This window comes from Streptopelia decaocto (genome assembly GCF_964273445.1).
Source record: "Streptopelia decaocto genome assembly, contig: HAP1_SCAFFOLD_45, whole genome shotgun sequence".
In the NCBI taxonomy this organism is placed as follows: Eukaryota; Metazoa; Chordata; class Aves; order Columbiformes; family Columbidae; genus Streptopelia; species Streptopelia decaocto.
In genome coordinates this window covers 220,958-1,220,391 of record NW_028117033.1, presented here as the reverse complement: position 1 = coordinate 1,220,391, position 999,434 = coordinate 220,958, and the positions used below count along the sequence as shown (strand labels likewise).

General features: G+C 52.4%; 15 protein-coding genes, 3 long non-coding RNA genes and 1 pseudogene across 29 annotated transcripts; 9 read left to right on the top strand and 10 right to left on the bottom strand.

The window, feature by feature from the left end:
- The first annotated feature begins 25,960 nt into the window (after positions 1-25,960).
- On the top strand, positions 25,961-189,169 carry LOC309451968. Of its 7 annotated transcripts, none has more exons than XR_014186366.1 (4): positions 25,961-26,027; positions 27,994-28,277; positions 32,289-32,587; positions 189,022-189,036. It is a non-coding gene; the product is annotated as an uncharacterized lncRNA (long non-coding RNA). The 7 variants fall into 7 exon arrangements; XR_014186365.1 differs by having other exon boundaries at positions 25,962-26,027; positions 32,289-32,501; positions 189,022-189,169; XR_014186367.1 differs by lacking the exon at positions 189,022-189,036 and adding an exon at positions 139,071-139,085 and having other exon boundaries at positions 25,962-26,027; positions 32,289-32,501.
- On the bottom strand, positions 56,577-62,410 carry LOC309451967 (uncharacterized protein). Of its 3 annotated transcripts, XM_082076658.1 has the most exons (4): positions 62,032-62,410; positions 61,041-61,215; positions 58,560-58,605; positions 56,577-57,612 (listed from the first exon to the last, which is right to left on the bottom strand). In XM_082076658.1, exons 1-4 carry the CDS (start codon positions 62,121-62,123, stop codon positions 57,587-57,589), a joined length of 339 nt encoding a protein of 112 aa, XP_081932784.1. In that variant the 5' UTR covers positions 62,124-62,410; the 3' UTR covers positions 56,577-57,586. The 3 variants fall into 3 exon arrangements, 1 of the variants encoding a protein (XP_081932784.1); XR_014186363.1 differs by lacking the exon at positions 61,041-61,215; XR_014186364.1 differs by lacking the exons at positions 56,577-57,612; positions 58,560-58,605; positions 61,041-61,215 and adding exons at positions 59,624-60,017; positions 60,099-60,227 and having other exon boundaries at positions 62,032-62,404.
- Positions 95,613-97,334, bottom strand: LOC309451952 (ubiquilin-1-like; the record flags this gene model as incomplete). The annotated part of the gene is made up of 1 exon (XM_082076646.1): positions 95,613-97,334. One exon carries the CDS (start codon positions 97,332-97,334, stop codon positions 95,613-95,615), a length of 1,722 nt encoding a protein of 573 aa, XP_081932772.1.
- Positions 119,774-746,088, bottom strand: LOC309451970. Of its 3 annotated transcripts, none has more exons than XR_014186372.1 (3): positions 746,028-746,088; positions 122,509-122,792; positions 119,774-119,993 (listed from the first exon to the last, which is right to left on the bottom strand). It is a non-coding gene; the product is annotated as an uncharacterized lncRNA (long non-coding RNA). The 3 variants fall into 3 exon arrangements; XR_014186373.1 differs by lacking the exon at positions 119,774-119,993 and adding an exon at positions 120,914-121,124; XR_014186374.1 differs by lacking the exons at positions 119,774-119,993; positions 746,028-746,088 and adding exons at positions 120,914-121,124; positions 487,692-487,740.
- On the top strand, positions 140,741-141,673 carry LOC309451951 (olfactory receptor 14C36-like; the record flags this gene model as incomplete). Its single annotated transcript, XM_082076645.1, has 1 exon — positions 140,741-141,673. The coding sequence occupies one exon, from the start codon at positions 140,741-140,743 to the stop codon at positions 141,671-141,673; it is 933 nt and encodes a 310-aa protein (XP_081932771.1).
- Positions 159,621-173,069, bottom strand: LOC309451966 (olfactory receptor 14A16-like; the record flags this gene model as incomplete). The annotated part of the gene is made up of 2 exons (XM_082076657.1): positions 159,621-159,794; positions 172,309-173,069. The coding sequence occupies 2 exons, from the start codon at positions 173,067-173,069 to the stop codon at positions 159,629-159,631; spliced, it is 927 nt and encodes a 308-aa protein (XP_081932783.1). The 3' UTR covers positions 159,621-159,628.
- Positions 159,806-161,408, bottom strand: LOC309451950 (olfactory receptor 14I1-like; the record flags this gene model as incomplete). The annotated part of the gene is made up of 3 exons (XM_082076644.1): positions 159,806-159,944; positions 160,248-160,563; positions 161,390-161,408. Coding segments are annotated over 3 exons (474 nt in total), but the record flags the coding sequence as incomplete, so codon positions are not given.
- Positions 183,020-183,976, top strand: LOC309451949 (olfactory receptor 14A16-like; the record flags this gene model as incomplete). The annotated part of the gene is made up of 1 exon (XM_082076643.1): positions 183,020-183,976. One exon carries the CDS (start codon positions 183,020-183,022, stop codon positions 183,974-183,976), a length of 957 nt encoding a protein of 318 aa, XP_081932769.1.
- Positions 292,621-293,553, top strand: LOC309451948 (olfactory receptor 14J1-like; the record flags this gene model as incomplete). The annotated part of the gene is made up of 1 exon (XM_082076642.1): positions 292,621-293,553. One exon carries the CDS (start codon positions 292,621-292,623, stop codon positions 293,551-293,553), a length of 933 nt encoding a protein of 310 aa, XP_081932768.1.
- On the bottom strand, positions 306,154-307,068 carry LOC309451947 (olfactory receptor 14A16-like; the record flags this gene model as incomplete). Its single annotated transcript, XM_082076641.1, has 1 exon — positions 306,154-307,068. One exon carries the CDS (start codon positions 307,066-307,068, stop codon positions 306,154-306,156), a length of 915 nt encoding a protein of 304 aa, XP_081932767.1.
- On the top strand, positions 367,536-369,011 carry LOC309451971. The gene is made up of 4 exons (XR_014186375.1): positions 367,536-367,628; positions 368,204-368,288; positions 368,678-368,793; positions 368,965-369,011. It is a non-coding gene; the product is annotated as an uncharacterized lncRNA (long non-coding RNA).
- LOC309451946 (olfactory receptor 14A16-like) lies at positions 396,008-396,964 on the bottom strand (the record flags this gene model as incomplete). Its single annotated transcript, XM_082076640.1, has 1 exon — positions 396,008-396,964. The coding sequence occupies one exon, from the start codon at positions 396,962-396,964 to the stop codon at positions 396,008-396,010; it is 957 nt and encodes a 318-aa protein (XP_081932766.1).
- Positions 422,717-423,682, top strand: LOC309451965 (olfactory receptor 14A16-like; the record flags this gene model as incomplete). The annotated part of the gene is made up of 1 exon (XM_082076656.1): positions 422,717-423,682. One exon carries the CDS (start codon positions 422,717-422,719, stop codon positions 423,680-423,682), a length of 966 nt encoding a protein of 321 aa, XP_081932782.1.
- A 94,379-nt stretch (positions 746,089-840,467) lies between the features above and the next one.
- Positions 840,468-841,442, top strand: LOC309451959 (olfactory receptor 14A16-like; the record flags this gene model as incomplete). The annotated part of the gene is made up of 1 exon (XM_082076651.1): positions 840,468-841,442. The coding sequence occupies one exon, from the start codon at positions 840,468-840,470 to the stop codon at positions 841,440-841,442; it is 975 nt and encodes a 324-aa protein (XP_081932777.1).
- Positions 841,443-863,342: 21,900 nt separating this feature from the next.
- Positions 863,343-864,542, bottom strand: LOC309451964 (olfactory receptor 14I1-like; the record flags this gene model as incomplete). The annotated part of the gene is given in 2 exon segments (XM_082076655.1): positions 863,343-864,434; positions 864,437-864,542. Coding segments are annotated over 2 exon segments (909 nt in total). The 3' UTR covers positions 863,343-863,631.
- Positions 864,543-874,175: 9,633 nt separating this feature from the next.
- LOC309451961 (olfactory receptor 14J1-like) lies at positions 874,176-875,108 on the bottom strand (the record flags this gene model as incomplete). Its single annotated transcript, XM_082076652.1, has 1 exon — positions 874,176-875,108. The coding sequence occupies one exon, from the start codon at positions 875,106-875,108 to the stop codon at positions 874,176-874,178; it is 933 nt and encodes a 310-aa protein (XP_081932778.1).
- An 18,094-nt stretch (positions 875,109-893,202) lies between these two features.
- Positions 893,203-896,422, top strand: LOC309451958 (SUN domain-containing protein 3-like; the record flags this gene model as incomplete). Its single annotated transcript, XM_082076650.1, has 6 exons — positions 893,203-893,322; positions 893,624-893,708; positions 894,098-894,213; positions 894,384-894,551; positions 895,061-895,153; positions 896,254-896,422. The coding sequence occupies 6 exons, from the start codon at positions 893,203-893,205 to the stop codon at positions 896,407-896,409; spliced, it is 738 nt and encodes a 245-aa protein (XP_081932776.1). The 3' UTR covers positions 896,410-896,422.
- A 20,195-nt stretch (positions 896,423-916,617) lies between these two features.
- On the top strand, positions 916,618-918,707 carry LOC309451957 (la-related protein 6-like; the record flags this gene model as incomplete). The annotated part of the gene is made up of 4 exons (XM_082076649.1): positions 916,618-916,687; positions 916,798-916,974; positions 917,226-917,436; positions 917,736-918,707. The coding sequence occupies exons 2-4, from the start codon at positions 916,808-916,810 to the stop codon at positions 918,705-918,707; spliced, it is 1,350 nt and encodes a 449-aa protein (XP_081932775.1). The 5' UTR covers positions 916,618-916,687; positions 916,798-916,807.
- Positions 918,708-923,186: 4,479 nt separating this feature from the next.
- LOC309451956 (tRNA-dihydrouridine(47) synthase [NAD(P)(+)]-like) lies at positions 923,187-927,822 on the bottom strand (annotated as a pseudogene). Its single transcript, XR_014186713.1, has 13 exons — positions 927,800-927,822; positions 927,234-927,529; positions 926,629-927,004; positions 926,376-926,417; positions 926,129-926,281; positions 925,914-926,030; positions 925,660-925,725; positions 925,474-925,584; positions 925,006-925,101; positions 924,687-924,762; positions 924,206-924,394; positions 923,993-924,121; positions 923,187-923,346 (listed from the first exon to the last, which is right to left on the bottom strand). The product of XR_014186713.1 is annotated as a tRNA-dihydrouridine(47) synthase [NAD(P)(+)]-like (transcript).
- Positions 927,823-999,434: the final 71,612 nt, after the last annotated feature.

Sequence of the window (999,434 nt, the reverse complement as noted above, 5' to 3'; positions counted from 1 at the left end):
GAGGAGAGGAGAGGAGAGGAGAGGAGAGGAGAGGAGAGGAGAGGAGAGGAGAGGAGAGGAGAAGAAACATTGCCCCAGGTGCCAGACACAAGGCACCTTCGTGGAATCGAACGGGAGGTAGTCACGGGCAGTATCGCTACTGGAAGGAAGGCTGGACCGGCAACAAATCCGCACTGTATTTTTGCCAAAAAGGGACACGATTATTTTGATTAGTCCCCTATCTCGTAGGCACCGGGACTGATCCGGGGCCCCCCAGCACCCCAAAGGCTTCTTCCAAAGGGCGCTGGGCGCAGGGGCGGCGGGCGGGGCTGCACACGGGGGCTCTGTCACCCCCATGTCACAATGCCAGCACCCGGCAACGCTGAGGTCACAATGCCCCGGGCAGGATAAAAAGGAGCAGCCCCCCGTGTCCACTGCCAGAGCTGGCCCGGGGGCAGCCCAAACACATCCCAGACGAAGCACTTGGGGAGCTGGCTGGCGGAATCCCAGGGCAGCGGCTGAGGGAGGAAGACCTTGGATGAAGCTATGGGAGGTTCTCCACTGCAAGACAATCTCCTGGCAGGGCCACTTCCCAAACTCATCTGATGCCTGGAAATCCTTTTCCACTGGGTAGCAGTGGCAGGACCAAGGGAAGTCCTTCTTGAGGAGCACTGCAGAGCTCACCATCATCATGCCCTGCAGAGCCAGGGGCAGTAGCTCTAAGAAGTGGGATGCCCAGATGTTGCAAGGGGGCCTAGGGCTCTCACCCGCATCAGAAGCTACATGCCTCCTTGCCACAAGGTGACGGAGCAAGTGCTGAAGATGGGGCACGCTTCAGGTTATTCAATGCCTTCTGTTAGTGCAGGGATGGGAAGCAACGACATCCGAAATTTCCTCAGCGTCTGCTACTGCTAGGGAAAGGAGGAGGTAGGAACAGAAGGAGAGGAGAGAAGACTTCAGCTGGAAGGGACCTACAGTCATCATCTAGTCCAAAGGCCTGACCACTTCGGGGCTGGCCAAAAGTTGAAACATGGTATTAAGGGCATCGTCCAAATGCCTCTTCAACACTGACAGGCATGGGGCATCGCCCACCTGGGCTCCGGGAGCCCTGTTCCACCCTGTTTGACCACCCTCTTGGGAAAGAAAACTTTCCTCTTGTCAAGTCCAAAGCTCCCCTGAGGGATGGATGCCGCTTTGAGCCTTCTGCTATTGGCTGCTGGGAAGAAGGGATCAGCAGCTCCCTCTCCATTTTCCCTCCGCGGAAGCTGTAGAGAGCAACGAGGTCGCCTCTCAGCCTCCATCTCTCTAAACTAGACACATCCCAGGTCCTCAGCATCCATGAACCAGAAGAAGCTCTTCTCTCACAGTGGAGTTCTACAGCCCCCACACTCCCTCCCAGCTGAAGCTCTGACACAGGAGAAACCCCCTACATCAAGAAAGCCCGCCTGAAGGTCTACAGCCTAGAAATAGGGAATACAGCGTCACGTGGAGCACCAGGAGTTTCCGGCACTGCTTGCACACAGCAGAATAGGAAAATGCTCCTGCAGGCACAAGTAGGTCACAGCCCGACTGCGAGCCACAAATGTGATACAGGCAAATGCATTCTGGTGTGTCAGACAAGGCATTGCCAGAGGAAAGGCAAGCCTGGTGCAAAGCCCCGCTGAGAACTCGCCTGGACGACTACGGACATTTCTCATTCCTCGGCTTCAGGAAAGATCAAGTCCAGCTGGGATGAAAGCAAACCAAGACTACGTAGTTGGTTAGGATCACGGAGGGCCTACAGAAGAAGACAACAGCTGCAAGGAGCAAGACCAAGCCTGAGAGGGCTGGCATGACCCTCAAGCAAGATATCAAGGATGAAAGCCAAAGGAGGAAAAGAGCCATCGAGTGCAAGCAAAGATAGGGCCAACAGCACAAAACCATTCAAGACTTCTTCCCAAGCAGACAACCTCACCATCAACGACAGCGTAGCATCACGTATCACTTGCTGCATTGGGAAGGAATGGCACAGGGACTGCCAGGGCCACCTTCCAAGCTTATGTGATGGCTGGCGGGCTGGCTGGCTGGCTGGCAAGCCTCTTCAGGTGCATAGCAGTGGGACAAGACAAAGGGAATGCCTTCTTGAAGAGCACTGCAGAGCTCACCATCTTCATCCCATGCGCAGACAGGCTCAGGAGCCATCAGAAATAGGATACAGAGGGCTTGCAAGGGGTTGCAGTGCTTTGGAGCACCCACTGGTGTCCCACCAGGCACAGGAAGGATTCTCGCCCCCAAGGTCCATCAGGTCGGAGGCATTTGGGCACTCTGGGAAGTCCCCGAGATGGCTCCAGCTCAAGGGAGGATAGGGCTTGCGCAGCTCCTGGGAGGCGTGAGCAGCTTGTGGGACAAGGAGCCCGGTCTGGCTCACATGCTCAGGGAATAGCCGATCGCCAGCACTGGGGTCAGGAAGGAATTTTTTCTCCCGGGGCAGATTGGCACTGGTCCCCGGGGGTTTTTTGCCTTCCTCTGCAGCACTGAGCATGACCACTTTTCAGAGCTCCTCTGGGCCCTTTTGGCTCGCTTCCTACCTGCTGCTCAAGCACCAGGAAGATGGCCTCTCGTGCCCTGCAGCTGGGGGGAGGAAGGCTTTTTTTTCCCCCCATGTGGGACACCAAGTGTCTCTGGGGGTTTTTTGCCTTCCTCTGCAGCACTGAGCATGGCCCACTTGCCGCGGCTTCTTTGGGCCATTTGGGCTGGGTGCCTGCTGCTCCACGAGGTGGCCCGAACCTTAGCTAGGACAGCCTACCTAAACCAGCATAGAACAACTAACCTAAGCCAACCTTAAACAGCTGAAAACAACCAACCTTCGAGAACCTAAACCAATCTCAATCTGCCTTCAAAAACGTCAAACAATCAGCCAACAACAACCTAAAAAGCACCTGAAACCATCTACAACAAATTACCTCAACCAACCTGAACCAAACCAAATAAAGCAACCTCAACACCCTCAAACAAACCTACCTAAAACAAATGACCTAAAAAATCCTACCGAAAACAACCTCAAACTACATAAATCAGCGTTCCTCAAACACCCTTCGGCAACCCTGATCTAAACAAGCTGAAGACATCTAAACAGACCCACCTTAATCAACCTAAAGCAACAATCTCAAACAACTTCAAAACCACCTCATAAAGCCTAAAACCGCCTGAAACAACCAAGCTAAAATAACCACCTAGACTAAACAACTTAAACCAACCCCCAAAATAGGAAACCAAACAACATAAGCAACCTGAACAAAATGACCTAAAGCAAATCACCTAAGCCGAAATAGAACCACAAAACCCAACCTAAAACAACCAAGCTAAAAACCAGTCTCAACCAGCCAACACTTCAACAAACAAGCTAAAACACCCCAAAAAGCCTACATGACCAAAAACACCCAACCAACCCAAACCCCGCCTGACCTCATGCAGTGCCTCACTTGGATGTGTCTGCAGTCTTGCAAGCTCCGCTACCCCAGCCAGGTTCTCCTACAAATGCACCTTGAGCTTCTTTGGAGCTTCTAGAAGGGGAGTGCAGCTGCTCTATACTCTTGACCCATGAATGGTACTCCTCCAACTGGGAAGCTCATCCTCTTGGACTGACCACCTAGCTTCGGGAAGGACACGCAGGGAGCAGAAAGGGAGGAAGGGGACACCTGCCTAGCCGGCCAGATCAGCCCAATCAACCCTGGCCGATCAATGGGGTGACACGGGTCGCAGACAAATTGCTCTCACATCCAAACCAACCAAATACAATCTAAAACCAACCAAAACCACCCTCAACCAAACCTCAACCGACCAGCCTAAACAACCCCGCCTAAACCAAGCAGCCAACCTGCAACCGTCAGCCTACCTACCATCAAACAAAAATGAACAACAAAATAAAACTACATTAAAGAAACAAAACCCTGGTCCCACTTTTTTTCTTTGTGTTTTGCGTCCTTGAAAGTCTTCTTGGAGCCAAAACCCCCCTGGCATTTCTGGGAAACAGTAGTCTCATCGTTGCTCGATTCATGGTGAGCAAACAGAACAGAAAAGTTCTGCTCTCTTGGGAGCCTGGACTTCTGCAGGGCAAGCCCTGACCGAGCCCTGAGGGCTCCATCCAGGAGAGCAGCTCTCTGCAGGGCGCAGACGGGCACACACACCTACACCATGGCTCAGGCAGGGACCCAAGGCCCCATGTTGAGCTGGGCCCTTGGCAGGAGACGGTGGCTGTGGGTGGGGGTCCCAGGGGAGGCCGGTCCCAGCCGCTGAGGCCTAGGAGCACCCCCAGGACCCTGGCAGAAGTAGACTTCCAAACACTTCCTTCCGTGCCTTTGAAATAGGTGCTCGCTTAGGGATTGTCAACAGCACTTGTGGCTACATCCACGGCCCTGCTGTGCTTGCTCACCATACCAAGTGCAGGCTCCCTGGAGGAACGGTTGCTTTCTCCTCTTTGCACTGAGGAAAAGGAGATGTTCCAGGAGGCAGCAGACGTGCCCGCAGCAGCCGGGTCCCTGAGCGCCGCGAGATGCGGCTGAGCTGCCGGGGACTGCGGGTTCTCCAAGGTCCAGCCCAGATGGGAGCTCTGCCAGGGCTCTCTCCTACACGCAGCCACCTCACCTCAGAAAACTTCCCCAGCTTTGGCACCTCTTGGCTCTTGCCTCCTCTCGTGCACTAACAGTGGACAAGGCACAGAGTGAAAAGGTGGCCATGAGGGGGACTGCCCAACCTGCCGGCACAGAGACAGGTGGGATCGCACACACACACGGGCCTCTTCTCATCAGCCTCGCTCCTGCACAAGTCACACTAAACCCAACGCAATCAAGCTTCACCTTTTTATTCAAGATGCCACCTGCAATTCGCCACAGGAAAAGCAGCAAGATAGCAACATTGTGTCCATTAGAAAACTCTCTGTGTCTGTCCAGGGCAGACGGTTTCTTAACTATCCAGTCATTAGCGGCTACTTCCAGCAAAAGCAAGCCTTCCAAAGCACGATCTAGAGAGAGCGCAATGGTGGTTTACAAGCCCTATCATGGTTGGAAACAAAATGCGTCACTGGACGGCATGCGTGAAAAAGATTGCACTATTACCTTCTCCCCATCACATACTGTCCAGAGCTGCACGAGAAGGGCTGATTTGCAAACTGGCCCAGAGCCAACACTTCGCTGTGGAAGCCACGGTAGGAAGGTCCCAGTGTTAAACAGCCAAGGAGAGAAAACCCGCTGGGTCCCCAAACCCATCGGTGCCAAAACACCCACTGAGGTGGGAGCTGTCTAAGGAAGAGAAAGTCAAAACAGAGCGAGACATTGCCCCAGGTGCCAGACACAAGGCACCTTCGTGGAATCGAACGGGAGCTGGTCACGGGCAGTATCGCTACTGGAAGGAAGGCTGGACCGGCAACAAATCCGCACTGTATTTTTGCCAAAAAGGGACACGATTAGGTTGATTAGTCCCCTATCTCGTAGGCACGGGGACTGATCCGGGGCCCCCCAGCACCCCAAAGGCTTCTTCCAAAGGGCGCTGGGCACAGGGGCGGTGGGCGGGGCTGCACACGGGGGCTCTGTCACCCCCATGTCACAATGCCAGCACCCGGCAACGCTGAGGTCACAATGCCCCGGGCAGGATAAAAAGGAGCAGCCCCCCGTGTCCACTGCCAGAGCTGGCCCGGGGGCAGCCCAAACACATCCCAGACGAAGCACTTGGGGAGCTGGCTGGCGGAATCCCAGGGCAGCGGCTGAGGGAGGAAGACCTTGGATGAAGCTATGGGAGGTTCTCCACTGCAAGACAATCTCCTGGCAGGGCCACTTCCCAAACTCATCTGATGCCTGGAAATCCTTTTCCACTGGGTAGCAGTGGCAGGACCAAGGGAAGTCCTTCTTGAGGAGCACTGCAGAGCTCACCATCATCATGCCCTGCAGAGCCAGGGGCACTAGCTCTAAGAAGTGGGATGCCCAGCTGTTGCAAGGGGGCCTAGGGCTCTCACCCGCATCAGAAGCTACGTGCCTCCTTGCCACAAGGTGACGGAGCAAGTGCCGAAGATGGGGCACGCTTCAGGTTATTCAATGCCTTCTGTTAGTGCAGGGATGGGAAGCAACGACATCCGAAATTTCCTCAGCGTCTGCTACTGCTAGGGAAAGGAGGAGGTAGGAACAGAAGGAGAGGAGAGAAGACTTCAGCTGGAAGGGACCTACAGTCATCACCTAGTCCAAAGGCCTGACCACTTCGGGGCTGGCCAAAAGTTGAAACATGGTATTAAGGGCATCGTCCAAATGCCTCTTCAACACTGACAGGCATGGGGCATCGCCCACCTGGGCTCCGGGAGCCCTGTTCCACCCTGTTTGACCACCCTCTTGGGAAAGAAAACTTTCCTCTTGTCAAGTCCAAAGCTCCCCTGAGGGATGGATGCAGCTTTGAGCCTTCTGCTATTGGCTGCCGGGAAGAAGGGATCAGCATTCCCTCTCCATTTTCCCTCCGCGGAAGCTGTAGAGAGCAACGAGGTCGCCTCTCAGCCTCCATCTCTCCAAACTAGACACATCCCAGGTCCTCAGCATCCATGAACCAGAAGAAGCTCTTCTCTCACAGTGGAGTTCTACAGCCCCCACACTCCCTCCCAGCTGAAGCTCTGACACAGAAGAAACCCCCTACATCTAGAAAGCCCGCCTGAAGGTCTACAGCCTAGAAATAGGGAATACAGCGTCACGTGGAGCACCAGGAGTTTCCGGCACTGCTTGCACACAGCAGAGTAGGAAAATGCTCCTGCAGGCACAAGTAGGTCACAGCGCGACTGCGAGCCACAAATGTGATACAGGCAAATGCATTCTGGTGTGTCAGACAAGGCATTGCCAGAGGAAAGGCAAGCCTGGTGCAAAGCCCCGCTGAGAACTCGCCTGGACGACTACGGACATTTCTCATTCCTCGGCTTCAGGAAAGATCAAGTCCAGCTGGGATGAAAGCAAACCAAGACTACGTAGTTGGTTAGGATCACGGAGGGCCTACAGAAGAAGACAACAGCTGCAAGGAGCAAGACCAAGCCTGAGAGGGCTGGCATGACCCTCAAGCAAGATATCAAGGATGAAAGCCAAAGGAGGAAAAGAGCCATCGAGTGCAAGCAAAGATAGGGCCAACAGCACAAAACCATTCAAGACTTCTTCCCAAGCAGACAACCTCACCATCAACGACAGCGTAGCATCACGTATCACTTGCTGCATTGGGAAGGAATGGCACAGAGACTGCCAGGGCCACCTTCCAAGCTTATGTGATGGCTGGCGGGCTGGCTGGCTGGCTGGCAAGCCTCTTCAGGTGCATAGCAGTGGGACAAGACAAAGGGAATGCCTTCTTGAAGAGCACTGCAGAGCTCACCATCTTCATCCCATGCGCAGACAGGCTCAGGAGCCATCAGAAATAGGATACAGAGGGCTTGCAAGGGGTTGCAGTGCTTTGGAGCACCCACTGGTGTCCCACCAGGCACAGGAAGGATTCTCGCCCCCAAGGTCCATCAGGTCGGAGGCATTTGGGCACTCTGGGAAGTCCCCGAGATGGCTCCAGCTCAAGGGAGGATAGGGCTTGTGCAGCTCCTGGGAGGCGTGAGCAGTTTGTGGGACAAGGAGCCCGGTCTGGCTCACATGCTCAGGGAACAGCCGATCGCCAGCACTGGGGTCAGGAAGGAATTTTTTCTCCCGGGGCAGATTGGCACTGGTCCCCGGGGGTTTTTTGCCTTCCTCTGCAGCACTGAGCATGACCACTTTTCAGAGCTCCTCTGGGCCCTTTTGGCTCGCTTCCTACCTGCTGCTCAAGCACCAGGAAGATGGCCTCTCGTGCCCTGCAGCTGGGGGGAGGAAGGCTTTTTTTTCCCCCCATGTGGGACACCAAGTGTCTCTGGGGGTTTTTTGCCTTCCTCTGCAGCACTGAGCATGGCCCACTTGCCGCGGCTTCTTTGGGCCATTTGGGCTGGGTGCCTGCTGCTCCACGAGGTGGCCCGAACCTTAGCTAGGACAGCCTACCTAAACCAGCATAGAACAACTAACCTAAGCCAACCTTAAACAGCTGAAAACAACCAACCTTCGAGAACCTAAACCAATCTCAATCTGCCTTCAAAAACGTCAAACAATCAGCCAACAACAACCTAAAAAGCACCTGAAACCATCTACAACAAATTACCTCAACCAACCTGAACCAAACCAAATAAAGCAACCTCAACACCCTCAAACAAACCTACCTAAAACAAATGACCTAAAAAATCCTACCGAAAACAACCTCAAACTACATAAATCAGCGTTCCTCAAACACCCTTCGGCAACCCTGATCTAAACAAGCTGAAGACATCTAAACAGACCCACCTTAATCAACCTAAAGCAACAATCTCAAACAACTTCAAAACCACCTCATAAAGCCTAAAACCGCCTGAAACAACCAAGCTAAAATAACCACCTAGACTAAACAACTTAAACCAACCCCCAAAATAGGAAACCAAACAACATAAGCAACCTGAACAAAATGACCTAAAGCAAATCACCTAAGCCGAAATAGAACCACAAAACCCAACCTAAAACAACTAAGCTAAAAACCAGTCTCAACCAGCCAACACTTCAACAAACAAGCTAAAACACCCCAAAAAGCCTACATGACCAAAAACACCCAACCAACCCAAACCCCGCCTGACCTCATGCAGTGCCTCACTTGGATGTGTCTGCAGTCTTGCAAGCTCCGCTACCCCAGCCAGGTTCTCCTACAAATGCACCTTGAGCTTCTTTGGAGCTTCTAGAAGGGGAGTGCAGCTGCTCTATACTCTTGACCCATGAATGGTACTCCTCCAACTGGGAAGCTCATCCTCTTGGACTGACCACCTAGCTTCGGGAAGGACACGCAGGGAGCAGAAAGGGAGGAAGGGGACACCTGCCTAGCCGGCCAGATCAGCCCAATCAACCCTGGCCGATCAATGGGGTGACACGGGTCGCAGACAGATTGCTCTCACATCCAAACCAACCAAATACAATCCAAAACCAACCAAAACCACCCTCAACCAAACCTCAACCGACCAGCCTAAACAACCCCGCCTAAACCAAGCAGCCAACCTGCAACCGTCAGCCTACCTACCATCAAACAAAAATGAACAACAAAATAAAACTACATTAAAGAAACAAAACCCTGGTCCCACTTTTTTTCTTTGTGTTTTGCGTCCTTGAAAGTCTTCTTGGAGCCAAAACCCCCCTGGCATTTCTGGGAAACAGTAGTCTCATCGTTGCTCGATTCATGGTGAGCAAACAGAACAGAAAAGTTCTGCTCTCTTGGGAGCCTGGACTTCTGCAGGGCAAGCCCTGACCGAGCCCTGAGGGCTCCATCCAGGAGAGCAGCTCTCTGCAGGGCGCAGACGGGCACACACACCTACACCATGGCTCAGGCAGGGACCCAAGGCCCCATGTTGAGCTGGGCCCTTGGCAGGAGACGGTGGCTGTGGGTGGGGGTCCCAGGGGAGGCCGGTCCCAGCCGCTGAGGCCTAGGAGCACCCCCAGGACCCTGGCAGAAGTAGACTTCCAAACACTTCCTTCCGTGCCTTTGAAATAGGTGCTCGCTTAGGGATTGTCAACAGCACTTGTGGCTACATCCACGGCCCTGCTGTGCTTGCTCACCATACCAAGTGCAGGCTCCCTGGAGGAACGGTTGCTTTCTCCTCTTTGCACTGAGGAAAAGGAGATGTTCCAGGAGGCAGCAGACGTGCCCGCAGCAGCCGGGTCCCTGAGCGCCGCGAGATGCGGCTGAGCTGCCGGGGACTGCGGGTTCTCCAAGGTCCAGCCCAGATGGGAGCTCTGCCAGGGCTCTCTCCTACACGCAGCCACCTCACCTCAGAAAACTTCCCCAGCTTTGGCACCTCTTGGCTCTTGCCTCCTCTCGTGCACTAACAGTGGACAAGGCACAGAGTGAAAAGGTGGCCATGAGGGGGACTGCCCAACCTGCCGGCACAGAGACGGGTGGGATCGCACGCACACACGGGCCTCTTCTCATCAGCCTCGCTCCTGCACAAGTCACACTAAACCCAACGCAATCAAGCTTCACCTTTTTATTCAAGATGCCACCTGCAATTCGCCACAGGAAAAGCAGCAAGATAGCAACATTGTGTCCATTAGAAAACTCTCTGTGTCTGTCCAGGGCAGACGGTTTCTTAACTATCCAGTCATTAGCGGCTACTTCCAGCAAAAGCAAGCCTTCCAAAGCACGATCTAGAGAGAGCGCAATGGTGGTTTACAAGCCCTATCATGGTTGTAAACAAAATGCGTCACTGGACGGCATGCGTGAAAAAGATTGCACTATTACCTTCTCCCCATCACATACTGTGCAGAGCTGCACGAGAAGGGCTGATTTGCAAACTGGCCCAGAGCCAACACTTCGCTGTGGAAGCCACGGTCAGAGGGCACGGGTAGGAAGGTCCCAGTGTTAAACAGCCAAGGAGAGAAAACCTGCTGGGTCCCCAAACCCATCGGTGCCAAAACACCCACTGAGGCGGGAGCTGTCTAAGGAAGAGAAAGTCAAAACAGAGCGAGACATTGCCCCAGGTGCCAGACACAAGGCACCTTCGTGGAATCGAACGGGAGCTGGTCACGGGCAGTATCGCTACTGGAAGGAAGGCTGGACCGGCAACAAATCCGCACTGTATTTTTGCCAAAAAGGGACACGATTAGGTTGATTAGTCCCCTATCTCGTAGGCACGGGGACTGATCCGGGGCCCCCCAGCACCCCAAAGGCTTCTTCCAAAGGGCGCTGGGCGCAGGGGCGGCGGGCGGGGCTGCACACGGGGGCTCTGTCACCCCCATGTCACAATGCCAGCACCCGGCAATGCTGAGGTCACAATGCCCTGGGCCGGATAAAAAGGAGCAGCCCCCCGTGTCCACCGCCAGAGCTGGCCCGGGGGCAGCCCAAACACATCCCAGACGAAGCACTTGGGGAGCTGGCTGGCGGAATCCCAGGGCAGCGGCTGAGGGAGGAAGACCTTGGATGAAGCTACGGGAGGTTCTCCACTGCAAGACAATCTCCTGGCAGGGCCACTTCCCAAACTCATCTGATGCCTGGAAATCCTTTTCCACTGGGTAGCAGTGGCAGGACCAAGGGAAGTCCTTCTTGAGGAGCACTGCAGAGCTCACCATCATCATGCCCTGCAGAGCCAGGGGCACTAGCTCTAAGAAGTGGGATGCCCAGCTGTTGCAAGGGGGCCTAGGGCTCTCACCCGCATCAGAAGCTACGTGCCTCCTTGCCACAAGGTGACGGAGCAAGTGCCGAAGATGGGGCACGCTTCAGGTTATTCAATGCCTTCTGTTAGTGCAGGGATGGGAAGCAACGACATCCGAAATTTCCTCAGCGTCTGCTACTGCTAGGGAAAGGAGGAGGTAGGAACAGAAGGAGAGGAGAGAAGACTTCAGCTGGAAGGGACCTACAGTCATCATCTAGTCCAAAGGCCTGACCACTTCGGGGCTGGCCAAAAGCTGAAACATGGTATTAAGGGCATCGTCCAAATGCCTCTTCAACACTGACAGGCATGGGGCATCGCCCACCTGGGCTCCGGGAGCCCTGTTCCACCCTGTTTGACCACCCTCTTGGGAAAGAAAACTTTCCTCTTGTCAAGTCCAAAGCTCCCCTGAGGGATGGATGCAGCTTTGAGCCTTCTGCTATTGGCTGCCGGGAAGAAGGGATCAGCAGCTCCCTCTCCATTTTCCCTCCGCGGAAGCTGTAGAGAGCAACGAGGTCGCCTCTCAGCCTCCATCTCTCCAAACTAGACACATCCCAGGTCCTCAGCGTCCATGAACCAGAAGAAGCTCTTCTCTCACAGTGGAGTTCTACAGCCCCCACACTCCCTCCCAGCTGAAGCTCTGACACAGGAGAAACCCCCTACATCTAGAAAGCCCGCCTGAAGGTCTACAGCCTAGAAATAGGGAATACAGCGTCACGTGGAGCACCAGGAGTTTCCGGCACTGCTTGCACACAGCAGAGTAGGAAAATGCTCCTGCAGGCACAAGTAGGTCACAGCCCGACTGCGAGCCACACATGTGATACAGGCAAATGCATTCTGGTGTGTCAGACAAGGCATTGCCAGAGGAAAGGCAAGCCTGGTGCAAAGCCCCGCTGAGAACTCGCCTGGACGACTACGGACATTTCTCATTCCTCGGCTTCAGGAAAGATCAAGTCCAGCTGGGATGAAAGCAAACCAAGACTACGTAGTTGGTTAGGATCACGGAGGGCCTACAGAAGAAGACAACAGCTGCAAGGAGCAAGACCAAGCCTGAGAGGGCTGGCATGACCCTCAAGCAAGATATCAAGGATGAAAGCCAAAGGAGGAAAAGAGCCATCGAGTGCAAGCAAAGATAGGGCCAACAGCACAAAACCATTCAAGACTTCTTCCCAAGCAGACAACCTCACCATCAGCGACAGCGTAGCATCACGTATCACTTGCTGCATTGGGAAGGAATGGCACAGGGACTGCCAGGGCCACCTTCCAAGCTTATGTGATGGCTGACGGGCTGGCTGGCTGGCTGGCAAGCCTCTTCAGGTGCATAGCAGTGGGACAAGACAAAGGGAATGCCTTCTTGAAGAGCACTGCAGAGCTCACCATCTTCATCCCATGCACAGACAGGCTCAGGAGCCATCAGAAATAGGATACAGAGGGCTTGCAAGGGGTTGCAGTGCTTTGGAGCACCCACTGGTGTCCCACCAGGCACAGGAAGGATTCTCGCCCCCAAGGTCCATCAGGTCGGAGGCATTTGGGCACTCTGGGAAGTCCCCGAGATGGCTCCAGCTCAAGGGAGGATAGGGCTTGCGCAGCTCCTGGGAGGCGTGAGCAGCTTGTGGGACAAGGAGCCCGGTCTGGCTCACATGCTCAGGGAACAGCCGATCGCCAGCACTGGGGTCAGGAAGGAATTTTTTCTCCCGGGGCAGATTGGCACTGGTCCCCGGGGGTTTTTTGCCTTCCTCTGCAGCACTGAGCATGACCACTTTTCAGAGCTCCTCTGGGCCCTTTTGGCTCGCTTCCTACCTGCTGCTCAAGCACCAGGAAGATGGCCTCTCGTGCCCTGCAGCTGGGGGGAGGAAGGCTTTTTTTTCCCCCCATGTGGGACACCAAGTGTCTCTGGGGGTTTTTTGCCTTCCTCTGCAGCACTGAGCATGGCCCACTTGCCGCGGCTTCTTTGGGCCATTTGGGCTGGGTGCCTGCTGCTCCACGAGGTGGCCCGAACCTTAGCTAGGACAGCCTACCTAAACCAGCATAGAACAACTAACCTAAGCCAACCTTAAACAGCTGAAAACAACCAACCTTCGAGAACCTAAACCAATCTCAATCTGCCTTCAAAAACGTCAAACAATCAGCCAACAACAACCTAAAAAGCACCTGAAACCATCTACAACAAATTACCTCAACCAACCTGAACCAAACCAAATAAAGCAACCTCAACACCCTCAAACAAACCTACCTAAAACAAATGACCTAAAAAATCCTACCGAAAACAACCTCAAACTACATAAATCAGCGTTCCTCAAACACCCTTCGGCAACCCTGATCTAAACAAGCTGAAGACATCTAAACAGACCCACCTTAATCAACCTAAAGCAACAATCTCAAACAACTTCAAAACCACCTCATAAAGCCTAAAACCGCCTGAAACAACCAAGCTAAAATAACCACCTAGACTAAACAACTTAAACCAACCCCCAAAATAGGAAACCAAACAACATAAGCAACCTGAACAAAATGACCTAAAGCAAATCACCTAAGCCGAAATAGAACCACAAAACCCAACCTAAAACAACTAAGCTAAAAACCAGTCTCAACCAGCCAACACTTCAACAAACAAGCTAAAACACCCCAAAAAGCCTACATGACCAAAAACACCCAACCAACCCAAACCCCGCCTGACCTCATGCAGTGCCTCACTTGGATGTGTCTGCAGTCTTGCAAGCTCCGCTACCCCAGCCAGGTTCTCCTACAAATGCACCTTGAGCTTCTTTGGAGCTTCTAGAAGGGGAGTGCAGCTGCTCTATACTCTTGACCCATGAATGGTACTCCTCCAACTGGGAAGCTCATCCTCTTGGACTGACCACCTAGCTTCGGGAAGGACACGCAGGGAGCAGAAAGGGAGGAAGGGGACACCTGCCTAGCCGGCCAGATCAGCCCAATCAACCCTGGCCGATCAATGGGGTGACACGGGTCGCAGACAGATTGCTCTCACATCCAAACCAACCAAATACAATCCAAAACCAACCAAAACCACCCTCAACCAAACCTCAACCGACCAGCCTAAACAACCCCGCCTAAACCAAGCAGCCAACCTGCAACTGTCAGCCTACCTACCATCAAACAAAAATGAACAACAAAATAAAACTACATTAAAGAAACAAAACCCTGTTCCCACTTATTTTTTTTCTTTGTGTTTTGCGTCCTTGAACGTCTTCTTGGAGCCAAAACCCCCCTGGCATTTCTGGGAAACAGTAGTCTCATCGTTGCTCGATTCATGGTGAGCAAACAGAACAGAAAAGTTCTGCTCTCTTGGGAGCCTGGACTTCTGCAGGGCAAGCCCTGACCGAGCCCTGAGGGCTCCATCCAGGAGAGCAGCTCTCTGCAGGGCGCAGACGGGCACACACACCTACACCATGGCTCAGGCAGGGACCCAAGGCCCCATGTTGAGCTGGGCCCTTGGCAGGAGACGGTGGCTGTGGGTGGGGGTCCCAGGGGAGGCCGGTCCCAGCCGCTGAGGCCTAGGAGCACCCCCAGGACCCTGGCAGAAGTAGACTTCCAAACACTTCCTTCCGTGCCTTTGAAATAGGTGCTCGCTTAGGGATTGTCAACAGCACTTGTGGCTACATCCACGGCCCTGCTGTGCTTGCTCACCATACCAAGTGCAGGCTCCCTGGAGGAACGGTTGCTTTCTCCTCTTTGCACTGAGGAAAAGGAGATGTTCCAGGAGGCAGCAGACGTGCCCGCAGCAGCCGGGTCCCTGAGCGCCGCGAGATGCGGCTGAGCTGCCGGGGATTCCGGGTTCTCCAAGGGTCCAGCCCAGCTGGGAGCTCTGCCAGGGCTCTCTCCTACACGCAGCCACCTCACCTCAGAAATCTTCCCCAGCTTTGGCACCTCTTGGCTCTTGCCTCCTCTCGTGCACTAACAGTGGACAAGGCACAGAGTGAAAAGGTGGCCATGAGGGGGACTGCCCAACCTGCCGGCACAGAGACGGGTGGGATCGCACGCACACACGGGCCTCTTCTCATCAGCCTCGCTCCTGCACAAGTCACACTAAACCCAACGCAATCAAGCTTCACCTTTTTATTCAAGATGCCACCTGCAATTCGCAGGAAAAGCAGCAAGATAGCAACATTGTGTCCATTAGAAAACTCTCTGTGTCTGTCCAGGGCAGACGGTTTCTTAACTATCCAGTCATTAGCGGCTACTTCCAGCAAAAGCAAGCCTTCCAAAGCACGATCTAGAGAGAGCGCAATGGTGGTTTACAAGCCCTATCATGGTTGTAAACAAAATGCGTCACTGGACGGCATGCGTGAAAAAGATTGCACTATTACCTTCTCCCCATCACATACTGTCCAGAGCTGCACGAGAAGGGCTGATTTGCAAACTGGCCCAGAGCCAACACTTCGCTGTGGAAGCCACGGTCAGAGGGCACGGGTAGGAAGGTCCCAGTGTTAAACAGCCAAGGAGAGAAAACCTGCTGGGTCCCCAAACCCATCGGTGCCAAAACACCCCCTGAGGCGGGAGCTGTCTAAGGAAGAGAAAGTCAAAACAGAGCGAGACATTGCCCCAGGTGCCAGACACAAGGCACCTTCGTGGAATCGAACGGGAGCTGGTCACGGGCAGTATCGCTACTGGAAGGAAGGCTGGACCGGCAACAAATCCGCACTGTATTTTTGCCAAAAAGGGACACGATTAGGTTGATTAGTCCCCTATCTCGTAGGCACGGGGACTGATCCAGGGCCCCCCAGCACCCCAAAGGCTTCTTCCAAAGGGCGCTGGGCGCAGGGGCGGTGGGCGGGGCTGCACACGGGGGCTCTGTCACCCGCATGTCACAATGCCAGCACCCGGCAACGCTGAGGTCACAATGCCCCGGGCCGGATAAAAAGGAGCAGCCCCCCGTGTCCACCGCCAGAGCTGGCCCGGGAGCAGCCCAAACACATCCCAGACGAAGCACTTGGGGAGCTGGCTGGCGGAATCCCAGGGCAGCGGCTGAGGGAGGAAGACCTTGGATGAAGCTACGGGAGGTTCTCCACTGCAAGACAATCTCCTGGCAGGGCCACTTCCCAAACTCATCTGATGCCTGGAAATCCTTTTCCACTGGGTAGCAGTGGCAGGACCAAGGGAAGTCCTTCTTGAGGAGCACTGCAGAGCTCACCATCATCATGCCCTGCAGAGCCAGGGGCACTAGCTCTAAGAAGTGGGATGCCCAGCTGTTGCAAGGGGGCCTAGGGCTCTCACCCGCATCAGAAGCTACGTGCCTCCTTGCCACAAGGTGACGGAGCAAGTGCCGAAGATGGGGCACGCTTCAGGTTATTCAATGCCTTCTGTTAGTGCAGGGATGGGAAGCAACGACATCCGAAATTTCCTCAGCGTCTGCTACTGCTAGGGAAAGGAGGAGGTAGGAACAGAAGGAGAGGAGAGAAGACTTCAGCTGAAAGGGACCTACAGTCATCATCTAGTCCAAAGGCCTGACCACTTCGGGGCTGGCCAAAAGTTGAAACATGGTATTAAGGGCATCGTCCAAATGCCTCTTCAACACTGACAGGCATGGGGCATCGCCCACCTGGGCTCCGGGAGCCCTGTTCCACCCTGTTTGACCACCCTCTTGGGAAAGAAAACTTTCCTCTTGTCAAGTCCAAAGCTCCCCTGAGGGATGGATGCAGCTTTGAGCCTTCTGCTATTGGCTGCCGGGAAGAAGGGATCAGCAGCTCCCTCTCCATTTTCCCTCCGCGGAAGCTGTAGAGAGCAACGAGGTCGCCTCTCAGCCTCCATCTCTCCAAACTAGACACATCCCAGGTCCTCAGCGTCCATGAACCAGAAGAAGCTCTTCTCTCACAGTGGAGTTCTACAGCCCCCACACTCCCTCCCAGCTGAAGCTCTGACACAGGAGAAACCCCCTACATCAAGAAAGCCCGCCTGAAGGTCTACAGCCTAGAAATAGGGAATACAGCGTCACGTGGAGCACCAGGAGTTTCCGGCACTGCTTGCACACAGCAGAGTAGGAAAATGCTCCTGCAGGCACAAGTAGGTCACAGCCCGACTGCGAGCCACACATGTGATACAGGCAAATGCATTCTGGTGTGTCAACCAAGGCATTGCCAGAGGAAAGGCAAGCCTGGTGCAAAGCCCCGCTGAGAACTCGCCTGGACGACTACGGACATTTCTCATTCCTCGGCTTCAGGAAAGATCAAGTCCAGCTGGGATGAAAGCAAACCAAGACTACGTAGTTGGTTAGGATCACGGAGGGCCTACAGAAGAAGACAACAGCTGCAAGGAGCAAGACCAAGCCTGAGAGGGCTGGCATGACCCTCAAGCAAGATATCAAGGATGAAAGCCAAAGGAGGAAAAGAGCCATCGAGTGCAAGCAAAGATAGGGCCAACAGCACAAAACCATTCAAGACTTCTTCCCAAGCAGACAACCTCACCATCAACGACAGCGTAGCATCACGTATCACTTGCTGCATTGGGAAGGAATGGCACAGGGACTGCCAGGGCCACCTTCCAAGCTTATGTGATGGCTGACGGGCTGGCTGGCTGGCAGGCAAGCCTCTTCAGGTGCATAGCAGTGGGACAAGACAAAGGGAATGCCTTCTTGAAGAGCACTGCAGAGCTCACCATCTTCATCCCATGCGCAGACAGGCTCAGGAGCCATCAGAAATAGGATACAGAGGGCTTGCAAGGGGTTGCAGTGCTTTGGAGCACCCACTGGTGTCCCACCAGGCACAGGAAGGATTCTCGCCCCCAAGGTCCATCAGGTCGGAGGCATTTGGGCACTCTGGGAAGTCCCCGAGATGGCTCCAGCTCAAGGGAGGATAGGGCTTGCGCAGCTCCTGGGAGGCGTGAGCAGCTTGTGGGACAAGGAGCCCGGTCTGGCTCACATGCTCAGGGAACAGCCGATCGCCAGCACTGGGGTCAGGAAGGAATTTTTTCTCCCGGGGCAGATTGGCACTGGTCCCCGGGGGTTTTTTGCCTTCCTCTGCAGCACTGAGCATGACCACTTTTCAGAGCTCCTCTGGGCCCTTTTGGCTCGCTTCCTACCTGCTGCTCAAGCACCAGGAAGATGGCCTCTCGTGCCCTGCAGCTGGGGGGAGGAAGGCTTTTTTTTCCCCCCATGTGGGACACCAAGTGTCTCTGGGGGTTTTTTGCCTTCCTCTGCAGCACTGAGCATGGCCCACTTGCCGCGGCTTCTTTGGGCCATTTGGGCTGGGTGCCTGCTGCTCCACGAGGTGGCCCGAACCTTAGCTAGGACAGCCTACCTAAACCAGCATAGAACAACTAACCTAAGCCAACCTTAAACAGCTGAAAACAACCAACCTTCGAGAACCTAAACCAATCTCAATCTGCCTTCAAAAACGTCAAACAATCAGCCAACAACAACCTAAAAAGCACCTGAAACCATCTACAACAAATTACCTCAACCAACCTGAACCAAACCAAATAAAGCAACCTCAACACCCTCAAACAAACCTACCTAAAACAAATGACCTAAAAAATCCTACCGAAAACAACCTCAAACTACATAAATCAGCGTTCCTCAAACACCCTTCGGCAACCCTGATCTAAACAAGCTGAAGACATCTAAACAGACCCACCTTAATCAACCTAAAGCAACAATCTCAAACAACTTCAAAACCACCTCATAAAGCCTAAAACCGCCTGAAACAACCAAGCTAAAATAACCACCTAGACTAAACAACTTAAACCAACCCCCAAAATAGGAAACCAAACAACATAAGCAACCTGAACAAAATGACCTAAAGCAAATCACCTAAGCCGAAATAGAACCACAAAACCCAACCTAAAACAACTAAGCTAAAAACCAGTCTCAACCAGCCAACACTTCAACAAACAAGCTAAAACACCCCAAAAAGCCTACATGACCAAAAACACCCAACCAACCCAAACCCCGCCTGACCTCATGCAGTGCCTCACTTGGATGTGTCTGCAGTCTTGCAAGCTCCGCTACCCCAGCCAGGTTCTCCTACAAATGCACCTTGAGCTTCTTTGGAGCTTCTAGAAGGGGAGTGCAGCTGCTCTATACTCTTGACCCATGAATGGTACTCCTCCAACTGGGAAGCTCATCCTCTTGGACTGACCACCTAGCTTCGGGAAGGACACGCAGGGAGCAGGGAGGGAGGAAGGGGACACCTGCCTAGCCGGCCAGATCAGCCCAATCAACCCTGGCCGATCAATGGGGTGACACGGGTCGCAGACAAATTGCTCTCACATCCAAACCAACCAAATACAATCTAAAACCAACCAAAACCACCCTCAACCAAACCTCAACCGACCAGCCTAAACAACCCCGCCTAAACCAAGCAGCCAACCTGCAACCGTCAGCCTACCTACCATCAAACAAAAATGAACAACAAAATAAAACTACATTAAAGAAACAAAACCCTGGTCCCACTTTTTTTCTTTGTGTTTTGCGTCCTTGAAAGTCTTCTTGGAGCCAAAACCCCCCTGGCATTTCTGGGAAACAGTAGTCTCATCGTTGCTCGATTCATGGTGAGCAAACAGAACAGAAAAGTTCTGCTCTCTTGGGAGCCTGGACTTCTGCAGGGCAAGCCCTGACCGAGCCCTGAGGGCTCCATCCAGGAGAGCAGCTCTCTGCAGGGCGCAGACGGGCACACACACCTACACCATGGCTCAGGCAGGGACCCAAGGCCCCATGTTGAGCTGGGCCCTTGGCAGGAGACGGTGGCTGTGGGTGGGGGTCCCAGGGGAGGCCGGTCCCAGCCGCTGAGGCCTAGGAGCACCCCCAGGACCCTGGCAGAAGTAGACTTCCAAACACTTCCTTCCGTGCCTTTGAAATAGGTGCTCGCTTAGGGATTGTCAACAGCACTTGTGGCTACATCCACGGCCCTGCTGTGCTTGCTCACCATACCAAGTGCAGGCTCCCTGGAGGAACGGTTGCTTTCTCCTCTTTGCACTGAGGAAAAGGAGATGTTCCAGGAGGCAGCAGACGTGCCCGCAGCAGCCGGGTCCCTGAGCGCCGCGAGATGCGGCTGAGCTGCCGGGGATTCCGGGTTCTCCAAGGGTCCAGCCCAGCTGGGAGCTCTGCCAGGGCTCTCTCCTACACGCAGCCACCTCACCTCAGAAAACTTCCCCAGCTTTGGCACCTCTTGGCTCTTGCCTCCTCTCGTGCACTAACAGTGGACAAGGCACAGAGTGAAAAGGTGGCCATGAGGGGGACTGCCCAACCTGCCGGCACAGAGACGGGTGGGATCGCACGCACACACGGGCCTCTTCTCATCAGCCTCGCTCCTGCACAAGTCACACTAAACCCAACGCAATCAAGCTTCACCTTTTTATTCAAGATGCCACCTGCAATTCGCAGGAAAAGCAGCAAGATAGCAACATTGTGTCCATTAGAAAACTCTCTGTGTCTGTCCAGGGCAGACGGTTTCTTAACTATCCAGTCATTAGCGGCTACTTCCAGCAAAAGCAAGCCCTCCAAAGCACGATCTAGAGAGAGCGCAATGGTGGTTTACAAGCCCTATCATGGTTGTAAACAAAATGCGTCACTGGACGGCATGCGTGAAAAAGATTGCACTATTACCTTCTCCCCATCACATACTGTGCAGAGCTGCACGAGAAGGGCTGTTTTGCAAACTGGCCCAGAGCCAACACTTCGCTGTGGAAGCCACGGTCAGAGGGCACGGGTAGGAAGGTCCCAGTGTTAAACAGCCAAGGAGAGAAAACCTGCTGGGTCCCCAAACCCATCGGTGCCAAAACACCCACTGAGGGAGGAGCTGTCTAAGGAAGAGAAAGTCAAAACAGAGCGAGAGATTGCCCCAGGTGCCAGACACAAGGCACCTTCGTGGAATCGAACGGGAGGTGGTCACGGGCAGTATCGCTACTGGAAGGAAGGCTGGACCGGCAACAAATCCGCACTGTATTTTTGCCAAAAAGGGACACGATTAGGTTGATTAGTCCCCTATCTCGTAGGCACGGGGACTGATCCGGGGCCCCCCAGCACCCCAAAGGCTTCTTCCAAAGGGCGCTGGGCGCAGGGGCGGTGGGCGGGGCTGCACACGGGGGCTCTGTCACCCCCATGTCACAATGCCAGCACCCGGCAACGCTGAGGTCACAATGCCCCGGGCCGGATAAAAAGGAGCAGCCCCCCGTGTCCACTGCCAGAGCTGGCCCGGGGGCAGCCCAAACACATCCCAGACGAAGCACTTGGGGAGCTGGCTGGCGGAATCCCAGGGCAGCGGCTGAGGGAGGAAGACCTTGGATGAAGCTACGGGAGGTTCTCCACTGCAAGACAATCTCCTGGCAGGGCCACTTCCCAAACTCATCTGATGCCTGGAAATCCTTTTCCACTGGGTAGCAGTGGCAGGACCAAGGGAAGTCCTTCTTGAGGAGCACTGCAGAGCTCACCATCATCATGCCCTGCAGAGCCAGGGGCAGTAGCTCTAAGAAGTGGGATGCCCAGATGTTGCAAGGGGGCCTAGGGCTCTCACCCGCATCAGAAGCTACGTGCCTCCTTGCCACAAGGTGACGGAGCAGGTGCCGAAGATGGGGCACGCTTCAGGTTATTCAATGCCTTCTGTTAGTGCAGGGATGGGAAGCAACGACATCCGAAATTTCCTCAGCGTCTGCTACTGCTAGGGAAAGGAGGAGGTAGGAACAGAAGGAGAGGAGAGAAGACTTCAGCTGGAAGGGACCTACAGTCATCATCTAGTCCAAAGGCCTGACCACTTCGGGGCTGGCCAAAAGTTGAAACATGGTATTAAGGGCATCGTCCAAATGCCTCTTCAACACTGACAGGCATGGGGCATCGCCCACCTGGGCTCCGGGAGCCCTGTTCCACCCTGTTTGACCACCCTCTTGGGAAAGAAAACTTTCCTCTTGTCAAGTCCAAAGCTCCCCTGAGGGATGGATGCAGCTTTGAGCCTTCTGCTATTGGCTGCCGGGAAGAAGGGATCAGCAGCTCCCTCTCCATTTTCCCTCCGCGGAAGCTGTAGAGAGCAACGAGGTCGCCTCTCAGCCTCCATCTCTCCAAACTAGACACATCCCAGGTCCTCAGCGTCCATGAACCAGAAGAAGCTCTTCTCTCACAGTGGAGTTCTACAGCCCCCACACTCCCTCCCAGCTGAAGCTCTGACACAGGAGAAACCCCCTACATCAAGAAAGCCCGCCTGAAGGTCTACAGCCTAGAAATAGGGAATACAGCGTCACGTGGAGCACCAGGAGTTTCCGGCACTGCTTGCACACAGCAGAGTAGGAAAATGCTCCTGCAGGCACAAGTAGGTCACAGCCCGACTGCGAGCCACACATGTGATACAGGCAAATGCATTCTGGTGTGTCAGACAAGGCATTGCCAGAGGAAAGGCAAGCCTGGTGCAAAGCCCCGCTGAGAACTCGCCTGGACGACTACGGACATTTCTCATTCCTCGGCTTCAGGAAAGATCAAGTCCAGCTGGGATGAAAGCAAACCAAGACTACGTAGTTGGTTAGGATCACGGAGGGCCTACAGAAGAAGACAACAGCTGCAAGGAGCAAGACCAAGCCTGAGAGGGCTGGCATGACCCTCAAGCAAGATATCAAGGATGAAAGCCAAAGGAGGAAAAGAGCCATCGAGTGCAAGCAAAGATAGGGTCAACAGCACAAAACCATTCAAGACTTCTTCCCAAGCAGACAACCTCACCATCAACGACAGCGTAGCATCACGTATCACTTGCTGCATTGGGAAGGAATGGCACAGGGACTGCCAGGGCCACCTTCCAAGCTTATGTGATGGCTGACGGGCTGGCTGGCTGGCAGGCAAGCCTCTTCAGGTGCATAGCAGTGGGACAAGACAAAGGGAATGCCTTCTTGAAGAGCACTGCAGAGCTCACCATCTTCATCCCATGCGCAGACAGGCTCAGGAGCCATCAGAAATAGGATACAGAGGGCTTGCAAGGGGTTGCAGTGCTTTGGAGCACCCACTGGTGTCCCACCAGGCACAGGAAGGATTCTCGCCCCCAAGGTCCATCAGGTCGGAGGCATTTGGGCACTCTGGGAAGTCCCCGAGATGGCTCCAGCTCAAGGGAGGATAGGGCTTGTGCAGCTCCTGGGAGGCGTGAGCAGCTTGTGGGACAAGGAGCCCGGTCTGGCTCACATGCTCAGGGAACAGCCGATCGCCAGCACTGGGGTCAGGAAGGAATTTTTTCTCCCGGGGCAGATTGGCACTGGTCCCCGGGGGTTTTTTGCCTTCCTCTGCAGCATTGAGCATGACCACTTTTCAGAGCTCCTCTGGGCCCTTTTGGCTCGCTTCCTACCTGCTGCTCAAGCACCAGGAAGATGGCCTCTCGTGCCCTGCAGCTGGGGGGAGGAAGGCTTTTTTTTCCCCCCATGTGGGACACCAAGTGTCTCTGGGGGTTTTTTGCCTTCCTCTGCAGCATTGAGCATGGCCCACTTGCCGCGGCTTCTTTGGGCCATTTGGGCTGGGTGCCTGCTGCTCCACGAGGTGGCCCGAACCTTAGCTAGGACAGCCTACCTAAACCAGCATAGAACAACTAACCTAAGCCAACCTTAAACAGCTGAAAACAATCAACCTTCGAGAACCTAAACCAATCTCAATCTGCCTTCAGAAACTTCAAACAATCAGCCACCAACAACCTAAAAAGCACCTGAAACCATCTACAACAAATTACCTCAACCAACCTAAACCAAACCAAATAAAGCAACCTCAACACCCTCAAACAAACCTACCTAAAACAAATGACCTAAAAAATCCTACCGAAAACAACCTCAAACTACATAAACCAGCATTCCTCAAACATCCTTCGGCAACGCTGATCCAAACAAGCTGAAGACATCTAAACAGACCCACCTTAATCAACCTAAAGCAACAATCTCAAACAACTTCAAAACCACCTCATAAAGCCTAAAACTGCCTGAAACAACCAAGCTAAAATAACCACCTAGACTAAACAACTTAAACAAGGTGACAGAGCAAGTGCCGAAGATGGGGCACGCTTCAAGTTATTCAATAACTTCTGTTAGTGCTGGGTTCCGGGAGCCCTGTTCCACCCTGTTTGACCACCCTCTTTGGAAAGAAACTTTCCTCTTGTCAAGTCAAAAGCTCCCCTGATGGATGGATGCAGCTTTGAGCTTTCTGCTATTGGCTGCCGGGAAGAAGGGATCAGCAGCTCCCTCTCCATTTTCCCTCCGCAGAAGCTGTAGAGAGCAACGAGGTCGCCTCTCAGCCTCCATCTCTCTAAACTAGACACATCCCAGGTCCTCAGCATCCATGAACCAGAAGAAGCTCTTCTCTCACAGTGGAGTTCTACAGCCCCCACACTCCCTCCCAGCTGAAGCTCTGACACAGGAGCTCCTGCTGAGCTTCCATTGCGATGGCCTTTGCTGGCAACACTGCAAACCAAGTCGCTGCAGACACAGTGCGGATTTCTGGAGGAAACGGATTTAATACTGAATGTCTTGTAGAACAACTAACAAGATATGTGAAAATCTACCAGGTAAGTAAACGAGGGAGTGTGATCTATTAAGCAATGCATACATTGTTCGTAAAATAATCCAACCACTACTTATTTGAAACCATGATGTACACGTATTTTAAAAAGTTTTGAGGATGAGAGAAATAATCCTTTAATTTAAGGAAAGGGTACTCAAATCAGGCAAATTCTTGCACAAAAACCTCTTTGCATTGGACCAAAAACTAAAGCTACAGCAGAGAGATGAATTCAGTGGTGTGGTTTTGTTTTTCTGATGTGGTAACTCCTTCAAATTCTTGCCCTAATAGTTTTGGAGCTTTTGAACTCTCAGGAAGAAGCCCTGTAGCAAACAGAGATCAAACCCCAAGGCTGGCCTTGGTGTTCTGTAAGCAGATGGTTCCTGTGTGACGCTGCTGTCTTGGGCAACTCTTGCTGGGCTCTAATCCTCCTGCCTGACACTTCGGTGCCACCAGCTGGGCAGACACTTCCACTGCGATATCACCAGCACCGAGTATCACGCATTGAATATCTTGCAGATCTTGTACTGACACAATTGTGGCACAGTCTGGAGTGATTCACCTTTTTTTTTTTTTTTTTCCTAATTTCACAAAGAACAAAACAAGTTGATATTTACTCATGTTTAGCCCACAGTCACCCACAATCCCCAGACCATTTCTGCAGTGTTGTTACCAATAGCTCTTCTTTCAGCATATACTACGCTACAGTTCTTTATTTGGCAAAAATGATGTGATTCTGTCCAGCACAACCCATCATCTTTATCTTTCCACCTCTTTCTGGCATTAATAATGACCAGATAAAACCGATCAGGACAGATACTGAGAAATGCACGTGGCCCATGGTCTGTCACATTCGTTAGAGCTGCTGCTGGTTTGAGATTCCAGGAAGCGGAAACTTCTCTTCAGCGACTTTAAAATGGAACCTGTTCTCAGCAGCCAAGACTTTTCCTCTGTGACAGGACAGAACACTCCAGGTGTGGAATCCACAGGCCCTTAGTGCTGCTGCAGCCAGCGAGTGAGGTGACGAGCGAGCGCGGACACCGTGTGACCGCGGGACGTGCCGATCGCACTTCGTGCTGCGGGTTCAGCGGCTGCGGAGCGGGGGAGGGAGGAGTTTATTTGAGAGCCGAGGCTGATCTTCAGTTCAGTGGATTTTCCACTGCACTGAGCCACCATGACGGCACGGCTACCCAGAGACTTTTTTATTTTAATAATGGTTCATCTCAATCAGATTTCGTATAAAAACTTGGTGGGTCAGGCGAATAATTGGACAGCTCTGGCGGGGTCCTGCCGGCAGCGGGGCTCGCCTCGCCCGTCCCGGTGACGCCATTTGCGGCTGCAGCGCTGGGCCGAGCGGAGGCTCCTGAGTGGGTCCTGGGGGGCGAGCGGCGGGTCCGGGGCCGAGCGGCGGGTCGGGATGGGGGCGGGAGAAGCGCCCGCGGCCGGAGCGCGCGCACAAAGGTCCGTGTGCGAACAGGCCATTGGAGCCCCCGGTCCCGGGACCCGCCGGAGCTGAGCCCACAGCTGCCGGCCTGTTGGTGCTTGTGCAGGTGGCAGCGCAGAGGCCGCCATGGGAAACCCGGGTGTCCCCAGCACGTTCCTGTTGGAGCAGCACGTGGTCTGTGCAGCTTCGTGTGGGACAAGGGAGGTGACTGTGTCCGTGTTGACTCAGGTCGGTGCAGCTGCGCTTGGATTCAGAGCAGTAACCCTGGCTGGCTGAGCCTTGGGGGTTTTTATTTCTGAGAATGACGGGTCTGTTTGGCAAGTCTTTAATTGCTGTGCACTTTTACTCTGACAAGAAGGATTCATTTTTAGTGTTATTCATTCAACGTAGCTCTCTCCATTGTACGGGTAAGTTTTCCCGCTCTCAAAGCTTCCCTCTCCATTTGGTGGTTGAATTTCTCAGCGTCTCTGCTGCCGTTTGTTTTCCTTCTCCTGCAAAGTGGGGTGGAAAAGAGAAAGCAAGAGCTCCCCTGCTTCCAGGCGGGGACTTGGTTGCTTGTAAAATGCATGTCTAGTTCATCTCGAGGAAGACAGAGATGAATGCTGTGAGAAATCAATAAGCTGCGTGCTGTTGGAGGGACAAAGTGTGTTGGGTTTGAAGCCGTTGGGCAGGGCGGGAGGAGCTGCCTTCTTGGGCCAGTGATGGGTGTTGGCATGTATTATCTGAGCTGGAGCTGATGTCTGTCACCACTTGAGCTCTAGAATTACTCTGAGACCCAGGAATCTCCAGTTCCTTGTGGAGCTTTTCCAGGCTGTGGAATCCCCTTTCTGTCACAGGCTGTGACGCAGCCCATGGAGAAGGGGGCACTGTTTGAGGTTCCTCAGTGTGTGCGTTAGGGAGGCGTCGTTCTTGGGTTCACACTGGGTGTTACAAGGAGACGCTTTCACGTGAGCTGAAGGCAGCTCTGTGTACCCAAAGCTGTTAACCGGTGTTAACAAAAGCTGCTGCTGAGATTTGGGGGTGACGGCACCAGCCGGTCGTGACGAGCGTGGATGTTGCTGAACCGCAGACACCGTCTCGTCCAGGCTGCACAGCCAGAGTGTTTGAAGGGCGGTGTCCCAGCTTCCTTTGATTGCAATGAGCACTCGTGTTGGGATTTGCTTTTTAAGGAGGGTGCTCTGCTTGAATCTTTTGCGTTGGGGTTTGTTCTGTTATTTCTGCAATGCCATGAAAGCTGAAGTGCAGGAGGTTGAGAGCTGTTGGAGCAGAGAGGAGCACGTCTTGTATTGCTTGGATTTTTGTGGGTTTCTGAAGGAGAAAAGACTTGGATCAGTTGGACCCCAAAAGGACATTTTGTACAGATACACAGGCATGTCACAAGAAGAGCCAGAGGCCACGAAAGCAATTGCAAAGAGCAAGTTTTATTGTAGTTCCCTCTCTTCTGGGGGATCTCCGAAGCCGCACCTGAGCTCCCAGCAGAGGTGACAGCAGCGGGGACGCAGGCGCTGGTCAGTCCAGCCCTGCTGGAAGGTCACTGGGCCTGCTGAGCTCGCCTGTATTTCACGGCTTCAGGCAGGCGCAGCCTCCCGCTCTTTCTCACAAAAAGCAGGAATCTCAGACACAGTGATAAAGTGCCCAGAGTTTCTCACAGGCTTGTGTTATCTAATACAGGGGTTCTACTCATCAAGCACACAGGGTCAGTAGAACAGTTAGTGTGATGTATGTGTTTTTTCTACAGACATGTGCAAGTCACTTGAGCGTGTTTACATTTAAGTAATCACTTCGCTGAATCTTCCGCTATATCCCCATACAGTGTTTTGTTCCAGATTTTCCCTGGTGATTTGAATGTGTTCTTCCTGTTCCTGAAAAACTAATTTATTTCCTTTCCTGCAGCCCTGCCTTCCAGGAGAAACAGCTACAACGCTCTCCCTGTGTGCTGCAGCCGTCCCGGCCCTTGTGCTGAGACCGAGCTCATCACTTGCACAAGTACAGACTGTCCTGGTCAGCGCTGCCGAAGCTTCTGCGGTACCGAGCGTGTTTGGGAGATGCAGCGCACGAGCTGCTGTTGTGCTTGCAGGGAAAACTGGCTGCTCTCGGTGTGGGGAAAGCAGGAGGATTCGTTTTGTTCCCGCCTGAGCTGTGCTGGATGAGGAGGTTCTGAGTGCTGCGCAGGACAGGTGCGTGTGTCTGTAGATGGAGATGTTTTAAATCAGCCGTGTCACACGCTGCCTGTAAAAGTGTCTGTGCGATCCCTTTCTACAGGCAGGTGCAAGTCACTGGAGTGTATTTACATTTAACTAATCACCTCGCCAAATCTTCCGCTATATCCCCATACGTTCCACCCCCTCGCTCAGGTTCTTGCTTCTGCTGGGGCCAACGAAGCCAGCGTTGTTCATTTGTGCTTGTGAGGTGTAGCACAGAGCAATTTATGGGGGCACACAATAAACACATACAGAAAAAGGAAAAAACATATTTCTGCAATAATCAGGTGTCCCATTCATCTTGCCAAGGAATTACATGAATTATTCAGACAGGCATTATCAGTAGATGGTTTCAATTGCCGCATTAATTCCAAAGACATGAGATGTTGTCACCTTCCAGTAATACATACGCTGCTGCTCCAGCTCCGTCAGCTGGTGTCGCTCTGGGTTTAACAACCTGCTGTGGGCTCATTGCCTACACAGACTGGAAAGTCGTGGCCTGCACTTTTTCAGATTGGACTTCAGTTGGATGGTGAGTCTGTGACACCAATAACATTGTTCCAGAGCTGTCTCCTCTAGATAAAACACAGGTGTTCACTGAAGATACCTGACATACAGAGCTCGAGAATCTGATGTTAGCAAAGGATGTAACATAGGAGGAGGTCAGGGTACAAAACCACACAGCATTCTCTGGAGTCGTATGAATTTTTACATCTAGATCAATAGGCTGCAGTCCCACTTCTCAATCCATTGGTGTGAATAATTTCATTTCCCCTGTAGTTGGTGCTGACACTGTATCCACAGCAGTGTATACATATTGCCACCCCCTAGATGGGGTATGGGGCCAATAGAATCAACCTGACAGGTATTCAAGGCCCACTGACCCGGTTTTACCTTTCCCCATGCACTTAAATGCAGCTGTGTACAAGCAGCACAATGATGTGAGCATGTTCTACAAGTATATAACAGCGAAGGGGTTTGATTGTGACCAGTGTCCCATGCGTGTGCAGCATAAGCTGATCCACGTCCACAAGCTATATGCACATTTAGAGCCTGAGCATGCAGCTCAGCAGAGGTCACATTATCTGCTTTCTTACTGGTTTGGGACTCAAATGAATCAACTTTATTGTGCTCTGCTATTAACCCTTCACAAGAGGACTCTTCCTCCACAGAAGGTGTAGGGATGAAAATTCTCCAATGCCCTAAAAATCCTAAAAAGGCATGTAATTGTTTTATTGGAGCTGGTACAGAAAACTGCTGCACTGTGTGCTGTTCTTTATCTGGTGTTTCTCTAAGCTGCCTATGCCAAACTATTTCTAAAAGTAGTACAGTAGCACAAGGGCCCTGCGTTTTCATCAGAGTAATTGCCCAGCCTTGGTCCTGCAAAAGCACCTTCAAAAATTCAGCGCTGCACTGGTGGCCCTGGGAACAGCAGATGGCTTCTGGAGGTGGTGACATCTCCTGTGAGCCCAGGAGTGCTGAGCCCATCGTACAGGGAACAACCTCCCTTCCCTGAGCAGGGCAGAGGACCCAGGGGTCCAGGCTGCCTGTCCACACTCCTCTCCTGCCCCAACACCAAAATATGTTCCTTGGGGGATGGTTCTTACCAGAGCCCCGCGAAGAATTTGTTTCCCGTGGTGCCTTCAAAACACAGGGTACCCCAAGGGCTGGCACTGTCTGCCCTTCACCTCACAGAATCACAGAGTGTCAGGGATCAGAAGGGACCTCAAAACCTCATCCAGTGCAGTCCCCCCATGGAGCAGGAACACCCAGATGAGGTTACACAGGAAGGTGTCCAGGCGGGTTGGAATGTCTGCAGAGGAGGAGACTCCACAACCCCCCTGGGCAGCCTGGTCCAGGCTCTGCCACCCTCACTGAGAAGAAGTTTTCTTCTCATATTTAAGTGGGACTTCTTGTGTTCCAGTTCGAACCCACTGCCCCTTGTCCTGTCACTGGTTGTCACCGAGAAGAGCCTGGCTCCATCCTCCTGACACTCCCCCTTTAGATATCTGTAAACATTAATGAGTCCCCCCTCAGTCTCCTCTTGTCCAGCTCCAGAGCCCCAGCCTTTCCTCACACGGGAGATGCTCCACTCCCTTGATCGTCTTTGTTGCCCTGCGCTGGACTCTCTCCAGCAGTTCCCTGTCCTGCTGGAACTGAGGGGCCACAACTGGACATTGGAGTAGAGGGACAGGAGAACCTCTCTGACCTACTGACCACCGTCTTCTAATCCACCCCAGGTACCATTGGCTTCCTGGCCACAAGGGCCCAGTGCTGGCTCATGGTCACCCTGCTGTCCCCAGGACCCCCAGGTCCCTTTCCCCTACACTGCTCTCTAATAGGTCATTCCCCAACTTATACTGGAACCTGGGGTTGTTCCTGCCCAGATTCAAGACTCTACACTTGTTATATTTCATTAAATTTCTTCCGACCCAACTCTCCAGCCTGTCCAGGTCTCTGGATGGCAGCACAGCTTCCAGTGTCAGCCACTCCTCCCAGCCTGGTGTCACCAGCAAACTTGATGACAGTCACTCTGTTCCATCGTACAAATCATTGATGAATATATTGAATAATACCGGCCCCAGTACTGCTCCCTGAGGCACTGCACTAGATCCAGGCCTCAACTGGACTCTGCCCCATTGACCACGACTCTCTGGCTTCTTCCCTTCAGCCAGTTCACAGTCCGCCTCACTGCCCGATCGTCCAGACCACTCTCCCTCGGTTTAGCTGTGAGGATGCCATGGGACACTGTGTCAAATGCTTTACTGAAGTCAAGACAGACCACATCCACTGCTTTATCATAATCTCTCCACCACGTTATGTCCTCATAAAAGTCAATGCGGTTGGTCAAGCACGACTTCCCCTTGGTGAAGCCATGTTGACTGCCCCTAATGACCCCTAATCTCCTTGATATGCCTTGAGACGGCACCAAAGATAAGTTGTTCCATCGTCTTCCCAGGGATGGAGGTGAGGCTGACCGGTCTATAGTTACTTGGGTCCTCCTTCTTGCCCTTTTTGAAGACTGGAGTGACATTTGCTTTCCTCCAATCCTCGGGCACCTCTCCTGTTTCCCAAGACTTGGCAAAGATAATGGACAGTGACCTAACAGTGACCTCAGCCAGCTCCCTCAGCACCCGCGGGTGCATCCCATCCAGACCCATGGATTTATGGATGTCCAGATTGTTTAACTGGTCCATAACCCAGTCCTCACAAACCAGCCTCCTCCAGCCTCATGGGGGAACACTCCACTTTCCCCTAATCTGCCCGTATCGGGAGGCACGTGGCAGGTGGGAAGGAGATGTCCTTTACAGTGACACCCCGGGTGTCTGTGCTCCCTCAGTCACTCTGCTCATGGCCGTGGTGCAGCCAGAGAGGACCCAGGCATCCGAGTGCTGGCACAGCAGTGGGAACATGGACACGGACACACACATCCACACGCAAGCGTAACTTTGCTGAAGGGATTTACTGATTATGAGAGGGAAATGGCCCAGGGCTCCCAGGGGATCAGATGGGGTCATCCAGGGATGATCATCTCCTCATGCCGCTGGAGGGGGGACAGGACACGGCTGTCACCATCAGTTTCAGTTCTGAAATCAGAGCGCAAAATGAGACCTCCAGTGTCAGCTGGGACATGAGGGGAGGCTTGTCCCCACCGTCTCTCTCTGCAGAGACCCAGGGAAGGAGACAAGAGTTGGAGCCCTCAATCAACCCAGGACAAGACTTGGTTCTCCTGAGATCCATGTGGCACGCAGAGCTCTTTGGCCAGTGTGTCATTAGCCCCGGATGCCCCTCCATCTCCCAGAACCCTTCCCAGCCCTCAGGGTGATCCTCGGGGTCTGTATGGCCCTAGAGCCACTGCCTGGCCTGCACGGTGACCGTCTGGGTCCGTAGAACCCCACTGGGTGCAACAAAAGTCATGGGGGCAGCTCTGTCCAGTGTGGTCTGGGACACAGGTCATGGACAGTCCCCTCTGTTTTCTTTTCCTAGATCCACGTTCTGCCCACACAGACAGCCCAGAAATGCCCTGGGTTCCAGGACCCTTCGTGGGGCTGGAGATGCCCTGATGCTGCTCACCTCGAGTTCAAGAGGTCGCAACAGCGTATCCTGCAATTCCAAGTCAACATCTGGAAGATCTGGAACCTGGCGTTTCTGCTGCAAAACATCATCCACCCTGACAGACAGAGGGAGCTGGGGAGAAAGGTTGGGTGAGGGACACACTTGGGTGCACTGCGAGGCAGGAGAAAACGATGTGGTCATTGGGGAACGTGACTCCAGGGAAAAATGGGGTACGTGAGCTTGTGTGGTGGGGCACAGAAAGCAGTGGAGGTTCTGTGGGCTGTGTCCTGGGGTGCACTGGGGTGTAGTGGGTTGTGATGGGATGGATGGGAATGCAATGGGAACCTGGGCAATGAGGCATCCCTGGGAAAACACTGGGGAGCAGGGATGTTCTGGGGGTCTGCAGGGGGTGCATGGGAGTGTACTGGGGCACACTGTCATGTTCTGGGTCTCACTGGGCTGCCCTGGAGTTTCGTGGCCATGGGAGGGAGGGTGTGGGCCCAGCAGAACGTGTGACACCTACCGCAGCCCTCTTCACTCGCCCGAGTTTGAGTCCCCCCTGTAGAGAGACCATGAGACCTCACTGGTCACTGGGATGTCCCAGTCCCAGCAAGGGAGAGGAGGACCAAAGTGCCCTCCAGTTCCCCAGACTGGATGTCCTCCAAGTCCACCCCACTACTTACATGCAGGAGAGAACCTCCACTTGCTTCCAGCAATGTTCCTGGTAATGGCTATGAAAGAAGAGAAAGGGGTTGGTCTGGGTTGGAGACGAATGGGGCTGTGGGTGGGACACAGGTGACACCAGCCCACCCAGGCCCATGGATTCTCCCTCATCTGAGCCTGAAAATCCCTTCTGTTCCCCCCAGTCTCATTCCTCCAAGTTTCACCTGGGATACCTGTTCATGCAGGGACCAGGGCTTGGGTTGGAGAAAAGGATAACATGGGAATTTGGGGCCTCCAAGGAGGACGGGGGTTGGGGGGGACCCAGAGACAGGGCACTGTTGTGAACTAGCAGAACCCAAGGGACCGGGCTGGGGGTGTTGGAGGGACAGGACTGCATGGGATGCAAGTGAGGGGTAAAGGAGTTCAAGGGGAGGGGACACGGGGAATTCAAGTGAGGTTGGTGGTGGGGGCAGGAGGAAGAGGACAGCAGAGGAACAAAACGCGGGGATCGGGAAAGTGTTTGGGAGGGGGTGTTCAAGGAAGGGGATCTAGGGACACTACCGCAGTGGACAGGATGAAAGGCAAAGGACGGAGGGGAAAGATGGAAAGAAAGGCATTGGCATCCATCAAAGGGAGGGCATTTGGGGACCCTATATAGGACACAGAGGAGATCCTGAGGAGGAGATACCTGAGGGGCCCAAAAGGATGGAATGGGGAGGCCCAAAGAAGAGGGATGTAGGGGCACCAAGACAAGAAACCGGTGGGGACCCTCACTGGAGCCTCACCTGTGCATCCGCCGGGGTGCACAGCAGGATGGTGAAGAGCAGGGCCACGCTGAGCACTGCGACCTTCATCTTCCTCTGCGGTGCAGGGAGTCCTGGGTGATGCCGGAGAAGGTGAGGGCACCTTTATCCCTCCCAGGACGACTCCTTGCCCCTCCCCACCCCTCCAGCCCCCAGGGCAAAGCCAGGCTTGGCAGAGACACCCGCCCTGGCCACCCAGCCTTGGCACAGAGTCACCCCCGCCTTGAGCACTGATCCAGCTGCCTTCCTTGGCACCAGTGCAGCTTCCTGCATGGGGCAGCTGCACGGGGAAGGGCCCAGGCATCCACGGTGGCAAGAGGGGACAGGAGTGTGTCCCTGACAGCCAGACACCCTATGGTGATGACCCACTGCTCTGACTAGAAACCATCCTGCAACAGCACCAAAAGCCAGATGCCCCCACCACCCAGTGCCCCTCACCTCCCAGCACCACCATCTCCCAGCGCCCCTCAACACCCAGGCCAGTCTTTCCCTGTGGAACCCCCCTCAGAGATGACACCAGCCTCAAATCTGGGGTCTCTAAGCACAATTATCTCTGAGCCCTTTCCAGCCCCTTAAATAAATGAGGGGCTGGGAGTCACTCCTCTTCTTGGGGCACCAGGGACCCCAGGATTAGGGAACTCTGGGAGGTGGGAGGACAGCTGGGGCAATGGGCAATGTGGACAGCTGGGGACTGGGATCCTCAGTCACTGGTGGCACTGACAATGGGGAGCACTGGTGAATCCTGGGCTCTGGGAGAGGATGGCTGGGCTTGGGGGAAGTGCTGGGGTGGTGTCAGTGCCCAGTTCCTGTCCACCCCATTTCCCTTGCACCGCCAGGCCCCAACTGGTCCAGTCTCCAGTCACAGCTGAGAACAGAGCGGAGGGAACATCCCCTGCCCTGGCTCTCACCTGCCCCTGCCTGGGGTCACTGTGCCCTCCCAGACAACCTGGGTCCCACTCTGCAGAGCTGATCCCGCATGGTGGGTCCCAGTGTCCCTGTCCCCAATAAGGCTCTGGCTCCAGCCCCAGCCCTTCCTGGGACTTGGCACCAGCTCACCAAAGGCCCTTGTCCCCACCGAGTGTCCCTTCAATGTCCCCATCCTGGGCCCAGGCCAGCGCTGTCCCTGAGCAGGACGTGCCCATCCAGAGGGACGTGATGAAGCGGGCGCTTGTTCCCAGGCAGCCGCTCGGAGCTAATTGCGGGACGGCGCTCTCCTGGCATGAGGAGGGATGTTTGCTCCCACAGCGGCTCTGATAAGCTCTGTTTGCCCAGGGCTCATGGCACAAGAAGCCCGTTCACCAAGATCGGTGCCTCACAGAGTGACCGATCGGGGGATCCAGGGCAGTTAAAGCAGCCTGGAAGCCTGGGCTCCCCCAGCCCTGGCAGCGGGCAGAGCCCACAGAGAAGGGCAGTGCTGGGGCAGCGGGGAGGCGCAGGTCCTGGGGCACCCGCACGCCTGGGGCTCCCTGGCTGCCCTGGGCACAGCTGGAGCCCAGAGGCCGGGGGTTCCCAGGGGAGCAGCTGGACAGCCGGGGTGCTGCTCTGCTTCAGGACAGCCTGTGGGCAGGGGAGTCCTGCCGAGTGGGGCTCAGAGCAGGGGGGGATGGAGCTGTGTCCCCAGGGGCACGGCCTCCCTGCCCTCTCCCCCGTCTGCCTTGCAGCTCTCCCTGGCTTTTCGGGGGGCGGGGGGTTCCCTTCACTGCACCCCTGGCCCAAGCATCCCCATCCTGGGGGCCCTGGTCAGCATCCTCTGGGCACTGTGGGGCAGTGTGAGAGTGGGGGAATCGGTTTATTACTGCAGTCTGAGTGGGCTGCTCCCCGGGCGACCTGGATGTTGAGAGGTTTCCATCACCAGTCTGTGCTCACTGACTGGAGCAGAAGAGGGATCTCAGATTCCCAAGACCCGATTTCTGTCCCCTGCAGAGCTGGCAGCCCTTCAGGGACATACCTGCTGTTTGTTCTGATATTCTTCAGGGGCTGACTCTTGGGTGTGTGAGCATCTCCGTGATGTACTTTTACAGCCATGTTCTCCATACAAACAGCAACCTCTTGCCACAGCACAGCAGCCTGTTGGAAAGTAAAATGTGGGAAAGCAAGATGTGCGGTTCCAGCCACCTGGATGATAAAGGAAGATCAATACTAACATGACCATCTGGATGGTCAAAGACATAATACTAACATAATAATATATAAAAGGCCTTGGACAGATTATTTGGAAGTACGTATCTCATAATTGTAAAAAGTTATAGCCCAGACTGGTGAGAATGGTATCTCGGGCTGGATAACCACCCCCAAGTGCATGGGATGTGTGAATGTCCTTGGGCCTGGTCTGTGAATGAGTGGGAACGTAACTGAAACAAACATGAGTGTGGTGTGTGTTTAATAACAATTATTGGAAAAGCATCTTATGTCACATCTTAGTCCAGGCCCGTACCTGTAAATCCTATAAACTGTCACTGGCTAATAAAGAGAGGGTCTCAGCCTGGCTCAGCTCTCTGCTCGGCCCGGCTCTGCGCTCCTTCCTGAACAAGATCTGACTGTACATGCGTCTCTGTCTGCGTCCCGGTGTGCATTGTCCCAGACGGGTTTCCCTGGGTACTGCCGGTTGCTCCTCTTCCATTGCTGAAGCCTCCCTCCCAGGGCATTTGCATGGGTCATGTAGCCTCCCTCACATGCATCCATGAGTCAGTGCAGAGTTAAAGCAACAGCCATTTCACTTGTGCAGCAATGTCCAAAGCCAGCTGGATGGCTTTCACCACTGCAAACTGACGATTCACCTTGTCCTTTGGCAGTTTCTGTGACTTGTCGTGTGGGACTCCACACAGCAGCTTTCCATGTCCAATGTTTTCTCACAATACGACAGGACGCATCTCTAAACAGGGCAAGTTGTTTCTCTTTTCCTGGTAATTTATTACATAGTGGGGCCTCTTCATCATGTATCTCTTTCTCTGGTGACACTCCAACACTTCAGGCCTCTCGCCAGCCCAGGATCACTTCCAAGATCCTGGGGCCATCAGGGTTTCCCATTCAAGCCCATTGCATTAGCAGGACAACCCGTTTGCTCCATGTAGCATCAGTTGTAGTACGCGTAGAGGGGACCCTCCCTTTGAACATCCAGCCCAGCAGTGGCAATTGGCGTGCCAAGGTGAGTTGTGCTTCAGACCAACCACTTCTGAAGTGGCTTGAAGCCCTTCAGATGCCGTGAATCTCTCTTTTTCAGTTGGAGTGTTGGGCCTCCGATCCTCTGTACCCCCACTCCAAAACCCCAGACACTGACCTCGAGTCTCTCCTGGTGTTTTCTGCCCGAGGCTCCTGGTGGCTCCTTGGTCCCTGGCTGTGGTGTAAAGCACGTTTTCTCATCTTGTCCTGTCTAGACTGGCCCAAGGGTACGAACTATCTCCCATTTAATTAGCTCAAGAGCTTCTTGATTCTCAGGGCCCCACTCAAAACCATTTTTCTCCTGAGTCACTCGATAGAGAGGGCTTATGACCAGACTGGAACCTGGAAGATGCGTTCTCCAAAAACACACAACATGTAAGAAAGCTTGTGATTCTTTTTCATTAGTTGGTGGCAACAAATTTGTAAATAACAAATTGATCATATCCAGTGGGCTATGACAATGCCCATCTTGTTATTTTATTTCTAAAATCTATATCTCTTGTGCAGGTCCTTTGACCTTTATTTTATGGCAAAACCAGCTTCCAGAAGAATCTGGGTTATTCTTCTTCCTTTCTCAAACACTTCCTCTGCTGTATTGCCCCACACAATGACCATAGAATCATAGAATCACTTTGGTTGGAAGGGACCCTCAAGATGGAGTTCAAACATTAACCAAACACTGGCACCAAACCGTGTCCCCGAGAGACTCATCTCTGTGTCTGTCCAGCCCTCCAGGGATGGTGACTCCAGCACTGCCCTGGGCAGCCTGTTCCAATGCCCCACAGCCCTTTGGGGAAGAAATTGTTCCCCACATCCAACCTCAACCTCCCCTGGGCAACTTGAGGCCATTTCCTCTGCTCCTGGTGCTTGTTCCTGGGGAGCAGAGCCTGACCCCCCTGGCTCCAAGCTCCTTTCAGGCAGTTCAGAGATCAGAAGGTCTCCCCTCAGCTCCTGTTCTCCAGCTGAACCCCCCAGGTCCCTCAGCCGCTCCCATCACACTTGTGCTCCAGCCCCTCACCAGCTCCGTTCCCTTCTCTCCACTCGCTCCAGCACCTCAAGGGCTTTCCTGTAGTGAGGGGCCCAAAACTGCCCCAGGATTCAAGGTGCGGCCTCACCAGTATTGAGTTCAGCTCCGCCCTTCTCCCTCCAACCCCTTTTCCTCCCCTTTTGTGCCTCCTGTGCCAGTCTCTCAGTCTCTGCCTCCATCTCTGGATTTCCTATAAGGGGGCAAATGAAGATGCATCTCCTCATGTCACAGAAGAGATGTGGGGTGGTTGCTCGGGCTCCAAGCCTATAAACTTATGCAAGATGAACAGATGAACCAAGTGTTCCCACCACAGGAGCAGTAGTATGTGCACTGTTCTTTTTCTCCCCTTTCCCTTTGTAAAACAATGGGATACCTCACTGCGGGTCAAAGCCCGAGGAGAAGAACCATGCTAAACAAAATTCCACAGCCTCGCAGAAGTGACTGCAAGAAAAAAACCAAACACACCGCACAAAAAAACATGGAAACTTCCAGAAGTGCTTTCAGTCCTGCTCAGAGAATGTGGAGGGAGATGGCACACAGGCAGGATTAACTGCACTTTAGGCCAACCTGGTAAAGTCTCTTCCATCTATTTGTCAAACCAGCAAACTTGTGACATTTTACTTTTCCAATACACTACTGTCACAAAAACATGAGCACAGCTTTTTATATACCACTAAACCATCAAATGGGATCTTCCTGAATCACACCTGTAATGTTAAGTGGTTGTCAAATGTCATCCACCTCATCCATGTCTATCTCAGAGGCAGCCTTGACCTCTCCTAAGTCAATATTCGTCAATTAGGACAGTGATACAATTCATCAGCTCTTTTCAAAATAACTTCAGAATACAAATAACGTCACAGCATATTTAAATATGATAAATAATTCAACACCGCATAACTTAGCTCTCTAATAGATAACACACAAAGCAGAAGCAGTCAAAATTAACATCTTCCAGGTGACTGCTTGCTCTTTGAGCAATTTCAAAGCAAATATTCAAGTCAATTGCCTTAAACCTTTTCACAACTGATCCACAACAGATCTCTTATTTGTAGTCAATGTCCCATAAAGATATAACCTTAGCCATAATCCATAAAAATAACATGTAACGTCAGTGAATACTCTGAGCCATTTACAGTTCCCATGAACCAGTTACTGGTGTATTTTTATTTGTCTTTTTTTCATGCAGATAAAACCAGACAGGCTTTCTTTGAAGGAAATGTAGGAATCTGTTTCACCATGGGAACAAAACTAGCGACACCTTGGTTTCACTGGAAGTCAGACAAACCTCCCATTGACTTCAAAACCTAAGCCAGATTTTTACCACCAGCCCTGGATTCCCAGCTCATGCCTCATAACAATCAGTTTTCCTCGCACCCTCGTGGACAGAGGACTGAAACAGAGCACTATGTTATTTTCAGACAAGTGACATGGGCTGCTGGATGGTTTTGGAAGTGAATTGTGATTGGGAAGCACAGTGTAGTAGCTTGAATTACTGTGGCATGTAACAGAGGATGACTTTGCAGATGAAGGTGCCAGCCTTATGAACTGATTCGTGTCTCACTGTCGTAATTCTGATGTCACATGGACTCAGTACAGGTGATGAGCCCAAAGTGTTCAATGCTGCTGCTGGGCATTTGCTGGTCATATTGTTAACGAGTATGTCATTTCTATGCTGAGCTATTTCCTGTGCTGTTTGGGGCAATTGCATCCTTGAAGAGAGTAGTTATGGTCCAGTGTGTCATGACATGAGCCTGCAATGGGCCCTTGCAACCCAGAATCACAGAATGGACTGGGTTGGAAAAGACCTCAGAGATCATCAAGTCCAACCGTTGGTCCAACTCCAGTCCGTTTACTAGATCATGGCAATAAGTGCCATGTCCAATCTCAGTTTAAAAACCTCCAGGGACGGCGAGTCTAGCACCTCCCTGGGCAGCCATTCCAATGCCTGACCACTCTCTCTGCACAGAATTGCTTTGTAATCTCCAGCCTAAATTTCCCCTGGCAGGGTTGAAGCCCATGCCCCCTTGTCCTATTGCTGACTGCCTGGGAGAAGAGACCAATCCCCACCTGGCTAGAACTGCCCTTCAGGTAGTTCTAGAGAGTGATGAGCTCACCTCTAAGCCTCCTCTTCTCCAGACTAAAGAAGCCCAGCTACCTCAGCCTCTCCCCATAGGGCTTGTGTTCAAGTCCCTTCCCCAGCCTTGTTGCTCTTCTCTGGACCCGCTCCAGCACTTCAATCTCTTTCCTGAACTGAGGGGCCCAGAACTGAACACAATACACAAGGCCAACTGTATCTGGGGCTGCATCCAAAGAAGTGTGGCCAGCAGTTGGAGGGAGCTGATTCTGCCTCTTCTGCCCTGCTCTGGTGAGACCCCCCTGCAATGCTGCATCCAGCTCTGGGTCCTCAGCACAGGACAGACATGGACCATCTGGAGAGGGGCCAGAGGAGCCACAGAAATGACCCACGGCTGGAACAGCTCTGCTCTAGAAGAATGATGAATTACATGAGGTCCCCTGAGCTTATTCTTGAGGTAGGAACACCAAGAAACAGAAAAACAAAGGCTGTGCAAAACAAACCACTACACATTGCTCAGAGTTGCTTTTATCTTTGTCTGTGTTCCCCAAATATTCTTTTCCTGCCTCCTTTGTGTGTGGGCCTGCTCTCCTCCTATGTCTCCCTGCTGAGTATTTCCTCTCCCACAATGCCCCAGGTTTTCTGTGGGAGCTTCTACCAGGCCAGGCTGCTCCTGCAGTCTGTGTCTGCCCAGTCGCTGTGCAAACTGTCAGCACGGCACAGGAGAATGGCAGAGGTGCCTGCAGAGCTCTGGGATGTGCTCTTAGTGAGCACCAGCGGGTGCTGAGAGCCTGCACTGCTGGAGGGCCCCACGTTGGGCTCTCTAGCCGTCCTGGCCCTGCTGCTGAGCTGCCTGCGCAGTCTGAAGAGCCGGCTGGTGCCAGTGGAAGGAGCGGGGAGTGGATGAGAGAGAGCAAGTGCTTCCCCTGGCAGGAAAGGTTCATCCAGGGAGGCCCGGAGCTGCCACCTGCTCGGGGCGGGGGCCTTTCAGCCACACCGTCCCTTGGTGAGGGCTCTGGACTGGGAGAGGCCGCTGAGCTTCTACAAGTAACACACTCAGCTCCCAGCCATCAAAGGGCTTCTCTGTTGAAGAGTCTTGTGATATGTGAATTCTCACAACTGCTTCTCTGTTTGGTACCCACAGGGTCTGACTGAAGGCATTGGCTGCTGTTCAGAGCAGAATTGATTGGCCAAATGAGTTCCTAATCCTTTGACGCTCATGGCAGGAATGAGAGCAGGGCAACCTTCTCCATGTGAATGTAGTTTCTTCTCCTTTCAGCCAGAAAATCATCCTGGCAACTGCTGGCCCTTCCCAGGAAGTCAGGGACACATCTTCATCAAGCTGTCTGTGCCAGTCATTCCCAGAGCAGTCACCATGGACCATGTCTCAGGGACAGTATTCCATGGAGAAAGTATCTCCGGAGCTCCAAAGAACTTTGCTGCCTATGTAAGTGATTTCTCTGGAGTGAGGGGTAGGGGGCTGCACAGCATTTCTAAGCAGGGCGTGAAGATGGGTCAAAGAGTCTGGTGGCCTGGAGCTTCCTCCTGCCTCTCAGAAGAAACAGGCTCCTTGGAGTCACTCCCTTCCCATTGTATTCCTCTTCTATTCAATATATCACTCAGAAGGAAGCTTCTGCAGTAAGATGCTACTCCAGGAGCCACAGGGGAAAGGAACTGGACAGTGCATGGTCCTAAAGCTTCTTGGCTTCCAACCCCCATAGGCATTTGCAATCCTCAGTTTATTCCTCACTGGAAGAGTCCGCTCCTTTTCTGACCAGCAGCTTAGACTCACTGAGTAGGCAACTGTGACGTGCTGCCCACCTGCAGCTTCTCGTCTTTTCCTTGTGCTCATTGTCCTTGGACTATGTAGCTGAAATAACCCCGTACTTCACCGTCTGAAGTTCAGTCTCCCATGGTGCACCAGACGCTCTGTTTTCTCCACCCATCTTTCTGTAGGGCTTCAAGGAAGAACATAAGGAGCAGGGAACGTTCCTGGGACAGTTCACTTTCCTGGCGACACTGAATCCCAGTCAGACCTTCCAGCTGAAGGGATGGGGACAGAGAGGGAGGAGAACTGTAGGAGACAAGGAGAAATGCAGTTGGATGGGGAGAGGCTTCCCTGCCAAAGGGTACAGGCAGCCCTGTCCCTGAGTGTGTGCCAAACTGGCCTTTCTTCTGTTTTAACTTCCTAATGGCATGTGTCTGGACTGCCGGTCTTCTTCGCTTTTGTTTTGGGTTTAAACGTCAGTGTTTAGAAGCACCACAGATGAATCTGGAATCAGCTTGAATGTCTGGACCCCAAGTGCACACAAGCGGCCACATCCCGTAGGATGCACGGCTGCTGGTCTGCCAGTTTGTCGAGGGTTAGGATTGCGGGGTGACAATAAAACCCTGGCAGATGTATTGTTAAACTCCTCTCCCCCCACTTCCCCCTTTTGCCCCTCCCTCTCCCCCCTTCCCACTCAGGACAGGCGATTGGGAGGGAAAGAAGGACAGAGAGAAGAGAGTTGGAAAAATTAAAGATGTTTTACTAATGCTACTAATAAGAATAGAGAAAATAATACAAAATATACAAAACCAATCTTGAAAGTCTCAGCAACTGCAGAGCCGGCACCCAAAGTCCTGGATTAGACTCTGCAACCAAGTGGAGCTGGATTCAGTCTCTCACTAGGCCTCAGTTCTCAGGGATGAGCAGCAAGATCCTCTCCTAATGTCGGCCATAAGGAAAAAGGGACGAGATTCTCGTGGTCTCCCACTTTTATATGAAGTATTCACGTGAATGGAATGTTATACACAGTTGGTCAGTTTCTTAGTCACTTGTTTCTCGTCACCCCTCTCGCGAGATGTCCATCCATGCTTATCAATAAGTTTGCATTCCATTGCTAGGTTTACCAAAACATGTGTCTGTTTCTCCAGGAAAATGCAGTTAATATGAAGGCTTTAGCTGACAGGCAAAATTCACTGAAAGAGAAACTTGTTTTTAACAAAACCAGGACATTCCACCCCTTATAATATGCCATTCACTGAATACTTAAAGCTTATCAATACAATCTATCAACACAATCTAATTAATCACTACTACTATATATATACATACATATGTACATATATACACAGGAGTAATTAATCAGTAGACCATCCTTTAAAAAGTTCATTAAGTTCATTTTGTCACAATAGTCTCCCAGGGCAGGAAAAATGGTACAAGTGCATCTCATGACCACTGTTTGTGGGTTAAAGACATCAACTTCGAAGAAGTTGTCAGGCGCCACTCGAAGAAGCTAGCTCTGGTTTCATCATCACTGTCTTGATCTGAAAGACACTTATTAAATACTGTTAGTATGGCAATTCACATCATGCAGTTCAGTATTGCATATTTTCACCTAAACTCAAATCCCCTTGAGGTACACACCGAACTTCTCCATCCTTAAGCATCACCCACCAGGTGCTGCCAGGTCCCTGGGCAAAAACAATCCCGCGAATGGGTTTGCCTTTGCCTGAGGCAGGAGCAACCCAGACTGCCTTTCCTAGCATGTTTTTCATGTGTACTACAGGGACTTTATCTCCTTCTACAGTCCACAGAATTTCTGATTGGGCAGGCCCGGCTCGATTGGTTGATCCCCTGGTGTTGACCAACCAAGTGGCTTTTGCTAAATGTGAATCCCAGTTCTTAAAGGTTCCACCACCAAGTGCCTTTAGTGTAGTTTTTAGCAAACCATTGTACCTTTCAATTTTCCCAGAGGCTGGTGCATGATATGGAATATGATATACCCACTCAATACCATGTTCTTTGGCCCAATTGTCTATAATACTGTTTTTGAAATGAGTACCGTTGTCTGATTCAATTCTTTCTGGCGTACCGTGTCGCCAAAGGACTTGCTTTTCAAGGCCCAAAATAGTATTTTGGGCTGTAGCATGAGGTACGGCATATGTTTCCAACCATCCAGTGGTTGCTTCCACCATTGTAAGTACATAACGCTTACCTTGACGTGTTTGTGGAAGTGTAATATAATCAATCTGCCAAGCTTCTCCATACTTATACTTTAACCATCGCCCCCCATACCATACAGGCTTTAACCGTTTTTCTTGTTTGATTTTGGTGCAAGTTTCACATTTATGAATAACCTGTGAAATAGTGTCCATAGTTAAATCCACCCCTCGATTGCGAGCCCATTTATATGTTCCATCTCTACCTTGATGCCCTGAAGCATCATGGGCCCACCGAGCTAGGAAAAGTTCACCTTTATGTTGCCAGTCCAAGTCCACCTCAGCTACTTTAATCTTAGCAGCTTGATCCGCTTGTTGGTTGTTTAGATGTTCCTCGGTGGCTTGACTTTTAGGCACATGAGCATCTACATGCCGAACTCTCACAGGCAGGCTCTCTAGCCGAGCAGCAATGTCTTGCCACAGTGTGGCAGCCCAAATGGGTTTACCTCTGCGCTGCCAGTTGCTTTTCTTCCATTGCTGTAGCCACCCCCACAAGGCATTTGCTACCATCCATGAGTCAGTATAGAGATAAAGTATTGGCCACTTCTCTCGTTCAGCAATGTCCAAAGCCAGCTGGATGGCTTTCACTTCTGCAAATGGACTCGATTCACCTTGTCCTTCAGTGGCTTCTGTAACTTGTCGTGTGGGACTCCACACAGCAGCTTTGCACCTTCGATGTTTTCCTACAAGACGACAGGATCCATCTGTGAACAGTGCATACTGCTTATCAGTCTCTGAAAGAGTATTATACGGTGGTGCTTCTTCAGCACGTTTTACTTCCTCATCTGGAGACATCCCAAAGTCTTTGCTTTCTGGCCAGTCTGTAATCACTTCTAAGATCCCTGGGCGATTGGGATTTCCAATTCGAGCTCGTTGCGTGATCAATGCAATCCATTTACTCCACGTAACTTCGGTCGCATGATGTGGAGAGGGAACTGTCCCTTTGAACATCCAGCTCAGCACCGGCAGTCGAGGTGCCAGGAGGAGCTGTGCTTCAGTACCGATCACTTCTGAAGCAGCTCGAACTCCTTCATATGCTGCTAGTATCTCTTTTTCAGTTGGAGTATAGTTGGCCTCAGATCCTTTGTATCCTTGACTCCAAAAACCTAAGGGTCAACCTCGGGTTTCTCCTGGTGCTTTCTGCCAGAGGCTCCAGGTAAGTCCATTATCTCCGGCTGCGGTGTAGAGCACATTTTTAACATCTAGTCCAGTCCGAACTGGTCCAAGGGCCACCGCATGAGTTATCTCACGCTTCATTTGTTCAAAGGCTTGTCGTTGTTCAGGGCCCCACTCAAACTGGTTCTTTTTTCGAGTCACTCAATAGAGAGGGCTCACAATGTGGCTGTAGTCAGGGATATGCATCCTCCAAAAACCTACAACGCCCATGAAAGTCTGTGTCTCCTTTTTATTAGTAGGTGGAGACATTGCAGCAATTTTGTTGATCACATCCATTGGGATCTGACGACGGCCATCTTGCCATTTTATTCCTAAAAACTGGATCTCTCGTGCAGGTCCCTTGACCTTGCTTCGTTTTATGGCAAAACCAGCATCCAAAAGAATCTGAATTATTCTCTCACTTTTCTCGAAGACTTCTTTTGCTGTGTCGCCCCATACAATGATGTCATCAATATATTGCAAGTGTTCTGGAGCTTTACCTTGCTCCAGCGTGGTCTGGATCAGTCCATGGCAGATGGTAGGACTGTGTTTCCACCCCTGGAGCAAGCGATTCCACGTGTACTGGATGCCCCTCCAGGTGAAAGCAAACTGCGGCCTGCACTCTGCTGCTACAGGAATAGAGAAAAATGCATTAGCAATGTCAATTGTAGCATACCACTTAGCTGCCTTTGACTGCAGTTCAAATTGCAGTTCTAGCATGTCAGGCACAGCAGCACTCAGTGGTGGCGTAACTTCATTCAGGCCGCGATAGTCCACAGTTAGTCTCCACTCATCACTAGACTTACGCACTGGCCAGATTGGGCTGTTAAAAGGTGAGCGAGTCTTACTGATCACACCCTGGCTTTTCAATTGACGGATCAACTTCTGGATAGGAATCAAAGAGTCTCGATTGGTGCGATATTGCCGACGTGGTAGCAATTGGCACCTGCTGATCGTCAACCATCAGCAGTCCTACAACAGAAGGATTGTCGTGAGACGATGTGGAGAATGCAAAATTGCCGGCAGGAGCTCTTTGAGCACGACGGGCGGGCCGGCGAGAGTAATGAGTCTAATTCAATATGAATTTAACATCAATACCCTTTAATGAACTCTTAACAACACTGAATATCAATGTCCCCAAGACCACGTTTTTCCAACCCTTATATACTCTATACCCAAAAGGCCATGCGGCAAGCACGGGCTACGATTGGTTACACTTGCAGTCATTCTTCCCCCCCCGCCACGATGGTGATTGGCTGCAGGGCACTGTCCACATGCGCAGCGACAACGACGGCGCCCTCCTGCAGCCTGGGTCGAGGGCAGACCAGCTTCTGTTTACTTCCATGCGGTCCTAGTGCACCCCAGCCACCTCAAGCCCTGGCTTGTTCACAGCATACAGCCCAAAAACTCCACAAAGGATTATCTGAAAGACCAGGCAAATCAGACAGATGTTCAATTGTCCACAGCTGCTATACCAAATGCTCACCTATACCCTTTTGGGTCCTTAAAATACCCTCTCTTGAGGTAGTCTATGCCAAGGATGCACGGAGCATCTGGACCAGTCACATTTCAGCCTCTACAACAGTCAGTTCCTGGGATCCCCCAGTCACTCCAACAATATTGATGGATTGCGTTCCTTTATAATTAGAAGGAATTATCGTGCACTGAGCACCAGTGTCCACTAAAGCTTTGTACTCCTGGGGGTGTGTTGTACCAGGCCATCATATTTGTACAGTCCAATAAACTCTGTTATCCCTTTCCTCCACCTGGTTGGAGGCAGGGCACCTCTAATTTCTGTTTTGCACAGTCTCTGGGTGTGAATTAGAGGTTCCTTCGAGAGCATCAGAATCTCTTCTGTTCCTTTAGTAAACTGGAGCAGCCACCTTCCTACGAGTTTTTCCTTTGATCTCACGTACTCGTTCTTGAAGTTCTGAGGTAGGTCTTCCATGCCACTTATTCATGTTTTCTCCTTGCTCATGTAGGAAGAACCACAGTGAACCTCTTTTTGTGGGCTGCCTCTGTCCTCTCTCTCGAGATTGGAAATGCCTTTTCCTAATAGCTGAAACACAGGTTTGTGCAGGTCGTGAATGGTATGTGTCTTCTCTGAGTTCTTTGATTTCTTGCAACAGCTTTTCAAACCGGTCATCAGATTTTTCACAGTTTCTCCACAGCAGAGACACAAGCCCATAGAGAACCAGCAAGGCTGTCCTCAAAGTTCCGGAGCTGCTCTATCACTTCAGTAATATCTTGTGCACCTCCAGCTGACCAGACCATTCCTGCCAATGACTGAGCATATGCAGGTGGTGCACTTTGTACAAATCTGCGCCACAGAGGTCGTGTACAATTGATTCTATCTGGGTCTGTCCCCTCTTGGCTGTTTGGTCCAAAATAAATGATCTCTCACACAGCTAATTCTCTCAGGAACTGAATACCTTTCTCCATAGTATTCCATTTCCCTAACTTGGATATACAATCTTCCTTGTAGGGAAATCTTACTTTCATAGCTGCCAGGAGTCGGGTCCAGAGACTAGTGGCGTTAGACTCTCTTGAAATTGCCCTATCAATGGTGGAATCTCTTGACAGAGATCCCAGCTGCCTGGCTTCACCACCTTCCAATTCAATTGTTTCTGCCCCATTGTCCCAGCATCGGAGCAGCCAGGTTAAAATATTCGCGCCTTCACGACGACTAAAGTCTTTTCGCAGATCTCTCAGTTCACCTGGAGAAAAGGACCGAGTGGTGGTCACTTCATCTCCTCCCTGTCCTGATGGTGCCCCTTGGGTTGATGTTGGCCCTGTGCCATCATCTGCTGCACGGGTAGTCTTTCTAGTGACTTTCTTACAACCGGCAACTGATGCTGGTATGGGTTCACCATCATTTGATTCATTTCCAGAGTCTGAATGACTGTCACAGTGATTGCTGTGGTTACAGCAGCAAGAGTGACCAGTGTGTGAAGAAGGGGGGGCTGCCTTGTTGGCCTTTGAGGCTGGAGAAGTAATGTTATCTGCAGCGACCTTGGCAGAGGAACTCTGCGGAGGAGTTGTAGCTTCAGCCTGAGAAGCCGCCGTTGGGGGGCAGTGGCTGCAGCGGCAGCTTTCGCTGTTTTGCTCTTTCTCGAGAGGCCAGGAGAGCTTTTTGTTAAAGCTCCCAAAGATGCACCGCAAATCTTAGGACTAAAAAGAGACGCAAACCTCCTGTTGAACCCCATTTCTCTTAACATTAACAGAAACTGACACACATTCATCAAACCTGATAACACCATGACAGATCTATCAAAACTCCAAGGATATTCAAAGCTCTCTAAAACATTTGTGAACTGTCCTAGTGAAAAAACGAAAGTATTGTTAGTCAGCCTTTCTAAAGATTCACTCGACCAATTAACAAACACAGAGCCATACTGCTCTTTAATCTCTCCTGGATGCTTTTCAAGGTAAAGCAGAAGCGAGTAGAAATTCATTAGCAGCTGCAGTATAACGAAATAAACCAGTGACAAACCACACAGTATCATCATGATCATTGTCCAGTTCCTTGTTGTTATATAATGAATACTTCAATTTAAAAAGAAGGCCCAATACAGATATGGAATCAGTGAGCACAATGTAGAAAATAACTGATACAACTTATGCCATAACATCTTTAAATCAGTGTAATTCACTTTGCCTTAATACCACTAAATAAAGTCCGAAGCAAACAGACGTGGAGTATCACAACTCTATGAGCTGGCACTGTGGCAAGAAAATTGAAAATTATGTCAGAGCAGTAGAAAAGCCAAAAAATCTCCAAATTTACCCCTTTCTCTTTGCCCCACGTTGGGCGCCAATTATCTGTAGAGGGTTAAGATTGCGGGGTGACAATAAAACCCTGGCAGATGTATTGTTAACCTCCTCTCCCCCCCACTTCCCTCTTTTTGCCCCTCCCTCTCCCCCCTTCCCACTAAGGACAGGCGATCGGGAGGGAAAGAAGGACCGAGAGAAGAGAGTTGGAAAAATTAACAATGTTTTACTAATGCTACTAATAAGAATAGAGAAAATAATACAAAATATAAAAAACCAATCTTGAAAGTCTCAGCAACTGCAGAGCCGGCCACCAAAGTCCTGGATTAGACTCTGCAGCCAACCGGAGCTGGATTCAGTCTCTCACTAGGCCTCAGTTCGCAGGGACGACTAGCAAGGTCCTCTCCTAATGTCGGCCATAAGCAGAAGGGAAGAAGCAAAGGCAAAAGGGAAAAGGGACGAGATCCTCGTGATCTCCCACTTTTATATGAAGTATTCACGTGAATGGAATGTTATACACAGTTGGTCAGTTTCTTGGTCACTTGTTTCTCATCGCCCCTCTCGCGAGATGTCCATCCATGCTTATCAATAAGTTTGCATTCCATTGCTAGGTTTAGCAAAACTTGTCTCTGGTTCTCCAGGAAAATGCAGTTAATATGAAGGCTTTAGCTGACAGGCAAAATTCACTGAAAGAGAAACTTGTTTTTAACAAAACCAGGACACCTCTCTTCTTTCCTTTTCTCTCACTCTCCTGCTTCCTGCCTCTTTTCTTTCAAATTCTCCATTTCAGTCCTGCAGCCCAACACTACTTTTTATTCTTTCTTCCCTTTCTCCTGCTCCCTTCGCTTTCTCCCTCTGTCCCATATCTTTCTTCCCGACTTGTCTGTTGGAGACTTTGGGCCACTTTGGCCCCAAGTCTGGGGATGGTTTGGCCAGTTTTCAGAGGCTTCGCTGGTGACAGCAGGGACAGCAGGCAGTGACAGGCCCGGGGCTCACAGGCTCCCCCTCCCCTAGGGGGCGCTCGGCTGCCACACCCAGCTGACATAGAGCCTTTGTCACAATGCCCGCTACCGTGGCGAGGATGCGGTGACTCTGCAGGTGACAGGGACACTGCAGGACTTGGTGTCAGCTCAGCAATTTCTTAGTTCCCCAAAGAAGCTGAATTCTGCAAATTGCTGCCTTTGCTGTTGAAATGATGTCATCAGGTGGGGGTTTTGGTGTAATACGCTGAAAACCAGAGCAGAAATGGTGAAATATTCCCATGATATGCATGATCCCTGCACCAAACCACCATGATTCAGCCTAAGGAGATCTGCAGCTTATTTTTTTGTACTGCCAGCAGATTGTGGAAGTACAGTATAAAAAACATCTTTATGGAGAGATCTTTGCATTTTAGGCTTAGTCTAAGTGTCTCAAGTAGCTGGGGGTTTTGTTTGGGCCTAATCCATAAGGTCTGATGGCTTTCCTCCTGCTCTGAAGGTGGATGTGGTAGAAAATATAAAGCAAATAAATGTCCTGCAGCCTAGCCTCTCCTTGCCTTGCCTTGCAGCCCTTATGCTTGGCAAAAGGAGAGGATTAAATGCTTTTGCTAGTTAAAGTAATCAATGAAATATCATTGCAAGTGTGGGTCTTACGGTGAGAGATGTCTGGATTTCTGTTCGTAATAGCACAAATCTTTTTAGTCTGTTCCCAGGAATTGATGGAATAGGAAAGGAGTCTAAAGTAGTGTACATATTCATTTTCCAAGTAACTGCTTTATATGTCTGTAATGGAGAAGAAGATTGTCTAGGAGAAGCCAGAGGAGTTCCATTCCACATCTCTGTCATTGGGTGGATTGGATGACTTCAGGGTTTGCAGTGACAGGAGTTTCCTGTGTGATTTACAGCTCAAATATGGTCAGAGAAACTGTCCTCATTTCATTTTTCTTTTCTCTCACATGGATACCCAGAGAGATTTTAACCTGGACTGCAGACTGGTGACTTCCACTAGTCTTTTGCTGACATGGTTAACTTAGGAATTAAAACATCAAACTTGTTTGTAAAGAAATTTTCAATTGGTGAAGGACATTTAGAGGAGGAATGATGCTAATGAACATATGTGGAATAATGTGAAATGACTCTTCAAAAAATAATAAAGGGAAAGTTTATGAAGAAAAAAAAAAAAAAAAAAAAAAGAATCAGGGCAGCTGATGTTTTCTATCCCTCAAATCCCTTGGGCAGGAGTCTGAAGAGCTCTCTATTAGTCATGGTGCCAGGATCTGTCATGTTTCTAGAAACTGAGTTTAGAAGCTTTTAGAGGTGATTTGATCAACATGTGGTCACCGTTCCTGGTCAGAGATCAGGGTAGGTGCAAGATTTTGCAGGGACATCTGGCTGGAAGTTTTGATTAAACAGTATGGAGGATTAAATAGTACATAGGATTAAATAGTATATAGGATTGCAGTACAAGTGCTTTGCATCCTCGACAAATTGCCAAATAAGTAGTAAAGTTAAACAGACTAGACTAGCATTTTAAAATCAGGAGTGACTGTCTGCAGGCTAAATCATGTTTTCTTGCTATTTGATACTGCACTATAGCCCTTGGGACTTGCTGTCTGGAAGAGAAAAAAAACCCTAACCAAACCAAATCTGAGAGGAAAAAAATCTGGGGAGAGTGCCTGCTTTGAAATCATGTAATTATTTTTTCTGTGTTGTGTTTTTTCAGGGTCCAGGTCTCCCTGTAGTGCTTTGTCTTACCCTAGAAGTTCATATACCCACTGCAAGTCACAATCAGGTTCTTTGTGCCCTGTCAGGCTCTGTGAAATTCTGTCAGGCTCTGTTGGGTTCTATTGGGCCCTGTCAGACTCTGTCAAGCTCTGTTGGGCTTTTTCATGTCCTCTTGGACTCTATTGGGGTCTTCCGGGTGCTTTCAGGCTTTGTTGGGTGCTTTCAGGCTTTGTTGGGCTCTGTCAGGCTCTGTCAGGCCCCGTCAGCCTCTGTCGGGCTTTGTATGGCTTTGTTGGGCCCTGTTGGGGGGTCTGTCAGGCTTTGTTGGGCCCTGTTGGGGTCTGTCAGGCTTTGTCAGGCCTTGTTGAGCTCTATCAGGCACTGTTGGGCCCTGTCAGGCTCTGTCGGGTTTTTTCAAGCTCTGTCAGGCTCCATGGGGCTTTGTGGGGCTTTATGAAGCTTTGTCAGGCCCTGTTGTGCTTTGTCAGGCTCTCTCGGTCTTTATTGGGCTTTGTCGGGCTCTGTCTGGCCCTGTCAGACTTTGCCTGGCTGTCAGGCTCTGATGGTCTCTTTGGGGCTTTGTTGGGCTTTTTTTGGGCTCTGTCGGGCTCTGTTGGCCTCTGTCAGGCTCTGTTGGTCTTGTTTGAGCTTTGTTGGTCTCTACTGGGCTTTGTTGGTCTCTGTTGGTCTCTGCTAGGCTTTGTCGGGCTCTGTTTGGCTTTTGGGGGCTCTGTCGGGCTTTAAGGGGCTTTGTCGGGCTTTATTGGGATTTGTCAGGCTTGGTCAAGCCCTGTCGAGCTCTGACAGACTTTTTTGGGCTTTGTCAGGCTCTGTCGGGCTTTGTTGGTCTTTGTCGGGCTCTGTCTGGCTCTGTCGGGCTCTGTCACACTCTGTCAGTCTCTTTCAAGGTTTGTTGGGCTGTGTTGAGCTTTGCCGAAAGAGACCAAAAGAGATTGACAGGGCCTGACAAAGACCGACAAAGCCCATTAAAGCCCGACAAAGACCAACAAAGCCCAACAGAGCCCAGAAAAATCTGACAAAGCCCAACAGAGCCTGACAGAGCCCGACAGAGCTAGACAAAGTGATAGAGCCAGACAGAGCCTGACAAAGCCCAACAAAGACCGACAGAGACTGACAAAGCCCAGCAGAGCCTGACAAAGCCTATCAGTGACTGACAGAGCCCAACAAAGCCCAACAGCGACTGACAGGGCCCAACAAAACCCAACAAAGCCCAACAGAGGTTGTAAAAAACCCCGACAGAGCTTTTAAAAAACCCGACAGAGCCCAACAAAGCCCAACAGAGCCTGACAAAGCCAGACAAAGTCTGACAGGGCTGGACAGAGCCCGACAAAACCCCATAGTGCCTGACAGGGCCCAAAAAAGCCCAAGAGGATTCAACAGAGCCTGACAGGGCTCAACAGAGCCCAATAGAGCCTGAGAGAGCCTGACAACACCTGACAAAGCCTGGCAGGGCCTGTACAAAGCCTCAAACCTGGACAGGGCCCAACAAAGCTGACAGAGCCTGACACAGCCTGACAGAGCCCGACAGAGCCCGACATGGCTTGACAGAGCCCGACAGAGCCTGACAAGGCTTGACAGATCCTGACTAAGCCCAACAGGGCCCGACAGAGCCAGACAGTGCTCATCAGAGCCTGATAGAGCCCAACAAAGACCGAGAGAGCCTGACAAGGCTTGACAGAGCCCAGCAGGGCCCGACAGGTCCTTTCAAAGCCTGACAGAGTCCAACAGAGACCAACATAGCCCAACCGGACCTGACAGAGCATGAAAAAGCCTGAAAGAGCCTGACAGGGTCTGACAGAGTCAAATAGGGGCTGGAGATCTTTTGCCAGTTCCTCAGCGATGGGGCTGGCCTCATCTCGCTTCATGTCTTTTAAGAACACCTTGACCATGAGTGGTGATCACCACGCAACCTTGACCTAGAACGATAGTTATGACTCTTCCCTTTGCCTCTTCTTGGAGATGGCAGCAATGGCGAGTAGGAATGGGAATGGGAACGACTCCGTGATCGAGAGCTGGAGCGAGCACAGGAAGAACCTGATCGTGACTTGCAGTGGGTATACGAACTTCTAGTGTAAGACAAAGCACTACAGGGAGACTTGGACCTTAAGAAAGCACAACACAGAAAAATAATTACATTATTTCAAAGCTGTCACTCTGCCCAGCTTTTTTCCTCTCAGATTTGGTTTGGTTGTTTTTTTTTCCTTTTCTCTTCCGGTAAGTATTAAAGTATTTGACAAGAATTTATACCTTATATTCTATTGTAATACCTTAATAAGGTGTGCCAGAGAAAGAGATGCAGGAGAGTCATTGATCTGTTCACAAAAAATTAGACACATGTTCAATTGTACATTCAAGCCATGATGAAGTGGGAGCGGGCCAGAGCCACCAAGAAGTCACTGGTGGCCATCTTCACATCATCCATCACACCCTGAAAAAGCGCCGCATAGAATTACAGAATCATCTTGGCTGAGAAAGCCCCGATCATTGAGTCCAACTGTTAACCCAACCCTGGCACTAACCCATGTCCTGAGAACCTCATGTCCGTCTGTCCAGCCCTCCAGGGATGGTGATTCCAGCACTGCCCTGGGCAGCCTGTTCCAATGCCCCACAGCCCTTTGGGGAAGAAATTGTTCCCCACATCCAACCTCAACCTCCCCTGGCGCAACTTGAGGCCGTTTCCTCTGCTCCTGGCGCTTGTTCCTGGGGAGCAGAGCCCGACCCCCCTGGCTCCAAGCTCCTTTCAGGCAGGTCAGAGATCAGGTCTCCCCTCAGCTCCTCTTCTCCAGCTGAACCCCCCAGGTCCCTCAGCCTCTCCATCACACTTGTGCTCCAGCCCCTCACCAGCTCTCTTGCTCTTCTCTGCACACTCTCCAGTAGCTCAAGGCATCAAGCGAAGTCTCCAAACGCTTGGGTCACCAAGATGAACAGCACCTCCCGCGATGCTGCAGGATGGAGCAGCTGCCACGGCACCAACCGCAGCGACTGCACAAACGGCACCGACTGCACTGGCCGCACCAACCGCCGCCGCTCCGTGTCCTGTGGCTGTGACAGCAGGGGCCCTCGCATTCCCGGCCCCAGTGCGCGCGGGCCTGGTGGCCATGGCTGCAGCGTCCCGGTCCCCGGGCAGCCCCGGCCTTCCCCGCAGCAGCCCTTCCCTTCCCTTCCCTTCCCTTCCCTTCCCTTCCCTTCCCTTCCCTTCCCTTCCCTTCCCTTCCCTTCCCTTCCCTTCCCTTCCCTTCCCTTCCCTTCCCTTCCCTTCCCTTCCCTTCCCTTCCCTTCCCTTCCCTTCCCTTCTTCCCCTCTCACTGGTGCTGGGAAATGGAGTCCAGCTCCGCTGGCCCTGGGGGAGTTTCAAACCTCTTTGCAAAGCCCACACACCTCATGGCTTAAAACACCGAAACCTTCTGCATGGGCTCTGCAAACCTGCTGTCTGAGTGTGTCCACTCCAGTGCAGAGCAGCTGCTAAGCCTGGAGAAAACTACGGAATTTTGCTTGGGCTGGAGAAGTCCCACACTGTCAAAATAAACTCACGTAGCTGGAAAGGATGAGAGCCCCCGAGCTCATCCATCTTCTCCCATGTCTGCTCTGTCTGATTTCAGAGTGGGAAAAGCAGTGTCCTTTCCTTCTGGGTGTCTCCATACTGCCTGTCAGGCACCTGGCAGCATGGAGAGCCACCTTCAAGATGCTGATTTAGGCAAGATGGCCCAAAACACCCAGCAGCAGCTCTTCCTTCGGTTTTCTCCTCGGTGCTTTTCTGCCATGCCCAGGAGGGGGTGCTCTCAGACAACTTCAAACGTGCTTTGCACACCCTCATAAAAACAACCACAACAAACTCCAGGCTGCACTGAAAAAAGCCCTGAGACGGCCGCTGCAGAGCTGCCATGGTCTGGAGCTGCTGGTGCCCACCAGCTGGGATGTTGCCTCTTCCCCACGAGGGTGGACGGGAACTGCTCATCCTCCAGATGATCAGAAATTTCAGTCCGGTCACTGGACGCTGTGGGGTTTGTGAAGGGACCTGCCCAGTACCTGGCGTCACAGCCCCGACCCGCTCCTGCCCGCCTGCTGCTGGCAACAAACCCTCCCTGGAGTGACCCCAACCTGGCCTGAGCCCAGGAGGCCCCATCCTGACACCGAACGTTGGGCGTTTGTCCCATCCAGTCCCTGCAGGACCACACAGCCCCATGGCCAGCAGGACCAGGGCAGTGACTGACCCATGGATTGGGTGCTGGGGAGGCCAAACCTCAAATCCTGGGGGCAGTTTTGGGCCCCTCATGCCAAGAAAGCCCTTGAGGTGCTGGAGCGAGTTCAGAGAAGGGAACGGAGCTGGTGAGGGGCTGGAGCACAAGTGTGATGGAGCGGCTGAGGGACCTGGGGGGTTCAGCTGGAGAACAGGAGCTGAGGGGAGACCTTCTGATCTCTGAACTGCCTGAAAGGAGCTTGGAGCCAGGGGGGTCGGGCTCTGCTCCCCAGGAACAAGTGCCGGGAGCAGAGGAAACGGCCTCAAGTTGCGCCAGGGGAGGTTGAGGTTGGATCTGGGGAACAACTGCTTAACAGAAAAGGTTGTCGGGCACTAGGACACCAACGCCTCTGGCTGCCATTTTCCCAGGCAGCTCCCTTGAGCCCTGTTCTGGGAACACAGCACAGAAACCCAGCAGTGTCAGCAGAAAAGGTTGCTGGGGTTAGGGATTTGGGGCCCTTCACGAAATCGGGATGTTCCCCGTGGTTTTTGCTGCCATGTTGTGCTGCAGTTTGGGTTTTTTCCTCCAAAACCGGGCTCCTAGAGGGCTGGAATGGCAGAGGGCTTGGTGCTATTAACAAGAACAAGTGTGGGTCAGCTTCTTGCTCTGCAACAACACATCCTGGAGCAACACGGAAAGGAAAGGCTCAATGAAAGGAGCACTGAATCCTTGATTTGAGTTCATTTAATGATTTTTCCAGGATCTTACAGCCATGCAGTTGGCATGGTGCTGTGCGCAGAGTTTGCAGGTGGAGCTGCCCCACCACCCGGGACCGCTCGGTGGGTCACGGACCAGAGAATCCCAAGCGGGTGATGGAGAAGACGCTCGGCACAAAGCGCCTCTGCCCCGAGATGCCAACACAAGGCAGGAGGGTCCGTCCTCCTGTCCCACCACCCTGTGGGGGCCACAGTCCCCAGAGTGAACATATGGGAAGAACAAGCCCAGCCCTTCCTGCCAGCGCAGAGCAGAGCACCTTGAGGGGAGGCCCGGCCATAGTAAATGCCATACGTGGGCTCCTTGGTGTCTCAGTATCTGTCCAGGTACCTCAGGGGCTGGTGGCGCGGGAACTTCACCTGGGGAGGATGGTAAACGGGCGGTCGCACAAATTCAAACACAAGCTCTCTCCTATCTGTAAAAGGGTGACACAGAGCGATAGCGAGACGGTGCAGATCCAAACCCCAGGCCCTCAGACGGTGCAGATCCGAACCCCAGGCCCTCCCCGCCACTAACAAGGGCCCCCGGCATCGACCAGGGCCGGTCGAGCACGCCCTGGTGAAGGCTCTCGGTGTTATTTGAAAATGCTCATTCAAAATGGGCTTTTAAGAGGTTGTTTCCTCAGACTGCTGTTAGTCTGGGGAAGGACGGCTCCATAAGCGCCCAGTCTGTGCTGTAACAGCTCCCAGACCAGTGCTGGGACCAAGCAGGAGCCATGGGGCACAGCTCGTTCACCAGCCCTGTGCCTCACCCCAGGGCTGCGTCACGGCTCCCCAGCCCCCCGCACGGGCCATTTCTCACTGAGGAGCTGATGGGAGACCCAGGTAACGGAGCTGTCCCACTGGCACTGTTGAAACGCCAGCCCTGCCGGGGTCATGGCATCCTCGTGCTTTCTGTACAAGTCAAACGTGCTCAAGGTTCACATCTTGAGCCTGTGGCTGGAAACAAGACACAAGCACAAGAGCTGAGGTGATTCTCTTCTCTTGCAGCACTCTGGCAGGCAACTACTTCCCCACAGCACCCCAGAGTCTGTAAAACAGAGGTGGAAAAGGAAGGCACATTGAAACTTCTCCCAGCTTCTCCAGCCCTCTGCACTTTTCTGCTCCAGGCAGGAAAAAAACCCACTTTCTTAACGGCCTGGTTTAACGCAACAGGACAGCACAGTGCTTGCAGGGCTGGGATTGCGGCTTCAGGCGACACACAAACTCAGAGCAGCCCTGAACAACCCTGCAGACTCCAAGGAACTTGCTCTCCTCCAGCAGTAACGACCTTGTCATCAGAACACACCAGAACAGCCTGGCCAAGAGAGCGTGAACCGCCCAGCAACAGCCTCAGTGACCAGGGCCTGGGCCCAACACCCTCGCTGGAATCGATGGGGCGGTTCTGGCTTGAAGAGCAGGAAGATGAAGCGATGGCAGCCAGTGCCCATGGCCCATGGGAAGGGGGGCAGGTGATGGCAGATCTCCTTACTCAACTGCATGTCGTTGCCTGGGATGTTCGTCCTGAACACGCACAAGTTTACTTCACTATATTCATTTCCCTCCCTTAGGGCCAGCAGATTCCCCCAGGATTGCACATCACTCTGGGCTACGTTGTAACGTAACCTACGCCCTGTTTGACAAGCAAACAGACAGCAGAGGCTGCTTTCACTGGGAAAAAAACATCACACTCAGCGTTTTGAAAGCCAAACAGCAGCAACACCTGAACTCCTGCGTCTTTAGCAGGACCCAGAACATGGGCGTGAAGAAGCCACTGGCAGGAGCACCAGAGAACCACAGAACTGTCTCAGCAAATCCGTATTCCCGAGCTCTGTTGAAGGAGTTTCTGCCCGCTCCGCCAGGGCTTTCCCCGAGCCCAGCAGCCGGCTCTGCCGTGCGGTACTCACTCCAGCCAGCGCAGGTACTCCGAGTGCGCGTCTCTTCAGCGTCCATCTGCAACAGAGAAAGGCAACTTCGTGATAGGATCACAGAATCCTTTGGGTTGGAAGAGACCCTCAAGATCATCGAGCCCAACCATAACCCAACTCTGGCACTACCCCATGTCCACAAGAACCTCATCTACACGTCTTTTAAACTCCTCCCGGGATGGTGACTCCATCACTGCCCTGGGCCGCCTGTTCCAGTACTCTACAACCCTTTCCAGGAAGAAATGTTTCCTGCTATCCAATCTGAACCTCCCCTGGCACAACTTGAGGCCGGTGTTTGCATCAACCCCAAAGTGAGAACCCCCAGACCCGCTTTGAACCAACAGGCCAGCTCAAGACCACCCAGCAATCCTTTCCTAGCAGAAGAGTAACTCGTTCTTATAGGACTGAGCTTCAAATGAGAACTCGACAGAGGTAATTTCAAGATTGGTCAGCTGCTTCACCGTGCCTCAGTTTCCCAGAGCAAGCAGTGGCAGCGAATGCACCTGCCAGGCAAACTGCTGAGGGAGAGGAGTCTGGGGGGAAACAAAAGACGGGAGTCAGGGAATTGCTTCCACTACACTGCGACACCGGTCCTGTCTCATCTCTCAACTGCTAGAGCTTTGGGGAGGCTACAATCTTTCCTGCGTATGTAACACATCCCTACTCAGATGATACGGCATCGCCTCTGCCTGTGCAGCCAAAAGAAACAGCAGCAAACAAGGGCAGAGGGAAACAATCCTGTTTAAACATGTTCTTTGTAAAGAACCTGCTACTCGCCTGGATTTGTGAGCAGCACAGTCCGCAGGGAGCCTTTATCTGCCTCGGATGACACTGCGGGAGGACTGGAAGACTAAATGAGCCACAAAACAGAATGTCTGTCACTGAAACAACACATTCCATTAAGATCAGGTCATGATTTCCAAGGCAAAGAACACGAACCGGTCACGGGCACGGCCAGGACCCAGCACAGACCAGGCATGGCCGCGACATCAAGTCATCCAGCTCCACCGGAGAGCCCCCAGAGCCCCAATAAACATCAGCCTGCTGACAGACAGCCATCCTGTTGCAACGCTCTGTCTTTATCACATCCAAGAAACAAGTTTGGATCATCACAGAGGAAATACCCTTCTAAACAAAATCCCCCGGGGCAGACAACGCCCATGAGGAGCTTCTGAGAAAACCAGAGGCTTCCCGTGGGGCCGAGGCTGTGCCCCGCTCCCCCCCCACTCCTCTGACGGAGTCACCGTGTTCCCATAGCAGACCGGCACGGCATGCTCGTCTTCCTGGCTGTACTGCACCCTCAAGGTGACCCGGGGGGGAACGTGGCCCCTCGGAACAAGTCACGAAACACCGCGCAGTGCTCGGCCACGCGCTGCTTGTGGAACGGGCCGCTGCTCTTCTCCCACTCAGCTCTGAGCTCGTCGAGGGGGATCAGCGCTGCGAGGAGAGGGAAGCGCTGGAGGTGACACCGGGGGACCCAGCGCGGCCAGGGCAGGGAGGGGGTGGCGGGACACAGACCTGTCCGGAGCCGCGCTGCTCTTTCCAGCTCGGCATTCTGGCGGCTCTCCCTCGGGATCTTCTTTCTTGCCTTGATTTCCTTTGCCCGCAGCAGCTTCTCGTGCGGCAGGCTGATGTCGGTCTTTGGCTCTTCAGACAGGGGTGAAAAAACCACATACGTGAAAAATTCAAATACCCAAAACACCCAAACACAAAACGCCTGCAGAGCGTTAGAGAGGCTGTGAAAGAGACGCAAACTCCAAGACAGCAGACTCGAATCTACCACCTCTGCCTTCCCTCGGCACCTCCACGCGTCTGCCGCCTCCTCCTCCCCCAGCTCATCGCACCCCCAGAGCCAGCGGTTTCCCAGCCCAGGAGCAGCTCTGCTCTCTGCAGCCAAACTGGGTTATTTGCTGCAGGTGGCCTAAAGCTCTGGTTCCTGCTCTGGTTCCTCTGACACTACTGGGTTTAGGACAAGATGAAACGGCCTCAAGTTGCACCAGGGGAGGTTGAGGTTGGATCTGAGGAACAATTTCTTCCCCAAAGGGCTGTGGGGCATTGGAACAGGCTGCCCAGGGCAGTGATGGAGTCACCATCCCTGGAGGGCTGGACAGACGGAGATGAGGTTCTCAGGACATGGGGCAGTGCTGGGGGTGGGTTATGGTTGGACTCAATGGTCTTGAGGGTCTTTTCCAACCAAATGATTCTATGATTCCAAGGAATCACTTCTCTACTCTGCTCCACGTCTCTTGGCAGGTCCTGGCCAGCCTCCCTCCTCCCAGAACTGCCATCCGGTTCCCTGAAACATTTGCTCTCTGCAAACTTCTACATCAGAAAAGGGCCAACCTTGTGCCAAAGCCCCTCATCAGCTCTTTCCAGAGCACAGTTTGGGGCAAAATGCAGCCCCAGCAACAGCTGCCTTGACCTACAAACCCCGCACGGCGCAGCCCCTTGGGCGAGTACCTGGCTGGGGCTGCTGTGCTGCCGGGCCGTCTGCCCCCAGTGCGGCTCCCTGCTCTCCTCCGCCAGCCTCAAGGACCGACTGAAACTGCGGGATTTTTCCAGTGCTTCTAAGTTGCCGACATCAATATCCTCATTGGGCATTGGCCCCAGCGGGGCTGCCCGCGTGAGAGCGCAGCTGGGAATGGAGAGTGAAGAGAAGCTGCTCAATTCATGTACACTGTGATTCACTTAAAAAAGACGCACCCATTGTAAATGCTTTCAGAGCACCTGGAAAACGAGAGGAGGATGATTCACAGAATCACAGAATGCCAGGGATCCTGAGGGACCTTGAAATCTCATCCAGTCCAATCCCCCCATGGAGCAGGAACACCCAGCTGAGGTTACACAGGAAGGTGTCCAGGCGGGTTGGAATGTCTGCAGAGAAGGAGACTCCACAACCCCCCTGGGCAGCCTGTTCCAGGCTCTGCCACCCTCACCGGGAACAAGTTTCTTCTCATATTTAAGTGGAACCTCCTGTGTTCCAGTTTGCACCCATTGCCCCTTGTCCTGTCACTGGTTGTCACCCAGAAGAGCCTGGCTCCATCCTCCTGACACTCCCCTTTCCATATTGATCCCCAGGAATGAGTCTCCCCTCAGTCTCCTCTTGTCCAGCTCCAGAGCCCCAGCTCCCTCAGCCTTTCCTCACACGGGAGATGCTCCACTCCCTGCAGCATCTTGGTTGCTGCGCTGGACTCTCTCCAGCAGTTCCCTGTCCTGCTGGACTGAGGGGCCACAACTGGACACAAGATTCCAGGTGTGGTCTCCCCAGGGCAGAGCAGAGGGGCAGGAGAACCTCTCTGACCTACTGACCACCCCCTTCTAACCCACCCCAGGTCCCATTGGCTTCCTGGCCACAAGGGCCCAGTGCTGGCTCATGGTCACCCTGCTGTCCCCAGGACCCCCAGCTCCCTTTCCCCTACGCTGCTCTCTAACAGGTCATTCCCCAACTTACACTGGAACCTGGGGTTGTTCCTGCCCAGATGCAAGTCTCTCCCAGTGCTGCCCAGCGCTGATGAAATAAAGAATGCCGCCGCACAGCAGCATCACTCTGCTGTTCAGTCGGTCTCTTCGCTTCCAGGGAGTTCCCGCTTTCTCCAGAGCGCAAGAGACGGGGCCGAGAGAGCCCGGGCAGAGCCGGAGCCAGCCCCGCCTCCCCGAGCCGGCCCCGCCAGGAGTTCAGCCGCCCGAGCGCTCTCCCCCCACGCCCCAAGCGGCTCCCGCTGCCCCCGGGGAACCGGGGCTCCCGGCCCGGGACTCCCCGGCCGTGCCGAACGCCGCCCGCTCCGGACGCCGCACAGCGCCGCGTCGGCAGGGGCACCGCCATGCTGCGCGCCACCCGCACCGGAAGGGCCCGTTACCATGGCGACAGGGGCTGCGCCGCGCGGGGTCCGGCCTGGAAGGCCCCGCAGCCGTAGCAACGGGGCTGTCTGCCGCAGCGCCGGGCTGGGAATGCCCCCTGCCCTAGCAACGGGGCTGTTTAGCGCGGAGCCTGCCTAGAAACGTCCCCACAGCCCCGCGGGACGGGCTCTGCCCTCCCCGGGAACCCCTCCCCACCGCCGGCCTTGCTGCTCCGAGCGGGCAGAGCCCGCGGAAGGGACCGGAGCGGCCCCGCTGTCACCCCGGGATAGCAGGACGGGAGGTGAAGCCCAAAACAACAGCCATGTTTTTTTCAGAAATCAGCCCGAAAAGGAAAAGCTGCCATTGCCTGTGGGCTGTGGAACATCCTGGGGGTGCTGGGGACCCGCAGTGCACAGTCACAGAGTCACAGAATCCCAGGCTGGTGGGGCTGAAGGGACATCTGCAGAGCCCCCAGTGCAACCCCTCTGCTAATGCCTGGTCACCAGAGCAGATCACACAGGGAAATGCATGGGGAGGAAAAAACAGCCTGGACACTTGTGAAAAATGCAGTTGTGATTCGTGCTAAGACGTTTAATGTTTACAGGTAGAACCAAATGAGGCACGGACTCTGAACTTGGAAAAGGGAAAGGTGGTTGAGTTCTATGTAAAAAGTTATGAAACTTGTTTAGGAAGTTATATTGATAGAGGGAACTAACATTTTAAGGGTTAAGCAACTATATAATAAGGGCCTACTAACAACCTAACATTTTAAACCACATAATTAATATCTAGTTTAGAGCTGTATGTAACTAATTATGCTAAAAAAAGCAGAACTTCATTAAATGCTGAGATAAGAAGTTTTACAGCACCAGCTGCAACCTTGAGGAGACAAGACAGCCAAGATTTACAGCAAAAAGGGGGCGCCAGTCTGGTTGCAGTCGGTTTGATAGCTCGGGTTCCAGCCAGTTCCTCCCAATGAGCCAAAGGTAAAACGTCCACTGTGACGAAGCTGAAGGAGCTTCATCCAAAGACCCCTAAAGACCCTTCCTCAAATTCACCAAGTGACCCTGCGCAGGCGCAACAGGGGAGGGTCAAGGAGGAGACTATGGAAATGGTTACCTGAGACTCATTTTAATACAAAGCGGGAAAAGTCATGAATATGTATAGGCATTTCTGGGGTCATTCTGAATATGTAATACCATACTGTATTTAAGCACACTTCTTATTGTTAAAAGTGTGCGTGTCAGGCGGAGTGAATCCCCCGCGCACCCAGCGCTGTTTTGCTTATGCTCTAATGAACACGTGTTTAAGGAATACAAGGAATTGGATTAAATGTTGTTTATCCATAGAAAAAAATGTAAGTTATTTATTTCAATACTTCACTTGGGATTGTTGTTTTCTGGAAGATGGCCTTTAAGAAACAGAAGAACATCCCAGAACAATCTTCAGACCCAAGGACCTGGGGCAACTGATTTCTGCCCTCAAGTTCTGGCTTCATCCTTCCAGGTCAAACTGGCGGTTTCTCCAACCACTGCATGTGGTTTTTCGGCTCCAGAGAAGGACGAGTATTTCCTTCCCAGCTCCATCAGCAAAGCAGTGCCACACGCGGATTCATGCGCACAAAACTGTCACAGAAATGTTCTTGACCCCAGGTTCCCTGTATCAGAGTCTCAGACGTTTGCGCTTTAAAAAGATACTTTAATTATAAGAGAAAAAACAACTTAAAAGGTACAGCAAAGAAACAGTCCAGGCTGGGGCCTCTCAGGGGAGGGAACACAAGGCAAAAGAGACTTGGGCTTCTAAACCCATTTCTCTAAGAAACCCTCTAAGAAATGGTGGTCAGGGGCAGGGAGGACGGCCGGGACGCTGGTAGAGGTGAAGTGCAGTAGGGCACTTTCCTCGGGATCTCCAGAAATATCTGCGTATCCTCAAAGCAATCGTGGTCAGGAGAAGGGCAGAAGGACGGACGGATGCTGACAGACGTGAAGTGTTGTATGGCGCTTTCTTCAGGGACTCCAATAAGATCTTTTCTAAGTCATCATCCCCCTGAGAAGAGGGGAAGGATGCGTGGGAATGATCCCAGAAAGTGCCGCAGAAACAGGGTCACAGTCCAGGTGTTGCTCACCAACGAGAGAAGCATCCCAAAGCCTCCCTCGTGCCATGTCCCCATGAAGGAGACCCCTCCCCGTGCTCCTCCAGAGCCCAGAGCCTCGCAGTCTGAGCAAGACCCGCAGGAGAAGCCTCCAAGGGCGTCCCTGCCTGGGGAAAGACCCAGCGGGGACCTGGCGGCACAGGACGGGGACACCGCAAAGCCAGGGCAAACGGGCTTTAACCCACCGGCCTCTCCCCTTCTGCCCCCTCCGGGCACTGCCCTGGCTCAGAGAGCTCTGCTGAGCCCCTGCAGAGGACGCGGAGGCCAATTCACACCTGAGGTTTGCACACAGGGGCACTAAACCAGCCCCCAGGAGAATCCCGGGTCTCCGGAGACACTGGTACAAGCACAGTTTCCCCAGCAAGTCCCTTCCCACCCGCAGCGCGTGAAAGCCTCACCCAGGGTGCTGGAGAGACCCTCGGTCGGGGCGCCGGGGTCCTGGGCTGCGGTCGGCGGTGTCACAGGGCGGTCGGGCAGCTCCTGGCAGGGCTGTTCACGCCGTCTCCTCTGGTGAGCCGTGCTCAGCCACTGGAAAAGACCTCAGAGATCATCGAGTCCAACCCTTGGTCCAACTCTAGTCCATTTACTAGATCATGGCACTAAGTGCCATGTCCAGTCTCAGTTTAAAAACCTCCAGGGCCGGTGAGTCCAGCACCTCCCTGGGCAGCCATTCCAATGCCTGACCACTCTCTCTGCGAAGAATTGCTTCCTAATCTCCAGCCTAAATTTCCCCTGGCAGGGTTGAAGCCCATCAAATCTCCACAATTAACAGCTGCAAAATGCTTTGATATAGTGCTACAGAAATAGGAGCAGTTGAAAGAAGGGCAGAATGTCTGCTATCAGCATGTGGTTCATTAGTACTGCTTGTTTTTGTCCTCAGAGCAGTATCACTGTCTTCTCCTTTGAGTTCCTATTAACCAAGAGAATGGTGTCAGTGCTGGGGATGGCACGGAGGCAAAAGGAGTTTCTGCAGGGCAGTGAAAGGAGGATGTGCTGGAACACACCAGGATGTCTTCTGGAAAGCTGAAGGAAGCAGAGGCTCCCGAGAAGGACGAGTGACTTCCTGCAGTTTGGGCTGCTGATAGAATGCGAGTAAAGAACCTCGATGGTAAAGCTGTAGAGTTAGTGCAGGACTGGAGAGGAATCAATAAAATTAAACCTTACACATTGTTCACCAAATTATGGTGACGTTATGGAACCAACATCAGTAAACTCTGTCTTGCAGTACGTTACGGGAAACCATATTAGAACACAGCGAAGCTCACTGGGGAGCTGATGCTCTATCCCAATATCTGATTAAAAGGAAAGAGTGAATTTATATAGTATTTGGAAACAAGTGACCCAGCAATGTGAACTATGTCTAGAAAACAAGCTTAATATGATAAATATGGTACAAATGCAAACAATTAGAAAAGGAAATGTAGCAGGTCAACATTAGCAACTAGATTTCTCCAAACTCCCTAGAAAAGGGGGTTTGCTGGTGTTAACAGAGACCTTCTCAGGTTGGCCAGATGCATCCCCTGCCCAGCTAGTAAAGCTGGAAAAGTATCTAAAGCTTTGTCAAGTGAGACCATACCCCGATTTGGGGTCCCCGCTCTGATGTCCTCTGCTAGAGGACAGGTAAGTTCAAGCCACAGCAGCATTGACTGGATCTTTAGGCATTAAAGTGCATGACGTTCTAGGGTCACTGAGATCAGCGCCGAGAGAACTGGAAAGCGGCAGGTCCTACTGGCTCCGACGTCTGTTTCTTATCTGCTGCTTTCTTCACCCTTGAACAGTGAATGCAGGCAGGTTGTTCTCTAATCTTGATGGCAGTAAAGGCCGTCAGCAGCAGCTGAACAGCCCATTCCACTTCTCTTCTCGAGGCTGACATGAAAAAGCTTTCACAGAAACTTCATCTAGTGGGTTGAAAGAAAAGACTTCCGTTTTCCTCAGCTCAAGGCTTCCCTCTCATTCTGAGCAGCGCTAAAGGTAGTGCTTGATGGTACTTCCAGTTAGTTTCCTGGCAAATTCTGTTTGCCTGCTGTTCCATTAAATGATTCGTTTTCTATTCTACCTGCCCACTTGCTTAAGGCTTGTAGGGAGTCCGCAACTGCCAATCGATCTCTAATGCTTTACTGACTTGCAGCACTACCTGTGCAACAAACGGGGCCCTCTAGCAGAGGACATCACGGCGGGTACCCCAAATCGGGGTACGGTCTCATTTAACAAAGCTTTGGTTACTGTTGTAGCTTTACTAGTTGGGCAGGAGATGCTTCTGGCCAACCTGAGAAGGTCTCTGTTAACACACTGCAAGGCAGAGTTTACTGGTGCTGGTTCGAGGGGCAGCGTCCGGGCTCAGAGACATCACTCACATTGCTCTCTCTTTTTTTTCAGCAGCTCGACTCGCAGTATCAGCTGCCAGTTTATTTCCAGTTTCCTGACCAGTGTCTCCTTTGATGCTCCTTGAAATGCATGATGGCAACTTTTCTAGGAAGAGCACAGCTTCTGACAATTGTAGTATCACATTTAATCTGTTCTCCTTATGCTGTTAATAAACGTGGCCCTTTTCAAATGCTCCATGGCATGCACCACTCCCAAAGCATACTTGGAATCTGTCCAGATATTAATCTTCTTCTCTTTGGATAATTTTAAAGCTCATGTGTGTATAGGTGTCCAGGCAGAAGTCCCAGAAGACAAAGGTTTGGCTTCGATTACCTCGTGTCACCAGACACACTCAGCTGAGCTCTACACCAGCACAGATGCACATGTGCGACGAAATCAACACACATGCTTGTGGAGGGAAAGACATGGACTCAGACGTGTGTGGAGCGACGGATGGATACAGCAGGCGCTAACAAACACAGACTGACTTACAGGCACACTGTCTCTGCACCAACAGGGACCGACCTGCAGGTATCCTAGATGTTGACAGCCGACTCCACCACATGTAACTGTTCCAAACAATCAGACACTTACAGGAAAGACACATGCTCTCACACAAGCACACAAGTGTTTGTCCTCAGCTTCTATATCAGGGACAAGCTTGTGCAGAGATGCTCTGCTGGTCTTTCGCATTATGGTGTGGTCAGTCTCCTTTCTCTTGTAGATCGATTGCTGAGCATCTTTCCTCGGGCCACTGTGAAGCATTTGCCATGGCAGAGAAGTACCATGGAGCAGCATTCGGTACTGCCTGTGACTTTGTTCCCTTAGTAGCTGAGCTCCCTTGCATCTGTCCGCATGAGAAATGCAGGACTGTGCAACTAGATATACGCAGAACTTTTCCACCAAAGAGCACAGCAGTACACGCAATCAAACTAAAGCATGAATGGAGCCCACCTCAAGGCACACGCATTGGCACAAGCATTTCTAGGCACAAATGCTTTCACACACAGGGCCTTCCAGGAACAGGCACATGTCTTTAGGTACCCACCAAATGTGTGTTCTAGTGCATGCCCTCAATAGACACTAGATGGCAGCAAAGACCGTGAAATAATTGACATCACGCTCACCCAGGTATATGCACTTCTTTCTTACTATAGCTGCGTTGTATGTTACAAGTTCCCCCAAATTGTAATGAATGTGCAATAATTCTGTGAATACAAGCATCGCAAGTGCGTCCAGTCTTTGGAGCAATTATGGTGCATGACAAAGCCAGACAGAGCCTGACAGAGCCCGACAGAGCTCTAAAGGGTTTGACGAATCCCGACAGTGCATGATAGAGAATGATAGAGCACAGCAGGGCCTAACAGAGGCTGACAAAGTGCGACGGATGCAAAAAGAGCTCAACAAAGCATTACAGAGCCTGACAGGACCTAACACGGCTTGGCAGAGCCTTACAGATCTCCACAGAGCCTGACAGGGCCAGACAGTACTGGAAAGAGCCAAACAAAATCTGATAGGAACTGACTGAGTCCAACTTAGCCCCACAGAGCCTGAAAAATCTTGACAAGGCCCAAGAGAGCCCAACAAGGACCGAGAGGGCCCGACAGGGCTCAGCAGAGCTCGACAGAGCCCGACAGGGTTCATCAGAGCCCTACAAAGCCCTACAGAATCCAGGAGAGCTCAACTGAGAACGACAGGGTCTGACAAGACCTGGCAAAGACTGTCTGACACTGGCAGGTTCTGTCGGGCTCCTTCGGGACCTATCGAGCTCAGTCGGGCTCTGTCGGGCACTTGCTGTCACACAAGGACACAAGTGTTTGTCCTCAGCTTCTATATCAGGGACAGGGTTGTGAAGAGATGTTCTGCTGTTCTTTTGTGTCATGGCATGGTCTGTTTCCTTTCTCTTGTAGATCGATTGTTAAGAGTCTTTCCTCGGGCCACTGTGAAGCATTTGCCATGGCAGAGAAGTACCGTGGAGCAGCATTCAGTACTGCCTACGACTGTCTTTGTTCCTCGACTAGCTGAGCTCCCTTGCATCTGTCCACATGAGAAATGCAGGACTGTGCAACTAGATACAGGCGGAACCTTTCCTACAAACAGCACAGCCGTGCTCTGCACAGCCGCGCACACTGCTGTTCTTGTGCTAAATGACCTGTTTGGAAACCTTTCTCTGGCAGATCTACTGCTCAGCTTTTTTCTCATGTAACTGTGGAATATCAGCGCAGGGAATCTCTCTATATCAAACACACACTGGGAAAGCGTCTCCAGGAAAGGGTGAAAGCGCTGGGCGGCAGCTGCTGGCGAGGAGGGGAGGGCAGCGCGAGAGACGAGGCCCGGCAGCCCGGAGCAGAGGGTCTCGCTCGCTGAGACGGCACTGTGGAAACCCTCGGGGGTGGCGGGAGCTGAGGGCAAAACAGTGGGAAACAGCTCCTGAGGCGCTGGGACCAGCCCTGCTGTAAACCTGCGTGTCTTTGCTGCCCCCGTGCCTGCCGTGCCCGCACGGCCAATGCCTCCCCGGCCTCACCCTGCAGGGCAGGGCCTGGGGGCCAGCGAGCGCCCGCCCGCCGGCACCGTGACTACGCCTGGAACCAGGCTGTGCTGACGGACAGATGTCCCGTGGCAGCGGGAGAGCCCGGGAACGACACCGTCTGCTCAGCACACTCAGGGCGCTGCACATCTGAAGGACACCAGGGCTTTGGCATTCTCCTCCAGCTTTATTAAACTCCAGCCCTCCTCCCGAGAAGAGCTGCTCCTCCGCCGGGCTTAGTGGCGCCAGCAGCACAGGCCTCGCAGGGTCCATCGCGATCGTGGCTGCTCCCTTGGGTTGCTCAGGATGCGGATGGTCTGAGCTGCCAGGGAGCGGATGGAGGGTTCGCTGTCCCACTCCAAGGGCTGAAGGGCTGCAAGGGAAAGAAGCAGAACCCAGATGAGCTCCCATGGCTGCAGAGACCCCCAGGCATCCCCTCCCGACCACGCTCCCTACTCACCGCTGCAGATCTCAGCCAGCTCCTCCTCCTCCCTTCGGTCCCTCAGGGGCCGCGCAGCCAGCCCTGGACACAGAGCTCGTCAGCCCCTGCTCCCTCCCCTCATCAGGGCTGACCCCAGGGGAGAGCAGGAGCCAAGATGGTGGGACCGGGCAAGGCGGCCACCAAGCCCGCCTGCGTGGGCAGGGCTGGGAGGGGAGGCCAAGGCCCTGCACGGGGCAGCCGGGGCCCTGGCAGCCACAGGGCTGCTCCTTGTGCCAGGGCAGCAGTGGGGACTGGGGCCAGGCTGCCGAAAGAGGGACCCGGGTGCTGTGACTCACCGATGAACCTCACGGCCGCCTCTCGCAAGCTGGCCTGAGCATCCCTCAGGTACGGCAGGCTCAGGCTCAAGAGCTCTTGAGCTCTGCTCCTGTCCCGCTCCAGCTGGAGAGAGCACAAGGGTGTGAGCACGTCACTGTCCCTCCCCAGCTGGCCGGACCAGTCCCTCCCCACAACAACACACATTCCCCTTCCCTCCACCCCGGCCATCCCTGTTTTCCAGCCAGGAGCCCTGTGGGGCTGAGAGAGAGACACAGGCCGAGGGTCCCAGGGGCGCTGAGAGCCCTCCCTCCCGCTGGCTGCGGGGCAGAGGGAAGAGCCCCTGGGGGCTCTGTTCTTGAGGACAGGGAACAAGGATGCAGCTCGGGGCTGCAGCAGGACAGGCGAGGCACATCTGCAGAGCCCACAGCACAGACATGTGGGGCAGCCCCATCCAGCCTGGGCCCTGGGCCTTGGGGGTTGTCCTCACCAAGCTCTCTCCAATCCGCCATGTCTGCTCTGTCTGCACCAGGCGTTGGAGCTGTTTCCACCTGAGCAGCTCTGCGGCAGCAAGGAGGGTTTCCCCGGCAGCCTGTGGAACAGCAGAAGCTGGGAGGTGGCAGCACTGTCTGGGGCAGGAGACCTGGTGTCCCCCTGCTCTGTGCTTTATTCCTGGGGTGATTCTGCCCTTAGGGAGCGGGGACATGCCCTGGCCCAAACGCCCAGGGGTCTCTTCCCTGCATCACTGCTCAGCTTTGAAATCTGTACCCTGGCCACGCTCTGCACTTGGTCACTCATGTGGAAGAAGAGAGGGAGCAGGCCAAGTCGCACTGTGTTCTTCATCTCCCTCTTGTCGTTCCACACCACCATCTTCATCAGGTCTCTGAAGAGGTTGATGGAGATCTCTCTCAGCTGGCTCAGCTCCTGGGAGGGAGCAGCACAGTAGGACCTGAGCACCAGCAGCTCTCTGCCCACGGGGAGCAGAAGCTCCTGCATGGCTGATGGGAGGGGAGACGCTCCAGGGCGGCGTTGTGCACGCTGCAGTTGTGGCCAGATCTGCAGCCCTGGGTGCGTGAAGGGACGCTCAAGGGACTTGCTCAGTCAGTGCCTGTGCCTCAAAACGCCGTCCCAGCATCCCCCAGCAGCCTCAGCAGCCATGGTGGGGAGGAGCTGTGGGAGCAGCTGGCAGGGAGAAGCTGGGCTGGGCTGCAGAATGCAGAAACCATCCCACAAGAGCCCCGGGGAGAAAGGAGAGAAGCCCCTGCTTTGAGTGGCTGGGCTGAAGGGCAGCTGTCATTGTCCAGTGCCCATCCGTGGGGCTCAGGCTTATACATCAGCCTTACGTCATCAAAGAAGGGCAGGAGAAATTTTGCCAGCGGCACGGCAATGGGACTGGCCTCCTTCCTCTTCAGTCGAGCCATCATGGTTCTGAAGATGGCCAGAGCCTCGATCGTGATGGCCTTATTGCCGTTCTGGAGGACCCGCATCAGGTCTGGCAGCATGACCTTCATGTTCCTTGCCTGTATGAAGAAGAGAGTTGCCCTTTTGGGATGAGGTCCATGTGTGGAGAGCTCCCCAGGCAGCCACCAGGCCCCACCATGGCAGGAAAGGCCTTTGGAGCAGGCACCCCAGCGCCAGGCCAAGGGCACCAGGGTGTTTTTCCGGTCACTCACAGCCATTCTAACGAGGCAGTGGTCCCCCAGGTGTGTGCAGAAGAGCCTGGTCTTTGCGTCCCGAAGTTGGATGAGCAGCTCCTTCAAAACGCTCAGCAGGGTCTGGGGCACGGAGAACATCACCTCCCACAGTGCCAGGGCAGTGCTGCAAGAGAGCGCTCTGTCAGCAGGGCAGCCTGGGCCACAGCAGCGTGTCTGGGCTCCGCGCTGCAGGACGCCTGGGATGCCCTGGGCAGCAGCAGAGGCTGAGCTGGTGCTCCCGTGGGGCTGGCAGGAGCGCAGTGGGGGGCTCTGGGCTGGCTCGCTCAGCTGTGGCTGCTGCGGGCCTGGCTGACCCCAGCGCTGGAAAGCATGGTGGGATGGAGGGTCCTGCTCCTCGGGGGTGTCCTGCAGGATTCCTTGGCGCTGGCAGCCAGGGTGTCTCCGGGCCCCTTTCCCCACAGGGAACAAGGCCTCATGGCTTTTGGGGCCGGTACCTGTCTCCTGGTGGTGCGATTGTCAGCAGTGTCGACACCACCTCCCCAGGGCTCCTGTTGGCCATCAGCAGAAGCAGGGACTCCACGCCCTGCCGGGCTGCTGTCGTGCTGATGCTCTGCAGGTTTTTGTGGATGCAGCTCGTGATCTTTGGCACCTGGAGGGGACACAGGTGAGGATGGTGCTGCCACTGGAGTGCAGCCATTTCCTCAGCTGCCCTTTCCATCCCTCTCTGCCACCTTCAGGTGACTTCAGGTGCCCGAGACACCAGGGGTGGGGAGGAAGAGAGGGATGGAGGGAGGAACAAGGCCTGACAGGGCCGAAGGACAGGGCGATCCAACCACAGGCCACTTACATCCACCAGCCAGAGTTCAGGGTTTCCCGTGACCACGTCCAGCGGGTTTCTGGCCATCTCCTTGTCAAAGGTGCTGGAGTCGCTCATGGCCTCGATGAACACCAGGACCATGTCTGTCCTCTCAGAAGGCTGGAGGTATTCTGCAAAGAGCTAAGGGAGGAAGGGAGGCAGCGAAGCCAAGTCACACCGAGTGCCCCGGTGCTGCTGCGTAGCCGGGCAGTGCCAGCAGCCCTGCAGAGACACCCGGCGGTGCTGCGGCAGTGCCCGCAGCAAAGCTGGCAGCAGGGGCGGCAGGGACTGCTGGGGAGGAGGAGAAGAGAGGCCCGGGAGAGGGAGGAGGGTTGCGGTCATTGCGCAGCATGCTGGCCCTGCCGTGAACCAGGGCTTGCTGGTGGCCAGCAGGACTGGGGCTGCTGCTGGGACACTGGAGAGCAGCCCTCGCATCGTCCCTGCTCAGGGACAGCAGGAACCCTCTCAGCAGGGACAGGGAGGCCACGCCAGCCCCCTGATTGTGGAGGCCTTTGCTCTCACAAGTCCGCTGCTGGTGCCACAGCCAGGAGGGCCAGCAAGGGGGGAGCTTGTTACCATGGCAACGTGAGTGGTGCTGGGCGAAGAGCGCAGGGAGGTGGCCTTGGCTTCCCAATCCCCTTGGAGCTGTGCGTTCTTCTCTGGCAGTGTCGCACCTAAAGAGCGGGGCAAACGCAGAAGAGTGGGTAAGACACAGCAGCTTCCCCAGCATTGGAAAGAGCTGTGAACTTGGAGTGGCTGAGGAGGGAGATTATGACCCAGGGTCTGGGGAGGAGGTGGTGGAGAGCGGGGCCACGGAAAGGCTGACCCGCCTCCACTGTACGTGTGCAAATGCTCCTGGCCCTGGAAACTCCAAGGCCCTAGAGCTCTGCATGCAGTCCCACAGTTCAGTCCGCCATGGCTGGAATAACGGTGACGTGGGGGACGGCTCGCATGGCTGCAGTGCTGCGGGGCAGGGATACGGGCCCCTCGGGGGAGATGGGAAGATGCTCCTGAGGAGCAGCTCAGCTACACGGGACCATCACCAGCCTGGGACAGAGCGTGGGGGTCAGGAGCAGGGCCAGGGCTGGTGACACGATGGTGTCTCCAGCAAGCAGGAGAACCATTCATTGCAATGCTCAGGAAGATTAGCAGAGGTATTGGGTGATGTTGGTGTGCAGGGGGATTCATCCCGCCACAGCTTCTCTTACAGTGTTGCTGATACTTGACTTTGAAGAGGGAATAAAGAGCATCCAAAGCCAAATGTCTGATCTCTTCTCCCCTGGATGACAGGAGCAGGACAAGATGTCCCAGCAGCTGTCCGAGGATTGGGATCTGGGTCCATGCGTAGGAGGCTTGTCTGTCCTCATTGGGATCAGCCTGGGCAAGGGAGGAGGAAGAACAGAAGGGTTGAGGGCACCTGGGGATAAAGCCCTGAACCCAAGGGTGTGCCCAGGGCTGGATGCAGGCAGGTCAGAGCTTTGCAGGGCCCTGTGGGCCCCATCTCCCTGAACAGCCCCACACAGGCAGAGCTGCCAGACCTGGGCTCCCCCTGGGCTTCTTGGGCAGTCCCAGCCGACACAGGACTGGGGCAGAGCTGGGTCCTGGCAGAGCAGGGTGTGCCTGGTCCTTACCTTCACTAAGTTGGACAGTAAATGGCTCAGCATAGCGATCCTGCCCATAGCCCTCTCCTGCACACATGCTCTGCTGGAGCTGGTGAAGGTCATGAGCATCTGGGGAGAGACAAGCTGCTGGAGAGCCCTGGGAGCAGCCACCGCTCCAGCAGAAGCTCAAGTCCTGGGCTGGACTGGCCCAGTCGATTAAGGCTTCGCCTGGTCTTGAACAAAGCCTGTAGTGAGGTTCTTGCCCTGGGGCCCCTGGCAGGCTTGGGGCACAAGCCCCAGGCCAGCCCTGTGGCCAGGCAGGAAGGCAGATGCCACCCTCTGCGGCCACTGTGCTGCGGAAGAGCCTGGAGGGCAGCCCCTGGTTCCCCGGGGAGGTGGGCACCCTCCCGGCAGCGCTCTCTGCACGGCACGGGGTGGGACTGTCACCTCCAGAGTGGACACCCCATCCCCCAGGGTGAGGAACAGCCCTTGCGAAGCCCAAACTTTGCACACCCAGACCTGGAAGATATTGTGCAGCAGGTCACTGACTCTGGAGACACGACACCGGAGCACCAGCCTAGTTAGCATGTTGTCCATGGTTTGCATGGTCTGCAAGAAGACAAGGAGTTGTGGTCGTGTTTCCTGCCATCCCTCTCACCCCCAGGGGACTGATCTGAACTCCCAGCACTGAGGGACGACTCCCGCACTGCTGCGCTGTGCCTGGGAGAGACCCAGGGACAAATAATCTGCTGCGGGCAGAGCAACCTGCAGCACTGGACATGGCCAGGCCCGCAGGCAGGGGACCGAGGGATGAGGGTGGGACTGCAGAACTGAGACCCTGCCCTGCTTGGATCTCTGGTCATATCACAGCGCAGGGTGGCTGGAGAGCGCCCAGAGGGACTGGGGGCTCCTGTAGCTCTCCCAGCACTTACCACATGGTAGAGGTCACAGTCCAGGCCCTGCATTTCCTCTTCTGGAGGAAGCAAGAAGATGCTGGAGAAGCAGGCTTCGAGGAGGCTTGTCTCCTTGCCCTCCAGCACCATGTCCACTAGGCTGCAAAGAGAGACGGGCCAGTCAGACACTGGTGCTGGGAGCAGTGCGTGAGGCCTCGTACAGGTGGACACGGGGCTCGGGGGCAGGGGTCCCTGGGAGGGATGGGCAGGTACCTCAATTCAGCAATGGCACGCATGGCGATCTGCCGCAGCGCCGTGCGCAGTTGGTCCCTGGGCTCCTCTTCCAGCAGCACCTGCAGAGCACAGCCGGATGGGACCCAGTGCCACCAGCCCCTGGCCCTGCCCAACAATGTCCTCACTGGGTGCCAGTGTCAGGGGCCTCAAGCCCTTCCCCAGAGCCGCTGGGTATCCCCTCACCTTGATTTTGTCTGCCAGCTGGAATATCTGGCAGAAGAGATCTAGGCCCGGGGACAAGCCGGAGCCCCTGCTGGTGTCACACAGGGCACAGATGCTCTGCAGAAACTGCATCTTCTGGCTCTCCTCCTAGAGCCAGGGAGCAGAGAGGCAAACAGGGAGTGTGAGAATCAGGACACACGACCAGTGGGCACCGCAGCATGGGGGTGCAGTGCCATGTGGAGACCTGGGAGCAGCAGCTCTGCCCAGCCAGCACCCTCCAGCACCCGCAGCAGAGCCCCTGTCAGCAGCCGCCAGCACAGCTGCCTTTAAAGCGGCTGCAGTTACCTTTTCTGGGTTTCTGACAAAGGCCGTGATGAAGTCCACGTGTGCCTTTGCAAATTCATACACCGGCAACCAGGTGGCATCTAATAAAGGGGGAGAGCAGGGAGGGCTGCAGAGAGGTTTGCAGGCAGGACAGAGCAGAAGGAGCTCTGTCCCCCGTCCAGCCGCACGCCCGCTGCCCCGGCACAGTCTCCCCGTGCGTGTCAGGGCTGCAGGGTGCCCGGCAGACGGGCTGCGATGCTGGAGCCAGGCAGGACGGGGAAAGCGCCCGGTGCAGCGGGTGAGGAACTCGCTTCAGACGGGCAGAAAGGTCCCCGTCCCACAGCACGGCTGCCTCCTGCCCGCCCAGCTGCCTCTCGCTGCCCGTGCCCTGCAGCAGGAGCTGGGTCCCCTCTGCCCGCAGAGGCTGTGCTGGGGCCGGCTCCCAGCTCGGAGCAGCCCTGGGCTTCAGGGAGCACAATCACCACCCATGGAACCCCCTGCCAGCGTGTGGGGAACCGTGACCCTGGTGTCGAGTGGGGAACGATCTCTGGGCCCCATCCTGCCCAGACAATCAGCGCCCCTCACTCACCGATCTCCAGGTGCCAGATCGGGGACGTCTCAGAGGGCTCCTGTGGAGGGCTGTCCTCCTGGGGATCCCAAACCTCCTCCCAGGCCACCCTGGGAAGGCTGGGGGGTCCCTCCTCCAAGGCCCCCCCAGGAGGGCTGGGGGGTCTCTCCTCCAAGGACCCCCCAGGAGGGCTGGGGGGTCTCTCCTCCAAGGCCCCCTCAGGGGGGCTGGGGGGTCTCTCCTCCCAGGCCTCCCCGATGATGACAGGGGGAATGTCTGCCCAGCTCACCCTGCGACGCCTGGGATGTCTCTCTCCCATCCTGTGGGATGAAGGGAAGGAAGGGAGAACCTTCGGCAAAATCCCTCGGTGCCGCAGGTCTGCCTGGGGCAGTGGGGAAAGATGTGGGCTGTGCTCAGGGACTCCACAGCCAGAGTCTGCTGAGGGCAGCTAGAGATAGGGGATGGTTGGACGCAATGATCTGTAGGGTCGCTTCCAACCAAAATGATTCTAGGATTCTCCGAAAGACTGGGGCTACACTCGGGGCTCTCGCCAGCTCCGTGCTCATGCCCTGTCCCGTCACCGTCCTGTCGGACAGTGTGGGCTGGGCCCACGGCTGCGCTGAGCACAGGCAGGGCAGTGGGTGTCACAGAGTGAGGTCACAAAGGGCCCTTCTGGGACCCTGTGCCTGGGGAGGCACAGGCCAGCTCAGCCCTGGGCACCTGGGTGCTCTCGGGTGCCTCCAGGCCCCCCTTTGCCCTCATGTCCCCTCAGGACCTCCCTGTTGCCCTGTGGTGTGCCCCGAGCCCCGTGTTCACCTGGCTGGCCGATCTGAACAGCAGCAAAGCTGCTCCTTTTGTGGGTTGGTAGAGATTTCTAGGGATTTCCAGGGTGGGCAGCAGAGGAGATGGACACGTAACAAGCAATAAACGGCTTCAGCTTGAATTCACATTGAATTGTGTGGAGTCCGTGATTTTTGCCCTCACAAGTGGTAACCCCGATGTGATCCATATGGAGAATTGATGGCGAGGAGACGACTGCTAGATGAGGGACGAGCCCCGGCTGCATACGGCGTGGCTGGACCGGGACCGGGACGCAGTTCGTGGAGCTGTGGGAAAGCAGAGGATCCGACATCGGTGCAACGGACACCTGAAGAGGTGAGGAGCCAGGAGCGAGAGGAGATGGGGCAGAATATATCTAACGAAGAAGCAGCAGTACTGCAGCTCCTCTCACATATCCTCTCTAGGAGAGGGGTGATGCAAAAATGCCTTGAAAAGACTATGGAGCACGGCAATTTTTCTTTCGCCCTGTGTGTTGCCTTTCTGAAAATCAAGCAGCTTGTCAGGAATGTGAGTTAATTGTTTTACTGGCTGTTGTTACAGTTTATTTGTGGTATTGCCTGTGTAAGTGCACTGTAAGTCTTCTTCCTCCTTCTCCCACTCGTGCTGCAAGCCTCTCCATGCTTCCCCCTCCTCGCTCCCCTTCTCATGGTTTCTACGTCACGCCGCTGTCCCCAGGGCACTGGCCTGCACGGCCCTGCCCGGCAGCGGGAGCGTCTGCAGCTGCCGGCTGGTTCTCCAGCTTTAGGGTCCCCCGCAGCAGCCCGCTCTCCTCAGCTCTGCACACCCAGCCAGTTGCGCCGCCCAGGCAAAGTCAGTCTGCCCTACACCTCACCTGCAAACAGCCAACTCTTCAGCTGACAACCGCCCAAAACCCACTGACAAACTCTCCAAATCTCAGCCTTTCGCTTTCAACTGCTGCCTCTAGTGCATCTCACAGACAAGCCTCCAAAATCCCCTCATCCTGCAATAATACTCCAGCACTGATCGCCTGTGGGAACAACTGCCACAATACCATGCAAACACCAACCAGTTCTGGCACCGAAATATCGCTTTCTCCTCAAGATTCCACCTACACCAACTGCTGACAAACACACGCTGTCCTCACCAAAGCCAAACGCTGCAACAATCAGCGACAACTCAAATCTGCGTGTGCGGCGCAAAATCGCAGGTGTGAGCTAACACAGAGCTGGGCTTGACAGCTGCAGAGTGTGCACCCTGTGGCTTAACGTGGCCAGTCACTGCCATTCTGCCTTCTCCCCGGGAGAAGCGCATGAGCACAGGCTGCTTCAAGGCACAATGGGAACGGTTTGGATCTCCGGGTCTCTGAGGGCGAGAGTAATAAATGTGATCTGTGTCTGGCGCAGGAGCTTCCCGTCCACTTGCTCCTCCATTCAGTCCGGTGCTGCAAGAGAGGGACAGAGAAAGAAACAGGACCGGATTAACAACCTCGTCATCCCTGTCCCCAAACCTGCAGGCGTCCTAGGAGGCCTGATCTAAGTTCTGCTCTTCTCCCTCTCTTTGCTGGAATACTTTACTGCACAAATTTCTGTCATGAACACTCTCTTAACCAATCTGGTGTGTTCATAGTTCCCAGCCCAGCATCCATTTCTCAAGGTACCTCAGCATTTCCATTTGAAACCAACCTCAGTGCCATCCCGTCCTGAGCTACCTCAGCATTGCCCACTGCAGCCTCCTCGATGTCACCCCCTCCCTGAGGTCCCTCAGCCTTTCCCGCCAAAGCCTCCCCAATGTCACCCCCTCCCTGAGGTCCCTCAGCCTTTCCCGCCAAAGCCTCCCCGATGTCACCCCTCCCTGAGGTCCCTCAGCCTTTCCTGCCAAAGCCTCCCCTGACCCGACTCCCCCAGGAGCAGGCAGGACTGCCCACAGTGCCAGGCCAGGGCAGCATGGGGGAAGCACAGTTTGGGGGTGAAGCAGTGAAAACTGCCGGTGTGGGCAGAGTCCCGGTGTGGGGCAGGAGAAAAGCCTTCTCCCAGGAGCCGGGGGCAGAGCTGCTCTCTGCCGGCTCAGCTGCTGGCTCAGGCCCACGCTGCAGGTCTCGTCCTCAATGGGTTAGGGACGCCCGCAGGAACTGGGGGGAAGAGCAGAGGAAGCCAGTGTCCCCCTGCCCTTGGCCAGGGCCCTTCCCACACCCACGTGTCCTGGGATGCTGCTGGGGTGAGCTGCTGGAATGGCAGTGTCTGCCCTGCCAAGCCCAGCCCTCTTTTCACCAGCTCCCCACAACTCTGCCTGCTCCCTCTTCTCCCCGTATGTTTGTGACACCCCGAGGATGCTGTACCTTAAGCATGTGCTGCTCCCACTCTGCAGAGTCCAGGGAGCTCTCAGCTCTTCCTAGAAAGCAAGAGGAAGCAAAAGCTCTGCTGCTGCTCAAGCTCACACCAAAGAAGAGCCTGGTGGTCTCCTCTGCGGTCAGACCTCCCAGAAGTCCCAGGCCATCAGGCTGGAAAGAGCCCACAAGCGCCTGTGCCAAAGCCCTCGCAAGGCCACAGACACAGGAGGGAACCCAGGGGCGTTTGTCAGAGCCACTGGATTCATGCTGGGGAAGGACACTCTGACCATGGCTGATCCCCACTGTGTGACTGCTGGGAAGCTGCGTTTTCCTGCCCTCCCTCCCCTCCAGCCTCTCCCCCCAGCCACACTTTACCTGCCAGGTGCTGCAGCAGGAGGGGCATCTCGGTGGCCCACGCTGTCCCCAAGGCCCCGTAGATCCAGCCCTGCAGGGCCTGCAGCAGCTGCGGCCGCTGCTGGTGTGGGGAGCCGCCGCCAGCACCTGGGCGAGGGAGCAGAGACGGGTCACCCCTGCCACCAGAGCCACCCCCGCCAGCCCCGAGACAGGACTGGGATCCCCGCGGGGCTCGGGCAGGCTCGGGAGTGCTGCCAGAAAAGCTCTTTCTTCCCCCAGGGCCCCGCTACTCAGCAGCGGTCGAGCCAGCAGCGCCTGGGCAGCCGGCAGCCGGGCTGCGGGGAGGGGGAAAGGCTGGTGAGATGAAGAGGCCCCGCCGTGCCCTGACCCTCGTACCTCCCGTGGCCCACACAGGGCTGAGAGCAGCTGCACCGCCACAGTGCTGGCCCAGGGGCTCCCCAGGCTGCCCCGCATGGGGTGAAGGCAGATCCAGCACGGTCAGGAAGGAGCCCTGGCTCCCCAGGAGCCAGCGTCTGACTCTGCCCTTTGCTTTTCCTGGGCTCCTGCTCAGGGTTTGTGGGGCACAGGGAGACACAGACTGGCCTGAGCCCCTTCCAAACCCAGCAGCACTCCCTGGGGCTCCTGCCTTGCTCCTGCGAGTCGACAGCATCGGCTCCTCCTCTTCCTCGCATCCCGCTCTCTCCCGTGAGCTTCAGCACACGTGAGGGGAGAGGTTCAGGCCATGAGGAAGAGCAACGAAAAACACTCTGAAGGCAAGAAGTGGCCACAGCAGTGTTGGGTAGTGGCTAAAGGATAGAGGACATGGATCTACAGAGCAGTTGCACGAGCAGATCCTGTTCTAACAAACTTAGCGTAAGTAGCCAGACTAGGCCACGGTAGAAGCTGCTGATTGCAGCAGAACTGGCAAGGACACCGCAACCTTGACAGAGCATCGTAACAACTTTGAGGAGGAGGGCTATGCAAATGTGACCTTTAGCACTTAAGCCAATCAATAAGTGACTAGTAGACATAATTATTGTTATCTGTATAAATATGTGTACCCTGGACCAATAAAGTGAACTATGCTCTATCACTCACATTGAGTCGTCTCAGCTTGTTCTTCCCCTGCTCACAAGCTTTGTTTTGGAAGACATCAGATTTGGAATGTTTAAGGAAGCTGTAACTACTCCCGGGCTGGGAGGGGGGGCACGGCCCGGTGGCGGGCGCAGACAGGATTGGGGATTAGGGATTCCTACCCTAAGCCTAACCCTAACCCCTAACCCTAAGCCTAACTCTAACTTTACCCTAATTGTTACTGTAACTGTACTGAATGTATCCGTAATAGTCATGGCTAACTGTACTCCTAACTGTTATGATTGTCACCTGTCACCCCTCACTGCTCACTGTAAGCACTGCAGCTTGTGATCCTATAAGCCTGTCAGCTCTTAACGCATTGATTCTGTAGTGTGTATTGTAGTTTGTAATGTAATCTGTATTGTTGTCTGTATTGTAAAATGATTTTTGTCTTCTAATGTTTGTGTGTGAGTCTGAGTGTGTATAATGTAATGGTAATTAGAGTAGTCTTAGTGCCTGTAAGAGTAATGATTGTATCTACTCATTTTGTGTCTTTTTTTTGTTTCTTGTTTTGGTTAATTTGTGTATGATATTCAGTGTTGTGTAGTTGTGTTTTTATAATTTTTTGTTATATTCTTGATGAATTTTGTGATTTGTATTGGGAGTTGTTTTATGTTTAGGGTGGGCGAAGAAATAAATTGTCTAATTTGCATATTTAATGAGCTCATTTACATAATTAGCTTGTGATTTGCGTGACCAGGGGAGTACTCCCTAATTAATCAACCCAACTAACAATAACATTAATTAGGGAGTACTCCCCTGGTTATGCAAATGTTGTGGGTTGGACATGCATGGTTTGTATATATATCTAATATATTTTTCATTTATATATAATTTTATAAAAAACAAAAATAATAAAAATCTGGTGCAGCAGTAGGGCTTTGGATGCTCAAGGGGAGTACTTGATTTCTTTATTTTTTTTTTTTTTTACTCCCCTTGAGCATCCAAAGCCCTACTGCTGCACCTCTAAAACCCAATACCTTTTAGGTAGTTGTAATTAAAAATCTCTACCTGACATCCAAAACAAACTCTACCATAACAGCACACTCAACCACATTCAACCTAAACTGTCACTCCACTCAAAGTCCAGCACACACACACACACACACAAAGTCCAGGACACACACACAACACAAACAGAGACAAAGTCCAGCACGCAAACAAGACAGAGACAAAGTCCAGCACACACACACAAGACAGAGACAAAATCCTGGACACACACACAACACCAACAGAGACAAAGTCCAGCACACACAGACAGAGACAAAGTCCAGCAGGCACACACACAGACAAAGACAAAGGCCGGCGCACGGTCACGATGCCCACGCTCTCACACTCTGGTACATGCACCAAACGTCCAGCTGTCGCTCCGCTCGAACCGAAAAAAGACGCTGGACGACAAAAAGGTACATCTGCTTTATTACCTTTGTGGTGGCCCTTAGGTAGGACCGACCTCTTCAAACCAAACATTACAACATCATAACCAACTATTTATTTAATCTAAGCCAACAGATTACAAACATGCTTTCTTTACACTGTTCCATGATCACAATTTCCATAACCTGAAAAACTCCTCCTTATTACAGCTTTTAAACAATGTATCACAATGCATAAGGCAACAGAGAACATCATCGCTTTGGGTGCGTGGCTGTTACTGCATTTCTCGCCCGAGGGCGAACCTTAAACGGACTCTCGGTTCCCACGTGCGTTTGACTGCGGGGGGGAACCGACTCCTCGCCATTACGACTCTTTTACGTCATTTTGTCGCGAGTGACAAAACACCCAAATATCAAACACGCACCTTTATTACATAGTGGAGGTATTACAATGATTACACATTTGAGGTAGTGTCGAGGGTTAAGATTGCAGGGTGACAATAAAACCCTGGCAGATGTATTGTTAACCTCCTCTCCCCCCCACTTCCTCCTCTTTCCCCCTCCCTCTCCCCCCTTCCCACTCAGGACAGGCGATCGGGAGGGAAAGAAGAACAGAGAGAAGAGAGTTGGAAAAATTAAAGATGTTTTACTAATGCTACTAATAAGAATAGAGAAAATAATACAAAATAGACAAAACCAATCTTGAAAGTCTCAGCAACTGCAGAGCCGGCACCCAAAGTCCTGGCTTAGACTCTGCAACCAAGCGGAGCTGGATTCAGTCTCTCACTAGGCCTCAGTTCTCAGGGACGACCAGCAAGATCCTCTGCTAAGGTCGGCCATAAGCAGAAGAGCAAAAAGGCAAAAAGGGAAAAGGGACGAGATCCTTGTGATCTCCCACTTTTATATGAAGTATTCACGTGAATGGAATGTTATACACAGTTGGTCAGTTTCTTAGTCACTTGTTTCTCGTCGCCCCTCTCACGAGATGTCCATCCATGCTTATCAATAAGTTTGCATTCCATTGCTAGGTTTACCAAACATGTGTCTGGTTCTCCAGGAAAATGCAGTTAATATGAAGGCTTTAGCTGACAGGCAAAATTCACTGAAAGAGAAACTTGTTTTTAACAAAACCAGGACAGGTAGTACAATTATAACACAACACAGAAAATCCAACTCATCTTTCTCAGATCCCATTACAGAGGATAACATGCTCCTATCACAACCCTGTCCCTGTCCTCGGCCCTTTACTCACCCTGCTCCTAGGCCAATTGCGACTGCCTTCCTGGGACCTTTCCCTAAATGGGCCTCCTGACAAGGACCGACCATGGCCGCGATCCGGAACAGGTGTCGCCGGAAAGGCCGTTCCTGGGAGCCTCGACGATAACCCTGCCTCTGAAACCGCTGTCCCAGACTGACCTGAATCTGAACATTGGCAAGTAACTTGACCGCACCGAGCGCTATGGACCTGGGATAAAACACACTCCTCAGGGCGGTGGATGGACACGCGGGGAGGGAATCCCCTGGCTGCAGTTTTTGTAATCTATTTTAATTTTTCTTTTTTTTTCCTTTTCAGGTAAATTTAAAAAAACCTACAACCCCAAAACACAATCGTTCCAGATCACAGCCAAACCGCACCACTCGCTCGGATACCGAACCCACCGTGCGCTCCCTCGGCGGCCGTTCTCCCGGCTCGCACCCTCGCCCCGTGTCTGCGTCGCCCCTCGGGAACGCCGTTCCCAGGAGCCTCTAAACGCTCCCTGCCTGCCAAAACCCCGGCCCGATGGGCACCCGCGTCCAAACCTTGGCGATGAACGTCGCCTCGCGGAGCGGCCGGGACCGGGGGAAAAAAAAAAAAAAATCCCCCGGCTGGGTTTTTTTTATTCTATTTTAAACTTCAAATTGAGCTGAAAGGGAAAAACCATTAACCTGCAAAGAAACAAATACAGGACCAAAACACAATCGTTCCAACTCACACAGCTAACCACGCCACTCATACGCCTACCGACACCGCCACGCGCTCACACCGCAGCCGTTCTCTGCCCTTCTCCCTGTGTGCCGTGACCCCATCTCCCCGTGGCCCCTCGGGAACGCCGTTCCCGGAAGCCTCGAAAATGACCCTGCCTGCCAAAACCCCGGCCCAACGGGCGCCCACGTCTGAACCTTGGCGATGAACGTTGCCTCGCGGAGCGGCCGGGACCGGGGAAAAAAAAACCCAGCCGGGGGAAAAAAAAAAAAAAAATCCCCCGGCTGGGGTTTTTTTATTCTATTTTAAATTAGACATTTACCTGAAAGGGAAAAACCATTAACCTGCCAGAACAAATAACTACAACCCCAAAACACAGTATTACCACATCACACAACTCTAACACACCACTCATTTGCCTACCGACACCACCGCACCCATTCTCGGCCATTCTCCCCTTGGGCCTTCGCCCCGTCTCCGCGTCACCCCTCGGAAACGCCGTTCCCGGCGCCCTCTGAACTCGCCCCACCTGCCTAAACCCCGGTCCCGGCCGGACCTCCATCCGTACGTTGGTGACGAATGTCACCTCACGGAGCCACCGGGACCAGGGGAAAAAAAAACCCGGATGGGGGGGGTAAAACCCCCCACCTGGGGCTTTTTTAATTCTTTACCTTTGGAATTTACCTGAAAAGGAAAAAAAATTTACCCTCCAAGGACAAAGAACTAAAACCCCAAGCTGCGTTCACTCGAGGTTTCATGCAATCCCAACGTGCTGTGCGTCATCTACCGCACCGATCCTTTTAAGTACCTGTCTCAAGCTAATTGTCAGGAGAGGAAAACAGTTTGCACTTAATTCCCTGGCCATCCTTCATATAGTTCTTGACCACGGTGACCTATTCCTCCACGACTTCCCAATCGTGGCGGTTACCGCGAGTCTGTTCCTCTGACGATCCGGAACTCGGACTCGCGCCGCGTCTCCATCGCTGACCGCCGCCGATGCCCGCGACCCTGCCGATGTCGCTTCCTCTCGGGTGACCACTCGGGGTGCGGCCGACCAAGAGCGGCATCGGATCGCTCGCGCTGTGACGTCGTGGAAAATGATGGCAAGGGACGCTATTGCTTTCTAAGTGGACAAAATATGCTGATCAAAATCGGCTGGAACTTGATTCAGATTGATTTCTACGTGGACGGGAGATGCCAAAGGCTAGAGGGAGGCCTTTCTCTTGAGTCGTGAGGTTCAGAATGGACCCCCTTGCTTTCTAAACTCCAAGAGGGGAGTCTAGGTGCAGCTGGATCCAAACTTAGCCCCGCGCCGGATCTACAGTTTGGCTCCCGGACTCACAGGGGATAGGGGAAACACCTAAGATATTGTATTTACATAAGGCCAAAGGATTGCACGTGTACACCTCATTCCTTGTATCGCTCAGCCTGAATTTCAGAATTGCATCGCTCTACACCTCGACGTCCCTACCTCCCTTCCAGGGGCGTGGGGATGGGTGGGTTGGGGTCTAAATTCCTTGGTCTATCAGGGAAAACTCTCAGGCAAAAACTGTGTAAAAAACTAACCAGACAGAACAGTACAGCGGGAAGGCTGACTGGAGCTGCTGCTTCTGCTAAAGTCGCAGCCGAGGATAGAAATCCCTGGGTATTTTTACCCTTACAAACTATTCACCCACCCCTCCACACTGTGATTTGGGCCAACAGCAATAGCTGAGTCTGTGGTCTTCTTGCTTCTCGGTGGATCCTTTGCGCTGACCTCGGACCGGACTTGGCTCCGCTCAGCTGTAGATTTTGTTTACGGTCCGCAGGAGCTCCCTTCCGGCCTTGAATGTGGCGTTTTCACTGAAAGAAGCCTATTTCTTCACAAAAGTGTAAAGCGGGCCTTATCTCATGGGTGGGGATTAGGGTCTGTAGCTGCTTTTGTTACCATCAAAAAGGCTATAACTGAGTGTTACACAGCCTAACAAAATGCCTTTTTGTAAGTAAGTAACTCATATTGACAATGTGATCACCTGCAAGGAATAGAAAAAAATATTTCATTAAAACATGCTTCATCTCTGAAAGAACAGCACACCACAGAAAACACTAGTGAACAATGTTCTTAGTAACAACTGCAAAACACCACTGAAAGGACTATTGACTGCCCAGCCCACAGCTACTCCATCCCATATGACTGCACAACCTCTGCCTACACAATTTAACGTGTCAGCAGATTAACTGGGGACTCCCAGACCTCCGCCCACCCGCCCCTGACTCCACGCGTCCAGGCAGAGCAGCTCCAGCCAAATCCACACGTGCGCAGACAGACGCTCCACAGCATGTTATAGACCACACGATGGCAACGGCACCAACAACACCCAACGACGAGAACGACTCCAAACCAGACACACAATGATCAAAATAACCTTCAGGGAGGCAGTGGTGTGGCAAGGAGCCTCTACTGCAACCCCAGAAAACAAAGGAGCCGAAAGTCAGGGCCCCTTACGAGACGGCGACGCTGGCGCACACACACACACACAGAGACGGCGGCACAGCTTAAAACCTTCAAGATGCTGGGAAGAAGTGCCAGTCCCTGAGACTGGATGGGTAGACAGCAGAGCTGCCGACGCACCCCTCAGACACCATAAAACACAAAAACACAACTGACCAGAAACGTCCAAAAAGCAATGACCTGCCACGCTTTCAACTGCTGATACCAGAAAACCAGCACCCAATTGGCGCTACACCAGTCAGCACTGGCGTTCCGGATCCCGGGACGGCACCCGAGATGCCTTTCGTGTCCCTCGAACGCAACGAGACCCCAGGATCGTCTGACAGGCGCAAGGCAGGCGTCCTGAACTACACCACAATGCAGACACAGGCTGGAGCTGCCCTGCCCGACACACGCTGGCATCGCACTGTGAAATCCCCTGGACCCTTCACCTGCCCAAAGGGGACTGTTCCTGGATAGCCCTTGCCCCAAACAGAACTTTACCCCCCTCCCTGCGGTTCCCAGCCCCTTCCCAGCCCCCCAGCCTCCACTTAGCTTTCAGAGGGCCAAGGGACTGAATCCATCTTCAACGGATGAAAACACCACGTGAGCTGACAGGGATATTCCAGCATCGCCGGCTTCCTCCTCAACATCTACAGCAACACAGGAAAACACATGCTGACTAAGCAGAGCAAACACACAGTATAAAGGCACAAGGCACATCTTCCCTCTGACACCACGCACCGCCCCACCTGCTTACGGTGCTCGGCTCGCCTCTTTTCTCACTCTTTCTTGCCAAGTTGTCCATCTGCCTACAACCTTTGCCTACACGATAACAGACACAGGCTGGAGCTGCCCTGCCTGGCAGAAGCTGGCATCGGTCTGTAAAGTTCCCTGGACCCTTTAGCTGCCCAAAGGGCACTGTCCCTGGACGGCCCTTTCCCCTATGAGAGCTTTAAACCCCCTCCATGCAATTCCCAGCCCCCCCCCCAGCCCTCGAGCTTCCACTTATCTGTCAGAGGGCCAAGGGGCTGCATCAATCTTCAGAGAAAAACACCACATGCGCTAAAAAGCATCTTCCTGCATCGCCCAATTTCTCTTCAACATCTGCAGTAACACAAAACACACAGTCACTTGGCAGAGACAACGCACATTATAAAGGCACACAGCACATCTTCCCACTGACACCACGCAACGACCCACCTGCTTACGGCGCACAGCTCGCCTCCTCCGTCGCTCTTCTGTGCCAAGTTGTCCCTCTGTACCTGAAATCAAGTTATTCAGCAAGTCGCCCAGCAGCTCACCACCCGGCAGCCAAATGGCGCTACCCCAATCGGCACCAGCTTTCCAGACCCCGGGATGGCGCTTGAAATGACTTTCATGCCCCTGGAGCGTAATGATACCCCAGGATCGTCTGACAGGCGCGAGGCGGCTTCCTGAACTACGCGACAACAGACACACGCTGGAGCTGCCCTGCCCGGCACTTGCTGGCATGGCACTGTAAAGGTCCCTGACCCCATTTATCTGCCCAAAGGGGACTGCTCCTGGACTGCCCTTTTCTGTCTCAGAACTTTAAACCCTCCCTGCAATTCCCAGCCCCTTCCCAGCCCTCGTGCCTCCACTTAACTTTTAGAGGGCCAAGGGACCGGATCCATCTTCAACAGAGGGCTAACGGGGATCTTCCTGCATTGTCACTTTCTCCATCATCACCTACAATAAGGAAAGCAAGGACATGCATATGATTAGGCACCCAAATAATATTTAGCGGTAGTAGCCTACGAGTCATTGCTCACCTTGGCTGAGCTCCGGGAGGTACATTTGAATGATCTACCGGGGGCCTCTGCACGCTGCAAAGGTTCTAGAGACAAGACACTCTTCTAGGAGAAGAGATTATATTAACAGCTATTAATACAGCAATACAAACCAAAAAACAACACTCCATCTTCATTGTGGTCAGGAATTACTGGAAAATGCAAAGCACCTGGAACTGAATCAACAAATAAAACATAATGACAAACAACCTTTCTACTACAGCTGCTACTGAACCTTTGCTGCACCCGAAGCTCTTACCTCAAAGGGACACCTCTGCTTCTCCTGAGAGGTCTGCCCATGTAGCTGAAATGGCTCAAAAGCTGCCGACTGCCAAAGGAGCGGCAGAGAACCGGCTCCAAAGCCATCCTGGAGTGGAATGAGCTCCCTACCCGAGAACTGGGGCTCAAATACCCTGAGCCCCGCCCATCCCTTCCCATAGTCCCCTGGCAAAGGGGAGGGATCAATCACCCCAGGCCCCGCCCACAACCCTTATCAAATCACCTGGAATCTCACTTGAAGTGACAGCACCTGCACTTTATTACAGCTATTGCATCTACAATGACACTCAGTATGGATGTCAACTTCGATTTTCTAGGGAGCAGAATTTTAGAAATTTTGACAGGGAATTGAAAATATGTTGACGTGGATTTGGAAAATTCTAGAGAGAATTTTAAAAGTTTCAACAGGATTTCAACAATTTGGAGAGGGATTTGAAAAGTTTCAATGGGAATGTGAAGAATTGGGACGAAAAGTGAAAAATTTTGAAGGGACTTTGAAAAAATTTCAAATGCTGGAGAGCAGCTCTGTGGAAAGGGATCTGGGGGTTCTGGTCAATGGCCAGTTGAACATGAGCCAACGGATTCCCTGGGAGCTGAAAGGCCAACCATGTCCGGGCATTTCCAGCCGGGCAGGGAGGGATTGTCCCACTCTGCTCTGCGCTGGTGTGGCCTCACCTGGAGCATTCACTGTGTGCAGGTCTGGGTGCCACAGGATAAAAAGGATATAAAGCTACTGGAGGACTATGACCTAGTTGAAGGGTTTAGAGCAGTATCTGTGTGAGGAGTAGCTAAAGTCACTAGGTCTGTTCAGCCTGGAGGAGACCTCATTGCAGTCTACAGTTTCCCCACCAGGCGAGCAGGAGGGGCAGGTGCTGAACTCTTCTCTCTGGCAACCAATGACAGAACCCAGAGAATGGCAGAAGATGTGCCAGAGGAGGTTTAGGTTGGGCATTAGGAAAAGGTTCTTCACCCAGGGGTTGGTGAAGTACTGGGACATGCTCCCCGGGGAGGGGTCACGGCCCCAAGCCTGACAGTGTTCAAGAAGCAACTGGACAATGTCCTCAGACACACAGTGTGAATTTTGTGGTTGTCATATGCAGGGACAGGAGTTGGAATCAATAATCCTTGTGGGTCCCTTCCAACTCAGGACATTCTATGATTCTATGCTGCTGTGTTTAAGAAAGGGTAAAAACTGCAACAGCAGCTGAGAGGAGTGAGTATATGTGAGAGAAACAACTATGCAGACACCAACAGTGAAGAAGGAGGGGAGGAGGAGCTCCAGACACCGAAGCAGAGATTCCGCTGCAGCCTGTGGTGAAGGCCCTGTAGTGTGGGCTTTCCATGGGATCATTGCTTCCTTCAGGTCACATCCACCTGCTCCAGGGTGGGATCCTCCGCAGGCTGCAGAGCGGTGCAGACCAGCACCCCCAGGTCCCTTCCTGCAGGGCTGCTTTCCAGCCACTCCTACTTTATACTTGTGCCTCTTGTTACTCCGTCCTGGGTGCAGAATCCAGCACTTGGACTTGTTATATTTCATGTCACTGAAGAGTCCCCAGTGCTCTGATCTATCCACATCCCTCTGCAAGGCCTTGTCCCTTGAGCGAGTCAACACTAAAGCTCCTATTTCAGTGTTGTAATAAACAATTCTAAGAGTTAGAGATGTTTGTTCATTAAAGCTTCTTAAAAGGAAACGCTCAGGGGTTATTGAGTTAGAGATGTTTGTTCATTAAAGCTTCTTAAAAGGAAACGCTCAGGGGTTATTGTGCAACATGGGAAGCCCCTGCCCTTTGTTATGCAATTGCCTTAAATGTTCGATCCTCTAAAGGTGGGGGGGCAGGGGTAGGTGAGAAGATGGGAGATTAACCGCCTGGCAACAGAGGACACATGCGCAGAAAGAACAAGTGACGTGGCACCCTGAACAACGAACCCGGGACCCTCTGAAAGGCCAGAAGAAGTTTTTCCCACGCGCGCCACTGGAGAAGCGAATCGCATGGTCACCCCGCGCTGTTTTTGCTTATTGCATTGAAATCCATCGGGAATAAATTTCTGTTATTCAAGTTAATTTCGAGTCAAAATTTATTACAAGTATCATCAGCAAATTTCCTACCTCTGCATTCAGCTCCAGCACTAGATCACTGATAAATACATTGAACAGAACTCCCACTAGAATTGACCCCTGGGGAACACCACTGGTTACTGATCACTGGATTTCACTGTACTCTGCTGACTGCGCTGATTTGATCCCCATCATCTGCCGTATGGCAGTTTAGACATTTAGGACCCTGTAGGTAGAGATCAGCAGGTAGTGTCCTCTAGTGTATCTTATAGTATTTGAAGCCATTGCACATGCCAACAGATGTGACTCAACACTTAAGAAGTATCCAGAACCTTCTGTAGTTACAGCTGGAGGCCAGAGAAGACACCATGGAGTATCTCAAATGGCACTAGATACTGATCTCTAGGTAATTAAGTTGTTCATCAGTATATTTACTTGTATTTTAGAAACTTAAATTTAAGACATCTGAAGCTGAATCTTACTCTTATAACATCCCTCGTGTTTAAACACATATTTTACATATAATTTGAGATATTCTAGTGTGTCTCAGAGGTCTGGAAGATAGAACACAGTATCTATGGGAGACTTACACTCTTCTGATGTGGCAAATGGAGGACTAGAAAATCCCAGTGTATCTCAAATTGCACCTTATCCCTTTCACGTTGTGATACACAGCATTATATATCCAATCTGTTTGCCGTAATGAGTAATAAGGTATGCATGTATGTGCTTTCAGGGACTGCATCTTTGATCAGTTATGGGGCAGCTTGACCACAGTGAATTTTCCTGCCATTCAGTGTTGTGAACCACAGTGTAACAGGGAGAGGTAAACATATCCAGAAAATTTTTTTAATCCAGCAACTAAATTCCAGAAGTTGAAGTTGATACATTTTTTTGATAGGAGTTGCTCATTTCTGTTTATCATACTTGTGCCACCTATGTTTAGCACCTGAAGGTGCTGGTTCTTCACAATACCAGTAAGAAAGGCACTCACACACTATAAGGTATTACTTGAAATGCCACTTATTGGAGCTAACACTCTAACAAAAAAACAGGATAGTATGGATGATTTTACATCCTTCCAGATGCTGGGAACCCTGAGTTGTGCAGCATCAAACAGACCTTTGGTCAAGGATCAGTATGCTGCGCAGATCTGTCTCCTCAAATGCTACCCACTTTTAGTCACTCAAGCTATTATAGGGAACAATTGTTCTCTTAAAAGGGAACAATTCCATCCAGGATTCTTACTGTCAAACAGAAAGGATGTTTACATATGAAGTTCATGCTGCACTTTTAGGTAAAGACACACAAGAGGAGTAATAACAGGTACCAAGTGGTAGCTAATTGCAGGCTATACTGTTAGATTCAACTGTTAAAGCTCATCCTGCAGCCAGTGGATGTGCACAGCACAACAATGGCCTGAGGACCAAGCTGTACATGCAGCAAAGCATATGTCTGGGCCAACTCAGAGAATCCCAGAGTGTCAGGGGTTGGAAGGGACCTCGAAAGATCATTCAGTCCAATCCCCCCATGGAGCAGGAACACCCAGATGAGGTTACACAGGAACATGTCCAGGCAGGTCTTGAATGCCTCCAGAGCAGGAGACTCCACAACCTCCCTGGGCAGCCTGGGCCAGGCTCTGCCACCCTCACCCCCAACAAGTTTCTTCTCAAATGTAAATGGAACCTCTTGTGTTCCAATTTGAACCCATTACCCCTTGTCCTGTCACTGGTTGTCACCAGAAGAGCCTGGCTCCATCCTCCTGACACTCCCCCTTTCCATATTGATCCCCAGGAATGAGTCCCCCCTCAGGCTCCTCTTGTCCAGCTCCAGAGCCCCAGCTCCCTCAGCCTTTCCTCACACGGGAGATGCTCCACTCCCTGCAGCATCTTGGTGGCTGCGCTGGACTCTCTCCAGCAGTTCCCTGTCCTGCCAGAACTGAGGGGCCACAACTGGACACAATATTCCAGGTGTGGTCTCCCCAGGGCAGAGCAGAGGGGCAGGAGAACCTCTCTGACCTACTGACCACCCCCTTCTAACCCACCCCAGGTCCCATTGGCTTCCTGGCCACAAGGGCCCAGTGCTGGCTCATGGTCACCCTGCTGTCCCCAGGACCCCCAGGTCCCTTTCCCCTACACTGCTCTCTAATAGGTCATTCCCCAGCTTACACTGGAACCTGGGGTTGTTCCTGCCCAGATGTCAGACTCTACACTTGCCCTTGTTCTATTTCATTAACATTTCCTTCCCTTTGTGCTGCCTCCCTGGCCCTTTTGCCTTTCCCTCTGTGTCACCTTGTCTTGCTCCCTGTCCCTATCTTTCTCTGGCAAGCTGATCTGCTCCTTACCCTCCTTTTCAAATGAATCACAACATCACTTTGGTTGGAAAAGATAACTGCAATTTTAAAATATCTTTACCGTTTGAAGAAACGGCCTGAAAAGGTTTGTTTTTTGTTTTTTGTGTTTTGTTTTTTTTTTTCCAGTGGGGCAGTTCACAAGGACAGATGGGCTGCTGGACTCTTCAATACCAACATTCAGGGCGAGGAAGGAACTCTTGGCTATACTTGGGTGATATCTGTGTCTGTGTTCTGTGTGTATCTGCGAAAGTGCGCTCTAGGGAACTCAGGCTGCCAATGAGTCAAAAAACGGCCTGGTTGTCTAAAAAACACAAACGCTCCAGTGGCCGTATCAACAACTGTACTAAAGATGGTGCAAAGTACCTTTTCCTCCACTCAGCTGTAGCCTTCGCAAGAAAAAAGGAAGTGTCAGATTCCTATCCAGCTTTGTTCTGAAGGGTTTTTTCCTCTTTCAGCTGGGTGTCCACTGCCACCGTCTCACTGCGGTTGCCCCGTCTTCTGCTACAGAAGTACAAGACAGACAGACAGAATCCGGAGTGGTCTGCCCGTACAAGGTACGGCTAAGACGTGTGTCTGCGTTTTTCCTGAGGTACTTGTAGAGCGGACTTTAAAGTTAACATTAAGAATGCACCGCCTCTCCTATATTTTTAATACGAAACATTTTACCACATGTACTAAAAGTAAGGTCTGTTCTGGAGCATGGTACACCTGTGCAGAGCTTACCTTCCTCTGTTTATTTTCTCTTCCTGAAAGCATAATCTTCTGTTTCTGTGGGCTTACAATTGAATGATACAGTGGAAATGATGTTGTACTAAACGAGGAAAGGAGGTGTTTGTAAGAGTTCAGATGTCCAGAAGAAACAGCTGCTTCAATGACAAATGCTTTGTTCTTTTTCAGCCAACAGGTTTTTAAAATATCGTAGCTTTTGGAGTACTATTCTGACTGAGATACAGGCACCTGGGCAGATCGGTTTTGTTCTGCGCATTTGCCAGGTGTTCCCAAGAAGCACTTTCAGCCTCGTAACTGGTGGCAGTGAGTCCCGGTGTGGTTTGGATGAGTTATTGTTTCAATAATGACTTGTTTGTTCTTAACCTACAGTGTGTAGTTCTGGCTTCAGTTGGTAAGAAGTCTTCCAAAACGGCAGCATTTTCCAGAGGAAAACTTTGTCTAGTCAGTTAATTGAAACGGTTTTAGTGTCATGTATTACATGGTAATATACAAAGCAGGGTTACAGTGTTCTATAACATGCATAGAAGGACGTGTATTTAAGACAATTCTAGACGTAAACAGCGTTATTGTTTTTATTGGGATCTTTTGGTATCTAAATTCTTGAGCAGGGGGAAAACATGTGTTTTCCAAAATACCCGGTGGCGACTCATGGTGCTGGGATGGGGCCAATCCAGCTCCAAGTCAGTCGCGCTCAGCTGTGTTTGCCCCCCTCACACCCCCCGTTTCCCAGTTTTGCTCCAAACTTGCTCAAATACAAACAAATAGGCAGCAATTCAGAGACAACAGAGTGGGGCTCAGCCGGTGGTGCCCCCTCCTAACCCCCCCGGCATCCCCAAATCCCCAACAACGGGGCCAGACACCCCCTTCCCCAGCTCCGTTCCCTTCTCTCAGCTCGCTCCAGCACCGGCCCAACACCCTCTAGTAAACAGCGCTTGGTGGCCCCGGAACGCGCCACTCCTGGAATGCCGAACTCTGAACTGCTGCATGAAATTCAATCCTTCCGTGCAACAACAGGTGGGTAAAAACCCACTGTGCATACATTTGGGATGTAAACGTGACTTACAGCCACCACCGACTGTTACGATAACCCTCGCGGACAGCACACGCACAGGAGACGCAGTGGCAGAAGTGACACATTGACTTTCATAACAGCATTTGCTCCCTTGAGGAAAGGCTGATGCTGGCAGTGACAGGTAACACAGAAAGCTCTTCAGTCTATTGCCTTTGGATGCAAGAAACCCTTGCGGACCAGGGGAAATCAATTGTCATGGATGGAAGAACGCTACAGCACACAACTTGTTAGCATGCACCCTGCTGCTTTTAGTGTGGGGTGAGACTGAAACGCAGCCATTGACAGAGGAGGTGATGTAACCGGTTCATTTGGACAAACCAGTTATGGTATCTTGTCCGATGACGGTGCTTTCGCCAGTATCTCCGCTGCTGCACTGACGTCTCCTTCTGCATCAATCAGCACCTCCAAGTTTGCGCTCTGGTCCTGGAAGCCCATGGCCCTGAGCTGCTCCATTTGTCTCCCAAATCTGGCCTGTGGCACCTCCTCATTCATCTCCATCTGATGTTCTCCTTGCTCCCCATCTGACTTGAAATCTCCACTGTCCTCAGACTCGCTGCTTTGTGACGAGTCGTCCGTGCTTTCCAGATCCAGCTGCACACTTGGGTCCTGCAAACTCAGTATAAAATCCGGTACCTCTGTCGAGAGGGTCTGTAATCCCCGCTGGATCTGCAGCAACGCCTGCAGCGCCCGCGGGTTCCTCAGCAGGGGCGAAATCTCGGCGTCCTCCAGCTCCGGTGGCAGCTGCTGCACCTGCTGGTCTTCACATGGAGAATTTCCGTCACTTGGTGTCTCGGCGCCGTTCAGAAGCACTTGTGCGGGGCTGTCGGGGTGTGTTACCGCACTCCCCAGGCTGTGCATGAGCTCTGGGTCTCCTGTCAGCTGCTCAACCATGGTCTGAACCTGCCCCGAGTTGGGCACCACCGGTCCTGCCGCAGGACCCAAGCTCAGCGAGGTGAAACTGTCACCTGTGCTGCTGATGGCGAACTGGCCATCGCAATCCCCTGTGTTACCACTGACCCCGCTGGACCACAGAGCCCAAGGGTTGGGTAATGGCCTCCGGTTTTCGGTGTGGGCTGGTAGCCTGGCTCCCGTCAGGGGTGGGTCACTGTCCTGGGGAGCAAAGGGGCTGTTTCCCATCTGCACAGCGTCCAAGATGGGCTCCTGAACCTCTCTGTACAGCTGCTCCAGAGCGCTGAACCCTCCAGGGATGCTTTCCAGGTTCTTCATGGCCACATCATGGTTCCTTATCATCTCCTGCCTTACGGCAGGGCTGCTGGAGGCCTCCAGCATTTCTCTGATAGTCTGGGGGTGGCTGAGAATGTGGCCAATCTCGGGATTTTCTTCAGCCAGCTGCTGCATCTGAGGGCTGGACATGAGGAGGTCCCTGACAACGTCGGCATTGTCGAGGACATCCTGCACCAAAGCAGTCTGCATCTCCCTTTGCAAGCTGTGCAGGGGTACCTCTTCTTCTTGAATGCTGCTCTCCAAGTCCAATGTGTCTGTGGAGTCCAGGCCCAGGAGAAATACGCCCGTCACCCCAAGGAGGAAGCCCAGCAGAAGTGTGTTGTTGTTGATGGTGTTCAGATCCAGGCCTGAAGCAGGGATCCTGGACAAGAGGTCCGCCATGGTCTGTGCCACTGCTTCCTGGCTGGAGGTCAACAGCTCAGACAAGTCGTGATGGATTAAGCTTGGGTTTTGCAGATGACCCGTGCTTCCCAAGCAGAATAAGTTGGAATTGCTGCAGCTGGGAGGTTGCATGAGGGCGGTCGCTCTTTCTTGATCTGCCAGGCCATCCTGTGGTTTCTGCTGGGACCTGATGACAACGTGGATGTTGACCCCACTGTGAACTCCATGCTGGCTCAAAGTGTCTTGATCCTTGAGGACTTTCCCAGCAAATACCAGGACCAGCAGATCAGGGGATGTTTTGAAACGTTTGGCAACTTCTTTCTTAAACTCCTGGATAGTGCTGCTCTGAGCAACCTCAAACTTCTCCTCCTGTTTGAGCGTCTTCACAGTAACCTTGATGATATTTGAGGAATCCATGGTGACAACAGGCTGACCAGTCTCTGCTGCCCCTTTGCTTCTGGGCACGGTGACTCTGAGACCAGGGCTGCGCGTCACTCTGTTGAAAAGCAGCGGTGCTGGCAGGAGGTGACAGAGGGTGACAGCTGCAGTGGAAACGGGGTGGCAGTTATCTCTGCTACGGTGACAGATGCCAGGAGGGAGCAGTGACACGGGGACAAGGACCACCTCCCTCCGCAGATGTTGCACAGCTGCTCCAGTTGCTCACCACCCGTGCAGTCCCCCCATGTTCCCTGTCCCACTGCAGCCTCCTGCCTGTATAGAATGCCCATGCAGCGGCGCTGTGCTGTGACATCACAATTGATGTCAGAGTGAGCAGTGATGTCAGAGCTGAGCTCAGGCTTCCTCGCCTCCATGGTCCCCAACCAAGTCCCCAGGACACAAGGGAAACTGTGGCGGGGTTTTGATGGATAAAGATCTGTTGCTGAATTAGTCAAGCTCAAAGGAATCTCAAGGCCGCTCCGAGAAGCTGAGAACAGAACCTGCTGTGAGAAAGAGGGGCGTCCTCGATCAGCGGGGTCCTGGCGTGGCGTGAATCATCGGACGCATCATCAGTGAGACTCCAGCGCACGGACAGCCCACGATACTCATTTAGCGAATCCACGCTTGGAGCGTGGACGCGTGATTAGAATATAGTTGCATATATAAGGAGGCTTGTTTCTGTAATAAATGGCTTTGGCATGATTCACATTGAATCAAAGTGTTTGCTGAGTCCTTTATCGCTCCAACAGAAAACCACACCATGGGGACCCCCAGTCTCAGGGGCTGCAGGACCATTTCCATTCCACATGACTGGCAGGTCAGCATCGCCAAACCCAGGGCGAAGCTCCCGAGCACCCGCCCTCCCGGCTCCGGAGCTTGCTCCCCTGTTTCAGCGATCACCCTCCTCCTGCCAGGTGTGCTGCAGGAACGCGAAGCACCTCGAATTGTCACATTGAGCCCCAGTCTTTGGGTCCCACTGTGGGTTTGCTGCCAGCACAACCCATGCACAGGGTCAGCCCTAGAATCACAAAATTACAGACGGGTTTGGGCTGAAGGACCTTCCCAGCTCCCCAGTGCCCCCTGCCATAGGCAGGGACATCTGCACCAGCTCAGGGTGCTCAGAGCCCCGTCCAGCCTGGCCTGGGATGTCTCAGGGATGGTTCATCCACCACCTCTCTGGGTACCTGGGCCAGGCTCTCACCACCCTCAGGACAACAATTCCTTCCTCATGTCCAGCCTGAATCTCCCTCCTTTAGTTTAAAACCATCACCCCTTGGCCTGTCACAAATAGGCTGGGATGATTTATGGCTGGGACGCAAATGCATGGACAGGATGGAGCAATGCAGAGATGGGATGTCACAGAATCATAAAATCATTTTGGTTGGAAAAGACCTTCAAAGATCGAGTGCAACTGTTAACCCAGCCCTGGCACTACCCCATGTCCCTGAGAACCTCATTTCCAATCCGTTCAACCCCTCCAGGGATGTGACTCCAGCACTTCCCTGGGCAGCCTGTTCCAATGCCCCACAGCCCTTTGGGGAAGAAATTGTTCCTAAATCCAACCTCAACCTCCCCTGGTGCAACTTGAGGCCATTTCCTCTGCTCCTGGTGCTTGTTCCTGGGGAGCAGAGCCCGACCCCCCGGCTCCAAGCTCCTTTCAGGCAGTTCAGAGAGTCCCGCAGGGCTGGGATGGAGTCATCCGTGGCTGGAATGTGATGCGCAAGGTGGATGAATTGATGCTCAACTGGGATGAAACACGTTTGGTGTGAGGGATGCACAGTTGGTCTGGGATTGGGAGCGGGACGGTGATGGGAGCACAGTGGGGACAGGAGCACCACATGCTCACCCAAAACTCCTGCAGATAAAAATCAATTTACCTGTCTCCAGAACAGGTGTGTCTGCTCCATTTCGGTGCTCAGGTGGGTCCATGTGTGTCCCCTGGTGCTGGAACACCCCAAAAAGCTGCAGCCGTTGTGGCCGGAGAGTGCAAGTGATGTGGTGCCCACGTGTGTGCTGAGCATGTTGGTTCTCAGCCTCTGCTCAAGGCAGCAGCAGAATTTCTGGGAGCACTGCGAGAAAACCCCACGGGACATTTCACAATAGCCTCACACGTCACCAGAATGGACGCTGTGCCAGAAAACGAATGAAAAGCCCTCCCAGTGCCAACACAACCCGCGGACACTGAAATCCAGCCCAAAGCACCAAAATGTCCAGGAAAAACAGGGACTTGTTGAGTCCCGCTTATGCCTTTCAGCTCTTTAACCTGATCTTGTCACTGTAATCTCACCAAAGCACTTTTTTTCCACTTGGTTCAACTCTAAAATGAACTTCTCTTCCACAAAACACCCCAATCCTTCAATGAGAAAACCCCAACATCTCTGCTCTCCAGGATCATGACCCCGGCATCTCGTGCCATCGCTGCATGGATTTTAGTTTGTTCAATGAAATGAACACGTGCCGAGGGGGAAAAGAGGAGGAAATCTTTGAGAATTCAGTTTTCCAGCACTGGAGATGTGTGGCCAAGATTTAGGTTTCCTTTATATAGTGAATTGGAAATGGTGCAAAACACGGATGGATGGATGGATGGATGGATGGATGGATGGATGGATGGATGGATGGAGAGAACTGGGACCGTGATAAAGCTCTTGCTTCCAAGCAAGATCGGTGGTAACTAAAACCTCTCCGTCTCTTATTTGCTTTTTTATTGAATCAGATTGATAAAATTCCCTGGATCTGTGCACCACTGGGGACTTCCACACGGCAAAAACCCAACATCTGTCTTCTATTTTGCTTTTTAATTCAAGGAAAAGCCCACAAGACTCTCTCAGGATGGCCAGAAGCATCTCTGCGCTCGTCTCCATTCCCTCTGAGTCTTGCAGGTTGAATTTTCCCATTGATGTGCCAGCCCAAGAGCTCAAAACCCCGTCGCATCGTTAACGAACCTCCCAAACGAGCTGTCGTGCTGGGTACCAGCCGTCCTGTGAAAATACCTCTGGCTGCTTTATTTCCACCCTAATTCCCTGTATCCCACTGATATTAAATTTCCAGGCCAAAATACACGTGCAGTATTTGGTTTGTGATTTGTTGGGGTGGGTTTTTTTTGGTATTTCATTGTTGGAGAATGGCTAAGAGAGAAAGGGCGGAGACCCTCTCTACGAAGAGGATCTTTTCTAGTTAGCATAAGTAGGCCTCAGTTAGCATGAGCTGAACAAGGGTAAGTGGGAAGGTACTGACTGAGAGAGGCCTGGGTAAACAAAGTTCAGGAGGCAGCTCCGAGATAACGGGTGTTGAAGAATGGCCAAGAGAGAAAGGGCATGAGACCCTCTCTACGAAGAGGATCTCTTCTAGTTAGCATGAGTAGGCCTCAGTTAGCATGAGCTGAGCAAGGGTAAGTGAGAAGGTATTGCCTGGGAAAGGCCTGGATAAACAAGTCTCAGGAGGCAGCTCCTGAGAAAGGCCTGGATAAACAAGTCTCAGGAGGCAGCTCCGAGATAATGAGGGAATTCACATACCAGGAGGGCCACAGAAGGGGATGGACTCATTATGTATGTTGGGATGGGCTCATTACGTATGCTATCAAATCGGTGTTTGACGAGTAGGCATAACTAATAGAACCACTATAAAAGTCTGTGCTCTGTATCAATAAACGGAAGTATTTCTTATGATTCACATTGAATTGGCCGCATTTCTTCCTCCGTCGCCGCAGGCCAGAAACTATGCCGGGGTCTCGATCCCCGACAAACGGGGAAGTCACATACCAGAGAAACCACAGAAGGGGATGGGCTCATTATGTATGCTATCAAATCGGTGTCTGACGAGTAGGCATAATTAATAGAACTGCTTTATAAAGGGGTGCTATAAATAGAATTGCTATTAATAGAACTGCTATAAAAGTCTGTGCTCTGCGTTTGATATAAAAGCCAGTGCTTCGAGGCAATAAATGGAAGTATGCTTATCATTCATATTGAATTGGCTGCATTTCTTCCTCCGTCGCCGCAGGCCAGAACCTATGCCGGGGTCTCGACCCCCGACATTGCATGAATTAAGCACGTTTTTGCTTTGCTTTTTTTGTCTTTCTCAGCCAGCGATCTCAAATTATGCTGGTGAGCTCGTCCCGACAGGTTGGGAAGCAGAACATAGAGTTGCTTGGATTAGTCCCAGGGATGGAAATGCTGTTTTGTGCTGTCATCCCACAGCATGGAGATGTCCCCTCCGGCTCATGGGGCTGCACAACCACAACGAGACACCAGAGAATCCACATCAGGAAAACGTAACGATTTTTCTTTCTATTTTCTAGAGCATTTTCTGCTAATGGTTTAAAAAGCATCAGCAAAAAAACGTGGTGAAAAAGAGAAATTTCGGAGTTCTGTGCCCAAGACTGAAGAATTCCTCAGGAGCACTGCAATCATAGGAATAAATAAAACGTTTTCACATTCAAACCGAAGAATATTTATGGCTGACCAGTTGTGCCAGGAATGGGAAGCAGGAGAAGACGTGATGCCCAGAGTGAGCGTCATGGGATGTGTCAGCACAACCAGCACATCCCAAATTGTCTGTTGACTGAATTAAAGCGGGAATGGTGACAGGTCCTGGGGCAGCAGGAACGTCTCCTCTGTGACTGCTCCACCTTCCCAGGTGCCCACGTGTAGTGGGTATGAGGGTCTGTAAGTGATAATGAAAAACAGGACCAGAGGAAACGGCCTCAAGTTGCACCAGGGGGGGTTGAGGTTGGATCTGGGAACAATTTCTTCCCCAAAGGGCTGTGGGGCATTGGAACAGGCTGCCCAGGGCAGTGCTGGAGTCACCAGCCCTGGAGGGCTGGACAGACGGACATGAGGTTCTCAGGACATGGGGCAGTGCCGGGGATGGGTTAACAGTTGGTCTCCATGATCTTAAAGGTCTTTTCCAACCAAAATGATTCTGTGACTCCGTGATTTTCCGGGGCGTTGCAGCTTTGGCAGCAGACAGGAGCCAGGAGAAGGGACAGCACTGTCCCGAACCTTTTCAGTCCCTTCCAGCCCCATTTCCTATGCTTCCACGCCCACCCTTCACAATTCCAACATGTTTATTTAATTAAATATTAATTAAACATTTCCTAATAGTCTCGCCAATGCTGTCAGCAATTCGCTGGGGTGTCAGCATCGCCAGCTCCATGCTGGGCTGTGATGGTGATTTTTCCTAAAGCTGCTTTAGGAGATGCAAGACACGGTGTGACATTCCCGATCCAGTGGTGATTCTCAGCCGTGGACAAATCACAGTCCCATGGAAAACCCACAGAGCCCACCCAGGGTGAAATCCTGCAGTGATGCAGCTCCTGTGGGTCCATCACATGGACCTTAAATTCACTCCCAGCCTCCCTGAACACCGGTGGGGAGGTGGAGTGGGCACCCAAGGAGGGAGGTGGGCACCCGGAGGGGTGCAAGGGGAACATGTGGGTGCAGCTTGGGCACCCCAGGGAGCAGCGTGGGCACTCCAGGGGTGGGCATGGGACACCCAGAGAGAGGTGTGAGCATGCGTGGAGCAGCATGGGCACCCTGGGGTGCAGCGTGGGCACCCCAGAGGGGTGCATGGGGCACCTTGAGAGAGGTGTGGGTGCTTCAGGATGCAGTGTGGGTACCCCCAGGATGGGTACGGGGGATGCAGGGAGAGGTGTGGACACGCATGGAGCATCTTGGGTATCCAGGGGTGCGGCGTGGGTACCACAGGGTGGGTACATGGGGCAGCTAGAGAGAGGTGTGGGCACACAGAGAGCACCGTGGACCCCCCAGGAAGGAGCCCAGGTACCCCAAAGAGCAGCATGGAGACCCCAGGGTGCAGGTGGGTACCCCAGGGGTGGGCATAGGGTACTTTGAGAGAGGTGTGGGCATAGCAGGGAACAGCATGAGCACCCCAGGAGGGATCCAGGCACCCCAGGGAGCAGCTTGGACGCCCTGGGGGTGCGTGTGGGGCTGCTAGGGGGAGGTGTGGGCACACAGGGAGCGGTACAGGTACCCCAGGGTGCCCCAGGGTGCAGCATGGGCACCTTCTCGGGGTACATGGGGGACCTAGAGAGAGGTACGGGCACACAAGGAGCAGCGAGGGCACCCTGGGGGGCAGTGTGGATACCCCAGGGGGTTCATGGGGCACCAAGAGAGAGATGTGTGCATACAGGGAGCACCATGAACACCCCAGTGGGGAGCCTGAGCACCCCAGGGAATGGACACCCCAGGGGTGGGCCTGGGGCACCTAGAGAGAGGTGTGGGCACCCAGGGAGCAGTGTGGGCACGCAGGGGTGCAGCATGGGTACCCCAAGAAGGAGCCTGGGCACTCGGAGGAGCAGTGTGGGTACCCCAGGGAGGTGCCTGGGGCAGCAGGAGGGAGGTGTGTGTACCCAGGGAGTACCGCAGGCACCCCGGGCAGTGGATTGGGCACCCCGGGGACAGCGTGAACACCCTGGGGACAGCGTGGACAACCTGGGGATGTTGTGGACACCCCGGGGACGGCGTGGACAACCCAGGGATGTCGTGGACACCCCGGGGACGGTGTGGACACCCCGGGGACAGCGTGGACACCCCGGGAATGGCGCGGACACCCCGGGAACGGCGTGGACAACCTGGGGATGGCGTGGACACCCTGGGGATGGCGCGGACACCCCGGGGACGGTGTGGACACCCTGGGGATGGCGCGGACACCCCGGGGATGGCGCGGACACCCCGAGGATGGCGTGGCGACGCCGGTGGCGAGGCGAGGGAGCCCAAGTAAGTCCCGCTTACCGGTGTCGGCGTTGGTCCAGGGCAGGAGGAGGACGACGGTATCACAGAGCAGCGGCAGGAGCGGCTGCGCCATGGGACGGTGGCGGCACTGGAGCAGGGCCGGGGGGCTCAGGGCTCCCGGGGTGGGCTGGGGCTCGGCCCCGCCGCCCGCCGCCGGACATACCCGGCGTGGCCAGACCCGCCTTCCCCTTTCGCTTTCGAACAGAGACCGGGGTGGGGGGTGCAGTGCCCGGGGGTTCGTTACCCGGGGGGATGCACGGCCTGAGAGTTCGGTACCCGGGGGGATGCAGTGCCCGGGGGTTCGGTACCCGGGGGGGATGCAATGCCTGGGGGTTTGGTACCCGGGGGGGATGCAGTGCCTGAGAGTTTGGTATCCAGGGGGGATGCAGTGCCCGAGGGTTCGTTACCCGGGGGGATGCAGGCCCTGAGAGTTCGGTACCCGGGGGGGATGCAGGGCCTGAGAGTTCGGTACCCGGGGGGGATGCAGGGCCGGAGAGTTCGGTACCCAGGGGGGATGCAGTGCCAGCGGGTTTGGTACCCGGGGGGAATGCAGTGCCAGCGGGTTCGGTACCCGGGGGGGGATGCAGGGCCTGAGAGTTCGGTACCCGGGGGGAATGCAGTGCCAGTGGGTTCGGTACCCGGGGGGGGATGCAGGGCCTGAGAGTTCGGTACCCGGGGGGAATGCAGTGCCAGCGGGTTCGGTACCCGGGGGGGGATGCAGGGCCTGAGAGTTCGGTACCCGGGGGGAATGCAGTGCCAGTGGGTTCGGTACCCGGGGGGGGATGCAGGGCCTGAGAGTTCGGTACCCGGGGGGAATGCAGTGCCAGCGGGTTCGGTACCCGGGGGGGGGATGCAGGGCCTGAGAGTTCAGTACCCGGGGGGAATGCAAGGCCTGAGAGTTCGGTACCTGGGGGGGATGCAGGGCCTGAGAGTTCGGTACCCAGGGGGGATGCAGTGCCCGGGGGTTCGGTACCCAGGGGGGATGTAGGGCCTGAGAGTTCGGTACCCAGGGGGGATGCAGTGCCAGCGGGTTCGGTACCCAGGGGGGATGCAGGGCCTGGGGGTTCGGTACCCGGGGGGGATGCAGTGCCAGGGGGTTTGGTACCCAGGGGGGATGCAGTGCCTGAGAGTTCAGTACCCGGAGGGGATGCAGTGCCAGCGGGTTCAGTACAAAGGGGGGATGCAGTGCCAGCGGGCTCGGTACCCAGGGGGGATGCAGGGCCTGGGGGTTCGGTACCTGGGGGGGATGCAGTGCCAGCGGGTTCGGTACCCGGGGGGAATGCAGGGCCTGAGAGTTCGGTACCCAGGGGGGATGTAGGGCCTGAGAGTTCGGTACCCAGGGGGGGTGAGGTGCCTGGGGATTCGGTACCCGGAGCGGGTGCAGGGCCCAGGGGTTTGGTACCGGGGCGGGTGCAGGACCCAGGGGTTCGGTACCTGGGGGAATGCAGTGCCCGGGGATTTGGTACCGGGGCGGGGTGCGATACCCAGGGGTTCAGTAGTGGGGGGAATGCAGTGCCTGGGGGCTTGGTACCCCGGACGAGATGCAGTGCCTGGGGGTTCGGTACCGGGGGGGATGCGGTACCCGGGGGGGATGCAGAGTCCGAGGGGACGCAATAGCAGAGACGGGGTACAATACCCAGAGGGTGCAATACCCTCGGGATGCAATACCGGGGGGGGTTGAAGTATCGGGGGGGCGAGATACGATACCAGGGAGTGAGATACGATACCAGGGGGGGATGCAATACCTGGGGGAGGGATGCCGAACCTGTAGGGAAGGATGCAATACCGGGGGGAGATGCAGTACTGGAGGGGGGAATGCAGTACCGAGAGGGGGAGGAGGGGAATGCAATACCCAGGGGTGAGATGGAATACCTGGGGATGGGATGCAATAGCGGGAGGAGGATGCAACAACGTGGGGGATGCAATACCTTGTGGTGGGGATGCGACACTGGCGGTGAGATGGAATACCTGGGGTGGGATACAATAACGGGGAGGGGCTTCGGTTCCCGGGGATGCAATTCCTGGGTGGGGGGGAGTGTGAGCAGCCATTAAAGGACAAATGTTGTTTGTACACCTGGGGACCTGGCGCCTGACCCCAGAGCGGGGGGGAGGACTGAGAGACACCAGACTATGAATCTTTAATGTAAAACTAAGTCATCACTTCGGACTAATCCCAGAATGCAAACTGTGTTTTAAAAGCTAAGCTGGGGAGAAGGGAGCCAGAGAGCTGGGAATGCGCACTTTAAGTAGATCAATAAGGGAGGGGGTTAGCAGAATTAGATGAATGAGACAGGTGATCTGCGGCAGGGCCGGGCAGCCTGTAAACCCTGCAGAACCAGCCCCTGGGAACAGGGGAGGGAATTTGCGGCTGAGATTAAGGTGATATAAGCACCGGCTTTTTGCCCTATTCCATGTGCTACCATCAGGTAGGACACACAGGTTTGCAAAATCGTTAATAAAATCTACATTGCTGAGAGATCCTGCCTGAGCCTGTTATATTGGCAAGATGATGGTTTCCTACAGGAAGCTCTACCAAGGTGTGGTCCACCTACCCCAGGTCCCAGCAAAGCTGTTCTGTCAGTCCCTTCTCAGCTGGATGGGGAAAGAAAGCACAATGAAAGGCTCATGGGTGAGATAAAGGCAGGGAAATCCCTCAGCAAGTACCGTCATGGGGAAAACAGACTTTGCTTGGGGAGAAAAAAAAATATCCATCAAATCAGAGAAATAAAACCAAATGTTAAAACCCCTTCCCCCCATCCCTTCCTTCCCCCCAGGCTTAACTTCACTCCCAAATTCTCTACCTTCTCCCTGGGAGTGGCGCAGGGGGACAGGAATGGGTGTTGTGGTCAGTTCATCACAGGTTGTCTCTGTTCTCACACTCTTCCCCTGCTCCACCGTTGGGTTCCTCCCATGGGACACAGTCCTCTATGGACGTCTCCAACGTGAGTCTTTCCCACAGGCTGCAGTTCTTCATGAACTGCTCCAGCGTGGATCCTCCATGCGGTCAGAAGTCCAGCAAACCTGCTCCAGCCTGGGCTCCTCTCCATGGGGACAAAGGTCCTGCCAGAAGTCTGCTCCAGTGTGGGCTTCTGTGGGGTCACAACCTCCATTGGGCTCCACCATGGACCTCCATGGGCTGCAGGTGGGTATCTGCTCCACCATGGACCTCCATGGGCTGCAGGTGGGTATCTGCTCCACCATGGACCTCCATGGGCCACCGTGGGTATCTGTTCCACCATGGACCTCCATGGGCCACTGGTGGGTATCTGCTCCACCATGGACCTCCATGAGCCGCAGGTGGGTATCTGTTCCACCATGGACCTCCATGAGACGCAGGTGGGTATCTGTTCCACCATGGACCTCCATGAGACGCAGGTAGGTATCTGTTCCACCATGGACCTCCATGGGCCACCATGGGTATCTGTTCCACCATGGACCTCCATGGGCTGCAGGTGGGTATCTGTTCCACTATGGACCTCCACAGGCTGCAGGTGGGTATCTGCTCCACCATGGACCTCCATGGGCCACCGGTGGGTATCTGCTCCACCATGGACCTCCATGAGCTGCAGGTGGGTATCTGTTCCGCCGTGGGCCTCCATGGGCTGCAGGTGGGTATCTGTTCCACTATGGACCTCCACAGGCTGCAGGTGTATTTTAGAAAGAGCAACATACGAGACTAAACCTTGAGAACAAGGTTCATATGCTGGAGGATTGTGCCGAGAAACATTCAGGGCCACGCAGATGAAAATGCTGCACCAGTTATACACCAGTTAAGTGATACACACCGAACCCTGGGAATCTTGGTTAATTGCTCTTGATTAGGCACATGCTATAATCAATGTACTCTGGACAGGTTGAGATTTCACAAGATGCATTTTATGAAAAGCAATCAAGAGGTTAGAGTTCACAATCGGCTTGCGCAAGAAATAGTTGATGGTAATGATACTGGGATTTGGTAAAGAAAATATGGTCTGTGAGACTTTATCCTTCTTCCCAAGTGTTCCTTCCAAAGCCATGTAAGACCCAACCATGTCATAACTCTTTCTGGGTGAGGATTTTTGTGATGTTGGTGAAAACAAGCCCTGTAGCTCCTAATCTTCAAAAAGATAAACAAAACTATGCATGAGAGGGTCGAACTGGAGAATTGTGATACCTTTATACAAAAAATCAGAGCTACTGAATGCCTGTGGGTGCTGATTTCCTGACGAGATTCTCAGGGACGTGGGTTAGTGCCAGGGTTGGGTTAATGGTTGGACTCCATGATCTTGAGGGTCTTTTCCAACCAAGATCATTCTATGATTCATCACCCCACTGAGTCCTGCCCAGTCCCCATCTCGGGGAGCCCTTTGTGCACTGTGCCCCTACATGCGGCATCAAAGGATCTTTCCCACCTTGTCCCTGTCCCATGCACCAAGACATGACCCTAAAGCAACTCTCATGGTGGAACATGGAGATAACCAAGGTCTGAGCACATCTTCTGTGTTTTCAAAGGGGTTCACCATCCTGCATCCAAATTAACAATTTAAGAATTGTTTGTTTTCAGTCGCCTCGAACATCCGAGAAGCAATTTTTGGGCTGAGCTCTCTCTCACCTTCTTGCCTTGTGTTGCTTTGGGAAGGTTGGGCAGAAGCGGTTGAGGAGTTCTGCTTGTTTCTCCTTGGATGTGGCATGTAGAAGGGTTGTGTTATTGACTACAACTCTTTAAGTGGAGATTTTGGGGGTGAGAAAAGCTGGATTCTAGGCCAGGACTAGAGATCACTCCAGTGTCTTTAAAGAGAGACAAACTGCTTGTTTCAGGATGCCAGCACCAGGGATTCGGAGCTCTTTCCTTCCTGGGCAAAGATTAAGAAGACAAAGAAGATGGAGATGAAGACAGATGAGGAAGGAGACAGAAGAAGGAGATAAAGAAGATAAAGGAGGAGAAGAAGAAGACAAGGAAGAAGAGGAAGATGATGATGAAGGAGAAGAAGAAGATTAAGAACATGGAGATGAAGATGAAGATGAAGAAGAAGACAAAGAAGATGAAGAAAAAAAGGAGGAGAAGGAAGAGAAGAAGAAGGAGGTGAAGAAGAAGATATGGTGCTTAGCATTGTAGGCAAAGCCATTTTCTACTCAAAGCTGAAATACACTGCATTTATGCTCGCCACAGCTTTTACACATTGACGCACATTGAAAACTTCATCTTCTGGAGGTAGGTTGGTAGAATTGGTGGAAACAGGGTGGTTTTGCTGCCCAGAGGAACACCCCAGTGAAGGCTATGAGCCTTTGTTGTGTTTGTGGCCTCTGGTCAGAGAGGATCCTGCCTTTCCAAAAGCTGTTTCTGAGCTTGATGAGAGAAATTGCTCCACGTTGGAGTTTCCAAAGTGTGACTTTACTGCTGAGGAATCCATTCGGAGCTGGGTGGGGTCTGAGCAGCTTGGGGTCTCACAGGGGATCTCCAATGGGATTTTTTTTGGGGGGGGAAATTCATCTCTTTTTCCATTTGGAGCGATGGGAGTTGAGGGGGAAGCGCTGATGTAACCGCAAAAGGGGTTTTTCCTGCCTCTTCTGGGTTTCCTGCCTTGTGGGAATTGCAGTTCTCGCTTTCTAAGGTCTTTGGCAAGAAGTCTTTTCTCAAAGAGAACTGACTGACTTCTCTCACAAGCCTTTATATTATTAAATCAGATCCTAGGAGACAAGTTACTTATCCTGGAACAAATAACCACAATCGCAGCTGCTGATGAAACATGAGGCTGTAAAATTTGCAGCTGGAGGCTTGGACACATCCCCTTTTGCCTACAAATGGCATCCCCAGAGGATTTATCTTAAAGCAAAATGAATTCTGCTCATGTTTTGGTTTTGTTTTTGCTTTTATGTTTTTTCAGTTCTCTGATAATGAAAAGGAGAATGGAAGATTTGTATGGGTCTTTCTACCATCACTTTCTAGGAGCACATCAATCTCTGTCACATGGGGTTTCTTTCCTTTCTCATTTCCCCAGGGTTACAAATAAATGTGCACAATGTCATTTGTCTCTGCTAGAAAGCGTAACAAATGACAGGCAGGTTGTGTCACCTAGTGTCCCCCTGTCCCACCACTGTGTCCCCATGGCCACCTCCACATGTCCCATGCTCATTTCCTCATGTCCTACAGCCTCATCCCTGTGTCCCATGGTCCTTTTTTGTCCCCTTTGTGCCCTGGGCTTTGAAGTGTGGCCACGTCCCCATGCTCCATCACCTTGTCCCCATGTCCCATCACCTTGTCCCCGTGTCCCACGTCCACCTCCTTCTGGTCCCCCTTCTCCCTTGGCCTTTGACATGTGGACACACCTGTATGTCCCATCCCACGTACCCATCTCCCATGGCCACCTTGTCCCCTTGGCTTTGAGATGCCCCACTGCCACCACCCATAACCATGTCCCTTTGGTCCCCTAGGCTACAAGACATGACCACGTCCCATGTCCCCATCCCTATGTCCCATGGTCACCTCTCTTCAGCCCCTCCCACCTCACCCTTCCCTGGTCACCTCACTGTCCCTTGAACTCCACCTTTGGGTCCCATGAGCAGCCATCACCACCACTGGCCACATGTCCCCTCCCTGGCCACCTCATCCCTGGTGTCCTCCCTGGCTGGGGGCTGTGGCTGAGGTCCTGTTATGGTCCCTTTTGTCCTCAGGGTGACTCGTTTTTCCTTTCTTTGGCATAAGAAAATGAATATTCTGTGGTGTTTGCAACCCATCCCGTGTCTCCTGGGCCACTCAACTACCAGAGCAGGTCAGATATGGTCTGGGGAGAACAATTCCCATTGTGCAAGTGCAATGAAATTGGAAAACAGAAGCACAAGTGCAATAAGTCATGACACAAAGGCACAACCCTCCATGTTCTTCCCGTATGGGAAAATAAACCCCTTTCTGCCCTGGAAAGGTGGAAACCATCAGTCCCTTGTGACAATTCGGTACCAGGGACACAGTCCAAGTGTAACAATACCAGAATTATGTGATCTGGAGAGTTCTGGACATCACCAGAATATTAAGAGTGGCTACAGTGGAAAAATACTGACTAAAGCCAACCATCTCATGACCTTCTGAAGAGCAATTCCAAAGTGAGGCCCTTGGAGCTTCCATGGATTGCAGCAAACGTCTCCCTCCAAGCTGGGACATCCCTTGGACACATATCATGACCAACCGATGCCGCAAAGCTGTGAGTGAAGACAGATTTCTCCAGTCTCAACAAATCGCCCATTAGGAAATGCCAATGCTACAAAGTGAGTAATTTGCTTGACTTGAGAGGAAAATTTTAACCTTAAGTATATCTCCATATATATTTCACATACGTATGCTCAAAGCTGTAGGTTGGTGTGCGTGGTATATTCAAATATCTATGGATTAATATGTCCAAGCATAGCGTGACCCTTGACATCATCAAATCTGTCATCAAGTCACTGTTTTGATTACAACAAATCCCACTGAACTGCTTTAAGTCACTTTATTAATCAGCTGTTCATTTAATGTCATCAGAAACCATATATTAAACTTGTCCTCTAACTTAATAAATCCTATAGCTTGGTATTTATGGGTGGTTCTCTCTATACCATGTTTTTGGAGATGCAGTGGTACACAAGTAAGGAGGATGGAGTAGCCCATGAGCCGACTCGTTATCTAAATAGTTATTAAAAATTCCATACAGTATATTCGTATCCTTCCTCCATGCCACGGTTCAGAAGAGGATTAAAAAGATGCTGCCATTCCTGAAGAACATCAGAGATGTAACCGTGACCTCATCAGATTGATGTTTACTGCATAACAATTTAAATAATGTACAGGTATGGCAACAAAAATACAAAGTATTGGTGAAAAGGGTTTCCAGGATGCTAAACCTGAGCAGCTGGGCAGAATCAGGGGCTTCTTCATAGATTCAGAGAAGCAAATAGGAGATAAAACTTGCCACTAGAGCCAACAAAAAAGAAAGGAAACAGCTGGAGGGGTTAAAGAAAGGGATTTCTTCTGAAAGAGCAAACTTGTTTGGACATATTGCGTCCCTGAGATGTGAGATTCTGCAGAGAGCTAATTAAGAAAGCGTTTGATAAGAAGACAGATTGTGGTGACCAGGAGCAGGGTTGGGTCAGACAAGCGCAGTGACCAGCCCTGATTTACAGCCAACTGGCCCCTTGTACACTCTTTTCTGGCTATTCCTCCTTTTTTTCCTCCCTGATCCTCTTCCCCTGACAATCTGCAGTTTCATCAACTCCCCCAATATCCAGGACCTGAGGGTCCCATCACTCACAAAATTTGAGGTCGCCTGCAGTATCTCGACAGCCCATCAAGATCGTTTCTCGTCTTTGCCCTCATGATGTTGGTCTCTGCTCCCCAGGAACAAGCGCCAGGAGCAGAGGAAACGGCCTCAAGTTGCGCCAGGGGAGGTTGAGGTTGGATCTGGGAACAATTTCTTCCCCAAAGGGCTGTGGGGCATTGAACAGGCTGCCCAGGGCAGTGCTGGAGTCACCAGCCCTGGAGGGCTGGACAGACGGACATGGGGTTCTCAGGACAGGGGGCAGTGCCAGGGGTGGGTTATGGTTGGACTCGATGATCTTGAGGGTCTCTTCCAACCAAAGTGATTCCATGATTCCATGTTACTCCACTGTGTTTGTATCTCTGTATATTGTTTTTACACCTTCCCCCTTTTCTTATTAATCCTTTTAGTATTATCAAGATACAAAAAAGCCCCCATTTTCTTCACATAAAGCACAGGAAAGCGTCCAACTGAGAAGAACATCCTTCCTGCCCAAGAAAAGTCTCCACTGTGTTTTTGGGATGGGGCAAAGGGTCCAGGAGCAGAGGAGCTCGAGAGAGGTGGGAGACGGTGAACATCTCAAACACATCTGCAACACATCTGCAGAGCTTGAACACCTGCGGGACAACCAAAAAGTGCTGCCACCAGAACTGGCCGAAGAGGATGAAACAAAGACCCTCCACACCCCCAGTAATGAAGAATTCGGAGTTAGGACCTTGGCTTGAAGCCACATTAATGTATTAAATTCAGAGATGAAGCAATGAACTGGTGCAGAGCACCAGGTTTTGGACAAGGGATGAAAAGAGTAGTAGCAAGGAAGAGTTGTTTGGGAAAAGAACCAGACTGGACTTATTTTTCATGAATCTGTACTTTCTGGAAGGAGATGTCTTGTTTGAAACCAAGAGATACTTACAGTGCATGGATAAAAATTAAAATGTTAATATTCATTACAAATGAATGCAAATTTTTTTCTTCTCAGGATGATTTCACGCAGATGTGATTAGAGTGCAATTAGGCGAGATGGATTAAAACCTGAGCCTCAGAGTAATCACTCTAGAAAAATGATATTGGAAGAGTTTATGTGTTAGGAACAAGTTATTGGTCATGGTGAAGAACTCAGTCTTGCGAATTACCCACTTTTTTGACTTGTTTTCAATTGCTTTCAATAAGATGCAAAGACGTGGGATTGTTTTCAGAAGGTGAATGCTCATGCACATACATCATGGATGTGAATTTATCATATTTTACTAGACACAAAGAATTAAACTCAAATATTACCTTTTGGAGCATGTAGTCTTTCTTGAGATCTATAACATTTCAAGTTATTTTCCTACGTTACCTAAATTGAGGGTTAAAACCACGTCCCTCCAGCTCAGAGAGTCGCTCTACACCAGATTTACACATCGACAATATAGATAATGCCATATAATCCAGTTTGCTTCAATTCCCTTGGAGCCTGGTATTCAGCTGATGTTGAGATTTAGATCTACAAAGCTTGGGCTGGCTTGAAACTGCCCCTTCAAGCATCATTTTCTTAAATTATGAGATATAATTGATAGGGAAGAGCGTCCTCGATTTCTTCTTCGTTCATGGGAAGAACTCCAGGAGCTAATGGTAACCACCTACAAGCTCCCACCTTGCAGAAGGAAAGTTGCCCAAATCTTTCACAAAATGGAATAATTTGTGTTTTAAGAGACACACTTAGGCATTCAATGAATTAACACCCTTAGCAAAAGTCTAATAAAAAGGGATTTTGCTGCTGGAGCTACAGTGGGCTCTGGAAAAGAACCAGTATCATCACATTTTGCAGGACTGGGATTTTAGGACTAGAATCAAGATTCACTGTGACTTGATGATTCCCCATAAACAGGAGAGCAGATACATTACATTGTGTGGTCTCAGTTTGTGGAAGATCTCAAATAATTCTTTCAAATATTCCAACTATATAAACACCTGGGTAGACGGCAAGGACTTGCTTCTTTCTCTTGCTCCATAATATCCTATCAATGGGTTAACACCACCTCTTAGATTCCACCAGCAGCATGTAGGGAAACAAAAACATCCTCTACCCACCCTAATTTCAGAGACCAAGGAGCTCTGCTTGGGTTTTGTGTTTATGCTGCTAAGAGGAGTAAAGCAAACAACTTTTATTGCAACACACCGGAACAAACAGACACCACTTGAATTTTTGCCTGTGGGAGACTGTAGGAGACATGAAAACAAGGATGGTACCAGGGGATTTGGACAAATTAATCATATTTAAATAGTCATTCAAACCTTTGGCTGAAAAAATGCAGCTTGTCTGAATTTGTCTTTGTTGGATTGCATGGAAAAACAGAATTAAAAATGTTGAGTGTCATCCATCTGCATTCATTATGCGATTGAAAAACAAGCCCGTTCCCTGCGAACTGACAGCCAGTACTGGTCACCCCGCTTTGCAGATGATATGAACTCAAGGAAATGTAGAGAACAGCAATTTTCAAAACTCAGGGATATAGAAAAACTCTCAGAAGATGTTGGAGGGGAGCGCGTGTTTCTCAGGAATGGTGCAGAGGTCTCGTGGCACCAAAAGGAGAAAGTACTAAACCCAGAAGCTCCGGAAGGAAAAGCCACATAACACAGCCCAGTGTCAGACAGCAGAAGTCCTTGCAGACACAACTTTACCCACAGAACCAGCCGGTCACTTCACCGTGTTGCCTGTGGATGGGATTCGAGAGAAGCGTTTCATCCAGACCAGCAGACCCGTGCTAAACATCTGTGAGAGTGGGTCCGGAGATGGAGCAGGATTGGCCTGACCATCGCCATCAAGAACTGAGAGAACTGAGGCCCTGACCGAAAGAACAGATGGACAATGACTTGGAGAGAGGCCCGAGGAGCAGCATTGTTTGAACTGTTTCTCTGATACGGGGGCCTCCTGCTCACAATGGCTGCTGTGTGGACTTTGCTGCTGCTTCAGCCAAACCAGCCCCCCCTCCGGAAAGCTGTTGTCATGAGGGTCTCTTTGACCCAGGGACAATCGCTGCTGTCCAGAAGATGTGTTCTCACCTGCAGCCTCAGTCACACGTGTCCCCCACCTGCTCCCTCAAACAATGGCCAATGACAAAGAGCATGCCCAGAGCTCGCCAAGGCTCCTGAGGTCACCCAGTGGACCAGAGAGAGACCCTGAATGCTGGACACGTAAGCGCTGGCAAAAGAAAGCGTGGATCCTTCGAGCCTGCGCAGTTAAGCCTGGGTTGCGAAATCAAGGCAGACTGGCCTGAAACAATGGGAGCGAGGGGGGTGAAGAAGCACACAAGGTGACTCCAGAATGGACACCAGTGAAGATCTTCCCACCAGAGGATCCCGAACCACGGCAGAGAACCGGCCGGACTCCACGGGACCGGAGACCAGAGGGAGCTTCTGGAACTGGATGGTGAGAAACGCAACCTCATTGCTCATCTTTACTTTTCCCTGTTTCTTTTCCCTTTTCTCTTTCTCGCTCTGTCTCTCTATCATGTGCCGCTTTACGGGCAAATTAATAAAGTAACACTGCTTGATTGAGTTATAACCCCTTGGCATTTTGGTCACCTTAATTTTGCGCTCTGAGGTCAAGGTAAAAGAACCATCACGAGTCCATCGCCGAAGGGACTGTGACAACATCTAAACCAATTTAATTTTTCAGAAATTAAAATGAGGGCTGCTCTCGCAACAAATTGTGCGTAATTGCCCATCTTCTTCATTATTGCCATGACCAGGGACCTGATAGCAGGTGAGACACTTTGAGGTTGGTCCATGTGATATTTCCTGGGACATCAAACCAGATAAATAAAGATCTGCCACCACGATGGAGCTCGGATGGTTCCAGTTGCTCGGCTGATGGCCAACCAGTGACCACTGGGGCTTCCAAACAGATTCATGGTTCTTCTACTCATTTGTTCATTGCATTATGAATGTTAAGCTCTTGGGCAGCTGTGGAACACCATGCTCTGGTTGCTTCCCAGCCACCTCCTCTTGTCACCACAAACATGACACCATCGAGTTGCTCTCCTGGAAAGGACATGAGAAGAATTTGTCTTGGCCTTTCATCTGAAGGGGGTCCAGAAACTCCTTTATTTATTCCGTGCTGAGAAGGAGTGGCCTAGAAAGAAGGAAGCCACAAACAGCAAGGCTACTGACAACTTAAGCTGCATGTTTAATTCAGTATTTGAGGGGAAATTATGTGTTTTATTGTATAAATCAAGCTCATTGGGGGCGTTTTGCTGTGCTGGATGGTTTTGATAGCAAACTTAGCTTTACTGGTATTGTAATTGTTGCCTGCTCGATGAGTTCTAGACAGCAAATGCATGGTATAGACAACAAATAGATATTTGGAGAAGAGGAGCAACAAAATTGCATTTATTTTATGATTAAGAACAAATCAAGAAAACTCACATTAAGCAGACAGCCCAGCAGGTGAGCTTGGCAAGTGTCTCACAGCACATGGAGACCACATGAAGAAGGCGACAGAGCAATCGGTGAGACGCTTGTAAATGGGAAAATAAAGCTGAGGGGACTCATGGATAATATTCAGAATTACAAAAGATAAATGCAGTGGCGGTAAGAAATGTATTTTCTGATGTAAGAACATGTAGGAAGATGGGGAAGGTGGTGGAAGGGGATCTGGAATACACTGGAGGAGAAGGGAGACAGTTGGGTGGAGATCGAGATCTTCTCATGCCAGATACAATATTGTGTGTTGGGGGTGATGGTGAGGGCAGGGGGAGAAGCTTCGGGAACCAGGATGGGGGAAAGTGAGATGCTGGACAGCACATTTTTGTGTGAAACAACCAGAATATGAGCTCCAAGGAGTAATAGTTCATCATATCAACAACGAATGCTAAATTCCCAGGACTCAATGATCCTGAGGGTCTCTTACAACTGAAGAGAAGCTGCCAAATTAATTCATACTGTGATTAAGTTACAAAAGACGTACCCACCATTAACTAACATGATAAATGCTTTCTGACCACCTGCAAAACAAGGGGTATTTTTCAAGTTTTAGATCCTTCTGCATGACAGGAGAGAGACAGAAGATTAAGTGATATGTTGTTCAGAAGCAGAGTGCTTAGTTGATATTTAACTAATAATTAATAGATGTAAGTAAGAAACTAAACAGTTATAACTAACATCATGAATTATTTCTTAGTATAGATGTATTGTGTGTCAAAATTTTCAAAAATTGTCATGCATATGTAATAATTATGTGAATATAAGCAACACAAGAGCACCCAGTCTTTGCAGTACTTGGGGAGGATGATCCCAGTGTTCCCCAGCGCTGACAAAATAAAGTCGCTTAACAGTTTAATCGACCCCGCTGTTACGCTTATTTCTTCGTTTCACACGCAAAGTGATCCCAGGATTTTACACACCCCGCACAAAATGGTGGCGCGGCTCCTTTAAGACGCCCCCCCACACCCCCAGCAGCACGGAGAGGGCGTGGCTTGGAGAGACGGAAGGCGCTCAGCGGCCCGAAGCGCGTCCCGGGTTGAGTGACAGCGCTGCGGCCCAATCAGGCGCGGAGGTTGAGGAAGCGGGGCGGGCCTCCCGGCGGGAGCGCTGCGGCTCCAAGGGAAGCGGGGGGGCGACCGGCGGCGACGTGATTAAGAAGTTTGACCAGAAGGACGAGGAATCCGGTCCGGGGCTGGCGGCGGCGGGGAGGGAGCGGGGGGCGGGCTCAGGGCGGCCGTGGTGGCAGCGCCCTGAGGGGAGCGAGCGTTCGGCCGCCCGGCGCGGCCCGTACCGGCCGCTGAGGGGAGTGGCGGGAAAAGCCGCTGAGAGAGGAGCTCCCGCCTCTCCCCGTGTCCGGGCTCCCCAGAGCCTCCTCTGGCCCTTCAGGATGGTCCGCGGGCTGCGGGGCCCGGGGGTGGGAAGCAGTTCCTCGCCTCCTGGGGGCCGCGGCGGGCGGGCTCTTCCCGCCCTTTCCGTGAGGACATAAAGCTACTGGAGAGTGTCCAGAAGAGGCTGCGGAGCTGGTGGAGGGTTTGGAAAGGAAGAGATACGAGGAACGGCTGAAGTCACTGGGTTTGTTCAGCCTGGAGAAGAGAAGACTGAGGGGAGACCTCACGGCGGCTGCAGCTTCCTCACAAGGGGAGGAGGAGGGACAGACACTGAACTCTTTCGTGACCAACGACGGAACCCGAGGGAAGGACAGGAAGATGTGCCAGGGGAGGGGCAGCTTGGACATAGGAAAAGGTTCTTCACCCAGAGGTGCTGGGCAGTGGAGCAACTCCCCAGGGAGCTGGGGCTCTGGAGCTGGAGAAGAGGAGACTGAGGGGTGACCTCAATTCATGGTGATCAGTATGGAAAGAGGCAGTGTCAGGAGGATGGAGCCAGGCTCTGCTGGTGACAACCAGTGACAGGACAAGGGGCAACGAGTCCAAACTGGAACACAGGAGGTTCCACTTAAATATGAGAAGAAACTTCTTCCTGGTGAGGGTGGCAGAGCCTGGCCCAGGCTGCCCAGGGAGGTTGTGGAGTCTCCTTCTCTGCAGACATTCCAACCCGCCTGGACACCTTCCCGTGTAACCTCAGCTGGGTGTTCCTGCTCCGGGGGGATTGCACTGGGTGAGCTTTCCAGGTCCCTTCCAACCCCTGACACTCTGTGATTCTGCGAGGTGAAGGGCAGACAGTGCCAGCCCTTGGGGTACCCTGTGTTTTGAAGGCACCATGGGAAACAGATTCTTCTCGGGGCTCTGGTGAGACCTATCCCCCGAGGAACATATTTTGGTGCTGGGGCAGGGAGGAGTGTGGACAGGCAGCCCGGCCCCTGGGTCCTCTGCCCTGCTCGAGGAGGGGAGGTTGTTCCCTGTACGATGGGCTCAGCACTCCTGGGCTCACAGGAGATGTCACCACCTCCAGAAGCCATCTGCTGTTCCCAAGGCCACCAGTGCAGCAAGTCAACATTTATTTGATGCAACCAGTCTGCTACAGCCAGTAATCCTGTGTAAAATCGATGAAAATTACCACTGTGCTTTATTACAATGTGCCATATAACAACCAGGCATGACAAATTCCTCTGTTTGCCCTGTGAAATCACATTTGTGGCACTTAGATTGTGACGTTGTTGCATTGCAGAATAAAATAAGAGAACTGGAAAAGGAGGTTGAGATTTTACAGGATGCAAAGGCGATCGCGCAAGAAGTAACTACTGTTCAAGCAGACGGTGCTATGAGCTGCAGGATAATGCAGACCGGCTGCTGGCATCTATTGCTAAGGAACAAAAGGAAAAATGTGCCAAAAGTGAGTTTTTGTGTTCTCAGGTTTGTACTCTTACCACAAACCACACTTGGAATCCCGAGGAATGGGATGGAAATATTTGGAGTGGATCCTCAGACTCCAATATTCAGTCTGAACTTGATCCTGACTTAAATGGCAGGGAGGTGGCGGGAGCACAACCCCCCATACAAATGATGCTGCAGCAGGAACAAGCAGATGAGGGGGCGGATCGCACATACTCACTCTCCGAAGGAGTTAACGGCATTTTCAGAGATCTCTCAGCAGACAAGTGGGGAAGGAATTCCGGCACAGATTTTGCCAGCTTAGGATAGTGGAGCTGTGTCTATCCATTTATCGGCAGATGAACAAGATTTCTTAAGCCCTATAGCCTATGGTGATCAGATACAACAACGATATGCTCAGCTGCAAACTGTCAGAGGTCCGGACAGGCAAGATATTATTGCACCTACGCTATATCAATGTTTGTGTGCAGCAGTTTTAACAGCATACGCTGTGTTGTCCCGTGGAAATTGGTGCACAATGGAGGAAAGTATTGATTTAGATTGGGGTGGTGTATGTATTGATTATGGATCCGATTCGGACAGGGTAGCAGTGCCAAGTGCTACAGGTAATGCCGGCACTCTGGCAAATGCCTTGAGGGGAACTGGGGCTGTAATTTCAGGACCCTCTGTTTGGGTGGTGGAGAATGGAAATCCGGCAACACTGAGCAGAGTTACAGCACAGGCGAGTGTTGGAGCGATAAAGGACTCAGCAAAACAAGTCGATTCAATGTGAATCACGCCAAAGCCATTTATTACAGAAACAAGCCTCCTTATATATGCAACTATATTCTAATCACGCGTCCATGCTCCAAGCATGGATTCGCTAAATGAGTATCGTGGGCTGTCCGTGCGCTGGAGTCTCACTGATGATGCGCCCGATGATTCACGCCACGCCATGCCCGCAGATTGTGGAACGGCCCTCTTTCTCACAGCAGGTTCTGTTCTCAGCTTCCCAAAGCGGCCTTGAGATTCCTTTGAGCCAGACTAATTCAGCAACAGATCTTTATCCATCAAAACCCCACCACAGGCGATGAGAACACTAGTGTGGGATGACTTAGTACAAGCTGGTATCCCACCATCAGAAATAAGCGGGATCATACCATCACAAAGTTTTTGCCGCTTGTAAAAGTTTATGCTTATGCAAAAAAGCCAACCAGCCCCAGCCCCCCTGCCCACACTGCACCCCCCCTCCACCCCCCCTGCCACCCCAGTGCGAGACCAGTTTGCCTTTACCTGGCAACAAAGCCATAGACTTGCCGAGTATTGTCTCAGAGATACAAACACGGTCCCTTCGTTTGCCACCAGATGATAGTAGCTGATACAGCACTATGGTCGGGTACTGTTACTGATTGCCATGATATTGATGATCTGTTGATTGTGGCAGCATCACAACAAGAAACTGAAGCAGCCGCTGAATTTTTGAAGGTGCTTTTGCAGGACAAGGGCTGGGCAATTACTCTGAAGAAAATGCAGGGCCCTTGTGCTACCGTACTATTTTTAGAAATAGTTTGGCATAGGCAGTTTAGAGAAACACCAGCTAAAGTACAGCACACAGTGCAGCAGCTTTCTTACTAGCTCTAATAAAACAATTACCTGCCTTTTTAGGATTTTTAGGGCATTGGAGAATTTTCATCCCTACATCTCCTGCGGAGGAGGAGTCCCCTTGTGAAGGGTTAATAGCAGAGCACAATAAAGTTGATTCATTTGAGTCCCAAACCAGTAAGAAAGCAGATAATGTGACCTCTGCTGAGCTGCACGCTCAGGCTCTAAATGTGCATATAGCTTGTGGACGTGGATCAGCTTATGCTGCACACGCATGGGACACTGGTCACAATCAAACCCCTTCGCTGTTGTATACTTGTAGAACATGCTCACATCATTGTGCTGCTTGTACACAGCTGCATTTAAGAGCATGGGGAAAGGTAAAACGCTGTCAGTGGGCCTTGAATACCTGTCAGGTTGATTATATTGGCCACGTACCCCATCTAGGGCCTGGCAACATGTATACACTTCTGTGGATACAGTGTCAGCACCAACTACAGGGGAAATGAAATTATTCCCACCAGTGCATTGTGAAGTGGGACTGCAGCCTATTGATCTAGATGTAAAAATTCATACGACTCCAGAGAATGCTGTGTGGTTTTGTACCCTGACCTCCTCCTATGTTACATCCTTTGCTAACGTCAGATTCTCGAGCTCCTGTATGTCAGGTATCTTCAGTGAACACCTGTGTTTTATCTAGAGGAGACAGCTCTGGAACAATGTTATTGGTGTCAAAGACTCACCATCCGACTGAAGTCCAATCTGAAAAAGTGCAGGCCACGACTTTCCAGTCTGTGTAGGCAATGAGCCCACAGCAGGTTGTTAAACCCAGAGTGACACCAGCTGACGGAGCTGGAGCAGCAGCGTGTGTATTACTGGAAGGTGACATCATCTCACATCTTTGGAACTAATGCGGCAAGTGAAACCATCTACTGATAATGCCTGGCTGAATAGCTCGTGTAACTCCTTGGCAAGATGAATGGGACACCTGATTATTGCAGAAATATGTTTTTTCCTTTTTCTGTATGTGTTTATTGTGTGCCCCTGTAAATTGCTCTGTGCTACACCTCACAAGCACAAATGAACAACGCTGGCTTCGTTGGCCCCAGCAGAAGCAAGAACCTGAGCGAGGGGGTGGAATATATGGGGAGATAGCGAAAGATTTGGCAAGGTGATTAGTTAAATGTAAATACACTCCAGTGACTTGCACCTGCCTGTAGAAAGGGATCACACAGACACTTTTAAATTAGCCAGTGTCACACGCTGCCTGTAAAACATCTCCACCTACAGACACACTCACCCATCCTGCGCAGCACTCAGAACCTCCTCATCCACCACAGCTCAGGTGGGAACAAAACGAATCCTCCTGCTCTCCCCACACCGAGAGCAGCCAGTTTTCCCTGCAAGCACAACAGCAGCTCGTGCGCTGCATCTCCCAACCACGCTCGGTACCGCAGAAGCTTCGGCAGCGCTAACCAGGACAGTCTGTACTTGTGCAAGTGATGAGCTCGGTCTCAGCACAAGGGCCGGGACGGCTGCAGCGCACAGGGAGAGCGTTGTAGCTGTTTCTCCTGGAAGGCAGGGCTGCAGGAAAGGAAATAAATTAGTTTTTCAGGAACAAGAAGAACACATTCAAATCACCAGGGAAAATCTGGAACAAAACACTAAAAGCCCAGGTTTTGCAGGGAGCTGGAAAAAACACCTAAAACCTGTCCCCGGACTCTTCCGTTTTCCGTCTTGCAGACAATTTCCTCACTCATCGACAAGGGCACGTGAACACTCCAGGGGTCTGTCTGTCTACTGCGGGTAAACACAAACACCACCTTTTCAGCTGGTCCATATATCCCCAGATAGAAGCAAATGAACTCAAACGCTGTCGCCTGCCAAGAGCTTTGTCACCTCAAACATTATCTGCAGGGCCCGCTGGACAACTGCAGAGCGGGCGACTCACCCATCCTGGGCCACAACCTCGGCTGCCTGGAACGTTCACGGCTCTCTCAGAAATCTGGGCAGGAGTCAAAACCATTCTGGTTCAAGAGCAAGACCAGCTCGAGCTCAAGTTTCCTTTTGCATTCTCACACCTGGAAGCTCAATCATAAAGGCTCCACGGGTCCACACCAACGGAGCTCTCCCAACAGGCACTTCCAGTCATTCATGCCCAAGCCAACACGTCACTGGAACCTGGCTACGCATTTTCAAACAATGTCCTTCTGGAGTCCAACCGATGCTGGGGTCGATTTTCTCCTTCAGAAACCCACAAAAATCCAAGCAATACAAGACGTGCTCCTCTCTGCTCCAACAGCTCTCAACCTCCTGCACTTCAGCTTTCATGGCATTGCAGAAATAACAGAACAAACCCCAACGCAAAAGATTCAAGCAGAGCACCCTCCTTAAAAAGCAAATCCCAACATGAGTGCTCATTGCAATCAAAGGAAGCTGGGACACCGCCCTTCAAACGCTCTGGCTGTGCAGCCTGGACGAGACGGTGTCTGCGGTTCAGCAACATCCACGCTCGTCACGACCGGCTGGTGCCGTCACCCCCAAATCTCAGCAGCAGCTTTTGTTAACTCCGGTTAACAGCTTTGGGTACCCAGAGCTGCCTTCAGCTCATGTGAAAGCGTCTCCTCGTAACGCCCAGTGTGAGCCCAAGAACGACGCCTCCCTAACGCACACACTGAGGAACCTCAAACAGTGCCCCCTTCTCCATGGGCTGCGTCACAGCCTGTGACAGAAAGGGGATTCCACAGCCTGGAAAAGCTCCCCAAGGAACTGGAGATTCCTGGGTCTCAGAGTAATTCTAGAGCTCAAGTGGTGACAGACATCAGCTCCAGCTCAGATAATACATGCCAACACCCATCACTGACCCAAGAAGGCAGCTCCTCCCGTCCTGCCCAATGGCTTCAAACCCAACACACTTTGTCCCTCCAACAGGACGCAGCTTATTTCTCTGTCTTCCTTGAGATGAACTAGAGATAACTGAAAAAGTCTCTGTCCCGGCTCTGAAAAAAACCCCAGCCCGAAGATCCCAACTCTCCTTAAAGACACAGCATGACGCTAATGGAATAGTTTCATTGACCAGTCTGGGTGTCAGTCAAGCTCTGCCCCATCCATCCCCTCTTCCCAGCTCCTCACACCCGCGGGCAGAGCTCAGACCTTGGCTCTCAGACACCAACAACTAAAAACTTTAACTCTGTCCCTGGTGTTCCTCTTGTTCTCAAACTGAATCCAAACAATGACTGTGCCAGCTATGAAAAAGAAAGGCTTCTAACTACATGGAGAAAATTGACTCACTTTCCAGGCGTCTCACCTACACAAACCAGATTCTAAAGGCTGATGCACTTCCCCGGGCACAAACCAGCCATGTAGCCAAAGCATGAAAACTCTGCCCCATTGCTGCCATGGTTGTTACCTGAAAACGATTCACCTGTGCTGCTGGTGCTCAAGGGAGACAGAACACAGAACAGCATCCACCACCTCTGACTATTTCTTGGAGCTTAATCCAGCAACAACCACAATTCTCAGCTGCCCAGTGCTTTACATGGAAATGCAAATGCAACAGGCAGTGCTAGAATCTGGATCACAGACATTTTGGGGTTCTTTGAGCTTGCTTTCACAAGCAGAGCAGAATTGGCTCCAACTAAAGTGGTATCTCCCCTCTTTGGCTAAATATCTAGTTTGAGTTAGCCAAAGGCCAGTGACCAATGAAGACTGAACACCTACCCCTGGGATTGCCCCCAGGCTCAGGAACAGGATTACACCAAGAGGCTTGATCACCATGGACTGCAGGAACCAAACAGGGAGTCAAACATGGGTGAGGAGCTTCCATGGCATGTTGTGATCTCCTTCTTCCTCAGTCACCTGCAGTGATGGGAGGGGGTGAGGTAATGACACAAGACACATACAAAGGTGTACGTTCCCACAGCTAGATATGGAACATGGGTGACCTTTTTGCTGAGACCTAGCAGGTTTGCAGGCAAATAGTATTTATGACTTGTCTGTGTAACACCACCAAGGCACAAAAAGCTTTTGAAAAGCCTCTGAGATGATCTTGGGTACAATCACACGTGAATAACCTATTAAAATATGAGTGTTTATTCCCTCAAGCAGACAGACAGTGACAACTTACCTCTGAGACAGCCCAAGGCTCATAACCAGGATCCAGCTGAGAAGCTCGATCAGCTCTGCCAATGCCATGGCTTGGAGTCAAGTACAGATCAGAGAGGTTTCCAGGCTCACAGAGCAATACTCCTGCATTTCGAGTAAAAAAGGACATAAAGAAGAGAGAAAAAACAAAAAAAAACACAGCACAACATATTTAGGACAACAATGCCCATATATTGCAGAGAAATTGCCCTATTTAGGGAGAAAACTGGAAAAATGACTAAATACTCCAAATATTTGGGGGCTAAATTGGCCAATACAGGCAAAAGATTCTGAGTATTTGGGCTAAAAGTGGCCAAAAGAGGCAAAAACGTCCACATTTGGGAGCAAAAATGCTGGCAAAGGTGAAAATATTCTGTATTTGGGAACACGGCACCTCCATTAGGGGAAAAAAAGGGCAAAAGCACCTGAGTATATCCGGTAAAAAGAGCCAGAAATAATAAAGCACCACTAGATTTGGATCAAAACTGGCCAAAAAGGGGTATAACATCCCCAGATTTGGAGTGAAATTGGACCAGAAAGTCAAAGTATGCCCAGATTTGAGTAAAAAGCGGCCAAAAGTGGCCCAAACACCCCCAGATTTGGGTATAAACTGGACTGCAAAGCCAAAGAACTCCCAGATCTAGGCAGAAATGAACCCAAAGGGCACAAATGTGCCCAGATTTAGCTCAAAACTGGCCCAAAGGGCCAAAGCAATCCCAGCTTTGATTTGCAACAGGCCCAAAGGCTCAAAGCGTGCCCTGGGATGGGGCCGTGTGGCACGAGGCTGGGGGACAGGGAGGGCCCCACAGGGACTCAGTGCTGGTTTCTGCCCCTGTGCCACCACTCCCAGCCCCTGCTTGCCCAGAACTTGCCCCTGAAGCAGCCGCAGCCCCTCTCCCCTCCCTGCAAGGTGTCTGCCCCCTGCCCACACCCTGGTGCTGCCTGGCTCGCCCTGCCCAGCCCAGCCCGGCTGCTCTCCCGGCCCCGGCCCCAGCCCTGGCCCCACTGCTGCCCTGCTGAGCTGCTCGGGGCTGGTGCTGGCACTGCCCGCCCACCTGCTCCCTGCGCTCGGCTGGAGCAGCCTGGGCGTCCCGGGCTGGCAGGGACACCAGGAGGAGGAGGAGGGTGAGGACCATGGCCCCCACGCTCGCACCATGATGCTGCTGCTGCCAAGACACAGCACAGCACGTCACCGTGGGGCTGTGACTTCACAGTCACATTGGAATCACTAAATCTGCACACTACTGCATGGCCTTGTTGTACACGAGCATGGAAGGAACAGAAGTGGAGAAGGATGCACCTATTTGGGAGGCAGCACTGCCTATGGGAGTGCACAGGCTCTCACTTCTTGCTTCCCAGAAATCAATCAATCAATCGATCAATACCAAAAGCTCCATATTAAGACTAAATTAGAAAAAAAAAAGCGAACTTCAAGGGTCTTTACTTGTAACTATTTTTGTCAGGCAGCTGTCTAGGAAGAAACGAGCTTTTCCTGCTAGTTTTACCACAGCTTCAATGCCTTTAAAGCCACCACTTCTTACCTCTGCTGCTCCAACACAGCCTCACAGCCCAGCAAAGTCATAGTGCAGGCAGAAACCTTCATCATAAAAAGAGGGAGAGTCAGAAACACGTTACTCTCAAAAGCAGACACTGTCAACTACTCTTGCTCTTGCTTACCAAATTCAGATAGTGTTAGAAAACAACAACAAGGAAGCGAGATTCTTATTCTATGGACCCCATTATATGGACCATTCAACATCAAGTCCAACCAGAGTCTGAAACTCCGAATAAGAAATATCATCTTAAAATTTCTAGGAAAATGAAGGGCTTTCAAGTGGCGACATCAAAAAATGTTCATAAAAGCACCGCCATGCAAGTGCACAGCCCTGATCACAGACCACCTGCCCTGGTACCTAAGGCAGTGATGTTCTCAGCTGATTCGCAGTCACTGACATCTGAAAAACAGCACAAAGTCTCATTTGTTTTCGTGCCAAACATGTAGTTTGGAACTGAAACAGGCAAGAAAACCATCTACAGTCAGTCTGGTTTCATTTGAGGACATCAGGACAAGTTGAGTTCACATTCACCAGGAATCACAGCAGGTCCCACCCGTCCCTGCAGACCCCAACACCGCTCCTGTGCAGGGTCCCGAGGAGCAGTAAGCACAGAACAAGAAACCTCCCTTCCAAAGAAGGCCCACAGCTGCTCTTCCAACAAGCTGCATAAGCAGCAGCTGAGAACAACTTCTGCTGTAGCTGCACCCAGCTCTGCTGTCTGCAGAAGGAGACCAGCTCCTAAATGATCCCCAGCCCTACAGACACAGATCTTCCCCAGGGCAGGGATGAGGAAACACCAGAGTGCACGGACACCTGGTCATTCAGTTGAAGCTGCTGGGGAGAAGGACAGAGGACTAGAGAGAGACAAATCAGACAAGAGAGAAGACAGAGGAGCCCAGAGAGAAAGAAACACACAGGGAAAAGGATGGAGAGATGGAGAGATCAAGGCAGAAAGGGTCAAGGAGCTGATGAGACAGGGAGGAAGAAACAGCAGCGCTGAGGAGCAGGACAGAGGGATGGGGAGGCGGGAGGAGAAGAAGCAGGAAGGGGGTAGAGAAAGACAGGGAGGGGGATATACAGATGGAGAGACAAAAAGAAAGGCAGGGAACAGAACAAAGGGACTGAGAAACAAAGCAAAATTCAGATCAAAATGAAGAGACTGGAAAGGGAAAACATGCAGCAATGAGCTGGAGGAAGAGGAAAAGAGGGCTGAGGAGCAGGAAAGAGGAAGAGAAGACAAAGAAAAGGCAGAGCCAGCTGGACAGGGGTGATATAGTGAGAAGGGATGGGGCTGGGAACAGGCAAGGAAGACAGAAAGAAAACCAGGACAGAAAGACATCAAGAAGGCAAAGGGGCAGTAATCTGGACAGAGATGGAGAAAGAAGAACAGGGAAAGGGAAGACAGGCAGAAAGACAGAGAGGGAGCAGGAAAGACAAACAACAATAAGGGCTGGGGGCAGGACAGAGATTGGGGAAAAAATCCTGGGGTGGGCAGCAAGATGGAGAGGAAGTGAAAAAGAAGAGGGGCAGGAATAGATGCAGGGAGCAGGACAGAGGGATACGGTGAGAAATGATGGGGCACAGAGCAGGACAGAGCAACAGACCAGAATGACGACAAAGAGAAACCAGGGATGATGAGAACACAGAGGGGTGGAGACGGAGAGGGAGATACGAGAAACCCTGCACAGAGATTCAGAAGGGTGGAGGAATAGGTGAGGAAGCAGCAGAGGGACAGAGAGAGAAGAGATGAAGAGGAAGAAGGGTACAGCAGGAAAGAGGAGGGAGCAGGGAGGGACTGGGACACAAAACAGGGTGAAATGTCACCAAGGGCCCAGGAGTCACCACACTTTCTGCTCTCTGCACTGCCAGGCAAGCTGTGGAGTTCAGGCACTTCTGTCTGTCTGTCTTCTCCTCCCCTCCTATTCTGTAGCTCCAGTCGCTCGCCCATCCTGCACCTAAGAGAACACATCGGTGTTCTACAGCTCTTACACCACGAGGCTTCCCAGATACACACCACACACACACACTCTATGGCCGTACAGTAATTTTCCTCACTGACACAGACCCTGCGGGGCACGTTTGTGATCTGCTCTGCTGAGGCTGCTCACAGGGACTCTTCCTCACCCAGAGGGGCAGCTGTCTCTGTGCAGCTGCAGCAGCAGCTGTGGGGATCCCCTGCACTTCACCCTCCAGCTGCTTCCCCTTCTCCTGCTCTCTCCAGCTCCAGCCCCAGCAGCTCCTCTCCAGCAAGTGCCCCCTGCCCCCTCCCCCGCCCAGGAGAACAAGGCCAGAGCAGCCCACGCACACCTGAGCCAGAGGCAGCAACAACAGCCCCAGGGCCCCAGAGGGAGGAAAAAGGGCCCCAGGGCTGGGCCGGGGCTGCTCAGCCTTGGGGCAGCTCCACGGCCGCCATGGCAAAACTCACCCTGGCCGCCCGCACAGCAACCACCTGGGCTGTGCCACCATTGGTCGGGAGGGCTGTCAGTCTCCTCCCTTGAGCTGATCCTGCAGCTGATTGGCTGCCTGGGCTGTGACTCTCCCCTGGTTTGGGGCCCACCCTGCCCTGAGGCGATGCTTTCTCTGATTGGCTGCCTGAGGGGTCACTCCCTCCATAGTGTCTGCCTTCCCTGAGGCACTGTTTCCTCTGATTGGCTGTCTGGGATTTCCCACTTGCTCTCCCCACCAAATGATTGGTCAGAATGTTTGTCAATCATCCATGTGCCGCACTCCCACCAGGTGTGATTGTTGCGCCAGCACAGCCTGCCCCTGATCACTGCCCAGTTTGTCCCACTGTCATCAACTGTCCTGCAGGTCTCAAAGCTTGATTGGCTGCTTACATTTCAATCACATGACTTGCCCTGCCTCCTCAAATGTGATTGGCTGCATTTCATCCACTGACTGTCCACAGACTTCCGGGCGGTTGTTGCCGGGCAGCGAGCTCCACCTGAAAATGAGGCTGTGGGCCCTGAGCAAAGGCCATGGGTGATGAAAGACACGTGGGGACCCTAAACATGAGGATTTGGCCCCAGGAAGGAGGCTCTGGGCACTCAGAAGGACGGGCAGATGCTACAGATGGTGCTTTAGACCCTGACCACGAGGGCACCCTCTTGGTTCCCACCCGAGCTGGGTTTGGTGCCCGTGACCCCACGTTCCAGTGTCTGCTGTGCTGTCTGACCGCATGGGCCTCTTGTCCTGCCAAACTTCTGCTGCAAATCCTGCTGTAGGAAACAATCGCCTCGCCAAGAGAAGAGCCCGGGCAGGATCTCTCAGCAAAGTGTATTTTATAAACCATTTGGCAAGACCAGGTGTTCTACCCAAAGACAGGCACAGGGAATAGGACAAAACCCCCCGCTTACATATCCACCGATCCAGCTGCACATCCCTCCCCTGCTCCCCATCGGCTGGCACTGCAGGGTTACAGACTACCCACTGCTTGCCTCAGTCTACCTGTCTCATTCATCTAACTCTAACAACCCTCTAACCTTACTGATTTATTCAAAATATGGATTCCTGGCTCTTTGGTTACCCTTCCCCCTAGATTAACTTTTAAAATACAGTAATCAGTTTGGATTCTGGGATTATTTCAAATGGACTTTGTTTTACGTTACGGATTCGTAGGCTGATGTCTCTGAGTCCTTCCCCTGCTGGGGTCAGGTGCCAGATCAGTTCCAAAAACAACATTCCCCCTTCCAATGGCTCCTTACAACTCCACATTGAAACAGAAGAGACATCAAGATGGGCACACACAACACACAGCTCCCAAAACCCACCACAGAGACTTCTCAGAATGGGGATTTCTCCAATTGCCTCAAAACCCACAGAGAAGCAAACATCCCATAAATGAGACACACGAGGCCACCAAGAGTTTGTTTTTAACCGTGTCTTTGGCTTTTCTGCCCGCTGGTGCCCAGTGAGTGTTTCTGAGCAGCGATCCAGCCGTGGCACGCAGGTTGCAGCTCTTCCTCCAGGGGCCTGTGGGCAGGCGGGCCAGCAGCAGAGCTGCCCGTGGCTCTGGAAGGGCTCTCTGAGCTCTTCCTGCCACAGGCAGCACTGGCTGCTGGTGCCCTTGGGGCAGCTTGGTCCCTGATGGGGCAGCTTTGCTGCTTCCTGGACTCTTCCTCCTCCTCTTCCTCCTCTCCGGCATCACAGGCGTCAGATGCTGTGTCCTCCCTCATCCAGGCTGCAATCTGCCCCCGTCACCACCGACCGCTTTCCTCATCTGCATCTCCAGGGCACTGAAGCCTTCCTGCTCCTCCTCCTCCTCTGTGCTGAGGGGTCACAGTCCGTGATCTCCACAAATTGCCTGTGGAGATCATAGCGGCGCGGCGGTGATCTGCTCCGCTCCCTCTGCCTCAGCTGGGTCTGCCCCCGAGCAGCTGTGGGTGCAGAACGACACCGGGAGTTGCCGCTGGAGGGCCCTGGAGCTGCATCATGCCTTAGGGCTCGGTCACACCGTGGAGGACTTGTTCTCCAGCTCCTCGTCCTCCTTGCTGAGCGATGCTGGTCTGTGATCTCCAGAAACCGGCTGCGGAGATCATAGTCCCACCGCGGGGATCTGCTCCGATCTCTCCGCCTTGGCCGGGTTTGCCCCTGAGCAGCTCTGGTGGCAGGAAGAGACTGGGAGCTGCTGCTGGAGGGCACTGGAGGTGCTGGTGCAGGCTGGGCGCTGCCATCGGAGGGTCTTGGAGCTGCCTCGTCCCTGTGAGTGGGATCACAGCTCAGGGGACTGGTTCTCCCCCTCCTCCTGTCTGAGTGTTCGTAGTCCCCGGTCTCCACAACCCAGCTGCGGAGATCCTTGCCCCAGTGCGGGGATCTGCTCCTGGGCCGCTCCCTGGCACCGTTCTCCTGGCAGTGGGCAGAAGGGCTGAATCCCTGCTCCTCTTTGCTGCTGTCCTCTCGTGCAGAGTGGAGCACACGCTCACGGGGGTGACAGCGCAGCGGGCACGCAGCTTTCCTTCTGAACACCAGCCTGAGAAAGCCGTGGAAGAAGTGACGCAAGCAGGAGCCCACGGAGGAGCTGCTGTTGATCCTGCCTGGCCAGATGGGCCACGACCAGCCTGCAGCTGCCTCCTGCGCTCCTGCCCGGCTTTGCTGGCTGGTGATGGTTGGTGCGGATGAGCTGCTGTCCTCTGGAGAGTCCTCCATGCCCCCCACCATGTCCTGCAAAGAGAGCTGTGAGAAGCTCCTGCCCTTTCCTCCTGACAGGACCCACCAGTGGGGAACCCCCAGAAGCTGTGAGGGGACAGATAAGGGCTTCTCAAAGGCTCCTGGAGGCTGCAGAGGGGCCAAGGAGGACAAATGGGATGGATCCAGGTGGATGCTGGGCGTGGGAGCCGTGCTGCAACTGTGCAGAAAGCTGCCGTGTGGGAGGGAAAAGAGAGTGCTGCCAAGATTCCCAAAAGAAACCCGCTGTCCATCTGGTGCCCTGACCACCTCCTCACAGCCGCCTTAGTCCTATGGGGCAGATGCTGCGGTCCCACAGAACGCACCTGCTTGCTGCCGGCCGCCCACTGACTGAGGTGGGAACGGGCTTCTGGTGGTGCTGGTGAGGAAGAAGCCCTTTGTCCAACTTCCAAATCAGAGCACCTGGGGAAAAAAAGAGGGATCTCTGTTGAGGGCTGTTCTTGCAGCCTCCTCTGGGTTCCGGCATTTTCTTGGAACAGTTTATATGACAGGGAGAAGATGCAACTAAGACCACAAATGGGAAATGTGGTTGGGCTGAACAATGCAGGTAGTAATTGTCTGCTATGACAGAAACGCTCAGGAGGATGAGAAGAAAAATAGCAAGCCAGGAAAAGGAAATGTGTTCTGAACACAGTTTAAACTTGTGATTACCTGATGTAAAACAGTAAATAGGCTTGCTGCCTGAGGACTGTGTCACTGTTGCAAAGATTCACAGTCTCATCATTCATGTGGTACCACAGTCCATCACTGGCCTGCAAAGAAAAGCGTCGATATCTGGAGATGAATGGCACGGCTTCTCCACAAAACACAGGCCAAAAACTGCCAAACCAGAAGTGTTCAAAACATATGCATTCCAGCCCCTGAGGAAACCTTCTCCCCTCAAATCCTTGGCTGTCAGTAACACGGCCAGGAAAGTCAGTTTTCCCCAGGATACATTTTTCCCTTGTTCAGAAGGAAGTCGCTTTTCACCTTTATGTAGCAGAAGTAGTGTCCTGCACGGCAGCTGTCACCTTCATGCACCAGGACGGCGTATAATGAGTAGAGGAGCGGTTCTCCGGCTGCCTGAGACATGTACGGGCGAAGATCCAGGTACTGTGGGTACTCCACAACCTACGGAGAGACCAGGAGGGCTCAGCAATGACCCTGGAACACTTCAGGACACAGCAATATGTCATGAGTTGGGTGGCAGGAAACTCATCTGGACCAAAGCAGCTCTGTGGGAGCAGAGGACACATTTGTCTTCCCACAGGAACTGTCCCCAGAAGGGAACATGAAAATCTCAACATGAGCAGATTGCGACAGAGCGTCCGGCTTTGGGAAACCCGCTCCAGGAAGAGCACGTTGCACTCCAGTTGTGCACACACCTTGCTGATCTTGTCGCCGGTGAAAGCTTCAAACCTCTTCAGACACACCGTGAGAACCTTGGGCGCGCCATGGACTGTGAACCTCTTGGAGGCGGCAGTCGTCTTGTCACACCTTGAAAGCCAGGACAGAGCCAAGGGCTGAAACACACCATTTTTTCCCCCAAAGGCCAGACAGCCTTTCCTGTCTCACACATCCCTGTGCTCTTTTAAGGCTATTCAGTACCATAATGCCATGTTTAAAAACCTGCGTCTCATTACTGTGCCTTAATCCAATGTGAAAAGCTGACTTCTGCTCAATGACACCTTCACACAGGATCCAGTATGAATACATCATCAATAATAGCCTTACTTGCTACATTTAAAGCAGTTTTCACCATCCAGGTGCTCAGGTTTCACAAAGTCTTCCAGAGCTGCGGTGACAGATGCGGCTGCCTGGAGGAGTGAGAAGGGAGAGCCCTGAGCTCTGGGAAATTCCCACACCCAAACAGTTACGAGGAGTTTACGCAAAAAAAAAACAGCTCGATGACCCTGAGGAGACCCACTGTGAACCCGCAAGCAGCGCCCAGGAGGCAGAAAGAGGGTGTGATGCTGAACATCTCCCTCATTTCTCAGGGATTCACAGGGTTCTCCACCTCTTTGTGGCACCGCACAGTTCAGCTACGATGGTATGGGTGTCACCAGTGATGGAAACAACACCCCCACGAGCCTGGGAGCCAGACGGGTGTTGAGGGGGGGCAAGGGAAGAAGGAGGAGGGTATGTCACAGTGCAGAGAGGGGCACGTGTGCCTGTCCAGCTGAAACCAGCATCGACAGGGAGACCACTGCCATGGCCTCTGCAGAACACAGTCCATTCCACCTCCTGCCCACCACCAACCTCTCTTGTCAGACACAGTCTTAAGCCAACTGTGTGGAATCTGGAAAGCTACAGGGGCCTTGGGACATCTTGAAGCACAATTACAAACTCTCTTACTTTGATATCCAGAGGAACATCCAGGAAGGCCTCGTAGGAATCGGACACCGCTTGGCAGCTCCAGCATGTGACTGGAAGGCAGATGGAAATGCTCAGCAACAGGGGAAGTCAACTGACTGTGCCGGGTTACCCTCTTCACGCCCACTGCACCAATCACACCATCGGCTGTTGTCGCAGGCAGACAGGAGGGCACAGACAATTCCAAGGAGAGCAATAGCTGTGGAAAAGTACCTCTGGATCTCAGAAAGCCCCCAAAGATCTGATGGACGATGGTAGTGGCTTGAGAGGAGATGTCCAAGCTGCAAACCAATGGGAAGGTGGAGTTATCTCCTCCCAGAGTCTGGCTTTGTCTGAAAGCCCTGGGCATAGTTCTCCTTGAGGGGAGGACATCAAGGACTCCAAAGGGCTTGGGAACGCTGGAAACACAATTTGCTTGCTTACTCTCTGTTTCCTCTCAGACAAGCTCTCTGCATGGCATCCACGATGCAGCGTAAGAACTCGTGGGCATCCTCCTGCCTGCCATGCTCGAAATTTTCTCCTATTTCTAAGAAAGAAGAAGTTACTAGTTCTCTCCTACAAGAACGGCATCAATCATGTCACAGCACCTGCACGGACTCACGTGTGAGAACATCGACGACAGCCCAAGGCTCGATGGCACTGGCTGAGGAATGCAGAACCTGTTGAACGTGCTCTTCCATCCTGCACATCACGCAGAAGATTTTCCGGCGACCTGAAGAGGGAGGGAGGAATGGGAGAGGGAAGCTCCTGAGGTTTGCAAAATATCCACAGCGATGGGAAACGTAATTCAGGTCTTGCAGTTTAAGAATTCTCCATTCCTCCCAAGGTGCCCAAGTCCCAACAAGCCCGGGACATTTTAATGCACAGAAAACTTTCTTCAGGGGGATGCTGAACTGACGGAAGCTTTCTGTGCAATAAGCAAAGGAGTTTAACTTGCAGGAACAGGGACCAAGAGCCTGGGATAGAAAGAGGTGCCTTTCTGAAGATGAACACATCCAGATACAACAAGCTGCTTCTAGGCTTGAGTGTTCAGAGAACACCAACTCAGGGAGCTGACAAAGGAGGGCCACTTTTCTCCTAGATCGGCTTCCAGATTCTGGAAGCCCTTGGGCCCTGCTCAACAGATGTACAAGGAATGTTGCCAAAAGTACTCACAGGCCCGGCTGTGCTCCCCAGAGAGCAGGTAGTTGGCCAGAGGCGGGGTGTAGGTCAGGCACTGCAGGACGGAGTTGAGGAAGCACGTGTTGCCCAGGTTGTGCAGTCCCGCTCCAGCTCTCTGGCTGTGCTGCCAGGCCATGCAAATCTTCTCTGGGGGAAAGAGGATCCTCTGCGGCGGAGCCATTCCCTCAGCAACGACTGCCAAGAAACCACATTGGAAGAGAGATGAGTCCATGTTCTTGCACAGAAGCAGATTTAAAAGTTGAGTTCTGTACAGGAGCACCCAGGAAAACAAGCTCTAACCTCCCACACAGAAAAACTGGGGGAAGCCTAACACTGCTCTTGAAAGTTCCTGGTCAAGGAGCAGTTTTGGAAAACAGCGTGTGCCCCTGCTCACTTTGCCAAAAGTGCAACAACTCTACACTCTGACTTCTGTGCCCTGAGCAACCTTCCTTTCCCTCTGGAGTCTTGACCTGGATCATCCCCCGGCACAGTCTCCCTGTGCGTGTCAGGGCTGCAGGGTGCCCGGCAGACGGGCTGCGATGCTGGAGCCAGGCAGGACGGGGAAAGCCCCCAGTGCAGCGGGTGAGAAACTCGCTTCAGACGGGCAGGAAAGGTCCCCGTCCCACAGCACGGCTGCCTCCTGCCTGCCCAGCTGCCTCTCGCTGCCCGTGCCCTGCAGCAGGAGCTGGGTCCCCTCTGCCAGCACAGGCTGTGCTGGGGCCGGCTCCCAGCTCGGAGCAGCCCTGGACTTCAGGCAGCATCATGGCCAACACCTGTGGAACCCCCCTGCCAGCGTGCAGGGAAACGTGGTCCTGGTGTTGAGCAGGGAGCGCTCGCTGGCCCCCGCCCTGCCCAGACAATCAGGGCCCCTCACTCACCCATCTCCAGGTCCTGGGCCATGCACAGCTCCTGGGGCTCTGCTGGAGAGCTGCTCTCCTGGGGAGCCCTGTCCTCCTCCAGGGCCACCACGGGGCAGGTGAGGTGTTTGTCTGCCATCTCGTGGGTTTGGGGAAAGAGGTATGGGTGAGGAATTGGGAAGACTTGGTGAAACACCACGAGTCTGCCAAGGGCAGCCAGGAAAGACGTGGGCTGCACTTGGGGAGTCCTCAGCACAAGTCTGCCGGGGGCAGAGGGGAGTCTGCCAGGGGCAGCTGAAGTGAGGGTATGGTTGGACTCGATGATCTTAAAGGTTCGCTTCCAACCAGAAAGATTCTCTAAATCTCAAACTCAATGAAAGACGTGGGCTACGCTCGGGGGCTCTCGCCAGCTCCGTGCTCGCACCCTGTCTCGTCACCGTCCTGCCGGACAGTGTGGGCTGGGGCTGCAGCTGCGCTGAGCACAGGCAGGGCAGTGGGTGTCACAATGTGAGGTCACAAAGGGCCCCACTGTGACCCTGCGCCTGGGGAGCGAGGGGCAGCATGTCCCGTTGGGAGGAACAGGCCAGTTCAGCCCTGGGCACCTGGGTGCTCTCAGGTGTCTCCAGGTCCCCCTTTGCCCTCATGTCCCCTCGGGACTGCCCTGTTGCCCTGTGGTATGTTCCAGAGCCCCGTGTTCACCTGACTGGCTGATCTGAACAGCAGTGAAGCTGCTCCTTTAGTGGGTTTGTAGAGATTTCTAGGGAACTCCAAGGGTGGGCAGCAGAGGGGATGGGCTTTGTGTGCTGTCTCACTGCTTACAGAAGCTCTCAGTGGCTTGAGGATAAACTGACCATATAACCAAGTGACAAACTGTTGGAGCGGGCAGAGCACAAAAGGAGGAATCCAGGTGGTGGGGGGTGAAAAAGGTGGAAAGGCTGAGGTACTAAATGCTTTCTTCACCTCAGTCTTTAACAGTCAGAACAGTTGTGCTCCAGGTACCCGGCCCCTGGAAGCAGAAGACAGACATGAGGAGCAGAGTGAAGCCCCAATGATCCAAGGGGAAATGGTTGGCAACCTGCTACACCACTTGGAAACCCACAAGTCTGTGGGGCCAGATGGGATACACCCGAGGGTTCTGAGGGAACTGGCAGAGGGGATCACTGAGCCACTTTCCATTATTTACCTGCAGGAGGACAAGAGACACAGAGAATATCGCTGCTTTCCCTTATTAAATTCATCAGTGGCCACACAGTGACTTTGTTTCTCGTTTAACTGTTCCTGCAGTAGTAACAGCTCATTATGGGGCCCTTGAATTGCCTTACAGGTCTGGGCTGAGTTTTGATCTGGACTGTTGCTGTGCTTGGAGGCTGCTGTCCTTGCAGAGCAGATGAACTCACTTCTGCCACCTTGCCTGGCAGTTTATTCCATCCGCGTCACAGCTCTGTCTGCAGCACTGACAGCTCCAGCTCCCCCAGTCAGGTCCCTGGCTGAGGACATTGCCTCACATCTGGGCTGAACCACCCCAGCTGTGGCACCAGCCCAGCTCTGACCTGCCACAAGGAAACCTGGTACCAAGTGTCCAAGAGCCCATGTGTGCAAAGGCTTTGAATCAGAGCACAGACATGACATGGCCAAAGATTGATGAATGTCTCTCTAGACCTAGGAGTATAAAACCAGAATAAAATTGCTAAATCCATTCAACTGAAGATATTCCTCCTTCAGCTTGGAGAAATTAGATCCTTTGCTGTAACCTTCCTGGTGTCCTGTCTAATGATGGGACAAGAAGAGATGATTTTCATACCAGTTTATTTTCTAAGAGGAAGAATATAATGCTGGCAAGAAGTGTCTGTGCAGAGGAGAGAGAATCAACATCACTGATTACTTGAAGCTGTTTGAAAGGTTGTGTCCCCGGAGCCCCAGGGACACCTGGAGGGAGCCCAGAGGCGACAGAGAAAGGGACATCATGGGCTGCTCCTGTGCTGCTGAGCTGGGCTGGGCTCCTGGGACACAGGGAGCTCATGGAAGCGGCAGCACTGCAGAGAGACAGCTCTGCCCAGGAGCAGCTCCTCTGCAAAGCGCAGCAGGGCTGAGGGCTCTGCCTGCAGCACCGAGGGCACAGGAGACAGGCAGAGAGAGGTTAAAGACAACATGGGGTGGAGGATGCTGAGAGATCACTGGGAGACAAATCTTCACAGCCCTGAAAAGAGTAAGTCTCTGGCCATAGCCCAATTCAGCTGCAGGTCCTGGAGAGATGCTAAAGCTGGAACATTCCACAAGCTGTGGCATCTGTCAGGAGGGACGTTGCAGTTTCTCCAGTGTAGAGAAAACATGTTATATAGAGGTGAGTTTCTCTGCTGCACCTTCAGAGGGACATTTCTAATGGGCTTTTTCAAGGAGAAGGTAAAGGAAGGGGTTACAGTAAAGCTAAGGAGCTTTCCCAAGTCCTTATTTTCAATTTCTTTCTCTTGGGGAATTTGAGAGGAGAAATGGAAGAGTAGCTCTCATACTTGAACAAATCACTGAGACCACTCAGCTGTAACTACAAGCAGTTAGTAGGTCTGATAGGAGCCTCCTGATGAGCCTTCATCCACTCCTCTGCCCATGGACAGATGCAGCATCGCCTTTGCTGGACCCAGCAGGATCACCCACCTGTCTTTGTTTTCAACCTGCAAACAGGAAGATGCTCCCAAGCAGTGCCCTGCAAACAGGCAGGTGTCTGTAGGGCCAGGGTGAGGGCACAGAGTTTGGGATGGGGTCTGTGAGCACTGACAGGGAAAAGACATGGGACAGGGAATCACCTCCCAGGAGGAAAATCTCCTGGCAGCAGGGACATGATCTGGGAAGGAGGAGAAAAACCAGAGCTCTTGTGGGAGGGAGGATGTAGAAATCTCTGATTGATCCCCTGCAGGTCAGATCCCTCCTGTGAGCAGCCCCCTGGCCTCCTGTCCCACCCAGCAAAGCCTCTGCCCTCAGGGCTGGGGGCTCCAAGGCATGAAGCAGCTCCTGTGCAGCCAGAGCTCCAGTTCCTCTGCAGAGCACAGGGGCTGAGAGCAGCTGCCCGGCAATGTTGGTGTCTGGGAGGTGGCTGCCCAGCTGGGGAAGGGTGACGCTGTCTGAGTGCCCAGCTGCCTCTGCCCTGGCCTCTCTCACACCCACCCTCACCGCATTTTCCTTCTTGCTCCCCTGCTCTGGGTCACTGCTGTTGGGATCTTGTTCTTGCTGTCAGGCTCTCTGGGGATGGCAGTTTCAGCTGCAGAGTCACAGCCTGATCTTGTGGGTCCTTTCCTGCAGGTGTGTCCATGGGCACAAGTGTCCCAGCTTTGCTCTGACCTGTGGAGTGTGGGCAATGAAGTCTGTAGGGTTGAATCTCCCTGAATGAAATGCCATCATTCGGACACTTGGCTATCTGCATGAGGTTTCCATCAACCAGCTGTGAGCTCCCCTCCGGGATGCAAACCCATCCTACAGCATCTCTGTGTTATCTGAAAGTCTCAAGGAGAAGCACAGAAATGGTGTGACAGACAAAATGCTGTTTGGTTTGTGAAATGAGCTACTTGTTCCTTGGGCTAAATGTGGGCTGTTGAGACCTTAGAAAACAGTGAGATGTGTAGTGGTCTGAGGTGGATCCCTCTGCTCTCAGCAGTGTCTGGTGGCTTTTCAGGGTAACATGGGAGTGTGATCACCCTCCATCTCAGAAAGTGCCAGCCCAGGGCAGCTGGAGCAAGACAGAGGGACAGACCAGGTCCCCTCACTCTGCACTGACCCACAGGCATCCTCTTGCCTTGCAGGACTCACTCTGTTCTCCCTGAGTGCAGCAGAAATGCTGAGGGTTTCTGACACCCAAGAACATTCCCCAGGGTGAGAGGGGAGAAGGAGCTGTAAAAAACCCCAAACCTCTCAAACTGCCTTCTGCCATCTCATTTCCTTATCCCTGGGAGTGCAGATGCTGACAGGTATTTCTGGACCAGGAGCAGCTTCATGTGACAAAGCTGAACCCCAGGACTGTTCCCTGCCCCCCGTTCCCATGACCCCACTGCTGCAGAGCAGGGCTGACTCCTCGGCAGCCAGCGGGCACAGGCCCTGCTTCCTCACGGCACCTCCAGCCAGCACCACCCAGGGCTCAGACATGGAGCTGAGGGAAGGTCTCGAAAAGGACAAGGGGGGTGTGGAGCAGGGGGAGGGTGTATGAGAAATGATTTTGACTCTGCTCAGAGAAGCCTCCCCTAACGTCTCACTGTCTTTTCCTTCTGTAACAGTGCCCTATGCTTGGAGGTAGCAAATGTCCAACAGCAGCTCCATCACCCAGTTCCTCCTCCTGCCGTTCACAGACACATGGGAGCTGCAGCTCTTGCACTTCTGGCTCTTCCTGGGCATCTACCTGGCTGCCCTCCTGGGCAACGGCCTCATCATCACCACCATAGCCTGGGACCAGCACCTGCACACCCCCATGTACTTCTTCCTGCTCAACCTCTCCGTCATTGACCTGGGCTACATCTCCACCACTGTCCCTAAGTCCATGGCCAATTGCCTCTGGAACACCAGGGCCATCTCCTACACAGGATGTGCTGCCCAAGTGTTTCTGGTTGTCTTTTTAGCTTCAGCAGAGTATTGGCTCCTCACCATCATGGCCTACGACCGCTACGTTGCCATCTGCAAACCCCTGCACTACGGGACCCTCCTGGGCAGCAGAGCTTGTGTCCACATGGCAGCAGCTGCCTGGGCCACTGGGTTCCTCTATTCTCTGCTGCACACGGCCAATACATTTTCACTGCCCCTGTGCAAGGGCAATGCCCTGGGCCAGTTCTTCTGTGAAATCCCCCAGATCCTCAAGCTCTCCTGCTCAGACACCTACCTCAGGGAAGTTTGGTTTCTGGTGGTTTCTTTCTTAGTAGTCTTCAGCTGTTTTGTTTTCATTTTTTTCTCCTATGTACAGATCTTGAGGGCCGTGCTGAGGATCCCCTCTGAGCAGGGACGGCACAAAGCCTTTTCCACCTGCCTCCCTCACCTGGCCGTGGTCTCCCTGTTCCTCAGCACTGTCATGTTTGCCTGTCTGAAGCCCCCGTCCATCTCCTCCCCATGGCTGGACCTGGTGGTGTCTGTTCTGTATTCAGTGGTGCCTCCAGCAGTGAACCTCCTCATCTACAGCATGAGGAGCCAGGAGATCAAGGATTCAGTGTGGCAACTAATGAATGGCTGTTTTATGAAGCAATAAACTGCCCATAATCTTCTGCATAGCATACATAATGTAAATCATTTTCTCACTGAGTGGTTGTGCCCATGTCCACTGGACACCCTAGAGAACCTGCTGCAGGTCAATCATCATGGACCAGCCCCTCAGAACCACCATTTCCAGCATTGGCTTTTCACTTCAGCTTGAAGAGGTTCTTTGACCCTCCCTGGCATCACAACTATTGAGTAGGTCAGATGTGGATGTTTGCATTGTGTAGACAAGATGTAAACAAACGCACGAAGTGCTTCTGAGGTGATGAACCCGAGTGAGCAGAAACACCATCAGCTATTCCTTGGGGTTCCATGAAGGTCAGTGGGACAGACAGCATCTTGATGTGACTTCATGTTGAGAGTAACATCCTTTAGGGAACCACCTGAATGTAGCACTGGGATGTGCTTCCTGGAACTGAAGTTCCCATGTCCATTCTTTATGCCATGGGGCATCTCATGTAAGTGCAGAGAAGGGTGACAAATGGCAGGGCTGAGGTGCCTCCCAGCCTCCTGGAGTGGCAGGAGGAGGTCAGAGAGACACAGTGACTCCTGCACCTGTGTGTACAAGGGAAACACTCTGTCTCTCAACATCCATGGGTGCATAAGGAGTCCATGGTGAGGCTACTTTTCTCCGGTCAGGCTAAAGACCACAAGAAGTCTGATGGGTTGGGGTCCCTGCCTGCAGAGCAGTTTCTGAGATAGTCAAGCTTTCCATGGTAGTGGGAAGAGGCTGGAGAGAGGAGAAAAATAATAACTGAAAAGGACAACTTGGGAGGTGCATTCTGGATATCAGGAGGAAGAAACGTCAGTGGAAGGGCAGTGCTGCGGTGCAGGAGGTCACCCAGAGGCAGTCGGGATCAGCCCGTGGCTTTGTGTCTCAACAAACAGCCAGTGAGGGTGCAGTGAATGAGGCACGGACTCTCGGGAAGGTGCAATGAGACACATTTATTACAAACTCAGGCTTGCATTTATACTTGCTATGATTCTTGCTCAAGCATTTGCTGATTTGCAAAGTGAGTCATTACATAAACGGTATATTTTGTGTTCCCACCAAAGTTACTGCCATAAACACAGGTTTTGTCTGTCATAAGCTATCCCTCTGTCCTTGATGTATCAATCCTGTATCAGTCCCTCTGTTCTTGATGTATCTGCAGCATACGGTACTTGCTGCTTGTATTTTTCCACTAGTGCTCGTTCTCACACTGTCGACTCTCGCAGTTTCTCACAGGCCCGATCTTAGCACACTGCCACATCTCCCCTTTGTGTTTAATAGTGCATAGCCATAGCAGTATGTAATTGCATAGCTATTACCTGATTAAACCTTTTTTCAATCATTTGTTGTAACTAGATGTCTCTTTAAGACCATTTAAAAACCCAGTTGGAGATTCCTTACAATCCTGTTTAATCTCAGAAAGTTTTAGCATATTTATAGCTTTAGGTATAGTGTGTCTAATCCTGTATAAAATCCGCTGTCAATAACAATTCAGCCTGTTGCTAGATTTAAGAATGTTATGATTCCACCCTGGATCAACCAAGGGACAATTTTGATCTAAGTTCCCTGTATATTCCCTGACAATATCTGCCCTATACAATAGTGTTTCAATCTCTTTCCCTGATTATCCTGTTCAAGGGTCAAAACAAACAGATCTGAAGGGGATAAATATAATGCCTATGTATCCTTATTTATTGTGTAATATACATTATGCAATAGGCAATATATGATTTAAAATACACTTCTTATGATATATTACATATAAGGCATTACTATACTACACATCACAAAGTATACCCACCTAGATCTGTGCAGCATATTCATATTATTTACAGTGGCCTCCATTGATTAGAAAATTCAAACAGATTCTCCCTGGTTGCTGTTCCCCAGGGAGTCAAACAATCTCTTTCCAACGTCACAAAATACAACCCGGGACGGGGAGGGGATTCCTTCCGAATCCCTCCTATCGATTACCCACTACCTATTTCACGATCACAATAACAGACGATTGGTGAACTGTAAGTATTGGACTGGAAAATCACCAAAGACACAAGTAACAACAGCAACAAATCACTAAAGACGCAAACAACGATACAATTACTAATGCATGAACAACAAAGTCACTAAAGGTACCTTTATCAAATTACTGTTTTCTTGTTTTTCTCTTTTATTTAGTGTTTTATCATTTTTCTCTTATTTCCTTACTTTTCTTTTTATTTTTTTTTCTTTTCTTTTTCCATTTTTTAAAGTTACCCAAGTTACCAAAGCTTCCAAAATGCAAAGGCCCAATGCACTGGTATCCCTCCGAAAGACAGACAAGTTCCACATGTGTCACTTGGGTCACCCAAGTATCAATAACCAAAATGCAAAGACTCAATGCGCTGGCAATAAAACCACGATAGCTACTCACTCCCCCCCTTCCCTCGAAAGGGAAAGGAGAAACTTGCATTGAGATAAACAGAGTTTAATAAAATAACAAAATACTAATACACTACTAGTAAATATATATATAATATAGCGATAAAAGCTACGCAGTGCAATTCCTCACAACCTCTGTCTGCACACAACCAGTCCCAGGAAGCAGCACCCTGGTCCCAACAGCTGATCCCAAAGAGAGAAAAAACGCAGAAAAGCGCAGAGGCCTCTCCAAAATGGCAAAAGGCCAAATCAAACGTCCTGAACTGAACTCCCCTGGCTCCCATAAAAAAACTAAGGAAGAACTCACAAGAAAAATAAAAGAGCCCAAGAGCAAGAACGCCCGAGAGAGAGAGGCTGGAAGATCCCAACTCTCCTAAAGATGAAGCGTGAGGCTAATGGGATGGAACACTCTCATTGGTCAGCCTGGATGTCAGTCAAGCTCTGCCCCGTCCCTCCCCACTTCCTCGATGCCTCACACCTGTGGGCAGAGCACTCAGAGTGTCCTTGGCTCTCAGACCAGAGCAATTACAAAGATCAACTCTGTGCTGGGCTGTTATCTCTTGTTCTCAAACTAAATCCAAATAATGACCATGCTTATATGAAAAATGAAGGTTTCTAACTGCATGAGGAAAATCCTTTTCAGTCAAACCAGCACAGACCTGAAGCTCTCCCATGCCAGACCAACAAAGCTAGAGAAGTACTAAAGAAATTATTGAAGGGAAACAGTCTCAGCACAGCAGCTCTGCCAGGGAGCACCAGCCTTGTCCTTTCCAGAGCTGTTCTCCTTCCACTTCCCCACTCTCCTGTGAGCCCTTGTGTTGGTGTAAGATCTGAGCACTCCTGACCCTTGGTTACAGTCCCGCTGCGTGTCAGTCCTGTGACCACAGGCAGGGACAGGCAATGGGCACTTCTGTGACAGAGCTGCCTCCAGAACAGCATCTCCATCAGCAAGGGAATCTCCTTAGCACAGTGCTTGAAGGCTTAAGTTTTTGTCCAGAGTTGCTCTCAAGAATATGCCTAAGGAATAGACTCTCAAAAGGCTTTGTTTTCTGTGTTTTCTGTGGGCTCAGTGGGATGAGATCAGGGTCCCAGTTTGGCTTTCAAGGGACTTAGAGCTGGTGGTTCAGGTTTGGGTTGTTGGTGGCCAGCACCCAGGCAGATGGTGGATAAGGCAGGGCAGCTCTGAGCACCCTCTATGGCCACCTCAGAGCTCGTGTGGGAGGCCGTCACAGTGACAGTGACCAACATCAGCTGGGTCTGTCTCTCAACCTGACCACTATGTCCCTGCAGAGTCACCACAGCCTGGGCATCACAGCTCACTCACTGCACAGAGCAAAAGCCTCAGCTTGGGGGCTGTGGGGAATGTGGGAACAGGGTGCAGGAACAGCTGGCCAGGCCAGTGCAGATGTGCTCTCCTTGGGGAAAGGCTCTGTGGGGAGATGGGATGTCCCAGGAGAAGATCAGGGCACCATGTGTGTGCAGACACGGAAAGAGAAACCCTTTTCTGCCGTGGGTGCCAGTTTGGGGCAGGCTGCCCTGTCCATGGGGCAGCAGGAGCTGCCTGAAGAGCCCCAGGGCCAGGACTCGGTGCTGTCCTGGGGAGCGGGGCTGGCACAGGGTGCTGAAGGCTGCCGGGCATCGGGACATCCTGAGCATGGCAGCCAGAGAGACACTGTCACTGACCTGTTTCTTCCATCTCACTCTACAGGGCCTGCCCAGACTGGGCTTTCCTGCTGGGCTGGGCTGGGCTTGAGTGGGAGCAGGATGTGGGGAGAGCTGGGGAGGAGCTGGGCTGGAAAATGCCCCAGAGAGGAAACCACCCGTGAAAAGATGAAGTGAGTGTGCATGGTGGGGGCACACAGCAATGTTCTCACACAGCCAGGCCTCCTGGGAGAGACATGAAAGACCAGCAGAGCAGGGTTTGGTCTGTCCCCACGCTCCTGGACAACATGGAGCACCTACTCCAGGACAATTGTCACAGACCAGCCCCTTGCAACCACCTTGTAGGTCATTGTCCTCTCACCACAGCTGAGAGAGATTGTTCTTCCCTCCATGGAAGGACACCAAGTGACTAGATCAGAAGTCCAAATTTTCAATGAGGCAAGATGTGAGCATGCACATTGTGAGATGGGGGAGATGAACCTGAATGACCATAAATGCCATCAGTTATTGCTGTGGAGGCCATGGAGGCTTGTGGGACAGTGTATCGAGGTCACTTCATGTTGAGAGTAACTTCCTCAAGAAACCACCTGAATGGAAGAGTCATGCACTGGATGGTCTGTCTCCAGAAGGCACCTGCGCCTTGGCTATGGGGATTTCTATTCTCATAATTTCATTCTTGCCCTAGACAGAGTTCTGTGACCTCAATGGAGTTGATAACTTCTGCGATTTTGCCACGTTGCTGGAGAGTTCCTGCAGTAATACTGTGGCACTCATGTTTTCATAATCTGCATTTTAGAGCCAGTTTTCCTCTTCCCATTCACATGGGCATCCTGTGAATGCATTGCTGCTCTTCACCCCAGTGCAGACAGGCAGAAGACCTTCTCCACCTGGCCCTCTCACCTCACCAGTGCCACTGTTTTCTACAGCACTCTTATGCTTGACTGCATGATGCCAGAACAGCAATCCTGAGACAGTTTGACAAAGCCTTTGTACTACACCATCCTCACATCCCTGCTCAACCTGCAGCCCAAGAACCAGAAAGGTTGAGCAGAAGTGAAGCACTGAGAAAAAATGTCAGGAAAGCTTTGAGGTTCACACAGAGACCATCAGAGTTGTTGACCTCCTGTTGTGTTCTGAACAGGCCCAGAAGACCTGGATGGCATTTGCTGTGTTCCAGAAACTCACCTGCAAGGACAGGATATAGAGAAAGCCTTTGGTGTGGGAAGGGGCAGAGAGTTGCTGGTGGAGCTGGCTTGGTGTCTCTGTGACACACCTCTCAAACACCCCAGAAAAGTTGTGGCTATCAGGGAGGTTCCATGGTTCTCTGAGAAATAAAATCACAGTATCACAGTATCACAGTATGTTTGGGATTGGAAGGGACCTCAAAAGATCATCTAGTCCAATCCCCCTGCTGGAGCAGGAACGCCTAGGTCAGGTCGCACAGGAACATGTCCAGGCGGGTTTTGAATGTCTCCAGAGAAGGAGACTCCACAACCTCCATGGCAGCCTGTTCCAGTGCTCTGTCACCCTTACCGAGAAGAAGTTTTTTCTCAAATTTAAGTGGAACCTCTTGTGTTCCAGCTTGATCCCATTACCCCTTGTCCTATCATTGTTTGCCACCGAGAAGAGCCTGGCTCCATCCCCATGGCACTCACCCTTTATATATTTATAAACATTAATAAGGCCACCCCTCAGTCTCCTCTTCTCCAAACTAAAGAGACCCAGCTCCCTCAGCCTTTTTTCATAAGGGAGGTGCTCCACTCCCTTAATCATCTTGGTTGCCCTACGCTGGACCCTCTCCAGCAGTTCTCTGTCCTTCTTGAACTGAGGGGCCCAGAACTGGACACAATATTCCAGATGTGGTCTCACCAGGGCGGAGTAGAGGGGAAGGAGGACCTCTCTCGATCTACTAACCACCCCCCTTCTAATACACCCCAGGATGCCATTGGCCTTCCTGGCCACAAGGGCACAGTGCTGGCTCATGGTCATCCTGTTGTCCACCAGGACCCCCAGGTCCCTTTCCCCTACACTGCTCTCTAATATGTAATCTCCCAACCTATACTGGAACCTGGGGTTGTTCCTGCCCAGATGCAGGACTCTACACTTGCCCTTGTTAAATTTCATTAGGTTATTCCCCGCCCAACTCTCCAGCTTGTCCAGGTCTCGCTGGATGGCAGCACAGCCCTCCGGCGTGTCAGCCACTCCTCCCAGCTTAGTGTCATCAGCAAACTTGCTGATAGTACACTCTATTCCCTCGTCTAAATCGTTAATGAATATATTGAATCATATTGGCCCTAGTACTGACCCCTGAGGCACTCCACTAGATACTGGCCTCCAACTAGACTCCGCACCATTGACTACCACTCTCTGGCTTCTCTCCTTAAGCCAGTTTGCAACCCACCTCACTACTCTATTGTCTAGACCACACCTCCTCAACTTAGCTGTGAGGATGCTGTGGGAGACTGTGTCAAAGGCTTTACTGAAGTCAAGGTAGACCACATCCACTGCTCTGCCATCATCCATCCACCTTGTTACATTCTCATAAAAGGCTATGAGGTTGGTCAAGCATGACTTACCCTTGGTAAAGCCATGCTGACTGCCCCTAATAACCCTCTTATCCTTGATATGCCTTGAGATGGCACCAAGGATAAGCTGTTCCATTACTTTCCCAGGGACAGAGGTGAGGCTGACCAGCCTATAATTACCCGGGTCCTCCTTCTTGCCCTTTTTGAAGACTGGAGTGACATTTGCTTTCCTCCAATCCTTGGGCACCTCTCCCATTTCCCAAGACCTGGCAAAGATGATGGAGAGCGGTCCAGCAATGACTTCAGCCAGCTCCCTCAGCACCCGTGGATGCATCCCATCTGGACCCATGGATTTATGGATGTCCAGACTATTTAATTGTTCCCTAACCCAGTCCTCATCAACTAAAGCAAACTCCTCCATTGACCTGGCTTCATCCGGGGTCTCAGGGGTACAGGGCTTCCCAGGGCAGCTTCCGGCAGAGTAGACAGAGACAAAGAAGGCATTCAGTAATTCTGCCTTCTCTGTATCTTCTGCCACCAGGGCACCCACCCCATTCGTCAGTGGGCCTACATTGCCTCTGGTATGTGTTTTATCTGCTATGTATTTGAAAAAGTTCTTTTTGCTGTCCTTGACCCCTCTTGCCAGCTGTAATTCTAAGGAGGCCTTGGCTATCCTAGCTGCCTTCCTACATCCTCTAACAGCAGCCTTATATTCCTCCCAAGTGGCCAGCCCCTGCTTCCGTGACCTGTAGACTCTCCTCTTCTGCTTGAGCATACCCAACAGATCCCTATTCAACCACGCAGGCCTCCTGGCTCCCTTCCTTGACTTCCTACGTGTGGGGATGCTCTGATCCTGAGCGTGGAAGAAGCAATCTCTGAATGCAATCCAGCTATCTTGGGCCCCTTTTCCTTCAAGCAGTCTTGCCCGTGGGATTTCCCCCAGCAATTACTTGAAAAGGCCCGAGATAGCCCTGCTAAAGTCCAGGGCTGCAATTCTACTTGCTATTCTGTTCCTGCCACACAAGATGCTGAACTGCAACCCAGGCAGCCCTCAACCTTTACTGCTTCGACCAGAGCCTCCTTGTTAGTGAGGATGAGATCCAGCAGTGCACCTCGCCTAGTCGGCTCCTCCACCATCTGCATGAGGAAGTTATCATCAATGCACTGGAGGAACCTCCTGGACTGTGGCTGGCTGGCTGAATGGTCCTTCCAGCAAACATCAGGGAAGTTAAAATCCCCCACAACAAAATATCAAAATTGTCTTCAAGCAGGTTACAAAGGAAGATGATTGGTAGAGTTACAGGTTGGGCAGCTTCACCTCAGTCCCTGGGGAAGTGATGGGGCAAATGCTCTTCCAGACATCTCCAGGCACTTGAAGGAAACAAAAAAGAGTGCAGAACCTGCATGGGAGGGGAAAGTAGGGAATGTTGTGTACCTGGACTTTAACAAGGACTTTGACATGGTCCACCATAGTCGTATTAGTGATATCTGGATGGAAAATAAAGATGAGAATGTGTGTGGGAGTTTGGCTGGATGGTCAGGCCCAGATGCCATCAGTGGAATGGACTCCTCCTGGAGGGCAGTCACTGTTGGCATCCCTCAGTGGCCAGCACTTGAGACAACACCTGTGAACATTGTCATTATCTCCATCTATGATGGGTTAGAGCTCACTTTATGGTCCCTTGTGGATAAAGGCAAACTGCGGGGAGCCCTTGAGCTACCCCATCGAGTTCACCTGCCTCAAGCAGCACAGTCAGACAAGATGACATTCAGGTCTCTTCCAATCTGAGTTATTCTATGATGCAAGGAATCTGTCTTTGAAGACAGAATAGGGAGAGGATGAAAAAAAGCCAGTGAAACAGAAGTACATAGAGAGAATGTTGCACTCTAAATACAGAAGAAAAATTGTTTTCACAAGTGGCTGCCTAAAATTATTCACACAAATCAAGAGAACATGATCAACTGCTGGTACATGGCCTTAGTGTTGTTAATAAAAAAAAATAAAAATCTGAAAGTTCGTAAAAAACTAAGCATGCTGGAAATGAAGACTTTTTCAGTGACTGCCTTGAGTTCTTTTCTGCAAAGGTTTCAGCTTTTTCCTACTCCTAAATGCTCCCCTTCACCTTGAAAGGAATCTATTACTCTAACCCTTAACCTCAAACCTTACCTCTAAAACAAAGCCCAAACCCCTAACCTCTCACACTTGCCCTACCTTTGTCCTTACTTACCCCACACATGAAAATACTGGCCTTCAGCCTAGCCCTGACCCCAGGCCTGACAAAACCCTAACACTCAAAGCCTGCCTATACCCTAAACACTAACTGGACGCCCTTAGCAGAGCTCCAAACCCTTCTGCTAAACCTTTGTCTAATCCTGAACCCTGGAAGGTGAGCTCTAATCCCTAACCTGAAAGCCTAATACCCAAAGCCTTCCTTTCCATGCTCTCAATCCCTCACCTTCAGTCCCTTTCCTAACTTGGACTTAGGCTGCTTGGCACCTTGGGGGCAGGACATGAGGTCCCAGAGCAGTCTCAGGGTGTGGGAAAAGGAATGTGAGGTGACCTGTATCTGATCAGGTTGTAAACCAAAAGGAGGAGACAGGTGAGAATGCTGTGCTGAGCTCAGCTCTGCCTTAGAAACTCCTACTCCAGCAGGCAGCATGGGACTGTGAAGGTGGCTGTGAGGTCAGTTCTGTCTCTGGAGTTGAACGGCATGTGGCTTGGAAGATCCTGGTGAGGTTACTTTTGCCTGGTCAGCTGGTGCAGCTAGTCTTGCAGAACTCATCTCTAGAAGGGTTATCCCATTTCGCTCCACTGATCATATTCATTGTTTTCTTACAAGGAAAAATAATCAACTCCTCATTTCTACTGGCCCTAAAAGAGGCTCTTCACATGTGAATTTGTTGCTGCAGTTTTACATAAAGATAAGGACATGCAGTTGGCCTAATCACTGGCAGCAGGTGGGAGCTTCCTGCAGACTTCTCTGTTGCAACCCAGTCTATCCTGCAACTCGCAGAACTGTGTGCTCATCACAACACAGACTAAAGGCCAAGCTGTACATGGGCACAGCCCTGCGTCTACTCTAGTTTACTGTTATGTGGACGTCTAACTCTCCATGTACAATGGTGTTCTGGTCAGGATCACTGAATCTCCTGATGAAGGTTAGGGAGAGAATGAGTTGTCCCTTAGACAGCTGGAGGAAGCCTCACAATTTTAGGCCCTGGTAGTCATTGGGGAGTTTGAATACCATAGACCTCTACTAGAAGTCTTTGGTTTAAGGGAAGGTAGAAGGTATTCCTTGATCCAACACGGTGGGAATGGTCTCCTGGATATGTTTTTCAGAAGAAGACAAAGCAGGACTGCTGGAAGATGTGGAGGGGCTAGAAAACCCTGAGGGAAGTGAGCGAGACAAATTGTAGCAGTACTGAGTAGAGATGAAGGATGACCTCCCTCAACCCTCTGGCAGTGATGAGTCAAGGGGGATGACAACTCCCTTGTCTGGCTGGCCACACTCCTATTAATGCAGCCCATTGTGTACCTTTACTTCAAAAGTGAAAAGCCAGGAGAGGATGAGGCTTTGGGAAGACATCTAAACAGCCTTCCCATACCTTCTTGGATACCAGCAAGTTATCCTCCCTGGCCTGAGTTTGGCTTCCTTTGTATTCTCATTCAATCTTTCTTAGCATTTGACCTTGGGGATCCTTCTTTGGTCAGCTATTTAATTAAACTAGTACCTCCTTAAATCATCTGGAGTGCCTTGTAATGCCTGATACTCTGATCTTGTTAGGGGCACCACAAATCTGATAGGCCATCTATATGGACTGGCAAAGCAGAGCTTCACTCCAAGAGAACCTTGAGAAACTTTGGGATTGGGCAATAAAAACCTCATGAAATTTTAGAAGGAGAAGTTGCCGGTTCTTTACTGGGGGCAGAATAACCCCACACATGAGGGCAGGCTGGGACCTGAACAGCTCAGGAGTGATTCTGAGCAGAAGGGGCTGGGCATGACGAGGGATGCCACACGAGCCAGTGGTGCATGCTCACCATGAGTAAGGCCAAGGGCATGTGGGGCTGCGTTAGGAGGAGTGTGGCCAAACAAACAACAGAATTATAATCTACTTTGAATCAGCGCTGTGGTGGCCACATCTGGGCTAGTGTGTCTGGGTGTGGGACTCCCTGTTCTGGAGGAATGGAGGGGAACCAGAGAAACTTCAGAGGTCTGCCAGGGTGGGGTTTGGGGCCTTTGAGAGAGGCTGAGAAACCTGGGCTTCTTAAGCCTGGTGAAGTGGAAGCTCAGGGCACTACAGCAGTAGCCTGCAACTGCTTGAAGGGTGGTTTCAGAGATAATGGAGCTTTTCTTTGTAGTAGAAAGAGAAGGAAACCTCCACAAATTGCAACTTGGAAGGTTCAGATTGGAGGTTCAGAAAAAGACATCTCAGTCCAAGGGCAGTTTTGTGGTACAAGAGGTCACGCAGAGGGAGCCTGGATCAGCCCATGGCTTTGGGCTTCGAGGAAAGAGCAGTGAGGGTGGAGAGACATCAGTGAAAGTATGGAAATGCTGGGATGAGAGCTAGGTAGGAAAGCAAGATGGATGTCAACAGCCTGAAGGGACAAAGGTGTCTGAAGGGGACAGTATCAGCAAACATGAAGTAGACATGGCCAAGGGCTCTGGTGAGGCTGAAAGGCCACACAGGACCAAGGTCTTTGTCCGCCTGGCTATGGCAGTTGTATCTGTCTCTGAGACCTACCAGGAAAAACTGTTTTGAGGCTCTGGACTTTGATTCTCGTTGCCCCTTTTTGGGGAAGCCGGGAGGGGTTGTACAGTTTCCTACACTTGACCTTGCTCAAACTCACACCCCACTGCTCCAGGAAGAGCCCTGAGCCAGGCATGAGGGATCTGCCTTCCCAGGGCCTGGGGTCAGGGTTTGGCCTTTAGGCTGGTAAAACAAACCAAGGATTTTCTCCATAGCAGAACGACCTGTACAGTGCCTTTTCCTACCTGCAATCACAACCTTCAATTATCTTCTCTAACGAGTCCATGGAGAGTCTTTGTCAATAATGACCCTCAGTGGGGTCAATCAATGTTTCAAGGTACTTTGAGTTGCGCTTCTGACTTCCACCTCTTGAGCGATTTGTTCAGTCTCCTTTCAGTTTCTGTAGTTCATGGACTAAGGGCCAAATACACTATGGGGCTCATTAAAAATACAGAAAGTATTAAAAATACAGAAAGTATTAATGAACTATTTCCCTTCCTGTAATTTTCTTCAAGTCTTCAAGACACTACAACTAATTTGAGCTGTTTCATAATGTAGCTGAGAAGGAAGATTTCAAAAAGCACCTAGCAGTAATTATTCTGTATTTTGAAGGGCATATTATGTTCCTTTTCAGCTCAGTGAAGAGGTGATAGTACCGTTCTCTGGTTGATAATGATCCAGAATGTCTCCTCAGTAGGTCTGGACAGGTAGGAAAAGCAGTCCCTTGAGGTCCAACATGGTATGGACAATGCTCCTCCTCACCTGCCCAACCTTACCCTTTCTCTCGTTGCCCCCTGGGACTTGTTCTCACTTTTTGTTACATCAGATTTGTCCACATTTCTCTGCAGCTGGATGTTACAGCTCCTTTGCACCATCTCCCAAATGCTCTACCTAGAAAGCTGGCTACACAGAGACACCGAATTATTTTTCCTAATTACAAACAAAGAAAAGTGAAGCACAATCAAGCTTCAAAAATAATAAAACACAGTCCTCCACCATAAGTTAAGTACAAGCTGCCTCTAATGAGGTTGTCTTTCAACAAGGGATAATCTTATGAGAAATGTTTTAAATAAGCAGATAAAAGGATAAAGATACAAACATAATTAAAGAGTTGACTAAGGAGATAATTAGACTACTGCAAAACAGGCAAACATTTAACTACCTGAAGTTCAAAACAGCAGCTGGCAAGTTGAGAGCAATCTGAATGAATAAAGAATAAGAGAAAGAGAAAACTGGAGAATAATGGAAATGTCTAGAGAGTCTGCAACTGAAAATGGGACTTTAGAAACAGTCATTATATCAGGACAGGTGAAAATACGTGAAAGATCACAGAAATTAAATACACCATATGACAGGCACAATAGTGACAAGGATGTTGCAGGAGATCAACACATCTTTGGAATATCCCTTTTGAAAGGTCACAGGATTGGTAGAGGTCTCTTGTGAGTGAGAAAAACCCAATGTTGCAGTCAAAAGTGCCAGCCAGGGAACCGCAAGCTGTACAAGAACACTTTGGTGAGGAGTGACCTGTCCAATGAGTCCTCTTGGGTGACATTTCTGGGCACCTAAAAGAGAAAAATGTGTCCGAAAACCATCAGCATGGACTTAGCAAGGGTAATTAATGTCTCACAAACTTGATTGCCTTCATGATGAAGTAACTGCATTTCTGTGTGAGGGCAGAACAGTGGATGTCATTTACCTGAGCTTCAGCAAGGCTCTTGGCATGGTGTCCCTCAATGTTCTTGTACCCGAGGTAGGCCATTACGTTCGGATGGGTTGACAAACAGATGGGTGAAAACAGTTGGATATGAGGCTGACAGAGCAGTGGTGAAGGGGTCTCATGCCCAACCTCGAGACCACTGGGACTTACTGGGGGCTTGTGGGGCAGCACAGGGGACTCTGCTGAGACCTCGGCAGTTTAATACTTTGATAATCTGTGACCTTAAGGAGACAACTCTCACCACATTTGTTGATGATGCTAAATTGGGAAACCTCATAGGCAGGAGGGCTGTCCTGTCAGGAACATCACGACAGAGAAGGACAAAGGGCAGGTCCTGCACCTGGCATAGACTAACCTCTGAAGATGTTGATAACTGGGAGAGAGGTCAGTGAAGGGCTGCTAAGATGCTCAGGGACTGGGACACTTGCTGGGAGGAGAAACTGAGGGAAAGGGCCTTGTTCAGCCTGGAGAAGGCTTTGGGCACCTTGTAACAGCCTCTCTGTCCCTGCGGGGAGGTTTTCCCAGAAGGTGGAGCCAGTCTTGTTATGGAGACGCTTGGCAGGGGGATAATAGACAATAGTCAGATGTTGAAATGAGGAAGGTTCAGGATGTAGATAAGGAAAATATTCTTCTCCGTGAAGGTATCAAAGCATTGGAGCAGCTTCCCCAGCTTTGTTTTGCTGTCTCTGTCCTTGGATGTTTTCCAGCCCCCACATGGTAAAGCCTTGAGCAACGTGGTCTCACTCCACAGCTGAACGTGTTGTGGGGAGGAGGTCAGACCTGAGACCTCCTGAACTCCCATTCAGGAGAGTGGAAACCCGAATGGTGTTGTGGTGTCTTCCCCTCTGAGTCTTCCCCTGAACACATCAGGGAATGTTCTCAGGTTCCCCATGACCATGGAAGTCAGTCAGTATAGTCAGACCAGCTGGAGCTTGCTTGTCCTCTTGCGATGCTCAGCAATAAAAGCCATGAGAAGGACCGAGGTGTGCAGGGGGGATTCATAATTAAGGCATTTGCCTTCTGAAGCAACTGCTACATGAACTGATGCCCAGTTTCCCAGGAAAGGGTTGGACATCACCTGCTGATGGCAAGCAGAGAATAAATCCTTTTGCTTCCACAGGCAATCTGTGCTTTTCTTTATTAAACTGCCTTTATCTCAAACAATGAGTTTTTCTTCCCCGTGTCCTCTCGAGCAGGGGAGTGATTGAGTGGTTTGCTGGAAACTAAAATGTGGCAGCCAGGTTAACCCATTACATGCCTTTTTGTGCCCAATGTGGGGCATGAGACAAGGGCAGTTTTGTATTAATGGTGCTACAGTTATAGTAGCTATTTGGTGGAGAGTGTCTGCGCAGGTCACTGAGTTTTCTGTCTGTGCTACTTATCTCCTGATTTTGCTGAGCTTGGGAACATGTTAATACAAACAAAGTCTACGCTCTTTGCCCTGGTATTGATGTCTTTACTGTGTTGGGGTAGGTATTCTCTCTTGTGGAGAGGATAAGGGAACACATCTCCCTCTTCCCTTAGAATGATTTGGGTTGGAAGAGACCTTAAAGATCATCTAGTTCCAGTCCCTCTGACCCACATCTTCTTCTAGAAAAGGTTGCTCAAATCTCATTGTGTTGGTTTGACTGAAACTGAGTTAATTTTCTTCATGCAGTTAGAAACTTTTTTGCAGCTAGCATGGTCATTGTTTGGATTTAGTTTGGGAAAAATCAGATAACACCCCGGGACAGAGATAATGTTTTTCTCCAAGTAACTTTCCAGTGGTTTTGAAGTGGAACAAAGAGAATACAAGAGCCTATTATCTTTTTGCTGTCTGGGAGCCAAGGTCTTTCTGAGCTCTGTGCCCACAGGTGCGAAGCAGCTGGGAAGGGAAGCATGGATGGGACAGAGCTTGACTGACAGCCAGACTGACCAATGAGAATATTCCATGACATTAGCATCAGGCTTCATGCTGAAGGAGGGCAGGGTTTTCTGGATGCAGAGATTGAGACCTGTTTCAGTTCTGCTGTGTTTCGGTGGAGTTCCATTTGGGAGCTTGTTTTGGTTTGACCTTTTGCCATTTTACCATTTTGCAATGACCTCTGGGCCTTTCTGCACTTTTCCCTCTTCCCCTGGGATCAGGTGTTCATGACCAGGCTGCTCTCTCTCTTTCTTGGACCAGCTGCTTGGTGCAGGCAGAGCTTGTGAGGAATTGCATTGAGTTTCTTATTTTATATTCCATTTTCCATTTTATATGTGTTACTAGCCGTGGTGGTATATTAGTATTATTTTGTTATTTTATTAAGCTGTGTTTATCTCAATCCAGGAGTTTCTCCCTTCGCTTTCGATTCTCTCCCCCATTTGGGGGTGGGGGGTGGGAGTGAGTGAGCAGCTATCGTGGTTGTGATTGCTAGCTCGGGCTAAACCGCGAGAAGGGGCTAAACAGAAATGTTTTCACAGTCTGTTTTCACAAGAACATCGCCAAAACATCATCTCTTTTGGCAAAGTCTCTCTCCCTTCCCCCAAATCTCCCATCTCTCTTGCACAGGTTCCCCCTGACCTCCCTACATGTGTCATCTTGTTGGGGGAAGCTTTCTGATGACCTTCATGACCTCAGAGTGTCTCTGTCCCCTGTGCTGACCAGTCAGAAGTGACCTCTCAGCCAGCATCCAAAGGCACTCATTGTACTTCTGTGCTGGAGAAGCCTCTTCACAGCCCACCCAGCAGCACTGGAGGAAGGTCAAGCCCTGCACCACCCCAGAGGTACCGTGCCTGCAAACCAGCGCATGAACCAGAAGGGATCCTGGCTTATCTTTCCCTCCTGGGTGCCTCAGTTACCCAGAGTATCTTGGAGACAGTGGAGACCTCTGTGTGGACAACTGAATCAAGCCTAAAATGTAAATTTTATACAAACCTATGCAGAAAAAACAAACAAACAAACAAACAAACAACAATCTCTATGAAATAGTTGAAAAAGTCTTCATTTCCAGCATTGTTAGGCTCTTAAGCCATTTTTGTGTAATTTTTGTGGTCACTGAGGGATGCTGATAGTATCTGGCTCCATCAGTACCGCTGATGGCATTTGTTCCTGATCAGCCAGCCAACTTCCCTCCCATCGCATCATCCAGATCTTCAGTTCAGACATCAGAAACCTGCTCTAAGACTTTGGGATACCACATTCAAGGACTGGCAAAAGTCCAGGTACACAACATGCCCTTCTTTCTCCTCTCACGCAGTTTCAGCCGTCCCTTTCTTGTCCTTCAATGGCCTGGAGATGGTTGCAAGAGCATTTGCCTCATCACCTCCCCAGGGACTGAAGTGAAGCTGATCTAAATGTAATAGTCCCAGTCTTCTTTCTTGTCCTTCTGGAAGCCGGCTTTGTTATTTGCCTTTTCTGAGGATCTTGGAATCTCCCTGCTCTCTCTGGATTTTCCAAGATGTTTGGGAGAGATCTCACAATGACTGCAGCCAGCTCTAATAGCACCTCTCTGGCCCTTCCTACATCAAAAGTTTTCTCCATATCTCACAGTTCCAGGGGAGTGCCAGGGGCACAGTAAACACCTGTCTAGCTCATCAGGCACTGTTTGGAAGAGAATCAGAAGTGAATTCTTCCTGTGTGCCCATGACTCCAATGGGGCCTCCGTGCCACTCACAGCTTTCCTGAGCATTTTCTAAGTGTCTCCCTCTCTGCAAACTTTCTGGTCCTCGGTCTGTAGATGGGGGGATTGAAAAGGAGCATGAGGATGGGCTTCGTTAAACTATTCAAAAGGGTTGTTCTGGGCATCACAGAGACAAGGATGAGGGTGTTGTGGAAAACAGCAGCATTGGTGAGGAGAAAGGAACAGGTGGAGAATGTCTTCTGCCTACCCACGGAGATCTAATACACACAGAGGGTAACCTTGAGAACAGGAAGAGGAGAATGGGAATGGAGAGAGCCTGAGTGTCACGGTGTCACTGCATGAGAGCTCCAGCAATACGGTAAATCACAGAAGAGGTCAGCTCTGCTGGGGCCACAGAACTGTACACAGGACACGACTGAAACGATTCCTGTAGATGACAGAGGAACCCCTAGTGTGTCTGCCACTGGAGACAGGTGTCCCAGGTCATGAGTCTTGTACAGGGCAGGGGATGACACACAGCCCAGTACTGATCGTAGGATGTGGTCACCAGTAGTGAGCGCTCTGTACAAGGACAAGGTGCAGGAAACAGCACTAACACAATGATGAGCAGGGATGGTGCTGTCACCAGCCACAAAGCTGCCCATCAGCTGGGATAGGGGAGTGGATATGCAGAAGGTCTCCAGGGAGAACAAATGTCCCAAGAAGAAGTTCATGGGGATGTGAAAATGCTGTTTTGTCACCACCTGCACAATAATGAGGGGTTTCCCAAACAAAAACACCATGCAGGCCATGAGGGAGAGAAGGGTTTTCTAAGGGATGGGAACATTCCCCATTCCTGGTAGGAGGGCACCTCCACGACTGCCCCGTTGCATTTTCGCCGTGGAAGGTTTTAGGTCCCTCTTTTCCCCTTGCACGTGGTAGGGAACTTGCAAGGAAGGAGTTTTGGTTCTTTTGTAGATACTTGGGTATCAGTCAGAAAAACAAGTCATTACAGGTACATTTATTTTTTTTTTAACTAAAAATAGAGTAGAGCCCCATGTTCACATAGTCACAGGGTCACACTAGCGAAAGTAGATAATGAAGTTGAAATGGGCTGTCCACATTCCTTTGTGGATAACTTTATTAAAGTTAAAAAAAAAAAAAAGGCACAACAAAAGACAACACAAACATAAAACTGATGACAACAATAACAAACTAATGAGAAAGGATGGACCTGTAATGAGTTACATTATGAGTCATATGTTGAAAGAGATGGACAGTCTAGAGGTTCTGGAAGTCATCCAGGCATCAGTTTCCACACTGCATTCTGGAGCTCCTGGTTTCTCAGGGTGTAGATGAGGGGGTTCAATGTTGGAGGCACCAATGAGTACAGAACTGCCACCACTAGATCCAGGGATGGCAAAGAGATGGAAGGGGGCTTTAGGTCGGTAAACATGCCAGTGCTGACAAACAAGGAGACCACGGCCAGGTGAGGGAGGCAGGTGGAAAAGGCTTTGTGCCGACCCTGCTCAGAGGGTATCCTCAGCACGGCCCTGAAGATCTGCACATAGGACAGCACAATGAACACAAAACATGCTAAAAAGACAACAGTACTGAAAACAAGAAGTTTAAATTCCCTGAGACAAGCATCTGAGCAGGAGAGCTTAAGGATCTGGGAAACTTCACAGAAGAACTGTTCAACGGTATTACCTTGGCAAAGTGGCAGTGAAAATGTATTGGCCATGTGCAGCAGAGAACAGAGGAACCCACTGGCCCAGGCGGCTGCTGTCATGTGGACACAAGCTCTGCTGCCCAGGAGGGTCCCGTAGTGCAGGGGTTTGCAGATGGCAACATAGCGGTCATAGGCCATGACTGTGAGAAGAAAAAACTCCACTGAAAGGCAAAAGACAAAGAGCTGTGCAGCACATCCTGCATAGTAGATGGCCCTGGTCTGCCAGAGGGAATTGGCCATGGACTTGGGGACAGTGGTGGAGATGGAGCCCAGGTCAAGGAGGGCGAGGTTGAGCAGGAAGAAGTACATGGGGGTGTGGAGGTGCTGGTCCCACGCTATGGTGGTGATGATGAGGCTGTTGCCCAGGAGGGCAGCCAGGTAGATGCCCAGGAAGAGCCAGAAGTGCAAGAGCTGCAGCTCCCGTGTGTCTGTGAACGGCAGGAGGAGGAACTGGGTGATGGAGCTGCTGTTGGACTTTTGCTGTTTCTGGTCATGGGGACCTGTCCAATGAGGAAAAGGCAGTGAGAAATTAGGGCAGAGTTCTCTGAGCAAAATGTGTTCCAGTTCTCATGGAAATCCCCTAGACTGACTTACCCTGTTCAGGTCCCTTTTACGAGCTGTGGTTCATGCTGGCTGACGGTGTCATTGAGAAGAGGCATCTTTGTTGTGGACTATACTGAATTCAGTCCTGCCCTACAGCAACAGGAAAAGAGAGAAATGGGGTGGTCTCACATTATATCAACTCGTGATATCAAAGTCCATTTGAGCACCGTCTCTCCCATTTCACTTAATGGCAGAGCAGAGCTGTAGAGATCTTGTTTTCCTTATTTTATTCTAACTACCCCACCACGGCTGAGGAGGTTTTGTTTGTTTGTTTGTTAAGGCAAAAATGCTTTAACGATGTTTTCACTGCAAGTGAAACCTTGTGGATGCTGACAGACAAAGGGACTGTCCCTTAGTGCAGAGTGGGGACAGCTGGTCTGTCCATCAGTCCTGGTCTCAGCTGCCCTGTGCCAGCATCTCTTTGAGCTGGAGGATGATCAGCCCCAGATGTTCCCCTGAGTAGAAACCGGACACTGCTGAGAGCAGAGCAATACGGTTTCCAAGGGCTGATCTCCAAACCACTGACCGCTCTCATTGTACATGAACAGGATCTCAGCTCTGCCCTCCCAGCCAAGGACACTCCAGGCTCAGTGTTGTTGGGCTCTCCCCGGGCAGGCTGAGCGCTGACCCTGGCAGGCGGCAGAGTCCCTGCCCAGCACAGCCCTGGGGTGCAGGGACCCTGCTCTGCAGGACAGTTCTGGGCACCCCTGCCTCCGCACTTACATTTACACCCCACAGCCATCCTGGGGAGAACGCAGCATTCACGTCTTGTCACTCTTGACAGTGCAGAAGGCAACCCCTGCTCTGCAGCACATCCTCTCCTCTGCATCAGGGAATCTCTAAGAGTTGTACTTATGTCTCTTATAGGCTCTGCAGTGTGACAGCTATCAGAGTCTGCCATGATTTGCAGATGCAATGTCCTGCAGCCACAGGCTTAATATTTATGAAGATTTCTCTCCCAGTGGTCTCTCAGCATCCTCCACCCCATGTTGTCTTTAACCTCTCTTTGCCTGTCTCCTCTGCCCTCGGTGCTGCAGGCAGAGCCCTCAGCCTTGCTGCGTGTGCAGAGGAGCTGCTCCTGGGCAGAGCTGTCTCTCTGCAGCGCTGCCGCTTCCATGAGCTCCCTGTGTCCCAGGAGCCCAGCCCAGCTCAGCAGCACAGGAGCAGCCCATGATGTCCCTTTCTCTGTCCCCTCTGGGCTCCCTCCAGGTGTCCCTGGGGCTCCGGGGACACAACCTTTCAAACAGCTTCAAGTAATCAGTGATGTTGATTCTCTCTCCTCTGCACAGACACTTCTTGCCAGCATTATATTCTTTCTCTTAGAAAATAATCTGGTATGAAAATCATCTCTTCTTGTCCCATCATTAGACAGGACACCTGGAAGGTTACAGCAAAGGATCTAATTTCTCCAAGCTGAAGAAGGAATATCTTCAGCTGAATGGATTTAGTAATTTTATTCTGGTTTTATACTCCCAGGTCTAGAGAGACATTCATCAGTCTTTGGCCATGTCATGTCTGTGCTCTGCAGCAAAGCCTTTGCACACATGGGCTCTTGGACACTTGGTACCAGGTTTCTTGTGGCAGGTCAGAGCTGGGCTGGTGCCACAGCTGGGGTGGTTCAGCCCAGATGTGAGGCAATGTCCTCAGCCAGGGACCTGACTGGGGGAGCTGGAGCTGTCAGTGCTGCAGACAGAGCTGTGACGCGGATGGAATGAACTGCCAGGCAGGGTGGCAGGAGTGAGTTCATCTGGTCTGCAAGGACAGCAGCCTCCAAGCACAGCAACAGTCCAGATGAAAGCTCAGTCCAGACCTCTAAGGCAATTCAAAGGACCCATAACAGAATCACAGAATCCCAGAATGCCAGGGATTGGAAGGGACCTCGAAAGATCATCCATTATATTTCCCCCGCCGGAGCAGGAACACCCAGATGAGGTTACACAGGAAGGTGTCCAGGTGGGTTGGAATGTCTGCAGAGAAGGAGACTCCACAACCTCCCTGGGCAGCCTGGTCCAGTCTCTGGCACCCTTACTGAGAAGAAGTTTCTTCTCAAATTCAAGTGGAACCTCTTGAGTTCCAGTTTGAACCTATTACCCCTTGTCCTATCATCGGTTGTCACCAAGAAGAGCCTGGCTCCATCCTTGTGACACTCACCATTTACATATTGATAAACATTAATGAGGTTAACCCTCAGTCTCCTCCAAACTAAAGAGCCCCAGCTCCCTCAGCCTTTTTTCATAAGGGAGATGCTCCACTCCATCATCTTTGTTGCTCTGCGCTGGACTCTCTCCAGCAGTTCCCTGTCCTTCTGAAACTGAGGGGCCACAACTGGACACAATATTCCAGGTGTGGTCTCCCCAGGGCAGAGCAGAGGGGCAGGAGAACCTCTCTGACCTACTGACCACCCCCTTCTAATCCCCCCCAGGTCCCACTGGCTTCCTGACCACAAGGGCCCAGTGCTGGCTCATGGTCACCCTGCTGTCCCCAGGACCCCCAGGTTCCTTTTCCCTACACTGCTCTCCAGCAGGTCCTTCCCTAACTTATACTATAACCTGGGGTTATTCCTGCCCCGATTCAAGACTCTGCACTTGCCCTTGTTATTTTTCATTACGTTTTCCCTGCCCAACTCTCCAGCCTGTCCAGGTCTCTGGATGGCAGCACAGCTTCCAGTGTCACCCACTCCTCCCAGCTTGGTGTCTTCAGCAAACTTGCTGACAGTCACTCTATTCCCTCATCCAAGTCGTTGATGAATTTATTGAATAGTACTGGCCCCAGCACTGCCCCCTGAGGCACTGCACGAGATCCAGGCCTCAACTGGACTCTGCCCCATTGACCACGACTCTCTGGCTTCTTCCCTTCAGCCAGTTCCCAGTCACCTCACTACCCGATCATCGAGACCGCACTCCCCCAGTTTAGCTGTGAGGATGCTGTGGGAGACTGTGTCAAAGGCTTTACTGAAGTCAAGGTAGACCACATCCACTGTTTTGTCATCATGTATCCACCTCGTTATGTCTTCATAAAAGTCAGTGAGGTTCGTCAAGCACGACTTCCCTTTGGTGAAGCCATGTTGACTTCCCCTAATGACCCTCTTATCCCTGATACGCCTTGAGACGGCACCAAGAAGAAGTCGTTCCATCAGTTTCCCAGGGATGGAGGTGAGGCTGACCGGTCTAGAGTTCCCCGGGTCCTCCTTCTTGCCCTTTTTGAAGACTGCAGTGAAATTTGCTTCCCTCCAGTCCTCAGGCACTTCTCCCATTTGCCACAACTTAGCAAAGATGATGGAGAGTGGCCCAGCAATGACCTCAGCCAGCTCCCTCAGCACCCGCGGGTGCATCCCATCTGGACCCATGGATTTATGGATTTACCTTCAAGTAGCCTTGCCCATGGGATTTCCCCCAGCAATTGCCTGAAAAAGCCAAAGTTTGCCCTGCTGAAATCCAGGGCTGCAATTCTGCCTGCTATCCTGCTCCTGCCACACGAGACCCTGAACTCCACCATCTCATGGTTGCTGCAGCGAAGGCAGCCCTCAACCTTTACCGCCTCAACCAGCCCCTCCTTGTTAGTGAGGATGAGGTCCAGCAGCTCCTCTCCTGGTCGGCTTCTCCACCCTTTGCATCAGGAAGTTCCCATGGATGCACTTGCTGAACCTCCTGGACTGTGTCTGGCTGAGTCGTCCTTCCAGAAACATCAGGGGAGTTCAAACCCCCACGACAAGCAGGGCCTGCGACTGAGCCCGCTCTCAGCTGCTGGAGAGGCCTCGGCAACGTCCTCACCCTGAGCTGGTGGGTTGTGATGGACACCCACAGCAGTATCACCCTAATGCTCCCAGTGCTCCCAGTAACCCTCCCACTGACCCCTCCAGTGCTCCCAGTAATGCTCCCACTGACCCCTCCAGTGCTCCCAGTAACCCCTCCAGTGCTCCCAGTAATGCTCCTACTAACCCCTCCAGTGCTCCCACTAACCCCTCCAGTGCTCCCAGGAACCCTCCCACTAACCCCTCCAGTGCTCCCAGTAACCCCTCCAGTGGTAACAGCAACCCCCACTAACCCCTCCAGTGCTCCCAGTAGCCCCCAACTAACCTTTCCAGTGCTCCCAGCAGCCCCCATTGTTCCCAGTAATCCTCCAAGAACGCCCAGTTAACCCCCAGTGCTCTCACTAACTGTCCTTGTGCTCCCAGCAGGCCCCCACAGTGCTCCCAGTAACCATGTTGTGTTCCCAGTAACCCCCCACTAATCGTCCTACTGTTTCCAGTAATCCTCCCAGTAAACCACCCAGTGCTCTCAGTAAACCTCCCAGTGCTCCCAGCAACCCCCCCAGTGCTCGCAGTGAGCCCCAGCAACCCCCTCATTGCCCCCAGGAATCCCCCGCTAGCCCTCCCAGTGATCCCAGTAACCACCTAGTGCTTTCATGTGAGCCCTCAGCAACACCCACTGTTCCCAGCAACCCCTCCCAGTGCTCCCAGTAACCCCCCACTAACCCCTCCAGTGTTCCCAGCAACCCCCATTGTTCCCAGTAATCCTCCAAAAATTCCCAATAAACCCTCAGTGCTCCCAATAACCCTCCCAGTGCTCCCAGCAACCACCTAGTGCTCCCAGTAAACCCCCACCAACTGGAATGTTCCCAGTAACCCCCACAATGTTCCCAATAACCCCGCACTAATCCTTCTAATGTTCCCAGTTACACTCCCAATAACCCTCCCAGTAAAGCCCCAGCAACCCCCCACTAATAAACCTACTGTTCCCAGTAACCTTCCCAGTGCTCCAGTAACCACCTATTGCTCCCAGTAACTCCCCAGCAACCCCCAGTGTTCCCAGCCACCTCCCCAGAGCACCCAGTGGCCCTCACTAAACCCTCCAGTGCTCACGGCAACCTCCATTGTTCCCAGTAATCCTTCAAGGACTCCCACTAAACCCCCAGTGTTCCCAGTAGCCCTCCCAGTGCTCCCAGTAACCACCCAGTACTCCCAGTAACACTCAGGCAACGCCACATGCTCCCAGTAACCCTCCCAGTATTCCCAGTACTCCCCCACTAATATTGCTAGTGTAGGTACTAACCCCCACTATCCTATCCAGCGATCCCAGCAACCCCCATTGTTCCCAGGAAACCTCCAAGACATGCCAGTAAACCCCCAGTGCTCCCAGTAAACCTCCCAGTGCTCCCAATACTTCCCCACAAATGTCCATCCTGGGGCCCTGGGCAGCATCCTCTGGGCACTGTGGGGCAGGGGCAGGGTCGGTTGTACAGAAGTGGGTCAGCTCTCCACTCGGGTGGGGAGATCTGCTGGGTGAAGCTGCCGGCCTGGCTCGCGCAAGCCAGATAAGACCTTTTCTGGTTATCAGCATCGATGCATCCAGTCTTTCCTGTCACTGAATCCTAGAATCACAAAGTAGTTTGAGTTGGAAGTGACATTCACAGCCCGTCTGGTCCAACTCCCCTCGGCGATCAGGGACATCTTCAGCAGCTCAGGCTGCTCAGAGCCCCGTCCAGCCTGGCCTGGGATGTCTCCCGGATGGTTCATCCACCACCTCTCTGGGAAGCCTGTCGAGAGTTTTACCACCCTCAGTGTAAAAAATCTCTTCCTCATTTCATTCCTTGACTCTCCCTTCTTCTAGTTTAAACCATCACCAGCACATTTCTTTACATCAGATTCTGCACTGAAGTTTGCACTGATTGTTACAGCTTCTTTGCAGGAGTTGCTTCATGTTTCCTTAGAGAACTGGATGTAAACAGGCACCGGGGAATTTTTAATTAGAGGAAACAAAAAAAGGAAAAAAAAAAAAAGAAAACACAATAGAACTTAATGATGTTTCTCAGTTCTGTGGTTAAATTAAGTAGTTTCCAGCAATGTCCATTGCCATAATTGAAGAGTTGCCTATAGGGAGTACGAGAGCAACTGCTGAAAGACTTTACCTGCCTGAAGCTCAAAGCAGAGTGAGAGCTGAGAGGTTCTGAATGAGCCAAGAGTGAGAGGTGAAGAACCTCTGGGGAGCGATGGAAAGTGCAAATGTCCAGACAGGCTTCTGAAGAGATGAGTTCAGACACGGTGAGCTGGGTAAGGACAGGTGGAAACTCCTGGATGTCCAGGGGATTAAATACACGTAGTGATAGACAGAGTTCTGGCACTGCAAGCACAGGGAAAGGCCAATGTTTCATCTCCCACAGTCCATACACATTCTGAAAATTCATATTTTGGCTGGATAGAAATTCCACAGACATTTTATTGGAAATATTGAATTATTTCATCTGATGAAAAAAAGAGTGTGTGGTTTTTTGTTCTTTTTGTTGTTGGTGGTGGTGGTTTGGTTTTTAGGTTTTGAGGGGAGTTCTCAGGTTTTCGGGCTGAGCTCCATGGTCTCACTATCAGCACCCAGTACAAACCTCGAGAGGCCCCCGTGTACCTGAGGTGTTTGCCTGGGACTGGCAGGTATCAGACCAGACTGATAGAGCGATGGTGCTTTCATCATTTACAATTAGTATTCAACACTTGTGCATTTAATTAGATAAGTTTCAGGACTGTAGGTATAGAGGCAGATATGTGAAGAGCACTTAGAAGATGTGATAGAAGAATATTCCAGTTGATAATAGAGAATCATAGAATTATTTCAGTTGGAAGAGACCCTCACGACCATTGATTCCAACCACAACCTAAATCTAAAACTAAACTGTGTCCCTAAGAACCTCGTCTAAACATCTTATAAACCCCTGCAGGAATGGTGACTCCACCACTGCCCTGAGCTGCCTGTTCCAATGCCTGACAACCCTTTCCAGGAAGAATTTTTTCCTAATATCCAATCTGAACCTTCCCTGGCACAATTAGAGGCCATTTCCTCTTGTACTATCACTTGCTACCTGGGAGAAAAGACCAACACCCTCCATGTTCAACCTCCTTTCAGACAGTTGTGGACAGCGAGAAGGAACCCACCAGTTCCCTCAGCCGCTCCTCATCACACTTGTGCTCCAGACCCTCAGCAGCTCCGTTCCCTCCTCTGCACTCTCTCTGGTGCCTCAATGTCCTTCTTATGATGAAGGGCCCAAAACGGAACACAGGATTCAAGATGCGACCCCATCAGCGCTGAGAACAGTGTCACAATCACGCTACTCCTGCTGGCCACACCATTCCTGATACAAGCCAGGATTCTGGTGGCCCTTTTGGTCATCTGGGCACACACAGCTCATGTTCAGCTGCTGTCAATCAACACCCCCTGATCCCTTTCCACCAGGCAATTTTCCAGCCACTCTTCCCTGAGCCTGGGGTTGTTGTGACCCAAGTGCAGGACCCGGCACTTGGTCTGGTCAAACCTCATACAAATGGCCTCAGCCCAATGATCCAGTGGGTCCGGATACCTCTGCATGGCCTTCCCACCCTCCAGCAGATCAACACTCCCACCCAACTTGGTGTCATCTGCAAACTTAATGAGGGTGCACTCGATCCCCTCATCCACATCATCGATAAAGCTATAATAGAACTGAGTCAAATACTGAGCCCTGGGGACACCACTTGTGACGGGACGCCAACTGGATTTGGCTCTGTTCACCACAATTCTTTTGGTCCAGCCCTTCATTGCACATACACCATCCAGGCCACGAGCTGCAGCTTCTCCAGGACATGCTGTGGGATATGGTATCAAAGGCTTTACTGCAGTCTAAGGACACAACACCCACAGCCCGTGTGGCAGATTCACTCCCCATGACTGACTTTCCCTCATCTGCTCAGCCTGTCACCTTGTCATAGAAGGAGATCATGGTGGTCAAGCAGGACCTGCCTTTCATCAAGCCATGCTGATTGGGCCCGATTGCTCGTCTCGTGTGTGTGACCTCACAGTCCTTTCTCAGCCATGTTCCTGCTGTTGGCCAATCCCCTGCAGAGGCAGAAGTGACCTCACAGTCCCCTCCACACCCATTGGCTTCCTACTGGACTATGAGTTCCTGAGACACAAGTGACCACATGACATCGTACCCACCATCACCCTCCTTGTGATCCAGTGTGTGAGCAGATCAAACTAAGCTGGTTGCATCAAATGTATCTAATAGATTTCCTATCAAGGTTTTGAGTGGAGAAACATTCCTCAGAGGGGCTACTGTATTTACTCTGGGACATTTTATATCTCTGCTTCTGCCTTTGCTTTTTTTCTCCTTCTTCTGTCTATTCTGACATGAAAGAGCTCTCCAAGGAAAAGATTCATGGAATCCTACAATAACACAGGATGGAAGAGACCCCCGAACACCATCTGTGTCCCACTGACATTTATGGCACCCCAAGGAACAGCTGATGGCATTTGTGCTCCCTTGGGTTCATCTCACCACATGCACACAGTGGACATGCACATGATGTATATGTTTACATCTCATCTGTACAATGAAACCATGGACTTTTGACCTAGTGTTTCATAGAATCATAGAATGTCCTGAGTTGGAAGGACCCACCAGGATCATGGAGTCCAACTCCTGTCCCTGCACAGGACACCCCACAGGTCACCCCGTGTGTCTGAGGGCGTTGTCCAGTCTCTTCTTGAACACTGTCAGGTTGGGGCCGTGACATCTGCCTGGGGAGCCTGCTCAGTGTCCAGCACTTCTGGGTGAAGAACCTTTTCCTCATGTCCAACCTGAACCTCCCCTGGCACAACCTTCTTCCATTCCCTTGGGTATTGTCGTTGGTCACCAGAGAAAATAGATCAGTACCTTCCCCTCCTTCTCCCCTTGTGAGGAAGCTGTAGCCACCATGAGGTCTCCTTTGAGTCTTTTCTTCAGCTTTGATGCTCAGAAACCCCTTGGTTTGCTTTCTGAAGCAGAAAGGAGAAGCCATGACCTCCAGGCAATGGGAAGGGGGATCCTGTCCCTCACACACGGCTCAGGGCTCTTCCTGGGACCGTGGGATGTGGGTGTGCGAGGCCGAGGGAAGGACAACACTGGGACAACAACCTCCAGCTTCCCCATGGGTCTGCAAGGAGGCAGCGAGGCCCCAGTGCCATGAGGACAGCATGTCTTCTCCTGGGCCTTAGTGGCAGAGACAACTGCCCTGGCCAAGGGGACACAGACCTGGGTCCTGTGTGTCCCTTCCAGACTTACAGCGCCCTTGCCACCACAGGCTGTTCTACACGGTCCTACCCCTGCCCCTCTTTCCCTGCAGGCTGCAGACACCCATCTCGCTTCCCCACCTGCTCTCACCCCAGCATTTCTGCACCTTCACTGCTGTGTCTGCACCCTCACTGGCTGCTCTTTGGAACACAAACCATGGGCTGATCCAGGTCCCTCTGAGTCACCTCTTGCACCACAGCACTGCCCATCCAGTGACATTTCTTCCTCCTGATATCCATTCCTCACCTTCCAAGTAGAATTCTTTTTTCTCTTTCCTGCTTCTTCCCACTATCAAGAAAAGTTCGACCATCTCATAAGCTGCCCTTCATGCAGGGAACCCAACCCGTTAGGCTTCTTGTGGTCTTTTACCTGACCAGAGAGAAGCAACCTCGCCATGATCTTCTAATTCCCATGAGTGCTGCTGGCCTTTCAGCTTCTCTGACAGACACGACCACGTCCCTGCCGATGTCCCGTCATGTTCTCAGGTGGAATGGACATGACAACCCGTCTCTCTTCCTGGGTAAGACCTTTGGGCCCTTGGGCAGAGGTTCTTTCCCAGTCATGTCCCTGCTGCTGGGCTGTCACCTCCAGACACAGAACTGAACGCACTGTCCCCTTCACAGCTAAAGCCTTTCCACTGAATTATGAGTTTTGGAGACTCAACTGCCATTATAATCCCACACCCATCCATCCCCCTCCCTATGGGCCATGACCTGACTAGATAAAACTATGCTTGTTTTCTCAAACTGATCAAATCTATTTCCTACTAAAGATCTGAGAGGAGAAGCATTCTTGACAGGAATGTGAAATGTTGAAACCTTTTCTATGTCCTCTCCTACCTCTTTTACTTTTTATTGTTTTCCTTCTTCCTGGTTGCTCATGGTGAATTCGCTACCTGAAGTGCAAAGCCAATCCCACACCCAGAGATGAGACCTTGTTTATTCCAGAGTTGTGCAAGTCTGGATGCTGGAATGAAACCAGCACAACAGATAGAGAAGGAACATCTATTATATACAAATGTTATCCCTACATTCAGACCCTCCTGGCAGTCCTAAAGAGCCAAGTGTTCACACATTGGCATATTGGTTACATAATCATTTTACCACTACACATGCTTGTTGAGAGAAGGTCCCAGGCTGAGCCTGGGGCTCCCATCCTGGGGATGTGTGTTTTAGTATTATAATGAGCGTAAAAGGAGCAAAGTTCAGCTAAAGGACGCTTCATGTAACTGTCCTGAGACAGATGTTAAAACAAGACTCAGCTAATTGTGCAGGCTCCAGAGTGTCTGCACTGCAAGGACAGTATTCTTTGCAGGTTCTGATTAGGTGTTTTAAAGGTCACTTTTATCTTTGTTAGAGCAGCAGACTGACCAAAACTGAGAGGATTTACATATTTTAGCTTAGGTTAGCAGAGGATTTACATATTTTAGGTAGGGTGGTGGTTTTGCTGACTCAGGTTCATGTGACCTCACATACATGATATGCATGCTCACATCTCATCTGTACAATGCAAACATGAACCTCTCACCTACTCATTCAGTGTAATTCCATAGAGGGACAAAGACCTCCGAGCTGGGGTGAGAGGCCAGAGCTGGAAATGGTGGTTGTGAGGGGCCAGTCCATGGTGATTGACCTGGGGCTCCTTCCACGGGGTGTCCAGTGCACAGGGGCACAGCCCAGCCCCTGCTCTGCTGGTCCTGCAGGTCTCTGGCAGGAGCCTGGCTGCAAGAGGACACTGCTGTGTGCCAGCCCTGCACACACACACTGTTCAGCTGCACACTGAGGTTTCATCTGTGGCCACCTCTGTAGGAATAAGTTTGAGAGGAACTTTGCAAGAAGATATAAACCATCATGCACTGCCCAAAGAAGATCACTTTTCCTTGTGCAAGTACTGTTACTGAGGCCAGCTCTGTTACAGCAGTGCCCACTGCCTGTCCCTGCCTGCGCTACAGGACTAACACACAGCAGGACGGTGACCAAGCTGCCAGAGCACTCAGGCCTTGCACCAACACCAGGGATGAGAAGGAGAGTGTGGAGTGGAACCAGAACAGCTCTGGAAGAACAAGCGCTGCTGCTCCCTGGCAGTGCTGTCATGCCAGAGCTGTTTTCCCTTCCACCCACGCACAGGAACTGTCTCTGCAGCTCCAAAAAGCCTTTGCAGGAAGGATATAGTGAAAAACAAGTCACTAAAGAGCCCATTATTCTGTTTAGAGAGAAGGAGAGCACTGCTGCTCATTTAAGCAACCAACAGTTATAAAAGAAAAGCCAGCAGTGAATTAGAAAGGGGTTGGCAACATTATCACAATAAGAAAAGAACCAACAACACCAGTAAATCCAGTTGACAGGTTGGGCTTGTAATTAGCTACATAAAAAATCTTATATAGAAGAAGATGTCCAGTTTATTGCTTCAGAAAACAGAAGGATATGAGTTTGCACAAGGCATCCTTCAGCTCTTGGTTCCTCATGCTGTAGATGAGGGGGTTCACTGCTGGAGGAACCACAGAGTACAGAACAGACACCACCAGGTCCAGGGATGGGGAGGATATAGAAGGGGGCTTTAGGTCGGCAAACATGCCAGTGCTGACAAACAGGGAGACCACAGCCAGGTGGGGGAGGCAGGTGGAAAAGGCTTTGTGCCGTCCCTGCTCAGAGGGTATCCTCAGCACGGCCCTCAAGATCTGCACATAGGACACCACAATGAACACAAAACACCCAAATACTACTAATATACAAACCGCAAGAAGCCCAAGTTCCCTGAGGTAGGAGTGTGAGCAGGAGAGCTTGAGGATCTGGGGGATTTCACAGAAGAACTGGCCCAGGGCATTGCCCTTGCACAGGGGCAGTGAAAATGTATTGGCCGTGTGCAGCAGAGCATTGAGAAACCCAGTGGCCCAGGCAGCTGCTGCCATGTGGACACAAGCTCTTCTGCCCAGGAGGGTCCCGTAGTGCAGGGGTTTGCAGATGGCAACGTAGCGGTCGTACGACATGATGGTGAGGAGAGAATATTCTGCTGAAATGAAAAAGGAAAACAGAAAGACTTGGGCAGCACAGCCCATATAAGAAATGGCCCTGGTATCCATGAAAGAATTGGCCATAGACTTGGGGACAATGGTGGAGATGCAGCCCAGGTCGAGGAGGGCGAGGTTGAGCAGGAAGAAGTACATGGGGGTGTGGAGGTGCTGGTCCCAGGCTATGGTGGTGATGATGAGTCCGTTGCCCAGGAGGGCAGCCAGGTAGATGCCCAGGAAGAGCCAGAAGTGCAAGAGCTGCAGCTCCCGTGTGTCTGTGAAAGGCAGGAGGAGGAACTGGGTGATGGAGCTGCTGTTGGACATTTGCTTTTCCTGAGCACGGGGCGCTGTCATGAGAAAAAAAAAGACAGTGAGAAGCCAGGGAAGAGTCCTCTGACAAAAATCAAACCAACTCCCATAGACCCTCCCCTGTCACACACAGACACTCTTTTGTTTTTCTAGGAGTACCTTTTTCAGCACTGTGGCTGCAGCCCTGCTTGGGGCTGGAAAATGTGCAACCAAGAGCAGGGCCTCTGCCCATGGGCCGTCGATAAGTCAGCCCAGCTGGGCAGAAGTGGGGCCACGGGAACGGTGGGGACTGTCCTGGTTCTGCTACCACAGAAGGGCTGTCAGCACTTGCTTTCCCAGCGATAGGGAACAGAGATGGTGAAGGCAGTTTAGGAGTTCCAGGTTTTTTTACACCTCCCCCCATATTCACTGCAGAGTGTTGTTGGGTGTCAGAAACCCTCAGCATTTCTGCTGCACTCAGGGAGAACAGAGCGAGTCCTGTGATACCAGAGGATGCCTGTGGGTCAGTGCAGAGTGAGGGCAGCTGGTCTGTCCCTCTCTCTTGCTCCAGCTGCCCTGGGCTGGCACCTTTCTGAGATAGGGTCTCATCACACTCCCATGTTACCCTGAAAAGCCACCAGGCACTGCTGAGAGCAGAGGGATCCACCTCAGACCATGACAGGTCTCACCCTTTCTGAAGGTCTCAGCACCCCACGCTTAGCCCAAGACACACATGGCTCATTCCCCAGCCCCACAGACTGCATTGCCCACAGCCCACAGGTCAGAGCAAAGCTGGGACACGTGGGCCCATGGACACACCTGCAGGAAAGGACCCACAAGATCAGGCTGTGACTCTGCAGCTGAAACTGCCATCCCCAGAGAGCCTGACAGCAAGAACAAGATCCCAACAGCAGTGACCCAGAGCAGGGGAGCAAGAAGGAAAATGTGGTGAGGGTGGGGGTGAGAGAGGCCAGGGCAGGGGCAGCCGGGCACTCAGACAGCGTCACCCTTCCCCAGCTGTGCAGCCACCTCCCAGACACCAACACTGCCGGGCAGCTGCTCTCAGCCCCTGTGCTCTGCAGAGGAACTGGAGCTCTGGCTGCACAGGAGCTGCTTCATGCCTTGGAGCCCCCGGCCCTGAGGGCAGAGGCTTTGCTGGGTGGGACAGGAGGCCAGGGGCTGCTCACAGGAGGGATTTGCACTGCAGGGGGTCATACAGAGTTTTCTCTCTTTTCCCTCCCATAACAATTCCGGGTTCAGTTTCCTCTCATTTCTGATCATTTCCCTGCTGCCTGGAGATTCTCCCCTGGGAGGTGTTTCCCTGTCCATGTGTCTTCCCTGTCAGTGCTCACAGACCATCCCACCCTCTGTGCCCTCCCCCTGGCCCTACAGATCCTGCCTGTTCACAGGGCACTGCCTGGGGGCATCTTCCTGTTTGCAGGCTGGAAAACAAATTACAGATTAAGCGTAAGGTGTCCAGCCAAGGTGATGCTGGTTCTGCATAGACAGAGGACAGGCAAGGCATGTCAGGATTCTCTTGAAGACCTACTGCAGTTTATGTGTCTCAAGTATTTGTTTAAAATTAAGAACGGCCTTAATCACCACCCATTCCCCAGAGTAGGAGACTGAAAACACAAACTCAGGGAGGTTCCTTATCTTTGTAGTACTCTTTGTCTTCTTCTTCTTCTCCTTGAAACCTCCTCTTGTCAATATTCTGGAATGAGCTGGAGCTGTGAGCAGCCCCGATCCATGGAGAACCCAGCAGCAGAAGGACCCTGCCCTGCCGGGGGTTGCTCCTTTCCCCCACAGCTTCTCCCCTCAGTGTTGTTGGGCTCTCCTGGGCAGGCTGAGCGCTGACCCTGGCAGGCGGCAGAGTCCCTGCCCGGCACAGCCCTGGGGTGCAGGGACCCTGCTTTGCAGGACAGCCCTGAGCACCCCTGCCTGCACATTTAGATTTACACCCCACAGCCACCCTGGGGAGAATGCAGCATTGACATCTTGTCACTCTGACAGTGCAGAAGGCAATCCCTGCTCTGCAGCACATCCTCTCCTCTGATCAGAGAATCTCTGAGATCTGTACTTACATTTCTCGCAGGCTCTGCAATGTGACAGCTTTCTGAGATCCTACCAAGATTTGCAGATGCAATGCCCTGCAGCCACAGGCTTCATATATGAGAAGATTCGGTTTCTGCTGATGTCTCAGCATCCTCCCAGCCCAGACTGTGTTTCCCTCCCTCTGCCTGTCTCCTGTGCGTTCGGTGCTGCAGGCAGAGCCCTCAGCCCTGCTGCGTGTGCAAGGAGCTGCTCCTGGGCAGAGCTGTCTCTCTGCAGCACTGCCGCTTCCATGAGCTCCCTGTGTCCCAGGAGCCCAGCCCAGCTCAGCAGCACAGGAGCAGCCCATGATGTCCCTTTCTCTGTCCCCTCTGGGCTCCTCCAGGTGTCCCTGGGGCTCCAGGAGCACATCCTTTCAAACAACCTGAAGTAATCAGTGATGTTTATTCTCTCTCCTCTGAAGAGACACATCAGTGTGTTCTTTGTATTAAACAATGAATTAGTATGAGAATCAACTTTTCTTGTCCCATCATTAGACAGGACACCAGCAATATTACAGCAAAGGATCTAATTCCTCCAAGCCGGGGGAGGAATAGCTTCAGTTGAATGAGTTCAGGCATTTTGCTCTCGTTTTATACTCCTAGGTCTAGAGAGACATTCATCAATCTCTGGCCATGTCATGTCTGTGCTCTGCAGCAAAGCCTTTGCACACATGGGCTCTTGGACACTTGGTACCAGGTTTCCTTGTGGCAGGTCAGAGCTGGGCTGGTGCCACAGCTGGGGTGGTTCAGCCCAGATGTGAGGCAATGTCCTCAGCCAGGGATCTGACTGGGGGAGCTGGAGCTGTCAGTGCTGCAGACAGAGCTGTGACACGGATGGAATGAACTGCCAGGCAGGGTGGCAGGAGTGAGTTCATCTGGTCTGCAAGGACAGCAGCTCCAAGCACAGCAACAGTCCAGATCAGAACTCAGTCTAGACCTGGAAGGCAATTCAAGGGCCCCATAATGAGCTGCTGCTACTGCAGGAACACTTAAAGGAGAAACAAAGACACTTTGTAGCTACTGATGAATTTAATAAGGGAAAGAGGTGAGAATCCCTGTGTCCTCTTGTCCTCCCTCTTCACCAGGCATGTGTCCCAGGCCTCTGTGACGTGAGACGGGAATCTGCAGAACAACCAGCAGTGGATGTGGATCAAGTCAGGGTCACTGGAACTAACACAATCCTTTCCAGTCTATGGGACAGCAGGGGCAGCATCCCAGGAGCTGGGACAGCAGGACGATGTCACAATGAAGCCACTCTCCACCATCTTGGAAAGCTCATGGAGACTGGGGGGACTCCCTGACCACTGGCTCACACAGTGTGTGCACTTTTCAAAATGGCCAATGGGTGAGCAGGGAAACTAAGGGCTGTGCCCCAGAGCATGTCCACTGGGACCCCATTTCTGGGTGTCAGGAAGAGAAGGTGACAGGGTTTACCCAGGGCAGGTTGTGTCTGTCCATCCTCTTTGCTTTCTGTGAGGAAAGGACAGGGTTGTGGACGTGGGCAGAGCAGTGGTGGTCTGTTACCTGGAAGTCAGCAAGGAATCCAGCATCATCCCCCACAATATTCTTGTGTACAAGGTGGGATATTATGGTCTGTGTCAGTGTGCAAGTAGATGAGTAAAAAACAATCTGGATGTTTGGGCTTGGAAAGGTGCTGTAGAAAGGGAGAAACTTTCCAGTCATGAGGACAGTCAAGCACTGGAAGCTGTTTCCCAGGAGTGCGCACTCACTCTGTCCCAGAAACTGACCAAGATGTGTTTGGATCAAGCCCTGAGTAATCTGGTCTGACCCTGCTGTGAGCAGGAGGTTGGTCAAGACACCTCATGAGGTCCCTTTGAGCCTGAATGACGCTGTCCTTCCTTCTCCTTTATGTTTTCAGTTTAGACAAAGCTCTCAGGTTCTCCCTGAGCACATGAATCATTCACATGAGGTGCAGGGCTGCTTTAACAAGTAATCATAAACAGTTCTGACCACATCTTTTCCATCCCTTTTCATTTGCCCCAACCGAGGGACTTTTTTGCTGTCCTAATACCCTTGCAGAAGGAACACACCACCTTGTTCATCCTTTCAGAGCAGGTTGTTCAAGAGGTGTCAGCATCCATGTACAGAGTCTGCACATCAGCCAGGCTGAAAAGCCACCGTTACAGAAATGGAGATGAGACACTTGACCAGCTCCTTGACCCCAGATATCAGCGTGACATGTCTGCTGAGATTCCAGTGAACACCTAAAATTGAAGAGCAGGACGTGTGAGTCCTCATTGGGAATCCTGGCTCAAATTCTGACCCTTATGGTGCTTCAGGTTGTGAAGAGAATCAAAAGCAATGTTTTGATGGGGTTAGTTTATTTTACATGTGTCACACAGGGCAGATGAAGAGAGCTCGCAGCTCCAATCTTTGCTGCACTCTAAGGTTTGATGGGGTCATCCATAGGGATATATCTAAGTGGTTCTGATAAAGTGTGGTCTGGCAAAAGTCACCCTTTGTGTCCCCAGGTGCATGGACACTGCTCATGTGCCTCTGCAGAGAATGACAGAGGCTGAATCCCTTTCTCAGGAGAAACTCCTTGCTGGAAAGATACAGCTATGGGGCTGGCTCAGCCAGGTTTTATTGCATTTCACTTGCTATCAGATTTTTATATATTGGATGCTTTTCTGTGGTAACACCTGCACAGATGATCACAAAAAGATGGCCATTTCATAAGAGATGGTTACAAAGGGCCTGTCATGAGCAAGAAATCTCACCATGAGCTCTGGAGGGAGCGAGGAGGATTATAACAAGCACCAGGGAGAACCAAGAACCATGCTCGAGGCCTCTATTGAAGAGCGAGAGCCCCTGAGCAGCAGTGACCGGCCATGTGTGGTGTGGGTGAGGGTCAGGGGATGTGGGGTAGAAAAGGGTGATGGCTGATGACTTCAGCAAATCCTCACAACCATGTCTGAGCCACAAGTGGAATGTGGCTGATGTTTGTGGGTGGAGGGGGAATAGGAGGAGGATTTTTGGGGGTAGGGTTCCTTCAGACTAATCATATATGGCAGTGCCATTTGCATGCTGTGGGTATGGCTGTGCCTGGGAGATGGGGAATGGCTGCTGCTGGGGTGGCTGTGCTCAGTCATGGCCCATGAGCTGACCCTGCTCTGCTCCTCTCTTACACTGCCCACACTTGGATGGTCCTCAGGAATCATCCATGAACCTGGAGGAAGCACCAGCCTCCTGGAGCGCTGGCCCATTACAGAACAACAAGAGTGAAAGGTTTGTGAGACACATGGGAGTGCAGGAAGACAGTAGTCTATGCGTAGCAGAAACTGCGTTAAAGGCAAGAAGAGGACCTGGAGAGCATGGGCTGGTCACGCTAATGTGGAATAAGCTGATTTTTTTTTTTTATTTTAGGGCAGCAGCAGAAGGAACGTGTGCATTTCAATGCTGGGGCATGGATCCAAATTGAGGATTTGAGCAAATTTGGGACTGGGACAGCTCAGGTGATTTGTGACCATTGCCAGGTGTTTGAAAGAAGGTGAATGAGTTTTGAGGACCTCACAGGCATTGCCAAATCCTCAGAAACCAGAGCCTTGTGGTTAAAGCAACAGCACTTGGCACCAAATGCACCCCCAAAACACAAATACCCTCCCAGTGACCACAGGCAGAGCCTGAGAAATGTAAGAGAGAAGGGGTCTCCTTTGCCTGGTCCTGGGGTTAGGGCTCAGTCATCCTGATGATAGACATGAAGGGCTGACATGGCATCAGAGCCACCTCCACATCCCCTTCACCACCTGTAACCAGTGTCTCCAAGTCTTTCCTTCACCAGCCTCCAGGGACAGGGACATGCACTGGTTGTTTCCTTCACAGCTGTGTCAGTGATGATCCTTCATGGGGTCCCAAACACCCTCAGAAACTTGGGGTTTGCTTCTGCCTTTCACTTCATTAGAGGTTTGTTCATTCTTTCAGCATCTGCAATTCAGGATAATGGCACCAGAGGGCTCATGAACATCGAAAATGCTCTTACAAGCCAAGGCTCTGTGCATCATTTTCCTAAAGACTGCAAGTTCGGTGTGGATGACTAGAGAGACTTCATGAATAGCCAAACAGAGACCATTTCTAAAATAAATAGCAATAGAGCCAAATTTCTTCTATTTCCTTCCCTGCTCGCCCTTCCCTCTCTTTCCAGAACAGGTGGAATCAGCAGCCTCCAGTTCACATTGATGTGGAGTGTCTCCTAGTAGAGACTGAATTTGTCAGAAAAATGCGTAACTAAATCACCATATGAGTGAGGAGACAGGCCAGGACACCTCAAGAGGAGTTACACTCCTCTGGACCAAGAGGTGGGCGTTCCTGGCAATCTCAGGTGCCACAGCACAGCGATACTTGTGTTCAGGGAGCTGGTCAAGTGACCCATCTCCTGTTCTGTAACGGTGTTTGAGTTTGCTCAGGTCACCCATGACTTGAGCCCCATCCACTGCTGGGTGTTCTCCAGACTCCTGCCTTCAGGAACCAAGTCCCAGGAGACCTTGCTGGTGAAGATGGAGGCAACGAAGCCATGAAGAACCTCAGTCCCGTCTGATTCTACTCTTATGAAGTTCAGCAGCAGGCCCACGTTCACCCTGTCTATTCTCTTACTGCAAGTGAAGCTCTGTCAGCTCATCTTGCTGCCCTTCCCGTGCAGGTATCAAGTCCAGAGCAGCTTTGGCATCATCTCCACATCCATGGACAAGGTTTCTAAATTCCTCCTTTGCAGCTTCCCCTGCTCCGACCTCCTGTGTGCTGCCTTTTTGCCCTGCAGCTCCATCAGGTCAGACAAGCAGCCTCATGAGATAAATGCTTCTGTTCATGGGTACTTGGAGAGATCATTCTTGTGCTTGGAGCAGCCTGTCCTTTAAGGATTATCAGATTTCCTGAGCTCCTTCACCCTTCAGATCCACTTCCATGTCACCACTTTGCCCACCATCCCCCAGTAAGTCAAAGTCTTCTCTTCTGGATTCTACCAGCCTGTGCTCTGCTGCTGGCTTTCCTCCCTCCCCTCTGGTGCCTGGGACCCCTCTGTGTCCTGCTCACAACAGCTAAGGTGGACACTGATGTTCACATCCCTCACCAGGGTTTTCTTGTTTTCCAGTTCCAGATCCAGACGAGCATCACCCTTGTTGGCCCATCAGGCAGACGTGTTAAGCAGTTGGCCCAAGATCCTTTGGACTGTTGGCACCTGCAGCTTTTCCTGGCCAGTGAATGTCAGGGCAATTACAGTTCCCCATAGGAACGTACTCATTCACTGGTGATTTGCTCGAGTTGCTGACAGAAGATCCATTTCTTCTCCATGATCAAGTGATTTGTAGCACACAACATGTTGTCACCCTGTACTGGGCTTACATGGCAAAGTCTTGGAACTGGGGGTGAGTGTTGGTGTGCTACAGTTGTCACCTCTCTGAGAAGACAACAGGAGTTTGACCAACGTCAGACAGAGCCGATATCAGCTGCTCCAAGATGGACCCACTACTTGCCAAATCTGAGCCACTCAGTGATGCTGGCAGCACCTCTGGGATATTGTATTTGAGAAAGGGTAAAAAACGCTGCACCACAGCAGGTGGGAGAGAGGAGGGAGGAGATGTGAGAGAAAAGCTCTGCAGACACCAAGGTCATATCCCACATGACCCAAGCAGGTCCCTCAGCAGGCCAAAGCTTGCTCTCCTGAAATCCTGCTCTTGGCCTTGTTCTCATCTCCCAGGAGCCTCAGCTCCACTTTCCCATCCCTGACTGTTCCATCCTGACCAACTCTTTCTGGTTTGTAAGTGTGAAGTCCCACAGGGCACCTCACCCCACTGACTCCTCAGTCACCCGTGTCAGGAAGATGTTGTCAATGAGCTCCAAAACCCTCGTTGTCCCCAGCCAGGAACCTGGGAGGTGTGGGACCATAGTCCTGCCCTTGGCCTTGCACAGCCCCACATCACACTGTCCCAGGAAGGGCCCTGGGCAAAGTGGGAGGGACAGGATCTGACTCCCCAGGGTTCGGGGTCAGGGCTTAGCCCTTTGGTTAATGAAACACATCCAGGTTTACTGAGCATCACAGACACCTTTACATTACTTTTCCTGACCTGTCATCACTGCCTCCAGTTTTCTGCTCTAAACAACCTCTGGGGTGAGTTCTTCAGTTGTGTCCCTCAGTGGGACCCATTAATATTACAGGAAACTTTGGAGTTTGCATCTGAGTTTGACTTCCTGAGAAGTTCCTTCAGCTTCTCCTCAGGGTCTGATGTCCATGGACTCAGCACCAAACCCACCAGAGGGGTCATTAAAGTGCCTTGGGCTGCTCCTGTGCTGCTGAGCAGGGCTGGGCTCCTGGGACACAGGGAGCTCATGGCAGCGGCAGCGCTGCAGAGAGACAGCTCTGCCCAGGAGCAGCTCCTCTGCACACGCAGCAGGGCTGAGGGCTCTGCCTGGGGATCTCAGGAGACGAGCAAGGCAGAGAGAGATTAAAGGTGGTCAGGACTGGGAGGATGACTGAGAGCTCACTGGAGGAGAAACCTTTGCAGCCCTTGCCATGGTAAGTCTCTGGGTGCAGGGCAGTGCAGCTGTAGCTCCTGAAGGCATCTCCTGAAACTGGCACAGGCACAGCTGGTGGGATCTGTAAGGACGGGGCTCTTGTCAGGCCATGTTGAACAGCTGTGAAGCCGGGTGAGCACCCAGGGGTGCCCAGGGCTGTCCTGCAGAGCAGGGTCCCTGCACCCCAGGGCTGTGCCGGGGCAGGGACTCTGCCGCCTACCAGGGTCAGCGCTCAGCCTGCCCGGGAGATCCCATGGCAGCAGCTGTAGGTGGAAGGAGCGACCCCCGGCAGGGCAGGCAGGGAGCTTGTGGGGTTGAAGGGGGCTGTGTGGGTCAGGGCTGCTCAGAGCTCCAGATCCCCCCACAGACATGGCAGAGGGTCCTTCTGAACAATGACATTGATACAGCAACAGCTGCAAGGGAAGGAGTCTGTGCTTTCAGTATTCCACTCTTGGTTGGCTGGGTGTGCAGTGGGAGATGGGGATTTATTTTTCTCTTTGGAAAAGACACTGAGACCCCAGTTCTGGTTAGGACTTGTCTGAGCTGCTCCTGAGCCCCTGTATACACAGAGCGGCCCCTGGGCAGTTCCAGGAGGTGTGAGCAGGACAGAGCTGAGCACACAGCGGGTGGGGTGGGGTCTATGACACTGACAGGGAGCAGACCAGGGACAGAGACACAGCTGCAGGCAGCACAGACATGGGCAGGGAGAGAGAGCTACAACCTGAAATGCTGGGGAGGGGATTCAGGACCCCGTCTTCCATCACCTGCAGTGCAGACACATTTCCCAGTGCAACCCCTGGTCTCCTCTCCTCCCCAGCAGACCCTCTGCCCCAAAGCCATGGGGTCCAGGTCACGAGTCTCCACCTCAGCAGCTGGACCTCCAGGTGAAGGGTTCCTGCAAGGTGGTACACAAAAAAGGTGCTAAAAGTACTTGCTCTACAGTGTCACCATGTTAGTGGCAGCAGCACAGCTGGGTAAGGAGAAGGTTCCACAGCATGCCCGTCTGCCTTTCTGTCCTTGCTTTGTTTTCTGGTAGCACTGCAGTGTCCTTCCCTGTTTCTCCACCTGTCCCTGGTGCTCTTGCTCTCTGGGCTTGGGGTGCGAGTGTGGGTCAGTTTTTGTTCTCACACCAACTCAGGGGGTCTTGCCCTGGAGGTGTGTTCACGGAAAACAGATGCCCAGGCTGCATTTTAAACTGTGATGAACTGTTTTTCTCAGCTGGTAGAAAGAGAGAATGTGCAGAAACATCCCTCCATCGGGCAGGTGGTTTTCCATGGGAAACAGCCTGCTCATTTTCCACAGAGAAGACACCCCTAACATGTAACTGTCTTTTCCTTTTTGCACAGGTCCTCATACCACAGGCAGCCAATGTCCAACAGCAGCTCCATCACCCAGTTCCTCCTCCTGCCATTCACAGACACACGGGAGCTGCAGCTCTTGCACTTTTGGCTCTTCCTGGGCATCTACCTGGCTGCCCTCCTGGGCAACGGACTCATCATCACCACCATAGCCTGGGACCAGCACCTCCACACCCCCATGTACTTCTTCCTGCTCAACCTCGCCCTCCTCGACCTGGGCTGCATCTCCACCACTGTCCCCAAGTCCATGGCAAATTTCCTCTGGGACACCAGAGCCATTTCCTATTCAGGTTGTGCTGCGCAGGTCTTTCTGTCTTTGTTTTTCATTTCAGCAGAGTTTTATCTCCTCACCATCATGTCGTACGACCGCTATGTTGCCATCTGCAAACCCCTGCACTACGGGACCCTCCTGGGCAGCAGAGCTTGTGTCCACATGGCAGCAGCTGCCTGGGCCACTGGGTTTCTCAATTCTCTTCTGCAAACAGGCAATACATTTTCACTGCCCCTGTGCAAGGGCAATGCCCTGGGCCAGTTCTTCTGTGAAATCCCCCAGATCCTCGAGCTCTCCTGCTCACACTCCTACCTCAGGGAACTTGGGCTTCTTGTGGTCAGTGCCTGTTTAGCTTTTATGTGTTTTGTGTTCATTGTGGTGTCCTATGTGCAGATCTTCAGGGCCGTGCTGAGGATCCCCTCTGAGCAGGGACGGCACAAAGCCTTTTCCACCTGCCTCCCTCACCTGGCCGTGGTCTCCCTGTTCCTCAGCACTGCCATGTTTGCCTACCTGAAGCCCCCCTCCATCTCCTCCCCATCCCTGGACCTGGTGGTGTCTGTTCTGTACTCGGTGGTGCCTCCAACAGTGAACCCCCTCATCTACAGCATGAGGAACCAGCAGCTCAAGGATGCCCTGAGGAAATTGATGACTGGATGGTTTTCTGAATCAATAAACTGCTCATCTGCTTCTGCATAGTTGTTTCAATGTAACTACAGACCCAGCCTGTCATCTGGATTATCTGTTGTTGTTAGTAGGGTTTTTATTGTGATAATGTTGACATCCGCTTTCCTAATTCTCTGTCTGCTTTTCTTTTATGGCCACTGGTTGTTAAAATGAGGAGCTGTGCTCTCCTTGTCTTTAAACAAAATAAAGGGCTCTTTAGTGACGCGTTTTTCACTATATCCTTCCTGCAAGGGCTTTTTAAAGCTTCAGGGATGGTTCCCGTGATGGGTGGAAGGGAAAAGAGTCCATCATGGCAGCCCTGCCAGGGAGCAGCAGCACTTGGTCATCCAGAGCTGTTCTGGTTCTACTCCCACACTCTCCTTCTCATCCCTTGTGCTGGTGCAAGGCCTGAGTGCTCTGGCAGCTTGGTCACCTTCCTGCTGTGTGTCAGTGCTGTGGGCGCAGGCAGGGACAGGCAATGGGCACTGCTGTGACAGAGCTGGCCTCAGAACAGGCTTTCCAGATAGAAAGGTGATCTCCTCAGTGCAAGGCCTGAAGGTTTGACTCTTCTTCCAAACCTTCTCTCAAATATATGGGCAAGAAAATGGTCAGAGATGAAACATCAGTGTACAGCTGAACAGTGTGTGTGTGCAGGGCTGGCACACAGCAGTGTCCCCTCACAACCAGGCCTCCTGCCAGAGACCTGCAGGAACAGCAGAGTGGGGGCTGGGCTGTGCCCCTGTGCACTGGACACCCCATGGAATGAGCCCCAGGTCTATCACCTGGACTGGCCCCTCACAAACACCATTTCCAGCTCTGGCCTCTCACCCCAGCTCAGAGGTCTTTGTCCCTCCATGGAATTACACTGAATGAGTAGGTGAGAGGTTCATGTTTGCATTGTACAGATGAGATGTGACCATGCACATCATGTATGTGAGGTGACAAGAACTTGAGTCAGCAAAAACACCATCCTACAATTCCTAAACTAAAATATGTAAATCCTCTCAGTTTTGGTCAGTCTGCTGCTCTAACAAAGATAAAAGCGACGTTTAAAACACCTAATCAGAACCTGCAAAGAATACTGTCCTTGCAGCGCAGACACTCTGGAGCGTGCACAATTAGCTGAGTCTTGTTTTAACATCTGTCTCAAGACTGTTACATAAAGTGTCCTTTAGCTGAGCTTTGCTCCTTTTACGCTCATTATAATACTAAAACACACATCCCCAGGATGGGAGCCCCAGGCTCAGCCCGGGACCCTCTCTCAACAAGCATGTGTAGTGGTGATTATGTAACCAATACGCCAATGTGTGAACACTTGGCTCTTTAGGACTGCTGGGAGGGTGTGAATTTAGGGATAAGATTTGTATATAATAGATGTTCCTTCTCTATCTGTTGTGCTGGTTTCATTCCAGCATCCAGACTTGCACAACTCTGGAATAAACAAGATCTCATATCTGGGTGTGGGATTGGCTCTGCACTTCAGGTAGCGAATTCACCATGAGCAAGCAGGAAGAAGGAAAACAATAAAAAGTAAAAGAGGTAGGAGAGGACATAGAAAAGGTTTCAACATTTCACATTCCTGTCAAGAATGCTTCTCCTCTCAGATCTTTAGTAGGAAATAGATTTGATCAGTTTGAGAAAACAAGCATAGTTTTATCTAGTCAGGTCGCGGCCCATAAGGAGGGGGATGGATGGGTGTATGATTATGATGTCAATTGAGTCTCCGAAACTAATAATTGAGTGGAAACACTTTGGCTGTGAAGGGACAGTGGGGTCAGTTCTGTGTCTGGAGGTGACAGCCCAGCACCAGGGACATGGCTGGGAAAGAACCTCTGCCCAAGGGCCCAAAGGTCTTACCCAGGAAGAGAGACGGGTTGTCATGTCCATCCCACCTGAGAACATGACGGGACATCGGCAGGGACATGGTCGTGTCTGTCAGAGAAGCTGAAAGGCCAGCAGCACTCATAGGATTTAGAAGATCATGGCAAGATACTAGTGGTGTAAGTGCTGTGGTGCAAGAGGAAGGTGAGGAATGGATATGAGGAGGAAGAAATGTCACTGAAAGGGCAGTGCTGTGGTGCAAGAGGTGACCTAGAGGGAGCTGGATCAGCCCATCGTTTGTGTTCCAAAAAGCAGCCGGTGAGGGTGCAGACACATCAGTGAAGGTGCAGAAATGCTGGGCTGAGAGCAGGTGGGGAAGCGGGATGTGTGTCTGCAGCCTGCAGGGAAAGAGGGGCAGGGGTAGGACCGTGTAGAACAGCCTGTGGTGAAGATGGCAAAGGGCGCTGTAAGGCTGGAAGGGACCCACAGAACCCAGGTCTGTGTCCCCTTGGCCATGGCAGTTGTCTCTGCCACTGAGGCCCAGGAGAAGACATGTTGTCCTCATGGCACTGGGGCCTCGCTGCCTCCTTGCAGCCCCATGGGGAAGCTGGAAGTTGTTGTACCAGTGTTGTCCTTCCCTGGGCCTTGCACACCCACATCCCACGGTCCCAGGAAGAGCCCTGAGCCGTGTGTGAGGGACAGGATCCCCCTTCCCATTGCCTGGAGGTCATGGCTTCTCCTTTCAGCTTCAGAAAGCAAACCAAGGGGTTTCTGAGCATCAGAGATGAAGAAAAGACTCAAAGGAGACCTAATGGTTGCTACAGCTTCTTCACAAGGGGAGAGGGAGGGGAAGGTACTAATCTGTTCTCTGTGGTGACCAATGATAGAACCCGAGGGAGTGGAAGAAGGTTGTGCCAGGGGAGGGTCAGGTTGGACATGAGGAAAAGGTTCTTCCCCCAGAGGTGCTGGACACTGAACAGGCTCCCCAGGGAGGTGTCACGGCCCCAACCTGACAGTGTTCAAGAAGATACTGGACTACGTCCTCAGACACACGGGGTGACCTGTGGGGTGTCCTGTGCGGGGACAGGAGTTGGACTCCATGATCCTTTGGGTCCTTCCAACTCAGGACATTCCATGATTCTATTAAATACTAGGTCAAAAGTCCATGGTTTAATTGTCCAGATGAGATGTTAACATACACATCATGTGCATGTCCACTGTGTGCATGTGTTGAGATGAACCCAAGGGAGCACAAATGCCATCAGCTATTCCTTGGGGTGCCATAAAGGTCAGTGGGACAGAGATGGTGTTCAGGGGTCTCTTCCAACCTGCGTTATTGTAGGATTCCATGAATCTTTTCCTTGGAGAGCTCTTTCACGTCAGAATAGACGGAGGAAGGAGAAGAAAAAAACAGGGGCAGAAGCAGAGACGTAAAATGCCGCAGAGTAAATACAGCAGCTCCTCTGAGGAACGTTTCTCCACTCAAACCCTTGATAGGAAATCTATTAGACACATTTGATGAAAGCAGCTTAGTTTTATCTGCTCACACACTGGACCACAAGGAGGGTGTTGGTGGGTACAATTCCATGTGGTCACTGTGTCTCAGGAACTCATAGTCCATTAGGAAGCCAATGGCTGTGGAGGGCACTGTGAGGTCACTTCTGCCTCTGCACGGGATTGGCCAACAGCAGGAACACGGCTGGGAAAGGACTGTGAGGTCACACATACGAGACAAGCCATCGGGCCCAATCAGCATGTCTGGATGAAAGGCAGGTCCTGCTTGACCACCCTGATCTCCTTCTGTGACAAGGTGACCGGCAGAGCAGATGAGGGAAGGTCTGTCGTGGGAAGTGAATCCGCCACACAGGCTGTGGGTGTTGTGCACTTAGACTGCAGTAAAGCCTGTGACACCGTATCCCACAGCATCTCCTGGAGAAGCTGCAGCTCATGGCCTGGATGGTGTATCTGCGATGGGTAAAGAACTGGCTGGAAGGCATTTTAGAGCCATTTGTCCCCTTCCTGTTCACATGGGCATCCCATGAATGCATCACTGCTCTCTACCCCAGTGTAGACAGGCACAAGGCCTTCTCCACCTGGACCTCTCACAAATGCCACTGTTTTCTCCAACACCCTCATCCTTGACTGTGGGATGCCCAGAACAGCCCTCCCAAGACAGTTTGACAAAGTCTTTTTTCTACTCCTTTCCCACATCCCTGATCAATCGCCTCATGTACAGCTCAAGGACCAGAAAGGTTGGGTGCAAGTGGAGCACTGAGAAAAATGGTCAGGAAAGCTTTGAGGTGCACAGAGAGCCCATCAACATGTTGGCCTGCTGTTCTCTCTGAACAGGCCCAGAGACCCTGGACAGCATTTGCTGTGTCCCAGAAACTCGCCTGGAAAGTTGGGATATGGAGAAAAGGTTTGGTCTGGGAAGGGACAGACAGGGGCTGGTGGAACTGGCTGGTGTTACCGTGAGACATCTCCCAAACACCTCAGAAAAGTCCTGGCTCTCAGGGAGGCTGCATGGTCCTCTGAGAAAGAAAATAGCAAAAATGACTTATCATGGAATCATAGAAAAATTGTGGTTGGAAGAGACCCTCAAGATCATCGAGTCCAACCATAACCTAAACCTTGCACTAAAACATGTCCCTAAGAGCCTCATCTATCTGTGTTTTAAACACCTTCAGTGACGGTGACTCCACAACCTCACTTGGCAGTCTGTTCCATTGCTTGAAAACCCTTTCCCTGAAGAATTTATTCCTCATATCCAATCTAAACCTCCCCGTGTACAACTTGAGGCCATTTCCTCTTGTCCTATCACTTGTTACTTGGAGAAGAGACCAACACCCTCCATGATAAAACCTCCTTTCAGGTAGTTGTAGACAGCGACAAGGTCTCCCCTCAGCCTCCTGTTCTCAAGGCTGAACAGATCCAGGTCCCTCAACTGCTCCTCATAAGACTGGTGCTCCAGAACCTTCACCAGCCTTGTCACCCTCCTCTGAACTCTCTCCAGCACCTCAATGTCTTCGTGTCCATGAGGGGCCTAAAACTGACCCCAGGATTCAAGGTGCAGCCTCACCAGTGCCCAGTACAAAGGGATGATCACTTCTCTCTCTAGTCCTGCTAAAGCTCTGATTGAATCAAAGCTTGAACACCTTGGTGTGACCCAGTTGGTGACAGGTTGGACTGCAGACTCCTGAGGTCCCTTCAACCTCAGTTCTCTTGTGATCCCATTGTGATGTTGGGCTCTGTTTCAGACTGGAGCAGAGCAGACGATGACGGGGCAGGATCCACCTGTGCTGTAGGTGACCATCTAAACCAACATCTCAGCCAGTGAACCAGCCAACACCTCAGTGTGACTCGCTCTGGGCAAAGTGTGAGGAGTCCTGGGCAGGGAAGGTTCAGAGGGCAAGGGGCGCTGTGCAAGACACAATATGATCTTGGCTTCATGCCTGCAGGCCCATCAGATGTCAGTTAATGTCAATGACTATTAAAATAAGAAGAACTGAAATCAAAGATCCAAAGCAAAGCATTGTGTCAACATACTTTATTTTCCTTTGGTGTGGTTTCTTTTCTTTGAAAAGGGAACGGTTTTCCAGAACTGGGCATGGATTTTGGACACAAATGTCTTCAGCTCCAGGGACACAAACACCTGGTGCCAGTGTAGATGCCCTGGGAACCCCTGCCCAGGCTCCACCTGCACTGCAAGGTGCTCTGGTCTCCCCAGGTCCTGTGTGAGAGATGCCAATCCCAGGCCAGCACCTCAGGTACACTGGACCCCTAAAATGGCACTGGCTGTTTATGGTGAGACAGCTGGTGACTGATGTCTGCCTGGAAACCTCTCCTTTTTTGTTGTTGTTTTTTGGGATTTTTTTTGTTTTGTTTGGGGTTTTGTTTCTTTGTGTTTGTTTTCGGGGTTTTTTTTGCTTTGTTTTTGTGCAGTTTTTTGTTTCTTTGATTGGTTTGTTTGTTTGATTGGAGTTTTTTGTTGTTTTTGGGGATTTTTTTGTTTTGTTTGGGGTTTTGTTTCTTTGTGTTTGTTTTCGGGTTTGTTTTTTGCTTTGTTTTTGTGCAGTTTTTTGTTTCTTTGGTTTGTTTGTTTGATTGGAGTTTTTTTGTTTGGTTGGTTTTTAAACATATTAAAATAATAAAAAAGGCAAAAAGGGAATTATGGGGAATTTTAATAAGGGAAGGAGAAGAAATATTGGTCTTCCCCTGTACTTCTATTACCAACACTCTATGATTTCATCTCCCTCGTCATTCAGGAGTTCCCACCTCTCCTGATTAAATGCCCCGTCCAAGGACAACTTTCCAGCACTGTCTGGACGTTTGCCCTTCCCAGTGCTCTCAGGTTTCTCCTCCACTTGCTCTTTGGTCATTCAGTGGCCTCTCAACTGTCTGGTTTCTGCTTTGACCTTCAGGGAGTTACAAACTTGCCCTGTTCCTCAGAGCTCTAATTAACATGGCAGTCAACATGTTCATTGTGTTTGCACAGGAGAGCAGGTGGAGCTGGTGCACAGGAGCTGCAGCATCTCCTGCAGAGCTCAGTGGAGAAGTCTGATGTAGGAAAAGTGATGCAATCTCTGGTGGCCAATGAGGGAACTGGCAGACTGGGGGTGGGGGTGAGGAGCGAGGTTGTCCATACAGTGTCCAGCCTCAAGGGACTGTTCTCCTGCCTGTCCAGATGTCCTTAGGAGACCCTCGCGATCAATGTCCAGTGTAGAATGCTGCTGTCACTTCTTCTATACACTGGAAAATGACAGAAAACAACCTTGAAATAATAAACCTCCTTCATTAAATCTTCTTTGAAATCTTAATCAGCAAGTGTCCCATTGAAACCTCTCCAGTTAGTTCTACAAGTCTGGAAGATTTTAATGAAATTACAGAAAGAAACATTGCTTGTTAGGGCTTTCTGTGTTTTAATGAGCCCCGTGGCGTGCTGAGTCCATGAACCTCAGGTACCAATGACACACTGAAGAATCTGCTCAAGAGTCCAAGCCAGAAGCAAACTCCAAAGTACCTTGAAGCATTAATGGGCCCCACTGAGGGCTGTTCCTGACAAAGCCTCCCCAGGGACTCGTTAGAGCAGATAATTGGAGGCAGTGATTGCATCAGGCAAAGGCAAGTGCAGCAGCTCTGATGCTGAGAAAACCCTTGGTTTGTTTGATGAAGGACAATGGCCAAGCCTTGAGCCCCTGCCCGTAGGAAGGGAGATCCTGTCCCTCACATGTGGCTCAGGGCTCTTCCTGGGGCTGTGGGGAGTGTGATGCCCAGTACAGGGCAATGGTGTGACACCTCCTGGCCTCTATGGGGGGTGAAAAGAGGCAATGGGGTGCTATGGCCATGACAACCATGTGTCTTGTCTTAGGCCTCGGTGGCAGAGACATCAGCCAGAGCCAAGGGGACAAAGACCTTGTGTCTTTCAGGGACATCCGGCCTTGCCAGCACCCTTGGCCATCTCCACCACAGTCCATCCTACACTGTCCCAGGCCTGTGGCTGTTTCCCCACAGGCTGCAGACACCCCATACACTTCCCCACCTTGTTCTCAACCCAGTGTGTCCCCACCTGTGCTGCTGTCTCTCCATCCTCACCAGCTGTTCTTGAAACACAAAGCCATGGCTGATCCAGGGTCCCTCTGAATGACCACAGAACTGTGCTCAGAATGACATTTCTTTATCCTGAGGTCCACTCTGGACCTCCAGAGCTGCAGTTTATGGTGGTTTCCCTTTCTCATGCTGTTTCCCACTAAAAAACCAAACCAAACTGAAACAAAACAAAAACAAATAAAACCCAGCAAAAACAAACAAAGCACACAACAATGTCATCATCTTGGAAAGTGATTTTCAAGAGTTCTTGAGCCACTATTATCCTTTCCTGTCAATGTTTTACCCCAGCCAGCAACTAAGACCACAACAGCTGCTCACATACTCCCCCAACCTCTGAAGTGGGATACGGAAGATAACTGACGGGAAGGGAGAAACCCATGGGTTCAGAAAAAGCGTTTTAATAAGACAATAAGAATATTATAATATACTACTACTACTACTGTATATATAATTAAATTAAACTTAAAAAAATAAAATGAAATATAAAAAAATCAGATTAAATTAAATTAAGAAAATATACTCAGTGCATTCCCTCATGTAACTCCAGTCACACGGAACAGCCAGTCCTGGAGAAGGGAGCACCTTGGTCCCAAACAGCCAATCCCAGCAAGACAGAGCAAAAAGGCCCAAGGGCCAACTGCAAAATGTCAGAACAGCAAAAGTCTGAACTCACTCAAAACTCCCAACAGAACGGAACGTCCAAACAAAACTAACCAAAGTAGCTGGAACTAACTGAAGTAACCAGTCAGAAATGCCAGCTCCAGCTTTATACTGAGCATGACACTAATTGTAGGTGTGGGAATACAATGGAAGATTGGCAAGGAGGAGATTTGTAAATACACTTAAGTAACTGTACCTGGGGTGTAGAAAAACGCAAATCACACTAATTTTTGTTTAGCCTTGTATGCTTTACAAGTTGAGCCTGTGTCTTTATATAACATAGACTTGCGAAAGTCCTAAAGGCATCTTTTCAAACACCCCTGAAATTCCTGCTCTATTCCACGAAAATATCAAAGCAATGTGGTAAACCATGCCTGCATGAATCCCTGCTATACAGGTGAAACCAGCAGGCCCTGGGATCCAGCCAGGACTGAGTTCTGCAGCACCTGCACTCTTGCTTGTGTCACATCTGCCCAGGTGCTCAGGTGCTTTTTTGGGGATCCCCCAGTTAGCAAGGTAAAGAAAATAAATTACACTTTGCATTTCATCTGCAGTTTGTGGTTGTTCCTGTGACCCGCCTATGTCAGCTCACACATTTGGCACGGTCAGCATCACCAGAAACAGCCACGCCATGGTTTGCAAAAAGGTCGAGGACTGGGTCGGCCGTGCTGGTGACTCCCTGTGTTCAGGGACGGCCCAATACTGAGTGCTGGGTCCCCGTGGCCACTTTCCTGGATCAGCTGGGTCCACCAGAGGCATGGCCTGAGATTGATAATGGGGCGGTGATTACCCCCCAGGCAATGGAAATGTCTCTGCATGTGTTGCCATGGAAAGCAGCACTGGATTCTTCTCACAAGTTAGCCAGCAGATGGGTTTGGTAATTATTTACCCATCTGAGAGGTCCTGACTGTGAAGCTATCACATTACAACATATCAATGGTTGTGTGCAGAAGTTTTACCAGCATATGCTGAACCTGTCAAATCAGTGTCATCCCTCAGAACCTGCTGTGCAATGCGAAAAGGTATTAATGTGGTGTGGCAGATGGGGATGGCTCATGCATTGTTTTTAGGATCCAATCTGGACACAGTAGCAATAACAAGTGTCAGAATGCAGTTTTTTAGAGGAGTGCCTGCCTCACTAAAAGCCTTGACTACAGCAGCAGTGACAAATGCTACGGGTAATGTAGGTGCTCTAGTAAATTCCTTGGGGTAAATTTTGGCTGTAATTTTGGTACCCTCTGTTTCGGTGGTTAATAAAGGAAAGGCAGCAAAACAAAATGGAATTACAGTATGGGTTATGAGGACACAAATGTAGAATGATCTTGTACAAGCTGGTATCCCACGGTCAGAAATAGATGGGATCAGAACATCAGAAAAGTTTTGCCAATGGCAAAAGTTAATGCTTATGCAAAAAAGCTGACTGTCCCTAGCCCCATCACCCGCACTGTGCCACTTCCACCTGCCAACTCAATATGAGATCAGTTTGCCTTTACCTGGCAACAAAAGCAATGTACTTTCCAAGTATTGCCTCAGGGATACACAGAATCATAGAATGTCCTGATTTGGAAGGACCCACAGGGTCATTGAGTCCAATTCCTGTCCCTGCACAGTTCACACCGTGCGCCTGAGGACATTGTCCAGTCTCTTCTTGAACACTGTCAGGCTTGGGGCTGTGACAGCATCCAGCGTTCCTGCCTCCAGCACCCTCTGGGTGAAGAACGTTTTCTTCATGTCCAACTGGCCCTCCCCTGGCACATCTTCCTGCAATTCCCTCAGGTTCTGTCATGACATCCCCAGCTCTTTAAGCAATCTTGGATGAATCTCATCAGGCCTCATCGACTTGCAGGGATCCAGCTGGAGTAGCACATCCAGTACAAGTTCCGGATTGTTTGGGAGCTTGCCGTTCTCACAGCTGTGGTTTCCTGGTCCAGGGTTATGGGGACCCACAAGTCCATCATCAGTGTTGAAGACCAAGGTGAAGAAAGCACTAAACATCTCAGCTTTGTCTATGTCCCTGTTAATAAGGTGACTGTGCTCATCAAGTAATGAGCCAAAGTTATTTCTAGTTTGCTTTTTGCCATTAATATATTTAAAAAGCTTTTTAAATTGCTCTTCACACTATTGAACAGCTTCAATTCTAATTGATCTTTGACAGCATGAATTTCCTCCTACAATAGCGAGCAGCATTTCTGTAGTACCCCCATGTTGCCTGACAAACACACTCCCTCCAATTGCCACCAAACGATAGTAGCTAATGTTGCACTCTGGTCAGGTACCATTTCTGGTTGCCATTATATTGATGATCATGGCAGTGTCACAATAAGAAACTGAAGTAGCTGTCAAATCACTGAAATTTCATTTACAGGACCAAGACCGGGCAACTAATCCAATGAAAACACAGGGCCCTAGTGCGACTGTACTACTTTTAGGAATAATTTGACATGGACAGCTTAGAGAAACACCAAACAGTCCAGCAGTTTTCTGTACCAGCCACAGTAAAACAATTGCATGCCTTTGGGGGACTTTTAGGGCATTGCAAAACCTGTATTCCTTTTATTTTCTGTGGAGGTGGATTCCTCTTGTGAAGGGTTACTAGAAGAGCACAATAAAGTGGATACATTTAAGTCACAAAACAATAGGGAAGTAAATAATATGGATTCTGCCAAGCTGCATGCTCATGATCTAAATGTGCATATAGATTGTGGACATCAATGAGCTTATACTGCACATGCAGGGAACATGGCTAACAATCAAACCCCTTTGCTATTTTAGACTTGTAAAACATGCGCACACCTTTGTGCTACTTATACTCAGGTATGTTTAAGGGCATTTTGTAGGCCATGGGGAAAGATAAAACGGGGTCAGTGGGCCTTGCATACCTGTCAGGTTGATTATATCAGCCCCCTAATGTAACCAGGGGGTTGGAATATGTACGCACTGCTGTGGATAGTGTCAGGACTAACTACAGGGGAAATGGAATTATTCACAGCAATGGATTGTGAAGTGGGACTGCAGCCTATTGATCTAGATGTAAAAATTCATATGACTCCACAGAATGCTGTGTGGTTTTGTACCCTGACTTCTCTTCTTATGTTACATCCTTTGCTAATACCAGATTCTCAAGTTCTTGTATTTCAGGTATCTTCAGTGAACACCTGTGTTTTATCTAGAGGAGACAGCACTGGAACAATGTTATTGGTGTCACAGACCCAACATCCAACTGAAGTCCAATCTGAAAAAGTGCAGGCCACGACTTTCCAGTCTGTGTGGGCAATTAACACACAGCAGGTTGTTAAACCCAGAGTGATACCAGCTGAAGGAGCTGGAGCAGCAGCGTATGTATTACTGGAAGGTGACAAAACTCCTGTTGATTAACATAGATTTGTCCTGGTAAACTTAGATTTGTTCAACCTCTACCCTAATCATCTGCCTTTAATGTTTAGAGAAATTAACGACTGCAGATCTCTTAACAATGTGTTTCACTATCATGACAACAATCGTAGTTGTATTATAGAATTGTGCTATGCTAAGGGGTTTTAACATTAATGTTTCGTATTGTTGTTTCTCTGAATAGGTAGTGGCTGCAAATGCTGCTTTGCTTTTGAAGGTATGTCTTGCTTCAACACAGATGATGAACTAGCCAGCATGGAAGACAACATCTCACATCTTTGGAACTAATGCAGCAAGTGAAACAATCTACTGATAATGCCCAGCTAAATGACTCATTTAATTCCTTGATGAGATGAATGGGACACCTGATTATTGTAGAACTTATGCATTACTGTAGCAATATTTTTTTTCCCTTTTCTATATGTGTTTATTGTGCACCTTTGTAAACTACCCTGTGCCACACCTCACAAGCCCAAATGAACAACTCTGGCTTTATCGGCCCCAGCAGAAGTGAGTCACAGGAGTGAGCGGGGTGGAATGTATGGGAATGTAGTGCAAGGAGGAGGAAGAGGTTAGTTAAATGTAAATAGGCTCAAGTGAATTGCACCTGTCTGTAGAAAAAGCAGATACATCACACTAATTGTTTTACTGATCTTGTGTGTTTGATGAGTAGAACCTCTGTGTTAGATAGCATAGGCCTGTGAGAAACTCCAGGCACCTTATCACTGGCCTGCTCTGACCTGCCACAAGGAAACCTGGTACCAGGTGTCCAAGAGCCCGTGTGTGCAAAGGTTTTGTTTCAGAGCACAGCCATGACATGGCCAAAGATTGATGAATGTCTCTCTATACCTAGAAATATAAAAGCAGAATAAAATGCCTAAATCCCTTCAATGGAAGATATTCCTCCCCCAGCTTGGAGAAATTAGATCCTTTGCTGTAACATTCCTGGTGTCCTGCCTAATGATGGGACAAAAAAAGATGATTCTCATACCAATTTATTTTCTGATACAAAGAACACAATGCTGGTAAGAAGTGTCTGTACAGAGAAGAGAGAAAAACTATCACTGATTACTCGAGGTTATTTGAAAGGATGTGCCTCTGGAGCCCCAGGGACACCTGGAGGAGCCCAGAGGGGACAGAGAAAGGGACATCATGGGCTGCTCCTGTGCTGCTGAGCTGGGCTGGGCTCCTGGGACACAGGGAGCTCATGGCAGCGGCAGCGCTGCAGAGAGACAGCTCTGTCCAGGAGCAGCTCCTCTGCACACACAGCAGGGCTGAGGCCTCTGCCTGCAGCACCGAACGCACAGGAGACAGGCAGAGAGAAGGAAACATAGTCTGGGGTGGGAGGATGCTGAGAGACCACCTGAGGAGAAATCTTCTCAGATATTAAGCCTGTGGCTGCAGGGCATTGTGTCTGCAAATCATGTTAAGATCTCAGAAATTTGTCACATTGCAGAGCCTACACGAGATGTAAGTACAACTCTCAGAGATTCTCTGATGCAGAGGAGAGGATGAGCTGCAGAGCAGGGGTTGTCTTCTGCGCTGTCAGAGTGACAAGACGTCAATGCTGCGTTCTCCCCAGGATGGCTGTGGGGTGTAAATGTCAATGTGCAGGCAGGGGTGCCCAGGGCTGTCCTGCAGAGCAGGGTCCCTGCACCCCAGGGCTGTGCTGGGCAGGGACTCTGCCGCCTGCCAGGGTCAGCGCTCAGCCTGCCCGGGAGATCCCAACAACACTGAGGGAAGAAGCTGTGGGGGGAAGGAGCGACACCCAGCAGGGCAGGGTCCTTGTGCTGCTGGGTTCTCCATGGGTCAGAGCTGCTCACAGCTCCAGCTCATTCCAGACTGCTTCCCATTGGAGGTTTCAAGGAGAAGATCTATACAGGTGTTACTAACAAGATTAGGAGCTTTCCCGAGTCTGTACTTTCAGTTTCCTATTGCAAGACTAGGAGGAGGGAGGGTGTAAAAAAGGATAAATGAAAAAGGAGCTCTCAAGTTTTAACAAGTCACTGGGACTCCTGAACTGCAGATTAGTACATCTGCCAGAAGCCTAGGAACATCCCTTCAGCCATTGCTCTGCCTGTGGACAGCAGCAGCATCACATCTGCTTAACCCATCAGCGTTAGTCTGACCTGTCCTGTTTTCCAGCCTGCAAACAGGAAGATGCCCCCAGGAAGTGCCCTGTGAACAAACAGGATCTGTAGGGCCAGGTTGAGGGCACAGAGGGTGGGATGGTCTGTGAGCACTGACAGGGAAGAGACATGGACAGGGAAACACCTCCCAGGAGGAAAATCTCCCGGTAGCAGGGAAATGATCTGTGAAGGAGAGGAAAATGAAAACAGAAATGCTGTAGGAGGAAGAAAGCAGGAAACTCTGCACGATCCCTTGCAGGTCAGATCCCTCCTGTGAGCAGCCCCTGGCCTCCTGTCCCACCCAGCAAAGCCTCTGCCCTCAGGGCCGGGGGCTCCAGGGCATGAAGCAGCTCCTGTGCAGCCAGAGCTCCAGTTCCTCTGCAGAGCACAGGGGCTGAGAGCAGCTGCCCGGCACTGTTGGTGTCTGGGAGGCGGCTGCACAGCTGGGGAAGGGTGACGCTGTCTGAGTGCCCGGCTGCCTCTGCCCTGGCCTCTCGCACACCCACCCTCACCGCATTTTCCTTCTTGCTCCCCTGCTCTGGGTCACTGCTGTTGGGATCTTGTTCTTGCTGTCAGGCTCTCTGGGGATGGCAGTTTCAGCTGCAGAGTCACAGCCTGATCTTGTGGGTCCTTTCCTGCAGGTGTGTCCATGGGCACACGTGTCCCAGCTTTGCTCTGCCCTGTGGGCTGTGGGCAATGCAGTCTGTGGGGTTGGGGATTGAGCCGTGTGTGTCTTGGACTAAACGTTGGGTGCTGAGACCTTAGGAAAGGGTGAGACCTGTCATGGTCTGAGGTGGGTCCCTCTGCTCTCAGCAGTGCCTGGTGGCTTTTCAGGGTAACATGGGAGTCTGATCAGCCTCCATCTCAGAAAGGTGCCAGCCCAGGGCAGCTGAAGCAAGACAGAGGGACAGACCAGCTGCCCTCACTCTGCACTGACTCACAGGCACCCTCTGGTCTCGCAGGACTCGCTCTGAGTGCAGCAGAAATGCTGAGGGTTTCTGACACCAAACAACACTCCCCAGGGTGGGAGGGGAGAAGGAGTTGTAGAAACGCCAAACCTCTCCAACTCAGTTTGTCAGGCCTGGGGGTACAGATGCTGACAGTCTCTTCTGCACCAGGAGCGGTTCCAGCTGACAAAGCTGAACCCCAGGACTGGCCCCTGCCCACCCAATCACACAGGGTCAGGCTGACTCCTCAGGAGCCCCAGGGCAGAGACCCTGCTCTTCATTGCACACTCATCAAGCACCAACGAGGGCTCCAGCCAGGACGTTCTCCTGGAAAAAGAAAAGTGTCTCTTTGTGTGACAAGGTGGGAGGGTCCGTGGGAAATGGTTTTGATTATTCCCGGAGAAGTCTCATCTAAACCTTCACTATCTTTTCCTCCTATGACAGGTCCTCATGCCCACAGGCAGCAAATGCCCAACAGCAGCTCCATCACCCAGTTCCTCCTCCTGCCGTTCACAGACACACGGGAGCTGCAGCTCTTGCACTTCTGGCTCTTCCTGGGCATCTACCTGGCTGCCCTCCTGGGCAACGGACTCATCATCACCACCATAGCCTGGGACCAGCACCTCCACGCCCCCATGTACTTCTTCCTGCTCAACCTCTCCCTTCTGGACCTGGGCTGCATCTCCACCATTGTCCCCAAATCCATGGCCAACTCCCTCTGGGATTCCAGGGCCATCTCATACTTGGGATGTGCAACACAGCTCTTTTTGTTTCTCTTCTTGATCACAGCAGAGTATTGTCTCCTAACAGTCATGTCCTACGACTGCTACGTTGCCATCTGCAAACCCTTGCACTACGGGACCCTCCTGGGCAGCAGAGCTTGTGTCCACATGGCAGCAGCTACCTGGGCCACTGGGTTTCTCAATGCTCTGCTGCACACGGCCAATACATTTTCACTGCCCCTGTGCAAGGGCAATGCCCTGGGCCAGTTCTTCTGTGAAATCCCCCAGATCCTCAAGCTCTCCTGCTCACACTCCTACCTCAGGGAACTTGAGCTTATTGTGGTTAGTGCCTGTTTAGTTTTCATGTGTTTTGTGTTCATTGTGGTGTCCTATGTGCAGATCTTGAGGGCCGTGCTGAGGATTCCCTCTGAGCAGGGACGGCACAAAGCCTTTTCCACCTGCCTCCCTCACCTGGCCGTGGTCTCTCTGTTTGTCAGCACAGGCATATTTGCCTACCTGAAGCCCCCCTCCATCTCCTCCCCATGGCTGGATCTAGTGGTGTCTGTTCTGTAGTTGGTGGTGCCTCCAGCAGTGAACCCCCTCATCTACTGCATGAGGAACCAGGAGCTCAAGGATGCTCTGTGGAAACTCATATCTTAGTGTTTTCTGAAGCAATAAACTGCTCATCTGCTTCTACATACAATTTTTAATGTAACTTGTTGCAGGTCCAGCTTCTCATCTGTATTTTCTGTTGTCGTTGGCATTTTTTGTTCTGATAATGTTGTCATCCCCTTTCCAAATCACTGTCTGCTTTTCTTTTATAACCCCTGGTTGTGTAAATGAGGAGCCATGATCTGTGTGTATTTAAACAAAGTAAAGGGTCCTGTAGTGACTTGATTTTCACTATATCCTTCCTACAAGGCCTTTTGGACTTGCAGGAACAGTTCCTGTCCATGGGAGGAGGGAAAAGAGTCCATCATGTCAGCCCTGCCAGGGAGCACCAGCGCTTGTTCTTCCAGAGCTGTTCTGGTTCCACTCCCACACTCTCCTTCCCATCCCTTGTGTTGGTGCAAGGCCTGAGTGCTCTGGCAGCTTGGTCACCGTCCTGCTGTGTGTCAGTGCTGTGGGCGCAGGCAGGGACAGGCAATGGGCACTGCTGTGACAGAGCTGGCCTCACAACAGCCTTTCCAGACAGAAAGGTGATCTGGTCAGGGCAGGACCTGAAGGTTTACATCTTCTTACAAAGTTTTTCTCAATAACATTTTCAAGAAAGTGACCCACAGATGAAACACCAGAGTACAGCTGAGCAGTGTGTGTGTGCAGGGCTGGCACACAGCAGTGTCCTCTCACAGCCAGGCTCCTGCCAGAGACCTGCAGGACCAGCAGAGCAGGGGCTGGGCTGTGCCCCTGTGCACTGGACACCCCATGGAAGGAGCCCCAGGTCAGTCACCATGGACTGGCCCCTCACAACCACCATTTCCAGCACTGGCTTCTCACCCACAGAGGCTGTTTTCTCTCCATGGATGGACACTCAATGAATAGTCCATGTTTTCCCTGTACAGATGAGATGTGAGCATGCACATCATGTACGTGAGGTGATATGAACCTGAGTGAGCACAAACACCATCAACTATTCCTTTCCATTCCATGAAGGCCTGCGAGACAGACGAGGTCTTGAGGTCACTTCATATTGGGAGGAACAACCTATGGAAAATCACCTGAATGCAGCACTGGGTTGTGCTTCCTTTGACTGAGCTCCCTGTGTCCATTCCTCATGACGTGGGACATCTCAGATGAGTGCAGAGCAAGGTGACACACCACAGGGCTGAGGTGTCTCCCACCCCTTTGTAGTGGCAACTAGAGGCCAGAGGGACACTGTGACTCCTGCCTCTGTGTGTAAAAGGGACAGATTCTGTCTCTGAGCATCCCTGGGTGAACAAGGAGTCCTGAGACCAACTCAGATATGGATGCCTGACAGAACCTGACATTTCTGTGTGTGACTCCAGGAACAAACCCCACTGGATCAGTGAGATTCGTCTCAGCTGCCTTGGAAAGGATCATTTCAAGTGCTCCAGTCTGCTCTGTCACCCTTTCTTGTGATTCCAGATTGTGATCTCAAAAGTGCCGTAAAAACCAGAATGGTTCTGGGGTCCTTAGAAAACAAAAACCTCAAACCCATCTTCAAGAAGAGCAGGAATTAGAACTGGGATAAACACAGGCTGGCCACCATTCTTCCCTCCCTGGAAGGGGATGGGACATGTCCTCCTGCAGCCATTTCCAGGAATGTGAAGGACAAGGAAGGGATTGCTGAACCCAAATGGACAGGGGAAAGCAAGGCATGTTGTGTACAGGGCATTTGCAAGGCTCAGACATGGTCTCTTTCTGGCCAGAGTGGTGCTGATGGGGCTCAAGAAGTGGATGCTGGGTGGGAAGTTGGCTGAACCATCCAGCACAAATGTCACCAGTGGTACAAAGTCCTGTGTGCAGCCAGTTACTGGTGTCATCCCTCAGTGACCAGCACTTGGACAACACTGTTGAACATCTTTATTCTCCCCTTCTATGATGTAACAGAGTGAATCTTTAGTGCCTTTGAGGATGATGCAAACCTGGGTGGAGGCCTTGAGCAACCTCACCTGGTTCACTCTGCCCTGAGCAGGAGAGTGAGACGAGTGAGACAAGGGCTCTCTGCAAACCTGAGTTATTCTGTTATTGGACAGAATTTTTGCCTTGGACAGGTTTCTGGAGAGAGAATAGGTGGAAGAATAGGAAAAAAAAAAAGGCAAAAGAGGACATATGTGCTGTGTTAACATAAATACAGAAGTTCCAGTGAGGACTGCTTTTCACTCTCATTGTTAGTAGGAAATATATTTGACATATTTGAACAAGGTGAGGAAGCGAGATGGATGTCTACAGCCAGTGGGAAAGAGGGGCAGGGGTAGGACTGTGTAGAGCACAGTTCAGTCTTGGTCAGGTCCTGGGTGCCAAGGAGGGGGATGGGTGTGTGTGGTATTATGAGGTCAGTTGTGTCTCAGACACTCATAATCCAGGCGGAATCATGTGGCTGTGAAGGGGACAGTGAGGTCAGTTCTGTGTCTGGAGGTGACAGCCCAGCAGCAGGGACATGGCTGGGAAAGAACCTCTGCCAAAGTGCCCACAGGCCCTACCCAGGAAGAGAGATGGGTTGTCATGTCCATCCCACCTGAGAACATGACGGGACAGCAGCAGCAACATGGTCATGTCTGTCAGAGAAGCTGAAAGAACAGCAGCAGTTGTGGGATTTAGAAGATCATGGTGAGATGACTTCTCTCTGGTCAGGTAAAAGACCATAAGAAGCCTAACAGGTTGGGTTTCCTGCATGAAGGGCAGTTTCTGAAGTGTCTGAGCTTCCCTTGATAGTGGGAAGAGGCAGGAAAGACAAAAAAATGTCAGAAAGTACAGCTTGGAAGGTGAGGACTGGATATGAGGAGGAAGAAATGAAACTGGAAGGGCAGTGCTGTGGTTCAAGAGGTCACCCAGAGGGATCAGCCCATGGTTTGTGTGCCAAAGAGCAGCCAGTGAGGGTGCAGACACAGCAGTGAAGGTGCAGAAATGCTGGGGTGAGAGCAGGTGGGGAAGCGAGATGGGTGTCTGCAGCCTGCAGGGAAAGAGGGGAAGGTGTGGGACCGTGTAGAACAGCCTGTGGTGGAGATGGCAAAGGGCACTGTAAGGCTGGAAGGGACTCACAGAACCCAGGTCTCTGTCCCCTTGGCCAGGGCAGTTGTCTCTGCCACTGGGGCCCAGGAGAAGACATGCTGTCCTCATGGCACTGGGGCCTCGGTGCTTCCTTGCAGCCCCATGGGGAAGCTGGAAGTTGTTGTACCAGTGTTGTCCTTCCCTGGGCCTTGCACACCCACATCCCACGGTCCCAGGAAGAGCCCTGAGCCGTTTGTGAGGGACAGGATCCCCCTTCCCATTGCCTGAAGGTCATGGCTTCTCCTTTCTGCTTCAGAAAGCAAACCAAGGGGTTTCTGAGCATCAGAGCTGAAGAAAACACTCAAAGGAGACCCCATGGTGGCTACAGCTTCCTCACAAGGGGAGAAGGAAGGGAAGTTATTGATCTCTTCTCACTGGTGACCACTGAGAGAACCCAAGGGAATGGAAGAAGTGTGTGCCAGGGGAAGGTCTGTTGCACATGAGGAAAAGGTTCTTCCCCCAGAGGTGCTGGACACTGAACAGGCTCCCCAGGGAGGTGTCACGGCCCCAACCTGACAGTGATCAAGGAGAGACTGGACAACATCCTCAGACACACGGGGTGACCTGTGGGGTGTCCTGTGCAGGGACAGGAGTTGGACTCCATGATCCTCGTGGGTCCTTCCAACTCAGGACATTCTAAGATTCTATGAAACACTAGGTCAAAAGTCCATGTTTTCATTGTGCAGATGAGTTGTAAACATACACATCATGTGCATGTCCACTGTGTGCATGTGGTGAGATGAACCCAAAAGAGCACAACCGCTGTCAGCTATTCCTTGGGGTGCCATAAAGGTCATTGGGACAGAGATGGTGTTCAGGGGTCTCTTCCATCCTGTGTTATTGTAGGATTCCATGAATCTTTTCCATGGAGAGCTCTTTCACGTCAGAATAGACAGAAGAAGAAGAAAACAAAGAGGCAGAAGCAGAGATGTAAAATCTGGGGGTGTTGATTGACAGCAGCTGAACATGAGCCAGTGTGTGCCCAGGTGGCCAAAAAGGCCAATGGCCTCCTGGCTTGTATTAAGAATAGAGTAGTGGACAGAAACAGGGCAGTTATCGTCCCCTTGTACTTGATGCTGGTGAAGCCACAACTCAAATCCTTGGTTCAGTTTTGGGCTCCTCACTATTGCAAAAGCCTTGAGGTGCTGGAGCGAGTGAAGAGGAGGGGGACAAGGCTGTTGAGGGTCTGGAGCACAAGACTTCTAAGGAGCAGCTGAGGGACAAGGGGGTGTTTAGCCTGGAGAAAAGGAGACTGAGGGGAGACCTTCTCACTCTCTACAACTGTCTGAAAAGAGGTTGTAGCATGGAGGGTGTTGGTCTTCTCCTGAGTAGCAAGTGATAGGATGAGAGGAAACGGCCTCAGCTTGTGCCAGAAAATGTGCAGAATTGATATTAGGAAACATTTCTTCATGGAAAAGTTTGTGAAGCAGTGGAACAGGCTGCCCAGGGAAGTGGTTGAGTCACCATTCCTGGAGGTGTCTAAAAGACGTATAGATGAAGCTCTTAGGGACATGGTTTAGTTCTAGAGTTAGGTTATGGTTGGACTCCATGATCTTAATGGTCTCTTCCAATTCAAATGATTCTATGATTCTATGATCCTGTGATTCTCTGCTTGAAGGGTCATTTCCCAGGTGGTGGAGCTTTCCTTGGAAGAAGGAATCATAGAATCATAGAGAGTGTTGCAATGGAGCTTGAAAGGCCGTCTAGTCCAACACCTTCTATGAGCAAGGATGTCTTCAACCAGCTCAGGTTGCTCAGAGTCCCATCCAGCCTGGCCTGGGATGTCTCCAGGGATGGGGCATCCACCACCTCTCTGGGCAGTTGGTGCTGTTATTTCATCTTCTCCATTGTAAAAAATGTCTTCCTCATGTCTGGCCTTTAACTCTCCCCTTCTAGTTGAAAACCATGACCCCTTGTCCTATCACAACATGTCCTGCTCAGAAGTCTGTCCCCATCATTCTTATTGTCTTCTTTTAAGTACACAAAAGCGGCAATAAGGTCCCCCCGGAGCCTTCTCTTCTCCAGGCTGAACTGCAAAAACTCTCCCAGCCTGTCCTCCCAGCAGAGCTGTTCCATCCCTCTGATCATCTCGGTCACCCTGCTCTGGGCCCTCTCCAACACACTCATGTCTTTCCTGGGATTCACATGGGTCCACTTCTCATGCTTATCCTGGCCCTTCTTGATGGCATCTGTCCCTCAGGCATATCAGGAACACTGCTCAGTTTGGTGACATCTGCAAACTTGCTGAGGCTGCACTTGATCCCACTATGTCATTGATGAAGATATTAAACAGTACTGATCCCAGTATGGACCCCTGAGGGACATCACTTGTCACCAGTGGTCATCCAGACATTGTGCCTTTGACCACCACTCTCTGGGTGCGACCATTGAGCCAGTTCCTCACACACAGAACAGTCCAGCCATCAAATCCATACCTCTCCAAATTAAAGAGAAGGATGTTGTGAGAGACCATGTCAAAGGCTTTACAGAAGTCCAGATAGATGACATCCATACCCTTCCTTTGTCCACTGATGTAGTTACTCCATCGTAGAAGGCCACTAGGTTAGTTAGGCAGGACTTGCCCTTGGTTGAAGCCGTGATGGCTGTCTCAAATCACCTCCCTGTCCTCCTTGTGCCTTTGCACAGCTTCTAGGAGGATCTGAGCCATGATCTTCCCAGGCACAGGTAAGAGGCTGACAGATCAGTAATTTTCAGGATCCTCCTTTCTACAGCAGAGCAGAGAAACACTGCCACACCGTTCTAGATTAGAAGGTGGAGACTGGACATGAGCAGAAAGAAATGTCACTCAAAGGGCAGTGCTGTGGTACGAGAAATCATCCAGAAGGAGCAGGAGATCAGTCCATGTACTTGTGTTTCCAGGAACAGAGCATGAGAGTGGAGACACATCAGTCAATGTATGGAAATACCAGGGTGAGAGCAAGGGGAGGAAGCAAGATAGGTGTCTACAGCCTGCAGGGAAACAGAAGCAGCTGAGGGACAGTGTAGGACAACCTGTGGTGGAGATGGCAAAGGGCACTGGCAAGGCTGGATGTCACCAAGAGAACCCAGGTCTTTGTCCCCTTGGCTATGGCAATTCTCTCTGCCACCAAGGCCTGTGAGGAGACATGTTGTCCTCAGGCACTGGGGCACCTCATGGCCTCCTAGCACACCCCCAGTAAGGTTGGGAACTGTCACACCGTTGTCCTTCACTCAGCACCACACAGCCCACATCCCCCTGCCCCAGGAAGAGCCCTGAGCAATGTGTGAGGGACAGGATCTGCCTTCCCAGGGGCTGGGGGTCAGGCCTTGGCCTCTCTGCTTCATCCAACTAAACCAGGGTTTTCTCAGCACCTCAGCTGCCTGCACGTTTCCCTTTGTTTATCTGCCATCATGGCCTCCAATTCTCTGCTCTAACGAGTCCCTGGGGAGGCTTTGCTGGTACTTGCCCTCAGTGGAACTCATTAATACTTCAAGGAACTTAGTGCTTTTTTCTTCTGGCTTTGACTTCTCAAAGGTTTGTGCAATCTCCTCTCAGCACCTGAGTAATGTTCAAGGACTCAGCACCAAATGCACCATGGGGCTCATTACACTCAAGAAAGCTCTAATAAACCATGTCTCTTCTTGTAATGTCCTTCCAATCTTGTATAGTTAATTAGAGAGCTTTCTTTGTGTAGTTATGGAGAAAGATTTCAAAAAGCTTCTGATAAAAAAGTCTTTCTATTGTAAAGGGTGTATTTTAATACTTTTCAGTTTGGAGAAGATGTGATTGCAGCATGTCGAGGGTTAAGATTGCGGGGTGACAATAAAACCCTGGCAGATGTATTGTTAACCTCCTCTCCCCCCCCACTTCCCCCTTTTTGCCCCTCCCTCTCCCCCCTTCCCACTAAGGACAGGCGATCAGGAGGGAAAGAAGGACAGAGAGAAGAGAGTTGGAAAAAATTAAAGATGTTTTACTAATGCTACTAATAAGAATAGAGAAAATAATACAAAATATACAAAACCAATCTTGAAAGTCTCAGCAACTGCAGAGCCGGCCACCAAAGTCCTGGATTAGACTCTGCAACCAAGCGGAGCTGGATTCAGTCTCTCACTAGGCCTCAGTTTGCAGGGACGACCAGCAAGGTCCTCTCCTAATGTCGGCCATAAGCAGAAGGGAAAAGGGCAAAAGGGAACGAGATCCTTGTGATCTCCCACTTTTATATGAAGTATTCACATGAATGGAATGTTATACACAGTTGGTCAGTTTCTTAGTCACTTGTTTCTCGTTACCCCTCTCGCGAGAGGTCCATCCATGCTTATCAATAAGTTTGCATTCCATTGCTAGGTTTACCAAAACATGTGTCTGGTTCTCCAGGAAAATGCAGTTAATATGAAGGCTTTAGCTGACAGGCAAAATTCACTGAAAGAGAAACTTGTTTTTAACAAAACCAGGACATTCCACCCCTTATAATATGCCATTCACTGAATACTTAAACCTTATCAATACAATCTATCAACACAATCTAATTAATCACTACTACTATATATATATATATACATATATACACAGGAGTAATTAATCAGTGGACCATCCTTTAAAAAGTTCATTAAGTTCATTTTGTCACAACAGTCTCCCAGGGCAGGAAAAATGGTACAAGTGCATCTCATGACCACTGTTTGTGGGTTAAAGACATCAACTTCAAAGAATTTGTCAGGCGCCACTCGAAGAAGCCAGCTCTGGTTTCATCATCACTGTTTTGATCTGAAAGACACTTATTAAATACTGTTAGTATGGCAATTCACATCCTGCAGTTCAGTATTGAATATTTTCACCTAAACTCAAATCCCCTTGAGGTCCACACCGACCTTCTCCATCCTTAAGCATCACCCACCAGGTGCTGCCAGGTCCCTGGGCAAAAACAATCCTGCGAATGGGTTTGCCTTTGCCTGAGGCAGGAGGAACCCAGACTGCCTTTCCTAACATGTATTTCATGTGTACTACAGGGACTTTATCTCCTTCTACAGTCCGTAGAATTTCTGATTGGGCAGGCCCGGATCGATTGGTTGATCCCCTGGTGTTGACCAACCAAGTGGCTTTTGCTAAATGTGAATCCCAGTTTTTAAAGGTTCCACGACCAACTGCCTTTAGTGTAGTTTTTAGCAAACCATTGTACCTTTCAATTTTCCCAGAGGCTGGTGCATGATATGGAATATGATATACCCACTCAATACCATGTTCTTTGGCCCAATTGTCTATAATACTGTTTTTGAAATGAGTACCATTGTCTGATTCAATTCTTTCTGGCGTACCATGTCGCCAAAGGACTTGTTTTTCAAGGCCCAAGATAGCGTTTCGGGCTGTAGCATGAGGTACAGCATATGTTTCCAACCATCCAGTGGTTGCTTCCACCATTGTAAGTACATAACGCTTACCTTGACGTGTTTGTGGAAGTGTAATATAATCAATCTGCCAAGCTTCTCCATACTTATACTTTAACCATCGCCCCCCATACCATACAGGCTTTAACCGTTTCGCTTGTTTGATTTCGGCGCAAGTTTCACATTCATGAATAACCTGTGAAATAGTGTCCATAGTTAAATCCACCCCTCGATCGCGAGCCCATTTATATGTTGCATCTCTACCTTGATGCCCTGAAGCATCATGGGCCCACCGAGCTAGGAAAAGTTCACCTTTATGTTGCCAGTCCAAGTCCACCTCAGCTACTTTGATCTTAGCAGCTTGATCTGCTTGTTGGTTGTTTAGATGTTCCTCGGTGGCTTGACTTTTAGGCACATGAGCATCTACATGACGAACTTTCACAGGCAGGCTCTCTAGCCGAGCAGCAATGTCTTGCCACAGTGTGGCAGCCCAAATGGGTTTACCTCTGCGCTGCCAGTTGCTTTTCTTCCATTGCTGTAGCCACCCCCACAAGGCATTTGCTACCATCCATGAGTCGGTATAGAGATAAATTATTGGCCACTTCTCTCGTTCAGCAATGTCCAAAGCCAGCTGGATGGCTTTCACTTCTGCAAATGGTCTCGATTCACCTTGTCCTTCAGTGGCTTCTGTAACTTGTCGTGTGGGACTCCACACAGCAGCTTTGCACCTTCGATGTTTACCTCCAAGACGACAGGATCCATCTGTGAACAGTGCTTATTGATTATCAGTCTCTGAAAGAGTATTATACGGTGGTGCTTCTTCAGCACGTTTTACTTCCTCCTCATCTGGAGACATCCCAAAGTCTTTGCTTTCTGGCCAGTCTGTAATCACTTCTAAGATCCCTGGGCGATTGGGATTTCCAATTCGAGCTCGTTGCGTGATCAATGCAATCCATTTACTCCACGTAACTTCGGTCGCATGATGTGGAGAGGGAACTGTCCCTTTGAACATCCAGCTCAGCACCGGCAGTCGAGGTGCCAGGAGGAGCTGTGCTTCAGTACCGATCACTTCTGAAGCAGCTCGAACTCCTTCATATGCTGCTAGTATCTCTTTTTCAGTTGGAGTATAGTTGGCCTCAGATCCTTTGTATCCTTGACTCCAAAAACCTAAGGGTCGACCTCGGGTTTCTCCTGGTGCTTTCTGCCAGAGGCTCCAGGTAAGTCCATTATCTCCGGCTGCGCTGTAGAGCACATTTTTAACATCTAGTCCAGTCCGAACTGGTCCAAGGGCCACCGCATGAGTTATCTCACGCTTCATTTGTTCAAAGGCTTGTCGTTGTTCAGGGCCCCACTCAAACTGGTTCTTCTTTCGAGTCACTCGATAGAGAGGGCTCACAATCTGGCTGTAGTCAGGGATATGCATCCTCCAAAAACCTACAACGCCCAAGAAAGTCTGTGTCTCCTTTTTATTAGTAGGTGGAGACATTGCAGCAATTTTGTTGATCACATCCATTGGGATCTGACGACGGCCATCTTGCCATTTTATTCCTAAAAACTGGATCTCTCGTGCAGGTCCCTTGACCTTGCTTCGTTTTATGGCAAAACCAGCATCCAAAAGAATCTGAATTATTCTCTCACTTTTCTCGAAGACTTCTTTTGCTGTGTCGCCCCATACAATGATGTCATCAATATATTGCAAGTGTTCTGGAGCTTTACCTTGCTCCAGCGTGGTCTGGATCAGTCCATGGCAGATGGTAGGACTGTGTTTCCACCCCTGGGGCAAGCGATTCCACGTGTACTGGATGCCTCTCCAGGTGAAAGCAAACTGCAGCCTGCACTCTGCTGCTACAGGAATAGAGAAAAATGCATTAGCAATGTCAATTGTAGCATACCACTTAGCTGCCTTTGACTCCAGTTCAAATTGCAGTTCTAGCATGTCAGGCACAGCAGCACTCAGTGGTGGCGTAACTTCATTCAGGCCACGATAGTCCACAGTTAGTCTCCACTCGTCACTAGACTTACGCACTGGCCAGATTGGGCTGTTAAAAGGTGAGCGAGTCTTACTGATCACACCCTGGCTTTTCAGTTGACGGATCAACTTCTGGATAGGAATCAAAGAGTCTCGATTGGTGCGATATTGCCGACGTGGTAGCAATTGGCACCTGCTGATCGTCAACCATCAGCAGTCCTACAACAGAAGGATTGTCGTGAGACGATGTGGAGAATGCAAAATTGCCGGCAGGAGCTCTTTGAGCATGACGGGCGGGCCGGCGAGAGTAATGAGTCTAATTCAATATGAATTTAACATCAATACCCTTTAATGAACTCTTAACAACACTGAATATCAATGTCCCCAAGACCACGTTTTTCCAACCCTTATATACTCTATACCCAAAAGGCCATGCGGCAAGCACGGGCTACGATTGGTTACACTTGCAGTCATTCTTCCCCCCCCGACGATGGTGATTAGCTGCAGGGCACTGTCCACATGCGCAGCGACGACGACGGCGGCCTCCTGCAGCCTGGGTCGAGGGCAGACCAGCTTCTGTTTACTTCCGTGCGGTCCTAGTGCACCCCAGCCACCTCAAGCCCTGGCTTGTTCACAGCATACAGCCCAAAAACTCCACAAAGGATTATCTGAAAGACCAGGCAAATCAGACAGCTGTTCAATTTTCTCAGTGTCCACAGCTGCTATACCAAATGCCCACCTATACCCTTTTGGGTCCTTAAAATACCCTCTCTTGAGGTAGTCTATGCCAAGGATGCACAGAGCATCTGGACCAGTCACAATGGGATGCTTTTGCCAGTTTTTTCCAGTTAGGCTCATTTCAGCCTCTACAACAGTCAGTTCCTGGGATCCCCCAGTCACTCCAACAATATTGATGGATTGATGGAATTATCGTGCACTGAGCACCAGTGTCCACTAAAGCTTTGTACTCCTGGGGGTGTGTTGTACCAGGCCATCATATTTGTACAGTCCAATAAACTCTGTTATCCCTTTCCTCCACCTGGTTGGAGGCAGGGCACCTCTAATTTCTGCTTTGCACAGTCTCTGGTGTGAATTAGAGGTTCCTTCAAGAGCATCAGAATCTCTTCTGCTCCTTTTGTAAACTGGAGCAGCCACCTTCCTAGGAGTTTTTCCTTTGATCTCACGTACGCGTTCTTGAAGTTCTGAGGTAGGTCTTCCATGCCACTTATTCATGTTTTCTCCCTGCTCATGTAGGAAGAACCACAGTGAACCTCTTTTTGTGGGCTGCCTCTGTCCTCTCTCTCGAGATTGGAAACGCCTTTTCCTAACAGCTGAAACACAGGTTTGTGCAGGTCGTGAATGGTATGTGTCTTCTCTGAGTTCTTTGATTTCTTGCAACAGCTTTTCAAACCGGTCATCAGATTTTTCACAGTTTCTCCACAGCAGAGACACAAGCCCATAGAGAACCAGCAAGGCTGTCCTCAAAGTTCTGGAGCTGCTCAATCACTTCAGTAATATCTTGTGCACCTCCAGCTGACCAGACCATTCCTGCCAATGACTGAGCATATGCAGGTGGTGCACTTTGTACAAATCTGTGCCACAGAGGTCGTGTACAATTGATTCTATCTGGGTCTGTCCCCTCTTGGCTGTTTGGTCCAAAATAGATGATCTCTCGCACAGCTAATTCTCTCAGGAACTGAATAACTCTCTCCATAGTATTCCATTTCCCTAACTTGGATATACAATCTTCCTTGTAAGGAAATCTTACTTTCATAGCTGCCAAGAGTCGGGTCCAGAGGGTAGTGGCATTAGACTCTCTTGAAATTGCCCTATCAATGGTGGAATCTTTTGACAGAGATCCCAGCTTCCTGGCTTCACCACCTTCCAATTCAATTGTTTCTGCCCCATTGTCCCAGCATCGGAGCAGCCAGGTTAAAATATTCTCGCCTTCACGACGACTAAAGTCTTTTCGCAAATCTCTCAGCTCACCTGGAGAAAAGGACCGAGTGGTGGTCACTTCATCTCCTCCCTGTCCTGATGGTGCCCCTTGGGTTGATGGTGGCCCTGTGCCAACATCTGCTGCACGGGTAGTCTTTCTAGTGACTTTCTTACAACCAGCAACTGATGCTGATATGGGTTCACCATCATTTGATTCATTTCCAGAGTCTGAATGACTGTCACAGTGATTGCTGTGGTTACAGCAGCAAGAGTGACCAGTGTGTGAAGAAGTGGGGGCTGCTTTGTTAGCCTTTGAGGCTGGAGAAGTAATGTTATCTGCAGTGGCCTTGGCAGAGGACCTCTGCAGAGGAGCTGTAGCTTCAGCCTGCGAAACCACCTTTGGGGGGGCAGTGGCTGCAGCGGCAGCTTTCGCTGTTTTGCTCTTTCTCGAGCGGCTAGTAGAGCTTTTTGCTAAAGCTTCCGAAGACGCACCGCAAATCTCAGGACTAAAAAGAGACACAAACCTCCTGTTGAACCCTATTTCTCTTAAGAGTAACACAAACTGACACACATTCAGCAAACCAGATAACACCATCACAGTTCTATCAAAACTCCAAGGATATTCAAAGCTCTCTAAAACATTTGCGAACTGTCCTAGCGAAAAAAAGAAAGTATTGTTAGTCAGCCTTTCTAAAGATTCACTTGACCAATTAGCAAACACAGAACCATACTGCTCTTTAATCTCTCCTGGAGGCTTTTCAAGGTAAAGCAGAAGCGAGTAGAAATTCATTAGCGGCTGCAGTATAATGAAATAAACCAGTGACAAACCACACAGTATCATCATGACCGTTGTCAAGTTCCTTGTTTATATATAGTGAATACTTCGATTTAAAAAGAAGGCCCAACACAGATATGGAATCAATGAGCACAATGTAGAAAATAACTGATACAACTTATGCCATAACATCTTTAAATCAATTCACTTTGCCTTAATACCACTAAATAATGTCCGAAGCAAACAAGACACGCGAGTATCACAACTCTATGAGTTGGCACCGTGCCAAGAAAATTGAAAGGTACATCAGAGCAGTAGAGAAGCCAAAAATCTTCAACTTTACCCCTTTCTCTTGCCACACATTGGGCACCAATTATCTGTTGTGGGTTAAGATTGCAGGGTGACAATAAAACCCTGGCAGATGTATTGTTAACCTCCTCTCCACACCACTTCCCCCCTTTGGCCCCTCCCTCTCCCCGCTTCCCACTCCGGACAGGCGATCGGGAAGGAAAGAAGGACAGAGAGAAGAGAGTTGGGAGAATTAAATATGTTTTACTAATGGTACTAATAAGAATAGAGAAAATAATACAAAATATACAGAATCACACAGAATCACAGAATCGACTGGGTTGGAAAAGACCTCAGAGATCATCGAGTCCAACCCAATCTTGAAAGTCTCAGCAACTGCAGTGCTGGCCACTGTCCTGGACTGGACTCTGCAGCCAACCGGAGCTGGATTCAGTCTCTCACTAGGCCTCAGTTCGCAGGGATGACTAGCAAGGTCCTCTCCTAATGTCGGCCATAAGCAGAAGGGAAAAAGCAAAGGCAAAAGAGAAAAGGGACGAGATCCTTGTGATCTCCCACTTTTATATGAAGTATTCACGTGAATGGAATGTTATACACAGTTGGTCAGTTTCTTGGTCACTTGTTTCTTGTTGCCCCTCTCGTGAGATGTGCATCCATGCTTATCAATAAGTTTACATTCCATTGCTAGGTTTACCAAAACATGTGTCTGGTTCTCCAGGAAAATGCAGTTAACATGAAGCCTTTAGCTGACAGGCAAAATTCACTGAAAGAGAAACTTGTTTTTAACAAAACCAGGACACCTCTCTTCTTTCCTTTTCTCTCACTCCCCTGCTTCCTGCCTCTTTTCTTTCAAATCCTCCATTTCACTCCTGCAGCCCAACACTACTTTTTATTCTTCCTTCCCTTTCTCCTGCTCCCTTCGCTTTCTCCCTCTCTCCCATATCTTTCTTCCCAACTTGTCTCTTGGAGACTTTGGGCCACTTTGGCCCCAAGTCTGGGGATGGTTTGGCCAGTTTTCAGAGGCCTGGCTGGTGACAGCAGGGACAGCAGGCAGTGACAGGCTGGGCTGACAGGCTCCCCCTACGCTAGGGGGCGCTCAGCTGCCACACCCAGCTGACATAGAACCTTTGTCACAATGCCCGCTACCATGGCGAGGATGCGGTGACTCTGCAGGTGACAGGAACACTGCAGGACTTGGTATCAGCTCAGCAATTTCTCAGTTCCCCAAAGAAGCTGAATTCTGCCAATTGCTGCCTTTGCTGTTGAAATGATGTCATCAGGTGGGTGTTTTGGTGTAATACACTGAAAACCACAGCAGAACTGGTGAAATATTCCCATCATACGCATGATCCCTGCACCAAACCACCATGACTCAGCCTAAGGAGATCTGCAGCTGATTTTTTTGTACTGCCAGCAGATTGTGGAAGTACAGTAGAAAAACCATCTTTATGGAGAGATCTTTGCATTTTAGGCTTAGTCTGTCTCAAGTAGCTGGGGGTTTTGTTTGGGCCTAATCCATAAGGTCTGATGGCTTTCCTCCTCCTCTGAAGGTGGATGTGGTAGAAAATATAAAGGAAATAAACGTCCTGCAGCCTAGCCTTGCCTTTCCTTGCCTTGCAGCCCGTATGTTTGACAAAAGGATTAAAAGCTTTTGCTAGTTAAAGTAATCAGTGAAATGTCATTGCAAGTCTGGGTCTTACGGTGAGAGATGTCTGGATTTCTGTTCGTAACAGCACAAACCTTTTTAGCCTGTTCCCAGGAACTGATGGAATAGGAAAGGAGTCCAAAGGAGCGTACGTATTCATTTTCCAAGTGTCCTGGTTTTGTTAAAAACAAGTTTCTCTTTCAGTGAATTTTGCCTGTCAGCTAAAGCCTTCATATTAACTGCATTTTCCTGGAGAACCAGACACATGTTTTGGAAAACCTAGCAATGGAATGCAAACATATTGATAAGCATGGATGGACATCTCGCGAGAGGGGCAACGAGAAACAAGTGACTAAGAAACTGACCAACTGTGTATAACATTCCATTCACGTGAATACTTCATATAAAAGTGGGAGACCACGAGGATCTCGCCCTTTTTTTCCTTATGGCCGACCTTAGGAGAGGATCTGGCTGGTCGTCCCTGAGAACTGAGGCCTAGTGAGAGACTGAATCCAGCTCCACTTGGCTGCAGAGTCTAATCCAGGACTTTGGTGGCCGGCTCTGCAGTTACTGAGACTTTCAAGATTGGTTTTGTATATTTTGTATTATTTTCTCTATTCTTATTAGTAGCATTAGTAAAACATCTTTAATTTTTCCAACTCTCTTCTCTCTGTTCTTCTTTCCCTCCCGATCGCCTGTCCTTAGTGGGAAGGGGGGAGAGGGAGGGGCAAAAGGGGGAAGTGGGGGGGAGAGGAGGTTAACAATACATCTGCCAGGGTTTTATTGTCACCCCGCAATCTTAACCCTCGACACCAAGTAACTGCTTTATATGTCTGTAATGGAGAAGAAGATTGTCTAGAAGAAGCCAGAGGAGTTCCATTCCACATCTCTGTCATTGGGTGGATTGGATGACTTCAGGGTTTGCAGTGACAGGAGTTTCCTGTGTGATTTACAGCTCAAATATGGTCAGAGAAACTGTCCTCATTTCATTTTTCTTTTCTCTCACATGGATACCCAGAGAGATTTTAACCTGGACTGCAGACTGGTGACTTCCACTAGTCTTTTGCTGACATGGTTAACTTAGGAATTAAAACATCAGACTTGTTTGTAAAGAAATTTTCAATTGGTGAAGGACATTTAGAGGAGGAATGATGCTAATGAACATATGTGGAATAATGTGAAATGACTCTTCAAAAAATAATAAAGGGAAAGTTTGTGAAAAAAAAAAAAAAAAAAAAAAAAAAAGAATCAGGGCAGCTGATGTTTTCTATCCCCCAAATCCCTTGGGCAGGAGTCTGAAGAGCTCTCTATTAGTCATGGTGCCAGGATCTGTCATGTTTCTAGAAACTGAGTTTAGAAGCTTTTAGAGGTGATTTGATCAACATGTGGTCACCGTTCCTGGTCAGAGATCAGGGTAGGTGCAAGATTTTGCAGGGACATCTGGCTGGAAGTGTTGATTAAACAGTATGGAGGATTAAATAGTACAGAGGATTAAATAGTATATAGGATTGCAGTACAAGTGCTTTGCATCCTCTACAAATTGCCAAATAAGTAGTAAAGTTAAACAGACTAGACTAGCATTTTAAAATCAGGAGTGACTGTCTGCAGGCTAAATCATGTTTTCTTGCTATTTGATACTGCACTATAGCCCTTGCGACTTGCTGTCTGGAAGAGAAAAAAAACCCTAACCAAACCAAATCTGAGAGGAAAAAAATCTGGGGAGAGTGCTTGCTTTGAAATAATGTAATTGTTTTTTTCTGTGTTGTGTTTTTTGAAGGTCCAAGTCTCCCTGTAGTGCTTTGTCTTACCCTAGAAGTTCATATACCCACTGCAAGTCACAATCAGGTTCTTTGGGCCCTGTCAGGCTTTGTGAAACTCTGTCAGGCTCTGTTGGGCCCTGTCGGACTCTGTCAAGCTCTGTCAGGCTTTTTCATGTCCTCTTGGACTCTATTGGGGTCTTCCGGGTGCTTTCAGGCTTTGTTGGGTGCTTTCAGGATTTGTTGGGCTCTGTCAGGCCCTGTCAGGACCTGTCGGGCTCTGTTGGGCCCTGTTGGGGTCTGTCAGTCTTTGTCAGGCCTTGTTGAGCTCTCTTGAGCTCTATCAGGCACTGTTGGGCCCTGTCAGGCTCTGTTGGGTTTTTTCAAGCTCTGTCAGGCTCCATGGGGTTTTGTGGGGCTTTCTGAAGCTTTGTCAGGCCCTGTTGTGCTTTGTCAGGCTCTCTCGGTCTTTATTGGGCTTTGTCGGGCTCTGTCCGGCCCTGTCAGACTTTGCCTGGCTGTCAGGCTCTGATGGTCTCTTTGGGGCTTTGTTGGGCTTTGTTGGGCTCTGTTGGGCTCTGCTGGGCTTTGTCCAGCCCTGTTGGGCTCTGTTGGCCTCTGTCAGCCTCTGTCAGGCTCTGTTTGTCTTGTTTGAGCTTTGTTGGTCTCTGTTGGTCTCTGCTAGGCTTTGTCGGGCTCTCTTCGGCTTTTGGGGTCTCTGTCGGGCTTTAAGGGACTTTGTTGGGCTTTATTGGGATTTGTCAGGCTTGGTCAAGCCCTGTTGAGCTCTGTCAGACTTTTTTGGGCTCTGTAAGGCTCTATAGGTCTTTGTCAGGCTTTATTGGGCTCTGTTGGGTTTTGTCAGGATCTGTCGGGCTTTGTTGGTCTTTGTCGGGCTCTGGCTCTGTCGGGCTGTGTCGGGCTCTGTCAGGCTCTTTCAAGGTTTGTTGGGCTGTGTTGAGCTTTGCCAAAAGAGACCAAAAGAGATTGACAGGGCCTGACAAAGACCGACAAAGCCCAATAAAGCCCGACAAAGACCTGTAGAGCCCGACAGAGCCCAGAAAAATCTGACAAAGCCCAACAGAGCCTGACAGAGCCCAACAGGGCCTGGTAAAGCCCAACAGAGCTGAAGGAAGCCCAATAAAGCCTGAAAGAGACTAACCAGGCCTGACAGAGCCCAACAGAGCCTGACAGAGCTAGACAAAGTCTGATAAAGCCCAATAAAGACCGACAGAGATTGACAAAGCCCAGCAGAGCCCGACAAAGCCCAACAGTGACTGACAGAGCCCAACAAAGCCCAACAGCAACTGACAGGGCCCAACAAAACCCAACAAAGCCCAACAGAGCCTGACAAAGCCTGACAAAGCCAGACAAAGTCTGACAGGGCTGGACAGAGCCTGACAAAACCCCATAGCACCTGACAGGGCCCAAAAAAGCCCAAGAGGATTCAACAGAGCCCGATAGAGCATGAGAGAGCCTGACAACACCTGGCAAAGCCTGGCAGGGCCTGTACAAAGCCTCAAACCTGGACAGGGCCCAACAAAGCCGACAGAGCCTGACACAGCCTGACAGAGCCCAACAGAGCCCGCCACAGCCTGACAAGGCTTGACAGATCCTGACTAAGCCCAACAGAGCCCAACAGAGCCAGACAGTGCTCGACAGAGCCTGATAGAGCCCAACAAAGACCGAAAGAGCCTGACAAGGCTTGACAGAGCCCAACAGGGCCCAACAGAGCCTGACAGGTCCTTTCAAAGCCTGACAGAGTCCAACAGAGACCAACAGAGCCCAAACGGACCTGACAGAGCATGAAAAAGCCTGAAAGAGCCTGACAGGGTCTGACAGAGTCAAATAGGGGCCGGAGCTCTTCGGCCAGTTCCTCAGCGATGGGGCTGGCCTCATCTCGCTTCATGTCTTTTAAGAACACCTTGACCATGAGTGGTGATCACCATGCAACTTTGACCTAGAACAATAGTTATGACTCTTCCCTTTGCCTCTTCTTGGAGACGGCAGCAATGGCGAGTAGGAATGGGAACGGGAACGACTCCGTGATCGAGAGCTGGAGCGAGCACAGGAAGAACCTGATCGTGACTTGCAGTGGGTATACGAACTTCTAGGGTAAGACAAAGCACTACAGGAGACTTGGACCTTAAGAAAGCACAACACAGAAAAATATTACATTATTTCAAAGCTGTCACTCTCCCCAGCTTTTTCCTCTCAGATTTGGTTTGGTTGGTTTCTTTTCATTTTCTCTTCCAGAAATTATTAAAGTATTTGACAAGAATTTATACCTTATATTCTATTGTAATACCTTAATAAGGTGTGCCAGAGAAAGAGATGCAGGAGAGTCATTGATCTGTTCACAAAAAATTAGACACATGTTCAATTGTACATTCAAGACAGAGCGTAGTAACAGCGGGACAGCGGGACAGCAGCACAACAAATCTGTAACAAATTCAAATGTTGTTGTCTTACTGTTCCACAATTATGGACAAACTTTCCAGTGATTTATTCCTATCAGACTAACTTCTGCTTTGAAATACATACAGAAACATGGAAAAAAGCCAAATAAACTGTATTTATGAAGACTGATTTTGTGTGGATACACATGCTAGTAAAAAAACAAAAAAAAAAAACAAAAAAAAGAGAGAGAGAAAAATAACTGTTTTCAAGAAATAAAAACTCATCTGTTTTAGTTGCAATACAATAAATGCAATTTACATTAAAATCAAGACAAAATATAAAAACCAAGTGAGTGACACATAGTATTCGACAAAAGCGGCAAATCCAGATCCAGATCCAAACCAGTCAAGTGTTGCCTTGTGTTTCGCATTTATATAATATTTTAGCAGCAGAATGACAGTGTTTGCAAACCTGAAGAAAAACACCACATCTTTCCCAAATGTAAATTCATAGTTGTGTAGCAATGATATTTAAATTCACAGCAATCTATTAAAGACATTTTTTTACTCAGAGGGGCCCCAACAAAATCACTGCAATTACACAGTTTTAGGAACAAATCCCCAAGTACTTAAGGGCACAACAAGGAAGCACGGAGCTGCACAGAGCTGTCCTCACAACAACGGCATGACTCACTTTTTACCTTGTTGAGTCCAATATTTTAAACATTTACTAGAAAATACATTATGTTAATGCTTGGAAAATTCATACAAGGCTGCGTTGGTTAAAATTCAGCACGGTGTGTAGGAAAAAGGGTGAGATTATGTTTTTACATACTGCTTTTGATGTTCCACTCACTGGCTCCTTTTGACTTCTAGAAGGAGAAATAAAGGTGATCAGAACTTAAATAAAGCATCCGGAACCAACAACAAGCAGTGAAACCAGATTCTAAAGCTTGAACATCAAACTTTATGTTCTGATTGCCTAAGGAATGTGGAAATTTATTCTTATGCATAAACTCTTCTCTCCAGGTGCATTCAGTGCAACTGAAAAATAAACCACACCAAAATTACATTTGTATTTGGTAACTAATCACTCTAATTAGTCATCTGAGGAAAACACAACTAAAATCTCTTTAGAAGAGTGTTTCTTTGTGGAAGCCCAAGCACTGTGATCAAGTCTTTGCCATGTTTAGCCACGAAAGCACCAAAATACATAATATGTCATAAAATATATGCCGTATTGACTGAAAATAGCAGTAGAAATGTCATTTGAAAGCAGTTACAAGGGTTTTGTGTTATTTTGGAGCCCTGCAACAGACCAAAAAGAAACCAAATAAAAGGTCTTAATTACCAGAAACTGCATTAAGTGCTTTAAAGTAATCTTGAAAGCACTGCGATATTTTAGGAAATATTTATGACACTTGAAAACTTGTTGAGATTCCACATACTCATTGAACTGCCACTTCGTTCTTTCATATTTATTTGGTCTTAATCTTTAGTGTGCAAAAAACCTCAGATTTGAGGCCTACGAATACCTGCTATATCCCCCCCTCACCCAAATGATAGAAACAGTCAAACACTGAGAATGAGACTCTACCCAGATGGGAACAAATTCCAAGTTTATGCTACAATGTCTTTACTATAAAAGCAAAAACATAAACCAAGGAATCTCTCCGTGTTCAGGAAATGGGATCTACAACTTGAGTCTCAGAACAACCAGCCCCAAGAACAAACCCAGTTGAATCATCTGAAGAGTCACTGCTGTTCGAACCTCACCTTCTAAAAAAGTAGGCCTGAAAAAGTAGGCCTAAAAATGTAGGCTTATAAAATGTAAGCCTAAAAACGTACAGATCACATAGTCACAGTGACAGTCAGAGAGTCACAGTCACAAAGTCACATAGTCACATAGACAGTCACTGTGTCACAGAGTCACAGAGGCACAATGTCATAGTCAATGACTCACTGAGTCATAAAGACACAGTGTCACAGTCAAAGAGTCTCAGTCACAGTCACAGTGTCACAAAGTCACAGAGTCACAGTCACAGATTCACAGACTCACAGTGTCACAGAGTCTCAGTGTGACAGTCAAAGAGTCTCAGTCACAGTAACAGCGTGACAAAGTCACAGAGTCACAGAATCAGAGTCACAGAGTCACAGTCACAGAATCACAGAGTCACAATCATAGAGTCTCAGTCATAGTTACGTAGTCACAGAGTCACAATAACAGTCACAGAGTCACAGTCACAGACTCAGAAAGACACAGAGACAGTGTCACAAAGTCACAGAGTCACACAGTCAGAGAGACAGTGTAACAGTCAAGTCTCAGTCACAGTGTCACAAAGTCACAGGGTCACAGAGTCACAGAGTCACATTAACAGTCACAGAGTCACAGAGTAACAGAGCCACAGATTCACGGTCACATAATCAGAGTCACAGAGTCAGAGTAACAGAGTCATATTCACAGTGTCACAGTGTCACAGAGTCACAGGCTCACTGTGTCAAAGAGTCTCAGTGTGACAGTCAAAGGGTCTCAGTCACAGTCACAGCATCACAGAGTAAGAATCACAGTCACAGAGTCTCAGTAATAGATTCATAGAGACACAGAGTCAGAGTCACAGAGTCACACAATTGCAGAATCACAGAGATAGAGAGTCACATTAATACTCACAGAGTCAAAGAGTCAGAGTCACAGTCACAGAGTCACAGTCAATATGTCACAGGTTCACAGTCACAGAGTCACAGTCAAGGAGTCTGAGTACAGTCACAGTGTCACAAAATCAGAGGCACAGAGTCACAGATACACATTAACAGTCACAGGGTCACAGAGTCAGAGTCACAGAGTCACGGAGTCACAGTCATAGAGTCAGAGAGTCACAGGCTCATAGATACACAGTGTCACAGTCAAAGTGTCTCAGTCACAGACAGAGTGTCACAGTGTCACAGAGTCACAGAGTCAGAGTCACAGTCACAGTGTCACAGTGTCACAGAGTCACAGGGTCACAGTGTCAGAGTCACAGAGTCACAGGCTCACTGTGTCACAGTGTCACAGTCATAGACACACAGTGTCACAGTCAGTGTCTCAGCCACAGTCCATGTCACAAAGTCAGAGTCACAGAGTTAGAGTCACAGTCACAGAGTCACAGAGTCATATTCACAGTCACAGTGTCACATTCATAAAGTCTTAGTCATGGTTGCTTAGTACACAGAGTCACATCACAGTCACAGAGTCACAGACTCACAAAGAAACAGTCACAGAGTAACAGTCACTGTGCCACAGTGTCAGAGTCACAGAGTCACAGAGTCACAGAGTAATAGTCACAGAGTCACAGATTCACAGAGTCACAGGGTCACTGTGTCACAGAGTCTCAGTGTGACAGTCAAAGGGTTTCAGTCACAGTCACAGTGTCACAAAGTCACAGACTCACAGAATCAGAGTCAGAGTCAGATTTACAGTCACTTAGTCACAGAGTCAGAGTCACAGTCACAGAGTCGCAGTAACAGTCACAGTGTCACAAAGTCACAGAGTCACAGTCACAGATTCACAGACTCACAGTGTCACAGAGTCTCAGTGTGACAGTCAAAGAGTCTCAGTCACAGTAACAGCGTGACAAAGTCACAGAGTCACAGAATCAGAGTCACAGAGTCACAGTCACAGAATCACAGAGTCACAATCATAGAGTCTCAGTCATAGTTACGTAGTCACAGAGTCACAATAACAGTCACAGAGTCACAGTCACAGACTCAGAAAGACACAGAGACAGTGTCACAAAGTCACAGAGTCACACAGTCAGAGAGACAGTGTAACAGTCAAGTCTCAGTCACAGTGTCACAAAGTCACAGGGTCACAGAGTCACAGAGTCACATTAACAGTCACAGAGTCACAGAGTAACAGAGCCACAGATTCACGGTCACATAATCAGAGTCACAGAGTCAGAGTAACAGAGTCATATTCACAGTGTCACAGTGTCACAGAGTCACAGGCTCACTGTGTCAAAGAGTCTCAGTGTGACAGTCAAAGGGTCTCAGTCACAGTCACAGCATCACAGAGTAAGAATCACAGTCACAGAGTCTCAGTAATAGATTCATAGAGACACAGAGTCAGAGTCACAGAGTCACACAATTGCAGAATCACAGAGATAGAGAGTCACATTAATACTCACAGAGTCAAAGAGTCAGAGTCACAGTCACAGAGTCACAGTCAATATGTCACAGGTTCACAGTCACAGAGTCACAGTCAAGGAGTCTGAGTACAGTCACAGTGTCACAAAATCAGAGGCACAGAGTCACAGATACACATTAACAGTCACAGGGTCACAGAGTCAGAGTCACAGAGTCACGGAGTCACAGTCATAGAGTCAGAGAGTCACAGGCTCATAGATACACAGTGTCACAGTCAAAGTGTCTCAGTCACAGACAGAGTGTCACAGTGTCACAGAGTCACAGAGTCAGAGTCACAGTCACAGTGTCACAGTGTCACAGAGTCACAGGGTCACAGTGTCAGAGTCACAGAGTCACAGGCTCACTGTGTCACAGTGTCACAGTCATAGACACACAGTGTCACAGTCAGTGTCTCAGCCACAGTCCATGTCACAAAGTCAGAGTCACAGAGTTAGAGTCACAGTCACAGAGTCACAGAGTCATATTCACAGTCACAGTGTCACATTCATAAAGTCTTAGTCATGGTTGCTTAGTACACAGAGTCACATCACAGTCACAGAGTCACAGACTCACAAAGAAACAGTCACAGAGTAACAGTCACTGTGCCACAGTGTCAGAGTCACAGAGTCACAGAGTCACAGAGTAATAGTCACAGAGTCACAGATTCACAGAGTCACAGGGTCACTGTGTCACAGAGTCTCAGTGTGACAGTCAAAGGGTTTCAGTCACAGTCACAGTGTCACAAAGTCACAGACTCACAGAATCAGAGTCAGAGTCAGATTTACAGTCACTTAGTCACAGAGTCAGAGTCACAGTCACAGAGTCGCAGTAACAGTCACAGAGTCACAGTCACAGAGTCACAGGGTCACAGAGTCACAGTCACTGTGTCACAGTGTCAGAGTCACAGAATCACAGAGTCACAGAGTAATAGTCACAGAGTCACAGGGTCACAGAGTCATAGTCACTGTGTCACAGTGTCATAGAGTCATAGAGGCACAGCATCACAGTCAAAGAGTCTCAATCACTGTCACAGTGTCACAAAGTCAGAGTCGCAGAGTCACAGAGTCATAGAGTAAAATTCACAGTCACAGAGTCACAGTCATAGTGTCACAGTGTCACAGAGTCATAGAGACACAGTGTCACAGTCAAAGTGTCTCAGTCACAGTCACAGTGTCACAAAGTCACAGAGGCAAAGTCATATTCATGGTCACAGTGTCACAGTCATAGAGTCTTAGTCATAGTTGCTTAGTCACAGAGTCACAATAACAGTCACAGAGTCACAGTCACAGACTCACAAAGACGTAGAGTCAGAGTCACAGAGTCACTGTGTCACAGTGTCACAGAGTCATAGAGAGACAGTGTTACAGTGGCAGTCTCGTTCACAATCACAGAGTCACAGGGTCACTGTGTCAGAGTGACAGTCACAGAATCAGAGAGTCACGGAGTCAGAGTAACAGAGTCACAGTGTCACTGAATGACAGAGACACAGTGTCACAGAGTGACAGAGTCACAGTGTCACAGTCACAGGGTCATAGAGCCACAGAATCAAAGTAACAAAGTCATAGTCACAATGTCACAGTGTCACACAGTCACAGAATCAGAGTCACAGAGTCACAGAGTCAGAGTAACAGAGTCACAGGCATAGTGTCACAGTGTCACAGAATCGCAGAGTCACAGAGTCAGAATCACAGAATCAGAGAGTCACAGAGTCAGAGTCACAGTGTCACAGAGTCACAAAATCACAGTGACAGTCACAGAGTCACAGACTGACAATAACAGTCACAGCATCACAGTCACAGAGTCACAGGGTCACTGTGTCACAGAGTCTCAGTGTCATAGTCAAAGAGTCTCAGTCACAGTCACAGTGTTTTACAAAGTCACAGACTCACAGATTAAGAGTCAAAGAGTCACATTTACAGTCACTTAGTCACAGAGTCGCAGTAACAGATTCACAAAGACACAGAGTCACAGAGTCACAGTCACTGTGTCACAGTGTCACAGTGTCACAGTGACAGTCTTGTTCACAGTCACAGAGTCACAGGGTCACTGTGTCACAGAGTGACAGTCACAGAATCACAGAGTCACAGGGTCACTGTGTCCCAGAGTGACAGTCACAGAATCGCAGAGTCACAGAGTCAGAGTAACAGAGTCACAGTGTCACTGAGTGACAGAGTCTCAGTCACTGAGTCACAGATTCTCAGTCAGAGAGTCTCAGTCACGGTCACAGTGTCACAAAATCAGAGTCACAGTCAAGAGTAACAGAGTCAGACTAACAGAGTCACAGTTACAGTGTCAGAGAGTCACGGAGTCACAGCGTCACAGTCACAGAGTAACAGAGTCAGAGTAACAGAGTCACAGTCAGAGTGTCAAAGTGTCAGAGATTCACAATGTGTCACAGTGTCATAGAGACACAGTGTCAGAGTCAAAGAGTCTCAGTCACAGTCACAGTGTCACATAGTCACAGAGTCACAGAATCAGAGTCACAGAGTCAGAGTCACTCAGCCATAATCTCAGAGTAACAGAGTCACAGAGTCACAGTCACATAATCACAGAGTCACAGAGTCACAGTTTCACAGAGTCACAGTGCCACTATGTCATAGAGTCTCAGTGTGACAGTCAAATAGTCTCAGTCAGAGTCCAGGTCAATGGAGGAGTTTGCTTTAGTCGATGAGGACTGGGTTAGGGAGCAATTAAATAGTCTAGACATCCATGAATCCATGGGTCCAGATGGGATGCATCTGCGGGTGCTGAGGGAGCTGGCTGAAGTCATTGCTGGACTGCTCTCCATCATCTTTGCCAAGTCTTGGGAAACGGGAGAGGTGCCTGAGGATTGGAGGAAAGCAAATGTCACTCCAATCTTCAAAAAGGGCAAGAAGGAGGACCCGGGTAATTATAGACAGGTCAGCCTCACCTCTGTCCCTGGGAAAGTAATGGAACAGCTTGTCCTTGGTGCCATCTCAAGGCATATCAAGGATAAGAAGGTTATTAGGGGCAGTCAGCATGGCTTTACCAAGGGTAAGTCATGCTTGACCAACCTCATAGCCTTTTATGAGAATGTAACAAGGTGGATGGATGATGGCAAAGCGGTGGATGTGGTCTACCTTGACTTCAGTAAAGCCTTTGACACAGTCTCCCACAGCATCCTCACAGCTAAACTGAGGGCGTGCGGTCTAGACAATAGAGTTGTGAGGTGGGTTGCAAACTGGCTTAAGGAGAGAAGCCAGAGAGTGGTAGTCAATGGTGCGGAGTCTAGTTGGAGGCCAGTATCTAGTGGAGTGCCTCAGGGTTCAGTACTGGGGCCAGTATTATTCAATATATTCATTAACGATTTAGACGAGGGAATAGAGTGTACTATCAACAAGTTTGCTGATGACACTAAGCTGGGAGGAGTGGCTGACACGCCAGAGGGCTGTGCTGCCATCCAGCGAGACCTGGACAGGCTGGAAAGTTGGGCGGGGAATAACCTAATGAAATTTAACAAGGGCAAGTGTAGAGTCCTGCATCTTGGCAGGAACAACCCCAGGTTCCAGTATAGGTTGGGAAATTACATATTAGAGAGCAGTGTAGAGGAAAGGGACCTGGGGGTCCTGGTGGACAACAGGATGACCATGAGCCAGCACTGGGCCCTTGTGGCCAGGAAGGCCAATGGCATCCTGGGGTGTATTAGAAGGGGGGTGGTTAGTAGATCGAGAGAGGTCCTCCTTCCCCTCTACTCCACCCTGGTGAGACCACATCTGGAATATTGTGTCCAGTTCTGGGCCCCTCAGTTCAAGAAGGACAAGGAACTGCTGGAGAGGGTCCAGCATAGGGCAACAAAGATGATTAAGGGAGTGGAGCACCTCCCTTATGAAGAAAGGCTGAGGGAGCTGGGTCTCTTTAGTTTGGAGGAGACTGAGGGGTGACCTTATTAACGTTTATAAATATATAAAGGGTGAGTGCCATGAGGACGGAGCCAGGATCTTCTCGGTGGCAAACAATGATAGGACAAGGGGTAATGGGATCAAGCTGGAACACAAGAGGTTCCACTTAAATTTGAGAAAAAACTACTTCTCAGTGAGGGTGACAGAGCACTGGACCAGGCTGCCCAGGGAGGTTGTGGAGTCTCCTTCACTGGAGACATTCAAAACCCGCCTGGATATGTTCCTGTGTGACCTCACCTGGGCATTCCTGCTCCAGCAGGGGGATAGGGCTAGTGTTGGAGAATGGCTAAGAGAGAAAGGGCATGAGACCCTCTCTACGAGGAGGATCTTTTCTAGTTAGCATAAGTAGGCCTCAGTTAGCATGAGCTGAGGGTAAGTGAGAAGGTACTGCCTGAGAAAGGCCTGGATAAACAAGTCTCAGGAGGCAGCTCCTGAGAAAGGCCTGGATAAACAAGTCTCAGGAGGCAGCTCCGAGATAACGAGGGAATTCACATACCAGGGGGGCCACAGAAGGGGATGGACTCATTATGTATGTTGGGATGGGCTCATTGCGTATGCTATCAAATCGGTGTTTGACGAGTAGGCATAACTAATAGAACCACTATAAAAGTCTGTGCTCTGTATCAATAAAGGGAAGAAGTATGCTTATCATTCACATTGAATTGGCCGCATTTCTTCCTCCGTCGCCGCAGGCCAGAAACTATGCCGGGGTCTCGATCCCCGACAGACTAGATGATCTTTTGAGGTCTCTTCCAATCCCAAACATACTGTGATACTGTGATACACAGCATCACAAAGTCACAGAGTAACAGAGTCAGAGTCACAGAGTCACATTAACAGTCACAGTGTCACAGAGTCAGAGTCACACTCACAGAGTCGCAGTAACAGCTACAGAGTTACAGTCATAGAGTCTCATTTATAGTTACAGAGCCACAGAATTACAGTGACAGTCACAGATTCACAGACTCACAGTCACAGTGTCACAGAGTCACAGAGTTACAGCGACAGTCACAGAGTCACAGTCAAAGTGTCATAGAGTCACAGAATTGCAGTACCACAGTCACAGAATCATAGTCACAGTCACAGAGTCAGAGTCACAGAATCATAGAGTCACAGAGTGAGAGAACAGAGTCACAGTCACAGTCACAGAGTTACAGAGTCACAGTGTCACAGAGTCACAGGATCACATTAACAGTCAAAGAGTCACAGTCATAGAGTCTCAGTCATAGTTATATAGTCACCGTCACAATAACAGTCACAGAGTCACAGTCACAGTCTAACAAAGACACAGAGTCACAGTCTCGGTGTCAGTCATAGAGACACAGTGTCACAGTCAAAGTGTCTCAGTCACAGTGTCACAAAGTCACAAAGTCACAGAGTCAGAGTCCCAGAGTCTGAGTAACAGTCTCAGTCACAGTGTCACAGAATCACTGTCACAGTCAGAATCACAGTCACAGAGTCAATATAACAGACACAGATTCTCAGTCACAGAGTCAGAGCAAGATACCATTTGAATGCCACTGTAAACTAATATCTATCAAAAAGGTTAAACCACACTGAAACTGCTCACAAAGAATACAAAGCCCTAGGAATACTTAGAAAATGTTTGTTTTGCCGGGAGCTTTAACTGCTCCAGACGTGATTCTTGCAACAGTTTCTGGTGAGTTCTTAAGGACTGGGGTGTTGTCATCTGTGTGTTCTGAAAATAACAGAAATACAGAAAAGAAAAACTATTTAGTCAATTCATGAGTGCATATGAATATGAGAATCCCTTTACAGATACAAATGCAAAATTTTGTACGTAACATCGCACTTCTATTGTCTCCACACACCATCAAGACATTTTGAGAATGCACAAGCAGCAAAATATTTTTCACAGAAGAGAAAAAAAACAACCCAACTACTTGGGAAACTTACACTGAGCCTAAAACACCAAGATCACTCCAAAAGGATGGTTTTTCTATTTATATTTACAGCACACTCTTCTTTAGACAATCAGGAAAGCCATCAGACCTTTTAGATTAAGCCTTAAACAAAAACCCCAACTACTTGAGACACTTAGACTAAGCCTAAAATGCAAAGATCACAGAATCACAGGATCGACTGGGTTGGAAAAGACCCCAGAGATCATCGAGTCCAACCCTTGGTCCAACTCTAGTCCATTGACTAGATCATGGCACTAAGTGCCATGTCCAATCTCAGTTTAAAAACCTGCAGGGACAGCGAGTCCACCACCTCCCTGGGCAGCCATTCCAATGCCTGACCACTCTCTCTGTAAAGAATTTCTTTCTAATATCCAGCCTAAACTTCCCCTGGCAGAGTTTAAGCCCATGCCCCCTTGTCCTATTGCTAACTGCCTGATCCACCTGGCTGTAACTTCCCTTCAGGTAGTTATAGAGAGTGATGAGGTCACCTCTAAGCCTCCTCTTCTCCAGACTAAACAACCCCAGCTCCCTCAGCCTCTCCCCATAGGTCTTATGCTCAAGTCCCCTCACCAGTCGTGCTGCTCTTCTCTGGACCCGCTCCAGCACTTCAATGTCTCTCCTGAACTGAGGGGCCCAGAACTGAACACAGTACTCCAGGTGTGGCCTCACCAATGCAGAGTACAGGGGAAGGATCACTTCCCTTGTCCTGCTGACCACGCTATTTTTGATACAGGATCTCTCCATAAGGATGGTTTTTATACTGTACTTCCACAATCTGCTGGCAGCACAAAAAAAAAGCTGCAGATCTAGTTAGGCTCTGTCATGGTGGTTTGCTGCAGGGATCATGCATATCATGGAAATATTTCACCATTTCTGCTCTGTTTTTCAGCGTATTACACCAAAACACCCACCTGATGACATCATTTCAAAAGCCAAACCAGCCATTTGCAGAAATCACCTTCTTCAGGGAACTGAGAAATTGCTGAGCTGACACCAAGTCCTGCAGTGTCCCTGTCACCTGCAGAGTCACCGCATCCTCGCCACGGTAGCGGGCATTGTGACAAAGGTTCTGTGTCAGCTGGGTGTGGCAGCCGAGCGCCCCCTAGGGGAGGGGGAGCCTGTCAGCCCAGCCTGTCACTGTCACCTCACATTCCATTGCTATGTCTACCAAAACATGGATCTGGCTTTTCAGGAAATCAGCTAATATGGAGCTTTAGCTGACAGGCAAATTCACTACAAGAGAAACTTGATTTTAACAGAACCGGGACATTCCACCCCAGGCCCAGCTCAATCAACTGATCCTCTAGTGTTGACCAACCAAGTGGCTTTTGCTAAATGTGACTCCCAGTTTTAAAAGGTTCCACCACCCAATGCCTTTAGTGTAGTTTTTAACAAACTATTGTACCTTTCAGTTTTCCCAGGGGCTGGTGCATGATATGGAATACGTCTGCATAGAGGAGTGGCAGGGAGTGACCTGGAGGTGCCTGAGCCTGCTGGCTCCCCTCCCAAGTCCCCCTGCCATGGTCACGGCCATGGCTGCATCCAGCACCAGGGTGCCGGCCACCTGGGGCTGCTCCTGGGCTGTCCCTGCCCTGCTGCCCTGCTGCCATGTCCAGGGTTGGGAGGAAAGGCCACTGGGCTCTGCAAATCTTACTGGTGCTTGGCGATGCCCAAGGTGTCACTGAAGAGGAGGAGGTCCCTCTTCCTCGTTGCATGGCCCTGGGTCACCCGCAAACGCTGCCGGAGCAGTGGCTCGCCTGATGCCGGGATGGGCACGCACGGCTGCTCGGGCTCAGGCTCGTCCCTGCAGAGCAGACGGCGTCGGGCAGGAGAAAATTGGCTGCTGCACGGTCTGGCTGCTCTGGGCTGTCTCCCGGCCGTGCATGGGGGAGCCTACCTGTTAAAAACAACAAGTTTATCCCCATTAGGATCATAGGGAAGAACCCAATTAAGGAAAGTCACACTAATTAAAAAAGCCGAGTCTACCCCCTTTAAGATCGTAGGGAAGATCCCAACGAAGGAACTCAATGCTAATAAAAAGGCTGAGTTTAAGGAAATTCACACTAACAAAGAAGCTGAGTTTAAGGAAATCAACACTGTTAAAAAAAAATATAAGTTCATCCCCATTAGGATCATAGGGAAGATCCCACTTAAGGAAATTCACACTAATAAAAATGCCAGGTTTATCTCCATTAAGCAGCAGCAAAGTCCAGCCCAGAGGGCAGTGAAACCCCCGTTATTTTGCATTTGAGAAGAGCCCGGGATGTTCATCCCAGTTTGAGAAACTAAAACGGGGCAAAATGGGGATTTTGCTGCAAACGCGAGAACTTGAGTGTGAGGGTGTTTCATCTGGGGGTCGCTCAGGGGGAATAAAACACTCAAGGCCCAAAGGGATTCGCAGGAAACTGGCGACGGGCGTTTCAACTCCGATTGGGTATCGGGGGAACAGTTGGACTCCATGATCTTAAAGGTCTTTTCCAACGGAAGTTATTTGGGGATTCTAAAACCGGAGGAAAATGGGGGGTAAATTGTGGTGCAGGGGGGAAAAGCGGGGGATGTGTCCCCCCCTGTGACCCTCATGTCCCTTCCAGGTCCGCTTTGTCCCCCCACCCCCATGTCACCCCCCACGTCCCCTCTATGTCCCCTGTGTCCCCCATCCCGTGTGTCACAGAGGCACCCCAAAAGTTAGTTTTAGGCAGACAACAGGGTTCAAAACAAACTTTTATTCTGGTCAAAAAGGTGCAGCAGATTAACTGGTAAAGAACGGGGTTTTAGCACTCCAAGAACATAAATACAGGTTTGAGTATCAGTTGAGGAAATTATTGGGGTGCAGCAAATAATAACAATGGGGATCCACAGTGTGCTCGTGGCTCACCAAATACAACGCCAGAGCCCTCCCTGACTCCGGGAAAAGTACACACTTGCCTGAATCTGGCAAGGAATTACTAAAGAAAATACATGTGCTTATATTTAAACACAGAATACACTCACTTTGCCTAAGTGAGGAAAAATAAACAGAGACCCGTGATCCTGCGAGGAATTATTTCACTCACCCACATGGGGAGATGAGGGAATCCTGGTCCCGGGAGATTTCCTCAGGCAGCCATCCTGCCTAAGGGGGGGCTCTCGGCGCAGCATTTGGCCCGCTCTCCGAGATGTCCACAGAGCAGGCAGCCTGTGTCTGAACATGTTTCTGAAAGAGCATGTAGATTTATTCTAGTCAGTAATGTAGAAAAATTTCTCTGTATATCTATTTTGACAACAGAGCCAAGAAGACTTGGAAGGGCAAAAAAACCCAAGAACCATACGTAGAGCGGAGAATGGGATGAAGCGAGTACTTCAAATTAATATGTACAGAGATGAAAAAATCTCTAATCAGAGTGCTCCCCCAATTTATTTCACAGAGATTTTCATGTATAACAGAAGTTTGAATGTATGTATACCGGGAATAAATAAATCGTTTTTGGATTTCAGTAAAGCTTTGATAGTGTCTCTCACAGCATTCTCCTGGACAAGACATCCAGCACACAGCTGGATAAACACACAGTGCAGTGGGTGAGCAATCGGCTGACGGGCCGGGCTCAAAGCGTTCTGGTAAATGGGGCCATGTTGGGTTGGACACCAGTCACTGGTGGGTTCCACAAGCATCCATCTTAGTGCCAGCAGCCCTGGCTGTACATACAGACTGGGGCACGAGATGCTGGAGAGCAGCTCTGCAGAGGGATCTGGGGTTTCTGGGTGCAGTTCTGGGCGCCACAGGATAAAAAGGAGACAAAGCTATTGGAGGGTGTCCAGAAGAGGCTGGTGAAGGGTTTGGAGAAGAAGCCATATGAGGAGCAGTTAAAGTCACTTGGTTTGTTCAGCCTGGAGAAGAGAAGACTAAGAGGAGACCTCATCACGGTTTGCAGCCTCCTCACAAGGGGAGGAGGAAGGGCAGGCACTGATCTGTCTGGCAACCAATGACAGAACCCAGGGAATGGCAGAATATGTGCCAGGAGAGGTTTGGGTTGGACATGAGGAAAAGAGAGGAGAGAGAGAGAGAGGAGAGGAGAGGAGAGGAGAGGAGAGGAGAGGAGAGGAGAGGAGAGGAGAGGAGAGGAGAGGAGAGGAGAGGAGAGGAGAGGAGAGGAGAGGAGAGGAGAGGAGAGGAGAGGAGAGGAGAGGAGAGGAGAGGAGAGGAGAGGAGAGGAGAAGAAACATTGCCCCAGGTGCCAGACACAAGGCACCTTCGTGGAATCGAACGGGAGGTGGTCACGGGCAGTATCGCTACTGGAAGGAAGGCTGGACCGGCAACAAATCCGCACTGTATTTTTGCCAAAAAGGGACACGATTAGGTTGATTAGTCCCCTATCTCGTAGGCACGGGGACTGATCCGGGGCCCCCCAGCACCCCAAAGGCTTCTTCCAAAGGGCGCTGGGCGCAGGGGCGGCGGGCGGGGCTGCACACGGGGGCTCTGTCACCCCCATGTCACAATGCCAGCACCCGGCAACGCTGAGGTCACAATGCCCCGGGCAGGATAAAAAGGAGCAGCCCCCCGTGTCCACTGCCAGAGCTGGCCCGGGGGCAGCCCAAACACATCCCAGACGAAGCACTTGGGGAGCTGGCTGGCGGAATGCCAGGGCAGCGGCTGAGGGAGGAAGACCTTGGATGAAGCTACGGGAGGTTCTCCACTGCAAGACAATCTCCTGGCAGGGCCACTTCCCAAACTCATCTGATGCCTGGAAATCCTTTTCCACTGGGTAGCAGTGGCAGGACCAAGGGAAGTCCTTCTTGAGGAGCACTGCAGAGCTCACCATCATCATGCCCTGCAGAGCCAGGGGCAGTAGCTCTAAGAAGTGGGATGCCCAGATGTTGCAAGGGGGCCTAGGGCTCTCACCCGCATCAGAAGCTACGTGCCTCCTTGCCACAAGGTGACGGAGCAAGTGCCGAAGATGGGGCACGCTTCAGGTTATTCAGTGCCTTCTGTTAGTGCAGGGATGGGAAGCAACGACATCCGAAATTTCCTCAGCGTCTGCTACTGCTAGGGAAAGGAGGAGGTAGGAACAGAAGGAGAGGAGAGAAGACTTCAGCTGGAAGGGACCTACAGTCATCACCTAGTCCAAAGGCCTGACCACTTCGGGGCTGGCCAAAAGTTGAAACATGGTATTAAGGGCATCGTCCAAATGCCTCTTCAACACTGACAGGCATGGGGCATCGCCCACCTGGGCTCCGGGAGCCCTGTTCCACCCTGTTTGACCACCCTCTTGGGAAAGAAAACTTTCCTCTTGTCAAGTCCAAAGCTCCCCTGAGGGATGGATGCCGCTTTGAGCCTTCTGCTATTGGCTGCCGGGAAGAAGGGATCAGCAGCTCCCTCTCCATTTTCCCTCCGCGGAAGCTGTAGAGAGCAACGAGGTCGCCTCTCAGCCTCCATCTCTCCAAACTAGACACATCCCAGGTCCTCAGCATCCATGAACCAGAAGAAGCTCTTCTCTCACAGTGGAGTTCTACAGCCCCCACACTCCCTCCCAGCTGAAGCTCTGACACAGGAGAAACCCCCTACATCAAGAAAGCCCGCCTGAAGGTCTACAGCCTAGAAATAGGGAATACAGCGTCACGTGGAGCACCAGGAGTTTCCGGCACTGCTTGCACACAGCAGAGTAGGAAAATGCTCCTGCAGGCACAAGTAGGTCACAGCCCAACTGCGAGCCACAAATGTGATACAGGCAAATGCATTCTGATGTGTCAGACAAGGCATTGCCCGAGGAAAGGCAAGCCTGGTGCAAAGCCCCGCTGAGAACTCGCCTGGACGACTACGGACATTTCTCATTCCTCGGCTTCAGGAAAGATCAAGTCCAGCTGGGATGAAAGCAAACCAAGACTACGTAGTTGGTTAGGATCACGGAGGGCCTACAGAAGAAGACAACAGCTGCAAGGAGCAAGACCAAGCCTGAGAGGGCTGGCATGACCCTCAAGCAAGATATCAAGGATGAAAGCCAAAGGAGGAAAAGAGCCATCGAGTGCAAGCAAAGATAGGGTCAACAGCACAAAACCATTCAAGACTTCTTCCCAAGCAGACAACCTCACCATCAACGACAGCGTAGCATCACGTATCACTTGCTGCATTGGGAAGGAATGGCACAGGGACTGCCAGGGCCACCTTCCAAGCTTATGTGATGGCTGGCGGGCTGGCTGGCAAGCCTCTTCAGGTGCATAGCAGTGGGACAAGACAAAGGGAATGCCTTCTTGAAGAGCACTGCAGAGCTCACCATCTTCATCCCATGCGCAGACAGGCTCAGGAGCCATCAGAAATAGGATACAGAGGGCTTGCAAGGGGTTGCAGTGCTTTGGAGCACCCACTGGTGTCCCACCAGGCACAGGAAGGATTCTCGCCCCCAAGGTCCATCAGGTCAGAGGCATTTGGGCACTCTGGGAAGTCCCCGAGATGGCTCCAGCTCAAGGGAGGATAGGGCTTGCGCAGCTCCTGGGAGGCGTGAGCAGCTTGTGGGAGAAGGAGCCCGGTCTGGCTCACATGCTCAGGGAACAGCCGATCGCCAGCACTGGGGTCAGGAAGGAATTTTTTCTCCCGGGGCAGATTGGCACTGGTCCCCGGGGGTTTTTTGCCTTCCTCTGCAGCACTGAGCATGACCACTTTTCAGAGCTCCTCTGGGCCCTTTTGGCTCGCTTCCTACCTGCTGCTCAAGCACCAGGAAGATGGCCTCTCGTGCCCTGCAGCTGGGGGGAGGAAGGCTTTTTTTTCCCCCCATGTGGGACACCAAGTGTCTCTGGGGGTTTTTTGCCTTCCTCTGCAGCACTGAGCATGGCCCACTTGCCGCGGCTTCTTTGGGCCATTTGGGCTGGGTGCCTGCTGCTCCACGAGGTGGCCCTAACCTTAGCTAGGACAGCCTACCTAAACCAGCATAGAACAACTAACCTAAGCCAACCTTAAACAGCTGAAAACAATCAACCTTCGAGAACCTAAACCAATCTCAATCTGCCTTCAAAAACGTCAAACAATCAGCCAACAACAACCTAAAAAGCACCTGAAACCATCTACAACAAATTACCTCAACCAACCTGAACCAAACCAAATAAAGCAACCTCAACACCCTCAAACAAACCTACCTAAAACAAATGACCTAAAAAATCCTACCGAAAACAACCTCAAACTACATAAATCAGCGTTCCTCAAACACCCTTCGGCAACCCTGATCTAAACAAGCTGAAGACATCTAAACAGACCCACCTTAATCAACCTAAAGCAACAATCTCAAACAACTTCAAAACCACCTCATAAAGCCTAAAACCGCCTGAAACAACCAAGCTAAAATAACCACCTAGACTAAACAACTTAAACCAACCCCCAAAATAGGAAACCAAACAACATAAGCAACCTGAACAAAATGACCTAAAGCAAATCACCTAAGCCGAAATAGAACCACAAAACCCAACCTAAAACAACTAAGCTAAAAACCAGTCTCAACCAGCCAACACTTCAACAAACAAGCTAAAACACCCCAAAAAGCCTACATGACCAAAAACACCCAACCAACCCAAACCCCGCCTGACCTCATGCAGTGCCTCACTTGGATGTGTCTGCAGTCTTGGAAGCTCCGCTACCCCAGCCAGGTTCTCCTACAAATGCACCTTGAGCTTCTTTGGAGCTTCTAGAAGGGGAGTGCAGCTGCTCTAAACTCTTGACCCATGAATGGTACTCCTCCAACTGGGAAGCTCATCCTCTTGGACTGACCACCTAGCTTCGGGAAGGACACGCAGGGAGCAGGGAGGGAGGAAGGGAACACCTGCCTAGCCGGCCAGATCAGCCCAATCAACCCTGGCCGATCAATGGCGTGACACGGGTTGCAGACAGATTGCTCTCACATCCAAACCAACCAAATGCAATCTAAAACCAACCAAAACCACCCTCAACCAAACCTCAACCGACCAGCCTAAACAACCCCGCCTAAACCAACCAGCCAACCTGCAACCGTCAGCCTACCTACCATCAAACAAAAATGAACAACAAAATAAAACTACATTAAAGAAACAAAACCCTGGTCCCACTTTTTTTCTTTGTGTTTTGCGTCCTTGAAAGTCTTCTTGGAGCCAAAACCCCCCTGGCATTTCTGGGAAACAGTAGTCTCATCGTTGCTCGATTCATGGTGAGCAAACAGAACAGAAAAGTTCTGCTCTCTTGGGAGCCTGGACTTCTGCAGGGCAAGCCCTGACTGAGCCCTGAGGGCTCCATCCAGGAGAGCAGCTCTCTGCAGGGCGCAGACGGGCACACACACCTACACCATGGCTCAGGCAGGGACCCAAGGCCCCATGTTGAGCTGGGCCCTTGGCAGGAGACGGTGGCGGTGGGTGGGGGTCCCAGGGGAGGCCGGTCCCAGCCGCTGAGGCCTAGGAGCACCCCCAGGACCCTGGCAGAAGTAGACTTCCAAACACTTCCTTCCGTGCCTTTGAAATAGGTGCTCGCTTAGGGATTGTCAACAGCACTTGTGGCTACATCCACGGCCCTGCTGTGCTTGCTCACCATACCAAGTGCAGGCTCCCTGGAGGAACGGTTGCTTTCTCCTCTTTGCACTGAGGAAAAGGAGATGTTCCAGGAGGCAGCAGACGTGCCCGCAGCAGCCGGGTCCCTGAGCGCCGCGAGATGCGGCTGAGCTGCCGGGGAGTCCGGGTTCTCCAAGGTCCAGCCCAGATGGGAGCTCTGCCAGGGCTCTCTCCTACACGCAGCCACCTCACCTCAGAAAACTTCCCCAGCTTTGGCACCTCTTGGCTCTTGCCTCCTCTCGTGCACTAACAGTGGACAAGGCACAGAGTGAAAAGGTGGCCATGAGGGGGACTGCCCAACCTGCCGGCACAGAGACGGGTGGGATCGCACACACACACGGGCCTCTTCTCATCAGCCTCGCTCCTGCACAAGTCACACTAAACCCAACGCAATCAAGCTTCACCTTTTTATTCAAGATGCCACCTGCAATTCGCAGGAAAAGCAGCAAGATAGCAACATTGTGTCCATTAGAAAACTCTCTGTGTCTGTCCAGGGCAGACGGTTTCTTAACTATCCAGTCATTAGCGGCTACTTCCAGCAAAAGCAAGCCTTCCAAAGCATGATCTAGAGAGAGCGCAATGGTGGTTTACAAGCCCTATCATGGTTGTAAACAAAATGCGTCACTGGACGGCATGCGTGAAAAAGATTGCACTATTACCTTCTCCCCATCACATACTGTCCAGAGCTGCACGAGAAGGGCTGATTTGCAAACTGGCCCAGAGCCAACACTTCGCTGTGGAAGCCACGGTCAGAGGGCACGGGTAGGAAGGTCCCAGTGTTAAACAGCCAAGGAGAGAAAACCTGCTGGGTCCCCAAACCCATCGGTGCCAAAACACCCACTGAGGCGGGAGCTGTCTAAGGAAGAGAAAGTCAAAACAGAGCGAGACATTGCCCCAGGTGCCAGACACAAGGCACCTTCGTGGAATCGAACGGGAGGTGGTCACGGGCAGTATCGCTACTGGAAGGAAGGCTGGGCCGGCAACAAATCCGCACTGTATTTTTGCCAAAAAGGGACACGATTAGGTTGATTAGTCCCCTATCTCGTAGGCACGGGGACTGATCCGGGGCCCCCCAGCACCCCAAAGGCTTCTTCCAAAGGGCGCTGGGCGCAGGGGCGGCAGGCGGGGCTGCACACGGGGGCTCTGTCACCCCCATGTCACAATGCCAGCACCCGGCAACGCTGAGGTCACAATGCCCCGGGCAGGATAAAAAGGAGCAGCCCCCCGTGTCCACTGCCAGAGCTGGCCCGGGGGCAGCCCAAACACATCCCAGACGAAGCACTTGGGGAGCTGGCTGGCGGAATCCCAGGGCAGCGGCTGAGGGAGGAAGACCTTGGATGAAGCTACGGGAGGTTCTCCACTGCAAGACAATCTCCTGGCAGGGCCACTTCCCAAACTCATCTGATGCCTGGAAATCCTTTTCCACTGGGTAGCAGTGGCAGGACCAAGGGAAGTCCTTCTTGAGGAGCACTGCAGAGCTCACCATCATCATGCCCTGCAGAGCCAGGGGCAGTAGCTCTAAGAAGTGGGATGCCCAGATGTTGCAAGGGGGCCTAGGGCTCTCACCCGCATCAGAAGCTACGTGCCTCCTTGCCACAAGGTGACGGAGCAAGTGCCGAAGATGGGGCACGCTTCAGGTTATTCAGTGCCTTCTGTTAGTGCAGGGATGGGAAGCAACGAGATCCGAAATTTCCTCAGCGTCTGCTACTGCTAGGGAAAGGAGGAGGTAGGAACAGAAGGAGAGGAGAGAAGACTTCAGCTGGAAGGGACCTACAGTCATCATCTAGTCCAAAGGCCTGACCACTTCGGGGCTGGCCAAAAGTTGAAACATGGTATTAAGGGCATCGTCCAAATGCCTCTTCAACACTGACAGGCATGGGGCATCGCCCACCTGGGCTCCGGGAGCCCTGTTCCACCCTGTTTGACCACCCTCTTGGGAAAGAAAACTTTCCTCTTGTCAAGTCCAAAGCTCCCCTGAGGGATGGATGCCGCTTTGAGCCTTCTGCTATTGGCTGCCGGGAAGAAGGGATCAGCAGCTCCCTCTCCATTTTCCCTCCGCGGAAGCTGTAGAGAGCAACGAGGTCGCCTCTCAGCCTCCATCTCTCCAAACTAGACACATCCCAGGTCCTCAGCATCCATGAACCAGAAGAAGCTCTTCTCTCACAGTGGAGTTCTACAGCCCCCACACTCCCTCCCAGCTGAAGCTCTGACACAGGAGAAACCCCCTACATCAAGAAAGCCCACCTGAAGGTCTACAGCCTAGAAATAGGGAATACAGCGTCACGTGGAGCACCAGGAGTTTCCGGCACTGCTTGCACACAGCAGAGTAGGAAAATGCTCCTGCAGGCACAAGTAGGTCACAGCCCAACTGCGAGCCACAAATGTGATACAGGCAAATGCATTCTGGTGTGTCAGACAAGGCATTGCCAGAGGAAAGGCAAGCCTGGTGCAAAGCCCCGCTGAGAACTCGCCTGGACGACTACGGACATTTCTCATTCCTCGGCTTCAGGAAAGATCAAGTCCAGCTGGGATGAAAGCAAACCAAGACTACGTAGTTGGTTAGGATCACGGAGGGCCTACAGAAGAAGACAACAGCTGCAAGGAGCAAGACCAAGCCTGAGAGGGCTGGCATGACCCTCAAGCAAGATATCAAGGATGAAAGCCAAAGGAGGAAAAGAGCCATCGAGTGCAAGCAAAGATAGGGTCAACAGCACAAAACCATTCAAGACTTCTTCCCAAGCAGACAACCTCACCATCAACGACAGCGTAGCATCACGTATCACTTGCTGCATTGGGAAGGAATGGCACAGGGACTGCCAGGGCCACCTTCCAAGCTTATGTGATGGCTGGCGGGCTGGCTGGCAAGCCTCTTCAGGTGCATAGCAGTGGGACAAGACAAAGGGAATGCCTTCTTGAAGAGCACTGCAGAGCTCACCATCTTCATCCCATGCGCAGACAGGCTCAGGAGCCATCAGAAATAGGATACAGAGGGCTTGCAAGGGGTTGCAGTGCTTTGGAGCACCCACTGGTGTCCCACCAGGCACAGGAAGGATTCTCGCCCCCAAGGTCCATCAGGTCGGAGGCATTTGGGCACTCTGGGAAGTCCCCGAGATGGCTCCAGCTCAAGGGAGGATAGGGCTTGCGCAGCTCCTGGGAGGCGTGAGCAGCTTGTGGGACAAGGAGCCCGGTCTGGCTCACATGCTCAGGGAACAGCCGATCGCCAGCACTGGGGTCAGGAAGGAATTTTTTCTCCCGGGGCAGATTGGCACTGGTCCCCGGGGGTTTTTTGCCTTCCTCTGCAGCATTGAGCATGACCACTTTTCAGAGCTCCTCTGGGCCCTTTTGGCTCGCTTCCTACCTGCTGCTCAAGCACCAGGAAGATGGCCTCTCGTGCCCTGCAGCTGGGGGGAGGAAGGCTTTTTTTTCCCCCCATGTGGGACACCAAGTGTCTCTGGGGGTTTTTTGCCTTCCTCTGCAGCACTGAGCATGGCCCACTTGCCGCGGCTTCTTTGGGCCATTTGGGCTGGGTGCCTGCTGCTCCACGAGGTGGCCCGAACCTTAGCTAGGACAGCCTACCTAAACCAGCATAGAACAACTAACCTAAGCCAACCTTAAACAGCTGAAAACAACCAACCTTCGAGAACCTAAACCAATCTCAATCTGCCTTCAAAAACGTCAAACAATCAGCCAACAACAACCTAAAAAGCACCTGAAACCATCTACAACAAATTACCTCAACCAACCTGAACCAAACCAAATAAAGCAACCTCAACACCCTCAAACAAACCTACCTAAAACAAATGACCTAAAAAATCCTACCGAAAACAACCTCAAACTACATAAATCAGCGTTCCTCAAACACCCTTCGGCAACCCTGATCTAAACAAGCTGAAGACATCTAAACAGACCCACCTTAATCAACCTAAAGCAACAATCTCAAACAACTTCAAAACCACCTCATAAAGCCTAAAACCGCCTGAAACAACCAAGCTAAAATAACCACCTAGACTAAACAACTTAAACCAACCCCCAAAATAGGAAACCAAACAACATAAGCAACCTGAACAAAATGACCTAAAGCAAATCACCTAAGCCGAAATAGAACCACAAAACCCAACCTAAAACAACTAAGCTAAAAACCAGTCTCAACCAGCCAACACTTCAACAAACAAGCTAAAACACCCCAAAAAGCCTACATGACCAAAAACACCCAACCAACCCAAACCCCGCCTGACCTCATGCAGTGCCTCACTTGGATGTGTCTGCAGTCTTGCAAGCTCCGCTACCCCAGCCAGGTTCTCCTACAAATGCACCTTGAGCTTCTTTGGAGCTTCTAGAAGGGGAGTGCAGCTACTGTATACTCTTGACCCATGAACGGTACCCCTCCAACTGGGAAGCTCATCCTCTTGGACTGACCACCTAGCTTCGGGAAGGACACGCAGGGAGCAGGGAGGGAGGAAGGGGACACCTGCCTAGCCGGCCAGATCAGCCCAATCAACCCTGGCAGATCAATGGGGTGACATGGGTCTCAGACAAATTGCTCTCACATCCAAACCAACCAAATACAATCTAAAACCAACCCAAACCACCCTCAACCAAACCTCAACCGACCAGCCTAAACAACCCCGCCTAAACCAAGCAGCCAACCTGCAACCGTCAGCCTACCTACCATCAAACAAAAATGAACAACAAAATAGAACTACATTAAAGAAACAAAACCCTGGTCCCACTTTTTTTCTGTGTGTTTTGCGTCCTTGAAAGTCTTCTTGGAGCCAAAACCCCCCTGGCATTTCTGGGAAACAGTAGTCTCATCGTTGCTCGATTCATGGTGAGCAAATAGAACAGAAAAGTTCTGCTCTCTTGGGAGCCTGGACTTCTGCAGGGCAAGCCCTGACCGAGCCCTGAGGGCTCCATCCAGGAGAGCAGCTCTCTGCAGGGCGCAGACGGGTACACACACCTACACCATGGCTCAGGCAGGGACCCAAGGCCCCATGTTGAGCTGGGCCCTTGGCAGGAGACGGTGGCTGTGGGTGGGGGTCCCAGGGGAGGCCGGTCCCAGCCGCTGAGGCCTAGGAGCACCCCCAGGACCCTGGCAGAAGTAGACTTCCAAACACTTCCTTCCGTGCCTTCGAAATAGGTGCTCGCTTAGGGATTGTCAACAGCACTTGTGGCTACATCCACGGCCCTGCTGTGCTTGCTCACCATACCAAGTGCAGGCTCCCTGGAGGAACGGTTGCTTTCTCCTCTTTGCACTGAGGAAAGGGAGATGTTCCAGGAGGCAGCAGACGTGCCCGCAGCAGCCGGGTCCCTGAGCGCCGCGAGATGCGGCTGAGCTGCCGGGGACTCCGGGTTCTCCAAGGTCCAGCCCAGATGGGAGCTCTGCCAGGGCTCTCTCCTACACGCAGCCACCTCACCTCAGAAAACTTCCCCAGCTTTGGCACCTCTTGGCTCTTGCCTCCTCTCGTGCACTAACAGTGGACAAGGCACAGAGTGAAAAGGTGGCCATGAGGGGGACTGCCCAACCTGCCGGCACAGAGACGGGTGGGATCGCACGCACACACGGGCCTGTTCTCATCAGCCTCGCTCCTGCACAAGTCACACTAAACCCAACGCAATCAAGCTTCACCTTTTTATTCAAGATGCCACCTGCAATTCGCCACAGGAAAAGCAGCAAGATAGCAACATTGTGTCCATTAGAAAACTCTCTGTGTCTGTCCAGGGCAGACTGTTTCTTAACTATCAGGTCATTAGCGGCTGCTTCCAGCAAAAGCAAGCCCTCCAAAGCACGATCTAGAGAGAGCACAATGGTGGTTTACAAGCCCTATCACGGTTGTAAACAAAATGCGTCACTGGACTGCATGCGTGCAAAAGATTGCACTGTTACCTTCTCCCCATCACATACTGTCCAGAGCTGCACGAGAAGGGCTGATTTGCAAACTGGCCCAGAGCCAATACTTTGCTGTGGAAGCCATGGTCAGAGGGCACGGGTAGGAAGGTGCCAGTGTTAAACAGCCAAGGAGAGAAAACCCGCTGGGTCCCCAAACCCACCGGTGCCGAAACACCCACTGAGGCGGGAGCTGTCTAAGGAAGAGAAAGTCAAAACAGAGCGAGACATTGCCCCAGGTGCCAGACACAAGGCACCTTCGTGGAATCGAATGGGAGGTGGTCACGGGCAGTATCGCTACTGGAAGGAAGGCTGGACCGGCAACAAACCCGCACTGTATTTTTGCCAAAAAGGGACACGATTAGGTTGATTAGTCCCCTATCTCGTAGGCACGGGGACTGATCCGGGGCCCCCCAGCACCCCAAAGGCTTCTTCCAAAGGGCGCTGGGCGCAGGGGCGGCGGGCGGGGCTGCACACGGGGGCTCTGTCACCCCCATGTCACAATGCCAGCACCCGGCAATGCTGAGGTCACAATGCCCCGGGCAGGATAAAAAGGAGCAGCCCCCCGTGTCCACCGCCAGAGCTGGCCCGGGGGCAGCCCAAACACATCCCAGACGAAGCACTTGGGGAGCTGGCTGGCGGAATCCCAGGGCAGCGGATGAGGGAGGAAGACCTTGGATGAAGCTACGGGAGGTTCTCCACTGCAAGACAATCTCCTGGCAGGGCCACTTCCCAAACTCATCTGATGCCTGGAAATCCTTTTCCACTGGGTAGCAGTGGCAGGACCAAGGGAAGTCCTTCTTGAGGAGCACTGCAGAGCTCACCATCATCATGCCCTGCAGAGCCAGGGGCAGTAGCTCTAAGAAGTGGGATGCCCAGATGTTGCAAGGGGGCCTAGGGCTCTCACCCGCATCGGAAGCTACGTGCCTCCTTGCCACAAGGTGACGGAGCAAGTGCCGAAGATGGGGCACGCTTCAGGTTATTCAATGCCTTCTGTTAGTGCAGGGATGGGAAGCAACGACATCCGAAATTTCCTCAGCGTCTGCTACTGCTAGGGAAAGGAGGAGGTAGGAACAGAAGGAGAGGAGAGAAGACTTCAGCTGGAAGGGACCTACAGTCATCATCTAGTCCAAAGGCCTGACCACTTCGGGGCTGGCCAAAAGTTGAAACATGGTATTAAGGGCATCGTCCAAATGCCTCTTCAACACTGACAGGCATGGGGCATCGCCCACCTGGGCTCCGGGAGCCCTGTTCCACCCTGTTTGACCACCCTCTTGGGAAAGAAAACTTTCCTCTTGTCAAGTCCAAAGCTCCCCTGAGGGATGGATGCCGCTTTGAGCCTTCTGCTATTGGCTGCCGGGAAGAAGGGATCAGCAGCTCCCTCTCCATTTTCCCTCCGCGGAAGCTGTAGAGAGCAACGAGGTCGCCTTTCAGCCTCCATCTCTCCAAACTAGACACATCCCAGGTCCTCAGCATCCATGAACCAGAAGAAGCTCTTCTCTCACAGTGGAGTTCTACAGCCCCCACACTCCCTCCCAGCTGAAGCTCTGACACAGGAGAAATCCCCTACATCAAGAAAGCCCGCCTGAAGGTCTACAGCCTAGAAATAGGGAATACAGCGTCACGTGGAGCACCAGGAGTTTCCGGCACTGCTTGCACACAGCAGAGTAGGAAAATGCTCCTGCAGGCACAAGTAGGTCACAGCCCAACTGCGAGCCACAAATGTGATACAGGCAAATGCATTCTGGTGTGTCAGGCAAGCCTGGTGCAAAGCCCCGCTGAGAACTCGCCTGGACGACTACGGACATTTCTCATTCCTCGGCTTCAGGAAAGATCAAGTCCAGCTGGGATGAAAGCAAACCAAGACTACGTAGTTGGTTAGGATCACGGAGGGCCTACAGAAGAAGACAACAGCTGCAAGGAGCAAGACCAAGCCTTAGAGGGCTGGCATGACCCTCAAGCAAGACATCAAGGATGAAAGCCAAAGGAGGAAAAGAGCCATCGAGTGCAAGCAAAGATAGGGTCAACAGCACAAAACCATTCAAGACTTCTTCCCAAGCAGACAACCTCACCATCAGCGACAGTGTAGCATCATGTATCACTTGCTGCATTGGGAAGGAATGGCACAGGGACTGCCAGGGCCACCTTTCAAGCTTATGTGATGGCTGGCGGGCTGGCTGGCTGGCAAGCCTCTTCAGGTGCATAGCTGTGGGACAAGACAAAGGGAATGCCTTCTTCAAGAGCACTGCAGAGCTCACCATCTTCATCCCATGCGCAGACAGGCTCAGGAGCCATCAGACATAGGATACAGAGGGCTTGCAAGGGGTTGCAGTGCTTTGGAGCACCCACTGGTGTCCCACCAGGCACAGGAAGGATTCTCGCCCCCAAGGTCCATCAGGTCAGAGGCATTTGGGCACTCTGGGAAGTCCCCGAGATGGCTCCAGCTCAAGGGAGGATAGGGCTTGCGCAGCTCCTGGGAGGCGTGAGCAGCTTGTGGGACAAGGAGCCCGGTCTGGCTCACATGCTCAGGGAACAGCCGATCGCCAGCACTGGGGTCAGGAAGGAATTTTTTCTCCCGGGGCAGATTGGCACTGGTCCCCGGGGGTTTTTTGCCTTCCTCTGCAGCATTGAGCATGACCACTTTTCAGAGCTCCTCTGGGCCCTTTTGGCTCGCTTCCTACCTGCTGCTCAAGCACCAGGAAGATGGCCTCTCGTGCCCTGCAGCTGGGGGGAGGAAGGCTTTTTTTTCCCCCCATGTGGGACACCAAGTGTCTCTGGGGGTTTTTTGCCTTCCTCTGCAGCACTGAGCATGGCCCACTTGCCGCGGCTTCTTTGGGCCATTTGGGCTGGGTGCCTGCTGCTCCACGAGGTGGCCCTAACCTTAGCTAGGACAGCCTACCTAAACCAGCATAGAACAACTAACCTAAGCCAATCTTAAACAGCTGAAAACAATCAGCCTTCGAGAACCTAAACCAATCTCAATCTGCCTTCAAAAACTTCAAACAATCAGCCAACAACAACCTAAAAAGCACCTGAAACCATCTACAACAAATTACCTCAACCAACCTAAGCCAAACCAACTAAAGCAACCTCAACACCCTCAAACAAACCTACCTAAAACAAATGACCTAAAAAATCCTACCGAAAACAACCTCAAACTACATAAATCAGCGTTCCTCAAACACCCTTCGGCAACCCTGATCTAAACAAGCTGAAGACATCTAAACAGACCCACCTTAATCAACCTAAAGCAACAATCTCAAACAACTTCAAAACCACCTCATAAAGCCTAAAACCGCCTGAAACAACCAAGCTAAAATAACCACCTAGACTAAACAACTTAAACCAACCCCCAAAACAGGAAACCAAACAACATAAGCAACCTGAACAAAATGATCTTAAGCAAATTGCCTAAGCCGAAATAGAACCACCAAACCCAACCTAAAACAACCAAGCTAAAAAACAGTCTCAACCAGCCAACACTTCAACAAACAAGCTAAAACACCCCAAAAAGCCTACATGACCAAAAACACCCAACCAACCCAAACCCCGCCTGACCTCATGCAGTGCCTCACTTGGATGTGTCTGCAGTCTTGCAAGCTCCGCTACCCCAGCCAGGTTCTCCTACAAATGCACCTTGAGCTTCTTTGGAGCTTCTAGAAGGGGAGTGCAGCTACTGTATACTCTTGACCCATGAACGGTACTCCTCCAACTGGGAAGCTCATCCTCTTGGACTGACCACCTAGCTTCGGGAAGGACACGCATGGAGCAGGGAGGGAGGAAGGGGACACCTGCCTAGCCGGCCAGATCAGCCCAATCAACCCTGGCTGATCAATGGGGTGACACGGGTCGCAGACAGATTGCTCTCACATCCAAACCAACCAAATACAATCCAAAACCAACCAAAACCACCCTCAACCAAACCTCAACCGACCAGCCTACACAACCCCGCCTAAACCAAGCAGCCAACCTGCAACCGTCAGCCTACCTACCATCAAACAAAAATGAACAACAAAATAAAACTACATTAAAGAAACAAAACCCTGGTCCCACTTTTTTTCTTTGTGTTTTGCGTCCTTGAAAGTCTTCTTGGAGCCAAAACCCCCCTGGCATTTCTGGGAAACAGTAGCCTCATCGTTGCTCGATTCATGGTGAGCAAACAGAACAGAAAAGTTCTGCTCTCTTGGGAGCCTGGACTTCTGCAGGGCAAGCCCTGACCGAGCCCTGAGGGCTCCATCCAGGAGAGCAGCTCTCTGCAGGGCGCAGACGGGCACACACACCTACACCATGGCTCAGGCAGGGACCCAAGGCCCCATGTTGAGCTGGGCCCTTGGCAGGAGACGGTGGCTGTGGGTGGGGGTCCCAGGGGAGGCCGGTCCCAGCCGCTGAGGCCTAGGAGCACCCCCAGGACCCTGGCAGAAGTAGACTTCCAAACACTTCCTTCCGTGCCTTTGAAATAGGTGCTCGCTTAGGGATTGTCAACAGCACTTGTGGCTACATCCACGGCCCTGCTGTGCTTGCTCACCATACCAAGTGCAGGCTCCCTGGAGGAACGGTTGCTTTCTCCTCTTTGCACTGAGGAAAAGGAGATGTTCCAGGAGGCAGCAGACGTGCCCGCAGCAGCCGGGTCCCTGAGCGCCGCGAGATGCGGCTGAGCTGCCGGGGATTCCGGGTTCTCCGAGGGTCCAGCCCAGCTGGGAGCTCTGCCAGGTCTCTCTCCTACACGCAGCCACCTCACCTCAGAAAACTTCCCCAGCTTTGGCACCTCTTGGCTCTTGCCTCCTCTCGTGCACTAACAGTGGACAAGGCACAGAGTGAAAAGGTGGCCATGAGGGGGACTGCCCAACCTGCCGGCACAGAGACGGGTGGGATCGCACGCACACACGGGCCTCTTCTCATCAGCCTCGCTCCTGCACAAGTCACACTAAACCCAACGCAATCAAGCTTCACCTTTTTATTCAAGATGCCACCTGCAATTCGCAGGAAAAGCAGCAAGATAGCAACATTGTGTCCATTAGAAAACTCTCTGTGTCTGTCCAGGGCAGACGGTTTCTTAACTATCCAGTCATTAGCGGCTACTTCCAGCAAAAGCAAGCCTTCCAAAGCACGATCTAGAGAGAGCGCAATGGTGGTTTACAAGCCCTATCATGGTTGTAAACAAAATGCGTCACTGGACGGCATGCGTGAAAAAGATTGCACTATTACCTTCTCCCCATCACATACTGTCCAGAGCTGCACGAGAAGGGCTGATTTGCAAACTGGCCCAGAGCCAACACTTCGCTGTGGAAGCCACGGTCAGAGGGCACGGGTAGGAAGGTCCCAGTGTTAAACAGCCAAGGAGAGAAAACCTGCTGGGTCCCCAAACCCATCGGTGCCAAAACACCCACTGAGGCGGGAGCTGTCTAAGGAAGAGAAAGTCAAAACAGAGCGAGACATTGCCCCAGGTGCCAGACACAAGGCACCTTCGTGGAATCGAACGGGAGCTGGTCACGGGCAGTATCGCTACTGGAAGGAAGGCTGGACCGGCAACAAATCCGCACTGTATTTTTGCCAAAAAGGGACACGATTAGGTTGATTAGTCCCCTATCTCGTAGGCACGGGGACTGATCCGGGGCCCCCCAGCACCCCAAAGGCTTCTTCCAAAGGGCGCTGGGCGCAGGGGCGGTGGGCGGGGCTGCACACGGGGGCTCTGTCACCCCCATGTCACAATGCCAGCACCCGGCAACGCTGAGGTCACAATGCCCCGGGCCGGATAAAAAGGAGCAGCCCCCCGTGTCCACTGCCAGAGCTGGCCCGGGGGCAGCCCAAACACATCCCAGACGAAGCACTTGGGGAGCTGGCTGGCGGAATCCCAGGGCAGCGGCTGAGGGAGGAAGACCTTGGATGAAGCTACGGGAGGTTCTCCACTGCAAGACAATCTCCTGGCAGGGCCACTTCCCAAACTCATCTGATGCCTGGAAATCCTTTTCCACTGGGTAGCAGTGGCAGGACCAAGGGAAGTCCTTCTTGAGGAGCACTGCAGAGCTCACCATCATCATGCCCTGCAGAGCCAGGGGCAGTAGCTCTAAGAAGTGGGATGCCCAGATGTTGCAAGGGGGCCTAGGGCTCTCACCCGCATCAGAAGCTACGTGCCTCCTTGCCACAAGGTGACGGAGCAAGTGCCGAAGATGGGGCACGCTTCAGGTTATTCAATGCCTTCTGTTAGTGCAGGGATGGGAAGCAACGACATCCGAAATTTCCTCAGCGTCTGCTACTGCTAGGGAAAGGAGGAGGTAGGAACAGAAGGAGAGGAGAGAAGACTTCAGCTGGAAGGGACCTACAGTCATCACCTAGTCCAAAGGCCTGACCACTTTGGGGCTGGCCAAAAGTTGAAACATGGTATTAAGGGCATCGTCCAAATGCCTCTTCAACACTGACAGGCATGTGGCATCGCCCACCTGGGCTCCGGGAGCCCTGTTCCACCCTGTTTGACCACCCTCTTGGGAAAGAAAACTTTCCTCTTGTCAAGTCCAAAGCTCCCCTGAGGGATGGATGCAGCTTTGAGCCTTCTGCTATTGGCTGCCGGGAAGAAGGGATCAGCAGCTCCCTCTCCATTTTCCCTCCGCGGAAGCTGTAGAGAGCAACGAGGTCGCCTCTCAGCCTCCATCTCTCCAAACTAGACACATCCCAGGTCCTCAGCGTCCATGAACCAGAAGAAGCTCTTCTCTCACAGTGGAGTTCTACAGCCCCCACACTCCCTCCCAGCTGAAGCTCTGACACAGGAGAAACCCCCTACATCAAGAAAGCCCGCCTGAAGGTCTACAGCCTAGAAATAGGGAATACAGCGTCACGTGGAGCACCAGGAGTTTCCGGCACTGCTTGCACACAGCAGAGTAGGAAAATGCTCCTGCAGGCACAAGTAGGTCACAGCCCGACTGTGAGCCACAAATGTGATACAGGCAAATGCATTCTGGTATGTCAGACAAGGCATTGCCAGAGGAAAGGCAAGCCTGGTGCAAAGCCCCGCTGAGAACTCGCCTGGACGACTACGGACATTTCTCATTCCTCGGCTTCAGGAAAGATCAAGTCCAGCTGGGATGAAAGCAAACCAAGACTACGTAGTTGGTTAGGATCACGGAGGGCCTACAGAAGAAGACAACAGCTGCAAGGAGCAAGACCAAGCCTGAGAGGGCTGGCATGACCCTCAAGCAAGATATCAAGGATGAAAGCCAAAGGAGGAAAAGAGCCATCGAGTGCAAGCAAAGATAGGGTCAACAGCACAAAACCATTCAAGACTTCTTCCCAAGCAGACAACCTCACCATCAACGACAGCGTAGCATCACGTATCACTTGCTGCATTGGGAAGGAATGGCACAGGGACTGCCAGGGCCACCTTCCAAGCTTATGTGATGGCTGGCGGGCTGGCTGGCTGGCTGGCAAGCCTCTTCAGGTGCATAGCAGTGGGACAAGACAAAGGGAATGCCTTCTTGAAGAGCACTGCAGAGCTCACCATCTTCATCCCATGCGCAGACAGGCTCAGGAGCCATCAGAAATAGGATACAGAGGGCTTGCAAGGGGTTGCAGTGCTTTGGAGCACCCACTGGTGTCCCACCAGGCACAGGAAGGATTCTCGCCCCCAAGGTCCATCAGGTCGGAGGCATTTGGGCACTCTGGGAAGTCCCCGAGATGGCTCCAGCTCAAGGGAGGATAGGGCTTGCGCAGCTCCTGGGAGGTGTGAGCAGCTTGTGGGACAAGGAGCCCGGTCTGGCTCACATGCTCAGGGAACAGCCGATCGCCAGCACTGGGGTCAGGAAGGAATTTTTTCTCCCGGGGCAGATTGGCACTGGTCCCCGGGGGTTTTTTGCCTTCCTCTGCAGCACTGAGCATGACCACTTTTCAGAGCTCCTCTGGGCTCTTTTGGCTCGCTTCCTACCTGCTGCTCAAGCACCAGGAAGATGGCCTCTCGTGCCCTGCAGCTGGGGGGAGGAAGGCTTTTTTTTCCCCCCATGTGGGACACCAAGTGTCTCTGGGGGTTTTTTGCCTTCCTCTGCAGCATTGAGCATGGCCCACTTGCCGCGGCTTCTTTGGGCCATTTGGGCTGGGTGCCTGCTGCTCCACGAGGTGGCCCGAACCTTAGCTAGGACAGCCTACCTAAACCAGCATAGAACAACTAACGTAAGCCAACCTTAAACAGCTGAAAACAACCAACCTTCGAGAACCTAAACCAATCTCAATCTGCCTTCAAAAATGTCAAACAATCAGCCAACAACAACCTAAAAAGCACCTGAAACCATCTACAACAAATTACCTCAACCAACCTGAACCAAACCAAATAAAGCAACCTCAACACCCTCAAACAAACCTACCTAAAACAAATGACCTAAAAAATCCTACCGAAAACAACCTCAAACTACATAAATCAGCGTTCCTCAAACACCCTTCGGCAACCCTGATCTAAACAAGCTGAAGACATCTAAACAGACCCACCTTAATCAACCTAAAGCAACAATCTCAAACAACTTCAAAACCACCTCATAAAGCCTAAAACCGCCTGAAACAACCAAGCTAAAATAACCACCTAGACTAAACAACTTAAACCAACCCCCAAAATAGGAAACCAAACAACATAAGCAACCTGAACAAAATGACCTAAAGCAAATCACCTAAGCCGAAATAGAACCACAAAACCCAACCTAAAACAACCAAGCTAAAAACCAGTCTCAACCAGCCAACACTTCAACAAACAAGCTAAAACACCCCAAAAAGCCTACATGACCAAAAACACCCAACCAACCCAAACCCCGCCTGACCTCATGCAGTGCCTCACTTGGATGTGTCTGCAGTCTTGCAAGCTCCGCTACCCCAGCCAGGTTCTCCTACAAATGCACCTTGAGCTTCTTTGGAGCTTCTAGAAGGGGAGTGCAGCTGCTCTATACTCTTGACCCATGAATGGTACTCCTCCAACTGGGAAGCTCATCCTCTTGGACTGACCACCTAGCTTCGGGAAGGACACGCAGGGATCAGAAAGGGAGGAAGGGGACACCTGCCTAGCCGGCCAGATCAGCCCAATCAACCCTGGCCGATCAATGGGGTGACACGGGTCGCAGACAGATTGCTTTCACATCCAAACCAACCAAATGCAATCTAAAACCAACCAAACCACCCTCAACCAAACCTCAACCGACCAGCCTAAACAACCCCGCCTAAACCAACCAGCCAACCTGCAACCGTCAGCCTACCTACCATCAAACAAAAATGAACAACAAAATAAAACTACATTAAAGAAACAAAACCCTGGTCCCACTTTTTTTCTTTGTGTTTTGCGTCCTTGAAAGTCTTCTTGGAGCCAAAACCCCCCTGGCATTTCTGGGAAACAGTAGTCTCATCGTTGCTTGATTCATGGTGAGCAAACAGAACAGAAAAGTTCTGCTCTCTTGGGAGCCTGGACTTCTGCAGGGCAAGCCCTGACCGAGCCCTGAGGGCTCCATCCAGGAGAGCAGCTCTCTGCAGGGCGCAGACGGGCACACACACCTACACCATGGCTCAGGCAGGGACCCAAGGCCCCATGTTGAGCTGGGCCCTTGGCAGGAGACGGTGGCTGTGGGTGGGGGTCCCAGGGGAGGCCGGTCCCAGCCGCTGAGGCCTAGGAGCACCCCCAGGACCCTGGCAGAAGTAGACTTCCAAACACTTCCTTCCGTGCCTTTGAAATAGGTGCTCGCTTAGGGATTGTCAACAGCACTTGTGGCTACATCCACGGCCCTGCTGTGCTTGCTCACCATACCAAGTGCAGGCTCCCTGGAGGAACGGTTGCTTTCTCCTCTTTGCACTGAGGAAAAGGAGATGTTCCAGGAGGCAGCAGACGTGCCCGCAGCAGCCGGGTCACTGAGCGCCGCGAGATGCGGCTGAGCTGCCGGGGACTGCGGGTTCTCCAAGGTCCAGCCCAGATGGGAGCTCTGCCAGGGCTCTCTCCTACACGCAGCCACCTCACCTCAGAAAACTTCCCCAGCTTTGGCACCTCTTGGCTCTTGCCTCCTCTCGTGCACTAACAGTGGACAAGGCACAGAGTGAAAAGGTGGCCATGAGGGGGACTGCCCAACCTGCTGGCACGGAGACGGGTGGGATCGCACGCACACACGGGCCTCTTCTCATCAGCCTCGCTCCTGCACAAGTCACACTAAACCCAGCGCAATCAAGCTTCACCTTTTTATTCAAGATACCACCTGCAATTCGCAGGAAAAGCAGCAAGATAGCAACATTGTGTCCATTAGAAAACTCTCTGTGTCTGTCCAGGGCAGACGGTTTCTTAACTATCCAGTCATTAGCGGCTACTTCCAGCAAAAGCAAGCCTTCCAAAGCACGATCTAGAGAGAGCGCAATGGTGGTTTACAAGCCCTATCATGGTTGTAAACAAAATGCGTCACTGGACGGCATGCGTGAAAAAGATTGCACTATTACCTTCTCCCCATCACATACTGTCCAGAGCTGCACGAGAAGGGCTGATTTGCAAACTGGCCCAGAGCCAACACTTCGCTGTGGAAGCCACGGTCAGAGGGCACGGGTAGGAAGGTCCCAGTGTTAAACAGCCAAGGAGAGAAAACCTGCTGGGTCCCCAAACCCATCGGTGCCAAAACACCCACTGAGGCGGGAGCTGTCTAAGGAAGAGAAAGTCAAAACAGAGCGAGACATTGCCCCCGGTGCCAGACACAAGGCACCTTCGTGGAATCGAACGGGAGGTGGTCACGGGCAGTATCGCTACTGGAAGGAAGGCTGGACCGGCAACAAATCCGCACTGTATTTTTGCCAAAAAGGGACACGATTAGGTTGATTAGTCCCCTATCTCGTAGGCACGGGGACTGATCCGGGGCCCCCCAACACCCCAAAGGCTTCTTCCAAAGGGCGCTGGGCGCAGGGGCGGCGGGCGGGGCTGCACACGGGGGCTCTGTCACCCCCATGTCACAATGCCAGCATCCGGCAACGCTGAGGTCACAATGCCCCGGGCCGGATAAAAAGGAGCTGCCCCCCGTGTCCACTGCCAGAGCTGGCCCGGGGGCAGCCCAAACACATCCCAGACGAAGCACTTGGGGAGCTGGCTGGCGGAATCCCAGGGCAGCGGCTGAGGGAGGAAGACCTTGGATGAAGCTACGGGAGGTTCTCCACTGCAAGACCATCTCCTGGCAGGGCCACTTCCCAAACTCATCTGATGCCTGGAAATCCTTTTCCACTGGGTAGCAGTGGCAGGACCAAGGGAAGTCCTTCTTGAGGAGCACTGCAGAGCTCACCATCATCATGCCCTGCAGAGCCAGGGGCAGTAGCTCTAAGAAGTGGGATGCCCAGATGTTGCAAGGGGGCCTAGGGCTCTCACCCGCATCAGAAGCTACGTGCCTCCTTGCCACAAGGTGACGGAGCAAGTGCCGAAGATGGGGCACGCTTCAGGTTATTCAGTGCCTTCTGTTAGTGCAGGGATGGGAAGCAACGACATCCGAAATTTCCTCAGCGTCTGCTACTGCTAGGGAAAGGAGGAGGTAGGAACAGAAGGAGAGGAGAGAAGACTTCAGCTGGAAGGGACCTACAGTCATCACCTAGTCCAAAGGCCTGACCACTTCGGGGCTGGCCAAAAGTTGAAACATGGTATTAAGGGCATCGTCCAAATGCCTCTTCAACACTGACAGGCATGGGGCATCGCCCACCTGGGCTCCGGGAGCCCTGTTCCACCCTGTTTGACCACCCTCTTGGGAAAGAAAACTTTCCTCTTGTCAAGTCCAAAGCTCCCCTGAGGGATGGATGCCGCTTTGAGCCTTCTGCTATTGGCTGCCGGGAAGAAGGGATCAGCAGCTCCCTCTCCATTTTCCCTCCGCGGAAGCTGTAGAGAGCAACGAGGTCGCCTCTCAGCCTCCATCTCTCCAAACTAGACACATCCCAGGTCCTCAGCATCCATGAACCAGAAGAAGCTCTTGTCTCACAGTGGAGTTCTACAGCCCCCACACTCCCTCCCAGCTGAAGCTCTGACACAGGAGAAACCCCCTACATCAAGAAAGCCCGCCTGAAGGTCTACAGCCTAGAAATAGGGAATACAGCGTCACGTGGAGCACCAGGAGTTTCCGGCACTGCTTGCACACAGCAGAGTAGGAAAATGCTCCTGCAGGCACAAGTAGGTCACAGCCCGACTGCGAGCCACAAATGTGATACAGGCAAATGCATTCTGGTATGTCAGACAAGGCATTGCCAGAGGAAAGGCAAGCCTGGTGCAAAGCCCCGCTGAGAACTCGCCTGGACGACTACGGACATTTCTCATTCCTCGGCTTCAGGAAAGATCAAGTCCAGCTGGGATGAAAGCAAACCAAGACTACGTAGTTGGTTAGGATCACGGAGGGCCTACAGAAGAAGACAACAGCTGCAAGGAGCAAGACCAAGCCTGAGAGGGCTGGCATGACCCTCAAGCAAGATATCAAAGATGAAAGCCAAAGGAGGAAAAGAGCCATCGAGTGCAAGCAAAGATAGGGTCAACAGCACAAAACCATTCAAGACTTCTTCCCAAGCAGACAACCTCACCATCAACGACAGCGTAGCATCACGTATCACTTGCTGCATTGGGAAGGAATGGCACAGGGACTGCCAGGGCCACCTTCCAAGCTTATGTGATGGCTGGCGGGCTGGCTGGCTGGCTGGCAAGCCTCTTCAGGTGCATAGCAGTGGGACAAGACAAAGGGAATGCCTTCTTGAAGAGCACTGCAGAGCTCACCATCTTCATCCCATGCGCAGACAGGCTCAGGAGCCATCAGAAATAGGATACAGAGGGCTTGCAAGGGGTTGCAGTGCTTTGGAGCACCCACTGGTGTCCCACCAGGCACAGGAAGGATTCTCGCCCCCAAGGTCCATCAGGTCGGAGGCATTTGGGCACTCTGGGAAGTCCCCGAGATGGCTCCAGCTCAAGGGAGGATAGGGCTTGCGCAGCTCCTGGGAGGTGTGAGCAGCTTGTGGGACAAGGAGCCCGGTCTGGCTCACATGCTCAGGGAACAGCCGATCGCCAGCACTGGGGTCAGGAAGGAATTTTTTCTCCCGGGGCAGACTGGCACTGGTCCCCGGGGGTTTTTTGCCTTCCTCTGCAGCACTGAGCATGACCACTTTTCAGAGCTCCTCTGGGCCCTTTTGGCTCGCTTCCTACCTGCTGCTCAAGCACCAGGAAGATGGCCTCTCGTGCCCTGCAGCTGGGGGGAGGAAGGCTTTTTTTTCCCCCCATGTGGGACACCAAGTGTCTCTGGGGGTTTTTTGCCTTCCTCTGCAGCATTGAGCATGGCCCACTTGCCGCGGCTTCTTTGGGCCATTTGGGCTGGGTGCCTGCTGCTCCACGAGGTGGCCCGAACCTTAGCTAGGACAGCCTACCTAAACCAGCATAGAACAACTAACGTAAGCCAACCTTAAACAGCTGAAAACAACCAACCTTCGAGAACCTAAACCAATCTCAATCTGCCTTCAAAAATGTCAAACAATCAGCCAACAACAACCTAAAAAGCACCTGAAACCATCTACAACAAATTACCTCAACCAACCTGAACCAAACCAAATAAAGCAACCTCAACACCCTCAAACAAACCTACCTAAAACAAATGACCTAAAAAATCCTACCGAAAACAACCTCAAACTACATAAATCAGCGTTCCTCAAACACCCTTCGGCAACCCTGATCTAAACAAGCTGAAGACATCTAAACAGACCCACCTTAATCAACCTAAAGCAACAATCTCAAACAACTTCAAAACCACCTCATAAAGCCTAAAACCGCCTGAAACAACCAAGCTAAAATAACCACCTAGACTAAACAACTTAAACCAACCCCCAAAATAGGAAACCAAACAACATAAGCAACCTGAACAAAATGACCTAAAGCAAATCACCTAAGCCGAAATAGAACCACCAAACCCAACCTAAAACAACTAAGCTAAAAACCAGTCTCAACCAGCCAACACTTCAACAAACAAGCTAAAACACCCCAAAAAGCCTACATGACCAAAAACACCCAACCAACCCAAACCCCGCCTGACCTCATGCAGTGCCTCACTTGGATGTGTCTGCAGTCTTGCAAGCTCCGCTACCCCAGCCAGGTTCTCCTACAAATGCACCTTGAGCTTCTTTGGAGCTTCTAGAAGGGGAGTGCAGCTGCTCTATACTCTTGACCCATGAATGGTACTCCTCCAACTGGGAAGCTCATCCTCTTGGACTGACCACCTAGCTTCGGGAAGGACACGCAGGGAGCAGGGAGGGAGGAAGGGGACACCTGCCTAGCCGGCCAGATCAGCCCAATCAACCCTGGCCGATCAATGGGGTGACACGGGTCGCAGACAAATTGCTCTCACATCCAAACCAACCAAATACAATCCAAAAACAACCAAAACCACCCTCAACCAAACCTCAACCGACCAGCCTAAACAACCCCGCCTAAACCAAGCAGCCAACCTGCAACCGTCAGCCTACCTACCATCAAACAAAAATGAACAACAAAATAAAACTACATTAAAGAAACAAAACCCTGGTCCCACTTTTTTTCTTTGTGTTTTGCGTCCTTGAAAGTCTTCTTGGAGCCAAAACCCCCCTGGCATTTCTGGGAAACAGTAGTCTCATCGTTGCTCGATTCATGGTCAGCAAACAGAACAGAAAAGTTCTGCTCTCTTGGGAGCCTGGACTTCTGCAGGGCAAGCCCTGACCGAGCCCTGAGGGCTCCATCCAGGAGAGCAGCTCTCTGCAGGGCGCAGACGGGCACACACACCTACACCATGGCTCAGGCAGGGACCCAAGGCCCCATGTTGAGCTGGGCCCTTGGCAGGAGACGGTGGCTGTGGGTGGGGGTCCCAGGGGAGGCCGGTCCCAGCCGCTGAGGCCTAGGAGCACCCCCAGGACCCTGGCAGAAGTAGACTTCCAAACACTTCCTTCCGTGCCTTTGAAATAGGTGCTCGCTTAGGGATTGTCAACAGCACTTGTGGCTACATCCACGGCCCTGCTGTGCTTGCTCACCATACCAAGTGCAGGCTCCCTGGAGGAACGGTTGCTTTCTCCTCTTTGCACTGAGGAAAAGGAGATGTTCCAGGAGGCAGCAGACGTGCCCGCAGCAGCCGGGTCCCTCAGCGCCGCGAGATGCGGCTGAGCTGCCGGGGACTGCGGGTTCTCCAAGGTCCAGCCCAGCTGGGAGCTCTGCCAGGGCTCTCTCCTACACGCAGCCACCTCACCTCAGAAAACTTCCCCAGCTTTGGCACCTCTTGGCTCTTGCCTCCTCTCGTGCACTAACAGTGGACAAGGCACAGAGTGAAAAGGTGGCCATGAGGGGGACTGCCCAACCTGCCGGCACAGAGACGGGTGGGATCGCACGCACACACGGGCCTCTTCTCATCAGCCTCGCTCCTGCACAAGTCACACTAAACCCAACGCAATCAAGCTTCACCTTTTTATTCAAGATGCCACCTGCAATTCGCAGGAAAAGCAGCAAGATAGCAACATTGTGTCCATTAGAAAACTCTCTGTGTCTGTCCAGGGCAGACGGTTTCTTAACTATCCAGTCATTAGTGGCTACTTCCAGCAAAAGCAAGCCTTCCAAAGCACGATGTAGAGAGAGCGCAATGGTGGTTTACAAGCCCTATCATGGTTGTAAACAAAATGCGTCACTGGACGGCATGCGTGAAAAAGATTGCACTATTACCTTCTCCCCATCACATACTGTCCAGAGCTGCGCGAGAAGGGCTGATTTGCAAACTGGCCCAGAGCCAACACTTCGCTGTGGAAGCCACGGTCAGAGGGCACGGGTAGGAAGGTCCCAGTGTTAAACAGCCAAGGAGAGAAAACCTGCTGGGTCCCCAAACCCATCGGTGCCAAAACACCCACTGAGGCGGGAGCTGTCTAAGGAAGAGAAAGTCAAAACAGAGCGAGACATTGCCCCAGGTGCCAGACACAAGGCACCTTCGTGGAATCGAAGGGGAGCTGGTCACGGGCAGTATCGCTACTGGAAGGAAGGCTGGACCGGCAACAAATCCGCACTGTATTTTTGCCAAAAAGGGACACGATTAGGTTGATTAGTCCCCTATCTCGTAGGCACGGGGACTGATCCGGGGCCCCCCAACACCCCAAAGGCTTCTTCCAAAGGGCGCTGGGCGCAGGGGCGGCGGGCGGGGCTGCACACGGGGGCTCTGTCACCCCCATGTCACAATGCCAGCACCCGGCAACGCTGAGGTCACAATGCCCCGGGCCGGATAAAAAGGAGCAGCCCCCCGTGTCCACTGCCAGAGCTGGCCCGGGGGCAGCCCAAACACATCCCAGACGAAGCACTTGGGGAGCTGGCTGGCGGAATCCCAGGGCAGCGGCTGAGGGAGGAAGACCTTGGATGAAGCTACGGGAGGTTCTCCACTGCAAGACAATCTCCTGGCAGGGCCACTTCCCAAACTCATCTGATGCCTGGAAATCCTTTTCCACTGGGTAGCAGTGGCAGGACCAAGGGAAGTCCTTCTTGAGGAGCACTGCAGAGCTCACCATCATCATGCCCTGCAGAGCCAGGGGCAGTAGCTCTAAGAAGTGGGATGTCCAGATGTTGCAAGGGGGCCTAGGGCTCTCACCCGCATCAGAAGCTACGTGCCTCCTTGCCACAAGGTGACGGAGCAAGTGCCGAAGATGGGGCACGCTTCAGGTTATTCAATGCCTTCTGTTAGTGCAGGGATGGGAAGCAACGACATCCGAAATTTCCTCAGCGTCTGCTACTGCTAGGGAAAGGAGGAGGTAGGAACAGAAGGAGAGGAGAGAAGACTTCAGCTGGAAGGGACCTACAGTCATCACCTAGTCCAAAGGCCTGACCACTTTGGGGCTGGCCAAAAGTTGAAACATGGTATTAAGGGCATCGTCCAAATGCCTCTTCAACACTGACAGGCATGGGGCATCGCCCACCTGGGCTCCGGGAGCCCTGTTCCACCCTGTTTGACCACCCTCTTGGGAAAGAAAACTTTCCTCTTGTCAAGTCCAAAGCTCCCCTGAGGGATGGATGCCGCTTTGAGCCTTCTGCTATTGGCTGCCGGGAAGAAGGGATCAGCAGCTCCCTCTCCATTTTCCCTCCGCGGAAGCTGTAGAGAGCAACGAGGTCGCCTCTCAGCCTCCATCTCTCCAAACTAGACACATCCCAGGTCCTCAGCGTCCATGAACCTGAAGAAGATCTTCTCTCACAGTGGAGTTCTACAGCCCCCACACTCCCTCCCAGCTGAAGCTCTGACACAGGAGAAACCCCCTACATCAAGAAAGCCCGCCTGAAGGTCTACAGCCTAGAAATAGGGAATACAGCGTCACGTGGAGCACCAGGAGTTTCCGGCACTGCTTGCACACAGCAGAGTAGGAAAATGCTCCTGCAGGCACAAGTAGGTCACAGCCCGACTGCGAGCCACAAATGTGATACAGGCAAATGCATTCTGGTATGTCAGACAAGGCATTGCCAGAGGAAAGGCAAGCCTGGTGCAAAGCCCCGCTGAGAACTCGCCTGGACGACTACGGACATTTCTCATTCCTCGGCTTCAGGAAAGATCAAGTCCAGCTGGGATGAAAGCAAACCAAGACTACGTAGTTGGTTAGGATCACGGAGGGCCTACAGAAGAAGACAACAGCTGCAAGGAGCAAGACCAAGCCTGAGAGGGCTGGCATGACCCTCAAGCAAGATATCAAAGATGAAAGCCAAAGGAGGAAAAGAGCCATCGAGTGCAAGCAAAGATAGGGTCAACAGCACAAAACCATTCAAGACTTCTTCCCAAGCAGACAACCTCACCATCAACGACAGCGTAGCATCACGTATCACTTGCTGCATTGGGAAGGAATGGCACAGGGACTGCCAGGGCCACCTTCCAAGCTTATGTGATGGCTGGCGGGCTGGCTGGCTGGCTGGCAAGCCTCTTCAGGTGCATAGCAGTGGGACAAGACAAAGGGAATGCCTTCTTGAAGAGCACTGCAGAGCTCACCATCTTCATCCCATGCGCAGACAGGCTCAGGAGCCATCAGAAATAGGATACAGAGGGCTTGCAAGGGGTTGCAGTGCTTTGGAGCACCCACTGGTGTCCCACCAGGCACAGGAAGGATTCTCGCCCCCAAGGTCCATCAGGTCGGAGGCATTTGGGCACTCTGGGAAGTCCCCGAGATGGCTCCAGCTCAAGGGAGGATAGGGCTTGCGCAGCTCCTGGGAGGCGTGAGCAGCTTGTGGGACAAGGAGCCCGGTCTGGCTCACATGCTCAGGGAACAGCCGATCGCCAGCACTGGGGTCAGGAAGGAATTTTTTCTCCCGGGGCAGATTGGCACTGGTCCCCGGGGGTTTTTTGCCTTCCTCTGCAGCACTGAGCATGACCACTTTTCAGAGCTCCTCTGGGCCCTTTTGGCTCGCTTCCTACCTGCTGCTCAAGCACCAGGAAGATGGCCTCTCGTGCCCTGCAGCTGGGGGGAGGAAGGCTTTTTTTTCCCCCCATGTGGGACACCAAGTGTCTCTGGGGGTTTTTTGCCTTCCTCTGCAGCATTGAGCATGGCCCACTTGCCGCGGCTTCTTTGGGCCATTTGGGCTGGGTGCCTGCTGCTCCACGAGGTGGCCCGAACCTTAGCTAGGACAGCCTACCTAAACCAGCATAGAACAACTAACGTAAGCCAACCTTAAACAGCTGAAAACAACCAACCTTCGAGAACCTAAACCAATCTCAATCTGCCTTCAAAAATGTCAAACAATCAGCCAACAACAACCTAAAAAGCACCTGAAACCATCTACAACAAATTACCTCAACCAACCTGAACCAAACCAAATAAAGCAACCTCAACACCCTCAAACAAACCTACCTAAAACAAATGACCTAAAAAATCCTACCGAAAACAACCTCAAACTACATAAATCAGCGTTCCTCAAACACCCTTCGGCAACCCTGATCTAAACAAGCTGAAGACATCTAAACAGACCCACCTTAATCAACCTAAAGCAACAATCTCAAACAACTTCAAAACCACCTCATAAAGCCTAAAACCGCCTGAAACAACCAAGCTAAAATAACCACCTAGACTAAACAACTTAAACCAACCCCCAAAATAGGAAACCAAACAACATAAGCAACCTGAACAAAATGACCTAAAGCAAATCACCTAAGCCGAAATAGAACCACAAAACCCAACCTAAAACAACTAAGCTAAAAACCAGTCTCAACCAGCCAACACTTCAACAAACAAGCTAAAACACCCCAAAAAGCCTACATGACCAAAAACACCCAACCAACCCAAACCCCGCCTGACCTCATGCAGTGCCTCACTTGGATGTGTCTGCAGTCTTGGAAGCTCCGCTACCCCAGCCAGGTTCTCCTACAAATGCACCTTGAGCTTCTTTGGAGCTTCTAGAAGGGGAGTGCAGCTGCTCTATACTCTTGACCCATGAATGGTACTCCTCCAACTGGGAAGCTCATCCTCTTGGACTGACCACCTAGCTTCGGGAAGGACACGCAGGGAGCAGGGAGGGAGGAAGGGGACACCTGCCTAGCCGGCCAGATCAGCCCAATCAACCCTGGCTGATCAATGGGGTGACACGGGTCGCAGACAAATTGCTTTCACATCCAAACCAACCAAATACAATCCAAAAATAACCAAAACCACCCTCAACCAAACCTCAACCGACCAGCCTAAACAACCCCGCCTAAACCAAGCAGCCAACCTGCAACCGTCAGCCTACCTACCATCAAACAAAAATGAACAACAAAATAAAACTACATTAAAGAAACAAAACCCTGGTCCCACTTTTTTTCTTTGTGTTTTGCGTCCTTGAAAGTCTTCTTGGAGCCAAAACCCCCCTGGCATTTCTGGGAAACAGTAGTCTCATCGTTGCTCGATTCATGGTCAGCAAACAGAACAGAAAAGTTCTGCTCTCTTGGGAGCCTGGACTTCTGCAGGGCAAGCCCTGACCGAGCCCTGAGGGCTCCATCCAGGAGAGCAGCTCTCTGCAGGGCGCAGACGGGCACACACACCTACACCATGGCTCAGGCAGGGACCCAAGGCCCCATGTTGAGCTGGGCCCTTGGCAGGAGACGGTGGCGGTGGGTGGGGGTCCCAGGGGAGGCCGGTCCCAGCCGCTGAGGCCTAGGAGCACCCCCAGGACCCTGGCAGAAGTAGACTTCCAAACACTTCCTTCCGTGCCTTTGAAATACGTGCTCGCTTAGGGATTGTCAACAGCACTTGTGGCTACATCCACGGCCCTGCTGTGCTTGCTCACCATACCAAGTGCAGGCTCCCTGGAGGAACGGTTGCTTTCTCCTCTTTGCACTGAGGAAAAGGAGATGTTCCAGGAGGCAGCAGACGTGCCCGCAGCAGCCGGGTCCCTCAGCGCCGCGAGATGCGGCTGAGCTGCCGGGGACTCCGGGTTCTCCAAGGTCCAGCCCAGCTGGGAGCTCTGCCAGGGCTCTCTCCTACACGCAGCCACCTCACCTCAGAAAACTTCCCCAGCTTTGGCACCTCTTGGCTCTTGCCTCCTCTCGTGCACTAACAGTGGACAAGGCACAGAGTGAAAAGGTGGCCATGAGGGGGACTGCCCAACCTGCCGGCACGGAGACGGGTGGGATCGCACGCACACACGGGCCTCTTCTCATCAGCCTCGCTCCTGCACAAGTCACACTAAACCCAACGCAATCAAGCTTCACCTTTTTATTCAAGATGCCACCTGCAATTCGCAGGAAAAGCAGCAAGATAGCAACATTGTGTCCATTAGAAAACTCTCTGTGTCTGTCCAGGGCAGACGGTTTCTTAACTATCCAGTCATTAGTGGCTACTTCCAGCAAAAGCAAGCCTTCCAAAGCACGATGTAGAGAGAGCGCAATGGTGGTTTACAAGCCCTATCATGGTTGTAAACAAAATGCGTCACTGGACGGCATGCGTGAAAAAGATTGCACTATTACCTTCTCCCCATCACATACTGTCCAGAGCTGCGCGAGAAGGGCTGATTTGCAAACTGGCCCAGAGCCAACACTTCGCTGTGGAAGCCACGGTCAGAGGGCACGGGTAGGAAGGTCCCAGTGTTAAACAGCCAAGGAGAGAAAACCTGCTGGGTCCCCAAACCCATCGGTGCCAAAACACCCGCTGAGGCGGGAGCTGTCTAAGGAAGAGAAAGTCAAAACAGAGCGAGACATTGCCCCAGGTGCCAGACACAAGGCACCTTCGTGGAATCGAAGGGGAGCTGGTCACGGGCAGTATCGCTACTGGAAGGAAGGCTGGACCGGCAACAAATCCGCACTGTATTTTTGCCAAAAAGGGACACGATTAGGTTGATTAGTCCCCTATCTCGTAGGCACGGGGACTGATCCGGGGCCCCCCAACACCCCAAAGGCTTCTTCCAAAGGGCGCTGGGCGCAGGGGCGGCGGGCGGGGCTGCACACGGGGGCTCTGTCACCCCCATGTCACAATGCCAGCACCCGGCAACGCTGAGGTCACAATGCCCCGGGCAGGATAAAAAGGAGCAGCCCCCCGTGTCCACTGCCAGAGCTGGCCCGGGGGCAGCCCAAACACATCCCAGACGAAGCACTTGGGGAGCTGGCTGGCGGAATGCCAGGGCAGCGGCTGAGGGAGGAAGACCTTGGATGAAGCTACGGGAGGTTCTCCACTGCAAGACAATCTCCTGGCAGGGCCACTTCCCAAACCCATCTGATGCCTGGAAATCCTTTTCCACTGGGTAGCAGTGGCAGGACCAAGGGAAGTCCTTCTTGAGGAGCACTGCAGAGCTCACCATCATCATGCCCTGCAGAGCCAGGGGCAGTAGCTCTAAGAAGTGGGATGCCCAGATGTTGCAAGGGGGCCTAGGGCTCTCACCCGCATCAGAAGCTACGTGCCTCCTTGCCACAAGGTGACGGAGCAAGTGCCGAAGATGGGGCACGCTTCAGGTTATTCAATGCCTTCTGTTAGTGCAGGGATGGGAAGCAACGACATCCGAAATTTCCTCAGCGTCTGCTACTGCTAGGGAAAGGAGGAGGTAGGAACAGAAGGAGAGGAGAGAAGACTTCAGCTGGAAGGGACCTACAGTCATCATCTAGTCCAAAGGCCTGACCACTTCGGGGCTGGCCAAAAGTTGAAACATGGTATTAAGGGCATCGTCCAAATGCCTCTTCAACACTGACAGGCATGGGGCATCGCCCACCTGGGCTCCGGGAGCCCTGTTCCACCCTGTTTGACCACCCTCTTGGGAAAGAAAACTTTCCTCTTGTCAAGTCCAAAGCTCCCCTGAGGGATGGATGCAGCTTTGAGCCTTCTGCTATTGGCTGCCGGGAAGAAGGGATCAGCAGCTCCCTCTCCATTTTCCCTCCGCGGAAGCTGTAGAGAGCAACGAGGTCGCCTCTCAGCCTCCATCTCTCCAAACTAGACACATCCCAGGTCCTCAGCGTCCATGAACCAGAAGAAGCTCTTCTCTCACAGTGGAGTTCTACAGCCCCCACACTCCCTCCCAGCTGAAGCTCTGACACAGGAGAAACCCCCTACATCAAGAAAGCCCGCCTGAAGGTCTACAGCCTAGAAATAGGGAATACAGCGTCACGTGGAGCACCAGGAGTTTCCGGCACTGCTTGCACACAGCAGAGTAGGAAAATGCTCCTGCAGGCACAAGTAGGTCACAGCCCGACTGCGAGCCACAAATGTGATACAGGCAAATGCATTCTGGTATGTCAGACAAGGCATTGCCAGAGGAAAGGCAAGCCTGGTGCAAAGCCCCGCTGAGAACTCGCCTGGACGACTACGGACATTTCTCATTCCTCGGCTTCAGGAAAGATCAAGTCCAGCTGGGATGAAAGCAAACCAAGACTACGTAGTTGGTTAGGATCACGGAGGGCCTACAGAAGAAGACAACAGCTGCAAGGAGCAAGACCAAGCCTGAGAGGGCTGGCATGACCCTCAAGCAAGATATCAAAGATGAAAGCCAAAGGAGGAAAAGAGCCATCGAGTGCAAGCAAAGATAGGGTCAACAGCACAAAACCATTCAAGACTTCTTCCCAAGCAGACAACCTCACCATCAACGACAGCGTAGCATCACGTATCACTTGCTGCATTGGGAAGGAATGGCACAGGGACTGCCAGGGCCACCTTCCAAGCTTATGTGATGGCTGGCGGGCTGGCTGGCTGGCTGGCAAGCCTCTTCAGGTGCATAGCAGTGGGACAAGACAAAGGGAATGCCTTCTTGAAGAGCACTGCAGAGCTCACCATCTTCATCCCATGCGCAGACAGGCTCAGGAGCCATCAGAAATAGGATACAGAGGGCTTGCAAGGGGTTGCAGTGCTTTGGAGCACCCACTGGTGTCCCACCAGGCACAGGAAGGATTCTCGCCCCCAAGGTCCATCAGGTCGGAGGCATTTGGGCACTCTGGGAAGTCCCCGAGATGGCTCCAGCTCAAGGGAGGATAGGGCTTGCGCAGCTCCTGGGAGGCGTGAGCAGCTTGTGGGAGAAGGAGCCCGGTCTGGCTCACATGCTCAGGGAACAGCCGATCGCCAGCACTGGGGTCAGGAAGGAATTTTTTCTCCCGGGGCAGATTGGCACTGGTCCCCGGGGGTTTTTTGCCTTCCTCTGCAGCACTGAGCATGACCACTTTTCAGAGCTCCTCTGGGCCCTTTTGGCTCGCTTCCTACCTGCTGCTCAAGCACCAGGAAGATGGCCTCTCGTGCCCTGCAGCTGGGGGGAGGAAGGCTTTTTTTTCCCCCCATGTGGGACACCAAGTGTCTCTGGGGGTTTTTTGCCTTCCTCTGCAGCACTGAGCATGGCCCACTTGCCGCGGCTTCTTTGGGCCATTTGGGCTGGGTGCCTGCTGCTCCACGAGGTGGCCCGAACCTTAGCTAGGACAGCCTACCTAAACCAGCATAGAACAACTAACGTAAGCCAACCTTAAACAGCTGAAAACAACCAACCTTCGAGAACCTAAACCAATCTCAATCTGCCTTCAAAAACGTCAAACAATCAGCCAACAACAACCTAAAAAGCACCTGAAACCATCTACAACAAATTACCTCAACCAACCTAAACCAAACCAAATAAAGCAACCTCAACACCCTCAAACAAACCTACCTAAAACAAATGACCTAAAAAATCCTACCGAAAACAACCTCAAACTACATAAATCAGCGTTCCTCAAACACCCTTCGGCAACCCTGATCTAAACAAGCTGAAGACATCTAAACAGACCCACCTTAATCAACCTAAAGCAACAATCTCAAACAACTTCAAAACCACCTCATAAAGCCTAAAACCGCCTGAAACAACCAAGCTAAAATAACCACCTAGACTAAACAACTTAAACCAACCCCCAAAATAGGAAACCAAACAACATAAGCAACCTGAACAAAATGACCTAAAGCAAATCACCTAAGCCAAAATAGAACCACCAAACCCAACCTAAAACAACTAAGCTAAAAACCAGTCTCAACCAGCCAACACTTCAACAAACAAGCTAAAACACCCCAAAAAGCCTACATGACCAAAAACACCCAACCAACCCAAACCCCGCCTGACCTCATGCAGTGCCTCACTTGGATGTGTCTGCAGTCTTGCAAGCTCCGCTACCCCAGCCAGGTTCTCCTACAAATGCACCTTGAGCTTCTTTGGAGCTTCTAGAAGGGGAGTGCAGCTACTGTATACTCTTGACCCATGAATGGTACTCCTCCAACTGGGAAGCTCATCCTCTTGGACTGACCACCTAGCTTCGGGAAGGACACGCAGGGAGCAGGGAGGGAGGAAGGGGACACCTGCCTAGCCGGCCAGATCAGCCCAATCAACCCTGGCCGATCAATGGGGTGACACGGGTCGCAGACAAATTGCTCTCACATCCAAACCAACCAAATACAATCCAAAACCAACCAAAACCACCCTCAACCAAACCTCAACCGACCAGCCTAAACAACCCCGCCTAAACCAAGCAGCCAACCTGCAACCGTCAGCCTACCTACCATCAAACAAAAATGAACAACAAAATAAAACTACATTAAAGAAACAAAACCCTGGTCCCACTTTTTTTCTTTGTGTTTTGCGTCCTTGAAAGTCTTCTTGGAGCCAAAACCCCCCTGGCATTTCTGGGAAACAGTAGTCTCATCGTTGCTCGATTCATGGTGAGCAAACAGAACAGAAAAGTTCTGCTCTCTTGGGAGCCTGGACTTCTGCAGGGCAAGCCCTGACCGAGCCCTGAGGGCTCCATCCAGGAGAGCAGCTCTCTGCAGGGCGCAGACGGGCACACACACCTACACCATGGCTCAGGCAGGGACCCAAGGCCCCATGTTGAGCTGGGCCCTTGGCAGGAGACGGTGGCTGTGGGTGGGGGTCCCAGGGGAGGCCGGTCCCAGCCGCTGAGGCCTAGGAGCACCCCCAGGACCCTGGCAGAAGTAGACTTCCAAACACTTCCTTCCGTGCCTTTGAAATAGGTGCTCGCTTAGGGATTGTCAACAGCACTTGTGGCTACATCCACGGCCCTGCTGTGCTTGCTCACCATACCAAGTGCAGGCTCCCTGGAGGAACGGTTGCTTTCTCCTCTTTGCACTGAGGAAAGGGAGATGTTCCAGGAGGCAGCAGACGTGCCCGCAGCAGCCGGGTCCCTGAGCGCCGCGAGATGCGGCTGAGCTGCCGGGGATTCCGGGTTCTCCAAGGGTCCAGCCCAGCTGGGAGCTCTGCCAGGGCTCTCTCCTACACGCAGCCACCTCACCTCAGAAAACTTCCCCAGCTTTGGCACCTCTTGGCTCTTGCCTCCTCTCGTGCACTAACAGTGGACAAGGCACAGAGTGAAAAGGTGGCCATGAGGGGGACTGCCCAACCTGCCGGCACAGAGACGGGTGGGATCGCACGCACACACGGGCCTCTTCTCATCAGCCTCGCTCCTGCACAAGTCACACTAAACCCAACGCAATCAAGCTTCACCTTTTTATTCAAGATGCCACCTGCAATTCGCAGGAAAAGCAGCAAGATAGCAACATTGTGTCCATTAGAAAACTCTCTGTGTCTGTCCAGGGCAGACTGTTTCTTACCTATCCATTCATTAGCGGCTGCTTCCAGCAAAAGCAAGCCCTCCAAAGCACGATCTAGAGAGAGCACAATGGTGGTTTACAAGCCCTATCACGGTTGTAAACAAAATGCGTCACTGGACTGCATGCGTGCAAAAGATTGCACTGGTACCTTCTCCCCATCACATACTGTCCAGAGCTGCACGAGAAGGGCTGATTTGCAAACTGGCCCAGAGCCAACACTTCGCTGTGGAAGCCATGGTCAGAGGGCACGGGTAGGAAGGTCCCAGTGTTAAACAGCCAAGGAGAGAAAACCCGCTGGGTCCCCAAACCCATCGGTGCCAAAACACCCACTGAGGCGGGAGCTGTCTAAGGAAGAGAAAGTCAAAACAGAGCGAGACATTGCCCCAGGTGCCAGACACAAGGCACCTTCGTGGAATCGAACGGGAGGTGGTCACGGGCAGTATCGCTACTGGAAGGAAGGCTGGACCGGCAACAAATCCGCACTGTATTTTTGCCAAAAAGGGACACGATTAGGTTGATTAGTCCCCTATCTCGTAGGCACGGGGACTGATCCGGGGCCCCCCAGCACCCCAAAGGCTTCTTCCAAAGGGCGCTGGGCGCAGGGGCGGCGGGCGGGGCTGCACACGGGGGCTCTGTCACCCCCATGTCACAATGCCAGCACCCAGCAACGCTGAGGTCACAATGCCCCGGGCAGGATAAAACAGAGCAGCCCCCCGTGTCCACCGCCAGAGCTGGCCCGGGGGCAGCCCAAACACATCCCAGACGAAGCACTTGGGGAGCTGGCTGGCGGAATCCCAGGGCAGCGGCTGAGGGAGGAAGACCTTGGATGAAGCTACGGGAGGTTCTCCACTGCAAGACAATCTCCTGGCAGGGCCACTTCCCAAACTCATCTGATGCCTGGAAATCCTTTTCCACTGGGTAGCAGTGGCAGGACCAAGGGAAGTCCTTCTTGAGGAGCACTGCAGAGCTCACCATCATCATGCCCTGCAGAGCCAGGGGCAGTAGCTCTAAGAAGTGGGATGCCCAGATGTTGCAAGGGGGCCTAGGGCTCTCACCCGCATCAGAAGCTACGTGCCTCCTTGCCACAAGGTGACGGAGCAAGTGCCGAAGATGGGGCACGCTTCAGGTTATTCAGTGCCTTCTGTTAGTGCAGGGATGGGAAGCAACGACATCCGAAATTTCCTCAGCGTCTGCTACTGCTAGGGAAAGGAGGAGGTAGGAACAGGAGGAGAGGAGAGAAGACTTCAGCTGGAAGGGACCTACAGTCATCATCTAGTCCAAAGGCCTGACCACTTCGGGGCTGGCCAAAAGTTGAAACATGGTATTAAGGGCATCGTCCAAATGCCTCTTCAACACTGACAGGCATGGGGCATCGCCCACCTGGGCTCCGGGAGCCCTGTTCCACCCTGTTAGACCACCCTCTTGGGAAAGAAAACTTTCCTCTTGTCAAGTCCAAAGCTCCCCTGATGGATGGATGCAGCTTTGAGCCTTCTGCTACTGGCTGCCGGGAAGAAGGGATCAGCAGCTCCCTCTCCATTTTCCCTGCGCAGAAGCTGTAGAGAGCAACGAGGTCGCCTCTCAGCCTCCATCTCTCCAAACCAGACACATCCCAGGTCCTCAGCATCCATGAACCAGAAGAAGCTCTTGTCTCACAGTGGAGTTCTACAGCCCCCACACTCCCTCCCAGCTGAAGCTCTGACACAGGAGAAATCCCCTACATCAAGAAAGCCCGCCTGAACATCTACAGCCTAGAAATAGGGAATACAGCGTCACGTGGAGCACCAGGAGTTTCCGGCACTGCTTGCACACAGCAGAGTAGGAAAATGCTCCTGCAGGCACAAGTAGGTCACAGCCCGACTGTGAGCCACAAATGTGATACAGGCAAATGCATTCTGGTGTGTCAGACAAGGCATTGCCAGAGGAAAGGCAAGCCTGGTGCAAAGCCCCGCTGAGAACTCGCCTGGACGACTACGGACATTTCTCATTCCTCGGCTTCAGGAAAGATCAAGTCCAGCTGGGATGAAAGCAAACCAAGACTACGTAGTTGGTTAGGATCACGGAGGGCCTACAGAAGAAGACAACAGCTGCAAGGAGCAAGACCAAGCCTGAGAGGGCTGGCATGACCCTCAAGCAAGATATCAAGGATGAAAGCCAAAGGAGGAAAAGAGCCATCGAGTGCAAGCAAAGATAGGGTCAACAGCACAAAACCATTCAAGACTTCTTCCCAAGCAGACAACCTCACTATCAGCGACAGCGTAGCATCACGTATCACTTGCTGCATTGGGAAGGAATGGCACAGGGACTGCCAGGGCCACCTTCCAAGCTTATGTGATGGCTGGCGGGCTGGCTGGCTGGCCGGCAAGCCTCTTCAGGTGCATAGCAGTGGGACAAGACAAAGGGAATGCCTTCTTGTAGAGCACTGCAGAGCTCACCATCTTCATCCCATGCGCAGACAGGCTCAGGAGCCATCAGACATAGGATACAGAGGGCTTGCAAGGGGTTGCATTGGTTTGGAGCACCCACTGGTGTCCCACCAGGCACAGGAAGGATTCTCGCCCCCAAGGTCCATCAGGTCGGAGGCATTTGGGCACTCTGGGAAGTCCCCGAGATGGCTCCAGCTCAAGGGAGGATAGGGCTTGTGCAGCTCCTGGGAGGCGTGAGCAGCTTGTGGGACAAGGAGCCCGGTCTGGCTCACATGCTCAGGGAACAGCCGATCGCCAGCACTGGGGTCAGGAAGGAATTTTTTCTCCCGGGACAGATTGGCACTGGTCCCCGGGGGTTTTTTGCCTTCCTCTGCAGCATTGAGCATGACCACTTTTCAGAGCTCCTCTGGGCCCTTTTGGCTCGCTTCCTACCTGCTGCTCAAGCACCAGGAAGATGGCCTCTCATGCCCTGCAGCTGGGGGGAGGAAGGCTTTTTATCCCCCCCATGTGGGACACCAAGTGTCTCTGGGGGTTTTTTGCCTTTCTCTGCAGCATTGAGCATGGCCCACTTGCCGCGGCTTCTTTGGGCCATTTGGGCTGGGTGCCTGCTGCTCTGCGAGGTGGCCCTAAACTTAGCTAGGACAGCCTACCTAAACCAGCATAGAACAACTAACCTAAGCCAACCTTAAACAGCTGAAAACAACCAACCTTCGAGAACCTAAACCAATCTCAATCTGCCTTCAAAAACGTCAAACAATCAGCCAACAACAACCTAAAAAGCACCTGAAACCATCTACAACAAATTACCTCAACCAACCTAAACCAAACCAAATAAAGCAACCTCAACACCCTCAAACAAACCTACCTAAAACAAATGACCTAAAAAATCCTACCGAAAACAACCTCAAACTACATAAACCAGCATTCCTCAAACAACCTTCGGCAACGCTGATCCAAACAAGCTGAAGACATCTCAACAGACCCACCTTAAGCAACCTAAAGCAACAATCTCAAACAACTTCCAAACCACCTCATAAAGCCTAAAACTGCCTGAAACAACCAAGCTAAAATAACCACCTAGATTAAACAACTTAAACCAACCCCCAAAATAGGAAACCAAACAACATAAGCAACCCGAACAAAATCACCTTAAGCAAATCACCTAAGCTGAAATAGAACCACCAAACCCAACCTAAAACAACCAAGCTAAAAACCAGTCTCAACCAGCCAACACTTCAACAAACAAGCTAAAACACCCCAAAAAGCCTACATGACCAAAAACACCCAACCAACCCAAACCCCGCCCTACCCCATGCAGTGCCTCACTTGGATGTGTCTGCAGTCTTGGAAGCTCCGCTACCCCAGCCAGGTTCTCCTACAAATGCACCTTGAGCTTCTTTGCAGCTTCTAGAAGGGGAGTGCAGCTACTGTATACTCTTGACCCATGAATGGTACCCCTCCAACTGGGAAGCTCATCCTCTTGGACTGACCGCCTAGCTTCGGGAAGGACACGCACGGAGCAGGGAGGGAGGAAGGGTGTTAGAGCGAGATAAGGACTTAGCAAAACCAGTCGATTCAATGTGAATCACGCTAAGCCATTTATTACAGAAACAAGTCTCCTTATATACGTAACTATATTCTAATCACGCGTCCACGCTCCAAGCATGGATTCGCTAAATGAGTATCGTGGGCTGTCCGTGCTCTGGAGTCTCACTGATGATACGTTCGATGATTCACGCCACGCCAGGACCCCGGTGATTGTGGAACGCCCCTCTTTCTCACAGCAGACTCTGCCCTCAGCCTCCCGAAGCGGCCTTGAGATTCCTTTGAGCCTGACTAATTCAGCAACAGGTCTTTATCTATCAAGACCCCTCCACACTTCCCCCTTTCTTTTCCTGAATTAGTCAGGCCCCTTGAACCGCACAGTGCATCATTTTTGAAATATACTGCAACATAGAACACGTGATTAACAACATAATTACAATTACATATAATGCAGTTAAACCTTACTTAATAAGATCAAACTACTACCTGCCTATTCTTAAAACCTTAATTCTACTATAACAACCTTATCAACACACTATTTTAATAAATTCAAAATAACCAGACAAGTTAATACAATATTTTCTCTTAACCTCCTAAATATCTATAACTGCGCAGTTTATAGAGTAATATACTTAATACCATCAGCATATACTAATAATTGAATTAATATCTTAAAAGTTATCTTAACCTATTTAAAAGATCGATAGCTTAACCTTAATAACCCTTCTAAAACTTTATCAGTTGCTAAACTTAGATTACTATGGTAGAGATATCTCATAATTTTACCTTATCTATGCATTAACTATCTAATCATAATATCACCCTTTTGGATCTCCTGCTGATTGTTCAAATTGCCATTCTCCACAGAAGGTACACCACCTGCTTGCTAATAGGCTTCTAGATCACCAGGTCTGCGAGCATCTGTAACACTGAATTAGGATCCATGGTATACATCTGAAACAGTCCTCACAACTTATCTCCCTCCTGTCCATCTGCATCCGTTGAATCTTTGTTGAATCCACTTCAATCCTCGGCCTGTAATGACACAAACATAACCTTTTCCCCAGGTTATCAATTGATGTGGCCTTTTCCATTGACTAGTGATTTGACCATAACTAATGTAGGTACTTTCTGATTTAGCATGGTTTTGGGTCATACTTGCAAAGTATTTCATCACATACAATGCTTTTGACAATTGGTATTGTGGTGTTTCCCCTACTTCCCCCCCTTTTTTTTTTTTTTTGTAAAAACAAACAAACAAACAAACAAAAAGTTCAGAACCAGATACATTTGTTAGATCTTGATTACGTACTCAAAATCACAAATCAAATTTAGAGGTTCCTCCTTAAAAAGCTCTAAGTAATTTAAAGCTGTGCCAAGTTCTGCTAATTGGGTTGAACCTTCAATAATTTGTACAGAATGATGCCAATTGTTATCTCCACACCAAACCACTACAGCTGTATGAGACTTTCCAGAACCATCAACAAAAACTTTGCAAGTATGTAAGATCAGACCAAATACAAGTATGGCCTATGACCTGATGTTAAAGACTTGCAGGTTCTGCAGCAATTTACACTTAGGCATGCCAAAAGCTGTGCTATTAAGAAAACCAGCTAGTGCAATTTATAGAGACATAGATTACAAATAAAAAATCAGAATTAAATTTCACAAATGGTACATATATGACAAAAGGATCATGGCCTATTAAGACTTAAATTCATTTCCTGCATTTTCTTGATCAGAGTGACAATCGGTATATAACATTCAGTATATCAGTTTGCTAGCAGTCTCATCATACTGTCCCACAATAGCCACAGGTTGTTTCCATGTTGTAGCTATAGACAAATCTGCAAATCCAATCAAATGCAGTCAGCCTGTAAGGTTGTCATAAATTCATTCCTCAAAGTGTCTAACTCCATTTTGGCTGTCATATTTATTGGATATTGTTTTCCCTTACCGGATTGAAGTCCTGTTTCAGATCTATCAGTGTAGAATTTGCTTTATCGAAACATTGGCTGTTAATACTAGTGGAAATACAGCATTTGAAATTTCCTTGGAGATTTCTCACTTGCAGCAAGCAGATCTGCACCATCCCAGCAGCTTCTTGTAGGCCATGCAACTAAACAGAATTCTCAGAAAACGTTATTTGAGCTTAATTTACTTAACAAATCTTAACCTAAGAGAGCTATAGGACTTTCTGGCAACTATAAGAATTTATGTATTAAAACTTAGTTCCAAATTTGGCATTCCGTTGGTCTCAAAAAATGGCCTTTCTTTCGTTCTCTCCCATGACCTCAAAAACTAGCATGGTGAATTTACTAAGAAGTCTCTTACAACTAATTACCACAGAATAAGTCTATCAACAAATTTTTGGTTTAATTTTCCATTTCATTAGAACTATGGGTCTGCTAAGGATGCCTTTAAACGTCACCCTCAGACTGCTCCATTCAGTATTACATCGCTGCAGTAGGGGGGAGAGAAAACCCCCCTTTCACTGCTTTAAAAGCAGGCAGCCAGGTTTTTCCATTTTTGTTTTTCTTTCTCTTCGTGCTGCAGTTTAGAGATAACCAAGGTCACGCAGCTGGCATAATGGCTGGTACGAAGTGGGAGGCTCTGGGAAACTTCTCAGTTACAACGAGCTGCACACAGGCCTGGGATGTTTTGGTCTTTTGTTTTCCCATTTCATTCCAGCCATAATACACTTTATATGCAATTTCAAGTAGCTCAACAATAGTTACATTCCTTAGCTCCATTTACCTTTTACAATTTAGAGATGTCAAAAACCAGTATAAACCAGTATAATAAACATCAATCCATTATTCTATTTTCCTAAATCTAAATCAGTTAATATTCTAGCAACTTTTAAATACAACCTCTTCTAAATTCACATCTATCATAGCATTTTAACAATTTAAATGCTTCTCTAACAATATAAGCAATTACTCTAATGTGTAAGGATGCATCCTAATGGGGAGCAAGGTGGAATTTTAGCAGTGGAACCGGTTCCCATTTTGTAATTATCTCCCCAAACAAGATTCTTTTGGTACCAAATATGAATATGCAAACCAAAATACTGAGCTCAGATGTGAAAACCAAATACCCAGTTCAAATATGCAGATGGATCACAGTCACACTAATTTAAGACAATATCTCAATTTTTGCATTGCACCTTTGGGCCGCCTACTGCTCAGCCAGGCGGAGGTACCTCTAGGTCTCCCTGACAAAAAGAGTCAGCGCGCGCTGAAGCTCCATCAGCCCCCCCGCCGGACTGAGCAAGGCCGTCTTTTTTGCTTTGTTTTGTTTTCAGTGTCTCATCTGGTGCGCTACAACTGTTATTCCAAAACCTGGATTCTTTACTTGATGTGCATACGAAAAAGCCAAATTTAGTGCACCGACATGAGAGACAGCCTGTCACAGAGTTGCGCAAGTCTGAATGCCGGAACAAAGCCAGCACGCTGGATAGAAAAATAACAGCTACCACACGCAATATTTTTACGATCACATTCACGCAGTAAAGAACTAAATTACTCATGATCTTCTGAATTATCACAAAATGCACATTTTGAGTCAATGGATTCTCATGATTTAACAGACTGTGAACTTATCGTACCATATAGCACAGACCTACCAAAATTGCAACATGCTTAAACAGATACCCACAAAGAAGACAGGTTAATAAGGAAAGCATCTTGCAGACTTTAACAAGTTTTCTGACCTGTGTGTTATCAGCTAATTCTCTCTCAGCTTGTTGAAGTTCAAATCGCCCCGCCTGTAAAACTGTCTGAAATGATTTAATGATTTCTTGTAGAGATTTATTTTATCCTGCTCTTCTGGCCTCAAAAACAACATTAATTGCAACAAGATTCTATTCTCCAGACACTTTTCCCAATCATTTAACTTAAACAGCAGCCAACACTGATTTCAGTGTTTAACAAGATCTTCCTTCCTTATAATTCCGAGTGCTTTCCTAAGTTTTAAAACACCTCCCAATACTGATTTTTTAGGAACACACCTGAAAACAATTATTCCTGACCCCATATTGCAAATAAAAACCTTGACAAGAGGGAGGGAGGGAGGGAGGGAGGGGGAGGAGGGGAGGAAGGCACAGGTCTGCTGCAGCGTGAATGGGAAAAGTGGGGAGGTTTTACAGCGCACTTAAAAACAACCAGTAAATCAATTAACTCACATTCCTGACAAGCTGCTTGATTTTCAGAGAGGCAATACAAAGGAGCACATAATATGTACTGTAAAACTCGCAAATAACATGTTGATAGCAAACATCAGCATTCTCTACTGCTAATTTCAATACTAGTGCTTCCTTAACTTCTAAGTTTTCAACCTGCTTACTGATGGCCTCTTGAAGGTGGTCAATAAATTGCATGTAATTCTCATTGGGACCCTGATTAATAGTCGCAAATTATTTGGCTGCTTTGTTGGTTTCAGACACCTCTCTCATAGCTTGATATGCAAGATCTGTTGACTGCCTCAGGATTTCAGAAACTAATCGTGCCTGTAGTTGCGGTGTGTCAATTAGTGTCTCTTCCAGGAGCTGTGGGATACCTGCCCCCCCCTTTCAACGAATCCCCATCGTTCTGTCCTAAATGATCTATAGCTGTTACATTGGATAGGTCTAATTTTGCTTGAGTTTTTCATGGTCCATATCTGATCTCGGGGCAACTCGTACACATACTTAACTTTTCAAGAAAAATACTTCAAACCCTCATCCTCTTCCAAGTCATCAGATAACACAGACTTGAAGGGTGCTGGAGAATCATTAGTAACAGGGGGGTTCGGAACAGTGCACATTCTGGGCAATGCTTTCTAGCATCATAATTATTCGTATAACCTGAGTCCCCAAGTGCATCCCCTTTTCCGTCATGATCAGCATGACCGCATTGCTGACTGTTGGATTCACTCGCTAATAGCTGATCTGATCTTTCACACAGTTCTTTTCCCCAGTTCTTATCCGGCGACTCCTTCTGCTCTTTTGTAGGAGTTAGAGGGGTAGAAGGTGGTAAAGGCGGACACGAATCAGTAAAAGCACTGATATTACACTTATTTACGACTTTAGCATTCTCAGCTTTCACCAGTTCTTTTGACAAATTGTATGATTCCAGTCCTTTGGACTTCTTGATCTCTCTAGGGTCGGGTAATGGTATAGGAATCCATCCACTCGGTGATCTTCCTCCCTCCGCCCCACACTGCTGGATCATTGGGGGTGCCAACGGCACAACAGGGGATGGAGTAGGGAGCGGGTCAAAAGACACGATCCAGTAAACTTCACAGTCATTTTTAGGTTTGTTATCAGGCTGCAACGCTGGAAAAATTCCGGCAACGGCAGCCCACTCACCTTAAAGTTTTTTAAGGTGGAAATTATAAGCTTCCATGTAGTCACTAATGATTTAGTTTCTTTATCATCTCCACTGCTGACCTTATTCCATAATTTCTGCCCTTTATCATCCCAAAGTTAACGTTTAAAAGTCTTCTCGTTTTCTCCCGGGTAGCCATTAATTTTACACCAAATTAATAGTCTACATAGGCTTTTCCCTGATCTTAGTGAGACGGCGTTTGGAGTATGACGTCGGGGTCACCATTTATAGGAACGATAAAGGACTCAGCATTCCGATTCAATGTGAATCACGCAAAGCCATTTATTACAGAAACAAGCCTATATAAGGATATACGCAACTCTATTCTAATCATGCGTCCATGCTCCAAGCATGGATTCGCTAAATGAGTATCATGGGCTGTCCATGCACTGGAGCAGAAAATATCTCTTGGACCTTTTGTTTTGGGGGCAGGTCTTTATCGAGTTGTTGCCTCTTATTGACTCTTTATCAAAACCATTAATGACCTCCATAATACCCCATTTAGCTGCAGTGGAGTGCCAGTAAATTTTTTTGATAGCAAGTAATATTAGCAGCTACTTTTAGTAAGCAGCAGTGCTGAGGCACATTGCCGGGTCCTAATGGGAGCTGCCTCTGACCCTCAGAGAGCACTGAGCCGGGGCGGGGTCGCTGGTCCCAAGCGGCTTTTTTTTTACTTCAGTTTGCAAGAGGTGGGGGGGGCGCTCCCGCCCGCAGCGAGGTGGGGAGGCAGCCAACCCGGGGAAGGCGGTTGCCTGCCAGCGCTTGCGAGGCCGGGCCGGCCCGCCCCACACCACTAGGACCTGGATGTCAGGAACGGTGGCGGCGGGGGGGCGGGCAGCGGGAGGAGGTGCGCGGACAGGTGGTAGAAGCTTTACGGGGGGAAGTTTGCCTCCGTTTTTCAGGTCACGCCCGTACTGGACATGTGTTTCTAGCAGCTCTTTCAGGCTGCTCCGTTTCGCGCCGCCAGTCCCGGAGCGGTCGTCGGCACTCGCAAGGTGGGGCTTTGCTATGCCGGACCCTCCGAGTTGCCGGTACGGGGAGGGGACCGTCTGGACACCGCGGCTGGGGACAGGTCGTGGTCTCGATTGCGATGGGCAATCGGGACCGGCCGGTCAGGAGGGGAGCGGCCAGCTATAGCGAACCCACCAAGGCTCCCATGAACCGGTCGCAGCGCCACCAGTACCGGATCCCTCGGTAGGGGGTGGGGAAGCATCCGAACTACCACTTAACAATATCCAATCACCCTCAGCACACGGGGCAAAACAAACAAAGCACGTACACGTCTCCATTTCAACGAAAGGGCGCACATCCTCTCTTTCATCCACACTGTTTTCAGTGTCGAGAAGCGGCGGGGCGGCGGGGCATTCGCTTAAAAAGCCTGCGTGCTTGTTTTGCCGCAAAACTTCTTCCTCTCTTTGGAAGTCAAGTTTATGCACAGCCCGCGCTAAGTTAAAGCAAACGGCCAGAACGAAACACACCGCGAGACGCCAAATTGCTGCAGAAATATTACTCAACCCTCCAAATAATTCCTCCATCTCTGATATCCTGCCGACTACGCCAAAATTGTCACGGAATATTACACGGAGGCACCCCGAGGTTAATTTAAGGGACAGCAGAGTCCAAAACAACTTTTATTAAACCGGTGAGAAACACGGTTTTAGCACTCCACAAGTGACTTAAATACAGGTTCGGATATCAGTTGAGGAAAATTATGAAGGGGCAGCAACTAATACAACAGGCGGCCCACAGTGTGCATGCATGTGGCTTCACTCAAAACAATGCCGGAGCCAGCCCTAAGCCCCGGAGAAATACACACTTGCCTAAACACGGTGCAGGATTATTTTTTACATAGATACACGCACTCGTAGTGAGTACAGGAAGTGTACACTCATGATTCCGTGAGGGTAAATTTATAATACACTCGCAATCCTGTTAGGCTTAATTTACTTACACATGCAAGTGTGCACGGAATCCTACAGGTGCTTATGTGGAAGCACGGGAGGAAGATACACTCGTGATTGTGCGAGGGGCTCTCGGCGGCCATTCGCGATTGTGCGAGGAAATAATTTATACACGTGCAAGTGTGCACAGAAGAAAAATACATGTGCAAATGTGCAAGAAAGGAATAAATATACTCGCAATCCTGCAAGAAGTTTTACTTACACACGTGGCGGCAAGGCAAGCGGAGTCTCCATCCCGGGGAGTGGGGGCGGGGGGTCCCATGGCTCCCCGTGGCAGTGGCTAAGCTCGTGCTCCGAGGGACCCGCCACAATGGGGCAGAGTCGCTGACGAGAATCCCGTTTTTATACTGGCTGATCAGATCTGACTGTCGGCACTCAAGAAGCTTCTCTGCACCCCCACACTGGTGTGGGTGCCCCTGAAGCCTTCCATCATCCCCCACACTGCCTGTGGGTGCCCAGCGGCTCGGCAGTCCCTTCTCCTAATGGGCCTGGCCAGGGTGCTCTGGGGCCACACAAAAGAAGCTGTTAGCCTCAAGTAGCAGAGAAAGAGGGAGACGTGCCTACTCCTTCCAAACTGAAGGAAGGAGGCGGGGAGAGGGGGGTTGCATTCTGCCACACTCCCTCTGCCTGGCTCCTGTGCCCTCGGTGCTGCAGGCAGAGCCCTCAGCCCTGCTGCGTGTGCAGAGGAGCTGCTCCTGGGCAGAGCTGTCTCTCTGCAGCGCTGCCGCTTCCATGAGCTCCCTGTGTCCCAGGAGCCCAGCCCAGCTCAGCAGCACAGGAGCAGCCCAAGGTGCTTTAATGACCCCTCTGGTGGGTTTGGTGCTGGGTCCATGAACATCAGACCCTGAGGGGAAGCTGAAGAAACCTTTCAAGAAGTCAAAGTCAGATGCAAACTCCAAAGTTTCTTGTAATGTTAATGGGTCACACTGAGGGACACAACTGAAGAACTGACCCCAGGGTCTGTTTAGAGCAGAAAACTGGAGGCAATGATGACAGGTCAGGAAAAGCAAAGTAAAGGTCTCTCTGATGCTGAGTAAACCTGGATGTGTTTAATTAACCAAAGGACCAAACCTTGACTCCCCTTTGGAAATCAGATTCTGTCCCTCCCATGTTACCCAGGGCCCTTCCTGGGAAAGTGTGATGTGGGGCTGTGCAAGGCCAAGGGCAGGACTATGGTCCCACACCTCCCAGGTTCCTGGCTGGGGACAAGGAGGCCATGAGGCCCCTGTGCTGCAAGGACAAGGTGTCTCCTCACAGGCATCAGAGGTGCAGACAACAGCCACAGCCAAGGGGAGAAGGAGCTCATGTCTGGTGGGGCTTTCAGCCTCTTTCCATCCCGTGATCATCTCCACGACAGCCTCTCCTGTGCTGTGGCATCCCCTGCACCTCTTTCCCTGCAGGCTGGAGACATCCCCCCTGCTGCCCCACCTTGCTCTTGTCTGAGCATCTTCCTTCCTTTGCTGAGATCTCTCCATCCTCCCCAGCTGGTCCTTGAAGGACAAAGCCTTGGGCTGATGCAGACTCCCTCTGCTGACCTGCTCCACCACAGCACTGCCCTTCCACTCACATTCCTTTCTGCTCATGTCCAGCCTGGACCTCCCCAGCTGCACTTTGGGCCATTAGTTCTTTCTCAAGCTCTTTCCCACTATGCAGAAAACCTCCACCATCTCTGAAACCACCCTTCAAGCACTCTCAGACTACTCCTGCACTGATGCAGCCTCCCCAGCACTGCTGGGCCAAAGCGGCCCAGGTCCTTCAGCACCCCACACCATGTGCACAAGGTGCTGAACCTGCCTTGACACAGCCCTGCACTCTCCAGCTCCTCCCTGCTTCTCCAACCTGGGAAGCCGCACACTGGCACACACCCGTGTGTGTGGGGTCACACCAGTGCTGAACCGAATGGGATGAGAACTGCAGGGGTCTGGGTCCCCACGCTCCTCCTCATGCAGCCCCGTGTGCAGCTGCCTTGTTCATGGTGAGCGTGCACCACGGGCTGGTGTGGGGACCTTGTAGTGCCCAGGCCCTTCTCCTCAGGGTCACTGCTCAGCGTGTCAGGTCCTGCTCTGTCCTGATGGATGGGGTTGTTCTCCTGACTTGATACATAACTGGTCACTTCCCTTTTTAAATCTTTAGAGCCTTCTGATGGGCGAAAACCAGATTTTCTCAAGGTCTGCACTCTCCCTTGACTGAAGCTCCATTTGTTCAGCTCTTAATGTTTGCATGCAGACGGCTTCTCCTGATAAGGGTGTCTCTCCTGAGATAACAGGATGAGGAGTTGAAGGGCACTACAAATACCATCTCCTGGAGAAACTGTGGGGCCTTAGGCATCTGATACTCATAATGCCAAAGGTCTGGACTTTGAGGGGAAGTTTCCCTTCATATGAGAGAGCAGCAGGAATGTGTGGAGCTCTGCCTGGGGACAGACAATGTCAGCTGAAGGTTGAGGAGTCAGCATGAGAGGGCAGAACAACATGGGCAATGTTGTGCTGACTGGACATCAGCTACAGACTCACTGATGAGGAAGAGGAATGAGATGAGGCCTCCTTCAGACAATTGAAAGAAGCCTCATGTTTCCAGGCCATGTCCTCGTGGCAGACCTGAGATATCCCAATATCTGCAAGGTACCCGCCATCCAGGAGGGTTTGGAGCTCATTGACAACATCTTCCTGACACGGGTGACTGAGGAGTCAGTGGGGTGAGGTGCCCTGTGGGACTTCACACTTAGAAACCAGAAAGAGTTGGTCAGGATGGAACAGTCAGGGATGGGAAAGTGGAGCTGAGGCTCCTGGGAGATGAGAACAAGGCCAAGAGCAGGATTTCAGGAGAGCAAGCTTTGGCCTGCTGAGGGACATGCTTGGGTCCTATGGGATATGACCTTAGTGTCTGCAGAGCTTTTCTCTCACATCTCCTCCCTCCTCTCTCCCACCTGCTGTTGTGCAGCATTTTTTACCCTTTCTCAAATACAATATCCCAGAGGTGCTGCCAGCATCACTGAGGGGCTCAGATTTGGCAAAGACTGGGTCCATCTTGGAGCAGCTGAAATCGGCTCTGTCTGGTGTTGGTCAAACTCCTGTTGTCTTCTCAGAGAGGTGACAACTGTAGCACAGCCACACTCACCCCCAGTTCCAAGACTTTGCCATGTAAGCCCAGTACAGGGTGACAACATGTTGGGTGTTACAAACTACTTGATCATGGAGAAGAAATGGAAAAGATCTTCTGTCAGTAACCTGAGGAAGACACCAGTCAATGAGCAGGTTCCTATGGGGAACTGTAATTGCTCTGACACTCACTGGCCAGGAAAAGCTGCAGGTGCCAACAGTCCAGAGGATCTTGGACCAACTGCTTAACATGGCTGCCTGGTGGGCCAACAAGGGTGATTCTCACCTGGATTGGGATCTGGGAAACAAGGAAGAGCTGGTGAGGGATGTGAACATCAGTGTCCACCTTGGCTGTCATGAGCAGGACACAGAGGGGTTCCTGGCACCAGAGGGGAGGGAGAAAGGCCAGCAGCAGAGCACAGGCTGGTGGGCTCCAGAGGAGAAGACTTGGACATACTGGGGGCTGGTGGGTGATGTGGTGACATGGTAGTACGTCTGAAGGGTGAAGGAGCTCAGGAGATATGACAAGTCTTACAGGACATCCTGCTCCAAGCACAAGAATGATCTCTCCAAGTACCCATGAACAGAAGCATTTATCTTGTGAGGCTGTTCCTCTGAACTGATGGAGCTCCATGGCACAAAGGCAGCACACAGGAAGTGGAAGCAGGGGAAGCTGCAAAGGAGAAATTTAGAAACCTTGTCCATGGATCTGGGGATGATGCCAAAGCTGCCCTGGACTTGATACCTGCACAGGAAGGGCAGCAAGATGAGCTGACAGAACTTCACTTGCAGTAAGAGAATAGACAGGGTGAACGTGGGCCTGCTGCTGAACTTCATAAGAGTAGAATCAGACGGGACTGAGGTTCTTCATGGCTTTGTTGCCTCCATCTTCACCAGCAAGGTCTCCTGGGACTTTCTTCCTGAAGGCAGGAGTCTGGAGAACACCCAGCAGTGGATGGGGCACAAGTCAGGTGTGTCCTGAGCAAACTCAGACACCGTTACAGAACAGGAGATGGGTCACTTGACCAGCTCCCCGAACACAAGTATCGCTGTGCTGTGGCACCTGAGATTGCCAGGGACACCCACCTCTTGGTCCAGAGGAGTGTGACTCCTCTTGAGGTGTCCTGGACTTCCTCGTCACTCACATGGTGATTTAGGCACCCACTTTTCCAAAACATTCAGTCTTTATCAGGAGATGTTCCAGAACAATATGAACAGGAAACTGCTGAGACCACCTGAACTGGAAAGGGAGGGGAGGGTGAGCAGGGAAGGAAATAGAAGAAATTTGGCTTAATTGCTATTTACTGTGGAAATTCTCTCTGTTTGGCTATTCCAAAAATCTCTCTAATCATCCACACCAGACTTGAAGCCTTTATGATAATGATGCACAGAAGGTTGGCTTGTAAGAGCATTTTAGATGTCAATGAGCACTCTGCTGCCATGATCCTGAACTGCAGATACTGAAAGAATGAACAAACCTCTAATGAAGTCAAAGGCAGAATCAAACCCCAAGTTTCTGAGGGTGTTTGGACCCCATGAAGGGCCATCACTGACACAGCTGTGAAGGAAACAACCAGTGCAGGGCCCTGTCCCTGGAGGCTGATGAAGGAAAGACTTGGAGACACTGGTTCCAGGTGGTGAGGGCCATGTGGAGGTGGCTCTGATGCCATTTCAGCCCTTGGTGCTTGTTCATCACCAGAATGGCTGAGCCCTGACCCCTGGGACCTGGTAGATTTTTCTCCAATGTTTTTCAAGGCTTTTCCTGTGGTCAGTGTGAGTGTTTTGTGTTTTGAGGGTGGGGTTTATGTCAACTCCTGCTGCTTTAACTGTAAGGCTCTGGTTTTCTGTGGAGTTGGAAATGCCTGTGAGCTCCTCACAACTCATCCAGCTTCTTTCATATGACTGGCAATGGTCACCAATCACCTCAATGTCCCAGTCCCAAACTTGCTTGAATCCTCTATTTGGATCCACACCCAGTCACTGCAGGAGGTTCATGGATCCACCAAGTTCATGGATGATTCCTGAGGACCATCCAAGTGTGGGAAGTGTAAGAGAGGAGCAGAGCAGGGTCATGGGCCATGGCTGAGCACAGCCACCCCAGCAGCAGCCATTCTCCATCTCCCAGGCACAGCCATGCCCACAGGATGGAAATGTCACTACCATACATGATTAGCTCAGAGAGGCCTTTCTAACTTCCATATTCCCAGGAAAATCTTCCTCCTATTCCTCCTCCACCTGCAGACATCAAATGCTTTCTATTTCTGGGCTCAGACATGGCTGGAAGGGTTCACTAAAGCCATCAGCCATCTCTTTGCTTCTCCCTGACATGCCCTGACCCTCTCCCACACCTACAATGGCCAATCATGGCTGCTCATGGGTCCCACTCCTCAGAAGAGGCCTCCAGCTTCTTGGTTCTTCCTGGTGCTTATTATAAACTTCCTCGCTCTCTCCAGCGTTCACGGTGAGCTTTCTTGTCCATAACAGCCCCTTTATGACCATGTCTTACTGTATGGTTGTGTTTGTATGATCATTTGTGCAGAAAGGGCAGTCACAGGACAGCACCCAATATGTCAAAACTGATGCCGAGTGAAATGCCGTAAAGACCCGATGAGTTCCCCCTGTGTCTGTGTCTCTCCTGGAAGGAGTCTGTCCGAAGAAGGGGATCCAGCTCCTGCCACTCTCTGCAGAGGCACATGAGCAGTGTCCATCACCTGGGGACACAAAGGGTGACTTTTGCCAGACCACCCATCATCTGACGTTAGATGTGTGCTTGTGGATGAGGTATGAAGCCCTATAGTGCAAATACCTATTTAATTGTCATTGCCAGAGGGGTGACCACAGATGCAGTGTACTATTTTACAGATATTTTAATATAAACATATTAAACATCATTTTTCTTTAAAAACTGTCATTCCTAGACAAATTACACAAACACTTGAAGGATTATTCATGCCTTTTAACATGATTATCCTCAGAAGGCCCATCAGCTTTGCATCTCAGGAAATGGGATCCAGAGTCCAAGGGCAGGATGGTTTAGGCTCTGTGCTGGGATCTGGAAACTGAAACATGCTCCAATCACCCAGCCCCCTGCCATCCTCAGTGAGGGTGTGAGACATTCTGCCAGCAAGGGCTGAACTCACAGCCATGACCAGTATCTTATGTCCAACTGCAGCCAGTGGTGTCCTGCCAGCTCAGGATTGGAGCTTCCATTGTGGGAGTTATTTAAAAGATGTGGAGATGTGGCACTTTGAGACAGGCTTTAGTGGTGGACCTGGAAGTGTTTGATTTATGGTTGGACTCCATGTTCTTAAGGGTCTTTTCCAGCCTCAATGATTCTATGTTTCTCTGGTTCTCTGATTTGGGTTGAAACCATTTCAGTTCCGTCACCTCCAGCTTCCCTCGGAGGCTGCTGTTGTGTGGCACAACTGTCCTGGCTCTCCAGGCAGGTTGGGCACTGGGTTGGTGCCTGCATTGGGAGTTTTCCCCTTCCTGGGGTAAAAGGCTGTTGAGCAAAGACAGTTGTGTTTGTGAACAGTGGTGCTGTCACTAGTAACACTAACAGGGAACTCCTTATTCTCACTGATGATCATGATGATTTAAATCTCTTTAATATCAGTCCTAACAGTCATTCTTGCTTTTCCAAGCATCTACTACACCTCAGCAGTTGTGTCTTGAAATAATTTCTTAGAACAATGCTTTTTTTCTCACTTCTTTTTTGTTTTAATCATTTAAAGACTACAACTCTTGGACAGCATTATCTCAAAATCATTCTACTTTCATAACGTTTCTCCCTTTTTCTTTTTTTCTTCCTGGTGTAAGGTGTTGTTGCCATAGGAGAATAATTTCTTTTTGAGACAAAGAAGGCCAAGGAACAGATCCCAGGTCAGTGCAAGGGCACAAAGGAAGCCAGAATCTTTATGTGTGTGCACTGACACACACTGTCACCTGCATTTCCAGTCTCTGCGGTCCCAACAGTGCAGCATAGTCTGGAGTTCTGAGCTCCCTTCATCTGCCCTGTGTGACACGTGTAAAACGGAACTACCGCAGTCCAATGGCTGGTTTTGATTCTCTTCACAGCCTGAAGCACCACATAGGTCAGGAGACAAGCCAAGATACCCAACAAGGACTCACATACCCTTCACGTAGATTTTAGGTGTTCGCTGGCGTCTCAGCAGACATGTCACATTGATATCTGGGTGCAAGGAGCTGGTCAAGGAGCTGGTCAAGTGCCTCGTTTCAGTTTCTATAATGATGGATTTGTGTCTGGCTGATGTGCTGACTCTGTACATGGATGCTGACACCTCTTGAACAACCTGCTCTGAAAGGGTTAACAACACAGGCTGTTCTTTCTGGAGAGGCATTAGGACAGCAAAAAATAAGATCTTGGCTCAGGGCAAAAGAAAAAGGATGGAAAAGATGTGGTCAGGGCTGTTTGGGGGCACTTGTAAAGCAGCCCTGCACCTCATGTGAATTACTTCTGTGCTCAGGGAGAATCTGAAAGCTTTGTCTAAACTGAAATCATGAAGGGTGTCGGGGGTCAAGACCCCGGCATGGGTTCGGGTCTACAGCGACGGAGGAAGAAATGCGGCCATCCGATGCGGATGATAAACATGCTTCAATTTATTGATACAGAGCACAGACCTTTATAGTGGTTCTATTAATTATGCCTACTCGTCAAACACCGATATGATAGCATACGTAATGAGCCCATCCCAACATACATAATGAGTCCATCCCCTTCTGTGGCCCCCCTGGTATGTGAATTCCCTCGTTATCTCGGAGCTGCATCCTGAGAATTGTTTATCCAGGCCTTTCTCAGGAGCTGCCTCCTGAGACTTGTTTGTCCAGGCCTTTCTCAGGCAATACCTTCTCACTTACCCTTGCTCAGCTCATGCTAACTGAGGCCTACTCATGCTAACTAGAATAGATCCTCTCCGTAGAGAGGGTCTCATGCCCTTTCTCTCTTGGCCATTCTCCAACAGAAGGGGATAAAAGGACAGTGTCATTCAGGCTCAAAGAGACCTCGGGAGGTTTCTTGACCAGCCTCTGCTCAAAGCAGGGTCAGACCAGATTGCTCAGGACTTTATCCAGACACATCTTGGTCACTTTCTGGGACAGAGTGGGTGCGCACTCCTGGGAAACAGCTTCCAGTGCTTGACTGTCCTCATGACTGGAAAGTTTCTCCCTTTCTACAGCACCTTTCCAAGCCCAACCATCCAGATTGTTTTTTACTCATCTACTTGCACACTGACACAGACCATTATATCCTACCTTGGGTACAAGAATATTGTGGGGGATGATGCTGGATTCCTTGCTGACTTCCAGGTAACAGACCACCACTGCTCTGCCCACGTCCACAACCTTGTCCTTTCCTCACAGAAAACAAAGAGGATGGACAGGCACAACCTGCCCTGGGTAAACCCTGTCACCGTCTCTTCCAGACTCCCAGAAATGGGGTCCCAGTGGACATGCTCTGGGGCACAACCCTTAGTTCCCCTGCTCAACCATTGGCCATTTTGAAAAGTGCACACACTGTGTGAGAGCTGCCAGTGGTCGGGGAGTCCCCCCAGTCTCCATGAGCTTTCCAAGATGGTGGAGAGTGGCCTCACAGTGACATCGTCCTGCTGTCCCAGCTCCTGGGATGCTGCCCCTGCTGTCCCATAGACTGGAGAGGATTGTGTTAGTTCCAGTGACCTCTGACTTGGACCCCATGCACTGCTGCTTGTTCTGACTCCAGTCAAAGAGATCTCAGAGACCTTGCTGCTGAAGAGGGAGAACAAGAGGACACAGGGATTCTCACCTCTTATTATATTCTTCAGTGGCCACACAGCATCTTTGTTTCTCCTTTAACTGTTCCTGCAGTAGTAACAGCTCATTATGGGGCCCTTGAATTGCCTTACAGGTCTGGGCTGAGTTTTGATGTGGACTGTTGGTGTGCTTGGAGGCTGCTGTCCTTGCAGACCAGATGAACTCACTCCTGCCACCCTGCCTGGCAGTTCATTCCATCCGTGTCACAGCTCTGTCTGCAGCACTGACATCTCCAGCTCCCCCAGTCAGGTCCCTGGCTGAGGACATTGCCTCACATCTGGGCTGAACCACCCCAGCTGTGGCACCAACCCAGCTCTGACCTGCCACAAGAAACCTGGTACCAAGTGTCCAAGAGCCCATGTGTGCAAAGGCTTTGCTGCAGAGCACAGACATGACATGGCCAAAGATTGATGAATGTCTCTCTAGACCTTGGAGTATAAAACCAGAATAAAATGCCTGAACTCATTCAACTGAAGATATTCCTCCCCGGGCTTGGAAGAATTAGATCCTTTGCTGTAATATTGCTGGTGTCCTGTCTAATGATGGGACAAGAAAAGTTGGTTCTCATACTAATTCATTGTTTAATACAAAGAACACAATGGTGTGTCTCTTCAGAGGAGAGAGAATAAACATCACTGATTACTTCAGGTTGTTTGAAAGGATGTGCTCCTGGAGCCCCAGGGACACCTGGAGGAGCCCAGAGGGGACAGAGGAAGGGACATCATGGGCTGCTCCTGTGCTGCTGAGCTGGGCTGGGCTCCTGGGACACAGGGAGCTCATGGCAGTGGCAGCACTGCAGAGAGACAGCTCTGCCCAGGAGCAGCTTCTCTGCAAAGCGCAGCAGGGCTGAGGGCTCTGCCTGCAGCACTGAGGGCACAGGAGCCAGGCACAGAGAGGAAAATGCAGTCTGGGCTGGGAGGATGGTGAGAGTTCACTGGAAATGAAATCCTCTCAGATATGAAGCCTGTGGCTGCAGGACATTGCATCTGCAAATCTTGGTAGGATCTCAGAAAGCTGTCACATTGCAGAGCCTGCGAGAGATGTAAGTACAGCTCTCAGAGATTCTCTGATCAGAGGGGAGGATGTGGTGCAGAGCAGGGGTTGCCTTCTGCACTGTCAGAGTGACAAGACGTGAATGCTGCATTCTCCCCAGGGTGGCTGTGGGGTGTAAATGTCAATGTGCAGGCAGGGATGCCCAGGGCTGTCCTGCAGAGCAGGGTCCCTGCACCCCAGGGCTGTGCCGGGCAGGGACTCTGCCGCCTGCCAGTGTCAGCGCTCAGCCTGCCCAGGAGAGCCCAACAACACTGAGGGGAGAAGCTGTGGGGGGAAGGAGCGGACCCCGGCAGGGCAGGGTCCTTCTGCTGCTGGGTTCTCCGTGGGTCGGGGCTGCTCACAGCTCCAACTCATTCCAGAATATTGACAAGAGGAGGTTTCAAGGAAAAGAAGACAAAGAGTACTACAAAATAAGGAACTTCCCTGAGTCTGTGTTTTCAGTCTCCTACTCTGGGGAATGGGTGGTGATTAAGGCCGTTCTTAATTTCAAACAAATAGTTGAGACACATGAACTGCAGTAGGTCTTCAAGAGAATCCTGGCATGCCTTGCCTGTCCTCTGCCTACGCAGAACCAGCATCACCTTTGCTGGACACCTTACACTTAATCTGACCTGTCCTGTTTTCCAGCCTGCAAACAGGAAGATGCCCCCAGGCAGTGCCCTGTGAACAGGCAGGATCTGTAGGGCCAGGGGGAGGGCACAGAGGGTGGGATGGTCTGTGAGCACTGACAGGGAAGAGACATGGACAGGGAAACACCTCCCAGGGGAGAATCTCCAGGCAGCAGGGAAATGATCAGAAATGAGAGGAAACTGAACCCAGAATTGTTATGGGAGGGAGAAGAGAGAAAAGTCCCTGTGATCCCCTGCAGTGCAGATCCCTCCTCTGGGCAGCCCCCTGGCCTCCTGTCCCACCCAGCAAAGCCTCTGCCCTCAGAGCTGCGGGCTCCAAGGCATGAAGCAGCTCCTGTGCAGCCAGAGCTCCAGTTCCTCTGCAAAGCACAGGGGCTGAGAGCAGCTGCCCAGTAGTGTTGGTGTCTGGGAGGTGGCTGCACAGCTGGGGAAGGGTGATGCTGTCTGAGTTTGTGGCTGCCTCTGCCCTGGCCTCTCTCACACCCAACCTCACCACATTTTTCTTCTTGCTCCCCTGCTCTGGGTCATTGCTGTTGGGATCTTGTTCTTGCTGTCAGGCTCTCTGGGGATGGCAGTTTCAGCTGCAGAGTCACAGCCTGATCTTGTGGGTCCTTTCCTGCAGGTGTGTCCATGGGCACACGTGTCCCACCTTTGCTCTGACCTGTGGGGTGTGGGCAATGCAGTCTGTGGGGCTGGGGAATGAGCTGAGTCTCCCTCAATCAAATCTGTCTTTATTATGCCCTTGAGGTTTCCTTCCAAGCTGTGAGCTTCCCTCCAGGATGCAAACTTGTCTTACAGCATCTTTGTTTTATCTGAAAGCCCCATGGAGAAGCAAAGAGATGCTGTACAGAGAAAATAAAGTTTGTTTTTTGAAAGGAGTCATGGGTGTTCTTGGACAAACATGGGGTTCTCAGCACTTAGGAAAGGTGATACATGTTGTGGCTCCATCTGACAAAGCTGAACCCCAGTTCTGTCCCCTGCCCCCCATTCCCATGTCCCCTGCTGCAGAGCAGGGCTGACTCCTCGGCAGCCAGCGGGCACAGCCTCTGCTCCTCATGGCACCTCCAGCCAGCACCACCCAGGGCTCAGACACCGAGCTGGAGGAAGGTCTGGAAAAGGACAAGGGGTGTGGAGAGGGGAGGGTGTGTGAGAAATGGCTTTGATTTTCCTCAGAGAAATCTCCCCTATCTAGTCACTGTCTCTTCTTCTTTGGTCAGTGCTCTGTGTCCAGAGGCTGCAGATGTCCAACAGCAGCTCCATCACCCAGTTCCTCCTCCTGCCGTTCACAGACACACGGGAGCTGCAGCTCTTGCACTTCTGGCTCTTCCTGGGCATCTACCTGGCTGCCCTCCTGGGCAATGGCCTCATCATCACCACCATAGCCTGGGACCAGCACCTCCGCACCCCCATGTACTTCTTCCTGCTCAACCTCGCCCTCCTCGACCTGGGCTCCATCTCCACCGTTGTCCCCAAGTCCATGGCCAATTCTCTGTGGGATACCAGGGTCATTTCCTACACAGGATGTGCTACACAACTCTTTCTGTTTGTCTTTTTAGCTTCAGCAGAGTATTGTCTCCTCACCATCATGTCATACGACCGCTACGTTGCCATCTGCAAACCCCTGCACTACGGGACCCTCCTGGGCAGCAGAGCTTGTGTCCACATGGCAGCAGCTGCCTGGGCCACTGGGTTTCTCAATGCTCTTCTGCACACAGCCAATACATTTTCACTGCCCCTGTGCAAGGGCAATGCCCTGGGCCAGTTCTTCTGTGAAATCCCCCAGATCCTCAAGCTCTCTTGCTCACACTCCTACCTCAGGGAACTTGGGCTTCTCATGTTTACTGCTTTTTTTTTTGAGGGATGTTTTGTGTTCATTGTGGTGTCCTATGTGCAGATCTTGAGGGCCGTGCTGAGGATCCCCTCTGAGCAGGGACGGCACAAAGCCTTTTCTACCTGCCTCCCTCACCTGGCTGTGGTCTCCCTGTTCCTCATCACTGCCTTGTTTGCCAACCTGAAGCCCCCCTCCATCTCCTCTCCATGGCTGGATCTGGTGGTGTCAGTTCTGTACTCGGTGGTGCCTCCAGCAGTGAACCCCCTCATCTACAGCATGAGGAACCAGGAGCTCAAGGATGCCCTGTGCAAACTCATATCTTACAGTTTCCTGAAGCAATAAACTGCCCATCTGCTTCTATATAGAAGTTTTAATGTAACTTGTTAGAGGTCCAGCTTGTCATCTGTATTTTCTGTTGTTTTTGGCATTTTTTTTATTCTGATAATGTTGTCATCCCCTTTCTAAATCACTGTCTGCTTTTCTTTTATAACCCCTGCTTGTGTAAATGAGGAGCCATGATCTGTGTGTATTTAAACAAAATAAAGTGTCCTGTAGTGACTTGTTTTTCACTATATCCTTCCTGCTAGGCCTTTTGGAGCTGCAGGGAGAGTTTCTGTCCATTGGAGGAGGGGAAAAGGGTCCATCATGGCAGCCCTGCCAGGGAGCACCAGCTCTTGTTCTTCCAGAGCTGTTCTGTTTCCACTCCCACACTCTCCTTCTCATCCCTTGTGTTGGTGCAAGGCCTGAGTGCTCTGGCAGCTTGGTCACCGTCCTGCTGTGTGTCAGTCCTGTGAGCGCAGGCAGGGACAGGCAATGGGCACTGCTGTGACAGAGCTGGCCTCAGTAACAGTACTTGCACAAGGAAAAGTGATCTTCTTTGGGCAGTGCATGACGGTTTATATCTTCTTGCAATGTTTCTCTCAAGCTTATTCCTACAAAAGTCACTCACTTATAAAATGCCATTTTGCATCTGAACAGTGTGTGTGTGCAGGGCTGGCACACAGCAGTGTCCTCTCACAGCCAGGCTCCTGCCAGAGACCTGCAGGACCAGCAGAGCAGGGGCTGGGCTGTGCCTGTGTTCACTGGAAACACTGCAGAAGCTGCCCCAGGGCATCATCATGGACTGGCCCCTCGCAACCACCATTTCCAGCACTGGCCTCTCTCCCCAGCTCACCGAGGTTGTTCTTCCCTCCATGGAGGGACACTAAATGGCTAGGTCAGCAGTCCATGTTTGCATTGTACAGATGAGATGCGAGTATGCACATCATGTGCGTGAGATGGCATGAACCTGAGTGAGCAGAAACGCCATCAGCTACTCCTGGGACTTCCATGAACGCCTGCGGGACAGACAGTGTCTCGAGGTCACTTCACATTGGGAGTAACAGCCCACGGGAAACCACCCACTGGGATCTTCTTCCTTGAACTGAGGTCCCCGTGTCCATTTCTCATGATGTGGGGCTGAGGTGTCTCCCATCCCTTTGGGGTAGCAACAGAAGGCCAGAGGTACAATGTGACTCCTGTCTCTGTGAGTAAAAGGGACAGACTCTGTCTCTGAACATCCCTGGGTGCAGAAGTAGTCCACGAGGCCAGCTCTGATGGAACCCTGGCATTTCTGTGTGTGACTCCAGGAACAATCCCCAGTGGCCCAGTGACATTCATCTCAGCTGCTGGGACGGCTCATTGCAAGTGCTCCTGTCTGCTACATCACCCTTGCCCATGATTCTGAATTGTGCTTTCAAAAGTGACAGCAGAATCAGAGAAGTTCTGAGGTCCTTGGGGAAGGAAGATGTCAACCCCATCTTCAAGAAGGGCCTGAAGGAGGATTTGAAGAATTCAGGGCTGCTCAGCATACCTCTGTCCCTGGGAAGGGGATAGGCAGCGTCTTCCTGCACCAGTTTCCTGGAACCTGAAGGACAAGGAGGCATTGCTGAACCGAAATGAGCAGAAAATCCAGTGAGTCCCAAGAAATGCTCTGGACCCATTCCAGACCTTTAGACCCCCAGGAAAGAACTCAGTGAGAGTGCAGCCCATGCAGTTGCATCTGTGTCCCTCACGGAGCAGCACAACCAGTGTGCAGTCACCCCATGGTTCTGCAGCCAACCTGCTCTGCAGAGCATCAGTGCCAGGTTGGGGCCCTGTGGGGAGCACCGAATGGGGCCAGGAGCACCAGAGAGAGAAATGCCGGTCCTTATGCTCTGGTACTTCAGTCCTGGTGCTCATCACATGTCCTTAAGACAAACTTATGCACCCCTCTTGTCAACCTTACCCGAGAAGTCACCACAGGACAAGGCTCCTGAGCTGGAGAACTGGGGTCCAGTTGTGACCAGAAGAAGGGTAAGGCCTGTCCTGGGTCCTCTAAAGGGCTGGCAGCCTCTGTGATCTCCACGAGAAAAGGCAGCGTGCAGGAAACTATAGACCATCCCCATGCCCATTGGAGGCCCTTAGGAAGAGTTCCTCTCTTCAAATATCCAACCCGGCTTGCTGCTGCATGAACAAGCAGGAGAAACTTCCCCTGGACCCTGATTCCAGACCCCATCTCCTCCACCCATATAGGCAGTGCTCTCCCCCTTGGCACTGAGGTGATTCCAGGGACCCAAGAGGGGAGGAGATGTTGGGTGGGGATATGGTGTCCTTCAGTGCTCCTCATGGTACCTCCTGCTGGGCTTTGTGCCACTGGTCACAACCCTCTGAGCCTGGATGTTCAGCCAGTTCTCAGTGGTGCTAAACAGGAACATGCCCATGAGCACATTGGGCTGCACTGGGAGGAGCGTGGCCACCCAGACAAGGGCAGTTATTGTCCATCGTGACTCAGCACTGGTGTGGTCACATCTAGAGCCATGTGTCCCAGTGTGAGGTTCTCCATTCTGGAGGAACGGGGAGTAGCTGCCATGTGGCCAGAGAAAGTCTGGGTCATGTGTGGAGATGTTGAGACACCCAAACTGCTTTAGCCTGGTGAAGGGGAGCCTCAGGAAACATGCTGTTTTTACTGAAATTGAGTTAATTTTCTTCATGCATTTTGAACCTCTCTCCTTCACAGCCAGTACAATCTTTTGTTTAGATTTACTATGAGAATAATGAGATAATGCTGTTTCTTCCCTGGGATAGAGTTCATTTTGTCTTTTAGCAGCTTTACAGTGTTTGCCATTCGCTATGAAAGGAATGTCAGAACTCACTGAGATCTCGGCTGTTGTCAGGGAAACCAAGGACTTCTTTGGCCATCCAGCTGTGGATGCAGATTGGCAGGAGGAGACACAGACAGGACAGCACCTGGATTGACATGCAGGCTGATCAATGACATATTCCCTATGATTAGCGTCATGCTCAGTCTAAAGCTGGAGCCGGCTTTTAGGGCTTGTTACATCCGTTACTTTGGGTTTTCCAGCTGGTTTGGTGAGTTCCATTCAGAAGTTTCATTCTGTCAGGAGTTCGATGTCAGTTCGGCCTTTTGCTGTTCTGCCATTTTGCCGTTGGCCTTTGGGCCTTTCTGCCTGTTGCCCTTTTGCTCTCTCTTGCTGGGATGGGCTGTTCAGGACCAAGGTGCTCCCTTCTGCAGGACTGGCTGCTCTGTGTGACTGGAGTTACATGGGGGATAGCACTGAGTGTATTTCCTTAATTTAATTTATCTATTTCTATTTAATTTACCTGGACTATTGTCAGTGAAACCAAGGACTTCTCTGGAGTGCAGCTGCAGGTGCAAATTGGTAGGAGGAGGCACAGACAGGACAGCATCTTTATTGACATCCAGGTCAATCAATGAGCTATTCTCTACCATTAGCGTCATGCTCAGTATAAAGCTGGAGATGCCTTTTCCAGCCCGTTAGTTTTGTTTTTCTGGCTGCTTTGCTTAGCTCTGTTCGGAAGTTCCATTCGATTGAGAGTTCAGTGTTAGTTCAGTTTTATGATGTTTTGCTGTTTTTCAGTTGGCCCTTGGGCCTCTCTGCCTTTTGCACTTGTACTTTCTCTTGCTGGGATCAGCTGTTCAGGACCAGGGTGCTCTCTTCTTTTGGGCTGCCTGTTCAGCACAACTGGAGTCATGTGGGGGATTGCACTGAATATCATATATTTTACTTTATGTAAATAGAAATAGTATAAGTATATTATTAGTAGTAGTGTGTTACTTTTATTATTTTTATTGTCTTATTATTTTTTTTTCTAAACCCACAAGTTTCTCCCTTCCCTTTCTGTTCTCTCCCTTATCCCACCTGGGGACTGGGAGCAGGATGTGAGCAGCTCTCATGGTTTTAGTTGGTGGCTGTGGTAAAACCATGACAAGAAAGGGCAGTAGTAGCTTCAGAAAACTTGAAAATCACTTTCCAAGATGACGCCTTTTATTTTATTTTATTTTACTATTTTTGGTAGAGGGAACAGCATGAGGAAGGAAAACCATCAGAAACTGCAGCTCTGGAGGCCCAGAGTGGAGCTCAGGATAAAGAAATATCACTCTGAGCACAGTGCTATGGTCATTCAGAAGGACTCTGGATCAGCCATGACTTTGTGTTTCCAGGAACAGCTGGTGAGGATGGAGAGACAGCAGCACAGGTGGGGACACACTGGGCTGAGAACAAGGTGGGGAAGCGCATGGGGTGTCTGCAGCCTGTGGGGAAACAGTCACAGGCCTGGGACAGTGTAGGATGGACTGTGGTGGAGATGGCCAAGGGTGCTGGCAAGGCTGGATGTCCCTGAAAGAGCCAAGGTCTTTGTCCCCTTGGCTATGGCTGATGTTCCTGCCAGCGAGGCCTAAGAGGAGACACATGGTTGTCATGGCCATGGCACCCCATTGCCTCCTTGCACCCCCACAGAGCATCACACCATTGTCCTGCACTGGGCATCACACTCCCCACATCCCCAGGAAGAGACCTGAGCCACACGTGAGGGACAGGATCTCCCTTCCTAGGGGCAGGGGCTCAAGGCTTGGCCATTGTCCTTCATCAGACAAACCAAGGGCTTTCTCAGCATCAGAGCTGCTGCACTTTGCCTTTGCCTGATGCAATCACAGCCTCCAATTATCTGCTCTAATGAGTCCCTGGGGAGGCTTTGTCAGGAACAGCCCTCAGTGGGGCCCATTAATGCTTCAAGGTACTTTGGAGTTTGTTCTGGCTTGGACTTCTTGAGCAGATTCTTCAGTCTGTCCTTGGTATCTGAGGTTCATGGACTCAGCACCAAATACGCCATGGGGCTCATTAAAACACAGAAAGCCCTAACAAGCAATGTTTCTTTCCCTAATTTTCTTCAAATCTTCCAGACTTGTAGAACTAACTGAAGAGGTTTCAATGGGACACTTACTGATGACGATTTCAAAGAAGATTTCATAAAGGAGGGTCTTTTCTTTCAAGGGTATTTTCTATCATTTTCCAGTGTATAGAAGAAGTGACAGCAGCATTCTACACTGGACATTGATCCAGAGGGTCTCCTGGAGACATCTGGACAGGCAGGAGAACAGTCCCTTGAGGCTGGACACTGTGTGGACAACCTCGCTCCTCACCCCCACCCCCAGTCTGCCGGTTCCCTCATTGGCCACCAGAGATTGCATCACTTTTCCTACATCAGACTTCTCCACTGAGCTCTGCAGGAGATGCTGCAGCTCCTGTGCACCAGCTCCACCTACTCTCCTGTGCAAACACTGCACAGTTCAATAAACAGCAAAACACTTTCCTCAGCTGTGTGTGTAAGCTGGATCTGATGAGGTCCAGCATCCACAAGGGACACCCACACAAGAACTGCTTTAGACAGAGAGATAGGAGAGGATAGATAGAAACACAATGAACGTCTTGACTGCCATGTTAATTAGAGCTCTGAAGAATGGGGCAAGTTTGTAACTCCCTGAAGCTCAAAGCAGAAACCAGACAGTTGAGAGGCCACTGAATGACCAAAGAGCAAGTGGAGGAGAAACCTGAGAGCACTGGGAAGGGCAAACGTCCAGACATTTAATCAGGAGAGGTGGAAACTCCTGAATGACGAGGGAGATGAAATACTAGAGTGTTGGTAATAGAAGTACAGGGGAAGACCAATATTTCTTCTCCTTCCCTTATTGCAATTCCCCATAATTAACTTATTGTTTTTTTTTCCTTTAAATTTTAATGTTTAAATAAAAAAAAAAATTAAACAAAAATCTCCAATCAAACATACAAAACAAAAAAAAACACCAAAGAAGAGAAACAAAAAACCCCACAAAACCAAAGCAAAAACAACCCAAACGAACTAAACAATAACAACCACCAAAACCAAAAAAACCCCAGAAACAACAAAACCAACAAAACAAACCACAAACAAAACAACAACAATAAAGTGCACGTTTCCAGGCAGACATCAGTCATCACTTGTCTCACCATAAACAGCCAGTGCCATTTTAGAGGCCCAGTGTACCTGAGGTGCTGGCCTGGGATTGGCATCTATCACACAGGACCTGGGGAGATCAAAGCACCTTGCAGTGCAGGTGGAGCCTGGGCAGGGGTTCCCGGGGCATCTACACTGGCACCAGGTGTTTGTGTCCCTGGAGCTGAAGACATTTGTGTCCTAAATCCATGCCCAGTTCTGGAGAACTCTTTCCTTTTCAAATAAGAGAAACTCCCCTACAAAGACTTTAAAATAAATAAATAAATAAATTAATTAATTAATTAATTAATAGAAAGTATGTTGACACCATACTTTGCTTTGAATCTTTATCTTCAGTTCTTCTTATTTTAACTTTCTTTGACATTAACTGACATCTGATGGGCCTGCAGGGATGAAGCCAAGATCATGTTGTGTCTTGCACAGCGCCCCATGCCCTCTGAACCTTCCCTGCCCAGGACTCCTCACACTTTGCCCAGAGCGAGTCACACTGAGGTGTTGGCTGGTTCACTGGCTGAGATGTTGGTTTAGATGGTCACCTACAGCACAGGTGGATCCTGCCCCATCATCGCCTGCTCTGGTCCAGTCTGAAACAGAGCCCAACATCACAATGGGATCATGAGAGAACTGAGGTTGAAGGGACATCAGGAGTCTGCAGTCCAGCCTGTCACCAACTGGCTCACACCAAGGTGTTCAAGCCTTGATTCAATCAGAGCTTTAGCAGGACTAGAGAAGTGATCACCCCTTTGTACTGGGCACTGGTGAGGCTGCACCTTGAATCCTGGGGTCAGTTTTAGGCCCCTCATGGCAAGGAAGACATTGAGGTGCTGGAGAGAGTTCAGAGGAGGGTGACAAGGCTGGTGAAGGGTCTGGAGCACCAGTCTTATGAGGAGTGGTTGAGGGAGCTGGGGCTGTTCAGCCTTGAGAACAGGAGGCTGAGGAGAGACCTTATTACTCTCTACAGCTGCCTGAAAGGAGGTTTTATCATGGAGGGTGTTGGTCTCTTCTCCCAAGTAGCAAGTGATAGGACAAGAGGAAATGGCGTCAAGTTGCACACGGGGAGGTTTAGATTGGATATGAGGAAAAAATTCTTCAGGGAAAGGGTTTTGAAGCAATGGAACAGACTGCCCAGTGAGGTTGTGGAGTCACCATCACTGAAGGGTGTTCAAAAGACATACAGATGAGGTTCTAGGGACATGGTTTGTTGCCAGAATTAGGTTATAGTTGGACTCAATGATCCGAAGGGTCTCTTCCAACCACAATTATTCTATGATTCCATGATAAGTCATTTTTGCTATTTTCTTTCTCAGAGGACCATGCAGCCTCCCTGAGAGCCAGGACTTTTCTGAGGTGTTGGGGAGACGTCTCATGGTCACACCAGCCAGTTCCACCAGCCCCTGTCTGTCCCTTCCCAGACGAAACCTTTTCTCCATATCCCAACTTTCCAGGTGAATTTCTGGGACACAGCAAATGCTGTGCTGGTCTTCTGGGCTTGTTCAGAGAGAGCAGCATGCCAACATGTTGATGGGCTCTCTGTGCACCTCAAAGCTTTCCTGACCATTTTTCTCAGTGCTCCACTTGCGCCCAACCTTTCTGGTCCTTGAGCAGGGATGTGGGGATAGTGTAGAAAAAAGGCTTTGTCAAACTGTCTTGGGAGGTCTGTTCTGGGCATCTCACAGTCAAGGATAAGGGTGCTGTAGAAAACAGTGACATTGATAAGAGGTCCAGGAGGAGAAGGCCTTGTGCCTGTCTACAGTGGGGTAGAGCAGTGATGCATTCATGGGATGCCCATGTGAACAGGAAAGGGACAAATGGGTCCAGGGGACAAAATGCCTTCCAGCCAGTTCTTTACGCATTGCAGATACACCATCCAGGCCACGAGCTGCCGCTTCTCCAGGAGATGCTGTGGGATACGGTGTCACAGGCTTTACTGCAGTCTAAGGACACAACACCTACATCCTGTGTGGCGGATTCACTCCCCATGACAGACTTTCCCTCATCTGCTCAGCTGGTCACCTTGTCACAGAAGGAGATCAGGCTGGTCAAGCAGGACCTGCCTTTCATCAAGCCATGCTGATTGGGCCTGATTGCTCATCTCGTGTGTGTGACCTCACAGTCCTTTGCCAGCCATGTTCCTGCTGTTGGCCAATCCCCTGCAGAGGCAGAAGTGACCTCACAGTCCCCTCCACAGCCATTGGCTTCCTACTGGACTATGAGTTCCTGAGACACAAGTGACCACATGGCATCGTACCCACCATCAGCCTCCTTGTGGTCCAGTGTGTGAGCAGATCAAACTAAGCTGCTTTCATCAAATGTATCTGATAGATTTCCTATCAAGGGTTTCAGTGGAGAAACGTTCGTCAGAGAAGCTGCTGTATTTACTCTGGGGCATTTTATATCTCCAAGGAAAAGATTAATGGAATCCTACAATAACACAGGTTGGAAGACACCCCTGAACACCATCTCTGTCCCACTGACCTTTATGGCACCCCAAGGAACAGCTGATGGCATTTGTGCTCACTTGGGTTCATCTCACCACATGTACACAGTGGACATGCACATGATGTGTATGTTTACATCTCATCTGGACAATGAAAACATGGACTTTTGACCTAGTATTTCATAGAATCGTGGAATGTCCTGAATTGGAAGGACCCAAAGGATCATGGAGTCCAACTGCTGTCCCTGCACAGGACATACCACAGGTCACCCCATGTGTCTGAGGACGTTGTCCAGTCTCGTCTTGAACACTGTCATGTTGTTAGCAATCAGGACACATAACCACGGGCGTAATTATATGCGGTGCTTTATTTCAGTGCTGGGAAACCAGGGGTTCGCACCCAAAGCTGGCTTCGCTGGTCAGTTTAAGTTACATAGTATTTATACAGTCCATTCACATACATATTCATATATTCATTAAGATACGTAACGGTTACTCAATATTGATTACAACATCGATTGCTACATCTTGGAACTATTTTGATCATGTGCAGTGTCCTCACTCTATACGTATTTAGGCTAAGATAAAAGCTAGGTTGTTAAGACAAGAGTGTACTCGAACACGATATGCTTGAACATCCTCTCAGGGACAGTTTACAAAACTGATTCATCCTTTCAGGAACATTTTGTAAAACAGGTTCGGTTACTAACAATGTTGGGGCCATGACACCTCCCTGGGGAGCCTGTTCAGTGTCCAGCACCTCTGGGGGAAGAACCTTTTCCTCATGTCCCACTGACCCTCTCCTGGCACACCCTTCTTCCATTCCCTTGGGGACTGTCATTGGTCACCACAGAGAAGACATCAGTACCTTCCCCTCCTTCTCCCCTTATGAGGAAGCTGTAGCCACCATGAGGTCTCCTTTTAGACTTCTCTTGAGCTCTGATGGTGAGAAACCCCTTGGTTTGCTTTCTGAAGTAGAAAGGAGAAGCCATGACCTCCAGGCAATGGGAAGGGGGATCCTGTCCCTCACACATGGCTCAGGGCTCTTCCTGGGACCGTGAGATGTGGGTGTGCAAGGCCCAGGGAAGGACAACACTGGGACAACAACTTCCAGCTTCCCCATGGGACTATAAGGAGGCAGCGAGGCCCCAGTGCCATGAGGACAACATGTCTTCTCCTGGGCCTCAGTGGCAGAGACAACTGCCATGGCCAAGGGGACAGAGACCTGGGTTCTGTGGGTCCCTTCCAGCCTTACAGCGCCGTTTGCCATCTCCACCACAGGCTGTTCTACATGGTCCTACCCCTGCCCCTCTTTCCCTGCAGGCTGCAGGCACCCATCTTGCTTCCCCACCTGCTCTCACCCCAGCATTTCTGCACCTTCACTGCTGTGTCTGCACCCTCACTGGCTGCTCTTTGGAACACAAACCATTTGCTGATCCAGCTCCCTCTGGGTCACCTCTTGAACCACAGCACTGCCCTTCCAGTGACATTTCTTACTCCTGATAACCAGTCTCCACTTCCCAATCTGCACTTGGTGGCTTTGATTTTTTTTCTCTGCTGCTTTTTCCCACTACTTGAGAAAGCTTTACCACCTCAGAAACTGCCAATCAAGCAGAGATCCCAACCTGTTATTCTGCTAGCCGTCTTGCACTTTACCAGAGACAAGTAATCTCACCATGATCTCCTAAATCCCATGAGTGCTGCTGGCCTTTCAGCTTCTCTGATACACAGGACCATGTCCCTGCTGCTGTCCCATCATGTTCTCAGGTGGGATGGATGTGACAACTTGTCTCCAAGATCTCTTCCTGGGAAGGATCTGTCATACTTAGGCAGAGGTTCTTTTCCAGCCATGTCCCTGCTGCTGGGCTGTCACTTCGAGAGACAGAACTGGCGTCACTGTCCCCTTCACAGCGACAGGATTCTGACTGGATTATGAGTGTCTGAGACACAACTGAACTCATAATACCATAACTATCCATCACTTTTTTATGGTCCAGGACGTGATCAGATAAAAGTATGCTTGTTTTATCAAATTTATCAAATATATTCCCTACTAGAGATTTGAGTTGAAAAACACTCTTCAGAGGAACTGCTGTATTTTTGTTGACAACATTTAGAACTCCTTTTCTGTCTTTTATTCTTTTTATTCTTCCTCTGCTTATTCTGCCTTCAAAATCCTCTCCAAGGGAAAGATTCATTGAATCGCAGAATAACTTCAGGTTTGAAGAGAGCCCTTGTCTCACTTGTCTCACTGTCCTGCTCCAGGCAGGGTTAACCAGGTGAGGAACCAGGTTCAAGGGTTCCTCACAACTATGCATCATCCACAGAGAAGTTGAAAGTGCCCTCGTCACATCATACAGAGGGAGAATAAAGACGTTTAACAGTGTTGGTCCAAGTGCTGGTCACTGAGGGATGCTACTAGTAACTGCCTGCACGGAGGGCTTTGTACCGCTGATGACATTTGGCTTGATTGTCCAGCCAGCTTCCCACCCAGCTTCCAATTCTCCAGCCCAGAGATCACTGATCTGGCTACTAGGACACCAAGGAACAGCATGTCTGTGACCCTGCAAAATTCCGGGTATGGCGGCAAGTTGACCAGCTGTTAATTCTCCTTCATGCTTTTCATGCAGATGGGTTCAATATCTGCCTTTTCCAAAGACCTCAGAAACCCTCTTACCACTTTGTCTTACTTTTGAGAGCACAATCCAGAATCACAGGCAAGGATGACAGAGCAGACAGGAGCACTTGCAATGAGCCTGTCCCAGCAGCTGAGATGAATGTCACTGGGCCACTGAGGTTCATTCCTGGAGTCACACACAGAAATGCCAGGGTTCCATCAGGCCTCCATATCTGAGTTGGTCTCAGGACTCCTTCTGCACCCAGGGATGCTTAGAGACAGAGTCTGTCCCTTTTACACACAGAGGCAGGAGTCACAGTGTCCCTCTGGCCTCTAGTTGCCACTACAAAGGGGTGGGAGACACCTCAGCCCTGTGGTGTGTCACCTTGCTCTGCACTCATCTGAGATGTCCCACGTCATGAGGAATGGACACGGGGAGCTCAGTTAAGGAAGCACAACCCAGTGCTGCATTCAGGCAGTTTCCCATGGGGTGTTACTTCCAAGAGGAAGTGACCTCAGGACCTTGTGTGTGCCACAGGTCTTCATGGAACCCCAAGGAACAGTTGATGGTGTTTGTGCTCGCTCGTGTTCATGTCACCTCACGTACATGATGTGAGTGCTCACATCTCATCTGTACAAAGCAACACAGACTGCTGAACTATACATTGAGTGTCTATCCATGGAGGGAAGAACAGATCCTCTGAGTGAAAGGCCAGTATTGATAATGGTGGTTGTGAGGGGCCAGTCCATGATGACTGACCTGAGGCTCCTTCTATGGGGTATCCAGTGCACAGGGGCACAGCCCAGCCCCTGCTCTGCTGGTCCTGCAGGTCTCTGGCAGGAGGCCTGGCTGTGAGAGGACACTGCTGTGTGCTAGCCCTGCACACACACACTGTTCAGCTGCACACTGGTGTATCATCTGTGGGTGACTTTGGTAGGAATATGCTTGAGAGAAACTTTGCAAGAAGATATAAACCATCATGCACTGCCCTGATGAGATCATGTTTCTATCTGGAAAGGCTGTTCTGGGGCCAGCTCTGTCACAGCAGTACCCATTGCCTGTCCCTGCCTGCGCTCACAGGACTGATACACAGCAGGACGGTGACCAAGCTGCCAGAGCACTCACGCCTTGCACCAACACAAGGGATGAGAAGGAGAGTGTGGGAGTGGAGCCAGAACAGCTCTGGAAGAACAAGCGCTGCTGCTTCTTGGCAGTGCTGCCAGGATGGACTCTTTTCTTCTTATTCCATCAGAGAAACTGTCCCTGCAGATTCAAAAGGCCTTGCAGGAAGAATATAGTGAAGGACATAGTGATATAGTGTCACTACAGAACCCTTTATTTTGTTTAAATACACACAGATCATGGCTCCTCATTTACACAACCAGTGGTTATAAAAGAAAAACAGACAGCAATTTAGAACGGGGATGACAATATTATCACATCAAAACCAATGTCAATGACAACAGAAAATAGAGACGAGAGGCTGGACCTGTAACTAGTTACATTAAAACTGCTAAGTAGAAGCAGAAGGGCAATTTATTGCTTCAGAAAACACTAAGATATGAGTTTCCAGAGGGCATCCTTGAGCTCCTGGTTCCTCATGCTGTAGATGAGGGGGTTCACTGCTGGAGGCACCATTGAGTACAGAACAGACACCACCAGGTCCAGGGATGAGGAGGAGATGGAGGGGGGCTTCAGGTAGGCAAACATGCCTGTGCTAACAAACAGGGAGACCACGGCCAGGTGAGGGAGACAGGTGGAAAAGGCTTTGTGCCGTCCCTGCTCAGAGGGGATCCTCAGCACGGCCCTGAAGATCTGCACATAGGACACCACAATGAACACAAAACAGCCAAAACCGATTAACAGACTAAACACAAGAAACCCAAGTTCCCTGAGATAGGAGTGTGAGCAGGAGAGCTTGAGGATCTGGGGGATTTCACAGAAGAACTGGCCCAGGGCATTGCCCTTGCACAGGGGCAGTGAAAATGTATTGGTCGTGTGCAGCAGAGCAGTGAGAAACCCAGTGGCCCAGGCAGCTGCTGCCATGTGGACACAAGCTCTGCTGCCCAGGAGGGTCCCGTAGTGCAGGGGTTTGCAGATGGCAACGTAGCGGTCGTATGACATGATGGTGAGGAGACAATACTCTGCTGTGAGCAAGAAGAGAAATAAAAATAGCTGTGTTGCACATCCCAAGTATGAGATGGCCCTGGAATCCCAGAGGGAATTGGCCATGGACTTGGGGAGAATGGTGGAGATGGTGCCCATGTCAAGGAGGGCGAGGTTGAGCAGGAAGAAGTACATGGGGGTGTGGAGGTGCTGGTCCCAGGCTATGGTGGTGATGATGAGTCCGTTGCCCAGGAGGGCAGCCAGGTAGATGCCCAGGAAGAGCCAGAAGTGCAAGAGCTGCAGCTCCCGTGTGTCTGTGAACGGCAGGAGGAGGAACTGGGTGATGGAGCTGCTGTTGGACATTTGCTTTTCCTGAACATGGGGTGCTGTCATGAGAAAAAAAAAGACAGTGTGAAGCCAGGGAAGTGTTCTCTGACAAAAATGAAACCAACTCCCATAGACCCTCCCCTGTCACACACAGACACCCTTTTGATTTTCTAAGAGAACATTCTTCAGCACTGTGCCTGGAGCCCTGTTCGGTGCTGGAAAATGAGCAACCAAGAGCAGGGTCTCTGCCCATGGGCTCTCGATGAGTCAGCCCAGCTGGGCAGAAGTGGGGCCACAGGAACGGTGGGGACTATCTTGGTTCTGCTAATACAGAAGGGCTGCCAGCACTTGTTTTCCCAGTGATAAGGAACAAGAGATGGTGAAGGTAGTTTAAGAGTTCGAGGTATTTTTACATCTCCCCCCATATTCACTGCGGAGTGTTGTTGGGTGTCAGAAACCCTCTGCATTTCTGCTGCACTCAGGGAGAACAGAGCGAGTCCTGTGAGACCAGAGGGTGCCTGTGGGTCAGCGCAGAGTGAGGGCAGCTGGTCTGTCCCTCTCTCTTGCTCCAGCTGCCCTGGGCTGGCACCTTTCTGAGATGGAGGCTGATCATACTCCCACGTTAACCTGAAAAGCCACCAGGCAGTGCTGAGAGAAGAGGGATCCACCTCAGACCATGACAAGTCTCACCCTTTCCTAAGGTCTCAGCACCCAACGTTTAGCCCAGGACACACACAGCTCATTCCCCAGCCCCACAGACTGCATTGCCCACACCCCACAGGTCAGAGCAAAGCTGGGACACGTGTGCCCATGGACACACCTGCAGGAAAGGACCCACAAGATCAGGCTGTGACTCTGCAGCTGAAACTCCCATCCCCAGAGAGCCTGACAGCAAGAACAAGATCCCAACAGCAGTGACCCAGAGCAGGGGAGCAAGAAGGAAAATGCGGTGAGGGTGGATGTGAGAGAGGCCAGGGCAGAGGCAGCCGGGCACTCAGACAGCGTCACCCTTCCCCAGCTGTGCAGCCACCTCCCAGACACCAACATTGCCGGGCAGCTGCTCTCAGCCCCTGTGCTCTGCAGAGGAACTGGAGCTCTGGCTGCACAGGAGCTGCTTCATGCCTTGGAGCCCCCGGCCCTGAGGGCAGAGGCTTTGCTGGGTGGGAGAGGAGGCCAGGGGGCTGCTCACAGGAGGGATCTGACCTGCAGGGGATCACAGGGACTTTTCTCTGTTCTCCCTCTCATAACCATTCTGGGTTTGGTTTCCTCTCATTTCTGATCATTTCCCTGCTGCCTGGAGATTCTCCCCTGGGACGTGTTTCCCTGTCCATGTCTCTTCCCTGTCAGTGCTCACAGACCATCCCACCCTCTGTGCCCTCCCCCTGGCCCTACAGATCCTGCCTGTTCACAGGGCACTGCCTGGGGGCATCTTCCTGTCTGCGGGCTGGAAAACAGGACAGGTCAGACTAAGGCTGACGGGTCCAGCCAAGGTGATGCAGGTGCTGTGCACAGGCAGAGGGGTGGTGAAGGGATGTCATGAGCCTTCTGGCAGATGTACTGATCACTCACAGTTGCAGTTCAGGAGTCTCAGTGACTTGTTTAAGCATGAGAGCTCATTTTCATTTTATCCTTTCCTGCACCCCTCACCCCTTGGGAGAGTAAACTGAAAAGACAGGCTCAGGAAAGCTCCTTATCTGTCTGCTAATCCTTACATTGATCTTGTCACTGGGGCATCGCCTTGGAAAAATGCTGGGGGTGATCTGGATGTGTGAGCAGCCCTGACCCACACAGCACCCTCTCCACAGCAGAAGCAACTTTACTGCACAATACGGTTTGCTCCTTCACATGACAGCTTCTCCCCTCGTGTTGTTGGGATCTCCTGGGCAGGCTCAGCCCTGACCCTGGCAGGTGGCAGAGTCCCTGTCCCAGCACAGCCCCGGGGTGCAGGGACCCTGCTCTGCAGGACAGCCCTGGGCACCCCTGCCTGCACATTTACACCCCACAGCCATCCTGGGGAGAAAGCAGCATTCCCGTCTTGTCACTCTGACAGTGCAGAAGGCAATCCCTGCTCTGCAGCACGTCGTCTCCTCTGCATCAGAGAATCTCTGAGAGCTGTACTTACATCTCTCGCAGGCTCTGCAATGTGACAGCTTTCTGAGATCCTACCAAGATTTGCAGATGCAATGTCCTGCAGCCACAAGCTTCATATCACTGAAGATTTCTCTCCAAGTGACCTCTCAGCATCCTCCCACCCCAGATTGCGTTTCCCTCTCTGTGCCTGGCTCCTGTGCCCTCGGTGCTGCAGGCAGAGCCCTCAGCCCTGCTGCGTGTGCAGAGGAGCTGCTCCTGGGCAGAGCTGTCTCTCTGCAGCGCTGCCGCTGCCATGAGCTCCCTGTGTCCCAGGAGCCCAGCCCAGCTCAGCAGCACAGGAGCAGCACATGATGTCCCTTTCTCTGTCCCCTCTGGGCTCCTCCAGGTGTCCCTGGGGCTCTAGTGGCACAACTTTGAAGTTGAAGTAATCAGTGATGTTGATTCTCTCTCCTCTTCAGAGACACTTCTTTCCAGCATTGTATTTTTCATTTTAAAAAATAAATTGGTATGACTGTTGTAGTTGAGCTAACTTTTACTGTATCTAGTTGAGCTAACTTTTACTGTATGCAGGGTTTTCCTGTGTTTGGTTTTTGCTTGATGCTGTGACCAAGGTTTTTGCTTTACTTTGAAGTTTTTCGGGTTGTATCCAAGTAGATGTGCATTCAAGCATGATCTTATATGACCATACCCTATTCTTAAAATTGACATAGATTTATGACCTATTCTTTAAAAACAGGTAACTGAGAAACAGCTGCTAAACATGTGACTGTTACTTTAACAACTGATAAACATGCGAATGTTATTTAGCATCGCTTAGATAGACAGTTTGTGTTAGAATAGGTGTGGAATATGCTAATGGTTGTCAAGAATTGTAATGAATATGTATGTGACCAAATTGTATAAATGTAGTGAAGTTCAAATCAGTGGTTGAAGCCAGCTTTGGGTGTGAACCCCTGTTTTCCCAGTGCTGGAATAAAGCACCGCATATAACTACGCCCGTGGTTATGTGTCTTGATTGCTAACGTGACAATCATCTTTTCTTGTCCCATCATTAGACAGGACACCAGGAATGTTACAGCAAAGGGTTTAATTTCTCCAGGCTAAGGGAGGAATATCTTCAGTTGAATGAGTTCAGGCATTTTGTTCTGGTTTTACACTACTCGGTCTAGAGAGACATTCATCAATCTTTGGCCATGTCATGTCTGTGCTCTGCAGCAAAGCCTTTGCACACATGGGCTCTTGGACACTTGGTACCAGGTTTCTTGTGGCAGGTCAGAGCTGGGCTGGTGCCACAGCTGGGGTGGTTCAGCCCAGATGTGAGGCAATGTCCTCAGCCAGGGACCTGACTGGGGGAGCTGGAGCTGTTAGTGCTGCAGACAGAGCTGTGACACGGATGGAATGAACTGCCAGACAGGGTGGCAGAAATGAGTTCATCTGGTCTGCAAGGACAGCAGCCTCCAGGCACAGCAACAGCCCAGATCAGAACTCTAGTCCAGACCTGTAAGGCAATTCAAGGGCCCCATAATGAGCTGTTACTACTGCAGGAACAGTTAAAGGAGAAACAAAGACACTGTGTGGACACTGATTAATTTAATAAGTGAAAGAACTGATAATCTCTGTGTCTCTTGTCCTCCCTCTTCAACTGCATTTCTTATATGTTTTATTTTTAACTTCAGGGTGATGATTTTTTAAGCTCCTCCTTTAGTGCATTCACTAATGACAGATACCTACTCACCTTGATGTGCTGATCAGGTGCTGGAAATAGAACAAAACTTGGGGTTACACTCTCTGCTCTGTCTGACTGCAAAGTTTCCTTTTTTTCCAATGAAAACTGCCTTGTGCTTGCACTAGATCTGACTTTTAATATACCTATTTTCCCCTCCCCAGGCAAAAGGAGGACATTAACCCACTTCCCTCGGAGCAGGCTGGTTTAGAGCTTCAACAACCCCTCAGCTGGTCTGTTTAGGAGACGCCCCAGCCACGATTCACCACCCTCTATGGGGAGGATATTTGCACTTGCTGAGATAAGTGCCTCTCACAAGCAAGCAAATCACTTTCTCTAGGAACTTTCTGTAGATCAAAACACTTGAGGTGAGTCCTGAGAACATAAGACACAAAGCAAGACAAAGCACCTGGGCTAATCCTGATGAGCAAGAGTTGCTCTCCACTGAGTAGTCTCTTCTGTCTTCGAGCAAAGAAAAACCCTACATAATATCAGCCTCATCCTAGACACTGGCAGACACTTTGCCAATCAAAAGCATGCTTCTGTAGATCCTTTCAGCATTTCTTCTTCCACCAATAATGCAACTACCGTCAGGTAACTTGCTTATGCAGACTATGCACAGGGTTGCCTGGGGCTTTCCATGCTGAGCAAACAAAAGGACATTCCTATTTCCATTTCCAGCAGCTGTACAGACTCATGACAATGATCAAAATGTTCACAAGTTAAATTGTCAATTTTGAGATGTGAAAGACCTGCTTGGTTTAGATTTTTGCGGGGTTTTTGAGGGCGTATCGTATTTTCATAACACCCCCCCCCGCCTCAACTGACCCAGTTGCGGGTGGAAATGAATCTGTGAATTTGATCCTAGATGTAACACACTGGATCTCCAGAAAACAAGGAGACCTAAGTTAAGGTCGGTAAGGGAGAAGGGGAGGGGGAGGGTAATTCAAATTGTAATGGCTAGGAAGAGGGCTAGTATAGGGGTTATGATAAAAAGAATTGGAGAGGAGGTAGACGGGCGGATAGGCTCTTTAATGAATAGTTTAACACCATCTGCCACTGGTTGGAGAAGTCCAAAAGGCCCTACAATGTTTGGGCCTTTTCGAGCTTGTATATAGCTTAGGACTTTCCGTTCTACTAGTGTTAAGAATGCTACGGCGATTAGGATTCTTACTGCATATGATAGTGATATGATAAGGTAGGCTATGATCATGGAGGATAGTGAGCTAGGGAGAGGACTTGAACCTCTGGGTAAAGGGCTTAAGCCTTTTGCGTTTACCAAACTCTGCCACGCTAGTGATCCTTTTCTAGGATTGGGCGTTGTGTGGGATCTCTTTGTAATTTAGTTGAGTTCATTACTTAGGGAGGGGGTGTGTGTTGAAGCATTGGCGTCACTTTTCCGGTCCTTTTGTACTAGGAAAAGTTCAACATAGATAGAAACCGACCTGGATTACACTGGTCTGAACTCAGATCACGTAGGACTATTAATCGTTGAACAAACGAACCCTTAATAGCGGCTGCACCATTAGGTTGTCCTGATCCAACATCGAGGTCGTAAACCTCCTCGTCGATATGGGCTCTTGGTGGAGATTGCGCTGTTATCCCTGGGGTAGCTTGGTCCATTGGTCAATTATATTGGGTCTGGTTACTGTTAGTACGTTGAGGCGTTGCTCTTAGTTAAGAGGTGGTGGTCTTGTTTTTGGAGGGTTTGTTTTTCTCCAAGGTCACCCCAACTGAAAAATGCGAGCCAGCATCTTGTTAGCGGTGAGCCTAGTGGGTTAAGTTTTGTTACGAGTTGGCTGCTGATTTTTAAGTTCCACAGGGTCTTCTCGTCTTATGTATTCATTCCTGCTTTTGCACAGGAAGACCAATTTCACTGATTATCTGTAAGAGACAGTTAAGATCTAGTTTAGCCATTCATACAAGTCTCGATTTATGGGACAATTGATTGCGCTACCTTCGCACAGTTAGGATACCGCAGCCGTTGAACATAGAGTCACTGGGCAGGCATCACCTTCAATACTTGGTTCGGCTGAAGGCTATGTTTTTGGTAAACAGTCGGGCCTTGAGATTTGCCTAGTTCCTTTTACAGATTTTAATCTTTCTAGTAGGCGCTCCTGGGTCGGGGTAACAGAGAGTGAAATACATAAATCTTGTAGCAGGAGTATTAGTTATCTGTTAATAATGCGTGGATGTAAGTTTGTGCTTGAGAGGGGGTCTACCCTAGTTACTCATTTTAGCATTAACTCTCCTATGGATATAGGTTGACCTGTTAGTGAGAAGGGAGTCATATGGGTTTAGGATTTTTGTAGAAATGGAGCTTTGACGCACTCTTTGTTGGTGGCTGCTTAAAGGCCCACAATTGTTATGTACAAGGTTGTTAATTATCCGCTAGGGGAGGTTATACCCTTTTCTAAAGGAGCTGTACCCCCTTTAAATTACTCTTGATAATCTTCATTGGGGTGTCTGAGGGTTCCTGGAGGAGATATCAAGGTTGAACTTGGATTCATTTTACAGGTAACCAGCTATCACCCAGCTTGACTGGCTTTTCACCTCTACTAGCAAGTCATCCCACTCTTTTGCAACAGAGACAGGTTTGCTCAGGGATAGCTGCTTACAAGTAGCTCACTTAGGTTTCGGGGTGGCAAGCTTAAGTCCGCTTTGCTTGGTTGTTCTGGCTAGATCATGATGCAAGAGGTACAAGCGTTTATCTTTGCTGTTTATTGCTTGGCTTGTTCACTGTTATTTCATCTTTCCCTTACGGTACGGATCTCTATAGCGCCTAATGACCTTTCTATCACCTATACTGAGTTGGAAGAATGTTTAGTTTAAAGATTTAGTAGATTTTTTTATGCATGTCTGGTTGTGGGGGATTGGGCTAGAGTTGGCTTCAAGACGACTTGATGTGTGGCAGGCATCTTTCAGGTGTAAGCTGAATGCTTTCATAGCTACGTCTTGGTGTGCTAAGTGTACCTTCTGGTACACTCACCTTGTTACGACTTACCTCATCTTTAGCAAGTGGGCGTATTATTTACTGATAGTTTAGAGCTTGTGAGGAGGGTGACGGGCGGTATGTACGTGCCTCAGAGCCAGCTTAAAGGGGGCTTATGTTATCCCGCTTTACTGCTAAATCCGCCTTCTAGGGGCTGTTTCATGCCCCCTTTTGTGAGATTTTCTAAGCTAGAAAATGTAGCCCATTTCTTCCACTTCATAGGCTATACCTTGACCTGTCTTGTTGGCGGGGTTAGGGCGATTGTGCTCACTGTGGCACTCTCAGAAGAGGTGAGCTGGCAATGGCGGTATGTAGGCTGTTTTTGGCAAGAAGTGGTCGGGTGTATCATGGGTTATCAATTATAGAACAGGCTCCTCTAGGTGGGTTTGGGGCACTGCCAAGTCCTTAGAGTTTTAAGCGTTTGTGCTCGTAGTTCTCAGGCGGAAGCTTTGGTTGTATAGAGCACCAAGATTTAGGGCCAGGCATAGTGGGGTATCTAGTCCCAGTTTGTGCCCTGGCTTTCGTGGAGTTTAGTAAGTCATACGAATTAGGGCCATCTTTAGGGCGGTTTTAAGTGTATCTTAAGCTTATGACAGCTCAGCTACGTTTTGACCTTAATTAATGTGATAAGCATGAGTCCACTCTTTACGCCGCGAACGATTACTTTGGGTCTCTTGTGTGACCACGGTGGCTGGCACAAGATTTACCAACCCTGAGTTGCTATAACTAAGTCAAGTTTACACTTATTGCTTAATGTTAATTACTGCTGAGTACCCGTGGGGGTGTGGCTAAGCAAGGCGTCTTGGGCTGCTATGGGCATGCCTGATGCCAGCTCCTTTTGCCTATGGTGTAGGAGTCAAGGGCATTTACACTGGGGCGCACATACTTGCATGTATATGTCTAGCAAGAACTAATGGTAAGGTTAGGACTAAGTCTTTTGTCCCTGGGTGGATGTGGGGCTGTCTTGGCATCTTCAGTGCCATGCTTTAATTGTAAGCTACAGGGACATTTTGTTTGTTTGTTTGTTTGTTTGTTTGTTTGTGTTTGTTGCTCACTGGTTGTCTGTGTAGCTTAAAATTGGCTAGTGCTTGGGGCGAAGGTTGACGTGTGTATGGATGATAGAAAGTGCGGCTTAAATTGGTTAGTGCTTGGGGTGAAGTTGATGTATGGGGATGGTAAAAAGTGCGTCCTAAAATTGGTTAGTATTGAATGCAAAGAAGGGTGGAAAAATAAACAAGAAAAGAATGAAAAAGTTGGATGAATTATTAATGGTTTATCAGAGGATTAGCATACACATGTATGAAATATGTTGATGAATTATTAATGTAACTCCAGTGCCAATAAGAGAAAGAAAATAACAAAATATGCAACACGATAGGCTAATGTTTTGGGCATTTAGTTGAAAATTAGCCATGTGGTTTAGAAAGTTAGAGGAAGTAAATGGGGTAGATTGATGGAAATTTATGTCCTGCGAGCATTCACTGAAGTGCAACATTGTAGGGACTTGTGGACACACCATAACCAGATGGTTAGGAGAGTGCATTGCGTGGGCGAGGCTCTATATGTCCTTAATACATTACATCCAGCCGAGTTATGGAAGACAAAGTGCATCAGTGTCAAGGTGATACCGGTTATCTTTAAGCCGTAACACCAATAGTGCCTGAGGTCGAGATTAGTTAATAACGCATAATTTAGGTGCAGGATATAAACCAATTCACCTGCCGCACTTGAGGGGCAACCTGCAGGAGAGAGAGAGAAAAGAGAACCAAAGGCGCCAAGGTCGGGGAATGCCGCGATCACAGACTGAAATGGTGAGGTGTGACAGGCACTGAGCCCAGCAGGCAAAAGGAGCTGGTTATATTGCAAAGACCAGACCTCACTGTGATTTTGTGTTATCTTTTAAAATCATTAATTTATACCCTCTTCCTTTTGTTGCCATTTCAGGATCTATAGGCATGGCTGAGATTTGCATGCCTTGGACTACTGAATGTATTAACCAAATAAAGCACGGGATCATACATGGCATGAACAGTAAACCTAGAAATGCACATAATATCATGAACCCTATTTTCTTCCACCAGGCTCCCCCAAATAAGTTATCCCACCAGTAGTTAGTTAGTATAGAATTCCATTTCTGTAGTGGTACGTGTGCAACTCGTTTTATCTCCTCTGCTATTTTCATTATAGCTTCCCCATTATTATCTGTTTCCAAACAACACTCAGAAGTATTCCATTTCCCACAGACCCCCCCCCCCTTCAGCTAAAAGATAATCTAAGGCTACCCAATTTTGGTACACTGTGGCTCTGGTTTGAGACAATTGTCTCGCTATGAGATTCAGTGCCTCAGCTGTGCGGTTGCTTGTTATTTCAATCACTGCTTGCAACCGAATAATTCAGTTTAGCATATATATTGGGGTACGGTATCCCCAGCTTCCATCTTGGGCCCAGGTGGCTGGATCCATACTAGTAATCCTTCTGGGCTTACACTCTCTCCTCTCCAAGGCCACTGTTCTGCCATTTGAGACCCCCCACATATCCAGCATGAGGTGACATTTAATTCCCGGGCTATCTTTTCCATAAGATCTATAAACAGGTTTTTCCCTACTGTTGAGAATTGGAATTCCTTGTCTTTTTTCCTTATTTCTTCATACCAATCACTGCTTTTCTGTACCAATTTCTGCTTCTCTTGCTCTCCTTAATTCCTGAGTGGCACTCTTAACTAACTCCTCCTTATACTGATCTTGCACTCCCCCTCTATCTGAATAGCCCCACATACCAGCTTGTGTAAAACGGATATTCTGTTCTCCCTGGGGCAGGAGACAGAGCCTACACCATGTCCACCTTTCCCTGGTTTAGTTGCTACCCATAATTTCTGCCCTTGGATTTCACAGTTCTTCAATTTTGTTCTATCTTAACATACAGAATTAGTATGAGTGTGATAATTTAGAACATAGTTTCACAGTTTCACAGTATGTTTGGGATTGGAAGGGACCTCAAAAGATCATCTAGTCCAATCCCCCTGCTGGAGCAGGAACACCCAGGTGAGGTCACACAGGAACATGTCCAGGCGGGTTTTGAATGTCTGCAGAGAAGGAGACTCCACAACCCCCCTGGGCAGCCTGGTCCAGTGTCTGTCACCCTTACTGAGAAGATGTTTTTTCTCAAATTTAAGTGAAACCTCTTGTGTTCCAGCTTGATCCCATTACCCCTTGTCCTATCATTGTTTGCCACCGAGAAGAGCTTGGCTGCATCCTTGTGGCACTCACCCTTTACATATTTATAAACATTAATAAGGTCCCCCCTTAGCCTCCTCTTCTCCAAACTAAAGAGACCCAGCTCCCTCAGCCTTTCTTCGTAAGGGAGGTGCTCCACTCCCCCTTAATCATCTTCGTTGCCCCACGCTGGACCCTCTCCAGCAGTTCCCTGTCCTTCTTGAACTGAGGGGCCCAGAACTGGACACAATATTCCAGATGTGGTCTCACCAGGGCGGAGTAGAGGGGAAGGAGGACCTCTCTCGATCTACTAACCACCCCCCTTCTAATACACCCCAGGATGCCATTGGCCTTCCTGGCCACAAGGGCACAGTGTTGGCTCATGGTCATCCTGTTGTCCACCAGGACCCCCAGGTCCCTTTCCCCTACACTGCTCTCTAATATGTAATTTCCCGACCTATACTGGAACCTGGGGTTGTTCCTGCCCAGATGCAGGACTCTACACTTTCCCTTGTTAAATTTCATTAGATTATTCCCCGCCCAACTCTCCAGCTTGTCCAGGTCTCGCTGGATGACAGCACAGCCTTCTGGCGTGTCAGCCACTCCTCCCAGCTCAGTGTCATCAGCAAACTTGCTGATAGTTCACTCTATTCCCTCGTCTAAATCGTTAATGAATATATTGAATAATATTGGCCCTAGTACTGACCCCTGAGGCACTCCACTAGATACTGGCCTCCAACTAGACTCCACACCATTGACTACCACTCTCTGGCTTCTCTCCTTAAGCCAGTTTGCAACCCACCTCACTACTCTATTGTCTAGACCACACCTCCTCAACTTAGCTGTGAGGATGCCGTGGGAGATTGTGTCAAAGGCTTTACTGAAGTCAAGGTAGACCACATCCACCGCTCTGCCATCATCCATCACCCTTGTTACATTCTCATAAAAGGCTATGAGGTTGGTCAAGCATGACTTACCCTTGGTAAAGCCATGCTGACTGCCCCTAATAACCCTCTTATCCCTGATATGCCTTGAGATGGCACCAAGGATAAGCTGTTCCATTACTTTCCCAGGGACAGAGGTGAGGCTGACCGGTCTATAATTACCCGGGTCCTCCTTCTTGCTCTTTTTGAAGACTGGAGTGACATTTGCTTTCCTCCAATCCTTGGGCACCTTTCCCGTTTCCCAAGACTTGGCAAAGATGATGGAGAGCGGTCCAGCAATGACTTCAGCCAGCTCCCTCAGCACCCGCGGATGCATCCCATCTGGACCCATGGATTTATGGATGTCCAGACTATTTAATTGCTCCCTAACCCAGTCCTCATCGACTAAAGCAAACTCCTCCATTGACCTGGATTCATCCGGGGTCTCAGGGGTACAGGGCTCCCCAGGACAGCCCCCAGCAGAGTAGACAGAGACAAAGAAGGCATTCAGTAATTCTGCCTTCTCTGTATCTTCTGCCACCAGGGCACCCACCCCATTCATCAGTGGGCCTACGTCGCCTCTGGTATTAGTTTTATCTGCTATGTATTTGAAAAAGTTCTTTTTGCTGTCCTTGACCCCTCTCGCCAGCTGTCATTCTAAGGAGGCCTTGGCTATCCTCTTCTGCTTGAGCATACCCAACAGATCCCTATTCAACCACACAGGCCTCCTGGCTCCCTTCCTTGACTTCCTATGTGTGGGGATGCCCTGATCCTGAGTGTGGAAGAAGCAATCTCTGAATGCAATCCAGCTATCTTGGGCCCCTTTCCCTTCAAGCAGTCTTGCCCATGGGATTTCCCCCAGCAGTTGCTTGAAAAGGCCAAAGTTAGCCTGCTAAAGTCCAGGGTTGCAATTCTACTTGCTATTCTGTTCCTGCCACACAAGATGCTGAACGCCACCATCTCGTGGTCACTGCAACCCAGGCAGCCCTCAACCTTTACTGCTTCGACCAGACCCTCCTTGTTAGTGAGGATGAGATCCAGCAGTGCACCTCTCCTGGTTGGCTCCTCCACTATCTGCATGAGGAAGTTATCAGTCCAGGAAGAAACCTCCTGGACTGTGGCTGGCTGGCTGAATGGTCCTTCCAGCAAACATCAGGGAAGTTAAAATCACCCACAACAACCATGGCCTGTGACTGTGAGGCCACTCTCAACTGCCCATAGAAGGCCTCATCAACTTCCTCAACCTGATCTGGTGGCCTGTAACAGACGCCCACAACAGTGTCAGCCCTGCCAGCCTGCCCCTTGATCCTGACCCATACACTCTCAACTCGCTCGTCATCCGCTCCTGGGCAGAATTTAGTACATTGTAGTTGCTCTCTCACATAGAGAGCAACTCCACCTCCACGCCTGGCTGGCCTGTCTTTCCTGTAAAGGGCATAGCCATCCATGACCACATTCCAGTCATGTGAACTGTCCCACCATGTTTCTGTAATTGCCACCAGATCATAATCTCCCGACCGAACATAGGATTCTAACTCCTCCTGCTTATTCCCCATGCTGCACACATTAGTGTTCAGGCATTTCAAGGAGCGAGCAGAATACACCAGTTTCTCCCTAGGGGCATAGGAGACCACCCGGTCCTCATCAGTTTTAGAATCCTGCCCCACTGGGACAAGCCCAGCTACAACCCCATCCCCCTTCGAGCCTAGTTTAAAGCTCTCCAAATGAGCCCAGCTAATTCCTGCCCCAGCATCCTTTTGCCCCTGCAAGATAAACCTTTCCCGCATGACAGTGTCCGGACTGGTGTCTTATAAAACCAACCATTATCAAAAAATACAAAGCCCTGCCTGTAGCACCAGTCTTGGAGCCAACCATTTAGAGAGTGAATTTTCCTATTCCATCCCACATCATCACTTGAAGATGGAAGGAGTGAAGAGAAGATCACTTGAGCCCCTGAGTCTTTTACCATCCTTCCCAAGACCTTGAAATCGTTTTTCATTCCTCTCAGACTACGGGAAGCAGCTTCCTCCCCATCTGTCTGGAAAACCAGCAGCGGTTAGTAGTCTGTCAGTCTGTCCTTAATGGCCCTCTTATCCTTGATATACCTTGAGGTGGTGCCAAGGATAAGCTGTTGCATCACATTTCCAGGGATGGAGGTGAGACTGACCAGTGTATAGCTACCTGGATACTCCTTCTTGCCCTTTTTGAAGACTGGAGTGACATTTTTTTTCCTCCAGTCCTCAGGAACCTCTCCCATTTCCTGTGACTTAGCAAAGATGATGGAGCGTGGTCTAACAATGACTTTGGCTAGCTCCCTCAGCACCCACAGGTGCATTCCATCAGAACCCATGGATTTATGGATGTCCAGATTGCTTAATTGGTCCCTAACCCAGTCCTCATCAACCAAAGCAAACTCCTCCATTGTCCTGACTTCTTCTGGGGCCCCGGTGGTACGGGGCTCCTCAGGACAGCCTCCAGCAGTGGAGACAAAGAAGGCATTCAGTAATTCTGCCTTCTCTGTATCTTCTGTCACCAGGGCACCTACCGGGCCCACCCCATCAGTGGGACTACATTGCCTCTGGTGTTACTTTTATCTGTCATGTATTTGAAGAAACTCTTTCTGTTTTCCTGGACCAGTCTCGCAAGGTATAATTCTAAGGAAGCCTTAGCTTTCCTAGTTGCCTCCCTACATCCTCTGACAATGACCTTATATTTTTCCCAGGTGGCCAGCCTCTCCTTCCATGATCTGTAGACTCTGCTCTTCCACTTGAATTTGCCCAGAAGTTCCTTGTTTAACCACGCAGGTCTCCTGGTTCCCTTCCTTGACTTCCTATGTGTCAGGATGCTCTGAACTTGAGCTTGGAAGAAGCAGTCCTTGAATGTTAACCAGCTATCTTGGGCCCCTTTCCCTTCAAGCAGCCTTGCCCATGGGATTTCCCCCAGCAATTGCCTGAAAAGGCCAAAGTTGGCCCTACTGAAATCCAGGGCTGCAATTCTGCTTGCTATTCTGTTCCTGCCACACAAGATCCTGAACTCCACCATCTCATGGTCGCTGCAGCCAAGGCAGCGACCTTTACCGCTTCAACCAGACCCTCCTTGTTAGTGAGGATGAGGTCCAGCAGTGCACCTCTCCTAGTCGGCTCCTCCACCCTTTGCATCAGAAAGTTCATGTCAAGGCTCTGGAGGAACCTCCTGGACTGTGGCTGGCTGGCTGAGTAGTCCCTCCAGCAAACACCAGGGTAGTTAAAATCCCCTACAACTACTAGGGCCTGTAATTACGAGGCTGCTCTCAGCTGCCTGTAGAAGGTCTCATCAACTTCCTCACCCTGATCAGGTGGCCTGTAATAGACACCCGCAACAGTATCACTCCTGCCAGCCTGCCCCTTAATAATCACCCACAGACTCTCAACTCGTTCCTCATCCGTGCCTGGACAGTACTCCATACATTGTAGTTGCTCTCTCACATAAAGAGCAACTCCACAACCACGCCTGGCTGGCCTGTCTTTCCTCAGAAGGACAAAGCTATCCATGACCACATTCCAGTCATGTGTGCTGTCCCACCATGTCTCTGTAATTGCCACCAGATCATAATCTCCTGACTGAAGACAGGTTTCTAACTCCTCCTGCTTATTCCGCATGCTGCATTCATTGGTGTACAGGCATTTCAGGGAGCAAGCTGAGGACACTGATTTCACCTTAGGGTGAAAATCCATCATCAGCTTTGAAGACTGAGGTGAAGAAAGCCTTAAATATCACAGTTTTGTCTATGTTCTTGTCAATTAGGTGACCATGCTCATCGAGTAATGGGCCAATGTTATTCCTAGTTTGCCCTCAACTTCTCATGCTGTTATCCTGTGAGACCACACCACAGTCAAGGTGAGCCACCTGCTCACAGATGTTACTGCTGACCAAATGGAGACTGAATGCAGAGGGGCCTTGAGAAACTCAGGGGTCTGACCAACAGAAATCTCTTGAAGTTTACAAGGAGAATTGGCCAGTCCAGCCTCAAGAGGAATAACAAACCTACACATCAGGGCCAGCTGGGACCTGAGTCTGTGTGACCTGAGTGCTGAGTGACTCTGAGGAGAAGGGCCTGGGAACTACAGGGAAGGCAATACAAGCCAGTGGTTTATGGTCACCATGAAGAAGGCCACCGGCATACAGGGCTGCATTAGGTTGAGCATGTTCACCCGGACAAGGGGAGTTATTGTCCACCTGGAAAAAGCACTAGTAGGAACCCACACACATGGGTTTGTCACAGACATCAGCTCCCAGTTTTGATGGAGATGAGAAGAGCTGGAGAGTGCCCAGAGGAGACCTAGAGTTTGGGGCCTTCAGCAGATGACCTGTGTAGATGGACTGAGAGACCTGGATTTCTTTGGCCCTTTTGCCCAGTGGTGATGAGGTTCAGGGCATTATAGGAGTTGCCCAGTACTGCTTGAAGGGTGGTTTCAGAGACAGTGGAGCTTTTACCAAAATCGCAAAACAGCATGAGAACAAAAAAATGCCACAAAGTTGCAGCTAGGGAGGTTGAGATTGGACACAAGGAGAAACAAATGTCACTGCAAGTGCATTTCTGTGGTACTTCATTCCCTCCTTCTTGCAACCCACAATCCTGGGAGAGAATATACTGTAGCCGTGCTCGTGGTATTGTACAACCCCACATCTCATTGCCAAAGGAAGAGCCCTGAGCAATGTGTGAGGGACAGGATCTGCCTTCCCAGGGGCTGGGGGTCAGGCCTTGGCCCGTTGTCTTAAGTAACACAGCCAGGCTACTCAGCATTAGAGTAACCTTCCCTTGCTTTTCCTGACCTGTCATCACTGCCTCCACTTTTCTGCTCTTATCAGACCCTGGGGACAGTTTCTCAATGATGTCCCTCAGTGGGACCCATGAACATTACAAGAAAGTTTGGAGTTTGCATCTGACTTTGACTTCTTGAGAGGTTTCTTCAACTTCCTATCACTGCCTGTAGTTTTGGCAACAAACCCACCAGAGTGATCATTAAAATGCCTTGGGCTGCTCCTGTGCTGCTGAGCTGGGCTGGGCTCCTGGGACACAGGGAGCTCATGGCAGCGGCAGCGCTGCAGAGAGACAGCTCTGCCCAGGAGCAGCTCCTCTGCACACGCAGCAGGGCTGAGGGCTCTGCCTGCAGCACCGGGGGCAGAGGAGACAGGCAGAGAGCTTAAATGTGGCCAGGACTAGGAGGATGATTGGGATCTCACTGGAGAAGAAATCTTTGCAGTCCTTGTCACAGTAAGTCTCTGGGTGTAGGGCAATGGAGATATAGCTCCTGGAGGCATCTCCTAAAGCTGGCACAGCCACATCTTATAGGATCTTTAAGGAACGGGTTCTTGTAAGGAAATTTTAAATTGATGTGAAGCCAGGGTGTGCACCCAGGAGTGCCGAGGGGCTGTGTGCTGGGGCAAGGACTCTGCCACCTGCCCAGGGGGCTCCCCATGATGCTGTGGGGAGAAGTTCTGGCAAAACAGCATCCTGCTCCTAGAAAGTGTGCTGCCTTGGGTCAGGCCTGCTCAGAGCTCCAAATCACCCCAGGAAATTTCCCAGGGGATTTTTCAAGAAGCACGTCAAGGCAGTAGCTACCTGAAAGGGAACGATCCTGTCATTTCAATCTCCTAATCTGGATTGTTTGGGTGAGCAATTAAGGTCTCAGTTCAGAAGGAGTCAGTGAAACCCTGTTTCTCCTGAAGGTGAATAAACCTGGGACTATCAGAAATCAACACACCGTGGCTTATGGACAGCATTAGCATCACTTTCCATCCTCATCAGGGCTGGTCCGATGTTCCCATCAGAGCTGGCCCCCACAGAGCTGGGAGGGGTCTGCAGGACAGAGCTGAGCACACAGTGGGTGGGATGGGGTCTGTGACAGTGAAAGAGAGGAGACCTGATGACAGAGAAACAGCTCCCGGCAGGGACAGCTCCAGGCAGCAGAGCAGGGGGTGCTCAGAAGTTCTTTTGGTCCTTCTCTGTAGATGTCTGCTGGGTGTTGTCTGCTGGGCAATGATCTCACTCTCTTGTTTAGCACATCCCATCTTCAGGAGCCCTGACTCTCTGCTCTGCTCTGCTCTGCTCTGCTCTGCTCTGCTCTGCATGGCCTGCCTAGCTTGTGAGCTGCCCCCAGAAAGGTCGAGCCCCCACTAGGATCCCAGGGAGTGTTGAGCCTTTACTTTAAAAGATGTATAGATGAGGCTCTAAGGGACATGTTTTAGTACTAGATTTCAGTTTTGGTTGGACTTGATAATCTTAATAGTCTCTTACAACTAAAATGATTCTATAATTCTATGATTCTTGAGGGTCGGCACTCTCCTCACAGAGTCCTTTGCCTCTCTCAGTGAGGGGTTGTGTCCTGCTCTCTCCCTCACAAATATACTGCTGGGCTGGGACAGAGAAGAATTTGCAGATCTGCCCTTTCAAACAGTGCTCCTCTGCTCCCATATCAGTCCAGTTGTTTTGGGTTTTTAAAGAATAATTTGTGTGCGAAGTCATCTTCAAGGTGGCACAAGTGAAAGCAGAGGTCAAGTGAGTTAAAGACTGATGTTCTCCTGACTCTGCACTGAGCTACAGCAAGCTGCTGAGCCCTTTCACCTGTCCTGTCTCAAGACTAATCATATTTTCAGTGATATAAGTGAGGATTTCTACTCCTAAACCACCCCCCCGCCCCCATCAGACATAGTGGTGGAAAATAAGGACCACAGACAAAGCAATTATAAAGATAAGCTAATTTTTTCCTCTGCAGCCCAAGCTCTTGACAATCATGAGTGCAGATACTGAACTTTTCCATTAAAGGCAGATTGGATTACATCTGATATGCCCTGTAAACACTGGAACTGTGACAAACCAGCTCCCATGTACCCACCGCAGCATAGTAAAGCTGACTGCTTGGCAGCAGACTGCCAGAGGTTCTGCTCCTCACAGCACACTCAGACAGCACAGACCAGAAAGAGGAAATGCATTTAAATGGGGGTGATTTCTATGAAAAATGGAGTGGCTTTGCTTAGAGGAGTCTTCCCTCATTTTAGGTTATCATTTCCTTTTTTGAAGAGAGCCCTCATGACAAGAAACAGCAAATGTCCAACAGCAGCTCCATCACACAGTTCCTCCTCCTGGCATTCACAGATACACGGGAACTGCAGCTCTTGCATTTCTGGCTCTTTCTGGGCATCTACCTGGCTGCCCTCCTGGGCAATGGCCTCGTCATCATCACCATAGCCTGTGACCAGCACCTCCACACCCCCATGTACTTCTTCCTCCTCAACCTCTCCCTCATTGACGTGGGCTCCATCTCTACCACTCTACCTAAATCCATGGCCAGTTCCATTTGGAACACCAGGGCCATTTCTTACCAAGGATGCACTGCCCAAGTCTTCCTGTTTGCCTTCTTGGTTGGAACAGAGTTTTCACTTCTCACCATCATGGCCTATGACCGCTACGTTGCCATCTGCAACCCCCTGTACTATGGGACCCTCCTGGGCAGCAGAGCTTGTGTCCACATGGCAGCAGCTGCCTGGGCCACTGGGTTTCTCAGTGCTGTGCTGCACATTGCCAACACATTTTCTCTACCACTCTGCAAAGGCAATGCTGTAAACCAGTTCTTCTGTGAAATCCCCCAAATCCTGAAGCTTTCCTGCTCAGACGCCTACATCAGGGAAGCTGGGTTTCTTGTGATTAGTGTCTTAGTAGCATTTGGGTGTTTTATTTTCACAGTATCACAGTATCACAGTATGTTTGGGATTGGAAGGGACCTCAAAAGATCATCTAGTCCAATCCCCCTGCTGGAGCAGGAACACCTAGGTGAGGTCGCACAGGAACATGTCCAGGCGGGTTTTGAATGTCTCCAGAGAAGGAGACTCCACCACTTCCCTGGGCAGCCTGTTCCAGTGCTCTGTCACCCTCACTGAGAAGAAGTTTCTTCTCAAATTTAAGTGGAACCTCTTGTGTTCCAGCTTGATCCCATTACCCCTTGTCCTATCATTGTTTGCCACCGAGAAGAGCCTGGCTCCATCCCCACGGCACTCACCCTTTATATATTTATAAACATTAATAAGGTCCCCCCTTAGTCTCCTCTTCTCCAAACTAAAGAGACCCAGCTCCCTCAGCCTTTCTTCATAAGGGAGGTGCTCCACTCCCCCTTAATCATCTTCGTTACCCTACGCTGGACCCTCTCCAGCAGTTCCCTGTCCTTCTTGAACTGAGGGGCCCAGAACTGGACACAATATTCCAGATGTGGTCTCACCAGGGCGGAGTAGAGGGGAAGGAGGACCTCTCTCGATCTACTAACCACCCCCCTTCTAATACACCCCAGGATGCCATTGGCCTTCCTGGCCACAAGGGCACAGTGCTGGCTCATGGTCATCCTGTTGTCCACCAGGACCCCCAGGTCCCTTTCCCCTACACTGCTCTCTAATATGTAATCTCCAAACCTATACTGGAACCTGGGGTTGTTCCTGCCCAGATGCAGGACTCTACACTTGCCCTTGTTAAATTTCATTAGGTTATTCCCCGTCCAACTCTCCAGCCTGTCCAGGTCCCGCTGGATGGCAGCACAGCCCTCTGGTGTGTCAGCCACTCCTCCCAGCTTAGTGTCATCAGCAAACTTGCTGATAGTACACTCAATTCCCTCGTCCAAATCGTTAATGAATATATTGAATAATATTGGCGCCAGCACTGACCCCTGAGGCACTCCACTAGATACTGGCCTCCAACTAGACTCCACACCATTGACTACCACTCTCTGGCTTCTCTCCTTAAGCCAGTTTGCAACCCACCTCACTACTCTATTGTCTAGACCACACCTGCTCAACTTAGCTGTGAGGGTGCTGTGGGAGACTGTGTCAAAGGCTTTACTGAAGTCAAGGTAGACCACATCCACCGCTCTGCCATCATCCATCCACCTTGTTACATTCTCATAAAAGGCTATGAGGTTGGTCAAGCATGACCTACCCTTGGTAAAGCCATGCTGACTGCCCCTAATAACCCTCTTATCCTTGATATGCCTTGAGATGGCACCAAGGACAACCTGTTCCATTACTTTCCCAGGGACAGAGGTGAGGCTGACCGGTCTATAATTACCCGGGTCCTCCCTCTTGCCCTTTTTGAAGACTGCTGTGACATTTGCTTTCCTCCAATCCTTGGGCACCTTTCCCGTTTCCCAAGACTTGGCAAAGATGATGGAGACCGGTCCAGCAATGACTTCAGCCAGCTCCCTCAGCACCCGCGGATGCATCCCATCTGGACCCATGGATTTATGGATGTCCAGACTATTTAATTGCTCCCTAACCCAGTCCTCATCGACTAAAGCAAACTCCTCCATTGACCTGGCTTCATCCGGGGTCTCAGGGGTACGGGGCTCCCCAGGACAGCCTCCGGCAGAGTAGACAGAGACAAAGAAGGCATTCAGTAATTCTGCCTTGTCTGTATCTTCTGCCACCAGGGCACCCACCCCATTCATCAGTGGGCCTACATTGCCTCTGGTATTAGTTTTATCTGCTACGTATTTGAAAAAGTTCTTTTTGCTGTCCTTGACCCCTCTCGCCAGCTGTAATTCTAAAGAGGCCTTGGCTATCCTAGCTGCCTTCCTACATCCTCTAACAGCAGCCTTATATTCCTCCCAAGTGGCCAGCCCCTGCTTCCATGACCTGTAAACTCTCCTCTTCTGCTTGAGCATACCCAACAGATCCCTATTCAACCACGCAGGCCTCCTGGCTCCCTTCCTTGACTTCCTACGTGTGGGGATGCTCTGATCCTGAGCGTGGAAGAAGCAATCTCTGAATGCCACCCAGCTATCTTGGGCCCCTTTTCCTTCAAGCAGTCTTGCCCATGGGATTTCCCCCAGCAATTGCTTGAAAAGGCCAAAGTTAGCCCTGCTGAAGTCCAGGGTTGCAATTCTACTTGCTATTCTGTTCCTGCCACACGAGATGCTGAACTCCACCATCTCGTGGTCACTGCAACCCAGGCAGCCCTCAACCTTTACTGCTTCGACCAGACCCTCCTTGTTAGTGAGGATGAGATCCAGCAGTGCACCTCCCCTAGTCGGCTCCTCCACCATCTGCATAAGGAAGTTATCATCAGTGCACTGGAGGAACCTCCTGGACTGTGGCTGGCTGGCTGAATGGTCCTTCCAGCAAACCTCAGGGAAGTTAAAATCACCCACAACAACCAGGGCCTGAGACCGTGAGGCCACTCTCAGCTGTCCATAGAAGGCCTCATCAAGTATTGTGCCAGATGGACCTTCTCTCTGATCAGTACTTTTGTTCCCAGATTCTTTTGTTTAGGTATGTTTTTTTCCAAAGCAAAATCTCAGGCATTACTAAAAAGGAAAACAAGGAGAAAAAAAAAATCCATGCCACACACCACACCACACACCACACACTATCCCATGTTTGTATGACAAAAATGTCCAAAGTGACAGTAGCTTCCTTACTCTTTCAGTACTCAAAAGAGTAACTCTTATAGGCTTTCATAAATTCTGAACCTCTTGCCACACACTGAGGTAGGCAAATAACTCTGAGAAAGGTGCAAGTCACGCATGAGGTGTGGAAGGTTTACCCTGCGGCTGAAGTGCATTTTGCATCCCCTGTACAGACGGCCAACTGTGGATCTTGGTTTGGGCAGGAAAAGGAAACATGACTGCAATAGCAGCAATGGACTATTTTTGCTCATTTGGGAAGAGTCATCATTTGCCTGGCTGTGCTTTGGGAACGGTAATTTCATGGCACCACCATTCCCAGGTGGTTTCAGCCATGCCCAGTGCATGACCACCAAGAGCAGGTACAGCCGCCTGGGCCTCCTGGGCACAAGGACAGCCTCGGGGCCAGCAGCACCCCGAAGTCCTTCCTCCAAAGAGTGCTGGGTGGATGGGCAGTGGGTGGGGTGGGACACTGGGGGCCCATGTCACCTCCATGTCACAATGCGACCACTGGGCAATGCTGAGGTCACAATGCCCTGGGGCAGTATAAAAGGGAGCAGCGTCCCGTGTCTGCTGCCAGAGCTGGCCTGGAGGCAGCCTCGGGGCCAGAAACACCCCAAAGTCCTTCCTCCAAGGAGTGCTGGGTGCATGGGCAGCAGAAGGGGTGGGACACAGGGGGCCCACGTCACCTCCGTGTCACAGTGTGACCAGCCAGCAATGCTGAGCTCACAATGCCCCGGGATAGTATAAAAGAGAGCAGCCTCCCGTGTCTGCTGCCAGAGCTGGCCTGGAGGCAGCCTGAAGACATTGGAGAGGAAGTCCTTGAGGAGCCGGTGGAATCCCTTGACAGGGGCTGAAGGAGGAAGACCCGAATGAGGCAGCTGGAGTTTCTCCGCTGCAAGGCCATCTCCCAGCAGGGCCGCGTTCCAAGTTCATCTGATGGATGAACATTCTTTTCAGCTGGATAGCAGTAGCAAAATCAAGGGAATGCCTTCTTGAGGAGCAGTGCAGAGCTCACCGTCCTCATGGACTGGGGAGCTAGGGTAAGCAGCTGTAGGAAGTGGAATGCAGAGTGGTTTGAAGGGGGTCCGGTGCTCTCACCGCCACCAGAAGGTACATGGCTCCTTCCCACAAGGTGATGGAGTGAATGGCTAAGCTGGGCAAGGTTACAAGTGTTTGTCAGGGATTTCGTCAGCATGTACTGCTAGTGAAAGGAAGGGAAGAAAAAGAGGGAGAGAGAAGAGGAAGAGGGAGAGGGAGAGGGAAGAGGTGAAGAAAGAGGAGAAGAGAGAGAAAGGGAAAGGGAAAAGGAAAGGGAAAGGGAAAGGGAAAGGGAAAGGGAAAGGGAAAGGGAAAGGGAAAGGGAAAGGGAAAGGGAAAGGGAAAGGGAAAGGGAAAGGGAAAAGGAAAGGGAAAGGGAAGAGAAAAGAGAAGAGAAAAGAGGAGAGGAGAGGAGAGGAGAGGAGAGGAGAGGAGAGGAGAGGAGAGGAGAGGAGAGGAGAGGAGAGGAGAAGAGAAGAGAAGAGAAGAGAAGAGGAGAGGAGAGGAGAGGAGAGGAGAGAAGAGGAGAGGAGAGGAGAGGAGAGGAGAAGAGAAGAGAAGAGAAGAGAAGAGAAGAGAAGAGAAGAGAAGAGAAGAGAAGAGAAGAGAAGAGAAGAGAAGAGAAGAGAAGAGAAGAGAAGAGAAGAGAAGAGAAGAGAAAAGAGATCATTGTCCTATCCTTCTATCATTCTGTTATTCTGTGTTCTCCTGGGAGGCATGACCAGCCTGTGTTCCGAGGAGCCAGGTCTTGCTCAAATGCTCAGGGAACAGCCGATCGCCAGTGTTGGGGTCAGGAAGGAATTTTCCCCCGGGGCAGATGGGCCCTGGCCCCCGGGGTTTTTTTGCCTTCCTCTGCAGCATTGAGCATGACCACCTGTCAGAGCTCCTCTGGGCCCTTTTGGCTCAGTTCATGCCCACTGCTCTTGCCCTCCAAGGCACCACTCGTGCCCTGGCTTTCTCGGGTTCTTTCTCCCAGGGCAAGTTTGCAGGAGAAGCCAGCTCTCCTCCTTCTCCTTCTTCTATTAAAATTTGTATTTTTAATAAAATAAATATAAATACAAATAAAAAAATAAAATAAAATTCTGCTTCCAGTTGTATCCTTTGTGTATGTGTCCCTGAAATATTTTTTGGATCTAAAACCTCTCTGGCATTTCAGTCGAACAGTCACATCTTTATTGGACTCATTGTGACTGTAGAAAATAGAGCAGCACAGCACAGCATCGTTGTGCTCAGTAGTTGTGCCTGGAGCATGATGAGCTCTGACCCAGGCCTGAGGACTCCATCCAGGAAGCCGCTGTCTGCAGAGCAGGGGCCAGGCCTGTCCAGGAGAGGGGGCAGAGACAGGCACACACACCTACAACATGGCTCAGGCAGGCACCAGAGGTCTCAGGCTGAGCTGAGACACGTCCCCTGGGCCCCTGCAGGAGATGGTCCCCAGGGAGGCCGGTCGCAGCCACTGAGGCCTTTGAGCACCCCCAAGACCCTGTAGACATGGATGGCTGGCAGCTTTGGAGACTGAGTCTTGGGCCAGATGGACCTTCTCTCTGATCAGGACTTTTGTTCCCAGATTCTTTTGTTTAGGTATGTTTTTTTCCAAAGCAAAGATCTCAGGCATTACTTAAAAGGAAAACAATGAGAAAAAGAAATCCATGTCACACACCACACACCATCCCATGTGTGTATGAGTTTTGACGCAAATGTCCAAAATGACAGTAGCTTCCTTACTCTTTCAGTACTCAAAAGAGTATCTCTTAAAGGCTTTCCATAAGTTCTGAACCTCTTCCCACCAATCAAGGTAGGCAAAGAACTCTGAGAAAGGTGCAAGTCACACATGAGGTGTGGAAGGTTTACCCTGCGGCTGAAGTGCATTTGCATCCCCTGTAGGGATGGCCAACTGTGGATCTTGGTTTGGGCAGGAAAAGGAAACATGACTGCAATAGCAGCAATGGACTATTTTTGCTCATTTGGGAAGAGTCATCGTTTGCCTGACTGTGCTTTGGGAATGGATCCAAATGTTCTAGGTCTGAACATGATTGACCTTTCCAGCACACCAGTGCCACCTCCGCTCACTTGTTTTTCAAAGCGAGTCTTATTTCCATGGCGGTCTATTGGCACTGTCCAGCCCAGCCTATGGCTCTGGTTACACTTGGGATTTTCTCCATGCTGCGGTGGTTGAAACCATCCTGTTATCCCCTCAGAAAAGGCTTTGTGACCCTGGTCCTCCTGGCTGTGGGGCCTCATGGACATCAGCTCTGGTGCAGACAGGGGACAGCTACCAGGGGTCTTCTCTTGGTTGCAGGGCTGGTTTCTGCCATGACTGGAGAGAAGAGCAGGAGGTTTGTCCTGGAGAGCCAAATGGCAGAGAAGGCATCAGGGACAGCCAGCAGCTGTGCCCAGCACGTGACCACCAAGGGCAGGGACAGCCCCCTGGAACTCTTGGGCACCAGGACTGCCTTGGGGCCAGGACCTCAAAGGCTTCCTGCAAAGGGTGCTGGGGTGGGCTGTGGTGGGGGGGCTTTGCAGCTTCCCCCTGCTAGGGAAAGGAGGAGAAAGGAGAGAAGGGAAGTGAGCTATAGTTCAGCTGTAAGGGACCTATAATGACCATCTAGTCCCACTGCATGACCAATTCAAGGCTGATCTAAAGTTAAAACATGGTAGTAAGTGCATTCTCCAAATGCCTCTTGAATGCTGAGGCTTGGGGCATCAACCAGCTGTCACAGAATCACAGAATGGTTGGGCTTGAAAGGGACCTCTGGAGATCATCTAGCCCAACCCACCTGCTAAGCAGGTTCACCCAGAGCAGATTGCACAGGAAGGTGTCCAGGTGGGTTTTGAATGTCTCCAGAGAAGGAGACTCCACAACCTCTCTGGACAGCCTGTTCCAGTGCTCAGGCACCCTCACAGTAAAGAAGTTTTTCCTAATATTCAGATGGGACCTCCTATGCTGTGCCCGTTGCCCCTCATCCTATCGTTCAGAAGTCTGTTCCAGTATTTGACCACACTTTCAGTAGAGGGTCAAGTCTGAACTTCCTCTGACCCAGGTTTGCACCATTCACACATGTCCTGTCACTGGATACCAGGGACAAGAGATCAGCGCTTCCCTGTACACTTCCCTCCTCAGGAACTTTGAGAGGGCAATGAGGTTGCCCATCAGCTTCCTTCTCTCCAAACTAGAGAAATCGAGATTCCTCAGCCACTCCTCAGAGGACATGCCTTCCGGTCGTTCACCAGCTTTGTTCCTCTCTGGACACATTTGAATACTTCAACATCCTTGTCGAATCGTGGGGCCCAGAACTGCACACAGCACTCAAGGTGAGGCCACACCAACTCTGAATACAGCAGGATAATCACCTCCTTTGAGCGGCTGGTTCTGCTCTGTTTGATGTACCCCAGGATGGGATTTGCACTCTTGGCTGCCAGGGCACACACTGCTGACTCTTGTTGAGCCTCCTGTCAACCAGCGCCCCAAGGCTCCTTTCTGCAGGGCTGCTCTCCAGCCAATCCTCTCCCCATTTATACTTGTGCTTGGCATTACTTTATCCTAGGTGCAGAATCCGGCATGTGGACTTGTTAGATTTTATGCCATTGATAATTGCCTAATGCTCCAATCTATCTAGATCATTCTGCAAGGCTCCTTGTCCCTCAGGATAGTCATCAGCACCTCCAAGGATGGTATTATCAGAAAATTTGCTGATGGTGCATTAAATTCCTGCATCCAGATTATTGACAAAAATATTGGACAGACCTGGCCCTAGGACTGAGTCCTGAGGAACATCCCTGGTGGCTTGTCTCTAGCCAGATGTAGCACCATCCACTGCAACATTTTGAGCCCTGCCATTCACCCAGCTCTTCACCCAGCACACTGCGTATCTGCTCATCTCACAGCTGGACAGCTTGTCCAGAAGTGTGCTGTGAGGGACAGTTTCAAAAGCTTTACTAAAATCCAGAAAAACTACATCTACTGCCTTCCCTTCATCCACTAGGCAGCTGAAATTCCAAAACATATAAACTTACTGAAAAGTCAAAACACTTAGGAGGGAAATATTCAACAAGAATTCTGAGAAAAGAATCCACATTAGTATATTTGTGGTGTACTTTCTTCCCACTCCTCCTGACTTCAATTTAACACAGTGAGGCACAGAGACAATCTACAAGTTTTTTTCTAATACGATTGCTAAAGATTTCAAAGAAAGAACGGATTTTTAGCAGATACAGTTAAATTAGAGAACATTTCACAAACGACACATCTGTGATCCTTTAAACTGACTCAGCTGAGTTGCTGGTTGCTGCTGGCTACCCATGTGAAATCACAGTTTCTGCTATCACAAGTGTGATTTACCATTACCACACTACCCATCTCTTCTGCAAAAGCACTGATAATATCATGCACACCAACTTAATGCGCTGAATGAAACACATAATCCTGCTTACTAGAAATCAGGTTTGGCCCTGCAAAACATTTTGATAAATAAAGTTATTAAAACATATGTTTACCTAGGATGGTCTGATACAGTTTAAAATGGAGAAGTCTAAATACATTATTTCAAGTATGTGAAGTACATGGCTAAGTACTTCTTTCAGAATTAGAGAAAATGACAGTGCATCCCATCTAGAAAACCACATTCTACCCCCAAAGGAAGATCTAGTCTGCCTAAAATAAGTGTTTAGTAATCCACAGATATCAGCATCATTAAAAAGGTCAAATATGTCTTTCTCAAAATACCAAGTCAGAGAGAGTGACAGACAGACAGACAGACAGGGCTTTGCAACCAAGGCAGCCCGGCTCCCCACAGGAGAGGAGCACAGCACAGGGACAGAGGTGCCGGTTGCAGTGCCAGTGGCAGTGCCAGTGGTGCCAGGGCCAGTTTGCTTGTGTGTGTGGCTTTTACTTTCCTGATTAAACTGTCAGCCAGTGAGTTTTATCACTTTAAGTCTTCTGATTCTCTCCCCCATCCTGCTGGATATAAAGATAAATATCTCAAAAAGCTATGTTTTCATACCAGATGGACTATGGGTGAATTCCCAAGGCCGTTCCTTAATATTTAGGACCTGTGATTTATTATATTTCTGCCACTGCTTGGGTTGTGCAGCAACTCCTGGGATTCTTCAATACCTTGCTGATGAGCACAGTAAAATCACAAAGAACACTCTGCCCCAAACCCTGAAAGTCATGTGCTGTCTGGACATACTTAAATTCTTCAGTTCCAATGAACAGGGATTTTCTGGGAAGGAAAAAACCTCCCTGAGGTTCGTGAAACAAGACTCACTGTATCAGCACTCATGGAATACATTGCCAGTCACGCTGCTTGCCGTGGTTAAAGCAATTTGAATAAACAGGAAGTGAAACACAGGTCTCATGAAAAGTAAAGCAGAGCTTCACAATTCAGTACGTAATCCCTGTGACTAAGTGGATCTTAGAATTAAAAACTGAAAAGTCTGATTCAACATACAGCTATGAAAGCCTGATCCAAGTCCTGTACAACTCCCCAAGGACCATTTCCTGAGTATGCTGAATTTGCACATCCAGAAACTAATAAGAGCATGTTCTTCTCACATGTCACAGCATTTTAAGCAGGCAACGTTAACCTGGATTGTGGCATTGCTCGTGGCTCCAGGCAGTGTCTTTCCTGCCGGACGTGATGGCGCTGGAGCTGGAGCTGGCCAGGACGGCTCCCAAAGAGTCGCCTGGGAGGTGGGCGCTAGCCAAGGAGCTCCTGCTGAGCTTCCATTGCGATGGCCTTTGCTGGCAACATCGCAAACCAAGTCGCTGCAGACACACTGCAGATTTCTGGAGGAAAGGGATTTAATACTGAATGTCTTGTAGAAAAACTAACAAGATATGCGAAAATCTACCAGGTAAGTAAACGAGGGAGTGTGATCTATTTAGCAATGCATACATTGTTCGTAAAATAATCTAACCACTACTTATTTGAAACCATGATGTACACGTATTTTAAAAAGTTTTGAGGATGAGAGAAATAATGCTTGAATTTAAGGAAAGGGTACTCAAATCAGGCAAATTCTTGCACAAAAACCTCTTTGCAGTAGACCAAAAACTAAAGCTGCAGCAGAGATATAAATTCAGTGGTGTGGTTTTGTTTTTCTGATGTGGTAACTCCTTCGAATTCTTGCCCTAATAGTTTTGGGCAAGTTTTGAACTCTTAGGAAAAAGCCCTGTAGCAAACAGAGATCAAACCCCAAGGCTGGCTTTGGTGTTCTGTAAGCAGATGGTTCCTGTGTAACGCTGCTCTCTTGGTCACCTCTTGCTGGGCTCTAATCCTCCTGCCTGACACTTTGGTGCCACCAGCTGGGCAGACACTTCCACTGCGATATCACCAGCACCGAGTATCACGCATTGAATATCTTGCAGATCTTGTACTGACACAATTGTGGCACAGTCTGGAGTGATTCACCTTTTTTTTTTTTTTTTTTAATTTCAGAAAGAACAAAACACGCTGATATTTACTCATGTTTAGTCCACAGTCACCCACAATCCCCAGACCATTTCTGCAGAGTTGTTACCAATAGCCCTTCTCTCAGCATATACAGAATCACAGAATCGACTGGGTTGGAAAAGACCTCAGAGATCATCGAGTCCAACCCTTGGTCCAACTCTAGTCCGTTTATTAGATCATGGCACTAAGTGCCATGTCCAATCTCAGTTTAAAAACCTCCAGGGACGGCGAGTCCACCACCTCCCTGGGCAGGCCATTCCAATGCCTGACCACTCTCTCTGTAAAGAATTTCTTTCTAATATCCAGCCTAAATTTCCCCTGGCAGAGTTTAAGCCCATGCCCCCTTGTCCTATTGCTAACTGCCTGGGAGAAGAGACCAATCCCCACCTGGCTATAACTTCCCTTCAGGTAGTTATAGAGAGTGATGAGGTCACCTCTAAGCCTCCTCTTCTCTAGACTAAGCAACCCCAGCTCCCTCAGCCTCTCCCCATAGGTCTTATGCTCAAGTCCCTTCACCAGTCTTGTTGCTCTTCTCTGGACTCGCTCCAGCACTTCAATGTCTTTCCTGAACTGAGGGGCCCAGAACTGAACACAATACTCCAGGTGTGGCCTCACCAATGCAGAGTACAGGGGAAGGATCACTTCCCTTGTCCTGCTGACCACGCTATTTTTGATACAGGATCTCTCCATAAAGATGGTTTTTATACTGTACTTCCACAATCTGCTGGCAGCACAAAAAAAAAGCTGCAGATCTAGTTAGGCTCTGTCATGGTGGTTTGGTGCAGGGATCATGCATATCATGGAAGTATTTCAACATTTCTGCTCTGTTTTTCAGCGTATTACACCAAAACACCCACCTGTTGACATAATTTCAAAAGCCAAACCAGCCATTTGCAGAAATCAGCTTCTTCAGGGAACTGAAGCTGACACCAAGTCCTGCAGTGTCCCTGATGTACATGTATTTTAAAAAGTTTTGAGGATGAGAGAAATAATCCTTGAATTTAAGGAAAGGGTACTCAAATCAGGCAAATTCTTGCACAAAAACCTCTTTGCATTGGACCAAAAACTAAAGCTGCAGCAGAGAGATGAATTCAGTGGTGTGGTTTTGTTTTTCTGATGTGGTAACTTTAACTGCTCCTCATATGGCTTCTTCTCCAAACCCTTCACCAACCTCTTCTGGACACCCACCAATAGCTTTATCTCCTTTTTATCCTGTGGTACCCAGAACTGTACCCTGTGCTCCAGGTGAGGCCGCAGCACTGCCGAGCAGAGCGGGACAATCACCCCCTGGCCCGGCTGGCCATGCTGTGCTGGGTGTACCCCAGGACACGGGTCCCTCTTGGCTGCCAGGGACACTGTTGGCTCATGTTCAACTTGCCATCAACCAGAAACCCCAGATCCCTCTGCACAGCTGCTCTCCAGCATCTCGTGCCCCAGTCTGTATGTACAGCCAGGACTGCTGGCACTAAGATGGATACTTGTGGAACCCACTCGTGACTGGTGTCCAACCCAACATGACCCCAACTCTGTTTATTTTTCCTCACTTAGGCAAAGTGAGTGGATTCCGTGCCTAAATATAATCACATGTATTTTCTTTATAGTAATTCCTTGCCAGATTCAGGCAAATGTGTACTTTTCCCGGAGTCAGGGAGGGCTCTGGCGTTGTATTTGGTGAGCCACGTGTATGCACACTGTGGATCCCCATTGTTATTATTTGCTGCACCCCAATAATTTCCTCAACTGATACTCAAACCTGTATTTATGTTCTTGGAGAGCTAAAACCCCGTTCTTTACCGGTTAATCTGCTGCACCTTTTTGACCAGAATAAAAGTTTGTTTTGGACCCTGTTGTCTGCCTAAAACTATCGTGGTGCCTCTGTGACACACGGGATGGGGGGGACACAGGGGACACAGAGGGGACATGGCGGGTGACCTGGGGGTGGGGTGTCAAAGGGGACCTGGAAGGGACATGAGGGCCACAAGGGGGGACACGTCCCCCACTTTTCCCCCCTGCACCACAATTTACCCCCCAGTTTCCTCCGGTTTTAGAACCCCCAAATAACTTGCGTTGGAAAAGACCTTTAAGATCATGGAGTCCAACTGTTCCCCCGATACCCAATCGGAGTTGAAACGCCCATCACCAGTTTCCCACGAATCCCTTTGGGCCTCGAGCATTTTATTCCCCCCGAGCGACCCCCGGATGAAACACCCGGACACTCAAGTTCTCACGTTTGCAGCAAAATCCCCATTTTGCCCTGTTTTTGTTTCTCGAACTGGGATGAACTCTGCAGGCTCTTCTCAAATGCAAAATAGCGGGGGTTTCACTGCCCTCTGGGCTGGACTTTGTTGCTGCTTAATGGGGATAAACTTAGCATTTTTATTTGTGTGAATTTCCTTAATTGGGATCTTCCCTATGATCCTAATGGGGATAAACTCGTTGTTTTTAACAGGTAGGCTCCCCCATGCACGGCCGGGAGACAGCCCGGAGCAGCCGGACCGTGCAGCAGCCGATTTTCTCCTGCCCGACGCCATCTGCTCTGCAGGGACGAGCCTGAGCCCGAGCAGCCGTGCGTGCCCATCCCGGCATCAGGCAAGCCACTGCTCCGGCAGCGTGTGCGGGTGAGCCAGGGCCATGCAACGAGGAAGAGGGACCTCCTCCTCTTCAGTGACACCTTGGGAATCGCCAAGCACCAGTAAGATTTGCAGAGCCCAGCGTCCTTTCCTCCCAACCCTGGACATGGCAGCAGGGCAGCAGGGCAGGGACAGCCCAGGAGCAGCCCCAGGTGGCCAGCACCCTGGTGCTGGATGCAGCCATGGCCGTGACCATGGCAGGGGGACTTGGGAGGGGAGCCAGCAGGCTCAGGCATCTCCAGGTCACTCCCTGTGCTCCTCTCTGCAGACGTATTCCATATCATGCACCAGCCCCTGGGAAAATTGAAAGGTACAATGGTTTGTTAAAAACTACACTAAAGGCATTGGGTGGTGGAACCTTTAAAAACTGGGATTCAAATTTAGCAAAAGCCACTTGGTTGGTCAACACCAGGGGATCAACCAATCGAGCTGGACCTGCTCAATCGGGAATTCTTCGTACTGCGGAAGGAGATAAAGTTTCTGTAGTAGACATGAAAAACATGTTAGGAAAGGCAGTCTGGGTTCCTCCTGCCTCAGGCAAAGGCAAGCCCATTACTGGGATTGTTTTTGCCCAAGGACCTGGCAGCACCTGCTGGGTGATGCTTAAGGATGGAGAAGTTCGGTGTGTGCCTCAAGGGGATTTGATTCTAGGTGAAAATATTAAATACTGAACTGCATGATGTGAATTGCCACACTAACAGTGTTTAATAAGTGTCTTTCAGATCAAGACAGTGATGATGAAACCAGCACTCGCTTCTTCGAGTGGTGCCTGACAACTTCTTCAAAGTTGATAGAGTCTTTTAACCCACAAACAGTGGTCATGAGATGCACTAGATGTACCATTTTTCCTGCCATGGGACACTGTTGTGACAAATGAACTTAATGAACTTTTTCAAAGGATAGTCAAGGGATTAAGAGAATGATGAATTGCTCCTGTGTATATATGTACTTATGTGTATATATATATATATATATATAAAAGTAGTGATTAATTAGATTGTATTGATAGAATGTATTAATTAAATTGTATCGATAAGGTCTAAGTATGCCGTGAATGGCATGTTATAAGGGGTGGAATGCCCTGGTTTTGTTAAAAACACGTTTCTCTTTTAATGAATTTGCCTGTCAGCTAAAGCTTCATATTAGATGATTTCCTGAAAAGCCAGATCCATGTTTTGGTAGACACAGCAATGGAATGTGAGGTGACAGTGACAGGCTGGGTGACAGGCTCCCCCTCCCCTAGGGGGCGCTCGGCTGCCACAGCCAGCTGACACAGAACCTTTGTCACAATGCCCGCTACCGTGGTGGGGATGCGGTGACACTGCAGGTGACAGGGACACTGCAGGACTTGGTGTCAGCTCAGCAATTTCTCAGTTCCCCAAAGAAGCTGAATTCTGCAAATTGCTGCTTTGGCTGTTAAAATGATGTCATCAGGTGGGTGTTTTGGTGTAATACGCTGAAAACCAGAGCAGAAATTGTGAAATATTCCCATGATATGCATGATCCCTGCACCAAACCACCATGACAGAGCCTAACTAGATCTGCAGCTATTTTTTTGTTCTGCCAGCAGATTGAGAAAGTGCAGTATAAAAACCATCTTTATGGAGAGATCTTTGCATTTTAGGCTTCGTCTAAGTGTCTCAAGTAGCTGGGGTTTTTGTTTAGGCCTAATCTAAAAGGTCTGATGGCTTTCCTCCTTGTCTAAAGAAGAATCTGCTGTAAATATAAATAGAAAAATGATCCTCGTGAAGGGATATTGGTGTTTTACGCTCAGTCTAAGTTTCCCAAGTAGTTGGGTTGGTTTTTTTTCTCTTCTGTGAAAAATATATTGCTGCTTGTGCATTCTCATAATGTCTCATTGGTGTGTGGAGACAATAGAAGTGTGATGTTACGTACAAAATTTTGCATTTGTATCTGTAAAGGGATTCTCATATTCATATACACTCATGAATTTTTCTTTTCTGTATTTCTGTTGTTTTCAGAACACACAGATGACAATGCCCCAGTCCCTAAGAACTCACCAGGAGCTGTTGCAAGAATTGCAGCTGGAGTAGTTAAAGCTCCCGGCAAAAAACACATTTTGTAAGTATTCCTTGGGCTTTGTATTCTTTGTGAGGCGTTTCAGTGTGGTTTAAACTTTTTGATGGATATGAGTTTACAGTGGCATTCAGATGGTATCTTGCGCTGACTCAGTGACTGAGAATCTGTGTCTGTTATTTTGACTCTGTGACTGTGATTCTGACTGTGACAGTGATTCTGTGACTCTGTGACTGTGAATGTGACTGTGAGTATGACACTGTGTCTCTGTGACTCTGTGACACAGTGACTGTGTCTCTGTGACTCTGTGGCTTTGACTGTGACTCCGATTCTGTGACTCCGATTTTGTGACACTGTGACTGTGACTGAGACTCTATGACTGAGACTCTGTGACTGAGAATCTCTGACTCAGTGACTGAGACTCTGTCACTCTGTGACACTGTCACATTGTCATTCAGTGACACTGTGACCCTGTTTCTCTGACTCTGTGAGTCTGTGACTGTCACTCTGTGACACAGTGACCCTGTGACTCTGTGATTGTGAACGAGACTGTCACTGTGACACTGTCTCTCTGTGACACTGTGACACAGTGACTGTGACTCTGTGTCTTTGTGATTCTGTGACTGTGACTCTGTGACTTTGTGACACTGTGATTGTGACTGAGACACTTTGACTGTGACACTGTATCTCTATGACTCTGTGACACTGTGACACAGTGACTGTGACTCTGTGATTCTGTGACTCTGACTTTGTGACACTGTGACTGTGACTGAGACTCTTCGACTGTGACACTGAGACTCTGTGACACTGAGACTCTGTGACACTGTGACCCTGTGACTCTGTGACACTGTGACTCTGATTCTGTGACTCTGTGATTCTGACTCTGTTACTGTGACTATGATTTTGTGACTGCGATACCACGACTCTGTGAGTCTATGACACTTTGACTGTCACTGCGTGACTCTGTGACTCTGATACTGTGACTCCATGACACTGTGACACTGTGACTCTGGCTCTGTGACTCTGTGACTCTGAATATGTGACTCTGTGTCTTTGTGACACTGTGATGGTGACTGAGACTCTTTGTCACACTGAGACTCTGTGACACTGTGACCCTGTGACTCTCTGACTCTGTGACTGTAACTGTGACTCTGTGACTCTGTGACGCTGTGACAGAGAATCTGTGACTCAGTGACTGAGACTTTGTGACTGTGACACTGTGACCCTGTCACTCTGTGACACTGTGACTCTGTGACTCTGACTCTGTGACTCTGTGACTCTGACACTGTGACTCTGTGACACCGTGACACTGTGACTCTGTTACTCTGACCCCCTGACTCTATGACTCTGTAATTCTGTGACTGTCACTCTTTGACACAGTGACCCTGTGACACTGTGACTGTGAATGAGACTGTCACTGTGACACTGTCTGTCTATGACTCTGTGACACAGTGACTGTGACTCTGTGACTCTGTGTCTTTGTGAGTCTGTGACTGTGACTCTGTGACTGTTACTGCGACTCTGTGACTGTGACTCTGACTCTGTGTCTAAGTGTATATGTGACTCTTTGACTCTGACTCTGTGACTCTGTGACTGTGAAAGTGACTCTGTGACTGTTATTGTGACTATATAACTATGACTAAGACACTATGGCTTTGACTCTGTGATTGTGACTCTGACTCTGTGACTCTGTGACTGTGACTCTGACTGAGTGACTCTGTGACTGTGAATGTGACTCTATGACTCTGTGACTGTGACCTGATTCTGTGACTCTGTGACTCAGTGACACTGTGACTCTGTGACTCTGACTCTGTGACTCTGTGACTGTGAAAGTGACTCTGTGACTCTGTGACTGTGACACTGTGACTGTTATTGTGACTCTGTGACAATGTAACTATGACTGAGACTCTATGACCATGACTCTGTGACTCTGTGACACCGTGACACCGTGACACTGTGACTAGGACTCTGTTACTCAGACCCTGTGACTCTATGACTCTGTGACTCTGTGATTATGTGACTGTGACTCTGTTACTCTGTGATTGTGACTCTGTGCCTCTGACTCTGTGACTCTATGACTCTGTGACTTTGTGACACTGTGACACAGTGATTGTGACTCTGTGACCTTGTGACTCTGACTCTGTGACTTTGTGACACTGTGACTGTGACTGAGACTCTGACTCTGTGACTGTGAATGTGACTCTGTGTCTTTCTGAGTCTGTGACTGTGACTCTGTGACTGTGACTCTGTGACTATGACTCTGATTTTGTGACACTGTGACTGTGACTGAGACTCTATGTCTGAGACTCTGTGACTGAGAATCTCTGACTCAGTGACTGAGACTCTGTCACTGTGACAGTGACTCTGTTACTCTGACTCTGTGACTCTGTGATTCTGTGACTGTCACTCTTTGACACAGTGACCCTGTGACACTGTGACTGTGAACGAGACTGTCACTGTGACACTGTCTGTCTATGACTCTGTGACACTGTGACACAGTGACTGTGGCTCTGTGTTTTTGTGAGTCTGTGACTGTGACTCTGTGACTGTGACTCTGACTCTGTATCTAAGTGTATATGTGACTCTTTGACTCTGTGACTCTGTGACTGTGAATGTGAATCTGTGACTGACTTTCTGACACTGTGACTGTGCTGAGACTCTGACTGTGACACTGAGACTCTGTGACTATGTGACCCTGTGACTCTGTGACTCTGTGACACTGTGACTCTGTGACTTTGACTCTGTGAATCTGTGACTGTTACTCTGACTCTTTGACTCTGTGACTGTACTGAGACTCTTTGACTGTGACACCTAGACTCTGTGACTATGTGACTCTGACTCTGTGACACTGTGACTCTGTGACTGACTGTAAAGGTCACTCTGTGACTCTGACTCTGTGACTCTTTGACTCTGTGACACTGTGACTCTGTGCTTGTGACTCTGTTACTCTGACTCTGTGATTCTGTGACACTGACTCTGGGACTGTGACTATGGTTTTGTGACTGTGATGTGTGACTTAGTCATGGTACCAGGATCAGTCATATTTCTAGAAACTGAGTTTAGAAGCTTTTAGAGATGAATTGATAAACATGTGGTCACTGTTCCTGGCCAGAGATCAAGGTAGGTGCAAGATTTTGCTAGGACATCTGCTGGAAGTGTTGTTTAAACAGTATGGAGGATTAAATAGTACATAGGATTAAATAGTATATAGGATTGCAGTACAAGTGCTTTGCATCCTCTACAAATTGCCAAAAAGGCAGTGAAGATAAATAAAATAGACTGGCATTTTAAAATCGAGCGTGACTGTCTGCAGGCTAAACCATGTTTTCTTGCTATTTGATACTGCACTGTAGCCCTTGGGACTCGCTGTCTGGAAGAGAAAAAAAAAAACAACCAAATGAAATCTGAGAGGAAAAAACTGGGGAGAGTGCCTGCTTTGAAATAATGTAATTATCTTTCTGTGTTGTGTTTTTTGAAGGACCAAGTCTCCCTGTAGTGCTTTGTCTTACCCTAGAAGTTCATATACCCACTGCAAGTCACAATCAGGTTCTTTGTGCCCTGTCAGGCTCTGTGAAACTCTGTCAGGCTCTGTTGGGTCCTGTCGGACTCTGTCAAGCTCTGTCGGGTTTTTCATGGCCTGTTCAGAGAATCACAGAATCCCAGAGTGTCAGGGGTTGGAAGGGCCCTGGAAAGCTCATCCAGTGCAATCCCCACATGGAGCAGGAACACCCAGATGAGGTTACACAGGAAGGTGTCCAGGCGGATTTGAATGTCTGCAGAGAAGGAGACTCCACAAACCCCCTGGGCAGCCTGTTCCAGTGCTCTGTCACCCTCACTGAGAAGAAGTTTCTTCTCAAATTAAAGTGGAACCTCTTGTGTTCCAGTTTGAACCCATTATCCCTTGTCCTACCAAGAAAAGCCTGGCTCCATCCTCGTGAACCTCAACCTTTATATATTTTTAGCCATTAATAAGGTCACCCCTCAGTCTCCTCTTCTCCAGGCTAAAGAGACCAAGCTCCCTCAGCCTTTCCTCATAAGGGAGATGATCCACTCCCTTAATCATCTTTGTGGCTCTATTGGACTCTATCATCTGTTGGACTCTATTGGGGTCTTTCGGACTCTTTCAGGCTTTGTCGGGCTCTCTCAGTCTCTGTCATGCTCTGTCAGGCTTTATCAGGCTTTGTTGGGCCCTTTCGGGATCTGTCAGGTTTTGTCAGGCCCTGTCAGACTTTGTCTGCCTCTGTCAGGCTTTGTTGGTCTCTTTCAGGCTTTGTTGGGCTCTGTCGGCCCCTGTCGAGCTCTGTCAGACTTTTTCTGGGCTCTGCTGGGCTCTATATGTCTTTGTCGGGCTTTATTGGGCTTTGTCAGGCCCTCTCGGGCTCTGTCAGTCTCTTTCAGCAAAGTGCAACATCGCACAACAAACATTGAAAGAGACCAACAAAGCCCAACAGAGCCCGACAGAGCCCAATAGAGCCTGACAAAGCCCAACAAAGACCTGTAGAGCCTGACAGAGCCTGACAGAGCCCGAGAAAGACCTATAGAGCCTGACAGAGCCCAAAAAAAGTCTGACAGAGCCCAACAAAGCCCAAAAGAGACCAATAGGGCCTGACAGACCCCAGCAGAGCCCGACAAACCCGACAAAGACCTATAGAGCCCGACAGAGCCTGACAAAGCCCGACAGAGCCCCACAGAGCCTGACAGAGCTTGAAAAAAACCCAACAGAGCCCAATAGACCCCGACAGAGCCTGACAGAGCCAGATAAAATTGACAGGGCTGGACAGAGCGTGACGGGGCCTGATAGAGCCTGATAGTGCCTGACAGGGCCTGCCAAAGCCCAGTAAAGCCCAACAGAGCCCGACAAAGGCCGATAGAACCCGACAAAGACCAATGAACCCCGACAGTGCCCAACGGAGCCTGAAAGAGCCCAACAGAGCCCAACAGAGCCTGACAGGACCTGACAAAGCCTGACAGAGCCCAACAGTGCCTGACAGAGCCTGACAAAGTCTGACAGGGATGGACAGATCCTGACAAAGTCCAATAAAGCCTGACAAAGCCCCATAGAGCCCAAAAGAGCCTGGCAGGGCTTGACAGAGCCTGACTAAGCCTGACCATAACCAATAAAGACTGACACAGACCTACAGAGCCTGACAGAGCCCGACAATGCTTGGCAGAGCCCAATAGAACCCATCAAAGACCGAGAGAGCCTGACAAGGCTTGACAAAGCCTGACAGGGCCTGACAGCGGCTGACAGAGCCCAACAGGACCTGACAGAGTGTGAAAAAGCCTGCAAGAGCCTGACAGGGTCTGACAGAATCAAAGAGGGGCCGGAGCTCTTTTGCCAGTTGCTCAGCGCTGGCACTGGCTTCTTCTCGCTTCAAGATTTTTAAGAACACCTTGACCATGAGTGGTGATCAGCACACAACCTTGACCTAGAACGATAGTTAGGACTCCTCCCTTTGCCTCTTCTTGGAGACGGCAGCAATGGCAAGTAGGAACGAGAAGAGGAACGACTCCGTGATCGAGAGTCGGAGCGAGTGCAGGAAGAGCCTGATCATGACTTGCAGTGGGTATATGAACTTCTAGGGTAAGACAAAGCACTACAGGGAGACTTGGACCTTCAAAAAGCACAACACAGAAAAGTAATGACATTATTTCAAAGCAGTCACTCTCCCCAGTTTTTTTCCTCTCAGATTTGGTTGGTTTGTTTGTTTGCTCTTCCAGAAAGTATTAAAGTATTTGACAGGAATATATACCTTATATTCTATTGTAATACCTTAATAAGGTGTGCCAGAGAAAGAGGTGCAGGAGAGTCATCGAGCTGTTCACAAAAAATTAAACATGTATTCAATCATACATTCAAGACAGAGCGTAGTAAGAGTGGGACAGCAGCACAAAACAGCTGTAACGAATTCAGATGTTGTCGCCTTACTGTTCCACAATCATGGGCGAGCTTTCCAGCAAGTTATTCCTACCACACTAAGTTCTGCTTTGAAATACATACAGAAACATGGAAAAAAGCCAAATAAACTGTATTTATGAAGGCGGACTTTGTGTTACTACACATGCTATTAAAAAAAGAGAAAAATAGCTGTTTTCAAGAAATAAAAAACAATCTGAATTAGTTGGAATACAATAAATGCAATTTACATCAAAATAAAGAGAAAATATAAAAAGCATGTAAGAGACACATAGTAATCAACTTCAGCGGCAAATCCAGATCCAGACACTTTACCAGTCAAGTATTTCCTTGTGTTTCTCATCTATAGAATATTTTAGCAGCAGAATGACAGTGTTTGCAAACATGGAGAAAAACACCACCCCCTTTCCCAAAGGTAAATTCATAGTTGTGTAGCAATGACATTTACATTCACGGCAATCTATTAAAGACATTTTTGTACTCAGAGGGGCCCCAACAAAATCACTGCAATTACACAGTTTTAGGAACAAATCCCCAAGTGTTTAAGGACACGACAAGGAATCACGGAGCTGCACAGAAGTGTCCTCGCAACAACGGCATGACTCACTTTTTACCTTGCTGAGTCCAATATTTACAACATTTACTGCGAAATACATTCTGTTAATGCTTGGAAAATTCATACAAGGCTGCGTTGGTTAAAATTCAGCATGGTGTGTAGGAAAAAGGGTGAGATTATGTTTTTATGTACTGCTTTTGATGTTCTGCTCACTGGCTCCTTTTAACTTCTAGAAGGAGAAATAAAGGTGATCAGAACTTAAATAAAGCATCCAGACCCAACAAAAAGCAGTGAAACCAGATTCTAAAACATGAACATCAAACTTTATGTTCTGATTGCCTAAGGAATGTGGAAATCTATTCTTATACATAAACTCTTCTCTCCAGGTACATTCAGTGCAACTGAAAAAAAAAAAACAAACCAAAATTACAGTCCTACTTTGTGACAAATGACTCTACTCAGTCATCTGACAAAGACACAGCAAAAATCTCTTTAGAAGAGTGTTTCTTTGTGGAAGCCCAAGCACTGTGATCAGGTGTTTGCCATGTTTAGCCACAAAAGCACCAAAGTATTAAATATGTCATAAAATATATGGCATATTGACTGAAAATAGCAGTAGAAATGTCATTTGAGAGCAGTTACAAGGGTTCTGTTGTATTTTGGAGCCCTGCTTTAGGCGCTTCAAAGTAATCTTGAAAGCTCTACTATATTTTAGAAAATATTTATGACACTTGAAAAACTGCTGAGATCCCACATACTCATTGATCTGTCACTTTGTTCTTTCATATTTATTTGTTCTTTATTTTTACTGTGCAAAATACTCAGATTTGGGGCCTACGAATACCTGCTCTATCCCCCCACAAAGGAAGAAACATTCGAACACTGAGAATGAGACTCTTCCCACATGGGAACAAATTCCGTTTATGCCACAATGTCTTTACTAATAAAGCAAACACATAAACCAAATAATCTCTCCGTGTCCAGGAAATGGGATCTACAACTTGTGTCTTAGAACAACCAACCTCAAGAACAAACCCAGTTGAATCATCTGAAGAGACACCCCTGTCAGAGTTTAAAAATGAAGGCCTGAAAAAGTGGGCCTAAATGTGTAGACATAGAAAATGTAAGCCTAAAAATGTAGGCCTAAAGTTTTAGGCCAAAAAGTGTGGGCCTAAGAACGCAGTCATAAAAACATAGGCTGAAAAATCTAAGTCTACTCTGGGTCAGAGCCATTCAAATCTACCCCAGCACAACAAAAATTAACAGCCGCTTTAATAAGCAAGATACAATCCGAATGCCACTGTAAACTAATATCCATCAAAAAGGTTAAACCACACTGAAATGCCTCACAAAGAACACAAAGCCCTAGGAATACTTACAAAATGTGTGTTTTGCTGGGAGCTTTAACTGCTCCAGACGCGATTCTTCCAGCAGTTCCTGGTGAGTTCTCAGGGACTGGGGCATTGTCATCTGTGTATTCTGAAAACAACAGAAATACAGAAAAGAAAAACAAATTAGTCAATTCATGCAAATTCATACAAATGCAAAATTTTGTATGTAACATCGCACTTCTATTGTCTCCACACACCAACGAGACATTTTGAGAATGCACAAGCAGCAAAATATTTTTCACAGAAGAGCAAAAAAATACCCCAACTACTTGGGAAATGTAAACTGCACCTAAAACACCAAGATCCCTCCACGAGGATCGTTTTTCTATTTTATTTTACAGCACATTCTTCTTCAGATGAGGAGGAAAGCCATCAGACCATTTAGATTAGGCCCAAACAAAAACCCCAACTACTTGAGACGCTTAGACTAAGCCTAAAATGCAAAGATCCCTCCATGAGGATGTTTTTTATACTGCACTTTCACATTCTGGATATGTCTAAATCTTTGAAAGCTCCATCAGCAGCTGTTCCCTGGGACCTGCTGGCAATTTTAAAAATGAGTAAATAAATAAATAAATAAATAACAAGATGCAGATCTAGTTAGGCTCTGTCATGGTGGTTTGGTGCAGGGATCATGCATATCAGGGGAATATTTCACTATTTCTGCTCTGGTTTTCAGTGTATTACACCAAAACAGCCACCTGATGACATCATTTCAACAGCAAACCAGCAATTTGCAGGATTCAGCTTCTTTGGGGAACTGAGAAATTGCTGAGCTGACACCAAGTCCTGCAGTGTCCCTGTCACCTGCAGAGTCACCGCATCCTCGCCACGGTAGCGGGCATTGTGACAAAGGTTCTATGTCAGTTGGGTATGGCAGCCGAGCGCCCCCTAGAGGAGAGGGAGCCTGTCAGCCCCGGGCCTATCACTGCCTGCTGTCCCTGCTGTCACCAGCCAGGCCTCTGAAAACTGGACAAAACATCCCCAGATTGGGGCCAAACTGGCCCAAAGTCTCCAAGAGACAAGTTGGGAAGAAGGATATGGGACCGAGGAAGAAAGCAAAGGGAGCAGGACAAAGGGAGGGAAGAGGAAAAACTAGACCCGGGCTGCAGGACTGAAATGGAGGAATTGAAAGAAAGGAGCCAGGAAGCAGGAGAGTGAGAGAAAAGGAAAGAAGAGAGGAAAGAAGAGACATGCAGCCGGACGAGGGGTTAGTGAGAGAGGATGGGACAGAGAACAGGAGGAGAAGGAAAGAAGGGAGGGAAAGAGAAAGGGAAAAGTAAAGGGAAGGGGAAAGGGAAAGGGAGAAGGAAAGGGAAAGGGAAAAGTTTCCTGGAAAGGCACCCTTTTGGCTCAGTGCACCCTCACCTGTCTGTTCAGATGCCATTCAGAATGGTGAAGGTTTCGTGGAATTCATCCATGAATAAATTTCTCCTGTCCCTGCTGATTTCTCTTTTTTCTTCCTTTCCTCACCTTCCTGCAGTATCTCTGTCCATCGCAAGGAAAAGGCCAAGCTCAAACCCGAGTGAAACATCCCGACAGGGCTTCAAAGGGGCAAAACCCTCACCATCTGGGGACAAATTTCAGTATTTCTGGGCACGGTCTAAAGATTTAAAATGACTCTGAGCAGGGGGAAGGATCTGCTGAAGCAGAAACTGGGCCTGAAACATGGTGGCCTGGCAGCTTCAGGGTTGCAACTCCCACACTTCAACAAGACGTGACGTTTCCAGCCTGGCAGCCTTGGATCTCCTGCAAATAGTGCAGAAAGATCCACCCCTGCAACAGGAAATTCAGCTTTGTAACCCCCCGACACTCACAGCAGTGTCCTCAGGAACAAGCTTTACTCAAAGGGCTGGAATTTTTAGGGTGGTGTCAGGGTGGTCCCTCTGCCCAGATGCTGGAGGGCATCCAAAGCAGAAGCTTCCCATCAAGGCCAGTTTGGTTCCTGGGTGGAATAGAATGGATTTGGGCAAGGATATGCTGAGTAACAGTAGGGGGCACAAGTGGTGTAGTGCTGGGACCAGAGACAGACCTTTGGTCAGAGCAGGTGGTGCATGAGGTGGCCAAACAGCAGAGCTTCTTGGAGGACTGCATAAGGAAAGCTAGAAATGGGATAGAAATTGTCTAATATGGGAGATAAATAGGATAGTTAAGAGCCCTGGCTCTCTCCCAAGTGGAAGTAGAAAGTCCAGCCCAGAAGAGCTTCCCTGGTCCCTCCCGGCCCTGGCTGAAAGCTCAGGTGGCCTCCACTGCCCCGCAAGTTGGTGTCCTTCATGCCTCCCAGCTGCACTCTCATCCTCTCCTTTATCCAACAGGGACATTCAGATCTTTACCTCCTTTCTCTGAGTGCCCACTGGCCTTGATGCCCCAGAACACAGTTTCCTGTCTATAGTGACTGTGGAAAAGGTCCCTCAGTTAGAAAATTTCTCCAGAGACAGTCCCTCAGATGTCCCCACTTCCAGCATCATGCTGGGCTGATCTCAGAGCCATGGCCAACTGTGAAACCCTTCTCCACGTCCCAGGGAAGGACCGTTGCCAACAATGGAAAAAGTCAACACTATTGCAACTTTTCCTTTGCATTTATACTCATCGCTTTCCCCAGCTCCTTGTGTCCCAGGCTGAGCTTTGGAGCTGAGGGACAACAGAGATGCTCCCAAGGATGTTTTTGAGTAGTGGTACTATCACCAATAACAGTTGCAGGGAACTCCTTATTCCCTATGATGATGGTGAACTAAAGCTTTTTAATTTCATTCCCATCAGTCATTCTAGCTTCTCAAAGGGGAGTTGTTTCTTTTTAGCCAAAGAAAACCAACAGATGCCAGGTTGGTGCAAAGGCGTAAAGGAAGCCAGACTTTTTACATGGTGTCCACTTGCACACACCGTCACCTGCATTTCCAGTCTCTTCAGTCCCAATTGTGCAGCAGAGCCTGGAGTTCTGAGCTGCCTTCATCTGCCCCGTGTGACACATGTAAAATGAAACTACCCCAGTCAAAAAGTTGGTTTTGATTCTCTTCAGAGCCTGAAGCACCACATGGGTCAGAAGACAAGCCAGGATACCCAACGAGGACTCACATGCTCTGCACTTAAAGTTCAGGTGTTCCCAGGAATCTCAGGAAACAAGGCGTGCTGATTGCTGGGTGCAAGGAGTTGGTCAAGAGCCTCGTCTCCATTTCTGTAACGATGGCTTTGCTGCCTGGCTGATGTGCCGACTCTGTACATGGATGCTGACACCTGTTGAGCAACCTGCTCAAGGATGAACAAGGTGGGCATGAGGACAGCAAAAGAGAAGAACCTGGGTGGGGGCAAATGAAAGGGGATGCACAAGATGTGTTAAAGGCTGTTTGGGGGCACTTGTAAAGCAGCCCTGCACCCTGTGTGAATTATTCCTGTGGTCAGAGAGAACTTGAGATCTTCCCCTAAATTGAAAACATGAAGGAGATGAAAGGACAGTGTCATTCGGGATGGATGGGACCTCAGGAGGTGTCTTGACCAACCTCCTTCTAAAAGAAGGGTCAGACCAAATTACTCAGGGCTTTATCCAAAAACATCTTGGTCACTTCCTGGGAAACTGCTTTTTTGGTAGAGGGAACAGCATGAGAAAGGAAAACCATCAGAAACTGGAGCTCTGGATGTCCAGAGTGGAGCTCAGGATAAAGAAATGTCATTCTGAGTGCAGTGCTGTGGTCATTCAGAGGGACTCTGGATCAGTCATGACTCTATGTTTCAAGGAACAGCTGGTGAGGATGGAGAGACAGCAGCACAGGTGGGGACACACTGGGGTGAGAACAAGGTGGGGAAGCGCATGGGGTGTCTGCAGCCTGTGGGGAAACAGCCACAGGCCTGGGACAGTGCAGGATGGACTGTGGTGGAAGTGGCCAAGAATGATGCTGGATGTCCCTGAAAGAGCCAAGGTCTTTGTCCCCTTGGCTATGGCTGACGTCCCTGTCACCAAGGACTAAGAGGAGACACATCATTACCATGGCCGTGGCACCCCATTGCCTCCTTGCACCCCCAGGGAGTGTCACACCATTGTCCTGCACTGGGCATCGCACTCCCCACAGCCCCAGGAAGAGCCCTGAGCCACACGTGAGGGACAGGATCTCCCTTCCTAGGGGCAGGGGCTCAAGACTTGGCCATTGTCCTTCATCAAACAAACCAGGGTTTTTCTCAGCATCAGAGCTGCTGCACTTTGCCTTTGCCTGATGCAATCACTGCCTCCAATTATCTTCTCTAACGAGTCCCTGGGGAGGCCTTTCAGTAACAGCCCTCAGTGGGGCCCATTAATGCTTCGAGGTACTTTGGAGTTTGCTTCTGGCTTGGACTTCTTGAGCAGATTCTTCAGTCTGTCCTTGGTATCTGAGGTTCATGGACTCAGCACCAAATACACCACGGGGCTCATTAAAACACAGAAAGCCCTAAGGAGCGATGTTTCTTTCCCTAATTTTCTTCAAATCTTCAAGCCTTGTAGAACTAACTGGAGAGGTTTCAATGGGACACTTGCTGATTAAGATTTCAAAGAAGATTTCATAAAGGAGGGTTTTTTCTTTCAAGGGCATTTTCTATCATTTTCCAGTGACAGCAGCATTCGACACTGGACATTGATCCCAAGGGTCTCCTGAAGACATCTGGACAGGCAGGAGAACAGTCCCTTGAGGCTGGACACTGTATGGACAACCTCGCCCCTCACCCCCCACCCCAGTCTGCCGGTTCCCTCATTGGCCACCAGAGATTGCATCAGTTTTCCTACGTCAGACTTCTCCACTGAGCTCTGCAGGAGATGCTGCAGCTCCTGTGCACCAGCTCCACCTGCTCTCCTGTGCAAACACTGCACAGTTTAATAAACAGTAAAACACTTTCCTCAGCTGTGTGTGTAAGCTGGATCTGATGAGGTCCAGCATCCACAAGGGACATCCACACAAGAACTGGTTTAGACAGAGAGATAGGAAAGGATAGAAATAAACACAATGAACGTGTTGACTGCCATGTTAATTAGAGCTCTGAAGAATGGGGCAAGTTTGTAACTCCCTGAAGCTCAAAGCAGAAACCAGACTGTTGAGAGGCCACTGAATGACCAAAGAGCAAGTGGAGGAGAAATCTGAGAGCACTGGGAAGGGCAAACGTCCAGACAGTGCTGGAAAGTTGTCCTTTGACAGGGACATTTAATCAGGAGAGATGGGAACTCCTGAATGACGAGGGAGATGAAATAATAGAGTGTTGGTAGTAGAAGTACAGGGGAAGACCAATATTTCTTCTCCTACCCTTAGTACATCAGTCATCAGCTGTCTCACCATAAACAGCCAGTGCCATTTTAGAGGCCCAGTGTACCTGAGGTGCTGGCCTGGGATTGGCATCTATCACACAGGACCTGGGGAGACCAGAGCACCTTGCAGTGCAGGTGGAGCCTGGGCAGGGGTTCCTGGGGCATCTACACTGGCACCAGGTGTTTGTGTCCCTGGAGCTGAAGACATTTGTGTCCTGAATCCATGCCCAGTCCTGGAGAATTCTTTCCTTTCCAAAGAAAAGAAACTCCCCTACAAAGTCTTATAAATAAATAAACAAACAAACAAACAAACAAACAAGTAAATATATAAGTATATAAGTAAATAAGTAAATAAGCAAATAAATAAATAATTATGTAAATAAATAAGTAAATAAACAAGTAATTAAATAAGTAAATCAATAAGTAAATAAGTAAATAAGTATGTAAATAAGTAAGTAAATAAGTAAATAAATAAGTAAATAAATATATAAATACATAAATAAATACATAAATACATAAATACATACATGAATAGAAAGAAAGAAAGAAAGAAAGAAAGAAAGAAAGAAAGAAAGAAAGAAAGAAAGAAAGAAAGAAAGAAAGTTGACACCTTCCTTTGCTTTGGATCTTTGTCTTCAGTTCTTCTTACTTTAATATTCATTGACATTAACTGATGTGCGATGGCCCTACAAACATTAAGCCAAGATCATGCTGTGTCTTGCACAGCGCCCCAGGCCCTATGAACCTTCCCTGCCCAGGACTCCTCACATTTTGCCCAGAGCGACTCACACTGAGGTGTTGGCTGGTTCCCAATCTCTTCTTGAACACTGTCAGGTTGGGGCCGTGACACCTCCCTGGGGAGCCTGTTCAGTGTCCAGCACCTCTGGGGGAAGAACCTTTTCCTCATGTTCCACTGACCTTCTCCTGGCACACCTTTCTTCCATTCCCTCAGGTTCTATCATTGGTCACCACAGAGAAGAGATCAGTACCTTACCCTCCTTCTCCCCTTTTGAGGAAGCTGTAGCCACCATGAGGTCTCCTTTGAGTCTTTTCTTCAGCTCTGATGCTCAGAAACCCCTTGGTTTGCTTTATGAAGCAGAAAGGAGAAGCCATGACCTCCAGGCAATGGGAAGGGGGATCCTGTCCCTCACACACGGCTCAGGGCTCTTCCTGGGACCGTGGGATGTGGGTGTGCAAGGCCCAGGGAAGGACAACACTGGTACAACAACTTCCAGCTTCCCCATGGGGCTGCAAGGAGGCACCGAGGCCCCAGTGCCATGAGGACAACATGTCTTCTCCTGGGCCTCAGTGGCAGAGACAACTGCCATGGCCAAGGGGACAGAGACCTGGTTCTGTGGGTCCCTTCCAGCCTTACAGCGCCCTTTGCCATCTCCACCACAGGCTGTTCTACACGGTGCTACCCCTGCCCCTCTTTCCCTGCAGGCTGCAGACACCCATCTCGCTTCCCCACCTGCTCTCACCCCAGCATTTCTGCACCTTCACTGCTGTGTCTGCACTCTCACTGGCTGCTCTTTGGAACACAAACCATGGGCTGGTCCAGCTCCCTCTGGGTTACCTCTTGCACCACAGCACTGCCTTTCCAGTGACATTTCTTCCTCCTCATATCCATTCCTCACCTTCCAAGTAGACGTCTTTTTTCTCTTTCCTGCTTCTTCCCACTATCAAGAAAAGTTCGACCATCTCATAAACTGCCCTTCAGGCAGGGAACCCAACCCATTAGTCTTCTTGTGGTCTTTTACCTGACCAGAGAGAAGTCACCTCGCCATGATCTTCTAAATCCCATGAGTGCTGCTGGCCTTTCAGCTTCTCTGACAGACACAACCATGTCCCTGCCGATGTCCCATCATGTTCTCAGGTGGGATGGACATGACAACCCGTCTCTCTTCCTGGGTAAGACCTGTGGGCCCTTGGGCAGAGGTTCTTTCCCAGCCATGTCCCTGCTGCTGGGCTGTCACCTCCAGCCACAGAACTGACCCCACTGTCCCTTTCACAGCCACATGATTCTGACTGGATTATGAGTGTCTGAGACTCAGCTGACCTCATAATAGCGAACCCATCCACCCCCCTCCCCATAGCCCAGGGCCTGACCAGATATTAGTGTGCTTGTTGTATCAAATTAAACAAATGTATTTCCTTCTAAATGTTTGAGTGGAGAAACTTTCTTTGCAGTTACTGTTGTTTTTATGTTGACATCATTTCTATCTCCTCTTCTGTCTCTTCTTTTTTTTTTTTTATTTTTCTTTTCTGCAGATATTCTATATTCAAAAACGTGTCCAGGGGAAAGATTCATTGAATCATAGAGTCAGTCAGGTTTGAAGAGAGCCCTGAACATCTTGTTTCACTCTCCTTCCCAAAGCAGGGTGACCAGGTGAGGTTCTTCAAGGTCTTTGCTCAGCTTTGCATCATCTCCATCACAGCACAGAAGGGAGAAGAAAGACCTTCAGCAGTTTTGGCCCAAATGCTGGTCACTGGGTGATGACACACTAACTGCACAGAGGACACTGCATCACAGATGATATTTGGGCTTGATGTTTCAGTGAACTTCCCACCAAGCATCCACTTCTTCAGCCCAAACAGCATCAATCGGGGTATAAGGACACCACTGGAGACCATGTCCAAGGCCTGGCACAATTTCATACACACAACATGCCTGTCTTTCCCCTGCCCATTTTGGTTCACAAGTCTCTTTCTTGTCCTTCAAGTGCCTGCAGATGGCTGCAGGAAGACTTCTCCCATCACCTTCCCAGGGACAGAGACAAGCTGAGCAGCCTGTGATTCTCCCCATTCTCCTTCCTGCCTTTCTTGAAGATGGGTTTGACGGATGCCAGGACCTGCTCGATTGCACTGTCATTTTGAAAACACAATCCAGAATCACAGGGCATCTGAGGTGAATCTCACTGGGTCAGTGGGGTTTGTTCCCAGAGTCACACACAGAAATGTCAGGGTTGTGCCAGGTGTCCATAACTGAGTTGGCTTTGTGGACTCTCATCTGATGTAGAATCATAGAATCATAGAATACTCTGATAGGAAGAGAGCCTTGGGATCATTGAATCCAACCATAGCCCAGCTCTCGCACGAAACCATGTCATTAAGAACCTCCTCTAAACACCTTTACACCCCTCCAGGGGTGGTGACTCCCCCACTGCCCTGGGCAGCCTGTTCCAATGCCTGACAACGCTTTCCGGGAAATACTTTTTTCCTAATATCCAATGTAAACCTCCCCTGGTGCAATTTGGGGCCATATCCTCCTGTCCTATCACTTGCTACTTGGGAGAAGAGACCAACACCCTCCATGTTCAACCTCCTTTCAGAGCAATAAGGCTCCCTCAGCCTCCTGTTCTCCAGGCTGAACAGCCCCAGCTCCCTCAACCACTCCTCATCACGCTTGTGCTCCAGACACTCAGCAGCTTTGTCGCCTCCTCTGCACTCTCTCTAGTATTTCAATGTTCTTCTTATGATGAGTGAGGGGCCCCAAACTGAACACAGGATTCAAGGTGCGGCCTCACCAGTAACAAGTGCAGTGGCACAATCACTTCTCTAGTCCTGCTGGCCACACTATTCCTGATACAAGCCAGGATGCTGTTGGTCTTTTTGGCCACCTGGGAATACGCTGACTCCTGTTCAGCCACTGTCAGTCAACACCCATAGATCCCTTTCCACCAGGCAGCTTTCCAGACACTCTTCCCTGAGCCTGTAGCTATCATAGAGTTGTTGTGACCCAAGTGCAGGACCCAGCACTTGGCCTTGTTAAACCTCAGACAACTGGCCTCAGCCCAACGATCCAGCCGCTCCAGATCCCTAAGTATGGCCATCCTCATGTCCCACGTCATGAGGAATGGACATGGGGACCTCAGTTCAAGGCAGCACATCCTAGTGCTGTATTCAGGGCTTCATGGAACATGCAAGAATAGCTGATGGTGTTTGTACTGAGTCGGGTTCATCTTATGTACATGAAATGCATGCTCATATCTCATCCATACAGTGGAAACATTGGCTTCTGACTTACTCATTCAGTGTCCTTGTGTTGAGGGATGAACAACCTCTCTCAGCTGGGGTGAAGGGCCAGTGCAGGAAAAGGTGGATTTGAGGGTGTCTGTGGTGACTGTCCTGGGCCAGTTTCCCCAGGTTGTCCCATGAACATGGGCACACACCAGCCCCTGCTCTGCTGGTGCTCCAGGGCTCTCCCAGGAGACCTGGCTGGGAGAGGACACTGCTGTGTGCCAGCCCTGCACACTCACACACTTCAGCTGTTCACTGGTATTTTCTTCTCTGGGGCATTTGCCAGTTCAGCCCTCCCACCCCCTCCTGAATTGTGCCACCCCCCTGCCCTCTCCCCAGCGGAGCCCGGCAGAGCAGCCACACTGGAACTGGAACTGGTCCCACAGCAGTGGGGACCAGTGAGAATGAAGGACAGTGAGAATGTTCATCCAGCCATCAAGCTGAGAGGGTCTCCAGCACAGGCAGCTTGCAGACCCAGGTCCAGACTGGCTCCCCAGGACAGCATGAGGCATTTGGCCGAGGGGATCCTCAGGAAGGTCCTGCAGCCACAGTGCCAGGGCCACCTGCCCCAGGCTGCCACCTGCAGCAAAGGGTTTCTCTTTCCATGTCTTTCCTGTACACATACAGTGCCCCACTCTTCTCCTGGAACGTCCCATCTCCCCACAGAGCCATTTCCCAAGAGACCTGAGCTATGCTGACCTGGCCAGCTCTTCCTGCCCCCCTTCCCACGCTCCATACAGCTCCAACCTGGCGGTGCTTCTCTCTAGAGCAGGTGGGCTGTGGTGCCCGGGGCGATGGTTGAGTCCGCAGATTCACATTGGTCAGGATGGGAGGAAGACCCAGCTCAGGGTGGCTCCTGCTCACTCCCCCTCAGCACACAAACATGGTTCCTGCAGCCCCAGAGGTCTCAGAGAGAGGATTCTGGGCAAACAAGGCACTGCAGGGTCCTTTATTTCATTTAAACACACAGAGAGTACAGCTCTTTATTTAGAAAAAGACAACGGGTCACACCAAACATGTAGTTACAAACATAGATATAAGATGAAAAATAATTTTGCTTGTGGGTAGCATTAATACAACAAAGAATACCTAAAACCAATGAAAAAAAATAAAAAATGTACAAAACTCAGGTTGAACGAGTAATGCGTTATATTACAAGTGACATGCATAAGCAGGAGGTCACTTCATTACTGCTTTTGAAAAGTGAACAGTCATCACTTTCCTTATAGACTCCTTGAGCTCCTGGTTCCTCATGCTGTAGATGATGGGGTTCACTGCTGGAGGCACCACTGAGTACAGAACTGACACCACCAGATCCAGGGATGGGGAGGAAATGGATGAGGGTTTCAGGGCAGCAAATACGGCAGTGCTGACAAAAAGGGAGACCACGGCCAGGTGAGGGAGGCAGGTGGAAAAGGCTTTGTGCCGTCCCTGCTCAGAGGGGATCCTCAGCACGGCCCTCAAGATCTGCACATAGGACACCACAATGAACACAAAACAAATAAAAGCTAAAAAGGCACTGACCACAATAAGCCCAAGTTCCCTGAGGTAGGAGTGTGAGCAGGAGAGCTTGAGGATCTGGGGGATTTCACAGAAGAACTGGCCCAGGGCATTGCCCTTGCACAGGGGCAGTGAAAATGTATTGGCTGTGAGCAGCAGAGCACTGAGAAACCCAGTGGCCCAGGCAGCTGCTACCTTGTGGACACAAGCTCTGCTGCCCAGGAGGGTCCCGTAGTGCAGGGGTTTGCAGATGGCAACGTAGCGGTCGTACGACATGATGGTGAGCGTAGAATACTCTGCCACTATCAAGAAGACAAATGAAAAGAGCTGTGCAGCACATCCCAAGTATGAGATGGTCTTGGTGTCCCAGAGGGAATTGGACATGGATTTGGGGAGAGTGGTGGAGATGGAGCCCAGGTCGAGGAGGGCGAGGTTGAGCAGGAATAAGTACATGGGGGTGTGGAGGTGCTGGTCCCAGGCTATGGTGGTGATGATGAGGCCGTTGCCCAGGAGGGCAGCCAGGTAGATGCCCAGGAAGAGCCAGAAGTGCAAGAGCTGCAGCTCCCGTGTGTCTGTGAACGGCAGGAGGAGGAACTGGGTGACGGAGCTGCTGTTGGACATTTGTTGCCTATGAGCATGAGGACCTGTGCAAGGAGGAAAGGACAGTGACACATCAGGAGACACTTCTCTGAGGAAAATAAACATGCTGTTTCTCATGGAAAACCCCCTCCCCGATGGAGGAATGTTTCCACTCATACAGTTTCTACCAACTGAAGAAAAGAGTTCATCACAGTTTAAAATGAAGGTTGGGCATTTAGTTTCCATGAACACAGCTCTGGGGCAAGACCCCCTGAGTTGGTGTCAGAACAAAAACTGACCAACACTCCCACCTGAACCCCAGAGAGCAAGAGCACCAGGGACAGGTGGAGAAATAGGGAAGGACACTGCAGTGCTACCAGAAAATAAAGCAAGGACAGAAAGGCAGACGGGCATGCTGTGGAACCTTCTCATGACCCGGCTGTGCTGCTGTCACTCACATAATGACACTGGAGAACAAGGACTTTTAGCACCTTTTTTGTGTACCACGTTGCAGGAACCCTTCACCTGGAGGTCCAGCTGCTGAGGTGGAGACTCGTGACCTGGACCCCATGGCTTTGGGGCAGAGGGTCTGCTGGGGAGGAGAGGAGACCAGGGGTTGCACTGGGAAATGTGTCTGCACTGCAGGGGATTGCAGGGGGGGTCCTAAATCCGTCCCTAGCATATCTGGTAGGAGCTCCTTCTCCCTGCCCATGTCTGTGCTGCCTGCAGCTGTGTCTCTGTCCCTGGTCTGCTCCCTGTCAGTGTCACAGACCCCGTCCCACCCGCTGTGTGCTCAGCTCTGTCTTGCTCACACCTCCTGGCACTGCCCAGGGGCAGCTCTGTGTGTGCAGGGGCTCAGGAGCAGCTCAGACCAGTCCTAATGAGAACTGGGGTCTCAGTATCTTCTCCCATCTCCCACTGCACACCCAGCCAACCAAGAGTGGAAAACCGAAAGCACAGACTCCTTCCCTTGTGGCTGTTCCTGTCTTGATGTTGTTGTTCAGAAGAACCCTCTGCCATGTCTGTGGGGGGATCTGGAGCTCTGAGCAGCCCTGACCCACACAGCCCCCTTCAACCCCACAAGCTCCCTGCCTGCCCTGCCGGGGGTCGCTCCTTCCACCCACAGCTGCTGCCATGGGATCTCCCGGGCAGGCTGAGCGCTGACCCTGGCAGGCGGCAGAGTCCCTGCCCGGCACAGCCCTGGGGTGCAGGGACCCTGCTCTGCAGGACAGCCCTGGGCACCCCTGGGTGCTCACCCGGCTTCACAGTGTTCAACATGGCCTGACAAGAGCCCCGTCCTTACAGATCCCACCAGCTGTGCCTGTGCCAGTTTTAGGAGATGCCTTCAGGAGCTACAGCTGCACTGCCCTGCACCAGAGACTTACCATGGCAAGGGCTGCAAAGGTTTCTCCTCCAGTGAGCTCTCAGTCATCCTCCCAGTCCTGACCACCTTTAATCTCTCTCTGCCTTGCTCGTCTCCTGAGATCCCCAGGCAGAGCCCTCAGCCCTGCTGCGTGTGCAGAGGAGCTGCTCCTGGGCAGAGCTGTCTCTCTGCAGCACTGCCGCTGCCATGAGCTCCCTGTGTCCCAGGAGCCCAGCCCAGCTCAGCAGCACAGGAGCAGCCCAAGGTGCTTTAATGACCCCTCTAGTGGGTTTGGTGCTGAGTCCATGAACCTCAGACCCTGGAGGAAGTTGAAGAAACTTCTCAAGAAGTCAGATTCAGATTCAAACTCCAAAGTTTCTTGTACTGTTAATGGGTCCCACTGAGGGAACCTACTGAGAAACAGTATCCAGGTTTGGTTAGAGAAGAAAACTGGAGGTCAGGAAAAGCAAAGGAAAGATATCTCTGATGCTGAGGAAACCTGGTTGTGTTTCTTTAACCAAAAGCCAAGCCCTGACCTTGTACCCTAGAAAGTCAGATCGTGTCCCTCCCACGTTGCCCAGGGCCCTTCCTGGGTAGTGTGATGTGGGGCTGTGCAAGGCCAAGGGCAGGACTATGGTCCCACCCCTCCCAGGTTCCTGCCTGGGTACAAGGAGGCCATGAGGCCCCTGTGCTGGAAGGACAAGGTGTCTCCTCACAGGCATCAGAGGTGGAGACAACAGCCATAGCCAAGGGGAGAAGGAGCTCACATCTCGTGGGGGCTTTCAGCCTCTTTACATCCCGTGATCATCTCCACGACAGCCTGTCCTGTGCTGTGGCATCCCCTGCACCTCTTTCCCTGCAGGCTGGAGACATCCCCCCTGCTGCCCCACCTTGCTCTTGTCCGAGCATCTTCCTTCCTTTGCTGAGCTCTCTCCATCCTCCCCAGCTGGTCCTTGAAGCACAAAGCCTTGGGCTGATGCAGACTCCCTCTGCTGACCTGCTCCACCACAGCACTGCCCTTCCACTCACATTCCTTTCTGCTCATGTCCAGCCTGGACCTCCCCAGCTGCACTTTGGGCCATTATTTCTTTCTCAAGCTCTTTCCCACTATGCAGAAAACCTCCATCACCTCTGAAACCGCCCTTCAAGCACTCTCAGGCTACTCCTGCACTGCTGCAGCCTCCCCAGTGCTGCTGGGCCAAAGCAGCAGAGTAATGTCACAGTGTTGACAGATGGAAAGTTAGGGCTGAAATTGGGCAACAGGAGAGTGAGCAAGCTCTTCTGTCCCCAAGGACAGAGAGAAACAGGGCTGGGAATGACAAACCCGGAAGGAAACGTGTGGTTTTTCAGTGGTGTCTCTGCTGCCCCTGAGGTACTTGGGCAGACGTGTCACTGATCCCTAGGAATGACAAGGTGCTGCTGACAGGCCCAGTGTGCCAGTGGTTTGTCTGTTCCTTGATTGTGTTATCAAGAGGGTGAGAACAGGGTGGTGAAAAGAGAGAAAGGAATTTTGCCAGTGTAGCTATACCCATGGACACCCCGGTGTGATGCGCTTCCTATTTATGGGCTGCCCTACATCTACTGGATAGAGAAGGGACAGATCTTGTGACGCTTCTGAGGTGGGAACGAGTTTCTTGCACAAAGGCACCGAATCTGTCTGCAGTGCTGTCTGTGTGTCCATCCCACACTCACTGTGAATGGGGATGGCTGCCCTGGACAGGACCATCGCTGTCCCTCCCAATGCATGTGGGGGTGTGTGAGAGCCTTGGCACCTCACGTAAAATCGCAGGCCTATAACTCACATTAAAGGGAATAACTGTCTTGAATTCGATTTGTCAATAGAATTATAGAATAATTTCAGCTCTAAGAGACCCTCAGGATCATTGAGTCCAACCATAACCCAACTCTAGCACTAAACCATGTCCCTAAGAAATCCATCTAAACATCCTTTAAACCCCTCCAGGGATGGTGACTCCACCACTTCCCTGGGCAGCCTGTTCCACTGCTTCACCACCTTTTCCATGAACAAATGTCTCCTAATATCCGATCTGAACCTTCCCTGGCACAACTTGAGGCTATTTCCTCTTGTCCTATCACTTGCTACTTGGGAGAAGAGACCAACACCCACCATGCTACAACTTCCTTTCATGTAGTTGTACAGACTGATAAGGTCTCCCCTCAGTCACCTGGGCACACGTTGCCTCGTGTTCAGTTGCTGTCAACCAACACCCCCAGATCACTCTCTGCCAGGCAGCTTTCCAGCTACTCTTCCTGAGCCTGTAGCAGTTGTTGTGACCCAAGTGAAGGACCCGTGCATGGCCGTGTTAAACCTCAGACCAACAATCAAGCTCATCCAGATCCCTCTGCATGGCCTTCCCACCCTCCAGCAGATCAACACTCACACCCAACTTGGTGTCATCTGAAAACTTACTAAGAGTGCACTCGATCCCCTCATCCAGATCATTGATAAAGAGATTAAACAAAATTGACCCCAATACTGAGACCTGGGGACACCACTCATGACCGGCAACCAATTGGATTTGGCTCCATTCACCACAACTCTTTGGGCCTGGCCTTCCAGCCAGTTCTTTATCCATCGCAGATACACCATCCAGGCCATGAGCTGCAGCTTCTCCAGGAGATGCTGTGGGATACGGTGTCAAAGGCTTTGCTGAAGTCTGCCCTTGAAGGCCAAAGTAGCAATTCTGCTGACCGCTCTTCTAACTTCTCCAAGGATAATCAACTCAATAATTTCATGATCACTACACTCAAGGGGACCTCCAATGAGCCCTTCTCTATTTACAACAACAGATCCAGTGGGGCTCCTTCCCTGGTTGGTTCACTGACCAGCTGTGTCAGGATTGTCTTCCATACACTCCAGGAGCCTCCTAGACTGCTTCCTCTCTGCCATGTTGTACTTCCAGCAGACACCTGGTAGGCTGAAGTCCCCCATAAGAACAAGGGCTGCTGATCGGGAGGCTTCTCACAGCTGTCTGTAGAATATTTCATCTGCCTGTTCATCCTGGTTGGGTGGCCTGTAACAGACCATCCCCTAGGATGTCTGCTTTGTTGCCCTTCCCATTGATTCTTACCCATGGACACTCAACCCTATAATCACCCTCATAAAGTTCCAAACAGTCAAAACGCTCCCTAACATACATGGCTTCCCCACCTCCTCTCCTTCCTCACCTGTCCCTTCTGAACAGTTTATATCCACCCATTGCAGCGCTCCAGTTCTGAGAGTCATCCCACCATGTTTCTGTGATGACAATTAAATCACAGCTTTTCTGCCTCACAAGCGCTTCCAGCTCCTCCTGTTTGTTGCCTGAGCTGCGTGCATTCGTACAGATGCACTTCAGCTGGGCCATTGATTGCACTGGGTCGGCAGACCGAAGGGCATCATTAGCACTGCCCTCAGATGCCAGCATGTTGCCCTTGGCTGTGCCTCTGCCACATCTGGTTTCATCCCCTCCCCTTCAAATCTAGTTTAAAGCCCTCTCAATAAGTCCTGCTAATTTAATATGGGGGTCAATGGGGGGCAATGGGGTCAATTAGGGACAATGGGAGTCAATGGGGGTCAATGGGAGTCAATGGGGATCAATGGGGATCAGTGGGGGTCAATGGGGGTCAATGAGAGTCGATGGGGGGCAATGGGAGTCAATGGGAGTCAACGGGAGTCAATGGGGATCAATGGGGGTTAATGGGGGTCAGTGAGAGTCAACGGGAGTCAGTGGGGATCAATGGGGGTCAATGGGAGTCAATGGGAGTCAATGGGGATCAATGGGGATCAATTTGGGTCAATAGGAGTCAATGGGGCTCAATGGGAGTCAATGGGGATCAATTTGGGTCAATGGGAATCAGTGGGGGTCAATGGGAGTCAATGGGGTCAATGGGAGTCAACAAGAGTCAATGGGGATCAATGGGGATCAATAGGAGTCAATGGGGATCAATGGGGGTCAGTGGGGGTCAATGGGAGTCAATGGGAGTCAATGGGGATCAATGGGGATCAATGCGGGTCAGTGGGAGTCAATGAGGATCAATGGGGGTCAATGGGGCGGTCAATGGTCCATAAAATAAGACTAAGAATCACTTTTTTGTGGTAGTTTTGTAACACCGTCTGAACTTTGGTCAACGAGAGGAAGAGTGGTTGACAGAGTCTGTTTGCTGAGAGCAACGTGTTCCTGTACCTTTCCCGTAGTTCTGTGGTGAAGGATTCCTTCCCTTGCAGAGAGGACTGCGAGACCAGCTCCTGTCAGGTGGGACTTTGCCTCCAAACGAGGTGCAGCCTCTTCCATTGTGACATCAGCCACTGCCGTTGATGTCACAAAGCAGCATCAGCGCTGAGGTCAGCACAGCAGGGTATAAGACCAGGGGTCTCCCTGCGCCTCGGTCACTCTCGATCTTGAGGGAACTGAGATCACAGAGTTTCTGGATCACTGCTGAGCGAGTGAGATGCTTGTTACCTGCACCTCAGCAGGTACCAAGGGACAAACAGAGAAGGTTCAAGGTCTGAACAGGTATGTTTGAAAACTCCTCCTCCCCTTTCCCTAGGTGTGTTTCCCACCTCATCAGCTGGGTGGGTGGAGGGTGGGCAGGAGAGGAACACGAGGGCAGCCTGGGAGCTGGGTCTGGAGCTGCTGGAAGGCAGCAGCCGCCTTTCAGTCTCCTCATGAACGCAAGGGCTGCGCCCAGAAAGTCTTTGATCTCTGCAGAATGAGGGACAGCTCCATTTTGGATGGGACAGAGAGAGTCCCAGGGGTGGCCCAGACACAGCCTGCCGCAGTAATTGTGAGAGCTCAGCTCCGTCCTGTATTGTGCTCTGCAGGGTGGGTTCTGTCCCTGAGCCTGCTTGGTTTTCCTCTCCACGGGGACCAGAAGGACACCAGCGTGTCCTCTGTTGGCCGTGGGTCTGACTTGTGTTCCTGACAGAGGAGGTTTCCTTGGGAAACCTGGTCAGCTCCTCACCAGGGCTCTGCCTCAGGAAAGGGGCTCAGGATCCTCAGAGGGGTGCAAGGAGTTCTCTAGGAGAACAAAAGGGATTGTTTATTCCTGATGAGTGTCGCTGTGAGCCTGTTGAGAGCCTCCTGGAACAGGCAGGAGGAATTTCCCCCTTGCAGAGCGGTGTGTGCTGTGTCTTGGCAGATCAGGCTCAGCGCAGCAGGGCCCAGACACCAGAGGGTTTCTTTGGCGCTTCCTTGGTGCCCGTTGCTTGCCAGCACGCATTGACATTCAGCCACCCTCCCTCTTTCCAGTCTGCATTTGTCTGCAGTTCTGCCAAGAGAAGGGCCAGAGATAACCTGGCTGCTAAAGAAACACTGCGAGAGGGGAGACACACACCCCCCTGGCAGCTGTTGGACTGTAGGGGCACAGGCTGAACCTTCTCTTGAGAGGGTGGAGAACAGGAGCAGCACAAGTGTCCATTGGATGCTGGGCAGGAGAAACAGCCATTTGTTATGTCCCTTCCATTTCCAGAGAATCCCTCTCCAGCCCCACAGATGTGAAGTGTGGCCACAGCTCTTGTTGCAACTCCTGCTATTAGTCCAGAGTCAACCTTGAGCCCTTTGTCCCTAAGAAAACAATCTTTGCCATGACAAATCCCCCACTGGTGCAGCTGGTGACACCTCCAGCAGTGACTGGAGCTGGTGCAGGACCAAGCCAATGCACACGGCAGGAACGCCAGGCTCAAGGGCTGCAGTCCCTGCTGCTGCTCTCCAGTCTGCTGCTGATCTGCACGGGAACCGCCAGCTTCACCAGCCTTTTCTTTATCTGCTCTGCAGGAAGATGAAGGCGCTGAAGGCATCGACCCTGGTGCTTCTCGGTCTGTTCTCTTTCGGTGAGTCTCTGCAGAGCTCCAACCTGAGGACGGTGCTTTAGGAGGCACTCGGGGCTCCATCCTGCCCTGTTCCGCTTCCCCCACTGTGAGCAGAGGAGCTCAGCCAAGAGCAGAAAGTCCCCACAGAGCTGTGCCGGTCCCTGCTCCAGCGGGACGGGTGTGGGTGAGGAAGGGCTGAGCCAGTTCCCTTCAGCCCAGGGAGAGGCCGTGGCTGAGCTCTCCTGCCCCAGGGGCTGAGAATCTTCTGCAGGACAAGGAGCACAGTCCAGGGCAGGGAACGTCTGTCTATTGCGGAGCCCATACGCCATGATGGCCACTGTCAAAGGCAACAAGAGGAGAGACAACTATGGCACTCGGGAGAGACACAGAAAGGGGAGCGGGCAGGCCGAGGCACAGCCCAGCCTTAGACTGAGTTCTAAGCTCTGGTTTGTGTCTGACAGGTGTTTACCATGTGGGACAACTCGGCACCTTAACCCTCTGGAGCGCTGCACCAGAGATAGGAGACCTCAGCGCAACCCTGTCCCTGCCCGTCCAGCTCCGTAAGCTCCAGGAACAGCTTTATCATCTGCGCTGGAGCACAAAGGATGTCACTGAGCGGGCTCTGCAGGAAGGACTGAAGCAGGCAAAGCTCCCAGGCTTTACCGGACGGGTAAGGGCACAAGGCAGAAGGATCTGCTCAGGGGTTTTATCCTCCCTCCGTCCGCATGTATCCTACTCCATTCCTGTCACAGCCAACAGGCTGGTGCTGCTGGAACAAGTGCTGCCATGGCCACGCTTCCTTTTCCTGTTGCTCCACACTTCCTTATGGGGAAGAGAGAGCGTGATGGGAATGACAGCCATCTGAGTCGGACCTTCCTCTGCGCCCAGATCTCGGGTCCTCCTCAAGGGAGGGCTGGAAATAAAGAATGGTCTCAGAGGTCCAGAGTTAAGCCAGGCCTATCTCATGCCCAGAAGGCTTGTCTGTCCGTGCTGCCTGGCCTGGGGCCTCTCCACAGGAACAGCCCCTTCCCGCAGCTCCAGCATTCAGAGCACTGGAGTGAGCAGCCCCCCATTTCTGATCCCAACAATCACAGCAGAGCAAACCTGGGAGGCTTCCAGGCAATGTGGGCGTTCCCTCCATCTGAAACCGGCCTTGTCCCCGCTCACCTTGGCTGGCCTTGCAGGGTCCTGCTTGCCCCGGTCCTTCTCCTTCCAACAGGCGCTCTCCTTTGTGTTCCTTCCCAGGCTGTTCACGAGATCATCAATCAGGCTTTGGAGAAGCTGGAAGAAATGCAGGTCCCGATGCCGGATTATGCCCTGAAATCAGCAGGTACTGTGACATTGTACAAACAAACCAGTTCCAAAGCGCCTCCTGTCCAGATTGACAAGATGGGCATTGGAACGTGCCCAACGGTAAGAGAGAAGGGGTGAGAAGTCATGGGTCACCTTGTGCCCTAAAAGTGTCCCCACTGACAGAGCCTGTAATGGGCCAGACCCCATGGGAAGCACAGGAAGGCTGGTTCACATTCTTGCCTATTTCCATGGCCAAATATGACAGTTTGATGACTCCCTGCCATCTGTTCCAGAGGGGTCGTGCCAGCAAGACAGAGGGGAACCCACTGTAGGACATGGATGACAACTGAGAAGCCTTTTCCAAGTCAACAATGTAATATTCCTCCTGACACTGCCTGGTGATCATGCTCATGTTTGAATTTCCAGGGGCAGCCGTCATTCTTTCCAAGACTTCTCCATCCCTCCGGACTGCCAAAGCAAAGGTGTTCTTGTATTCCCTGCCAGTGATGGATTACATGAGATCTCCTGAGCTGATTCTGGAGGTAGAAGCACCAAGAAGCAGTAACACAAAGGCTGGGAGAATGAACCACACATGCTGCTCCAAGTGTCCTTCCCACCTGTCTTTGCTCCTCGAAGCTTCTTCTCCTGCCCCCTTCTCTCATGGACCTGCTCTCCTCCTGTGTCTCCCTGCTGAGTGTTTCTTGTCCTTTCAGACGGACAATCATCCTGGCAACTGCTGGCCCTTCCCAGGGAGTCAGGGACACGTGTTCATCAAGCTGTCCGTGCCGGTCGTTCCCAGAGCCGTCACCATGGCCCACGTCTCAGGGACAGCGTTCCATGCAGAAAGCATCTCCGGAGCTCCCAAGGACTTTGCTGTCTATGTAAGTGATTTCTCTGGAGTCGGGGGCAGGCGGTTGCACAGCATTGCTAAGCAGGGGGTGAAGATGGGTCAAAGATTCTGGTGGCCTGAAGCTTCCTCCTGTCTCTCAGAACAAACAGGCTCCTTGGTGCTGCTTCCTTCCCATTGTATTCCTCTTTTATTCAATGTACCACTCAAAAAAAAATCTCCTGCGGCAAGCTGCTACTCCAGGAGCCACAGGGAAAAGGAGCTGGACAGTGCATGGTCCTAAACCTTCCTAAATCTTCCAGGTCCTAAACCTGTCTTCCAGTCCCAGTGCATTCGTGACCCTCAGGTCACCTCCCTCTCACTGGGATCGTCTGCTCCTTTTCTGACTGCCAGCCTGGACTCGTTGAGTGGGCAAGTGTGACGTGCTGCCCACCTACAGTTTCTCATCTTGTCCTTGTGCTCATGGTCCTTGGACTCCATAGCTGAAATAACCCCATACTTCACTGGCTGAAGTTCAGTCTCCCATGGTGCACCAGACGCTCTGTTTTCTCCATCCATCTTTCTGTAGGGCTTCAAGGAAGAACACGAGGAGCAGGGAACGTTCCTGGGACAGTTCACTTTCCAGGCAGCACTGAATCCCAGTCAGACCTTCCAGCTGAAGGTACGGGGACACAGAGGGAGGGGAACTGCAGGAGAGGAGGAGAAATGCGGCTGGATGGGGAGAGGCTTCCCTGCCAAAGGGTACAGGCAGCCCTGTCCTTGAGCGAGTGCCACGCTGCCTTTCTTCCATGCTGCGGCTTTAACTTCCTGGTGGCGCATGGCTGGACTGCCATCTTCTCTTTCATTTTGGGGTTAAACTTAGAAGTGCCACAGTTGAAGCTGGAATCAGCTTGACTGTCTGGACCCCAAGTGCACACAAGCGGCTGCATCCCATAGGATGCAGGACTGCTGGTCTGCCAGTTAGAGACCAGAAATACTGGGCTTCCTGAGGGTTCTGTTGGTGCTGGCAGTGAGTAGTGACAGGGAGGCCATTCTGTTTCCGTGGCTTTCTAGAGAAGGCAACGAGACGTTATACTGACCCCAGCACTGGGTCTTCTGACTGTGGAAGCCTGTGCCCCAAAGCAGGCGAGAGCTTTCCAGTGTATTTGCTGAGGCACCTGGTCGCTGCTTCTTCCTTTGCTGTTCTCATGGCCCAATGAGTGAACATCTGCACCACGACAGGTCAAAAGCCCCGTGGGGCAGCAGGAAGGAAGCTGCTGATCGAGGCCGTCGCTGCGGCACTTCTGTCTGTGCTCACGGGCCAGAGAGGAAAAGGCGACTCATTTCTTCTTGTCCTTGCAGAACGAGCTCCCTGGGGTCGTGAATTACATCAGGCTGCAAGTGCTGAGCAACTGGGGCCACCCGGACTACACCTGCCTGTACCGGTTCAGGGTGCACGGTGATCCGCCCAGAGATGGGGGAGACATTCCTGTTTCTTCTATCAATAAATTCCATTAATGTTCACCCAGTCGAGTTCCCGTCTGCTTTGCCTGTGATGCTGCCTGGTCCTCCCTGAGCTCACTGGAGCTCCCTGTCCTGCTCTAAACCCACCAGCTTATGGGAGACCTCAGGAGTACACAGAAAGATTTTCCTAATTAAAAGAAACGGGAAAACTCAGTCACAAATCTGCAGAAAGCCTGACATCCACACTCTTGCTGCGACACAGGAACATCAGCAAAGCCCTGCCTGGACACCAGAGATTAAATTAATGGACAGTTGTCCTATGCAGGAAGCAACTAAGGATCGACTGAGTGGAACCATCTGTTGTTACCTGCTTTCACAAGAGGCACGTGCAGCTTCAGCTGCCATCTTTCAGTCTGTTGCCGATGAGAAAATGGAAGTGTGTGTTTTTGTAAGAAGGAAGCCTTAATTGGAAAGTTGGTTCATGGACTTACTTGCCTCTCTGGGCACATCTCGAGTTAATAGCCCAGGAACTGTTACAGAGTGATGAGCAAAGCAACCCCAGGACACTTAAGAGATCCCATACCCACACCAGTTTGTCCTTCCTTTTGACCCCAGCTCCCCAAGGCAGGAGCAGGCAGGGCAGTCGTGCGCTCTGGCCGCACCAGGGAGGAGAGAGCAGGACCAGCGCTTGGCAGCCGGGGCTGGGAACAGCAATTTGTGCTCTGAGCTGGGGCTTAGTCCATGTGCAAGCCCAGCACGGGTCCAGATACCAAACTGAAGGTGTCGGTTCACCCCCGGTGCCACACACACGGCACCTTCTTCCATCGCCTCCTCTGATGAGCTGTTTTGCAGCCCCTTCCAGCTCAGCCCAGCTCAGACACCTGCACTCTGGCTCAGGGCTGCCTGGGGCTGGTGACCCTCGGGGCAGCAGCAGGAACCGCTCTGACCCTGGTTGGGGGGCTGTCTCTGGGCTGAGCCCTCGGGCCCAGGGCTGCTGAACTGGTGCTGAGGTCGACAGGTCCCCATGGCCTGTCCGTGCTGGGAGACACCTGCTCCTGCAGCACGCCTGGTTCTGATCCTGATCCTCATCCAGAAGTACACTTTAGTTTTTTTGTTTTTTTGTTAAAACTGACGTTAATTCAGGTAGAGGCAGAGGGGAGATATAAGCAGGGGCTTTTAGTCTCTATAGGGACAGACAGAGGCTGCGGTGGGTCCTGGAGGAGCTGGGAAAGGTGCCTGGGAGCAGGGAGAGCACGGGGAGATGGGGACAGAGGGGCAGACAGAGCAAAGAGCCGGTGCTGGCACTGAGGACACTGCTGCTGTGCAGGTGCTGCTGGGGTCACAGCCCCAGAGCAGTGACAGACATGAACAGGCCACTGGCTTGTGCTGGTCCCCGGTGGAGCAGAAATCCCCCTGCAGCCTCTGGAGCTCCACGCAGGAGCAGTGTCGCCACCACGACGGTCCTTTCTGCACCCCCTTGTTCTACCCCAAGGACGTCGGGCTCAGGTCCCACACGATCCAACACGTCCTCACCAACCACCGCTCCCCTTCCCGCCCTTTGATGTCACACACAGACAGTTGCCCGCAGTCCATGGGCCGCCCCTGTGAAACATTCATGAAATGTCACAACACCCCGCTGAGCTCCTGGAGCCTGTGGCTTTGGGCTCCGTCTGTTCCGTGGCCACTCCGGACAGCACTGGTGTCTGTTCATGGGGTCACGGGCACCAAACCCAGCTCAGGTGGGAACCGAGAGTGTCCCGTCGTGTTCAGGCCCAAAGCGCCATCTGTAGCATCTGCCCACCCCTTTGAGTGCCCAGAGCCTCCTTCTTGGGGCCGAATCCTCATGTTTAGGGTCCCAACGTGTCTTTTATCACCCACGGCCTTTGTTTAGAGCCCACAATGTCATTTTCAGGTGAAGCTCGTTGCCTGGCAACAACCACCCAGAAGTCTATGGGGAGTCAGTAGACCCAGGACAGCCAATCACACTTGAGGAGGTGGGGCAAGTCAAGTGATTGATATGTAAGCAGCCAATCAAGCTTTGAGGCCTCCAGGAAAGTTGGCGAGAGTTGAACAAACTGGGCAGCGCTCAGGGCCGGGCTGTGCTGGCTACACCAATCACATCTGGTGGGAGTGCAGTACATAGATGATTGACATGCAGACTGACCCATCACTTGATAGGAGTAGCCAATGGGAAATCCCAGACAGCCAACCAGAGGAAACAGGGCCTCAGGAAAGGCGGAAAATGTGGGGGGAGTAACCCCTCAGGCAGCCAATCAGAGAGAGCATCACTTCAGAGCAGGGTGGGCCCCAAACCAGGGCAGAGCCAATCAGCTGCAGGATCAGCTCAGGGGAGGAGACTGACAGCCCTCCCGACCAATGGTGTCGCAGCCCAGGCTGAGCTTTGCCGTGGCCACCCTGGAGCTGCCCCACGGCTGAGCAGCCCCCGGCCCAGCCCTGGGGCCCTTTTTCCTCCCTCTGGGGCCCTGGGGCTGTTGTTGCTGCCTCTGGCTCAGGTGTGCGTGGGCTGCTCTGGCCTTGTTCTCCTGGGCGGGGGAGGGGGCAGGGGGCGCTTGCTGGAGAGGAGCTGCTGGGGCTGGAGCTGGAGAGAGCAGGAGAAGGGGAAGCAGCTGGAGGGTGAAGTGCAGGGATCCCCACAGCTGCTGCTGCAGCTGCACAGAGACAGCTGCCCCTCTGGGCGAGGAAGAGTCCCTGTGAGCAGCCTCAGCAGAGCAGATCACAAACGTGCCCCGCAGGGTCTGTGTCAGTGAGGAAAATTACTGTACGGCCGTATAGTGTGTGTGTGTGGTGTGTGTCCGGGAAGCCTCGTGGTGTAGGAGCTGTCAGACACCGACGTGTTCTCTTAGGTGCAGGATGGGCGAGCGACTGGAGCTACAGAATAGGAGGGGAGGAGAAGACAGACAGACAGAAGTGCCTCAACTCCACAGCTTGCCTGGCAGTGCAGAGAGCAGGAAGTGTGGTGACTCCTGGGCCCTTGGTGACATTTCACCGTTTTGTGTCCCAGTCCCTCCCTGCTCCCTCCTCTTTCCTGCTGTGCCCTTCTTCCTCTTCATCTCTTCTCCCTCTGTCCCTCTGCTGCTTCCTCACCTATTCCTCCACCCTTCTGAATCTCTGTGCAGGGTTTCTCGTATCTCCCTCTCCGTCTCCACCCCTCTGTGTTCTCACCATCCCTGGTTTCTCTTTGTCGTCATTCTGGTCTGTTGCTCTGTCCTGCTCCGTGCCCCATCATTTCTCACTGTATCCCTCTGTCCTGCTCCCTGCATCTATTCCTGCCCCTCTTCTTTTTCACTCCCTCTCCATCTTGCTGCCCACCCCAGGATTTTTTCCCAATCTCTATCCTGCCCCCAACCCTTATTGTTCTTTCTCTCTCCTGCTCCCTCTCTGTCTTTCTGCCTGTCTTCCCTTTCCCTGCTGCTTCTTTCTCCATCTCTGTCCAGATTACTGCCCCTTTGCCTTCTTGATGTCTTTCTGTCCTGGTTTTCTTTCTGTCTTCCTTGCCTGTTCCCAGCCCCATCCCTTCTCACTATATCTCCCCTGTCCAGCTGGCTCTGCCTTTTCTTTGTCTTCTCTTCCTCTTTCCTGCTCCTCAGCCCTCTTTTCCTCTTCCTCCAGCTCATTGCTGCATGTTTCCCTTTTCCAGTCTCTTCATTTTGATCCGAACTTTGCTTTATTTCTCAGAATTTCTTTTTGTCTCTCCATCTGTACATCCCCTCCCTGTCTTTCTCTAGCCCCTTCCTGCTTCTCCTCCTCCCCCCTCCCTATCCCTCTGTCCTGCTCCTCAGCCCTGCTGTTTCTTCCTCCCTGTCTCATCACGGCTCCTTGTCCCTTTTTGCCTTGATCTCTCCATCTCTCCATCCTTTTCCCTGTGTGTTTCTTTCTCTCTCAGCTCCTCTGTCTTCTCTCTTGTCTCATTTGTCTCTCTCTAGTCCTCTGTCCTTCTCCCCAGCAGCTTCAACTGAATGACCAGGTGTCCGTGCACTCTGGTGTTTCCTCATCCCTGCCCTGGGGAAGATCTGTGTCTGTAGGGCTGGGGATCATTTAGGAGCTGGTCTCCTTCTGCAGACAGCAGAGCTGGGTGCAGCTACAGCAGAGGTTGTTCTCAGCTGCTGCTTATGCAGCTTGTTGGAAGAGCGGCTGTGGGGCTTCTTTGGAAGGGAGGTTTCTTGTTCTGTGCTAACTGCTCCTCGGGACCCTGCACAGGAGCGGTGTTGGGGTCTGCAGGGACGGGTGGGACCTGCTGTGATTCCTGGTGAATGTGAACTCAACTTGTCCTGATGTCCTCAAATGAAACCAGACTGACTGTAGATGGTTTTCTTGCCTGTTTCAGTTCCAAACTACATGTTTGGCACTAAAACAAATGAGACTTTGTGCTGTTTTTCAGACGTCAGTGACTGTGAATCAGCTGAGAACATCACTGCCTTAGGTACCAGGGCAGGTGGTCTGTGATCAGGGATGTGGACTTGCATGGCGGTGCTTTTATGAACATTTTATGATGTCGCCACTTGAAAGCCCTTCATTTTCCTAGAAATTTTAAGATGATATTTCTTATTCGGAGGTTCAGACTCTGGTTGGACTTGATGTTGAATGGTCGATATAATGGGGTCCATAGAATAAGAATCTCGCTTCCTTGTTGTTGCTTTCTAACACTGTCTGAATTTGGTAAGCAAGAGCAAGAGTGGTTGACAGTGTCTGCTTTTGAGAGTAACGTGTTTCTGACTCTCCCTCTTTTTATGATGAAGGTTTCTGCCTGCACTATGAGTTTGCTGGGCTGTGAGGCTGTGTTGGAGCAGCAGAGGTAAGAAGTGGTGGCTTTAAAGGCATTGAAGCTGTAGTAAAACTAGCAGGAAAAGCTAGTTTCTTCCTAGAGAGCTGCCTGACAAAAATCTTCCTAGAGAGCTGCCTGACAAAAATAGTTACAAGTAAAGACCCTTGAAGTTGGCTTTTTTTTTCTAATTTAGTCTTAATATGGAGCTTTTGGTATTGATTGATTGATTGATTTCTGGGAAGCAAGAAGTGAGAGCCTGTGCACTCCCATAGGCAGCGCTGCCTCCCAAATAGGTGCACCCTTCTCCACTTCTATTCCTTCCATGCTTGTGTAGAACAAGGCCATGCAGTAGTGTGTAGATGTGGTGATTCCTGTAATAAATTTTGACTCGATCTTGTAAATAACAAGAATTTATTTAGAATCCGGCAATAAGCAAAGACAGCGCTGGGTGCGGCCTAGAGACCTCAGTCTCTCTCACGGCACGCGCACACACTAATTCAGTCCTCTGGGTTTTATATACCATCTCTAGTCCACAGCTTCTGCGTGTAACTTTCCAACTCATGGTGTGCCTTGCATCATGTGAGGTTGACTCTTGTGTAGCCAGTTTCCGTCGCCTTACTTTGGTTACTTATTAGGTAAATACATGGAGCAGAACAAAGCAAGCAAGCATACAAAGACTTCTCAGAACTCAAACAAACATCTCCTGGTTAGGTAATTACATCAAGCAGGACAAAGCAAGTAAACATACAAACAAACATCTCCTTGTCAGGTAAATACATCAAGCAGGACAAAGCAAGTAAGCATACAAAAAAACTCAAGCAAACATATCCAGGAGCTTTAATGAACAAACATTTCTCGGAATTGCTTGTTACAATTCCAATGTGACTATGAGGTCACAGCCCCACGGTGATGTGCTGTGCTGTGTCTTGGCAGCAGCAGCATCATGGTGCGAGCGTGGGGGCCATGGTCCTCACCCTCCTCCTCCTCCTGGTGTCCCGGACGCCCAGGCTGCTCCAGCCGAGCGCAGGGAGCAGGTGGGCGGGCAGGGGCAGCACCAGCCCCGAGCAGCTCAGCAGGGCAGCAGTGGGGCCAGGGATGGTGCTGGGGCCGGGAGAGCAGCCGGGCTGGGCTGGGCAGGGCGAGCCAGGCAGCACCAGGGTGTGGGCAGGGGGCAGACGCCCCGCAGGGAGGGGAGAGGGGCTGCGGCTGCTTCAGGGGCAAGTTCTGGGCAAGCAGGGGCTGGGAGTGGTGGCCCAGGGGCAGAAACCAGCACTGAGTCCCTGTGGGGCCCTCCCTGCCCCCCAGCCTCGTGCCACACAGCCCCATCCCAGGGCACGCTTTGAGCCTTTGGGCCTGTTTCAAATCAAAGCTGGGATTGCTTTGGCCCTTTGGGCCAGTTTTGAGCTAAATCTGGGCACATTTGTGCCCTTTGGGGTCGTTTCTGCCTAGATCTGGGTGTTCTTTGGCTTTCCAGTCCAGTTTATACCCAAATCTGGGGGTGTTTTGGCCATTTTTGGCCATTTTTTACCCAAATCTGGGCATACTTTGACTTTTTGGTCCAATTTCACCCCAAATCTGGGGATGTTATACCCCTTTTTGGCCATTTTTGATCCAAATCTAGTGGTGCTTTATTATTTCTGGCTCTTTTTACCCGATATACTCAGGTGCTTTTGCCCATTTTTTCCCCTAATGGAGGTGCTGTGATCCCAAATATGGAATGTTTTCACCTTTGCTGACAGTTTTGCACCCAAATGTGGATGTTTTTGTCTCTTTTGGCCACTTTTTGCCCAAATACTCAGAATCTTTTGCGTGTATTGGCCAATTTAGCCCCCAAATATGTGGAATATTTTGTTATTTTTCCAGTTTTTTCCCCAAATACGGCTATTTCTCTGCAATATATGGGCATTGTTGTCCTAAATATGTTGTGTTGTGTTTTGTTTTTCTCTCTTCTTTATGTCCTCTTTTACCCAAAATGCAGGAGTATTGCTCTGTGAGCCTGGAAACCTCTCTGATCTGTGCTTGACTCCAGGCCATGGCATTGGCAGAGCTGATCGAGCTTCTCAGATGGATCCTGGTTATGAGCCTTGGGCTGTCCCAGAGGTAAGTTGTCACTGTCTGTCTGCTTGAGGGAATAAACACTCGCGTTTTAATAGGTTATTTGTGTGTGATTGTACTCACAATAATCTCAGAGGCTTTCCAAAAACTTTTTGTGCCTTGGTGGTGTTACACAGACAAGTAATGAATATTCATTTGCCTGAAAACCTGCTAGGTCTCAGCAAAAAGGTCACCCATGTTCCATTTCTAGCTGTGGGAACATACACCTTTGTATGTGTCCTGTGTCATTACCTCACCCCCTCCCATCACTGCAGGTGACTGAGGAAGAAGGAGATCACAACCTGCCATGGAAGCTCCTGACCCGTGTTTGACTCCCTGTTTGCTTCCTGCAGTCCATGGTGATCAAGCCTCTTGGTGTAATCCTGTTCCTGAGCCTGGGGGCAATCCCAGGGGTAAGTGTTCAGTCTTCATTGGTCACTGGCCTTTTGACCATGAGCCAGCACTGTGCCCTTGTGGCCAGGAAGGCCAATGGCATCCTGGGGTGTATTAGAAGGGGGGTGGTTAGTAGATCGAGAGAGGTCCTCCTTCCCCTCTACTCCACCCTGGTGAGACCCCATCTGGAATATTGTGTCCAGTTCTGGGCCCCTCAGTTCAAGAAGGACAGGGAACTGCTGGAGAGGGTCCAGCGTAGGGCAACGAAGATGATTAAGGGAGTGGAGCACCTCCCTTATGAAGAAAGGCTGAGGGAGCTGGGTCTCTTTAGTTTGGAGGAGACTAAGGGGGGACCTTATTAATGTTTATAAATATATAAAGGGTGAGTGCCATGAGGATGGAGCCAGGCTCTTCTCGGTGGCAAACAATGATAGGACAAGGGGTAATGGGATCAAGCTGGAACACAAGAGGTTCCACTTAAATTTGAGAAAAAACTTCTTCTCAGTGAGGGTGACAGAGCACTGGAACAGGCTGCCCAGGGAAGTGGTGGAGTCTCCTTCTCTGGAGACATTCAAAACCCGCCTGGACATGTTCCTGTGCGACCTCACCTAGGTGTTCCTGCTCCAGCAGGGGGATTGGACTAGATGATCTTTTGAGGTCCCTTCCAATCCTAAACATACTGTGATACTGTGTATTTGCTAATATTTGGTTTATTATTTGTTAACATTTTCCTGCAATAGTTGAGCCTTGCAGTAGCCAGCAGGTTCTTTGCTAGAAGAAACATGGATGATCATTTTTTGCCCTGGTGCTCCATGCTCCCAACTTAGTGTGGGTTTCGTTTTGTGTGTGTGAGAGGTGTCCTGGTCAGAAGGCCCTGAGAGCCCCCATGTTTGTCCATCTGGTCCTTGAGGGGTGTTGCATGTGGCCTGGTCACAGTAGTTTGGAAGCTGCCAGGTCCCAGCCAAGGGATCTGCAGCCCCTCTGCAGCTTTGGAAATTTCAGCATGCGTCTGGGTCCCATGTTGTTGCCTGACCCCCGTCCAGGCACTGCAGGTCACTGAGGACAAGGTAGATCACAATATGAAATGGAAACGCTTTTCCTTTCTGCTTGTTTCCAGCTGTCCCTGTAGGCAGCGGCCACTTGACTTCTTGAACTTGAGTCTGTCCGTGAGCCTCGGGGCGATCCCACAGGTACGACCTTGGAACAAATGAGCGTTTACATGTTCATTTTCTGTTTCTGTGAAATTTAGCTTGCTACTTTCTTGGCTGACGCTCGGTCACGCAGAGGGGAAGTGGATCCGCCTCAGTGCTGTGCCCCAGAGGGCTCTGCCTTGCAAAGCTCTTTGCCAACTGCTCCATCTCTGCGCTGCTCGCAGTGCCGGCTGCCGAGCCAGCAGCAGTTGGGGCTGAGTTTAGAGCTGGGTGAGCTCCAGGGAGTCCTTTCTCCTGACAGCTCCAGGCCTGGTCAGTGGCCACCGCAAGTGCTGGATAAATGTTGGCAAGATGCTCCTGACGGGAAGGGAGAGAGGAGCTGCCACTGGGATGGGTTTGGATCCTGAGGACGCAGCGGTGGGTGACAGGGTGGCCATTGGGGAGGGGCAGTGTGAGCTCTGGTGCTGCTGTCACCAGGTTGGATCACCAGACCCAGGCCACCATGCTGGTTCACCAGATCTTTGGCGGATCCCTGTGGTTCCGTGTTGAGCGCTGGCTGCCAGGTCCTGGGCCTGTGACTCTCAGGGCAGCGGTTTCCCTGAGAGCCTTGCAGTAAAAATCTTTTGGGAAAACTGCTGCGTGTGTGTAACTTACCCAGAGGTGCAGCTGGTCAGTCTTGTGGTTCCTGTGGGTTGTGGTGTGTGTTGTAGTGATGAAAAAAGCTGTTGGCTGGGGGCCCCCAGCTCTTTGCCACCAGCTGAGGAGCCCGTGTTGGCAGTTATGTAGCAGCACTTGCTGTCCCAGCACACAGTGGAGTTGCACGCTGTGAATCCTGGTGCTGGCATCCCAGAGCCCAAAGCTGGAGAGGGGGAACACGGCAGCTGCCTGTGCTGTGCTGGGGTGGTGTTGGGTGCGGGTGTTGTGCCAGGGTGTGCTTACTGCTCTTGCTTTTGCAGTGAAGTTCTCAGTGTGCAAGAGCATCTGGGAGACCTCTGACCCTTTCCTGGACCTGGTGCTGGAGATCAGGTAGTGGGGCAGGGTGTGGGTGGGGGGAGCTGTGCTCTCACAGGGGATGTTCCTGCAGCTGCACCGTTACTGCTCTCGAGGCTGCGTAACTGCCAGTCTCAGGCAGGGTGCAGGCAAGAGGGAAGCAGCTTCTGTTGTTGTGCTGCCTCTGTCTGGCAGAGCAGAGCCTGTTGCCTGAGCATGAGCCACGACTCCTCCATTGAGGCTCCATGGGACTGGGGACAGTACAGCCGTCCCTCATGGCATGCTGGCCAGTGCCTGGCTGGGGTCAGGCTCAGGGGTTTGGTGCAGTCTGTGGCCCTGTGCTCATGATCTGTTTTATCTCTCAGGGCCAGCGTCTCTGATCAGGTGAAAAAAGCTGTGACCAACAGACCCATGTCTTCACCAGTGACAGGCCAGGTGAGTCCTGAAGGCTGTTCTGGGCCAGAGCTGCAGGGAGCTGCTGCCCCTCTGCCTGCTCTGCGAGGGCAGGTGTGCTGCAGCTTGGCAGGGAGGCAGGCACTGCACCCAATGGACAGGTGTGAGGGAGGATGACTTGCAGGAAGGATCCTGCTCAGTTAAGAGTTGCTGTGTGAGCTTGGAGGGGATGGGACTGCAGTATCACCCTGTGTCCTTGGCACAGTGATTCCGCCTGGAGGCCCAAAAAGCTGCTCGTCCTCCTGCAGCTGCCTCCTGTGCCCAGAACAGTTCAGAGCTCCTGCAACACCAGCAGCACAAGTGGGGCCAAAGCAGAGCTGTCCTGGCAGAGCTCCTGGGAGAGCAAGCAGCCACCTACCTCACCCAAGCTGCTGCTGGAGCCCATCCCCAGCCAGGAGCCCAGGGGCAGTGGGGAGAATGCTGAGACCCTGGAGAGGGACTCCTGCAGCAGCGGTGCTGCCAGCCCAATGCACAGCACAGCGGGGATCTGCCCAAAGCATCCCAGAAGGCCCAGGGTGGAACCAGCAGCTTCTGCACCTCTCAGGAAATGGACTGTGGCATGGACCTTCCTACTGGCTCCAGCACCAAGATGGCTGCACCCAAGACTCCAAATTGGCAAAATTGAAATCCTCCCTGTTGGCCAGCACTGCTCTGGAGCTGAACATCACCATGTCACCACCACCAGCCATGAAGCTGGTGCTTTCTACCAAAAAGTGAGTCTGAGCTTCTGCCTGGAGTCTTTGACAGGTGCCTTATGTCTTCTGAGCTGGAGATTGTGTTGGGGAGAGTGTAGACTGGATGCTGGGTGTCTTGCTAAGCTGGAGGCAGACAGGGAGAGCCCCTCATCCCCAGGGCTGCAGCAGTTGCTCTGGTTTGGGGTACAGAGCCAGGTCCCTGCTGTTGTTCCCATCCCTGATTAAGGCTGGAGAAACGCCTCCTGTCTTCTTGCTCAGGACAGAGGGGCGGCTGTGCCAGTCCCTGGAGCGGGGTGGCCTCACCAATCTTCTCTGAGTGTCTTGTCCCCTGGGGCGATGGGAGCAGGTGACTCCCCAGCTGGAGGCTGCAGAGTCTCCTCCTCCCCACACAGGGGCTGGGACCGGCCCTATGGGTGCCGCTGTGCAACCAGGGCTCAGGACAGTGCGCTGGGGTTTCTGTTTAAATTTCCTTCCTTCCTTTTTTTCATTTCTGCTTCTAAGAGAAAACACTTCTGATTTGTTGACCACCCCCCACTTTCCTCTCCCCTTCTGTGTCTTTACCCTTCCTTTTTCTCTGGGCTCACCTTCTTGTTTTCTTCTCTTGGCTTATGAAAACCTCTTTTCTTTAGATCACCAAGTTTGTTGTTTTTTTCTTTTTCATGTCAATAACTGCAGCGCAGCATCCTGTGGAAGGTGAGCAGAAGTGACCATTGCACACCACCTCATTCACAACTGGCCAACCACAGCTACCCCATGGACACCACCCACCCCAACTCCTTGGCCTTTTGGCAAGTCGAGGTAAGTGGTGCCAGTCACTCCCAGGCTCCTGCACGGCAGCAAGGCCAGTAGTCCACGAGGCAACTGTCTGACATGGCAGGTGGCCTGGGGTAGTGATTTCAGCAGCCACCTGTCCTGTTCTCTTGGATTGGCTAAGATGGTGGCAGTTGGGTGCTGTGCTTGTGCACTGTGGAGTGTGGAGGAAGAGGGGGGCTCCTGCTCCTGACCTGGCCTTCAGATCATGTCAGCCTCTTTTCCTGTTCTGCAGGCTGTCCTCATCTGCTCTCCATTGGCCAAATCATGAAAAGCCGACCTTCAGCTTCATCCTCAGCTCAGCCCTTTGGCTCCCAGCCTCCCCATGACCAGCTGTTCCACTGCCCACCCTTTACACCACCTTCCTCCCTGAAGCAGCGAGAAGGAGCCCAGCCAGGTCACCCCTGGTTCCTCCAAAAAGTGTCAGTGTAAGCAGCACCGTGGAGCAGACAGCAGCCCCTGTGCTCTGGCTGGGAAGGACAAGGATCAAGTCTCCAGCCCCCAGGGAAGAAGAAGAAGTATCTCACAGGAGGGCTCAGTGTCCCCTGCGGGGAAGGAGGTGGCAGGCAAGGGTCCCAGCGGTGGCAGGGAGGCACCCAGCTGTCAGCACCGAAAGATCAGGCCCGTGGTGCAAGTGTCAGGCCCCAGGACCTGTCTGGACACAGGGCCCATCTGCCCCCTCAAGAGGAAGAAAAAGAGGAGATGGAGGAGACTTAAGAGTGCTGCTCAGGGTTAGAATTAGGTTTAGCATTAGGGTTACAGATTGTGGGTAAGGGATAGAATGAGGGCTTGGGTTTAGGTTTAGTGTTTAGGGTTTGAGTTAGTGATAGGGTTAAAGTTAGGTTTATGGGTTAGGATTAGGATTAGAGCTACAGTTTGCTGTTAGGTGCTAGGGTTAGACTTAGGGTTAGATGAGTGTTAGGGGTTAGTGAAGAGTATTATGGTAAGTAGTTAGGGATAGGGGTAGGGACAGAGTTAAGGTTGGGTTTTGGCTAGAAGTAGGTTTATGGTTTAGGTTTAGAGTTAGTGTTAGTGGTTAGGATTAGGGTAGGGTTAGGGTTGAGGAATTGGCATTGTAGTTAGTGATAGGGTTTGGGGATAAGGGAAATGGTTAAATTTTGGGTTTGAGGTTAGGATTAGGGGTCTGGTAGTGTTTGGAATAGTGGTTAGGGTTAAGAGTGTTAGAGTAAGGGTTGGAATTTGGGGTAGAGCTGGGGTTAGAGGTTAGGACCAGGATCAGAATTTTGCCTAGGGTTATCATTTGTTGGTGATTGTTTCTTGGCTAGCGTGTATTAGTTAGGTTTAGAGTTAGGATTAGTGTTTAGGGTTAGGTTTCAGTGTTAGGGTTAGGGGCTAGGGTTAGAGGATATGTTAGGCTGAGAATTAGTGCTACAGGTTAGGAGTAGGTTTGTATTAGCGTCAGAGGGGGCTAGTGTTTCATCAGATGTAGGGATAGGGCTTTGGGTAAAGCACAGGGTCAGGATTAGAGTTACCAGTTAGGGATTAGGATTAGTGTTAGGTTGAGATAAAGTGTAAGATGAGACTTAGATACAGGTTAGGGGTTTGGGTGTAGAGTTAGAGTTAGTATTAGGTAAGGTTTCAGGTTAGGTTTAGATTACAGGTAGGTTTAGGGGTTAGGGTTATAGTTAGGATTAGGGTTTGCGATTAGGGTTAGTGGTTAGTTTTCGAGTTCTAATTAGAGGTAGGGTTAGACTTAGCCTTTGGGAAAAGAATTAATTTTAGTTGTAGGGATAGGATTTGGGTTAGTGTTAAGGTGTAGGGGTTATTGTTAAAGTAAGTATGAGGTTTAGAATGAGGCTTGCAGGCTAGGGTTGGGGTTAAGTTTTAGGAGTTAGGTTTAGAATAAGTGTTAGGGGTTTGTTTTTGTGGTTAGAGTTAGAAGTAGAGTTAAGGATAGGGTTATAGTAAGCCGTTAGGATTTAGGGTTATGGTTATAGTTAGGCTTAGGGTAAGATTAGGGTTATTGTTAGGGTTTGGTGTTAGGGCTTTGGTCAGGGCTAGAGTTAGCATTAGGTTTCAGGTTTAGTCTTAGGGTTAGGATTTCCAGTAAAGGTTAGAGTTAGGGTAAAAATTAGGGCTTAATTTAAGGGTTAAGTTAGGGTTACATTTAGAGTTGGGGTTAGGATTAGGTTTAGCATTTAGATAAGGGCTAGGTTTTAGATAAGGTTGAGGGTTAGTGTTAGATAAGGTTTTGGGTTAGGGGCTAGAGTTAGGGTTAGAGTTTGGGATAGGCTTAGGGAACATGGTTAGGGTTAGTGTTTGGGGTTAAGGTTTTGAGTGAGTGTTATGGGTCAGGTTTTGGGTTAGAGTTAGTCTTAGAGTTGGGATTAAACTTTGGGCAAGAGGTTAGAGTATAGCGTTAAGGGTTAGGGTTAGGAGTTTGTATTTGGGTTATATGAGGTTTACGTTAGGGTTACGTGGTAGGGTTAAGGTCTAGGGTTAGATTTAGGGTAAAGGTAAGTGTTAGGAGTTACAGTTAGGGTTAGGCTTAGGAATTAGGGGGTGGGGTTAGATTTTGGTGTTAGGGGTTTGAGCTAGGGTTAGGGGGAATGGTTACATTTAGGGTTAGAAATAGGGTTAAACGTAGGGCAAGGGGTCAGAGTTAGGGTTAGAATTCCTGTGTTTGAGTTAGATGAGGTTTAGGATTAGGGGTATGTGTTAGAGTTAGGCTTTAGGGTTAGGAGTTATGGTTAGTGCTAGAGTTAGGAGCTAGGGATTAGTCTGAGAGGTAGGGTTTGAGGTTCGAGTATGTGTTTGCATTGGGGTTTGGGTTAGTTGTTCAAGTATTAGGGGTAGGATTTGATTAGTGTTGGAGTTCGAGAGTAGTGTCAGTGGAAGTGGTTAGGGTTAGGGGTTAGTTATAGGACGCAGGGCTAGGGTTAGAGTTATGTTTAGAGTCAGGGTTAGGGTTAGATTTAGGGGTAGGGTCAGGGTTTGATTAGGATTAGGGTTAGAATTAAGGTTAGGGCTTTTGGGTTTGGGTTAGGGGTAGAGTTTGGTTTTAGGTTGAGGCTTAGATTTGTGATTACAGTAAGAAGGCTAAGCATTAGGTTTAGAGTTGGAGTTAGAGTTAGGGGTTTGCATTAGTGTTCCATTAGGGTGAAGAGAATTGGGTAGAATTTAGGGTTAGACTTAGGGTTGAGGGAGTAGCGTTAGTGGACATAGTTAGGAGTAGCTTAGGTGTAGAGTTGGGGCTTGGGGTAAGATTTAGGGGTTGGGGTTAGAGGTAGGGATAGGAAATATAATTAGGATTAGGGTAAGGGTTAGATTAAAGTTTACGGGTTAGGCAGTAGTGTTGGAAAAGGTGGTTAGGGTTAGGTTTTAGAATTCTGTTGGAGATAGGGGTTCGGGTTCATGGTTAGGGAGTAATGTTATTGTAAATGGTTAAGATTAGCATAGGAGATTAGGTTTAGGGGTGAGGCTAGAGTTAGGGTTAGAGTTAGGCTTAGGATTCTGTTTAGAGGTCAGGTTAGGGTTAGATTTCATGTTGGGGCTAGTGTTGGGTTAGGTTGGCTTAAGGGTTGTGGTTAAAGTTAGGTTAGTGATAGGGTTATGGTTAGGTTAAGGTGAGGGTTTAGGTTTAGTGTTAGGACTAGGTTTCAAGTTAGGGTTAGAGTTAGTATTAGGGTTTAAGCTTACCATTAAGGTTTTAGTTAGTGTTAGGAGTTAGCATTAGAGTTATCATAAGTGTTCGGTTTGTGTTAGGGAGCAGTGTTACGGTTAGTGGAACTGGTTAGGGTTAGGTAGAGTTAGTTTCAGGGTTTAGGGGTTATTGCTCGAGTAAGGGTGAGGTTTAGATTGATGGTTACTGGCTAGGGTTAGGGTTAAGGTTTAGGGCTGAGCTTTAGAGTCAGCTTTAGGGGGTTGGTGTTAGGCTTAGGTATTAGGGAGAAGAATTAGGATTAGATTGAAGGATAAATTATGGCTAGGATAAGTGGTTAGGACTCAGGTTTAGGGTTATAGTTCCTTTTAGGGTTAGATTAGAGTCAGTTATTGGGTAGCATTACCAGTTAGGGAGAAAGGTTAGAGTTAGGGTTTGATGTTAGCGTTAGATTTTGGGTTGGGGGTATTGTTAGGTTAGGGTTTGGATTTCTATTTATGTGATGTTAGTCTTAGGGTTAGAGTTAGGGGTTTGTCTTAAATTTTAGGATTAGATTTAGGATTAGTATTTAGGTTTACATTTAGGCTTAAATTTTAGGATTTGGTTCAGGGTAATGGTTGGATTAGGGTTAGTGTTAGGGGTTCCGGAGTTGTCTTAGGGGTAGAGTTAAGTTTTGGGGTTAGATTTAGGGGTAGGGTTAGATTAAGGTTTAGGGTAAGAATCGGGGTTAGGGCATTGAATTAGTTTTAGAGTTAGGGCTAGAGGTTGGTCTTAGATTTAGCCTTTGCTTTAGGATTACAGTAAGTGATTGGATTAACATTAGAGGTTTAGATTTAGGGATAGGTGTTAGGGGTAGTGTTAGGGTTATTATTAGGGTTTGATTAGGATTAGGTTTAGGGTTTATCGGTAGGGATGTGGTTAGTGGTAAAGGTTAGTATTAGGGTTAGTGTTAGAGGTAAGGATTAAGGTTAGGGTTTAGGGAATAGTGTTAGTATAAGCAGTTAGACTTCATGTTTCGGGGGAAAGGGTAGGAATATGGTTAAGGTTAGCACTATTTGTAAGTATTACAGTTATAATTAGGTTTAGGTTAGGGGTGAGTGTTAGGGGTTAGAGTTAGAATTAGGGTTAGGGTTAGGGTAAGGGTTAGAGGTCATCCTAGGGGTTACCATTATAATTTTCATTAGATTTAGGATTAGAATTAGGCTTAGATTTTAGACTTAGAGTTAAGATTTGAGTTAAAGATAGGGATTAGGATTAGGGTTGGGGTAAGGTTTGGATTAGAGTTAGACGTTGGGGTTAGGAGTTTTGTTATTTGGATGGTCAGGTTTAGGTTTTAGATTTATATTGAAGGGTTAGGGCTAGGACACTGGGTTAGGGTTAGAGGTAGTGTTAATGTTATTTTTGGGATAGAGGTTTAGGGTTAAAGTTTATCTTAGAATGATGCGTTAGGATTTAGCATTGGATTAGAGATAGGCTTAGGTTAGGCTTTCCGATTAGGCTTAGAGGTTGAGTTAATGGTTAGGGTTAGATATTAGGGTTGGGTTAGTGTTAATTTTAGTATAAGTGCTTATGGTTGGTGGCTGGGTTCAGGAGCTAGAGATAGAAATGGGGCTAGGATTAGATTAGGGTTATGTTTAGGTTTAAGGTTTCATTTAGAGTAAATTTAGGGGTTAGGCTTAGATTTCAGGTTAGAATTAGGGTTAGTGTTGGGTCTGGGTTAGGGTTAGGTTAGGTTAGTTTCAGCTTACCATTAAGGTTAGGTTAGTGATAGGGTTAGTGTTAGTTTAGGGTTATAGTTTAGGATTGGGGTTAGGGTTTAGGGTTGCTGTTAGGGTTAGAGTCAGGGTTAGGGTTCAGTTTTAGATTTATGGTTAGAGTTAGTGGTAGAGGTTAGGGGTAAGGTTAGGGTATGGGTTGGAATAGTGTTACGTTTCAGGGTTAGGGTGTAGTTTGGATTTACATTTTGGGTATGGTTAGTGTTCAGGTTAGAGTTAGGGTTAGTGGTTAGTTTTAGATTTACAGTTAGGGTTAGGTTTAGGGGCCAGGGAGTTGTGTCAGTGGAAGTGGTTAAGTTTAGGGGTTAGTTTTAGGATTTAGGGTTTGAGTTAGGGTTAAGTTTCAGATTAGATTTAGGGTTAGATTAGAGTTAGGGGATGGTGTTTACAGTTAGATTTATGGTTAGGGGTTTGGATGAGGTTTACATGGGTTAGAGGTGAATTTAGGGGTTAGGTGTAGATTTCAGGTTAGAATTAGTGTTAGTGTTAGGTTAGGTTAGGTTAGGTTAGTTACGGCTTAACATTAAGGTTAGGTTAGTGATAGTGTTAAGTTAGGCTTAGCGTTTAGTATTGGGGTTAGAGTTTAGGGTTACTGTTAGAGTCAGGGTTAGGGCTCAGTTTTAGATTTATGGTTAGAATTAGTGGTAGGAGTTAGGATTAAGGTTAGGGTAAGTGTTGGAATAGTGTTAGGTTTCGCGGTTAGGGTGTAGTGTTAGGGTCAGTTGAAGTGGTTAGGTTTATGGGTTAGGGACAGGGGTAGGGTTAGGGTTAAGTTTAGATTTAGATTTAGGTTTATGATTAAAGTTAGAGGTAGGGTTAGGGTTTGAGTTTAGGCTTAGACTCAGGCTTTGATTTAGGATTAGAGTGAGGGTATGGGTTAAGCATTATGGTTAGATTTTTTTAGGGATAGGTGTTAGGGGGTAGGCTTACAGTTAGGATTAGGTTGTGAATAGGGTTAGGGTTTGGGGATGGGGGTAGAGATTAGGTTAGGGTTAGAGTTATGGCTTAGAGGTTAGGATCAGGGTGGAGGTTTATCAAGGAATGTTCATATATGTGGTTATGGTTAGGGGTTAGTTTTATGGGTTAGGGGAAGGGTTAGTGATTAGGGAGATGAGTTAGTATTATAGCTAAGGATAGTGTTAGGGTCAGCAGTTATGACTTAGGGTTAGGGTTTCAGCTAGGGTTAGATGATGGTTAGGGTTAGAGTTGGCATTACCAGTTGGGGGAAGGGTTAGAGTTAGAGTCTGGTGTTACGGTTTTGGTTAGGGGTAGAGTTAGCGTTAGATGTTTAGGTTTAGACTTGGAGTTAGGGTTAGGAATTACAGTTAAGGTTAGTGTTGGGGTACAAGTTAGGGCTTAGTTTAAGGGTTAAGTTAGGTTTAAGAGTTAGGATTGCATTTAGAGTTAGGGTTAGCACTAGGGTTATCATTTAGATAAGGGTTAGTGTTGGATAAGGTTTAGGGTTAGGTTTAGATTAGGGTTAGGGAATAGAGTTAGAGTCAGGGTCAGGATTAGAGTACAGGTTAGGTTTAGGGGTAAGGGCCTATGGTTAGTGCTTGTGGTTAGGCATTTGAGTTAGGGATAGGGGTTAGTTTTCAGGTTAGGGTTAGGCTTACTGTTAGGGTTAGGCTTAGGGTTAGGAGTTAGGGTTAGGGTTGGAATTGGGGTAAGGGCTTCGGGTTACAGTTAGATTAGTTTTAGGTTAGTGTTAGGGTTGGTGGTAGGGGTTTATTTTGGGGTTAGGGGTTAGGGAGTAGCGTTATTATAAGTGGTTAGGATTACCGTAAGGGGGTAGGGTTAGGAGTGGGGATAGGGTTAAGGTTAGAATGACGGGTTAGGGTTGCAGTTAGGGTTTGGGATTAGAGGTAGAGTTAGGTTTTGGGACAGGGGTTTGGGGTTCAGATTAGATTCAGGGTTAGGGTTTAGGATAAGGATTAGGCTTTTGGTAAGTGTTGGGTTAGTGTTACGGGTTGGGGTTACGGAGTAGTGGAAGTGGTTAGGAGTAGGATTAGGTACTAGGGTTAGATTTCGGGTTAGGGTTTGGATTTACATTTTGGGTATGGTTAGTGTTCAAGTTAGAGTTAAGGTTAGTGGTTAGTTTTAGATTTACAGTTAGGGTTATATTTGGAGGCCAGGGAGTTGTGTCAGTGAAGTGGTTAAGGTTAGGGGTTAGTTTTAGGATTCAGGGTTTGAATTAGGGTTAAGTTTCAGATTAGATTTAGGGTTAGGGTTAGATTAGAGTTAGGGGATGGTGTTTACAGTTAGACTTACGGTTAGCGCTTTGGATGAGGTTTACAATTAGGATTAGATTAGTGTTAAGATATAGTTAGTGTTAGGGCTAAGCATTAGGTTTCAGAGTTAGGGAATAGTGTTAGCGTAAGCAGTCAGAGTTAGGTTTTAATATTAGGGTGGAAGGGTAGGACTAGGGTTAGGGTTAGAGTTAGGATTATGGGTAAGTATTAGAGTTAGATTAGGTTTAGAAGAGGGTTAGAATGTAGGGTTGGAGTTAGCGTTAGAGGTTAGTTTTATGTTTTGGGTTAGAGTTAGGATTACGTTTTAGCTTTAGATTTAGGTTAGAGTTAGGGATGGGGTTAGCATTAGGGTTAGGGTTAGTGTTAGGCAGTAGTGATAGTGGAATGGTCAGAGTTAGGTTTTAGACTTATATTGGAGATGGAGGTTGGGGTTGGCATTAAGGGTTGCAATTCTGGTTAGTGGTTAGGGGGTAGTGTTGGTGTAAGTCATTAGGATTAGTGTAAGGGGTTAGGTTTGGGGGTTAGGGGTCAGGATAGCTTTAGGGTTAGGATAATGGGTTAGGGTTTGAATTAGGGTTAGTTTAGGGTTAGAGTCAGTCGTAAGAGTTGCAGGTTAGGATTTAGGTTTAGGGCTTGGTTTAGGTTAGTGTTTGGTTTAAGGCTGGTGTTAGTATGATGGGTTAGGGTTACTTTTAGGGTTAGGGTTATAGGTTATAGGGATATAGGGTTATAGGTTAGGGATAGAGGTAACATTAGGGTGATATTTCAAGTAAGAGTTAGGGGAAGGCTAGGGTTAGGGTTAGTTTTAGGGTTAGGAGGGGTTTGGTTTAGGTTAGATTTTGGGCTAAGAGGTAGGGTTAGGGTGGTGGTTGGGTTAATGTTATGGTTAGTTTTAGGTGAATGCTAGGTGTAGGGTAAGTTTTAAGAGCAGGGGTTAGGATTAGGGTTAGGGTAAGGGATGGATAAGTGTTAGGGTTAGGGCTTAGGGAGTGGTGTCAGTGGAAGTGGTTAGGGTTGGGGTTTAGCTCAGGGTCCCAGGGGGATTTGTCAGGTTCCAAGGCCTGGATGAAGAGCTCCCTTCTTGGTCGCACACATCCAAAAAGACAGGGACACGTCTGTGACTGATCTGCCTGGCGCTGTCCCACCAGCAGTGGCAGATGCATCCTGGAGAGGAGTGGAGCTGCCAGGCGCTGTCAGAGGATCTCCCTGAGGTGCCACTCGCTGCCCACCCAGACTCACACACTGTCCCTGGATGTGACAGATACACCAGCTACGAGCTCTGGACACAGGACACAACTGTCCAACAGCAAAGACCATCTCTCCTGTCCTGAAAGACTCTTATGACCCCTGGAGCCCTAAGCCATGGACCACGTGAACTCATTGGACATTTTAGAGGCGTGGCCTATAGGCTGAGGAGTGAGATCTGTGTGTATATCCAGAGATAGGAAAAGTGCTGTTGATTACCTGGAATGTATTGGAGAGTGTGGGACCCGGGCACAACACAGATGGTACAGAATAAGGGGGGGGCACTGTCCTGGTTTCAGCTGGGAGAGAGTTAATTTTCTTCCTAGTAGCTGGTAGAGTGCGGTGTGTTGGATTTAATCTGAGAAGAATGTTGATAGCACAGGGGTGTTTTGGTTGTTGCTAAGCCATGTTTATACCAAACCAAGGAGTTTTCATCAAGGAGGCTGGAGATGCACACGAAGGTGGGAGGGGCACAGGCAGGACAGCTGGTCCAAGTGGCCAAAGGGATGTTCCACACCATATGATGTCATGCTTGGTATGTAAACTAGAAAAAAGTTATCTGGGGGACCGCTGTTTGGGATCTGGCTGGGTGTCACTCAGTGGGTTGTGAGCAATTGCATTGTGCGTGACTTGGTTTATATCTCCTGTTATTATTATTACCATTTTTGCAATTACTACTATTACTACTGCCATCATTATTATTATAATTACTATTACTATAATTATTTTATTTATTATCATTATTATATTATATTATATTATATTATATTATATTATATTATATTATATTATATTATATTTATTGTAGCTGTTTGTTGTAGCTGTTGTAGCTGTTGTTGCTGTTGTAGCTGTTGTAGCTGTTGTAGCTGTTGTTGCTGTTGTTGCTGTTGTTGCTGTTGTTGCTATTGTTGCTGTTGTTGCTGTTGTTGCTGTTGTTGCTATTGTTGCTATTGTTGCTATTGTTGCTATTGTTGCTATTGTTGCTATTGTTATTGTTTTGCCTTTCTGTCTCATTAAACTGTCTTCATTTTAACCCAAGATGTTTATTTCTTTCCTGATTCCCATCCCACTGGGCTGGAGGGAGTAAGAGAAGGGCTGTGTGTGATGTTCAGCTGCCTGCTGGGTTAAACAAAACAGTCCTGATGAAAGGAGTGATCATGCAAGGTGTCCCAGAGGAAGAGGTGAACCTGAGGAGGGCACAGGGTAACAAGGGCCCTTCAATGCCAGGACAGGCTGTGAGGAGCCAGGATGCCAAAAGATAGACAGGACACCATCTTGGGAAGCCCAGAGGCTGGATCTGGTTCAGCCCGCCCCTGCCCTTTGTGCCATGAGGGACACCCCATGGTCCTGCCCAGCCTTGTCCTCGGCTCCTGAGCCAGCTGGGAAGATGGAAAGGGCTCAGCAGCAGTGATCCTCATCCAGCTGGGTCTGTTTCCCAGCCCAACCAGCGTGGCCAGAGCAGAGTCATCCCATGGCCCCAGGGCACCACAGCCCCTCGCTCTGCAGAGCAGCATCGCCAGCTCAGGGCCCTGTGGGGAGCACAGGGAGGGAACCAGGACCAGCCGGCCAGGCCAGGCTGGACACCCTCACCTGGGGAAAGGGATGTCCCTGGAGAAGAGCAAGGGAGCATTTCTGTGCCTGCAGGGAGGAATCCAGCAGGAAGAGAAACCTCTTTCTGCAGACACTCATTTGGGTCAGGCTGCTCTGTTGCTGGAGCAGGACTCTTGTTCTGGTCTGAGGAGAGGGGCTGGCACTGATGGACACAGGTCATCTGTGGTGGGGATCTGCTGGAGCTGAATCTGCTTTTCCTGTCTGTCCACACCTACTTAGGAGACACTCTGCATCAGTATCCATTGGAGAATTCTTCTATCACATCTTCAAAGTGCTCATTCAAAATGTCCTCTTTATCTGCTCTCCTGAAACCTCTCTAATTAACTCTATAAGCTTTGTAGAGCTTGAAGAAAATTATGCAGGAGATGTGGCTTGTGAGAGCTTGGGGCATTTTAGTGAGCTCATGCTGCATTTGAGGCTGAGTCCATGAACCTCAGGTACTGAGAACAAACAAAGCTCTCAAGGAGGCAAAGTCAGAAACAAAACTTCAAAGTTCCTTGAAGCATTAATGAGGCCTGTTCCTGACAAAGGCTCCCCAGGGATTCGTTGGAGGCTGTGATGACAGGTGGGCCAAGGCCCTGTGCAGGTGGCTCTGATGCTGAGAAACTTTTTGATTTGCTTTCTGAAGCAGAAAGGAGACCCATGAGCTCCAGGCAATGGGAAGGGGGATCCTGTCCCTCACACACGGCTCAGGGCTCTTCCTGGGACCGTGGGATGTGTGTGTGCAAGGCCCAGGGAAGGACAACACTGGGACAACAACTTCCAGCTTCCCCATGGGGCTGCAAGGAGGCAACGAGGCCCCAGTGCCATGAGGACAACATGTTTTCTCATTGGCCTCAGTGGGAGAGACAACTGCCAAGGCCAAGGGGACAAAGACCTGGGTTCTATCGATGCCTCCCAGCCTTGACAGTGCCTTTTGCCATTTCCACCACCGGCTGCTCCACACAGTCCTACACCTTCCCCTCTTTCCTTGCAGGCTATAGACGCCCATCTCGCTTCCCCACCTGCTCTCACCCCAGCATTTCTGCACCTTCACTGCTGTGTCTGCACCCTCACTGGCTGCTCTTTGGAACACAAACCATAGGCTGATCCAGACTACCTCTGGGCGACCTCTTGCACCACAGCACTGCCCTTCCAGTGACATTTCTTCCTCCTGATATTCAGTCTCTGTCTTCCAAGTTGCTCTTCTTGCCTTTTTTTCTCCCTCTCCTGCATTTTCCCACTACCATGGAAAGCTCGACTATCTCAGAAACTGCCCTTCAAGCAGGGAACCCAACCTGTCAGGCTTCTTGTGTTCTTTCATCTCACCACACAGAAGTAACCTCACCATGATCTTGTAAAACCCATGAGTGCCTTTCAGCTTCTCTGGTAGACATGACCATGTACCAGCTGCTGTCCTGTCATGTACTCAGGCAGAATGGACATGACAGCCCATCTCCAAGTCCTCTTCGTGGACAGGGCCTGTCCTAGTGCAGAGGTTCTTTCCCAGCCATGTCCCTGCTGCTGGTCTGTCACCTCCAGAGCCAGAACTGACCCCATGGTCCCCTTCACAGCCACAGGCTTTTTACTGGAAAATGAGTTTCTGAGACACAAATTACCTCATAACACCATCCCCATCCATCGCCCTCCTTACAGCCCAGGATGTGACCTGACACAAGTGTACTTGTTTTATCAAACTGATCAAATATATTTCATCCTCCTGATCTGAGTGGAGAAACATTCTTCACAGGAACGGCTTTATTTATGTTGACAACTTTTCTATGTCCTTCTCTGTCTTTTTTTTTTTTTTTTTCTTCCTCCATCTATTCTCTCTTCAAAAACCTCTCCAAGGGAAAAACTCTTTGAATCACAGAATTACTCAGGTTTGAAGAGAGCCCTGAACATCATCTTATCTCGCTCTCCTGCTCAAGGCAGAGTGAACCAGGTGAGGTTGTTCAAGGCCTCCATCCAGCATTGCATCATCCACAAAGGAGCTGAAAGTGCACTGCATCACATCATACAGGGGGAGGAAAAAGACATTCAACAGTGCTGACCCAACTGCTGGTTACTGAAAGGTGCTGCACGTGGTAATTGGCTGCACAGAGAACTTTGTACCTTTGATGACGTTTGAGCTTGATGGTTCAGCCAGCTTCCCACCCAGCATCCACTTCTTCAGCCCAGACAACAACAATCTGGCTATAAAGACACCGCACATGACCATGTTTTAGGTCTTGAAAAACTCCATGTATACAACCATGCCTCTCTTTTCCCTGCCCAGTTTGGTTCAGCAATCTCTTTATTGTCCTTCAAGTGCCTGGAAATGGATGCAGGAGAACATATCCCATCCGCTTCCCAGGGATGGAGGTAGGCTTAGCAACCCCTAAGTCACCCAGTTCTTATTCTTGCCTATCTTGAAGATGGCTTTGATATCTGTCTTTTCCAAGGATCCCAGAACCTCTCTGATTGCTTTGGTTCTTATGAGAGCACAATCCAGCACCTTGGGCAAGGGTGACGTAGCAGACAGGACCACTTGCAATGAGCCTGTCCAAGGCAGCTGAGATGAATCTCACTGGGCCAGTGGGGTTTGTTCCTGGAGTCACACACAGAAATGTCAGGGTTCTGTCAGGCTTCCACATCTGAGCTGGCTTTGTGGAGTTCTTCTGCACCCAGGGATGTTCAGAGAGTCTTTCCCTTTTACTTACAGAGGTAGGATTCACGGTGTGTCTCTGGCCTTCTTTTGCCACTCCCAAAGGATGGGACCACTTCATCCCTGTGCTGTGTCACCATACTCTAAACTCTTCTGGGATGCCCCACCTCATTAGCAACGGACATAGGCACCTCTGTTCAGGGCAGTAAATGGGCCACTCCATGATAATTGATCTGGGGCAGACTCCCCAGGGTGTCCAGCACACATGGGCAGAGACCAGACCCTGCTCTCCTGGTCCTTCAAGCCTGTCACAGGAGGCCTGGCTGTGAGAACACGTTTGTGTGCTCCAACCCTGCACACCACACTGTTTAGCTGTACAATGGTGTTTTGACCTGCAGGCCACTTTCTTGGGAAGACTCTTGAGATAAGCTTTGGAAGAAGACCTAAATCTTCAGGAACTGCCCTGAGGAGATCACCTTTCTTTGTGGAAGTCTGTTATGGAGCCCAGCGTTGTCACAGAAATGCCCATTGCCTGTCCCTGTCTATGGCCACAGCACTGCCACACAGCAGGGCAGTGACCAAGCTGCCAGAGCACTCAGGCCTTGCACCAGTGCCAGAGATCAGAAAGAATGTGTGGGAGTGGAAAGAGAACAACTCAGGAGACCAAGTGCTGGTGTTCCCTGGCAGTGCTGCCATGACAGAACATTGTTCTTCTCCACCCATGAACAAAGGAACTGTCCCTTGAGCTCCAAAAATGCCTTGCAGGTAGGATCTCAGGAAAAAAAAGTCACTGCAGGGCCCTTTATTTTGTTTAAACACAGAGAGCACAGCTCCTTATTTAAACAAACACCCGCTTGGAAAATAAAAGCCGACAGTGAATTAGAAAGGAGACGATACTACCAGAATCGAAAAAACAACACCACCACCACCAACAGAAAGAAGCAAACAGTCTGAGCCTCCAATGAGTTAAATTTTTGCTGTTATGCAAGATAATATGGGCAGAAAACCTCCAGTCATTTGTTTGCACAGGGCATCCTTGAGCTCCTGGTTCCTCATGCTGTAGATGAGGGGGTTCACTGCTGGAGGCACCACTGAGTACAGAAGCGCCATCATCAGGTTCAGAAATGGAGACGAGGTGGAGGGAGGCTTCAAGTAGGCAAACATGCCAGTGCCAAGAAACAGGGAGACCACAGCCAGGTGAGGGAGGCATGTGGAAAAGGCTTTGTGCCGTCCCTGCTCAGAGGGGATCCTTAGAACAGCCCTGAAGATCTGCACATAGGACAGCACAATAAAAACAAAACAGCTGAATAGTACTAAGAGACTAACCACAATCAGCCCAGCTTCCCTGAGGTAGGCATCTGACCAGGAGAGCTTGAGGATCTGGGGGATTTCACAGAAGAACTGGTCCACAGCATTGCCCTTGCAGAGTGGTACTGAAAATGTATTGACTGTGTGCAGCAGAGAATTGAGAAACCCAGTGGCCCAGGCAGCTGCTGCCATGTGGACACAAGCTCTGCTGCCCAGGAGGGTCCCATAGTGCAGGGGTTTGCAGATGGCAACGTAGCGGTCATAGGACATGATGGTGAGAAGATAAAACTCTGCTGAAATGAAAAATCCAAACAGAAAGAGCTGTGCAGCACATCCTGTGTAGGAGATGGCCCTGATGCCCCAGAGGGTATTTGCCATGGATTTGGGGAGAGTGGTAGAGATGGATCCCAGGTCGAGGAGGGCGAGGTTGAGCAGGAAGAAGTACATGGGGGTGTGCAGGTGCTGGTCCCAGGCTATGGTGGTGATGATGAGGCCGTTGCCCAGGAGGACAGCCAGGTAGATGCCCAGGAAGAGCCAGAAGTGCAAGAGCTGCAGCTCCTGTGTGTCTGTGAACAGCAGGAGGAGGAACTGGATGATGGAGCTGCTGTTGGACATTTGCTCTTCCTTGACATGGAGGCACTGTTTTGAAAAAGGAAATGACAAACAAGGGAAGACTCCTCTGAGATGGCCACTGCATTTTTTCATAGAAATCACCCAGAACTGAAATGCATTCCCTTTCTCTGGTCTGTGCTGGCTGAGTGTGCTGCCAAACAACGAACTTTGCTGCAGTGGGGACCTGACAGCTAGTTTGTGACAGCTTCAGCATTTACAGGGAATGTCAGACATAATCCATCATTAATAAAAAAGTTCAATATCTGCATTCATGATTCTCAGGAGTGTGGGTTGGAGAGGGGAAGCTTAGCATGTCTTTATTATAGTTTTGTCTGTGTTTTTTATTTCCCACCACCCATCTTGCGAGTGGGGTTTTTGGTGTAGAAATTCTAATTTTAATGACTGAAAATGTGAAGATTCTTGAGACAGAACATGCAAAAGGGCTCAGCTATCTGCAGCTTAGTGCAGAGTCAGGTGAGCACCAGTGTCCATCAGAATTTTTCTCATCTGCCATATGCTTTCACCTGTGGCACCTTGAGATGAATTCACACAGAAATTACCCTTAAAAAAAAACCCCAAAACTGGACTCCTATGGGAGCAGGGGAGCACTGTTCAAAAGGGCAGGTCTGCTAATCTTCTCTGTCCAAGCCCAGAGGTGGAGATGTGATGGAGAGAGCAGGACATGACCCATCCCAGAGAGAAGCAAAAGCCTCTGAGAGAAGAGTGCCGACCCCCAAGGAAAGGCTCAGCATTCCTGGGATCCTACAGCAGAGCTGGGCCTTTCTGGGGCAGCTTGCAAACCCAGCAGGACAGGCAGAGCAGAGAGTCAGGGCTGCTGAAGATGGGATGTGCTCAAGGGACAGTCAGATCATTGCCAAGCAGACAACACCCAGCATCATCTGCAGAGAAGGACCAAAAGAGCTCCTGAACACCCCCTGCTCTGCTGCCTGGAGCTGTCCCTGCCTGCAGCTGTGTCTGTGTCCCCAGGTCTCCTCCTGTCACTGTCACAGACCCCATCCCACCCACTGTGTGCTCAGCTCTGCCCTGCAGACCCCTCCCAGCAGCCAGCACTGCCCAGGGGCAGCTCTGTGTGGGCGGCTCTGATGGGAACAGGAGCCCAACCTGGGGGGCTGAAAAAGTAATCCTGATACTGTCTGCAAGCCACAGTGTGTTGATTTCTGATACTCACAGGTTTATTCACCTCTCAGAGTAACAGTTTTGAAATTTCAGTGCCTCCTCCTGAACTGAGACAATAATTTCTGTGTCCCATTGCCCAACCAGACAACTCAGAGTAGGTGACTGATAGAATAGGATCCTTCCCTTTCTGGTTGCCCCTGTTTTGCTGTGCTTCTTTAAAAGTGCCCTGGAAGATGTGTTTTAGTGTTCTGGAGCTGTGAGCAGCCCTGACTCATGCAGTGCTCTCCCAAGAGCAGAAGGACCCTGCATTGACCTAATCAGAAGCTGTTCCTTTCATGCAGAACTTCTCCCTATAGAACCATGGGGATCTCCATGGGCAGTCTGAGTGCTGACCCTGACCAGCAGCAGAGTCCTTGCACCAACATACAGATCCTGGGGTGCAGGGACCGTGCTTTGAAGGACAGCCCTGGGCACCCTTATTCAAAATTTCTGAACAAGAGCCCCCTCTTACAGATCCAACAAGTTCTGGGTTTAGGAGATGCCTCCAAGAGCTACAGTTGTATTGCCTTCACCCAGTGACTTACCGTGACAAGGACTGAGAAAATTTCTCTTCCAGTGAGCTCTCAGTCATCCTTCCAATCCTGACCACCTTTAAGCTTTCTCACTGCCTGTCTCCTCTGCCCTCGGTGCTGCAGGCAGAGCCCTCAGCCCTGCTGCGTGTGCAGAGGAGCTGCTCCTGGGCAGAGCTGTCTCTCTGCAGCGCTGCTGCTTCCATGAACTCCCTGTGTCCCAGGAGCCCAGCCCAGCTCAGCAGCACAGGAGCAGCCTGAGGCATTTTAATGACCCTCTGGTGTGTTTGGTTCTGAGTCCATGAACCTCAGACCCTGAAAGGAAGCTGAAGAAACTTCTGAAGAAGTCCAAGTCAGATCAAAACTCCAATATTTCTTGTAATGTTATTGGGTCCCACTGAGGGACACAACTGAGAAAGTGTTCCCAAGGTGTGGTTAGAGCAGAAAACTAGAGGCAAAGATGGCAGATCAGGGAAAGCAACGTAAGAATGTCTCTGAGGCTGAGTAAATCTGGGTATGGTACAGGCTGCCCAGGGCAATGGTAGAGTCACCATCCCTGGAGGTGTTTAAAATGCATTTAGATGAGGTTTTTAAGAACATGGTTTAATGCTAGAGTTAAGCTAGGTCATGGTTGGACTCAATGATCCTGAGGGTCTTTTCCAACTGAAATGATCCTACGATTCTATATTTCATTAACACAATAGTGCATGTTATAGAGAGGAAGAAGTTGTGAAATAGAGGGTAGTGGGACGGTGTCACGCTGAAGTGAAATAGATTGAGCTTTGATTTTGAGGCTGCAGAAGAAGGAGAATGTGCTGGGATATGGACAGAAATAGAGGATTCAAATGAGTCAGGGGGCTGGGACATCTCAGGTGTTTAAGGAGCATTTGCAGGGCCTTGGAAGAAGTTGCAAAGCTTATCGGGAACTCACAGCCATTGGCAAAACATCAGAAAATGACCGCTTTGTGTTTGCACTGATTGTCAGTGAGGAGACAGTCATCAATAAACTGGGGACATGATGGGGTCAGAGTGAGGTGAGGGAGCAGGGGTGTTGGTTAAAATCTGCCGAGATGGAGGCACAGGCATAGGACAGTGTAGGACAGCCTGGGGTGGGGATGGTCACTTTGTGGGGGCTGGGATCCCACAACAGAACAGAATTCCTTGTCCTTTTGGCTATGGCTGCTGTGACTCCCACTGAGGCCCCTGAGAAGACACCAGTTCCTTGCAGCTCCAGTGCTTTGTTACAACCTCCTCCACCCTCCAGAGAGCCTAGGAGGAATCCTGTCACTGTCCTGCCCTCAGCATTGCACACTCCACATCTCAGTGCTTCCAGGAGGAGCCCTGAGCATCCCATGAGGGAAGAGATCCCCATTTCTAGAGTATGGGGGTCAGGACTTGACATCCTGCTTGATGAAACACATCAAAGGCTTTCACAGCAACCTCCACTTTTGATTTTCAACCTGTAATCAGTGTCTCTGGCTTTACCAGCCCCACGGGAGGGCAACCTTGTCTGCTCATTCTCTCCATGGTCTCTTCTGTGATGGCCCTCAGTGGGGCCCACTAACACCCTCAAAACCTTGGAACTTTGCTGCTTTTACCTCTGTAGAGGCTTGTTCAGTCCACTTTCAGGATCTGCAGTTTATCAACTTGGCACCAGAGGGCTCATGAACATGCAAAATGCCCCACAAGCCAAATTTCTCAGCAGTGTTTTCTTAATTCCTCAGTTCTTATCTGGTTAATTAGAGAGATCTAGGAAGTGAAAATATTTCAATAATAAAAGACAATGAGAAAAAAATGTATCCCACTTTTCTTCATTTCTCGGCTTACACATTCAGTGACATCATCAATCTACAAATGGTAATGAAACCAAACGTCTCCAAATGAAAACTGAATATGTAGGGAAGTCAAGACTGGCACATGTTTTACTTGTAGAAGAAGCTGCACATAGATACAGAAAGATGTTTCTTAGCTGACAAAAAAGAAAAAAAAAAAAAAGCACCACAGGTTCAATAAAAATGAAATACAATGAAATACACTTCTCTGATGTAAAGTAAGCCCATATTCTCTCACAGCAAGTCATCAAGTCATACCCTGAAGTCACAAGCTCCCTTGATTTACAGAGGGAAGCAAAGAGACAAAGTGAATGAAATGCTCGCTTTTGCAGCACTCCAAGCTGAGTGCATTGTTTGTTCCTGTTCACAGCAGCAGCTAGGCTCAGCTCTAGATGAGCTTAGTCCTTTCTGATTTTCTCCCTGCATGACTTCATGGCATCCTTTTATTCCTCTTGAGTAGTCTGCCCCTCCTTCCAAAGGTTATAAATTCTCCTTTTATTCCTAAGTTCCAGCTACAGCTCTCTATTCAGCCAGGCTGGCCTTCTTCCCTGTGGCTTGCCTTCCAACACATGGGGACAGCCTGCTCCTGCGCCTCATAGATTTCCGTCTTGAAGAGAGACCAGTCCAGGAAACTGGACTGCTTTGTCCTTCAGGACTGCCCGCCAAGGGACTCTGGCAGCCAGCCTCCTAAACAGGTCAAAGTCTGCCCTTCAGAAGTACAAAGTAGCAGTTCTGATGACCACCCTCCTTATATCTCCAAGAATAGAAAACTCGATCATTTCACAATTGGTATGCCCAATGTGAACCAACATGCCATGAATCCTACTCTACTCACAAACATCAGGTCCAGTGGGCATCTTCCCTAGTTGACTCACTGACCAGCTGTGTCAGGTAGTTGTCTTCCATAAACTCCAGAAGCCTCCTACAGTGTTTCCTCTCTGCTGTGTTGTATTTAAGCAGACATCTGGTAGGCTGAAGTCCCTTACAAGAACAAGGGCTGGAAACGGGGAGACTTCTCCCAGATGCCTGCAGAATATTTCATCTGCCTCTTCATCTTGGTTGGGTGGTCTGTAACAGACCCCCCTCACCAGGATGTCTGCCTTGTTGGCCTTCCCCTTGATTCTTACCCATAAACACTCAACTCTATCATCACCTTCAGCAAGTTCCAGACAACCAAAACAAATCAATGAGCCCTGCTAACTTCCCCCAGAATCCTTTTCCCGCTTTGAGAGAGGTGTGTCCCATTTGTCGCTAGCAGGCCAGGTGCCATGTAAACCAACCCATGATCAAAAAACCCAAAATTCTGCCACTGACACCAGTCCCACAGGCAAGTCTTCCTGTATGTGCTGGGTCTTCCTGCACCTTTCCTTGCCATACCCTGCAATGGTAGGGACAGAGCAGAACACTACTTGTGCTCCTGATCCCTTAGCCAGTCATCCCAAGACCCTGAAGCCCTTCTTGGACTGCCTTTGGATTTCCCTTTCCAGTCTTATCACTGCTTACCTGAAAAATCAGTAGAGGATAATAATCTGAAGGCCTAACCAGGGGAAGAAGTTAACCCACTCCCCAGGGAGGCAGCAGCCTTCCCTGACAAGTGGATCTGGTCTGCATATTGAGCCTTCTGTCCCCTTTAGAAGGGTCTCTCCTATGGGCGCAACCTGCCTTTTTTTTTTTCTTTTTCTACATCAGCTGTGTTGACGGAGGATGCACGGTTACTTCTCCTCTGCAGCACCTCCAACTTAGTTGTACCACCTTCCTCAATGTTATTGTTTGGTTCCACTTGCAGAGCTTGATACCTGTTTTGCAAGGGAACCTGGGAAGGTGGGTTGGTCACAGCATAGACCCTCTTACTTCTGCACTGGGCAGGAACCTGTTGTCATTGCCCCCTGTCTTGCCAGTCACTACATTCCACTGTGCAGAGAGAGAGTAGTGAGTCCTCTGTACCGTGTCCCCTGTCTACCTGCTGGGCCTTTCCCTGGGAAGGTCAGGTTTGACTCCACTGGTCGGTCTACCTCTCACACTCTCTGATGCTCCTCAACGTCCTCACCTCCTCTTGAAGCTCTGTCACTAAGTGGAGGAGTTCCTCTACCTGGGCATGGATCCCACAGCTCTGCTTACGGCTGCCATCCAGTCCTGGTGTAAGATCATGGCTCACCCTAGAGCCCAACACCTGGGTAGCAGTGTCTGTGCACAGGGTAGCTCCATCAGTAGTGACAGGGGTCAACCTTGCGGAGGCTATGGCTTTCTGCACAGTAGTCACCATACTCCCTGGCTGAGCTGACAGAGATTCCCCGCCCTTTCTGCGTATCTTTTCACGTGAACTGTCATGAAAACTACCTTGTCCTGCTCTGTTTGCCTGCTCTGTTCACAGTGCTTCTGGTCCCGGCACTTCCTGGGCTGCTTTTTATAGGCATGGTCACCATTGCCCCAGCAACGCTCAGGTCTCGTCAGCAACTCTTGCAAGCTCCCAGGGCTGCCCCAGCAGTCCCCTGACTTGGGAAAATGCTGCCTGTGCCTAAAAGCTGCCACTGTTTCTGCAGATTTGAATCAACTTCACAGCAAGTCCTCTCAGCAACTGACAAAAGTCAAGGTTGGTTGTTCATCCCCCTTTCTCATATCCTCTTCATGGTCACACAAGCAAAACCACAGGGTGCCTCATGGTGTGTACCCTCTATATTTGCTCTCTTGCACAGAAAAATGCTCCCTTCTAATAACTGAGATACTGGTCCATACAAGTATGGCGTACAACATACCCTCTTTGAATCACCAAAACTACCGGGACACTTTTTCAGCTATCATGACCAGTAGTTTCTCCACAGCTGAGAATGGGATTAAGAGAGATCAGGAGGTTACTATCTCATTTTCTTCTTCCTCTTCCTCTTTCTTCCCTTCTCTTGATGGTCCTGCTTTTTCATCATCCCTTACTTAGTGAGCTGACTTTCTTTGAAGCTTTTTTCTTTTTCCTAGGGGCAACTGATATTGGCAGGGATCCATCCTCTTGCCCATCTGCAGTGCCTGTCAGCCTGGGGTTTGAGTAGCAGCAGCTCTGGTCAGCGGGTTGGAGCAGCCACAGTGATTATTGCATTGTTGTCAGATCTAGAGCCCTTCTCTTCCTCTTGGGGGTACTGAACGATGTTGAACAGGGCTCAGCAGATATGGGCCAGGCTCCAGCACATTGCAGTGATCTGTGTCTCCCTGGAACTGTCAGGGTGACAGCTCACCTCTTCTGAATATTCTACCAATTTTTCAGGATTCTTTACTTTTTCAGGGGTGCAGTTCCAAAACTTGGGACATGCCCACAATCCTAGGCATTTGCTGACGCTGTTCCACATACTCTGTCACTCGTAACTATCCAGCATCAGGGCAGATCTCTAGATGGTATTCTTAAATTGCTTGCTAACCTGGGCCAAAACAATATTCCCAAGAGATACCACTAGAAGTATTTTACCTACCCAAGGATGTTGAAGGTACCAATAATTTATTGTAATGAAGGAGGTGACATCACAGAAGAAAGTAGCAAATATGCCTTTCTGTATTTCGTCCATAAAAAAACTTCTCAGATGAGGCGTAGTTTCTAATTGTCTCCACAAGATGGTGTCGGAAGTACAGTAATGGCTTCAGTACAAAACTCAAATGCCAGATTAAACTCAAGGTCACTATTCTAATAGCCAATTTCCCAGGTAAAACATCACTAAACGTTGCAGAGCACCTCAAAGTGCAAAAGCCAGCACCAGCCTTTAACATGTACAGTAAAAACAAGAGTAGAGTTCAGATCAATCAAACTGATATAAACAACAGATTAATCAATATCGTGACCCATGACTATCAACAGATACAAATCCGTTATCACCCCTCAGTTAATATGCTGTTATCTCAAGTTCTTCTTGCAGCATGTTGGATGCTGAAAAGGACTGTTATGGCTTAATCCCAAGTGGCAAGTAGGATCACACAATCTGTCGCTCAGTCCTCCTCCCCACATGGGATAGGAGAGAGGATCAGAAAGGAAAAAAACCTCATGGATTGAGATAAGAATAGTTTACTAGAACAACAAAAGAAGATAAAACAATAATAATGACAATAACAGCAACAGTAATAATAACAAAATAATAATAATAATTTGAAGAGGAGAGGAGACCTCACATCGCCCTAGGGTGGAATCAATGTGCTCAGCTAGCTCCCTGAAATGCCTGTACACCAATGCGTGCTGCACAGGGAATAAGCAGGAGGATATAGAAACCTGTGTTCAGTAAAGAGATTATGATCTGGTTGGAATTACAGAGACATGGTGGGACAGCTCACATGACTGGAATGTGGTCATGGATGGCTATGTCCTTCTCAGGAAAGACAGGCCAGCCAGGCGAGGTGGTGGAGTTGCTCTTTATGTGAGAGAGCAACTACAATGTATTGAGTATTGTCCAGGCATGGATGAGGAGCAAGTTGAGAGTCTGTGAGTGAGAATTAAGGGGCAGGCTGGCAGGAGTGATACTGCTGTGGGTGTCTATTACAGGCCACCAGATAAGGATGAGGGAGTTGATGAGACCTTCTACAGACAGCTGAGATCAGCCTTGCAATTACAGACGTTGTTTGTCATGGAGGATTTTAACTACCCTGATGTTTGCTGGAAGGACCATTCAGCCAGCCATCCACAGTCCAGGAGGTTCCTCCAGTGCATTGATGAGAACTTCCTGATGCAAATGGTGGATGAGCCAACTAGGAGAGGAGCGCTGCTGGACCTCGTCCTCACTAACAAGGAGGGTCTGGTTGAAGCAGTAAAGGTTGAGGGCTGCCTTGGCTGCAACGACCATGAGATGGTGGAGTTCAGGATCTTGTGTGGCAGGAACAGAATACCAAGCAGAATCACGACCCTAGAGTTCAGTAGGGCCAACTTTGGCCTTTCAAGCAATTGCTAGGGGAAATCGCATGGGCAAGGCTACTTGAAGGTAAAGGGGCTCAAGATAGTTGGTTGACATTCAAGGACTGCTTCTTCCAAGCTCAAGATCAGAGAATCCTGACACATAGGAAGTCAAGGAAGAGAGCCAGGAGACCTACTTGGTTAAACAGGAAACTGCTGGGCAAACTTAAGTGGAAGAGGATAGTTTACAGATCATGGAAGGAGGGGCTGGCCACCTGGGAAGAATATAAGGCTGTTGTCAAAGGATATAGGGAGTCAAGTAGGAAAACTAAGGCCTCCTTAGAACTAAACCTTGTGAGAGGGATCAAGGACAACAGAAAGAGTTTCTTTAAATACATGGCAGATAAAACTAACACCAGAGGCAATGTAGGCCTACTGATGAATGAGGTGGGTGCCCTGGTGACAGAAGATACAGAGAAGGCAGAGTTACTTAATGCCTTCTTTGTCTCTGTCTCCGCTGCCGGAGGCTGTTCTGAGGAGCCCCGTACCACTGGGGCCCCAGAAGAAGTCAGGACAATGGAGGAGTTTGCCTTGGTTGAAGAGGAATGGGTTAAGGAACAATTAAGCAGTCTGGACATCCATAAATCCATGGATCTTGATCAGATGCACCCGTGGGTGCTGAGGGAGCTGGCTGCAGTCCATCATCTTTGCTAAGCCATGGTGAACAGGAGAGGTGCCTGAGGACTGGAGGAAAGCAAATGTCACTTCAGTCTTCATAAAGGGCAAGAAGGAGGACCCAGGTAACTATAGACTGGTTAGCCTCACCTCCATCCCTGGAAAGGTGATGGAACAATTTATCCTTGGCACCATCTCAAGGCATAAGAAGGATAAGAGGGTCATTAGGGGCAGTCAACATGGCTTCACCAAGGGGAAGTCATGCTTAACCAAAGTCATAGCCTTTTTTGAGGACATAACCAGGTAGATAGGTGATGGCAAAGCAGTGGATGTGGTCTATCTTGATTTCAGTAAAGCATTTGACACCTTCTCCCACAGCATCCTTACAGCTAAACTGAGGGAGTGCAGTCTGAATGATCGGGTAGCGAGGTGGACTGTGAACTGGCTGAAGGAAAGAAGCCAGAGAGTCGTGGTCAGTGGGGCAGAGTCCAGCTGAGGCCTGTATCTAGTGGAGTCCCTCAAGGGTCAGTACTGGGGCCTGTATTATTCAATATATTCATCAATGATTTGGATGAGGGAATAGAGTGTACTATCAGCAAGTTTGCTGATGACACCAAGCTGGGAGGAGTGGCTGACACTGGAAGCTGTGCTGCCATCCAGAGACCTGGACAGGCTGGAGATTTGGGCAGGGAAAAATGTAATGAAATATAACAAGGGCAAGTGTAGAGTCTTGCATCTGGGCAAGAAAAACCCCAGGTACCAGTATATGTTGGGGAATGACCTGTTTGAGAGCAGTGTAAGAGAAAGGGACCTGGGGGTCCTGGTGGACAACAGGATGACCATGCGCCAGCACTGGGCCCTTGTGGCCAGGAAGGCCAATGGTACCTGGGGTGGATTACAAGAGGGGTGGTCAGTAGGTCAGAGAGGTTCTCCTGCCTCTCTACTCTGTCTTGGTGAGACCACATCTGGAATATTATGTCCAGTTCTGGGCCCCTCACTTCCAGAAGGACAGGGAACTGCTGGAGGGAGTCCAGTGCAGAGCCATGAGGATCATTAAGGGAGTGGAGCACCACCCTTAGGAGGAAAGGCTGAGGGAGCTGGGTCTCTTTAGCTTTGGAGAAGAGGGACTGAGGAGTGACACCATTAATGTTTATAAATATGTAAAGGGTGAGTGTCACAAGGATGGAGCCAGGCACTTCTCAGTGACAACGAATGATAGGAGAAGGGGCAATGGTTGCAAACTGGAACACAGGAGGTTCCACTTGAATATAAGAAGAAACTTCTTCTCAGTGAGGATGATGGAGCACTGGACCAGGCTGCCCAGGGAGGTTGTGGAGTCTCCTTCTCTGCAGACATTCCAACCCGCCTGGACACCTTCCTGTGTAACCTCATCTGGGTGTTCCTGCTCTGGCAGGGGGATTGGACTGGATGAGCTTTCCAGGTCCCTTCCAACTTCTGACATTCTGGGATTCTGTGATTCTGTGATAATAACAGTAATAATAGAATATACAAAACAAGTGATGCACACTGCAACCACTTGGTGCCTGTGACACCAATAGCCCATTAGTTCCCAAGCAGCTGTATTTGCCCTGAGCTACCTCTACTTTCAATAGTGAGCATGACATCACATGCTAAGGAATAACTCTTTGGCCACCTTGGGTCGGCTGTCCCAGCTTTGCTCCCCCAGCTTCTTGTGCACCTGGTAGATCATGGGAAGATGAAAAGTCTTTAAGTAACCAGTAACAACCAAAACATCAGTGTATTATTCGCCTTCTTCTCATACAAAATCCAAAACACAGCTACTAGAAAGAAAATTTACTCTATCTCAGCTGAAGCCAGGAAGGTATTCACAAGTAAACAAGGTCTCTTCTCTCCAGGGGAGGCCATGGGGACCCAGTAAGATCATGAAAAGGAGGCTGGAGGATGATTAACATCTCCTTCAGTAAAAGCCCATGGATGGTTCAATGTGCACTGGAAAACACCCCAAGTCATAAGAAATGCTCTGAGCCCATTCCACAGCTTTAGGCCCCTGGAAAAGAGCTCAGTGACAGTGACACCCAATCAGTTGTATCTGCATCCCTCACTGAGCAGCACAGCCAGTGTGGAGTCACCCCATGGTCCTGCAGCCAACTGGCTCTGCAGAGCATCACTGCCAGGTTGGGCACTGCGGGGAGCACAGGGAAGGTGCCAGGGACACCAGGCCAGACCAGAGGAGGGATAGGGGGAGATCAGACAGGAGCTGACCTGGACAGGCAGTTGCCTTGGAGAGAAAAATGCTGGTGTTGAGCTACTCCAAGATAATACCCAGAGTTTAGGGTGCAGGGCCAGAAGTCCTTGCTGTCCTGGTGCTTCACCAGACCTGGGAAGAGGCTAGAGAAAGATTGGTTTCCACCACTTTCCATCTCCTAGTGCCATCGTCCCTCCTGAAGAGTAGCATAGAAAGGAAATCTGGAACCCTATGTCTTCACTGAGAAAAATATTCACCCAGAAGCCACATCATCTTGCTCTGGTATGTCAGTCCTGGTGCTCAGCACATGGCCTTAAGACAAGCTTCCCCACCCTTACACCAAAAGTCACTCCTAGACAAGGCTCCTCAGCTAGAGCTGAGCTGGAGAACTGGGTTCCAGCTGTGACCAGAAGAAGAACAAGGCCTCTCCTGAGTTCTCTACAGGGTTGGCAGCCTCCTGTGATTCCCTTTAGAAAAGGCAGCATGCAGAGAACTTAGGAAACTGTTGACCATCCCTTTGTTCATTGGAGGCTTCTAGGAACAGTCCCTCAGTCTCAATATCCAGCCCTCTTGTTGCTTCATGAACAGCCAGGAGAAAGTGCCTCAGGAACCTCATTAGACACCCCATCTCCTATAGCCCGGACAGGCAGTGCTCTCCCCATTGTAACTCTAATGGTTCTAGGGACCCAAGAGACACCTGTCTAGGAGATGTTGGGCAGGTAGTGCTGTGCTCCCAGCAGCTCCTCTGCAGCCAGACCAGCTTTTCATGGTCAGAAGAGGACTCACTGCTGCTCATGGGGTCAGGGGGTCTCTTCTAAGCTGCAGCCACTGGCAGTGCCTGCTGGGAACTCCCAGACTGAGGACTGAGTTTTGGTGTCCTCCACCACTCCTCACGGTACCTGCTGCTGGGCCTTGTGCTGCTGGTCACAACCCTCTGAGCCTGGCTGTTCAGTCAGTTCTCAGTGGTGCTAAATAGGAATATGGCCATGAGCACACTGGGCTGCACTGGGAGGAGCATGGCCACCCAGACAAGGGCACTTATTGTCCAGCTTGACTCAGCACTGGTGTGGTCACATCTGGAGTGGTGTGTTCCATTTTGAGGATCCTTATTCTGGAGGAATGCAGATGACCTGGCACGTGGCCAGAGGAAGTCTGCCAAGATAGGGTTGGGGTCATGTATGGAGAGCGTGAGAGACGCTGGTTTCTCTAGCCTGGTGGAGGCTGAGTGAACATGCTGGTTTAACTGAAATGATGTTAATCTTCATGCAGTTAGAAGCTTTTCTCCTTCATAGCTAGCACCGGCTTTTGATTAGACTTACTATGAGAATAACGAGATAATGCTGCTTCTTCCCTGGGATTGAGTCAATCTTTTCTTCCACTAGCTTTCCAGTGTTTGGGATTTGGTATCAAGGTGATGTAAGATGTCACTGATATCTTGACTGTTGTCAGGGAAAACAAGGACTTCTTTGTCTTTCCAGCTGCAGGTCTGCTCAGGACAAGGGTGCTCCTGTCTCTGGGACGGGCTGTTTGGTATGACTGGAGTTACAAGAGGGGTTGCACTGTGTGCCATTTATTTGAATTTATATATATATTATTAGTAGTAATAGTAGAATATTATTACTGTTGTTGTTGTCTTATCAAACTGTTTTTTTTCTCAACCCATGAGTTTCTCCCCTCCCTTTCAGTTCTCTCTCTTATCCCACTTAGGGGGATGGAGAGAGTATGTAAGTGGCTATCATGGTCTTAGTTGTGGGCTGGGGTTAAATCATGACAGGAAAGAATAGTAGTAGCTCTAGAGAACTTCAAAGTCGCTTTCCAAGATGATGGCAGTTTTTTCATAATGGGAAAATCATGACAAAGGAAAACCATCATAAACTGCAGCTTTGGAGGTCCAGAGTGGACCTCAGGATAAAGAAATGTCATTCTGAGCATAGTACTGTGGTCGTTCAGAGGGAGTCTGGATCAGCCCTTGGCTTTGTGTTTCAAGAAACAGTTGATGAGGATGAAGAGACAGCAGCACAGGTGGGGACATATTGTGGGGAGAACAAGGTGGGGAAGCGCATTGTGTGTCTGCAGCCTGCAGGGAAACAGCCACAGGCCTGGGACAGTGCAGGATGGACTGCGGTGGACATGGCCAAGGGTGCTGGCAAGGCTGGATGTCCCTGCAAGAGCCAAGGTCTTTGTCCCCTTGGTTATGGCTGATGTCCCTGACACTGAGGCCTAAGAGGAGACACATCATTGTCATGGTCACGGGGCCTCATCGCCTCCTTGCACCCTCCCAGGAAGACCAGGAAGTGTCACACCGTTGTCCTTCACTTGGCATTGCACTCCCCACATCCCCAGGAATAGCCCTGAGACACATGTGAGGGACAGGATCTCCCTTTCTAGGGGTGGAGGGTCAAGGATTGGCCATTCTCCTTCATCAAACAAACCAAGGGTTTCCTCAGCATCAGAACTGCTTGTGCTTTGCCTTTGTCTGATGTAATCACAGCCTCCAAGTATCTGCTCTAATGAGACCCTGGGGTGGCTTTGTCAGTAATGGCCTCAGTGGGGCCCATTAATGCTTCAAGTTACTTTGAACTTTGCTTCTGACTTAGACTTCTTGAGAAGATTCTTCAGTCTCTTCTTCGTATCTGAGGTTCATGGACTCAGCACCAAATACGCCATGGGGCTCATTAAAACACAGAAAGCCCTAACAAGCCATGTCTCTTCCCATTATTTTCTTCAAGTCTTCAAGACTTGTACAATGAATTGGAGAGGTTTCAGTGGGATACTTAATGATGAAGATTTCATAAAGGAGGGTTTTTTTCTTTCAAGAGTATTTTCTAACATTTTTCATTTATAGAAGAATGATAGCAGCATTCTACAATGGACATTGATCCAAAGGGTCTGCTGAAGATATATGGACTAGCAGGAGAACAGTCTCTTGAGGTCAGACACTGTATGGACAACCTCAGTCCTCACTCGCCGCAATCCCACGAGTTCCCTCATCAGCCACCTGGGACTTGCATCACTTTTCCTCACATCAGACTTCTTCACTGCGATCTGCAGCTGGATGGTGCAGCTCCTGTACACCAGCTACCACCTGCTCTCCTTAGAGACCTGGCTGCGCACAAGCACTGAAAGGTTTCTGTTCAATGCCAACAAAGAAAACATAAACACTACACAATTTAATAAGCAGTAAAACACTTTCCTCAACTGTATGTCAAAGCTGGATCTAATGAGGTCCATTGTCCACAAGGGATTTCCATACAAGAACTGTTTTAAACAAAGATAGGAAAAGATAGATATAAACACAATTAAAATGTTGAGTAATGTGTTCACTAGAACTCTGAAAAATTGAGTTTCTGGCTCCCTGAAACTCAAAGCAGAAACCAGACAGTAGAGAGTAATCTGAATTATCAAATAACAAGCTGAGAAGGGAAACTGAGAGCACTGGGATGGGCTTATGTCCAAGTAGTCTGCAGAAAAGATGTCCTTAGACACGGCTATTTCATCAGGAGAGGTGGAAACTCCTGAATGACAATGGACATGAACAATAAAGTATTGGTAATTAAAGTACAGGGGAAGATCAATCTTTCTTCTCCTGCCATTAGTTCAGACTGGAATTTCCCATTCTGTCATGGTGGGAATACACTGCCAGCTCTTAAAAGTATTCAAATGATTCAGCTGATTAAAATGTGATTGATTGTTTTTTTTACATGTAAAACAAAAATAAAAAAACATGCACCTTTCCAGGCAGACATCAGTGTTCCTTCCGACCATGAGCAGCCGGTTCCACTTTTAGGGGCACTAGTGTACCTGACGTGTTGGTCTGGATTAGCATCTATCACAGAGGACCAGTGGAAGACCTGAGCACCTTGCAAGTCTCAGGTGGAGACTGAGCAGGGACTGGGCATCTGCACTGGCACCAGCTGTCTGTGTCCCTGTAGCTAAAGGTATTTGTGTCCTACAGCCATTCCCAATTCTGGAAAACTCTTTCCTTAAAAAAAAAAAAAAAAATAAATAAAAAAAAAAGAAAATAGTTTTCCTCCAAAGACTCAAAGACTTACTGACACCTTTCTTTGATTCTTTGATTTGGTTCTTTGTTTTCATTTCTTATTTTCATTAACATTAACCGACATTTGAGAGGACTATGATAATTGAAAAAATATCATTTTGTGTCTTGCACAAAGCCAGTGCACCCAAAACCTTCCCTGTCCAAGGCTTCTCAGTCTTTATCCAGATCTGTTGACCTTTCTTCACTGGTTTAGATGTTGGTTTAGATGGTCACCTACAGCACAGGAGGATTCATGCCCCATAAACGTCTGCTCTGCTCCAGTTAGAAACAGGACCCAACATCATCATAGGACAGTAAGGGAAATGAGGGTGGAAGGGACCTCGAGAAGTGTGTAGTCAACCCTGTGAGAAACAGAGCTAGACCAAGTTTTTCAAAGCTTGGTTCAGCCCAAGCTTGAAAATCCCCAAGAACAGAGACTGCAAACTCTCTCTAAGTTCCTGGTTGAGCTCATGGGGAAAAAAATACTTTCTTTATATCATGGCTGAACCTCTCCTCTTTCACCATCCACTCTTTTTATTTTGTCTTTCTATCATGCATCATGGTGAGGACCCTGGCTCTGCATTCTCCATGACCTCCTCACTGGTACTGAAAGGCTGTGATGAAGTTCCCATCAACCTTCCCTTCTCTGGGCTGGACAAGCCCGACTCCCTCAGCCTCTCCTCACAGGGAAACTGCTCCAGTCTCTTGCTGTCCTGAGAGCCCTTTGCTAAACCAACTCCAGTTTGCCAATATCTTTGCTGAACTGGGATCTGAAATCTGGATGGAGTATTCCAGAGAATCCCTTCCCTCCGTCTTCTGGCCATGCTCCTAGTGGCACAGCCCAGGGTGCTCCTGGTCTCCCTTGCACCAGGGCACACGCTGCCTCCTGTCCAGCTCCCTGCCCACCCAGACCTTTCCCACAGGGCTGCTCCCAGCCAGGCAGCCCCGGCCTGTGCCACTGCCAGGGTGAGTCACCTGCAGGGGCAGACACTGGTGTTTGTCCTGCTGGGGTTTCCTGAGGTTCCTGCCAAAGATGTGTTTTCCTCCTCCTTGAAGCCCTTCACTGAGCACAGAGGCCTGGGAGGGTGTTTCAGTAAAGACTCAGGCACACAAGGCATTGAGTCCCTCAGCACCAGCATCATTCTCTGCTGTTGTTAAATTCTTCTCCCCACTCAGCAGCAGCCCCGCATTTCCCTTGTTCAGCCTTGGTTTCTGATGCAGAAATTGGAGCTCTTGGTTTTGCTCTCGATTTTTCGCAGAGCCACCAAATCAAGATGAGCTTTTCCTTTCCCAAAGTCATCCCTGCACAGCAAACGTGATGTACATAAACTCCTTATCTCTACCTGTCCTTGCTGTCACCCCTGGTAGCTGCTTTGTGGCCCCTGTCTGCACCTTGTGCTGTGGCAGTGCAGACCTGCTGCCCCACAGATGCTCCCACAGCCCCACAGGGCAGGCTCAGCACAGGACAGGGTGCATTTGGGGTGGGGAATGGTCTCCCGATGTGATGCCCACAACAGTCCTTGGTGCTTTGTCACCCATGGCCTTCCTGTTGGGAAGCCTCTTCAAGCTCCTGTCACCTGTGGGGTTCACAGACAGCCCTGCTCCAGGGTCTGCCAGGGTCTGGACCAGGAGGGAGGTTGGGCAGGGCTGACCATTCCCTGAGACAGGCCCTGAGCCCAGCAGGAGGATGGAGATGGCCTCACAGGGAACCTCACCCGTAAACCTGGGATGAGCGGCCAGTGCTGGAAATGGCCCATGAGAGATGGCCAGTGGTTGGGTGGTGATGAAGGCCCTGGGCCACCTTCCTGGTCTGTTCATGCCACCAAGGCCACAGACAAGCCTCCTCCTCTCCTGCACCTGCATGTCTTTGATCCCTTCCACAAGACCTGGCTCTGCACCACAATCCCCAGGTGTGAGTCTTCACCCTGCATGGCCATGCTGCATGAGATATATACTGATGTTTTTCTTTCCCAGGTGCTGTCCAGCCCAGTCCAGCTCCATTGATGCTCTGTCACCTCCCCTGCCCTCCCTCCACCCGCAATGCCCTCCTCCCAGCAAAGCCCAGTCCGGGCTGGTCCCACAGCAGTTCCCATTGCAAGTGCTCTGGGCACTCACCCCACAGCCTCTGCCTCTCTGAAGGGCACAGCAGCTCCTGAGGTTCAGAGAGGGGCTTACCTCAGAGGTGGGTGAACATGCATGGCAGAAGGAAAAGGAGGCATCTTGTGTCCTTTGCTCTCCTCTCCACATGATCCTGAGATGTCTGCAGGCCTTCCATACCATCCCATTTCCCCCAGGCCAGCACAAAGCCCTGGCCCTTGAGGTCATCAAGAGCTCTTACTGCCCCAGGCACAGACCAGCCTTCTCAAAGCTGGTGCGTCCAGGACAGTCTTTTCATTTCCCATTCATTCTTTCTACACTAAGGGTAGATCTCAGACAAAAAACGAAGTTGTTGTAGGTTCATTTATTTACATACATTGGGAGCCCTTTGCAGGGGAAAGTAGGCAGCCTGTGGGTGCTGAAAAAGATCAGCTTCCTTAGAGCATCCTTGAACTCCTGCTCCCTCATGCTGTAGATGAGTGGGTTCAGTGTTGGTGGTGCCACCATGTACACAACAGCCAACACCAGATCCAGGGATGGGCAGCAGATGGAGGGGGGCTTCAGGTAGGCAAAGGTGGCAGTGCTGACAAGCAGGGAGACCACAGCCAGGTGAGGGAGGCACAAGGAAAAGGCTATGTGTTTTTTTCCCTGCTCAGCCCTCAGCACAGCCCTGAAGATCTGCACATAGAACAGAATGATGAAAGCAAAACATCCCAAAAATAGACAAACACTAAAAGTAAGAAGCTCAGTTTCCCTCTGATAAGAATCAGAGCAGGAGAGCTTGAGGATCTGGGGGATTTCACAGAAGAACTGGCCCAGGGCATTGCCCTTGCAGAGTGGCAGGGAAAATGTATTGGCAGTGTCCAGCAGAGCATGGAGACACCCACTGGCCCAGGCAGTTGCTGCCATGTGGACACAAACTCTGCTGTGCAAGAGGGTCCCGTAGTGCAGGGGTTTGCAGATGGCAACATAGCGGTCATAGGCCTTTATGGTGAGAAGAGAATGCTATCAAGAACAGGTAGAAAAAGAGCTGTGCAGGGAGCGCACCTTTCATATGAGATAGCCCTGATGTCCCAGAGACAATTTACCATGGATTTGGGGAGAGTGGTGGATATACAGCCCAGAACAAAGAGGAAGAGGCTGAGGAGGAAGAAGTACATGGGGGTGTGGAGGTGCTGGTCCCAGGCTATGGTGGTGATGATGAGGCCGTTGTCCAGGAGGGCAGCCAGATAGATGCCCAGGAAGAGCCAGAAGTGCAAGAGCTGCAGCTCCTGTGTGTCTGTGAATGCCAGGAGGAGGAACTGGGTGGTGGAACTGCTGTTGGACCTCTATGCATTGGGACTGTCCAAAGAGGAAAAGGTATAAATAAGTTAGGTAATATTTCTCTGGGCAAAATACCTTCAATACTCATAAAAATCCACTAATCACCTTGGCCCTTTCAGGAAGACTTTGGCAGGTGTCTTTCATGAGCTGTGGCTGGTGCTGGCTGATGGTGTCACTGGGAGCAGGGCCTCTGCTGTAGGCTCTGCAGGAGTCAGTCCCACCCTTCCACAATAGGTAAATAGGAACACGGGGTAATCTCAGTTTAAATCCACTCATGATATTGAAGAGCTTTTCAGCATTGCCACTCCCATTTCACCACACTGCAGAGCAGAACTGTGGGAACTTTGTTTTGTTTCTTCTATTCCAGTTTTCCCACCACATCTGAGGGGTGTTTTTGAGGCAGAAATGCTTGCTATTTCTGCTGCATACCAACTGACATCTTGAGGGTCCTAAGAGGCAAAATGACTGTCAATGCAGAGTGAGGCCAGCTGTCTGTCCTTCACTCCTGGTCTCAGCTGCCCTGGGCTGGTTTCTCCTTGATCTGGAGGACGATCACATCCAGATGTTCCCCTGAGCAGAAACTGGCCACTGCTGAGAGCAGAGGAATCCAGTTTCCAAGGGCAGATCACCAAACTTCTCACCCCACCTCACTGTACCTAAGGAGGATCTCAGCTCTGCCCTTCCAGCCAGGGATACACATGGCTCATTGCAGCTGCCCACATACAGGTGATAAGCCGCACTGCCATGGCCCTAAAGCCAAAGCGTCTTCTCCATGGGACTGTGAGATAGCACAAGGATGTCACGGCAGAGCTGTTTGCTTCTAGAGGGCAGCCCACAGCTCTGCAGGAACTTCCAGGGAGAGTCAAATGTCCTAAATTTGGGCTGTCCTGAAAAGAGAATCCACTCATTTGCATTGCCTTGGACCTGCAAATTAGGAGACGACTTGACACTTTACTCTGATGGATACCTCTGCATGGCAGGACCCACAGGACTGGTCTCTGAACTGCAGCTTAACCTGAACCCCACCCCAGAAACTCCAGTGATGAGAGCAAGGTGAGCAAAGATAGGAGAGGAAAAGGACAGAAATGCCACAGAGCTGCTGCAGATGGAGCCAGGGGACAGACAGACAGTTGGGTGCTTGGTAATTTCTCCACTGGTGAAAACTTGAGGCCTTGTGAGTGAGGATCAGGGGAAAGGCCAGTAAAGATGACATTGTGGTGGGAGATGAGAAACCTGCAGTCAGGGTGAGGAAGAGGATAGAGAGTCTTCTCTAAGGATCTGAATTAAGTCCCTGGGTATAGAAGCCTGAGTCTCCCTGGGGATTGCAATGCCCCTGGCATTTTCTGGAATGGGAATATGGCAGCACACAAACAGTCCTGATGGTTTCTGGAGTGTCTCAGGACATCTTAGCACAGCTGAAAGACTGGCCAACTAGGGTAATGCAAATCTGGATCTGACACTTCTGATCAAGGCAGAGCTGTTCAGTGATGTGAAAATTGTCTGTCATGGCCCTTAAACAGCAGAGTGCCACCTCTCAGGGTAGTGAGGAAGCAGAACAGAAGACTGCAGATTCTGGACATTAGAGGAGCAGATTTTGACCTATTCTGGGGAGTTGCAGTAGGGATTCAGTTGTCAGCAGCACCGAAGGGCAGCAGAGCTCAGCACAGCTGGTCTTCAAGGACAGCATCATCCAAACAGAACATTTCTTTGTATAAATACAGAGGCAAAACCTAAAAGTGAATTCAAAATAATCATAACAAGCTGTTCCTACTTCAGGAATGCTTAAAGAAGTAAACAAAGATACTGATTGGGCAGTGCTGAATATAGAAAGAGTGGGTGTAGATAAAACTGTGATATTCTATGTCCTTTTTGCCTCAGATTTCACCAGCAAGGTCTCCCAAACCTTTGTGCCTCAAGGTAAGAATCTGGAGAACAGCCAGTTGTGGACGAGAATCAAACCAAAGTCTACTTGCGCAAAGTCAAACATTGCCAGTTCATAGGAAAACAGGTGACATCCTAGGGTGCTGAGTAAGTAAGACAATGTCACAGTGAGGCCACTCTCCATCATCTTTGAAAGGTCATGGAGACTGGGGGGACTCTCTGACACTGGCATAAAGCAAATGTTGCATGTGTCTTTCCAAAAGGTCCAGAGGATGAGCTGGGGACTAAAAGGATGCTCATCTTCACTTCGGATGAGGAATGTGTCCCAGAGCACGTTGTCTGGGATGGCATTTCTGGGTGTATGAAACAGCAGGTAACTAGATGAACTCAGGGAATATGTACATCAGTTTTGGTCTAGCACTTGAAAAGCCTGATACCTAAAATCATCAATTAGTAATAAAATAAGACTATATGAATAAGTGTCCTAGATTTAAGGCATGAATCCTGTCTGCAATTGGTAACCTAAAGTTACATAAATCCTTTCAGTTTTAGTGCTCACACAACAAAGATAATAACGGCTTGCAAAACAGTCACAAACTATAGACACTATTGGCCTTGTAGTTTAGACATTTTGAGGCCCACACAATTAGTTGAGTCTTGCTTTAACACATATCTCAAGACTGTTGGATAAAGAGTCCTTCAGCTGAATGTTGCTGATTATAAACTTGGATTTTAATGAGGATTGAAGCCTAATGGCTACAAACCCTCAAGAAAAGAGAAGGCATTAATTATACTTAAAATCAGCAATTAGTAATAAGTTGATAAGAATAAGGGTCATAGATTTTAGGCACTTCTTAAGTGAATAAGATAAGGTTCACAGATTTTAGGTTTTAAGCACTTATTAGGCATGAAGTCACAAGAATGGTATATTTCAAGTTAAGCAGGAGGTGGGTAGGAGACCATGCCCTTGGTCTCAGAAAATAAGGTGACGACAGCAGCTGAAGCAGGTCACAAACCAAAAAACAAAGGAATGTAATGCATATGCAAAGGATTTCTTGGAAATGTAATGAAAATGTAGAATAAAACCTATGTCTGGGAATTGTTCGGGGTCCTCATTAGGCAGAGCGATCCTGTGCCTGAGTGATGTGCGTCAGTCTTTAAAGGGATGCTTGTTTCTAAAACCTTAAATTCTGCTTTCAGAAGTTTCTTCAAGTAGCCAGTTTTACAGTATCAGGACCTACCTGTTTAACCAGGACTGCTGGTAAACAACTGAAAGTGGCTTGGTGGTTCACATCCCCCAGCTCCCTCAGTATCCTTGGATATATCCCATCTGGCCCAGTAGACTTGTGGGTGTCTAAGTGGTGTAGCAGGTCACCAGTCATTTCCTCTTGGATTATTTGGGCTTCATTCTGCTCCCCATCCCTGTCTTCAGGCTCAGGGAGGGTGTGTACCTGAAGCACAACTGGTTTTACTACTAAAGACTGAAACAAAGAAGGCATTCCACCTCTTTCCAGCTGTGTCATTTCTCCTGTCAAAATTAGATTTAGGTCCATAAATCACCATTTCATTGTCCCATCATTAGTCAGGATGCCAAGAAAAGGTTGGCAGGGATCTCCTTTACCCCTGCTAAGGGAAGGCTTCCAGCTGAATAAATCAGAGTGCCTCATCCTGGGTTTATACTCCTGGGGATAGAAAGGGATTCAGAGGTAGCTACCTCTCATGCTTATGTTAAGGAAAGTTTCATCTCACAAGGTTTCCCAAATCAGATAGTCGAACGAGGATGCCAGAAATGCTTCTTAAATAAATAATTTATTTGTAAACTATAGTGTAGATAACAGCTGAAGCTGAGGCCTCCAGAAGAGGGAACCCAAGCAAGGAAAACCCTGAGCAGTTTTACCCTTACAAGCTAAGCTTCCCACCTCTTCTGTGTGAATTCAGGTAAATTGTGAAATAAGAGTCTGGGATCTCCCTGTTCTTCATTGGATTCCTTCATTTTCCTGTCTCTGTGAACTCTATTAAAGCTCACAGTTTCCTCTATGTATCTTGTATGACCTCTGGCAACCCAAATGTCAGCTGGTATTTGTATCTGAACATCTCATCCTGCCTTCTGTCTCAATTAGCATGGGAGTTGAGAAAAGAGGCTGACATGCAAGTGTTTGCATTGTGTGTCTCTTTTGTGCACCCCTGAACAGAGGCAAGAGGAATCCCACCTGCTGTGGGTTTGTGGGAAGGACGGATGGGACCTGTGTCTCCTTCAAATGCTGGGAACAGCAATGCAGGATGAGATGCCTCCACTGACTCTGCTGAATCCGTTTCCTCTGCATGGGTAAAGAAGATCCCTCCCTGTCTCTCTCTGGATGTCCTGTGTAATAATAACACAAGAAAGGTGATTTTTAGATGTAACTTTGTCTCCGAGAGGGGAAATCATACTTTTAGAAATGTGTCTCTGGCCAGCTGAGAGAGGGAACATCAGTGATGACTTTGGTCTGTTTCACAGCAGGTTCCCCTGGAGCCCCAGGGACACCTGGAGGGAGCCCAGAGGGGACAGAGAAAGTGCCCCCTTGGGCTGCTCCTCTGCCGCTGAGCTGGGCTGGACTCTGGGATGGAGGGAGCTCATGGCAACCAGGTAGCACTGTAAAGAGACAGCTCTGCCCAGGAGCAGCTCCTCTGCAAAGCGCAGCAGGGCTGAGGGCTCTGCCTGCAGCACCGAGGGGAGAGGAGTGAGGAAACAAGAGGTATTAGACAGTCTGGGGTGGGAGGACAGAGGAGAGTTCACTTGAAGAAAAATCTTCATAGCCCTTAGCATGGTAAGTCTCTGGCTCCAGGGCAATGCAGCTGCAGTTCCTGGATCAATTTCCTAAAGCGAGCACATCCCACAGCCTATGGGATCTCTCATTAGGATGCTTGCAGTTTCTCCAGAGTAGAGAAAACGGACCTGCTTTGGGGCACAGCTTTTCTGCTGCACCTTCAGGGGCACAGGGCATGTTGGTGTACTTCACCCAGGGACAGCTACAGATTGCAAAGGCAAGTATGCACCCAGGGGTGCCCAGGGCTGTCCTTCAGAGTAGGGTCCCTGCACTCAGGGATGTGCCAGGGCAGGGACTCTGCCACCTGCCAGGGTCAGCGCTCAGCCTGCCCAGGGAGATCCCAACAACACTGAGGGGAGAAGCGCCAGGTGGAAGGAGTGACCCCCACCAGGGCACGGGTCCTTCTGCTGTAGAGAGGGTGCTGCATGGGTCAGGGATGCTCACAGCTCCAGATCACTCTAGGACATTTCCAACAGGACTTTTCAAGGGAAAGGTAAAGACAGGGATTACTGTAAAGCTAAGGAGCTTTTCTGAGTCAGTGTTTTCAATTTGCTTCTCCTGGGGAATTTGAGAAGAGAAATGGAAAAGGAGCTCTCATGCTTGAACAAGTCACTGGGACCACTGAGCTGTAACTTTGAGTGGTCATCAGCTTTGACAGGATCCTCCTAAAGTACCTTCTGCTACTCCTCTTCTATGGACAGCACCAGCGTCACCTTTGCTGGACCCAGCAGGGTTGTTCTAGCCTGCACTTCTCCACCTGCAAACAAGAAGATGTGCCCAGGGAGTTCCCTGCAAACAGGCAGGTGTCTGTAGGGCCAGGGTGAGTGCACAGTGGGTAGGATGGGGTCTGTGAGTGCTGACAGGGAAAAGACACAGAACATGGAAACACCTCCAAGGAGGAAAATGTCCAGGAAGCAGGGATGTGATCAGCGAAAGAAAGGAAACCCAAACTAGAAATTTTGTGGAAGGGAGAACACAGAAAACTCTGTATGATCCCTTCCAGTGCAGAGCCCTCATCTGATCAGCCCCCTGGCCTCCTGCCCCACCCAGCAAAGCCTCTGCCCTCAGGGCTGGGGGCTCCAAGGCATGAACCAGCTTCTGTGCAGCCAGAGCTCCAGTTCCTCTGCAGAGCACAGGGGCTGAGAGCAGCTGCCCAGCAGTGTTGGTGTCTGGGAGGTGGCTGCACAGCTGGGGAAGGGTGACGCTGTCTGAGTGCCCAGCTGCCTCTGCCCTGGCCTCTCTCACACCCACCCTCACCGCATTTTCCTTCTTGCTCCCCTGCTTTGGGTCACTGCTGTTGGGATCTTGTTCTTGCTGTCAGGCTCTCTGGGGATGGCAGTTTCAGCTGCAGAGTCACAGCCTGATCTTGTGGGTCCTTTCCTGCAGGTGTGTCCATGGGAACATGTATCCCAGCTTTCTTCTGACTGTGGGGTTGTGAGCAATGAAGTTTATGGGGCTGGGGAATGAGCTCAATCTCTCTGAATCAAATGCCATCATTAGGACACATCGCTATCTGCTTGGGTTTACCTTATAGGCTGTGAGCTGCCCTCAAGGTTCCAAATCTCTCCCACAGCACCTTCCTCTTATCCGAAACTCCCTTGGAGAGGTAGAAAGATTCTGTGACTTAGGAAATGCTGTTGGGTGGGTGAAGAGGGCCATGTATGCCCCGGGTTATAAGGCGGCTGCTCAAACCTTGAGAAAAGGTTGAGACATTTAGTAGTCTGCATCCAAGTTTAGTGGATCAATCTTCTCTCAGCAGTGCCTGATGGATTTTCAAGATAACATGGTAGCATAATTGCACTCCATCTGAAAAAGATGTAATCCCAGGGTAGCTGGGAACAAGTAAGCAATCCTTTTGCTTTGCAGGACCCTGTGTTTTCTCTCTGAGTATATCAGAAATGCTGAGGGTTTCTGACAAGCAAGAACACTTCCCAGGGAAGAACAGAATGGAGCTCTGAAAAAACCCAAACCTCTCAAACTGCTTTCTGGGCTCCTGTTACCTTAGCACTGGGAGTACAGATGCTGATAAGCCCTTCTGTATTAGGAAAGGTTTCATGTGACAAAGCTGAACCCCAGGACTGTCCCCTGCCCACCATTCCCATGACCCCACTGCTGCAGAGCAGGGCTGACTCCTCAGCAGCCAGCGGGCACAGGCCCTGCTCCTCACGGCACCTCTAGCCAGCACCACCCAGGGCTCCAGACGTGGAGCTGAAAGGTCTCCTGGAAAAGGACAAGGGTGTGCACAGCTGAGGAGGGTCTATGAGATATGGTTTGGTTTTTTTGTTTGTTTTTTTCTCAGGGAAATCTTCCCCTATTATGACAGTATCTCATGGACAGGGGGACCGAATATCCAACGGCAGTTCCATCACCCAGTTCCTCCTCCTGGCATTCTCAGACACACGGGAGCTGCAGCTCTTGCACTTCTGGCTCTTCCTGGGCATCTACCTGGCTGCCCTCCTGGGCAACGGCCTCATCATCACCACCATAGCCTGGGACCAGCACCTCCACACCCCCATGTACTTCTTCCTGCTCAACCTTGCCCTCCTTGACCTGGGCTCCATCTGCACCACTGTCCCCAAATCCATGGCCAATTCGTTCTGGGACACCAGGGTCATCTCCTATCAAGAATGCATTGCCCAAGTCTTCCTGTTTGCCTTCCTGGTTGGAGCAGAGTTTTATCTTCTCACAGTCATGGCCTATGACCGCTACGTTGCCATCTGCAAACCCCTGCACTACAGGACCCTCCTGGGCAGCAGAGCTTGTGTCCACATGGCAGCAGCTGCCTGGGGCACTGGGTTCCTCTGTGCTGTGCTGCACATTGCCAATACATTTTCACTACCACTCTGTTACGGCAATGCTGTAGACCAGTTTTTCTGTGAAATCCCCCAGATCCTCAAGCTGTCCTGCTCAGACACCTACCTCAGGGAAGCTGGGCTTCTGGTGGTTAATGTCTTAATTATTTTTTCATGCTTTGTTTTCATTGTGCTGTCTTATGTGCAGATCTTCAGGGTCATGCTGAGGATCCCCTCTGAGCAGGGACGGCACAAAGCCTTTTCCACCTGCCTCCCTCACCTGGCTGTGGTCTCCCTGTTTGTCAGCACTGGCATGGTTGTCTATTTAAAGCCCCACTCTGTTTCCTTCCCATCCCTGGACCTGGCAGTGTCATTTCTGTACTCGGTGGTGCCTCCAGCAGTGAACCCCCTCATCTACAGCATGAGGAACCAGGAGATGAAAGTTGCACTGAAAAAATTGATTCAGTCATTTTTCTTTTGGCAGAAATAATTTACCCATATCGCTACAGAAGTGATTTCCAATTCATCTCAGGAACCTCTTGTGCATTGAGCATTTTATCTGCGATAACCCTGTTTGTCCAGGAATGTCTGCATTCACTACACTTCTCCAGAGACATGAACCTAGCCTGTCTGACCCAGAGGCCTGTTTATGTGTGTCTGGGACCATGGTACATCTTATCTTCAGTGTTCACGTCTCTGTAATAAAACGGGATTTCCTCAGTTCCTGTATTTGGAGGTTGGACTCTTCAGTAGTCAAGCTGAAGACATTCTACCCACTAGGCCATGCTGCTGTGCTTGGGTTCTTCATGGTCTAAGGGGAGGAGGGCATGGGGCAACATGTTAAGGAGTGTTCCTGGTTTGAGCCTTCATCTATGGGTGCCCAGTGCCCCTGGAGATAGTGAAGAACCTACAGGAATTTGTCTTAGACTGTGTCACCATGGTTTTCATTCACATCAGTCTGCTCCCGATGCAGAGTAACACTACCAGATTGGGACCCTGTGGTCACTCAGGGAGGGGGAGGGCCAGTCATTCAGGCCAGCACAGACACACTCGCCTGTGGAAAGGCTCTCCGGAGACAGGAGAGACAAGAGCAGAGGAACAACTCTGCATAATGGTTTTCAACTAAAAAAGGGGAGATTCAGGCTAGATATGAGGAAGAAATGTTTTACACGGAGGGTGGTGAAACACTGGCCCAGGTTGCCCAGGGAAGTGGTAGACGGAAACATTCCTGGAAACATTCAAGGCCAGGTTGGGTGGGCCTCTGAGCAACCTGATCTAGTTGAAGATGTCCCTGGTCATGGCAGGGGGGGTGGAGTAGAAGAACTTTAAAGGTCCCATCCAACACAAACTGTTCTGTGATTCTGTGATTCTAAGATTCAGGACACAGTGATACTGGCCTTGGTCTCCTCATGCCATGGTGGGCCAAGGCCCAAGGCTCATAGGAAGGCCCTTCTCTGCTTCTATCCATTCATCCAACCATCCATAGAATAATTTTGGTTGGAAAAGACCTTTAAGATCATCACATCCAACCATTAACCCTACACTGCCAGGTCCACCTGTAAACCACATGCCTAAGAACCTTGTAATAAATTTTGACTCGAAATTAACTTGAATAACAGAAATTTATTCCCGATGGATTTCAACGCAATAAGCAAAGACAGTGCTGGGCGGCCAAGGAGTCCTCGCTGCTCCAGTGGCGCGTGCGGGAAAAACTTCTTCCGGCCTTTTATAGGGTCCCGGGTTCGTTGCTCAGAGTGCCACGTCACTCGTTCTTTTTGCGAATGTGTCCTCTGTTGTCAGGCAGTTAATCTCCTATCTTCTCACCTACCCCTGCCCCCCTCCCACCTTTAGAGGATCGAACATTTAAGGCACTTGCATAACAAAGGGCAGGGGCTTCCCATGTTGCACAATAACCCCTGAGCGTTTCCTTTTAAGAAGTGTTAATGAACAAACATCTCTAACTCAATAACCCCTGAGCGTTTCCTTTTAAGAAGCTTTAATGAACAAACATCTCTAACTCTCAGAATTGTTTATTACAACCTCATCTCTACGCCGTTTAAACACCTCTATGGACGGTGACTCAATCACTTCACTGGGCAGCCTCTTCCAATGCCCGACAACCCTTTCTGGGAAGAAATTGCTCCCAATACCAAATCTAAACCTTCACTGGTGGAACTTGAGGACGTTTCCTCTTGTCCTATTTCTTGGTACCTGGGAGAAGAGACCAAAATCCTCCATGCTACAACCTCCTTTCAGGTAGTTGTAGAATGCAAGAAATTCTCCCCTCAGACTCCTTTTCTCCAGGCTAAACAGCCCCAGTTACCTCAGCCGCTCCTCGTAAGACTTGTGCTCCAGACCCCTCACCAGTTTTTTTGCTCTTCTATGAACTCACTCCAACATCTCAAGGTCTTTCCTGCAGTGAGGTGCTGAAAACTGACCCAGGATTTGACTTGCAGCCTCCGCAGTTCTGAGCAGAGGGTGACAATAACTTCCCAAGTCCTGCTGGCCACACTATTGCTGACACAAGCCAGGATGCTGAAGGCCTTTTTGGTTTGTTGAACCTCAGACAATTGGCCTCAGCCCAATGATCCAACCAGTCCAGATCCCTCTGGACTTCCCACCCTCCAGGAGATAAACACTCCCACCCAAATTGGTGTCGTCTGCAAACTTACTAAGAGTGCACTCGATTCCCTCATTCAGATCATTGATGAAGAGATTAAACAGAACTGGCCCCAGTACTGAGCCCTGGGGAACACCGCTCATGTCCAGCCGCCAAGTGGATTTGACTCCATTTACCACAACTATTTGGGGCCCGCCATCCAGTCAGTTCTTTACCCGTCAAGGAGTATGCCCATCCAAGTCAGGAGCAGCCAGTATTTATTTTATTTTATTTTATTTTATTTTATTTTATTTTATTTTATTTTATTTTATTTTATTTTATTTTATTTTATTTTATTTTATTTTATTTTATTTTATTTTATTTTATTCTATTTTATTCTATTTTATTTTATTTTTTATTTCATTTCATTTTTAAAATTTTGTTTCATTTCATGTTGTTTTATTTATTAATAGATATGTTTTTTAAAAATATATAGCTTTATACATGTATGTATGCGTATACATTTTATACAGATATAAGCATGTCTACAGCAGATAAATATATAAAGACATTTTAACATACATATAAAATGGATAAAGCCTTCTTTAATAAGAGCCAGTGGAATGAAGATTTACAGTTTACATGTGAATAGAAATAAAAGTACAAAGATGAGTTGATGATCCTCACTTTACCAGGTGCAGAAGTAGCCCACAGATGTGTGGGGTGAGAGGAACTTCAAGAAGGCTGGGAGGGCACAGATAAGCTGGATTATGCCCAAGGGCTATGATCCCCTAGGAGACCACCAAGGGGCCCTCAGTGCAAATCCCTTAACCTACAAAGAAAAGCCCAGGAAGGCCTTCACACCCCAGCCCAACCCAGCAGGATGGGCCATGTGGGATTACTACATCAGGCTCTGAATTCTTCTCTGTGCTGCAAGACACAGGCAAACTGTCTGTGAACACGGAAAATCAGGACAAATGCCAGCTTCAGAACAATATATGCATAAGGACAGTATGGAAAAGACCCGAAGGGGATCTCAGAAGAGACTATCAGAAGCAGAGGAACTCGCCAATGAACCCCTGAACCACAAACGGGATTTAGAGGTGCCAAAGAGAGAAAGGGTGAGGGGAACTCCCTTTCCCCATGGTCGTGAGGGATCTCCCAGCTACCTGTGAGACCACTATGGGGTGCAGGTGGGTGACAAATAGGTTTTCTTGTCCGCAAGATACCAGTTATGCATTCTCTTCATGTAACTGTGTAGTCAAGTCTTATTTCTCAGACTGAAGAGGTCAAGCTAAAATGAAACACACCATGGTGATCTACCTTCAAGAAAACGTCCTGTTGCTAATGCATCTGCTGTTGCCTCCTTTCCTCTTTAACAGGCCTATGCAGTCCTATGCATTCAAAGTCAGAATATTCATCTGGAGTTGGAGTCATATTCATAACCTGATGGAATGTTTCAAAAAGCTCTGGCTGGCTGAGTGAAAAGAGAAGTCAGGAGTGTGCTTGGACTTGTCCAAGTCCACCTGAGCCGTACCAGTCAAACCCAGTATGCAGCATGTGTCGTGTCAAAGAGTTAGCAATCAGGACACATAACCACGGGCGTAGTTATATGCGGTGCTTTATTTCAGCACTGGGAAACCAGGGGTTCGCACCCAAAGCTGGCTTCGCTGGTCAGTTTAAGTTACACAGTATTTATACAGTCCATTCACATACATATTCATATATTCATTAAGATATGTAACAGTTACTCAACATTGATTGCAACATTGATTGCAACATCTTGGAACTATTTTGATCATGTGCAGTGTCCTCTGGTGGTCCTTCAGGGGGTCTTCAGGATGAAGTAAGTAGTCTTCATCACTTCTGTCCCTTTCACCTTTGGGTACTGCACAGACGTACTACTTCTATAGCTAGATAACTGCTGACTTGCTCAACCTCCGGAGATACTGCATGTACTTCTCCTCACTCTATGCGTATTTAGGCTAAGATAAAAACTAGGTTGTTAAGACAGGAGTATACTCGAATACGATATGCTTGAACATCCTTTCAGGGACAGTTTACAAAACTGATTCATCCTTTCAGGAACATTTTGTAAAACTGGTTCTGTTACTAACATTTCCCCCCTTTGAAAATGCTTTTCTATTCTTAGACAATGCATTTTCACCTCAATCAATTTCTTCGATTATTGATTCATTTGCTATTATTGATTGGTAATTCCCTTCAGGTGTGATAATTCCAGTCGTGCCTCTTCATAAGCTGGAGGGTTATCAAATATAGGATTAGCATAATTCCTACTCAGGATACTGAAAATGTGATTATTCCTAGCATTTGTTTGACTAATTATACGCTTAATACCCACATACAACAAACAAAGAAGAACAATCACAATTGCAAGTACAACTACACTTTCTAGTAGTGAATGTACCCATCCTCCCAACTTTAAATTGAATTTATTCAACAGAGCTCCTATCCAGCTCTGTTCTGCATCTTGTCTTTCTTTTTGCAGCTCCACTTGTGTTTGGGTCAGCTCGGAAATGTCTTTCTCAACCTCTGAAGTTACGTCTGGAATATGGATGCAGCAGTGATCGATTCTGTCTTTCAAATATCCACAGACGCCATTTTCTTTCAATAACATTATGTTGAGTGCCATTCTATTCTGCAAGGTCATTTTAGTCGTAGCTTGTAATTGTATATTAAGATCCCGAAAACCTTTTTTAGTTATTCTAGCCAATCGATCCATTTGCCTGATCAATTTATCAATCATTTCTCTATTCCTATAGGCTGCAATTGGTGCAAAGAAAGATTCTAGTGCCCAGCCAAATTTAACACTGCTTGATGGTTCATGCCACACATCATCCTCGTTTATTTCTCGTTTATGTCTGACCTGTAAAAGTTCTTGCCTATTTTTCAAAGGTGACCTTTTCCAAATGGGACATAGTGTTGGCAACCCCAAAGTAATTTCTCTAATTGGTCCTCCCATTGGCAAATGTGTAGTCCAGGTCCCATCACTTAAGGCCCAAACTAAATGTCCCGTACTGCCTATAACTCCTTTACAGTCAATTTTGTCTTTATCAATGCCAACTTTAAAGGCTGCCTGTGAGTCTAATTGTTTTCGACAAATGCAGCCTGTCATCACTGCTACTCTGACAATGGACAAAGGTATCTCTTTAATGTCTGTTTGACAAGTTATCACCCGTGAGCAATTCCACCATGGTACTGTCATTCCTTCTGTTACATCGGACCACCGTATGTACCATGGAATTTCGCCACTGTATTGGTATTGTTGTACAATGCTTAATGTCCACATATTGTTCCATAATTCAGTTATGCTTTTGTTATCCTGATCTTTGCATTCCCAGTAGGTCTGTTCAACCTTTTGATTCACTATTTTAGTGGTCCACTTGTCATAGAAGCACCATCCTACATCGTGGAATCGTCCTATTGTAATATACCTTGCTTTAGGAAATTTTAAACAATCTGCCCTGTGTCCTGGCATTTTCCATTTTTGTCGTTCTCTTATCCTTTGTTCAGTTGGGACTTCTTCTATTCTAGTGTGGGATTCACATGCTATCTTACCAGTTCTGTTTATTTCTGGTAAGGTAGTAGCGATTATTCCCCACTGTACTGGATCCTCAGCTGATTTTGGTATGGGAAGGCAGGCAGTGATGCTACTGATATTTTGTGTTCATGCAAAGTCTCGGATTAATCCTATCATTAGGTTCTCTGCCTGATTTTGTACACTTTGTACTACCTGTGGTACCTGGGTACTTTCATTACTATCTACTGGTCTTCGTGGCCTAATTTGCAATTCCATTCGAATAGTCTCATTTTTGCATTTATAAATTTTCCATGCATCGGGCGAGCTTTCCCACTGTCTATCAGGGGCCTTGTGGAATAGAGTGGCACTTCCCTCTCCAATTTTCAAAAGCACAAAAACTCAGGGTATAACCAAAACCAAAGCTTGGTAATGCAGACCAGGCATTATTGCAATGTAGTCTTGAGTGTGGTTGGACCTAGGATATGTGATGACCACGCTCTTGGGACCTTCTTCACACGGGTGTAATGTATCCAGGAGTCTACTCTGGCAACTTTAACTGCGGTAAACGTGGTCAAGAGTACTTGATAGGGTCCATCCCAACGTTCTCTCAAAGGCTCTTCGTTCTAGTTTTTCACATACACAGTGTCCCAGGTTCTATATGTACTGGATTTTCAAGTGCCAGTGGTCGACTCCACTAATGCAGATCGGAGTCGATTCAGTGTCCTGCCAAGAGACAACACATAATTGTACAGGTCCTGATTACCCTTTATGTGGACCTCTGGATTTGGGTTTGGTGCTTCATAGGGTTTGCCATACAGAATTTCGTATGGACTTACTGACATTCCACCCTTAGGTTTTATCCTGATACGCAACAATGCTATTGGTAAGGCCTGTGGCCATTGAATCTTTGCCTCCTGACAGACCTTACTAAGTTGTCTTTTTAAAGTTTTGTTCATTTTCTCTACCTGTCCACTGGACTAGGGCCTCCAGGGAGTATGCAGATCCCACTGAATCCCTAAACATCTGCTAACCTCCTTTACCAGTTGTGTCACAAAATGGGACCCCCTATTGGATGATGTTCCTATTGGTACCCCAAATCTAGGGATTAACCATTTCACAGTTTCTTTTGCTTGGTTGGTGCGACAAGGGAAGGCTTCTGGCCATCCAGAAAAGGTATCCACCACAACAAGTAGATATCTATATCCACGAGTTCGGGGGAGTTCCGCGTAATCTATTTGCCAATAATCCCTGGGTTGCATGCCTGTCTTAATTTTCCCATTTCTATTTTTCTTTTTACTAGAGGATTATTTTCAAGCAAATTTCACACTTAGCTGTAATAGACTTTGCCATTGTTAACATCTGGACCGACATAATTTGTTTTCTTAGATAAGTTACCAATGCTTCTGCACCCCGGTGACACTTCTGGTGTTCCGTCTGAAGTATTCCTCTCATAATAGTGGTTGGCACCACAACTTGTCCATTGGTGGTTACATACCACCCAGAACTATTCTTGCTGGCTCTTACTAGACTTGCCAGTTTTTCATCTTCTATGGAATATTTAGGTGGCTTTGAAGGTAATAAGTCAATTGCTCTTACCTTCTGGGAGACAAGACCCACCATTGTTCTCACTTGCCGTGCCACCGACCGAGCTGTTTGTTCAGCAAGCCGATTTCCCCTAATAATTTTTGATGTTCCACTTTGATGAGCTTTACAGTGCATTATAGCAACTTGCGATGGTTTCTGAATGGCATTAATCAAGTTCAGTATTTCCTTCTGGTATTTAATGTTTGTTCCTTGTGAAGAGAGCAGTCCCCGCTCTTTCCAATGGGCTCCATGCACATGAACAACTCCGAAAGCATATTTTGAGTCAGTCCATATGTTAACCTTCTTGTTCTTGCTGAGTTCCAATGCCCTGGTTAAGGCGATTAATTCCGCTTTTTGTGCTGAGGTGTTTGGTGGCAAGGGTTTGGCCTCAATCATTGTCTTGACAGTAGTGATCGCATATCCTGCATATCGTACTCCACTTTCCACAAAGCTACTGCCATCAGTAAAGAGTTCCCAGTCAGTTTCTGCCAGCGGGGTGTCTCTCAAATCAGGATGACTTGTATGGGTGTATTCGATAACTTCCACACAATCATGTTCCAGGTCTCCTTCTTCAGTACCTGCACCCAAAAACTCAGCAGGATTCATTAGGTTAGTAGTTTTTAGAACAACATCATCTTGTTCTGTCAGAATTACCTGGTATTTCATCATTCTGCTTGGGGAAAGCCAATGGCCCCCCTTTTGTTCCAATACTGTTGTCACCATATGGGATACAAACACTTCTATTCTTTTTCCCATAGTTAATTTTCGGACCTCCTGGATCAGCATTACTGTAGCAGCTACCGCCCGTAAGCATGCCGGCCACCCAGCACTTACCGGATCTAGCTGTTTGGAAAAATAGCCAACAGGTCTTTTCCAGGATCCTAGTCGTTGGGTTAATACTCCCAAGGCAAGTCTTTGTCACTCGTGTACAAACAACTGGAAGCCTTTGCTCAAGTCCGGCAGGCCCAAAGCAGATGCCTGCATCAAAGCCTGTTTTAGCTTTTGGAAGGCCTCACGTTGTGGCTTTCCCCACTTGAATGTTTTATTCCTTTGTGCTTCATACAAAGGTTTGGTGATCAACCCATAGTCCATAATCCAGAGTCTGCACCATCCTGTCATTCCTAAAAAAGATCTCAACTCATGTAAGTTTTGTGGTTCTGGAATAGCACAAATAGCATGTATCCTGTTCAGGCTTAGCCTTCGCTGTCCTTGAGAGAGCTCGCATCCTAAATAGATCACAGTCTCGGATGCAATCTGAGCTTTATTTTTCGATACTTTGTACCGTTCATTCCCAATTGGTTCAATATTTCAATTGTTACCTGGACGCAGAGTTCTCGTGTCTCAGTCGCAATCAGAATATCATCTACATATTGTAGCAACAAATACCATTGTCGAGGGATCATGATATGACCTTTTGTAGTCCATTCCTGAGTTCCTTGGCTAGTTGATTTCCAAAGATGGTTGGGCTATTCTTGAACCCTTGTGGAAGGTGTGTCCAGGTTAACTGAGTTTTCCTCCCATTGTGTGGATTTTCCCATTCAAAGGCAAATAGCTTTTTGCTTTCATGGTCAAGGGGTATGCAGAAGAAGACATCTTTTCAATTAAGTACAGTAAACCATTTATATTTCTCTTTCACAGATGTTAACAAGGTATATGGATTTGCAACTACCGGATAAATGTCCTTAGTGATCTGGGTTACAGCCCGCAAATTTTGGACTAATCGATAACTACCATCAGGTTTCTTTACTGGAAAAATTGGAGTATTATATTCTGATTCACATTCCTCTAGAATACCATATTTCAAGAATTTTCAATTAGAGGTACTATTCCTAACCTAGCTTCTAGTTTCAGTGGGTACTGCCTCAACTGTACTGCCTTGGCATCTTCCTTCAGTTCCACTTTTACAGGCTGGGCTGTTTTTGATTTCCCAGGTATGTCAGTCTCCCATACCATAGGAATCACAGCCTCCTCCACTGCTTGCGGTATTTTCACTACCAGGTTTTCTTTTAATAACAGAATTTGTCCTACCTTAGATTCTGGAATTTTCATTACCAAGTTTCCATCCTCAAATGTTATTACGGCATCCAATTTGGTCAATAAATCCCATCCTAAAAGGCAAACTGGACAGTCTGGAACATATAAGAACTTGTGGGTTAGTTCCTTTTCTCCAAAACACAAATCCAAGGGTTGTAGGAATGGCCATACTTCCTCCTTCCCTGTGGCACCAACTGTTGTTGTAGCTCTGTGACCTACCGTCCCCTGTAAGGAATTCAGTACAGACTAAGTAGCCCCTGTGTCTACTAAAAAATTTACATCCCGGTTTTGGCAGCTTCTTTTAATCTTTCTAAAAGGCCGAGGGAGACTCATTCTTTTCCTGCATCACGTTATACAATTTTGACCAATTCATTTGCTTCGGCATAGCAGTTTGAACGCTAATCAATAACCAATCCTGATACCTCTGGAGACGGCATAACCCGCCTCCTGTATTATAATTACATTGGGGATCTTCTTCTGGAAAGTTCTCATCAACGTTAGCCTCTACTTTCCCATTCCGAATATCTTATCTCACTTTATCCCTCGCAACCTGTATAACCATATATTTTCTGTAGGGTCCATTAATGTATCCAAAATCACTTGTAAATCATCCCAATCAGGATTCTGCATTATAATTATCATCTTAATTATTGCAACCTTATCTGGATTTTCCCAATAAGGACCAGCCGATTGCTTTCAGATTACTAAATCCCCTGGCGAAAACGGAACTTTTACATAGACTGGTTACCCCCCCACACCTACTGCCTGCCGCAGGGGTGCTATTACGTTTGGTGATCCCCCCCGCTTCATCCCCCGCGGGCGGCGAGCCCGGAGGAGAGGAGCTGTAGCTCCAATTCTAGCAGCCGCCGCTCCCCCTCTTTTTCACCGCTTTAGCAGACAGTCAGCTTTTCACCTTTTTTTTTTTTTTTTTTTTTCCTCCGCAATTTATCAAGGAGAAGCTGCTGGGCACAGGTTTAGGCTCCTTTTGCCTTTTTCTCTCTTCATTTAATTCCTGCGATTATAAACTTTATATGTAATTCCAATTAGCTGAACAATAGTTACATCTCTCAGCTCCTACCTTTTGTAACTTCTTACAGATGTCAATAAACAGCACATTAAGCATCAATCCCTGACATTAATTTTAGATCCAAATCAGTCTATCCACAGAACAACACTAACTGCAATACAGCTAACTCAATTTACTTTCATGTGTACAGATGCATCTGAAGGGGAGCAAGGTGGCACTTTAGTAATGGAACCGGTTCTTATTTTGTAATTATTTCCCCAAACAAATTCTTTTGGTACCAAATATAAACATACAAACTAAAATACTGAGCTAAGACACACAAACCGAATACCGAGTTCAAATATGCAAACAGATCACAGTTACACTTCTTTTTATACATAAACTGTCCAAACCCAGCCTCCTTCTAATGTTTCAGAAAGCAATTTGACGGCGATACGTTTGAATTGGACATATAAACACAGAAGGATGCAGATAACTAACACAGAAAGATAACACAGGTAACTTTACCAGAACAACAGTAAACAGGATCAAATCACCGGTTTCAACACTAAATACAGATTAAATCACCAGAACTACAGACCAGGTGCTGAGCAGCACAAATAACCAGACCAGGTGCGCACAAATAACCAGACCAGGTGCCGAGCCTGCGGCACAAATAACCAGACCAGATGCCGAGCCTGCAGAGGTTTCCCTCTGTCTGACAGACGGCTGCCTAGGCAATACCCCGGGAGCTCCCTGCCCAACCGAGCGTGGCTTTCGCCGCGTCTGACCGGCAGGCTACCAGATGCCTGACCAGCAGGCTACCAGACCGGGTGGGTACCCACTAATCCAGATAAAGCACCTTCTTACCAGTCAGAGGTCCGTCGTGAGCAGCAGAGGGTCGGTCGCGTCTGATGCACTCCAAAAGAATACCTCGGTGCTAGCCGGAGCAGGATCGAGACGCGATCCGCCTCGCAGCCCACGATGTCCCCAGCTGGGTCGCCAAAAATGTTAGCAATCAGGACACATAACCACGGGCGTAGTTATATGCGGTGCTTTATTTCAGCACTGGGAAACCAGGGGTTCGCACCCAAAGCTGGCTTCGCTGGTCAGTCTAAGTTACACAGTATTTATACAGTCCATTCACATACATATTCATATATTCATTAAGATATGTAACGATTACTCACTATTGATTACAACATCGATTGCTACATCTTGGAACTATTTTGATCATGTGCAGTGTCCTCACTCTATACGTATTTAGGTTAAGATAAAAGCTAGGTTGTTAAGATAAAGTATACTTGAATGTGATATGCTTGAGCATCCTCTCAGGGACAGTTTACAAAACGGATTCATCCTTCCAGGAACATTTTGTAAAACTGGTCCGCTTACTAACAGGATCACTATATGTCACAGAGTCTCAGTGTGACAGTCATAGAGTCTCAGGCAGGGTCACTATGTCACAGAGTCTCAGTGTGACAGGCACAGAATATCAGGCAGGGTCACTATGATGGCACAGAGTCTCAGTGTGACGGGCACAGAGTCTCAGTCAGGGTCACTATGTCACAGAGTCTCAGTGTGACAGTCACAGAGTCTCAGTGTGACAGTCTCAGCGTCTCAGGTAGGGTCACTATGATGGCACAGAGGCACAGCGTCTCAGGCAGGGTCACTATGTCACAGAGTCTCAAGCAGGGTCACTATGATGGCACAGAGGCACAGCGTCTCCAGGCAGGGTCACTATGGTGGCACAGAGGCACAGCGACTCAGGCAGGGTCACTATGGTGGCACAGAGGCACAGCGTCTCCAGGCAGGGTCACTATGGTGGCACAGAGGCACAGCGTCTCAGGCAGGGTCACTATGGTGGCACAGAGGCACAGCGTCTCAGGCAGGGTCACTATGATGGCACAAGGCACAGCGTCTCAGGCGGGGTCACTATGATGAGACAGAGGCACAGCGTCTCAGGCAGGGTCACTATAATGGCACAGAGGCACAGCATCTCCGGCAGGGTCACTATGATGGCACAGAGGCACAGCGTCTCAGGCAGGGTCACTATGATGGCACAGAGGCACAGCGTTGCTAGGCAGGGTCACTATGATGGCACAGAGGCACAGCGCCTCATGCAGGGTCACTATGATGGCACAGAGGCACAGCGTCTCAGGCAGGGTCACTATGATGGCACAGAAGCACAGCGTCTCCAGGCAGGGTCACTATGATGGCACAGAGGCACAGCGTCTCAGGCAGGGTCACTATGATGGCACAGAGGCACAGCGTCTCCAGGCAGGGTCACTATGATGGCACAGAGGCACAGCGTCTCAGGCAGGGTCACTATGATGGCACAGAGGCACAGCGTCTCCGGCAGGGTCACTATGATGGCACAGAGGCACAGCGTCTCAGGCAGGGTCACTATAATGGCACAGAGGCACAGCTCCTCAGGCAGGGTCACTATGATGGCACAGAGTCACAGCGTCTCAGGCAGGGTCACTATGATGGCACAGAGGCACAGTGTCTCGGGCAGGGTCACTATGATGGCACAGTGGCAGAGCGTCTCAGGCAGGGTCACTATGATGGCACAGAGGCACAGCGTATCAGGCAGGGTCACTATGATGGCACAGAGGCACAGCGTCTCAGGCAGGGTCACTATGATGGCACAGCGTCTCAGGCAGGGTCACTATGATGGCACAGAGGCAGAGCGTCTCAGGCAGGGTCACTATGATGGCACAGAGGCACAGCGTGTCAGGCAAGGTCACTATGATGGCACAGAGGCACAGTGTCTGAGGCAGGGTCACTATGATGGCACAGAGGCACAGCGTCTCAGGCAGGGTCACTATGATGGCACAGAGGCACAGCGCCTCAGGCAGGGTCACTATGATGGCACAGAGGCACAGCGTCTCCAGGCAGGGTCACTATAATGGCACAGAGGCACAGCGTCTCAGGCAGGGTCACTATGGTGGCACAGAGGCACAGCGTCTCAGGCAGGGTCACTATGATGGCACAGAGGCACAGCGTCTCAGGCAGGGTCACTATGGTGGCACAGAGGCACAGCGTCTCAGGCAGGGTCACTATGATGGCACAGAGGCACAGCGTCTCCAGGCAGGGTCAATATGATGGCACAACGTCTCAGGCAGGGTCACTATGATGGCACAGAGTCTCAGGCAGGGTCACTATGATGGCACAGAGGCACAGCGTCCCTGGCAGGGTCACTATGATGGCACAGAGGCACAGCGTCTCAGGCAGGGTCACTATGATGGCACAGCGTCTCAGGCAGGGTCACTATGATGGCACAGAGGCACAGCGTCTCAGGCAGGGTCACTATGATGGCACAGAGGCACAGCGTGTCAGGCAGGGTCACTATGATGGCAAAGAGGCACATTGTCTGAGGCAGGGTCAGTATTATGGCACAGAGGTACAGCGTGTCAGGCAGGGTCACTATGATGGCACAGAGGCACAGCGTCTCAGGCAGGGTCACTCTGACGGCACAGAGGCACAGCGTCTCTGGCAGAGTCACTATGGTGGCACAGAGGCACAGCGTCTCAGGCAGGGTCACTAAGGTGGCACAGAGGCACAGCGTCTCAGGCAGCGTCACTATGATGGTACAGAGGCACATCGTCTCCAGGCAGGGTCACTATGGTGGCACAGAGGCACAGCGTCTCAGGCAGGGTCACTATGGTGGCACAGAGGCACAGCGTCCCCAGGCAGGGTCACTATGATGGCACAGAGGCACAGCGTCTCAGGCAGGGTCACTATGATGGCACAGAGTCACAGCGTCTCCAGGCAGGGTCACTATGATGGCACAGAGGCACAGCGTCTCTCAGCAGGGTCACTATGATGGCACAGAGGCACAGCGTGTCAGGCAGGGTCACTATGATGGCACAGAGGCACAGCGTCTCCAGGCAGGGTCACTATGATGGCACAGAGGCACAGCGTCTCAGGCAGGGTCACTATGATGGCACAGAGTCTCAGGCAGGGTCACTATGATGGCACAGAGGCACAGCGTCTCCAGGCAGGGTCAGTATGATGGCACAGAGGCACCGTGTCTCAGGCAGGGTCACTATGATGGCACAGAGGCACAGCGTCTCCAGGCAGGGTCACTATGATGGCACAGAGGCACAGCGTCTCAGGCAGGGTCACTATGATGGCACAGAGTCACAGCGTCTCCAGGCAGGGTCACTATGATGGCACAGAGGCACAGCGTCTCTCAGCAGGGTCACTATGATGGCACAGAGGCACAGCGTGTCAGGCAGGGTCACTATGATGGCACAGAGGCACAGCGTCTCCAGGCAGGGTCACTATGATGGCACAGAGGAACAGCGTCTCAGGCAGGGTCACTATGATGGCACAGAGGCACAGCGTCTCCAGGCAGGGTCACTATGATGGCACAGAGTCTCAGGCAGGGTCACTATGATGGCACAGAGTCTCAGGCAGGGTCACTATGATGGCGCAGAGGCACAGCGTCTCCTGGCAGGGTCACTATGATGGCACAGAGGCACAGCGTTTCCAGGCAGGGTCACTATAATGGCACAGAGGCACATCATCTCCGGCAGGGTCACTATGGTGGCACAGAGGCACAGCGTCTCAGGCAGGGTCACTATGATGGCACAGAGGCACAGCGTCTCCAGGCAGGGTCACTATGATGGCACAGAGGCACAGCGACTCCGGCAGGGTCACTATGATGGCACAGAGGCACAGCGTCTCAGGCAGGGTCACTATGGTGGCACAGAGGAACAGCATATCAGGCAGGGTCACTATGATGGCGCAGAGGCACAGCGTCTCCTGGCAGGGTCACTATGATGGCACAGCGTCTCAGGCAAAGTCACTATGATGGCACAGAGGCACAGGGTCTCAGGCAGGGTCGTTATGATGGCACAGAGGCACAGCGTCTCAGCCAGGGTCACTATCGTGGCACAGAGGCACAGTGTCTCAGGCAGGGTCACTATGATGGCACAGAGGCACAGCGTCTCTGTCAGGGTCACTATGGTGGCACAGAGGCACAGCGTCTCAGGAAGGGTCACTAAGGTGGCACAGAGGCACAGCGTCTCAGGCAGGGTCACTATGATGGCGCAGAGGCACAGCGTCTCCAGGCAGGGTCACTATGATGGCACAGCGTCTCAGGCAGGGTCACTATGATGGCACAGAGGCACAGCGTCTCAGGCAGGGTCACTATGGTGGCACAGAGGCACAGCGTCTCAGGCAGGGTCACTATGATGGCACAGAGGCACAGCGTCTCCTGGCAGGGTCACTATGATGGCACGGAGGCACAGCGTCTCAGGCAGCGTCACTATGGTGGCACAGAGGCCCAGCGTGTCAGGCAGGGTCACTATGATGGCACAGAGGCACAGCGTCTCCAGTCCGGGTCACTATGATGGCACAGCGTCTCAGGCAGGGTCACTATGATGGCACAGAGGCACAGCGTCTCAGGCTGGGTCACTATGATGGCACAGAGGCACAGCGTCTCAGGCAGGGTCACTATGGTGTCACAGAGGCACAGCGTCTCCAGTCAGGGTCACAATGATGGCACAGCGTCTCCGGCAGGGTCACTATGATGGCACAGAGGCACAGCGTCTCAGGCAGCGTCACTATGGTGGCACAGAGGCACAGCGTCTCAGGCAGGGTCACTATGATGGCACAGAGTCTCAGGCAGGGTCACTATGATGGCACAGAGGCACAGCGTACCCGGCAGGGTCACTATAATGGCACAGAGGCACAGCGTCTCCGGCAGGGTCACTATGATGGCACAGATGCACAGAGTCTCCGGCAGGGTCACTATGATGGCACAGAGGCACAGCGTCTCCAGGCAGGGTCACTATGATGGCACAGAGGCACAGCGTCTCCAGGCAGGGTCAATATGATGGCACAGAGGCACAGTGTCTCAGGCAGAGTCACTATGATGGCACAGAGGCATAGCGTCTCCAGGCAGGGTCACTAAGATGGCACAGAGGAACAGCGTCTCAGGCAGGGTCACTATGATGGCACAGAGGCACAGCGTCTCCAGGCAGGGTCACTATGATGGCACAGAGTCTCAGGCAGGGTCACTATGATGGCGCAGAGGCACAGCGTCTCAGGCAGGGTCACTATGGTGGCACAGAGGCACAGCGTCTCAGGCAGGGTCACTATGATGGCGCAGAGGCACAGCGTCTCCTGGCAGGGTCACTATGATGGCACAGAGGCACAGCGTCTCCAGGCAGGGTCACTATGATGGCACAGAGGCACAGCGACTCCGGCAGGGTCACTATGATGGCACAGAGGCACAGCGTCTCCGGCGGGGTCACTATGATCGCACAGGAGCACAGCGTCTCAGGCAGGGTCACTATGATGGCACAGAGGCACAGCGTCTCCTGGCAGGGTCACTATGATGGCACAGCGTCTCAGGCAAAGTCACTATGATGGCACAGAGGCACAGCGTCTCAGGCAGGGTCACTATGATGGCACAGAGGCACAGGGTCTCAGGCAGGGTCACTATGATGGCACAGAGGCACAGCGTCTCAGGCAGGGTCACTGTGCTGGCACAGGGGCACAGCGTCTCAGGCTGGGTCACTATGATGGCACAGAGGCACAGCGTCTCAGGCAGGGTCACTATGGTGGCACAGAGGCACAGCGTCTCAGGCAGCGTCACTATGGTGGCACAGAGGCACAGCGTCTCAGGCAGCGTCACTATGATGGCACAGAGGCACAGCGTCTCCTGGCAGGGTCACTATGATGGCACAGAGGCACAGCATCTCAGGCAGCGTCACTATGTTGGCACAGAGGCAGAGCGTCTCAGGCAGGGTCACTATGATGGCACAGAGGCACAGCGTCTCCTGGCAGGGTCACTATGATGGCACAGCGTGTCAGGCAGGGTCACTATGATGGCACAGAGGCACAGCGTCTCAGGCAGGGTCACTATGATGGCACAGAGGCACAGCGTCTCAGGCAGGGTCACTATGATGTCACAGAGGCACAGCGTCTCCAGGCAGGGTCAATATGATGGCACAGAGGCACAGTGTCTCAGGCAGAGTCACTATGATGGCACAGAGGCACAGCGTCTCCAGGCAGGGTCACTATGATGGCACAGAGTCTCAGGCAGGGTCACTATGATGGCACAGAGGCAGAGCGTCTCAGGCAGGGTCACTATAATGGCACAGAGGCACAGCGTCTCAGTCAGGGTCAGTATGATGGCACAGGTGCACAGCGTCTCCGGCAGGTTCACTATGATTGCACAGGGGCACAGCGTCTGAGGCAGGGTCACTATGATGGCAGAGAGGCACAGCGTCTCAGGCAGGGTCACTATGATGGCACAGGGGCACAGCGTCTCAGGCAGGGTCACTATGATGGCGCAGAGGAACAGCGTCTCCTGGCAGGGTCACTATGATGGCACAGAGGCACAGCGTCTCAGGCAGGGTCACTATGATGGCACAGAGGCACAGCGTCTCAGGCAGGGTCACTATGATGGCGCAGAGGAACAGCGTCTCCTGGCAGGGTCACTATGATGGCACAGAGGCACAACGTCTCAGGCAGGGTCACTATGATGGCACAGAGGCACAGCGTCTCCGGCAGGGTCACTATGATCGCACAGGAGCACAGCGTCTCAGGCAGGGTCACTATGACGGCACAGAGGCACAGCGTCTCCAGGCAGGGTCACTATGATGGCACAGAGGCACAGCGTCTCAGGCAGGGTCACTATGGTGGCACAGAGGAACAGCATCTCAGGCAGGGTCACTATGATGGCACAGAGGCACAGGGTCTCAGGCAGGGTCACTATGATGGCACAGAGGCACAGGGTCTCAGGCAGGGTCACTATGATGGCACAGCGTCTCAGGCAAAGTCACTATGATGGCACAGAGGCACAGCGTCTCAGGCAGGGTCACTATGATGGCACAGAGGCACAGGGTCTCAGGCAGGGTCACTATGATGGCACAGAGGCACAGCGTCTCCAGGCAGGGTCACTGTGCTGGCACAGGGGCACAGCGTCTCAGGCTGGGTCACTATGATGGCACAGAGGCACAGCGTCTCAGGCAGGGTCACTATGGTGGCACAGAGGCACAGCGTCTCAGGCAGCGTCACTATGGTGGCACAGAGGCACAGCGTCTCCGGCAGGGTCACTATGATGGCACAGAGGCACAGCGTCTCCTGGCAGGGTCACTATGATGGCACAGCGTGTCAGGCAGGGTCACTATGATTGCACAGCGTCTCAGGCAGGGTCACTATGATGGCACAGAGGCAGAGCGTCTCAGGCAGGGTCACTATGATGGCACAGAGGCACAGCGTGTCAGGCAGGGTCACTATGATGGCAAAGAGGCACATTGTCTGAGGCAGGGTCAGTATTATGGCACAGAGGCACAGCGTGTCAGGCAGGGTCACTATGATGGCACAGAGGCACAGCGTCTCAGGCAGGGTCACTCTGATGGCACAGAGGCACAGCGTCTCCGGCAGGGTCACTATGGTGGCACAGAGGCACAGCGTCTCAGGCAGGGTCACTATGATGGCACAGAGGCACAGCGTCTCCGGCAGGGTCACTATGGTGGCACAGAGGCACAGCGTCTCAGGCAGGGTCACTATGATGGCACAGAGGCACAGCGTCTCAGGCAGCGTCACTATGATGGTACAGAGGCACATCGTCTCCAGGCAGGGTCACTATGGTGGCACAGAGGCACATTGTCTCAGGCAGGGTCACTATGATGGCACAGAGGCACAGCGTCTCCAGGCAGGTTCACTATGATGGCACAGAGGCACAGCGTCTCAGGCAGGGTCACTATGGTGGCACAGAGGCACAGCGTCTCCAGGCAGGGTCACTAGGATGGCACAGAGGCATTAGCGTCTCAGGCAGGGTCACTATGATGGCACAGAATAACAGCGTCTCCAGGCAGGGTCACTATGATGGCACAGAGGCACAGCGTGTCAGGCAGGGTCACTATGATGGCACAGAGGCACAGCCTCTCCAGGCAGGGTCACTATGATGGCACAGAGGCACAGCGTCTCAGGCAGGGTCACTATGATGGCACAGAGTCTCAGGCAGGGTCACTATGATGGCACAGAGGCACAGCGTCTCCAGGCAGGGTCACTATGATGGCACAGAGTCTCACAAGGGTCAGTATGATGGCACAGAGGCACAGGGTCTCAGGCAGGGTCACTATGATGGCACAGAGGCACAGCGTCTCCAGGCAGGGTCACTATGATGGCACAGAGTCTCACCAGGGTCAGTATGATGGCACAGAGGCACAGGGTCTCAGGCAGGGTCACTATGATGGCACAGAGGCATAGCGTCTCCAGGCAGGGTCACTATGATGGCACAGAGGAACAGCGTCTCAGGCAGGGTCACTATGATGGCAGAGAGGCACAGCGTCTCCAGGCAGGGTCACTATGATGGCACAGAGTCTCAGGCAGGGTCACTATGATGGCACAGAGGCACAGCGACTCCGGCAGGGTCACTATGATGGCACAGAGGCACAGCGTCTCAGGCAGGGTCACTATGGTGGCACAGAGGAACAGCATCTCAGGCAGGGTCACTATGATGGCGCAGAGGCACAGCGTCTCCTGGCATGGTCACTATGATGGCACAGCGTCTCAGGCAAAGTCACTATGATGGCACAGAGGCACAGCGTCTCAGGCAGGGTCACTATGATGGCACAGAGGCACAGGGTCTCAGGCAGGGTCGTTATGATGGCACAGAGGCACAGCGTCTCAGCCAGGGTCACTATCGTGGCACAAAGGCACAGCGTCTCTGGCAGGGTCACTATGGTGGCACAGAGGCACAGCGTCTCAGGAAGGGTCACTAAGGTGGCACAGAGGCACAGCGTCTCAGGCAGGGTCACTATGATGGCGCAGAGGCACAGCGTCTCCAGGCAGGGTCACTATGATGGCACAGCGTCTCAGGCAGGGTCACTATGATGGCACAGAGGCACAGCGTCTCAGGCAGGGTCACTATGGTGGCACAGAGGCAAAGTGTCTCAGGCAGGGTCACTATGATGGCACAGAGTCTCAGGCAGGGTCACTATGATGGCACAGAGGCACAGCGTCTCAGGCAGGGTCACTATGGTGGCACAGAGGCCCAGCGTGTCAGGCAGGGTCACTATGATGGCACAGAGGCACAGCGTCTCCAGTCCGGGTCACTATGATGGCACAGCGTCTCAGGCAGGGTCACTATGATGGCACAGAGGCACAGCGTCTCAGGCTGGGTCACTATGATGGCACAGAGGCACAGCGTCTCAGGCAGGGTCACTATGGTGTCACAGAGGCACAGCGTCTCCAGGCAGGGTCACTATGATGGCACAGCGTCTCCGGCAGGGTCACTATGATGGCACAGAGGCACAGCGTCTCAGGCAGCGTCACTAAGGTGGCACAGAGGCACAGCGTCTCAGGCAGGGTCACTATGATGGCACAGAGTCTCAGGCAGGGTCACTATGATGGCACAGAGGCACAGCGTACCCGGCAGGGTCACTATAATGGCACAGAGGCACAGCGTCTCCGGCAGGGTCACTATGATGGCACAGATGCACAGAGTCTCAGGCAGGGTCACTATGATGGCACAGAGGCACAGCGTCTCCAGGCAGGGTCACTATGATGGCACAGAGGCACAGCGTCTCCAGGCAGGGTCACTATGATGGCACAGCGTCTCAGGCAAAGTCACTATGATGGCACAGAGGCACAGCGTCTCAGGCATAGTCACTATGATGGCACAGAGGCACAGCGTCTCAGGCAGGGTCACTATGATGGCACAGAGGCACAGGGTCTCAGGCTGGGTCACTAAGATGGCACAGAGGCACAGCGTCTCAGGCAGGGTCCCTATGGTGGCACAGAGGCACAGCGTCTCAGGCAGGGTCACTATGATGGCACAGAGGCACAGCGTCTCCTGGCAGGGTCACTATGATGGCACAGAGGCACAGCATCTCAGGCAGCGTCACTATGGTGGCACAGAGGCACAGCGTCTCAGGCAGGGTCACTATGATGGCACAGAGGCACAGCGTCTCCTGGCAGGGTCACTATGATGGCACAGCGTGTCAGGCAGGGTCACTATGATGGCACAGAGGCACAGCATCTCAGGCAGGGTCACTATGATGGCACAGAGGCACAGCGTCTCAGGCAGGGTCACTATGATGACACAGAGGCACAGCGTCTCCAGGCAGGGTCAATATGATGGCACAGAGGCACAGTGTCTCAGGCAGAGTCACTATGATGGCACAGAGTCTCAGGCAGGGTCACTATGATGGCACAGAGGCAGAGCGTCTCAGGCAGGGTCACTATAATGGCACAGAGGCACAGCGTCTCAGTCAGGGTCAGTATGATGGCACAGGTGCACAGCGTCTCCGGCAGGTTCACTATGATTGCACAGGGGCACAGCGTCTGAGGCAGGGTCACTATGATGGCAGAGAGGCACAGCGTCTCAGGCAGGGTCACTATGATGGCACAGGGGCACAGCGTCTCAGGCAGGGTCACTATGATGGCGCAGAGGAACAGCGTCACCTGGCAGGGTCACTATGATGGCACAGAGGCACAGCGTCTCAGGCAGGGTCACTATGATGGCACAGAGGCACAGCGTCTCCGGCAGGGTGACTATGATGGCACAGAGGCACAGCGTCTCCAGGCAGGGTCACTATGATGGCACAGAGTCTCAGGCAGGGTCACTATGATGGCGCAGAGGCACAGCGTCTCCTGGCAGGGTCACTATGATGGCACAGAGGCACAGCGTCTCCAGGCAGGGTCACTATGATGGCACAGAGGCACATCGTCTCCGGCAGGGTCACTATGGTTGCACAGAGGCACAGCGTCTCAGGCAGGGTCACTATGATGGCACAGAGGCACAGCGTCTCCAGGCAGGGTCACTATGATGGCACAGAGGCACAGCGTCTCAGGCAGGGTCACTATGGTGGCACAGAGGAACAGCATCTCAGGCAGGGTCACTATGATGGCGCAGAGGCACAGCGTCTCCTGGCAGGGTCACTATGATGGCACAGCGTCTCCAGGCAGGGTCACTATGATGGCACAGAGGCACAGCGTCTCAGGCAGGGTCACTATGATGGCACAGAGGCACAGGGTCTCAGGCAGGGTCGTTATGATGGCACAGAGGCACAGCGTCTCAGCCAGGGTCACTATCGTGGCACAAAGGCACAGCGTCTCAGGCAGGGTCACTATGGTGGCACAGAGGCACAGCGTCTCAGGAAGGGTCACTAAGGTGGCACAGAGGCACAGCGTCTCAGGCAGGGTCACTATGATGGCGCAGAGGCACAGCGTCTCCAGGCAGGGTCACTATGATGGCACAGCGTCTCAGGCAGGGTCACTATGATGGCACAGAGGCACAGCGTCTCAGGCAGGGTCACTATGGTGGCACAGAGGCACAGCGTCTCAGGCAGCGTCACTATGGTGGCACAGAGGCAAAGTGTCTCAGGCAGGGTCACTATGATGGCACAGAGTCTCAGGCAGGGTCACTATGATGGCACAGAGGCACAGCGTCTCAGGCAGGGTCACTATGGTGGCACAGAGGCCCAGCGTGTCATGCAGGGTCACTATGATGGCACAGAGTCTCAGGCAGGGTCACTATGATGGCACAGAGGCACAGCGTACCCGGCAGGGTCACTATAATGGCACAGAGGCACAGCGTCTCCGGCAGGGTCACTATGATGGCACAGATGCACAGAGTCTCCGGCAGGGTCACTATGATGGCACAGAGGCACAGCGTCTCCAGGCAGGGTCACTATGATGGCACAGAGGCACAGCGTCTCCAGGCAGGGTCAATATGATGGCACAGAGGCACAGTGTCTCAGGCAGAGTCACTATGATGGCACAGAGGCATAGCGTCTCCAGGCAGGGTCACTATGATGGCACAGAGGAACAGCGTCTCAGGCAGGGTCACTATGATGGCACAGAGGCACAGCGTCTCCAGGCAGGGTCACTATGATGGCACAGAGTCTCAGGCAGGGTCACTATGATGGCGCAGAGGCACAGCGTCTCAGGCAGGGTCACTATGGTGGCACAGAGGCACAGCGTCTCAGGCAGGGTCACTATGATGGCGCAGAGGCACAGCGTCTCCTGGCAGGGTCACTATGATGGCACAGAGGCACAGCGTCTCAGGCAGGGTCACTATGATGGCACAGAGGCACAGCGACTCCGGCAGGGTCACTATGATGGCACAGAGGCACAGCGTCTCCGGCAGGGTCACTATGATCGCACAGGAGCACAGCGTCTCAGGCAGGGTCACTATGATGGCACAGAGGCACAGCGTCTCCAGGCAGGGTCACTATGATGGCACAGAGGCACAGCGTCTCAGGCAGGGTCACTATGGTGGCACAGAGGAACAGCATCTCAGGCAGGGTCACTATGATGGCGCAGAGGCACAGCGTCTCCTGGCAGGGTCACTATGATGGCACAGCGTCTCAGGCAAAGTCACTATGATGGCACAGAGGCACAGCGTCTCAGGCAGGGTCACTATGATGGCACAGAGGCACAGGGTCTCAGGCAGGGTCACTAAGATGGCACAGAGGCACAGCGTCTCAGGCAGGGTCACTATGGTGGCACAGAGGCACAGCGTCTCAGGCAGCGTCACTATGGTGGCACAGAGGCACAGCGACTCAGGCAGGGTCACTATGATGGCACAGAGGCACAGCGTCTCCTGGCACGGTCACTATGATGGCACAGAGGCACAGCATCTCAGGCAGCGTCACTATGGTGGCACAGAGGCACAGCGTCTCAGGCAGCGTCACTATGATGGCACAGAGTCACAGCGTCTCCTGGCAGGGTCACTATGATGGCACAGCGTGTCAGGCAGGGTCACTATGATGGCACAGAGGCACAGCATCTCAGGCAGGGTCACTATGATGGCACAGAGGCACAGCGTCTCAGGCAGGGTCACTATGATGGCACAGAGGCACAGCGTCTCCAGGCAGGGTCAATATGATGGCACAGAGGCACAGTGTCTCAGGCAGAGTCACTATGATGGCACAGAGTCTCTGGCAGGGTCACTATGATGGCACAGAGGCAGAGCGTCTCAGGCAGGGTCACTATAATGGCACAGAGGCACAGCGTCTCAGTCAGGGTCAGTATGATGGCACAGGTGCACAGCGTCTCCGGCAGGTTCACTATGATTGCACAGGGGCACAGCGTCTGAGGCAGGGTCACTATGATGGCACAGAGGCACAGCGTCTCAGGCAGGGTCACTATGATGGCACAGGGGCACAGCGTCTCAGGCAGGGTCACTATGATGGCGCAGAGGAACAGCGTCTCCTGGCAGGGTCACTATGATGGCACAGAGGCACAGCGACTCAGGCAGGGTCACTATGATGGCACAGAGGCACAGCGTCTCCGGCAGGGTGACTATGATGGCACAGAGGCACAGCGTCTCCAGGCACGGTCACTATGATGGCACAGAGGCACAGCGTCTCCAGGCAGGGTCACTATGATGGCACAGAGGCACAGCGTCTCCGTCAGGGTCACTATGGTGGCACAGAGGCACAGCGTTTCAGGCAGGGTCACTATGATGGCACAGAGGCACAGCGTCTCAGGCAGGGTCACTATGATGGCACAGAGGCACAGCGTGTCAGGCAGGGTCACTATGATGGCACAGAGGCACAGCGTCTCCGGCAGGGTCACTATGGTGGCACAGAGGCACAGCGTTTCAGGCAGGGTCACTATGATGGCACAGAGGCACAGCGTCTCAGGCAGGGTCACTATGATGGCACAGAGGCACAGCGTCTCCAGGCAGGGTCACTCTAATGGCACAGAGTCTCATGAAGGGTCACTATGATGGCACAGAGGCAGAGCGTCTCAGGAAGGGTCACTATGGTGGCACAGAGGCACAGCGTCTCAGGCAGGGTCACTATGGTGGCACAGAGGCACAGCGTCTCAGGCAGGGTCACTATGATGGCACAGAGGCACAGCGTCTCCTGGCAGGGTCACTATGATGGCCCAGCGTCTAAGGCAGGGTCACTATGATGTCACAAAGGCACAGCGTCTCCGGCAGGATCACTATGAAGCACAGAGGCACAGCGTCTCAGGCAGGGTCACTATGATGGCACAGAGGCACAGCGTCTCAGGCAGGGTCACTATGATGGCACAGAGGCACAGCGTCTCCTGTCAGGCTCACTATGATGGCACAGAGGCACAGCGTCTCAGGCAGGGTCACTATGATGGCACAGAGGCACAGCGTCTCCAGGCAGGGTCACTCTAATGGCACAGAGTCTCATGCAGGGTCACTATGATGGCACAGAGGCACAGCGTGTCAGGCAGGGTCACTATGGTGGCACAGAGGCACAGCGTCTCAGGCAGGGTCACTATGGTGGCACAGAGGCACAGCGTCTCAGGCAGGGTCACTATGATGGCACAGAGGCACAGCGTCTCCAGGCAGGGTCACTATGATGGCACAGATGCACAGAGTCTCCGGCAGGGTCACTATGATGGCACAGAGGCACAGCGTCTCCTGGCAGGGTCACTATGATGGCACAGCGTCTCAGGCAAAGTCACTATGATGGCACAGAGGCACAGCGTCTCAGGCAGGGTCACTATGATGGCACAGAGGCACAGCGTCTCCAGGCAGGGTCACTATGATGGCACAGCCTCTCAGGCAAAGTCACTATGATGGCACAGAGGCACAGCGTCTCAGGCATAGTCACTATGATGGCACAGAGGCACAGCGTCTCAGGCAGGGTCACTATGATGGCACAGAGGCACTGAGACCCTTCTCAGGCTGGGTCACTAAGATGGCAAAGAGGCACAGCGTCTCAGGCAGGGTCACTATGGTGGCACAGAGGCACAGCGTCTCAGGCAGCGTCACTATGGTGGCACAGAGGCACAGCGTCTCAGGCAGGGTCACTATGATGGCACAGAGGCACAGCGTCTCCTGGCAGGGTCACTATGATGGCACAGAGGCACAGCATCTCAGGCAGCGTCACTATGGTGGCACAGAGGCACAGCGTCTCAGGCAGGGTCACTATGATGGCACAGAGGCACAGCGTCTCCTGGCAGGGTCACTATGATGGCACAGCGTCTCAGGCAGGGTCACTATGATGGCACAGAGGCACAGCATCTCAGGCAGGGTCACTATGATGGCACAGAGGCACAGCGTCTCAGGCAGGGTCACTATGATGACACAGAGGCACAGCGTCTCCAGGCAGGGTCAATATGATGGCACAGAGGCACAGTGTCTCAGGCAGAGTCACTATGATGGCACAGAGTCTCAGGCAGGGTCACTATGATGGCACAGAGGCAGAGCGTCTCAGGCAGGGTCACTATAATGGCACAGAGGCACAGCGTCTCAGTCAGGGTCAGTATGATGGCACAGGTGCACAGCGTCTCCGGCAGGTTCACTATGATTGCACAGGGGCACAGCGTCTGAGGCAGGGTCACTATGATGGCAGAGAGGCACAGCGTCTCAGGCAGGGTCACTATGATGGCACAGGGGCACAGCGTCTCAGGCAGGGTCACTATGATGGCGCAGAGGAACAGCGTCTCCTGGCAGGGTCACTATGATGGCACAGAGGCACAGCGTCTCAGGCAGGGTCACTATGATGGCACAGAGGCACAGCGTCTCCGGCAGGGTGACTATGATGGCACAGAGGCACAGCGTCTCCAGGCAGGGTCACTATGATGGCACAGAGTCTCAGGCAGGGTCACTATGATGGCGCAGAGGCACAGCGTCTCCTGGCAGGGTCACTATGATGGCACAGAGGCACAGCGTCTCCAGGCAGGGTCACTATGATGGCACAGAGGCACATCGTCTCCGGCAGGGTCACTATGGTGGCACAGAGGCACAGCGTCTCAGGCAGGGTCACTATGATGGCACAGAGGCACAGCGTCTCCAGGCAGGGTCACTATGATGGCACAGAGGCACAGCGTCTCAGGCAGGGTCACTATGGTGGCACAGAGGAACAGCATCTCAGGCAGGGTCACTATGAAGGCGCAGAGGCACAGCGTCTCCTGGCAGGGTCACTATGATGGCACAGCGTATCAGGCAAAGTCACTATGATGGCACAGAGGCACAGCGTCTCAGGCAGGGTCACTATGATGGCACAGAGGCACAGGGTCTCAGGCAGGGTCGTTATGATGGCACAGAGGCACAGCGTCTCAGCCAGGGTCACTATCGTGGCACAAAGGCACAGCGTCTCAGGCAGGGTCACTATGGTGGCACAGAGGCACAGCGTCTCAGGAAGGGTCACTAAGGTGGCACAGAGGCACAGCGTCTCAGGCAGGGTCACTATGATGGCGCAGAGGCACAGCGTCTCCAGGCAGGGTCACTATGATGGCACAGCGTCTCAGGCAGGGTCACTATGATGGCACAGAGGCACAGCGTCTCAGGCAGGGTCACTATGGTGGCACAGAGGCACCGCGTCTCAGGCAGCGTCACTATGGTGGCACAGAGGCAAAGTGTCTCAGGCAGGGTCACTATGATGGCACAGAGTCTCAGGCAGGGTCACTATGATGGCACAGAGGCACAGCGTCTCAGGCAGGGTCACTATGGTGGCACAGAGGCCCAGCGTGTCAGGCAGGGTCACTATGATGGCACAGAGTCTCAGGCAGGGTCACTATGATGGCACAGAGGCACAGCGTACCCGGCAGGGTCACTATAATGGCACAGAGGCACAGCGTCTCCGGCAGGGTCACTATGATGGCACAGATGCACAGAGTCTCCGGCAGGGTCACTATGATGGCACAGAGGCACAGCGTCTCCAGGCAGGGTCACTATGATGGCACAGAGGCACAGCGTCTCCAGGCAGGGTCAATATGATGGCACAGAGGCACAGTGTCTCAGGCAGAGTCACTATGATGGCACAGAGGCATAGCGTCTCCAGGCAGGGTCACTATGATGGCACAGAGGAACAGCGTCTCAGGCAGGGTCACTATGATGGCACAGAGGCACAGCGTCTCCAGGCAGGGTCACTATGATGGCACAGAGTCTCAGGCAGGGTCACTATGATGGCGCAGAGGCACAGCGTCTCAGGCAGGGTCACTATGGTGGCACAGAGGCACAGCGTCTCAGGCAGGGTCACTATGATGGCGCAGAGGCACAGCGTCTCCTGGCAGGGTCACTATGATGGCACAGAGGCACAGCGTCTCCAGGCAGGGTCACTATGATGGCACAGAGGCACAGCGTCTCCGGCAGGGTCACTATGATGGCACAGAGGCACAGCGTCTCCGGCAGGGTCACTATGATCGCACAGGAGCACAGCGTCTCAGGCAGGGTCACTATGATGGCACAGAGGCACAGCGTCTCCAGGCAGGGTCACTATGATGGCACAGAGGCACAGCGTCTCAGGCAGGGTCACTATGGTGGCACAGAGGAACAGCATCTCAGGCAGGGTCACTATGATGGCGCAGAGGCACAGCGTCTCCTGGCAGGGTCACTATGATGGCACAGCGTCTCAGGCAAAGTCACTATGATGGCACAGAGGCACAGCGTCTCAGGCAGGGTCACTATGATGGCACAGAGGCACAGGGTCTCAGGCAGGGTCACTAAGATGGCACAGAGGCACAGCGTCTCAGGCAGGGTCACTATGGTGGCACAGAGGCACAGCGTCTCCTGGCACGGTCACTATGATGGCACAGAGGCACAGCATCTCAGGCAGCGTCACTATGGTGGCACAGAGGCACAGCGTCTCAGGCAGCGTCACTATGATGGCACAGAGTCACAGCGTCTCCTGGCAGGGTCACTATGATGGCACAGCGTGTCAGGCAGGGTCACTATGATGGCACAGAGGCACAGCATCTCAGGCAGGGTCACTATGATGGCACAGAGGCACAGCGTCTCAGGCAGGGTCACTATGATGGCACAGAGGCACAGCGTCTCCAGGCAGGGTCAATATGATGGCACAGAGGCACAGTGTCTCAGGCAGAGTCACTATGATGGCACAGAGTCTCTGGCAGGGTCACTATGATGGCACAGAGGCAGAGCGTCTCAGGCAGGGTCACTATAATGGCACAGAGGCACAGCGTCTCAGTCAGGGTCAGTATGATGGCACAGGTGCACAGCGTCTCCGGCAGGTTCACTATGATTGCACAGGGGCACAGCGTCTGAGGCAGGGTCACTATGATGGCACAGAGGCACAGCGTCTCAGGCAGGGTCACTATGATGGCACAGGGGCACAGCGTCTCAGGCAGGGTCACTATGATGGCGCAGAGGAACAGCGTCTCCTGGCAGGGTCACTATGATGGCACAGAGGCACAGCGACTCAGGCAGGGTCACTATGATGGCACAGAGGCACAGCGTCTCCGGCAGGGTGACTATGATGGCACAGAGGCACAGCGTCTCCAGGCACGGTCACTATGATGGCACAGAGGCACAGCGTCTCCAGGCAGGGTCACTATGATGGCACAGAGGCACAGCGTCTCCGTCAGGGTCACTATGGTGGCACAGAGGCACAGCGTTTCAGGCAGGGTCACTATGATGGCACAGAGGCACAGCGTCTCAGGCAGGGTCACTATGATGGCACAGAGGCACAGCGTGTCAGGCAGGGTCACTATGATGGCACAGAGGCACAGCGTCTCCGGCAGGGTCACTATGGTGGCACAGAGGCACAGCGTTTCAGGCAGGGTCACTATGATGGCACAGAGGCACAGCGTCTCAGGCAGGGTCACTATGATGGCACAGAGGCACAGCGTCTCCAGGCAGGGTCACTCTAATGGCACAGAGTCTCATGAAGGGTCACTATGATGGCACAGAGGCAGAGCGTCTCAGGAAGGGTCACTATGGTGGCACAGAGGCACAGCGTCTCAGGCAGGGTCACTATGGTGGCACAGAGGCACAGCGTCTCAGGCAGGGTCACTATGATGGCACAGAGGCACAGCGTCTCCTGGCAGGGTCACTATGATGGCCCAGCGTCTAAGGCAGGGTCACTATGATGTCACAAAGGCACAGCGTCTCCGGCAGGATCACTATGAAGCACAGAGGCACAGCGTCTCAGGCAGGGTCACTATGATGGCACAGAGGCACAGCGTCTCAGGCAGGGTCACTATGATGGCACAGAGGCACAGCGTCTCCTGTCAGGCTCACTATGATGGCACAGAGGCACAGCGTCTCAGGCAGGGTCACTATGATGGCACAGAGGCACAGCGTCTCCAGGCAGGGTCACTCTAATGGCACAGAGTCTCATGCAGGGTCACTATGATGGCACAGAGGCAGAGCGTCTCAGGAAGGGTCACTATGGTGGCACAGAGGCACAGCGTCTCAGGCAGGGTCACTATGGTGGCACAGAGGCACAGCGTCTCAGGCAGGGTCACTATGATGGCACAGAGGCACAGCGTCTCCAGGCAGGGTCACTATGATGGCACAGAGGCACAGCGTCTCAGGCAGGGTCACTATGATGGCACAGAGGCACAGCGTCTCCTGGCAGGGTCACTATGATGGCACAGCGTCTCAGGCAGGGTCACTATGATGGCACAGAGGCACAGCGTCTGCAGGCAGGGTCACTGTGATGGCACAGCGTCTCCAGGCAGGGTCACTATGATGGCACAGAGTCTCAGGCAGGGTCACTATGATGGCACAGAGGCACAGCGTCTCCGACAGGGTCACTATGATGGCACAGAGGCACAGCGTCTCAGGCAGGGTCACTATGATGGCACAGAGGCACAGTGTCTGAGGCAGGGTCACTATGATGGCACAGAGGCACAGCGTCTCAGGCAGGGTCACTATGATGGCACAGAGGCACAGCGTCTCAGGCAGGGTCACTATGATGGCAGAGAGGCACAGCGTCTTCGGCAGGGTCACTATGATGGCACAGAGGCACAGCGTCTTCGGCAGGGTCACTATGATGGCACAGTGCACAGCGTCTCAGGCAGGGTCACTATGATGGCACAGAGGCACAGCATCTCAGGCAGGGTCACTATGATGACACAGAGGCACACCGTCTCCAGGCAGGGTCACTATGATGGCACAGAGGCACAGCGTCTCAGGCAGGGTCACTATGATGACACAGAGGACAGCGTCTCCTGGCAGGGTCACTATGATGGCACAGTGTCTTACGCAGGGTCACTATGATGACACAGAGGCACAGCATCTCAGGCAGGGTAACTATGATGGCACAGAGGTACAGCGTCTCAGGCAGGGTCACTATGTCGCACAGAGGCACAGCGTCTCCGGCAGGGTCACTATGATGGCACAGAGGCACAGCGTCTCTAGGCAGGGTCAATATGATGGCACAGAGGCACAGCGTCTTCGGCAGGGTCACTATGATGGCACAGAGGCACAGCGTCTTCGGCAGGGTCACTATGATGGCACAGTGCACAGCGTCTCAGGCAGGGTCACTATGATGGCACAGAGGCACAGCGTCTCAGGCAGGGTCACTATGATGACACAGAGGCACAGCGTCTCCAGGCAGGGTCACTATGATGGCACAGAGGCACAGCGTCTCAGGCAGGGTCACTATGATGGCACAGAGGACAGCGTCTCCTGGCAGGGTCACTATGATTGCACAGTGTCTTACGCAGGGTCACTATGATGACACAGAGGCACAGCATCTCAGGCAGGGTAACTATGATGGCACAGATGTACAGCGTCTCAGGCAGGGTCACTATGTCGCACAGAGGCACAGCGTCTCCGGCAGGGTCACTATGATGGCACAGAGGCACAGCGTCTCCGGCAGGGTCACTATGATGGCACAGAAGCACAGCGTCTCCGGCACGGTCACTATGGTGGCACAGAGGCACAGCGTCTCAGGCAGGGTCATTATTATGGCGCAGAGGCACAGCGTCTCAGGCACGGTCACTATGATGGCACAGAGGCACAGCGTCTCAGGCAGGGTCATTATGATGGCGCAGAGGCACAGCGTCTCAGGCATGGTCACTATGATGGCACAGAGGCACAGCGTCTCCGGCAGGGTCACTATGATGGCACAGAGGCACAGCGTCTCAGGCAGGGACACTATGATGGCACAGAGGCATAGCGTCTCTAGGCAGGGTCACTATGATCGCACAGAGGCACAGCGTCTCAAGCAGGGTCACTATGATGGCACAGAGGCACAGCGTCTCCGGCAGGGTGACTATGATGGCACAGAGGCACAGCGTCTCAGGCAGGGTCACTATGACGGCACAGAGGCACAGTGTCTCAGGCTGGGTCACTATGATGGCACAGAGGCACAGCGTCTCCAGGCAGGGTCACTATGATGGCACAGAGGCACAGCGTCTCAGGCAGGCTCACTATGATGGCACAGAGGCACAGCGTCTCCTGGCAGGGTCACTATGATGGCACAGAGGCACAGCGTCTCAGGCAGGGTCATTATTATGGCGCAGAGGCACAGCGTCTCCAGGCAGGGTCACTATGATGGCACAGAGGCACAGCGTCTCCGGCAGGGCCACTATGATGGCGCAGAGGCACAGCGTCTCAGGCAGGGTCACTATGATGGCACAGAGGCACAGCGTCTCCAGGCAGGGTCACTATGATGGCACAGAGGCACAGCGTCTCTAGGCAGGGTCACTATGATGGCACAGAGGCACAGCGTCTCCGGCAGGGTCACTATGATGGCACAGAGGCACAGCGTCTCAGGCAGGGACACTATGATGGCACAGAGGCATAGCGTCTCTAGTCAGGGTCACTATGATGGCACAGAGGCACAGTGTCTCAGGCAGGGTCACTATGATGGCACAGAGGCACAGCGTCCCCAGCAGGGTCACTATGATGGCACAGAGGCACAGCGTCTCAGGCAGGGTCACTATGATGGCACAGAGGCACAGCGTCTCAGGCAGGGTCACTATGATGGCACAGAGGCACAGCGTCTCCGGCATGGCCACTATGATGGCACAGAGGCAGAGCGTCTCCAGGCAGGGTCACTATGATGGCACAGAGGCACAGCGTCTCAGGCACGGTCACTATGATGACACAGAGGCACACCGTCTCCAGGCAGGGTCACTATGATGGCACAGAGGCACAGCGTCTCAGGCAGGGTCACTATGATGACACAGAGGACAGCGTCTCCTGGCAGGGTCACTATGATGGCACAGTGTCTTACGCAGGGTCACTATGATGACACAGAGGCACAGCATCTCAGGCAGGGTAACTATGATGGCACAGAGGTACAGCGTCTCAGGCAGGGTCACTATGTCGCACAGAGGCACAGCGTCTCCGGCAGGGTCACTATGATGGCACAGAGGCACAGCGTCTCTAGGCAGGGTCAATATGATGGCACAGAGGCACAGCGTCTTCGGCAGGGTCACTATGATGGCACAGAGGCACAGCGTCTTCGGCAGGGTCACTATGATGGCACAGTGCACAGCGTCTCAGGCAGGGTCACTATGATGGCACAGAGGCACAGCGTCTCAGGCAGGGTCACTATGATGACACAGAGGCACAGCGTCTCCAGGCAGGGTCACTATGATGGCACAGAGGCACAGCGTCTCAGGCAGGGTCACTATGATGGCACAGAGGACAGCGTCTCCTGGCAGGGTCACTATGATTGCACAGTGTCTTACGCAGGGTCACTATGATGACACAGAGGCACAGCATCTCAGGCAGGGTAACTATGATGGCACAGATGTACAGCGTCTCAGGCAGGGTCACTATGTCGCACAGAGGCACAGCGTCTCCGGCAGGGTCACTATGATGGCACAGAGGCACAGCGTCTCCGGCAGGGTCACTATGATGGCACAGAAGCACAGCGTCTCCGGCACGGTCACTATGGTGGCACAGAGGCACAGCGTCTCAGGCAGGGTCATTATTATGGCGCAGAGGCACAGCGTCTCAGGCACGGTCACTATGATGGCACAGAGGCACAGCGTCTCAGGCAGGGTCATTATGATGGCGCAGAGGCACAGCGTCTCAGGCATGGTCACTATGATGGCACAGAGGCACAGCGTCTCCGGCAGGGTCACTATGATGGCACAGAGGCACAGCGTCTCAGGCAGGGACACTATGATGGCACAGAGGCATAGCGTCTCTAGGCAGGGTCACTATGATCGCACAGAGGCACAGCGTCTCAAGCAGGGTCACTATGATGGCACAGAGGCACAGCGTCTCCGGCAGGGTGACTATGATGGCACAGAGGCACAGCGTCTCAGGCAGGGTCACTATGACGGCACAGAGGCACAGTGTCTCAGGCTGGGTCACTATGATGGCACAGAGGCACAGCGTCTCCAGGCAGGGTCACTATGATGGCACAGAGGCACAGCGTCTCAGGCAGGCTCACTATGATGGCACAGAGGCACAGCGTCTCCTGGCAGGGTCACTATGATGGCACAGAGGCACAGCGTCTCAGGCAGGGTCATTATTATGGCGCAGAGGCACAGCGTCTCCAGGCAGGGTCACTATGATGGCACAGAGGCACAGCGTCTCCGGCAGGGCCACTATGATGGCGCAGAGGCACAGCGTCTCAGGCAGGGTCACTATGATGGCACAGAGGCACAGCGTCTCCAGGCAGGGTCACTATGATGGCACAGAGGCACAGCGTCTCTAGGCAGGGTCACTATGATGGCACAGAGGCACAGCGTCTCCGGCAGGGTCACTATGATGGCACAGAGGCACAGCGTCTCAGGCAGGGACACTATGATGGCACAGAGGCATAGCGTCTCTAGTCAGGGTCACTATGATGGCACAGAGGCACAGTGTCTCAGGCAGGGTCACTATGATGGCACAGAGGCACAGCGTCCCCAGCAGGGTCACTATGATGGCACAGAGGCACAGCGTCTCAGGCAGGGTCACTATGATGGCACAGAGGCACAGCGTCTCAGGCAGGGTCACTATGATGGCACAGAGGCACAGCGTCTCCGGCATGGCCACTATGATGGCACAGAGGCAGAGCGTCTCCAGGCAGGGTCACTATGATGGCACAGAGGCACAGCGTCTCAGGCACGGTCACTATGATGGCACAGAGGCACAGAGTGTCAGGCAGGGTCACTATGATGGCACAGAGGCACAGCGTCTCAGGCAGGGTCACTATGATGGCACAGAGGCACAGCGTCTCAGGCAGGGTCACTATGATGGCACAGAGGAACAAGGTCTCCAGGCAGGGTCACTATGATGGCATAGAGGCACACCGTCTCCGGCAGGGTCACTATGATGGCACAGAGGCACAGCGTCTCCGGCAGGGTCACTATGATGGCACAGAGGCACAGCGTCTCCGGCGGGGTCACTATGATGGCACAGAGGCACAGCGTCTCAGGCAGGGTCACTATAATGGCACAGAGGCACAGCGTCTCCAGGCAGGGTCACTATGATGGCACAGAGGCACAGCGTCTCAGGCAGGGTCACTATGATGGCACAGAGGCACAGCGTCTCTAGGCAGGGTCACTATGATGGCACAGAGGCACAGCGTCTCAGGCAGGGTCACTATGATGGCACAGAGGCACAGCGTCTCCAGGCAGGGTCACTATGATGGCACAGAGGCACAGCGTCTCTGGCAGGGTCGCTATGATGGCACAGAGGCACAGCGTCTCAGGCAGGGTCACTATGATGGCACAGAGGCACAGCGTCTCTAGGCAGGGTCACTATGATGGCACAGAGGCACAGCGTCTCAGGCAGGGTCACTATGATGGCACAGAGGCACAGCGTCTCCAGGCAGGGTCACTATGATGGCACAGAGGCACAGCGTCTCTGGCAGGGTCGCTATGATGGCACAGAGGCACAGCGTCTCAGGCAGGGTCGCTATGATGGCACAGAGGCACAGCGTCTCAGGCAGGGTCGCTATGATGGCACAGAGGCACAGCGTCTCCGGCAGGGTGACTATGATGGCACAGAGGCACAGCATCTCAGGCAGGGTCACTATGATGGCACAGAGGCACAGCATCTCAGGCAGGGTCACTATGATGGCACAGAGGCACAGCATCTCAGGCAGGGTCACTATGGTGGCACAGAGGCACAGCATCTCAGGCAGGGTTACTATGATGGCACAGAGGCAGAGCATCTCAGGCAGGGTCACTATGATGGCACAGAGCCACAGCGCCACAGCGCTACAGTCAAAGGGTCTCAGTCATACTCACAGCATCACAAAGTCACAGACTCACAGAGTCAGAGTCACATATACACTTAGACACAGAGTCAGAGTCACAGTCACAAAGTCGCAGTAACAGTCACAGAGTCACAGTCACCGTGTCACAGTGTCATAGACAGACAGTGTCACAGTGACAGTCTCGTTCAGAGTCACAGAGTCACAGAGTCACAGAGTCACAGTCAGTCACAGCGTCACAGAATCTGCGTCACAGCGTCAGAGCCACAGCGTCACAGCGTCAGAGCCACAGCGTCAGAGTCACTGTGTCACACTCTCACAGAGTCATAGAGACATAGTGTCACATAATCACAGTTTCACAGTCACAGGGTTACTATGTCACAGAGTCTCAGTGTGACAGTCAAAAAGTCAGAGTCACAGGGTCACTATGTCACAGAGTCTCAGTGTGACAGTCAAGAAGTCAGAGTCACAGGGTTGTCACAGGGTTGTCACAGGGTCGTCACAGGGTCTGATTTATAGTTACAGAGCCACAGAATCACAGTGACAGTCACATATTCACAGACTCACAGTCACAGTGTCACAGAGTCACAGAATTACAGTGACAGTCACAGAGTCACAGTCAAAGTGTCACAGTGTCACAGAGTCATAGAGACACAGTGTCACAGTCAAAGTGTCTCAGTCACAATCACAGTGTCACAAAGACACAGTCACAGTCACAGAATCACAAAGACACAGAGTCACAGTCACTGTGTCACAGTGTCACAGAGAGACAGTGTCACAGTGTCCAGGGTTAAGATTGCAGGGTGACAATAAAACCCTGGCAGATGTATTGTTAACCTCCTCTCCCCGCTTCCCACTCAGGACGGGCGATCGGGAGGGAAAGAAGAACAGAGAGAAGAGAGTTGGAAAAGTTAAAGATGTTTTACTAATGCTACTAATAAGAATAGAGAAAATAATACAAAATATACAAAACCAATCTTGAAAGTCTCAGCAACTGCAGAGCCGGCACCGAAAGTCCTGGATTAGACTCTGCAACCAGGCGGAGCTGGATTCAGTCTCTCACTAGGCCTCAGTTTTCAGGGACGACCAGCAAGGTCCTCTCCTAATGTCGGCCATAAGCAGAAGGGAAAAGGGCAAAAGGGAACGAGATCCTTGTGATCTCCCACTTTTATATGAAGTATTCACGTGAATGGAATGTTATACACAGTTGGTCAGTTTCTTAGTCACTTGTTTCTCGTTACCCCTCTCGCGAGATGTCCATCCATGCTTATCAATAAGTTTGCATTCCATTGCTAGGTTTACCAAAACATGTGTCTGGTTCTCCAGGAAAATGCAGTTAATATGAAGGCTTTAGCTGACAGGCAAAATTCACTGAAAGAGAAACTTGTTTTTAACAAAACCAGGACATTCCACCCCTTATAATATGCCATTCACTGAATACTTAAACCTTATCAATACAATCTATCAACACAATCTAATTAATCACTACTACTATATATATATATATATATATACATATATACACAGGAGTAATTAATCAGTGGACCATCCTTTAAAAAGTTCATTAAGTTCATTTTGTCACGACAGTCTCCCAGGGCAGGAAAAATGGTACAAGTGCATCTCATGACCACTGTTTGTGGGTTAAAGACATCAACTTCGAAGAATTTGTCAGGCGCCACTCGAAGAAGCTAGCTCTGGTTTCATCATCACTGTTTTGATCTGAAAGACACTTATTTAATACTGTTAGTATGGCAATTCACATCCGGCAGTTCAGTATTGAATATTTTCACCTAAACTCAAATCCCCTTGAGGTCCACACCGAACTTCTCCATCCTTAAGCATCACCCACCAGGTGCTGCCAGGTCCCTGGGCAAAAACAATCCCGCGAATGGGTTTGCCTTTGCCTGAGGCAGGAGGAACCCAGACTGCCTTTCCTAACATGTTTTTCATGTGTACTACAGGGACTTTATCTCCTTCTACAGTCCGTAGAATTTCTGATTGGGCAGGCCCGGATCGATTGGTTGATCCCCTGGTGTTGACCAACCAAGTGGCTTTTGCTAAATGTGAATCCCAGTTTTTAAAGGTTCCACGACCAACTGCCTTTAGTGTAGTTTTTAGCAAACCATTGTACCTTTCAATTTTCCCAGAGGCTGGTGCATGATATGGAATATGATATACCCACTCAATACCATGTTCTTTGGCCCAATTGTCTATAATACTGTTTTTGAAATGAGTACCATTGTCTGATTCAATTCTTTCTGGTGTACCGTGTTGCCAAAGGACTTGCTTTTCAAGGCCCAAGATAGTGTTTCGGGCTGTAGCATGAGGTACAGCATATGTTTCCAACCATCCAGTGGTTGCTTCCACCATTGTAAGTACATAACGCTTACCTTGACGTGTTTGTGGAAGTGTAATATAATCAATCTGCCAAGCTTCTCCATACTTATACTTTAACCATCGCCCCCCATACCATACAGGCTTTAACCGTTTCGCTTGTTTGATTTCGGCGCAAGTTTCACATTCATGAATAACCTGTGAAATAGTGTCCATAGTTAAATCCACCCCTCGATCGCGAGCTCATTTATACGTTGCATCTCTACCTTGATGCCCTGAAGCATCATGGGCCCACCGAGCTAGGAAAAGTTCACCTTTATGTTGCCAGTCCAAGTCCACCTCAGCTACTTTAATCTTAGCAGCTTGATCTGCTTGTTGGTTGTTTAGATGTTCCTCGGTGGCTCGACTTTTAGGCACATGAGCATCTACATGACGAACTTTCACAGGCAGGCTCTCTAGCCGAGCAGCAATGTCTTGCCACAGTGTGGCAGCCCAAATGGGTTTACCTCTGCGCTGCCAGTTGCTTTTCTTCCATTGCTGTAGCCACCCCCACAAGGCATTTGCTACCATCCATGAGTCAGTATAGAGATAAAGTATTGGCCACTTCTCTCGTTCAGCAATGTCAAAAGCCAGCTGGATGGCTTTCACTTCTGCAAATGGACTCGATTCACCTTGTCCTTCAGTGGCTTCTGTAACTTGTCGTGTGGGACTCCACACAGCAGCTTTGCACCTTCGATGTTTTCCTACAAGACGACAGGATCCATCTGTGAACAGTGCATACTGCTTATCAGTCTCTGAAAGAGTATTATACGGTGGTGCTTCTTCAGCACGTTTTACTTCCTCCTCATCTGGAGACATCCCAAAGTCTTTGCTTTCTGGCCAGTCTGTAATCACTTCTAAGATCCCTGGGCGATTGGGATTTCCAATTCGAGCTCGTTGCATGATCAATGCAATCCATTTACTCCACGTAACTTCGGTCGCATGATGTGGAGAGGGAACTGTCCCTTTGAACATCCAGCTCAGTACCAGCAGTCGAGGTGCCAGGAGGAGCTGTGCTTCAGTACCGATCACTTCTGAAGCAGCTCGAACTCCTTCGTATGCTGCTAGTATCTCTTTTTCAGTTGGAGTATAGTTGGCCTCAGATCCTTTGTATCCTTGACTCCAAAAACCTAAGGGTCAACCTCGGGCTTCTCCTGGTGCTTTCTGCCAGAGGCTCCAGGTAAGTCCATTATCTCCGGCTGCGCTGTAGAGCACATTTTTAACATCTAGTCCAGTCCGAACTGGTCCAAGGGCCACCGCATGAGTTATCTCACGCTTCATTTGTTCAAAGGCTTGTCGTTGTTCAGGGCCCCACTCAAACTGGTTCTTTTTACGAGTCACTCGATAGAGAGGGCTCACAATCTGGCTGTAGTCAGGGATATGCATCCTCCAAAAACCTACAACGCCCAAGAAAGTCTGGGTCTCCTTTTTATTAGTAGGTGGAGACATTGCAGCAATTTTGTTGATCACATCCATTGGGATCTGACGACGGCCATCTTGCCATTTTATTCCTAAAAACTGGATCTCTCGTGCAGGTCCCTTGACCTTGCTTCGTTTTATGGCAAAACCAGCATCCAAAAGAATCTGAATTATTCTCTCACTTTTCTCGAAGACTTCTTTTGCTGTGTCACCCCATACAATGATGTCATCAATATATTGCAAGTGTTCTGGAGCTTTACCTTGCTCCAGCATGGTCTGGATCAGTCCATGGCAGATGGTAGGACTGTGTTTCCACCCCTGGAGCAAGCGATTCCACGTGTACTGGATGCCCCTCCAGGTGAAAGCAAACTGCGGCCTGCACTCTGCTGCTACAGGAATAGAGAAAAATGCATTAGCAATGTCAATTGTAGCATACCACTTAGCTGCCTTTGACTCCAGTTCAAATTGCAGTTCTAGCATGTCAGGCACAGCAGCACTCAGTGGTGGCGTAACTTCATTCAGGCCACGATAGTCCACAGTTAGTCTCCACTCATCACTAGACTTAAGCACTGGCCAGATTGGGCTGTTAAAAGGTGAGCGAGTCTTACTGATCACACCCTGGCTTTTCAATTGACGGATCAACTTCTGGATAGGAATCAAAGAGTCTCGATTGGTGCGATATTGCCGACGTGGTAGCAATTGGCACCTGCTGATCGTCAACCATCAGCAGTCCTACAACAGAAGGATTGTCGTGAGACGATGTGGAGAATGCAAAATTGCCGGCAGGAGCTCTTTGAGCACGACGGGCGGGCCGGCGAGAGTAATGAGTCTAATTCAATATGAATTTAACATCAATACCCTTTAATGAACTCTTAACAACACTGAATATCAATGTCCCCAAGACCACGTTTTTCCAACCCTTATATACTCTATACCCAAAAGGCCATGCGGCAAGCACGGGCTACGATTGGTTACACTTGCAGTCATTCTTCCCCCCCCGCCACGATGGTGATTGGCTGCAGGGCACTGTCCACATGCGCAGCGACAACGACGGCACCCTCCTGCAGCCTGGGTCGAGGGCAGACCAGCTTCTGTTTACTTCCGTGCGGTCCTAGTGCACCCCAGCCACCTCAAGCCCTGGCTTGTTCACAGCATACAGCCCAAAAACTCCACAAAGGATTATCTGAAAGACCAGGCAAATCAGACAGATGTTCAATTGTCCACAGCTGCTATACCAAATGCTCACCTATACCCTTTTGGGTCCTTAAAATACCCTCTCTTGAGGTAGTCTATGCCAAGGATGCACGGAGCATCTGGACCAGTCACATTTCAGCCTCTACAACAGTCAGTTCCTGGGATCCCCCAGTCACTCCAACAATATTGATGGATTGCGTTCCTTTATAATTAGAAGGAATTATCGTGCACTGAGCACCAGTGTCCACTAAAGCTTTGTACTCCTGGGGGTGTGTTGTACCAGGCCATCATATTTGTACAGTCCAATAAACTCTGTTATCCCTTTCCTCCACCTGGTTGGAGGCAGGGCACCTCTAATTTCTGTTTTGCACAGTCTCTGGGTGTGAATTAGAGGTTCCTTCGAGAGCATCAGAATCTCTTCTGTTCCTTTAGTAAACTGGAGCAGCCACCTTCCTACGAGTTTTTCCTTTGATCTCACGTACTCGTTCTTGAAGTTCTGAGGTAGGTCTTCCATGCCACTTATTCATGTTTTCTCCTTGCTCATGTAGGAAGAACCACAGTGAACCTCTTTTTGTGGGCTGCCTCTGTCCTCTCTCTCGAGATTGGAAATGCCTTTTCCTAATAGCTGAAACACAGGTTTGTGCAGGTCGTGAATGGTATGTGTCTTCTCTGAGTTCTTTGATTTCTTGCAACAGCTTTTCAAACCGGTCATCAGATTTTTCACAGTTTCTCCACAGCAGAGACACAAGCCCATAGAGAACTAGCAAGGCTGTCCTCAAAGTTCCGGAGCTGCTCTATCACTTCAGTAATATCTTGTGCACCTCCAGCTGACCAGACCATTCCTGCCAATGACTGAGCATATGCAGGTGGTGCACTTTGTACAAATCTGTGCCACAGAGGTTGTGTACAATTGATTCTATCTGGGTCTGTCCCCTCTTGGCTGTTTGGTCCAAAATAAATGATCTCTCACACAGCTAATTCTCTCAGGAACTGAATACCTTTCTCCATAGTATTCCATTTCCCTAACTTGGATATACAATCTTCCTTGTAGGGAAATCTTACTTTCACAGCTGCCAGGAGTCGGGTCCAGAGACTAGTGGCGTTAGACTCTCTTGAAATTGCCCTATCAATGGTGGAATCTCTTGACAGAGATCCCAGCTGCCTGGCTTCACCACCTTCCAATTCAATTGTTTCTGCCCCATTGTCCCAGCATCGGAGCAGCCAGGTTAAAATATTCTCGCCTTCACGACGACTAAAGTCTTTTCGCAGATCTCTCAGTTCACCTGGAGAAAAGGACCGAGTGGTGGTCACTTCATCTCCTCCCTGTCCTGATGGTGCCCCTTGGGTTGATGGTGGCCCTGTGCCAACATCTGCTGCACGGGTAGTCTTTCTGGTGACTTTCTTACAACCAGCAACTGATGCTGGTATGGGTTCACCATCATTTGATTCATTTCCAGAGTCTGAATGACTGTCACAGTGATTGCTGTGGTTACAGCAGCAACAGTGACCAGTGTGTGAAGAAGGGGGGGCTGCCTTGTTGGCCTTTGAGGCTGGAGAAGTAATGTTATCTGCAGCGACCTTGGCAGAGGAACTCTGCGGAGGAGTTGTAGCTTCAGCCTGAGAAGCCGCCGTTGGGGGGCAGTGGCTGCAGCGGCAGCTTTCGCTGTTTTGCTCTTTCTTGAGAGGCCAGGAGTGCTTTTTGTTAAAGCTCCCAAAGACGCACCGCAAATCTTAGGACTAAAAAGAGACGCAAACCTCCTGTTGAACCCCATTTCTCTTAACATTAACAGAAACTGACACACATTCATCAAACCTGATAACACCATCACAGTTTTATCAAAACTCCAAGGATATTCAAAGCTCTCTAAAACATTTGCGAACTGTCCTAGTGAAAAAACGAAAGTATTGTTATTCAGCCTTTCTAAAGATTCACTCGACCAATTAACAAACACAGAGCCATACTGCTCTTTAATCTCTCCTGGATGCTTTTCAAGGTAAAGCAGAAACGAGTAGAAATTCATTAGCAGCTGCAGTATAACGAAATAAACCAGTGACAAACCACACAGTATCATCATGATCATTGTCCAGTTCCTTGTTGTTATATAATGAATACTTCAATTTAAAAAGAAGGCCCAATACAGATATGGAATCAGTGAGCACAATGTAGAAAATAACTGATACAACTTATGCCATAACATCTTTAAATCAGTGTAATTCACTTTGCCTTAATACCACTAAATAAAGTCCGAAGCAAACAGACGTGGAGTATCACAACTCTATGAGCTGGCACTGTGGCAAGAAAATTGAAAATTATGTCAGAGCAGTAGAAAAGCCAAAAAATCTCCAAATTTACCCCTTTCTCTTTGCCCCACGTTGGGCGCCAATTATCTGTAGAGGGTTAAGATTGCGGGGTGACAAGAAAACCCTGGCAGATGTATTATTAACCTCCTCTCCCCCCACTTCCCCTTTTTGCCCCTCCCTCTCCCCCCTTCCCACTCAGCACAGGCAATCGGGAGGGAAAGAAGGACAGAGAGAAGAGAGTTGGAAAAATTAACCATGTCTTACTAATGCTACTAATAAGAATAGAGAAAATAATACAAAATATAAAAAACCAATCTTGAAAGTCTCAGCAACTGCAGAGCCGGCACCCAAAGTCCTGGATTAGACTCTGCAGCCAACCGGAGCTGGATTCAGTCTCTCACTAGGCCTCAGTTCGCAGGGACAACTAGCAAGGTCCTCTCCTAATGTCGGCCATAAGCAGAAGGGAAGAAGCAAAGGCAAAAGGGAAAAGGGACGAGATCCTTGTGATCTCCCACTTTTATATGAAGTATTCACGTGAATGGAATGTTATACACAGTTGGTCAGTTTCTTGGTCACTTGTTTCTCGTTGTCCCTCTCGCCAGATGTCCATCCATGCTTATCAATAAGTTTGCATTCCATTGCTAGGTTTAGCAAAACTTGTCTCTGGTTCTCCAGGAAAATGCAGTTAATATGAAGGCTTTAGCTGACAGGCAAAATTCACTGAAAGAGAAACTTGTTTTTAACAAAACCAGGACACCTCTCTTCTTTCCTTTTCTCTCACTCTCCTGCTTCCTGCCTCTTTTCTTTCAAATTCTCCATTTCAGTCCTGCAGCCCAACACTACTTTTTATTCTTTCTTCCCTTTCTCCTGCTCCCTTCGCTTTCTCCCTCTGTCCCATATCTTTCTTCCCGACTTGTCTGTTGGAGACTTTGGGGCACTTTGGCCCCAAGTCTGGGGATGGTTTGGCCAGTTTTCAGAGGCTTTGCTGGTGACAGCAGGGACAGCAGGCAGTGACAAGCCCGGGGCTCACAGGCTCCCCCTCCCCTAGGGGGCGCTCGGCTGCCACACCCAGCTGACATAGAGCCTTTGTCACAATGCCCGCTACCGTGGCGAGGATGCGGTGACTCTGCAGGTGACAGGGACACTGCAGGACTTGGTGTCAGCTCAGCAATTTCTTAGTTCCCCAAAGAAGCTGAATTCTGCAAAGTGCTGCCTTTGCTGTTGAAATGATGTCATCAGGTGGGTATTTTGGTGTAATACACTGAAAACCAGAGCAGAACTCATGAAATATTCCCATGATATGCATGATCCCTGCACCAAACCACCATGACTCAGCCTAAGGAGATCTGCAGCTTATTTTTTTGTACTGCCAGCAGATTGTGGAAGTACAGTATAAAAATCATCTTTATGGAGAGATCTTTGCATTTTAGGCTTAGTCTAAGTGTCTCAAGTAGCTGGGGTTTTTGTTTGGGCCTAATCCATAAGGTCTGATGGCTTTCCTCCTCCTCTGAAGGTGGATGTGGTAGAAAATATAAAGCAAATTAACGTCCTGCAGCCTAGCCTTGCCTTGCCTTGCATTGCAGCCCTTATGCTTGGCAAAAGGAGAGGATTAAAAGCTTTTGCTAGTTAAAGTAATCAGTGAAATGTCATTGCAAGTGTGGGTCTTACAATGAGAGATGTCTGGATTTCTTTTTGTAACAGCACAAATCTTTTTAGCCTGTTCCCAGGAATTGATGGAATAGGAAAGGAGTCCAAAGGAGTGTACGTATTCATTTTCCAAGTAACTGCTTTATATGTCTGTAATGGAGAAGATTGTCTAGAAGAAGCCAGAGGAGTTCCATTCCACATCTCTGTCATTGGGTGGATTGGTTGACTTCAGGGTTTGCAGTGACAGGAGTTTCCTGTGTGATTTACAGCTCAAATATGGTCAGAGAAACTGTCCTCATTTCATTTTTCATTTCTCTCACATGGATACCCAGAGAGATTTTAACCTGGACTGCAGACTGGTGACTTCCACTAGTCTTTTGCTGACATGGCTAACTTAGGAATTAAAACATCAGACTTGTTTGTAAAGAAATTTTCAATTGGTGAAGGACATTTAGAGGAGGAATGATGCTAATGAACATACGGGGAATAATGTGAAATGACTCTTCAAAAAATAATAAAGGGAAAGCTTGTAGGGGAAAAAAAAAAAAAAAAAAAAAAAAGAAAAAAAAAAAAGAATCAGGACAGCTGATGTTTTCTATCCCCCAAATCCCTTGGGCAGGAGTCTGAAGAGCTCTCTATTAGTCATGGTGACAGGATCTGTCATATTTCTAGAAACTGAGTTTAGAAGCTTTTAGAGGTGATTTGATCAACATGTGGTCACTGTTCCTTGTCAGAGCTCGAAGTATGTGCAAGATTTTGCAGGGACATCTGGCTGGAAGTGTTGATTAAACAGTATGGAGGATTAAATAGTACATAGGATTAAATAGTATATACGATTGCAGTACAAGTGCTTTGCATCCTCTACAAATTGCCAAATAAGTAGTAAAGTTAAATAGACTAGACTAGCATTTTAAAATCAGGAGTGACTGTCTGCAGGCTAAATCATGTTTTCTTGCTATTTGATACTGCACTATAGCCCTTGGGACTTGCTGTCTGGAAGAGAAAAAAAACCCTAACCAAACCAAATCTGAGAGGAAAAAAATCTGAGGAGAGTGTCTGCTTTTAAACGATGTAATTATTTTTTCTGTGTTGCGTTATTTCAAGGTCCAGGTCTCCCTGTAGTGCTTTGTCTTACCCTAGAAGTTCATATACCCACTGCAAGTCACAATCAGGTTCTTTGTGCCCTGTCAGGCTCTGTGAAACTCTGTCAGGCTCTGTTGGGCTCTATTGGGTCCTGTCAGACTCTGTCAAGCTCTGTCGGGCTTTTTCATGTCCTCTGGGACTCTATTGGGGTCTTCTGGGTGCTTTCAGGCTTTGTCGGGTGCTTTCAGGATTTGTTGGGCTCTGTCAGGCCCTGTCGGGCCCTGTCAGGCTCTGTCTGGCTTTGTTGGGCCCTGTTGGGGTCTGTCAGGCTTTGTCAGGCCTTGTTGAGCTCTCTTGACCTCTATCAGGCACTGTTGGGCCCTGTCAGGCTCTGTCGGGTTTTTTCAAGCTCTGACAGGCTCCATGGGGCTTTGTAAGGCTTTCTGAAGCTTTGTCAGGCCCTGTTGTGCTTTGTCAGGCTCTCTTGGTCTTTATTGGGCTTTGTCGGGCTCTGTCAGGCCCTGTCAGACTTTGTCTGGCAGTCAGGCTCTGATGGTCTCTTCGGGGCTTTGTTGGGCTTTGTTGGGCTCTGTTGGGCTTTGCTGGGCTTTGTCCAGCCCTGTCGGGCTCTGTCGGCCTCTGTCAGCCTCTGTCAGGCTCTGTTGGTCTTGTTTGAGCTTTGTTGATCTCTACTGGGCTTTGTTGGTCTCTGTTGGTCTCTGCTGGGCTTTGTAGGGCTCTGTTTGGCTTTTGGGAGCTCTGTTGGGCTTTAAGGAGCTTTGTCAGGCTTTATTGGGCTTTGTCAGGCTTGGTCAAGCCCTGTCGGGCTCTGTCAGACTTTTTTGGGCTCTGTAAGGCTCTATAGGTCTTTTTCAGGCTCTATTGGGCTCTGTTGGGTTTTGTCAGGCTCTGTCGGGCTTTGTTGGTCTTTGTCGGGCTCTGTCGGGCTGTGTTGGGCTCTGTCAGTCTCTTTCAAGGTTTGTTGGGCTGTGTTGAGCTTTGCCGAAAGAGACCAAAAGAGATTGACAGGGCCTGACAAAGACCGACAAAGCCCCATAAAGCCCGACAAAGACCTGTAGAGCCTGACAGAGCCCAGAAAAATCTGACAAAGCCCAACAGAGCCTGACAGAGCCCGACAGGGCCTGGCAAAGCCCAACAGAGCTGAAGAAAGCCCAATAAAGCCTGAAAGAGACCAACAGAGCCTGACAGAGCCTGTCAGAGCCCAATAAAGACCAACAGAGACTGACAAAGCCCAGCAGAGCCCAACAAAGCCCAACAGTGACTGACAGAGCCCAACAAAGACAAACAGTGACTGATGGGGCCCAACAAAGCCCAACAAACCCCAACAGAGTTTGAAAAAAACCCGACAGAGCTTTAAAAAACCCGACAGAGCCCAACAAAGACCAACAAAGCCCAACAGAGCCTGACAAACTCTGACAGGGCTGGACAGAGCCTGACAAAACCCCATAGCGCCTGACAGGGCCCAAAAAAGCCCAAGAGGATTCAACAGAGCCTGACAGGGCTCGACAGAGCCCGATAGAGCCTGAGAGAGCCTGACAAAACCTGACAAAGCCTGGCAGAGCCTGTACAAAGCCTCAAACCCCGACAGGGCCCAACAAAGCCGACAGAGCCTGACACAGCCTGACAGAGCCCGACAGAGCCCAACATGGCTTGACAGAGCTCGACAGAGCCTGCAATGCTTGACAGACCCTGACTAAGCCCAACAGGGCCCGAAAGAGCTGGACAGTGCTCGACCGAGCCTGATAGAGCCCAACATAGAACGAGAGAGCCTGACAAGGCTTGACAGAGCCCAGCAGGGCCCGACAGAGCCCGACAGGTCCTTTCAAAGCCTGACAGGGCCTGACAGAGTCCAACAGAGACCAACATAGCCCAACAGGACCTGACAGAGCATGAAAAAGCCTGAAAGAGCCCGACAGGGTCTGACAGAGTCAATTAGGGGCCGGAGCTCTTTTGCCAGTTCCTCAGCGATGGGGCTGGCCTCATCTCGCTTCATGTCTTTTAAGAACACCTTGACCATGACTGGTGATCACCACGCAACCTTGACCTAGAACGATAGTTATGACTCTTCCCTTTGCCTCTTCTTGGAGATGGCACCAATGGAGAGTAGGAATGGGAACGGGAACGACTCCATGATCGAGAGCTGGAGCGAGCACAGGAAGAACCTGATTGTGACTTGCAGTGGGTATACGAACTTCTAGGGTAAGACAAAGTACTATAGGGAGACTTGGACCTTAAGAAAGCACAACACAGAAAAATAATTACATTATTTCAAAGCTGTCACTCTCCCCAGTTTTTTTCCTCTCAGATTTGGTTTGGTTGGTTTTTTTTCCTTTTCTCTTCCAGAAAGTATTAAAGTATTTGACAAGAATTTATACCTTATATTCTATTGTAATACCTTAATAAGGTGTGCCACAGAAAGAGATGCAGATAAGTCATTGATCTGTTCACAAAAAATTAGACACATGTTCAATTGTACATTCAAGACAGAGCGTAGTAACAGCGGGACAGCGGGACAGCAGCACAACAAAGCTGTAACAAATTCAAATGTTGCTGTCTTACTGTTCCACAATTATGGATGAACTTTCCAGTGATTTATTCCTATCAGACTAACTTCTGGTTTGAAATACATACAGAAACATGGAAAAAAAACAAATAAACTGTATTTATGAAGACTGATTTTGTGTTGATACACATGCTAGTAAAAAAAAAAAAAAGAAAAAAAAAAGAGAGAGAAAAAAAGAACTGTTTTCAAGAAATAAAAACTCATCTGTTTTAGTTGCAATATAATAAATGCAATTTATGTTAAAATAAAGACAAAATATAAAAAACAAGTGAGCGACACATAGTATTTGACAAAAGCGGCAAATCCAGATCCAGATCCAGACCAGTCAAGTGTTTCCTTGTGTTTCTCATTTATACAATATTTTAGTAGCAGAATAACAGTGTTTGCAAACCTGAAGAAAAACACCACACCTTTCCCAAATGTAAATTCATAGTTGTGTAGCAACGACATTTAAATTCACAGCAATCTATTGAAGACATTTTTTTACTCAGAGGGGCCCCAACAAAATCACTGCAATTACACGGTTTTAGGAACAAATCCCCAAGTATTTAAGGGAACGACAAGGAAGCACGGAGCTGCACAGAACTGTCCTCACAACAACGGCGTGACTCACTTTTTACCTTGATGAGTCCAATATTTTAAACATTTACTGGAAAATACATTATGTTAATGCTTGGAAAATTCATACAAGGCTGCATTGGTTAAAATTCAGCATGGTGTGTAGGAAAAAGGGTGAGAGTATGTTTTTACGTACTGTTTTTGATGTTCTGCTCACTGTCTCCTTTTGACTTTTAGAGGAGAAATAAAGGTGATCAGAACTTAAATAAAGCATCCGGAACCAACAACAAGCAGTGAAGCCAGATTCTAAAGCCTGAACATCAAAACTGTTCTGATCGCCTAAGGAATGTGGAAATCTATTCTTATACATAAACTCTTGGTGCATTCATTGCAATTGAAAAAAAAAAAAAACACACAAAAAAAAACAAACAAAAAAAAAAACAAAACAAAAAACAAACAAACCAAAATTACATTCCTACTTTGTGACAAACCACTCTACTCAGTCACCTGACAAAGACACAGAAAACATCTCTTTGGAAGAGTGTTTCTTTGTGGAAGCCCAAGCACTGTGATCAGGTGTCTGCCATGTTTAGCCACGAAAGCACCTACATACTAAATATGACATAAAATGTATGCTATATTGACTAAAAATAGCAGTAGAAATGTCATTTGAAAGCAGTTACAAGGGTTTTGTTTTATTTCAAAGCCCTTCAACAGACAAAAAATATAAGGCTTAATTGCCAGAAACTGCCTTAAGGTAATCTTGAAGGCATTGCAATGTTTTAGGAAATATTTATGACACTTGAAAATTTGCTGAGATTCCACACAGTCATTGATCTGTCACTTCGTTCTCTCATATTTATTTGATCTTTACCATTAGCGTGCAAAATACTCAGATTTGGAGCCTCGTTCCCAGGGAGCCACCAGAGACCCACTGTCCTCCAAACCATCTGTAGGACACGGGCATGAGGTACGAGCTGCAGGCATAGCATCAGGAGAGCCACAGGCAACGGCAAGATCTTCTGCAGGCAGCTCTGAGACAAGCAGAGAGCCAGAGAGGGACACGGACCCCACCAGGGGAAGAGGCCGTGGGGGTCACTCCTGAGGACGGGGAAGGTGGCGGTCAGAGGGAAGGTGCCAGGCGGGCAAGGGGAAGGCGTGGGGACCAGCCCCTGCCCTGAGGGGGAGAAGCCATGAGCACCCTGCACCCGGTGTCGCTCCTCGCACAGGCAGGAGCCCCGGGCTGCTGGGACAGCTCCAAACCAAAGCTCAGGAGGGGCCTTGGTTACCTGGGGAAAGGCACTGGGGAGAAGCTGGGGCTGACGGCAGAGGCCATGTCCTGCCCAGGAGAGAGCTGAGAGCTCCTGGGGACAGGAGGGAGGCAGCAGCGACATTAGTCCCACCTGAGTGGCAGGATCAGTGCTTGGGGACACAGCCTGCAGGGCAGAGATGCCTTCAGACAAGATCCCTCTCTGCCATGGCCCCGGGGAAGCCCAGGGCATGGAGGGGAGCCCTCACCCCCCGCCTCACCTCATGGTCTTGCAGCTGTTTCAGCCCAGATGTCCCAATGGCCACAAAGGTGTCAACAGCCTCAGGGACAGTCCCGGTTGCCCGGTCTCTGTCCTCAGGACTGGAGGCTCTGGACGGGGGACACACGCATGGACAGAGAGCTGGAAGGAAAGAAGGAACTGGTATTGCTGGCCGCAGAGCTTCCAGCAGGGGGTTGAAGGTCTCCCAGCCTCACCAGCACCACCAGCCTGTGCTGGGCTGGGCTGGCAGGAGCAGCTGGTGGGATGAGAGGAGGGAGTGTGCCCCTCGCTGCAGCACTGGGCAGACCCCCTGGGGGACTGGCCCCAGTCGGGGGTCCCCAGTGCCAGGACAGCAGCGACGTGCTGGAGGGAGCCCAGCGTGGGGCTGAGCTGGGCAGGATGGACACGGGGCTCTGCCAGGGGGCTGGGAAGGCTGGGGCTGGGCAGCACCACCACAGCTGCCAGGCCAGGCTGCATTGGAGCCATCCCAGGCTGCTCCATGGAGGGCAGGGACGGGACGGAGCCCTCAGGGAGGTGTGTGGCAGCAGGACGGGAGGGGAGGTGACGGGGACACGGCCCCCAGCACCTGGAGGGACAGACGCTGCCTCGGCCTCCTGCCAACCCCTCACCTCGGAGCGCCCTCATCCTCCTCATGGCTGCAGACCTCCCGGATCAACGCTCTCCGCTCACCAGGTTCTCCTCCCTCAAACTCCACAAGAAACCAAGGCAGCACCAGCCCCAGGAGGAGGAGACAGAACCCAGACATTGTGACCTCACCGCAGGGCACGGTGCCTGGCACAGGGCTGCGCTGGCACAGGGACATGTGCTGGGGACACACCGTGGGGCAGGGACCAGACAGGACTAGAGCAGAAGGAGTCTCTGGTAGATCCCAGATGCAGCAGTTTTCTCCAAAAGGGAAAAATCATGTCAGGTGGCTTCACTGGAGGAGTCTGGGGCTTCCACCTGGGGTCTCAGCTTCCTATAGGAAGTGAAGTGACCGTGCGCGTACCTGGGAGGAGCCTTGGGTGGATCCTGCAGGACAGAGTTTTCACTCAGAAAGAAAAGTCACCTCGGGTAGATTCATTGGAAGAGTCTGAGGCTGCCACCTGGGATCTTCTGTCCCTAAAGCAGAGGTCAAAATCCTCCAGGAGGTGCCTGGGAGGAGTTTTGGGTTCTTCCCAGAGAAGTGAGCTTCCAGCGTGAGAAAAGTCATCTTGGGTAGCTTCCTTGGAGGAGTCGAGGCAGCCAGCTGGGATCTCAGACAGTGAAAGCAGAGCTCAGACAGCTGCAGCTGAGTCTGGGAAGAGTCTCGGTGCGTTCTAGAGCTCAAAGCTTCCTGCAGAAGAAAAAAGTCTTCTCCGGTAGCTTCTGTGGAGGAGTCTGGGGCTGGTACCAGGATCTTGGGACACTGTCAGAGGAGCCCTTGAGAACCCAGGAGATGCCTGGGTGGAGACTTGGGTGGATCCTGGAGGAGAGATTCCTACAAATAACAAAACCATCCCAGGCAGCTTCCTTGGAGGAGTCTGAGGCTGCTGCCCGGCACCTCGGGTGCCTAAAGCATCTACCAGCACACAGTCACACAAGACAGAGATCAGGGTGTCAGCATGATTTTAGCAACTGGACTAATAATTCTGATCCGAGACAAAATTCAGTAAACCAGTGAGTAACTCTGAATGTTGAATGTTATTTATTCTGTAGTAAAGATCAACTCACAAGCTTTCCTCAAAGACTTTCACCTTTTCACAGCCCTCTGGTGGCTCACACTTGAACTTGTAGATGTTGTTGGGTTTTGGTGAGGCAGCGTATTTTGGCAAGGGAGAATTATTCCCATTCTCTGCAGGAAGAGAGCATCTCATTCCTTCAGTGTGCCACACTAGTAAAAACACACAATAGCTATCTTTACATGTCCCCCAAACTGAAACCCACATCATTATCAATGCTGTCAAATTAAGGAACGTTCTCGGTCACCTTGAAGTTTTCATTTGCAAACAGGTTTTCTTATCTCAATCCCTTTCCTCCTTTCCATTTCTCCTCATAGCATTTTTCAGGCTCCTCTGCAAGCTCTGTCCATTCCTGGCCACCTCCTGTTTGTAACCGCAAACCTGAACCTGCGCTCCTGTGCCATCACCACCAGCCAAAGAAACAGACAGAAATCATGTTCTTAAAACCAGAACAAGCTTATGTGGAATTCTGAAATTCTCCCAGGGTATTTCAGAAGATTTCTGGTAAAAGAGAATGATTTGAAAAAGCCAGTTAAACTTTGCTGGGTGCACGCATGAGATGCTGGAAGGTCATGTCAGGTGTCTGAAATAAAAGCAATGCCTGACACAAGCAGCAGGACTGGCCTATTTCTGCTGTTCCACCTGTCGCTGGGCACTCTCGACTCTTCAACTTGTTCACAGTACTTGAACAATCTATTATTTAAAACCAAAAACTTGTCTGGGAAGCACATTCCTCAGTCATATCTATGCAGCTCCAATTCCAGAGCAGCACAGATGTGTGCACACTGAGTCTTTGGAACAATCCAGAAAAAAAAAAAAGATCCCTTACAAAGGAAAAAGCACTCCACCATTTCTCCATGGATGTGGGAAACAAAGTCCCTCTTTCACTACATGGTAGAGCACGTAGCAACGGGTAAAGTTAAGCACTGTTAAACTTTTAGAGTTGCACAGTACCTTTATCTCTGGGATCAGCAAGAAGATCATCTGCAGAACATGGACTTTCTTCACTGCCTTTGTTCGAGATGGTGCGAAACGAGGCTGCAGATCCTGGCTGGGAGCAGCTGCTGCTGTTACTGCTCCTGTCTGCTCCGCTGGGTGTTCGGGTGCCGCTGCGGTGGGTGCGGCTGCTGGGGGTGCGGCTGCTGGGGGTGCCAATGCTACACTGAGACAAGGGAGGTGCTCGGTGCCCCCCTGGAATATCCTGAGGCTGTTAAAATAACAGGGGTCAGACGGCTGCTCTTGTCTAGTTTGCACTTTCTTTAAATCCAGTAATGCTGAGGGGTTTTCTGGGTTTCACAAAATGGGTTGAAGTGGAAATTTTTATCCATTACACCAGATTCCAACACCAAATAAGTTAGGTTTGGAAACTAAGGACAACGGTTTTCAGGATGTCACGGATCACAGGCTTGCTCGGCGGGAAGGGACACTCCTGAGCTCGGCTGGTCCAAGTCCGGGCTCAGGCCGAGTCTGTCCTGTCCTGAGAGCCCGTCCTGGCTGCGTCAGGGCTCAACATCTGCACAGACAGTGATTCCACAGCCTCTCTGGGCAACTTGTTCCAGGTTTGAGCAGCCTCGCACAATTTAAAGAAATGGATTTAAAAAGTGTTTTTCTTGTGTTCAGGTTGTTTTTCAGTTTATGCCCATTTGTTCTTGCCCTTTCACGGGGCACTAAGAGTCCAAGTCCTTCCTGTTCGTTCTACACGTCAGATTGACACACATTGATAAGATCCCCTGAGCTTTCTCTTCTCAAGGCTGAACAGTCCCGGCTCCCTCAGCTTCTCTTCATAGGAAAGATGTTCCAGGCCCTTAATTATCTTTGTGGCCTGTATTTCTGATACTTCATGACTAAATTTACCTCCAAAAATACCTAACAATAAAATTAAAGGTCAGAGTAACAGAGTCATAGTCACAGTGTCATGGTGTCACAGAGTCACAGTCACAGAGTCACAGAGTCACAGTTTCACAGAGTCACAGTGTCACTATGTCACAGAGTCTCAGTGTGACAGTCAAATAGTCTCAGTCAGAGTCACAGTGTCACAAAGTCACAGAGTAACAGAGTCAGAGTCACAGAATCACATTAACAGTCACAGTGTCACAGAGTCAGAGTCACACTCACAGAGTCGCAGTAACAGTCACAGAGCCACAGTCATAGAGTCTTATTTATAGTTACAGAGCCACAGAATCAGAGTGACAGTCACAGATTCACAGACTCACAGTCACAGTGTCACAGAGTCACAGAATTACAGTGATAGTCACAGAGTCACAGTCAAAGTGTCATAGAGTCACAGAATTGCAGTACCACAGTCACAGAATCACAGAGTCACAGAGTCAGAGTCACAGTCACAGTCACAGAGTTACAGAGTCACGGTGTCACAGAACTACATTAACAGTCAAAGAGTCACAGTCATAGAGTCTCAGTCATAGGTATATAGTCACCGTCACAATAACAGTCACAGAGTCACAGTCACAGGCTGACAAAGACACAGAGTCACAGAGTCACAGTCACGGTGTCAGTCATAGAGACACAGTGTCACAGTCAAAGTGTCACAGTCACAGTGTCACAAAGTCACAGAGTCACAGAGTTAGAGTTCCAGAGTCTGAGTAACAGTCTCAGTCACAGTGTCACAGAATCACTGTCACAGTCAGAATCACAGTCACAGAGTCAATATAACAGACACAGATTCTCAGTCACAGAGTCAGAGCAAGATACCATTTGAATGCCATTGTAAACTAATATCTATCAAAAAGGTTAAACCACACTGAAACTGCTCACAAAGAATACAAAGCCCTAGGAATACTTAGAAAATGTTTGTTTTGCCGGGAGCTTTAACTGCTCCAGACGCGATTCTTACAACAGTTTCTGGTGAGTTCTTAAGGACTGGGGTGTTGTCATCTGTGTGTTCTGAAAACAACAGAAATACAGAAAAGAAAAACTATTTAGTCAATTCATGAGTGCATATGAATATGAGAATCCCTTTACAGATACAAATGCAAAAATTTGTACGTAACATCGCACTTCTATCGTCTCCACACACCATCAAGACATTTTGAGAACGCACAAGCAGCAAAATATTCTTCACAGAAGAGAAAAAAAACAACCCAACTACTTGGGAAACTTACACTGAGTCTAAAACACCAAGATCCTTCCAAAAGGATGTTTTTTCTATTTATATTTACCGCACACTCTTCTTTAGACAATCAGGAAAGCCATCAGACCTTTTAGATTAAGCCTTAAACAAAAACCCCAACTACTTGAGACACTTAGACTAAGCCTAAAATGCAAAGATCACAGAATCACAGAATCGACTGGGTTGGAAAAGACCTCAGAGATCATCGAGTCCAACCCTTGGTCCAACTCTAGTCCGTTTACTAGATCATGTCACTAAGTGCCATGTCCAATCTCAGTTTAAAAACCTCAAGGGACGGCGAGTCCACCCCCTCCCTGGGTAGGCCATTCCAATGCCTGACCACTCTCTCTGCAAAGAATTTCTTTCTAATATCCAGCCTTAATTTCCCCTGGCAGAGTTTAAGCCCATGCCCCCTTGTCCTATTGCTAACTGCCTGGGAGAAGAGACCAATTCCCACCTGGCTGTAACTTCCCTTCAGGTAGTTATAGAGAGTGATGAGGTCACCTCTAAGCCTCCTCTTCTCCAGACTAAACAAGCCCAGCTCCCTCAGCCTCTCCCCATAGGTCTTATGTTCAAGTCCCTTCACCAGTCGTGCTGCTCTTCTCTGGACCCGCTCCAGCACTTCTATGTCTTTCCTGAACTGAGGGGCCCAGAACTGAACACAATACTCCAGGTGTGGCCTCACCAATGCAGAGTACAGGGGAAGGATCACTGCCCTTGTCCTGCTGACCATGCTGTTTTTGATACAGGATCTCTCCATAAGGATGGTTTTTATACTGTACTTCCACAATCTGCTGGCAGCACAAAAAAAAAGCTGCAGATCTAGTTAGGCTCTGTCATGGTGGTTTGGTGCAGGGATCATGCATATCATGGAAATATTTCACCATTTCTGCTCTGTTTTTCAGCGTATTACACCAAAACACCCACCTGATGACATCATTTCAAAAGCCAAACCAGCCATTTGCAGAGATCAGCTTCTTCAGGGAACTGAGAAAATGCTGAGCTGGCACCAAGTCCTGCAGTGTCCCTGTCACCTGCAGTGTCACCGCATCCCCACCACGGTAGCAGGCATTGTGACAAAGGCTCTATGTCAGCTGGCTGTGGCAGCCGAGTGCCCACTACAGGAGGGGGAGCCTGTCAGCCCAGCCTGTCACTGTCACCTGACATTCCATTGCTGTGTCTACCAAAACATGGATCTGGCTTTTCAGGAAATCAGCTAATATGGAGCTTTAGCTGACAGGCAAATTCACTACAAGAGAAACTTGATTTTAACAGAACCGGGACATTCCACCCCAGGCCCAGCTCAATCAACTGATCCTCTAGTGTTGACCAACCAAGTGGGTTTTGCTAAATGTGACTCCCAGTTTTAAAAGGTTCCACCACCCAATGCCTTTAGTGTAGTTTTTAACAAACTATTGTACCTTTCAGTTTTCCCAGGGGCTGGTGCATGATATGGAATACGTCTGCATAGAGGAGTGGCAGGGAGTGACCTGGAGGTGCCTGAGCCTGCTGGCTCCCCTCCCAAGTCCCCCTGCCATGGTCACGGCCATGGCTGCATCCAGCACCAGGGTGCCGGCTACCTGGGGCTGCTCCTGGGCTGTCCCTGCCCTGCTGCCCTGCTGCCCTGTCCAGGGTTGGGAGGAAAGGCCACTGGGCTCTGCAAATCTTACTGGTGCTTGGCGATGACCAAGGTGTCACTGAAGAGGAGGAGGTCCCTCTTCCTCGTTGCATGGCCCTGGTTCACCCGCACACGCTGCCGGAGCAGTGGCTCGCCTGATGCCGGGATGGGCACGCACGGCTGCTCGGGCTCAGGCTCGTCCCTGCAGAGCAGACGGCGTCAGGCAGGAGAAAATTGGCTGCTGCATGGTCCGTCTGCTCTGGGCTGTCTCCCAGCCGTGCATGGGGGAGCCTACCTGTTAAAAACAACGAGTTTATCCCCATTAGGATCATAGGGAAGATCCCAATTAAGGAAAGTCACACTAATTAAAAAAGCCGAGTCTACCCCCTTTAAGATCGTAGGGAAGATCCCAACGAAGGAACTCAATGCTAATAAAAAGGCTGAGTTTAAGGAAATTCACACTAACAAAGAAGCTGAGTTTAAGGAAATCAACACTGTTAAAAAAAATATAAGTTCATCCCCATTAGGATCATAGGGAAGATCCCACTTAAGGAAATTCACACTAATAAAAATGCCAGGTTTATCTCCATTAAGCAGCAGCAAAGTCCAGCCCAGAGGGCAGCGAAACCCCCGTTATTTTGCGTTTGAGAAGAGCCCGGGATGTTCATCCCAGTTTGAGAAACTAAAACGGGGCAAAATGGGGATTTTGCTGCAAATGCGAGAACTTGAGTGTCCGGGTGTTTCATCTGGGGGTCGCTCAGGGGGAATAAAACGCTCGAGGCCCAAAGGGATTCGCAGGAAACTGGCGACGGGCGTTTCAACTCCGATTGGGTATCGGGGGAACAGTTGGACTCCATGATCTTAAAGGTCTTTTCCAACGGAAGTTATTTGGGGATTCAAAAACCGGAGGAAACTGGGGGGTAAATTGTGGTGCAGGGGGGAAAAGCGGGAGATGTGTCCCCCCCTGTGACCCTCATGTCCCTTCCAGGTCCGCTTTGTCCCCCCACCCCCATGTCACCCCCCACGTCCCCTCTATGTCCCCTGTGTCCCCCCATCCCGTGTGTCACAGAGGCACCCCAAAAGTTAGTTTTAGGCAGACAACAGGGTTCAAAACAAACTTTTATTCTGGTCAAAAAGGTGCAGCAGATTAACCGGTAAAGAATGGGGTTTTAGCACTCCAAGAACATAAATACAGGTTTGAGTATCATTTGAGGAAATTATTGGGGTGCAGCAAATCCACGGAGTGCAGGAGATCCACGGTGTGCACACACGTGGCTCACCAAATACAACGCCAGAGCCCTCCCTGACGCCGGGAAAAATACACACTTGCCTGAATCTGGCAAGGAATTACTAAAGAAAATACACGTGCTTATATTTAAACACAGAATACACTCACTTTGCTAAGTGAGGAAAAATAAACAGAGACCCGTGATCCTGCGAGGAATTATTTCACTCACCCACACGGGGAGATGAGGGAATCCCGGTCCCGGGAGATTCCCTCAGGCAGCCATCCTGCCTAAGCGGGGGCTCTCGGCGCAGCATTTGGCCCGCGCTCCGAGATGTCCACAGAGCAGGCAGCCTGGTTCTGAACATGTTTCTGAAAGAGCATATAGATTTATTCTAGTCAATAATGTAGAAAAATTTCTGTATATCTATTTTGACAACAGAGCCAAGAAGACTTGGAAGGGCAAAAGAACCCAAGAACCATACGTAGAGCGGAGAACGGGATGAAGCGAGTACTTCAAATTAATATGTACAGAGATGAAAAAATCTCTAATCAGAGTGCTCCCCCCATTTATTTCACAGAAATTTTCATGTATAACAGAAGTTTGAATGTATGTGTACGTGAATAAATAAATCGGTTTTGGATTTCAGTATAGCTTTGATAGTGTCTCTCACAGCATTCTCCTGGACAAGATGTCCAGCACACAGCTGGATAAACACACAGTGCAGTGGGTGAGCAATTGGCTGACGGGCCGGGCTCAAAGCGTTCTAGTAAATGGGGCCATGTTGGGTTGGACACCAGTCACTGGTGGGTTCCACAGGCATCCATCTTAGTGCCAGCAGCCCTGGCTGTACACACAGACTGGGGCATGAGATGCTGGAGAGCAGCTCTGCAGAGGGATCTGGGGTTTCTGGGTGCAGTTCTGGGCGCCACAGGATAAGAAGGAGATAAAGCTATTGGAGGGTGTCCAGAAGAGGTTGGTGAAGGGTTTGGAGAAGAAGCCATATGAGGAGCAGTTAAAGTCACTTGGTTTGTTCAGCCTGGAGAAGAGAAGACTAAGAGGAGACCTCATCACGGTCTGCAGCCTCCTCACAAGGGGAGGAGGAAGGGCAGGCACTGATCTGTCTGGCAACCAATGACAGAACCCAGGGAATGGCAGAAGATGTGCCAGGAGAGGTTTGGGTTGGACATGAGGAAAAGGTTCTTCACCCAGAGGTGCTGGACACTGAACAGGCTCCCCAGGGAGGTGTCATGGCCCCAACCTGACAGTGTTCAAGAAGAGACTGGACAACGCCCTCAGACACACGGGGTGACCTGTGGGGTGTCCTGTGCGGGGACAGGAGTTGGACTAATGATCCTTGTGGGTCCTTCCAACTCCCAACTCAGGCCAGTCTGAGCTGAAATGGCTCCCGAACGAGCTTTGTCTCCCACATTTAAGGCGCAGACACTTCGGGAAAGCCCGGGCGGGTCTGACACGGCCGGTGCCGCTGCCTGCCCACCCCGCTCCGCCCGCCGTGCGGCGCCGCTCCCCGCGGCCCAGCGGCTCCCCCTGGGCCCGGCCCCGGCCCCGGCCCCGTTCCGCCTCGGCCACCTGGCGCTCCCGCTGGGCCCACGGCGCCTCCTTCACCTCGGTCACCAACACACACGGCACCTCCCGCTGCCCCGCGCCCGCCGCCTCATGGCCCCGGCACCCGAGCCCGCCCGCTCCCAACCCGGACCAGCGCCGGGCGGAACTGCGGCTGCACCGCCCCGCGCTGCCCACGGGAAATGGAGCCCGGCCCGCCCGCCGCCAGGAGCCCCGCGACGCACCCGAGCGCTGGGGAGGGCGGCCCGGGACAGGGCGGGACAGGCGGGCGCGGTGGCCTCGGGCACCTCCCCAGCAGCCGCCAGCGAGGCGGAGCCTCCCCTCTCGGAGGCGCCCAGCCCGGCCGCGGGCCTGGGGCAGCCCCAGGGCTCCAGGCGCCGTTCTCTCTCCAGAGCGGCTCCCCCTGTGTCAGGGCCGCCCCGCCCGCCTGTTTTCGGCTCCGGGCTGAGGCAGCGCGCCCTGGCGGTGCCGTTGGTGCCGCCGCCCCGGCAGCCGTTCCTCGGGCTGTTCTCTGCTTGCCCGGTGCCGCACGCCTGGCTGGGGCTGGGATGCGCGGGCCCTGGCGCGTGGGGAACTCGCTGTGTGGGTTTTGCCCCCGTCAGCACAGGGGCCTCCGGGTGGTTCCCGGGCTCTGCGCCTCGGGATAAACCTCGGAAGCTGTGCTGGGCTGACCCTGGCTGGACAGCAGGAGCCCACCAAAGCTGCTCTGTCACTGCCCTCCCCAGCTGGGCAGGAGAGAAGAGAAACAAAGCACTCATGGGCCGAGATAAGGACGGGAGACATCACTCACCCATCACTGTCACAGGCAAAACAGACTCCACCACTGGAAATTAATTCATTACCAATCAAATCTGAGTGGAGTCATGAGAAATAAAACCTCAATCTTAAAGCACCTTCCCAACACCCCTCCATCCAAAGAGCTACAGTAAGAAAAACGTTGGGCAGACGGGTTTTGCTTAAAAAACAGTCAATAAGGTTTGTCTTTGCATTACCAAAGGTTTGTTTCTCAGGCCACAGCTCCTTCAGCAAGGGGGTGGGTATTATTTAAGCCCCGGCAAATGGGTTTGTTCCATTTTTCATTAAAGAAACACTGGGATGGGAGACTCTGAAATAGCCCGATTTTCTGTAATTTACACTGGAGCAATGGAGATGAAGGAAGATGTTCAAGCTGGACGTGTCTCCTGGCGCCATGATGTTGACATCAGGAGCTGGAGGAGCAGTTGGAGCTTTCGAAATGTAACATTCTATACTGGCTGGCAACTGCCTTTGGTGACTCGGGCGGCTGCAGGAGGCACCAGCTACTTCATGCTGGTGCCTTTTGCTGACATTCGGCATTGACAAAATGGGCGAAGTTGGGAAAAACTGCCCTTTCCAGCATTCCCCAAACGCACAGGTAAATGCTGTAGATCTTAGAGTGCTTTGGATCCTTGATTTCTTGATACAGCCGTGTTGACAGGGAGGTCTGTTATGTAAGCGTAGAAGCTGATATGTCTCTCTGGGTCATGGCCACATCTGTAGATGAAATATCGGGTTTTTGGAGGTGGTGGGAAGAGGTAACGATCATCTGAACCGTGGGAATTTCTCACGTGAACTGCGCTCAGGTGCTCAGGGAACACATAAAAGTCATGGGTGAAGATCACTCATCTGTTGTATTGAATTAGGATTATATTGATTTTGAATACGTAGACCACGTTTATAATTTCTGCTTTTAGTTCCTTCCTGAAGTACTGCAAAATAAGTTATTGAGAAGAAAGTCCCACAATGTGTGTTTGCCCTGTATTTAAATTCCACCTGCTGGAAATCCAGGGTTGGTGTTGGGCTCTCCATTATTGCACCCATTTCGACACTGGGGATTTTGGCATTAATGCCCGGGGGCTGGGCTTTGGCTCCAGACCCCAGTGTGTCTCAGGGGATGGCCCAGTTGTACTGACTGCAGTCCAAACGTGGCGTGTTTTGGAGATGCTGCTTTGAGACCCAGCTGTTAATGTCTGAATCTGGGTGAAACACCTCCAAATGCACAAACAGCTGGGAGATGGTGTGAGCAGTGCAGTGACAGCAGTCTCAGAACACCAGTTCCCAAACTTGTAGTTTTTCGGTTTTTGCTGGGAATCTTTCTGGGTTTGATTTCCTGCTCCTATTTCCCAAGGACTCACGTCCATTAATGGCAAGAGAGTCTGGTGTAGGATTTGCACTTGTACAGCTCATCTCATTTGGGATTGACCTGATTATCCTGTTGTGCAGGAAAGGAAACTCAACCACATGTCAGTTCAGTAACTTTCTGCCCAGCATCTCGTGGAAAGGCTTCACTGCTCATCTGGTAACAGTTTGACATCGTGAAAGCTCAACTGACCTAATTCAGGAGAACTTTAGAGTTATCTGGAGCTCATGATAACTTTTAGAGATAACTTTAAGAGCTCTAAAATATCAGAACATGGTCCCACAAAATCTTGGTAATATGGTCCCAGCAGCAGACCGTGTCCTGCTCCATTTAGTCCATTTTTATTGTTCTGCTTACAACAGATGACAACTCTTTTCTCCTGCAGCAGAAGTACAGCCACATCCGTTTCTGGGAAAAACAACCCTCAGGCTGTTCGAGGATCAGTTGTGCCTTCCATCACAGCAAACCTTGAAATATAAATGGACTTTTCCTGCCACCTAGTGAGTGAAAATATTTTCTCTACTATTTGTTCATTAGAGTAAGTACATACACAAGAATGTCCTTGCGGTGCTTAGTAATCTCTATGAAGGTTCAAAATGTACCGTGGTAAATCAATGGCGTAGGATCTGCTACCGCAGTGAGTTCAGAGCAAAGAAAGGACTTGAATAGTGTTGCCATACGACTTTTTGAGCTGCCATGTTACGGATCTTCGTGTTGCAGGAAAGATGATGTCACAAGTGGTGATTCAGGCTGCTGGGATCCACAGAGAAGAAATGCTGCAGAAATCATTTGCAAGGGTATATAATATCTGAAAATCAAATTAGTTTTGGAAAATAAAAAAGCACCATTACAAGTTTTGTTTGTTTGTTTTTTCTCATTCCTTTCTCAGAGGAGCTCTTGGCTTCCAGGAGTCCTGTTAGACGGCTGAACCTGGAGCAGGGAAAGTGTCCAGGGCAGGGCACCAAGACAGGTGTCAGAAATCAGGCAGAAGCTGGAGTGAGAGCAGCGTGACTTGTCACAGATGCAGGACCAAGGGGCCTAAAATCGAGTTGTTCATGGGCCTGAGCTCCAGAGCTGGAGACAGGTGTCATGAGAAAAGTCCAGAGACACCTCTGGTCAGAAGCAAACAGCCTGTGTTCCAGAAATTCCCCCAGGGAAAGGCAGCGTGTCCTGTCTGGGTGTGTTGAGCCCCCAGCCCCAGAGGAGCAAGGCAAGAACTTGGTGCTGTTTCTGTGAGTGCCCGCGCTGCTTTCTTTACAGTTTGCACAAACCCAGCAGCCGCGCCTGGCAGCTGGGGCTCTCCTAAACAAAACGCAGGCACATTTTGGTGTGCTGTGAGTCAGAGAAGATGCCCTAGAGGCCCAATGGACATGGGTAACCTCTAGAAGAGCCATGTCCAACAATCAGAACGAGAAAATAGATCCAACCCTTTTTCTCTTTACTGAAAAATGCATACATTCAAAGTCCATGTGTCCCAGAATAGCACTGCAAGCATTTTAACTGCATTTGTCCTTTTTAATACTTAGAAATCCTGCACAGGCCACGTGCTGCTCCAACAGGAACGTGCTGGGGACACCCGGGTTTCCCATGGCGGCCTCTGCGCTGCCACCTGCACAAGCACCAACAGGCCGGCAGCTGTGGGCTCAGCTCCGGCGGGTCCCGGGACCGGGGGCTCCAAGGGCCTGTTTGCACACGGACCTTTGTGTGCGCGCCCTGGCCGCGGGCGCTTCTCCCGCCCCCATCCCGACCCGCCGCTCGCCCCCGGACCCGCCGCTTGCCCCCGGGACCCACTCAGGAGCCTCTGCTCGGCCCAGCGCTGCAGCCGGAAATTGCGTCACCGGGACGGGCGAGGCGAGCCGCACTGCCGACAGGACCCCACCAGAGCTGTCCCATTATTCGCATGACCCACCAAGTTTTTATATGAAATCTGATTGAGTTGAACCATTATTAAAATAAAAAAGTCTCTGGGTAGCCGTGCCATCATGGTGGCTCAGTGCAGTGGAAAATCCACTGAACTGAAGATCAGCCTCGGCTCTCAAATAAACTTCTCCCTCCCCCGCTCCGCAGCCGCTGAACCCGCAGCACAAAGTGCGATCCGCACGTCCCGCGGTCACACGGTGTCCGCGCTCGCTCGTCACCTCACTCGCTGGCTGCAGCAGCACTAAGGGCCTGTGGATTCCACACCTGGAGTGTTCTGTCCTGTCACAGAGGAAAAGTCTTGGCTGCTGAGAACAGGTTCCATTTTAAAGTCGCTTCCTGGAATCTCAAAACAGCAGCAGCTCTAACGAACGTGACAGACCATGGGCCACGTGCATTTCTCATTATCTGTCCTGATCGGTTTTATCTGGTCATTATTAATGCCAGAAAGAGGTGGAAAGATAAAGATGACGGGTTGTTCTGGACAGAATTACATCATTTTTGCCAAATAAAGAACTGTAGCGTAGTATATGCTGAGAGGGTAGGGGAGGGGTAGGGGAGGACGCGACTGTGAGCGCCTTGGTACCACCCTCGGTGTGTACGTGGGGAGAGGCACAGTGGGGCACAAAAGGTGCTAAGGAGCCATCAACTGCCCTGTTGAAGGCTCTGGATCATGGGGGGATGTGCAACTGCCACAGTGGGGCATTGTGACGTCACTGGTGATGTCACAAAGGGCCCTGCCCAGGCACCCCTATAAAAGCGGGGCCGGGTTGCAGAGCTGCATCCTCTGGCAGGACAGGGCGGCGGCCAACCCACCATGGCCCGGTACCGGCGAAGCAGGAGCCGCAGCCGCAGCCGGAGACGCAGCCGCCGCCGCGGCCGACGCCGCTACCGGAGCCGCTCTCGCCGCCGCTATGGGCAGAGCCGACGCCGGCGGTACAGGAGGAGCCGCCGCTGGCGGGGGACACGGCGCCGCCGCCGCTGAGCCGACCCCGGCACTGGCGTCTGCAGAACCGGCAGAGCCTTGGCCAGCACCACCGCCACACCAGTGCACCACCACGGCTCCACCAATAAAGCTGGAATGATGGCACAACATGTGCATGTGTCTCTGGTGTCCCTGTGGGCCAGTTGTGTGTCCCATGGGTGCGTGTCTGTGCTGGGCACATATATCCCATGGCTGGCGTGTCCAGGGCAAGCACATGTTTCCCTGCTCCTGTACTGGGTCTGACTCGTCTCAATGACCCAGCCCATCTCTGTGTCCTAGGCCATTTATGTCCCAGCCCACCTCCTTGTCCCAGTCCATCTCCACATCCCACCACATCTCCACGTCCCAGCCAGTGTCTGTGTCCACAGCCTATCTCCATTTCCCTGCCCACCTCTAAGTCCCAGGTCATCTCCAGGCCTCCTGGAAAATTTTCCCACAAGGAAAGAGTGGGTGGCCCTGTGGCATCCCCAGGGATTTGGGGCTATGAATTTGCTAAGGTGTGAGGTACTCTTGGCTTTTGCCTTTGCATGAAGTTCTCCCAGTTCCATGTGCCTACCAGGCAGAATCCCAGACAAATGCAGAAGTGGATGGAGATCAAGTCAGAGGTTATTGAGGAAAGCTCAACCCTTAATAGTCCATTGGACCAGATGGGAGGAATCCAGGGATGTTGAGAGACCAGGCTGATGTCATAGCAGGGCTTCTCTGATGCATTTTGGAAGGTCGTCATGACTGGAGAAAGCAAATCTTGCATACATCTAAAAAGACTCAAAAACTGGTCAGGGGAATTCCAGGCTGCAGTGGCAGAGGCCAGGGGCTGCGTGGCTGGGCAGCAGCCCTGTGGAAGTGGCTCTGGTAGTCCCTGAGTTCCACTAGGGAAAGCATGAACCAGCAGCAAAGGTGGCCAACAGCCTCCTGGGCCATAAGAGCAGGAGCACAGCCAGAAGAAGTGATTCTCCCCCTCTGCTCAGCACCTTTTACACTATATCCAGAATACTTCACCAGATCTAGACCCTGGGCAGTGACAGTGAGACATTGGCAAAGAGGAGCCAGTGCACTGGAGGGCCAAGAAGATGGTAATCCTTCCATTGTCCTTCAAGTGTTTTTGTGATTTCCCCAAGAATATCAGTATCTACAGCAACAGAAAAAGCATTCAATTGCCCGGTATAAATATCTGCAGCAAAGAGATCTGCATTTGTGGTAGCCATTTTGGGCAATGGCAATAAATGACTATTTGCTATATAAAGCATAACACCCCATCCACAAGTACATATCTAACATGGCTCAGACAAAAGGCAGGCTTGAAAAGTCACCCTTTGTGTCCCCAGGTGTCATGGACACTGCTGGTTTCATTCTCCAGAGCAGCAGAGGTTGGATCCCCTTCCAAGGATGGACTCCCTGCAAGGAAAGCAGAGCCTGGTTCTGTCCTGGTTTTGTTAAAAACAAGTTTCTCTTTTGGTGAATTTTGCCTGTCAGCTAAAGCTTCATATTAACTGCATTTTCCTGGAGAACCAGACACACGTTTTGGTAAACCTAGCAATGGAATGCAAACTTATTGATAAGCATGGATGGACATCTCGCGAGAGGGACAACGAGAAACCGGTGACCAAGAAACTGACCAACTGTGTATAACATTCCATTCACGTGAATAGTTCCAATAAAAGTGGGAGATCACGAGGATCTCGCCCCTTTTTGCCTTTTTGCCTTTTCCCTTCTGCTTATGGCCGACATTAGGAGAGGACCTTGCTAGTCGTCCCTGCGAACTGAGGCCGAGTGAGAGACTGAATCCAGCTCCACTTGGCTGCAGAGTCTAATCCAGGACTTTGGTTGCCGACTCTGCAGTTGCTGAGACATTCAAGATTGCTTTTGTCTATTTTGTATTATTTTCTCTATTCTTATTAGTAGCATTAGTAAAACACTTTTAATTTTTCCAACTCTCTTCTCTCTGTCCTTCTTTCCTTCCCGATCGCCTGTCCTGAGTGGGAAGGGGGGAGAGGGAGGGGCAAAAAGAGGGAAGTGGGGGGTGGAGAGGGGGTTAACAATACATCTGCCAGGGTTTTATTGTCACCCCACAATCTTAACCCTCGACAGATTCTTACTGGCAATTCACTCAGCATCTGTTTTGATTTATTTGGTGTTTTTCTGTGACCACATTTTCTGCACAGAAGATCATAAACAGAGAACCACTGCAGAAGACATGGTCACAAGGGCCCTGTTATGGCCAAGAAAGCTCATCATGAGTGCTGGAGGGAGCCAGGAAGACGGTTAATAAGCATTGGAATGATCCAAGAACCTCAAAGACTCCTCTGAAGAGTGGCCTTGAGCAGCTGTGACTGGTCGTATGGAGGTCTGGGAAAGAGAATCGGGGTGGATCAGTGAGAAACAAGCTGATGGCTGTTGGTTCCTTACAACCATTTTCCATTTCTGAGTCTGGAAATTGAAAGCAGTCGATTTCTTCAGGTGGGCAAGTAGGAGAAGGAGTTTTCACATAGGAACATGGCAGGAAGCAAAGTCCCTCCTGTGCAAATGAGGGCTGATTCTTGTGTGCCCACCTCAGCCTAGGAGATGGGGAATGCCCACTGCTGGGCGTGTCTGTGCTCAACCATGCCCCAGGAGCTGAACCTGCCCTTTTCCCCTTCATCACTCCTCACACTTGGGTGGACCTGAGGAAACATCCGTGGCCTGGAGGATGCACAAACCTCCTGAGTGAGGTCCCATTACTGCAGGGGAAGAGGGAAGTCTTTGTGCTCCACATGGGAGTACAAAGAGAAAAGGCTGTGTGTGTGGCAATAAGCGTGTTAAAGTTAGGAAGAAGCCCTTAAATAGCATGGGTAAGGTGGGGTCATGCTGAATTGAATTAGGCTGCTTTTTTTTTATTTGAGGCAGCAGAAGGTGGTGGGTGTGTAATTCAGTGCTGGGATATGGAGTGAAGATTCAAGGAATTCTGGAGGCTAGGACAGCTTGGATGTCAGGGGAGCAGTAGCAGGGCTTTGGAAGAAGCGGTTGCCCAGAGAAGTTGTGGATTCGCCATCACTGGATTTGTTCAAGGCCTGGGGATGCAAATCCCCTCAGGTACAATGGAGCTCATCGCTGACGCTGAACTACGGCAGAAAAGGAGGAGTCTCAGGACATCACCTGTCTCAACCGCAGCCATCGAGTGGGATGAGGATGAACTTGTCTGCGCCTGCTTTGTCTCTCCATCACAGAGCGTGGCGAGCAGTGAGGGCAGCCAGAGGTCTGGCAAGAGAGGTTGTGGTGTGTCTTGGTTTTGGTAAAAACAAGACCCGTTTCTCTTTTAGTGATTTTTTCCTTTCAGCTAAATTCTTCTAATGCCTTCTAGGTAACCGCACTTTTCTGAATTTTCGCCTGCATGTTTTTCAGATGCTGTACTCTGAAAGCTGATAAGATGACCAGAGGAATGCTGAAGAAGCTCACGTTTAGATTTATTACTATGGTAACCAAGGTTAACTGATAACGAGACATAATTGCAAGGGGGAGCGTACAGAACAGGTGTCTAAAACTGACCAACTGCATATCCCGTCCCATAATCGTCATGCCTCCTATAAAAGAGGGAGATCATGAGGGTCTCACTATCTTTGACCATGGCCAGCATCTAGAGAGGAACCTGACTGTCTGCCTGAGATCTTAGGCCTTGATCCAGACCCTGCATCCTTGAACCCAGTATCTGGTTTTACTGTGAAGTCCCGACCATGACTTCGGGTGCCTGCCCTGCAGCTGCTGGAGCCACGCCAGCTCCTAGCTCTGCTGCCACTGGAGTGGCGTCAGCTCCGTATGGACATTCAAGATTGAGTTTTGTATATTTTGTATCATTTTCTCTATTTATTAGTAGCATTAGTAAAGCTTTTTAAAACCTTTCCAACTTAAAAGACTCTCTTCCTTCTTCCTTCCTTATCATCTTTTCCATCAGGAGAAGGAGGGGGAGGGATTAACAGAGAGCATCTGTCATGGTTTATTGTTGCCTTGACGTGGTGTCAGCAGCCAGGTGACCCTGGGGACAGCCTGGGATCGTCATGGAAACGCACTATGACATCGGGAGGCTGTGCTATTACATCACCTGGCTGATCCGGGGCTAGGACCTTCCTCAGATCTGCTTTCCTGCTTCAATGTGTGTTTTCAGGGTGCACATGAGACAGAATGAGCATCAGCAGAGACCAGGGGAACTTTCCAAAGCACCTGATTTGTACACTGTCTTTGCACTCAGTGAGGGAGGTGATAAATGGCACAGTAGTCACAGGGAAATGCTGGGCAGCAAAGTGTTTGCCTGCTGAGCCTGGACAGGCTGAAGAGGGTCCAGAGAAGAGCCACAAAGATGATGAAATGACTGAGCAGCCACCATATGAGCAAAGGCTAAGAGATCTGGCCTTGTTCAGCCTGGAGAAAAGGCGGCTCAGGGAGACCTCAGCACCATGTTCCAGTGTTTCCAGGGTGGCTCCAAAGATGGAGACTCCCTTCGTACAAGGAGTCCCATGGAAAAGATGAAGGACGATGGGTACAAGTTAATCCTGGGGAGATTCCAACTGGGCTCAGGAGGGAAATTTTTCACCATGAGAACAATCAGCCATTGGAATAATAACCCCAGGGAAGTGGTGGATTCTCCAACGTTGGACAATTTTGAGATTCAGCTGGACCGGGTGCTGGGCCAGCTCATCTAGACCGGGTTTGTATCAAGAGAGGCTGAGCCAAGTGATCTTTGTGGTCCCTTCCAGCCTGACATTCTGTGATTGTATGAGAATGTACAGGTGTGTGTGCAAATGTTTGCATGTGCATGTGTATACACATGTGGGTGGGTCTGGACGTGTGTGTGTGTACATGGGTGTGTATGTGCACGAGCATGTATCTGTGTGGGTGCATGTGTACATATGTTTTGGGGTCTGTGTGCACACACATGACTGTGTGTGCAACCAGGTCCCAGGAGCTGAGCTGCCGTGGTGGTCTGTCATGGGGCATCACACTGACAGGCATCCACATCTGGGACGGACACTTCTGGGGGTTACGGGCTTCTCCAAAACCAGATTTCTCATTGACCTAAACTACGTCACTACCACCACTACTACTACTGCCAGCAGTGACCAGGCCAGGGCTGACAGGCTCCACCTCCCCTAGGGGGCGCTCGGCTGCCACGCCCACATGACGAGGCATTTTGTCACAATGTTCTGGTACCGTGGCGTGCGGGGTCAGTGGTGCCACTGCACATGGCAGTGACGCTGGTGACAGTCGAGCTCAGCCTGCGCTGCTGCCCCCGCCCCGGGTCACCCGTCCCCATGCTGCTGTGGGCCCTGGCCGGGCACGGCGGCCGCAACACCATGTGCTGCAGTAGCCACCATTGCGGAGCAGGGACCGCCTGGCCCAGCCATGTCCTGTATAAAATGGAAAAATGGAGCAGAAATTGTGAAATACACCTGGCATGTGGCACCTGCCCGCCTGCTCAGGGCCACTCTTGGGTGCCTTCATAGCCCAAAATCCCTAGGGATGCCACAGGGCCACTCACTTTTTCCTTGTGGGAAAATTTTCCAGGAGGCCTGGAGATGACCTGGAACATAGAGGTAGGCAGGGAAATGGAGATAGGCTGGGGACACAGACACTGGCTGGGATGTGGAGATGTGGTGAGATGTGGAGATGGACTGGGACATGGAGGTGGGCTGGGACATAGAGATAGGCTGGGACGTAAATGGCCTGGGACACAGAGATGGGCTGAGTCATTGAGACAAGTCAGACCCAGTACAGGAGCAGGGAAACATGTGCTTGCCCTGGACACGCCAGCCATGGGATATATGTGCCCAGCACAGACACGCACCCATGGGACACACAGCTCGCCCACAGGGACACCAGAGACACACGCACACGTTGTGCCATCATTCCAGCTTTATTGGTGAAGCCGTGGTGGTGCACTGGTGTGGCGGTGGTGCTGGCCAAGGCTCTGCCGGTTCCACAGACGCCAGTGCTGGGGTCGGCTCAGCGGCGGTGGCGCCGTGTCCCCCGCCGACGGCGGCTTCTCCTGTACCGCCGGCGTCGGCTCTGCCCATAGCGGCGGCGAGAGCGGCTCCGGTAGCGGCGGCGGCCACGGCGGCGACTGCGGCTCCTGCTTCGCCGGTACCGGGCCATGGTGGGCTGGCCGCCGCCCTGTCCTGCCAGAGGATGCAGCTCTGCAAGCTGGCCCCGCTTTTATAGGGGTGCCTGGGCAGGGCCCTTTGTGACATCACCAGTGACGTCACAATGCCCCACTGTGGCAGTTGCACATCCCCCCATGATCCGGAGCCTTCAACAGGGCAGTTGATGGCTCCTTAGCACCTTTTGTACCCCACTGTTCCTGTCCCCACGTACACATAGTCGCTCACAGTCACGTCCTCCCCACACCACCCTGACAGAGCTTGACTAGATACACAGCATCTTTGGTTTTCAGATCATTGTCCTGACTCGGTCTGCAAAGGTAAAGACTTTTCATATTTAAAGCAGATTTAAAGGCAGATTACAGGGAGTGGCTGATGGTGCTTTAAAGTATTTAGTCATATCCAGCTTGTGTACGTACAGCATAAAAACCATTCTCATGGAAAGAGATTTGTATTTTAGGGTTACTCAGTACAAGTGTCTCAGGTAGTTGTTATTTTGTTTGGGCCGTATGCAAAAGGTCACAAGGCTTTTCCTCCTCATCCAGAGACCGATGTGGTGTAGGCCAAGGCAGAGCACGGGGGGCTCCAGGCACACACTGGTCTAGGAAGCTTTTCAAGGCTCTTTTCACATGTCATTTCATTTGAGTCTCTCTGCTCTGCAGAAAGTGAGTCAAAGGAATTCCTGTGCCCCTGGTTAACTCAAACTAGATGTTTAGCTGAACAGGGCAGATACCACTTGAGTTGGAGCCAATTCTGCTCTGCTTGTGAAAGCAAGCTCAAAAAAACCCCAAATGTCTGTGATCCAGATTCTAGCACTGCCTGTTGCATTTGCGTTTCCATGTAAAGCACTGGGCAGCTGAGAATTGTGGTTGTTGCCGGATTAAGCTCCAAGAAATAGTCAGAGGTGGTGGATGCTCTTCTGTGTTCTGTCCCCCTTGAGCACCAGCAGCACAGGTGAATCATTTTCAGGTAACAGCCATGGCAGTAATGGGGCAGAGTTTTCATGCTTGGGCTACATGGCTGGTTTGTGCCCGGGGAAGCGCATCAGCCTTTAGAATCTGGTTTGTGCAGGTGAGACGCCTGGAAAGTGAGTCAATTTTCTCCATGCAGTTAGAAGCCTTTCTTTTTCAGAGCTGGCACCGTCGTTGTTTGGATTTAGTTTGAGAACAAGAGGAACACCCGGGACAGAGTTAAAATTTTTAGTTGTTGGTGTCTGAGAGCCAAGGTCTGAGCTCTGCCCACAGGTGTGAGGAGCTGGGAAGGGGGGATGGATGGGGCAGAGCTCGACTGACACCCAGACTGGTCCATGAGAATATTCCATTAGCGTCATGCTGTGTATTTAAGGAAAGTCAGGATCTTCGGGCTGGGGTTTTTCTCAGAGCCAGGACAGAGACCTGTTCAGGGCAGTTCTGTTTGGGAGTTTCTTTATTCCAGCCTTTTGCCATACTGCCATTTTGCAGAGGCCTCTGGGCCTTTCTGCCTTTTTCCCTCTTGTCTCCGGGATCGGCTGTTGGGACCAGGTGCTGCTTCCTGGGACCGGCTGCTCGGTGCAGATGGAGTTGTGAGGAATTGCATCAAATGTCTTCCATTTTCTATTCTATTTCCATTTTATAGATATTAGTAATAGCAGTATACTAGTGCTGTTTTGTTATTTTATTAAACTGTGTTTATGTCCATACAAGTTTCTCTCTTCCCTTTTGATTCTCTCCCCTATTTGGGCATCGTGGGGCAGTGAGCGAGCGGCTTTCGCTGTTATATTGCTGGCTCAAGTTAAACCACAACACCTTGAAATCCGGCTGGTGACCATGACCCAGAACACGTTGCCTGCTGTGCTCACTGGGGCCGCTCAGAGCTGCCGTTCCACCATCCTGCCCTCTTGGGCTGCTCTTTCCTCCTGTAACTATCAGAAATAAATTACTCAAAACACATAATAGGAATTGCTGATTTTCATTCTCTGCTCTGTTTAACTCAGGTAGAGGCTGGTGCTGTTGGGTTGGCAAAAAGAGTACTCGATGAAGCTACGAATTATGATTTGGAAAGAAAAACCTTCAGGAAACCGATTACTGAAGTTAAACATATAAATATAACAAAAAGCTATGTTTTCGTACCAGATGGACTATGAGTGAATTTCCAAGGTTGTTCCTTGATATTCAGGACCTGCGATGTATTATATCTCTGCAATTGCTTGGGTTGTGAAGTATGTAGGTCAGCACTAAATAAATCCAGCTACGCAGCAACTCCTGGGAAGTGAAGGCCAAGAGCTGGGAAGCGATAAAAAGTCACCACGCTAAGAGCAGAAATAGGAAAGATGGGGACACCACCCTTGCTGCCGAGAAGATGACGAACTCGGCTGCCGGCTGCAACCTGGTCGGCCGGAGAGGCAGAGGGTGTAGAAACCTGGACCTGATCCTCTTGCTAGGAGTGGTGACTTATTGTTCCCAACTTAGCCTGGCTAATCCCTGTACCAAGTGCGACGAGCGCGTGAGAATAGGAGGACTAACCCAATATGTTCTAAATTATCACACTCATACTAATTCTGGATGTTAAGATAGAACAAAATTGGAGAACTATGAAATCCAAGGGCAGAAATTATGGGTAGCAACTAACCCAGGGAAAGGTGGACTCGGTGTAGGCTCTGTCTCCTGCCCCAGGGGAGAACAGAATATCCGTTTTACACAAGCTGGTATGTGGGGCTATTCAGATAGAGGGGGAGTGCAAGATCAGTATAAGGAGGAGTTAGTTAAGAGTGCCACTCAGGATTTAAAAAGAGAGCAAGAGAAGCAGAAATTGGTACAGAAAAGCAGTGATTGGTATGAAGAAATAAGGCAAAAAGACAAGGAATTCCAATTACCAACAGTAGGGAAAAACCTGTTTATAGATCTTATGGAAAAGATAGCCCGGGAATTAAATGCTACCTCACGCTGGATATGTGGGGGGTCTCAAATGGCAGAACAGTGGCCTTGGAGAGGAGAGAGTGTAAGCCCAGAAGGATTACTAGTATGGATCCAGCCACCTGGGCCCAAGATGGAAGCTGGGGATACCATACCCCAATATATATGCTAAACTGAATTATTCGGTTGCAAGCAGTGATTGAAATAACAAGCAACCGCACAGCTGAGGCACTGAATCTCATAGCGAGACAATTGTCTCAAACCAGAGCCGCAGTGTACCAAAATTGGGTAGCCTTAGATTATCTTTTAGCTGAAGAGGGGGGGTTTTGGGAAATGGAATACTTCTGAGTGTTGTTTGGAAATAGATGATAATGGGGAAGCCATAATGAAAATAGCAGAAGAGAAAAAACGAGTTGCACACGTACCAGTACAGAAATGGAATTCTATACTTCCTAGCCACTGGTGGGATAACTTATTTGGGGGAGCCTGGTAGAAGAAAATAGGGTTCATGATACTATGTGCATTTCTAGGTTTACTGTTCATGCCATGTATGATCCCGCGCTTTATTTGGTTAATACATTCAGTAGTCCAAGGCATGCAAATCTCAGCCATGCCTATAGATCCTGAAATGGCAACAAAAGGAACAGGGTATAAATTAATGATTTTAAAAGAGAACACAAAATTGGACCTAGCCGCCACTAGGGAGGTGCTAGCTAACTTTGAGGCCAAAGCACGAATCAAGGGGATAATAAAGAAAAAGGGGGAATTGTGAGAAATGCAGCTGTGATTCGTGCTGTTGTTTACAGATATAACCAAATAAGGCATGGGCTCTTAAGAAAATGAAAAGATAGTTAAGTTTTCTGTAAAAAGTTGTGGAACTTGTTTTGTACCATATGCACATGTGGATAGGAAAGGTGGGAGGGAGTGACGTGAAGGAGAAGGTGGCCTTCCCCGAGATTGCTGCCACGGGGGAAGCGGGGGGGGAACTCGGTAGAAAAGACCCCTCAGTAACAACCTAGAGTCTGCACTGAGGAAGAAGGAACTCTTCAACCACCAATCAGAGTGAGAGAAGACCCCTAGTGTCAACCAACCACGGACTCAGAGTGCGAGAAGGGCTAGCCAAGGAAATAAAAGAGGTCGATCAGAAACTTAAGGTGTATGTGTTTAATTCACCTATTAAATAAACCAGACTCTTGTTTGGCAAATTATCGGAGTCTTGGTCATTTATCACACTCAGTATCTGTCCTGATGGGTTTTATCTAGTCATTATTAATGCCAGAAAGAGGTGGAAAGATAAAGATGATGGATTGTGCTGGACAGAATTACCTAATTTTTGTCAGCTGGAACCAGTCTGTGGCCTCCAACTCGGACCTGAACCGGTACAGCTGGTCATCTCCCTGCTGCAGCACGATCTGCAGCGAGAAATCCGTTTCATTGAACCATGTGCGATTCTCATAGGGACGAGACACGTTGGCAGGTCTATCAAAAGCATAATTGATGATGACTCCTTCCTGCGAGCCGGTTTTGTATTCCCAGAAGACAACTTCGCTGGCGTTCACTGGTGGTACTGTCAAAAGCACAGTGCAGCCCACAGCCGAGATGAGTCTCTGTGATGCTGGCCTGAGGTCAGCAGAGTAGCATGGAGAAAGTGTGCGGGCTGAAAAAGAAATCAGATGTTACTCTGCAGCCGCCCAGAGTCAACTCCATGCACCTGGGAGGCGGTTGTATGTATTGGGTTTGCTTGGTAAGGTTTTAGCAGCCAGAGGGCTGCAGGGGTGGCATCTGCGAGAAGATGCCAGAGATTTCCCCCATGTCCAACAGAGCCAATGCCAGCTGGCTCCAAGATGGGCCTGCTGCTGGCCAAGATTGAGCCCATTGGCAACAGGGGTAGTGCCTCTGGGATAACATATTTAATAAGGGGGGAAAACTGTTGTACGACAGCCACTGGAAGAGAGGAGTGAGAATATGTGAAACAGCCCTGCAGACACCAAGACCATTTGAAAAAGGAATGGGAGGAGATGCTCTTGCAGCCCATGGAGGTCCACAGGGGAGCAGACATCCATCCACAGGTGGAGAATTTGGGAATGAAGTTGAGCCCGGGGAAAAGGAGTAGTGAGGAGAAGGTGGTTTTAGAATCCCATTTCCATACTGTGATTCGACTAGAAATAAATTAAACTAATTTTTCCCCGAGTGAAGTCTGTTTTGCCCATGACAGTAATTGCTGAGTGATCTCCCTGCCCTTATGTTGACCCACAAGCCTTCATTATGGTCTCTCTTCCCTGTCCTGCCAAAGAGGGTGGTGATCAAGCAGCTGGCTGGGCACGGGGGGCCCAGCCCCAGTCACCCCCCTGCACCGCAACACCCGCCCTGGCTCAGCAGCTCTGCAAACAGCGGCGCTGGGGCTTCATTATTTCTGGATTTAAGCAACAACATGGAAAAGCAGAAAGTCCGAACATTTGCATATGAGTTCCCTTTGTATCTCTCACCCGAAAAATGCAGTTCTTTGCCTTAAACGTTCAGCTGGTGTATCTGCACAGCGCCAGCAGCTTGAACCTGGGGACAACTCCCCGATCCCACTCAGGAGTCCTTTTCCTCCCTCCCCCTCTACCAAAGGCACAAATCTGAGCTCAAGGAGCCCTCCCCACAAACAAGCACTTTCCCATCGGATCACTGCCAAAAAATGGCATTAAGAAACGGGAAAGCCAGTAAGCCTCTTCCCAATCCTCATTGAAAAGTTCTTCTCCGGGGAAAAGATGGGGCTGAGGAGTGCCCAAGTCCAGGACTTGCCTTCCCTTCTTCAAAAACGAGTCAGGAAAAAGGGTCCTGCACCCCTAAAGCCGGAGGAGAAGCTCGGCGGGGTGACCTTGGGACAGAAGCCAGAGTGTCCAGCTGCCGCCCGCAGACCCGGCCGGGCGGCCCCGCCGCAGCCCGGGGAACCCGCCCTGGCTGGGAGCGGCGCCTCCTCGGAACAGGAGGGGTCAGGGTGGGGGAGCGCGGGTTTGGCTACTGGTTCCGCAGTCCCGCTTCCTCCTTCTCGTCTTCTCCCCTCCCCTTCCTAGAGCGGCCAGACTCAACACGCAGGAATAAATCCACAGGCAATGCCTCCCGCCGCCTCTCAGGTACCTGCCCTGTTTGCCACGGTTCCCTTTACAAATGTTTCTTTGTTAAGCTTTCAGACTTTTTTTTTCTAATTTTTGGTGCATGTTTTCTTCTGTCTCTCTCAAAATCACCAAATCGTATATGAACTAGTGGCACATCACGCTGGTGGATGGTGGGGACACGTTGGCCTTCCACTTAGGGCGATGTAGATGTTGAGACTTTGGGATTTTCTTCTTGTCCTGTGCTGACATAGGACATGAAAAGAATGCCTGCTTTTTCCAAGGATTTGTCTGCTCCCTAGGCTGAAACCAAACTGCATGGAGGGGGGAAGAAGTGTGCCAGGGAAGCAAAAGGAGATTGAGAGCTTGCAAGGACTGGTAGCAGATTCTTAGACCCTGTCATTCTAGAATGATTTGGCTTGTGCAGCAGTTGCGAGGTCTGTAAATTTTGTCACAGAGGCACCTCAAAGTCAGTTTTAGACAGACAATGAGTTCCAAAACAGACTTTATTCTGGCCGGAGAAGTGCAGCCAATAAACTGACCAGAAACAGGGTTCATGCAATTAGTTAGCACTCCGACAACATAAAATACAGGTTTGTATATCAGTGGAGGAGATTATTGGGGTACAGCAAAATAAGAATAAGGGTCCACAGCGTGCACGCACACACAAGAAACAAAACCAGAGCCCTCTGACTCCAGGGTACCCACAAGAAATAATCACTCACCTGGTTGGGCAAGGACTCATTTACGGACATATCCAGTAAATAACGACTCACCCAAACGAGGAGGTGAGGCGCTCTCAATCCCAGGAATCTCCTTAGACAGCGTCCCAGTCTAAGGAGAGGGCTCCGGTTCACAGACCCGCTACTGTGAGAAGACCACTCCAAGCGGGCCTCCAGCAGGGACCCTGTTTTATAGTCTGGTCAGATCTGGCTGTGGGCATTAGAACATGGTCCAGAAGCTTCCTGCTACTCTGGGCACCTCCTTTGTTAACGACCCCGCCAATTGGCTGAGGGTCTCACCCCTCCTGCCCCCCCAGCAGGTGGAGGTGAAGTCACCCTGCCCCGGGAGAGAGGAGGATGTGACTGTCAGCACTTTGGTACCACCCCAGGTGTGTATGTGGGGACAGGCACAGTGGGGCACAAAAGGTGCTAAAGAGCCATCAGCTGCCCCAGTGAAGGCTCCAGATCTCAGGGGGATGTGCAACTGCCACAGGTGCAAAAAATCCAAATGCCAGGTCAAAAAGGGCACTCATGGAATTGACATATTCCCTGGCCCCATGGGTCATTTGCAGGACTGTGAGGGCACACGAAGGAGCCCATGACAGTGACAAAGAATTGGGTTTTAATAATGTTACCAGAGCAGCTTCCTACCATGAGCTCAAGAGGATGGGAATGTGGCTAAAACGTGGCTTTGCATCACAGGGGAGACCACAGAGGGCTGCATAGGGTTTATCACATAAAGTACGAGGTGGGTGAGGATTTTTTTCCGTTCCCCTGAATTGTTTCCATCACCTTAGCAGTGTGGAAGAGGAGTGAAGGGCGTTTCCACAAGAACAGCTGCTTTGCAACAGCAAAACCGTATGCAGAGCTTTGTGTGGTGGTGTCTAAGGAAACCCTGGAGTGAGATATATAGGTATACACAAAAAATAAACCAAGCCAAACTGGTTTGAAAACACCCCATGGAGGAGAGCTTCCCGTAGAAGGCAGGTTCGGACATGGATGCAGCGCGTATTCCAGCCCCAAGCAACCGCAGAAACACAATGAGGTCACACTTCACTGTGGCTGGGCCCCCTTGGTCCCCTCCCGATGCCTTCAGCAGTGTGAAGCGGGGCTGCTGGTGTTTGGGGGACCCTCCAGTGTCCCCTGAGATGGATCAAGGCTCAGCTCTCCAGCAAGGGGGCGAGCAGCCGGCTTTTCCTGACTTGGGAGTCCCTCGGCAGAAGAAAGGGACCCCATCCCGGCACCACGTGTGGGTGCAGAGGGTCTCGCCTGTTATCAGCCCGCAAGCCAGCAACACCAGCACTGTTACAGCAGCCAACACCTGCTGGCACCAGAACCAGGAGGTGGTGCCCAAGCACCGGGGCACAAGAAAGCCAGGAGGGTGGAGGTTCGTGCAGTAAGATGGGTGCTGCAGTTCAGCAGGCCAGCAGTGACGTGTTTCTCAAAGGCAGGAACCTCCGGGACAGGGTTTTGAGCTGGAGCAAACCTGCAGACCTGCCAGGAGCAGGAGCTCAGCACAGAATTCAGGGAGATAACAAAGTCAGAGCAGAGGGTGGCCTACAGCCCCGAGTAGGGGACCATCTGGACCAGCCAAAGAACCAGCAAAGTCACCAAGAGGGGTCAAGTTTGGAGCAAGAGGGCTCTGGCAGAGATCTACAAGTCCCCTGCTGAAGAATCTGAGAGGAGCATCAATACACAGAATAGGTGGGTAAAAGAGATGGAAACAGTGAGGCAGCAAACAAGGCAGGCACGACGGCGAGGCAGCAAGAAGGGCTGCAGGCAGCAAGCACGACATGGCAGCAAGCTGGTGTCGAGGCAGGAGTCAGAGCGTGGCAGTGAGCAGTTCCCAGGGCAGCAGTCACGGCCCCACCAGCCTGGAGACGAGCAATCAGGGCCGCCTGATAAGCTAAAGAAGGGCCACACGTTACCCTCTGTCAACACCCAGCTGCTGCTGCTCCACCTGGAGTGCAGAGCCTCCAGGGACTAGAGCCTGTGGGAGAGGGGCAAACAGCTGAGCTTTGGAGGAAAAAAAGTCAGGCAAGTGCAGAAGGACACACAGTGCAGCTGTTCCTGGGCCCCACAGCTGGGCTAGGGGAAGCAGAGCACACCTACGACCTCCAGTCTCTAGGGCAAGGGACCCTGGATGGGCTGTACAGAGAAAATTCTTATCAGCTGTGAAGAAAAACAAGTGAAACTAATTCAGAGAATCCATGAAAGAGCTCAGCACCCTGCCATGCAGCAGTCCCTAAGGGAAGGGGCTGCTGGCATCCCCGAGCTGTGTGGTGGTCCAGAGAATGAGAGACACAAGGCTTGTGATTGCTCCTGGCAAGTTATTGACATGGCTGTGAAAGGAGAGACCAAGGGCAGTGGGAATGCCCTGATGGTGGGACTGAAACGAAAGCCAAGATTATGCATTGCCGGGACGGACTCACTAACAGGGTACAGTGCTGCACTTGCTGCCGTTGATGGAAGAGCACCAGCACCGTGGAGGCGAGGGACTTAAAAATGGAGGGGCAATTGGCTCATGGAGGTGTTCCGAAACACCCCCGCAATGGGGAGGTTCCTTGTGAGACGAAGGGGATGCCGTACGGTGCAGGTCAACCAGGCCAAGTCGGCAGTAGATCTCAAATGTTCCAAGTCCTTGACTGGAATTGGAGGCAGGCGGGTGGGAAGGGAGCCTGAGGGGGATCCAGCCAAACCGCCGGCTTGCGGCAGCACCAGCCCAGGGCTTCCCGCAACCAATGCCGGGACACCCCGAGGACAGAGATTTCCTGCAGCCTTCTTTGTCCCGAGGTGGAGCAGGAACAGATGAGCACAGGGGGAAAACTGTCATTTTTTTAATTGGCTTTAATGATTTCTAAAAACAATCCAAGGCCGAGCAGAGGCTGGCAGCACCATGTCCTCAGGGCAGGTGAATCCCGCGGTCACTGTCCATGCACCCATCCCTGGCGTGGACGCTGCGCAGGCACCCGCGTGGCGCTGGCAGCCGGGCTCTACTCCTCTTGCTGTCCCGCGGTGCAGCTGCAGCGGAAAGCCCTGCGCAGAGCCCGCAGCGCCCTCCGGAACCGGGAAGGCCGTCGCCGTGGAGCTGGGCCCTGCGCTGGGCAGGCCATGTCTGTGCTGGTCTCTCCTCCATGCTCTGCAGACATTGGAAAAACTGTGTTCTCTTCTTCGTCCTTTGCAGCTGGGACGAGAGGGGCTGTGCTGGCCTGTCCCTCATTGTCTCCTGCCAAACGAGCCTCAGTGGCTTCAAGTCCTGCAGGTGCTGGTGCTGCCACTGGAACATCCACACATTGGGCCAGGTCCTGCTGTTCCACCGCTTGCTGGCCAGGTCCCTGGATCTCAGCCTCAGCCCTGTGCACGGCCTCACTGATGATGTGCTCCACAATGTCTAACAGGTCCACATCGTCCTCTGCAGGGCTCTGCCGGACAGGTTCCAGGCGCTCTGCCTCTGCTGCCGCCTCCGTGTCTGTGCAGCTGGGCAAGCCAGACCCCTCCTGGGGACCTGCAGGGGTGTCCTGGAGGTGCTCCTGGAACAAGGGGTTGATCCAGATGCTGGGGATGAAGATGTCTCCGCCTTCGCACCCCTCTTTGTTGTTCTCATCCTCCACATCCATGCGCTGGGCCAGGTCCTGCTGTTCCTCCGGTTCCTGGCCAGCTCCCATGATCTCAGCCACAGCCCTGCGCAAGCTCTCATTGAAGATGCGCTGGGCTGTGTCCCACAGAGCTGCGTCGTAGGCTGTGGGGCCCTGTGGGGCAGGTGCTGGGCACTCTGCCTCTGCTGCTGCCTCGGTGTTGGTGCTGCAAGGCCAGCCAGACCCCTCCTGGGGACCTTCACGGTGGTCCTGGACGCGCTCCCGCACCGAGGTGGTGACCGAGGTGCTCTGGATGCTGTGCTGGCCCAGGCTGTGTCTGACCTCCGAGCAGGAGGAGGAGCAGGACACAGGGGATGGAGGTGGCAGTCCCGGCACTGCAGCAGCTGCTTGCGGCCCCGTCCAACCACCGGCCTTTCCCTCCTGCCCTGTCCCGTCCCTCCCCTGTGGCCTGTGGAGCAAGGGGGGAAGCCCCAAGGGCTGGGAGTGGGCGTTCGCCTCCTCGTCGATGGGCATCTTGGGTCTCGTCTACCAAAGAGCTGCAACGGGCACCCAGGGGAGATGCTGCCTCCTGAGAAGCTGCTGCTCCTGAGAAGCTGCTCTCCTGGGAGTGAGCACCCCAGGGCTCTCGCTCCTTAAATACCCCCACGGTCAGGGCGGGGACCCCCGTGTCACAATGGCCTCTGGCTATGACAACCCCATGTAACAATGGCCTCTGGTTATGACGAGGTGCCCACATCACAGAGCCCGGCGGTCGCCACGGAGACACCCACCTCCGGGCCCGGCTGGGACTGCCTGTGCGCGGTGCGGGGCAGCCCCTGCTTGAAGGAGGAGGGAGCAGAGAATGGTGAGGGAAGCTGTCCCCAGCACACAGGACCCCGTCCCCCAGAGCTTTGCTCAGATGCTGCTGCCTGCTCCGCTGCACCTGCAAGAATCCGCATTCAGAGCTTGTTTGCAGTACAAACCAAGGGCCACTCTACAGCCTCACCACACTGATACTTTGTTTTCAACACGGTCGTCATGAGTTTTCTTAAGTAGGTATGAGCCTCCTTTCAAGAAGAAGGCTGAAGCCACATCCACAAAACCACACAGTCCGTTTTCAGCAATAGAATCTACCGTTTCCCCCTTTAGTGACAACCAGGGTTCTCCCAAGGTGCGCTTTTACAGTACTTGTGAGCTGTTCACTGACTCACTTGCTAAAGGAGGTGGCCTCATCCAACTCCCAGTTTCATCCTGCCAGCTCTCCAATGCATTGCCTCTGCCACCTTCCTTCTACCGGGCTCAAAGTGCATTCTACTGCCTGGTTAGGGAGATGCACGTGCCACCGGTCCCAAAGCATCACTCTGGGGACGCATCATAGCTGGCCATTTCCTCTCAGCTGCTGCACCAGCCAAACCTTTCTGGAACAGCAAACTCTCAGAATCTGCTCCAGGTCTGTAAGAGTCGGTCCAAAACCAGGATCTGCCTGAACATCGCCATCCAGAACAGACTGACAGTGACTTAGACAGAGGCCTGAGGAGAAGCATTGTGTTGCACAGGGGTCTCCAGCCTGGAAGGCTACTGCTAACAATGGCTGCTGTGTGGAGTTTGCCTGCTGCTTCAGCCAAGCTAGCCCCCACCTCCTAAAAGGGATTGTTAGATGGGTCTCTCTGACCCAGGGACAATCGCTGCCATCCAGAAGATGGATTCTTACCTGCAGCCTCAGTCACACCTTGTCCCTCACCCGCTCCCTCGAACAAAGGACAACAAAAAAGAGCATGCCCAGAAGCTGGCCAAGGGTCCTGAGGTCACCCAATGGTCCAGAGCGATAGCCCTGAGTGCAGGCCACGCAGGCGCAGACAAGCGCTGGCAAGAGAGGCAAAGACTTTTCGAGCCTGCACAGTTAAGCCCGGATTGAGAAACAAAGGTGGAGATTGGCCTGAAACAATGGGAGCGAGGAGGGGTGAAGAAGTATAAAGATGGTTCCTGACTGGACGTCATTGAGATCTCCCCACCAGAGGATCCCAAACCACCATGGCGGACCGGCAGGACTCCACGGGACTGGACCCCAGAGGGACGGACACCTTTGGAACTCATCTGCTGGTAAACCAGTCCTCATTCCCCTCTTTTCCTTCTTCTTTCCCTGTTTCTTTTTCCTTTCCTGTTTTCTTACTCTCTTGCTATCGCGTGCCGCTGTACGGGCAAAATAATAAAGTAACACTGTTTGATTGCATTCTAAGCCCTTGGCGTTTCAGATGCCTTAATTTTGTGCCTCGAGAAGAACGTAAATGAACCATCACGAGTCCATCGCTGAGTGGACCCTAACAAGGTCCTTGCAAGCTCTCAATCTCCTTTTGCTCCCCTAGCACACTTCTTCCCCCCTCCATGCAGTTTGGTTTCAGCCTAGGGAGCAGACAAATCCTTGGAAAAAGTAGGCATTCTTTTCATGTCCTATGTCAGCACAGGAAAAGAAGAAAATCCCAAAGTCTCAACATCTACACCACCCTAAGTGGAAGGCCAACGTGTCCCCACCATCCCCCAGCATGATGTGCCACTAGTTCATACACGACTCAGTGATTTTGGGAGAGGTAGAAGAAAGCATGCACCAAAAATTAGAAAAAAAGTCTGAAAGCTTAAGACGAAACAGCACTTCTAAAGAAGGAGATGATTGGAAGCCGCTCTGACCTGCACTGCTAACGACTTGTCCTGTTGTTTTTTAAAACAAGTTACTCTTTTAGTGAATTTGCCTGTCAGCTAAAGCTTTCATATTAGCTGCATTTTCCTGGAGCACCAGACACATGTTTTGGTAAATATAGCAATGGAATGCAAACTTATTGATAAGCACGGATGGACATCTCGCAAGAGTGGCGACGAGAAACCGGTGACCAAGAAACTGACCAACTGTGTATAACATTCCATTCACATGAATACTTCATATAAAAGTGGGAAATCACGAGGATCTCGTCCCTTTTTTTGCCTTTTCCCTTCTGCTTATGACCGACATTAGGAGAGGACCTTGCAAGTCGTCCCTGCGAACTGAGGCCAGTGACAGACTGAATCCAGCTCCGGTTGGCTGCAGAGTCCAGTCCAGGACATCGGGTGCCGGCTGTGCAGTTGCTGAGACTTTCAAGATTGGTTTTGTATATTTTCAATTATTTTCTCTATTCTTATTAGTAGCATTAGTAAAACATTGTTCATTTTTCCAACTCTCTTCTCCCTGTCCTTCTTTCCCTCCCGATCGCCTGTGCTGAGTGGGAAAAGTGGAGAGGGAGGGGCACAAGGGGGAAGTGCATGGGGGAGAGGAGTTTAACAATACATCTGCCAGGGTTTTATTGTCACCCCGCAATCTTAACCCTCGACACAACTAAAGCACAACCAACCTACAAGTTTCTTGCAAATCTCGTCCCAACGCACACAGAGCATCTCCATTTCTTTTTCATCATTTTAAATGGGCAGATGGATTTTTCCACAAGAATATCCCCAATCTAAGCAAGACTCACTGTTCAGCACACCAGTCCTGCACTGACCTTGCCGCCAATAGGCATCCTGTAGAAGATGGTCCATACTACGATTCCTGCCACGACTTTATCCCTGAGGTAGAAAATGGCACCATCACCATGCCCTTCTCTTTGCTTTGGAACTTGAGGCACTGGGGGAAAACTTGGAGGAATGTCAATTTCTGATGCTTCTGCTTCAGTCTCTTGATCGAAGGGACCTTGTCCCTCTAGCAAAGAGATGTCCAAACATCCAGTGCAGAAGAGAAGCAGCAGCTCTTTGCCGGTGATGTTGAGAGCGGACTAAAGAGCAGGGCCCTGGAAGAGACGGAGGTGTTGTTCTTTTCTTTGCATCCAGCAAACGTTTCAATAAGACGAGAACGAAACCATCCTGACATGAAGCACAGCGCTGGCCATTCCCGACTTCCATCACCAAAAGCAAAAGGCAGAACAGCCTGCTTCTTTAAGGCAGCATAGACAAAATAAAGACGCTTGGAACCACAGCAGCTCTTCTGTGCAAAACCTGATCATTTGTTTGCTATGGAGGAAATTCAGCCTCCCTGGGAAAAGAAGTTTGAATTTTGAGAGATGATTTACCCAAGGCCTTCTTGGAGGAACGTTACGTTTGAATCCCATTTGACTATCCAAACCAGCCTTTAAAGCTTGGTGTAGGAAAGAAGCAAACAGATTGATGTCTCCTGGAGCTCTGCAGCGTGATCAGACCAACTCTCTGGGCACTAACCAGCGAGACACGTAAACCTTCACGCACGGACACAGCTCCCGAGCACGACTCCAGCCCTCCCTGATTGCTCCCTTGCACTTTTCAGCATGGCTTTTGCTGTTAATTTAGCAAGAACTCCTCCTGTTGGCAAATTACTGTTGGTAAACTACTGTCAACAAGTCCAATGGCTTAGTAGCCTACATTGGGACCCAGATTGCTCTGAGGAAGGAAGTGTTGATTTCAGAGAGAACATATAATACAGATTCAAGAGAAGTACACATTGCTGTGTCAACACCTTGAACTGGGCACCTGCTGAATTGGAGCTGGGAGGCTTAGAGGAGTCAACGCAGCTGTGATTTGGGGCCCAGCAAGTCCCGTGTGCCAAAAGTGTTCCAAAATCATGCCGAGGAAACAGATGCTTCCCACAAAACGATATGGGCATCTCTAGATGTACATCACTACCTTTCTGGCCACGGCCCCAACTGACTTGTTGCGGCACAGCCCCGCAGCACCAGAACATGTCGCCGGTCACCTCCCGCCTGAGGAGCGCAGGTTGGACAGCTGTGGCAAGTTACTTGCTTTGTTCCATGTCGATTTTACTCCTTTGGCTTTTTTGGGAAGTGTGGCTGTTTCACGTCCACTCCATCATGACGTTCCAATTTCCCTGAAAGCACTGGCGTCACCTTATCCCAGAGAAGGACTGCGCTGTGAGCAGGAGGAATACTCCAGTCCAAGCCAGGAAAAGAAGGGCTCTGCTCCGGGGACGTGGCGGTGCTGTGCTTTGTCCTGAGCCCCCGGCCGATCGCAATCAACTGTGCCCTTCCCAGGCAGAAATTCCCCGCAGGGCAACTCGGCAGCTGGAGGCTGGGAAGAGAGATGCTGCTGCTGCCCGGTGCTGACCCAGTCATTGCAATCAGCTCTGGTTCTGTGCAGTGCACGGGGGTGCTGGGGAAGAGGAGGATGCTGCGAAGGCTGCAGCCCGGGGCATGCAGCAGCCACAGACAGCCCTGGCTGGTTTGCAATGCGCCACACAGGGATCAGCAGCTGCTGCGGCTCTTGGCTAACTGGGTTTATACCTGAGCCTCCCTCCATTTTTGGACCCCAGAAAAACCCAGGGCAGAGTAACTCGCATCTGAGACGAAGCTCTGAGCGGGTGGATTTCTTGTCAAGACCAGCACTGTTTGTGGCGCTTCTCCCCGGTCTCTCAGGCCTGAACGTGCTCTCGTGACGCTGGAAGCCTTGTGCATCAGAGCCTTGTGCAGAGATGGATCATGGCTCAGATTTCCAGCAAGGGAGCGAGCAGCCACCTCTTCCTGACTTGGAAGACCCTCAGTGGAGGCGAGGGACCACGTGTGGGTTTGGAGGGTCTCAACGGTATCAGCTCATGTAGGTGCTCCAAAACACCCCCGCAATGGGGAGGTTCCTTGTGAGACGAAGGGGATGCCGTACGGTGCAGGTCAACCAGGCCAAGTCGGCAGTAGATCTCAAATGTTCCAAGTCCTTGACTGGAATTGGAGACAGGCAGGTGGGAAGGGAGCCTGAGGGGGATGCAGCCAAACCGCCGGCTTGCGGCAGCACCAGCCCAGGGCTTCCCGCAACCAATGCCGGGACACCCCGAGGACAGAGATTTCCTGCAGCCTTCTTTGTCCCGAGGTGGAGCAGGAACAGATGAGCACAGGGGGAAAACTGTCATTTTTTTAATTGGCTTTAATGATTTCTAAAAACAATCCAAGGCCGAGCAGAGGCTGGCAGCACCATGTCCTCAGGGCAGGTGAATCCCGCGGTCACTGTCCATGCACCCATCCCTGGCGTGGACGCTGCGCAGGCACCCGCGTGGCGCTGGCAGCCGGGCTCTACTCCTCTTGCTGTCCCGCGGTGCAGCTGCAGCGGAAAGCCCTGCGCAGAGCCCGCAGCGCCCTCCGGAACCGGGAAGGCCGTCGCCGTGGAGCTGGGCCCTGCGCTGGGCAGGCCATGTCTGTGCTGGTCTCTCCTCCATGCTCTGCAGACATTGGAGAAACTGTGTTCTCTTCTTCGTCCTTTGCAGCTGGGACGAGAGGGGCTGTGCTGGCCTGTCCCTCATTGTCTCCTGCCAAACGAGCCTCAGTGGCTTCAAGTCCTGCAGGTGCTGGTGCTGCCACTGGAACATCCACGCATTGGGCCAGGTCCTGCTGTTCCACCGCTTGCTGGCCAGGTCCCTGGATCTCAGCCTCAGCCCTGTGCACGGCCTCACTGATGATGTGCTCCACAATGTCTAACAGGTCCACATCGTCCTCTGCAGGGCTCTGCTGGACAGGTTCCTGGCGCTCTGCCTCTGCTGCCGCCTCCGTGTCTGTGCAGCTGGGCAAGCCAGACCCCTCCTGGGGACCTGCAGGGGTGTCCTGGAGGTGCTCCTGGAACAAGGGGTTGATCCAGATGCTGGGGATGAAGATGTCTCCGCCTTCGCACCCCTCTTTGTTGTTCTCATCCTCCACATCCATGCGCTGGGCCAGGTCCTGCTGTTCCTCCGGTTCCTGGCCAGCTCCCATGATCTCAGCCACAGCCCTGCGCAAGCTCTCATTGAAGATGCGCTGGGCTGTGTCCCACAGAGCTGCGTCATAGGCTGTGGGGCCCTGTGGGGCAGGTGCTGGGCACTCTGCCTCTGCTGCTGTTAGCAATCAGGACACATAACCACGGGCGTAGTTATATGCGGTGCTTTATTTCAGCGCTGGGAAACCAGGGGTTCGCACCCAATGCTGGCTTCGCTGGTCAGTCTAAGTTACACAGTATTTATACAGTCCATTACATACATATTCATATATTCATTAAGATATGTAACAGTTACTCACTATTGATTACAACATCGATTGCTACATCTTGGAACTATTTTGATCATGTGCAGTGTCCTCACTCTATACGTATTTAGGTTAAGATAAAAGCTAGGTTGTTAAGATAAAGTATACTTGAAGATGATATGCTTGAACATCCTCTCAGGGACAGTTTACAAAACTGATTCATCCTTTCAGGAACATTTTGTAAAACTGGTTCTGTTACTAACATTTCCCCCCTTTGAAAATGCTTTTCTATTCTTAGACAATGCATTTTCACCTCAATCAATTTCTTCGATTATTCATTGGTAATTCTCTTCAGGTGTGATAGTTCCAGTCGTGCTTCTTCATAAGCTGGAGGGTTTTCAAATATAGGATTATCATAATTCCTACTCAGGATACTGAAAATGCGATTATTCCTAGCATTTGTTTGACTAATTATGCGCTTAATACCTACATACAACAAACAATGAAGAACAATGACAATTGCAAGTACAACTACACTTTCTAGTAGTGAATGTACCCATCCTCCCAAACTTAAATCGAATTTATTCAACAGAGCTCCTATCCAGCTCTGTTCTGCATCTTGTTTTTCCTTTTGCAGCTCCACTTGTGTTTGGGTCAGCTTGGAAATGTCTTTCTCAGCCTCTGAAGTTACGTCTGGAATATGGATGCAGCAGTGATCGATTCTGTCTTTCAAATATCCACAGACGCCATTTTCTTTTAATAACATTATGTCGAGTGCCATTCTGTTCTGCAAGGTCATTTTAGTCGTAGCTTGTAATTGTGTATTGAGATCCCGAAAACCTTTTTAGTTATTCTAGCCAATCGATCCATTTGCCCGATCAATTTATCAATCATTTCTCTATTCCTATAGGCTGCAATTGGTGCAAAGAAAGATTCTAGTGCCCAGATAAATTTAACACTGCTTGATGGTTCATGCCACACATCATCCTCATTTATTTCTCGTTTATGTCTGATCTGTAATAGTTCTTGCCTGTTTTTCAAAGGTGACCTTTTCCAAATGGGACATAGTGTTGGCAACCCCAAAGTAATTTCTCTAATTGGTCCTCCCATTGGCAAATGTGTAGTCCAGGTCCCATCACTTAAGGCCTAAACTAAATGTCCCATACTGCCTATAGCTCCTTTACAGTCAATTTTGTCTTTATCAATGCCAATTTTAAAGGCTGCCTGTGGGTCTAACTGTTTCCGACAAATGCAGCCTGTAATCACTGCTACTTTGACAATGGACAAAGGTATCTCTTTAATGTCTGTTTGACAAGTTATCACCCGTGAGCAATTCCACCATGGTACTGTTATTCCTTCTGTTACATCGGACCACCGTATGCACCATGGAATTGCTTCACTGTATTGGTATTGTTGTATAATACTTAACGTCCACATATTGTTCCATAATTCAGTTATGTTTTTGTTATCCTGATCTTTGCATTCCCAGTAGGTCTGTTCAACCTTTTGATTAACTATTTTAGTGGTCCACTTGTCATAGAAGCACCATCCTAGATCGTGGAATCGTCCTATTGTAATATACCTTGCTTTAGGTAATTTTAAACAATCTGCCCTGTGTCCTGGCATTTTCCATTTTTGTCGTTCTCTTAACCTTTGTTCAGTTGGGACTTCTTCTATTCTAGTGTGGGATTCACATGCTATCTTACCAGTTCTGTTTATTTCTGGTAAGGTAGTAGCGATTATTCCCCACTGTACTGGGTCCTCAGCTGATTTTGGTATGGGAAGGCAGGCAGTGATGCTACTGATATTTTGTGTTTGTGCAAAGTCTCGGATTAATCCTATCATTAGGTTCTCTGCCTGATTTTGTACACTTTGTACTACCTGTGGTATCTGGGTACTTTCATTACTATCTACTGCTCTTCGTGGCCTAATTTGCAATTCCATTTGAATAGTCTCATTTTTGCATTTATAAATTTTCCATGCATCGGGCGAGCTTTCTCACTGTCTATCAGGGGCCTTGTGGAATAGAGTGGCACTTCCCTCTCCAATTTTCAAAAGCACAAAAACTCGGGGTATAACCAAAACCAAAGCTTGGTAATGCAGACCAGGCATTATTGCGATGTAATCTTGAGTGTGGTTGGACCTAGGATATGTGATGACCACGCTCTTGGAACCTTCTTCACACGGGTCTAATGTATCCAGGAGTCTACTCCGGCAACTTTAACTGCGGTAAACGTGGTCAAGACTACTTGGTAGGGTCAGTCCCAACGTTCTCTCAAAGGCTCTTCGTTCCAGTTTTTCACATATACAGTGTCCCCAGGTTCTATATTATGTACTGGATTTTCAAGTGCCAGTGGTCGACTCCACAGTAATGCAGATCGGAGTCGATTCAGTGTCCTGCCAAGAGACAACACATAATTGTACAAGTCCTGATTACCCTTTATGTGGACCCCTGGATTTGGGTTTGGTGCTTCATAGGGTTTGCCATACAGAATTTCGTACGGACTTACTGACATTCCGCTCTTAGGTTTTATCCTGATACGCAACAATGCTATTGGTAAGGCCTGCGGCCATTGAATCTTTGCCTCCTGACAGACCTTACTAAGTTGTCTTTTTAAAGTTTTGTTCATTTTCTCTACCTGTCCACTGGACTGGGGCCTCCAGGGAGTATGCAGATCCCACTGAATCCCTAAACATCTGCTAACCTCCTTTACCAGTTGTGCCACAAAATGGGGCCCCCTATCGGATGATATTCCTATTGGTACCCCAAATCTAGGGATTATTTCTTTTAATAAGCATTTCACAGTTTCTTTTGCTTGGTTGGTGCGACAAGGGAAGGCTTCTGGCCATCCAGAAAAGGTATCCACCAGAACAAGTAGATATCTATATCCACGAGTTCTGGGGAGTTCCGCGTAATCTATTTGCCAATAATCCCTGGGTTGCATGCCTGTCTTAATTTTCCCATTTCTATTTTTCTTTTTACTAGAGGATTATTTTCAAGCAAATTTCACACTTAGCTGTAATAGACTTTGCCATTGTTAACATCTGGACTGACATAATTTGTTTTCTTAGATAAGTTACCAATGCTTCTGCACCCCAGTGACACTTCTGGTGTTCCGTCTGAAGTATTCCTCTCATAATAGTGGTTGGCACCACAACTTGTCCATTGGTGGTTACATACCACCCAGAATTATTCTTGCTGGCTATGAAGGTAATAAATCAATTGCTCTTACCTTCTGGGAGACAAGACCCACCATTGTTCTCACTTGCCGTGCCACCGACCAAGATGTTTGATCAGCAAGCCGATTTCCCTCAATAATTTTTGATGTTCCACTTTGATGAGCTTTACAGTGCATTATAGCAACTTGCGATGGTTTCTGAATGGCATTAATCAAGTTCAGTATTTCCTTCTGGTATTTAATGTTTGTTCCTTGTGAAGAGAGCAGTCCCCGCTCTTTCCAAAGCGCTCCATGCACATGAACAACTCCGAAAGCACCTGCCAGCGGGGTGTCTCTCAAATCAGGATGACTTATATGGGTGTATTCGATAACTTCCACACAATCATGTTCCAGGTCTCCTTCTTCTGTACCTGCACCCAAAAACTCAGCAGGATTCATTAGGTTAGTAGTTTTTAGAACAACATCATCTTGTTCTGTCAGAATTACCTGGTATTTCATCATTCTGCTTGGGGAAAGCCAATGGCCCCCCTTTTGTTCCAATACTGTTGTCACCATATGGGATACAAACACTTCTATCCTTTTTCCCATAGTTAATTTTTGGACCTCCTGGATCAGCATTACTGTAGCAGCTACCTCCCGTAAGCCTGCCGGCCACCCAGCACTTACCGGATCTAGCTGTTTGGAAAAATAGCCAACAGGTCTTTTCCAGGATCCCGGTCGTTGGGTTAATACTCCCAAGGCAAGTCTTTGTCACTCGTGTACAAACAACTGGAAGTCTTTGCTCAAGTCCGGCAGGCCCAAAGCAGATGCCTGCATCAAAGCCTGTTTTAGCTTTTGGAAGGCCTCACGTTGTGGCTTTCCCCGCTTGAATGTTTTATTCCTTTGTGCTTCATACAAAGGTTTGGCGATCAACCCATAGTCCATAATCCAGAGTCTGCACCATCCTGTCATTCCTAAAAAGATCTCAACTCATGTAAGTTTTGTGGTTCTGGAATAGCACAAATAGCATGTATCCTGTTCAGGCTTAGCCTTCGCTGTCCTTGAGAGAGCTCGCATCCTAAATAGATCACAGTCTCGGATGCAATCTGAGCTTTATTTTTCGATACTTTGTACCGTTCATTCCCAATTGGTTCAATATTTCAGTTGTTACCTGGATGCAGAGTTCTCGTGTCTCAGTCGCAATCAGAATATCATCTACATATTGTAGCAACAAATACCATTGTTGAGGGATCATGATATGACCTTTTGTAGTCCATTCCTCGAGTTCCTTGGCTAGCTGATTTCCAAAGATGGTTGGGCTATTCTTGAACCCTTGTGGAAGGCGTGTCCAGGTTAACTGAGTTTTCCTCCCATTGTGTGGATTTTCCCATTCAAAGGCAAATAGCTTTTTGCTTTCATGGTCAAGGGGTATGCAGAAGAAGGCATCTTTTAGATCAAGTACAGTAAACCATTTATATTTCTCTTTCACAGATGTTAACAAGGTATATGGATTTGCAACTACCGGATAAATGTCCTTAGTGATCTGGTTTACAGCCCACAAATCTTGGCCTAATCGATAACTACCATCAGGTTTCTTTACTGGAAAAATTGGAGTATTATATTCTGATTCACATTCCTCTAGAATACCATATTTCAAGAATTTTCAATTAGAGGTACTATTCCTAACCTAGCTTCTAGTTTCAGTGGGTCCTGCCTCAACTGTACTGCCTTGGCATCTTCCTTCAGTTCCACTTTTACGGGCTGGGCTGTTTTTGATTTCCCAGGTATGTCAGTCTCCCATACCATAGGAATCACAGCCTCCTCCACTGCTTGCGGTATTTTCACTACCAGGTTTTATTTTAAAAACAGAATTTGTCCTACCTTAGATTCTGGAATATTCATTACCAGGTTTCCATCCTCAAATGTTATTACAGCATCCAATTTGGTCAATAATTCCTATCCTAAAAGGGAAACTGGACAGTCTGGAACATATAAGAACTTGTGGGTTAGTTCCTTTTCTCCAAAACACAAATCCAAGGGTTGTAGGAATGGCCATACTTCCTCCTTCCCTGTGGCACCAACTGTTGTTGTAGCTCTGTGACCTACCGTCCCCTGTAAGGAATTCAGTACAGACTAAGTAGCCCCTGTGTCTACTAAAAAATTTACATCCCGGTTTTGGCAGCTTCTTTTAATCTTTCTAAAAGGCCGAGGGAGACTCATTCTTTTCCTGCATCACATTATACAATTTTGATCAATTCATTTGCTTCGGCATAGCAGTTTGAACGCTAATCAATAACCAATCCTGATACCTCTGGAGACGGCATAACCCGCCTCCTGTATTATAATTCCATCGGGGATCTTCTTTTGGAAAGTTCTCACCAACGTTAGCCTCTACTTTCCCATTCCGAATATCTTATCTCACTTTATCCCTCGCAACCTGTATAACCATATCTTTTCTGTAGGGTCCATTAATGTATCCAAAATCACTTGTAAATCATCCCAATCAGGATTCTGCATTTTAATTATCATCTTAATTATTGCAACCTTATCTGGATCTTCCCAATAAGGACCAGCCGATTGCTTTCAGATTACTAAATCCCCTGGCGAAAACGGAGCTTTTACATAGACTGGTTCCCCCCCACACCTACTGCCTGCCGCAGGGGTGCTATTACGTTTGGTGATCCCCCCTGCTTCATCCCCCGCGGGCAGCGAGCCCGGAGGAGAGGAGCTGTAGCTCCAACTCTAGCAGCCGCCGCTCCCCCCCTTTTCACCGCTTTAGCAGACAGTCAGCTTTTCACCTTTTTTTTTTTTTTCCTCCGCAATTTATCAAGGAGAAGCTGCTGGGCACAGGTTTAGGCTCCTTTTGCCCTTTTCTCTCTTCATTTAATTCCTGCAATTATAAACTTTATATGTAATTCCAATTAGCTGAACAATAGTTACATCTCTCAGCTCCTACCTTTTGTAACTTCTTACAGATGTCAATAAACAGCACATCAAGCATCAATCCCTGACATTAAATTTAGATCCAAATCAGTCTATCCACAGAACAACACTAACTGCAATACAGCTAACTCAATTTACTTTCATGTGTACAGATGCATCTGAAGGGGAGCAAGGTGGCACTTTAGTAACGGAACCGGTTCTTATTTTGTAATTATTTCCCCAAACAAATTCTTTTGGTACCAAATATAAACATACAAACTAAAATACTGAGCTCAGACACACAAACCGAATACCGAGTTCAAATATGCAAACAGATCACAATTACACTTCTTTTTATGCATAAACTGTCCAAACCCAGCCTCCTTCTAATGTTTCAGAAAGCAATTTGATGGCAATACGTTTGAATTGGACATATAAACACAGAAGGATTCAGATAACTAACACAGAAAGATAACACAGGTAACTTTACCAGAACAACAGTAAACAGGATCAAATCACCGGTTTCAACAGTAAATACAGATTAAATCACCAGAACTATAGACCAGGTGCTGAGCAGCACAAATAACCAGACCAGGTGCGCACAAATAACCAGACCAGGTGCGCACAAATAACCAGACCAGGTGCCGAGCCTGCGGCACAAATAACCAGACCCGATGCCGAGCCTGCAGAGGTTTCCCTCTGTCTGACGGACGGCTGCCTAGGCAATACCCCAGGAGCTCCCTGCCCAACCGAGCGTGGCTTTCGCCGCGTCTGACCGGCAGGCTACCAGATGCCTGACCAGCAGGCTACCAGACCGGGTGGGTACCCACTAATCCAGATAAAGCACCTTCTTACCAGTCAGAGGTCCGTCTGATGCACTCCCCAAGAATACCTCGGTGCTAGCCGGAGCAGGATCGAGACGCGATCCGCCTCGCAGCCCACGATGTCCCCAGCTGGGTTGCCAAAATGTTAGCAATCAGGACACATAACCATGGGCGTAGTTATATGCGGTGCTTTATTTCAGCGCTGGGAAACCAGGGGTTCGCACCCAAAGCTGGCTTCGCTGGTCAGTCTAAGTTACACAGTATTTATACAGTCCATTCACATACATATTCATATATTCATTAAGATATGTAACGATTACTCACTATTGATTACAACATCCATTGCTACATCTTGGATCTATTTTGATCATGTGCAGTGTCCTCACTCTATACGTATTTAGGTTAAGATAAAAGCTAGGTTGTTAAGATAAAGTATACTTGAACACGATATGCTTGAACATCCTCTCAGGGACAGTTTACAAAACAGATTCATCCTTCCAGGAACATTTTGTAAAACTGGTCCGTTTACTAACAGGGTCACTATGTCACAGAGTCTCAGTGTGACAGTCACAGAGTCTCAGGCAGGGTCACTATATGTCACAGAGTCTCAGTGTGACAGTCATAGAGTCTCAGGCAGGGTCACTATGTCACAGAGTCTCAGTGTGATGGGCACAGAGTCTCAGGCAGGGTCACTATGTCACAGAGTCTCAGTGTGACAGTCACAGAGTCTCAGGCAGGGTCACTATGATGGCACAGAGTCTCAGTGTCACAGTCACAGAGTCTCAGTGTGACAGTCACAGCGTCTCCGGCAGGGTCACTATGATGGCACAGAGGCACAGCGTGTCCGGCAGGGTCACTATGATGGCACAGAGGCACAGCGTCTCCAGGCAGGGTCACTATGATGGCACAGAGGCACAGCGTCTCCAGGCAGGATGACTATGGTGGCACAGAGGCACAGCGTCTCCAGGCAGGGTCACTATGATGGCACAGAGGCACAGCGTCTCCAGGCAGGGTCACTATGATGTCACAGAGGCACAGAGTCTCAGGCAGGGTCACTATGATGGCACAGAGGCACAGCGTCTCCAGGCAGGGTCACTATGATGGCACAGAAGCACAGCGTGTCAGGCAGGGTCACTATGATGGCACAGAGGCACAGCATCTCAGGCAGGCTCACTATGATGGCACAGAGGCACAGTGTCTCTAGGCAGGGTCACTATGATGGCACAGCGTCTCAGGCAGGGTCACTATGATGGCACAGAGGCACAGCGTCTCTAGGCAGGGTCACTATGATGGCACAGAGGCACAGCGTCTCAGGCAGGGTCACTATGATGGCACAGCGTCTCCAGGCAGGGTCACTATGATGGCACAGAGGCACAGAGTCTCAGGCAGGGTCACTATGATGGCACAGAGGCACAGCGTCTCCAGGCAGGGTCACTATGATGGCACAGAGGCACAGAGTCTCAGGCAGGGTCACTATGATGGCACAGAGGCACAGCGTCTCCAGGCAGGATGACTATGGTGGCACAGAGGCACAGCGTCTCAGGCAGGGTCACTATGATGGCACAGAGGCACAGCGTCTCAGGCAGGGTCACTATGATGGCACAGAGGCACAGCGTCTCCAGACAGGGTCACTATGATGGCACAGAGGCACAGCGTCTCAGGCAGGGTCACTATGATGGCACAGGGGCACAGCGTCTCAGGCAGGGTCACTAAGATGGCACAGAGGCACAGCATCTCAGACAGGGTCACTATGATGGCACAGAGGCACAGCGTCTCAGGCAGGGTCACTATGATGGCACAGAGGCACAGCGTGTCAGGCAGGGTCACTATGATGGCACAGAGGCACAGCGTCTCAGGCAGGGTCACTATGATGGCACAGCGTCTCAGGCCTGGTCACTATGATGGCACAGAGGCACAGCGTCTCTAGGCAGGGTCACTATGATGGCACAGGGGCACAGCGTCTCAGGCAGGGTCACTATGATGGCAAAGAGGCACAGCATCTCAGGCAGGGTCACTATGATGGCACAGAGGCACAGCGTCTCAGGCAGGGTCACTATGATGGCACAGAGGCACAGCGTCTCAGGCAGGGTCACTATGATGGCACAGAGGCTCAGCGTCTCCAGGCAAGGTCACTATGATGACACAGCGTCTCAGGCAGGGTCACTATGATGGCACAGAGGCACAGCGTCTCAGGCAGGGTCCCTATGATGGCACAGAGGCACAGCGTCTCAGGCAGAGTCACTATGATGACACAGAAGCACAGCGTCCCCAGGCAGGGTCACTATGATGGCACAGAGGCACAGGATCTCCAGGCAGGGTCACTATGATGGCACAGCGTCTCAGGCAGGGTCACTATGATGGCACAGAGGCACAGCGTCTCTAGGCAGGGTCACTATGATGGCACAGAGGCACAGCGTCTCAGGCAGGGTCACTATGATGGCACAGCGTCTCCAGGCAGGGTCACTATGATGGCACAGAGGCACAGCGTCTCAGGCAGGGTCACTATGATGGCACAGAGGCACAGCGTCTCCAGACAGGGTCACTATGATGGCACAGAGGCACAGCGTCTCAGGCAGGGTCACTATGATGGCACAGAGGCACAGTGTCTCAGGCGGGGTCACTATGATGGCACAGGGGCACAGCGTCTCAGGCAGGGTCACTAAGATGGCACAGAGGCACAGCATCTCAGACAGGGTCACTATGATGGCACAGAGGCACAGCGTCTCAGGCAGGGTCACTATGATGGCACAGAGGCACAGCGTGTCAGGCAGGGTCACTATGATAGCACAGAGGCACAGCGTCTCAGGCAGGGTCACTATGATGGCACAGCGTCTCAGGCCTGGTCACTATGATGGCACAGAGGCACAGCGTCTCTAGGCAGGGTCACTATGATGGCACAGGGGAACAGCGTCTCAGGCAGGGTCACTATGATGGCAAAGAGGCACAGCGTCTCAGGCAGGGTCACTATGATGGCACAGAGGCACAGCGTCTCAGGCAGGGTCACTATGATGGCACAGAGGCACAGCGTCATAGGCAGGGTCACTATGATGGCACAGAGGCACAGCGTCTCAGGCAGGGTCACTATGATGGCACAGAGGCACAGCGTCTCAGGCAGGGTCACTATGATGGCACAGAGGCACAGCGTCTCCAGGCAAGGTCACTATGATGACACAGAGTCTCAGGCAGGGTCACTATGATGGCACAGAGGCACAGCGTCTCCAGGCAGGGTCACTATGATGGCACAGAGGCACAGAGTCTCAGGCAGGGTCACTATGATGGCACAGAGGCACAGCGTCTCCAGGCAGGATGACTATGGTGGCACAGAGGCACAGCGTCGCAGGCAGGGTCACTATGATGGCACAGAGGCACAGCGTCTCAGGCAGGGTCACTATGATGGCACAGAGGCACAGCATCTCAGGCAGGGTCACTATGATGGCACAGAGGCACAGCGTCTCAGGCAGGGTCACTATGATGGCACAGGGGCACAACGTCTCAGGCAGGGTCACTATGGTGGCACAGAGGCACAGCGTCTCCAGGCAGGGTCACTATGATGGCACAGAGGCACAGCGTCTCAGGCAGGGTCACTATGGTGGCAGAGAGGCACAGCGTCTCTAGGCAGGGTCACTATGATGGCACAGTGGCACAGCGTCTCAGGCAGGGTCCCTATGATGGCACAGAGGCACAGCGTCTCAGGCAGAGTCACTATGATGACACAGAGGCACAGCGTCCCCAGGCAGGGTAACTATGATGGCACAGAGGCACAGCGTCTCAGGCAGAGTCACTATGATGGCACACACGCACAGCGTCTCAGGCATGGTTACTATGATGGCACAGAGGCAGAGCGTCTCAGGCAGGGTCACTATGGTGGCACAGAGGCACAGTATCTCAGGCAGGGTCACTATGATGGCACAGAGGCACAGCGTCTCAGGCAGGGTCACTATGATGGCACAGAGGCACAGGATCTCCAGGCAGGATCACTATGATGGCACAGAGGCACAGCGTCTCAGGCAGGGTCACTATGATGGCACAGAGGCACAGCATCTCTAGGCAGGGTCACTATGATGGCACAGCGTCTCAGGCAGGGTCACTATGATAGCACAGAGGCACAGCGTCTCTAGGCAGGGTCACTATGATGGCACAGAGGCACAGCGTCTCAGGCAGGGTCACTATGATGGCACAGAGGCACAGCATCTCCAGGCAGGGTCACTATGATGGCACAGAGGCACAGCATCTCAGGCAGGGTCACTATGATGGCACAGAGGCACAGCGTCTCAGGCAGGGTCACTATGATGGCACAGAGGTACAGCGTCTCCAGGCAGGGTCACTATGATGGCACAGCGTCTCCAGGCAGGGTCACTATGATGGCACAGAGGCACAGCGTCTCCAGGCAGGGTCACTATGATGGCACAGAGGTACAGCATCTCCAGACAGGGTCACTATGATGGCACAGAGGCACAGCGTCTCTAGGCAGGGTCACTATGATGGCACAGAGGCACAGCGTCTCAGGCAGGGTCACTATGATGGCACAGAGGCACAGCGTCTCAGGCAGGGTCACTATGATGGCACAGAGGTACAGCATCTCCAGGCAGGGTCACTATGATGGCACAGAGGCACAGCGTCTCAGGCAGGGTCCCTATGATGGCACAGAGGCACAGCGTCTCCGGGCAGGGTCACTATGATGGCACAGAGGCACAGCGTCTCAGGCAGGGTCACTATGATGGCACAGAGGTACAGCGTCTCCAGGCAGGGTCACTATGATGGCACAACGTCTCAGGCAGGGTCACTATGATGGCACAGAGGCACAGCATCTCCAGGCAGGGTCACTATGATGGCACAGCGTCTCAGGCAGGGTCACTATGATGGCACAGAGGCACAGCGTGTCCAGACAGGGTCACTATGATGGCACAGAGGCACAGCGTCTCAGGCAGGGTCACTATGATGGCACAGAGGCACAGCGTCTCCGGCAGGGTCACTATGATGGCACAGAGGCACAGCGTCTCTAGGCAGGGTCACTATGATGGCACAGAGGCACAGCATCTCCAGGCAGGGTCACTATGATGGCACAGTGGCACAGCGTCTCCGGGCAGGGTCACTATGATGGCACAGAGGCACAGCGTCTCAGGCAGGGTCACTATGATGGCACAGAGGTACAGCGTCTCCAGGCAGGGTCACTATGATGGCACAGCGTCTCTAGGCAGGGTCACTATGATGGCACAGAGGCACAGCGTGTTAGGCAGGGTCACTATGATGGCACAGAGGCACAGCGTCTCAGGCAGGGTCACTATGATGGCACAGAGGCACAGCGTCTCTAGGCAGGGTCACTATGATGGCACAGAGGCACAGCCTCTCAGGCAGGGTCACTATGATGGCACAGAGGTACAGCATCTCCAGACAGGGTCACTATGATGGCACAGAGGCACAGCGTCTCAGGCAGGGTCACTATGATGGCACAGAGGCACAGTGTCTCAGGCAGGGTCACTATGATGGCACAGAGGCAGAGCGTCTCAGGCAGGGTCACTATGGTGGCACAGAGGCACAGCATCTCAGGCAGGGTCACTATGATGGCACAAAGGCACAGCGTCTCAGGCAGGGTCACTATGATGACACAGAAGCACAGCGTCTCCAGGCAGGGTCATTATGATGGCACAGAGCCACAAGATCTCCAGGCAGGGTCACTATGATGGCACAGAGGCACAGCGTCTCAGGCAGGGTCACTATGATGGCACAGAGGCACAGCGTCTCCAGGCAGGGTCACTATGATGGCACAGCGTCTCAGGCAGGGTCACTATGATAGCACAGAGGCAGAGCGTCTCCAGACAGGGTCACTATGATGGCACAGAGGCACAGCGTCTCCAGGCAGGGTCACTATGATGGCACAGAGGCACAGCGTCTCTAGGCAGGGTCACTATGATGGCACAGAGGCACAGCGTCTCAGGCAGGGTCACTATGATGGCACAGAGGCACAGCATCTCCAGGCAGGGTAACTATGATGGCACAGAGGCACAGCATCTCAGGCAGGGTCACTATGATGGCACAGAGGCACAGCGTCTCAGGCAGGGTCACTATGATGGCACAGAGGCACAGCGTCACCAGGCAGGGTCACTATGATGGCACAGAGGCACAGCATCTCAGGCAGGGTCACTATGATGGCACAGAGGCACAGCGTCTCAGGCAGGGTCACTATGATGGGACAGAGGCATAGCATCTCCAAGCAGGGTCACTATGATGGGACAGCGTCTCAGGCAGGGTCACTATGATGGCACAGAGGCACAGCGTCTCAGGCAGGGTCACTATAATGGCACAGAGGCACAGCGTCTCCGGCAGGGTCACTATGATGGCACAGAGGCACAGCGTCTCAGGCAGGGTCACTGTGGTGGCACAGAGGCACAGCGTCTCTAGGCAGGGTCACTATGATGGCACAGAGGCACAGCGTCTCAGGCAGGGTCCCTATGATGGCACAGAGGCACAGCGTCTCAGGCAGAGTCACTATGATGACACAGAGGCACAGCGTCCCCAGGCAGGGTCACTATGATGGCTCAGAGGCACAGGATCTCCAGGCAGGGTCACTATGATGGCACAGAGGCACAGCGTCTCAGGCAGGGTCACTATGATGGCAAGGAGGCACAGTGTCTCCAGGCAGGGTCACTATGATGGCACAGCGTCTCAGGCAGGGTCACTATGATAGCACAGAGGCACAGCGTCTCAGGCAGGGTCACTATGATGGCACAGAGGCACAGCGTCTCCAGACAGGGTCACTATGATGGCACAGAGGCACAGCATCTCAGGCAGGGTCACTATGATGGCACAGCGTCTCCAGGCAGGGTCACTATGATGGCACAGAGGCACAGCGTGTTAGGCAGGGTCACTATGATGGCACAGAGGCACAGCGTCTCAGGCAGGGTCACTATGATGGCACAGAGGCACAGCGTCTCCAGGCAGCGTCACTATGATGGCACAGAGGTACAGCGTCTCCAGGCAGGGTCACTATGATGGCACAGAGGCACAGCGTCTCCAGGCAGGGTCACTATAATAGCACAGAGGCACAGCGTCTCCAGGCAGGGTCACTATGAGGGCACAGCGTCTCAGGCAGGGTCACTATGATGGCACAGAGGCACAGCGTCTCTAGGCAGGGTCACTATGATGGCACAGAGGCACAGCGTCTCTAGGCAGGGTCACTATGATGGCACAGAGGCACAGCGTCTCAGGCAGGGTCACTATGATGGCACAGAGGCACAGCGTCTCTAGGCAGGGTCACTATGATGGCACAGAGGCACAGCATCTCCAGGCAGGGTCACTATGATGGCAGAGAGGCACAGCGTCTCAGGCAGGGTCACTATGATGGCACAGAGGCACAGCGTCTCCGGGCAGGGTCACTATGATGGCACAGAGGCACAGCGTCTCAGGCAGGGTCACTATGATGGCACAGAGGCACAGCATCTCAGACAGGGTCACTATGATGGCACAGCGTCTCAGGCAGGGTCACTATGATGGCACAGAGGCACAGCGTCTCCAGGCAGGGTCACTATGATGGCACAGAGGCACAGCGTCACCAGGCAGGGTCACTATGATGGCACAGAGGCACAGCGTCTCAGGCAGGGTCACTATGATGGCACAGAGGCACAGCGTCTCAGGCAGGGTCACTATGATGGCACAGCGTCTCAGGCAGGGTCACTATGATGGCACAGAGGCACAGCGTCTCAGGCAGGGTCACTATAATGGCACAGAGGCACAGCGTCTCAGGCAGGGTCACTATAATGGCACAGAGGCACAGCGTCTCAGGCAGGGTCACTATGATGGCACAGAGGCACAGCGTCTCAGGCAGGGTCACTATAATGGCACAGAGGCACAGCGTCTCAGGCAGGGTCACTATGGTGGCACAGAGGCACAGCGTCTCTAGGCAGGGTCACTATGATGGCACAGAGGCACAGCGTCTCAGGCAGGGTCACTATGATGGCACAGAGGCACAGCGTGTTAGGCAGGGTCACTATGATGGCACAGAGGCACAGCATCTCCAGGCAGGGTCACTATGATGGCACAGAGGCACAGCGTCTCCGGGCAGGGTCACTATGATGGCACAGAGGCACAGCGTCTCAGGCAGGGTCACTATGATGGCACAGAGGTACAGCGTCTCCAGGCAGGGTCACTATGATGGGACAGCGTCTCAGGCAGGGTCACTATGATGGCACAGAGGCACAGCGTCTCCGGCAGGGTCACTATGATGGCACAGAGGCACAGCGTCTCTAGGCAGGGTCACTATGATGGCACAGAGGCACAGCATCTCCAGGCAGGGTCACTATGATGGCACAGAGGCACAGCGTCTCCGGGCAGGGTCACTATGATGGCACAGAGGCACAGCGTCTCAGGCAGGGTCACTATGATGGCACAGAGGTACAGCGTCTCCAGGCAGGGTCACTATGATGGCACAGCGTCTCAGGCAGGGTCACTATGATGGCACAGAGGCACAGCGTGTTAGGCAGGGTCACTATGATGGCACAGAGGCACAGCGTCTCAGGCAGGGTCACTATGATGGCACAGAGGCACAGCGTCTCTAGGCAGGGTCACTATGATGGCACAGAGGCACAGCGTCTCAGGCAGGGTCACTATGATGGCACAGAGGTACAGCATCTCCAGACAGGGTCACTATGATGGCACAGAGGCACAGCGTCTCAGGCAGGGTCACTATGATGGCACAGAGGCACAGTGTCTCAGGCAGGGTCACTATGATGGCACAGAGGCAGAGCGTCTCAGGCAGGGTCACTATGGTGGCACAGAGGCACAGCATCTCAGGCAGGGTCACTATGATGGCACAAAGGCACAGCGTCTCCGGCAGGGTCACTATGATGGCACAGAGGCACAGCGTCTCCAGGCAGGGTCATTATGATGGCACAGAGCCACAAGATCTCCAGGCAGGGTCACTATGATGGCACAGAGGCACAGCGTCTCAGGCAGGGTCACTATGATGGCACAGAGGCACAGCGTCTCCAGGCAGGGTCACTATGATGGCACAGCGTCTCAGGCAGGGTCACTATGATAGCACAGAGGCACAGCGTCTCCAGACAGGGTCACTATGATGGCACAGAGGCACAGCGTCTCCAGGCAGGGTCACTATGATGGCACAGAGGCACAGCGTCTCTAGGCAGGGTCACTATGATGGCACAGAGGCACAGCGTCTCAGGCAGGGTCACTATGATGGCACTGAGGCACAGCATCTCCAGGCAGGGTCACTATGATGGCACAGAGGCACAGCGTCTCAGGCAGGGTCACTATGATGGCACTGAGGCACAGCATCTCCAGGCAGGGTCACTATGATGGCACAGAGGCACAGCGTCTCAGGCAGGGTCACTATGATGGCACAGAGGCACAGCGTCTCAGGCAGGGTCACTATAATGGCACAGAGGCACAGCGTCTCCGGCAGGGTCACTATGATGGCACAGAGGCACAGCGTCTCAGGCAGGGTCACTATGGTGGCACAGAGGCACAGCGTCTCTAGGCAGGGTCACTATGATGGCACAGAGGTACAGCGTCTCAGGCAGGGTCCCTATGATGGCACAGAGGCACAGCGTCTCAGGCAGAGTCACTATGATGACACAGAGGCACAGCGTCCCCAGGCAGGGTCACTATGATGGCTCAGAGGCACAGGATCTCCAGGCAGGGTCACTATGATGGCACAGAGGCACAGCGTCTCAGGCAGGGTCACTATGATGGCAAGGAGGCACAGTGTCTCCAGGCAGGGTCACTATGATGGCACAGCGTCTCAGGCAGGGTCACTATGATGGCACAGCGTCTCCAGGCAGGGTCACTATGATGGCACAGAGGCACAGCGTCTCCAGGCAGGGTCACTATGATGGCACAGAGGCACAGCGTCTCCAGGCAGGGTCACTATGAGGGCACAGCGTCTCAGGCAGGGTCACTATGATGGCACAGAGGCACAGCGTCTCAGGCAGGGTCACTATGATGGCACAGAGGCACAGCATCTCCAGGCAGGGTCACTATGATGGCACAGAGGCACAGCGTCTCAGGCAGGGTCCCTATGATGGCACAAGGCACAGCGTCTCCGGGCAGGGTCACTATGAGGGCACAGCGTCTCAGGCAGGGTCACTATGATGGCACAGAGGCACAGCGTCTCAGGCAGGGTCACTATGATGGCACAGCGTCTCAGGCAGGGTCACTATGATGGCACAGAGGCACAGCGTCCCCAGGCAGGGTCACTATGATGGCTCAGAGGCACAGGATCTCCAGGCAGGGTCACTATGATGGCACAGAGGCACAGCGTCTCAGGCAGGGTCACTATGATGGCAAGGAGGCACAGTGTCTCCAGGCAGGGTCACTATGATGGCACAGCGTCTCAGGCAGGGTCACTATGATGGCACAGCGTCTCCAGGCAGGGTCACTATGATGGCACAGAGGCACAGCGTGTTAGGCAGGGTCCCTATGATGGCACAGAGGCACAGCGTCTCAGGCAGGGTCACTATGATGGCACTGAGGCACAGCATCTCCAGGCAGGGTCACTATGATGGCACAGAGGCACAGCGTCTCAGGCAGGGTCACTATGATGGCACAGAGGCACAGCGTCTCAGGCAGGGTCACTATAATGGCACAGAGGCACAGCGTCTCCGGCAGGGTCACTATGATGGCACAGAGGCACAGCGTCTCAGGCAGGGTCACTATGGTGGCACAGAGGCACAGCGTCTCTAGGCAGGGTCACTATGATGGCACAGAGGCACAGCGTCTCAGGCAGGGTCCCTATGATGGCACAGAGGCACAGCGTCTCAGGCAGAGTCACTAAGATGACACAGAGGCACAGCGTCCCCAGGCAGGGTCACTATGATGGCTCAGAGGCACAGGATCTCCAGGCAGGGTCACTATGATGGCACAGAGGCACAGCGTCTCAGGCAGGGTCACTATGATGGCAAGGAGGCACAGTGTCTCCAGGCAGGGTCACTATGATGGCACAGCGTCTCAGGCAGGGTCACTATGATGGCACAGCGTCTCCAGGCAGGGTCACTATGATGGCACAGAGGCACAGCGTGTTAGGCAGGGTCCCTATGATGGCACAGAGGCACAGCGTCTCAGGCAGGGTCACTATGATGGCACAGAGGCACAGCGTCTCCAGGCAGGGTCACTATGATGGCACAGAGGTACAGCGTCTCCAGGCAGGGTCACTATGATGGCACAGAGGCACAGCGTCTCCAGGCAGGGTAACTATGATGGCACAGAGGCACAGCGTCTCCAGGCAGGGTCACTATGAGGGCACAGCGTCTCAGGCAGGGTCACTATGATGGCACAGAGGCACAGCGTCTCAGGCAGGGTCACTATGATGGCACAGAGGCACAGCATCTCCAGGCAGGGTCACTATGATGGCACAGAGGCACAGCGTCTCAGGCAGGGTCCCTATGATGGCACAAGGCACAGCGTCTCCGGGCAGGGTCACTATGAGGGCACAGCGTCTCAGGCAGGGTCACTATGATGGCACAGAGGCACAGCGTCTCAGGCAGGGTCACTATGATGGCACAGAGGCACAGCATCTCCAGGCAGGGTCACTATGATGGCACAGAGGCACAGCGTCTCAGGCAGGGTCCCTATGATGGCACAAGGCACAGCGTCTCCGGGCAGGGTCACTATGATGGCACAGAGGCACAGCGTCTCAGGCAGGGTCACTATGATGGCACAGAGGTACAGCGTCTCCAGGCAGGGTCACTATGATGGCACAGCGTCTCAGGCAGGGTCACTATGATGGCACAGAGGCACAGCATCTCCAGGCAGGGTCACTATGATGGCACAGCGTCTCAGGCAGGGTCACTATGATGGCACAGAGGCACAGCGTGTCCAGACAGGGTCACTATGATGGCACAGAGGCACAGCGTCTCCGGGCAGGGTCACTATGATGGCACAGAGGCACAGCGTCTCAGGCAGGGTCACTATGATGGCACAGAGGTACAGCGTCTATAGGCAGGGTCACTATGATGGCACAGCGTCTCAGGCAGGGTCACTATGATGGCACAGAGGCACAGCGTGTTAGGCAGGGTCACTATGATGGCACAGAGGCACAGCGTCTCAGGCAGGGTCACTATGATGGCACAGAGGCACAGCGTCTCTAGGCAGGGTCACTATGATGGCACAGAGGCACAGCGTCTCAGGCAGGGTCACTATGATGGCACAGAGGTACAGCATCTCCAGACAGGGTCACTATGATGGCACAGAGGCACAGCGTCTCAGGCAGGGTCACTATGATGGCACAGAGGCACAGTGTCTCAGGCAGGGTCACTATGATGGCACAGAGGCAGAGCGTCTCAGGCAGGGTCACTATGGTGGCACAGAGGCACAGCATCTCAGGCAGGGTCACTATGATGGCACAAAGGCACAGCGTCTCAGGCAGGGTCACTATGATGACACAGAGGCACAGCGTCTCCAGGCAGGGTCATTATGATGGCACAGAGCCACAAGATCTCCAGGCAGGGTCACTATGATGGCACAGAGGCACAGCGTCTCAGGCAGGGTCACTATGATGGCACAGAGGCACAGCGTCTCCAGGCAGGGTCACTATGATGGCACAGCGTCTCAGGCAGTGTCACTATGATAGCACAGAGGCACAGCGTCTCCAGACAGGGTCACTATGATGGCACAGAGGCACAGCGTCTCCAGGCAGGGTCACTATGATGGCACAGAGGCACAGCGTCTCTAGGCAGGGTCACTATGATGGCACAGAGGCACAGCGTCTCAGGCAGGGTCACTATGATGGCACAGAGGCACAGCATCTCCAGGCAGGGTAACTATGATGGCACAGAGGCACAGCATCTCAGGCAGGGTCACTATGATGGCACAGAGGCACAGCGTCTCAGGCAGGGTCGCTATGATGGCACAGAGGCACAGCGTGTTAGGCAGGGTCACTATGATGGCACAGAGGCACAGCATCTCAGGCAGGGTCACTATGATGGCACAGAGGCACAGCGTCTCAGGCAGGGTCACTATGATGGGACAGAGGCATAGCATCTCCAAGCAGGGTCACTATGATGGCACAGCGTCTCAGGCAGGGTCACTATGATGGCACAGAGGCACAGCGTCTCAGGCAGGGTCACTATAATGGCACAGAGGCACAGCGTCTCCGGCAGGGTCACTATGATGGCACAGAGGCACAGCGTCTCAGGCAGGGTCACTATGGTGGCACAGAGGCACAGCGTCTCTAGGCAGGGTCACTATGATGGCACAGAGGCACAGCGTCTCAGGCAGGGTCCCTATGATGGCACAGAGGCACAGCGTCTCAGGCAGAGTCACTATGATGACACAGAGGCACAGCGTCCCCAGGCAGGGTCACTATGATGGCTCAGAGGCACAGGATCTCCAGGCAGGGTCACTATGATGGCACAGAGGCACAGCGTCTCAGGCAGGGTCACTATGATGGCAAGGAGGCACAGTGTCTCCAGGCAGGGTCACTATGATGGCACAGCGTCTCAGGCAGGGTCACTATGATAGCACAGAGGCACAGCGTCTCAGGCAGGGTCACTATGATGGCACAGAGGCACAGCGTCTCCAGACAGGGTCACTATGATGGCACAGAGGCACAGCGTCTCAGGCAGGGTCACTATGATGGCACAGCGTCTCCAGGCAGGGGCACTATGATGGCACAGAGGCACAGCGTGTTAGGCAGGGTCCCTATGATGGCACAGAGGCACAGCGTCTCAGGCAGGGTCACTATGATGGCACAGAGGCACAGCGTCTCCAGGCAGGGTCACTATGATGGCACAGAGGTACAGCGTCTCCAGGCAGGGTCACTATGATGGCACAGAGGCACAGCGTCTCCAGGCAGGGTCACTATGATGGCACAGAGGCACAGCGTCTCCAGGCAGGGTCACTATGAGGGCACAGCGTCTCAGGCAGGGTCACTGTGATGGCACAGAGGCACAGCGTCTCAGGCAGGGTCACTATGATGGCACAGAGGCACAGCGTCTCAGGCAGGGTCACTATGATGGCACAGAGGCACAGCATCTCCAGGCAGGGTCACTATGATGGCACAGAGGCACAGCGTCTCAGGCAGGGTCCCTATGATGGCACAAGGCACAGCGTCTCCGGGCAGGGTCACTATGATGGCACAGAGGCACAGCGTCTCAGGCAGGGTCACTATGATGGCACAGAGGTACAGCGTCTCCAGGCAGGGTCACTATGATGGCATAGCGTCTCAGGCAAGGTCACTATGATGGCACAGAGGCACAGCATCTCCAGGCAGGGTCACTATGATGGCACAGCGTCTCAGGCAGGGTCACTATGATGGCACAGAGGCACAGCATCTCCAGGCAGGCTCACTATGATGGCACAGAGGCACAGCGTCTCCGGGCAGGGTCACTATGATGGCACAGAGGCACAGCGTCTCAGGCAGGGTCACTATGATGGCACAGAGGTACAGCGTCTCCAGGCAGGGTCACTATGATGGCACAGCGTCTCAGGCAGGGTCACTATGATGGCACAGAGGCACAGCGTGTTAGGCAGGGTCACTATGATGGCACAGAGGCACAGCGTCTCAGGCAGGGTCACTATGATGGCACAGAGGCACAGCGTCTCTAGGCAGGGTCACTATGATGGCACAGAGGCACAGCCTCTCAGGCAGCTTCACTATGATGGCACAGAGGTACAGCATCTCCAGACAGGGTCACTATGATGGCACAGAGGCACAGCGTCTCAGGCAGGGTCACTATGATGGCACAGACGCACAGTGTCTCAGGCAGGGTCACTATGATGGCACAGAGGCAGAGCGTCTCAGGCAGGGTCACTATGGTGGCACAGAGGCACAGCATCTCAGGCAGGGTCACTATGATGGCACAAAGGCACAGCGTCTCAGGCAGGGTCACTATGATGACACAGAGGCACAGCGTCTCCAGGCAGGGTCATTATGATGGCACAGAGCCACAAGATCTCCAGGCAGGGTCACTATGATGGCACAGAGGCACAGCGTCTCAGGCAGGGTCACTATGATGGCACAGAGGCACAGCGTCTCCAGGCAGGGTCACTATGATGGCACAGCGTCTCAGGCAGGGTCACTATGATAGCACAGAGGCACAGCGTCTCCAGACAGGGTCACTATGATGGCACAGAGGCACAGCGTCTCCAGGCAGGGTCACTATGATGGCACAGAGGCACAGCGTCTCTAGGCAGGGTCACTATGATGGCACAGAGGCACAGCGTCTCAGGCAGGGTCACTATGATGGCACAGAGGCACAGCATCTCCAGGCAGGGTAACTATGATGGCACAGAGGCACAGCATCTCAGGCAGGGTCACTATGATGGCACAGAGGCACAAAGTCTCAGGCAGGGTCACTATGATGGCACAGAGGCACAGCGTCACCAGGCAGGGTCACTATGATGGCACAGAGGCACAGCATCTCAGGCAGGGTCACTATGATGGCACAGAGGCACAGCGTCTCAGCAGGGTCACTATGATGGCACAGAGGCATAGCATCTCCAAGCAGGGTCACTATGATGGCACAGCGTCTCAGGCAGGGTCACTATGATGGCACAGAGGCACAGCGTTTCAGGCAGGGTCACTATAATGGCACAGAGGCACAGCGTCTCCGGCAGGGTCACTATGATGGCACAGAGGCACAGCGTCTCAGGCAGGGTCACTATGGTGGCACAGAGGCACAGCGTCTCTAGGCAGGGTCACTATGATGGCACAGAGGCACAGCGTTTCAGGCAGGGTCCCTATGATGGCACAGATGCACAGCGTCTCCGGCAGAGTCACTATGATGACACAGAGGCACAGCGTCCTCAGGCAGGGTCACTATGATGGCTCAGAGGCACAGGATCTCCAGGCAGGGTCACTATGATGGCACAGAGGCACAGCGTCTCAGGCAGGGTCACTATGATGGCACAGAGGCACAGTGTCTTCAGGCAGGGTCACTATGATGGCACAGCGTCTCAGGCAGGGTCACTATGATAGCACAGAGGCACAGCGTCTCAGGCAGGGTCACTATGATGGCACAGAGGCACAGCGTCTCCAGACAGGGTCACTATGATGGCACAGAGGCACAGCGTCTCAGGCAGGGTCACTATGATGGCACAGCGTCTCCAGGCAGGGTCACTATGATGGCACAGAGGCACAGTGTGTTAGGCAGGGTCCCTATGATGGCACAGAGGCACAGCGTCTCAGGCAGGGTCACTATGATGGCACAGAGGCACAGCGTCTCCAGGCAGGGTCACTATGATGGCACAGAGGTACAGCGTCTCCAGGCAGGGTCACTATGATGGCACAGAGGCACAGCGTCTCCAGGCAGGGTCACTATGAGGGCACAGCGTCTCAGGCAGGGTCACTATGATGGCACAGAGGCACAGCGTCTCAGGCAGGGTCACTATGATGGCACAGAGGCACAGCGTCTCTAGGCAGGGTCACTATGATGGCACAGAGGCACAGCGTCTCAGGCAGGGTCACTATGATGGCACAGAGGCACAGCGTCTCTAGGCAGGGTCACTATGATGGCACAGAGGCACAGCATCTCCAGGCAGGGTCACTATGATGGCACAGAGGCACAGCGTCTCAGGCAGGGTCACTATGATGGCACAGAGGCACAGCGTCTCCGGGCAGGGTCACTATGATGGCACAGAGGCACAGCGTCTCAGGCAGGGTCACTATGATGGCACAGAGGCACAGCATCTCAGACAGGGTCACTATGATGGCACAGAGGCACAGCGTCTCAGGCAGGGTCACTATGATGGCACAGAGGCAGATCGTCTCAGGCAAGGTCACTACGGTGGCACAGAGGCACAGCATCTCAGGCAGGGTCACTATGATGGCACAGAGGCACAGCGTCTCCAGGCAGGGTCACTATGATGGCACAGAGGCACAGGATCTCCAGACAGGGTCACTATGATGGCACAGAGGCACAGCATCTCCAGGCAGGGTCACTATGATGGCACAGAGGCACAGCGTCTCAGGCAGGGTCACTATGATGGCACAGCGTCTCAGGCAGGGTCACTATGATGGCACAGAGGCACAGCGTCTCCAGGCAGGGTCACTATGATGGCACAGAGGCACAGCGTCTCCAGGCAGGGTCACTATGATGGCACAGAGGCACAGCGTCTCTAGGCAGGGTCACTATGATGGCACAGAGGCACAGCATCTCAGGCAGGGTCACTATGATGGCACAGAGGCACAGCGTCTCAGGCAGGGTCACTATGATGGCACAGAGGCACAGCGTCACCAGGCAGGGTCACTATGATGGCACAGAGGCACAGCGTCTCAGGCAGGGTCACTATGATGGCACAGAGGCACAGCGTCTCAGGCAGGGTCACTATGATGGCACAGCGTCTCAGGCAGGGTCACTATGATGGCACAGAGGCACAGCGTCTCAGGCAGGGTCACTATAATGGCACAGAGGCACAGCGTCTCAGGCAGGGTCACTATGATGGCACAGAGGCACAGTGTCTCAGGCAGGGTCACTATAATGGCACAGAGGCACAGCGTCTCAGGCAGGGTCACTATGGTGGCACAGAGGCACAGCGTCTCTAGGCAGGGTCACTATGATGGCACAGAGGCACAGCGTCACAGGCAGGGTCCCTATGATGGCACAGAGGCACAGCGTCTCAGGCAGAGTCACTATGATGACACAGAGGCACAGCGTCCCCAGGCAGGGTCACTATGATGGCACAGAGGCACAGCGTCTCAGGCAGGGTCACTATGATGGCAAGGAGGCACAGTGTCACCAGGCAGCGTCACTATGATGGCACAGCGTCTCAGGCAGGGTCACTATGATAGCACAGAGGCACAGCGTCTCAGGCAGGGTCACTATGATGGCACAGAGGCACAGCATCTCCAGACAGGGTCACTATGATGGCACAGAGGCACAGCATCTCAGGCAGGGTCACTATGATGGCACAGAGGCACAGCGTCTCCAGGCACGGTCACTATGATGGCACAGCGTGTCAGGCACGGTCACTATGATGGCACAGAGGCAGAGCGTCACCAGGCAGGGTCACTATGATGGCACAGAGGCACAGCATCTCCAGACAGGGTCACTATGATGGCACAGAGGCACAGCGTCTCAGGCAGGGTCACTATGATGGCACAGAGGCACAGAGTCTCAGGCAGGGTCACTATGATGGCACAGAGGCACAGCGTCTCAGGCAGGGTCACTATGATGACACAGCTTCTCAGGCCTGGTCACTATGATGGCACAGAGGCACAGCGTCTCTAGGCAGGGTCAGTATGATGGCACAGGGGCACAGCATCTCAGGGAGGGTCACTATGATGGCATAGAGGCACAGCGTCTCAGGCAGAGTCACTATGATGGCACAGCATCTCAGGCCTGGTCACTATGATGGCACAGAGGCACAGCGTCTCTATGCAGGGTCACTATGATGGCACAGGGGCACAGCGTCTCTAGGCAGGGTCACTATGATGGCACAGGGGCACAGCGTCTCTAGGTAGGGTCACTATGATGGCACAGAGGCACAGCGTCTCAGGCAGGGTCACTATGATGGCACAGAGGTACAGCATCTCCAGGCAGGGTCACTATGATGGCACAGAGGCACAGCGTCTCATGCAGGGTCACTATGATGGCACAGAGGCACAGCATCTCCAGGCAGGGTAACTATGATGGCACAGAGGCACAGCATCTCAGGCAGGGTCACTATGATGGCACAGAGGCACAGCGTCTCAGGCAGGGTCACTATGATGGCACAGAGGCACAGCATCTCCAGGCAGGGGCACTATGATGGCACAGCGTCTCCAGGCAGGGTCACTATGATGGCACAGAGGCACAGCGTGTTAGGCAGGGTGACTATGATGGCACAGAGGCACAGCGTCTCAGGCAGGGTCACTATGATGGCACAGAGGCACAGCGTCACCAGGCAGGGTCACTATGATGGCACAGAGGTACAGCATCTCCAGACAGGGTCACTATGATGGCACAGAGGCACAGCGTCTCTAGGCAGGGTCACTATGATGGCACAGAGGCACAGAGTCTCAGGCAGGGTCACTATGATGGCACAGAGGTACAGCATCTCCAGACAGGGTCACTATGATGGCACAGAGGCACAGCGTCTCAGGCAGGGTCACTATGATGGCACAGAGGCACAGCGTCTCAGGCAGGGTCACTATGATGGCACAGAGGCACAGCGTCTCTAGGCAGGGTCACTATGATGGCACAGAGGCACAGCATCTCAGGCAGGGTCACTATGATGGCACAGAGGCACAGCGTCTCAGGCAGGGTCACTATGATGGCACAGAGGCACAGCGTCTCCGGGCAGGGTCACTATGATGGCACAGAGGCACAGCGTCTCAGGCAGGGTCACTTTGATGGCACAGAGGTACAGCATCTCCAGGCAGGGTCACTATGATGACACAGCGTCTCAGGCAAGGTCACTATGATGGCACAGAGGCACAGCGTGTTAGGCAGGGTCACTATGATGGCACAGAGGCACAGCGTCTCAGGCAGGGTCACTATGATGGCACAGAGGCACAGCGTCTCTAGGCAGGGTCACTATGATGGCACAGAGGCACAGCGTCTCAGGCAGGGTCACTATGATGGCACAGAGGTACAGCATATCCAGACAGGGTCACTATGATGGCACAGAGGCACAGCGTCCCTAGGCAGGGTCACTATGATGGCACAGAGGCACAGCGTCTCAGGCAGGGTCACTATGATGGCACAGAGGCACAGCGTCTCAGGCAGGGTCACTATGATGGCACAGAGGCACAGCGTCTCAGGCAGGGTCACTATGATGGCACAAAGGCACAGCGTCTCAGGCAGGGTCACTATGATGGCACAAAGGCACAGCGTCTCAGGCAGAATCACTATGATGGCACAGAGGCACAGCGTCTCCAGGCAGGGTCACTATGATGGCACAGAGGCACAGCGTCTCAGGCAGGGTCACTATGATGGCACAAAGGCAGAGCGTCTCAGGCAGAATCACTATGATGGCACAGAGGCACAGCGTCTCAGGCAGGGTCACTATGATGGCACAGAGGCACAGCGTCTTCAGGCAGGGTCACTATGATGGCACAGCGTCTCAGGCAGGGTCACTATGATAGCACAGAGGCACAGCGTCTCCAGACAGGGTCACTATGATGGCACAGAGGCACAGCGTCTCAGGCAGGGTCACTATGGTGGCACAGAGGCACAGTGTCTCTAGACAGGGTCACTATGATGGCACAGAGGCACAGCATCTCCAGACAGGGTCACTATGATGGCACAGAGGCACAGCGTCTCAGGCAGGGTCACTATGATGGCACAGAGGCACAGCGTCTCAGCAGGGTCACTATGATGGCACAGAGACACAGCGTCTCCAGACAGGGTCACTATGATGGCACAGAGGCACAGCGTCTCCAGCAGGGTCACTATGATGGCACAGAGGCACAGTGTCTCTAGGCAGGGTCACTATGATGGCACAGGGGCACAGTGTCTCTAGGCAGGGTCACTAAGATGGCACAGAGGCACAGCGTCTCAGACAGGGTCACTATGGTGGCACAGAGGCACAGCGTCTCTAGGCAGGGTCACTATGATGGCACAGAGGCACAGCGTCTCAGGCAGGGTCACTATGATGACACAGAGGCACAGCGTCCCCAGGCAGGGTCACTATGATGGCACAGAGGCACAGCGTCTCAGGCAGGGTCACTATGATGGCACAGCGTGTTAGGCAGGGTCACTATGATGGCACAGAGGCACAGTGTCTCTAGACAGGGTCACTATGATGGCACAGAGGCACAGCATCTCAGGGAGGGTCACTATGATGGCACAGAGGCACAGTGTCTCAGGCAGGGTCACTATGGTGGCACAGAGGCACAGCGTCTCCAGGCAGGGTCACTATGATCGCACAGAGGCACAGCGTCTCAGGCAGGGTCACTATGGTGGCACAGAGGCACAGCATCTCTAGGCAGGGTCACTATGATGGCACAGAGGCACAGCGTCTCAGGCAGGGTCCCTATGATGGCACAGAGGCACAGCGTCTCAGGCAGAGTCACTATGATGACACAGAGGCACAGCGTCCCCAGGCAGGGTCACGATGATGGCACAGAGACACAGCGTCTCAGGCAGGGTCCCTATGATGGCACAGAGGCACAGCGTCTCAGGCAGGATAACTATGATGGCACAGAGGCACAGCGTCTCCAGGCAGGGTCACTATGACGGAACAGAGGCACAGCGTCTCAGGCAGGGTCACTATGATGGCACAGAGGCACAGTGTCTCTAGGCAGGGTCACTACGATGGCACAGAGGCACAGCATCTCAGGGAGGGTCACTATGATGGCACAGAGGCACAGTGTCTCAGGCAGGGTCACTATGGTGGCACAGGGGCACAGCGTCTCAGGCAGGGTCACTATGATGGCACAGAGGCACAGCGTCTCTAGGCAGGGTCACTATGATGGCACAGAGGCACAGCGTCTCAGGCAGGGTCACTATGATGGCACAGCGTCTCAGGCAGGGTCACTATGATGGCACAGAGGCACAGCGTCTCAGGCAGGGTCACTATGATGGCACAGAGGCACAGCATCTCAGGCAGGGTCACTATGGTGGCACAGAGGCACAGCGTCTCAGGCAGGGTCACTATGATGGCACAGCGTCTCAGGCCTGGTCACTATGATGGCACAGAGGCACAGCGTCTCAGGCAGGGTCACTATGATTGCACAGAGGCACAGCGTCTCAGGCAGGATAACTATGATGGCACAGAGGCACAGCGTCTCCAGGCAGGGTCACTATGATGGAACAGAGGCACAGCGTCTCAGGCAGGGTCACTATGATGGCACAGAGGCACAGCGTCTCAGGCAGGGTCACTATGATGACACAGAGGCACAGCGTCCCCAGGCAGGGTCACTATGATGGCACAGAGGCACAGCGTCTCAGGCAGGGTCACTATGATGGCACAGCGTGTTAGGCAGGGTCACTATGATGGCACAGAGGCACAGTGTCTCTAGACAGGGTCACTATGATGGCACAGAGGCACAGCATCTCAGGGAGGGTCACTATGATGGCACAGAGGCACAGTGTCTCAGGCAGGGTCACTATGGTGGCACAGAGGCACAGCGTCTCCAGGCAGGGTCACTATGATCGCACAGAGGCACAGCGTCTCAGGCAGGGTCACTATGGTGGCACAGAGGCACAGCATCTCTAGGCAGGGTCACTATGATGGCACAGAGGCACAGCGTCTCAGGCAGGGTCCCTATGATGGCACAGAGGCACAGCGTCTCAGGCCGAGTCACTATGATGACACAGAGGCACAGCGTCCCCAGGCAGGGTCACTATGATGGCACAGAGGCACAGCGTCTCAGGCAGGGTCCCTATGATGGCACAGAGGCACAGCGTCTCAGGCAGGATAACTATGATGGCACAGAGGCACAGCGTCTCCAGGCAGGGTCACTATGACGGAACAGAGGCACAGCGTCTCAGGCAGGGTCACTATGATGGCACAGACGCACAGTGTCTCTAGGCAGGGTCACTACGATGGCACAGAGGCACAGCATCTCAGGGAGGGTCACTATGATGGCACAGAGGCACAGTGTCTCAGGCAGGGTCACTATGGTGGCACAGGGGCACAGCGTCTCAGGCAGGGTCACTATGATGGCACAGAGGCACAGCGTCTCTAGGCAGGGTCACTATGATGGCACAGAGGCACAGCGTCTCAGGCAGGGTCACTATGATGGCACAGAGGCACAGCGTCTCAGGCAGGGTCACTATGATGGCACAGAGGCACAGCATCTCAGGCAGGGTCACTATGGTGGCACAGAGGCACAGCGTCTCAGGCAGGGTCACTATGATGGCACAGCGTCTCAGGCCTGGTCACTATGATGGCACAGAGGCACAGCGTCTCAGGCAGGGTCACTATGATTGCACAGAGGCACAGCGTCTCAGGCAGGATAACTATGATGGCACAGAGGCACAGCGTCTCCAGGCAGGGTCACTATGATGGAACAGAGGCACAGCGTCTCAGGCAGGGTCACTATGATGGCACAGAGGCACAGTGTCTCTAGGCAGGGTCACTATGATGGCACAGAGGCACAGCGTCTCAGGCAGGGTCACTATGATGGCACAGAGGCACAGCGTCTCAGGCAGGGTCACTATGATGGCACAGAGGCACAGCGTCTCCAGGCAGGGTCACTATGATGGCACAGCGTCTCAGGCAGGGTCACTATGATGGCACAGAGGCACAGCGTCTCTAGGCAGGGTCACTATGATGGCACAGAGGCACAGCGTCTCAGGCAGGGTCACTATGATGGCACAGAGGTACAGCATCTCCAGACAGGGTCACTATGATGGCACAGAGGCACAGCGTCTCAGGCAGGGTCACTGTGATGGCACAGAGGCACAGCGTCTCAGGCAGGGTCACTATGATGGCACAGAGGCAGAGCGTCTCAGGCAGGGTCACTACGGTGGCACAGAGGAACAGCATCTCAGGCAGGGTCACTATGATGGCACAAAGGCACAGCGTCTCAGGCAGGGTCACTATGATGGCACAAAGGCACAGCGTCTCAGGCAGAATCACTATGATGGCACAGAGGCACAGCGTCTCCAGGCAGGGTCACTATGATGGCACAGAGGCACAGCGTCTCAGGCAGGGTCACTATGATGGCACAAAGGCACAGCGTCTCAGGCAGAATCACTATGATGGCACAGAGGCACAGCGTCTCAGGCAGGGTCACTATGATGGCACAGAGGCACAGCGTCTCAGGCAGGGTCACTATGATGGCACAGCGTCTCAGGCCTGGTCACTATGATGGCACAGAGGCACAGTGTCTCTAGGCAGGGTCACTATGATGGAACAGAGGCACAGCATCTCAGGGAGGGTCACTATGATGGCACAGAGGCACAGCATATCAGGCAGGGTCACTATGATGGCACAGAGGCACAGCGTCTCAGGCAGGGTCACTATGATGGCACAGAGGTACAGCGTCTCCAGGCAGGTTCACTATGATGGCACAGCGTCTCCAGGCAGGGTCACTATGATGGCACAGAGGCACAGCGTGTTAGGCAGGGTGACTATGATGGCACAGAGGCACAGCGTCTCAGGCAGGGTCACTATGATGGCACAGAGGCACAGCGTCACCAGGCAGGGCCACTATGATGGCACTGAGGTACAGCATCTCCAGACAGGGTCACTATGATGGCACAGAGGCACAGTGTCTCAGGCAGGGTCACTATAATGGCACAGAGGCACAGCGTCTCAGGCAGGGTCACTATGGTGGCACAGAGGCACAGCGTCTCTAGGCAGGGTCACTATGATGGCACAGAGGCACAGCGTCACAGGCAGGGTCCCTATGATGGCACAGAGGCACAGCGTCTCAGGCAGAGTCACTATGATGACACAGAGGCACAGCGTCCCCAGGCAGGGTCACTATGATGGCACAGAGGCACAGCGTCTCAGGCAGGGTCACTATGATGGCAAGGAGGCACAGTGTCACCAGGCAGCGTCACTATGATGGCACAGCGTCTCAGGCAGGGTCACTATGATAGCACAGAGGCACAGCGTCTCAGGCAGGGTCACTATGATGGCACAGAGGCACAGCATCTCCAGACAGGGTCACTATGATGGCACAGAGGCACAGCATCTCAGGCAGGGTCACTATGATGGCACAGAGGCACAGCGTCTCCAGGCACGGTCACTATGATGGCACAGCGTGTCAGGCACGGTCACTATGATGGCACAGAGGCAGAGCGTCACCAGGCAGGGTCACTATGATGGCACAGAGGCACAGCATCTCCAGACAGGGTCACTATGATGGCACAGAGGCACAGCGTCTCAGGCAGGGTCACTATGATGGCACAGAGGCACAGAGTCTCAGGCAGGGTCACTATGATGGCACAGAGGCACAGCGTCTCAGGCAGGGTCACTATGATGGCACAGCTTCTCAGGCCTGGTCACTATGATGGCACAGAGGCACAGCGTCTCTAGGCAGGGTCAGTATGATGGCACAGGGGCACAGCATCTCAGGGAGGGTCACTATGATGGCATAGAGGCACAGCGTCTCAGGCAGAGTCACTATGATGGCACAGCATCTCAGGCCTGGTCACTATGATGGCACAGAGGCACAGCGTCTCTATGCAGGGTCACTATGATGGCACAGGGGCACAGCGTCTCTAGGCAGGGTCACTATGATGGCACAGGGGCACAGCGTCTCTAGGTAGGGTCACTATGATGGCACAGAGGCACAGCGTCTCAGGCAGGGTCACTATGATGGCACAGAGGTACAGCATCTCCAGGCAGGGTCACTATGATGGCACAGAGGCACAGCGTCTCATGCAGGGTCACTATGATGGCACAGAGGCACAGCATCTCCAGGCAGGGTAACTATGATGGCACAGAGGCACAGCATCTCAGGCAGGGTCACTATGATGGCACAGAGGCACAGCGTCTCAGGCAGGGTCACTATGATGGCACAGAGGCACAGCATCTCCAGGCAGGGGCACTATGATGGCACAGCGTCTCCAGGCAGGGTCACTATGATGGCACAGAGGCACAGCGTGTTAGGCAGGGTGACTATGATGGCACAGAGGCACAGCGTCTCAGGCAGGGTCACTATGATGGCACAGAGGCACAGCGTCACCAGGCAGGGTCACTATGATGGCACAGAGGTACAGCATCTCCAGACAGGGTCACTATGATGGCACAGAGGCACAGCGTCTCTAGGCAGGGTCACTATGATGGCACAGAGGCACAGAGTCTCAGGCAGGGTCACTATGATGGCACAGAGGTACAGCATCTCCAGACAGGGTCACTATGATGGCACAGAGGCACAGCGTCTCAGGCAGGGTCACTATGATGGCACAGAGGCACAGCGTCTCAGGCAGGGTCACTATGATGGCACAGAGGCACAGCGTCTCTAGGCAGGGTCACTATGATGGCACAGAGGCACAGCATCTCAGGCAGGGTCACTATGATGGCACAGAGGCACAGCGTCTCAAGCAGGGTCACTATGATGGCACAGAGGCACAGCGTCTCCGGGCAGGGTCACTATGATGGCACAGAGGCACAGCGTCTCAGGCAGGGTCACTTTGATGGCACAGAGGTACAGCATCTCCAGGCAGGGTCACTATGATGACACAGCGTCTCAGGCAAGGTCACTATGATGGCACAGAGGCACAGCGTGTTAGGCAGGGTCACTATGATGGCACAGAGGCACAGCGTCTCAGGCAGGGTCACTATGATGGCACAGAGGCACAGCGTCTCTAGGCAGGGTCACTATGATGGCACAGAGGCACAGCGTCTCAGGCAGGGTCACTATGATGGCACAGAGGTACAGCATATCCAGACAGGGTCACTATGATGGCACAGAGGCACAGCGTCCCTAGGCAGGGTCACTATGATGGCACAGAGGCACAGCGTCTCAGGCAGGGTCACTATGATGGCACAGAGGCACAGCGTCTCAGGCAGGGTCACTATGATGGCACAGAGGCACAGCGTCTCAGGCAGGGTCACTATGATGGCACAAAGGCACAGCGTCTCAGGCAGGGTCACTATGATGGCACAAAGGCACAGCGTCTCAGGCAGAATCACTATGATGGCACAGAGGCACAGCGTCTCCAGGCAGGGTCACTATGATGGCACAGAGGCACAGCGTCTCAGGCAGGGTCACTATGATGGCACAAAGGCAGAGCGTCTCAGGCAGAATCACTATGATGGCACAGAGGCACAGCGTCTCAGGCAGGGTCACTATGATGGCACAGAGGCACAGCGTCTTCAGGCAGGGTCACTATGATGGCACAGCGTCTCAGGCAGGGTCACTATGATGGCACAGAGGCACAGCGTCTCCAGACAGGGTCACTATGATGGCACAGAGGCACAGCGTCTCAGGCAGGGTCACTATGGTGGCACAGAGGCACAGTGTCTCTAGACAGGGTCACTATGATGGCACAGAGGCACAGCATCTCCAGACAGGGTCACTATGATGGCACAGAGGCACAGCGTCTCAGGCAGGGTCACTATGATGGCACAGAGGCACAGCGTCTCAGCAGGGTCACTATGATGGCACAGAGACACAGCGTCTCCAGACAGGGTCACTATGATGGCACAGAGGCACAGCGTCTCCAGCAGGGTCACTATGATGGCACAGAGGCACAGTGTCTCTAGGCAGGGTCACTATGATGGCACAGGGGCACAGTGTCTCTAGGCAGGGTCACTAAGATGGCACAGAGGCACAGCGTCTCAGACAGGGTCACTATGGTGGCACAGAGGCACAGCGTCTCTAGGCAGGGTCACTATGATGGCACAGAGGCACAGCGTCTCAGGCAGGGTCACTATGATGACACAGAGGCACAGCGTCCCCAGGCAGGGTCACTATGATGGCACAGAGGCACAGCGTCTCAGGCAGGGTCACTATGATGGCACAGCGTGTTAGGCAGGGTCACTATGATGGCACAGAGGCACAGTGTCTCTAGACAGGGTCACTATGATGGCACAGAGGCACAGCATCTCAGGGAGGGTCACTATGATGGCACAGAGGCACAGTGTCTCAGGCAGGGTCACTATGGTGGCACCGAGGCACAGCGTCTCCAGGCAGGGTCACTATGATCGCACAGAGGCACAGCGTCTCAGGCAGGGTCACTATGGTGGCACAGAGGCACAGCATCTCTAGGCAGGGTCACTATGATGGCACAGAGGCACAGCGTCTCAGGCAGGGTCCCTATGATGGCACAGAGGCACAGCGTCTCAGGCAGAGTCACTATGATGACACAGAGGCACAGCGTCCCCAGGCAGGGTCACGATGATGGCACAGAGACACAGCGTCTCAGGCAGGGTCCCTATGATGGCACAGAGGCACAGCGTCTCAGGCAGGATAACTATGATGGCACAGAGGCACAGCGTCTCCAGGCAGGGTCACTATGACGGAACAGAGGCACAGCGTCTCAGGCAGGGTCACTATGATGGCACAGAGGCACAGTGTCTCTAGGCAGGGTCACTACGATGGCACAGAGGCACAGCATCTCAGGGAGGGTCACTATGATGGCACAGAGGCACAGTGTCTCAGGCAGGGTCACTATGGTGGCACAGGGGCACAGCGTCTCAGGCAGGGTCACTATGATGGCACAGAGGCACAGCGTCTCTAGGCAGGGTCACTATGATGGCACAGAGGCACAGCGTCTCAGGCAGGGTCACTATGATGGCACAGCGTCTCAGGCAGGGTCACTATGATGGCACAGAGGCACAGCGTCTCAGGCAGGGTCACTATGATGGCACAGAGGCACAGCATCTCAGGCAGGGTCACTATGGTGGCACAGAGGCACAGCGTCTCAGGCAGGGTCACTATGATGGCACAGCGTCTCAGGCCTGGTCACTATGATGGCACAGAGGCACAGCGTCTCAGGCAGGGTCACTATGATTGCACAGAGGCACAGCGTCTCAGGCAGGATAACTATGATGGCACAGAGGCACAGCGTCTCCAGGCAGGGTCACTATGATGGAACAGAGGCACAGCGTCTCAGGCAGGGTCACTATGATGGCACAGAGGCACAGTGTCTCAGGCAGGGTCACCATGACGGCACAGAGGCACAGCGTCCCCAGGCAGGGTCACTATGATGGCACAGAGGCACAGCGTCTCAGGCAGGGTCACTATGATGGCACAGCGTGTTAGGCAGGGTCACTATGATGGCACAGAGGCACAGTGTCTCTAGACAGGGTCACTATGATGGCACAGAGGCACAGCATCTCAGGGAGGGTCACTATGATGGCACAGAGGCACAGTGTCTCAGGCAGGGTCACTATGGTGGCACAGAGGCACAGCGTCTCCAGGCAGGGTCACTATGATCGCACAGAGGCACAGCGTCTCAGGCAGGGTCACTATGGTGGCACAGAGGCACAGCATCTCTAGGCAGGGTCACTATGATGGCACAGAGGCACAGCGTCTCAGGCAGGGTCCCTATGATGGCACAGAGGCACAGCGTCTCAGGCCGAGTCACTATGATGACACAGAGGCACAGCGTCCCCAGGCAGGGTCACTATGATGGCACAGAGGCACAGCGTCTCAGGCAGGGTCCCTATGATGGCACAGAGGCACAGCGTCTCAGGCAGGATAACTATGATGGCACAGAGGCACAGCGTCTCCAGGCAGGGTCACTATGACGGAACAGAGGCACAGCGTCTCAGGCAGGGTCACTATGATGGCACAGACGCACAGTGTCTCTAGGCAGGGTCACTACGATGGCACAGAGGCACAGCATCTCAGGGAGGGTCACTATGATGGCACAGAGGCACAGTGTCTCAGGCAGGGTCACTATGGTGGCACAGGGGCACAGCGTCTCAGGCAGGGTCACTATGATGGCACAGAGGCACAGCGTCTCTAGGCAGGGTCACTATGATGGCACAGAGGCACAGCGTCTCAGGCAGGGTCACTATGATGGCACAGAGGCACAGCGTCTCAGGCAGGGTCACTATGATGGCACAGAGGCACAGCATCTCAGGCAGGGTCACTATGGTGGCACAGAGGCACAGCGTCTCAGGCAGGGTCACTATGATGGCACAGCGTCTCAGGCCTGGTCACTATGATGGCACAGAGGCACAGCGTCTCAGGCAGGGTCACTATAATTGCACAGAGGCACAGCGTCTCAGGCAGGATAACTATGATGGCACAGAGGCACAGCGTCTCCAGGCAGGGTCACTATGATGGAACAGAGGCACAGCGTCTCAGGCAGGGTCACTATGATGGCACAGAGGCACAGTGTCTCTAGGCAGGGTCACTATGATGGCACAGAGGCACAGCGTCTCAGGCAGGGTCACTATGATGGCACAGAGGCACAGCGTCTCAGGCAGGGTCACTATGATGGCACAGAGGCACAGCGTCTCCAGGCAGGGTCACTATGATGGCACAGCGTCTCAGGCAGGGTCACTATGATGGCACAGAGGCACAGCGTCTCTAGGCAGGGTCACTATGATGGCACAGAGGCACAGCGTCTCAGGCAGGGTCACTATGATGGCACAGAGGTACAGCATCTCCAGACAGGGTCACTATGATGGCACAGAGGCACAGCGTCTCAGGCAGGGTCACTGTGATGGCACAGAGGCACAGCGTCTCAGGCAGGGTCACTATGATGGCACAGAGGCAGAGCGTCTCAGGCAGGGTCACTACGGTGGCACAGAGGAACAGCATCTCAGGCAGGGTCACTATGATGGCACAAAGGCACAGCGTCTCAGGCAGGGTCACTATGATGGCACAAAGGCACAGCGTCTCAGGCAGAATCACTATGATGGCACAGAGGCACAGCGTCTCCAGGCAGGGTCACTATGATGGCACAGAGGCACAGCGTCTCAGGCAGGGTCACTATGATGGCACAAAGGCACAGCGTCTCAGGCAGAATCACTATGATGGCACAGAGGCACAGCGTCTCAGGCAGGGTCACTATGATGGCACAGAGGCACAGCGTCTCAGGCAGGGTCACTATGATGGCACAGCGTCTCAGGCCTGGTCACTATGATGGCACAGAGGCACAGTGTCTCTAGGCAGGGTCACTATGATGGAACAGAGGCACAGCATCTCAGGGAGGGTCACTATGATGGCACAGAGGCACAGCATATCAGGCAGGGTCACTATGATGGCACAGAGGCACAGCGTCTCAGGCAGGGTCACTATGATGGCACAGAGGTACAGCGTCTCCAGGCAGGTTCACTATGATGGCACAGCGTCTCCAGGCAGGGTCACTATGATGGCACAGAGGCACAGCGTGTTAGGCAGGGTGACTATGATGGCACAGAGGCACAGCGTCTCAGGCAGGGTCACTATGATGGCACAGAGGCACAGCGTCACCAGGCAGGGCCACTATGATGGCACTGAGGTACAGCATCTCCAGACAGGGTCACTATGATGGCACAGAGGCACAGCGTCTCAGGCAGGGTCACTATGATGGCACAGAGGCACAGCGTCTCCAGGCAGGGTAACTATGATGGCACAGAGGCACAGCGTCTCAGGCAGGGTCACTATGATGGCACAGAGGTACAGTGTCTCCAGGCAGGGTCACTATGATGGCACAGCGTCTCAGGCAGGGTCACTATGATGGCACAGAGGCACAGCGTCTCCAGACAGGGTCACTATGATGGCACAGAGGCACAGCGTCTCAGGCAGGGTCACTATGGTGGCACAGAGGCACAGTGTCACCAGGCAGGGTCACTATGATGGCACAGAGGTACAGCATCTCCAGACAGGGTCACTATGATGGCACAGAGGCACAGCGTCTCAGGCAGGGTCACTATGATGGCACAGAGGCACCGCGTCTCAGCAGGGTCACTATGATGGCACAGAGGCACAGCGTCTCCAGACAGGGTCACTATGATGGCACAGAGGCACAGCGTCTCAGGCAGGGTCACTATGATGGCACAGAGGCACAGGATCTCCAGGCAGGGTCACTATGATGGCACAGAGGCACAGCGTCTCAGGAAGGGTCACTATGATGGCACAGGGGCACAGTGTCTCTAGGCAGGGTCACTAAGATGGCACAGAGGCACAGCATCTCAGGGAGGGTCACTATGATGGCACAGAGGCACAGCGTCTCAGGCAGGGTCACTATGGTGGCACAGAGGCACAGCGTCTCAGGCAGGGTCACTATGATGAAACAGAGGCACAGCGTCCCCAGGCAGGGTCACTATGATGGCACAGAGGCACAGCGTCTCAGGCAGGGTCACTATGATGGCACAGAGGTACAGCATCTCCAGACAGGGTCACTATGATGGCACAGAGGCACAGCGTCTCAGGCAGGGTCACTATGATGGCACAGAGGCACAGCGTCTCCAGGCAGGGTCACTATGATGGCACAGAGGCAGAGCGTCTCAGGCAGGGTCACTACGGTGGCACAGAGGCACAGCATCTCAGGCAGGGTCACTATGATGGCACAGAGGCACAGCGTCTCCAGGCAGGGTAACTATGATGGCACAGAGGCACAGCGTCTCAGGCAGGGTCACTATGATGGCACAGAGGTACAGTGTCTCCAGGCAGGGTCACTATGATGGCACAGCGTCTCAGGCAGGGTCACTATGATGGCACAGAGGCACAGCGTCTCCAGACAGGGTCACTATGATGGCACAGAGGCACAGCGTCTCAGGCAGGGTCACTATGGTGGCACAGAGGCACAGTGTCACCAGGCAGGGTCACTATGATGGCACAGAGGTACAGCATCTCCAGACAGGGTCACTATGATGGCACAGAGGCACAGCGTCTCAGGCAGGGTCACTATGATGGCACAGAGGCACCGCGTCTCAGCAGGGTCACTATGATGGCACAGAGGCACAGCGTCTCCAGACAGGGTCACTATGATGGCACAGAGGCACAGCGTCTCCGGCAGGGTCACTATGATGGCACAGAGGCACAGGATCTCCAGGCAGGGTCACTATGATGGCACAGAGGCACAGCGTCTCAGGAAGGGTCACTATGATGGCACAGGGGCACAGTGTCTCTAGGCAGGGTCACTAAGATGGCACAGAGGCACAGCATCTCAGGGAGGGTCACTATGATGGCACAGAGGCACAGCGTCTCAGGCAGGGTCACTATGGTGGCACAGAGGCACAGCGTCTCTAGGCAGGGTCACTATGATGGCACAGAGGCACAGCGTCTCAGGCAGGGTCACTATGATGGCACAGAGGCACAGCGTCTCCAGGCAGGGTCATTATGATGGCACAGCGTCTCAGGCAGGGTCACTATGATAGCACAGAGGCACAGCGTCTCCAGACAGGGTCACTATGATGGCACAGAGGCACAGCGTCTCCAGGCAGGGTCACTATGATGGCACAGAGGCACAGCGTCTCTAGGCAGGGTCACTATGATGGCACAGAGGCACAGCGTCTCAGGCAGGGTCACTATGATGGCACAGAGGCACAGCATCTCCAGGCAGGGTAACTATGATGGCACAGAGGCACAGCATCTCCAGGCAGGGTCACTATGATGGCACAGAGGCACAGCGTCTCAGGCAGGGTCACTATGATGGCACAGAGGCACAGCGTCACCAGGCAGGGTCACTATGATGGCACAGAGGCACAGCATCTCAGGCAGGGTCACTATGATGGCACAGAGGCACAGCGTCTCAGGCAGGGTCACTATGATGGCACAGAGGCATAGCATCTCCAAGCAGGGTCACTATGATGGCACAGCGTCTCAGGCAGGGTCACTATGATGGCACAGAGGCACAGCGTCTCAGGCAGGGTCACTATGATGGCACAGAGGCACAGCGTCTCTAGGCAGGGTCACTATGATGGCACAGAGGCACAGCGTCTCTAGGCAGGGTCACTATGATGGCACAGAGGCACAGCGTCTCAGGCAGGGTCACTATGGTGGCACAGAGGCACAGCGTCTCTAGGCAGGGTCACTATGATGGCACAGAGGCACAGCGTCTCAGGCAGGGTCCCTATGATGGCACAGAGGCACAGCATCTCAGGCAGGGTCACTATGATGGCACAGAGGCACAGAGTCTCAGGCAGGGTCACTATGATGGCACAGAGGCACAGCGTCTCAGGCAGGGTCACTATGATGGCACAGCGTCTCAGGCCTGGTCACTATGATGGCACAGAGGCACAGCGTCTCTAGGCAGGGTCACTATGATGGCACAGGGGCACAGCGTCTCTAGGCAGGGTCACTATGATGGCACAGAGGCACAGCATCTCAGGGAGGGTCACTATGATGGCACAGAGGCACAGCGTCTCAGGCAGGGTCACTATGATGGCACAGCATCTCAGGCCTGGTCACTATGATGGCACAGAGGCACAGCGTCTCTATGCAGGGTCACTATGATGGCACAGGGGCACAGCGTCTCTAGGCAGGGTCACTATGATGGCACAGGGGCACAGCGTCTCTAGGTAGGGTCACTATGATGGCACAGAGGCACAGCGTCTCAGGCAGGGTCACTATGATGGCACAGAGGCACAGCATCTCCAGGCAGGGTCACTATGATGGCACAGAGGCACAGCGTCTCAGGCAGGGTCACTATGATGGCACAGAGGCACAGCATCTCCAGGCAGGGTCACTATGATGGCACAGAGGCACAGCATCTCAGGCAGGGTCACTATGATGGCACAGAGGCACAGCGTCTCAGGCAGGGTCACTATGATGGCACAGAGGTACAGCGTCTCCAGGCAGGGTCACTATGATGGCACAGCGTCTCAGGCAGGGACACTATGATGGCACAGAGGCACAGCGTGTTAGACAGGGTCACTATGATGGCACAGAGGCACAGCGTCTCTAGGCAGGGTCACTATGATGGCACAGAGGCACAGCGTCTCAGGCAGGGTCACTATGATGGCACAGAGGCACAGCGTCTCTAGGCAGGGTCACTATGATGGCACAGAGGCACAGCGTCTCAGGCAGGGTCACTATGATGGCACAGAGGTACAGCATCTCCAGACAGGGTCACTATGATGGCACAGAGGCACAGCGTCTCTAGACAGGGTCACTATGATGGCACAGAGGCACAGCGTCTCCAGACAGGGTCACTATGATGGCACAGAGGCACAGCGTGTCAGGCAGGGTCACTATGATGGCACAGAGGCACAGCGTCTCAGGCAGGGTCACTATGATGGCGCAGAGGCAGAGCGTCTCCAGGCAGGGTCACTATGATGGCACAGAGGCACAGTGTCTCAGGCAGGGTCACTATGATGGCACAGAGGCACAGCGTCTCCGGCAGGGTCACTATGATGGCACAGAGGCACAGCGTCTCCAGACAGGGTCACTATGATGGCACAGAGGCACAGCGTCTCCGGCAGGGTCACTCTGATGGCACAGAGGCACAGCGTCTCCAGGCAGGGTCACTATGATGGCACAGAGGCACAGCGTCTCCAGGCAGGGTCACTATGATGGCACAGAGGCACAGCGTCTCAGGCAGGGTCACTATGATGGCACAGAGGCACAGCATCTCCAGGCAGGGTCACTATGATGGCACAGCGTCTCAGGCAGGGTCACTATGATGGCACAGAGGCATAGCATCTCCAAGCAGGGTCACTATGATGGCACAGCGTCTCAGGCAGGGTCACTATGATGGCACAGAGGCACAGCGTCTCAGGCAGGGTCACTATGGTGGCACAGAGGCACAGCGTCTCTAGGCAGGGTCACTATGATGGCACAGAGGCACAGCGTCTCTAGGCAGGGTCACTATGATGGCACAGAGGCACAGCGTCTCAGGCAGGGTCACTATGGTGGCACAGAGGCACAGCGTCTCTAGGCAGGGTCACTATGATGGCACAGAGGCACAGCGTCTCAGGCAGGGTCCCTATGATGGCACAGAGGCACAGCGTCTCAGGCAGGGTCACTATGATGGCACAGAGGCACAGAGTCTCAGGCAGGGTCACTATGATGGCACAGAGGCACAGCGTCTCAGGCAGGGTCACTATGATGGCACAGCGTCTCAGGCCTGGTCACTATGATGGCACAGAGGCACAGCGTCTCTAGGCAGGGTCACTATGATGGCACAGGGGCACAGCGTCTCTAGGCAGGGTCACTATGATGGCACAGAGGCACAGCATCTCAGGGAGGGTCACTATGATGGCACAGAGGCACAGCGTCTCAGGCAGGGTCACTATGATGGCACAGCATCTCAGGCCTGGTCACTATGATGGCACAGAGGCACAGCGTCTCTATGCAGGGTCACTATGATGGCACAGGAGCACAGCGTCTCTAGGCAGGGTCACTATGATGGCACAGGGGCACAGCGTCTCTAGGTAGGGTCACTATGATGGCACAGAGGCACAGCGTCTCAGGCAGGGTCACTATGATGGCACAGAGGCACAGCATCTCCAGGCAGGGTCACTATGATGGCACAGAGGCACAGCGTCTCATGCAGGGTCACTATGATGGCACAGAGGCACAGCATCTCCAGGCAGGGTCACTATGATGGCACAGAGGCACAGCATCTCAGGCAGGGTCACTATGATGGCACAGAGGCACAGCGTCTCAGGCAGGGTCACTATGATGGCACAGAGGTACAGCGTCTCCAGGCAGGGTCACTATGATGGCACAGCGTCTCAGGCAGGGACACTATGATGGCACAGAGGCACAGCGTGTTAGACAGGGTCACTATGATGGCACAGAGGCACAGCGTCTCTAGGCAGGGTCACTATGATGGCACAGAGGCACAGCGTCTCAGGCAGGGTCACTATGATGGCACAGAGGCACAGCGTCTCTAGGCAGGGTCACTATGATGGCACAGAGGCACAGCGTCTCAGGCAGGGTCACTATGATGGCACAGAGGTACAGCATCTCCAGACAGGGTCACTATGATGGCACAGAGGCACAGCGTCTCTAGACAGGGTCACTATGATGGCACAGAGGCACAGCGTCTCCAGACAGGGTCACTATGATGGCACAGAGGCACAGCGTGTCAGGCAGGGTCACTATGATGGCACAGAGGCACAGCGTCTCAGGCAGGGTCACTATGATGGCGCAGAGGCAGAGCGTCTCCAGGCAGGGTCACTATGATGGCACAGAGGCACAGTGTCTCAGGCAGGGTCACTATGATGGCACAGAGGCACAGCGTCTCCGGCAGGGTCACTATGATGGCACAGAGGCACAGCGTCTCCAGACAGGGTCACTATGATGGCACAGAGGCACAGCGTCTCCGGCAGGGTCACTCTGATGGCACAGAGGCACAGCGTCTCCAGGCAGGGTCACTATGATGGCACAGAGGCACAGCGTCTCCAGGCAGGGTCACTATGATGGCACAGAGGCACAGCGTCTCAGGCAGGGTCACTATGATGGCACAGAGGCACAGCATCTCCAGGCAGGGTCACTATGATGGCACAGCGTCTCAGGCAGGGTCACTATGATAGCACAGAGGCACAGCGTCTCAGGCAGGGTCACTATGATGGCACAGAGGCACAGCGTCTCCAGACAGGGTCACTATGATGGCAGAGAGGCACAGCGTCTCCGGCAGGGTCACTCTGATGGCACAGAGGCACAGCGTCTCCAGGCAGGGTCACTATGATGGCACAGAGGCACAGCGTCTCAGGCAGGGTCACTATGATGGCACAGAGGCACAGCGTCTCCAGGCAGGGTCACTATGATGGCACAGAGGCACAGCATCTCCAGGCAGGGTCACTATGATGGCACAGCGTCTCAGGCAGGGTCACTATGATAGCACAGAGGCACAGCGTCTCAGGCAGGGTCACTATGATGGCACAGAGGTACAGCGTCTCCAGGCAGGGTCACTATGATGGCACAGAGGCACAGCGTGTTAGGCAGGGTGACTATGATGGCACAGAGGCACAGCGTGTTAGGCAGGGTGACTATGATGGCACAGAGGCACAGCGTCTCAGGCAGGGTCACTATGATGGCACAGAGGCACAGCGTCTCAGGCAGGGTCACTATGATGGCACAGAGGTACAGCATCTCCAGACAGGGTCACTATGATGGCACAGAGGCACAGCGTCTCAGGCAGGGTCCCTATGATGGCACAGAGGCACAGCGTCTCAGGCAGAGTCACTATGATGACACAGAGGCACAGCGTCTCCAGGCAGGGTCACTATGATGGCACAGAGGCACAGCGTCTCAGGCAGGGTCACTATGATGGCACAGCGTCTCAGGCCTGGTCACTATGATGGCACAGAGGCACAGCGTCTCTAGGCAGGGTCACTATGATGGCACAGGGGCACAGCGTCTCTAGGCAGGGTCACTATGATGGCACAGAGGCACAGCATCTCAGGGAGGGTCACTATGATGGCACAGAGGCACAGCGTCTCAGGCAGGGTCACTATGATGGCACAGCGTCTCAGGCCTGGTCACTATGATGGCACAGAGGCACAGCGTCTCTATGCAGGGTCACTATGATGGCACAGGGGCACAGCGTCTCAGGCAGGGTCACTATGATGGCACAGGGGCACAGCGTCTCTAGGTTGGGTCACTATGATGGCACAGAGGCACAGCGTCTCAGGCAGGGTCACTATGATGGCACAGAGGCACAGCATCTCCAGACAGGGTCACTATGATGGCACAGAGGCACAGCGTCTCAGGCAGGGTCACTATGATGGCACAGAGGCACAGCATCTCCAGGCAGGGTAACTATGATGGCACAGAGGCACAGCATCTCAGGCAGGGTCACTATGATGGCACAGAGGCACAGCGTCTCAGGCAGGGTCACTATGATGGCACAGAGGTACAGCGTCTCCAGGCAGGGTCACTATGATGGCACAGCGTCTCCAGGCAGGGTCACTATGATGGCACAGAGGCACAGCGTGTTAGGCAGGGTGACTATGATGGCACAGAGGCACAGCGTCTCAGGCAGGGTCACTATGATGGCACAGAGGCACAGCGTCACCAGGCAGGGTCACTATGATGGCACAGAGGTACAGCATTTCCAGACAGGGTCACTATGATGGCACAGAGGCACAGCTTCTCTAGGCAGGGTCACTATGATGGCACAGAGGCACAGCGTCTCAGGCAGGGTCACTATGATGGCACAGAGGCACAGCGTCTCCAGGCAGGGTCACTATGAATGCACAGAGGCACAGCGTCTCAGGCAGGGTCACTATGATGGCACAGAGGCACAGCGTCTCAGGCAGGGTCACTATGATGGCACAGAGGCACAGCGTCTCTAGGCAGGGTCACTATGATGGCACAGAGGCAGAGCATCTCCAGGCAGGGTCACAATGATGGCACAGAGGCACAGCATCTCAGGCAGGGTCACTATGATGGCACAGAGGCACAGCGTCTCAGGCAGGGTCACTATGATGGCACAGAGGCACAGCGTCTCCGGGCAGGGTCACTATGATGGCACAGAGGCAGAGCGTCTCCGGTAGGGTCACTATGATGGCACAGAGGTTCAGCATCTCCAGGCAGGGTCACTATGATGGCACAGCGTCTCAGGCAGGGACACTATGATGGCACAGAGGCACAGCCTGTTAGGCAGGGTCACTATGATGGCACAGAGGCACAGCGTCTCAGGCAGGGTCACTATGATGGCACAGAGGCACAGCGTCTCAGGCAGGGTCACTATGGTGGTACAGAGGCACAGCATCTCAGGCAGGGTCACTATGATGGCACAGAGGCACAGCGTCTCAGGCAGGGTCACTATGATGGCACAGAGGCACAGCGTCTCAGGCAGGGTCACTATGATGGCACAGAGGCACAGCGTCTCCAGGCAGGGTCACTATGATGGCACAGGGGCACAGCGTCTCTAGGCAGGGTCACTATGATGGCACAGGGGCACAGCGTCTCTAGGTAGGGTCACTATGATGGCACAGAGGCACAGCGTCTCAGGCAGGGTCACTATGATGGCACAGAGGCACAGCATCTCCAGGCAGGGTCACTATGATGGCACAGAGGCACAGCGTCTCAGGCAGGGTCACTATGATGGCACAGAGGCACAGCATCTCCAGGCAGGGTCACTATGATGGCACAGAGGCACAGCATCTCAGGCAGGGTCACTATGATGGCACAGAGGCACAGCGTCTCAGGCAGGGTCACTATGATGGCACAGAGGTACAGCGTCTCCAGGCAGGGTCACTATGATGGCACAGCGTCTCAGGCAGGGACACTATGATGGCACAGAGGCACAGCGTGTTAGACAGGGTCACTATGATGGCACAGAGGCACAGCGTCTCTAGGCAGGGTCACTATGATGGCACAGAGGCACAGCGTCTCAGGCAGGGTCACTATGATGGCACAGAGGCACAGCGTCTCTAGGCAGGGTCACTATGATGGCACAGAGGCACAGCGTCTCAGGCAGGGTCACTATGATGGCACAGAGGTACAGCATCTCCAGACAGGGTCACTATGATGGCACAGAGGCACAGCGTCTCTAGACAGGGTCACTATGATGGCACAGAGGCACAGCGTCTCCAGACAGGGTCACTATGATGGCACAGAGGCACAGCGTGTCAGGCAGGGTCACTATGATGGCACAGAGGCACAGCGTCTCAGGCAGGGTCACTATGATGGCGCAGAGGCAGAGCGTCTCCAGGCAGGGTCACTATGATGGCACAGAGGCACAGTGTCTCAGGCAGGGTCACTATGATGGCACAGAGGCACAGCGTCTCCGGCAGGGTCACTATGATGGCACAGAGGCACAGCGTCTCCAGACAGGGTCACTATGATGGCACAGAGGCACAGCGTCTCCGGCAGGGTCACTCTGATGGCACAGAGGCACAGCGTCTCCAGGCAGGGTCACTATGATGGCACAGAGGCACAGCGTCTCCAGGCAGGGTCACTATGATGGCACAGAGGCACAGCGTCTCAGGCAGGGTCACTATGATGGCACAGAGGCACAGCATCTCCAGGCAGGGTCACTATGATGGCACAGCGTCTCAGGCAGGGTCACTATGATGGCACAGAGGCATAGCATCTCCAAGCAGGGTCACTATGATGGCACAGCGTCTCAGGCAGGGTCACTATGATGGCACAGAGGCACAGCGTCTCAGGCAGGGTCACTATGGTGGCACAGAGGCACAGCGTCTCTAGGCAGGGTCACTATGATGGCACAGAGGCACAGCGTCTCTAGGCAGGGTCACTATGATGGCACAGAGGCACAGCGTCTCAGGCAGGGTCACTATGGTGGCACAGAGGCACAGCGTCTCTAGGCAGGGTCACTATGATGGCACAGAGGCACAGCGTCTCAGGCAGGGTCCCTATGATGGCACAGAGGCACAGCGTCTCAGGCAGGGTCACTATGATGGCACAGAGGCACAGAGTCTCAGGCAGGGTCACTATGATGGCACAGAGGCACAGCGTCTCAGGCAGGGTCACTATGATGGCACAGCGTCTCAGGCCTGGTCACTATGATGGCACAGAGGCACAGCGTCTCTAGGCAGGGTCACTATGATGGCACAGGGGCACAGCGTCTCTAGGCAGGGTCACTATGATGGCACAGAGGCACAGCATCTCAGGGAGGGTCACTATGATGGCACAGAGGCACAGCGTCTCAGGCAGGGTCACTATGATGGCACAGCATCTCAGGCCTGGTCACTATGATGGCACAGAGGCACAGCGTCTCTATGCAGGGTCACTATGATGGCACAGGAGCACAGCGTCTCTAGGCAGGGTCACTATGATGGCACAGGGGCACAGCGTCTCTAGGTAGGGTCACTATGATGGCACAGAGGCACAGCGTCTCAGGCAGGGTCACTATGATGGCACAGAGGCACAGCATCTCCAGGCAGGGTCACTATGATGGCACAGAGGCACAGCGTCTCATGCAGGGTCACTATGATGGCACAGAGGCACAGCATCTCCAGGCAGGGTCACTATGATGGCACAGAGGCACAGCATCTCAGGCAGGGTCACTATGATGGCACAGAGGCACAGCGTCTCAGGCAGGGTCACTATGATGGCACAGAGGTACAGCGTCTCCAGGCAGGGTCACTATGATGGCACAGCGTCTCAGGCAGGGACACTATGATGGCACAGAGGCACAGCGTGTTAGACAGGGTCACTATGATGGCACAGAGGCACAGCGTCTCTAGGCAGGGTCACTATGATGGCACAGAGGCACAGCGTCTCAGGCAGGGTCACTATGATGGCACAGAGGCACAGCGTCTCTAGGCAGGGTCACTATGATGGCACAGAGGCACAGCGTCTCAGGCAGGGTCACTATGATGGCACAGAGGTACAGCATCTCCAGACAGGGTCACTATGATGGCACAGAGGCACAGCGTCTCTAGACAGGGTCACTATGATGGCACAGAGGCACAGCGTCTCCAGACAGGGTCACTATGATGGCACAGAGGCACAGCGTGTCAGGCAGGGTCACTATGATGGCACAGAGGCACAGCGTCTCAGGCAGGGTCACTATGATGGCGCAGAGGCAGAGCGTCTCCAGGCAGGGTCACTATGATGGCACAGAGGCACAGTGTCTCAGGCAGGGTCACTATGATGGCACAGAGGCACAGCGTCTCCGGCAGGGTCACTATGATGGCACAGAGGCACAGCGTCTCCAGACAGGGTCACTATGATGGCACAGAGGCACAGCGTCTCCGGCAGGGTCACTCTGATGGCACAGAGGCACAGCGTCTCCAGGCAGGGTCACTATGATGGCACAGAGGCACAGCGTCTCCAGGCAGGGTCACTATGATGGCACAGAGGCACAGCGTCTCAGGCAGGGTCACTATGATGGCACAGAGGCACAGCATCTCCAGGCAGGGTCACTATGATGGCACAGCGTCTCAGGCAGGGTCACTATGATAGCACAGAGGCACAGCGTCTCAGGCAGGGTCACTATGATGGCACAGAGGCACAGCGTCTCCAGACAGGGTCACTATGATGGCAGAGAGGCACAGCGTCTCCGGCAGGGTCACTCTGATGGCACAGAGGCACAGCGTCTCCAGGCAGGGTCACTATGATGGCACAGAGGCACAGCGTCTCAGGCAGGGTCACTATGATGGCACAGAGGCACAGCGTCTCCAGGCAGGGTCACTATGATGGCACAGAGGCACAGCATCTCCAGGCAGGGTCACTATGATGGCACAGCGTCTCAGGCAGGGTCACTATGATAGCACAGAGGCACAGCGTCTCAGGCAGGGTCACTATGATGGCACAGAGGTACAGCGTCTCCAGGCAGGGTCACTATGATGGCACAGAGGCACAGCGTGTTAGGCAGGGTGACTATGATGGCACAGAGGCACAGCGTGTTAGGCAGGGTGACTATGATGGCACAGAGGCACAGCGTCTCAGGCAGGGTCACTATGATGGCACAGAGGCACAGCGTCTCAGGCAGGGTCACTATGATGGCACAGAGGTACAGCATCTCCAGACAGGGTCACTATGATGGCACAGAGGCACAGCGTCTCCGGCAGGGTCACTATGATGGCACAGAGGCACAGCGTCTCAGGCAGAGTCACTATGATGACACAGAGGCACAGCGTCTCCAGGCAGGGTCACTATGATGGCACAGAGGCACAGCGTCTCAGGCAGGGTCACTATGATGGCACAGCGTCTCAGGCCTGGTCACTATGATGGCACAGAGGCACAGCGTCTCTAGGCAGGGTCACTATGATGGCACAGGGGCACAGCGTCTCTAGGCAGGGTCACTATGATGGCACAGAGGCACAGCATCTCAGGGAGGGTCACTATGATGGCACAGAGGCACAGCGTCTCAGGCAGGGTCACTATGATGGCACAGCGTCTCAGGCCTGGTCACTATGATGGCACAGAGGCACAGCGTCTCTATGCAGGGTCACTATGATGGCACAGGGGCACAGCGTCTCAGGCAGGGTCACTATGATGGCACAGGGGCACAGCGTCTCTAGGTTGGGTCACTATGATGGCACAGAGGCACAGCGTCTCAGGCAGGGTCACTATGATGGCACAGAGGCACAGCATCTCCAGACAGGGTCACTATGATGGCACAGAGGCACAGCGTCTCAGGCAGGGTCACTATGATGGCACAGAGGCACAGCATCTCCAGGCAGGGTAACTATGATGGCACAGAGGCACAGCATCTCAGGCAGGGTCACTATGATGGCACAGAGGCACAGCGTCTCAGGCAGGGTCACTATGATGGCACAGAGGTACAGCGTCTCCAGGCAGGGTCACTATGATGGCACAGCGTCTCCAGGCAGGGTCACTATGATGGCACAGAGGCACAGCGTGTTAGGCAGGGTGACTATGATGGCACAGAGGCACAGCGTCTCAGGCAGGGTCACTATGATGGCACAGAGGCACAGCGTCACCAGGCAGGGTCACTATGATGGCACAGAGGTACAGCATTTCCAGACAGGGTCACTATGATGGCACAGAGGCACAGCTTCTCTAGGCAGGGTCACTATGATGGCACAGAGGCACAGCGTCTCAGGCAGGGTCACTATGATGGCACAGAGGCACAGCGTCTCCAGGCAGGGTCACTATGAATGCACAGAGGCACAGCGTCTCAGGCAGGGTCACTATGATGGCACAGAGGCACAGCGTCTCAGGCAGGGTCACTATGATGGCACAGAGGCACAGCGTCTCTAGGCAGGGTCACTATGATGGCACAGAGGCAGAGCATCTCCAGGCAGGGTCACAATGATGGCACAGAGGCACAGCATCTCAGGCAGGGTCACTATGATGGCACAGAGGCACAGCGTCTCAGGCAGGGTCACTATGATGGCACAGAGGCACAGCGTCTCCGGGCAGGGTCACTATGATGGCACAGAGGCAGAGCGTCTCCGGTAGGGTCACTATGATGGCACAGAGGTTCAGCATCTCCAGGCAGGGTCACTATGATGGCACAGCGTCTCAGGCAGGGACACTATGATGGCACAGAGGCACAGCCTGTTAGGCAGGGTCACTATGATGGCACAGAGGCACAGCGTCTCAGGCAGGGTCACTATGATGGCACAGAGGCACAGCGTCTCAGGCAGGGTCACTATGGTGGTACAGAGGCACAGCATCTCAGGCAGGGTCACTATGATGGCACAGAGGCACAGCGTCTCAGGCAGGGTCACTATGATGGCACAGAGGCACAGCGTCTCAGGCAGGGTCACTATGATGGCACAGAGGCACAGCGTCTCCAGGCAGGGTCACTATGATGGCACAGAGGCACAGCGTCTCAGGCAGGGTCACTATGATGGCACTGAGGCACAGCGTCTCCAGGCAGGGTCACTATGATGGCACAGAGGCACAGCATCTCCAGGCAGGGTCACTATGATGGCACAGCGTCTCAGGCAGGGTCACTATGATAGCACAGAGGCACAGCGTCTCAGGCAGGGTCACTATGATGGCACAGAGGTACAGCGTCTCCAGGCAGGGTCACTATGATGGCACAGAGGCACAGCGTGTTAGGCAGGGTGACTATGATGGCACAGAGGCACAGCGTGTTAGGCAGGGTGACTATGATGGCACAGAGGCACAGCGTCTCAGGCAGGGTCACTATGATGGCACAGAGGCACAGCGTCACCAGGCAGGGTCACTATGATGGCACAGAGGTACAGCATCTCCAGACAGGGTCACTATGATGGCACAGAGGCACAGCGTCTCAGGCAGGGTCACTATGGTGGCACAGAGGCACAGCGTCTCAGGCAGGGTCCCTATGATGGCACAGAGGCACAGCGTCTCAGGCAGAGTCACTATGATGACAAAGAGGCACAGCGTCTCCAGGCAGGGTCACTATGATGGCACAGAGGCACAGCGTCTCAGGCAGGGTCACTATGATGGCACAGCGTCTCAGGCCTGGTCACTATGATGGCACAGAGGCACAGCGTCTCTAGGCAGGGTCACTATGATGGCACAGGGGCACAGCGTCTCTAGGCAGGGTCACTATGATGGCACAGAGGCACAGCATCTCAGGGAGGGTCACTATGATGGCACAGAGGCACAGCGTCTCAGGCAGGGTCACTATGATGGCACAGCGTCTCAGGCCTGGTCACTATGATGGCACAGAGGCACAGCGTCTCTATGCAGGGTCACTATGATGGCACAGGGGCACAGCGTCTCTAAGCAGGGTCACTATGATGGCACAGGGGCACAGCGTCTCTAGGTAGGGTCACTATGATGGCACAGAGGCACAGCGTCTCAGGCAGGGTCACTATGATGGCACAGAGGCACAGCATCTCCAGACAGGGTCACTATGATGGCACAGAGGCACAGCGTCTCAGGCAGGGTCACTATGATGGCACAGAGGCACAGCATCTCCAGGCAGGGTAACTATGATGGCACAGAGGCACAGCATCTCAGGCAGGGTCACTATGATGGCACAGAGGCACAGCGTCTCAGGCAGTGTCACTATGATGGCACAGAGGTACAGCGTCTCCAGGCAGGGTCACTATGATGGCACAGCGTCTCCAGGCAGGGTCACTATGATGGCACAGAGGCACAGCTTGTTAGGCAGGGTGACTATGATGGCACAGAGGCACAGCGTCTCAGGCAGGGTCACTATGATGGCACAGAGGCACAGCGTCACCAGGCAGGGTCACTATGATGGCACAGAGGTACAGCATTTCCAGACAGGGTCACTATGATGGCACAGAGGCACAGCTTCTCTAGGCAGGGTCACTATGATGGCACAGAGGCACAGCGTCTCAGGCAGGGTCACTATGATGGCACAGAGGCACAGCGTCTCCAGGCAGGGTCACTATGAATGCACAGAGGCACAGCGTCTCAGGCAGGGTCACTATGATGGCACAGAGTCACAGCGTCTCAGGCAGGGTCACTATGATGGAACAGAGGCACAGCGTCTCTAGGCAGGGTCACTATGATGGCACAGAGGCAGAGCATCTCCAGGCAGGGTCACAATGATGGCACAGAGGCACAGCATCTCAGGCAGGGTCACTATGATGGCACAGAGGCACAGCGTCTCAGGCAGGGTCACTATGATGGCACAGAGGCACAGCGTCTCCGGGCAGGGTCACTATGATGGCACAGAGGCACAGTGTCTCCGGCAGGGTCACTATGATGGCACAGAGGTTCAGCATCTCCAGGCAGGGTCACTATGATGGCACAGCGTCTCAGGCAGGGTCACTATGATGGCACAGAGGCACAGCCTGTTAGGCAGGGTCACTATGATGGCACAGAGGCACAGCGTCTCAGGCAGGGTCACTATGATGGCACAGAGGCACAGCGTCTCAGGCAGGGTCACTATGGTGGTACAGAGGCACAGCATCTCAGGCAGGGTCACTATGATGGCACAGAGGCACAGCGTCTCAGGCAGGGTCACTATGATGGCACAGAGGCACAGCGTCTCAGGCAGGGTCACTATGATAGCACAGAGGCACAGCGTCTCCAGACAGGGTCACTATGATGGCACAGAGGCACAGCGTCTCTAGGCAGGGTCACTATGATGGCTCAGCGTCTCAGGCAGGGTCACTATGATGGCACAGAGGCACAGCGTCTCAGGCAGGGTCTCTATAATGGCACAGAGGCACAGCGTCTCCGGCAGGGTCACTATGATGGCACAGAGGCGCAGCGTCTCCGGCAGGGTCACTATGGTGGCACAGAGCCACAGGATCTCCAGGCAGGGTCACTATGATGGCACAGAGGCACAGCGTCTCTAGGCAGGGTCACTATGATGGCACAGAGGCACAGCGTCTCCAGGCAGGGTCACTATGATGGCACAGCGTCTCAGGCAGGGTCACTATGATAGCACAGAGGCACAGCGTCTCCAGACAGGGTCACTATGATAGCACAGAGGCACAGCGTCTCCAGGCAGGGTCACTATGATGGCACAGAGGCACAGCGTCTCCAGGCAGGGTCACTATGATGGCACAGAGGCACAGCGTGTCAGGCAGGGTCACTATGATGGCACAGAGGCACAGCGTCTCAGGCAGGGTCACTATGATGGCACAGAGGCACAGCATCTCCAGGCAGGGTCATTATGATGGCACAGAGGCACAGCATCTCAGGCAGGGTCACTATGATGGCACAGAGGCACAGCGTCTCAGGCAGGGTCACTATGATGGCACAGAGGTACAGCGTCTCCAGGCAGGGTCACTATGATGGCACAGCGCCTCCAGGCAGGGTGACTATGATGGCACAGAGGCACAGCGTGTTAGGCAGGGTGACTAAGATGGCACAGAGGCACAGCGTCTCAGGCAGGGTCACTATGATGGCACAGAGGCACAGCGTCACCAGGCAGGGTCACTATGATGGCACAGAGGTACAGCATCTCCAGACAGGGTCACTATGATGGCACAGAGGCACAGCGTCTCAGGCAGGGTCCCTATGATGGCACAGAGGCACAGCGTCTCAGGCAGAGTCACTATGATGACACAGAGGCACAGCGTCTCCAGGCAGGGTCACTATGATGGCACAGAGGCACAGCGTCTCAGGCAGGGTCACTATGATGGCACAGCGTCTCAGGTCTGGTCACTATGATGGCACAGAGGCACAGCGTCTCTAGGCAGGGTCACTATGATGGCACAGGGGCACAGCGTCTCTAGGCAGGGTCACTATGATGGAACAGAGGCACAGCATCTCAGGGAGGGTCACTATGATGGCACAGAGGCACAGCGTCTCAGGCAGGGTCACTGTGATGGCACAGCGTCTCAGGCCTGGTCACTATGATGGCACAGAGGCACAGCGTCTCTATGCAGGGTCACTATGATGGCACAGGGGCACAGCGTCTCTAGGCAGGGTCACTATGATGGCACAGAGGCACAGCGTCTCAGGCAGAGTCACTATGATGGCACAGAGGCACAGCATCTCCAGGCAGGGTCACTATGATGGCACAGAGGCACAGCGTCTCAGGCAGGGTCACTATGATGGCACAGAGGCACAGCATCTCCAGGCAGGGTAACTATGATGGCACAGAGGCACAGCATCTCAGGCAGGGTCACTATGATGGCACAGAGGCACAGCGTCTCAGGCAGGGTCACTATGATGGCACAGAGGCACAGCGTCACCAGGCAGGGTCACTATGATGGCACAGAGGTACAGCATCTCCAGACAGGGTCACTATGATGGCACAGAGGCACAGCGTCTCAGGCAGGGTCCCTATGATGGCACAGAGGCACAGCGTCTCAGGCAGAGTCACTATGATGACACAGAGGCACAGCGTCTCCAGGCAGGGTCACTATGATGGCACAGAGGCACAGCGTCTCAGGCAGGGTCACTATGATGGCACAGCGTCTCAGGTCTGGTCACTATGATGGCACAGAGGCACAGCGTCTCTAGGCAGGGTCACTATGATGGCACAGGGGCACAGCGTCTCTAGGCAGGGTCACTATGATGGAACAGAGGCACAGCATCTCAGGGAGGGTCACTATGATGGCACAGAGGCACAGCGTCTCAGGCAGGGTCACTATGATGGCACAGCGTCTCAGGCCTGGTCACTATGATGGCACAGAGGCACAGCGTCTCTATGCAGGGTCACTATGATGGCACAGGGGCACAGCGTCTCTAGGCAGGGTCACTATGATGGCACAGAGGCACAGCGTCTCAGGCAGAGTCACTATGATGGCACAGAGGCACAGCATCTCCAGGCAGGGTCACTATGATGGCACAGAGGCACAGCGTCTCAGGCAGGGTCACTATGATGGCACAGAGGCACAGCATCTCCAGGCAGGGTAACTATGATGGCACAGAGGCACAGCGTCTCCAGGCAGGGTCACTAGGATGGCACAGCGTCTCCAGGCAGGGTCATTATGATGGCACAGAGGCACAGCGTGTTAGGCAGGGTCACTATGATGGCACAGAGGCACAGCGTCTCAGGCAGGGTCACTATGATGGCTCAGAGGTACAGCATCTCCAAGCAGGGTCACTATGATGGCACAGCGTCTCAGGCAGGGTCACTATGATGGCACAGAGGCACAGCGTGTTAGGCAGGGTCACTATGATGGCACAGAGGCACAGCGTCTCAGGCACGGTCACTATGATGGCAAAGAGGCACAGCGTCTCTAGGCAGGGTCACTATGATGGCACAGAGGCACAGCGTCTCAGGCAGGGTCACTATGATGGCACAGAGGTACAGCATCTCCAGACAGGGTCACTATGATGGCACAGAGGCACAGCGTCTCTAGGCAGGGTCACTATGATGGCACAGAGGCACAGCGTCTCAGGCAGGGTCACTATGATGGCACAGAGGCACAGCGTCTCAGGCAGGGTCACTATGATGGCACAGAGGCACAGCGTCTCAGGCAGGGTCACTATGGTGGCACAGAGTCACAGCGTCTCCAGGCAGGGTCACTATGATGGCACAGAGGCACAGGATCTCCAGGCAGGGTCACTATGATGGCACAGAGGCACAGCGTCTCAGGCAGGGTCACTATGATGGCACAGAGGCACAGCGTCTCAGGCAGGGTCACTATGATGGCACAGAGGCACAGCGTCTCTAGGCAGGGTCACTATGATGGCTCAGCGTCTCAGGCAGGGTCACTATGATGGCACAGAGGCACAGCGTCTCAGGCAGGGTCTCTATAATGGCACAGAGGCACAGTGTCTCCGGCTGGGTCACTATGATGGCACAGAGGCACAGCGTCTCCGGCAGGGTCACTATGATGGCACAGAGGCACAGCGTCTCAGGCAGGGTCACTATGATGGCACAGAGGCAGAGCGTCTCCGGCAGGGTCACTATGATGGCACAGAGGTTCAGCATCTCCAGGCAGGGTCACTATGATGGCACAGCGTCTCAGGCAGGGTCACTATGATGGCACAGAGGCACAGCGTGTTAGGCAGGGTCACTATGATGGCACAGAGGCACAGCGTCTCAGGCAGGGTCACTATGATGGCACAGAGGCACAGCGTCTCTAGGCAGGGTCACTATGATGGCACAGAGGCACAGCGTCTCAGGCAGGGTCACTATGATGGCACAGAGGCACAGCGTCTCAGGCAGGGTCACTATGATGGCACAGAGGCACAGCGTCTCAGGCAGGGTCACTATGGTGGTACAGAGGCACAGCATCTCAGGCAGGGTCACTATGATGGCACAGAGGCACAGCGTCTCCAGGCAGGGTCACTATGATGGCACAGAGGCACAGGATCTCCAGGCAGGGTCACTATGATGGCACAGAGGCACAGCGTCTCAGGCAGGGTCACTATGATGGCACAGAGGCACAGCGTCTCAGGCAGGGTCACTATGATGGCACAGAGGCACAGCGTCTCTAGGAAGGGTCACTATGATGGCTCAGCGTCTCAGGCAGGGTCACTATGATGGCACAGAGGCACAGCGTCTCAGGCAGGGTCTCTATAATGGCACAGAGGCACAGTGTCTCCGGCAGGGTCACTATGATGGCACAGAGGCACAGCGTCTCCGGCAGGGTCACTATGGTGGCACAGAGCCACAGGATCTCCAGGCAGGGTCACTATGATGGCACAGAGGCACAGCGTCTCAGGCAGGGTCACTATGATGGCACAGAGGCACAGCGTCTCCAGGCAGGGTCACTATGATGGCACAGCGTCTCAGGCAGGGTCACTATGATAGCACAGAGGCACAGCGTCTCCAGACAGGGTCACTATGATAGCACAGAGGCACAGCGTCTCCAGGCAGGGTAACTATGATGGCACAGAGGCACAGCATCTCAGGCAGGGTCACTATGATGGCACAGAGGCACAGCGTCTCAGGCAGGGTCACTATGATGGCACAGAGGCACAGCGTCACCAGGCAGGTTCACTATGATGGCACAGAGGCACAGCGTCTCAGGCAGGGTCACTATGATGGCACAGAGGCACAGCGTCTCCGGGCAGGGTCACTATGATGGCACAGAGGCAGAGCGTCTCCGGCAGGGTCACTATGATGGCACAGAGGTTCAGCATCTCCAGGCAGGGTCACTATGATGGCACAGCGTCTCAGGCAGGGTCACTATGATGGCACAGAGGCACAGCGTGTTAGGCAGGGTCACTATGATGGCACAGAGGCACAGCGTCTCAGGCAGGGTCACTATGATGGCACAGAGGCACAGCGTCTCTAGGCAGGGTCACTATGATGGCACAGAGGCACAGCGTCTCAGGCAGGGTCACTATGATGGCACAGAGGTACAGCATCTCCAGACAGGGTCACTATGATGGCACAGAGGCACAGCGTCTCTAGGCAGGGTCACTATGATGGCACAGAGGCACAGCGTCTCAGGCAGGGTCACTATGATGGCACAGAGGCACAGCGTCTCAGGCAGGGTCACTATGATGGCACAGAGGCACAGCGTCTCAGGCAGGGTCACTATGGTGGCACAGAGGCACAGCATCTCAGGCAGGGTCACTATGATGGCACAGAGGCACAGCGTCTCCAGGCAGGGTCACTATGATGGCACAGAGGCACAGGATCTCCAGGCAGGGTCACTATGATGGCACAGAGGCACAGCGTCTCAGGCAGGGTCACTATGATGGCACAGAGGCACAGCGTCTCAGGCAGGGTCACTATGATAGCACAGAGGCACAGCGTCTCCAGACAGGGTCACTATGATGGTACAGAGGCACAGCGTCTCTAGGCAGGGTCACTATGATGGCTCAGCGTCTCAGGCAGGGTCACTATGATGGCACAGCGGCACAGCGTCTCAGGCAGGGTCTCTATAATGGCACAGAGGCACTGCGTCTCCGGCAGGGTCACTATGATGGCACAGAGGCACAGCGTCTCCGGCAGGGTCACTATGGTGGCACAGAGCCACAGGATCTCCAGGCAGGGTCACTATGATGGCACAGAGGCACAGCGTCTCAGGCACGGTCACTATGATGGCACAGAGGCACAGCGTCTCCAGGCAGGGTCACTATGATGGCACAGCGTCTCAGGCAGGGTCACTATGATCGCACAGAGGCACAGCGTCTCCAGACAGGGTCACTATGATAGCACAGAGGCACAGCGTCTCCAGGCAGGGTCACTATGATGGCACAGAGGCACAGCGTGTCAGGCAGGGTCACTATGATGGCACAGAGGCACAGCGTCTCAGGCAGGGTCACTATGATGGCACAGAGGCACAGCATCTCCAGGCAGGGTCACTATGATGGCACAGAGGCACAGCATCTCAGGCAGGGTCACTATGATGGCACAGAGGCACAGCGTCTCAGGCAGGGTCACTGTGATGGCACAGAGGCACAGCGTCACCAGGCAGGGTCACTATGATGGCACAGCGCCTCAGGCAGGGTCACTATGATGGCACAGAGGCACAGCCTCTCAGGCAGGGTCACTATGATGGCACAGAGGCATAGCATCTCCAAGGAGGGTCACTATGATGGCACAGTGTCTCAGGCAGGGTCACTATGATGGCACAGAGGCACAGCGTCTCAGGCAGTGTCACTATAATGGCACAGAGGCACAGCGTCCCCAGGCAGGGTCACTATGATGGCACAGAGGCACAGCGTCTCAGGCAGTGTCACTATAATGGCACAGAGGCACAGCGTCTCCGGCAGGGTCACTATGATGGCACAGAGGCACAGCGTCTCCGGCAGGGTCACTATGGTGGCACAGAGCCACAGGATCTCCAGGCAGGGTCACTATGATGGCACAGAGGCACAGCGTCTCAGGCACGGTCACTATGATGGCACAGAGGCACAGCGTCTCCAGGCAGGGTCACTATGATGGCACAGCGTCTCAGGCAGGGTCACTATGATCGCACAGAGGCACAGCGTCTCCAGACAGGGTCACTATGATAGCACAGAGGCACAGCGTCTCCAGGCAGGGTCACTATGATGGCACAGAGGCACAGCGTGTCAGGCAGGGTCACTATGATGGCACAGAGGCACAGCGTCTCAGGCAGGGTCACTATGATGGCACAGAGGCACAGCATCTCCAGGCAGGGTAACTATGATGGCACAGAGGCACAGCATCTCAGGCAGGGTCACTATGATGGCACAGAGGCACAGCGTCTCAGGCAGGGTCACTATGATGGCACAGAGGCACAGCGTCACCAGGCAGGGTCACTATGATGGCACAGCGCCTCAGGCAGGGTCACTATGATGGCACAGAGGCACAGCCTCTCAGGCAGGGTCACTATGATGGCACAGAGGCATAGCATCTCCAAGGAGGGTCACTATGATGGCACAGTGTCTCAGGCAGGGTCACTATGATGGCACAGAGGCACAGCGTCTCAGGCAGTGTCACTATAATGGCACAGAGGCACAGCGTCTCCGGCAGGGTCACTATGATGGCACAGAGGCACAGCGTCTCAGGCAGGGTCACTATGATGGCACAGAGGCACAGCGTCTCAGGCAGGGTCACTATGATGGCACAGAGGCACAGCGTCACCAGGCAGGGTCACTATGATGGCACAGAGGCACAGCGTCTCAGGCAGGGTCACTATGATGGCACAGAGGCACAGCATCTCCAGGCAGGGTCACTATGATGGCACAGAGGCACAGCGTCTCAGGCAGGGTCACTATGATGGCACAGAGGCACAGCATCTCCAGGCAGGGTAACTATGATGGCACAGAGGCACAGCATCTCAGGCAGGGTCACTATGATGGCACAGAGGCACAGCGTCTCAGGCAGGGTCACTATGATGGCACAGAGGTACAGCGTCTCCAGGCAGGGTCACTATGATGGCACAGCGTCTCCAGGCAGGGTCATTATGATGGCACAGAGGCACAGCGTGTTAGGCAGGGTCACTATGATGGCACAGAGGCACAGCGTCTCAGGCAGGGTCACTATGATGGCACAGAGGTACAGCATCTCCAAGCAGGGTCACTATGATGGCACAGCGTCTCAGGCAGGGTCACTATGATGGCACAGAGGCACAGCGTGTTAGGCAGGGTCACTATGATGGCACAGAGGCACAGCGTCTCAGGCAGGGTCACTATGATGGCAAAGAGGCACAGCGTCTCTAGGCAGGGTCACTATGATGGCACAGAGGCACAGCGTCTCAGGCAGGGTCACTATGATGGCACAGAGGTACAGCATCTCCAGGCAGGGTCACTAGGATGGCACAGAGGCACAGCGTCTCTAGGCAGGGTCACTATGATGGCACAGAGGCACAGCGTCTCAGGCAGGGTCACTATGATGGCACAGAGGCACAGCGTCTCCAGACAGGGTCACTATGATGGCACAGAGGCACAGCGTCTCCAGGCAGGGTCACTATGATGGCACAGAGACACAGGATCTCCAGGCAGGGTCACTATGATGGCACAGAGGCACAGCGTCTCAGGCAGGGTCACTATGATGGCACAGAGGCACAGCGTCTCAGGCAGGGTCACTATGATGGCACAGAGGCACAGCGTCTCTAGGCAGGGTCACTATGATGGCTCAGCGTCTCAGGCAGGGTCACTATGATGGCACAGAGGCACAGCGTCTCAGGCAGGGTCTCTATAATGGCACAGAGGCACAGCGTCTCCGGCAGGGTCACTATGATGGCACAGAGGCACAGCGTCTCCGGCAGGGTCACTATGATGGCACAGAGGCACAGCGTCTCAGGCAGGGTCACTATGATGGCACAGAGGCAGAGCGTCTCCGGCAGGGTCACTATGATGGCACAGAGGTTCAGCATCTCCAGGCAGGGTCACTATGATGGCACAGCGTCTCAGGCAGGGTCACTATGATGGCACAGAGGCACAGCGTGTTAGGCAGTGTCACTATGATGGCACAGAGGCACAGCGTCTCAGGCAGGGTCACTATGATGGCACAGAGGCAGAGCGTCTCTAGGCAGGGTCACTATGATGGCACAGAGGCACAGCGTCTCAGGCAGGGTCACTATGATGGCACAGAGGTACAGCATCTCCAGACAGGGTCACTATGATGGCACAGAGGCACAGCGTCTCTAGGCAGGGTCACTATGATGGCACAGAGGCACAGCGTCTCAGGCAGGGTCACTATGATGGCACAGAGGCACAGCGTCTCAGGCAGGGTCACTATGATGGCACAGAGGCACAGCGTCTCAGGCAGGGTCACTATGGTGGTACAGAGGCACAGCATCTCAGGCAGGGTCACTATGATGGCACAGAGGCACAGCGTCTCCAGGCAGGGTCACTATGATGGCACAGAGGCACAGGATCTCCAGGCAGGGTCACTATGATGGCACAGAGGCACAGCGTCTCAGGCAGGGTCACTATGATGGCACAGAGGCACAGCGTCTCAGGCACGGTCACTATGATGGCACAGAGGCACAGCGTCTCTAGGAAGGGTCACTATGATGGCTCAGCGTCTCAGGCAGGGTCACTATGATGGCACAGAGGCACAGCGTCTCAGGCAGGGTCTCTATAATGGCACAGAGGCACAGTGTCTCCGGCAGGGTCACTATGATGGCACAGAGGCACAGCGTCTCCGGCAGGGTCACTATGGTGGCACAGAGCCACAGGATCTCCAGGCAGGGTCACTATGATGGCACAGAGGCACAGCGTCTCAGGCAGGGTCACTATGATGGCACAGAGGCACAGCGTCTCCAGGCAGGGTCACTATGATGGCACAGCGTCTCAGGCAGGGTCACTATGATAGCACAGAGGCACAGCGTCTCCAGACAGGGTCACTATGATAGCACAGAGGCACAGCGTCTCCAGGCAGGGTAACTATGATGGCACAGAGGCACAGCATCTCAGGCAGGGTCACTATGATGGCACAGAGGCACAGCGTCTCAGGCAGGGTCACTATGATGGCACAGAGGCACAGCGTCACCAGGCAGGTTCACTATGATGGCACAGAGGCACAGCGTCTCAGGCAGGGTCACTATGATGGCACAGAGGCACAGCGTCTCCGGGCAGGGTCACTATGATGGCACAGAGGCAGAGCGTCTCCGGCAGGGTCACTATGATGGCACAGAGGTTCAGCATCTCCAGGCAGGGTCACTATGATGGCACAGCGTCTCAGGCAGGGTCACTATGATGGCACAGAGGCACAGCGTGTTAGGCAGGGTCACTATGATGGCACAGTGGCACAGCGTCTCAGGCAGGGTCACTATGATGGCACAGAGGCACAGCGTCTCTAGGCAGGGTCACTATGATTGCACAGAGGCACAGCGTCTCAGGCAGGGTCACTATGATGGCACAGAGGTACAGCATCTCCAGACAGGGTCACTATGATGGCACAGAGGCACAGCGTCTCTAGGCAGGGTCACTATGATGGCACAGAGGCACAGCGTCTCAGGCAGGGTCACTATGATGGCACAGAGGCACAGCGTCTCAGGCAGGGTCACTATGATGGCACAGAGGCACAGCGTCTCAGGCAGGGTCACTATGGTGGCACAGAGGCACAGCATCTCAGGCAGGGTCACTATGATGGCACAGAGGCACAGCGTCTCCAGGCAGGGTCACTATGATGGCACAGAGGCACAGGATCTCCAGGCAGGGTCACTATGATGGCACAGAGGCACAGCGTCTCAGGCAGGGTCACTATGATGTCACAGAGGCACAGCGTCTCAGGCAGGGTCACTATGATGGCTCAGCGTCTCAGGCAGGGTCACTATGATGGCACAGCGGCACAGCGTCTCAGGCAGGGTCTCTATAATGGCACAGAGGCACTGCGTCTCCGGCAGGGTCACTATGATGGCACAGAGGCACAGCGTCTCCGGCAGGGTCACTATGGTGGCACAGAGCCACAGGATCTCCAGGCAGGGTCACTATGATGGCACAGAGGCACAGCGTCTCAGGCAGGGTCACTATGATGGCACAGAGGCACAGCGTCTCCAGGCAGGGTCACTATGATGGCACAGCGTCTCAGGCAGGGTCACTATGATCGCACAGAGGCACAGCGTCTCCAGACAGGGTCACTATGATAGCACAGAGGCACAGCGTCTCCAGGCAGGGTCACTATGATGGCACAGAGGCACAGCGTGTCAGGCAGGGTCACTATGATGGCACAGAGGCACAGCGCCTCAGGCAGGGTCACTATGATGGCACAGAGGCACAGCCTCTCAGGCAGGGTCACTATGATGGCACAGAGGCATAGCATCTCCAAGGAGGGTCACTATGATGGCACAGTGTCTCAGGCAGGGTCACTATGATGGCACAGAGGCACAGCGTCTCAGGCAGTGTCACTATAATGGCACAGAGGCACAGCGTCTCCGGCAGGGTCACTATGATGGCACAGAGGCACAGCGTCTCAGGCAGGGTCACTATGATGGCACAGAGGCACAGCGTCACCAGGCAGGGTCACTATGATGGCACAGAGGCACAGCGTCTCAGGCAGGGTCACTATGATGGCACAGAGGCACAGCGTCACCAGGCAGGGTCACTATGATGGCACAGAGGCACAGCATCTCAGGCAGGGTCACTATTATGGCACAGAGGCACAGCGTCTCAGGCAGGGTCACTATGGTGGCACAGAGGCATAGCATCTCCAATCAGGGTCACTATGATGGCACAGCGTCTCAGGCAGGGTCACTATGATGGCACAGAGGCACAGCGTCTCAGGCAGGGTCACTATAATGGCACAGAGGCACATCGTCTCAGGCAGGGTCACTATGATGGCACAGAGGCACAGCATCTGAGGCAGGGTCACTATGGTGGCACAGAGGCACAGCGTCTCTAGGCAGGGTCACTATGATGGCACAGAGGCACAGCGTCTCAGGCAGGGTCCCTATGATGGCACAGAGGCACAGCGTCTCAGGCAGAGTCACTATGATGACACAGAGGCAGAGCGTCACCAGGCAGGGTCACTATGATGGCACAGAGGTACAGCATCTCAGGGAGAGTCACTATGATGGCACAGAGGCACAGAGTCTCAGGCAGGCTCACTATGATGGCACAGAGGCACAGCGTCTCAGGCAGGGTCACTATGATGGCACAGCGTCTCAGGCCTGGTCACTATGATGGCACAGAGGCACAGCGTCTCTAGGCAGGGTCACTATGATGGCACAGGGGAAAAGCGTCTCTAGGCAGGGTCACTATGATGGCACAGATTCACAGCATCTCAGGGAGGGTCACTATGATGGCACAGAGGCACAGCGTCTCAGGCAGGGTCACTGTGATGGCACAGCGTCTCAGGCCTGGTCACTATGATGGCACAGAGGCACAGCGTCTCTATGCAGGGTCACTATGATGGCACAGGGGCACAGCGTCTCTAGGCAGGGTCACTATGATGGCACAGGGGCACAGCGTCTCTAGGTAGGGTCACTATGATGGCACAGAGGCACAGCGTCTCAGGCAGGGTCACTATGATGGCACAGAGGCACAGCATCTCCAGGCCTGGTCACTATGATGGCACAGAGGCACAGCGTCTCAGGCAGGGTCACTATGATGGCACAGAGGCACAGCATCTCCAGGCATGGTAACTATGATGGCACAGAGGCACAGCATCTCAGGCAGGGTCACTATGATGGCACAGAGGCACAGCGTCTCAGGCAGGGTCACTATGATGGCACAGAGGTACAGCGTCTCCAGGCAGGGTCACTATGATGGCACAGCGTCTCCAGGCAGGGTCACTATGATGGCACAGAGGCACAGCGTCTCCAGGCACGGTCACTATGATGGCACAGAGGCACAGGATCTCCAGGCAGGGTCACTATGATGGCACAGAGGCACAGCGTCTCAGGCAGGGTCACTATGATGGCACAGAGGCACAGCGTCTCAGGCAGGGTCACTATGATAGCACAGAGGCACAGCGTCTCCAGGCAGGTTCACTATGATGGCACAGAGGCACAGCGTCTCCGGCAGGGTCACTATGATGGCACAGAGGCACAGCGTTTCAGGCAGGGTCACTATGATGGCACAGAGGCACAGCGTCTCCAGGCAGTGTCACTATAATGGCACAGAGGCACAGCGTCTCAGGCAGGGTCACTACGATGGCACAGAGGCATAGGGTCTCAGGCAGAGTCACTATGATGACACAGAGGCACAGCGTCTCCGGCAGGGTCACTATGATGGCACAGAGGCACAGCGTCACCAGGCAGGGTCACTATGATGGCACAGAGGTACAGCATCTCAGGGAGGGTCACTATGATGGCACAGAGGCACAGCGTCTCCGGCAGGGTCACTATGATGGCACAGAGGCATAGCATCTCCAAGCAGGATCACTATGATGGCACAGCGTCTCAGGCAGGGTCACTATGATGGCACAGAGGCACAGCGTCTCAGGCAGTGTCACTATAATGGCACAGAGGCACAGCGTCTCCGGCAGGGTCACTATGATGGCACAGAGGCACAGCGTCTCAGGCAGGGTCACTATGATGGCACAGAGGCACAGCGTCACCAGGCAGGGTCACTATGATGGCACAGAGGTACAGCATCTCCAGACAGGGTCACTATGATGGCACAGAGGCACAGCGTCTCAGGCAGGGTCACTATGATGGCACAGAGGCACAGCGTCTCAGGGAGGGTGACTATGATGGTACAGAGGCACAGCGTCTCAGGCAGGGTCACTATGATGGCACAGCATCTCAGGCCTGGTCACTATGATGGCACAGAGGCACAGCTTCTCTAGGCAGGGTCACTATGATGGCACAGGGGCACAGCGTCTCCAGGCAGGGTCACTATGATGGCACAGGGGCACAGCGTCTCTAGGTAGGGTCACTATGATGGCACAGAGGCACAGCGTCTCAGGCAGCGTCACTATGATGGCACAGAGGCACAGCGTCTCCAGGCAGGGTCACTATGATGGCACAGAGGCACAGCGTCTCAGGCAGGGTCACTATGATGGCACAGAGGCACAGCATCTCAGGCAGGGTCACTACGATGGCACAGAGGCACAGCGTCTCAGGCAGGGTCACTATGATGGCACAGCGTCTCAGGCCTGGTCACTATGATGGCACAGAGGCACAGCGTCTCAGGCAGGGTCACTATGATTGCACAGAGGCACAGCGTCTCAGGCAGGATAACTATGATGGCACAGAGGCACAGTGTCTCCAGGCAGGGTCACTATGATGACACAGCGTCTCAGGCAGGGTCACTATGATGGCACAGAGGCACAGCGTCTCAGGCAGGGTCACTATAATGGCACAGAGGCACATCGTCTCCGGCAGGGTCACTATGATGGCACAGAGGCACAGCGTCTCTGGCAGGGTCACTATGGTGGCACAGCGTCTCAGGCAGGGTCACTATGATAGCACAGAGGCACAGCGTCTCCAGGCAGGGTCACTATGATGGTACAGAGGCACAGCGTCTCCAGGCAGGGTCACTATGATGGCACAGAGGCACAGCGTCTCAAGCAGGGTCACTATGATGGCACAGAGTCTCAGGCCTGGTCACTATGATGGCACAGAGGCACAGCGTCTCTAGGCAAGGTCACTATGATGGCACAGGGGCACAGTGTCTCTAGGCAGGGTCACTACGATGGCACAGAGGCACAGCATCTCAGGGAGGGTCACTATGATGGCACAGAGGCACAGCGTCTCAGGCAGGGTCACTATGGTGGCACAGAGGCACAGCGTCTCTAGGCAGGGTCACTATGATGGCACAGAGGCACAGCGTCTCAGGCAGGGTCCCTATGATGGCAGAGAGGCACAGCGTCTCAGGCAGGGTCACTATGATGACACAGAGGCACAGCGTCCCCAGGCAGGGTCACTATGATGGCACAGAGGCACAGCGTCTCAGGCAGGGTCACTATGATGGCACAGCGTCTCAGGCCTGGTCACTATGATGGCACAGAGGCACAGTGTCTCTAGGCAGGGTCACTATGATGGCACAGAGGCACAGCATCTCAGGGAGGGTCACTATGATGGCACAGAGGCACAGCGTCACCAGGCAGGGTCACTATGATGGCACAGAGGTACAGCATCTCCAGACAGGGTCACTATGATGGCACAGAGGCACAGCGTCTCAGGCAGGGTCACTATGATGGCACAGAGGCACAGCGTCTCAGGGAGGGTGACTATGATGGTACAGAGGCACAGCGTCTCAGGCAGGGTCACTATGATGGCACAGCATCTCAGGCCTGGTCACTATGATGGCACAGAGGCACAGCTTCTCTAGGCAGGGTCACTATGATGGCACAGGGGCACAGCGTCTCCAGGCAGGGTCACTATGATGGCACAGGGGCACAGCGTCTCTAGGTAGGGTCACTATGATGGCACAGAGGCACAGCGTCTCAGGCAGCGTCACTATGATGGCACAGAGGCACAGCGTCTCCAGGCAGGGTCACTATGATGGCACAGAGGCACAGCGTCTCAGGCAGGGTCACTATGATGGCACAGAGGCACAGCATCTCAGGCAGGGTCACTACGATGGCACAGAGGCACAGCGTCTCAGGCAGGGTCACTATGATGGCACAGCGTCTCAGGCCTGGTCACTATGATGGCACAGAGGCACAGCGTCTCAGGCAGGGTCACTATGATTGCACAGAGGCACAGCGTCTCAGGCAGGATAACTATGATGGCACAGAGGCACAGTGTCTCCAGGCAGGGTCACTATGATGACACAGCGTCTCAGGCAGGGTCACTATGATGGCACAGAGGCACAGCGTCTCAGGCAGGGTCACTATAATGGCACAGAGGCACATCGTCTCCGGCAGGGTCACTATGATGGCACAGAGGCACAGCGTCTCTGGCAGGGTCACTATGGTGGCACAGCGTCTCAGGCAGGGTCACTATGATAGCACAGAGGCACAGCGTCTCCAGGCAGGGTCACTATGATGGTACAGAGGCACAGCGTCTCCAGGCAGGGTCACTATGATGGCACAGAGGCACAGCGTCTCAAGCAGGGTCACTATGATGGCACAGAGTCTCAGGCCTGGTCACTATGATGGCACAGAGGCACAGCGTCTCTAGGCAAGGTCACTATGATGGCACAGGGGCACAGTGTCTCTAGGCAGGGTCACTACGATGGCACAGAGGCACAGCATCTCAGGGAGGGTCACTATGATGGCACAGAGGCACAGCGTCTCAGGCAGGGTCACTATGGTGGCACAGAGGCACAGCGTCTCTAGGCAGGGTCACTATGATGGCACAGAGGCACAGCGTCTCAGGCAGGGTCCCTATGATGGCAGAGAGGCACAGCGTCTCAGGCAGGGTCACTATGATGACACAGAGGCACAGCGTCCCCAGGCAGGGTCACTATGATGGCACAGAGGCACAGCGTCTCAGGCAGGGTCACTATGATGGCACAGCGTCTCAGGCCTGGTCACTATGATGGCACAGAGGCACAGTGTCTCTAGGCAGGGTCACTATGATGGCACAGAGGCACAGCATCTCAGGGAGGGTCACTATGATGGCACAGAGGCACAGTGTCTCAGGCAGGGTCACTATGGTGGCACAGAGGCACAGCGTCTCAGGCAGGGTCCCTATGATGGCACAGAGGCACAGCGTCTCAGGCAGAGTCACTATGATGACACAGAGGCACAGCGTCCCCAGGCAGGGTCACTATGATGGCACAGAGGCACAGCATATCAGGCAGGGTCACTATGATGGCACAGAGGCACAGCGGCTCCGGGCAGGGTCACTATGATGGCACAGAGGCACAGCGTCTCCAGGCAGTGTCACTATAATGGCACAGAGGCACAGCGTCTCAGGCAGGGTCACTACGATGGCACAGAGGTACAGAGTCTCCAGGCAGGGTCACTATGATGGCACAGCGTCTCAGGCAGGGTCACTATGATGGCACAGAGGCACAGCGTCTCTAGGCAGGGTCACTATGATGGCACAGAGGCACATCGTCTCAGGCAGGGTCACTATGATGGCTCAGAGGTACTGCATCTCCAGACAGGGTCACTATGATGGCACAGAGGCACAGCGTCTCAGGCAGGGTCACTATGATGGCACAGAGGTACAGCGTCTCCAGGCAGGGTCACTATGATGGCACAGCGTCTCAGGCAGGGTCACTATGATGGCACAGAGGCACAGCGTCTCTAGGCAGGGTCACTATGATGGCACAGAGGCACAGCGTCTCCAGGCAGGGTCACTATGATGGCACAGAGGCACAGCGTCTCAGGCAGGGTCACTATGATGGCACAGAGGCAGAGCGTCTCAGGCAGGGTCACTATGGTGGCACAGAGGCACAGCATCTCAGGCAGGGTCACTATGATGGCACAAAGGCACAGCGTCTCAGGCAGGGTCACTATGATGGCACAGAGGCACAGCGTCTCAGGCAGGGTCACTATGATGGCAAAGAGGCACAGGATCTCCAGGCAGGGTCACTATCATGGCACAGAGGCACAGCGTCTCAGGCAGGGTCACTATGATGGCACAGAGGCACAGCGTCTCCAGGCAGGGTCACTATGATGGCACAGCGTCTCAGGCAGGGTCACTATGATAGCACAGAGGCACAGCGCCTCCAGACGGGGTCACTATGATGGCACAGAGGCACAGAGTCTCAGGCAGGGTCACTATGATGGCACAGAGGCACAGCGTCTCCAGGCAGGGTCACTATGATGGCACAGAGGTACAGCATCTCAGGCAGGGTCACTATGATGGCACAGAGGCACAGCGTCTCCAGGCAGGGTCACTATGATGGCACAGAGGCACAGCGTCTCAGGCAGGGTCACTCTGATGGCGCAGAGTCACAGCGTCTCCAGGCAGGGTCACTATGATGGCACAGAGGCAGAGCGTCTCCAGGCAGGGTCACTATTATGGCACAGAGGTACAGCATCTCAGGCAGGGTCACTATGATGGCACAGAGGCACAGCGTCTCAGGCAGGGTCACTATGATGGCACAGAGGCACAGCGTCTCAGGCAGGGTTACTATGATGGCACAGAGGCACAGCGTCGCAGGCAGGGTCACTATGATGGCACAGAGGCACAGCGTCTCCAGGCAGGGTCACTATGATGGCACAGAGGCACAGCGTCTCAGGCAGGGTCACTATGATGGCACAGAGGCAGAGCGTCTCAGGCAGGGTCACTATGGTGGCACAGAGGCACAGCATCTCAGGCAGGGTCACTATGATGGCACAAAGGCACAGCGTCTCAGTCAGGGTCACTATGATGGCACAGAGGCACAGCGTCTCAGGCAGGGTCACTATGATGGCAAAGAGGCACAGGATCTCCAGGCAGGGTCACTATGATGGCACAGAGGCACAGCGTCTCAGGCAGGGTCACTATGATGGCACAGAGGCACAGCGTCTCCAGGCGGGGTCACTATGATGGCACAGCGTCTCAGGCAGGGTCACTATGATAGCACAGAGGCACAGCGCCTCCAGACGGGGTCACTATGATGGCACAGAGGCACAGCGTCTCAGGCAGGGTCACTATGATGGCACAGAGGCACAGCGTCTCAGGCACGGTGACTATGATGGCACAGAGGTACAGCATCTCAGGCAGGGTCACTATGATGGCACAGAGGCACAGCGTCTCCAGGCAGGGTCACTATGATGGCACAGAGGCACAGCGTCTCAGGCAGGGTCACTATGATGGCACAGAGGCACAGCGTCTCCAGGCAGGGTCACTATGATGGCACAGAGGCACAGCGTCTCAGGCAGGGTCATTATGATGGCACAGAGGTACAGCGTCTCCAGGCAGGGTCACTATGATGGCACAGCGTCTCAGGCAGGGTCACTATGATGGCACAGAGGCACAGGATCTCCAGGCAGGGTCACTATGATGGCACAGAGGCACAGCGTCTCAGGCAGGGTCACTATGATGGCACAGAGGCACAGCGTCTCCAGGCAGGGTCACTATGATGGCACAGCGTCTCAGGCAGGGTCACTATGATAGCACAGAGGCACAGCGTCTCCAGACAGGGTCACTATGATTGCACAGAGGCACAGCGTCTCAGGCAGGGTCACTATGATGGCACAGAGGCACAGCGTCTCAGGCAGGGTCACTATGATGGCACAGAGGCACAGCGTCTCAGGCAGGGTCACTATGATGGCACAAAGGCACAGCGTCTCAGGCAGGGTCACTATGATGGCACAGAGGCACAGCGTCTCAGGCAGGGTCACTATGATGGCACAGAGGCACACCGTCTCTAGGCAGGCTCACTATGCTGGCACAGAGGCACAGGGACTGCAGGCAGGGTCACTCTGATGGCACAGAGGCACAGCGTCTCAGGCAGGGTCACTATGGTGGCACAGAGGCACAGCGTCTCAGGCAGGGTCACTATGATTGCACAGAGGCACAGCGTGTCAGGCAGGGTCACTATGATGGCACAGAGGCACAGCGTCTCTAGGCAGGGTCACTATGATGGCACAGAGGCACAGCGTCTCCAGGCAGGGTCACTATGATGGCACAGAGGCACAGAGTCTCCAGGCATGGTCACTATGATGGCACAGAGGCAGAGCGTCTCAGGCAGGGTCACTATGATGGCGCAGAGGGACAGCGTCGCAGGCAGGATCACTATGATGGCACAGAGGCACAGCGTCTCAGGCAGGGTCACTATGTTGGCACAGAGGCACAGCGTCTCAGGCAGGGCCACTATGATGGCACAGAGGCACAGCGTCTCAGGCAGGGTCACTATGATGGCACAGAGGCACAGCGTCTCAGGCACGGTCACTATGATGGCACAGAGGCAGAGCGTCTCAGGCAGGGCCACTATGATGGCACAGAGGCACAGCGTCTCAGGCAGGGTCACTATGATGGCACAGAGGCACAGCGTCTCAGGCAGGGTCACTATGATGGCACAGAGGCTCAGCGTTTCCAGGCAGGGTCACTATGATGGCACAGAGGCACAGCGTCTCAGGCAGGGTCACCATGATGGCACATAGGCACAGCGTCTCAGGCAGGGTCACTATGATGGCACAGAGGCACAGCGTCTCTAGACAGTGTCACTATGATGGCACAGAGGCACAGCGTCTCAGGCAGCGTCACTATGATGGCACAGAGGCACAGCATCTCAGGAAGGGTCACTATGATGGCACAGATGCACAGCGTCTCAGGGAGGGTCACTATGATGGCACAGAGGCACAGCGTCTCAGGCAGGGTCACTATGATGGCACAGAGGCACAGCGTCTCCAGGCAGGGTCACTATGATGGCACAGAGGCACAGCGTCTCAGGCAGGGTCACTATGATGGCACAGAGGCACAGCGTCTCAGGCAGGGTCACTATGATGGCACAGAGGCACAGCGTTTCCAGGCAGGGTCACTATGATGGCACAGAGGCACAGCGTCTCAGGCCGGGCCACTATGATGGCACATAGGCACAGCGTCTCAGGCAGGGTCACTATGATGGCACAGAGGCACAGCGTCTCTATGCAGGCTCACTATGCTGGCACAGAGGCACAGGGACTCCAGGCAGGGTCACTCTGATGGCACAGAGGCACAGCGTCTCAGGCAGGGTCACTCTGATGGCACAGAGGCACAGCACTTCAGGCAGGGTCACTCTGATGGCACAGAGGCACAGCGTCTCAGGCAGGGTCACTATGGTGGCACAGAGGCACAGCGTCTCAGGCAGGGTCACTATGATGGCACAGAGGCACAGCGTCTCCAGGCAGGGTCACTATGATGGCACAGCGTCTCAGGCAGGGTCACTATGATGGCACAGAGGCACAGCGTCTCTAGGCAGGGTCACTATGATGGCACAGAGGCACAGCGTCTCCAGGCAGGGTCACTATGATGGCACAGAGGCACAGCGTCTCAGGCAGGGTCACTATGATGGCACAGGGGCACAGCGTCTCAGGCAGGGTCACTATGATGGCACAGAGGCACAGCATCTCAGGCAGGCTCAGTATGATGGCACAGAGGCACAGCGTCTCAGGCAGGGTCACTATGATGGCACAGAGGCACAGCGTCTCAGGCAGGGTCACTATGATGGCACAGAGGCACAGCGTTTCCAGGCAGGGTCACTATGATGCAACAGAGGCACAGCGTCTCAGGCAGGGTCACTATGATGGCGCAGAGGGACAGCGTCGCAGGCAGGATCACTATGATGGCACAGAGGCACAGCGTCTCAGGCAGGGTCACTATGTTGGCACAGAGGCACAGCGTCTCAGGCAGGGCCACTATGATGGCACAGAGGCACAGCGTCTCAGGCAGGGTCACTATGATGGCACAGAGGCACAGCGTCTCAGGCACGGTCACTATGATGGCACAGAGGCAGAGCGTCTCAGGCAGGGCCACTATGATGGCACAGAGGCACAGCGTCTCAGGCAGGGTCACTATGATGGCACAGAGGCACAGCGTCTCAGGCAGGGTCACTATGATGGCACAGAGGCTCAGCGTTTCCAGGCAGGGTCACTATGATGGCACAGAGGCACAGCGTCTCAGGCAGGGTCACCATGATGGCACATAGGCACAGCGTCTCAGGCAGGGTCACTATGATGGCACAGAGGCACAGCGTCTCTAGACAGTGTCACTATGATGGCACAGAGGCACAGCGTCTCAGGCAGCGTCACTATGATGGCACAGAGGCACAGCATCTCAGGAAGGGTCACTATGATGGCACAGATGCACAGCGTCTCAGGGAGGGTCACTATGATGGCACAGAGGCACAGCGTCTCAGGCAGGGTCACTATGATGGCACAGAGGCACAGCGTCTCCAGGCAGGGTCACTATGATGGCACAGAGGCACAGCGTCTCAGGCAGGGTCACTATGATGGCACAGAGGCACAGCGTCTCAGGCAGGGTCACTATGATGGCACAGAGGCACAGCGTTTCCAGGCAGGGTCACTATGATGGCACAGAGGCACAGCGTCTCAGGCCGGGCCACTATGATGGCACATAGGCACAGCGTCTCAGGCAGGGTCACTATGATGGCACAGAGGCACAGCGTCTCTATGCAGGCTCACTATGCTGGCACAGAGGCACAGGGACTCCAGGCAGGGTCACTCTGATGGCACAGAGGCACAGCGTCTCAGGCAGGGTCACTCTGATGGCACAGAGGCACAGCACTTCAGGCAGGGTCACTCTGATGGCACAGAGGCACAGCGTCTCAGGCAGGGTCACTATGGTGGCACAGAGGCACAGCGTCTCAGGCAGGGTCACTATGATGGCACAGAGGCACAGCGTCTCCAGGCAGGGTCACTATGATGGCACAGCGTCTCAGGCAGGGTCACTATGATGGCACAGAGGCACAGCGTCTCTAGGCAGGGTCACTATGATGGCACAGAGGCACAGCGTCTCCAGGCAGGGTCACTATGATGGCACAGAGGCACAGCGTCTCAGGCAGGGTCACTATGATGGCACAGGGGCACAGCGTCTCAGGCAGGGTCACTATGATGGCACAGAGGCACAGCATCTCAGGCAGGCTCAGTATGATGGCACAGAGGCACAGCGTCTCAGGCAGGGTCACTATGATGGCACAGAGGCACAGCGTCTCAGGCAGGGTCACTATGATGGCACAGAGGCACAGCGTTTCCAGGCAGGGTCACTATGATGCAACAGAGACACAGCGTCTCAGGCAGGGTCACTATGATGGCACAGATGCACAGCGTCTCAGGCAGTGTCACTATGATGGCACAGAGGCACAGCATCTCAGGCAGCGTCACTATGATGGCACAGAGGCACAGCGTCTCAGGAAGGGTCACTATGATGGCACAGATGCACAGCGTCTCAGGCAGGGTCACTATGATGGCACAGAGGCACAGTGTCTCAGGCAGGGTCACTATGATGGCACAGAGACACAGCGTCTCAGGCAGGGTCACTATGATGGCACAAAGGCAGAGGCTCTCAGGCAGGGTCACTATGATGGCACAGAGGCACAGCGTCTCCAGGCAGGGTCACTATGATGGCACAGAGGCACAGAGTCTCCAGGCATGGTCACTATGATGGCACAGAGGCAGAGAGTCTCAGGCAGGGTCACTATGATGGCACAGAGGCACAGCGTCTCCGGCAGTGTCACTATGATGGCGCAGAGGGACAGCGTCTCAGGCAGGGTCACTATGATGGCACAGAGGCAGAGCGTCTCAAGGCAGGGTCACTATGATGGCACAGAGGTACAGCGTCTCCAGGCTGGGTCACTATGACGGCACAGAGGCACAGCGTCTCCACGCAGCGTCACTATGATGGCACAGAGGCACAGCGTCTCTAGGCAGGGTCACTATGATGGCACAGAGGCACAGCGTCTCAGGCAGGGTCACTATGATGGCACAGAGGCACAGCGTCTCAGGCAGGGTCACTATGATGGCACAGAGGCACAGCGTCTCAGGCAGGGCCACTATGATGGCACAGAGGCACAGCGTCTCAGGCAGGGTCACTATGATGGCACAGAGGCACAGTGTCTCTAGGCAGGGTCACTATGATGGCACAGAGGCACAGCGTCTCAGGCAGAGTCACTATGATGGCACAAAGGCAGAGGCTCTCAGGCAGGGTCACTATGATGGCACAGAGGCACAGAGTCTCCAGGCATGGTCACTATGATGTCACAGAGGCACAGCACCTCAGGCAGGGTCACTATGATGGCACAGAGGCACAGCGTCTCAGGCAGGCTCACTATGATAGCACAGAGGCACAGCGTCTCAGGCAGGGTCTCTATGATGGCACAGAGGCACAGCGTCTCCAGGCAGGGTCACTATGATGGCACAGAGGCACAGCGTCTCCAGGCAGGGTCACTATGATGGCACAGAGGCACAGCGTCTCCAGGCAGGGTCACTTTGGTGGCACAGAGGCACAGCGTCTCAGGCAGGGTCACTATGATGGCACAGAGGCACAGCGTCTCCAGGCTGGGTCACTATGACGGCACAGAGGCACAGCGTCTCAGGCAGGGTCACTATGATTGCACAGAGGCACAGCGTCTCCAGGCAGGGTCACTATGATGGCACAGAGGCACAGCGTCTCCAGGCAGGGTCACTTTGGTGGCACAGAGGCACAGCGTCTCTAGGCAGAGTCACTATGATGGCACAGAGGCACAGCATCTCAGGCAGGGTCACTATGATGGCACAGAGGCACAGCGTCTCAGGCAGGGTCACTATGATGGCACAGAGGCACAGCGTCTCAGGCAGGGTCTCTATGATGGCACAGAGGCACAGCGTCTCCGGCAGGGTCACTATGATGGCACAGAGGCACAGCGTCTCAGGCAGGGTCACTATGATGGCATAGAGGCACAGCGTCTCAGGTAGAGTCACTATAGAGGCACAGAGGTACAGCGTCTCAGGCAGGGTCACTATGATGGCACAGAGGCACAGCGTCTCAGGCAGGGTCCCTATGATGGCACAGAGGGACAGCGTCTCAGGCAGGGTCACTATGATGGCACAGAGGCACAGCGTCTCTAGGCAGGGTCACTATGATGGCACAGAGGCACAGCGTCTCAGGCCGGGCCACTATGATGGCACATAGGCACAGCGTCTCAGGCAGGGTCACTATGATGGCACAGAGGCACAGCGTCTCTATGCAGGCTCACTATGTTGGCACAGAGGCACAGGGACTCCAGGCAGGGTCACTCTGATGGCACAGAGGCACAGCGTCTCAGGCAGGGTCACTCTGATGGCACAGAGGCACAGCACTTCAGGCAGGGTCACTCTGATGGCACAGAGGCACAGCGTCTCAGGCAGGGTCACTATGGTGGCACAGAGGCACAGCGTCTCAGGCAGGGTCACTATGATGGCACAGAGGCACAGCGTCTCCAGGCAGGGTCACTATGATGGCGCAGCGTCTCAGGCAGGGTCACTATGATGGCACAGAGGCACAGCGTCTCTAGGCAGGGTCATTATGATGGCACAGAGGCACAGCGTCTCCAGGCAGGGTCACTATGATGGCACAGAGGCACAGCGTCTCAGGCAGGGTCACTATGATGGCACAGAGGCACAGCGTCTCAGGCAGGGTCACTATGATGGCACAGAGGCACAGCATCTCAGGCAGGCTCAGTATGATGGCACAGAGGCACAGCGTCTCAGGCAGGGTCACTATGATGGCACAGAGGCACAGCGTTTCCAGGCAGGGTCACTATGATGGCACAGAGGCACAGCGTCTCAGGCCGGGCCACTATGATGGCACATAGGCACAGCGTCTCAGGCAGGGTCACTATGATGGCACAGAGGCACAGCGTCTCTATGCAGGCTCACTATGCTGGCACAGAGGCACAGGGACTCCAGGCAGGGTCACTCTGATGGCACAGAGGCACAGCGTCTCAGGCAGGGTCACTCTGATGGCACAGAGGCACAGCACTTCAGGCAGGGTCACTCTGATGGCACAGAGGCACAGCGTCTCTAGGCAGGGTCACTATGGTGGCACAGAGGCACAGCGTGTCAGGCAGGGTCACTATGATGGCACAGAGGCACAGCGTCTCCAGGCAGGGTCACTATGATGGCGCAGCGTCTCAGGCAGGGTCACTATGATGGCACAGAGGCACAGCGTCTCTAGGCAGGGTCACTATGATGGCACAGAGGCACAGCGTCTCCAGGCAGGGTCACTATGATGGCACAGAGGCACAGCGTCTCAGGCAGGGTCACTATGATGGCACAGAGGCACAGCGTCTCAGGCAGGGTCACTATGATGGCACAGAGGCACAGCATCTCATCCAGGCTCAGTATGATGGCACAGAGGCACAGCGTCTCAGGCAGGGTCACTATGATGGCACAGAGGCACAGCGTCTCAGGCAGGGTCACTATGATGGCACAGAGGCACAGCGTTTCCAGGCAGGGTCACTATAATGCAACAGAGGCACAGCGTCTCAGGCAGGGTCACTATGATGGCACAGATGCACAGCGTCTCAGGCAGTGTCACTATGATGGCACAGAGGCACAGCATCTCAGGCAGCGTCACTATGATGGCACAGAGGCACAGCGTCTAAGGAAGGGTCACTATGATGGCACAGATGCACAGCGTCTCAGGCAGGGTCACTATGATGGCACAGAGGCACAGCGTCTCAGGCAGGGTCACTATGATGGCACAGAGACACAGCGTCTCAGGCAGGGTCACTATGATGGCACAAAGGCAGAGGCTCTCAGGCAGGGTCACTATGATGGCACAGAGGCACAGAGTCTCCAGGCATGGTCACTATGATGGCACAGAGGCAGAGAGTCTCAGGCAGGGTCACTATGATGGCACAGAGGCACAGCGTCTCCGGCAGTGTCACTATGATGGCGCAGAGGGACAGCGTCTCAGGCAGGGTCACTATGATGGCACAGAGGCAGAGCGTCTCAAGGCAGGGTCACTATGATGGCACAGAGGTACAGCGTCTCCAGGCTGGGTCACTATGACGGCACAGAGGCACAGCGTCTCCACGCAGCGTCACTATGATGGCACAGAGGCACAGCATCTCTAGGCAGGGTCACTATGATGGCACAGAGGCACAGCGTCTCAGGCAGGGTCACTATGATGGCACAGAGGCACAGCGTCTCAGGCAGGGCCACTATGATGGCACAGAGGCACAGCGTCTCAGGCAGGGTCACTATGATGGCACAGAGGCACAGTGTCTCTAGGCAGGGTCACTATGATGGCACAGAGGCACAGCGTCTCAGGCAGAGTCACTATGATGGCACAAAGGCAGAGGCTCTCAGGCAGGGTCACTATGATGGCACAGAGGCACAGAGTCTCCAGGCATGGTCACTATGATGTCACAGAGGCACAGCACCTCAGGCAGGGTCACTATGATGGCACAGAGGCACAGCGTCTCAGGCAGGCTCACTATGATAGCACAGAGGCACAGCGTCTCAGGCAGGGTCTCTATGATGGCACAGAGGCACAGCGTCTCCAGGCAGGGTCACTATGATGGCACAGAGGCACAGCGTCTCCAGGCAGGGTCACTATGATGGCACAGAGGCACAGCGTCTCCAGGCAGGGTCACTTTGGTGGCACAGAGGCACAGCGTCTCAGGCAGGGTCACTATGATGGCACAGAGGCACAGCGTCTCCAGGCTGGGTCACTATGACGGCACAGAGGCACAGCATCTCAGGCAGGGTCACTATGATGGCACAGAGGCACAGCGTCTCCAGGCAGGGTCACTATGATGGCACAGAGGCACAGCGTCTCCAGGCAGGGTCACTTTGGTGGCACAGAGGCACAGCGTCTCTAGGCAGAGTCACTATGATGGCACAGAGGCACAGCATCTCAGGCAGGGTCACTATGATGGCACAGAGGCACAGCGTCTCAGGCAGTGTCACTATGATGCCACAGAGGCACAGCGTCTCAGGCAGGGTCTCTATGATGGCACAGAGGCACAGCGTCTCCGGCAGGGTAACTATGATGGCACAGAGGCTCAGCGTCTCAGGAAGGGTCACTATGATGGCATAGAGGCACAGCGTCTCAGGTAGAGTCACTATAGAGGCACAGAGGTACAGCGTCTCAGGCAGGGTCACTATGATGGCACAGAGGCACAGCGTCTCAGGCAGGGTCCCTATGATGGCACAGAGGCACAGCGTCTCAGGCAGGGTCACTATGATGGCACAGAGGCACAGCGTCTCTAGGCAGGGTCACTATGATGGCACAGAGGCACAGCGTCTCAGGCCGGGCCACTATGATGGCACATAGGCACAGCGTCTCAGGCAGGGTCACTATGATGGCACAGAGGCACAGCGTCTCTATGCAGGCTCACTATGCTGGCACAGAGGCACAGGGACTCCAGGCAGGGTCACTCTGATGGCACAGAGGCACAGCGTCTCAGGCAGGGTCACTCTGATGGCACCGAGGCACAGCACTTCAGGCAGGGTCACTCTGATGGCACAGAGGCACAGCGTCTCAGGCAGGGTCACTATGGTGGCACAGAGGCACAGCGTCTCAGGCAGGGTCACTATGATGGCACAGAGGCACAGCGTCTCCAGGCAGGGTCACTATGATGGCGCAGCGTCTCAGGCAGGGTCACTATGATGGCACAGAGGCACAGCGTCTCTAGGCAGGGTCACTATGATGGCACAGAGGCACAGCGTCTCCAGGCAGGGTCACTATGATGGCACAGAGGCACAGCGTCTCAGGCAGGATCACTATGATGGCACAGAGGCACAGCGTCTCAGGCAGGGTCACTATGATGGCACAGAGGCACAGCATCTCAGGCAGGCTCAGTATGATGGCACAGAGGCACAGCGTCTCAGGCAGGGTCACTATGATGGCACAGAGGCACAGCGTCTCAGGCAGGGTCACTATGATGGCACAGAGGCACAGCGTTTCCAGGCAGGGTCACTATGATGGCACAGAGGCACAGCGTCTCAGGCAGGGTCACTATGATGGCACAGATGCACAGCGTCTCAGGCAGTGTCACTATGATGGCACAGAGGCACAGCATCTCAGGCAGCGTCACTATGATGGCACAGAGGCACAGCGTCTCAGGAAGGGTCACTATGATGGCACAGATGCACAGCGTCCCAGGCAGGGTCAGTATGATGGCACAGAGGCACAGCGTCTCCAGGCAGGGTCACTATGATGGCACAGAGGCACACCGTCTCAGGCAGGGTCACTATGATGGCACAAAGGCAGAGGCTCTCAGGCAGGGTCACTATGATGGCACAGAGGCACAGCGTCTCAGGCAGGGTCACTATGATGGCACAGAGGCACAGAGTCTCCAGGCATGGTCACTATGATGGCACAGAGGCAGAGAGTCTCAGGCAGGGTCACTATGATGGCACAGAGGCACAGCGTCTCCGGCAGTGTCACTATGATGGCGCAGAGGGACAGCGTCTCAGGCAGGGTCACTATGATGGCACAGAGGCAGAGCGTCTCAAGGCAGGGTCACTATGATGGCACAGAGGTACAGCGTCTCCAGGCTGGGTCACTATGACGGCACAGAGGCACAGCGTCTCTAGGCAGGGTCACTATGATGGCACAGAGGCACAGCGTCTCAGGCAGGGTCACTATGATGGCACAGAGGCACAGCGTCTCAGGCAGGGTCACTATGATGGCACAGAGGCACAGCGTCTCAGGCAGGGCCACTATGATGCCACAGAGGCACAGCGTCTCAGGCAGGGTCACTATGATGGCACAGAGGCACAGTGTCTCTAGGCAGGGTCACTATGATGGCACAGAGGCACAGCGTCTCAGGCAGAGTCACTATGATGGCACAAAGGCAGAGGCTCTCAGGCAGGGTCACTATGATGGCACAGAGGCACAGAGTCTCCAGGCATGGTCACTATGATGTCACAGAGGCACAGCACCTCAGGCAGGGTCACTATGATGGCACAGAGGCACAGCGTCTCAGGCAGGCTCACTATGATAGCACAGAGGCACAGCGTCTCAGGCAGGGTCACTATGATGGCACAGAGGCACAGCGTCTCCAGGCAGGGTCACTATGATGGCACAGAGGCACAGCGTCTCCAGGCAGGGTCACTATGATGGCACAGAGGCACAGCGTCTCCAGGCAGGGTCACTTTGGTGGCACAGAGGCACAGCGTCTCAGGCAGGGTCACTATGATGGCACAGAGGCACAGCGTCTCCAGGCTGGGTCACTATGACGGCACAGAGGCACAGCGTCTCAGGCAGGGTCACTATGATGGCACAGAGGCACAGCGTCTCCAGGCAGGGTCACTATGATGGCACAGAGGCACAGCGTCTCCAGGCAGGGTCACTTCGGTGGCACAGAGGCACAGCGTCTCTAGGCAGAGTCACTATGATGGCACAGAGGCACAGCATCTCAGGCAGGGTCACTATGATGGCACAGAGGCACAGCGTCTCAGGCAGGGTCACTATGATGGCACAGAGGCACAGCGTCTCAGGCAGGGTCTCTATGATGGCACAGAGGCACAGCGTCTCTGGCAGGGTCACTATGATGGCACAGAGGCACAGCGTCTCAGGAAGGGTCACTATGATGGCATAGAGGCACAGCGTCTCAGGTAGAGTCACTATAGAGGCACAGAGGTACAGCGTCTCAGGCAGGGTCACTATGATGGCGCAGAGGCACAGCGTCTCAGGCAGGGTCCCTATGATGGCACAGAGGCACAGCGTCTCAGGCAGGGTCACTATGATGGCACAGAGGCACAGCGTCTCTAGGCAGGGTCACTATGATGGCACAGAGGCACAGCGTGTCAGGCACGGTCACTATGATGGCACAGAGGCACAGCGTCTCCAGGCAGGGTCACTATGATGGCACAGAGGCACAGCGTCTCCAGGCAGGGTCACTTTGGTGGCACAGAGGCACAGCGTCTCAGGCAGGGTCACTATGATGGCACAGAGGCACAGCGTCTCCAGGCTGGGTCACTATGACGGCACAGAGGCACAGCGTCTCCAGGGAGGGTCACTATGATGGCACAGAGGCACAGCGTCTCAGGCAGGGTCACTATGATGGCACAGAGGCACAGCGTCTCCAGCAGGGTCACTATGATGACACAGAGGCACAGCGTCTCAGGCAGGGTCACTATGATGGCACAGAGGCCCAGCCTTTCTAGGCAGAGTCACTATGATGGCACAGAGGTAGAGGGTCTCTAGGAAGGGTAACTATGATGGCACAGAGGCACAGCGTCTCAGGCAGGGTCACTATGATGGCACAGAGGCACAGCGTCTCTAGGCAGGGTCACTATGATGGCACAGAGGCACAGCGTCTCAGGCAGGGTCACTATGATGGCACAGAGGCACAGCGTCTCCAGGCCGGGTCACTATGAAGGCACAGAGGCACAGCGTCTCAGGCAGGGTCACTATCATGGCACAGAGGCACAGCGTCTCAGGCAGGGTCACTATGATGGCACAGAGGCAGAGCGTCTCCAGGCAGGGTCACTATGATGGCACAGAGGCACAGCGTCTCTAGGCAGAGTCACTATGATGGCAAAGAGGCAGAGGGTCTCTAGGCAGGGTAACTATGATGGCACAGAGGCACAGCGTCTCAGGCAGGGTCACTATGATGGCACAGAGGCACAGCGTCTCAGGCAGGCTCACTATGATGGCACAGAGGCACAGCGTCTCAGGCAGGGTCACTATCATGGCACAGAGGCACAGCGTCTCAGGCAGGGTCACTATGATGGCACAGAGGCACAGCGTCTCCAGGCAGGGTCACTATGATGGCACAGAGGCACAGCGTCTCAGGCAGGGTCACTATGATGGCACAGAGGCACAGCGTCTCAGGCAGGGTCACTATGATGGCACAGAGGCACAGCATGTCAGGCAGGGTCTCTATGATGGCACAGAGGCACAGCGTCAGGCAGGGTCACTATGGAGGCACAGAGACACAGCGTCTCAGGCAGGGTCACTATGATGGCACAGAGGCACAGCGTCTCAGGCAGGGTCACTATGATGGCACAGAGGCACACGTGTCTAGGCAGGGTCACTATGATGGCACAGAGGCACAGCGTCTCAGGCAGGGTCACTATGATGGCACAGAGGCACAGCGTCTCAGGCAGGGTCACTATGATGGCACAGAGGCACAGCGACTCCAGGCAGGGTCACTATGATGGCACAGAGGCACAGCGTCTCAGGCAGGGTCACTATGATGGCACAGAATCACAGCGTCTCAGACAGGGTCACTATGATGGCACAGAGGCACAGCTTCTCCAGGCAGGGTCACTATGATGGTAGAGAGGCACAGCGTCTCAAGCAGGGTCACTATGATGGCACAGAGGCACAGCGTCTCAGGCAGGGTCACTATGATGGCACAGAGGCACAGCGTCTCAGGCACGGTCACTATGATGGCACAGAGGCACAGCGTCTCATGCAGGCTCACTAAGATGGCACAGAGGCACAGCGTCTCAGGCAGGGTCACTATGATGGCACAGAGGCACAGCGTCTCCAGGCAGGGTCACTATGATGGCACAGAGGCACAGCGTCTCAGGCAGGGTCACTATGATGGCACAGAGGCACAGCGTCTCAGGCAGGGTCACTATGCTGGAACAGAGGCACAGCGTCTCAGGCAGGGTCACTATGCTGGCACAGAGGCACAGCGTCTCAGGCAGGGTTACTATGATGGCACAGAGGCACAGGGACTCCAGGCAGGGTCACTATGATGGTACAGAGGCACAGGGTCTCAGGCAGGGTCACTCTGATGGCACAGAGGCACAGCACCTCAGGCAGGGTCACTCTGATGGCACAGAGGCACAGCGTCTCTTGCAGGGTCACTATGGTGGCACAGAGGCACAGCGTCTCAGGCAGGGTCACTATGATGGCACAGAGGCACAGCGTCTCAGGCAGGGTCACTATGATGGCACAGAGGAACAGCCTCTCAGGAAGGTTCACTATGATGGCACAGAGGCAGAGCGTCTCAGGCAGGCTCACTATAATGGCACAGAGGCACAGCGTGTCAGGCAAGGTCACTATGATGGCACAGAGGCACAGTGTCTCAGGCAGGCTCACTATGATGGCACAGAGGCACAGCGTCTCCAGGTAGCGTCACTATGATGGCACAGAGGCACAGCGTCTCAGGCAGGGTCACTATGATGGCACAGAGGCACAGCGTCTCAGGCACGGTCACTATGATGGCACAGAGGCACAGCGTCTCAGGCAGGCTCACTATGATGGCACAGAGGCACAGCGCCTCAGGCAGGGTCACTATGATGGCACAGAGGCACAGCGTCTCCAGGCAGGGTCACTATGATGGCACAGAGGCACAGCGTCTCAGGCAGGGTCACTATGATGGCACAGAGGCACAGCGTCTCAGGCAGGGTCACTATGATGGCACAGTGGCACAGCGTGTCAGGCAGGGTCTCTATGATGGCACAGAGGCACAGCGTCTCAGGCAGGGTCACTATGATGGCACAGAGGCACAGCGTCTCAGGCAGGGTCACTATGATGGCACAGAATCACAGCGTCTCAGACAGGGTCACTATGATGGCACAGAGGCACAGATTCTCCAGGCAGGGTCACTATGATGGCAGAGAGGCACAGCGTCTCAAGCAGGGTCACTATGATGGCACAGAGGCACAGCGTCTCAGGCAGGGTCACTATGATGGCACAGAGGCACAGCGTCTCATGCAGGCTCACTATGATGGCACAGAGGCACAGCGTCTCAGGCAGGGTCACTATGATGGCACAGAGGCACAGCGTCTCTAGGCAGGGTCACTATGATGGCACAGAGGCACAGCGTCTCCAGGCAGGGTCACTATGATGGCACAGAGGCACAGCGTCTCCGGCAGGGTCACTATGATGGCACAGAGGAACAGCGTCTCAGGCAGGGTAACTATGCTGGCACAGAGGCACAGCGTCTCAGGCAGGGTCACTATGCTGGCACAGAGGCACAGCGTCTCAGGCAGGGTTACTATGATGGCACAGAGGCACAGGGACTCCAGGCAGGGTCACTATGATGGTACAGAGGCACAGGGTCTCAGGCAGGGTCACTCTGATGGCACAGAGGCACAGCACCTCAGGCAGGGTCACTCTGATGGCACAGAGGCACAGCGTCTCAGGCAGGGTCACTATGGTGGCACAGAGGCACAGCGTCTCAGGCAGGGTCACTATGATGGCACAGAGGCACAGCGTCTCAGGCAGGGTCACTATGATGGCACAGAGGCACAGCGTCTCAGGCACGGTCACTATGATGGCACAGAGGCACAGCGTCTCTAGGCAGGGTCACTATGATGGCACAGAGGCACAGCGTCTCCAGGGAGGGTCACTATGATGGCACAGAGGCACAGCGTCTCCGGCAGTGTCACTATGATGGCACAGAGGCACAGCGTCTCAGGCAGGGTCACGATGATGGCACAGTGGCACAGCGTCTCTAGGCAGGGTCACTATGATGGCACAGAGGCACAGCCTCTCAGGCAGGGTCACTATGATGGCACAGAGGCACAGCGTCTCTAGGCAGGGTCACTATGATGGCACAGAGGCACAGCGTGTCAGGCAGGGTCACTATGATGGCACAGAGGCACAGCGTCTCAGGCAGGGTCACTATGATGGCACAGAGGTACAGCATCTCAGGCAGGGTCACTATGGTGGCACAGAGGTACAGCGTCTCAGGCAGGGTCACTATGATGGCACAGAGTCACAGCGTCTCAGACAGGGTCACTATGATGGCACAGAGGCACAGCGTCTCAGGCAGGGTCACTATGATGGCAGAGAGGCACAGCGTCTCAAGCAGGGTCACTATGATGGCACAGAGGCACAGCGTCTCAGGCAGGGTCACTATGATGGCACAAAGGCACAGCGTCTCAGGGAGGGTCACTATGGAGGCACAGAGTCACAGCGTCTCCAGGCAGGGTCACTATGATGGCACAGAGGCACAGCGTCTCAGGCAGGGTCACTATGATGGCACAGAGGCACAGCGTCTCCGGCAGGGTCACTATGATGGCACAGAGGCACAGCGTCTCAGGCAGGGTCACTATGATGGCACAGAGGCACAGCGTCTCAGGCAGGGTCACTATGATGTCACAGGGGCACAGGGTCTCCAGGCAGGGTCACTATGATGGCACAGGGGCACAGCGTCTCAGGCAGGGTCACTACGGTGGCACGGAGGCAGAGCGTCTCAGGCAGGGTCACTATGATGGCACGGAGGCACAGCGTCTCCGGCAGGGTCACTATGATGGCACAGAGGCACAGCGTCTCAGGCAGGGTCACTATGATGGCACAGAGGCACAGCGTCTTCGGCAGGGTCACTATGATGGCACAGAGGCACAGCGTCTCAGGCAGGTTCACTATGATTGCACAGAGTCACAGCGTCTCAGGCAGGGTCACTATGATGGCACAGAGGCACAGTGTCTCAGGCAGGGTCACTATGATTGCACAGAGGCACAGCGTCTCAGGCAGGGTCACTATGATGGCACAGAGGCACAGCGTCTCAGGCAGGGTCACTATGATGGCACAGAGGCACAGCGTCTCAGGCACGGTCACTATGATGGCACAGAGGCACAGCGTCTCAGGCAGGGTCACTATGATGGCACAGAGGCACAGCATATCAGGCAGGGTCACTATGATGGCACAGAGTCACAGCGTCTCAGACAGGGTCACTATGATGGCACAGAGGCACAGCGTCTCAGGCAGGGTCACTATGATGGCAGAGAGGCACAGCGTCTCCAGGCAGGGTCACTATGATGGCACAGAGACACAGCGTCTCAGGCAGGGTCACTATGATGGCACAGAGGCACAGCGTCTCAGGCAGGGTCACTATGGATGCACAGAGTCACAGCGTCTCAGGCAGGGTCACTATGATGGCACAGAGGCACAGCGTCTCAGGCAGGGTCACTATGGTGGCACAGAGGCACAGCGTCTCCAGGCAGCTTCACTATGATGGCACAGAGGCACAGCGTCTCAGGCAGGGTCACTATGATGGCACAGAGGCACAGCGTCTCAGGCAGGGTCACTATGATGGCACAGAGGCACAGCGTCTCCGGCAGGGTCACTATGACGGCACAGAGGCACAGCGTCTCAGGCAGGGTCACTATGATGCCACAGAGGCACAGCGTCTAAGGCAGGGTCACTATGGAGGCACAGAGTCACAGCGTCTCAGGCAGGGTCACTATGATGGCACAGAGGCACAGCGTTTCCAGGCAGGGTCACTATGATGGCACAGAGGCACAGCGTCTCAGGCAGGGTCACCATGACGGCACAGAGGCACAGCGTCTCCAGGCAGCGTCACTATGATGGCACAGAGGCACAGCGTCTCAGGCAGGGTCACTATGATGGCACAGAGGCACAGCGTCTCCGGCAGGGCCACTATGGAGGCACAGAGTCACAGCGTCTCAGGCAGGGTCACTATGATGGCACAGAGGCACAGCGTCTCAGGCAGGGTCACTATGATGGCACAGAGGCACAGCGTCTCCAGGCAGGGTCACTATGATGGCACAGAGGCACAGCGTCTCAGGCAGGGTCACTATGATGGCACAGAGGCACAGCGTCTCCAGGCAGGGTCACTATGATAGCACAGAGGCACAGCGTCTCTGGGCAGGGTCACTATGATGGCACAGAGGCACAGCGTCTCAGGCAGGGTCACTATGATGGCACAGGGGCACAGGGTCTCCAGGCAGGGTGACTATGATGGCACAGGGGCACAGCGTCTCAGGCAGGGTCACTACGGTGGCACAAAGGCAGAGCGTCTCAGGCAGGGTCACTATGATGGCACGGAGGCAGAGCGTCTCCGGCAGGGTCACTATGATGGCACAGAGGCACAGCGTCTCAGGCAGGGTCACTATGACGGCACAGAGGCACAGCGTCTCAGGCAGGGACACTATGATGGCACAGAGGCACAGCGTCTCAGGCAGGGTCACTATGATGGCACAGTGGCACAGCGTCTCCAGGTAGGGTCACTATGATGGCACAGAGGCACAGCGTCTCAGGCAGGGTCACTATGATGGCACAGAGGCACAGCGTCTCCAGGGAGGGTCACTATGATGGCACAGAGGCACAGCGTCTCCGGCAGGGTCACTATGATGGCACAGAGGCACAGCGTCTCAGGCAGGGTCACTATGATTGCACAGAGGCACAGCGTCTCAGACAGGGTCACTATGATGGCACAGAGGCACAGCGTCTCAGGCAGGGTCACTATGATGGCACAGAGGCACAGTGTCTCAGGCAGGGTCACTATGATGGCACAGAGGCACAGCGTCTCAGGCACGGTCACTATGATGGCACAGAGGCACAGCGTCTCAGGCAGGATCACTATGATGGCACATAGGCACAGCGACTCCAGGCAGGGTCACTATGATGGCACAGAGGCACAGCGTCTCAGGCAGGGTCACTATGATGGCACAGAGTCACAGCGTCTCAGACAGGGTCACTATGATGGCACAGAGGCACAGCGTCTCAGGCAGGGTCACTATGATGGCAGAGAGGCACAGCGTCTCAGGCAGGGTCACTATGATGGCACAGAGGCACAGCGTCTCCAGGCAGGGTCACTATGATGGCACAGAGGCACAGCGTCTCAGGCAGGGTCACTATGGAGGCACAGAGTCACAGCGTCTCAGGCAGGGTCACTGTGACGGCACAGAGGCACAGCGTCACAGGCAGGGTCACTATGATGGCACAGAGGCACAGCGTCTCAAGCAGGCACACTATGATTGCACAGAGGCACAGCGTCTCAGGCAGGGTCACTATGATGGCACAGAGGCACAGCGTGTCAGGCAGGGTCACTATGATGGCACAGAGGCACAGCGTGTCAGGCAGGGTCACTATGATGGCACAGAGGCACAGCGTCTCAGGCAGGGTCACTATGATGGCACAGAGGCACAGCGTCTCAGGCAGGGTCACTATGATGGCACAGAGGCACAGCGTCTCAGGCAGGGTCACTATGATGGCACAGAGGCACAGCGTCTCAGGCACGGTCACTATGATGGCACAGATGCACAGCGTCTCCAGGCAGGGTCACTATGATGGCACAGAGGCACAGCGTCTCAGGCACGGTCACTATGATGGCACATAGGCACAGCGACTCCAGGCAGGGTCACTATGATGGCACAGAGGCACAGCGTCTCCAGGCAGGGTCACTATGATGGCACAGAGGCACAGCGTCTCAGGCAGGGTCACTATGGAGGCACAGAGTCACAGCGTCTCAGGCAGGGTCACTATGATGGCACAGAGGCACAGCGTCTCAGGCAGGGTCACTATGGAGGCACAGAGTCACAGCGTCTCAGGCAGGGTCACTGTGATGGCACAGAGGCACAGCGTCACAGGCAGGGTCACTATGATGGCACAGAGGCACAGCGTCTCAAGCAGGCACACTATGATTGCACAGAGGCACAGCGTCTCAGGCAGGGTCACTATGATGGCACAGAGGCACAGCGTGTCAGGCAGGGTCACTATGATGGCACAGAGGCACAGCGTCTCAGGCAGGGTCACTATGATGGCACAGAGGCACAGCGTCTCAGGCAGGGTCACTATGATGGCACAGAGGCACAGCGTCACCAGGCAGGGTCACTATGATGGCACAGAGGCACAGCGTCTCAGGCACGGTCACTATGATGGCACAGATGCACAGCGTCTCCAGGCAGGGTCACTATGATGGCACAGAGGCACAGCGTCTCAGGCACGGTCACTATGATGGCACAGAGGCACAGCGTCTCCAGGCAGGGTCACTATGATGGCACAGAGGCACAGCGTCTCAGGCAGGGTCACTATGATTGCACAGAGGCACAGCGTCTCCGGCAGGGTCACTATGACGGCACAGAGGCACAGCGTCTCCAGGCAGCGTCACTATGATGGCACAGAGGCACAGCGTCTCCGGCAGGGTCACTATGATGGCACAGGTGCACAGCATCTCAGGCAGGGTCACTATGATGCCACAGAGGCACAGCGTCTAAGGCAGGGTCACTATGGAGGCACAGAGTCACAGCGTCTCCGGCAGGGTCACTATGAATGCACAGAGGCACAGCGTCTCAGGCAGGGTCACTATGGAGGCACAGAGGCACAGCGTCTCAGGCAGTGTCACTATGGAGGCACAGAGGCACAGCGTCTCCAGGCAGCGTCACTATGATGGCACAGAGGCACAGCGTCTCAGGCAGGGTCACTATGATGGCACAGGGGCACAGGGTCTCCAGGCAGGGTCACTATGATGGCACAGGGGCATAGCGTCTCAGGCAGGGGCACTACGGTGGCACAAAGGCAGAGCGTCTCAGGCAGGGTCACTATGATGGCACAGAGGCACAGCGTCTCAGGCAGGGTCACTATGATGGCACAGAGGCACAGCGTCTCAGGCAGGGTCACTATGATGGCACAGTGGCACAGCGTCTCCAGGTAGGGTCACTATGATGGCACAGAGGCACAGCGTCTCAGGCAGGGTCACTATGATGGCACAGAGGCACAGCGTCTCACGGGAGGGTCACTATGATGGCACAGAGGCACAGCGTCTCCGGCAGGGTCACTATGATGGCACAGAGGCACAGCGTCTCAGGCAGGGTCACTATGATTGCACAGAGGCACAGCGTCTCAGACAGGGTCACTATGATGGCACAGAGGCACAGCGTCTCAGGCAGGGTCACTATGATTGCACAGAGGCACAGCGTCTCAGGCAGGGTCACTATGATGGCACAGAGGCACAGCGTCTCAGACAGGGTCACTATGATGGCACAGAGGCACAGCGTCTCAGGCAGGGTCACTATGATGGCACAGAGTCACAGCGTCTCAGACAGGGTCACTATGATGGCACAGAGGCACAGCGTCTCAGGCAGGGTCACTATGATGGCAGAGAGGCACAGCGTCTCAAGCAGGGTCACTATGATGGCACAGAGGCACAGCGTCTCCAGGCAGGGTCACTATGATGGCACAGAGGCACAGCGTCTCAGGCAGGGTCACTATGGAGGCACAGAGTCACAGCGTCTCAGGCAGGGTCACTGTGATGGCACAGAGGCACAGCGTCACAGGCAGGGTCACTATGATGGCACAGAGGCACAGCGTCTCAAGCAGGCACACTATGATTGCACAGAGGCACAGCGTCTCAGGCAGGGTCACTATGATGGCACAGAGGCACAGCGTGTCAGGCAGGGTCACTATGATGGCACAGAGGCACAGCGTCTCAGGCAGGGTCACTATGATGGCACAGAGGCACAGCGTCTCAGGCAGGGTCACTATGATGGCACAGATGCACAGCGTCTCCAGGCAGGGTCACTATGATGGCACAGAGGCACAGCGTCTCAGGCACGGTCACTATGATGGCACAGAGGCACAGCGTCTCCAGGCAGGGTCACTATGATGGCACAGAGGCACAGCGTCTCAGGCAGGGTCACTATGATGGCACAGAGGCACAGCGTCTCCGGCAGGGTCACTATGACGGCACAGAGGCACAGCGTCTCAGGCAGGGTCACTATGATGGCACAGAGGCACAGCGTCTCAGGCAGGGTCACTATGATGCCACAGAGGCACAGCGTCTAAGGCAGGGTCACTATGGAGGCACAGAGTCACAGCGTCTCCGGCAGGGTCACTATGAATGCACAGAGGCACAGCGTCTCAGGCAGTGTCACTATGGAGGCACAGAGGCACAGCATCTCAGGCAGGGTCACTATGGTGCCACAGAGGCACAGCGTCTCTAGGCAGGGTCACTATGATGGCACAGAGGCACACGTCTCTAGGCAGGGTCACTATGATGGCACAGAGGCACAGCCTCTCAGGCAGGGTCACTATGATGGCACAGAGGCACAGCGTCTCCAGGCAGGGTCACTATGATGGCACAGAGGCACAGCGTCTCTGGGCAGGGTCACTATGATGGCACAGAGGCACAGCGTCTCAGGCAGGGTCACTATGATGGCACAGGGGCACAGGGTCTCCAGGCAGGGTCACTATGATGGCACAGGGGCACAGCGTCTCAGGCAGGGTCACTACGGTGGCACAAAGGCAGAGCGTCTCAGGCAGGGTCACTATGATGGCACGGAGGCAGAGCGTCTCCGGCAGGGTCACTATGATGGCACAGAGGCACAGCGTCTCAGGCAGGGTCACTATGATGGCACAGAGGCACAGCGTCTCAGGCAGGGTCACGATGATGGCACAGTGGCACAGCGTCTCCAGGTAGGGTCACTATGATGGCACAGAGGCACAGCGTCTCAGGCAGGGTCACTATGATGGCACAGTGGCACAGCGTCTCCAGGCAGGGTCACTATGATGGCACAGAGGCACAGCGTCTCCAGGGAGGGTCACTATGATGGCACAGAGGCACAGCGTCTCCGGCAGGGTCACTATGATGGCACAGAGGCACAGCGTCTCTGGCAGAGTCACTATGATGGCACAGAGGCACAGCGTCTCTCTGGCAGGGTCACTATGATGGCACAGAGGCACAGCGTCTCCGGCAGGGTCACTACGATGGCACAGAGGCACAGTGTCTCAGGCAGGGTCACTATCATGGCACAGAGGCACAGCGTCTCAGGCAGGGTCACTATGATGGCACAGAGGCACAGCGTCTCAGGCAGGATCACTATGATGGCACAGAGGCACAGCGTCTCAGGCACGGTCACTATGATGGCACAGATGCACAGCGTCTCCAGGCAGGGTCACTATGATGGCACAGAGGCACAGCGTCTCAGGCACGGTCACTATGATGGCACAGAGGCACAGCGTCTCCAGGCAGGGTCACTATGATTGCACAGAGGCACAGCGTCTCAGGCAGGGTCAGTATGATGGCACAGAGGCACAGCGTCTCCGGCAGGGTCACTATGACGGCACAGAGGCACAGCGTCTCCAGGCAGCGTCACTATGATGGCACAGAGGCACAGCGTCTCAGGCAGGGTCACTATGATGCCACAGAGGCACAGCGTCTAAGGCAGGGTCACTATGGAGGCACAGAGTCACAGCGTCTCCGGCAGGGTCACTATGAATGCACAGAGGCACAGCGTCTCAGGCAGTGTCACTATGGAGGCACAGAGGCACAGCATCTCAGGCAGGGTCACTATGGTGCCACAGAGGCACAGCGTCTCTAGGCAGGGTCACTATGATGGCACAGAGGCACACGTCTCTAGGCAGGGTCACTATGATGGCACAGAGGCACAGCCTCTCAGGCAGGGTCACTATGATGGCACAGAGGCACAGCGTCTCCAGGCAGGGTCACTATGATGGCACAGAGGCACAGAGTCTCTGGGCAGGGTCACTATGATGGCACAGAGGCACAGCGTCTCAGGCAGGGTCACTATGATGGCACAGGGGCACAGGGTCTCCAGGCAGGGTCACTATGATGGCACAGGGGCACAGCGTCTCAGGCAGGGTCACTACGGTAGCACAAAGGCAGAGCGTCTCAGGCAGGGTCACTATGATGGCACGGAGGCAGAGCGTCTCCGGCAGGGTCACTATGATGGCACAGAGGCACAGCGTCTCAGGCAGGGTCACTATGATGGCACAGAGGCACAGCGTCTCCGGCAGGGTCACGATGATGGCACAGTGGCACAGCGTCTCCAGGTAGGGTCACTATGATGGCACAGTGGCACAGCGTCTCAGGCAGGGTCACTATGATGGCACAGAGGCACAGCGTCTCCAGGCAGGGTCACTATGATGGCACAGAGGCACAGCGTCTCCGGCAGGGTCACTATGATGGCACAGAGGCACAGCGTCTCAGGCAGGGTCACTATGATTGCACAGAGGCACAGCGTCTCAGACAGGGTCACTATGATGGCACAGAGGCACAGCGTCTCAGGCAGGGTCACTATGATGGCACAGAGGCACAGCGTCTCAGGCAGGGTCACTATGATGGCACAGAGGCACAGCGTCTCAGGCACGGTCACTATGATGGCACAGAGGCACAGCGTCTCAGGCAGGGTCACTATGATGGCACATAGGCACAGCGACTCCAGGCAGGGTCACTATGATGGCACAGAGGCACAGCGTCTCAGGCAGGGTCACTATGATGGCACGGAGTCACAGCGTCTCAGACAGGGTCACTATGATGGCACAGAGGCACAGCGTCTCAGGCAGGGTCACTATGATGGCAGAGAGGCACAGCGTCTCAAGCAGGGTCACTATGATGGCACAGAGGCACAGCGTCTCCAAGCAGGGTCACTATGATGGCACAGAGGCACAGCGTCTCAGGCAGGGTCACTATGGAGGCACAGAGTCACAGCGTCTCAGGCAGGGTCACTGTAATGGCACAGAGGAACAGCGTCACAGGCAGGGTCACTATGATGGCACAGAGGCACAGCGTCTCAAGCAGGCACACTATGATTGCACAGAGGCACAGCGTCTCAGGCAGGGTCACTATGATGGCACAGAGGCACAGTGTCTCAGGCAGGGTCACTATGATGGCACAGAGGCACAGCGTGTCAGGCAGGGTCACTATGATGGCACAGAGGCACAGCGTCTCAGGCAGGGTCACTATGATGGCACAGAGGCACAGCGTCTCAAGCACGGTCACTATGATGGCACAGAGGCACAGCGTCTCAGGCACGGTCACTATGATGGCACAGAGGCACAGCGTCTCCAGGCAGGGTCACTATGATGGCACAGAGGCACAGCGTCTCAGGCAGGGTCACTATGATTGCACAGAGGCACAGCGTCTCCGGCAGGGTCACTATGACGGCACAGAGGCACAGCGTCTCCAGGCAGCGTCACTATGATGGCACAGAGGCACAGCGTCTCCGGCAGGGTCACTATGATGGCACAGAGGCACAGCGTCTCAGGCAGGGTCACTATGATGCCACAGAGGCACAGCGTCTAAGGCAGGGTCACTATGGAGGCACAGAGTCACAGCGTCTCCGGCAGGGTCACTATGAATGCACAGAGGCACAGCGTCTCAGGCAGTGTCACTATGGAGGCACAGAGGCACAGCATCTCAGGCAGGGTCACTATGGTGCCAAAGAGGCACAGCGTCTCTAGGCAGGGTCACTATGATGGCACAGAGGCACAGCCTCTCAGGCAGGGTCACTATGATGGCACAGAGGCACAGCGTCTCTAGGCAGGGTCACTATGATGGCACAGAGGCACAGCGTCTCAGGCAGGGTCACTATGATGGCACAGAGGCACAGCGTCTCCAGGCAGGGTCACTATGATGGCACAGAGGCACAGCATCTCAGGCAGGGCCACTATGGTGGCACAGAGGTACAGCGTCTCAGGCAGGGTCACTATGATGGCACCGAGTCACAGCGTCTCAGACAGGGTCACTATGATGGCACAGAGGCACAGCGTCTCAGGCAGGTTCACTATGATGGCAGAGAGGCACAGCGTCTCAAGCAGGGTCACTATGATGGCACAGAGGCACAGCGTCTCAGGCAGGGTCACTATGATGGCACAGAGGCACAGCGTCTCAGGGAGGGTCACTATGGAGGCACAGAGTCACAGCGTCTCAGGCAGGGTCACTATGATGGCACAGAGGCACAGCGTCTCAGGCAGGGTCACTATGATGGCACAGAGGCACAGCGTCTCCGGCAGGGTCACTATGATGGCACAGAGGCACAGCGTCTCAGGCAGGGTCACTATGATGGCACAGAGGCACAGCGTCTCAGGCAGGGTCACTATGATGGCACAGAGGCACAGCGTCTCCAGGCAGGGTCACTATGATGGCACAGAGGCACAGCGTCTCCCGGCAGGGTCACGATGATGGCACAGTGGCACAGCGTCTCCAGGTAGGGTCACTATGATGGCACAGAGGCACAGCGTCTCAGGCAGGGTCACTATGATGGCAAAGAGGCACAGCGTCTCCAGGCAGGGTCACTATGATGGCACAGAGGCACAGCGTCTCCAGGGAGGGTCACTATGATGGCACAGAGGCACAGCGTCTCCGGCAGGGTCACTATGATGGCACAGAGGCACAGCGTCTCAGACAGGGTCACTATGATTGCACAGAGTCACAGCGTCTCAGGCAGGGTCACTATGATGGCACAGAGGCACAGCGTCTCAGTCAGGGTCACTATGATGGCACAGAGGTGCAGCGTCTCAGGCACGGTCACTATGATGGCACAGAGGCACAGCGTCTCAGGCAGGGTCACTATGATGGCACAGAGGCACAGCGTCTCAGGCAGGGTCACTATGATGGCACAGAGGCACAGCGTCTCAGGCACGGTCACTATGATGGCACAGAGGCACAGCGTCTCAGGCAGGGTCACTATGATGGCACAGAGGCACAGCGACTCCAGGCAGGGTCACTATGATGGCACAGAGGCACAGCGTCTCAGGCAGGGTCACTATGATGGCACAGAGGCACAGCGTCTCAGACAGGGTCACTATGATGGCACAGAGGCACAGCGTCTCAGGCAGGGTCACTATGATGGCAGAGAGGCACAGCGTCTCCACGCAGGGTCACTATTATGGCACAGAGGCACAGCGTCTCAGGCAGGGTCACTATGATGGCACAGAGGCACAGCGTCTCAGGCAGGGTCACTATGGAGGCACAGAGTCACAGCGTCTCAGGCAGGGTCACTATGATGGCACAGAGGCACAGCGTCACAGGCAGGGTCACTATGATGGCACAGAGGCACAGCGTCTCAAGCAGGCACACTATGATTGCACAGAGGCACAGCGTCTCAGGCAGGGTCACTATGATGGCACAGAGGCACAGCGTCTCAGGCAGGGTCACTATGATGGCACAGAGGCACAGCGTCTCAGGCAGGGTCACTATGATGGCACAGAGGCACAGCGTCTCCGGCAGGGTCACTATGACGGCACAGAGGCACAGCGTCTCAGGCAGGGTCACTATGATGCCACAGAGGCACAGCGTCTAAGGCAGGGTCACTATGGAGGCACAGAGTCACAGCGTCTCAGGCAGGGTCACTATGATGGCACAGAGGCACAGCGTTTCCAGGCTTGGTCACTATGATGGCACAGAGGCGCAGCGTCTCAGGCAGGGTCACCATGACGGCACAGAGGCACAGCGTCTCCAGGCAGCGTCACTATGATGGCACAGAGGCACAGCGTCTCAGGCAGGGTCACTATGATGGCACAGAGGCACAGCGTCTCCGGCAGGGCCACTATGGAGGCACAGAGTCACAGCGTCTCAGGCAGGGTCACTATGATGGCACAGAGGCACAGCGTCTCAGGCAGGGTCACTATGATGGCACAGAGGCACAGCGTCTCCAGGCAGGGTCACTATGATGGCACAGAGGCACAGCGTCTCAGGCAGGGTCACTATGATGGCACAGAAGCACAGCGTCTCCAGGCAGGGTCACTATGATGGCACAGAGGCACAGCGTCTCTGGGCAGGGTCACTATGATGGCACAGAGGCACAGCGTCTCAGGCAGGGTCACTATGATGGCACAGGGGCACAGGGTCTCCAGGCAGGGTCACTATGATGGCACAGGGGCACAGCGTCTCAGGCAGGGTCACTACGGTGGCACAAAGGCAGAGCGTCTCAGGCAGGGTCACTATGATGGCACGGAGGCAGAGCGTCTCCGGCAGGGTCACTATGATGGCACAGAGGCACAGCGTCTCAGGCAGGGTCACTATGATGGCACAGAGGCACAGCGTGTCAGGCAGGGTCACTATGATGGCAGAGAGGCACAGCGTCTCAGGCAGGGTCACTATGATGGCACAGAGGCACAGCGTCTCCGGCAGGGTCACTATGATGGCACAGAGGCACAGCGTGTCAGGCAGGGTCACTATGATGGCACAGAGGCACAGCGTCTCAGGCACGGTCACTATGATGGCACAGAGGCACAGCGTCTCCAGGCAGGGTCACTATGATGGCACAGAGGCACAGCGTCTCAGGCAGGGTCACTATGATTGCACAGAGGCACAGCGTCTCAGGCAGTGTCACTATGGAGGCACAGAGGCACAGCATCTCAGGCAGGTTCACTATGGTGCCACAGAGGCACAGCGTCTCTAGGCAGGGTCACTATGATGGCACAGAGGCACACGTCTCTAGGCAGGGTCACTATGATGGCACAGAGGCACAGCCTCTCAGGCAGGGTCACTATGATGGCACAGAGGCACAGAGGCTCAGGCAGGGTCACTATGATGGCACAGAGGCACAGAGTCTCAGGCAGGGTCACTATGATGGCAGAGAGGCACAGCGTCTCAGGCAGGGCCACTATGGTGGCACAGAGGTACAGCGTCTCAGGCAGGGTCACTATGATGGCACAGAGTCACAGCGTCTCAGACAGGGTCACTATGATGGCACAGAGGCACAGCGTCTCAGGCAGGGTCACTATGATGGCAGAGAGGCAAAGCATCTCAAGCAGGGTCACTATGATGGCACAGAGTCACAGCGTCTCAGGCAGGGTCACTATGATGGCACAGAGGCACAGCGTCACAGGCAGGGTCACTATGATGGCACAGAGGCACAGCGTCTCAAGCAGGCACACTATGATTGCACAGAGGCACAGCGTCTCAGGCAGGGTCACTATGATGGCACAGAGGAACAGCATCTCAGGCAGGGTCACTATGATGGCACAGAGGCACAGTGTCTCAGGCAGGGTCACTATGATGGCACAGAGGCACAGCGTCTCAGGCAGGGTCACTATGATGGCACAGAGGCACAGCGTCTCAGGCAGGGTCACTATGATGGCACAGAGGCACAGCGTCTCAGGCAGGGTCACTATGATGGCACAGAGGCACAGCGTCTCAGGCAGGGTCACTATGATGGCACAGAGGAACAGCCTCTCAGGAAGGTTCACTATGATGGCACAGAGGCAGAGCGTCTCAGGCAGGGTCACTATGATGGCACAGAGGCACAGCGTGTCAGGCAGGGTCACTATGATGGCACAGAGGCACAGCGTATCAGGCAGGGTCACTATGATGGCACAGAGGCACAGCGTCTAAGGCAGGGTCACTATGGAGGCACAGAGTCACAGCGTCTCAGGCAGGGTCACTATGATGGCACAGAGGCACAGCGTCTCAGGCAGGGTCACTATGATGGCACAGAGGCTCAGCGTCTCCAGGTAGGGTCACTATGATGGCACAGAGGCACAGCGTCTCAGGCAGGGTCACTATGATGGCACAGAGGCACAGCGTCTCAGGCATGGTCACTATGATGGCACAGAGGCACAGCGTCTCCAGGCAGGCTCGCTATGATGGCACAGAGGCACAGCGTCTCAGGCAGGGTCACTATGATTGCACAGAGGCACAGCATCTCCGGCAGGGTCACTATGACGGCACAGAGGCACAGCGTCTCCAGGCAGCGTCACTATGATGGCACAGAGGCACAGCGTCTCAGGCAGGGTCACTATGATGGCACAGAGGCACAGCGTCTCAGGCAGGGTCACTATGATGCCACAGATGCACAGCGTCTAAGGCAGGGTCACTATGGAGGCACAGAGTCACAGCGTCTCAGGCAGGCTCACTATGATGGCACAGAGGCACAGCGTCTCTAGGCAGGGTCACTATGGTGGCACAGAGGCACAGCGTCTCAGGCAGGGTCACTATGATAGCACAGAGGCACAGTGTCTCAGGCAGGGTCATTATGATAGCACAGAGGCACAGTGTCTCAGGGAGGGTCACTATGATGGCAAAGAGGCACAGCGTCTCAGGCAGAGCCACTATGATGGCACAGAGGCACAGCGTCTCAGGCAGGGTCACTATGATGGCACAGAGGCACAGCGTCTCCAGGCAGGGTCACTATGATGGCACAGAGGCACAGCGTCTCCACGCAGTGTAACTATGATGGCACAGAGGCACAGCGTCTCCAGGCAGGGTCACTATGATGGCACAGAGGCACAGCGTGTCAGGCAGGGTCACTATGATGGCACATAGGCACAGCGTCTCTAGGCAGTGTCACTATGATGGCACAGAGGCACATCGTCTCTAGGCAGGGTCACTATGATGGCACAGAGGCACAGCGTCTCAGGCAGGGTCACTATGATGGCACAGAGGCACATAGTCTCTAGGCAGGGTCACTATGATGGCACAGAGGCACAGCGTCTCAGGCAGGGTCACTATGATGGCACAGAGGCATAGCGTCTCCGGCAGGGTCACTATGATGGCACAGAGGCACAGCGTCTGTGGCAGGGTCACTATGATGGCACAGAGGCACAGCGTCTCAGACAGGGTCACTATGATGGCACAGAGGCACAGCGTCTCAGGCAGGGTCACTATGGTGGCACAGAGGCACAGCGTCTCCAGGCAGCTTCACTATGATGGCACAGAGGCACAGCGTCTCAGGCAGGGTCACTATGATGGCACAGAGGCACAGCGTCTCAGGCAGGGTCATTATGATAGCACATAGGCACAGTGTCTCAGGCAGGGTCACTATGATGGCAAAGAGGCACAGCGTCTCCGGCAGGGCCACTATGATGGCACAGAGGCACAGCGTCTCAGGCAGGGTCACTATGATGGCACAGAGGCACAGCGTCTCCAGGCAGGGTCACTATGATGGCACAGAGGCACAGCGTCTCAGGCAGGGTCACTATGATGGCACAGAGGCAAAGCATCTCAGGCAGGGTCACCATGACGGCACAGAGGCACAGCGTCTCCAGGCAGCGTCACTATGATGGCACAGAGGCACAGCGTCTCAGGCAGGGTCACTATGATGGCACAGAGGCACAGCGTCTCCGGCAGGGCCACTATGGAGGCACAGAGTCACAGCGTCTCAGGCAGGGTCACTATGATGGCACAGAGGCACAGCGTCTCAGGCAGGGTCACTATGATGGCACAGAGGCACAGCGTCTCCAGGCAGGGTCACTATGATGGCACAGAGGCACAGCGTCTCAGGCAGGGTCACTATGATGGCACAGAAGCACAGCGTCTCCAGGCAGGGTCACTATGATGGCACAGAGGCACAGCGTCTCTGGGCAGGGTCACTATGATGGCACAGAGGCACAGCGTCTCAGGCAGGGTCACTATGATGGCACAGGGGCACAGGGTCTCCAGGCAGGGTCACTATGATGGCACAGGGGCACAGCGTCTCAGGCAGGGTCACTACGGTGGCACAAAGGCAGAGCGTCTCAGGCAGGGTCACTATGATGGCACGGAGGCAGAGCGTCTCCGGCAGGGTCACTATGATGGCACAGAGGCACAGCGTCTCAGGCAGGGTCACTATGATGGCACAGAGGCACAGCGTGTCAGGCAGGGTCACTATGATGGCAGAGAGGCACAGCGTCTCAGGCAGGGTCACTATGATGGCACAGAGGCACAGCGTCTCCGGCAGGGTCACTATGATGGCACAGAGGCACAGCGTGTCAGGCAGGGTCACTATGATGGCACAGAGGCACAGCGTCTCAGGCACGGTCACTATGATGGCACAGAGGCACAGCGTCTCCAGGCAGGGTCACTATGATGGCACAGAGGCACAGCGTCTCAGGCAGGGTCACTATGATTGCACAGAGGCACAGCGTCTCAGGCAGTGTCACTATGGAGGCACAGAGGCACAGCGTCTCAGGCAGGGTCATTATGATAGCACATAGGCACAGTGTCTCAGGCAGGGTCACTATGATGGCAAAGAGGCACAGCGTCTCCGGCAGGGCCACTATGATGGCACAGAGGCACAGCGTCTCAGGCAGGGTCACTATGATGGCACAGAGGCACAGCGTCTCCAGGCAGGGTCACTATGATGGCACAGAGGCACAGCGTCTCAGGCAGGGTCACTATGATGGCACAGAGGCAAAGCATCTCAGGCAGGGTCACCATGACGGCACAGAGGCACAGCGTCTCCAGGCAGCGTCACTATGATGGCACAGAGGCACAGCGTCTCAGGCAGGGTCACTATGATGGCACAGAGGCACAGCGTCTCCGGCAGGGCCACTATGGAGGCACAGAGTCACAGCGTCTCAGGCAGGGTCACTATGATGGCACAGAGGCACAGCGTCTCTAGGCAGGGTCACTATGATGGCACAGAGGCACACGTCTCTAGGCAGGGTCACTATGATGGCACAGAGGCACAGCCTCTCAGGCAGGGTCACTATGATGGCACAGAGGCACAGAGGCTCAGGCAGGGTCACTATGATGGCACAGAGGCACAGAGTCTCAGGCAGGGTCACTATGATGGCAGAGAGGCACAGCGTCTCAGGCAGGGCCACTATGGTGGCACAGAGGTACAGCGTCTCAGGCAGGGTCACTATGATGGCACAGAGTCACAGCGTCTCAGACAGGGTCACTATGATGGCACAGAGGCACAGCGTCTCAGGCAGGGTCACTATGATGGCAGAGAGGCAAAGCATCTCAAGCAGGGTCACTATGATGGCACAGAGTCACAGCGTCTCAGGCAGGGTCACTATGATGGCACAGAGGCACAGCGTCACAGGCAGGGTCACTATGATGGCACAGAGGCACAGCGTCTCAAGCAGGCACACTATGATTGCACAGAGGCACAGCGTCTCAGGCAGGGTCACTATGATGGCACAGAGGAACAGCATCTCAGGCAGGGTCACTATGATGGCACAGAGGCACAGTGTCTCAGGCAGGGTCACTATGATGGCACAGAGGCACAGCGTCTCAGGCAGGGTCACTATGATGGCACAGAGGCACAGCGTCTCAGGCAGGGTCACTATGATGGCACAGAGGCACAGCGTCTCAGGCAGGGTCACTATGATGGCACAGAGGCACAGCGTCTCAGGCAGGGTCACTATGATGGCACAGAGGAACAGCCTCTCAGGAAGGTTCACTATGATGGCACAGAGGCAGAGCGTCTCAGGCAGGGTCACTATGATGGCACAGAGGCACAGCGTGTCAGGCAGGGTCACTATGATGGCACAGAGGCACAGCGTATCAGGCAGGGTCACTATGATGGCACAGAGGCACAGCGTCTAAGGCAGGGTCACTATGGAGGCACAGAGTCACAGCGTCTCAGGCAGGGTCACTATGATGGCACAGAGGCACAGCGTCTCAGGCAGGGTCACTATGATGGCACAGAGGCTCAGCGTCTCCAGGTAGGGTCACTATGATGGCACAGAGGCACAGCGTCTCAGGCAGGGTCACTATGATGGCACAGAGGCACAGCGTCTCAGGCATGGTCACTATGATGGCACAGAGGCACAGCGTCTCCAGGCAGGCTCGCTATGATGGCACAGAGGCACAGCGTCTCAGGCAGGGTCACTATGATTGCACAGAGGCACAGCATCTCCGGCAGGGTCACTATGACGGCACAGAGGCACAGCGTCTCCAGGCAGCGTCACTATGATGGCACAGAGGCACAGCGTCTCAGGCAGGGTCACTATGATGGCACAGAGGCACAGCGTCTCAGGCAGGGTCACTATGATGCCACAGATGCACAGCGTCTAAGGCAGGGTCACTATGGAGGCACAGAGTCACAGCGTCTCAGGCAGGCTCACTATGATGGCACAGAGGCACAGCGTCTCTAGGCAGGGTCACTATGGTGGCACAGAGGCACAGCGTCTCAGGCAGGGTCACTATGATAGCACAGAGGCACAGTGTCTCAGGCAGGGTCATTATGATAGCACAGAGGCACAGTGTCTCAGGGAGGGTCACTATGATGGCAAAGAGGCACAGCGTCTCAGGCAGAGCCACTATGATGGCACAGAGGCACAGCGTCTCAGGCAGGGTCACTATGATGGCACAGAGGCACAGCGTCTCCAGGCAGGGTCACTATGATGGCACAGAGGCACAGCGTCTCCACGCAGTGTAACTATGATGGCACAGAGGCACAGCGTCTCCAGGCAGGGTCACTATGATGGCACAGAGGCACAGCGTGTCAGGCAGGGTCACTATGATGGCACATAGGCACAGCGTCTCTAGGCAGTGTCACTATGATGGCACAGAGGCACATCGTCTCTAGGCAGGGTCACTATGATGGCACAGAGGCACAGCGTCTCAGGCAGGGTCACTATGATGGCACAGAGGCACATAGTCTCTAGGCAGGGTCACTATGATGGCACAGAGGCACAGCGTCTCAGGCAGGGTCACTATGATGGCACAGAGGCATAGCGTCTCCGGCAGGGTCACTATGATGGCACAGAGGCACAGCGTCTGTGGCAGGGTCACTATGATGGCACAGAGGCACAGCGTCTCAGACAGGGTCACTATGATGGCACAGAGGCACAGCGTCTCAGGCAGGGTCACTATGGTGGCACAGAGGCACAGCGTCTCCAGGCAGCTTCACTATGATGGCACAGAGGCACAGCGTCTCAGGCAGGGTCACTATGATGGCACAGAGGCACAGCGTCTCAGGCAGGGTCATTATGATAGCACATAGGCACAGTGTCTCAGGCAGGGTCACTATGATGGCAAAGAGGCACAGCGTCTCCGGCAGGGCCACTATGATGGCACAGAGGCACAGCGTCTCAGGCAGGGTCACTATGATGGCACAGAGGCACAGCGTCTCCAGGCAGGGTCACTATGATGGCACAGAGGCACAGCGTCTCAGGCAGGGTCACTATGATGGCACAGAGGCAAAGCATCTCAGGCAGGGTCACTATGATGGCACAGAGGCACAGCGTCTCAGGCAGGGTCACTATGATGGCACAGAGGCAGAGCGTTTCTACGCAGGGTCACTATGATGGCACAGAGGCGCAGCGTCTCTAGGCAGGGTCACTATGATGGCACAGAGGCGCAAAGTCTCTAGGCAGGGTCACTATGATGGCACAGAGGCACAGCGTCTGTGGCAGGGTCACTATCATGGCACAGAGGCACAGCGTCTCAGGCAGGGTCACTATGATGGCACAGAGGCACAGCGTCTCAGGCAGGGTCACTATGATGGCACAGAGGCACAGCGTCTCCAGGCAGGGTCACTATGATGGCACAGAGGCACAGCGTCTCCGGCAGGGTCACTATGAAGGCACAGAGGCACAGTGTCTTAGGCAGGGTGACTATCACGGCACAGAGGCACAGCGTCTCCTGGCAGGGTCACTCTGATGGCACAGAGGCACAGCGTTTCCAGGCAGGGTCAATATGATGGCACAGAGGCACAGTGTCTCCAGGCAGGGTCACTATGATGGCACAGAGGCACAGCGTCTCAGGCAGGGTCACTATGATGGCACAGAGGCACAGCGTCTCCAGGCAGGGTCACTATGATGGCACAGAGGCACAGCGTGTCAGGCAGGGTCACTATGATGGCACATAGGCACAGCGTCTCTAGGCAGTGTCACTATGATGGCACAGAGGCACATCGTCTCTAGGCAGGGTCACTATGATGGCACAGAGGCACAGCGTCTCAGGCAGGGTCACTATGATGGCACAGAGGCACAGCGTCTCAGGCAGGGTCACTATGGTGGCACAGAGGCACAGCGTCTCCAGGCAGCGTCTCTATGATGGCACAGAGGCACAGCGTTTCCAGGCAGGGTCACTATGATGGCACAGAGGCACAGCGTCTCCGGCAGGGTCACTATCATGGCACAGAGGCACAGCGTCTCCTGGCAGGGTGACTATGATGGCACAGAGGCACAGCGTTTCCAGGCAGGGTCAATATGATGGCACAGAGGCACAGCGTCTACAGGCAGGTTCACTATGATGGCACAGAGGCACAGCGTCTCAGGCAGGGTCACTATGATGGCACAGATGCACAGCGTCTCCAGGCAGGGTCACTATGATGGCACAGAGGCATAGCGTCTCCGGCAGGGTCACTATGATGGCACAGAGGCACAACGTCTGTGGCAGGGTCACTATGATGGCACAGAGGCACAGCGTCTCAGGCAGGGTCACTATGATGGCACAGAGGCACAGCGTCTCAGGCAGGGTCATTATGATAGCCCATAGGCACAGTGTCTCAGGCAGGGTCACTATGATGGAAAAGAGGCACAGCGTCTCCGGCAGGGCCACTATGATGGCACAGAGGCACAGCGTCTCAGGCAGGGTCACTATGATGGCACAGAGGCACAGCGTCTCCAGGCAGGGTCACTATGATGGCACAGAGGCACAGCGTCTCAGGCAGGGTCACTATGATGGCACAGAGGCAGAGCGTTTCTAGGCAGGGTGACTATGATGGCACAGAGGCGCAGCGTCTCTAGGCAGGGTCACTATGATGGCACAGAGGCACAGCGTCTGTGGCAGGGTCACTATCATGGCACAGAGGCACAGCGTCACAGGCAGGGTCACTATGATGGCACAGAGGCACAGCGTCTCAAGCAGGCACACTATGATTGCACAGAGGCACAGCGTCTCAGGCAGGGTCACTATGATGGCACAGAGGAACAGCATCTCAGGCAGGGTCACTATGATGGCACAGAGGCACAGTTTCTCAGGCAGGGTCACTATGATGGCACAGAGGCACAGCGTCTCAGGCAGGGTCACTATGATGGCACAGAGGCACAGCGTCTCCGGCAGGGTCACTATGATGGCACAGAGGCACAGCGTCTCAGGGAGGGTCACTATGATGGCACAGAGGCACAGCGTCTCAGGCAGGGTCACTATGATGGCACAGAGGCACAGCGTCTCAGGCAGGGTCACTATGATGGCACAGAGGCACAGCGTCTCAGGCAGGGTCACTATGATGGCACAGAGGAACAGCCTCTCAGGAAGGTTCACTATGATGGCACAGAGGCAGAGCGTCTCAGGCAGGGTCACTATGATGGCACAGAGGCACAGCGTGTCAGGCAGGGTCACTATGATGGCACAGAGGCACAGCGTATCAGGCAGGGTCACTATGATGGCACAGAGGCACAGCGTCTCAGGCAGGGTCACTATGATGCCACAGAGGCACAGCGTCTAAGGCAGGGTCACTATGGAGGCACAGAGTCACAGCGTCTCAGGCAGGGTCACTATGATGGCACAGAGGCACAGCGTCTCAGGCAGGGTCACTATGATGGCACAGAGGCACAGCGTCTCCAGGTAGGGTCACTATGATGGCACAGAGGCACAGCGTCTCAGGCAGGGTCACTATGATGGCACAGAGGCACAGCGTCTCCAGGCAGGCTCGCTATGATGGCACAGAGGCACAGCGTCTCAGGCAGGGTCACTATGATTGCACAGAGGCACAGCATCTCCGGCAGGGTCACTATGACGGCACAGAGGCACAGCGTCTCCAGGCAGCGTCACTATGATGGCACAGAGGCACAGCGTCTCAGGCAGGGTCACTATGATGGCACAGAGGCACAGCGTCTCAGGCAGGGTCACTATGATGCCACAGATGCACAGCGTCTAAGGCAGGGTCACTATGGAGGCACAGAGTCACAGCGTCTCAGGCAGGCTCACTATGATGGCACAGAGGCACAGCGTCTCTAGGCAGGGTCACTATGGTGGCACAGAGGCACAGCGTCTCAGGCAGGGTCACTATGATAGCACAGAGGCACAGTGTCTCAGGCAGGGTCATTATGATAGCACAGAGGCACAGTGTCTCAGGGAGGGTCACTATGATGGCAAAGAGGCACAGCGTCTCAGGCAGAGCCACTATGATGGCACAGAGGCACAGCGTCTCAGGCAGGGTCACTATGATGGCACAGAGGCACAGCGTCTCCAGGCAGGGTCACTATGATGGCACAGAGGCACAGCGTCTCCACGCAGTGTAACTATGATGGCACAGAGGCACAGCGTCTCCAGGCAGGGTCACTATGATGGCACAGAGGCACAGCGTGTCAGGCAGGGTCACTATGATGGCACATAGGCACAGCGTCTCTAGGCAGTGTCACTATGATGGCACAGAGGCACATCGTCTCTAGGCAGGGTCACTATGATGGCACAGAGGCACAGCGTCTCAGGCAGGGTCACTATGATGGCACAGAGGCACATAGTCTCTAGGCAGGGTCACTATGATGGCACAGAGGCACAGCGTCTCAGGCAGGGTCACTATGATGGCACAGAGGCATAGCGTCTCCGGCAGGGTCACTATGATGGCACAGAGGCACAGCGTCTGTGGCAGGGTCACTATGATGGCACAGAGGCACAGCGTCTCAGACAGGGTCACTATGATGGCACAGAGGCACAGCGTCTCAGGCAGGGTCACTATGGTGGCACAGAGGCACAGCGTCTCCAGGCAGCGTCACTATGATGGCACAGAGGCACAGCGTCTCAGGCAGGGTCACTATGATGGCACAGAGGCACAGCGTCTCAGGCAGGGTCATTATGATAGCACATAGGCACAGTGTCTCAGGCAGGGTCACTATGATGGCAAAGAGGCACAGCGTCTCCGGCAGGGTCACTATGATGGCACAGAGGCACAGCGTCTCAGGCAGGGTCACTATGATGGCACAGAGGCACAGCGTCTCCAGGCAGGGTCACTATGATGGCACAGAGGCACAGCGTCTCAGGCAGGGTCACTATGATAGCACAGAGGCACAGTGTCTCAGGCAGGGTCATTATGATAGCACAGAGGCACAGTGTCTCAGGGAGGGTCACTATGATGGCAAAGAGGCACAGCGTCTCAGGCAGAGCCACTATGATGGCACAGAGGCACAGCGTCTCAGGCAGGGTCACTATGATGGCACAGAGGCACAGCGTCTCCAGGCAGGGTCACTATGATGGCACAGAGGCACAGCGTCTCCACGCAGTGTAACTATGATGGCACAGAGGCACAGCGTCTCCAGGCAGGGTCACTATGATGGCACAGAGGCACAGCGTGTCAGGCAGGGTCACTATGATGGCACATAGGCACAGCGTCTCTAGGCAGTGTCACTATGATGGCACAGAGGCACATCGTCTCTAGGCAGGGTCACTATGATGGCACAGAGGCACAGCGTCTCAGGCAGGGTCACTATGATGGCACAGAGGCACATAGTCTCTAGGCAGGGTCACTATGATGGCACAGAGGCACAGCGTCTCAGGCAGGGTCACTATGATGGCACAGAGGCATAGCGTCTCCGGCAGGGTCACTATGATGGCACAGAGGCACAGCGTCTGTGGCAGGGTCACTATGATGGCACAGAGGCACAGCGTCTCAGACAGGGTCACTATGATGGCACAGAGGCACAGCGTCTCAGGCAGGGTCACTATGGTGGCACAGAGGCACAGCGTCTCCAGGCAGCGTCACTATGATGGCACAGAGGCACAGCGTCTCAGGCAGGGTCACTATGATGGCACAGAGGCAAAGCATCTCAGGCAGGGTCACTATGATGGCACAGAGGCACAGCGTCTCAGGCAGGGTCACTATGATGGCACAGAGGCAGAGCGTTTCTACGCAGGGTCACTATGATGGCACAGAGGCGCAGCGTCTCTAGGCAGGGTCACTATGATGGCACAGAGGCGCAGAGTCTCTAGGCAGGGTCACTATGATGGCACAGAGGCACAGCGTCTGTGGCAGAGTCACTATCATGGCACAGAGGCACAGCGTCTCAGGCAGGGTCACTATGATGGCACAGAGGCACAGCGTCTCAGGCAGGGTCACTATGATGGCACAGAGGCACAGCGTCTCCAGGCAGGGTCACTATGATGGCACAGAGGCACAGCGTCTCCGGCAGGGTCACTATGAAGGCACAGAGGCACAGTGTATTAGGCAGGGTGACTATCACGGCACAGAGGCACAGCGTCTCCTGGCACGGTCACTCTGATGGCACAGAGGCACAGCGTTTCCAGGCAGGGTCAATATGATGGCACAGAGGCACAGTGTCTCCAGGCAGGGTCACTATGATGGCACAGAGGCACAGCGTGTCAGGCAGGGTCACTATGATGGCACATAGGCACAGCGTCTCCAGGCAGGGTCACTATGATGGCACAGAGGCACAGCGTGTCAGGCAGGGTCACTATGATGGCACATAGGCACAGCGTCTCTAGGCAGTGTCACTATGATGGCACAGAGGCACATCGTCTCTAGGCAGGGTCACTATGATGGCACAGAGGCACAGCGTCTCAGGCAGGGTCACTATGATGGCACAGAGGCACAGCGTCTCAGGCAGGGTCACTATGGTGGCACAGAGGCACAGCGTCTCCAGGCAGCGTCCCTATGATGGCACAGAGGCACAGCGTTTCCAGGCAGGGTCACTATGATGGCACAGAGGCACAGCGTCTCCGGCAGGGTCACTATCATGGCACAGAGGCACAGCGTCTCCTGGCAGGGTGACTATGATGGCACAGAGGCACAGCGTTTCCAGGCAGGGTCAATATGATGGCACAGAGGCACAGCGTCTACAGGCAGGTTCACTATGATGGCACAGAGGCACAGCGTCTCCGGCAGGGTCACTATGATGGCACAGAGGCACAGCGTCTCAGGCAGGGTCACTATGATGGCACAGATGCACAGCGTATCCAGGCAGGGTCACTATGATGGCACAGAGGCATAGCGTCTCCGGCAGGGTCACTATGATGGCACAGAGGCACAGCGTCTGTGGCAGGGTCACTATGATGGCACAGAGGCACAGCGTCTCAGGCAGGGTCACTATGATGGCACAGAGGCACAGCGTCTCAGGCAGGGTCACTATGATGGCACAGAGGCACAGCGTCTCCAGGCAGGGTCACTATGATGGCACAGAGGCACAGCGTCTCCGGCAGGGTCACTATGAAGGCACAGAGGCACAGTGTCTTAGGCAGGGTGACTATCACGGCACAGAGGCACAGCGTCTCCTGGCAGGGTCACTCTGATGGCACAGAGGCACAGCATTTCCAGGCAGGGTCAATATGATGGCATAGAGGCACAGTGTCTCCAGGCAGGGTCACTATGATGGCACAGAGGCACAGCGTCTCAGGCAGGGTCACTATGATGGCACAGAGGCACAGCGTCTGTGGCAGGGTCACTATGATGGCACAGAGGCACAGCGTCTCTAGGCAGGGTCACTATGATGGAACAGAGGCACAGCGTCTCAGGCAGGGTCACTATGATGGCACAGAGGCACAGCGTCTCAGGCAGGGTCACTATGGTGGCACAGAGGCACAGCGTCTCAGGCAGGGTCACTATGATGGCACAGATGCACAGCGTCTGTGGCAAGGTCACTATGATGGCACAGAGGCACAGCGTCTCTAGGCTGGGTCACTATGATGGCACAGAGGCACAGCGTCTCAGGCAGGGTCACTATGATGGCACAGAGGCACAGCGTTTCCAGGCAGGGTCACTATGATGGCACAGAGGCACAGTGTCTCCGGCAGGGTCACTATCATGGCACAGAGGCACAGCGTCTCCTGGCAGGGTCACTATGATGGCACAGAGGCACAGCGTTTCAAGGCAGGGTCACTATGATGGCAGAGAGGCACAGCGTCTACAGACAGGTTCACTATGATGGCACAGAGGCACAGCGTCTCCGGCAGGGTCACTATAATGGCACAGAGGCACAGCGTCTCAGGCAGGGTCACTATGATGGCACAGAGGCACAGCGTCTCCAGGCAGGGTCACTATGATGGCACAGAGGCACAGCGTCTCCGGCAGGGTCACTATGATGGCACAGAGGCACAGCGTCTGTGGCAGGGTCACTATGATGGCACAGAGGCACAGCGTCTCAGGCAGGGTCACTATGATGGCACAGAGGCACAGCGTCTCAGGCAGGGTCACTATGGTGGCACAGAGGCACAGCGTCTCGAGGCAGCGTCACTATGATGGCACAGAGGCACAGCGTCTCAGGCAGGGTCACTATGATGGCACAGAGGCACAGCGTCTCAGGCAGGGTCATTATGATAGCACATAGGCACAGTGTCTCAGGCAGGGTCACTATGATGGCAAAGAGGCACAGCGTCTCCGGCAGGGCCACTATGATGGCACAGAGGCACAGCGTCTGTGGCAGGGTCACTATGATGGCACAGAGGCACAGCGTCTCTAGACAGGGTCACTATGATGGAACAGAGGCACAGCGTCTCAGGCAGGGTCACTATGATGGCACAGAGGCACAGCGTCTCAGGCAGGGTCACTATGATGGCACAGATGCACAGCGTCTGTGGCAAGGTCACTATGATGGCACAGAGGCACAGCGTCTCAGGCAGGGTCACTATGGTGGCACAGAGGCACAGCGTTTCCAGGCAGGGTCACTATGATGGCACAGAGGCACAGTGTCTCCGGCAGGGTCACTATCATGGCACAGAGGCACAGCGTCTCCTGGCAGGGTCACTATGATGGCACAGAGGCACAGCGTTTCCAGGCAGGGTCACTATGATGACACAGAGGCACAGCGTCTACAGGCAGGTTCACTATGATGGCACAGAGGCACAGCGTCTCCGGCAGGGTCACTATGATGGCACAGAGGCACAGCGTCTCAGGCAGGGTCACTATGATGGCACAGAGGCACAGCGTCTCCAGGCAGGGTCACTGTGATGGCACAGAGGCACAGCGTCTCCGGCAGGGTCACTATGATGGCACAGAGGCACAGCGTCTGTGGCAGGGTCACTATGATGGCACAGAGGCACAGCGTCTCAGGCAGGGTCACTATGATGGCACAGAGGCACAGCGTCTCAGGCAGGGTCACTATGGTGGCACAGAGGCACAGCGTCTCCAGGCAGCGTCACTATGATGGCACAGAGGCACAGCGTCTCAGGCAGGGTCACTATGATGGCACAGAGGCACAGCGTCTCGGGCAGGGTCATTATGATAGCACATAGGCACAGTGTCTCAGGCAGGGTCACTATGATGGCAAAGAGGCACAGCGTCTCAGGCAGGGCCACTATGATGGCACAGAGGCACAGCGTCTCAGGCAGGGTCACTATGGTGGCACAGAGGCACAGCGTCTCCAGGCAGGGTCACTATGATGGCACAGAGGCACAGCGTCTCAGGCAGGGTCACTGTGATGGCACAGAGGCAAAGCATCTCAGGCAGGGTCACTATGATGGCACAGAGGCACAGCGTCTCAGGCAGGGTCACTATGATGGCACAGAGGCAGAGCGTTTCTAGGCAGGGTCACTATGATGGCACAGAGGCGCAGCGTCTCTAGGCAGGGTCACTATGATGTCACAGAGGCACAGCGTCTCCGGCAGGGTCACTATCATGGCACAGAGGCACAGCGTTTCCAGGCAGGGTCACTATGATGGCACAGAGGCACAGCGTCTCAGGCAGGGTCACTATGATGGCAAAGAGGCACAGCGTCTCCGGCAGGGCCACTATGATGGCACAGAGGCACAGCGTCTCAGGCAGGGTCACTATGATGGCACAGAGGCACAGCGTCTCCAGGCAGGGTCACTATGATGGCACAGAGGCACAGCGTCTCAGGCAGGGTCACTATGATGGCACAGAGGCAAAGCATCTCAGGCAGGGTCACTATGATCGCACAGAGGCACAGCGTCTCAGGCAGGGTCACTATGATGGCACAGAGGCAGAGCGTTTCTAGGCAGGGTCACTATGATGGCACAGAGGCGCAGCGTCTCTAGGCAGGGTCACTATGATGGCACAGAGGCACAGCGTCTCAGGCAGGGTCACTATGGTGGCAGAGAGGCACAGGGTCTCAGGCAGGGTCACTATGATGGCACAGAGGCACAGCGTCTCTGGCAGAGTCACTATGATGGCACAGAGGCACAGCGTCTCAGGCAGGGTCACTATGATGGCACAGAGGCACAGCGTCTCAGGCAGGGTCACTATGATGGCACAGAGGCACAGCGTCTGTGGCAGGGTCACTATGATGGCACAGAGGCACAGCGTCTCAGGCAGGGTCACTATGATGGCACAGAGGCACAGCGTCTCAGGCAGGGTCACTATGGTGGCACAGAGGCACAGCGTCTCGAGGCAGCGTCACTATGATGGCACAGAGGCACAGCGTCTCAGGCAGGGTCACTATGATGGCACAGAGGCACAGCGTCTCAGGCAGGGTCATTATGATAGCACATAGGCACGCGTCTTCCGGCAGGGTCACTATCATGGCAAAGAGGCACAGCGTCTCCGGCAGGGCCACTATGATGGCTCAGAGGCACAGCGTCTCAGGCAGGGTCACTATGATGGCACAGAGGCACAGTGTCTCAGGCAGGGTCACTATGATGGCACAGAGGCACAGCATCTCAGGCAGGGTCACTATGATGGCACAGAGGCAAAGCATCTCAGGCAGGGTCACTATGATGGCACAGAGGCACAGCGTCTCAGGCAGGGTCACTATGATGGCACAGAGACACAGCGTTTCTAGGCAGGGTCACTATGATGGCACAGAGGCACAGAGTCTCCGTCAGGGTCACGATGATAGCACAGAGGCACAGCGTCTCCAGGCAGGGTCACTATGATGGCACAGAGCCACAGCGTCTCAGGCAGGGTCACTATGATGGCACAGAGGCACAGCGTCTGTGGCAGGGTCACTATGATGGCACAGAGGCACAGCGTCTCTAGACAGGGTCACTATGATGGAACAGAGGCACAGCGTCTCAGGCAGGGTCACTATGATGGCACAGAGGCACAGCGTGTTAGGCAGGGTCACTATGATGGCACAGAGGCACAGCGTCTCAGGCAGGGTCACTATGATGGCACAGAGGCACAGCGTCTCAGGCAGGGTCACTATGGTGGCACAGAGGCACAGCGTCTCAGGCAGGGTCACTATGATGGCACAGATGCACAGCGTCTGTGGCAAGGTCACTATGATGGCACAGAGGCACAGCGTCTCAGGCAGGGTCACTATGGTGGCACAGAGGCACAGCGTTTCCAGGCAGGGTCACTATGATGGCACAGAGGCACAGTGTCTCCGGCAGGGTCACTATCATGGCACAGAGGCACAGCGTCTCCTGGCAGGGTCACTATGATGGCACAGAGGCACAGCGTTTCCAGGCAGGGTCACTATGATGGCACAGAGGCACAGCGTCTACAGGCAGGTTCACTATGATGGCACAGAGTCACAGCGTCTCCGGCAGGGTCACTATGATGGCACAGAGGCACAGCGTCTCAGGCAGGGTCACTATGATGGCACAGAGGCACAGCGTCTCCAGGCAGGGTCACTGTGATGGCACAGAGGCACAGCGTCTCCGGCAGGGTCACTATGATGGCACAGAGGCACAGCGTCTGTGGCAGGGTCACTATGATGGCACAGAGGCACAGCGTCTCAGGCAGGGTCACTATGATGGCACAGAGGCACAGCGTCTCAGGCAGGGTCACTATGGTGGCACAGAGGCACAGCGTCTCCAGGCAGCGTCACTATGATGGCACAGAGGCACAGCGTCTCAGGCAGGGTCACTATGATGGCACAGAGGCACAGCGTCTCAGGCAGGGTCATTATGATAGCACATAGGCACAGTGTCTCAGGCAGGGTCTTTATGATGGCAAAGAGGCACAGCGTCTCCGGCAGGGCCACTATGATGGCACAGAGGCACAGCGTCTCAGGCAGGGTCACTATGGTGGCACAGAGGCACAGCGTTTCCAGGCAGGGTCACTATGATGGCACAGAGGCACAGCGTCTCAGGCAGGGTCACTATGATGGCACAGAGGCAAAGCATCTCAGGCAGGGTCACTATGATGGCACAGAGGTACAGCGTCTCAGGCAGGGTCACTATGATGGCACAGAGGCAGAGCGTTTCTAGGCAGGGTCACTATGATGGCACAGAGGCGCAGCGTCTCTAGGCAGGGTCACTATGATGGCACAGAGGCACAGCGTCTCCGGCAGGGTCACTATCATGGCACAGAGGCACAGCGTTTCCAGGCAGGGTCACTATGATGGCACAGAGGCACAGCGTCTCAGGCAGGGTCACTATGATGGCAAAGAGGCACAGCGTCTCCGGCAGGGCCACTATGATGGCACAGAGGCACAGCGTCTCAGGCAGGGTCACTATGATGGCACAGAGGCACAGCGTCTCCAGGCAGGGTCACTATGATGGCACAGAGGCACAGCGTCTCAGGCAGGGTCACTATGATGGCACAGAGGCAAAGCATCTCAGGCAGGGTCACTATGATGGCACAGAGGCACAGCGTCTCAGGCAGGGTCACTATGATGGCACAGAGGCAGAGCGTTTCTAGGCAGGGTCACTATGATGGCAGAGAGGCGCAGCGTCTCTAGGCAGGGTCACTATGATGGCACAGAGGCACAGCGTCTCAGGCAGGGTCACTATCATGGCACAGAGGCACAGCGTCTCAGGCAGGGTCACTATGATGGCACAGAGGCACAGCGTCTCTGCCAGAGTCACTATGATGGCACAGAGGCACAGCGTCTCAGGCAGGGTCACTATGATGGCACAGAGGCACAGCGTCTCAGGCAGGGTCACTATGATGGCACAGAGGCACAGCGTTTCCAGGCAGGGTCACTATGATGGCACAGAGACACAGCGTCTCCAGGCAGGGTCACTATGATGGCAGAGAGGCACAGCGTCTCTAGGCAGGGTCACTATGATGGCAGAGAGGCACAGCGTCTCAGGCAGGGTCACTATGATGGCACAGAGGCACAGTGTCTCCAGGCAGGGTCACTATGATGGCACAGAGGCACAGCGTCTCAGGCAGGGTCACTAAGATGGCACAGAGGCACAGCGTCTCAGGCAGGGTCACTATGATGGCACAGAGGCACAGCGTCTCCAGGCAGGGTCACTATGATGGCACAGAGGCACAGCGTCTCAGGCAGGGTCATTATGATGGGACAGAGGCACAGTGTCTCAGGCAGGGTCACTATCATGGCACAGAGGCACAGAGTCTCCTGGCAGGGTCACTATGATGGCACAGAGGCACAGCGTTTCCAGGCAGGGTCAATATGATGGTACAGAGGCACAGCGTCTCCAGGCAGGGTCACTATGATGGCACAGAGGCACAGCGTCTCCGGCAGGGTCACTATGATGGCACAGAGGCACAGCATCTCAGGCAGGGTCACTATGATGGCACAGAGGCACAGCGTCTCAGGCAGGGTCACTATGATGGCACAGAGGCACAGCGTCTGTGGCAGGGTCACTATGATGGAACAGAGGCACAGCGTCTCTAGGCAGGGTCACTATGATGGCACAGAGGCACAGCGTCTCAGGCAGGGTCACTATGATGGCACAGAGGCACAGCCTCTGTGGCAGGGTCACTATGATGTCACAGAGGCACAGCATCTCTAGGCAGGGTCACTATGATGGCACAGAGGCACAGCGTCTTCGGCAGGGTCACTATGATGGCACAGAGGCACAGCGTCTCAGGCAGGGTCACTATGATGGCACAGAGGCACAGCGTCTCCAGGCAGGGTCACTGTGATGGCACAGAGGCACAGCGTCTCCGGCAGGGTCACTATGATGGCACAGAGGCACAGCGTCTGTGGCAGGGTCACTATGATGGCACAGAGGCAGAGCGTCTCAGGCAGGGTCACTATGATGGCACAGAGGCACAGCGTCTCAGGCAGGGTCACTATGGTGGCACAGAGGCACAGCGTCTCCAGGCAGCGTCACTATGATGGCACAGAGGCACAGCGTCTCAGGCAGGGTCACTATGATGGCACAGAGGCACAGCGTCTCAGGCAGGGTCATTATGATAGCACATAGGCACAGTGTCTCAGGCAGGGTCTTTATGATGGCAAAGAGGCACAGCGTCTCCGGCAGGGCCACTATGATGGCACAGAGGCACAGCGTCTCAGGCAGGGTCACTATGGTGGCACAGAGGCACAGCGTCTCCAGGCAGGGTCACTATGATGGCACAGAGGCACAGCGTCTCAGGCAGGGTCACTATGATGGCACAGAGGCAAAGCATCTCAGGCAGGGTCACTATGATGGCACAGAGGCACAGCGTCTCAGGCAGGGTCACTATGATGGCACAGAGGCAGAGCGTTTCTAGGCAGGGTCACTATGATGGCACAGAGGCGCAGCGTCTCTAGGCAGGGTCACTATGATGGCGCAGAGGCACAGCGTCTCCGGCAGGGTCACTATCATGGCACAGAGGCACAGCGTTTCCAGGCAGGGTCACTATGATGGCACAGAGGCACAGCGTCTCAGGCAGGGTCACTATGATGGCAAAGAGGCACAGCGTCTCCGGCAGGGCCACTATGATGGCACAGAGGCACAGCGTCTCTAGGCAGGGTCACTATGATGGCAGAGAGGCACAGCGTCTCAGGCAGGGTCACTATGATGGCACAGAGGCACAGTGTCTCCAGGCAGGGTCACTATGATGGCACAGAGGCACAGCGTCTCAGGCAGGGTCACTATGATGGCACAGAGGCACAGCATCTCCAGGCAGGGTCACTATGATGGCACAGAGGCACAGCGTCTCAGGCAGGGTCATTATGATGGGACAGAGGCACAGTGTCTCAGGCAGGGTCACTATCATGGCACAGAGGCACAGAGTATCCTGGCAGGGTCACTATGATGGCACAGAGGCACAGCGTTTCCAGGCAGGGTCAATATGATGGTACAGAGGCACAGCGTCTCCAGGCAGGGTCACTATGATGGCACAGAGGCACAGCGTCTCCGGCAGGGTCACTATGATGGCACAGAGGCACAGCATCTCAGGCAGGGTCACTATGATGGCACAGAGGCACAGCGTCTCAGGCAGGGTCACTATGATGGCACAGAGGCACAGCGTCTGTGGCAGGGTCACTATGATGGCACAGAGGCACAGCGTCTCTAGGCAGGGTCACTATGATGGCACAGAGGCACAGCGTCTCAGGCAGGGTCACTATGATGGCACAGAGGCACAGCCTCTCTGGCAGGGTCACTATGATGTCACAGAGGCACAGTATCTCTAGGCAGGGTCACTATGATGGCACAGAGGCACAGCGTCTCAGGCAGGGTCACTATGATGGCACAGAGGCACAGCGTCTCAGGCAGGGTCACTATGATGGCACAGAGGCACAGCCTCTGTGGCAGGGTCACTATGATGTCACAGAGGCACAGCATCTCTAGGCAGGGTCACTATGATGGCACAGAGGCACAGCGTCTCAGGCAGGGTCACTATGATGGCACAGAGGCACAGCGTCTCAGGCAGGGTCATTATGATAGCACAGAGGCACAGTGTCTCAGGCAGGGTCATTATGATAGCACAGAGGCACAGTGTCTCAGGGAGGGTCACTATGATGGCAAAGAGGCACAGCGTCTCAGGCAGAGCCACTATGATGGCACAGAGGCACAGCGTCTCAGGCAGGGTCACTATGATGGCACAGAGGCACTGCGTCTCCAGGCAGGGTCACTATGATGGCACAGAGGCACAGCGTCTCCACGCAGTGTAACTATAATGGCACAGAGGCACAGCGTCTCCAGGCAGGGTCACTATGATGGCACAGAGGCACAGCGTGTCAGGCAGGGTCACTATGATGGCACATAGGCACAGCGTCTCTAGGCAGTGTCACTATGATGGCACAGAGGCACATCGTCTCTAGGCAGGGTCACTATGATGGCACAGAGGCACAGCGTCTCAGGCAGGGTCACTATGATGGCACAGAGGCACATCGTCTCTAGGCAGGGTCACTATGATGGCACAGAGGCACAGCGTCTCAGGCAGGGTCACTATGATGGCACAGAGGCATAGCGTCTCCGGCAGGGTCACTATGATGGCACAGAGGCACAGCGTCTGTGGCAGGGTCACTATGATGGCACAGAGGCACAGCGTCTCAGACAAGGTCACTATGATGGCACAGAGGCACAGCGTCTCAGGCAGGGTCACTATGGTGGCACAGAGGCACAGCGTCTCCAGGCAGCATCACTATGATGGCACAGAGGCACAGCGTCTCAGGCAGGGTCACTATGATGGCACAGAGGCACAGCGTCTCAGGCAGGGTCATTATGATAGCACATAGGCACAGTGTCTCAGGCAGGTTCACTATGATGGCAAAGAGGCACAGCGTCTCCGGCAGGGCCACTATGATGGCACAGAGGCACAGCGTCTCAGGCAGGGTCACTATGATGGCACAGAGGCACAGCGTCTCCAGGCAGGGTCACTATGATGGCACAGAGGCACAGCGTCTCAGGCAGGGTCACTATGATGGCACAGAGGGAAAGCATCTCAGGCAGGGTCACTATGATGGCACAGAGGCACAGCGTCTCAGGCAGGGTCACTATGATGGCACAGAGGCAGAGTGTTTCTAGGCAGGGTCACTATGATGGCACAGAGGCGCAGCGTCTCTAGGCAGGGTCACTATGATGGCACAGAGGCGCAGAGTCTCTAGGCAGGGTCACTATGATGGCACAGAGGCACAGCGTCTGTGGCAGGGTCACTATCATGGCACAGAGGCACAGCGTCTCAGGCAGGGTCACTATGATGGCACAGAGGCACAGCGTCTAAGGCAGGGTCACTATGATGGCACAGAGGCACAGCGTCTCCAGGCAGGGTCACTATGATGGCACAGAGGCACAGCGTCTCCGGCAGGGTCACTATGAAGGCACAGAGGCACAGTGTCTTAGGCAGGGTGACTATCACGGCACAGAGGCACAGCGTCTCCTGGCAGGGTCACTCTGATGGCACAGAGGCACAGCGTTTCCAGGCAGGGTCAATATGATGGCACAGAGGCACAGTGTCTCCAGGCAGGGTCACTATGATGGCACAGAGGCACAGCGTCTCAGGCAGGGTCACTATGATGGCACAGAGGCACAGCGTCTCCAGGCAGGGTCACTATGATGGCACAGAGGCACAGCGTGTCAGGCAGGGTCACTATGATGGCACATAGGCACAGCGTCTCTAGGCAGTGTCACTATGATGGCACAGAGGCACATCGTCTCTAGGCAGGGTCACTATGATGGCACAGAGGCACAGCGTCTCAGGCAGGGTCACTATGATGGCACAGAGGCACAGCGTCTCAGGCAGGGTCACTATGGTGGCACAGAGGCACAGCGTCTCCAGGCAGCGTCCCTATGATGGCACAGAGGCACAGAGTTTCCAGGCAGGGTCACTATGATGGCACAGAGGCACAGCGTCTCCGGCAGGGTCACTATCATGGCACAGAGGCACAGCGTCTCCTGGCAGGGTCACTATGATGGCACAGAGGCACAGCGTTTCCAGGCAGGGTCAATATGATGGCACAGAGGCACAGCGTCTACAGGCAGGTTCACTATGATGGCACAGAGGCACAGCGTCTCCGGCAGGGTCACTATGATGGCACAGAGGCACAGCGTCTCAGGCAGGGTCACTATGATGGCAAAGAGGCACAGCGTCTCCGGCAGGGCCACTATGATGGCACAGAGGCACAGCGTCTCAGGCAGGGTCACTATGATGGCACAGAGGCACAGCGTCTCCAGGCAGGGTCACTATGATGGCACAGAGGCACAGCGTCTCAGGCAGGGTCACTATGATGGCACAGAGGCAGAGCGTTTCTAGGCAGGGTCACTATGATGGCACAGAGGCGCAGCGTCTCAGGCAGGGTCACTATGATGGCACAGAGGCACAGCGTCTGTGGCAGGGTCACTATCATGGCACAGAGGCACAGCGTCTCAGGCAGGGTCACTATGATGGCACAGAGGCACAGCGTCTCAGGCAGGGTCACTATGATGGCACAGAGGCACAGCGTCTCCAGGCAGGGTCACTATGATGGCACAGAGGCACAGCGTCTCCGGCAGGGTCACTATGAAGGCACAGAGGCACAGTGTCTTAGGCAGGGTGACTATCACGGCGCAGAGGCACAGCGTCTCCTGGCAGGGTCACTCTGATGGCACAGAGGCACAGCGTTTCCAGGCAGGGTCAATATGATGGCACAGAGGCACAGCGTCTGTGGCAGGGTCACTATGATGGCACAGAGGCACAGCGTCTCTAGGCAGGGTCACTATGATGGAACAGAGGCACAGCGTCTCAGGCAGGGTCACTATGATGGCACAGAGGCACAGCGTCTCAGGCAGGGTCACTATGATGGCACAGAGGCACAGCGTCTCAGGCAGGGTCACTATGGTGGCACAGAGGCACAGCGTCTCAGGCAGGGTCACTATGATGGCACAGATGCACAGCGTCTGTGGCAAGGTCACTATGATGGCACAGAGGCACAGCGTCTCTAGGCAGGGTCACTATGATGGCACAGAGGCACAGCGTCTCAGGCAGGGTCAATATGATGGCACAGAGGCACAGCGTTTCCAGGCAGGGTCACTATGATGGCACAGAGGCACAGTGTCTCCGGCAGGGTCACTATCATGGCACAGAGGCACAGCGTCTCCTGGCAGGGTCACTATGATGGCACAGAGGCACAGCGTTTCCAGGCAGGGTCAATATGATGGCACAGAGGCACAGCGTCTACAGACAGGTTCACTATGATGGCACAGAGGCACAGCGTCTCCGGCAGGGTCACTATAATGGCACAGAGGCACAGCGTCTCAGGCAGGGTCACTATGATGGCACAGAGGCACAGCGTCTCCAGGCAGGGTCACTATGATGGCACAGAGGCACAGCGTCTCCGGCAGGGTCACTATGATGGCACAGAGGCACAGCGTCTGTGGCAGGGTCACTATGATGGCACAGAGGCACAGCGTCTCAGGCAGGGTCACTATGATGGCACAGAGGCACAGCGTCTCAGGCAGGGTCACTATGGTGGCACAGAGGCACAGCGTCTCGAGGCAGCGTCACTATGATGGCACAGAGGCACAGCGTCTCAGGCAGGGTCACTATGATGGCACAGAGGCACAGCGTCTCAGGCAGGGTCATTATGATAGCACATAGGCACAGTGTCTCAGGCAGGGTCACTATGATGGCAAAGAGGCACAGCGTCTCCGGCAGGGCCACTATGATGGCACAGAGGCACAGCGTCTCAGGCAGGGTCACTATGATGGCACAGAGGCACAGTGTCTCAGGCAGGGTCACTATGATGGCACAGAGGCACAGCGTCTCAGGCAGGGTCACTATGATGGCACAGAGGCAAAGCATCTCAGGCAGGGTCACTATGATGGCACAGAGGCACAGCGTCTCAGGCAGGGTCACTATGATGGCACAGAGACACAGCGTTTCTAGGCAGGGTCACTATGATGGCACAGAGGCACAGAGTCTCCGTCAGGGTCACGATGATAGCACAGAGGCACAGCGTCTCCAGGCAGGGTCACTATGATGGCACAGAGGCACAGCGTCTCAGGCAGGGCCACTATGATGGCACAGAGGCACAGCGTCTGTGGCAGGGTCACTATGATGGCACAGAGGCACAGCGTCTCTAGACAGGGTCACTATGATGGAACAGAGGCACAGCGTCTCAGGCAGGGTCACTATGATGGTACAGAGGCACAGCGTGTTAGGCAGGGTCACTATGATGGCACAGAGGCACAGCGTTTCCAGGCAGGGTCACTATGATGGCACAGAGGCACAGCGTCTCCGGCAGGGTCACTATGATGGCACAGAGGCACAGCGTCTCAGGCAGGGTCACTATGATGGCAAAGAGGCACAGCGTCTCCAGGCAGGGTCACTGTGATGGCACAGAGGCACAGCGTCTCCGGCAGGGTCACTATGATGGCACAGAGGCACAGCGTCTCAGGCAGGGTCACTATGATGGCAAAGAGGCACAGCGTCTCCAGGCAGGGTCACTGTGATGGCACAGAGGCACAGCGTCTCAGGCAGGGTCACTATGTTGGCACAGAGGCACATCGTCTCTAGGCAGGGTCACTATGATGGCACAGAGGCACAGCGTCTCAGGCAGGGTCACTATGATGGCACAGAGGCACAGCGTCTCAGGCAGGGTCACTATGGTGGCACAGAGGCACAGCGTCTCCAGGCAGCGTCACTATGATGGCACAGAGGCACAGCGTCTCAGGCAGGGTCACTATGATGGCACAGAGGCACAGCGTCTCGGGCAGGGTCATTATGATAGCACATAGGCACAGTGTCTCAGGCAGGGTCACTATGATGGCAAAGAGGCACAGCGTCTCCGGCAGGGCCACTATGATGGCACAGAGGCACAGCGTCTCAGGCAGGGTCACTATGGTGGCACAGAGGCACAGCGTCTCCAGGCAGGGTCACTATGATGGCACAGAGGCACAGCGTCTCAGGCAGGGTCACTATGATGGCACAGAGGCAAAGCATCTCAGGCAGGGTCACTATGATGGCACAGAGGCACAGCGTCTCAGGCAGGGTCACTATGATGGCACAGAGGCAGAGCGTTTCTAGGCAGGGTCACTATGATGGCACAGAGGCGCAGCGTCTCTAGGCAGGGTCACTATGATGGCACAGAGGCACAGCGTCTCCGGCAGGGTCACTATCATGGCACAAAGGCACAGCGTTTCCAGGCAGGGTCACTATGATGGCACAGAGGCACAGCGTCTCAGGCAGGGTCACTATGATGGCACAGAGGCACAGCGTCTGTGGCAGGGTCACTATGATGGCACAGAGGCACAGCGTCTCTAGACAGGGTCACTATGATGGAACAGAGGCACAGCGTCTCAGGCAGGGTCACTATGATGGCACAGAGGCACAGCGTGTTAGGCAGGGTCACTATGATGGCACAGAGGCACAGCGTCTCAGGCAGGGTCACTATGGTGACACAGAGGCACAGCGTCTCAGGCAGGGTCACTATGATGGCACAGAGGCACAGCGTCTCAGGCAGGGTCACTATGGTGGCACAGAGGCACAGCGTCTCAGGCAGGGTCACTATGATGGCACAGATGCACAGCGTCTGTGGCAAGGTCACTATGATGGCACAGAGGCACAGAGTCTCCGTCAGGGTCACGATGATAGCACAGAGGCACAGCGTCTCCAGGCAGGGTCACTATGATGGCACAGAGGCACAGCGTCTCAGGCAGGGTCACTATGATGGCACAGAGACACAGCGTTTCTAGGCAGGGTCACTATGATGGCACAGAGGCACAGAGTCTCCGTCAGGGTCACGATGATAGCACAGAGGCACAGCGTCTCCAGGCAGGGTCACTATGATGGCACAGAGGCACAGCGTCTCAGGCAGGGTCACTATGATGGCACAGAGGCACAGCGTCTCAGGCAGGGTCACTATGATGGCACAGAGCCACAGCGTCTCTAGACAGGGTCACTATGATGGAACAGAGGCACAGCGTCTCAGGCAGGGTCACTATGATGGCACAGAGGCACAGCGTCTCCAGGCAGGGTCACTATGATGGCACAGAGGCACAGCGTCTCAGGCAGGGTCACTATGATGGCACAGAGGCACAGCGTCTCAGGCAGGGTCACTATGGTGGCACAGAGGCACAGCGTCTCAGGCAGGGTCACTATGATGGCACAGATGCACAGCGTCTGTGGCAAGGTCACTATGATGGCACAGAGGCACAGCGTCTCAGGCAGGGTCACTATGGTGGCACAGAGGCACAGCGTTTCCAGGCAGGGTCACTATGATGGCACAGAGGCACAGTGTCTCCGGCAGGGTCACTATCATGGCACAGAGGCACAGCGTCTCCTGGCAGGGTCACTATGATGGCACAGAGGCACAGCGTCTCAGGCAGGGTCACTATGATGGCACAGAGGCACAGCGTCTCAGGCAGGGTCACTATGATGGCACAGAGGCACAGCGTCTCCAGGCAGGGTCACTGTGATGGCACAGAGGCACAGCGTCTCCGGCAGGGTCACTATGATGGCACAGAGGCACAGCGTCTGTGGCAGGGTCACTATGATGGCACAGAGGCACAGCGTCTCAGGCAGGGTCACTATAATGGAACAGAGGCACAGCGTCTACAGGCAGGTTCACTATGATGGCACAGAGGCACAGCGTCTCCGGCAGGGTCACTATGATGGCACAGAGGCACAGCGTCTCAGGCAGGGTCACTATGATGGCACAGAGGCACAGCGTCTCCAGGCAGGGTCACTGTGATGGCACAGAGGCACAGCGTCTCCGGCAGGGTCACTATGATGGCACAGAGGCACAGCGTCTGTGGCAGGGTCACTATGATGGCACAGAGGCACAGCGTCTCAGGCAGGGTCACTATGATGGCACAGAGGCACAGCGTCTCAGGCAGGGTCACTATGGTGGCACAGAGGCACAGCGTCTCCAGGCAGCGTCACTATGATGGCACAGAGGCACAGCGTCTCAGGCAGGGTCACTATGATGGCACAGAGGCACAGCGTCTCAGGCAGGGTCATTATGATAGCACATAGGCACAGTGTCTCAGGCAGGGTCACTATGATGGCAAAGAGGCACAGGGTCTCCGGCAGGGCCACTATGATGGCACAGAGGCACAGCGTCTCAGGCAGGGTCACTATGGTGGCACAGAGGCACAGCGTCTCCAGGCAGGGTCACTATGATGGCACAGAGGCACAGCGTCTCAGGCAGGGTCACTATGATGGCACAGAGGCAAAGCATCTCAGGCAGGGTCACTATGATGGCACAGAGGCGCAGCGTCTCAGGCAGGGTCACTATGATGGCACAGATGCACAGCGTCTGTGGCAAGGTCACTATGATGGCACAGAGGCACAGCGTCTCTAGGCAGGGTCACTATGATGGCACAGAGGCACAGCGTCTCAGGCAGGGTCACTATGATGGCACAGAGGCACAGCGTTTCCAGGCAGGGTCACTATGATGGCACAGAGGCACAGTGTCTCCGGCAGGGTCACTATGATGGCACAGAGGCACAGCGTCTCCTGGCAGGGTCACTATGATGGCACAGAGGCACAGCGTTTCCAGGCAGGGTCACTATGATGGCACAGAGGCACAGCGTCTACAGGCAGGTTCACTATGATGGCACAGAGGCACAGCGTCTCCGGCAGGGTCACTATGATGGCACAGAGGCACAGCGTCTCAGGCAGGGTCACTATGATGGCACAGAGGCACAGCGTCTCCAGGCAGGGTCACTGTGATGGCACAGAGGCACAGCGTCTCCGGCAGGGTCACTATGATGGCACAGAGGCACAGCGTCTCAGGCAGGGTCACTATGATGGCACAGAGGCACAGCGTCTCAGGCAGGGTCACTATGGTGGCACAGAGGCACAGCGTCTCCAGGCAGCGTCACTATGATGGCACAGAGGCACAGCGTCTCAGGCAGGGTCACTATGATGGCACAGAGGCACAGCGTCTCAGGCAGGGTCATTATGATAGCACATAGGCACAGTGTCTCAGGCAGGGTCACTATGATGGCAAAGAGGCACAGCGTCTCCGGCAGGGCCACTATGATGGCACAGAGGCACAGCGTCTCAGGCAGGGTCACTATGGTGGCACAGAGGCACAGCGTCTCCAGGCAAAGTCACTATGATGGCACAGAGGCACAGCGTCTCAGGCAGGGTCACTATGATGGCACAGAGGCAAAGCATCTCAGGCAGGGTCACTATGATGGCACAGAGGCACAGCGTTTCCAGGCAGGGTCACTATGATGGCACAGAGGCACAGCGTCTCCAGGCAGGGTCAGTATGATGGCACAGAGGCACAGCGTTTCCAGGCAGGGTCACTATGATGGCACAGAGGCACAGCGTCTCCAGGCAGGGTCACTATGATGGCACAGAGGCACAGCGTCTCCGGCAGGGTCACTATGATGGCACAGAGGCACAGTGTCTTAGCCAGGGTGACTATCACGGCACAGAGGCACAGCGTCTCCTGGCAGGGTCACTCTGATGGCACAGAGGCACAGCGTTTCCAGGCAGGGTCAATATGATGGCACAGAGGCACAGCGTCTCCAGGCAGGGTCACTATGATGGCACAGAGGCACAGCGTCTCCGGCAGGGTCACTATGATGGCACAGAGGCACAGCGTCTCAGGCAGGGTCACTATGATGGCACAGAGACACAGCATCTCCGGCAGGGTCACTATAATGGCACAGAGGCACAGAGTCTCCGTCAGGGTCACGATGATAGCACAGAGGCACAGCGTCTCCAGGCAGGGTCACTATGATGGCACAGAGGCACAGCGTCTCAGGCAGGGTCACTATTATGGCACAGAGGCACAGCGTCTGTGGCAAGGTCACTATGATGGCACAGAGGCACAGCGTCTCTAGGCAGGGTCACTATGATGGAACAGAGGCACAGCGTCTCAGGCAGGGTCACTATGATGGCACAGAGGCACAGCGTCTCAGGCAGGGTCACTATGGTGGCACAGAGGCACAGCGTCTCAGGCAGGGTCACTATGATGGCACAGAAGTACAGCGTCTCAGGCAGGGTCACTATGGTGGCACAGAGGCACAGCGTCTCAGGCAGGGTCACTATGATGGCACAGATGCACAGCGTCTGTGGCAAGGTCACTATGATGGCACAGAGGCACAGCGTCTCTAGGCAGGGTCACTATGATGGCACAGAGGAACAGCGTCTCAGGCAGGGTCACTATGATGGCACAGAGGCACAGCGTTTCCAGGCAGGGTCACTATGATGGCACAGAGGCACAGCGTTTCCAGGCAGGGTCAATATGATGGCACAGAGGCACAGTGTCTCCAGGCAGGTTCACTATGATGGCACAGAGGCACAGCGTCTCTTGCAGGGTCACTATGATGGCACAGAGGCACAGCGTCTCAGGCAAGGTCACTATGATGGCACAGAGGCACAGCGTCTCCGGCAGGGTCACTATAATGGCACAGAGGAACAGAGTCTCCGTCAGGGTCACTATGAGGGCACAGAGGCACAGCGTCTCCAGGCAGGGTCACTATTATGGCACAGAGGCACAGCGTCTCAGGCATGGTCACTATGATGGCACAGAGGCACAGCGTCTGTGGCAGGGTCACTATGATGGCACAGAGGCACAGTGTCTCAGGCAGGGTCACTATGATGGCACAGAGGCACAGCGTTTCCAGGCAGGGTCACTATGATGGCACAGAGGCACAGCGTTTCCAGGCAGGGTCAATATGATGGCACAGAGGCACAGTGTCTCCAGGCAGGTTCACTATGATGGCACAGAGGCACAGCGTCTCTTGCAGGGTCACTATGATGGCACAGAGGCACAGCGTCTCAGGCAAGGTCACTATGATGGCACAGAGGCACAGCGTCTCCGGCAGGGTCACTATAATGGCACAGAGGAACAGAGTCTCCGTCAGGGTCACTATGAGGGCACAGAGGCACAGCGTCTCCAGGCAGGGTCACTATTATGGCACAGAGGCACAGCGTCTCAGGCAGGGTCACTATGATGGCACAGAGGCACAGCGTCTGTGGCAGGGTCACTATGATGGCACAGAGGCACAGCGTCTCAGGCAGGGTCACTATGATGGCACAGAGGCACAGCGTCTCAGGCAGGGTCACTATGGTGGCACAGAGGCACAGCGTCTCCAGGCAGCGTCACTATGATGGCACAGAGGCACAGCGTCTCAGGCAGGGTCACTATGATGGCACAGAGGCACAGCGTCTCAGGTAGGGTCATTATGATAGCACATAGGCACAGTGTCTCAGGCAGGGTCACTATGATGGCAAAGAGGCACAGCGTCTCAGGCAGGGCCACTATGATGGCACAGAGGCACAGCGTCTCAGGCAGGGTCACTATGATGGCACAGAGGCACAGCGTCTCCAGGCAGGGTCACTATGATGGCACAGAGGCACAGCGTCTCAGGCAGGGTCACTATGATGGCACAGAGGCAAAGCATCTCAGGCAGGGTCACTATGATGGCACAGAGGCAGAGCGTTTCTAGGCAGGGTCACTATGATGGCACAGAGGCGCAGCGTCTCTAGGCAGGGTCACTATGATGGCACAGAGGCACAGCGTCTCAGGCAGGGTCACTATGATGGCACAGAGGCACAGCGTCTCAGGCAGGGTCACTATGATGGCACAGAGGCACAGCGTCTCCAGGCAGGGTCACTATGATGGCACAGAGGCACAGCGTTTCCAGGCAGGGTCACTATGATGGCACAGAGGCACAGCGTCTCCAGGCAGGGTCACTATGATGGCACAGAGGCACAGCGTCTCCGGCAGGGTCACTATGATGGCACAGAGGCACAGTGTCTTAGGCAGGGTGACTATCACGGCACAGAGGCACAGCGTCTCCTGGCAGGGTCACTCTGATGGCACAGAGGCACAGTGTTTCCAGGCAGGGTCAATATGATGGCACAGAGGCACAGTGTCTCCAGGCAGGGTCAGTATGATGGCACAGAGGCACAGCGTTTCCAGGCAGGGTCACTATGATGGCACAGAGGCACAGCGTCTCCGGCAGGGTCACTATGATGGCACAGAGGCACAGTGTCTTAGCCAGGGTGACTATCACGGCACAGACGCACAGCGTCTCCTGGCAGGGTCACTCTGATGGCACAGAGGCACAGCGTTTCCAGGCAGGGTCAATATGATGGCACAGAGGCACAGCGTCTCCAGGCAGGGTCACTATGATGGCACAGAGGCACAGCGTCTCCGGCAGGGTCACTATGATGGCACAGAGGCACAGCGTCTCAGGCAGGGTCACTATGATGGCACAGAGACACAGCATCTCCGGCAGGGTCACTATAATGGCACAGAGGCACAGAGTCTCCGTCAGGGTCACGATGATAGCACAGAGGCACAGCGTCTCCAGGCAGGGTCACTATGATGGCACAGAGGCACAGCGTCTCCGGCAGGGTCACTATGATGGCACAGAGGCACAGTGTCTTAGCCAGGGTGACTATCACGGCACAGAGGCACAGCGTCTCCTGGCAGGGTCACTCTGATGGCACAGAGGCACAGCGTTTCCAGGCAGGGTCAATATGATGGCACAGAGGCACAGCGTCTCCAGGCAGGGTCACTATGATGGCACAGAGGCGCAGAGTATCAGGCAGGGTCACTATGATGGCACAGAGGCACAGCGTCTCAGGCAGGGTCACTATGATGGCACAGAGACACAGCATCTCCGGCAGGGTCACTATAATGGCACAGAGGCACAGAGTCTCCGTCAGGGTCACGATGATAGCACAGAGGCAGAGCGTCTCCAGGCAGGGTCACTATGATGGCACAGAGGCACAGCGTCTCAGGCAGGGTCACTATTATGGCACAGAGGCACAGCGTCTGTGGCAGGGTCACTATGATGGCACAGAGGCACAGCGTCTCTAGGCAGGGTCACTATGATGGAACAGAGGCACAGCGTCTCAGGCAGGGTCACTATGATGGCACAGAGGCACAGCGTCTCAGGCAGGGTCACTATGGTGGCACAGAGGCACAGCGTCTCAGGCAGGGTCACTATGATGGCACAGAAGTACAGCGTCTCAGGCAGGGTCACTATGGTGGCACAGAGGCACAGCGTCTCAGGCAGGGTCACTATGATGGCACAGATGCACAGCGTCTGTGGCAAGGTCACTATGATGGCACAGAGGCACAGCGTCTCTAGGCAGGGTCACTATGATGGCACAGAGGAACAGCGTCTCAGGCAGGGTCACTATGATGGCACAGAGGCACAGCGTTTCCAGGCAGGGTCACTATGATGGCACAGAGGCACAGCGTTTCCAGGCAGGGTCAATATGATGGCACAGAGGCACAGTGTCTCCAGGCAGGTTCACTATGATGGCACAGAGGCACAGCGTCTCCGGCAGGGTCACTATGATGGCACAGAGGCACAGCGTCTCCGGCAGGGTCACTATAATGGCACAGAGGAACAGAGTCTCCGTCAGGGTCACTATGAGGGCACAGAGGCACAGCGTCTCCAGGCAGGGTCACTATTATGGCACAGAGGCACAGCGTCTCAGGCAGGGTCACTATGATGGCACAGAGGCACAGCGTCTGTGGCAGGGTCACTATGATGGCACAGAGGCACAGCGTCTCAGGCAGGGTCACTATGATGGCACAGAGGCACAGCGTCTCAGGCAGGGTCACTATGGTGGCACAGAGGCACAGCGTCTCCAGGCAGCGTCACTATGATGGCACAGAGGCACAGCGTCTCAGGCAGGGTCACTATGATGGCACAGAGGCACAGCGTCTCTAGGCAGGGTCACTATGATGGAACAGAGGCACAGCGTCTCAGGCAGGGTCACTATGATGGCACAGAGGCACAGCGTCTCAGGCAGGGTCACTATGGTGGCACAGAGGCACAGCGTCTCAGGCAGGGTCACTATGATGGCACAGAAGTACAGCGTCTCAGGCAGGGTCACTATGGTGGCACAGAGGCACAGCGTCTCAGGCAGGGTCACTATGATGGCACAGATGCACAGCGTCTGTGGCAAGGTCACTATGATGGCACAGAGGCACAGCGTCTCTAGGCAGGGTCACTATGATGGCACAGAGGAACAGCGTCTCAGGCAGGGTCACTATGATGGCACAGAGGCACAGCGTTTCCAGGCAGGGTCACTATGATGGCACAGAGGCACAGCGTTTCCAGGCAGGGTCAATATGATGGCACAGAGGCACAGTGTCTCCAGGCAGGTTCACTATGATGGCACAGAGGCACAGCGTCTCCGGCAGGGTCACTATGATGGCACAGAGGCACAGCGTCTCAGGCAAGGTCACTATGATGGCACAGAGGCACAGCGTCTCCGGCAGGGTCACTATAATGGCACAGAGGAACAGAGTCTCCGTCAGGGTCACTATGAGGGCACAGAGGCACAGCGTCTCCAGGCAGGGTCACTATTATGGCACAGAGGCACAGCGTCTCAGGCAGGGTCACTATGATGGCACAGAGGCACAGCGTCTGTGGCAGGGTCACTATGATGGCACAGAGGCACAGCGTCTCAGGCAGGGTCACTATGATGGCACAGAGGCACAGCGTCTCAGGCAGGGTCACTATGGTGGCACAGAGGCACAGCGTCTCCAGGCAGCGTCACTATGATGGCACAGAGGCACAGCGTCTCAGGCAGGGTCACTATGATGGCACAGAGGCACAGCGTCTCAGGTAGGGTCATTATGATAGCACATAGGCACAGTGTCTCAGGCAGGGTCACTATGATGGCAAAGAGGCACAGCGTCTCAGGCAGGGCCACTATGATGGCACAGAGGCACAGCGTCTCAGGCAGGGTCACTATGATGGCACAGAGGCACAGCGTCTCCAGGCAGGGTCACTATGATGGCACAGAGGCACAGCGTCTCAGGCAGGGTCACTATGATGGCACAGAGGCAAAGCATCTCAGGCAGGGTCACTATGATGGCACAGAGGCAGAGCGTTTCTAGGCAGGGTCACTATGATGGCACAGAGGCGCAGCGTCTCTAGGCAGGGTCACTATGATGGCACAGAGGCACAGCGTCTCAGGCAGGGTCACTATGATGGCACAGAGGCACAGCGTCTCAGGCAGGGTCACTATGATGGCACAGAGGCACAGCGTCTCCAGGCAGGGTCACTATGATGGCACAGAGGCACAGCGTTTCCAGGCAGGGTCACTATGATGGCACAGAGGCACAGCGTCTCCAGGCAGGGTCACTATGATGGCACAGAGGCACAGCGTCTCCGGCAGGGTCACTATGATGGCACAGAGGCACAGTGTCTTAGGCAGGGTGACTATCACGGCACAGAGGCACAGCGTCTCCTGGCAGGGTCACTCTGATGACACAGAGGCACAGCGTTTCCAGGCAGGGTCAATATGATGGCACAGAGGCACAGTGTCTCCAGGCAGGGTCACTATGATGGCACAGAGGCACAGCGTCTCCGGCAGGGTCACTATGATGGCACAGAGGCACAGCGTCTCAGGCAGGGTCACTATGATGGCACAGAGGCACAGCGTCTCAGGCAGGGTCACTATGGTGGCACAGAGGCACAGCGTCTCCGGCAGGGTCACTATGATGGCACAGAGGCACAGAGTCTCCGTCAGGGTCACGATGATAGCACAGAGGCACAGCGTCTCCAGGCAGGGTCACTATGATGGCACAGAGGCACAGCGTCTCAGGCAGGGTCACTATGATGGCACAGAGGCACAGCGGCTGTGGCAGGGTCACTATGATGGCACAGAGGCACAGCGTCTCTAGGCAGGGTCACTATGATGGAACAGAGGCACAGCGTCTCAGGCAGGGTCACTATGATGGCACAGAGGCACAGCGTCTCAGGCAGGGTCACTATGATGGCACAGAGGCACAGCGTCTCAGGCAGGGTCACTATGATGGCACAGAGGCACAGTGTCTCAGGCAGGGTCACTATGATGGCAAAGAGGCACAGCATCTCCGGCAGGGTCACTATGATGGCACAGAGGCACAGCGTCTCTAGGCAGGGTCACTATGATGGCACAGAGGCACAGCGTCTCAGGCAGGGTCACTATGATGGCACAGAGGCACAGCGTCTCAGGCAGGGTCACTATGGTGGCACAGAGGCACATCGTCTCCAGGCAGCGTCACTATGATGGCACAGAGGCACAGCGTCTCTAGGCAGGGTCACTATGATGGCACAGAGGCACAGCGTCTCAGGCAGGGTCACTATGATGGCACAGAGGCACAGCGTCTCAGGCAGGGTCACTATGATGGCACCGAGGCAGAGCGTCTCAGGCAGGGTCACTGTGTTGGCACAGAGGCGCAGCGTCTCTAGGAAGGGTCACTATGATGGCACAGAGGCACAGCGTCTCAAGGCAGGGTCACTATGATGGCACAGAGGCACAGCGTCTCCAGGCAGGGTCACTATGATGGCACAGAGGCACAGCGTCTCAGGCAGGGTCACTATGATGGCACAGAGGCACAGCGTCTGCAGGCAGGGTCACTATGATGGCACAGAGGCGCAGCGTCTCTAGGCTTGGTCACTATGATGGCACAGAGGCACAGCGTCTCCGGCAGGGTCACTATGATGGCACAGAGGCAGAGCGTTTCTAGGCAGGGTCACTATGGTGGCACAGAGGCACAGCGTCTCAGGCAGGGTCACTATGATGGCACAGAGGCACAGCGTTTCCAGGCACGGTCACTATGATGGCACAGAGGCACAGCGTCTCCGGCAGGGCCACTATGATGGCACAGAGGCACAGCGTCTCAGGCAGGGTCACTATGATGGCACAGAGGCACAGCGTCTCCGGCAGGGTCACTATGATGGCACAGAGGCAAAGCATCTCAGGCAGGGTCACTATGATGGCACAGAGGCACAGCGTCTCAGGCAGGGTCACTATGATGGCACAGAGGCGCAGCGTCTCTAGGCAGGGTCACTATGATGGCACAGAGGCACAGCGTCTCAGGCAGGGTCACTATGATGGCACAGAGGCACAGCGTCTCAGGCAGGGTTACTATGATGGCACAGAGGCACAGTGTCTCAGGCACGGTCACTATGATGGCACAGAGGCACAGCGTCTCCAGGCAGGGTCAGTATGATGGCACAGAGGCACAGCGTTTCCAGGCATGGTCACTATGATGGCACAGAGGCAAAGCGTCTCAGGCAGGGTCACTATGTTGGCACAGAGGCACAGCGTCTCAGGCAGGGTCACTATGATGGCACAGAGGCGCAGCGTCTCCGGCAGGGTCACTATGATGGCACAGAGGCGCAGAGTATCAGGCAGGGTCACTATGATGGCACAGAGGCGCGTCGTCTCCGGCAGGGTCACTATGATGGCACAGAGGCACAGCGTCTCCAGGCAGGGTCACTATGATGGCACAGAGGCACAGTTTCTCCAGGCAGGGTCACTATGATGGCACAGAGGCACAGCGTCTCAGGCAGGGTCACTATGATGGCACAGAGGCACAGCGTCTATGGCAGGGTCACTATGATGGCACAGAGGCACAGCGTCTGTGGCAAGGTCACTATGATGGCACAGAGGCACAGCGTCTCAGGCAGGGTCACTATGATGGCACAGAGTCAAAGCATCTCAGGCAGGGTCACTATGATGGCATAGAGGCACAGAGTTTCAGGGAGGGTCACTATGATGGCACAGAGATACAGCGTCTCTAGGCAGGGTCACTATGATGGCACAGAGGCACAGCGTCTCCAGGCAGGGTCACTATGATGGCACAGAGGCACAGCATCTCAGGCAGGGTCACTATGATGGCACAGAGGCACAGCGTGTCAGACAGGGTCACTATGATGGCACAGAGGTACAGCGTTTCTAGGCAGGGTCACTATGATGGCACAGAGGCACAGCGTCTCCGGCAGGGTTACTATGATGGCACAGAGGCACAGCGTTTCCAGGCAGGGTCAATATGATGGCACAGAGGCACAGCGTATCCAGGCATGTTCACTATGATGGCACAGAGGCACAGCGTCTCCGGCAGGGTCACTATGATGGCACAGAGGCACAGCGTCTCAGGCAAGGTCACTATGATGGCACAGAGGCACAGCGTCTCCGGCAGGGTCACTATAATGGCACAGAGGCACAGAGTCTCCGTCAGGGTCACTATGATGGCACAGAGGCACAGCGTCTCCAGGCAGGGTCACTATTATGGCACAGAGGCACAGCGTCTCAGGCAGGGTCACTATGATGGCAGAGAGGCACAGCGTCTGTGGCAGGGTCACTATGATGGCACAGAGGCACAGCGTCTCAGGCAGTTTCACTATGATGGCACAGAGGCACAGCGTCTCAGGCAGGGTCACTATGGTGGCACAGAGGCACAGCGTCTCCAGGCAGCGTCACTATGATGGCACAGAGGCACAGCGTCTCAGGCAGGGTCACTATGATGGCACAGAGGCACAGCGTCTCAGGTAGGGTCATTATGATAGCACATAGGCACAGTGTCTCAGGCAGGGTCACTATGATGGCAAAGAGGCACAGCGTCTCCGGCAGGGCCACTATGATGGCACAGAGGCACAGCGTCTCAGGCAGGGTCACTATGATGGCACAGAGGCACAGCGTCTCCAGGCAGGGTCACTATGATGGCACAGAGGCACAGCGTCTCAGGCAGGGTCACTATGATGGCACAGAGGCAAAGCATCTCAGGCAGGGTCACTATGATGGCACAGAGGCAGAGCGTTTCTAGGCAGGGTCACTATGATGGCAGAGAGGCGCAGCGTCTCTAGGCAGGGTCACTATGATGGCACAGAGGCACAGCGTCTCAGGCAGGGTCACTATGATAGCACAGAGGCACAGCGTCTCAGGCAGGGTCACTATGATGGCACAGAGGCACAGCGTCTCAGGCAGGGTCACTATGATGGCACAGAGGCACAGCGTCTCCGGCAGGGTCACTGTGTTGGCACAGAGGCGCAGCGTCTCTAGGAAGGGTCACTATGATGGCACAGAGGCACAGCGTTTCCAGGCAGGGTCAATATGATGGCACAGAGGCACAGTGTCTCCAGGCAGGGTCACTATGATGGCACAGAGGCACAGCGTCTCCGGCAGGGTCACTATGATGGCACAGAGGCACAGCGTCTCAGGCAGGGTCACTATGGTGGCACAGAGGCACAGCGTCTCCTGGCAGGGTCACTATGATGGCACAGAGGCACAGCGTCTCTAGGCAGGGTCACTATGATGGCACAGAGGCACAGCGTCTCAGGCAGGGTCACTATGATGGCACAGAGGCACAGCGTCTCAGGCAGGGTCACTATGATGGCAGAGAGGCACAGCGTCTCAGGCAGGGTCACTATGATGGCACAGAGGCACAGCGTCTCCGGCAGGGTCACTATGATGGCACAGATGCACAGCGTCTGTGGCAGGGTCACTATGATGGCACAGAGGCACAGCGTCTCTAGGCAGGGTCACTATGATGGCACAGAGGCACAGCGTCTCAGGCAGGGTCACTATGATGGCACAGAGGCACAGCGTCTCAGGCAGGGTCACTATGGTGGCACAGAGGCACAGCGTCTCCAGGCAGCGTCACTATGATGGCACAGAGGCACAGCGTCTCTAGGCAGGGTCACTATGATGGCACAGAGGCACAGCGTCTCAGGCAGGGTCACTATGATGGCACAGAGGCACAGCGTCTCAGGCAGGGTCACTGTGTTGGCACAGAGGCGCAGCGTCTCTAGGAAGGGTCACTATGATGGCACAGAGGCACAGCGTCTCCAGGCAGGGTCACTATGATGGCACAGAGGCACAGCGTCTCAGGCAGGGTCACTATGATGGCACAGAGGCACAGCGTTTCTAGGCAGGGTCACTATGATGGCACAGAGGCGCAGCGTCTCTAGGCTTGGTCACTATGATGGCACAGAGGCACAGCGTCTCCGGCAGGGTCACTATGATGGCACAGAGGCAGAGCGTTTCTAGGCAGGGTCACTATGGTGGCACAGAGGCACAGCGTCTCAGGCAGGGTCACAATGATGGCACAGAGGCACAGCGTCTCAGGCAGGGTCACTATGATGGCACAGATGCACAGCGTTTCCAGGCACGGTCACTATGATGGCACAGAGGCACAGCGTCTCCGGCAGGGCCACTATGATGGCACAGAGGCACAGCGTCTCAGGCAGGGTCACTATGATGGCACAGAGGCACAGTGTCTCCGGCAGGGTCACTATGATGGCACAGAGGCAAAGCATCTCAGGCAGTGTCACTATGATGGCACAGAGGCACAGCGTCTCAGGCAGGGTCACTATGATGGCACAGAGGCGCAGCGTCTCTAGGCAGGGTCACTATGATGGCACAGAGGCACAGTGTCTCAGGCAGGGTCACTATGATGGCACAGAGGCACAGCGTCTCCAGGCAGGGTCACTATGATGGCACAGAGGCACAGTGTCTCAGGCACGGTCACTATGATGGCACAGAGGCACAGCGTCTCCAGGCAGGGTCAGTATGATGGCACAGAGGCACAGCGTTTCCAGGCATGGTCACTATGATGGCACAGAGGCAAAGCGTCTCAGGCAGGGTCACTATGATGGCACAGAGGCACAGCGTCTCAGGCAGGGTCACTATGATGGCACAGAGGCGCAGCGTCTCCGGCAGGGTCACTATGATGGCACAGAGGCGCAGAGTATCAGGCAGGGTCACTATGATGGCACAGAGGCGCGTCGTCTCCGGCAGGGTCACTATGATGGCACAGATGCACAGCGTCTCCAGGCAGGGTCACTATGATGGCACAGAGGCACAGTTTCTCCAGGCAGGGTCACTATGATGGCACAGAGGCACAGCGTCTCAGGCAGGGTCACTATGATGGCACAGAGGCACAGCGTCTATGGCAGGGTCACTATGATGGCACAGAGGCACAGCGTCTCTAGGCTTGGTCACTATGATGGCACAGAGGCACAGCGTCTCAGGCAGGGTCACTATGATGGCACAGAGGCAAAGCATCTCAGGCAGGGTCACTATGATGGCATAGAGGCACAGAGTTTCAGGGAGGGTCACTATGATGGCACAGAGATACAGCGTCTCTAGGCAGAGTCACTATGATGGCACAGAGGCACAGCGTCTCCAGGCAGGGTCACTATGATGGCACAGAGGCACAGCATCTCAGGCAGGGTCACTATGATGGCACAGAGGCACAGCGTGTCAGACAGGGTCACTATGATGGCACAGAGGTACAGCGTTTCTAGGCAGGGTCACTATGATGGCACAGAGGCACAGCGTCTCAGGCAGGGTTACTATGATGGCACAGAGGCACAGTGTCTCAGGCACGGTCACTATGATGGCACAGAGGCACAGCGTCTCCAGGCAGGGTCAGTATGATGGCACAGAGGCACAGCGTTTCCAGGCATGGTCACTATGATGGCACAGAGGCAAAGCGTCTCAGGCAGGGTCACTATGTTGGCACAGAGGCACAGCGTCTCAGGCAGGGTCACTATGATGGCACAGAGGCGCAGCGTCTCCGGCAGGGTCACTATGATGGCACAGAGGCGCAGAGTATCAGGCAGGGTCACTATGATGGCACAGAGGCGCGTCGTCTCCGGCAGGGTCACTATGATGGCACAGAGGCACAGCGTCTCCAGGCAGGGTCACTATGATGGCACAGAGGCACAGTTTCTCCAGGCAGGGTCACTATGATGGCACAGAGGCACAGCGTCTCAGGCAGGGTCACTATGATGGCACAGAGGCACAGCGTCTATGGCAGGGTCACTATGATGGCACAGAGGCACAGCGTCTGTGGCAAGGTCACTATGATGGCACAGAGGCACAGCGTCTCAGGCAGGGTCACTATGATGGCACAGAGTCAAAGCATCTCAGGCAGGGTCACTATGATGGCATAGAGGCACAGAGTTTCAGGGAGGGTCACTATGATGGCACAGAGATACAGCGTCTCTAGGCAGGGTCACTATGATGGCACAGAGGCACAGCGTCTCCAGGCAGGGTCACTATGATGGCACAGAGGCACAGCATCTCAGGCAGGGTCACTATGATGGCACAGAGGCACAGCGTGTCAGACAGGGTCACTATGATGGCACAGAGGTACAGCGTTTCTAGGCAGGGTCACTATGATGGCACAGAGGCACAGCGTCTCCGGCAGGGTTACTATGATGGCACAGAGGCACAGCGTTTCCAGGCAGGGTCAATATGATGGCACAGAGGCACAGCGTATCCAGGCATGTTCACTATGATGGCACAGAGGCACAGCGTCTCCGGCAGGGTCACTATGATGGCACAGAGGCACAGCGTCTCAGGCAAGGTCACTATGATGGCACAGAGGCACAGCGTCTCCGGCAGGGTCACTATAATGGCACAGAGGCACAGAGTCTCCGTCAGGGTCACTATGATGGCACAGAGGCACAGCGTCTCCAGGCAGGGTCACTATTATGGCACAGAGGCACAGCGTCTCAGGCAGGGTCACTATGATGGCAGAGAGGCACAGCGTCTGTGGCAGGGTCACTATGATGGCACAGAGGCACAGCGTCTCAGGCAGTTTCACTATGATGGCACAGAGGCACAGCGTCTCAGGCAGGGTCACTATGGTGGCACAGAGGCACAGCGTCTCCAGGCAGCGTCACTATGATGGCACAGAGGCACAGCGTCTCAGGCAGGGTCACTATGATGGCACAGAGGCACAGCGTCTCAGGTAGGGTCATTATGATAGCACATAGGCACAGTGTCTCAGGCAGGGTCACTATGATGGTAAAGAGGCGCAGCGTCTCCGGCAGGGCCACTATGATGGCACAGAGGCACAGCGTCTCAGGCAGGGTCACTATGATGGCACAGAGGCACAGCGTCTCCAGGCAGGGTCACTATGATGGCACAGAGGCACAGCGTCTCAGGCAGGGTCACTATGATGGCACAGAGGCAAAGCATCTCAGGCAGGGTCACTATGATGGCACAGAGGCAGAGCGTTTCTAGGCAGGGTCACTATGATGGCAGAGAGGCGCAGCGTCTCTAGGCAGGGTCACTATGATGGCACAGAGGCACAGCGTCTCAGGCAGGGTCACTATGATGGCACAGAGGCACAGCGTCTCAGGCAGGGTCACTATGATGGCACAGAGGCACAGCGTCTCCGGCAGGGTCACTGTGTTGGCACAGAGGCGCAGCGTCTCTAGGAAGGGTCACTATGATGGCACAGAGGCACAGCGTTTCCAGGCAGGGTCAATATGATGGCACAGAGGCACAGTGTCTCCAGGCAGGGTCACTATGATGGCACAGAGGCACAGCGTCTCCGGCAGGGTCACTATGATGGCACAGAGGCACAGCGTCTCAGGCAGGGTCACTATGGTGGCACAGAGGCACAGCGTCTCCGGCAGGGTCACTATGATGGCACAGAGGCACAGAGTCTCCGTCAGGGTCACGATGATAGCACAGAGGCACAGCGTCTCCAGGCAGGGTCACTATGATGGCACAGAGGCACAGCGTCTCAGGCAGGGTCACTATGATGGCACAGAGGCACAGCGTCTCCTGGCAGGGTCACTATGATGGCACAGAGGCACAGCGTCTCTAGGCAGGGTCACTATGATGGCACAGAGGCACAGCGTCTCAGGCAGGGTCACTATGATGGCACAGAGGCACAGCGTCTCAGTCAGGGTCACTATGATGGCAGAGAGGCACAGCGTCTCAGGCAGGGTCACTATGATGGCACAGAGGCACAGCGTCTCCGGCAGGGTCACTATGATGGCACAGATGCACAGCGTCTGTGGCAGGGTCACTATGATGGCACAGAGGCACAGCGTCTCTAGGCAGGGTCACTATGATGGCACAGAGGCACAGCGTCTCAGGCAGGGTCACTATGATGGCACAGAGGCACAGCGTCTCAGGCAGGGTCACTATGGTGGCACAGAGGCACAGCGTCTCCAGGCAGCGTCACTATGATGGCACAGAGGCACAGCGTCTCTAGGCAGGGTCACTATGATGGCACAGAGGCACAGCGTCTCAGGCAGGGTCACTATGATGGCACAGAGGCACAGCGTCTCAGGCAGGGTCACTGTGTTGGCACAGAGGCGCAGCGTCTCTAGGAAGGGTCACTATGATGGCACAGAGGCACAGCGTCTCCAGGCAGGGTCACTATGATGGCACAGAGGCACAGCGTCTCAGGCAGGGTCACTATGATGGCACAGAGGCACAGCGTTTCTAGGCAGGGTCACTATGATGGCACAGAGGCGCAGCGTCTCTAGGCTTGGTCACTATGATGGCACAGAGGCACAGCGTCTCCGGCAGGGTCACTATGATGGCACAGAGGCAGAGCGTTTCTAGGCAGGGTCACTATGGTGGCACAGAGGCACAGCGTCTCAGGCAGGGTCACAATGATGGCACAGAGGCACAGCGTCTCAGGCAGGGTCACTATGATGGCACAGATGCACAGCGTTTCCAGGCACGGTCACTATGATGGCACAGAGGCACAGCGTCTCCGGCAGGGCCACTATGATGGCACAGAGGCACAGCGTCTCAGGCAGGGTCACTATGATGGCACAGAGGCACAGTGTCTCCGGCAGGGTCACTATGATGGCACAGAGGCAAAGCATCTCAGGCAGTGTCACTATGATGGCACAGAGGCACAGCGTCTCAGGCAGGGTCACTATGATGGCACAGAGGCGCAGCGTCTCTAGGCAGGGTCACTATGATGGCACAGAGGCACAGTGTCTCAGGCAGGGTCACTATGATGGCACAGAGGCACAGCGTCTCCAGGCAGGGTCACTATGATGGCACAGAGGCACAGTGTCTCAGGCACGGTCACTATGATGGCACAGAGGCACAGCGTCTCCAGGCAGGGTCAGTATGATGGCACAGAGGCACAGCGTTTCCAGGCATGGTCACTATGATGGCACAGAGGCAAAGCGTCTCAGGCAGGGTCACTATGATGGCACAGAGGCACAGCGTCTCAGGCAGGGTCACTATGATGGCACAGAGGCGCAGCGTCTCCGGCAGGGTCACTATGATGGCACAGAGGCGCAGAGTATCAGGCAGGGTCACTATGATGGCACAGAGGCGCGTCGTCTCCGGCAGGGTCACTATGATGGCACAGATGCACAGCGTCTCCAGGCAGGGTCACTATGATGGCACAGAGGCACAGTTTCTCCAGGCAGGGTCACTATGATGGCACAGAGGCACAGCGTCTCAGGCAGGGTCACTATGATGGCACAGAGGCACAGCGTCTATGGCAGGGTCACTATGATGGCACAGAGGCACAGCGTCTCTAGGCTTGGTCACTATGATGGCACAGAGGCACAGCGTCTCAGGCAGGGTCACTATGATGGCACAGAGGCAAAGCATCTCAGGCAGGGTCACTATGATGGCATAGAGGCACAGAGTTTCAGGGAGGGTCACTATGATGGCACAGAGATACAGCGTCTCTAGGCAGAGTCACTATGATGGCACAGAGGCACAGCGTCTCCAGGCAGGGTCACTATGATGGCACAGAGGCACAGCATCTCAGGCAGGGTCACTATGATGGCACAGAGGCACAGCGTGTCAGACAGGGTCACTATGATGGCACAGAGGTACAGCGTTTCTAGGCAGGGTCACTATGATGGCACAGAGGCACAGCGTCTCCAGGCAGGGTCACTATGATGGCACAGAGGCACAGCGTTTCCAGGCAGGGTCAATATGATGGCACAGAGGCACAGCGTCTCCAGGCAGGTTCACTATGATGGCACAGAGGCACAGCGTCTCCGGCAGGGTCACTATGATGGCACAGAGGCACAGCGTCTCAGGCAAGGTCACTATGATGGCACAGAGGCACAGCGTCTCCAGGCAGGGTCACTATGATGGCACAGAGGCACAGCGTTTCCAGGCAGGGTCAATATGATGGCACAGAGGCACAGCGTCTCCAGGCAGGTTCACTATGATGGCACAGAGGCACAGCGTCTCCGGCAGGGTCACTATGATGGCACAGAGGCACAGCGTCTCAGGCAAGGTCACTATGATGGCACAGAGGCACAGCGTCTCCGGCAGGGTCACTATAATGGCACAGAGGCACAGAGTCTCCGTCAGGGTCACTATGATGGCACAGAGGCACAGCGTCTCCAGGCAGGGTCCCTATTATGGCACAGAGGCACAGCGTCTCAGGCAGGGTCACTATGATGGCAGAGAGGCACAGCGTCTGTGGCAGGGTCAGTATGATGGCACAGAGGCACAGCGTCTCAGGCAGGGTCACTATGATGGCACAGAGGCACAGCGTCTCAGGTAGGGTCACTATGGTGGCACAGAGACACAGCGTCTCCAGGCAGCGTCACTATGATGGCACAGAGGCACAGCGTCTCAGGCAGGGTCACTATGATGGCACAGAGGCACAGCGTCTCAGGTAGGGTCATTATGATAGCACATAGGCACAGTGTCTCAGGCAGTGTCACTATGATGGCAAAGAGGCACAGCGTCTCCGGCAGGGCCACTATGATGGCACAGAGGCACAGCGTCTCCGGCAGGGTCACTATGATGGCACAGAGGCACAGCGTCTCCAGGCAGGGTCACTATGATGGCACAGAGGCACAGCGTCTCAGGCAGGGTCACTATGATGGCACAGAGGCAAAGCATCTCAGGCAGGGTCACTATGATGGCACAGAGGCAGAGCGTTTCTATGCAGGGTCACTATGATGGCAGAGAGGCGCAGCGTCTCTAGGCAGGGTCACTATGATGGCACAGAGGCACAGCGTCTCCGGCAGGGTCACTATGATGGCACAGAGGCACAGCGTCTCAGGCAGGGTCACTATGATGGCACAGAGGCACAGCGTCTCAGGCAGGGTCACTATGATGGCACAGAGGCACAGCGTCTCCAGGCAGGGTCACTATGATGGCACAGAGGCACAGCGTCTCCAGGCAGGGTCACTATGATGGCACAGAGGCACAGCGTCTCCCGCAGGGTTACTATGATGTCACAGAGGCACAGTGTCTTAGGCAGTGTGACTATCACGGCACAGAGGCACAGCGTCTCCTGGCAGGGTCACTCTGATGGCACAGAGGCACAGCGTTTCCAGGCAGGGTCAATATGATGGCACAGAGGCACAGTGTCTCCAAGCAGGGTCACTATGATGGCACAGAGGCACAGCGTCTCCGGCAGGGTCACTATGATGGCACAGAGGCACAGCGTCTCAGGCAGGGTCACTATGATGGCACAGAGGCACAGCGTCTCAGGCAGGGTCACTATGGTGGCACAGAGGCACAGCGTCTCCGGCAGGGTCACTATGATGGCACAGAGGCACAGAGTCTCCGTCAGGATCACGATGATAGCACAGAGGCACAGCGTCTCCAGGCAGGGTCACTATGATGGCACAGAGGCACAGCGTCTCAGGCAGGGTCACTATGATGGCACAGAGGCACAGCGTCTGTGGCAGGGTCACTATGATGGCACAGAGGCACAGCGTCTCTAGGCAGGGTCACTATGATGGAACAGAGGCACAGCGTCTCAGGCAGGGTCACTATGATGGCACAGAGGCACAGCGTCTCAGGCAGGGTCACTATGGTGGCACAGAGGCACAGCGTCTCAGGCAGGGTCACTATGATGGCACAGATGCACAGCGTCTGTGGCAGGGTCACTATGATGGCACAGAGGCACAGCGTCTCTAGGCAGGGTCACTATGATGGCACAGAGGCACAGCGTCTCAGGCAGGGTCACTATGATGGCACAGATGCACAGCGTCTCAGGCAGGGTCACTATGATGGCACAGAGGCACAGCGTCTCAGGCAGGGTCACTATGGTGGCACAGAGGCACAGCGTCTCCAGGCAGCGTCACTATGATGGCACAGAGGCACAGCGTCTCTAGGAAGGGTCACTATGATGGCACAGAGGCACAGCGTCTCAGGCAGGGTCACTATGATGGCACAGAGGCACAGCGTCTCAGGCAGGGTCACTATGATGGCACAGAGGCACAGCGTCTCCGGTAGGGTCACTGTGTTGGCACAGAGGCGCAGCGTCTCTAGGAAGATCACTATTATGGCACAGAGGCACAGCGTCTCCAGGCAGGGTCACTATGATGGCACAGAGGCACAGCGTCTCCAGGCAGGGTCACTATGATGGCACAGAGGCACAGCGTCTCAGGCAGGGTCACTATGATGGCACAGAGGCACAGCGTCTCTAGGCAGGGTCACTATGATGGCACAGAGGCGCAGCGTCTCTAGGCTTGGTCACTATGATGGCACAGAGGCACAGCGTCTCCGGCAGGGTCACTATGATGGCACAGAGGCACAGCGTCTCAGGCAGGGTCACTATGGTGGCACAGAGGTACAGCGTCTCAGGCAGGGTCACAATGATGGCACAGAGGCACAGCGTCTCAGGCAGGGTCACTATGATGGCACAGAGGCACAGCGTTTCCAGGCACGGTCACTATGATGGCACAGAGGCACAGCGTCTCCGGCAGGGCCACTATGATGGCACAGAGGCACAGCGTCTCAGGCAGGGTCACTATGATGACACAGAGGCACAGCGTCTCAGGCAGGGTCACTATGGTGGCACAGAGGCACAGCGTCTCCAGGCAGCGTCACTATGATGGCACAGAGGCACAGCGTCTCTAGGAAGGGTCACTATGATGGCACAGAGGCACAGCGTCTCAGGCAGGGTCACTATGATGGCACAGAGGCACAGCGTCTCAGGCAGGGTCACTATGATGGCACAGAGGCACAGCGTCTCCGGCAGGGTCACTGTGTTGGCACAGAGGCGCAGCGTCTCTAGGAAGATCACTATTATGGCACAGAGGCACAGCGTCTCCAGGCAGGGTCACTATGATGGCACAGAGGCACAGCGTCTCCAGGCAGGGTCACTATGATGGCACAGAGGCACAGCGTCTCAGGCAGGGTCACTATGATGGCACAGAGGCACAGCGTCTCTAGGCAGGGTCACTATGATGGCACAGAGGCGCAGCGTCTCTAGGCTTGGTCACTATGATGGCACAGAGGCACAGCGTCTCCGGCAGGGTCACTATGATGGCACAGAGGCACAGCGTCTCAGGCAGGGTCACTATGGTGGCACAGAGGTACAGCGTCTCAGGCAGGGTCACAATGATGGCACAGAGGCACAGCGTCTCAGGCAGGGTCACTATGATGGCACAGAGGCACAGCGTTTCCAGGCACGGTCACTATGATGGCACAGAGGCACAGCGTCTCCGGCAGGGCCACTATGATGGCACAGAGGCACAGCGTCTCAGGCAGGGTCACTATGATGACACAGAGGCACAGCGTCTCCGGCAGGGTCACTATGATGGCACAGAGGCAAAGCATCTCAGGCAGGGTCACTATGATGGCACAGAGGCACAGCGTCTCAGGCAGGGTCACTATGATGGCACAGAGGCGCAGCGTCTCTAGGCAGGGTCACTATGATGGCACAGAGGCACAGTGTCTCAGGGAGGGTGACTATGATGGCACAGAGGCACAGCGTCTCAGGCAGGGTCACTATGATGGCACAGAGGCACAGTGTCTCAGGCACGGTCACTATGATGGCACAGAGGCACAGCGTCTCCAGGCAGGGTCAGTATGATGGCACAGAGGCACAGCGTTTCCAGGCATGGTCACTATGATGGCACAGAGGCAAAGCGTCTCAGGCAGGGTCACTATGATGGCACAGAGGCACAGCGTCTCAGGCAGGGTCACTATGATAGCACAGAGGCGCAGCGTCTCCGGCAGGGTCACTATGATGGCACAGAGGCGCAGAGTATCAGGCAGGGTCACTATGATGGCACAGAGGCGCGTCGTCTCCGGCAGGGTCACTATGATGGCACAGAGGCACAGCGTCTCCAGGCAGGGTCACTATGATGGCACAGAGGCACAGTTTCTCCAGGCAGGGTCACTATGATGGCACAGAGGCACAGCGTCTCAGGCAGGGTCACTATTATGGCACAGAGGCACAGCGTCTATGGCAGGGTCACTATGATGGCACAGAGGCACAGCGTCTCTAGGCTTGGTCACTATGATGGCACAGAGGCACAGCGTCTCAGGCAGGGTCACTATGATGGCACAGAGGCAAAGCATCTCAGGCAGGGTCACTATGATGGCATAGAGGCACAGAGTTTCAGGGAGGGTCACTATGATGGCACAGAGATACAGCGTCTCTAGGCAGGGTCACTATGATGGCACAGAGGCACAGCGTCTCCAGGCAGGGTCACTATGATGGCACAGAGGCACAGCATCTCAGGCAGGGTCACTATGATGGCACAGAGGCACAGCGTGTCAGACAGGGTCACTATGATGGCACAGAGGTACAGCGTTTCTAGGCAGGGTCACTATGATGGCACAGAGGCACAGTGTCTCCGGCAGGGTTACTATGATGGCACAGAGGCACAGCGTCTCAGGCAGGGTCACTATGATGGCACAGAGGCACAGCGTCTCCAGGCAGGGTCAATATGATGGCACAGAGGCACAGCATCTCCAGGCAGGGTCACTATGATGGCACAGAGGCGCAGCGTCTCTAGGCTTGGTCACTATGATGGCACAGAGGCACAGCGTCTCAGGCAGGGTCACTATGATGGCACAGAGCCACAGCGTCTCTAGGCAGGGTCACTATGATGGCACAGAGGCGCAGCGTCTCTAGGCTTGGTCACTATGATGGCACAGAGGCACAGCGTTTTCAGGCAGGGTCACTATGATGGCACAGAGGCACAGCGTCTCCGGCAGGGTCACTATGATGGCACAGAGGCACAGCGTCTCAGGCAGCGTCACTATGATAGCACAGAGGCACAGCGTCTCCGGCAGGGTCACTATGATGGCACAGAGGCACAGCGTCTCCAGGCAGGGTCACTATGATGGCACAGAGGCACAGTGTCTCAGGCACGGTCACTATGATGGCACAGAGGCACAGCGTCTCCAGGGAGGGTCACTATGATGGCACAGAGGCACAGCGTTTCCAGGCATGGTCACTATGATGGCACAGAGGCAAAGCGTCTCAGGCAGGGTCACTATGATGGCACAGAGGCACAGCGTCTCAGGCAGGGTCACTATGATGGCACAGAGGCGCAGCGTCTCCGGCAGGGTCACTATGATGGCACAGAGGCGCAGAGTATCAGGCAGGGTCACTATGATGGCACAGAGGCGCGTCGTCTCCGGCAGGGTCACTATGATGGCACAGAGGCACAGCGTCTCCAGGCAGGGTCACTATGATGGCACAGAGGCACAGTTTCTCCAGGCAGGGTCACTATGATGGCACAGAGGCACAGCGTCTCAGGCAGGGTCACTATGATGGCACAGAGGCACAGCGTCTATGGCAGGGTCACTATGATGGCACAGAGGCACAGCGTCTCTAGGCTTGGTCACTATGATGGCACAGAGGCACAGCGTCTCAGGCAGGGTCACTATGATGGCACAGAGGCAAAGCATCTCAGGCAGGGTCACTATGATGGCATAGAGGCACAGAGTTTCAGGCAAGGTCACTATGATGGCACAGAGGCACAGCGTCTCCGGCAGGGTCACTATAATGGCACAGAGGCACAGCGTCTCCGTCAGGGTCACTATGATGGCACAGAGGCACAGCGTCTCCAGGCAGGGTCACTATTATGGCATAGAGGCACAGAGTTTCAGGGAGGGTCACTATGATGGCACAGAGATACAGCGTCTCTAGGCAGGGTCACTATGATGGCACAGAGGCACAGCGTCTCCAGGCAGGGTCACTATGATGGCACAGAGGCACAGCATCTCAGGCAGGGTCACTATGATGGCACAGAGGCACAGCGTGTCAGACAGGGTCACTATGATGGCACAGAGGTACAGCGTTTCTAGGCAGGGTCACTATGATGGCACAGAGGCACAGCGTCTCCGGCAGGGTTACTATGATGGCACAGAGGCACAGCGTCTCAGACAGGGTCACTATGATGGCACAGAGGTACAGCGTCTCCAGGCAGGGTCACTATGATGGCACAGAGGCACAGCGTCTCCAGGCAGGGTCAATATGATGGCACAGAGGCACAGCATCTCCAGGCAGGGTCACTATGATGGCACAGAGGCGCAGCGTCTCTAGGCTTGGTCACTATGATGGCACAGAGGCACAGCGTCTCAGGCTGGGTCACTATGATGGCACAGAGCCACAGCGTCTCTAGGCAGGGTCACTATGATGGCACAGAGGCGCAGCGTCTCTAGGCTTGGTCACTATGATGGCACAGAGGCACAGCCTCTCCGGCAGGGTCACTATGATGGCACAGAGGCACAGCGTCTCAGGCAGGGTCACTATGGTGGCACAGAGGCACAGCGTCTCAGGCAGGGTCGCTATGATGGCACAGAGGCACAGCGTTTCCAGGCACGGTCACTATGATGGCACAGAGGAACAGCGTCTCCGGCAGGGTCACTATGATGGCACAGAGGCACAGCGTCTCAGGCAGGGTCACTATGATGGCACAGAGGCACAGCGTCTCCGGCAGGGTCACTATGATGGCACAGAGGCACAGCGTCTCAGGCAGGGTCACTATGATGGCACAGAGGCAAAGCATTTCAGGCAGGGTCACTCTGATGTCACAGAGGCACAGCGTCTCCGGCAGGGCCACTATGATGGCACAGAGGCACAGCGTTTCCAGGCAGGGTCACTATGATGGCACAGAGGCGCAGCGTCTCTAGGCAGGGTCACTATGATGGCACAGAGGCACAGCGTCTCAGGCAGGGTCACTATGATGGCACAGAGGCACAGCGTCTCCAGGCAGGGTCACTATGATGGCACAGAGGCACAGCGTCTCAAGCAGGGTCACTATGATGGCACAGAGGCACAGCGTCTCAGGCAGGGTCACTATGATGGCACAGAGGCACAGCGTATCAGGCAGGGTCACTATGATGGCACAGAGGCGCATCGTCTCCGGCAGGGTCACTATGATGGCACAGATGCGCAGCGTCTCCAGTCAGGGTCACTATGATGGCACAGAGGCGCAGTGTCTCCTGCAGGGTCACTATGATGTCACAGAGGCACAGCGTTTCCAGTCAGGGTCACTATGATGGCACAGAGGCACAGCGTCTCAGACAGGGTCACTATGATGGCACAGAGGTACAGCGTCTCTAGGCAGGGTCACTATGATGGCACAGAGGCACAGCGTCTCCGGCAGGGTCACTATGATGGCACAGAGGCACAGCGTCTCAGACAGGGTCACTATGATGGCACAGAGGCACAGCGTCTCTAGGCAGGGTCACTATGATGGCACAGAGGCACAGCGTCTCTAGGCAGGGTCACTATGATGGCACAGAGGCACAGCGTCTCCAGGCAGGGTTACTATGATGGCAGAGAGGCACAGCGTCTCCCGCAGGGTCACTATGATGGCACAGAGGCACAGCGTCTCCAGGCAGGGTCACTATGATGGCACAGAGGCGCAGCGTATCAGGCAGGGTCACTATGATGGCACAGAGGCTCATCGTCTCCGGCAGGGTCACTATGATGGCACAGACGGGCAGCGTCTCCAGGCAGGGTCACTATGATGGCACAGAGGCACAGCGTCTCCAGGCAGGGTCACTATGATGGCACAGAGGCACAGCGTCTCAGGCAGAGTCACTATGATGGCACAGAGGCACAGCGTCTATGGCAGGGTCACTATGAGGTCACAGAGGCACAGCGTCTATAGGCAGGGTCACTATGATGGCACAGAGGCACAGCGTCTCCGGCAAGGTCACTATGATGGCACAGAGGCACAGCGTCTCAGGCAGGGTCACTATGATGGCACAGAGGCACAGCGTTTCCAGACACGGTCACTATGATGGCACAGAGGCACAGCGTCTCAGGCAAAGTCACTATGATGGCACAGAGGCACAGCGTCTCCGGCAGGGTCACTATGATGGCACAGAGGCACAGCGTCTGAGGCAGGGTCACTATGGTGGCACAGAGGCACAGCGTCTCCAGGCAGGGTCACTATGATGGCACAGAGGCACAGCGTTTCCAGGCACGGTCACTATGATGGCACAGAGGCACAGCGTCTCCGGCAGGGCCACTATGATGGCACAGAGGCACAGCGTCTCAGGCAGGGTCACTATGATGACACAGAGGCACAGCGTCTCAGGCAGGGTCACTATGGTGGCACAGAGGCACAGCGTCTCCAGGCAGCGTCACTATGATGGCACAGAGGCACAGCGTCTCTAGGAAGGGTCACTATGATGGCACAGAGGCACAGCGTCTCAGGCAGGGTCACTATGATGGCACAGAGGCACAGCGTCTCAGGCAGGGTCACTATGATGGCACAGAGGCACAGCGTCTCCGGCAGGGTCACTGTGTTGGCACAGAGGCGCAGCGTCTCTAGGAAGATCACTATTATGGCACAGAGGCACAGCGTCTCCAGGCAGGGTCACTATGATGGCACAGAGGCACAGCGTCTCCAGGCAGGGTCACTATGATGGCACAGAGGCACAGCGTCTCAGGCAGGGTCACTATGATGGCACAGAGGCACAGCGTCTCTAGGCAGGGTCACTATGATGGCACAGAGGCGCAGCGTCTCTAGGCTTGGTCACTATGATGGCACAGAGGCACAGCGTCTCCGGCAGGGTCACTATGATGGCACAGAGGCACAGCGTCTCAGGCAGGGTCACTATGGTGGCACAGAGGTACAGCGTCTCAGGCAGGGTCACAATGATGGCACAGAGGCACAGCGTCTCAGGCAGGGTCACTATGATGGCACAGAGGCACAGCGTTTCCAGGCACGGTCACTATGATGGCACAGAGGCACAGCGTCTCCGGCAGGGCCACTATGATGGCACAGAGGCACAGCGTCTCAGGCAGGGTCACTATGATGACACAGAGGCACAGCGTCTCCGGCAGGGTCACTATGATGGCACAGAGGCAAAGCATCTCAGGCAGGGTCACTATGATGGCACAGAGGCACAGCGTCTCAGGCAGGGTCACTATGATGGCACAGAGGCGCAGCGTCTCTAGGCAGGGTCACTATGATGGCACAGAGGCACAGTGTCTCAGGGAGGGTGACTATGATGGCACAGAGGCACAGCGTCTCAGGCAGGGTCACTATGATGGCACAGAGGCACAGTGTCTCAGGCACGGTCACTATGATGGCACAGAGGCACAGCGTCTCCAGGCAGGGTCAGTATGATGGCACAGAGGCACAGCGTTTCCAGGCATGGTCACTATGATGGCACAGAGGCAAAGCGTCTCAGGCAGGGTCACTATGATGGCACAGAGGCACAGCGTCTCAGGCAGGGTCACTATGATAGCACAGAGGCGCAGCGTCTCCGGCAGGGTCACTATGATGGCACAGAGGCGCAGAGTATCAGGCAGGGTCACTATGATGGCACAGAGGCGCGTCGTCTCCGGCAGGGTCACTATGATGGCACAGAGGCACAGCGTCTCCAGGCAGGGTCACTATGATGGCACAGAGGCACAGTTTCTCCAGGCAGGGTCACTATGATGGCACAGAGGCACAGCGTCTCAGGCAGGGTCACTATTATGGCACAGAGGCACAGCGTCTATGGCAGGGTCACTATGATGGCACAGAGGCACAGCGTCTCTAGGCTTGGTCACTATGATGGCACAGAGGCACAGCGTCTCAGGCAGGGTCACTATGATGGCACAGAGGCAAAGCATCTCAGGCAGGGTCACTATGATGGCATAGAGGCACAGAGTTTCAGGGAGGGTCACTATGATGGCACAGAGATACAGCGTCTCTAGGCAGGGTCACTATGATGGCACAGAGGCACAGCGTCTCCAGGCAGGGTCACTATGATGGCACAGAGGCACAGCATCTCAGGCAGGGTCACTATGATGGCACAGAGGCACAGCGTGTCAGACAGGGTCACTATGATGGCACAGAGGTACAGCGTTTCTAGGCAGGGTCACTATGATGGCACAGAGGCACAGCGTCTCCGGCAGGGTTACTATGATGGCACAGAGGTACAGCGTCTCCAGGCAGGGTCACTATGATGGCACAGAGGCACAGCGTCTCCAGGCAGGGTCAATATGATGGCACAGAGGCACAGCATCTCCAGGCAGGGTCACTATGATGGCACAGAGGCGCAGCGTCTCTAGGCTTGGTCACTATGATGGCACAGAGGCACAGCGTCTCAGGCAGGGTCACTATGATGGCACAGAGCCACAGCGTCTCTAGGCAGGGTCACTATGATGGCACAGAGGCGCAGCGTCTCTAGGCTTGGTCACTATGATGGCACAGAGGCACAGCGTTTTCAGGCAGGGTCACTATGATGGCACAGAGGCACAGCGTCTCCGGCAGGGTCACTATGATGGCACAGAGGCACAGCGTCTCAGGCAGCGTCACTATGATAGCACAGAGGCACAGCGTCTCAGGCAGGGTCACTATGATGGCACAGAGGCACAGCGTCTCCAGGCAGGGTCACTATGATGGCACAGAGGCACAGTGTCTCAGGCACGGTCACTATGATGGCACAGAGGCACAGCGTCTCCAGGGAGGGTCACTATGATGGCACAGAGGCACAGCGTTTCCAGGCATGGTCACTATGATGGCACAGAGGCAAAGCGTCTCAGGCAGGGTCACTATGATGGCACAGAGGCACAGCGTCTCAGGCAGGGTCCCTATGATGGCACAGAGGCGCAGCGTCTCCGGCAGGGTCACTATGATGGCACAGAGGCGCAGAGTATCAGGCAGGGTCACTATGATGGCACAGAGGCGCGTCGTCTCCGGCAGGGTCACTATGATGGCACAGAGGCACAGCGTCTCCAGGCAGGGTCACTATGATGGCACAGAGGCACAGTTTCTCCAGGCAGGGTCACTATGATGGCACAGAGGCACAGCGTCTCAGGCAGGGTCACTATGATGGCACAGAGGCACAGCGTCTATGGCAGGGTCACTATGATGGCACAGAGGCACAGCGTCTCTAGGCTTGGTCACTATGATGGCACAGAGGCACAGCGTCTCAGGCAGGGTCACTATGATGGCACAGAGGCAAAGCATCTCAGGCAGGGTCACTATGATGGCATAGAGGCACAGAGTTTCAGGCAAGGTCACTATGATGGCACAGAGGCACAGCGTCTCCGGCAGGGTCACTATAATGGCACAGAGGCACAGCGTCTCCGTCAGGGTCACTATGATGGCACAGAGGCACAGCGTCTCCAGGCAGGGTCACTATTATGGCATAGAGGCACAGAGTTTCAGGGAGGGTCACTATGATGGCACAGAGATACAGCGTCTCTAGGCAGGGTCACTATGATGGCACAGAGGCACAGCGTCTCCAGGCAGGGTCACTATGATGGCACAGAGGCACAGCATCTCAGGCAGGGTCACTATGATGGCACAGAGGCACAGCGTGTCAGACAGGGTCACTATGATGGCACAGAGGTACAGCGTTTCTAGGCAGGGTCACTATGATGGCACAGAGGCACAGCGTCTCCGGCAGGGTTACTATGATGGCACAGAGGCACAGCGTCTCAGACAGGGTCACTATGATGGCACAGAGGTACAGCGTCTCCAGGCAGGGTCACTATGATGGCACAGAGGCACAGCGTCTCCAGGCAGGGTCAATATGATGGCACAGAGGCACAGCATCTCCAGGCAGGGTCACTATGATGGCACAGAGGCGCAGCGTCTCTAGGCTTGGTCACTATGATGGCACAGAGGCACAGCGTCTCAGGCTGGGTCACTATGATGGCACAGAGCCACAGCGTCTCTAGGCAGGGTCACTATGATGGCACAGAGGCGCAGCGTCTCTAGGCTTGGTCACTATGATGGCACAGAGGCACAGCCTCTCCGGCAGGGTCACTATGATGGCACAGAGGCACAGCGTCTCAGGCAGGGTCACTATGGTGGCACAGAGGCACAGCGTCTCAGGCAGGGTCGCTATGATGGCACAGAGGCACAGCGTTTCCAGGCACGGTCACTATGATGGCACAGAGGAACAGCGTCTCCGGCAGGGTCACTATGATGGCACAGAGGCACAGCGTCTCAGGCAGGGTCACTATGATGGCACAGAGGCACAGCGTCTCCGGCAGGGTCACTATGATGGCACAGAGGCACAGCGTCTCAGGCAGGGTCACTATGATGGCACAGAGGCAAAGCATTTCAGGCAGGGTCACTCTGATGTCACAGAGGCACAGCGTCTCCGGCAGGGCCACTATGATGGCACAGAGGCACAGCGTTTCCAGGCAGGGTCACTATGATGGCACAGAGGCGCAGCGTCTCTAGGCAGGGTCACTATGATGGCACAGAGGCACAGCGTCTCAGGCAGGGTCACTATGATGGCACAGAGGCACAGCGTCTCCAGGCAGGGTCACTATGATGGCACAGAGGCACAGCGTCTCAAGCAGGGTCACTATGATGGCACAGAGGCACAGCGTCTCAGGCAGGGTCACTATGATGGCACAGAGGCACAGCGTATCAGGCAGGGTCACTATGATGGCACAGAGGCGCATCGTCTCCGGCAGGGTCACTATGATGGCACAGATGCGCAGCGTCTCCAGTCAGGGTCACTATGATGGCACAGAGGCGCAGTGTCTCCTGCAGGGTCACTATGATGTCACAGAGGCACAGCGTTTCCAGTCAGGGTCACTATGATGGCACAGAGGCACAGCGTCTCAGACAGGGTCACTATGATGGCACAGAGGTACAGCGTCTCTAGGCAGGGTCACTATGATGGCACAGAGGCACAGCGTCTCCGGCAGGGTCACTATGATGGCACAGAGGCACAGCGTCTCAGACAGGGTCACTATGATGGCACAGAGGCACAGCGTCTCTAGGCAGGGTCACTATGATGGCACAGAGGCACAGCGTCTCTAGGCAGGGTCACTATGATGGCACAGAGGCACAGCGTCTCCAGGCAGGGTTACTATGATGGCAGAGAGGCACAGCGTCTCCCGCAGGGTCACTATGATGGCACAGAGGCACAGCGTCTCCAGGCAGGGTCACTATGATGGCACAGAGGCGCAGCGTATCAGGCAGGGTCACTATGATGGCACAGAGGCTCATCGTCTCCGGCAGGGTCACTATGATGGCACAGACGGGCAGCGTCTCCAGGCAGGGTCACTATGATGGCACAGAGGCACAGCGTCTCCAGGCAGGGTCACTATGATGGCACAGAGGCACAGCGTCTCAGGCAGAGTCACTATGATGGCACAGAGGCACAGCGTCTATGGCAGGGTCACTATGAGGTCACAGAGGCACAGCGTCTATAGGCAGGGTCACTATGATGTCACAGAGGCACAGTGTCTCAGGCAGGGTCACTATGATGGCACAGAGGCACAGCGTCTCCAGGCAGGGTCAGTATGATGGCACAGAGGCACAGCGTTTCCAGGCAGGGTCACTATGATGGCACAGAGGCGCAGCATCTCTAGGCAGGGTCACTATGATGGCACAGAGGCACAGCGTCTCCAGGCAGGGTCACTATGATGGCACAGAGACACAGCGTCTCCGGCAGGGTCACTATGATGGCACAGAGGCACAGCGTCGCCAGGCAGGGTCACTATGATAGCACAGAGGCACAGCGTCTCCGGCAGGGCCACTATGATGGCACAGAGGCACAGCGTCTCAGGCAGGGTCACTATGATGGCACAGAGGCAAAGCATCTCAGGCAGGGTCACTATGATGGCATAGAGGCACAGAGTCTCAGGGAGGGTCACTATGATGGCACAGAGGCACAGCGTCTCTAGGCAGGGTCACTATGATGGCACAGAGGCACAGCGTCTCCAGGCAGGGTCACTATGATGGCACAGAGGCACAGCATCCCAGGCAGGGTCACTATGATGGCACAGAGGCACAGCATCTCAGGCAGGGTCACTATGATGGCACAGAGGCACAGCGTCTCAGGCAGGGTCACTATGATGGCACAGAGGCACAGCGTCTCCAGGCAGGGTCCCTATGATGGCACAGAGGCACAGCGTTTCCAGGCATGGTCACTATGATGGCACAGAGGCACAGCGTCTCCGGCAGGGTCACTATGATTGCACAGAGGCGCAGCGTCTCCGGCAGGGTCACTATGATGGCACAGAGGCGCATCGTCTCCGGCAGGGTCACTATGATGGCACAGAGGCGCAGCGTCTCCAGGCAAAGTCACTATGATGGCACAGAGGCACAGCGTCTCAGGCAGGGTCACTATGATGGCACAGAGGCACAGCGTCTCAGGCAGAGTCATTATGATATCACAGAGGCACAGTGTCTCAGGCAGGGTCACTATGATGGCACAGAGGCACAGCGTCTCAGGCAGGGTCACTATGATGGCACAGAGGCACAGCGTTTCCAGGCACGGTCACTATGATGGCACAGAGGCACAGCGTCTCCGGCAGGGCCACTATGATGGCACAGAGGCACAGCGTCTCAGGCAGGGTCACTATGATGGCACAGAGGCAAAGCATCTCAGGCAGGGTCACTATGATGGCATAGAGGCACAGAGTCTCAGGGAGGGTCACTATGATGGCACAGAGGCACAGCATCTCAGGCAGGGTCACTATGATGGCACAGAGGCACAGCGTCTCAGACAGGGTCACTATGATGGCACAGAGGCACAGCGTCTCCAGGCAGGGTCCCTATGATGGCACAGAGGCACAGCGTTTCCAGGCATGGTCACTATGATGGCACAGAGGCACAGCATCTCAGGCAGGGTCACTATGATGGCACAGAGGCACAGCGTCTGTGGCAAGGTCACTATGATGACACAGAGGCACAGCGTCTCCAGGCAGGGTCCCTATGATGGCACAGAGGACAAGCGTTTCCAGGCATGGTCACTATGATGGCACAGAGGCACAGCGTCTCCGGCAGGGTCACTATGATGGCACAGAGGCGCAGCGTCTCCGGCAGGGTCACTATGATGGCACAGAGGCGCAGAGTATCAGGCAGGGTCACTATGATGGCACAGAGGCGCATCGTCTCCGGCAGGGTCACTATGATGGCACAGAGGCGCAGCGTCTCCAGGCAGGGTCACTATGATGGCACAAAGGCACAGCGTCTCAGGCAGGGTCACTATGATGGCACAGAGGCACAGCGTCTCAGGCAGGGCCACTATGATGGCACAGAGGCACAGCGTCTCAGGCAGGGTCACTATGATGGCACAGAGGCACAACGTCTCAAGGCAGGGTCACTATGATGGCACAGAGGCACAGCGTCTCCAGGCAGGGTCACTATGATGGCACAGAGGCACAGCGTCTCAGGCAGGGTCACTATGATGGCACAGAGGCACAGCGTCTCCAGGCAGGGTCACTATGGTGGCACAGAGGCACAGCGTCTCCGGCAGGGTCACTATGATGGCACAGAGGCACAGCGTCTCAGGCAGAGTCATTATGATATCACAGAGGCACAGTGTCTCAGGCAGGGTCACTATGATGGCACAGAGGCACAGCGTCTCAGGCAGGGTCACTATGATGGCAGAGAGGCACAGCGTTTCCAGGCACGGTCACTATGATGGCACAGAGGCACAGTGTCTCAGGCAGGGCCACTATGATGGCACAGAGGCACAGCGTCTCAGGCAGGGTCACTATGATGGCACAGAGGCACAACGTCTCAAGGCAGGGTCACTATGATGGCACAGAGGCACAGCGTCTCCAGGCAGGGTCACTATGATGGCACAGAGGCACAGCGTCTCAGGCAGGGTCACTATGATGGCACAGAGGCACAGCGTCTCCAGGCAGGGTCACTATGATGGCACAGAGGCACAGTGTCTCCGGCAAGGCCACTATGATGGCACAGAGGCACAGCGTCTCAGGCAGGGTCACTATGATGGCACAGAGGCACAGCGTCTCAGGCAGGGTCACTATGATGGCACAGAGGCAAAGCATCTCAGGCAGGGTCACTATGATGGCATAGAGGCACAGAGTCTCAGGGAGGGTCACTATGATGGCACAGAGGCACAGCATCTCAGGCAGGGTCACTATGATGGCACAGAGGCACAGCGTCTCAGACAGGGTCACTATGATGGCACAGAGGCACAGCGTCTCCAGGCAGGGTCCCTATGATGGCACAGAGGCACAGCGTTTCCAGGCTTGGTCACTATGATGGCACAGAGGCACAGCGTCTCCGGCAGGGTCACTATGATGGCACAGAGGCGCAGCGTCTCCGGCAGGGTCACTATGATGGCACAGAGGCGCAGAGTATCAGGCAGGGTCACTATGATGGCACAGAGGCGCATCGTCTCCGGCAGGGTCACTATGATGGCACAGAGGCGCAGCGTCTCCAGGCAGGGTCACTATGATGGCACAGAGGCACAGCGTCTCAGGCAGGGTCACTATCATGGCACAGAGGCACAGCGTTTCCAGGCACGGTCACTATGATGGCACAGAGGCACAGCGTCTCAGGCAGGGCCACTATGATGGCACAGAGGCACAGCGTCTCAGGCAGGGTCACTATGATGGCACAGAGGCACAACGTCTCAAGGCAGGGTCACTATGATGGCACAGAGGCACAGCGTCTCAGGCAGGGTCACTATGATGGCACAGAGGCGCAGCGTCTCCAGGCAGGGTCACTATGATGGCACAAAGGCACAGCGTCTCAGGCAGGGTCACTATGATGGCACAGAAGGCACAGCGTTTCCAGGCACGGTCACTATGATGGCAGAGAGGCACAGCGTCTCAGGCAGGGCCACTATGATGGCACAGAGGCACAGCGTCTCAGGCAGGGTCACTATGATGGCACAGAGGCACAACGTCTCAAGGCAGGGTCACTATGATGGCACAGAGGCACAGCGTCTCCAGGCAGGGTCACTATGATGGCACAGAGGCACAGCGTCTCAGGCAGGGTCACTATGATGGCACAGAGGCACAGCGTCTCCAGGCAGGGTCACTATGGTGGCACAGAGGCACAGCGTCTCCGGCAGGGTCACTATGATGGCACAGAGGCACAGCGTCTCAGGCAGCGTCACTATGATGGCACAGAGGCACAGCGTCTCAGGCAGAGTCATTATGATATCACAGAGGCACAGTGTCTCAGGCAGGGTCACTATGATGGCACAGAGGCACAGCGTCTCAGGCAGGGTCACTATGATGGCACAGAGGCACAGCGTTTCCAGGCACGGTCACTATGATGGCACAGAGGCACAGTGTCTCAGGCAGGGCCACTATGATGGCACAGAGGCACAGCGTCTCAGGCAGGGTCACTATGATGGCACAGAGGCACAACGTCTCAAGGCAGGGTCACTATGATGGCACAGAGGCACAGCGTCTCCAGGCAGGGTCACTATGATGGCACAGAGGCACAGCGTCTCAGGCAGGGTCACTATGATGGCACAGAGGCACAGCGTCTCCAGGCAGGGTCACTATGATGGCACAGAGGCACAGTGTCTCCGGCAAGGCCACTATGATGGCACAGAGGCACAGCGTCTCAGGCAGGGTCACTATGATGGCACAGAGGCACAGCGTCTCAGGCAGGGTCACTATGATGGCATAGAGGCACAGAGTCTCAGGGAGGGTCACTATGATGGCACAGAGGCACAGCATCTCAGGCAGGGTCACTATGATGGCACAGAGGCACAGCGTCTCAGACAGGGTCACTATGATGGCACAGAGGCACAGCGTCTCCAGGCAGGGTCCCTATGATGGCACAGAGGCACAGCGTTTCCAGGCTTGGTCACTATGATGGCACAGAGGCACAGCGTCTCCGGCAGGGTCACTATGATGGCACAGAGGCGCAGCGTCTCCGGCAGGGTCACTATGATGGCACAGAGGCGCAGAGTATCAGGCAGGGTCACTATGATGGCACAGAGGCGCATCGTCTCCGGCAGGGTCACTATGATGGCACAGAGGCGCAGCGTCTCCAGGCAGGGTCACTATGATGGCACAGAGGCACAGCGTCTCAGGCAGGGTCACTATGATGGCACAGAGGCACAGCGTTTCCAGGCACGGTCACTATGATGGCACAGAGGCACAGCGTCTCAGGCAGGGCCACTATGATGGCACAGAGGCACAGCGTCTCAGGCAGGGTCACTATGATGGCACAGAGGCACAACGTCTCAAGGCAGGGTCACTATGATGGCACAGAGGCACAGCGTCTCCAGGCAGGGTCACTATGATGGCACAGAGGCACAGCGTCTCAGGCAGGGTCACTGTGATGGCACAGAGGCACAGCGTCTCCAGGCAGGGTCACTATGATGGCACAGAGGCACAGCGTCTCAGGCAGGGTCACTATGATGGCACAGAGGCACAGCGTCTCCCGCAGGGTCACTATGATGGCACAGAGGCACAGCGTCTCCAGGCAGGGTCACTATGATGGCACAGAGGCGCGGCGTATCAGGCAGGGTCACTATGATGGCACAGAGGCGCATCGTCTCCGGCAGGGTCACTATGATGGCACAGACGGGCAGCGTATCCAGGCAGGGTCACTATGATGGCACAGAGGCACAGCGTCTCCAGGCAGGGTCACTATGATGGCACAGAGGCACAGCGTCTCAGGCAGGGTCACTATGATGGCACAGAGGCACAGCGTCTATGGCAGGGTCACTATGATGTCACAGAGGCACAGCGTCTCTAGGCAGGGTCACTATGATGGCACAGAGGCACAGCGTCTCAGGCAGGGTCACTATGGTGGCACAGAGGCACAGCGTCTCCAGGCAGGGTCACTATGATGGCACAGAGGCACAGCGTTTCCAGGCACGGTCACTATGATGGCACAGAGGCACAGCGTATCAGGCAAAGTCACTATGATGGCACAGAGGCACAGCGTCTCCGGCAGGGTCACTATGATGGCACAGAGGCACAGCGTCTGAGGCAGGGTCACTATGGTGGCACAGAGGCACAGCGTCTCCAGGCAGGGTCACTATGATGGCACAGAGGCACAGCGTTTCCAGGCACGGTCACTATGATGGCACAGAGGCACAGCGTCTCCGGCAGGGTCACTATGATGGCACAGAGGCACAGCGTCTATGGCAGGGTAACTATGATGTCACAGAGGCACAGTGTCTCAGGCAGGGTCACTATGATGGCACAGAGGCACAGCGTCTCCAGGCAGGGTCAGTATGATGGCACAGAGGCACAGCGTTTCCAGGCAGGGTCACTATGATGGCACAGAGGCGCAGCGTCTCCAGGCAGGGTCACTATGATGGCACAGAGACACAGCGTCTCCGGCAGGGTCACTATGATGGCACAGAGGCACAGCGTCGCCAGGCAGGGTCACTATGATAGCACAGAGGCACAGCGTCTCCGGCAGGGCCACTATGATGGCACAGAGGCACAGCGTCTCAGGCAGGGTCACTATGATGGCACAGAGGCAAAGCATCTCAGGCAGGGTCACTATGATGGCATAGAGGCACAGAGTCTCAGGGAGGGTCACTATGATGGCACAGAGGCACAGCGTCTCTAGGCAGGGTCACTATGATGGCACAGAGGCACAGCGTCTCCAGGCAGGGTCACTATGATGGCACAGAGGCACAGCATCTCAGGCAGGGTCACTATGATGGCACAGAGGCACAGCGTCTCAGGCAGGGTCACTATGATGGCACAGAGGCACAGCGTCTCCAGGCAGGGTCCCTATGATGGCACAGAGGCACAGCGTTTCCAGGCATGGTCACTATGATGGCACAGAGGCACAGCGTCTCCGGCAGGGTCACTATGATGGCACAGAGGCGCAGCGTCTCCGGCAGGGTCACTATGATGGCACAGAGGCGCAGAGTATCAGGCAGGGTCACTATGATGGCACAGAGGCGCATCGTCTCCGGCAGGGTCACTATGATGGCGCAGAGGCGCAGCGTCTCCAGGCAAAGTCACTATGATGGCACAGAGGCACAGCGTCTCAGGCAGGGTCACTATGATGGCACAGAGGCACAGCGTCTCAGACAGAGTCATTATGATATCACAGAGGCACAGTGTCTCAGGCAGGGTCACTATGATGGCACAGAGGCACAGCGTCTCAGGCAGGGTCACTATGATGGCACAGAGGCACAGCGTTTCCAGGCACGGTCACTATGATGGCACAGAGGCACAGCGTCTCAGGCAGGGCCACTATGATGGCACAGAGGCACAGCGTCTCAGGCAGGGTCACTATGATGGCACAGAGGCACAACGTCTCAAGGCAGGGTCACTATGATGGCACAGAGGCACAGCGTCTCCAGGCAGGGTCACTATGATGGCACAGAGGCACAGCGTCTCAGGCAGGGTCACTATGATGGCACAGAGGCACAGCGTCTCCTGGCAGGGTCACTATGATGGCACAGAGGCACAGCGTCTCAGGCAGGGTCACTATGATGGCACAGAGGCACAGCGTCGCCAGGCAGGGTCACTATGATAGCACAGAGGCACAGCGTCTCCGGCAGGGCAACTATGATGGCACAGATGCACAGCGTCTCAGGCAGGGTCACTATGATGACACAGAGGCAGAGAATCTCAGGCAGGGTCACTATGATGGCACAGAGGCACAGCGTCTCCGGCAGGGTCACTATGATGGCACAGAGGCACAGAGTCTCCAGGCAGAGTCACTATGATGGCACAGAGGCACAGCGTCTCCAGGCAGGGTCACTATGATGGCACAGAGGCGCAGCGTCTCCGGCAGGGTGACTATGATGGCACAGAGGCGCAGAGTATCAGGCAGGGTCACTATGATGGCACAGAGGCGCATCGTCTCCGGCAGGGTCACTATGATGGCACAGAGGCGCAGCGTCTCCAGGCAGGGTCACTATGATGGCACAGAGGCACAGCGTCCCCAGGCAGGGTCACTATGATGGCACAGAGGCACAGCATCTATGGCAGGGTGACTATGATGGCACAGAGGCACAGCGTCTCCAGGCAGGGTCACTATGATGGCACAGAGGCACAGCGTCTCATGCAGAGTCACTATGATGGCACAGAGGCACAGCGTCTCAGGCAGGGTCATTATGATAGCACAGACGCACAGTGTCTCAGGCAGGGTCACTATGATGGCACAGAGGCACAGCGTTTCCAGGCACGGTCACTATGATGGCACAGAGGCACAGCGTCTCCGGCAGGGTCACTATGATGGCACAGAGGCACAGCGTCTCAGGCAGGGTCACTATGATGGCACAGAGGCACAGCGTCTCAGGCAGGGTCATTATGATAGCATAGAGGCACAGCGTCTCCAGGCAGGGTCACTATGATGGCACAGAGGCACAGCGACTCGGGCAGGGTCACTATGATGGCACAGAGGCATAGCGTCTCTAGGCAGGGTCACTATGATGGCACAGAGGCACAGCGTCTCCAGGCAGGGTCACTATGATGGCACAGAGGCACAGCGTCTCAGGCAGGGTCACTATGATGGCACAGAGGCGCAGCGTCTCCGGAAGGGTCACTATGATGGCACAGAGGCACAGTGTCTCCAGGCAGGGTCACTATGATGGCACAGAGGCTCAGCGTCTCCAGGCAGGGTCACTATGATGGCACAGAGGCACAGCGTCTCCAGGCAGGGTCACTATGATGGCACAGAGGCGCAGCGTCTCCGGCAGGGTCACTATGATGGCACAGAGGCGCAGAGTATCAGGCAGGGTCACTATGATGGCACAGAGGCGCTTCGTCTCCGGCAGGGTCACTATGATGGCACAGAGGCACAGTGTCTCCAGGCAGGGTCACTATGATGGCACAGAGGCACAGCATCTCTAGGCAGGGTCACTATGATGGCACAGAGGCACAGCGTCTCCACGCAGGGTCACTATGATGGCACAGAGGCACAGCGTCTCAGGCACGGTCACTATGATGGCACAGAGTCACAGCGTCTCCAGGCAGGGTCACTATGATGGCACAGAGGCACAGCGTCTCCAGGCAGGGTCACTATGATGGCACAGAGGCGCAGCGTCTCAGGCAGGGTCACTATGATGGCACAGAGGCAGAGAATCTCAGGCAGGGTCACTATGATGGCACAGAGGCACAGCGTCTCAGGCAGGGTCACTATGATGGCACAGAGGCACAGCGTCTCCAGGCAGGGTCACTATGATGGCACAGAGGCACAGCGTCTACGGCAGGGTCACTATGATGGCACAGAGGCACAGCGTCTCTAGGCTTGGTCACTATGATGGCACAGAGGCACAGCGTCTCAGGCAGGGTCACTATAATGGCACAGAGGCACAGCGTCTCAGGCAGCGTCATTATGATAGCACAGAGGCACAGCGTGTCAGGCAGGGTCACTATGATGGCAGAGAGGCGCATCGTCTCAGGCAGGGTCACGATGATGGCACAGAGGCACAGCGTCTCAGGCAGGGTCACTATGATAGCACAGAGGCACAGCGTCTCCAGGCAGGGTCACTATGATGGCACAGAGGCACAGCGACTCGGGCAGGGTCACTATGATGGCACAGAGGCACAGCGTCTCCAGGCAGGGTCACTATGATGGCACAGAGGCACAGCGTCTCCGGCAGGGTCACTATGATGGCACAGAGGCACAGCGTCTCAGGCAGGGTCATTATGATGGCACAGAGGCACAGCGTGTCAGGCAGGGTCACTATGATGGCACAGAGGCACAGCGTCTCAGGAAGGGTCACTATGATGGCACAGAGGCACAGCGTTTCCAGGTACGGTCACTATGATGGCACAGAGGCACAGCGTCTCCGGCAGGCCCACTATCATGGCACAGAGGCACAGAGTCTCAGGCAGGGTCACTATGATGGCACAGAGGCACAGCGTCTCCGGCAGGGTCAATATGATGGCACAGAGGCACAGCGTCTCCAGGCAGGGTCACTATGATGGCACAGAGGCACAGCGTCTCAGGCAGGGTCACTATGATGGCACAGAGGAAAAGCGTCTCCAGGCAGGGTCACTATGATGGCACAGAGGCGCAGCGTCTCCGGCAGGGTCACTATGATGGCACAGAGGCGCAGAGTATCAGGCAGGGTTACTATGATGGCACAGAGGCGCTTCGTCTCCAGGCAGTGTCACTATGATGGCACAGAAGCACAGCGTCTCCAGGCAGGGTCACTATGATGGCACAGTAGCACAGCGTCCCCAGGCAGGGTCACTATGATGGCACAGAGGCACAGCGTCCCCAGGCCTGGTCACTATGATGGCACAGAGGCACAGCGTCTATGGCAGGGTCACTATGATGGCACAGAGGCACAGCGTCCCTAGGCAGGGTCACTATGATGGCACAGAGGAACAGCGTCTCCGGCAGGGTCACTATGATGGCACAGAGGCACAGCGTCTCAGGCAGGGTCACTATGGTGGCACAGAGGCACAGCGTCTCCAGGCAGGGTCACTATGATGGCACAGAGGCACAGCGTCTCAGGCAGGGTCACTATGATGGCACAGAGGAACAGCGTCTCAGGCAGGGTCACTATGATGGCACAGAGGCGCAACGTTTCCAGGCAGGGTCACTATGATGGCACAGAGGCACAGCGTCTCCGGCAGGGCCACTATGATGGCACAGAGGCACAGCGTCTCAGGCAGGGTCACTATGATGGCACAGAGGCACAGCGTCTCCGGCAGGGTCACTATGATGGCACAGAGGCACAGCGTCTCAGGCAGGGTCACTATGATGGCACAGAGGCACAGCGTGTCAGGGAGGGTCACTATGATGGCACAGAGGCACAGCGTCTCAGGCAGGGTCACTATGATGGCACAGAGGCACAGCGTTTCCAGGCACGGTCACTATGATGGCACAGAGGCACAGCGTCTCCGGCAGGCCCACTATGATGGCACAGAGGCACAGAGTCTCAGGCAGGGTCACTATGATGGCACAGAGGCACAGCGTCTCCGGCAGGGTCAATATGATGGCACAGAGGCACAGCGTCTCCAGGCAGGGTCACTATGATGGCACAGAGGCACAGCGTCTCAGGCAGGGTCACTATGATGGCACAGAGGCAAAGCGTCTCCAGGCAGGGTCACTATGATGGCACAGAGGCGCAGCGTCTCCGGCAGGGTCACTATGATGGCACAGAGGCGCAGAGTGTCAGGCAGGGTTACTATGATGGCACAGAGGCGCTTCGTCTCCAGGCAGTGTCACTATGATGGCACAGAAGCACAGCGTCTCCAGGCAGGGTCACTATGATGGCACAGTAGCACAGCGTCCCCAGGCAGGGTCACTATGATGGCACAGAGGCACAGCGTCCCCAGGCCTGGTCACTATGATGGCACAGAGGCACAGCGTCTATGGCAGGGTCACTATGATGGCACAGAGGCACAGCGTCCCTAGGCAGGGTCACTATGATGGCACAGAGGAACAGCGTCTCCGGCAGGGTCACTATGATGGCACAGAGGCACAGCGTCTCAGGCAGGGTCACTATGGTGGCACAGAGGCACAGCGTCTCCAGGCAGGGTCACTATGATGGCACAGAGGCACAGCGTCTCAGGCAGGGTCACTATGATGGCACAGAGGCACAGCGTCTCCGGCAGGGTCACTATGATGGCACAGAGGCACAGCGTCTCAGGCAGGGTCACTATGATGGCACAGAGGCACAACGTCTCAAGGCAGGGTCACTATGATGGCACAGAGGCACAGTGTCTCCAGGCAGGGTCACTATGATGGCACAGAGGCACAGCGACTCGGGCAGGGTCACTATGATGGCACAGAGGCACAGCGTCTCTAGGCAGGGTCACTATGATGGCACAGAGGCACAGCGTCTCAGGCAGGGCCACTATGATAGCACAGAGGCACAGCGTCTCCGGCAGGGTCACTATGATGGCACAGAGGCACAGCGTCTCCAGGCAGGGTCACTATGATGGCACAGAGGAGCAGCGTCTCCGGCAGGGTCACTATGATGGCACAGAGGGGCAGAGTATCAGGCAGGGTCACTATGATGGCACAGAGGTGCATCGTCTCCGGCAGGGTAACTATGATGGCACAGAGGTGCAGCGTATCCAGGCAGGGTCACTATGATGGCACAGAGGCACAGCGTCCCCAGGCAGGGTCACTATGATGGCACAGAGGCACAGCGTTTCAGGCAGGGTCACCATGATGGCACAGAGGCACAGCGTCTCTAGGCAGGGTCACTATGATGGCACAGAGGAACAGCGTCTCCGGCAGGGTCACTATGATGGCACAGAGGCACAGCGTCTCAGGCAGGGTCACTATGGTGGCACAGAGGCACAGCGTCTCCAGGCAGGGTCACTATGATGGCACAGAGGCAAAGCATCTCAGGCAGGGTCACTATGATGGCATAGAGGCACAGAGTTTCAGGGAGGGTCACTATGATGGCACAGAGATACAGCGTCTCTAGGCAGGGTCACTATGATGGCACAGAGGCACAGCGTCTCCAGGCAGGGTCACTATGATGGCACAGAGGCACAGCATCTCAGGCAGGGTCACTATGATGGCACAGAGGCACAGCGTGTCAGACAGGGTCACTATGATGGCACAGAGGTACAGCGTTTCTAGGCAGGGTCACTATGATGGCACAGAGGCACAGCGTCTCCGGCAGGGTTACTATGATGGCACAGAGGCACAGCGTCTCAGACAGGGTCACTATGATGGCACAGAGGTACAGCGTCTCCAGGCAGGGTCACTATGATGGCACAGAGGCACAGCGTCTCCAGGCAGGGTCAATATGATGGCACAGAGGCACAGCATCTCCAGGCAGGGTCACTATGATGGCACAGAGGCGCAGCGTCTCTAGGCTTGGTCACTATGATGGCACACAGGCACAGCGTCTCAGCCAGGGTCACTATGATGGCACAGAGCCACAGCGTCTCTAGGCAGGGTCACTATGATGGCACAGAGGCGCAGCATCTCTAGGCTTGGTCACTATGATGGCACAGAGGCACAGCCTCTCCGGCAGGGTCACTATGATGGCACAGAGGCACAGCGTCTCAGGCAGGGTCACTATGGTGGCACAGAGGCACAGCGTCTCAGGCAGGGTCACTATGATTGCACAGAGGCGCAGCGTTTCCAGGCACGGTCACTATGATGGCACAGAGGAACAGCGTCTCCGGCAGGGTCACTATGATGGCACAGAGGCACAGCGTCTCAGGCAGGGTCACTATGATGGCACAGAGGCACAGCGTCTCCGGCAGGGTCACTATGATGGCACAGAGGCACAGCGTCTCAGGCAGGGTCACTATGATGGCACAGAGGCAAAGCATTTCAGGCAGGGTCACTCTGATGTCACAGAGGCACAGCGTCTCCGGCAGGGCCACTATGATGGCACAGAGGCACAGCGTTTCCAGGCAGGGTCACTATGATGGCACAGAGGCGCAGCGACTCGGGCAGGGTCACTATGATGGCACAGAGGCACAGCGTCTCTAGGCAGGGTCACTATGATGGCACAGAGGCACAGCGTCTCCAGGCAGGGTCACTATGATGGCACAGAGGCACAGCGTCTCAGGCAGGGCCACTATGATAGCACAGAGGCACAGCGTCTCCGGCAGGGTCACTATGATGGCACAGAGGCACAGCGTCTCCAGGCAGGGTCACTATGATGGCACAGAGGAGCAGCGTCTCCGGCAGGGTCACTATGATGGCACAGAGGCGCAGAGTATCAGGCAGGGTCACTATGATGGCACAGAGGTGCATCGTCTCCGGCAGGGTAACTATGATGGCACAGAGGTGCAGCGTATCCAGGCAGGGTCACTATGATGGCACAGAGGCACAGCGTCCCCAGGCAGGGTCACTATGATGGCACAGAGGCACAGCGTTTCAGGCAGGGTCACCATGATGGCACAGAGGCACAGCGTCTCTAGGCAGGGTCACTATGATGGCACAGAGGAACAGCGTCTCCGGCAGGGTCACTATGATGGCACAGAGGCACAGCGTCTCAGGCAGGGTCACTATGGTGGCACAGAGGCACAGCGTCTCCAGGCAGGGTCACTATGATGGCACAGAGGCAAAGCATCTCAGGCAGGGTCACTATGATGGCATAGAGGCACAGAGTTTCAGGGAGGGTCACTATGATGGCACAGAGATACAGCGTCTCTAGGCAGGGTCACTATGATGGCACAGAGGCACAGCGTCTCCAGGCAGGGTCACTATGATGGCACAGAGGCACAGCATCTCAGGCAGGGTCACTATGATGGCACAGAGGCACAGCGTGTCAGACAGGGTCACTATGATGGCACAGAGGTACAGCGTTTCTAGGCAGGGTCACTATGATGGCACAGAGGCACAGCGTCTCCGGCAGGGTTACTATGATGGCACAGAGGCACAGCGTCTCAGACAGGGTCACTATGATGGCACAGAGGAACAGCGTCTCCGGCAGGGTCACTATGATGGCACAGAGGCACAGCGTCTCAGGCAGGGTCACTATGGTGGCACAGAGGCACAGCGTCTCCAGGCAGGGTCACTATGATGGCACAGAGGCAAAGCATCTCAGGCAGGGTCACTATGATGGCATAGAGGCACAGAGTTTCAGGGAGGGTCACTATGATGGCACAGAGATACAGCGTCTCTAGGCAGGGTCACTATGATGGCACAGAGGCACAGCGTCTCCAGGCAGGGTCACTATGATGGCACAGAGGCACAGCATCTCAGGCAGGGTCACTATGATGGCACAGAGGCACAGCGTGTCAGACAGGGTCACTATGATGGCACAGAGGTACAGCGTTTCTAGGCAGGGTCACTATGATGGCACAGAGGCACAGCGTCTCAGGCAGGGTTACTATGATGGCACAGAGGCACAGCGTCTCAGACAGGGTCACTATGATGGCACAGAGGTACAGCGTCTCCAGGCAGGGTCACTATGATGGCACAGAGGCACAGCGTCTCCAGGCAGGGTCAATATGATGGCACAGAGGCACAGCATCTCCAGGCAGGGTCACTATGATGGCACAGAGGCGCAGCGTCTCTAGGCTTGGTCACTATGATGGCACACAGGCACAGCGTCTCAGGCAGGGTCACTATGATGGCACAGAGCCACAGCGTCTCTAGGCAGGGTCACTATGATGGCACAGAGGCGCAGCGTCTCTAGGCTTGGTCACTATGATGGCACAGAGGCACAGCCTCTCCGGCAGGGTCACTATGATGGCACAGAGGCACAGCGTCTCAGGCAGGGTCACTATGGTGGCACAGAGGCACAGCGTCTCAGGCAGGGTCACTATGATTGCACAGAGGCACAGCGTTTCCAGGCACGGTCACTATGATGGCACAGAGGAACAGCGTCTCCGGCAGGGTCACTATGATGGCACAGAGGCACAGAGTCTCAGGCAGGGTCACTATGATGGCACAGAGGCACAGCGTCTCCGGCAGGGTCACTATGATGGCACAGAGACACAGCGTCTCAGGCAGGGTCACTATGATGGCACAGAGGCAAAGCATTTCAGGCAGGGTCACTCTGATGTCACAGAGGCACAGCGTCTCCGGCAGGGCCACTATGATGGCACAGAGGCACAGCGTTTCCAGGCAGGGTCACTATGATGGCACAGAGGCGCAGCGTCTCTAGGCAGGGTCACTATGATGGCACAGAGGCACAGCGTCTCAGGCAGGGTCACTATGATGGCACAGAGGCACAGCGTCTCCAGGCAGGGTCACTATGATGGCACAGAGGCACAGCATCTCAAGCAGGGTCACTATGATGGCACAGAGGCACAGCGTCTCAGGCAGGGTCACTATGATGGCACAGAGGCGCAGCGTATCAGGCAGGGTCACTATGATGGCACAGAGGCGCATCGTCTCCGGCAGGGTCACTATGATGGCACAGAGGCGCAGCGTCTCCAGTCAGGGTCACTATGATGGCACAGAGGCGCAGTGTCTCCGGCAGGGTCACTATGATGTCACAGAGGCACAGCGTTTCCAGGCAGGGTCACTATGATGGCACAGAGGCACAGCGTCTCAGACAGGGTCACTATGATGGCACAGAGGTACAGCGTCTCTAGGCAGGGTCACTATGATGGCACAGAGGCACAGCGTCTCCGGCAGGGTCACTATGATGGCACAGAGGCACAGCGTCTCAGACAGGGTCACTATGATGGCACAGAGGCACAGCGTCTCTAGGCAGGGTCACTATGATGGCACAGAGGCACAGCGTCTCTAGGCAGGGTCACCATGATGGCACAGAGGCACAGCGTCTCCAGGCAGGGTTACTATGATGGCACAGAGGCACAGCGTCTCCCGCAGGGTCACTATGATGGCACAGAGGCACAGCGTCTCCAGGCAGGGTCACTATGATGGCACAGAGGCGCAGCGTATCAGGCAGGGTCACTATGATGGCACAGAGGCGCATCGTCTCCGGCAGGGTCACTATGATGGCACAGACGGGCAGCGTCTCCAGGCAGGGTCACTATGATGGCACAGAGGCACAGCGTCTCCAGGCAGGGTCACTATGATGGCACAGAGGCACAGCGTCTCAGGCAGAGTCACTATGATGGCACAGAGGCACAGCGTCTATGGCAGGGTCACTATGAGGTCACAGAGGCACAGCGTCTATAGGCAGGGTCACTATGATGGCACAGAGGCACAGCGTCTCCGGCAAGGTCACTATGATGGCACAGAGGCACAGCGTCTCAGGCAGGGTCACTATGATGGCACAGAGGCACAGCGTTTCCAGGCACGGTCACTATGATGGCACAGAGGCACAGCGTCTCAGGCAAAGTCACTATGATGGCACAGAGGCACAGCGTCTCCGGCAGGGTCACTATGATGGCACAGAGGCACAGCGTCTCAGGCAGGGTCACTATGGTGGCACAGAGGCACAGCGTCTCCAGGCAGGGTCACTATGATGGCACAGAGGCACAGCGTTTCCAGGCACGGTCACTATGATGGCACAGAGGCACAGCGTCTCCGGCAGGGTCACTATGATGGCACAGAGGCACAGCGTCTATGGCAGGGTTACTATGATGTCACAGAGGCACAGTGTCTCAGGCAGGGTCACTATGATGGCACAGAGGCACAGCGTCTCCAGGCAGGGTCAGTATGATGGCACAGAGGCACAGCGTTTCCAGGCAGGGTCACTATGATGGCACAGAGGCGCAGCGTCTCTAGGCAGGGTCACTATGATGGCACAGAGGCACAGCGTCTCCAGGCAGGGTCACTATGATGGCACAGAGACACAGCGTCTCCGGCAGGGTCACTATGATGGCACAGAGGCACAGCATCGCCAGGCAGGGTCACTATGATAGCACAGAGGCACAGCGTCTCCGGCAGGGCCACTATGATGGCACAGAGGCACAGCGTCTCAGGCAGGGTCACTATGATGGCACAGAGGCAAAGCATCTCAGGCAGGGTCACTATGATGGCATAGAGGCACAGAGTCTCAGGGAGGGTCACTATGATGGCACAGAGGCACAGCGTCTCTAGGCAGGGTCACTATGATGGCACAGAGGCACAGCGTCTCCAGGCAGGGTCACTATGATGGCACAGAGGCACAGCATCCCAGGCAGGGTCACTATGATGGCACAGAGGCACAGCATCTCAGGCAGGGTCACTATGATGGCACAGAGGCACAGCGTCTCAGGCAGGGTCCCTATGATGGCACAGAGGCACAGCGTTTCCAGGCATGATCACTATGATGGCACAGAGGCACAGCGTCTCCGGCAGGGTCACTATGATGGCACAGAGGCGCAGCGTCTCAGGCAGGGTCACTATGATGGCACAGAGGCACAGCGTCTCAGGCAGAGTCATTATGATATCACAGAGGCACAGTGTCTCAGGCAGGGTCACTATGATGGCACAGAGGCACAGCGTCTCAGGCAGGGTCACTATGATGGCACAGAGGCACAGCGTTTCCAGGCACGGTCACTATGATGGCACAGAGGCACAGCGTCTCCGGCAGGGCCACTATGATGGCACAGAGGCACAGCGTCTCAGGCAGGGTCACTATGATGGCACAGAGGCAAAGCATCTCAGGCAGGGTCACTATGATGGCATAGAGGCACAGAGTCTCAGGGAGGGTCACTATGATGGCACAGAGGCACAGCATCTCAGGCAGGGTCACTATGATGGCACAGAGGCACAGCGTCTCAGACAGGGTCACTATGATGGCACAGAGGCACAGCGTCTCCAGGCAGGGTCCCTATGATGGCACAGAGGCACAGCGTTTCCAGGCATGGTCACTATGATGGCACAGAGGCACAGCATCTCAGGCAGGGTCACTATGATGGCACAGAGGCACAGCGTCTGTGGCAAGGTCACTATGATGACACAGAGGCACAGCGTCTCCAGGCAGGGTCCCTATGATGGCACAGAGGACAAGCGTTTCCAGGCATGGTCACTATGATGGCACAGAGGCACAGCGTCTCCGGCAGGGTCACTATGATGGCACAGAGGCGCAGCGTCTCCGGCAGGGTCACTATGATGGCACAGAGGCGCAGAGTATCAGGCAGGGTCACTATGATGGCACAGAGGCGCATCGTCTCCGGCAGGGTCACTATGATGGCAAAGAGGCGCAGCGTCTCCAGGCAGGGTCACTATGATGGCACAAAGGCACAGCGTCTCAGGCAGGGTCACTATGATGGCACAGAGGCACAGCGTCTCAGGCAGGGCCACTATGATGGCACAGAGGCACAGCGTCTCAGGCAGGGTCACTATGATGGCACAGAGGCACAACGTCTCAAGGCAGGGTCACTATGATGGCACAGAGGCACAGCGTCTCCAGGCAGGGTCACTATGATGGCACAGAGGCACAGCGTCTCAGGCAGGGTCACTATGATGGCACAGAGGCACAGCGTCTCCAGGCAGGGTCACTATGGTGGCACAGAGGCACAGCGTCTCCGGCAGGGTCACTATGATGGCACAGAGGCACAGCGTCTCAGGCAGGGTCACTATGATGGCACAGAGGCACAGTGTCTCCGGCAAGGCCACTATGATGGCACAGAGGCACAGCGTCTCAGGCAGGGTCACTATGATGGCACAGAGGCACAGCGTCTCAGGCAGGGTCACTATGATGGCACAGAGGCAAAGCATCTCAGGCAGGGTCACTATGATGGCATAGAGGCACAGAGTCTCAGGGAGGGTCACTATGATGGCACAGAGGCACAGCATCTCAGGCAGGGTCACTATGATGGCACAGAGGCACAGCGTCTCAGACAGGGTCACTATGATGGCACAGAGGCACAGCGTCTCCAGGCAGGGTCCCTATGATGGCACAGAGGCACAGCGTTTCCAGGCTTGGTCACTATGATGGCACAGAGGCACAGCGTCTCCGGCAGGGTCACTATGATGGCACAGAGGCGCAGAGTATCAGGCAGGGTCACTATGATGGCACAGAGGCGCATCGTCTCCGGCAGGGTCACTATGATGGCACAGAGGCGCAGCGTCTCCAGGCAGGGTCACTATGATGGCACAGAGGCACAGCGTCTCAGGCAGGGTCACTATCATGGCACAGAGGCACAGCGTTTCCAGGCACGGTCACTATGATGGCACAGAGGCACAGCGTCTCAGGCAGGGCCACTATGATGGCACAGAGGCACAGCGTCTCAGGCAGGGTCACTATGATGGCACAGAGGCACAACGTCTCAAGGCAGGGTCACTATGATGGCACAGAGGCACAGCGTCTCAGGCAGGGTCACTATGATGGCACAGAGGCACAGCGTCTCCAGGCAGGGTCACTATGGTGGCACAGAGGCACAGCGTCTCCGGCAGGGTCACTATGATGGCACAGAGGCACAGCGTCTCAGGCAGGGTCACTATGATGGCACAGAGGCACAGCGTCTCCAGGCAGAGTCATTATGATATCACAGAGGCACAGTGTCTCAGGCAGGGTCACTATGATGGCACAGAGGAACAGCGTCTCAGGCAGGGTCACTATGATGGCACAGAGGCACAGCGTTTCCAGGCACGGTCACTATGATGGCACAGAGGCACAGTGTCTCAGGCAGGGCCACTATGATGGCACAGAGGCACAGCGTCTCAGGCAGGGTCACTATGATGGCACAGAGGCACAACGTCTCAAGGCAGGGTCACTATGATGGCACAGAGGCACAGCGTCTCCAGGCAGGGTCACTATGATGGCACAGAGGCACAGCGTCTCAGGCAGGGTCACTATGATGGCACAGAGGCACAGCGTCTCCAGGCAGGGTCACTATGATGGCACAGAGGCACAGTGTCTCCGGCAAGGCCACTATGATGGCACAGAGGCACAGCGTCTCAGGCAGGGTCACTATGATGGCACAGAGGCACAGCGTCTCAGGCAGGGTCACTATGATGGCACAGAGGCAAAGCATCTCAGGCAGGGTCACTATGATGGCATAGAGGCACAGAGTCTCAGGGAGGGTCACTATGATGGCACAGAGGCACAGCATCTCAGGCAGGGTCACTATGATGGCACAGAGGCACAGCGTCTCAGACAGGGTCACTATGATGGCACAGAGGCACAGCGTCTCCAGGCAGGGTCCCTATGATGGCACAGAGGCACAGCGTTTCCAGGCTTGGTCACTATGATGGCACAGAGGCACAGCGTCTCCGGCAGGGTCACTATGATGGCACAGAGGCGCAGCGTCTCCGGCAGGGTCACTATGATGGCACAGAGGCGCAGAGTATCAGACAGGGTCACTATGATGGCACAGAGGCGCATCGTCTCCGGCAGGGTCACTATGATGGCACAGAGGCGCAGCGTCTCCAGGCAGGGTCACTATGATGGCACAGAGGCACAGCGTCTCAGGCAGGGCCACTATGATAGCACAGAGGCACAGCGTGTCAGGCAGGGTCACTATGATGGCACAGAGGCACAACGTCTCAAGGCAGGGTCACTATGATGGCACAGAGGCACAGCGTCTCCAGGCAGGGTCACTATGATGGCACAGAGGCACAGCGTCTCAGGCAGGGCCACTGTGATGGCACAGAGGCACAGCGTCTCCAGGCAGGGTCACTATGATGGCACAGAGGCACAGCGTCTCCGGCAGGGTCACTATGATGGCACAGAGGCACAGCGTCTCCCGCAGGGTCACTATGATGGCACAGAGGCACAGCGTCTCCAGGCAGGGTCACTATGATGGCACAGAGGCGCGGCGTATCAGGCAGGGTCACTATGATGGCACAGAGGCGCATCGTCTCCGGCAGGGTCACTATGATGGCACAGACGGGCAGCGTATCCAGGCAGGGTCACTATGATGGCACAGAGGCACAGCGTCTCCAGGCAGGGTCACTATGATGGCACAGAGGCACAGCGTCTCAGGCAGGGTCACTATGATGGCACAGAGGCACAGCGTCTATGGCAGGGTCACTATGATGTCACAGAGGCACAGCGTCTCTAGGCAGGGTCACTATGATGGCACAGAGGCACAGCGTCTCAGGCAGGGTCACTATGGTGGCACAGAGGCACAGCGTCTCCAGGCAGGGTCACTATGATGGCACAGAGGCGCATCGTCTCCGGCAGGGTCACTATGATGGCACAGAGGCGCAGCGTCTCAGGCAGGGTCACAATGGTGGCACAGAGGCACAGCGTCCCCAGGCAGGGTCACTATGATGGCACAGAGGCACAGCGTCTCCAGGCAGGGTCACTATGATGGCACAGAGGCACAGCATCTATGGCAGGGTGACTATGATGGCACAGAGGCACAGCGTCTCCAGGCAGGGTCACTATGATGGCACAGAGGCACAGCGTCTCATGCAGAGTCACTATGATGGCACAGAGGCACAGCGTCTCAGGCAGGGTCATTATGATAGCACAGACGCACAGTGTCTCAGGCAGGGTCACTATGATGGCACAGAGGCACAGCGTTTCCAGGCACGGTCACTATGATGGCACAGAGGCACAGCGTCTCCGGCAGGGTCACTATGATGGCACAGAGGCACAGCGTCTCAGGCAGGGTCACTATGATGGCACAGAGGCACAGCGTCTCAGGCAGGGTCATTATGATAGCATAGAGGCACAGCGTCTCCAGGCAGGGTCACTATGATGGCACAGAGGCACAGCGACTCGGGCAGGGTCACTATGATGGCACAGAGGCATAGCGTCTCTAGGCAGGGTCACTATGATGGCACAGAGGCACAGCGTCTCCAGGCAGGGTCACTATGATGGCACAGAGGCACAGCGTCTCAGGCAGGGTCACTATGATGGCACAGAGGCGCAGCGTCTCCGGAAGGGTCACTATGATGGCACAGAGGCACAGTGTCTCCAGGCAGGGTCACTATGATGGCACAGAGGCACAGCATCTCTAGGCAGGGTCACTATGATGGCACAGAGGCACAGCGTCTCCACGCAGGGTCACTATGATGGCACAGAGGCACAGCGTCTCAGGCACGGTCACTATGATGGCACAGAGTCACAGCGTCTCCAGGCAGGGTCACTATGATGGCACAGAGGCACAGCGTCTCCAGGCAGGGTCACTATGATGGCACAGAGGCGCAGCGTCTCAGGCAGGGTCACTATGATGGCACAGAGGCAGAGAATCTCAGGCAGGGTCACTATGATGGCACAGAGGCACAGCGTCTCAGGCAGGGTCACTATGATGGCACAGAGGCACAGCGTCTCCAGGCAGGGTCACTATGATGGCACAGAGGCACAGCGTCTACGGCAGGGTCACTATGCTGGCACAGAGGCACAGCGTCTCTAGGCTTGGTCACTATGATGGCACAGAGGCACAGCGTCTCAGGCAGGGTCACTATAATGGCACAGAGGCACAGCGTCTCAGGCAGCGTCATTATGATAGCACAGAGGCACAGCGTGTCAGGCAGGGTCACTATGATGGCACAGAGGCACAGCGTCTCAGGCAGGGTCACTATGATGGCACAGAGGCACAGCGTTTCTAGGCACGGTCACTATGATGGCACAGAGGCACAGCGTCTCCGGCAGGGCCACTATGATGGCACAGAGGCACAGAGTCTCAGGCAGGGTCACTATGATGGCACAGAGGCACAGCGTCTCCGGCAGGGTCAATATGATGGCACAGAGGCACAGCGTCTCCAGGCAGGGTCACTATGATGGCACAGAGGCACAGCTTCTCCAGGCAGAGTCACTATGATGGCACAGAGGCGCAGCGTCTCCGGCAGGGTCACTATGATGGCACAGAGGCACAGCGTCTCAGGTAGGGTCACTATGATGGCAGAGAGGCGCATCGTCTCAGGCAGGGTCACGATGATGGCACAGAGGCACAGCGTCTCAGGCAGGGTCACTATGATAGCACAGAGGCACAGCGTCTCCAGGCAGGGTCACTATGATGGCACAGAGGCACAGCGACTCGGTCAGGGTCACTATGATGGCACAGAGGCACAGCGTCTCCAGGCAGGGTCACTATGATGGCACAGAGGCACAGCGTCTCCGGCAGGGTCACTATGATGGCACAGAGGCACAGCGTCTCAGGCAGGGTCATTATGATGGCACAGAGGCACAGCGTGTCAGGCAGGGTCACTATGATGGCACAGAGGCACAGCGTCTCAGGAAGGGTCACTATGATGGCACAGAGGCACAGCGTTTCCAGGCACGGTCACTATGATGGCACAGAGGCACAGCGTCTCCGGCAGGCCCACTATCATGGCACAGAGGCACAGAGTCTCAGGCAGGGTCACTATGATGGCACAGAGGCACAGCGTCTCCGGCAGGGTCAATATGATGGCACAGAGGCACAGCGTCTCCAGGCAGGGTCACTATGATGGCACAGAGGCACAGCGTCTCAGGCAGGGTCACTATGATGGCACAGAGGAAAAGCGTCTCCAGGCAGGGTCACTATGATGGCACAGAGGCGCAGCGTCTCCGGCAGGGTCACTATGATGGCACAGAGGCGCAGAGTATCAGGCAGGTTTACTATGATGGCACAGAGGCGCTTCGTCTCCAGGCAGTGTCACTATGATGGCACAGAAGCACAGCGTCTCCAGGCAGGGTCACTATGATGGCACAGTAGCACAGCGTCCCCAGGCAGGGTCACTATGATGGCACAGAGGCACAGCGTCCCCAGGCCTGGTCACTATGATGGCACAGAGGCACAGCGTCTATGGCAGGGTCACTATGATGGCACAGAGGCACAGCGTCCCTAGGCAGGGTCACTATGATGGCACAGAGGAACAGCGTCTCCGGCAGGGTCACTATGATGGCACAGAGGCACAGCGTCTCAGGCAGGGTCACTATGGTGGCACAGAGGCACAGCGTCTCCAGGCAGGGTCACTATGATGGCACAGAGGCACAGCGTCTCAGGCAGGGTCACTATGATGGCACAGAGGAACAGCGTCTCAGGCAGGGTCACTATGATGGCACAGAGGCGCAACGTTTCCAGGCAGGGTCACTATGATGGCACAGAGGCACAGCGTCTCCGGCAGGGCCACTATGATGGCACAGAGGCACAGCGTCTCAGGCAGGGTCACTATGATGGCACAGAGGCACAGCGTCTCCGGCAGGGTCACTATGATGGCACAGAGGCACAGCGTCTCAGGCAGGGTCACTATGATGGCACAGAGGCACAACGTCTCAAGGCAGGGTCACTATGATGGCACAGAGGCACAGCGTCTCCAGGCAGGGTCACTATGATGGCACAGAGGCACAGCGTCTCAGGCAGGGCCACTATGATAGCACAGAGGCACAGCGTCTCCGGCAGGGTCACTATGATGGCACAGAGGCACAGCGTCTCCAGGCAGGGTCACTATGATGGCACAGAGGAGCAGCGTCTCCGGCAGGGTCACTATGATGGCACAGAGGCGCAGAGTATCAGGCAGGGTCACTATGATGGCACAGAGGTGCATCGTCTCCGGCAGGGTAACTATGATGGCACAGAGGTGCAGCGTATCCAGGCAGGGTCACTATGATGGCACAGAGGCACAGCGTCCCCAGGCAGGGTCACTATGATGGCACAGAGGCACAGCGTTTCAGGCAGGGTCACCATGATGGCACAGAGGCACAGCGTCTCTAGGCAGGGTCACTATGATGGCACAGAGGAACAGCGTCTCCGGCAGGGTCACTATGATGGCACAGAGGCACAGCGTCTCAGGCAGGGTCACTATGGTGGCACAGAGGCACAGCGTCTCCAGGCAGTGTCACTATGATGGCACAGAGGCACAGCGTTGTGGATTGTCTGGATTTAGAGTTAATAAGTTAGTTTGTTGTATGTTTGCCGTGTGTGTGAGGCTAAGTGTTGCCATAGTTACGAAGTACGGGCGGGCGGTGCCTGTACCCTGAGGCGGGAAGCAGTTTGTGACTACAAAGTGGCAGTCTTCTTGTTATGCGAATACTGCCTGACCAGTGTTCCCGCCGGGGATGGCCAGCCTCCTGTCTGTTAAGGTGATTAGCCAATTAGTATAAGACACGCACGCCTTTTGATGTATAAATGCGGACATTTTGAATAATAAAGGTGGATACTATGCTTGTATCAAGTGGCGTCCCCGTCTCTCAATCGCGATAAATTGGTAATCCTCGACGTGATCTTCAGTGAAGAAATCGCCAGAGGCAGAAAACCACCTATCTGGTGGCATGTCGCGAGTCCCGCAGAACGTGGAATGAGCTGCTGAAAGGAAGCAGGATAAGCCGGCCGGCCAAACAATCACCCCCGTCTAGAACGAGAGGTGAGCTGCGGGAAACTAAAAAATGGGGAATCAGGAGTCTTCCCCTGAGAGAGACGTTTATGAACTAATGAAAGCGGAGTCTTCCCCTGAGAGAGATGTTTATGAATTAATGAAAGCTCTCCTTAAGAAACACGGGAGGGAGACGCTTTCAGGACAAGATCTTGAGCTAATCCTTAAATGGGCGCAGGTTGAGATTCCTACAGTGACTGCTGTTTCTATTTTTACGCGTGAATTTTGGGACGAAGTGGGGATAAAGTTATGGGACGCAGCCACCTCGGGAAATGAGGAAGCGCAGCGTATGCTCCCCAGCTGGAGAAAAATTTCTGAAACTGTAAAGGCACAAGAGCAAAATCAGCGAGACTCCGAGGAGGGAGTTCAGTTGCCCCCCCCATTCCGCCCGGCGGCTGTTTTGTCTCAGCCACTTCCTTCCTGTGCTGCTACCGCCACCGCGGCTGCCGCTGCTTCTGCGCCGCCGCCCTATTCTCTCTCGCACGCACCTTCTGCGCCGCCATTAGCTTGTGCTGCTGGATATCCCCCGGAGGATGATCCCTTTGACCCGGGTCCGATTGACCCTGAAAAGAAACCTGATCTTTTTCCCCCTGATCCTCATGAGGTTTGGGGAAAAATTAAGCGCCAAGCGATAAACGAGGGGGAGTTGGAGATAGCCAGAATTATAGTAGCCCCCGTTATATATCAAGGACGGGGGGGGGCTCAGGCTCAGTGGGAAGCTCTTTCTTTTTCGGTTATTAAGGAGTTGCGCCGTACAGTTACTGAACATGGATTGTCTTCCCCTTATTTTGCAAGCCTTTTATCTTCTGTATTTGATACGTATGTTATGACCCCACATGATTTAAAATCCCTTGCGCGGTTGTTATTAACCCCAACGCAATATACAATGTGGGAGTCTCAGTGGAGAACGGGATTGCAAACAATTTTGCAGGGTTATGTAGGACATGCTAATGCCGCCTTAGCTGCATTAACTATAGAACATCTCATGGGAATTGGGCAGCATTCTGATCCGGCTGGCCAAGCTAGGGATATCCCCCGGGAGGCTTTAGAAGCAATTCGTGAGGAAGCAAAAAAGGCCCTGTTAAGAATCCCTGACTCTAGTAAACCTCAAAAAGCCTTTGTTAGCATTACCCAAGAATCTCGCGAGCCGTATATGCAGTTTATAGATAGATTAAAACAAGCCTTAGAGCGGCAAGTTGATAACGTACAAGCTCGGGAGATTCTGCTCCTCAAATTGGCTGTGGAAAATGCTAACGCTGATTGTAAAAAACTCTTAAAATCTCTTCCAAATCAGAACCCTACTTTAATTGAAATGGTGGAAGCCTGTAACAGAATTGGCACTATGGAGCATAAATATGAGGCAATGGCCGCTGCTTTTGCGGCCATGCGCGGCCCGATGGGCGCCAATCCACAGCGAAACTGCTATGAGTGTGGAAAACCGGGACATCTTAAAAAAGACTGTTTTAGTGCCAAACGACCCCAAACACCTGGGGTTTGTCCCAAGTGCCAAAAAGGGCGCCACTATGCCAATCAATGTCGATCTAAATATGACTTCCAAGGACGTCCCATACCGGGAAACCGATCGCAGAGCGCGGGACCGCGGCGCGCACAGACACAAGTTCCGCGGCCAGTTCCCATCCAGCAACAGCAGGGAGCGCAGGAAACAGGAGTGTTTCCAGCCTCCGTCCAGCAACAGCAGGGAGCGCAGGCCTGGACCTGGCAACCACCCACACAGTAACGCTACTTGATTCCTCTATTCACTTACTGCCTACTAAAGTCGCAGGTCCTTTACCTCCTCGAACACAAGCATTATTATTAGGAAGGTCATCTGCCACTCTGTCAGGACTTTTTGTATTGCCTGGAGTAATTGATCCTGACAGTAATTCAGAAATCAAAATTATGGCTTGGACCCCGTTTCCTCCTTGTACAGTGCCAGAGGGAAGTTGTATTGCACAATTAATACTGATTCCTAAGGAGGATTATGCTCCAATTTTTGATCAATCGCTCCCGCAAAGACAGGGAAATTTTGGATCTACGGGAGAACCACTAATTTTATGGGTTCAAGCCATTTCACAAAAACGTCCTATATGCCAATGCACCCTTATTTGTGGAGGTCAGCAAGTTGTGTTAAGTGGAATTATTGATACAGGTGCAGACGTTACAGTTATTTCTCAAGCAAAGTGGCCTTCTAAGTGGCCTTTAGCTGATGTCTCTCAGACATTAGCAGGAATCGGGGGGTATGGAGCTAGTCACCAAAGTGCAGAAATAATACAAGTTCAAAATTCAGAAGGACAAGTTGCCTCAGTCAAACCGTTCATCTTACCAGTACCTATGGTCTTGTGGGGGCGCGATGTCTTGTCCCAGTGGGGGATGTCTATTCAGACACATTTTTAGGTGGGGCCATTGAGGGGCGTGAAACCCTAAAGTTAACTTGGAAAACGGAAGCTCCTATTTGGGTTGATCAATGGCCCCTGCCACTGGAAAAACTTCACGCCCTCCAAGATATAGTTAATGAACAATTATCTATGGGACATATTGTGCCCTCTATGAGTCCCTGGAACTCGCCTGTTTTTGTTATTAAAAAACCGACTGGCAAGTGGCGCTTGCTCCATGACCTCCGAAAAATTAATGACGCTATGGAAGACATGGGAGCCCTGCAACCCGGGCTTCCGTCACCTACCATGATCCCTCGAGATTGGCATTTAACTATTATAGATCTTAAAGATTGTTTTTTTAATATTCCATTGCATCCGGATGATGCTTCTAAATTTGCCTTTTCGGTCCCTAGCGTTAACATGCAAGCTCCTTTACAAAGATACCAGTGGGTTGTGCTACCGCAGGGAATGAAAAATAGTCCTACAATATGCCAATGGTATGTGGCGAAAATACTTAGTCCTGTTAGAACTGTGGTACCTGCTGTATTGTTATATCATTACATGGATGACATTCTAGTGGCAGCACAACACCATGAGGTCATGGAGAAAGCTGTAGCCCTTGTCATGGCTGCTGTAAAAACAGCAGGCCTTTGTATTGCACCAGAAAAAATTCAAAAAATACCACCTTGGAAATATTTAGGATGGCGTATAAGGGCTCAGACTATTACCCCGCAACCTTTACAAATACAGGTGAATATAAAGAATTTACATGATGTGCAAAAACTGTTAGGAACAATTAATTGGGTTAGACCATTGTTAGGAATCACTAATGCGGATCTTTGTTCCTTATTCGAAATGCTTAAAGGAAGTTCAGATTTAAACGCTCCACGAAGTCTCAGTCCTGAGGCCGTAGCTTCCTTGCATAAAGTTGCAGCAGCAATTACCTCTAGACAAGCGCATCGGTGGGAACCAGAATTGCCTTTTCAATTAATCATCCTTAACCCTGTTCGACAGCCTCATGCACTTATTTTTCAATGGGATTGCCAGAAAACGGACCCTTTATTGATTATTGAATGGATTTTCTTACCTAACCAAGCCACAAAAACGATTTCTACCCAGCATGAGATGTTTGCATCTTTAATCATCAGGGCTCGACAGCGATTACTTACCCTGGCGGGCACGGACTTTATTCTTATATGTATGCCAGTAACAAATGTTTACCTGCAGTGGTTACAACAGCAATCAGACGCATTGGGTATAGCTCTAGCTAATTATTCAGGTCAGCTTACTTCTCATCCGCCTTCTCATAAATTGTTAAATGTTGATTTTCACCTTTTACCTATTCCAAAGCGGAGTGACCGACCTTTACAAGCCTTTACTGTTTTTACAGATGGCTCTGGGAGATCTTACAGGTCGGTTATTCTTTGGTGGAATGGTCAATGTCAACGGTGGGAATCTGATATTGAAATTGTACAGGGTTCTCCTCAAATAGTGGAGTTGTCTGCAGTTGTTCGAGTCTTTCGCAAATGGTCTGTTCCTCTTAATATAATTACTGATTCTGCTTATGTTGCAGGAATTGTTAGTCGAGCAGAAGCTTCTGTGCTACGAGATGTCTCTCATACGGCACTGTTTAATTTGCTGCAAGAACTTATTTTTTTGTTAAACTCCCGTCTTCACCCTTATTTTATTATGCATGTTAGATCTCACACTTCTCTACCAGGTTTTATAGCAGAAGGAAACCGGCAGGCTGATATGCTGACGTTACCAGTACAGGTATTACCAGACCGTGTAGCGCAAGCTAAACTTAGTCATTCTTTTTTCCACCAAAACGCTGGAGGCCTAAAACGCCAGTTCAATCTTACTTTACAACAAGCTAATAATATTATTGCGGTGTGTCCTGATTGTCAAAGACATTCTTTTCCTTCCATAGCTGGAGGAGTCAATCCTAGAGGTTTACAGAGTCTTCAACTCTGGCAAACAGATGTCACCCATTTTGCTGAATTTGGTCGTTTAAAGTATATTCATTGCTCTATTGACACTTTTTCTGGAGCTTTGTTTGCCTCGTGCCATACTGGTGAAAAAGCACGCGATGTGCGGAAACACTTAATGCGTGCTTTTTCTACCCTGGGGATACCTTCCCAAATTAAAACAGATAATGGTCCTGCATATATCTCTCAATCAATAAAAACCTTTTTTGCCACTTGGGGAATTTCTCACATCACAGGCATCCCTCATTCTCCCACGGGTCAAGCTTTGATAGAACGTTCTCACCAAACTTTAAAACGTTTATTATTAAAACAAAAAGGGGGAATAGGGGCTGCTACGCCAGAGGAGCGAATACAGAAAGCCTTGTATGTTTTTAATTTTTTGAATTGTTCTCTATTAGATAATAATCCTCCAGTAGTTCGCCATTTTAGTACAAACAACCTTTTTGAACCCAAGGTTAAGCCGTCAGTGTTGATTCGGGACCCAGAAACAGGTAAGATAATGGGACCCTATCCCCTTGTTACATGGGGAAGAGGTTATGCTTGTGTTTCTACAGAAAGAGGCCCTCGCTGGATCCCGGCTAAAAACGTGAGACCTTTCCGAGAGACACTACAGCAGTCTCCTGAAGATATTCCTGGTCCTGATCTCGCGACTGATATAGAAGACACTACTGATTAGTAATTGAATGAACTTTGTTTTAGAGGTCATGAAAATGGGCGAAATATTTGCTTGAACAAGGAGTTTCTATTCTCTTAATGATTTGTACATTGTTGGTGGTGGTTCCGTGTGTGTTCTTTAGTATAGAGGTGTTGGTGAGACAGGATGTCCTCGAGTTGGTCGGTTACCGACCTTGGGAGGAACCAGTTAATTAAAATAAAATAAAAAAGGGGGAGATGTGGATTGTCTGGATTTAGAGTTAATAAGTTAGTTTGTTGTATGTTTGCCGTGTGTGTGAGGCTAAGTGTTGCCATAGTTACGAAGTACGGGGGGGCGGTGCCTGTACCCTGAGGCGGGAAGCAGTTTGTGACTACAAAGTGGCAGTCTTCTTGTTATGCGAATACTGCCTGACCAGTGTTCCCGCCGGGGATGGCCAGCCTCCTGTCTGTTAAGGTGATTAGCCAATTAGCATAAGACACGCACGCCTTTTGATGTATAAATGCGGACATTTTGAATAATAAAGGTGGATACTATGCTTGTATCAAGTGGCGTCCCCGTCTCTCAATCGCGATAGCACAGCGTCTCAGGCAGGGTCACTATGGTGGCACAGAGGCTCAGCGTCTCAGGAAGGGTCACTATGGTGGCACAGAGGCACAGCGTCTCAGGCAGGGTCACTATGATGGCACAGAGGCACAGCATCTCCGGCAGGCTCACTATGGTGGCACAGAGGCACAGCGTCTCCAGGCAGGGTCACTATGATGGCACAGAGGCACAACGTCTCAGGCAGGGTCACTATGGTGGCACAGAGGCACAGCGTTTCTGGCAGGGTCACTATGGTGGCACAGAGGCACAGCGTGTCAGGCAGGGTCACTATGGTTGCACAGAGGCACAGCGTTTCCGGCAGGGTCACTATGGTGGCACAGAGGCACAGCGTTTTTGGCAGGGTCACTATGATGGCACAGAGGCACAGCGTCTCAGGCAGGGTCACTATGATGGCACAGAGGCACAGCGTCTCCAGGCAGGGTCACTATGATGGCACAGAGGCGCAGCGTCTCAGGCAGGGTCACTATGGTGGCACAGAGGCACAGCGTCTCCAGGCAGGTTCACTATGATGGCACAGAGGCACAGCGTCTCAGGCAGGGTCACTATGGTGGCACAGAGGCACACCGTCTCAGGCAGGGTCACTATGATGGCACAGAGGCACAGTGTCTCAGGCAAGGTCACTATGATGGCACAGAGGCACAGCGTCTCCAGGCAGGGTCACTATGATGGCACAGAGGCACAGCGTCTCCGGCAGGGTCACTATGATGGCACAGAGGCACAGCGTCTCAGGCAGGGTCACGATGATGGCACAGAGGCACAGCGTCTCCAGGCAGGGTCACTATGATGGCACACAATCACAGCGTCTCAGGCAGGGTCACTATGATGGCACAGAGGCACAGCGTGTCAGGCAGGGTCACTATGGTGGCACAGAGGCACAGCGTCTCAGGCAGGGTCACTATGATGGCACAGAGGCACAGCGTTTCCAGGCAGGGTCACTATGGTGGCACAGAGGCACAGCGTCTCAGGCAGGGTCACTATAGTGGCACAGAGGCACAACGTTTCCAGGCAGGGTCACTATGATGGCACAGAGGCACAGCGTCTCCGGCAGGGTCACTATGGTGGCAGAGAGGCACAGGGTCTCAGGCAGGGTGACTATGATGAAACAGAGGCACAGGGTGTCAGGCAGGGTCACTATGATGGCACAGAGGCACAGCGTCTCCGCCAGGGTCACTATGATGGCGCAGAGGCACAGCGTCTCAGGCAGGGTCACTCTGATGGCACAGAGGCACAGCGTCTTCAGGCAGGGTCACTATGATGGCACAGAGGCACAGCGTCTCCAGGCAGGGTCACTATGGTGACACAGAGGCACCGCGTCTCAGGAAGGGTCACTATGGTGGCACAGAGGCACCGCGTCTCAGGCACGGTCACTATGGTGGCACAGAGGCACAGCGTCTCCAGGCAGGGTCACTATGGTGGCACGGAGGCACAGCGCCTCAGGCAGGGTCACTATGATGGCACAGAGGCACAGCGTCTCAGGCAGGGTCACTATGATGGCACAGAGGCACAGCGTCTCCAGGCAGGGTCACTATGATGGCACAGAGGCACAGCGTCTCCGGCAGGGTCACTATGATGGCACAGAGGCACAGCGTCTCAGGCAGGGTCACGATGATGGCACAGAGGCACAGCGTCTCCAGGCAGGGTCACTATGATGGCACACAATCACAGCGTCTCAGGCAGGGTCACTATGATGGCACAGAGGCACAGCGTGTCAGGCAGGGTCCCTATGGTGGCACAGAGGCACAGCGTCTCAGGCAGGGTCACTATGATGGCACAGAGGCACAGCGTTTCCAGGCAGGGTCACTATGGTGGCACAGAGGCACAGCGTCTCAGGCAGGGTCACTATAGTGGCACAGAGGCACAGCGTTTCCAGGCAGGGTCACTATGATGGCACAGAGGCACAGCGTCTCCGGCAGGGTCACTATGGTGGCAGAGAGGCACAGGGTCTCAGGCAGGGTGACTATGATGAAACAGAGGCACAGGGTGTCAGGCAGGGTCACTATGATGGCACAGAGGCACAGCGTCTCCGCCAGGGTCACTATGATGGCGCAGAGGCACAGCGTCTCAGGCAGGGTCACTATGATGGCACAGAGGCACAGCGTCTTCAGGCAGGGTCACTATGATGGCACAGAGGCACAGCGTCTCCAGGCAGGGTCACTATGGTGACACAGAGGCACCGCGTCTCAGGAAGGGTCACTATGGTGGCACAGAGGCACAGCGTCTCAGGCACGGTCACTATGGTGGCACAGAGGCACAGCGTCTCCAGGCAGGGTCACTATGGTGGCACGGAGGCACAGCGTCTCAGGCAGGGTCACTATGATGGCACAGAGGCACAGCGTCTCAGGCAGGGTCACTATGGTGGCACAGAGGCACAGCGTCTCCAGGCAGGGTCACTATGATGGCACATAGGCACAGCGTCTCAGGCAGGGTCACTATGGTTGCACAGAGGCACAGCGTTTCCGGCAGGGTCACTATGATGACACAGAGGCACAGGGTATCAGACAGGGTCACTAAGATGGCACAGAGGCACAGCGTCCCCAGGCAGGGTCACTAGGATGGCACAGAGGCACAGCGTCTCAGGCAGGGTTACTATGGTGGCACAGAGGCACAGCGTTTCCAGGCAGGGTCACTATGGTGGCACAGAGGCACAGGGTCTCAGGCAGGGTCACTATGATGGCACAGAGGCACAGCGTATCAGGCCGGGTCACTATGATGGCACAGATATACAGCGTCTCAGGCAGGGTCACTATGGTTGCACAGAGGCACAGCGTCTCCGGCACGGTCACTATGGTGGCACAGAGGCACAGGGTCTCAGGCAGGGTCACTATGGTTGCACAGAGGCACAGCGTCTCCGGCACGGTCACTATGGTGGCACAGAGGCACAGCGTCTCAGGCAGGGTCAATATGATGGCACAGAGGCACAGCGTCTTCAGGCAGGGTCACTATGGTGGCACAGAGGCACAGCGACTCAGGGAGGGTCACTATGGTGGCACAGAGGCACAGCGTCACAGGCAGGGTCACTATGGTGGCACAGAGGCACAGGGTCTCAGGCAGGGTCACTATGATGGCACAGAGGCACAGCGTGTCAGGCAGGTTCACTATGATGGCACAGAGGCACAGGGTCTCAGACAGGGTCACTATGATAGCACAGAGGCACAGCGTCTCAGGCAGGGTCACTATGATGGCACAGAGGCACAGCGTCTCCAGGCAGGGTCACTATGATGGCATAGAGGCACAGCGTCTCCAGGCAGGGTCACTATGATGGCACAGAGGCACAGCGTCCCCAGGCAGGGTCACTATGATGGCACAGAGGCACAGCGTCTCAGGCAGGGTCACTATGATGGCACAGAGGCACAGCGTGTCAGGCAGGGTCACTATGATGGCACAGAGGCACAGTGTCTCAGACAGGGTCACTATGATGGCACAGAGTCACAGCGTCTCCGGCAGGGTCACTATGATGGTACAGAGGCACAGCGTCTCAGGCAGGGTCACTATGATGGCACAGAGGCACAGCGTCTCAGACAGGGTCACCGTGATGGCACAGAGGCACAGCGTCTCCAGGCAGGGTCACTATGATGGCACAGAGGCACAGCGTCTCCAGGCAGGGTCACTATGATGGCACAGAGGCACAGCGTCTCAGGCAGGGTCACTATGACGGCACAGAGGCACAGCGTCTCAGGCAGGGTCACAATGATGGCACAGAGGCACAGCGTCTCCGTCAGGGTCACTATGATGGCACAGAGGCACAGCGTCTCCGGCAGGGTCACTATGATGGCACAGAGGCACAGCGTCTCAGGCAGGGTCACGATGATGGCACAGAGGCACAGCGTCTCCAGGCAAGGTCACTATGATGGCACAGAGACACAGCGTCTCAGGCAGGGTCACTATGATGGCACAGAGGCACAGCGTCTCAGGAAGGGTCACTATAGTGGCACAGAGGCACAGCGTTTCCAGGCAGGGTCACTATGATGGCACAGAGGCACAGCGTCTCCGGCAGGGTCACTATGGTGGCAGAGAGGCACAGGGTCTCAGGCAGGGTGACTATGATGACACAGAGGCACAGGGTGTCAGGCAGGGTCACTATGATGGCACAGAGGCACAGCGTCTCCGCCAGGGTCACTATCATGGCGCAGAGGCACAGCGTATCAGGCAGGGTCACTATGATGGCACAGATGCACAGGGTCTCAGGCAGGGTCACTATGGTGGCACAGAGGCACAGCGTCTCCAGGCAGGGTCACTGTGGTACACAGAGGCACAGCGTCTCAGGCAGGGTCACTATGGTGGCACAGAGGCACAGCGTCTCCGCCAGGGTCACTATGATGGCGCAGAGGCACAGCGTATCAGGCAGGGTCACTATGATGGCACAGAGGCACAGCGTCTCCGGCAGGGTCACTATGGTGGCACAGAGGCACAGGGTCTCAGGCAGGGTCACTATGATGGCACAGAGGCACAGCGTCTCAGGCAGGGTCACTATGGTGGCACAGAGGCACAGCGTCTCCAGGCAGGGTCACTATGGTACACAGAGGCACAGCGTCTCAGGCAGGGTCACTATGGTGGCACAGAGGCACAGCGTCTCAGGCAGGGTCACTATGGTGGCACAGAGGCACAGCGTCTCCAGGCAGGGTCACTATGGTGGCACGGAGGCACAGCGTCTCAGGCAGGGTCACTATGATGGCACGGAGGCACAGCGTCTCAGGCAGGGTCACTATGGTGGCACAGAGGCACAGCGTCTCCAGGCAGGGTCACTATGATGGCACAGAGACACAGCGTCTCAGGCAGGGTCACTATGGTTGCACAGAGGCACAGCGTTTCCGGCAGGGTCACTAAGATGGCACAGAGGCACAGCGTCTCCGGCGGGGTCACTATGGTGGCACAGAGGCACAGCGTCTCAGGCAGGGTCACTATGATGGCACAGAGGCACAGCGTCTCCGGAGGGGTCACTATGATGGCACAGAGGCACAGCGTCTCAGGCAGGGTCACTATGATGGCACAGAGGCACAGCGTCTTCAGGCAGGGTCACTATGGTGGCACAGAGGCACAGCGTCTCAGGGAGGGTCACTATGGTGGCACAGAGGCACAGCGTCACAGGCAGGGTCACTATGGTGGCACAGAGGCACAGGGTCTCAGGCAGGGTCACTATGATGGCACAGAGGCACAGCGTCTCAGACAGGGTCACCGTGATGGCACAGAGGCACAGCGTCTCCAGGCAGGGTCACTATGATGGCACAGAGGCACAGCGTCTCCAGGCAGGGTCACTATGGTGGAACAGAGGCACAGCGTCTCAGGCAGGGTCACTATGATGGCACAGAGGCACAGGGTCTCAGGCAGGGTCACTATGATGGCACAGAGGCACAGCGTGTCAGGCAGGGTCACTATGATGGCACAGAGGCACAGGGTCTCGGACAGGGTCACTATGATGGCACAGAGGCACAGCGTCTGTGGCAGGGTTACCGTGATGGCACAGAGGCACAGCGTCTCCAGGCAGGTTCACTATGATGGCACAGAGGCACAGCGTCTCAGGCAGGGTCACTATGATGGCACAGAGGCACAGCGTCTCCGGCAGGGTCACTATGGTGGCACAGAGGCACAGGGTCTCAGGCAGGGTCACTATGATGGCACAGAGGCACAGCGTCTCAGGCAGGGTCACTATGGTGGCACAGAGGCACAGCGTCTCCAGGCAGGGTCACTATGGTACACAGAGGCACAGCGTCTCAGGCAGGGTCACTATGGTGGCACAGAGGCACAGCGTCTCAGGCAGGGTCACTATGGTGGCACAGAGGCACAGCGTCTCCAGGCAGGGTCACTATGGTGGCACGGAGGCACAGCGTCTCAGGCAGGGTCACTATGATGGCACGGAGGCACAGCGTCTCAGGCAGGGTCACTATGGTGGCACAGAGGCACAGCGTCTCCAGGCAGGGTCACTATGATGGCACAGAGACACAGCGTCTCAGGCAGGGTCACTATGGTTGCACAGAGGCACAGCGTTTCCGGCAGGGTCACTAAGATGGCACAGAGGCACAGCGTCTCCGGCGGGGTCACTATGGTGGCACAGAGGCACAGCGTCTCAGGCAGGGTCACTATGATGGCACAGAGGCACAGCGTCTCCGGAGGGGTCACTATGATGGCACAGAGGCACAGCGTCTCAGGCAGGGTCACTATGATGGCACAGAGGCACAGCGTCTTCAGGCAGGGTCACTATGGTGGCACAGAGGCACAGCGTCTCAGGGAGGGTCACTATGGTGGCACAGAGGCACAGCGTCACAGGCAGGGTCACTATGGTGGCACAGAGGCACAGGGTCTCAGGCAGGGTCACTATGATGGCACAGAGGCACAGCGTCTCAGACAGGGTCACCGTGATGGCACAGAGGCACAGCGTCTCCAGGCAGGGTCACTATGATGGCACAGAGGCACAGCGTCTCCAGGCAGGGTCACTATGGTGGAACAGAGGCACAGCGTCTCAGGCAGGGTCACTATGATGGCACAGAGGCACAGGGTCTCAGGCAGGGTCACTATGATGGCACAGAGGCACAGCGTGTCAGGCAGGGTCACTATGATGGCACAGAGGCACAGGGTCTCGGACAGGGTCACTATGATGGCACAGAGGCACAGCGTCTGTGGCAGGGTTACCGTGATGGCACAGAGGCACAGCGTCTCCAGGCAGGTTCACTATGATGGCACAGAGGCACAGCGTCTCAGGCAGGGTCACTATGATGGCACAGAGGCACAGCGTCTCAGGCAGGGTCACTATGATGGCACAGAGGCACAGCGTCTCCGGCAGGGTCACTATGGTGGCACAGAGGCACAGCGTCTCAGGCAGGGTCACTATGATGGCACAGAGGCACAGCGTCCCCAGGCAGGGTCACTGTGGTGGCACAGAGGCACAGCGTCTCAGGCAGGGTCACTATGATGGCACAGAGGCACAGCGTCTCAGGCAGGGTCACTATGATGGCACAGAGGCACAGCGTTTCCGGCAGGGTCATGATGATGGCACAGAGGCACAGCGTCTCCAGGCAGGGTCACTATGATGGCACAGAGGCACAGTGTCTCAGGCAGGGTCACTATGATGGCACAGAGGCACAGCGTTTCCGGCAGGGTCACGATGATGGCACAGAGTCACAGCGTCTCCAGGCAGGGTCACTATGATGGCACAGAGGCACAGCGTCTCAGGCAGGGTCACTATGATGGCACAGAGGCACAGCGTCTCAGGCAGGGTCACTATGGTGGCACAGAGGCACAGAGTCTCAGGCAGGGGCACTATGATGGCACAGAGGCACAGCGTCTCCAAGCAGGGTCACTGTGGTGGCACAGAGGCACAGCGTCTCCAGGCAGGGTCACTATGATGGCACAGAGGCACAGCGTTTCCAGGCAGGGTCACTATGATGGCACAGAGGCACAGCGCCCCAGGCAGGGTCACTATAGTGGCACAGAGGCACAGCGTCTCAGGCAGGGTCACTATGATGGCACAGAGGCACAGCGTCTCCGGCAGGGTCACTATGGTGGCACAGAAGCACAGCGTCTCAGGCAGGGTCACTGTGATGGCACAGAGGCACAGCGTCTCAGGCAGGGTCACTCTGATGGCACAGAGGCACAGCGTCTCAGGCAGGGTCACTATGATGGCACAGAGGCACAGCGTCTCAGGCAGGGTCACTATGGTGGCACAGAGGCACAGCGTCTCAGGCAGGGTCACTATGATGGCACAGAGGCACAGCGTCTCAGGCAGGGTCACTATGATGGCACAGAGGCACAGCGTCTCAGGCACGGTCACTATGGTGGCAGAGAGGCACAGGGTGTCAGGCAGGGTCACTATGATGACACAGAGGCACAGCGTCTCCGGCGGGGTCACTATGGTGGCACAGAGGCACAGCGTCTCAGGCAGGGTCACTATGATGGCACAGAGGCACAGCGTCTCCGGCAGGGTCACTATTGTGGCAGAGAGGCACAGGGTCTCAGGCAGGGTCACTATGATGACACAGAGGCACAGCGTTTCCGGCGGGGTCACTATGATGGCACAGAGGCACAGTGTCTCAGGCGGGGTCACTATGATGGCACAGAGCACAGCGTCTCTAGGCAGGGTCACTATGGTGGCACAGAGGCACAGCGTCTCTGGCAGGGTCACTATGGTGGCACAGAAGCACAGCGTCTCCGGCAGGGTCACTATGGTTGCACAGAGGCACAGCGTCTCTAGGCAGGGTCACTATGGTGGCACAGAGGCACAGGGTCTCATGCAGGGTCACTATGGTGGCACAGAGGCACAGCGTCTCAGGCAGGGTCACTATGATGGCACAGAGGCACAGTGTGTGAGGCAGGGTCACTATGATGGCACAGAGGCACAGGGTCTCAGACAGGGTCACTATGATGGCACAGAGGCACAGCGTCTCCGGCAGGGTCACTATGATGGCACAGAGGCACAGCGTCTCCAGGCAGGGTCACTATGATGGCACAGAGGCACAGCGTCTCAGGCAGGGTCACTATGGTGTCACAGCGCCACAGCGCCACAGCGCCACAGTCAAAGGGTCTCAGTCATACTCACAGCATCACAAAGTCACAGACTCACAGAGTCAGAGTCACTTATACACTTAGACACAGAGTCAGAGTCACAGTCACAACGTCGCAGTAACAGTCACAGAGTCACAGTCACCATGTCACAGTGTCATAGACAGACAGTGTCACAGTGACAGTCTCGTTCAGAGTCACAGAGTCACAGATTCACAGAGTCACAGTCAGTCACAGCGTCACAGAATCAGCGTCACAGCGTCAGAGCCACAGCGTCACAGCGTCAGAGCCACAGCGTCAGAGTCACTGTGTCACACTCTCACAGAGTCATAGAGACATAGTGTCATGTAATCACAGTTTCACAGTCACAGGGTCACTATGTCACAGAGTCTCAGTGTGACAGTCAAAAAGTCAGAGTCACAGGGTCACTATGTCACAGAGTCTTAGTGTGACAGTCAAAAAGTCAGAGTCACAGGGTTGTCACAGGGTCATCACAGGGTCGTCACAGGGTCTGATTTATAGTTACAGAGCCACAGAATCACAGTGACGGTCACATATTCACAGACTCACAGTCACAGTGTCACAGAGTCACAGAATTACAGTGACAGTCACAGAGTCACAGTCAAAGTGTCACAGTGTCACAGAGTCATAGAGACACAGTGTCACAGTCAAAGTGTCTCAGTCACAATCACAGTGTCACAAAGACACAGTCACAGTCACAGAATCACAAAGACACAGAGTCACAGTCACTGTGTCACAGTGTCACAGAGAGACAGTGTCACAGTGTCGAGGGTTAAGATTGCAGGGTGACAATAAAACCCTGGCAGATGTATTGTTAACCTCCTCTCCCCGCTTCCCACTAAGGACAGGCGATCGGGAGGGAAAGAAGAACAGAGAGAAGAGAGTTGGAAAAGTTAAAGATGTTTTACTAATGCTACTAATAAGAATAGAGAAAATAATACAAAATATACAAAACCAATCTTGAAAGTCTCAGCAACTGCAGAGCCGGCACCCAAAGTCCTGGATTAGACTCTGCAACCAGGCGGAGCTGGATTCAGTCTCTCACTAGGCCTCAGTTTGCAGGGACGACCAGCAAGGTCCTCTCCTAATGTCGGCCATAAGCAGAAGGGAAAAGGGCAAAAGGGAACGAGATCCTTGTGATCTCCCACTTTTATATGAAGTATTCACATGAATGGAATGTTATACACAGTTGGTCAGTTTCTTAGTCACTTGTTTCTCGTTACCCCTCTCACGAGAGGTCCATCCATGCTTATCAATAAGTTTGCATTCCATTGCTAGGTTTACCAAAACATGTGTCTGGTTCTCCAGGAAAATGCAGTTAATATGAAGGCTTTAGCTGACAGGCAAAATTCACTGAATGAGAAACTTGTTTTTTAACAAAACCAGGACATTCCACCCCTTATAATATGCCATTCACTGAATACTTAAACCTTATCAATACAATCTATCAACACAATCTAATTAATCACTACTACTATATATATATATATATACATATATACAGAGGAGTAATTAATCAGTGGACCATCCTTTAAAAAGTTCATTAAGTTCATTTTGTCACGACAGTCTCCCAGGGCAGGAAAAATGGTACAAGTGCATCTCATGACCACTGTTTGTGGGTTAAAGACATCAACTTCGAAGAATTTGTCAGGCGCCACTCGAAGAAGCCAGCTCTGGTTTCATCATCACTGTTTTGATCTGAAAGACACTTATTTAATACTGTTAGTATGGCAATTCACATCCTGCAGTTCAGTATTGAATATTTTCACCTAAACTCAAATCCCCTTGAGGCACACACCGAACTTCTCCATCCTTAAGCATCACCCACCAGGTGCTGCCAGGTCCCTGGGCAAAAACAATCCCGCGAATGGGTTTGCCTTTGCCTGAGGCAGGAGCAACCCAGACTGCCTTTCCTAACATGTTTTTCATGTGTACTACAGGGACTTTATCTCCTTCTACAGTCCATAGAATTTCTGATTGGGCAGGCCCGGATCGATTGGTTGATCCCCTGGTGTTGACCAACCAAGTGGCTTTTGCTAAATGTGAATCCCAGTTTTTAAAGGTTCCACCACCAAGTGCCTTTAGTGTAGTTTTTAGCAAACCATTGTACCTTTCAATTTTCCCAGAGGCTGGTGCATGATATGGAATATGATATACCCACTCAATACCATGTTCTTTGGCCCAATTGTCTATAATACTGTTTTTGAAATGAGTACCATTGTCTGATTCAATTCTTTCTGGCGTACCGTGTCGCCAAAGGACTTGCTTTTCAAGGCCCAAGATAGTGTTTCGGGCTGTAGCATGAGGTACAGCATATGTTTCCAACCATCCAGTGGTTGCTTCCACCATTGTAAGTACATAACGCTTACCTTGACGTGTTTGTGGAAGTGTAATATAATCAATCTGCCAAGCTTCTCCATACTTATACTTTAACCATCGCCCCCCATACCATACAGGCTTTAACCGTTTCGCTTGTTTGATTTCGGCGCAAGTTTCACATTCATGAATAACCTGTGAAATAGTGTCCATAGTTAAATCCACCCCTTGATCGCGAGCCCATTTATATGTTGCATCTCTACCTTGATGCCCTGAAGCATCATGGGCCCACCGAGCTAGGAAAAGTTCACCTTTATGTTGCCAGTCCAAGTCCACCTCAGCTACTTTAATCTTAGCAGCTTGATCCGCGTGTTGGTTGTTTAGATGTTCCTCGGTGGCTCGACTTTTAGGCACATGAGCATCTACATGACGAACTTTCACAGGCAGGCTCTCTAGCCGAGCAGCAATGTCTTGCCACAGTGTGGCAGCCCAAATGGGTTTACCTCTGCGCTGCCAGTTGCTTTTCTTCCATTGCTGTAGCCACCCCCACAAGGCATTTGCTACCATCCATGAGTCAGTATAGAGATAAATTATTGGTCACTTCTCTCGTTCAGCAATGTCCAAAGCCAGCTGGATGGCTTTCACTTCTGCAAATGGACTCGATTCACCTTGTCCTTCAGTGGCTTCTGTAACTTGTCGTGTGGGACTCCACACAGCAGCTTTGCACCTTCGATGTTTTCCTACAAGACGACAGGATCCATCTGTGAACAGTGCATACTGATTATCAGTCTCTGAAAGAGTATTATACGGTGGTGCTTCTTCAGCACGTTTTACTTCCTCATCTGGAGACATGACAAAGTCTTTGCTTTCTGGCCAGTCTGTAATCACTTCTAAGATCCCTGGGCGATTGGGATTTCCAATTCGAGCTCGTTGCATGATCAATGCAATCCATTTACTCCACGTAACTTCGGTTGCATGATGTGGAGAGGGAACCGTCCCTTTGAACATCCAGCTCAGCACCGGCAGTCGCGGTGCCAGGAGGAGCTGTGCTTCAGTACCGATCACTTCTGAAGCAGCTCGAACTCCTTCGTATGCTGCTAGTATCTCTTTTTCAGTTGGAGTATAGTTGGCCTCAGATCCTTTGTATCCTTGACTCCAAAAACCTAAGGGTCGACCTCGGGCTTCTCCTGGTGCTTTCTGCCAGAGGCTCCAGGTAAGTCCATTATCTCCGGCTGCGCTGTAGAGCACATTTTTAACATCTAGTCCAGTCCGAACTGGTCCAAGGGCCACCGCATGAGTTATCTCACGCTTCATTTGTTCAAAGGCTTGTCGTTGTTCAGGGCCCCACTCAAACTGGTTCTTTTTACGAGTCACTCGATAGAGAGGGCTCACAATCTGGCTGTAGTCAGGGATATGCATTCTCCAAAAACCTACAATGCCCAAGAAAGTCTGTGTCTCCTTTTTATTAGTAGGTGGAGACATTGCAGCAATTTTGTTGATCACATCCATTGGGATCTGACGACGGCCATCTTGCCATTTTATTCCTAAAAACTGGATCTCTCGTGCAGGTCCCTTGACCTTGCTTCGTTTTATGGCAAAACCAGCATCCAAAAGAATCTGAATTATTCTCTCACTTTTCTCGAAGACTTCTTTTGCTGTGTCACCCCATACAATGATGTCATCAATATATTGCAAGTGTTCTGGAGCTTTACCTTGCTCCAGCGTGGTCTGGATCAGTCCATGGCAGATGGTAGGACTGTGTTTCCACCCCTGGAGCAAGCGATTCCACGTGTACTGGATGCCCCTCCAGGTGAAAGCAAACTGCGGCCTGCACTCTGCTGCTACAGGAATAGAGAAAAATGCATTAGCAATGTCAATTGTAGCATACCACTTAGCTGCCTTTGACTCCAGTTCAAATTGCAGTTCTAGCATGTCAGGCACAGCAGCACTCAGTGGTGGCGTAACTTCATTCAGGCCACGATAGTCCACAGTTAGTCTCCACTCATCACTAGACTTACGCACTGGCCAGATTGGGCTGTTAAAAGGTGAGCGAGTCTTACTGATCACACCCTGGCTTTTCAATTGACGGATCAACTTCTGGATAGGAATCAAAGAGTCTCGATTGGTGCGATATTGCCGACGTGGTAGCAATTGGCACCTGCTGATCGTCAACCATCAGCAGTCCTACAACAGAAGGATTGTCGTGAGACGATGTGGAGAATGCAAAATTGCCGGCAGGAGCTCTTTGAGCACGACGGGCGGGCCGGCGAGAGTAATGAGTCTAATTCAATATGAATTTAACATCAATACCCTTTAATGAACTCTTAACAACACTGAATATCAATGTCCCCAAGACCACGTTTTTCCAACCCTTATATACTCTATACCCAAAAGGCCATGCGGCAAGCACGGGCTACGATTGGTTACACTTGCAGTCATTCTTCCCCCCCCGCCACGATGGTGATTGGCTGCAGGGCACTGTCCACATGCGCAGCGACAACGACGGCGCCCTCCTGCAGCCTGGGTCGAGGGCAGACCAGCTTCTGTTTACTTCCGTGCGGTCCTAGTGCACCCCAGCCACCTCAAGCCCTGGCTTGTTCACAGCATACAGCCCAAAAACTCCACAAAGGATTATCTGAAAGACCAGGCAAATCAGACAGATGTTCAATTGTCCACAGCTGCTATACCAAATGCTCACCTATACCCTTTTGGGTCCTTAAAATACCCTCTCTTGAGGTAGTCTATGCCAAGGATGCACGGAGCATCTGGACCAGTCACATTTCAGCCTCTACAACAGTCAGTTCCTGGGATCCCCTAGTCACTCCAACAATATTGATGGATTGCGTTCCTTTATAATTAGAAGGAATTATCGTGCACTGAGCACCAGTGTCCACTAAAGCTTTGTACTCCTGGGGGTGTGTTGTACCAGGCCATCATATTTGTACAGTCCAATAAACTCTGTTATCCCTTTCCTCCACCTGGTTGGAGGCAGGGCACCTCTAATTTCTGTTTTGCACAGTCTCTGGGTGTGAATTAGAGGTTCCTTCGAGAGCATCAGAATCTCTTCTGTTCCTTTAGTAAACTGGAGCAGCCACCTTCCTACGAGTTTTTCCTTTGATCTCACGTACTCGTTCTTGAAGTTCTGAGGTAGGTCTTCCATGCCACTTATTCATGTTTTCTCCTTGCTCATGTAGGAAGAACCACAGTGAACCTCTTTTGTGGGCTGCCTCTGTCCTCTCTCTCGAGATTGGAAATGCCTTTTCCTAATAGCTGAAACACAGGTTTGTGCAGGTCGTGAATGGTATGTGTCTTCTCTGAGTTCTTTGATTTCTTGCAACAGCTTTTCAAACCGGTCATCAGATTTTTCACAGTTTCTCCACAGCAGAGACACAAGCCCATAGAGAACCAGCAAGGCTGTCCTCAAAGTTCCGGAGCTGCTCTATCACTTCAGTAATATCTTGTGCACCTCCAGCTGACCAGACCATTCCTGCCAATGACTGAGCATATGCAGGTGGTGCACTTTGTACAAATCTGTGCCACAGAGGTCGTGTACAATTGATTCTATCTGGGTCTGTCCCCTCTTGGCTGTTTGGTCCAAAATAAATGATCTCTCGCACAGCTAATTCTCTCAGGAACTGAATACCTTTCTCCATAGTATTCCATTTCCCTAACTTGGATATACAATCTTCCTTGTAGGGAAATCTTACTTTCATAGCTGCCAAGAGTCGGGTCCAGAGACTAGTGGCGTTAGACTCTCTTGAAATTGCCCTATCAATGGTGGAATCTCTTGACAGAGATCCCAGCTGCCTGGCTTCATCACCTTCCAATTCAATTGTTCCTGCCCCATTGTCCCAGCATCGGAGCAGCCAGGTTAAAATATTCTCGCCTTCAAGACGACTAAAGTCTTTTCGCAGATCTCTCAGCTCACCTGGAGAAAAGGACCGAGTGGTGGTCACTTCATCTCCTCCCTGTCCTGATGGTGCCCCTTGGGTTGATGGTGGCCCTGTGCCAACATCTGCTGCACGGGTAGTCTTTCTAGTGACTTTCTTACAACCGGCAACTGATGCTGGTATGGGTTCACCATCATTTGATTCATTTCCAGAGTCTGAATGACTGTCACAGTGATTGCTGTGGTTACAGCAGCAACAGTGACCAGTGTGTGAAGAAGGGCGGGCTGCCTTGTTGGCCTTTGAGGCTGGAGAAGTAATGTTATCTGCAGCGACCTTGGCAGAGGAACTCTGCGGAGGAGTTGTAGCTTCAGCCTGCGAAGCCGCCGTTGGGGGGGCAGTGGCTGCAGCGGCAGCTTTCGCTGTTTTGCTCTTTCTTGAGAGGCCAGGAGTGCTTTTTGTTAAAGCTCCCAAAGACGCACCGCAAATCTTAGGACTAAAAAGAGACGCAAACCTCCTGTTGAACCCCATTTCTCTTAACATTAACAGAAACTGACACACATTCATCAAACCTGATAACACCATCACAGTTTTATCAAAACTCCAAGGATATTCAAAGCTCTCTAAAACATTTGCGAACTGTCCTAGTGAAAAAACGAAAGTATTGTTAGTCAGCCTTTCTAAAGATTCACTCGACCAATTAACAAACACAGAGCCATACTGCTCTTTAATCTCTCCTGGATGCTTTTCAAGGTAAAGCAGAAACGAGTAGAAATTCATTAGCAGCTGCAGTATAACGAAATAAACCAGTGACAAACCACACAGTATCATCATGATCATTGTCCAGTTCCTTGTTGTTATATAATGAATACTTCAATTTAAAAAGAAGGCCCAATACAGATATGGAATCAGTGAGCACAATGTAGAAAATAACTGATACAACTTATGCCATAACATCTTTAAATCAGTGTAATTCACTTTGCCTTAATACCACTAAATAAAGTCCGAAGCAAACAGACGTGGAGTATCACAACTCTATGAGCTGGCACTGTGGCAAGAAAATTGAAAATTATGTCAGAGCAGTAGAAAAGCCAAAAAATCTCCAATTTTACCCCTTTCTCTTTGCCCCACGTTGGGCGCCAATTATCTGTAGAGGGTTAAGATTGCGGGGTGACAATAAAACCCTGGCAGATGTATTGTTAACGCCCTCTCCCCCCACTTCCCCTTTTTGCCCCTCCCTCTCCCCCCTTCCCACTCAGCACAGGCGATCGGGAGGGAAAGAAGGACAGAGAGAAGAGAGTTGGAAAAATTAACAATGTTTTACTAATGCTACTAATAAGAATAGAGAAAATAATACAAAATATACAAAACCAATCTTGAAAGTCTCAGCAACTGCAGAGCTGACACCCAAAGTCCTGGATTAGACTCTGCAGCCAACCGGAGCTGGATTCAGTCTCTCACTAGGCCTCAGTTCGCAGGGACGACTTGCAAGGTCCTCTCCTAATGTCGGCCATAAGCAGAAGGGAAGAAGCAAAGGCAAAAGGGAAAAGGGACGAGAATCTCGTGATCTCCCACTTTTATATGAAGTATTCACGTGAATGGAATGTTATACACAGTTGGTCAGTTTCTTGGTCACTTGTTTCTCGTCGCCCCTCTTGCGAGATGTCCATCCATGCTTATCAATAAGTTTGCATTCCATTGCTAGGTTTAGCAAAACTTGTCTCTGGTTCTCCAGGAAAATGCAGTTAATATGAAGGCTTTAGCTGACAGGCAAAATTCACTGAAAGAGAAACTTGTTTTTAACAAAACCAGGACACCGCTCTTCTTTCCTTTTCTCTCACTCTCCTGCTTCCTGCCTCTTTTCTTTCAAATTCTCCATTTCAGTCCTGCAGCCCAACACTACTTTTTATTCTTTCTTCCCTTTCTCCTGCTCCCTTCGCTTTCTCCCTCTGTCCCATATCTTTCTTTCCGACTTGTCTGTTGGAGACTTTGGGCCACTTTGGCCCCAAGTCTGGGGATGGTTTGGCCAGTTTTCAGAGGCTTCGCTGGTGACAGCAGGGACAGCAGGCAGTGACAGGCCCGGGGCTCACAGGCTCCCCCTCCCCTAGGCGGTGCTCGGCTGCCACACCCAGCTGACATAGAGCCTTTGTCACAATGCCCGCTACCGTGGTGAGGATGCGGTGACTCTGCAGGTGACAGGGACACTGCAGGACTTGGTGTCAGCTCAGCAATTTCTCAGTTCCCCAAAGAAGCTGAATTCTGCACATTGCTGCCTTTGCTGTTGAAATGATGTCATCAGGTGGGTGTTTTGGTGTAATACACTGAAAACCAGAGCAGAAATGGTGAAATATTCCCATGATATGCATGATCCCTGCACTAAACCACCATGATTCAGCCTAAGGAGATCTGCAGCTTATTTTTTTGTACTGCCAGCAGATTGTGGAAGTACAGTATAAAAACCATCTTTATGGAGAGATCTTTGCATTTTAGGCTTAGTCTAAGTGTCTCAAGTAGCTGGGGGTTTTGTTTGGGCTTAATCCATAAGGTCTGATGGCTTTCCTCCTGCTCTGAAGGTGGATGTGGTAGAAAATATAAAGCAAATAAATGTCCTGCAGCCTAGCCTTTCCTTGCCTTGCCTTGCAGCCCTTATGCTTGGCAAAAGGAGAGGATTAAATGCTTTTGCTAGTTAAAGTAATCAATGAAATATCATTGCAAGTGTGGGTCTTACGGTGAGAGACGTCTGGATTTCTGTTCGTAATACCACAAATCTTTTTAGCCTGTTCCCAGGAATTGATGGAATAGGAAAGGAGTCCAAAGGAGTGTACGTATTCATTTTCCAAGTAACTGCTTTATATGTCTGTAATGGAGAAGAAGATTGTCTAGGAGAAGCCAGAGGAGTTCCATCCCACATCTCTGTCATTGGGTGGATTGGATGACTTCAGGGTTTGCAGGGACAGGAGTTTCCTGTGTGATTTATAGCTCAAATATGGTCAGAGAAACTGTCCTCATTTCATTTTTCTTTTCTCTCACATGGATACCCAGAGAGATTTTAACCTGGACTGCAGACTGGTGACTTCCACTAGTCTTTTGCTGACATGGTTAACTTAGGAATTAAAACATCAGACTTGTTTGTAAAGAAATTTTCAGTTGGTGAAGGACATTTAGAGGATGAATGATGCCAATGAACATATGTGGAATAATGTGAAATGACTCTTCAAAAAATAATAAAGGGAAACTTTGTGGAAAAAAAAAAAAAAAAAAAAAAAGAATCAGGGCAGCTGATGTTTTCTATCCCCCAAATCCCTTGGGCAGGAGTCTGAAGAGCTCTCTATTAGTCATGGTGCCAGGATCTCTCATGTTTCTAGAAACTGAGTTTAGAAGCTTTTAGAGGTGATTTGATCAACATGTGGTCACTGTTCCTGGTCAGAGATCAGGGTAGGTGCAAGATTTTGCTAGGACATCTGGCTGGAAGTTTTGATTAAACAGTATGGAGGATTAAATAGTACATAGGATTAAATAGTATATAGGATTGCAGTACAAGTGCTTTGCATCCTCTACAAATTGCCAAATAAGTAGTAAAGTTAAACAGACTAGACTAGCATTTTAAAATCAGGAGTGACTGTCTGCAGGCTAAATCATGTTTTCTTGCTATTTGATACTGCACTATAGCCCTTGGGACTTGCTGTCTGGAAGAGAAAAAAAACCCTAACCAAACCAAATCTGAGAGGAAAAAAATCTGGGGAGAGTGCTTGCTTTGAAATAATGTAATTGTTTTTTTCTGTGTTGTGTTTTTTGAAGGTCCAAGTCTCCCTGTAGTGCTTTGTCTTACCCTAGAAGTTCATATACCCACTGCAAGTCATGATCAGGTTCTTTGGGCCCTGTCAGGCTTTGTGAAACTCTGTCAGGCTCTGTTGGGCCCTGTCGGACTCTGTCAAGCTCTGTCAGGCTTTTTCATGTCTTCTTGGACTCTATTGGGGGTCTTCCGGGTGCTTTCAGGCTTTGTTAGGTGCTTTCAGGATTTGTTGGGCTCTGTCAGGCCCTGTCAGGACCTGTCGGGCTCTGTCGGGCTTTGTTGGGCTCTGTCGGGCTCTGTTGGGCCCTGTTGGGGTCTGTCAGGCTTTGTCAGGCCTTGTTGAGCTCTCTTAAGCTCTGTCAGGCACTGTTGGGCCCTGTCAGGATCTGTTGGGTTTTTTCAAGCTCTGTCAGGCTCCATGGGGTTTTGTGGGGCTTTCTGAAGCTTTGTCAGGCTCTCTCGGTCTTTATTGGGCTTTGTCGGGCTCTGTCCGGCCCTGTCAGACTTTGCCTGGCTGTCAGGCTCTGATGGTCTCTTTGGGGCTTTGTTGGGCTCTGCTGGGCTTTGTCCAGCCCTGTTGGGCTCTGTTGGCCTCTGTCAGCCTCTGTCAGGCTCTGTTTGTCTTGTTTGAGCTTTGTTGGTCTCTGTTGGTCTCTGCTAGGCTTTGTCGGGCTCTCTTCGGCTTTTGGGGTCTCTGTCGGGCTTTAAGGGGCTTTGTTGGGCTTTATTGGGATTTGTCAGGCTTGGTCAAGCCCTGTCGAGCTCTGTCAGACTTTTTTGGGCTCTGTAAGGCTCTATAGGTCTTTGTCAGGCTTTATTGGGCTCTGTTGGGTTTTGTCAGGATCTGTCGGGCTTTGTTAGTCTTTGTCGGGCTCTGGCTCTGTCGGGCTGTGTCGGGCTCTGTCAGGCTCTTTCAAGGTTTGTTGGGCTGTGTTGAGCTTTGCCAAAAGAGACCAAAAGAGATTGACAGGGCCTGACAAAGACTGACAAAGCCCAATAAAGCCCGACAAAGACCTGTAGAGCCCGACAGAGCCCAGAAAAATCTGACAAAGCCCAACAGAGCCTGACAGAGCCCAACAGGGCCTGGTAAAGCCCAACAGAGCTGAAGAAAGCCCAATAAAGCCTGAAAGAGACTAACCAGGCCTGACAGAGCCCAACAGAGCCTGACAGAGCTAGACAAAGTCTGATAAAGCCCAATAAAGACCGACAGAGACTGACAAAGCCCAGCAGAGCCCGACAAAGCCCAACAGTGACTGACAGAGCACAACAAAGCCCAACAGCAACTGACAGGGCCCAACAAAACCCAACAAAGCCCAACAGAGCCTGACAAAGCCTGACAAAGCCAGACAAAGTCTGACAGGGCTGGACAGAGCCTGACAAAACCCCATAGCACCTGACAGGGCCCAAAAAAGCCCAAGAGGATTCAACAGAGCCCGATAGAGCATGAGAGAGCCTGACAACACCTGACAAAGCCTGGCAGGGCCTGTACAAAGCCTCAAACCTGGACAGGGCCCAACAAAGCCGACAGAGCCTGACACAGCCTGACAGAGCCCAACAGAGCCCGCCACAGCCTGACAAGGCTTGACAGATCCTGACTAAGCCCAACAGAGCCCAACAGAGCCAGACAGTGCTCGACAGAGCCTGATAGAGCCCAACAAAGACCGAAAGAGCCTGACAAGGCTTGACAGAGCCCAGCAGGGCCCAACAGAGCCTGACAGGTCCTTTCAAAGCCTGACAGAGTCCAACAGAGACCAACAGAGCCCAAACGGACCTGACAGAGCATGAAAAAGCCTGAAAGAGCCTGACAGGGTCTGACAGAGTCAAATAGGGGCCGGAGCTCTTCGGCCAGTTCCTCAGCGATGGGGCTGGCCTCATCTCGCTTCATGTCTTTTAAGAACACCTTGACCATGAGTGGTGATCACCACGCAACCTTGACCTAGAACAATAGTTATGACTCTTCCCTTTGCCTCTTCTTGGAGACGGCAGCAATGGTGAGTAGGAATGGGAACGGGAACGACTCCGTGATCGAGAGCTGGAGTGAGCACAGGAAGAACCTGATCGTGACTTGCAGTGGGTATACGAACTTCTAGGGTAAGACAAAGCACTACAGGGAGACTTGGACCTTAAGAAAGCACAACACAGAAAAATATTACATTAGTTCAAAGCTGTCACTCTCCCCAGCTTTTTCCTCTCAGATTTGGTTTGGTTGGTTTCTTTTCATTTTCTCTTCCAGAAATCATTAAAGTATTTGACAAGAATTTATACCTTATATTCTATTGTAATACCTTAATAAGGTGTGCCAGAGAAAGAGATGCAGGAGAGTCATTGATCTGTTCACAAAAAATTAGACACATGTTCAATTGTACATTCAAGACAGAGCGTAGTAACAGCGGGACAGCGGGACAGCAGCACAACAAATCTGTAACAAATTCAAATGTTGTTGTCTTACTGTTCCACAATTATGGACAAACTTTCCAGTGATTTATTCCTATCAGACTAACTTCTGCTTTGAAATACATACAGAAACATGGAAAAAAGCCAAATAAACTGTATTTATGAAGACTGATTTTGTGTGGATACACATGCTAGTAAAAAAAAAAAAAAAAAAAAAAAAGAGAGAGAGAGAGAGAAAAATAACTGTTTTCAAGAAATAAAAACTCATCTGTTTTAGTTGCAATACAATAAACGCAATTTACATTAAAATCAAGACAAAATATAAAAACCAAGTGAGTGACACATAGTATTCGACAAAAGCGGCAAATCCAGATCCAGATCCAAACCAGTCAAGTGTTTCCTTGTGTTTCGCATTTATACAATATTTTAGTAGCAGAATAACAGTGTTTGCAAACCTGAAGAAAAACACACATCTTTCCCAAATGTAAATTCATAGTTGTGTAGCAACGATATTTAAATTCACAGCAATCTATTAAAGACATTTTTTTACTCAGAGGGGCCCCAACAAAATCACTGCAATTACACAGTTTTAGGAACAAATCCCCAAGTACTTAAGGGCACAACAAGGAAGCACGGAGCTGCACAGAAGTGTCCTCACAACAACAGCGTGACTCACTTTTTACCTTGTTGAGTCCAATATTTTAAACATTTACTGGAAAATACATTATGTTAATGCTTGGAAAATTCATACAAGGCTGTATTGGTTAAAATTCAGCACGGTGTGTAGGGAAAAGGGTGAGATTATGTTTTTACATACTGCTTTTGATGTTCCGCTCACTGGCTTCTTTTGACTTCTAGAAGGAGAAATAAAGGTGATCAGAACTTAAATAAAGCATCCGGAACCAACAACAAGCAGTGAAACCAGATTCTAAAGCTTGAACATCAAACTTTATGTTCTGATTGCCTAAGGAATGTGGAAATTTATTCTTATGCATAAACTCTTCTCTCCAGGTGCATTCAGTGCAACTGAAAAATAAACCACACCAAAATTACATTTGTATTTGGTGACTAATCACTCTAATTAGTCATCTGAGGAAAACACAACTAAAATCTCTTCAGAAGAGTGTTTCTTTGTGGAAGCCCAAGCACTGTGATCAAGTCTTTGCCATGTTTAGCCACGAAAGCACCAAAATACATAATATGTCATAAAATATATGCCGTATTGACTGAAAATAGCAGTAGAAATGTCATTTGAAAGCAGTTACAGGGGTTTTGTGTTATTTTGGAGCCCTGCAACACACCAAAAAGAAACCAAATAAAAGGTCTTAATTACCAGAAACTGCATTAAGTGCTTTAAAGTAATCTTGAAAGCACTGCGATATTTTAGGAAATATTTACGACACTTGAAAACTTGTTGAGATTCCACATACTCATTGAACTGCCACTTCGTTCTTTCATATTTATTTGGTCTTAATCTTTAGTGTGCAAAAAACCTCAGATTTGAGGCCTACGAATACCTGCTATATCCCCCCCTCACCCAAATGATAGAAACAGTCAAACACTGAGAATGAGACTCTACCCAGATGGGAACAAATTCCAAGTTTATGCTACAATGTTTTTACTATAAAAGCAAAAACATAAACCAAGGAATCTCTCCGTGTTCAGGAAATGGGATCTACAACTTGAGTCTCAGAACAACCAGCCCCAAGAACAAACCCAGTTGAATCATCTGAAGAGTCACTGCTGTTCGAACCTCACCTTCTAAAAAAGTAGGCCTGAAAAAGTAGGCCTAAAAATGTAGGCTTATAAAATGTAAGCCTAAAAACGTACAGATCACATAGTCACAGTGACAGTCAGAGAGTCACAGTCACAAAGTCACATAGTCACACAGGCACAGTCACTGTGTCACAGAGTCACAGAGGCACAATGTCATAGTCAATGACTCAGAGTCACAGTCACAAAGACACAGAGTCACAGTCAAAGAGTCTCAGTCACAGTCACAGTGTCACAAAGTCACAGAGTCACAGTCACAGATTCACAGACTCACAGTGTCACAGAGTCTCAGTGTGACAGTCAAAGAGTCTCAGTCACAGTAACAGCATGACAAAGTCACAGAGTCACAGAATCAGAGTCACAGAGTCGTATTAGCAGTCACAGAGTCACAGAGTCAGAGTCACAGAGTCACAGTCACAGAATCACAGAGTCACAATCATAGAGTCTCAGTCATAGTTACGTAGTCACAGAGTCACAATAACAGTCACAGAGTCACAGTCACAGACTCAGAAAGACACAGAGACAGTGTCACAAAGTCACAGAGTCACAGAGTCAGAGAGACAGTGTAACAGTCAAGTCTCAGTCACAGTCACAGTGTCACAAAGTCACAGGGTCACAGAGTCAGAGTCACAGAGTCACATTAACAGTCACAGAGTCACAGAGTAACAGAGCCACAGATTCACGGTCACATAATCAGAGTCACAGAGTCAGAGTAACAGAGTCATATTCACAGTGTCACAGAGTCACAGGCTCACTGTGTCAAAGAGTCTCAGTGTGACAGTCAAAGGGTCTCAGTCACAGTCACAGCATCACAGAGTAAGAATCACAGTCACAGAGTCTCAGTAATAGATTCATAGAGACACAGAGTCAGAGTCACAGAGTCACACAATTGCAGAATCACAGAGATAGAGAGTCACATTAATACTCACAGAGTCAAAGAGTCAGAGTCACAGTCACAGAGTCACAGTCAATATGTCACAGGTTCACAGTCACAGAGTCACAGTCAAGGAGTCTGAGTACAGTCACAGTGTCACAAAATCAGAGGCACAGAGTCACAGATACACATTAACAGTCACAGGGTCACAGAGTCAGAGTCACAGAGTCACGGAGTCACAGTCATAGAGTCAGAGAGTCACAGGCTCATAGATACACAGTGTCACAGTCAAAGTGTCTCAGTCACAGACAGAGTGTCACAGTGTCACAGAGTCACAGAGTCAGAGTCACAGTCACAGTGTCACAGGGTCACAGGGTCACAGTGTCAGAGTCACAGAGTCACAGGCTCACTGTGTCACAGTGTCACAGTCATAGACACACAGTGTCACAGTCAGTGTCTCAGCCACAGTCCATGTCACAAAGTCACAGAGTCACAGAGTTAGAGTCACAGTCACAGAGTCACAGTCATATTCACAGTCACAGTGTCACATTCATAAAGTCTTAGTCATGGTTGCTTAGTACACAGAGTCACATCACAGTCACAGAGTCACAGACTCACAAAGAAACAGTCACAGAGTAACAGTCACTGTGCCACAGTGTCAGAGTCACAGAGTCACAGAGTAATAGTCACAGAGTCACAGGGTCACTGTGTCACAGAGTCTCAGTGTGACAGTCAAAGGGTTTCAGTCACAGTCACAGTGTCACAAAGTCACAGACTCACAGAGTCAGAGTCAGAGTCAGATTTACAGTCACTTAGTCACAGAGTCAGAGTCACAGTCACAGAGTCGCAGTAACAGTCACAGAGTCACAGTCACAGAGTCACAGGGTCACAGAGTCACAGTCACTGTGTCACAGTGTCAGAGTCACAGAATCACAGAGTCACAGAGTAATAGTCACAGAGTCACAGGGTCACAGAGTCATAGTCACTGTGTCACAGTGTCATAGAGTCATAGAGGCACAGCATCACAGTCAAAGAGTCTCAATCACTGTCACAGTGTCACAAAGTCAGAGTCGCAGAGTCACAGAGTCATAGAGTAAAATTCACAGTCACAGAGTCACAGTCATAGTGTCACAGTGTCACAGAGTCATAGAGACACAGTGTCACAGTCAAAGTGTCTCAGTCACAGTCACAGTGTCACAAAGTCACAGAGGCAAAGTCATATTCATGGTCACAGTGTCACAGTCATAGAGTCTTAGTCATAGTTGCTTAGTCACAGAGTCACAATAACAGTCACAGAGTCACAGTCACAGACTCACAAAGACGTAGAGTCAGAGTCACAGAGTCACTGTGTCACAGTGTCACAGAGTCATAGAGAGACAGTGTTACAGTGACAGTCTCGTTCACAATCACAGAGTCACAGGGTCACTGTGTCAGAGTGACAGTCACAGAATCAGAGAGTCACGGAGTCAGAGTAACAGAGTCACAGTGTCACTGAATGACAGAGACACAGTGTCAGAGAGTGACAGAGTCACAGTGTCACAGTCACAGGGTCATAGAGCCACAGAATCAAAGTAACAAAGTCATAGTCACAATGTCACAGTGTCACACAGTCACAGAATCAGAGTCACAGAGTCACAGAGTCAGAGTAACAGAGTCACAGGCATAGTGTCACAGTGTCACAGAATCGCAGAGTCACAGAGTCAGAATCACAGAATCAGAGAGTCACAGAGTCAGAGTCACAGTGTCACAGAGTCACAAAATCACAGTGACAGTCACAGAGTCACAGACTGACAATAACAGTCACAGCATCACAGTCACAGAGTCACAGGGTCACTGTGTCACAGAGTCTCAGTGTCATAGTCAAAGAGTCTCAGTCACAGTCACAGTGTTTTACAAAGTCACAGACTCCCAGATTAAGAGTCAGAGTCACATTTACAGTCACTTAGTCACAGAGTCACAGTAACAGATTCACAAAGACACAGAGTCACAGAGTCACAGTCACTGTGTCACAGTGTCACAGTGTCACAGTGACAGTCTTGTTCACAGTCACAGAGTCACAGGGTCACTGTGTCACAGAGTGACAGTCACAGAATCACAGAGTCACAGGGTCACTGTGTCCCAGAGTGACAGTCACAGAATCGCAGAGTCACAGAGTCAGAGTAACAGAGTCACAGTGTCACTGAGTGACAGAGTCTCAGTCACTGAGTCACAGATTCTCAGTCAGAGAGTCTCAGTCACGGTCACAGTGTCACAAAATCAGAGTCACAGTCACAGAGTAACAGAGCCAGACTAACAGAGTCACAGTTACAGTGTCAGAGAGTCACGGAGTCACAGCGTCACAGTCACAGAGTAACAGAGTCAGAGTAACAGAGTCACAGTCAGAGTGTCAAAGTGTCAGAGATTCACAATGTGTCACAGTGTCATAGAGACACAGTCTCAGAGTCAAAGAGTCTCAGTCACAGTCACAGTGTCACATAGTCACAGAGTCACAGAATCAGAGTCACAAGTCAGAGTCACTCAGCCATAATCTCAGAGTAACAGAGTCACAGAGTCACAGTCACATAATCACAGAGTCACAGAGTCACAGGGTCAGAGTAACAGAGTCATAGCCACAGTGTCACGGTGTCACAGAGTCACAGTGTTAGACTCACAGAGTCACAGTCACAGAGTCACAGAGTCACAGTTTCACAGAGTCACAGTGCCACTATGTCATAGAGTCTCAGTGTGACAGTCAAATAGTCTCAGTCAGAGTCCAGGTCAATGGAGGAGTTTGCTTTAGTCGATGAGGACTGGGTTAGGGAGCAATTAAATAGTCTAGACATCCATGAATCCATGGGTCCAGATGGGATGCATCTGCGGGTGCTGAGGGAGCTGGCTGAAGTCATTGCTGGACTGCTCTCCATCATCTTTGCCAAGTCTTGGGAAACGGGAGAGGTGCCTGAGGATTGGAGGAAAGCAAATGTCACTCCAATCTTCAAAAAGGGCAAGAAGGAGGACCCAGGTAATTATAGACCGGTCAGCCTCACCTCTGTCCCTGGGAAAGTAATGGAACAGCTTGTCCTTGGTGCCATCTCAAGGCATATCAAGGATAAGAGGGTTATTAGGGGCAGTCAGCATGGCTTTACCAAGGGTAAGTCATGCTTGACCAACCTCATAGCCTTTTATGAGAATGTAACAAGGTGGATGGTTGATGGCAGAGTGGTGGATGTGGTCTACCTTGACTTCAGTAAAGCCTTTGACACAGTCTCCCACAGCATCCTCACAGCTAAACTGAGGGAGTGCGGTCTAGACAATAGAGTAGTGAGGTGGGTTGCAAACTGGCTTAAGGAGAGAAGCCAGAGAGTGGTAGTCAATGGTGCGGAGTCTAGTTGGAGGCCAGTATCTAGTGGAGTGCCTCAGGGGTCAGTACTGGGGCCAGTATTATTCAATATATTCATTAACGATTTAGACGAGGGAATAGAGTGTACTATCAACAAGTTTGCTGATGACACTAAGCTGGGAGGAGTGGCTGACACGCCAGAAGGCTGTGCTGCCATCCAGCGAGACCTGGACAAACTGGAGAGTTGGGCGGGGAATAACCTAATGACATTTAACAAGGGAAAGTGTAGAGTCCTGCATCTGGGCAGGAACAACCCCAGGTTCCAGTATAGGTTGGGAAATTACATATTAGAGAGCAGTGTAGAGGAAAGGGACCTGGGGGTCCTGGTGGACAACAGGATGACCTTGAGCCAGCACTGGGCCCTTGTGGCCAGGAAGGCCAAAGGCATCCTGGGGTGGATTAGAAGGGGGGTGGTTAGTAGATCGAGAGAGGTCCTCCTTCCCCTCTACTCCACCCTGGTGAGACCACATCTGGAATATTGTGTCCAGTTCTGGGCCCCTCAGTTCAAGAAGGACAAGGAACTGCTGGAGAGGGTCCAGCATAGGGCAACAAAGATGATTAAGGGAGTGGAGCACCTCCCTTATGAAGAAAGGCTGAGGGAGCTGGGTCTCTTTAGTTTGGAGGAGACTGAGGGGTGACCTTATTAACGTTTATAAATATATAAAGGGTGAGTGCCATGAGGACGGAGCCAGGATCTTCTCGGTGGCAAACAATGATAGGACAAGGGGTAATGGGATCAAGCTGGAACACAAGAGGTTCCACTTAAATTTGAGAAAAAACTACTTCTCAGTGAGGGTGACAGAGCACTGAACCAGGCTGCCCAGGGAGGTTGTGGAGTCTCCTTCACTGGAGACATTCAAAACCCGCCTGGATATGTTCCTGTGCGACCTCACCTAGGCATTCCTGCTCCAGCAGGGGGATAGGACTAGTGTTGGAGAATGGCTAAGAGAGAAAGGGCATGAGACCCTCTCTACGAGGAGGATCTTTTCTAGTTAGCATAAGTAGGCCTCAGTTAGCATGAGCTGAGGGTAAGTGAGAAGGTACTGCCTGAGAAAGGCCTGGATAAACAAGTCTCAGGAGGCAGCTCCGAGATAACGAGGGAATTCACATACCAGGGGGGCCACAGAAGGGGATGGACTCATTATGTATGTTGGGATGGGCTCATTGCGTATGCTATCAAATCGGTGTTTGACGAGTAGGCATAACTAATAGAACCACTATAAAAGTCTGTGCTCTGTATCAATAAAGGGAAGAAGTATGCTTATCATTCACATTGAATTGGCCGCATTTCTTCCTCCGTTGCCGCAGGCCAGAAACTATGCCGGGGTCTCGATCCCCGACATTTGGCGCCCGAACAGGGACCTGAAGGACTAACGAGGACTTACAAGGATTAACGGGGACTTACAAAAAGTAGCAAAGACCGCGGAGCCTGGGTGACGGACAGAGAACAGAGCGCCGGGAGCAGCGACCGGCGGGCAAAGAGCGACCGAACACTGTGCTGCGGTGTGTCATCTCCGACGCCTGAACCAATTGAAGTTCGCTTCTGCAGGGCTACAAGGCTGAAGGGCTGCAAGGATATCGTTTTTACAAGGAGGAGGAGGAGGAGGAGGAGGAACGGAGGTATTGTAATCCGTCATAATGAATAATAGAGGCATGGATTTAGAAGTAGCCCTAAATCTTTTACGGAGCTTTTTAGAAAAGCAGGGGGTTGATAATAGTTGCGTTAAACAGCTAGCTGGTCTAGTAGCAACAGGGAACTAAAGGGTGTTTTCAGGATCCTGATTTATTGTTTGATGAGGGAGAGCGGAGAAAACTAGGAGATGTGTTATGGGATACGGTTATAGATGATGATAAATCAACGGAGAACCTCAAAGGACTATTAACTTGGTGCAGAGGCAATGGGTATCCTGCTGACCTGTCAGGAGTTTTTCAAATAGGGACTTGGAAAAAAAATGGGAACTGTGTTGTGGAAGGCAATAAATCACCGTGAAAAATATATTCTCGGCCTTGTAACCGCCTGGAAACTGATAATTACTACAGTGAAGCAATTAAAACCTGAAAAGACTGTTAGGAGCATTAGTGACTCAAAACTTGAACTTTGGGACAATATAGAGCAGGAAAAATGGGATAGAGTCAGCAATGGAAATCATGGGACTGTCTTAAAAGACCTTAAGGCTGAACAATCTGCTGCTGCCGGAATTTTTGCAGCGTTGCAGTCCGGGGCGGGGGGAGGAAAAATGCCGAGCGGGTGGCCTCCTGTACCATCATCTAACCCTAGTGAGAGCAGCAAGTCCAGAGGATTGGAGTCAGACAACTTACTCAAAGACCCTGTGAAAGAGGAGAATGCTAAAGTCGTAAACAAGTGTACTGTCAGTCCTTTTACCAATTTTACCAATCTGCTTTTACTGTCTTTTAACCCTCTAACCCCTACGAAAGAGCAGAAGGAGTCGCCGGATGAGAACTGGGCAAAAGAACTCTGTGAAAGGTAACAGCTATAGATCATTTAGGACAGAACTATGCGGATTCGTTGAAAGGGGCAGGTATCCCACAACTCCTGGAAGAGACACTAACTGACACGTCACAACTACAGGCACGATTAGTTCCGAAATCCTGAGGCAGTCAACAGATTTTGCATATAAAGCTATGAGAGAGGTGCCTGAAACCAACAAAGCAGCCAAATAATTTGCAACTGTTAATCAGGGTCCCAATGAGAATTACATGCAATTTATTGACTATCTTCAAGAGGCCATCAGTAAGCAGGTTGAAAACTTAGAAGCTGAGGAAGCACGAGTGTTGAGATTAGCAGTAGAGAATGCTAATGTTTGCTATCAACATGTTATTTGTGAGTTTTACAGTACATATTATGTGCTCCGTGTATTGCGCCTCTGAAAATCAAGCAGCTTGTCAGGAATGTGAGTTAATTGTTTTCAAGCAGACAGAGATAGGAACCCAAATAGGCCCCTTGTATTCCAGGAGGAAATAGTTGGTGATTTACTGAGCCATCTGGATCCTCACAAGTCAATGGGACCAGATGGGATCCATCCTAGGGTGATGAGGGAGCTAGCAGAAGAACTTGCCAAGCCTCTCTCCATCATCTTCCAACAGTCCTGGCTCACTGGGGAGGTCCCATATGATTGGAAATTGGCCAATGTTACCCCAGTCCACAAAAAGGGCTGCAAAGCTGACCCTGGCAACTACAGGCCTGTCAGCCTGACCTCAGTGCCTGGCAGGGTTATGGAGCAGATCATCCTGAATGGAATCACACAGCACCTTCAGGATGGACAAGGGATCAGACCCAGCCAGCATGGGTTTAGGAGAGGCAGGTCCTGTCTGACCAACCTGATCTCCTTTTATGATCAGGTAACTCACCTGGTGGATGAGGGGAAAGCCGTGGATGTGGTCTATCTGGACTTCAGCAAGGCCTTTGACACTATCTCCCATAATATACTCCTGCAAAAGCTGGTAGCCCATGGCTTGGACAAGTGTACTCTACGCTGGGTTAAGAACTGGCTGGAGGGCCGGGCCCAGAGAGTACTGGTGAATGGGGCTGCATCTAGCTGGCGGCCGGTCACTAGTGGTGTTCCCCAGGGGTCGGTGTTGGGTCCAGTCCTATTTAACATCTTTATTGATGATTTGGATGAAGGGATTGAGACCATCATCAGCAAGTTTGCTGATGACACCAAGTTGGGAGGGAGTGTCGACCTGCTGGAAGGCAGGAGGGCTCTGCAGAGGGATCTGGACAGACTGGAAAAATGGGCTGATTCCAACGGGATGAAGTTCAATAAGGCCAAGTGCCGGGTGCTGCACTTTGGTCACAACAACCCCCTGCAGCGCTACAGGCTGGGCGCAGAGTGGCTGGAGAGCAGTCAGACAGAAAGGGACCTGGGGGTACTAATTGACAGGAAGCTCAACATGAGCCATCAGTGTGCCCAGGTGGCCAAGAAGGCCAATGGTATCCTGTCCTGTATCAAAAATAGCGTGGTCAGCAGGACAAGGGAAGTGATCCTTCCCCTGTACTCTGCATTGGGGAGGCCACACCTGGAGTATTGTGTTCAGTTCTGGGCCCCTCAGTTCAGGAAAGACATTGAAGTGCTGGAGCGGGTCCAGAGAAGAGCAACAAGACTGGTGAAGGGACTTGAGCATAAGACCTATGGGGAGAGGCTGAGGGAGCTGGGGTTGCTTAGTCTAGAGAAGAGGAGGCTTAGAGGTGACCTCATCACTCTCTATAACTACCTGAAGGGAAGTTATAGCCAGGTGGGGATTGGTCTCTTCTCCCAGGCAGTTAGCAATAGGACAAGGGGGCATGGGCTTAAACTCTGCCAGGGGAAATTTAGGCTGGATATTAGAAAGAAATTCTTTACAGAGAGAGTGGTCAGGCATTGGAATGGTTGCCCAGGGAGGTGGTGGACTCGCCGTCCCTGGAGGTTTTTAAACTGAGATTGGACATGGCACTTAGTGCCATGATCTAATAAACGGACTAGAGTTGGACCAAGGGTTGGACTCGATGATCTCTGAGGTCTTTTCCAACCCAGTCGATTCTGTGATTCTGTGATTCTGTGATTCTGTGATTCTGTGATTCTGTGCGCCGCCCACCCCCCCTTCCCTCCCTCCCTCCCTCCCTCCCTCTTCTCAAGGTTTTTACTTGCAAGATGGGGTCAGGAATAATTGTTTTCAGTTGTGTTTCTGTAAAGTCAGTATTGGGAGGTGCTTTTAAAACTTGGGAAAGCACTCAGAATTATAAGGAAGGAAGATCTTGTTAAATGTTGAAATCAGTGTCGGCTGCTAAGTGTCCAGAGGATAGAATCTTGTTGCAATTAATGTTGTTTTTGAGGCCAGCAGAGTAGGACAAAACGAATCCCTACAAGAGATCATTAAATCATTTCAGACAGCTGAAAGGGAGTTAACTGATAACACACAGGTCACAGCAAACTTGTTAGAGTCTGCAAGATTCTTTCCTTATTAACCTGTTTTCTTTGTGGGTATCTGTTTAAGTATGTTGCGATTTTAGTAGGTCTGTGCTATATGGTATGATAAGTTCGCAGTCTGTTAAATCATGAGAATCCGTTGACTCAAAATGTGCATTTTGTGATAATTCAGAAAATCATGAGTAATTTAGTTCCTTACTGCGTGAATGTGGTCATAAAAATTTTGCGTGTAGTAGTTGTTATTTTTCTCTCCAGCATGCTAGTTTTATTCCAGCATTCAGACTTGCGCAGCTCTGTGACAGGCAGTCTCTCATGTCGGTGCACTAAAATTGGCTTTTTCGTATGCACATCAAGTAAAGAATCCAGGTTTTGGAATAACAGTTATAGCACACCAGATGAGACACTAAAAGAAACCAAACAAAAACAAAACAAGGCCTTGCCCGGTTCAGCTCATTGCTATGGCGGGGGGGCGAGGGCCGATGGGCTCCGGCGCCACTGACCTGTTTTGTCAGGGAGACCCAGAGGTACCTCCACCTGGCTGAGCAGTGAGCGGCTCAAAGGTGCAATGCAAAAATTGAGGTATTGTCTTCAATTAGTGTGACTGTGATCTATCTGCATATTTGACCTTGGTATTTGGTTTTTACATCTGAGCTCAGTATTTTAATCTGCATATTTATAATGGGAACCGGTTCCATTGCTAAAATTCCGCCTTGCTTCACCTTAGGATTGCATCCTTACACATTAGAGTAATTGCTTATACTGTTATCTAGTAATTTTGAGGCCAGAAAAGAATTTAAAGTGTTAAACTCTGCTCAAAAAAAAAAAAAAAAAAAAAAAGAAAGAAAGAAAAATGCTATAATGGATGTGAACTTGGTATTGTATGAATTGTATGAAGTTATGAAGTTGTGTTTAAAGGTTGCTGGAATATGAACTGATTTGGATCTAGGACAATAGAATCATGGATGATTTGGATCTAGGACAATAGAATGATGGATTGATGTTTATTATACTGGTTTATACTGTTTTTTGACATCTCTAAATTGTAAAAGGTAAATGGAGCTAAGGAATGTGTAACTGAGGAGTTTCCCAGAGCCTCCCACTTCGTACCAGCCATTATGCCAGCTGCGTGACCTTGGTTATCTCTAAACTGCAGCACGAAGAGAAATAAAAACAAAAATGGAAAAACCTGGCTGCCTGCTTTTAAAGCAGTGAAAAAGGGGGGTCCCCCCCTACTGTGGTGATGTAATACTGAATGGAGCAGTCCAGCGGTGCAGTTTGAGGTCATGGGAGAAAACGAAAGAAAGGCCGTTTTTTGAGACAAATGGAATGCCAAATTTGGAACAAAGTTTTAATACATGAATACTTATAGTTGCCAGAAAGTCCTATACCTCTCTTAGGTTAAGATTTGTTAAGTAAATTGTAAGCTCAAATAACGTTTTCTGAGAATTCTGTTTAGTTGCATGGCCTACAAGAAGCTGCTGGGATGGTGCGGATCTGCTTGCTGCAAGTAAGAAATCTCCAAGGAAATTTCAAATGCTATTAACAGCCAATGTTGCGATAGAGCAAATTCTACACTGATAGATCTGAAACAGGACTTCGATCCGGTAAGGGAAAACAATATCCAGTAACTATGACAGCCAAAATGGAGTTAGAAACTTTGAGGAATGAATTTATGACAACTTTACAGGCTGGCTGCATTCGATTGGACTTGCAGATTTGTCTATTTCTAGCTACCACCTAGAAACAACCTGTGGCTATTGTGGGACAGTATGATGAGACTGCTAGCAAACTGATATACCGACTGTTATATACCAATTGTCACTCTGATCAAGAAAATGCAGGGAATGAATTTAAGTCTTAATAGGCCATGATCCTTTTGTCATATATGTACCATTTGTGAAATGTAATTCTGATTTTTTTTTTAGTTTGTAATCTATGTCTTTATAAATTGCACTAGCTGGTTTTCTTAACAGCACAGCTTTTGGCATGCATAAATGTAAAATGTAAATTCCTGCAGAACCTGCAAATCTTTAACATCAGGTCATAGGCCATACTTGTATTTGGTCTGATCTTACATACTTGCAAAGTTTTTGTTGATGATTCTGGGAGGTGTGAAGATAACAATTGGCATCATTCTGTAAAAATTATTGAAGGCTCAACCCAATTAGCAGAACTTGGCGCAGCTTTAAATTACTTAGAGCTTTTTAAGGAGGAACCTCTAAATTTGATTTGTGATTCTGAGTACGTAGTCAAGGCCCAACACAGAAGTAGGGGAAACACCACAAAACCAATTGTCAAAAGCAATGTATGTAATGAAATACTTCGCAAGTATGACCCAAAACCATGCTAAATCAGAAAGAACCTACATTAGTTATGGTCAAATCACTAGTTAATGGAGAAGGCCACATCAGTTGCTAACCTGGGAGAGAGGTTATGTTTGTGTCTTTACAGATCAAGGGCCGCAATGGTTGCTGGCACGAAACGTGAAACCTGTGTTATCTTCCTGGCAATGATTGTTGCAGCTGCTGTGTTTTGGATGCCTGCACAAAGACTAGCATGTGGATTGCTTTGGCCGGCATGACTGACCAGGACTCTATGTGCCTAACTACGACATCTCTGGAGGACCCGTTCCGCATATGCTTGGTTGGCATCCCCCTTGATGACTACAGCAGCAGCACACGGCTGTTTCAAAATAGTGGTCGGTGCAGAGGCATTGCAACAAACTGTAATAATACCAACATGGCACTTTGGATTAATTGTCTCCTGGAAATAGACGTTGAACCACAGGAACTGGAATTGCTGGGATCTGTGCCCATGGATGTTTGTATCCAGCTGGTTTGTGAAAGGTGCCAGGACAATATGCTAAAGCATGAATGGACAAGACTGCAAAGTATGGGGTATCCTTGACCTGTGAAGATAGAGCCTAACCAGGAATTCCTTCTAATGCTGTTGGAGGACTGTGTATTTTGGGACTATTAACTCTCTTAACACCCAAGGTATCTATGATAATAGATCACAGAAGAGCAAGACGAGAAAAACACTTTTTGCGTGTATATGAGTCAAAATGTGATGATAATGTAGATTTTTGGAGGTCAAGGTTAAGGGGTTTAGGATCTCTTGTATCTGGTGTTGGCACAGCTAAAGCTTTGAATATTTTAGAAAATCAGGATGCTGGCTAGTTAAGCAAACTAACAGAACTTCAAGGGCTTTAAGTGGACTTTTGTTAGATATAGATTCTTTAAGACATGCCACATGGTAGAGTAGAGCTGCGACAGACTTTTGTTATTAGCTCAAGGACAGGGGTGTGAAGGATGTGATGGTCTCTGCTGTATGGATCTAAAAGATAAATAGATTTCAATCCATAAGGAAATTCAACAACTTATGGACCACTCCCAAAAGATTCAAAAGGATATGGGGTTTTTCGGCCTAGAAAGTTTGATGAACTAGCTGGGACTGGGAGAATGGGTCAAAGACCTTTTGCAAAGTCTGTTAGCTATTGTGATTATTGCAGTTATTGGGCTTTTGTGTTTAAGCTGTGTTTTATCCTGTATTAAGAGAATATTTGAGCACATGTTGAGACAAACTCTGCTCGTCCGAAAAGAAAAAGGGGGGAATTGTTGGAGAATGGCTAAGAGAGAAAGGGCATGAGACCCTCTCTACGAGGAGGATCTTTTCTAGTTAGCATAAGTAGGCCTCAGTTAGCATGAGCTGAGGGTAAGTGAGAAGGTACTGCCTGAGAAAGGCCTGGATAAACAAGTCTCAGGAGGCAGCTCCTGAGAAAGGCCTGGATAAACAAGTCTCAGGAGGTAGCTCCAAGATAACGAGGGAATTCACATACCAGGGGGGCCACAGAAGGGGATGGACTCATTATGTATGTTGGGATGGGCTCATTGCGTATGCTATCAAATCGGTGTTTGACGAGTAGGCACAACTAATAGAACCACTATAAAAGTCTGTGCTCTGTATCAATAAAGGGAAGAAGTATGCTTATCATTCACATTGAATTGGCCGCATTTCTTCCTCCATCGCCGCAGGCCAGAAACTATGCCGGGGTCTCAATCCCCGACAGACTAGATGATCTTTTGAGGTCTCTTCCAATCCCAAACATACTGTGATACTGTGATACACAGCATCACAAAGTCACAGAGTAACAGAGTCAGAGTCACAGAGTCACATTAACAGTCACAGTGTCACAGAGTCAGAGTCACACTCACAGAGTCTCAGTAACAGCTACAGAGTTACAGTCATAGAGTCTCATTTATAGTTACAGAGCCACAGAATTACAGTGACAGTCACAGATTCACAGACTCACAGTCACAGTGTCACAGAGTCACAGAGTTACAGCGACAGTCACAGAGTCACAGTCAAAGTGTCATAGAGTCACAGAATTGCAGTACCACAGTCACAGAATCATAGTCACAGTCACAGAGTCAGAGTCACAGAATCATAGAGTCACAGAGTGAGAGAACAGAGTCACAGTCACAGTCACAGAGTTACAGAGTCACAGTGTCACAGAGTCACAGGATCACATTAACAGTCAAAGAGTCACAGTCATAGAGTCTCCGTCATATTTATATAGTCACCGTCACAATAACAGTCACAGAGTCACAGTCACAGACTAACAAAGACACAGAGTCACAGTCTCGGTGTCAGTCATAGAGACACAGTGTCACAGTCAAAGTGTCTCAGTCACAGTGTCACAAAGTCACAAAGTCACAGAGTCAGAGTCCCAGAGTCTGAGTAACAGTCTCAGTCACAGTGTCACAGAATCACTGTCACAGTCAGAATCACAGTCACAGAGTCAATATAACAGACACAGATTCTCAGTCACAGAGTCAGAGCAAGATACCATTTGAATGCCACTGTAAACTAATATCTATCAAAAAGGTTAAACCACACTGAAACTGCTCACAAAGAATACAAAGCCCTAGGAATACTTAGAAAATGTTTGTTTTGCCGGGAGCTTTAACTGCTCCAGACGTGATTCTTGCAACAGTTTCTGGTGAGTTCTTAAGGACTGGGGTGTTGTCATCTGTGTGTTCTGAAAATAACAGAAATACAGAAAAGAAAAACTATTTAGTTAATTCATGAGTGCATATGAATATGAGAATCCCTTTACAGATACAAATGCAAAATTTTGTACGTAACATCGCACTTCTATTGTCTCCACACACCATCAAGACATTTTGAGAATGCACAAGCAGCAAAATATTTTTCACAGAAGAGAAAAAAAACAACCCAACTACTTGGGAAACTTACACTGAGCCTAAAACACCAAGATCACTCCAAAAGGATGGTTTTTCTATTTATATTTACAGCACACTCTTCTTTAGACAATCAGGAAAGCCATCAGACCTTTTAGATTAAGCCTTAAACAAAAACCCCAACTACTTGAGACACTTAGACTAAGCCTAAAATGCAAAGATCACAGAATCACAGGATCGACTGTGTTGGAAAAGACCTCAGAGATCATCGAGTCCAACCCTTGGTCCAACTCTAGTCCATTTACTAGATCATGGCACTAAGTGCCATGTCCAATCTCAGTTTAAAAACCTCCAGGGACGGCGAGTCCACCACCTCCCTGGGCAGGCCATTCCAATGCCTGACCACTCTCTCTGTAAAGAATTTCTTTCTAATATCCAGCCTAAATTTCCCCTGGCAGAGTTTAAGCCCATGCCCCCTTGTCCTATTGCTCACTGCCTGATCCACCTGGCTGTAACTTCCCTTCAGGTAGTTATAGAGAGTGATGAGGTCACCTCTAAGCCTCCTCTTCTCCAGACTAAACAACCCCAGCTCCCTCAGCCTCTCCCCATAGGTCTTATGCTCAAGTCCCCTCACCAGTCGTGCTGCTCTTCTCTGGACCCGCTCCAGCATTTCAATGTCTCTCCTGAACTGAGGGGCCCAGAACTGAACACAGTACTCCAGGTGTGGCCTCCCCAATGCAGAGTACAGGGGAAGGATCACTTCCCATGTCCTGCTGACCACGCTATTTTTGATACAGGATCTCTCCATAAGGATGGTTTTTATACTGTACTTCCACAATCTGCTGGCAGCACAAAAAAAAAGCTGCAGATCTAGTTAGGCTCTGTCATGGTGGTTTGCTGCAGGGATCATGCATATCATGGAAATATTTCACCATTTCTGCTCTGTTTTTCAGCGTATTACACCAAAACACCCACCTGATGACATCATTTCAAAAGCCAAACCAGCCATTTGCAGAAATCACCTTCTTCAGGGAACTGAGAAATTGCTGAGCTGACACCAAGTCCTGCAGTGTCCCTGTCACCTGCAGAGTCACCGCATCCTCGCCACGGTAGCGGGCATTGTGACAAAGGTTCTGTGTCAGCTGGGTGTGACAGCCGAGCGCCCCCTAGGGGAGGGGGAGCCTGTCAGCCCAGCCTGTCACTGTCACCTCACATTCCATTGCTGGATCTGGCTTTTCAGGAAATCAGCTAATATGGAGCTTTAGCTGACAGGCAAATTCACTACAAGAGAAACTTGATTTTAACAGAACCGGGACATTCCACCCCAGGCCCAGCTCAATCAACTGATCCTCTAGTGTTGACCAACCAAGTGGCTTTTGCTAAATGTGACTCCCACTTTTAAAAGGCTCCACCACCCAATGCCTTTAGTGTAGTTTTTAACAAACTATTGTACCTTTCAGTTTTCCCAGGGGCTGGTGCATGATATGGAATACGTCTGCATAGAGGAGCGGCAGGGAGTGACCTGGAGGTGCCTGAGCCTGCTGGCTCCCCTCCCAAGTCCCCCTGCCATGGTCACGGCCATGGCTGCATCCAGCACCAGGGTGCCGGCCACCTGGGGCTGCTCCTGGGCTGTCCCTGCCCTGCTGCCCTGCTGCCATGTCCAGGGTTGGGAGGAAAGGCCACTGGGCTCTGCAAATCTTACTGGTGCTTGGCGATGCCCAAGGTGTCACTGAAGAGGAGGAGGTCCCTCTTCCTCGTTGCATGGCCCTGGCTCACCCACACACGCTGCCGGAGCAGTGGCTCGCCTGATGCCGGGATGGGCACGCACGGCTGCTCGGGCTCAGGCTCGTCCCTGCAGAGCAGACGGCGTCGGGCAGGAGAAAATTGGCTGCTGCATGGTCCGGCTGCTCTGGGCTGTCTCCCGGCCGTGCATGGGGGAGCCTACCTGTTAAAAACAACAAGTTTATCCCCATTAGGATCATAGGGAAGATCCCAATTAAGGAAAGTCACACTAATTAAAAAAGCCGAGTCTACCCCCTTTAAGATCGTAGGGAAGATCCCAACGAAGGAACTCAATGCTAATAAAAAGGCTGAGTTTAAGGAAATTCACACTAACAAAGAAGCTGAGTTTAAGGAAATCTACACTGTTAAAAAAAATATAAGTTCATCCCCATTAGGATCATAGGGAAGATCCCAATTAAGGAAATTCACACTAATAAAAATGTCAGGTTTATCTCCATTAAGCAGCAGCAAAGTCCAGCCCAGAGGGCAGCGAAACCCCCGTTATTTTGCGTTTGAGAAGAGCCCGGGATGTTCATCCCAGTTTGAGAAACTAAAACGGGGCAAAATGGGGATTTTGCTGCAAAGGCGAGAACTTGAGTATCTGGGTGTTTCATCCGGGGGTCGCTCGGGGGGAATAAAACGCTCAAGGCCCAAAGGGATTCGCGGGAAACCGGCGACGGGTGTTTCAACTCCGATTGGGTATCGGGGGAACAGTTGGACTCCATGATCTTAAAGGTCTTTTCCAATGCAAGTTATTTGGGGATTCTAAAACCGGATGAAACTGGGGGGTAAATTGTGGTGCAGGGGGGAAAAGTGGGGGACGTGTCCCCCTCTGTGACCCTCATGTCCCTTCCAGGTCCGCTTTGACACCCCACCCCCATGTCACCCCCCACGTTCCCTCTATGTCCCCTGTGTCCCCCCATCCCGTGTGTCACAGAGGCACCCCAAAAGTTAGTTTTAGGCAGACAACAGGGTCCAAAACAAACTTTTATTCTGGTCAAAAAGGTGCAGCAGATTAACCGGTAAAGAACGGGGTTTTAGCACTCCAAGAACATAAATACAGGTTTGAGTATCAGTTGAGGAAATTATTGGGGTGCAGCAAATAATAACAATGGAGATCCACGGTGTGCACACACGTGGCTCACCAAATACAATGCCAGAGCCCTCCCTGACTCCGGGAAAAATACACACTTGCCTGAATCTGGCAAGGAATTACTAAAGAAAATACATGTGCTTATATTTAAGCACGGAATACACTCACTTTGCCTAAGTGAGGAAAAATAAACAGAGACCCGTGATCCTGCGAGGAATTATTTCACTCACCCACACGGGGAGATGAGGGAATCCCGGTCCCGGGAGATTCCCTCAGGCAGCCATCCTGCCTAAGGGGGGGCTCTCGGCGGCAGCATTTGGCCCGCGCTCCGAGATGTCCACAGAGCAGGCAGCCTGGTTCTGAACATGTTTCTGAAAAAGCATATAGATTTATTCTAGTCAGTAATGTAGAAAAATTTCTGTATATCTATTTTGACAACAGAGCCAAGAAGACTTGGAAGGGCAAAAGAACCCAAGAACCATACAGACAGCGGAGAACGGGATGAAGCGAGTACTTCAAATTAATATGTACAGAGATGAAAAAATCTCTAATCAGAGTGCTCCCCCCATTTATTTCACAGGAATTTTCATGTATAACAGAAGTTTGAATGTATGTGTAACGTGAATAAATAAATCGTTTTTGGATTTCAGTATAGCTTTGATAGTGTCTCTCACAGCATTCTCCTGGACAAGATGTCCAGCACACAGCTGGATAAACACACAGTGCAGTGGGTGAGCAATTGGCTGACGGGCCGGGCTCAAAGCATTCTAGTAAATGGGGCCATGTTGGGTTGGACACCAGTCACTGGTGGGTTCCACAAGCATCCATCTTAGTGCCAGCAGCCCTGGCTGTACACACAGACTGGGGCACGAGATGCTGGAGAGCAGCTCTGCAGAGGGATCTGGGGTTTCTGGGTGCAGTTCTGGGCGCCACAGGATAAAAAGGAGATAAAGCTATTGGAGGGTGTCCAGAAGAGGTTGGTGAAGGGTTTGGAGAAGAAGCCATATGAGGAGCAGTTAAAGTCACTTGTTTTGTTCAGCCTGGAGAAGAGAGAAGAGGAGAGGAGAGGAGAGGAGAGGAGAGGAGAGGAGAGGAGAGGAGAGGAGAGGAGAGGAGAGGAGAGGAGAGGAGAGGAGAGGAGAGGAGAGGAGAGGAGAGGAGAGGAGAGGAGAGGAGAGGAGAGGAGAGGAGAGGAGAGGAGAGGAGAGGAGAGGAGAGGAGAGGAGAGAGAGGAGAGGAGAGGAGAGGAGAGGAGAGGAGAGGAGAGGAGAGGAGAGGAGAGGAGAGGAGAGGAGAGGAGAGGAGAGAAGAGAAGAGAAGAGAAGAGAAGAGAAGAGAAGAGAAGAGAAGAGAAGAGAAGAGAAGAGAAGAGAAGAGAAGAGAAGAGAAGAGAAGAGAAGAGAAGAGAAGAGAAGAGAAGAGAAGAGAAGAGAAGAGAAGAGAAGAGAAGAGAAGAGAAGAGAAGAGAAGAGAAGAGAAGAGAAGAGAAGAGAAGAGAAGAGAAGAGAAGAGAAGAGAAGAGAAGAGAAGAGAAGAGAAGAGAAGAGAAGAGAAGAGAGAGAAAGAAGAGAGAAGAGAAGAGAAGAGAAGAGAAGAGAAGAGAAGAGAAGAGAAGAGAAGAGAAGAGAAGAGAAGAGAAGAGAAGAGAAGAGAAGAGAAGAGAAGAGAAGAGAAGAGAAGAGAGAGGAGAGGAGAGAAGAAGAGAAAAAGAAGAGAAGAGAAGAGAAGAGAGAGAAGAGAAGAGAAGAGAAGAGAAGAGAAGAGAAGAGAAGAGAAGAGAAGAGAAGAGAGGAGAAGAAGACAAGACTAAGAGGAGACCTCATCACGGTCTGCAGCCTCCTCACAAGGGGAGGAGGAAGGGCAGGCGCTGATCTCTCTGACAACCAATGACAGAACCCAGGGAATGGCAGAAGATGTGCCAGGAGAGGTTTGGGTTGGACGTGAGGAAAAGGTTCTTCACCCAGAGGTGCTGGACACTGAACAGGCTCCCCAGGGAGGTGTCACGGCCCCAACCTGACAGTGTTCAAGAAGAGACTGGACAACGCCCTCAGACACACGGGGTGACCTGTGGGGTGTCCTGTGCGGGGACAGGAGTTGGACTAATGATCCTTGTGGGTCCTTCCAACTCCCAACTCAGGCCAGTCTGAGCTGAAATGGCTCCCGAACGAGCTTTGTCTCCCGCATTTAAGGCGCAGACACTTCGGGAAAGCCCGGGCGGGTCTGACACAGCCGGTGCCGCTGCCTGCCCACCCCACTCCGCCCCGCCGTGCGGCGCCGCTCCCCGCGGCCCAGCGGCTCCCCCTGGGCCCGGTCCCGGCCCCGGCCCCGTTCCGCCTCGGCCACCTGGCGCTCCCGCTGGGCCCACGGTGCCTCCTTCACCTCGGTCACCAACACACACGGCACCTCCCGCTGCCCCGCGCCCGCCGCCTCATGGCCCCGGCACCTGAGCCCGCCCGCTCCCAACCCGGACCAGCGCCGGGCGGAACTGCGGCTGCACCGCCCCGCGCTGCCCACGGGAAATGGAGCCCGGCCCGCCCGCCGCCAGGAGCCCCGCGACGCACCCGAGCGCTGGGGAGGGCGGCCCGGGACAGGGCGGGACAGGCGGGCGCGGTGGCCTCGGGCACCTCCCCAGCAGCCGTCAGCGAGGCGGGGCCTCCCCTCTCGGAGGCGCCCAGCCCGGCCGCGGGCCTGGGGCAGCCCCAGGGCTCCAGGCGCCATTCTCTCTCCAGAGCGGCTCCCGCTGTGTCAGGGCCGCCCCGCCCGCCTGGTTTCGGCTCCGGGCTGAGGCAGCGCGCCCTGGCGGTGCCGTTGGTGCCGCCGCCCCGGCAGCCGTTCCTCGGGCTGTTCTCTGCTTGCCCGGGTGCCGCACGCCTGGCTGGGGCCGGGATGTGCGGGCCCTGGCGCGTGGGGAACTCGCTGTGTGGGTTTTGCCCCCGTCAGCACAGGGGCCTCCGGGTGGTTCCCGGGCTCTGCGCCTCGGGATAAACCTCGGGAGCTGTGCTGGGCTGACCCTGGCTGGACAGCAGGTGCCCACCAAAGCTGCTCTGTCACTGCCCTCCTCAGCTGGGCAGGAGAGAAGAGAAACAAAGCACTCATGGGCCGAGATAAGGACGGGAGACATCACTCACCCATCACTGTCACAGGCAAAACAGACTCCACCACTGGAAACTAATTCATTACCAATCAAATCTGAGTGGAGTCATGAGAAATAAAACCTCAGTCTTAAAGCACCTTCCCAACACCCTCCATCCAAAGAGCTACAGTAAGAAAAATGTTGGGCAGAAGGATTTTGCTTAAAAACAGTCAATAAGGTTTGTCTTTGCAGTATCGAAGGTTTGTTTCTCAGGCCTCAGCTCCTTCAGCAAGGGGGTGGGTATTATTTAAGCCCTGGCAAATGGGTTTGTTCCATTTTTCATTAAAGAAACACTGGGATGGAAGACTCCGAAATAGCCCGATTTTCTGTAATTTACACTGGAGCAATGGAGATGAAGGAAGATGTTCAAGCTGGACGTGTCTCCTGGCGCCATGACGTTGACATCAGGAGCTGGAGGAGCAGCTGGGGCTTTCGAAACGTAACATTCTATACTGGCCGGCAACCACCTTTGGTGACTTGGCCTGGCTGGCGAAGGCACCAGCTGCTTCGTGCTGGTGCCTTTCGCTGACATTTGCTTGTCAAAATGAGTGAAGTTGGCAATGACTGCCATTCCCGATGTTCCCCAAACGCACAGGTAAATGCTGTAGATCTTAGAGTGCTGTGAATCCTTGATTTCTTGATACAGCCCTGTTGACAGGGAACTGTGCTCAGATACTCAGGGAACACATAAAAGTCATGGGTAAAGATCACTCATCTTTCGTATTGAATCAGGATTATATTGATTTTGAATACGTAGGCCACATTTATAATTTCTGCTTTTAGTTCCTTCCTGAAGTACTGCAGAAAAAGTTATTGAGAAGAAAGTCCCACAACATGTGTTTGCCCTGTATTTAAGTTCCACCTGCTGGAAATCCAGGGTTGGTGTTGGGCTCTCCATTATCGCATCCATTTCGACACTGGGGATTTTGGCATTAATGCCCTGGAGCTGGGCTTTGGCTCCGGATCCCAGTGTGTCTCAGGGGATGGCCCAGTTGTACTGACTGCAGTCCAAACGTGGCGTGTTTTGGAGATGCTGCTTTGAGACCCAGCTGTTAATGTCTGAATCTGGGTGAAACACCTTCAAATGCACAAACAGCTGGGAGATGGTGTGAGCAGCGCAGTGACAGCAGTCTAGAACACCAGTTCCCAGACTTGTAGTGTTTCAGTTTTTGCTGGGAATCTTTCCGGGTTTGATTTCCTACTCCTTATTTCCCAAGGACCCATGTCCATTAATGGCAAGAGAGTCTGGTGTAGGATTTGCACTTGTACAGCTCATCTCATTGGGGATTGACCTGATTATCCTGTTGTGCAGGAAAGGAAACTCAACCACATGTCAGTTCAGTAACTTTCTGCCCAGCATCTCGTGGAAAGGCTGCAGTACAATAAGTAAACGGCTTCACTGCTCATCTGGTAACAGTTTGACATCGTGAAAGCTCAATTGACCTAATTCAGGAGAACTTTAGAGTTATCTGGAGATCATGATAACTTTGAAGATAACTTTAAGAGCTCTAAAATATCAGAACATGGTCCCACAAAATCTTGGTAATATGGTCCATTTTTATTGTTCTGCTTACAACAGATGACAACTCTTTTCTCCTGCAGCAGAAGTACAGCCACATCCGTTTCTGGGAAAAACAACCCTCAGGCTGTTCGAGGATCGGTTGTGCCTTCTATCACAGCAAACCTTGAAATATAAATGGACTTTTCCTGCCACCTAGTGAGTGAAAATATTTTCTCTACTATTTGTTCATTAGAGTAAGTACATACACAAGAATGTCCTTGCGGTGCTTAGTAATCTCTATGAAGGTTCAAAATGTACCGTGGTAAATCAATGGCGTAGGATCTGCTACCGCAGTGAGTTCAGAGCAAAGAAAGGAATTGTATTGGCATTTGAATAGTGTTGCCATACGACTTTTTGAGCTGCCATGTGACGGATCTTCGTGTTGCAGGAAAGATCATGTCACAAGTGGTGATTCAGGCTGCTGGGATCCACAGAGTAGAAACGCTGCAGAAATCATTTGCAAGGGTATATAATATCTGAAAATCAAATTACTTTTGGAAAATAAAAAAGCACCATTACAAGTTTTGTTTGTTTGTTTTTTGTCATTCCTTTCTCAGAGGAGCTCTTGGCTTCCAGGAGTCCTGTTAGACGGCTGAACCTGGAGCAGGGAAAGTGTCCAGGGCAGGGCACCAAGACAGGTGTCAGAAATCAGGCAGAAGCTGGAGTGAGAGCAGCGTGACTTGTCATAGATGCAGAAGCAAGGGGCCTAAAATCGAGTTGTTCATGGGCCTGAGCTCCAGAGCTGGAGACAGGTGTCATGAGAAAAGTCCAGAGAGACCTCTGGTCAGAAGCAAACAGCCTGTGTTCCAGAAATTCCCCCAGGGAAAGGCAGCGTGTCCTGTCTGGGTGTGTTGAGCCCCCAGCCCCAGAGAAGCAAGGCAATAACTTGGTGCTGTTTCTGTCAGTGTGTCCATGTGTCCCAGAATAGCACTGCAAACATTTTAACTGCATTTGTCCTTTTTAATACTTAGAAATCCTGCACAGGCCACGTGCTGCTCCAACAGGAGCGTGCTGGGGACACCCGGGTTTCCCATGGCGGCCTCTGCACTGCCACCTGCACAAGCACCAACAGGCCGGCAGCTGTGGGCTCAGCTCCGGCGGGTCCCGGGACCGGGGTCTCCAAGGGCCTGTTCGCACACGAACTTTGTGCACGCGCCCCGGCCGCGGGCGTTTCTCCCGCCCCCATCCCGACCCGCCGCTCGCCCCCCGGACCCACTCAGGAGCCTCCGCTCGGCCCAGCGCTGCAGCCGGAAATTGCGTCACCGGGACGGGTGAGGCGAGCCGCGCTGCCGGCAGGACCCCGCCAGAGCTGTCCCATTATTCGCATGACCCGCCAAGTTTTTATACGAAATCTGATTGAGTTGAACCATTATTAAAATAAAAAAGTCTCTGGGTAGCCGTGCCGTCATGGTGGCTCAGTGCAGTGGAAAATCCACTGAACTGAAGATCAGCCTTGGCTCTCAAATAAACTTCTCCCTCCCCTGCTCCGCAGCCGCTGAACCCGCAGCACAAAGTGCGATCGGCACGTCCCGCGGTCACACGGTGTCCGCGCTCGCTCGTCACCTCACTCGCTGGCTGCAGCAGCACTAAGGGCCTGTGGATTCCAAACCTGGAGTGTTCTGTCCTGTCACAGAGGAAAAGTCTTGGCTGCTGAGAACAGGTTCCATTTTAAAGTCGCTGAAGAGAAGTTTCCGCTTCCTGGAATCTCGAAACAGCAGCAGCTCTAACGAACGTGACAGACCATGGGCCACATGCATTTCTCAGTATCTGTCCTGATCGGTTTTATCTGGTCATTATTAATGCCAGAAAGAGGTGGAAAGATAAAGATGACAGGTTGTGCTGGACAGAATTACATAATTTTTGCCAAATAAAGAACTGTAACGTAGTGTATGCTGAGAGAAGAGTCACCCTGCCCGGGGTAGCGGAGGACGTGACTGTGAGTGCCTTGGTACCACCCTTGGTGTGTACGTGGGGACAGGCACAGTGGGGCACAAAAGGTGCTACGGAGCCATCAACTGCCCCGTTGAAGGCTCCGGATCATGGGGGGATGTGCAACTGCCACAGTGGGGCATTGTGACGTCACTGGTGATGTCACAAAGGGCCCTGCCCAGGCACCCCTATAAAAGCGGGGCCGGCTTGCAGAGCTGCATCCTCTGGCAGGACAGGGCGGCGGCCAGCCCACCATGGCCCGGTACCGGCGAAGCAGGAGCCGCCGCCGCAGCCGGAGCCGCCGCCGCGGCCGCCGCCGCTACCGGAGCCGCTCTCGCCGCCGCTATGGGCAGAGCCGACGCCGGCGGTACAGGAGGAGCCACCGTCGGCGGGGGACACGGCGCCGCCGCCGCTGAACCGACCCCAGCACTGGCGTCTGCGGAACAGGCAGAGCCTTGGCCAGCACCACCGCCACACCAGTGCACCACCACGGCTCCACCAATAAAGCTGGAATGATGGCACAAGGTGTCCGTGTGTCTCTGATGTCCCTGTGGGCCAGTTGTGTGTCCCATGGGTGCGTGTCTGTGCTGGGCACATATATCCCATGGCTGGCGTGTCCAGGGCAAGCACATGTTTCCCTGCTCCTGTACTGGGTCTGACTCGTCACAATGACCCAGCCCATCTCTGTGTCCTAGGCCATTTATGTCCCAGCCTATCTCTATGTCCCAGCCCACCTCCTTGTCCCAGTCCATCTCCACATCCCACCACATCTCCACGTCCCAGCCAGTGTCTGTGTCCCCAGCCTATCTCCATTTCCCTGCCCACCTCTAAGTCCCAGGTCATCTCCAGGCCGCCTGGAAAATTTTCCCACAAGGAAAGAAAGAGTGGGTGGCCCTGTGGCATCCCCAGGGATTTTGGGCTAGGAATTTGCTAAGGTGTGAGGTACTCTTGGCTTTTGCCTTTGCATGAAGTTCTCCCAGTTCCATGTGCCTACCAGGCAGAATCCCAGACAAATGCAGAAGTGGATGGAGATCAAGTCAGAGGTTATTGAGGAAAGCTCAACCCTTAATAGTCCATTGGACCAGATGGGAGGAATCCAGGGATGTTGAGAGACCAGGCTGATGTCATAGCAGGGCTTCTCTGATGCATTTTGGAAGGTCATCATGACTGGAGAAAGCAAATCTTGCATACATCTAAAAAGACTCAAAAACTGGTCAGGGGAATTCCAGGCTGCAGTGGCAGAGGCCAGGGGCTGCGTGGCTGGGCAGCAGCTCTGTGGAAGTGGCTCTGGTAGTCCCTGAGTTCCACTAGGGAAAGCAGGAACCAGCAGCAAAGGTGGCCAACAGCCTCCTGGGCCATAAGAGCAGGAGCACAGCCAGAAGAAGTGATTCTCCCCCTCTGCTCAGCACCTTTTACACTATATCCAGAATACTTCACCAGATCTAGACCCTGGGCAGTGACAGTGAGACATTGCCAAAGAGGAGCCAGTGCACTGGAGGGCCAAGAAGATGGTAATCCTTCCATTGTCCTTCAAGTGTTTTTGTGATTTCCCCAAGAATATCAGTATCTACAACAACAGAAAAAGCATTAAATTGCCCTGTATAAATATCTGCAGCAAAGAGATCTGCATTTGTGGTAGCCATTTTGGGCAATGGCAATAAATGACTATTTGCTATATAAAGCATAACACCCCATCCACAAGTACATATCTAACATGGCTCAGACAAAAGGCAGGCTTGAAAAGTCACCCTTTGTGTCCCCAGGTGGCATGGACACTGCTGGTTTCATTCTCCAGAGCAGCAGAGGTTGGATCCCCTTCCAAGGATGGACTCCCTGCAAGGAAAGCAGAGCCTGGTTCTGTCCTGGTTTTGTTAAAAACAAGTTTCTCTTTTAGTGAATTTTGCCTGTCAGCTAAAGCTTCATATTAACTGCATTTTCCTGGAGAACCAGACACACGTTTTGGTAAACCTAGCAATGGAATGCAAAAGTCGTCCCTGCGAACTGAGGCCTAGTGAGAGACTGAAGCTCAGAGCGAAACGTACAGGGACAGCGTGATTCCCAGCGGGTCCCGATCGCCAAAGCCCCGGCAGCCATTGCGAGAGAGCGGCTGACGTGGCGGGGGGCGTTCCCACGGTGACGCGGGAGGTTTAAAAGCGGCTGAAACTCGATACTAGCATTCAGTCAGCTGATCGGAGCCAGCCCAGCGAGAGCCGGAGCCGGCGGGGTTCAGCCGACCACGAGGTTCAGCCGAGATCAGGAAGCTCAGAGGGAAACGTACAGGGACAGCGTGATTCCCGGCGGGTCCCGATCGCCAAAGCCCCGGCAGCCATTGCGAGAGAGCGGCTGACGTGGCGGGGGCGTTCCCACGGTGACGGCGACCACACCCCCTCCCCTTGCCTTGAAAAAGCCTTTGGGAGGGCAGCGACTAGTCACCTGGTGTAGGGAGGCGCAACCAGCTTGTATAGCGGGTGAGTCCCACCCACACTGTGCTGCAGCAGCGGGCGTGGTAGCTTGTGCAGCAGGGTGCAGAGAGCACTTGTTGCTTGTCAGCCCCTCTAGCTTATTACCAGCGCCCCAGCCTGCTGACGACCATGGTCGCCACCAGAAGGAGAGCTTGCCTCAAACAGACTGTAGCTACACAGACTGAGGTTCTGTCCCGAACAGTGGCTGTTCAGGTCTCCGGCTGCAGGGAGTGCCAAAGCCTGCTGCTGGGGGAGGGAGGCCAGCACTCCACCTGTGTGAGGTGTGAGCGGGTGCAAGACCTGCTCGACATGGTCGTCAAACTTAAGGAGGAGGTTGAGACGCTGAGGACCATCAGGGAGTGCGAAAGGGAGATCGACTGGTGGAGTAACACCCTGACGTGCCAGTCGGAAAGGTCCCAGGGAGGTACCTCCCAAAAGGAGATGGACCTCCTGCCCTCTCGGACAGAGGCAGAAGTCCTGAGACGGCCCCACCCTTGTTGCTCTCGGGCAGAGGTAGGGGACCGAAAAGACGACGAGGGTTGGAAGCGTATTCCGGTTCGGCATCGCTGGCAGCCCCCCTCCCTGCCTGCTTTGTCTCCCCAGGTGCCCCTCCGTAATAGGTTTGAGGCCCTGGATCTTGAAGAAGAGGTAGGTGAGGAGGTGGTGCCAAGCCTGCCTACAAGATCACGTAGGAAGAGGCAGTCGACTTCACAACTTAAGACTGCCTCTGATAAGAAAGAAAGAAGGGTGATTGTAATAGGAAATTCCCTTCTGAAAGGAACAGAGGGCCCAATATGCAGAGTTGACCCTCATCTTAGGGAAGTTTGTAGTCTCCCTGGAGCCCGGATCAAGGATATCGCTAGAGAGCTCCCCAAACTGGTGCACCCGACGGACTACTACCCGCTGCTGGTCTTCCAGACAGATGGGGAGGAAGCTGCTTCCCATAGTCTGAGGGGGATGAAGAATGATTTCAAGGTCTTGGGAAGGATGGTGAAAGACTCAGGGGCTCAAGTGATCTTCTCTTCACTCCTTCCATCTTCAAGTGATGATGTGGGATGGAATAGGAAAATTCACTCTCTAAATGGTTGGCTCCAAGACTGGTGCTACAGGCAGGGCTTTGGATTTTTTGATAACGGCTGGTTTTATAAGACACCAGTCCGGACACTGTCACGTGGGAAAGGTTTATCTCGCAGGGGCAAAAGGATGCTGGGGCAGGAATTAGCTGGGCTCATTTGGAGAGCTTTAAACTAGGCTCGAAGGGGGATGGGGTTGTAGCTGGGCTTGTCCCAGTGGGGCTGCATTCTAAAACTGATGAGGACCGGGTGGCCTCCTATGCCCCTAGGGAGAAACTGGTGTGCTCTGCTCGCTCCCTGAAATGCCTGTATACCAATGCGCGCAGCATGGGGAATAAGCAGGAGGAGCTAGAATCCTATGTTCGGTCGGGAGATTATGATCTGGTGGCAATTACAGAAACATGGTGGGACAGTTCACATGACTGGAATGTGGTCATGGATGGCTATGCCCTTTTCAGGAAAGACAGGCCAGCCAGGCGTGGTGGTGGAGTTGCTCTCTATGTGAGAGAGACACTACAATGTACTAAATTCTGCCCAGGAGCGGATGACGAGCGAGTTGAGAGTGTATGGGTCAGGATCAAGGGGCAGGCTGGCGGGGCTGACACTGTTGTGGGCGTCTGTTACAGGCCAGCAGATCAGGCTGAGGAAGTTGATGAGGCCTTCTATGGGCAGCTGAGAGTGGTCTCACAGTCACAGGCCCTGGTCGTTGTGGGTGATTTTAACTTCCCTGATGTTTGCTGGAAGGACCATTCAGCCAGCCAGCCACAGTCCAGGAGGTTCCTCCAGTGCATTGATGAGAACTTCCTCATGCAGATGGTGGAGGAGCCGACTAGGAGAGGTGCACTGCTGGATCTCATCCTCACTAACAAGGAGGGTCTGGTCGAAGCAGTAAAGGTTGAGGGCTGCCTGGGTTGCAGTGACCACGAGATGGTGGAGTTCAGCATCTCGTGTGGCAGGAACAGAATAGCAAGTAGAATTGCAACCCTGGACTTCAGCAGGGCTAACTTTGGCCTTTTCAAGCAATTGCTGGGGGAAATCCCATGGGCAAGACTGCTTGAAGGAAAAGGGGCCCAAGATAGCTGGGTGGCATTCAGAGATTGCTTCTTCCACGCTCAGGATCAGAGCATCCCCACACGTAGGAAGTCAAGGAAGGGAGCCAGGAGGCCTGCGTGGTTGAATAGGGATCTGTTGGGTATGCTCAAGCAGAAGAGGAGAGTTTACAGGTCATGGAAGCAGGGGCTGGCCACTTGGGAGGAATATAAGGCTGCTGTTAGAGGATGTAGGAAGGCAGCTAGGATAGCCAAGGCCTCCTTAGAATTACAGCTGGCGAGAGGGGTCAAGGACAGCAAAAAGAACTTTTTCAAATACATAGCAGATAAAACTAATACCAGAGGCAATGTAGGCCCACTGATGAATGGGGTGGGTGCCCTGGTGGCAGAAGATACAGAGAAGGCAGAGTTACTGAATGCCTTCTTTGTCTCTGTCTACTCTGCCGGAGGCTGTCCTGGGGAGCCCCGTACCCCTGAGACCCCGGATGAAGCCAGGTCAATGGAGGAGTTTGCTTTAGTTGATGAGGACTGGGTTAGGGAGCAATTAAATAGTCTGGACATTCATAAATCCATGGGTCCAGATGGGATGCATCCGCGGGTGCTGAGGGAGCTGGCTGAAGTCATTGCTGGACCGCTCTCCATCATCTTTGCCAAGTCTTGGGAAACGGGAGAGGTGCCCAAGGATTGGAGGAAAGCAAATGTCACTCCAGTCTTCAAAAAGGGCAAGAAGGAGGACCCGGGTAATTATAGACCGGTCAGCCTCACCTCTGTCCCTGGGAAAGTAATGGAACAGCTTGTCCTTGGTGCCATCTCAAGGCATATCAAGGATAAGAGGGTTATTAGGGGCAGTCAGCATGGCTTTACCAAGGGTAGGTCATGCTTGACCAACCTCATAGCCTTTTATGAGAATGTAACAAGGTGGATGGATGATGGCAGAGCGGTGGATGTGGTCTACCTTGACTTCAGTAAAGCCTTTGACACAGTCTCCCACAGCATCCTCACAGCTAAGTTGAGGAGGTGTGGTCTAGACAATAGAGTTGTGAGGTGGGTTGCAAACTGGCTTAGGGAGAGAAGCCAGAGAGTGGTAGTCAATGGTGCGGAGTCTAGTTGGAGGCCAGTATCTAGTGGAGTGCCTCAGGGGTCAGTGCTGGGGCCAATATTATTCAATATATTCATTAACGATTTGGACGAGGGAATTGAGTGTACTATCAGCAAGTTTGCTGATGACACCAAGCTGGGAGGAGTGGCTGACACGCCGGAGGGCTGTGCTGCCATCCAGAGACCTGGACAGGCTGGAGAGTTGGGCGGGGAATAACCTAATGAAATTTAACAAGGGCAAGTGTAGAGTCCTGCACCTGGGCAGGAACAAGCCCAGGTTCCAGTATAGGTTGGGAGATTACATATTAGAGAGCAGTGTAGGGGAAAGGGACCTGGGGGTCCTGGTGGACAACAGGATGACCATGAGCCAGCACTGTGCCCTTGTGGCCAGGAAGGCCAATGGCATCCTGGGGTGTATTAGAAGGGGGGTGGTTAGTAGATCGAGAGAGGTCCTCCTTCCCCTCTACTCCACCCTGGTGAGACCACATCTGGAATATTGTGTCCAGTTCTGGGCCCCTCAGTTCAAGAAGGACAGGGAACTGCTGGAGAGGGTCCAGCGTAGGGCAACCAAGATGATTAAGGGAGTGGAGCATCTCCCTTATGAAGAAAGGCTGAGGGATCTGGGTCTCTTTAGTTTGGAGAAGAGGAGACTAAGGGGGGACCTTATTAATGTTTATAAATATATAAAGGGTGAGTGCCATGGGGATGGAGCCAGGCTCTTCTCGGTGGCAAACAATGATAGGACAAGGGGTAATGGGATCAAGCTGGAACACAAGAGGTTCCACTTAAATTTGAGAAGAAACTTCTCAGTAAGGGTGACAGAGCACTGGAACAGGCTGCCCAGGGAAGTGGTGGAGTCTCCTTCCCTGGAGACATTCAAAACCCGCCTGGACATGTTCCTGTGCGACCTCACCTAGGTGTTCCTGCTCCAGCAGGGGGATTGGACTAGATGATCTTTTGAGGTCCCTTCCAATCCCAAACATACTGTGATACTGTGATACTGTGTAACACCCAGCTGCTGCTGCTCCACCTGGAGTGCAGAGCCTCCAGGGACTAGAGCCTGTGGGAGAGGGGCAAACAGCTGAGCTTTGGAGGAAAAAAAGTCAGGCAAGTGCAGAAGGACACACAGTGCAGCTGTTCCTGGGCCCCACAGCTGGGCTAGGGGAAGCAGAGCACACCTACGACCTCCAGTCTCTAGGGCAAGGGACCCTGGATGGGCTGTACAGAGAAAATTCTTATCAGCTGTGAAGAAAAACAAGTGAAACTAATTCAGAGAATCCATGAAAGAGCTCAGCACCCTGCCATGCAGCAGTCCCTAAGGGAAGGGGCTGCTGGCATCCCCGAGCTGTGTGGTGGTCCAGAGAATGAGAGACACAAGGCTTGTGATTGCTCCTGGCAAGTTATTGACATGGCTGTGAAAGGAGAGACCAAGGGCAGTGGGAATGCCCTGATGGTGGGACTGAAACGAAAGCCAAGATTATGCATTGCCGGGACGGACTCACTAACAGGGTACAGTGCTGCACTTGCTGCCATTGATGGAAGAGCACCAGCACCGTGGAGGCGAGGGACTTAAAAATGGAGGGGCAATTGGCTCATGGAGGTGTTCCGAAACACCCCCGCAATGGGGAGGTTCCTTGTGAGACGAAGGGGATGCCGTACGGTGCAGGTCAACCAGGCCAAGTCGGCAGTAGATCTCAAATGTTCCAAGTCCTTGACTGGAATTGGAGGCAGGCGGGTGGGAAGGGAGCCTGAGGGGGATCCAGCCAAACTGCCGGCTTGCGGCAGCACCAGCCCAGGGCTTCCCGCAACCAATGCCGGGACACCCCGAGGACAGAGATTTCCTGCAGCCTTCTTTGTCCCGAGGTGGAGCCGGAACAGATGAGCACAGGGGGAAAACTGTCATTTTTTTAATTGGCTTTAATGATTTCTAAAAACAATCCAAGGCCGAGCAGAGGCTGGCAGCACCATGTCCTCAGGGCAGGTGAATCCCGCGGTCACTGTCCATGCACCCATCCCTGGCATGGACGCTGCGCAGGCACCCGCCTGGCGCTGGCAGCCGGGCTCTACTCCTCTTGCTGTCCCGCGGTGCAGCTGCAGCGGAAAGCCCTGCGCAGAGCCCGCAGCGCCCTCCGGAACCGGGAAGGCCGTCGCCGTGGAGCTGGGCCCTGCGCTGGGCAGGCCATGTCTGTGCTGGTCTCTCCTTCATGCTCTCCAGACATTGGAGAAACCGTGTTCTCTTCTTCAGCCTTTGCAGCTGGGACGAGAGGGGCTGTGCTGGCCTGTCCCTCATTGTCTCCTGCCAAACGAGCCTCAGTGGCTTCAAGTCCTGCAGGTGCTGGTGCTGCCACTGGAACATCCACACATTGGGCCAGGTCCCGCTGTTCCACCGCTTGCTGGCCAGGTCCCTGGATCTCAGCCTCAGCCCTTTCCACGGCCTCATTGATGATGTGCTCCACAATGTCAGACAGGTCCACATCGTCCTCTGCAGGGCTGTGCTGGACAGGTTCTGGGCGCTCTGCCTCTGCTGCTGCCTCCATGCCGCCAGACCCCTCCTGGGGACCTGCAGGGGAATCCTGGAGGTGCTCCTGGAACGAGGGGCTGATCCAGATGCTGGGGATGAAGATGTCTCTGCCTTGGCACCCCTCTTTGTTGTTCTCATCCTCCACATCCATGCGCTGGGCCAGGTCCTGCTGTTCCTGCGGTTCCTGGCCAGCTCCCATGATCTCAGCCACAGCCCTGCGCAAGCTCTCCTTGAAGATGCGCTGGGCTGTGTCCCACAGAGCTGCGTCGTAGGCTGTGGGGCCCTGTGGGGCAGGTGCTGGGCACTCTGCCTCTGCTGCTGCCTCGGTGTTGGTGCTGCGAGGCCAGCCAGACCCCTCCTGGGGACCTTCACGGTGGTCCTGGACGCGCTCCCGCACCGAGGTGGTGACCGAGGTGCTCTGGATGCTGTGCTGGCCCAGGCTGTGTCTGACCTCCGAGCAGGAGGAGGAGCAGGACACAGGGGATGGAGGTGGCAGTCCCGGCACTGCAGCAGCTGCTTGCGGCCCCATCCAACCACCAGCCTTTCCCTCCTGCCCTGTCCCGTCCCTCCCCTGTGGCCTGTGGAGCAAGGGGGGAAGCCCAAAGGGCTGGGAGTGGGCGTTCGCCTCCTCGTCGATGGGCATCTTGGGTCTCGTCTACCAAAGAGCTGCAACGGGCACCCAGGGGAGATGCTGCCTCCTGAGAAGCTGCTCTCCTGGGAGTGAGCACCCCAGGGCTCTCGCTCCTTAAATACCCCCACGGTCAGGGCGGGGACCCCCGTGTCACAATGGCCTCTGGCTATGACAACCCCATGTAACAATGGCCTCTGGTTATGACGAGGTGCCCACATCACAGAGCCCGGCGGTCGCCACGGAGACACCCACCTGCGGGCCCGGCTGGGACTGCCTGTGCGCGGCGTGGGGCAGCCCCTGCTTGAAGGAGGAGGGAGCAGAGAATGGCGAGGGAAGCTGTCCCCAGCACACAGGACCCCGTCCCCCAGAGCTTTGCTCAGATGCTGCTGCCTGCTCCGCTGCACCTGCAAGAATCCGCATTCAGAGCTTGTTTGCAGTACAAACCAAGGGCCACTCTACAGCCTCACCACACTGATACTTTGTTTTCAACACGATCGTCATGAGTTTTCTTAAGTAGGTATGAGCCTCCTTTCAAGAAGAAGGCTGAAGCCACATCCACAAAACCACACAGTCCGTTTTCAGCAATCGAATCTACCGTTTCCCCCTTTAGTGACAACCAGGGTTCTCCCAAGGTGCGCTTTTACAGTACTTGTGAGCTGTTCACTGACTCACTTGCTAAAGGAGGTGGCCTCATCCAACTCCCAGTTTCATCCTGCCAGCTCTCCAATGCATTGCCTCTGCCACCTTCCTTCTACCGGGCCCAAAGTGCATTCTACTGCCTGGTTAGGGAGATGCACGTGCCACCGGTCCCAAAGCATCGCTCTGGGGACCCATCAGAGCTGGCCATTTCCTCTCAGCTGCTGCACCAGCCAAACCCTTCTGGAACAGCAGACTCTCAGAATCTGCTCCAGGTCTGTAAGAGTCGTTCCAAAACCAGTATCTGCCTGAACATCGCCATCCAGAACAGACTGACAGTGACTTAGACAGACGCCTGAGGAGAAGCATTGTGTTGCACAGGGGTCTCCAGCCTGGAAGGCTACTGCTAACAATGGCTGCTGTGTGGAGTTTGCCTGCTGCTTCAGCCAAGCTAGCCCCCACCTCCTAAAAGGGATTGTTAGATGGGTCTCTCTGACCCAGGGACAATCGCTGCCGTCCAGAAGATGGATTCTTACCTGCAGCCTCAGTCACACCTTGTCCCTCACCCGCTCCCTCGAACAAAGGACAACAAAAAAGAGCATGCCCAGAAGCTGGCCAAGGGTCCTGAGGTCACCCAATGGACCAGAGAGATAGCCCTGAGTGCAGGCCACGCAGGCGCAGACAAGCGCTGGCAAGAGAGGCAAAGACTTTTCGAGCCTGCACAGTTAAGCCCGGATTGAGAAACAAAGGTGGAGATTGGCCTGAAACAACGGGAGCGAGGAGGGGTGAAGAAGTATAAAGATGGTTCCTCACTGGACGCCATTGAGATCTCCCCACAAGAGGATCCCAAACCACCATGGAGGACCGGCAAGACTCCATGGGACTGGACACCAGAGGGATGCCTTTGGAACTCATCTGCTGGTAAACCAGCCCTCATTCCCATCTTTGCCTTCTTCTTTCCCTGTTTCTTTTTCCTTTCCCGTTTTCTTACTCTCTCGCTATCACATGCTGCTTTACGGGCAAAATAATAAAGTAACACTGTTTGATTGCATTCTAAGCCCTTGGCGTTTCAGATGCCTTAATTTTGTGCCTCGAGAAGAACGTAAATGAACCATCACGAGTCCATCGCTGAGTGGACCCTAACAAAGTCCTTGCAAGCTCTCAATCTCCTTTTGCTCCCCTAGCACACTTCTTCCCCCCTCCATGCAGTTTGGTTTCAGCCTAGGGAGCAGACAAATCCTTGGAAAAAGTAGGCATTCTTTTCATGTCCTATGTCAGCACAGGAAAAGAAGAAAATCCCAAAGTCTCAACATCTACACCACCCTAAGTGGAAGGCCAACGTGTCCCCACCATCCCCCAGCATGATGTGCCACTAGTTCATACACGACTCAGTGATTTTGGGAGAGGTAGAAGAAAGCATGCACCAAAAATTAGAAAAAAAGTCTGAAAGCTTAAGACGAAACAGCACTTCTAAAGAAGGAGATGATTGGAAGCCGCTCTGACCTGCACTGCTAACGACTTGTCCTGTTGTTTTTTAAAACAAGTTACTCTTTTAGTGAATTTGCCTGTCAGCTAAAGCTTTCATATTAGCTGCATTTTCCTGGAGCACCAGACACATGTTTTGGTAAATATAGCAATGGAATGCAAACTTATTGATAAGCACGGATGGACATCTCGCAAGAGTGGCGACGAGAAACCGGTGACCAAGAAACTGACCAACTGTGTATAACATTCCACTCACATGAATACTTCATATAAAAGTGGGAAATCACGAGGATCTCGTCCCTTTTTTTGCCTTTTCCCTTCTGCTTATGACCGACATTAAGAGAGGACCTTGCAAGTCGTCCCTGCGAACTCAGGCCAGTGACAGACTGAATCCAGCTCCGGTTGGCTGCAGAGTCCAGTCCAGGACATGGGGTGCCGGCTCTGCAGTTGCTGAGACTTTCAAGATTGGTTTTGTATATTTTCAATTATTTTCTCTGTTCTTATTAGTAGCATTAGTAAAACGTTCATTTTTCCAACTCGCTTCTCCCTGTCCTTCTTTCCCTCCCGATCACAGTATCACACAGTATCACAGTATGTTTGGGATTGGAAGGGACCTCAAAAGATCATCTAGTCCAATCCCTCTGCTGGAGCAGGAACACCTAGGTGAGGTCGCACAGGAACATGTCCAGGCGGGTTTTGAATGTCTCCAGAGAAGGAGACTCCACCACTTCCCTGGGCAGCCTGTTCCAGTGCTCTGTCACCCTTACTGAGAAGAAGTTTCTTCTCAAATTTAAGTGGAACCTCTTGTGTTCCAGCTTGATCCCATTACCCCTTGTCCTATCATTGTTTGGAACCGAGAAGAGCCTGGCTCCATCCCCATGGCACTCACCCTTTATATATTTATAAACATTAATAAGGTCCCCCATTAGTCTCCTCTTCTCCAAACTAAAGAGACCCAGCTCCCTCAGCCTTTCTTCATAAGGGAGGTGCTCCACTCCCTTAATCATCTTGGTTGCCCTACGCTGGACCCTCTCCAGCAGTTCCCTGTCCTTCTTGAACTGAGGGGCCCAGAACTGGACACAATATTCCAGATGTGGTCTCACCAGGGCGGAGTAGAGGGGAAGGAGGACCTCTCTCGATCTACTAACCACCCCCCTTCTAATACACCCCAGGATGCCATTGGCCTTCCTGGCCACAAGGGCACAGTGCTGGCTCATGGTCATCCTGTTGTCCACCAGGACCCCCAGGTCCCTTTCCCCTACACTGCTCTCTAATATGTAATCTCCCAACCTATACTGGAACCTGGGGTTGTTCCTGCCCAGGTGCAGGACTCTACACTTGCCCTTGTTAAATTTCATTAGGTTATTCCCCGCCCAACTCTCCAGCCTGTCCAGGTCCCGCTGGATGGCAGCACAGCCCTCCGGCGTGTCAGCCACTCCTCCCAGCTTGGTGTCATCAGCAAACTTGCTGATAGTACACTCAATTCCCTCGTCCAAATCGTTAATGAATATATTGAATAGTATTGGCCCCAGCACTAACCCCTGAGGCACTCCACTAGATACTGGCCTCCAACTAGACTCCGCACCATTGACTACCACTCTCTGGCTTCTCTCCCTAAGCCAGTTCGCAACCCACCTCACAACTCTATTGTCTAGACCACACCTCCTCAACTTAGCTGTGAGGATGCTGTGGGAGACTGTGTCAAAGGCTTTACTGAAGTCAAGGTAGACCACATCCACCACTCTGCCATCATCCATCCACCTTGTTACATTCTCATAAAAGGCTATGAGGTTGGTCAAGCGTGACCTACCCTTGGTAAAGCCATGCTGACTGCCCCTAATAACCCTCTTATCCTTGATATGCCTTGAGATGGCACCAAGGACAAGCTGTTCCATTACTTTCCCAGGGACAGAGGTGAGGCTGACCGGTCTATAATTACCCGGGTCCTCCTTCTTGCGCTTTTTGAAGACTGGAGTGACATTTGCTTTCCTCCAATCCTCGGGCACCTCTCCCGTTTCCCAAGACTTAGCAAAGATGATAGAGAGCGGTCCAGCAATGACTTCAGCCATCTCCCTCAGCACCCGCGGATGCATCCCATCTGGACCCATGGATTTATGAATGTCCAGACTATTTAATTGCTCCCTAACCCAGTCCTCATCAACTAAAGCAAACTCCTCCATTGACCTGGCTTCATCCGAGGTCTCAGGGGTACGGGGCTCCCTAGGACAGCCTCCGGCAGAGTAGACAGAGACAAAGAAGGCATTCAGTAATTCTGCCTTCTCTGTATCTTCTGCCACCAGGGCACCCACCCCATTCATCAGTGGGCCTACATTGCCTCTGGTATTAGTTTTATCTGCTATGTATTTGAAAAAGTTCTTTTTGCTGTCCTTGACCCCTCTCGCCAGCTGTAATTCTAAGGAGGCCTTGGCTATCCTAGCTGCCTTCCTACATCCTCTAACAGCAGCCTTATATTCCTCCCAAGTGGCCAGCCCCTGCTTCCATGACCTGTAAACTCTCCTCTTCTGCTTGAGCATACCCAACAGATCCCTATTCAACCACGCAGGCCTCCTGGCTCCCTTCCTTGACTTCCTACGTGTGGGGATGCTCTGATCCTGAGCGTGGAAGAAGCAATCTCTGAATGCCACCCAGCTATCTTGGGCCCCTTTTCCTTCAAGCAGTCTTGCCCATGGGATTTCCCCCAGCAATTGCTTGAAAAGGCCAAAGTTAGCCCTGCTGAAGTCCAGGGTTGCAATTCTACTTGCTATTCTGTTCCTGCCACACGAGATGCTGAACTCCACCATCTCGTGGTCACTGCAACCCAGGCAGCCCTCAACCTTTACTGCTTCGACCAGACCCTCCTTGTTAGTGAGGATGAGATCCAGCAGTGCACCTCTCCTAGTCGGCTCCTCCACCATCTGCATGAGGAAGTTCTCATCAATGCACTGGAGGAACCTCCTGGACTGTGGCTGGCTGGCTGAATGGTCCTTCCAGCAAACATCAGGGAAGTTAAAATCACCCACAACAACCAGGGCCTGTGACTGTGAGGCCACTCTCAGCTGCCCATAGAAGGCCTCATCAACTTCCTCAGCCTGATCTGGTGGCCTGTAACAGACACCCACAACAGTGTCAGCCCCGCCAGCCTGCCCCTTGATCCTGACCCATACACTCTCAACTCGCTCGTCATCCGCTCCTGGGCAGAATTTAGTACATTGTAGTTGCTCTCTCACATAGAGAGCAACTCCACCACCCCGCCTGGCTGGCCTGTCTTTCCTGAAAAGGGCATAGCCATCCATGACCACATTCCAGTCATGTGAACTGTCCCACCATGTTTCTGTAATTGCCACCAGATCATAATCTCCCGACCGAACATAGGATTCTAGCTCCTCCTGCTTATTCCCCATGCTGCGCGCATTGGTATACAGGCATTTCAGGGAGCGAGCAGAGCACACCAGTTTCTCCCTAGGGGCATAGGAGGCCACCCGGTCCTCATCAGTTTTAGAATGCAGCCCCACTGGGACAAGCCCAGCTACAACCCCATCCCCCTTCGAGCCTAGTTTAAAGCTCTCCAAATGAGCCCAGCTAATTCCTGCCCCAGCATCCTTTTGCCCCTGCGAGATAAACCTTTCCCACGTGACAGTGTCCGGACTGGTGTCTTATAAAACCAGCCGTTATCAAAAAATCCAAAGCCCTGCCTGTAGCACCAGTCTTGGAGCCAACCATTTAGAGAGTGAATTTTCCTATTCCATCCCACATCATCACTTGAAGATGGAAGGAGTGAAGAGAAGATCACTTGAGCCCCTGAGTCTTTCACCATCCTTCCCAAGACCTTGAAATCATTCTTCATCCCCCTCAGACTACGGGAAGCAGCTTCCTCCCCATCTGTCTGGAAGACCAGCAGCGGGTAGTAGTCCGTCGGGTGCACCAGTTTGGGGAGCTCTCTAGCGATATCCTTGATCCGGGCTCCAGGTAGACTACAAACTTCCCTAAGATGAGGGTCAACTCTGCATATTGGGCCCTCTGTTCCTTTCAGAAGGGAATTTCCTATTACAATCACCCTTCTTTCTTTCTTATCAGAGGCAGTCTTAAGTTGTGAAGTCGACTGTCTCTTCCTACGTGATCTTGTGGGCAGGCTTGGCATCACCTCCTCACCTACCTCTTCTTCAAGATCCAGGGCCTCAAACCTATTACGGAGGGGCACCTGGGGAGACAAAGCAGGCAGGGAGGGGGGCTGCCCGCGACGCCAAACCGGAATACGCTTCCAACCCTTGTCGTCTTTTCGGTCCCCTACCTCTGCCCGAGAGCAACAAGGGTGGGGCCGTCTCAGGACTTCTGCCTCTGTCCGAGAGGGCAGGAGGTCCATCTCCTTTTGGGGGGTACCTCCCTGGGGCCTTTCCGACTGGCACGTCAGCGTGTTACTCCACCAGTCGATCTCCCTTTCGTACTCCCTGATGGTCCTCAGCGTCTCAACCTCCTCCTTAAGTTTGACGACCATGTCGAGCAGATCTTGCACCTGCTCACACCTCACACAGGTGGAGTGCTGGCCTCCCTGCCCCGGCAGCAGCAGGCTTTGGCACTCCCTGCAGCCGGAGACCTGAACAGCCACCGTTCGGGACAGAACCTGTGCTGAGTGGGAAAAGGGGAGAGGGAGGGGCACAAGGGGGAAGTGCGTGGGGGAGAGGAGTTTAACAATACATCTGCCAGGGTTTTATTGTCACCCCGCAATCTTAACCCTCGACACAACTAAAGCACAACCAACCTACAAGTTTCTTGCAAGTCTCGTCCCAACGCACACAGAGCATCTCCATTTCTTTTTCATCATTTTAAATGGGCAGATGGATTTTTCCACAAGAATATCCCCAATCTAAGCAAGACTCACTGTTCAGCACACCAGTCCTGCACTGACCTTGCCGCCAATAGGCATCCTGTAGAAGATGTTCCATACTACGATTCCTGCCACGACTTTATCCCTGAGGTAGAAAATGGCACCATCGCCATGCCCTTCTCTTTGCTTTGGAACCTGAGGCACTGGGGGAGAACTTGGAGGAATGTCAATTTCTGATGCTTCTGCTTCAGTCTCTTGATCGAAGGGACCTTGTCCCTCTAGCAAAGAGATGTCCAAACATCCAGTGCAGAAGAGAAGCAGCAGCTCTTTGCCGGTGATGTTGAGAGCGGACTAAAGAGCAGGGCCCTGGAAGAGACGGAGGTGTTGTTCTTTTCTTTGCATCCAGCAAACGTTTCAATAAGACGAGAACCAAACCATCCTGACATGAAGCACAGCGCTGGCCATTCCCGACTTCCATCACCAAAAGCAAAAGGCAGAACAGCCTGCTTCTTTAAGGCAGCATAGACCAAATAAAGACGCTTGGAACCACAGCAGCTCTTCTGTGCAAAACCTGATCATTTGATTGCTATGGAGGAAATTCAGCCTCCCTGGGAAAAGAAGTTTGAATTTTGGGAGATGAGTTACCCAAGGCCTTCTTGGAGGAACGTTACGTTTGAATCCCATTTGACTATCCAAACCAGCCTTTAAAGCTTGGTGTAGGAAAGAAGCAAACAGATTGATGTCTCCTGGAGCTCTGCAGCGTGATCAGACCAACTCTCTGGGCACTAACCAGCGAGACATGTAAACCTTCACGCACGGACACAGCTCCCGAGCACGACTCCAGCCCTCCCTGATTGCTCCCTTGCACTTTTCAGCATGGCTTTTGCTGTTAATTTAGCAAGAACTCCTCCTGTTGGCAAATTACTGTTGGTAAACTACTGTCAACAAGTCCAATGGCTTAGTAGCCTACATTGGGACCCAGATTGCTCTGAGGAAGGAAGTGTTGATTTCAGAGAGAACATATAATACAGATTCAAGAGAAGAACACATTGCTGTGTCAACACCTTGAACTGGGCACCTGCTGAATTGGAGCTGGGAGGCTTAGAGGAGTCAACGCAGCTGTGATTTGGGGCCCAGCAAGTCCCGTGTGTCAAAAGTGTTCCAAAATCATGCCGAGGAAACAGATGCTTCCCACAAAACGATATGGGCATCTCTAGATGTACATCACTACCTTTCTGGCCACGGCCCCAACTGACTTGTTGCGGCACAGCCCGCAGCACCAGAACATGTCGCCGGTCACCTCCCGCCTGAGGAGCGCAGGTTGGACAGCTGTGGCAAGTTACTTGCTTTGTTCCATGTCAATTTTACTCCTTTGGCTTTTTTGGGAAGTGTGGCTGTTTCACGTCCACTCCATCATGACGTTCCAATTTCCCTGAAAGCACTGGCGTCACCTTATCCCAGAGAAGGACCGCGCTGTGAGTAGGAGGAATACTCCAGTCCAAGCCAGGAAAAGAAGGGCTCTGCTCCGGGGACGTGGCGGTGCTGTGCTTTGTCCTGAGCCCCCGGCCGATCGCAATCAACTGTGCCCTTCCCAGGCAGAAATTCCCCGCAGGGCAACTCGGCAGCTGGAGGCTGGGAAGAGAGATGCTGCTGCTGCCCGGTGCTGACCCAGTCATTGCAATCAGCTCTGGTTCTGTGCAGTGCACGGGGGTGCTGGGGAAGAGGAGGATGCTGCGAAGGCTGCAGCCCGGGGCATGCAGCAGCCACAGACAGCCCTGGCTGGTTTGCAATGCGCCACACAGAGATCAGCAGCTGCTGCGGCTCTTGGCTAACTGGGTTTATACCTGAGCCTCCCTCCATTTTTGGGCCCCAGAAAAACCCAGGGCAGAGTAACTCGCATCTGAGACGAAGCTCTGAGCGGGTGGATTTCTTGTCAAGACCAGCACTGTTTGCGGCGCTTCTCCCCGGTCTCTCAGGCCTGAACGTGCTCTCGTGACGCTGGAAGCCTTGTGCATCAGAGCCTTGTGCAGAGATGGATCATGGCTCAGATTTCCAGCAAGGGAGCGAGCAGCCACCTCTTCCTGACTTGGAAGACCCTCAGTGGAGGCGAGGGACCACGTGTGGGTTTGGAGGGTCTCAACGGTATCAGCTCATGTAGGTGCTCCGAAACACCCCCGCAATGGGGAGGTTCCTTGTGAGACGAAGGGGATGCCGTACGGTGCAGGTCAACCAGGCCAAGTCGGCAGTAGATCTCCAATGTTCCAAGTCCTTGACTGGAATTGGAGACAGGCGGGTGGGAAGGGAGCCTGAGGGGGATCCAGCCAAACCGCCGTCTTGCGGCAGCACCAGCCCAGGGCTTCCCGCAACCAATGCCGGGACACCCCGAGGACAGAGATTTCCTGCAGCCTTCTTTGTCCCGAGGTGGAGCAGGAACAGATGAGCACAGGGGGAAAACTGTCATTTTTTTAATTGGCTTTAATGATTTCTAAAAACAATCCAAGGCCGAGCAGAGGCTGGCAGCACCATGTCCTCAGGGCAGGTGAATCCCGCGGTCACTGTCCATGCACCCATCCCTGGCGTGGACGCTGCGCAGGCACCCGCGTGGCGCTGGCAGCCGGGCTCTACTCCTCTTGCTGTCCCGTGGTGCAGCTGCAGCGGAAAGCCCTGCGCAGAGCCCGCAGCGCCCTCCGGAACCGGGAAGGCCGTCGCCGTGGAGCTGGGCCCTGCGCTGGGCAGGCCATGTCTGTGCTGGTCTCTCCTCCATGCTCTGCAGACATTGGAGAAGCTGTGTTCTCTTCTTCGTCCTTTGCAGCTGGGACGAGAGGGGCTGTGCTGGCCTGTCCCTCATTGTCTCCTGCCAAACGAGCCTCAGTGGCTTCAAGTCCTGCAGCTGCTGGTGCTGCCACTGGAACATCCACGCATTGGGCCAGGTCCTGCTGTTCCACCGCTTGCTGGCCAGGTCCCTGGATCTCAGCCTCAGCCCTGTGCACGGCCTCACTGATGATGTGCTCCACAATGTCTAACAGGTCCACATCGTCCTCTGCAGGGCTCTGCTGGACAGGTTCCAGGCGCTCTGCCTCTGCTGCCGCCTCCGTGTCTGTGCAGCTGGGCAAGCCAGACCCCTCCTGGGGACCTGCAGGGGTGTCCTGGAGGTGCTCCTGGAACAAGGGGTTGATCCAGATGCTGGGGATGAAGATGTCTCCGCCTTCGCACCCCTCTTTGTTGTTCTCATCCTCCACATCCATGCGCTGGGCCAGGTCCTGCTGTTCCTGCGGTTCCTGGCCAGCTCCCATGATCTCAGCCACAGCCCTGCGCAAGCTCTCCTTGAAGATGCGCTGGGCTGTGTCCCACAGAGCTGCGTCGTAGGCTGTGGGGCCCTGTGGGGCAGGTGCTGGGCACTCTGCCTCTGCTGCTGCCTCGGTGTTGGTGCTGCGAGGCCAGCCAGACCCCTCCTGGGGACCTTCACGGTGGTCCTGGACGCGCTCCCGCACCGAGGTGGTGACCGAGGTGCTCTGGATGCTGTGCTGGCCCAGGCTGTGTCTGACCTCCGAGCAGGAGGAGGAGCAGGACACAGGGGATGGAGGTGGCAGTCCCGGCACTGCAGCAGCTGCTTGCGGCCCCGTCCAACCACCGGCCTTTCCCTCCTGCCCTGTCCCGTCCCTCCCCTGTGGCCTGTGGAGCAAGGGGGAAAGCCCAAAGGGCTGGGAGTGGGCGCTCGCCTCCTCGTCGATGGGCATCTTGGGTCTCGTCTACCAAAGAGCTGCAACGGGCACCCAGGGGAGATGCTGCCTCCTGAGAAGCTGCTGCTCCTGAGATGCTGCTCTCCTGGGAGTGAGCACCCCAGGGCTCTCGCTCCTTAAATACCCCCACAGTCAGGGCGGGGACCCCCGTGTCACAATGGCCTCTGGCTATGCCAACCCCATGTAACAATGGCCTCTGGTTATGACGAGGTGCCCACATCACAGAGCCCGGCGGTCGCCACGGAGACACCCACCTGCGGGCCCGGCTGGGACTGCCTGTGCGCGGCGTGGGGCAGCCCCTGCTTGAAGGAGGAGGGAGCAGAGAATGGCGAGGGAAGCTGTCCCCAGCACACAGGACCCCGTCCCCCAGAGCTTTGCTCAGATGCTGCTGCCTGCTCCGCTGCACCTGCAAGAATCCGCATTCAGAGCTTGTTTGCAGTACAAACCAAGGGCCACTCTACAGCCTCACCACACTGATACTTTGTTTTCAACACGATCGTCATGAGTTTTCTTAAGTAGGTATGAGCCTCCTTTCAAGAAGAAGGCTGAAGCCACATCCACAAAACCACACAGTCCGTTTTCAGCAATAGAATCTACCGTTTCCCCCTTTAGTGACAACCAGGGTTCTCCCAAGGTGCGCTTTTACAGTACTTGTGAGCTGTTCACTGACTCACTTGCTAAAGGAGGTGGCCTCATCCAACTCCCAGTATCATCCTGCCAGCTCTCCAACGCATTGCCTCTGCCACCTTCCTTCTACCGGGCCCAAAGTGCATTCTACTTCCTGGTTAGGGAGATGCACGTGCCACCGGTCCCAAAGCATCACTCTGGGGACCCATCAGAGCTGGCCATTTCCTCTCAGCTGCTGCACCAGCCAAACCTTTCTGGAACAGCAAACTCTCAGAATCTGCTCCAGGTCTGTAAGAGTCGGTCCAAAACCAGTATCTGCCTGAACATCGCCATCCAGAACAGACTGACAGTGACTTAGACAGACGCCTGAGGAGAAGCATTGTGTTGCACAGGGGTCTCCAGCCTGGAAGGCTACTGCTAACAATGGCTGCTGTGTGGAGTTTGCCTGCTGCTTCAGCCAAGCTAGCCCCCACCTCCTAAAAGGGATTGTTAGATGGGTCTCTCTGACCCAGGGACAATCGCTGCCGTCCAGAAGATGGATTCTTACCTGCAGCCTCAGTCACACCTTGTCCCTCACCCGCTCCCTCGAACAAAGGACAACAAAAAAGAGCATGCCCAGAAGCTGGCCAAGGGTCCTGAGGTCACCCATTGGACCAGAGAGATAGCCCTGAGTGCAGGCCACGCAGGTGCAGACAAGCGCTGGCAAGAGAGGCAAAGACTTTTTGAGCCTGCACAGTTAAGCCCGGATTGAGAAACAAAGGTGGAGATTGGCCTGAAACAATGGGAGCGAGGCGGGGTGAAGAAGTATAAAGATGGTTCCTGACTGGACGTCATTGAGATCTCCCCACCAGAGGATCCCAAACCACCATGGAGGACCGGCAGGACTCCACGGGACTGGACCCCAGAGGGACGGACACCTTTGGAACTCATCTGCTGGTAAACCAGTCCTCATTCCCCTCTTTTCCTTCTTCTTTCCCTGTTTCTTTTTCCTTTCCTGTTTTCTTACTCTCTCGCCATCGCGTGCCGCTGTACGGGCAAAATAATAAAGTAACACTGTTTGATTGCATTCTAAGCCCTTGGCGTTTCAGATGCCTTAATTTTGTGCCTCGAGAAGAACGTAAATGAACCATCACGAGTCCATCGCTGAGTGGACCCTAACAAGGTCCTTGCAAGCTCTCAATCTCCTTTTGCTCCCCTAGCACACTTCTTCCCCCCTCCATGCAGTTTGGTTTCAGCCTAGGGAGCAGACAAATCCTTGGAAAAAGTAGGCATTCTTTTCATGTCCTATGTCAGCACAGGAAAAGAAGAAAATCACAAAGTCTCAACATCTACACCACCCTAAGTGGAAGGCCAACGTGTCCCCACCATCCCCCAGCATGATGTGCCACTAGTTCATACACGACTCAGTGATTTTGGGAGAGGTAGAAGAAAGCATGCACCAAAAATTAGAAAAAAAGTCTGAAAGCTTAAGACGAAACAGCACTTCTAAAGAAGGAGATGATTGGAAGCCGCTCTGACCTGCACTGCTAACGACTTGTCCTGTTGTTTTTTAAAACAAGTTACTCTTTTAGTGAATTTGCCTGTCAGCTAAAGCTTTCATATTAGCTGCATTTTCCTGGAGCACCAGACACATGTTTTGGTAAATATAGCAATGGAATGCAAACTTATTGATAAGCACGGATGGACATCTCGCAAGAGTGGCGACGAGAAACCGGTGACCAAGAAACTGACCAACTGTGTATAACATTCCATTCACATGAATACTTCATATAAAAGTGGGAAATCACGAGGATCTCGTCCCTTTTTTTGCCTTTTCCCTTCTGCTTATGACCGACATTAGGAGAGGACCTTGCAAGTCGTCCCTGCGAACTGAGGCCAGTGACAGACTGAATCCAGCTCCGGTTGGCTGCAGAGTCCAGTCCAGGACATCGGGTGCCGGCTCTGCAGTTGCTGAGACTTTCAAGATGGGTTTTGTATATTTTCAATTATTTTCTCTATTCTTATTAGTAGCATTAGTAAGACATTGTTCATTTTTCCAGCTCTCTTCTCCCTGTCCTTCTTTCCCTCCCGATCGCCTGTGCTGAGTGGGAAAAGTGGAGAGGGAGGGGCACAAGGGGGAAGTGCGTGGGGGAGAGGAGTTTAACAATACAGCTGCCAGGGTTTTATTGTCACCCCGCAATCTTAACCCTCGACACAACTAAAGCACAACCAACCTACAAGTTTCTTGCAAGTCTCGTCCCAACGCACACAGAGCATCTCCATTTCTTTTTCATCATTTTAAATGGGCAGATGGATTTTTCCACAAGAATATCCCCAATCTAAGCAAGACTCACTGTTCAGCACACCAGTCCTGCACTGACCTTGCCGCCAATAGGCATCCTGTAGAAGATGTTCCATACTACGATTCCTGCCACGACTTTATCCCTGAGGTAGAAAATGGCACCATCGCCATGCCCTTCTCTTTGCTTTGGAACTTGAGGCACTGGGGGAAAACTTGGAGGAATGTCAATTTCTGATGCTTCTGCTTCAGTCTCTTGATCGAAGGGACCTTGTCCCTCTAGCAAAGAGATGTCCAAACATCCAGTGCAGAAGAGAAGCAGCAGCTCTTTGCCGGTGATGTTGAGAGCGGACTAAAGAGCAGGGCCCTGGAAGAGACGGAGGTGTTGTTCTTTTCTTTGCATCCAGCAAACGTTTCAATAAGACGAGAACCAAACCATCCTGACATGAAGCACAGCGCTGGCCATTCCCGACTTCCATCACCAAAAGCAAAAGGCAGAACAGCCTGCTTCTTTAAGGCAGCATAGACAAAATAAAGACGCTTGGAACCACAGCAGCTCTTCTGTGCAAAACCTGATCCTTTGATTGCTATGGAGGAAATTCAGCCTCCCCGGGAAAAGAAGTTTGAATTTTGGGAGATGAGTTACCCAAGGTCTTCTTGGAGGAATGTTACGTTTGAATCCCATTTGACTATCCAAACCAGCCTTTAAAGCTTGGTGTAGGAAAGAAGCAAACAGATTGATGTCTCCTGGAGCTCTGCAGCGTGATCAGACCAACTCTCTGGGCACTATCCAGCAAGACACGTAAACCTTCATGCACGGACACAGCTCCCGAGCACGACTCCAGCCCTCCCTGATTGCTCCCTTGCACTTTTCAGCATGGCTTTTGCTGTTAATTTAGCAAGAACTCCTCCTGTTGGCAAATTACTGTTGGTAAACTACTGTCAACAAGTCCAATGGCTTAGTAGCCTACATTGGGACCCAGATTGCTCTGAGGAAGGAAGGGTTGATTTCAGAGAGAACATATAATACAGATTCAAGAGAAGTACACATTGCTGTGTCAACACCTTGAACTGCGCACCTGCTGAATTGGAGCTGGGAGGCTTAGAGGAGTCAATGCAGCTGTGATTTGGGGCCCAGCAAGTCCCGTGTGCCAAAAGTGTTCCAAAATCATGCCGAGGAAACAGATGCTTCCCACAAAACGATATGGGCATCTCTAGATGTACATCACTACCTTTCTGGCCACGGCCCCAACTGACTTGTTGCGGCACAGCCCCGCAGCACCAGAACATGTCGCCGGTCACCTCCCGCCTGAGGAGCGCAGGTTGGACAGCTGTGGCAAATTACTTGCTTTGTTCCATGTCGATTTTACTCCTTTGGCCTTTTTGCGGAAGTGTGGCTGTTTCACGTCCACTCCATCATGACGTTCCAATTTCCCTGAAAGCACTGGCGTCCCCTTATCCCAGAGAAGGACTGCGCTGTGAGCAGGAGGAATACTCCAGTCCAAGCCAGGAAAAGAAGGGCTCTGCTCCGGGGATGTGGCGGTGCTGTGCTTTGTCCTGAGCCCCCGGCCGATCGCAATCAACTGTGCCCTTCCCAGGCAGACATTCCCCGCAGGGCAACTCGGCAGCTGGAGGCTGGGAAGAGAGATGCTGCTGCTGCCCGGTGCTGACCCAGTCATTGCAATCAGCTCTGGTTCTGTGCAGTGCACGGGGGTGCTGGGGAAGAGGAGGATGCTGCGAAGGCTGCAGCCCGGGGCATGCAGCAGCCACAGACAGCCCTGGCTGGTTTGCAATGCGCCACACAGGGATCAGCAGCTGCTGCGGCTTTTGGCTAACTGGGTTTATACCTGAGCCTCCCTCCATTTTTGGGCCCCAGAAAAACCCAGGGCAGAGTAACTCGCATCTGAGACGAAGCTCTGAGCGGGTGGATTTCTTGTCAAGACCAGCACTGTTTGCGGCGCTTCTCCCCGGTCTCTCAGGCCTGAACGTGCTCTCGTGACGCTGGAAGCCTTGTGCATCAGAGCCTTGTGCAGAGATGGATCATGGCTCAGATTTCCAGCAAGGGAGCGAGCAGCCACCTCTTCCTGACTTGGCAGACCCTCAGTGGAGGCGAGGGACCACGTGTGGGTTTGGAGGGTCTCAACGGTATCAGCTCATGTAGGTGCTCCGAAACACCCCCGCAATGGGGAGGTTCCTTGTGAGACGAAGGGGATGCCGTACGGTGCAGGTCAACCAGGCCAAGTCGGCAGTAGATCTCCAATGTTCCAAGTCCTTGACTGGAATTGGAGACAGGCGGGTGGGAAGGGAGCCTGAGGGGGATCCAGCCAAACCGCCGTCTTGCGGCAGCACCAGCCCAGGGCTTCCCGCAACCAATGCCGGGACACCCCGAGGACAGAGATTTCCTGCAGCCTTCTTTGTCCCGAGGTGGAGCAGGAACAGATGAGCACAGGGGGAAAACTGTCATTTTTTTAATTGGCTTTAATGATTTCTAAAAACAATCCAAGGCCGAGCAGAGGCTGGCAGCACCATGTCCTCAGGGCAGGTGAATCCCGCGGTCACTGTCCATGCACCCATCCCTGGCGTGGACGCTGCGCAGGCACCCGCGTGGCGCTGGCAGCCAGGCTCTACTCCTCTTGCTGTCCCGTGGTGCAGCTGCAGCGGAAAGCCCTGCGCAGAGCCCGCAGCGCCCTCCGGAACCGGGAAGGCCGTCGCCGTGGAGCTGGGCCCTGCGCTGGGCAGGCCATGTCTGTGCTGGTCTCTCCTCCATGCTCTGCAGACATTGGAGAAACTGTGTTCTCTTCTTCGTCCTTTGCAGCTGGGACGAGAGGGGCTGTGCTGGCCTGTCCCTCATTGTCTCCTGCCAAACGAGCCTCAGTGGCTTCAAGTCCTGCAGGTGCTGGTGCTGCCACTGGAACATCCACGCATTGGGCCAGGTCCCGCTGTTCCACCGCTTGCTGGCCAGGTCCCTGGATCTCAGCCTCAGCCCTGTGCACGGCCTCACTGATGATGTGCTCCACAATGTCTAACAGGTCCACATCGTCCTCTGCAGGGCTCTGCTGGACAGGTTCCAGGCGCTCTGCCTCTGCTGCCGCCTCCGTGTCTGTGCAGCTGGGCAAGCCAGACCCCTCCTGGGGACCTGCAGGGGTGTCCTGGAGGTGCTCCTGGAACAAGGGGTTGATCCAGATGCTGGGGATGAAGATGTCTCCGCCTTCGCACCCCTCTTTGTTGTTCTCATCCTCCACATCCATGCGCTGGGCCAGGTCCTGCTGTTCCTGCGGTTCCTGGCCAGCTCCCATGATCTCAGCCACAGCCCTGCGCAAGCTCTCATTGAAGATGCGCTGGGCTGTGTCCCACAGAGCTGTGTCGTAGGCTGTGGGGCCCTGTGGGGCAGGTGCTGGGCACTCTGCCTCTGCTGCTGCCTCGGTGTTGGTGCTGCGAGGCCAGCCAGACCCCTCCTGGGGACCTTCACGGTGGTCCTGGACGCGCTCCCGGAGCGAGGTGGTGACCGAGGTGCTCTGGATGCTGTGCTGGCCCAGGCTGTGTCTGACCTCCGAGCAGGAGGAGGAGCAGGACACAGGGGATGGAGGTGGCAGTCCCGGCACTGCAGCAGCTGCTTGCGGCCCCGTCCAACCACCGGCCTTTCCCTCCTGCCCTGTCCCGTCCCTCCCCTGTGGCCTGTGGAGCAAGGGGGAAAGCCCAAAGGGCTGGGAGTGGGCGCTCGCCTCCTCGTCGATGGGCATCTTGGGTCTCGTCTACCAAAGAGCTGCAACGGGCACCCAGGGGAGATGCTGCCTCCTGAGAAGCTGCTGCTCCTGAGATGCTGCTCTCCTGGGAGTGAGCACCCCAGGGCTCTCGCTCCTTAAATACCCCCACAGTCAGGGCGGGGACCCCCGTGTCACAATGGCCTCTGGCTATGCCAACCCCATGTAACAATGGCCTCTGGTTATGACGAGGTGCCCACATCACAGAGCCCGGCGGTCGCCACGGAGACACCCACCTGCGGGCCCGGCTGGGACTGCCTGTGCGCGGCGTGGGGCAGCCCCTGCTTGAAGGAGGAGGGAGCAGAGAATGGCGAGGGAAGCTGTCCCCAGCACACAGGACCCCGTCCCCCAGAGCTTTGCTCAGATGCTGCTGCCTGCTCCGCTGCACCTGCAAGAATCCGCATTCAGAGCTTGTTTGCAGTACAAACCAAGGGCCACTCTACAGCCTCACCACACTGATACTTTGTTTTCAACACGATCGTCATGAGTTTTCTTAAGTAGGTATGAGCCTCCTTTCAAGAAGAAGGCTGAAGCCACATCCACAAAACCACACAGTCCGTTTTCAGCAATCGAATCTACCGTTTCCCCCTTTAGTGACAACCAGGGTTCTCCCAAGGTGCGCTTTTACAGTACTTGTGAGCTGTTCACTGACTCACTTGCTAAAGGAGGTGGCCTCATCCAACTCCCAGTATCATCCTGCCAGCTCTCCAACGCATTGCCTCTGCCACCTTCCTTCTACCGGGCCCAAAGTGCATTCTACTGCCTGGTTAGGGAGATGCACGTGCCACCGGTCCCAAAGCATCACTCTGGGGACCCATCAGAGCTGGCCATTTCCTCTCAGCTGCTGCACCAGCCAAACCTTTCTGGAACAGCAAACTCTCAGAATCTGCTCCAGGTCTGTAAGAGTCGGTCCAAAACCAGTATCTGCCTGAACATCGCCATCCAGAACAGACTGACAGTGACTTAGACAGACGCCTGAGGAGAAGCATTGTGTTGCACAGGGGTCTCCAGCCTGGAAGGCTACTGCTAACAATGGCTGCTGTGTGGAGTTTGCCTGCTGCTTCAGCCAAGCTAGCCCCCACCTCCTAAAAGGGATTGTTAGCTGGGTCTCTCTGACCCAGGGACAATCGCTGCCGTCCAGAAGATGGATTCTTACCTGCAGCCTCAGTCACACCTTGTCCCTCACCCGCTCCCTCGAACAAAGGACAACAAAAAAGAGCATGCCCAGAAGCTGGCCAAGGGTCCTGAGGTCACCCAATGGACCAGAGAGATAGCCCTGAGTGCAGGCCACGCAGGCGCAGACAAGCGCTGGCAAGAGAGGCAAAGACTTTTTGAGCCTGCACAGTTAAGCCCGGATTGAGAAACAAAGGTGGAGATTGGCCTGAAACAATGGGAGCGAGGCGGGGTGAAGAAGTATAAAGATGGTTCCTGACTGGACGTCATTGAGATCTCCCCACCAGAGGATCCCAAACCACCATGGAGGACCGGCAGGACTCCATGGGACTGGACCCCAGAGGGACGGACACCTTTGGAACTCATCTGCTGGTAAACCAGTCCTCATTCCCCTCTTTTCCTTCTTCTTTCCCTGTTTCTTTTTCCTTTCCTGTTTTCTTACTCTCTCGCCATCGCGTGCCGCTGTACGGGCAAAATAATAAAGTAACACTGTTTGATTGCATTCTAAGCCCTTGGCGTTTCAGATGCCTTAATTTTGTGCCTCGAGAAGAACGTAAATGAACCATCACGAGTCCATCGCTGAGTGGACCCTAACAAGGTCCTTGCAAGCTCTCAATCTCCTTTTGCTCCCCTAGCACACTTCTTCCCCCCTCCATGCAGTTTGGTTTCAGCCGAGGGAGCAGACAAATCCTTGGAAAAAGTAGGCATTCTTTTCATGTCCTATGTCAGCACAGGAAAAGAAGAAAATCACAAAGTCTCAACATCTACACCACCCTAAGTGGAAGGCCAACGTGTCCCCACCATCCCCCAGCATGATGTGCCACTAGTTCATACACGACTCAGTGATTTTGGGTGAGGTAGAAGAAAGCATGCACCAAAAATTAGAAAAAAAGTCTGAGAGCTTAAGACGAAACAGCACTTCTAAAGAAGGAGATGATTGGAAGCCGCTCTGACCTGCACTGCTAACGACTTGTCCTGTTGTTTTTTAAAACAAGTTACTCTTTTAGTGAATTTGCCTGTCCGCTAAAGCTTTCATATTAGCTGCATTTTCCTGGAGCACCAGACACATGTTTTGGTAAATATAGCAATGGAATGCAAACTTATTGATAAGCACGGATGGACATCTCGCAAGAGTGGCGACGAGAAACCGGTGACCAAGAAACTGACCAACTGTGTATAACATTCCATTCACATGAATACTTCATATAAAAGTGGGAAATCACGAGGATCTCGTCCCTTTTTTTGCCTTTTCCCTTCTGCTTATGACCGACATTAGGAGAGGACCTTGCAAGTCGTCCCTGCGAACTGAGGCCAGTGACAGACTGAATCCAGCTCCGGTTGGCTGCAGAGTCCAGTCCAGGACATCGGGTGCCGGCTCTGCAGTTGCTGAGACTTTCAAGATGGGTTTTGTATATTTTCAATTATTTTCTCTATTCTTATTAGTAGCATTAGTAAGACATTGTTCATTTTTCCAGCTCTCTTCTCCCTGTCCTTCTTTCCCTCCCGATCGCCTGTGCTGAGTGGGAAAAGTGGAGAGGGAGGGGCACAAGGGGGAAGTGCGTGGGGGAGAGGAGTTTAACAATACAGCTGCCAGGGTTTTATTGTCACCCCGCAATCTTAACCCTCGACACAACTAAAGCACAACCAACCTACAAGTTTCTTGCAAGTCTCGTCCCAACGCACACAGAGCATCTCCATTTCTTTTTCATCATTTTAAATGGGCAGATGGATTTTTCCACAAGAATATCCCCAATCTAAGCAAGACTCACTGTTCAGCACACCAGTCCTGCACTGACCTTGCCGCCAATAGGCATCCTGTAGAAGATGTTCCATACTACGATTCCTGCCACGACTTTATCCCTGAGGTAGAAAATGGCACCATCGCCATGCCCTTCTCTTTGCTTTGGAACTTGAGGCACTGGGGGAAAACTTGGAGGAATGTCAATTTCTGATGCTTCTGCTTCAGTCTCTTGATCGAAGGGACCTTGTCCCTCTAGCAAAGAGATGTCCAAACATCCAGTGCAGAAGAGAAGCAGCAGCTCTTTGCCGGTGATGTTGAGAGCGGACTAAAGAGCAGGGCCCTGGAAGAGACGGAGGTGTTGTTCTTTTCTTTGCATCCAGCAAACGTTTCAATAAGACGAGAACCAAACCATCCTGACATGAAGCACAGCGCTGGCCATTCCCGACTTCCATCACCAAAAGCAAAAGGCAAAACAGCCTGCTTCTTTAAGGCAGCATAGACAAAATAAAGACGCTTGGAACCACAGCAGCTCTTCTGTGCAAAACCTGATCCTTTGATTGCTATGGAGGAAATTCAGCCTCCCCGGGAAAAGAAGTTTGAATTTTGGGAGATGAGTTACCCAAGGCCTTCTTGGAGGAATGTTACGTTTGAATCCCATTTGACTATCCAAACCAGCCTTTAAAGCTTGGTGTAGGAAAGAAGCAAACAGATTGATGTCTCCTGGAGCTCTGCAGCGTGATCAGACCAACTCTCTGGGCACTATCCAGCAAGACACGTAAACCTTCACGCACGGACACAGCTCCCGAGCACGACTCCAGCCCTCCCTGATTGCTCCCTTGCACTTTTCAGCATGGCTTTTGCTGTTAATTTAGCAAGAACTCCTCCTGTTGGCAAATTACTGTTGGTAAACTACTGTCAACAAGTCCAATGGCTTAGTAGCCTACATTGGGACCCAGATTGCTCCGAGGAAGGAAGGGTTGATTTCAGAGAGAACATATAATACAGATTCAAGAGAAGTACACATTGCTGTGTCAACACCTTGAACTGCGCACCTGCTGAATTGGAGCTGGGAGGCTTAGAGGAGTCAATGCAGCTGTGATTTGGGGCCCAGCAAGTCCCGTGTGCCAAAAGTGTTCCAAAATCATGCCGAGGAAACAGATGCTTCCCACAAAACGATATGGGCATCTCTAGATGTACATCACTACCTTTCTGGCCACGGCCCCAACTGACTTGTTGCGGCACAGCCCCGCAGCACCAGAACATGTCGCCGGTCACCTCCCGCCTGAGGAGCGCAGGTTGGACAGCTGTGGCAAATTACTTGTATTGTTCCATGTCGATTTTACTCCTTTGGCCTTTTTGCGGAAGTGTGGCTGTTTCACGTCCACTCCATCATGACGTTCCAATTTCCCTGAAAGCACTGGCGTCACCTTATCCCAGAGAAGGACTGCGCTGTGAGCAGGAGGAATACTCCAGTCCAAGCCAGGAAAAGAAGGGCTCTGCTCCGGGGACGTGGCGGTGCTGTGCTTTGTCCTGAGCCCCCGGCCGATCGCAATCAACTGTGCCCTTCCCAGGCAGACATTCCCCGCAGGGCAACTCGGCAGCTGGAGGCTGGGAAGAGAGATGCTGCTGCTGCCCGGTGCTGACCCAGTCATTGCAATCAGCTCTGGTTCTGTGCAGTGCACAGGGGTGCTGGGGAAGAGGAGGATGCTGCGAAGGCTGCAGCCCGGGGCATGCAGCAGCCACAGACAGCCCTGGCTGGTTTGCAATGCGCCACACAGGGATCAGCAGCTGCTGCGGCTCTTGGCTAACTGGGTTTATACCTGAGCCTCCCTCCATTTTTGGGCCCCAGAAAAACCCAGGGCAGAGTAACTCGCATCTGAGACGAAGCTCTGAGCGGGTGGATTTCTTGTCAAGACCAGCACTGTTTGCGGCGCTTCTCCCCGGTCTCTCAGGCCTGAACGTGCTCTCGTGACGCTGGAAGCCTTGTGCATCAGAGCCTTGTGCAGAGATGGATCATGGCTCAGATTTCCAGCAAGGGAGCGAGCAGCCACCTCTTCCTGACTTGGCAGACCCTCAGTGGAGGCGAGGGACCACGTGTGGGTTTGGAGGGTCTCAACGGTATCAGCTCATGTAGGTGCTCCGAAACACCCCCGCAATGGGGAGGTTCCTTGTGAGACGAAGGGGATGCCGTACGGTGCAGGTCAACCAGGCCAAGTCGGCAGTAGATCTCCAATGTTCCAAGTCCTTGACTGGAATTGGAGACAGGCGGGCGGGAAGGGGGCCTGAGGGGGATCCAGCCAAACCGCCGTCTTGCGGCAGCACCAGCCCAGGGCTTCCCACAACCAATGCCGGGACACCCCGAGGACAGAGATTTCCTGCAGCCTTCTTTGTCCCGAGGTGGAGCAGGAACAGATGAGCACAGGGGGAAAACTGTCATTTTTTTAATTGGCTTTAATGATTTCTAAAAACAATCCAAGGCCGAGCAGAGACTGGCAGCACCATGTCCTCAGGGCAGGTGAATCCCGCGGTCACTGTCCATGCACCCATCCCTGGCGTGGACGCTGCGCAGGCACCCGCGTGGCGCTGGCAGCCGAGCTCTACTACTCTTGCTGTCCCGCGGTGCAGCTGCAGTGGAAAGCCCTGCGCAGAGCCCGCAGCGCCCTCCGGAACCGGGAAGGCCGTCGCCGTGGAGCTGGGCCCTGCGCTGGGCAGGCCATGTCTGTGCTGGTCTCTCCTCCATGCTCTGCAGACATTGGAGAAACTGTGTTCTCTTCTTCGTCCTTTGCAGCTGGGACGAGAGGGGCTGTGCTGGCCTGTCCCTCATTGTCTCCTGCCAAACGAGCCTCAGTGGCTTCAAGTCCTGCAGGTGCTGGTGCTGCCACTGGAACATCCACACATTGGGCCAGGTCCCGCTGTTCCACCGCTTGCTGGCCAGGTCCCTGGATCTCAGCCTCAGCCCTGTGCACGGCCTCACTGATGATGTGCTCCACAATGTCTAACAGGTCCACATCGTCCTCTGCAGGGCTCTGCTGGACAGGTTCCTGGCGCTCTGCCTCTGCTGCCGCCTCCGTGTCTGTGCAGCTGGGCAAGCCAGACCCCTCCTGGGGACCTGCAGGGGTGTCCTGGAGGTGCTCCTGGAACAAGGGGTTGATCCAGATGCTGGGGATGAAGATGTCTCCGCCTTCGCACCCCTCTTTGTTGTTCTCATCCTCCACATCCATGCGCTGGGCCAGGTCCTGCTGTTCCTGCGGTTCCTGGCCAGCTCCCATGATCTCAGCCACAGCCCTGCGCAAGCTCTCATTGAAGATGCGCTGGGCTGTGTCCCACAGAGCTGCGTCGTAGGCTGTGGGGCCCTGTGGGGCAGGTGCTGGGCACTCTGCCTCTGCTGCTGCCTCGGTGTTGGTGCTGCGAGGCCAGCCAGACCCCTCCTGGGGACCTTCACGGTGGTCCTGGACGCGCTCCCGGAGCGAGGTGGTGACCGAGGTGCTCTGGATGCTGTGCTGGCCCAGGCTGTGTCTGACCTCCGAGCAGGAGGAGGAGCAGGACACAGGGGATGGAGGTGGCAGTCCCGGCACTGCAGCAGCTGCTTGCGGCCCCGTCCAACCACCGGCCTTTCCCTCCTGCCCTGTCCCGTCCCTCCCCTGTGGCCTGTGGAGCAAGGGGGGAAGCCCAAAGGGCTGGGAGTGGGCGTTCGCCTCCTCGTCGATGGGCATCTTGGGTCTCGTCTACCAAAGAGCTGCAACGGGCACCCAGGGGAGATGCTGCCTCCTGAGAAGCTGCTGCTCCTGAGAAGCTGCTCTCCTGGGAGTGAGCACCCCAGGGCTCTCGCTCCTTAAATACCCCCACGGTCAGGGCGGGGACCCCCGTGTCACAATGGCCTCTGGCTATGCCAACCCCATGTAACAATGGCCTCTGGTTATGACGAGGCGCCCACATCACAGAGCCCGGCGCTCGTCATGGAGACACCCACCTGCGGGCCCGGCTGGGACTGCCTGTGCGCGGCGTGGGGCAGCCCCTGCTTGAAGGAGGAAGGAGCAGAGAATGGCGAGGGAAGCTGTCCCCAGCACACAGGACCCTGTCCCCCAGAGCTTTGCTCAGATGCTGCTGCCTGCTCCGCTGCACCTGCAAGAATCCGCATTCAGAGCTTGTTTGCAGTACAAACCAAGGGCCACTCTACAGCCTCACCACACTGACACTTTGTTTTCAACACGATCGTCATGAGTTTTCTTAAGTAGGTATGAGCCTCCTTTCAAGAAGAAGGCTGAAGCCACATCCACAAAACCACACAGTCCGTTTTCAGCAATAGAATCTACCGTTTCCCCCTTTAGTGACAACCAGGGTTCTCCCAAGGTGCGCTTTTACAGTACTTGTGAGCTGTTCACTGACTCACTTGCTAAAGGAGGTGGCCTCATCCAACTCCCAGTTTCATCCTGCCAGCTCTCCAATGCATTGCCTCTGCCACCTTCCTTCTACCGGGCCCAAAGTGCATTCTACTGCCTGGTTAGGGAGATGCACGTGCCACCGGTCCCAAAGCATCACTCTGGGGACCCATCATAGCTGGCCATTTCCTCTCAGCTGCTGCACCAGCCAAAACTTTCTGGAACAGCAAACTCTCAGAATCTGCTCCAGGTCTGTAAGAGTCGGTCCAAAACCAGTATCTGCCTGAACATCGCCATCCAGAACAGACTGACAGTGACTTAGACAGACGCCTGAGGAGAAGCATTGTGTTGCACAGGGGTCTCCAGCCTGGAAGGCTACTGCTAACAATGGCTGCTGTGTGGAGTTTGCCTGCTGCTTCAGCCAAGCTAGCCCCCACCTCCTAAAAGGGATTGTTAGCTGGGTCTCTCTGACCCAGGGACAATCGCTGCCGTCCAGAAGATGGATTCTTACCTGCAGCCTCAGTCACACCTTGTCCCTCACCCGCTCCCTCGAACAAAGGACAACAAAAAAGAGCATGCCCAGAAGCTGGCCAAGGGTCCTGAGGTCACCCAATGGACCAGAGAGATAGCCCTGAGTGCAGGCCACGCAGGCGCAGACAAGCGCTGGCAAGAGAGGCAAAGACTTTTCGAGCCTGCACAGTTAAGCCTGGATTGAGAAACAAAGGTGGAGATTGGCCTGAAACAATGGGAGCGAGGAGGGGTGAAGAAGTATAAAGATGGTTCCTGACTGGACGTCATTGAGATCTCCCCACCAGAGGATCCCAAACCACCATGGAGGACCGGCAGGACTCCACGGGACTGGACCCCAGAGGGACGGACACCTTTGGAACTCATCTGCTGGTAAACCAGTCCTCATTCCCCTCTTTTCCTTCTTCTTTCCCTGTTTCTTTTTCCTTTCCTGTTTTCTTACTCTCTCGCCATCGCGTGCCGCTTTACAGGCAAAATAATAAAGTAACACTGTTTGATTGCATTCTAAGCCCTTGGCGTTTCAGATGCCTTAATTTTGTGCCTCGAGAAGAACGTAAATGAACCATCACGAGTCCATCGCTGAGTGGACCCTAACAAGGTCCTTGCAAGCTCTCAATCTCCTTTTGCTCCCCTAGCACACTTCTTCCCCCCTCCATGCAGTTTGGTTTCAGCCTAGGGAGCAGACAAATCCTTGGAAAAAGTAGGCATTCTTTTCATGTCCTATGTCAGCACAGGAAAAGAAGAAAATCCCAAAGTCTCAACATCTACACCACCCTAAGTGGAAGGCCAACGTGTCCCCACCATCCCCCAGCATGATGTGCCACTAGTTCATACACGACTCAGTGATTTTGGGAGAGGTAGAAGAAAGCATGCACCAAAAATTAGAAAAAAAGTCTGAGAGCTTAAGACGAAACAGCACTTCTAAAGAAGGAGATGATTGGAAGCCGCTCTGACCTGCACTGCTAACGACTTGTCCTGTTGTTTTTTAAAACAAGTTACTCTTTTAGTGAATTTGCCTGTCAGCTAAAGCTTTCATATTAGCTGCATTTTCCTGGAGCACCAGACACATGTTTTGGTAAATATAGCAATGGAATGCAAACTTATTGATAAGCACGGATGGACATCTCGCAAGAGTGGCGACGAGAAACCGGTGACCAAGAAACTGACCAACTGTGTATAACATTCCACTCACATGAATACTTCATATAAAAGTGGGAAATCACGAGGATCTCGTCCCTTTTTTTGCCTTTTCCCTTCTGCTTATGACCGACATTAGGAGAGGACCTTGCAAGTCGTCCCTGCGAACTGGGGCCAGTGACAGACCGAATCCAGCTCCGGTTGGCTGCAGAGTCCAGTCCAGGACATCGGGTGCCGGCTCTGCAGTTGCTGAGACTTTCAAGATTGGTTTTGTCTATTTTCAATTATTTTCTTTATTCTTATTAGTAGCATTAGTAAAACATTGTTCATTTTTCCAACTCTCTTCTCCCTGTCCTTCTTTCCCTCCCGATCGCCTGTGCTGAGTGGGAAAAGTGGAGAGGGAGGGGCACAAGGGGGAAGTGCGTGGGGGAGAGGAGTTTAACAATACAGCTGCCAGGGTTTTATTGTCACCCCGCAATCTTAACCCTCGACACAACTAAAGCACAACCAACCTACAAGTTTCTTGCAAGTCTCGTCCCAACGCACACAGAGCATCTCCATTTCTTTTTCATCATTTTAAATGGGCAGATGGATTTTTCCACAAGAATATCCCCAATCTAAGCAAGACTCACTGTTCAGCACACCAGTCCTGCACTGACCTTGCCGCCAATAGGCATCCTGTAGAAGATGTTCCATACTACGATTCCTGCCACGACTTTATCCCTGAGGTAGAAAATGGCACCATCGCCATGCCCTTCTCTTTGCTTTGGAACTTGAGGCACTGGGGGAAAACTTGGAGGAATGTCAATTTCTGATGCTTCTGCTTCAGTCTCTTGATCGAAGGGACCTTGTCCCTCTAGCAAAGAGATGTCCAAACATCCATTGCAGAAGAGAAGCAGCAGCTCTTTGCCGGTGATGTTGAGAGCGGACTAAAGAGCAGGGCCCTGGAAGAGACGGAGGTGTTGTTCTTTTCTTTGCATCCAGCAAACGTTTCAATAAGACGAGAACGAAACCATCCTGACATGAAGCACAGCGCTGGCCATTCCCGACTTCCATCACCAAAAGCAAAAGGCAGAACAGCCTGCTTCTTTAAGGCAGCATAGACCAAATAAAGACGCTTGGAACCACAGCAGCTCTTCTGTGCAAAACCTGATCATTTGATTGCTATGGAGGAAATTCAGCCTCCCTGGGAAAAGAAGTTTGAATTTTGGGAAATGAGTTACCCAAGGCCTTCTTGGAGGAACGTTACGTTTGAATCCCATTTGACTATCCAAACCAGCCTTTAAAGCTTGGTGTAGGAAAGAAGCAAACAGATTGATGTCTCCTGGAGCTCTGCAGCGTGATCAGACCAACTCTCTGGGCACTATCCAGCGAGACACGTAAACCTTCACGCACGGACACAGCTCCCGAGCACGACTCCAGCCCTCCCTGATTGCTCCCTTGCACTTTTCAGCATGGCTTTTGCTGTTAATTTAGCAAGAACTCCTCCTGTTGGCAAATTACTGTTGGTAAACTACTGTCAACAAGTCCAATGGCTTAGTAGCCTACATTGGGACCCAGATTGCTCTGAGGAAGGAAGGGTTGATTTCAGAGAGAACATATAATACAGATTCAAGAGAAGTACACATTGCTGTGTCAACACCTTGAACTGGGCACCTGCTGAATTGGAGCTGGGAGGCTTAGAGGAGTCAACGCAGCTGTGATTTGGGGCCCAGCAAGTCCCGTGTGCCAAAAGTGTTCCAAAATCATGCCGAGGAAACAGATGCTTCCCACAAAACGATATGGGCATCTCTAGATGTACATCACTACCTTTCTGGCCACGGCCCCAACTGACTTGTTGCGGCACAGCCCCGCAGCACCAGAACATGTCGCCGGTCACCTCCCGCCTGAGGAGCGCAGGTTGGACAGCTGTGGCAAGTTACTTGCTTTGTTCCATGTCAATTTTACTCCTTTGGCTTTTTTGGGAAGTGTGGCTGTTTCACGTCCACTCCATCATGATGTTCCAATTTCCCTGAAAGCACTGGCGTCACCTTATCCCAGAGAAGGACCGCGCTGTGAGCAGGAGGAATACTCCAGTCCAAGCCAGGAAAAGAAGGGCTCTGCTCCGGGGACGTGGCGGTGCTGTGCTTTGTCCTGAGCCCCCGGCCGATCGCAATCAACTGTGCCCTTCCCAGGCAGAAATTCCCCGCAGGGCAACTCGGCAGCTGGAGGCTGGGAAGAGAGATGCTGCTGCTGCCCGGTGCTGACCCAGTCATTGCAATCAGCTCTGGTTCTGTGCAGTGCACGGGGGTGCTGGGGAAGAGGAGGATGCTGCAAAGGCTGCAGCCCGGGGCATGCAGCAGCCACAGACAGCCCTGGCTGGTTTGCAATGCGCCACACAGGGATCAGCAGCTGCTGCGGCTCTTGGCTAACTGGGTTTATACCTGAGCCTCCCTCCATTTTTGGGCCCCAGAAAAACCCAGGGCAGAGTAACTCGCATCCGAGACGAAGCTCTGAGCGGGTGGATTTCTTGTCAAGACCAGCACTGTTTGCGGCGCTTCTCCCCGGTCTCTCAGGCCTGAACGTGCTCTCGTGACGCTGGAAGCCTTGTGCATCAGAGCCTTGTGCAGAGATGGATCATGGCTCAGATTTCCAGCAAGGGAGCGAGCAGCCACCTCTTCCTGACTTGGAAGACCCTCAGTGGAGGCGAGGGACCACGTGTGGGTTTGGAGGGTCTCAACGGTATCAGCTCATGTAGGTGCTCCGAAACACCCCCGCAATGGGGAGGTTCCTTGTGAGACGAAGGGGATGCCGTACGGTGCAGGTCAACCAGGCCAAGTCGGCAGTAGATCTCCAATGTTCCAAGTCCTTGACTGGAATTGGAGACAGGCGGGTGGGAAGGGAGCCTGAGGGGGATCCAGCCAAACCGCCGTCTTGCGGCAGCACCAGCCCAGGGCTTCCCACAACCAATGCCGGGACACCCCGAGGACAGAGATTTCCTGCAGCCTTCTTTGTCCCGAGGTGGAGCAGGAACAGATGAGCACAGGGGGAAAACTGTCATTTTTTTAATTGGCTTTAATGATTTCTAAAAACAATCCAAGGCCGAGCAGAGGCTGGCAGCACCATGTCCTCAGGGCATGTGAATCCCGCAGTCACTGTCCATGCACCCATCCCTGGCGTGGACGCTGCGCAGGCACCCGCGTGGCGCTGGCAGCCGGGCTCTACTCCTCTTGCTGTCCCGCGGTGCAGCTGCAGCGGAAAGCCCTGCGCAGAGCCCGCAGCGCCCTCCGGAACCGGGAAGGCCGTCGCCGTGGAGCTGGGCCCTGCGCTGGGCAGGCCATGTCTGTGCTGGTCTCTCCTCCATGCTCTGCAGACATTGGAGAAACTGTGTTCTCTTCTTCGTCCTTTGCAGCTGGGACGAGAGGGGCTGTGCTGGCCTGTCCCTCATTGTCTCCTGCCAAACGAGCCTCAGTGGCTTCAAGTCCTGCAGGTGCTGGTGCTGCCACTGGAACATCCACACATTGGGCCAGGTCCCGCTGTTCCACCGCTTGCTGGCCAGGTCCCTGGATCTCAGCCTCAGCCCTGTGCACGGCCTCACTGATGATGTGCTCCACAATGTCAGACAGGTCCACATCGTCCTCTGCAGGGCTCTGCTGGACAGGTTCCTGGCGCTCTGCCTCTGCTGCCGCCTCCGTGTCTGTGCAGCTGGGCAAGCCAGACCCCTCCTGGGGACCTGCAGGGGTGTCCTGGAGGTGCTCCTGGAACAAGGGGTTGATCCAGATGCTGGGGATGAAGATGTCTCCGCCTTCGCACCCCTCTTTGTTGTTCTCATCCTCCACATCCATGCGCTGGGCCAGGTCCTGCTGTTCCTGCGGTTCCTGGCCAGCTCCCATGATCTCAGCCACAGCCCTGCGCAAGCTCTCATTGAAGATGCGCTGGGCTGTGTCCCACAGAGCTGCGTCGTAGGCTGTGGGGCCCTGTGGGGCAGGTGCTGGGCACTCTGCCTCTGCTGCTGCCTCGGTGTTGGTGCTGCGAGGCCAGCCAGACCCCTCCTGGGGACCTTCACGGTGGTCCTGGACGCGCTCCCGGAGCGAGGTGGTGACCGAGGTGCTCTGGATGCTGTGCTGGCCCAGGCTGTGTCTGACCTCCGAGCAGGAGGAGGAGCAGGACACAGGGGATGGAGGTGGCAGTCCCGGCACTGCAGCAGCTGCTTGCGGCCCCGTCCAACCACCGGCCTTTCCCTCCTGCCCTGTCCCGTCCCTCCCCTGTGGCCTGTGGAGCAAGGGGGGAAGCCCAAAGGGCTGGGAGTGGGCGTTCGCCTCCTCGTCGATGGGCATCTTGGGTCTCGTCTACCAAAGAGCTGCAACGGGCACCCAGGGGAGATGCTGCCTCCTGAGAAGCTGCTGCTCCTGAGAAGCTGCTCTCCTGGGAGTGAGCACCCCAGGGCTCTCGCTCCTTAAATACCCCCACGGTCAGGGCGGGGACCCCCGTGTCACAATGGCCTCTGGCTATGACGAGGTGCCCACATCACAGAGCCCGGCAGTCGCCATGGAGACACCCACCTGCGGGCCCGGCTGGGACAGCCTGTGCGCGGCGTGGGGCAGCCCCTGCTTGAAGGAGGAGGGAGCAGAGAATGGCGAGGGAAGCTGTCCCCAGCACACAGGACCCCGTCCCCCAGAGATTTGCTCAGATGCTGCTGCCTGCTCCGCTGCACCTGCAAGAATCCGCATTCAGAGCTTGTTTGCAGTACAAACCAAGGGCCACTCTACAGCCTCACCACACTGATACTTTGTTTTCAACACGATCGTCATGAGTTTTCTTAAGTAGGTATGAGCCTCCTTTCAAGAAGAAGGCTGAAGCCACATCCATAAAACCACACAGTCCGTTTTCAGCAATCGAATCTACCGTTTCCCCCTTTAGTGACAACCAGGGTTCTACCAAGGTGCGCTTTTACAGTACTTGTGAGCTGTTCACTGACTCACTTGCTAAAGGAGGTGGCCTCATCCAACTCCCAGTTTCATCCTGCCAGCTCTCCAATGCATTGCCTCCGCTACCTTCCTTCTACCGGGCCCAAAGTGCATTCTACTGCCTGGTTAGGGAGATGCACGTGCCACCGGTCCCAAAGCATCACTCTGGGGACCCATCATAGCTGGCCATTTCTTCTCAGCTGCTGCACCAGCCAAACCTTTCTGGAACAGCAAACTCTCAGAATCTGCTCCAGGTCTGTAAGAGTCGGTCCAAAACCAGTATCTGCCTGAACATCGCCATCCAGAACAGACTGACAGTGACTTAGACAGAGGCCTGAGGAGAAGCATTGTGTTGCACAGGGGTCTCCAGCCTGGAAGGCTACTGCTAACAATGGCTGCTGTGTGGAGTTTGCCTGCTGCTTCAGCCAAGCTAGCCCCCACCTCCTAAAAGGGATTGTTAGATGGGTCTCTCTGACCCAGGGACAATCGCTGCCATCCAGAAGATGGATTCTTACCTGCAGCCTCAGTCACACCTTGTCCCTCACCCGCTCCCTCGAACAAAGGACAACAAAAAAGAGCATGCCCAGAAGCTGGCCAAGGGTCCTGAGGTCACCCAATGGACCAGAGAGATAGCCCTGAGTGCAGGCCACGCAGGCGCAGACAAGCGCTGGCAAGAGAGGCAAAGACTTTTCGAGCCTGCACAGTTAAGCCCGGATTGAGAAACAAAGGTGGAGATTGGCCTGAAACAATGGGAGCGAGGGGGGGTGAAGAAGTATAAAGATTGTTCCTGACTGGACGTCATTGAGATCTCCCCACCAGAGGATCCCAAACCACCATGGAGGACCGGCAGGACTCCACGGGACTGGACCCCAGAGGGACGAACACCTTTGGAACTCATCTGCTGGTAAACCAGTCCTCATTCCCCTCTTTTCCTTCTTCTTTCCCTGTTTCTTTTTCCTTTCCTGTTTTCTTACTCTCTCGCTATCGCGTGCCGCTGTACGGGCAAAATAATAAAGTAACACTGTTTGATTGCATTCTAAGCCCTTGGCGTTTCAGATGCCTTAATTTTGTGCCTCGAGAAGAACGTAAATGAACCATCACGAGTCCATCGCTGAGTGGACCCTAACAAGGTCCTTGCAAGCTCTCAATCTCCTTTTGTTCCCCTAGCACACTTCTTCCCCCCTCCATGCAGTTTGGTTTCAGCCTAGGGAGCAGACAAATCCTTGGAAAAAGTAGGCATTCTTTTCATGTCCTATGTCAGCACAGGAAAAGAAGAAAATCCCAAAGTCTCAACATCTACACCACCCTAAGTGGAAGGCCAACATGTCCCCACCATCCCCCAGCATGATGTGCCACTAGTTCATACACGACTCAGTGATTTTGGGAGAGGTAGAAGAAAGCATGCACCAAAAATTAGAAAAAAAGTCTGAAAGCTTAAGACGAAACAGCACTTCTAAAGAAGGAGATGATTGGAAGCCGCTCTGACCTGCACTGCTAATGACTTGTCCTGTTGTTTTTTAAAACAAGTTACCCTTTTAGTGAATTTGCCTGTCCGCTAAAGCTTTCATATTAGCTGCATTTTCTTGGAGCACCAGACACATGTTTTGGTAAATATAGCAATGGAATGCAAACTTATTGATAAGCACGGATGGACATCTCGCAAGAGTGGCGACGAGAAACCGGTGACCAAGAAACTGACCAACTGTGTATAACATTTCATTCACATGAATACTTCATATAAAAGTGGGAAATCACGAGGATCTCGTCCCTTTTTTTGCCTTTTCCCTTCTGCTTATGACCGACATTAGGAGAGGACCTTGCAAGTTGTCCCTGCGAACTGAGGCCAGTGACAGACTGAATCCAGCTCCGGTTGGCTGCAGAGTCCAGTCCAGGACATCGGGTGCCGGCTCTGCAGTTGCTGAGACTTTCAAGATTGGTTTTGTCTATTTTCAATTATTTTCTCTATTCTTATTAGTAACATTAGTAAAACATTGTTCATTTTTCCAACTCTCTTCTCCCTGTCCTTCTTTCCCTCCCGATCGCCTGTGCTGAGTGGGAAAAGTGGAGAGGGAGGGGCACAATGGGGAAGTGCATGGGGGAGAGGAGTTTAACAATACATCTGCCAGGGTTTTATTGTCACCCCGCAATCTTAACCCTCGACACAACTAAAGCACAACCAACCTACAAGTTTCTTGCAAGTCTCGTCCCAACGCACACAGAGCATCTCCATTTCTTTTTCATCATTTTAAATGGGCAGATGGATTTTTCCACAAGAATATCCCCAATCTAAGCAAGACTCACTGTTCAGCACACCAGTCCTGCACTGACCTTGCCGCCAATAGGCATCCTGTAGAAGATGTTCCATACTACGATTCCTGCCACGACTTTACCCCTGAGGTAGAAAATGGCACCATCGCCATGCCCTTCTCTTTGCTTTGGAACTTGAGGCACTGGGGGAAAACTTGGAGGAATGTCAATTTCTGATGCTTCTGCTTCAGTCTCTTGATCGAAGGGACCTTGTCCCTCTAGCAAAGAGATGTCCAAACATCCAGTGCAGAAGAGAAGCAGCAGCTCTTTGCCGGTGATGGTGAGAGCGGACTAAAGAGCAGGGCCCTGGAAGAGACGGAGGTGTTGTTCTTTTCTTTGCATCCAGCAAACGTTTCAATAAGACGAGAACGAAACCATCCTGACATGAAGCACAGCGCTGGCCATTCCCGACTTCCATCACCAAAAGCAAAAGGCAGAACAGCCTGCTTCTTTAAGGCAGCATAGACCAAATAAAGACGCTTGGAACCACAGCAGCTCTTCTGTGCAAAACCTGATCATTTGATTGCTATGGAGGAAATTCAGCCTCCCTGGGAAAAGAAGTTTGAATTTTGGGAGATGAGTTACCCAAGGCCTTCTTGGAGGAACGTTACGTTTGAATCCCATTTGACTATCCAAACCAGCCTTTAAAGCTTGGTGTAGGAAAGAAGCAAACAGATTGATGTCTCCTGGAGCTCTGCAGCGTGATCAGACCAACTCTCTGGGCACTATCCAGCGAGACACGTAAACCTTCACGCACGGACACAGCTCCCGAGCACGACTCCAGCCCTCCCTGATTGCTCCCTTGCACTTTTCAGCATGGCTTTTGCTGTTAATTTAGCAAGAACTCCTCCTGTTGGCAAATTACTGTTGGTAAACTACTGTCAACAAGTCCAATGGCTTAGTAGCCTACATTGGGACCCAGATTGCTCTGAGGAAGGAAGGGTTGATTTCAGAGAGAACATATAATACAGATTCAAGAGAAGTACACATTGCTGTGTCAACATCTTGAACTGGGCACCTGCTGAATTGGAGCTGGGAGGCTTAGAGGAGTCAACGCAGCTGTGATTTGGGGCCCAGCAAGTCCCGTGTGTCAAAAGTGTTCCAAGATCATGCCGAGGAAACAGATGCTTCCCACAAAACGATATGGGCATCTCTAGATGTACATCACTACCTTTCTGGCCACGGCCCCAAGTGACTTGTTGCAGCACAGCCCCGCAGCACCAGAACATGTCGCCGGTCACCTCCCGCCTGAGGAGGGCAGGTTGGACAGCTGTGGCAAGTTACTTGCTTTGTTCCATGTCAATTTTACTCCTTTGGCTTTTTTGGGAAGTGTGGCTGTTTCACGTCCACTCCATCATGACGTTCCAATTTCCCTGAAAGCACTGGCGTCACCTTATCCCAGAGAAGGACCGCACTGTGAGTAGGAGGAATACTCCAGTCCAAGCCAGGAAAAGAAGGGCTCTGCTCCGGGGACGTGGCGGTGCTGTGCTTTGTCCTGAGCCCCCGGCTGATCGCAATCAACTGTGCCCTTCCCAGGCAGAAATTCCCCGCAGGGCAACTCGGCAGCTGGAGGCTGGGAAGAGAGATGCTGCGGCTGCCCGGTGCTCACGCAGTGATTGGTATGAAGAAATAAGGCAAAAAGACAAGTAATTACAATTACCAACAGTAGGGAAAAACCTGTTTATAGATCTTATGGAAAAGATAGCCCGGGAATTAAATGTCACCTTATGCTGGATATGTGGGGGGTGTCAAATGGCAGAACAGTGGCCTTGGAGAGGAGAGAGTGTAAGCCCAGAAGGATTACTAGTATGGATCCAGCCACCTGGGCCCAAGATGGAAGCTGGGGATACCGTACCCCAATATATATGCTAAACTGAATTATTCGGTTGCAAGCAGTGATTGAAATAACAAGCAACCGCACAGCAGAGGCACTGAATCTCATAGCGAGACAATTGTCTCAAACCAGAGCCGCAGTGTACCAAAATTGGGTAGCCTTAGATTATCTTTTAGCTGAAGAGGGGGGGTTTTGGGAAATGGAATACTTCTGAGTGTTGTTTGGAAATAGATGATAATGGGGAAGCCATAATGAAAATAGCAGAAGAGATAAAACGAGTTGCACACGTACCAGTACAGAAATGGAATTCTATACTTACAAGCCACTGGTGGGATAACTTATTTGGGGGAGCCTGGTAGAAGAAAATAGGGTTCATGATACTATGTGCATTTCTAGGTTTACTGTTCATGCCATGTATGATCCCGCGCTTTATTTGGTTAATACATTCAGTAGTCCAAGGCATGCAAATCTCAGCCATGCCTATAGATCCTGAAATGGCAACAAAAGGAACAGGGTATAAATTAATGATTTTAAAAGAGAACACAAAATTGGACCTAGCCGCCACTAGGGAGGTGCTAGCTAACTTTGAGGCCAAAGCACGAATCAAGGGGATAATAAAGAAAAAGGGGAAATTGTGAGAAATGCAGCTGTGATTCATGCTGTTGTTTACAGATATAACCAAATAAGGCATGGGCTCTTAAGAATATGAAAAGATAGTTAAGTTTTATGTAAAAAGTTGTGGAACTTGTTTTGTACCATATGCATATGTGTATAGGAAAAGTGGGAGGGAGTGACGTGAAGGAGAAGGTGGCCTTCCCCGAGATTGCTGCCACGGGGGAAGTGGCGGAGAACTCGGTAGAAAAGACCCCTCAGTAACAACCTGGAGTCTACACGTGAGGGGGCGGGCACTGAGGAAGAAGGAACTCTTCAACCACCAATCAGAGCGAGAGAAGACCCCTAGTGACAACCAACCACGGACTCAGAGTGCGAGAAGGACTAGCCAAGGAAATAAAACAGGTCGATCAGAAACTTAAGGTGTGTGTGTTTAATTCACCTATTAAATAAACCAGACTCTTGTTTGGCAAATTATCGGAGTCTTGGTCACTTATCACACTCAGTATCTGTCCTGATCGGTTTTATCTAGTCATTATTAATGCCAGAAAGAGGTGGAAATATAAAGATGATGGGTTGTGCTGGACAGAATCACATCGTTTTTCCAAATAAAGAACTGTAGCATACTATGTGCTGAGAGAGGAGCTATTGGTAACAGCACTGCAGAAATGGTCTGGGGATTGCGGGTGACTGTGGGCTAAACATGAGTAAATATCAACTTGTTTTGTTCTTTGTGAAATTGAAAAACCAAGCGAATCACTCCAGGCTGTGCCACAAATGTGTGTTCTACAGAATTCGTATCAGGCTTTCACAGCTGTATGTTGAATCAGACTTTTCAGTTTTTAGTTCTAAAATCCACTTAGTCACAGGGATTATGTATTGAATTGTGAAGCTCTGCTTTACTTTTCATGAGACCTGTATTTAGCTTGCTGTTTATTCAAATTTCTTTAACCACAGCAAGGACTGTGATTGGCAATGTATTCCATGAGTGCTGACACTGTGAGTCTTGTTTCACGAACCTCAGGGAGGTTTTTTCCTTCCCAGAAAATCCCTGTTCATTAGAACTGAAGAATTTAAGTATGTCCAGACAGCACATGAATTTCAGGGTTTGGGGCAGAGTTTTCTTTGTGATTTTACTGTGATCATCAGCAAGGTGTTGAAGAATCTCAGGAGTTGCTGCACAACCCAAGCAGTGGCAGAAATATAATAAATCACAGGTCCTAAATATTAAGGAACAGCCTTGGGAATTCACCCATAGTCCATCTGGTATGAAAACATAGCTTTTTGAGATATTTATCTTTATATCCAGCAGGATGGGGGAGAGAATCAGAAGACTTAAAGTGATAAAGCTCACTGTCTGACAGTTTAATCAGGAAAGTAAAAGCCACACACACAAGCAAACTGGCACTAGCACCACTGCCACTGGCACTGCAACCAGCACCTCTGTCCCTGTGGTGCCTCCTCCTGCCGCACCCCTGGGGCTCTGGCCAGCCCAGGGGCTCCACCTGCATCTCCTGCACCGCGGCAGTGACCAGGCACCTGCCAGCACATGGTGGTGGTGACCTGGGGCCGGTGCTGCAGTGGGATGGCCGGTAGCCATGGAGCCCAGGTAGCACTGTGGGTGTCACGGAGGCACCACAAAAGGCAGTTTTAGCCAGACAACAAGTTCCAAAACAGGCTTTATTCTAGATGGGAAAACATAGCAAATAAACTAGGAACAGGGTTTATACAATTATTTAGCACTCCAACAACATAAAATTCAGGTTCAGATATCACTTGAGGAGGTTATTTGGGTACGACAACATAAGAACAACAAGGATCAACAATGTGCCCACATTCACTCACAAGAAACACAACTAGAGGCCTCTCACTCATGGGTGCCCCGAAGAAACAATCACTCACCTGGGCAGGGCGAGGGCTCTCACTTGCCTGGGGTAGGCAAGGACTCATTCCAGGATATATCCAGTAGAGAAAAATAACCACCCAGCACAGGAGAAGGTGAGGCGCTCTCAGTCGCAGGCAGTCTCCTTAGACAGCGTCCCAGTCTAAGGGGAGGGCTCCAGTTCACAGACCCGCTGCTCTGAGAAGACCACTCCAAGGGGCTCTTCGGTGGGGGCCTCACTTTATAGTCTGGTCAGATGTGTCTGTGGGCATTTCAACATGGTCCAGAGGCTTCTCAGCTTCTCTAGGCACCTTCTTTGCTGAGGACCCTGTCAACCGACTGAGGGTCCCACCCCTCCTGTCCCCCCAGCTGGTGGAGGTGAAGTCACCCTGCCCGGGGTAGGGGAGGACATGACTGTGAGCGCCTTGGTACCACCCTCAGTGTGTACATGGGGACAGGCACAGTGGGGCACAAAAGGTGCTAAGGAGCCATCACCTGCCCTGTTGAAGGCTCCGGATCATGGGGGATGTGCAACTGCCACAGTGGGGCATTGTGACGTCACTGGTGACGTCACAAAGGGCCCCTGCCCAGGCACCCCTATAAAAGCAGGGCCGGGGGTGCAGAGCTGCATCCTCTGGCAGGACAGGGCAGTGGCCACCCCACCATGGCCAGGTACCGGCGAAGCAGGAGCCGCAGCCGCCGCCAGCGCCGCTACCGGAGCCGCTCTCGCCGCCGCTATGGGCGGAGCCGACGCCGGCAGTACAGGAGGAGCCGCCGCCGCCGGGGGACACGGCGCCGCCGCCGCTGAGCCGACCCCAGCACTGGCGTCTGCGGAACCGGCAGAGCCTTGGCCAGCACCACCGCCACACCAGTGCACCACCACGGCTCCACCAATAAAACTGGAATGATGACACAAGGCGTACGTGTGTTTCTGGTGTCCCTGTGGGCCAGCTGTGCGTCCCATGAGTACGTGTCTATGCTGGGGGCATGTATCCTATGGCTGGCATGTCCAGGACAAGCACATGTCTCCAGGGATGGAGCTGCTCCAACCTCCCTGCTCCTGTGCTGGGTCTGACTCGTTCCCATGACCCAGCCCACCTCCATTTCCCAGCCAGTCTCTGTGACCCAGGCCATCTATATCCCAGCTTATCTCTGTGTCCTAGCCCACCTCGGTGTCTCCATGTCCCAGCCAATCTCTGCATCCCCAGCCTATCTCCATTTCCCTGCCCACCTGCCAGCGATGCCCTGACCACTCAGGACAAGGATTCTGGACCTTCCTGTGGTCCCAGGGGAGGTGCCCACCGCAGTGCCCCAGGAGGGTGGGGCTGCAGCTTTTGTTGACTTTTGTTCACTTTTGAGAGAGACCTTTGGAGGAGTCAGGTGGGAATCAGGAGCTCTCTGCTGCAGGTTCCCTGTACACTGCCTTTTAAGCAGTTTCATTTACAGACAAACTATTAAACTCCACTACTTCATCAGATGAAGTGGAAAGATCAAATGCAGATCTTCAGAATATCACTTTGTGGAGCAACAGTGTCTAAATTCATGGCATCTATTCAAGACAAACATATACTCAGAGGTGCCCCAACAATATCACTTCTGTTACACAGTTTTAGGAACAAATACCCAAATATTTAATGACAAGAAAAGGGATCTTTTAGCTGCACAGAAGTGCCCTCCAAACATATGGGATGTATTGGTTTGGGTATTTCATTGAACCCCCAAGTCAGAAGTAAGAAACAGCACCAAGTTTAACAATAACGGTTTCTCAGTGGTTTTTGATAACTTTTTCAAAAACCATTAGGCAAAAAAAAAAAGCATTGAAAAACAAGAGCTGAGTGACACAATGTAAAAATGGCAAAAACTACACTCCAAACAATTTTTATTGCAAGAAACAGAAATCACACAGCAAGCTATACAAACATATGTGTTACCGGCTCTAGACAGACAGATGCAGCCCATGGCAGCACGTTCAGCTGTGCAAACCTTGAACCCGCATGATCTAAAAACTATCTGACATTATCTGTACAACACAAAGTCATACCGGAAGTATTCTGGCACGTTCAATATGAAATACAATGTGTTGCTGGGTACAAACACCAATATTCACATCAGAACTGTGCAAACCATGGCATTACTCACTTTGGATTTACAACACAGCCTATGTTTTACTGGAAAATACATTATGTTAATGTTCGGAAAATTAATACAAGGCTACATTGTTTAGAATTCAGTGTAGTGTTGTCACGGAGGCACCCCGAGGTTAGTTTAAGGGACAAGAGGGTCCAAAACAACTTTCATTAACTGGTGAGAAACAGGGTTTTAGCACTGCAAAAGTGACTTGAATACAGGTTCAGATATCAGTTGAGGAAAATTATTAAGGGGCAGCAACTAATACAGCAGGCGGTCCACAGAGTGCATGCACATGGCTTCACCAAAAACAATGCTGGAGCTGCCCCTGAGTCCGGGAAGAGCACACACTTGCCTGAACACAGTGTGGGATTATTTTAAAGGGATACACGTACTCGTAGTGAGTATGGAAAGTGTACACTCGCGATTCTGCGAGGGTCAATTTATAAGACACTTGCAATCCTGCGAGGAGAAATACACGTGCAAATGTGCACAGAATATTACACGTGCTTATGTGGAAGCACGGGAGGAAAATACACTCGTGGTTCTGCGAGGGTTAATTTATATACGTGCTTGTATTGAGCACGGAAAGTACGCGTGCAAATGCGCATGGAAAGCTCCACGTGCTTATGTGGAAGCATGGGAGGAAAATACACACATGATTATGCGAGGATTAATTTTACACTTGCTCGTATTGAGCACGGAAAGTACGCGTGTATATGTGCACGGAAAGTATAAATATACTCGCAATCCTGCGAGAAGAAATTTGACTCACACCTGTGGCGGCAAGGCAAGCGGAGTCTCCATCCCGGGTGGGGGGGTGGGCAGTTGGGCTCTCAGTGGCAGCATCTCGCTCGTGCTCCAAGAGAACCGTGACAATGGGCAGAGTCTCAACGAGAGTCCCGTTTTTTATATTGGTTGATGAGATCTGACTGTAGGCATTCCAGAAACTTCTCTGCACCCCCACACTGGCTGTGGGGTGCCCCTGAAGCTTCCAAACATCCCCCACACTGGCCGCGGGTGCCCAGCGGCTCCCTGGCACCTCGGTACTCCCTTCTCCTAACCGCCCTGGCCAGGGGCTCTGGGGCCAAACAAAAGAAGCCACAGTACTTGAGTTCCTAGGAAACAACAGTGACAGTCTAGACACTTCAACGTGCAAATTAGTCCTCTGACAAAGAAATAACCAAGAAATGTTTAGAACAGTGTTTACATGTGGAAGCTCAAGTGCCGTGTTCAGATATCTATCATGTTTAGCCATGAAAGTGCTGAGATACAAAATACGTTACAAATACTGTAGTGACTAAAAATAGGGGTAGAAATGTCACTTGAAAGGAGTTCTTAGGGTTTGTGGCCCACAGAACTTGTGATACCTGGATGGTATTGGACTAGATGAGCTTTGAAGGTCCCTCCCAACTCAAACTATTCTGTGATTTGATAAGTCTATGACAGGGAAGCTCTGTGTGTGTGTGTCCGTGTCCGTGTTGCCACTGCTGTGCCAGCACCTGTGCACTTGTGTCTTCTCTGGTCACACCATGGCCAAGAGCAGAGTGTCTGAGGGAGAACCTCAGCACAGCCCAGCATAGGACACAGCGCTCCAGGTGTGGCCTTGCAGTGACTTCTTGGTGTCTCTTCCTTGGAGAGCCGCAGAAAACTCTTGGCTCAGACAAGATTAATAGCTTTTAAATACAGATTCATAGCTCTTAGATGATAGAAATTATTAAAGACCTTTGTTTATAATGTTCTAGTGTTGCACAGATGCATACCTTATGGTTAGTGCTTAAAAAAAGCTGGACACTCCTAAGTTTAGTTTTGCTTGTGCTCCATAAAGCAAACAACTCAAACCAAAGCAGCAAACAGAAATCACAGTAATAGTTATCTTTAAAACTAGATGGATAATACAACAACAGCAACAGCAGTGCATATGTGGATTCAAGTATAAATAGTTTATGCTGTGTGAAGCATTTTATAAAACATTAAAAGATCAGACTATCATGGCTTTACATATCAATGTTAATGTGCTTTATTTATAGGTGATAATACATTAATACAATTATTTTCAACTTATGAGCTCTATAACTTGTTTTGTAAAGTTGGTAGAAATTAAAATAGTGTATAATCTAGCCCATCGGTTTATAATGTGCTTATTACCAACACTTGGTAGTTCCATCTGCAATACACTAGATGTATCTGTGTTCTTATACAGTTATTATGATTTTTTTCTTCAAAATACACTTCGGTAATGAATACATTAGTCCAGTAACATAATCGGAATTTTAATATTTTTCAATTTGATGATAAAGGACTTACCATGCCAACAGATTAAATACTTTCCCAAGACTATGTAAGGTAATAGCCGTGGAGATTCTCATGCTGTCAGCACAAAATAAACCCAAACCAAAGTAAGAAATCTTTACTCAGATGCTTTGATCTGGCATATGTCAACTGTGTCAACTGGAACAAATTGCTGTGCTTCAGCTTTCTGCCCCTAAACGAGGAATTCTGTTCCAGCACCGTGCAGGGGTGGTGTTGGGAAGCTCTCTGAATTTATAAAAATGCTTATCAGCAGGGAAATGCTACCCCTGAGATTTCTTCATTTGTATATGATGGGTTTGATATAATCATGGAGTTTGCCTCCTTTCTGTGATGCAGAGAGATTCCTGTAAAAGACTCTGGTTTGAGGCTAAAATGGCAAGCTTATGTAAGCCATATGGGTGTTACCAAAATGGATTTCCTTACATTTTTCTTCCAGTTCATGTGTGAGGATTGGGGAAAAAAAAGGCAGCAGAAGTAGGCACTGAGATATGAAGTCCTTGCTCCTGACAGACTTTCTCCTAACAGCCCTCTGGACAGGGGGCGCTCCTGGCAAGGGAATTCGCCTCTAGCCTCACTCTGCCTGATGATCCATCAGAGCTACGGCTGGAGAGGTGCGAGAGCCCCTGGCTTCACATGGAGCTGGCACCAAACTGTTGAGATTTTTGAATGGAATAGACGTAGGCTGGCAGGTTCCTGCAGCCATGGCAGCACTTTTGCAGAGCAATTCATTACCAGCATGTACTAGAGGATTGTTTTTCATAGTTTCTTTTAGTAACGTTAAAGGAAAAGAGAAGAAGTTCCTTTGTATCTGAATAACCTCCTCAGTAATTTCATGGCACCGCCATTCCCAGGTGGTTTCAGCCATGCCCAGTGCATGACCACCAAGAGCAGGTACAGCCGCCTGGGCCTCCTGGGCACAAGGACAGCCTCGGGGCCAGCAGCACCCCGAAGTCCTTCCTCCAAAGAGTGCTGGGTGGATGGGCAGTGGGTCGGGGGGGACACTGGGGACCTATGTCACCTCCATGTCACAATGCGACCACCGGGCAATGCTGAGGTCACAATGGCCCGGGGCAGTATAAAAGGGAGCAGCGTCCCGTGTCTGCTGCCAGAGCTGGCCTGGAGGCAGCCTCGGGGCCAGCAACACCCCAAAGTCTTTCCTCCAAGGAGTGCTGGGTGCATGGGCAGCAGACGGGGTGGGACACTGGGGGCCCATGTCACCTCCGTGTCACAGTGTGACCAGCCTGCAATGCTGAGGTCACAATGCCCTGGGACAGTATAAATGGGAGCAGCATCCCGTGTCTGCTGCCAGAGCTGGCCTGGAGGCAGCCCGAAGACGTTGGAGAGGAAGTCCTTGAAGAGCCGGTGGAATCCCTTGACAGGGGCTGAAGGAGGAAGACCTGAATGAGGAAGCTGGAGTTTCTCCGCTGCAAGGCCATCTCCCAGCAGGGCCACGTACCAAGTTCATCTGATGGATGAACATCCTTTTCAGCTGGATATCAGTAGCAAAATCAAGGGAATGCCTTCTTGAGGAGCAGTGCAGAGCTCACCGTCCTCATGGACTGGGCAGCTAGGGTCAGCAGCTGTAGGAAGGGGAATGCAGAGTGGTTTCAAGGGGGCCCGGTGCTCCCACGGCCACCAGAAGGTACATGCGTCCTTCCCACAAGGTGATGGAGTGAATGACTAAGCTGGGCAAGGTTACAAGTGTTTGTCAGGGATTTCGTCAGCATGTACTGCTAGTGAAAGGAGGGGGAAGGAAAAAGAGAAGAGGGAAGGGAAGGGAAGGGAAGGGAAGGGAAGGGAAGGGAAGGGAAGGGAAGGGAAGGGAAGGGAAGGGAAGGGAAGGGAAGGGAAGGGAAGGGAAGGGAAGGGAAGGGAAGGGAAGGGAAGGGAAGGGAAGGGAAGGGAAGGGAAGGGAAGGGAAGGGAAGGGAAGGGAAGGGAAGGGAAGGGAAGGGAAGGGAAGGGAAGGGAAGGGAAGGGAAGGGAAGAGGAGAAGAGAAGAGGAGAAGAGAAGAGGAGAAGAGAAGAGGAGAAGAGGAGAAGAGAAGAGAAGAAGAGAAGAGAAGAGAAGAGAAGAGAAGAGAAGAGAAGAGAAGAGAAGAGAAGAGAAGAGAAGAGAAGAGAAGAGAAGAAGATCATCATCCTATCATTCTATCATTCTGTGTTCTCCTGGGAGGCATGACCAGCCTGTGGGCCGAGGAGCCAGGTCTTGCTCAAATGCTCAGGGAACAGCCGATCGCCAGTGTTGGGGTCAGGAAGGAATTTTCCCCCGGGGCAGATTGGCCCTGGTCCCCGGGTTTTTTTGCCTTCCTCTGCAGCATTGAGCATGACCACTTTTCAGAGCTCCTCTGGGCCCTTTTGGCTCAGTTCATGCCCACTGCTCTTGCCCTCCAAGGCACCACTCATGCCCTGGCTTTCTCGGGTTCTTTCTCCCAGGGCAAGTTTGCAGCAGGAGCCAGCTCTCCTCCTTCTCCTCCTTCTCCTCCTTCTCCTTCTCCTTTTCTCCTTCTCCTTCTCCTTCTCCTTCTCCTTCTCCTTCTCTTTCTCTTCTCCTTCTTCTCCTTCTCCTTCTCCTTTTCTCCTTCTCCTTCTCCTTCTTTCTTCCTGTTCACACTCATGGAACACCAGACGTACACTGCACACCACACACACCAAAGAACAAGACACAACACCCCACATAGCACACACCACATACCACACCCCACAACACCATACACCACATAGCACTACACAACACACTACTCACCAGAGCACATATGACACCACACAACACACCACAGAAAACACATCACACACCACACCACACTTCTTGCAGCACCACACAGTACCAAACATAACACAAAACGCCCCACCACAGCACAGAGCACACCACACAATGCAATGCAACATACAGCACCTCACACACCACAAAACAGCACATGACACACCACACCAAACATACAATACACCACACAATATACAACACCACACAATTCACAACACAGCACACAACACCACACTTCACATCATGCCACACAGCGCACAAGACATGAAGACACCATGCAGCACCCTATCCAACGCACAACCCAACAAACTGAACACAGAACTAAACAGCAAAGGGAGGTACCACAGAACACACAGCACACAACAGAGCACAGTACACAGCAAACAACACAACATAAAAACCCCACACCACACCACACAAGAAAAGGTAACACACACCACACTACAGCTCACACACTGCACCACACGCCGTACCACACAACACAAGACACACAAAACATGACAACACACAACACAATACACTACACACTGCAAAAACTGCAAGAGAACACATCACACCCCACCCCACACATAACAGACAACTTTACACACCACAGCACACGCTACACCACATACCCCACCACACAACACACCGCACAACGCACCACAACACTCAACACACCACACACCGTGCCACAAAACACCACACAATACACAACACAGCCACTACACACATCACAAACCACTTCACACACCACAAGACAAAAAACACACAACACACAACGCACAACCCACCACAACATACACAACATACCACAACAAAACACACAACATTCCACACACCACACAATACACAAAAGCACACAATACACAGTACAACACACAACATATCACACACCAGACAACACACTTAACAAAACACAGCACACAGAGCACCACCCACAACAAAGACCAAACAACACACCACACAACACACACACTATTTGTATATTGTAATTGTAATAAAATAAATATAAATAAAAAGATAAAATAAAATTCTGTTTCCAGTTGTATCCTTTGTGTATGTGTCCCTGAAATTGTTTTTGGATCTAAAACCACTCTGGTATTTCAGTTGAACAGTCACATCTTTATTGGACTCATTGTGAGTGTACAGAATAGAGCAGCACAAGGAGAACAAGGAGAAAAAAAAAATCCATGCCACACACCACACCACATACCACACACTATCCCATGTGTGTATGACACAAATGTCCAAAGTGGCAGTAGCTTCCTTACTCTTTCAGTACTCAAAAGAGTAACTCTTATAGGCTTTCATAAGTTCTGAACCTCTTGCAACACACTGAGGTAGGCAAATAACTCTGAGAAAGGTGCAAGTCCCACATGAGGTGTGGAAGGTTTACCCTGCGGCTGAAGTGCATTTTGCATCCCCTGTACAGATGGCCAACTGTGGATCTTGGTTTGGGCAGGAAAAGGAAACATGACTGCAATAGCAGCAATGGACTCTTTTTGCTCATTTGGGAAGAGTCATCATTTGCCTGGCTGTGCTGTGGGAACGGATCCAAATGTTCTAGGTCTGAACATGATTGACCTTTCCAGCACACCAGTGCCACCTCCGCTCGCTTGTTTTTCAAAGCGAGTCTTATTGCCATGATGGTCTATTGCCACTGTCCAGCCCAGCCTATGGCTCTGGTTATACTTGGGATTTTCTCCATGCTGCGGTGGTTGAAACCATCCTGTTATCCCCTCAGAAAAGGCTTTGTGACCCTGGTCCTCCTCGCTGAGGGACCTCATAGACATCAGCTCTGGTGCAGAGAGGGGACAGCTACCAGGGGTCTTCTCTTGGTTGCAGGGCTGGTTTCTGCCATGACTGGAGAGAAGAGCAGGAGGTTTGTCCTGGAGAGCCAAATGGCAGAGAAGGCATCAGGGACAGCCAGCAGCTGTGCCCAGCACGTGGCTACCAAGGGCAGGGATAGCCTCCTGGAACTCCTGGGCACCAGGACTGACTTGGGGCCAGCACCTCAAAGGCTTCCTGCAAAGGGTGCTGGGTGGGGCTGTGGTGGGGGGGCTTTGCAGCTTCCCCCTGCTAGGGAAAGGAGGAGAAAGGAAAGAAGGGAAGTGAGGTATAGTTCAGCTGTAAGGGACCTATAATGACCATCTAGTCCCACTGCATGACCAATTACAGGCTGATCTAAAGTTAAAACATGGTAGTAAGTGCATTGTCCAAATGCCTCTTGAATGCTGAGGCTTGGGGCATCAATCAGCTGTCACAGAATCACAGAATGGTTGGGCTTGAAAGGGACCTCTGGAGATCATCTAGCCCAACCCACCTGCTAAAGCAGGTTCACCCAGAGCAGATCACACAGGAAGGTGTCCAGGCGGGCTTTGAATGTCTCCAGAGAAGGAGACTCCACAACCTCTCTGGGCAGCCTGTTCCTCACAGTAAAGAAGTTTTTCCTAATATTCAGATGGGACCTCCTATGCTGTGCCCGTTGCCCCTCATCCTATCGTTCAGAAGTCTGTTCCAGTATTTGACCACACTCTCAGTAGAGGGTCAAGTCTGAACTTCCTCTGACCCAGGTTTGCACCATTCACACATGTCCTGTCACCGGATACCAGGGACAAGAGATCAGCACTTCCCTATACACTTCCCTCTTCAGGAACTTTTAGAGGGCAATGAGGTTGCTCATCAGCTTCCTTCTCTCCAAACTAGAGAAATCCAGATTCCTCAGCCACTCCTCAGAGGACATGCCTTCTGGTCGTTCACCAGCTTTGTTGCTCTCTGGACACATGTGAATACTTCAACATCCTTGTCGAATCGTGGGGCCCAGAACTGCACACAGCACTCAAGGTGAGGCCACACCAACTCTGAATACAGCAGGATAATCACCTCCTTTGAGCGGTTGGTTCTGCTCTGTTTGATGTACCCCAGGATGGGATTTGCACTCTTGGCTGCCAGGGCACACACTGATGACTCTTGTTGAGCCTCCTGTCAACCAGCGCCCCAAGGCTCCTTTCTGCAGGGCTGCTCTCCAGCCAATCCTCTCCCCATTTATACTTGTGCTTGGCATTACTTTATCCTAGGTGCAGAATCCAGCATGTGGACTTGTTAGATTTTATGCCATTGATCATTGCCTAATGCTCCAATCTATCTAGATCGTTCTGCAAGGCTCCTTGTCCCTCAGGATAGTCATCAGCACCTCCAAGGATGGTATTATCAGAAAATTTGCTAATGGTGCATTAAATTCCTGCATCCAGATTATTGATAAAAATATTGGACAGACCTGGCCCTAGGACTGAGTCCTGAGGAACATCCCTGCTGGCTTGTCTCTAGCCAGATGTAGCACCATCCACTGCAACATTTTGAGCCCTGCCATTCACCCAGCTCTTCACCCAGCACACTGCATATCTGCTCATCTCACAACTGGACAGCTTGTCCAGAAGTGTGCTGTGAGGGACAGTTTCAAAAGCTTTACTAAAATCCAGAAAAACTACATCTACTGCCTTCCCTTCATCCACTAGGCAGCTGAAATTCCAAAACATATAAACTTACTGAAAAGTCAAAACACTTAGGAGGGAGATATTCAACAAGAATTCTGAGAAAAGAATCCACATTAGTATATTTGTGGTGTACTTTCTTCCCACTCCTCCTGACTTCAATTTAACACAGTGAGGCACAGAGACAATCTACAAGTTTTTTTCTAATACGATTGCTAAAGATTTCAAAGTAAGAACAGATTTTTAGCAGATACAGTTAAATTAGAGAACATTTCACAAACGACACATCTGTGATCCTTTAAATTGACTCAGCTGAGTTGCTGGTTGCTGCTGGCTACCCATGTGAAATCACAGTTTCTGCTATCACAAGTGTGATTTACCATTACCACACTACCCATCTCTTCTGCAAAAGCACTGATAATATCATGCATACCAACTTAATTCGCTGAATGAAACACATAATCCTGCTTACTAGAAATCAGGTTTGGCCCTGCAAAACATTTTGATAAATAAAGTTATTAAAACATATGTTTACCTAGGATGGTCTGATACAGTTTAAAATGGAGAAGTCTAAATACATTATTTCAAGTACGTGAAGTACATGGCTAAGTACTTCTTTCAGAATTAGAGAAAATGACAGTGCATCCCATCTAGAAAACCACATTCTACCCCCAAAGGAAGATCTAGTCCACCTAAAATAAGTGTTTAGTAATCCACAGATATCAGCATCATTAAAAAGGTCAAATATGTCTTTCTCAAAATACCAAGTCAGAGAGAATGACAGACAGACAGACAGACAGGGCTTTGCAACCAAGGCAGCCCGGCTCCCCACAGGAGAGGAGCACAGCACAGGGACAGAGGTGCCGGTTGCAGTGCCAGTGGCAGTGCCAGTGGTGCCAGGGCCAGTTTGCTTGTGTACGTGGCTTTTACTTTCCTGATTAAACTGTCAGCCAGTGAGTTTTATCACTTTAAGTCTTCTGATTCTCTCCCCCATCCTGCTGGATATAAAGATAAATATCTCAAAAAGCTATGTTTTCATACCAGATGGACTATGGGTGAATTCCCAAGGCCGTTCCTTAATATTTAGGACCTGTGATTTATTATATTTCTGCCACTGCTTGGGTTGTGCAGCAGCTCCTGGGATTCTTCAATACCTTGCTGATGAGCACAGTAAAATCACAAAGAACACTCTGCCCCAAACCCTGAAACTCATGTGCTGTCTGGACATACTTAAATTCTTCAGTTCCAATGAACAGGGATTTTCTGGGAAGGAAAAAACCTCCCTGAGGTTCGTGAAACAAGACTCACTGTATCAGCACTCATGGAATACATTGCCAGTCACACTGCTTGCCGTGGTTAAAGCAATTTGAATAAACAGCAAGTGAAATACAGGTCTCATGAAAAGTAAAGCAGAGCTTCACAATTCAGTACATAATCCCTGTGACTAAGTGGATCTTAGAATTAAAACCTGAAAAGTCTGATTCAACATACAGCTATGAAAGCCTGATCCAAATCCTGTACAACTCCCCAAGGACCATTTCCTGAGTCTGCTGAATTTGCACATCCAGAAACTAATAAGAGCATGTTCTTCTCACATGTCACAGCATTTTAAGCAGGCAACGTTAACCTGGATTGTGGCATCGCTCGTGGCTCCAGGCAGTGTCTTTCCTGCCGGACGTGATGGCGCTGGAGCTGGAGCTGGCCAGGACGGCTCCCAAAGAGTCGCCTGGGAGGTGGGCGCTAGCCAAGGAGCCTCTGCTGAGCTTCCATTGCGATGGCCTTCGCTGAGGCCTAGGAGCACCCCCAGGACCCTGGCAGAAGTAGACTTCCAAACACTTCCTTCCGTGCCTTCAAAAGAGGTGCTCGCTTAGGGATTGTCAACAGCACTTGTGGCTACATCCACGGCCCTGCTGTGCTTGCTCACCATACCAAGTGCAGGCTCCCTGGAGGAACGGTTGCTTTCTCCTCTTTGCACTGAGGAAAAGGAGATGTTCCAGGAGGCAGCAGACGTGCCCGCAGCAGCCGGGTCCCTGAGCACCGAGAGATGCGGCTGAGCTGCCGGGGACTGCGGGTTCTCCAAGGGTCCAGCCCAGCTGGGAGCTCTGCCAGGGCTCTCTCCTACACGCAGCCACCTCACCTCAGAAAACTTCCCCAGCTTTGGCACCTCTTGGCTCTTGCCTCCTCTTGTGCACTAACAGTGGACAAGGCACAGAGTGAAAAGGTGGCCATGAGGGGGACTGCCCAACCTGCCGGCACAGAGACGGGTGGGATCGCACGCACACACGGGCCTCTTCTCATCAGCCTCGCTCCTGCACAAGTCACACTAAACCCAACGCAATCAAGCTTCACCTTTTTATTCAAGATGCCACCTGCAATTCGCCACAGGAAAAGCAGCAAGATAGCAACATTGTGTCCATTAGAAAACTCTCTGTGTCTGTCCAGGGCAGACTGTTTCTTAACTATCCAGTCATTAGCGGCTGCTTCCAGCAAAAGCAAGCCCTCCAAAGCACGATCTAGAGAGAGCGCAATGGTGGTTTACAAGCCCTATCATGGTTGTAAACAAAATGCGTCACTGGACTGCATGCGTGCAAAAGATTGCACTGTTACCTTCTCCCCATCACATACTGTGCAGAGCTGCACGAGAAGGGCTGATTTGCAAACTGGCCCAGAGCCAACACTTTGCTGTGGAAGCCACGGTCAGAGGGCACGGGTAGGAAGGTGCCAGTGTTAAACAGCCAAGGAGAGAAAACCCGCTGGGTCCCCAAACCCATCGGTGCCAAAACACCCACTGAGGCGGGAGCTGTCTAAGGAAGAGAAAGTCAAAACAGAGCGAGACATTGCCCCAGGTGCCAGACACAAGGCACCTTCGTGGAATCGAACGGGAGGTGGTCACGGGCAGTATCGCTACTGGAAGGAAGGCTGGACCGGCAACAAACCCGCACTGTATTTTTGCCAAAAAGGGACACGATTAGGTTGATTAGTCCCCTATCTCGTAGGCACGGGGACTGATCCGGGGCCCCCCAGCACCCCAAAGGCTTCTTCCAAAGGGCGCTGGGCGCAGGGGCGGCGGGCGGGGCTGCACACGGGGGCTCTGTCACCCCCATGTCACAATGCCAGCACCCGGCAACGCTGAGGTCACAATGCCCCGGGCAGGATAAAAAGGAGCAGCCCCCCGTGTCCACCGCCAGAGCTGGCCCGGGGGCAGCCCAAACACAACCCAGACGAAGCACTTGGGGAGCTGGCTGGCGGAATCCCAGGGCAGCGGCTGAGGGAGGAAGACCTTGGATGAAGCTACGGGAGGTTCTCCACTGCAAGACAATCTCCTGGCAGGGCCACTTCCCAAACTCATCTGATGCATGGAAATCCTCTTCCACTGGGTAGCAGTGGCAGGACCAAGGGAAGTCCTTCTTGAGGAGCACTGCAGAGCTCACCATCATCATGCCCTGCAGAGCCAGGGGCAGTAGCTCTAAGAAGTGGGATGCCCAGATGTTGCAAGGGGGCCTAGGGCTCTCACCCGCATCAGAAGCTACGTGCCTCCTTGCCACAAGGTGACGGAGCAAGTGCCGAAGATGGGGCACGCTTCAGGTTATTCAATGCCTTCTGTTAGTGCAGGGATGGGAAGCAACGACATCCGAAATTTCCTCAGCGTCTGCTACTGCTAGGGAAAGGAGGAGGTAGGAACAGAAGGAGAGGAGAGAAGACTTCAGCTGGAAGGGACCTACAGTCATCATCTAGTCCAAAGGCCTGACCACTTCGGGGCTGGCCAAAAGTTGAAACATGGTATTAAGGGCATCGTCCAAATGCCTCTTCAACACTGACAGGCATGGGGCATCGCCCACCTGGGCTCCGGGAGCCCTGTTCCACCCTGTTAGACCACCCTCTTGGGAAAGAAAACTTTCCTCTTGTCAAGTCCAAAGCTCCCCTGATGGATGGATGCAGCTTTGAGCCTTCTGCTATTGGCTGCCGGGGAGAAGGGATCAGCAGCTCCCTCTCCATTTTCCCTCCGCGGAAGCTGTAGAGAGCAACGAGGTCGCCTCTCAGTCTCCACCTCTCCAAACTAGACACATCCCAGGTCCTCAGCATCCATGAACCAGAAGAAGCTCTTCTCTCACAGTGGAGTTCTACAGCCCCCACACTCCCTCCCAGCTGAAGCTCTGACACAGGAGAAATCCCCTACATCAAGAAGGCCCGCCTGAAGGTCTACAGCCTAGAAATAGGGAATACAGCGTCACGTGGAGCACCAGGAGTTTCCGGCACTGCTTGCACACAGCAGAGTAGGAAAATGCTCCTGCAGGCACAAGTAGGTCACAGCCCGACTGTGAGCCACAAATGTGATACAGGCAAATGCATTCTGGTGTGTCAGACAAGGCATTGCCAGAGGAAAGGCAAGCCTGGTGCAAAGCCCCGCTGAGAACTCGCCTGGACGACTACGGACATTTCTCATTCCTCGGCTTCAGGAAAGATCAAGTCCAGCTGGGATGAAAGCAAACCAAGACTACGTAGTTGGTTAGGATCACGGAGGGCCTACAGAAGAAGACAACAGCTGCAAGGAGCAAGACCAAGCCTGAGAGGGCTGGCATGACCCTCAAGCAAGATATCAAGGATGAAAGCCAAAGGAGGAAAAGAGCCATCGAGTGCAAGCAAAGATAGGGTCAACAGCACAAAACCATTCAAGACTTCTTCCCAAGCAGACAACCTCACCATCAGCGACAGCGTAGCATCACGTATCACTTGCTGCATTGGGAAGGAATGGCACAGGGACTGCCAGGGCCACCTTCCAAGCTTATGTGATGGCTGGCGGGCTGGCTGGCTGGCTGGCAAGCCTCTTCAGGTGCATAGCAGTGGGACAAGACAAAGGGAATGCCTTCTTGAAGAGCACTGCAGAGCTCACCATCTTCATCCCATGCGCAGACAGGCTCAGGAGCCATCAGACATAGGATACAGAGGGCTTGCAAGGGGTTGCAGTGCTTTGGAGCACCCACTGGTGTCCCACCAGGCACAGGAAGGATTCTCGCCCCCAAGGTCCATCAGGTCAGAGGCATTTGGGCACTCTGGGAAGTCCCCGAGATGGCTCCAGCTCAAGGGAGGATAGGGCTTGCGCAGCTCCTGGGAGGCGTGAGCAGCTTGTGGGACAAGGAGCCCGGTCTGGCTCACATGCTCAGGGAACAGCCGATCGCCAGCACTGGGGTCAGGAAGGAATTTTTTCTCCCGGGGCAGATTGGCACTGGTCCCCGGGGGTTTTTTGCCTTCCTCTGCAGCATTGAGCATGACCACTTTTCAGAGCTCCTCTGGGCCCTTTTGGCTCACTTCCTACCTGCTGCTCAAGCACCAGGAAGATGGCCTCTCGTGCCCTGCAGCTGGGGGGAGGAAGGCTTTTTTTTCCCCCCATGTGGGACACCAAGTGTCTCTGGGGGTTTTTTGCCTTCCTCTGCAGCATTGAGCATGGCCCACTTGCCGCGGCTTCTTTGGGCCATTTGGGCTGGGTGCCTGCTGCTCCACGAGGTGGCCCGAAACTTAGCTAGGACAGCCTACCTAAACCAGCATAGAACAACTAACCTAAGCCAACCTTAAACAGCTGAAAACAATCAACCTTCGAGAACCTAAACCAATCTCAATCTGCCTTCAAAAACTTCAAACAATCAGCCACCAACAACCTAAAAAGCACCTGAAACCATCTACAACAAATTACCTCAACCAACCTAAACCAAACCAAATAAAGCAACCTCAACACCCTCAAACAAACCTACCTAAAACAAATGACATAAAAAAATCCTACCGAAAACAACCTGAAACTCCATAAACCAGCATTCCTCAAACAACCTTCGGCAACGCTGATCCAAACAAGCTGAAGACATCTAAACAGACCCACCTTAATCAACCTAAAGCAACAATCTCAAACAACTTCAAAACCACCTCATAAAGCCTAAAACCGCCTGAAACAACCAAGCTAAAATAACCACCTAGACTAAACAACTTAAACAAGGTGACGGAGCAAGTGCCGAAGATGGGGCACGCTTCCGGTTATTCAATGCCTTCTGTTAGTGCTGGGTTCCGGGAGCCCTCTTCCACCCTGTTTGACCACCCTCTTGGGAAAGAAAACTTTCCTCTTGTGAAGTCCAAAGCTCCCCTGATGGATGGATGCAGCTTTGAGCCTTCTGCTATTGGCTGCCGGGAAGAAGGGATCAGCAGCTCCCTCTCCATTTTCCCTCCGCGGAAGCTGTAGAGAGCAACGAGGTCGCCTCTCAGCCTCCATCTCTCCAAACTAGACACATCCCACGTCCTCAGCATCCATGAACCAGAAGAAGCTCTTCTCTCACAGTGGAGTTCTACAGCCCCCACACTCCCTCCCAGCTGAAGCTCTGACACAGGAGCTCCTGCTGAGCTTCCATTGCGATGGCCTTCACTGGCAACATCGCAAACCAAGTCGCTGCAGACACAGTGCGGATTTCTGGAGGAAAGGGATTTAATACTGAATGTCTTGTAGAAAAACTAACAAGATATGCGAAAATCTATGAGGTAATTAAACGAGGGATTGTGATCTATTATGCAATGCATACATTGTTCGTAAAATAATCCAACCACTACTTATTTGAAACCATGATGTACACGTATTTTAAAAAGTTTTGAGGATGAGAGAAATAATCCTTGAATTTAAGGAAAGGGTACTCAAATCAGGCAAATTCTTGCACAAAAACCTCTTTGCATTGGACCAAAAACTAAAGCTGCAGCAGAGAGATGAATTCAGTGGTGTGGTTTTGTTTTTCTGATGTGGTAACTTTAACTGCTCCTCATATGGCTTCTTCTCCAAACCCTTCACCAACCTCTTCTGGACACCCACCAATGGCTTTATCTCCTTTTTATCCTGTGGCGCCCAGAACTGTACCCAGTGCTCCAGGTGAGGCCGCAGCACTGCCGAGCAGAGCGGGACAATCACCCCCTGGCCCGGCTGGCCATGCTGTGCTGGGTGTACCCCAGGACACGGGTCCCGCTTGGCTGCCAGGGACACTGTTGGCTCATGTTCAACTTGCCATCAACCAGAAACCCCAGATCCCTCTGCAGAGCTGCTCTGCAGCATCTTGTGCCCCAGTCTGTATGTACAGCCAGGACTGCTGGCACTAAGATGGATACTTGTGGAACCCACTCGTGACTGGTGTCCAACCCAACATGACCCCAACTCTGTTTATTTTTCCTCACTTAGGCAAAGTGAGTGGATTCCGTGCCTAAATATAATCACATGTATTTTCTTTATAGTAATTCCTTGCCAGATTCAGGCAAATGTGTACTTTTCCCGGAGTCAGGGAGGGCTCTGGCGTTGTATTTGGTGAGCCACGTGTATGCACACTGTGGATCCCCATTGTTATTATTTGCTGCACCCCAATAATTTCCTCAACTGATACTCAAACCTGTATTTATGTTCTTGGAGAGCTAAAACCCCGTTCTTTACCGGTTAATCTGCTGCACCTTTTTGACCAGAATAAAAGTTTGTTTTGGACCCTGTTGTCAGCCTAAAACTATCGTGGTGCCTCTGTGACACACGGGATGGGGGGGACACAGGGGACACAGAGGGGACATGGCAGGTGACCTGGGGGTGGGGTGTCAAAGGGGACCTGGAAGGGACATGAGGGCCACAAGGGGGGACACGTCCCCTACTTTTCCCCCCTGCACCACAATTTACCCCCCAGTTTCCTCCGGTTTTAGAATCCCCAAATAACTTGCATTGGAAAAGACCTTTAAGGTCATGGAGTCCAACTGTTCCCCCGATACCCAATCGGAGTTGAAACGCCCGTCACCAGTTTCCCACGAATCCCTTTGGGCCTCGAGCATTTTATTCCCCCCGAGCGACCCCCAGATGACACACCCAGACACTCAAGTTCTCACGTTTGCAGCAAAATCCCCATTTTGCCCTGTTTTTGTTTCTCGAACGGGGATGAACTCTGCAGGCTCTTCTCAAATGCAAAATAACGAGGGTTTCACTGCCCTCTGGGCTGGACTTTGTTGCTGCTTAATGGGGATAAACTTAGCATTTTTATTTGTGTGAATTTCCTTAATTGGGATCTTCCCTATGATCCTAATGGGGATAAACTCATTGTTTTTAACAGGTAGGCTCCCCCATGCACGGCCGGGAGACAGCCCAGAGCAGCCGGACTGTGCAGCAGCCGATTTTCTCCTGCCCGACGCCGTCTGCTCTGCAGGGACGAGCCTGAGCCCGAGCAGCCTTGCGTGCCCATCCCGGCATCAGGCGAGCCACTGCTCCGGCAGCGTGTGCGGGTGAGCCAGGGCCATGCAACGAGGAAGAGGGACCTCCTCCTCTGCAGTGACACCTTGGGAATCGCCAAGCACCAGTAAGATTTGCAGAGCCCAGCGGCCTTTCCTCCCAACCCTGGACATGGCAGCAGGGCAGCAGGGCAGGGACAGCCCAGGAGCAGCCCCAGGTGGCCGGCACCCTGGTGCTGGATGCAGCCATGGCCGTGACTATGGCAGGGGGACTTGGGAGGGGAGCCAGCAGGCTCAGGCACCTCCAGGTCACTCCCTGTGCTCCTCTCTGCAGACGTATTCCATATCATGCACCAGCCCCTGGGAAAACTGAAAGGTACAATAGTTTGTTAAAAACTACACTAAAGGCATTGGGTGGTGGAACCTTTAAAAACTGGGATTCAAATTTAGCAAAAGCCACTTGGTTGGTCAACACTAGAGGATCAGTTGATCGAGCTGGGCCTGAGGTGGAATGTCCCGGTTCTGTTAAAATCAAGTTTATCTTGTAGTGAATTTGCCTGTCAGCTAAAGCTCCATATTAGCTGATTTCCTGAAAAGCCAGATCCATGTTTTGGTAGACACAGCAATGGAATGTGAGGTGACAGTGACAGGCTGGGCTGACAGGCTCCCCCTCCCGTAGTGGGCACTCGGCTGCCACAGCCAGCTGACATAGAACCTTTGTCACAATGCCCGCTACCGTGGTGAGTATGCGGTGACACTGCAGGTGACAGGGACACTGCAGGACTTGCTGTCAGCTCAGCAATTTCTCAGTTCCCTGAAGAAGCTGAATTCTGCAAATGGCTGGTTTGGCTTTTGAAATGATGTCATCAGGTGGGTGTTTTGGTGTAATACGCTGAAAAACAGAGCAGAAATGGTGAAATATTTCCATGATATGCATGATCCCTGCAGCAAACCATGACAGAGCCTAACTAGATCTGCAGCTTTTTTTTTGTGCTGCCAGCAGATTGTGGAAGTACAGTGTAAAAACCATCCTTATGGAGAGATCCTGTATCAAAAATAGCGTGGTCAGCAGGACAAGGGCAGTGATCCTTCCCCTGTACTCTGCATTGGGGAGGCCACACCTGGAGTACTGTGTTCAGTTCTGGGCCCCTCACTTCAGGAAAGAGATTGAAGTGCTGGAGCGGGTCCAGAGAAGAGCAACAAGACTGGTGAGGGGACTTGAACATAAGACCTATGGGGAGAGGCTGAGGGAGCTGGGGTTGTTTAGTCTGGAGAAGAGGTGAGCTCAGCACTCTCTAGAACTACCTGAAGTACCTGAAGGGAAGTTACAGCCAGGTGGGAATTGGTCTCTTCTCCCAGGCAGTTAGCAATAGGACAAGGGAGCATGGGCTTAAACTCTGCCAGGGGAAATTTAGGCTGGATATTAGAAAGAAATTCTTTGCAGAGAAAGTGGTCAGGCATTGGAATGGCTGCCCAGGGAGGTGGTGGACTCGCCGTCCCTGCAGGTTTTTAAACTGAGATTGGACATGGCACTTAGTGCCATGATCTAGTGCCAATGGACTGGAGTTGGACCAAGGGTTGGACTCGATGATCTCTGAGGTCTTTTCCAACCCAGTCGATTCTGTGATTCTGTGATCTTTGCATTTTAGGCTTAGTCTAAGTGTCTCAAGTAGTTGGGGTTTTTGTTTAAGGCTTAATCTAAAAGGTCTGATGGCTTTCCTGATTGTCTAAAGAAGAGTGTGCTGTAAATATAAATAGAAAAACCATCCTTTTGGAGGGATCTTGGTGTTTTAGGCTCAGTGTAAGTTTCCCAAGTAGTTGGGTTGTTTTTTTCTCTTCTGTGAAAAATATTTTGCTGCTTGTGCATTCTCAAAATGTCTTGATGATGTGTGGAGACAATAGAAGTGCGATGTTACGTACAAAATTTTGCATTTGTATCTGTAAAGGGATTCTCATATTCATATGCACTCATGAATTGACTAAATAGTTTTTCTTTTCTGTATTTCTGTTATTTTCAGAACACACAGATGACAACACCCCAGTCCTTAAGAACTCACCAGAAACTGTTGCAAGAATCGCATCTGGAGCAGTTAAAGCTCCCGGCAAAACAAACATTTTCTAAGTATTCCTAGGGCTTTGTATTCTTTGTGAGCAGTTTCAGTGTGGTTTAACCTTTTTGATAGATATTAGTTTACAGTGGCATTCAAATGGTATCTTGCTCTGACTCTGTGACTGAGAATCTGTGTCTGTTATATTGACTCTGTGACTATGATTCTGACTGTGACAGTGATTCTGTGACACTGTGACTGAGACTGTTACTCAGACTCTGGGACTCTGACTCTGTGACTCTGTGACTTTGTGACACTGTGACTGTGACACTTTGACTGTGACACTGTGTCTCTATGACTGACACCAAGACTGTGACTCTGTGACTCTGTGTCTTTGTCAGTCTGTGACTGTGACTCTGTGACTGTTATTGTGACGGTGACTATATAACTATGACTGAGACTCTATGAATGTGACTCTTTGACTGTTAATGTGGTCCTGTGACTCTGTGACACTGTGACTCTGTAACTCTGTGACTGTGACTCTGTTACTCTGACTCTGTGACTCTGTGATTCTGTGACTGTGGTACTGCAATTCTGTGACTCTATGACACTTTGACTGTGACTCTGTGACTGTCGCTGTAATTCTGTGACTCTGTGACACTGTGACTGTGAGTCTGTGAATCTGTGACTGTCACTGTGATTCTGTGGCTCTGTAACTATAAATGAGACTCTTTGACTGTGGCTCTGTGACTGTTACTGCGACTCTGTGAGTGTGACTCTGACTCTGTGACACTGTGACTGTTAATGTGATTCTGTGACTCTGACTCTGTTACTCTGACTTTGTGATGCTGTGACTCTGAGACTATTTGACTGTCACACTGAGACTCTGTGACATAGTGACACTGTGAAACTGTGACTCTGTGACTCTGTGACTCTGTGACTGTGACTCTGTGACACCGTGACACTGTGACTATGACTCTGTTACTCTGACCTTGTGACTCTGTGATTATGTGACTGTGACTCTGTGACTCTGTTACTCTGCGATTATGGCTGAGTGACTCTGACTCTGTGACTCTGTGACTATGTGACACTGTGACTGTGACTGAGACTCTGACTCTGACACTGTGTCTCTATGACACTGTGACACATTGTGAATCTCTGACACTTTGACACTCTGTGACTCTGTTACTCTGTATCTGTTACTCTGTGACTGTGACGCTGTGACTCTGTGACTCTCTGACACTGTAACTGTGACTCTGTTACTCTGACTCTGTTACTCTGTGACTGTGACTCTGATTCTGTGACACTGTGACTGTGACTGAGACTCTCTGACTGAGAGTCTGTGACTCAGTGACTGAGACTCTGTCACTCAGTGACACTGTGACTCTGTTACTCTGACTCTGTGACTCTGTGATTCTGTGACTGTCACTCAGTGACACAGTGACCCTGTGACTCTGTGACTGTGAACAAGACTGTCACTGTGACACTGTGACACAGTGACTGTGACTCTGTGACTCTGTGTCTTTGTGAGTCTGTGACTCTGAATCTGTGACTGTTAATATGACTCTGTGACCCTGATTCTGTGGCTCTGTGACTTTGTCACGCTGTTACTGTGACTGAGACTCTTTGACTGTCACACTGAGACTCTGTGACACAGTGACCCTGTGACTCTGTGACTCTGACACTGTGACACAGTGACTGTGACTCTGTGTCTTTGTGAGTCTGTGAGACTGTTACTGCGACTGTGACTGTGACTCTGACTCTGTAACTAAGTGACTGTAAATGTGACTCTGACTCTGACTCTGTGAGTCTGTGACTTTGTGACACTGTGACTGTGACTGGGACCCTTTGACTGTCACACTGAGACTCTGTGACACAGTGACCCTGTGACTCTGTGACACTGAGACTCTGTGACTGACTCTGTGACTCTGTGACTATTACTCTGTGACTCTGTGACCCTGTCACTGTGACACAGTGACTGTGACTCTGTGACTGTGTGTCTTTGTGAGTCTGTGACTCTGTGACTGTGACTCTGTGACTCTGTGACTCTGTGACTCTGTGACTCTGTGACTCTGACACTGTGACACAGTGACTGTGACTCTGTGACTGTGTGTCTTGTGAGTCTGTGGCTCTGTGACTGTGATGTGACTCTGTGTACTAAGCAACTATGACTAAGACTTTATGAATGTGACACTGTGACTGTGAATATGACTCTGTGACTTTGTGACTGTGACTCTAACTCTGTGACTTTGTGACACTGACTGTGGCTGAGACACTGACTGTGACACTGTGTGTCTATGACTCTGTGACACTGTGACACAGTGACTGTGACTCTGTGACTCTGTGACTATGACTCTGTGACTGTGAATTTGACTCTGACTGTGACTCTGTGACTCTGATATTGTGACACTGTGACTGTGACTCTGTGACTGTGACTCTGACTCTGTGACTCTGTGACACTGTGACACTCTGTCTGTGACTGAGACACTTTGACTGTGACACTGTGTATCTATGAGCCTGTGATTCTCTGACTCTATGACTGTGACTCTGTGACTGTGACTCAGACTCTGTGACCCTGTGACTGTTAATGTGTATCTGTGACTCTGTGCCTCTGATTTTGTGACACTGTGACTGTACTCAGACTCTTTGACTGTGACTTTGTGACTGTGACTCTGACTCTTTGACTCTGTGAGTATTAATGTGACTCTTACATTTTATAAGCCTACATATTGACTGTGACTCTGTTACTGTGACTCTGACTCTTTGTGAGTATTAATGTGACTCTGTAACTCTGTGATTCTGCAATTGTGTGACTCTGTGACTCTGACTCTGTGTCTCTGTGAATCTGTTACTGAGACTCAGTGACTGTGATTCTTACTCTGTGATGCTGTGACTGAGACCCTTTGACTGTCACACTGAGACTCTTTGACACAGTGAGCCTGTGACTCTGTGACACTGTGACACTGTGACTATGACTCTGTTACTCTGACTCTGTGACTCTGATTATGTGACCGTGAATCTGTGACTCTGTTACTCTGTGACTCTGTGACTGTTAATGTGACTCTGTGACTCTCACTCTGTGACTCTGTGACTTTGTGACACTGTGACTGTGACTGAGACTCTTCGACTGTTACACTGTGTCTCTATGACTCTGTGACTCCATGACTTTGTGACACTGTGTCTTTCTGAGTCTATGACTGTGACTCTGTGACTGTTATTGTGACTCTGTGACTATGTAACTATGAGTGAGACTCTATGATTGTGACTCTGTGACTCTGTGACTGTTAATATGACTCTGTGACTCTGATTCTGTGACTCTGTGACTTTGTCATGCTGTTACTGTGACTGAGACTCTTTAACTGTCACACTGAGACTCTGTGACACTGTGACTCTGAATCTGTGACTGTGACTCCGTGACTTTCAATCTCTGACTGTATGACTCTGTGACTGATTCTGTGACTCTGTAACTTTGTGACACTGTGACTGTGACTGACACTCTTTGACTGTGGCACTGTGTCTTTATGACTCAGTGAGTTATTGACTATGACACTGTGCCTCTGTGACTCTGTGACACAGTGACTGTGTCTGTGTGACTATGTGACTTTGTGACTGTGACTCTCTGACTGTCACTGTGACTATGTGATCTGTACGTTTTTAGGCTTACATTTTATAAGCCTACATTTTTAGGCCTACTTTTTCAGGCCTACTTTTTTAGAAGGTGAGGTTCGAACAGCGGTGACTCTTGAGTCATAGACACACAGTGTCACAGTCAGTGTCTCAGCCACAGTCAGTGTCACAAAGTCACAGAGTTAGAGTCACAGTCACAAAGTCACAGAGTCACATTCACAGTCACAGTGTCACATTCATAGTCTTAGTCATAGTTGCTTAGTACACAGAGTCACATCACAGTCACAGAGTCACAGACTCACAAAGACACACAGTCACAGAGTCACAGTCACTGGGTTTGTTCTTGGGGCTGGTTGTTCTGAGACCAAAGTTGTAGATCCCATTTCCTGAACACGGAGAGTTTCCTTGGTTTATGTTTTTGCTTTTATAGTAAAAACATTGTAGCATAAACTTGGAATTTGTTCTTATCTAGGTAGAGTCTCATTCTCAGTGTTTGACTGTTTCTATCATTTGGGTGAGGGGGGGATATAGCAGGTATTCGTAGGCCTCAAATCTGAGTTTTTTTGCACACTAAAGATTAAGACCAAATAAATATGAAAGAACGAAGTGGCAGTTCAATGAGTATGTGGAATCTCAGCAAGTTTTCAAGTGTCGTAAATATTTCCTAAAATATCGCAGTGCTTTCAAGATTACTTTAAAGCACTTAATGCAGTTTCTGGTAATTAAGACCTTTTATTTGGTTTCTTTTTGATCTGTTGCAGGGCTCCAAAATAACACAAAACCCTTGTAACTGCTTTCAAATGACATTTCTACTGCTATTTTCAGTCAATACGGCATATATTTTATGACATATTATGTATTTTGGTGCTTTCGTGGCTAAACATGGCAAAGACTTGATCACAGTGCTTGGGCTTCCACAAAGAAACACTCTTCTGAAGAGATTTTAGTTGTGTTTTCCTCAGATGACTAATTAGAGTGATTAGTCACCAAATACAAATGTAATTTTGGTGTGGTTTATTTTTCAGTTGCACTGAATGCACCTGGAGAGAAGAGTTTATGCATAAGAATAAATTTCCACATTCCTTAGGCAATCAGAACATAAAGTTTGATGTTCAAGCTTTAGAATCTGGTTTCACTGCTGCCTGTTGTTTCTGGATGCTTTATTTAAGTTCTCATCACCTTTATTTCTCCTTCTAGAAGTCAAAAGGAGCCAGTGAGCGGAACATCAAAAGCAGTATGTAAAAACATAATCTCACCCTTTTTCCTACACACCATGCTGAATTTTAACCAACGCAGCCTTGCATGAATTTTCCAAGCATTAACATAATGTATTTTGCAGTAAATGTTTAAAATATTGGACTCAACAAGGTAAAAAGTGAGTCACGCCGTTGTTGTGAGGACAGCTCTGTGCAGCTCCGTGCTTCCTTGTTGTGCCCTTAAGTACTTGGGGATTTGTTCCTAAAACTGTGTAATTGCAGTGATTTTGTTGGGGCCCCTCTGAGTAAAAAAAATGTCTTTAATAGATTGCTGTGAATTTAAATATCATTGCTACACAACTATGAATTTACATTTGGGAAAGGTGTGGTGTTTTTCTTCAGGTTTGCAAACACTGTTATTCTGCTACTAAAATATTGTATAAATGAGAAACACAAGGAAACACTTGACTGGTTTGGATCTGGATTTGCCGCTTTTGTTGAATACTATGTGTCGCTCACTTGGTTTTTATATTTTGTCTTTATTTTAACGTAAATTGCATTTATTGTATTGCAACTAAAACAGATGAGTTTTTATTTCTTGAAAACAATTATTTTTCTCTCTCTCTCTCTTTTTTTTTTTTTTTACTAGCATGTGTATCAACACAAAATCAGTCTTCATAAATACAGTTTATTTGGCTTTTTTCCATGTTTCTGTATGCATTTCAAAGCAGAAGTTAGTCTGATAGGAATAAATCACTGGAAAGCTCGTCCATAATTGTGGAACAGTAAGACAACAACATTTGAATTTGTTACAGCTTTGTTGTGCTGCTGTCCCGCTGTTCCACTGTTACTACGCTCTGTCTTGAATGTACAATTGAACATGTGTCTAATTTTTTGTGAACAGATCAATGACTCTCCTGCATCTCTTTCTCTGGCACACCTTATTAAGGTATTACAGTAGAATATAAGGTATAAATTCTTGTCAAATACTTTAATACTTTCTGGAAGAGAAAAGGAAAAAAAAACCAACCAAGCCAAATGTGAGAGGAAAAAAACTGGGGAGAGTGACAGCTTTGAAATAATGTAATTATTTTTCTGTGTTGTGCTTTCTTAAGGTCCAAGTCTTCCTGTAGTGCTTTGTCTTACCCTAGAAGTTCGTATACCCACTGCAAGTCACGATCAGGCTCTTCCTGCACTCGCTCCAGCTCTCGATCACGGAGTCGTTCCCGTTCCCATTCCTACTCTCCATTGCTGCCATCTCCAAGAAGACACAAAGGGAAGAGTCATAACTATCGTTCTAGGTGAAGGTTGCGTGGTGATCACCACTCATGGTCAAGGTGTTCTTAAAGGACATGAAGCGAGATGAGGCCAGCCCCATCGCTGAGGAACTGGCAAAAGATCTCCGGCCCCTATTTGACTCTGTCAGACCCTGTCAGGCTCTTTCAGGCTTTTTCATGCTCTGTCAGGTCCATTTGGGCTCTGTTGGTCTCTGTCAGGTTTTGAAAGGACCTGTCAGGCTCTGTCGGGCCCTGCTGGGCTCTGTCAAGCCTTGTCAGGCTCTCTCGGTCTTTGTTGGGCTCTATCAGGCTCTGTTGAGCACTGTCGGCTCTTTCGGGCCCTGTTGAACTTACTCAGGATCTGTCAAGCCTTGTCAGGCTCTGTCAAGCTATGTTGGGCTCTGTCAAGCTATGTCGGGCTCTGTCGGGCTGTGTCAGGCTGTGTCAGGCTCTGTCAGCTTTGTTGGACCCTGTCCAGCTTTGAGCCTTTGTACAGGCCCTGCCAGGCTTTGTCAGGTGTTGTCAGGCTCTCTCAGGCTCTATGGGGCTCTGTCGAGCCCTGTCAGGCTCTGTTGAATTCTCTTGGGCTTTTTTGGGCCCTGTCAGGCGCTATGGGGTTTAGTCAGGCTCTGTCCAGCCCTGTCAGGCTTTGTCGGGCTTTGTCAGGCTCTGTTGGGCTTTGTTGGTCTTTGTTGGGCTCTGTCAGTCACTGTTAGGCTTTGTCGGGCTCTGCTGGGCTTTGTCAGTCTCTGTTGGTCTTTGTTGGGCTTTGTCAGGCTCTATCTGGCTCTATCAGACTTTGTCTGGCTCTGTCAGGCCCTGTTGGTCTCTTTCAGGTTTCATTGGGCTTTCTTCAGCTCTGTTGGGCTTTGCCAGGCCCTGTCGGGCTCTGTCAGGCTCTGTTGGGCTTTGTCAGATTTTTCTGGGCTCTGACGGTCTCTACAGGTCTTTGTCGGGCTTTATTGGGCTTTGTCGGTCTTTGTCAGGCCCTGTCAATCTCTTTTGGTCTCTTTCGGCAAAGCTCAACACAGCCCAACAAACCTTAGAGACTGACAGAGCATGACAGAGCGTGACAGAGCCCGACAAAGACCAACAAAGCCCGACAGATCCTGACAAAACCCAACAGAGCCCAATAAAGCCTGACAAAGACCTATAGAGCCTTACAGAGCCCCAAAAAAGTCCGACAGAGCTCGACAGGACTTGACCAAGCCTGACAAATCCCAAGAAAGCCCCTTAAAGCCCGACAGAGCCCCCAAAAGCCGAACAGAGCCCGACAAAGCCTAGCAGAGACCAACAAAGCCCAGTAGAGACCAACAAAGCTCAAACAAGACCAACAGAGGCTGACAGAGGCCGACAGAGCCTGACAGGGCTGGACAAAGCCCAGCAGAGCCCAACAGAGCCCAACAAAGCCCAACAAAGCCCCAAAGAGACCATCAGAGCCTGACAGCCAGGCAAAGTCTGACAGGGCTGGACAGAGCCCAACAAAGCCCAATAAAGACCGAGAGAGCCTGACAAAGAACAACAGGGCCTGACAAAGCTTCAGAAAGCCCCACAAAGCCCCATGGAGCCTGACAGAGCTTGAAAAAACCGGACAGAGCCTGACAGGGCCCAACAGTGCCTGATAGAGCTCAAGAGAGCTCAACAAGGCCCGACAAAGCCTGACAGACCCCAACAAGGCCCAACAAAGCCAGACAAAGCCCGACAGGGCCTGACAGGGCCTGACAGAGCCCAACCAATCCTGAAAGCACCCAACAAAGCCTGAAAGCACCCGGAAGACCCCAATAGAGTCCAAGAGAACATGAAAAAGCCCGACAGAGCTTGACAGAGTCTGACAGGGCCCAATAGAGCCTGACAGAGTTTCACAGAGCCTGACAGGGCACAAAGAACCTGATTGTGACTTGCAGTGGGTATATGAACTTCTAGGGTAAGACAAAGCACTACAGGGAGACCTGGACCTTGAAAAAACACAACACAGAAAAAACAATTACATTATTTCAAAGCAGGCACTCTCCCCAGTTTTTTTTCCTCTCAGATTTGGTTTGGTTAGGGTTTTTTTTATCTTCCAGACAGCAAGTCCCAAGGGCTATAGTGCAGTATCAAATAGCAAGAAAAAATGATTTAGCCTGCAGACAGTCACTCCTGATTTTAAAATGCTAGTCTAGTCTATTTAACTTTACTACTTATTTGGCAATTTGTAGAGGATGCAAAGCACTTGTACTGCAATCGTATATACTATTTAATCCTCTGTACTATTTAATCCTCCATACTGTTTAATCAACACTTCCAGCCAGATGTCCCTGCAAAATCTTGCACATACTTTGAGCTCTGACGAGGAACAGTGACCACATGTTGATCAAATCACCTCTAAAAGCTTCTAAACTCAGTTTCTAGAAATATGACAGATCCTGGCACCATGACTAATAGAGAGCTCTTCAGACTCCTGCCCAAGGGATTTGGGGGATAGAAAACATCAGCTGCCCTGATTCTTTTTTTTTTTTTTTTTTTTTTTTTTTTCCACAAGCTTTCCCTTTATTATTTTTTGAAGAGTCATTTCACATTATTCCCCGTATGTTCATTAGCATCATTCCTCCTCTAAATGTCCTTCACCAATTGAAAATTTCTTTACAAACAAGTCTGATGTTTTAATTCCTAAGTTAACCATGTCAGCAAAAGACTAGTGGAAGTCACCAGTCTGCAGTCCAGGTTAAAATCTCTCTGGGTATCCATGTGAGAGAAATGAAAAATGAAATGAAGACAGTTTCTCTGACCATATTTGAGCTGTAAATCACACAGGAAACTCCTGTCACTGCAAACCCTGAAGTCAACCAATCCACCCAATGACAGAGATGTGGAATGGAACTCCTCTGGCTTCTTCTATACAATCTTCTTCTCCATTACATACATATAAAGCAGTTACTTGGAAAATGAATACGTACACTCCTTTGGACTCCTTTCCTATTCCATCAATTCCTGGGAACAGGCTAAAAAGATTTGTGCTGTTACAAAAAGAAATCCAGACATCTCTCATCGTAAGACCCACACTTGCAATGACATTTCACTGATTACTTTAACTAGCAAAAGCTTTTAATCCTCTCCTTTTGCCAAGCATAAGGGCTGCAAGGCAAGGCAAGGCAAGGCTAGGCTGCAGGACGTTTATTTGCTTTATATTTTCTACCACATCCACCTTCAGAGGAGGAGGAAAGCCATCAGACCTTATGGATTAGGCCCAAACAAAAACCCCAGCTACTTGAGACACTTAGACTAAGCCTAAAATGCAAAGATCTCTCCATAAAGATGGTTTTTATACTGTACTTCCACAATCTGCTGGCAGTACAAAAAAAAAGCTGCAGATCTCTTTAGGCTGAGTCATGGTGGTTTGGTGCAGGGATCATGCATATCATGGGAATATTTCACCATTTCTGCTCTGGTTTCCAGTGTATTACACCAAAACACCCACCTGATGACATCATTTCAACAGCAAAGGCAGCAATTGGCAGAATTCAGCTTCTTTGGGGAACTAAGAAATTGCTGAGCTGACATTAAGTCCTGCAGTGTCCCTGTCACCTGCAGAGTCACCGCATCCTCGCCATGGTAGCGGGCATTGTGACAAAGGTTCTATGTCAGCTGGGTGCGGCCGCCGACCGCCCCCTAGGGGAGGGGGAGCCTGTCAGCCCCAGGCCTGTCACTGCCTGCTGTCCCTGCTGTCACCAGCAAAGCCTCTGAAAACAGGCCAAACCATGCCCAGACGTGGGGCCAAAGTGGCCCAAAGTCTCCAAGAGACAAGTTGGGAAGAAAGATATGGGACAGAGGGAGAAAGCGAAGGGAGCAGCAGAAAGGGAAGGAAGAACAAAAAGTAGTGTTGGGCTGCAGGACTGTAATGGAGGATTTGAAAGAAAGGAAGCAGGAGAGTGAGAGAAAAGGAAAGAAGAGAGGTGTCTTGGTTTTGTTAAAAACAAGTTTCTCTTTCAGTGAATTTTGCCTGTCAGCTAAAGCCTTCTTATTAACTGCATTTTCCTGGAGAACCAGACACATGTTTTGGTAAACCTAGCAATGGAAGGCAAACTTATTGATAAGCATGTATGGACATCTCGCGAGAGGGGTGACAAGAAACAAGTGACCAAGAAACTGACCAACTGTGTATAACATCCCATTCACGTGAATACTTCATATAAAAGTGGGAGATCACGAGGATCTCGTCCCTTTTGCCTTCTGCCTTTGCTTTTTCCCTTCTGCTTATGGCCGACATTAGGAGTGGACCTTGCTAGTTGTCCCTGCGAACTGAGGCCTAGTGAGAGACTGAATCCAGCTCCGGTTGGCTGCAGAGTCTAATCCAGGACTGTCCTGGTTTTGCTAAAAACAAGTTTCTCTTTCAGTGAATTTTGCCTGTCAGCTAAAGCCTTCATATTAACTGCATTTTCCTGGAGAACCAGACCCATGTTTTGGTAAACCTAGCAATGGAATGCAAACATATTGATAAGCATGGATGGACATCTCACGAGAGGGGCGATGAGAAACAAGTGACCAAGAAACTGACCAACTGTGTATAACATTCCATTCACGTGAATACTTCATATAAAAGTGGGAGATCACGAGGATCTCGTCCCTTTTTCCCTTCTGCTTATGGCCGACCTTAGGAGAGGATCTCGCTGGTTGTCCCTGCAAACTGAGGCCTAGTGAGAGACTGAATCCAGCTCCACTTGGCTGCAGAGTCTAATCCTGGACTTTGGTGGCCGGCTCTGCAGTTGCTGAGACTTTCAAGATTGGTTTTGTATATTTTGTATTATTTTCTCTATTCTTATTAGTAGCATTAGTAAAACATCTTTAATTTTTCGAACTCTCTTCTCTCTGTCCTTCTTTCCCTCCTGATCGCCTGTCCTGAGTGGGAAGGGGGGGAGAGGGAGGGGCAAAGAGGGGGGAGAGGAGGTTAATAATACATCTGCCAGGGTTTTATTGTCACCCCGCAATCTTAACCCTCGACAGATAATTGGCGCCCAACGTGGGGCAAAGAGAAAGGGGTAAATGTGAAGATTTTTGGCTTTTCTACTGCTCTGACGTACCTTTCAGTTTTCTTGGCACGGTTCCAACTCAGAGTTGTGATACTCGCGCGTCTGTTTGCTTCGGACATTATTTAGTGGTATTAAGGCAAAGTGAATTACACTGATTTAAAGATGTTATGGCATAAGTTGTATCAGTTATTTTCTACATTGTGCTCACTGATTCCATATCTGTGTTGGGCTTTCTTTTTAAATCGAAGTATTCATTATATAACAACAAGGAACTGGACAATGGTCATGATGATACTGTGTGGTTTGTCACTGGTTTATTTCATTGTACTGCAGCCGCTAATGAATTTCTACTCGCTTCTGCTTTACCTTGAAAAGCCTCCAGGAGAGATTAAAGAGCAGTACGGCTCTGTGTTTGCTAATTGGTCGAGCGAATCTTTAGAAAGGCTGACTAACAATACTTTCATTTTTTCGCTAGGAGAGTTCGCAAATGTTTTAGAGAATTTTGAATATCCTTGGAGTTTTGATAGAACTGTGATGGTATTATCTGGTTTGCTGAATGTGTGTCAGTTTGTGCTTCTGTTAAGAGAAATGGCGTTCAACAGGAGGTTTGCGTCTCTTTGTTGTCCTGAGATTTGCGGTGCGTCTTCGGAAGCTTTAGCAAAAAGCTCTCCTAGCTGCTCGAGAAAGAGCAAAACAGCAAAAGCTGCAGCTGCTGCCGCCCCAACCGCGGCTTCGCAGGCTGAAGGTACAGCTCCTACGCAGAGTTCTTCTGTCAAGGCCATTGCTGATAACAGTACTTCTCCAGCGCCAAAGGCAGCCCCCCTTTCTTCACACACTGGTCACTGTTGCTGCTGTAACCACAGTAACCACTGTGACAGTCATTCAGACTCTGGAAATGAATCAAATGATGGTAAACCCATATCAGCATCAGTTGCTGGTTGTAAGAAAGTCACTAGAAAGACTACCCGTGCAGCAGATGATGGCACAGGGCCAACATCAACCCAAGGGGCATCATCATCAGGACAGGGAGGAGATGAAGTGACCACCACTCGGTCCTTTTCTCCAGGTGAGCTGAGAGATCTGCGAAAAGACTTTAGTCGTCGAGAAAGAGAGAATATTTTAACCTGGTTGCTCCGAAGCTGGGACAATGGGGCAGAAACAATTGAATTGGAAGGTGGTGAAGCCAGGCAGCTGGGATCTCTGTCAAGATATTCTACCATTGATAGGGCAATTTCAAGAGAGTCTAATGCCACTACTCTCTGGACCCGACTCCTGGCAGCTGTGAAAGTAAGATTTCCCTACAAGGAAGATTGTATATCCAAGTTAGGGAAATGGAATACTATGGAGAAAGGTATTCAGTTCCTGAGAGAATTAGCTGTGCGAGAGATCATTTATTTTGGACCAAACAGCCAAGAGGGGACAGACCCAGATAGAATCAATTGTACACGACCTCTGTGGCGCAGATTTGTACAAAGTGCACCACCTGCATATGCTAAGTCATTGGCAGGAATGGTCTGGTCATCACGAGGTATACAAGATATTACTGAAGTGATTGAGCAGCTCCGGAACTTTGAGGACAGCCTTGCTGGTTCTCTACGGGCTTGTGTCTTTGCTGTGGAGAAACTGTGTGAAAAATCTGATGATCGGTTTGAAAAGCTATTGCAAGAAATCAAAGAACTCAGAGAAGACACATACCATTCACGACCTGCACAAACCTATGTTTCAGCTGTTAGGAAAAGGTGTTTCCAGTCTCGAGAGAGAGGACAGAGGCAGCCCACAAAAAGAGGTTCACTGTGGTTCTTCCTACATGAGCAGGGAGAAAACATGAATAAGTGGCATGGAAGACCTACCTCAGAACTTCAAGCACGAGTACGTGAGATCAAAGGAAAAACTCCTAGGAAGGTGGCTGCTCCAGTTTACAAAAGGAGCAGAAGAGATTCTGATGCTCTCGAAGGAACCTCTAATTCACACCCAGAGACTGTGCAAAGCAGAAATTAGAGGTGCCCTGCCTCCAACCGGGTGGAGGAAAGGGATAATAGAGTTTATTGGACTGTACAAATACGATGGCCTGGTACAATACACCCCCAGGAGTACAAAGCTTTAGTGGACACTGGTGCTCAGTGCACAATAATTCCTTCTAATTATAAAGGAACGCTATCCATCAATATTTTTGGAGTGACTGGGGGATCCCAGGAACTGACTGTTGTAGAGGCTGAAATGAGCCTAACTGGAAAAAACTGGCAAAAGCATCCCATTGTGACTGGTCCAGATGCTCCGTGCATCCTTGGCATAGACTACCTCAAGTGAGGGTATTTTAAGGACCCAAAAGGGTATAGGTGGGCATTTGGTATAGCAGCTGTGGACACTGAGAAAATTGAACAGCTGTCTGATTTGCCTGGTCTTTCAGATGATCCTTCTGTTGTAGGACTGCTGATGGTTGACGATCAGCAGGTGCCAATTGCTACCACGATGGTGCATCGCCAGCAATATCGCACCAATCGAGACTCTTTGATTCCTATCCAGAAGTTGATCCGTCAATTGGAAAGCCAGGGTGTGATCAGTAAGACTCGCTCACCTTTTAACAGCCCAATCTGGCCAGTGCTTAAGTCTAGTGATGAGTGGAGACTAACTGTGGACTATCGTGGCCTGAATGAAGTTACGCCACCACTGAGTGCTGCTGTGCCTGACATGCTAGAACTGCAATTTGAACTGGAGTCAAAGGCAGCTCAGTGGTATGCTACAATTGACATTGCTAATGCATTTTTCTCTATTCCTGTAGCAGCAGAGTGCAGGCTGCAGTTTGCTTTCACCTGGAGAGGCATCCAGTACACGTGGAATCGCTTGCCCCAGGGGTGGAAACACAGTCCTGCCATCTGCCATGGACTGATCCAGACCACGCTGGAGCAAGGTAAAGCTCCAGAACACTTGCAATATATTGATGACATCATCGTATGGGGCGACACAGCGACAGAAGTCTTCGAGAAAGGTGAGAGAATAATTCAGATTCTTTTGGATGCTGGTTTTGCCATAAAACGAAGCAAGATCAAGGGACCTGCGCGAGAGATCCAGTTTTTAGGAATAAAATGGCAAGATGGCCGTCGTCAGATCCCAATGGATGTGATCAACAAAATTGCAGCAATGTCTCCACCTACTAATAAAAAGGAGACACAGACTTTCTTGGGTGTTGTAGGTTTTTGGAGAATGCATATTCCTGACTACAGCCACATTGTGAGCCCTCTCTATAGAGTGACTCGTAAAAAGAACCAATTTGAGTGGGGCCCTGAACAACGACAAGCCTTTGAACAAATGAAGCGTGAGATAACTCATGCGGTGGCCCTCGGACCAGTTCGGACTGGACTAGATGTTAAAAATGTGCTCTACGCCGCAGCCGGAGATAATGGACTTACCTGGAGCCTCTGGCAGAAAGCACCAGGAGAAACCCGAGGTCGACCCTTAGGTTTTTGGAGTTGAGGATACAAAGGATCTGAGGCCAACTATACTCCAACTGAAAAAGAGATACTAGCAGCATACGAAGGAGTTCGAGCTGCTTCAGAAGTGATCGGTACTGACGCACAGCTCCTCCTAGCACCTCTATTGCCAGTGCTGAGCTGGATGTTCAAAGGGACGGTTCCCTCTCCACATCATGCAACCGAAGTTACGTGGAGTAAATGGATTCCATTGATCACGCAACGAGCTCGAATTGGAAATCCCAATCGCCCAGGGATCTTAGAAGTGATTACAGACTGGCCAGAAAGCAAAGACTTTGGGATGTCTCCAGATGAGGAAGTAAAACGTGCTGAAGAAGCACCACCGTATAATACTCTTTCAGAGACTGATAAGCAGTATGCACTGTTCACAGATGGATCCTGTCGTCTTGTAGGAAAACATCGAAGGTGGAAAGCTGCTGTGTGGAGTCCCACACGACAAGTTACAGAAGCCACTGAAGGACAAGGTGAATCTAGTCAGTTTGCAGAAGTAAAAGCCATCCAGCTGGCTTTGGACATTGCTGAACGAGAGAAGTGGCCAATACTTTATCTCTATACTGACTCATGGATGGTAGCAAATGCCTTGTGGGGGTGGCTACAGCAATGGAAGAAAAGCAACTGGCAGCGCAGAGGTAAACCCATTTGGGCTGCCACACTGTGGCAAGACATTGCTGCTCGGCTAGAGAGCCTGCCTGTGAAAGTTCGTCATGTAGACGCTCATGTGCCTAAAAGTCGAGGCACCGAGGAACATCTAAACAACCAACAAGCGGATCAAGCTGCTAAGATTAAAGTAGCTGAGGTGGACTTGGGCTGGCAACATAAAGGTGAACTTTTCCTAGCTCGGTGGGCCCATGATGCTTCAGGGCATCAAGGTAGAGATGCAACATATAAATGGGCTCGCGATCGAGGGGTGGATTTAACTATGGACACTATTTCACAGGTTATTCATGAATGTGAAACTTGCGCCGAAATCAAACAAGCGAAACGGTTAAAACCTGTATGGTATGGGGGGCGATGGTTAAAGTATAAGTATGGAGAAGCTTGGCAGATTGATTATATTACACTTCCACAAACACGTCAAGGTAAGCGTTATGTACTTACAATGGTGGAAGCAACCACTGGATGGTTGGAAACATATGCTGTACCTCATGCTACAGCCCGAAATACTATCTTGGGCCTTGCAAAGCAAGTCCTTTGGCGACACGGTACGCCAGAAAGAATTGAATCAGACAATGGTACTCATTTCAAAAACAGTATTATAGACAATTGGGCCAAAGAACATGGTATTGAGTGGGTATATCATATTCCATATCATGCACCAGCCTCTGGGAAAATTGAAAGGTACAATGGTTTGCTAAAAACTACACTAAAGGCACTTGGTGGTGGAACCTTTAAAAACTGGGATTCACATTTAGCAAAAGCCACTTGGTTGGTCAACACCAGGGGATCAACCAATCGAGCCGGGCCTGCCCAATCAGAAATTCTGCGGACTGTAGAAGGAGATAAAGTCCCTGTAGTACACATGAAAAACATGCTAGGAAAGGCAGTCTGGGTTCCTCCTGCCTCAGGCAAAGGCAAGCCCATTCGTGGGATTGTTTTTGCCCAGGGACCTGGCAGCACCTGGTGGGTGATGCTTAAGGATGGAGAAGTTCGGTGTGTACCTCAAGGGGACTTGAGTTTAGGTGAAAATATTCAATACTGAACTGCATGATGTGAATTGCCGTACTAACAGTATTTAATAAGTGTCTTTCAGTTCAAGACAGTGATGATGAAACCAGAGCTGGCTTCTTCGACTGGCGCCTGACAAATTCTTCGAAGTTGATGTCTTTAACCCACAAACAGTGGTCATGAGATGCACTTGTACCATTTTTCCTGCCCTGGGAGACTGTCGTGACAAAATGAACTTAATGAACTTTTTAAAGGATGGTCCACTGATTAATTACTCCTGTGTATATATGTACGTATGTATATATATATATAGTAGTAGTGATTAATTAGATTGTGTTGATAGATTGTATTGATAAGGTTTAAGTATTCAGTGAATGGCATATTATAAGGGGTGGAATGTCCTGGTTTTGTTAAAAACAAGTTTCTCTTTCAGTGAATTTTGCCTGTCAGCTAAAGTCTTCATATTAACTGCATTTTCCTGGAGAACCAGACACATGTTTTGGTAAACCTAGCAATGGAATGCAAACTTATTGATAAGCATGTATGGACATCTCGTGAGAGGGGCGACGAGAAACAAGTGACTAAGAAACTGACCAACTGTGTATAACATTCCATTCACGTGAATACTTCATATAAAAGTGGGAGATCACGAGGATCTCGTCCCTTTTCCCTTTTGCCTTTTCCCTTTTTCCTTATGGCTGACATTAGGAGAGGATCTTGCTACTCATCCCTGAGAACTGAGGCCTAGTGAGAGACTGAATCCAGCTCCACTTGGTTGCAGAGTCTAATCCAGGACTTTGGTGGCCGGCTCTGCAGTTGCTGAGACTTTCAAGATTGGTTTTGTATATTTTGTATTATTTTCTCTATTCTTATTAGTAGCATTAGTAAAACATCTTTAATTTTTCCAACTCTCTTCTCTCTGTCCTTCTTTCCCTCCCGATCGCCTGTCCTGAGTGGGAAGGGGGGGAGAGGGGGGGCAAAGAGGGGGAAGTGGGGGGAGAGGAGGTTAACAATACATCTGCCAGGGTTTTATTGTCACCCCGCAATCTTAACCCTCGACAACCATGGATCTAATTCAGTGTTACAGATGCTCGCAGATTGGTGGTCTAGAAGCCTATTAGCAAGCAGGTGGTGTACCTTCTGTGGAGAATGGCAATTCAGACAATCAGCAGGAGATCCAAAAGGGTGATATTATGATTAGATAGTTAATGCATAGATAAGGTAAAATTATGAGATATCTCTACCATAGTAATCTAAGTTTAGCAACTGATAAGTTTTAGAAGGGATATTAAGGTTAAGTTATTGATCTTTTAAATACGTTAAGATAACTTTTAAGATATTAATTCAATTATTAGTATATGCTGATGATATTAAGTATGTTACCCTATAAACTGCGCAGTTATAAATCTTTTAGGAATTTAAGAGAATATATTGTATTAACTTGTCTGGTTATTTTGAATCTATTAAAATAGTGTGTTGATAAGGTTGTTATAATGGAATTAAGGTTTTAAGAATAGGCAGGTAGTAGTTTGATCTTATTAAGTAAGGTTTAACTGCATTATATGTAATTGTAAATATGTTGTTAATGACGTGTTCTATGTTGCAGTATATTTCAAAAATGATGCACCGTGCGGTTTAAGGGGCCTGACTAATTCAGGAAAAGAAAGAGGGAAGTGTGGAGGAGTCTTGATAGATAAAGACCTGTTGCTGAATTAGTCAGGCTCAAAGGAATCTCAAGGCCTCTTCAAGAAGCTGAGATCAGAGTCTGCTGTGAGAAAGAGGGGCGTTCCACAATCACCGGGGTCCTGGCGTGGCGTGAATCATCGGACGTATCATCAGTGAGACTCCAGAGCACGGACAGCCCATGATACTCATTTAGCGAATCCATGCTTGGAGCGTGGACGCGTGATTAGAATATAGTTACGTATATAAGGAGACTTGTTTCCGTAATAAATGGCTTAGCGTGATTCACATTGAATCGACTGGTTTTGCTAAGTCCTTATCTCCCTCTAACAGTAGATGTTTTGAAAAGCAAGAATGACTATTAGGAATGAAAATAAATAAAGTTAGTTTATCATCATCATCAGTGAGAATAAGGAGTTCCCTGTTACTGCTATCAGTGACAGCACCACTGTTCAAAAACATCCTTCAGAGCATCTCCATTTTTCCTGGGCTCCCAAGCTCAGCCTGCTCAGGTTTTGAAAGGATTGTTTCAAACCCCTGTGACCCAAATCTCTACAACTGTCTCTCCTCAGCAGCCTTTTACCCCAGGAAGGGGAAAATTGCCAATGCAGGGACCAAAACAGTGCCCAACCTGCCTGGAGAGCCAGGACAGTTGTGCCACACAACAGCAGCCTCTGACGGAACGTGGAGGTGATGGAACTGAAATGGTTTCAACCCAAATTATAGAATCATTGCATCATAGAATCATTTAGGCTGGAAAAGACCCTTAAGAACATGGAGTCAAACCGTAAATCTAACACTCCCAAGTACTCCACCGCTAAACCATGTCCCAAAGTGCTACACCTCCACATCTTTTAAACACCTCCAGCAATGGAAGCTCCAATCCTGAGCTGGCAGGACACCATTGGCTGCAGTTGGACGTAAGATACTGGTCATGGCTGTGAGTTCAGCCCTCGCTGGCAGAATGTCTCACACCGTCGCTGAGCAGGGCAGGGGGCTGGGAGATGGGAGCACGTTTCAGTTTCCAGATCCCAGCACAGAGCCCAAACCATCCTGCCCTTGAACTCTGGCATCCCATTTCCTGAGATGCAAAGCTGGTGGCCTTCTGAGGATAATCATGTTAAAAGGCATCAATACTCCTTCAAGTGTTTGTGTAATTTGTCTAGGAATGTCAGTTTTATATGCTTATATTTAAATATCTACAAAATAGTACACTGCATCAGTGGTACCCCTCTGGCAATGACAATTAAATAGGCATTTGCACTATAAGGCTTCATACCTCATCCACAAACAAATATCTAAGTGGTTCAGATGATTGCTGGTCTGGCAAATGTCAGCCTTTGTGTCCCCAGGTGATGGAAACTGCTCATGTGCCTCTGCAGAGAGTGGCAGGAGCTGGATCCCCTTCTCAGGACAGACTCCTTCCAGGAGAGACACAGACACAGGGGGAACTCATCCGGTTTTCAGGGCATCTCACTCGGCATCAGTTTCTATGTAATTGGTGATTTCATTTCTACACAAATGATCATAAAGAGACAACTATTTAGTGAGACACGGTCATAAAGGGGCTGTTATGGACAAGAAAGCTCACCGTGAACTCTGGAGAGAGACAGGAAGGTTACAATAAGCAGCAGGAAGAACCAAGAAGCTCAAGGCCTCTTCTGAAGAGCGGGAGGCCTGAGCAGCCGTGATTGGCCACGTGTAGGTGTGGGAGAGGGTCAGGGCATGTCAGGGAGAAGCAATGAGATGGCTGATGGCTTCAGTGAACCCTTCCAGCCATGTCTGAGCCCAGAAATGGAAAGCAGTTGATGTCTGCAGGTGGAGAAGGAACAGGAGGAAGGTTTTCCTGGGAATACGGAAGGAAGAAAGGCCTCTCTTGGGCTAATCATGTATGGCAGTACCGTTTGCATGCTGTGAGCATGGCTGTGCCTGGGAGATGGGGAACGGCTGCTGCTGGGGTGGCTGTGCTCAGTCATGGCCCATGAGCTGACCCTGCTCTGCTCCTCTTTTACACTGCCCACACTTGGATGGTCCTCGGGAATCATCCATGAACCTGGTGGATGCATGAACCTCCTGGAGTGATGGGCTATGGATCCAAATAGGGGATTCAAGCAAGTTTGGGACGGGGACACTGAGGTGGCTGGTGACCATTGCCAGGTGTATGAAAGAAGCTGGATGAGTTGTGATTTGCTCACAGGCATTTCCAACTCCACAGAAAACCAGAGCCTTGCAGTTAAAGCAACAGCACTTGACATAAAACCCACCCCAAAACACAAAACACTCACACTGACCACAGGAAAAGCCTTGAAAAACATTTGAGAAAGATCTACCAGGTCCCAGGGGTCAGGGCTCAGCCATTCTGGTGATGAACAAGCATCAAGGGCTGACATGGCATCAGAGCCACCTCCACATTGCGTTCACCACCTGTAACCAGCATCTCCAAGCCTTTCCTTCACCAGCCTCCAGGGACTGGGACCTGCACTGGTTGTTTCCTTCTCAGCTGTGTCAGTGATGGCCCTTCATGGGATCCAAACACCCTCAGAAACTTGAGTTTGCTTCTGCCTTTCACTTCATTAGACGTTTGTTCATTCTTTCAGCAGCTGCAGTTCAGGATCATGGCAGCAGAGGGCTCATTAACATCTAAAATGCTCTTAGAAGACAAGGGTCTGTGCATCATTTTCCTAAAGGCTTCAAGGCTGCTGTGGATGACTAGGGAGATTTCAGTAATAGCCAAACAGAGAGCATTTCCATAATAAATAGAAGTAAAGCCAAATTTATTCTATTTTTGTTCCTGTTCACCCTTCCCTCCCTTTCCAGAACAGGTGGTATAACCACTCTCCTGTTCATATGGATGTGGAACGTGTCCTGAGAAGACTGATTAGGTCAGAAAAGTGGGTGCCTAAATCACCACCTGAATGAGGAGATAGCCCAGAACACCTCAAGAGGAGCCACACTCCTCTGGATCAAAGGTGGGTTCTCTTGGCAATCTCAGATGTCACAGCACAGTGATACTTGTGTTCCGGAAGCTGGTCAAGTGACCCATCTCCTGTTCTGTAATGGTGTCTGAGTTTGCTCAGGTCACCCCTGACTTGAGCCCCATCCACTGCTGGGTGTTCTCCACACTCCTGCCGTCAAGAACAAAGTCCCCGGAGGCCTTGCTGGTGAAGATGGAGGCAAAGAAGCCATGAAGAACCTCAGTCCTGTCTGATTCTACTCTTACGAAGTTGAGCAGCAGGTCCATGATCACCCTGTCTATTCTTCTACTGCAAGTGAAGCTCCGTCAGCTCATCTGCTGCCCTTCAGGTACAGGTATCAAGTCCAGGGCAGCTTTGGCATCATCCCCACATCCATGGACAAGGTTTCTAAATTCCTCCTTTGCAGCTTCCCCTGCTCCCACCTCCTGTGTGCTGCCTTTGTGCCTGCAGCTCCAACAGTTCAGGCAAACAGTCTCATGAGATAAATGGTTCTTTTCACAGGTATTTGAAGAGATCATTCTTGTGCTTGGAGCACGCTGTCCTGTAAGGCTGATCAGATTTCCTGAGCTCCTTCACCCTTCAGACCAACTTCCATGTCAACACCTTTATTGGCCGCCATCCCCCAGTATGTCTAAGTGTTCTCTGGAGCCCACCAGCCTGTGCTGGCCTTCCACCCTCCCCTCTGGTGTCTGGGACCCCACTGTGTCCTGGTCACAACAGACAAGCTGGACACTGATGTTCACATCCCTCACCAGCCCTTCCTTGTTTCCCAGTTCCAGATCTGGTGAGAAAAAGCACTGCAGACACCAAGATCATATCCCATAGGACCCATGTAGGTCCCTCAGCGGGCCAAATCCTGCTCTCCTGAAATCCTGCTCTTTGCCTTGTTATCATCTCCCAGGAGCCTCAGCTCCACTTTCCCATCCCTGACTGTTCCATCCTGACCAACTCTTTCTGGTTTGTAAGTGTGAAGTCCCACAGGGCACCTCACCTCACTGACTCCTCAGTCACCCGTGTCAGGACGATGTTGTCAATGAGCTCCAAAACCCTCCTGGATGGCTGGTACCTTGCAGATATTGGGATATCTCAGGTCTGCCATGAGGACATGGCCTGGAAACATGAGGCTTCTTTCATTTGTCTGAAGGAGGCCTCATCTCATTCCTCTTCCTCATCAGTGAGTCTGTAGCTGATGTCCAGTCACCACAACACTGCCCATGTTGTTCTGCCCTCTCATGCTGACTCCTCAACGTTCAGCTGACATTGCTGTCCCCAGGCAGAGCTCCACACATTCCTGCTGCTCTCCCACATGAACGGAAACTTGCTCTCTAAATCCAGATCTCCGGTATTATGAGCACCAGAGACCCAATACGCTACTGTTTCTACAGGAGATGGTATTTATAGTATACTATAACTCCTCATATTGTTATGTTGGGAGAGACAACCCATGAGGATAAACAATCTGCATGGAAATATTAACAGCTGAGCAAATGGAGCTTCAGTCAAAGGAGGGTCCAGACCTTGAGAAAACCTGGGATTCACCCAACAGAAAGGTCTCTAATTTGTACATAGAGAAATGAGCAGTGCTTTATCAGGGTGGGACAATAACCCCATCCATCAGGACAGAGCAGGGCCTGACACGCTGAGCAGTGACCCTGAGGAGAAGGGCCTGGGCACTACAAGGTCCCCACACCAGCCCATGGTGCATGCTCACCATGAACAAGGCAGCTGCACATGGGGCTGCATGAGGAGGAGTGTGGGGACCAGACATCTGGAGTTCTCATCCCATTCAGTTCAGCACTGGTGTGACTCCACACACATGGGTGTGTGCCAGTGTGCGGCTTCCCAGTTTGGAGAAGCAGGGAGGAACTGGAGAGTGCAGGGATCTGCCAAGGCAGGTTCAGGACCCTGTGCAAATGGTGTGGGATGCTGAAGGACCTGGGCTGCTTTGGCCCAGCAGCGCTGGGGAGGCTGCAGCAGAGGGACTGGAGCTGCTTTGGCCCAGCAGCGCTGGGGAGGCTGCAGCAGTGTAGGAGTAGCTTAAGAGTGCTCCAAGGGTGATTTCAGAGATGGTGGAGGTTTTCTTCACAGTGGGAAACAGCATAAGAAATAAATAATAGCCCAAAGTGCAAATGGGGAGGTCCAGGCTGGACATGAGCAGAAAGGAATGTGAGTGCAAGGGCAGTGCTGTGGTGGAGCAGGTCAGCAGAGGGAGTCTGCATCAGCCCAAGGCTTTGTGCTTCAGGGAACAGCTGGGGAGGATGGAGACATCTCAGCAAAGGAAGGAAGATGCTCAGACAAGAGCAAGGCGGGGCAGCAGGGGAGATGTCTCCAGCCTGCAGTGAAAGAGGTGCAGGGGATGCCACAGCACAGGACAGGCTGTTGTGGAGATGATCAAGGGATGTAAAGAGGCTGAAAGCCCCCACCAGACATGAGCTCCTTCTCCCCTTGGCTATGGCTGTTGTCTCCACCACTGATACCTGTGAGCAGACACCTTGTCCTTCCAGCACAGGGGCCTCATGGGCCTCCTTATCCCCAGCCAGGAACCTGGGAGGTGTGGGACCATAGTCCTGCCCTTGGCCTTGCACAGCCCCACATCACACTGTCCCAGGAAGAGCCCTGGGCAATGTGGGAGGGACAGGATCTGACTTCCCAGGGCTGGGGGTCAGGGCTTGGCCTTTTGATTAATGGAACACATCCAGGTTTACTGGTCATCAGAGAGACCTTCACCTTGCTTTTACTGACCGGTCATCTCTAACCAGACCTTGGGGTCAGCTCCCCCAAAGTGTTCCTCAGCAGGACCCATTAACATTACAAGAAGCTTTGGGGTTTGAATCTGACTTTGACTTCTTGAGATGTATCTTCAATTTCCTCCAGGGTCTGAGGTTCATGGACTCAGCAGCAAACCCACCAGAGGGGTCATTAAAACACCTTGGGCTACTCCTGTGCTGCTGAGCTGGGCTGGGCTCCTGGGACACAGGGAGCTCATGGCAGCGGCAGCGCTGCAGAGAGACAGCTCTGCCCAGGAGCAGCTCCTCTGCACACTCAGCAGGGCTGAGGGCTCTGCCTGGGGATCTCAGGGAGAAGAGCAAGGCAGAGAAAGATTAAAGGTGGTCAGGATTGGGAGGATGACTGAGAGCTCACTGGAGGAGAAACCTTTGCAGCCCTTGCCACGGTAAGTCTCTGGGTGCAGGACAATGCAGCTGTAGCTCCTGGGAGCATCTCCTAGAGTTAGCACAGGCACAGCTTGAGGGATCTGTAGGGAGGGGCTCTTGTCAGGCCACGTTGAACAGCTCTGAAGCCGGGTGAGCACCCAGAGGTGCCCAGGGTTGTCTTGCAGAGCAGGGTCCCTGCACCCCAGGGCTGTGCCAGGCCAGGGACTCTGCCACCTGCCAGGGTCAGCACTCAGCCTGCCCGTGGAGATCACCACGGTGCTGTGGGGAGAAGCTCTAGGGGGAAGGAGTGACCTCTATGAGGGCAGGAATGGTGCTTCTGCTGTGGAGAGGGTGCTGTGTGGGTCAGCACTGCTCACAGCTCCAGATCACACCCAGCATTTTTCAAGTGGATGCCTCAAGGAGAAGATCAATGCAAGGATTAGCAGACAGATAAGGAGCTTTCCTGAGCATGTCTTCTCAGTTTCCAATCCCAAGCGGTGGGGGGTGTAGGAAAGGATAAAATGAAAATGAGCTCTCATGCTTAAACAAGTCACTGTGACTCCTGAACTTTGAGAGATGAGTACAGCTGCCAGAAGGCTCATGACATCCCTTCCCCACCCCTCTGCCTGTGCACAGCACCTGCATCACCTTGGCTGGATCCGTCAGCCTTAGTCTGACCTGTCCTGTTTTCCAGCCTGCACACAGGGAGATGCCCCCAGGCAGTGCCCTGTGAACAGGCAGGATCTGTAGGGCCATGGGGAGGGCACAGAGGGTGGGATAGTCTGTGAGCACTGACAGGGAACAGACATGGACAGGGAAACACCTCCCAGGGAGAGAATCTCCAGGTAGCAGGGATATAATCTGGGAAGGATAGGAAATCTAAACCAGATATATTGTGGGAGGGAGAACACAGACAATTCGATATGACCCCCTGCAGTGCAGATCCCTCCTGTGAGCAGCCCCCTGGCCTCCTGTCCCACCCAGCAAAGCCTCTGCCCTCAGGGCCGGGGGCTCCAAGACATGAAGCAGCTCCTGTGCAGCCAGAGCTGCAGTTCCTCTGCAGAGCACAGGGACTGAGAGCAGCTGCCCGGCAATGTTGGTGTCTGGGAGGTGGCTGCACAGCTGGGGAAGGGTGACGCTGTCTGAGTGCTTGGCTGCCTCTGCCCTGGCCTCTCTCACACCCACCCTCACCGCATTTTCCTTCTTGCTCTACTGCTCTGGGTCACTGCTGTTTTGATCTTGTTATTGCTGTCAGGCTCTCTGGGGATGGGAGTGCTGAGACCTTAGGAAAGGGTGAGACATGTCATGGTCTGAGGTCGGTCCCTCTGCTCTCAGCAATGCCTGCTGGCTTTTCAGCTTAACATGGGAGTTTGATCACCCTCCATCTCAGAAAGGTGCCAGCCCAGGGAAGCTGCCCTCACTCTGCACTGACCCACAGGCATCCTCTGGTCTCACAGGACTCGCTCTGCTCTCCCTGAGTGCAGCAGAAATGCTGAGGGTTTCTAACACCAAACAACACTCCCCAGGGGAGTTGCAGGATTGGACTGGATGATCTTTCGAGGTCCCATCCAATTCCTAACTTTCTGTGATTCTGTGAAGCTGTAGAAAAAACAAACATTTCAAACTTCATTTTACCATCCTGTTTCCTTCTGGTGATAGTGCAGATGCTGACAGGCCCTTCTTCGCCAGCAGCTGTTTCAGATGGTAACCTTGAACCCCAGGTCTGTATCCTGCCCCCCCTTCCCATGGCCCCTGTTGCAGAGCAGGGTTGACTCCTCAGCAGCCAGTGGGCACAGGCCCTGCTCCTCACATCACCTCCAGCCAGCACCACCCAGGGCTCAGCCTCAGAGCTGAAGGAAGGTCTTCTAAAACACAATAAGGTCATGTGGAGCAGTAGTAGTGTATATAATGGCTCTGATTTTGCTCAGAGAAATCTCCCCATTCTTTTGACTTTTTTTTCTTACTATCACAGAACCCACATCCCAAGACAGCAAATGTCCAACAGCAGCTCCATCACCCAGTTTCTCCTCCTGGCGTTCACAGACACACGGGAGCTGCAGCTCTTGCACTTCTGGCTCTTCCTGGGCATCTACCTGGCTGCCCTCCTGGGCAACGGCCTCATCATCACCACCATAGCCTGGGACCAGCACCTCCACACCCCCATGTACTTCTTCCTGCTCAACCTCTCCCTCCTCGACCTGGGCTGCATCTCCACCACTGTCCCCAAGTCCATGGCAAATTCATTCTGGAACACCAGGGCCATCTCCTACACAGGATGTGCTGCTCAAGTCACTCTGTTTGTCTTCTTCATTTCAGCAGAGTATTTTCTTCTCACCATCATGTCGTACGACCGCTACGTTGCCATCTGCAAACCCCTGCACTACAGGACCCTCCTGGGCAGCAGAGCTTGTGTCCACATGGCAGCAGCTGCCTGGGCCACTGGGTTTCTCAATGCTCTGCTGCACACGGCCAATACATTTTCACTGCCCCTGTGCAAGGGCAATGCCCTGGACCAGTTCTTCTGTGAAATCCCCCAGATCCTCAAGCTCTCCTGCCCAAACGTCTACCTCAGGGAAGCTGGGCTTATTGTTGTTGGTGTCTGTTTGTTCTTTTTGTGTTTTGTGTTCATCATGGTGTCCTATGTGCAGATCTTCAAGGCGGTGCTGAGGATCCCCTCTGAGCAGGGACGGCACAAAGCCTTTTCCACGTGTCTCCCACACCTGTCAGTGGTCACTGTGTTTTTGATCACTGCCATTTTTTCCCACTTGAAGCCCTCCTCTATCTCCTCCCCATCCCTTGACCTGCTGGTGTCTGTTCTGTACTCAGTCGTGCCCCCGACATTGAACCCCCTCATCTACAGCATGAGGAACCAGGACCTCAAGAATACCCTAAGGAAACAAATGTCTGGATATTTTTCAAAGGCAATAAACTTCCTATCTTCTGCATATCACTCAGGGTATAACTCATGATGGGCCTATCCACTCTTTAGCATATTTTTTTTTATTTGTATATTATTTTTTGCAGTTGGGGAGATGCTTGTTTGGTTTTGCTTTTTTAAAATGTGATAAGGTTGCTTACAAAGGAAGTCATTATCCATCTGACTTCTAATTTACCATCTACATTTATAGTTTGAATCACAGCCTGATACTGTAAATTGGCTAATAAAAAAAACTTCTAAAACCAAATCAATTTACTATTTTAGAAGCAAGAACCCTTTATTGATTTATTGGCTCCCATGGGAATTGTTTTTTGCCTAATGGGGGTCCTGAACAATTCACAGACACAGGTTATATTCACACAGATCATACATATTCATTACATTTCCAAGAAATCCTTTGCATATGCATTACATCTCTTTGTTATTCTACTTGAAACCTCCTTGCACTGGTGTCACAACCTTTTCTTCTGAGAGCAAGGGCATTGTCTCCTAATCTTCTCATGCTGAAAAAATACTATTTTTGTGACTTAATGCCTAACAAGTGCCTGACAACTGACATCTGTGAACCTTATTACTATTAACTTATAAGTGCCTAAAATCTATGACCCTTAGTTATATAGAATTATTTTATTACTAATTGCTGATTTTAAGTATCACCTGGAATCATCACAGTGACAATGGGGAGTGCACTGCCTGACTGGGATGTAGGAGATGGGGTCTGGAATGAGGGTCCTGGGGCAGTTTCTCCTGGTTGTTCATGAAGCAACAAGAAGGGCTGGATATTTGGACTGAGAGACTCTCCTTGAGGACTCCCAAAGGGCATGGATATGGTCTACAGTTTCCTAAGTTCTCCTCTCAGTGCTGCCTTTTCTGGTGAGGACCACAGAGGCTGCCAAGAGAGGCCTTGTCCTTCCTGTGGTCACAGTGGGAACCCAGCTCTCTGTCTTAGCCCAGCTAAGGAGCCTTGTCTAGGGGTGACTTTTGGGGTAAGCGTGACATGTGGGGTTTGCCTTAGGATGTGCTGAGCACCAGAAGTACCAGAACAAAATGATGTGGCTTCTGGGTGAATATTTTTTTTCAGTGCAAGCCCTGACACAGGTCCCAGATTTGCTTTCCATGTCTCCCTTCATAATGAATGATGCCTTGAGAGATGGGCACCAATCATTCTCCAGCTACTTCCCAGGCCTGGTGAAGCACCAGGACAGCAAGGACTTCTGGCCCTGCACCCTAAACTCTGAGTATAATCTTGGGGCAGCTGAACATCAGCATTTTTCTCTCCAAGGCAATTTCCAGCCCAGGTCAGTTCCTGCCTGATCTCTCCCCATCCCTCCTCTGATCTGATCTGGTGCTCTTGGCCCCTCCCCGTGCTCCCCACAGGGCCCCAACCTGGCAATGATGCTCTGCAGAGCACGTTGGCTGCAGGACTATGGAGTGACTGCAGACTGGTTGTGCTGCTCAGTGAGGGCGAATTATCATGGACTCCACACAATCCAGTATGAATTCAAGTGAAGCCAATTTATTACAGAAACAAGCCTCCTTATATATGCAGTTATTTCCTTATCATGCATCAACGCTCCAAGCATGCATTAACTGATTGGATATTGTCTATGTTCACGAGATGTCCACGCACCTGAGTCTTACTGCTAATAGGTCTATTGATTTATATTGTGTTGCTGCCCTGCAGCTGCCGAACTGTCCCACTCCCACAGCATATCCTATTTTCAGCTTGACGAGGTGTCCTTGAAATTCCTTTGGGCCTGGCTAGTTCAATAACAAATCTCCATCTAATATAAACCCTTCCACATGTTAACTTCAAGAAAATCCCTCAAATCTCCCACACTGCTCAGTGACGGACACACATGCAACCGGATGGTCTGCACTGACACTGAGCTCTTTCCCAGAGGTCTAAAGTTGTGAAAAGGGCTCAGAGCATTTCTCGTTGCTTGAGCTGTTCTCCAGTGCACATATTGAACCATCCATGGGCTTTCACTGAGGGAGATGTTAATCATCCTTCAGTCTCTTTTTCATGATCTTGCTGGGTCCCCATGGCCTCTCTTGGGATAGCAGAGACCTTGGTTATTTGTGGATACTGTCCTGGTTTTGGCTGAGATAATTTTCTTTCTAGTAGTTGTGTTTTGGATTTAGTATGAGAAGAATGTTGATAATACACTGAAGTTTTGATTTTTGCCAGATATTAAAAAACTTTTTATCTTCCCATACTCCGCCAGATGCAGAAGAATTTGGGAGGGAGCAAAGCTGACCCAAGCTATATATAAATGAAGTTGTACAGGGGTCAAATACCACTGCTTGGAAATGATTGGTGTTGTGGGCAGTAAGTGATTTCATTGTGCATCACTTTTTTGTATATTCTATTATTATTATTATTATTGCTATTATTATTATTATTACTATTACTATTATTATCATTATTGTTATCTTCCTGTGCTGTTCTAATAAACTGTTCTTATCTCAATCCATGAGGTTTTGTTTCTTTTCCCCATCTCTTCCCCATCTCACCTGGGGAGGTGGAGTGAGTGAGCGATTGCGTGGTCCCAGTTGCTGGCTGGGATTAAACAACAACAGTCCTCTTTGGTGCACAACATGGTGCAAGAAAAATGTGAGATAATAACAGATTAAGCAGAGCATATTAAAGGATTTGTATCTAAGGGTTGTGGGTCACAATATTGATTAAGCTGTTGTTGATATTTGTTTATTTGATCTGATCTCTGCTCCTGTTTTTGTGGTACAAGTTAAAGATGGGTGCTGAAGCTCACACATTACTGTGGTCTGCAAGGATTAGTGGTGTTTTGCCTGGGAAATTCATTATTAGAACACTGACCTTGAGCTTAATCTGGTATTTGAGCTTCGTAATGAAGATATTAGTGTTCTTTGGCCACCATCATGTGGAGACAATTATAATTAAACCTCTTTTTTCAATAATTTTTTTTTTGAGGAAATACAGAATGGCACCTTTTCTACCTTCTTCTATGATGTTTCCTCCTTCATTACAATAACTTATCATTACTGTGAACAGCCTTTGGTAGTTAAAATACTTCTATTAGTACCTCTTGAGAGTATTGTTTCTGTTTTGTCAAAGATTAGCAAGTAATTTAAGAATATCATCCAGATATCTGCCCCAAGGCTGAGTGGTAGAGTGTGTGGAATAGCATCAGCAAATGCCTAGGACTGTGTGTGCCTCTAGCGTTTTGGAACTTCACCCTTGAACAGTGGCAGAATCCTGAAAAACAGTAGGATATTTGGAAGATGTGTTGTGTCACCCTGGCAATTCCAGGGAGACACCGCTCACTGCAGTGTGCTGGGGCCTGGCCCATGCTTTCCGAGCCACGTTCAATGCTGTTCATTATCCCCGAGGGGAAGAGAAGGTCTCTGGATCTGACAACAACGCGACGATCACCGTGGGTACTCCTATGCCTGCAATGGGCACTGCTGCCACTCAGTCCCCAGCAACAAGCACAGCAGCTACTCAAACCCAGGTGACAGGCACTGCAAATGGCCCACAGGACAAGCCCATGCCAGTATCAGCCTCACCTATACAAAGGAAAGAAGTTTGGAAGCGGAAGTCAGCTCATTTACTAAGAGATGATGAAAAAGCAGGGCCATCACGAGAAGGGAAGGAGGAAGAAGATGAGATGGCAGCCTCCTGATCCCTATCCCTGAATGAGCTGTGGGAAAAGCAAAAATATTTTGGGCATTGTCCAGGCAAGCATACTCACTTGGTGGCTCCAGTGCTGGGATAATGGGGCCAATAACCTAGAATTGGTGGGTAGGGAAGCTGAGCAACTGGAATCCCTTTCTAGGGAAGGAGGTATTGACAAAGCAATTGGAAAAGGGGCACAAGCCCTCAGCATCTGGAGGTGACTCCTGTCAGGCATAAAGATGTCCCTTCAAGGAAGATTTTACATGTAACCCAGGCAAGTGGACTAGAGTGGCAAGAGGTATCCAGTACCTGAGGGAACTGGCTGTGCTAGACGTGATTTATAGTGACCTGAACAACACACAGTTACCAGAAGTTCCATATGAAGTCCAGCGCACATGACCCATGTGGTGGAAGGTTGTACGGGGCAAACCATTGTCATATTCCAAGTCATTGGCAGTACTGAACTGGAAAGATGAAGAGTGACCAACAGTGGAAGAATTCACTAGCCAACTCCAGCAAGTCAAACAAAATCTCTTCTGCTCATTCATCTCGGCAGTGGAAAAACTACTGGACATGGCAGGTGAGGAACTGTTCCAGGAGTTCCAGCAATTCAAAGAGGATATGTCCTGCTCCACACCTGTACCAACGAGTATCTCAGGTAGAAGCATAGAATCATTTCAGTTGGAAGAGACCCTCAGGATCATTGAGTCCAACCATAACCTAACTCTAGAACTAAACCATGTCCCTAAGAAGCTCATCTAATCAACCTTTTAAACACCTCCAGGGATGGTGACTCCACCACTGCCCTGGGCAGCCTGTTCCAATGCCTGACAACCCATTCCAGGAAGATGTTTTTTCCTAATATCCAGTTTAAACCTGCCCTGGCACGACGTAAAGTCATTTCCTCTTCTTTTATCACTTGCTACTTTAGAGAAGAGACCAATCCTGTCCATGTTCTAATCTTTCAGGTAGTTGTAGACAGTGATAAGATGGTAGCCTCCTGTTCTCCAGGCTGAACAGCCCCAGCTCCCTCAACCACTTCTCATCACACTTGTGCTCCAGCACCTCAGCAGCTTTGTTGCCACCTCTGCACTCTCTCTAGCACGTCAATGTCCTTCTTATGATGAGGGGCCCAAAACTGAACACAGGATTAAAGGTGTGGCCTCACCAGCACCAAGAACAGTGGCACAATCACTTCTCTAGTCCTGCTGGCCACACTATTCCTGATACAAACCAATATGCTGGTGGCCTTTTCAGCCACCTGGGCACATGCTGGCTCATGTTCAGTTGCCATCAATCAACACCCCAGAGCCCTCTCTGCCAGGCAGCTTTCCAGCTACTCTTCCCCAAGCCTGTAGGGCTGCCTGGGGTTGTTGCGACCCAAGTACAGGACCCGGTACTTGGTCTTGTTAAACCTCAGACAACTGACCTCAGCCCAATGATCCAACCAGTCCAGATCCCTCTGTATGGCCTTCTCACCCTCCAGCAGATCAACACTCCCACCCAATTTGGTGTCACCTGCAAATTTACTGAGGGTGCAGTTGATCCCCTCATCCAGACCATTGATAAAGGAGATGCTGTGGGATAAGAGCGGTGTTGGAGACCCAGGGTGCAATTGCCCAGGCTTCCGTATCTAGTCAAGAGAGGGAAATCACTTGTCTTACCCAGGATGTCATGGCTTTCTCTGCTCAGCCACCAGCTCCTGCCTCAGAAAGGATCCTGTAGTTACTGGGTCACATTTCCCTGTCCCACATAAGGGCTTCAGCTCCCTCTGTGTATCTCAGAGACTGTGGCCATCTCTGAGTGGGTGACGGCATCAGCCTCTGAATGAAAATGTTATGTTAAGATTGAAACATATACAGAAAAGATCTCTGTATAATAGCTGGGTAAGAAGTCTTAATTTCAAAACTTAGACGTTGATCTATAAATTCTCATTATTTTTGTCAGAGGCCATAGATGCAGACAAGCAAGATGATGCCACTTTCTCTCACTCTATGTAAATAGAGATTTATACAGTCCCATTCCAAAAACACATTCTTCCCAGCACTGTGAATGGATAAATGTTTCTGCAGAGCTGTAACCCAGCCAGGACGTCCCTAAGCTGTTATACTTCAAGAGGCTCATCCACCCCAGGACAGGACTTTGGATTTCCTCTACTTGGATACCATAAGGGTTCCCATTGACCCAGTCCTCCAGTCTGTTTGTCCTTGAAAAGGGAATATTTTGGGAGTTGGTGCAAAAAGCCTTGCTGTTGTCCCAGTTGAATACACCCACTGCTCTCCCCTCAGCCACACATGTGGTCCTTTTATCACAGGAAGCAGTAAGGATGGTCGTGCATAATCCCACCTGGGCTCACCCAGTCCCCCGCTCGTTCACACACCCAGAAATGCAATCCAACAGGACATGCTTTGGTACATATCCCTCATCCAAAGTGAAGCTAAGCAGCCTTTAGCTCCCCAGGTTGTGCCCCGAGTCTTGTTGAAAAGTACATGCAACATTTGCTTTTTGCCAGTTTTCAGGGAGCTCCCCCAGTCTCCATGACTTCTCATAATGGTGCAGACTGGCCTCACTGTGACATCATCCTGCCCCCTCAGCACCCTTGGACGCAGCCGCTCTGCTCCCGTGGACAGGTAAGGGTTGAGTTTGCTGAAGTCACCTGAGACCCGATTCCTGTCCACCTCTGGCTGTTCTCCAGAGTCCTGCCTGGAGGCAAAGGCTTGAGAGACTTTGCTGGTGAACTCTGAGGCACAGACCACGTGAACATTCTTACCTCTCTGTCTCACCTCCTCTATCTACACTCGCTTTTACTGAATGTTGGGGAAGGCTGTTGAACTTCCCACTTAGGGAAGTTGCTGCCCCGTGGAGCCCAGGTTAGAAATGTGAAAACTTCCTGCCTGGTAAGGCCCTCAGATAATTATCTATGACTAATTTTGATGAGTGATGAGACCGCAATGGGAAATACAAAGGCAATCAAGAGGGATTGGGACAAGTAGCTAAGGGATCAGGAACAAAAGTACTGTTTTCCTCTGTCCCCCCAGTTGCAGGGCGTGCTGAGGAATGATACAGGAAGACCAAGCAGATACAGTCAGACCTGGCTGTGGGACTGGAGTCACCAGCAGAATTTGTGGTTTTTTGATCATGGGTTGGTTTACATGACACCTGGCCTGCTGGTGACAAATGGGACTCACTTGTCTCAAAGCAGGAAAAGAATTCAGGGGCAGGAGTTCGGAGAGCTCATGGAAAGAGCTTTGAACTAGATTTGAAGGGGAAGGAGAGAAAAACAGGTGTGGCATGATGAGGGTAACGATAGGGTTGAACATTTATGGGTAAGAATCAGGGGGAAAGCATCCTGGTGGGAGTCTGTTACAGATCACCCAACCACCCCACCAGGATAAAGAGGCAGCTGAAATATTCTGCAGGCAGCTGGGAGAAGCCTCCCGGTCACCAGCCCTTGTTCTTACTGGAGACTTCAGCCTACCAGATGTCTTCTGAAAATGCAGCACAGCAGAGAGGAAGCAGACTAGGAGGCTCTTGCAGTGCATGGAAGACAGTTCCTGACACAACTGGCCAGTGAGCCAACTAGGGAAGGCATCCAGTGCAGCTGTGGATTGTGAACAGAGAAGGACTCGTTGGCAACATGTCAATTGGAGGTCGCCTTGGACATAGTGACCATGAAAGGAGCAACTTTTCCATCCTTGGAGAAGTTAGAAGGGTGGTCAGATGAACTGCTACCTTGGCCTTCCGAAGGGCAGACTTAGACCTGTTCAGAAGGCTGGTTGGCAGAGTCCCCTGAAGACAGTCCTGAGGGACAAAGTAGGCCAGGAGGGCTGGTCTCTCTTCAAGAAGGTGATCTCAGAGGCACAGGAGCAGCTGTACTGGAAGGACAGTTGGTGGGGAAGAAGGCTGGCCTGGCTAAATAGAGAGCTGGGGCTGGAACTTGGGAGTAAAAATTAAATTTGTAACGTTGTGAAGGAAGGTCAGGCTACTCGAGGAATACAGGAATTCTGTGAGGTTATGCAGGGAGAAAATGAGCAGGGCCAAAGACCAACTAGAGTTGATCCTGGCCATGGCTGTGAAAGGCCACAAGAAATGTTTCTGTAAATACATTAGCAACAAGAGGAGGGCAAAGGAGAATATACATCCCCTGATGGATGCAGAGGGAAACATAGTGACAGAAGATGAGGGAAAGGCTGAGGTACTAAATGCCTTTTTGCCTCAGTCTTTAATAGTCAGACCAGTTGTGCTCCAGGTACCCAGCCCCTGAGCCAGAAGACAGGGATGCGGAGCAGAATGAAGTCCCAGTAATCCAAGTGGAAATGTTTGGTGACCTGCTACACCACTTGGACAGCCATGAGTCTATAGGGCCAGATGGGATCCACCCAAGGGTGCTGAGGGAGCTGGCGGAGGCGATCACTGAGACACTTTCCATTATCTACCAGCAATCTTGGCTAACTGGGGAGGTCCCAGTTGACTGGAAGCTGGCTAACATCACACCCATCTACAAGAAGGGTTGGAAGGAGGATCTGGGGAACTACAGAACTGTCAGTCTATCCTTGGTGCTGGAAAAGGTCATGGAGCAGATGATCTTGAGTGGATACAGCACTTAAAACACAACCAAGCGATCAGGTCCAGTCAACATGGGTTTATGAAAGGCAGGTCCTGTTTGACCAACCTGGTCTCTGTCTATGATAAGGTGACAACCCAGTAGATGAGTGAAAGGCTGTGGATGTTGTGCACTTAGACTTCAGTAAAGCCTTTGGCACTGTATCCCACAGCATCTCCTGGAGAAGCTGCAACTCATGGCCTGGATGGTGTATCTGCGATGGATAAAGAACTGGCTGGAGGGCCGGGCCCAAAGAGTTGTGGTGAACGGAGCGAAATCCATTTAGGCACCAGTCACGAGTGGTGTCCCCAGGGCTCTGTATTGGGGCCAGTTCTGTTTAATCTCTTTACCAATGATCCGGATGAAGGGACTGAGTATAGCCTCAGTAAGTTTGCAGATGACAACAATGAACTCTCCAGGCTCAGGGAAGGGCAGCTTGAAAGTTCCCTGGGGAAAAGGACCTGGGAGTGTTGGTAAACAGCAGCTGAATATGAGCCAGTGTGTGCCCAGTTGGCCAAAAAGGCCAACAGTATCCTGGCTTGTGTCAGAAATAGCATGGCCAGCAGGCCCAGGGCAGTGATTGTCCCCTGTACTGGGCACTGGTGTGGTCGCATCTCGAATGCTGGGGGCCGTTTTGGGCCCCTCATGCCAAGAAAGCACTTGAGGTGCTGGAGATAAGAGATAAGAGAACAGAGCTGCTGAGGGGCTGGAGCATAAGTGTGATGGGAGCAGCTGAGGGACCTGGGGTTTCAGCCTGGAGAACAGGAGCTGAGGGGAGACCTTCTGATCTCTGAACTGCCTGAAAGGAGGTTGGAGCATGGGGGGAGTTGGTCTCTTCTCCCAAGTAGCAAGTGAAAGGAAAAGAGGAAATGGCCTCAGGTTGCTCCAGGGAAGGTTTAGGTTGGATATTAGGAGACATTTCTCCATGGAAAAGGTTGTGAAGCAGTGGAACAGGCTGCCCAGGGCAGTGGTGGAGTCACCATGCCTGGAGGGGTTAAAAGGCATTTAGACAAGGTTCGTAAGGACACGGTTTAGTGCTAGAGTTAGGTTATGGTTGGACTCGATAATCCAGAGGGTCTCTTCCAGCCAGAATTATTCTATGATTCTATTGACGAATCAAATTCAGGGCAGTTATTCCCTGTAATGCCAGTTACAGGCCTGCAATGTTACGTGAGGTGCCAAGGCTCTCACACAGAGATAATGCATTTGGCAGGCACAGCCAGGACAAGCTGCAGTCTGTGCTGTTTGACATCCATGCAGTAACTACCAAGGCGTGGTGGGACAAGTCATACAGCTTCACAGTATCACAGTATGTTTGGGATTGGAAGGGACCTCAAAAGATCATCTAGTCCAATCCCCCTGCTGCAGAAGGAACGCCTAAGTGAGGTCGCACAGGAACATGTCCAGGTGGGTTTTCAATGTCTCCAGAGAAGGAGACTCCACAACCTCCCTGGGCAGCCTGTTCCAGTGCTCTGTCACCCTCACTGAGAAGAAGTTTTTCTCAAATCTAAGTGGAACCTCTTGTGTTCCAGCTTGATCCCATTACCCCTTGTCCTATCATTGTTTGCCACCGAGAAGAGCCTGGCTCCATCCTCATGGCACTCACCCTTTATATATTTATAAACATTAATAAGGTCCCCCCTTAGTCTCCTCTTCTCCAAACTAAAGAGACCCAGCTCCCTCAGCCTTTCTTCATAAGGGAGGTGCTCCACTCCCTTAATCATCTTCGTTGCCGTACGCTGGACTCTCTCCAGCAGTTCCCTGTCCTGCTGGAACTGAGGGGCCCAGAACTGGACACAATATTCCAGATGTGGTCTCACCAGGGCACAGTAGAAGGGAAGGAGAACCTCTCTCGATCTATTAACCACCCCCCTTCTAATCCACCCCAGGATGCCATTGGCCTTCCTGGCCACAAGGGCACAGTGCTGGCTCATGGCCATCCTGCTGTCCACCAGGACACCCAGGTCCCTTTCCCCTACACTGCTCTCTAATATGTAATTTCCCTACCTACACTGGAACCTGGGGTTGTTCCTGCCCAGATGCAGGACTCTACACTTGCCCTTGTTAAATTTCATTAGGTTATTCCCCGCCCAACTCTCCAGCCTGTCCAGGTCCCGCTGGATGGCAGCACAGCCCTCCGGTGTGTCAGCCACTCCTCCCAGCTTGGTGTCATCAGCAAACTTGCTGATAGTACACTCTATTCCCTTGTGTAAATCGTTAATGAATATATTGAATAATATTGGCCCCAGTACTGACCCCTGAGGCACTCCACTAGATACTGGCCTCCAACTAGACTCCGCACCATTGACTACCACTCTCTGGCTTCTCTGCCTAAGCCAGTTTGCAACCCACCTCACTACTCTATTGTCCAGACCACACCTCCTCAACTTAGCTGTGAGGATGCTGTGGGAGACTGTATCAAAGGCTTTACTGAAGTCAAGGTAGACCACATCCATTGCTCTGCCATCATCCATCCACCTTGTTACATTCTCATAAAAGGCTATGAGGCTGGTCAAGCATGACTTACCCTTGGTAAAGCCATGCTGACTGCCCATAATAACCCTCTTATCCTTGATATGCCTTGAGATGGCACCAAGGATAAGCTGTTCCATTACTTTCCCAGGGACAGAGGTGAGGCTGACCAGTCTATAATTACCCGGGTCCTCCTTCTTGCCCTTTTTGAAGACTGGAGTGACATTTGCTTTCCTCCAATCCTCGGGCACCTCTCCTGTTTCCCAAGACTTGGCAAAGATGATGAAGAGCAGTCCAGCAATGACTTCAGCCAGCTCCCTCAGCACCTGTGGATGCATCCCATCTGGACCCATGGATTTATGGATGTCCAGACTATTTAATTGCTCCCTAACCCAGTCCTCATCAACTAAAGCAAACTCCTCCATTGACCTGGCTTCATCCGGGGTCTCAGGGGTACAGGGCTCCCCAGGACAGCCTCCGGCAGGGTAGACAGAGACAAAGAAGGCATTCAGTAATTCTGCCTTCTCTGTATCTTCTGCCACCAGGGCACCCACCCCATTCATCAGTGGGCCTACATTGCCTCTGGTATTAGTTTTATCTGCTATGTATTTGAAAAAGTTCTTTTTGCTGTCCTTGACCCCTCTCGCCAGCTGCCATTCTAAGGAGGCCTTGGCTATCCTAGCTGCCTTCCTACATCCTCTAACAGCAGCCTTATATTCCTCCCAAGTGGCCAGCCCCTGCTTCCATGACCTGTAAACTCTCCTCTTCTGCTTGAGCATACCCAACAGATCCCTATTCAACCACGCAGGCCTCCTGGCTCCCTTCCTTGACTTCCTACGTGTGGGGATGCTCTGATCCTGAGCGTGGAAGAAGCAATCTCTGAATGCAATCCAGCTATCTTGGGCCCCTTTTCCTTCAAGCAGTCTTGCCCATGGGATTTCCCCCAGCAATTGCTTGAAAAGGCCAAAGTTAGCCCTGCTAAAGTCCAGGGTTGCAATTCTACTTGTTATTCTGTTCCTGCCACACAAGATGCTGAACTCCACCATCTTGTGGTCACTGCAACCCAGGCAGCCCTCAACCTTTACTGCTTCGACCAGACCCTCCTTGTTAATGAGGATGAGATCCAGCAGTGCACCTCTCCTGGTCGGCTCCTCCACCATGTGCATGAGGAAGTTCTCATCAATGCACTGGAGGAACCTCCTGGACTGTGGCTGGCTGGCTGAATGGTCCTTCCAGCAAACATCAGGGAAGTTAAAATCCCCCACAACAAAATATCAAAATTGTCTTCAAGCAGGTTACAAAGGAAGATGATTGGTAGAGTTACAGGCTGGGCAGCTTCACCTCAGTCGCTGGGGAAGTGATGGGGCAAATGGTCTTCCAGACACCTCCAGGCACTTGAAGGAAACAAAAAAGAGTGCAGAACCTGCATGGGAGGGGAAAGTAGGGAATGTTGTGTACCTGGACTTTAACAAGGACTTTGACATGGTCCACCATAGTCGTATTAGTGATATCTGGATGGAAAATAAAGATGAGAATGTGTGTGGGAGTTTGGCTGGATGGTCAGGCCCAGATGCCATCAGTGGAATGGACTCCTCCTGGAGGGCAGTCACTGTTGGCATCCCTCAGTGGCCAGCACTTGAGACAACACCTGTGAACATTGTCATTATCTCCATCTATGATGGGTTAGAGCTCACTTTATGGTCCCTTGTGGATAAAGGCAAACTGCGGGGAGCCCTTGAGCTACCCCATCGAGTTCACCTGCCTCAAGCAGCACAGTCAGACAAGATGACATTCAGGTCTCTTCCAATCTGAGTTATTCTATGATGCAAGGAATCTTTCCCTTGGAGAGCTCTTTGAAGACAGAATAGGGAGAGGATGAAAAAAAGCCAGTGAAACAGAAGTACATAGAGAGAATGTTGCACTCTAAATACAGAAGAAAAATTGTTTTCACAAGTGGCTGCCTAAAATTATTCACACAAATCAAGAGAACATGATCAACTGCTGGTACATGGCCTTAGTGCTGTTAATAAAAAAAAATAAAAATCATAAAAAACTAAGCATGCTGGAAATGAAGACTTTTTCAGTGACTGCCTTGAGTTTTTTTCTGAAAAGGTTTCAGCTTTTTCCTACCCCTAAATGCTCCCCTTCACCTTGAAAGGAATCTATTACTCTAACCCTTAACCTCAAACCTTACCTCTAAAACAAAGCCCAAACCCCTAACCTCTCACACTTGCCCTACCTTTGTCCTTACTTACCCCACACATGAAAATACTGGCCTTCAGCCTAGCCCTGACCCCAGGCCTGACAAAACCCTAACACTCAAAGCCTGCCTATACCCTAAACACTAACTGGACGCCCTTAGCAGAGCTCCAAAACCTCCTGCTAAACCTTTGTCTAATCCTGAACCCTGGAAGGTGAGCTCTAATCCCTAACCTGAAAGCCTAATACCCAAAGCCTTCCTTTCCATGCTCTCAATTCCTCACCTTCAGTCCCTTTCCTAACTTGGACTTAGGCTGCTTGGCACCTTGGGGGCAGGACATGAGGTCCCAGAGCAGTCTCAGGGTGTGGGAAAAGGAATGTGAGGTGACCTGTATCTGATCAGGTTGTAAACCAAAAGGAGGAGACAGGTGAGAATGCTGTGCTGAGCTCAGCTGTGCCTTAGAAACTGCTACTCCAGCAGCCAGCATGGGACTGTGAAGGTGGCTGTGAGGTCAGTTCTGTCTCTGGAGTTGAACAGCACGTGGCTTGGAAGATCCTGGTGAGGTTACTTTTGCCTGGTCAGCTGGTGCCGCTAGTCTTGCAGAACTCATCTCTAGAAGGGTTATCCCATTTCGCTCCACTGATCATATTCATTGTTTTCTTACAAGGAAAAATAATCAACTCCTCATTTCTACTGGCCCTAAAAGAGGCTCTTCACATGTGAATTTGTTGCTGCAGTTTTACATAAAGATAAGGACATGCAGTAGGCCTAATCATTGGCAGCAGGTGGGAGCTTCCTGCAGACTTCTCTGTTGCAACCCAGTCTATCCTGCAACTCGCAGAACTGTGTGCTCAGCACAACACAGACTAAAGACCAAGCTGTACGTGGGCACAGCCCTGGGTCTACTCTAGTTTACTGTTATGTGGACGTCTAACTCTCCATGTACAATGGTGTTCTGGTCAGGATCACTGAACCTCCTGATGAAGGTTAGGGAGAGAATGAGTTGTCCCTTAGACAGCTGGAAGAAGCCTCACAATTTTAGGCCCTGGTAGTCATTGGGGAGTTTGAATACCATAGACCTCTACTAGAAGTCTTTGGTTTAAGGGAAGGTAGAAGGTATTCCTTGATCCAACACGGTGGGAATGGTCTCCTGGATATGTTTTTCAGAAGAAGACAAAGCAGGACTGCTGGAAGATGTGGAGGGGCTAGAAAACCCTGAGGGAAGTGAGTGAGACAAATTGTAGCAGCACTGAGTAGAGATGAAGGATGACCTCCCTCAACCCTCTGGCAGTGATGAGTCAAGGGGGATGACAACTCCCTTGTCTGGCTGGCCACACTCCTATTAATGCAGCCCATTGTGTACCTTTACTTCAAAAGTGAAAAGCCAGGAGAGGATGAGGCTTTGGGAAGACATATAAACAGCCTTCCCATACCTTCTTGGATACCAGCAAGTTATCCTCCCTGGCCTGAGTTTGGCTTCCTTTGTATTCTCATTCAATCTTTCTTAGCATTTGACCTTGGGGATCCTTCTTTGGTCAGCTATTTAATTAAACTAGTACCTCCTTAAATCATCTGGAGTGCCTTGTAATGCCTGATACTCTGATCTTGTTAGGGGCACCACAAATCTGATAGGCCATCTATATGGACTGGCAAAGCAGAGCTTCACTCCAAGAGAACCTTGAGAAACTTTGGGATTGGGCAATAAAAACCTCATGAAATTTTAGAAGGAGAAGTTGCCGGTTCTTTACTGGGGGCAGAATAACCCCACACATGAGGGCAGGCTGGGACCTGAACAGCTCAGGAGTGATTCTGAGCAGAAGGGGCTGGGCATGACGAGGGATGCCACACGAGCCCGTGGTGCATGCTCACCATGAGTAAGGCCAAGGGCATGTGGGGCTGCGTTAGGAGGAGTGTGGCCAAACAAACAACAGAATTATAATCTACTTTGAATCAGCGCTGTGGTGGCCACATCTCGGCTAGTGTGTCTGGGTGTGGGACTCCCTGTTCTGGAGGAATGGAGGGGAACCAGAGAAACTTCAGAGGTCTGCCAGGGTGGGGTTTGGGGCCTTTGAGAGAGGCTGAGAAACCTGGGCTTCTTAAGCCTGGTGAAGTGGAAGCTCAGGGCACTACAGCAGTAGCCTGCAACTGCTTGAAGGGTGGTTTCAGAGATAATGGAGCTTTTCTTTGTAGTAGAAAGAGAAGGAAACCTCCACAAATTGCAACTTGGAAGGTTCAGATTGGAGGTTCAGAAAAAGACATCTCAGTCCAAGGGCAGTTTTGTGGTACAAGAGGTCACGCAGAGGGAGCCTGGATCAGCCCGTGGCTTTGGGCTTCAAGGAAAGAGCAGTGAGGGTGGAGAGACATCAGTGAAAGTATGGAAATGCTGGGATGAGAGCTAGGTAGGAAAGCAAGATGGATGTCAACAGCCTGAAGGGACAAATGTGTCTGAAGGGGACAGTATCAGCAAACATGAAGTAGACATGGCCAAGGGCTCTGGTGAGGCTGAAAGGCCACACAGGACCAAGGTCTTTGTCCCCCTGGCTATGGCAGTTGTATCTGTCTCTGAGACCTACCAGGAAAAACTCTGTTTTGAGGCTCTGGACTTTGATTCTCGTTGCCCCTTTTTGGGGAAGCCGGGAGGGGTTGTACAGTTTCCTACACTTGACCTTGCTCAAACTCACACCCCACTGCTCCAGGAAGAGCCCTGAGCCACACATGAGGCATCTGCCTTCCCAGGGCCTGGGGTCAGGGTTTGGCCTTTAGGCTGGTAAAACAAACCAAGGATTTTCTCCATAGCAGAACGACCTGTACAGTGCCTTTTCCTACCTGCAATCACAACCTTCAATTATCTTCTCTAACGAGTCCATGGAGAGTCTTTGTCAATAATGACCCTCAGTGGGGTCAATCAATGTTTCAAGGTACTTTGAGTTGCGCTTCTGACTTCCACCTCTTGAGTGATTTGTTCAGTCTCCTTTCAGTTTCTGTAGTTCATGGACTAAGGGCCAAATACACTATGGGGCTCATTAAAAATACAGAAAGTATTAAAAATACAGAAAGTATTAATGAACTATTTCCCTTCCTCTAATTTTCTTCAAGTCTTCAAGACACTACAACTAATTTGAGCTGTTTCATAATGTAGCTGAGAAGGAAGATTTCAAAAAGCACCTAGCAGTAATTATTCTGTATTTTGAAGGGCATATTATGTTCCTTTTCAGCTCAGTGAAGAGGTGATAGTACCGTTCTCTGGTTGATAATGATCCAGAATGTCTCCTCAGTAGGTCTGGACAGGTAGGAAAAGCAGTCCCTTGAGGTCCAACATGGTATGGACAATGCTCCTCCTCACCTGCCCAACCTTACCCTTTCTCTCGTTGCCCCCTGGGACTTGTTCTCACTTTTTGTTACATCAGATTTGTCCACATTTCTCTGCAGCTGGATGTTACAGCTCCTTTGCACCATCTCCCAAATGCTCTACCTAGAAAGCTGGCTACACAGAGACACCGAATGATTTTTCCTAATTACAAACAAAGAAAAGTGAAGCACAATTAAGCTTCAAAAATAATAAAACACACTCCTCCACCATAAGTTAAGTACAAGCTGCCTCTAATGAGGTTGTCTTTCAACAAGGGATAATCTTATGAGAAATGATTTAGGTAAGCAGATAAAAGAATAAAGATACAAACAAAATTAAAGAGTTGACTAAGGAGACAATTAGACTACTGCAAAACAGGCAAACATTTAACTACCTGAAGTTCAAAACAGCAGCTGGCAAGTTGAGAGCAATCTGAATGAATGAAGAATAAGAGAAAGAGAAAACTGGAGAATAATGGAAAGGGCCTTTGTCTAGAGAGTCTGCAACTGAAAATGGGACTTTAGAAACAGTCATTATATCAGGACAGGTGAAAATAGGTGAAACATCACAGAAATTAAATACACCATATGACAGTCACAATAGTGACAAGGATGTTGCAGGAGATCGACACATCTTTGGAATATCCCTTTTGAAAGGTCACAGGATTGGTAGAGGTCTCTTGTGAGCGAGAAAAACCCAATGTTGCAGCCAAAAGTGCCAGCCAGGGAACCACAAGCTGTACAAGAACACTTTGGTGAGGAGTGACCTGTCCAATGAGTCCTCTTGGGTGACATTTCTGGGCACCAACTAGAGAAAAATGTGTCCGAAAGCCATCAACATGGGCTTAGCAAGGGTAATTAATGTCTCACAAACTTGATTGCCTTCATGATGAAGTAACTGCATTTCTGTGTGGGGGCAGAACAGTAAATGTCATTTACCTCAGCTTCAGCAAGGCTCTTGGCATGGTGTCCCTCAATATTCTTGTACCCAAGGTAGGCCATTACAGTTGGATGGGTTGACAAACAGATGGGTGAACACCAGTTGGATATGAGGCTGACAGAGCAGTGGTGAAGGGGTCTCATGCCCAACCTCGAGACCACTGGGACTTACTGTGGGCTTGTGGGGCAGCACAGGGGACTCTGCTGAGACCTGGGCAGTTTAATACTTTGATAATCTGTGACCTTGAGGAGACAACTCTCACCACATTTGTTGATGATGCTAAATTGGGAAACCTCATATGCAGGAGGGCTGTCCTGTCAGGAACATCACGACAGAGAAGGACAAATGGCAGGTCCTGCACCTGGCATAGACTAACCCCTGAAGATGTTGATAAGTGGGAGAGAGGTCAGTGGAGGGCTGCTAAGATGCTCAGGGACTGGGACACTTGCTGGGAGGAGAAACTGAGGGAAAGGGCCTTGTTCAGCCTGGAGAAGAGAAGGCTTTGGGCATCTTGTAACAGCCTCTCTGTCCCTGTGGGGAGGTTTTTCCAGAAGGTGGAGCCAGTCTTGTTATGGAGATACTTGGCAGGAGGATAATAGACAATAGTCAGATGTTGAAATAAGGAAGGTTCAGGATGCAGATCAGGAAAATATTCTTCTCCGTGAAGGCATCAAAGCATTGGAGCAGCTTCCCCAGCTTTGTTGTGCTGTCTCTGTCCTTGGATGTTTTCCAGCCCCCACATGGTAAAGCCTGAGCAACGTGGTCTCACTCCACAGCTGAACGTGCTGTGAGGAGGAGGTCAGACCCAAGACCTCCTGAACTCCCATTCAGGAGAGTGGAAACCCGAATGATGTTGTGGTGTCTTCCCCTCTGAGTCTTCCCCTGATGACAGCAGGGAATGTTCTCAGGTTCCCCATGACCATGGAAGTCAGTCTGTATAGTCAGACCAGCTGGAGCTTGCTTGTCCTCTTGTGATGCTCAGACATAAAAGCCATGAGAAGGGACGAGGTGTGCAGGGGGGATTCATAATTAAGGCATTTGCCTTCTGAAGCAACTGCTACATGAACTGATACCCGGTTTCCCGGGAAAGGGTTGGACATCACCTGCTGATGGCAAGCAGAGAATAAATCCTTTTGCTTCCACAGGCAATCTGTGCTTTTCTTTATTAAACTGCCTTTATATCAAACAATGAGTTTTTCTTCCCCGTGTCCTCTTGAGCAGGGGAGTTACTGTGTGGTTTAGTGGAACTAAAACATGACAGCCAGGTTAACCCATTACATTCCTTTTTGTGCCCAATGTGGGGCATGAGACAAGGGCAGTTTTGTATTAATAGTGCTACAGTATTTGTCCTACAGTTTTGTATTAGTGGTGCTATTTGGTGGAGAGTGTCTGTGCAGGTCACTGAGTTTTCTGTCTGTGCTACTTATCTCCTGATTTTGCTGAGCTTGGGAACATGTTAATACAAACAAAGTCTACGCTTTTTGCCCTGGTATTGATGTCTTTACTGTGTTGGGGTAGATATTCTATCTTGTGGAGAGGATAATGAAACACATCTCCCTCTTCCCTTAGAATCACAGAATGGTTTGGGTTGGAAGAGACCTTAAAGATCATCTAGTTCCAGCCCCCCGACCCACATTTTCCTCTAGAAAAGGTTGCTCAAATCTCATTGTGTTGGTTTGACTGAAACTGAGTTAATTTTCTTCATGCAGTTAGAAACTTTTTTGTAGCTAGCATAGTCATTGTTTGGATTTAGTTTGGGAAAAATCAGATAACACCCCAGGACAGAGATAATATTTTTCTCCAAGTAACTTTCCAGTGGTTTTGAAGTGGAACAAAGAGAATACAAGAGCCTATTATCTTAGTTGCTGTCTGGGAGCCAATGTCTTTCTGAGCTTTGTGCCCACAGGTAGGAAGCAGCTGGGAAGGGAGGCATGGGTGGGACAGAGTTGACTGACAGCCAGACTGACCAATGAGAATATTCCATGCCATTAGCATCAGGCTTCATGTTGAAGGAGTGTAGAGTTTTCTGGATGCAGAGATTGAGACCTGTTTCAGTTCTACTGTGTTTCGGTGGGGTTCCATTTGGGAGTTTGTTTTGGTTTGACCTTTTGCCATTTTACCATTTTGCAATGACCTCTGGGCCTTTCTGCACTTTTCCCTCTTCCCCTGGGATCAGGTGTTCATGACCAGGCTGCTCTCTCTCTTTCTTGGACCGGCTGCTTGGTGCAGGCGGAGCTTGTGAGGAATTGCATTGAGTATCTTATTTTATATTCCATTTTCCATTTTATATGTGTTACTAGCCGTGGTGGTATATTAGTATTATTTTGTAATTTTATTAAACTGTGTTTATCTCAATCCAGGAGTTTCTCCCTTCGCTTTTGATTCTCTCCCCCATTTGTGGGTGGGGGGTGGGAGTGAGTGAGCAGCTATCGTGGTTGTGATTGCTAGCTCAGGTTAAACCATGACAAGGGGCTAAACAGAAATGTTTTCACAGTCTGTGTTTTCACAAGAACATCACCAAAACCCATTTTACCTTTTTTTTACATCTCTTTTGGCAAAGTCTCTCTCCCTTCCCCCAAATCTCCCATCTCTCTTGCACAGGTTCCTCCTGACCTCCCTACATGTGTCATCTTGTTGGGGGAAGCTTTCTGATGACCTTCATGACCTCAGAGTGTCTCTGTCCCCTGTGCTGACCAGTCAGAAGTGACCTCTCAGCCAGCACCCAAAGGGACTCATTGTACTTCTGTGCTGGAGACGCCTCTTCACAGCCCACCCAGCAGCACTGGAGGAAGGTCAAGCCCTGCACCATGTCAGAGGTACCGTGCCTGCAAACCAGCGCATGAACCAGAAGGGATCCTGGCTTATCTTTCCCTCCTGGGTGCCTCAGTTACCCAGAGTATCTTGGAGACAGTGGAGACCTCTGCGTGGATAACTGAATCAAACCTAAAATGTAAATGTTATACAAACGTATGCAGAAGAAACAAACTAAGAAACAAACAAAGAAACAAAGAAACAAGCAAACAAACAAACATCTCTAAGTAATAGCTGAAAAAGTCTTAATTTCCAGAATGCTAGGCTCTTAAGCCATCTCTGTGCAATTTTTGTGGTCACTGAGGAATGCTGATAGTATCTGGCTCCATCAGTACCGCTGATGGCATTTGTCCCTGATCAGCCAGCCAATTTCCCTCCCATCGCATCATCCAGATCTTCAGTTCAGACATCAGAAACCTGCCCTAAGACTTTGGGATACCACATTCAAGGACTGGCAAAAGTCCAGGTACACAACATACCCTTCTTTCTCATCTCATCTCATGCGGTTTCAGTCATCCCTTTCTTGTCCTTTAATGGCCTCAGCCATCCTTTTCTTGTCCTTCAATGGCCTGGAGATGGTTGCAAGAGTATTTGCCTCATCACCTCCCCAGGGACTGAGGTGAAGCTGATCTACATGTAATAGTCCCAGTCTTTTTTCTTGTCCTTCTGGAAGCTGGGTTTGTTATTTGCCTTTTCTGAGGATCTTGGAATCTCCCTGCTCTCTCTGGATTTTTCCAAGATATTTGAGAGAGATCTCACAATGACTGCAGCCAGCTCTAATAGCACCTCTCTGGCCCTTCCTACACCAAAAGTTTTCTCCGTATCTCACAGTTCCAAGGGAGTGCCAGGGGCACAGTAAACACCTGTCTAGCTCACCAGGCACTGTTTGGAAGAGAATCAGAAGTGAATTCTTCCTATGTGCCCATGACTCCAATGGGGCCTCTGTGCCACTCACAGCTTTCCTGAGCATTTTTTTAATGGCTCCCTCTCTGCAAACTTTCTGGTCCTCAGGCTGTAGATGGGGGGATTGAAAAGGAGCATGAGGATGGGTTTTGTTAAACTATTCAAAAGGGTTGTTCTGGGCATCACAGAGACAAGAATGAGGGTGTTGTGGAAAACAGCAGCATTGGTGAGGAGAAAGGAACAGGTGGAGAATGTCTTCTGCCTACCCACGGAGATCTGATACACACAGAGGATAACCTTGTGAACAGGAAGAGGAGAATGGGAATGGAGAGAGCCTGACTGTCACGGTGTCACTGCATGAGAGCTCCAGCAATGTGGTAAATCACAGAAGTGGTCAGCTCTGCTGGGGCCACAGAACTGTACCCAGGACACGACTGAAACGATTCCTGTAGATGACAGAGGAGCCCCTAGTGTGTCTGCCCACTGGAGACAAATGTCCCAGGTCATGAGTCTTGTACAGGGGATGACAGCCCAGTACTGATCACAGGATGTGGTCACCAGTAGTGAGCGCTCTGTACAAGGACAAGGTGCAGGAAACAGCACTAATACAATGATGAGCAGGGATGGTGCTGTCCCCAGCCACAAAGCTGCCCATCAGCTGGGATAGGGGAGTGGTTATGCAGGAGGTCTCCAGGGAGAACAAATGTCCCAAGAAGAAGTCCATGAGGATGTGCAAATGCTGGTTTGCCACCACCTGCACAATAATGAGGGTTTTCCCAAACAAAAACACCATGCAGGCCATGAGGGAGAGAAGGGTTTTCTAAGGGATGGGAACATTCCCCATTCCTGGTAGGAGGGCACCTCCACGACTGCCCCATTGCATTTTCGCCGTGGAAGGTTTTAGGTCCCTCTTTTCCCCTTGCATGTGGTAGGGAACTTGCGAGGAAGGAGTTTTGGTTCTTTTGTAGATACTTGGGTATCAGTCAGAAAAACAAGTCATTACAGGTACATTTATTTTTTTTTAACTAAAAATAGAGTAGAGCCCCATGTTCATATAGTCACAGGGTCACACTAGCGAAGTAGATAATGAAGTTGAAATGGGCTGTCCACATTCCTTTGTGGATAACATTATTAAAGTTAAAAAAAAAAAAAAGGCACAACAAAAGACAACACAAACATAAAACTGATGACAACAATAACAAACTAATGAGAAAGGATGGACCTGTAATGAGTTACATTATGAGTCATATGTTGAAACAGATGGACAGTCTAGAGGTTCTGGAAGTCATCCAGGCATCAGTTTCCACACTGCATTCTGGAGCTCCTGGTTTCTCAGGCTGTAGATGAGGGAGTTCAATGTTGGAGGCACCAATGAGTACAGAACTGCCACCACTAGATCCAGGGATGGCAAAGAGATGGAGGGGGGCTTCAGGTAGGCAAACATGCCAGTGCTGACAAACAAGGAGACCACGGCCAGGTGAGGGAGGCACGTGGAAAAGGCTTTGTGCCGTCCCTGCTCAGAGGGGATCCTCAGCACGGCCCTCAAGATCTGCACATAGGACAGCACAATGAACACAAAACATCCTAAAAAGACAACAGTACTGAAAACAAGAAGTTTAAATTCCCTGAGGTAGGCATCTGAGCAGGAGAGCTTAAGGATCTGGGAAACTTCACAGAAGAACTGTTCAACGGTATTACCTTGGCAAAGTGGTAGTGAAAATGTATTGGCCATGTGCAGCAGAGAATAGAGGAACCCACTGGCCCAGGCGGCTGCTGCCATGTGGACACAAGCTCTGCTGCCCAGGAGGGTCCCGTAGTGCAGGGGTTTGCAGATGGCAACATAGCGGTCATAGGCCATGACTGTGAGAAGAAAAAACTCTGCTGAAAGGCAAAAGACAAAGAGCTGTGCAGCACATCCTGCATAGTAGATGGCCCTGGTCTGCCAGAGGGAATTGGCCATGGACTTGGGGACAGTGGTGGAGATGGAGCCCAGGTCAATGACGGAGAGGTTGAGCAGGAAGAAGTACATGGGGGTGTGGAGGTGCTGGTCCCAGGCTATGGTGGTGATGATGAGGCCGTTGCCCAGAGGGCAGCCAGGTAGATGCCCAGGAAGAGCCAGAAGTGCAAGAGCTGCAGCTCCCGTGTGTCTGTGAATGGCAGGAGGAGGAACTGGGTGATGGAGCTGCTGTTGGACATTTGCTGTTTCTGGTCATGGGGACCTGTCCAATAAGGAAAAGGCAGTGAGAAATTAGGGCAGAGTTCTCTGAGCAAAATGTGTTCCAGTTCTCATGGAAATCCCCTAGACTGACTTACCCTGTTCAGGTCCCTTTCACAAGCTGTGGTTCGTGCTGGCTGACGGTGTCATTGAGAAGAGGCATCTTTGTTGTGGACTATACTGAATTCAGTCCTGCCCTACAGCAACAGGAAAAGAGAGAAATGGGGTGGTCTCACATTATATCAACTCGTGATATCAAAGTCCATTTGAGCACCGTCTCTCCCATTTCACTTAATGGCAGAGCAGAGCTGTAGAGATCTTGTTTTCCTTATTTTATTCTAACTACCCCACCACGGCTGAGGAGGTTTTGTTTGTTTGTTAAGGCAAAAATGCTTTAACGATGTTTTCACTGCAAGTGAAACCTTGTGGATGCTGACAGACAAAGGGACTGTCCCTTAGTGCAGAGTGGGGACAGCTGGTCTGTCCATCAGTCCTGGTCTCAGCTGCCCTGTGCCAGCACCTCTTTGAGCTGGAGGACGATCAGCCCCAGATGTTCCCCTGAGTAGAAACTGGACACTGCTGAGAGCAGAGCAATACGGTTTCCAAGGGCTGATCTGCAAACCACTGACCGCTCTCATTGTACATGAACAGGATCTCAGCTCTGCCCTTCCAGCCAAGGACACTCCAGGCTCAGTGTTGTTGCGATCTCCCCGGGCAGGCTGAGCGCTGACCCTGGCAGGCGGCAGAGTCCCTGCCCTGGCACAGCCCTGGGGTGCAGGAACCCTGCTCTGCAGGACAGTTCTGGGCACCCCTGCCTCCGCATTTACATTTACACCCCACAGCCACCCTGGGGAGAACGCAGCATTCACGTCTTGTCACTCTGACAGTGCAGAAGGCAATCCCTGCTCTGCAGCTCATCCTCTCCTCTGCATCAGGGAATCTCTAAGAGTTGTACTTATGTCTCTTATAGGCTCTGCAGTGTGACAGCTATCAGAGTCTGCCATGATTTGCAGATGCAATGTCCTGCAGCCACAGGCTTAATATTTATGAAGATTTCTCTCCCAGTGGTCTCTCAGCATCCTCCCACCCCATGTTGTCTTTAACCTCTCTCTGCCTGTCTCCTGTGCCCTCGGTGCTGCAGGCAGAGCCCTCAGCCCTGCTGCGTGTGCAGAGGAGCTGCTCCTGGGCAGAGCTGTCTCTCTGCAGCACTGCTGCTGCCATGAGCTCCCTGTGTCCCAGGAGCCCAGCCCAGCTCAGCAGCACAGGAGCAGGCCATGATGTCCCTTTCTCTGTCCCCTCTGGGCTCCTCCAGGTGTCCCTGGGCCTCCAGGGACAGAAACTTTCAAACAGCTTCAAGTAATCAGTGATGTTGATTCTCTCTCCTCTGCACAGACACTTCTTGCCAGCATTATATTATTTCTCTTAGAAAATAAACTGGTATGAAAATCATCTCTTCTTGTCCCATCATTAGACAGGACACCTGGAAGGTTACAGCAAAGGATCTAATTTCTCCAAGCTGAAGGAGGAATATCTTCAGCTGAATGGATTTAGTAATTTTATTCTGGTTTTACACTCCCAGGTCTAGAGAGACATTCATCAGTCTTTGGCCATGTCATGTCTGTGCTCTGATTCAAAGCCTTTGCACACATGGGCTCTTGGACACTTGGTACCAGGTTTCTTGTGGCAGGTCAGAGTTGGGATGGTGCCACAACTGGGGGGGTTCAGCCCAGATGTGAGGCTATGTCCTCAGCCAGGGACCTGACTGAGGGAGCTGGAGCTGTCAGTGCTGCAGACAGAGCTGTGACACAGATGGAATAAACTGCCAGGCAGGGTAGCAGGAGTTAGTTCATCTGGTCCTCAAGGACAGCAGCCTCCAAGCACAGCAACAGTCCAGATGAAAGCTCAGTCCAGACCTGTAAGGCAATTCAAGGGCCCCATAACAGAATCACAGAATCCCAGAATGTCAGGGATTGGAAGGGACCTCGAAAGATCATCCATTATATTTCCCCCGCCGGAGCAGGAACACCCAGATGAGGTTACACAGGAAGGTGTCCAGGCGGGTTGGAATGTCTGCAGAGAAGGAGACTCCACAACCTCCCTGGGCAGCCTGGTCCAGTCTCTGGCACCCTTACTGAGAAGAAGTTTCTTCTCAAATTTAAGTGGAACCTCTTGAGTTCCAATTTGAACCTATTACCCCTTGTCCTATCATCGGTTGTCACCAAGAAGAGCCTGGCTCCATCCTTGTGACACTCACCATTTACATATTGATAAACATTAATGAGGTTAACCCTCAGTCTCCTCCAAACTAAAGAGCCCCAGCTCCCTCAGCCTTTCCTCACACGGGAGATGCTCCACTCCCTTCAGCATCTTTGTTGCTCTGTGCTGGACTCTCTCCAGCAGTTCCCTGTCCTTCTGAAACTGAGGGGCCACAACTGGACACAATATTCCAGGTGTGGTCTCCCCAGGGCAGAGCAGAGGGGCAGAAGAACCTCTCTGACCTACTGACCACCCCCTTCTAATCCCCCCCAGGTCCCACTGGCTTCCTGACCACAAGGGCCCAGTGCTGGCTCATGGTCACCCTGCTGTCCCCAGGACCCCCAGGTCCCTTTCCCCTACGCTGCTCTCCAGCAGGTCCTTCCCTAACTTATACTGGAACCTGGGGTTGTTCCTGCCCCGATTCAAGACTCTGCACTTGCCCTTGTTATTTTTCATTACATTTTCCCTGCCCAACTCTCCAGCCTGTCCAGGTCTCTGGATGGCAGCACAGCTTCCAGTGTCACCCACTCCTCCCAGCTTGGTGTCTTCAGCAAACTTGCTGACAGTCACTCTATTCCCTCATCCAAGTCGCTGATGAATTTATTGAATAGTACTGGCCCCAGCACTGACCCCTGAGGCACTGCACTAGATCCAGGCCTCAACTGGACTCTGCCCCACTGACCACGACTCTCTGGCTTCTTCCCTTCAGCCAGTTCGCAGTCACCTCACTACCCGATCATCGAGATGGCAGTCCCCCAGTTTAGCTGTGAGGATGCTGTGGGAGACTGTGTCAAAGGCTTTACTGAAGTCAAGGTAGACCACATCCACTGTTTTGTCATCATGTATCCACCTCGTTATGTCTTCATAAAAGTCAATGAGGTTCGTCAAGCACGACTTCCCCTTGGTGAAGCTATACTGACTACCCCTAATGACCCTCTTATCCCTTATACGCCTTGAGACGGCACCAAGGAGAAGTCGTTCCATCAGTTTCCCAGGGATGGAGGTGAGGCTGACCGGTCTAGAGTTCCCCGGGTCCTCCTTCTTGCCCTTTTTGAAGACTGCAGTGAAATTTGCTTCCCTCCAGTCCTCAGGCACCTCTCCCATTTGCCACAACTGAGCAAAGATGATGGAGAGTGGCCCAGCAATGACCTCAGCCAGCTCCCTCAGCACTCGCGGGTGCATCCCATCCAGACCCATGGATTTATGGGTTTACCTTCAAGCAGCCTGGCCCACAGGATTTCCCCCAGCAATTGCCTGAAAAAGCCAAAGTTTGCCCTGCTGAAATCCAGGGTTGCAATTCTGCTTGCTATCCTGCTCCTGCCACACGAGATCCTGAACTCCACCATCTCATGGTCGCTGCAGCGAAGGCAGCCCTCAACCTTTACCGCCTCAACCAGCCCCTCCTTGTTAGTGAGGATGAGGTCCAGAAGCTCCTCTCCTGGTCGGCTCCTCCACCCTTTGCATGAGGAAGTTCCCATGGATGCACTTGCTGAACCTCCTGGACTGTGTCTGGCTGAGTCGTCCTTCCTTTCAGGCAGTTGTGGACAGTGAGAGGTCTCCCCTCAGCCTCCTGTTCTCCAGGCTAAACCCACCAGTTCCCTCAGCCGTTCCTCATCACACTTGTGCTCCAGGCACTGAGCAGCTTCGTCGCCTTCTCTGCACTTTCTCTAGTGCCTCAATGTCCTTCTTATGATGAAGGGCCCAAACCTGAACACAGGATTCAAGATGCGACCTCATCAGCACTGAGAACAGTGGCACAATCACGCTACTCCTGCTGGCCACACCATTCCTGATACAAGCCAGGATGCTGGTGGCCTTTTTGGCCACCTGGGCACACACAGGCTCATGTTCAGGTGCTGTCGATCAACACCCCCTGATCCCTTTCCACCAGGCAATTTTCCAGCCACTCTTCCCTGAGCCTGGGGTTGTTGTGACCCAAGTGCAGGACCCAGCACTTGGTCTGATCAAACCTCATACAAATGGCCTCAGCCCAATGATCCAGCAGGTCCAGATCCCTCTGCATGGCCTTCCCACCCTCCAGCAGATCAACACTCCCACCCAACTTGGTGTCATCTGCACACTTAATGAGGGTGCACTCGATCCCCTCATCCACATCATTGATAAAGCTTCAATAGAACTGAGTCAAATACTGAGCCCTGGGGACACCATTTGTGACCGGACGCCAAGTGGATGTGGCTCTGTTCACCACAATTCTTTTGGTGCAGCCCTCCATCGCACATACACCATCCAGGCCACAAGCTGCAGCTTCTCCAGGAGATGCTGTGGGGTACGGTGTCAAAGGCTTTACTGCTGTCTAAGGACACAACACCCACAGCCTGTGTGGCGGATTCACTCCCCACGACAGACTTTCCCTCATCTGCTCAGCCGGTCACCTTGTCACAGAAGAAGATCAGGGTGGTCAAGGACGACCTGCCTTTCATCAAGCCATGCTGATTGGGCCCGATTGCTCGTCTCGTGTGTGTGACCTCACAGTCCTTTCCCAGCCGTGTTCCTGCTGTTGGCCAATCCCCTGCAGAGGCAGAAGTGACCTCACAGTGCCCTCCACACACATTGGCTTCCTACTGGACTATGAGTTCCTGAGACACAAGTGACCACATGGCATCGTACCCACCATCACCCTCCTTGTGGTCCATTGTGTGAGCAGATCAAACTGAGCTGCTTTCATCAAATGTATCTAATAGATTTCCTATCAAGGGTTTGAGTAGAGAAATGTTCCTCAGAGGAGCTGCTGTATTTACTCTGGGACATTTTACATCTCTGCTTCTGCCTCTGATTTTTTCTTCTCCTTCCTCTGTCTATTCTGACATGAAAGAGCTCTCCAAGGAAAAGATTCATGGAATCCTATAATAACACAGGTTGGAAGAGACCCCTGAACATCATCTCTGTCCCACTGACCTTTATGGCACCCCAAGGAACAGCTGATAGCATTTGTGCTCACTTGGGTTCATCCCACCACATGCACACAGTGGACATGCACATGATGTGTATGTTTACAACTCATCTGTACAATGAAAACATGGACTTTTGACCTAGTATTTCATAGAATCATGGAATGTCCTGAGTTGGAAGGACTCACAAGGATCATGGAGTCCAACTGCTGTTCCTGCACAAGACACCCCACAGGTCACACCGTGTGTCTGAAGACGTTGTCCAGTCTCTTCTTGAACACTGTCAGGTTGGGGCCATGATACCTCCCTGGGGAGCCTGTTCAGTGTCCAGCACCCTGTGGGTGAAGAATCTTTTCCTCATTTCCAAACTAAACCTCCCCTGGTACATCTTCCTGCCATGCCCTGGGTTCTATCATTGGTCACCACAGAGAAGAGATCAGTACCTTCCCCTCCTTCTCCCCTTGTGAGGAATCTGTAGCCACCATGAGGTCTCCTTTGAGTCTTCTCTTCAGCTCTGATGCTCAGAAACCCCTGGGTTTGCTTTCTGAAGCAGAAAGGAGAAGCCATGACCTGCAGGCAATGGGAAGGGGGATCCTGTCCCTCACACACGGCTCAGGGCTCTTCCTGGGACTGTGGGATGTGGGTGTGCAAGGCCCAGGGAAGGACAACACTGGTACAACAACTTCCAGCTTCCCCATGGGGCTGCAAGGAGGCAACGAGGCCCCAGTGCCATGAGGACAACATGTCTTCTCCTGGGCCTCAGTGGCAGAGACGACTGCCATGGCCAAGGGGACACAGACCTGGGTTCTGTGGGTCCCTTCCAGCCTTACAGCGCCCTTTGCCATCTCCACCACAGGCTCTTCTACACGGTCCTACCCCTGCCCCTCTTTCCCTGCAGGCTGCAGACACCCATCTTGCTTCCCCACCTGCTCTCACCCCAGCATTTCTGCACCTTCGCTGATGTGTCTGCACCCTCACTGGCTGCTCTTTGGAACACAAACCATGGGCTGATCCAGCTCCCTCTGGGTGACCTCTTGCACCACAGCACTGCCCTTCCAGTGACATTTCTTACTCCTCATATCCATTCCTCACCTTCCAAGTAGACTTCTTTTGTCTCTTTCCTGCTTCTTCCCACTATCAAGAAAAGCTCAATCATCTCATAAAATGCCCTTCATGCAGGGAACCCAAACCGTTAGGCTTCTTGTGGTCTTTTACCTGACCAGAGAGAAGTCACCTCGCCATGGTCTTCTAAATCCCATGAGTGCTGCTGGCCTTTCAGCTTCTCTGACAGACACGACCATGTCCCTGCCAATGTCCTGTCATGTTCTCAGGTGGGATGGACATGACAACCCGTCTCTCTTCCTGGGTAAGACCTGTGGGCCCTTGGGAAGAGGTTCTTTCCCAGCCATGTCCCTGCTGCTGGGATGTCACCTCCAGACACAGAACTGACCCCACTGTCCCCTTCACAGCCAAAGTCTTTCCACTCAATTATGAGCTCTGGAGACTCAACTGCCATCATAATCCCACACCCATCCATCCCCCTCCTTATGGGCCGCGACCTGACTAGATAAAACTATGCTTGTTTTATCAAACTGATCAAATCTATTTCCTTCTAAAGATCTGAGAGGAGAAGCATTCTTGACAGGAATGTGAAATGTTGAAACCTTTTCTATGTCCTCTCCTACCTCTTTCATTTTTTATTGTTTTCCTTCTTCCTGCTTGCTCATGGTGAATTCGCTACCTGAAGTGCAAAGCCAATCCCACACCCAGATATGAGATCTTGTTTATTCCAGAGTTGTGCAAGTCTGGATGCTGGAATGAAACCAGCACAACAGATAGAGAAGGAACATCTATTATATACAAATATTATCCCTACATTCACACCCTCCCGGCAGTCCTAAAGAGCCAAGTGCTTACACATTGGCATATTGGTTACATAATCATTTTACCACTACACATGCTTGTTGAGAGAGGGTCCCGGGCTGAGCCTGGGGCTCCCATCCTGGGGATGTGTGTTTTAGTATTATAATGAGTGTAAAAGGAGCAAAGCTCAGCTAAAGAACACTTTATGTAACAGTCTTGAAACAGATATTAAAACAAGACTGAGCTAATTGTGCAGGCTCCAGAGTGTCTGCGCTGCAAGGACAGTATTCTTTGCAGGTTCTGATTAGGTGTTTTAAACGTCACTTTTATCTTTATTAGAGCAGCAGACTGACCAAAATTGAGTGGATTTACATGTTTTAGGTTTGCAATTGCAGGCAGAATTCATTCTTTTAACTGGTAAGGACTAAATCTTCTGTTTTCAAACACCTCTCCAATGTAAAGATTCATTGAACCATAGAATAACTCAGGTGTGAAGAGAGTCCTGAACATCATCTTGTCTCACTCTCCTGCTCAAGGCAGGGTGCACCAGGTGAGGTTGTTCTAGGCCTCTGCCCAGCTTTGCATCATCCACAAAGGAGCTGAAAATGTGCTCCATGACATAATGAAGAGGCAGAATAAAGCCGTTGGACAGTGTTGGCCCTAGTACTCATTACTGATGGATGCCACAAGAAACTAGCTGAGCACAGGACTTTGTACCACTGATGATGTTTGGGTTTGGTCATGCTGCCAACTCCCCACCCATCACAACATCCACATCTGCATCCCAGATCTCACCAATCTTCTCTAAGGCACCACAGGAGACCATGTCTGGGGCCTTGCAAAACTCCATGTACTCAACATGCCTTTCTTTCCCCTGCCCATTTGGTTCAACAATCCCTTCCTTGTCCTTCTGCTGTCTGGAGATGCCTGCAGGAGAATGTGGCCCGTCACCCTCCCGGGGACAGACGTAGGCTGAGCAGCCTGTCATTCTCCCAGGTCTCCTTCCTGCCGTTTCTGACGATGGGTTTGACGTCTGCCTTTCTGAGGGACCTCTGAACCTCTCTGATCACTCTGGCACTTCTGAGACCACAATCCAGAATTTCCCACAGGGAAAGAGGGGCAGGTGTAGGACTGTGTAGAACAGCATGTGATGGGGATGGCAAAGGAGAGGTAGCAAATAGGGACATTTGCAATGAGCCTGTCCAATAGAGCTGAGATGAATCTCACTGGGCCACTGGGGTTTGTCCCTGGAGTAACATGCAGAAATATCAGGGTTCTGTCAGGTGTCCACATCTGAGCTGGCCTCATGGACTCTTAAAATACATTGAGATATTCAGGGATAGACAATTTCCCTTTTATGCACAGAGGCAGGAGTCACAGTGTCCCCCTGGCCTCCTATTCCTATTCCAAAGGGATGGGAGGCACCTCAGCCCCGTGGTGTGTTGTCATGTTCTGCACTCGTCTTTGATGTCCCTCGTCATTAGGAGTGGACATTGGTTCAAGGAAGCACATCCCAGTGCTGTTCTCTGGTGGTTTCCTATGGGATATTAGTCCCAACATTATGTGATCTCAATAAACTCTCTGTTTCAATGGCCTTCATGGAACCCCAAGGAATAGCTGATGGTGTTTGTGCTGTCTTGCGTTCATGTCAACTCACGTACATGATGTGCATGCTCACATCTCATCTGTACAAAGCAAACATGAACCTCTCACCTGCTCATTTGGTGTAATTCCATGGAGGGACAAAGAACTCTGAGCTGGTGTTTGAGGCCAGTGCTGGAAATGGTGGTTGTGAGGGATCAGTCCATGGTGATTGACCTGGGGCTCCTTCCATGGGGAGTCCAGTGCACATGGGCACAGCCCAGCCCCTGCTCTGCTGGTCCTGCAGGTTTCTGGCAGGAGCCTGGCTGTGAGAGGACACTGCTGTCTGCCAGACCTGCACACACACACTGTTCAGCTGCTCACTGATGTTTTATGTGTGACCATTTTCTTGCTCATATGTTTGCGAGAAGGTTTGGAAGAAGAGCCAAACCTTCAGGCCCTGCACTGAGGAGATCACCTTTCTATCTGTAAAGGCTGTTCTGAGTCCAGCTCTGTCACAGCAGTGCCCATTGCCTGTCCCTGCCTGCTATCACAGGACTGACACACAGCAGGATGGTGACCAAGCTGCCAGAGCACTCAGGCCTTGCACTAACACAAGGGAAGAGAAGGAGAGTGTGGGAGTGGAACCAGAAGAGTTCTGGAAGAACAAGCGCTGCTTCTCCCTGGCAGTGCTGCCAGGCTGGACTTTTTTCCCCTCCTCTCATGAACACAGGAACCATCCCTGGAGCTCTAAAAAGTGCTTACAGGAAGGATATAGTGAAAAACAAGTCACTAAAGAGCCTTTTATTTTTTTTAGAGACAAGGAGAGCACGGCTTCTCATTTACACAGCGAACAGTTATAAAAGCAAAGCCAATAGTGAATTAGAAAGGGGATGACAACATTATCACAATAAGAAAACAACTAACATCAACAAAAAATCCAGATGACAGGTTGGACCTGTAATTAGCTACATTAAAACGCCTATGTAGAAGCAGATGGGAAGTTTATTGCTTTACAAAAAAATAAGATATGAGTTTCCTCAGGGCATCCTTGAGCTCCTGGTTCCTCATGCTGTAGATGAGGGGGTTCACTGCTGGAGGAACCACTGAGTACAGAACAGACACCACCAGGTCCAGGGATGGGGAGGAGATCGAGGGGGGCTTCAGGTGGGCAAAGATGGCAGTGCTGACAAACAGGGAGACCACGGCCAGGTGAGGGAGGCAGGTGGAAAAGGCTTTGTGCCGTCCCTGCTCAGAGGGGATCCTCAGCACGGCCCTCAAGATCTGCACATAGGACACCACAATGAACACAAAACAGACAAATGATAAACAGACACCAACCACAAGAATCCCAAGTTCCCTGAGGTAGGAGTGTGAGCAGGAGAGCTTGAGGATCTGGGGGATTTCACAGAAGAACTGGCCCAGGGCATTGCCCTTGCACAGGGGCAGTGAAAATGTATTGGCCGTGTGCAGCAGAGCAATGAGAAACCCAGTGGCCCAGGCAGCTGCTCCCATGTGGACACAAGCTCTACTGCCCAGGAGGGTCCCATAGTGCAGGGGTTTGCAGATGGCAACGTAGCGGTCGTACGACATGACGGTGAGGAGATAATACTCTGCTGTTATCAAGAAGAGAAACAAAAAGAGCTGTGTCGCACATCCCAAGTATGAGATGGCCCTGGAATCCCAGAGGGAATTAGCCATGGACTTGGGGACAATGGTGGAGATGGTGCCCATGTCAAGGAGGGCGAGGTTGAGCAGGAAGAAGTACATGGGGGTGTGGAGGTGCTGGTCCCAGGCTATGGTGGTGATGATGAGGCCGTTGCCCAGGAGGGCAGCCAGGTAGATGCCCAGGAAGAGCCAGAAGTGCAAGAGCTGTAGCTCCCGTGTGTCTGCGATCGGCAGGAGGAGGAACTGGGTGATGGAGCTGCTGTTGGACATTTGCTGCCTGGGGGCATGAGGACCTGTCATAGGAGGAAAAGATAGTGAAGGTTTAGATGAGACTTCTCTGGGAATAATCAAAACCATTTCCCACAGACCCTCCCACCCTGTCACACAAGAGACACTTTTCTTTTTCCAGGACAACGTCCTGGCTGGAGGCCTCGTCGGTGCGTGATGAGCATGCAATGAAGAGCAGGGTCTCTGCCCAGGGGCTCCTGAGGAGTCAGCCTGGCCCTGTGTGATCGGGTGGGCAGGGGCCCGTTCTAGGGTTCAGCTTTGTCAGCTGGAACCGCTCCTGGTGCAGAAGGGACTGTCAGCTACTGTACCCCCAGGTCTGAGAAACTGAGTTGGAGAGGTTTGGTGTTTCTACAGCTCCTTCTCCCCTCCCACCCTGGGGAGTGTTGTTGGGTGTCAGAAACCCTCAGCATTTGTGCTGCACTCAGGGAGAACAGAGCAAGTCCTGAGAGACCAGAGGATGCCTGTGGGTCAGTGCAGAGTGAGGGCAGCTGCTCTGTCCCTCTCTCTTGCTCCAGCTGGCCGGGGCTGGCACCTTTCTGAGATGGGGGCTGATCACACTGCCATGTTACCCTGAAAAGCCACCAGGCACTGCTGAGAGCAGAGGGATCCACCTCAGACCATGACATGTATCACTCTTTGCTAAGGACTCAGCACCCAATGTTTAGCCCAGGACACACACAGCTCATTCCCCAGCCCCACAGACTGCACTGGCCACACCCCACGGGTCAGAGCAAAGCTGGGACACGTGTGCCCATGGACACACCTGCAGGAAAGGACCCACAAGATCAGGCTGTGACTCTGCAGCTGAAACTGCCATTCCCAGAGAGCCTGACAGCAAGAACAAGATCCCAACAGCAGTGACCCAGAGCAGGGGAGCAAGAAGGAAAGTGCGGTGAGGGTGGGTGTGAGAGAGGCCAGGGCAGAGGCAGCCGGGCACTCAGACAGCGTCACCCTTCCCCAGCTGTGCAGCCACCTCCCAGACACCAACATTGCCGGGCAGCTGCTCTCAGCCCCTGTGCTCTGCAGAGGAACTGGAGCTCTGGCTGCACAGGAGCTGCTTCATGCCTTGGAGCCCCCGGCCCTGAGGGCAGAGGCTTTGCTGGGTGGGACAGGAGGCCAGGGGGCTGCTCACAGGAGGGATCTGACCTGCAGGGGATCACAGGGACTTTTCTCTGTTCTCCCTCTCATAACCATTCCGGGTTTGGTTTCCTCTCATTTCTGATCATTTCCCTGCTGCCTGGAGATTCTCCCCCTGGGAGGTGTTTCCCTGTCCATGTCTCTTCCCTGTCAGTGCTCACAGACCATCCCACCCTCTGTGCCCTCCCCCTGGCCCTACAGATCCTGCCTGTTCACAGGGCACTGCCTGGGGGCACCTTCCTGTCTGCAGGCTGGAAAACAGGACAGGTCAGACTAAGGTTGACAGGTCCAGCCAAGGTGATGCAGGTGCTGTGCACAGGCAGAGGGGTGGTGAAGGGATGTCATGAGCCTTCTGGCAGATGTACTGATCACTCAGAGTTGCAGTTCAGGAGTCTCAGTGACTTGTTTAAGCATGAGAGCTCGTTTTCATTTTATCCTTTCCTGCACCCCCCACCCCTTGGGACTGGAAACTGAAAAGACAGGCTCAGGAAAGCTTCTTATCTGTCTGGTAATCCTTACATTGATCTTGTCATTGGGGCATTGCCTTAGAAAAATCCTGGGGGTGATCTGGATGTGTGAGCAGCCCTGACCCACACAGCACCCTCTCCGCCGCAGAAGCACCTTTCCTGCTCTGATAGTGGTCACTCCTTCCTGCCACAGCTTCTCCCCTCAGGGTAGCTGGGGTCTCCCTGGGTAGGCTAAGCGCTGACCCTGGCAGGTGGCAGAGTCCCTGTCCCGGCACAGCCTTGGGGTGCAGGGACCCTGCTCTGCAGGACAGCCCTGGGCAACCCTGAGTGCTCACCTGGTTTCAGAGCTGTTCAACATGGCCTGACTAGAGCCCCGTACTTACAGACCCCACAAGCTGTGCCTGTGCCAGTTTTAGGAGATGCCTCCAGGAGCTACAGCTGCACTGCCCTCCACCAGAGACTTACCATGGCAAGGACGGCAAAGGTTTCTCCTCCAGTGAGCTCTCAGTCATCCTCCCAGTCCTGACCACCTTTAATCTCTCTCTGCCTGGCTCCTGTGCCCTCGTTGCGGCAGCAGAGCCCTCAGCCCTGCTGCGCTTTGCAGAGGAGCTGCTCCTGGGCAGAGCTGTCTCTCTGCAGCGCTGCCGCTGCCATGAGCTCCCTGTGTCCCAGGAGCCCAGCCCAGCTCAGCAGCACAGGAGCAGCCCAAGGCGCTTTAATGACCCCTCTGGTGGGTTTGGTGCTGAGTCCATGGACCTCAGACCCTGGAGGAAGGTGATGAAACTTCTCAGGAAGTCAAAGTCAGATTCAAACTCTAAAGTTTCTTGTAATGTTAATGGGTCACACTGAGGGAAACAACTGAGAAACCATCCCAGGGGTCTGGTCAGAGAAGAAAATTGGAGGTAGAGATGACAGGTCAGGAAAAGCAAAGTAAAGCTCTCTCTGATGCTGAGTAAACCTGGATGTGTTTCATTAATCAAAGGGACAAGGTCTGACCTCCAGCCCTGGGAAGTCAGATCCTGTCCCTCCCACGTTGCCCAGGGCCCTTCCTGGGACAGTGTGATGTGGGGCTGTGCAAGGCCAAGGGCAGGACTATGGTCCCACACCTCCCAGGTTCCTGGCTGGGGACAAGGAGGCCATGAGGCCCCTATGCTGGAAGGACAATGTGTCTCCTCACAGGCATCAGAGGTGCAAACAACAGCCATAGCCAAGGGGAGAAGGAGCTCATGTCTGGTGGGGCTTTCAGCCTCTTTCCATCCCGTGATCATCTCCATGACAGCCTGTCCTGTGCTGTGGCATCCCCTGCACCTCTGTCCCTGCAGGCTGGAGACATCCCCCCTGCTGCCCCACCTTGCTCTTGTCTGAGCATCTTCCTTCCTTTGCTGAGATCTCTCCATCCTCCCCAGCTGCTCCTTGAAGCACAAAGCCTTGGGCTGATGCAGACTCCCTCTGCTCACCTGCTCCACCACAGCACTGCCCTTCCACTCACATTCCTTTCTGCTCATGTCCAGCCTGGACCTCCCCAGCTGCACTTTGGGCCATTAGTTCTTTCTCATGCTCTTTCCCACTATGAAGAAACCTCCACCATCTCTGAAACCGCCCTTCAAGCACTCTCAGGCTACTCCTGCACTGCTGCAGCCTCCCCAGCGCTGCTGGGCCAAAGCAGCCCAGGTCCCTCAGCACCCCACACCATGTGCACAAGGTGCTGAATCTGCCTTGGCACAGCCCTGCACTCTCCAGCTCCTCCCTGCTTCTCCAAACTGGGAAGCCGCACACTGGCACACACCCGTGTGTGTGGGGTCACACCAGTGCTGAACCGACTGGGATGAGAACTGCAGGTGTCTGGGTCCCCACGCTCCTCCTCATGCAGCCCCGTGTGCAGCTGCCTTGTTCATGGTGAGTGTGCACCACGGGCTGGGGACCTTGTAGTGCCCAGGCCCTTCTCCTCAGTGTCGCTGCTCAGAGTGTCAGGTCTGTCCTGACGGATGGGGTTGTTCTCCTGCCCTGATACAGAAAAACTGATCACTTCCCCTTATCAACCTCTAACCTGGGGGAATCCCAGATTTCCTCAAAGTTACTGCTCTCCCTGGACTGAAGCTCCATTTGCTCAGCTGTTAATGTTTGCATGCAGACGGCTTATCCTGATAAGGGTTTCTCTCCCAAGAGAACAGGATGACAAGTTCCAGGGCACTACAAATCCCAACTCCTGGAGAAACTGTGGGGTCTTGGGGATCAGATACTCATAATGCCAGAGATGTCAATTTATAGGGGAAATTTCCCTTCATGTAGGAGAGCAGCAGGAATGCGTAGAGCTCTGCCTGGGGACAGACAATGTCAGCTGAAGGTTGAGGAGTCACCATGAGAGGACAGAACAACATGGGCAATGTTGTGGTCACTGGACATCAGCAACTGACTCACTGCTGAGGAAGAGGAATTAGATGAGACCTCCTTCAGACAAATTAAAGAAGCCTCATGTTTTCAGGGCCATGTCCTTGTGGCAGACCTAAGATATCCCAATATCTGCAAGGTACCAGCCATCCAGGAGGGTTTGGAGCTCATTGACAACATCTTCCTGACTACGGGTAACTGAGGAGTCAGTGGGGTGAGGTGCCCTGTGGGACTTCACACTTACAAACCAGAAAGAGTTGGTCAGGATGGAACAGTCAGGGATGGGAAAGTGGAGCTGAGACTCCTGGGAGATGAGAACAAGGCCAAGAGCAGGATTTCAGGAGAGCAAGCTTTGGCCTGCTGAGGGACCTGCCTGGGTCCTGTGGGATATGACCTTGGTGTCTGCAGAGCTTTTCTCTCACATCTCCTCCCTCCTCTCTCCCACCTGCTGTTGTGCAGCGTTTTTTACCCATTCTCAAATACAATATCCCAGAGGTGCTGCCAGCATCACTGAGTGGCTCAGATTTGGCAAGGAGTGGGTCCATCTTGGAGCAGCTGAAATCAGCTCTGTCTGATGTCAGTGAAACTCCTGTTGTCTTAACAGAGAGGTGACAACTGTAGCACACCCACACTCACCCCCAGTTCCAAGACTTTGCCATGAAAACCCAGTACAGGGTGACAACCTTTTGGGTGTTACAAACTGCTGGATAGTGGAGAAGAAATTGTAAAAATCTTCTGTCAGCAACTCAAGAAAGACACCAGTCAATGAGCAGATTCCTACGGGGAACTGTAATTGCCCTGACACTCAGTGGTCAGGCAAAACAGCAGATGCCAACACTCCAAAGAATTTTGGGCCAACTGCTTAACAGAGCTGCCTGATGGGCCAACAAGGGTGAGGTTCACCAGGTCTGGAACTGGGAAAGAAGGAAGAACTGGTGAGGGATGTGAACATCAGTGTCCACCTTGGCTTTCATGACCAGGAGAGGGCCATGTCCCAGGCACCAGAGGGGAGGGAGGAAGGCCAGCAGCAGAGCACAGGCTGGTGGGCTCCAGAGGAGAAGACTTGGACATAACTGGGGGATGGTGGCCAATATAAGTGGTGACATGGAAGTAGATCTGAAGGTTGTAGGAGCTCAGGAAATCTGATAATCCTTACAGGACAGCCTGCTCCAAGCACAAGAATGATCTCTCCAAGTACCCATGAACAGAAGCATTTATCTCGTGAGGCTGCTCCTCTGAACTGTTGGAGCTGCAGGGCAAAAATGCAGCACACAGGAGGTGGAAACAGGGGAAGCTGCAAAGGAGGAATTTTGAAACCTTCTCCATAGATGCAGAGAATATGCCAAATCTGCCCTGGACTTAATACCTGCAGGGGAGGCTGAGGGCAGCAAGATGAGCTGACAGAGCTTAACTTGCAGTGAAAGAATAGACAGGGTGAATGTGGGCCTGGTGCTGAACTTCATAAGAGTAGAATCAGACAGGACTGAGGTTCATCATGGCTTCTTTGCCTCCATCTTCACCAGCAAGGTTTCCGGGGACTTTGTTCCTGAAGGCAGGAGTCTGGAGAACACCCAGCAGTGGATGGGGCTCAAGTCAGGGGTGACCTGAGCAAACTCAGACACCATTACAGAACAGGAGATGGGTCATTTGACCAGCTACTGAACACACGTATCACTGTGCTGTGGCACCTGAGATTCCCAGGTACATCCACCTCTTGGTCCAGAGGAGTGTGACTCCTCTTGAGCTGTCCTGGCCTGTCTCCTCACTCATATGGTGATTTAGTTACGCACTTTTCTGAAATATTCAGTCTTTCCTAGGAGAAATTCCACATTAATATGACCTGGAGGCTGCCAATGCCACCTGTTCTGGAAAGGGAGGGAAGGGTGAACAGGGAAGGAAATAGAAGAAATTTGGCTTTATTGCTATTTATTATGAAAATGCTCTCTGTTTGGCTGTTCCTGAAATCTCCCTAATCATCCACACCCGGCTTGAAGCCTTTAGGAAAATGATGCACAGAGCCTTGGCTTGTAAGGGCATTTTATATGTTAGTGACACCTCTGCTGCCATGATCCTGAACTGCAGCTACTGAGAGAATGAACAAACCTCTAATGAAGTGAACGGCAGAAGCAAACCCCAAGTTTCTGAGGGTGTTTGGGACCCCATGAAGGGCCATCACTGATACAGCTGTGAAGGAAACAACCAGTGCAGGTCCCTGTCCCTGGAGGCTGCTGGTGAAGGAAAGAGTTGGAGACACTGGTTACAGATGGAGAGGGCCATGTGGAGGTGGCTCTGGTGCCATATCAGCCCTTGATGCTTGTTCATCACCAGAATGGCTGAGCCCTGACCCCTGGGACCTGGTAGATTTTTCTCCAATGTTTTTCAAGGCTTTTCCTGTGGTCAGTGTGAGTGTTTTGTGTTTTGGTTTTGGGTTTTATGTCAAGTGCTGCTGCTTTAAGTGCAAGGCTCTGGTTTTCTGTGGACTTGGAAATGCCCGTGAGTTCCTCACAACTCATCCAGCTTCTTTCATAAACCTGGCAATGGTCACCAGTCACCTCAATGTCCCAGTCCCACACTTGTTAGAATCCCCTATTTGGATCCATAGTACATCACTGCAGGAGGTTCATGCATCCTCCAGGCTCATGGATGATTCCTGAGGACCATCCAAGTGTGGGCAGTGTAAGAGAGGAGCAGAGCAGGGTCAGCTCATGGGCCATGACTGAGCACAGCCACCCCAGCAGCAGCCGCTCCCCATCTCCCAGGCACAGCCATGCCCACAGCATGGAAATGTCACTGCCGTACATGATTAGCCCAAGAGAGGCCTTTCTTCCTTCCATATTCCCAGGAAAATCTTCCTTCTGTTCCTCCTCCACCTGCAGACATCAACTGCTTTCCATTTCTGGGCTCAGACATGGCTGGAAGGGTTCACTAAAGCCATCAGCCATCTCATTGCTTCTCCCTGACATGTCCTGACCCTCTCCCACACCTACACATGGCCAATCAGCTGCTCAGGCCTCCCACTCTTCAGAAGAGGCCTCGAGCTTCTTGGTTCTTGCTGGTGCTTATTATGAACTTCCTCGCCCTCTCCAGAGTTCATGGTGAGCTTTCTTCTCCATAACAGCCCCTTTATGACCATGTCTTACCAAATGGTTGTGTTTTTATGATCATTTGTGCAGAAAGGGCAGTCACAGGACAGCACCCAATAGGCCGAGTGAAATGCCATAAAGCCCTGATGAGTTCCCCCTGTGTCTGTGTCTCTCCTGGAAGGAGTCTGTCCCGAGAAGGGGATCCAGCTCCTGCCACTCTCTGCAGAGGCACATGAGCAGTGTCCGTGCACCTGGGGACATAAAGGGGGACGTTTGCCAGACACCCTTCATCTGAACCACTTAGATGTGTGCTTGTGGATGGGGTATGAAGCCTTATAGTGCCAATACCTATTTAATTGTCATTGCCAGAAGGGCTACCACTGATGCAGTGTACTATTTTACGGATATTTAAATATAAGCATATAAACCTGACATTCCTAGACAAATTACACACAGTTGAAGGAGTATTCATGCCTTTTAACATGATTATCCACAGAAGGCCACCAGCTTTGCATCTCAGGAAATGGGATCCAGAGTTCAAGGGCAGGATGGGTTGGGCTCTGTCCTGGGATCTGGAAAATGAAAAGTGCTCCCATCTCTGTCCTGCTCACACCTCCTGGCACTGCCCAGGGGCAGCTCTGTGTGTGCAGGGGCTCAGAAGCAGCTCACACAAGTCCTAACGACAACTGGGGTCTCAGTGTCTTCTCCAAAAAGAGAAATAAATCCCCATCTCCCACTGCACACCCAGACAACCAAGAGTGGAAAACTGAAAGCATAGACTCCTTCCCTTGCGGCTGTCCCTGTACTGATGTCCTTGTTGTGAAGGACCCTCTGCCATGTCTGTGGGGTTCACCAGCAAGGTCTCCGGAGACTTTGTTCCTGAAGGCAGGAGTCTGGAGAACACCCAGCAGTGGATGGGACTCAAGTCAGGGGTGACCTGAGCAAACTCAGATACCGCTACAGAACAGGAGAAGGGTCACTTGACCAGCTCCCTCAACACAAGTATGGCTGTACTGTGGAACCTAGGATACCCAGGAACACCCACCTCTTGGTCCAGAGTTGTGTGATTCCTCTTGAGCTGTCCTGGCCTGTCTCCTTGCTCAAGTGATGCATTAGCACCCACTTCTCTGACACATTCAGTCTTTATCAGGAGATTCTCTAGATCAGTATATACTGGAGATTGTTGATACCAGCTGTTCTGGAAATGAGGGCATTGGGAGGGGGACGGAAATATAAGAAATGTGGCTTTATTATTATTTTTCATGGAAAAGCTCTCTGTTTGGCAACAGTTCTGAAATCTCCCTAATCATTCACACCAGACTCGAAAGCTTTAGGAAAATGATGCACAGAGCGTTGGCTTGTAAGAGCATTTTAGCTGTTAATGAGCCCTCTTCTGCAATGATCCTGAACTGCAGATGCTGAAAGAATGAACAAACCTTCAATGAAGTGAAAGGCAGAAGCAAACCCCAAGTTTCTGAGGGTGTTTGGGACCCCATGAAGGGCCATCACTGGCACAGCTGTGAAGGAAACAACCAGTGCAGGTCCCTGTCCCTGGAGGCTGCTGAAGGAAAGACTTGGAGACACTGGTTACGGGTGGTGAGGGCCATGTGGAGGTGGCTCTGATGCCATGTGAGCCCTTGATGCTTGTTTATCACCAGAATGGCTGAGCCCTGACCCTCATCCAGCCTCTTTCATACACCTGGCAATGGTCACCAGTCACCTCAGTGTCCTAGTCCCAAACTTGCTTGAATCCTCTGTTTGGATCCGTACCCCATCACCCCAGGAGGTTCATGGATCCACCAGGTTCATGGGTGATTCCTGAGGACCATCCAAGTGTGAGCAGTCTAAGAGAGAAGCAGAGCATGGTCAGCTCATGGGCCATGACTGAGCACAGCCACCCCAGCAGCAGCCGTTCCCCATCTCCCAGGCACAGCCATGCCCACAACATGCAAATGGCACTGCCATAAATGATTAGCCCGGAGAGACCTTTCTTCCTTCCATATTCCCAGGAAAATCTTCCTCCTGTTCCCCCTCCACCTGCAGACATCAACTGCTTTCCATTTCTGGGCTCAGACATGGCTGGAAGGGTTCACTAAAGCCATCAGCCATCTCATTGCTTCTCCCTGACATGCCCTGACCCTCTCCCACACCTACAATGACCAATCATGGCTGTTCAGGGCCTCCCGCTCTTCAGAAGAGGCCTCGAGCTTCTTGGTTCTTCCTGGTGCTTGTTATAAACTTCCTCCCTCTCTGAAGAGTTCATGGTGAGCTTTCTTCTCCATAGCAGCCCCTTTATGACCATGTCTTACTAAATGGTTGTGTTTTTATGATCATTTGTGCAGAAAGGGCAGTCACAGGACAGCACCCAATATGTCAAACTGATGCCGAGTGAAATGCCGTAAAGCCCTGATGAGTTCCCCTGTGTCTGTGTCTCTCCTGGAAGGAGTCTGTCTCGAGAAGGGGATCCAGCTCCTGCCACTCTCTGCAGAGGTACATGAGCAGTGTCCATCACCTGGGGACATAAAGGGGGACGTTTGCCAGACCACCTGTCATCTGAACCACTTAGATGTGTGCTTGTGAATGGGGTATGGAGCCTTATAGTGCCAATACCTATTTAATTGTCATTGCCAGAGGGGTGACCACAGATGCAGTGTACTATTTTACAGATATGTAAATATAAGCATATATGACTGACATTCCTAGACATATTAAACAAACACTTGAAGGATTATTCATGCCTTTTACATGATTATCCACAGAAGTCCACCAGCTTTGCATCTCAGGAAATGGGATCCAGAGTCCAAGGGCAGGATGGTTTGGGCTCTGTGCTGGGATCTGTAAACTGAAACGTGCTCCCATCTCCCAGCCCCCTGCCCTCCTCAGTTCAAGAGCTGCAGCTCCCGTGTGTCTGTGAACGGCAGGAGGAGGAACTGGGTGATGGAGCTGCTGTTGGACATTTGCTGCCTGTGGGCATGGGGACCTGTGCAAAAAGGAAAAGACAGTTACATGTTAGGGGTGTCTTCTCTGTGGAAAATAAGCAGGCTGTTTCCCATGGAAAAACACCTCCCTGATGGAGGGATGTTTCTGTGCATTCTCTCTTTCTACCAGCTGAGAAAAACAGTTTATCACAGCTTAAAATGCAGCTTGGGCATCTGGTTTCCATGAACACAGCTCCGGGGCAAGACCCCCTGAGTTGGTGTCAGAACAAAAACTGACCCACACTCACACCCCAACCCCAGAGAGCAAGAGCACCAGGGACAGGTGGAGAAACAGGGAAGGACACTGCAGTGCTACCAGAAAATAAAGCAAGGACAGAAAGGCAGACGGGCATGCTGTGGAACCTTCTCCTGACCTGGCTGTGCTGCTGCCACTCACATAATGACACTGTAGAGCAAGTACTTTTAGCATCTTTTTTGTGTACCCCATTCCAGGAACCCTTCACCTGGAGGTCCAGCTGCTGAGGTGGAGACTCGTGACCTGGACCCCATGGCTTTGGGGCAGAGGGTCTGCTGGGCAGGAGAGGAGACCAGGGGTTGCACTGGGAAATGTGTCTGCAGTGCAGGGGATGGAAGACGGGGTCCTGAATCCCGTCTCAAGCATTTCAGGTCCACCTCCCTCTCCCTGCCCATGTCTGTGCTGCCTGCAGCTGTGTCTCTGTCCCTGGGTCTGCTCCCTGTCAGTGTCACAGACCCCGTCCCACCCGCTGTGTGCTCAGCTCTGTCCTGCTCACACCTCCTGGCACTGCCCAGGGGCAGCTCTGTGTGTGCAGGGGCTCAGGAGCAGCTCAGACACGTCCTAACGAGAACTGGGGTCTCAGTGTCTTCTCCAAAGAGAGAAATAAATCCCCATCTCCAACTGCACACCCAGCCAACCAAGAGTGGAAAACTGAAAGCACAGACTCCTTCCCTTGTGGCTGTTCCTGTCTCAATGTCATTGTTCAGAAGGACCCTCTGCCATGTCTGTGGCGTGATCTGGAGCTCTGAACAGCCCTGACCCACACAGCCCCTTCAACCCCACAAGCTCCCTGCCTGCCCTGCCGGGGGTCTCTCCTTCCACCCACAGCAGCTGCCATGGGATCTCCCGGGCAGGCTGAGCGCTGACCCTGGCAGGTGGCAGAGTCCCTGCCCAGCACAGCCCTGGGGTGCAGGGACCCTGCTCTGCAGGACAGCCCTGGGCACCCCTGGGTGCTCACCCGGCTTCACAGCTGTTCAACATGGCCTGACAAGAGCCCCGTCCTTACAGATCCCACCAGCTGTGCCTGTGCCAGTTTCAGGAGATGCCTCCAGGAGCTGCAGCTGCACTGCCCTGCACCAGAGACTTACCGTGGCAAGGGCTGCAAAGGTTTCTCCTCCAGTGAGCTCTCAGTCATCCTCCCAGTCCTGACCACCTTTAAGCTCTCTCTGCCTTGCTCGTCTCCTGAGATCCCCAGGCAGAGCCCTCAGCCCTGCTGCGTGTGCAGAGGAGCTGCTCCTGGGCAGAGCTGTCTCTCTGCAGCGCTGCCGCTGCCATGAGCTCCCTGTGTCCCAGGAGCCCAGCCCAGCTCAGCAGCACAGGAGCAGCCCATGGTGCTTTAATGACCCCTCTGGTGGGTTTGGTGCTGAGTCCATGAACCTCAGACCCTGGAGGAAGTTGAAGAAACTTCTCAAGAAGTCAGATTCAGATTCAAACTCCAAAGTTTCTTGTACTGTTAATGGGTCCCACTGAGGGAACCTACTGAGAAACAATATCCAGGTTTGGTTAGAGAAGAAAACTGGAGGTCAGGAAAAGCAAAGTAAAGATGTCTCTGATGCTGAGGAAACCTGGATGTGTTTCTTTAACCAAAAGCCAAGCCCTTACCTTGTACCATGGGAAGTCAGATCCTGTCGATCCCACATTGCCTGGGCCCTTCCTGGGCCAGTGTGATGTGGGGCTGTGCAATGCCAAGGGCAGTACTATGGTCCCACACCTCCCAGGTTCCTGGCTGGGTACAAGGAGGCCATGAGGCCCCTGTGCTGGAAGGACAAGGTGTCTCCTCACAGGCATCAGAGGTGCAGACAACAGCCACAGCCAAGGGGAGAAGGAGCTCATGTCTGGTGGGGCTTTCAGCCTCTTTACATCCCGTGATCATCTCCACGACAGCCTGTCCTGGGCTGTGGCATCCCCTGCACCTCTGTCCCTGCAGGCTGGAGACATCCCCCCTGCTGCCCACCTTGCTCCTGTCTGAGCATCTTCCTTCCTTTGCTGAGATCTCTCCATCCTCCCCAGCTGCTCCTTGAAGCACAAAGCCTTGGGCTGATGCAGACTCTCTCTGCTGACCTGCTCCACCACAGCACTGCCCTTCCATCACATTCTTTTCTGCTCATGTCCATCCTGGACCTCCTCAGCTGCACTCTGTCCCTTTACTTCATTCCAATTCTGTTTCCCACTATGAAGAAAACTTCCACCACCTCTGAAACCACCCTTTAAGCACTCTCAGGCTACTGCACTGCTTCAGCCTCCCCAGCGCTGCTGGGCCAAAGCAGCAGAGTAATGTTACAGTGGTTGGTAGATGGAAAGTTAGGGCTGAAATTGGGCAACAGGAGAGTGAGCAAAGTCTTCTGTCCCAAAGGACAGAGAGAAACAGGGCTGGGAATGACAGACCTGGAAGGAAACGTGTTTAGTCAGTGGTGTCTCTGCTGCCCCTGAGGTACTTGGGCAGACATGTCAGTGATCTCTAGGAATGACAAGGTGCTGCTGACAGGCCCAGTGTGACAATGGTTTGTCTGTGCCTTGATTGTGTTATCAAGGGGGTGAGAACAGGGTGGTGAAAAGAGAGAAAGGAATTTTGGAAGTGTAGCTATACCCATGGACACCCCGGTGTGATGCGCTTCCTATTCATGGGCTGCCCTACATCTACTGGATAGAGAAGGGACAGATCTTGTGACGCTTCTGAGGTGGGAACGAGTTTCTTGCACAAAGGCACCGAATCTGTCTGCAGTGCTGTCTGTGTGCTTGTCCCACACCCACCGTGAATAGGGATAGCTGCCCTGGACAGGACCATCTCTGTCCCTCCCAAGGCATGTGAGGGTGTGTGAGAGCCTTGGCACCTCACGTAACACTGCAGGGTTGTAATTGGCATTAAAGGGAATAACGGCCCTGAATTTGGTTTGTCAATAGAATTATAGAATAATTTCAGCTCTAAGAGACCCTCAGGATCATTGAGTCCAACCATAACCCAACTCTAGCACTAAACCATGTCCCTAAGAAATCCATCTAAACATCCCTTAAACCCCTCCAGGGATGGTGACTCCACCACTTCCCTGGGCAGCCTGTTCCACTGCTTCACAACCTTTTCCATGGAGAAATGTCTCCTCATATCTTATCTGAACATTCTTTGACACAACTTGAGGCCATTTCCTCTTGTCCTATCACTTGCTACTTGGGAGAAGAGATCAACACCCACCATGCTACAACTTCCTTTCATGTAGTTGTACAGACTGATAAGGTCTCCCCTCAGTCACCTGGGCACACGTTGCCTCGTGTTCAGTTGCTGTCAACCAACAACCCCAGATCGCTCTCTGCCAGGCAACTTTCCAGCACCTCTTCCTGAGCCTGTAGCGGTTGTTGTGACTCAAGTGAAGGACCCGTGCATGGCCGTGTTAAACCTCAGACCAACAATCCAGCTCATCCGGATCCCTCTGCATGGCCTTCCCACCCTCCAGCAGATCAACACTCACACCCAACTTGGTGTCATCTGAAAACTTACTAAGAGTGTACTCGATCCCCTCATCCAGATCATTGATAAAGAGATTAAACAAAATTGACCCCAATACTGAGACCTGGGGACACCACTCATGACCAGCCACCAACTAGATTTGGCTCCATTCACCACAACTCTTTGGGCCTGGCCTTCCAGCCAGTTCTTTACCCATCACAGATACACGATCCAGGCCATGAGCTGCAGCTTCTCCAGGAGATGCTGTGGGATACGGTGTCAAAGGCTTTGCTGAAGTCTGCCCTTGAAGGCCAAAGTAGCAATTCTGCTGACCGCTCTTCTAACTTCTCCAAGGATAATCAACTCAATAATTTCATGATCACTACACTCAAGGGGACCTCCAATGAGCCCTTCTCTATTTACAACAACAGATCCAGTGGGGCTCCTTCCCTGGTTGGTTCACTGACCAGCTGTGTCAGGATTGTCTTCCATACACTCCAGGAGCCTCCTAGACTGCTTCCTCTCTGCCATGTTGTACTTCCAGCAGACACCTGGTAGGTTGAAGTCCCCCATAAGAACAAGGGCTGCTGATCGGGAGGCTTCTCACAGCTGTCTGTAGAATATTTCATCTGCCTGTTCATCCTGGTTGGGTAGCTTGTAACAGACCATCCCCTAGGATGTCTGCTTTGTTGCCCTTCTCGTTGATTCTTACCCATGGACACTCAACCCTATAATCACCCTCATAAAGTTCCAAACAATCAAAACCCTCCCTAACATACATGGCTTCCCCACCTCCTCTCCTTCCTCGCCTGTCCCTTCTGAACAGCTTATATCCACCCATTGCAGCGCTCCAGTTCTGAGAGTCAGCCCACCATGTTTCTGTGATGACAATTAAATCACGGCTTTTCTGCCTCACAAGCATTTCCAGCTCCTCCTGTTTGTTGCCTGAGCTGCGTGCATTCGTACAGATGCACTTCAGCTGGGCCATTGATTGCACTGGGTCAGCAGACCGAAAGGCATCATTAGCACTGCCCTCAGATGCCAGCATGTCGCCCTTGGCTGTGCCTCTGCCACACCTGGTTTCATCCCCTCCCCTTCAAATCTAGTTTAAAGCCCTCTCAATAAGTCCTGCTAATTTAATATGGGGGGCAATGGGGGGCAATGGGGTCAATTAGGGGCAATGGGAGTCAATGGGGGTCAATGGGAGTCAGTGGGGATCAATGGGGATCAGTGGGGGTCAATGGGGGTCAATGAGAGTCGATGGGGAGCAATGGGAGTCAATGGGGATCAATGGGTATCAATGGGGGTCAATGGGGGTCAATGAGAGTCGATGGGGGGCAATGGGGGTCAATGGGAGTCAACGGGAGTCAATGGGGATCAATGGGGGTCAATGGGGGTCAATGGGGGTCAGTGAGAGTCAACAGGAGTCAGTGGGGATCAATGGGGGTCAATGGGAGTCAATGGGAGTCAATGGGGATCAATGGGGATCAATTTGGGTCAATGGGAGTCAATGGGGGTCAATGGGAGTCAATGGGAGTCAATGGGAGTCAATGGGGTCAATGGAAGTCAACAAGAGTGAATGGAGATCAATGGGGATAAATAGGAGTCAATGGGGATCAATGGGGGTCAGTGGGGGTCAATGGGAGTCAATGGGAGTCAATGGGGATCAATGGGGATCAATGCGGGTCAGTGGGAGTCAATGGGGATCAATGGGGGTCAATGGGGCGGTCAATGGTCCATAAAATAAGACTAAGAATCACTTTTTTGTGGTAGTTTTGTAATACCGTCTGAACTTTGGTCAACGAGAGGAAGAGTGGTTGACAGAGTCTGTTTGCTGAGAGCAACGTGTTCTTGTACCTTTCCCGTAGTTCTGTGGTGAAGGATTCCTTCCCTTGCAGAGAGGACTGCGAGACCCGCGCCTGTCAGGTGGGACTTTGCCTCCAAACGAGGTGCAGCCACTTCCATTGTGACATCACCCACTGCCGTTGATGTCACAAAGCAGCATCAGCGCTGAGGTCGGCACAGCAGGGTATAAGACCAGGGGTCTCCCTGCGCCTCGGTCACTCTCGATCTTGAGGGAACTGAGATCGCAGAGTTTCTGTCTCACTGCTGAGCGAGTGAGATGCTTGTTACCTGCACCTCAGCAGGTACCAAGGGACACACAGAGAAGGTTCAACGTCTGAACGGGTATGTTTGTAAACTCCTCCTCCCCTTTCCCTAGGTGTGTTTTCCACCTCATCAGCTGGGTGGGTGGAGGGTGGACAGGAGAGGAACACGAGGGCAGCCTGAGAGCTGGGTCTGGAGCTGCTGGAAGGCAGCAGCCGCCTTTCAGTCTCTTCATGAACGCAAGGGCTGGGCCCAGAAAGCCTTTGATCTCTGCAGAATGAGGGACAGGTCCATTTTGGATGGGACAGAGAGAGTCCCAGGGGTGGCCCAGACACAGCCTGCTGCAGTAATTGTGAGAGCTCAGCTCCGTCCTGCATTGTGCTCTGCAGGGTGGGTTCTGTCCCTGAGCCTGCTTGGTTTTCCTCTCCACGGGGACCAGAAGGACACCAGCGTGTCCTCTGTTGGCCGTGGGTCTGACTTGTGTTCCTGACAGAGGAGGTTTCCTTGGGAAACCTGTTCAGCTCCTCACCAGGGCTCTGCCTCAGGAAAGGGGCTCGAGAGCCTCAGAGGGGTGCAAAGAGTTCTCTAGGAGAACAAAAGGGGATTGTTTTTTCCTGATGAGTGTCGCTGGGAGCCTGTTGAGAGCCTCCTGGAACAGGCAGGAGGAATTTCCCCCTTGCAGAGCGGTGTGTGCTGTGTCTTGGCAGATCAGGCTCAGGGCAGCAGGGCCCAGCCACCAGAGGGTTTCTTTGGCGCTTCCTTGGTTGCCCGTTGCTTGCCAGCACGCATTGACATTCATCCCTCCCTCCCTCTTTCCAGTCTGCATTTGTCTGCAGTTCTGCCAAGAGAAGGGCCAGAGATAACCCGGCTGCTGAAGAAACACTGCGAGAGGGGAGACACACACCCCCCTGGCAGCTGTTGGACTGTAGGGGCACAGGCTGAACCTTCTCTTGAGAGGGTGGAGAACAGGAGCAGCACAAGTGCCCATCGGATGCTGGGCAGGAGAAACAGCCGTTTGTTGCGTCCTTCCATTTCCAGTGAATCCCTCTCCAGCCCCACAGATGTGAAGTTTGGACACAAGTCCTGTTGCAACTCCTGCTCTTAGTCCGGAGTCAACCTTGAGCCCTTTGTCCCTAAGGAAACAATCTTTGCCGTGACAAATCCCCCACTGGTGCAGCTGGTGACACCTCCAGCAGTGACTGGAGCTGGTGCAGGACCAAGCCAATGCACACGGCAGGAACGCCAGGCTCCAGGGCTGCAGTCCCTGCTGCTGCTCTCCAGTCTGCTGCTGATCTGCACGGGAACCGCCAGCTTCACCAGCCTTTTCTTTATCTGCTCTGCAGGAAGATGAAGGCACTGAAGGCATCGACCCTGGTGCTGCTACTTGGTCTGTTCTCTTTCGGTGAGTCTCTGCAGATCTCCGACCTGAGGACGGTGCTTTAGGAGGCACTCGGGGCTCCATCCTGCCCTGTTCCGCTTCCCCCGCTGTGAGCAGAGGAGCTCAGCCAAGAGCAGAAAGTCCCCACAGAGCTGTGCCGGTCCCTGCTCCAGCGGGACGGGTGTGGGTGCGGAAGGGCTGAGTTGCCTTCCCCAGGAGGGCTGAGCCAGTTCCCTTCAGCCCAGGGAGAGGCCGTGGCTGAGCTCTCCTGCCCCAGGGGCTGAGAATCTTCTGCAGGACAAGGAGCACAGTCCAGGGCAGGGAACGTCCATCTATTGCAGAGCCCGTACGCCATGATGGCCACTGTCAAAGGCAACAAGAGGAGAGACAACTATGGCACTTGGGAGAGACACAGAAAGGGGAACGGGCAGGCCGAGGCACAGCCCAGCCTTAGACCGAGTTCTAAGCTCTGGTGTGTGTCTGACAGGTGTTTACCATGTGGGACGACTTGGCGCCTTAACCTGGAGCACCAGTACAGAATTGGGAGACCTCAGCGAAGCCCTGTCCCTGCCCATTCAGCTCCGTAAGCTCCAGGAACAACTTTATCATCTGCGCTGGAGCGCAAAGGATGTCACTGAGCGGGCTCTGCAGGAAGGACTGAAGCAGGCAAAGCTCCCAGGCTTTACCGGACGGGTAAGGGCACAAGGGAGAAGGATCTGCTCAGGGGTTTTATCCTCCGTCCGCACGTATCCTACTCCATTCCTGTCACAGCCAACAGGCTGGTGCTGCTGGAACAAGTGCTGTCATGGCCACACTCCCTTTTCCTGTTGCTCCACACTTCCTTATGGGGAAGAGAGAGCGTGACGGGAATGCCAGCTGTCTGAGTCGGACCTTCCTCTGCGCCCAGATCTCGGGTCCTCCTCAAGGGAGGGCTGGAAAGAAAGAATGGTCTCAGAGGTCCAGAGTTAAGCCAGGCCTATCTCATGCCCAGAAGGCTTGTCTGTCCGTGCTGCCTGGCCTGGGGCCTCTCCACAGGAACAGCCCCTTCCCGCAGCTCCAGCATTCAGAGCACTGGAGTGAGCAGCCCCCCCTTTCTGATCCCGACAATCACAGCAGAGCAAACCTGGGAGGCTTCCAGGCAATGTGGGCGTTCCCTCCATCTGAAACGGGCCTTGTCCCCGCTCACCTTGGCTGGCCTTGCAGGGGAGCTGCTTGCCCTGGTCCTTCTCCTTCCAACAGGCACTCTCCTTTGTGTTCCTTCCCAGGCTGTTCACGAGATCATTAATCAAGCTTTGGAGAAGCTGGAAGAAATGCAGGTCCCGATGCCAGATTATGCCCTGAAATCAGCAGGTATTGTGAGATTGTACAAACAAACCAGTTCCAAAGCGCCTCCTGTCCAGATTGACAAGATGGGCATTGGAACGTGCCCAGGGGCAGGAGAGAAGGGGTGAGAAGTCACGGGTCACCTCGTGCCCTAAAAGTGCCTCCACTGACAGAGCCTGTAACAGGCCAGACCCCATGGGAAGCACAGGAAGGCTGGTTCACATTCTTGCCTATTTCCACGGCCAAATCCGACAGTTTGATGACTCCCTGCTGTGTGTTCCAGAGGGGTCGTGCTAGCAAGACAGAGGAGGACCCACTGTAGGACATGGATTACAACTGAGAAGCCTTTTCCAAGTCAACAATGTAATATTCCTCCTGACACTGCCTGGTGATCATGCTCATGTTTGAATTTCCAGGGGCAGCCGTCATTCAGTCCAGGACTTCTCCATCACTCCGGGATGCCAAAGCAAAAGTCTTCCTGTATTCCCTGCCATTGATGGATTACATGAGGTCTCCTGAGCTGATTCTGGAGGTAGGAGCACCAAGAAGCAGTAACACAAAGGCTGGGAGAATGAACCACACACGCTGCTCCGAGCGTCCTTCCCACCTGTCTTTGCTCCTCGAAGCTTCTTCTCCTGCCCCTTCCCGCATGGACCTGCTCTCCTCCTGTGTCTCCCTGCTGAGTGTTTCTTGTCCTTTCAGCCGGACAATCATCCTGGCAACTGCTGGCCCTTCCCAGGGAGTCAGGGACACGTGTTCATCAAGCTGTCCATGCCGGTCGTTCCCAGAGCCGTCACCATGGCCCATGTCTCAGGGACAGCGTTCCATGGAGAAAGCATCTCCGGAGCTCCCAAGGACTTTGCTGTCTATGTAAGTGATTTCTCTGGAGTTGGGAGGGGGGGTTCCACAGCATTTCTGAGCAGGGAATGAAGCTGGGTCAAAGATTCTGGTGGCCTGAAGCTTCCTCCTGTCTCAGAACAAACAGGCTCCTTGGTGCTGCTTCCTTCCCATTGTATTCCTCTTTTATTCAATGTACCACTCAAAAAAAAAATCTCCTGGGACAAGATGCTACTCCAGGAGCCACAGGGAAAAGGAGCTGGACAGTGCATGGTCCTAAACCTTCTTGTCTTCCAGTCCCAGTGCATTTGTGATCCTCAGGTCACCTCCCTCTCACTGGGAGCGTCTGCTCCTTTTCTGACAGGCAGCCTGGACTCGCTGAGTGGGCAAGTGTGACGTGCTGCCCACCTGCAGCTCTTCGTCTTGTCCTGTGCTCATGGTCCTTGGACTCCGTAGCTGAAATAACCCCGTACTTCACCGGCTGAAGTTCAGTCTCCCATGGTGCACCAGACGCTCTGTTTTCTCCACCCATCTTTCTGTAGGGCTTCAAGGAAGAACACGAGGAGCAGGGAACGTTCCTGGGACAGTTCACTTTCCTGGCAGCGCTGAATCCCAGTCAGACCTTCCAGCTGAAGGTATGGGGACAAAGAGGGAGGAGAACTGCAGGAGAGGAGGAGAAATGCGGCTGGATGGGGAGAGGCTTCCCTGCCAAAGGGTACAGGCAGCCCTGTCCTTGAGCGAGTGCCACGCTGCCTTTCTTCTGCTTTAACTTCCTGGTGGCGGATGGCTGCACTGCCCTCTTCTCTTTCATTTTGGGGTTAAACTTCATTGCTTAGAAGCACCACAGTTGAAGCTGGAATCAGCTTGACTGTCTGGACCCCAAGTGTGCACAAGCAGCCACATCGCGTAGGATGCAGGACTGCTGGTCTGCCAGTTAGACACAGAAATACTGGGCTTCCTGAGGGTTCTGTTGGTGCTGGCAGTGAGCAGTGACAGGGAGGCCATTCTGTTTCCGTGGCTTTCTGGAGAAGGCAATGAGACATGTTGGGATAAAAGCCATTTTTGAAGCTCCCCATTGGGATTAAAAGGCATTTGGGGGCTCCCCATTGGGATTAAAGGCAGTTTTAAGGTTCCCCATTGATCCCCATTGAGCCCCATTGACTCCCATTTGTCCCCATTGACTCCCATTTGTCCCCATTGACTGCCACTGACGGCCATTGACCCCCATTGACTCCTATTGACCCCCACTGACTCCCATTGATCCCCATTGAATCCGATTGATTCCCATTGACCCCCACTGACCCTCATTGACTCTCATTGATCCCCATTGACTCCAATTGACTCCCATTGACCCCCATTGACTACCATGGAACCCCATTGATCCCCATTGAGAAATTTGTTGGTTTTGAGTCTTCCCAGAGCAAAAATTGTCAAATTTAAGGTGAAATTTGTCAGTTTTGAGGTGAAATTGTACACCAGCACTGGGTCTTCTGACTGTGGAAGCCTGTGCCCCAAAGCAGGCGAGAGCTTTCCAGTGTATTTGCTGAGGCACCTGGTCGCTGTTGCTTCCTTGGCTGTTCTCATGGCCCAATGAGGGAACATCTGGACCATGACAGGTCAAAGCCCCGCGGGGCAGCAGGAAGGAAGCTGCTGGTCAAGGCCATCGCTGCGGCACTTCTGTCAGTGCTCACGGGCCAGAGAGGAAAAGGCGACTCATTTCTTCTTGTCATTGCAGAACGAGCTCCCTGGGGTCGTGAATTACATCAGGCTGCAAGTGCTGAGCAACTGGGGCCACCCGGACTACACCTGCCTGTATCGGTTCAGGGTGCACGGTGATCCGCCCAGAGATGGGGGAGAGGTGCCAGTTCCATCTGTCAATAAATTCCATTAATGTTCACCCAGTCGAGTTCCCGTCTGCTTTGCCTGTGATGCTGCCTGGTCCTCCCTGAGCTCACTGGAGCTCCCTGTCCTGCTCTAAACCCACCAGCTTATGGGAGACTTCAGGAGTACACAGCAAGGTTTTCCTAATTAAAAGAAACAGGAAAACTCGGTAACAAATCTGCAGAAAGCCTGACATGCACACTCTTGCTGCGACACAGGAACATCAACAAGGCCCTGCCTGGACACCAAAGATTGAATTAATGGACAGGTTTCCTGTGCGGGAAGCAACTAAGGATCGACTGAGTAGAACCATCTGTTGTTACCTGTTTTCACAAGAGGCACATGCTGCTTCAGCTTCCATCTCTCAGTCTGTTGCTGATGAGAAAATGGAAGTGTGTGTTTTTGTAAGAAGGAAGCCTTAATTCGAAAGTTGGTTCATGGACATTTTTTGCCTCTCTGGGCACCTATGGACTTAATAGCCCAGGAACTGTAACAGAGTGATGAGCAAAGCAACCCCAGGACACTTAAAGATCCCATACCCACACCAGTCTGTCCTTCCTTTTGACCCCAGCTCCCCAAGGCAGGAGCAGGCAGGGCAGTCGTGCACTCGGGCCGCACCAGGGAGGAGAGAGCAGGACCAGCGCTTGGCACCCAGGGCTGGGAACAGCAATTTGTGCTCTGAGCTGGGGCTTAGTCCATGTGCAAGCCCAGCACGGGTCCAGATACCAAACTGAGGGTGTCGGTTCACCCCGGTGCCACACACACGGCACCTTCTTCCATCGCCTCCTCCGATGAGCTGTTTTGCAGCCCCTTCCAGCTCAGCCCAGCTCAGACACCTGCACTCTGGCTCAGGGCTGCCTGGGGCTGGTGACCCTCGGGGCAGCAGCAGGAACTGCTTTGACCCTGGTTGTGGGGCTGTCCCTGGGCTGAGCCCTCGGGCCCAGGGCTGCTGAACTGGGCCATGGTGGGGCCCAGGGGTGCTGAGGTCAACAGGTCCCCATGGCCTGTCCGTGCTGGGAGACACCTGCTCCTGCAGCACCCCTGGTCCTGATCCCGAACCAGGTCCATCCTCATCCAGAAGTTAAAACTGAAGTTAATTCAGGTAGAGGCAGAGGGGAGATATAAGCAGGGGCTTTTAGTCTCTATAGGGACAGACAGAGGCTGCAGTGGGTCCTGGAGGAGATGGGAAAGGTGACTGGGAGCGGGGAGAGCACAGGGAGATGGGGACAGAGGGGCAGACAGAGCAAAGAGCCGGTGCTGGCACTGAGGACACTGCTGCTGTGCAGGGGCTGCTGGGGTCACAGCCCCAGAGCAGTGACAGACATGAACGGGCCACTGGCTTGTGCTGGTCCCCGGTGGAGCAGAAATCCCCCTGCAGCCTCTGGAGCTCCACGCAGGAGCAGGTTCGCCACCACGACGGTCCTTTCTGCACCCCTTGTTCCACCCCACGGACGTCGGGCTCAGGTCCCACACGATCCAACACGTCCTCACCAACCACTGCTCCCCTTCCCGCCCTTTGGTGTCACACACAGACAGTTGCCCGCAGTCCATGGGCCACGCCTGTGAAACGCCCATGAAATGTCACAACAGCCGTTGAGCTCCTGGAGCCTGTGGCTTTGGGCTCCGTCTGTTCCGTGGCCACTCCGGACAGCACTGGTGTCTGTTCCGTGGGGTCACGGGCACCAATCTCAGCTCAGGTGGGAACCGAGAGGGTCCCCTTGTGTTCAGGCCCAAAGCGCCATCTGTAGCATCTGCCCACCCCTTTGAGTGCCCAGAGCCTCCTTCCTGGGGCCAAATCCTCATGTTTAGGGTCCCAACGTGTCTTTTATCACCCACGGCCTTTGTTCAGGGCCCACAGCTTCATTTTTAGGTGGGCTTCGTTGCCTGGCAACAACCAACCAGAAGTCTATGGGGAGTCAGTGGACCCAGGACAGCCAATCACATTTGAGGAGGCGGGGTGAGTCATATGACTGATAGGTAACCAGCCAATCAAGCTTTGAGGTCTGCAGGAAAGGCGGTGAGAGTTGAAGGAGCTGAGGAGTGTTCAGGGCCGGGCTGTGCTGGCTGCACCAATCACATCTGGTGGGAGTGCAGTACATAGATGATTGACATGCAGACTGACCCATCACTTGATAGGAGGAGCCAATGGGAAATCCTAGACAGCCAACCAGAGGAAACAGGGCCTCAGGAAAGGTGGAACATGTGGAGGGAGTAACGCCTCAGGCAGCCAATCAGAGAGAGCATCACTTCAGAGCAGGGTGGGCCCCAAACCAGGGCAGAGTCACAGCCCAGGCAGCCAATCAGCTGCAGGATCAGCTCAGGGGAGGAGACTGACAGCCCTCCCAACCAATGGTGTCGCAGCCCAGGCTGAGCTTTGCCGTGGCCACCCTGGAGCTGCCCCAAGGCTGAGCAGCCCCGGCCCAGCCCTGGGGCCCTTTTTCCTCCCTCTGGGGCCCTGGGGCTGTTGTTGCTGCCTCTGGCTCAGGTGTGCGTGGGCTGCTCTGGCCTTGTTCTCCTGGGCGGGGGAGGGGGCAGGGGGCACTTGCTGGAGAGGAGCTGCTGGGGCTGGAGCTGGATAGAGCAGGAGAAGGGGAAGCGGCTGGAGGGTGAAGTGCAGGGATCCCCACAGCTGCTGCTGCAGCTGCACAGAGACAGCTGCCCCTCTGGGCGAGGAAGAGTCCCTGTGAGCAGCCTCAGCAGAGCAGATCACAAACGTGCCCCGCAGGGTCTGTGTCAGTGAGGAAAATTACTGTACGGCCGTAGAGTGTGTGCGTGTGTGTGTGTGTGTGTGTGTGTGTGTGTGTGTGTGTCTGGGAAGCCTCGTGCGGTGAGAGCTGTTGGACACCCATGTGTTCCTTGGGTGGAGGACGGGCAAGAGACTGGAGCTACAGCAGAGGAAGGGAGGAAAGGACAGACCGACACAGACAGGAGGGCCTGAGCTCCACAATTTGCCTGGCCATGCAGAGAGCTGGAGCTCTGGTGAGTCCTGGGTCATGTCACCTCTTCTGTGTCCCCGTCCCTCCCTGCCCGCTCCCCTTTCCTCCTGCTTCCTCTCCCTCGTTCTGCCACTCTTCCTATTTCTCGTCTGATTCTTCTTCCATCTCTGTCCACATCCCTGTCCCTATTTCCCTCTTGCTGTTCGTAGAGACATAGATGTCACAAATTCACACTCATAGTCACAGAGCCACAGCCACAGAGTCAAAGAATCACAGTCATAGAGTCACAGTCACAGATGTCACAGTCACAGATGTCACAGAGTTACAGTCACAGCCACAGGGTCAGAGTCCCAATCACAGAGTCAGAGTCATAGAGTCACAGAGTCAAAGAGTCACACTTAGAGTCACAGAGACACAGAGTCACAGTCACAGGTTCAGAGACACAGAGTCATAGAGTCACAGTCACAGGTTCAGAGACACAGAGTCATAGTTGTGGTCACAGAGTCAGAGTCGCATATGTCACAGAGTCACAGGCACAGGTTCAGAGTCACAGAGTCACAGAGTCACAGATGACAGAGTCTCAGATGTCACAGAGTCACAGAGTCACGGTCACAGGGTCAGAGTCAGAGAGTCGTAGTTGTGGTCACAGAGTCACCGTCACAGAGTCACATATGTCACAGAGTCACAGTCACAGTCCCAGAATCACAGTGTCACAATCACAGAGACAAAGTCACAGAGTCCCAGTCACACCATCACAGTAAGAATTTCACATTGTCACATAGTAACTGAGTCACAGGGTCACAAACAGAGAGCAGAATCACAAAGTCCCAGAGTCCCAGTCACATAGTCCCAGAGCCCCAGATGTCACAGAGTCACATAATCACATAGTCACATAGTCACAGAGTCACAGGGATACAGTCAAAGAGTCACGGTTACACAGTCACACTCACAGAGTCACAGACAACACAGAGTCACAGACTTCACGGAGTCACAGAGTCACAATCATGGGGTCAGAGTCAAAGAGACATAGTTGTGGTCACAGAGTCTCAGTCACAGAGTCACAGATGACACAGAGTCACAGATGTCACAGAGTCACAGAGTCACAATCATGGGGTCAGAGTCACAGTCATAGTTATGGTCACAGAGTCACAGAGTCACATACGTCACAGAGTCACAGTCACAGAGTCACAGTCACAGAGTCACAGTCACAGAAGACACAGAATCACAGATGTCACAGAGACACAGAGTCACAATCACAGGATTAGAATCACAGAGACATAGTTGTGGTCACAGAGTCACAAAGTCACAGAGTCACAATCATGGGGTCAGAGTCACAGAGTCATAGTTATGGTCACAGAGTCACATATGTCACAGAGTCACAGTCACAGGGTCAGAGTCACAGAGTCACAGTCACAGAGTCACAGATGACACAGAGTCACAGATGTCGCAGATTCACAGTGTCACAATCATGGGGTCAGAGTCACAGAGTCATAGTTGTGGTCACAGAGTCACAGTCACAGTCACAGTCACCTGCTGATCGTCAACCGTCAGCAGTCCTACAACGGAAGGGTCATCTGAAAGACCAGGCAAATCAGACAGCTGTTCAATTTTCTCAGTGTCCACAGCTGCTATACCAAATGCCCACCTATACCCTTTTGGGTCCTTAAAATACCCTCTCTTGAGGTAGTCTATGCCAAGGATGCACGGAGCATCTGGACCAGTCACAATGGGATGCTTTTGCCAGTTTTTTCCAGTTAGGCTCATTTCAGCCTCTACAACCGTCAGTTCCTGGGATCCCCCAGTCACTCCAACAATATTGATGGATTGCGTTCCTTTATAATTAGAAGGAATTATTGTGCACTGAGCACCAGTGTCCACTAAAGCTTTGTACTCCTGGGGGTGTGTTGTACCAGGCCATCGTATTTGTACAGTCCAATAAACTCTGTTATCCCTTTCCTCCACCTGGTTGGAGGCAGGGCACCTCTAATTTCTGCTTTGCACAGTCTCTGGGTGTGAATTAGAGGTTCCTTCAAGAGCATCAGAATCTCTTCTGCTCCTTTTGTAAACTGGAGCAGCCACCTTCCTAGGAGTTTTTCCTTTGATCTCACGTACTCGTTCCTGAAGTTCTGAGGTAGGTCTTCCATGCCACTTATTCATGTTTTCTCCTTGTTCATGTAGGAAGAACCACAGTGAACCTCTTTTTGTGGGCTGCCTCTGTCCTCTCTCTCGAGATTGGAAACGCCTTTTCCTAACAGCTGAAACATAGGTTTGTGCAGGTCGTGAATGGTATGTGTCTTCTCTGAGTTCTTTGATTTCTTGCAACAGCTTTTCAAACCGGTCATCAGATTTTTCACAGTTTCTCCACAGCAGAGACACAAGCCCGTAGAGAAACAGCAAGGCTGTCCTCAAAGTTTCAGAGCTGCTCAATCACTTCAATAATACAAAATATACAAAACCAATCTTGAAAGTCTCAGCAACTGCAGAGCCGGCAACCAAAGTCCTGGATTAGACTCTGCAGCCAACCAGAGCTGGATTCAGTCTCTAACTAGGCCTCAGTTCGCAGGGACGACTAGCAAGGTCCTCTCCTAATGTTGGCCATAAGCAGAAAGGAAAAGGCAAAAAAAGGGACGAGATCCTCGTGATCTCCCACTTTTATATGAAGTATTCATGTGAATGGAATGTTATACACAGTTGGTCAGTTTCTTGGTCACCGGTTTCTCATCGCCCCTCTCGCGAGATGTCCATCCATGCTTATCAATAAGTTTGCATTCCATTGCTATATTTACCAAAACATGTGTCTGGTTCTCCAGGAAAATGCAGCAAATACGAAGGCTTTAGCTGACAGGCAAAATTCACTGAAAGAGAAACTTGTTTTTAACAAAACCAGGACAAGTTGTTAGCAGTGCAGGTCAGAGCGGCTTCCAATCATCTCCTTCTAAAGAAGTGCTGTTTCGTCTTAAGCTTTCAGACTTTTTTTCTAATTTTTGGTGCATGCTTTCTTCTACCTCTCCCAAAATCACTGAGTCATGTATGAACTAGTGGAACATCATGCTGGGGGATGGTGGGGACACGTTGGCCTTCCACTTAGGGTGGTGTAGATGTTGAGACTTTGGGATTTTCTTCTTTTCCTGTGCTGACATAGGACATGAAAAGAATGCCTACTTTTTCCAAGGATTTGTCTGCTCCCTAGGCTGAAACCAAACTGCATGGAGGGGGGAAGAAGTGTGCTAGGGGAGCAAAAGGAGATTGAGAGCTTGCAAGGACCTTGTTAGGGTCCACTCAGCGATGGACTCGTGATGGTTCATTTACGTTCTTCTCGAGGCACAAAATTAAGGCATCTGAAATGCCAAGGGCTTAGAATGCAATCAAACAGTGTTACTTTATTATTTTGCCTGTAAAGCGGCACGCGATGGCGAGAGAGTAAGAAAACAGGAAAGGAAAAAGAAACAGGGAAAGAAGAAGGAAAAGAGGGGAATGAGGACTGGTTTACCAGCAGATGAGTTCCAAAGGTGTCCGTCCCTCTGGGGTCCAGTCCCGTGGAGTCCTGCCGGTCCTCCATGGTGGTTTGGGATCCTCTGGTGGGGAGATCTCAATGGCGTCCAGTCAGGAACCATCTTTATACTTCTTCACCCCCCCTCGCTCCCATTGTTTCAGGCCAATCTCCACCTTTGTTTCTCAATCCGGGCTTAACTGCGCAGGCTCGAAAAGTCTTTGCCTCTCTTGCCAGCGCTTGTCTGCGCCTGCGTGGCCTGCACTCAGGGCTATCTCTCTGGTCCATTGGGTGACCTCAGGACCCTTGGCCAGCTTCTGGGCATGCTCTTTTTTGTTGTCCTTTGTTCGAGGGAGCGGGTGAGGGACAAGGTGTGACTGAGGCTGCAGGTAAGAATCCATCTTCTGGACGGCAGCGATCGTCCCTGGGTCAGAGAGACCCGTCTAACAATCCCTTTTAGGAGGTGGGGGCTAGCTTGGCTGAAGCAGCAGGCAAACTCCACACAGCAGCCATTGTTAGCAGCAGCCTTCCAGGCTGGAGACCCCTGTGCAACACAATGCTTCTCCTCAGGCCTCTGTCTAAGTCACTGTCAGTCTGTTCTGGATGGCGATGTTCAGGCAGATCCTGGTTTTGGACCGACTCTTACAGACCTGGAGCAGATTCTGAGAGTTGGCTGTTCCAGAAAGGTTTGGCTGGTGCAGCAGCTGAGAGGAAATGGCCAGCTATGATGGGTCCCCAGAGCGATGCTTTGGGACCGGTGGCACGTGCATCTCCCTAACCAGGCAGTAGAATGCACTTTGGGCCCGGTAGAAGGAAGGTGGCAGAGGCAATGCATTGGAGAGCTGGCAGGATGAAACTGGGAGTTGGATGAGGCCACCTCCTTTAGCAAGTGAGTCAGTGAACAGCTCACAAGTACTGTAAAAGCGCACCTTGGGAGAACCCTGGTTGTCACTAAAGGGGAAACGGTAGATTCGATTGCTGAAAACGGACCGTGTGGTTTTGTGGATGTGGCTTCAGCCTTCTTCTTGAAAGGAGGCTCATACCTACTTAAGAAAACTCATGACGATCGTGTTGAAAACAAAGTATCAGTGTGGTGAGGCTGTAGAGTGGCCCTTGGTTTGTCCTGCAAACAAGCTCTGAATGCGGATTCTTGCAGGTGCAGCGGAGCAGGCAGCAGCATCTGAGCAAAGCTCTGGGGGACGGGGTCCTGTGTGCTGGGGACAGCTTCCCTCGCCATTCTCTGCTCCCTCCTCCTTCAAGCAGGGGCTGCCCCACGCCGCGCACAGGCAGTCCCAGCCGGGCCCGCAGGTGGGTGTCTCCGTGGCGACCGCCGGGCTCTGTGATGTGGGCACCTCGTCATAACCAGAGGCCATTGTTACATGGGGTTGTCATAGCCAGAGGCCATTGTGACACGGGGGTCCCCGCCCTGACCGTGGGGGTATTTAAGGAGCGAGAGCCCTGGGGTGCTCACTCCCAGGAGAGCAGCTTCTCAGGAGCAGCAGCTTCTCAGGAGGCAGCATCTCCCCTGGGTGCCCGTTGCAGCTCTTTGGTAGACGAGACCCAAGATGCCCATCGACGAGGAGGCGAACGCCCACTCCCAGCCCTTGGGGCTTCCCCCCTTGCTCCACAGGCCACAGGGGAGGGACGGGACAGGGCAGGAGGGAAAGGCCGGTGGTTGGACGGGGCCACAAGCAGCTGCTGCAGTGCCGGGACTGCCACCTCCATCCCCTGTGTCCTGCTCCTCCTCCTGCTCGGAGGTCAGACACAGCCTGGGCCAGCACAGCATCCAGAGCACCTCGGTCACCACCTCGGTGCGGGAGCGCGTCCAGGACCACCGTGAAGGTCCCCAGGAGGGGTCTGGCTGGCCTCGCAGCACCAACACCGAGGCAGCAGCAGAGGCAGAGTGCCCAGCACCTGCCCCACAGGGCCCCACAGCCTACGACGCAGCTCTGTGGGACACAGCCCAGCGCATCTTCAATGAGAGCTTGCGCAGGGCTGTGACTGAGATCATGGGAGCTGGCCAGGAACCGGAGGAACAGCAGGACCTGGCCCAGCGCATGGATGTGGAGGATGAGAACAACAAAGAGGGGTGCGAAGGCGGAGACATCTTCATCCCCAGCATCTGGATCAACCCCTTGTTCCAGGAGCACCTCCAGGACACCCCTGCAGGTCCCCAGGAGGGGTCTGGCTTGCCCAGCTGCACAGACACGGAGGCGGCAGCAGAGGCAGAGCGCCTGGAACCTGTCCAGCAGAGCCCTGCAGAGGACGATGTGGACCTGTTGGACATTGTGGAGCACATCATCAGTGAGGCCGTGCACAGGGCTGAGGCTGAGATCCAGGGACCTGGCCAGCAAGCGGTGGAACAGCGCGACCTGGCCCAATGCGTGGATGTTCCAGTGGCAGCACCAGCACCTGCAGGACTTGAAGCCACTGAGGCTCGTTTGGCAGGAGACAATGAGGGACAGGCCAGCACAGCCCCTCTCGTCCCAGCTGCAAAGGACGAAGAAGAGAACACAGTTTCTCCAATGTCTGCAGAGCATGGAGGAGAGACCAGCACAGACATGGCCTGCCCAGCGCAGGGCCCAGCTCCACGGCGACGGCCTTCCCGGTTCCGGAGGGCGCTGCGGGCTCTGCGCAGGGCTTTCCGCTGCAGCTGCACCGCGGGACAGCAAGAGGAGTAGAGCCCGGCTGCCAGCGCCACGCGGGTGCCTGCGCAGCGTCCACGCCAGGGATGGGTGCATGGACAGTGACCGCGGGATTCACCTGCCCTGAGGACATGGTGCTGCCAGCCTCTGCTCGGCCTTGGATTGTTTTTAGAAATCATTAAAGCCAATTAAAAAAATGACAGTTTTCCCCTGTGCTCATCTGTTCCTGCTCCACCTCGGGACAAAGAAGGCTGCAGGAAATCTCTGTCCTCGGGGTGTCCCGGCATTGGTTGCGGGAAGCCCTGGGCTGGTGCTGCCGCAAGCCGGCGGTTTGGCTGGATCCCCCTCAGGCTCCCTTCCCACCCGCCTGTCTCCAATTCCAGTCAAGGACTTGGAACATTGGAGATCTACTGCCGACTTGGCCTGGTTGACCTGCACCGTACGGCATCCCCTTCGTCTCACAAGGAACCTCCCCATTGCGGGGGTGTTTCGGAGCACCTACATGAGCTGATACCATTGAGACCCTCCAAACCCACACGTGGTCCCTCGCCTCCACTGAGGGTCTTCCAAGTCAGGAAGAGGTGGCTGCTCGCTCCCTTGCTGGAAATCTGAGCCATGATCCATCTCTGCACAAGGCTCTGATGCACAAGGCTTCCAGCGTCACGAGAGCACGTTCAGGCCTGAGAAACCGGGGAGAAGCGCTGCAAACAGTGCTGGTCTTGACAAGAAATCCACCCGCTCAGAGCTTCGTCTCAGATGCGAGTTACTCTGCCCTGGGTTTTTCTGGGGCCCAAAAATGGAGGGAGGCTCAGGTATAAACCCAGTTAGCCAAGAGCCGCAGCAGCTGCTGATCCATGTGTGGCGCATTGCAAACCAGCCAGGGCTGTCTGTGGCTGCTGCATGCCCCGGGCTGCAGCCTTCGCAGCATCCTCCTCTTCCCCAGCACCCCCGTGCACTGCACAGAACCAGAGCTGATTGCAATGACTGGGTCAGCACCGGGCAGCAGCAGCATCTCTCTTCCCAGCCTCCAGCTGCTGAGTTGCCCTGCGGGGAATTTCTGCCTGGGAAGGGCACAGTTGATTGCGATCGGCCAGGGGCTCAGGACAAAGCACAGCACCGCCACGTCCCCGGAGCAGAGCCCTTCTTTTCCTGGCTTGGACTGGAGTATTCCTCCTGCTCACAGCGCGGTCCTTCTCTGGGATAAGGTGACGCCAGTGCTTTCAGGGAAATTGGAACGTCATGATGGAGTGGACGTGAAACAGCCACACTTCCCAAAAAAGCCAAAGGAGTAAAATTGACATGGAACAAAGCAAGTAACTTGCCACAGCTGTCCAACCTGCGCTCCTCAGGCGGGAGGTGACCGGCGACATGTTCTGGTGCTGCGGGGCTGTGCCGCAACAAGTCAGTTGGGGCCGTGGCCAGAAAGGTAGTGATGTACATCTAGAGATGCCCATATCGTTTTGTGGGAAGCATCTGTTTCCTCGGCATGATTTGGAACACTTTTGACACACGGGACTTGCCGGGCCCCAAATCACAGCTGCGTTGACTCCTCTAAGCCTCCCAGCTCCAATTCAGCAGGTGCGCAGTTCAAGGTGTTGACACAGCAATGTGTACTTCTCTTGAATCTGTATTATATGTTCTCTCTGAAATCAACACTTCCTTCCTCAGAGCAAGCTGGGTCCCAATGTAGGCTACTGAGCCATTGGACTTGTTGACAGTAGTTTACCAACAGTAATTTGCCAACAGGAGGAGTTCTTGCTAAATTAACAGCAAAAGCCATGCTGAAAAGTGCAAGGGAGCAATCAGGGAGGGCTGGAGTCGTGCTCGGGAGCCGTGTCCGTGCGTGAAGGTTTACGTGTCTCGCTGGATAGTGCCCAGAGAGTTGGTCTGAACGCAGTGCAGAGCTCCAGGAGACATCAATCTGTTTGCTTCTTTCCTACACCAAGCTTTAAAGGCTGGTTTGGATAGTCAAATGGGATTCAAACGTAACGTTCCTCCAAGAAGGCCTTGGGTAACTCATTTCCCAAAATTCAAACTTCTTTTCCCAGGGAGGCTGAATTTCCTCCATAGCAATCAAATGATCAGGTTTTGCACAGAAGAGCTGCTGTGGTTCCAAGCGTCTTTATTTTGTCTATGCTGCCTTAAAGAAGCAGGCTGTTCTGCCTTTTGCTTTTGGTGATGGAAGTCGGGAATGGCCAGCGCTGTGCTTCATGTCAGGATGGTTTCGTTCTCGTCTTATTGAAACGTTTGCTGGATGCAAAGAAAAGAACAACACCTCCGTCTCTTCCAGGGCCCTGCTCTTTAGTCTGCTCTCAACATCACCAGCAAAGAGCTGCTGCTTCTCTTCTGCACTGGATGTTTGGACATCTCTTTGCTAGAGGGACAAGGTCCCTTCGATCAAGAGACTGAAGCAGAAGCATCAGAAATTGACATTCCTCCAAGTTTTCCCCCAGTGCCTCGAGTTCCAAAGCAAAGAGAAGGGCATGGCGATGGTGCCATTTTCTACCTCAGGGATAAAGTCGTGGCAGGAATCGTAGTATGGAACATCTTCTACAGGATGCCTATTGGCGGCAAGGTCAGTGCAGGACTGGTGTGCTGAACAGTGAGTCTTGCTTAGATTGGGGATATTCTTGTGGAAAAATCCATCTGCCCATTTAAAATGATGAAAAAGAAATGGAGATGCTCTGTGTGCATTGGGACGAGACTTGCAAGAAACTTGTAGGTTGGTTGTGCTTTAGTTGTGTCGAGGGTTAAGATTGCGGGGTGACAATAAAACCCTGGCAGATGTATTGTTAAACTCCTCTCCCCCACGCACTTCCCCCTTGTGCCCCTCCCTCTCCACTTTTCCCACTCAGCACAGGCGATCGGGAGGGAAAGAAGGACAGAGAGAAGAGAGCTGGAAAAATGAACAATGTCTTACTAATGCTACTAATAAGAATAGAGAAAATAATTGAAAATATACAAAACCAATCTTGAAAGTCTCAGCAACTGCAGAGCCGGCACCCCATGTCCTGGACTGGACTCTGCAGCCAACCGGAGCTGGATTCGGTCTGTCACTGGCCTCAGTTCGCAGGGACGACTTGCAAGGTCCTCTCCTAATGTCGGTCATAAGCAGAAGGGAAAAGGCAAAAAAAGGGACGAGATCCTCGTGATTTCCCACTTTTATATGAAGTATTCATGTGAATGGAATGTTATACACAGTTGGTCAGTTTCTTGGTCACCGGTTTCTCGTCGCCACTCTTGCGAGATATCCATCCGTGCTTATCAATAAGTTTGCATTCCATTGCTATATTTACCAAAACATGTGTCTGGTGCTCCAGGAAAATGCAGCTAATATGAAAGCTTTAGCTGACAGGCAAATTCACTAAAAGAGTAACTTGTTTTAAAAAACAACAGGACAAGTCGTTAGCAGTGCAGGTCAGAGCGGCTTCCAATCATCTCCTTCTTTAGAAGTGCTGTTTCGTCTTAAGCTTTCAGACTTTTTTTCTAATTTTTGGTGCATGCTTTCTTCTACCTCTCCCCAAATCACTGAGTCGTGTATGAACTAGTGGCACATCATGCTGGGGGATGGTGGGGACACGTTGGCCTTCCACTTAGGGTGGTGTAGATGTTGAGACTTTGGGATTTTCTTCTTTTCCTGTGCTGACATAGGACATGAAAAGAATGCCTACTTTTTCCAAGGATTTGTCTGCTCCCTAGGCTGAAACCAAACTGCATGGAGGGGGGAAGAAGTGTGCTAGGGGAGCAAAAGGAGATTGAGAGCTTGCAAGGACCTTGTTAGGGTCCACTCAGCGATGGACTCGTGATGGTTCATTTACGTTCTTCTCGAGGCACAAAATTAAGGCATCTGAAATGCCAAGGGCTTAGAATGCAATCAAACAGTGTTACTTTATTATTTTGCCTGTAAAGCGGCACGCGATGGCGAGAGAGTAAGAAAACAGGAAAGGAAAAAGAAACAGGGAAAGAAGAAGGAAAAGAGGGGAATGAGGACTGGTTTACCAGCAGATGAGTTCCAAAGGTGTCCGTCCCTCTGGGGTCCAGTCCCGTGGAGTCCTGCCGGTCCTCCATGGTGGTTTGGGATCCTCTGGTGGGGAGATCTCAATGACGTCCAGTCAGGAACCATCTTTATACTTCTTCACCCCCCCTCGCTCCCATTGTTTCAGGCCAATCTCCACCTTTGTTTCTCAATCCGGGCTTAACTGTGCAGGCTCGAAAAGTCTTTGCCTCTCTTGCCAGCGCTTGTCTGCGCCTGCGTGGCCTGCACTCAGGGCTATCTCTCTGGTCCATTGGGTGACCTCAGGACCCTTGGCCAGCTTCTGGGCATGCTCTTTTTTGTTGTCCTTTGTTCGAGGGAGCGGGTGAGGGACAAGGTGTGACTGAGGCTGCAGGTAAGAATCCATCTTCTGGACGGCAGCGATCGTCCCTGGGTCAGAGAGACCCGTCTAACAATCCCTTTTAGGAGGTGGGGGCTAGCTTGGCTGAAGCAGCAGGCAAACTCCACACAGCAGCCATTGTTAGCAGCAGCCTTCCAGGCTGGAGACCCCTGTGCAACACAATGCTTCTCCTCAGGCCTCTGTCTAAGTCACTGTCAGTCTGTTCTGGATGGCGATGTTCAGGCAGATACTGGTTTTGGACCGACTCTTACAGACCTGGAGCAGATTCTGAGAGTTGGCTGTTCCAGAAAGGTTTGGCTGGTGCAGCAGCTGAGAGGAAATGGCCAGCTATGATGGGTCCCCAGAGTGATGCTTTGGGACCGGTGGCACGTGCATCTCCCTAACCAGGCAGTAGAATGCACTTTGGGCCCGGTAGAAGGAAGGTGGCAGAGGCAATGCATTGGAGAGCTGGCAGGATGAAACTGGGAGTTGGATGAGGCCACCTCCTTTAGCAAGTGAGTCAGTGAACAGCTCACAAGTACTGTAAAAGCGCACCTTGGGAGAACCCTGGTTGTCACTAAAGGGGGAAACGGTAGATTCTATTGCTGAAAACGGACCGTGTGGTTTTGTGGATGTGGCTTCAGCCTTCTTCTTGAAAGGAGGCTCATACCTACTTAAGAAAACTCATGACGATCGTGTTGAAAACAAAGTATCAGTGTGGTGAGGCTGTAGAGTGGCCCTTGGTTTGTCCTGCAAACAAGCTCTGAATGCGGATTCTTGCAGGTGCAGCGGAGCAGGCAGCAGCATCTGAGCAAAGCTCTGGGGGACGGGGTCCTGTGTGCTGGGGACAGCTTCCCTCGCCATTCTCTGCTCCCTCCTCCTTCAAGCAGGGGCTGCCCCACGCCGCGCACAGGCAGTCCCAGCCGGGCCCGCAGGTGGGTGTCTCCGTGGCGACCGCCGGGCTCTGTGATGTGGGCACCTCGTCATAACCAGAGGCCATTGTTACATGGGGTTGTCATAGCCAGAGGCCATTGTGACACGGGGGTCCCCGCCCTGACCGTGGGGGTATTTAAGGAGCGAGAGCCCTGGGGTGCTCACTCCCAGGAGAGCAGCTTCTCAGGAGCAGCAGCTTCTCAGGAGGCAGCATCTCCCCTGGGTGCCCGTTGCAGCTCTTTGGTAGACGAGACCCAAGATGCCCATCGACGAGGAGGCGAGCGCCCACTCCCAGCCCTTGGGGCTTCCCCCCTTGCTCCACAGGCCACAGGGGAGGGACGGGACAGGGCAGGAGGGAAAGGCCGGTGGTTGGACGGGGCCGCAAGCAGCTGCTGCAGTGCCGGGACTGCCACCTCCATCCCCTGTGTCCTGCTCCTCCTCCTGCTCGGAGGTCAGCCACAGCCTGGGCCAGCACAGCATCCAGAGCACCTCGGTCACCACCTCGGTCCAGGAGCACGTCCAGGACCACCGTGAAGGTCCCCAGGAGGGGTCTGGCTGGCCTCGCAGCACCAACACCGAGGCAGCAGCAGAGGCAGAGTGCCCAGCACCTGCCCCACAGGGCCCCACAGCCTACGACGCAGCTCTGTGGGACACAGCCCAGCGCATCTTCAATGAGAGCTTGCGCAGGGCTGTGACTGAGATCATGGGAGCTGGCCAGGAACCGGAGGAACAGCAGGACCTGGCCCAGCGCATGGATGTGGAGGATGAGAACAACAAAGAGGGGTGCGAAGGCGGAGACATCTTCATCCCCAGCATCTGGATCAACCCCTTGTTCCAGGAGCACCTCCAGGACACCCCTGCAGGTCCCCAGGAGGGGTCTGGCTTGCCCAGCTGCACAGACACGGAGGCGGCAGCAGAGGCAGAGCGCCTGGAACCTGTCCAGCAGAGCCCTGCAGAGGACGATGTGGACCTGTTGGACATTGTGGAGCACATCATCAGTGAGGCCGTGCACAGGGCTGAGGCTGAGATCCAGGGACCTGGCCAGCAAGCGGTGGAACAGCGCGACCTGGCCCAATGCGTGGATGTTCCAGTGGCAGCACCAGCACCTGCAGGACTTGAAGCCACTGAGGCTCGTTTGGCAGGAGACAATGAGGGACAGGCCAGCACAGCCCCTCTCGTCCCAGCTGCAAAGGACGAAGAAGAGAACACAGTTTCTCCAATGTCTGCAGAGCATGGAGGAGAGACCAGCACAGACATGGCCTGCCCAGCGCAGGGCCCAGCTCCACGGCGACGGCCTTCCCGGTTCCGGAGGGCGCTGCGGGCTCTGCGCAGGGCTTTCCGCTGCAGCTGCACCGCGGGACAGCAAGAGGAGTAGAGCCCGGCTGCCAGCGCCACGCGGGTGCCTGCGCAGCGTCCACGCCAGGGATGGGTGCATGGACAGTGACCGCGGGATTCACCTGCCCTGAGGACATGGTGCTGCCAGCCTCTGCTCGGCCTTGGATTGTTTTTAGAAATCATTAAAGCCAATTAAAAAAATGACAGTTTTCCCCTGTGCTCATCTGTTCCTGCTCCACCTCGGGACAAAGAAGGCTGCAGGAAATCTCTGTCCTCGGGGTGTCCCGGCATTGGTTGCGGGAAGCCCTGGGCTGGTGCTGCCGCAAGCCGGCAGTTTGGCTGGATCCCCCTCAGGCTCCCTTCCCACCCGCCTGTCTCCAATTCCAGTCAAGGACTTGGAACATTGGAGATCTACTGCCGACTTGGCCTGGTTGACCTGCACCGTACGGCATCCCCTTCGTCTCACAAGGAACCTCCCCATTGCGGGGGTGTTTCGGAGCACCTACATGAGCCAATTGCCCCTCCATTTTTAAGTCCCTCGCCTCCACGGTGCTGGTGCTCTTCCATCAACGGCAGCAAGTGCAGCACTGTACCCTGTTAGTGAGTCCGTCCCGGCAATGCATAATCTTGGCTTTCGTTTCAGTCCCACCATCAGGGCATTCCCACTGCCCTTGGTCTCTCCTTTCACAGCCATGTCAATAACTTGCCAGGAGCAATCACAAGCCTTGTGTCTCTCATTCTCTGGACCACCACACAGCTCGGGGATGCCAGCAGCCCCTTCCCTTAGGGACTGCTGCATGGCAGGGTGCTGAGCTCTTTCATGGATTCTCTGAATTAGTTTCACTTGTTTTTCTTCACAGCTGATGAGAATTTTCTCTGTACAGCCCATCCAGGGTCCCTTGCCCTAGAGACTGGAGGTCGTAGGTGTGTTCTGCTTCCCCTAGCCCAGCTGTGGGGCCCAGGAACAGCTGCACTGTGTGTCCTTCTGCACTTGCCTGACTTTTTTTCCTCCAAAGCTCAGCTGTTTGCCCCTCTCCCACAGGCTCTAGTCCCTGGAGGCTCTGCACTCCAGGTGGAGCAGCAGCAGCTGGGTGTTACACAGTATCACAGTATCACAGTATGTTTGGGATTGGAAGGGACCTCAAAAGATCATCTAGTCCAATCCCCCTGCTGGAGCAGGAACGCCCAGGTGAGGTCGCACAGGAACATGTCCAGGCGGGTTTTGAATGTCTCCAGAGAAGGAGACTCCACCACTTCCCTGGGCAGCCTGTTCCAGTGCTCTATCACCCTTACTGAGAAGAAGTTTCTTCTCAAATTTAAGTGGAACCTCTTGTGTTCCAGCTTGATCCCATTACCCCTTGTCCTATCATTGTTTGCCACCGAGAAGAGCCTGGCTCCATCCCCATGGCACTCACCCTTTATATATTTATAAACATTAATAAGGTCCCCCCTTAGTCTCCTCTTCTCCAAACTAAAGAGACCCAGCTCCCTCAGCCTTTCTTCATAAGGGAGATGCTCCACTCCCTTAATCATCTTTGTTGCCCTACGCTGGACCCTTTCCAGCAGTTCCCTGTCCTTCTTGAACTGAGGGGCCCAGAACTGGACACAATATTCCAGATGTGGTCTCACCAGGGCGGAGTAGAGGGGAAGGAGGGCCTCTCTCGATCTACTAACCACCCCCCTTGTAATACACCCCAGGATGCCATTGGCCTTCCTGGCCACAAGGGCACAGTGCTGGCTCATGGTCATCCTGTTGTCCACCAGGACCCCCAGGTCCCTTTCCCCTACACTGCTCTCTAATATGTAATTTCCCAACCTATACTGGAACCTGGGGTTGTTCCTGCCCAGGTGCAGGACTCTACGCTTCCCCTTGTTAAATTTCATTAGGTTATTCCCCGCCCAACTCTCCAGCCTGTCCAGGTCCCGCTGGATGGCAGCACAGCCCTCCGGTGTGTCAGCCACTCCTCCCAGCTTGGTGTCATCAGCAAACTTGCTGATAGTACACTCTATTCCCTTGTGTAAATCGTTAATGAATATATTGAATAATATTGGCCCCAGTACTGACCCCTGAGGCACTCCACTAGATACTGGCCTCCAACTAGACTCCGCACCATTGACTACCACTCTCTGGCTTCTCTGCCTAAGCCAGTTTGCAACCCACCTCACTACTCTATTGTCTAGACCACACCTCCTCAACTTAGCTGTGAGGATGCTGTGGGAGACTGTGTCAAAGGCTTTACTGAAGTCAAGGTAGACCACATCCACCTCTCTGCCATCATCCATCCACCTTGTTACATTCTCATAAAAGGCTATGAGGTTGGTCAAGCATGACTTACCCTTGGTAAAGCCATGCTGACTGCCCCTAATAACCCTCTTATCCTTGATATGCCTTGAGATGGCACCAAGGACAAACTGTTCCATTACTTTCCCAGGGACAGAGGTGAGGCTGACCGGTCTATAGTTACCCGGGTCCTCCTTCTTGCCCTTTTTGAAGACTGGAGTGACATTTGCTTTCCTCCAATCCTCGGGCACCTCTCCCGTTTCCCAAGACTTGGCAAAGATGATGGAGAGTGGTCCAGCAATGACTTCAGCCAGCTCCCTCAGCACCCACGGGTGCATCCCATCTGGACCCATGGATTTATGAATGTCCAGACTATTTAATTGCTCCCTAACCCAGTCCTCATCGACTAAAGCAAACTCCTCCATTGACCTGGCTTCATCCGGGGTCTCAGGGGTACGGGGCTCCCCAGGACAGCCTCCGGCAGAGTAGACAGAGACAAAGAAGGCATTCAGTAATTCTGCCTTCTCTGTATCTTTTGCCACCAGGGCACCCACCCCATTTCTCAGTGGGCCTACATTGCCTCTGGTATTAGTTTTTTCTGCTATGTATTTGAAAACATTCTTTTTGCTGTCCTTGAGCCCTCTCGCCAGCTGTCATTCTAAGGAGGCCAATTTCATCCCCAAAGGGCTGTGGGGCATTGGAACAGGCTGCCCAGGGCAGTGCTGGAATCACCATCCCTGGAGGGTTGGACAGACGGACAGGAGGTTCTCAGGACATGGGGCAGTCCAGGGTGGGTTATGGTTGGACTCGATGATCTTGAGTGTCTCTGCCAACCAATATGATTCTGTGATTCTGTTCTACAGTTCTCTTGTTGGCTGCTTGAGCTTTTTCACCCCCTGCTCTAATCAGGTCACACCAGGGTTGGACACGAGGAGATGTGAAACCTGCGTTGCGGTGCTGTATGATTGTTGGTGGTGAGTACAGCGCTTGGGTCACCAGAGCTGTCCCTTCATCCTCCTTCAGCAGCACTCAAGCAGTTTGGAGGAAGCCAATCCTCAAGAACTTGCTGGGAAAGGCCAAGCCAGGAAAAAGGAAAGGTTGATTGCAGGAAAGGATGAAATATATATGCAGGGAGCACTAAGTCAGAAAAGGCTTCCCACGGATGCACGAGCGAGATGCCCTGGAGCTGTGCAGCACTGTGCGAGGAGGACAGCCCATCCAATGGACCAAATTCCCGGCTAAACCTGAATAGCAAGAAACGGGTATCAAATGCTCAGGCCTGTTCAAGGATTGTTGTGGTCCCATTTCTTCTTTAGTCACTAAAAGGTGTCGGGCGGATGCTGCAGCACTGGGGGGAGATGCAGGGTCTGGTCTGATTGAAGCGGTTTTGGCCGGGGATCCGGTGCGTGCAGGGAGGTGCATTCACTGCAAAACGGCGGCTGTTTTTGGGGGGTGAGACCAGAATCCATGGAGTGGGAGATGGGGCTGCAAGAAGCATCTTGTAATATTGCTTCCAGACTGATTGTGGAGGATGGGAGCAGGACATAGGGACGTGACCAGCGACGGGTCCTTCCTGCTGGTAGACCTCAGGAGGGGGAAGGTGTAGCCTCAGCCTCTCCCTCTGCACCCTTTTTCGTTCTCCCTCTGCATTGTGCCCAGTCGTGCAGGGGTGGCTGGACCAGCCTGAGCCTCTTCCTTCAGATGCCAAGTCTCAGGGCCCAAACAAGGGGGTTATTTCCCCCTGGGGGGCTCAGCAGCACCTCCTGACCCTGAGCAAGAGGTGGTGGCTGAACCATCCCTGGAGACATCCCAGGCCAGGCTGGACGGGGCTCTGAGCAACCTGAGCTGGTGAAGATGTCCCTGTCATGGCAGGGTGGCACTGGGTAGCTGGGAAAGTCTCAACCCAAATCATTCTATGATTTTCCACTTCACAGCAGCAGTTCACTGTCGTGCCGGGTGCCGATAGCTCTGTCTCTGCCCCTCCACCTGCTCTGGGTCACCGCAGGCCGGCCCGGCTGCTCCCAGGCTCAGCTGGGGCTGTTTAACCCTGACAGGTCTCACCTGGAGCCTGGTGGGTCCATAAGCACCCACTGGGCTCTTTGTGGGCAGCTCCCCTTATAAACCATCAGCCTGCTTGTGCTGAGGGCTTTTTCTTTCTTTCTTTTTTCCCCCTTTCTTTTTCACTTTGTCTTTCAGGAACCTCACCTTGGAGGTGGGGAGGGTTGGGCTTTGCTGCCTGTGGGTCTCTAGGATGTAGTATCAGGATTTTCTACCCTTCCCAGCACTGCCAAGCAGGTAAGGACACAGCAATGAGCTGCTTCTGCTCCCCCATGGCTGGGCTGGGCTCGGGGGCTCTGCAGTCAGGAGGTGTCCCAGCTCTGTCCTCCTCCTGTTTGCCATCCCAGATGAAGGACAATGTCTTCACATAGCTCTGGAGTGGCCCTGGGGCTTGGTTCCCAGCCCAGCTGCAGCAACTCTCTGATAGCGCAAAGAAACTCTGTCCTGGCGCTGAACGTCCATGCGTCCCGGAGCCGCTCGCTCACCCTGCTCAGCCGCGAGGGATTCGGCAAAGGCTTCAGCGGGTACGTGGCTGTTGGGGTGTGCACAGGGTCTCACCTCGTGTTTGTCCCCAAGGGAACGTGTCTCCTCTCTGGGATGGGTTTAGATTCACGGTCTCAGCACCGGGAGCCTCGCAGGGCGCGGGCTGCTGTTCCCCTGTGTTCAGGGCAGAGCTGGTGTCCCTGCTGTCCCTACTGCCCTTGTGGCTGAGACTGGGCAGTGCTGACATCCCAAAGGCCACCAGCTCACGCCTGTGTCCCCGCTGCTCTGCCAGGAGCTTCTGCAATGTGAGCGATGTGTTGGGGGCTGATCTGTTGGACCGCAGCTGCTCCATCCCCGACCCACAGCTGGTCCGGAGGATCGTGTCCCAGGTGGAGTTCTACCTTTCCGATGAGAACCTGGCCAAGGACGCTTTCCTGCTGAAACACGTCCAGAAGAACAAGATGGGCTTCGTCAGCATCAAACTGCTGACGTCCTTCAAGAAGGTAGGTGGCCCCTGGTGCCGGCCAGCGGGGCTGGGAAGCGGCCTTCATGTGGAGGGTGTCCGTGTGTCTGGGTGTCCTCTGGCTGCTTCTGCTGGGGTGTATGGGGAGGTCCAAGTTGCCATTTCCAGAGCCCATTGGGAATGTTCTCCTGCAAACCCCAGAGATGCTCATGTGGCATGGGGATGTTGCTTTGCTGTGGTTTCAGGTTGATGGGGTCGCAGCCTGCCCGGACGGCAGGCTTAGGGTGGTCCCTGCCTGAGACGCTCATGGGGACGTGGTGACCCCCGTCTCTTCCACAGGTGAAATACCTGACGCGCGACTGGCGGCTCACACTCTACGCCCTGCGGTTCTCGGAGCTGCTGGAAGTGAATGAGGAGGGCACCAAAGTGAGGCGGCGTGTCCCCATCCCCGAGTCCCTGCTCAGCATCCCCCCCAGCAAACTGCTGCTGGCCTGGGAGCTGCTGCCCCGCGAGCAGGACGTGCTGTTGCCGCTGCAGAAGAACTTCCTGGAGACCATCATGAGGATGTTCAGCCCCTTTGGCGCCATCGCCTCCATCCGCATCCTGCGCCCGGGCCGCAAGCTGCCCTCGGATGTGCGCAAATACGCGTCGCGCTTCCCCGAGCTGCTGAGCCGCTGCTGCGCGCTGGTGGAGTACGAGAGCCCGGAGAGCGCCCGCAGAGCCCTGGAGGAGCTCGGCCACCCGGGTGGCCAGAGCATCAGGGTGGTCCCGCTCAGCGGGAAGGGCTCCAAGAAGAAACCGGAGGCGGTGGAGGAGATGGTGGATCATCTGGGTTTGAAAGCGCAGGCGAGAGCCGTGACATTCCCCTACGGCCTCGATGGCTCCCTGCTTGGCAGCGCTCGGGAGCTGAACGGTGCCTCAGCGTTGCCATTGCTCCTCCTGAACAAGGAGCCCTCGGAACCCACCTGGCCCAGCAGTGACTTCAATCCCAGCGACTGGAGCGACACCTTCACCGGATCGCTCCTCTGCAGCGACCTCTTCCCTCCCTTCGACGCCAACGTGGGCAGCGGCAGCTGCTCCAGCCCCGAGAGCCCCCGCGGTGCCTGGGGCAGCGGGGCGCCCGCCTGGGCCCCCTGGGCCGGCAGCTCCTCTCGGGATCCCAAACCCCGCCCTGGGATCCCCCCAGAAACAACCGGGGTGTCCGAGCTCCTCAGGCTCTGCGACGGGGTCCTGCGCCTGCCCTGTGGCCACAATGGCACCGGCGGCTTCTCCAGCAGCATCGGGAGGGGAGAGCTCGTCCTGCAGCGCTGAGGCTTCTCTACATTTGGGTTTGGGGATTCTTTTTTTCTCCTTTTCTCTGTGCCCCCCCAGAGCTGTGGTGGGTGCTGCAGCTGCTCCAGGGACCCGAGTTTTGGGCCAGGATGAAGCTCGGGGTGCTGAGCGGCAGCGGGGGCTGCACCGGCACCAGCGTCCGGGATGGGGACTCAATGCACCTGCTGCCGGCCGGACCCGCGGAGCTGGGTCGCCGGGTGCTCCATGGGACCCAGGTTGTGGAGCTGGGGTGGGAAATGAGCAATAAAGGGAGATGAGATTTCCAGGCAATTTCTGGCCAGTGTAGTGATAGTTTGGTTGGTTGCAGGACCAGGGAGTGGAAAAACAGCTGCCCAAGGTGCAGCCAGACAAGGGCAGGAGGGTCCCTGCCCTGCAGTGCCTCCCTCGCCATTCTGGGGCTGATTTGGGGTTATTTTGCTGCAGCAGGGAAGCAAAGCTGGGTCTGTGGTTCCCAGTGCCCCTTCACCCCACCCCACACAGGCGTAGAGCAGATCCAGAAAAACAGCATTTAATTGAAAGCGAAAAAGAAAAAAGGTCCCATGAAAGCCACGCCAGCCCCCCTCCCCCCTAATGCAGCATCCCGTCCTCCCAAACCCCTCCAGACCCACCCCCAATGTAGCATCGTATCCTCCCTAACCCCTCCAGACCCACCCCAATGTAGCATCGTATCCTCCCTAACCCCTCCAGACCCACCCCAATGTAGCATCGTATCCTCCCTAACCCCTCCAGACCCCCCCAATGTAGCATCGTATCCTCCCTAACCCCTCCAGACCCCCCCAATGTAGCATCGTATCCTCCCTAACCCCTCCAGACCCCCCCAATGTAGCATCGTATCCTCCCTAACCCCTCCAGACCCCCCCAATGTAGCATCGTATCCTCCCTAACCCCTCCAGACCCCCACCCATTTGTAGCATCGTATCCTCCCTAACCCCTCCAGACCCGCCCCCAATGTAGCATCGTATCCTCCCTAACCCCTCCAGACCCCCCCAATGTAGCATTGTATCCTCCCTAACCCCTCCAGACCCCCCAATGTAGCATCGTATCCTCCCTAACCCCTCCAGACCCCCCAATGTAGCATCGTATCCTCCCTAACCCCTCCAGACCCCCACCCAATGTAGCATCGTATCCTCCCTAACCCCTCCAGACCCACCCCAATGTAGCATCGTATCCTCCCTAACCCCTCCAGACCCCCCCAATGTAGCATCGTATCCTCCCTAACCCCTCCAGACCCCCCAATGTAGCATCGTATCCTCCCTAACCCCTCCAGACCCCCCCAATGTAGCATCGTATCCTCCCTAACCCCTCCAGACCCCCCCAATGTAGCATCGTATCCTCCCTAACCCCTCCAGACCCCCCCCCATTTGTAGCATCGTATCCTCCCTAACCCCTCCAGACCCCCCCAATGTAGCATCTTATGCTCCCTAACCCCTCCAGACCCCCCAATGTAGCATCGTATCCTCCCTAACCCCTCCAGACCCACCCCAATGTAGCATCGTATCCTCCCTAACCCCTCCAGACCCCCCCAATGTAGCATCGTATCCTCCCAAACCCCTCCAGACCCGCCCCCAATGTAGCATCGTATCCTCCCTAACCCCTCCAGACCCCCCAATGTAGCATCGTATCCTCCCTAACCCCTCCAGACCCCCCCAATGTAGCATCGTATCCTCCCTAACCCCTCCACCCGCCTCCCTAATGCAGTATCCTGTCCTCCCTAACCCCTCCAGACCCCCCCAATGTAGCATCGTATCCTCCCTAACCCCTCCACCCGCCTCCCTAATGCAGTATCCTGTCCTCCCTAACCCCTCCACCACCCCCCCCCCCACCCCGAAGCCCATCCCCTGCTCATGTTCTAATCCCCCCCTCCCACGCCCGTCCCACGCTTGCTGGGGGGCTCAGATTCGGGGCTTTGTCCCTGTTCGTGGCCCCGTTTGCAGCCCCGCTGCTCTGCTGTGGCAGCCTGGGACTGCGGCTGCTCCACGTCTGCCCTGCGCTTGGTGGGGGGCTCAGACTCAGGGCTGTGCCCCCGTTTTTGGCTCCGCTTGCGGTCCCGCTGCTCTGCCGGGGCAGCCTGTGGCAGCTCCACTGTTGTGCTGCGCTTGCTGGGCGGCTCGGGGCTCTGCCCCCGCTCGGGGCTCCTTTTGCGCCCCAGCTGCTCGTTGGTCGTTGGCAGGTGCTGGGGCAGCGCCAGTGAGCTGGAGTCCCGCTGGGGCACGGCGGCCATGGTGACACCGGGCTCATCGCGCCTCGGGACATTCTGCTTCAGGGCATCTTTTTGAAGGCTCTTCTTGGGGTCCCCAGTGGCTTTGTTGCTGGGGGCAGCCGAGCAGCTGGGGCGGACATGGCCGCCCGGGGTTGTCCCCGCAGCGGTGGCCTTGTCGGAGATGCTGAGTTGTGCAAATTGCATCTCCAGGTTTCGGATGGCAATTGGCAGCACCGGAGTGGCTGCGGCCACCGCTGTGCCCTGGTGGTTGTACCATTGTATGCGGAAGACACGCGGGTCGAAGCAGCACCCACATGGTGCCCTCAGCAGCCCTGTGAGGGGGAGAGGGAGTTGTCATGGGCTGGGGGGACCCTCCATGGGCTGGTCCCCATCACCAATGTCCCCTGGGTCTGCTGGTGGCTGGGACATCCCCATGGGGTGAGCTGCTGTGCAGGGAACGGGGCTGCAAAGCGGGAGGAGACTCGGTTCTGGGAGGGGAAATGGGAGAGATGGCCCCGGGTACTGGGGAAATGCTCAGAAAATGGGATTTTCTGGGCACATATGACCCAGGGCAGGGGTGGTGGGTGCTGGGAGTGCCCGGGGTCGGGGATGGCGAAGTGACTGAAGGTGCCGGGGTGTCCGAGCAGACGGGGAGCCAGGGGTGCCGTACCTGCTGGTGGGGCCTGGCGGGGCGCCGGGGCTGCAGGGCTGGGCTGCTGCTGCATGGTTGGTGGGTGCAGCGGGGCTGAGCCTGCAAGAGAGACAGGAGCCACGGCCGGCTCTCGTCTCCGCTCTTGCCCCCATGAGCGTCCTGGGCTGCAGGGGTCGGGGTGGGTTCCTACCTGCGGGAAAGAAGTTTTGGGGGAGCACAAACGGCTGTAGTAGCTGCAGGACCAGGGGAACGCGGGAGCTGTTCGCTCGGAGCACCGTGGTCGCTCTGACCATTAGTAACTAAGGACTCTTTGGGGTGTCCCAGGAAGGAATGTTGGGGCTCCCCGTGTTCCGCCCCAGCCCAAGAGCCTCCCCAGCTCCTCCTGGGCAGGGAAAGGGTTCAGGGGGTTCGGTGGGTGGTGGGTACAAATGCTTTTTGCTTCAAATATTATTTTCCCGGGGGAAAAGGAACAAGTCGATGCAGCCGAGCTGTGTGTGGGGACCAAGCTGCACCTTGTGCCACACAGTGAACACGTTTGTGACCATTGCCTGCGTTTCTGTGCGCTGGAGTGATAGTGAACACGTTTGTGACCATTGCCTGCGTTTCTGTGCGCTGCAGTGATAGTGAACACGTTTGTGACCATTGCCTGTGCTTCTGTGCGCTGCAGTGATAGTGAACACGTTTGTGACCATTGCCTGCGTTTCTGTGCGCTGCAGTGATAGTGAACACGTTTGTGACCATTGCCTGCGTTTCTGTGCGCTGCAGTGATAGTGAACACCTTTGTGACCATTGCCTGCGTTTCTGTGCGCTGCAGTGATAGTGAACACCTTTGTGACCATTGCCTGCGTTTCTGTGCGCTGCAGTGATAGTGAACACGTTTGTGACCATTGCCTGCGTTTCTGTGCGCTGCAGTGATAGTGAACACGTTTGTGACCATTGCCTGTGTTTCTGTGCGCTGCAGTGATAGTGAACACGTTTGTGACCATTGCCTGTGCTTCTGTGCGCTGCAGTGATAGTGAACACGTTTGTGACCATTGCCTGTGCTTCTGTGCGCTGCAGTGATAGTGAACACGTTTGTGACCATTGCCTGTGCTTCTGTGCGCTGGAGTGATGCAGAGACAGGAAAAAGGGACGCGAGGGGGTGTCACACAGCGCGTGTTGCCCAGACCTCACTCCAGCAGTTCCCTGACCAGGAAACCCGAGCAGCCCTGGATCCCCCTTGGAGGGGCTGAGCTTTCGTGACACTTGGGAGGAGACGGAACCCACCACTGTGTGCTCCCCAAAAAAAGGGCTGGATGCTGCACATCTGCCCAGGTGCTGGGACTATTTGTGCTCTGCAGGATCCCGGGGATCGGGTCAGTACACCGTACATGGACCATTTGGCACCACCAAGGACATCCTGGGAGGAACAAGAGGGCTTTTGCTCCCACTATGTGAGCCAGGACAAGCGAGCAGGAGGCCAGAGCTCTGCAGTGGCCCCTATGCTGTTAATTAATCGCACCGTTCTCTATTAGCGAGGCACCGCTGGCCGCGAGGCTGGCTGAGCCCGTGTGCCCACTCGTGGCAAGGACTCTCGTTGGGGGCGTGAAGACAACCGGGCTTCTAAAGACATCAACCTTTATTTCATTTTGGAGCCAACCCGCCCCTCGACGCCTCCGCTCGACTCACAGCCGCGGGAAAGGGCTCCTCAGCCCTGTCTGTAGGAATTGGCCTTGTGTTTGGGCAGGAAGGTGAAGCTGGTAGGTACAGGGCCCAGAAGCTTCTCGCTGGAAGAAAGAGAAGAATAAAACAAAAAAATAAGGAGAGGTTTGTGTTCAGTGCACCATACACAGTTGTTTTATGGCCCCGTGGCTCTATAGCAATGGTGACTACACTCAGGTGTCTCAAATCAAGACTTTAATCTCCCTAGAAATGAAGGCTGCTGCACAAAAGCACCCACAGTGCTGAGCTTCAGCCCCAAACCACAGCCCCGGAGGGACGAGCCCACCAGGTCAGGGCAACGTCCTTCTCGCCGGGGAGTCCCCAGGGTCGGTGCCGGGTTTGGTGACCTGAACGCGGCGTCACCGCTGGCCGGGACGTGCCAAAAACCAACACGAGCCTCCGAAAAGCTGCTCCCAACCTCTCGCTGTGCGTGTGCGGAGCCAGAACCCTGCTCGTGCCAAACCGCATTAAGGTCAGGTCCCAAAATGATGTAAGTCAGCGCTAGCGCGATCACATTTGGCCTCACTTAAGACTTGAACTATCTCACACTTTGGAACACGCTGTATTTTCAGTGCACAGTAATTTTCTTTAGAGTTGAGGTGGTTTAACATATTTCCTGGATGCTGGTTCAACTAAAACTTTCCATAAGGTGACTTTGTGCTCTGCCTTGTCCCTTCCCACCCATTTTACTGAAATTCAACGCTTTCTTACCTTATTTTAATCCAATCATCCACGTTCTGGCTTGCCATCAGCGTCTCCAGATAGTCTCTCCCCATGTAGTAAGGCGGTCGCTCGTTAATTTTCTGAGGTAGGTGTTCTAATAAGCCGGCTGGGATGTACCTGCAGTGAAACACAACAGCGGTGGGTGCGGTGGGTGGACAACGCGGGTTCACTGTGCTGAGCGACCCCGGCCGGCAGAGTTACCTGCAGAGGAACGAGAGCCATTCCAGCAGGAACTTCCTCCTCTTCTCCACCCCCTGCGTGTCCGAGCCCCAATGCTCGAGGCCGTAGCTGGTGAAGTCCCTGAGGATCCCAAATCTCTCACTGGAAGAGATATCCCAGTGGCGCTGCTCCTTAATTTCAGTGAAAAGCCACGGTTTGATGAGCGCCCCTCTGCAGCAAAGAAGTGCATTGTTATTCCCCTCACTGATGCTTCTGAACACACCAACTAATCTAAGAGGCTTTCCAGCACTCATCTGCCCGCCAGTGCCGCTTGAATTTTTATCTCAATTTCCACAGGAACCTGCTGGACGTTCCCACAGATGCAAAGTGATTTTACCAACTTTCAAAGAGTACTTTCACCAAGAAGAAACTTCTGGTGTTTCGGGTCTGTTCAGGTATTTAATTCCCTTTTTACTCTTGCACCGATGGAGCTCAGAAGCGAGGGGGGAACACAAGCACTTGCCTTGCGATCATGATTCCCGAAACGCCCATCTGCAGGGCTAGATTAGCATCTTCATAAGACAAAATATCACCGTTTCCTGTCCAGAAGAGAGAAGCCGGAGGTCAGAGCGATACAGAGGGCAAGTCAAGCTGAGCGAATCCAGGCATGGGAGAAAATTCACAAATGACACGGGGTCCAAGAGCCAGACTGGCCAAAGAGGCCCCGCAGCTCACGTTCTGAGCCCCCCAGGGATGTTGCTGACACTCCACCTCCCTCAGGCTGATCCTCTTGAATTCAACACGCAGCACTTCCACTCCATGTGACAAAATGAGACACCTACTGAAGAGAGGCATGGGGTGGCTGTTCTGGCACACTCTGCTATGTAGTCCCAGTCCACGCCCCTCGTGTAGCGCTGCTCCCGGGACCGGCCGTGGAGCTGGCGAAGAAACCTGCAGTGAGACCCCAAAAAACGCCCGGAGGAGGCAGAGCAGACTGGGAATAATGGGCTTCAGCAAAGGAAATGACACGGGCTGGGGTCAAGGATCCCTCTGGAATGAGGTTTATTGGGCTGAAAGCTCCCTCCCAGAGCACCGCAGGGACCATCTCCCTTTGTCATGCACGCAAAGCTCAGAAGCACCCACGAAAACGCTCCCCGCACCTGAATTTTTCACTGTCATGAGCAGAAAACACTAAAAGCTCGTATGCAGCTCGGCAAAGGTGTTTAAAAGAGCCGCTGGGCTGCGGGGAATGGTAAAGTCACCCCCGTGTTGCGCAGAGTTCCCCGGACACCGGCCAATGATCCCTGTACCGTGACCATGGAGGCTCCCCACTCGCGGATCTTGGGGGTTATTTTGTGAGCCATGTTCATCTTCTCTTGCACCCCCGTCCGTATCTCCACAGTCAGCGGGACGTCCAGCACCTGCAGAAATGGAGGGTGAGGCAGGAGTCGGCTCCATCAGCTCATCCCCCGCTGCCGGCAGATGCGCCGACTCACCGAGTTCATCCCTCGGACGATCTGTTCAAACCTGTTGGTCTGAGTCATCAGGGCGCAGCCTCCTCCCTGGGGGACAAAAAGCGGGACAGTCAAGATTTTCTGCCTCCTCGCATAGTGAAGATGCTGCTTGGAGCTGCTCCACAGCAGCTCTCTGCTCAGGGGATGCAGCTGAGACTTGGAGCACCTCAAGACTTTTGGAGCATCTCAAGACTTGGAGCAACAGGACTCACAAAGCGTGCTAGAGAACATCTTACCTTCTTGTAGACCAGGTCAATGGGACACCCCACGTTGATGTCTACAAAGTCTACTTCAATTGTCTGATTCAGGAGCTCTGCACATTTGGTCATGGTGTCTGGAAACGCCCCTTCCAGCTACCAAAGAGGGGACAGGTTGCCTGAGTTCAAGAAGCAGCTTTTCTCTTCAGAAGCGAGTTATCATTTTTTTAGGTTATCAAGGTGACAGCACTCACCTGCACCCCAAAAATACCTTCGGTGTGATGGCGTTTGAGGAGAGCCCACTCGGAGGACTGGCCCTGGAGCAGGTTGGTGCACACAGCCATCTCTCCGCAGGTGACGTCCGCCCCAAAGCGCTTGCAGATCCTTCGGAAAGGGAGGTTACCACACTGGGAGAGACAGCAGAGATGTGGTTCTTCAGATCTGCCCTGCTCCACATGTGGAACAGCAACATTTGACAAAAGGAGAGAATGATCTACTCACCGTGGTGAGTGGAGCCAAGTAGAGCTTGCCTTGGATTTCCAGCTGGGAAACAAGAGGGATGGAGGAAGATATTCCAGTCAGCAATTTTATCACTTGCCGTGAGTATAACTCAGTGGGAAAACCAGAAGATCACCGGTTTTGTTCAGGAACCTCAGATATTCCCTAAGAACGTATCGTTTGGATGAAAGAACCAGAAACTGAACCGCTCCAGTTGTTTTCACTGCTCGGCTTGGAGAAAACTCAAAGCAGTTACAGACCGAGGGATGCGAGACTGGCTAATGGGTGCAAGGACAGGGATCTTCTCCCTGCTCTGGTCGCACAGGACATTCGGGGCCGTCTCCCAGGCCCTCCTGGGCTGTTGTGCAGTTGGGCACCTCTTGCTCCTCTGCAGAGCACCCGGTGGCTTTGTTGCCCTTCCCACCGTCACCGTGGGGCTTGGCCAGACCGCGGAGATACTCATGGGCCTTCTTGAAGTTAAACTTCTTCTTGCGCAGCTGGTGCTGGAGGTCCTTGGAGAGGTTGTTCCTCATGCAGCTGTGGCCCAGGTCGCCCGGCTTCGCGGCCACGTACTCGCCGACATCGTGGAGGAAGCGGCACCGCGCGCCGAAGTAGCACTTCTCTGCACAGCCCTTAAAACGATAAAGAGCAGGGTGAGACCTCTGCCCTCTGCTTCCCCACCCAGGCATGCCAGGGTTGGAGATACACGAGCCATAGAGACAAAGGACATTAATGAACTGGGTGAAGAACCCAGTTTTGGGACAACACCACTATCCTCCAGCACAGGTGAGGTAAGCCTGGGTCTGCCCTGGCCCAGAACTGCTCTGAGCACCCACCGCGCCCCAGAGCCCCGTGTCCCACCTGCGTGACCGACGGGCACAGCCTGTTCTGCTCGTAGTGGGTGGGTTTCGTGCACGGCCGGCTCTTGTTCTGCCCCCGCGCCCGCTTCCGCTCCGCCGGCTCCTTCTCCGCTGATCCACCTCCTCTCGGCTCTCCCCGTCCTGACCCGGCTCCTCCGGCCTCACCCGTTTGGCGGGGCCTCGCTCTGGGGGCTGCCGACATCCTCATCCTCCTTCTTCTCCTCGACATCCTCCCCATCCTCCCCACCCCCCCGGGCCCGCAGGAACGCGTGGAACTGCCCCTTGGAGGTGAGGAACCTGCGGGGACACGGCACCGGCTGAGCGGGGTGACCGGGACACGGGGGTGGCGGGGAGGGCACCGGCCGGGGGTTATGGAGGGACTGGGCACCAGCCGGGAGGGACACGGGGGGACCGGGCACGGAGTGGGCGGGCTATTGAGGGGGCGGGCACGTCCCGGGTTGGGGTTGTGGCAGGGACTGGCACGTACCATGGGGGATCGCGGGGCTGGGCACGTCCCGGGGTTATGGATGGACCGGGCAGGGCTGGGCAGCCCCGCTCCGCACTCGCCGGGCACTCACCGCCGCCGCCATGCTGCTGCTCGCGGTGATGACGAAAGGGGCGGGGCGGGGCCACGTGACGGGGAGTGTATAAAAGGCCCGGCCGAGGCCCAGCAGCCTCACAGCGGCGGGCGGGGCGGGCCGGCAGCGGGGCCCTGGAGGTGCCGCTCGGGCTGCCCCCAGCACGTGGCCGGGCTCCGTGCGGAGCCTTGAGCCCTCGGCCTCGCTCCGGAGCGGACACAGGGCTGGTCATGGCGTGAGGGACAGGAGAATACGCCTGTGGCCTTTTGTTTCATGACTTCTGAGGGGTTCCCTGATTCTAGTGAGGGGGTCTGGCTGCTTTGCATCTCCAGAGCTCCCGGCTGGGGAAGATGGAGCTCTCTGCAGAGATACAAGGCTCTTGCTCTAGGTTTTTTGGATGCTTGATGTTTTGATTTTTAAGCAGTAAATACAGCGCCTAGTTTCTAGGTGTTCAGCTGGTGTGTGCCAGCTCCCATTTCACAGAGCCATAAATCTGCCTTGGAGCCATCCCATGGGCAGAATTCTGTTGTGGCTGCTCCAGCAACAGGACTTTCCATGTTGCCCTTTGGAAACATTTGCAAGCCTAACCCAGCTGAGGTGTGGGAGGGCTTTGTCTGTTTGCTGGGCCATAGGAAGAGCTGGTTTGTGCTCTGGGCCCGGGCCCGGCTTTCCTCCCGTTAGCAATCAGGACACATAACCACGGGCGTAGTTATATGCGGTGCTTTATTTCAGCGCTGGGAAACCAGGGGTTCGCACCCAAAGCTGGCTTCGCTGGTCAGTCTAAGTTACACAGTATTTATACAGTCCATTCACATACATATTCATATATTCATTAAGATATGTAACGGTTACTCACTATTGATTACAACATCGATTGCTACATCTTGAAACTATTTTGATCATGTGCAGTGTCCTCACTCGATACGTATTTAGGCTAAGATAAAAGCTAGGTTGTTAAGATAAAGTATACTTGAACACGATATGCTTGAACATCCTCTCAGGGACAGTTTACAAAACTGATTCATCCTTCCAGGAACATTTTGTAAAACTGGTCCGCTTACTAACATTTCCCCCCTTTGAAAATGCTTTTCTATTCTTAGACAATGCATTTTCACCTCAATCAATTTCTTCGATTACTGATTCGCAATTCCCTTCAGGTGTGATGGTTCCAGTCGTGCCTCTTCATAAGCTGGAGGGTTATCAAATATAGGATTAGCGTAATTCCTACTCAGGATACTGAAAATGCGATTATTCCTAGCATTTGTTTGACTAATTATGCGCTTAATACCTACATACAACAAACAAAGAAGAGCAATCACAATTGCAAGCACAACTACACTTTCTAGTAGTGAATGTACCCATCCTCCCAAATTTGAATCGAATTTATTCAACAGAGCTCCTATCCAGCTCTGTTCTGCATCTTGTCTTTCCTTTTGCAGCCCCACTTGTGTTTGGGTCAGCTCAGAAATGTCTTTCTCAACCTCTGAAGTTACGTCTGGAATATGGATGCAGCAGTGATCGATTCTGTCTTTCAAATATCCACAGACGCCATTTTCTTTTAATAACATTATGTCGAGTGCCATTCTATTCTGCAAGGTCATTTTAGTCGTAGCTTGTAATTGTATATTGAGATCCCGAAAACCTTTTTTAGTTATTCTAGCCAATCGATCCATTTGCCCGATCAATTTATCAATCATTTCTCTATTCCTATAGGCTGCAATTGGTGCAAAGAAAGATTCTAGTGCCCAGCTAAATTTAACACTGCTTGATGGTTCATGCCACACATCATCCTCGTTTATTTCTCGTTTATGTCTGACCTGTAATAGTTCTTGCCTCTTTTTCAAAGGTGACCTTTTCCAAATGGGACATAGTGTTGGCAACCCCAAAGTAATTTCTCTAATTGGTCCTCCCATTGGCAAATGTGTAGTCCAGTTCCCATCACTTAAGGCCCAAACTAAATGTCCCATACTGCCTATAACTCCTTTACAGTCAATTTTGTCTTTATCAATGCCAATTCTAAAGGCTGCCTGTGGGTCTAACTGTTTCCGACAAATGCAGCCTGTAATCACTGCTACTTTTACAATGGACAAAGGTATCTCGTTAATGTCTGTTTGACAAGTTATCACCCGTGAGCAATTCCACCATGGTACTGTCATTCCTTCTGTTACATCGGACCACCGTATGCACCATGGAATTGCTTCACTGTATTGGTATTGTTGTACAATACTTAATGTCCACATATTGTTCCATAATTCAGTTATGTTTTTGTTATCCTGATCTTTGCATTCCCAGTAGGTCTGTTCAACCTTTTGATTAACTATTTTAGTGGTCCACTTGTCATAGAAGCACCATCCTACATCGTGGAATCGTCCTATTGTAATATACCTTGCTTTAGGTAATTTTAAACAGTCTGCCCTGTGTCCTGGCGTTTTCCATTTTTGTCCTTCTCTTATCCTTTGTTCAGTTGGGACTTCTTCTATTCTAGTGTGGGATTCACATGCTGTCTTACCAGTTCTGTTTATTTCTGGTAAGGTAGTAGCGATTATTCCCCACTGTACTGGATCCTCAGCTGATTTTGGTATGGGAAGGCAGGCAGTGATGCTACTGATATTTTGTGTTCGTGCAAAGTCTCGGATTAATCCTATCATTAGGTTCTCTGCCTGATTTTGTACACTTTGTACTACCTGTGGTACCTGGGTACTTTCATTACTATCTACTGCTCTTCGTGGCCTAATTTGCAATTCCATTCGAATAGTCTCATTTTTGCATTTATAAATTTTCCATGCATCGGGCGAGCTTTCCCACTGTCTATCAGGGGCCTTGTGGAATAGAGTGGCACTTCCCTCTCCAATTTTCAAAAGCACAAAAACTCAGGGTATAACCAAAACCAAAGCTTGGTAATGTAAACCAGGCATTATTGCGATGTAATCTTGAGTGTGGTTGACCTAGGATATGTGATGACCACGCTCTTGGAACCTTCTTCACACGGGTGTAATGTATCCAGGAGTCCACCCCGGCAACTTTAACTGCGGTAAACGTGGTCAAGAGTACTTGGTAAGGTCCATCCCAGTGTTCTCTCAAAGGCTCTTCGTTCCAGTTTTTCACATATACAGTGTCCCCAGGTTCTATATTATGTACTGGATTTTCAAGTGCCAGTGGTCGATTCCACACTAATGCAGATCGGAGTCGATTCAGTGTCCTGCCAAGAGACAACACATAATTGTACAGGTCCTGATTACCCTTTATGTGGACCTCTGGATTTGGGTTTGGTGCTTCATAGGGTTTGCCATACAGAATTTCGTATGGACTTACTGACATTCCACCCTTAGGTTTTATCCTGATACGCAACAATGCTATTGGTAAGGCCTGTGGCCATTGAATCTTTGCCTCCTGACAGACCTTACTAAGTTGTCTTTTTAAGGTTTGGTTCATTTTCTCTACCTGTACACTGGACCGGGGCCTCCAGGGAGTATGCAGATCCCACTGAATCCCTAAACATCTGCTAACCTCCTTTACGAGTTGTGTCACAAAATGGGGCCCCCTATCGGATGATATTCCTATTGGTACCCCAAATCTAGGGATTAACCATTTCACAGTTTCTTTTGCTTGGTTGGTGCGACAAGGGAAGGCTTCTGGCCATCCAGAAAAGGTATCCACCACAACAAGTAGATATCTATATCCACGAGTTCTGGGGAGTTCCGCGTAATCTATTTGCCAATAATCCCTGGGTTGCATGCCTGTCTTAATTTTCCCATTTCTATTTTTCTTTTTACTAGAGGATTATTTTCAAGCAAATTTCACACTTAGCTGTAAGAGACTTTGCCATTGTTAACATCTGGACCGACATAATTTGTTTTCTTAGATAAATTACCAATGCTTCTGCGCCCCAGTGACACTTCTGGTGTTCCGTCTGAAGTATTCCTCTCATAATAGTGGTTGGCACCACAACTTGTCCATTGGTGGTTACATACCACCCAGAATTATTCTTGCTGGCTATGAAGGTAATAAATCAATTGCTCTTACCTTCTGGGAGACAAAACCCACCATTGTTCTCACTTGCCGTGCCACCGACTGAGATGTTTGATCAGCAAGCCGATTTCCCTCAATAATTTTCGATGTTCCACTTTGATGAGCTTTACAGTGCATTATAGCAACTTGTGATGGTTTCTGAATGGCATTAATCAAGTTCAGTATTTCCTTCTGGTATTTAATGTTTGTTCCTTGTGAAGAGAGCAGTCCCTGCTCTTTCCAAAGGGCTCCATGCACATGAACAACTCCGAAAGCACCTGCCAGCGGGGTGTCTCTCAAATCAGGATGACTTGTATGGGTGTATTCGATAACTTCCACACAATCATGTTCCAGGTCTCCTTCTTCTGTACCTGCACCCAAAAACTCAGCAGGATTCATTAGGTTAGTAGTTTTTAGAACAACATCATCTTGTTCTGTCAGAATTACCTGGTATTTCATCATTCTGCTTGGGGAAAGCCAATGGCCCCCCTTTTGTTCCAATACTGTTGTCACCATATGGGATACAAACACTTCTATCCTTTTTCCCATAGTTAGTTTTCGGACCTCCTGGATCAGCATTACTGTAGCAGCTACCGCCCGTAAGCATGCCGGCCACCCAGCACTTACCGGATCTAGCTGTTTGGAAAAATAGCCAACAGGTCTTTTCCAGGATCCTAGTCGTTGGGTTAATACTCCCAAGGCAAGTCTTTGTCACTCGTCTACAAAGAACTGGAAGCCTTTGCTCAAGTCCGGCAGGCCCAAAGCAGGTGCCTGCATCAAAGCCTGTTTTAGCTTTTGGAAGGCCTCACGTTGTGGCTTTCCCCACTTGAATGTTTTATTCCTTTGTGCTTCATACAAAGGTTTGGCGATCAACCCATGGTCCATAATCCAGAGTCTGCACCATCCTGTCATTCCTAAAAAAAGATCTCAACTCATGTAAGTTTTGTGGTTCTGGAATAGCACAAATAGCATGTATCCTGTTCAGGCTTAGCCTTCGCTGTCCTTGAGAGAGCTCGCATCCTAAATAGATCACAGTCTCGGATGCAATCTGAGCTTTATTTTTCGATACTTTGTACCCGTTCATTCCCAATTGGTTCAGTATTTCAATTGTTACCTGGATGCAGAGTTCTCGTGTCTCAGTCGCAATCAGAATATCATCTACATATTGTAGCAACAAATACCATTGTCGAGGGATCATGATATGACCCTTTGTAGTCCATTCCTCGAGTTCCTTGGCTGGTTGATTTCCAAAGATGGTTGGGCTATTCTTGAACCCTTGTGGAAGGCGTGTCCAGGTTAACTGAGTTTTCCTCCCATTGTGTGGATTTTCCCATTCAAAAGCAAATAGCTTTTTGCTTTCATGGTCAAGGGGTATGCAGAAGAAGACATCTTTTCAATCAAGTACAGTAAACCATTTATATTTCTCTTTCACAGATGTTAACAAGGTATATGCATTTGCAACTACCGGGTAAATGTCCTTAGTGATCTGGTTTACAGCCCGCAAATCTTGGCCTAATCAATAACTACCATCAGGTTTCTTTACTGGAAAAATTGGAGTATTATATTCTGATTCACATTCCTCTAGAATACCATATTTCAAGAATTTTCAATTAGAGGTACTATTCCTAACCTAGCTTCTAGTTTCAGTGGGTACTGCCTCAACTGCACTGCCTTGGCATCTTCCTTCAGTTCCACTTTTATGGGCTGGGCTGTTTTTGATTTCCCAGGTATGTCAGTCTCCCATACCATAGGAATCACAGCCTCCTCCACTGCTTGCGGTATTTTCACTACCAGATTTTCTTTTAAAAACAGAATTTGTCCTACCTTAGATTCTGGAATTTTCATTACCAGGTTTCCATCCTCAAATGTTATTACAGCATCCAATTTGGTCAATAATTCCTATCCTAAAAGGGAAACTGGACAGTCTGGAACATATAAGAACCTGTGGGTTAGTTCCTTTTCTCCAAAACACAAATCCAAGGGTTGTAGGAATGGCCGTACTTCCTCCTTCCCTGTGGCACCAACAGTTGTTGTAGCTCTGTGACCTACCGTCCCCTGTAAGGAATTCAGTACAGACTAAGTAGCCCCTGTGTCTACTAAAAATTTTACATCCTGGTTTTGGCAGCTTCTTTTAGTCTTTCTAAAAGGCCGAGGGAGACTCATTCTTTTCCTGCATCACATTATACAATTTTGATCAATTCATTTGCTTCGGCATAGCAGTTTGAACGCTAATCAATAACCAATCCTGATACCTCCGGAGACGGCATGACCCGCCTCCTGTATTATAATTCCATTGGGGATCTTCTTCTGGAAAGTTCTCATCAACGTTAGCCTCTACTTTCCCATTCCGAATATCTTATCTCACTTTATCCCTCGCAACCTGTATAACCATATTTTTTCTGTAGGGTCCATTAATGTATCCAAAATCACTTGTAAATCATCCCAATCAGGATTCTGCATTATAATTATCATCTTAATTATTGTAACCTTATCTGGATTTTCCCAATAAGGACCAGCCGATTGCTTTCAGATTACTAAATCCCCTGGCGAAAACGGAACTTTTACATAGACTGGTTACACCCCACACCTACTGCTTGCCACAGGGGTGCTATTACGTTTGGTGATCCCGCCCGCTTCATTCCCCGCGGGCGGCGAGCCCGGAGGAGAGGAGCTGTAGCTCCAGCTCTAGCAGCCGCCGCTCCCACCCCTTTTCGCCGCTTTAGCAGACACTCAGCTGCTGGGCACAGGTTTAGGCTCCTTTTGCCCTTTTCTTTCTTCATTTAATTCCTGCGATTATAAACTTCATATGTAATTCCAATTAGCTGAACAATAGTTACATCTCTCAGCTCCTACCTTTTGTAACTTCTTACAGATGTCAATAAACAGCACATTAAGCATCAATCCCTGACATTAATTTTAGATCCAAATCAGTCTATCCACAGAACAACACTAACTGCAATACAGCTAACTCAATTTACTTTCATGTGTACAGATGCATCTGAAGGGGAGCAAGGTGGCACTTTAGTAACGGAACCGGTTCTTATTTTGTAATTATTTCCCCAAACAAATTCTTTTGGTACCAAATATAAACATACAAACTAAAATACTGAGCTCAGACACACAAACCGAATACCGAGTTCAAATATGCAAACAGATCATAATTACACTTCTTTTTATGCATAAACTGTCCAAACCCAGCCTCCTTCTAATGTTTCAGAAAGCAATTTGACGGCGATACGTTTGAATTGGACATATAAACACAGAAGGATACAGATAACTAACACAGAAAGATAACACAGGTAACTTTACCAGAACAACAGTAAACAGGATCAAATCACCGGTTTCAACAGTAAATACAGATTAAATCACCAGAACTATAGACCAGGTGCAGAGCAGCACAAATAACCAGACCAGGTGCGCACAAATAACCAGACCAGGTGCCGAGCCTGCGGCACAAATAACCAGAGCAGATGCCGAGCCTGCAGAGGTTTCCCTCTGTCTGACGGACGGCTGCCTAGGCAATACCCCGGGAGCTCCCTGCCCAACCGAGCGTGGCTTTCGCCGCGTCTGACCGGCAGGCTACCAGATGCCTGACCAGCAGGCTACCAGACCAGGTGGGTACCCACTAATCCAGATAAAGCACCTTCTTACCAGTCAGAGGTCCGTCGTGAGCAGCAGAGGGTCGGTCGCGTCTGATGCACTCCCTAAGAATACCTCAGTGCTAGCCGGAGCAGGATCGAGACGCGATCCACCTCGCAGCCCACGATGTCCCCAGCTGGGTCGCCAAAAATGTTAGCAATCAGGACACATAACCACGGGCGTAGTTATATGCGGTGCTTTATTTCAGTGCTGGGAAACCAGGGGTTCGCACCCAAAGCTGGCTTCGCTGGTCAGTCTAAGTTACACAGTATTTATACAGTCCATTCACATACATATTCATATATTCATTAAGATATGTAACGATTACTCACTATTGATTACAACATCGATTGCTACATCTTGGAACTATTTTGATCATGTGCAGTGTCCTCACTCTATACGTATTTAGGTTAAGATAAAAGCTAGGTTGTTAAGATAAAGTATACTTGAACGCGATATGCTTGAACATCCTCTCAGGGACAGTTTACAAAACTGATTCATCCTTCCAGGAACATTTTGTAAAACTGGTCCGCTTACTAACAGGGTCACTATGTCACAGAGTCTCAGTGTGACAGTCACAGAGTCTCAGGCAGGGTCACTATATGTCACAGAGTCCCAGTGTGACAGTCACAGAGTCTCAGGCAGGGTCACTATATGTCACAGAGTCTCAGTGTGACAGTCATAGAGTCTCAGGCAGGGTCACTATGTCACAGAGTCTCAGTGTGACGGGCACAGAGTCTCAGGCAGGGTCACTATGTCACAGAGTCTCAGTGTGACAATCACAGAGTCTCAGGCAGGGTCACTATATGTCACAGAGTCTCAGTGTGACAGTCACAGAGTCTCAGTGTGACAGTCAAAGAGTCTCAGTGTGACAGTCACAGAGTCTCAGGCAGAGTCACTATATCACAGAGTCTCAGTGTGACGGGCACAGAGTCTCAGGCAGGGTCACTATGTCACAGACTCTCAGTGTGACAGTCACAGCGTCTCAGGCAGGGTCACTATGATGGCACGGAGGCACAGCGTCTCCAGGCAGGGTCACTATGATGGCACAGAGGCACAGCGTCTCAGGCAGGGTCACTATGATGGCACAGAGGCACAGCGTCTCCGGCAGGGTCACTATGATGGCACAGCGTCTCAGGCAGGGTCACTATGATGGCACAGAGGCACAGCGTCTCAGGCAGGGTCACTATGATTGCACAGAGGCACAGCGTTTCCGGCAGGGTCACTATGATGGCACAGAGGCACAGCGTCTCTAGGCAGGGTCACTATGATTGCACAGAGGCACAGCGTCTCAGGCAGGGTCACTATGATGGCACAGAGGCAGAGCGTCTCCGGCAGGGTCACTATGATGGCATAGAGGCACAGCGTCTGCAGGCAGGGTCACTATGATGGCACAGATGAACAGCGTCTCCAGGCAGGGTCACTATGATGGCACAGAGGCACAGCGTCTCAGGCAAGGTCACTATGATGGCACCGAGGCACAGCGTCTCAGACAGGGTCACTATGATGGCACAGAGGCGCAGCGTCTCAGGCAGGGTCACTATGATGGCACAGAGGCACAGCGTCTCTAGGCAGGGTCACTATGATTGCACAGAGGCACAGCGTCTCAGGCAGGGTCACTATGATGGCACAGAGGAACAGCGTCTCCAGGCAGGGTCACTATGATGGCACAGAGGCACAGCGTCTCAGGCGGGGTCACTATGATGGCACAGAGGTAGAGCGTCTCAGGCAGGGTCACTATGATGGCACAGAGGCACAGCGTCTCCGGCAGGGTCACTATGATGGCACAGAGGCACAGCGTCTCCGGCAGGGTCACTATGATGGCACAGAGGGACAGCGTCTCAGGCAGGGTCACTATGATGGCACAGAGGCACAGCGTCTCCGGCAGGGTCACTATGATGGCACAGAGGGACAGCGTCTCAGGCAGGGTCACTATGATGGCACAGAGGCACAGCGTCTCAGGCAGGGTCACTATGATGGCACAGAGGCACACCGTCTCAGGCAGGGTCATTATGATGGCACAGCGTCTCAGGCAGGGTCACTATGATGGCACAGAGACACAGCGTCTCCAGGCAGGGTCACTATGATGGCACAGAGGCACAGCGTCTCAGGCAGGGTCACTATGATGGCACAGAGGCACAGCGTCTCCAGGCAGGGTCACTATGATGGCACAGAGGCACAGCATCTCCAGGCAGGGCCACTATCATGCCAGAGCTTGTCAGGCAAGGTCACTATGATGGAACAGAGGCACAGCGTCTCAGGCAGGGTCACTATGATGGCACAGAAGCACAGCGTCTCTAGGCAGGGTCACTATGATGGCACAGAGGCACAGCGTCTCAGGCAGGTTCACGATGATGGCACAGAGGCACAGCGTCTCAGGCAAGGTCACTATGATGGCACAGAGGCACAGCGTCTCAGGCAAGGTCACTATGATGGCACAGAGGCACAGCGTCTTCAGGCAGGGTCACTATGATGGCACAGCGGCACAGCGTCTCCAGGCAGGGTAACTATGATGGCACAGCGTCTCAGGCAGGGTCAGTATGATGGCACAGAGGCACAGCGTCTCTAGGCAGGGTCACTATGATGGCACAGAGGCACAGCGTCTCTAGGCAGGGTCACTATGATGGCACAGAGGCACAGCGTCTCTAGGCAGGGTCACTATGATTGCACAGAGGTACAGCGTCTCCGGCAGGGTCACTATGATGGCACAGAGGCACAGCGTCTCTAGGCAGAGTCACTATGATGGCACAGACCCACAGCGTCTCAGGCAGGGTCACTATGATGGCACAGAGTCTCAGGCAGGGTCACTATGATGGCACAGAGGCACAGCGTCTCAGGCAGGGTCACTATGATGGCACAGAGGCACAGCGTCTCAGGCGGGGTCACTATGATGGCACAGAGGCACAGCGTCTCCGGCAAGGTCACTATGATGGCACAGAGGCACAGCGTCTCAGGCGGGGTCACTATGATGGCACAGAGGCACAGCGTCTCTGGCAGGGTCACTATGATGGCACAGAGGCACAGCATCTCCAGGCAGGGTCACTATGATGGCACAGAGGCACAGCGTCTCAGGCGGGGTCACTATGATGGCACAGAGGCACAGCGTCTCAGGCAGGGTCACTATGATGGCACAGAGGCACAGCGTCTCCGGCAGGGTCACTATGATGGCACAGAGGCGCATCTTCTCACGCAGGGTCACTATGATGGCACAGAGGCACAGCGTTTCCGGCAGGGTCACTATGATGACACAGAGGCACAGCATCTCAGGCAGGGTCACTATGACGCCACAGAGGCACAGCGTCTCCGGCAGGGTCACTATGATGGCACAGAGGCACAGCGTCTCCAGGCAGGGTCACTATGATGGCACAGAGGCACAGCGTCTCAGTCAGGGTCACTATGATGGCACAGAGGCACAGCGTCTCAGGCAGGGTCACTATGATGGCACAGAGGCACAGCGTCTCAGGCAGGGTCACTATGATGGCACAGAGGCACAGCGTCTCCAGGCAGGGTCACTATGATGGCACAGAGGCACAGCGTCTCAGTCAGGGTCACTATGATGGCACAGAGGCACAGCGTCTCAGGCAGGGTCACTATGATGGCACAGAGGCACAGCATCTCAGGCAGGGTCACTATGATGGCACAGAGGCAGAGCTTCTCCGGCAGGGTCACTATGATGGCACAGCGGCACAGCGTCTCGGGCACGGTCACTATGATGGCACAGAGTCACAGCGTCTCAGGCAGGGTCACTATGATGGCACAGAGGCACGGCGTCTCCAGGCAGGGTCACTATGATGGCACAGAGGCACAGCGTCTGCAGGCAGGGTCACTATGATGGCACAGAGGCACAGGGTCTCAGGCAGGGTCACTATGATGGCACAGAGGCACAGCGTCTCAGGCAGGGTCACTATGATGGCACAGAGGCACAGCGTCTGCAGGCAGGGTCACTATGATGGCACAGAGGCACAGCGTCTCCGGCAGGGTCACTATGATGGCACAGCGGCACAGCGTCTCGGGCACGGTCACTATGATGGCACAGAGGCACAGCGTCTCAGGCAGGGTCACTATGATGGCACAGAGGCACAGCGTCTCAGGCAAGGTCACTATGATGGCACAGAGGAACAGCGTATCCAGGCAGGGTCTCTATGATGGCACAGAGGCACAGGGTCTCAGGCAGGGTCACTATGATGGCACAGAGGCACAGCGTCTCCAGGCAGGGTCACTATGATGGCACAGCGGCACAGCGTCTCCAGGCAGGGTCACTATGATGGCACAGAGGCACAGCGTCTCCAGGCAGGGTAATTATGATGGCACAGCGTCTCCAGGAAGGGTCAGTATGATGGCACAGAGGCACAGCGTCTCAAGCGGGGTCACTATGATGGCACAGAGGTAGAGCGTCTCAGGCAGGGTCACTATGATGGCACAGAGGCACAGCGTCTCAGGCAGGGTCACTATGATGGCACAGAGGCGCAGCTTCTCAGGCAGGGTCACTATGATGGCACGGAGGCACAGCGTTTCCGGCAGGGTCACTATGATGACACAGAGGCACAGCATCTCAGGCAGGGTCACTATGATGCCACAGAGGCACAGCGTCTCCGGCAGGGTCACTATGATGGCACAGAGGCACAGCGTCTCCAGGCAGGGTCACTATGATGGCACAGAGGCACAGCGTCTCAGTCAGGGTCACTATGATGGCACAGAGGCACAGCGTCTCAGGCAGGGTCACTATGATGGCACAGAAGCACAGCGTCTCCAGGCAGGGTCACTATGATGGCACAGAGGCACAGCATCTCAGGCAGGGTCACTATGATGGCACAGAGGCACAGCGTCTCAGGCAGGGTCACTATGATGGCACAGAGGCACAGCGTCTCCAGGCAGGGTCACTATGATGGCACAGCGTCTCCGGCAGGGTCACTATGATGGCACAGAGGCACAGCGTCTCCAGGCAGGGTCACTATGATGGCACAGAGGCACAGCGTCTCAGGCAGGGTCACTATGATGGCACAGAGGCACAGCGTCTCCAGGCAGGGTCACTATAATGGCACAGAGGCACAGCGTCTGCAGGCAGGGTCACTATGATGGCACAGAGGCAGAGCGTCTCCGGCAGGGCCACTATGATGGCACAGAGGCACAGCGTCTCGGGCACGGTCACTATGATGGCACAGAGTCACAGCGTCTCAGGCAGGGTCACTATGATGGCACAGAGGCACAGCGTCTCAGGCAAGGTCACTATGATGGCACAGAGGCACAGCGTCTCCAGGCAGGGTCACTATGATGGCACAGAGGCACAGGGTCTCAGGCAGGGTCACTATGATGGCACAGAGGGACAGCGTCTCCAGGCAGGGTCACTATGATGGCACAGCGGCACAGCGTCTCCAGGCAGGGTCACTATGATGGCACAGAGGCACAGCGTCTCCAGGCAGGGTCATTATGATGGCACAGCGTCTCCAGGAAGGGTCAGTATGATGGCACAGAGGCACAGCGTCTCAGGCGGGGTCACTATGATGGCACAGAGGTAGAGCGTCTCAGGCAGGGTCAGTATGATGGCACAGAGGCACAGCGTCTCCAGGCAGGGTCACTATGATGGCACAGAGGCACAGCGTCTCCGGCAGGGTCACTATGATGGCACAGAGGCACAGCATCTCAGGCAGGGTCACTATGATGGCACAGAAGCACAGCGTCTCAGGCAGGGTCACTATGATGGCACAGAGGCACAGCGTCTCAGGCAGGGTCACTATGATGGCACAGAGGCACAGCGTCTCCAGGCAGGGTCACTATGATGGCACAGAGGCACATCATCTCAGGCAGGGTCACTATGATGGCACAGAGGGACAGCGTCTCAGGCAGGATCACTATGATGGCACAGAAGCACAGCGTCTCAGGCAGGGTCACTATGATGGCACAGAGGCACAGCGTCTCAGACAGGGTCACTATGATGGCACAGAGGCACAGAGTCTCCAGGCAGGGTCACTATGATGGCACCGAGGCACAGCGTCTCCGCCAGGGTCACTATGATGGCACAGAGGCACAGCGTTTCCGGCAGGGTCACTATGATGGCACAGAGGCACAGCGTCTCCAGGCAGGGTCACTATGATGGCACAGAGGCACAGCGTCTCAGGCAGGGTCACTATGATGGCACAGAGGCACAGCGTCTCAGGCAGGGTAACTATGATGGCAAAGAGGCACAGCGTCTCAGGCAGGGTCACTATGATGGCAGAGAGGCAGAGCGTCTCAGACAGGGTCACTATGATGGCACAGAGGCGCAGCGTCTCAGGCAGGGTCACTATGATGGCACAGAGGCACAGCGTTTCCGGCAGGGTCACTATGATGGCACAGAGGCACAGCGTCTCCAGGCAGGGTCACTATGATGGCACAGAGGCACAGCGTGTCAGGCAGGGTCACTATGATGGCACAGAGGCACAGCGTCTCAGGCAGGGTCACTATGATGGCACAGAGGCACAGCGTCTCAGGCAGGGTCACTATGATGGCACAGACCCACAGCATCTCAGGCAGGGTCACTATGATGGCACAGAGGCACAGCGTCTCAGGCACGGTCACTATGATGGCACAGAGGCACAGGGTCTCAGGCAGGGTCACTATGATGGCACAGAGGCACATCATCTCAGGCAGGGTCACTATGATGGCACAGAGGGACAGCGTCTCAGGCAGGATCACTATGATGGCACAGAAGCACAGCGTCTCAGGCAGGGTCACTATGATGGCACAGAGGCACAGCGTCTCAGGCAGGGTCACTATGATGGCACAGAGGCACAGAGTCTCCAGGCAGGGTCACTATGATGGCACCGAGGCACAGCGTCTCCGGCAGGGTCACTATGATGGCACAGAGGCACAGCGTCTCCAGGCAGGGTCACTATGATGGCACAGAGGCACAGCGTCTCAGGCAGGGTCTCTATGGTGGCACAGAGGCACAGCGTCTCAGGCAGGGTAACTATGATGGCAAAGAGGCACAGCGTCTCAGGCAGGGTCACTATGATGGCAGAGAGGCACAGCGTCTCAGACAGGGTCACTATGATGGCACAGAGGCGCAGCGTCTCAGGCAGGGTCACTATGATGGCACAGAGGCGCAGCATTTCCGGCAGGGTCACTATGATGGCACAGAGGCACAGCGTCTCCAGGCAGGGTCACTATGATGGCACAGAGGCACAGCGTTTCCGGCAGGGTCACTATGATGGCACAGAGGCACAGCGTCTCAGGCAGGGTCACTATGATGGCACAGAGGCACAGCGTCTCAGGCAGGGTCACTATGATGGCACAGACCCACAGCATCTCAGGCAGGGTCACTGTGATGGCACAGAGGCACAGCATCTCAGGCAGGGTCACTATGATGGCACAGAGGCACAGCGTCTCAGGCAGATTCACTATGATGGCACAGAGGCACAGCGTCTCCAGGCAGGGTCACTATGATGGCACAGCGTCTCAGGCAGGGTCACTATGATGCCACAGAGGCACAGCGTCTCCGTCAGGGTCACTATGATGGCACAGAGGCACAGCGTCTCCAGGCAGGGTCACTATGATGGCACAGAGGCACAGCGTCTCAGTCAGGGTCACTATGATGGCACAGAGGCACAGCGTCTCAGGCAGGGTCACTATGATGGCACAGAGGCACAGCGTCTCAGGCAGGGTCACTATGATGGCACAGAAGCACAGCGTCTCCAGGCAGGGTCACTATGATGGCACAGAGGCACAGCATCTCAGGCAGGGTCACTATGATGGCACACAGGCACAGCGTCTCAGGCAGGGTCACTATGATGGCACAGAGGCACAGCGTCTCCAGGCAGGGTCACTATGATGGCACAGAGGCACAGCGTCTCCAGGCAGGGTCACTATGATGGCACAGCGTCTCCGGCAGGGTCACTATGATGGCACAGAGGCACAGCGTCTCCAGGCAGGGTCACTATGATGGCACAGAGGCACAGCGTCTCAGGCAGGGTCACTATGATGGCACAGAGGCACAGCGTCTCCAGGCAGGGTCACTATGATGGCACAGAGGCACAGCGTCTGCAGGCAGGGTCACTATGATGGCACAGAGGCAGAGCGTCCCCGGCAGGGTCACTATGATGGCACAGACCCACAGCGTCTCGGGCACGGTCACTATGATGGCACAGAGTCACAGCGTCTCAGGCAGGGTCACTATGATGGCACAGAGGCACAGCGTCTCCAGGCAAGGTCACTATGATGGCACAGAAGCACAGCGTCTCCAGGCAGGGTCACTATGATGGCACAGAGGCACAGCATCTCAGGCAGGGTCACTATGATGGCACAGAGGCACAGCGTCTCAGGCAGGGTCACTATGATGGCACAGAGGCACAGCGTCTCCAGGCAGGGTCACTATGATGGCACAGAGGCACAGCGTCTCCAGGCAGGGTCACTATGATGGCACAGCATCTCCGGCAGGGTCACTATGATGGCACAGAGGCACAGCGTCTCCAGGCAGGGTCACTATGATGGCACAGAGGCACAGCGTCTCAGGCAGGGTCACTATGATGGCACAGAGGCACAGCGTCTCCAGGCAGGGTCACTATGATGGCACAGAGGCACAGCGTCTGCAGGCAGGGTCACTATGATGGCACAGAGGCACAGCTTCTCAGGCAGGGTCACTATGCTGGCACAGCGGCACAGCGTCTCGGGCACGGTCACTATGATGGCACAGAGGCACAGCGTCTCAGGCAGGGTCACTATGATGGCACAGAGGCACAGCGTCTCCAGGCAGGGTCACTATGATGGCACAGAGGCACAGCGTCTCCAGGCAGGGTCACTATGATGGCACAGAGGCACAGGGTCTCAGGCAGGGTCACTATGATGGCACAGAGGCACAGCGTCTCCAGGCAGGGTCACTATGATGGCACAGCGGCACAGCGTCTCCAGGCAGGGTCACTATGATGGCACAGAGGCACAGCGTCTCCAGGCAGGGTCATTATGATGGCACAGCGTCTCCAGGAAGGGTCACTATGATGGCACAGAGGCACAGCGTCTCAGTCGGGGTCACTATGATGGCACAGAGGTAGAGCGTCTCAGGCAGGGTCACTATGATGGCACAGAGGCACAGCGTCTCCAGGCAGGGTCACTATGATGGCACAGAGGCACAGCGTCTCCGGCAGGGTCACTATGATGGCACAGAGGCACAGCGTCTCAGGCAGGGTCACTATGATGGCACAGAAGCACAGCGTCTCAGGCAGGGTCACTATGATGGCACAGAGGCACAGCGTCTCCAGGCAGGGTCACTATGATGGCACCGAGGCACAGCGTCTCCGGCAGGGTCACTATGATGGCACAGAGGCACAGCGTCTCAGGCAGGGTCACTATGATGGCACAGAGGCACAGCGTCTCCAGGCAGGGTCACTATGATGGCACAGAGGCACAGCGTCTCAGGCAGGGTCACTATGATGGCACAGAGGCACAGCGTCTCAGGCAGGGTAACTATGATGGCAAAGAGGCACAGCGTCTCAGGCAGGGTCACGATGATGGCAGAGAGGCACAGCGTCTCAGACAGGGTCACTATGATGGCACAGAGGCGCAGCGTCTCAGGCAGGGTCACTATGATGGCACAGAGGCACAGCATTTCCGGCAGGGTCACTATGATGGCACAGATGCACAGCGTCTCCAGGCAGGGTCACTATGATGGCACAGAGGCACAGCGTCTCCGGCAGGGTCACTATGATGGCACAGAGGCACAGCGTCTCAGGCAGGGTCACTATGATGGCACAGAGGCACAGCGTCTCAGGCAGGGTCACTATGATGGCACAGAGGCACAGCGTCTCAGGCAGGGTCACTATGATGGCAAAGAGGCACAGCGTCTCAGGCAGGGTCACTATGATGGCACAGAGGCGCAGCTTCTCAGGCAGGGTCACTATGATGGCACAGAGGCACAGCGTTTCCGGCAGGGTCACTATGATGACACAGAGGCACAGCATCTCAGGCAGGGTCACTATGATGCCACAGAGGCACAGCGTCTCCGGCAGGGTCACTATGATGGCACAGAGGCACAGCGTCTCCAGGCAGGGTCACTATGATGGCACAGAGGCACAGCGTCTCAGTCAGGGTCACTATGATGGCACAGAGGCACAGCGTCTCAGGCAGGGTCACTATGATGGCACAGAGGCACAGCGTCTCAGGCAGGGTCACTATGATGGCACAGAGGCACAGCATCTCAGGCAGGGTCACTATGATGGCACAGAGGCACAGCGTCTCAGGCAGGGTCACTATGATGGCACAGAGGCACAGCGTCTCCAGGCAGGGTCACTATGATGGCAGAGAGGCACAGCGTCTCCAGGCAGGGTCACTATGATGGCACAGCGTCTCCAGGCAGGGTCACTATGATGGCACAGAGGCACAGCGTCTCCAGGCAGGGTCACTATGATGGCACAGAGGCACAGCGTCTCAGGCAGGGTCACTATGATGGCAAAGAGGCACAGCGTCTCCAGGCAGGGTCACTATGATGGCACAGAGGCACAGCGTCTGCAGGCAGGGTCGCTATGATGGCACAGAGGCACAGCGTCTCCGGCAGGGTCACTGTGATGGCACAGCGGCACAGCGTCTCGGGCACGGTCACTATGATGGCACAGAGTCACAGCGTCTCAGGCAGGGTCACTATGATGGCACAGAGGCACAGCGTCTCAGGCAAGGTCACTATGATGGCACAGAGGCACAGCGTCTCCAGGCAGGGTCACTATGATGGCACAGAGGCACAGGGTCTCAGGCAGGGTCACTATGATGGCACAGAGGCACAGCGTCTCCAGGCAGGGTCACTATGATGGCACAGCGGCACAGCGTCTCCAGGCAGGGTCACTATGATGGCACAGAGGCACAGCGTCTCCAGGCAGGGTCATTATGATGGCACAGCGTCTCCAGGAAGGGTCAGTATGATGGCACAGAGGCACAGCGTCTCAGGCGGGGTCACTATGATGGCACAGAGGTAGAGCGTCTCAGGCAGGGTCACTATGATGGCACAGAGGCACAGCGTCTTCAGACAGGGTCACTATGATGGCACAGAGGCACAGCGTCTCCGGCAGGGTCACTATGATGGCACAGAGGCACAGCGTCTCAGGCAGGGTCTCTATGATGGCACAGAGGCACAGCGTCTCACGCAGGGTAACTATGATGGCAAAGAGGCACAGCGTCTCAGGCAGGGTCACTATGATGGCAGAGAGGCACAGCGTCTCAGACAGGGTCACTATGATGGCACAGAGGCGCAGCGTCTCAGGCAGGGTCACTATGATGGCACAGAGGCACAGCGTTTCCGGCAGGGTCACTATGATGGCACAGAGGCACAGCGTCTCCAGGCAGGGTCACTATGATGGCACAGAGGCACAGCGTCTCCGGCAGGGTCACTATGATGGCACAGAGACACAGCGTCTCAGGCAGGGTCACTATGATGGCACAGAGGCACAGCGTCTCAGGCAGGGTCACTATGATGGCACAGAGGCACAGCGTCTCAGGCAGGGTCACTATGATGGCAAAGAGGCACAGCGTCTCAGGCAGGGTCACTATGATGGCACAGAGGCGCAGCTTCTCAGGCAGGGTCACTATGATGGCACAGAGGCACAGCGTTTCCGGCAGGGTCACTATGATGACACAGAGGCACAGCATCTCAGGCAGGGTCACTATGATGCCACAGACGCACAGCGTCTCCGGCAGGGTCACTATGATGGCACAGAGGCACAGCGTCTCCAGGCAGGGTCACTATGATGGCACAGAGGCACAGCGTCTCAGTCAGGGTCACTATGATGGCACAGAGGCACAGCGTCTCAGGCAGGGTCACTATGATGGCACAGAGGCACAGCGTCTCAGGCAGGGTCACTATGATGGCACAGAAGCACAGCGTCTCCAGGCAGGGTCACTATGATGGCTCAGAGGCACAGCATCTCAGGCAGGGTCACTATGATGGCACAGAGGCACAGCGTCTCAGGCAGGGTCACTATGATGGCACAGAGGCACAGCGTCTCCAGGCAGGGTCACTATGATGGCACAGAGGCACAGCGTCTCCAGGCAGGGTCACTATGATGGCACAGCGTCTCCAGGAAGGGTCAGTATGATGGCACAGAGGCACAGCGTCTCAGGCGGGGTCACTATGATGGCACAGAGGTAGAGCGTCTCAGGCAGGGTCACTATGATGGCACAGAGGCACAGCGTCTTCAGGCAGGGTCACTATGATGGCACAGAGGCACAGCGTCTCCGGCAGGATCACTATGATGGCGCAGAGGCACAGCATGTCAGGCAGGGTCACTATGATGGCACAGAAGCACAGCGTCTCCAGGCAGGGTCACTATGATGGCTCAGAGGCACAGCATCTCAGGCAGGGTCACTATGATGGCACAGAGGCACAGCGTCTCAGGCAGGGTCACTATGATGGCACAGAGGCACAGCGTCTCCAGGCAGGGTCACTATGATGGCACAGAGGCACAGCGTCTCCAGGCAGGGTCACTATGATGGCACAGCGTCTCCAGGAAGGGTCAGTATGATGGCACAGAGGCACAGCGTCTCAGGCGGGGTCACTATGATGGCACAGAGGTAGAGCGTCTCAGGCAGGGTCACTATGATGGCACAGAGGCACAGCGTCTCAGGCAGGGTCTCTATGATGGCACAGAGGCACAGCGTCTCACGCAGGGTAACTATGATGGCAAAGAGGCACAGCGTCTCAGGCAGGGTCACTATGATGGCAGAGAGGCACAGCGTCTCAGACAGGGTCACTATGATGGCACAGAGGCGCAGCGTCTCAGGCAGGGTCACTATGATGGCACAGAGGCACAGCGTTTCCGGCAGGGTCACTATGATGGCACAGAGGCACAGCGTCTCCAGGCAGGGTCACTATGATGGCACAGAGGCACAGCGTCTCCGGCAGGGTCACTATGATGGCACAGAGACACAGCGTCTCAGGCAGGGTCACTATGATGGCACAGAGGCACAGCGTCTCAGGCAGGGTCACTATGATGGCACAGAGGCACAGCGTCTCAGGCAGGGTCACTATGATGGCAAAGAGGCACAGCGTCTCAGGCAGGGTCACTATGATGGCACAGAGGCGCAGCTTCTCAGGCAGGGTCACTATGATGGCACAGAGGCACAGCGTTTCCGGCAGGGTCACTATGATGACACAGAGGCACAGCATCTCAGGCAGGGTCACTATGATGCCACAGACGCACAGCGTCTCCGGCAGGGTCACTATGATGGCACAGAGGCACAGCGTCTCCAGGCAGGGTCACTATGATGGCACAGAGGCACAGCGTCTCAGTCAGGGTCACTATGATGGCACAGAGGCACAGCGTCTCAGGCAGGGTCACTATGATGGCACAGAGGCACAGCGTCTCAGGCAGGGTCACTATGATGGCACAGAAGCACAGCGTCTCCAGGCAGGGTCACTATGATGGCTCAGAGGCACAGCATCTCAGGCAGGGTCACTATGATGGCACAGAGGCACAGCGTCTCAGGCAGGGTCACTATGATGGCACAGAGGCACAGCGTCTCCAGGCAGGGTCACTATGATGGCACAGAGGCACAGCGTCTCCAGGCAGGGTCACTATGATGGCACAGCGTCTCCAGGAAGGGTCAGTATGATGGCACAGAGGCACAGCGTCTCAGGCGGGGTCACTATGATGGCACAGAGGTAGAGCGTCTCAGGCAGGGTCACTATGATGGCACAGAGGCACAGCGTCTTCAGGCAGGGTCACTATGATGGCACAGAGGCACAGCGTCTCCGGCAGGATCACTATGATGGCGCAGAGGCACAGCATGTCAGGCAGGGTCACTATGATGGCACAGAAGCACAGCGTCTCAGGCAGGGTCACTATGATGGCACAGAGGCACAGCGTCTCAGGCAGGGTCTCTATGATGGCACAGAGGCACAGCGTCTCACGCAGGGTAACTATGATGGCAAAGAGGCACAGCGTCTCAGGCAGGGTCACTATGATGGCAGAGAGGCACAGCGTCTCAGACAGGGTCACTATGATGGCACAGAGGCGCAGCGTTTCCGGCAGGGTCACTATGATGGCACAGAGGCACAGCGTCTCCAGGCAGGGTCACTATGATGGCACAGAGGCACAGCGTCTCCGGCAGGGTCACTATGATGGCACAGAGACACAGCGTCTCAGGCAGGGTCACTATGATGGCACAGAGGCACAGCGTCTCAGGCAGGGTCACTATGATGGCACAGAGGCACAGCGTCTCAGGCAGGGTCACTATGATGGCAAAGAGGCACAGCGTCTCAGGCAGGGTCACTATGATGGCACAGAGGCGCAGCTTCTCAGGCAGGGTCACTATGATGGCACAGAGGCACAGCGTTTCCGGCAGGGTCACTATGATGACACAGAGGCACAGCATCTCAGGCAGGGTCACTATGATGCCACAGACGCACAGCGTCTCCGGCAGGGTCACTATGATGGCACAGAGGCACAGCGTCTCCAGGCAGGGTCACTATGATGGCACAGAGGCACAGCGTCTGCAGGCAGGGTCACTATGATGGCACAGAGGCACAGCGTCTCAGGCAGGGTCACTATGATGGCACAGAAGCACAGCGTCTCCAGGCAGGGTCACTATGATTGCTCAGAGGCACAGCATCTCAGGCAGGGTCACTATGATGGCACAGAGGCACAGCGTCTCAGGCAGGGTCACTATGATGGCTCAGAGGCACAGCATCTCAGGCAGGGTCACTATGATGGCACAGAGGCGCAGCGTCTCAGGCAGGGTCACTATGATGGCACAGAGGCACAGCATTTCCGGCAGGGTCACTATGATGGCACAGATGCACAGCGTCTCCAGGCAGGGTCACTATGATGGCACAGAGGCACAGCGTCTCCGGCAGGGTCACTATGATGGCACAGAGGCACAGCGTCTCAGGCAGGGTCACTATGATGGCACAGAGGCACAGCGTCTCAGGCAGGGTCACTATGATGGCACAGAGGCACAGCGTCTCAGGCAGGGTCACTATGATGGCAAAGAGGCACAGCGTCTCAGGCAGGGTCACTATGATGGCACAGAGGCGCAGCTTCTCAGGCAGGGTCACTATGATGGCACAGAGGCACAGCGTTTCCGGCAGGGTCACTATGATGACACAGAGGCACAGCATCTCAGGCAGGGTCACTATGATGCCACAGAGGCACAGCGTCTCCGGCAGGGTCACTATGATGGCACAGAGGCACAGCGTCTCCAGGCAGGGTCACTATGATGGCACAGAGGCACAGCGTCTCAGTCAGGGTCACTATGATGGCACAGAGGCACAGCGTCTCAGGCAGGGTCACTATGATGGCACAGAGGCACAGCGTCTCAGGCAGGGTCACTATGATGGCACAGAGGCACAGCATCTCAGGCAGGGTCACTATGATGGCACAGAGGCACAGCGTCTCAGGCAGGGTCACTATGATGGCACAGAGGCACAGCGTCTCCAGGCAGGGTCACTATGATGGCACAGAGGCACAGCGTCTCCAGGCAGGGTCACTATGATGGCACAGCGTCTCCAGGCAGGGTCACTATGATGGCACAGAGGCACAGCGTCTCCAGGCAGGGTCACTATGATGGCACAGAGGCACAGCGTCTCAGGCAGGGTCACTATGATGGCAAAGAGGCACAGCGTCTCCAGGCAGGGTCACTATGATGGCACAGAGGCACAGCGTCTGCAGGCAGGGTCGCTATGATGGCACAGAGGCAGAGCGTTTCCGGCAGGGTCACTGTGATGGCACAGCGGCACAGCGTCTCGGGCACGGTCACTATGATGGCACAGAGTCACAGCGTCTCAGGCAGGGTCACTATGATGGCACAGAGGCACAGCGTCTCAGGCAAGGTCACTATGATGGCACAGAGGCACAGCGTCTCCAGGCAGGGTCACTATGATGGCACAGAGGCACAGGGTCTCAGGCAGGGTCACTATGATGGCACAGAGGCACAGCGTCTCCAGGCAGGGTCACTATGATGGCACAGCGGCACAGCGTCTCCAGGCAGGGTCACTATGATGGCACAGAGGCACAGCGTCTCCAGGCAGGGTCATTATGATGGCACAGCGTCTCCAGGAAGGGTCAGTATGATGGCACAGAGGCACAGCGTCTCAGGCGGGGTCACTATGATGGCACAGAGGTAGAGCGTCTCAGGCAGGGTCACTATGATGGCACAGAGGCACAGCGTCTTCAGGCAGGGTCACTATGATGGCACAGAGGCACAGCGTCTCCGGCAGGGTCACTATGATGGCACAGAGGCACAGCGTCTCAGGCAGGGTCTCTATGATGGCACAGAGGCACAGCGTCTCACGCAGGGTAACTATGATGGCAAAGAGGCACAGCGTCTCAGGCAGGGTCACTATGATGGCAGAGAGGCACAGCGTCTCAGACAGGGTCACTATGATGGCACAGAGGCGCAGCGTCTCAGGCAGGGTCACTATGATGGCACAGAGGCACAGCGTTTCCGGCAGGGTCACTATGATGGCACAGAGGCACAGCGTCTCCAGGCAGGGTCACTATGATGGCACAGAGGCACAGCGTCTCCGGCAGGGTCACTATGATGGCACAGAGACACAGCGTCTCAGGCAGGGTCACTATGATGGCACAGAGGCACAGCGTCTCAGGCAGGGTCACTATGATGGCACAGAGGCACAGCGTCTCAGGCAGGGTCACTATGATGGCAAAGAGGCACAGCGTCTCAGGCAGGGTCACTATGATGGCACAGAGGCGCAGCTTCTCAGGCAGGGTCACTATGATGGCACAGAGGCACAGCGTTTCCGGCAGGGTCACTATGATGACACAGAGGCACAGCATCTCAGGCAGGGTCACTATGATGGCACAGACGCACAGCGTCTCCGGCAGGGTCACTATGATGGCACAGAGGCACAGCGTCTCCAGGCAGGGTCACTATGATGGCACAGAGGCACAGCGTCTCAGTCAGGGTCACTATGATGGCACAGAGGCACAGCGTCTCAGGCAGGGTCACTATGATGGCACAGAAGCACAGCGTCTCCAGGCAGGGTCACTATGATGGCTCAGAGGCACAGCATCTCAGGCAGGGTCACTATGATGGCACAGAGGCACAGCGTCTCCAGGCAGGGTCACTATGATGGCACAGAGGCACAGCGTCTCCAGGCAGGGTCACTATGATGGCACAGCGTCTCCAGGAAGGGTCAGTATGATGGCACAGAGGCACAGCGTCTCAGGCGGGGTCACTATGATGGCACAGAGGTAGAGCGTCTCAGGCAGGGTCACTATGATGGCACAGAGGCACAGCGTCTTCAGGCAGGGTCACTATGATGGCACAGAGGCACAGCGTCTCCGGCAGGATCACTATGATGGCGCAGAGGCACAGCATGTCAGGCAGGGTCACTATGATGGCACAGAAGCACAGCGTCTCAGGCAGGGTCACTATGATGGCACAGAGGCACAGCGTCTCAGGCAGGGTCTCTATGATGGCACAGAGGCACAGCGTCTCACGCAGGGTAACTATGATGGCAAAGAGGCACAGCGTCTCAGGCAGGGTCACTATGATGGCAGAGAGGCACAGCGTCTCAGACAGGGTCACTATGATGGCACAGAGGCGCAGCGTCTCAGGCAGGGTCACTATGATGGCACAGAGGCACAGCGTTTCCGGCAGGGTCACTATGATGGCACAGAGGCACAGCGTCTCCAGGCAGGGTCACTATGATGGCACAGAGGCACAGCGTCTCCGGCAGGGTCACTATGATGGCACAGAGACACAGCGTCTCAGGCAGGGTCACTATGATGGCACAGAGGCACAGCGTCTCAGGCAGGGTCACTATGATGGCACAGAGGCACAGCGTCTCAGGCAGGGTCACTATGATGGCAAAGAGGCACAGCGTCTCAGGCAGGGTCACTATGATGGCACAGAGGCGCAGCTTCTCAGGCAGGGTCACTATGATGGCACAGAGGCACAGCGTTTCCGGCAGGGTCACTATGATGACACAGAGGCACAGCATCTCAGGCAGGGTCACTATGATGCCACAGACGCACAGCGTCTCCGGCAGGGTCACTATGATGGCACAGAGGCACAGCGTCTCCAGGCAGGGTCACTATGATGGCACAGAGGCACAGCGTCTGCAGGCAGGGTCACTATGATGGCACAGAGGCACAGGGTCTCAGGCAGGGTCACTATGATGGCACAGAGGCACAGCGTCTCAGGCAGGGTCACTATGATGGCACAGAAGCACAGCGTCTCCAGGCAGGGTCACTATGATGGCTCAGAGGCACAGCATCTCAGGCAGGGTCACTATGATGGCACAGAGGCACAGCGTCTCAGGCAGGGTCACTATGATGGCACAGAGGCACAGCGTCTCCAGGCAGGGTCACTATGATGGCACAGAGGCACAGCGTCTCCAGGCAGGGTCACTATGATGGCACAGCGTCTCCAGGAAGGGTCAGTATGATGGCACAGAGGCACAGCGTCTCAGGCGGCGTCACTATGATGGCACAGAGGTAGAGCGTCTCAGGCAGGGTCACTATGATGGCACAGAGGCACAGCGTCTCCAGGCAGGGTCACTATGATGGCACCGAGGCACAGCGTCTCAGGCAGGGTCACTATGATGGCACAGAGGCACAGCGTCTCCGGCAGGGTCACTATGATGGCACAGAGGCACAGCGTCTCAGGCAGGGTCACTATGATGGCACAGAGGCACAGCGTCTCCAGGCAGGGTCACTATGATGGCACAGAGGCACAGCGTCTCAGGCAGGGTCACTATGATGGCACAGAGGGACAGCGTCTCAGGCAGGATCACTATGATGGCACAGAAGCACAGCGTCTCAGGCAGGGTCACTATGATGGCACAGAGGCACAGCGTCTCAGACAGGGTCACTATGATGGCACAGAGGCACAGCGTCTCCAGGCAGGGTCACTATGATGGCACCGAGGCACAGCGTCTCCGGCAGGGTCACTATGATGGCACAGAGGCACAGCGTCTCAGGCAGGGTCTCTATGATGGCACAGAGGCACAGCGTCTCAGGCAGGGTCACTATGATGGCAAAGAGGCACAGCGTCTCCGGCAGGGTCACTATGATGGCACAGAGGCACAGCGTCTCAGACAGGGTCACTATGATGGCACAGATGCGCAGCGTCTCAGGCAGGGTCACTATGATGGCACAGAGGCACAGCGTTTCCGGCAGGGTCACTATGATGGCACAGAGGCACAGCGTCTCCAGGCAGGGTCACTATGATGGCACAGAGGCACAGCGTGTCAGGCAGGGTCACTATGATGGCACAGAGGTAGAGCGTCTCAGGCAGGGTCACTATGATGGCACAGAGGCACAGCGTCTCCAGGCAGGGTCACTATGATGGCACAGAGGCACAGCGTCTCCGGCAGGGTCACTATGATGGCACAGAGGCACAGCATCTCAGGCAGGGTCACTATGATGGCACAGAAGCACAGCGTCTCAGGCAGGGTCACTATGATGGCACAGAGGCACAGCGTCTCAGGCAGGGTCACTATGATGGCACAGAGGCACAGCGTCTCCGGCAGGGTCACTATGATGGCACAGAGGCACAGCGTCTCAGGCAGGGTCACTATGATGGCACAGAGGCACAGCGTCTCCAGGCAGGGTCACTATGATGGCACAGAGGCACAGCGTCTCAGGAAGGGTCACTATGATGGCACAGAGGGACAGCGTCTCAGGCAGGATCACTATGATGGCACAGAAGCACAGCGTCTCAGGCAGGGTCACTATGATGGCACAGAGGCACAGCGTCTCAGACAGGGTCACTATGATGGCACCGAGGCACAGAGTCTCCAGGCAGGGTCACTATGATGGCACCGAGGCACAGCGTCTCCGGCAGGGTCACTATGATGGCACAGAGGCACAGCATCTCAGGCAGGGTCACTATGATGGCACAGAGGCACAGCGTCTCCAGGCAGGGTCACTATGATGGCACAGAGGCACTACGTCTCAGGCAGGGTCTCTATGATGGCACAGAGGCACAGCGTCTCAGGCAGGGTAACTATGAGGGCAAAGAGGCACAGCGTCTCAGGCAGGGTCACTATGATGGCAGAGAGGCACAGCGTCTCCAGGCAGTGTCATTATGATGGCACAGCGTCTCCAGGAAGGGTCAGTATGATGGCACAGAGGCACAGCGTCTCCAGGCAGGGTCACTATGATGGCACAGAGGCACAGCGTGTCAGGCAGGGTCACTATGATGGCAAAGAGGCACAGCGTCTCCAGGCAGGGTCACTATGATGGCACAGAGGCACAGCGTCTCCAGACAGGGTCACTATGATGGCACAGAGGCACAGCGTCTCAGGCAGGGTCACTATGATGGCAAAGAGGCACAGCGTCTCCAGGCAGGGTCACTATGATGGCACAGAGGCACAGCGTCTCAGGCAGGGTCACTATGATGGCACAGAGGCAGAGCGTCTCCGGCAGGGTCACTATGATGGCACAGCGGCACAGCGTCTCGGGCACGGTCACTATGATGGCACAGAGGCACAGCGTCTCAGGCAGGGTCACTATGATGGCACAGAGGCACAGCGTCTCAGGCAAGGTCACTATGATGGCACAGAGGCACAGCGTCTCCAGGCAGGGTCACTATGATGGCACAGAGGCACAGCGTCTCCAGGCAGGGTCATTATGATGGCACAGCGTCTCCAGGAAGGGTCACTATGATGGCACAGAGGCACAGCGTCTCCAGGCAGGGTCACTATGATGGCACAGAGGCACAGCGTCTCCGGCAGGGTCACTATGATGGCACAGAGGCACAGCATGTCAGGCAGGGTCACTATGATGGCACAGAAGCACAGCGTCTCAGGCAGGGTCACTATGATGGCACAGAGGCACAGCGTCTCAGGCAGGGTCTCTATGATGGCACAGAGGCACAGCGTTTCCGGCAGGGTCACTATGATGGCACAGAGGCACAGCGTCTCAGGCAGGGTCACTATGATGGCAGAGAGGCACAGCGTCTCAGACAGGGTCACTATGATGGCACAGAGGCGCAGCGTCTCAGGCAGGGTCACTATGATGGCACAGCGTCTCCGGCAGGGTCACTATGATGGCACAGAGGCACAGCGTCTCCAGGCAGGGTCACTATGATGGCACAGAGGCACAGCGTCTCAGGCAGGGTCACTATGATGGCACAGAGGCACAGCGTCTCCAGGCAGGGTCACTATGATGGCACAGAGGCACAGCGTCTGCAGGCAGGGTCACTATGATGGCACAGAGGCAGAGCGTCTCCGGCAGGGTCACTATGATGGCACAGACCCACAGCGTCTCGGGCACGGTCACTATGATGGCACAGAGGCACAGCGTCTCAGGCAGGGTCACTATGATGGCACAGAGGCACAGCGTCTCAGGCAAGGTCACTATGATGGCACAGAGGCACAGCGTCTCCAGGCAGGGTCACTATGATGGCACAGAGGCACAGCGTCTCCAGGCAGGGTCATTATGATGGCACAGCGTCTCCAGGAAGGGTCACTATGATGGCACAGAGGCACAGCGTCTCCAGGCAGGGTCACTATGATGGCACAGAGGCACAGCGTCTCCGGCAGGGTCACTATGATGGCACAGAGGCACAGCATGTCAGGCAGGGTCACTATGATGGCACAGAAGCACAGCGTCTCAGGCAGGGTCACTATGATGGCACAGAGGCACAGCGTCTCAGGCAGGGTCTCTATGATGGCACAGAGGCACAGCGTTTCCGGCAGGGTCACTATGATGGCACAGAGGCACAGCGTCTCAGGCAGGGTCACTATGATGGCAGAGAGGCACAGCGTCTCAGACAGGGTCACTATGATGGCACAGAGGCGCAGCGTCTCAGGCAGGGTCACTATGATGGCACAGCGTCTCCGGCAGGGTCACTATGATGGCACAGAGGCACAGCGTCTCCAGGCAGGGTCACTATGATGGCACAGAGGCACAGCGTCTCAGGCAGGGTCACTATGATGGCACAGAGGCACAGCGTCTCCAGGCAGGGTCACTATGATGGCACAGAGGCACAGCGTCTGCAGGCAGGGTCACTATGATGGCACAGAGGCAGAGCGTCCCCGGCAGGGTCACTATGATGGCACAGACCCACAGCGTCTCGGGCACGGTCACTATGATGGCACAGAGTCACAGCGTCTCAGGCAGGGTCACTATGATGGCACAGAGGCACAGCGTCTCCAGGCAAGGTCACTATGATGGCACAGAAGCACAGCGTCTCCAGGCAGGGTCACTATGATGGCACAGAGGCACAGCATCTCAGGCAGGGTCACTATGATGGCACAGAGGCACAGCGTCTCAGGCAGGGTCACTATGATGGCACAGAGGCACAGCGTCTCCAGGCAGGGTCACTATGATGGCACAGAGGCACAGCGTCTCCAGGCAGGGTCACTATGATGGCACAGCATCTCCGGCAGGGTCACTATGATGGCACAGAGGCACAGCGTCTCCAGGCAGGGTCACTATGATGGCACAGAGGCACAGCGTCTCAGGCAGGGTCACTATGATGGCACAGAGGCACAGCGTCTCCAGGCAGGGTCACTATGATGGCACAGAGGCACAGCGTCTGCAGGCAGGGTCACTATGATGGCACAGAGGCACAGCTTCTCAGGCAGGGTCACTATGCTGGCACAGCGGCACAGCGTCTCGGGCACGGTCACTATGATGGCACAGAGGCACAGCGTCTCAGGCAGGGTCACTATGATGGCACAGAGGCACAGCGTCTCCAGGCAGGGTCACTATGATGGCACAGAGGCACAGCGTCTCCAGGCAGGGTCACTATGATGGCACAGAGGCACAGGGTCTCAGGCAGGGTCACTATGATGGCACAGAGGCACAGCGTCTCCAGGCAGGGTCACTATGATGGCACAGCGGCACAGCGTCTCCAGGCAGGGTCACTATGATGGCACAGAGGCACAGCGTCTCCAGGCAGGGTCATTATGATGGCACAGCGTCTCCAGGAAGGGTCACTATGATGGCACAGAGGCACAGCGTCTCAGGCGGGGTCACTATGATGGCACAGAGGTAGAGCGTCTCAGGCAGGGTCACTATGATGGCACAGAGGCACAGCGTCTCCAGGCAGGGTCACTATGATGGCACAGAGGCACAGCGTCTCCGGCAGGGTCACTATGATGGCACAGAGGCACAGCGTCTCAGGCAGGGTCACTATGATGGCACAGAAGCACAGCGTCTCAGGCAGGGTCACTATGATGGCACAGAGGCACAGCGTCTCCAGGCAGGGTCACTATGATGGCACCGAGGCACAGCGTCTCCGGCAGGGTCACTATGATGGCACAGAGGCACAGCGTCTCAGGCAGGGTCACTATGATGGCACAGAGGCACAGCGTCTCCAGGCAGGGTCACTATGATGGCACAGAGGCACAGCGTCTCAGGCAGGGTCACTATGATGGCACAGAGGCACAGCGTCTCAGGCAGGGTAACTATGATGGCAAAGAGGCACAGCGTCTCAGGCAGGGTCACGATGATGGCAGAGAGGCACAGCGTCTCAGACAGGGTCACTATGATGGCACAGAGGCGCAGCGTCTCAGGCAGGGTCACTATGATGGCACAGAGGCACAGCATTTCCGGCAGGGTCACTATGATGGCACAGATGCACAGCGTCTCCAGGCAGGGTCACTATGATGGCACAGAGGCACAGCGTCTCCGGCAGGGTCACTATGATGGCACAGAGGCACAGCGTCTCAGGCAGGGTCACTATGATGGCACAGAGGCACAGCGTCTCAGGCAGGGTCACTATGATGGCACAGAGGCACAGCGTCTCAGGCAGGGTCACTATGATGGCAAAGAGGCACAGCGTCTCAGGCAGGGTCACTATGATGGCACAGAGGCGCAGCTTCTCAGGCAGGGTCACTATGATGGCACAGAGGCACAGCGTTTCCGGCAGGGTCACTATGATGACACAGAGGCACAGCATCTCAGGCAGGGTCACTATGATGCCACAGAGGCACAGCGTCTCCGGCAGGGTCACTATGATGGCACAGAGGCACAGCGTCTCCAGGCAGGGTCACTATGATGGCACAGAGGCACAGCGTCTCAGTCAGGGTCACTATGATGGCACAGAGGCACAGCGTCTCAGGCAGGGTCACTATGATGGCACAGAGGCACAGCGTCTCAGGCAGGGTCACTATGATGGCACAGAGGCACAGCATCTCAGGCAGGGTCACTATGATGGCACAGAGGCACAGCGTCTCAGGCAGGGTCACTATGATGGCACAGAGGCACAGCGTCTCCAGGCAGGGTCACTATGATGGCACAGAGGCACAGCGTCTCCAGGCAGGGTCACTATGATGGCACAGCGTCTCCAGGCAGGGTCACTATGATGGCACAGAGGCACAGCGTCTCCAGGCAGGGTCACTATGATGGCACAGAGGCACAGCGTCTCAGGCAGGGTCACTATGATGGCAAAGAGGCACAGCGTCTCCAGGCAGGGTCACTATGATGGCACAGAGGCACAGCGTCTGCAGGCAGGGTCGCTATGATGGCACAGAGGCAGAGCGTTTCCGGCAGGGTCACTGTGATGGCACAGCGGCACAGCGTCTCGGGCACGGTCACTATGATGGCACAGAGTCACAGCGTCTCAGGCAGGGTCACTATGATGGCACAGAGGCACAGCGTCTCAGGCAAGGTCACTATGATGGCACAGAGGCACAGCGTCTCCAGGCAGGGTCACTATGATGGCACAGAGGCACAGGGTCTCAGGCAGGGTCACTATGATGGCACAGAGGCACAGCGTCTCCAGGCAGGGTCACTATGATGGCACAGCGGCACAGCGTCTCCAGGCAGGGTCACTATGATGGCACAGAGGCACAGCGTCTCCAGGCAGGGTCATTATGATGGCACAGCGTCTCCAGGAAGGGTCAGTATGATGGCACAGAGGCACAGCGTCTCAGGCGGGGTCACTATGATGGCACAGAGGTAGAGCGTCTCAGGCAGGGTCACTATGATGGCACAGAGGCACAGCGTCTTCAGGCAGGGTCACTATGATGGCACAGAGGCACAGCGTCTCCGGCAGGGTCACTATGATGGCACAGAGGCACAGCGTCTCAGGCAGGGTCTCTATGATGGCACAGAGGCACAGCGTCTCACGCAGGGTAACTATGATGGCAAAGAGGCACAGCGTCTCAGGCAGGGTCACTATGATGGCAGAGAGGCACAGCGTCTCAGACAGGGTCACTATGATGGCACAGAGGCGCAGCGTCTCAGGCAGGGTCACTATGATGGCACAGAGGCACAGCGTTTCCGGCAGGGTCACTATGATGGCACAGAGGCACAGCGTCTCCAGGCAGGGTCACTATGATGGCACAGAGGCACAGCGTCTCCGGCAGGGTCACTATGATGGCACAGAGACACAGCGTCTCAGGCAGCGTCACTATGATGGCACAGAGGCACAGCGTCTCAGGCAGGGTCACTATGATGGCACAGAGGCACAGCGTCTCAGGCAGGGTCACTATGATGGCAAAGAGGCACAGCGTCTCAGGCAGGGTCACTATGATGGCACAGAGGCGCAGCTTCTCAGGCAGGGTCACTATGATGGCACAGAGGCACAGCGTTTCCGGCAGGGTCACTATGATGACACAGAGGCACAGCATCTCAGGCAGGGTCACTATGATGCCACAGACGCACAGCGTCTCCGGCAGGGTCACTATGATGGCACAGAGGCACAGCGTCTCCAGGCAGGGTCACTATGATGGCACAGAGGCACAGCGTCTCAGTCAGGGTCACTATGATGGCACAGAGGCACAGCGTCTCAGGCAGGGTCACTATGATGGCACAGAGGCACAGCGTCTCAGGCAGGGTCACTATGATGGCACAGAAGCACAGCGTCTCCAGGCAGGGTCACTATGATGGCTCAGAGGCACAGCATCTCAGGCAGGGTCACTATGATGGCACAGAGGCACAGCGTCTCAGGCAGGGTCACTATGATGGCACAGAGGCACAGCGTCTCCAGGCAGGGTCACTATGATGGCACAGAGGCACAGCGTCTCCAGGCAGGGTCACTATGATGGCACAGCGTCTCCAGGAAGGGTCAGTATGATGGCACAGAGGCACAGCGTCTCAGGCGGGGTCACTATGATGGCACAGAGGTAGAGCGTCTCAGGCAGGGTCACTATGATGGCACAGAGGCACAGCGTCTTCAGGCAGGGTCACTATGATGGCACAGAGGCACAGCGTCTCCGGCAGGGTCACTATGATGGCGCAGAGGCACAGCATGTCAGGCAGGGTCACTATGATGGCACAGAAGCACAGCGTCTCAGGCAGGGTCACTATGATGGCACAGAGGCACAGCGTCTCAGGCAGGGTCTCTATGATGGCACAGAGGCACAGCGTCTCACGCAGGGTAACTATGATGGCAAAGAGGCACAGAGTCTCAGGCAGGGTCACTATGATGGCAGAGAGGCACAGCGTCTCAGACAGGGTCACTATGATGGCACAGAGGCGCAGCGTCTCAGGCAGGGTCACTATGATGGCACAGAGGCACAGCGTTTCCGGCAGGGTCACTATGATGGCACAGAGGCACAGCGTCTCCAGGCAGGGTCACTATGATGGCACAGAGGCACAGCGTCTCCGGCAGGGTCACTATGATGGCACAGAGACACAGCGTCTCAGGCAGGGTCACTATGATGGCACAGAGGCACAGCGTCTCAGGCAGGGTCACTATGATGGCACAGAGGCACAGCGTCTCAGGCAGGGTCACTATGATGGCAAAGAGGCACAGCGTCTCAGGCAGGGTCACTATGATGGCACAGAGGCGCAGCTTCTCAGGCAGGGTCACTATGATGGCACAGAGGCACAGCGTTTCCGGCAGGGTCACTATGATGACACAGAGGCACAGCATCTCAGGCAGGGTCACTATGATGCCACAGACGCACAGCGTCTCCGGCAGGGTCACTATGATGGCACAGAGGCACAGCGTCTCCAGGCAGGGTCACTATGATGGCACAGAGGCACAGCGTCTGCAGGCAGGGTCACTATGATGGCACAGAGGCACAGCGTCTCAGGCAGGGTCACTATGATGGCACAGAGGCACAGCGTCTCAGGCAGGGTCACTATGATGGCACAGAAGCACAGCGTCTCCAGGCAGGGTCACTATGATGGCTCAGAGGCACAGCATCTCAGGCAGGGTCACTATGATGGCACAGAGGCACAGCGTCTCAGGCAGGGTCACTATGATGGCACAGAGGCACAGCGTCTCCAGGCAGGGTCACTATGATGGCACAGAGGCACAGCGTCTCCAGGCAGGGTCACTATGATGGCACAGCGTCTCCAGGAAGGGTCAGTATGATGGCACAGAGGCACAGCGTCTCAGGCGGCGTCACTATGATGGCACAGAGGTAGAGCGTCTCAGGCAGGGTCACTATGATGGCACAGAGGCACAGCGTCTCCAGGCAGGGTCACTATGATGGCACAGAGGCACAGCGTCTCCAGGCAGGGTCACTATGATGGCACCGAGGCACAGCGTCTCAGGCAGGGTCACTATGATGGCACAGAGGCACAGCGTCTCCGGCAGGGTCACTATGATGGCACAGAGGCACAGCGTCTCAGGCAGGGTCACTATGATGGCACAGAGGCACAGCGTCTCCAGGCAGGGTCACTATGATGGCACAGAGGCACAGCGTCTCAGGCAGGGTCACTATGATGGCACAGAGGGACAGCGTCTCAGGCAGGATCACTATGATGGCACAGAAGCACAGCGTCTCAGGCAGGGTCACTATGATGGCACAGAGGCACAGCGTCTCAGACAGGGTCACTATGATGGCACAGAGGCACAGCGTCTCCAGGCAGGGTCACTATGATGGCACCGAGGCACAGCGTCTCCGGCAGGGTCACTATGATGGCACAGAGGCACAGCGTCTCAGGCAGGGTCTCTATGATGGCACAGAGGCACAGCGTCTCAGGCAGGGTCACTATGATGGCAAAGAGGCACAGCGTCTCCGGCAGGGTCACTATGATGGCACAGAGGCACAGCGTCTCAGACAGGGTCACTATGATGGCACAGATGCGCAGCGTCTCAGGCAGGGTCACTATGATGGCACAGAGGCACAGCGTTTCCGGCAGGGTCACTATGATGGCACAGAGGCACAGCGTCTCCAGGCAGGGTCACTATGATGGCACAGAGGCACAGCGTGTCAGGCAGGGTCACTATGATGGCACAGAGGTAGAGCGTCTCAGGCAGGGTCACTATGATGGCACAGAGGCACAGCGTCTCCAGGCAGGGTCACTATGATGGCACAGAGGCACAGCGTCTCCGGCAGGGTCACTATGATGGCACAGAGGCACAGCATCTCAGGCAGGGTCACTATGATGGCACAGAAGCACAGCGTCTCAGGCAGGGTCACTATGATGGCACAGAGGCACAGCGTCTCAGGCAGGGTCACTATGATGGCACAGAGGCACAGCGTCTCCGGCAGGGTCACTATGATGGCACAGAGGCACAGCGTCTCAGGCAGGGTCACTATGATGGCACAGAGGCACAGCGTCTCCAGGCAGGGTCACTATGATGGCACAGAGGCACAGCGTCTCAGGAAGGGTCACTATGATGGCACAGAGGGACAGCGTCTCAGGCAGGATCACTATGATGGCACAGAAGCACAGCGTCTCAGGCAGGGTCACTATGATGGCACAGAGGCACAGCGTCTCAGACAGGGTCACTATGATGGCACCGAGGCACAGAGTCTCCAGGCAGGGTCACTATGATGGCACCGAGGCACAGCGTCTCCGGCAGGGTCACTATGATGGCACAGAGGCACAGCATCTCAGGCAGGGTCACTATGATGGCACAGAGGCACAGCGTCTCCAGGCAGGGTCACTATGATGGCACAGAGGCACTACGTCTCAGGCAGGGTCTCTATGATGGCACAGAGGCACAGCGTCTCAGGCAGGGTAACTATGAGGGCAAAGAGGCACAGCGTCTCAGGCAGGGTCACTATGATGGCAGAGAGGCACAGCGTCTCCAGGCAGTGTCATTATGATGGCACAGCGTCTCCAGGAAGGGTCAGTATGATGGCACAGAGGCACAGCGTCTCCAGGCAGGGTCACTATGATGGCACAGAGGCACAGCGTGTCAGGCAGGGTCACTATGATGGCAAAGAGGCACAGCGTCTCCAGGCAGGGTCACTATGATGGCACAGAGGCACAGCGTCTCCAGACAGGGTCACTATGATGGCACAGAAGCACAGCGTCTCAGGCAGGGTCACTATGATGGCACAGAGGCACAGCGTCTCAGACAGGGTCACTATGATGGCACAGAGGCACAGCGTCTCCAGGCAGGGTCACTATGATGGCACCGAGGCACAGCGTCTCCGGCAGGGTCACTATGATGGCACAGAGGCACAGCGTCTCAGGCAGGGTCTCTATGATGGCACAGAGGCACAGCGTCTCAGGCAGGGTCACTATGATGGCAAAGAGGCACAGCGTCTCCGGCAGGGTCACTATGATGGCACAGAGGCACAGCGTCTCAGACAGGGTCACTATGATGGCACAGATGCGCAGCGTCTCAGGCAGGGTCACTATGATGGCACAGAGGCACAGCGTTTCCGGCAGGGTCACTATGATGGCACAGAGGCACAGCGTCTCCAGGCAGGGTCACTATGATGGCACAGAGGCACAGCGTGTCAGGCAGGGTCACTATGATGGCACAGAGGTAGAGCGTCTCAGGCAGGGTCACTATGATGGCACAGAGGCACAGCGTCTCCAGGCAGGGTCACTATGATGGCACAGAGGCACAGCGTCTCCGGCAGGGTCACTATGATGGCACAGAGGCACAGCATCTCAGGCAGGGTCACTATGATGGCACAGAAGCACAGCGTCTCAGGCAGGGTCACTATGATGGCACAGAGGCACAGCGTCTCAGGCAGGGTCACTATGATGGCACAGAGGCACAGCGTCTCCGGCAGGGTCACTATGATGGCACAGAGGCACAGCGTCTCAGGCAGGGTCACTATGATGGCACAGAGGCACAGCGTCTCCAGGCAGGGTCACTATGATGGCACAGAGGCACAGCGTCTCAGGAAGGGTCACTATGATGGCACAGAGGGACAGCGTCTCAGGCAGGATCACTATGATGGCACAGAAGCACAGCGTCTCAGGCAGGGTCACTATGATGGCACAGAGGCACAGCGTCTCAGACAGGGTCACTATGATGGCACCGAGGCACAGAGTCTCCAGGCAGGGTCACTATGATGGCACCGAGGCACAGCGTCTCCGGCAGGGTCACTATGATGGCACAGAGGCACAGCATCTCAGGCAGGGTCACTATGATGGCACAGAGGCACAGCGTCTCCAGGCAGGGTCACTATGATGGCACAGAGGCACTACGTCTCAGGCAGGGTCTCTATGATGGCACAGAGGCACAGCGTCTCAGGCAGGGTAACTATGAGGGCAAAGAGGCACAGCGTCTCAGGCAGGGTCACTATGATGGCAGAGAGGCACAGCGTCTCCAGGCAGTGTCATTATGATGGCACAGCGTCTCCAGGAAGGGTCAGTATGATGGCACAGAGGCACAGCGTCTCCAGGCAGGGTCACTATGATGGCACAGAGGCACAGCGTGTCAGGCAGGGTCACTATGATGGCAAAGAGGCACAGCGTCTCCAGGCAGGGTCACTATGATGGCACAGAGGCACAGCGTCTCCAGACAGGGTCACTATGATGGCACAGAGGCACAGCGTCTCAGGCAGGGTCACTATGATGGCAAAGAGGCACAGCGTCTCCAGGCAGGGTCACTATGATGGCACAGAGGCACAGCGTCTCAGGCAGGGTCACTATGATGGCACAGAGGCAGAGCGTCTCCGGCAGGGTCACTATGATGGCACAGCGGCACAGCGTCTCGGGCACGGTCACTATGATGGCACAGAGTCACAGCGTCTCAGGCAGGGTCACTATGATGGCACAGAGGCACAGCGTCTCAGGCAAGGTCACTATGATGGCACAGAGGCACAGCGTCTCCAGGCAGGGTCACTATGATGGCACAGAGGCACAGCGTCTCCAGGCAGGGTCATTATGATGGCACAGCGTCTCCAGGAAGGGTCACTATGATGGCACAGAGGCACAGCGTCTCCAGGCAGGGTCACTATGATGGCACAGAGGCACAGCGTCTCCGGCAGGGTCACTATGATGGCACAGAGGCACAGCATGTCAGGCAGGGTCACTATGATGGCACAGAAGCACAGCGTCTCAGGCAGGGTCACTATGATGGCACAGAGGCACAGCGTCTCAGGCAGGGTCTCTATGATGGCACAGAGGCACAGCGTCTCAGGCAGGGTCACTATGATGGCAAAGAGGCACAGCGTCTCAGGCAGGGTCACTATGATGGCAGAGAGGCACAGCGTCTCAGACTGGGTCACTATGATGGCACAGAGGCGCAGCGTCTCAGGCAGGGTCACTATGATGGCACAGAGGCACAGCGTTTCCGGCAGGGTCACTATGATGGCACAGAGGCACAGCGTCTCCAGGCAGGGTCACTATGATGGCACAGAGGCACAGCGTCTCCGGCAGGGTCACTATGATGGCACAGAGGCACAGCGTCTCAGGCAGGGTCACTATGATGGCACAGAGGCACAGCGTCTCAGGCAGATTCACTATGATGGCAAAGAGGCACAGCGTCTCAGGCAGGGTCACTATGATGGCACAGAGGCGCAGCTTCTCAGGCAGGGTCACTATGATGGCACAGAGGCACAGCGTTTCCGGCAGGGTCACTATGATGACACAGAGGCACAGCATCTCAGGCAGGGTCACTATGATGCCACAGAGGCACAGCGTCTCCGGCAGGGTCACTATGATGGCACAGAGGCACAGCGTCTCCAGGCAGGGTCACTATGATGGCACAGAGGCACAGCGTCTCAGTCAGGGTCACTATGATGGCACAGAGGCACAGCGTCTCAGGCAGGGTCACTATGATGGCACAGAGGCACAGCGTCTCAGCCAGGGTCACTATGATGGCACAGAAGCACAGCGTCTCCAGGCAGGGTCACTATGATGGCACAGAGGCACAGCATCTCAGGCAGGGTCACTATGATGGCACAGAGGCACAGCGTCTCAGGCAGGGTCACTATGATGGCACAGAGGCACAGCATCTCAGGCAGGGTCACTATGATGGCACAGAGGCACAGCGTCTCAGGCAGGGTCACTATGATGGCACAGAGGCACAGCGTCTCCAGGCAGGGTCACTATGATTGCACAGAGGCACAGCGTCTCCAGGCAGGGTCACTATGATGGCACAGCGTCTCCAGGAAGGGTCAGTATGATGGCACAGAGGCACAGCGTCTCAGGCAGGGTCACTAGGATGGCACAGAGGCACAGCGTCTCCAGGCAGGGTCACTATGATTGCACAGAGGCACAGCGTCTCCAGGCAGGGTCACTATGATGGCACAGCGTCTCCAGGAAGGGTCAGTATGATGGCACAGAGGCACAGCGTCTCAGGCGGGGTCACTATGATGGCACAGAGGTAGAGCGTCTCAGGCAGGGTCACTATGATGGCACAGAGGCACAGCGTCTCCAGGCAGGGTCACTATGATGGCACAGAGGCACAGCGCCTCCAGGCAGGGTCACTATGATGGCACCGAGGCACAGCATCTCAGGCAGGGTCACTATGATGGCACAGAAGCACAGCGTCTTAGGCAGGGTCACTATGATGGCACAGAGGCACAGCGTCTCCGGCAGGGTCACTATGATGGCACAGAGGCACAGCGTCTCCAGGCAGGGTCACTATGATGGCACAGAGGCACAGCGTCTCAGGCAGGGTCTCTATGATGGCACAGAGGCACAGCGTCTCAGGCAGGGTAACTATGATGGCAAAGAGGCACAGCGTCTCAGGCAGGGTCACTATGATGGCAGAGAGGCACAGCGTCTCAGACAGGGTCACTATGATGGCACAGAGGCGCAGCGTCTCAGGCAGGGTCACTATGATGGCACAGAGGCACAGCGTTTCCGGCAGGGAAACTATGATGGCACAGAGGCACAGCGTCTCCAGGCAGGGTCACTATGATGGCACAGAGGCACAGCGTGTCAGGCAGGGTCACTATGATGGCACAGAGGCACAGCGTCTCAGGCAGGGTCACTATGATGGCACAGAGGCACAGCGTCTCAGGCAGGGTCACTATGATGGCACAGACCCACAGCATCTCAGGCAGGGTCACTATGATGGCACAGAGGCACAGCATCTCAGGCAGGGTCACTATGATGGCACAGAGGCACAGCGTCTCAGGCAGATTCACTATGATGGCACAGAGGCACAGCGTCTCCAGGCAGGGTCACTATGATGGCACAGAGGCACAGCGTCTCCAGGCAGGGTCATTATGATGGCACAGCGTCTCCAGGAAGGGTCAGTATGATGGCACAGAGGCACAGCGTCTCAGGCGGGGTCACTATGATGGCACAGAGGTAGAGCGTCTCAGGCAGGGTCACTATGATGGCACAGAGGCACAGCGTCTCCAGGCAGGGTCACTATGATGGCACAGAGGCACAGCGTCTCCGGCAGGGTCACTATGATGGCACAGAGGCACAGCGTCTCCAGGCAGGGTCACTATGATGGCACAGAGGCACAGCGTCTCAGGCAGGGTCACTATGATGGCACAGAGGCACAGCGTCTCCAGGCAGGGTCACTATGATGGCACAGAGGCACAGCGTCTGCAGGCAGGGTCACTATGATGGCACAGAGGCAGAGCGTCTCCGGCAGGGTCACTATGATGGCACAGAGGCACAGCGTCTCCAGGCAGGGTCACTATGATGGCACAGAGGCACAGCGTCTCCAGGCAGGGTCATTATGATGGCACAGCGTCTCCAGGAAGGGTCAGTATGATGGCACAGAGGCACAGCGTCTCAGGCGGGGTCACTATGATGGCACAGAGGTAGAGCGTCTCAGGCAGGGTCACTATGATGGCACAGAGGCACAGCGTCTCCAGGCAGGGTCACTATGATGGCACAGAGGCACAGCGTCTCCGGCAGGGTCACTATGATGGCACAGAGGCACAGCGTCTCAGGCAGGGTCACTATGATGGCACAGAAGCACAGCGTCTCAGGCAGGGTCACTATGATGGCACAGAGGCACAGCGTCTCAGGCAGGGTCACTATGATGGCACAGAGGCACAGCATCTCCGGCAGGGTCACTATGATGGCACAGAGGCACAGCGTCTCAGGCAGGGTCACTATGATGGCACAGAGGCACAGCGTCTCCAGGCAGGGTCACTATGATGGCACAGAGGCACAGCGTCTCAGGCAGGGTCACTATGATGGCACAGAGGGACAGCGTCTCAGGCAGGATCACTATGATGGCACAGAAGCACAGCGTCTCAGGCAGGGTCACTATGATGGCACAGAGGCACAGCGTCTCAGACAGGGTCACTATGATGGCACAGAGGCACAGAGTCTCCAGGCAGGGTCACTATGATGGCACCGAGGCACAGCGTCTCCGGCAGGGTCACTATGATGGCACAGAGGCACAGCGTCTCAGGCAGGGTCACTATGATGGCACAGAGGCACAGCGTCTCCAGGCAGGGTCACTATGATGGCACAGAGGCACAGCGTCTCAGGCAGGGTCTCTATGATGGCACAGAGGCACAGCGTCTCAGGCAGGGTAACTATGATGGCAAAGAGGCACAGCGACACAGGCAGGGTCACTATGATGGCAGAGAGGCACAGCGTCTCCAGGCAGGGTCATTATGATGGCACAGCGTCTCCAGGAAGGGTCAGTATGATGGCACAGAGGCACAGCGTCTCCAGGCAGGGTCACTATGATGGCACAGAGGCACAGCGTGTCAGGCAGGGTCACTATGATGGCACAGAGGCACAGCGTCTCAGGCAGGGTCACTATGATGGCACAGACCCACAGCATCTCAGGCAGGGTCACTATGATGGCACAGAGGCACAGCATCTCAGGCAGGGTCACTATGATGGCACAGAGGCACAGCGTCTCCGGCAGATTCACTATGATGGCACAGAGGCACAGCGTCTCCAGGCAGGGTCACTATGATGGCACAGAGGCACAGCGTCTCCAGGCAGGGTCATTATGATGGCACAGCGTCTCCAGGAAGGGTCAGTATGATGGCACAGAGGCACAGCGTCTCAGGCAGGGTCACTATGATGGCACAGAGGTAGAGCGTCTCAGGCAGGGTCACTATGATGGCACAGAGGCACAGCGTCTCCAGGCAGGGTCACTATGATGGCACAGAGGCACAGCGTCTCCGGCAGGGTCACTATGATGGCACAGAGGCACAGCGTCTCCAGGCAGGGTCACTATGATGGCACAGAGGCACAGCGTCTCAGGCAGGGTCACTATGATGGCACAGAGGCACAGCGTCTCCAGGCAGGGTCACTATGATGGCACAGAGGCACAGCGTCTGCAGGCAGGGTCACTATGATGGCACAGAGGCAGAGCGTCTCCGGCAGGGTCACTATGATGGCACAGAGGCACAGCGTCTCAGGCAGGGTCTCTATGATGGCACAGAGGCACAGCGTCTCAGGCAGGGTAACTATGATGGCAAAGAGGCACAGCGTCTCAGGCAGGGTCACTATGATGGCAGAGAGGCACAGCGTCTCAGACAGGGTCACTATGATGGCACAGAGGCGCAGCGTCTCAGGCAGGGTCACTATGATGGCACAGAGGCACAGCGTTTCCGGCAGGGAAACTATGATGGCACAGAGGCACAGCGTCTCCAGGCAGGGTCACTATGATGGCACAGAGGCACAGCGTCTCAGGCAGGGTCACTATGATGGCACAGAGGCACGGCGTCTCAGGCAGGGTCACTATGATGGCACAGAGGCACAGCGTCTCAGGCAGGGTCACTATGATGGCACAGACCCACAGCATCTCAGGCAGGGTCACTATGATGGCACAGAGGCACAGCATCTCAGGCAGGGTCACTATGATGGCACAGAGGCACAGCGTCTCAGGCAGATTCACTATGATGGCACAGAGGCACAGCGTCTCCAGGCAGGGTCACTATGATGGCACAGAGGCACAGCGTCTCCAGGCAGGGTCATTATGATGGCACAGCGTCTCCAGGAAGGGTCAGTATGATGGCACAGAGGCACAGCGTCTCAGGCGGGGTCACTATGATGGCACAGAGGTAGAGCGTCTCAGGCAGGGTCACTATGATGGCACAGAGGCACAGCGTCTCCAGGCAGGGTCACTATGATGGCACAGAGGCACAGCGTCTCCGGCAGGGTCACTATGATGGCACAGAGGCACAGCGTCTCCAGGCAGGGTCACTATGATGGCACAGAGGCACAGCGTCTCAGGCAGGGTCACTATGATGGCACAGAGGCACAGCGTCTCCAGGCAGGGTCACTATGATGGCACAGAGGCACAGCGTCTGCAGGCAGGGTCACTATGATGGCACAGAGGCAGAGCGTCTCCGGCAGGGTCACTATGATGGCACAGAGGCACAGCGTCTCCAGGCAGGGTCACTATGATGGCACAGAGGCACAGCGTCTCCAGGCAGGGTCATTATGATGGCACAGCGTCTCCAGGAAGGGTCAGTATGATGGCACAGAGGCACAGCGTCTCAGGCGGGGTCACTATGATGGCACAGAGGTAGAGCGTCTCAGGCAGGGTCACTATGATGGCACAGAGGCACAGCGTCTCCAGGCAGGGTCACTATGATGGCACAGAGGCACAGCGTCTCCGGCAGGGTCACTATGATGGCACAGAGGCACAGCGTCTCAGGCAGGGTCACTATGATGGCACAGAAGCACAGCGTCTCAGGCAGGGTCACTATGATGGCACAGAGGCACAGCGTCTCAGGCAGGGTCACTATGATGGCACAGAGGCACAGCGTCTCCGGCAGGGTCACTATGATGGCACAGAGGCACAGCGTCTCAGGCAGGGTCACTATGATGGCACAGAGGCACAGCGTCTCCAGGCAGGGTCACTATGATGGCACAGAGGCACAGCGTCTCAGGCAGGGTCACTGTGATGGCACAGAGGGACAGCGTCTCAGGCAGGATCACTATGATGGCACAGAAGCACAGCGTCTCAGGCAGGGTCACTATGATGGCACAGAGGCACAGCGTCTCAGACAGGGTCACTATGATGGCACAGAGGCACAGAGTCTCCAGGCAGGGTCACTATGATGGCACCGAGGCACAGCGTCTCCGGCAGGGTCACTATGATGGCACAGAGGCACAGCGTCTCAGGCAGGGTCACTATGATGGCACAGAGGCACAGCGTCTCAAGGCAGGGTCACTATGATGGCACAGAGGCACAGCGTCTCAGGCAGGGTCTCTATGATGGCACAGAGGCACAGCGTCTCAGGCAGGGTAACTATGATGGCAAAGAGGCACAGCGACACAGGCAGGGTCACTATGATGGCAGAGAGGCACAGCGTCTCCAGGCAGGGTCATTATGATGGCACAGCGTCTCCAGGAAGGGTCAGTATGATGGCACAGAGGCACAGCGTCTCCAGGCAGGGTCACTATGATGGCACAGAGGCACAGCGTGTCAGGCAGGGTCACTATGATGGCACAGAGGCACAGCGTCTCAGGCAGGGTCACTATGATGGCACAGACCCACAGCATCTCAGGCAGGGTCACTATGATGGCACAGAGGCACAGCATCTCAGGCAGGGTCACTATGATGGCACAGAGGCACAGCGTCTCAGGCAGATTCACTATGATGGCACAGAGGCACAGCGTCTCCAGGCAGGGTCACTATGATGGCACAGAGGCACAGCGTCTCCAGGCAGGGTCATTATGATAGCACAGCGTCTCCAGGAAGGGTCAGTATGATGGCACAGAGGCACAGCGTCTCAGGCAGGGTCACTATGATGGCACAGAGGTAGAGCGTCTCAGGCAGGGTCACTATGATGGCACAGAGGCACAGCGTCTCCAGGCAGGGTCACTATGATGGCACAGAGGCACAGCGTCTCCGGCAGGGTCACTATGATGGCACAGAGGCACAGCGTCTCCAGGCAGGGTCACTATGATGGCACAGAGGCACAGCGTCTCAGGCAGGGTCACTATGATGGCACAGAGGCACAGCGTCTCCAGGCAGGGTCACTATGATGGCACAGAGGCACAGCGTCTGCAGGCAGGGTCACTATGATGGCACAGAGGCAGAGCGTCTCCGGCAGGGTCACTATGATGGCACAGCGGCACAGCGTCTCCAGGCAGGGTCACTATGATGGCACAGAGGCACAGCGTCTCCAGGCAGGGTCATTATGATGGCACAGCGTCTCCAGGAAGGGTCAGTATGATGGCACAGAGGCACAGCGTCTCAGGCGGGGTCACTATGATGGCACAGAGGTAGAGCGTCTCAGGCAGGGTCACTATGATGGCACAGAGGCACAGCGTCTCCAGGCAGGGTCACTATGATGGCACAGAGGCACAGCGTCTCCGGCAGGGTCACTATGATGGCACAGAGGCACAGCATCTCAGGCAGGGTCACTATGATGGCACAGAAGCACAGCGTCTCAGGCAGGATCACTATGATGGCACAGCGGCACAGCGTCTCAGGCAGGGTCACTATGGTGGCACAGAGGCACAGCGTCTCCGGCAGGGTCACTATGATGGCACAGAGGCACAGCGTCTCAGGCAGGGTCACTATGATGGCACAGAGGCACAGCGTCTCCAGGCAGGGTCACTATGATGGCACAGAGGCACAGCGTCTCAGGCAGGGTCACTATGATGGCACAGAGGGACAGCGTCTCAGGCAGGATCACTATGATGGCACAGAAGCACAGCGTCTCAGGCAGGGTCACTATGATGGCACAGAGGCACAGCGTCTCAGACAGGGTCACTATGATGGCACAGAGGCACAGAGTCTCCAGGCAGGGTCACTATGATGGCACCGAGGCACAGCGTCTCCGGCAGGGTCACTATGATGGCACAGAGGCACAGCGTCTCAGGCAGGGTCACTATGATGGCACAGAGGCACAGCGTCTCCAGGCAGGGTCACTATGATGGCACAGAGGCACAGCGTCTCAGGCAGGGTCTCTATGATGGCACAGAGGCACAGCGTCTCAGGCAGGGTAACTATGATGGCAAAGAGGCACAGCGTCTCAGGCAGGGTCACTATGATGGCAGAGAGGCACAGCGTCTCAGACAGGGTCACTATGATGGCACAGAGGCGCAGCGTCTCAGGCAGGGTCACTATGATGGCACAGAGGCACAGCGTTTCCGGCAGGGTCACTATGATGGCACAGAGGCACAGCGTCTCCAGGCAGGGTCACTATGATGGCACAGAGGCACAGCGTGTCAGGCAGGGTCACTATGATGGCACAGAGGCACAGCGTCTCAGGCAGGGTCACTATGATGGCACAGACCCACAGCATCTCAGGCAGGGTCACTATGATGGCACAGAGGCACAGCGTCTCCAGGCACGGTCACTATGATGGCACAGAGGCACAGCGTCTCAGGCAGATTCACTATGATGGCACAGAGGCACAGCGTCTCCAGGCAGGGTCACTAAAATGGCACAGCGTCTCAGGCAGGGTCACTATGATGCCACAGAGGCACAGCGTCTCCAGGCAGGGTCACTATGATGGCACAGAGGCACAGCGTCTCAGTCAGGGTCACTATGATGGCACAGAGGCACAGCGTCTCAGGCAGGGTCACTATGATGGCACAGAAGCACAGCGTCTCCAGGCAGGGTCACTATGATGGTACAGAGGCACAGCATCTCAGGCAGGGTCACTATGATGGCACAGAGGCACAGCGTCTCAGGCAGGGTCACTATGATGGCACAGAGGCACAGCGTCTCAGGCAGGGTCACTATGATGGCACAGAGGCACAGCGTCTCCAGGCAGGGTCACTATGATGGCACAGCGTCTCCGGCAGGGTCACTATGATGGCACAGAGGCACAGCGTCTCCAGGCAGGGTCACTATGATGGCACAGAGGCACAGCGTCTCAGGCAGGGTCACTATGATGGCACAGAGGCACAGCGTCTCCAGGCAGGGTCACTATGATGGCACAGAGGCACAGCGTCTGCAGGCAGGGTCACTATGATGGCACAGAGGCACAGCGTCTCCGGCAGGGTCACTATGATGGCACAGCGGCACAGCGTCTCGGGCACGGTCACTATGATGGCACAGAGTCACAGCGTCTCAGGCAGGGTCACTATGATGGCACAGAGGCACAGCGTCTCAGGCAAGGTCACTATGATGGCACAGAGGCACAGGGTCTCAGGCAGGGTCACTATGATGGCACAGAGGCACAGCGTCTCCAGGCAGGGTCACTATGATGGCACAGCGTCTCCAGGAAGGGTCAGTTTGATGGCACAGAGGCGCAGCGTCTCAGGCAGGGTCACTATGATTGCACAGAGGCACAGCGTTTCCGGCAGGGTCACTATGATGGCACAGAGGCACAGCGTCTCAGGCAGGGTCACTATGATGGCACAGAGGCACAGCGTGTCAGGCAGGGTCACTATGATGGCACAGAAGCACAGCGTCTCCAGGCAGGGTCACTATGATGGCACAGAGGCACAGCATCTCAGGCAGGGTCACTATGATGGCACAGAGGCACAGCGTCTCAGGCAGGGTCACTATGATGGCACAGAGGCACAGCGTCTCCAGGCAGGGTCACTATGATGGCACAGAGGCACAGCGTCTCCAGGCAGGGTCACTATGATGGCACAGCGTCTCCGGCAGGGTCACTATGATGGCACAGAGGCACAGCATCTCCAGGCAGGGTCACTATGATGGCACAGAGGCACAGCGTCTCAGGCAGGGTCACTATGATGGCACAGAGGCACAGCGTCTCCAGGCAGGGTCACTATGATGGCACAGAGGCACAGCGTCTGCAGGCAGGGTCACTATGATGGCACAGAGGCAGAGCGTCTCCGGCAGGGTCACTATGATGGCACAGCGGCACAGCGTCTCGGGCACGGTCACTATGATGGCACAGAGTCACAGCGTCTCAGGCAGGGTCACTATGATGGCACAGAGGCACAGCGTCTCAGGCAAGTTCACTATGATGGCACAGAGGCACAGGGTCTCAGGCAGGGTCACTATGATGGCACAGAGGCACAGCGTCTCCAGGCAGGGTCACTATGATGGCACAGCGGCACAGCGTCTCCAGGCAGGGTCACTATGATGGCACAGAGGCACAGCGTCTCCAGGCAGGGTCATTATGATGGCACAGCGTCTCCAGGAAGGGTCAGTATGATGGCACAGAGGCGCAGCGTCTCAGGCAGGGTCACTATGATGGCACAGAGGCACAGCGTTTCCGGCAGGGTCACTATGATGGCACAGAGGCAGAGCGTCTCCGGCAGGGTCACTATGATGGCACAGAGGCACAGCGTCTCAGGAAGGGTCACTATGATGGCACAGAAGCACAGCGTCTCCAGGCAGGGTCACTATGATGGCACAGAGGCACAGCATCTCCGGCAGGGTCACTATGATGGCACAGAGGCACAGCGTCTCAGGCAGGGTCACTATGATGGCACAGAGGCACAGCGTCTCCAGGCAGGGTCACTATGATGGAACAGAGGCACAGCGTCTCCAGGCAGGGTCACTATGATGGCACAGCGTCTCCGGCAGGGTCACTATGATGGCACAGAGGCACAGCGTCTCCAGGCAGGGTCACTATGATGGCACAGAGGCACAGCGTCTCAGGCAGGGTCACTATGATGGCACAGAGGCACAGCGTCTCCAGGCAGGGTCACTATGATGGCACAGAGGCACAGCGTCTGCAGGCAGGGTCACTATGATGGCACAGAGGCAGAGCGTCTCCGGCAGGGTCACTATGATGGCACAGCGGCACAGCGTCTCGGGCACGGTCACTATGATGGCACAGAGTCACAGCGTCTCAGGCAGGGTCACTATGATGGCACAGAAGCACAGCGTCTCAGGCAAGGTCACTATGATGGCACAGAGGCACAGCGTCTCCAGGCAGGGTCACTATGATGGCACAGAGGCACAGGGTCTCAGGCAGGGTCACTATGATGGCACAGAGGCACAGCGTCTCCAGGCAGGGTCACTATGATGGCACAGCGGCACAGCGTCTCCAGGCAGGGTCACTATGATGGCACAGAGGCACAGCGTCTCCAGGCAGGGTCATTATGATGGCACAGCGTCTCCAGGAAGGGTCAGTATGATGGCACAGAGGCACAGCGTCTCAGGCGGGGTCACTATGATAGCACAGATGTAGAGCGTCTCAGGCAGGGGCACTATGATGGCACAGAGGCACAGCGTCTCCAGGCAGGGTCACTATGATGGCACAGAGGCACAGCGTCTCCGGCAGGGTCACTATGATGGCACAGAGGCACAGCGTCTCAGGCAGGGTCACTATGATGGCACAGAGGCACAGCGTCTCAGGCAGGGTCACTATGATGGCACAGAGGCACAGCGTCTCCAGGCAGGGTCACTATGATGGCACCGAGGCACAGCGTCTCCGGCAGGGTCACTATGATGGCACAGAGGCACAGGGTCTCAGGCAGGGTCACTATGATGGCACAGAGGCACAGCGTCTCCAGGCAGGGTCACTATGATGGCACAGAGGCACAGCGTCTCAGGCAGGGTCACTATGATGGCACAGAGGCACAGCGTCTCAGGCAGGGTAACTATGATGGCAAAGAGGCACAGCGTCTCAGGCAGGGTCACTATGATGGCAGAGAGGCACAGCGTCTCAGACAGGGTCACTATGATGGCACAGAGGCGCAGCGTCTCAGGCAGGGTCACTATGATGGCACAGAGGCACAGCGTTTCCGGCAGGGTCACTATGATGGCACAGAGGCACAGCGTCTCCAGGCAGGGTCACTATGATGGCACAGAGGCACAGCGTCTCCAGGCAGGGTCACTATGATGGCACAGAGGCACAGCGTCTCAGGCAGGGTCACTATGATGGCACAGAGGCACAGCGTCTCAGGCAGGGTCACTATGATGGCACAGAGGCACAGCGTCTCAGGCAGGGTCACTATGATGGCAAAGAGGCACAGCGTCTATGGCAGGGTCACTATGATGGCACAGAGGCGCAGCTTCTCAGGCAGGGTCACTATGATGGCACAGAGGCACAGCGTTTCCGGCAGGGTCACTATGATGACACAGAGGCACAGCATCTCAGGCAGGGTCACTATGATGCCACAGAGGCACAGCGTCTCCGGCAGGGTCACTATGATGGCACAGAGGCACAGCGTCTCCAGGCAGGGTCACTATGATGGCACAGAGGCACAGCGTTTCCGGCAGGGTCACTATGATGGCACAGAGGCAGAGCGTCTCCGGCAGGGTCACTATGATGGCACAGAGGCACAGCGTCTCAGGCAGGGTCACTATGATGGCACAGAAGCACAGCGTCTCCAGGCAAGGTCACTATGATGGCACAGAGGCACAGCATCTCAGGCAGGGTCACTATGATGGCACAGAGGCACAGCGTCTCAGGCAGGGTCACTATGATGGCACAGAGGCACAGCGTCTCCAGGCAGGGTCACTATGATGGCACAGAGGCACAGCGTCTCCAGGCAGGGTCACTATGATGGCACAGCGTCTCCGGCAGGGTCACTATGATGGCACAGAGGCACAGCGTCTCCAGGCAGGGTCACTATGATGGCACAGAGGCACAGCGTCTCAGGCAGGGTCACTATGATGGCACAGAGGCACAGCGTCTCCAGGCAGGGTCACTATGATGGCACAGAGGCACAGGGTCTCAGGCAGGGTCACTATGATGGCACAGAGGCAGAGCGTCTCCAGGCAGGGTCACTATGATGGCACAGCGGCACAGCGTCTCCAGGCAGGGTCACTATGATGGCACAGAGGCACAGCGTCTCCAGGCAGGGTCATTATGATGGCACAGCGTCTCCAGGAAGGGTCAGTATGATGGCACAGAGGCACAGCGTCTCAGGCAGGGTCACTATGATGGCACAGAGGCACAGCGTCTCCAGGCAGGGTCACTATGATGGCACAGAGGCACAGGGTCTCAGGCAGGGTCACTATGATGGCACAGAGGCAGAGCGTCTCCAGGCAGGGTCACTATGATGGCACAGCGGCACAGCGTCTCCAGGCAGGGTCACTATGATGGCACAGAGGCACAGCGTCTCCAGGCAGGGTCATTATGATGGCACAGCGTCTCCAGGAAGGGTCAGTATGATGGCACAGAGGCACAGCGTCTCAGGCAGGGTCACTATGATGTCACAGAGGCACAGCGTCTCCAGGCAGGGTCACTATGATGGCACAGAGGCACAGCGTCTGCAGGCAGGGTCACTATGATGGCACAGAGGCACAGCGTCTCAGGCAGGGTCACTATGATGGCACAGAGGCACAGCGTCTCAGGCAGGGTAACTATGATGGCAAAGAGGCACAGCGTCTCAGGCAGGGTCACTATGATGGCAGAGAGGCACAGCGTCTCAGACAGGGTCACTATGATGGCACAGAGGCGCAGCGTCTCAGGCAGGGTCACTATGATGGCACAGAGGCACAGCGTTTCCGGCAGGGTCACTATGATGGCACAGAGGCACAGCGTCTCCAGGCAGGGTCACTATGATGGCACAGAGGCACAGCGTCTCCAGGCAGGGTCACTATGATGGCACAGAGGCAGAGCGTCTCAGGCAGGGTCACTATGATGGCACAGAGGCACAGCGTCTCAGGCAGGGTCACTATGATGGCAAAGAGGCACAGCGTCTCAGGCAGGGTCACTATGATGGCACAGAGGCGCAGCTTCTCAGGCCTGGTCACTATGATGGCACAGAGGCACAGCGTTTCCGGCAGGGTCACTATGATGACACAGAGGCACAGCATCTCAGGCAGGGTCACTATGATGCCACAGAGGCACAGCGTCTCCGGCAGGGTCACTATGATGGCACAGAGGCACAGCGTCTTCAGGCAGGGTCACTATGATGGCACAGAGGCACAGCGTTTCCGGCAGGGTCACTATGATGGCACAGAGGCACAGCGTCTCAGGCAGGGTCACTATGATGGCACAGAGGCACAGCGTCTCAGGCAGGGTCACTATGATGGCACAGAAGCACAGCGTCTCCAGGCAGGGTCACTATGATGGCACAGAGGCACAGCATCTCAGGCAGGCTCACTATGATGGCACAGAGGCACAGCGTCTCAGGCAGGGTCACTATGATGGCACAGAGGCACAGCGTCTCCAGGCAGGGTCACTATGATGGCACAGAGGCACAGCGTCTCCAGGCAGGGTCACTATGATGGCACAGCGTCTCAGGCAGGGTCACTATGATGGCACAGAGGCACAGCGTCTCCAGGCAGGGTCACTATGATGGCACAGAGGCACAGCGTCTCAGGCAGGGTCACTATGATGGCACAGAGGCACAGCGTCTCCAGGCAGGGTCACTATGATGGCACAGAGCCACAGCGTCTCCGACAGGGTCACTATGATGGCACAGCGGCACAGCGTCTCAGGCAGGGTCACTATGATGGCACAGAGGCACAGCGTCTCCAGGCAGGGTCACTGTGATGGCACAGAGTCTCAGGCAGGGTCACTATGATGGCACAGAGGCACAGCGTCTCCAGGCAGGGTCACTATGATGGCACAGAGGCACAGCGTCTGCAGGCAGGGTCACTATGATGGCACAGAGGCACAGCGTCTCAGTCAAGGTCACTATGATGGCACAGAGGCACAGCGTCTCAGGCAGGGTCACTATGATGGCACAGAGGCACAGCGTCTCCAGGCAGGGTCACTATGATGGCACAGAGGCACAGTGTCTCAGGCAGGGTCACTATGATGGCACAGCGTCTCAGGCAGGGTCACTATGATGGCACAGATGCACAGCGTCTCTAGGCAGGGTCACTATGATTGCACAGAGGCAGAGCGTCTCAGGCAGGGTCACTATGATGGCACAGAGTCACAGCGTCTCAGGCAGGGTCACTATGATGGCACAGAGGCACAGCGTCTCAGGCAGGGCCACTATGATGTCACAGAGGCACAGCGTCTCATGCAGGGTCACTATGATGGCACAGAGCCACAGCGTCTCAGGCAGGGTCACTATGATGGCACAGAGGCACAGCGTCTCCAGGCAGGGTCACTATGATGGCACAGCGTCTCCAGGCAGGGTCACTATGATGGCACAGAGGCACAGCGTCTCAGGCAGGGTCACTATGATGGCACAGAGGCACAGCGTCTCCAGGCAGGGTCACTATGATGGCACAGAGGCACAGCGTCTCCAGGCAGGGTCACTATGATGGCACAGAGGCACAGTGTCTCCAGGCAGGGTCACTGTGATGGCACAGCGTCTCAGGCAGGGTCACTATGATGGCACAGAGGCACTACGTCTCCGGCAGGGTCACTATGATGGCACAGAGGCACAGCGTCTCAGGCGGGGTCACTATGATGGCACAGAGGCACAGCGTCTCCAGGCAGGGTCACTATGATGGCACAGCGTCTCCAGGCAGGGTCACTATGATGGCACAGAGGCACAGCGTCTCAGGCAGGGTCACTATGATGGCACAGAGGCACAGCGTCTCCAGGCAGGGTCACTGTGATGGCACAGCGTCTCTAGGCAGGGTCACTATGATGGCACAGAGGCACAGCGTCTCAGGCAGGGTCACTATGATGGCACAGAGGCACAGAGTCTCAGGCAGGGTCACTATGATGGCACAGAGGCACAGCGTCTCCAGGCAGGGTCACTATGATGGCACAGAGGCACAGTGTCTCCAGGCAGGGTCACTGTGATGGCACAGCGTCTCAGGCAGGGTCACTATGATGGCACAGAGGCACAGCGTCTCCGGCAGGGTCACTATGATGGCACAGAGGCACAGCGTCTCAGGCGGGGTCACTATGATGGCACAGAGGTAGAGCGTCTCAGGCAGGGTCACTATGATGGCACAGAGGCACAGCGTCTCCAGGCAGGGTCACTATGATGGCACAGCGTCTCCAGGCAGGGTCACTATGATGGCACAGAGGCACAGCGTCTCAGGCAGGGTCACTATGATGGCACAGAGGCACAGCGTCTCCAGGCAGGGTCACTGTGATGGCACAGCGTCTCTAGGCAGGGTCACTATGATGGCACAGAGGCACAGCGTCTCAGGCAGGGTCACTATGATGGCACAGAGGCACAGAGTCTCAGGCAGGGTCACTATGATGGCACAGAGGCACAGCGTCTCAGGCAGGGTCACTATGATGGCACAGAGGCACAGCGTCTCAGGCAGGGTCACTATGATGGCACAGAGGCACAGCATCTCTAGGCAGGGTCACTATGATGGCACAGAGGCACAGCGTCTCAGGCAGGGTCACTATGATGGCACAGCGTCTCAGGCAGGGTCACTATGATGGCACAGAGGCACAGCGTCTCCAGGCAGGGTCACTATGATGGCACAGAGGCACAGCGTCTCCAGGCAGGGTCACTATGATGGCACAGAGGCACAGCATCTCAGGCAGGGTCACTATGATGGCACAGAGGCACAGCGTCTCCATGCAGGGTCACTATGATGGCACAGAGGCACAGCGTCTCCAGGCAGGGTCACTATGATGGCACAGAGGCACAGCGTCTCCAGGCAGGGTCACTATGATGGCACAGAGGCACAGCGTCTCCAGGCAGGGTCACTATGATGGCACAGAGGCACAGCGTCTCCAGGCAGGGTCACTATGATGGCACAGAGGCACAGCGTCTCAGGCAGGGTCACTATGATGGCACAGCGGCACAGAGTCTCCAGGCAGGGTCAATATGATGGCAGAGAGGCAAAGCGTCTCAGGCAGGGTAACTATGATGGCACAGAGGCACAGCGTCTCCGGCAGGGTCACTATGATGGCACAGAGGCACAGCGTCTCAGGCAGGGTCACTATGATGGCACAGAGGCACATCGTCTCCAGGCAGGGTCACTATGATGGCACAGCGTCTCCAGGAAGGGTCACTATGATGGCAGAGAGGCACAGCGTCTCAGGCAGGGTCACTATGATGGCACAGCGGCACAGCGTCTCCAGGCAGGGTCACTATGATGGCACAGCGTCTCAGTCAGGGTCACTATGATGGCACAGAGGCACAGCGTCTCAGGCAGGGTCACTATGATGGCACAGAGGCACAGCGTCTAAGGCAGGATCACTATGATGGCACAGAGTCACAGCGTCTCAGGCAGGTTCACTATGATGGCACAGAGGCACAGCGTCTCCAGGCAGGGTCACTATGATGGCACAGAGGCACAGCGTCTCCAGGCAGGGTCACTATGATGGCACAGAGGCACAGCGTCTCCGGCAGGGTCACTACGATGGCAGAGAGGCACAGCGTCTCAGGCAGGGTCACTACGATGACACAGAGTCACAGCGTCTCAGGAAGGGTCACTACGATGGCACAGAGGCACAGCGTCTCAGGCAGGGTCACTATGATGGCACAGAGGCACAGCGTCTCCAGGCAGGGTCACTATGATGGCACAGAGGCACAGGGTCTCAGGCCGGGTAACTATGATGGCACAGAGGCACAGCGTCTCCAGGCAGGGTCACTATGATGGCACTGCGTCTCCAGGAAGGGTCACTATGATGGCACAGAGGTACAGCGTCTCAGGCAGGGTCACTATGATGGTACAGAGGCACAGCGTCTCAGGCAGGGTCACTATGATGGCACAGAGGCACAGTGTCTCCAGGCAGGGTCACTATGATGGCACAGAGGCACAGCGTCTCCAGGCAGGGTCACTATGATGGCACAGAGGCACAGCGTCTCAGGCAGGGTCACTATGATGGCACAGAGGCACAGCGTCTCCAGGCAGGGTCACTGTGATGGCACAGCGTCTCAGGCAGGGTCACTATGATGGCACAGAGGCACAGCGTCTCTAGGCAGGGTCATTATGATGGCACAGAGGCACAGCGTCTCAGGCAGGGTCACTATGATGGCACAGAGGCACAGCGTCTCAGGCAGGGTCACTATGATGGCACAGAGGCAGAGCGTCTCAGGCAGGGTCACTATGATGGCACAGAGGCACAGCGTCTCAGGCAGGGTCACTATGATGCCACAGAGGCACAGAGTCTCCAGGCAGGGTCAATATGATGGCAGAGAGGCAAAGCGTCTCAGGCAGGGTAACTATGATGGCACAGAGGCACAGCGTCTCCGGCAGGGTCACTATGATGGCACAGAGGCACAGCGTCTCAGGCAGGGTCACTATGATGGCACAGAGGCACAGCGTCTCAGGCAGGGTCACTATGATGGCACAGAGGCCCATCGTCTCCAGGCAGGGTCACTATGATGGCACAGCGTCTCAGGCAGAGTCACTATGACGGCACAGCGTCTCCAGGAAGGGTCACTATGATGGCAGAGAGGCACAGCGTCTCAGGCAGGGTCACTATGATGGCACAGAGGCACAGCGTCTCCAGGCAGGGTCACTATGATGGCACAGGGTCTCAGTCAGGGTGACTATGATGGCACAGAGGCACAGCGTCTCAGGCAGGGTCACTATGATGGCACAGAGGCACAGCGTCTAAGGCAGGATCACTATGATGGCACAGAGGCACAGCGTCTCAGGCAGGTTCACTATGATGGCACCGAGGCACAGCGTCTCCAGGCAGGGTCACTATGATGGCACAGAGGCACAGCGTCTCCAGGCAGGGTCACTATGATGGCACAGAGGCACAGCGTCTCCGGCAGGGTCACTACGATGGCAGAGAGGCACAGCGTCTCAGGCAGGGTCACTACGATGACACAGAGGCACAGCGTCTCCAGGCAGGGTCACTACGATGGCACAGAGGCACAGCGTCTCAGGCAGGGTCACTATGATGGCACAGAGGCACAGCGTCTCCAGGCAGGGTCACTATGATGGCACAGAGGCACAGCGTCTCAGGCAGGGTCACTATGATGGCACAGAGGCACAGCGTCTCCAGGCACGGTCACTGTGATGGCACAGCGTCTCCAGGAAGGGTCACTATGATGGCACAGAGGCACAGCGTCTCTAGGCAGGGTCACTATGATGGCACAGAGGCACAGCGTCTCCAGGCAGGGTCACTATGATGGCAGAGCGTATCCAGGCAGGGTCACTATGATGGCACAGAGGCACAGCGTCTCAGGCAGGGTCACTATGATGGTACAGAGGCACAGCGTCTCAGGCAGGGTCACTATGATGGCACAGAGGCACAGCGTCTCCAGGCAGGGTCACTATGATGGCACAGAGGCACAGCGTCTCCAGGCAGGGTCACTATGATGGCACAGAGGCACAGCGTCTCAGGCAGGGTCACTATGATGGCACAGAGGCACAGCGTCTCCAGGCAGGGTCACTGTGATGGCACAGCGTCTCAGGCAGGGTCACTATGATGGCACAGAGGCACAGCGTCTCTAGGCAGGGTCATTATGATGGCACAGAGGCACAGCGTCTCCGGCAGGGTCACTATGATGGCACAGAGGCACAGCGTCTCAGGCAGGGTCACTATGATGGCACAGAGGCACAGCGTCTCAGGCAGGGTCACTATGATGGCACAGAGGCACAGCGTCTCCAGGCAGGGTCACTATGATGGCACAGCGCACAGCGTCTCAGGCAGGGTCACTATGATGGCACAGAGGCAGAGCGTCTCCAGGCAGGGTCACTATGACGGCACAGAGGCAGAGCGTCTCCAGCAGGGTCACTATGATGGCACAGAGGCACAGCGTTTCCGGCAGGGTCACTATGATGGCACAGAGGCACAGCGTCTCCAGGCAGGGTCACTATGATGGCACAGAGGCACAGCGTCTCCAGGCAGGGTCACTATGATGGCACAGAGGCACAGCGTCTCTAGGCAGGGTCATTATAATGGCACAGAGGCACAGCGTCTCAGGCAGGGTCACTATGATGGCACAGAGGCACAGCGTCTTAGGCAGGGTCACTATGATGGCACAGAGGCACAGCGTCTCCAGGCAGGGTCACTATGATGGCACAGAGGCACAGCGTCTCAGGCAGGGTCACTATGATGGCACAGAGGCACAGCGTCTCCAGGCAGGGTCACTATGATGGCACAGCGGCACAGCGTCTCAGGCAGGGTCACTATGATGGCACATAGGCACAGCGTCTCAGGCAGGGTCACTATGATGGCACAGAGGCACAGCGTCTCAGGCAGGGTCACTATGATGGCACAGAGGCACAGCGTCTCAGGCAGGGTCACTATGATGGCACAGAGGCACAGCGTCTCCAGGCAGGGTCACTATAATGGGACAGAGGCACAGCGTCTCCAGGCAGGGTCACTATGATGGCACAGAGGCACAGCGTCTCAGGCAGGGTCACTATGATGGCACAGAGGCACAGCGTCTCAGGCAGGGTCACTATGATGGCACAGAGGCACAGCGTTTCCGGCAGGGTCACTATGATGGCACAGAGGCACAGCGTCTCCAGGCAGGGTCACTATGATGGCACAGAGGCACAGCGTCTCCAGGCAGGGTCACTATGATGGCACAGAGGCACAGCGTCTCAGGCAGGGTCACTATGATGGCACAGAGGCACAGCGTCTCCAGGCAGGGTCACTATGATGGCACAGCGTCTCCAGGAAGGGTCACTATGATGGCACAGAGGCACAGCGTCTCAGGCAGGGTCACTATGATGGCACAGAGGCACAGCGTCTCCAGGCAGGGTCACTATGATGGCACAGCGTCTCCAGGCAGGGTCACTATGATGGCACAGAGGCACAGCGTCTCAGGCAGGGTCACTATGATGGCACAGAGGCACAGGGTCTCAGGCAGGGTCACTATGATGGCACAGAGGCACAGCGTCTCCGACAGGGTCACTATGATGGCACAGCGGCACAGCGTCTCAGGCAGGGTCACTATGATGGCACAGAGGCACAGCGTCTCCAGGCAGGGTCACTGTGATGGCACAGCGTCTCAGGCAGGGTCACTATGATGGCACAGAGGCACAGCGTCTCCAGGCAGGGTCACTATGATGGCACAGAGGCACAGCGTCTGCAGGCAGGGTCACTATGATGGCACAGAGGCACAGCGTCTCAGTCAAGGTCACTATGATGGCACAGAGGCACAGCGTCTCAGGCAGGGTCACTATGATGGCACAGAGGCACAGCGTCTCCAGGCAGGGTCACTATGATGGCACAGAGGCACAGTGTCTCAGGCAGGGTCACTATGATGGCACAGCGTCTCAGGCAGGGTCACTATGATGGCACAGATGCACAGCGTCTCTAGGCAGGGTCACTATGATTGCACAGAGGCAGAGCGTCTCAGGCAGGGTCACTATGATGGCACAGAGTCACAGCGTCTCAGGCAGGGTCACTATGATGGCACAGAGGCACAGCGTCTCAGGCAGGGTCACTATGATGGCACAGAGGCAGAGCGTCTCCAGGCAGGGTCACTATGATGGCACAGAGGCAGAGCGTCTCCGGCAGGGTCACTATGATGGCACAGAGGCACAGCGTCTTAGGCAGGGTCACTATGATGGCACAGAGGCACAGCGTCTGCAGGCAGGGTCACTATGATGGCACAGAGGCACAGCGTCTCCAGGCAGGGTCACTGTGATGGCACAGCGTCTCAGGCAGGGTCACTATGATGGCACAGAGGCACAGCGTCTCTAGGCAGGGTCATTATGATGGCACAGAGGCACAGCGTCTCAGGCAGGGTCACTATGATGGCACAGAGGCACAGCGTCTTAGGCAGGGTCACTATGATGGCACAGAGGCACAGCGTCTCCATGCAGGGTCACTATGATGGCACAGAGGCACAGCGTCTCCAGGCAGGGTCACTATGATGGCACAGAGGCACAGCGTCTCCAGGCAGGGTCACTATGATGGCACAGAGGCACAGCGTCTCCAGGCAGGGTCACTATGATGGCACAGAGGCACAGCGTCTCCAGGCAGGGTCACTATGATGGCACAGAGGCACAGCGTCTCAGGCAGGGTCACTATGATGGCACAGCGGCACAGAGTCTCCAGGCAGGGTCAATATGATGGCAGAGAGGCAAAGCGTCTCAGGCAGGGTAACTATGATGGCACAGAGGCACAGCGTCTCCGGCAGGGTCACTATGATGGCACAGAGGCACAGCGTCTCAGGCAGGGTCACTATGATGGCACAGAGGCACATCGTCTCCAGGCAGGGTCACTATGATGGCACAGCGTCTCCAGGAAGGGTCACTATGATGGCAGAGAGGCACAGCGTCTCAGGCAGGGTCACTATGATGGCACAGCGGCACAGCGTCTCCAGGCAGGGTCACTATGATGGCACAGCGTCTCAGTCAGGGTCACTATGATGGCACAGAGGCACAGCGTCTCAGGCAGGGTCACTATGATGGCACAGAGGCACAGCGTCTAAGGCAGGATCACTATGATGGCACAGAGTCACAGCGTCTCAGGCAGGTTCACTATGATGGCACAGAGGCACAGCGTCTCCAGGCAGGGTCACTATGATGGCACAGAGGCACAGCGTCTCCAGGCAGGGTCACTATGATGGCACAGAGGCACAGCGTCTCCGGCAGGGTCACTACGATGGCAGAGAGGCACAGCGTCTCAGGCAGGGTCACTACGATGACACAGAGTCACAGCGTCTCAGGAAGGGTCACTACGATGGCACAGAGGCACAGCGTCTCAGGCAGGGTCACTATGATGGCACAGAGGCACAGCGTCTCCAGGCAGGGTCACTATGATGGCACAGAGGCACAGGGTCTCAGGCCGGGTAACTATGATGGCACAGAGGCACAGCGTCTCCAGGCAGGGTCACTATGATGGCACTGCGTCTCCAGGAAGGGTCACTATGATGGCACAGAGGCACAGCGTCTCAGGCAGGGTCACTATGATGGTACAGAGGCACAGCGTCTCAGGCAGGGTCACTATGATGGCACAGAGGCACAGTGTCTCCAGGCAGGGTCACTATGATGGCACAGAGGCACAGCGTCTCCAGGCAGGGTCACTATGATGGCACAGAGGCACAGCGTCTCAGGCAGGGTCACTATGATGGCACAGAGGCACAGCGTCTCCAGGCAGGGTCACTGTGATGGCACAGCGTCTCAGGCAGGGTCACTATGATGGCACAGAGGCACAGCGTCTCTAGGCAGGGTCATTATGATGGCACAGAGGCACAGCGTCTCAGGCAGGGTCACTATGATGGCACAGAGGCACAGCGTCTCAGGCAGGGTCACTATGATGGCACAGAGGCAGAGCGTCTCAGGCAGGGTCACTATGATGGCACAGAGGCACAGCGTCTCAGGCAGGGTCACTATGATGCCACAGAGGCACAGAGTCTCCAGGCAGGGTCAATATGATGGCAGAGAGGCAAAGCGTCTCAGGCAGGGTAACTATGATGGCACAGAGGCACAGCGTCTCCGGCAGGGTCACTATGATGGCACAGAGGCACAGCGTCTCAGGCAGGGTCACTATGATGGCACAGAGGCACAGCGTCTCAGGCAGGGTCACTATGATGGCACAGAGGCCCATCGTCTCCAGGCAGGGTCACTATGATGGCACAGCGTCTCAGGCAGAGTCACTATGACGGCACAGCGTCTCCAGGAAGGGTCACTATGATGGCAGAGAGGCACAGCGTCTCAGGCAGGGTCACTATGATGGCACAGAGGCACAGCGTCTCCAGGCAGGGTCACTATGATGGCACAGGGTCTCAGTCAGGGTGACTATGATGGCACAGAGGCACAGCGTCTCCGGCAGGGTCACTATGATGGCACAGAGGCACAGCGTCTAAGGCAGGATCACTATGATGGCACAGAGGCACAGCGTCTCAGGCAGGTTCACTATGATGGCACCGAGGCACAGCGTCTCCAGGCAGGGTCACTATGATGGCACAGAGGCACAGCGTCTCCAGGCAGGGTCACTATGATGGCACAGAGGCACAGCGTCTCCGGCAGGGTCACTACGATGGCAGAGAGGCACAGCGTCTCAGGCAGGGTCACTACGATGACACAGAGGCACAGCGTCTCCAGGCAGGGTCACTACGATGGCACAGAGGCACAGCGTCTCAGGCAGGGTCACTATGATGGCACAGAGGCACAGCGTCTCCAGGCAGGGTCACTATGATGGCACAGAGGCACAGCGTCTCAGGCAGGGTCACTATGATGGCACAGAGGCACAGCGTCTCCAGGCACGGTCACTGTGATGGCACAGCGTCTCCAGGAAGGGTCACTATGATGGCACAGAGGCACAGCGTCTCTAGGCAGGGTCACTATGATGGCACAGAGGCACAGCGTCTCCAGGCAGGGTCACTATGATGGCAGAGCGTATCCAGGCAGGGTCACTATGATGGCACAGAGGCACAGCGTCTCAGGCAGGGTCACTATGATGGTACAGAGGCACAGCGTCTCAGGCAGGGTCACTATGATGGCACAGAGGCACAGCGTCTCCAGGCAGGGTCACTATGATGGCACAGAGGCACAGCGTCTCCAGGCAGGGTCACTATGATGGCACAGAGGCACAGCGTCTCAGGCAGGGTCACTATGATGGCACAGAGGCACAGCGTCTCCAGGCAGGGTCACTGTGATGGCACAGCGTCTCAGGCAGGGTCACTATGATGGCACAGAGGCACAGCGTCTCTAGGCAGGGTCATTATGATGGCACAGAGGCACAGCGTCTCCGGCAGGGTCACTATGATGGCACAGAGGCACAGCGTCTCAGGCAGGGTCACTATGATGGCACAGAGGCACAGCGTCTCAGGCAGGGTCACTATGATGGCACAGAGGCACAGCGTCTCCAGGCAGGGTCACTATGATGGCACAGCGCACAGCGTCTCAGGCAGGGTCACTATGATGGCACAGAGGCAGAGCGTCTCCAGGCAGGGTCACTATGACGGCACAGAGGCAGAGCGTCTCCAGCAGGGTCACTATGATGGCACAGAGGCACAGCGTTTCCGGCAGGGTCACTATGATGGCACAGAGGCACAGCGTCTCCAGGCAGGGTCACTATGATGGCACAGAGGCACAGCGTCTCCAGGCAGGGTCACTATGATGGCACAGAGGCACAGCGTCTCTAGGCAGGGTCATTATAATGGCACAGAGGCACAGCGTCTCAGGCAGGGTCACTATGATGGCACAGAGGCACAGCGTCTTAGGCAGGGTCACTATGATGGCACAGAGGCACAGCGTCTCCAGGCAGGGTCACTATGATGGCACAGAGGCACAGCGTCTCAGGCAGGGTCACTATGATGGCACAGAGGCACAGCGTCTCCAGGCAGGGTCACTATGATGGCACAGCGGCACAGCGTCTCAGGCAGGGTCACTATGATGGCACATAGGCACAGCGTCTCAGGCAGGGTCACTATGATGGCACAGAGGCACAGCGTCTCAGGCAGGGTCACTATGATGGCACAGAGGCACAGCGTCTCAGGCAGGGTCACTATGATGGCACAGAGGCACAGCGTCTCCAGGCAGGGTCACTATAATGGGACAGAGGCACAGCGTCTCCAGGCAGGGTCACTATGATGGCACAGAGGCACAGCGTCTCAGGCAGGGTCACTATGATGGCACAGAGGCACAGCGTCTCAGGCAGGGTCACTATGATGGCACAGAGGCACAGCGTTTCCGGCAGGGTCACTATGATGGCACAGAGGCACAGCGTCTCCAGGCAGGGTCACTATGATGGCACAGAGGCACAGCGTCTCCAGGCAGGGTCACTATGATGGCACAGAGGCACAGCGTCTCAGGCAGGGTCACTATGATGGCACAGAGGCACAGCGTCTCCAGGCAGGGTCACTATGATGGCACAGCGTCTCCAGGAAGGGTCACTATGATGGCACAGAGGCACAGCGTCTCAGGCAGGGTCACTATGATGGCACAGAGGCACAGCGTCTCCAGGCAGGGTCACTATGATGGCACAGCGTCTCCAGGCAGGGTCACTATGATGGCACAGAGGCACAGCGTCTCAGGCAGGGTCACTATGATGGCACAGAGGCACAGGGTCTCAGGCAGGGTCACTATGATGGCACAGAGGCACAGCGTCTCCGACAGGGTCACTATGATGGCACAGCGGCACAGCGTCTCAGGCAGGGTCACTATGATGGCACAGAGGCACAGCGTCTCCAGGCAGGGTCACTGTGATGGCACAGCGTCTCAGGCAGGGTCACTATGATGGCACAGAGGCACAGCGTCTCCAGGCAGGGTCACTATGATGGCACAGAGGCACAGCGTCTGCAGGCAGGGTCACTATGATGGCACAGAGGCACAGCGTCTCAGTCAAGGTCACTATGATGGCACAGAGGCACAGCGTCTCAGGCAGGGTCACTATGATGGCACAGAGGCACAGCGTCTCCAGGCAGGGTCACTATGATGGCACAGAGGCACAGTGTCTCAGGCAGGGTCACTATGATGGCACAGCGTCTCAGGCAGGGTCACTATGATGGCACAGATGCACAGCGTCTCTAGGCAGGGTCACTATGATTGCACAGAGGCAGAGCGTCTCAGGCAGGGTCACTATGATGGCACAGAGTCACAGCGTCTCAGGCAGGGTCACTATGATGGCACAGAGGCACAGCGTCTCAGGCAGGGTCACTATGATGGCACAGAGGCAGAGCGTCTCCAGGCAGGGTCACTATGATGGCACAGAGGCAGAGCGTCTCCGGCAGGGTCACTATGATGGCACAGAGGCACAGCGTCTTAGGCAGGGTCACTATGATGGCACAGAGGCACAGCGTCTGCAGGCAGGGTCACTATGATGGCACAGAGGCACAGCGTCTCCAGGCAGGGTCACTGTGATGGCACAGCGTCTCAGGCAGGGTCACTATGATGGCACAGAGGCACAGCGTCTCTAGGCAGGGTCATTATGATGGCACAGAGGCACAGCGTCTCAGGCAGGGTCACTATGATGGCACAGAGGCACAGCGTCTTAGGCAGGGTCACTATGATGGCACAGAGGCACAGCGTCTCCAGGCAGGGTCACTATGATGGCACAGAGGCACAGCGTCTCAGGCAGGGTCACTATGATGGCACAGAGGCACAGCGTCTCCAGGCAGGGTCACTATGATGGCACAGCGGCACAGCGTCTCAGGCAGGGTCACTATGATGGCACATAGGCACAGCGTCTCAGGCAGGGTCACTATGATGGCACAGAGGCACAGCGTCTCAGGCAGGGTCACTATGATGGCACAGAGGCACAGCGTCTCAGGCAGGGTCACTATGATGGCACAGAGGCACAGCGTCTCCAGGCAGTGTCACTATAATGGCACAGAGGCACAGCGTCTCCAGGCAGGGTCACTATGATGGCACAGAGGCACAGCGTTTCCGGCAGGGTCACTATGATGGCACAGAGGCACAGCGTCTCCAGGCAGGGTCACTATGATGGCACAGAGGCACAGCGTCTCCAGGCAGGGTCACTATGATGGCACAGAGGCACAGCGTCTCAGGCAGGGTCACTATGATGGCACAGAGGCACAGCGTCTCCAGGCAGGGTCACTATGATGGCACAGCGTCTCCAGGAAGGGTCACTATGATGGCACAGAGGCACAGCGTCTCAGGCAGGGTCACTATGATGGCACAGAGGCACAGCGTCTCCAGGCAGGGTCACTATGATGGCACAGCGTCTCCAGGCAGGGTCACTATGATGGCACAGAGGCACAGCGTCTCAGGCAGGGTCACTATGATGGCACAGAGGCACAGGGTCTCAGGCAGGGTCACTATGATGGCACAGAGGCACAGCGTCTCCAGGCAGGGTCACTATGATGGCACAGAGGCACAGCGTCTCAGGCAGGGTCACTATGATGGCACAGAGGCACAGCGTCTCCAGGCAGGGTCACTGTGATGGCACAGCGTCTCAGGCAGGGTCACTATGATGGCACAGCGTCTCCAGGAAGGGTCACTATGATGGCACAGAGGCACAGCGTCTCCAGGCAGGGTCACTATGATGGCACAGCGTCTCCAGGCAGGGGCACTATGATGGCACAGAGGCACAGCGTCTCAGGCAGGGTCACTATGATGGCACAGAGGCACAGCGTGTCAGGCAGGGTCACTATGATGGCACAGAGGCACAGAGTGTCCAGGCAGGGTCAATATGATGGCAGAGAGGCAAAGCGTCTCAGGCAGGGTAACTATGATGGCACAGAGGCACAGCGTCTCTGGCAGGGTCACTATGATGGCACAGAGGCACAGCGTCTCAGGCAGGGTCACTATGATGGCACAGAGGCACAGCGTCTCCAGGCAGGGTCACTATGATGGCACAGAGGCACAGCGTCTCAGGCAGGGTCACTATGATGGCACAGAGGCACAGGGTCTCAGGCAGGGCCACTATGATGGCACAGAGGCACAGCGTCTCCAGGCAGGGTCACTATGATGGCACAGAGGCACAGCGTCTCCAGGCAGGGTCACTATGATGGCACAGAGGCACAGCGTCTCAGGCAGGGTCACTATGATGGCACAGAGGCACAGCGTCTCCAGGCAGGGTCACTGTGATGGCACAGCGTCTCAGGCAGGGTCACTATGATGACACAGCGTCTCCAGGAAGGGTCACTATGATGGCACAGAGGCACAGCGTCTCCAGGCAGGGTCACTATGATGGCACAGCGTCTCCAGACAGGGGCACTATGATGGCACAGAGGCACAGCGTCTCAGGCAGGGTCACTATGATGGCACAGAGGCACAGCGTGTCAGGCAGGGTCACTATGATGGCACAGAGGCACAGAGTGTCCAGGCAGGGTAAATATGATGGCACAGAGGAAAAGCGTCTCAGGCAGGGTAACTATGATGGCACAGAGGCACAGCGTCTCTGGCAGGGTCACTATGATGGCACAGAGGCACAGCGTCTCAGGCAGGGTCACTATGATGGCACAGAGGCACAGCGTCTCCAGGCAGGGTCACTATGATGGCACAGAGGCACAGCGTCTCAGGCAGGGTCACTATGACGGCACAGAGGCACAGCGTGTCAGGCAGGGTCACTATGATGGCACAGAGGCACAGCGTCTCAGACAGAGTCACTATGACGGCACAGCGTCTCCAGGCAGGGTCACTATGATGGCAGAGAGTCACAGCGTCTCAGGCAGGGTCACTATGATGGCACAGAGGCACAGCGTCTCCAGGCAGGGTCACTATGATGGCACAGCGTCTCAGGCAGGGTCACTATGATGGCACAGAGGCACAGCGTCTCAGGCAGGGTCACTATGATGGCACAGAGGCACAGCGTCTCAGGAAGGGTCACTACGGTGGCAGAGAGGCACAGCGTCTCCAGGCAGGGTCACTACGATGGCACAGAGGCACAGCGTCTCAGGCAGGGTCACTATGACGGCACAGAGGCACAGCGTGTCAGGCAGGGTCACTATGATGGCACAGAGGCACAGCGTCTCAGGCAGGGTCACTATGATGGCACAGCGTCTCAGGCAGGGTCACTATGATGGCACAGAGGCACAGCGTCTCTAGGCAGGGTCACTATGATGGCACAGAGGCACAGCGTCTCCAGGCAGGGTCACTATGATGGCACAGAGGCACAGCGTCTCAGGCAGGGTCACTATGATGGCACAGAGGCACAGCGTCTCCAGGCAGGGTCACTATTATGGCACAGCGTCTCAGGCAGGGTCACTATGATGGCACAGAGGCACAGCGCCTCAGGCAGGGTCACTATGATGGCACAGAGGCACAGCGTCTCCAGGCAGGGTCACTATGATGGCACAGAGGCACAGGGTCTCAGGCAGGGTCACTATGATGGCACAGAGGCACAGCGTCTCCAGGCAGGGTCACTATGATGGCACAGAGGCACAGCGCCTCCAGGCAGGGTCACTATGATGGCACAGAGGCACAGCGTCTCCAGGCAGGGTCACTATGATGGCACAGAGGCACAGCGTCTCCAGGCAGGATCACTGTGATGGCACAGCGTCTCAGGCAGGGTCACTATGATGGCACAGCGTCTCCAGGAAGGGTCACTATGATGGCACAGAGGCACAGCGTCTCCAGGCAGGGTCACTATGATGGCACAGCGTCTCCAGGCAGGGGCACTATGATGGCACAGAGGTACAGCGTCTCAGGCAGGGTCACTATGATGGCACAGAGGCACAGCGTGTCAGGCAAGGTCACTATGATGGCACAGAGGCACAGAGTCTCCAGGCAGGGTAAATATGATGGCACAGAGGCAAAGCGTCTCAGGCAGGGTAACTATGATGGCACAGAGGCACAGCGTCTCTGGCAGGGTCACTATGATGGCACAGATGCACAGCGTCTCAGGCAGGGTCACTATGATGGCACAGAGGCACAGCGTCTCCAGGCAGGGTCACTATGATGGCACAGAGGCACAGCGTCTCAGGCAGGGTCACTATGACGGCAGAGAGGCACAGCGTGTCAGGCAGGGTCACTATGATGGCACAGAGGCACAGCGTCTCAGACAGAGTCACTATGACGGCACAGCGTCTCCAGGCAGGGTCACTATGATGGCACAGAGGCACAGCGTCTCAGGCAGGGTCACTATGATGGCACAGAGGCACAGCGTCTCCAGGCAGGGTCACTATGATGGCACAGCGTCTCAGGCAGGGTCACTATGATGGCACAGAGGCACAGCGTCTCAGGCAGGGTCACTATGATGGCACAGAGGCACAGCGTCTCTAGGCAGGGTCACTATGATGGCACAGAGGCACAGTGTCTCAGGCAGGGTCACTATGATGGCACAGAGGCACAGCGTGTCAGGCAGGGTCACTATGATGCCAGAGAGGCACAGCGTCTCCAGGCAGGGTCACTATGATGGCACAGAGGCACAGCGTGTCAGGCAGGGTCACTATGATGGCACAGAGGCACAGCGTCCCAGGCAGGGTCACTATGATGGCACAGAGGCACAGCGTCTCCAGGCAGGGTCACTGTGATGGCACAGCGTCTCAGGCAGGGTCACTATGATGGCACAGAGGCACAGCGTCTCAGGCAGGGTCACTATGATGGCACAGCGGCACAGCGTCTCCAGGCAGGGTCACTGTGATGGCACAGCGTCTCCAGGCAGGGTCACTATGATGGCAGAGAGGCACAGTGTCTCCAGGCAGGGTCACTATGATGGCACAGAGGCGCAGCGTCTCTAGGCAGGGTCACTATGATGGCACAGAGGCCCAGCGTGTCAGGCAGGGTCAAGATGATGGCACAGAGGCACAGCGTCTCAGCCAGGGTCACTATGATGGCACAGAGGCACAGCGTCTCCAGGCAGGGTCACTATGATGGCACAGAGGCAGAGCGTCTCCGGCAGGGTCACTATGATGGCACAGCGGCACAGCGTCTCAGGCAGGGTCACTATGATGGCACAGAGGCACAGCGTCTCCAGGCAGGATCACTGTGATGGCACAGAGTCTCAGGCAGGGTCACTATGATGGCACAGAGGCACAGCGTCTCAGGCAGGGTCACTATGATGGCACAGAGGCACAGCGTCTCCAGGCAGGGTCACTATGATGGCACAGAGGCACAGCGTCTCAGGCAGGGTCACTATGACGGCACAGAGGCACAGCGTGTCAGGCAGGGTCACTATGATGGCACAGAGGCACAGTGTCTCAGACAGAGTCACTATGATGGCACAGAGGCACAGCGTCTCCAGGCAGGGTCACTGTGATGGCACAGCGTCTCAGGCAGGGTCACTATGATGGCACAGAGGCACTGCGTCTCACGCAGGGTCACTATGATGGCACAGAGGCACACGTCTGTAGGCAGGGTCATTATGATGGCACAGAGGCACAGCGTCTCCAGGCAGGGTCACTATGATGGCACAGAGGCACAGCGTCTCCGGCAGGGTCACTACGATGGCACAGAGGCACAGCGTCTCCGGCAGGGTCACTACGATGGCACAGAGGCACAGCGTCTCCAGGCAGGGTCACTATGATGGCACAGCGGCACAGCGCCTCCGGCAGGGTCACTATGATGGCAAAGAGGCACAGCGTCTCAGGCAGGGTCACTATGATGGCACAGAGGCACAGCGTCTCAGGCAGGGTCACTATGATGGCACAGAGGCACAGCGTCTCCAGGCAGGGTCACTATGATGGCACAGAGGCACAGCGTCTCCAGGCAGGGTCACTATGATGGCACAGAGGCACAGCGTCTCAGGCAGGGTCACTATGATGGCACAGAGGCACAGCGTCTCAGGCAGGGTCACTATGATGGCACAGAGGCACAGCGTCTCCAGGCAGGGTCACTATGATGGCACAGAGGCACAGCGTCTCAGGCAGGGCAGCTATGATGGCACAGAGGCACAGCGTCTCCAGGCAGGGTCACTATGATGGCACAGCGTCTCCAGGAAGGGTCACTATGATGGCACAGAGGCACAGCGTCTCAGGCAGGGTCACTATGATGGCACAGCGGCACAGCGTCTCCAGGCAGAGTCACTATGATGGCACAGCGTCTCCAGGCAGGGTCACTATGATGGCACAGAGGCACAGCGTCTCAGGCAGGGTCACTATGATGGCACAGAGGCACAGGGTCTCAGGCAGGGCCACTATGATGGCACAGAGGCACAGCGTCTCCAGGCAGGGTCACTATGATGGCACAGAGGCACAGCGTCTCCAGGCAGGGTCACTATGATGGCACAGAGGCACAGCGTCTCAGGCAGGGTCACTATGATGGCACAGAGGCACAGCGTCTCCAGGCAGGGTCACTGTGATGGCACAGCGTCTCAGGCAGGGTCACTATGATGACACAGCGTCTCCAGGCAGGGGCACTATGATGGCACAGAGGCACAGCGTCTCAGGCAGGGTCACTATGATGGCACAGAGGCACAGCGTGTCAGGCAGGGTCACTATGATGGCACAGAGGCACAGAGTGTCCAGGCAGGGTAAATATGATGGCACAGAGGCAAAGCGTCTCAGGCAGGGTAACTATGATGGCACAGAGGCACAGCGTCTCTGGCAGGGTCACTATGATAGCACAGAGGCACAGCGTCTCAGGCAGGGTCACTATGATGGCACAGAGGCACAGCGTCTCCAGGCAGGGTCACTATGATGGCACAGAGGCACAGCGTCTCAGGCAGGGTCACTATGACGGCACAGAGGCACAGCGTGTCAGGCAGGGTCACTATGATGGCACAGAGGCACAGCGTCTCAGACAGAGTCACTATGACGGCACAGCGTCTCCAGGCAGGGTCACTATGATGGCAGAGAGTCACAGCGTCTCAGGCAGGGTCACTATGATGGCACAGAGGCACAGCGTCTCCAGGCAGGGTCACTATGATGGCACAGCGTCTCAGGCAGGGTCACTATGATGGCACAGAGGCACAGCGTCTCAGGCAGGGTCACTATGATGGCACAGAGCCACAGCGTCTCAGGAAGGGTCACTACGGTGGCAGAGAGGCACAGCGTCTCCAGGCAGGGTCACTACGATGGCACAGAGGCACAGCGTCTCAGGCAGGGTCACTATGACGGCACAGAGGC

Excerpts from the sequence above, each read along its gene's own strand:
- LOC309451967 (XM_082076658.1), bottom strand. The coding sequence starts at position 62,123 with ATGCTGCTGTGCGGCGGCATTCTTTATTTCATCAGCGCTGGGCAGCAC. Across the intron at positions 61,216-62,031 it reads GAACAACCCCAGGTTCCAGT|CTGCGCTCTCACGCGGGCAG; the intron begins GTAAGTTGGGGA and ends CTCCATTCCCAG. Across the intron at positions 58,606-61,040 it reads AGCACAGCAGCCCCAGCCAG|ATGGACGCTGAAGAGACGCG; the intron begins GTACTCGCCCAA and ends TCTCTGTTGCAG.